Source organism: Rhinolophus ferrumequinum, chromosome 8, assembly GCF_004115265.2.
Source record: "Rhinolophus ferrumequinum isolate MPI-CBG mRhiFer1 chromosome 8, mRhiFer1_v1.p, whole genome shotgun sequence".
NCBI classification, from domain to species: domain Eukaryota; kingdom Metazoa; phylum Chordata; class Mammalia; order Chiroptera; family Rhinolophidae; genus Rhinolophus; species Rhinolophus ferrumequinum.
Genome location: NC_046291.1, coordinates 82,346,679 through 83,370,637, shown reverse-complemented (window position 1 = coordinate 83,370,637; position 1,023,959 = coordinate 82,346,679). Strand labels below are relative to the sequence as shown.

At 38.0% G+C, this 1,023,959-nt stretch overlaps 14 protein-coding genes, 1 non-coding gene and 4 pseudogenes across 43 annotated transcripts; 9 read left to right on the top strand and 10 right to left on the bottom strand.

Moving 5' to 3' along the window:
• Nucleotides 1–39,449: 39,449 nt before the first annotated feature.
• Nucleotides 39,450–40,315, top strand: LOC117025584 (60S ribosomal protein L23-like; annotated as a pseudogene).
• Nucleotides 40,316–82,767: 42,452 nt separating this feature from the next.
• On the top strand, nt 82,768–135,449 carry ACMSD (aminocarboxymuconate semialdehyde decarboxylase). Of its 3 annotated transcripts, XM_033113096.1 has the most exons (10): nt 82,768–82,943; nt 89,689–89,733; nt 100,442–100,538; nt 102,096–102,145; nt 103,580–103,816; nt 107,326–107,419; nt 110,010–110,105; nt 111,320–111,492; nt 131,489–131,587; nt 134,460–135,449. In XM_033113096.1, the coding sequence occupies exons 1-10, from the start codon at nt 82,887–82,889 to the stop codon at nt 134,520–134,522; spliced, it is 1,011 nt and encodes a 336-aa protein (XP_032968987.1). In that variant the 5' UTR covers nt 82,768–82,886; the 3' UTR covers nt 134,523–135,449. The 3 variants fall into 3 exon arrangements, with proteins under 3 accessions (XP_032968987.1, XP_032968988.1, XP_032968989.1); XM_033113097.1 differs by lacking the exon at nt 89,689–89,733; XM_033113098.1 differs by lacking the exons at nt 82,768–82,943; nt 89,689–89,733; nt 102,096–102,145 and having other exon boundaries at nt 100,464–100,538.
• LOC117026425 (uncharacterized) lies at nt 122,753–122,871 on the top strand (annotated as a pseudogene).
• A 6,779-nt stretch (nt 135,450–142,228) lies between the features above and the next one.
• CCNT2 (cyclin T2) lies at nt 142,229–183,359 on the top strand. Of its 7 annotated transcripts, none has more exons than XM_033111590.1 (10): nt 142,232–142,428; nt 143,219–143,300; nt 165,423–165,551; nt 167,593–167,653; nt 169,803–169,865; nt 173,043–173,088; nt 174,730–174,893; nt 178,987–179,057; nt 179,568–180,726; nt 180,828–183,359. In XM_033111590.1, the coding sequence occupies exons 1-10, from the start codon at nt 142,271–142,273 to the stop codon at nt 180,893–180,895; spliced, it is 2,001 nt and encodes a 666-aa protein (XP_032967481.1). In that variant the 5' UTR covers nt 142,232–142,270; the 3' UTR covers nt 180,896–183,359. The 7 variants fall into 7 exon arrangements, 6 of the variants coding, with proteins under 6 accessions (XP_032967479.1, XP_032967481.1, XP_032967485.1 ...); XM_033111594.1 differs by adding an exon at nt 172,832–172,918 and having other exon boundaries at nt 142,243–142,428; nt 179,568–183,190; XM_033111591.1 differs by adding an exon at nt 172,832–172,925 and having other exon boundaries at nt 142,243–142,428; nt 179,568–183,190.
• Nucleotides 183,360–189,337: 5,978 nt separating this feature from the next.
• MAP3K19 (mitogen-activated protein kinase kinase kinase 19) lies at nt 189,338–246,763 on the bottom strand. 3 transcript variants are annotated; one of them, XM_033111455.1, is made up of 14 exons: nt 246,498–246,763; nt 241,266–241,461; nt 234,736–234,924; nt 232,613–232,767; nt 230,659–230,774; nt 227,977–228,089; nt 216,255–216,351; nt 211,916–211,994; nt 210,768–211,027; nt 203,151–203,194; nt 199,130–201,562; nt 196,537–196,680; nt 194,892–195,589; nt 189,338–190,692 (listed from the first exon to the last, which is right to left on the bottom strand). In XM_033111455.1, the coding sequence occupies exons 2-14, from the start codon at nt 241,437–241,439 to the stop codon at nt 190,626–190,628; spliced, it is 4,569 nt and encodes a 1,522-aa protein (XP_032967346.1). In that variant the 5' UTR covers nt 241,440–241,461; nt 246,498–246,763; the 3' UTR covers nt 189,338–190,625. The 3 variants fall into 3 exon arrangements, with proteins under 3 accessions (XP_032967346.1, XP_032967347.1, XP_032967348.1); XM_033111456.1 differs by lacking the exon at nt 196,537–196,680; XM_033111457.1 differs by lacking the exon at nt 189,338–190,692 and having other exon boundaries at nt 194,898–195,589; nt 196,569–196,680.
• A 16,912-nt stretch (nt 246,764–263,675) lies between these two features.
• RAB3GAP1 (RAB3 GTPase activating protein catalytic subunit 1) lies at nt 263,676–346,974 on the top strand. 4 transcript variants are annotated; one of them, XM_033111718.1, is made up of 25 exons: nt 263,676–263,742; nt 263,845–263,900; nt 267,991–268,066; nt 286,959–287,091; nt 289,848–289,926; nt 298,641–298,760; nt 299,641–299,806; nt 304,544–304,643; nt 307,251–307,332; nt 311,478–311,546; nt 312,919–312,992; nt 315,352–315,444; nt 315,878–316,047; nt 317,852–317,938; nt 318,817–318,989; nt 320,461–320,515; nt 320,763–321,095; nt 329,399–329,536; nt 332,776–333,003; nt 339,898–339,994; nt 340,092–340,195; nt 340,331–340,446; nt 341,863–341,965; nt 344,339–344,359; nt 345,231–346,973. In XM_033111718.1, the coding sequence occupies exons 1-25, from the start codon at nt 263,725–263,727 to the stop codon at nt 345,465–345,467; spliced, it is 2,928 nt and encodes a 975-aa protein (XP_032967609.1). In that variant the 5' UTR covers nt 263,676–263,724; the 3' UTR covers nt 345,468–346,973. The 4 variants fall into 4 exon arrangements, with proteins under 4 accessions (XP_032967609.1, XP_032967610.1, XP_032967612.1 ...); XM_033111720.1 differs by lacking the exon at nt 263,676–263,742 and adding an exon at nt 280,319–280,409 and having other exon boundaries at nt 263,843–263,900; nt 345,231–346,974; XM_033111719.1 differs by lacking the exon at nt 344,339–344,359.
• Nucleotides 346,975–349,006: 2,032 nt separating this feature from the next.
• On the bottom strand, nt 349,007–351,631 carry LOC117025693 (40S ribosomal protein S4, X isoform-like; annotated as a pseudogene).
• On the bottom strand, nt 351,451–354,010 carry LOC117025582 (uncharacterized). The gene is made up of 4 exons (XM_033111473.1): nt 353,807–354,010; nt 352,945–353,473; nt 352,031–352,210; nt 351,451–351,905 (listed from the first exon to the last, which is right to left on the bottom strand). Exons 1-4 carry the CDS (start codon nt 354,008–354,010, stop codon nt 351,451–351,453), a joined length of 1,368 nt encoding a protein of 455 aa, XP_032967364.1.
• A 13,228-nt stretch (nt 354,011–367,238) lies between these two features.
• ZRANB3 (zinc finger RANBP2-type containing 3) lies at nt 367,239–554,785 on the bottom strand. Of its 2 annotated transcripts, none has more exons than XM_033111716.1 (21): nt 554,712–554,785; nt 537,771–537,938; nt 477,445–477,463; nt 453,592–453,770; nt 452,499–452,730; nt 450,885–450,970; nt 435,750–435,921; nt 434,515–434,631; nt 415,764–415,883; nt 413,462–413,581; nt 410,282–410,461; nt 409,300–409,452; nt 390,017–390,386; nt 387,175–387,369; nt 383,546–383,637; nt 380,818–380,958; nt 379,522–379,664; nt 374,391–374,501; nt 372,985–373,387; nt 370,130–370,261; nt 367,239–368,069 (listed from the first exon to the last, which is right to left on the bottom strand). In XM_033111716.1, exons 2-21 carry the CDS (start codon nt 537,929–537,931, stop codon nt 367,971–367,973), a joined length of 3,225 nt encoding a protein of 1,074 aa, XP_032967607.1. In that variant the 5' UTR covers nt 537,932–537,938; nt 554,712–554,785; the 3' UTR covers nt 367,239–367,970. The 2 variants fall into 2 exon arrangements, with proteins under 2 accessions (XP_032967607.1, XP_032967608.1); XM_033111717.1 differs by lacking the exon at nt 554,712–554,785 and adding an exon at nt 551,814–551,863 and having other exon boundaries at nt 380,818–380,919.
• Nucleotides 541,795–541,965, bottom strand: LOC117025694 (40S ribosomal protein S29-like). Its single transcript, XM_033111722.1, has one exon. The coding sequence runs from the start codon at nt 541,963–541,965 to the stop codon at nt 541,795–541,797; it is 171 nt and encodes a 56-aa protein (XP_032967613.1).
• LOC117026423 (small nucleolar RNA SNORA79) lies at nt 542,153–542,294 on the bottom strand. Its single transcript, XR_004423773.1, has one exon. It is a non-coding gene; the product is annotated as a small nucleolar RNA SNORA79 (small nucleolar RNA).
• Nucleotides 546,274–546,369, top strand: LOC117026401 (uncharacterized; annotated as a pseudogene).
• An 874-nt stretch (nt 554,786–555,659) lies between the features above and the next one.
• R3HDM1 (R3H domain containing 1) lies at nt 555,660–725,470 on the top strand. Of its 15 annotated transcripts, XM_033112137.1 has the most exons (28): nt 599,915–600,139; nt 604,142–604,339; nt 608,976–609,065; nt 613,865–614,073; nt 615,550–615,760; nt 629,910–629,951; nt 630,415–630,504; nt 635,305–635,419; nt 636,758–636,836; nt 643,461–643,520; nt 643,604–643,744; nt 647,301–647,409; nt 647,501–647,596; nt 649,574–649,611; nt 649,696–649,746; nt 649,853–650,079; nt 652,144–652,398; nt 655,271–655,416; nt 661,086–661,376; nt 666,935–667,058; nt 683,719–683,873; nt 686,309–686,460; nt 709,035–709,138; nt 711,190–711,362; nt 717,436–717,580; nt 722,776–722,858; nt 723,318–723,402; nt 724,126–725,468. In XM_033112137.1, the coding sequence occupies exons 5-28, from the start codon at nt 615,590–615,592 to the stop codon at nt 724,485–724,487; spliced, it is 3,294 nt and encodes a 1,097-aa protein (XP_032968028.1). In that variant the 5' UTR covers nt 599,915–600,139; nt 604,142–604,339; nt 608,976–609,065; nt 613,865–614,073; nt 615,550–615,589; the 3' UTR covers nt 724,488–725,468. The 15 variants fall into 15 exon arrangements, with proteins under 15 accessions (XP_032968034.1, XP_032968041.1, XP_032968038.1 ...); XM_033112148.1 differs by lacking the exons at nt 599,915–600,139; nt 604,142–604,339 and adding an exon at nt 555,675–555,825 and having other exon boundaries at nt 652,144–652,212; XM_033112136.1 differs by lacking the exons at nt 599,915–600,139; nt 604,142–604,339 and adding an exon at nt 555,675–555,825.
• A 13,100-nt stretch (nt 725,471–738,570) lies between these two features.
• UBXN4 (UBX domain protein 4) lies at nt 738,571–771,115 on the top strand. The gene is made up of 13 exons (XM_033112381.1): nt 738,571–738,914; nt 745,448–745,550; nt 748,045–748,073; nt 748,583–748,701; nt 749,776–749,953; nt 753,423–753,516; nt 759,375–759,429; nt 760,213–760,377; nt 761,093–761,220; nt 765,077–765,179; nt 766,937–767,068; nt 768,541–768,740; nt 770,479–771,115. Exons 1-13 carry the CDS (start codon nt 738,833–738,835, stop codon nt 770,615–770,617), a joined length of 1,527 nt encoding a protein of 508 aa, XP_032968272.1. The 5' UTR covers nt 738,571–738,832; the 3' UTR covers nt 770,618–771,115.
• Nucleotides 771,116–777,777: 6,662 nt separating this feature from the next.
• On the bottom strand, nt 777,778–821,315 carry LCT (lactase). The gene is made up of 17 exons (XM_033111413.1): nt 820,676–821,315; nt 812,315–812,394; nt 809,206–809,289; nt 805,611–805,713; nt 804,251–804,329; nt 800,912–801,638; nt 797,334–797,979; nt 793,697–795,247; nt 792,805–793,073; nt 790,206–790,496; nt 788,225–788,423; nt 786,736–786,938; nt 784,632–784,741; nt 782,337–782,471; nt 780,646–780,869; nt 779,677–779,901; nt 777,778–778,592 (listed from the first exon to the last, which is right to left on the bottom strand). The coding sequence occupies exons 1-17, from the start codon at nt 821,313–821,315 to the stop codon at nt 778,372–778,374; spliced, it is 5,787 nt and encodes a 1,928-aa protein (XP_032967304.1). The 3' UTR covers nt 777,778–778,371.
• An 8,199-nt stretch (nt 821,316–829,514) lies between these two features.
• On the bottom strand, nt 829,515–829,697 carry LOC117025581 (cytochrome b-c1 complex subunit 9-like). Its single transcript, XM_033111472.1, has one exon. The coding sequence runs from the start codon at nt 829,695–829,697 to the stop codon at nt 829,515–829,517; it is 183 nt and encodes a 60-aa protein (XP_032967363.1).
• Nucleotides 829,698–830,513: 816 nt separating this feature from the next.
• On the bottom strand, nt 830,514–864,983 carry MCM6 (minichromosome maintenance complex component 6). The gene is made up of 17 exons (XM_033112872.1): nt 864,751–864,983; nt 861,020–861,166; nt 859,164–859,274; nt 858,242–858,491; nt 856,129–856,294; nt 855,700–855,845; nt 854,777–854,927; nt 854,394–854,535; nt 850,139–850,280; nt 849,304–849,411; nt 847,618–847,773; nt 845,319–845,447; nt 843,820–843,981; nt 836,363–836,498; nt 835,075–835,230; nt 832,882–833,021; nt 830,514–830,906 (listed from the first exon to the last, which is right to left on the bottom strand). Exons 1-17 carry the CDS (start codon nt 864,855–864,857, stop codon nt 830,790–830,792), a joined length of 2,466 nt encoding a protein of 821 aa, XP_032968763.1. The 5' UTR covers nt 864,858–864,983; the 3' UTR covers nt 830,514–830,789.
• Nucleotides 857,056–857,262, top strand: LOC117026258 (protein transport protein Sec61 subunit gamma-like). The gene has a single exon (XM_033112873.1). It carries the CDS (start codon nt 857,056–857,058, stop codon nt 857,260–857,262), a length of 207 nt encoding a protein of 68 aa, XP_032968764.1.
• A 23,348-nt stretch (nt 864,984–888,331) lies between the features above and the next one.
• Nucleotides 888,332–937,629, bottom strand: DARS1 (aspartyl-tRNA synthetase 1). Its single transcript, XM_033112739.1, has 16 exons — nt 937,389–937,629; nt 935,407–935,464; nt 933,383–933,475; nt 923,634–923,736; nt 906,631–906,733; nt 903,823–903,903; nt 902,888–902,947; nt 901,640–901,751; nt 900,607–900,741; nt 899,650–899,797; nt 895,707–895,853; nt 894,569–894,611; nt 893,200–893,280; nt 892,027–892,138; nt 891,774–891,845; nt 888,332–889,002 (listed from the first exon to the last, which is right to left on the bottom strand). The coding sequence occupies exons 1-16, from the start codon at nt 937,452–937,454 to the stop codon at nt 888,911–888,913; spliced, it is 1,506 nt and encodes a 501-aa protein (XP_032968630.1). The 5' UTR covers nt 937,455–937,629; the 3' UTR covers nt 888,332–888,910.
• Nucleotides 937,630–1,023,959: the final 86,330 nt, after the last annotated feature.

Genomic DNA, 1,023,959 nt, shown 5'->3' with positions numbered 1-1,023,959 from the left:
AAAAAGAAAAATGCTGTGATTAGTTGGATTAAAAAAAAAAAGAAAAGAAAAATTCTACCTCCCATTCTTTGGGCCGTCCTCCCCTGAGGTACACAAACCTTCAGATATTTGCAGACACACACACCTCCTTGCTCTCTCCCACACAGACTTTTTTCCTTCAGCTTTTCCCATTTGATCCCTCTGTCAATGGCTATCAAACATTAGAATCACCTGGGGAATTTAAGGACGAAAATACCCAGGGCTCTGCCACTGCTAGAGATCACATATCATAGGTGATTCGATTGGTCTGGTCTGGGACCCAAGCATCAGCATTTTTTTCCAGCTCCCCAGCCTTTCTAAAATCATTTAGGACGCTTTTGCTTATTTATTTATTAAAATGTTGGCGGCTTCTCTTTGCTCTTTGCGATTGTGATTTAGTAGATCTAGATGGGAATCTTCCTTTGAAACACACACACACACACACACACACACACACACACACACATAAAGGTCTGTGTTCTCTCAAAGGAGCAAGTATCACTGTTCTTTCCTCTGGTTCCTCAATTAGTTCTCTAGTCCAGCACATCCAGACGTGAAAGTGCAGATGAACACCAGGATTCTCGTTAAAATGCAGATTCTGACTCAGTATATCTGGGTGAGAGGCTGAGATTTCTAACAAACCTCCAGGTGCTGCTGATTCTGCTGGTCTGAAGACCACACTTTGTGAAGTAAGGATCTAGCAGATATTTATTATTCATGGGATTTATTTTCTTCCAGTTCCAGCTGCCCTGGTTCAATAAGCCATTCTGGTATCGTCCAGAAAGATTTCTCTGACTCCAGCTCTCCCTGGGCGCTCCTTTTTCTGAACTGTTAATGTTTAATAATTCACGGCCTGTTTCATGTGTGAGGCAGGGATTCTGGTGCTTGTCTGACCCCCATCTTAGCTCTACCTGGGTGCCAAGGACACAGTGTTCCCCCAAACAATCTCTGCTGATTGACTGGGTGACATTAGCTTACATTTTTGGAGGACATAATACCAGGTGTGATCAAAAAGTATGGGGAGTGCTACTGCCAAGTGCCAGCCAACAGAAAGTTGGGGATCTTCAATGGGGAAGCAGCACATCGAACCTTAGTAACAGGGTGTGACACATTTCAGCTTGTTCGGTGCAGTCAGTTAGGTGTGAGCTACAGTTGAGAGAACGTGTGTTTTAAAGTGTGCCATCAATTATTCTCCATCATGACAACACTCCGTGTCACACATCACTTCTGGTATACTGTAATTTCTGTCAAATAAATATATTACGGTGTGTCCTCATTCACCAGATCTGGCATCATGCAACATCTGGCTCTTCTGCGAAGTCAAAATGATTCAGGACACCGAGGCAGCCACGACAGCGTAACTAAAGACAGGAAAGAGGACTTCCAGAACTTCAGAAAGTGCAAGAAGGATGGGATACCTGTGTTCAAAGCGAGGGGGAGTAGTTTTGAAGGGGATTAATGGCAATGTGTGTTTTACTGTAACAACTTTTTTTAAACATTCACCATATTTTTTTTTTAAATCACACCTCGTATGTACTAGCCATCTTGCTAAGTGTTTTACATACATTGTTTCCCTCGCTCAACTACTATCTTTATTTTACAAAGGAGCAAATCAATGCAAGTCTCCTGTTAAGCTCTTGTCTGGCACCACAGCCCACAGTGATAATGCCCCCTAGGGGGCATTTTGGCAATTTGCAGGTGCTTTAATTGATGGGGGGAGCACTGGCATTTAGCTGGGGTATAGGTGGGCAGGGACGCAGAAGGTCCCCACATGCACAGGACTTTGCAGCACAATGATTGTTTGTGTCCCACCTCACTTTCATACGTCAGACTAGACATTGGGGCAGTTAAAATGTGCTTCTAATTACATTAGAACTTTAACTCTGTTTTACATAAAAACACAAAACATTCTTGTACCATTTGAATACACATTGATGTCTAATGAACGCAAAAAGAGTCTGGAGGCTTTGCAAGAATGTCAGGCAGTCAGGATGATGGATGCCAAATTATCGGGAAGTCTGGTCACATCAGGTGGTCTGGATACATGAGTCTTTCAGGGGGTACATGGAGGTCTGGTGTGTGGCCAGGTATTGACACACAACAAACTGATGTACAAGGTCTGACAACTAAGTTTGCGAACTTGTTGCAACGATGCAATGGAAAGCTCTTAGAACAGTGCCTGGTACATAGTAGGTGCTCAATAAATGTTAGCTATTATTATTGTAAGTAAGACTTACTCCCATTTGTTTACCAGGAACTTTAATCAAATTTACAGAAAAAAATAACTAAGTATACATTGTAAGTCAGAACTATTTCATTTGTAAGTGATTACTCAAGTTGGCCTGTATAAAAAAGGCATCATACCGGCTCCAAGTTGAGTTGTTTTCAGACAGAGCTGGCTCTTCAGGCTTAAAGAAAGTTATCAGGACTTGCCCTCTCTCTCCCTAATGCTTGCATCCTTTGTTGGCTTTGTTGGCTTTCCTTTGTTGGCTTTACCTCCTGACAGATACTCTCAAAACTCTAGGCTAACCTCCTTACACCTGGCCATCCCTGTAGAAAGAGGGCTTCTCTTTCCCAAAATGTCCAACAAGGATTTCAGAATGTGTGTCATTGGACTACCAGATATATGAGCCCATCTCTGAGCCAAATGCTGTGGCCAGGGGGATGGGATGCACAGATTGGCCAGAACTGGGTCAGTCCAGCCCTGGAGATGATGGAGGGGAGAGGGTGGATGAAAAGGGTGTAGGGACATGGGATCAGCCCAACCCAAACCACATCAACTGAGGGTGAGGCAAGGGGATCTCCAAAGGGAAGCCAGAGTGCTATGACTAGAAGGGGAAGGGATACTGGCAGCCCAAAACAACAGCTGTGTGACGCAATAGCACTTCTAGTTCATATGAGGTCTGAGAATTAAGTTCGCAAACTTGTTGCAACAATGTGGCTAACCTTTTTTGATATCAAAGGGATTATTCATTATTAATGTGTACCAACTGGACAAACATTTAACCAAGTTTACTATTTGGAAGTGCTGAAAAGGCTTCATGAAAAAGTTAGATGACCTGAACTTTTTGCCAACAATTCATGGCTCTTGCATCACAACAATGCACCAGCTCACCTGGCGCTATCTGTGAGGGAGTTTTTAGCCAATAAACAAATCACTGTATTGGAACACTCTCCCTACTCACCTGATCTGGCCCCCAATGACTTCTTTCTTTACCCAAAAATAAAGGAAATATTGAAAGGAAGACATTTTAATGACACTCAGGACATCAAGGGTAATATGATGACAGCTCTGATGGCCATTCCAGAAAAAGTTCCAAAATTGCTTTGAAGGGTGGACTAGGTGCTGGCGTTATTGCATAACTTCCCAAGGGGAGTACTTCGAAGGTGACCGTAGTGATCTTCAGCAATGAGGTGTGTAGCCTTTTTTCTAGGATGAGTTCGTGAACTTAATTGTCGGACCTCATATATCCCGGCATTAACACAAGACTGGAAATTTCAAAAGTTTAAGTTCCCAGGCTAGTTAAAACAAGAGTAGAATCCTTTCCTCATGCCTCAACCTACCCAATTTTAGTAATTGAGCAGCTTGACTACAGTGATCACATTTTATTTCTTCACTCAATTCCTCCCTGGATTTTCTGTAACTACAACTACAATCAAGTGCCTCATAATGATGTTTCAGTCAATGATGGACCACATATATGCCTGTGGTTCCATAAGATTATAATGGAGCTGAAAAATCCCTATCCCCGAGTGACATCATAGTCATCTTGGCCCCTGTAAGGCATTACACAAATATTTGTCATTTTGTTACAATTGCCTAGGGTGTTCAGTACAGTGACATGCTGTATAAGTTTATAGCCTAGGAGCTGTAGGGGAACAGAATTTGCCACCCCAAAATATGTCTATGTGGCATAAAGATTATTTTAGGCTGGTTAATTTTAAGACAGAGCAGACATGGGAGAAGCTCTGAAAACCAAGTAGAAGTTACCCTTTGTAAAAGACATTTACATTTGTAAGGGTGTTTCCCTCCCTATACCATGACGAGGGGGAATCCTCTCTAGAAACTCTTATTGATACAAAAGACACAGACTTAAACCTGCATAACAGCCTTACCCTTGTTTGCTATGCTTTTTCTGGTAATCACCCTTCCTTAACATCTCCTTTTGTCTTCAGCAGCCATGTTGGCAAGGTACTCAGTGTTCTTGGGTCTCTCCCACGTATACAGGAGGTATACATGTCATTCAACTTTTGTTTTCCTCCTGTTCATCTGTCTTTTATTACAGGGAAGTCTTAGCCAAGAACCCAGAAGAGTAGAAGGAAAATTATTTTTCCTCCCCTATAGAATGTGGAAGTAGGAACGTCCACACCTATAAAGAATTTTTATAAGAATTTATTTGAGCCAAACTGACAATTGCCCATGAGCAAGATCTCAAATGTTCCTGAGGATGACAGTTTTGCAGTTTATTTTTGAAATTAAGAAGGGAAAGTAAGGATGATTACATGAATGGAGGAGAAAGCCAGGTGGGGGTTGGATTACAGGACAGTTAACAAGATTATGTGCTCTCTGAAGGGTGGTTATTTCAAAGGTGTGTCAACCTACATGCACAGAAACAATGGACAGGACTGCCTAAGGCAAAGATAAGTCTTTCACTCAAAATGTTACATGCCTGGGGTGTGACTACCTACCATGACCTGCCCAAGTAGAAATTTATGATCAGATCACCCTGTGAGGTTACTTTTGTCCACAAGAGCAATGGGTCATACCATCTAGCCTGGTCTTCAGTAGGCCATACCATCTAGGTTTGTAAGGGCGCTCTATGATGTTTGCACAACAACGAAATCACCTAATGGTGCATTTCTCAGAACGTATCCCTGTTATTGAGTGGTGCATGACTGTATTGTAGAAGTCTAGAGAATATTGTACTTTGTTCACCATTTTTAGAAAATCAAGACACTGAAGCCAGTTCCTATCATGACATCTGAGTCAGCAGTCAACACATCCGTGCCTGTCAAATGTATAGCTGCTAGACGCCCAGTGATTCCATATGTGTATATAAATATTTTTATTTAGCTTATACCTAAAAATAAAAGGCCAAAGTGAAAGGTAACAAGAGTTTATTTGAGACCCAAAAGAATAGCTATGCTGAAAGCACTGATTCAGGTAGAAATCCAAATAATGTGAATCCCAGGGGTATTTATGAGAAAGGGAAGGAGAGCAATTACATGAATAGAAGGAAAGAATTTCTATGGCTGTAGAAAAGCTAACATAGTGATGCTAATTCTAAAGAATATTTTTAATTTTAAGTCCAATAGTTATAACAAACAGTTGTTTGGAATACAATGCTGCTTTAGGCCCAGTCCAAACGTTATTTAGCCCTGTTTTAACATTCCAACGGTTAGAGGACTGAGAAGTGCAAGAAGTTCCTCTGGGATGGCAGCTCCGACTCTATTTTAAAGTGGTTCCATTTGTATTCTTTCTTCATGAACTTTCATTTCGAAGCGTCAAAAGTAAAGAAAAAGTGTCAGTAATATTCCAGAGTCTTGTCTTACTGCTCTTAAATTATAAGTAGCTGCAAATATCTGACTATAGTTGACCCTTGAACAATGTGGGTAGAGGGGTGTTGACCCCCTGCACAGTTGAAAATCCACATATAACTTATGACTCCACCAAAACTTAACTACTAATGGCCTACTGTTGACTAGAAGTCTTACTGATAACATAAGTAGTTGATTAACACATTTTGTATGCTGTATGTATTATAATTGTATTCTTACAATAAAGTAAGCTAAGAAATATTATTAAGAAAATTATAAGGAAAATACATTTAAAATACTTATTGAAAAATTCTACAAGATTGCCGGTTCAACTCCCGCATGGGATGGTGGGCTGCGACTAAAGACTGAAAATAGCAACTGGGCTTGGAGCGGAGCTGCATCCTCCACAATTAGATTGAAGAACAATGACTTGGAGCTGATGGGCCCTGGAGAAACACACTGTTCTCCAATATTCCCCACCCCAAAAGAAAATATTCTACATAGACCCACACAGTTCAAATCTGTGTTGTTCAAGAGTCAACTGTACTTCTTTATGACTTCTGATGCAGTTCTGACTGAGCATTTATAAAAGCAAATACATTAAATATTTTGCTTTTACTCTGCCATTACAATTAGGTCATTATATTGATGTTTAAACCATGTGTATAGGTACAATCTGTGAATTCCATTTCATGATCACAGCAGTAAATAATACAAAATAGTTGTCATAAGAAGGGAACCTTAACTGTCACAGCCCACAGGAGCCTAAGGAGACATGACAACTAAATGTAGTGTATCTTGGAACAGAAAAGAACATTAGGTAAAAATTAAGGACATCTGAGTAAATCATGGACTTTAGTTAACAATGTATCAATGATAGCTCATTAATTGTAGCAATGTACCATGCTAACCTGAGACGTCAAGAATAAGAAAACTTGGTGTAGCATATATAGGAACTCTCTCTACTATCTTCTCAATTTTTCTGCAAATCTAAATCTGTCTTAAAAAATGAAGTCTACTTAAAAAAAGAAAAAGGTAAAATAAAGGTGGGGGAGATGAGAAGTCTTGTGTCTGAGATATAGACATCCTAACCTTGATCTTTGAATGCCCACTGCAGAAGAGACTATGGAAAGACAAAATCCATTAGAAACTTTAATATGGTCACCGGGACTGCAACATTCACGAATAATGGTGAGAAAGATAGAATATGATACGAATTAAACTAATACAAAGGGTGCCAAAAAACAGCATACACATTTTAAGAAAGGAAAAAACTATTAAAATTGTAATACTCAATATTTACCGACAACAAAAGATGAATACGTCATGTTTGACTTCCGCAATTACAAGAGATACTCAAAGTAGTCACCATCAGCATAATTTTAATACAGTTTTTTTCCTTTTTTAAAATGTGTATACACTTTTTTGGAACCCTCTGTATTTGTAGTTTTAAGCCTATTCCACTGGCTTTTACTGGGACTTACTTTTAGTATACTTAAAGATTTCAGAACTTTTGTGAATTTTGTGAAATCTCAAATTCTTAAATCACTGGGCTTTCACCAGGACATTTTAGAAAGTCACATTTGAGTAAGACCTGACTATTGAAAGATGACAAGAAGTTGAGTGGAGTCCTTTTCTGTTCTTATTTATTCCTTTCTCCATTGCCAGGAAATGTCTCCAGATCCCCAATCCTAGGAATATACACAGGAAAGAGAAGAAAGGCCAAGAAGCCAAAGGAAACAAAGTAGGCAGTCAGAGCCTCAGCTGGAGTGAAATCACACTTACCTGGTGGAGCTGCCTGCTAAGAGTCATGAGTTCCAAGGACGCTGCATGTAAGGGGCCACTTAGTCCACACAACCAGGTATTATTAGATTGGTGCAAAAGTAATTGCTGTTTTGAAAGTTAAAAACAATTGCAAAAACCGAAACTACTTTTGCACCAGCCTATCAGTGTCCCTGTCTTAAGGAAACTGAAGCTGGGGTTCAGTAACATTGCTAACGCACCCAGGAGGGGAGCTCCCGGGGCCTGGCTCTGAACCAACAGTGCCTGCCCGCTACGGGAGAATCTGAAGATGACCAAGAGCGTACTTTCTACACCTGATTTCCCTGCATCAGATTTCACACTAAAGTATACTTGTCTTACTTTGTCATGTGTGTGGGCTTTTGAAAACCAAATATTAACATGGTATCATCTTGTACAATCTTGAAGAAACGTAAGCAACACTTAGAGCTAGCCAGGCATGAACCCTGGGCCTGCGGCTGGGTTGGAGGGTCTCAACAGGCTGCCAATGTCAACCCAGAGCAGCATTTATAGGAAGGTCCCTAAGCTCTGTCCTAGGAAAGTGGGAAGTGTGTGCATTATGCCTGCTGGTGTGAGTGTTAAATAATGAACTACCTTCCCAATAAGAAAAAAAAAATGGTAAATGAGGTCATGACTATGGAACATGTGGAGAAACACCATACTAGGGATAAACATTTATTGAGAGGTTTTATGAGCCACATAGCGTCATTATTAAGACGTACAAAAAGAATTGTTCAATGTCAGCTCTGCCTTCAAGGGACTGACCCTCTGCGCAGGATGGTACAGTTCTGCCCCGCCCGCCTTTGCCACGAGTCTATGTTATAGTCACAGGACTGGGGTAAGCATCTTATCCTGGTTTGCTGCGCGTGTTCTTGGCTTTAGCACTGAAGCGTCCAAGTCCTGGGAAACCCCTTAGTCCCAGGAAGTTTAGGACCGTTGGTCACCCTACCAGAATGCCTTTGAAAAAAAGCCCGATGCCCAAATCAGCCCCCTCACCAGCTGCATAGGTGATTACAGGCACGGTAGGAAAGGTCTGCTGGCACGTTCCAGGCAGCCCGCATTGTGCGGTCCTGAAGAAATCCTTGCTTCTGCAGCCCACCTGGCCCAACTGCTCCTCTGGGCTCCTCAGGCCACTGTTTCCGAGTGGCAGCAAGTAGTCCTTTCCTTTCCAGGGGCACTGGGTTTCTCACACTGGCCAATGGCCTGGCACCACTCCGTGTTTCAGACCTGGCGGCAGTGTGCCTGGCACACGTGAGATGATGAGACCAGCCAGGGCCACGATGGAGACCACCACCAACACACGGATGCCTGCTTTTTCTGGCTGGCAGCCACCATGGCCAGAAGTGTTTCTGGAGGACCTAGCTTTGGCCCGGCCGGGTGACTCCAATGTGCAGCCAAGCATGAGAAGGGATGAACTGAGGACCGAGCTTCTCCACTTGAATGGACACAAGAAGCAGCTGGGGATTTTGGTAAAATGCAGCTTTCAATTCAGTAGGCCTGGGGTGGGGTCCAATTTCCTGCCTTTCTAACAAGCTTCCAGGTGATGCCAGGGCTGCTGGAGTAAGCACCACCCTCTGAGTGGAAGGGTCTGGAACGCAGAAGCAGGAGGTTTTGTTTCTACTCTGAAAGAAACTACAGTATAGTCAGGAATGGGGGAATGTGGGAAGACAATGAACAAAAGGGGGAAATCAAATAAACAAAATATAAGGAACGTGTAATGCAGTACAGAGAGGGAGCAGGTTCCAGAACACATTACTCTTTTGAATGTCTCAAAGCTCAAAACACACACTGGGCATTCAACATACAGAAAAGGGTCACTAGAGGGCGAACAGTGATTAGCAAGGGAGGGAGGGCATCCCAGGAAAGGGGGCAATGGGGGGCATGAAGATTCTGTGGTAAAATTAGCTAAAACTTCGGAGAATTGTACACCGCCACAGTTCTCTCCAAATAATGGTTACCTTTGGGGAAAAAGGGATTGGGATCAGGGTAGGGCATATTGAAGGGGCTTCTGGGGTGACTGAGAAAGTGCCTGTTCTGGACTTGGGGCGGGGAGCACTTGCTTTCCAATAATTTATTAAGCCATGAGTTTGATATGTGGGATTTTCAGTGTCTGCATTTTATTTTACAATAGAAATATTTATAGCAATTCTACCCAGTGTAACCATATATATTGCGAGGGAGGGGTCTTCCTTGGCTAAAGCAGTTTACCCTGAACTCAGCCAGAGGTTGCTAGGACCAAGAGTCCTCTCAGCTCAATGGAATCTCAAACATATGGAAGAGTCGGGCATTCAAAAGAATGAAGCACAAAGTTAGCCGAATCTGATATGGGAAAGGGGAGTGAAATAAGCTCAAAACTACTTTCATTGTCTTCTGCTCATGTGAAAAAAATGTTGACGGCATGCACTCTCCCCTGGTTCTCCTTCTACCCCCTCTGACCTTCCCGAGCCCCAGGCCCAGGAATCCAACTGTCCCTGAATAGCTCCAGCTGAGGAAGCCCCCCACACTCAATGTGTCCAAAAGCAAACCTTGTTATCTCCCCCGCAAACCTGTCTCCCTCCGTTGGTGAATTGCGGCACCATCCAGTCATCTCGAGCCCAAATCTGAGACATACCTTCTCTTGACTTCACTCTTCTCACCTCCTTACAAGCTGCAGGTGACTAACCTCGGTTGATTCCACCTTCTTAAAACCCCTTATGTCATTCCCCCCTCTTCAATTACAGTCCTATTGAAGCCCCTCCTGCTACCATGTTTGCCCCAAAATAGGACCTAGCCAAACAATCAGTTCTCATGCATCTTTTGGAGCAAAAATTAATATAAGACCTGGTCTTAGTTTACTATAAGACCAGGCTTATCTAACATAATATAAGACCGAGTCTTATATTAATTTTTGCTCCAGAAGACGCATGAGAGCTGATTGTCTGGCTAGGTCTTATTTTTGGGCAGCTCGGTATCTCTCTCACCTGTATCATTGCAGTGCTCTTGTGGCCAGTCTTGTGTTCCTCTGGTCCAGCTCCCCCGGCACCCTCTACACTCTGTTACAGAAGTTTCTCCAAGAAATCACTCGAACAATGCTGCTCATCTGTTCGCTACTGTGTATAGAATAACACCTTAAATCTTTTAGGTTAGTAGAGAAAGCTCTCTTACTCTGTGTCCTGCCACCTTTCTCTCCAACTATGCTGACCCTGCCCCTCCCTCTAGCCCCTATTTCTCCAGCCGGTCAAAATTTCCTTGGGTCCCCAAACTTGCCTGGATAATTCATTCACAACTCTGTGCTTTTGACCTTGCTAGTCTCTCTCTTCCTGGAAGAATCTTCTAGGCTTTCCTGCAATCCCAAACAAATTCAGTCACACTCCAACACATTCTGCTCTTTCAAGAGTTCCATTCTCTACAAGTCTTTCCTGATACACCCACTGTTGAAGGGGTTCTGAGCTTTCCCTCTGTTTCTCTCCCACTATATAAACCCTATAGATACTTCTGTTATAGCCCTAATAACACTTTATTTCTCTAATTTTGTTTACATACCAACTTCTTTCTGCCTGATGGAGTATGTCTCAAGGCAAAAACAGAGTTGATTCATCCTAGTGCTTCAGACATTTACCATAATGCATGCAGAGAGTTTAAAAAAAGTTGATGAATACATGAATAAATTCTTAGCTGCTCCCATATCAAGCCTTAGATAACTGAGTTGACCAAATCATTTGTGACAGATCTCACACCCAGCCATCGAAGCAGTTCCCAGAAATGATATCTCCCTCCTAACCCCTCTGTCAGTAGGAAAAAAAAGAGAAATCCATGTTCGAGCTTTTAAACCTCTAACATGGGAGGACTTTCAGAAAAAAAAAGTTTAATTTGTACCATCCTCTTAAAGATGGCAGACAACCACTCCCATCTAGCTCGCAATGACGGATGTTACTGAGATAAATTACATGGTTTTAAACCTGGCAGTCCCTCTTCCCAAAAGCCTGTGCTGTTTTTATGTAAACCTTTCATTGAAGTTTAACGTACATGTAGGACAATACACAAATCTTAAGGTTAAACCTCAATAAACTTTCATAAAGTGAATATACACATGGAATCACTTCAATAAACAGAATATCAGTACAGTGGTCCCGCAAAATTTCCTCCACTGTCCTCTGCTAGTCATTAACCCCAATCCCCCACCAAGGGCAGACTGAAATAGTTCCAATACTGCTTTCACACAAACTATTTTGTGAAAAATTTATATATTTTATATAATTTAAAAAATCTTTGTTTTAAATTATAAAAGAAAGTAACATGCTTGTCGTAAAACGCTAAAACTAAACAGAAGTGCAAAAATGTAGACAATGAAAGACTTTCTGCCCTCAACCCTCTGACCACACGCACACACAAATACCCCATTCCCAAAGCTAAACAATTTTAACAGTTTGGTGCGTTATCAGTGAAGGCTATATAAGAAGGAAGAGAAAATTCTATTCAAAATAGAAAAAACAATACGGTAACGTATTGGTTCTCATAATCTGTTTAATCACTTTCTGAGTGAACAAACATTTAGCTTGTTTCCAGCATTTTGCTATTACAAAAACGCTGCCACATCCACCATTTCATTTTGAACATCTGAAATAGAAAATGTAAAGAGATTCTGAAAGTCCAGAGGTAGGGCAGGCTTTGGGATTTGTTTAATTCAATCACTCAACTGCGTCACCCAAGACTCAGTTTCTTTCTATCTCTTTGCTTTGCCTTCCAAGAACCGAAGTCTGATTCACTTCATGATTGCAAGATACTGCCAACAAGGCCACATGCATCATCAGAAAGGGGAGTAAGGAAAGGGGAGGAAGAGAGGGAAGAAAGAGAAACTCAACAACCATGGTGATTGTCCTCAGCTTCATTCTGATTGGACCAAAGTTGGCCATGGGCTTACTTATGAACCATCATTGAGGCCTGGAGAATGAATGCCAAGTATTGATTGCATCAGTTCCCATTCCTGAACCAATCTCTGTGGCAGAAAGGATTGAATTATCCTAGTTGGCTTCATGAATAGGGTTGACCTCTGGAATTGGTCATGGGGTCAACTTCACTCAAACTGAGTAAGTAGCAACTACACCATGAGGTATGATTGAAATGGATGCTGGAAAGGCCACCATATTAATCACTGCAGCGAATATCCTTTGAGCCTTTTGGGGGGAGGTATAAACATATACTTATATATACATGAACACATGTTTAATTTTCAACTAAAACGAGATCACACTACTTCGTAACTCACACTATTCTGTGATTTTTTATACATATCAATCGACCTCAGCTTTTAAATCGACCTCAAACATTCCATCATTTGGTAAACAATAATTTATTTAACCACTTCCCTAATTGGTGAACGTTTAGTTGTTTTAAACATTTCTTTTACAAAAATTCTACATTGATCATTTCATTCTTAACAATACCTTAAGCAGATGATGTAAAGTAATTTTTGAAAGAGATATTTCAAGAGGGCTTTATTGTACCTAAACTTCATAAACACAAGAGGACACGATGTTCCTTAAAGTCACCTCGGTATATCTCTACTTGTCTCTCTCCAAAGAATGATTTCCTTTTCTTTTATCATTTTGTTTAAGGAAGGTATGAGCTATACTGCCTGTCAAGGGGGTAGTAAACAATTCACTGTTGCTTTTGATTGAAAGGAAATAAAAGCCAGTTGCTGAAACAGAATTCAGATTGGGAGATGCAAAAATGTTATTTGGCCAAGGAGTAACCTGATGTGGATGGAACTTGAGGACTGAAACAAAGCCCAGCGGTTGCCCAGCCTTTCCTCTGCCCTCACACCGAAATTCAACACATGCACCCAGACGCTTAGCTAGAAAGTCTCCTGGAAGATATTTAGAGTCTTAACACAAAATATTTGATACAAAGAACTTCCCATTGCATTCAACCACAAGCACAATTCTTTATTTATTTTTTCTCCTCAATAATATTTTTCTAGTTTTTATCATAACTGTTGTCCGTTTCATTCATCTCCCTGATGAGGAATTGATTCAGTTCCTGAAGCCGGTGTGCCATGTTCTGCTCCTTCTTGTTGGAGGCTTTCTGGGGTCTAATCTAAAATCCTTCTTGACATATCTCAGGCCTGTGCTCTCTCACCATTAACAGAAATGTAAAAATGTTCTATTTCTGTGCTCTCCTTTCTTGTGGGTGTCAGAGCCTGTCTGTCTTACTCTCCCTTTCCAGCGCTGAGATGTCTGTTATGGACTGAACTCGTATGTTGAAAATCTAACCCCCAATACCTCAGAATGGGACTGTGTTTGGAAATGTAGAGGTTTTTAAAGAAGTAATTAAGTTAAAATGAGGTCACTTGGGTAGGCCTTTATCCAACATGACTGGTGTCCCTATGACAACAGGAGATTAGGATACAGACACACAGAGAGAGGACCATGTAAAGACGCAGGGAGAAGATGGCCATTTACAAGCCAAGGAGAGAGGCCTCAGAAGAAGCTAACCCTGAAGACACCTTGATCTTGGACTTCCAGCCTCCAGAAGTGAGAGAAAATAAATTTCTGTTGTTTAAGCCACCCAGTCTCTGGTACCTTGTCACGGCAGCCCTAGCACACTAATACAATGCCCAAACCCAAGCATGTGATGGAAACTCCCGACCGGGCTTTTAACCTTCCATCTCTATATCGGGGTGGCCCTTGGGTCCCTTCTCTGTGTCCTCCTGGACTTTGATGGATGGTCCCTCTAGCTCTGCACCTGCCAGATTCTGCTGGTTACCTTCCTTATTTTGCCCATAGAACAGTGGTCTTCCAACCTTGGGCTGCTTCAGAATCCCTGCTTTATGATCACAGATTCCCAGACCAGGGCTCCAGAGATTCAGATTCACTAGTTCAGTGATGGAGCTGGGGAACCTGCATTTTAATAAACACTCCCAGGTCATTCCAAGAAACCCCTTGAGGATATTTCCTCTTTTGTGTCTTTCTAGCCCAGCGGTCCTCCACCTTGACTGCATATTAGAGTCACCTGGGGAGCTCTTTAAAACCCATGCCCAAGCCTACCCAAGATATTCTGAATTAATCTGGGGTGGGACCTGGACATCAATTTTTCTTTTTTAATTTGTCCAGGTGATTCTTACGGGCAGCCAAAGGGAGAAACACCAGTCCAGCCCCACTGCCATTTTCCTAAAGTCAAGCCATCCTCATACTCACAGGAATGAGCAGAGCCTCCTAATGTCTCACTCTGCTTCCATCATTACTGCTCTCCCCATCCCAACTCATTCTCCAGGACACAGTCAGAGAAACCGTTCTGAAACGTGAGTTTGGTCGTGTCTTTTACCAGTTGAAAACCCATCAATAGCTCGTCATTACTTCAGGTTAATTTAACAAGCTCCTTAGTCTGACATCCAAAACCTTCCATGTTCTGGCCTCTGAAGTCCTCCGTACCTTTATGCTATCTCCCACTTGACCCCTAAGCTCCAGCCACAGTCACATCCTGGCTCCCACAAATCACCAAGCACGCTCACACCTCTGCCGTCACCCTTGCTTTCCCCCTGCCTGGAAAGCCTTCAGCCTAGTTAACGCCTTCAGTTCAGTTGTGACATGGTCTGGGCAACCTTCTCTGACACCCTCCCCATGCCCAGGCTGGGAGTTGAGCCTCCTTCCTTTTCCAGAAGTTCACCCGTGCACATACAACAGTGTACTGCAATTGCTACATGTCTATCTCCTTCATCTGCCATCTTCCCTTTCAGCCTCTCTGGGTCCCAACACAGTGTGCATGTACACAGGAGGGCTTGGTGGATGGATGTTTGTTGAATGGCTGAATGAGTGAATGAATGAATACCTTGCCCTTTCCCACATGTGCCCATGGCTCAGTGCCTGCTGTCTCATTACCACCCACGAACAGGCTTGGCTCTCTCAATTCTAACATTCCTCCTTACTGCTGTGTTCCACGTCTACTTAAATCCCAGAATAACTATTTGCACCAGGGCTCATCCAGCCCAGAACGAGCAGTGAGAATGGGTAATAGAATCAAAGCTACTCTGGGCCAGGCACTTTCCATTCTTTAATACTCACAACAGCAATAGAAAGTAATTGCTATCATCTCCATTTTACAGCTGAGGAAACTGAGGCTCAGAGAGGTTGAAAGTGACTTGCCCAGGGCTGCACAGTTGGGGGTGGTTGAGCCAGAACTGGAACCACAGCATCTGGCTCCACAAGCTCCAGCCTTTCCTACTGGGGCACATACACATCTGTTGAAAAGAGTTGTGGCTGAGTGAGTGGGAAGAAGGAATGGCAGCCTGAGACTCAAGCTGACGAAGTGACTCAGTTTCCGTGAATAGGTCTACGGAAGTCCCACGATCCTGTAACCATCAGTGTTTCTGCCATTGGGCATGGTGTACCCAGTGACCTGTCCACAATGCCACCCTCAATCAAACATGTTTAGAATGTGTGATCCATACAGACAAGGGCTTTTGCCCGTTTTGTTCATTGATTTAACCCAAGTGCCTAGAACAGTGTCTGGTACAGGTAGGTGTTTAATAAATATTTGTTGGTTTAATGAGAGAACCAGTACTCAATGTCCTTCTCAGTACTGTGCAGGCTTTTAGAACCCAGTTCTCCAACGAACCGATATGTAAGGGTTGAAACTTTTGTTCTTCTCTCTCCTGAGTGATGTATTCTTTCCCTTATCTCATGAGGAGACTAAAAATTACAAGCATTCATTGGGTAGAAATGCACATTGCGATCTGATAAAAAGCCTTTTAATAGGTGAAAAAAATGTCCTGATGTTACTTTAATTCCAAAATAGTAATTCTGGGTGGCACCACCTCGTGAGACCGCAAAGCTTTGCAGCTGTTTATAAACTTGAAAATTGTTTCTTATTTATCACCATGAGCTGTTGCTCATCCCCTTGACTCTGACTTTCAAGTACTCTCTGAGTTCGACCTTGAGTTCTCATCCATAATGGCAACACCATAGAAACAGGCTCAAATTTTCTATATACAAACAAAATATAAGACAGAAAGATCCCTTCTAGGTCTTTTTTTTGTTTGTTTAAGGAGGGTGCTGCTCACCATGGCCCATTCAGGGATGGAACCAGCAACCTTGGTGTTATTAGCACCTCGCTCTAACCAGCTGAGCTAACCGGCCACCTCCCTTCGATGTCTTTTTAATCTAATGGAAGTGCAGAGACAAGTGACTGGGTTCTAATTCACCTCGGTCATGGTAGTGTATCCTTATATCTCACTGGACCTTCATTTCTTAATGTCTGAAAAAGACACAGGTACTTATTCTATCTAGCCCCAACGAAAGCCAGGATAGTAGCTGTAGAATACAAATATGAGGGAGAGAGTTAGTTGGAGCCTCAGGGGTCCCCTAAGTTTTGCCGGAGGCTCCACTTTATAGATGAGGGATTTGAGGCTCACAGGGATATGAATTCCCTATTGCGGTTGTAACAAATAACCACAAGCCTGGTGGCTTAAAACAACACAAGTGTATTCTTGTACAGTTCTGGGCATCGGAAGTCTGAAATGAGTCTTACCGGGCTAACATCCAGGTTGTCAGCAGGGCTGGCTCCCCATGGAAGCTCCAGGGGGAACCCTTCCTTGCCTCCCCCAGCTTCTCCAGCCTGCTGGCACACCGTGACTTCTGCCTACGTCACTCCAACCTCTGCTTTCACGGCCGGATCATCCTCTTCTCTCTGATTCTGATCCTGTGACTCCCTCTTCTAAAGACCTTAGTGATTACGTTGTGATTACATTGTGATTACGTGGATTACATGGATTACGTCGAGCCCACCCAAATCCTCCAGGATCATCTCCCCATCTCAAGGCCCTTAATGTCATCACCTCAGCAAAGTCCCTTTTGCCATTCACAGACATTCACAAACTCTGCAGATCAGGACATGGACACTTCTGGGTCCGTTATCCAGCCTACCACCTGGTGTAAAGAGGTTTGCCTACGTTGGCACCATGAGAAGGAGCCAGGCCTAGGCCTGAGGTCGCTCAGCTGCTCCTCTTTATCTACCACCTGGCTGTCCCCTGACGCCGCTCTGTCATTCAAGATGAAGTCACGTGGAATCCAGCCCCGATCCTCGACCCTCGGTTCTGTGGGAAGTTTGCTGGGCTCTGCAAGGTTGGGCTAACTCCGCCACATATCCTCTCAAGGCCCCGACACCATCTGACCTCCTGCCACCAGTGAACTCCTCACTTCATTCGCGTCTCAACTCCGACAAAACTTCTCTTGGCTCCTTGCCCTCTCCCATTCCTGCGCGGATCCAGACGTGGAACTCGGCTCCTTTCCTTGACGTACCTCACACCACTCAGAGAGGCAGTACTGGCATTCGTGTGTATGTTCATTCACTTATTCATTCATTCATTCATTCAGTTCTCCAGGGGGACGGAATCCTAGTTGTCCACAGGGGAAACTGACTTGATGAAATACCCCGGAACTGTTTCCATCTTTCCTCTCTTTTACTTTCTGCGTTCTTGAGATTACTCCTAAATGAATTACTAGCACTCAAATTCTTGTCTCAGGGTCTGCCTCTGAGGTGATTCAAACCAAGGCAGGAGGCAAAATCAGTCCACTAGTATTGGCAACATCATGGAGGATAGTCTCCAAAAGGCACCTGTGACCATGCAATGTACTCCCAGAAAGGGGATAAGGACCCTACAGCACATGTAGCCAAGGATATCCTTCCATTTAAAAACAGGAGGTTCTGGAAGGATGCATTCTTCCCCCACTCTCAGCAAGAAATAGCTCCTAAATCCATTACTCCCTGACGGCTTTTAATGGGGGATGGTAATTTTTATTACCCAAATATACATTTAGCTTCCAAATTCTCTTAGAGAAAAGCATGCAATATCTCAAATTCACATGAAGCGGTAGTTGACTGATATCCGATCCTCTCCTGAGAAGAGACTTTAATGCAGGGAGGAGCTGGGCACATGAGATGCAGGCCACGTGATGGGGGAGAAGGCGGACAGAGGGAAGCCGGGAGTGTGTCCTCGCTTCCCTCAGCACCAGCACTGTGGCTGGCTGTCATCAGCACAGATTCTTTCATCAGAACTTCTAGCCTCACCCTGAGTAGACTCCTAAATTTTCCCTGGAGGAATAAACATAGGGAAAACCACAATAGGACAGAAAGCCCCACAAGGATACTCTGTCTCGATGGAGTTGAGCAAAAGCCAAAAATATCTCTAGGACCTGCCTTTTGTCAGACCCCCTCTCCCAACTTCAGCTCCCGCTTGGTCCCTGCTGAAAAGCCCCGGATGAGACGGCTCTGCCTGGGGGCCTTCTGACTAGATTAGATCCTCCAGTTCCGAGCTCCCTTCCAGCTGATCCACATCCAGGCGCAAGGCCTGGTAATTCTCTCCCTGGAAAAGCTCTGCGGTTGGAACAAAGAGAACAGAAACTGGAGTCAGGAGACCTGATTTTTGGTTCTAATCTCCCCTTCTGATGATTGAGTTGAGGATGTGCCTTTGGAGAATACAGCCTGTGCCCTGGAATCCTCTCACCTGGAAGTGACATCTAGCTGTGCTCAGGGTTGATCAGCACTTTCTTAGGTGTAACAGACAGAAGTCAAGGAAAGGCCTCCACTGGCTCATGTAAGTGGGGAGGACAGGATGCGTCCGGTGTGACAGACCCAGGGCTGCACTGGTGTTGCAGACCCATTTTCCTTCTCTCCACCTCTTGATGCTGTTGCTCCCTGGTGTTGGCTTATTTTCTGTTACCTCAGGATGTTTCAGTGAAGATGGCCACCGACAGCCCCAGACGCAAATCCCCTCAGCATCTCAGAAGCAGGAGGCTGTCTGTCCCGTTAGTGTCTACAGCACAGTCCCAAAGCAGGGCTCTGATTGGCCTAGCTTGGTCATACACTTACTTCTGAACCAATCTCTGCAGCCGCCGGAGAAGGTGCTCTGGTCCAGGCTGGGTCACGTGCCCACGCTGTGTGAGGTCGCGGGGCAGAGGACAGGGTGTGCTGTCAGTAGAAGGGACAGGAGGAAAATCGCGCTACGCAGCCAAAATCCATGGCGACATCCGTCCCCAGCTTGCCTGAGTGTGTCTGATAGCCATGGTCCATGGTGCATCATAGGAGACAATGATGAGACAGAAGCCAGGGAAAGAATGGAGACAAGACAGAGTTAGGCCAGAGGGTATAAAGGCTGTGAAGGGGAAATCAGTCCTCTTATCCTTGGGAAGGAGCACCTTCAAATAGGGAAGCTGAGGAAAAACACTCCCTCTGCGGGCAGGTAGCCCAGAGTCATGTCACACCTCCAGAACCACATGGAATGACTTCAGTGGGGGCAGCATCTGCAGCCTCACATTCTCCTTCTGCAAAATACAGAGAGATGGTAGTTCTGGGCTCACAGGGCTTGTCCGAGGTTCTCGAGAAGAAAGACCTGAAATGGGGGATTCTTGGTGCGAGTTCTTGCAGAAGAGGAATGAGGGAAGCTGTTGTAAAACAGAGGAGGAAGCCAAGGAAGACGTAAGTTCAGCTAAATTCTAAGCTCAGCCTGATTCCACGGGGAGCTCTGTAGCACCAACGGCCCCACAGAGTTATCGGCCTTGACATGAAGGACCAGCCTTCTGAACCCCTATCTGTCAGTCTTCAACTGAGGGTCAGCTCCAGAGGGAAAGCAGTCATTTTTAGGCAGCCCAGGGCTCAGAAGGAGGAAGCAGCTGAGAGCTGTGAGCAGCCAACACAAAGCTGTACGGAAAGGGTTCATCGCAAATTAGAGGGGAACTGGGTGGGCCCCACCAGCACCCCCTAGGGCTGTTGCGAGATCATGTATATCAAAGGCCCATCACAATGCTGGGAGTTATCATCATCACTAGTATTAATAATTTATCCCTGTAAAAGTAATAGTAAATATACATAATGCATGATTCCCAGCCAGACACTACACTCAATAATGTAGACATGTGCAGGCAGTAGGAGTCTAGACAGACCCAGTCTTTGCCAGCCCTGCCATGGACTACGTAAGTGATTTGGGGTGTGTACTAGAACCCCATTGAGCCTCAGAGTTCTAATCTGTAAAATGGGCTAATAACCAGAGCTACCTCTTGAGGCTGTTTCAGGGATGACACAAGATCATCCCTGAGATGCTCCTGGTGCAATGCTTGGAGCAGAGGAATCTCTCCAGAGATTCATCATTCTTATTGGCTTCGGTGGCCGGACTGCTAAAACAGCCAGCACTTCCACTCACAGACACGCGGAGGTCATGAAGACTGGTTTCACAAAAGACAGGAGCAAGAATTTGCATTATGTAAAAGGTGAAGCCAACTGTATTGAAGGCAGCAAATCCATTTTCAAAAAGAGGATGTGAAAGCTCAGCCTGAGCCAAAGATCTACGTTATTCGTCACAACGGTGTGGGGTATGGGGGCCTTTGCAGCAGTTCTTCACGTCCACGCAGATCACTGCTCAGAACAAAGGGGCGTCACCCTGGGTGTTCACAAAGATCTGTCAGCCTGAGGTCACTGCCTCTAATTTGGTGGATCAGCTTTACTTGCCTGCAACCAAAGAGGATGCATGTCCACATACAGACTAATTAGCTCAGGCTCTGATGTCACACAAACCTGGTGTGTGCACTAGCTCTGCATTCTAACAGCTGTGCGGACATGAACATGTTGTTCAGCCTCTCTTAGTTTCATTTCCTTCTCAGTTAATTGGAAAAAAATAATATCTGCATTTAGGGTTATTATAGAGAACTAAATATTTGTAAACACTGAAATCAGTGCCTGCTCCCAAAGAGCAGCTATTATGGTTGTTATTGATGTTCATTTGTTCAACCATTATTTATTGATCACCTCCCATGTGTCAGCACTGTTCCTGACAGTGGGAAGATGTCGGCAACAAACAAACAAACAAACAAACAAACAAACAAACAAACAAACAAACGTAAGGTTCCTGTTCCTAAGGCGGCTTACATTCAAGTGAGAAGAGATAGTTAATAACTAAACAAGAAAAACTCCAGATGTGTTAAGTGTTATACAGGGAATTAAAATAGGGTGATATGAATGAGAGTGATGAAAGAGATCCTTTAGTCTGGCCTCTTCTTTAGAAGGTCTTCTCTGAGGAGGTGAGATTCAGGCTGAGATCCGAAAACAAGATGGCATCAATAATGAGATGACCTGAGGAAAGTACATTTCAGGAAAAGGGGGCAGCTAATGGAAGGCCCAGAAGTGGAAATGAGTTGGGCCTGGTGAGAGCAAGTTCAGTATGTTTGAGGGACACACAAAAGGCTAAGATGGCGGGAGGGCATTGGAAGAGGGTGGTGGTGAGGCGAGAGATGAATCTGGAACAGTAGACAGAGATTAGTTACGTTTTTTTCAGCCAGGTGTGCAATTTGGATCTTAATCTAAATGGAATAAAAAAAACAACAGAAGGATTTTAAGCTAAAGAGAGATACAATCTGAAAAAGGCTTTTAAAAATTCACCTGGATAGTTTCATCTGATATTTAAAGAAGTAATAACACCATCCTACATATCTTTTAGAAAACCGAGGATGCAGGAACACTTCCCAATTCAGGTATGAGGCTGGTATCATTCTAATAACAAAGCCAGAGAGACGGCACAAGAAAACTGAAGACTCACATCCACATGAACATAGGTGCAAAACTCCTTAACAAAATATTAGCAATCTGAATTCAGCCACATGTCTTTAGTGCCTTTTTCTGTGATTCTTTAGCTGCAGTTTTCCAGACCTCTTTCTTCCAGCTCCATTGTTGGTCTAATTCCAACATTAAGCCTATTAAATTTCTAACACTCATGTAAAAGATGTGTTTGACAAAATGCAACACCCATTCATGATAAAAGCTCTCAACAAAATAGGAAAAGAAGGGAACTTCCTCAGTCTGAAAAGGGTATCTTTGAATAACCTACAGCTAACTTCATACTTAATATGAAACCCTGCTTGACCCCTGAGAGCAGAAATGGGAACAAGGCAAGGATGTCCCCACTCACCACCACACTGTCCTGAAGGTTCTAGTCACTGCAATACTGCAACAAAAAGAAGTAAAACACATCTAGATTGGAAAGGATGAGGTAAGACTGTCTTTATTTCCAGATGACAGGGTTCCGTATGAAGAAAATCCTAAGGCATCTACCAAAAACAAACAAACAAACCCAAACTATTAGAACCAATTCAACAGTAAGACAAACAATCCAATTTTTAAATGAGCAAAGGTGTTGAATACATAAATCACCAAAAAAAGATGTTCAAATGGCTAAGCACATCAAAAGATGCTTAACATCATAAGTCATTGGAGAAAGGCAAATTAAAACCAAACTGAGCTGTCACTACACACCTATTAGAACTTTCCAAGATTGACAATATCAAGTATTGGCAAAGATGTGGAGAAAATGGGATCCGTATACATTGCTGGGGGGAACATAACATAGGACAGCCACTTTGGAAAATATTTTGGCAGTTTCATAAAACATTAATTATGTACTTACCATATGACCCAGCAATTCTACTCTTAGATATTTACCCAAGAGAAATGAAAGCATGTCTACCCAAACACTTGTATGCAAATTTTCTTCGTAGTATTTTTTATAATAGCCTACACTGTAAATAATGTATTCATCACCTAGTGAATGGATAATCAAATATACAAAAATTTGGTATATCCATGCAATTGGAATACTATTGAGCAATAAAAAGGAATGAACTATGGATACATGCTGGAACTAGATGGATCTTAAAAACATTTTACCAAGTGAGAGACGTTATACATACGCAACCACATATACTATGATCCCATTTATGTGAAATTTTCAGAAAAAACAACTCTATAGAGACAAAAAAACAGATCGGAGGTTGCCTCAGGCTGGGGGTGGGGGCTGAGGTTGACTACAAACAGAGGTCAGTTCTATTGGGGGCGGCGACGAAAGTGTTCTAAAACTAGATTGTGGTGGAAGGTGTACAACTCTATAAACTTACTAAAAACAACTGAATTGTACACGTACAATGGATGAAATTTTTCTCAATAAATCTGTTGAGAAAAATGTAAGTAACTATGTGGAAAATAGACTGCAGGGGAGATGAGTGAAAGAAAGGAGATCAGTTTGCAGGCAGTTGCACTGGCCCAACATGAAGGTGATGGCAGCTTAAACCAACATGGTAGCAGTGGAAATGGTAAGAACTGGGGGATTCTGGCTACGCTGTGCTAGGAGAGTTGACGAGATTGCTGACGGCTTAAACATGCACTGAGGAAAGAGAATGATAGAGAATTGTGGTGGTGGTGATAGTGGGGTTGTATTTTGCAGTTAAATTCTGAGGGATCCCTAATACCCACTGCTGAGGGCTCTGTCCTGTGTGAGGCGAGATGAGGAGATATGTGGAGGGACACGTTTTAAAAGTGCAGATTCCTGTGGTCTTATTCTACTGAAACAGAATTGCTAAAGGTTGGTCCCTGTCATCTGTATTTCTACAAATTTCTCAGCTGATTCGGAAGCACTGCAAGGTGTGTAAACTAATGGACTGGACTTCTGGTTTTGGTGTTCTCAGGGCTGAAGAAGTGTGAATGGTGACAGCACACATACGCTCAGAACGCTGAAGAGGGACATTAGACTAGTTTATAGGAACCAACTAACAAACGTCAAGCATTTGTAACACTTTTAATACAATGTCTGCAACAGATTAGTCACCCTCCCACCAATACTCTAAATTGGCCTTCCTCTCTTTTCTCTCTGTCTATGCCCCCTCTTCTTAAGACTACTGATAGATTTGTGAAATCTGAGTTTGAATCCTTATGTACCACCTAAATGAGCCATGTGGCCTTATTCTAGTCCTGGGACTCAATGAGCTTCTGTGTAAAGGGAGAATGGCACAAAGCCAGTGGTTCTTAATCTTGGCTGCATGTTAGAATCACTGGAGGGGAACTTGGCTGATACCCTGGTCACACCCCAGACAATTGCGTCGGAATCTCTGGGTGCTGGGACACAGGCATCCACATTGTTAGAAGATCCCCAAGGTGATTCCAACTGCAGCCAAGGCTCAGAACCATCAATCTAAGTGAGCACTGAGCATTCTCAAATCTCTCTCTCTCATCTATATTTTCCTTGGCTCCTATAACCCCATCCATGACCACCACTACAAGGCCAGGGTGACTGGGAAGACCACTTTACAGTCTGATGGTTGGCCAGTACCCCAAGGGTGCATCCACTCAGTCTAATAAGGGCCATATCTGGCCTGGCTGCTGAAGAATCAGTGAGTATTTTGAAGGTGTGTTCTTGAGGACATAAGCAAAACCAGCTTCCCTGCCTTGGGTGTTCCCTAAATTAAGAAAAACTACCACTTTATGGGGAGTAGGGGTTGTAGCTCTTAAAGACACTGCCCAGAAGCCTCCAGGGACCACAGAAAGGTGATGATTGGTTGTTTTTAAATCTTTTGTTTCTGCCAAATGGAGTGAGTCAAAGAGAGGGCATGCTGGCTTTGCAAAGCTGAGACTATTTTCAAACATTAATTTGACTTTTTGAATTGGTCATAGGTCAACATTAGGTAACAGAATCCTGGGAAATTTGTAGGAAGCTACATTGTATGGAAATCTTTAGACACCTTATTTTTCTATGGATTTAGAAATAGCCCATTATTCTCCAGAGGGTGCCAAAACAATGTACACACATTTTAAGAAAGGAAAAAACTGTATTAAAATGATAATACAATGACACCAGCATTCATTTGATTAACACCATCTTTTGAGCGAACGTCATACTACACATTGCTACCGTAATTCAATTCAACTTCGAAAAGTAACACATAGATAACATCTCTTAAAATGTGTACATTTTTTGGCACCCCCCCCCCAGCATATGGTATAAATCATTCCAAAATCTGTAAAACAAAGACTGTGAAGACAAGAATGTCTGAAAGCTTCAAACTGCTTTCTTCCCATTTTAGCCACAATAATTCTAACCTCCGTGGTGATTCCCATCTCAGCACATGGCACCATCTAAACCCGGACACATCCTTGACTCTGCTCTTTCACACCTACTTGCATAAGCCATCAGCATATTATGTTGGCAAGGCCTTCATAATACCTCTCTAGTCTGACCTTTTTCACCAGTCCTTTCTAAGCCACTGTCATCTCTTTCCTGGGTCTGACGCTAACACCCATCTGTTCTGTGACCCATATAAAAGGAGGGGGTTGGCCTAGCTAACAACCCCTGAGATCCCTGCTATTCCTAAGAGTCTAGATAGTCTCACTCACAGAAGGGAGTAGGCATTTACTGAGTGCTCACTATGTACTAGGCGCTGTACCTGGGTTATTTTGTTTCATCCTCATACCAACTCCATGAGGCAAGTACTATTATTCCCTCTTTGAAGATATGAGGCAACTGAGACTCAGACCCGGCTGGCTGCCTCCCCAGGGTCACTCCCCCTGCCTCCTCGTTAACAGAGGCTGATTTTTATTTATTTTGGGGTGGGGGGGAGGGCAATGAGTCCAGTTCCTCGTGAGTCAGTGAGTCAAGGTTAGTCAAAGCCAGTTTTGGTAACCTTACCGTGCTTTACCCATGATGGGTACAGACGTGGGCGTGAGGGCTATAAGGAGAAGTGTGGGGGGGGGTTCCTGGGAAAGTGTCTTCTCCCTGATGAGAGAAAAAGCAGCAGAAGAGAAAGCCCTTTATGCCTTGTCCCTGTTGCTGCATGCGTTGGATGTTATCAGGAGAGTAGGTAAAGCTGGAGCCTTGTCAGTCATATGGCAATCATGAGGTTGGGGGATGGGATGTGCCTTAGGATGGAGAAGGAAAGAATGAGAAATGTATGGTCCTGGGTGGTCTCGTTGAGCCTGGTGCTGACTACCTCTGGGCTTCTTAAGTAAACCATAAATGTCCTTAGGAATTCAGCCAGCCTACTTGAGAGTCCTGTTACATGGAACGCAAAGCATCCTGATACAATTAGGAAATGGGAGCACCAGGCTGCAAAACCACGTCTATCTCTCTGTCTGTCTGCAAAGCCAAAGTGGACAGGTTCCTGACTATACCCCACCCCTAGCTTAATTCCAACTCTGTACCTCTGGAGTAGGATGGGTTTGAACAAGCATTCAAGGGTTCCCCAGTCATAACTGATATTGGGCCCAGATTTGAACACAGCTGCTCTTCTCACTCTTCTGGGCAGAACCTGCCTGAATGCTGGCCCTATAGGAGCCAGGATCCCCCTCGGAGCCATGGAAACACTTATCAAGGGCCATCATAATAACAGAGACCCCTAGGAAGCCACCAGCCACATCACTCATCTTTCTTCATGGTGCCCTCTTCATTTCACTGGGCTTGTGTTTGGAGCTTGAGAGCTTCACTCAGAGTGTTTTCTGGAGTTGAGCCTCAACAGGTAGTTCTTTCCAACAAAACAACATGTTCTCATCAAGGGGTCTCAGAAATCAATCCATTCATTTTTGTACTAGATCCGGAGGGTTCGGGGGTGCATGACTGGAATAGCCTCCCTCCTTATTCCTGGCGTAACCCTGCACCCCAATAGGCTGGCCTACAAGTAGATCTGCGGGAGGCCAAAATGTTTGGCCACCTTCAAATGTCTCTCCCGCTGACCTGCTCCAGAGTGAGAAATTCCTACCCTTGGTCAGTCCTAGGAAATACAGTAGTATTTCCAGATTGTGTCTTCCGCAAAACAAATATATTACTTAATAGGGATAGCAGATAGCTTTCTTGCTATACATGAGACTCATATGTTGCTTCCACTTAGGTAGAGCTAAAACCTATCTCTGTTGAAAACTGTGTATTTTAAAATGTGACTTGTTATTATCTATTTCTCTTTCTCAGTCATCTGAAAGCTCTATCAGTATGAGGTGCCTTCTATTTTTTTACTTACTATTATACTCTGAGCATCTAGTATGGTGCCTGGCATTTAATAAATATATATGGAAAAAATAAATGGGTACCATGGAGAGGGAAAGGAAAATAAGGAAATAAAGATGAGCGCAAATAACCTTTTAAGGTTTAATATAAGGTTTAAATAACCTTTTAAGGTTGGCTGAGATGAGAGAGATTAAGTGGTAGTGACAGAAAGACATGGAGGGAAGGGAGATTGTTGTCGTTAATATGTGTACTGGGGGGAAGAGATCGTAAAGAAGCAGGATTTCTATAGTTGTGCAATACGTTGGCCCAATTTTATATAAGAAGTGATCGTTGATGGACAGGAAGATGGACAGGGCAGGGATCTAGAGCATAGTTTGGCCTTAATTGGGGAACTCATCCTTTGGTAGTGGACAGATACCTAATATATTAGGGGTAAAGTGGGAGGCAGGAAATTAAAGCAGTTTTTGCCCAATGGCCTAATTTAGGGGTCACATAGGAGATAAAGCAATATGATTTAGTTCATATAGGAGATGAGAGACCTGGGGCTGTGTCATGGGCTTAAGGAAAGTGATGAGGGCTCGGAAGGGACGAGAGAGTTAGCTAAAGACATCTACAAGGACATAACTAAACTACAGGAAGTTGTACGGATCACAGACTTGGTCTGGCACCCACAGAGGACTCGGGGAGACCTGGCATCATCACAGAGAAGGAGTGGAGGCAGGAAATGCAGGGGGGAGGTGGTGAAACCTGCAAGCGTGTCTTCCACGCACAGCCTCCAATTCACACGTGCTTACAAAGCTCTTTCTTAAGTAAGTTGTCTAGACTCGGAAAACATTGTCCTACTGGAACTATTGTTCAATTCTCCAGCCAGCAACCCACCAAAGCTCACTTATTCTCAAAGTCCTTGAAGTCATGAGCTAATGCTGCATTCATCCTTCCGTGTCACCTCCCACTATTACTAATTATAACCTTTATGTATTCTGTTATGTATTATGTTACAGCTCAGTAGACCCTCTTCCCACCATCATCCATTTCTGAGACTCTCCCCCAGCACCCCTGTCCAACGTGTAGTGACAGCCTTGGTCGGCCTTCAGAGCCAGTCCCTTTGATGGGACCCAAACTCTGTGCATCCAGAGCTAGTTAGTTGCATTCGCTTACTCAGGCGCTGGAACCGTATTCATTTGTAAAAGTACCAAGAACTCCTCCAGAGATTCTGAATTCAGAGCAACGTTAGAAAAGGACACGTTTACAAACAAGTCTCCCTTGGATAGAGAGGTCATTTCTATGTCATAACACTTTTCCATTGAAAGGGCCTTTAGACTCTGACCCAGTAGTTCTATTTCTAGGAACTTATCTGGTTGAAATACCTGCACTAAGTGCAAAGATAATGCTCAAAGTTGTTCACTGCAGCATTATTTGTAATTAAGAAAAACTTGGAACTATGCAAATATTCATCAAGGGGAGCGGGTAAACTAAATATGGTAGCCTTGTCCTGTACAGTGGGCCACAACGCAACCTTGAAAAGGATAAGGTGGGTCTATCTACAGGTATTAACATGTGTATGATTGGTATATTCATGATAAATAATTGATGAAAAAAATGGGTCAGAAACAGTATGTGTGATAGGAAGTTAGATACAGCTATATAACAAAATACACACATGTTAAAATGTACATGTGTATGCATGATTACACATGTACTTACTAAAAAACACCTTCTCCAATGAACACCTAATTATTAGATGGTTGCCTCTGGGGGTAGGATTGGGGGAAAAGACGTGGGACTTTCATACTCTACTTCATATATTACAGACTTGCCAGAATTTTTTTTCAATGAGCCTGTATTCTATAAGAAAAAAAGCATCTTGAACTAATTTTTAAAAGATATAAGATATTGTAAATATGTCAGGATACCATAAATTAATCTATAAATAAAATGCTATCCCAATGAAAACACCAAAGGGGATTTTTGGGAAGGTTACAAGCTGATTCTAAAATTCATATGGAAAAATAAACATACTAGTATAACCAGAAATTCTCTGAAAAGGAAGAGAAACGAGAGGATACAAATCCTAGCAAGCATTAAAATGCAATGTCAAAACTATAATAATTAATGGAATTACCTGGGGAGTGACCTATGAATAGACAAGCAGATCAATTCCATAGAAAAGACGCCAGAAATACACACAAATGCTTATGAAAATTTGTTACTGGATAACGGTGGCCCTTCGAATAAGTAGGAAAAACAAATCCTTCAATAAATGGTATTGGGACAACTGAATTGACAGTATAGGGGGGAAAAAGAACTAAATCGCTCACTTAATCCCTACACCTAGTAAATTCCAGGTGAATCTAGATATAAACCCTAAAGATAAAAACTAAAAAAGTATTAGAATAATGTATGAGAGAATGTTTTATACTATAGAAACAGAGAGTACATTTCTAAGCAATATACAAAGTCCACAAGCCATAAAAAAGTCATTGATGTAGCTGATTTGATGAAATTAAAAGGTTTCTATATGGCAACAAATACGAACAAAGTAAAGCAGAAAAACTACTGACTGGAAAAATACCTGCACAGTAAATGTCAGGAGGGTAACTTCCTTAATATATATAGTGCTTCTAAACTAATTTTTTAAACAGGTCAATGAACCAATAGAAAATAATAAAAAATTCATAGCAAAACTATGAATAGGAAATTCACAGAAATATAAATACAAAGGCTCATGACCACATAGAAGATGTCAGCCTCACATGAAACAGCACAAGTATCCTTTTCATCTATGAGCTTGACAAAGATTTTTAAAAGTTTAATAACAAAGTCTTAGCAAGACAGAGAAAGCAGAGCCCCGTACGCTGTCAGCAAGAATAGGTACGTCCTCTTTGTAAGGGCATTTGGCCATATCAGAATAAAAGGGGCACCTACCCCTCAACCCTTTATTATATATTTAAGAGTTTATCCTTTAGCCATGCATGTGTGCAAAGATGCCTATTCAAAGATTGTAGTAGCAAAAGTCTATCACTGGGAAAGCGGTTAAACAGACTGAAGAACGTCTAAGTCCAGCAAGGAGACATTATGCAACTATGGAAACGCATGAGGTAATTTCATGTATGCTGATACATAACAATCTTCATGCTACATTCGTTAAGGGAAAAAGTAACAAGCAAAGTAGTGAGTGTAGTACTACCATTTGTGGACAAAGGGGGAAATGGTATCTATATTTACAGAATCACTGGAAGCTTGCACAAGAACCTGGGATGGAGACCAAGGGCTATGAGTTTGGGGTAGAAGAGAAACTTATTGTCATTACACACTTTATTCAGATTATTTGAATTGTTTACCAAGTGCATGCACTCATTTTCCAGTTAAACAAGATGTAGTTTAAAATAGAGCATTAGAGATTATTAACTAAGTCCAAGCCTCCCATTTTACAAACAAGGAAACGGAAGCCCAGTCCATTCATTCATTCCTTCCAAAGATGTTTTGGAGTGCTGTATCGGTTTCTGATAGCTGCTGTAGCAAATTGCCACAAACCCAGTGGCTTAAACCAAAACAGATTTCTTCTGTCGTAGTTCTAGAGGTCAGAATTTTGAAATGAGGTGGCAGGACTCTGATCCCTCTACTTGGTGCCTTTCCCAGCTTCCAGAGGCTGCCTGCATCTCTCGGCTTCCATCCCCTTCCAGCAACCCCATTCATTGTTCCAATCTCTGCTTCCATCATCACCTCTCCTTCTCTAACGCAGAGACTCCTGCTTCCCCTCTGATAAGGACTCCTGTGATCATTTTGGGTCTATCCAGATAATCCAAGAGAATCTCCCCATTCCCCAAACCTTAACCAGATCAGCAAAGCCCAAAAGGCAAGAAGCCGTATCAGGCAACATATGCAGAGGCTTCGGAGATTGGGACTCAGCCATCTTTGGGGACCATTATTCTGCCCACCACGAGTGCCTTCCCCGAGCTGGTGTCTGTTCATAGAGCAGAAGGTGACAAGTGCGGTTGGAGCATGGTAAGAGATGGTAGAAGATGCAGCCAGAGTGAGGGGTGCATGGTGTAGGGTCTTCCAGGCCACTGCAAGGGCTGCCTTTTCCTGGGGTGAGATGGAGCCTCTGGAGAAATTGGAGCAGAGACATAACAAGATCTGCCTTACTAACACACTGTTAAAATGCACAGGTGGAAGCCAGGAGGCCATGTCAGTCACCTAAGCATTACACCGTGATGGTGTGGTTCATAGAACTAGCCGCGGACGTGGAGGAGCAACTGATTTCATGACATGACAGGATATGACATATACGCCAGCCAGATTTACAGACAGATTGTTTGTAGGATGTGAGAGAAACTAAGTCAAGAATGACTCTAAGGGTTTTGGCCTGAGCAGCGCGAACGATGGAATGGCCATTATTGGAGGAGAAGGTCTGCAAGAGAACTGGATTTGAAGGGGATAATTAGTTTAGTTTGGAAATGATAATTTTGAGATTCTATTGGACATCCAAGTGGAGCTGCTCTGTGGGCAGTTGTGAATCCCAATCCTGAGTTCAGGAAAGAGGGCCGATTAGAGATAAACACTGGGAGTCAGAGAAGTGGCATTTAAAAACCTGAGATTGAACGATGGGCCATAGATTGAACCCAGATGTCCTAGCTCCTGCCCTTTTACCCTGGGGATCTGAGGGGGGAACTGCCTGTATGCCTTATTCTGTCTTTGGTTTATAAAAGAATTAATTTCTATTTTTCTTTTTTTATGGGAAAGTATTTCATGTTCAACTTAGAGACTGAAAGCCAGATAATAAACACCCAAAATTAAAATGGCCTATAATCTCATGAACCATAAACAATCTCTCTTAACCATTTGATCTATTTCCTTTCAGACTCCTGCCAATGTAAAATAGATATTTTGCATGTCACACAGTGATCAAAAAATATTGCTTGATTTTGCTTGTTTATTTTATAAAGAAATATGAGAAAGGAAACATGGGAGGAGGGTGGTGCTTTGGAAGTCTCACCTGGTGAAGAAGACTCATACGTGAAAATGTCATAAATGCAGGCTTTCATGATATTTAGGATGCTTCATTTTGCAAACGGATGGTCAGTGCTTCGTCCTGGACTGTGGGGCCACTCGGCTCTGCCATCTGTTGAGCAGACAAGGAGCCTGGTTTTGCGACGTGCACCTCTGGCACCTGGTGTATAAACACATAAATGGGCACTTAGCTGGTGTCACTGCCTGTGTCTAATACGCCTCACTGCCAAAAGGCTTCCACCCTATGCCATCACTGGGTGTGCGAGAGGCTGTTTCTGTGGCAGCAGGAAATTTGTTTCCTTACCCAAACTGTGAGGTTCAGGAAAGGTTATTCAGCAGTGGTTTCACAGCGGAAAGAGAAAACTGTCTCAGACAAAAGGGGAAAGAAAAAGCCTCGGGAATTTGTTGTGCTTTTTCAGCTCCCAGAACATCTCAATCAGAGGGGAACCGTTACCTTTCTATTCGTGACCTGGTACAAGGCTCAGAACTAATGGCCTGCCTGCCTTTGGCCTGAATTTCTTTGAAAATGTGAGGCCCAAAGAGAGAGTCCAGAGAGCATCTGCTCCAAATACTGATTAGCAAAGGGAGCAGAGGGCATGGGGCAAAATCTGCAGGCCCCTCTCCTGCCCCCCACACACCTTCCCCACTCCCCGCCTCATCCTCCCAGCTAATCCCTCCAGCACAAGGTGAAATTGTGACATGACCACATGGGCCTCAGCATTTTCACCCCCACGGAGATCAGAGGCTCTTACCACAATGATCGGAGGACACTGCATCACTCACCCCTACAAGTACCCAGCACGATGCACTGAAATGCACTGATTTTACAGGCAGCACACCTGGGCTCAAATCCCACCTTGAGCAAGTTACTTAGTCTCTCTCAGACTCAGTTTCCACACCTGCAAAATGGGGATGATAATATCCCCCTGTCAGGTCTGTGGGGCAAGACTAAATAAAATGTCTGCAAAGGCGCTGGCCCACAGTAGAGTCACAGCATACACCCCCTCCCACAACACTGAGGCCAGCCTTGTCCATGTGGACACCCTGTCTGTATGTTCCTTTCGGGGACCTCAGAAGGTCATCTGGTGACACACTTCTTTACCATCTTCAATCATTCTCCAGAAAAAAAACCACAGGTCATTCCCTTAACATTTGCAGTCGATACTGAAATAGATGTGATATGAAGTGCAAAGACTCAAAGTCATAATTCAGGGCTTAGAGAGGGTTTCGAATAAAAAGGACAGGGGACAAGAAGTTTAATTGGGGAAAATGAGAATTCTCTTTGGGGGGAAAATGTACACGCTCTCTGAAATTGCCTCAACAGCAACAGTCAGTGAGGAGGGAGGCGTGTGGAAGGTCTAGACATAGAAGAGAAGTTCCTGTCCTGTGGTCTGAGGGGTCTCGTAAGAGAAACTGCTGCCCTGGTCCAGGTGAGGCCTGCAGAAAAGCAGTGCATCTGGGTCCCAAGAGGACCGCCTTAAGCGCTGCTGTGGCATTATGAATGGGTTCATTAGGTCATCGCCCTGACACTTCACACAATCCTCCCAGAGGAAATGGGAAAGCACGAGATAAGCGATCTCATCCTTTGCTACTTGACCATCGTTAGAAGATGCACAGTGGAGAGCGGTGGTGATTAAAAATTTTGATTTACAGTAAAGATTCTAGCTTCAGGATAATTTCTACAAATGCGTATTAAATGCCTAGGGTGTGTCAGATGGGATGAAGCCCAGCTCCTCACCATGGCGAGCTATACCCCTGCCAGCCACCCTGAACTTCATTCACCTCCTTGAACACACGTGTCTCACACACGTGCATCTCCACAAAACCCCCTCACGCTTCCTGATTTCAGCTCCAGGAGTGAATAGTGGTTGTGTCTATGGCCAGTCTTGGTGGTCCCATTTCCCGTGCCAGTCGTTGGTCTGGGTGTGAGTTTGTAACACAGTTCTCGCAAAGAGATGAAAGCGGAATGCCAGGGGAAGAGGGGATTCTGAGAAGAGTTTTCCTCACTAATTAAACAAAAAGCACATTCAACAAAAAGTTCCTCTTATTCTGCCAGATATTGTCTTATCTGTGTGTGAAGCCTGGAGCCATGGCAGCCACTTTGTGATAGGAAGGGAGCTAGGCTGATATGATGAGGATTGCAAAGAGGAAAGATGGACAGAATCTGAGGTTTCAATGACAGTGTTTGAGCCACTGGATTAATCATCCCTGCAGCTTCCTTATCTCAGGACTTCTTATTAAGTGAGATAATACATTTCCTTATAGTTGTAGCCATTTGGGGTTTTCTGTTCATTGACTCTAAAAGCATCCTAACTAATACTCAACTTGAAGTCAATTTTTAATGTTCTTATTTGATCATATAAATTTTTACAAGGCTAAACTGCCTTTCTCTGATTCTTCCAGGTTTTGAGGGAGCAGGAGGAATTGAGGGCACAGTGAGGGAGAGGAAGCACCATCTCTCTTGGTTGTCTATAAACAAAGATTGGCATTTGCCTGAATAATTGTTTGTTCCTGTGGAGATGGGTGGTTACTTTTCTACATTTTACTAGATTGTATACACGTATGTGTTTTAAAGATGAAGATGCACGTGGACAATCATAAAAGACGCGGAGCTGTGGGAAAATCGAAAGGAGATTTTTTTTTTTGCAAGAGATTTTTCGGGAGTCAATATTTGGATGCTTGGGGCATTTCTTCTGCCCCAAACAAGGGCACCTGGCCAAAGGGGTGAGTGGGCACAAAAGTCCAGCCCAATCTCTGCTCATTGAGTCAAGTGCTCTGGTGTAGGCTGAATCTACTTGGAGAAAGGAGTGCATTTTTCTAATCTGCACAAAGGTACCGTACGGGCTAGTGATAACTTTATGGGCAATATTGCTTTGAGGCTACTGGTAAAAAAGTGGGGCATACTGGTCATGGAGCAGATGAGAAGAACTATGTCCATATTTTGTCCAAGACTACTCTGGAAGCTCAGGAAGTAGGGTCTTTGACAACAGCAAGAGAGAACTCCTGGAAACAAATGTTCTTGATATCTCCAAAAACATACTACTGTGTCTGTAAATTGCTTTAAATGTTTCATCATAAACCAGGTGTGATTACATACGTGCTAGTTAGTTCAAGCATCATCTCTAAGCATATCGCTGTGCCAAGCAAGAATGTGTGTTTGCAGGGTGATCAGCTGGCCTTACATCAAAAGTGGCACAAATGCTTCTGATATCAGTATTACCATCAATGCATCGCTAACTAGAATAGGGAATGTCAGAAATTGATTTTCAATAATGAAATTAATGCCTTGTTGATGAACATGATTCATGGTTAGATACGCATTCTCACTGGTAAAAATAATGGTATTTAAGATACGTCAGCTGAATAAAATATTTTAGAGACATTTCCCATCTTTTATAATTAGGAAGTAAGAATCCTGCACCTGAAGAAGGATTGTTCCAAATGGTCCCATATCCAGCTATTGTTTCAGAGGATTTCTGAACTTGGGCCAAAGCCGACCCGAATCCTAGCTGATCAGCCTCTCCAAGGTTGGAGTGACTTCCTCACGTGAACATTCAAGTAAGAGCATAGTGAGTAACTGAAATGGCAGAGAGCTGGAACCTCATTGAAATTACAGAACAGGTTTTCTGGACTGTTTGGGTCCCTGCTGCTTGCTAATGAATGTTCATGTAATAAATATCTACAGGAGTGCCAGAGTTTGGTTGGAGACTTTTTTTTTTTTGGATGTTTTGTTCTTATTTCATTTTTTTTTTTAAAGTGAGACATTTTTATTATACCAAGATTATGGGGGTCTAATGAAATCTCCCAAAACCATACCTGAGATTAGTTTGCAACACAGCATCATTATCAATGGCAATCTGCAGTAAGATTCCTTTAAGAAGTTTCTAGAGTAATGGCCTGGGGAAGCCAGAACATGACAGATAGAACATGCTAAATGAAAGAAAAAAAGGCACAGTGATGTTGCACTGTAACTAGTAGACAGGTTTCTAAGCACTTATAAGGCCCCCCTTTTGGAGACTTCTAGAAATAAATAGAAGGCACTTTTGGTAAGAGGCTGCTGAGATCTCAAAGGAAAGCTGGCTAAGGCCCAAACAATTTTAGTTTGGGCATCAAAAACAAAAGTAACTTCCTTTCTTACCTACGTCCTGGAGAAGCCAGAAATATTAGTTACAGCCAAAGAAATTAAGCACAATACATACAATCAATAATTTTAAATGTATGCTGGTTTCCATTATAAGCTATCATGGGAAAAAAAAACAGTTGCGACAATACAGGAGCAGAAGTCTTAATCCAAGTTATGGCTTCTGTAAGATGTAATGGGGACATAGTCCCTTTTCTGCTAGATGTGTAAACAAGTTTTTATTGTGATTTTATGTACTATATCGTGGTGATTTTATGTACTACTACTTCTGGTGATTTTACATGCTATATTCCTGGGGAGGGCAGAGGAGTGGAGTGGGGTGGTCAAGCTTGTTGTGCCAAAGGCTTGTCATGGGGACCCTCTGGCTGGTAGTATCAAATAACAATTACTGAGAAGACTGGGGGATTTGGGGACATGTAGGATTCTCATTTCACCTCAAGAGGCCATTTTGATGGGGTGACTGATGAGGAGCACAGGAACCCCATGAGAGAAGAAAATTAAATGGGGCTTTACGTTGGGGGGCTCACTACCACAGGTGAACAGGAAGGCCCTAGTTGTCTGTGTCCTGGGAGGCAAAGTGGAAAGTCAGACAAGTCAATCAGCAAATAGGTACTAGCTCCTGTTCAGTGCCAAGCACCGTACTGGGCACTGTGACCCAGTCTTCTATGGGTGGTCTTGTTAACAGCAAAGGCAAAAACAACCAAACATGTTAGTAGCTGCAAATGAAGTGGGGAACAAAGGCCCAGGCCTATTCTAGCCAATTTGTTAGTACCAATAAGTAGAACATCTTCAGGCTTAATGCCTACTTCTCCTGAGCCTTGATGTACCCTAAATTCCGTCTCTCTCCTTTCCTTTCTTTTTCCCAGTAATGAAACATTGTTTTGCATCTAATGTGTTCCAGACACTTTTGCTAGATTCTGAAGACACAGAGATAAAAACACAAGTTGTGGCTTTTCAGAATTCATGACCGTGTGTGTGCGCGCATGCGTGTGTGTGTGTGTGTGTGTGTGTGTCTATGGGAGGGTGGTAGTAGAAAGATATAGATAAACAGACAATTAAAACACAACTTGATAAATACTAGGGTAGCTCAGAAGAGACACATCAAACTCAGATAATATGTCCAGGGTATAAGGACAGTCTCCCTGGGGGTAGTGCTACTTGAGCTGAGTCTGAAGGACAAGCCAAGTGGCCAGAGTAAAAGAGCAGGATGAAAGGCAATCAAGTAGGTTGACAGCATGTGCAATATTACTTGTGATTGCAGGAGGCTGAGGGGGGACTCCAAGCTTCTGGCAGCCAGGGCACAGGATGCATTGGGAGAAAGGGGAACGTGAAGGTGGAGGGTGTCATCAGAGAAAGCTGAAGCTTTAGGTTGAACTCAGATCACAGAAGAAACTGAACTGAATTCTGAAGGTGATAGAAAATCAAAGGAGAAGAAACTTTAGATATCTGGTCTAGATGACAGAAGAGGTAAACGCTGTGTTTGCCACCTCTTATGACCAAGTCTAAATTTCAGCTAACCTACAGAACAACCATTATCACCTGAGGTGTAGGTGAACAGAAGTCATACAACTAAGGTCATACAGAAGAATCCACATTAAGACTGGGGCTGAGATGCAGAATGGGCTGGTGCTTGTGTGTGGTAGTTCAAAACTGCAAGGGATAGCTCAGCTGTGGAGGTAACCCCTGAGGAGCAAGGGGTCCTAGTCCCACACCAGACTCCAAGGCCCAGGGTTCCAGTGCAGGAAGAGACGTCCCCACAAATTCTGGCTGTGAAAACCAGTGGAGATTGTGGCTGAGTGAGACGGAGGGCTGCTGGAGTTCCAAGACTTCCTCTTAAATGGCCCACGCAAACACTCACTGATGGACTCACTCACTCTGAGCTCCAGTGCTAGGGCAGCAGTGCAAAAGGCACAAGGGACACGTGGGAGGAACTAAATTGTCTAGCTTTAGGGTGAAGGCTGGAGGGGCACCTTTCTCCTAGATAAGAGGGGTAGCAGAAGTCATTGTTCCTCTGTGAAGCCCCCCCACCTCCCAGAGTGCAGACTTAGGCAGATGCCATATTTGAGTCTCCATCAACCTGCTGGCACTATTTGCTCCATCCTGTTGGTTCCCTGAGACCCTGCCCTACCCAACTTGCAGGACTACCCAAGCCACTTCTAGGGGTTTTCCATACAAACAGCCTACCTTAGTACATGCTGCAGACTTTCCTGAAATCTCGCAAAGGTTCACAAACCCCAAACAAGCAGGATCTGGCCGCGGCACGTCCCATACCTCTTGGTAAGGAACCCCAAGCCCAACACTACCAGCAGCCAGCCTTAGTTCACAGCATAGCCTTTCCCAGGTACCTCCAAGCCCAGAGTGGGTAGCTATCATCTGCAGATTGCTTTGTGGCTCATTCCAGGTGGCCAGGGGTAGGGCACAGGCTTTCGGTGAACTTGGCCTGTGGGGGATAGAAGGGGGACTCCCAGGATGCCGCACAGCTGGCACACCTGTGGCCATCTTCAGATTGAGCCATAACACCACCTAGCTACCTCTGTGGAGGAAATACCCAAGGGCAGACTGGGAAGGCACCAGAGCCCTGCTAAAGTGAAACCTGCTCCCATTGGGTCATCCTCTGCATAATAGCTCCTCTACTGAAGTCACAGCCAATCTTCACAACCAATCAGCCAAAAGGTCAAACCCTCCCACTGACGTGCAAACAGCAACCAATTGTAAACTACAACAGGAGGGCACACATAATCCACACAAGGGACACACCTGGAGTACCTGGCTCAGTTGACAAGGAAATTGCACCACTGAGCCCCATAGCATACCTACTACATAAGGCCACTCTACTAAGACCTGGAGGCATAGCAGCTCTACCTAATATACAGAAACAAACACAGGGAGGCAGCCAAAATGGGGAGACAAATAAATATGTGCCAAATAAAAGAACAGAACAAAGCTCCAGAAAAAGAACTAAACAAAATGGAGACAAACAATCTGCAGACACTGAGTACAAAACAGTGGTTTTAAGGATGCTCAATGATCTCAGTGAGAACTTCAACAAAGAGATAGGAAACATAAAAATGGAGATAAAAATCATAAAAAAAGAACTAGTCAGAAATGAAGAACACAATAACTGAAATAAAGAATACATTAGAGCCCTTTCCAGCATTCAATATGTCTAAGCGAGGATGTGGTGGGTCCTCCCGTGGGAAATTCTGGATTTTCCTGGGTCTTCCAGTAGGAGATGTGCTGACATAGAAGACAAAAATGTGTATGCAATCTCTGTGAAAGGGATCAAGGGATGACTGAACAGACTTCCTGCTATTGGTATGGGTGACATAGTAATGGCAACAGTCAAGAAAGGTAAACCAGGGGCCGGTCTGGTGGCTCAGGTGGTTGGAGCTCCATGCTTCTAACACCGAAGGCTGCCGGTTCAATTCCCACATGGGCCAGTGGGCTCTCAACTACACGGTTGCCAGTTCAATTCCTCGACACCTGCAAGGGATGGTGGGCAGCGCCCCCTGCAACTAAGATTGAACACGGCACCTTGAGCTGAGCTGCCTCCCGGATGGCTCAGTTGGTTGGAGCGCGTCCTCTCAACCACAAGGTTGCCAGTTTGACTCCCGCAAGGGATGGTGGGCTGCGCCCCCTGCAACTAACAACAGCAACTGGACCTGGAGCTGAGCTGTGCCCTCCACAACTAAGATTGAAAGGACAACAACTTGACTTGGAAAAAGACCTGGAAGTATACACTGTTCCCCAATAAAGTCCTGTTCCCCTTCCCCAATAAAATCTTTAAAAAAAGAAAAAAAGAGAAAGGCAAACCAGAACTCAGAAACAAGGTACCTCTAGTGGTAGTAATTAGACAACGAAGGTCATATCAGAGAAAAGATGGTGTGTTTCTTTATTTTGAAGATAACGCAGGGGTCATAGTAAACAATGAAGGCAAGATGAAAGATTCTGCCATCACAGAACCAGTTACAAAGGAATGTGCAGATTTGTGACTTAGGATTGCATCCAGTGCTGGCAGTATTGTATGATTCTTTAGTGTATTTGTAAACAAACAAACAAATTAGAAAACTATTTGCTCTCCTCCCAAAAGAACACATTAGAGGACATCAACAGTAGATTAGATGAAGCAGAGGTTCAAGTTTCGAATCAGCAATTTAGAAGATAAGATAGTAGAAAACACCCAATCTGAACCGCAAAAAGAAAAACTAATCTGAAAAAATGAGAAGAGTTTAAGGGGCCTCTAAGACAACATCAAGCATACCAAGATTTGCCTCATAGGGGTACCAGCAGGAGAAGAGGGAGAACAAGGAATTGCAAACCTATTTAAAGAAGCAGTGATGCAAAACTTCCCTAACCTGGCAAAGGAAATAGGCATTTAAGCCCAGGAAGCTCAGAGAGTCCCAAATAAGATGAACCCAAAGAGGCCCACACCAAGACACATCATAATTAAAATGCCAAAGGTTAAAGACAAAGAAAGAATCTTAAAAGCAGCAAAAGAAAAGCAGTTATGTACATACAAGGGAGCCACATAAGACTATTTGCTGATTTCTCAACAGAAACTATGTCAGCGAGAAGGGATTGGCATGAAATATTCATTCAAAGTGACGAAAAGCAGGGATCTACAACCAAGATTACTCTACCCAGCAAAGCTATCATTTAGAATTGGATAGATAAAGAAATTCCCAGACAAGAAAAAGCTAAAGGGGTTCATCAATACCAAACTAGTATTACAGGAAATGTTAAAGGGACTTAAGAAGAAGGAAAAAAAAGATTAAAATATGAATAATAAAATGGCAATAACTACATATCTATTAACAATTGCTTTCAATGTAAATGGATTAAATGCTCCAATCAAAACACCTAGGGTGGATAAATGGATAAGAAAACAAAACCTTACATATGCTGCCTATAAGAGATTCACTTCAGATCTAAATATATACACAGACTGAAAGTAAAGGGAAAGAAAAACATATTTCATGAAAATGGGGGTTCATCACTACCAAACTAGTTAAATGAAAGGAAAAGCTGACGTAGCAATACTTAGACAAAATAGATTTGAAAACAAGAGACAGAGAGGGACCCAGTAATCCCACTTCTGGGTATTTATCTGAAGAAACCCAAAACACTGCTTCGAAAGCAAATGTGCATCCATATATTCACTGCAGTATTATTTACTATAGCCAAGATAGGGACGTAACCTGGATGTCCATCAACAGATGAATGAATAAAGAAGAGGTGGTACATATACACAATGTAGTATCACTCAGACATAAAATCTTGCCATCTGCAATAACATGGATGGACCTAAAGGGTATTATGTTGAGTGAAGTAAGTCAGTCAAAGAAGGGCAAATGCCATATGATTTCACGTATATGTGGAATCTAAAGAACAAGATAAACAAACAACCAAAACAGAAACAACCTCTTAGTTACAGAAAACATGTTGAGGGTTCCCAGATGGGAAAAGGGTTTTGGGGGTGGGTGGGTGAAAAAAGTTGAAGGGATTAAGAAGTACATATTGGTAGTTACAAAAGAGTCATGGGGGTATAAATAAAGCATAAGGAATATAGTCACTAATATGGTAATAACTATGTGTGGTGTCAGATGGGCACAGATTTATTGGGGTGATCACCTCATAAGTTATATAAAAGTCGAACCACCATGGTGTACACCTGAGACTAATATAACATTGTATGTCAGCTGTAATTGAAAAATAAAAAAATTGTTTAAAAAAGAAAATCAAAAGATTTAAAACAGAGATGGAACAAAAATTATTTTTCCTGGAGGAGGTCAAGGACAGAATGCAGTAGAAAAGAAAAACAAAAGCAGGGCCATGGCAGTGGCTTCCAGTGTAATTCTTCAAATGCCCCATTCAGGTGTGTTTACCCATAATAGCAGTCTTCTCCCATACGGAGTCTATAATTAAGATTTTTAGTTTGAGGTCTCTTTATTCCCTAATACTGGTATCTGCAGCACGAAATGCTATTTATCATTCCTGGTAAATCGTGCTGTGAGCAAAGCCTCACCTGTTGCTTCAACAGTCCTTTGCTTCAGAGAGAAGGTGGAGACCTTTGGGATCAAAGAAATCGTGGCTCAGCTTAAAGTTTCAAATTGGTGTAAAGTCCATGGTGAAGATAATAATCTTGAAAGCTGGGTTTTGTTGAGTGACAAAGGTGTTTTCTGAATTCTGAAGGTTTCCCTTTAAAAGAAGCAGCAACTCTTGGATCTTGGATCAGAGAAGGGAAGAACTTGGGTAAGGGCAAAGCATTTGAAAAAGGAAAGGTAGAAAGGGAAAAGGTCAGATGCAAATGTCCTGGATTGTCTTGTGGGGCAGAAACGTCCAGAGGGGTGTAAGAAGCCCATTGTTGCGTTTTGAGAAACTTGAAGATGCTGGGGTTCTATGTCAGAGGAGTCTTCAGGGCACTCAGAGAAGTCTCATCGAGCAATGGCGCTGAATTTAACGGCTTGAGGGAGTGGTGGAGCAGCTTGTAGCAGCAAGGGCTACATTTCAAGTGGCCACTGACTTTGGGTGTCAAGTACGCGTTCACCATGCACACTGAGACGGAGTTGAGGGAGAAAAACAATTTATTCAGGCAGGCAATAAGTAAGATAGACAGAATAAAGCAAAGTAAGACAAAGAGCAACAGCAAGTTCTCACCACCCGAAGAGTGTTTCCAAGGCGCTGGGGAACCGAGACAGTGTTTTGCTTCAGGTGTGTCCCGCGAACATCCCCGTCGGAGAGTTCCGACTAGGGCTCCCCCACGACACTAATTATACAGGGTTTTTTCCAATAGATTACCAGTCAAGAAAGAATGCTAGGCCATAGTGATTACAATCAGCAAGCTTGGGGACAATGAATCACAAGTTTCAGAGTAATTATCTAGGGTAGAAAGCAGGGGGACATGATTCCAGAAGTTTCACAATGTACATGAGGTTACTATGGCCACAGGGCAACCTACGTGATCCTATTCATGCGGTTCACCGGCATGTCAGCTATTGTCCAACCAGGGGGGCTGGCAAGGCCTTACCGAGTTTACTCCTGTTGACAGGGTGTCAATGTCGGGGTACCACCCGGACAGAGAGTTCCCCTGACGCAACAAGTGGAAGGCAAAAGGGGCACCTAACTCACATTATATTTACTTTACACAGCTCCATTCAAGTGGAGTTAGTAGTTCCAGTGGACCACAGTCTACATGTCACATCTAAAACTCCAGGAGGACCCACAAGTACCAGTACCAGGGATGAGGGAGTGATAAAAAAACTGGTAGACCAAAGGAACCTGGGAATCGAGCATGGGAGGTCACAGAGCACAGGGCCTTGTAACTAAAGGCTGTAGCAGGGACCCTCAACGTTAGCAGTGACATCCACAGTTCCAGCCAGGACTCCAGCCTTCACTCTTCAGCATCGTGTGTAGAGATGGCCCAGAGACCCTGTAGGATGAGGGCCATCTTGTGAAAGGCAGGGGAAACTCAGACGTCCTTCCTCTGCACCCAGGTGCCCAAGGGGAGGGGAGGTACAGTCCTGAAATAGAATGTGAATTTGAATCCACTATTTACCCCAAATTGACAGTTTTAAACTAGAAGATACTTCATTAAATTTAATAAGCATCCTCAGTACGGGTAAGAAAGGGGATTGTCTCGAGCAGGATGGGCTCAGTTTGTGAATATAAGGTTAGTTTTTTTTTTTTTGCATCTGAGTTGTAGTGGGTAAACTTCTATCCTGCTCCATCAGTGGTGTGTGGTACACACACACACACACACACACACACACACACAGAGGCTTTTGATTTCCTTCTTTGACAAAAGTCAACATGTCAAAAATTAAGCTCCAAGATACTAGACATCATAAGATCCTAGGAAAGGCTGGCTTTCACATGAAAAAGTTGAGGACTCACTTTATAGCACCGGAGGCAACAGAGTGCAATAGTTAAGACCACGAACCCTGATGTGGTGTGTTCAAACCTTGATTCCACCACTGACTAGCTGTGACCTTGGGAAGAAGTCATTTATAGCTCAGTGCCTCAGTTTCCTCATCAGTAAAATGGAAATAATACTCATACCCACTTTGTAGGCTTGTTATGAATACTAACAGAGTTTATATCTGGAAAGTACTTAGAACAGCTCCTGGCACACAAGTGGTACCACATAAGTGTTTAACAACCAAACTTTGGTCTCAGAACCTCTAACTCGTGAAAGACCTGTGATTGAAGGGTAACATGTGAGATGGTGATTTGGACTAAAAACTGTAAGCTTTCTGTCCAGACTTCTGCTGAATCTGGGCAGGTCCTTTGGTCATAGATAGCCCTTCTTTCCCCCTAAATCTCTCCATCTACACAGTGGATATAAGACTGTTGTATTTGTTTCTGACACTAAAGAATTATGAAAATTAATGAGGACAATGTCTGTGAAGTGCTTTGAATTCTTTGAATGAAAACTGAATCATAAATAAAAGGTAATACAATTTTGGAGGCACTTTTTCACAATCATTAACATTCAACTCTTTTATCATTAATGTCTTTCTTCTAGTGTTTTCTATTTATTTGCCAGATGAATAAAAAAAAGACAGCAATCAAAAATACATTTCATGAAATGTTTGACATTTAAATATCTTATAAAATTTAGAGCTGAATGGCATACAGTATGCTTTGATATATTTGCTGGTAGATTTTTTAAAAATATATTTCATCACAATGGTAGCATTTAACATATGCAAAGGAACTTCTCTTAGACCTGAATCCAGAAAATTAATCTGACATCTATCTAAAAATAGAGACGGTTTCTTTCTTCTATGTCCTTTTCTCTATTTTTAAAAACTCCCTACTTGTTCATTTGCCTTTCCCAGATGTTATCTGGGAAATCTAAATCTTTTTTCAAAGTGTAGCTAGAAGAACTCACAGATACCCAAAAGTGTTGATAACACCAAAGGTGCAACTTACATCAAAATAGCACAGAATTCAGAAATTTAAGGATCTGTTGTTGCCACTTCATCTCCCATTATTAAATGCATAGAAATCACAAGGTGTGTACCTGTGAGAACTTCGTGAATTAACAAATATCTAAAATGTAGAACAAGTGGGGATGGGATGACATTTAGGCTTTGATGCAGTGATAAATGCAGGTTTTTAAAAGGTTGGTCAGATGTTCCATGCAGAGGTTGTTTTCTTCTAGTGCTGTGATCATTTCATCATATGAGCATGTTTCTTGAAGTGGAAGGAAACTTGAGGCTTGAGATATTTTTGGAAGAGGTTGTTCCTATGATCCATCTAGATGTACATATGAATTATACTCAGCTAGGTCCACTCCCATGATCTAAAGCAGTGTTTTTCAAACTGGGTCATGACCTTTTCATAGGCCCTGAAACCACCAGCATTTTTAAAAAAATAGAAAAATCGGGCGGCTGGGTGGCTCAGTTGGTTGGAGCGCGAGCTCTGAACATCAAGGTCGCCAGATCTATTCCCACATGGGCCAGTGAGCTGCGCCCTCCACAACTAGACTGAAGACGACTTGATTTGGAGTTGATGGGTCCTGGAAAAACACACTGCTCCCCAATATTCCCCAATAAAAATTAAAAAAAAAATAGAAGAATCAAAACCAGCATTTACAAAAATAGAAGACAATAGAATACATAACATCATAGTTGTGCATTGTATGTTGAAAGACAAAGCCTTTTTCAGTGTGTGCGTGTGTGTGTATGCGCGTGTGTGTGTATTGTTGGGTTATGATACCAAATGTGTTTTTTAAAGTGAGTCAGCAAAATATATTTGAAAGCCACTGATCTACCTATATGCAGATTTCCCAACAAATATGAACTATTAATAAGAATGGAAATTAGTATAAACCTAATGGAAAATAATTTTTCAATAAGTTTTACAGACCTTGAAATTATCCACAACCTCTAAACCACATATTTCATCTTTGGATATCTGTGAGCATTGGTAGTTCAGTGGTAGAATACTCATCTTTGGATAGCTATCTTTAGAAAATAATCCAAAATCCAGACAAAGATTGTTACATAAAAATATTCACTACACTGTTATTCATTGTACTGGAAACCTCAAACAGCTCAATGATCAATAACATAGAAACATTAAGTCAATTTTAGAATATTAAAACTGGTTGAGCATTGCATCATCATTAAAAGCATATTTTCAGAGGATTTATAATAATGTGGGAAATGCTTATGATATAATATTAAAAGGATTTAGAATTGCTTATACTCTATAATCTTAAGAACTGCAAAAACTTATTAGAATAAAAATATTAAAATAGTGGTTTTCTGAGTGGTTGAGTTATAGATGATTTTCATTCTCTATTTTTCTATATTTTTGGAGTTTTCTACAGTGCATGTGTGACATACTTATTGTCTGGGGGGGGGAGTGTTTATTTAAAAAAAAAGTTTTCCCTCCCTAGGATAGTTACTGTATTTTTTTATCAAGCAGGTAACAATGTCATCATTGCCACCTCGGTTGACCCTCCTGTTGGGCCAGACAGAGTAACATTTCCCTTCTTTAGATGCATTTTCACAGTGTAATATAATTCAGGATTCCGGTTCGTATCCTTCCTGGGTGATTAACACAAAAGAACAGCACCAGGGCCAGGGTTTCCGATCTCCCAAACAGCTTGCCCATTGGTACTTTTCCTTCTCTCTAGACCAGCATCTCAGTTTCCTATCCCTGCTATCTAAGAAATTACCACTAACATGATGGCTTAAAACAACAACAGTTCTGGAGGTCAGGAATCCAAGATGGTTCTCACTGAGCCAAAGTCAAGGTGTCACCAGGCCTGAGACCCTTCGGGATATTCTAGGGGGGAATCTGTTTCCTTGCCTTTTTTCAGCTTTTAGAAGCAGCCTGCATGCATGGACCCCTGTTCTGTCTTCAAAGCCAGCAACATAGCATCTTCCACTTGCTCTCTGCTTCCGTTTTCACATCACCTTCTCTGACTGTGACCCTCCTGCCTCTATCTGAATAAAAAACATTGTGATTACATTGGGCCCACCCAGATAATCCAGCGCAATTCTCTACCTCGATATCCTTAACGTAATGACAGCTGCAACTTCCCTTCTGCCATGTAAATAACGCGTGCACAGGTTCTGGGTATGAAGACATGGACATCTTTAGGGGAACCATCATTCTACCACCACCAGGTCTGACAAAACAGCTTGAAACTGGCAGTTGATCTCTCTTGAATTACAGAGCGGTCTGAAAATTGTGCTGTGCCCAGGTAACTATCCCAACTATTTGGACCCGTGATTTTCCACTAGGGGGCAACATCCATTAGTAACAGGATCTGTCACTCAGTTGGCACTGGCCAAAGGTTCGCTAAAGAAGAGATGGTTTTCAGCTTTACTATTACTCTACAAGTATACAGCATCACAAAAATGTACACAAGATACAAAAGCATACACAAATAGGTGCTACAGGACCGACTATTGCAATCACAATTCCTTTCTATCCTTATCTCTTAGGCTATTGTTATTTAGAAGTCAGATTAGACAGAGGAGGGAGACTATGGTCTCAAAAAATTCAGAGGTTATTCTAACTTGCTCTTATTTTCATTTTAGAACTTTTAAAGTTCCTCAAGTAATTCCACATTGTAAAAAAAAATTAGAAAATACAGTTAAGTAATACTAAAAGTGTTTTTATGTCACTTTTGGTTCTTCAAAGCTAAATACAAAACAAGTGTCAGTTCTTTGAAAGACTTTTTTACTAAGTTGTGGATTTAGAAAATTAAAATTCATTTAAAAATTAAATTAAACTTCAAAGCTGTAAGAACATGTGGTTATTAGTTTAACTATCTTCACACCTTGTTTTTGGTTGGTTTGTTTTCAACTCAGTAGTGTGCTATTTTTAAAAAATTAATTTCACTGAAATTCATTAATTTAGAGTCACAGTTTTCTCCAGGTTTGGGCAGACCCCTCTCTCTCTCCCGCAGCTTTCTTTTTATAGACTACAGTTAGTGTTTTCCTTTCTTTCCTTCGAAGCTGATAGATGACATAAAATGCCAGCATTCACAAGCTAATGTGGACAGTAAAGTAATTAAACAAATTATTTTTATTGGCTTTGCATATTCTTACTAAAAACGTCAACAACTTAAAATTCTGTAAAAATGTCTCTTCTCCATACTTCCCCTTATCCCATTTCCAGGATTATTGGTGAGTTTTGAAGCTAAATATTGTTATGCCCATTTTACTCATGGGAAAAGTGAGTCTTAGAAATGTTAAGTAACTTGCTTGGGGTCACAGAGTTAGTAGGTGAAATTCTGGGATTCAGAACCCAGTCTTTCTAGCGTTACCTTCTGTGTGGGGACTCTCAAACGCACATGGGAGTGTCGAGAAGAGCTCCGAGATAACGACCAGCACATGTCTTGTAGGCAAAATCAAGAGGGACTGCAACATGCCATGCTGAGGACACTGGGCTTTTCTTGTTGGTGATGTGCAAAGGGGGACATGACCCTACTGGCCTTTTAGGAAAGCCTCTCTGGTACAGTGTGGAGTGTGGAACATCAGAAACCAGAACCTGGAACAGGCAGTGAGTATTGGATCAACCAATACTCATGATATTGGGTGGAACAGTGATGGAACTTGATGACAGTGAGGGGAGGCCCTCCAAAAGAAAAATAAGAAAGGGACAAGCATCCCAGTAAAAGGGGACAGCATGTGCAAAGGCCCTCAGAAGGAAGGCAGCGAGATACTCACAGGGAACTGTTGGTAAGAATATAAAATCAATAGTCTTCTGCGAGGCAATTTGGCAGTTGCTATAAAATTTGCAATGTGCATACTCTTCCACCCAGCAAACCTCTTTTAGGTTTCTATCCTAGAAAAACGACTGGCACATGGGCACAAAGTAGCATCAACTCCAGTGTTCATTATAAAAAAAGCTTTGGGACCAGCCTAAGTGCCCATGAACAAGGGAAAGGTGAAATAAACTACAGAACAGCCATGCTACAAAACACCACACAGCAATGAAAAGGAATAAAGTAGACATAGATACAGTAGCTTGGAAATACACAGAGCACTTAATGGTTAAGGAGAAAAAGAAGATTATTGACAACTCTGTTCCAGAAGGTATCCCAGCTTCCATCACCCCCATGATTTGGCCTCTGAATGGGGGCATTTGCAAATAGGGGTTAATCCTTCCTTGGCATAGAACATGCTGCTTTCCAAAAACTAAAGTGGAAGGCTCTTCTTTCATGAGCAAAGCTTTCATGACTGGTCAGACTGAGGAAACAGTCCACCAAAGTATACATTAGGGATGACTGACATTTTATTTATTTTCTATTAATAAATCTGGGCTTCTCTCGAGGCGCCGAGGTCAGCTTGATTAAAGTTCTCTTTCAAATGATCCCCCAGTGGTAGCTTTCTCACATGAAATTCAAAGTCTAGTGCACCTCCTCCTCAAGTGGTTGCCAGGAGATAGCTGAAAAGCCACGTCCCTGTCTCCTCTGCCATGGCAACAAACATGCTGTTATTTCCTAATCCATCTTCTTTCTGCAGGAGTCTAGCTTTCTGAGAGGAGGTGCTACCCTTGATTATTGAGTTAATCTTGCAGAGAGAAAAGAACCCTTCTAACCGTCCCTCTGCACACAGAGACCTTCTCATGTGGCAGCGGCCTACCACGGAGTTTTCCTCTGTGATCTTGCACTGCAGCTGCCATCATTCTTTCTTATCCTCTCAAGGTTTCAGTGAGACACTTTTGGGAGGAGAAATAAACTTTGAACCCTTAAAAGTACAATCACTCACTTACATGGTGATTTCTCCAACAGGAGGCAAGGTCTTTGTAATATTTTCCTAACCTAAGAGCAGAAAGAATGTTGAACACAGATTGATGGAAATGGGGCTCACTACGTGCCTCGGTTTCTCCATCTGTAATATAGGGAGGTAGTCCCTGGTAGGTTATTGCAAGAATTAAATGAGTGAGTGTATGGAAAGCTCTTAGAACAGTGCCTGGCACATAGTAGGTGCTCAATAAATGTTAGCTATTATTATTGTGAGATTTACTCCCATTTGTTTACCAGGAACTTTAATCAAATTTACAGAAAAAAAAAAACAACTAACTATAAATTGTTAGTCAGAACAGTTTCATTTGTAAGTGATTACTCAAGTTGGCCTGTATAAAAAAGGCATCATACTGGCTCCAAGTTGAGTTGTTTTCAGACAGAGCTCGCTCTTCAGGCTTAAAGAAAGTTATCAGGACTTGCCCTCTCTCTCCCTAATGCTTGCATCCTTTGTTGGCTTTGTTGGCTTTCCTTTGTTGGCTTTACCTCCTGACAGATACTCTCAAAACTCTAGGCTAACCTCCTTACATCTGGCCATCCCTGTAGAAAGAGGGCTTCTCTTTCCCAAAATGTCCAACAAGGATTTCAGAATGTGTGTCATTGGACTACCAGATATATGAGCCCATCTCTGAGCCAAATGCTGTGGCCAGGGGGATGGGATGCACAGATTGGCCAGAACTGGGTCAGTCCAGCCCTGAGATGATGGAGGGGAGAGGGTGGATGAAAAGGGTGTAGGGACATGGGATCAGCCCAACCCAAACCACATCAACTGAGGGTGAGGCAAGGGGATCTCCAAAGGCAAGCCAGAGTGCTATGACTAGAAGGGGAAGGGATACTGGCAGCCCAAAACAACAGCTGTGTGACGCAATAGCACTTCTAGTTCATATCTCATTCACAATAATGGATATGTGAACATGTTACATAGTTTAAATCTAGTGGGTTTTAACAAGAGATAAACATCAGAATTATTTACAGTTTATTAAAAATTCAGGTGTCCAGGCTCCAACTATAGAAATTCTGATTCAGTCATCCTGGGGTGAGGACCAGGCACTCGCATTTTTTAAAAAACTCCCCAGGTAAGTCTGATATAATGTATAATGTGATAACTTTGTAAGTGCTCTTTTGTGGTTATTTTTTGTTTTTCCTATTTGACTAAGAAGTCATGCGTGTTACGTACACATCTAGGACTTTTAAACCCACGTCCATGAATCTAAAGAACGATAAAACACCATAAAGATGAAATACATAAGAGCTCCTTCTTTATGCTCTCACTGCACCTTCTAGAGTGATCGATCACAGCCCCTTCACATTCATTCATCCACTCATTTGTTCTTTCACTTATTCCACTCTTACTCTTTGCTTGGAGTGAAGAGTACGGTGATCAAAGACACCACTTTCTGCCCCGAGAAGCTCCTAGATTACTGGAGAGAGAAAAAGAAGAACCCAGCCATTTACAAGACACTAAGATAAGGGGTATAATATATCAGGCTTGCATGGGGAGATAGGGGGCCCAGAAAACCATGGTGTGGGGCGTGGGAGCCTGTCACTGTTTACCCATCTGTATCTCCCCGCTACTCTCAGTTCCTTGAGCACAGAAATTGTGTACTTTTGTCTTAAGTTTTGCTCAGGCCCAAGGGAGGGTTGGGGGAGAGTGACGCTGAAACAAATCCAAGTTTTGTGGAACCTAAAACTGATATTTTTTGGAGGCTTTCTTTAAGAAAAATACAGAATTACAAACACACATTACATATAAGGATGAATATTCGTTTAGAATGACAAAAGAAGTAAGAACAAATTCCTGGCGCCTTGGAGGTTGCTGTCTTTTTAGTGTGAGGTCTCTCTATCAAAAATGCTTACGGAGAAATACCCTTAGTTGTTAACTGGTTTTGTTTCCCCATACAGTACACTTTACAGCTCCCAGCAGCAATCAATACCCTCGCGCCTATGTGAGTGAGGGGTCTTCATGCTTCAATTTCAAGAGCTTCAGGATAAATCTACTTCTAATGTAGTATTTCTTGCCCATTCCCTCGGTGTAGGGGTGCCTTGGGCAGACTGTGCTCGTCCATGGAGGATCACAGCTGCCCCCGGCTCTCTCTATCTCTGGGTTCTGGAAACTACTCCCTTCCCTTGTCCCTTCAGGCCTAGGACAGATAGCTGCACCCTACTGGTTCTAGCCTTGGGGTACTGCACTACCCCCACCTACAACTTTGTAAATAGTCCCTCTATTAAAATCTCTCAAATTTTCTAATTTGAATGCTCCGTCAGTTTCGCCAGCACCCTAACTGATGCAGAAGGTAAAATGTGCCCATGGGTAAGCACTCTGTGAGTGTTATTATATTATGCACCCCATATTGTATATGTCATTATTATGAGTATAAACACTATTCCTAGCTCCTTCTAATTTATTAGCATGAGAGTTCATCATTTGTATTCCTCTACAGACACATGCATATACTAATGCTAATAGAGACCTAACACCCAAAACAGAAAAGAACTTAAGTCAGGCTTTCTCATTGGAACAAATCTATCAAAGGCCTCAGGACAGTGAGTCACTATTGGGGACCCTCAAAGTCAAATGGGGACTCAGTGGCAACCCAGGTCTCCCGTAGCTCAGGGTCTTAAGCTGCTTAGAGGGAAACACAATGAGATCTTTGCTTCAAGCAGAGATAATTCATCAACAAGCTTCAGCAGGATGCCCCAGAGACCAAATTACCCTCAGCAACTAGCACTTTGAAAATGTGCCCCAAAAGTAGTAAGCAGAATGAATCAGACAGTCATCCTGAAGCTCCAAATTTCACCAGTAAGCAGAATTTTAGCATACCAATGGGTCTAAGTTTCAGTCGCAGGTAATACATATCAACTTAAACTTGATTAAGACAAAAGAGAAGTGTATAGGCTCATATCACAAAAAAGTCCAGGGATAGATCTTGCTTGAAATGCAGCTGGATTCAAGTGCTCAAATGGTGTCAGCAGGAATCAATCGATCTCTTTCTCTCGCTTTCTCTCAATCTCTCTTTCTCAGCTCTGCTTTCCTCAGGCCTGGTTTGTTTCCCAAGTGGTGATAAAATGACTATGAATACCTCCAATTTTATATACTGCCAGTCACCATCTTTCTCCATAGCAACAGTGAAATACTGACACTGAATCTGATTGGGCAGGTTTGGGCCACATGTTTATACCTCTAACCAATCATCTTGGCCACTGTCCAGATGAACCAGGGAGTGGAGTTAAATGCAATGAAACCAAATGAACAGGAGAGTGGGGGAGTGAGGAGTAGAGGTTGTTAGGTAGAGGAAGAAATCCTAGGGAGGAAAACACTACAAATAACCATCACGCCATGGCTGCAGGGGCACCAGGCTGCATCTAATGATCTAAGGCTTCAACGTTCTCAGCAGCAAATGATGGTACGGGACCAGATCGCTAATAATCCTCCAGGATCTAAAACAATTGATGCTTATGTATATTAAACAAATATTCTTAAATCTCCAGGTCTCATAGAACAAAACAAAATACACTACCAGACATAAGAAATAGAAATTCTTTTTCACTTTGTTTTCCAGCCACAGCAGCAGATCAGCCTCCTTGGCCAACCACCAAATCGTCCCCTGCTAAGGTCTCATCAAGGCTGTTCGTGGGCAGACATTAGTGAGTCCAACACTTCTCTGTCACATGCTGACCTTAGCAAAGCAACCAGAGACACTTTGGATTTCAACAAAGGGTTTGGGGTTGACAAAACTGGATGCTAAAACAAACTTACGCAGGAAAAGGAAGCAGACCTTCCCCAATACAAATGGATGGTATGGTCTGACTTTCATAGAAAGTCAGGAACACTGATTACATTTTGGCAACAGAAATTAAAGACCAGATCTGCCATGTTTTGCTAGTGACTGCTCAACAAACACAGGAAAGAAAATTGATCAAATGAAGACTGCTCACAAATAGGAGTATATAAACCCCAATGTGATGTTGACTTTGATTTTGCCAGGCCTGCCATCCTTAGATCACTGTCTTTGGTTTTGAGGGCCAGGCCTGCACGGTGGCCGGAGAGACAGATGGCCGCTGAAAGATCAAACCTGAGAAGGAATAAGTTTGTAGTAGGCAGCTGCACACCAATATCAACAATGGGCAAAGTTTGAAGTTTCAGTCCGCCTCTCAAAGTATGTGAAGATCTTGATACCTAGTTGGATTCATCTGGTACAAACTGAATTACATTTGCTATTGCAGCTAAATATCCATTGAACCCATCGCTTCCTTTCCTATAGAAGTCAACAAGTGTACCTTAAGTGGAACAGTACTCACTCAGACCTTGAGGCCTAGTATGAAATTCTTGCTGCCTAATCTGGAGTTGCAGGGTGGGCATAGATAGCAGAAGACTCGGCCTTATTATATTTCCAACTTGGTTTTTCCAAAGAGGGTAATAAAATCAAGGTATGATCAGAACCACACTATTTAGACAATTACTTGTCTGCTGGTTTCTGGTTACACTGATTACATGGTCAGTTACCCATTTAGTCAACCATATATCATTTAAATGTATTTAACTGTGAAATGTTGCCCACCAATAATGAAGTAGACCCTTATTACAAAACGCTTTTCCCTGCTCTAACTCTGCTCTTTCTGAGTAAGTGTTAATATCACTTATCCTGCATTATATTAGTGGTCCTCAAACGTTTTTGGTTCTCAAAATTTACACACTTAAAAATTGTTGTGTACCTTAAAGAGCTTTTGTTTATGTGGGTTAGATCTATGAATATTTACCACATTAGATATTAAAACTGAGAAGTTTTAAGAATATTTATGAATTCACATAAAAATAACAATAATTCCATTTCATGTTAACGTAACATTTTATGAAAAACAGCCATGTTTTCCAAAACCAAAGAGAAAGAGAGAGAGAGAGAGAGAGAGAGACATACGGCAGTGTTTTTAAAGTTTTCAAATGTCTTTCATGTGCGGTATAGGAGAACACTGCTGGATTCTTACATCTGACTGTACACTTGATCTGTTGTGTTATGTCATTTTGGTGAAGAATATGAAGATTATCTGGACTCACACAGATACACAGTTGGAAAAGAGAGGACTATTATAATACGCTTTTCAGATAATTTTAGGTATTGTTCTTTGATAGTACACTAAAACTTGACAAGTGGCAGTTTCTTAAAAGTAAGTTGCAATGTGGAATCTGAAACCAGGCTGATGAATTTTTTGTACTTTGTTACATTAAAATTCATTGGTCTGCTTTGCATTTGGAGTCATTTTGTAATGTCATACATTCCAATACCTGAAAAATATTAGGTCTCTGAATGCAGATCTCCCAAATGTTGACACATTGAATTACACAATATTTAAAAAGTCACATTCATTAATATCATTACCAATGTCATCAGAAAAATCTTTAAGTAGTGGGAAGCTATTGAATTCATGGACGTGGATGCAAGTTTTCCAAAATTCTAATTTTGGAATCTTGAAAGCTAGAATTTTATCATTAGCAAAAAATATTCTTGGTTGTTTTCTTTAAAGTAACAGATTGGTTTTGTTAATTTTCAAGCAACTGTCTGTAAGATATCCAAGTTTCAATTGCCACAGTTAGTCTGCCAGTTATTCTTTCAGGTAAAAATAGTATTTCAAAGTGGCTAGTTCAGCTCCTAACTCAAATAATCACTGAAATACTTTCCTCAAGATATGCATCCTTCAATATGCAGAAGTTCTTTATGCAGACATCCCATTTTGCCACACAGAATATTAAAAAGGTATATAATCAAGAATTGAGATTTAATAAAATTAGTAATTTTAGCTGCTTCATCAAGGACATTCTTAAGTTAAACTGGCTATGTTTTAAACTGCAAGTATGTAATGGTAAAAACACAATCACTACTAGTGTGGTTCCATGCCATCACCTTGAATTCTGTTAAGGCATCAGAAGTTTTACCCATCAGTGCTTTGGCACTATCCATGCAAATATCAACACAGTGAAAAAGGCAAATAACATTTTGATATTACCATTTAAATATTTTTTAAAATAATTTTTTACTTTTGAATTACAGTTGACATACAATATTATATTAGTTTCAGGAATACAACATGGTGATTAGACACTTATATAATTTAAGAAGTGATCACGCTGATACGTCTAGTAACCATTTGACACATACATAGTTATTATAGTATTATTGACTATATTCCTTATGCTATATTTAAATTCCTATGACTGTTTTTATAACTGGCAATATGCACATCTTAATCTCTTACCCTTTTTCATTCATCCTCCCAACTCCCCTCCCATCTGGCAACCATCAAAATGTTCTCTGTATCTACAAGTTTATTTCTGTTTTGTTCATTTTATTTTGTTTTGTAGATTCATATAAGTGAAATCATATGGTATTTGCCTTTCTCTGTCTGACTTATTTCACTTAACATAATACCCTCTGGGTCCATCCATGTTGTCGCAAATGGAAAGATTTCATTCTTTTTTATGAATGAGTAATATTCCATTGTATAAATGTACCACATCTTCTTATCCAATCATCTATTGATGGACACTTAGGTTGCTTCCATATCTTGGCTATTGTAAATAATGCTGCAATAAACATAGGGATGCATATGTCTTTTCCAATGCATATGTTTTGGATTTCTTCAGATAAGTATTTAAAAGTGGAATTGCTAGGTCCTTCTTTGTCTCTTGTTATATAGAATTTGTTTTAAAGTCTATTGTGTCTGATATAAGTATTGCTACTCCATCTTTTTTTTTTTTCATTTTCATTATATGAAATACCTTTTTCCATCCCTTTAGTTTCAGTCTGTGTGTGTCTGACGATCTGAAGTGGGTCTCTCATAGACAGAATATGTATGGCTCTTTTTCTTTTTTTTTTTATCCATTCAGCCACCCTGTCTTTTGATTGGAGCATTTAATTCATTTTCACTTAAAGTAATTATTGATAAGAATGCAGTTATTGCCATTTTGTTATTCATATTTTTTATCTTTTTCTTCTTCTTTTTAAAGAAGTCCCTTTAACATTTCTCGTAATGCTGGTTTGGTGGTAAAGCTTTTTCTTGTCTGAGATGGTCTTTATCTGTCCTTCTATTCTAAATGACAGCTTTGCTGGGTAGAGTAATCTTGTTTGTAGGTCCTTGCTTTTTATCACTTTGATATTTCATGCCATTTTCTTCTGGCCGACAAAGTTTCTGTTGAAAAATCAGCTGACAGTCTTGTAGGTAACTAACTGCTTTTCTCTTGCTGCTTTTAAGATTCTCTCTTTGTCTTAAAGCTTTAGCATTTTAATTATGATGTGTCTTTGTGTAAGCCTCTTTGGGTTCATATTGTTGGGGACTCTGTGCTTCCTGGGCTTGAATGTCTATTTTCTTCATGAGATTAGGGGAATTTTCCGTGATTATTTCTTCAAATAGATTTTCAATTCCTTGCTCTTTCTTCTCCTTCCGGTACCCCTATGATGTGAATGTTGGTAAACTTGATGTTGTCCCAGAGGTCCCTTAAACTGTCCTTATTTTTTTTTTAATTATTTTTTCTTTTTGCTGTTCTCTTTGGGCCTTTTCTGCTACCTTATGTTCTAAATCACTGATTCGATTATCTGCTTCATCTGATCAACTATTGATTCCCTCTAATGTAGTCTTTTCTTTCATCTGTTTTTTTTTGTTTTTTGTTTTTTTTTAAGGAGGGTGCAGCTCACAGTGGCCCATGCAGAAATCGAACCAGCAACCTTGGTGTTATTAGCAGCACGCTCTAACCAACTGAGCTAAGCAGCCACCCCCTCTAATGCAGTCTTCATTTTAGTTACTATATTCTTTATTTCCGACTTGTTCTTTTTTTATGTTTTGCTATCTCCATTTTTATGTTTCCTATCTCTTTGTTCAAATTGTCACTGAGGCCATCTACTCTTCCCCTAAGTTCATTGAGCATCGTTATAACCAGTATTTTGAACTCTGCATCTGGTAGATTGCTTGTTTTCATTTTGTTTAGTTCTTTTTCTGGAGCTTTGTTCTGTTCTTTCATTTGGGACATATTTCTTTGTCTCCTCATTTCAGCTGCCTTCCTGTGTTTGTTTCTATGTATTAGGTAGATCTTCTATGTCTCCCAGTCTTAGTAGAATAACCTTATGTAACAGGCATCCTGTGGGACCCACTCGCACAGTCTCCTTTGTCACCTAAGCCAGGTGTCCCAGGAGTGTCCCTTGTGTGAGTTGTGTGTGCCCTCCTCTTGTAGTTGAGCCTTGATTGTTGTTTGCATGTCAATAGGAGGGATTGACCCTCAGGCTGATTAGCTGTGAGGAATGGCCATGAATACAGCAAAGGAGAAGTTGTGCAGGAGCTGACCCTACAGAGAAGGATCCATTTTAGCAGGGCTCTGGTGCCTGCTGAGTTTGCCCTTCAAGTATGTCATTTGTGGAGGTGGTTGGGTGGTGCTTTGGTGTGGTCTGAAGCTGGCAACCAGCTGTGTTGGTTCTGGAGCCTCTTAGGAGAAGCTCTGGCACAGGCCAAGTACAGCTGCTGCCTGTGCCCTGCCTGGGGCCACCTGGTATGAACTACAAAGTGATCTGCAGATGGTTGGCACTTTTGTTGAGCTTGGAGGTGCCTGGCAGAGGCTAAGCTGTGATCAAGGCTGGATATCACTAGTGCTAGACTTGGGGCCACTTAGCAAGAGGTACATGGCATGCCAAGGTTAGACACTGCTTTTGTGGGGTTTGTGAACCTTTGAAGGGTTTTAGGAAAGTCTGCAGCACAAGCTGAGATGGGCCATTTGTGTGAAAAAGCCACTGGAAGTGGCTTAGGTGGGCCCAGAAGTTGGGTGGGGCAGGATCTCAGGGAATCACCTGTTAGCCAGGTTGATGGAGACTCAGATTTGGCATCCACTAGCACTTGTAGCCTGGGTGGGGTGAGGGAAGGGCTCAACAAAGGAACAATAGTGTCTGCCAGAAAACTGGGGTGGGGGAACTGCTCAACAAAGGAACAATAGTGTCTGCCAGAAAACTACTTGTAGCTGGGAGAAAGCTGCCCCTCCAGCCCTTGCCCTGAAACCATACATTTCAACTCCATACCATTTGTCCCTGGCACTTTTGGAGCTGCTGCCCCAGCATGGGAGCTCAGAGCAAGTTGAGTCCAGCAGTGAGTAAATCCATATGGGGTCCTTGAAGAGGAATGCCTAGGATTCCAGCAACTCTCCATCTCACTTAGCCATAATCTCCACTGGGTTTCACAGCCAAAAGTTATGGGGACTTCCAGCACTGGAACTCTGGGCTGGGGAGCCTAGTGTGAGGCTGGGACCCCTTGCTCCTCAGGAGAGAACCACCACAGCTGAGCTATCCCTCCCATATCTTAACCACCACACTATGAAAATGGGGTCTACCTGGTCCTCATTTGTGCCCCTCTTAACAGTCTCTAAGTGGTTTCTTCTGTATGTCCTTCATAGGACTTCTGTTCAGCTAGACTTCAGGTGATTCTCAGTGATGGTTGTTCTGTGGCTTAACTGTAATTTTGATGTGGTCATAGGATGAAGCGAATACAGTATTTACCTACTTTGCCATCTTGACCAGAAATCTCCTATTTAAATAGTTTTTATATGCTACTGTTGTGTGATTTTTTTCTAGTTATTGTCAGCTGCTGGGGAGGCAAGTTGTTGGGTATAACCAAGGCTGAGTTTCTGCAAGGCAGGTACAAGAGAGACAGAGAAGACCAAGGAATCAAAGGTGTTTTAGAGAGAAGGCATATAATATGTCCTTGGGATCTAAATTAAGAAAACAACAAAGGAGCTGAGAACTAAGAGAGCAAGGAACAGTGAGAAAGTGGTTTGTTCAATGGAAGAATGTGGGTGATGCTACAAGTAGAATGATTACCATTGAGATGTCAGAGATACTATAGATATTGATTATTTAAGCCTCAGTTTTGACCCTATGATAGACAGTAAGAGTGACTACTAATAAGAACAGTAGTTGTCATTTATTGAGGCGCTATGCTAAGCGCTTTAGAAATGCTGTATCATTTAATCTGTATGTAAATTTTACAAGTGAGGTACTGTCATTATCCACATTTTACTGGATAAAAAAATGGCAGGCTTAGGGAGGTCAAGATCATTTTGTATTGGAATTGGGTTTCAAACCCAGGTCTGAAGATCCCAGAGCCCATCTATTTCATCACTGTCCAATAATTTCCTATCCCCAACAAAGTTAAGGCATTTGGAAGTCAGGCTTGTTCACCCTTTGCCTTTATAATGAAAGAACATTTGTAGTGAGGTGATGAGAAGCAAGAAAATGCCCTGGTGGGCAGCCAGATGGTTCAGTTGGTTAGAGCGCGAGATCTGAACAACAGGGTTGCCGGTTCAATTCCCACATGGGTCAGTAAGTTGTGCCCTCCACAACCAGACTGAAAACAATGAGCTGCCGCTGAGCTTCCAGAAGGGTGGCCGGATGGCTCAGTTGATTAGAGTGCGAGCTCTTAACAACAAAGTTGCCTGTTCAATTCCCATATGGAATGGTGGGCTGCACCCCCTACAACTAAAGACTGAAAAAGGCACTGGACTTGGAGCTGAGCTGCACCCTCCACAACTAGATTGAAGAACAATGACTTGGAGCTGATGGATCCTGTAGAAACACACTGTTCCCCAATATATTTTTTTTAAAAAAAGCCATGGTGGAAACCTAGGCAGGCAGATAAGAAGGGGGCACAAATAGTGTTTTCCTAGAAGTGCCATCACCTCCAATTTCACTTGTAATAGTTGCTTCCATTCAATGCATAGAAACTGAGTTCTTCCCTACTTGTGTAGTCTTAGTTTTATTCCAGTCTGTTCTTTGATCCATGGATATGTGACTCAGTGACATGAGCTTGGAGAAAGTGGGACAGATTATTTGCATGTTAATTTGAAATTGAAAATCTTTTTTTAAAGTTATGGGCAGATGCATTTTCTTCATTGAGAGATAAAACATATGTTTTGAATAAGAACAGATTGTATTACTGATTCACAAAATTTTACAAAATAACAGCTCAAGAGTTCACAGTTGTCTTTACCACCATTCTTTGGCTAATGAGACAAGCTTAAAAAAAAACAATGCTTTTTCACATAATAATTTATATTTTTATAAAAATCTCATTCATTCTTTCATACATTAAAACCTAAATATAAAATACAAAACAATTACAGAGAAGGTCTACTCAGTCCAACGGGTATCAGACATAGACAAAGACTAAAGAGGCGAACTAAACACAGCATCTCTAATTTTACATTCTATTTGGGGAGTTAGATAAGGAAACAGCAAGCTAGATAACTTTTCACAGGTAATTTCTTTATCCCGCTTCTCGTAACAACCTATGCAGTAGGTAGTCATGGTAGAAAGAATAACGACTCCCCAAAGAAGTCTATGTCCTAATCACCAAACCTGTGAATATGTTACCTTACATGGTAAAAAGAACTTTACAGGTGTGATTAAGTCAAGAATCTTGAGATGGGGAAAGTCATCCTAGATAATCTGGATGGGCTCAATGTAATCACAAAGGTACATATAAGAGGGAGACAAGAAAGTCAGACGAAGAAGGTGTGGCAATGGAAGCAGAGGTTGGAGCGAGGCAGAGCCGTGGGCCGAGGGCTGTGGGAACCTCGAGACCCTAGAAGAGGCAAAGAAGCAAATTCTCTCCCATGCCTCTAGAAGGAATGCAAGCCTGCCACCACCTCCATTGTAGCCCACTGAAACCCATCTTGGCCTTCTGACCTCCAGAGTTACAAGACAATACATTTGTACTGTTTAAAGTTACTAAGTCTGTGGTGATTTATTATAGCAGCAACTGGAAACTAACACAGTTGGGCATCACTATTGGTCCTATTTAACAGGTGAAGAAATGAGTAAAAAGTTCACATGACTTAAACCTCACATTCTGGAGGGAGTGCAAAATGGTACAACCCCGATGGAGGACACTTTGGCACTATCTATCAAAATCATCAATGCATTTACTCCACTTACCCCAATCCCACAGATTTACCTACTTGCATGAAATTATACATGTTCAAGTTCATTCACAGAAGCATTGTTCATTAGAGTAAAATATTGGAAACAATCACTCTTTATCTCTAGAGGTGTAAAGAAATAAACTGCATGGTAGAATAGTATGCATCTGTGAAAAAGAATGGGGAAGCTCTCTACATACTAATACGAAAAGATCTACAAGATATACAGAGGGTGCCAAAAAAATGTATACACATTTTAAGAAAGGAAAAAACTGTATTAATTGTGATACCCAATATACTCATATACCGATAACAAAAGATGAATGCAAGTCACATTTGACTTCTGCAATTACAAGAGGTGCTCAGAGTGGTTACCATCAGCATCCAGACACTTCTGATTATGGTGAACTACTGCTTGAGCATAGATAACATCTCTTAAAAGGCGTATACATTTTTTTTTGGTACCCCAGTATTAAGTGAAAAGAGCATAGTCCACAAAAGTACATACAGTGTGCTACCTTTTGTGTATGAAAAGGGAAAAAATAAGAATGCATTCATATTTGCTCCTATTTGAATAAAGAAGTGCTGTAAGAATACACACAAACTAACAAAAGTGGTTACTATTGAAGACAAGGCCGTGTGGAATGTGGTGGATGGCTAGAGGGGTGGGAGAAAGATTTTTCAAAATATATCTTTTCACATCCGATTTTTAAACTATGTGAATGTGCTACCCTATTTTTTTCTAATTAATTTTCAAATGAGTCTAAGTAACTTACTAACGTAAGGTAGCACAAACAATTATAACAAGAGCAATGAACGTGAAAACAGCAGTAGTGACAGCAGTTATTCTCGATTGAACACATGTTATGTGCCAGGCACTTTCCTTTCTTCCTTATTACATCCTTCCTTCTCATATCCATGTAAGGCAGGGATCATTACCCTATTTATAGATAAAGAAACTGAAGCTCAGCGAGGCTGAGACTTCCTTGAGGTCACTCAGCTTTGTTAGGAGAAGAGTTGAACTCCTCGCTTGAGTCTCTCTGACTCCAAAGCCTGTGCTCATGGCCACCAGGTTATACAGCCTAGAAACCAAGTCTTTGACGTCTAATGTTAGTGCTCTTCATATCACAACACAGCACATCACATACAAGTTGTTGGCGGACTAACGTGAGAGCCAAGCTGGCTAAGGGAAGTATGAGTTGGCCTTTTTTTTTGCCAGGCTGTCTGTGAGGCTTTGGAGAACTTGATTTTTTAAATTTGCAAAATTAAAATTAGATTTTTAAAATTTGGTAGTTAAAATAGTCTCATTAGAGTTTGCAACTTGGAATTCAATGGGCGGGTTCTTCCTTTTATTCCCAGGCCAAGATCTGGGTCCCAGGCTCTTCAGTTCTCTACGTGCCAGCCTGGCCAGATCAGGGTTTGGGGCAAGGATATAAATGGAGACATATGTGCCATATTTATGACTACAAGTTGTAAGCCAAGCTCAGAAACTGTCCAATAAACTATATCCGATCTACTTACCTTGACAAATGCAGCTTCAGGACTATGTGGAAGATCAAGTTTGAAGTTAAAATTCTTGGGCTCCTAGAAGTTCTGCGCCCAAACACGATATTGCAGACAGCTCTTGGTCCCTGGCCCGTGAACGATGCCCTTTCTCTTCTCACTCTTAGTTCCCTTCCATGCCACAGTGGGCCTCAAACTCCCAGCCCACGTGTCCAAGCTCCATTTACACAGCCCCAAAGAGCCCCCCATTCGGCATTCTTTGGGCTTAGGGCGATGCCTCTGGTGGCACATTGTGTCCTTGGCAGGACGGAGCAGGACAAGGCCCACACAAACCCTAGGAGCAGACCCAGGGCCACGACGAGTTCCAGGGCTGGGATCCGCATGGTGACACAGGGCTACACGTTGGCCTGGTCCCTTGGCCTCAGGACTCCTCACCCTGTGGGGAGGACGGAGGCCAGAGGACAGGCAGAGTAAAAGTCTCCTAACGCATGGGGCCCAGAGGAAGGAGCCCTCTTTCTCCAGCCCAGCAGAAATACTGCCCCTGGACGTATTCACATGGACAGAAGGCAGGGCTCAAGCCAAGTCAATCACTCAGTGAACAGGAAAGAGAAGGAAGGAGAAAGAATCACGTGGTTCATTGTCAATTCTTGAGCTGGACAAGTAAATAGTGGGGTAAGCAGCGAGACTAGACCCAAAATTCCAGTGCAGTTGGGGTGCTTTGGACATGTCTAAGCTGGAATTTAAAGGATTAGCAGTTAAGCAAAGATGAAAATATACCATTTGCCAGCATGTTATTAATGTCGTCAGAATACTCAGCCCTCTCCCCCACATTTCACCTTAGAAATCATTCACACCTGGAATGAAAGTCCAGGTCCAAAGTGTTTTGACTTTGTTAGTTACAAGGAACTGAATGTCCCTTGGGCCTCTAAAGTAATGGGGGTTTGTTGTGACGCTCTGGTGGGTCAGATTACTAACTTAGGCGGGTGCCTAGGTTTTCCCCTCTACCACCACCACTGAGGATTCGGGCTGGGCTTGCTCACGCTGGTCCCCACCTGTTCTGCTAAATCAGACCTTTGGGATTTTGTAATGCACAAGTAGAAGAAAAGGAAAAGGAGGAGAAAAACTAGAATACAAAGGCTGGGGAAGAATTGGGGACATGCGGCTTTATGTAGAAAAAAACATACTTAAGGAACTTTTTTTGGTCTATGTATCCCCTTGTCATGCGGGAGACCCTGCTTGCTGCGCCATGTGTCGTGCTGGGCGGCCCGTGAGGTCTCTGGTCCCGCTCCCCACATAAGAAAGCAGGACATGGTGAGGCCAAAAAGAAACACCCACGAAGCCATACATAGGGGAGTCATCTCACTACAGTATTGCTGGGGGCTGGGTACAGAGACACAGGGAGCAGGAGCCACACGATCCGCAACCTGCCGTCCACTTCTCTCTGCCAACCAACCTCAGGCCAAAAAGGAACACCCACGGAGCCATAGGTAGGGGAGTCATATTACTATAGTCTCACTGGAGGCTGGATTCATACAACGTGCCACCTGCTGTCTGCTTTTCCGCCAACCGACCGACTCTCCATTTGCTAGCTGCAATCCGCGTCTCTGAATTCGCAATCCATACTCTGCTGCTTGCTGGCTCAGCCACCATCTTCTTGCTAGCCCCCCATTTTCCTGCTAGCGTAGCCACAGCAGTTATATTAGTGGCCAATGGCTCACTGGTTACAGCTGACGGCCAGCTAGCCACAGCTCATGGCCATCCAATCACAGTTGATGGCCATCTAATAACTGAGCCAGCACCTTTCCACGTGAGGCCGAAAGCCTGGAAACTGCACTCCTGGCTCTGTCCCCACAGTCCTCCCCTACAGGGTCTCACCTCACAATCTACGCAACAAGCGTCTTCCGCGAGGTGCCCTGTGCGAGGAGCCTGGAGGTGAATGCAATATCCTGGACACAGCCAGGCTCTCTGGGCACAGCCAGGGTTTCTCAGGGCACCACCAGTCCTTCTGGGCACAGCCAGACTTCCTGGACTTCTTAGGGTACCACTAGTCTCCCCGGAAACAGCGAGGGCCTCTCAGGGCACTGCCACTCTCTCTGGGCACAGCCAGACTTCCTGGACTCAGCCAGGGCTCTCAGGGCACTGCCACTCTCTTTGGGCACAGCCAGACTCCTGGACACAGCCAGGGCTCTCAGGGCACTGCCACTCTCTCTGTGCACAGCCGGACTTCCTGGACACAGCCAGGGCTTCTCAGGGCACTGCCACACTCTCTGGGCACAGCCAGATTTCCTGGGCTCAGCCAGGGTTCTCAGGGTACCACCAGTCTTTCTGGGCACAGCCAGTCTTCCTGGGCTCAGCCAGGGTTTCTCACATATTCTCCATGGCAGCCGGTCAAGACACAAAAGCAAACATCCGCCAGTTCCACTACATGGTGGTACGTTCCCAAGCAAACAGTCAAACGGTCCATTAAATTAGGGATGGAACCCATTCCCCATAGTCCACAGTCATTCGCCAGGGCTGTGCGTTAGCCTCACAATGTGTGCCCTCTCCTCCAGGCGAGGGCTCCAAGTCCTCCCCAACCTGGGGGTGAGGGCCTCAGCAAGCACTGCCCAGCCCACAGGGCTGAAACGACCTTCACTTTCTCCAGCCTATGCTGGTTGGGGAACCGTCCACATCTTCCCACCCCTCCACGGGGGTCCAGCTCTCCGGCAGCTGCTCCTCCTGGTCTTCCTGAGACTGAGTGTTCATACACACAAACTGCTCTACCACCCTTTGGAGAGCTTTGGCCGACACCGTACCCGGCTCACTGCGCCATTTGTCATGCAAGGTGTCAGGCGGGAGGCATGCGGGGTCTCTGGTCACGCTCCCCACATAAGAATGCAGGACATGGTGAGGCCAAAAAGGAACACCCACAGAGCCATACATAGGGGAGTCATCTCACTACAGTATCGCTGGTGGCTGGGTACAGAGACACAGGGAGCAGGAGCCACACGATCCGCAACCTGCCGTCCACTTCTCTCTGCCAACCAACCTCAGGCCAAAAAGAAACACCCACGGAGCCATAGGTAGGGGAGTCATACTACTATAGTCTCACTGGAAGCTGGATTCATACAACGTGCGACCTGCTGTCTGTTTTTCTGCCAACCGACCGACTCTCCATTTGCTAGCTGCAATCCGCGTCTCTGCAATCCGCAATCCACACTCCGCCCCCTGCTAGCTCAGCCACCATCTTCTTGCTAGCCCCCCATTTTTCTGCTAGCTTAGCCACGGCAGTTATATTAGTGGCCAATGGCTCACTGGTTACAGCTGACAGCCAACTAGCCACAGCTCATGGCCATCCAATCACAGTTGATGGCCATTTACTACCTGAGCCAGCACCTTTCCACGTGAGGCCGAGAGCCTGGAAACTGCACTCCTGGCTCTGTCCCCACACCCCTTCATGGTGTTTGAGAAATACAAGTGGGAGACTCGAGCTGCTTTGAAATTACATTTGATTGCGGGGACACACGCTGTTGGTGGTGACTGGTAATGTGACACCGTGGGTGAAGGCTCATGAGCTTATTATAGGTATCTGTGGAATAAGGATAGTGGGAATCTCACAGGGACACGGGAACAGCCATGTGAACATATCCGACCAGAACATAATGCAACAACCTTAGATATGGTTAGGACCAAAAGCAGTTTCAACAGCCATCATCAACCATTATATGACTATTCAGACACATCTGTGTCTCTAATTACTCTTGCCACTATTCCCTAGGTCATGGCTCCAATGTCCTCATGCCCACGGCATGCTGTTCGCTTTCTATCTATCTTTTTTGGTTTCAGCCTCTGTGCTGTCATTAGAGCAAATCTTCTGACTCTCTGTCCTTCTGAGCAAAGTGTAAGACTGTGTTTACCTGCTCCACTAGAAGTAATGTGCAGGCGTATCACCTTCTCTGGCCAGAGAAACTGAGTAGAAATGACACATGTCACTGCCAGAGGGAATGCTAAGAGTCAGGGTGTGCTTTACTGTGCTCTCCCCATTCCTTCTGCCACGGTAGCCAGAATGTTCCTGAGTCTGGGTCTCGGAGTGAGGAAAATGATATTGTGCAGTGCAGTGCCCAGCTACGTTGGCTTAACATGTGGCCTGAACCAGAAATAAACCTTTGTTGAACTTCATCCGCTGAGGTCTGGAGCTTATTTGCTACTGTAGCATAAGTGAACACCGTAACCCTCAAAGTGTGGTCCGGAATCTAAAGCAGCAGCATGCCCTGGACATAGGTTAGGAATGCAAATTCCTGGTTTGTAGCCCAGACCTACTGGATGAGAAACTCTGGGGTGGGGCCCAGGAGTCTGTGTTTTAATCAGCCCTGCGAGTTCTTCTAAGGCTTCCCAAAGTTTGAGAGCCACTAACCTAACCCATTCTGGTTGATTCTGCTTCCATTACCAGTCATCTGATGCTCAGCATTGAGAAATAAAATACACACAGAGAGAATGTGTCCACTCTAACTTAATCACTGGAACCCTACTAGGTTACAAGGGGCAGAACTAGTGTCCCATAGCCCTCATAGGCCACTGTCCAGACTATAAATCAACAGTTTTGGGCCACGTGCCCCCCTCGGGTTCAGTCAGTCCTGCCCCAGTGACCAAAGTTTGGAAAGGGGCAGGGAGAGGTCCTCATGCAGAGCACGTCTCTGCAGGCCTGCATAACCGCCTAGAATCGTCCACCTTGCATCAGCCGAGGCTGTGGTTCAGAAGACGGTGTAGACGCAGCAGACACCACGAGCTATAACAAATACAGAAGAACATATGGAATAGACGACGACAAAAAGAGACTTCTTTAATGGGTTCTACTGACCTGTCTGAACAATCCTTTCTCATTATTCTCCTTCCTGTTTTTAGTATGCCTTCTGCCCACCTGTCTACAGAGGAGGCCTTTTAATGTTTAGCCCAGTGTCTCTGAATCTTGGTGCGCATGGAAATCACCAGAGGAATTTTTGAAAATACCAGACTTACTAATTCTGAATCTGTTGGGAGATGAGGGGAGCTGCCAGACTTAGCAAGTAAAAATATAGGATGCACCGTTAACTTTGAATTTCAGATAAATAATGATTTTTTTAAAGTATAAGTATGCCCCATGCAATATCTGAGATATACTGACACTGAAAATATTATTCATTGTTTATGAACTCAAATTTAATTAGGACTCCCTGGCTGGGGGAAGCAGGGGCAGGGAACAGGAGAGTGGCAGGTGGATCAGTATGTTTAAATTTCCCTAAGTGATTACTATTTGGGGGTTAGTATTGAGAACCTATGGTTTTGCTCAACCCTTTCTCAACCCCACAGGATAAAAGTTATTATGATTTTCTACCATCATAGCTCTGAGTAAGTCTAGAATAGAATTTATTCTGTTTGAAACTCACTTCAGGTGATGGATTTCACATTTATTTATTTTTGCTTCTTCCCTCCAGACCACCATAAAAGTGTGCAATGATTGACAGCCCGAGCATTGCCACTATGAGTGGCCCCATTATGTAAATGCCTACCACCTCATTTCTGAATTAGGCATCAATTATGGCTAATAATGAGTGAAAAGTCTTACTCAGAGAGGAGAGCTGATCTCTGATTCAAAGTCATGGTGGAAAAAAAAAACAACGATGAATAAAATTCAAGTTTGCCGTTAGCTTTTAGGCTGACACTCATAAATCTAATTTAGAATGAGCCCATCATTTTTCCTGAGATCCAGTAGGCATAGCTCTTTCTACCAGTGTAGAATCTTATTAGGTTACTCTGATCTGGCAAATGCTAATGTTATCAGAGGAGATCCTGGATTGAATCTTAATTCTTGGTTCCTGCAGTTGATTTAAAAAATATTTCTACTGGAATAGAATGTATGTCTCTGTGGGCTCATTGAAGCAAACAGGTAAGCTGCATCGTGTCTATGTTGTCACAGATGAAACATTAGATAAAACTGCTCAGAGAAGATAAACCATAGTGTTTCGTGGTCAAACATGACATCAGTTTCAGTGACTTTTTGAGAACACTGACAATGTGACACATCACAAATTCTTTTTAAATATATTGTTTAAAACCTTTTCAATGACAAGAGTATTATAACTTCATTATAAAATATTTTGAAAATACAGAGATTAAAAACTCCTTCAGAAGCTAGGTCCTCTAATAGAAACCGTGTGCATTTTGGCTGCATTTTCTTCTAGATTAAAAAATTCCTCTGCGTGTTTTCAAGTGGTTGTTCATTCAACATTCTTACATTCCAACTACACTGTTGCCTGCCGCTGCTCTTCATTACCTACCAAGCAATTTCAATGCCATTTTAAGGCTCTTCCTTTCTTTTTTAAATCTCTGATCCTGTCTTAGTAGATGATCCCATTTTCTACCTTAAAAAGACCTTAGATACTAGTAGCTCTGGACGGTTGATTGCTGTTTTGGTTCAACACATCATGGACCCCTTCTTATCCTCTCATCTTTCCCTTCACCCTCAAAATGAGAGAGGATTTGTTTATTACTGCATGTCCCTTCCCTGCCATGAGTTAACTCTCCATCTGTACTCTGGTCTCTGTGGCTCCTTACCTGCTCAGGTGGCTCACATCCATTGATAATAAGTCCTATACACGACGAGATTATCAATCCCCAACTCCCGCCAAAACCTTCCTACCTGTATAATAACACCTGGGATTCCTAGTTGAGCTCACAGAAATTTCCGGTGTATCATCATACAAATGTATGGAAAAAATGTAAGTTGCTCTACTTTTCTGTAATACCTCTCGATTATCAATACAAGTCCTTATGCCATCCGTGGCAAAAAATTAATCTCAGTTATTTCAGGATTAATCTTACCCATACATTTTCTTTGATGTTTTATATGAATTCTGGCAGTCCTGTATGACAACAACCATATGAAAAACAATGACTAACCCTTACATACCACTTACTCTAGGCTAGGCATTGTTTTATATGCCTTCCATGTCCTAACTCATTAGATCCTTAGAACAGCCCGAGGTAGGCTCTACTGTTCTCCTATTTTACCGATGGGGAGATGAGCACATAGAGAATTAAGTAATTTGCTCAAGGAAACACAGTGTGAAGTCCATGCTATCTATGGCCTATGCTCTACACCATTACCCCAGACCTCCCCACCCTTAATCTCTGCCGTAGCCTCAGGCATTAGCAGGCAGCGGTGGTATCTGGTTTGGGTCCCTGTTATGTTGGCATCCGCGGAAACAGCTTCCTTCCATCATCAGCACACACAGGTGCCTGCTGGCTCAGCCCTCAGCCCTCCCACTAACACTCCTCCATGACCAGCTTGCTTTCAGCTGCTTCTGTCCTCCCTTGGGAATCTCTCTGTAGCTCCCCACCTTGCTGCACCCCGAGCACGCTGCCTATCTACCTGAAGCCTTCTCTGTCCAGGTACAACATGCAGCTACATTTTCTTGCCACCTTCCCAGGCACTGCCTGGGAACCAAGGCCCACGTCCCCCCTACCACCATGTCAAGGTCTCAAGACTTACCTGGGGTTTCTTCCCCCATCCCACCCATAAGGATGCCCTCCTCAGGGCCCCACGGTATCAACACACACACCCCTCCTTCTGTGACGCCCTCTGCCTGGCCTGGGAGGTCGTACTTAGTCAGGCGTGGGTAAAAATTTATCTCAGCGATGGGTCCTCTTAAGTCTATGGCTCAAAGACTTTTCATCAACCACTGAGGCTGAGGCTTTTAAAACTCAAAATCCGAAATCTTGCTTCTGTGTTGACCATGGAACACTTAATTTCCCAAATATAAAAAGGGCCACAGAGTTCAGAGAAATACTGCGAATGGTACCTGTTACTGCAAGATCTTGAATAAAAACTGAAATCTTTCACTTAAGAGTTCCGCATGAGGCTTAGATAGAAATGATCCTGAAAAAGATATTTTATCTACATATTGATGTTTATTTACTTATTTATTAATTAGGTCATCAAGTATTTATGAAACATTTATAAAGCACTGTATTAGTCAAGGTTTCCTGAGAAACAGAACCAATAAAAATGCATGTGTGTGTGTGTGTGTGTGTGTGTGTGTGTGTGTGTGTGTTGAGGGAGAGAGAGATTTTTAAGGAATTAATTCATGTGATTGTCGAAGCTAGCATGTCCAAAATCTACAAGGTAGGCCAACAGTTTAGAGATCTAGGGAAGAGCTGATGCTGCAGTTGAAGTCTGAAGGCTGGCAGAATTCCATCCTTATCCAGGGAAGTCAGTGATTTTATATTAAGGTCTTCAACTGATTAGAAGAGGCCCCCCCATATTGTGGAGGGTAATCTGCTTTTATCAAAGTCTATTGATTCAAATATTAATTCCATCCAAAAAACCCTTCACAATAACATCTAGAATAGTGCCCAACCAAATATCAGCGTACTGTGCCTAGCCAAGTCGACACAGAAAATTAACCATCACAAGCACCTAGTCAGTTGCTTTTTACTGAGGATGTAAAACGAGACGGTCCCTGGCCCCAGGATGTTCTCTGAAAAATTCACTGATTCAACAGTGCCCCAATGTACACAAATTCAAACTCAAGTGCAAAACGCGGAAACAGCGCCTCTCCAAATAGCAACTATTGACAAGGAGGGAAAAAAGATAAAGACGTGTGGGTGCCGAAAGCTAGAGGCTGGGGAAAAGATAGCAAAAATGAACTCGGTTATCTTTGAAGATGAACTTGAAATCATGCACAGCTTTGTCAGGGACATTCCTACCCATTCACTCTCCCAATTTACTCTTCCAGGAGGAGGTGGCCTGCTTTTACCATTTGGAGATGGGTATAGTCAGGAGAGGCGTCATAGAAGTGATGTTTAAGCTGAATGTTCAGTGATGGGTAAATGTGCACTTGACAGAAAGAAAGACAGGGAGAGGTCCTTCCAGGCATTAGAAGTCAAAGGATCCATAAATAAGGACAAAAAAAGGGAAACGCATTACATTTGGGGAGGTACAAAGTATTCCTTGTGGCTGGGGCACAGGCACAGTGGCAGAGTACAGAGACCAAAGGGGTAGACAAGTACATGTGGGGCCTTGTTTCCCACGCGTGCTTCGGCTTGGCAGTGAGAAACCATAAACAAAGTGAAGCTGGAAGAAGATGTGATCATTTTGTGTTTTAGAAAGATCCCACTGGCCAAGAGTCCTGGGGATGGATTACACTGGGCCAAGACTGGAGTCAGAGACCATTGGTGGGTGATTAAACAATCCTGGAGAGAGAGGATGAAGGCCTAAAAGTGAGACTGGAGAGTAAGGAACAGGTTGGGAGATGCAATGGGATTAGAATAAACAGACTGGTGATTTATTGATTTGGGGGGTGAGGAGGAAAGAGAGAAAAGGAGAGAGAGAGAGAGAGAAGTTTGGCATGTTGTCCACTGAGAGAAAACACAAGAAGGGAAGCAGATGTAAGGGAAAAGAATTCCATTTTGGAATCAGGGTTTCCAGGAGTGGTCCTTTCAACCAGTGAAGCCGATCACCTTCAAGTGCATGGCACAGGCCTGGCCAAGGGGACACATAATCACGGTGACCATCAGAGAAGACATGCCCACATCCCACAGTCCTGGATCATATAGAATCCAAGAAAGAGGGAGCAAGGTCCCTCAAACTGACCAACACCAGGCTTCCTGCCAGTCTTTGCACACGGCAGACTAAGAAATAATTAGATTATGTGTCATGGTATAATTCATAGCTGGTAGTTTTATATTACTTGAGTTAATACTTACAATAACTCGATGAGATTAGTTCTATTGTCGTCCCTATTTTACAAAGAGACTATGTAACAACTGTCCCAAGGCAGCAGAGTCAGGGTTGACCTTGGCATTTGAGCTGATTCATAGCCATCAGATCAGGGCCAGAAGGAAGGAGCTATGCAGATTTAGTCTAAACCATTTTGATACACATGGAATTCAATGACTGAATAATTTAAGGATCTTTTGCCTTTTTCCACAAAGAAATGCCACTTACAAAGCTCATCTGATTTATAATTCCTTTTTTTAAATGTGAACATGAGATCTTATATAGTTTTCCTTTTTGTTGTCCCCTTCCTTAGTTTTGTAAGAGTGTTACCTGTTTTGCTCACGAGAGCCCTATAACGTCCTGACAGTTTAGCCAAAAAGTTTGCCTATCTTTTTAAGCAAAAATAAAATCATTGCTCTTGCCTTCTGTTATAGATACACTGAACACACAGGACTCATGGGATGTCGTTACATATGCAACATTTTAAATTTCCCACTTTCTCCTTAATGCTGCTTGGTGAAGGTAGTCTTTTCTCCTCCCTCTGGATGAAAATGTATGCAGCCTCAATGACATTTCTATTCACTTTTAGATAATAAAAATGTGTAAGTTCATTTTAAATTGCAAACTCAGTCTCAGCTGAAAAAGTGAAAATGCCCACTGTAAGATCTTAATAATCTCTTCTATCCTCATTGAAAGGTAAGGCTTCTCTTCATGAAGGGGGGCTCATGACCCTTGCTTCTCCTTTCCCAAGGCAGTTCTCCTTCTCCCTGAGCTTCTCCTTCCCCGGTGGGGTCAAAGCAGGGTGAGGGAAGAAATGTTAGGACTATAGGACAGTTGTTACTTGAATGATCTCATGGCAAAATGGCTTAGAGCTCTGTGGCAGGCTGGAGCTTAACATGTTCTCTCTTTCTCTTATGGAATGCATCTGAGGTTCTTTAGGAGCTCCCCAGCTTGGGGGCCCTCTTCTGAAACTCCCTGCAGATAATTTTTATTTGATTGACCTATCAATAATTGAGAGACATCTGTTGGAAGACTTGCCAAATATATATATTTGCAATGTGTGTGTGCGTGCATGATACTCTTATATTTTGAGCAATTTGGTATTCCAAATATAGAATTATGGCGTTGCACTTAGTTGAAACTTTGATTATTACATAGTGATCCTCTTTTGCCCCAATAATGCTTTTAGTTTTGTAGTCTCTTTTATTTGGACGACCCTAAAGTGTTTATGACAGACATGGCTTTCCTTTGGTTAGAATTTGCTTCTTTTATTTTCTCTTACCTTTTTACTTTCAAACTTTTTATAGCCTTATAGTTTAAATGTGTTTCTTTTTATTCATGTTTTAATATAAATGTTTAAATATAATTTATTTATAAGGGGCCATTGAATTTTCATCAACTATAATTATGTTCTGGTTTTTAAAAATTATTTTTTTTCAGTTACAGTTGACATTCAATATTATTTTATATTAGCTTCAGATGTAGAGTATAATGGTTAGACATTTATATAACTTATGCAGTGATTTCCCCCCCCATTAGTCTAGTACATCCTGGCACTATACACAGTTGTTGCAACATTATTGACTATATTCTCTATGCTGTACTTTATATCCCTGTGACTATTTTGTAACTACCAATTTGTATTTCTTCATCCCTTCACCTTTTGCACCCAGCTCCCTAATCTCCCTCCCCTCTGGCAACCATCAGTTTTCTGTATCTATAAGTCTGCTTCTATTTTGTTTGTTCTTTTATTTTGTTCTTCAGGTTCCACATACTATAAGTGAAATCATATGGTATTTGTCTTTCTTTGTCTGACTTATTTCACTTAGTAGAATACCCTATAGGTCCATCCATGTTGTTGCAAATGGTAAGATTTCATTCTTCTTTATGGCCGAATAATAGTCCATTGTACAAGTTAGAACAATTAAGTTTGCAAATTCTTCCTAGAAAAAGTGCTACATACCTTATTGCTGAATATCATTATGGTCAACCTTTGAAGTACTCCCCTTGGGAAGCTATGCACAGATGTCAGTGCCTAGTCCACCCTTCAAAGCAATTTTGGAACTCTTTTTCTGGAATGGCCATTAGAGCTGTCATTATATTACCCTTGATGTTCTGAATGTCATCAAAATGTCTTCCTTTTGATATTTCCTTTATCTTTGGGTAAAGAAAGAAGGTGAGTAGGGAGGGTGTTCCAAAACACTTATTTGTTTATTGGCTAAAAACTCCCTCACAGACAGTGCTGTGTGAGCTGGTGTATTGTCGTGATGCAAGAGCCATGAATTGTTGGCGAAAAGTTCAGTCGTCTAACTGATGGGCACTTGGGTAGCTTCCATATCTTGGCTATTGTAAACAATGCTGCAATGAACATAGGGGTGCATATGTCTTTTCAAATTAGTGTTTCAGATTTCTTCAGATAAAGACCCAGAAGTGGAATTGCTGAGTCATAAGGTAGTTTTGTTTTTAATTTTTTGAGGAATCTCCAAACTGTTTTCCATAGTGGCTGCACCAATTGGCAATCCCACCAACAGTATATGAGGGTTCCTTTCCTCTACATCCTCACCACACTTGTTTGTAGATTTATTGATGGTAGCCATCCTGACAGGTGTGAGGTGATATATCCTGTGGTTTTCATTTGCATTTCTCTGATGATTGGTGACGAGCATCTTATCACGTGTCTATGGGCCAAGTGTACGTGCTCTTCTGAGAAATGTCTGTTCAGGTCCTCCACCCATTTTTTAATTGGGTTGTTTGCGTTTTTTGGTGTTGAGTTGCATGAGTTTTTTATAAATTTTGGATATTAACCCCTTATCAGATGTATCATTGGTAAATGTCTTCTCCCATTCGGTAGGATGTCTTTTTGTTTTGTTGATGGTTTCCTTTGCTGTACAAAAACTTTTTAGTTTGATGTAGTCCCACTTGTTTATTTATTATTTTGTTTCTCTTACTCAGGAAATAGATCAGAAAAATATCTAAAGCAATGTGATAGAGTTTACTGACTATGTTTTCATGTAGGAGTTTTAGGGTTTTGAGTCTTACATTTAATTCTTTAATTGATTTTGAGTTTATTCTTGTATATGGTGTAAGAAGGTGGTCCAATTTCATTTTTTGGCATGTATCTGTCCAGTTTTCCCAACACCATTTATTGAACAGACTGTGTTTATCCCACTGTAGATTCTTGCCTCCTTTGTCATAGATTAAATGACCATATAGGTGTGGATTTATTTCTGGGCTCTCTATTCTGTTCCGTTGATCTATGTGTCTTTTTTTATGCCAGTACCATCCATGCTGCTTTGATTACTATACCCTTGAAGTACAGTTTGATATCAGGCAGCATGATACCTCCAATTTTGTTCTTTCTCAAGATTGCTCTGGCTTTTCGAGGTCTTTTGTGGTTCCATATAAATTTTAAGATTATATGTTCTAGTTCTGTAAAAAATGCCATTGGTATTTTGATAGGAATTGCAATGAATCTACAAATTGCTTTGGGTGGTATGGACATTTTAATTATGTTAATTCTTCCTATCCATGAGTAAGGTATATGCTTCCATTTGTTTGTATCTGCTTCAATTTTTTTCTTTGGTGTCTTATAGCTTTCCAAGTACGGGTCTTTTATATCCTTGGTTAATTTATTCCTAGGTATTTTACTTTTTGATGCAGTTATCAATGGGATTGTTTTCTTAATTTCTCTTTCTGACGATTCATTTTTGGTGTATAAAAATACAACCGATTTCTGAGTATTAATTTTGTATCCTGCTACTTTACTAAATTCATTTACTGGTTCTACTAATTCTCTGGTGGAATCTTTCAGGTTCTCTATACATAGTATCATGTCAACTGCAAATAATGATAGTCTTGAGTCTTCCTTTAAAATTTGAGCACCTTATATTTTTTTTCTTGTCTGATTGCTGTGGCTAGGACATCCAATACTATGCTGGATAAAAGTGATGAAAGTGGGCATCCTTTTTGTGTTTCTGATCTTAAGGAGAACACTTTTAGCTTTTCCCTGTTGAGTATGAGGTTTGTCATATATAGCCTTTATTACATTGAGGTATGTTCCCTCTATTCCCACTTTGCTGAGGGGTTTTAATCATAAATGGATGCTAGATTTTGTCAAACCCTTTTTCTGCATCTATTAATATGAACATATGATTTTTATCTTTCCTTTTGGTTATGTGGTGTATCATGTTAATTGATTTGTAGATATTGAACCAACCTTGCATACCAGGAATAAATCCCACTTGATCATGGTTTATGACCTTTTAAACATATTGCTATATTCGGTTTGCTAGTATTTTGTTGAGGATTTTTGTATCTGTGTTCATCAGGGATATCAACCTATAATTTTCTTTTTTTGTAATGTCTTTCACTGGTTTTGGAATTAAAATGAGATTGGGAGCCATCCCTCCTCTTGGATTTTTGCAACAGTTTGAGAAGGATATGTATTAAATCCTTTTTTGAATGTATGGTAAAATTCACCTGTGAGCAATCTTGTCCAGGACTTTTGTTTGTTGGGAGTTTTTTCTATTATTAATTTGATTTTATTAGTAGTAATTGATTGGTTCAGATTTTCTGTTTCCTCTTGATTCAGTCTTGGAAGATTGTATGTTTCTAGGAATTTATCCATTTCTTCCAGATTGTCCAATTTGTTGGCGTATAGTTTGCTCGTAGTATTTTCTTAAATTTTTTTGTATTTCTATGGGGTTGGTGGTCACTTTTTTTTTTCCTTCCCCTTTCTTCCATCTCCCCTTACCCCACTCTGGCTCAAGCCGCTGTTTCTCAGACTAGTTGTGTAGGACACAGCTCCCTGGCCCATGCTGGTATTATGAGCCTTGTGCTCTCCCGGCTGAGGCAGTCAGTTGTCGATCGGGCACTCACAGAAGCTCATGGCAGCTCTCGCCAGCTTCCGGCCACTCACACTGCCCACCAGCCACTCACACTGCCCACCGGCCACTCATGGCAGCCCATGACAGCACACAGCAGCTCACACTTGCTGCTGGCCACTCATGGCGGCATACGGCAGCCCGCGGCAGCATTCAGCAGACCACAACAGCTCAGCCAACCTCTGGCAGCCCAGCTCTAGGGAGAGCTGTTGTTCACAATCTTAGCTGTAGAGGGCACAGCTCACTGGCCCATGTGGGAATCGAACCAGCAACCTTGGCGCTAGGAGCCTGGTGCTCCAACCACCTGAGCCACCAGGGTGGCCCTGGTTGTCACTTCTCCTTTTTCATTTTTGATTTTATTTGGGTCCTCTCTCTTTTTTTTCTTGATGAGTCTGGCTAAAGTTTTATCAATTTTGTTTATCTTTTCAAAGAACCAGATCTTCATTTCATTGATTTTTTTTGTACTTTTTTTGGACTCTATTTTGTTTATTTCCACTCTGATTTTTATTATTTCCTTCCATCTACTCACTTTGGGCTTTGCTGTTCTTTTCCTAGTTCACTTAAGTGTAAAAGTAGGTTGTTTATTTGAGGTTTTTCTTATTTCTTGAGATAGGCCTGTATTGCTATGAACTTCCCTCTTAGAACTGCTTTCACTGTGTCCCATAGATTTAGGGTTATTGTGTTTTCAATTTCACTTGTCTCAAGGTATCTTTGATTTCTTCCTTGATCTCATTGTTGACCCATTCATTATTTAGTAGCATGTTATTTAGCCTCCATTTGTTTGTGTGTTTTTTTCTTATTGATTTCTAGTTTCATACCATGGTGGTCAGAGAATATGCTTGATATGACTTCAATCTTCTTAAATTTATTGAGATTTGTTTTGTGGCCTAAAGTGTGATCTATCTTGGAACATATTCTGCATGCAATTGAAAAGAATGTATATTCTGCTGCTTTGGAGTGAAATGCTCTAAAAATATCAATTAAATCTATGTGGTCTAGTGTGTCATTTAAGGATGCTGTTTCCTTGTTGATTTTTTTTGTCTGGAAGATCTGTTCATCGGTGTTAATAGGGTGTTAAACTCTACTATGATTGTATTACTGTCAATCTCTCCCTTTGTGTCAGTCAATATTTGTTTCATATATTTAGGTGCTTCTATGTTGGGTGCATAAATGTGTACAAGGGCTATATCCTCTTGTTGGATTGATCACTTTATCACCATGTGAAGTCCCTCTTTGTGTCTTATTATAGCTTTTGTTTTAAAGTCTATTTTGTCTGATATAAGCATTGCTACCCCAAATATTTTTTCATTTTCATTCATATGAAATATCTTTTTCCATCCCTTTAGATTCAATCTGTGTGTGTCTTTCAATATGATGTGGGTCTCTTGTAGACAGCATATGCGTGGATCTTCTTTTCTTATCCATTCAGCTGCCCAGTCTGCCCTTTGGGTGTGCTGTCGTTGGAGGCAAGCAGGTGATGCTCCACCTCCATTCAAAGCTGGCAACTGGGCGTGCCAGCCCTGGGGCCTCCTGGAAGGGGCCCTGCTGAAGGCCAAGTTTAGGTGCAGCCTATGGTCTTCCCAGGGCCACCTGGCATGAGCCACAAAGTGATCTGTAGATGGCCACCACCCGTGCTGGGCTTGGAGGTATCCTGAGAGGTCAAGCCGCGAACCGAGACTGGCTGCCACTGGCTCTGGGATTAGGGCTGCTCAGCCAGAGGTAGGGGTCATGTTGAACCCAGATGCTGCTTGTTTTGATTTTGTGAACATTTTTGTATAGTATTTCACCTTTATTTTTGGTGTTCTCTATTTTCACTAGAAGGTTCTAGAAATGGAGTTCTTTTTGTTAATCTTTCTTGATATAGGCTTTGAGTCTTGGATCTGTTGGCTCATCAGCTCTGAAAAATTCTCAGCTATGATCTCTTGGAATATCCCTCCTCCAACTTCTCTCTCCTCTAACACTTTGATTAGACTCCGTTTAGCCTGTTTTAGTCTATCTTTTGTACTTAGTGGCACTTTTATATATGTTCAATCTCCTCATCTCTCTGTGCAAGTCTCTCTTCCAGTTTATTAATTCCCTTTTCAACTATGTCTGTTCTGTTGTTTAACCCATCCATTGAGTTTTTAATTTAAATTATTATGATTTCATTTATAAAAGTTCTATTTTGTTCTTTTTCAAACTTGGACAATCATTTGATAGTCTCTTTGTTAATTTGTAAATTTTTATTTCTTTAAACATTTCAAATATAAACTTATATTCTATGTTTATAATTCCAATGTACATGTCCTTAGAAGTTTAAATCTATTATTATCTCTGTGGACACTCACTCATGTTGGCTTTTTTCCTCATCTGTGTAGAATTTTTTATTGTGAGCCAATTATTTGTCGACCTTAATCTGTGGCATACTGAGATTGGGGACTGATTTGGGATGATTTCCTCCAGAAATGATTTTCATTTTCTTTTTCTGGGCATAGGTATAGAGAGAGTTATCAAGCATTACTAACCTGATACTTTAACTAAAATTTTCGGTATGTGTCTTTGAATCATACTTCCCAAAGAAAACCGTTATTTCTCCTCTTCTTTTTTCTTCTTTTCTTTTCACCATAGTGGAGATAGATTTCCTTATGACTCCCTTTGTTGTCCAGTAGATTTTTTTTTTTCCTAGTTTACTTTTTCACTAGGGGTCTAGCCCCTTCAAGAATTCTAGCTTGGGGCCGACCTGGTGGTTCAGGTGGTTGGAGTGCCATGCTCCTAACGCTGAGGTCACCGGTTCAATTCCCACATGGGCCAATGAGCTGCGCCCTCTACAGCTAAGATTGTGAACAACAGCTCTCCCTGGAGCTGGGCTGCCATGAGCAGCCAGAGGTTGGCGTGAGCTGCTGTGGGCTGCTGAATGCTGCCGCAGGCTGCTGTGTGCTGCTGTTGGCTACCGTGTGCTGCCATGAGTGGCCGTTGGCCAACTTGAGTGGCCAGCAGCCAGGGTGAGTGGCCGGCAGCCGGTGAGAGCTGCCGTGAGATGCTGTGAGCAGCTGACCGATGGCTGGCAACTGACTGCCTCAGCGGGGATGGGAGGGGGGCGGTGCAAGGCTCATAACACCAGCCTGGGCCAGGGAGCTGTGTCCTACACAACTAGACTGAGAAACAACGGCCTGAACCAGAGTGGGGCAGGGGGGCGGGGGGAGTGAGGAGGAAGAAAGGGGGAAAAAGAGAATTCTAGCTTAATGAGGGAGCCTCAGCTTTGTACAAGCCCATGCATGGTATGACCTCCCACTTCCGTGTTGGATATTAATCCTCAAAGCACTAGGACTCTGCATCCACATTGCCTGGTTTCAAATTCTGGTTCTACCATTTATTGTGTGACTATGGATAAGTTGCCTAACTTCTCTGTGCTTCGATTCCTCGTCTATAAAATGAATATTAGTAATAGTTCTTCTCTCATAGGACTGTTATGAGAAATAAATGAACTGATAAGTAAAATGCTTGGAAAAGTGCCCGGCCCATAGGAAGTGCTCTAAAAGTGTTCACATTACTCTGGGTTTTGGTGTGTGCCTCCATGTTAGTTTAAGGTTCACTCATTCAGTTTTAGTTTATTGAATTGTTTTTCAAATGACTTGAGGAGTTCAAGAAATTTCAAGCTGATCAGCATTTAAAAGTATGTTTGTTATAATTTATCCAGAATCTAGTTGAATACACTAGTAGGAAGGCTTTTTAAAACTATTTAGCCCCTGTATTGTGGAGACTGTACTGAAGAAGGGAGCATCCCAAACCAGGTTCAAGGTTTGCCAGGGGCCTGGAGTCCCTTGAACATTTTAAACTTTCCGGGAATAGGAAGGGTTAAACATAGAATAGTAAAAGGCTGCTTTGTTCCAGGCTCTCTTTTGAAGTATGATCATGAGCCCCTATGTATGCTCTAGAGGAAGCCCTCCCCAAACTGGTCTGACAATCCTCAATGGAAATAGCTACTTCCTTCTTTTCCCTACACGTAGCGCTGTGTATAGTTATCTATTTCAACACATGGATCATTTTATCTCATTCAACTTTATATCCTCAGCACCTAATAGTTCTCAATAAATATTCATTAAATGCATGAATGAATGAATGAATGAATGAATGAATGAAAAAGGCTATGGAGGAAACAACATGTATGAAGAATGGGCTCCTTCTATGATTGAAAAGTAAAGATAAAACCTCCCCCACAACTCTTCAACATACTAAATTTTCATGAACAACCCAATTGCTAAGTGTTGTTTAAAGACATGGAAGTAACTAATTGAACAAAAAGCAAAAGCATTAAAATTGGTTGCTTCTGGGGAATGCACCCAAGAGTTAGAAGTGGTGAGTCAGGGATCTATTATTTTTCTTTAAAAGCCCTCTGTACTATTTGATTTTTAACCACGTACTATTTACGATGTGTATCCTGATAAAAATGGAAATATTTAAAAACAAAGATGAGTCAATTTTGAACCTGCTATAACTCAAAAGCAGCCTGTAATACATTTGGTATCATAGGGTTTAATCCAGTCCTTTTCTTTTTTAATTTGTGCCCAGAATCCTCATTAGCAAAGAGGTGTTGACCCAAAGCTAAGTTGATATATAAACAGAACTTTGAACTTTCATAAGGCAGTTCCAAAGGACCCAGAGTGGGTTGACCCAGAGTTGGCCTGAAGGTAGTCATAAAGGGACAAAGTAAATCAACTCCATGGTTTTCATAGAGATCTCTTGATACCAAAACTTCTTTCTTTACACGCTTCCTGTGGAGATGAAAATTGACATCCATAGTCATATTCTACCAAAAGAATGGCCAGATCTGAAAAAGGTAATGGTGATTCATTTGCTGAATTATTTCTGAAACTTCTCCAGGGTTTCTCAATGCATCTGTTATAAACTGATCTCTTCTTTTGCGAATTAGATGTTAAATTTCCCTGCTTTAGGAGTGATTTAAAATTATTTGGTAGCTCTGATTTCCTAGTTTTTAAAAATGACTTTTATATTAAATTTGAAAGAACATTGATCAAAGAAGTAAGTGCTTTCTCAAAATCCCCTCGTCCCCTTAAGTGAAGCATTCTTTAAAATTTCTAGACAATTTAAGTCAGGCAGTTTTACTTTCATTTACATCACGTATTCAGTGGCTGGGAAGATACATGCCAACTACAGCATTTAAAGTTACATTTTTAAGTGAGAGACTATTAAAAAATGAAATGTGATAGGTTTCCAGGATTTCTAAAACATCTCCTTTCCAAAATGTTTAAAGTAAGTTTTAGAAGCCCCAAGAGATAACTTTGTGGAATTTTTTCAGTCTATTTTGGGACACTGTCTGAAACCTTTCCTTTTTGATGTTCTTTAAGCTGTAAATCTTTGTTATGAACTAGAGAGAAGGAACATCAAAAAACACTAGAGGAAATGACATGAAGCTTTTGCACAATGAGTGTCTCTAAAGACTATTCTCTATGTTTCTCAAAAGATGGATATTTCCTCTTGTCATTAAGAACTTTTGAATGAATACTAAAAAAGGAAGGTGGGAAACATGAAAGAAATTTAAAATTGGCTTGAGTTTTGTTCAGGCTAAGTATTAGGTTTGACCCAATCTACAGCCTTCTCTAGAACTTTCACACCACTGACGTGTCATCTTTTTTATCCCAAGTGAGGAAAAATGAATTAACCTAAATTCTAATTAAATAGTCATTCATTGTGCAAGTTGCTAAAATGATTTTCTTTTTCTGAAAGAATGTTAATCTTAAGTGTTTCTTTGTTCATTGGCATTTTAGCTAAGATGGGTGGTGGACACTGTAGACGGAAATCTACAAATGATGGTGAACCATCTCTGCAAGGCTTTCCTATTACAATGAATGGTCAAAGCTGGCCCTATCAAACGAACCCCTGCCATAGGAGTCTAGGTGCCTACATGGGAACTTGCTGTTCTGAGTGCTGCTGTCCTCGTCGTATTTTATTAAACACCACTTCACAATGTTAGTGATGAAGACCCCGAGCAGCCCAAAAAGGTTTCTCCTCTATGATGCTACCCAGTATCCTTTGCCGCAAGCCCACCTCTCATTACTGGCCTCCCCGCGGCCTGAAGCCTGCCTCCAGTCCGAGCAGAGACGTGGTCACCAAGAGCTGACCATTTCTAGGTGCCCCACCTCATGCAGGGCCCTACAGTTATTGTTCAAATTGCTTAGGAAGCTGAGGGATGCAGAACGTGGGGAGGTTATCGCCATAAACGTGTGCCCTGGAGGCTTCCCAAGCACACAGCACGTGTTCTGATAAACCAGGCTTCTATTTGTCGGGCTCACCTGCTGCAGGGAGATAACTGATACACTTGACGATGATGATGAACATGATAGTAATAATAGTCATAACACTCTTATACTTCCAGGGAGCAACATATACACTGGGGGTGCCACAAAAATGTATACAAGTGGACACTTTGGTCAGTGTTGCTCAAGCAGTAGTTCACCATAATCAGAAGTGTCTGGATGCTGATGGTAACCACTTTGAGCACCTCTTGTAATTGCAGAAGTCAAACGTGACTTGTATTCATCTTTCTTTATCGGTATATGTTGAGCATTACAATTTTAATACAGTTTTCCTTTCTTAAAATGTGTATACATTTTTTGGCACCCTCTGTATATACATATATATAAATTGATTCACATAAAATCTAGTGAATGGCAGATAGGGTTTATAGTGTTAACTCTGCTGGACTGATAATGTACCTGAGACTCAGAAATGAACCTACCACCACACCCAACAGCTGGCCCAGGAGAATATCACTGCTATAAGGATTGTTCCCACCTCCTTCTGTCCCCCATGCCTCCTTCGACACCAGCCTGTTCCCCAAACTCACTGAAGACTTCAGCATGGGGTCATTGGAACCTGGCTTCCAACCCGCAGATCTGTCACATGGTAGAAGTTTTCGTCTGAGTGCAGGCAAGCCAGTGATGAAACAACTAGCAGAAAACAGTTCTGTGTTTTCAAACTGGGAGGAGTGAGATAAATAAAAGTACATGAAGTGGTGCTGGGATCCCTCTCCCTCTCTCCCCATTTCCAGTCTATATGGTCAGAGTAAAGTGAGTATTAAAGTGACATAGTTAATAGCAGATTTTCTTTGTTGTTCATATAGTCCAATAGGTACAGCAGATTTTCCTTTGTCTTGAAATTCTTTCTTAGTACGTAAAATATTATTTCAAAACACCAACCTCTGATCTTTTCTCACCATTTTTTTTCAAGCTTTCCAATTTCCCATAAAAGAATGAAAAGAACAAGCCAGTACTAGTTGTATGTTAGAAGACAAAGCCTGTTTTGAAGAACAAATACCTCTTTTCAAACCTGCCTTTCCTTACTAAATATTAATAAACACACTTCAATAACCTTGACCTTCTTATGCAACAGAGAAACAGAAAAGCAGAATCAACATGCCTGGCTTGATGATTAACTATTGACGACAAAGGAGTGGGATTTGAGAACGCTTTTCATTTTCATTTGCTAAGAATGATTTTAGTCCGAGTTACAGTGAAGATCTGGGGGTGGGGGGAAGGAATCTATCTGAGGTAGAAAGAGAGCAGATTCAGGAGGCACTAGATTACATTGTTTCTATTGAGTCAGGACCCACACTCTCTGCTGTCACAAATAGGATGGTGGCCCAAGAAACCATGGTGACAGTAGTTTGACCCACGATGAGGTAATCATAGCAACAATGATGATAATAAGGTTTGTCTTTTTCCTTCAGCAAGACTTTACTGACCACCTAGTATGTGCCCAGTAGTAGGGCTTGCAAAGATTCTTCTAATTTTTAAAAGGGGTCAAAAAAGTCTGGTCTTTAGTAAAAAAGTTATGTTTATATCTTCTTTCATTAGGAATAACTTAATTGCACTTGATCACTGTAAGATTTTAGGAAACAAAATCCCAGACATATCTTGACTGTTAAACAACCTCTCTGAGGAAAGAGATATTTGGTTTCATCACCCAGGAGGTTCATTATTCACCTCATGAAAGCGTGAGGTCCCCAAGGCATTGAAAATGTCATTTAGTTCATCAACCTCTGAATCATACATCCCCATTTCAGAAACATATCTCTTGTATATAGAACTTGAATTCCCTTGAATTTTTTATTTTTCTTTTTAAGATTTTATTGGGGAAGGGGACCAGGACTTTATTGGGGAACAGTGTGTACTTCCAGGACTTTTTTCCAAGTCAAGTTGTTATCCTTTCAATCTTAGTTGTGGAGGGTGCCGTTCAGCCTCAAGTTGTTGTCCTTTCAGTCTTAGTTGCAGGGGGCGCAGCCCACCATCCCTTGTGGGACTCGAGGAGCCGAACCGGCAACCTTGTGGTTGAGAACCCACTGGCCCATGGGGGAATCAAACTGGCAGCCCTCGGAGTCAGGAGCACGGAGCTCCAACCGCCTGAGCCACCGGGCCGGCCCTGAATTTTTAATTTGTTTTGTATTTGTCATGCCCATAAACGCCTCTGGAACACGGGTCATTGTCAGTCAAACATTTTCAGACTGTACATGCCTCCTGGCACATGCTGTGACAAAAACAACTCCCAGGGTCATAAATTTCAGAACCCAGACTTGTTCAACCCAGGATGAGAGCTGGGGGACTGTGTGGCACCCAGACTTGGAGCAGAATTCAGTTGACTCAAATAGGGTAGTTCTTCACAAGGGGCCCCAGGAAAGCACAGAGTGTTCACATTTTGTGCTTGCCAATAAAGGGGAGGGAGGAACGCAGTGACAAACGGCTCCTCCTTTCTAGTGCTTCTTAGTGTTTGCCCCAGGGTATGCCTCATTTTACCACATAAGGATGGAATGGGCTGTCACTCCCAGGCCACCCCCCTCCATCACTCTCTGCCACCACCACCATCACCATCGTTGGTACCACCACTGCCACCAAACTCACTACCACAACCATCTGCCAGCTCACTCCACCACTGCCATTACCACCACCACCATCCCCATGAAAATGACAACCATCACTCACCACTGTTGCCACCACCACCTCCACCACTGTCACCATTAGCACTGATGAGGTCCTTTCTATAAACCAGGTCTGGTGTCAGTAGCTGTCTGTGAATGATCTCAGTTACTGCTCATGACACCCTGTGTCAACAGCTACTGCTGTCAGTCGCATTTTACACATAAGGGAACTGCCTTTCAGATGTTAAGCAAGTCCAACAAAGTTAAGTATCTTATAGCGGTTTGTCCTACATGACACGAGCCCTCTGTTCAGCCTCCCTCTGCCTCTCTGCTCTTCCCCAGATGGAATACTTTATAACGTGCTAACTTATGGGTTAAAGTTCCATAGGGAATTTAAGAAAAAGTAAGAAAGAAAGAGAGTGAGGAAGGAAGGGAGGAATGAATGAATGAAAGAGAAAGTGGGAGGGAGGGAGGAAAGAAGGAAGGAAGGAAAAAGAAAGGAAGAAAAACCTTTTCTTCTACATTAAGGTAAGATTTCAGTGGCAAATTTTCGGTTTGAGAGAGAATTTAAATTTACTCTGAGGTAACTGATGGAGGCGTATTCCATCCATTGCCAGCCTACATCTCTGGGCAGCTTTATCCAGGGGAAAAGAGGGGAAAGGCACAAGGGTATGGAATGCATGAAGGGAAAAGAGTAGGGGGCCACGGGCTAAGGAGAAATTGGGTGCAGGGTGGAGCAGCTGTGGCCCCTGGTCCAAAGTTCCCCTTGCATGCCCAGCCTACTAACCTAGGTCCTCTGACGTCACTTCGGGGGAGGCAGGTAGATTTCCAGAGTTCAGATGATTATTTGGAGCCATAACCGAAGAAGAGACTTTATGCTCAGGTAGAATAAGGCTGGCATAAGATTGACCCAAAGCTTTAAAAGTCTGTTGGGGCAGACCCTGTGCTACAGGCTCAGACCACCCCTCTCAGTCTAGAGAAGAGAGGGGTACGGGGAAGAGGGATCTGCCAAGACCTGACCTCCTCAAGACAACCTCCCTGTCGCGACGTAAGAACCAACCACCGTTAGCTGGTCTCATCCACTACAACACGCAAGCAGTTGCTCTTCTCTTCAGCTTCTTTAACTCGCCTCCCACCTTTGCTGACAAGAGCAGCTGAGGATACTTCACATCATTCACATTATTCTCTCGGCCACCACACACCTTCCCTTCTCACTTCACCCTTTGAGAGCCGCTGCTTTGGAGCGTGGAAATGCTGAACACGGAGTTCCTCTCCAGTCGGACCACAGACTACCTTTGCAACCTCCCCGCACCCACTACAACACTACTTAACCCAAGTTACGGGTCAGGACTCTCCTCCAGGCTGCCGGAGAATCTGTGCGTCAGTCTGTCACAGGATGTCTCACAAGCGATTACGGCTCTTCAGTTACTTGCCCTCCCAGCCCCACCCTCTCAAAACTGCTCCACACAGACTGGAACTGCCCTTCACTTTCATTTTCTCTGCCCTAGTGAGACCTGTCATGGGTGGGACTCCATGAGGGTTTGAGAAATGAATGAATGAGCAGTGAATACATGGAAGAACAAAGGGAGACGTTAAAAGCCTTAGTTACATGAGTCATGTATACCTGGGTTCTTAGGCAGAGGCTTTCAAAATGTTTTATTCATAACCCTCAAGAAGAAATACAGTTTATACTGACTCAGTACAAACATCCACATATATAATGGAAACAGTAGTTTCATGAAACAAATAATTACTACATGAGAGGCATCCCATCTCATTCCATTCTGATCTTACTGTCTTGGGTTTTCCAAAAAGCAGATCCTGAGACAAAGTTTCAAGTGCCAATAGTTTACTTTGGAGGTGATCTCAGAAAACAGTAGTAGAGCGGGGAAGGGAGACAGAGAAAGCAAGGCAGCCAGAGACAATGTAGCACGTGTCCCTCACCTCAGTCTCTGCGGAACTGGTGTATTTCTATACAAACATCCTCAGTCATTAGTTGAGGACTGACTGCTGAGGGAAGGGGACACTCACTTCCTGGTGCTTCTGACCCTCTAGAAGGGCCTGACCAAAGCTGGCTCCAGTAGCAAAAGGGAAGTTCTCATCAGAGAAATGCAGGTACCACAGTGGGAGGGCTGGTGTGCAGAGAAGTGTAAAGGGGAGGGATGTGGCTGGGACACCATCTGCTACACGTGCTATGTTTTTAGAACATCTGGGTCACTGTGCACTAAACGTCATGATCTACTCATGGGTCGCAACCCTCGGTTTGAAGAGCAGTGTTCTAAGATGCTATTTCCTAACGAGTGGTCCTTAGAGCCCATGTCCTGGTGGTCTGTGAAGTGATTTCGGTGGTAGGAGAACAAATATTTTTTAACATAAATCCTCATTTTAAAATTGCAACCTGCATGAGGAGAAAAGGTAAACCTAGCACTTCTATGATATAGAATTTTCTTCCTGAGTAAAATACATGTAAGGAAAGAGAGTACATTGATTTAAATATACATATTGAATAAGGGGCACCTGGGAGCGAGTTCAAAATGGGAAGGTGATGCTTGAAAGGATGGAGCTCAGGATCCATTGCCCTAGAAATGCCCCTTTGTCGCAGGCCTCTCTGCTTTGCCCTTCCGGTCTAACTGTGCCTCTCCCCCTGCAGAGATTCGGCTACGGAGGCTGGGTACAGCTCCAACACCACAGCAAGGTGAGTTTGTCCCAAAGCGTGGCACGCCTAGGACCCAGGGACATCCTGAGCCTGAGACCTCCCTGCAGGCCTCCAGGGAGCGCAACTCGTCCGCCTTCCTATTGACTTTGTAATAGGCAAGGGAGGAGCACTGAGGTTGCTCAAAATTATTAGAAAAATGAGGGTAACTTCAAAGAGCAGCGTTTAGGAAGATAACATTGGAATTTGAGAAGCCATTAAGAAACATTCTTTTTTTTACCCTAGAACTAATTTTAGCTTTACTGCGCTGCTTCAAGGAAGTAACCCGGCCTTCTCCACAGGTCATTACAGTATATTAAGGCCACGCAAACAAATGGAACACTTGGGGTTTGAGCACAAGCTAGAGAAATTAAACGCTGGAGACAAAGGGGAGGAGAAGCAGCTGTTATTAAGACCTGACTTTGCTAAGAGGAGAAAGTGAAAGGCGGCCTGAGAGAGAGTGCGAACTGGAGCGCGGCACAGAGGTCAAGACCGACTTCATTTTCAGAGGTAGCACATGCCCTCGTGGAGTCCAGAGATTGAGCTAGAACACTAACACGTCAGGACCTGGGGACTGAAGGACCTGGGGGCTGGGAAGATGCAGGTCTGTGCACAGGGGTGATGCATGCAGTCTGATGAGGTTAGGGCCGCTTTCGCACCAGCTGCTGGAGGACACAGATTTGGGCGCTAAGGATTGGAGAAGGCTTCCTGGAGGAAGTGATCCCCATCCTGAGTCTTGAAGCAGGGGTGAAGGCTTGCCCAAGGAACCAAGGAAGCAAGGTTCCAGAAAGAGAAGACAAGAAGCAAAGGCACGGAGATATTAAACATACATGAGCCCAGAATGCAAGCACTTGGCTATGGCTGTACCGGTCTTTCTCAAAGTGTGATCCCCACACCAGCTTGTTCAGCTTCACCTGGGAACCTGGGAGACATGCATATTCTTGGGCCTCGCGCCAGACCTACCAAATCAGGAACTCTGAAGGTCCAGCCAGTAATCTGTGTTTGGACAAGCCTGCAGGTGATTCTGATGCTCACTCAAGTTTGAAAACCATGGGCTATATTCATTCACTCACTCATTACCACATTACCGATTTTTATTGAGACCAATTTGGTGCCAGGCCCATGAGGACAGACACGGGGAATATGCTGGTGAACAAGGCAGACATGCTTCCGGCCCCCATGGCGTTCAAATTCTAGTGAGAGACAAACAAATGTGCTCACTTCAGAGACTGAAATGAACGACGGGGCTGTAATAGGGAGTGACTGGGGAAGATTCATTTGGGCAGGCTGCAGAGGAAGCTGGTTAAGACTGGGAGGAAAGGAAGGAAACACCTGGAAGAGTGTCTCTGGCTGAGGGAACAGCAGTTGCAAAGGCTACCATGTGAGGATGAGCTGTGTTCAAGGAACAGAAATCAGGGTAATGTGGCTGAGATGTAGTGAAACGGGGAGATGGTGAGAAATAAGGCTAGTGAAGCAGGCAGGGGCCAGGTCATGGAGGGACTTGTAGCACCTGCTAAGGAATCCAGGTTTCATTTTCAACTCAATACAAATTCTTTGGAGGGGCTTAATGGCTTAAAAAGACCACTTCAGCTGCAGAGAATGGATAGAGGCAGGCAAGAGTTTGGGGAGCAAAGTAGTGGCAAGAAGGCGGAGAGGTGGGCAGAAGTCTCATAAGATGGAGCCCTGGAGGATGGGTTTACGCCTTTGTCCTTGATCCTGAAGGCAGTGGGGAATCATGACAGACTTTTCAACATCAGAATCCTTGGGGCAGCTCATTCTCACCTTCATCATAGAGTGCCCACTAAGTGCCGATTTAGACACTGGCTGTACTTCTCCCATGAAAACTGCTAGCTTCTAGCCGGGGCGCTGGTGATCTAAGCTGGAAGTCTCCCCAAGCAGAACCATCTGAGTGGAGCTGATTACAAGGCTACTGGGGAGCCCCAAATGCAGGGACGGGTAACATGTGATATAACTTTTTTTTTAGCTCCAGGTCCAAGGCTGCAGTTTTTAACCTTGATACTGGATTTGAAGGACCTTTATATCATTTTGTTTGCAAGTTAAGAGATTGCATAAACTTAACAGTAAATCTAAAAACAAAAAAACCAAGAAGAAAAATATTTCCAGTCATATCTGCTACCTACATATTTCCAGCAAAATTAGATATAATGGTAGTCTAACAGAACAAAAGAATGACACTGTCCTCCCCTCTCTCTCAAAAACAAAGCAAAGCAAAACAAAACAGGAGCAAATCTGTATTTTTCATAATTACAGTGATCAGGGATAATAGTCACTGGAAAACAACATGCAAATGTATACAAATATTCAAATTAGGTTGAGAGCAGTGAGAAAATCCAGCATTTTGGGGTTGAAATTTCTTTTTTTATTATCCTACATTCCTTTGGTGAACAAATATTTTTCTGTCCCTATGTCTGATTTATCACAGAGATTTCTGTTCTCTGAAAGGTCTTTCCAAAACATTTCTCTGGTCTGCTCTATTTGTTTCTCTTCTTAACCTTTGGGTTTCCAATGCTTTTGGAATGACTCAAGGGGTATTTGTTTGCCACAGTAAAGCCTTGTTCAGAATTTTAAAATACCATTTGTCCTTTGGTTGAATATTTATAAAAGCATAGGTAGCAAGCTAGTTTGTGCAGGCTCCTCTCAGGAGATGCATGGGGTGGGGGTAGAATTGCGTCCTGATGTCAAGAACACCTGCGAGCATTTCAAAGAAGAGTAGACATATGAGGTAAGACAATTAAGTTGGCAAACTCATCCTAGAAAAAGTGCCACATTACCTCATTGCTGAATATCACTACTGTCACCTTCGAAATACTCCCCGTGGGAAGCTATGCACTGATGCCAGTGCCTAGTCCACCCTTCAAAGCAATTTTGGAACTTTTTTCTGGAATGGCCATCAGAGCTGTCGTCGTATTACCCTTGATGTGAATGTTATCAAAATGTCTTCTTTTCAATATTTCCTTTATCTTCGGGTAAAGAAAGAAGTCATTGGGGGCCAGATCAGGTGAGTAGGGAGGGTGTTCCAATATAGTTATTTGTTTACTAGCTAAAAACTCCCTCACAGACAGTGCCATGTGAGCTGGTGCATTGTCGTGATGCAAGAGCCATGAGTTGTTGGTGAAAAGTTCAGGTCATTGTAGTCTAACTTTTTCAGGCAGCCTTTTTAGCACTTCCAAATAGTAAACTTGGTTAACCGATTGTCCAGTTGGTACAAAATCATAATGAATAATCCCTCTGATATCAAAAAAGGTAGCAACATCATTGCAATAAGTTCACGATCTTAATTGTCAGACCTCATAGGGCCTTTTTCAAATCCATGGGTTAGTAGCAGCTAGAAACATCTACCAATTGTTTTTCAGGCCCTTTAGAATAAAACACACACACACACACACACACACACACACACACACACACACAATTCTGTGTCATCTCCAATCATTAGGTTCCTGCTCTCAAAATGATTTCTCCCTCACCAGGGAGCCAAGAAGACACCCAAATGGGTAAAGAACATTCAGATAGTGATAATTTTGAACTGAGCAAAAGACACAATAAATAGTGAGGGAGTTCAGAGGAGGTGGAAAGCCCAAGGCAGGGGGCAGTTTTCATGAAGACGAAGAATCATACCGTTGTAGGGCTAGTGATCATCCACTCCAGGGTTTAAAAACAGGGGTTGCAACCCAGTAGTGAGTTATAATAACAATTCAGTGGGTTAGCACAGCTTTAAAAATAAAATCAATTACACAAGAAAATAGCAGGATGCATTGTTCATGGTAAGAATAAATACTGATTCATGAAACTTTTGTCCTAGTTTGTATCTGTATAAACAGATATATATTGGTCTACTGGGTCACAATGGGAAACATATTTCTTCATGTGGGGTCACAGCCAGAATTGATTGAAAGCCATTAACGTAGTCCAATGCTGTCATTTCATGTTTTTATTTCTGAGGTTAATTTTCATTACATAAGTAATATTTGCATAAATTCTCCCTTCAAAATTTAAGCTATTGGATATAAAGCTACAGTTCCCTTGGATCAGCACTCCCCATCCTCAAAATTCCATTAGCAGTTTGGTGGGTATCTTTCCAGACCTTTCCTATGACTTTTCTTATATGTACATGCACTTATGGAAACACATAGCATTATTCAATATGTGTATGTACTTTTTTTTTTCTTTTGCTAAGGCCATCAGGTTCCAAACAGAAACTAAATGGCACAGTTGAATTAGAATACTGTGAAAGAAGGTAATAAAGAGCCTATGCATAAAGGTGTAGGCATGTGATGAAGTCGTAGAGGTGAGCAAAGCTTAGCTCACGCAGGGTCTTACAGAGCAGGTTGGAGAGTTAGGATTGTACCTTCAGAGCAACGGGAATCCATTGAGAGTTTTACGTGGAGCAGTGGCAAGATCTGATTCAGCGTTTTGAAAGTTTGCTGTGGAGGCTTTGTAGAGACTGGGTGGGAGGGGAGCCAGAGTGAAAGCAGAAAGAGATTAGGCTGGCGGTGGAGCAGTCCAGGTGAGCGAGGATGGGGCTTGGACCAGGGCTAGCGCAGCGCAGGTGGAGGGAAGTGGACCAGCGCAGGCTCTATTCTGGAGATGGAATTAATGGCATTGGGAAATGGATTGGATGGTGACATGTCAGGCACAGGGAGGTGCAAACTGATGGTGTCTCAGCGGGATGAGAAAGACAATGCAGGCACCAAGGACGGAAGCAGCCACGCCAGGAGGACAAGCAGGACCCGGAGAGAAGTGGTTGTAGGAAGTCTCCCGGGAGCTGTCCTTCGGAACCTTGGAATATGAAGGTTGGAGTGAGAACAAGTTGCTTCCTGGAGACAATATCTGGGCCATTTCTGACAACTCTGCACCCCAAACCCAACCAGCTCAATAGCTTGCATGGTCTAGAGGGATAGCCTGAGTGGGCACTGCAGTTAAAAAGAGGAAAATAGAAATCTGATGTAAAGTACTGAGTTTGAAAATACATTTTTAATGATACACACAGTACCAGACATTTGCAATACCGGCTATATTTGAACTTATTTGCAGATAGTATTAGAACTATAACTTACAAATCAGAAGTGTTACAGGTTACGTTCTCTGGGAATCAGACTCTGAGACAGAGATTAGCATGGAAAGTGTTTATCAGGAAGTACTCTTAGAATGGACACCAGTGGGAAGGAAGAAAATGAAGTGGGACAGAACAGAGGGCAAAGCTGAGCCATGATGTAGTGTCAGTGGAGGTTTCAGGTGACCCTACAGGGCTCTCTAAAGCTTCAGAGTTGTCCCAAGTTGGGGAGGGGTGAGAGGGCCAAAATAAAAAGGATTTACACCTCCATGTCAACCAATGCTTTGGAAGTGGGCTGCCCTGGAAATGAAGCAGGGCCTTGAAGGAGGAGGCTCTCCTTGGAGAAAGCAGTCTTCCCATCTCCCCACAGGGACTGATAGCCAAGGGCTGTCTGCCAGTAAAACTCCCAGAAGCTGGGAGAAATTAATCCTTTATTCCTGAAGGGCTTTATTCCTAAATGGTACATCACACCATCCTTCAAAGGACCTCAGACATCAGTTACTTTGAGCCCTTATTTTATAGAGTCGAGATTCTGGAAGGGTCAGTAGTTTACACATAGGATCCAGGTCTCCTGACCCCTGCAGTACCACAATTTCCAGTATACCATGTTATTCTGGCTTTAAAAAAATTAGCAGTGTATTTGAAATGGGTTATCAGGGTGATGATGGTTGGTTGAGGAATTCTTTAATTAAAAATAAAAACTTGGTTTTCTTTTTTTTTTTTTAATTTTATTTTTTAAATTTATTGGAGTGACAATTGTTAGTAAAATTACATAGATTTCAGGTGTGCAATTCTGTATCACATCATCCATAAATCACACTGTGTGTTCACCACCCAGAGTCAGCTTTGGTTTTCTTTTGAAAATTTAGGAAAACTACAGAATTTGTTTCTGGGTTGAATAAATTAGCTTGCTCCAATTATTTGGTTATTAGTTTAGTTTTAGATGTTGAGTGATTCTGAAGTCAACATTAAAAACAGAACCTAAGAGATAGAGAGAGGTGCTCTCCCCAGTTCCTTCCCCAGCAGTAAGTGCTGACCTCTGAGGCACATTTATAGCCCTGCAGGGATACTGGGTTCCCGACTGTAAAGTGAAAGAGATCAGACATTGATTCTCTACAGTGGCTACCAGGTCCCCAAATTCTGACTAAAAAAACAATGAGTATTGGGAGCCTATTATAGGGGCATAGCTGCTCTGTGGTAATTTTCTCTCAGAAAGAGTTCCACTGACAGCTGCTGTCATTAATTTGTCTTCCTATGGATCTAGCATTAAGAATGTGGAGAGAGAAGTTCAGTGAGTCTGATTCTCCTGCCATGTAATGAGGTCAATCCCCCGTCAAAAGATCAGACTCTTTAGGAAATTATAGTAATTAACTTTTGACTACTAGGTAGACACTAATTACCAAATACCACCCTGGTGGGTTGGCTTCATAACCTGGCGTCTTATACCAGTTCTCTACCAACTAAGTGTATTACCTTGGACAAGTTACTGCCCCTATGGACTCATTGGTAAATGCAAGAGTTGAACTAAATGATCCATTTCTGCTTTAACATGCTCTGCTTTGTCTGAAACCAAAACTTATTCACGTACCTCCAAGAGAAACCCAATTTCCTCCCTTGCCATGGATAATACACTAGTCTCCGCTAATCCGTGGTTTCAGTTATCTGTGGTTAACCACAGTCCAAAATTATTAAATGGAAAATTCCAGAAATCAACAAATTTGTAAGTGTTAAATTGTGAACCATTCTGAGTAGTGTGATGAAATCTCAAGCAATCCCATTCCATCCTGCCCTGGACATGAATCATCCCTTTGCCCAGCATATCCATGTTGTATATGCCACCTGCCCATTAGTCACTTAGTAGCCATCTACCCACCCATTAGTCACTTAGTAGCCATCTACCCACCCATTAGTCACTTAGTAGCCATCTACCCACCCATTAGTCACTTAGTAGCCATCTCGGTTGCCAGATCGACTGTCTTGGTGTCACAGAGCTTGTGTTCAAGTCACCTTTATTTTACTTGATCGTGGCCCCAGAGCACAAACGTAGTGATGCCAGCAATTCAGATATGCCAAAGAGAGGCTGTAAGTGCTTCCTTTAAGTGAAAAGATGAAAACTCTAGACTTATTATTTAAGAAAACAAATTATATGCTAAGCTTGCTAAAGTGTATGGTAAGAATGAATCTTCTATCTATGAAACTGTGAGAAGGAAAAAGGAATTTGTGCTACTTTTGTTGTCACATCTCAAACTGAAAAAGTTATGGCCACAGTGCATAAGGGTGTAATGCATGACAAGTACTTAGTTAAAATGGAAAAAGCATTACATTTATGGATGGAAGACATAAACAGACACTACATTCACATAACTTTTATTACAGTATATTGTTATAACTGTTCTATTTTATGTCACTATTGTTAATCTCTTACTGTGACTAATCTATAAATTAAACTTTATCATAGGGATGTGTATTGGAAAAAACATAGTGTATATAGGGTTCGGTACTATCCTTAGTTTCAGGCATCCCCTGGGGGTCTTGGAATACATCTCCCATGTATAAGGGGGAGCTACTGTATATGGTAAAATCTGGCCATAATTGATTGAGCATGTTCTCTGGCCTGGTGTTAAGTTCTTTATTAACCTTCTATTATTGAATCTTCTGAATCACTCAGTGTTGTTAGTTGCAAACAACAGAATCCACTCCAGCTAGTTTAATTAGAAAAGCAGCTCACAGACTTCCTGGGAGAGTCCAAGATCAAGCTCAGAGGCTGTGCTAACAGGCACACTGCCCAGTCATACCTGGGGCGGGCGGCGGGCACTGCTGGTTCCAGACAGGAAGCCCACGGTCACCTGCTGCTGCTGAGGCTGGAGACCAAAGTGTTGCCGTTTCTCCTCCAGCCACGTCTGACACCCCAACAACACCCTGGCCGAAAGGTAGATTCTGCAAGGCCCCTGCTTCCGCACAGTGCTCGCTTCCAAATCGAAGTCACATGTGGGGGCCTCTAGTACATGTCAGTGCCCTTGCTGCAAGGGAGACTGGGAAAGTGGATACCGGATTCTCCCTTAGGAAGGGGGAATCAGAAGGTGAAATGTTCTCATGCATAGGAAGCGTTCCAAGGATGTTAGGCAGCCACAAACATGACAAGTATAATGGTCCACATTTTACAGATAGAAAAAAGAAAGCTTAAACTCAGAAGGCCCATAACTTAGCCAGTTATACTGCTACTAAATAATTTAATGAGATTTAAACCCAGGTCCATCAGTATGCAATGATGCACTTTAGCACACTGCTAGTCTGGGTATTTTATGGTGATGAAGCTTTCTTATTAAGGAGCAAAATGAAAATAAAATCCCTAATTTGCTAAATGCAGGTTTGTTTCCTCTTTCTCTTTCACCATAAACCCCTCTCCACTCCCTTCTTTACCAATGGAAAGACACAGTCCTGTATTCTATTTGTGCAATTGGTATCATTCAGGACTTTTGGTCGCAAACAACAGAAACCAACAATGATTAGTTAAGCAGAAAAAAAATATATTGCAAGCATTTTAAGGTCCTCAAGAATTACAAAATGCCACACTCAAAGGGAACCACACTCCCAAAATGGGCAGGCATTTGAAGCCACAGCACAGGAATAGGGAGCTGCAGTCTCCCCACTGGACACGGGACAATGCCACCAGTACCACTGACAAGAGACACAGCATGTGGCCAGTGCTGGAACCAATGGCAGGCTCAATTCACTGTTCCTGTCTTTTTGAATCACTTGCTCTTGGTTAAAAACCACTGACTGGCCAAGCTTGGAACAAAGGAGAGTAGGTGTTTGGGCTCTGGGGCTTTATTAGAAGGAGGCTGGGCCCTTCCTCCACCAAGATTGTCCCAGAAGGTTGTTCAGATGCTGGCAGGATCAGCAAAGGAACTGAGGCAAATCAATCCTGACATCCAGAGGTCAGAGACTCGGCTCTGCCGGGGTGTAGACACCTGTCACAGTTACAAAAGTCACTCGCGCACTGACCTTTTCCCCCAGTCCATGAGAAATGTAGACATGGATCTGAGGTCTTCCCCATCCCTGCCAGAGGTGCAGGGGTTGCCACACTTGAAGGCGAAACGTGGTCAGCTTTCTCCATGCAGGAGATAGGAAAGGTCTAGTCCATGGAATCGAAGGATGGAGAAGGAAGCTGCAGCAAGGCCTAGGTACAGCTTATCATCAAACCAAGAAGAAGAGGAGGAGGGCAGAGCTCCGCCAAGCAGAGCTCAGGGCCTTTGATGACCACACGCACACGTGGTCATCACGTAGGGCTCAAAGGCAATCCTGAGGCCCTGAAGCACCACCAGAGGTGGTGTCCCCTTAAAGCAGGGGAACCTCAGGAGCTAGCCTAGTCTCTATTAGGCCTTCATCATTAATCACTAATACTCGGACACTTAACATGTGTCAGGCACTCCACGAAGTACTTTATATGAATTAGCCCATTTCATGCTCACAGGACCGCTTATGGGAAATCATATACACCGGGGGTGCCAAAAAAATGTATACAAGTGGACACTTTGGTCAACGTTGCTCAAGCAGTAGTTCGCCGTGATCAGAAGTGTCTGGATGCTGATGGTAACCCCTTGGAGCACCTCTTGTAATTGCAGAAGTCAAATGTGACTTGTATTCATCTTTTGTTATCAGTATATATTAAGTATTACAATGTTAATTTTTCCTTTCTTAAAATGTGTATACATTTTTTGGCACCATATATATATATATATGTGTATATATATACACATATATATATGTGTATATATATATATGTATATTTAAGCTAAGTCATATTATTAATTCTATTTTAAAGATGAGCAAACTGAAGCTCAGAGATGTTTTTTAACTTGATTAAAGCCACACAGTAAGTGATAGAATGGGGATTTGAACCTGAGCAGTCTAATTTCAGGGACCTGGACCAGAACTTTTCCCTTTTCTTTAGTGATCACAAATTAGAGGCCCAATTTGGAGGCCACTGCCATGCTTTGTGCAGCCATTCAGTTCGGCCCCCTCCCTTGAGTATTAAAAGGAAGTGTACACAGGTAGGCGTGATGGCTGGGAAGCCAGTAGCTCAGGACCAAACTGCCAAATGCCACTAGTCTGAGTCACTTCACTGCACACCTTCTCCTGCAGGTGTTGGTATCAGCGGGCCTTGCTCTGTTAGAAAAATCATTTATTCTCACTATCCATCTGTTGCTTCTCTATACCCCAAGAAGGTTGGACTAGATGGTCTATCTCAGAGGTCCTTTTCAATTCTAAAATGTTATAGACCTGGAGTTTCCCAGACACTGGGTTTTCCTCGTGGGGCGTGTAGCCAGTGGTTCAAATCGTCCAGGGGACCAGCCATCCTCAGTCATGCAGCCCCAAAAGGGTCATGACCCTGACCTTGTTCTCTCTGTGTCCAGCCACTGACACCCGCCGAGCACACCCTTTAACTCCAGGCCAATATTAAGGCACGAGGAGGAAAAGCTGAGTTGCAGTAAATGAACAGATTTCTACTTTTTTTTAGGATTAATTAAAACCCCTAAAACATGTTAGGGAAGAACCATATTCCAAAGCATACAAGGAAGGATTAATCTAAGTAAGCTTGGGTTGCCTTTTGCTGATGTGCGTTTTCTGCCCTAGGGAGAGGCAAAGATGCTGAAAGATGGGAAGGTCTTCAGAGTGGTCCAAGAGAACTGCTGGGATCCAGAAGTCCGTATTAGAGAAATGGACCAAACAGGTACTTTCGAGAAGAAATGCTGCCAATGACTGTTTTTGATATTAAAGACATGTCTGCCCATAAAGTCTGTTGACCACTTTACACGATGTATGTGATGACGACTTCTGATCGCCTCTGTTCCAGCAGGCCAGCCTGTTCCAGCTTTGCTGGGGGACAGATGGAACTTTTCACTTAGAATGTGGATTGAATTTTTTATTTATTTAGGTATATCCTGTTTTAAAGTGGAATGCTATACCATTGAAAAATATAAAAGTGGCATTTAATTATTTTTAAGTTTTTTTTAAGATTTCAAACGTATATATTTACTTATTATAGAGTCAATTAAAACAGGAAAAATTCGAATTCACAGAGTAAAGATGCCAATTTCCTGCTTAGTCAGATTCAGGATCCAATTTCTTTCTATAGTTTGTCTCATTGCACAGTACACAGAATATCCCCACTGACACATAAAGAGGAGAAATGGGAGCAGTTAAAAAGAAAGTTAATTGTGTAATCTCAGCACACTCTCCCATGAAAACTAATTCAGAAATTTGAAGGAGGAGAACTAGGAAATTTTTGTTTCAAAGCTGAATCACTAATGATTTTGAAGAACTTCTTTCCTTATCTTATATTTTCAAGGCAAACCAGTTCCCACAATTTAAAAGAATTTCAAAGACTATCTAAAACATGGTACAATGGCCATGTTGTGCTTTCTTATAGATCATGTTCAAGTCTAGATTTTACTCTAAGTGTGATAGAAAGTACTTGAATTTTTCAGCAAGCGAATGACTTGATCTAAGTTTTTAAGACCTTACTCTTACTTCCAAGTGGAGAACCAGCTGTAGGACAAGAATGGTGGTAAGAGACCAGCTCAGAGGCGTTTGCAGTTGTCTGCATAGGAGACACAGGTTGCCTGAGTCAGGTCATGGCAGGGGATGGGGAGATGGGTAGATGAAAGGAACTGGAGTAGAGCAACAGGACTTGCAGGTGGACTGGATATGAGCATGAGGGAAAGACGAGCCACACTCAGTTTGGCAGCCTCTCTTCTGGCGCCGAGCTCCGAGAGCTTGAAGACAAGAGATTCTAGGCATCCTGGATGCTGGATTGTGGAGCCACATCCAGGGTCCTCTACTAAGCATTCCAGACAATGGGAACCAGACCCACTTAGGAGCTGAAGTAAAAGGGCTGGGAAGGTGGTTGAGAAATACATAGACTCTATCACGCATGACCTAAGATGAAGAGCCCTGAAAAAATTTGGTGCGGAAATGTCTGGCTTAAATAAGACTTCACAAGAAGGAGGGAAGAAATAACCCTTGACAAACGGAGTCAATTAGGTTTTCTTGAATGATTTCATTTTTTCCCGAGACTTTACCCCGCTCCCTAGAACCTGACGCTGAGGGATGAGGCAGGCCTGGGACGGATAGCCTGGGAGAAGGGGCACAGGGAGGAGTGGCGAGGGAAGGGACAGCAGGGAGTGGGTGTTGGAGACTTGTTAGGTTCCTTGGCCCTGGGAAATGCAGAAGGAGTGTCCAGGCTATTCTTCTCATCACCTTGGCCTTTCTTTGTGTCTGTGTCCAGGAGTGACCATGCAAGCCCTCTCCACGGTTCCTGTCATGTTTAGCTACTGGGTGAGTGTGAAACTTCAAACCATCTCTTTGGTGGGTGAAGGCTCATGTCTGGCTCCCTAGCAAATAGATAGATGATTCAAGTCTAGACATGGTCCCACCCCACCACTATTTCTCCTCCCCTTTAGAGATCAGTGGGGTCCCTCAGCTTCTCACACTCCAGTGTGCCCTACCAGTGGGCCCTGTGTTCTTAGTTCTGTCCTCGCTCTAGACCCACATGGTCCAGCATGGTAGCCAGTACTTTCATGTCGCTATGAGATTGGCATCCTATTTCTACTGGACAGCACAATTCTAGTCCCAACCTTCATCTCCATCAGAACCTACCTATCTGATGACCTCTCCCTGCAGTGCCTTACTCAGTAATTGACAAGCCAATTTATTCTGAGATGATAATGATTTTGAGCAGGAAACAATAATGGACTAATATGAGTACAGTGCCTCTCAGGGAAAGAATATGATTCAAAACAGGAACTCTGGAGTTGGTTACCTTTCCCCAGGTGGTTAATTCTTGAGTGCTCAAAGTTTCAGCCATGATTGCAAGCCTTGGAAGGACACTCTTGTACATAACTGGGGGTGCGGTAAGCACCTGCTCAAACAAATATTCACTCATATTGTGATTTAAGGAGCAATGGAAATACCACCTGCTCATACATACTTCCCCACCTGTGCTCATAATTCCAGTACTAATGATCCAGTCTTCACTGTAATTAGATTCACTGCTTAAAATAAAAATGCCCTAAGACCTCAACATGCCTGAATTTATCAGATTGGGTATCGTTCTGACTGGACAACAGGGATTATTGTAGAAGTACCAAATCCCCAGCAGTGGGTTGGGTTGGTGTTGAAAGGAAAGAAAATAACGAAGGAAGAGTTAAAGGAGCAGAAAGCAAACTTCATCTGCATCAGAATTTTGTTAAGGTTACTCTGATTGTCACTGCCAACAGGAAGTGCAGGAAGAAGGACAAAACAGGGAGAGGGAAGGTACTTGAGCATCCTGGCATCCCCCAGTGAGGCATGACGAGGAGGTGCCCTGATGGTGACGTCAGTCAGTCCCCAGGCCCAGCCTCCTATGCAGCGGGAGTGGGGGCGGGGGGCGTGTGGTATGCCATCTTGTAAGCTCCTGTCTGCAGTTGTTAGGGCGGCCCATCCTTTCTATCTCCACCGTAGGAAGTCAGTCCAGTAATTGTATCCATCCTTTCAGATTATAGCCTCATTTTTTCTAATTAATCAGCAATACTAGCAGTTTTCTTTGCAATGATTGGCTTCTGGGTCACCTGCGGCCAGTGCCTATCTCATTCTGTGCCTTAGCTTTCTGAGGGGTAAAGCCACTCACAGTGACAAATGATTTAGCCCAGGGGAGGTGGTGTTCAGGGAATTATCTAGAGAAATAGAAGTAGGTTTTGAACGATGTAGTTTCCCCTTACCTGCCTCCACCAGGCCAAACCTCAGGACACTTTAGACCTGTGCCAGCTTTTAAACGACGACCTAGCTGCCACCGTGGCGAGCCACCCCCGGAGGTTCGTGGGTCTGGGGACGTTGCCCATGCAGTCCCCGGAGCTGGCTGTCAAGGAGATGGAGCGCTGTGTGAACCAGCTGGGCTTCTCGGGGGTCCAGATCGGCTCCCACATCAACGAATGGGACCTGAATGCGCAGGAACTCTTCCCTGTCTATGCAGTAAGTAAGCGGCACGCCATCAGGGGACACACAGCCAGGCTGAACACTGCGCTGGGTGCTGACCGAAGGAAGATAAATGCGCTGCACCACTTCCCTGGGAGGGAGAGAGAAAGGTGCCTGGACATGCGAGAAGTAGAAGAAAGAGCTCCCCAAAAAGAGTGGGCCATTCCACTAAAAGAGGAATAGGTAGAAATGTTTCCTAGGCCAGCCCTGAGTTAACTAAGTGAAATCTCTCTTCTTTCTATCTCCCCCATGCTCTCCTTTTAATCTTTCATTCGGAAGCCCAAATATTACCCTCATCACAGAACCATGTTAATGACATGCAAAAAAAAAAAAAGTATTTATTTTTGCTTTGGAAAAAAAATACTTACTTTCAAAATTATAAAATAATTTTCAAGAAATTGTGGAAAATACAGAAAAGTTTAAAGAGGAAAACAAAAATAAGTGATAATCCTACTGCCCAACTATAATTAACCACTGGTATAGTATATTTCATTTGCTTTTATTTGCATATATCTGCATATATCTATATTTTAATTAAATCATAATTGTATTATACATATGATTTCATATCCTAATTAAGAATTTCCATTCTAAATGAAACATCTCTTAATGCATGATTTTTAAATAATTGCATAATTTCCAATACCGGGGGTGCCAAAAAAATGTATACACATGACCTGTATTCATCTTTTGTTATCGGTATATGTTATTACAATTTTAATAGTTTTTTCTTTTCTTAAAATGTGTGTACATTTTTTGGGCACCCTCTGTATATGCATAAATTTTGATTTATTTAATTAATCCTTAATTAAGATACTTTTTAAGCCATATATTTTGAAAATGTATAATAAATACACATAACAAAAAATGCCATCCAACTGTTAACATTGATGAAGCTAAATGGTGATTATATGAATGTTCACTGTACTATTATTTATAACTTTCTATATTTGAAATATAGCATAATAAAATGTATTTTCAAAAACTCAGTGCCAAGAATTCCTGACGTGTCCAAGTAAAGTCTCCACAGTCCCACCATCCCCTCCACAAATCTTTCTCTGTCTTCTGTTTTGTCTCCTACTAAACCTGCTTTCCTTAGAACCAGGATTCGAGATGCATAATTCTACATTCAACGGCATGTTTAAAATTTTCCTTCCCTCCTAGAATTATAATAGTATTGTTGTCTGTTATTTTTCACTGTAAAGACAAAATCTCCAATAATGAATTAGACGTTGGTAGACTCACCAGGCACTTATAATCACTGATCATTTATTCATTTAATCTCTATTGAGCTTTGACTACATGCAAGAATTTTCCCATGTTTGTTTCTATGGACACTGCCCACCAGTAGGGGGACAGCCTATTAAATTGCCTCCTGATGACCTGAAAGATTTACTGTTCCTCTAAATACTGAACTGCCTGAAGCTTATTGGCTGCAGCGGTTTCGCCAATGCAGCGAACGTTTTCTGGAAACTTTAATGAGCTTTGAAAAAGGATTTATGTACTGTGCATCCAAGTTGTTTCAGCACAGTGTGAGCAAACCTTCAGCTCCAAGTCATTTTATTATTCATTGGCATTGGGATTATGAATTACTAGGGGGCTCAGAAAGGAACAGTAGCCGGTTGGGGTCCAAACGGGTAGTATTTTCATTAGTGTGACTAGCTCGACCCCATCCATCATTCTAACTAGGCTGTTTGGAGGCGGGAGTCTCTGAGGGGCTTCAGGAGAGCATCCTAGCCTCCCGTTGACTGGTGATGTCCTAGGATTGACAGCACATTTGTTTGGTTTGCAAGACTCGCCAGCCTGACTACACTGTAAACTTGTGTCAGTCACGTGCTGAAACAAACGAGAGGGGTTATTATGAGCAAGTCGGCTTTGTCATTTCATGGTGAGACTGGACCTCCAGAGCATCTAGTTATCCCCCTCATCTCCTAGACCTCCCTTCTTAGTGAGTGACCCCAACAATAACACTCAGGTCAGTTTTCAGGCACAAGAATGACTTTGTGAGAAGGATGAGGCCGACAGAGTGGTAGTGGCAGACGGTGGGCTTCTGCCATTTATCAGCCACAAGACCTAAGCAAGTTACTTAGCCTCTATCGGCCCTCATTCCCTTCTTTGTAAGATGGGAGTAATACAAGTCTTCATCTCGCACGGGATTAAACTGGTTAATAATTGTAAAATTCTCATAATAGCTTTGGCACCTGAGAAGTTCTCAGTTAATGTGAGTTATGATTTTTGAAAGTATAAGTGATTTCTTTTTGCATTCTCTGCAATGAATGCCTCACCTACAGAAGTGACCAAAAGTATTTGTTAATTTCAATTGACATAGAAATGAACCATCATAGGCCATAGAATCTAGTTTTGTCCTCACGAGGAGTCAAATCCCACTGAGACACCATGATCACATGACTTTGTCAAGCCCAAACCATGCCAAGAAGCCAATGTTCTACAGCCACTGTCAGAAACCAATTAACTCTTCTCCTGTCAAAAAGTTTGTATCTCTTCTACTCCCCAGAACCTGTTGAATTCGAAGTTCTTTCTCCAATCTATCCTTTGTCTGCCACTTCCAAGATCCCGTTGTCCCAGAATTGTTTCTCCATTTTAAAAATGCTTATGTACAGAAGTCATATCGCATCAGCCTAATTAGCCCACATACTAATGAATATGTAAAGATCAGATGAGTCACTCCAGGACCTGAGTATATATAGAAAAGAAACGCGCCAAGGAATATCTGTTTGGAAGCTTGATAAGCACTAATACTCAATGCCTGTTGCGGGGACTTTTTAAAATTAAACATTTTGTTGAATAAAGTTTATTTCATCCAGATGGTATTTCCATTTCCCAGAAGGCCCCAGAACAGGTCTGCCAATGACCTTCATCTCAGTACCTGCCTGACTGAAGCCCTGAGAGCTCTTTCCTTTCTCACGTAATTTAATTCACATCAGACTATTCAGGGACTCGGATGGGCTCCTGAGGCTTTCTGATAAGCTGTGGACCCCAGAAACCCCCACCCAGTATCTGGCTCTGAGTGAGCAAAGGGCTTGGGTCAGGCCAGCCTGCTCCCAGCACATCACCTCCTCATTTCCACATCCTCAGGTTTCCAAGTGGAAGAAAGGAGGGAACACTCCATCCCTGACTCTAAAGATACAATCTGAGCAGTCCTTCTGAAAGAGTGAACCATGTAAGAACCAGCAGGGGAAATTGCCCCCGCCTGAGAGGTGCACGATCGATAGGTCCTTAAGCATTTTGCTCTCAGCCGAAACATTTGAATGATGGCTGTTTCCTGTGACTTGTTTTGCCAAACAATATATTAACTGCATCAATGGTAATTGATGGTAAATCCACCGACCCCCTTGTTAAATCTAAGCGTCCTTTGTATTTTCCAAGCAGGAGCAGACTTTATCAATGACTCATAGAGGTCAGGGAACAACTTCAAAAATATTTGAATAGGACCCCGTGTTTGCTGGCTCATCAAAGTAACCTGCTCTCTTGTTGCTTCTCTGAAGGCGGCTGAAAAGCTGAATTGTTCGCTGTTCGTGCACCCCTGGGACATGCAGATGGATGGGCGGATGGCCAAATACTGGCTCCCTTGGCTCGTAGGTTTGTGTCATATTGGGGATCTAGAGAAAAGGACAAAGGCTTTGGGTTTTTCCAGTTATCTGTCAACCCTATTATGTCAAAGAGAGAAAGAATGAATTAGTAATTGGACTGTTGAGTTATGGAGCTCTTACTCAGATAAGTGCTGAGTAATACATCACCTCATGTGATTTTAATCACATCCACACACAAGTCTATGAGATTGACATTATAATAACCATTTTAAAGAGGGAGAAACCGAGTCTCCAAGTGGTTAGAAACTTGTCCAAGTCACACAGTGAATAAGTGAAAATGGAATTTACACAGGTCTGTTTGACTCCAAAACCACCTCACAACACTCCCCAAAAGGCTCCCAAAACAAGAAACCATGCCGTGTAACAGATTTTTTAGAAGCAAATAATAGTGTCAGATCTTACAAATGAGAACCCTGGAGTTACAAGTAGGTTACCTTCCACCCCTCAAGGGTCTGAGGCCCTACATTACCGATGACCTAGATGACGCAGGCTTTCAGTTTTCCTGTTCTCTGTTCTCCTCTTCTGCTCTTTGACTCCTGGTCTGTTCATTCATGGTTCCACACGAGGGTAAGGGAAAGGGAAAGAGGAGAGATCTCCATCTGGCCTGTCCACTCCCTCATTATCATCCCTAATAAGAAGAAGAAATGGAGACAGATATAAAATTCTGGGGCCACAAGTAAACAGTGCAGCTCACCTACAAACCCAAGGAAAAGTGGTCCGCAAATGAACAGCATTGGATTTTCTTTTGGGAGGCCATTATCCATTCTCTCCTCAGACCAATTAATACAAGTAATTATGAAGTAACCATCATGAAGAATTAAATGAAGCAATATACTGAAAGTCAAAAAACTGGATTTCAGTTCCAGCTAGTCACTGTTTTTCGGTATAACCTGTGGCAAGTCATTTTACCTACCGGGGCCCAGTTCCTTCTCTGTGAAATGAGAGAGCTGGTCTGGATTCTCTTTCTGTCCTGATATTTTATGGCACTGGTATTGCTTTTGGAGACCAGTGTATTTAGTAAGGCAGCTTCCTACCCATCCCCCACCCAATTGTTGAGCAACAATTAGCAGAAGGACATAACCTAAGAAGCTCCCCTGCTTTTTCAGCTTCAAAGAAAACCTCATCCTAATTCGCACAACACTTTGACAAGTCCCACAAACTTATTTACATTGCAACTTCCCACATGAAAAACAGAGGAGAGCATTTGCATACAGGGTCACGTCATCATTCATTTATGCAACACATATATGATCGATCTCCATCTGCATGTCGGGCCCTGTACGAGGCACTAAGGATATAGACACGGACAAAACATCTGCTCTCCTGAAGCCAATGTTCTGGTTAGAGAAAAAAGATGATAAACAAGACTATAGATCATAAATAAACAAACAGGCTAATTTCAAAATTCTATTCTGGATACAAAGGTGTTCATTAGTGGATTGGAGGATTCCGAGGAGGGAGGGCCATAATCCACTTTACACTGTCAAGAATTCACTTTGGCTCATGCATGGAGAACAGATTGTGGGGTTACAGTCCAAATAATTAATGGAAAGCAGAAACATAGGACCAGCAGGAAGTGATGCCGTCCATCCCCCTGCCTCAGGAAGCTCTGCCCACTCCCAGATGCATATGAATCCACCAGGCTTCCAGAATTCCCAAGAGGCCAGGAAGCCAGGGATGTCACTTTCCATGAAGCAACGGGGCAGGATGAGTACCCAGGAAGCCCCATTCGGCAGCCAGAGTCAGGCTTCCCCAGAAGATCTAAGGCTCAGCTGTGGAGCCCTCACAGATGTCTTTATCACAGTCTGAAAAGGCATCTGCAAATGTAGCCCTGACTGGCTCCGTGGAGGTGAAGGCATCCGGCATGGAACAGCTGCTTCTTCCAGGAGCACAAAGCACTTGAAATAATTCACTGTAATCCAGTTATTTTCAACCTCAGCTCTAAGAAGCAGCAAAAATTTGGAAGGAATAATAATACTAGCTAAGATTGATTGAGCACTTACCAAGTGGCAAGAACTAAGCATTATGATCCCCATTTCACAGATGAGCACATTGAGGCACAGGGAAGCAACTAATATTTGTTGAGCACCTTCGCTGTGAAGTTCTGACCAAGAACCTTCCCGATATCATCATTTGCACGGCTCTACAATAGCCTTGCAGGATGGGTGATACTGTTCCCATTTCCCAGGTGAAGAAGCACCGGCTCAGGGGCATCACATAACTCGTCAAAGGCCAGAAAGCAAAACATTGGAAGAGTTAGGGTTCAGCGCAGACTCATTGCATTTTTTGCCCCCCTGCATCCAAAACTGGAGCTGAGGGGTCAGGACAAAAGCCGGGTCCTCTGGCTCCTTGACTATTCTAGCCATTAGATGACTCTACCTGTAAGGCAAATACAGAGCCTCAGATTGTTCTGCTTGCCAAAGTAATAGTTAATATACCACCAAGCCGTGCTGGGGCACAGGGTCCCCACGTTTCTCAGCACTAACAATTACAGCGAGCTGCCATTCCCCAGCCAGTAGCATCACTGAACGTCTTGCTCGAGGTGACAAGCCCTGTATCTTGTGACTGTTTCCTCTCAGGAATGCCAGCAGAGACCACTACAGCCATTTGCTCCATGATTATGGGTGGAGTGTTTGAGAAGTTTCCTAAACTGAAAGTATGTTTTGCACATGGAGGTAAGAACCTGTCTGTACTGGTCAGCTCGGCTGCCATAACAAAATACCACTGACTGGGTGGGTGGCTTCCATAATTACTGTTTTCACAGTTCTGGGGTTCCAAGGTCAAGATGCCGGCAGGGTTGGTTTCTAGTGAGGCCTGTCTTCCCAGTTTGTAGAAGGCCACCCTCTCACTGTGTCCTCACGTGGCCTTTCCTCTGTGCATGCAGAGGGAGAGAGAGAGAGAGAGAGAGCACTCTGCTATCTCTTCCTGTTCTTATGAGGACACCAATCCTAGCAGATTAGGGTCCCACTTTATGACCTCATCTAACCTTAATTACCTCCTTAAAGGCCCGTCTCCAAATACAGTCACACGGGGAGGGGGTGGGGCGGGTGGGGGGGGGGGTAGGGCTTCCACACATGGATTTTGAGGGACACAACATCCTACCGGTCGTTCTTCTAGTCATAAAGTATATGGTGGTTCAGGGACCAAATTCCATTTTTGCAGACAAGTTTAGCTTGGGTGGTACACTGTTTGCTTTATTTTGTTTTGTTTTTTATTTAAATATCTCTCCTCAAACCACAAGCTCTCCAGTTTGCAGTAGTCCCTTCCATTCACTATTGTTTACAAATAGACCTATTTCATTCATTTACATTCCTGCTTGGCCCCTGTAGTAATTGAGTTTGTGACTGCTGTTCAGTTCTCTCTCCAGCGCTCGCTCTCTCTCGCGCGCGCGCTCTCTCTCTCTCTCTCTCTCTCTCTCTCTCTCTCTCTCTCTCTCTCCTCTCTCCAGGTTGTTCTCTAATCTGCTTTTCTTTCTTTCTCACTAACATACAGAGACATTTTCCATGTCAGTAAGTACAGTGCTCCATCATTTTTGATGGTTGTATACATGGGAATACCTTTTATGGACATCCATCATCATTTAGATATTCCCCAACTGGTAGGCTGCCTCAGTATTTTGCGGTTTTAACCACGCTACATTCGAAAACTTTGACTACATATCTTTACACATCTGCCTTCTCTCTTTAGGGTAAATTCCTCGAATCTGAATTTCTAGATGAGTTCATGTTGTGTCTTCTGGGTCATCTCTTAGCATATGGAGCCCAGTCGGTCCCTTGTAAATACTGTTAACCAGCTGGACGATAGTAACTCCTCTTTGTATACAACATGAAGACTCAAAGAAATCCTTTTCACTAGAAGCCAGCCCTTCAGTTACGGGTTTTACTTGCAGGTGGAGCCTTCCCCTTCACAGTAGGAAGAATCTCCCATGGATTCAGCGTGCGTCCAGATCTGTGTGCCCAAGACAACCCAGTCAACCCAAAGAAATACCTTGGCTCCTTTTACACGGACTCTTTGGTTCATGATCCTCTGGCCCTCAAGCTGTTAACAGATATCATAGGAAAGGTAAGCAGGGTCTGCCATTTGGATCGCTTATCGGGAGCGGAGTTCAGATTCAGCAACCAGTGACTTGCTCTCCCTCCAAAAAAGGGATGAAAGAAAAGGCATTAGAAGACAGGAGAGGGACAGTGAGGTTTGGGATTAAGGTTGCTTGCTCAGGGGGTCCTATGCAGAATGTCCTTCATCACAGTGTGTGTATCACCAGGGAAGCATAACATATGCAAGGAGATCCCAGACAATCCGCAGGGCTGGGGAGTCCCCCAGATTAGTCCTCTTCCTCAGGGACACCTCGGTATCCATCATGATGTGCTAAGCAGGAAGCAGCCACAAGTTTTGAAGACAAATTGACCTGGGTTAAAATCCTGACTCTACCTCCTATTAATAGGGTAAATTGTGAACCCAACTGTCCTCATCCACTAAACAAAGAAAATTGGAACATTAAAAGGGAGGGAAATAGCACAGAACAAGGAGGCAAGGGAAGAGGATGAAGGCTCTTATGTACCACGTAAAATTTCTTTCCGGAATAACAGTGTCCTCGTCTTGAAATGATTCTTTCATCTGGCCAAAAAGATCAGCACGGTAGTAGTTTAACCTCATAAGTAAGTCTTTCCTCTGTTGTGGAGTGCTAGCAGATCTCCCTGATGGCATTTCCACCTGCAAAGTATTCTTTGGAAATGCTAGTTCAGCAAGTTAAGACAGTTTTTAGGGCAAAGGCCAGTCTGATTAGCGAAAAGTCTGAAATATTTAGTATTTCAACTCTGTTTTATTACTGACAGATATCTATAGAAGGTTTCCAAATTTTCCTTAAGAAAAAATATTTGAGGTTTTCCAAAAGAATATGGACATGCTTGAAGATTTGCTATCTGGTACTAGGATTGAGAACAGACTAAAAGGCATTTACAATCTTGCGTAGCAGAAAAAGAGGTCTATCATTTGAAAAGTACAAGTAATATTCTATCTCCAGAATGGAGACTTCATCCCCCTTTAAAGTTGACTGCCTCTCTGACTTGAGAAACTTGCTAGAACATAAATGTTAAACACTCAGGTTTGGTAATAAATTATGTGGCTGAGATATGCTTCCAAGTCTTCAAGCTTTTGTGTTGTTCCTGCCAAAATCGGGGTTTAGCAGCTGGTTGTGACTGCAAATTATTTCTAGTTTGGACAAAGGGACCATGGGCAGGTCTATAAGGAAGAAACTACATAGAGGAGAAGCTGAAAGAGACTGTGAGCTCTGGACTTTGAGCAATGGAAGAGGGGGAGTGGGAAAGTGGCACGGAATTGGGGACAGGGTCATTCTTATTACCTCCCTTCAAGCCTAGTACCCCCTGATTTTCTTGGAAATGACAAAATCAGGAGAAAACACCCTTGGCAAATACAACACCGACCTTGTCAGGGATACCATCAGCAGCGAGGAATATTATCAGCACCTTCAGACAGCATTCAGAGCAATCCACTTTGGCCAGGGAGTCAGAGCAGAAGCAGAATGTATGTACACACCCCTTTTAGGGACCCTCAAGGAAACTCAGAGGGCACTTTGCAAAGTTGGTGGTGCTGAGAGCTTATATTCAAACTGTGAAGACTTGAGGCATTATAATTTGGGCATCCAAAGCAAATTGGACCTCACTTTATGTGTGACCTCACAGGCTGGTGAATCCAGGATACATAAGCAGTATATATGAATAATTTGGGATTCTCTTTAAAATATGAATGCTTCCTCATTCTAGTTATGTCCACATTAGGAAATTCTCTCAAAAACAATCCCCAAATCAGAATGGCTAAGGAAAGTCCTAGCATGGCAGCCAGGCGAGAGAGCAACCGTCCAGATTAGAGCAAGAGGACAGAATGCTGGGGAGGGAGGTCTCCAGGACAGGAAAACTGAAACTGATGGAATATTTGATGTTTGAGCAACAGAAACAATGATTGCCAGGCATTCAACAGATCTGTTGATGCATTAGGAACAAACAAGCAGTACGTGCACAGAAAATTAAGCAAATGAAAGAAAAGGAAATAATTAACTCCAAGAAAACAAACATGAGGGCAGATAATCATTGTGCATTATTGAATCATCAATGAACAATATTTATAGGCATAATAGTGTAAATACAAAGTACTGGCTTAACTGAAGATTGTAATTCTAGTGGGAAAATGGAGGAGAGAAGTTGGGGTAAGAAAGAAATTCTCAATAATCATAATGGGAAGTCAGTAAATACTCTCTAAAGCTAATAAACCAAGAAACAATAGTATGTGCCGGTTATCTGGAACTATGAAGAGAATTATTACAAGACGCAGGTTGAAAAGGGAAAGGTGGCTGCCTTGGGGGACAAGGGTTGGGAGAGTGGGCACAGGACTGCTTTTGATTAGAAAGATATTAGTAATATTTAATTAACTGTGTATGGGAATTACTTTGATAAACCAAAATTTTAAATAATACTGAAAAACTAAATAGACGTATGTCATATATATATAAATCAAAGCCATTTGTTGAGCACCTACCATTTCTAAAGCACTGTGCTCAACAGAGAACTTAAATGATGTACTCTCTTAGCTTCCCTCCACCGCTAAAATTCTTTGCTTTTCAGCTATGTCTACTCATTTTTAAAGACAGCTACAAAGAATGCTAGTTGTATGTTATGAGTCTATCACTGTGAAAAATATGAAAAAAGGAAAACTTGATTGTCTCCCTATAATAACAGGATCATAGAAAATTACATATTTAGGTGGATAGATTTTTGAGAGGTCAGTCACCCTCCCATTATGATTATATCATAATTTTGGCTAGATCCACTAGTAATCTATTGATTTAGTACTTGCATCAACTCAGTGGCTTAAAATAATTGTGAACCCTTATTATTTCTTATAGCATCTGTGTGTTAGGAATTTAGGAACAGCTTAGCTGTCTCAGGATCTCTCGTGAGGCTCCAAGCAAGCTGTCAGTCAGGGCTGCTGTCACCTGAAGTCTTGACTGGAGCTGAAGGATTTATTTCCAAGGTGGCTCTTATTCATGGCCGGCACACTGGTGCTGGGTTTTGGCAGAAGTCCTCAGTTTCTCCCCAGCTGGGACTCTCTAATCTCCATAGAGCTGCTTGAGAGTCCTCACAACATGGCCGCTGGCTTCCCCCAAGAATGAGTGATGTGAGAGAGGCAGGGATGGAGGGAGGGAGGGAGAGAGAGAGAGAGAGAGAGAGAGAGAGAGAGAGAGAGAGAGAGAGAGAGAGAGAGAGAGATATCAAGTGCACACCGAGCAGAAGCTATCCTTTTTATGACCTAGCCTCAAAAGTCATGTAGTATCACTTCTGCCTCATTTTATTCATTAGAAGCAAGTCACTATCTGGCCCATATTCAAGAGGAGTGGAATCAGTCTCTATCTTTTGAAGGGAAGAGTGTTAAAGAATTTAAAGACAATATTTTCAAACAACCACATTTCCACATTCTGGCCACAAATGATTTCTATTTCTCCTAAATGCAAAATATCGTCACCCCTCCTATGAACACCCCAGAAGTCTCATCCATTATAGCATCAGCTTAAATAAAGACTAGGATCTCATCAGTTAAATTGACTCGTGGATAATGCTCCTTATGCACAGTCTCTCTGAATCTGAAGACCTGTGAACTAAAGAGACAAGTTCTTTGCCCAACACACACTCGTATAAAATGGTGACACATGCAAAGAATAGTTACTATAGACTCTCCATTCTGAAAGGGTGAAAACGAGAGGTTCAGAGGAGTCACTAGTCACTAACAAATCTGACACCCACTGGGCACATGTTGGCAGTTCCTTGATTAGAACTCAAAGCACAGGAATAATTCTCCACAGCTCATGGTTCTACCCTCTGAGTCATCCCTCTTTTTCCATGAAAGGTTGCCTATGTTTGTGGCTGAATCGTTTTTATACACTGCTTCATGACCATACAAGTTTTGGGACCCAAAGGTTTCTTTTCATTTTGCTCTATATGTTCTTTTCAATCCAAACTGGTGGTGTTTCTGCTAATACAAATCTCTTAAAAACTTGCTGGGTCTCTCATGAATCTTATTAGGTTTCACACCATTAGGCAAGAGTTTTACCCACAAAACTGAGAAAGCCATTCTCTACCTTGGGTTTCTTTGAAGGCTGCTGAGAGACAACATTCTTAAGCTACCTAGAAGCCCATGCTGTTTGACAGAATGGTTCTCTGATGCACTGCCTTAAATCTTTTGAGGTTTTAACAAAGGTTATAATCACATTTTGACTTCATTTTTAGACTATCTGTTTTCTAACTTTGCCCTGTATTTAATCTTTGCCAGAAATCCAGCTCTAATTTTAACATCATTTGCTGTTAGAAATTTTCAAACCCAACAATTCCTGGCTCCTTTATATCTAACAGTCCTTCATTTAATGCGCTCCCCTTACTTTTTACTATGAGCAGCAAGAAGCAGCCAGGCAGCACTTTCAATACTCTGGCTGAAAATTTCCTTAGTTATATCACCCAGTTCATTAAATATATTTTTTACTTTTCATGTTACTGTAGGTGACAGTGTTGCTAAAATTTTGCCACTACATAGCAAAGATATCCTTTTGTCTAGTTTCCAATAACATTTTCTTCATTCTCCCTAAAGTCCTCACTGATATAGCCTTCTCACAGGCTATCAGGCCTCTAATAACAGGCTTTACAAGGGTCTTTAGTCTTTCACTATTCTCAGTCTTTCCCACTTCCTCCCACTAATCAGTTACAAATTCACTTGCACATTTTTGTGTTTTCGATATGGCAACATTGCACTTCCAGGTACTAAAATCTATATTATTTATTTATTTCTGCATCTTAGAGTCTTAGTTTTTTTCCTACTTCTAAAATTTATTAATTCAACTAGAATATTTAAAATCACATAACTTCTTACTTATAAATATTAATTTTCCATATTTATATTTCATAAAACAATTTTGTTTAAATGTATCTTTGACATAGTGCTTTGTCATTATTAGAAGCACCATTTTAGGCATTCATATTGTTTTTAAAAGTATATAAGCATTATAATAAATAAACTCTCTTAATGACAATATCTGTTTCCCAAGTTTCTAAATATCCAGGCTACATCTTCAAACAAGTATCATTAGAATTTTCTTCTGGAAATGGAGGAACTACAGGACTCTTCATATGTCATTCAAATATCTATTCCAAATTGAATTCATTCCTGCTGCTAGTCTTTGTTTGTAGTTTGTACTTTCTACTGGTTTCAGTTAGTTTGTTGATTTGTTTCTGCATGCCTGAGAAATGTGGTGTAAAATGATATTACGATTAAGTGCAGAAATAAAAATAGGAATGAAGATGAAGATGTGGAAAAAAAAAAGTCCTGAAATTCCATTCTTCTGAAGCAAATAGCGAATGATGCTTAGAACTTTAATGCTGTATTACTATTCATAGCTATCAGGGATAGATGTTGAGTAAATTATTTGATCTCTATAAGCCTTAGTTTCCTTACCAATAAAAATAGAGATAATAATAATACCTAATTCTTGGAGGTTTTGACAGGATGAAATAAGATAACCACATAAAGTATATAGCACAATTCGAGTTTCATAGTACGTACTCAATAAAAGCATTTGGTAAAGATGCATACAAACTTTGAAGAATGAAACTACAGTGAAAACCACTGTGACAGTATCAATTTGCAAGATTTTTCAACCACCTTGAAATTTTAGCAACTTCAGAATTATAAAATCATGAAAAATTGAGATAAAGGAAAAATTTCTATCAAAATTAAACTTCGCAACAAACAAAATGTGTCTCTGTCTGAAGCAATGATGTAAAATGAGGATCCTCTATGGAGATTTAATCAAAAGTGAAGAAGGAAAGAGAGGTCGAAAGAGGGACGAATCTAGAAAGTTACACACACACCCAAGGCAGGACACATGCTCAGAAAAGACATGGTAGGACCCTAAGCTTTACTCTCCAGCTGATCTGTAGGCTCAACATCACAGGAAGCGAACACTAAGGCAGAGGTGTAAATGGCCTGGCTGAGTGCTGAAGAAATGACCATCACACAGCCAATCTGCAAAGACTAGCAGACGTTTTTGTCCTGTCTTTTTTTCTTTTTTTTTCTTTCTGTTCTCTTTTTACTTTAAGCATTTAAGGAACTCTTAAGCTGACCCCAAGCTTAAGGAACAGAGACTTCAGAGACCACAGATAACAAAGAACAAGTCTTTTAAAACTAGTTTAGAAAAGTCACTACATAAACAACTACAAAGTACAGCAAGGAACAATAACAAAAGCCGAGGAGAAGGAAACATCGATTATCAAAGTTACCACATTATAATGTGGTACTCAAAATGTCTAGTTTTTAACAAAAAATTAACAGGCATGCAAAGAAACAAGAAAGTATGGCCCATTCTCATGAAAAAAAAAAAATCAACAGAAATTGTCACTGGAGAAACATTGGACTTATTAAAGACTTTAATCAACAGTTTTAAATATGCTCAAAGAGATAAAGAAAATCATAGACTAAGAACTGAAGAAAAACAGGAGAATGATTACTGAACAAAAAGACACTGTCTAAATATTTAGAAATTATAAAAAAGGAACCAAATAGAAATTCTGGACCTGAAAAGTACAATAACTTTAATGAAAAATTCACTAAAGGGACAAGTATCTAATAAAGAACCTGTATTCAAACACATAAAAAATGCTTACACTTCAATAATAAAAACACATACAATCCTATTAAATTAGGCAAAGGATCTGAATAAACATTTCTCCAAGAAAGATAGAAAAACGGTCAATGAACACATGAAAACATGCTCAGCGTCACTGGTCATTAATTAAATACAAATCAAAACTACAATGGGATACTAATTCACACTCACTAGGATGACTATAAGAAAAAAAAATGGAAAATGTGGAAGAGGATGTGAATAAATTGGAATTCTTGTATATTGCTGTTTGGAATACCAAATAGTGCAGCCACTATGGAAAACAGTTTGGCAGGTCTACAAAAAGTTAACCATAGAATTAGCATATGCCCAACAATGCCATTCCTTAGGTATATACCCAAAAGAATTAAAAACAAGTATTCAAACAAATGCTTGTACACAAATGTTCATAATAGCATTATTTGCAACAACCTAAAGGTAGAAACAACCCGAATGTCCACCAGCAGATGAATGAATAAGCAAAATGTGGTATATCCGTACAAAGGAATATCATATTCAGCCATAAAAAGAAATGAAATACTGATACATGCTATAACTGAATGGACTTTGAAAACATGCTAAGAGAAAAAAGTCAGACGCACGGGTCACATATTGTATGATTCTATTTATATGAAATGTCCAGTATAGGAAAACCCACAGAGATAGAAAACAGAATAGTGGCTGCCAGGGGGTTGGCGTGGGATGGGGCAAGTGGGCAGGGGGAGGAGGCAATGGGTAGTGGCTCCTTAATATGCACAAGGCCTTTCTTGGGGGTGTGAAAATGTTGTCGAACGAGAGAGGTGATAGTTGCACAACATTGTGAATATACTAAATGCCACCAAAGTGTAGACTTTAAAATGGTTAATTTTATGCTATGTGAATTTCACTTTATTTTTTTTTTAAGTGAAGAGGCCTCTCTCTGCAAGTTAGACTTCCAACCACTCCACCAAAATATCTATTCGTATGTTCTCTTCATTTTTAAACGAGAAACCAGAAATTCCTGTTCTGCAAAATAGAAAGTGTATCTCACAATAAAAGAAATGGTTCATTTTTAGAAATAACAATGTCACTTTAGGCATTTTAAGCCTCAAATTTTTACAATAGGCATATATGAGGTGTGATCAAACAATATGGTAAATATTTAAATAAAATAAATTATTACAGTAAAAGACACATTGCCATTAATCCCCTTCAAAATACTCCCCCTCGCTTCAAACACATTACTCCCATCATTCTTGCCACTTTCTGAAGCAATTCTGGAAGTCCTCTTTCGTGAGTGTCTTTAGTTGCATTGTTGTGGCTGCTTCAATGTCCTGTATCGATTCAAAACCATTACCTTCTGGTAATTATACGGTCATTTTGACTTTGGGGAAGAGCCAGAAGTCACATGGTGCCAGATCCAATGAATAAGGTGGATGAGGATACACAGTAATGTTTTTATTTTGACAGAAATTGCCATACCAGAAGCGACATATGACACGGAGCATTGTCATGATGGAGGATGATTTATGGCACACTTTAAAACACACCTTCTCTCAAGCGTAGCTCATACTTGACTGACTGCACCAAATACAGTGGTACCTCGGTTTTCGAACATAATCCACAAGTTCTGAAACGTTCGAAAATAGCCAACAACAAGGCCCCAGGATCTTGCACTCAGCAGAAGCCATCTGACATGTTCGACTTCCGAGTCATGTTCAAAAACCGAAGCATTTACTTCCGGGTTTACAGTGTTCATAAACCAAAATGTTCGTCAACAGAGATATTGGAAAACCGAGGTACTACTGTAAGTTGAAACTTGTCATACAACTGTTACTAAAGTTCCATGTGCCCTTTCCCATATTAAAAATCCCTGCCTTTCCATTGGATGGCACTCGGCATCAGGATTCTCTATATTTTGTGATCACAACGGAAAGGCTCCATGTCATACTTTGCTTCTGGTATGGCAATTTCTGTCAAATAAAAACATTATGGTGTGTCCTCATCAACCTTATTCACTGGATCTGGCACCATGTGACTTCTGGCTCTTCCCCAAAGTCAAAATGACCATGAAAGAAAAACGTTTTGTACCGATTCAAGACATCGAGGCAGCCACAACAGTGCAACTGAAGACTCTCACAAAAGAGGTCTTCCAGAACTGCTTCAGAAAGTGGCAAGAATGATGGGATAAGTGTGTTTGAAGCAAGGGGGGGGGTAGTATTTTGAGGGGGATTAATGGCAATGTCTTTTACTGTAATACATTTTTTTTAAACATTCACTGTATTTTTTTATCACACCTCGTAAATGTTATCTTGTCTTGGGAATTTGATCCATGGGTTAGAAGATGAACCTAAGTTAGAGACCAGTCAGGCCCAAAGGCCAAAGCTTCTTCATCCCTTTCCCACGCCTTCTTTAACATTCAGGACTGCTCTATTCGGATGTTCTAAAAGATTAGAATGATCTAGAAGCAATGAAAAGGTCCTTCATCATCAAAGAAAGACTTTATTATTTCCAGGGTAACTGTAGGCAGTAGACCATACCATATGTATTAGAAATATTTCCACCTGACTTGAAATTTCAATGTATTTTAATAGTTCTGTCTGTAAAAACCTCAACCTGTATTCCAGTTAAATGATGTTTTCTTGTGCACTACTGTCCTCAGTAGAGTGGAACCCTTTCTGATGCCCAGAAGCTTCTTGAGAATAAGAGTATCACTTAATACCTTCTCAAGAAGTCGTGATAAATGAAAGAAAGTTCAAGTCCCAGCTCTACCACTTGTGAGCGGGGTGAACTTCAGTAGCAAGTCACTTATCTTCTCAGTCTGTTTCCTCAATTGGAAAGTGGCGAGGCTAACCAGGCAGAGTTGATATGAGGAGCTTATATAATATAATACTATGCCAAAGGACTATGCAAACGTCAGTGGTTTATATCATCCAGTGCTTTACAGACAGTAGGTGTTAAGTTAATGTTTCTTTGATTGGGTTGTATAATGATCCTGTGGATATAAGGCTAATCTTACTTTGCACTGATAGAGTTAAATCAGGCTCTTTCTCTGGGAAAGTATGTCTCAGGGTAGGAACTGAATCCTTGGTATACTAGAATTTTTATAGTAAGTTATGTTATAACAGTTACATTATATTTTCTGCAAATGCTACTAATGAAATAGGCTAATGAGAAGATAGTTAATTGCTCCTTTTTGAGAAGACAAATGAATTATTTTCCAGCATTTCAATTTATTTAGTGAGCCACATCCTTCCGTGTTTGCAGCATTCCCTGAAAACATGAAAGAGTTAATGCATCCCAGCAGGTAAGCAGTTTATTTCTCTTCCCTGGCAGGAATATTAATCACGATTATTATCAGCTCAGTAAGTCTTTGGCCTCCTAGGGAATGTGCTCTGCTGGCTTTGGGAAGGGAAAGATGTGTTGGGGCAGAGTGTTGGTGCTGAGAAATCAATCAGGATTATCCACGGCTTTACTGCCTAATAAAGAAAGCCAGTGTCTGTCTAGAAGGTATAATTTCAGGACCCCAAAAGAACCAGGCATGGTATCCAAAATGCCCACCATTAGAATTATTCCTTTGGATTTAATAGAGTTGTTAGAAAGGTTCTACTAAAATGTAGACGTTGTCAAGTGTGGCATTGGCACCGATTCGTGATCACTGTCAATCCGAAGGGAATACACTCCTAGATCACAGAGCATAGAAGAGAGTTTCAGCTTTTGGGAGGCCAGGATCAGGTATGTTACTTGGGAACCTGAGCTGTCACAAGAGTCAGGTGTCACAGGGAGCTTGGATCAGTGGGAAGTAGGCAAGTCATCCAAGGCCATACCCTATGCCTCTTTAACCAGGATTATGCATGTAATCCATCGAAAACATAATCAACTTGCAGGTCCGAGACAACAGGTAATAGAAATAGCAATACAAAAATGTATTTTAAACGTAAGTATTTATTAAGCATCAATTAAGTAGAGACTAGTGTTAAGCAATGGAGTATGCAACCTTCATCCAACAGGACGAAAGTACTCTTGAGGAATCTCTTCTCCCCACCTTTTCCCTGCTACTGTCCCTTCTCCCTCTGAACAAGAAAAGCAGTTAGCAAGACTTCATTTCCAGTTCTTTTATGCCTACTCCCCTCTCCCTTATGAAATTACTAACAAGTTAAAAACTGGTCAAAAGTTTACCAGAAGGTATCAATAAGAGTTGTACAGATAGATAGGGGTATGAAAAATTCACAAACCAGATGATTGCAAGAGGATAATTAACCTCCTATAGAGAAGAGTTGTGAACAGCTACAAATAATAATGAAATGCTATCAAACCATGAGTCTGGTGTTCTGCAGCAGGCATCCAAAATCAAGTTAGGAAGGGGAGAAGGGAAGTATCTTAACCAGGAAGGATGAATTGCTGAGTGGTTTTCATTTCTTTCTTAAAACCATTTACTTTTTCCACATTAAAACAGAACAGATCCTCCCCCACCCCCCATTTAAAATGTACTTATGTCCTAGAAGGCCATAATCCTGGGAATGGGAGAATTCCAGACTAGAGGGAAAAATTAATTTCTAGATTTCAATGTCACATTAACGTAGCTGAGGAATGTAATGTAAGCATGGGACTTGAACAAATTATGTTGTGTTGTATGAGAGGGGAGAAGGTTAGCATTCCCCTTGACAAGGATGGAAGAGGCCCTTGGGCCCTAACACACATACGGTCAAGGCATTGCCACCTACTTTGAGGAATCTAACCATCGTGAAAAAAAAAATGTTGTGTTTTGGAATTGTAAACAGCTTTGGCAAGACGAGTAGAAATATGGATAAACGAACCTCCAGTGCCCACCAAGCAGGCAGTTCAGAAGGAGATCAGCTGTTGGCACAGAAGTGAGGAGATGGAACTTTGGTTCTTTACGGTCTCCATCAGCAGGTAGAGTTGCTCAGTTTTATACAGTAGTGAGTACAGGAATCTAGACATAGTTGTCAGTCTGTCACAGCCTTCCTCTAAACTTTATCATGCTTTAAACTTTATCATCCTTTAAACTGTATCATAAAACCTAGGAAAATCCTTTTTTTTTTTTTTGGTAGAAATCAAAGTGTCACTTATCCTGAACACAGTTCGAATTTAGCGTATTTAAAATACCTTTAATATGTCAAGCCTAGTACAAATCAGACTTCCCTCTTTCATACATTCAAGACTTCATTCCTTCAACATACACATTTGTTAAAGCAACTCTAAAATTGATGATAAGCATATGGCAGAGTTTTATTTCCAACTTGTTTCAAAAGAAGAGGCTTTCTGAAAAGTCAAATTCAAATATTCTATCTTGGCAGAGACATGTTATAGGGGAAAATGGGTATTGTCAGGCTGGAAAGACAAAGGAGGGGGAGGAAGGAGGAAGAAGAGAAGTAGGAGTAGTAGGAGCAGTAGTAGTAGTTGACAATTAGTCTCTTTACATGTTTGGTAAATGTCTTAGACTAGTTTCAGGACTAGCAGTCAATTGAATGCCTTTCCTAGAGAGGGTTCTTAAGCTCATATAAATTCAATAAAAAATTGTTTCTATATTTTATTTTATCAAGAATGTTCATTGTTCCACAGGAAAAGCAGCTAGTCACATCAGACCACAAAGTTCTGCCCTTGCTCAGGTTTGGGACCACTTTCTTTCTCACATTTATTGCGGACGACTGGTGCCATGCTAAGGAATTTGGGCTTTACCTTATAGACAATGGGAAATTACTGAAGGATTTTAAGCAGCGATGTGGCATGATCGGATTCATATTTTTAAAACAGCATTCTCTCCAGTGTTAGGTATTGGTTAAAATTCATGAGCCCGGAATCAGGGACATCAGTTAGAAAACTACAATAATGGCCCAGTTTAATTCCACTCTACACCTGGCTTTTGGCTCAGAGCTGGCAACATGGTTTTGGTCCCAGTTCTTAGCTGAGTGGATGAGATGGAGACACAAACCTGGCCCCACCACATACTAGCTGTGCGACTCTAGGCAAGTTAGTTATCATCTCTGTTTCTTCATCCGTTGAATGGGAATAATAATAGAACCCATCTCATAGGAAGGTTGTGAGGATTAAATGAGTCAATGAATGAAAATTGCTTAGAATAGACTCCTGCAAGTAGTAAGCAATTAATAAATGTTAGATAGTATTACTATTATTATTATAAGAAATCATCTCATAGCAATGTAAGAAGGGCTGTGAATAAAACTGTATACAGGATGCTTCCGGGGTACAAAGGTCACACAGGGCTGAGCTAAGAAATGGTAAGGGCCCAAGTTAGGGGAGGAGCTGGGGAAGTGGAGAGTAAGTGATGGATGCAAGAAATGATACAGAGGTAGAATCAAAGGGCTTAGTGACCCATGAGATCCAGGCCCAGACATATCCACGTTTACGGATCAAAAAACTCCATGTTAAGATGTCAATTCTCTCCAAATTAATCAATGGATTCAACATATTCCAAATTGAGGCTAAAATTTATAGAGATATGCAAAGGACCAGAGAGCCAATATAATTTTGAAAAAGAAAAAGAAAGTTGGAGACTTGTACTATCTGACTTCAAGAGCTGCTGTACAGCTGTAGCAGTCAACACAATGTGGTATCAGCAGAGGACGGGATCGACTGGAAAGTACAGAAATACACTCACTCTTATATGGTTAATTAATTTTTGACAAAGGTGTAAAAGCAATTAAATGGTGATAGAAAAGCCTTTTATGTTGAAAAAAGTAGATATCCATATAAGTTAAATAATCAATCTTGACTCTACTTCACACCATATGCCAAACTTAATTTGAGGTTGGATTTTTTTTTAATTATTATTTTTCATTGATAGTGGACGTTCAATATTATTTTATATTAGTTTCAGGTTTACAGCCTAGTAGTTAGGCACTTATGTAATGTATGCAGTGATACCCCCGATGTGTGAGGGTTTGGTTTGTGAGGCGCAGTTAGTGGTGCCCAAAACCTCTGTTCGCTGGAATGCTGCAGAGGTCACCCAGAGCCCACAATCCTAAGACTTTTACCTTTTCCCAAGAAGGGAATAAAAGAGGTTGGATGATGACAGCAGTGCGTGCTAGGCTTGAGCAAAATGAGTAAATAAATTTAGTAAAATGCAGGGGTCTCCCTGTTAAAGAAGGTAGTTACAAATATAGATAAATACATATAGAAATACAGAAGTGTCTGTGTGTACACACACATACACACACACACACACAGTTCTACATCAGCAATATTATCCCATCTAGTGCCCAGATCTTGGTTTCTAGATACCATTTTCCCCTATAAGGAAGCTGGGCCGCGCGGAGTAAAGGCTGATTTCAGGACAGAGAAAGTACAGAATGAGCTAGAACAACTTCTTGTGCATGAGAATAAGAAAGTACTCAGAATAATGGTATCATACTTAATGGTGAAAGACTGAAAGGTTCTGCCCTCACCCCTTCTATTCAGAATTGTACTGGAGATTTCAGTCAGGGCAATTAGGCAAGAAAACTAAATAAAAGGTATACAGATTAGAAAGGAAGAAGCAAAATCATTTGCAGATAACATGACCTTGAATATGAAACATCCTGAGGAATCGACCAATAAACTACTAGGGCTAACAAACTGCTTCAGCAAGGGTGTAGGATACAGAATAAAATATAAATTTTATAAATACAAAATATTTATATGTATAAGTATTAATATAGAAAAATTAACTGTACTTATATGTACTAGCAATGAATTTGAAGAAATAATTTCATTTACAATAGCATCAAAAAGAAGAAAATACTGAGGATAAATTCAACTAAAGAAGTACAAGACTTGGACACTAAACTAGAAAACACTGTTGAAGAAAATTAAAGAGACCTAAATAAATGAAAAGATCCTACTGGTTAGAAAACAATATTATTAAATGGCAACACTCCCTAAAGTGATTTACAGATTCAATGCAATCCCTATAGAAAATCCAGGTGCCTTTTTTCTTTTCTTTTTTTGCAGGAATTGACAAGCTGACCCTAAAATTTATATGGAAATGCAAGAGACTTAAAATAGCCAAAACAATCTTGAAAAACAAGAACAAAATTGGAGGACTCAAATTCCCAATTTTAAAACTTTTTACATAGATACAGTAATCAAAACTATGTAGTACTGGCATAAGGACAGATACACAGATCAACTGATTTTGAACAAAAGTGTCAATACAATTCAATGTGCAAAAAATAGTCTTTTCAACATACTGTAGTGGGACAACTGGATATCCACATGCAAAAAAAATTAAGTTGACCCCTTCTTTACACCATACACAAAAATTAATAGCTCAATATAGATCAAAGACCAAAATGGAAGAGCTAAAATACAAACTCTTAGAAAAAAACATAGTTGTAAATCTTTGTGACCTTGGTTTTGGCAATAATTTCTTTCTTTTTTTTTTCATTCTATTGTTTTATTATAACAATAATGAAAAAAGAACAGCTTTGGAATACATCATGGTTTCTAAATCTTGGCACTGTTGACATTTGATCTGGATAATTCTTTGTTGTAGGAGATTGTCCTATGCTTTGTAGAATATTTAGAAGCATCCTTGGCCCCAATTCACTAGATGCCAGTAGCAACTCTTGATTTTGACAACCAACAATATGTCCAAACATTACCAAATGACCCCAGGGGATAAAATTTTCCCTAATTGAGAACCGCTGGATTACGTATATAAAGTCATGCTTCCTTTGTAATAATATTACAAATATTGAGCTATACTTATCAAGAAAACAATACTTTCTATTCTTAAAACTTTCAAGTAAAAGATCATAACCATCTCTTCTGGATTACTGGTTTGCAGGTGTTTTTTGGGGGTTTTTTTGTTTTTGTTTTTGTTTTGTTTTTTATTTTTTTTTATTAGTTTCAGGTGCACAAGACAAAGTAATACTTAGACGTTTATCATTTATATCCCTCACACTGTGTGAACTCCCCTCCCCCCATCCACCATCCCTCTGACATCACACAGAGCCATTACATTTCCACTGTCTCTATTCCTAATGCTGTACTCCGCTTCTTGTAAGTATATACATACATATACATATATATATATACATATATACATATATATATATATATATATAAAATTATAGTTGGCATTCATTATTGTTCAGCTTCAGCTTCAGGTATACAGTGCAGTGATCAGGCATCTACATCATCCCTGACGTGGTCTCCCAAATGGGACAAGTGTCCATCGAATACCCTACAAAATCTTTATAACATTATTGATTACATTCCCCAAACTGATTTTCAAAACCCCGTGGCCATCTTGTGGTTACTGACTGTTTTCTAATCCCCTCACCTTCCCCCTTACCCCCACCCCCCTGCCCATCTAGCAACCCTCAGTTTTTCCTCTTTGTCTCCAAAACTGTTTCTGATTAGTTCAATCACTTATTCTTTTCTTTAGATTCCACATATAAGTGAGATCATATGGTATTTGTCTTTCTCTGTCTGACTTATTTCATTTAACGTAATGTTCTCTAGGTCCATTCATGTTGTTGCAAATGGTAAGATTTCTTTCTTCTTTATGGCTGCGTAGTACTCCATTGTATAAATGTACCACAGTTTCTTAATCCAGTCATCTACCGATGGGCATTTCAGTTGTTTCCATGTCTTGGCTATTGTGTATAATGCTGCAATAAACATAGGAGTGCATAAAGATTTTTGAATTAGAGTTTTGGATTTCTCGGGATAGATACCTAGAAGTGGAATTACTGGACCATAAGGTAGTTCCATTTTCAGTTTTTTGAGATACCTCCATATTGTTTTCCATAGTGGCTGCACCAATCTGCAACCCCACTGACAGTGCACAAGCATTCCCTTTTCTCCACATCCGCGCCAGCACTTGTTGTTTGTTGATTTATTGATGATAGCCATTTTGACTGGGGTGAGGTGGTATCTCATTGTGGTTTTTATTTGCATTTCTCTGATGGTTAGTGAGGTTGAGCATTTCTTCATATGTCTGTTTGCCATCTGTATGTCCTTTTTAGAAAAATGTCTCTTCATGTCCTCTGCCCATTTTTTAATTGGGTTGTTTGTTTTTTTGGAGTTGTGTTGAGTTTTTTTATAAATTTGTGATATTAACCCCTTATCAGATATATCATTGGCAAGTATCTTTTCCCATTCAATAGGATCCCTTTTTGTTTTATTGATGATTTCCTTTGCTGTGAAAAAACTTTTTAGTTTGATGTAATCCCACATGTTTATTTTTTCTCTTACTTCCCTCGTGTGAGAGGATATATCAGTAAAAACCTTACTCCGGGTAATGTCTGTGAAGTTTCTTCCTATATTTTCTTCTAGGTATTTTATGGTTTCAGATCTTACATTTAAGTCTTTAAGCCATTTTGAATTTATTTTTGTATATGGTGAAGGAGGTGGTCCAGCTTCATTTTTTTGCATGTGTCTGTCCAGGTTTCCCAGCACCATTTATTGAATAGACTGTCTTTACCCCACCGTACATTCTTGCTTCCATTGTCATAGATTAAATGGCCATATTGGCATGGATTTATTTCTGGACTCTGTATTCTGTTCCATTACTCTATGTGTCTGTTTTTATGCCAGTACCATGCTGTTTTAATTACTGTAGCCTTGTAATATAATTTGATGTCAGGTATTGCTATACCTCCCACTTTGTTCTTATTTCTCAAGATTGCTGAAGCTATCCAGGGTCTTTCATGGTCCCATATAAATTTTAGGATTATATGTTTTATTTCTGTGAAAAGTGTCATTGGTAGTTTGATAGGAATTGTGTTGAATATGTATATTGCCTTAGGCAGTATGGACATTTTAACTATATTAATTTTTCCTATCCATGAACATAGTATGTGTTTCCATCTATTTGTATCTTCTTTTATTTCTTTCTTCAGTGTTTTATAATTTTCTGAGTACAGACCTTTTCCTTCTTTGGTTAAATTTATTCCCAGGTATTTTATAGTCTATGGAGCAATTGTAAATGGGATTGTTTTTTTAATTTCTCCTTCTGATGTTTTATTATTGCTATATACAAATGCAACTGATTTCTGAATATTAATTTTGTATCCTGCTACTTTACTAAATTCATCTATCAGCTCTAATAGTTTCTTGGTGGAGTCTTTAGGGTTCTCTCTATATAGTATCATATCATCTGCATATAATGACAATTTTACTTCCTCCTTAGGCACTAATTTCTTAAATATGTATGATACCAACAGCACAAGCAACCAAAGAAAAAAACAGCCCTGATCAAATATTAAATTAGTCTTGATCAATATTTTAAAAATCTGTCCTTCAAAGGACACAATAAAGTGAAAAGACAACCCACAAAATGAAGAAAGTATTCATAAATCATATATTGATAAGTCTCTACTATTCAGAAAACATAAACTCTTACAACTAAACAATAAAAAGAAAACAAATAGGCTTGCATAGACACAAGGGATCTGAATAGATATTTCTTCAAACACATACAAATGGCCAATAGGCATATGAACAGGTGTTCAACATAATTAGTCACTAGAGAAATACAAATAAAAACCACAGCAAGATATCACTTTCATACACTAGATGGGTATAACAAAAAAAGATGGACAATAACAAGTGTTGGTAAAGATTTGGGGAAATTAGAACCCTCATACATTGCTGGTGGGGATGTAGAATGCTGCAGCCACTGTGAAAAATAGTTTCTCAAAATGTCAAACATGGACTTACCATATGATGCAGCAATTCCATTCCCAGATATATAAGTAGGAGAAATGAAAACACATATTCACAAAAGAGCTTGTACACAAATGTTTAGAGCAGCATTATCATAATAGCCAAGAAGGAGAAACAACCCAAATGTCCATCATCTGAGTGAATAAACAAAATGTGGTATATCTACACAATGGAGTATTATTTAGCCGAAAAATAACTGATTCAGGCTACAACATGAATGAACATTGAAATCATTATACTAAATGAAAGAAGGCAACATGTCACATGATTTTATTTATATGAAATGTCCACAATAGGCAATTGCATAGACACAGAGGATAAATTACTGTTTTCCGAGGGACTGGAAGGAGTGCCTGCTAATCGGTATGGGGTTTACTTTGGAGGTGATAAAAATGTTCTGGAATTAGATAATGGGAATGACTACACAAATTCATGAATATACTGAATCCCATTCAATTGTACACTTTTGAAAGGGGAATTTTTATGGTATGTGAATTACATATCAAAAAAGGAAGGGGGATCTCCTGCATCCCCAAATCCTACTGTTCTTTCCTGAAGGCAGCTAATGTTACTTGTTTCTTGGGTACCTTTCCTGAAATATACTGTATCATACAAACATGTATTCATGTATCTATAGGTCCCTTGCTAAAAACACAAATATGAGCATAGCAGATACACTGTCCTGGACTTTTCCCCCCTCTTATAACTCCAAGATCATTCCTCTTTTACAATATAACGTGGTAATTGTTCTGCTTCAACATATGTAAGTATTCCTCAGTCCTTTTTATTTTTGGACATGCTATAATTTAGTTACTAGAGTTCTGCTGCTACAAATAATGTTTAATTTCCTTGTATATATGTCCGTTACTGCCTATGAAAGGGGCATGTTTCTAGAAGTAAAATTTCTGGTTGAAAATGTGTTTTTATTTTACTTTAATAGACTGCCATTATTGCTCTAATGTCACCCTTTCTTACTAGAGTATGGGTTCCCTGAAGACAGGGACCATTTCTCTTTTGTTGACCAGGATAATCTAGATTCCAGCACATTGCCTGACATACTGCGTTATATATTTGTAGATGGACAAGGCTGTGTGCTTTACCATACAGTGTCAAATGGAAATTTGAAGCTACGTCATACAAAAAACAGACACCAATCCAGTTTATAGAGATAGGAATTGTTTTGGGGGTTGGTTTTTTGTTTGTTTGGTTTTGTTTTTTGTTTTTTTCTTTTCATCCAGTTGGTTTTTCTTTCCTTTTTGAACTCCAGCATGTTTTCAAAAATGCGGGATCAATTGCAATGTATCATGCTAAGAAATACAGAATCCTTAATTTCATCTGAAGACATCAGCATTTTTTATTAAATAAATGCCTGCTTTTTATATTTGAGTATTCTTTATTTCAGCTGTTGAGGAAAAAAGAAGGGAGGGTGCGGGTTGATTTGCAACTTTAACAGACCTAACAGTGACACCTGCTGGAGAAAATGTCAGAATAAATTTTAAGTCCATTAAATCTTTAAAATTTTAGAACAGTTTGTTTCCATTAATCAGAAAGAAATTTGACATTTTACCATAGGAGTGCTTGTAATAATTAAATATAATTAAGTTTACAGGAGGTTCTTTGATGTTCTATAAAATTATAAAAATATATTTCCTTTCCTCTTTTCAGGATAAAGTCATTCTGGGAACCGATTACCCCTTTCCACTAGGTGAGCTGGAACCGGGAAAACTGATAGAATCCATGGAAGAATTTGATACAGAAACAAAGGTATATGCCTTTTACTTCATGGTCTTCTTCCTCAGTTTTCCTGCTCTAATTGTGTTTGGTTTCAGAGCATTTTCATATGTGATAACAAAGAACAGGGAACTATTACACTTAATATTCTTAGAACTGTTACTTGATCTCCAAAAATAGCTGAACTATTAAGCACAGAAAAACGTTTAAAAGCTGATTGTGATAGCGTGCTACAGTGTCACGTTTGCTGGATTTATCACGGTGATCACTTCTTTAGGTATATAAATGTGGAATAACTACTGTGTACACCTGAAACTAATATAATATTGTATGCTAACTGTATTTTTGATTAAAAAATCTTTTAAAAAAGTTAAAAAGCTGAAAGTCAATCTAGTACAACTAAAGTCATGAAGATAAGAAAGAAAACTGTAAAGAAGCATATATTTGTTTTCATATTAGATGAATAATAAGAAAAATGTTTAAATTTGTCCTTTAATATTTGTACAAATCTACCAGTCTCAAAAATTGTAATGATTCTAGTTGAGAATCATTGAGACTAAATTGAGTTGAGAATATTGAGACTAAAGTCTTGATTAACAAGGACCCAAGGAACCAGAACCCTCAAGTAACTGTATTTTTTTGTTCCAGCATTTGACTTTTAGGGTGGGTAACTGTGCCATCATGCTGCCTATTGTACCCGTTAGGCTCCTGAACCAAGATGAGCTAAAATGACATGCATTGTCCTTAGGTTCCCTCTCCTCTGCTATCTCTTTCCCATTCCATCCCCACCTCCCACTCAACAAGACAAGTTCTTCAGAGGGCTTTACCAACAATCACTACCAGGAGTCAGAGATGGCCAAAAATAAAAATATGTGGTATACAAACTCTTAACAAATCTTACCCAAGTATTAGTCATACTCCTTGAGTAATACACAAGGAATTACACTCCTTGTGTAATTCACATACCATAAAGGAGTATGACTAATACTGTTTTAGAAATATGGCTTGCTTCTAAATTAGAATCCAAAAGTTCTCTTGGACTCTAATTCTCTGGTTTAATCATTAAGGATATATAGCTCATCAAATCTTCTCAGTAGGCCTGACGCACATTAACAGATGCCAAGAAGAGTGCATTCTGATATTTACTCGTTGCAAGTTATCAACTGGGAAACCTGCAACTGCTTTATACAGGAAGTATGCCCTTTGGCACTAACTTGAAGGCAGTAAAAGTCTTGAATTGTTAAATATTTACTTATTAAAGTAGGAAGCTGTAATAAGAATCAAAATTAAACCAAAACGAGATTCTTCCAAGTCTCCTAAGAGTTTAATGGGGTAATAATCATTATTTTATGCCTTTCTTTAATTTTATGTGCTTATCACTTTCAAGTTTTACAAAATCTTGCATACAAATTTTATACTGTCACAAATTCAAACTGACATTTTCTACAAGGTTACTCATTGTAACATTGTTTGTAATAAGAGACTGAAAACACTCTACAAGGGGAAAGTTATATAAATAATAATATATCCAAACCAGGGAATCTATACAGCCATAAAAAATACTAAAAATCAATTTCCAAGATAAATTAAGTTTAAAAAAGCAAGATGCCAAACAATGTGTATAGTATCCTTCCATTTGTGCATACCCATTTATGAAAACGAGTATCTACATACCTAAATATAAGTATTTGCTGATATATACTTAAAATATCTCTGGAAGAACAAGACAAGAAACTGATAACTCTGGAAAGATAATATCCATTATACATTTTGCATTTTGAGCCATGTGAATGTAAATTTCACTAAAAAAAAATTTTTAATGAAATAAATCCACTTGATGAAAACAAAAAAAATGGGAGGTAGACAGGCAGATGCCTTCTCCCATATAGATGCAGAGGAGGAAAACAAGACTTAGGGGTTGAGTGATTTGTCAAATGGAATGTATCTGTTGGATTACAGCACACGCACCCAACCCCAAATCTCCTGACTCCGGCATCAGATCTCCAGTCAACACACCAAAGTGTATCTCCTCCAGAGGGTATTTGGTACCAACCTGTTTGTAAAAGCAAAGCAAAGGGTTTCTCAGAGCAGCAAGTTGCTTCTGAGATCTTCCTTTAGAGGAGGATGGCCCAAGTGTGGATCAGGGAAACCCCTGCCACAAACCGCTAATTCTTCAAAGCTGTGTAAGAATCTTGAAGTGATCATAACATATGGATATACATTAATGGTATGGATGTTATACAACCCATACATGTTTCCTTCCACCTCAGCTGTCCTTCGCAAGCTGGACATGTATCAGTTAGGATATCACAGAATTACCCTCAAATCACAGGAGTTCTTTCTGTGGAGTTGATCTAGCCTATAGCTTGGGAGAAAGTGAAGGAAAATTTGGCAGTCCTTTTCTCATGTGAAAATGATAAGTGCACATATTTGTAAAATATTCTGAGATTCTTCATCTATATCACTTTTGTTGCTCCAAAAGAGCTTACCTTTCCTATGGAGCCATGTGAAAGGACAACACATATGACTTCTGGGCACTGTTCCCAGCTCTCTTTTCCCACAGTCCTAAATTGTACCTTTTCTCTGTTTTGCCTCCAAATAGTCCTTAAAATCCAGTGGGGGTCCTGTAGAGGTTTCCAAAGAAGGACATTTTCCTAAGAGGGCTCTCTCCCTTATAATTTTCCTCCTTTCCTCCTACAACTAAGTTTTAAACTTAGATATAAAACAATAGGGCAAAAAATGGGTCAAGAGGATTTGGGTAAAAAGTTCATTGTTTAACCTGCTAATATTTTTCTCACATTGGGGAACTGATTTTTATAAAACCTGACAAAAACACTCAATAAAGTACTTAAAAAATAACTATTAAATAATGCTTTAAAATAAAACCTTTTCTTTTCTTTTTCAGGATAAACTCAAAGCTGGCAACGCCCTAACATTTTTGGGTCTTGAGAGAAAACAATTTGAATGACTGAATCACAAGAGGCAACCTTTCAAGAAGATATTTTATTTTTGTTTTTAAATATGTATCACACATACATTACCAAAATCCGATTTTGAACCATTTTATCCAGAAATAGAATATGTCTGAGTATCCTAAATTATTCATAACAAAAATGACTCACGTGTTTTCACTCTGAAAAGCAATCCATTATAATGTGTAAATCAAAAATGATTTTCCCAGCACTTTTAAAATTCATGGCAGAAGTAGAAAGCAAAATGTCATTAATGCTTTATATGGAGAAAGACTCATCCTAGAGGGCTCAAGGACGTTCTCCACTTTGGGCAAGTATATGTGACAAGGGCCTCAATGACCTGTTTTTATTACTTCAAATACTTTTCATGAGCCCAGAGCTGGGTTGGAAATAAATAAATGATGGACATATTCTATCACCTCCATGAGTTTATAGTCCAAATAAGGAGGCAAAACATATGCACACGTAACAATGACAAAGCAATACAACATGAGTATCACAGAAGTTTCAGAAAGAAAAATTCATCTGAACAAAAAACTGTTGGGAAGATCGTTACAGAAGCTGGAACTTGGGCTGAGTCTGGAAGAATAGATAAGGCTTATTTAGAGTTGGAGATGGTAAACATATAGGAAGGCAAAACTATGGTAACACAAGTTTCAGACTGAATGAGAACTTACCTATTCTGGAGAAAAGTTCCAGTCTGTAAGTTACTTCTACCAGAAGCTCTTTTAAAGTACTGAGCAAAATGTGTAAAGCTAACTGTGGAGATTGAGCAGGGCGCCAAAGCAGCCTGTTCTACTCTCTTCACTAATGGTCCCATCTGGACTGCTGAAAATGAACTTGGTCCTGGGAGGGGTGATGACCATCTGTGATTCGGGTACCTCTGGCTGAATTCCAAAATCAAATATCATTTTTCAAAAGTACCTCCTGCCTTCGTATTCTTTAATACTTCTATTCCCTTCAATTAGCCCAGAAAATCAAGGGTTCAGCATTGGCATATAATTTGTGCTAATATAATTTTTGCTAAATTACACCCATTCCATTATTTTCACTTTAGTTTATTACGCCATCTCTTTCTTGCTTCTCCTGTTGCTTTTTAGAATTTTATCCACCCACCAATCTGCTTATTATTCGAATCTGCCTAAAAAGAAAAACAAAGTTGAACAAAATAGCTATGTATTCACAGAGTGTTTATGTGATGTGTCAGGGCTGTAAGATTGTTCCAGGCACTGGGATTATAGAAGTAAATAAAAAGGATAAAATTCCTTCTTTGATGAAGCCTACAATCTGGAGGATAAGAAACATAAATAAAGGAGGGAGGAAGGAAAGCGAAAGGAGGAATTCAGAGCAGGGAAGGAAAAAAGAAGGAAGGAAATTATTCTTATACTCATAAACACTATGAAAAAATTAAAAAAAGGGAAATGTATAGAGAGTGACTAGGGGAAGAATGGGGAATAAAACATTAAATTGTGGACCAGAGAAAGCCTCTTTAAAGAGGACGTTGACCTAATACTTGAATGATAGAAAAGTCATAGTTAGAAAGCCCTTCTTACACCCAAATTAAAGAGGACTTTACTCATCTGTTCTTCCAGTACCTGCATAGTTTAATTTCTTATAGTTAAATGTTTGATACAATCAATGTTGGAGTTATTCTTATGTATGATGTGGGAAATGAATCTAATTTTTTTTAAAAGATTTTATTGGGGAAAGGGAACAGGACTTTATTGGGGAACAGTGTGTATTTCCAGGACTTCTTCCAAGTCAAGTTGTTGCTCTTTCAATCTTAGTTGTGGAGGGTGCAGCTCAGCTCCAGATCCAGTTGCTGTTGTTAGTTGCAGGGGGCGCAGCCCACTATCCCCCACGGGAGTCGAAGCGTCAACCCTGTGGTAGAGAGGACGTGCTCCAACCAACTGAGCCATCCAGGAGCTCAGCAGCAGCTCAGCTCAAGATGCTGCGTTCAATCTTAGTTGCAGGGGGTACAGCCCACCATCCCTTGTGGGAGTTGAGGAATCGAACGGCAACCTGGTGGTTGAGAACCCACTGGCCCATGTGGGAATCAAACCGACAGACTTTGGCGTTAGGAGCACGGAGCTCCAACCGCCTAAGCCAGCAGGCCAGCCCAATCTAATTTTATTGTAGCATTATTTGTTATTGCAAAATATTGGAAATTATAAGTATTGTCCAAATGTAGATTGAATGAACAAACTATGGTGTGTACACATGTACACACATGCACATACATACCCGCACAGATACTAGGAGTCAACCTTGATTTATTTCCTTGCCTTCCTCCTTCTTCCTTACATTCAATCCATCAAGTGCTATTAGTTCTACTTACCGCATCTCACATCCCCATTCTACTAATCTTGCCCAAGTCACCATCATGTCTTGCCTAGTCTCCCTACTACCATTCTTGACCCCCTTAAATAATTTTCTACACAACTGTTAATGTGTTTTTTTTTAAAAAAAAAAAATTAACAAGTCAGAGCATATCACAGACCTATTGCTAAAACTCCAATGGCTTCCTATGAAACTTAATATAAAAATAATCTCTTGACCATGGCCTACTTATCTGGCCAACTTTCCAGCTTCATATCCCACCTCTCCCATTGCCCACAAACTCTGTTACAAGCTCTTTCCTGCCTAAAATCAATAAGGAAACATTGGCCTTAAACAACACATTAGACCAGTTCGACTTAACAGATACATACAAAACATTCCATCCAAAAGCAACAGAATACACATTCTCCTGGAAATATCATATATTCAACCACAAAACAAGTCTTAATAAATTTAGTAAGGTTTAAATCATATCAAGCATCTTTACCAAACACAATAGTATGAAACTAGAAATCAATTTCAAGAAGAAAACTGGAAAATTCACAAATATATAGAGATTAAACAACATGCTACTGAATAACCTATGGGTCAAAGAAGAAATCAAAAGAGAAACCCAAAAATACTTTGAGACAAATGAAACTGGAAATACAACATACCAAAACTTATGGGATGCAGTAAAAGCAGTTCTAAGAGGGAAGTTCATAGTGATAAATGCCTATATTAGTAAACAAGAAAAATCTCAAATAAACAACCTAACTACACCTCAAAGAACTGAAAAAAAAAAAAAAGGAATGAATGAAGCCCAAAGTTAGTAGAAGGAAAGAAATAACAAATATCAGAGTGGAAATAAATGAGAGACTAAAAAGACAATAGAAAGATCAATGAAACCATGCTTTTCTGTGCCCATAATCCTGAGGACATTTAGCCTCTGAGATGTAGTTAATGATATTAAATTCATGCATACTTTAGACATAAATGCTAAAAACTTGACTCCCAGTTTTTTTACTTGAGCAGTTGGGTAGATTTATGATGAGGAAGACAATGGGATAAACAGGTTTGGGAAGGAAGAGAATCAACAGTTCTGTTGTTGGACTTCTTATATTTCAGATACCTGTTGGACATTTAAGTAGGAATGTGCAGTAAGCAGTTGGGTACACTAGTCTGGAGAGTTCCGAGAGAGGTTGGGGAGAGGTCATCAGTATACAGAAGGTATTTAAAGAAATGAGACAATGAAATCACCTGGAGAAAAAGTAGAGGAGAAAAACCAAAAGAACCCAGGACTAATTCCTGGGATTTGGCAATACTTGGAGGTTAGATGAGAAACCAGCATTGGGCACTGAGTGAAATAGGAGGAAAACCAGAAAAATGTGGTATTCTGAAGTCAAGGGAAGACAATGTTTTAAGAAGTCCTAACAGCTTTAGGCATTAAAAAAAAAAAAAATTAAAGCTATAATACTATGGTACTTTAGAGAATCATATGCCCCAAATGTAACTCAATCCTTTTATCCCAAAAGTTAGTTCCACTTCCTATACTATCAACTCTGATTAAGGGCACCACCCAGTCACCTAAATCCTCTCTTTCACCCATATAAAATATGTCATAAATCCAATAGATCCTACCACTTTTATATCTTTCATATCTTATCTATTCTTTCTTTCCTATGGCTCCTAACTGAATTCAAGTCCTCATCTCTCACCAGGACTATTGACATAATCTCTTATCTATATTAGACTCTGGGCTTAATCTGGTACAATCCATCTTCCACCCTGTTGCTAGGGGAAAATTTCCAAAGTACACACCTAATCATATTTCTCTCTCTCCTTAAATTCTTCAAGACCTAAAGTGGTGGTTTCTAGGCTTTGGGATTTCATTGATCAGTAGCTCCCATCCTTAAAAATTGTACTGATATCTCTATTAGAGCACACTTCTGAATTACAATTGCTATTTTCCCACTAGACTGGGACTTCCTGGAGAGCAGGAACTATGCCTTCATTCACTCATTCGCATGCATTCAAAATATTTTTTGAGGGCCTGCTACATATCAAAAACCACCCTAAGGGCTGGAGTAATGTAAGTAAAAACGAACATGATTCCTTCCCTCAGTGGTGCTTATAATCTAGTTAGGAAGACAGGTATCAAATAAGCAACCAATCAATATAGAACGTCTACAATGACAAGAGCTATGAAGGAGCACACAGTGTGTAGAGAGCTTATAATAAAGGATTTAGCCTAGTCAGAGTTGGAGAGAGACTTTTTTGAAAGAAGTGTTGGTTAAGCTGGTGTTAGAAAGAGCAGACAAAAGCTAAAAGTTAGAGACAAAGAGGAGAGGGGAGGAGTATTCAGCACAGAGAAAACAGCATAAATAAAAGCCTTATGGCAGGAGAGAACATAGCAAGAAATCAGGCCACTGAAGTAAGAAAGCAAGACATTCTTGGTATAAATTGGCAAGATCATATGGGGTCATAAGTAAGCTGAAGAATTTTGTCTATCAAAAAGCAATGAGGTTTTTAAGTAGGGGATGACACAACTAGAGTTGAATTTTGAAAAGAAACTGGTAGGTAGAGTATTCTTGGTTAGCAGTTTTTTTCTTTCAGTACTTTGATGCCTTCTTTTTAATAGCTGACTAGTATTTCACTGCATAGATGTATCATTATCATCAAATCCTCAATTCACAAACAATCATGCAATTATGAACGGCTACTGAGAATATTCTTACTCCATGATGTTGAACATGTTTTCATGTGCCTATTTGCCATCTGTGTATTTTTATTGTGAGTGTTCACCTCTTTAGCCCATTTTCAAAATGGGTTCTTTGTTTTCTTTGTTGAGTTTTATGAGTTCCTTGCGTATTTTGGATACAAGTCCTTTATCAGATATGTAGTTTGCAAAAATTTTCTCCTTGTATTTTCACTCTCTTAACAGCGTCTTTTGCAGAACAGAAGTCTTTATTTTTAATGAAGTCCAACTTAATTTTTTCTTTCATGGGTCATGCTTTTGCTGTTGTACCTAAAAACTCATTGCCAAACACACGGTCGACTAGATTTTCTCCTGTGTTATCTTCTAGAAGTTTTATAGTTTTTCATTTTACATTTAGGGCTATAATCAATATAGAGGTAATTTTTGTGAAAGTTGTTAAAGTCTGTGTCTAGATTTTTTTTTTTTTTTTGCATATGAATGTCCACTTGTTCTAGCACCATTTTTTGAAAAGGCTATCCTTTCTCAATTGAACTGTCTTTGCTCCTTTGTCAAAGATCAGTTGACTGTATTTGTGGAGGTCTATTTCTGGACTCTCTACTCCAGTCCATTGATTGCTAGGTCTTTTCTTTTGCCAACATATGCTGTTTTTATTACTGTAGCTTTGAGGTTGGGTAGTTTCAGTCCAATTTTTTCTTTGATATTGGGTTAGATATTTTGGGTCTTTTGCTTTTCCACATAAACTTTAGAATCAAATTTTTTTATATATTTACAAAATAACTTGCTAAATTTTTTATTGGGATTGCATTGAGTCTATAACTCAAGTTGGGAAGAATTGACATCGCATGATATTGTCTTCTAACCCATGAACTCAGAGTAGCGTTCCATTTCCTTAATGAGTATTTTACATATTCATATAGTTTTCTACATATTTATCCTGCACATATTTTAGATTCATGCCCAAGTATTACCTTTTGTAAATGGTATTGTTCGTAATTTCAAATTTCAATTATACATTGCTGGTATATAGGAAAGCAATTGACTCTTACATATTAAACTTGCATCTTATAATCTTGCCATAATCACTAATTCCACCATTTTTTACACTTTGAGATTTTCTACATAAACAATTGTCAGCTGTGAACAAACTCAGTTTTATTTCTGCCTTCCCAATCTGTTCACCTTTTATTTCCTTTTCTTTTCTTATTGTATTAGCTAGGACTTCCAGTACAATGTTGAAAGGAATGGAGAGGGGATATCCTTGACTTAGCACAAAAGCTTCTAATTTCTCACCACCAAGTCATGATGCAAGCTGCAGGGTTTTTGTAAGTGTTCTTTATCAAGTTGAGGACGTTCTCTTCTATTCCTAATTCACTTAGAGTTTTCATCACGAAGGAGTGTTGGAGATAGACACTTTATAAACTTTCCTTTACATCACTCTATCCTGGAACTTTTAAACACCGTAAGATTTGAGACAAGCAATGTAGGTAAGAAATTAAGTTATATAGACAACTGTTCGTAACTACCTACTGCAACCAAATCAATAGCTCAATACTGTAGTGTAAGAGGGACAGACTGAACCACGATACAGCAGTACAATGAATATAGGTCGCCCAAAACAATGACAAAAGCCTAGAGTTTTAATCAGGAACTCATTTAAAAATATCAATTGCCTTTCAAAACAAGTATGTCTGCCTATACTCTACTCTTTGGCAAATAGTTAAAACCTAGAAACTTTTTTCATAACAATGGGTATTAGCTCAGAGTGGAGCTCTACAGTATTTTCTTACAGGGACACAAGAGGTTAGTAAACAGTTATGTACGGTGTTACTGTATTAAATACCAAAATATAATAAAACTTTTTACTGTCCCTCCTGTATTATCTGCTTCTCTTTTAAATCGTAGCGGGGTTTAATAACACATCATTGTTACGGCCTCAAAACCTAGTCTACAAACTCAGGTTCTTCCAGTTACTAACTAGATAACTTTTGGCAAGCAATTAAAAAAGAAAATAAACCCACGGCCTGCGTAGTTGTGGGATTCAAACAAGATAACGTAGGGGAAAAACACTCCAGTGCGACACAAACGTGGAGCGTTGTTTCTGATGCACTCTTGCCCAGGTAGGTCCTTCTCACAGCCTCCAGTGGGGCGGAGAGCATTTGTCACAGGCACGGGAGTCGAAAGCCTACGACACTGCGTAGACCAACGTTACAGAAAAGTGGTGGCTGCGGCGTGTGGCGTCGACAGAACAAGGTGTTACGCTCCTGGCCCAAGGACCGCCCGAATTTCAGAATCCACGCCCAAGCGCACAGCGCAGCCGCCCGCCCGCCACTCACACGGGCCGACCCCAGGCCAGCCTCTTCTCTCCTCCCCGCCCCTTGGCCCCACCAATTCTACACCCGGCATGCACCGCGCCGACCTTTTCCTTCCGCCAACCCCCACCTCCGGGCGCCTCCAAGTGACACGCGACGCGGAGCATTGTGGTCCTGTACGTGAGAGCGAAGCCCGGGACAGGAAAAAGAAAGCAAAACACCAACGCGAACCGGTAGAGTGGCCCCCGCGCACGCGCACCGACGGCGACGGGGGTGGAAAGGGGCGGGGCGTGGTCTACGGCGAGCGGAGTGGGGCGGGGTCGCGCGGCCTCGGCGGGGAGTCCGCGAGCCGGGAGGGGCGGGGGTGGGTGAGGGAGCGGGCGGAGGAGGAAGTGTCATGGCGTCGGGCCGTGGAGGTTCTTCTCGCTGGTTCTTTACTCGGGAACAGCTGGAGAACACGCCGAGCCGCCGCTGCGGAGTGGAGGCGGATAGAGAGCTCTCGTACAGACAGCAGGCGGCCAACCTCATCCAGGACATGGGACAGCGTCTCAATGTGTATCCTTTCCAATTCTTGGCCCTCCGCCCCTCACGCCCTGTCCCCCTCACTATTCGCCCGGCCGCCGGGCCTGGTGTCCCGCGAACATGGCGCCGCTGGCTCGGCCTTCGGTGGGCCTCGGCAGCGCTGTAAGGGAAGGCAGGCTCAGGCTCGTAAGGCTGCGAACGTCCAGCGGAGGAGGAGAGGAGTCCGGGATCGCGGGGTGGGAGGCTGCGTTGTGTAATCTGCTTGGGGCCGCGCGTGGTAGCGGCGGGGGATGGAAGTGCCGCCGCGGCGAGAGGGGAATCCTAGGGATTATCGCAGCGAAGAGGCGGCTGCTTGGACTTCTCGTCCGAGCAGGGATTGAAAGGTAGGAGGGTTAGCTATGCTGAAAGGCGTTAAGTGTTCGCAGCCTTTCCCCGCGTTCCTCGCCTGTTTGATGGCGGTCCTCTTGTACCTTGGGAGCGCACTGGAGGTCTTTATGTTCTTGGCGTGGTTTTGTAGGAGTGTGCGCGCGCGGTTTAACTGGTTTTGAGTTAAGTCAGTCGTAACCATTGATAAATCCTTCCTCGGCTCGCATAATAGCAATATTAGAGGGAAACAGCAGTTGTTACTATCCCTGTTTGGTGTGGAGCCTTCTCCCCTCCCCCGCACGGGGTTTTATTTATTTATTTTCTTACAGGTTTGGGTTGGTTTTGTGTGAACGGGAGGCACTGGAAGAGAACTATAGGTCGAGAATTTTCCATGAAAATTGTTTTGGAAATGAGACCATGTTTTTCTCAGATCTATTTCCTAAATGTTACGATTCAGCTCTCAGCTTACAATAAACACTGCGATTGTTTATATGCACAGGTTTTATATGTACCATTCTTTCACCAAGTTCAATAGAAATGTAAGTACTATTTTATTTTCTGTTTTTACTACAACCAAATTTGCAGTAAACCGTTATGCAGAGAAAAGTTGATTATGGATTTTACTGTTGGATTTAGTGTTCCAAGATAACAGTGAAGATAAATCTAGTGATGAACGTTTTGCTTCAAATGCGGGACTTCTGGTTTGTTTTTTAAATTTTTGGTGACAAGCTGCCAGGCACTGGGTTAGGCTTTGCTAGGTCTTTTGAGCTAAAAAATAAATAAGAAACATTTCTTTACTCAAAGGATTTATTACGTTGGTATTCATTTAAATCTTATACTTTTGATAAATTTCAAATAGTAATGTACAATGTAATTTGAGCAAACATAGTCATTCTGTTTTACATCTTCTAATTGTGTTAGACTGCTGTCGTTTCAAATACTATGAAGTGGGCTTAATGTAATTGTAACTAAGTGTAATTAGTTTGAAATTATCTTTTAAAAGAGTTAAATGTTTAGCAGAAATATTTCATTTGCTAACACAATTTCTTAAGGTGTCAAAAGTAGCTGGTTATCACACAGTAGCATTTGTTGTCTGCTTGAACTTCTGGTGATTGAAATGTCAAATCTTGCTCAAACATACTATGTCAGAGGTGTGTGTGTGTGTGTTGAAGTAAAACTTATTCTGCAATACTAAGGCAATCATTTTGAGCATAATCTGTAAATCTTGGCAAATTGAGTAATGGCGTTTAGTTGAAGTTTTTATTTTAAGTTATGAAAGATGAATTTGATGTCTGTTATTTTCAGAGTAGCATCCATACTGTGTTGCATCTGTTAACAAAGACAATTTTGTATTGTTTAGAAATGTTTATTCCTACATTTTCACTGTATTTTTTGTCTTTTTATCACAGCTAATTTAAGAATGCTATTCTGCAAGGTGTGTGTAGAAAAGTGGACCATAGAAGACTTTATTCTATTTTTTTCTGGATTGTTATTAGGACCTTTTTGCTAAGAAAACAGTGTTTGAAAAGATCCTTAAAATATTTTTTTTGAATTGGAAGGAAAAGATAATTTAGATTAATTCCTATTCTAATCTCTTGATCATAAGTCTGACTTGGTTTAGTAGAGTGGCATATAGGTTTGTCTTGAACATTATTTTTTGTGTACATTTTGGTCTCTTGCAGTCTTAGTTGCTTCTACTCTTCCTCTTTTAAATCTGCATGATTCTTGATCCATTTTCGTAGTTAATGTCTTATGCAGACTTAGGTCAATGATGGTGTTATGGAAGAGAGAGGAAGCCTTTTTGGTAATGACATTTAGATTGAGAGAATTACATTTTTATTTAAATTGGCTCCAATGGCAGTCGTGAACTAATGAATACTAATATAAATGTGGCTTCTCATTAGTAGCCCAGGAAAATGCTGGTAGAAATCACAAGTCAAAATACTTCTGTAAATTCTTTATGTGGCTACAGATGTACCATTTGCTGAATCAGGCTCCTTTTCTACTTCCAGTAAGTGATCTCACCACAGGATTACACTTCTCATTTTGAACCCTCCCTCTTTCATAATTTGTCTCTATGGACTGGTTGGTGTGCTTTAAAACGAGTTATTTTGCTTACAGCCAAAATTCACAGGTTTAACTTTAAGTTAACTGGTGAAGTCCAGGTCACTTGCATTTAAACTTTCACTATTTTATTTAAATGCCGTCGTTCAATAAAAAAAGCAAGAGTATTTTTATTACCTTACTTAGTGTCTTATATGTGTATGAAAGTAAACTTCAGCATTTTACATTGAGTCGTTATTAGCAGAATAATTGAAATCTGGTGGTAATTTCTATTTTGAAAAGTAACATTTCACTCTTCATATCTAACTGTTGTCTTCTTTTTTTTGTCTTTGCTATTATATCCAAAGTGGTTTTTAAGTTTCTGTTTGAGCACTTGCATAGCCTCACTCTTATCTTTTTCCCCCGATTCTTTTAGGGTAAAGGGGGTGGTCTTAAATTGAATGTGAGTCAGTTTTAAATTCATACTCCCCGACATCATTGGGAAAAGTATTTTATAGGATTATAATGGAATATCATAGTAAACTTTGAACAAGCATGAGCCTTCACCACAAAGTAAGCTGAACACCATTCTCTAAAATTAAACTCTAAGAAGCTTAAACTTTAAGATGTTAGTGACAAGCTCTCATCCAGTTTTATAAGAATCATGCACTGATTACATTAAAACTTTTTTTGATGTTTATGTGGCTTTATTTTCCTACGTTGACAAATTTAAAAAATAAAAAATTCTTTAAAAGTCAAGTGCTATTGTATTTAAGAATAAAATTAGTGTTATGTTGGGTGACTTGGAAACTGTCCTTTATCGAGTTCTATTGTTACTTGCTCTTAGAGCGTTTGATCACTGTCAACAGTAAATGACTTTTATATGTAACCTAGTCAGATAAATCTACCCTTTGCTCACTGGATGTAGTGAGGTTTATGTAATTGGGATTAGTAATTAAAGAACGGCTTTGCTGGATCCAGCTCAAGATAAATCTAGTAAAATATAAAAAGCCTTGGAGTCAACAGTGCCTCCAAGGTATATACTGTGGGAGAGCATCCTCTCCTAGGTCAATCTTAGAATAGATAGTGACCCAGCTGCTGTTAGAAACTGTTCATTAATTTGGTTAGACAGGTTTATGATGCATTTGGTTCTTATATTAATTCCAAATCTAATGAGTTCTCTTAAGATCAGGTTGTAAAGAGCACACACTTTTCTGAGTATTTTGTTGGTCATGGTCTATTCTTATGGCACCTCTCCAATTCACATGGTCATTTTAATCTTCTCTTTCCTTTGCTGCTTTTATGACCTGCAGCAGTCAGAACTGTATATAATATGCCAAATTTAAATGTGTTGTAATTCCTTTTAAGGTCTCAAGAGTACATGGTTAGTTAAGGACAGTATGCAGGACTAGTGATTTTAAGGAATGACTACAGTGACTTCTAAGAATGTATCATCTATTTCATATCTTGTGTTTGATTGCGGACTTGTATTTGCTTGTGCTAAATTTTACTACGTGCCACTTTTTGCTTAGTCTATAATCTTTCTCAGTGGACTTGGCTCTTGACTAGTAGATCATTTGAAAATTTGAGGATGTTCTTTTTGCATTCCTTTCTTTCTCTGTAAAGACTTAAATCATATAAAGGAAAGCCATTCTTTTATCTATCTAGAGAAATGCCCACTCCCTGATCTTTGTCTGATAATATAGCATTCTCCCATTATAATTTTTAATAATAGTCCTTGGCAATATAAGTTTATCCAAGACTGTTTAAAAAGTCTATTTTATCCATTTTACACTGTGCTTGTTTACACTCAAGTTGCTCATTAAATTGTCATACACGATTGCCTTTTGTGAAAGAAAACCAACATTTCCAGGGAATTGGTTAGCTAAAGGGTCTTGTTTAAATTTTTACTATGAAAGCCCAAAATTTCTCTCAAAGGTAGGACTACAGATAAAGATAAATGTAAAAACATCCCACCCCCAACACACACATATATTCAAACTAGAAGGTAATCACTATCAGGGCAGGGAGTTTTTTGTTTTCTTTCTTTTTGGCTTTACTTACTGTTGTATTACCAGTACCTTTCATAGAGCAGATATTCAGCAACTATTTGTCGATAGAATGGATCAAATTTTATTGCTCACAGTTCTATTGACTGAATCCTTAAACATTTTTCTATATGTATGTCCTCCCACATTGACACACTTGGAATGTTTTCTTTCATTATTGAAAGCTTATGTAGACAGACATATGGTAAATGAAAACGGTAGGAAAAGATACATGATAAATGTCGCTCCAATCCAAGGGTCTAAGCCCCCTGCTCTACAGCATTTGCTATTACAGTATTTGTGTACCCTTTCAGAAACACATTTTGCTTGTGCAGCCATATGTGTAAAGCTCTTCAGCACAGAAAAGCCTCCTACCCTCCGAGTTCTTGGCATACAGCAGCACATGAGAACATAAAAGAATTGGATTGGTTCTACTTAGGGTTAGTTGTGGCTACTTCAGGGGAAGTAGTTTTTAAGATGGCACCAGAAGGGATAGTATATGAGGTGTGATTTAAAATAAAAATACAGTGATTGTTTAAATTCAAAAAAAATTGTCACAGTAAAAGACATTGCCATTAACTCCCCCTCAAAATACCCCCCCCTTGCTTCAGACACACTGATCCCATTGTTCTTGCCACTTTCTGAAGCAGTTCTGGAAGTCCTCTTTCGTGAGTGTCTTTAGTTGCACTGTCATGGCTGCCTCTGTGTCCTGAATTGATCAAAATGTTTACCTTTCATGGTCATTTTGACTTTGGGGAAGAGCCAGAAGTTGCACAGTGCCAGATCCGGTGAGTAAGGTGGATGAGGACACACTAATATTTTTGTTTGACAAATTGCCGTACCGGGCCAGCCCAGTGGCTCAGGTGGTTGGAGTGTCATGCTCCTAACACCAAGGTAGTGGGTTCGATTCCCACTTGGACCAGTGAGTTACACCCTCTACAGCTAAGATTATGAATAACAGCTCACCCTGGAACTGCGCTGCTGTGAGCAGCTGGAGGTTGGCGTGAGCTGCCGTGGGCTGCTGAGTGTTGCCATGGACTATCGTGTGCTGCCATGAGCAGCGGGTGGCCAGCGTGAGTGGCTGGCAGCCAGCGTGAGCTGCTGTGAGCTGCTGTGAATGGCCGACTGACTACTGGTGACCAACTGCCTCAGCTGGGGGGAGCGTAAGGCTCATAATACCAGCCTGGGAGAAATTGCCGTACCAGCAGCGATGTGGGATAGGGAGCGTTGTCATGAGGGAGGATGAAACCATTTGCCCATTTCATGTTAGTGTGTTCATGATCCATGATTTATGTCACATTTTAAAACATACCTTCTCTCAACCGTAGCTCACACCCACTGACTTCACCGAACAAGTTGAAACTTGTCACACGCTGTTACTAAGGTTCGACATGCCACTTCCCATGCCGCTTCCCCTATTGAAGATCCCTGCTTTTCCATTGGATGGCACTTGGCAGCAGCATTCACCGCATTTGTTGATGATGCCTGATCCAGTAGATCTAAACCGGGGACAGTTTTGCACACAAAGGGACGTTTGACAATACCTAGAGACATTTTTGGTTTTCATGAGTGGGGGAAAGGGTGCCACTGGCATCTTGTGAATAGAATCCAGGGATACTGCTAAACATCTCACAATGCACAGGACAGCACAACGTAACAAAAAGTTACATGGTCCAAAATGTCAGTAGTGGTGAGGTTGAGAAAACCCTGCGTTGTTAACCTTGAGTTAATTGAGTGAAGGAGACTGACTAAAGCTATGTTTTTCCATTAGATTAATTTTGAGTGTATTTCATCTGTTCTAGTAAGAAATCACCTATTCATCTATAATCCCTCAAGGACCTTAAGAACAAAGATCCCATTTGTAAATTTTTTCTTGAAAAAAATTTTTTTAGTTTCATTTGTAATCTTTTAAATGGAAGGCTTTAGGGAAACTGGTTTTGATATTCCTAAAATTTAACTTTTAAATTTAGTTTGTTCATGTTGCCTTTTGGTGAAATAATAATTGCTTCTTAGCTAGTCACACAGCAATAGAATGACAAAAGCAAAAATCACACCCAGTTCTAGAAGACCCCATAGTTTATGCAGTTGTCACTATGTCTACCTCAGTTATCTGTTACTAGGCATCTCATAGCCCTGAAATTTCTCACTGAAAGCAATATGTATAAAGCTTTTGCAGTGTGCCACTTGTGATTCACCAACTTCTTGCATCAGAATTATCGGGATGCTCATTATAAATATGCTTTATTGGGCTGTACTTTAGACCTATGTAATCAGAATATCTGTGGTGGGACCTGGGATTCTTTACCTTAACAAGCTTCTCAGGTGATACTAATGACTACTAAACTTGAATACCATTGGTTTAAATTTTGCTTTTTGCTATGTGTGTGTCATAATGATCCATTGTTACACTCTGATCATGTTTTATAGAAGTCGGATCAGCATGTATTTCATTCCTTTACTTCCTAAAGTGTCTTGTGAAATCTGAGTGGTTGTTTATATTATAGCTCACTTCTTCTGCCTTTTAATTTAATAAAACAATTAGTCCAAGAATAATCTTATGTTCAAAATCCATTAATACTAGGAAATACTGCAGTGCTCTCCAGTAGAACTTTCTGCAATAATGGAAGTATCCTGTATCTTAGCTGTTTAAAATGGTGGCTACTAACCAAACATATTTCCTGGATTATAAATTGGAGATTATTAGACTAGGTGATTTCTAAATTCTTTTTCAGCTGTAAATTGCATGAATGAAATTTATTGAAATCCCACTGTGTAACAAGGCACTTAGTCATCTCAGCTACAGTATTATCCTCCTGAGGAAACGTGCAGTTACTAAGTAACTTGTCCAATATTCAAGCAGCCATTATGTGATTGGTATTTTATGCATTATGCATCCCTACTTTTTTTCTATATGGTGCTTTCTCGTTACTTTTCATGTGACCGTGATCTGTCAGTTTTTAAGTAAGACTCAGCTGAAGTTCTAATTCTAACTCTTCATAAAGCATTCCCTGGATAACTGCACTCTTCTAAATTTTTATCTCTGATCTTACTTTTGGGTCCTATTCACATCCTATTGTATTCCATCTATTTGGTGTCCTTTTGTATTGTAGCATAACTGCATGTATGAGGTGAAATTTTTATTATAAAACAAAAACATGAAACCACGAAACAAATGTATAGCTTAATGAATTATAAGGCATACAGCCTTGTAACCCCTACTCAAGTCAAGAAACAGAACTTTGCTAACTACCCCAGAAGTACCTCCATATGTGCCATCAACCCCTTCTCTCCCTCCCGAAAGTCATCAGGATTTTTATGTTATAGTAACCACTTTTTTTCGTTCCTTTATAGTTTTACCACCCAACTCTGAATTCCTAAACGCTACAATGTAGTCTTGCCTATTACTAAAAATTTAATAGGCCTTTTAAATTTCAATATACAGGTTTCCCCTCCATCACTTTCTTTTACCTAAATTTTATCTGTTGAAGAACCTAAGGCATGAGACCTAAAGAGTTTCCAACTTCTCTGGAATTTGCTGTTTGTATACGCATGATGCAGTTTACCACGTTCCTTTGTTCTTGTGTTCCCTGCAAATTGCCAGTTGGATCCAGAAATTTGATCAGACTCATGTTAGATCCCTTTGGCAGAAGTACAGGTGGTGTTATGTTCTTTCATCAGGAGGCACGTAATGTCTGGTTTTTGTGGTGTTAGCAGCTGTTGATATTCAATGCCTAGATCCTTTCATTGTGGTACTCTTAATTCTGTCATTTCTTCTTCATTTATTGGAATATTTTTATAATGGAATGCTATGATTCATATACTATTTGGACACCCAGTGGTACACTTCATATAGGAAAAGAGGATAAATACTTATTTCTTGCCCTATATTTACCACCTTTGTTGAGACAATTTATATACTATGCATTTCACCCACTGGAAGTATACAACTTAATACTGTTTTTTTAGTGTACTCAGAGTGTGCATCAATATAAAAAATTTTCATTATCCAACGAAGAAACCCCACACCGTTTGGCCTTCGCTCCCCATTCTTCCCCCCAACTTATTCTGAGCATTTTCTATAAATGGAATTATACACTATGTGGTCCTTTGTGACTGGCCACTTTCACTTAGCACATGTTTTCAAGGTTCGTCTTTGTTGTACCATATATATCAGTACTTCATTTATTTTGGTTGATGAACCAAATCAGTTAATGAACACTTGGGTCGTTTGCACTTTTTGGCTATTGCTGCTATGAGTATTTATGTCTGAGTTTCTGTGTGGACGTATGTTTTGGTTTCTCTTGGGTGTATACCCAGTAGAATTGGACTATAGTAACTTTGTACCTTAATGATCTTGGATAGCTTCCTCACTCTCTTACAGCACACTATTCCAGGTTCATCTTGTATATTTTCTGCTCCACAGCTGGAATAACCATTCTTTAAGAAACTTTTTTTTTTTGAGTACCAAGTGATATTGTTTCTAGGCATCTTGAATGCACAGAAAGGAAATACATAGTACAGTAAATATATATTCACTATGCACATCAGTATATTAAGTGTTATTCTTCATTTACACGTTAAATATATAAAATAGATGTTGGCTGGCCTTTTTTTTTTTTTTTTTAAATTTTATTGGGGAACAGTGTGTTTCTCCAGGTCCCATCAGCTGCAAATCATTGTCCTTCAATCTAATTGTGGAGGACACAGCTCACTGGCCCATGTGGGAATGGAACCAGCAACCCTGTTGCTCAGAGCTTGCGCTCTAACCAACTGAACCATCCTTCAACCCCTGGCTGCCCTTTTTTATATGTGTTTATTTTAAATATATATTTAAAATACCTCAGAGTTCATTATATTATATCTCTGACCTTTCACACCCAAATCTTAATTCTCAAGAGTGAGGATCAGGGATGATAGAATTTAAGTATCCCATAGTCACATGTTAACTTAATCCCATATTACACAAATAAATTTCAGAATAACAGTACTATCACCACCAATATGTTTACTGAGACCAGTTAAATGTTTGTGCTCTGCTCTCGCATCTTACCCCTGGTTTTTAAAAGTCAGCTCCATTATCTTGAATAACCATTACAAAACTCTCCCTTTTAATCCTTATTTAATCTTAGTTCTTAATATAACTGTATTGTTCACTACCAGTGCTTATGTTGAAGTCTTTGCAGTCATTTTGACGACCACGAAAACAATATTCTCTGAATCGCATGTTTATAAGTTTGTGCCCTTAATAGTCAGGGTTAGTTTTGCTGGATAAAAAAATTCTTGATTTACGCTTTCTTTTTTTGGGTATTTAAATACGTAACAACCTTTTTGTGGCATAAAGCACAGTTTGGGTGGTGATCTAACTTTCTTAAATGTATTGTTGCTTAAATGACCAAAGGATTTCTTTTTTCCTTAAAATTCAGTAATTTTACTACAATATATCTTAATGTTGGTTCTGGGTTGATACATTCAGGTGTGTGATGAGCTCTTTCAATACGTAATTTCACATCTTTTCTACTTACGTTTCGTGTTTTGAATTATTTTCTTAATGTCTCATTAGTTTGGAGGTATGCTACTGTTTTAATTTTTTTGTTGTTTTTCATTGTGGTAAATACGTGTATATGTAACAATTTACCATTTTAGCCATTTTTTTTTAAGTGTATGGTTTAGTGGCATTAAGTACATTCACATTGTTGTGCTATTATCACAGCCATCCGTCTCCAGAACTTTATCATCTTCTCAAGCTGAAGCTCCCTGTTCATTAATCAAACTCCACATTTCCCCCGCTCCTACGCCTTAGCAACCACCATTTTACTTTCTTTGTCTATGAATTTCTTGGTACCTCATATAAGTGGAATCATACAATATTTGTCCTTTTGTGTCTGGTTTCTTTCACTTAACATAATATCTTCGAGATTGATCCATGTTGTAGCATGTGTTAGAATTTCCTTCCTTTTGTATATATGTGCCACATTTTGCTGATTCATTTATCCGTCGGTGGACAGTTGGATTGCTTTTACTTTTTGGCTATTGTGAATAATGCTGCTATGAACATTATAGTATACAAATAATTAGTATACAAATAGTATACAAATAATTGCTCAAGTCCTTGCTTTCAGTTCTTACTGGGTATATACCCAGAAGTGAAATTACTGGATCACATTGTAATTCTGTTTAATTTCTTGAGGAACTGCCATATTGTTTTTCACAACCACAGCACCAACTTAACATTCCCACTAGCAATGCACAAGAGTTCCTAATTTTTTCACATCACCAATGCTTGCTCTTTTCTGGTTTTCTGATAATACCCATCCTGTGATGGGCAGTCAGTTAGCTCAGTTGGTTAGAGCACGATGCTCATAACACCAGGGTTGCTGGTTCAATTCCCACATGGGCCACTGTGAGCTGTGCCCTCCACAACCAGATAGAAACAACTATTTGACTTGGAGCTGATAGGTCCTGGAAAAACTCACTTAACATAAATAAAAGTTAAAAAAAAAAATAACCATCCTGGGAAGTGGTATCTTGTAGTTTTGATTTGCATTTCTCTGATGGCTAGTGATGTTGAGCATCTTCCCCCCCCCCGCCTCCTTCCCACACTCCGTATCAAGCTGTTGTTTCTCAGTCTAATTGTGTAGGACACAGCTCCCTGGCCCACGCTGGTATTATGAGCCTTCTGCTCCTCCCGGCTGAGGCAGTCGGTCGCCAGTTGTTGGTCGGCCACCTAACAGCAGCTCACGGCAGCCAAACAGCAGCTCACGGCAGCCGGCTGCTCACAGTGACCACCGGCCACTCACGGTAGCCCACACCAGCACACAGCAGCCCACAGTAGCCCATCTTCAGGGAGAGCTGTTCTTCACAATCGTAGCTGTAGAGGGCGCAGCTCACTGGCCCATGTGGGATTTGAACGAGCGACTGTGGCATTAGGAGCATGGCGCTCTAACCACCTGAGCCACCTGGCCAGCCCAAGCATCTTTTCACATGCTTATTGGGGCATTTATGTATCTTCTTTGGGAAAATGTCTACTTAAATCCTTTTTTCATTTTTAAATTGTTTTTGTTGTTAAAATGTAGTTCTTTATGTAATCTGGATATTCCTTATCAGATACATGATTTGCAAATATTTTCTCCCATTCTGTGGACTGTCTTTTTACTTTCTGATGCACAAAAGTTTTTAATTTTTATAAAATCCAGTTTACCTATTTTTTCTTTTGTTGCCTGTGCTTTTGGTGTCACATCCAAGAAATCATTGCCAAATCCAAAGTCATGAAGCTTTTTCCATTTTCTTCTAAGAGTTGTATAGTTTTAGTTCTTGCATTTAGGTTTGATCCATTATGAGTTAATTTTTATATCTGGTTTAAGGTAAGGATTAGATTTCATTCTTTAGCATATGGCTATCCAGTTTTTCCATTACTGGTTGTTGAAAAAAAAAGTTCTTTCTAATGTAATTTTGTTGCTTGGGGATAACTCTTACAATTTTTTCTTAGAGGTATCTTTGTATGGCCTAAATACTCTACATTACTCACTTTTGTAGGAGAGATTACTTTTTCTGAGCTTTAAGTAGATGTGCTTCAGAGTAGCTTTTCACTTGAGCTAACTTTTCTGTTATTTTGTGTAATTTTCAGAAATGTAGCAGCTTGTTTTCTGAGGTTCACTGCCTATGATCCCCTCCCTCATCTTTCTTTATCTTCTCTTTGCCTTGTCTCTATCCTGCCAAATTTGCTTTTGTTCCCAGACATTTCTCTTCATGTAGTCCTGGAAGAGAGCCTTGGGAATTGAATTTCCAAATTCCATAGAAATTAACTTCAGCCCTTTACTCATTACTCTAGGCCTCTTGCATCCACTCACTTATTGGACTTGATAAAATACCTCCTAGGTTAAGCTGCTGTTCCCAGATTGGCCCACCGTGATTTTCAATGAATGCCTCTTGGCTACTTGGAAGTTCTTCTGTTATCAGTCTAGCACATGCTCCGTTACTTTCCTTTGCTTCTTGTTAGGTAGATGCTGATACTGTGTAGATATTGTGGTTATACAGTATTCTGTTTTGTGTTGGGGGCATTTCCTAGGAATGCCTTATCAAGTGGTTTGGTTATACATATCTATGGGGTTTTGGTTTTGCTATCTTGTTACTCTGGTTTTCTGTGGGGATTTGGGTATCAACTGCCACTGTCTTATAATTCCTCACATACAACATTAAAATGGTTGTCCTTAATCACTTTAGGAGGTGATATACTAATTTCCAATCACACTACAATAGATTGTCATTTAAAGATACTTAATAGGTACAAGTTCTTCTAGGAAGATAAGGATGATTTTTTAATAATAATTAGGTAACTTGAACTTCCTTCTGTTGAACAAGGAGGATGATCTATCTGGGAGAGTTTACTGATAGATGTTAAAAAAAATATATGTGGGCCGGCCCAGTGGCTCAGGCGTTTGGAGCTCAGTGCTCCTAAATCCGAAGGCTGCCGGTTCGATTCCCACATGGGCCAGTGGGCTCTCAACCACAAGGTTGCCGGTTCAACTCCTCGACTCCCTCAAGGGATGGTGGGCTCTGCCCCCTGCAACTAAGATTGAGCACGGCACCTTGAGCTGAGTGCCGCTGAGCTCCCCGATGCTCAGTTGGTTGGAGCGCGTCCTGTCAACCACAAGGTTGCCTGTTCCACTCCTCAACTCCCACAAGGCATGGTGGGCTACACGCCCCCTGCAACTAACGACAACTGGACCTGGAGCTGAGTTGCACCCTCCACAACTAACATTGAAAGGACAACAACTTGACTTGGAAAAAATCCTGGAAGTACACAGTTCCCCAATAAAGTCCTATTCCCCTTCCCCAGTAAAATCTTTTTTAAAAAAAATACGTATACATATATGTGTGTGTGTGTGTGTGTGTATATGATGTTTTTGATTGATTTTTTCAAATTGATTCTGAAAAGAACTCTAGAAAGTTTTCCAAAAAGCTTTAATATTATTTTAAAACATGGTGCTCTATCTGCCTAATTTACAAGGATATTGATTATGGCGTGTATTATGTATTACACAAGTCTTTATAAGATCTTCATGAAGCAGCTTTATTTTTCAAAATTAGATGATTATAAAATATTCAAATAATTAAAAGCTTTTCTGTGTGCACACAGACACGCATGTGTCTGTTAGTCTTGATAGTTCACATGCTTCTGTGGTGGCTTTAGCCCGTGTGCCCGAGAACAGACACGTTTTGTACAATATGGTAATATGATTCTAAACTAAGTCTCATCTTTGAGTGTTTGCATTGACCAAGGCACACAGAGGTCTCTGTATAAAGGCTGACTTTTTTTTAAAGAACAAAGTGCCTAAATTATTACACAGTTTAAATATGTATACACCTTCTAGAGGATGGGGGAAATGATGGAAACCTTACTACCCTACAATATTTTGGGGCATTAACTTAATATCCTATATTTTTAAAAGTTATGGTTTGGGCAGCTGGTTGGCTCAGTTGGTTAGAGCGCAGTGCGCATAGCACCAGGGTTGCCAGTTCGATCCCCACATGGCCATGTGAGCTGCGCCCTCCGCAACTAGATTGAAACAGCTACTTGACTTGGAACTGATGGGTCCTGGAAAAACACACTTAAAAAAGAAAAAAGTTATGGTTTAAGTTGTAAAGCTGGCATATTAAGTATTCCTGATGTGATCGTGTTTAAAGAAATACATGTAATGTGAAGTTTTTCTCTAAATCATTTGAGTCTGATACAGAAAAAGAAATGAATGATGAGGACTACAGTAATTCACCTACGTGTTCATTAAAATATTTTGAAGTTATGGCGTTAATGGCTCATACTTAGTGACAGTGACATACTTAGTGTCTGTTTGCATGACAACAATTATTCCACAAACATTGAGTGCATATTATGTGACAAAGCAGTATGCAAAGTTAGTATTTATTTTCTTACAAATAAATAAAAGTGCGTTTCCCTAAGGGACTTACTTATGTTCTAGTAGGAGAGGAAAAAGAAACTTGTCTATGTAATGTGGGAATAACTAGGAACGGAAATCAATTTGAGCTAATTTGTGATGCCTATGAATATTTCATACATTTAAATCTTTTATGTAATCTTAATGAATTTTCTATTTAGAATGTCAGCAGTGGGTTGCAACTTGTGCTTATATATACAGAGGCTGTCCAAAAAATGTTTACACATTTTAACAAGGGGAAAAAAACTATTAAAATTTTAATACTATATACTGATAACAAGTCACGTTTGACTTCTGCAATTACAAGAGATGCTCAAAGTGGTTACCATCAGCGTCCAGACACTTCTATTACAGCAAACTACTGCTTGAGCAATGTTGACCAAAGTGTCCACTTGTACATATTTTTGGCACCCCTGGTATATTTGTCTACATAAAACCACTAACTAGATGTGGTTAATTTCCCACTTCTTTACTATGTTAATGTTGTTATTAGAAAAATCTTAATTACATATGTGGCTCACATTGCATTTGTAATTGACAATGCTGTTTTGGGTTATAAACTTTTAAAAGAAATACTAGTTAATGGAAAATGTAGACATTTGTATCTATCAAATAAATTACAGTGGAATTCACACTGTAGTAATTTGTTCTATAGAGAAGTGTGCACATTCAAATTAATTTTAAATTGAGGACTCATTTAGAAGTTTAAAAAATAGGAATGATGAATCTTTTCTGCTCAAGAATCTTCGGATTATGAAAACTGACAGTTTCCATGCTGGAAAAATAAAATACCCGAGAGAGCAGGGAAAGGAAGTTCTGAGGATTTGGAGGTAGTCTTTAAGTGATGCATTCATTCAGAGATGATACCAGATTGTTATAAGCTCCCCATATCCTTAGATGTTTTAGATAGTTTGTATTGCTCTAGTTCAGTGATTGGTGTTTTGAGCACCTAATAAGAGTAGGTATTTGAACTAATGATACATGGTTCACTTTATGTAGACTTAAACATCTGTTCAGATTATTTTTGTTAACCAAGCAAACTAATGGTTTTCTGAAATAATTGCATAACTTAAATGTCAACGTGAATCATTATTTAAGAGATGGATATATACCTTCTGAAAGTGAAACCTAGTTAAATGTGCAATAAAGTTATACATGATTAATGTGAATTTTGTTTACCAATATTTGTGCTATGATAGAGCTTTTGGTTTCCTTGAAATTTCCTTTGATGGTGTGTGTACACTAAATATTTACGAGATATCTTTATTTAAGAGATGTCTTTAACATTAGCTCCTTTTTTAAAACATCTATTAAGTTATAATTCACATACCATAAAATTCACCCACTTAGCATGTACAATTCAATAGGTGGGTGTATTTACAGAGTTGTACAACTATTAGGTTGGTGCAAAAGTAATTGTGGTTTAAAAGGCTAAAAATTGCAAAAATCTCGGTTACTTTTGCACCAACCTAAGATCATCACAGTCTTAAGTTTATAATCTTTTCATCAACCCAAAGAGAAACCCTGTATCTATAAGCAGTTCACAATATCTCTCCCTCTCTCAGCCATGGATAGCTGTTCTGTTTCAATAGCTTTGGGTATTCTGGACATTGCATATAAATGGGATTGTGCAATATGGCCTTAGCATATTTCCAAGATCCATCCATGGTATAGCATCTATCAGTACTTAGTTCCTTTTTACTGCTGAATAACATTCCATCCATCGTATGGATATACCTCATTTTTTTAATTCATTTATCACTTGATGGACATTTGGATTGTTTCCCCCTTTGGGCTGTTGTGAATAATGCTACTGTGAACATTCTTGTATAAGTTGTGTGGACATACGTTTTCATTTTCCTCGGGTATGTACCTGGAAGTGGAGTTACTGGGATGTATGGTAACTCTAGACCTTAATAATCTTGGGTAGCTCTTTAAAAACATTTTGAGAAACTGCCAAAGTGTTTTGCAAAGTAGCCCCACTATTTTACCTTCCCTCAAGCACTATATAGGGTTCTAGTTTCTCTACTTCTTTGCCAACACTTGGTATTGTCTTTTTTTAATTACAGCCATCTTACACTCCTGCTGAGTGTTAAGTAGTATCTCATTGTGATTTTGATTTGCATTTCCATAATGACTAATGGTATTGAGCATTTTCTCGTGTTTATTGGCAATTTGTTTATCTTTGGAGAAATGTCTACTTAGATCCTTTTCCCAGATTTTAAAGTGTGTTGTCTTTTTATTATTAAGTTGTAAGAGTTCTTTATATATTCTGGACACCAGGCCTTTATCAGATATATGATTTTCAGGTATTTCCTTCCGTTCTATGGGTTGTCTTTTTCGCTTTCTTGATGGTATCATTTGTAGCACATGCATCTGATTTGCTCATATTTTTCTTTTGTTGTGCTTTGATGTCATATCTAAGAAAGCATTGCTTGTCCAAGGTGATGAAGATTTATTCCTGTTTTCTTCTAATAAGTTTTATAGTTTTAGCTTTCGCATTTAGGTCTATTACCTATTTTGAGTTAGTTTTTGTGTATGGTGTAAAGAAGGGGGAAAACTTCATTTCTGTGCCTGTGGACATATGGTTGTCCTAGACCAGGGGTGTCCAAACTTTCTTCAACATTTTTCACCAAGGGCCATATGCGGTAAAATACACAAACAGCCGGGCCACTCACTCGAGGTGAAGTACGTGTTGCCTCACCTGGTTTATTTAAGTGAACTAAATATATGTTTGGAATTTGCTGCGGGCCAATTAAAAATGGATTGTGGGCCACAGTTGGCCCGCGGGCCGCAGTTTGGACACCCCTTTCCTAGACTATTTCTTGAAAATACTATTTGTCGAAAAGTCTATTATTCTTCCGTGAATTACCTTGACACTCTTGTTGAAAAATAAATTGATCATAAATATAAGGGCTTATTTTGGACTCTATTCTGTTCTGTGATCTAGATGTCTTTCCTTATGCCAGTTCACATAGTCTTGATTACTGTAGTTTTGTAGTAAGTTTTGAAGTCAGGCAGTATGAGTCTTCAACTTTGTTCTTCTTTTTCAAGATTGTTTTGGCTAATCTAGGTCCCTTGCAGTTCCATATGAGTTTTAGAAATTGACTCGTCATTTTCTGTAAAACAGAAGCTAGGACTTTGACAGCCATTGAATCTGTTGATCAATTTGGGGAATACTGCCATCTTCACAATTTTAACTTAGGTTTTCTATAATATTAGTTCTTATTTGTTCAGCCATCTGAAGGAAAGGGGACGTTTTAAGATTTATGTGGAATATTTGAATACCTATGCAATGTTAATGTTCTTGTTTCACAGTACTTATGACTATTTGGAGGATGGTAGGAACTGAGTATAAGGCAAAATAGAGACTTAATGAAATGCTAAGAATACTTTGAAGTATAAGTTGTTGTTTTTTTTCATTTTGTAACATTCATAATGGTGAGGTACTCTTCAGTGAATGTTAAAATGCCAAACAGCAGTAAGCATATTAAATATATTTAAATATGTAATTATGGCAATCAAATTTTATTCTCTTAGTTAGTACTGCTTTTTAGCAATACTGAATACTAGTACTTTTCAGTCTTTATTAAGCCAGCTCTCTTTTAAATAGATGTCCCAAATAACATCCAACCTGAAGATTTTTAAATTCTCAATATAAATTATCTTATGTTGACTGTATTATACTCACACATAATTATATGGGTAGCAAAGTAACTAAAATACCAGATTGGATTAATGACATTTTCTGTAATAGTGTAATGCCAGTCTTTTCAGTACAGCAAAATTAAGGGTTTAAATCACTTTTAACGTTGTATTGGAATTTTGATTTAATTTGTTTGAGCTCGGTGATCTTTCTCATAAACAAATGGACATTTTGACTTATTTCATTTTCTTTATTGGGGACTGTATCTCCCTTGCTTTTCCTTTTATCTAAATTTCTACTTTGTGTATTCTAGGAGCTCCTTTCTACTACAAGTCTCTGCTAAAGTTACAACATTACCACTTTTCCTTACTATAGCCTTAGGCTAGTGATTTCCAAATCTTAAGCTATGATATCTAGAACTAGCTATTTATTAATGAAGTCCCTTTCAAGGCACAGAAAATACTTATCTTGGTCTTAGGGGAGAGGGAAGAGTTGGGACAGGTAAGAGACGGGGAGAAATGGCTTCACCAGCCTATAGGACCTAAAGGTAAAACATAAGAACGGTTTAGGAGCCTGTTAATACTATATTAGCAAATAGAAAACAGACTTGAAAGTCTTTTTATTTTAGGGCTTTTTTGGATTAGGAGATTCAAAGTTGAAGAGTAATAGAACAGCTGTGGGTTGTTCTTAAATACAAATGTATGTACAAAGTGTGTGCACAAAATTAATTACTAAAAGAATAAAGACCAGAATGAGTCACTTAAAACTGGTCATCTTTGGTGACTTAAAAATTACCCAGTCTTTTTGTGAATGCAAACTGACCTTGCCTCCAACACTCAAGGTTGAAGCAAGCAATGGAAAGTGAAAATTGTCAGCAGTGAGGGTATCATGCACAGAAAGGGAGACGACGGCCAGAAATGGGCAGGAGGAGAATAGGTGGAGAAGGAAGGGAGTCAGTCAAGAGGCGGGAATAGAAACATACAAAAGAACAGAAAAAAAGAAGGGGGTGAAAACAACTGGAAGGAGAAGAGAAGAAAGGAATCTGAGTATAACCATTGACATAATGTCAGGTGTCATTATTTTAGTGTTTGTATCGGCTTAGTTAGAACTGAGAACCTTTAAAAAATTGAGTGTAACTGGAAGGAAGAAGGCGAGCAAGAACAAAGAAATTTTTAAAAGCATGTTAAATCACTTAAAATTTAACATCAACACTGACAACACACAATTGTCATAATATGTGAGGCACTATTCTAAGTGCTTTACACATATTGATTCATTTAATCTCCATCACAACTTTATAAGAAGGTACTGTTTCTCCCATTTTACAGATGCAAAAACTGAGCCACAAAGAGAATGAGCAATTTGCCTAGGCTAGTCAGATGACAGCCAGGATCCACTGAGGCAGTCTTTGACAGCTGTGCTACAGCTGGCTTCATCACCTCTACTTGCCCCTCTCCATGATTTGTATAGTATATTTATGTAGAAATTCGTGTCATTTTGAGGATGTAGTATCCTCTTGAAATAGCTGTACATCTACTAGATGACAAACTCCGGACTACTTCAAAATCAGTTTATCTTCTCTTTAGTTACAGTAACTGGAGAACGTTTATTATTAAACTAGAGACCAAAACGCAAAGACAGATAGTGCATGATCCCTGTCCCCAGTGAACGGAATCTGTTTGTAGTTGTTTCATCACTTGAATCAACCCAGTATGGACTCCAGTGTCGGTATGAACTCTGTGACTTTGAACCAAGTTTACGTGTGTTTGCTAAAAGCCACCAGACCAACTAATAATATTGCCATTACTTATAACTTCTGGAATTCTTTTCCTTTTAATAAGCCACACAACAGAATCAGTTTTCCGTACAAAAAGCAGTACCTAGTTTGATTACTTTCCTTAGTCATCCTTAAAATTAAAGCCTCACGTGCATGGCCACAAAATATTTATCTAAAAAGGTGTTTTGTTTGGTTTGTTTTGGTTTGTTTTTACCACCTGATAGAGTAAACTGTTTGCAGGTTGTAGAGGAGGCAGTGTGAATGGAGTTGGTGGATTTCACCAGGAACTTCGGAAGTGTTGGGTGTTAGTTGCACTGGAGGAGGATGAGGACTCTTTAGAGAGAACAGAAAGGCCTCTGAGGAGTGTGGTAAATACACCAGGCATCTACCCTGAAGGTCACTGATTGTTTAGTTCCCTGAATACTTAATTTTTAAAATCATTTGTAGAATTTTAGAATCACTCACTAGTACACATACTTTGTTTCCATTGAGATTATCTCCTAAGGAGCAAAGCTGTGTGGTTTGAAAGTACCTCTGGATATTGAGGCTTTCAAAAAGTCTGAAGAGGATGGAGCTGACACTGGGTATACTAAAAGATTTTACCAAGCAGAACTCATTGGAGACTTTAAGAAGTGCCTTTTAGGCAAGTAAGAGAAATTTTGGATCACCTGGCAGTTAGGAAGGAAGTTTAAATATTAAGTTCAGTCTAATTTGACTTTTGAATTGATGCTCTTTTGCTTCCCTCTTTGATTAATAGTTGTGACATTTGAAGGCTGGCTTAGCCATTCCCCTTTTAGACATGAACAAGAAAATGAATGAGAGGTTGTAGGAAACTGAGTGTATCTTCATTTTATTGGGTGTTTCTTGCATTTCTTACATTGGTATTGGCTCTTAGATTTTTATTGTGGTATTTGGAATACTTTGAATATAACGTTGGTGCCTTATACAGAGGGTGCCAAAAAAATGTATACACATTTTAAGAAAGGAAAAAACTGTATTAAAATTGTAATACAATGAATGATGCTAGCATTAGTTTGATTAACGCCATCTTTTGAGCAAACGTCATACTACATACACGTTGCTACGTAATTCAACTTCGAAAAGTAATACTCATACATAGATAACATCTCTTAAAATGTGTACATTTTTTTAGCACCCCCTGTATATAGACCATCCACATGTCATTTAGATATATTGAATAGTAGCTACACAGTACTAGATAATGAGAACGTGAATGAATAATTCAGTCTCTGTGTTCAACTTGTTTCTAGACTGTCAGGACAGATGAAATTAATAACCCAAAAGTTAGAACACAGCATAAGTACAATGGTGGAGGTATGCACAGTTTCCTATTGAATAAAGAAAGGTACTTCATTCTGACTCAGGGATTTTACCTTAGGAAGAGGTGCTCCTTTGAGTTAATCCTTTAAATAGAAAAGGAATTAAATAGACAAAGTAGGTAGCAGTGGTAGGAAATTTTAAGTGTGTGGAAAAAAATAACTGATGTAGGAATTATTGTTTGATCTTAGTTATCTTATACTTTCTGCACCTCAGAAAACTCCCCGCCCTGATGGCTGCTATTTAACTGGTATTTCAAGAATGTTAACTAGTTTTGATGTTGCTTAATTAAATCTGTTGTAAAGAAGAGTAACAGTAGTTTATTCTAAATCCATGAAAACTCAGAATAAGTTTTTTTGAGCATTCTCAATTTTTAAAATATTTTCCTTGTAATTTTAATTTTAAAAGATGGAAAAAAGTTGAAAATCCAAGTTGAAATTATTCAACCCTTTTAAGGTAACATTGTTTGGAGCCAAACTCACTTAATTTTTAGGTTGGTTATAAAGATTTGTACATCAGGAAGGAACTTCCTGAAGTCATTTTTACTCCATTTATTAATCTGCAAATGGATTTGGACTAGAGAAGGTCCTTTTCAAATCCAAAATCCAGTGATTAAATTTCATGTCTCAGCAATGATATTTGTCAGTTGTTTTAAAAGCTCTCAGAGGAAAGGGTCCACCTTCCCTGTATGAGAAATTTTCTCCTTATGTTACCTTCCCAAATCACATATCATGAATTATGTCCTCTCCCCTTCCTCTTTTGGCCTTGTTTCTGATTAGTGATTGATCCCCAAGATACAGTGAGACTCAGATGTTCATCTCTTGAAAAATAATGTACCTGAATCTTTATATTTAGAAATTATCTTTCCACGAGATATTCCTTTTTTAAATTAAATTTATTGGGGTAACATTGGTTAATAATTTTATATAAAGTTTCAGGTGTGCACCTTTCCAATACAACTTCTGTATACTCCATTGTGTGCTCACCACCTAAAATCCCTCTGTCACCATGAGGTATTTCTTGTATGTGATCTTTAAACTCTTGTGATTGAGTTTAAAGTATGCCTGTTTTCTGAATCAGCAATTATTTGGTTTATTTGTAACTTTGGGGGTAAATATTTGCTCAGAATTGATGTTTCCCTGTCTTATTGAATATCTTTGTTAGAGCTCTGTTCTTACACTTCTATCAGAAGAACATAATTCACTAACACTAAAAAAAAAATTGCTAATTTTTTTATCTCCAATTGGCAATGTTTCTACTCTGTTGGTTTATCTGACATGTTTATTCCGTTTTCTACGCTGCTTTTAATATTACAGTAGTAAAGTAATAGAGATATTAAGAGCAGTTTTATATGCAGACTCCTCTCCTCATTTTTCCTTGTTATAGATCCTTTTTCTGTCTCTTAAGCAAGATTGTGTACCTCTTAGCCACACAGTGAATTATTAATTTAAAAGAACTCTGGAAAGTGGTGACTGCCCCAAAAGGGAAAATCTGAATATACTTTATAATCCACTTTTCATCTTTTTGTTTAAGCTATTGCTTCTTCATTAGTTGTCTTGAGGGTTTTTTCCCTTTACCTTCTCAATGTGCATTAACATTTAAACTTTTTCTCAGTTAGCTAAAGTGTAAGCCTTTTTACTTTTTCCCTTTAGAATTCTACTTGCAAAACAAGTAAAACAGATTGTATAGACTTGGGTAACTAGTTCTATTTAATGAAGAACTTTATCAAAACTCTTATGATGCATCAGTCTTGCCATAGCCCAACTAGTGATTCCTTCCTTGCATACCCCTCCCCTTTAGAAAGTAGCTTTTTCCAAAATTGCTTTGAAATAACCAAATTTTTATCTTCTCTGCAGATAATATCACCTACTGCATTGTTTTTGGCTGCAAAAGTGGAAGAACAGGCTCGAAAACTTGAACATGTTATCAAAGTAGCACATACTTGTCTGCACCCCCTAGAGCCACTGCTGGATACTAAATGTGATGTATGTAAAGACGGGGTTTTTTTGCTTTTTCTCACTAAATTTGAAACCTTTTCATTATTTGGTACCAGTAAAAACATAATTCATTTAGCGTTGCCTTCCAAATGTTGCTTCTTTTTACCACTTAGGAATCAATCTGGCAGAAACATATTAAATATGTTTATGAATTATAATATCATTCTGAATCACGTAAGGCTTTGATTCCAAGGTACTTTCTGTTTCACATTTTTGTTGTTTATCCTCACAGCAAACCTGTGATATATATGGAGGGTAAATCCTATCACCTCCATTGTTTGGGTGTATTCAAGACCAGAGATAAATAGCAAATGAAGGAATAAGAAAGCCTTTGGATTTACCTCCAGACCTGTAATTAGTCTTTTCATAGAATTGTTTCTTATTAATGCTTACTGCTATCTCTCTGATACATAAAAATACATTTTACTATGCTTTGCTTTCATGAGCGGCATGTTTAAAAAGTATTTTAATTTTCCTAAAGATGAATACTGGTTTGCAAACAACTTGCTCATCATCAACATTTTAATAGTTCTTGTTTGAAAACACCATTTAAAATATTCTGACATCTTAAAACAAGCTAGAATTTTATATTAAAATAATTTTTTTTACCATTCTTACTATAGGTGAATTACTTTATCAGGAACTTTTAACTACTTATAACAGATTATATTTATTCATTTTTTTATTTGAGTTGAGTTTAAGGTCCATATTAAGTATATCTGATTTTATAAATGACAAGTTTTATCCTAGATATTGGCTTTAAGGGAGTAAAATATTAATGTAGCCATTCAATAATAAAGAATTGTAGTGTCTACTAACTTTACAAATTCAGAATTATTTCTTATACTTAGGCCATTGTTCAAATAATAGAGATCTGTGTTTTAAAATCAGCTCAGTGATCTTTTCAAAATGGGGCATAAATAAAATTAAAGGTGCTTTCACTCTGGGTTTAGCAATATGTCCTTACATAAATGAATATTTATATATAATACATTTTCTTATCACTGTAGTCAATTTTCATGATCTAAGAATGAGATGGCAGGAAATTTTTCATACCTTTTTTTTCCAGTGTAATTACAGTAGGGGAATAATTTATTCAATTTGAAGGAAAAGGTCCTCTATTTACGTCCCCAGCTGTATATGATACATTATTTTGATATTTTAATACTGTGTCCCCGAAAATAAAACCTAACCGGATAATCAGCTCTAACGCATCTTTTGGAGCAAAAATTAATATAAGACCCGGTCTTATATTGTAGTAAAATAAGACCCGGTCTTATATTAATTTTTGCTCCAAAAGACACGTTAGAGCTAGATCTTATTTTCAGAGAAACACAGTATCTAAAATTTTCTCTTGTAATCTAGAAATTATAGGGTTTGTTTTTATTTTGTCTTTTCTGAAGTGAGGAAGTTAATTATAAAAATAGCTCACTGTGACTGTCAAGGAATTACATATGAAGTACTTTAAGTTGATAAGCCTTATCTTTAAAGGCAGGTATGAATTTGATGTTATTACCTGAATTGATGCTTCCTGTTCTTAATGTGTCTTGAAGTCCCAATAATAATACCTCAATAAAGTTTTATATTACAGACTGACGATCTCTTTTGTTTAATTAACTAACCTCCTTTCATATTATCATCATTATATTAAGGGATTTTTTTGTTGGTGGTGATGGTGAGGTGTTGGGTATTTTTGTTTGTTTTTTTAGTTTTTGCTTTGTTTACATTTCCTATATTAGAAGTAATTCAATTTAGACTTGTCACAGAGTATAGATTTTTCTCTAGCACCGTCAATTTATTTCCTTAGAAAATATTAATGTAGCCATTCAGTAATAGAGAATTATAGTGTCTACAAATTCTTTACAAATTCAGAATTATTTCCTGAGAATGCTTAGGGTAGTGTTCAAATAATAGAAATTTATGTTTTAAAGTTAGCTCAGTGACCTTTTCAAAATAGGGCACAAATAAAATAGTCTAGTGGTATGATTTTTGTCTTACGCATTTTAATATTATTACTTTTACCTGGCAGGCTTACCTTCAACAAACTCAAGAACTGGTTTTACTTGAAACCATAATGCTACAAACCCTAGGTATGTACTTATGTCATTTATTATTTTGTGTATGTGTTCTTCGGTGCAGTACAGTAAGTACTCACCAATGTCATCAATAGGTTCTGCAACTTTAGGTGAAACAACAAATAGCAAAACTAGTTTTGCCATAGGCTAATTGATATAAACAAGAATTAAGTTCCTATGTTATAACAAAATGATGTTGAACAAAATGACATTTGAAGACCTCTGTATTCTAAATAAAGGAAAAAGTTTCTGGAGTAATTTTATCATTGAAGAAAATTTCATTTAAAACAAAGCTTGGGGCTAGAATATTGCCTGCTTATAAAGAAACCATTTTTTTAAATGTAATTTCATAATTTAATTGAATGGTAAATACAGTCTTCAATGTGATTTTTATGTTTTCAGGTAATTGAGGCACTTATACCTCATTCTGGATTTGCATTGGAGAATAAAATATTTCTTTAGGGCTATTGCATGTGATTGTAATGTGTACAAACATACATGGCAGTTCTTGTTCTCCTACAGCTTATAGTCAGTATTTAATGAATTTATCACATCATTTTTAATGTGACATAATAGTTACTTAAATGTTGATCATCCTTTCCTAAAAGTTATATTGTCTGCAAAGTTTGTGCAATTTAAGTGATCGCTAAAGATCATTTATTCTTTCACTTCACTGATGAGGAAATTGAAACCTAACTTTTTGACTTGTATAGTCATGTTTATTTCTTCTGGAAGAACATGGGCTTTATTCGGATCTGGATTTAAATCTGTAGGCCTCTGACTTGGATTGTAAACTTGAGCAAAGTTCCTTTACTTTTCATACCTCTATTTTGTGTAATGAGGTGAAATAATAATGCCTGCCTTAACATTGTGAATTTGACGATGGAAGATAATGTAAGAAATTTGCCACATTGTGTTTATAAATAATCATTATTTATTATAGTAGTTAATTTTATTTATTACTCCATTCCCAAATGTTGAATTGTAGTTATAGCTTCCCATCATGACAGATTCTTTGTATTACAAAATAGGTTGTTTGAAATATTTATCACTTGTTTGAAGTTTTTATAGTATAAAAGATAAAAAATAGAACTGAGAGTCTTCTTATTCCTTCCAAATCCAATGATTTTGCATGTTATTTATTGTCTTACAATGTAAAATTACATTAATATGAAAATTACAAATTGATATCATGAAGGTTGAAAAGGAAAATTATATTATGTGGAAATAATATAGTTATTTAAAACCATTATATCATATTTGTATTGTTTATGACAGATTCTTAAGCACAGAGAATGAATAGCATTGTTTTGTAAATTAGAATTTACAAATTACTCATCTTTGGCTTTCATTAAAGTATGATTGTGCAGGTTTAATTACAGTAGAAATATATATAGACCATACAATAACTTTGTAACTCTTGATTACCTGTTTATTGGGATGTTAATTCATTACTGCTTCTGAAGGTACTAAATGTGACCTCCACTTTTTTTGTAAAGGTAAAACCATAGCTCTTCCTCAGGGTTGACTGAACATTGAAAGCTTTTCAACCTTATATCTTTGGTTTTAGAAACAGTGATTTAATGAATCTTGAGGCCTATAAGATTTACTTACCTTACTTTTATTATTAATGAAATGTAGTTATAAGCTAACTGGCTGGAACACTTTAAGGCATACTAAGAAAATAAAGGACTATATCATTTAAAAGGTCATTTCTCACACAGTGACCCAAAGGTTATATGTAGGAAAAATGTTATTTTCACAAAATCTTCTGAAAGAGTTGAAATACATTTAAGAAACATATTACATAGTTGAATCCCCTGCTTAAACTACTGTGAGAAAGGCTTACTAATTGCATTTATGATTTTAGTTTTTTAACTTAAGGATAATCTCAAACTAATTGTAATTCAAAATTTTGAATGACTATTACCCCCTGACCTATAAAAAAACTTTGATATCAATTTTCATAATTGGAACATTGTTTTTGAGAGGAAATGTTTTCTCATTGGAGGTATAAGGAACATGTCAGTGATGAGAAAGTAACTGTCTTTGTCTTTGGATGTTTTAATGAAAAATATACATTTATGGTTGTGTGATGAATGGCATTTCTCAGGCAAGTATTGTAGTGGTAAGTGATTGGGAAAAAAAGTACTTTTCATTTCAGGTTTTGAGATCACCATTGAGCACCCACACACAGATGTGGTGAAATGTACCCAGTTAGTAAGAGGTAAGTGATCTGTGAAACTTGTAAAATAAGTAAGGTGTTAATGCTTTTTATTGTCTATCATTGATTTGAGTGCTATTTTGTTCTTCTAGCCTTTTTGAATTTTATTAAAATGGGGGAAATGTCATTTTGAAGCATTACTTTTTCGTGTTATACATCTACCTATTCATCTACTTATATTTGCGGTTCTACCAGTCAATTAGCTTCCGTAAATTTAGGCTAGAGTCTCAGTTCACTGAAAAATTGGAGGGCTTCCAAATATTTGTTCTCTCTCTACCTCTCCATTGTGCTATGCCAGTCCTATTTCAGTTACTATTTAAGATGTAGGCCGTTAACACATAAGTGCAGAAAATAGTATTAATTTTTTATTTATGTCAAACTTTTATTGACTTCTTGAAAAGATTATACAGTATAAAAATTTGGCGCTAAGCCTCAAATTTTTCATATAAAAATTGCCTGCCTTAGCAGATTTGTCACTTTTGGAAATGTTTTGCCCATATTCATTTGAACAAAATTGATTTGATATATTTTTCACAGTTCTATAGCATTACCAAAAATTGTTTCCTTTTTGTGTATAATGGGGAAATAATTACATAGCATGGTAGCATACAGTGTGTGATGTGCCTATTAAACCTTTTATAAACAGGAGTGGGAAGTTCTTGTATTTTTTGCTTTACTGCTTTATTACATTTTTCTACTTTTGTTAATGAATCCTATGTATCTGTTGTCCTATCCCTAGAAATATTTTTTACACAGTTGCGTGTTGTTATACTACTTGTTACTTCAACTTTCCTGTTTCCCGCTGAAGTATTATATACTAATAGCAACCACTTGGAACCTTTTGTGTGCTTTTTTCTGTTATTTCCTTTTTGAAAATGAAATTTTGCAGTTCCATTCTTTTACCCCCAGACTTTTTTTAGGTTTAACAAAATGGGTAAGACTTTTGAAGTCCTTGTTTTATTATTTAGTGTTTATCTAAATATTCTCACGTTTTATTCATTCTAAATTGTATTCATTTTGTAGCTAGGTAGGATTTTTATTGTTATGGCTACGTTAAAAAAAAAACCCAACCTGTTTAAAATCACAATGATTTTGTTAAGAACTGGACTTCTAAAAATGCCATTTATATTTTTTAGATTCTAATAGTACATGTTATCATTTGTAAACTAGAGCATACGTATAGTTCCTGTTCTTCGTGGTATGTGAATATATCTCATAGCACATTTTCATCCCCAGAATTACAGTGTAGCATAGAATTGTATAGATAACTAGTGTAAATGTTGAATTAAGAAAAAAGAAGCAGAGTAGTAGTTCTGTCTTCCTGAAAATGTGAAAAGGTAAATTGTTCTGTCAGAATAATGGAGAGCCATATAATTTGTTTTAAATTGAGCCTAATGAAGAAAGATATTGAAGTAAGATAATCAATACAGGTTAAAATATGTACTTTATTTTAGTAACAGTGAACCTGGATTCATCTTAGTATTATTGAGAGATTTTAGCTTCTTTTAAATCTTTTGTCACAATTTAATATTTTTGTACATGTTCTATATCTAAAAAAGCTAGAGGCATATAGACCATTCATTTGCAAAATTGAATAGTAAATTTTAAAACAATGACAAAAACTACAAATTTGAATATCATTTAAAGCAAAGTATTTAAATATGATTTTTATTGTTAATGTTTATAGTGTGACTGGTATTTAAATTTTAGTACAAATCTTATATATATGTTTAACCTCATTTTGTCTGACTAACATTTCAAGTAACTATAGTATCTCACTCCATTTAAAAAATATTCTTTTGTGTTTGGTGTCTTTCTCTGCTCTATTACAACTTTAAGCTAGCAAAAGAACATTTTCCCTACATTCTTCCTCTGTTGCACAGTGAATGTTAATGTTATTGAATTGAGATGTATTCTGTGGTTAAAACTGCTATGGCAATTTAAAATTATTTTTACTTTTTCTACATATTTTCAGTCTTTTGTGGGGGAGGGGTAAATGGTTTGGTTTCTTTAAAGTCCTCCTCCACCCCAAGAGAAAATTGATATTATGCTACTTTGCTGCTGAATTGGCTAATGTAATTTTACAGGGACCTTTCACTTCTGTGATTTCTCCTTCCCTCCCCACCAGGAAAGAATGTCATACTTAAGTCACACTGCCTCCAAGACATCCGATGCTTTGACACTCTTCCTTAGCACAACTCTGCTAAGCCCAAGTCCCTTTTTGTAAATCTTTATGTTATGATTCACATGGGGCAGCAGGGATTACAGGTGCTACGAATAAAAATAGGAGGGGGCAAGGAATTTGAGGCCTCTTAGAGAGGGGTGAGTTGAGGGGAACTGATCCTAGAGCAGGAGGGAAAGGTATGTCAAGTGATTATAAATGTAATTGGAAAGGGTGGGGGGAAATTAGCAAAGGCATCCCTGTTGGGAAGAATAAGAAGCAAAAGAAGGGAGCGGGGACTGGTTTCAATGTCTTAATTTCTATTTCAATTTTTGCTTTTCTATTGCGGACCAGTGTTGAAGCATCCTGATTCCCTCTAGAGTACTCACATCATTTCTAAAGTTGTCATTGATTAGATTCTCTAATTAAAGAAAAATACAGTGGAGTTTCCTATATCTATGTCCTTATGATGTTTCTAGGTTGTTTATTCTCTGTTGATGCTTAGCATGATAAAAAAACAAACGGAGCAATTGTGCTCTCTAGAGTTTGGGGTGGGGGGTGGGGGTTTGTTTTGTTTTCTTTTGATGGAAATACTTAAACCAATTTAAATATGATGATTGAGGATTAAGTCTGGCAGGCAACTTTTTGTATTTTGTATTAGACTTCAAAATCTTTTCTTCTTCTTCTTCTTTTTTTTTAAATCCAGGAGAATACTTTATTGCAACTTTTAGCTGACTAGATGCTTAACTTAGTAACAAGTTTAGCCCTTGTAACTGGCTAGCTAAAAGCAAATCGGCTTGTTTCTCAGATCTTTGGGGGATAGCAAGAAACATTTGAGTGAATGTTGTTGAAGATTTTCAGTAGTATAGAAAATGATGGCGCTCTTGTGATATTTGTAAGTAGTAAGTAAAATTTACTTTTTGTGTACACATCTTTGAAGTTTTTGTTGTGTTGAGAACTTTTTGATGGAAGCATGTTAAAGCTGATAGTATTGTCTTCGTGTTTTTTTTTTCTTACAGCAAGCAAGGATTTGGCACAGACATCCTATTTCATGGCTACCAACAGGTTGTTATCCTGACCCTCTTTGTTGCACTGTTGTAGCACACTATAGCTTCCTTTAATGCAGGGCCCCCTCAATGTGTCTCTTACCCTTGTTGCAACAGGAGACTGGACCATCTACTGTGGTGGTACCTTCCTGTCTGCTTTGCGGTGTATTGTACAAGGGACTTTGGGCACAGAGGGGTTAAATGCACAATGTGAAGTGTAGTGGTGCTTTCTGATGACATATTCTCGATTTGTGAGTGCATAAGTCTAAAATTGGTAGCCTGAATAGCAGCTAAAGATTACAAAGAGCTAAACTTAACGTAGAAATTCGAGCAACTTGGTAAGTATAAAGCTATTTCTAGTTTACAATTATAGTTAAATGACAATTTTTAAAATTTCACATTGATCCAATCTTAACTTTAATCATAAAAGTATTTTTTAATAAATAATAAAGTTTATGTAACTTGGGGTTTTTTTTCCAGATAATGCCCACTAGTAGTAAATTAGAAGTAGTCAAGTCCTATCAGTGCCTGGATTTGCATAAGTACAAGTTTTACTTTAAGAAAACTTACTTCCTTTTTATTTTATATAAATAAAAAATCGTGTGGGTTGTGGTTGATTATAAACATTTTCATCAGTTTGGAAACTGAAGTGGAACGAACAATAGTTTTTAAAAGCCTGTAGTATCTAATATGAAATTTTGTTCTGTATTGATTATATTAATGATTTAAATTTGTTTTTTAAATGGGTCATTGAGAAGGGGCCCAAACCAACTTTGATCCAATTTCTTGTGACACTGTTAAGTTTCATTTAAAACTTTGGATTGGCAAATATCAATAGAGTTTCTTAGATATATGTTGGGATTTAACCTCTAAGGAATTCTGAACAACAAGAAAAAAAAAACACAAGTTTAAAACTTTGTTTAGAAAAGCCTAGTTGTGACATGTTATATGCCCAGTATAGTAGAAGGAGAAGGGTAGTGTTTCTGTAGTACTTAGCAACATTGGGACTTGAAGCCATTGAGCAAAAGGTAAGTTTTCTCTATGGCTTTGCTGAAAAGAAGACAGAGTTTACATAGATAAGTGTTAAATTCCCTTTGACTTACTTGAGAATTATGTTTAAGCCACATCACATGGTAGAATCCCTGATTATAATACAATGTTGAAATTACTTTGTCAATTTTACAGTCTTCTGCTTTTTCTTTATTTTTTTGCCATGAGTATGACCACAAAAAAAAGGCCACAAAAAAATTAAAGGTGTTACATTTGTATATAGTGATTATTGGAAATATAAGTATATTAAGTATATCTTCTGTTATAAGGAAATAAAAATACTTTGCATTTATATATAAAAGCAAAATTTAGAAATATTAATATTAGTATTAGTATATTACTAAATATATTAATATTAATAGGATACTATGGGAAGTAAGAGTATGGGGAATGTTTATAATCTATAGAGTTTTTAGTACTAGAATTTTATAACTATAGTGTTACCTTTTAATTTAATTAAATAAGGTTTTGTACTTTAGACTTACAGAAGAAAACCTTCATAATTCTGTTTTCGCTTTAATCTTACTGGTAAATGTTTGGTTTTTTTGTTTGTTTGTTTTACATATTTGAATTTATATGGCTCTTCATTTTCAAACCTGCTCCACAACAGTCTACATCTTACAACCTTCTGTCTTCAGTACAAACCAACAGTGATAGCATGTGTATGCATTCATTTGGCTTGCAAATGGTCCAATTGGGAGATTCCTGTGTCAACTGATGGAAAACATTGGTGGGAATATGTGGATCCTACAGTTACTTTAGAATTACTAGATGGTAAGTAAAGAAAATAAGTTTGTTTTTTTACATTAAAAATACTTCTTTTTATTTTGGGAATATAGGTTTGAAAAATAGTGAATCCCATATATTCATGGGATTCACTATGAACAATTATCAATTCTGGCCAATCCAACATCCTCCCTCCCCCTGTAGTTATTTTGATGCTAATCCCAGATATCATTTCATTTATTACTATTTCAGTTTGTATTTCAAAAGTTAAAGACTCTTTAAAAACAATTATAATTACATTTTAACAATTTGGTAATAGAATTTAAAAGTAAATTACGTGATCAAATGAACAGGATGAAAATAAGGATTCATTAACCTAAAGAAAAAAGTGAACATATATTAACCAACACTGAATATCTAAAGCCCTTTTGGGGTTTTTCGGACTTTTTAAAGTGTGCTAATTTTGTTGAGTGTAAAATATGTAGACTCAAAGTCAGGTATTAAGTTATTATAGAAAATGTGAATCAATGAGCTAAAGGTATGTTCTGGCTAACATTCCTTACTCTGTATAGTTCCACTGATAAAGTGTGTCATTGTTGCCTTACATTCTTAAATGTGAATCAGCGTGGTTAATTGGGGGTGCAAGTACTGTAGATTATGAACCTAGAATTTGGGGGTCTCCTGGTAAGAAATTTCTCTGGCTGAGAAATAAGAGAAGCTGGCTAGAGGTAGGAGATTCTTGGAAATTGAGACATTTTAACCTGATACTCTAGATTTCAGAAAGGAAATAGATAACACTCTTACTTAACAGATACACCTAAATTGGTATGTTAGGTTTTCAGCTAATTCTTTTTGTGGGCCTTCCCCAACTCCCTTCACAAAATTGAAGCTAATGGGAAAATAGGATTTACATCTGTTGCTACTAAGGACATGTATCACATACAGTGAGAGATCTCTGTGGCTTTGGAATGTGGTCTTCCAATAAAATCTTAGATGTTGCTTTAAAGGTCTGCACCCTTTTCTGTGAAGGGCTAAATAGTAACTATTTTAGTTTATGGGCTGTGCTGTCTGCAACTACACACCTCTGCCACTGTAGCTAGAAAGCAGTCAGACAATTTGTAAATGAATGGGTGTGGCTGTGTTCCAGTAAAACTTTGTTTACAAAAACAGGATGCAGGTCATATTTAGTCCACTGGCAATTTTGCCTACCCTTTTGGTAAAATATGCTTCTTTGTTAGATCTTGATTTTCTGATTTTTTTTTTCCTCTGGAAACTTTCTCCCAGAGTATATATATTGTGCTATATTACTGCCACATGATTATTCTCTTTTCCTTACATTGCCAGAGGTTTTTCAAAGTTTGTGCAGAGGGGAAGGACATCTTTAGTGACCAGAAATGATACCTAAAAGCCAGTGTATTGGCGGTGGGGGGGGGGGTTGTTCCCTGTTGTACCCGTCCTTGGAACGTCTTTTGAGTATTTAACGTTTGTAGTTGAAAAGTTTACTGTAAAAGAAATCAAAAACAAAAGTGTTGTTTTTACAGAATAAATTTATTGGAATGTATACTGGGAGTAAGTTTTTAAAGTTATAAACAACTTAAATGTTTACATAATGTGAGGTATTAATGTAATTCATACATTAAAGCAAAATTTAACAGCAAAAAAAGATAAACCTGTAGGAGGCTTTTTTTCTTCTGTGACTTGAAGATTAGGTTATCTATGCCACCATCTAGCAGTCAGTAGATAAAGTAGGCATAATCTTAATAAAAATAGTTTATATACATGGTACTAAAGTAAAGCTCACTGAAAAAATTTGCCTTTTCTCCTGCTCTTAAGTTGTAGGTAAAGTTGGGTTGATTTTTTTTTTTTTTTTTTTTTTGACAGAACAGGGGTTACCTAAATACCTTCAGATTCCACTCTGAGGGCTCAAGTACATTATTCGTTTGGAAAGCCACTGAATAGGAATCTTGGACATTTAACATATTAAAAATAGCTACATATTACACCTGCAACTAATTTTTAAAATCTACATAATATATAGTAGCCTTCTCTGCTTTGATTACAAAAGAAATACAGTAACAAAATTGAAAATGGACTGAATTTTAACATGGTTTCTGAAGTATCGATATATACTGAAATAAGTCATTTAATGACTGTTTCAAAACAACATTTGCTTGTACTTGTCCTACCTATAAATTTTGTTTGTTTTGTGGGGTTTTTTTGATTAGTAACAAACCCTCATCTATGTTTTTTATATTTTGAATTTCTTCTGTATATTAGCTTTGAGGGAGAGAGGCCTCTATTTTAAGTATCATGCATGCATGTAGTTTTTGTGCATGTAGTTAATTACTTACATTAGTACTGATTATTTGACAGATTCTTTTTTTCCTCCACTATAAAATTTAAGAGTAGGATACTTGAGAAAGGAAAACCAAAGCTTATATTTTATTCCAGCTGAGTACCAGGTTTGGGACCAGAAACTTTATATGCATTTAATCTTTGACAACCAAGCTGTTAAAGAAATTGAGTCAAACAATTTCTTGTTAATGTTGGCCCCAAAGTATTATTTATCTGCTAGATTTATTAGTGTCCAGGTAGAAAAGGAGTCTTTTTTTCAAATGATCAGGTGGTAGTCCAGGCATTTGGTTTTTTTCATCCTAACTGGGTCAAAAGCTCATGAAACTTTAGCAGGAGTTAGTTGTCACAGCTTGTGAACACACACGTATAGTGATGCCAAGACTAATACTAATATTTGTCTTAAGAGTTGCCAATAACTATATTAAGAACACTATTTTGGGGTAGAAAACTATAATTCATAACTCTGCCACTTTAGAAAAGTGGGTCATCTCATTTTAATCCTAAATTTAAGGGAGAAAAATAATGTAAAAATATAACCAGGGTGGTTCATTAATACCGTGTTTCCCCGGAAATATGACCTAGCCAGACCCATCACCTCTAATGCGTCTTTTGGAGCAAAAATTAATATAAAATCCGGTATTATATAATATCATATTACTGTGTAAGACCCAGTCTTATAGTAAAATAAGTAAAATATATTAATTTTTGCTCCAAAAGATGCATGAGAGCTGTTGGTCCGGCTAGGTCTTATTTTCGGGGAAACACGGTATGTTAATAGTGTTAATTGCTAGGAAGTTATGACATAGGTGGAGGAATGTTTTTCATTTAACATCAAAATAATTCTGAAATTAAAGAAATTGCAAAATAATACAGATATTCTGTATACGCTTCACCCACTTTCTCTAGTGTCAACATTTTATATATAATAATACATGATTATCAAAACCAGGAAGTTAATATTGGTATAATACTATTAACCAAACTACAGATTTTACTCAGATTTCTCCAGTTTTTCTGTTCTAGGATCACATTCCATTTGGTTGACGTGCCCCTTAATCTCTTCCGATCTATGACAGTTTTTCAATCTTTCCTTTTCTTTCATGTCCTTGACACTTTGAAGAATAACAGCTGTTTTATATTAATAGAATGTTTCTCAATTGGAGTTTGATGTTTTCTCATTATTAGATTGAAGTTACACATCTTGGGCAGGAACACCACAGAAACGGGTTGTTCCCTACTCAGTACATCCTATCGGGGTACATCATGTTGATACGTCTTATGGCTAGTAATGAGAACCATGATACTTGGTTAAGGTGGTATCTGCTGGGTTTCTCCATTGTAAAGTTACTGTTTTCTCTTTGTAATTATTAATATCTTAAAGGTATGCAGGGATTATATGAATATCCTTTTTTTCCTCAAACTTTTGCCCACTAATTTAAAAAAAATCTATTGATGGAGCTTGCCTGCAACAATTATTACTATGGTGTTTGCCTAAAAGAGATTTTCTGTTTGGGGGCAATTTTTTTTAATGCTACTAAATTTCTGAGTAAGCGTGTAAAATCATGTGTAGGGTGGGGGGTGATTTTCTTTTTTTAAAGGCTTCCTCTTTAAAAATATTTGTTCCGAACTGTGTCTACTTCTGTATATGCCAAAATTGAATAAGAGGGTGATAGTGAAGTAGATGAAGTAGATGAACTCTTGAGGTCCCTTTTTAAAATGGCCAACTTAAAAGAAATTTAAATCCTAAAGGCACATTCTAAGTTATACATTTACATTTTATTTTTAGAGCTAACACATGAGTTTCTACAAATATTGGAGAAAACGCCTAGTAGGTTGAAGAAGATTCGAAACTGGAGGGTAAGAGAATTGGTAGGGTTTAATAGAATATCAATTTGTCATTTATCTAATAATTATATAGTTAACCAGTTCAAATTTTTGTGGTTAAATATTCTTATTTCCAGTATTCCTAAATAATTACAGTGTATCATAAGCTACATACACTCATGGTTTATTCAACTACTATATCCAATGGATTTTGCTAAGTACTTCATAAATTTCTTGTTTAATTCTCACAATGATGGAAATAGTCTCCTCGTTTTGCAAATGGGGAAGTTAAAGCCTAGACAAGTTAAATTTCTCAAATGGCTGGGCTAGAGTTTAACCTGTATCTAATTCTAAAATTAGTGCTTTCAGCTCTTTATAGCTGTCTTTTATGCCTATAAATAAAACATTTATTTATTGGCAGTATAAAGCTTTGAACCCCAGTTGATTTCATTTCCATATATTTAATACAGAATTTTTGTAAGCAAAGAAATGTGTATTAAAGTCCTGTACTATCATTGCTTCTTTTGTGTTTTATTTCATTAGGCTAATCAGGCAGCAGCTAGGAAACCAAAAGTAGATGGACAAGTATCAGAAACACCACTTCTTGGTTCATCTTTGGTCCAGAATTCCATTTTAGTAGATAGTGTTACTGGTGTGCCTACAAACCCAAGTTTTCAGAAACCATCCTCATCAGCATTCCCTACACCAGTATCCCTAAATTCGGGAAGTATTTCTGTTCAAGACAGCCATACATCTGATAATTTGTCAATGCTAGCAACAGGAATGTCAAGTTCCTCGTACGGTTTGTCATCACACCAAGAATGGCCTCAGCATCAGGAATCAGCAAGGACAGAACAGATATATTCACAGAAACAGGAGGCGTCTTTGTCTGGTAGCCAGTACATCAACTTCCAGCAGGGTCCTTCTATGTCGCTGCATTCAGGATTACATCACAGGCCTGACAAAATTGCTGACCATGCTTCTGTTAAGCAAGAATATACTCATAAAGCAGGGAGCAGTAAACACCATGGACCCATTTCTGCTACTCCTGGAGTGATTCCTCAGAAAATGTCTCTAGATAAATATAGAGAAAAACGTAAGCTAGAAACCCTGGATCTGGATGTCAGGGATCATTCCATAGCCGCCCAGGTAGAACAGCAGCACAAGCACGTGCAGCCCCAGGCAGCCAGCAGCAGTTCTGTGACTTCTCCTATCAAAATGAAAATTCCCATCACAAATGCAGAAAAGCCTGAAAAATACTTGGCAGAGAAGAAGGAAAAAAGCGGATCTCTGAAATTACGGATTCCAATACCACCCACTGATAAAAGTGCCAGTAAAGAAGAACTGAAAATGAAGATCAGAGTTTCTTCCTCAGAAAGACACAGCTCTTCGGATGAAGGCAGTGGGAAGAGCAAGCACTCCAGCCCCCATGTGAGCAGAGAGCATAAGGAGAAGCACAAGGAGCCCCCCTCCAACCGCCACCACCCCAGCAGCCACAAGCACCCACACTCGCACAGTGGCAGCAGCGGGGGTGGCGGTAAGCACAGTGCTGACGGACTGCCACCCCCTGTGCTGAGGAGTCCTGCTGGCCTGAGCAGTGATGGCATTGCCTCTAGTTCCAGCTCCTCCAGGAAGAAGCTGCATGTCAATGATGCATCCCACAACCATCACTCCAAAATGAGCAAAAGTTCCAAAAGTTCAGGTAGTTCATCTAGTTCTTCCTCCTCTGTTAAGCAGTATCTATCCTCTCACAACTCTGTTTTTAACCATCCCTTACCCCCTCCTCCCCCTGTCACATACCAGGTGGGCTACGGACATCTCAGCACCCTCGTGAAACTGGACAAGAAGCCAGTGGAGAGCAACGGTCCTGATGTCAGTCACGAGTACAGCACAAACAGCCAGCATATGGACTACAAAGACACATTCGACATGCTGGACTCGCTGCTAAGTGCCCAAGGGATGAACATGTAACCCTGTGTTTAGGTCACATTTTCCTTTCCTTTTTTAATTTAAACGTTGTTAGAATGGAATCCTCCTGATCTAGCAGTGGTAACACCTGCTGTTGCTGCCACTGTTTCAATATTTGTAAGTGCTGCTTTATTCTTCATTCTGAAAAGAAGAGATTATAGTAAACACGTCTTTATCTCCACATATGATAGTGTTATAAATACTGTAAAAGCATGGAAGGTGCAAAACTCAGTATTTCTACAATTGCAGCTAAGAACATTAGGATGAATGGCTGGCTGCTTCTAGGAATATAAGATGCCTCAAGCATTCGTTATTTATAATTTGAATACTGTAGCTATTTTTTTGTTGTTGCTTGGCTTTTGAATGAGTGTAATTGTTTTCTTTTGTGTATTTATACTTGTATGTATGATTTGCATGTTTCAGTGATAAAGGGATAAAACAGTATACTGAAAACTGTTTACAAGAAAGTGGAGAAAAATGTACATACATTTTTGTATGTTTAGATATTACCATAAATACTCAGGATTGGAGCTGCTTGTAAGTATAACAATATACAGAATAACTTTATTTGATCTTGTCAGAGTCCATCACTAATCTAAAGCAAAGGTGGCACTTTTTCATGTTAACCTTAAACTCTAGGCCTTACTGGACGCCTCTGAAGAGGACACTTCACTACCAGGTTGGGTATGCAGTGCCACAGAAGGTCACTTACACGGCGAGGCACTGAACTTCTGCCTTCAGTGGTTCTCACCAGATTGGCTGCTGAAATAGCCCCTGATTTTCTGAAGGCTTGAAGAGGGAAAAATAAAGTTTACATACTCTTGATGTGAAGTGCAGTGAAATGTTGGCTTGTCGCAGTACTATAAAGAGCTGTTAATAATGGTTATGTAGATGACTGTGATTTGAAAGCTGAATTCACAAAACTTACATAGTGAAGAATTAGTAAGCTTTTTTAAGTAACTTTAACACTACATAGTTTAACAGTAAACAGGGATCACTTTGTCCTCTGGCATTCAGAATAACACCACATTCCTAAACATACTCCTCCCCTGAAGCGTGTTTGTGTGTGATGCCATATTTCTTTTTCAAGTAAATGCAGTCTTCCTTATAAAAATAAAATTAAACCTATTGCTCTCTCAGTTCTTTTATATTCCAAGAATAAATTTAAAAAGAAAACATTACTGTGCATTGTACCTGTATCTATAGCTTCTCAGGAAGCTCTAAGCAAAAAAGGTCATCCTCCATGTAAACAGCAGTTGGAGGTTTTACATTGGTTCGCACATCTCAGTATATTCCTGTTGAGGTCACATTTGCACTGTCATCTGACTTAGGAATAAACGATAGACTTGGACTTGTTTAAAATTTGTCTTAACCACCAGTAATATGGTTCTGGTTTATGAGCGAGTCTTGAATTTATTCTGTGGTAAATCTTTGAGCTGTTGAGTATCTTTGAGCTGGGTTGAATTCAACATCTGTTGAACTGAAAGCTGTCTTAATTTTTCCTCTGTGTATATGAATTATTTTTGTTAAAAAAGCCACTGATATGTGCACAATTGTAATTTTACTCAAATATGTTGCAGTTGTAAATATTAGAGAGTTTAATCTCGTGCTCTACTTTTATTTAGCAATTACCTAATTTGTCAGTAGCTTTATAATTTTTTAATTGTTTATTATTTTGTCAATGTTATTTGAATTTAGGATACTAGGAGCCTCTTTCTAGGGACATTGCTTAGTTAGCATGTCCTAACATTTGTTCTTGTCTTGCATAACTTTAGTAATCTTTGTCATTACGTGTAACTTTGTTCTGTATGGCATATTATTGTATCCACAAACATGATAATTTTGATACAGTTATACTTTGACAGTGGTACATAATCCAAGGACTAGTGTAGAATTACGCTGAGTGCAAAAATTAGGGAGGGAAGGGTTTTGTTCTTGGTAATTTAGATGTGAAACCTCTAAGGAGCAATCATGTGAAACTACATAGGGTGGTTGTGCTACTGTATAATTGGGGATGATAATACCAGGAATTTTAATAAGATTTTGTAAAGAATATCCAGAAAAGTAGTGAACTTATTTTCAGTATGACATAGAAAACAATGTGAATATTTAAGGTCTGTGACTATACTTAAACTTCACAAAGAATTTGCAGAATTGTTTTGAGATGTGGGAATAAAGGTAATTTTGTTGAATCTTCATTGGTGCTAATGATGGACAGTTAAAAAGGTAGCTAGTGTATATTGTTATGAGTCAGTACTTATTAGTACTTCCAAAATTGAATTTGAAATGCTATGTATTCACTTTTCACTCTGTAAATGTAAATCTTTACAATAACTTTATTTATTAAAGGGCAGCCAGTTGTAATTTTTACAGGATTGTGTGAGCTATTCGAACTCTTTAACCTCTGAGCAGGATATAAGCTTCCAAAACCACGATGGGGATAAATATGGAAGTCCTTTTTAAGTTTCATTCCCATTAAATGAAAACCCTTATAATTTATATTACCATGAATTTGCTTCAGCCATCTCATTTGCATAAAATAGTTCATCAGCCTGGTCCCAATAGGCTCAACCAAAGAAAAAGACTCCAGTGAATGGACATTATTACTGAGTCTTCTTGTAAGTAGCCATAAGTAAACCAAAATAGTATAATCAGATTTAGGTATGAAATTCCACATGTGCAAAGTACTGTTAAGGTGATACATTTTTGATGAGATTTTTAAAAATATTTGAAATATTAAAAAGCATTATCTTTTAAACAGCCTATAAAAGAGTGATTCATTTTTTAGTTGTGCTTTCCCTAGATCACAGATCTGTTACCTTTATGCAGAAGCACATTGCATAGATAGACTTTACTTCTACCTCTTTCAACTAATTTTCCAATATTGAGCTGTGCCCCCTAAATATTTGCCTTAGCTACCTTAAAATATATTTTCAGAACCAAAGTGAAGGAGTACCTTTTCACAGAAATATTCTTGGAGGCCTACTTTACAAGACTGGCGGGTAGTATCCTTTATTGGGTAAGACTTTGCAAAATGTCCTAGATCCTTTTTCTTGTTTAACCTGAGGTTCATTTGTTGTTGCAGGTATTTAAATACTGAAAAGTCATTTAGTCACCCCTGGATTTATCTTTGAATGTATTTAAGATGCATCTTGCTTTTCCTCTGAGTATGCAGTTTATTCTGGTTAGAGGTCTTAGGAGTCAAAGCTTCTACCATGATACATGGTTTCATGCAGAATTTCATGAGGTGTGCTTGCATTACTTGTACCAACAGATTACAGTTATGTTAAAAAACCTTCAAAGCCAAAAGTTTTTCTGAAAGAAAGAGTTTACTGAGCAATATGCTAGCCCAAGTAAGAACCAGATATGGGGCATGCGGTCTACACCACCAGCAGCAGGGCTAGGTGGAGAAGACAGATATGGCTGCCACCCTGGGATTGGCGGGGCTGTTTTATACAATGAGTTTGGAGAAGAAAGATGTAAGCTGTTTTGAAAGAATTTACATTGGCTGTGGTTAAATAGGGGTGGGGAAGGTGAAGCGGGGACAGTTCTGGGATAGGTGCATAGGATGAAAAGGTATTTGCGCTTTTGGATTGGTTGTGGGCCACAGTCTGGAATGTTCATGTGTAAGCTGGATGAGGTGTCAACTGGTGATCGTCTGTTTCCCTAGATAATCACAGAAACGGCCGCCTGGAAGTTAATTCAGAGTTTCAACACACACTCAGGCACGTGAGCAGTCTTGTTGGGTTCGCACCAGAGCTCTATTAACTGATTAATTTCTCCTGTCTCCCACCCACCCTCTGGCCTGCTGTTAATTTAATTTAGGACTTCTCAGAATTTTTCTCTTGTCAATAGGCTATCTTAATTTTGTCCTGTCTTATCCCTTTGAAACTACAGAAATGACTACTTGAGATCTATTTTAGGTCACCAAATTATTTTTTTTTTCTGCATGCTTTTCTTTTAAAGCATTTTAAACACATGTTTTGTTAAATTACTGGCTTTTATCCTTAACAAATCTTAAAAATAAACCACTGCTTATATATGCAGGACTATTGTGTACTCTTTAGGTACACTTGGTTGATTAGGTATTTTACGGTTTTGCATTTACTGTGGAAATATGTAAGGATTTTTTTTTAACATGATAATATCTGTTACGGAAGATGGTTTTATTCCCAAGATACCTCACTATTTGCAAATGTTACCTAACAAAAAGTAATTGTTTCTCACCTACTACCTTGCTGAAATTGCCAGGCAATTTTTAAGATGTCTTTGCTGAGAAAAATTTGAGAGCTCCTGTTACAAAGAATTTTTGATTCAGCAGTTTCTCACTCAAGAGGCTTTCTTGGGAGGCAGTTGGAATCACAAAACTGCCTTTCCCCAGTTGAAGCATCCACAGACCCCATACTCAGGGAAACTTGTACTAACTTAGCTCACAGGATGATCTGTGCTAATCTCGTGCCAATCTGTTTATGGTAGGTTGATTTAGACAGATTTTTACATTGGGAGAGCAGCACACTGTGTTCCTGGCCGCCCACGGTGCCAAGTTACTATACCAGTGTGTTAGAAAATTCATAGCTACGTTAATACCTGCAATTTGATCACTGTAAACTGACATACGTAAGCCCAGTAATCAGGAGGTTGCTTATTTTTTAAGAGAAGTTTGCCTCTGACACATCTTTACAGTGGGTCTGGAATGCTTGAAGTGTTTTGGTCTGATACCAAATGTCCACTTTTTATTCCGCAGTGTAGAGTTGGGCACAGCCAGCTTTCATTCCTGGGACTCCTCTCTTTCTGTTTATATAATTTACCGGTATCTGTTCTGCCCGACAGGTTCTTTAGGTAGGTTGGTAAGCAAGGTACATTGAAGGTTGTGTGGCTAAGAGTAATTTTGTTCTTATACATGTAACTTAACCTGTTCACTGTGATCCCTTAATCTCAAAAGTAAATTCTGAGGGCTATCTAATTTCCTTTATTTCCAAGTTCTGGGAGGAACCCTCACTTAAAACCTGTTTAGTGGTTGCTTTAATTTGATTTGCCTGTTTGTTAATGAGTACACTCTTATTTTTAGGTGTGTTTTTCAAGCAGTTTCACTTGGTTTGAAAAACTTACCATGTACTCATTTGTTGTCAGCAATTACTGAAATTTCATTTTCTGAATGTACTCAAAACCCCCAAAAACTATTGACTAGGATGTTTGCTGATAGAAAAGTCAAAATAGGAATATGTGTATATGGCATGAATTCCATTAGTCATTGAATTTCAATTCAGTATTTAATACAAGGAATGAATAAAATTTGTATATTGACAACGTAAATCCAAGGCTCTAACATGTCTTGTTAATGTGAAGCAGAAAAAACTTTCAGTCGCTGGGAAATGTGGGAAATAAGGTCTCTAACATAAAAGACTATGTCTGAGTGGCGTCATATATCATTAAGGAGTGTGGCCTCTGCGATCAGATTGTTCACATCCGAATCGTGGCCCCACCACTTAGTAGCTAGTGACCTTGGGTGAATTACTTCGTGTGTTGATTTCCTTCCCTACAAAACGTTGGTGATATTAATTGTACCTGTGCATAGGGTTGTGAGGTTTAAGGCTTGGGTGATCAAGGAAGGCCAAAAATAGACAACATGGACGAGCAGCCTAACAGGTATATGTTTTGGGTATTAGAGGGAATGATGAAGGCTGATCCAGGTGCACTAAACTGGAATGAATGTATATTAAACACTACTGTTTCCAGAATTTAAATGTTCACTCTTAATTCATACTTTGGGAATTTCTTGTTTAACCTCTTGTATCACCTCCATGAAAAGTAGAGAGTAATTGCAATTATCTGGAAAAGGAATTATCCATGAGAAAAATACTTAATCATAAACTGTTTGAATATTGCTGCTCTTCTCCAGCCCCCTTTGTCCCTCCCCCACTGCACCTTCCCCTTGAAAGAAAATGGAAGCCTTGCAATGACTTTAATAAAGTAGAACTAGGATAGAAAAGTTACTTCCACTAAAATGCAGTTTAAGAATAAATGTAAAATATTTTGAAATCATATCAAAAGATTTGTCTTCATCGTATGTTGATAATACCAATAAGGGCTTATTTTATTAGCACACAGTTTTATTTAGGAATGTTACAGAGTTGATAATTCCACTTAACCAAATTTAGTAATTCCACTTAGTGATTCATCCTACTCCATTGTTTTTCCCATTTTCCCCCAGTTGTTTTCAGTATAATGAAAAAATTGTTACACGTTTGTTGTAACTACATGACCTGCCTGTTCCCTCCCTGCAATACCACCTCTCAAAGCAATGTAGGATCTCACTTAGGAGGGTTTTTATCATCTTACCATGAAATTAAGAGGCTTATTTAGACCTTACAAATGCCCAGGCATATACCTGAGATCAGTTTTTAGTTTTTCAAGTTGTAATCTGTAGGAGCAACTGCTTTAGGGATGAATTCAGCCATGGTTTTTCACACAAAAAATGAATTTGAGTAGGGCAGTAAGAAAGTACCGTAGCATTTCCTCAGGAGTGGGTTCTATTTCAGCTTTTCGCAGTATGATGCCATACAGTTACTCTTTCATGTTAACTTTGTTGATTACCAATGAAGATGCAGATTGCCTACACCCCGTCCTTTAAAGCTGACAGATTACCTTCTAAATCTGTCATTTAGAAGGAAATACCCTTCTAAATGCAAGTTTTGACATTACATAGCTGCTGTGAGCTAAAAACTTGTAGGAGCAGCGAGGAAGAGAAATAAAGCCCAGTGGGTGAGGGAGGTTCTTGGTTGCTCATGGAGCAGACTGAGTTTTTATCTTGGAGCGACTCACTACATTATGGACTGTTGTAGTTACCAAGCAGGAGGGACTGGACAAAGCAAGGAACTGGAATACTGTACCGCCCCCAACCCCACACTCAGGGTCGCACTTCCGCTATGGCAACTCTCCTAATTCAGCCACTGGGAATGGCTCCCAGTGTGAGGGCTAAAGTAGGCTCAAGTTAAGATGCGGTGGCATTGGAACTACTTTTAGAAGTGGACTCGTGGAGTTAAATTTCCTTTGGTTGAGCTTGGGTCCCAGAGCATACAGAAAGATTGAGTATGTGATGAAAGTGACGTCTGAAGGTGAACACCTGGCATTCTGTTTGGTGAAAAGGGAGGTGATTACAAAGGGGAAGACAATACTGCTAAGTGGAAAAGGAAAAGCTGTTCCCACCATTAAAGTAACCAAAATCACTAACGACTGGTGAATGTATCAGCATCTCAGTGGAGTTTTGTTTGAGTAAAACATAACAATGTAACTGATGTTTTTTAAAATAAATTTTATTGGGGAACAGTGTTTCTTCAGGGCCCATCAGCTCCAGGTGGTTGTCCTTCAGTCTAGTTGTGGAGGGCACAGCCCACCATTCCATGGTGGGAATCAAACCAGCAACGCTGTTGCTCAGAGTTCACGCTCTAACCAGCTGATCCATCTGGCTGCCCACGATATAACTGATTTTATTTATAAAACTACAAATCTGGGAGGCAGCAGGGAAAGGGCACTAAAGTCAGACAAATCTGGTTGGCAGTCCCAACTCCCACCTACCAGTTGGACGGCCTTGAGAAAGTTATGTAGCTCTGAGCCCGATTGTTCATTAATAAAAAGAAAATACTACCAACCCAAACAGCAGCCAGAATTAAATGATGTGCCTTTTTTCTAGTAACTCCATGAAGCTAGCCCTCCCAGCCCCACCTATCTGCACTCTCTTCTTCAGACCCTCGTCCTCCTAAAGGAAGCTGTAAAGGGGGCAAACATCTGAGTGACAATAACAGCATAATTCCAGTCTGCCATCTTTAAACACAATGACCAGCAAAACAACAGAAAGCTCTTTGGACCAAGGCTTGCCTACTGAGACTAAAGTTTTGAAGGTTCTGTTTAATATTCCAGACTGTTCAGAATCTTACTTATTCACACCAAAGTCGTGTGTCCATTACTGTGATTTGCATACATTGCTATAAACATACCTTATTGCCCATAAGGTTTAATTGGCTTGAATGTAAATAGTTAATTGCTCCAAAGTCATATATAACCATTTAGATTTTAAAGAACACTGAAGATCCCAACTAAAATTTTAAAAATATGTAATAAGCCCTACTTTAACAAAATGGTTCAGGTTATTTATGTTGATAATCCAAGTACAGGAATACCTTGGAGATATTCCAGGTTCGGTTTTACAGCACCCAAATAAACCAAGTCATAATCTTTTTGCTGATGGAGGGTCTTGCATTCAATTTATTAAAAATGCAACATCTATGGGGCACAATAGAGCAAAGTGCAATAAAATGAGGTATGCTTATAAGTAAAATAAGAGACATACCCCTTAAATTTCTATCAAATAATGAGAAAAGAACTGTACAAATTGAAGAGAAAGGTGGAAGATATACCCACAAAGACCCATCTAAACATATTGGCCAAAGTAAAATGTGTTCTATCTCATATGGACTGCTTTTCACGTTTATTTCTCAAAAGTTTGAAGCAGCAGTTCGATTTTAACAAAGCCTGCCAACTGGTGTTAGAATATACCTAAAATTAGTTTGGAGTTGTACCATCTTGAAATTTTTTTTTTAAAAAAATCCGTATGTAGACATAGCTTAAAACAATAGGAGTCAATGAAATTTAGATGCATGAGGTGACAGCAATGGAAATCTTACTAAAATGCTTCATCCACCAACTTAAAATAAGGGCTTGTAATAATTTTGACAACTTGTCTGTGTTCAGTTTTGTGAAGTTTACCAATGTGCTAGAAATGAAAGGGACATCTGGGGATGTCCTTCCTTCAGGTAAAGTGAGCAAAGTGCCCTGAAAACGTTTATATGCTGACCCACGCTCTCCTTACCTGATCTAGCTTTTATCCTTCCAAAGTTATACTAAGACAGGTAGCTTTTATCCTACCTGGCTTAGGTTTTGTTAGTTCTAGATGTGGTAATGACCTAATTCACTCTGCAAATAAGTGAAGACCTCAATTCATAACTTGAAATTACAGGGAAAACAGCCTGAGGTTTATGAAGCCACCTTAAATAACCCAGCTTTTTGTAGGTGGAGACTTCTGAGGAGTGTGGGGACCCTCTGATAATGAAATACCCAGGCCCTTAGCTCTTCCTTTTAACCTTGAAGCTCCTGTAATCTGCAAGTTTAAGACTGCCGCCAAAGTAAGCAGAATCTAGCACCTCTCTACTCCTTTTAACTTCTTACCTTTCTTAAGTCCCCTTTATAAAACCTAGATAAGCGTTCTGACATACCAAGCAGGAAAACTTCTTTTGTTTTTACAATTTATTTTAAAACTAATGACATTAAAATTGACGGGCCAAAAATGAAATATTGTAAAAGCAATAGAGATTATAGTTCCTGGATAGTCAAAACTGTAAACACTGGAATAGGTTTCTTTGTTACTGTTTAAGAAAATTTTTTCACATATATAAGTAATTGTGCCTGAAGCTTGAGGAGACTAGTATGCAACAAACTTTTCAGTTAGTGACACTACAGGATCTGGTTAAATTGGATTAGATTGGCTTTCCAGTAGGAAAACAAGGGTCCCTTCACCATCATCCCCACAATGAAGTAATATCAGTATCTATAATGCAAGTGGAAAGTCTTGATGTATGTTTAGTGATTTCTCTTCAAGAAGGAGTGTTTCAGGAGCTGAACAGCAGAAGGTCGCTCATGCTGGTCCCTAAGAAGGGAAAAACACATTAGAAGCAACGCCCAATAACGTGCCTACCAACTAGACCTACTTGACTCAAAATGCCAACTTTAAGATGAAAGTACAGCCTCTGCCAGTCAGACGGGTTGAGTCCAGGCTCCAGTTTTCAGCTGTGATCATAGGCAAGTGACTCATACTCTTTCCTCATCAGTAAAACAGGGATAACAATAACTCTGGAGAATTGAATAATACCACTTTTAAACAGTGTCTGGCACATAATAAGTGTTCAAAAAATAGTAAACATTATGATTAAAAAGTAGACCCTCTTTTTTCATTGCGGTTTTGTTTAATGTGTTTGGGGAATACTTTATACACAAGTAAAATTGACACTTAGATGTGCCGACTAACGCACTTTTAAGTAACATTCAATTTACTTTTAAAATTTCAAGGCACTGCAATCCAGAATTGAAAAGCCGTTAAGAAGGAGACATTTTAATGTGCTTTGGTGATTAATTGAAATAATCCCATTTGGGGACTCTTGGAAGAACATAAAGTAAAGGGAGACAGTTGTTCAATTAGTACAATTGTGGTTTTGTTGCCAATGAACCAATCAATGAACTACTGACCCAGTCAATAGTTACCCGCAATGACCTACCATGTTTCCCCGAAAATAAGCCCTCGCATGATTTTTCAGGATGACATGCCCTGAACATAAGCCCTAATGCGTCTTTTGGAGCAAAAATTAATATAAGACCCAGTCTTATTTTTGAGGAAACATGGTATTGCAAAAGCATTCTTTTGGTTAAATTGGCTATCTTGGGATAATTTTGGAAGCAAATGACCAACAAGAATAACCCAGGTGAAAATGGAAATAAAAATAAAATACTTTAAAAATAAAGTGATGATAAATCATTGTGAAATAAAGACCTCTCTCCTCCTCGAGGCTCTTTCTCAAAAATATGCAGTAATCTCTCCAAAAATCCTTTCCTTAGTCTAGCTACCATGTCCAGCTGCCATCCTATTTCTCCTATTCCTGCCAAATTTCCCTAACATAACCAAATACAATGACTTTTTTTTCAACATTCATTGTCTTAAATCCTTAGCCATTTGGCCTACTCTTCTTCATATAGAAATTGCCCTCTTGAAATTAACCATGACCTTCTCATTACGAAATTTAATGAGCTCATCTTCCTTGTATCTCTGTAGCATTTGAAGTATTCACCATGCCCTCCATCCTGAAACGATCTCTGCCCAGACAGGAAAAAATGTTCTTTTGATTCTTCTACCTCAGGGGCAACCCCCTTCCCTCCTCCTTTCTCTCCTGCCCTCCCTCCCTCCCTTCCTTTTTTTCCATTTATGTGTTAGACTTGATACTGTATATTGTTATCTTCTCCCATGAGCATTTTTAAAAACATTATCCTCAGCCCTCTAGTTTTTTCATGACTATAGCTACCAGCCTTATAATTTTCAAATACATACCTCCTATCTTAATTGCTTTCCTGAGCTCCAGTGTCGTAGCTTTAAATGCTTCCTTAGTGTAGGCTGTAAGCTGACATGGGCCTTGCAGCCTGCAAGGTCATTCCCATGGGAAGCCTCGCCTCAACATCTTCCCAGAAAGTACAAGATAACACTAATGCAGCCCCAGACATACAAACTTGCCAATACACAAAACAAAATTTTCTACTGATAACCTGCTTGTTCTGCTAATACTTGTTCGTATAGCCAACTGTTCTAAGACTGTATATAAACTGTGTGTGAAACAGACTGCGCCACTGCTCCGCCATCCGTGGATGGTGGACCTCCCAATCCCAGCTTTCCTGTCTCTGCATCTTTTCTCAATCTCCTCGCCCTTCCCCCTCGGGCTGAGCCCTCCTGGCTGCATGGGCTGAGGCACTTAGATGAAGGGGACCCTCTTCACCTTCCTCTCTTGTTCCTGTTTCATGACTTTCTATTATAATTTCTTCTATTTTCAGATTCAAAACCATGAAATCCTATCATCCTCTATCACCAAGTCCTGATTCACCTTCCCCTAAAATGTTCTGGAATCCTCTTTACAGTCCCACCACCATCAGAAGTCCAAGCTCTGGATTCCTGCATGACCTAGTCTCAAGCAGCCTCTATTCGAGGTCTTTCAATGCACTGCCATCTGACCTGCCTTCCAAAAGACTTTGTTTTTCACGGCATTCTCTACCCCAAATGTTTTCCAGGCCCCTGCTGCTCACTGCTTGTGTAACAAAGCTAACCTCCTTGGCCTGTCTTTTCAGAACTTTCAGACTGCCCTTGGGAACACCCCTACCCTTGCTTCTTACTGCTCCCTGAAATTCATTTCTTTTCTGTTCAATCCTTGTTCCTAGTCTCTATCTCATCATCTCTACTTCTGAATCTTTAAAAGTGCCTTACCCCTTTATTTCTGACTATCCACACTCCAAGGAGTATTGTCATAGACATCAAGTGAGATTCTAGAATCCTTAGGGTCTTTGCCATAGATTTTCAGGAGGTAATTATATGCTTGTATATGACAGAAATTAGGTGCAGTGTATTAGCATTCTCCCTAATAGTTACTGACTGTGGAGCTCTAATTACGTACCCCATACTCCACTAAGCAATTTGCATACACCATTTCACTTAACCTTCACAACAACCCTATAAATTCATTATCTGTGGTGAGAGTTGTGTGTTGCTTAGTTTATGAAGCAATAGTTCAAAAGGAGAGCCATAAGAAAGATTCTACCCTTTCTCTTTAAATTTCATGAGTAATAACAACTTGAAAAAAATGACAATAGCACGTAGTTTCTATGGATCAATAATAGACAATTATTCAATTCAGAGCAAAGCAACTACAGTAGTTTTAAGAGCTAAGCCCAGTCTCCCAAACTAGTACTGGTCCACATGATATTCCTAACACCTTCACGTCCTATTTGTGGTTTTTGGGGGGAGGAAGGGGCAGCTCTGGGGCTCTGCCCACAAAATCAATACTGGAACACCTATGGTGTCTCTGCATCGAGGGATGCACAAAACTGCATGCCTGGAGTTTGTGGACCTGCCCTGGCCTCTGTGATCCCCTGAAATCAACCAGGACAGGCTGATACACATGTGCTGGGAGAGAGAGAGAGAGACAGGGAGACCTGTGGTTCCGAGATTCATTGAGAAAGACAGAATGAACCCCCTGGATGCCATATATGCTTGCTGAAAGCTGGGGCACTGGAATTTTTCATCTAGGGATAAGAAAGCATGCTTCCTCGAAAGGCCAAAACTTGTGTTTGGGCCTCCGGCCTTCCTCATCCCGTAACGTATCTAAATGTTGAGCCTCACTAGGTGGGTAGATTTTATGCTGTTCTATATCATCCTAGAGGCTAGGTGGGTGGGCTCCAACACCCCCACCTTACTCTTTAGTTCTTGCCACACACCCAGCCACCCCGTCACACATTTTAAAAAGAACCATCTCTCCACTTTTACACTTTATTTTTTGAATTAAGATTTAGTATGAGCAGAGAGTACCTGGCTAAGAAAAGTTTGAAAACCACACAAGTGGGTAATATCTAAGGTCCCTTACAGTTCTAACATTTTACCCAGAGTTTTATTCCATGGATACCAAGGGGGCATCAGAACAGAAAACAGGCAACTTTCTGGGGCTTCTCTTCTACCTCACTTGATGCTTGAAATGTTCCAGGTAGAGATTTGTTTCTTTGTCTTAAAATGTTCACCCTCACTTTAAATGTAAGTACTTCTGGGGGAACCAAAGCATTAAATGTCAGTCATCAATCAATCCCTCAATATGAATGAATTTCTCACATATACTTTCCTGAGAGCTGTTTCTAGGAAGAAAATGAGAACACTGGTTTCCTGAGAAGGAAGGCAGCCTAGGAAAGGGAAACCTAAGCATAATTGATGTCATTTTACCTTAGCCAGTCCCTGGGATGATGTCCCGTGGGTAAATAAGTAGATCTTCAGCAATTTTTGCATATCCTTGACTTGGGGAAGAATTGTTGGGACCTGATAAGACCTCTAACTACGGCATTTTGTTTCTACTTGAAGCATTAACCTCCCTTGTACCCTGAACACAATCACCCACTATGGCTAGTGATGACTCCTGGCACAAAATCACTCCCTACTTGACTTCATGGGACAGGTGGAGAGCTTTGACTAGGTCACAAATTACAGGGGAAATGTCAGCTACTTGGATTCTCTGGGACTTTATCCTCCTCCTCCTCCTGCCTTCAATTTCTTACCTTGTTAGGCACACACGCACGAAGTCTGCTGCGTTTTCTGAGAAGTGTTCCGGCAAAGGAGGCATCAGCCCTCGGTGCGCTCCGATGTAAAACATGGCCGCCATTCTGTCCATGGACGCGAGTGGAGGCTTCCCTGTGGCCATCTCAAACACAGTGCAGCCAATGCTCCAGATGTCCGACTTCCTTCCGTAGCCGGACTCGTTGATGACTTCGGGGGCCATCCAATATGGCGTCCCATGCATGGACTTGAGCATGTCGCTGTGTGTGCCATTTAAGCCAGCCCAGGCCAAACGTTTGGCACAGCCAAAGTCGATCAGCTTTATTATTCCTGTGGGCATGAGCATGACATTATTTCCTTTGATATCTCGATGCACCACACAGTTCTCATGGAGATAAGCAATGCCTTGCAAAATTTGTTTTGTATATTTACAGAACACCATCTCAGGCAACGGCCCAAAACGATTGATAATACTAGAGATGGAGCCACCGGGAACAAACTCCATGAAAATGCTTACAGTGTTCTCTTCCAAGCATGTCCCCAGATAGGCCACAATGTTGACATGTTTCAATGCTTTGAGCAAATCCACTTCTTCTTGCAGTTTCTGATATTCTTTTTCAGTAGCTAATTTATCAGAGGTATCCAAAGCCACCTGTTTTACAGCTATTAGCTGTCCTTGGCTAGTTAGACCACAATATACCTAGAAGAAAACCAACACCTTATGATTAAATATAATCCAGTGTTTCAATGGAGCCAAAGTGGGAACGAGCAGCATGATGAATGGTTATCATAATGGCTTGGAGTCAGGTGGCCTGGACGGGTTAGAATCCTGGCTTCACCATTGGGTACGTTGTATACTCTTTTTGACTTCAGTTTTTCTCATCTATAAAACCGAACTAACAATACTTACCTCACAGATATCTATGATGACTACATGAGATGGTGGTTTGGGAAAGCTCCTCACCTAATAAATGAAATAGGGCTATTTCAGCACTAAGGAGAGAGAGGAAGGCAGGTCTTGAGACAATTCAGCAGTCACCCTTGTCATGGGATTTCAGTGGTTTCATGTCTTCCCACCTTCTCACTCATTCCTGAAATGTCCGCAACTAGAAATGTAACATGTTATGTTTGGGGGTTCAGTCTTTTCTTTACCAATCGATGTAAACAGGACTTTAGGTGATCTTTTATGTGATTCACAAAATGTAAGGAGCGTCTTTGTTTTTGCCACTCAGCAATGGTTCTCCCAACTTCTGGTAACATATACTGACCTACTGAACAGAGAGACTTCTTTCCCAGTGGATTTGGACCTAGGAGGATGAGAGGCTAGAAATGCAATGGCTATTGTACCACCACATGGGGCCTGAGAATGAGAGTTGGAAGGAGAAACGATGACATTGTTTGGCCCCTGAAACCTCTGGAGTAGGGAGCCAGACCTACTCCAGATCCTTCAGTTACATAAAGTAGTGAGCGTCCTTTTCCTTAAGCTGGTTTGGATTGGGTTTCCTGTTACTTGCAACTGAAAGAGTTCTAAGTAAAAGAGTATGATGGGGAGTGGGGAAGGGAGGACTCACAGGGAGGTTAAGGAAGAGGGAGGGGTCAAGGAGGAGTCGGAATTTTTGGTGTCATCTTGTTTCCTATTTAACTTACTGTGCCATAGGCTCCCTTCCCAAGGATCTCACCCTTGGTCCACAGGATAGGTTCTTCATACTTTAAACTATTTTCAGAAAATACCTTCTTTTCATTGAGAAAATTCTCCTCCTTGTCATATATCCTGAACCCATTATTATGTCTCTGGAAGAATGAGACAAAAGAAAAGTCACCATTAAACTCTGAGTCATTGGGATGGAGAGAAGAAGTGAAGAGTAGAGTCGAATCTCACTGTCTTCTAACTTTGAATCACCTACCGTGTTTCCCCGAAGATAAGAAAGACCTAGCCAGACAATCAGCTCTAAGGTGTCTTTTGGAGCAAAAAATAATATAATTAATTGTATAAATTATAATTAATATAATATAATACCAGGTCTTATATTAAGTTTTGCTCCAAAAGATGCGATAGAGCTGATTGTCTGGCTAGGTCTTATTTTCGGGGAAACACGGTAACTAAAGAAAGCCAGATATGTACTCCTAACCAATCACATAGGACGCTCCTTCTAGTTAGCCTGTCTACAGCTTCCCCATGCCAACAGCCTCCAATCAGGTCATACCTGAAAACTTCCCTTTTTACCACTATAAAGCTTTCCCACTTCTCTGTCTGCCTTTGAGTAGCTGCGAAATGCAAGTGATGGCAGCTGACTCCTTTGCTATAGTGAGCTTTGAATAAATAGCCTGTGTCTGTTCTTCCTTTATTTCCACAACACACACACACACACACACACACACACACACACACACACACATATACATAAGCCTATATGCACACACTTATATACACATTTACACATGAACATACTCTGTCTCTCATGACACCCACACTCAGCCATAACAAGCAAGCCTAGTGGTCAAGACCAGGTGCAATAGACTGAAGATCCATGGCCCTCTAGATCCTTGATACTCAAAGGACAATCTACAGACAGCTGGATCAACATCACCTTGGAGCATGTTAGATATGCAGAATCTCAGGCCCAGACATACTGCATCAGTGTCTACATTTTAACGTGATCCCCAAGAGGTTTGCATTTGCAGTAAACTTTGAGAGGCCTTGCCCTAGGAGTCAGGAAACAAGTGTCTCTTTGTAAAACTTAGATCATGTTTTCCAACTGGTCAATCAGGACAAAAATGTTTTGTTTTGATCCTCTCTATTCTTAAAAATAAATAAATGACGATGATGATGATGCAAAGACATGGTGAAGGCCCTTCACGAACAAGACGTCCTACAGGGTCACCTTCCTTGCGAATGAGCATGCTTGCCTCCAAAGGGCCGTCTGCGTTGCTCCTCTCAATCCTTTCACATTTCTATCTAAACTGAAATTTAAGGACTGCTTGGAAAAGAAAAGGTCACCAAAGGTCAGTTTTTGAGTCCATGACTGCAGGGTGGGGAGTTATGGGCCAATTATATTTACTAGCTTGTTTGTTTTCCTTCAGTTTGAATGGCAGAGCAGGAAACCCACCTCAGACACACAGACACACACATACCCCCATTTCCCACCAGGGCCTGAAGGCCTCTCTGAATCACAATTTACCTCCCAGGAGAGACCAAGATCACCATGAAGGTAGAGCTGGCTTCTTAGGACAATGAATATCTTCACTGTGATGAAGTGATTAAGGCTGTGAGACTGCAATCAGAATGCCTGGCCCCACCATTCTAACTGTGTGACTTTCTAAACCTCAATTTCCTCATCTGCAAAATGGGGACTTGTTAGTACCTTTAGTAATCTATCTCATAGAGCTGTTATGAAGCATATAAAGGAGACAATGATGCATCTTGCTCATAAGTTCTTAATAAACCGAGTTTGAGTATAATTATTTACCTAGTGTATTCTTCTGATCGTCTAATTATTCCTGATCCTGATATACTGTGACATAAACTGAATTAGCACTTAATAAGTAATATTTCAGGTAAACCTACTCTTTCTGTCTTTAAAATTTGAGTAGAACAGGAGGCTCACGTGCTTCAGTGAGAACTAAGACAAACACAACCCACTTAGTGATATCCTCTGCAGCCCCCACTCCCATGACAAACAAATTTTTTTAAAAATTTTTTTCAGGATTGTTGCTTATGCTTCCTTGAGAGCAATGGCTAAGTCTTGTATCCCACCACGTCTCTAATTCGTAGCCCAGTTCCAGAAACACAGTCGGCATCAATATTTTTGTGTTAAAATAGTGAACTAGATAGTGAGCCACTTCAGGGCTGTGTTCATTTCTTTCTATCTCACAAAACATTGAACAATGTTTTATCCATAATTATCTCTCTGCTGATATTTGTTAATTGAAAACTTCATCACTGTATAAACTATTAACCTGTTTTAATAAATAGTTTTACTATATTAATGTACTCAAAAGGATTCCATTGCAGTGTCCGGGAAGTAAGTAAATTCCAGAAGTAAGGCGGCATAATGAAAACATCTTAGCCTGAGAGTCAGGGTATCTGGATTCCAAACTTGCAAGCCAGCAATGAGACTTGGATGAAATTATTTAATTGTTTAGAGTTTCTGATTCCTGCTTTGAAAATAAGGGGTTTGAACCACATTGTCTCTAAGGTCCTTTCCCACCCCAGTGAATCGCTGACTCTAATTATACCAACCTGTGTTTGGACATTCGTTGTCTCTCTGCCCAATTCTTGCATGGTATTTCCTCTCCTACTGAAGACAAGATTTAGGTTTTCAGGATCTGTTTCATTGGCCATTATCTGGCAAGGGTTGTTATCTTTCTCATCAAGAGCTAATAGTTCTGCAGCTAGACACCCTAATAGTTCATCTGTCAATTCTTCATTCTTTATAGAGTCTAGTGTTTCTTGGGAAATTGAATTTGCATCATTTATACTTTTCCCAAACATTTGGTGTGTAATTGTCTTATTACCTAACCAATCATGATCCAAAGAATGTGCCCAAAGTTGATATGCTTGGGAAGATGCACTTTCTTGTCCCTCTTGGAAAATAAGTGTTTTAGAATTCCCTGAGACACTGTCAAACTCGACATCATTAGTAAAAATTTGGTTGGCATTTATTTTACCAAGAGATGCTGTATTCTGCTTTTCTTGCAGTACATGCTTGTTGGAACTCTTCTCGCTGGGCACTGCCCAGCTGTTTTCCAAAAGGTACATCTGGTGACGTACCTCTTCAAGTTCATGCAGGTCTCTGAGGCTTGTGGCAAGTATCTGATTGTTAGAAATGTCTCCTTCATCTGCAGACTCTTCCATAGAGACTTCTTCAGCAATGGACAAACCTGAGACAGGAAGGAATTCGTTCTGTTCAATTGACTGCTCATGGGTCTGAGCAAAGTTCACGGGCTGAACTTCATCTTTGGAAGATAGAAAGTCATTTCCTGAAGACTTTACCTGCCACTCTAGTTCTGAAATACCACCACCATTTTCAATGTCTTGTAGGTTGCTACCTACGGCCTTACAACCCTTTTCTTTAAAAATCAAACTTGTGTGCTTTTGTTTAATTCCAAGCAAAGCCTTTGGGGGTTTAGCATGTGGTCTTTTCTGAGAAAGTCTTGCTCTGCTATTGCTGCTCCTCTCATTGTGTGAAGATCGGCATTTATTGGTGATACATCTGCCTGATGGAGCTGAGCATATCTCTCGGTAATGTTTGTTTTCATGCCGTTCAGCCTCTCGCATGTGACAATAAACAGGGGTCCCAAACATTTCATAGATTCCAGGTCCATTAGCAGTTGAATTGATTTCTTTGAACATGTCACTATACTTAAGATCTAGGTAATTTAGTCTTGGCTCTGTTGGTTGAATAGGGAGAGGAACTGAAGACATTTTTGTTCCTGGATTTTTACAGATGCAAGGAAATGACTGCTTTTTAGGTTTCAGAGCCCGGTAAGTTGATTGCTTCTTTTCTATCTGTGGCATTCTCCTTTGAAACTTTGGTGATTGCCGAGGTCTGGGGTCAACAATCCCCAAAGCAGGGAAAATCTGAGTTTTAATACTTGTTTTATGCATGGTGGGCTTAATGGAACTGTCAATGGAAATCATGAAATTCTGAGGTGTCCTGTGACTGTTCTTGGTTTTTGAATCCAACTTATTTCTGTGGTTTTTCATCTTATGCATGTCATTTTCTTGGTGTGCAAGTATGTTGAAGCTATTGTTGTTACGAAAGGTGCCCTTTCTTTTTTGGAGGCTTGGTTTGGCTATTGCCGGTTCCTTGGGAGGTCCATCTCCAGGGAAAGTGACGTGGATAAGAGGCACCATCCCATTCATTTCTGGTTTGGTTGCCTCTGGTATTGACATTTTTGTGTGTGTCTCCATGCCGTTATGATCTTCTGGGAGCTTTTCAATGGGGCCATCAGGGACTACATTGGATAAACTTTTAAGTACAGTAAACTCTTCTAAAATATGATTTGGCTCAATTACTTCACCTTTATATACTGAAGCACTTTTTGAATCAGCTTTATCATTTCTAGTCTCTTTATCCTTTAGAGTTATCTCTGACTGCTGGGCTTCTTGGAACTTGATTTGTATGGTGCATCCAGCTTCTGAATTTTGTTTATAGTTTCTGGCTACTGAACCCTCCTCATTTCCTAATGAAAAATGTTGAGAGTGTTCTTCTGTTTTCCTCATTTCACTACCATGGCAGTCAATATCCACTTCCCTATCTGTAGGAAAACTTCTTTCCTTAAAATTCTCGAAGGACACTGAAGACTGCCCTTTTTCGCAGTGAGAGATTTGAATTTTGTCACATTCTTCTGTTGCCTTAGATTTCCTATTCTCCTCCATCTCCAGGTGTTGTCTGTGATGGTTAGCCTTCCAAAAAGAGCACATGTTTCTAGACCAAATAAAGTTATCAGAAGACCTGAGGGTCTGATCCACAAACACCTTCGGTGGGGCTTCCTGTTGCTTGTTTGATGGTCTAAACTCATCAGATTGACTAACAGACTCTGAGAATGTAGGCACGAAGGATACGACATTTGGGATATTTCTTTCTCTCTCTTTTTGATCCTTGTGATTTGGGGGAATAGTAAGGAGACCAGGTCTCATGGGCAAGAATGACAATGGTGGCAGAGGGAGCTAAAAGGAAAGAGAAAAAGCTAATGATCACTGAGACATATATGCATATCATGTTAACTCATTTAAAGTAATCTGAAGAGATTCTACACTTCTCTTAGGAAGGTCTTGTACTTAGGAGGCACAAAGCTACCCTGGAGATAATGATTTAGAAGCTAAAAACTCATTCCCAAACTAAGATGATCATAGCTACAAAGGTTCATGGTTATATATTTAAAAGAAAGGCCAAATAATGTAAACATTAGAAATTTATGATGAGGGGGTGACCAGTTAGCTCAGTTGGTTAGAGGACGGTGCTCTTAACAACAAGGTTGCCAGTTCAATCCCTACATGGGCCACTATAGATGCACCCTCCACAATAGATTGAAACAACTACTTGACTTGGAGCTGATGGGTCCTGGAAAAGCACACTTAAATAAATAATTAAAAAGAAAATTATGATGAGACATTTTATTTTTCTTCTCTTTTCTTGTTCTGCTCCACAGAGTTGATTGAGATATTTAAAATTCCCACTTAGACCAGATTAAAATTGCTGTTCACATTTACTTCAACAATGATCATTAGATTACAGACTAACTCAGAATTTGTATCCAGAACACAACTACTCCTCATTGTTTTGCTGAACTGTTTTGTTGAGTGTGGCTTTTAAATGTGCCACACTATACACTTGAAAGTTAGCGACGCTGATGGTTTTAAATTCTCCTTTGCCCTCCCAACTGTTTTCAAACTAAGCTAGTTTTTGTTATTATCAACCTCTAGAGGTCAGTGTAACACAATATATAATATTCAGCTGTCTGGTCATTAAGTTATAAACTCTTTATGCTTCTTTTCAGTGAAGACTTTTCTTGGGTATACAGATTTAATACCTAATTATATCAGAATATTTATGGACTGGATCTTAAGTAGTAATTGAGAGCTATGTGTTTCATTCTCATTCTATTGCCACCTGTGTGTAAGAAGAAAGGAAAAGGATAGGAACCTGACACTAGAAATGTATGCATTAGAATCAGGTGAGATGCAAGGTAATCCCCCACTTTTATTGCCTAAATGATTTTCTTTAATTTCTAAAAAATAACAGGAAATAAACTTCTCCCTAATAGCAGCGCTTTTTTTTTTTTTTTTTTTTTTTTTGGCCAATGAACTATTTCTTACAATACTAAGCAGTACCTATGCATTTCCTCAAAGGCACCTATATACAAAAGAGTTAGATAGTTGATAGGCGATAGAATTGCAAGGATCTTTCTAAATGCTTTACTTACAAATTAGACAACTAGGAAAATCCTTCCACCACTGGAAAAGAGAATAGCCTAATTTCTAGATATGCTATAAGAAGACAGGCTAAAATATGTCTAAGAGAGCTACTCATCTCATTATGTAGAGAACAGGAAACACCCCAGTAAAGAAATGTACACGCCAACGTATAATTTCCCCAGAAATTATTGGCTACTCTATAAACTATGTGTGAGTTATTGTTTTTCCAAGGTATAATTACTAAAGATTATGGTTCTGAGTTCTTTGATGGAGTTAGTCTCTAACAACAAAAGTTCTTTGGTATTAATCCTTAAGTCAATAATGCTAAAACTAATCTTACCTCAGTTCTTCGGCTATTGTACTTCATATCAGAGGTAGAAAAATCTATAACAAGAAAAAATAATAAAAATTAGATATTCTTAATAGAAGAGTGAACACAGTCAGCCTTAAACCTGAGTTTGGGGACGGAATGATCTTGGTGCTGCGGCTTAAAAAAATAAAAACTAAGAGTTAATCCAGGAGTAATCCATATGGAAGTGGTTGTGGTATAATTAGACAAAAGTAAAGGTTACTTCCACTTAAAGGTGGTTCTTTCTTGTCATATATAATGTTGTTTCACACATACATGTATGTTACATATATGTTTCACATATATAACATTTGTATATATGTTGATATATAGTTATATATTTACATTTATATTTATATTTATATTCTATCAGGAAATATGAGATCTCTGGATCAGAGAACAGAGCATTTATTATTCACAGGGCATCATAGCACCAGTTCCCCACACCCTAGTTCCACACAGGACAATGCATTGAGAGCCAGATGTTTACCTGCACATTTTGTAGGGTTGCACCACAGGAATGAACCGTGCAATTATGAGACTCAGAGCTTATATACAGAGGGTGCCAAAAAAAATGTATACACATTTTAAGAAAGGAAAAAAAATTGTATTAAAATTGTAATACTCAATATATACCGATAACAAAAGATGAATACAAGTCATGGGTATACATATTTTTGGCGCCCCCGGTAGAGTATTTGGCACTTCACCCCATCTTTCCCTCCCTAGAAAGAGAGAACATTACTATGAAATGTAAACAAATGTCTCCAGGAGAAAGGGGAAATGTGTCTCTGGGCTTTGTTACCCTAGAATGTAAGTAAACAGCTCCTGGGGAAATAAGTCTCTGAATCTCTCTGGAGCAATACACTGTCTCTCATTTCCAAGACGTGTATCCTTCAATCATCTTTTAACCTAGTTTCCCAGTGCCTTTTGCTCAGAAACACTGGAATGTGCAGAAATGTGAAAATATTCATGTATAGTTGTCTCCCAACAGCTGTTTGAACTCAAACATGGATAGATCACAAATTCTGAAGGGGAAGTATGTGGAGGGGAAAGATAGGATTTACTAGGTAGTGTTTGTAAGCCTAGTTGTTGTCATTTTACCAGTAAGTCAGAATGATCCCTAAAACCCCACCCATTGCCACAGCTTGAAACTGAAGCCAAAAGTGCCAATGTGTCCAGAGTCAAAGAAGATCACATAAATGGATGGAATGGGACAGGTGAGGATAGTGGTCAATTGAAATCATGTACCCCAACTAAAGGGATATCCATTGTCAAGTTCTAATTGATATTATCCATTCCAGATGGGTAGTCCATCACTGCTAGATCTCCCAATTGCCTTCTCCCAAGAGAAGGCAGAAACCTGGAGACTTTAGTGAAATCTGCCTCCCACCCCGCTTTATAAATGCTTTGAAGGCTGAACAAAATGTATCTGTGGGTCCATTTTAGCCACTGACTGCTGTTTTGAAATTTCAATTAGAAACAGACCTCTCTAAGATGTAACAGGTACAGACGCCATTCTCAGATGAAAAACAGTCACCTAAGATGAGGCTCCCAATTTGGAGGGGTACAGGCATTCCCCTTAGCCACCCTGGGCCAAGGCACCTCCCCCCAATTCTTTATATATTTATTCAACAAATATTTATTGAGTGCCTACTGAGTGGCCAACACTGTCCCAGATGATGGCAATATACTCATGAACAACAAAGACAAAATTCTTGCCCTCCTAGAGGTCATCTTCTAGAGATTGAGATTTCCTGTTGCAAAGATACTACAAGTTAATACCAGAAATACAACTGAATATAATTTATAGTTGGGTGCATATGTATATCCTCCTGAGTTTAAAGAAAAACCTTTCAGGTATTACTATAAATATTTGGACAAATATTATCCAGTGTTGGTAAGGAATGATGTGTGCTAGAAAGGCCCTCAACATTTCTGGTGAGAGTGCAGATGTAACATCTTTCTGGTAGAAGATTTCCTGGTCAAGATGGCAGAGCAGGTAAACGCTGTGCTTGCATCCTTTCATGATCACATTGAAATTACAGCTAAACTACAGAACAACCATCCCTTTGAACTTCCCTAAAATCTCACAAAGTTTCAAAAACCCCAAACAGATCTGGCCTCAGTGTGTCCCATACCTCTCGCTAAGCAGCCCAAACAGCAGCTGGTCTTGGTTCACAACCTAGCCTTTCCCAGGCACCTTCAAGTCCAGCACAGCTGGTGGATTGCTTCATGGCTCATTTCAGATGGCCCTGGACAGGGCACAGACTGAGGCTACACTTGGCCTGAGGTGGGGCTGGCACACCCAGTGGTGGGCTTCAGACACAGCTGGAGTACCACTGGCTGCCTCCATGGACAAAACACCCAAAGGACAGACTGGGTGGGTACTAAAGCCCTGCTAAAGTGAATTCTGCTCCGTAGGGTCAGCCCTTGTACAACAGCTCCTCCACTATAGTCATGGCCAGTCCTCACAAACAATCAGCCTGAGAATCAATCCTTCCCTTTGACATGCAAACAGCAACCAAGGCTCAACTACAACAGGAGGACACACACAACCCACACAAAGGACACACCTAGAACACCAGGCTCAGGTGACCAGGGAGACTACACCACTATGTTTCACAGGACACCTACCACATAATGCCACTCTACTAAGACCAGGAGTCATAGAAGCCCTACCTAATCCATAGAAACAAACACAGGGAGACAGCCAAAATGGGGAGACAAAGAAACATGTCTCAAATAAAAGAACAGAACAAAGCTCCAGAAAAAGAACTAAACAAAATGGAGACAAGCAGTCTACCAGATGCAAAGTTCAAAACACTGGTCATAAGGATGCTCAATGATCTCAGGAAGAATTTCAACAAAGAGACAGGAAACATAAAAATGGAGATAGAAAACAAAAAAGAACTAGTCAGAAATGAAGAATACAATAACTAAATAAAGAACACTTTAGAAGGAATCAACAGTAGATTAGATGAAGCAGAAGATCGAATCAGCTATTTAGAAGACAAGGTAGCAGAAAACACCCAATCAGAACAAAAAAAGGAAAAACAATCGAAACAAACGAGGCTAATTTAAGGGACCTTTGGGACAACATCAAGCATACCGACATTCACATCTAGGGTTATCAGAAGGAGAAGAGAGAGAGCAAGGAATAGAAAACCCATTTGAAGAAACAATGATGGAAAACTTCTTTAACCTTGTGACGGAAATAGACACACAAGCCCAGGAAGTGCAGAGAGTCCCAAACAAGATGAACTCAAACAGGTCCACACCAACACACATCATAATTCAAATGGCAAAGATTAAAGACAAAGGGAGAATCTTTTTTTTTTTTAAAAGGTTTTTTATTGGGGAAGGGGAACAGTTCTTTATTGGGGAACAGTGTGTACATATGCTGCCTACAAGGTTGCTTCAGATCAAAAGACACACATAGACTGAAAGTAATGGGATGGATAAATAATATATCATGGAAAAAATAAAACTGAGGTAGCAATACTTATACCAGACAAAATAGGCCTTAAAACAAAGGGTATAAGAAGAGACAAAGAACGACACAGTAATCTCACTTCTAGGTATTTATCTGAAGAAACCCAAAACTACTTTGAAGGGACATGTGCATCCATATGTTTATTGCAGCAGTCTTTACAATGGCCAAAATATGGAAGCAACCTGGGTGTCCATCAACAGATGAAAGATAAAAGAAAAGATGGTACATATATACAATGGAATATTATTCATCCATAAAAAAGAATGAAATCTTGCCATCTGCAACAACACAGATGAACTTAGAGGGTATTGTGCTGAGTGGAATAAGTTAGACAGAAAGACAAATGCCATATGATTTCACTTATATGTGGAATCTAAAGAACAAGATAAATGAACAACCAAAACAGAAACAAACTCATAGGTACAGAAAACATTTTGAGGGTTTCCATATGGGAGGGGTTTGGGGACAGGGAGAAAGAGGGGAAGGGATGAAGAAGTACAAATTGGTAGTTACAAAACTGTCATGGGGAAGTAAAGTATAGCATAAGGAATATAGTCAATAATATAATAACTACGTGTAGTGTCCTATGGGTACTAGATTTATAAGGGTGATCACTTTGTATAAGTTATATAAATGTCTAATCACTATGTTGTATACCTGAAACTAATATAATATTGTATGTCAACTATAACTGAAAATTTTTAAAAATTATTTTTAAAGAAAGATCTTTCAGGTAGGTAATTTGGCAATATATGTTGAAAGCCTTTTAAAATGTGTATAAAATTCCAGTTGAAAAATTGAATGTATAAGTTTTCTCCACTCTTTTCACAAACCACACTAAAGGAATTTACTAATGGTAAAGGAATTTAAAAATGTGTAAATAAGAACAACACCCCCCCAAAAAAGAAAAGAACAACAAAACTCCAGAGGATGAAACACCCCAATAAAATTTTTGACAGTGAAAACTGTATGAGTGTAAGTTTTCTCTGTTCTGATCCCTGCCTGCCACAGGCAGAACTCAACAAGAAATAAAAACTGCAGAAAGAAGCAAGAATTGAAGACACCAGGTACCTCTGAAAGTGGGGTTGCAGGTGAGGCTGAATCAAGGGATTGCTTGTAAATCTGTACAAGGAGTCGGTTCCAGATTCTCTGCCCTGCCTAACTAGTCAGGAGTTGTTCTTCTCTGCCAGGAGTTCCTGGCAGACTGCTGGAAGTTTACTCTCTGGAGAGCTTGAAACAAAGATACCAATGAGCTAGGTATAGCTGAGAACAGAAATGGGGTGCTGGAATGAAAATAAGAGGATTAAAGTGAAAGCCTGCACACCGACATGTGAAGCCTCAGCCTTATAATATACAGGCAGCAGCCTGGATTATAAATTTTCCCTCTCTAGGGTAAACTCACCAGGAGAAAAGCCTAGCTATGTACACGGACACCAGGAGAATTCCTCTCCCATCTACCCGGTCTCTGTCCATTCAACAGGCCCCTTGGAGCATGTGGCACTTTTTAGTGCCACCCTCTTAAATACAAATAGATAGTTAAGGATCAAGTAATATGTGAGAAAAACCTCTAAGGTGAAAATACAGAAAACAAAACAAACGTAAAAAAAGAAAAGCGCTCAGAGAAAACAGAGACAATAAAAAACTGTCATTAATGCATCTTTCTCAGGAAGCTACTAGAAAATGTACCCAAGAGGGAGTAAGTAAACCAAAGAAGAGGAAGCCGAGTATCCAGTACACATGGGTCCAACACAGCAAGGAGGCTAAGGGAATTTTCCAGATGATGGTGAAGGAATCCCAGGCAGATAGCTGGTCAGTGGGTCCAAAGACCAAAGCACACAGAGTGAAACAGGAGGGCAGAGGGCTCCAGAAGCAGTCTCCAAACAACAAAAGCCACCAGTGCATCACCTGATGCTCAGCTGCCTGCATTGAGGTGCATTTTACAGGTCCGTCAGAGAGGATGAGGATGACTTAGGGACGGATGTACAGACAGTAAGCAAATAATGAAATGAGGCATTTACTGATGCTGTAATAAATGCAATGTCTCAGAAGAAGGACAATGTATTCATTGCACACTAATGAGCTCAGCTGTGAATAATATTTTACCCAGTCATAAGAATGGAGATATTGAATATTGATTTCTTTTAAACACAAAGATTGAGAAGATTGGGGATTGCCTGTCTGTGAGGAAAGTAATGGGGAGTATTACATCCTAATAGATAAGGTCTAAATTTGAACAATCAAGCAATATCATTATTAATACGTTATTTAGAAATGTAGAAATACGTTTGAGAAGAAATTGTCGTGGAATACTCTTTGTACTTATTATTTTTTATATTTGCTCATCTGTCTTTTCTGAATTCTTCTTAATTGACATATATTGTCTAATTTTTAAAAAATTGTATAATATTAAAACACATTTAAAAAGAGGGGTAAAAATACTGGCCTGGGGAACCCCAATGGATATTTTCAGAAAAGATTGTAGCCCCTGTGGAGCAGCCCCCATGATAGACTACAGACCGAACCATTCCTGTCTAGGTGTCCGTAGTTACTTTTGTTACATCTTCAAGATTCTCTGTGGTTTGGCTGAAGAAGAGGATGTTCCCAAGGTGTGCAATTCAGTCTCTCCTTCCACATTCCCTCCAATTTGTACTTGCACCAACTGCCCCTTCTTTTCTCTAAACCATCTCCACTCCAAGACTAAATATATTTATCCTTTTTATCCTTCATAACTAAAGTGGGACTCAGATGAAAGGTGTGAGCTCTGAACACAGATGGCATGATGCTTAAACACACTGGGTTCAGAGACAGGTGGTCCAGGATTTGAAGCCAGCCTCTGTAATTCCACTAGCTATGTGACGTGGGCACACACACACTTAAACTTCTTAAGCCTCAGTTTCTTCATTTCTAAAACAAATTTGCTAATATGACCTATAGCAGTGCATATGTGTGCCTTGCAATAGTGAGACACTCAATAAACGATTATTGTTGTTATTATTAATTCAATATACACTTTTTAACAATTATGTGCCAGACCTGCTAGGTGCTTGGAGGTGGGATGGTTTTTGCCTTTGTGATCTGGTTGAAGACAGACACATAAATAAAAAGTGACAATTCAACCTGATGAATGTTATAATGCAGATAATGTCAGGATTTTACGGGAGTCCAAAGGAATGGTGACTCATCCAGTCTTTGGGAAGTTCAGGCACTTTCCAGAGGAAGTGGCATTCAAGGACCACAATTCTGGGTCAACTTCACTGTCCAGACCTGATGTTAACACCCTTCCATACAGCCTATCAAAACGCTGCTTCAACATTATGGGAACTGAAACAAGCCAGTCACAAAAGGACAAATATTGTATGATTGCACTTATATGACGTATCTCGAATAACCAAATTCATAGAGACAGAAAGCAGAATAGTGGCTTCCAGGAGTTACGGGGGAGAAGGGGAATGGGAGTTATAATTTAATGGATATAGTGCTTCAGATTATGCCAGATGAAAATGTTCCAGGGATGGATAGTGGTGATGGTTGCACAACAATGTAAATGTATTTAACGCCACTCAACTGTACACTTAAAAATAGTTAAAGTAGTAAATTTCAAGTTATGTACATTTTACCACAATAAAAAACACTTTTAATTAAAAATCAAGCACTGCTTCATTTAAATTTCACCTAAGCACTACCCACCCCCCAAATCCTATAATAATAATTTTATTTTCTTCCTTCGTTTGGTGAAATGCCTCCCAGTTCCCCTGCTGTGCAATCTCCCTCATTGCAGTAAGTTAGCCAATGCACGCAAGGTTTTGGACATGTTTGTCCCTGGTGATTTAGGCTGATTGGTTTAGGACAGTGGTAAGCAAATATCAAAGACAGCATTGCCATAAGGGGAAATGCTGGCATCAGTGCTGCTACCTGGTAAGTCAGTCTTGGGTGGGATAGAGTGGAAACTCAAATCCTGGAGGACAGCGTCCTCAGTGTGGGCCCCGAAAGTTCCCCCAGATAAACACCAACCAAATATGAGTACACGGTAAAGATTTTCAAACACTCAAAAAAAAGATACATATTTGTTGAACGAAGAATAAAGACATGACTATGTAATTAAATGAACTCACCTTCAGATTTTCTTTGCTGGCCCTTCAGAAAGGGAGGAACATCTTCTCTGACGACAGATTTGGAAATGTTTGGTTCCAAGCAAGGTCTTGGCTCCAAAAAGCCCAAGTTTTCATCACAGAGCTCCTTGTAACTTGCCTCTTTCTTCAGAAGTGAAGGCTGCATGCCTGGCATCTTTGTCCTGACGTCCATCATCTTCATTTCATTTGGAAGAGAAGCAGAATGTGCTTGTGCCCGTTCCTGATGCACTGTGGTTGTCTGACTAGAATGTGGAGGAAATGGTTTGATTTAAAACTCGTTCCCATGTCTCCTGCATCGCCAGTGCTCAGTCCAGCCTGACATCCCTAGAAAGTTTGGAGAACGATTTCCAAATGGTGCTGCATAATAGGATGGCTGTATTCCTGAAAGGACAAGACCTCTCCAAGCCCCCTGACTCACACCCCACCTTGTCTGCCCTCTGTTGCCCACTTTAGTTTTCCCAGTCTCTCTTTCCTTGAGCAGAGCAGAACAGAGCAGATAAATCAGAGGTTCAAAGGGCAGGCATACGGGATGCACCCTTTTATTTCTCCAAAGGCTTTAACCAGCCCAGGGCTTCTCAAACTTCCTTTGGTGAAGAGGCAGTTTTTAAATTTTCCAGACCATTGTGGACTGAAACTTTTGGAAAATGTAATAAAACCGAATTACACTAAAAATGAAATGAAAAGCAAAAACATAAAAATAAGCGCCAATTTTTCATTATCAGATCCATGAACGTAAAATTACTTTGTCAAATTGCTATACAACTTTGTAAATGTTTACATTTTTAAGTTTATACTGACTTCATCATGGATTGGTAATGGAAGAACCACAGAGCCACATTTTAGGTAGCACTGATGCAGGGAAAACAAACTATGTTCTCCAGTCCGTTTTTGTAGATTTACTGGATCACAGCCATACCCATTTGTTTGCGTTCAAGATACAACTGCAGAGTTTAATCATTGCAGTAGAAACTACATGGCCCACAAAGCCTAAAATATTTATCTGGCAATGACACAATATTTATTATGACGCGTGTTTTCAGGTAGGTTTTTATTCCAGTTGACTTACTAAAAATGTAGGTTGCCACACAAGTATCACTTCACACTTAAATTCCAATCTAACACTTCCTTACTTGTTTTCTTTCAAATCTTCTTGGCTCGTTTCTTGGGGGCAACGGACATCTTTTGGAAAAGTAACAACAATCTCGACACCTACAGAAATGCATGGCAATAGTAGGAAGAAAAAAAATGAATTCCAATGGTGACATAGAGAAGTATTTTATTTTTGGTTATTTGGCTAATTTATTCTTAATGATTACAGAATGGAATTATCCAGGAACTAAGTTTTCGCCATCTTTGTATCTTTCCTGTCTAGCATATGATAGTTCTCAAATAAATGCTTGCTTAAACAGTAAAATATTGTATATCGAAACTTTCCAGATGTAAAATAAAGTTTTATGGTGAGCAGTGTTGTTTCTCTGTTGGGAAAAACAAGGCCACCTTCTGTAAAGTGTAACGCATGACACCTTCTTCACAGGACAGCCATGAGAATTAAGTGAGATCATTTATGTATTCTCATGGGAGCTTGCTCATATTTATAATTTTGTCCATCTCCTGTCTGATTCCATGGAATGATTCCCAGTATAACCCTTAAGACAGAAAGTTCCAGCTTTTGGAATTGATGCTTGCTTACGATATGCCATGTTAAACAAAAATACCTAAAAAACGACTGTGAATGCTGCCAAAATTGCCTGTGCTTTAAGGTTTGTTCATTTATTCACTTTTTCCATTCAACCAACTTCTATTGAGTGTCTAAGCCAAGCCCAATGCTTTGTACTGAAGATACAGAAATAAACAAGGTGCAGCTGTGGCCCTCGCAGAGATGCTAGCGAGAGTGTAGTGAGATTGGCATTGTGATAATATAGAAGCGTGTGATGGTTATGTGGGAACACAGAGGAGTGTCCTTCCAGGAGGGCACAGTGCTGTCCCAGTAGTCTGTCTTATCCATGAATTTGTCAGGGTCATTTATTCAGTCTACACATCCCTCCCCCACCACTTCCTGGGTGACCTCAGGAAAGTTACTTAATAGCTGTCAGTATTAGCATTATTTCAATTAAGGTTTTTATTATTTTTAAAGGACTTTGGATATTTTGTCAAATATATAGGAACCACCACAGTGAAAGCATTTTTATTGTTCAATTTGTATTCCTGTGCTATTTATGAGACTGGTGCATTAAGAAAAGTAAATATCCTAAAAGGAAAAGTTTTGTTTACAATCAGGCAAATGATAATAGTATTTCCTATCTTCCCCATCCAATATTATGTTTTGTGGTACCATGAAAATGGATCTAGCTTTCGTGATGTTTCTTAAATAAGATAACTTGATTGCATGTTTTCTAATATTATATGATAGCAAAAAAAATGTGCCAATAAAAATGAAGTTTCTTTGGAATGATTGATTTTTTTTTTAATCTTCTCAAAGATCCTCTCACCACACTGTTTATGTAGCACAAAATGAGAGGCTCAGAATTACTGTACAGAACCGAAAGAACTTTAGAGGTCATCTGACCAAAGCCCTTCATTTTAGGGACGAAGAAACAGATACCCATGAGGTTATGTGATGTGCTCAGGGCCACTCTTACACTTGAAAGGAAGATGGATGCCTTTCATAACGTTTTTGTAATCATCCTTGAGTGCTAAAACCTAGCCAACATGTTAGAGTGAGAAAAACATACAGCATACATTCCTAATAATTAAACTGTCAGTGAAAAAGATGTTCTAGTGCAAAGGCGAGATGCAGTTACTCCTTTGCTGTGAAAATTAGAAAATTATGCAGTATATTCATGTGAACATGTTCTTTTTTTTTTTTTTAATTTTATTGGGGAATATTGGGGAACAGTGTGTTTCTCTCCAGGGCCCATCAGCTCCAAGTCATTGTCCTTCCATCTAGTTGTGGAGGGCGCAGCTCCCTGGCCCATGTGGGAATCAAACTGGCAGCCCTGTTGTTTGGAGCTTGTGCTCTAATCCACTGAGCCATCCGCTGCCCCTGAACATATTCTTAGGGATGACTGTACTTTTACAATTATCGAGTACTAGTAAAGCCAGAATATTTTAAAGCAAATTTAACGTGTTCAAAAGTCTGTTCATTGTTAATTCTTTTTCCAACCAAAGATAGAATAAGCAAGTATAAGAAATACCAGCTTTTTTAGAACTTGTTAAAAGTTAACTGGCTTGTCCTATTGTTGGCCTTAAGTGGGGGAAAAATATATATATAAAATGTGCTACCTCTGAAATAAGCTGAGAACATACAAATGTGTTTCTGTCTTGTCTCTAGAATATTGTGAGTAGTCACGAGGGCCTCTGAACCTACGCAGTGAGCCAGGAAAGATGATGCATTGTTACATGTAAAAATAAAACACTTGCTTCCGTCTAAATGCATCTTTCCACATAAGAAGGTATGTTATTCACCCTACCAGAAAATGTTATAGTAGAAAGAAACTAAAAAGCAACACTTAAACATAGGCAAAACATAATTTCTTCACAGAAGAGGTGAAAATGAAATTCATAAAGTCTGAAAATGTTTGCTAATTTGTAATGTTAAAGCCATTATTAAAATGAAAACTTAAAATTGACCCAGCCTAATTCGTTCAATAAAGAAAACTTATTTTCTCCAGAAAAGCCTTACTCTCCTGTGTTTTTTGCTTGTTATTTTTAAATTGATAGGGATCAAGTTTCAAAATATGTATTTTGAAAACTTCTCCACGTTTGATAATTTCCTAAATCATAAATCTCAGCACAGAATAATCAAAAACTACATTTCCAGCCTCTTTTGCCACTAGAGTTCAGAAAGCTAACTTGAGAGACGGATTCACATGAGTTACATGAAAAAAGATCGGGTGTAGGCATCCTTTTTGCTGATGTATCAGCAGAGGGAGGAGAGTTTAAAGTTGATGTGAGAGCATCCCTGGTTGTGGCAGAAGTAGCATGATTTGGGGGTCAGTAGCAACCAGTTTGAGATGTTATTACATTAACTAATATATATATTAGTTAGTGATGGTCCCTTCTTAACAGAATAATACAACGGACAAACAGACATAAACCAAATGATTAAATGTGTATATGTATAACAGAATAAATAATCACATAGTATACACCTAAGATCTTCATAAAGTGTGCAAGCACTTGTAACATTAACTACTGTGTGACTGAAAAGAGTAACTAGCTCAATTGAAGACTTTTGATACTACGAGAAGAAAATTTAGAAACATAATTGTTTCTTACACATTTGTAACCCGAGTTATTAAAGCTTAAAATTGCAAGAGCTTAATGGAGATGCTGTGTGTTATGGCTTTTATATGAAAACCTAAAATATTACAAATTGATTTAAAAAGACTAGCACCTCAAATGGCAAGTCATCTCCAAATTGAGTGGAGTCAATGAATTGTTTAACCTCTTGGAAGGTGCTTGGGACACAACTGGGTACCTGAGAACTTGGCTTTGAAGTCCTTGAATGTCAAAGGCAGACCACAAGGACTACTTGGAAGGGGACGGGGATTTGTTTATTTTACTTAGGTCTTTCAGGTTTCCTGGTGTTAATAATTTCAAATGTTACTAAATTATTCCCCACCCTCAGCCTGGGGAAAGATTCCGAGGGAGACTGAGAAAGGCAGGAGTCTTCCCAGGAGAGGGCAGCATCACATAAGGGGCCGGAGACAGTAGCTAGACTAGCTCTGCAGTGCTCTGGGGGCTTCACAGGGATGAGAGAAAAAAGACATGTAAGAGGGCAGCTTCCCTGGAGTGTTAGAAATGGAAGTCAGAAAATTGCCAGAGAGAAATTGCAGCAGTTTGAATACACATTTGATTTGAGAAGTTTATAGGCAAATAGGGATAGACAAATGTGATCTCTGTGGTGACTATTTTTCTGAAGTGAGAACCCGCAAATACCTTGTGGTCTGTTAAATGCAAGGACAGTACGGGTATGACAGGGTAATATATTTGGAATGGGTGTTGTTTTGAAAAACTCCAGACTTATGCCTCCTAGAATAGAAGCTTTAGTGCCTTGTTCATTCAGTGCCCCATTTCCTCTCAAGGCAGGAGCTCCAGGACAACACTGATGGACAAATGCTTGGTTCTGAAAGGGAGCAGATCCCTGTTGCTGAGACGATTCTGAGAGGAAAGAAATGGGGTGGGGGATATTATCAGACAGAAAGGAAAGTGACAGAAAATGGCTGGCTGAGCTAGAGTAGGGTGGAATAACGGAAGAGACAGCACAGACATGCCCATTTTCTCAGGGCAAGTTGACAAGACTCACTGATTCAGCTATGGACCAAAGGATAGGATTATGAGTGTTTTCTCATTTCCTTTGTGCTTTTCTGTGTTTTCAAAGTTCTGCACAGAGCACTTCTGAAATGAGGGGGGAAATCCAAATAACCGTTATCTTTGTAAACACTTCAGGGACAGAAGCCGAGGTACCTTCGGCCCCGGGCTGCCAATCTTGTCCATCACCACGGGGATCTCCTTCTTCACAAATCAATATGGAATGACTGCAGTCATCGTCTTGGGCAAACTCCTGAAATATCATAAAATAGAAACTCAGTTACGTAATGGGCTACTTTGTTGGCAGACTGACTGTTCATTTTTCTAAGCTAAAGTTTCACACTGTGGATTCCTTTTAAATTGGATAAAGTATTTAGGACTTAAATAATGGGAAAGAATCTGCCCCCAGAGCATCAGGCTCAGACAGACATGGACATGACTACTTGCATAATCAAAAATGAAGATCAAAGCTGGAATCACATAGACACATAGAAATTCAATATTTTATACTTTATCATGTCAGCTTCTAGGCTGCTAAGCTGCCACAAATTCCATCTGGATGGGGAGCTGGAAAGAATGCTTTGGCCACAGCCACAGTGTACAACCCCAAAGGAACGTGATCTCTTTCACACGCTTCCCTGAAGCATCCTTTACAAATGGCGAGGGTAGAAATCCATGCTCCATATGGAAGCTACAGATAGAACCCCAGACTGAAAGGAGGCATGAAAGCTGATTCAAGTTTCATTCTACTAGCTTCCTGATCTAATCATGGTGTGCAACCTCTCAAACTTCCTTTATACCCTCTAAAAAAATAATCATTATGCGAAAAACATGGTTGAAAACCAACTTGATTTATAAAAAGTACTTCAAACTCTCAAAAAAAGAAACGTTTTCTTATTAGAATTCGTTGTTGATAGGTTCCTTCATTAGAAGTTGTTGCTGGTGACTTGGCCCTTTTTAATGTCTAGAAGAGTGTTAGACGCAAGTAGTAGTTACAACATCCCATCGTAATCCAGACACTGCAGTGAGCTCTCTGGCTTCTCTGAGGTGGGTGAACACCTAGTATTTGGGAGACTGTTGGATAAAAAATCTTTGCCCTAAATGCAGACATCTGTTGTCTGGAGATTCGAACAAGCAGGCAGTCTTTATTACAAAACCTCTGATATTTCATTCCTCATTTGCCAGAGAGAGTGGGAATCTTTTCTTTTTAGCTTTGTTCATTTTAATTATTACAAAAAATAATAAAAATAAAACCCTTATTGATACTGCCACTAAAAATATTTTTGGTATTCAATCGTAATAACTTAGTTGGCATAACTTCCTTTCCTGAAGCAGCAGCTTATGGTTTTAAAAGTATTTTCTATGTCCTGGCAAAGGTTAGGTGTCCTGCTCAGACTGCCTCGGTTGTCAGTGGCAGATGAAAGACCGGACTGGTTCACCCTGATCTTAGACTGCTGTCGCTTTTCACTGCTCACCCTTCTCTGCATTTCAAAACTTCTACCACTACCTGGCACATTTCTTCTCCCTCCCCTCCAATTACAAAGTAGGGGAGGGTGAGTCTTTTTAGAATACACAGAAATACAAAGTAATCTTTTTTGTAAAAAGCAGAAGAAAAATCACCTATAATCCTACAAATAAAAAGCAAAGACTGTTAACATAGAAATAACATGTCCTTTATCTTTTTCCTAATAATTTAAAAATATAGTTGCATTACATAATTTTATATCTTTTTTCTTATATATTTTATTTATTTATTTTTAATTTTTTTAATTAAAAAAATACCTAACATATTATATTAGTTTCAGGTGTACACCATAGTCAGCATTTATATACCTAAAGAAGTGATCACCATAAGCCCAGCAACCATCAGACACTGTACCACGTTATCACAATATTATTGACTATATTCCCCATGCTGTACATTACATCCCCATGACTTATTTGTTTTATACATGGAAATTTGAACCTCTTTTTCCCCTTTGCCTTTTCCGCCCTCTTTTTAAAATTTTCACTTACAGTTAACATTCAATATTATTTTGTAGTAATTTCAGGTGTACAGCATAGTGGTTAGACATTTGTATAACTTAAAAAGTGATGCTGCCTGGCACTATACATAGCTATTACCATATTATTCACTATATTCTTTATGCTTTACTTCACATTCCCATGAGTATTTTGTAACTACCAAATTTGTACTTCTTAATTCCTTCACCTTTTTTACCGTGTCCCCCACGTCCCTTCCTATATATCACCCTGATAAATCTAGTACCCATCTCACACCATACATAATTTATTATAATATTATTGACTGTATTCCTTATGCTGTACCCTACATCCTCAGGACTACTTTGTAACAACCAATTTGTACTTCTTTATCCTATCCTGTTTTTCACCCTCCCTCAACCCCCCTTCCATCTGGCAACCATCAAAATGTTTTTTTGTATCTATGAGTTTTTCTGTTTTATTTTGTTTGTGAATTTTGTTCTTAGATTCAACATATAAGTGAAATCACATTGCATCTGTCTTTTTTTGTCTGACATACTGCACTCAGCACAACACCCTCCAGGTCCATCCATGCTGCTGCAGGTGGCAAGAACCCATTCCCTTCCCTGGATGAGCAATATTCCATGACATATATGTGCCACCTCTTCCTTATCCATTCTTCCATCAATGGACACGTAGGTTGACTCCACATCTTGTCCATGTAAACAATGCTGCAATGAACATGTGGATGCACAAGTCCTTTGAAGTAACGTTTTGGGTTTCTTCAGATAAATACCCAGAAGTGGGATTACTGGGTCCTTCTTTGTCTCTTGTTATAGTCTTTGTTTTAAAATCTATTTTGTCTGGTATAAGTATTGCTACCACAGATTTTTGTGCTTTTTTCCGTTTCTGTTATTATGAAATATCTTTTTCCATCCCTTTACTTTCAGTCTGTGTGTGTTCTTCAGTCTGAAGTGAGTCTCTTGTAGGCAGCATTTGTAAAGGTTCTTGCTTTCTTATCCATTCTGCCACTCTGTTTTTGATTAAAACATTTAATCTATTTACATTCAAAGTAATTGCTGATAGATATGTAACTACTGCCATTTTATTATTCATATTTAATCTTTTTTTTCCATCTTAAAGAATTCCCTCTAACGTTCCTTGTAACACTGGTTCAGTGGTGATGAACTCCTTTGGCTTTTTCTTCTCTGGGAAGCTCTTTAACTGTCCTTCAATTTTAAATGCTAGCCTTGCTCATAGAGTAATCTTTCTTGGTTGTAGGTCCTTACTTTTCATCACATTGAATATTTCCTTCAAATCACTTCTGGCTAGCAATGTTTCTGTTGAGAAATCAGCTGACAATCTTATGGGAGCTGCCTTATAAGTTACTAGGTGCCTTTCTCTTGCTGCTTTTAGGATTCTCTGTTTGTCTGTAAATTTTGCGATTTTAATTATAATGTTTCTTGGTGTGGGCCTGTTTAGGTTCATCTTGTTTGAGACTCTCTGCATTTCCTGGCCTTGTATGTCTATTTCCTTTGCCAGGTTAGGAAAGTTTTCAGTCATTATTTCTTTAAATATGTTCTCAATCCCATGCTTTCTTCCTTCTCCTTCACCCCAATGATGTGAATGTTAGTATACTTGATGTACGCTTGTCCCACAAGTTTCTTAAACTATCCTCATTATTTAAAATTCTTTTTTCCTTTTGCTGTTCTGATTCAGTGTTTTCTGCTACTTTGTCTTCCAAATCGTTGATTCGATCCTCTGCTTCATGTAGTCTGTTAGTGATTCCTTCTAGTATAGTCTTCATTTCAGTTGTTGTATTTTTCACTTCTCACTGGGTCTTTTCTATGCTTTCTGTGTCCTTTTTTATGCTTGTAATCTCTTTGTTGGAGTTCTCACTAAGTTCTTTGGGCATGCTTATAACCAGTGTTTTGACTCTGTCTCCAATAGATTGCTTGCCTCCATTTTGTTTAATTATATTTCTTCAGTTTTCATTTGGGACGCATTTCTTTGTTTTGTCATTTTGGCTGCCTCTCTGTTTGTTTGTATGTGTTAGGTAGATCTGCTACATCTCTTGCCACATTGCCTTATGTAGTAGGTGCCCTGTGGGGCCCAGTGGCACAGTCTCCCGGTCACCTGCTCCAGATGATCCAGGAGTGGCCCTTTGTGGATTGTATGTGCCCTCTGTGGATTATATTTGATCCTTGATTGCTATTGGCACATCAGTGGGTGGAATTGATCCTCAGGCTGACTGGCTGTGGGGTTTTGTTACATCCATAGCTTATGGACGGCTGTGCTCCGAGGCTTACTACATGGAGCGGGATTTACCCCAGTGGGCTCCAGTGCCTGTTGAGACTGTCTTTTGGGTGTGCCACTTTTGGGGCTAATTGGAAAGTGCTCTGTTGTCGTTTGAAGCCAAACTCCAAGTGTGTTTGTTCTGGGGCCTCTTGGGAGGGGCTCTGGTGCTGGCATAGGTCAGCCACTGCCTGAATCTGGCCGGGGAGTACCTGGTAGAAGCTACAAAACAATCCATGGTTGTTTGCTGTCTGTGCTGGACCTGGAGGCATGTGGGAAAGGCCACGCTGTGAACTGATGACAGCTGCCACCACTACCACGCCTGGGTGTATCCCACAAAAAGCCAGGACATGCTGAAGCCTGCTGCTACTTGCTGCCGGTTCCTGGCTTCAGTAAGTTTCAGCCACCAATAAAGCCTCCTGCAGCAGGAAGTTGGGTGTGGCGGGGTCTCTGTGTGTCCGCAGGGCAGAGCTTCGGAGTTTACCAGGCCAATCAAATTCAGATTTGGCTGTAAGCATAGGGGGCGGGCTCAACACAGGAAAGATGGCATCCACCTGCAGGCTGCACGGTAGGATGACTCCACACAGTGAAAATGCCGACTGTCCTCCCGGCCTCCCCCCTGAGGCCACACATGTCAGTTCACCCCGTATGTCTCTGACACCCCCTGATTCACCATCCGTCAGCCAGAGCCCAAGGTGAGTGCCTGTGAGTGAGTGAGTGAATCTGTGCGTAGGCAGTTTAAGAGGGCATCTGGGTTTCCTACAGCTTTCCATCCCATCTGGACATTCGAAATCCTCACTGTTTTTCACAGCCAGATGTCGTGGGGCTCCTCTTCCCGGCACCAATACTCTTGGCTAGGGAGCCTGGTGTGGGGGCCTGGGGTCTCTTGCTCCTCCACGGGGAGCCTATGTGGCCAAGATATCCTTCCCAATTTTCAACTGCCATGTTGAAAGAGTGTGGGACCAGCCCATTTCATGTCTCCACCCTTCCTGCCAATCTCAACTCGGGTTCTTCCGTATATCCTTAGTTATAAAACTTCTGTTCAGCTAGACTTTAGGTGGTTCTCCAAGTTGACTGCTCTATAATTTAGTTGTAATTTTGATGTGTTCTCGGGATGAGGCAAGCACAGCATGTATCTGCTCTGCCATCTTGGATTGGTCCCCCTACAATTTTATATCTTAAGGTAAGCATAAGTTGCATAGCAATTTACTATGTAAATGTCATTTTGATGGAATTCAAAATTTCTTTCCCTCAACAAATATCCATCAGAGCATTATAAGAGTGCTTAATAAGCCCCACGAATCTTACAATATAAGCCCCACAATGCTTACTAGGCAGTTTTTAATTCATTATTACACCAGTGCTGTGAACATCTTTGCAATTAATACTCCAATTTGCATTATTTCTTTAGAGTCAGTTCTTAGATATGGAATTTTGATACAAAGACTGTGAATATTTTTAAGGGTTTTTTTCACATGCACTGCTTTAAAAGTAATGTTTACACTTACTACTAACTCTCCACCAGTGATCCATGAGTGTGTTTCTCTACGTCTTTTCCCTTATCAATTCTCATCACTTTTCATTTTTAGTAATGTAATATATGGAATTGGTCATCTTATTGCTGTCTGAATGTGTGTACTTTGATTAGTAGAAATGTTGGAGATAGTTTCAGATGCTTATTGACCACTGAATTTTATTTTAGTATACGAGCATATATAGTTTTTGTTCAGATCCTTAGTCTAGAATACTCTATGAGACCTCAAAATATTTCTAACATTTCATAAAATAACAGTGATTCAGTGATATTTTTATGTTAAACTTTGGAAAATAGCAGCCCTAATTTGGAAGTGTTATATACACAACTAGTTCTCACGTTAGGTTTTTATGTTGATTAATGGACTGTGGTCAGCCTCAACTGCTTAGTTCATTCATTAGTTGATTATTTAAGAAAAGTCAGAATATGCAGTGTGGGCACACCTACCTCTGAAATCCATAACGATGACTGGCATTTGCACAGACACTGTTCTATGCACACTACATATATTAACTAATTTAATCCTCACAACAATTCTAAAAGCAGGAACTATTTTCTTCTTTTTATAATGAGGCCCAGAGAAGTCATGTTACTTACCCAAGTTTACTTAGCTAGCCAGTGAAAGAGCCTGGATTCACACCCAGACTCTAAAGTCTGGTTCCAGAGCTCTTAAACCACTCGCTTTCTTGCTATCATGAAAAGGTTGGAACACCTGAAAGCTATGTAACTTTACTAACAATTGTCACCCCAATAACTTTAATTTCGAAAGAAAAGAAAAGGTTGAAACAAAGAATCTCAACAGAAACCAGAAAGAAAAGAAAAATAACAATGAGCAAAATTAAGAGAAAGGATACTCAAACCCAATTGGTAAGTTTGCACAGGAAAAAAAATAAAATATGTGTGTTACCACACATGCCTGACTAAATGTTCCTATATAGAACAACCTGAAAAAAATGTAAACATCACAAATAAAAAGGATGTTGGGAATGACAGCTACTTTGTAGGTTCTCATGGAAATGAAGACTCTAGAACAGAAACAGCTCAGAATTTTGTAATTTCTTTTAGAATGCAAAATATGAAAGACTTTAAGATGTGCTTGGGTCCCACAAGAAAGAAATTGACATAATAACACTCAGTTGTGATAAAGGAGAGAAGACATCAGAATAGCATGTCCCAAAAATAAATGGATTTTATAAACCATTGACAATAGTGCAGGAGGTGACAATAGACTAGCAATAGAACATAGCATTCTCATCTGCAAACAACAGAGTTCTAAACACAGAAGAGAAAAAAGGCATGGAAATCACATGTAATTAAATTTGGAAAAATTTTTTCTTAGATGAAAAAAGATTGGGAGAGTCTATAAAGAGCCTCTTGGAGCAATCCCACAAGAAAGGCAGCTGCTTATATTTGTGAACTATAAAAACCTATTGGAGACAACCAAAGAGAAAAGCGAGCTTTCATTCAAAGAAAAGAAGAGAAGGATGACCTTGGGTTTTGCAATTTAAAACCTAGAGAAAGCACTAGGAAAGAAAAGCAAGTGCAACAGTGAAAGAGTCTATTTCTCTCTCAGAAATGAGTTCAAAGTTATTTCAACCATAATAAGAAAAACGTAGAGTGAAAGTTCAACAAACATTTTAAAGTTGCACGAAAAAAATGTAGTAATGTGAAGGGAATTTTTTGGCCTTTTCAAAAAAAACATTGCTTAAATATACCATAAAAAATTAAAAGTATATGTGTTTTGTTTATCAATTTCTAATCCATGACATTTACTTTAAAGATTGGTCTCTAGGTATTTTATTTTGATAACCATGTTATCTTAGTAACCAAAAACAATACACCCTTCAGTGTCATAACAAAATCTACTACACTGCAGGGATTCTCACTCAGCCTCAGCACCTTTGACATTTGTGGCTAGATAGTACTTTGCTGTGGGGGCCTGTCCTTTGTATTGTAGGATGTTTAGCAATATCTGTAGCCTCTACCCACTAGATGCCAATAGCACCTCTCCTTCAGTTGTGACATGAGAAATGTCTCCAAATGTTGCCAAATGCCCCCTGGGGGCAAATCACTTCCTACTGAGAACCACTGTAGTAAAAGAACGTTGACAAGGAGACTGATCTGTTTAGAAAAGTTATAAGTGCACAGAGGTAAAATATTCAAATAGTATTAAAAAAGAAGTTTCCATTCTACCTCATCCTATCCCATACCCTAGAGGAGTCCTGATTTAAACATTTGTAATTTTTGTTATCAGTGCAAACAAATCCATCTCATTCTTTTAATTTTTATCCAATTTTGTTTACGTTCTATTCTAGGAAAACTGTTGCTCTTAAAACCCTCTAAACCATCACCCCAATCTGGTCCACCACCCTCTCCTCCCCTTCCAGCTCAGACAGAGTGAGCAGTTCATTTGGTGAGTCCTTTCATATCAATTCCTCTGCATTTACTTACATGACAAACATCTTCATTCACAACATATGGCATTGTTGTGGAGTTTTCTTTTTTATGTAAATGGTGTCGCACTCTACACACAAATTAAACCATGGCAGAGTTTTCTATAGTATGGATATATCATGGTGGGTCTTTCCTTAATTTTAACTTTTATCAAATTTAACATTTTTAAAAAGTCAAATAATGGTAAGAGACTTATAACAAAAAGGTCATCAGTTTTCTTCCCTACCCTTTTCCTTAGAGGCAACCACTTCCAGCCTTTTAATGGTTTCTTTTGGTATTTTCTTCTATATCTCCAGAAAATATATTTATTCTGCTATCTTTTAAGGAATCAAAATGACGCTTGATCTCCTGACTTATTATTGTAGTTGACAATTCAGTATTTTATTCCTCACCCTGATCCTCCTAATAAATTCACCCTCTTTTTCTGTTAAGTCAATAGTCAAAGTTCAAATTATGATTATGTGGAAATAGTATAGTTGTTGTGTAATATAATCACACTTTCTTGTACAACTTTTTTTATCTTCACAAAACTTGTTTTTTATTTCTAATTGTTTTGTTTTACTCATTTTGTTATGTGTTTTTTGTTCACGCCTAAATCTCCCAACCTCGAAGGGTCTCTTCATTTATTAACTATATCAGATAATATGTCAGTTCCATTTCCTTCCTGGAAATCTCCATTATTCCGCCCTTCCTCCTAATTATCTGACCTGATACATGGCTGAAGCACTGGGACTTGCCTTCTCCACTATACCAATGATTCCCTCCTCTCCCGTGTTTTGGATCCCAGATTCCTTGAATCACGGATCCAATTTCCCCCTCTATTTTTACACATTCCCTTAATTTACTAGAGCACATAATACAATAGCTTCCTTAAAAAGTGTATGAGAAGTACATGAGAGCTAGTATGTCTGAAAAATGTCTTTTTCAACTCTAAGACTTGATTTATATATGTCTGGATATAGAAACCTAGGTTGAAAACCATATTTTTTTCTCAGATATTTGAAGGCCTATTCCTCCCCTTTCCATTATTTTAATTTAAGTGCAACATACATTCAGAAAAGTGCACATAAGTTTATAGATTCATGAATTTTTATAAACTGAACACACTCATGTGACTAGGACTCAAATCAAGTAAAAGTGTTTTTAGACATAACATAAAAATTAAGACCCAAAGAAGAAAAAAAAGATAAATTAGTTTTCATTAAAATAGAAAAATCTGTTCCCTGAAAGATTTGTTTAAAGAGTGAAAAAGAAAAAACAAGCCAAGTTTTTCTCATTGATTAGCAAAAAATATTTGTGAATCACATATTCAGAATATATAAAGAACTCTAAACTCAACAGCAAGAAAACGAACAATCTAATTAGAAAATGGACAAAAGACTTGAGTAGATGATTAAAACTGATGGCAAATAAACACATAAAAAATGTTCAGCATTGATCATTAGGGAAATGCAATTGAAACCACAATGAGATATCACCATACACCTATCAGACTGGTTAATATAAAAAAATATTGATAGTACCAAATGCTGGCAAGAGTACAGAGAAACAGGATCTCTCATTTATTGCCGCTGGAAATATAAAATGGTACAGCCACTCTGGAAAATTGTTTAGCTTTTTTTTTTTAAAGTTAAACATACATTTATCATATGACCTAGTAATTGGACTCCTGGGCATGTATCCTAGAGAAATGAAAACATTATCTTCACACAAAATCTGTACACGAATGTTCATAGTAGCTTTATTTGTAATAGCCTCAAACTGGAAACAACCCAAATGTCTTTCAGCAGGTGAATGGCTAAATAAACTGTGGAACATCCAAATCACAGAATACTACTTAGTATTACAAAGAAACTATTGCCACACACAACTTGGATCTATCTCAAGAGCATTATGCTGAGTAGAAAAAGCAAATCTCAAAAGTTTATATTATGATAATTCCATTTATATGACATTCTCAAAATGAAAAAATTATAGAGATGGAGAACAGATGCCAGGGGCTAAGGAAGGGGGGAGGGTGTGGCTATAAAGAGGGTAATATGAGGGGATTCCTTTGTGGAGACAAAATAGTTCTGTATCATGATTGTGATGATTAAGGGGATAAAATGTCATAGAACTGTACACACTGACACACACACACAAACAGAGAAAAAAGAAAAAGGCATGCATGCAAAAATTAGTGAAATCCAGGTATGATCTGTAGTCTAGTTAATTGTACTGCATCAATGTCAATTTCCTACTTTTCACAATGTACTACGGTTAGGACAATAGTTCCCATTGGAGGAAGCTGGTGAAGGGCACAAAGGGTCTCTATGTACAAGTTCTTGTGAATCTGTAATTATTTCCAAATAAAACGTTAAAAAATTAAATTTACTGTTTTTTGTTTTCTTTTTTGTCTTGGGATGATTTTTGAAAGGAGAAAAGGACTGAAATGTATTTACCATATTCAAAACTCCTCATTATTGTTTATAAATATTATACTCCATACCTTATTAACTTTTTTTGAAGAGTATAGGCCAATTACTTTATCTTATTTTTTTAATTTAACTTTATTTTTTAATTACAGTTGACATTCAGTATTATTTTATATTAGTTTCAGATTATAGCATAGTGGTTAGACATTTATGTAGTTTATGAAGTGATTCCCCCCAATTAGTCTAATACTCACCCAGAACTATACAAAGTTATTACAATATTATTGACTTTACATCTCCATGACTATTTTGTAAATACTGATTTGTACACCTTTTTTCACCCAGCTGTCCAACCCTCCTTCCCATCTGTATCTATGAGTCTGTTTCTGGTTTTCTGTGTTTATTTTGTTCCTTAATTTCCACATATAAGTGAGATCATACAGTATTTGTCTTTCTCTGTCTGACTTATTTCACTTAGCATGATACCCTCTAGATCCATTCCATCAAAACTTTTAAAAATAAAAAATTTTGTGGCCACATTTTTCTTACCTAATAAAATATTTAGTAGTAATATTTTTAACTGTTTGGGCTATGCTAATTTACATAAAAGTTCAAAAGGTACAAATAAGCATACACTGTAAATTCATCTCTAATTTTCTCCCCATAGACAACCACTGTTACCAATTTGTTGTATGTCTTGGGTATCATTCCACAGTTTTCTATGGATCACAGTGTTTTTTATTAATGTTGTTACTATACTACGAGGGACTTTTTGTGGAGTCACTCATCACAGGACGAGGCGAAGATCAGGGACAAGAGGAGGCATCTCATTTGTAGTGTCCTGTGATGGATGTGACATGATCAGATTACCGATCTCCTTTTCCATATTAGCATACATAAAGACAAGCCACATTTTATTATTTAGTATGGATTCACCACAATATTTGGTTGTATTACACACACACACACACACACACACACACACAATGCACGAGACTGAGAGTGGACTAGCTACTGCTCTGAGAATACACTTGAAGTACACTGTCTTATTAATTGTGCTTTAAATTTCTTTATGATTGCATTAAAATATAATTGTAGTATAAAATTGTCATAAAATATTCAAGCAACATAAATGAAGCAGTCGATGGAGTAAGTTATCCATTTTTGTTGGTTTGTTTCTTTAAAGAGAGCGTCTTACCTCACTGCTGCTGATGCTTTGCAAGAGTATATTTTGGTTTTTAGTAACTGTCATATCAGTTGGAGAAGAGTTTGTATCATGACAAACGTCAAGCAATGATTCAGCATGTCTCCCTGCCAAAAGAAACATAATACTGTGTTTTGATAAGACTCATCTCCAGCAATTTCACTGGAAGATTTAGCTCTAGGTTCTGAAATCAGTTCCATTTTGTCAAAGATTTTCCTGAAATAGTGGTGTGGGATTCTGATGAAGCTTCAGGTGATAATTTTTACAGGAAGAGATGTGAGGACAAGAGGCCACAGAATGGATGGGGTTTGGTTTGTTTCTTTAAAAAGTTAGGCAAAGTTGTTAAGTGAAACACCTAACAATGGGCTGGAAATTACATTTACTGCATAGTTTCCAAAGACAAAAACACTCAGCTGCTCTGAGCACACTTCCTGTTCAGCACTGAAATCACATTACATTGACAAAGTTTGTACATCAAACAGTGAACTCCCAGTTCTTTCCTGAGGGACACTGTTCTTATATTCATCCTCTTCTTGCTAGCCTGACTTTTTCATATAGATATGGCCTCTTCGATGAAAATTTCTCCCTTTTCCAATGGTTCTTCCATTTACCTTATAACTGAAACAAAATTGAACATGTGATCTATACTCAGACCCTCTATTTCTTCACCACATTTTTCTTCTTTACTCTTTGCAATCTATCTTCTGCCTCTACCCTGCCATTGAAACTTCTCACTTCCTTACTACATTTGCTTTGTAACCTCTTTTCTAATTTGATGTTGTTTCCATTTATTTCTTCTTGCAATTCTCTCTTGATTCTCCTCTTTCCTCTCTCACTCCCAAGACCCCATGTGCACACCATTCTCTAACTATGAGAGCACCTCCGCTCAGCTCCCCCTGCAATTTCCTCACCATCATTAATCCTTCAATGATCTTGCCTACTCTCAGATCCTCACAATCTCCATTGTGCAGAGAACTTCCAGACTAACATAGGAACCCATCCTTCCCAACAAGCACTGTCCTACAGAAAACTGCTACTTGAAAGTGCTAAGGTTCCATCAATACAATGTTTTAGAAGTCATTACGTTCACTATCTTCACCAAACCAAAACGTTCTTCGATCTTGTTGACTGTATTTCCATCTCCCCACTTCCCAGGGCTGAAACTTTGGAATCATGTCTGACTCTTTCTCAACTTTTGTCTCGGTGTCTCTTCTATCAACTTTACATCACCAAGTTCTGTGAATTCTTCTTTCACAATATCCCTTAAACGCACCATATCCAGCACTTATCAGACCCCCTACCACACCAAGGACCCTTTTCCTGGTCCTTATCACCACACGTGGACACTTCTATACTTTCTTTCTTTCTTTCTTTCTTTTTTCTTAAAAAAAAAAAAAACACAAAAACGCTATCCTGACTTTTTTATATATACATAAAATTTATTGGGGAATATTGGAGGGTAGTGTATTTCTCTAGGGCCCATTAGCTCCAACTCGTTGTCCTTCAATCTAGTTGTGGAAGGTGCAGCTCAGCTCCAAGTCCAGTCGCCATTTTCAATCTTTAGTTGCAAGGGGCGCAGCCCACCATCCAATGGAGGGAATTGAACCGGCAACCTTGTTGTTGAGAGCTCAGGCTCTAACCAACTAAGCCATCCAGCCATCCCTCCAGAAGCTCAGCGGCAGATTGTTGTCTTCAATCTAGTTGTGGTGGGCACAGCCCACTGGCCCATGTGGGAATCGAGCCCTATTGCTCAGAGCTCACGCTCAAATCAACTGAGCCATCCGGCCGCCCCATATACTTTCTTAATAGAATTCCCTGCCATGAGTCTCTTCCTCCTAATCCATCCTACACAATAAGAACAAGTTCATTTTCTTAAAACATGCTTTAATTATTCTCTGGCCTAAAATTCTTTAGTGATTCTATTTTATTGAAAAAAGAATTATATCCTTCAGCTTTACATTCAACGGGTCCTCAATGGACTCAGTTTCTTTATATATCTGACCTTATGTGTTCCTTTCTTCTGACGTGAAATTTTGGTTTTAGTCTCCCATTTGGCCCTGGGATGCCCATGCTCCCGTAAAACATAGGGCCTCTGCTCCACAAAATCAAATCCCATCATTTTCAAGGACCAGACTGAATCTCACCTCTTCCATGAAACCTTCTTAGGTATACCCTTGTTCCCTGCCCAGAAGCTTCAAACAAAAAGCTAATTAAACCACAAAGTCCAGGAAGCAGCTTTCACACAGTCACATGTTGCTCAGTGGCACTTTTTTCATTACCCCTTTCTCTGTGGCTGTTTCTATGTCTTTGCTCAGACTCTTTCTTCCCACCTGGATCAAACCTTCTCTCTTTTTTCTTTCCTACCATATCTTATCCAGCATTCAAGAACCACAATAAGTCCCACTTCCTGTATCAAGTTCACAATAAACTCTTTCTCCTCTGACTTATGGGATGTGTCCCTGACACACTGAGCACTTTGAAATGTTTGGACCATGTCTGAAGCTTTTTTGCATCTCTCAGAGCACCTGCTCGTGAGCCTTGTGAAGTCACTGCTCAATAAATAGATGTTGGTTTGATTTTGTTAAATGGGTTCATCAAACATACGTAGAAAAAGGAAGATTTCTAATCAGCGCCCTTATTGTTGGGAAAATTTAAAAGTGGATTACAACTATTTACCTTCTTTTGGCATAGAATTCATTAGAATGTTCAATAACTGCTGTTTCTTAAAACTCTCTAATTGTGACACATAATGTATTGCTGATTTTCCACCAAAATCACAGAGTTTAGGATCTCTAGGAAGAATAGAATCAACATCAAAGATTATTTAGTTAAATCTGTTGAAAAAGAAAACCAATATGAGAGGAGAAACATTGACATCAAATAAATACAAGTAATCTTCTGTAGTTTGGGAAAAACAATAATGACTTCAAAATGTAGGAGACAGAGAGTGACAATTTTTCAAGATTTTTAAACAAAAACAATATGCTGGATATCTGAATCCCACTCCCATTCTAAAAACAGTCTAATATTTGCAGAAAATGTCCAACTTGGGACAAAAATTTTCATAATTCTTTAATGATGCATAAAACCAAGTAAAAGTAAAAACCTTGATAAACTGTTGTTTTATCCTTCCAAATAGCTGACTTGGCTCATTTTTCTTTCCAGTGTTTTAGCTAACTGTTTATTTTCTTGACGTTTCTTTTTTCTAATGCTACCTCCAAGTTCTTTTACCATTCGAAATAGTAGAATGGCATGCATCTCTCTTTAAAACGAAGCCAGTGTGCTTATTTCACAGGCTCTTGGTAGAGCCAAGTGATCTTGTCATAAAATCCCTCTCTGCATGATCTTTCCGTTCCTCTTCACCTTGCCCTGTGGTTAGTAAACCAAACTGGCCAATCTTAGGTCTCCTTGCAACAGTGCTAATAATACCCTCTCTGTGCTGCACTGAATGCTAGGATTAGACATCAGCTCAGAGAGATCCAGAGGGTAAATGATGAGAACTCTATTAACAGATTGTGGTGAGGGAAACAATGGTTAACGTTTCACTAGTCCCGTTCTGTGACAAGGAGCGAGTTGATCATGTCTCCAACCTCACACCTTTGGATTTGAATCTCTTTATTACTATGGGCCAGGGTAATGTTTTAGGATCTGCCACAATATTCTAGTATGGCCTTTTCTCCATCAGGGGTCACGATTCAAAAGAAATAGCATCGGACCAGGAACTAGGGGACTGCCCCTACCTTCATATGTGGCCTTAAGTAGGTCAGTTAACTCACTGGGACCTTACTTAGTTTGCTCCTCTGCCTTGGTTAGTGTTTCTCCACGTGGCATCCTTTGATCTCCTGTATCCTGGACCCCACACCAGGCCAGGTGAACACCATCTCAGGGGTGGTGGCCAGTAATCTCCATTCATAGACGATCTCCTCAGCTGTTTCTTAACTGCATTCTGAGGTAGCCTCAGACTTCCACGTTCATCCTCTTATTCTAACTGATCCTTTTACAATAGCTCATGTTCTTGATGGTCCTGTTGCTTTGAAAGCTCCCTCTTCCTATTTTTATTTCCAAAACAAAATTCATACGAAATACGGAGAAAGAGCTTGGGCCATCTGTTCTTATTTTTATGACAAGCTATCTAGGTAACAACCAGCATTAGGAAACTGCAGTTTAACATGAGAGACTGCTTATGAACCCTCTGATATTTTTTTTAAGTTAATTGTTTATTTTCCCCCTCCTAAAAGAGCATGTCAGCATATAGTAATTTTTCGATAACTGGAAATCTCTACCATACGTTGCTTTTGATATTTGACAATGATTTCCAATATAATTAGCAACAGCCTGGGGGGAGGGAGCTACATACTCAAGAATTATTTGATATCCTAAGTATCTATCAAAACAGTAGGTATTTAACTAAATAAAACAAAAGGCCAATATCATAAGAATTATAGATAGTAACAGATAACATTTGTACAACATTTTGCAACTGCAAAGCCCCTTTTATGGACATGCATGTGCATATAGTATATATAATTTAAAAACCCCTAATCCATATGTCTAGACTTACAAATGACTTCTGTAAATAATAATGGCATAGACACACTTCCCCTGGTGCTGTCTGACCACTCATACTCACGCGCGGTGCCTGAGAAGCTCAGACAGAACCTCCACAGGTCTGTATACTGTTAACATATCGAGACTCTCAAACAGGTCCACGTCTCTCACAGCCAGCATCAGAGGGGTCAAGCCATGTTGGTTTGAGAAATTTATATCCAGGAACTCTTCAGATGCCTTTAAAAGAATGAAACTTTATTTCCATTATGTTTCTTACTGAATGATTATTTATACTAATCTTTGCATTTTCATTGCTTGGCCAAATTCTCATTTTAACTTGAATACCTTCTTTCTCAATGTCTATATTGAGAGGGAGCAGATGAACTGAAAAAACAGTCCTGAGAGACAGACAGACTTACGCCTGAATTTTAGCTCCCTAAGCTGGTTATTGAAGCTCCCTGATAAGGTTATATCAAGGACACTCTGATAAAAGTTGATCAAATCACCCTGATAAAGTAAGGGACACCCAGTTAAACAATGAATGATTTTCATTTGTGACATAATTATACCAAAAAATTATTTGGTATTTATCTAAAATTCAACTTGAACTGAGTGTCCTGTATTTTTATTTGCAAAATCTAGCAACCCTACTCTGAAGGTCAGAATCTTCATCTATAAAGTAGGAATAAGAGCGTTCTCCCTGCAGGATTGTTTTGATGATTGGAGAGCAGAATGTCTGGCACATGGTCAATAAACGTTTGTGGAATGAAGGACTCATCTACAATAATAAAGCAGCTCGTTTCACTGTATTTATATAGTCAAATGGAGGTGGATATATAGATGTGATTTGTTGTTTCAATGTTCTAAATTCATTAAATTTTAAATTTGGATAATTCAAAAACTGAAAAGCTACTGAAAGTTCACATTATCCAAGTTATTTATTTCATAGACCAAAGTAACTCTCTCTAATTTCCATTTCTATTTCACTTTCTGTCATGTCTCTATAGTCAGTGTCTCTACCTCAGTTTCTCCAGGGACAAACGAGAGATAATGATATTACCTCACAGAGGTGCTGTGGGAATTAATTAGTTAACATATTTTTTCTGTCTCTGAAAAGAAACCACCTCTTATATCAAAGCTTGTTATTAGTTAGAACCAACATGAAAGTTTTGAACTGAGAATACCCTTACAATAGCACATTAATTCAGCATTTATTGATTAAGCTCCAGATCCAGTTATAGACACCAGTTTCTTAAAACTTTGCTGCCAATTTTTAGGGGTGAAAAATGTGGTCATGAAACAGGCATTGGATTGCATTAAAGTGGATTACCATTAAAATAAAATGTATTGTCCTTCCAAAAAGTTTTCTAAGGCTCAGTTCATGCCATATGGCAATTTTAGACTATCATTCAGTACGACAAAAGAATTCAGAGTCCTTTGGATTTTGTTGTATATTTCCTTGAACTCTAGGTGACCAGAATATCATTCACTTTTTCTTTATCGGTTTGCATCTCTACTATAAAGCAATGGAAGAAACTGTTTCCTAGCAGCAATTGATTTTCTTTCAGTTGGAAGTTCATGTGATCTGACAGTATCTCTGAAGGTAAATGTCAAGAGTAGGCAGTTGTCCACCACCAATAATTAATGTCCTGGGTTATACATATTATTTTGCAAATTATATTGGGAAAGAGTATAAATGGGTAGAAAATGTAAACAAGAAAGAAGATCAATATCCTAAGAAGATAGCATTTTAAAAATGTATCCTATTAACTCCTTTAGTCACAACTAAATGTTATGCAAAGCACAGCCTCTCTGATTCCCTTTTCAGGATAAAGATAATAACTTCAACTGGTCCAAAGGGATCTAAACAGCAATTGTACAAATGGCAACGATGTCAAGGGAACTCCTTTGAGCAAGTTGACAGTGGTTCTCTGGGGACATCCTGAGAGCACATCATTTCCCAGGTGTGTTGCCTGACTTCTTCTAAAATCCAGCTGGGTAAAGGTGGAAATAGGCTGTGTGACCTTGCTTTTCACCTCAGTGTCCGGTTTGATCCGCTGCTTTCTCATATTTCCTGCCTGAAACTTTCTGGGACTGCATTTGAAAAGAACTTCTTTTTCTTCAAGAGGAATCACACTCTGTGCCTTTCTTACCACCCAACCACCCACCTACCCGAAGGCAGAAGCAAACATCAGTTGAACTGACCAACAAGTGCTGCAGTTGTTCAAGATCGCCTTGCCACGAACTTTGTAGAAGCTGCATTTGGGGATCCTGCATTCCACTGATGGCCAAGAGTTGTCTTTGGACTTTGCAATTAGCCACATGCACTGCGGTTTTGTTGTTGTAATTGCAAAGGGTGATATCTGCTCCCTTTTCCAGAAGAAATCCAACAACCTGCAACACCACAGCATTCTTTTTTAGCATTTTTGAGTTATCAATAGTGTCTTCAGGGCTGGGTAGAAAACTTACATGTGTCTCTGATTTATGTTATAGGAAAGGGGAATAAGAGGGGCACAAAATGAAGGATTGATTTGGATGCAGGTGACTGTTATTTGCCTTTTTTAAATTTGGAAAACAAAAATGTCCATGATACGGATGGTTTGGGGGATGTTGTGTTTTTAAAAAAAACTAGAGGTCTGTGAATATTTTATGTTAAACCCACAAAAAACATTGAAGTCCTATTAGTATCATCTATAATTTAGAATATAAAACCCCACAATTCAGGCTTATATATTCTTGAATATTACAAGTATTTCCACAAGTATTTATAGGGAGAGAATAAACTCTTCAAAATGGTGAAGGCATAATTTACTCAACAAATATGGACTGAGTGACTAGTACGTGTCAAGAACTGTCCTTGGTGCTGAGATTCCAATAATGAACAAGACAGATGACCAGCCTTTAAGGCATTTGCAATCTAGTGAGGAACAGTGATAGATTTAAAAAAAAAAAAAAAAAAAAAAAAAAAAGACAATTGCGACACAGTGTGATAAATGCAATAATAGAGTAAATACAGGAAGCTGAGGGGACACTTAGAAGAAACTTATTAAGCTGTCTTAGAGGAACTGGGAGGACTTTTTGGAGAAAGTGATGTCTAAGTTGAGAACTGCAGGATCAGACTCAGTGAAGTAGGCAAAGACTGGGAGAAAGATTGTTTCAAGCACAGGATATAGTATGAGTGTGAACAAAGTACTGTGAATGCTATGGACAGAATTATGTGCCCTAAAAATTCATATGTTGAAGCTCTAACCTGCAATGTGATTGTATTTGAAGAGAGGGTCTCTAGAAAGTACTTAAGGTTAAATAAGGTTATAAGGATGGGGCCCTGATCTGATAGGATTAGTGTCCTTATGAGAAGAGACTCCCTCGCTCTCTTATCAAGGATAACTCCCAGGTAGACTTCAGTCCATTTTTGTCTATATTCCCTACTGCCACTGCAGACCAGGCCACCACGATCTCTTGCCTGAAACAATGCAACAGCCTTCTAAGAGGTCTCTCCATTTCCAAATACCTTGCATGGAAACCCATTATAATAGCTAGAATCAAAATTCAGATAACACTGTGTTGGCAAGATGTGGAGAAATTGGAACCCTTATACACTGTTGTAAATGGTGCAGCCACTTTGGAAAACTGTTTGGCAGTTCCTCAAATGATTAAACATAGAGTTACCATATGAGCCAGCAATTCCACTCTCAGGAATGTTAGGAATGGCGTGAAAGAGAAATGAAAACATATGACCACACCAAAACTTGTACACAAATGTTCATACTAGCATTATTCATAGTAACCAAAACATGGAAACTACCCAATTTCCATCAATGGACAAATGGATAAATAAAATTTGGTATATCCATATAATGGAATATTCTTCAGACATAAAAAGGAATGAGGTACTGATATATGCTACAACATGGATGAACCTTGAAAAACAGCATGCTAAGTGAAATAAGCCAATCACAAAGAGCACATACTATATGATTCCATTCATATGAAAGTCCAGAATAGGAAAAACTATAGAGACAGAAAGTAGATAGTGGGTGTGTAGGGCTAGGATGGGGAGAGGGAGGAAGACTAGGGAGGGAGAGCTGAAGGGTATGAGGTTTCTTTTTGGGGGAATGGGGAGTTCTTTTTGAGGTGATGAAATGTTTGAAAAATGACTGTGGTGATGCTTGCACACTCATGTAATATACTAAAAAATCATTGAATTGCATACTTTAAATGGATGAATTGTAAGGTATGTGAATTATATCTGAACAAAGATGTTTTTGAAAATATCTTTGCATGCATTTGTGGCCCTGAGTGATCTGATCTCTGCTCTTATTTTCATCCTCATCTTGTGCCACTCTTCCCCCTCCCTTTGCAAGCTCTAATCACCTTTCTATACTTCAAATATGCAAATTTTTACTAACCGAGGTCCTTTCTCTCTGTTATTCCCTCTGCTCTAGCTGCTTTTCAGATGTCACCCCTTATCATTATTTCAGTCTTAGCATAAATGTAACCACATCAATGAGGACTTTCCTGACCACCTTCTCCAAGGAGGTTTCACTCTGTTGGTTACTTCAAAGCACTAATAACCATTTGTAATTTAATGAAATGCTTTTTGTTTCCTTATTTATCGTGTTTTGCCTTCATTAGACTGCAAGTTCACAAGGGCAAGAGACCTTATCACATGAATAAATATTTTATGAATAAGTGAATGATTTAAAATAAATAAATGGTGATACTATTTAATAAAATGGGAAACACTGATGCTGGTGTTCCCCAAGAGGATTAATATTTGGGGGGAATGATAAATACACTTTGAACATAATGTGTTTGAGATGTCTGTGACATAAAAGTGGAAATATACAGATGGAAGCTCAGCAAAGTATATACAGCACTTCAGGCGAGAGATGTGGGATGAGTTACAGAATTAGCTGCCATCCCCACATTATTGAGGAATACCACCATTTAACGGATGAGAAGAAAGAATCCATAAATGAGACTGGGGAGATGTTGCCAGAAAAGGAGGAGGAAAACCCAGAAGGAAGCCAATGGAAGAAAGCATTTCATGAAAAATTGGTGTGCGATGCTGCTAAGAGCTGAAGGTGCCCAGTGATGTTGTAGGTCACGTTGGAAGAGCAGTCTCTGTGGAGTGGTAGGAAAAGACGACAGACTGCAATCGTTTGAAGCGGTGAGGAAGTGGAGACAGGGAGGGTTGACCAGCAGGACATTCTCTAGAGAGGCTGTTGAAAGACAGTTCTCCAGAAACTCCAGAAATTTGGTTTCTGTAGGTCTTGTGAGCAGAGGCGCTGATGAACAACCTTGGAAGATAGAGATGGTGTCTCTCTCGGGAGCATCAGGAAGATATGCTTCCTGGTCATTATTAAAGATCCAGGCTTTCTAAGCTCAAGGCTCCTTTCTTATAATTCAACTCACTGTATGTGACGATATCACCTCTTCATGTTGCCCTATGGGAATGAGGGCTCAGGGAACTGAAGCAAATGCTGACTATTGCTATGGAAAATAATGAACTGCCATTTTCCTCTGACCCAGGAGTCTTGTGTCTTCTGCCAGACTCTGAAATGATGGCTGGCTGCCTTACTAGCTTGCAAATAAGGAAAAATATCAGATGCTTCACAGATGATAATTTTTGCAAAAGGTGAAATTATGAGAGAGACAGGAATAACAGAGGAAGAATGAGGGCTTCCTGGACTAATGAGTGGGATTTAAGGAAAGTTCATAGGAAGTGGTAGCAAATGGTATATGAAGTGTTGACCAAATTGTATGGTAAATTGGATCCTCCACTTTATTGATTATAAATAACTGTTTAAGGAACTGGGAGGTAGTTAGGCTGAGTATCAGGAAATAATTTCAAAACAGCTGTTCCCTGGTTTTTGATAAGTCCTCTGTGGGTGGTATCTTCCTCACCAATTGTAACAAATACAGCTAAAATTTGTCCTGGGTGCGTGGAAGATTCTACTCCCTTTCAGACAACAGTTACAGAGATGCATATTTTCACTGAGCATGAAAGGAGGAAAATTCGTGGCTGAAAATGGGCAGAAACCAGGCAAACGTTGAACTTTGGCTGGTTCATTTGGGATACGGGTGGTTAAGATGCATAACGCTTGTGAAGGAGGAGTGATAATAGTGATAGCTTACAGCTCAGCCCTTTCTGCTGACAATCTTAGATCAATGTAATGACGATGGTAAAGTCTCAGAATTTTCTGTAGTGGGCTTCAGCTGCTTTAAGAAAACATTGGCTTTCTTGGGGAGATTTCCCTGCGACAGACAAATTCCTGTGGTAAACCACAGATGAGGCATTAACTAGTGTTCAGTTTCTTACTGGCCTGAATTGGGTTACAATGCTGATGAAACTGACTCACTGGAGAAACTGAAACAAAGAAATCTTGACAAATTCTTGGGATTAGCCCCGCTGCCCTGGAAAATTCCCCTCGCCCACATATTAAAACCAGGTGAAAATTTAAGATGTTATCATGACAATGAGTCAGCAAGTGATTCAAATTAATGTAAAATCTATTTTTTAAAAAGTCCTTCTGTGAAAGTTAAGCCTGAGTCAACCAAACGCTTCAGCTCCAGTCAGAAAGCGATGGGTCTGTCACCAATGAGTCAAGGGATCCCTGAAGTTGAAATATATGATGTCAGTAATATATCCAAAGCCCCCTCATATAGGGCTTTGGATGCATAAAAGCCCTTCCCAAATGAAAACTTTGGGAGTTCATTTGGTTGAGCAATGGGAAGCCTCCATGCTTCTGGAAACCAAAACTAAATATGCCTTGCTCGTTTGCCTATAGCCACTCTCTTGCTCCATGATCCTATCCCATTCTTCCTCCTGTACCACAACCTCAGCTGCTTTAAGGTAAAAGATCATTAGAAGTGGGACCAGGGATACCCTGTCTACAAAGGGGACTGAAGGTCATGGCAACCCATGAGAGTATTTTGCTGAACTTTGGGGAGGGGAGAGACTAAAACTTTTATGGCTCTCTTGAAGTCACCATCTTGCCCACCCTTGGGAAAAGTGGGTGTTTGAATTCAGCTAATGGGGTTTGGGCAAGCTTTGCAGTGGGGAAGGAAAGCTAATGTGTTACTATGGGTGAGGCCCTTTGGGTCAGTTCAGTATATTATGGCCGTGGGTTCGTATATCTGAATGTGTAATAGGAATCAATGTATTATAAGTGTATACTTCCCAATCCCATTAGTGTCAGGAAGGATTCTTCTGATCATGATGAGCTAGTAGGTAGAAAAGAGCTAGTATCCCTTTCAAAGAGTCCCTGACCCTTGATGACAAGGAGTCATCAAAAGGGAGGAGGTATCTAAGTACATTAAATGCTAATACAAAGTAGCATCATTGTTTGCAATAACATAAATATGAAACCACCCACCTGTCCATCAAAGTAGGATAGACAGATAAGATGTGGCGTAAGTGGAATACTAGATAGCAGTAAAAATGAAAAACCACAGCTACTTGTGTCGAAATGGATGCATCTCAAAAACACAATAATGAACAGAAGAAGCAAGTTACAGAGAAACACATGCAGTGTGAGTTTGTTTTTATAAACTTCAAAAACAGGAAAAGTTAACAATGTATGATTTAGGAACATATGCAGAAGTTGGAAATGATTAACCCAAAATTCAAGGCAATGATTAAGTGGGAGGACGGGATTCAAGAGGAGCATATCGATGGTATTTGAGGCACGGTGGTGTTCTCATTTTTGGCTTAGATGGTTGATATGTGGGTGCTAGTCTCATTTTTCTTTTAGTTGTACATACATGTTTCTTTTTAAAAGCATATATGCTAATATTTTACAGTTTGTTTAAAAGGTGTTAATAGAAAAGAATCAAAAGAGAAAAAGAGCTAAGAATGAGCCAAGAGAGAGGCTAACTGAGGTTGCCAGGAAGGGGTAAGGGTCCATTTGCCTTTAGACTCCCAAGAACTTGTGGTAGAGGCACCGACCTGTGCAGCTGAGTGAAATTCATCTTTTTCAGCATAGTTTCCTCATTCCAAGCCCTTTTCTATAACCATTGTAGCCACTTCCTTGCTCACCCTCCTCAATGCCAAGTGCTTATATTGTTACCACTTTCACCTACGTTCTTAAAAAGGGTCTTATAAGTTCCACACGCTGTGGTATACATGATCAATAAGATTGAAAGGGATTATTCACTCATTAGTTTATTCATTTAATAAATATTTATGAAGCACCTAGGTATGTCAGGCACTCTAGCTGTGTATATAGCTAGAGGACAATCTTCTGCCCTTTTATGTCTTACTGTTATTTATGTACTCCTCTTTCCCTACTATCAGGATTACATGCATTTGTTAGAACAGGGAACACATTTCCAGGTACTGATGGGCCTGAAGGTGGGAAGTTAAAATGAGGAAAAACGCAGGCTCCATTATGTGGTCTCACTGGACCATTAGCTCCTCAAGGGTGACATCTGATTCAACTTTGTATCTAACATGAAGTCTAGTATATTGCCTTGGGTATAGCAGGAATACTTGTTGACTGAGTGAGGGAATAGCTAAAGATGGCAACTGTCTAGATTATTTAGGGTCCCCCAGTTCTCCCTCCAGTAGCCCCTCACACCTTATCTCCACTGCCAACCCCTCTTCCCCCCGGCTTCATGCCTTCAGATATTCTTTCATGGAGGTGGGTGATAATGCTATCCCCAAACATCCCATCTTGGAATCCTTATCTTAGAAGATTATCCATGGACCCCTGGACACCACACGTTACCTCTGTTAGATTTTCTTCTGCTGCAGTAATGAGTGGTGTATTCCCAGTCTTTGGATGCTGAAAGTCAAGGTTTCCAAGGATGGAATGGACTTTAGTAATATGGTCACAGATGAGTTCCACATCACCTCTTGAAATTACTTCCAGGAAATCATGAATCAGTTTATTTTTATTCATCTTTCTTGTTCCATATAATGGCCTTTAAGAGAAAGTAAATGATTTAATTAAATGACAGCTCACAAAAGAGTGGGTGATTCAAATGTAACATATTCTATTTTTAGTGTCACCTGTTTCATTCTCTTATATGTAAAATATTGTAAGAGTTTTAAAGACAATTTTGAATAAGGGTGAAACCCATAATCCCACCAATTTTGGTTCTTTGCACACATTTTGTAAATTAGGAACAATAATAATTTTAGTATCACTTTGCAAGATCTGCTATGGTGAGGAAAGGATGGATCAACACCAGAATAGAAAGTGTACAAGCTTTGGAGACTCGTAGAATCTGGGTTCAAATCCCTCATTCACAGATTATCAACTGTGTATTCTTGAGCATGTCACTCAACTCTTCTGAACTTCATATACTCATCTCTAACATGGAAATGATAATGCCCTCTTCAAATGGCTAGTGAAGATTGGAAATACTATATACAAAGTGTTGGCTCATGCTGTTGGAGAAAATTCTTGTACGATTTTATTTTCTTTAGTGTTCTGTTATTAAAACTCCTATAAGTATTTTCTTTGTGGAAGTCTGATCTTCCCAACAATACTGTAAACTCTTCAATAGCAGGGACCTTCCATGCCTTCTGCTTTTGTATCCTCCATAATTCTAGCACAGTGTGAGTCATTGAAGAACCTGGTGGCCACCATTAGAGATTTTCCAGGGAAGTCTTAATTTTAAATATCCCCTCAGTTTTCTAAATCATTGAGGTAGCTCTTAAATTGCAATTTTTGAAATCACCAAATGGCTTCCCCCCCATGGACCTCTTGCTGTTGGAAACAACACAAAATCCTGTCTTAGACTCTGTATTTCATTTTCAGCTTGGGACACCATAGTCATATGCTAATTCATTGAGTGAGCAATTTACTTACAACGAACTGGCATTTGTTTGGAAGCAAAAGAACAAAAGGCCCGTTTCATAGTACAATTTTGGGGAGAAAAGCTTAGAAAAATACACAGGAAAAAGTCTAGAATTGGTCTTCAACGTTCTAAACACACAGATGCCTTCAGAATACATGGGCCAAACTACATGGAGTGGTTTTCTCAAAGAGAATATGTACTTCACCCCAGAAATAGTACTGTTTGATAAATTCATCCATTCATTTAAGAGGATAATAATATCCTCTTCAGGATCTTTCATTGACTTGTCACAATAGATCATAATATAAAATAGTTAAGACAAAATACAAGGAAGAAAATACATAATGAAGTGTCAAAGCAAATGATAGATATTGAATCTTATAGATGCCAGAGAAATGAGATGGTCATGTGAGCTGGAGCATCCATGGAAAGAAAGGCATCAATAATATTTGGAGACCCTGAGTGAAGGAGGAAGGTCAGGTTTGAGTGGGGGAAGGGCACGAACAAAGGCCTATACCCAGGGTCAGTGAGGAGGGAGTGGACCCAGTGGGAATTTCCACTCTACTGCTGAACAGGCCTGGAAGGCCAAGGACCGCTCTGAATAGTGCCTTTTAGAAACGCTGGCACGTTAGGAAGATTATTAGGATAGTGAATAGAAAAGCACAAAGAAAAAAAAATTGAAAGTAAAGCTTACCAGGACTTGTGATAGATTGGCCACAGAAAATGAAAGATGGGTCCAAGAGGGAGGGGTTGGGCAGCTGGGAAAGGCCTGATGCGGAGGAAGCACAGGTTTACATTTATGGAATCACAATAGATGGGGTCAGCAGCAGAGCCAGCAGGTCAGGAAGGCATCTTGTATCTTTGGCTTTTGAAGAAAAGTGGCCTTTGCTTAGTGCAGTTTCCTACACTTCCTTGAGCATAAGTGTTATGCAATACCTTTGTTATAAATAACGATTTCCGGATTCCTTTTGCTTTAGTAGGTCTGACATGAGACTGGGGACTCTTCTCCCTTTTTGTTTTAATTTAAAAAAATTAATAGACTGTATTCTGTAGAGCAGGTTTAGGTTCACAACAAAATTGAGTGGAAAGCACAGAGAATTCCCATATACTCCCTGACGCCCCCCTCTCCGCCCAAACACATTATCAGCATCCAGCCCCAGACGTGTACATTTGTTACAAGTGATGAACATACATTTTGACACATCATTATCATCCAAAGTCTAGAATTTACATTAGGGTTCACTCTCAGGGTTGCACACTCTAAGGGTTTGGATAAATGTCTAATGACATGTATCCACCGTTACTGCATCAGTAGTTTCACTGCCCTGAAAATCCTTCATGCTCCACCTGTTCCATTCCCCCTCCTCTCTAATCCCTGGCAACCACTGATTTTATAACTGTCTCCAGGATGTACTTTTTCTTTTTTTTTTTCTCAAGCATTCAGATGATTCTTATCATTAGACAACTTCTGGAAACACCGACCTAGGGATTAGAATCCAAACCTCAACCTTTCTTGTAATTCACTTTATTTTCTCATCGACATTTATCATTTCCACTGTTCCTCTTGATGTAAGTTTCCTAGGATAAATAATAGTGTTTCCCCAAATTTCTAGTAGAGAATAAATTGAAATAGAGAAGCAATTCCTAAAGTCTTTTCCTACCTTTCTTCAAAATGACATCACGTAAGAAAACCAATACCATAATAAAAACATTTATTAAATGCTTACTATATGCCACACACATTCTAAATGCTTTACATATATTTTGTCTGTTTAATTCCAAACACCACCGTCAGAACAGTAGTATTACTATCCATATTTTACAGGTGAGGAAGGCAAAGCACAGGCATTGGCAAAATGGGATCTCACACTGGAGAGATGTGTCCGTGCCCCAAAAGACTTAATGGAACTAGTATTTAAAGGAACATTTGTAAAATAAGCCTGTTTTCATTTCCTCATTTGCATCTTAGGTAGAAGGGTTGGGTTAATCATGCTCCTCGATGGCAGTATTGGGCCTTGTCCGGTTTTCCTCTTGTTCACGTGTCCCCCCTTCAGCTCGGATCCCCTGTCCCATTTCCCTCTGCCTCACGGAACCCAACCTAACGTGCCTGGAGGTAGCCTTGTATGTCTTTACAAGGCACATGGTACTGTTATGTGTGTGTGCCTGTTTTAAATGTGCAGAAATGATGTTGTATCATAGATCTTGCTACTTATTTTTTTAACTTAACACTTTGTTTTCAAGCTTGAGCCTTATACTTCTGCGTACCCCTGGTTGTTTGCTTCCAATGGCTGTATCGTATGCATCCACCAGATTTTATTATCCCTTCCCTTGATGATTGACATCTAAGTTGCTCCAACTTCCCACTCCATAAACAACATTGTGATAAATATCCTTGTTCAGGCTTTGTCACGCACTATGCAAAAGTCTCTCTGGGGTGAATGGGCGTATTTAATTTCACCAAATACTTCCGGATTGTTCTCTAGAATGGCTGTCTAAACTTGCACCCCACCAGTAGTGCCTGTTTACTTTAAGCTTTCTTCTAAAGGAAGCCGACATTTGGTTGATTGCTGTCGCTTAATCGTTATTACCCTAGTCATTAGCATTAGATAAGCGGTGTACTTTGAACTTTACTAAGGGCTGGCTGAGGGAACAACTGATACACTCGAAATCAGGCCACAGAAAATTTGAAAACCAGTATACATATCTGCCCTAGCAAATTGCTTTACAACTTGTATTTTTATAGTTATTTTTGAAAATGCAACACTATTTGCAATATCAAGTAAAAGAAATGCTTTTGAAAACAAAGGATAATTAAAACCTGTCCTTCACTAAAGCTGAAAATCAGATATTCAAATAACAAGGAGGCAAGAAATATACATTTGTATCACCAGCTTATTCATAAAGTGGAAGTAAGACCCCCAAAGGTATTTTTTCCCATAGTTATTACTCCTGGCAATGAAATGACAATGTATGTTATGGAGTTGTGGTTTAAATTAATTAGTTGTGGTTTAGAGAGTATTATCTACTCTCTAAATAAAAAATAAAAATTAAGATTTAAACCAAACTGCAACCTGAAAATTATCAAATTGAATCACTAAAATACTGGGCAATGTGGTCATTATATGGTCATCCATTGTCTCACATGCTCACTAGTGACTAGAGGAAGACAGCAGCAGTATTCCTATATACAGAGGGTGCCAAAAAAATGTATACACATTTTAAGAAAGGAAAACTGTATTAAAATTTTAATACTCAATAAATACCGATTAAAAAAAGATGAATACAAGTCACGTTTGACTTCTGCAATTACAAGAAGTGCTCAAAGTGGTTACCATCAGCATCCAGACACTTCTGATTACGTTGGACTACTGCTTGAGCAACGTTGACCAAAGTGTCCACTTGTATACATTGTGTCGGCACCACTGGTACAGTTCTCTCTTTCAATTAACATGGACAGACCCACATTGCTTTTGATTAGTGAGCTCCCTACATTTCAGTCTGTACATTTCCATTTTAAGTTTTTTTCATAAGAAAATTTTTCTCAGTTTTCCCTTTAGGATTATTTTGATCAATGATTTATAAGCAATAATATTTCATTCCACAAGGATTTCTGATGTAGCATCTATTGAAGCCCAGTTTCTTTTATCTTTAATTGTGTGCACGTTTAATTCTAAACAAAATCTTTTTATTACATTTTACATTTGATTTGGAATCTTATGTAATTAAAACAAAACTATCAGAATCCTCTTTCATGTTGAGAAAATATGACCAAGGACACATATATACAATAATAGGTGATTACAAGAAAGTTTATACCATGTAAAGTCAACACATGTTGAGGTGATTAAAGTAAAAGATTGTCCCTGGGTATAATTCAATGGAAGCAAGTATTTTATATGCTGTTCTTGTTTTTACCAATTTAGACTATGGTCTAGAGGCATTTGCATAAAATATTAGAAGGGATTATCTCAATATTGGAAAAGTCAAAAATAGCTTATGACAACAACTCTAACAATATAATTATTTGAGATTAGGACACACTTTTCTCTATCAGTTTACCCGATATTCCTCCTCTGGGATACCCTTTGGGGTGAAGAAAAGTTATAACATATGGTATTATCTTAAATGTGATGAAAAGTGGAGATTTGGCTTACCTATGGTGTGTTTTGCCCAGAGAGTTGGTACACAGTTGAAGAAACACCAAGCCAAACAGCAGTCCACGTCATCCTAATTCATTGTGGCATTGATTTCAGGGACAGCTTGTCAACTTGCACTTCAACAAGGGGTACGTTTAAAAGCAACATAGATTTAGATTTTTTTCGTTGATTGTTTTCCACTGTTACACAGCTCAAAGTACTTTTGAAAAAATAATTAAAGCTGGTTCTGCGTGCACAAACCCTTCAGTTAGCTGCAAAACGACTGCTTAGTTTACGGGCTGTCACCCAGGCAACCATCCACTGTGCACTTAGCTTGGAGAATTGAAAGCAGGACAATCTCATCCAGGAAGGAAAACAAGTATTGTATACTCCTCAAAGTTGCTGTTTGAGTGCTTAAAAGAGTTGTAACCTGTGTATTTCCCTGGTTGGCACAATTGCTATTATCACCGACCAACTGAGATTTTCTCCAGGAAAGCCATACCTTTGTAATCACTGTAATATGCCTGAAGGGCTGCTTTCCAAATCTGACTGAATCTTACAGAGTGAGAACCCAATAGATTAGGCCCAAAGTGGTTGTATTATAGAGTCATGCTTGAGAAACCACTGGTGAATGAAAATTCTTACATTAGAACATATTTCTTGTTTATACCTGTGATATTTCCAAGCAAATGCTTCAGGAAATGGACTACATTTTTTTCATCACCCAATTCAAACTGAAGCAATCTGATATTAATCCAAGCACATACAGGCTGTTACTCTGTTTTACTTTTTACAACCTACCTTGTTTTCTCCTCCCGGTAAGAATCGTACGACAAGAAATATGTTCTAATGTAAGAATCGCTTTTATGTCAAGAGAAAGTGAGAATTACTATGGGTTTCTGATGTTTAGGATCTCTGCAGGACTACCCTTGGGTTCAGGCTGGTCTGCAACCCATCAGTATTTCAATTGGTTCCCCAAAGAGTAATCCTCTTCTTGTCTCTCATTTTGAGAAATACATTCATTCAAATCATGTTTTATCAAGAAATTCAGATTTTCAGAAACAGTGGTGAGTCAGGCATGCAAAAAACATACACAATATTAAGTGATAAGGCCACCAAGGAACTGTGTAAAAGGCTCTAAGGAAGCATGGAAGGGAAGTGTCTAACTTTCTAGGTTGGAAGAAGTAGGGTATATTAGTTTTCTAGGGCTTCCATAGCAAAATACCACAGACAGGGTGGCTTACACAACAGAAATTTATTTTGTCACCGTTCTGAGGCTGGAAGTCCAAGATCAAGGTTGGCAGGTTCGGTACCTCCTGAGGCCTTTCTTCTTGGCTTTCAGATAGCTGCTTCTCACAACGTCCTCATGTGCTCTCTTCTCTGTGTACTTGCATACCTGGTGTCTCTCCATGTGTCCTAATCTCCTTTTCTAATAAAGATTCCAGTCAGATTGGACTAGGGCCCTCTCTAATCTCCTTTTTAAAGGCCTCATCTCCAAATACAGTCACACCCTAGGTACTAGGGCTTAGGGCTTCAACATATGAATTTTGGGGGAACACAGTTCAGCCCATCACAGAATTACATAGGGAGCCTTCGGCAAAGAGATAATGATCTGAGCTAAAACTTAAAGGACAAATAGTTCACCAGGTAAACCACAGACAGAAAGACCTTGCAGGTAGACTAAACAACAGCATGTCTATAGAAAAGATAAAAGCACAAAATATTGAAAACATTTGGGGAGAGACATGATCAAATCTGTGTTTTAGAAAGTTCCTCCTGACAGCAGGATTGAAAATTAATTGAAGGAGAGGGACAGATAGAAAAGTTTGAAGATTATTGTAATGTGTGTGTCAGGAAAAAAATAATGCTGACTTAAATCAATAACAGTAAAGATAAATGGAAGGAGCTGAGTCAAGAGATTTAAAAAAAGAAAAAAAGCATGTTTCAGGTTTTTCAGGAATATAGTAGGCTGTTATTTAGACCAATCCTTCTACAGATAACAAATAAAAATGCGGAGTAAAATATTTTAGAATTTTCTTAACAGAGAAGAAAAGCTAACAAGGTAATAAAAAGTTACCAGGCTAAAATGTAGGTGAAAATAAGAACCCATATTGTTTAAGGATGACTGCTATCACCACTTTTTTTCAACATTGAAGGGGAGAATTTAGTCAGCATATTAAGGCCAAAGAAAAACAGAAGGGAAAAAGAAGACAATAAAAGTTAAAGATTGGAAAGGAAGAAACAAAATTGACATTATTCGTGGTTATTATGAATGTGTATGTGGAAATACAAAAGAATTATAAGAATTAATAAAAATTGCTGATTTGATCCTCTGCTTCATCTAATCTGCTGTTGATTCTTTCTAGAGTATTCTTCATTTCAGTTACTGTATTCTTTATTTCTGATGGCTTCTTTTAAATGGTTTCTATGTCCTTCTTTATGCTCATTATCTCTTTGTTGAAATTGTCACTAACTTCCTTAAGCATCCTTATAACCAGTGTTTTAAACTCTGTCTCTGGTAGGTTGGTTGCCTCCATTTCATTTAGTTCTATTTCTGGTGGTTTCTCCTGTTCTTTTGTTTGGGACATCTTTCCTTGTTTCCTCATTTGGCTGCCTCTCTGTGTTTGCTTCTATGTATTAGGTAGATCTCCTATGTCTCTAAGTCTTTGCCAGGTGGCCTTATGTAGTAGGTGTCCCGTGTGGTCCAGTGGCGCAGTCTCCCAGATCACCTGTGTGTGTTCCAGGAGCATCCCTTGTGTGTGTTCTCCTGTTGTAGTTGAGCCTTGATTGCTTTTCATTTATCAGTGGGTGGGATTGACTCCCAGGCTGACTGCCTGTGAGGACTGATTACACCCATAGTGCATGAGCTGCTGTGTGGGGGCTGACCCCACAGAGGGAGATTCACCGCCATGGGCTCTTGTGCCTGTTAAGACCACCCTTTGGGTGTGCTGCCGCCTGTGGGGCTGAGTAGGTAGTGCCCTGGTGTGATCTGAAGCTGGCCTCTAGGTGTGTTATTTCTGGTGTCTCTTGGGAGGGTCTTTTGTGCGGGCCAATTTCAGCCTTGCCTGTGACTGGCCCAGAGCTACCTGGTAGGAGCCACAAAGCTGTATGTGGTTGTTTGCTGCTGTGCTGGAGCTGGAGATGTGTGTGAGTGGCCTTGCTGTGAACCAAGGCCAGTGGCAGTATTGGGCCTGGGACAGCTTAGCAAAACGCTCAGGGACTCCTAGGCTCTATAGGCCCCACTTCGCTAATAGCCTCCTGACTCTATTTTAAGTGGCTGTCTTAGTAAATCTTAGTAAAAGGTGACATTGGGTTCAGAGATACCTTTTTAGATACAGCATTAAAAGCATAATCCATGAAAAGAAAAATTAATACGTTGGAGATAATTAAAATTAAAAATTTCTGCTCTGCAAAAGACACTGTTAAGAGAATAAGATAAATCCCAGACTGGAAGAAAATTTTAGCAAAACATATCTGATTAAGAATCAGTATCCAAAATATATAAAGAACCCTTAAAACCCAACAATAAGAAATGAACAACCCAATTTAAAAATGGGAAAAAACTCTGAACACAAACCTTACTGAACAAGATATGCAGATGCTCCACATCATATGTCATTAGAGAATTGAAAATTAAAACAACAATGAGGTACCACTATACACTTTTTAGAATGGCTAAAATCCAAAACATTGACAACACAAGTGCTGCAAGGATGTGGAGTAACAGGAACTCTCATTCATTGTTGGTGGGGAGGCAACATAGTGCTGCCACTTTGGAGAAAGTCTGACAGTTTATGTTTAGTTCTTTCAAAACTGAACATACTCCTTAAATACAAAGAGAGAATCTTAAAAGCATCAAGAGAAAAGCAGTTAGTTACCTACAAGGGAGCCCCCATAAGACCATCAGCTGATTTCTCAACAGAAACTTTGCAGGCAAGAAGGGAGTAGCAGGAAATATTCCAAGTGATAAAAAGCAACGACATACAACCAAGACTGCTCTACCCAGCAAGGCTGTCATTTAGAATTGAAGGACAGATAAAGATTTTCCCAGACAAGAAAAAGCTAAAGGAGTTCATCACCACTAAGCCAGTATTACAAGGAATGTTAGAGGGACTTGTTTAAGATGGGAGGGAGTTTAAGGATGGATGAAAGGGGAAGGGATTAAGAAGTACAAATTGGTTGTTATACAATAGTCATGGGGATGTAGGTTATAGCATAAGAAATATAGTCAATAATATTGTAATAACTAGGTATGGTGCCAAATAGGTACTAGATTTATAGGGGTGATAGATGGGAAGGGGGTTGGGGCCAGGATGAAAAAGGTGAAGGCATTAAAAAATATGAATTGGTAGATAATACAGTATGGGGAATAAAATCCACAATGTTATAAAGATCATGTAAGGTGCCAGATGGACACTGGACTTATCAGGGGGATCACGTCGTAGACTGTGTAGATGCCTGACCAATGTGCCATACACCTGAAGAGCTGTTAGAATAATATTGAATGTCAACTATAACTAAATGTATAGGTGTATATAGTCACAAAATGTGGAGTACAGCATGGGGAAGATAGTCGATGGTATCATAAGAGCTACATAAGATGACAGAGGAGTAGTAGCTTGGGGGGTGGGTTATCACTTTATGAGGGGTTTAAATGTCTAACTATTACATTGCTTTGTACACCTGAAACTAATTTAAAAAAAACACACCAACTAAACATACTCTTAAAGTATGATTTAGCAATTGTGCTCCTTGGTATTTACCCAAATGAATTGAAAACTTATGTCCATACCAAAACCTACATACCAATGTTTATAGCAGCCTTTTTATAATTGCCAATACTTGGAAGCAACCAAGATGTCTTTCAATAGTTGAATAGATAAATAAACTGTGGTATACCCAGATGATAAAATATTGTTCAGGAATAAAAAAAAATGAGTTCTCAGGCTACAAAAACATATGGAAAAATCTTAATTGCATATTGTTATATGAAAGAAGTCAATCTGAACAGATGTCATTCAGTATGATCCCAATTTTATGACATTCTGGAAAAGGTAAAAATATGGAGACAGTAAAAAGATCAGCGGTTTTCAGGGATTCAGGCGGTAGGAAGGAGGAATGAATAGATGGAGCATAGTGGATTTTTAGGGCAATGGAACTATTTTGTATGATACAATAATGGTGGACACATGTCATTATACATTTTTCAAAACTCATGGAATATATATCACAAAGAGTGAATCCTGATATAAATTATGAACTTTAGTTAATAACATATCTATATTGGTTCACCAATTGTAACAAATGCACTGCAACAATACAAGTATGAATAATAGGGGAAACTGTGTGTATCAAGGGGTGGGGTATGTGGGAACTCTCTGTATTTTCCAATCAATTTTTCCTTAAACTAAAAACAGCTAAAAATAAAATGAAAGTTTATTAAGAATTTTTTAAACTGAAGGACATTGAGTGGAAGATATTTTTACATAAATAAAAACAAAGGATTTGTCACCAACAGACTGGACTTACAAAATGTGCTAAAGGAAGATCTGTAGTGTGAAGTGAAATGATACCAGATAGAAACTTGGAGCTGTAAGAAGGAGTGAAGAGCACTACAAACAACTAAATATGTGGGTAAATATGAAAAGGAAAGTGGCAATATATCAATGATACCTCAATTTAAAAAAAAAGTAAACTGGGGAAGTAAATGAACTTACATGGTTGAAAGGCTCTTATATTTTATGAGAAGTTATGCTATATATTAACCATAAATAAATTGTGAAAGTTAAGGATTCATTCCTAGAGTCACCACTAAAAAAAGTTCTAATTAGTCAACCTCTAATAATGCAGAGATATAGCTAAAAAGCCAAGAGATTATTTTAATTTATTAATTCAAAAGAAAAAGAGGTAAAAAGGAACAAAGAATGGATGGAGCAAATAGAAAACAAATAACAAGAAGGTAGACATAAATTCAATCATGTAAGTGATTCCATTAACCATAACTAAAAGGTAGATGTTGTTAAAATGGATTGAAAAAGAAGACCCAAACTATCCGCTGTATATAAGAGACATGTTTTAAATATAAAGACACAGATAGGTTGAACATTAACAGATGGCAAAAGATATACCATACAGAAACCAATAAAAAAAGCCAAAGTGGCTATTAATATCAAATAGACTTTAAGACAAAGAGTATTACCAGAGAAAAAGAGAAATGCTTTATAATGATAAAAGAGTCAATCATCACAAAGTCATAACAATTATAAATTTGAGGCAAAAACTGACAAAAATAAAGGAGGAGAAAGAAAATTCTCCTAAGTCACTGGGTGATTTAGTCAAGGATTTGTAAGCTAACTGGATTGCTGGAACAGTCAGTGGCGCCATCTGTAGAAAATGTGAATCAGTGTAATATCACCATGACTCTACACTTGTTTTGGAACACATATTTCTAAATTAAGTTTAGACAGTTTGTTTTGCACATCGTGGTTTGGTACAGTTTATCTGTTTTATGAGTCAGGGAACACTTCGCGTTTGCAAGTGCTTGTTTCTCTTCCAATTCTAAACTGGACAATTTGAAACGTATTTTAGAAATAGAATTAAGAGGGTACACTGAGAAGATTGAAATTAGGAGGTGAGGGATAGGAAAGGATCAAGAAGACCTAAATCTGGGACTTAAGCAAATGTAAAAATGAAGGTGTCATTTATTAAGATGCAGATAGTGGGAAGGGAACATTTGGGGCTAAAAAGTCAGGAGTTATGTTTTGGATCTATTTAAGTTTGAGACTTGTTAGTCTTAAAAATTGATATCAGGTAAGGCAGCTGGATAGAGAAGTTTGCAATACAGGGGGTGCTATTCTGATGGGAGATTAAAACTTGAGAGTCATCTACATATGGATGACATAAGATCACCTTTGAACGTCAATGATTTTAGCAGTTTATTCTTTTCTAATATACGGCTATGCATTTCCCTCCAGGCACTGTTTTGCTGTATTAACACAAATATTGATATGTTGCATTTTTATTATAATTTACTTAAAAACATTTTCAAATTTCTCTGACGATTTCTTCTTTGATCCCTGGGTTTCTAATAAGTGTGTTGTATGATTTTCAAATATGTGAGAGTCATCTACCTACAGATGTAAGGTTAGATTACCTGAAAGTGTACCTGAAGGAAAAAATGGGGGCCCACCCATTCACTCATTTAACATCATGTCTTGAATGTCTTTTTTGTGCAAAGTATTATTCTAAGCACTGGAAAAATATCAGACAAACAAGATAGATACAATAAATATATAATCAAGGTAATATCAAATGGTTATAAATGCTATGGAGAAAATAAAAGTGATGGAGACTGACAGTTGTGGGTAAGAGGGAACTGTATTGATTGCACGTACATGTAAGATCTTCCTTGCAGGTAACATTTGATCTGTTACTAGAATGAAAAGAAGCAGCCAGCCTGTTAAAAAATTGGAGGCAGAGAGTTCTAGGCAGTGGGAATAGCTGGTGCAAAGGTCCTCAGGTATGTATAAACGTAACATGTGCAAGCTACAGAAAGAAGGAGGACTGGGAAGGTGTTAGAATTGAGGTTGGAATAGTATGCAGGGGCCAGATCTTGAAGGTGCTCATAGACAGTGTAAGAAGTTTGATTTTATATGAAACCATCAGAGCATTTTACTCAAGGGAGTAACAGGGTTGGTTTTTTACATTGTTTTTAAGACATACCAATAATTCTGTAGAGAAAAGATCGTAGGGTGCAACAGTGGAACTCAGAGGTGAATGTAAAAGCAATTGGTATGTGGTTTGCCATAAGTGGAAGCTTTGAAGGCATAAAAATACATAAACGACTGTAAGAGTGCTTTTAATTGAAGGACATTCCTATGAGTACATTTGTTTGTTTGTGTGTGTGTGTGTGTGTGTGTGTGTGTGTGTGTGTGTAAACCAAGGGAGAGTGAAATAAAAGGCCTTGGGAAATGACTGCTTCTCTGAGGTCTCTATTACTTGATTGGCCCAAAGAAATTCATTTGTGATAACATTTTTACAGGTTATGATTAAAGATGCTTTAGAACCAAAACTCTAACATTTCCATCTCCCTCTCACTATGATCATAGTTACATATGAAAAACAACAGGCTTGTTTTTTCCCCATTTCCTATGATGGAGTATCTGGTAGTGTTATAGAAGATGTAAACATATGGGGTCTATTTACGTTTTATTGAATACACAAATAATGGGAAAGGAATTAAGGCAGCCCACCTGTGATCCATTTCTTTCTCATTACTGGGGGTGAAGAGGTCAAGATATCCTTAGGCAAAGAAAGAAGGTAGGTGACTCAGTATTGTAAATATGTTGATAACTGGACCTCTTGGAAAATATACTACATTCTTTGCTAGGAGAAGCGTCCTTATCTATGGAATGCTCTTTGCAGGACATCCCTCCTTTAAGATTGTTTGTGGTGAATCTATGGATTTACAGAGAATGGTTTCCTGAAAAATGTCACATAAACTACTCAGCTATATGACTCTAAAATGAAAATGTTTCATTATAGAGAGCATACATCTTATATGGGAAGGAAGGAGCTGGGAGCTGCCCTCAGTGTCTCAGACCACTTGCTGCTTTGCTTGCTCCTGTTGATTAATTATATTCCTGAAATTATTTGTAAAGTTTGATGCTGGATAAGATCTCTGGTTTGTGTGAATCTGATTTGACAATATAATCCTGTGCTACAAATATAAACATACATGTTCAGCTACTGAATGCAATTATCTTTGAAACATGCCTTTGAGAACCTTGATATCAGACTGATATTTCAAGAGACAGAGAGCAAAGAAGTTAAAAAAAAATAAACAAGGAAATTGTTTTTTGAGGGAAGGAACCCTAGAATAGGAGTTAAGATTATTGAGTTCTCATCCTCACTGTTATCTAGCTAGATGACTTGGGCTTAGTTTTCCCATTAATAATGGAAGAGTTATATAATATGATTTCACAAATGCCCTGTGGTTCTAAAAACCTCAGATCCCAAAACAGTAAGAAAAACAATTTTGTTACACAAGAAAAACTGAGGAATGTGAACTAACATAGTGGTCAAGCCCTCCCTCTGGTTGGCACCATATTCAAAAGCTGGCCCTCATTCTGCCACACCACTGAGAGCTTTAGTACCTCCAAAGCTCTACTAGCCTCTCTGAGCGAATACACTCCTCTCCAATCCACTCTATTCCCATATCATTTCATACTTCTGTTATGACACTGAACAGAGTCAGCCTCGTTGTAGAGTTCTTTTATTTTTCCATTAGAGTCTAGTTTCTAGAGCACAAGGAATGTGTTTTAATTATCTTTGTTTTCCATATTGTGTTCATGTATTTTATACATAGAAGGTCCTCAGTAAATGTTTTTAGAACTGGATATGTGCTCAGGAAAGCTCAAAGACAATGGAGAATTTTATTCAGTGGCACTTTACTTACTATGGGAAAAGCTCAAGTTCTCAGTAGAGCTGTTTTTATTACATCCTGGCTTAGGTAGAGAGGAGAAGAAATAATTTCAGGAAATAATAGTAGCAAGTGAGATACTGCACAGGAGCTTGAGAGGGATGACAATTAAAGTTTTGAATCCAATGTTAGCTGTCAGAAGCCACTATGAATAATTTTGGAATGCCTGGGCAACCCCAATGTATTGAATAGGATAGGATTAAAAGAGTTAAAAGTTCTAAAAAGAGCTTTTTTGCTGAGGCAGCAGTGGTTTGAACGTGAGCTGCATCTTCTGCATGTTAAGTTCAACCTGTTTGTCCCTTGCAGCACAATTGTGGGAAAAGGTGGAAGCTTTTCCAGGAAGATCATGAAAGGCTCGGTTGTTTTTAAGGAACACAATCTTCCTAGGAACGCTTTGCCCCAAACCTCTTTTATTTTCCACTTAGAAGGTGGTGGAGGGAGTGGGGGAATAGAGGAAAGGAAGGAAGATAAATTGGGCCTCTTAGTAAACTGAGAAGAGAGACAAAGGAAATCACTGAGCTCCAAGGGCCATGGCAGCCTAGAGAAATTTGGTAGAGACCAGATTTTCTGTGACTCTGAATGAGGTGGGGGCTACTAGTTTCATTAACTAAGGTGTTTTGCAACTCAAAAAGACAGGGTGAGCAGGGAAATCTACAACTGTATGAGATGGAGCCAAAAATGACATTCGTTAAAGCTTTGGCAACCAAATAGGGGTGACGTCAGCTTCATCTGAGAGATTTGGTAAAAACACAGATTCTTGCAATCCCACAGTGAAAGATTTGAAATCACTCTTCATAGGAGAGAAATAAGAATTGTAAACAAACACATGTAAAATTGTTTAGCCTTACCAAGGATCAGAGAAATGCAAATCAAACCATTTTTGTTCAGCTCGCTGGCAAAAATTTAAAAGATTGATAATATTAAATGTGTAGGAAAATGGCTACTCTTGTACAATATTAGTTGTACTATTAGTTGGTATGCAAATTAGTAATGCTCATTTTGGGCACTGCAGTCTGTTGCTATCTATTACAGTACATTTTAAAATGCACAAACTATACAACCCAGCATTTCCATTTCTCAGTATCCACCCTAGAGTAATTTTCACACATGATCACAAAAATGCTGGTGTAATAAATTTTTACCCTAGAATTTTTTTTTTTTTTTTAGAAAACTTTCATCATGGAAAATTTCAAACATGCAAAGTAAACAGTAAAATATAAGGAACCACTATATACCTGTCACCCATCTAAAAACATTATTAATAGCTTTAAATAGTAAAGCGTCTACATGTCAAGCCATAGGAGATAATTAAATATAATGTAGTATACTATACTTTGAATTCTGGAATGTGTGCAGCAGTATAAAAAAAGGAGGAAAGACCTTTATATCATGTCCTAAATGGGCTCCAAGTCATACAGTTCAGTAAAAAAAGCCAGTTGCTGAATATGCACATATAGTACTATGATACTGGTATGAGGAGGAGGTTCAGAGCATGAACTCAGGAGCCAGCCCTCCCACTTTCTACCGTGTTTCCCCGAAAATAAGACCTAGCCAGACCATCAGCTCTAATGTGTCTTTTGGAGCAAAAAGTAATATAAGACCCAGGTCTTATATTAAAATAAGCCCCCGGGTATTATATTATATTATATTACATTATAATTATATTGTATTAAAGACCCGGTCTTATATTAAAATTTAATATTTTAATATAAGACCGGGTCTTACATTATTTTTTGCTCCAAAAGATACACTGGAGCTGATGGTCTGGCTAGGTCTTATTTTTGGGGAAACACAGTAGGTGTACGACTTGGGCAAGTTACCTATGCTCTTTTTGCCTTAGTTTTCTCATATGCAATGTAAGAATGTATGATAATAATAGAATCTATCTCATAGGGTAATTGTAAGAATTAAATGAGTTAATATGAATAAAGCACTTAAAATGCTTGGTACATATTAAGTACTAGACATTCTTATTTGTGCAAAAATTGATTTAAAAAAAGGTAAAACTATGTATTTTGTATGTGCAAACATATGTGTAAAAACATAGGAAAGGGTCTGAAAGGGTTCACACTCTAACTGGTATTAGCAACTTTATCTAGGGCGTAGGGGAATTGAAGACAGTCAAGAAGGCCATTTATTTTATGCATGTGATTTGAAACTTTTATGATGAGAACAAATTCCTATTACTTATATAGTACTTGAACAGTTTAAAATACGATTACCTTTGGTAATAAATAGTGATTTACGTATTTCCTATCAGACAGTATATTGCAGCATATAAATGGACAAATGCAAAAAGAGAGATTAACGGATAATAGAAGATTAACTGCAGCAAAATAGCAGAGCAGTGGACATGGAAATCAGTTAATCTAGTCTAGTTAGAAATTAGACTGAAGTTAATGTTAGAAGGGATCTGAGAAGTACATGTTTGTGCAAAAGTTATTGTGGTTTTTGCAATTATTTTTAACCTTTTAAACTGCAATTACTTTTGCACCAACCTAATAGCTCATCAAGCATTTAGAAATATTATTAATATAAAAGTAGGTGGTGGAGCTTACAATAGTACAATATACAAGAAGTCAGGATTAGGTTTAAGATTTTGCATTTATTAATCATCTGTGGCTGAAATAGTTCACTTTCCTTAACAAGGAAATATTGGTGATTAATCAGAATACGCCTGTGTAAAATATAGTAATTAGTTGTACATACACACATATGCTTAGAACATGCTTATTCCGTAAACTTGTACACAATTCTAATGACTCTTCTATTAATTCTTTTGTTTCCTACATTCTGAGTTTAAGACCCATTAAAATATTTAAAAAATAGAACCGGTAAACATGGACAAAATAAATCAACCTGCCAGCAAGTACTGTCTTTTCTGAATCTATCAGACAAGTTAAATTACAAACATAAGAATTGGAACTAGCTGCTCTTGATTTATTATTATCATCTGGAAGATCTTCAATTACTTTATACTTGAAACTTTGTTTTTATATTTTTATTTCCCAGTTTCTAGAACAGGCACATACCAGCTGCTTTTAACAAATGTTTATTGAATGAAAAAAGTGACTACTGAATGGTGGGTATATGAAGACTGTATCACTTTTCTTGAAATTTTCTGGAGATTCCTTGCCTTGTTGACTATACCTTTTTCTAGTTCAAAAAATAGTGGACTAATTAATTAGAATATAAGATATTTTGTGTGTGTGTGTGTGTGTGTGTGTGTGTGTGTGTTCTGAAAGGTCACTTGAATGTTTTCCTACCAACTGATTTTACGAAGAGTTTTAAGAAGTTGGATAACCATCATGACTCCCTTTCTAAACCATATTATAGTTCTTTATGTCTTAGCTCAGACTGTGAGCGCTTTGAGGGCAAGGATTATTTTTTGAATCCCTCCATAGGATTGACCACAGTGCCATGACAGTAAATACTTAATAAGTATTACCGAATGAATGAATAAATGCCGTTGGATAATTTTTATTTAAAGAATGCCTCTCTAAAGAGTTTCTTGTTCTCACAGCATGTCTTCCCCTTCCAGCTCTACCTTCTATTGCAATTGTTCTCAGGGCAGCGACATAGAAAATTCCTGATTCTCTCTGCACAGAGACCATCGAGGTAGATGAGGATGGTGTAGTACCACTGTTGTTGCTCCTCTCACAAACAATGTTTGCTCTCTTACGAAGACCTAATTAAACTGTTAGTTTCCCACATTCCTCTGAGGACTAAGCCACGGGTGATTTTTCCAGGCTTCTGATTTCTTAAATTGCCTATGCGTCAAAATTCTCCCCATCGCCATTATTGGTAACACCTTGACATAACTGAAAATTATGCCAAAGAGAAAATGCCCTTGCATGGAAAAGCCCTTGCCATTGCATGTGTAGCAAAATAACCCTTAATGCAGAAGAAACAAAATCTTTTCTGCTTTGTGAACTAGTGAAAATCTAATAAAAGTGTGTCTCCCCTGGGTACTTTACATCATTAGCATGCTGGCTTCACGCTTCGCTTTAACAAATAACTTACTTTAAAAGTTTCTCCCAGGAGAAGACAAGGAGCCAAAAATATCTTGGAAGAAAACTTTACCTAGCAACCTGATAAGGCTGTTTCATACAGTTTCTAAAATTTAACTTTATGCAGCAAAGGCTTTGTGATTTTTTTTGTTTCTGATTTTGGTATGTCCAGAAACTTCATGGCTAAGCAAGGAGAAAAAAAAAAAGTAATTCCTTACATGTGAGTAGCATTTATGGTTGTCGTTTTTTTTAATTAAATTTATTGGCATGACATTGGTTAATAAGATTATATAGATTTCAAGTGTATACTACTATAGTACATCATCTGCATATTGCATTGTGTGCTCATCACTCAAAGTTTAGTCTCCTTCCATTACCATATATTTGACCCTCTTTACTCTCTTCAATCTTCCCCCAGACCCTTTCTCCTCTGGTAATGTGGTTTTCATAGCACATTTATTATAAATGCTACTACCATAATTGGTTACCTACTACATTCCAGGATATGTGCTAACCATTTTACAGATGTACATATGTAACTTGATCTTTGCCACAAGCCCATGGAGTAAGAAGTATCACTAGCCCCATTTTACTAATGAAGAAACTGAGGTTTAGAGCAGTTAAGTAATTTGCTCAGTCATATAATTAATAAATGGCTAAACGTGGATTTACCTGACCTTAAAACCTACAGACTTATTTCATTTGGTGAGACTTGAAAAGTTAAGTGAACAAGTAACTCTTTTCCTTTTATATGCACAAATCTTCAGATGTTTATGTTTGTATCCGTCTTTTTCATCCCTTGTTTCCCTTCTCAAAGAAAGCCAACTTCCCACATATCACTTCATTTCCTCCCGCTACATCTGCTCTGAATTCCTGGTACCACCTTGCTGTACAGCTCCAGGTGATCTCTGTGGGTGGTACCTCGTGAAGCAAGACTTCAGAATGCAGTGTGAATGGTGCCACCTCTGGATTTCCTCCTCTCACGTTATCAAGAACTCCATCTCTTCCATCTCCCCTTCACCATCAGTCTCTCTCGCCTAGATTATTATTATCAGCATACGAACACAATGACCCTTGAACACGCAGCGGGGGTGGGGTGGGGTGGGGTGGGGTAGGTGGGGGAGGCGGGGTACCCCAATCCCAGCACAGTTGAAAATCCGAAAATCCGAGTATAACTTTTGACTCTACAGTCAGCTTTTTACATCCTCAGATTCTACCAACCAGGGATGGAAAACAGTATTTTCGATCCACAGTTGGGAATCTGGTTGGGAAAGCGAAAATGCTGTTTTCCATCCATAGTTAGTTTAATGCAGATGTGAAATCCGCGATACAAAGGCCTGACAGTGTTGAAAAAAATCTGCGTGTAAGTGGATCTGGGCAGTTCAAACCCATGTTATTTGAGGGTTAACTGTACTATCTTCTGCCTTAAAGACAAACAAAAAACCCAAGAAACAAAAACAATCAATCACCCTCCACCCTTTATTCCTCTCTCACTTGATTTTTCAGCAGCAATCAATATTTACCATCTTGAAACATTCTCCTTTCATGGTTTTTGTGCCATCACTTTCCTTATTTTCCTAATTCTCTAGCCAGTCCTTTTCTGTCTCTTTCACCGAATACTTTTTCTTTATCCATCTCTAAGTACGAAATTTCTTCAGGCCTTTATATGAGGCTTCTTTAATTCTCTTTCTATAGTCTCTTTTTAAATCATACCATCTATTCTTGTTTTTTAAAATACTCCCAAATTTATATCTTCACAAAGTTCTATTCTTATACCCAACCTTCTCCTTGACAACTTTCCTGGAATGTCTTACAAGCCTGTCAGACTTTACACTTGTCAAACCAGAGTTTCCCTGCTCCTTCCCATCTTACTCATCTCAGGACACAGCATCATCCTCATAGAGTTGCTTAGGCTAGAAACCAGAAATTTATGTTTTATTCCTTCCTTTCCCTTATCCCTGCATGTGATTCATCATCAAGTCCGGTCTATCTATTGTTATCTCCAAAATACATATCACATAAGTTCACCTGGTCTGCCGACCACCCTAATCAAAGTCTCTACACCATCTTCACTAGATGCTTTAATAATCACCAGCTATTGCTACTTCTTTTGTCCTACCCACCCCCCAATCTATTCATATAGCATCCAGGCTATTACAAGATGTAAATTGGATCACATCACTCTCTTAAAACATTTTAGTGGCTTCCATTGTGCTTCAAATAAAGTCCAACCCTGGCCTGGAAGGTCCTATATGATCTGGTCATACCTACCTCTCTAACTTCATCCCCAACACTACCCTCTAGGTGCTCTTCTTTGGTTCTTTAGACAGATCAGACTTTCCTGCCTTGGAGCCTCTAGACGTGCTATTCCCTCCGCTTATAAGCCTTCCCTACCCTCAACCTGGCTGCCCGCTTCTTATCCTCCAAGATTCTTCTTGTCAAGATTATCATTAATTAACCTCCACGTTGCTAATAGTGACGCTGACACATGTAGCACCTCTTCTTTCTCTTTGTGCAGCACATTTCCAGTTTCCCTACTAGACCCTGAGTTCCCATATTCAAGCAAATCCTGGGCATGGTATCATTTTATTTGTGAGTACGTCAGTATGTATGAGATAGAATTATTAAATGGTACCTAAAACCCCTTCTGTTCCTCAATGGCTTAAAAAAGGGAAGTGTTCATTGAATAGCATGTTGCTCTTCTCAGAAACCAGGTCCCTAGCACGGTGATTTTTATTTCCTGGATTAATCACCCTGTAAATTCTTAGAGGGGACGCGGTTGGGGGAGGGTGTTACAGCACCTAGCTTAGTGCTCTGCAATCAATAAAAAGAGGATGAATGAAAACAAACTCAATGTACTTTAGTTCTTTTTTATTTATTTATTTATTCTAAATATAGTTGGTATACAATCTTATATTAGTTATATTAGTTTCGAGTATACAATATAGTGATTTGACATTTTTATACCTTACATGTGATCACCCCAAAAATTCTCGTAATCATCTGTCATTGTGTAAACTTAATACTGTCGACTATATTCCTCTCCCCCTTTTCACCCATTCCCCTCCACCTCCCTTCTGGTAACCAACCATCCCCTTGGTCTCTGTTTCTATGATTCTGTTTGTTTTTGTTTTTATTGGGGGAATATTGGTGAACAAGTGTGTTTCCCCAGGGCCCATCAGCTCCAAGTAGTTGTCCTTCAATCTACTTGTGGAGGGCACAGCTCCCTGTCCCATGTGGGATTGAACCCTCAAACCTGCTGTTCAGCACTTGCACTCTAACCAACTGGGCCAGTAGGCCACCCTTCTATGATTCTGTTTTAGTTTGCTCGTTTTGCTTCTAGATTCCACGTATAAGTGGAATCATGATTATCTTCCTCTGCCTGACTTATTTCATTCAGCATAATACCCTCTAGATCCATCCATGTAGTCACAAATGGCAAGATTCCATTCTTTTGCCTTAGGCTTTTTAATTCAATCTCATCCATGGATATCTACAGCCTTGTTTTATCTTTGCTTCTGTTCCCTTCCTGAATTCATTCCTTTACAGGAAAATTTCAAGTTCAAAGCATTTTATAAAAACCTAATTATTTTAGCCTGTGAAGACTTTTTCTAAAGACTCACTAACAGACCGCTGCGCTTCAGAGGGCGGGGCTTTTCGCAAGCCCCGCCCACTCTCCTCCCTTCTTTTCCTCCTCCCCTTGCCCTCCCGCTCTTCTTCCCAACATCCCTAGCGCTCGCCGGCGTTCTTCAAGATGGCGGCTGACAGTGAGGTGAGGTGTTTACTTTCTATCTATACCTATTTCTAAGTTCGCTCCTCTGCATCAGCGCCCCGGCCCTCAATCTCTTTTTTTTTATCCTTTCCGCTCCCGTAGCCCGAGTCCGAGGTATTTGAGATCACGGACTTTACCACTGCCTCCGAATGGGAAAGGTGAGTCGTATCATTAGTTAGCAGTACTGTGGGCCCTGGCGTCCCTCCGCGGCTTCTCCACCTCAGACAAACCACACGTGACGCCACGTCTTTGAGAGTACTAAGACTGCAGGGCCCCCGGGTCTCCGCCTTCTCCTTTCTCGGGGCCGCAGGAAGCCTCTTCCGCGTCTCGCGTCTGGCAAATCCCGCCCCGCCCCCGTCAGCTGAGCCCTTAAGATCCGACTGTCAGAAAAAGTTTTGTTTTCCTCTCAGGCCGCTTTCCTTAGACATTGGTTGTTGCCCACCCGCAGAAACAATTTCTGTGGGTAACACTGACGTCCTGTTTTCATTTACGTTTACTCATTTGTTATCGTAAGCAGTAAATTTCGCAGCTGCTCTGTTTCCCTCTTATGTAACATTGATGTACCCTTTTTAGGAGGAGGCCTTCAGCGAACTTCTGGTGGTCGTCCGTCTGCCACACTCCCACTGTCTCCATCCTGTCTTTCAGGATAACTTTTTAAAATAGTCTGCCTGTGGCTTTGGAACGCCTTAATTCAAGTGGTTACATTTCAGTGGGTAATGTGCCCAGGCTTCCGCGTGCCTGTCATGGTCCATTGAACAGCTGAGTGAAATGTATCTCTGAAATTAATTGAAAGTCAAGTTTGTGGAGGAGTGGTAACTTAGAAGTGTCCTGTTGGGTGTCACAGAGACCCTTCGGTTTTCTGGGTTTTGAGATTCGTAGTTAGCTTGTTGCAACATTTTATAATCTTTCTGTTTGGGGAGAGGAAATTTGTCGATGTCATGTCGTTAGATGACTCAGGAAAATGTGAAAGATCCCTGCTGGAATAATAGTTTCACCTGTGGTACCTTCCAGAGAAGAAAAGTCAGTAAGGAGGCGTAACCACCCTGGCAGGGCTTTGTTGAACAGGTACTATGTGTCCAGAATTATAGTAATGGACCAGAACAGAAAATCCTTGATCCATATTTTAAAAAAACAAAACAAAATAGCAAGTAATTACATGGTAACCCAGCTAGCACTAGCTATAAAAATATTGGTTTCAATAAGCATGATATTATTGTGAATTACAGTTGTTGGAGATACTTTCATAGAAAAGATAGAAAATGAACTGGGCCTTGGAAGTGGGAAGTGGTGTGGGTAGACATGAGAAGGTACTGACATGAGTAGAGACAGGTGAAAAGGAACCTTTGGGACTTCATGAAGAAATGCTTTATTGGAGTGAAAGTTTTTATCTGCTCAAGGGAAATAAGATTAATGAAGATAGGACCAGGTTATAGACAGCCTTCAAAGCTAACTGAGTAAAGGAATCTCTAGATTCGGTGCTTTAAGACCAGTGATTCTCAGTCTTTAGTGTGCATCAGAATCGTAGTTTCTGATTATGTCTGAGAGCCCAGATTTTGCATTTTTAACAAGTTCTCACCAAGGGGACGCTGATGTTTGCTTGTCAGGAGACCATAGTTTAGCAGAACCATTAAGAACAATAGTGAGACACCCTTGATTTTAGTGGCAAAGTGATATGATGAGACTTGTTTCAGGGGATAAAATTCAGAGGTATAATTAAGGCAAGTGACTTATTTGATCCATAGTTAGGTTGGTGATTTGGAGACTGGAGAGAAAGAATAAAAAGGAGGGAGGATTGTAAGACATTTCAAAGAATTTAGATAGATACACTTGATGAAATGTAAAACGAGAAGGAATCAAACATGGAACTGCAGTTTCTTTCCTGAAAGAATGAAAATGAAGTGGCAAAGTGAGAAGAATGCAATTTTAGACGTATTGGATGTGAAATAATAACTTGATGTCTTTAAGGTAGAAAACTGTAACCTGAATCTTGGAGGTTGGGAGTGGGGTGAGGAACATCAGAGTACTGAATGGAAAAATGATCACTTCCCCCAGCTAAACATTTAAAATATCCTAAAGTAGAATATTAAATCCTTTAGCTCCTTATATGGAAATACTTGTGAACACAGTTATGAGTACTACCACAAAGTAGGAAATTTGGTTTTTGACTTTTATGCTCTTGTTTCTAGAATGAAACTAGTGTTTTTACAGTTCATGGGATGGTGTTAAAACTTTGGAGTCTCTTAAACTTTGAGTTTAATGTTTGAATGAAAGTTCTCGTCAGTATGTTATGAGCCATACAATTTATTGAGAGGACTGAATAGAAGCCCTTCACTGTTTATCATTTGTCCATTGAAAAATACTGAGTGCCCATGTTGCAAGCACAATTCAGGGCGTTAGGGATGTGGTGATCAGTAAAAACAGATGATGCCTGGCTTTTACTGAATATACCGTCTAGTGGAAGAGACAGATATGAATTAAATGGTAATGGAAATGAGTCTATAATTGCGATTGAAATAAGAGCTGAGAAGGGGAATAAGCCTGGACTTACAAGAGCATATAACCAAGGAACTTACTATAGAATGAGGAATCAAAGGAACTGACCCTTCAGCTGAAATCTGGAGCTTTCAGGCATAAAGTTATAAAATTTTTCTATACTTTCTCAATACTTGCGGGATACAGTCCAATTTTTCTGTTTTAGCTAGTACTGATAGAATTCTTGCAATAAGTATTTTAAGGTGTTCTTCTTTTGCTGCGAAAATTTTATTATTTTAAATTATTTTTATTATAATACCTCATAGTAGAATTAGAAAGAAAAATCACCTGTAAGCCTACCACCAAGAGATAGCTACTGTTAATATGTTTTAGAAAATTCCTGCTAATCTGTGCGTGTTATAAACTTGTTGTATCAAACCATATTAATACTTATTTCTATAGTTTTCATTTTTTCATTTACTATGAGCATTTCCTTATTTCCTCAGATGGCCTTTAAAACATGGTTTCTAATGAGTGCCTATTATTCCATTGGATGGATATACTATTAATTTACAACTGTTTGCTGCAGTTGGACATTAAGATAGGTCCCGTTTTGTTTTGTTTTTTAGCCTTTATAAATGCAACGTGTCCTTCACATGCAAATTTTCCCTCACATATGGATGCACTTTAAATTTTTCCTCCATTTTTTGTAAATGTGTTAATTTCTAGAGCATTCTTTTCCAAAACTGATAATTGCCTTTTGACTGAAACCCCCAAAAGTAAATTAGTATATTAATTAATTAATGACACTTTTAATTTTAAAGAGGAATCAATTAGGTGTTTCAGTTGAATCATAAAAAGTGATTTATCGTTACTATCTAACAACAGAAATGTAAATATTAATGTATAATGTCATTGAAGGAAAAAACCTAATGGCTTTTAATATATTTTGATTAGAATTAACTCTTAACACTTTAGCAAATACTATGTAGGTGTTTTAGGAGAGCAATGATGCTATTAGATTGCATCATACTTATATAAGAAGTCAGCTTCTTAGAGTAATAACAAGTCTTCCGAAAAGTGTCTTTTAATATGTATTTAACACTGCCACTGAGATTTGACAGTTGTCATTTGCTGATATTGAGCATGTTGCTAGTCAAAATTCATTCTTGTTTTAGTAGATCTGCTTGATCATTAGCTTTAAAGATTAGATAGTGAATAGTTTTAAAATCTGTCAGTTATTCCTTAAAGCTGACAAATATAGTTGCAATTTCTTGCCAGCTAGCTGTCTGTCAAAACTTCTTTTATTTTAATGAGCAAAGTTCCCAAATGTTTTCCTTTGGGGGGAAAATCAGAATTCCTAAATATCTTTAAAGGAGAAGTTAAATAGATCAGTTATGTTGAGGGTAGGGAAAAAAATTGTGTTTCGTAGTTATCTTTAAAATATATTAAATGTCAGTTTTTATTTATGTCCCAAATTTATTACATTTATTTTACTATAGACAGATTTATTAATTCTTTAATTTATACTTTATGGAAGGCAGAATGCCTTTGTTGGGGAAGCAGTAGACTTAAACATCAAAACCGAAGAATTCTTGGGCAAAAGAAAATTATTTCCACTTTTATTCCACATCGATAAATTAACCTAACAATACTAAACTTATGGAGACTTCTCTGATAAAAGTGTTAAAATGTAAAAAATACTTGAAGAATTGTACAACAATAGTAACAACTGTGCTGCTATATTTTTAGAATGTTCTTTTTGCTCCTTCCTAGGTTTATTTCCAAAGTTGAGGAAGTGTTGAATGATTGGAAACTGATTGGAAACACTTTGGGAAAGCCACTTGAAAAGGTCAGATCTATTTGCTGGTGTCTCTAAATGAGTGTTTACTTTGAAACTTCTATTTTTAAGCTCTTTGCTGCATTTGGTACATTTGAATTAAATGTTTTCTTTAAGTTATGTATAATCTGTGAACATAAAATGACATCTGGAAGAACTTGAATTTGAATTTGTGGCAAATGCTATATGTAAGGTATTTGTGAACTGGTTTTTAAATAAAATTTTGTATGTACAATGTCATTCTTTGTGAGTGATTTTATTTCTCTTTCTCCTGATGTTTACTTCTCTCTTGCCTTCCCTCTTAGAATCTTAGAAAATCTTTTTTCAGAGTTTTTTAGTTGGTCAGAGAAACATTGCAATTACCAACTTCTTGGGTATTTTCCTCAACTAATGAGGAAAAATCTTGGTCTGACAACTGACTTGTTGCCATTAGCAGCTGTTTCACTCAATTTTTGTATTTTATAAGCCGCTCATGATATTTACTCTTCCTCACCACCACCACCCCCTTTTTTTTTTAACCTCATAGATGTTTTGAGGATATTTAAGAATGAAAATTTTATTCAAAGTTGAGGTGGAACTCTAATTCTAACCTAAGGTACTGGGGATTTTACTCATAAACCATACCCAAATGTTTACTGAAGAATATACTCTGAGAATAAACATAGATTTTCTGTATTTTGCTGAAGGGAACTAACAATTTGATTTTAGGCTTATGTAGATGCTTTGTTAGATAAATTCTTTTGAAGTAAAATTGATCATTTGATTATAAATCTGTTATTAACTGCAATTTACCCCTCTGTAAAGAACTCTTAATATTTGCTAGGGTTTTTCAGCTTAATGGTGATGTTAACAGAATTTGAGACTTCAAAGCATTAGGATTTCCTTCTTTAGCTATATGAATAAGAGCAGAAAAAATAACACTGCATATCGAAATCAGACATCATTTAAAGTATGCTGAAATACATAAATTGGCTTACTGTATTGAAACATTTTTATGATTACATTTTTGAATAAAGAGAAAATGTGCAATTCTCAAACACAGAGCGTTCTGTTCCATTTGAAACGTTGGCACTATTGAAATTTGGGGCCAGATGGTTGTGGGGCTGTGTCATGTAGTATATAATATTTAGTAGTATCCCTTGTCTCCACCTATTAAATTACAGTAGCACCCTTCCAGTGGTGACAACCAAATGTCTCCCGAGGGACAAAATTGCCCCCAGTTGAGAACCACTGAAGAGCTTTAGAGTAAATCTTGAAGTTGTTAATGTAAATTCTTTAGCTTCTGTTGTTTCCCCAAGATTGTTTTGTCTATTCTAAGGTTCTTTATGTTTCCATTATGAATTTTAGAATATGCTTGTCAGTTAAAAAGGATGATTATGCTGGAACTATGATTGGGATTGTATTGAACTTATAGATTACTTTGGGGAGAAGTGACATTTTGACAATCTTGAAGCTACCAATAATGAACATGACACACACCTCTCCGTTTATTTAAATCATCTTTAATTTTTCTCAGAAATGTTTTATAGTTTTTGGTGGAAGTCTTGCGTATCTTTTGTTAAATTGATTGCTAAAAAGTCTTATATTGTATGATGCACTTGTAAATGGGATTGTTAATTTCATTTTCTAGTTTGTTGGTAGTGCATAGACATACAATAAAATTTTATATATTGACTTTGTATCTTGAGACTGGCTAAATGTAAAGATTCATAATCTTTTTGTTTATTCTTTTGCATTTTCTACATTGATACAATGTACTCATTAAATGACACATTTCTCTCCCTTTCTCCAAGCCCCTGGAATGGGTAATCATTATTCTATTCTGTTTCTATGAATTCTACTTTAGGTGCCTCTTATTAAGTGGGATCATACAGTATTTGTCCATTTGTGTCTGGCTTGTTTCACTTAGCTTGTCTTTAGGGTTCATCCACGTTATAGAATGTATCAGATTTTCATTTCAAGACTGAATAGTAATATTCCATTGTATGTATATGTGGCATTTTGTTTATCTGTTGATGGACATTTGGGTTGTTGCCACTTTTTGTCTATTATGAATAATGCTGCTCTGAACATGGTTGTACAAATATCTTTTAGAGTCGCTTTCAGTTCTTTTGGATGGATACCCAGAAGTGGAATTGCTGGGTCATATCATAATTTTGTTTTTAATTTTTTGAAAACTTGCCATACTTTTGGCTGGCTACACATTCTGTTTTTATCCGAAAATCTTTTTTTTTTTTAACTTTGTTTTTGAAAGACAGTTTTGCTGAAGAGAAAGGGCTTGACATTTATTACGAGATGTAGTGCCATTTTCTTCTGCTCTCCATAGTTTATGATGAGAAATTAGGTATCAGTCATACTTTTTGTTCTATTTTGGTGTTTATTTTTCCGTTTGGCTTCTTTCAAGATTTTTTTTCTTTATCTTTCTATTTAATCTAACTATGATGTGTATAGTTGTGTTTTCTTTGTATTTTTCTTGCTTAGGTCTGTTAATACTGAATATGTAAATTTTTTGTTTTTCACCACATTAGGGAATTTTGGCCATTATTTTTTCAAATATTTTTCTGCTCCATCCTCTACACTTTTTCTGTGATTTAAATTATATTTATCTTTGATCCTTTAATACTGTCCCATTGGTCTCTAAGGCTCTGCTGTCTGCAGTTCTGTTTTTTTTTTTCCTCAGATAATTTCTCTTGATTTATCTTTGAGTTCGTTTACTCCTGCTTCTGCTGTCTCCAATTTGCTGTTAGCCCACCTGGTGTATTTTCCACTTCAGTTATTGTACTTTTTTAGGTCTAGAATTTCTGTTTGGTTCTTTTCATAATTTCCAATTCTCTGAGGTTTCTCATCTCTAAATTGGTTTTGAAATATTTTCCTTTAGTCCTTGAACATGTTTATTATAGCTAGTATAAAGCCAGTTGCAGCACCGAGGCCATCTTGGGATTGGTTTCTGTTGACTAATCTGTATTCTCTTGAGTATAGGTCACATTTTCCTGGTTATTTATTTATTTGTTTTGGGGTGTGTGGTGTGTGTGTGTGTGTGTGTGTGTGTGTGTGTCCGGTAATTAATTTTATGGTTGTATTTTGAGTGAAATGTAGAGATGGGATTTTTGTAGTGGTCTTCTGAACTTTTTTTTTCTTCTAGTAAGCAGTTCACTTGACTGGATTAAAACTACATTCGCTTCTTCTCAGAGTTGACAGTAGTTGGAATCTTTTCTTGCAATCAATCTCCTTTGTCACTGTTCCCTAGAGCCTATGCTGCATATGCATGGTTTAGCAGATAGCCAAGATTTGAGGCAGAGTTTATATGCAAATTTTGGGGGCTTATCCCCCTGTTGGCTTCTTCCTTTCCAGAATTTACATCTCAACTTGAGAACTTCCCTGCCATGTTTGAACCTTGCCCTCCGTTACCTTTATCCCAGTTAAGCTCCGTCATTCTACAGCCCTGAGTTGTGCTTGAGTCTAGTGTCCTGAGATGAGCAATTGTCAGTGTTCTAAGAGTCCCTGCTGCTGCCTGAGAGCCTTTCAGGGGTTGACAAGGCCCTTTCAGGCCCTGCCTTTTCCAACTGTACAGTATATCTGAGGCCTGTTTTCTTATACTTCAGTCAGAACAATGGATTGCGAAGACCGAGTGAAGATGCAGATAGGAGAACCCAATTGTATAAAACTACATTATGGAGGTTTACAAAATGTAAAACAATGCCACCCTCACTAATATTTTTGTTCTGCAAAGTATTATTAGAACTTTATTTAACATGTAAGTTCATTATTTTAAGTGAATTAAAAAATGTATATATGTATTTTCCTTTTTAATTTCTAATGTGGGATCCTCAGTAATTTTTAAGAGTATAAAGGAGTCCTGAGGCAAACAAGTTTGAGAACTGCTGTCTTACAGATATGCGAATCTTATCAGATGTAATTCCATTTTTCGATGGATGTCTCCAGTTTCTGTGTCCGTTTGGTCACTTTTCAGAGCCTTGAAAAGCTGTGTTGTCCAGATTTTATAATTTTTATCTGAAGGATGGTTAATCTGACCAAGCTACTTGACCACACAAGACCTGGCTGGGAAATGCCTGAGAGAGGAGGAAATGGCGGTCATTGAGCATCAGCTTTGGTAGCATGCAGTATAATTGGGATTGCGCCTGGTAATGTACTTAATTTTAGACAAATTTCAATGATGAGGTATTACCCCATTTTATGGGTGAGAATGAGGCTTTGGGTGGTTGTAATTTGCCCAAGGTCATTCTGTCAGTAGTTGGTTTAAGCAGCATTATACCTAGGATATTCTTGCTTTTAAAACCCATGTTTCTGTTTTACTCTACCCTTTTTGGTTTCAGAGATTTCAGTAAATGTAAAATTATGTAGTGGAAGTATTAGAATATGTTTCTAAGGCAGATTTTGGAACTTTAGTGGGCTTAATAAAATAGGTAAATTTTGGTGGTATGATCCTGCTTGAAGGCAGAGAAATTAAATAATTGACACGTTAAATTCTTTTTCAGCATTGTAATTTTACGATTCTATGTAGCCAGCAAAAAATTATAAATAAGTACTTTATGAGATGTTAAGTTTAGGTATGGCATGATCTGGTAATAGACTTGTTTAGTGACTCTTATCTCACTGAAAAATTTATGAAAGAATCATTAACTTTAGAATAATAATAGAAGAATAAACACTATAATAGTATGAAATGGGTTCAGATTTTTAATACCCACTAAGTAGATTGGAATGACATTTACAGTTGACCCTTGAACAACATGTACGTTGAAAATTTGCATATAACTTTGACTTCCCCAAAACTTCTAATAGCCTTACAGATAAACAGTCTATTAACACATATTTTGTATATGTATTATATACTGTGTCCTTACAATACAGTAAGTTAAAATGCTATTAAGAAAATCATAAGAGAAAATACATTTACAGTATTTATTGGGGGAAAAAATCCATGTATAAGTGGACCCGTGAAGTTCAAATGTGTGTTGTTCAAGGGTCAAATATACTTCAGTAGTTAAAGTTCATATGGCAAATATAAAATACATTTGAATTACAGATTTTCTTGTATGAGAAACTTCCCAAACTAAATTGTAACAATAGGTCACACTTGGGACTGATAAAAACATTATAATCAATTTATATTCCTTTATTTGTATTCTCTCAGAAAATTTAAGTGTTTTATGGATAATTAGAACGGGAGGAGGTGGACATTTTTTTAAAGCTAAAGTTTTTAGAAATTAGACAGTTGAGAATTAGTGATGAGTGTACAGTGTTTCTGAAATGAAGTAAATCTTAAAAGAGCAACATTGAGCTGTCTATCGTGTTTTTAGGAATAGAATTGTTTAAGATAAGGTTTACAGTCTGTTTTTCCCCTCATTTTTATTTTTCCTTTAAATAGTAACCATAGTGTCTGTAACTTTTCTAGATGTTATACGGAAGGGAAAAAAATCAGTAGTTTATCATAGCTTCTGTTCTTTCGAATTGGAAGTTTTTGGAGTTCTTTGTTGTTGCTGTGTTATGGTTTTTATTGTGATAGGAAATTGCAGGAGATATCTTTAAGGGACAGCATAGGATAGTGATAAGGAGTATGGGCCCTAAAATTACACTGCTTGTGTTGGAATTCTAGTTCTATGGCTTACTCCTTTTGGGGCATTGTGCTGTCTCAGGTAGCGTTAGCTGCTGCCGCCTTTCTGTAAAAGTGTTTGCCAGAGGCTTTAAAATGTTTGCTGAAGTAGACTGGAATATAAACGAATAGCATTACTTAATACTTTTTGCTATAAAAAAGATTCATTGTTTCCTTTGAGCTCCTAGAAGTTAAAAACTTAGCATCTACCTGGGGAAAAAATAAAGTTGTATGTAATGTATTTTGGTGAAAAAGTCAGGATTAATCTGAGATATCCAGATGAGAGGTCTCTTTAGACATTTTTAGTTCTCTTATTTCCTAGTTCTTATATTTTTTTACATCTATTTAAAGATTTTTTTGATTGCCGTTTAGTTGTAGCACAATAGTCTTTCGCAGTATCATAAATAAAATTTTCAATATACATCATGAATTTTACTTTGAACATTAACTTGTATAGGACATATGCCACTAAAACAAATGTAACTACACAAAAATATTTCTAAACAAAAATAAAAAGGACCTAGCCAAAACCATTTACTCAATCATTTTAAACTATTTATTGTAATAAAAACTCTCTAAAATATAACTCTAAAGACATAAAACTGCTATGTGAGCTATCCATAAATCCGTACTCAATGTCATTAAATGATACCCTTACTTAAATTTTATTAGTTGGCTTGGTTTAGATCACATTTTGTTACAACAAATGTGACAAAAAATATTTTTAGGAAAAAGTAAATTTACAAAGCTATAATCGTTTATGGGAGAATTCCCAATTACATCTCTATTGCTGTAACTCTTAACTTTTTTTTTCTTCTGCAGCATACAGACAAGAGGGTGTAACCCAATACCATTGGTAATAATAGTTCATTTGCTGATTAATTTATTATATGTATATATAGCACATTGCCTGGTATGTGCTCAATAAATGTTTGCTGGTTGACTCCCAAAATACCTGATTAAAACCCCCTGAACTTGTGTTCCCTTTGCATAAGATAATACAGTGTACACAAGTCACATTTAGTTACTGGGGGGTTTTGTTAAAATATAACGATGGTGGCATATTAAAAAGTATTTTACTAAAAGCAGCAAGTCTTTTTTCTGGATGGTCAGGTGCATTTTAAATAAATAACTAGTTTAATTTCTCTGCGTTTAGTTTTGTAAGTAACCCTTTTCTTTACTGTTTTTATTTTCTGTGTTTTCTCCCTTGACTTATTTTTTTCTTTTTTCTCCTTTGATTTTAATTAGTAATTTGATTTTTTTCCGCTTAATGAATTTTTTTGCATACTGCAATTGCAGTCTAATGGATGAGTCATTTTCTAAAAATTTGTTTGTAAAATGGCTGGTGAGAATTTTGATTGGATTTTTCTGTAGGGGAAAAATATTTAAAATATATTTTCAGGGTAGCACACAAATATTAATTTTTTCCTCCCGATTTCCGGTGCTGTGTTATAAAAGTCTCTTTACTTCCTTTTGTTCATTTATTTTATTTATCTTTTATTCATACATTTATAGAGTTCCTACTGTAGAATTGTTCTCCTACTTTCTGTTTATCAAAACAACCTTTCCTTGTCCTTCCTTCACCTCCGTATTGTTAAATCCTTTGCCTCCGTATTGTTAAATTCTTTGCCTCTTTACTCCATAGTCATTTTATCTATTTCTCAATATTCTTTGTACTCTTTTCTCCATAAAATGTACACCCAACGACTTGGAACTGTTCAGGCAGTTAATCCCACATTAGATCTCTGAACTCAGTTGTTTACGAAAATTACAATGGAAGTTAGGTTTTATCATGTTACTAGAATTAAACCATTTTAAAGGATAAATAACTCTTTGTGAACAGAGGGAGCTCACCACCATATTTAATGGACATTTTTAACCCAGAGTCTTAGATCTCTTTAAATTGTATACATGCTTAATGTTTAATGTGAATATGCACAATTTTCTTGGGTGATGGTCCAGAGCTTTTATCAGATACTTTAAAGAGCCTGTGACTCGAAAAATGTTAAATAAAAGCTACTATTAAATTTTTTATTTTGTATGCATTTATTTATTATTTTAAAAAGTAATGCATTTTGTTTTGGTGGAATACATATCCGAAGGTTTACTTGAACACGAACTTTTGGGACAGTTTGTATGATGGAGACAATAGATCTGTGTGGAAAGCATAGCTTACACTCACATACAGCACTAATAATTTTTAAGTCAGTGAAATTTGTCCTTAATATCCTTCTACGTCTTTAGCCTTTTACCAGTTCCTGGTATCCTGGCCCTTGAGATTCAAAGCCTCAAGTTTTGCCAGCCACCCCTACCTTCAATGTTGAATGCTCCAAAATACCTACTTCTTTCCTCTGTTTTCCTCTTTCTACCCCATCTCCAAAAGAAAAGGCCGATCTTAAGGTTTGAATGGATGATAATCACTTGACTTACTATTTTGGTTTCATATTTTACTAAACTGCTAAAGGAGAAATAAAACTGAAATCCAAATTGTTCCCCTTCCAAGCAGAGTTCCTTATCCTAACAGAGAATAAAGTTAGTCACAGAAACTGCTTTTGGCTCCTGGCCTGAACTCCTTTCCACTACTTACCCTCAATTTTTTAATGTTTTTAAGAGAATGTGCAATTTCAGAAAAATGTAAGGAAATTAAGTAAACATTTAAAAATTATATGGAGAAGTATTTTGGGCAAGATATTTGTCAGATGACCTAGAAGGTTGTCCTGTGGAGTCAGTTCCCCAAAATTAATTGTTCTCCCTGTTCTTTCCACGTTCTACTTTTGAGCCCCAGATTCTTTATTAAAATTGAAAAAAAAAAAAAACCCTTTAAGTAAAAAAATAACGTAACCAAATCAAGTGTATGTATTAAAAAGTGATAGTTCCTTTCTCATCACTTTTGATATTCTATTCCATTTATATACACTGCACCATTAAAACAAAAGGTACGTCTTTATAGTACTAGTGTAGTAAGCATTGTTGTACATACGTTTGCATACTTGTATGATTATTTCTCAAACAGATTTCTAAAAGTAGAATTATTAGGCTAAAGGAGAGTGATTTTTTTATTTTTGATAAATAGAGCCTTATTTTCCACCAAGATGATTGAATATACTTTTCTCTCCCCATACATGGTATATGAAGGCACCCATTGCCTCACTCTGACACTATTTTCATCAATATGAAGGACTAAAACTATCTAATTTTTATTTATCGTTTCTTGAGCACTGGTAAGATTGAGTCCTCATTTATTACACACTACAATTACCCTTTTGATCACTTGTTAGACACTCACCAATTTTCTGCTGAATTTTAGAGAGCTTTTATGTTTTTATGAGTGTTAACTCTGTGTTGCAAATAATTTCCCCAGTGTGTGTCATTTTTCTTTTGATTTGAATGTGCCTTTTGCCTTACAAAAGTTTATATATTTTTTCGTTTTACTAAAACACATAATAAAAATTGTGTATAAAAATTTAGCATTTTAACCATTGTTAAGTGTACTGAACCGTACACTTAAGTACGTGGCATTAAGTACATTCGTGTTGTGCAAATTACCACAATCCATATCCAGAACTTCTTCATCATCCCACACTGAAACTCGGTACCCATTAGACAATAGCAACCTCATATAAGAGAAATCATACAACATTTGTCATTTTGTGTCTGGCTTCTTTTACTTAGCATAATGCCTTGAAGGTTCATCCATGTTGTAGCATGTATCAAAATTTCATTCCTTTTTACAGCTGAAAAATACTTTATTGTATGTATATACTATATTTTATTAATCCATTTATTCACTGATCGATGGACACTTGGGTTGCTCCTACCTTTTGGCAATTGCAAATAATGCTGCTGTGAACATGGGTGTGCCAGGTACCTGTGTGAGTCCCTGCTGTCGGAAGCGGAATTGCTAGATCATACGGTCATTTTTAAGTTTTCGAGGAATCTACATGTTGTTTTCCACAGCAGCTGCACTATACATTTTCACCAGCAGTATACAAGGGTTCCAGCTTCTCCACAACCACACTGACATTTCTTGTTTTCTGGGGTTTTTTTTGTTTGTTTGTTTTTGTTTTTTATGAAAGCTATCCTATTGGGTGTGAAATGGTATCTCATTGTAGTTTTGATTTGCATTTCTTAATGATTAATGTTGAGCATTTTTTCTTGTACTTACTGGCAATTTGTGTATATCTTCTTTGGAGATCATTTTGCTCATTTTTTAAATCAGATTGTTTGTTATTAGTTGTATGAGTTATTTATGTATTCTGGATGTTAATCTCTTAACAGATATGATTTGCAAATATTTTCTCCCATCCGGTGGATTACCTTTTCACTCTGTAGATAGTATCCTTTGATGCACAAAAGTTTTTTATTTTAGTGAAGTCCAGTTTATCTATTTTTTTGTTGTTGCCTGTGCTTTTGGTGTCATGTCCAAGAAATCATTAACAAGTCCAATGTCATGAAGCTCTTACCCTGTATTTTCTTCTAAGAGATTTATACATTTAGATTTTCGATACATTTTGAATTCATTTTGGTATATGGAGTAAGGTAAGAAAAGTTTATATTTTTAAGTAGTCTCTTTCTTTATGACTTCTAGATTTAATGTACAAAAGGCCTCATGACCCTAAGATTACTAAATTTATGCTTCTAAACGAACAAACAAAACAGAAACAGATTCATAGGTACAGAGAACAAACTGATGGTTGCCAGATGGGAGGGGGTTTGGGAAGCTAGGCTGGGTGAAAGAGGTGGCAGGATTAAGAAATACAAAGTAGCAGTTACGAAATAGTCATGAGGATAGGGAATATAGTCAGTAATATTGTAATAATTAGGTACAGTGCCAGGTGGGTACTAGACTTATTGAGGGGATCGCTTCCTAAATTACATAAATCTAACCACTGTGCTGTACACCTGAAACTAATGTTGACTGTCAACTGTAACTGAAAAAAAATAAATTTATGCTTTTCAATATTTTTTAATGCTTATTCGTTCTTCTAAAGCTTTTTTCTCTTAACATTTAGATACATAGAGTTAATTTTTTGAATGAAATGAGGTGTTAATCTTTTTTTTTCCTATTGGATAGCCGTTTTTTCTGAACTATTTATCGAATATGCTGCCTTTACCATATACCAAGTTCCATATATACTCCTCTCTGGACTCTGAATATTGTGTCTTCCTGTAAATATATCATTTTTAAAAACTACTCTAAATTTATTGTGCATTCTGGTAGGGCAACTATCCTTCATTTTTCTTTTCCAAATTTTTCTTAGCTATTCTTACATTTTTAAACCTGCATATTAATTTTTTTCTTAGCATGAGGATAACTTTATGATCTATACTCAAAAAGAAGCCTATATTTATATATATATATATGTGTATATATATATATTCATTCAACAAAGTATTTCAAGCACTCTGTTTGAGATATAAATATAGTGAATTAATAAATGTTTCTAGTTCTAGTAAGTAATGTTGTGCTTTGTATATTAAATGGCCTTAAATAATGACCATGATTAGACCTTTTTTAAAAAATTGATGTATAATTGATATACAGTTGAACTTTGAAAAACACTGGGGTTAAGGGTGCTGACCCCCCCTGTAGTCAGAAATTTGTGTACAACTTTTGACTCTCCCAAAACTTTACTAATATCCTATTGTTAACTGAAAGACTTACCATTGACATAAACAGTCCATTAACACATATTTTGTATGTTATATGTGTTATGTGTGTATTGTTGCAGTAAAGTAAACTAGAGAAAAAATTAATAAAATAATAAGGAAGAGAAAATATATTTACTGTATTTATTGAAAAAAGTCTATATATAAAAAAAGTGGACCCACACAGTTGAAACCTCTGTTGTTCATGGGTCAAATGTATTGCATTAGTTTCAGGTGTGCAACGTAATGATTTTAGGTTTGTATATATTGCTGAATGACCACCATAATAAGTCTAGTTAACGTCCGTCACCATACGGATTACTAGTTTTTTTCCTTGTGGTGAGAACTTTTAAAATCTCTCTTAGCAACTTTCAAATATATAATACAGTATTATAAACTGCAGTCAGCAAGCTGTACAATACATCCCCATGATTTACTTATTTGGTAACTAGGAGTTTGTACCTTTTGACTTTCTTCACCCATTTTGCCCACCCCCCTAACCCTTCCTTCCACCTCTGGCAACCACCGGTCTGTTCTCTGTCTGTATGTATGAGCTGTTTTTTTTGTTGTTTTTTTTTTGGATTCTTCATTGAAGTGAGATCATGTGGTAGTTGTCTTTCTCTGTCTTATTCCATTTAGCATTACGTCCTTAAAGTTCATCCATATTATAGAAAATGGCAAGATTTCACTCTTGTATGGCTGAATAATAAATATTGCACTATATATATATATCACTATATATATTGCACTATATATGTATATATAAATAAAGGAAATGTGATCTATGTATCTATATATATAGATCTCCTTTGTAACAAAATGGTTAGAGAGAGCAATGTCAACTTCCTAGATTAAATATGTTCTTTCATATTTTTGCTGTCTTTTGGAGTTACTGTTTGCAGTTGTCGGGAGACCAAATAAATACGTGTTGGAATTGAGTTCTGCTAGATTTTTATTTACATACTACTTCGCTAGCATACATGCATATTTTTTTATTTTAGGAAATCTACCTGAAAACGATTCAGTTTTAGAGTCACTTGTGCCTGGAGAAACATTTGGTTTGTTTTATTCCCAAAATAGATGAAATGTCCAGTGAGTATTTTATCTTCTTGATTTTCAAAAAGGATTCCTGTGTGTTCAGATTTGAAACTGCTTGGGATATCTTTTCAGACAGAGTAGATACATGCAAAATACTGTGATTAAAATAGAATCTTCTCGGTCTAAATTTTTTGTTGAGATATAATTGATATACCATACAATTCACCAGTTTAAGGTGTATAGTTCAGTAGTACAGTATGTTGACAGAGTTGTACAACCATTACCACAGTCAATTTTAGAACATTTTTATTACCCCCAAAAGAACCCCATACCTGTTAGCAGTCACTTCTTATTTCCCATCCCTAGTCAACAACTAACGTACCTGCCTTCTACCTTTATAGATTTGTCTATTCTGGACATTTTGTGTAAATGGAATCATCTAATATGTAGCCTTTTGTAATTGGCTTTTTTAACTTAATGTTTTCAACGGTGGTCCATGTTGTAGCATTTGTTAGTACCTCATTTATTTTCACTGCTGTATAACACTGCATTGTAGGGACATACCACATTTTCTCTATACGTTCACTGGTTGATTGACATTTGCATTGTTACTACTTTTTGGCTATTATGAATAATGCTGTTATGAACATTCACGTACAAGTATTTGTGTAGATGTATGTTTTCATTTCTTTTGGGTATATACTTAGGAGTGTAATTGCTGGGTCATGTGATAACTAATCTTTTGAGGACTGCTGGACTGCTTTCCAAAGTGTCTGTGCCATTTTACGTTTCTCTCAGCAATGGATAAGTGTCTTCATCTCTCCACATCCTCACCAACATTTGTTATTATCTTTTTGATTATGGCCATCTCGGTGGATATAAAGTGATACCTCATTGTAGTTTTGATTTGTATTTTCCTGATGGCTGTTGATATTGAACATCCTTTCATGTTCTTATTGGCCATTTGTATATCTTCTTTAGAGAAATGTCTATTCAGATCATTAGCCCATTTTTAAATTGGATTATTAATTCTTTTTTTATTTTTCATATGTAAGAGTTCTTTATATATTCTGTATATAAGTCCCTTATGAGATACATAATTTGTACATATTTTCTCCCATTCACCATGTTGTAGCATGTATCATTGTGGGTTGTCTTTTCACTTTTTTGATGGCATTTATAATTTTTATTCTTACATTTAGGTCCACAATCCATTTTGAGTTAATTTTCATGTCTAGTGTAAGGAAAGCGTCCAACTTCATTCTTTTGAATATGGATAGCCAGTTGTCCTGTCATAGATAGCTTTTTAATATTTGTACTTCAGTACTGCAAATGGTCAAACGGAATTCTTCCACCAATGGATGAAAACTGTAATTTTTAGTTCTATACTAACTGGTTGTGTACCTTGGCTGTACGTTAGAATCAGTGGGGAGCTTTTGAAAACTAATGTTTAGGCCAACTTCAGAGAGTCAGATTTAATTGACCTATTGTGGAGCCCAGTTCTCAGTACATTTTTTAAGCCTCTTAGGTGATTACAAAGTCTAATTAGGTTGAAAATCACAGCTCTGTGTTCTTCAAACAAAGAAATGGGGGAAAAATCCAGTTTTTTATACTTTCCTTATTTTTCTCCTTATCATGTGTTGCTTTTTTCAATAGAAGCAAAAAAAAAAAAGTTAATTTGTTAAACAATAATTTAAATTGTTATTTATATGTAGGCTGTTTAAGATGTGAAATTAGTTTCTGGAAACCAGTAATTCCTAAAGATGACTTGTGTTTAGGCATTATAGAAAATCTCTTTATCCATGAAGGTAGTGAGTTTACCCATCTATGTTTAACCTGTTCAGTAAGGAAATAAATTTCACCAAGGACTCAACATGAGGACTGATATTCATATGTCTGTTCAGGTAGAGAGAATGCCTTTTGGACTGGGTCATGTGCTATTTCTGGTTGTTAGATTAGACCACAGTGTGTATGGTATCCAAGTATATGCAGTGGTATTTGGATAATATACTGGTATTTCTCAGCTCCTTTGAGACACATGGGAGTTATTATAAATATTGAAAAAATGTACATTAAAAATGTACTTAGTAAGCATGTAAGCACTGTTAAATTCTAGGCTGCACAAAGAAGAGTAGAACAGCCTTTGCTCTTCATAATCTAGAGGAAAAATAGATATATAAGTGAGTGATTAGAATAGGTGTCATTCTAGTGATTGGAACAAGATAACCGAGAAAGAATCACTAACTTGCCTGGAGATAATCAAAGCAGATTTTCTACAGGAATTAACATTTAAGTTCAGTTTTGAAGAATAAATAAAAATATACTAAGAAAAATAAAGTAGTGGAGAGCAGGATGACTAACCTTTGCATAGGTGTGAAAGAGAAAGCACACCTCTGGGGAAGTACAAGTCGATAGGCATACATACTTTTAGCACAGGGCAGACGGAAGGTAGCTGTGGGAGATAAAACTGGAAGGGGTGGGGCCAGACCTGTGGGCTTTGCCTTTCTATCGCTGTAGGTTCCTGCCACTCTTAGAGATGCTTGTCATCAGCCTTTTGTGTGTCACGACTTCTAATTATGTTACATTTTTATATCCACTTCAATGTCAATTTTTGGTTTTTGTGTAATATATCGATTCAGTAATGCTTAATTTGTAAATAAAAATATACATACATGTAGATGAATGCTGAAATTTTTTTTTACTGATAGAATACATGATTAAAAGTCTCTGAAGATCACATATAGGTTATGGAAAGCCACTAAAGTATTTTATAAAGGGAGAAGAAACAATATCAGATCTGTATTTTAGGAACATAACCATGTTGAAGAAGGATTTTAGGGTAGAGATAAGGAGACCAGTGGAAAGCTATTAAAATAGTCTGGGCCAGATATTGTCAAGGGCTCAACTAAGAAAGTGATTTCATCCTGCTGAGGTCTTGGGCCCTCCAGCGTTCTGGCTCAGAATATATTTTAGTTCCCTAAAGTTTATTGAGGAAGTTGAAAGATAAGTGGGAAGGATTGTTGGGTTCAATTTTGGAAGATATTTAGTACATGGTGTTCTTGTATAATTGCCTATCTTTTCTTTTGGAAAAAGAGCATCTTCCTCTTCCTTAACATTTTCCTCAGAAGTTAGAATTTTCCCCCATTTCCTTGTCTCTTTTTGAGATCCTATTGAGTTTTTTCTCTGTTGGGTTATATTTTACACACTGTAAAATGTACAGAATTCAGTATAGTTTTGAGAAATGTAGCTACCCATGTTACCACCATGTAAATAAAAATACAGAACGTTTTCATCATCCCAGAAAGATTGCTTGTTTTTCAATCCAGTCAACTCCATAGGTAACCACAGTTCTTACTTCTTTCACTGTCTAATAGTTTCACCTGTTCTTGAGCTTCATATAAGTGGAGTCATACACTATGCATACACTCTTTGTATCTGACTTTTTTGCTCAACATAGTGTTTTTAAAATTCATGTTGCACATATCATTCTTTGTATTGTATGACTATATACCACAATGTTTATCCTTTCTCCTGTTGATATTTAAATTGTCTCCATTTATTTTTTACTTTTATTAATAAAGCTGCTGTGAACAATTTTGTGAACATATGCTTTGATTTTTCTTGAGTATATCCCTAGGAGTGTAATTGCTAGATCTTATGTTCAATTCTTTTTAGAAACTGCTACACTATTTTCTAAAGTGGTTGTGCCATTTTATACCCTTAGCAATGTATGAGATTTCAGGTTGCTCTGTATTCTCTGACACTTGGCATTGTCAGGTTTTTATTTTTAGTCATCCTGTTGGGTGAGAAATGTTTTGTCATAAGTGGCTTTAATTTGCATTTCACCAGTGACTACTGATGTCAGGTAGTATCTACAGTTAACTGTTATTCATCACAGTTAACTGTTTATTGATCATAGCTTCTTTTGCTAAGTGTCTGTTCAAGTCTTTTGCTCATTTAAAAACAATTAGTTTGTTTAGTTTTTAAAATTATCCTCATATGTTCTGGTCTTAACCCTTGTCTTTTGATAATCGTAAGTTTATTTTAATGAAATTCATTTTCTCAATTAAAATTTTTTATTGTTAGTACCTTTTGTGTCCTATCAAAGGGGTCTTTGCCTATCTCAAGGTTGTAAAGATAGTCTCCGATGCTTTATTCCATGTGATTATCTTACTGTTCTAGGACCATTTGTTGAAAAGACCATCCTTTCCCTACTGAATTGCAGTGGCTCCTCTATTGTAAAATGAAGTCTATGTGTGACTGTATTTCTGGACTATTAGATTTCATTGATCTATTTGTCTTTATGCCAATACTAGACTGCCTTAATTACTGTAGCAAAGTAAATCTTAAAATCAGGTAGTGTATTTTTTTAATCAAAATTATTTTAGCTATTCTTGGTCCTTTGGATTTTCATATGAGATTTAGAATCAGCTTGTCAGTTTCTACAAAATGCCTGCTGGGACTTTGATTAGGATTGTGTTTAATTTATAGATCAATTTGGGGAGAATTGACTTCTTCATGGTATTGTTGTCTTCCAGTGCATGTATACGATATATCTCTTAGGTCTTTAATATCTTTCGATAACGTTTTGAAATATTTTTAGGTAGTATTTTTAGGTAGAGTTCTTATTCTCCTGAAGTTTACTCAAAGATATTTATTTTTGATGTTGCAAGTGGTATTTTTTTTTTTAATTTTATTTTCCAAGTGTTTGTCGCTACTATATAAAAGTACAGATGGTTTTGTATATTGACCTTGAATTTCACAACTTCGTAAACTCAACAGTTAGTTTTAGTAGTTTGTACATTCCTTTGGATATTCTACGTATATAATTAGGCCATCTGTGAGTGCAGATAGTTTTCTTTCTTTCCAATCTATATGCTTGTTTCTTTTATTTTGTCTGAGTGGGGCCCTCAGTGGTTATTTTTGATGAATTACTGGATTAATTTTGAACTGGAATTGTTATTAGGTTGGTGCAAAAGTAATTGCGGTTTTTGCGATTATTTTCAACCTTTTAAACTGCAGTTACTTTTGCATAATATTTCTGGTTCTAATCGTAAATTGACTTGAAGGAAGGAAGTTAGAATATTGCTTTTCAGTTGAACTAAATAATCTTAAAAATTCTATTTTGGAGAAAGAACCTGGATGCCTTTCCTTTATTGGATACAACCAAATACTCCTGAGATAGCTGTTGGTAAGGTTGACAGCAGTACCCAGAATCCAGGATTAGGGTCAGATAGTTTTGTTTTTAATATCATTTAAAAAGAATATTTCAGCTTTTCTGCAAGTTTGAAAAAGGGACTTAACCTCTCATTTTCTGGACTTCTTCTCTTTTTTAGTTTTACCCTTAACTTCTTTATAATAGGCATTTCTCCTAGTAAACCAACCTCTTACCCACCTTACTTATTGCAGTTTGAGGCTTGTGGAATGGGCCATCTAAGTCTTGATTTAACACAAGTTAACCTCACTTTAAAGAAACCCAACATGTAAAAATCATAGTTTTTTTGATGCATGTCATAATGATGATTATTCTTCTAACGAAAAGATTGCTATTTGATGTGTTTACTTAATGAGATAACTCTAGGACATTTAAAATATGATTTAATTCCATTGAGAATTGTAAACACCTTGCCAGGAACACATAAACCATTTGCGTGTTATACATTAGGTTTAGTCATGAAAACACTTTTTAAAAGCTCAGTAACACACAGAATCATTGTTTACATATTTTCTATCTAGTTTGGAACTATCTGTGCTTGGCAAGTTGCTGGGTTTAATTTACTGCCTCGTAGTGGTGCTGTGCTACAATGAGTATATAAACTCCACTGGAAAGAATAGATATGGGAGATTAGAGGCCCCTCGGGAAAAATTCTTTTTTATCATTATGTTGTATAAGTTAAGGTGCTCTTTGGAACTGTTAATTAAAATGGTTTCCAGTCAAGAAGTTACCTTTTAAAGGAAAATAATTGAATGCCAAAGCTTGATAAATTTGCAATAACCTGTTAAGCACATAAGTACATATAGATGTTAAGCACATATAGATGTTATGTCACTTAAATTGATTCTACAGACTTCTTTTTTATGAAGCAATTTCTGAGTTTCAGTAATGCTGTGCGCTACATAGTGATGTTACTTGATTTGAGATTTTATAAAAGTATATTTTATTGCCATGCATTTTTCTAATTTTTAAACTTTATAAAATGTCATCATTTTCAGTTAAAAGTAACTCAGAGATTCTGCTGTTGATAAAGAGGGTTTTTCTTTTTGCATATGAAAAGGCATGGGGGTTTACTGTATATTCATGGTTTTATATAGAGACTCATCTCACAAAAATTATTTGAAAATTATAATTTTGTATGTCTCTTGTTAATAGTCTAGGGGAATTTTCTTTTTAAAGGAATACTGATAAATCATTTATAAAAATAACTTCCTCTTTGTTTTATTCACTTAATATAGTATTTTTCCTTTTTCTTTAATTATATGCAGGATAGTTATAGGATGAAACTTTTAGATTAATGGGGAGCAAAAGGGAAAAAATTCCTGTGGTTAATAAACATAATGGTAGCTATTAAATAGTTTTTCCCCCCATTTTATTGTTAACTACAGGGTGTATTTACATCTGGCACATGGGAAGAGAAATCAGATGAAATTTCCTTTGCTGATTTCAAGTTCTCAATAACTCATCATTATCTTGTACAAGAACCCACTGATAAAGAAGGAAAGGATGAAGTATTAGAAGGTAAGTGTTTATATGTATTTTAAACTCTTGACTTTTAAGAATGATTATAATTTTGAATTATGAATTTAGTTGTCTTAATTATGTGGTATCTTCTGGAGATGTTTTATGTGTATGTATGTAAAGTTGTTGCACCACATGTGAAGTATAGTATGATCTTTTCAGAGGAAAAATCACAATATCATTCATTTTAATTAAATCAGCAAATATTTATTGAGTGCTAGGTACTCTGCTAAGCCCAACTGAACCCAAACGTAAATTTACATTCCAGTAGGGGAGGTAAGGTCTATAAGTAACAGTAATGGGAGGTAGAAAATGATAAGTTCTCTCCCAAAGCACAGATAAAGTTCTGAAGTTCAGAGGAGAAAAGATCCCTTTTCATTGGGACCAACTAGAGAAAGTGTCATGGAGAATGAAGCAACTAAGCTGGGCTTTGAAGGACTAAAGAAAAGGTTATTGATTAGCCAGTATAGTGTTTTGGATATATCCCAGAATTTAGAGTCAGATCAAGGAGATTAAATTCTGGTTTTTCTGCTTAGTAGTTACTTGACCTTTCTAAACTTGAATTATCTTAAGATGAAGTAATACTATGTGGAGGGTTAGTGGGAAGATTTAATGAGAGACTGTACGTAAGTGGCTATCTTAGTACCTGGCCCATCGCTAGATACTTAGTAAATCTGCTTATACTTGTTAATTGTCCACATCATCACAAATCTCTGTAAATGGTGCCTGTAGGTATTTATAGGTCAAATCATCCAAAATCTCTGTTCTTAGATATATTAGTATATAACAGTGAATAAGCAAGTTATTGAAAAAACATGAATCTTGGAGCTGTCAGTCAAATACCCTTTTTTATTCATTTAGAAAATAAGTATGCAGAATGTGTGTTAAAGTTTTTCTGATCAGTTGAGGACATTTTGCTAAGTGAAGTAAGTCAAACAGAGAAAGACAAATGCTGTATGGTCTCCTTTATATGTGGAATCCAAAACAAAAACAACCACAACCAAGCTTATAGATACAGAGAACAGATTGGGGTTGCCAGAGGCAGGTCATGGAGGGTGGGTGAAATGGGTGAAGAGGGTCAGAAGGTAGAGTCTTGTCATAAATAAGTCATGGAGATGTAAGGTATAGCTTGGTGAGCACAGTTGATAATATTTGAGAGGTAAATGGATTAGTTAAAGCATTGTTGCATGTGTGTAGGTATGGTGCAGTTTTAATGGGGTTGTCATTGAAGCTGTAAGTAATGGTAGAAGTTAGAATGTACAAGTAAAACATCAGCTTAGTTAATTTGGAAGTACACATTTAATACTATTAGGATGGTGCAAAAGTAATTGTGGTTTTAAAGGTTAATAATTGTAAAAACTGCAATTACTTTTGCACCAACCTAATATATCATCAGCTGTCAGAAGATTTGAGCACTGATCTTTTATTTTGTTGGAGTTGCTTATTGCTGTAGTTAAGTAGAGTATTAAGTCATTAGTGTTCTCCATTTTATTCTTTTTTCAAACTAAATATACATTTGCTAAGCAATTACAGCTGTACAGCAAAAGGAAATATTTTTATGAACAAGTATTAATTCTTTATGCTTTGAATTTATTATGCATTATGAATAAATAATGACCATTGATGTTAGTATCTAATGGATAGCAATGCAATTGCTTAAAGATGATATGGTTATAAGTGGGAAGCTGGTTAGTGGTTTTACAAGAACATTTAAGATGTCCAGGGTCCAGCAAAGTTGCCGTAGGAGGTGATACACTGGGGTGCCAACAAAAAAATGTCTACAAGTGGACACTTTGGTCAGCGTTGCTCAAGCAGTAGTTCGCTGTAATCAGAAGTGTCTGGACGCTGATGGTAACCACTTTGAGCACCTTTTTAATTGCAGAGGTCAAACATAACTTTTAGTCATCTTTTGTTATTGGTATATATTGAGTATTACAATTTTAATACAGTTTTCCTTTCTTAAAATGTGTATACATTTTTTTGGCACTCTCTGTAGAATTGACAGATCTCTAAGTAGAATTTTGAAGAAAAGTAGAGACAAAGGCAGACCAAAAAGAACAAATAAAATAGGCTTTCTAGTAGGGAAATTGTTTGAGTCATGATTTAGAAGAAAGTAAAATAATATAAACATATGACTATATATGTATGCATATATAATGAATATATAGTGTGTGTGTGTATAAATTTTTTTTATAGGCTGGCTCTTTTGAAGAGAAAGACAGACATCCATCTCTCTTCTCCCAAATATTAGTGCTATCCCTAGATACAAATTTTTTTTTAAATTTATTGGGGTGACCATTGTTAGTAAAATTACATAGATTTCAGTTGTACAATTCTGTATCACATCATCTATAAGTTACATTGTGTGTTCACCACCCAGAGTCAGTTCTCCTTCCATCACCATATATTTGATCCCCCTTACCCTCATCTCCCATCCCCCAACCCCCTTACCCTCTGGTAACCACTAAATTACGTTCCCCAGATTAATTTTCAAAACCCCATGGCCATCTTGTGGTTACTGATTGTTTTCTAATCCCCTCACCTTCCCCCTTACCCCCACCCCCCCGCCCATCTAGCAACCCTCAGTTTTTCCTCTTTGTCTCCAAAACTGTTCCTAGATACAAATTTTTAAGCCATTGTAAAACCACATAGACTAGCAAGACATGTTATATAATATGATTTCTTTAAATCATGTTATAAAATTTTGCCTTAGAATGAACATATTAATTTTATTATTATCTAATGTTTTTTTGTAGATGTTATCCCACAATCTATGCAAGATTTGCTGTGTATGAATAATGACTTTCCTCCAAGAGCACATTGCCTGGTAAGATGGTAGGTATACATTTTACTCAAATAACTTTTGGTGTGTGTGTTGGCGGGGCTGCATGACCTCCCTCAGGTTTGGTGGTATGCTAGGAGGACCCACAGGCCTTAGCGTCTAATCACACACTTACTGCTATGATTTATTACAGTGACAGCATGCAAAGCAAAATCAGCAAAGGGAAAGGTGCCTGAGGCAAAGTTTGGAGGAAGTGCTCGTGTTTAAGAGTCCTTTCCTCATGGAGTCACACAGGACATACTTAATTCCCTTAGCAACAAGGTGTAACGACATATGAAATGTTATCTACCAGGGAAGCTTGTTAGAGGCTCTGCTCTAAGGGATTTTAATTGGGGGCTGGCACCCTCTGAGTGGTACATAACAAAATTTCAGAGTTCTAGAAGGAAAGCAGATGATCAACATAAACCACATTGTACAAACAGTTTAGGGTCAGTAATTTACCATTTCGGGCAGTAGTAAGAATTCTCCCCTAATCCAAGTTCCCAGGTGCCAGTCAGAGGTCAGCCTTGCAGGCAGATTATTCTAAGGATAGCAGTCACAGGTCTACTGTTAACTCTTTTTCTGCACAGTATGTGTCATAAACTAGGGTAGTGTCTAACCTGATTCTGGTGATTAGCATAGAACACTTAAGTATCATAGAAAACTTAGTATGTGTGGTTGGAAATTGAATTGAAATTAATGTTGATCTCAGTTACATGATCACATAAAAGCTGTAAATTAGAAATGTGATACGATAGTATAAAAGATAACATCACATTTAAAAGGTCTTTATATTTTTCAGGTATTCAAAGTATGTCTGAACTTTATTTATTTTGGAAGGGGTGGCATTAAAACACACCATAACTAAAATGGCCTGAGTAGTATATGGTCAAGAAAGGAGACCTAGTTAAAGAGTATTTCTATACTGGTTTCAATTGTTCTGTTAGGGTGAGTTAGTCTTTCGATTTTTTTATTAAAGAATTTCTAAGAAAGGGGAGAAAATAACATATATGTTTCTTTTCCACTGTGATTACTACAGCAGGAAGACTAAGCACACTAAAAAAAGAGAAAAATTATTTGCAAGTGCAAATAAGATGGATATTGCTTGATATATTCCTGTTATTTTAGTGTGATCCTTTAAAAGCTGAACTTAAACAATTTAAACAACTATAAAAGGAATTTAATAAATTATCCATTTAATTTAATCCATCCACATTCTCTTCTGATCTTTCAAAATGTGAATGTATACATTTAACATCAGAAAATATATCAAAAGGCAGTGTGTTATCATAGAGCATGACTTGCATGCATGCGTTCATTCATTTAACATTAGTTGAACATCATTTGTTCAATTTGTTCAAATTGACAATTTGCCCACACACAGAATGAGACATGCTTGTGTTTAATTTTTGTTCAAGTACATTATCTCAGCAACTTTGGGCAAATTACTTAATTTCTCTGAATTGGTGTCTACATTGGTAAAGTCACTATAATAAGTATCATGCACCTTTAAGTGTAATTGTGAAGATTTAATAAAATAATGGCAATATAGTATGTTTATCAAAATTGGAATGCTGTTATATAATTTCTGTTCAACTTTTCAATATATGTTTCCAAAAACTGTATTTGGCACATAGTCCATAGTTTAAAATTATTCTTTGAATAAATAAATGAAACCTTTCTATGTATTAATGAATCTCTTGTTAGTGATTTATTTCTTTCAGTGTCTTAATGAAAAGCACTTGTTAGTAGCTTTTCTTAACCTTTCCATTTATTTAAAAAAATTAATGTACAGTAAAATTGACCTTTTTTTGGATGGACAGTTCACTGAACTTTAATACATATATAGGTTTTTGTTTTTTTTAAAACTACCAGTCAGGATATAAAACAGTTTTATAACCTGCCAGAAAACTCCTTGTTTGTGACTGTGTTCTTAGTCACTATTGTTTTGTCATTTCAAGAATGTTGTGGAGATGGAATCGTGTATTTGAGACTGGCTTCTTTCACTCAACTTAATGTTTTTGAGATCCTTCGAAGTAATTCTGTATGAATAGTTTGTTCCTTTTTATTGCTGAGTAGTATTGTATTATTGTAAGGATATACTAGTTTGTTTACTTTAACATTTGATTAAATGTTAAAGGATGGGATTGTTTCTAGATTTGGACATTTATAAATAGAGCTGTTATAAATATGTGTACAGATTTTTGTGTGCAAATGCATTTTCAGTTCATTTGTGTGAATATCTGCGGTGAGACTGCTAAGTCATATGGTAAGTGTATATTTTATAAGAAATGGCCAAACTAATTTCCAGACTAATTTTGCATTCCCACCAACAGTGTACGACTGTTCCAGTTGCCCTATATCCATACCAGCAGTTGGTGTCAGTATTTTTTGTTTTAGCCATTCTAATTGGTGTGTTGTAGGAGCTCATCCTAGTTTTAATTTGAATTTTGAACATCTTTCATGTGTTTGTTTGCTGTCATATATACTCTGTGGTGAAATGTCTGTTTAAATCTTTCGCCCACTTTTTAATTGGGTTGTTTTCTTACTATTGAGTTTTGAGAGTTCTTTATATATTCTTAATACAAATATTTTCTGCCAGACAGTAGCTTATCATGTTATTCTTTTAGCATTACCTTTACCAGAATAAGTTTTAAAATTTGATGAAGTTCCGTTTATCAGTTTTTTACTTTATGGATCCTGATTTTGGTGCCATGTCTAAGAACTTGCACCAAGTCACAGAGCTTTCTCCTATTTAAAAGAAAATAGACTTAAAATTTTTTTGGTTTATTTTAGATTTACAGAAAAGTTACAGAGATAGTACAGACTTTTGGTGTACCCTTCACCCAGTTTTCTCTACTGTTAACAGCTTATATTACCTTGGTATGTGTGTCAAAACTGGGAAACCAACATTGGAACATTATTACTAGGTAAATTTTATTTAACTAGTTTTCTTACTTAATGTCCATTTTCTGTTCCAGGATCCAAGTCAGGATACCACATTGCATTTAGTCATCAGGTCACCTTAAAAATTTTAGTCTCTGGTTTGTGAGAATTTCTCAATCTTTCCTTATTTTTCATCACCTTGACAGTTTTGAGGAGTACTTGTCATGTATTTTGTAGAATCTCCTTCAGTTTGGGTTTGTCTCTTTTTTTTATGATTATACTTGGGTTATGGGTTTTTGGAAAGAATACCATAAAGGTGAAGTGCCTTTTTCATCATGTGTCAGAAAGTCATGTTATCAACATGACTTAATCACTGGAGATGTTGACTTATATCACCTGACCAAGTCTCTGTTTTATTCTAGAAGTTTTACATTTCATATTTAGATCTAGTATCTATTTCAAGTTATTTTTTGCGTAAGGTATGAAGTTTAGGTTAAGGATTATTTTGTTTTTTTGCATGTCGATGTTCAGTTCCCACACCATTTGTGGAAAATAGTTTTCTTTCTCCATTGACTTACTTGTGCATCTTTGTTGAAAATCATTTGGCCATATTTGTGTAGGTTTATGTCTGGATGCTTTTGGTTTCTGTAGTTTTATAATAAGTCTTTAAAGTAGGTACTGTGATTCCTCCAATTTTATTTTTCCTTTTCAACATTGTTTTGACTATTCTAGCTCCTTTTCCATTTACATTTTAGAATTGGTTTGTCTATATCTACAGAAAGTCCTGGTGGAATTTTGGTTGGAATTGCTTTAAATTTATTGATCAATTTGGGAAGAATTGATATCTTGACTATGCTGAGTCTTCCTTTTTTTAACATGGTTGGTTTCTAAAGTTTTAGGTTTTCTTTGGTTTCTTGCATCAGTGTCTTATAGTTTTCAACATACATTGCTTTCTTTTTTTAAGGAGCTATTATAATGGTATTATTTTTTAAAATTTCATTTCTAGCTGTTTGTTGCTAGCATATAGGAATGTGACTGATTTTTATGCATTGGCCTTATATCCTATGATATTACTTGATTCAGTTATTAGTTCTTGGAAGAGTTTTGTAGTGTTTTTAGGGTTTTCCATGTAAATGGTCATTGATAATTGATCCTAATCATGTGATTTGTTGCATGCTTCACTCTATTTAAAGGATATATCTATCATTGAAATACCTTCTAATGACCAATTTCTGAAACCATCGTTAGGGATTTAGTCCCTTGATTAATTGTTATTCCTTATAGTGTAATAAAATAAATACCCTGCAAATGACACAGATTATAGCTTTAGCAGACATTTATGCCCAAATGTAAATTCATGAGCTCTTTACTGAGCAGAAGTTTTAATAAGAAGGCAGGATAATGAACCCTCTTTACCTCCTACGGTTTTCCACACCCAAAAACTGAATATAAGTTACATGGCAAGAAGGAATCAAGGGAGCAGATAGAATTAGGGTTGCTAATCAGCAGACTTTAAGATTTATCCTGGATTATTTATCCTGGATTACAGGGTGGGCCCGCTGTAATCACAAGAAAAAATTTTTAAAAGTGGAAGAAAGAGGCAGAACGAGTCAGTGTGAGTGATGTGATGTGGGAAGAACTTGGCCTGCTGTTGCTGCATTTGAAGATGAAAGAAGAATGGCCACGAGCCAAGGAATGAAGGTAGCCTTTAGAAACTGGAAAAGGGAAGGAATGGATTATCCCTTGGAGCCTCCAGAAGGCTGTTAGCCTTGCTGACAATTTGATTTTAGCCCAGTGAGACTTGTGTCAGACTTCTGACCTATAGAACTATAAGATAATAAATTTGGATTGTTTTAAGCCACCAAGTTTGTGATATTTTGTTACAGCAGCCATATGAAAATAATAACGAAAAGTGATAGTATAAATACATGTCTGGGGAGGCTCCCCTGAGACTGGAAAAATACACTGAAAGTACAGCTAGGTTTAACTGAGGACAGATTTTGTCTCTGTGATTTTGCCTTTCTCTGTGGTTCAATCCAAGGAATAGAAAGAAGATTAAAGAAAAATGAACAGAACTTCAGAGATCTTTGGGTCATTGTCAGGTGTTCCAAAGCATACAAATGGGAGTCCCAGCTGAAGAGAAGTAAAGGGACTGGAAAACAATATTTAAAGAAATAATGACTGAAAGTGTCCCATATTTGATGAAAAACTTTTACTTATGGACTCAGAAATCTCAACGAAGCCCAAGTATGATAAACACAAAGAGAGCCACACCTAGACACATTATAGTCAGCTTGCTAAAACCCAAATACAAAGAGAATCTTGAAAGTAGCAAGAGAAAAATGACTCATCGTGGACAAGAGGACAGTACTACTTGCTGATTTTTCAGAAACAGTGGAGGCTAGAGGGCAGTACAATGACATATTCAGAGTGCTGAAAGGAAAAACTGTCAGCCGAGAATTCTATATCTAGCAAAACTATCTTTAAAAAAAAAAGTGAGGGCTGGCCCGGTGGCTCAGGCGGTTAGAGCTCCATGCTCCTAACTCCGAAGGCGGCCAGTTCGATTCCCACATGGGCCAGTGGGCTCTAAACCACAAGGTTGCAGGTTCAACTCCTCGAGGATGGTGGGCTCCGCCCCCTGCAACTAAGATTGAACATGGCATCTTGAGCTGAGCTGCCTCCCGGATGGCTCAGTTGGTTAGAGCGCATCCTCTCAACCACAAGGTTGCCAGTTCAATTCCTCGACTCCCGCAAGGGATGGTGGGCAGCGCCCCGTGCAACTAAAATTGAACACAGCACCTTGAGCTGAGCTGCCGCTGAGCTCCCGGATAGCACAGTTGGTTGGAATGCGTCCTCTTAACCACAGGTTGCCGGTTCGACTCCCGCAAGGGATGGTGTGCTGTGACCCCTGCAACTAGAAAATGGCAACTGGACCTGGAGTTGAGCTGCACCCTCCACAACTAAGACTGAAAGGATAACAACTTGAAGCTGAACGGCACCCTCCACAACTAAGATTGAAAGGACAACAACTTGACTTGGAAAAAAGGCCTGGAAGTACACACTGTCCCCAGTAAAGTCCTGTTCCCCTTCCGCAATAAAAAGCCTTTAAAATAAATAAATGAATAAATAAATATTTTTTAAAAAGTGAAATAACAACATTGTCATATAAACAAAGACAGAGAATTCATTGCAGTCATACCTGCCTTATAGGCACTATTAAAAGAAACAGATGGTACCTTGGATACACAGGAAGGTATGAAAATCATTGGAAACACTCTGGTAAATATAAATGATATATCCTCTTAATTAAAAAAAAATAAGATTGCTTAAACAATAACTATAGTACTGTATTGTTGGGTTTATAACATATATGTAGCATGTAATATATATGACAGTATTGCACACAAAAGAGGAGGGGGAAATAGAGCTATACTGTATAAAATTCGCTAGATTTTACCAGAATTAATCTGAGTAGATTATAAGTGAAGATATAGATTGCAATATTCAAAGATAGCTGGAGGATAAAAATTGAGTAAAGCAATTGTTATTAAACATCTCCATTTTATTAGGTATTTTTTTTAGATGTGAGGTATTTAAATATGTCCAAGAAAGATTTTTTTCATTGTTTTCATTTTTTTTCATTTTTTCACTATTTTTGATGATGCTGTATTTTATGCATCTATTCTTTATATTATGTGAAGAGACTGAATATATTTTTTTTCTAAAGTAATACATGCAGGAGTTGTAAAATGGTAGCATTCAGAGTATATGGTATGGTTTTATGATTTTCCTATGCAAGATTAATGACATATATCAAATATTGGTGAATTATTTGTTGCTGCTTTTAGTCTTTATTGGAGCAAGAAAGAAAAATGGATCTTAAAACAAAATAGACAAAAATGAATGATTGTCCTGCTTTCTCAGTTGGAGGATGTGATGCTAAGGCACGTTTATATTTAAATTTAGTATTTAGTATACACATGTAATGATAAAACAGTTCTATTATTAAAAATTACCATAGTGAGATTTTTATTTGTGTTCCTACATTTAAGCTCTTAATAAATGACTAGAATAGAAATTGTAGGAAATACAAAGACTTACTAATGAAACACATTATCTTACATTACATTCCCCCTTCACTTTTCCCATTCTCTCTTCCCCATCCTGTCCATTTCCACACACATGGGAAATATGGGATATATCCATTGAGATACTTTTTTATGAGAATGTGAGTTATATGTAGATGTATTTTTGTGCTTTTGACTTGGAATTTTTTTTCCTAAATGGGATTTCACTGTACATATTATTCTGATATTCTTTTTTTCTCAGCATTTCATGATAGCCTTTATGTTAGTAAATTCAGATTGTTTGTAATGACTGTTAAGTATTTCATAGTATCGGGGTATACCATTATTATTTATCTATTTCTCTGTTAAAGGATATTTATGTTACGTCTAGTTTTTCAGAATATTATAATGAACATCATTGTAAATATATCTGTGCATATGTATGAATGTTTTTGTAGCATAGATATAAAGAGATAATTAGTTCAAAGTTTGTGAATTTTAAGTATTGATATATCCTGCCTTTCCTCCAAAAATGTTTTGAAGGTTTATACCACCACTTGTGGCATATCCCAAACTCTTGCCAACACTGGATCTTATCAGTATTTTATATATATTTTTTGCCAATCTAATAGGTTAATAGTGATATTTTAATTTTTATTTTCCTAATATCTAGTAAGGTTGAACTTATTTTAATAGAATTATTATCTGTTTGTATTTCTTATTCTTTAAAATATATAGTAGCTTTGCTCCTTTATTGTTCAATTTTTTTGTACTGTGGTGAAACATACATAACAAAATGTACTGTTTTAACAATTTTAAGTGTACAATTCCGTGGAATTAAGTACATACACATTTTTATGCAACCACCACTGCTCTTCATCTCCAGAACATTTTAATTATTCCATATTGAAACTCTGTACCCATTAAACAATAATTCCTCATTCCCTCCTCCCCCAAGCCCTATCACCACATTCTAATTTTTTTCTCTATGAGTTTGACTTCTGTGTATTTCATATAAGTGGAATTATACAATATTTATCCTTTTGTGACCGGCTTACTTAGCGTAATATCTTCAAGGTTCATCTATGATGTATCACGTATCAGAATTTTTTTCTTCTTTAAGGCTGAAGAATATTTCCTTATATGTATATGTTATACCACATTTTGTTCATTCATCTATTAATACAGACAGTTGAATTTCCACCTTTTGGCTCTTGTGGATAATGCATAAACATGGTTGTTTAGATATCTCTTTGAGTCCCTGCTTTTAATTGTTTGGGGTATATACCCAGAAGTGGAAATGTTGGTCATTCTATGTTTAAAAATTTTAAGAACCATTGTACTGTTTCCCATAGCAGCTATTTTCTGATAATTTTGTGATTTCTACCTAATGTGTGCTACTAAATAAAAGAATACAAGAATTCCTTAATTATGATGCTTAAGCAAGATTTCAGTGCTGGCTTTCATTGTTTATCTTTGAAACTAAACTTTTAAAGCTAAACTGTTATTTGATGTTCTTTACTTTGTGATTTCAGCAAATTGTTTCTAATTTGTAAAGAATAGAGGGAAAATAGTAGTTGAATGATGAAAGTGTTTCACTAAATAAGGAAATTCAGGTTATTGTAGGTTCAGTTGCCATGAAAGAAAAGAAACACCTGTACTTCAAACCTTTTGTTAAATTTCCTTCAAGGAAATATTTTCATGTTTTTCAAATAATTTTTTTTTTGTATTCTGAAGTTTTCTTTTGTTTAATGGCAGTGATTCTTTCTTTAAAGGTATGGATTGCGAGAGTTCGTGGTGATTGCCCCAGCAGCCAACAGCGATGCTGTTCTTAGTGAATCCAAGTGCAATCTTCTTATGAGTTCTGTGTCTATCGCTTTGGGAAACACTGGCTGGTAGGCGGACATTTCGAAAAACTTAGACAATGAGTTAAAAACTATTTTTAATTATATTTTATGAAGGAAAATGGTTACTAAATGATAGGTGGTTTAATTGTAATTAGGATTAGTACTTGTACATTATTGTATTGGAGTATATTATACAAGGACAAACTCAGCAAAACCTTTAGGGAGAGCATTTGTGAAGGGAAAGTTAATGAAATACTCAATAAATATTTGAAATGAAGAATAAATTGTACTACATTTTCATGCTTCCAATTATTTAAATCTTGTTATAAAATCTAATTTTAAAACTTAAAGACATCATTACCTTATTCACCTCTGCTGGGAGCGTAACTTGTCAGGTGACTCAAATTTTTTGATGCTCTGCACATGTCTGCAAATGATTGTGAAAGTGCTACAAGTATTGATTTTGGAGCTACAAATACATTTTGGCGAGTATGCTAATTGGCATATATGGACATCTGTGAATAATGAGGATCGACTGTATCTTCAAATGATAAAGTAAAAAATATTTCACGATGAATGTTGGTTTACTTTGTAGTATATACCTGTGAATCAGATTTTATCATGACTTTGGAAAGACTGATACTGCTTTTATTGAAAATTTTATTGAAAACTGCTTTTTTTCTGACTTTCAGCCATTTTAAAACAATCTTCTGATTACAAAGTGCCACTAAATGATAGTTGCTACAGTTTACTAGTGTTGGGAGAAAAGGAATTAAGAGTGTCTTTGTTATCAGTCTGTGGAGTGTTCCTTGTTTAGTGCTTTTAAATATTTGAGATTAGTAAAATGTGACTGGAAAATTTTGAGATTTGGGAGATTTTCAATGTCCAGTGAACTTACATTCTCTTCCTATTTAATTATGTCCTACAGCCAGGTGCCACTCTTCGTGCAAATTCATCAGAAATGGCGGAGAACGTATGTGGGAGAATGTCAGGGTCCCGGCGTCCGAACTGATTTTGAAATGGTTCATCTTCGAAAAGTGCCAAATCAGTACACTCATTTGTCAGGTCTACTGGATATCTTCAAATCAAAGATTGTGAGTTGGCATTGATATTGTCAGTCTTATCTGGGATCCAAATAAAAGTAGCAGTTAGGTAATTTGATTACGTGGAAGTATTTCTCTGTAATATTGATAATTTAATTACTTGGAAGAAAGATGTAATTGACTATGTAAATTACTATCTGTTTAAATAAACAGTATCCAATTAGATTTTTAGCGTACTGATGCTGAAGAATAATTAAACTGATTTTGTTGGTTCAGTTTGTTGATAGTTCTCTACTGTTATCTCTTTCCACTCCTGCAATAGTAATACAGCAGGTCCTCAAATAGTGTCATTTTGTTCAACATTGTTTTGTTGTTTCCTTATAATGTTGATGAGGAAAAGAATCAGTTCTCGGCTGGGGCCATGTCTGTGTAGGTTTTCTCTGAGGACTCCGGTTTCTTCCCACATCCCACATGTGTGCACTGTGAGGTGACTTGGTGTGTCTGTATTGTCCTAGTCTGAGTGTGTGCACGTGCGCATGTGTGTACCAGTGATGGAAGGGCATCCTGTCCAATGTTCGAAAATAATTCTCTTGTTTTTATTAGTCTTTCTTAAATATGCGTGTATCTCACAGTTATTTCAGTGTTTAATAATAGAAGTATTTTGGTTCTTTGTTTAGAAGTTTGGTGATGTTTTTGTGACCAAAAATATGCCGTAGGAAGTTAACTCTTGTTGGTGTCAATTAACCTATGGTAAAATTGGTTTCGTTCCATGTCGTTTCATTCAAAGTTGCGGGTTCCGAGAACCTATCGATGACATTAAGTTTAAATCCTCTGTATTGCCCACCTCCCCACGTAAGTGGGCTTTAGATAGTTGCCTGTTTGGGGCTTTGACTGGGAGCTTCTTGAGGTCTGTACTCTTTGGGTCCTGAATTGCCTTTCTTTTTTTTCAAATCTTCATTTGATTTGCTTTTTAAGATAAATCTGTCCTGTATTCTGTGACTAAGAGCAGTAAGGCTAAATGGGATGTGCTCAGTATGTCCTTGGTGTTCTGTAAAACCACTGTCACAGAGACTTGCCTGTGCTACTCTGGGGGAAAATTAGGGTTTAAGTTGAGGAGGTGTTGGAAAAGAGCAGAGCCACATGAGCAAGTGGTGGAGCAGACCAATTACTTAAAGAAATTGTCCCCTTAAAGTGACACCCATCTCACTGCAGTGACCAAATTTGATTAATGAACTGATATCAGGTATTTCCTGATATGATACATTGAATAGGATATATGATCACCTGTGTTGCATTCCTGCCAAAAATGTTTAGCATAAATCAAAACATAAAGAAACAACTGCATATTTCCAAAACAAGCCGTGTGTTGCCAAGTAACTGGCCTAGACTCTTCAAAAATGTCAGTATCCTGATAAGCAAAACAAAGATTGGGAGCTGTTTAGATTAAAGGAGACTGAAAGTGACATAACAGGTAAATGGAATATATGATCCTTGATCAAAACAATATAGCCATAAAGGACATGATCGGGAGAATTGGGATCGGGACAATTGGGGCAATTTTAATATGGACTGTATATTAGAAAATAGTATCAATGTTAAACTTCTTAAGTATGACAGTTTTATGGCTGCATAGGTTAATGTCTTTGTTTGTAGGAATTACATGCTGAAGTATTTAGGGTTGAATTGTCATGATGCCTACCTGCAACTTACATTCAAATGGTTCAGCCCAAAATTTATTCATATATATATTCATATATATGTATATGTATGTGTATGTACTGGGAGTGCCAAAAAATGTACACCATTGGTCACTTTGGTCAACGTTGCCTGAGAAGTAGTTCACCGTAATCAGAAGTGTCTGGACGCTGATGGTACCCACTTTGAGCACCTCTTATAATTGCAGAAGTCAAACGTGACTTGTATTCACCTTGTGTTATTGGTATATATAGCGTATGACAATTTTAATACAGTTTTCCTTTCAAATGTGTATACATTTTTTGGCAGCCTCTGGTGGTAATAACATTTTGATACACACACACGCACATACACAGAATATATATGTGTGACATAAACAGCTAAACAGAGTGTGTATGTGTATCAAAATGTTAATAATTGGTGAACTTGGTGAAAGTCATATGGGTGTTCATTATATTCATTTTGTAATCTTTCTGAAGGTTTTCAAATTTTTAAAAGGAAAAAATTATGCGAAAAAAATGCTGAAATTTCTTAATATATATGGTTTGTGAGAAAGATATTTAGGATTAGAACTTAGTTTTACCCTAAATAAGGTAGTGGTAGGATTATCACCACCCAGATAAATCCCTCTGAAATTTAAAAAAAAGTAATGTATGTACCAGGTTAAGAAATTTAAGTAAAGGAGAGGCGCCGGATGGCTCAGTTGATTGGAGCGCGATCTCTGAACAACAGGGTTGTCAGTTCGATTCCCACGTGTACATTTCTTCGTGGATCTTTTGTGTCACTCCTCTGTGGAGCTCAGCTTCTCTTTACTGAACAGGGACTACCTTGATTTGTGGCATCTGACTTAGAGTATGACTGTATGCTAGTTGTACTTTAAAAAGTGTTTTGATCAGTTGATCATATCACCTGTCAGAACTTTCACAAAACTCACTCATCTAGATACGAAATACCTCTCCACATTGATTTGATAAGAGTTGAACTTAAAATAATTAAGACTTGGTTTGGGTACTTCAGAAGTTTTACATAGTTAAAGCTACCCAATAACGTGACTCTCATGTGATTTCTTTATAAAGCTATATTTATAAAAATTACTCTTTAACATTTACTTGAAGTGTTCCAGGGTGCTCACCCTTCTCTGACAGTTTATTTCATTTTCACATAGATCTAATTATTAGCAAAGACTTCCTTTGGGGAGGGGGAGCAGTTCTGCCCTTTAGAGTCACATAAAATTTAAGTTTAAATCCTCTATAAATATTTGAAAACTCTCACACACAATAGTCTTTTCTTTTTCTGTTTAGACAGTCTTCGTTTTTTCAGATGTTCTTTGTATTTCATTATTTTATATTCTGGTTGTTGATTTGGATATTTGTGTCTTTTAGAACTACATTTCTTCATGTTTTGGAGAAATTTTGTTTGCAGGCTCATTTGGAATATTTAACATTTAAAATTTTCTCTCCCATCCTTTCTGGTGATTTTGTAGTTTTGTGGTTACTCCTTACCTGCAGAATATTTTAGAACCACGTCTTAAAGTGGGTTGGGAGCCTCTTGTTCTGTGGTGGTATTTGGGATACTGTATATCTAGTCTTGGAACTATTGGATTGCTTGCTCAGGTCATGAGACTGGGTTCCTCCCTTGCTCCCCCCACTCCCCCGACACACACCACAGTAACTCTCCCCAGTCCCATAACTTTCAACAAAACCACTATACTAAGCAGGAGTGCCCTGCCCCACTACCTGCCTTAAGCAGAGTCTTGCAGTGTCCTCGCTCTGGGCGGAGTACTTTTGGTTCCATTTAGTGCAGTTTGCAGTCCTAGGCTGGCAGCTGCCTTCTTCACCTGAAACTCAGCCTTGAACCAGATTTACCACTTTGGGTTTTCTGTACCTTTTCTAGGGCCCATAACAATACTTATTTTGTGTTTGATCCTAGCTATTTCTTTTGGTTTTGTCTGTCTGTATTTATCTGCTTTGCTATCGTTTCCCCGAAAATAAGACCTAGCCAGACCATCAGCTCTAATGCGTCTTTTGGAGCAAAAATTAATATAAGACCCGGTCATATTTTACTATGATATAAACCCGGTCTTATATAGTGTAAGACCCGGTCTTATATTAATTTTTGCTCCAAAAGACGCATTAGAGCTGATGGTCCAGCTAGGTCTTATTTTCGGGGAAACACAATATGTGACTGGGGCAGAAGTTATGTGCGAAAGCAACCTTGTTATGGTTTCCAGACCATTTGTACCTCATTAATGGGTGAACGCTCATTTGATATCTGGACCTGACTGTCGCTTATTCCTGACCAGACAGCATCTTACCTTGCTTGTAAGGTAATACAAGCAAGCCCAAAACGCAATGATCTTTTTTTTTGGGCAACCACCTTATATTGTAACTTTAGATTGAGATTGTATTGAGTTAAAGCTTCTGGTGACATTTATAGGTGCTGCTGCTGAGCTAAATGTCACTTATTCTTCCTGACCTGCAGTATCTGCAACACCTGGAAACTGGTTAGATATGCAGAATACTGTTGAATCTACATTTTCACAAGCTCCCTAGGTGATTCCTATGCACATTTAAGTCCTATTCCACATTAATGTAGGTTAACCATTATTAAGGTAAGCTGAGATCCTAGGATAGTTGGATGATACTGATTTTTATGATTTTTAATGAATATAAAGATAAATCTAAATTTTTCTGTTCACTGATTCATTAATATAACCTGTTTGGCATGAGTGTCCATTTGTCATAGTCCAAATTTTTGGTTCAGTATTCAAGACCGGCTTTAATTTGATTTGATTTTAATTTAAAAGGAAGAAAAAGACATCTCCTAGTCTTTCACTTTATAAGTTTTACCTTGTTTAAAAAAATGAATCACATTTTTTTCAGATTCAGTATGGCTGAAGAGACTAGTAAGACATATTTGTATAATTAAAATTGTATTAGATATTTTGAAAGAATGTTTTGCATAATAGAATTTAATATCTTATCTCCAGGTAGTAGTTTAAACAGCTTTATTCTAATGTAATTTGCTCTCTGGCATTGTTGTTAAAAACACTGTTTTTAAAGCTACACAATATTGTCTGCATTTATTTCCTAGGGATGTCCCTTAACTCCGTTGCCTCCAGTTAGTATTGCTATTCGATTTACCTATGTACTTCAGGATTGGCAGCAGTATTTTTGGCCTCAGCAACCTCCAGGTGAGATAGTTTAAAACTGTATTTAACTTACTGAACATAAATAGAAAAGAAAATATATTCAGATTATTTAACAGTGTGTTTCAAATTTGAAATATTTGTAATTCATTCTAAATGTGATATTGCTAATTTCATTGCCTTTGTTGTTTTTTTCCTCTTAAAAAAGCTCTGTGGGTTGTTCTAGAGACAGTATCACTCTATATTTGACAATCTGTCTTTGAAAGCTAATATTATTTATAAAGCCTCCCCCTGCTGTGGAGTGCTGTGTGCTTCAAATTAGTATGTAGTGAATAATTAAAATGATTGTTTTTAGAATAGAATAAGGGAAGCCACCCTCATAAGCTGAGGATAGACATGCAGAGAACCTTGAAGAGTCTGCAGAAGAGTGCTAAATAAGGAAAGCTAGAAAAAAAAAAGTTTCTATACACACACGTTTATGATGGGAAGAGCTATGGAATATTTTACTTTAACTTACATTTGATAAAAGTATAAATAAAATCAGTTTACCTGCTTAGCTATGATACACTGATTCATTCAATAGTCATTAATTATACCTATAATAGTACCTATAATAGGCCAGACTACCAGGGACACAAAATTGAAGAAGGTACTACATAAGTTCTAGAAAAGCTCAGTTTGATTGACATACTCGTATAGCCTAATTAAGTGGTATAGCTTAATTAAGTGAGGTATTTAGTTCTGGGGTGTTTCTCTCACATATAAGTGTAATTTAAGTACATCTAATAAGAAAATACAAACTTATAAATAATTATAAGTATTTTACTAGCTTGGAAACATTTTTCAGTCTACCTCCCTCAAAGAGAAATAAATAAGAATAAAATAATATTATTCACTGTTTATTTTTATTCCAATCAGTTGGTTATTTATAGGATTAAAAATATTAAATTGATGGTCTTGTGATTATATTAAAATTAATGTAGTACATTCTTAGCTTTTGGTGGTTATGTATACTACTACTATTTTATGTACCACTGAATAATTTGAAACTCTAATGTACACTAAAAGAACTGCATCTAAACTACAGCAAAGGGAAATAAAAGCTAAGCTGACATTTATATTAGAGGAAAGACTCAAATATTTGTTTTGGTAATTTTAGTTCCCGGACATCAATACCCACTAGACAATTTGTAGTTGGTTTCTATAATAGAAGTTTAAATTCCTACCCTCCTTTTTTCCTTTTTTCAAAGGCTGCTCTATTATTAGTTTTAAAGATTTTCAAGATGATATGGTCTGTTGATGATTAAGAAGAAGCCCAAGAGCCAGAATCTTAGCATTTATAATTCTGATTGCCAGTAAGGCCTCTGCTAATGTTCTGTTGCCAAATTTTTTTTTAATGGGGATTAAAATATTAACCTTCCTCAGTGGATTGAAGGCCACATACATTTTTAATATTTTTCTCTTATAGAAGGAAGGAAGGCATTGAACATGTAATATGGGCCAGACACTGTGCTTGGCATTTTATATATTATCTCATGTAATTCTCATTTACCTATGAGACAGGTATTATTGTTTTTCTTAGAGAACATAGGTAATTGGCTCGAGGTCACATGGTCACCAAGTGATAAAGTTCATATTCAGACACTGGTCAAACTCTAAATCCCGTGATCCTTTCATTTCACAATGTTACTTCTCCACTTTTAAACTTTTATGCAGTTATAGTCTAGTAATAATTTTTAATTTACAAAATGTGCTTATAAATTTTGAAGCTCTTAAAAATTGACATCTTGTAATAAAGCTAGTCAGTGTGATCTTTATTGTAAGCATTCTCTAGTTGGAAAAAAGGCATGAATTGGCTTGAGAAAATTTACTGACTCAAGTAATTGAGCCATAGATAATGACTAATTTTAATAATTTAGTTAGGATGTAGATAGTTGTCAAACATGATTTTAGCAAATCTGTAGAGTGTTCATAACTCAACAATAGACTTTAATTATAGGAATTCCCAGTGTAGTATGAATAAGTAAAAACAACCATCTGTATTATTTCAAAAGCAATGAATCTTTTTGATATCTTTTAGTAGTGTTTATTACTTCTTCAGGAGGAATGGAACTAAGGGGAGTGATTTACCTTCTAAATTCTCCTCTAATCTCAGATACCATTCATAATGAAAAGGAAATTCTTTCGTGAACTTTAAATATTTCTATGTACTGTCAGCTGAAATATAATTTTATTAATGATGACTAATTTGCTATTCAGAAATTATTGACAGCAAAACTGATGAATACAGGTTGGTGATTCAATTTTTAATACTTGGATAATCTTTCTTTTAGATAATATTAATCACATTCTTAGAAAAATGCAAAAAAATTTTATAGGAATAACGTTCTCTCAAGTAATATTTAAGGAATATTCAAGATGTTAAAGTTAGAGTGCATGGCTTGAATGAAACACTGAATAAATAGGAATTAAGCGTGTCCTTTAACTCGATAACTTTCTGAGGGCATGTCTTTAACACCTTATTGTTTGCTCTCTAACTTGCTATAGGTGCTCTTGATTTAGGCACTTTTAAATCTATAATCTCCCAAAGGGCTAATCTAATTCTTATTTCTGTTTTTTGCTAAATAATAGAAAAATATTTCTTTCATTTAGATATAGATGCCCTAGTAGGAGGAGAAGTTGGAGGCCTAGAGTTTGGCAAGTTACCGTTTGGTGCCTGTGAAGATCCTATTAGGTGAGAATTTTAATCTATCATTTGAATTATGGGACTTTTAAAATTATATTGATACTGATTTTACTGTGCTTTATAATACTGTAGATTCCTGGAATGAATATAGTACCAGAAACAGACCAGTAACTAACAATCTGTCCATCCGTTTTTTTTCTAACTTAAGAAATAAAAGAGGCTTTAAAATAATACGTATGATGTATATAATTCTATTTATTGATGATTCCATATGGAAGTGATTCTTGGTCAACTTTTTGGGAAACATTTTAAATATTGAAAACAGAGAATGTTATATATGATGCTTTCATGTATCCATACCCAGAATTAATAATTGTTTACATTTTTCCTGCCCACTTTTTCAAAATATACAAATTAAGACTTAAGAGACACAAGTGACCTCTTATGTTACCTGCTTGCTTTTCTAAAAGCACTACTGAACTTTAAGAAAAAGTTGTTTCACAAGAAAATGTAGGACTTGGAAAATTTAATCACTAATAGCAAAAATTTGGAAAATATAAACAGTACTGACTTAGAAACTATCTTATTTGTTGCGTTAAACTATTTGGTTAAAAAAATATATACACATGCATGCATATATTCTTAATACTCATAAAAGTAGAAACAACAATACTTTTGACATTTCTCAGGTGAGTATCTTTTGTAATTGATATTTATTTATTTTATGTGATAGGCACTGTGCTAAATGAGAAAGATACAGAAGTAAATAATACAGTTTCTGCCGTCTTGCCATTTACAATCTAATTGAAGTAAATAGACTTTAGAAATAATCACCTAAATAAATATACAAGTTGTGGGATAATTTGCGGAAAAGTATAGCATGTCATGACAGTAAAATGAGGAACTAGTTTGGGTTGGAGCACCATCAGGAAAGTGTTCTCAAAGGAAGTGATATTTAACCTGCGTGTCAATTAGGGGAGGACTTATCCAGGCAGTTAGAGAATGACCATTCCAGGTGGAAGGAAGAGCCTGTGCAATGGGTCTTGATGCAGGAAAGAGTTTGGCTAGTTTATCGGAGGAAGTAGAAGGCAGCCAGCATGGCGAGAACATAGTGAGCAAGGGGGAAATGGTATAGGGTGACTTACAGATAGATTTGTGGCCTTCCAACTGGTTCATTCATTTAAATTTTGCTTAGAGAAAATTTTAGGGGAGAGAATAAAATTGACCTGGTAGTAGAAATTTGAAGGAATTAGTTATTAAATATTTCTTCTTAATTTTAAATATGGTGAGGAGTAAGCAGAGAAACAAATGATTGAAGAAGAATGAAAAAATTGGGGGTAAGATGGTGCATATGGTCAACCATTTAAATCAAATGGTGACGAGCAAGTGTTGTGGGCATGATGCTTTGGGAAGGAATCTGTGGCCGTGGAAGAGTAAATGAAGAGGCTTTTTTTTAGTGTCCGTTCTACTTGTCAAAGAAATTGTTCTGCAGTTAGAGGAAGAGGAGAGGACAGTTATAAAAGCTTAGAAACTGAATCTGAGGTCAATACCTCAGAAACTTACATAGTTTTAAACCTCTAATCATCAATATCTTCTAATATCACATACTAATTATGGCCATTTTTTTACTTTAAAAATTAGTTTTTGGTTTTTTTGTTTTGTTTTGTTTATTAAGATTTTATTGGGGGAAGGGGAACAGTGTGTTTTTCCCAGGACCCATCAGCTCCAAGTCAAGTGTCCTCTTCAATCTTAGTTGCGGAGGGCGCAGCTCAGTTCCAAGTCCAGTCGCCATCTTCAATCTAGTTGCGGGGGGCGCCCGGTAACCTTGTTGTTAAGAACTCGCGTGCTCTAACCGACTGAGCCATCCGGCCCCCACTCTAGCAGCTCAGCAGCAGCTCATTGTCTTCAATCTAATTGTGGAGGGTGCAGCTCACTGGCCTGTGTGGGAATCGAACCAGCAACCCTGTTGCTCAGAGCTCATGCTCTAACCAACTGAACCATCTGGCCACCCCAAAAATTAGTTTTATTATGAAAGTAGTAATTCATGGACAGCAGAGGAAATTTAGAAAACATTTAAAAAGAAGCAAAATTCATGTTTACTAGTCAGGTTTTTTTGTTGCAAACTGTGGTAGTCAACTAATTCACACAAAAAGTTAATTTATTGGAAAGGTATTTAGTGACTCAAATGTTTAATCGGGACCATTATAGGACCCGGCTTGGAAAATAGACTTGAGCCACTGGCGGCTGGTTGTCTAGTTCATAACCAAGGTTACCTGCATTGTTGTGGAGTCCTGGGCCTGCCATCACAGTGAATTCTACGCTGTACTTGTGGATTCGGTCTCAGATGGGAGTTACTAATTAGTGGAGCACCATCAAAGATCAGAGAAGTGAAGTACTTGGCGCTTTTGGCTTCTGTACACTCCAAACATAAGTGGATTTAGAATCTAAACAAGAAAAAATTCACTAAATTCATAATCCCACTACTCACAGGTGGTCACTGATTACAGCTTGATATATGTGTTTCCAGACACATTTGTCCTGTGCATGAACTTGGTGTATACGTGCACCTGTCTATTGTATGTATGTGGAACAAGGGTCTAGAAGACCACCCTCAGGTTCCGTGATTTGCTGTGACTCAACAGAACTCAGCAGTTGTACTTGTGGCTATGATTTATTACAGCAAAAGGATACAATACAAAAGTCAGCAAAGGAGAAAGGCACATAGGGTAAGGTCCAGAGCAAACTAGGAACCAGCTTTCTCTCCCAGTACAGTCACACAGGACACACCTAATTCTCCCAGCAATGAATTGTGACAACATGGGTGAAAGGCAGTCTACCAGGGAAACTCATTAGAGGCTCAGTGCTTGGGGTTTTTGTCAGGGGCTGGTCACGTAGGCACTCTCTGCCTAGTGCATATCAAGCAGGAAGCAGGTATTCAGCATAAACCATATCATTGCACAGTGAGGTTAGGCACAGTGAGCCGTTCATATCAGGGATGGCACGAGCCCTTCTGAAACCCACCTTCCCAGATGCCAAGCCAAGGGCCAGCCTTGAAGGTACTCCTTTCTGAATACCAGGCCTGCTATGTTAACTCTTCGTTTGCACAATATGTGTGTATATTTTATAAATGTATATGGTCATCCTCTACATTTTTGGGGGCTTGCTTTCTTTATTTTATAATTTTACATGAAAACTTGTTGAAACTTAATATTTATTTATAAGAGGAGGTCAGCAAATTATGACGTGGACCAAATCTGGACAATCGCTTTTTTTTCTGTAGCCAATGAACTAAGAATGATTTTTACACTGTTAAGGGTTTTAAAAGAAAAAAACAAGAATATTACAGAGACTACATGGCCCACAAAACCTAAAATATTTACTCTTTGGTCCTTTGTAGAAAAAGTTTGCCAACCCTCGCTTATAACATTTTTTCAAAATTGACATGTAATTCAAGTACTGTAAAAACTGATTTAATTGAAACAACTACTTGACTTGGAGCTGATGAGTCCTGAAAAGACATACCTAAAATAAATAAAAAGTTTTTAAAAACCCAATTCATTTGAAAGTATCCAATTCAGTGGTTTTTAGTATTTACAGAGTTGTGCAACCATCATCACTATCTAATTCCAGAAAACTTTCATCACCCCAAAAAGAAATGCCTCACCTCTTAGATATCATTACCCCGAGTCTTTCCAGGTTCTCCAGCTCTAGGCAAATACTACTCTACTTTCTGTCACTATGGACTTGTCTATTTTGGGACATTTCATATAAACTGCATTATACAATATGTCGCCTTTTGTGTCTGGCTTCTTTCACTTAGCATAATGTTTTGGAGATTTATCCACATTGCAGCATGAATCAGTACTTCATTCCTTTTTATGGCTGTATAATATACCATTGTATGAATACCACATTTTGTTTATCCATTTATCAGCTGATAGACATTTGGGTTATTTTCACTTTTTGGCTATTATGTATAGCATGGTTTTTTAATGTGTGCAAGACATTTAATTTGTATGAATGTGCTCTCATTTGCTAAACCAGTTGTTCATTTTTATTGTAACACCACTTTTAACAGACTTGTATGTATATTTCTGGTTATTGGATACATTTCTAGAAGTAGAATGGCTGAGTCAGAGAGGATGCATATACACAGTATTAAAGCTTTTGGATAATTTTATTTTTTATTTTAGTGAACTCCATTTAGCAACTACATGGCCTCACCTGACTGAAGGTATCATTGTGGATAATGATGTTTATTCGTAAGTATGTTAAGAGTAGTACATTGATATTCAAATATTTCAGTAGAATAAATTAACTGCCTAGCGGTTGGCGATTTTCACTTTTCTTTATATCATTTGCTGATCGGGTTGCTTGATTTTTGTCTATTTTTGAAGATCACGTTTTAGACTGATAAATATTTATTAGAGATGTGTTTTAAGCTGCTGTCTTTGGGGATGTGATCCTTAGTTCAGGGATAATGAACAATCTGACTCTTACTTGGTTTCAGCAAAGATGCCTCGACGCAGTTTGGGACTCAGTGCATGATTTTTTGACCTTTTCTTAGCTGGTGAGAAGCATTTGATGGAGTGCTTTGAAAAGATGATCATCATCAGAATGTGTGGGAATAATATTTGATCATTAAATGTCATAACTAACAGAACAGCCATGTCATGTATTCCTGTGCAATGGAAACAACTTGAAAATTCCAGCATTATCTAGGAAAAATGTGGAGAAAGAGGAATGCAGTTTTAGGTACCTTCTCATGCTTAATGCAGAATAGTGAGAAATAGGACACTTGTTTTTAAAATAAATGTGTTGTACTTGATGATGGTAAAAGTAAAATGAACCTTTTAAAATCAGGTAATTTAGATGGGTGTAACGAAGAAAGTAAAGACTACCTACAATCCCATTACTTAAAAAATAGCTAGTTAGCATTTTGCGGTATATCTTTTTTTCTTAATTGAGTTACAATTGACATATAACATTATAGTAGTTTCAGGTGTATAATAGAATGATTCGATATTTATATGGAAGTATATCTTTTTAAAATTCAAATTTATATATTAATTTGCTTTATTCATTTAATCCATTATTTTACATCTTTTTTGTCAGTAAATGCTAGATCGTTTCTTAAACGATCTAACATGTCGTTTTTTAAAATGCTGCATAGTATTCCATTAAGTGGATGCATGATAATCTATTTAATTGAGAAAATAGGCACTTTTGATGCTGTACAAATTTTTGTCGGTGTTTTTAATCAACTGCTATAAAAGGATTATTTAAGATGATTATGCATACTTGCTTATTTCTTATTCCTTTTTTATTCTGAAATTCATTTCTCTCATTAGATATCAGTGTACATTGTCTGTTTGTAATCATTTTTACATTTGATTGTTTGATTTTTTTTTTCCCTTTTGTGCTTTTTTTGTCCAAGAACTTTGATTTCTTAAGATTTTGTTTGTTTTTAAACTTATCCAAATGGCTGTATTCATCTTAATAATAAGTTTAAGGGAGGTAAAATGCATTGCTTGTCCTTCTATATGATGTTTTCAGTCGACTGTGTTTTGATAAATTCATGAGTCTTGCAGATTATCATAGTTAAGATCTTATGTTTATTGTTTTGCATTTTAGTGATTTGGATCCTATGCAGGCTCCCCATTGGTCTGTTAGAGTTCGAAAAGCTGATAATCCTCAGTGTTTGCTAGGTAAGCTATATTTTCCTTTCCCTGAATCCACCAGTCTGCCTGCCTTCCAGATCAGGAACACTGAATGCATTCTTTATACTTTATTCTACCTAGTAAAAAAGCATTTTTTATTTTAATGGTTTTGCATTCGTAACCTACGTAGTTAACAGCATTAGAAAACCATCTTTGCCGACAGCAGTGAATACTTCTAGTTACTCTGGAATAGCACTAGCAGGACTTCTTTCCTGTGTTTAGTTTTAACCTGTCTACACCTCAGAATTCTCTGACATTTTCTCATGATTTAAGTTTTATTCTTGAAATGCTTTTATGTCACTCCCTTTTTTTCCTCCTGTGTCATAATCCGTAACTTTCATTCTAGTTATTGGAGCCATTTTGCCTTCTGCTATCTATCCCTCTGGGCCTGTGGTATATCATGGGAAGAATACTGGTTTTTAGAGCCCTGTTAGAACCCTTCTGTAGAATTGTACCACACACGTAAACCTATTTTCTGTTAGAGGAAAAGAGGTGTAAATAATCTTGTACACCTCGTAGGGTTATTTGAAGAATCAAGTGAAATAACATAAACAGAAATACTTTGAAAAATATCAGTTGCTATTCAGGTAGTATTATTGTATCCCATGTCTGGAATTATCTTTCCATTCTCATTTTTATAGGTATATCTCTTTTATGAAGTCTTCTGAACCCATCTCTTCAACGTGCCTTTCTATTTTTTTCCTCTCATATTTAGTATACAGGAAAATATTTTCTCAATTTTTGTGTTCATCCATGCCACTTTCATTCCATGTAACCTGATATATTATCATTCATCTAATGGAGTTAATAAATATTTATTGATGACAGTAATGATGCATTTCTCTAAAGCATATTTTCGTGGGCTCTGTCATTCATCATTTGCTGTTCATCAAATGGTAATTGGCACTTGCTATTTGTGCTAACTATAATACCGTGTTTCCCTGAAAATAAGACCTAGCCGGACCATCAGCTCTAATGCGTCTTTTGGAGCAAAAGTTAATATAAGACCCGGTCTTATTTTAATATAATAATAAGACCGGGTCTTATATAATATAAAATAAGACCGGGTCTTATATTAATATTTGCTCCAAAAGATGCTGATGGTCTGGCTAGGTCTTATTTTCGGGGAAACATGGTAGTGAATACAAAGATGTATAACATAAAATTCCTGCCATTGGTGAATGTCTCGGGGTGTTGAAAGATAGTAGACTATTGATATCAAGAATTTTGGAGTTCGATAGACCTTGTTTCAAATCCTAGATCTACCAATTTGAGCAAGTTTTGTAATTTCTTCAAGTCTTAGTAAAATAGAGATAGAAAGAGTACATGCTTCATAGGATTATTGGGAGGATCAAATAAGATTGTGTGTGTGTGTGTGTCACATTTAACTCCTGTCTTATAGTAAATGCTCCAATAGTTTCTCTAGTTTAATCACTGAATTATTAAATTTGCTTACTAAATTGTTTTCCAGTTCCTTATTAGTCCTCTTTCACTGACTTCTATGATAATTACAGAGGACCTTAGAATTAAAAGTATTCTCATAATTGTTCCATGATCTCACCTATCCTCTTTGACTTTATATGTTTATATAACTAGATTATAGGATTACTTAGTCATGTATAATAAACCATAGTCATATAGTTTATGTGACTGTATAAGGAGGATTTTCCTACTTTTCTGAAGAAGCCCAGAAAATGTTCTAGGTTTATTGAGAACTAGTTAATGAATTCTAAAACTTGGATGTACTCAGTATGTCTAATAATTTTGGATTGATGGTTCTTGTTAAGCTTTAATTTCCTTATGCAAACATCTCATTGCAGCCCTTTAGAAGGCATCAAAATCTTTCCCCTTGTCTTATAATGACACAAAGTGTACCTTTAAAATGCAGCTGAAGCTGAAATAGCTTCATCCTATGTGATTTCTTAATCCTGTAGAAGCATATTTTGGGATTTCTTTTTAATTTTTATTTTTTAATGGATTCAGGTTTCTATTGGGGTGGCAGTTAGGGAAAAAAGACTACTATATACATAGAGTAGTATTCTTGTTACTTACACCACTTAATGAGAATAGATACTATTTGTCTTATTGAGGCACATAGTAAGTGCTTAATATTACTAGATACAATTGTTTTTTCATTTAGTTCTAGAAGGAAGTCTAAGAAATTTTTTTTTTGTTTTAATATGCTGGGACATGGAGAGAAAGGAAAAGAAGGGCTACTTTGAAATAGGATTAACTTTTTCTTGGGTAGAAAAACTGAATGTTTTTTTTCCCCAACATGTACTTTAATTTATACGATTGATTTCTTTCTTTTAAGTGTTAAAAATGAGTACCATTTTTTTCTCTGTAGGTGATTTTATTACTGAATTTTTTAAAATTTGCCGTCGTAAGGAGTCAACTGATGAGATTCTTGGACGATCCGCATTTGAAGAAGAAGGGAGAGGTGACCTATTTTTTTTTTCTTAGGTTATTTTCTGATGTGTTACCCGATCTCTTTGGCGCTTTTTCCAGCAACTATTCATCTTAGGTTTTAATTTCAATTAAGTTGAAGAAACAAGTGTTGATGGACTAGATAGCTCCCATTTCTCTCCAGGCTATATACCTTCCCCCCAAAATGTAAGATATTTTGAAAAGCAGGGTTTTAGAGGTTTATTTTTGAAATCCCCTGGGGAGAAATAATTTGTGTTATGTCTTTGTCAATCATGCATGTATATAAAACTGAACATGTGTATTAAAATTTTATAAATCTGAAACCATTTAACACTAGTGAAAGGAAGCGACTAAAATATTCTATACAGTCATTAGTTTACTCATCACTTTATTTAACCTGCTACGGTTGGTGGTATAATTTGTATTCATTTTTATTCTTTTTATAGAAATTGCTGATATAAGTCATGCTTTGTCAAAGTTGACAGAGCCAGCACCAGTTCCAATTCATAAATTATCAGTTTCAAACATGGTACATACTGCAAAGAAGAAAATACAGAAACACAGAGGTGCAGAAGAGTCGCCACTGAATAATGATGTCCTCAATACTATTCTCTTGGTAACTAAATATAGTGTCTTTGTATGTCTATATGCATAGTCATTGATTCATTGTATAGTCAGCCCCTTCTGTGTGGCAGGCACTGGGTTGGGAATATAAAATGAGCAAAACAAAGTATCCACATTCAGAGAATTCTCACTAGTGTATGGGAAGAGGGAAAGTAAACTATAGTTACAATCCCATATTGCATATGAGAAGTCTGGCAAAGGGGCTGTGAGAATACAGCAGAGGGTGCATCTGTCTCTGGGCAGTGGGAATTAGGGAAGGCTTCATAAAGAGGGAAGCTTGAACTGCATCTTGAAGAGAAGAAGGCTTTGGAAGCATCGGAATAGCAGAGGCCTGCAAGAGCATACTGAATAGTTTGCTGTATTGTACGATGCAGCCTAGGGAGTGGTCAGGGATGAGGCTGGAGAGGCAGGTAACCCGCCGTGCAAAAACACTGGACTTTGTCATGCAGTTTAATACCATTTTACACAGAAGTTCATCATGGTCAGAACTGTATTTTTGAAAACTTCTTTCATGACAGCCCAGAGAAACCTTTATGTATTATATTACCATGCGTACTAAAAGGGGCTAGGGTGTCTTCTAGGTATAGTGTGGTGGAACGGCCCAGCCTGGGAGCCATACATACCAGGGCTTAATCCTGACTTACTCTGTGACTTCAAACAAGCCATTAACTTCAGTTTTCCTCATCTATAAATGAGGCTGATAAAACCTAATGAGATTGTTGTGAGGATTAAAGAACCTTCTATTACACTGCCTTCTGTATAATAGGCCTTGGATAAATGATAAACAGCTTTTCTTACTATAATTGTAGTTATAATCATACTTCTGGCAATTTGTGTGTTAAGACAGTCTTGGGAAAAACCTTCAAGAGCAGTGCACTGAAAAGAAGACTGAACTTGGAAGCTTGATGTTAATCTTTTCCCTGCCATTACTCTGGTTAATTTTCAGCTTATGTATCTGTAAGACATGGGCAGTGATACTTAGTTCACACAGTGTTATGAGAATAGGATAAGTTTGTAAATGGGCCTAGTAGTGGGGGTTGGCACATGGTAGTTCCTCTATTTCTACACATCTGTTGAGCATGTTCTGTAATATGTGGCAACGTATGTACTTGGGAGAAACAGTGATAGAAGAACTGAAAATAAATTTTTATATAGAAGTCTGCTATTTAAGGTATCCCGAGAGCTTTTATTCGAATTATATAGCTCCGCTGTCGTATACACTGAATTTCTTTTACCACTCCTGCACACACACACACACACCAAGTGAAAAAGAAACACTTGTCATTATAGGTTAAGACCTCTTCCCATTTTCTTGGGGTATCTCTTAAAATAAAGTTATGTGTCTTAAATATACTTTTAGTTTTTCATATATGAAAACCTGTGAATAATATAACTCTGCTGAGCCTCATGAATATATGAATCTTTTAAAATTTCCTTTTATATAAGCTTTGCCTTTTTAATAATATTGAGACTTTTTAAAAACTTCGATGATTTTGGATGAGCCTGAATTCATAGTGAAGAAATTTTGGTTGTATTCTGTTTAGTTCACAGAATTAGGTGGTTACAATTAAGAAACGCCTCAGGTTTCTGAAACTGGCTAGTCACTAAAACTGCATTTTCAAAGAAAAACAGAAAACGTTTAAGATAACGTAGGACCACCTGGCCAGTACAATAAGAACATTTCCATTGTTTTAAAAGCAAAACCATTAAAAAGTCACATAGCATCTATATGAGTTTTAAAAATCAACAAAATAGGAAATTTGGTTGAAAATGTTATTTCCTTTCTTCTCCCTAAGTTCTTATTCCCTGATGCTGCTTCTGAGAAACCATTAGATGGAACTTCTTCAACAGACAACAATCCTCCATCAGAGAGTGAAGAATATGTAAGTTGATTTAGTTGACTTGGAGATCAATATTTAAAATGTATTGAATTTCTAGGTGTTTGCTCTATTTCTAGTTTACTAGTAGCATAAGGATCTTTTTTACTTTAAAATCACCTTAGGAAAACTCAAGTGGAGATCATGGCCGCCATTCAGGTAATGACCTGCATAGAACATTAGCATAGATACATTATTTTGGGTAGCAAAAACTTTTCTGGTAACAGTGAAAAAAGGGAAAAAAAACAAATACACTGTGCATGGCTGTAGTCTTTGTGAAATCATAAAATTTATGTTTTGCAACAGATTCTTCCCTGTATTTCAAACTCTAGAGTGAGTGGAAAACTTTAATGAAGTAAAAAATATAAAATGAAGTAAAAATTTCATGTTTTTCTTATCCAGGTCTTTGATAAATGAGAAATGAGAGTTTAAATGACAGGTATAGAAATATGTCAAATGGTTATAGTCGTTATTGTTAGGAAGTAGATTTCATGAAGTGAGGAGGAAAAGCAAAGGCTTTACATTTTCAGTTTTTACAGTTCTGAGTTTATTTTGTGTGTTTGGTTTTGATAACAAATCTGTGCTATTTATAGTTAAAATATTTTTAAAACAACACATGAAATTGGGAATACATCTTAAAGATTCCATAGAAGTTGAAAGCTGTAACTTTAGCCTCACCAATCTATAGCCTCACTTTTTTGATCCTTGTAGAAATCTTGAAAACATGGAACTGCCTAAGAACAATTTAGGTGGTAATGTATTAGACATTTGATAAAAACTAGTTTTGGTAGGATAGATTAATTTTAATATTAAAATCTCCCAGTTTTTGATTATACATGTAAATATTATAACAAGTTTTGCTGTTTCTATTTGGTTAAATTTAGAATCTCTACAATCAGTTCAAATCTGCACCATCTGACAGTTTAACGTACAAACTGGCTTTGTGTCTTTGTATGATCAATTTCTACCATGGAGGATTGAAAGGAGTGGCACACCTCTGGCAGGAGTTTGTTCTGGAAATGCGTTTCAGATGGGAAAACAACATTCTGATTCCGGGGTAATAATTTCAATTTCTGGTTGTATAGATAGGATTTTTGTTGACAGAATTTGACTTTTGACTCATTAATTCTCCACTTCTAGGAAACCTGCCCTAAGAAAATGGTAAGAAACTTTGGACATGATTTATGTTCAGAAGTGTTCACTGCAGAAAATTTATAATAGGAATAAAAAAGGTGAAACCATCTAAGTATAAAACAAAAGAATGGTTAAATAAATCATGATGTATCTCTATATTGGAAAGTTATGGATCCTTTACGAGTTTTTTCCCCAAAAAAATCTCTAATAACATTGAAAATGATCATAATATTTGTAGTAAAGTAGAATATAATATTGCATATAGTGAGTGCTTTCAATTATGCTGATATATGAGTATATGTATAGAAAAATAATTGGAAAGAAATACAGCCAAATGTTAGTAGTTTTCCCAGGTGTGAAATTATATTTTTATTTTGTTCTTTATATGTTTGTGTGTTTTCTAAATCTTCTGTAGTGAATATATATTTTTATAGTTGGAAGGAAAACATCTTTAGAGTTCCTAAGTTCAGTTAGTAAGCATTACCGGTAATTTTTTTATATAGTTTATATTGGCATTTTACTTAATCAAATAGGAGAGTTTAGTTAGCAAAAATGTCGATATTGCATAGGTTACTGTTCATCTACCCTTGTTAAGGGAGGAGACTCATGAGTAATATAAAATGGTGACTGACCTGACCCAAAGATGTTTACTCTTAGGTTATTTGCCAGTCTCTGCTTAGCTTGAGTCTCTCTTTGGTAATTACTGGGAACTTAGTGATTTAGAATCAGAGGCAGTCTAGGCTCCCTCTTGGCAAAAGAGAGGTGGAGAGTGATGGTTTTTATATTAAGAATCCCTATAATAATTGAGAACTGAATACATCGTCTAATCTATGTTTTATGGTGTGTAAAATACTGTATTCTGGCTACTTACTGGGGTAGACTTAGAGACTTTTTTCATTTTAAATTTCTGTTAGCTTGAGACCGATCACTAGTTTACTGTTATGCTTTGAAATATCTATTGTACAGAGGGTGCCAAAAAAATATATACACATTTTAAGAAAGGAAACCAGTTTTAAAATTGTAATACTTAATATATACCGATAACAAAAGATGAATACAAGTCACATTTGACTTCTGCAATTACTAGAGGTGCTCAAAGTGGTTACCATCAGCATCCAGACACTTCTAATTATGGCGAACTACTGCTTGAGCAATGACCAAAGTGTCCACTTGTATACATCTTTTTGGCACCCCTGGTATTTGCTGTTGGTGATTTTTTGAAGTAGGATAAAATTAATTTTGATCTTTTAATCTTATTTGTTCTATCTAGTTACCTTACATATATAAGTCTAGTTTTGATTTCTTATCAATATGGCAAAAATTTACAGTAGTATAAAGAATATGCATATCTGAAGCAATTTAACCAAAACTTACCATTCTACTTCATTTGATAGATTAGCAAGTGGACCCCCAGATCTGAGATGTTGTTTACTACATCAGAAACTACAGGTAAAGATTTCCCAATGATAGTATGTAAATGGAGGCTTGATTCAATTGGAGCTTATTCTGATACTAAATTTAAGTATGGATTATAGTCTATTCTCATTATGCAGCTGTAGGTTACTTATAATCACTGTCATTCACAACAAGGTCTAGGGGAAGGGTTGGAGAATGAAAATGAAATGCTCAAGCAGTGGATAGATTTTTATTTTACAGTAACTAATTCAAATATAAATGTTATTTCTGTTTTCTTAAGATGTTAAATTGTTGTATTGAAAGAAAAAAGGCACGTGATGAGGGCAGAAAGACAAGTACTTCAGATAATGTGACTAATACATATCCTGGGGATGCTGGAAAAGCTGGAGAACAGCCAGATGTGGGAAAATCTTGGGATTCTTGGAGTGATAGCGAAGAAGAATTTTTTGAATGCCTAAGTGATACTGAAGAACTTAAGGCAAATGGACAAGAGAGTGGCAGGAAAGGAGGACTTAAGGAGATGGCAAATTTAAAGCCAGAAGGAAGACTCTATCAGCATGGGAAACTTACACTGCTACAAAATGGAGAACCTCTCTACATTCCAGTAACACAGGTAGGACATGGACTGGCATGGCACTTTAAGTTGTGATTTAAAAAAATGTTGTTTACACAACTTCATCCTAGTAGCAGACGATTGCTTTGGGTAGGGACAATTCTTTAAATAGTCTATGTTCAAAAGATTTAAGATTTGAAATCTAAATACACGATTGGGGCTTCTACGTCTACCATTTCTAAAATTGAGAAATGTGTTGAAATTTGAGTAGATACTAGCTCATTATGTGTAAGGTGATCTATTATTTTTTAAACTGAGTGGTGAGTATTCAGGTGTTTAAAAAACAAAACCCAAAAATATGGAAGGGAAAGAACAAAAGTAAAAATGCTTTAATTATAAGATTAGATTTTATCAGTTCAAAAATGTAGTTTGAGGCCATTTTATGCCATTAGGAACAAGAATAGCAACAACTCAACACCTAAGGAAGAGCAATAGTTTTTATTGGTTTGTTTTTATGTAATAATATGTGAATACATTTTATTGTGAAAAATTCAACCTAGAAAAAGTGAAAGCCTCCACCAATTCAACTCTCATTTCTAAAAGTAACCATTGTTATTGGTTTGGGTTGTAATTTCTTATTCCTAGTTCTATCATTGATGTACATACATGTTTTTGTCATACATGTTATGTATTTGATACATAGTTTTGTGGGAGTTTTTGTTTTTTAATGTGTGCATTGGTAGGCAACTTTTTGTTTAACCTAATATGTATTGAAGAGGTTTCCATGTCATTACATGTAGATCTACATCATTAATTGCTGTATAATATTCCATGGCATGGAAGAGCCATAGTTTATTTAACCATTCCCCTCTTAATGCACAATATATGATATTTGCAAGTTTTGCTATTACAGTGCTACATTTCAAATTCTCATTTTTTGTATGTTGTGTGTTCACATATAAGTGTTTCCCTAAGGTAATGGAATTGCTAGATAAACAGATGTACAAGTTACAAAATTCTTCTTCAAAATGGCTCCATCTATTTTATACTTCTGTCAGTGGTGAATATAGGAATAAGGGAATACCATTTCCTCCCCAACCTTCCTTTCTCACTACCTTCCTTCCACAAAATTGTAGTGAGTGCCTAATGTATGCCAACCACTGTTCTAGACCTTGGGAATTTAGTAGCTAACTAGACAGTAAGGTTTTTGTACTTATATTTTATTTAATTTTTTATAAATAATTGACATTTCCAGTCATATGAAGTTTTGCCAATATGATGGACAAAAGTAGTATCTCAGTGTTTTAGATTGCATTTCCCTGATCTTTGGACCTAAACATTTTTTAATGTGTTTATTGGCCATCCTTTCCTGTGACTTGCCTACCATTTTTCTTTTAAGTTGCAGTCCAGTTCTTATTAATTTATGAGTCCTTCATAGTTTAGCTGTAACTCCTCTGAGATATATATATATATATATATATATATATATATATATATATACTGATATACTGATATACTATATATATATATAGTATATGTTTTCTCCTAGTCATTTTAAAAAATGTGTTTATTACTTATTGAGTTATAAGTTAATATATAGAGTGTATAAATCTTACGTGTACAGCTTGGTAAGTTTTTTCATATTTAAAACCATTGTAACTACCACCCAGATCAAGATTAGAAAATTTCTGTCATGCTAGAGCAGTACTACAGATGAATAGAACTTTCTGTGAAGATGAAAGTGTACATCTTCTACCCCTGCTGTCCAATACCGTAGCCATTATCCATATGTGGCTATTAAGTGCTTGAAACGTGGCTAATGCACCTAACGCTCTGAATTTTTTACTTACTTAAATTTTAGTAGCCAAATGTTACCCTCTAGGGAACTTTTTTCCTAACTTTTATCACTATAGGTTAATTTTCTTAGTTTTTGAACCTCATAAATGGAATCATGCTTTGCTTAGCACACTTTTGCATATAAATGGAGTCATACATTGTGTACTCCTGTGTTGAGCTTTTTTATTTAGCTACCATCTGTGAGATTCATCCATTTTGTTGCATATGTCAGTATGTGTGCGTGTTTTATTACTTTGTAGTATTAGATAAATATGCCATAATTTGCTTATCCATTCATCTGTTGGTGGAATTTGAGTGGTTTATAGTTTGAGCTATTATAAATAAGTGAACATTCTTATAAGTGGTATTTTGGTAAACATAAGCACTTACTTTCTTTTGAATATATTCCTAAGAGTAGAATTGTTCGGTTATAGGGTAGAAATATGTTTTAGCTTTAATAGACACTGTTAAATATTCTCTCAAAGTGTTTGAACTAATTTACATTCCCTCCAAGAATGTAAAATAATTTGTTTATTCCACATAATCCCTGACATTTGGTGTGTCAGGGATCCCCAGTACTACTGCTAGGTTTGATGATTTGCTGGGAATACTCATAGGACCCAGCATGTAGTCGTGCTTACAGCCATAACTGATTACAGCAAAAGGACGCAAAGCACAATGAGCAAAAGGAAAGGGTACATCGGACAAAGTTTGAGGGATATTAAGCACAAGCTTCCAAAAGTCCCCTCCCAGTGTTGTCACACAGGATGCATTTAATTCCTCCAACAACAAATTGTGACAACATGTAAAATGTTGTCTACCAGGGAAACTTGTTAGCGGCCCAGTGCTCAGGGTTTTTACTGGGGGCTGGTCAAATGGGCATCCTCTGCCTAGCATGTACCAAAATTCCAGACTCCCAGAAGCAAAGCAGGTTTTCAGCATAAACCATGTCGTTTGCACAAATAGTTTAGGCACAGTGAGCCATTTCAATCAGTTCTGAGTATAGTGAGGACTCTGTCAAAATCCAAGTTCCCAGATGCCAGCCGTGGGCCAACTTTGCAAACAGGCCTTTCTAAGGACAGCAGTCTGAGGCCTGCTGTGTTAATTCTTCTCTGCACCCTTGATTAAGTTCAGTCATTTAAATTTTTGCCTTTCTATTGGTCTCATGTCTTTATATTTTCCTGATGAATAATGATACTGAACACCTTTATTGCCCATTTGGATATCTTCTTGGTGAAGTGCCTGTTCACGGCCTTTGCTTTTTAAAAAAAATTAGTTGTCTTTTTTTCTTATTGCTTGGTAGGAATTCTTCATATATTCTGGATATGAGTGCTTAGTCATATATATGTATTACAAATAATTTCTCCTAGTTTGCAGCTTGCTTGTTCATGTTCTTAATGATGCTTTAGTTAAATAGGAATTCTTATTTTTAATAAAGTCGTATCTAACAATGTTTTTCTCCTGTAGATAGCTCTTTTTCTCCCATTTAAGGAATCTTTACCCCAATGTTCTAGCGATATTCTCTTAAGTTTTTTTCTGGAAGCTTTATTGTTTTACTTACCTCTTTATATTTACGATGCACCTCACATAGGCTTGTTTCATATGAGGATGAGGTTAAGATTCTCATTTTCTGTAAGGATATACAGTTGTGGTCTAGCACCATTATTAAAAAGACTGCCTTTTCTCAGAAGAGGGTGACAGTGATGTTTTTGTCGTAAGTCAGGTGACTGTCTGTGTGTTTATTCTGTTCTGTTAGTCTCTCTGTCCTTGTGCCAATAATGCACTGTCTTTATTAGTACAGCTTTGTTGTAATAAGTCTTTCTATTAATAAGTGTAAATCTTTTAACGTTGTTCTTCAGAATTACCTTGGCTGTCCTTTGCATTGTTATGCAAATTTGAGAATCAGCTCGTCAGTTTCCACATACAAAGTAATCCTGCTGGGATTTTAATTCATATTGCATTGAATTTATAAATCAGTTTAGAGAGAATCGAAATCTTAACAATACTGAGTTCCATGACAATGAAATATCTTTCATTTTATTTAAGGTTTTCTTTTACTTTCCCTTATTGTTTTACAGTTTACAGTGTAGAGGTTTTGCATATCTTTCATTAGCTATTTTAAAGTCTTTGTAATTTCTTAAATATTACAAATTGGTATTTTTAAATTTTCCCCAATATGTTGAAATAGTTGATTTTTGTATGACCTTTGATCTAGCAATCTTACTACATTCACTTATTATTTCTAGTAGTTTGTAGATTATTTGGGTTTTTCTGTGTGTGCACATCATGTTATCTATTAACATAGACAATTTGAATTTTGATATTCAAACCTTTATACTTCTCAATTCTTTTTCATGCCTTATTGCACTGGCTGGGACCTCCAGTAGTGGACATCCTTCTCATGTTCCGAATGTCACAAGGAAGGCATATGATAATCATTGAGGGTATCTGATGTAGATATCAGTTATCATATTAAGAAGTTCTGTTTCTCGTTTCTGAGAGTTGATAGCATGAACATGTGTTGTATTTTATCAAATGCTTTTCCTGTATATTGAGGTAATCATAATTATGAGTTTAAATGAAATCATACGTTACAAATGAATAATAACACAGTGTCTAGTCCAAAATAAACACTCAATTTTTATTATCTGTTATTCTTCTGAGGACTTTTTCTTACATAAGACATAAGTGTCTGGTATTGCTTCTCAAGATGCAAGGATTTACTTAAAAGTTTTTGTAACTAGTTTTCGTATTCTGAAATGGGTTGATGAATTGTAATAATTGTACAGTAGGATGCTGGGATGTTTGCTTGGTAATTTTAAACATGAATTCTGTTAACTTTATTATCCATGCTGGTATTGTTTCTTTGCCAGCTGGTTATCATTTGTGAGATTAGTTTTTTTTGTTTGACAGGCCTTATGCTTTTTTCTTCATTCTTTAAAAAGTAAATTATATTTTAGGTATTTCATTGGTAAATTTTAGTATTAGTACAGAATATTGTAATGCTAAAAGCCAAGTGAATGTTTTTTCCTATTTTATTATGAAGCACGTAGTTGGTATTGAGGTCTTGTGGTATACACCTGGGTTTTGGGATCTATAGAACTAGATTCATATTGTGGCACCACCACTTACTAATGTATTGCTGTTTTTCTCTCTAAAAAGAAATAGGTTGTTTGCATTTTCTAGAATTTTATGTAAATTTTATGTAATGATAGTATGGCTTTTTTTGGTGTGGTAATTCTTTCAGCATAATTATTTTGAGATTAACACATTGTTGTGTGTAAATTTTAAATAATAATAGTTCATTCATTTTTACTGCTTAGTAGTGTTTTATTGCCTAGATGTATCACAGATCATTTAACCATTTCACTTTTTGATAGATGTTCCAAAAATGGGCATAAGAAAACTTTTGGGGGTTGTGGATGTATTCATTACCTTGATTGTGGTGATTGTTCCTTGGGTGTACATGTAGCAGATGTAGTCTTTAAATTATTGTGTGTTGATTATTGTTCCAAAAAGCTGGTAAAAAAGTTAAATTGTCATGATGAGTGATTGTCAAGAAAATCAAAGTATTTATCTTGTTCTAATGCATCTCCACTTTTCAAACCTTACCTATTTATTTGTTAAGTAAACCATTATTAAATACTTTAAAGCCAATAATGGTTTGTATTACTCTGGGTTGTTCAGGATTAAATCACATACCATATTATTACAGTACTTTCTGTTTTTAATGATCTAGTTGCAGATTGTCTTGATTTGATTGTGTTAATAAAGAGTCCAAGAAAGCTGTCCTGGAAGCTCAAGCTTTATTTTTCTTCAACAAAACACTATGCCCGCCTTATTTATTTCAAGTGCTTAAGTTTTCACATTTGAATTTATAATCTAAATCTGAAATAATTTCAACTTACTTTTCTCTCAATACATATCCTATTATGAAATTTATGTCTTACTTTTAGGTAAACCAGGGCACATTTTTAGTCTATTTTACTTTCTTATTTTAAAGTTAATCTTGTTTGAATTATAACCATTATAAATATACTTACATAAAATGGTTGGTATTCAAAATAATCTGTTACAACCAATATAATTTCAAACTTTAGAAGTTAGCTAAAAATATGTGATCAGTTGCCCACTTCACCAAAAAAAAACCCCAAAAAACAAACAAAAAGAAACTAAGACTATATAGGTGCTTGCTTCATAAGGATTTAAACATACTCCCATGTGCCTTTCACATAGACCAAGTCAACCTGAAATTTATGTCTAGGAGAAGCTTACAGATTTTACCCGGTGTTCTAGGGCTGGGGCTAGGACAGATGCCTAGGAGTCCGAGTTAGTGGAGTGGAACCAAACTAGTAGTTCACAAAGTCAGCATCAGACATGTCTTAGATTCCCTCTTAAGTTTGCCACTTGGTAGTTTTGCCACTTGATGGTCTTGGGCAAGACGCTTTATCTCTGCCCCTCAGTTTCATCACTTGTAAAATGCCCTGTCCATCTCTCGGTGATCTCGTGAGGTCACGTGTATGAGAAAGCTGTGGGCATATTCAGAAGTGGTATATATGAAAATGCATGGTCCTCATGCTGTTGGCTTCTATTCCTCTTGATTATGTTTTTCACTTACAGTTGGCCTGAAATTTCCAGGTGGAAGGGGTGGTCAGATCCTTTCAACATCTTCCTTCCTTCCCATCCTGTGATTTCAGGGCTAGTGGACAGTGAACACTCCTTAATAGGTAGAATGAAGGCCTCTGCTCTTGAGTGTACTGCTTCGTCAGAGATTCATACAATTTTTTAATTTGAGGCATTTTGATATTATAGAGAAAGTAGCGTATGAAGTTTATAACAAGCTGAGTATTTTATCTCTTAAGTAGTAGCATTTATTGAGTATGTGCCAGTATTTATTCTTTACAACAGTGAGTTGCAGAATGTTTGAGTGATTGTCCAAGGTTATAGAGCTGGGATTTAGGCACAGACTTGCTGATTCTCGAGCCCAGGCTCTTACCCACACTGTCATACTGTCTTACCAGTTATTATTCAACCCTGAGTGTCAGTATGAGACTTTAAGTGATGCACCGTCCTTGTAGAGAAAATAAAATAAAAACTCAAAATTCCATAGTCCAGAAATAATCACTGTTAGAGCAGTTTCCTCCCATTTGTCCTATTTCAAACCATTTCCCTGTTGCTGTGTTATTCATACTCTCCCCACTTTTCACACTGTTGTAAATAATGCTGCAGTGATATTTCTAGAAGTGGAATTTTTGGGTCAGAGGGCATGATCCGAAATGCTTGCTGTGTATTGATTGCCAGATTGTTGTCTATGATGGTTACACATTATATTCTCTTGAGCAGTGTTTGAAAGTACCCCCATTTGAATTCATTTGTTTAAAAAAATAGGATGATACAAGAAAAACGTTTTATTTTGTGTATTGTGAAAATTATTTATCTTTAAGGCAGTGGTTCTCAACTGGGGAATGATTTTGCCCCCCAGGGATATTTGGCAATGTTTGGAAACATTTTGATTGTTGTGCAGTGGAGTTATACTCCTGGCATCTAGTAGGTAGACAGGCTGGAGAGGCTGCTAAACACCCTATAATGAGACAAAGAATTATCCAGTCTAAATTGTCAGTGGTACTGAGGCTAAGAAGTCCTGCTTTATAGTAAGCTCCTTAAATCTAGAAGGAATCTATTTATTGACAAGATGCTCTTGTCACTTACTTCTTCTAGGTCTTATCCTATTATCTAGGAATAGAAAAGTTCATAACAAAGCAGGCAGGCTTTTTTTGGTTAGTCTCTGGATTATTGAGTTCTTCATATTTCAGATATAAAATCTAATGGAATCAGTTCTCAGAGAACTTTCCTAAACCCCTTTGAAAGTTTTGAAATGTTTTTTGTCACTCTCTTAATGATTCTGTAGTTGTATCATCCTTTAGATTTGCCTGAGCTGCTTTTTTATTTGGGGTTACCACTAAAATATATAATGTCTGATTCCCCAAACAAAAAACCAGTAACTTCTTATGGGAGTTAGTAATTAGAATGACTTTTGAACCTAAGCTCAAAGCAATTTCTCCAACATAAAACTTAGTTATTTGGGGGCTTTTAGTTGGGATTCAGTTCATTTGCGTTTAATTTTTTTTGTATATATCAATTTTCTTCTCTTATTAGTTATAATAAAGATTTTGTTGCAACTAGTGATAACATAAATAAAATACCATTACGACTTCATTTCTGTATCATTAATAAGCAGGAAAATGTTCAGTGCACCCAAATTCCTGTCTTTTAGCTATCAGCCCTCATCAAGGGAAACATAATCCTATCTGTTGCAGGGGGAATGCTGAAAGTCTTACTTATTCTTACTAATATGTTACTTTTTAATGTAGGTCCCAAAAACCTACATTGTGAATTTCTCTGAATTCTTTTAAGTACATACCTTGTGACTGCTAGAGCTATCATTGTTGTCTTTATTCTATTTTTATAATTCTGCTTTGTCTAAAAAAGAAGGCTATTCATGAGCCTTGTCCTTTTGTGCTTCCCAGGAACCAGCACCTATGACAGAAGATCTGCTAGAAGAGCAGTCGGAGGTTCTGGCTAAATTAGGTACATCAGCAGAAGGGGCTCACCTCAGAGCACGCATGCAGAGCGCCTGTCTGCTCTCAGACATGGAGTCTTTTAAGGTAGGTCACAGTATCGGCGCTTGGGATTCTGTTTTGAGCTATTCTGGGATGCCGCTGAGAAAGCCACTCAATAAAATGATATGAAGACCACGTCTTTTTTATTAAATAGTTTTATTATATTAGTAGTTACAACACCCACTTCCATCCCCTTAAGGTTGTAGGCAAAGTTGCTTCTTAAGTTTAAAAAAAGAACAATCTTTGAATACAGTTGATAGTTGAACATTGAATAATTTTTATATGTGCATTGGCATTGGAATGTTTTCTTCTATTGTGTATGTTTAGCCAATTTAACCCAAGACTTTTAGAAATCTCTTAGGATTTATCGTAGGTTCCTTCACTCAACAGACCTTTGATTTCCTACTTTGTGACTTGTGCTGTGATTAGATAAGTAAGAAATACAATGTTGATTCTCAGTGACAGGCTGTTGAGGTTGTGGGAGGAGGTGTGTAAATAATTACTGTGTGATGAGTTCTCTTTTGAAGGTAAGGTCAAAACGGTGACTGCTCTGCTGAGTGGGTCATGGAAGGTTTCTCAGACGAGCCACCATTTAGGATGAGTAGGCATTTGCGACCTGGAGAACACTTGTTTTAGGCTTAGATACAGGCCCGAATCTAGAACATACAGGCTTCAGAGAATGGTGACATTTGGCTTATTAGCTTAAAAACCCAGGCATGAAGAAAGGTCTTTTTTTTTTTTTTAATTACTTATTCTTAAAAGAAGAGGCAAGTCTATGTATATTTATTTAGAAAACCAAGTGGGTAGCCCAGTGGCCACAGGGCTTCCCTGTCCTACTACTGACACTCTGACCTTCTCCCGGGCCCAGGCTTCGCTCCTTAATCTCCTGTGACGGCCTCCACCTCCCGTTCCATAGCCCCTGCATAGTCCTGCCATGTAGGTCAGCCTGAGTTTGATTTTTTTTTTTTCAACATAAACACCCCATGAAAATCCATGCCAGTTTTATCTCCCCTACTAGCAGATTTGTGACAATACATGGGAGCCTCTTTTTTCCTGCTTATTTCCCCATCTTGACCAGAAGAAAAAAACTTAATAAACCTCTGAGGAACTGCATGTTTTCCTTAAAGACTAACATGCTACAGAAAATCTGTGAGTTGTATTCTGCTATGAAACAGGAAAGAGGGATGTGTTGTTTTAAAACAAAATTGGTGCAGTGCATAAAGAAGCCAGTTGGCTCTCAGGGCATGTGTTAAATGACCAAAGGAGAGGCGGGAGTTGGCTTAGAGTGTGTGTGCATAGTAGGAAGTCCCAGCCTCTGTAGTGGCTGCTCTCACCTGACCTCTAGCTGCCTTCATACTCATCTGGGCCTGTCCCACTGCAGTGACCCGGCAGAGGTGTGCACGGAAAGAAATTCCAAATTGGAATGGTAAAGCTTTTCCATTGGTCCCTGGTGGTAAAGTTCTAATTCTTTAACATTGCGCTTCAACAAAACTGTGGTTCATCAGACCCTTTTGGATTAACCTAGGTACCTACAAATCTCTGATAACATTGTTTTAATCAGAAAATAGACTGTATTTCAAATAGCTGTCTTATACACATGCCCCCTGTATAAGAATCAGATAATGTATTTAAGGAAAAACGTGGTCACTTTAAAATAGATGTGATTGCCTTTCCCTTTTTGTATAGAGATGACTTGGTTTAGGGGTCCTTGGGAGAGTCCCCAGAGCTTTGGATGGACTGCACCTGCACCTTACCATGCCAGGGCAGGGGTTGTTCTCGAGCATGCCGTGGGGTACATACCTGTAACGGGAGGACAAAGATAAGCCGTCGCTGGCGTGAGCCTTGACCCTCTGGCGGTAGCTGTGTGCTTAGCCTGGTATAGTAAGGACAAGCAGAGGGAGGGATCTGGTGTGAAATGTCTTGCTTAACACATTCTGTAGTGCAGGAGTTCCATATTATTTCCTTTTTTAAAGTTCACTCTCTTCACTCCAGGCCTCTCTCTCCTTTCCTAAGAGGCTCTCCTGTTGTGTGGTGCTGTCTGGTGGATGTCTGGATCTTTGTGCATGAATCCTGAGTCATGCAGGAATGGCGACGCTTTGCAGTTCCCAGCAGCTTTTTGTCGCCATGATGCCATAGCCCTTTGAAGTTTCTGTTGCTGACTGTCATCCTCTGCCTCCTCATCCCCTCGGGGAGATTTCCTAAATTGGTGGGGATGGTCAGCTGGTAGCCAGTGAGTTCCCTGAGGAGGAAAGGGCAGTTTTACTCTTCACATTGAAGACTCACTCATCATGTCTGTTTCCTAAGAAAGAAAAGGACCTTCTGCTTAGCACTTCCTTGCTAATGCTTACACCACTTACCATTCCAAGCAATGAAATACCGTGCTCATAGCAGGAAGGGTGTGCTGTGGTAGAGACTGGAAATCAGAAGGTGTGTGTTTAATGTGTGGACACATATTTTTTGAGTATTAGGGGATGATATATCAGACCGTCCTTCGTACTCTATCGATCCAAACTGGACATGTGCACAAAAGGACTCTGTGCCTTACCATTAACACTGGGAAGCCTCTACTTTTTCACAGGCTTGAATGTAGAATTACTTAAAGGATTTGGCATGCACCATTGTTAATTCTATAGAATTGTCCACTAAATAAAACTTTAATTACTTAGGTTTCAGAAGCCTGAAAAACAATAGTTTGAATTCCAATTCCTTAACAACACAAAAGCAGTTTATGTGATGGTAAATTGTTACAGAAAGCACAAGAATTTGATGGCTGAATAGAACATTTTTGAGGTTAGTTGATATATATTGCAGTACCAGTATTGATTTATTGAGGGGAAAAAGAGCAGAACTTTTTCATTATTGTGTTATTATGCTCATCATGTTGTATATTATTTAATTTACTTGACTTGCACTTATTTGGTACTTTTCTAAGTATTGAGTAGTTATACTGTAATTTTAAACTAAGTTTATGTAACTTAAAATCTGATTAAGAGAATTATTTTCACTTTACATCACATTTTTATTTCCAAATTCATCAAATGAAACTGTTTTCTTTCTCTATAAAATGGAGATAGCAAAAAATAAAATGCTTTTGGGACTATAACATCTGATTTGTTTTAATGGTAACACCCAAACTCATGTCACATACTAGATTTTATAAAGGTTAGATACAATTTTTGTGAAAGGGAAAGTATGATTTTGCAAACAGATTTATCAGTAACTATTGATTTTTATTTGATTCTGCTGTTTGTTTGTTTGTTTGTTTGTTTTTTGCCTTGTTTTAGGCAGCTAATCCAGGCTGTTTTCTGGAAGACTTTGTGAGGTGGTACTCCCCCCGGGATTATATTGAAGAGGAAGTGGTTGATGAAAAGGGCAACATGGTTCTGAAAGGAGAGCTGAGTGCCCGAATGAAGATTCCCAGCAACATGTGGGTAGAAGCCTGGGAGACAGCTAAGCCAGTTCCTGCTAGAAGGCAGAGGAGACTCTTCGATGATACGCGGGAGGCAGAAAAGGTACCTGAGGTTGGGTGTCTAATGCTGAAATGCTACTTACTGTGGTAGCACTTGAGAAACTCACTGTCATAGACGTGAGCACTTTGGACGCACACGAGAAGCAAAGCACTGAAATTTAATGAGCCCTTTATAGATCTACTATTCACATTTAAAATTAGAACTGGTTGCAAATAGGCTGAAAAATAAGATGTGCGTATTTTATATAACGTGCTTACCATTGGACTGTCTCACATCATATGTCAAAAGCCTTAAAAATGGTTATTCCTTTGACCTAGCAGTCCTACCAAGAAATGTATTAAGGAAGGAATGAGAAATGCATAAAGATCAATGTACAAGAACGATGTTCAGTCATCAGATTTGTATGGAATCACAAAAGACCCCAAACAGCCAAAGCAATCCTAAGAAAAAAGAACAAGGCCGGAGGTATCATATTCCCTGACTTCAATTTATACTACAAAGCGACAGTAATCAAAACAGCATGGTATTGGCAGAAAAACAGACACACAGACCAATGGAATAGAATTGAGAGCCCAGAAATAAACCCACATATACATGGACAGATAATTTTCGACAAGGAGCCAAAAACATACAATGGAGAAAAGAAAGCCTCTTCAATAAATGGAACTGGGAAAATTGGAAAGCCACGTGCAAAAAAATGAAACTAGACTGCTATCTGTCACCGTATACCCAGACTAACTCAAAATAAATCAAAGACCTAAACATAAGACCTGAAACAATAAATTGCATAGAAGAAAGCTTGGTACTATACTTATGGAAGTTGGGTTCGGAGAGGATTTTTATGAATTTGATCTCAGAGGCAACGGAAGTAAAGCAAAAATGACTGAATGGGACTATATCAAACTAAAAAGCTTCTGTACAGCAAAAGAAACCATCAACAAGACAAAGAGACAACCAACCAAATGGGAGAATGTATTTGCAAACAACACCTCTGATAAGGGGCTAATATCAAAAATATATAAAGAACTCATACAACTCAACAACAGAAAAACAAACAGTCTAATTAAAAAATAGGAGATGATCTGAACAGACATAATCACAAGATATACAGATGGCCAACAGATATATGAGAAAATGCTCAACTTCACCAGCTATTAGGGAAATGCAAATCAAAACCACAATGTGATATGACCTCATACCTGTTAGAATGGCTATCATCAATGAGACAAGTAATAACAAGTGTTGGAGAGGATGTGAGGAAAAGGAACCCCTTTAACTGCTAGTGGGAATGGAAAGTGGTACAACTGCTGTGGAAAACAGTATGGAGAGTTCTCACAAAATTAAGAATAGAATTACCATACGACCCAGCAATCCCTCTCCTGGGTCTCTACCGCAAAAATCTGGAAACATTTATCTGTGAAGATATATGTACCCCTCTGTTCACTGCAGCATTATTCACGGTGGCCAACACATAGAAACAACCAAAGTGTCCTTCGATAGATGATTGGATAAAGAAGAAGTGATACATATATAAAATGGAATATTACTCAGTCATACACAAATGAAGTACTGCCATTTGCAACAACATGGATGGATCTTGAGATGATCATGTTAAGTGAAATAAGTCAGACAGAAAAAGTTGAGAACTTCACTCATATGTGGCATATAAAACTGAAAGCAACGAACAAGACAAACGAAGAAACAAAAACTCGTAGACATAGACAACAATTTAGTGGTTACCAAGTGGGAAGAGGGAAAATGGGGCCAGTTATATGGTGATGGAAGGAGAACTGACTCTGGGTAGTGAGCACAATATAGATGATGCATTATAGAAATGTACACTTGAAACCTATATAATTTTAGTAACCAGTGTCACCCCAATAAATTTAATTAAAAAAAGAATGATACTGAACAACATTTTTTAGTGAAAAAGTAGATACAACCAAAGTTACCAAAAATAAGGCTTGTTTCAATAAATTATGGCATGATCATTTAGTGGACTGCTTGGCAATTATTGAAAAATATTTGGTGTTCTGGAGAAGAGTGGCAGCTGCCTGATATCAGATTCCCCAAACATATGCCCTCCCTAGTCTCCCCCAAAACCCCATGAAATTAATAAGTAAATAAATCCATGCCTTTAACATTACTAGGAGGTAGAGATTGCAGTGACCTTCAATTAACTGTAAGTAGAGAAATAAACCAAATTCCAATGAGTTTCTACTGCCATAAGCCTGTGGGTGTAGAGAGTTGGGACAGGGAGTTTGAAGAAGAGCTGGGAGATGCAGAAGACTTAGATGGAGCACAGAATCACCCCAGAAAGCCTGACGCTACATGCCAAAATACTTAACACAGGGAGGGCTTAGTGGTTCACAGCACTGGTGACAGGAAAGGGGCCTAATGGACACTTAGCAAGACGCTGCTCAGGAAGAACCAGATAGACAGAGAAGGACTGATACCCTTAGAGATAAAACAATGATCGGAGAGAAGGGAAAATTAAGGATCCTGCAAGAATGGAAGAGAAACAAGACATATCAACTTCCTTCATCCCCTGCCATTCATTCAAGAAATTGTGCAGAAGAGGGCAGTTTCAAACTGTGGCATAACCAGGAGTACTAAAGAGCAGATCTCACCAATACAAAACTACTGTAAAAAAACAAAAAATGCAATTGGATCATTTCCGCTAATGAAAAACATTTTATAGGAAATCAACCATGAAGCAGAAGAAAAGTAACATAACATTCCATACTGAATCAGATATCCTCACACAAGCATGGGGGTATGAAGAATTATGTTTAATCACAAATACTAAAACCAATAGCAAAAATGGATCAAAAAACCCTGCAATGAAAATGAAACCACAGCTGGTTTAACTCAGGTAGAAGTAGAAGAAAAAGACAACCATATCAGAAATAAAGACTAAATTACAAGAGGCCAAGGGAGAATAGATTCATATTTAAATTTAATAAAAGGCATCGAGAAAAAGCAGTAAAACAGCCGAGAGAATGAAAATCAAATTAAGGAGTAAAAAGGGGTTGGAGAGAAAGTGGTAGAAATGGAAAATAGGAAAAGTAGGAATAATATTTTATCAGTCTTTGAAGAAGAAAAATCAAAATACTAGAACAGAACTAATACTTAAAACTGTTATCCAAGAAAACTCTGGAAATAAAAGAAAACCCGAATTTACATACTGAAAGGGCTCTTTGAGTACAGGGGAAAATTGAACAGGAGTAATGAACTTCAAAGTATATGACTGTAGAACTACTAGACCTTAAATATTAAAAATCCTTAGGACCTCCATGCAAAAATAGAAAAATAATTTACAAGGGGAAGACAATTAGACAGGTGTCACATTTCTCAGAAGCAAAGCACTGTGGAGCAGCATTTTCAAGAAATGTAAGCAGAAAGTATAAACCAAAGATGTTACAGCCCCCCAAGATGTCCAAGTAATCAAGCCTCTGAAAAACAGTTTTCTCTGAGTATAACTGTACAGATGTGCCCTTCCTGACAAGTCCACTAGTGCTGCCCTGTCCACTAGAATTTTCTGCAGTGTTAGAAATGTTCTTTAGCTATGCTGTCCATAGTGGTAGCCACTGGCCACGAGTGGCTTCAGTGTGGCCAGTGCAACACAGGAACTGGAGTTTTAAATGGCTGCATGTAGCTCGTGGCTGCCTTGTTGAACAACATGGTGTAGAAAGCTGAACGTCATCCAGCCAAGAGATGATGGGAGATTTTGGCAAAGGGCCAGTGATGATTAAATCATTTATTTAATTTTAAAGCTAAGACTAAAACTATGTGAGGACATGGGTAGAAGAAGAATATGTAAAGATTGCGTGTTCGAATAAAGTAGAAAGGAGGAGGAAAGTAGAATGAGATCATTGATTGTTACTTAGGTAATAGACGTTAGTCAGAGGGTACCATTTAAAAATTATCAAACGAGATCATAAACAGTTAAAGATATAAGGGAATTAAGGGCAACACAAGTAGTGTTAATGCAAGGATAGCTACTAGAATAAAAATATAAACCTTCCTAAGTACCAACAGAAAATTTTTCAAAAAGCAGAGAACACATAGTAAAGATCACACAGAATAGTTACAATATAAGATTGTCCTATGGAACCCAACTCTCTGCTACAAACAAGGGATTTGGTGATTTTAAAAGGCTGCAAAGTAGGCAATGGATAAAGATTATCAGGTAAATGAAAACAATAAGAAAGCGGGTTATGATCCTGATACCAAAGAAAGAGTGAAAGCAGAAAAGCATTAAATGAGACAAATAAGTGGGAATACCTCTAGGGTTTCCCCCATTAAGATGCCAGGTTTAGGGTTGAGGTTTAGGTTTTTAGGACCAGGTAGTCCCATAAATTATTTCAATGCATAGTAATCAGAGGAAATTCTCCCAAATATTTTAATGAAATATCTATAACATTGGTACCTAAACCTGATAAAGATAGCATATAAAAAAAAAAGATTGCAGACGAGTAATACTTAAGAAATTGAATTCCTGTGTAAGTTAGAAGTGGTATTTCACATTGAGGATGTAACAGTTGTTAATGTTTATACACTAGATAACACAGTAACTATCAATATAAAACAGAAACCACAGAAGATAAAAGGTGAAACAGATCGAAACGGTAATATACACAGGAAATTTAACACATTACTCTCAATACAAGACAGTCAAGTAGACAAAGCTAAGGAAAGATCTAAACAAGATAATCAATGAGGTTGATCTTTTCGATTTATCGCAAACACTGCCTTGATAATAGAGTCTGTACTTGCTTTTCAAGCGCACATGGAACTTTCACAAAAACCAATATATTAGGACACAAAACATCAGTAGGTTTCATAATGGAAATAATAACCAATCGATCTCTGCAATAAGACTAGAAATTAAAAATGAAACAAGAAAAAAAACCCAGGCCTTCCACCTGGAAATTTAAAAACCTCACATTAAACCATACTTGAGTGAAAAGGGAACTACAAAGAGAAATTACAGAATTTCTGAAAAATAATGATAATGGAAACACTATATATATCAGAACCTATAGGCATTTCATAAGGAGCTAACGTGGGACTCTTATTGGCAAAATATGGACAATTTGAGTGCCAAATAATTAAGAAACGTAATGAAATATAACTCACTGGGAAAAATAGTGGAACCCCTGGGTCCACATCGATAATATGTATTACAGATAAATAAAGAAATAGGACAGAGTAGAGGGCATTTCATCACAATAATGAATGATAAATATGGAGGCTATGTTGGAGTTGGAAACTCTTCATTTTATAATCATATTCATAATTAAGATTTGTTCAGGTAAGAATTATAAATAGCAAGTGTAGGTGGAAATTTGGGTGAAGAGCGTCATATTTGCATGGTTTAAAGTGTCTCTCTACAGATTATTTCTGAATTGCAAGGAAATAACTATACAGTGGAGACACACTTTGTAAAATAATTTGGAATATGACTTCAATATTAAAAAAAGTTTTAGCATTATCTTGTACGTATCCTAATTCTATTTTTAGGTATATACCTTCAAGAAATCCTTCTACATAGTACCAGGAAACATACACAATGTATTAATAATAGGAGCACTATTTGTAATAGCCAAAAAAATGGGGGTAGTCGACCAGTGAAGGCACATTTTAACAGCAGTAAAAATGAATCAACTATAGCATGTATCAACATATATGCATCTCAAAAGCAGTCCTGAGTGAAAAACAAGTCACTGAGGGGTGTAACCAGACCCATTCCATTTATATAAAGATTAAAACCAGACCAAACTAAACAACACATTGCTTAGGGCTACATACATATGTGTGAGAAAATTGTGAAGAAAAGCAAAACTGATTCTTAGTTACTTGGGGAGGGCAGGGTGTGCAGGGAACTTGGAAAGCACTGGTGATACTCTGTTTCTTAAGCTGGTTAGTATGTAAACAAGTATTCCTGTTTTCTTTAAACTATTTACTGATAGTCCGGTATGTGGATCTCTTAATTTAAAAAAAAGTTTCAAATCACACAAAAACCAAGCCAAAAATTAAAAATCGTAAGTCAGTCAATGAACAAAGCGAGTTAAGACAGTATGTATATTATACATTTTTGTTAAGAAATTGCATATGCCTCTATAGCTTTGTGTTTAAATGGGCACAGAAATAAGTCTGAGAAGATAAACACAAAAATGTGTTGTTCTTCTCGAAGTAGGATTTCTGGAGAACTTTTGCATTACATGTCTCTGAATTAATTAATGTTTGAAATCTGTGAGCATTATCAGCCAGGCTCCTATTATGAGATTATAGTTCTTTTATCTTTACTGCTATTGAATAAGGAGCTTAAAGGTAGGGTCTATGTGTTACAGATACTTCTCTGTATTTTTGTAAGCAGCAAAATAAAACAGTTATTTCGGAAAAGCAATAAGCCAAAACATCTAAACAAACGAAAAAAATTAGTGGGAGTTCATTAGGAATGTTTAGAAATGTTGAATGAGGAAAGCAGGTTACAAAATAGTATTTTACATACTTCATATTAGTTCACTTTAATATATTTGATGTCTTAAAAAATCCTGGAATGAACGTGCTCCACTGTTAACAATTTCTATCTAAGTGGTATAATTTATAGATGGTTTTTATTTTCTTTGTATTTTCCTAGCTTGCATGTATTACATATGGAAGCAGGGAAAAAACATTATGAGAATATTCAGCATTATTAAAGAGTGAAGTACTTAGTTGTTTTCAGCAACATTATTCTTATCTTGGGGAGTCGTAGCTACTTACCTGGGTGAGTAGGGGCAGGTGCTAAGGGACCAGAACTCCTCTCTACTCGTTACAGATGGTTACAGATGTGAGCTCAGCAGTCTAGCGGGGTTTTGCTTTCATGCATGGCTGCCTTATTCTTTGACAGCTGCATGAATCGTGTTTCTGACTTTGTGTCTCCTTTAGGTGCTGCACTACCTGGCCGTACAGAAACCTGCAGACCTTGCTCGTCACCTGTTACCTTGTGTAATTCATGCCGCTGTACTCAAGGTAAAGGAAGAAGGTAAATGTTTTGTTTGATTAGTCATTAGTTCATTTCCAAAGTGAAAGCGTATTTTGCCTAACTTATTTAATGATGGCTTTGATCTTTTTAAAAATAGAAAGTCTGGAAATCATTTCTTCCGTTAAGAAGATTATAAAGCAGATAATATCCCATTCCAGTAAAGTTTTGCACTTCCCCAATCCGGAAGACAAGAAGCTGGAAGTAAGTTTGATGTAGTGTCAGGATCTACCCAAGAGTTCTCCGCCAGTTGGCAACAGTTACTTTAAAGATACAGTTTTTAAAAGGTCTGCTTTTTTTCTATCTTCCAATATATGTCTTTCCCTTTTCCACTGTTAGGAAATCATCCATCAGATTATTAATGTGGAAGCTACAATTGCTAGAGCCCGCTCACTGAAAGCCAAGTTTGGAACTGAGAAATGTGAACAAGAGGAGGAAAAGGAAGACCTCGAAAGGTAATTGCTATTTGACTGACGCATTTTTGTCTGTAGTAGGAAAAGCCACCGCTCTCCTTAGAAGATTTTAATAGAATATGGAGAATCTTGTGATTCTCCTATATATGTAACATGCATTGGCTGGAGACAGAGAAATGCCTAATTATCATAGGAGTTGAACTCTACTGTATTTCTGACTATTTGCTAGGTGTTTCCATTCTTCCACTTTTAGAAAGCCAGTCTACCGGGCCTCTTTTGTGTCCTTGTTTACTCTTGGAGATGTGGCTGCAGTTTCTCGTGGAGGAGCTGTTTACACTTTGTTACTTACGTGCCTCAAAGCTTTGCTTTCAGCTCTGCTGTTCCCTAACCACAATCTGAGGTATTCTGCAACTGTATTTCTGCTCGATACTCATTTAATTTTAGGAAAAGTTTATGATAGCAAAGTGCATATAGTATGCACCTTGCAAATATGTTTTGCAAGTGACCCGATGGCCTCTCCAGAATGAGGCAAAGGACTGGCTCAGTCTTTTCCTCCTTCTGAGATTTGGCACCATTACCAAGCCGGGTCGGGTCTGTCAGTGCGCGCGCCCCCCCCCCCCCCCCCCCCCCCGTCCATTTTTGCTGGTGGTACTTGAAAGGACAGTGTTGTTTTAATATGTGATAAAGCGTTTCCAAATTAGCTACTTCAGCAGCTTGAATTTGTTATAACGTTAACGTTTTCATTAGCCTTCCACGAGGAATGGCATTATTATACAACAAGGCACTTGCTATAGCTTTTAACAAGTTCTCGTTTGAATTTTTGTTGAGTGAAATTTTCTCCCAGCCTTCTTAGCTCTTGAAAATTCCTTCCTTTTAATTGAGAAGAATAAGCTCTAATCACGGGATTCGTTTCTAAAATAGCAGTATGAATTAGGGAGCAGGTGGTGCAGGAGGGGGACTTGATTTCAACTCTGTGAGCTCCACCAGGCGTTATCTGGGATATATTTGGAAGGACAGTGTTTCCAGTGCAAAGTGGCACAGTTTACAATTGAGACTGCCTAGGAACACATGTTTTAAGTGCACGCATGCACACACACACACTCATATACCTTAAAGAAACAAAAATGAGAAATATGGATTATTGCTTTGCTGTACAAATGAAACTTGGTTTTGTTGTCCAAAAATTTTTTTTGATCTTTTACTGAATGTTTCTTGTTACACTTTGACAGAGATGGGCTTTTAACAAATTTTATGAAAACAGTTGAAAGGCAGTAAGATTGTCATTTGAGCGATTTTTAATTCCAAATGGCAATTTATCCTGTTATAAAATTTCCGCTCCAGCCTTGGTAGGTTTAGCCAGTATTAATTTGAAGGTTTGCCCGCAGAATCAATCTGAGAGGGTTGACGTAATATGAACTAAGCCGCTCCCTCTCTGTCCTTTCATTACCTCTCTCCTAGGTTTGTGAGTGGCCTTTTAGAACAGCCTGAAGTGTTAGTCGTCGGTGCAGGAAGAGGACATGCTGGCAGAATTATTCACAAGCTGTTTGTGAGTGCACAGAGGGTATGTGAGATTCCTTACCGACTGTATCTGGTGATCTCTCCAGACCTCCACTCGGTAGGGTGCTGTGTTGGTTCCCACACGTGGCTGAGCGTAAGTCTGGGCATTGGGTTCAGACATGGAAGAAACAATGACTCTCAACAGTGACTTCAGAGTTTTTTGAAATTCATTTGCTTTCTTATATGTTGAAGTATTAATGAAGTGCTAAATATATTTCAGGACTTAAGTTTCAGAAGTTAGAAGAGTCTGAAATCCATTGTTCCAGAACCTGGTGGGGACTCAGTTGTGCTGTGAAAAAGACATTTACTATCAAATTAGAACAGGGTACAGTTTTACTAATGTTAAACTTTGGGTACTGCAAACGGTTTCATAACTTAGCTTGTGAATTCAGTAAACTTAACTATTTTTGTAATGGTGAGAAGATCTCACTTCAGAGGTTTCCTAAGCAGAAAGAACAAGACCTCAGATTTCGGGGACTATGGAAACTTAGGCGTCAGCACAGAAAGAAAGCCCAATTTGAAAAATTATTTTTGTCATTAATTCTGCTAATGAAAGTAAAGATTTAAAAATTATGTAGTACCTTCTAAAATTTGGGTTTTGTGAAGGTGAGACTAGTTGTACTTTGCACTGATACTCTCTGTGTTGATCTTGTGCACTGGTGAAGAGGGCTGGCATCCCACAGATGGTCTCACGTCGAGGCTCGTTAATATTAAAGGTTCAGATAAAAATACTGTGAAGTGCACTGAAGACAGGGTGCGCCTTACCTGACACTGTGATGACACTAGAATGATCCAGTTTTGAAGGTGTCATTCTCAGAGTCAAATTAAGAAAAATATGCATGGATTTGCACATGGAGTAAAACTTCATAACCTCCTTCGAGTCGGTCTGGAGTACATCTAGTTAATATATTCAAGAGCACAGCCAAATCCACTGATCTGAATTTTTAGGAAGAACTAAGACCTGAGGTTTTTTGTGTGTTCCTAAAGTTTAAAATTTCAAGTTAAAAACTTGTAAGTATTTTACTTCCTTTTAGAGTTCTAGAAAGCAATAGATAATTACTTTGATTTATTTTGTTTTTGTCTCTGGCATGAAACCAAGAACTGAGTTTGTTTTCACATTCTATATTGTCTTCATCAGCTTACTCACCAGAAGCTTATACGCGCATTTCCTTGTTATCACCAGTATGAATTTTCCTCATACTGCAATTTTTAAAACTTGTATGTTAAGAGGATTTAAACTCTAAAGTATGTATATTTTTAATGCTGAGAATGTTATTTGTTTTGAATAGTTAAGCAAAATTATTTTCCCCGAAATGGAAATAGCCTTCCCCCGCCCCCCAGACTGTAAGTGAAGGCTCATTGTAAAAATTTGGACAGTACAGAAAATTATAAAGAAAGAATTAATCACATTAATCTCACTACCCACTGTCAATATTTGACATCTGTTGTATACAAATATATGTATATTTTATAAACATAGAATTAAATTATATAATTTTCTTTCTACATCAGTAAAATATAGGGGTGTATCATCTTTTCAGTGGCCTCATTGTATAGCTAACTTGAAGTTATACATTCATCCCACATTATGTAATTTTAAAAGATTTCAAGCTTTCAAACCTTGTTGTGACTGTTTTTAGGGAATTGGCAGATTGTAATCCATACAACAAGCACCTGTTTGGTACATTTTTAAACTCAGTCCTTAAATGGCTGGCTAATGTAAACCATTCAAGTTTATTCTGTAACTTTTCATAATTAATGGACACTTGTACATCAGTTTTAGTAATAAATTAAGATAGTAACATTTTTTAAAAAGTTATGAAATTTCACTGAGAATTTTTTATAGCATACAGTAATTTTACATATTTAGAACTTTTTTAAAGTTATACATTTTAATGAACTTCATGATTACATGTTTCAGTGATAATGTATACACATATATAATAGTTAAGTGGAATTCAGCATAAATAAATCACTGATTGGATTTTGCTTCGGTCTTGCTAAATTGAGTAACTCTGAGATATCTATTCTTAAATTCGTTGGATTATCTATTTTTCAAGCCATGAGCATTTTTTTTTTTTTAGCATCTTAATTCTTCAGTAAAAGAGCTACGTTTTTGTTAGATTATTTCACCATTAAATGACAGTGTACGTCACCTGTTGAGCCATCAGATGCATGACTAGTGGGTGTGTCTGCTCACTGACAGCCAGGCGTGTTGTATGGGGGATGTATTTGTCTTGATATTCTTTGACAGGATCATGTTCCTATGTAGTGCATGCTGTCTGAAATAATCTTGAAATCTCTTGTCTAGTTCTTTTTAAAAACCATCTTGCTTGTTTCTCTTTCATCACTGTTTCTTTTCTCACCCTTTCTCAAGCTGACTGAATCTTCTGATGAGGTAACAAAATAGCCTTTGTCCCTCACAGTTTCTTGTTCCTTCCCATTCCTCTAATTTCATGAGGTCATTAAGACTAACCACCTCCTTAGCAGTCTGGATTTGGCATACCTTTCTTGCTGATGTTTAGCATAACATACTTTCGTATTTCCATTGCCAAAACAATTGTTTTTTCCAAATTGATGATATTCTGAAAGAGATATAGTGATCAGAGTTACAATGAACTCTCTGAATATAATGAAATGTAATGAATTCAATGAAAAAAAAACTGAACTCTGAATTTAATGAAAAAAAAATAGATGCCTGTAATAAATATTGAGAACTTCTCTTTTATGGCCGTTGCTACAGTACATGGGCCTCTCACTAGCACTAGTGCATCACGTTAGCTGTCCAAACAAAACCAGTGTCCCCAGTTTTGATTTGGCGAAGTTAACCTTAAAAAGAATTGAAAACTGGGATAAAAGCATTTTTCTAGACTCTGGAGAAAAGCAGCTCCTTACTGGACTGAGGACATCAGACTTGGTCTGGGGTCGTTGCTAGAAGAAACGTACATCAACCAGTACAGTTTCCCTCTTGATCGCTGTCTCAATATGGCCCTCACTTTTCAAAGCAGATTGCCTGGCAGTCATTAGCCCTTCTGTCTCAACAATTTATTTGTCATCTCTGGTTGCTCGTGCAGTGTTTCAAGCTTCTTGCATTTTCTGTTGTGGTTTTGTTTTTTTTGTTTTTTGTTTTTTTGAGTAATCAACATAGTTGACTGCCTTACTGAATAATGTACAACATTTTTATTTATTTTTCATGATTATTCATCTTCAAAATAATCTAAGTTTAGCATTCGATTTGATCTTGAATTTAGCATTTGATTCTATTCAAGGCTGCAGCCATGGCCCCACCGGAGGAGGAACTGAAGAGAATGGGCCCCCCAGAGGAGAGAAGGCAGAACTCGGTGTCAGACTTCCCGCCCCCTGCTGGCCGGGAGGTCCTCCTGCGCACCACCGTGCCCCGCCCCGCCCCCTACTCCCGAGCTCTGCCCCAGCGCATGTACAGTGTTCTCACCAAAGAAGATTTCAGACTGGCAGGGGCCTTTTCATCAGATACCTCCTTCTTCTAATTCTTCTAGAGTTACCTCATTTGTGGCTTCAGAAACAGTGCTGACCCCTTCCATGGAAAAGACTTGGGGTGCGCCAATCAGAACCCTAGAGGCCATGGAGAGGGCCTGTCAGTTGAATGATCACGCGTCATACCAGCATCTGAAAGACTTCCACGTGCCAAGCGTGGGCTGTGCCGTGTCTCGGTGGGGCCGAGGGAATGGGCTTGAGCTATTGAAAGGTTTCTTCCCCAAAGAGATGGTCCTTGTTTGGGGTCGGGTTGGGGACCAAAAAACAACAGGAGCTCTCTACTCACTCTGGTGAGATTGTGTTCATTTATTGTAATTCTTTTCTGTGACTATCCCTTAGGCTATTGCCTTCATAGTCTGTGTAAACACTTCTTAGTATCAAGTATGCAAAATAGAGTATCTGTTCACTCAGATTTCTGGATATTTTGGTGGTAGCTTCTGTTCCCAGAATCTGTGTTTTTAAAATACTGAATGACATTCTGTTTTATTCACTCACCTGGTGGACGTCTTCATTGTACTAACGTTTGAAGAGCATTTTGAATATTCTAGGAGAAAGCTCAGAATTTCACATAGTTTATGTGTTTTTCCATGTAACTATGACCTAAATGTATTCCTTCTGATAAAACTATATATTAAATGTTGCTGCAAATTAGTTTGATATCTATCTTGTAAGGTTTGTTTCTCTTTCTTGTTTTGGGGTGCCATATAAGTTAGATATCAACCTGCAAATTGTTCTCTTCTTCTTTTGCTGTACAGCATGCATTCCTCTTTGTGTGGTTGCTGTCTAAGTACTGTATTTAATGAAGTAGAGATGAACACATGCTAAAAATATAGCCTTGGTACATAGAGATTATCATGCAGTTAGTGTAATGTGGTAAATGTGCTAATGTAATAATGAATAGGAGATTATTTCGCTGAACAATTTCGTACTTTAGTTAAAATGAAAATAATCAATGGGGATGTGTAGTAGCACCGAGTATAAGGGTAACAGTTATCTGATGATCAAGAGTTACTAAGTCTGTATTGCTTATATGTCCTCTGTTCAGTAATCTTAAATCTATTTTTTGGCCTAAAATTCCTACTTTATTCCAAAGTAAAAATGGTTACACTGAAGCATAGACCTTGCTGTGAAACTTTAAAGAATAGAGCTGTGTAAACCTGATACATTATTTTTGTAAAAAAAGTATATGTGTGTACATATGTGTGTACATATGTGTGCATATGTGCACATATGTGTGGCTGTGTGTGCATATGCAGTACGAGAGGCCTGGTGGTGAGCTCCCGGCCTCACAGTGCTTTTGTCTGAGAGCTGGACTTGGCTGCTGGGCCACCACACAGACCCGACCCGAGGTCCCAGCGCTGTACCTACTAGAAAACATATTTCAGGGACAGTTTGCTTTCTAATGAGGAAGGTAATAACAAAGAAACCTTTTACAGAGATCGGTTGGACTTTAAAAAAGGGTTGTGAATCTAATAAAAAGGAAAGTGTTGCTTTCTCTGACTAATTCTCTCTTCTTTTCTCCCCTCTGGTGAGCATTTTGTTTTTATTTCAGTTACTTTTATGCTCAGATCTTCCTAAATATTTGCAGCCTGCTGGGCCTTGCAGGGGTCTCAAGAACACTCTTTGTGCCTTTTTGAAATGGAAATTGCCCCATTTTACTTTTATTATAGTTATGTGTTTATTTCACAGATATTTTTAAGGACCCACTTCAAATCAGCTACTGTACTAGGGAATGAAGATAAAACAGAAACCAAAACATACTCCCTCTTTTCAGTGACTTTCCCATGAGGTAGGGAAGGCAGATATTACATTGCCATAAAATAGAGAGTATCGGCAACTCAACTGTATGAATTGGAGGTCCAACATTTATATAAATTCATTCGTTCATTCACTTGTTCATTCATTCATTCATTCATTCATTCATTCATTCATTCATTCTTTGGCAATAGAAAGTAATATATGCAATAATAGTATAAGGTGTCATGGGAGAGGTGTTTCACTCAGGCTTGAGGGATTAGGAAAATCTTTCCAGAGGAGGTGATTTCTAGATTGAGACCGGAAGATGAATAGGAGCTGACAAAGATATGGGAAGTATGGTAAATTGCTTGCGAAGAAGAGCTGTGGTAATTCCCTCCATCCCTGTATGTTTGCCCCTAATTTATTGTGATTATACTGCTGCTCCCATGAAGTGGAAATTATGTTTCCACCCCTTCAGTCTAGACTTAGCCATGTCTTTCTTTGCTCGGTGGAGTATTAGCAAGCGTGACACACGCAGAGACCTGAAGTACTTGTACATTGGGACTCCTCTTCCTGCTGGAAGCCTGACACGTGCACAGAACCCGCCGCAGGAAGAAAGTGGGGAGGTTTGTTGTGCAGCAGAAGGTAACTGATACAGGAGGGGATAGGAAGAGTGTGACAGGTAGAGAAAACAAAATAGGCAAAACCTCAGAAACAAAAGAAAATGTGCCCTTGGAGAAGAGCCAGCATTTCAATTTGGCTGGAGTGTGGTACCCAGAGTAGAAAGAGGCAAGAACTGAAAATCATGAGGTCAGGGAGTTCGGTGGAAGCCACAGGAAGCCGTTTGGGCCTCGTCTGCAGAGCAGTGGGAAAGGGAAGAGCTGTAAGCAAGGGGGTGACGTGGTGGGTGTTAGATCCCACTACACAGCACAAGTGGATTTGAGAGGCTGGGGAACGGGATGCATGACCTACACTTGTACTAAATCAGGACATAGCGATTATACCGTCCATACTTTTTTCTCCTTTGTGCTTTGTAAGGTGCTACAAAGAGCCTTACAGATGCTCATGGAACCAACATGAAATGTCCTCATTCTGAGGCCCTCCCACACCTATACCCATACCACCATAATCATTCAGATTTTTCTTCAGGCTGGAATTTTTTAAACTCTGGTAAGCGTTTATATTCTATTCATTAGTCCAGCAAGTTTATTAGTGTGCCGGCTGTGTGCCAGGGACTGGTGTGCCAGGGACTGTCCTGGGCCGTGAGGTGATACACAGCAGTGAACAGGACAGGTAAAAGGCCCTCGTGGAGAGTCCATGAAGGGGCACCAAGTCTAAATAAATGACCTAAGGGGAGGGAGAGTGCTTTTTAGACAGGTGGTGACATTTGAGCTGAGACCTGAATGGAGGGAGAGACACAGTCGTGGGTGTGTCCGGGAGATGATTCTAGATGGGCTAGCAAATGTAAACCCTGAGGGGAGTCGGCTTGTTTGTTGGAGGGACAGAAAAACAGCCAGTGTGGTGAGAGTAAGTGAAGGGAAGACAGTGATAGAAAGCTGGGCAGATGGGCCGGGGCAGATTACACAGGCTTTAGGGGTTCTGATTGAAGGGGAAACCGATGGAGAATACTGAACAGGTGAGTGTCGTGATGGGACAGTAAAACCTCTGCACGGCAGGGGCGGGTGGAAGCAGTGAAACTAGCTGGGGGAGGTGATGGTCAGGACGGGAGTGGTCGTGCTTTGGGGGTAAAAGCTGATCAGGGTTGGGATATATTTCAGAAGCAGAATGCACGGAATTTGCTGGTGGAATCAATGAACGTATGAGAGAGGATGATGGAAGGTTTGGGGCCTGAGTGACTGATGCTGTTGTTGCTGAGATGGGGAAGACCGAGGGAAGAGCACGGGCGGGGGGGTGGTGAGCACAGAGTTTGAATTAGGGCATGTCAGTTTTGAGGTACCGCTGCGGTCCTTGTGGCCAGCCTCTAAGACGGCTCCCAGTGGTCCCCACCCTGGTGTTTACACCCCTGTGCAGGCCCTACGCCTCCACCACCGCCGTTGTCCTAGGGTTGGTCTCTGGCAGGAAGTGTTGGTGTGTCACTGCCCAGATTAGGTTCTCAAAGACATTGCAACTTATGTGTTGGCTGCTCTCTCGTCTGTCTCATCAGGGAAGTCAGCTGCCATGTCACAGACATCCCTAGGGAGAGGTTCACGTGGTCTGGAATTCAGGGCTCCTGAGCTTGGAAATGGGTCCCCCCTCCCCCAGGCTCCAAAGGGCCCTTGAGCCAGAATTACTCAGCGAAGTTGCTCCTGGATTGCTGACCCTCAGAAACTGTGAGATCATGTTTTATATGTTTTTAATGCTATGTTATCTTCAATTGGGGACAAAGACTCTTCCAGTCACGTCACCTAGAAATCACTACACCCAGTGCTCTGTGTGGTTGCATCTCTTGTCTCGTCAGCAATGGGGAGGTGGACACCCTTTCCACGGGGAAGAGAGATCCACGGTTTGTCGCCTTTGCCAATAACAGAAATGTTCGAGAGCGGGTGGCAAAGCCGTTGCCATTGGCATCTTTCACGTGAGCTACATCGAAAGAACCAGCGTGTCTCTGTTGGTGATCACACCAGTTCTCAGGTTGGCACCTCGGGTCCCCAGGCACAGGTTACCGGTGTCCGACTTGATGAAATCAGTAATTCTGCCGGTCTCTAAACCCACCTGAATGGTGCCGTTCACCTTGCTGAGGGGACCGGGGTAGCAGATGTGCGCGCACCATGGGTCACGAGACGGGGATTCCTTTTGTGCCCAGGAAGATTTTCTCACCTTGCACGACTCGTACTTGGCCTCCACGGGTGTAATGCGATGAACAGCAAAGCGACCCTTGGTGTACAGATCAGATGGAAGTTCTCTCCGGTCCTGTCGATCTGATGACATCCGTCACAGTAGCAGGGTGGGTGACACCAGTTCAGACCTTGCTGTCAATCTCAACAAAGGCTGCATCCGCCCTTCGGTACTTCATCCCCCGTTAGGGCGTATTCCGCCGGCTCCTTGGGGAAATCATGGGAGGGAGACGTTCCCTCAGCTTGCGGTGGATGGACGAGGAGCACACGGCCCCGTCAGGTTGTCCACCTCCAGTGCTGCTAACGCGCTTCACGTGCTTCTCGGGGTCACCGCGCGCCATGGCCGCGCTGGGCATGGAAGCAGCTAATGTTTGTTATTTTAGGCTGCTAGATTTGGAGGCAATTAGTTACACAGCAATGGATAACTAGTGCAATGCCCAAGTGCTTCTGTAAGCTTGGAGTTGAAGGGAAAGCTTAGGGCTTGTGCTATTAACGGGGATGTAGATAAGTACTTAGTCCCTCAGGGGCGAATACACTGTGAAGGTCTGGGAACTGGCGCCGAGATCAGGAGGACGATGCCAGCGGAGTCACTGATGGAGAAGCAAAACCAGAAGTGTGATCGTTCAGGAGCCCAGGAAAAAAATAGTTGAAGAAGGTGGGAGTTGATGAGCTGTGTCAGATGCTATGAGACGTCAAGTAAGGTGAAGAGTAAGAATTCACTGTCGCATGCATGCGGAGTCACAAATGCATTCAGAAGTCAAAAAATCTGTGCTGGAAAAGAACAGAAGTGACTGCCTGGAGGGACGATGGGTGACCCCGGCACCGGGGGCTGCACTTAGCACTTCTGCTCCCAGGCAGGTGGGGTGTGGTAGCCGGCGCTGTTCCTCGCCAGGAACAGGAGGGCGGGGGCCGTCGGGGAGGCTGTGGAAGAGTCAAAGAGGTGAAGCCCCCGTCTGTGCAGTTTCAAGCCAACTATACCCCTAGGCCCTGCCCATGTTGCTGCCAGCTCCTTCCTTCTGGGCACGCATGAATGAATGAATGGATGGATGGATGCCTCTTATGGCAAAAGAGGCCTCACTGTTGTGTTTGAACCTCCTGGACACTTATTTTTGACCATTGAGCACCACGAAACCAGAACATTCCGGAATATTAGCTGCCGAAAGCCAGAGGACAGCTGCTAGCCTTTCTGCAGCTCTGACAAGTGGGACTTGGCATCAGCCTGTGAAAGTGGGCTCGGCCAGTTCTTGAAATACAAAATAGAGCTAGTTCATAGTTCATAGTAGCATGACTTTTTTGCTAGCTTTTCCCCCGACAGTTTGTGATGCCTGACACCTGTCATGGATAAATCCGCCCTCCCCCCACCACGAACAGTGTCACGTACTGCAGGGAGCATTCCTGGGTGAGCTCATCCACCAAGGAGGGCAGCTGAACAAACTACCCCTACGTGGCCCCTGCCCGGAGAAGACAGGCACGTGGTCCAGTTTCTGACGGGTCTCGGGGGACGTGCTCCTCTCCTACTCTCCACGATGCCAGCCTCGGCACCCTGGGGCCTCGCCAGCTGTTGGCAGCTTGGTGCCCACTCAGAGGCGCACTTCCCTGCTGCTTCCAGCTGAAGGAGCCCCTCTAAGGAAGTTCCATTTCTTCCCGTCAGGTGGAAAAAGAGCTGTGTTTTGTTTTCATGCAAAACCATGACCGAATATTCGTTTTTTATTTTAAATTTGCAAGGTTTGTCTTCACCTCTGCCCCAGGGTATGGTGGGCAATGGCTTGTGAGGGAGAAGTGTAGGCTGGGCTGACTCATGCTGGACGAGCTGCGAGTTGGGTCCAAAGCTGGGGAGGTGACGGCCTGCAGTACTTAGGCCTGTGAGAAAAAATATTTCCCCCGGAGAGAATAAAAGAATTAGCTACAGTATTAGTTTCCTAAGTCTGCTGCAACAAAGTATCAGAATCGGGGTGGCTTAAATCGTCAGAAATGTGTGTCCTCACCGTTCCGGATGCTGCCCAGTCTGAACCCTGTAGTGGAAGATCCTTGCCTTTTTCTAGCTGGGGCTGGAGGCCGGCCCCCCGTGGTCCTAGGCTTGCAGCTGCAGGACTCCAGCCTCTGCCTCCTCACATGGCCCTCTGCCCTGTGGTCTGTGTCTCTTCGCTTCTGATGCCACCAGCCACCTGGTATGACCACATCTGAACTGATTACATCTGCGATGACCTTGTTCCCAAACAAGGGCACATTCTGAGGGACTGGGGGTTAGGACTTCGAGGTATCTTTCCTTTGGGGAAGGGGGCGGGTCGGAATTCCATCCATAAAAGGGTCATTCACAAGCCACCCCATCTCGTTGGTGGGCCATGGAGCCTGATGTGTAGAAGCAGAGGCCTGGCTCCAGAGAGTTTCAAGTCCCAACCTGGCTTACAGCCCGGAGACACTGGGCCGGTACCTAACCTCCTCCTCTGCCAAGCCGGGCACAAAAATAAGTATCCAATGGATTGTTACAGCTATTAAGCAATACCGGAAAACTGCCTGGCCTGGGGTAGCATGGCACAGGGGACTTAGCTGTTTAATGAAGACAAGTTGTTCCGGCTCACTGTACTGAGTGGCGCAGTTGGACGACGGAATGATTAGCTGTTGGAGACAAGCTCCACTGTGACAAGAACACAGGTACGCGGCTACTGCCGTGTCACAGAAAGAGGGACTTCAAAATCTGTCGTGTCATCACCAGAACTGCTGTCTTTTGATCCCTTCCGCCCTCCTTGGGCCACAGGCTCCATGGAGAAAGCTATGCATAAAGGCCGAGCAGATTGGGACGCGAAGGCCTGGGGCGGGAAGCCGGGCAGAGTCACCCGCTCCAGGCGTCGTTGGGGAGAAGCCAGGCGCGGCGGGTGCGCAGCCAGTTCAAGGGTCTCACCTGCCTGTGGAGGAGGCTGGACCTGGTTGAGGGAAAAGCCTTCAGTAGGGAACGAAGGAGCAAGACTAGAAGCAGACCCATCAGGAACTACAGTGATCCCCGCTGTAGCCGGCAGTGGCCGCAACCTGCGGTGGTGGTGATGGGGTGAGTGATTCAGCAAGTGACATGGATGGGACTTGGCGAAGCCTGGGCGGTGGGCAGTGAGGGCGCGTGAGCGTGGACCCCTCGAGGGGCCGGCTGCTCTGTCGTGAGAGGGAAGCGCCTGCCCCGGGGATCTGTGGCTTGTCGTCAGCCCCAGCCCAGCCACCTGCCACCGTAGCAGCCCCCAGCACGAGTGCCGCTCCGCCTGCGCTCCAGCGCCATCCGCGCCCTTCCTGTGACACGACGCAGCGGGATGGGGTCTCAGGAGGAAATACCCGTTACTTAAGGCACCCACCGTCCTGTCCTCCTGTTTGCTAAGGACACGGAGGGCGTGAGCTCGGCTGCTCTCCACCTCCCTTTCCTCCCGCAGCCTCTCCTGCTTACACACCTGCTTACGTTACACACGCGTCAGGAAAGGGACCTCGGCTCCCTCCCGGGGCCAGGAAGCGCTAATAAGCGACGGGATGTGGATCAAAAGTTCTCTGAAGTTCTTCAGCCATTTGACACTTTGAGTAAATAATGACTTGCCAGTGCTATTTATTCCCATTCCTCTTTCTCAGCCCTATTTTTGGCCCAGAACACTCTTTATTTTTGGCCGTGTTACATAAGGAGGGAACCGCATTCTTAGTAACGCACTGCCACCCCTGTTATCTTGCCTACATGAAAAAAGGAAATATTTTTAGAGTGTGAATTTCCCAAACCTCCTCAGCTATTCTGGGACTGAAGCCGGTGGCAGAGAGAGGACAGTGGGAGAGGCCGTGCCTCCTGGTGGCCGAGGCTGACCCTGACCCTGGCGGCTGGACCGGAGCCCGCCCTCCCTGTCCTGCTCTGGCCAAATGGCAGGCGGCTCCTCTCTGCGCACAGGGTTCTCATTTTCAGCAGCTGATCCAGGAGCCCAGGAACACTCTTCATGGCTAGTCTTCATTCCCGTAGTGTCAGGATATTCAAAAGAATGGGGGGACAGGACTGCTAGCGAGGGGCCTCTCTCCTCACCACTCTCAGGTGACAGGCTGAAGGCCCAGTAGCGAGAGCAAAAGTACTTTGGAGACGTTGGAACGCCCCTTCGCCGGCCACCCAGAGGCTTGTGCGGCTTCGTTGGAGATGGTGTCAGAAGGCAACGTCCCTGCAATGTGTGGGTGCGGGCTCCGCGCCGTCCCAACAGGACGCGTCTCAGCGGAGCCGCTCGTCTCTAAAAATAAATCTGTCCGAGGGGCCCAGGAGTTTCGGGTCTCGCCTTCTGGCTGGAGAGCCAGACGCTTTTCTTTTGTGTGCTTATGGGATTCCTCAAGAGCGTCCTGGCTGAAAACTTCTGGAAGCTGGTACACAACCAACCTGTGGGAAAAGCGGACCCACCTCCGGGCACCGGAGGAGTCCACGGAGGACCCACCCAGGTCCTAACGGCAGCAGTTCAACCCCCCAAGTCCTGTGCGAGAGTCAGGATATATTTAGGTGACCCTCGCCAGTAAAGATTTCAGCTGAAAACTTTGCAAATATCTAAATTATGTATGGTCTTAGAGCAGATAATTTTCCCACAGATAAATACGCTAATCCAGAGTTTCTCGAACATGAATAATGTATGAGGCCTCTTAGAGGAACAGCTTCTTGCAGCCCCTGGCATCTGTCTTTGGATCGGTTAGCACAGGGAGAGTAATCTCAGCTATAAAGGTGGGCACCCCAATCTTTAGATGAGCCAGAAGAGTGAAGCGTCATTGTTTACATTACCACTGAAATAAAAAACTTTAAAAAGGATCAGAAAACTCGAAGACCCTGAAGACTACATCCGCAGCCCCTGGGGTGGGAGGAAGGCCTGTGGAACCTGCAGATTGCCGGTATTATATTATATTGTATTATATTATATTTATATATATATTATATATATGATATATTACATTATATTTATATTTATTATATTTTATTATAGTAAAATAAGACCAGGTCTTATATTAATTTTTGTTCCAAAAGACGCATTAGAGCTGATGATCCGGCAAGGTCTTATTTTTGGAGAAACAAGGTAACTTCACCTGGCACACTCTATGCAGAGATCGCTTGTACACAGGCCACTTTTTCAAGATTGAGAGAGAGAGCTGTTTAACAGACATTCAGGTCCAGGAAACATAGAGAGTTTCAGACAACATGAATCCAAAGAGAACCAAAGCAACCATATTGTAATTAAAATGGCAAAAGTCTAATTCATATAAAGAAACACAGAAAGTCAAACAAAATGAGAAGACAGAGGAATATGTTCTAAATGAAGGAACAAGAACAAAACCATCCCCCCAAACCCTAATCAAACAGAGATAAGTAATTTACTTGATAAAGAATTTAAAGAAAGTCACAATGATCCTCATCAAACTTGAGAGTTGAATAGAGGAACTCAGGGAAAAGTTTGACAAGGAGTTCAGAAAGTATACTAAAGAACAAATCAGAGCTGAAGAATATAATAACTGAAATGAAAAATACACTAGAAGGAAACAACAGCAGATTAGATAATACAGAAGAATGGATTAGTGACCTGGAATACAGAATAATGGAAACCACCCCATCAGAACAGCAAAAAGAAAAAAGAATTTTAAAAATGGGACAGTCTAAGGGGCCTCTGGGACAACATAAAGTGTATCAAAGTGTACATTTGCATTACAGGAATCCCGAAAGGAGAAGAGAGAAAAGGGCAGAAAGTTTATTTGAAGAAATATGTCTGAAAACTTTCCTAACCTGGGGAAGGAAACAGACATCCAGGTCCAGGAAGCACAGAGTTTCAAACAACATGAACCCAAAGGGACCCAAAGCAACACATACTGTCATTAAAATGGCAAAAGTTAAAGACAATCTTGAAGGTAGCAAGAGGAAAACGAGTTTCATACAAAGGAAACCCATAAGACTATCAGCTAATTTCTCAGCAGAAATGTTGACAGAGAGGGAAGTGGCAGGGTGTAATTTAAACTGCTTTTTTTTTTTTTTGTAATGTCTTTGTCTTGTTTTGATATCAGTGTAATGCTGGCTTCATAGAATGAGTTTGGAAGCATTCCTTCTTCAATTTTTTGGAATAGTTTGAGAAGGATAGGTACTGATTGTTCTTTAAATGTTTGGTGAAATTTACTTGTGAAGCCATCTGGTCCTTGATTTTTGTTTGTTGGGAGTTTTTTGATTACTGCTTTAATTTCATTGCTAGTAATCAGCCTCTTCAGATTTTTCTGTTTCTTTTTGGTTCAGTCTTGGAAGGTTGTATGTTTCTAGAAAATTATCCTTTTCTTCCAGGTTGTCCAATTTGTTGGTATATAATTTGTTGTACTATTCTTAAATCATTTTTATTTCTGTGCTGTCAGTTGTAACTTATCTTTCATTTCTGATTTTATTTATTTGGGCTTGTTTTTTCATGATGAGTTTGGCTAATGGCTTGTTAATTTTGTTTATCTTTTCAAAGAATTATCTCTTAGTTTCATTGGTCTTTTCTATTTTTTTTAAGTCTCCAGTTCGTTTATTTCCACTTTGATGTTTATTATTTCCTTCCTTCTGCTTACTTTTGATTTTGTTTTTCTTTTTCTAGTTCCTTTACATGTCAATATTGTTTATTTGGGATGTTTCTTGTTTCTTGATGTAGGCCTGTATAGCTATGAACTTCCCTCTTAGAATTCCTTTTGCTGCATCCCATAGATTTTGGAAATTTGTGTTTCTATTTTCACTTGTCTCGAAGTAGTTTTTTTATTTCTTCTTTGAGTTATTGATTGTGTAGTAGCATGCCATTTAATCTCCATATGTTTATGTTTTTTCTAGTTTTATTCTTGCAGTTAGTTTCTACTTTCATACTCTTGTGATCAGGAAAGTTGCTTGATGTGACTTCAGTCTTTTTTAATTTATTGAGACTTATTTTGTGGCCTAATATGTGATCAATCCTTCAGAATGTTCTATGTGCACTTGAAAAAGTATGTATTCTGCAGTTTTGGGGAAAAATGTTTTGTAAATATCTTTGTAAGTATAAAAAAATGTAAGTATATCTGATCTAATATGACATTTCAGGTCATTGTTTCCGTATTAATTTTGTTTGGATAATCTATTCATTAATGTAAATAGGGTATTAAAGTCCCCCACTGTTATTGTAATACTGTTAATTTCTCCCTTTATTTTTGTTAATATTTGCTTTATATATTTAGGTGCTCCTACGTTGGTTGCATAATTATATTTGTTGTATCCTTTTCTGGGATTGACGCCTTTAGTATTACGTAATTCCTTTCATTGTCTCCTTTTACAGTCTGTTTTAAAGTCTACTTTGTCTGATGTGAGTATTGCTGCCCCATGTTTGTTTAATAACTATGTATAGTGCCAGGTGGGTACTAGACTTATCGTGGTGATCACTTCATAAAGCATATAAACATCTAGTCACTATGTTGAATATCTGAAACTAATATAATATTGTATGTCAAGTATAATTGAAAAGTAAAATTTTAAAAATAATTTTAAAAAGGAAGAAATTTATCCAATCATCAACCTGACTTCACACCTTAAGGAACTAGGAAAGAAAGAACAAACTAAACCCAAAGCTAGCAGATGAAAGGAATCATAATAATTAGTAATTATCCTCCCCAAACCTCCTAATAGCAGCTTTCAAAACAAAAATAGAGCAGCAGCATTGCCATGTTTCATGTATGCCTTGTTTTAAATCAGGGGTGTCCAAACTTTTTTCAAGGGCCGTATGCAGTAAAATACACAAACAGCCGGGCCACTCACTCGAGGTGAAGGACGTATTGCCTCACTTGGTTTATTTAAGTGAACTAAATATATGTTTGGAATTTGCTGTGGGCCAATTAAAAATGGACAGCGGGCCGCAGTTGGCCCGCGGGCCGCAGTTTGAACACCCGTTTTAAATACTCTTTTAATGAAAGCTGGGGCATGAGCTAAGGCTCAATGCTGAAAAGGAATATTGTGTGGAAAGTGGGTAAAACATTGTGCAGGATTGTACAGGTGGGTCTAAAGGTGAAGTATAGCAATTGGTATTACAACCAAGACTGGGCTGTGTGTGTGTGGCCACGTAAACTTGGTCTGTAACCTCTATGTGCTGAGAACTCGCTAGGGTCAGGTTCTATGATTGTGTTATTTAAGCTCATCGTATAGATTAAGTGACACACTGATATGGATATTTGGGGTTTCTATAAGGTAATGATGGACTCTGTAGGGAAGGCAGATGTATAAGAGCAGAGAAACTGAAATATGAATACTTTCGGAAGTGCAGAATAATTAACAATATTTTTAAGGTGTTCCATATGCCAGTTTCTAAAAACAAAAAGCTAGTATTTAGTAATGAGAGCTAGTCAATAATTTCAGAAAGCTTGGAGAGAAGCTGTTGTCGCAACCCAGAATGCATTTCAACACTGGTGACATTTCTCAGTAGTAAATATAAACACAACGAGGGTGGCAAAACACCTTTACCAATATAAAGCAACTGACAAACTTGAGAGGAGATGGGACCTTTTTCTGGGGGTTAGATATTTAAATAGATCTGTGCACTGAACAGGAGGTCACAATTTTCCAGTTTAAAAGAACAAAAAAGGTGGAACAAGAGACAGGTTAATAATATGCAATAGAAAATGAGATATTATTTCCATGACCTATTTTTGACGTTTAATATCCATGGTCTGTCTCCCTTAAGTAAACACAATTTTTTCCGTTTTATTCTGAAGAGCTCAAGAATGTTGACTTCTTAAGACATATAATTTAAAATGGTTTATGCTTTTATTTTCAAAGAAACTATATTTTAAATGTTTCACTCAGGGATCTGTAGATTTATTAGTGAGACTGGTGGGCAGAAACTGCTTTCTCCATCAACAGTTCAGAAAATGTAAAAAGGTATTGATTTGTCACAGGAAAATCGCGCCAAGAAATGTACCCTAGCCTGTGGTTAATGCTGAGAGTGGGTTTCTTTAGAAATTCCAAATGAGATCTCCAGAGCTCTGGGGCTACTGAAAGCAACTTGATCGGCTGTCTAGAGATGAGTGTCACTCAGTGGTGGGAAACAGGAAGGACAGCTGACACTGGTACTTGTGCTCAGGAATCTCTGCTCGGGAATCCCTCAGGGCCGCTGCAAGCAGCAGCCTCAGACCCGCTGAACTCCCGGTGTGGGTGAGGGCACAGCCTCACGGACCCGCCCAACCACACTGCTCAGCGCAGGCATGTTCTCAGACTCCCACTGGTTCATTTCCCAGCCATCAGTTTCCAGTTCTGTTCCCCGGATCCAGAGCTGTTTCCTTCCTAAGCCCACATGGAGTCTTCTAACTTCTCTAAGTCTCTTCAGAGCCAGGCCGTCCTCCTTTATACCCACCCCATGGTTTTTCATTTTACCTCCGTCTCCAGTGTGGTAGCAGCTGTTTTCTTCCCTGGAGGGCACGCTTCGCGCACTTTCTGCACCAGGCCCGCTGCTTGCCCTGACACTTACCCAGCTCTCCGCTGGAACGTGTCATTTGCAATCCACAGAGGGCAGCTTCTCTTTCAGACTGTGAGGACGAAAGAGCAGCCTCCCTCAAATGTCCCTGCAGTCTTTTCCTTGTGAGGTCTTTGCTGTTAGATCATCTCTCCCTTTATTTCAGTCTCAGGATAATTCGTCTCACAAGTAGATCAAGTCAGGGGAAGTCAGGACGCAAAGCTCTGCAACAAGGCGTGAAGGGGTGGGGACGGGTCACTCAGGGTCCTGTGTGTCCAACCCTCCTTGTTCTTACAGTGTCTTTTACCCCCAGTTCTACTGAGCGTAACTGACGAAATGGAAGGTATTTAAAGAGAGCAATGTGATGATCTGATACACTGTGAAAGAATGACCACCATCTAGTCAACGAACACATCCATCACCTCACAGATTTACCTGCTTGGGGCGGGGGCGGTGAGAACATGTGCATTTATTTACTCTCTTAGCACGTTTCAATCATACAGCGCAGTGTTGTCAACCATAGTCTCCATGTCATACATTAGCTCCTCAGAGCTCATTCATCGTACAGCTGACCGTCTGTGCCCTTCTTACTAAACTCTCCCTACTCCCCCACCTCCCAGTCCCGGGGAACCACATTTCTACTCTGTTTCTATGAGTGCGACATTTAAAACATTCCATATGTGAGTGATACCATGCAGTATTTATCTTTGTTTTGTCTGGTTTATTTCACTTAGCATAATGCCCTCACGTTGGTTCACGTTGTCCCAAATTGCAGGATTGCCTTCTTTTATAAAGCTGAATAATATGCCATTGTATGTATACATCTGCTACGTTTTCTTTATCCATTCATCCCTTGGCCGCTTCGGTTGTTTCCATACTTTGGCTATTGTGAATAATGCTGCAGTGAACACAGGAGGACAGAAACCTCTTCGAAATAATGGTTTTGTTTTCCATTGGGTAATACTCAGAGGTGTGATTGCTGGATCATCATATGGTAGTTCTATTTTTAATTTCTTTTTCTTTTTAGAAAATGTACAAAATTTTTACTCATTATTTGATAGCAACTTACAATTATACATTACTTGTTAGTATGATTGTTTCTGATAAGTTTGGTTGGTTAGAAGTCTATGTATGTCTAGCCATTCCACAGGGGACCTGAATGTCACAGTCTATTTCACACAGAATGTCCCACCATGTGTTATCTGTGAAGAATAAATTAGAGACATCATGACATTACTCCCTAAATCCCGCAAAGTGCATTTCTAAAAGAATAACACCACTTTCCTTACATAACAGAAAGTAACACTATCACAGCTAAAATAATCATCCTTTAATATCATCGAATAGCCTGTATATGTTTAAATTCCCCAAATATTCCCGAAAATGTCCTTTATAGCTTATTTGTCCAAAGAAAGACCAATCACAGACCATGCATTGCATCTGGTTGGTAATGTCCCGTCAGTGTCTTTTAATCTAGCCTCCAGTCTTTTCTCCGTGGAATTTTCTTATTGCAGCCACTGGGCCTGTAGGGGGGTCTCTTACTTGCCTGTGGTGTCATTTCACCTGACGCTCTCTCCCCTGTATTTCCTGGCAGTTACATCTACAGGGTGATTAGACCGCAGATAAATACCTTTGGCTACTGCATCCCAGGTGAGGCTGTGGCACCAGGAGACATAAATATCTGATTGTCCCACCGTCTGTGACTAGATTAGGGGGAGGGCAGTCTGAGCCACCTGAAGGACAATTATGTTTTCCTCCTGATGACCAGAGCCACGTTGTTGTGGTGTTACTTTGGTTCCAATGTGAATATCCAGATCCCATCAAGCATTCACCTAATGTCTGTTTTTCTTAGAGCATGTTTTTTCCCGTTTTTGTTTTTTAAGATTTTTATTAAAAACATAGCTGATATACAATATTTGTTTCAGGTGTAAAAATAGTTATTCAGCATTTATATACCTAAAGAAGTGATTACCATGATAAGCCCAGCAACCATCTGACTCTGTACCATGCTATTACAATATTATTGACTATATTCCCTATGCTGTACATTACATCCCTGTGACTTGTTTTATACCTGGAAATTTAAACCCTTTATTCCCCTTCCCTCTTTCCCCACTTTTTAAATTTATCAATTACAGTTGACATTCAATATGATTTTATATTAACTTCAGGTGTACAGCACAGTGGTTAGACATTTATATAATTTAAGAAGTGATCCCCTGACTAGTCTAGTCCCCACCTAACATTATACATAGTTATTACCATATCACTGACTATATTCCCCATGCTTTACTTTACATCCCATGACTATTTTGTAACTACCAATTTGTACTTTTTAACCCCTTCACCTTTTTCATCCTGCGCCCCACCCCCTCCCATCTATCACCCCAACAAATCTAGTACCCATCTGACACCATACAGTTATTACAATATTATTGACTATATTCCTTATGCTATACCCTACATCCCCATGACGACTTTGCAACAACCAATTTGTACTTAATCCCTTCCCATCTTTTACCCACACCCCCAAACCCCCTCCCATCTGGCAACCATCAAAATGTTTTCTATATCTATGAGTTTGTTTCTGTTTTGTTTGTTAATTTTGTTCTTAGATTCCATATACAAGTGAAATCACATTGCATCTGTCTTTCTCTGTCTGACATACTCCACTCAGCACAATACCCTCCAGGTCCATCCAGGCCGCCGCAGATGGCAAGAACCCATTCCCTTCCCTGGCTGAGCAATATTCTGTTGCATATATGTATCACCTCCTCTTTATCCACTTACCCATGACAGACACCTCATCTTGGCCATTGTAAACAATGCTACAATGAACATATGGATACACATTCGCCTCAAAGTAGCATTTTGGGTTTCTTTAGATAAATACTCAGAAGTGGGATTACTGGGTCCTTCTTTGTCTCTTGTTATAGCCTTTGTTTTAAAGTCTTTTTTTGTCTGGTATGTGTATTGCTACCCCAGCATTTTAAAAATTTTATTTCTATTTTCATGAAATATCTTTTTCCATCCCTTTACTTTTTCTGTCTGTGTGTATCTTTCAATCTGAAGTGAGTCTCTTGTAGGCAGCACAGGTAAGGGGTTTGTTTTCTTATCCATTTAGCCCTTCTATGTCTTTTGAGTGGAGCATTTAATCCATTTACATTGAAAGTAAATATTGACAAATATGTAGCTATTGGCATTTATTATTCATAAGTTTGATTCCCCCTGTCCCTCCCCCCCCGTTTTAAAGAAGTCCCTCTAACATTCCTTGTAATATTGGTTTTGTGGTGATGAACTCCTTTAGCTTTTTCTTGCCTGGGAAGCTCTTTATCTGTACTTCGGTTTTAAATGATAGCCTTGCTGAGTAGTCTTGGTTGTAGGTCCTTGCTTTTCATCATGTTGAATATTTCCTGCCAATACCTTCTGACCTGCAAAGTTTCTGTTGAGAAATCATCTGACAGTCTTTCAGGAACTCCCTTATAAGTTACTAGTTGTCTTTCTCTTCCTGCTTTTAGGATTCTCTCTCTGTCTTTAACCTTTGCCATTTTAATTATGTGTCTAGGTGTGGGCCTATTTGGGTTCATCTTGTTTGTGACTCTCTGTACTTCCTGGACTTGTATGTCTCTTTGCTTTGCCAGGTTAGGGAAGTTTTCCATCATTATTTCTTCAAATATGTTCTCCATCTCTTGCTTTCTCCCTTCTCCTTCTGGTACCCCTATGATGCGAATGTTGTTATGCTTGATGTTGTCCCAGAGGTCTCTTAAATTATCCTCACTTTTTCGGGTTCTTTTTTTCTTTTTGCTCTTCTGAGTGGATGTTTTATGCTACCTTGTCTTTCAAATTGGTGATTCAATCCTCTGCTTCATTTAGTCTGCTGTTGATTCCTTACAGTGCTTTCTTCATTTCAGTTATTGTATTCTTCACTTCGGTCTGGTTCTTTTTTATGGTTTATAGGTCCTTTTTTATGCTTGCTATCTCTTTGCTGAAGTTCTCACTAGTTCCTTGAGCATCCTTATAACCAGTGTTTTGAACTCTGTCTCTGTTAGGTTGCTTGCCTCCATTTCGTTTAGCTATTTTTCTGGAGTTTTCTCCTTTTCTTTCATTTGGGACACATTTCTTTGTTTCCTCATTTTGGCTGCCTCTCTGTGTTTGTTTCTATATATTAGGTAGGGCTGCTATGTCTCCCAGTCTTGGCCAGTTGGCCTTATGTAGTAGGTGCCCTGGCACAGTCTCTCTGGTCACCTTCTCTGGGTGCTCCAGGAGTGTCCCTTGTGGGGGTTGTGCCCTCCTGTTATAGTTGAGCCTTAATTGCTATCGGCATTTCAGTGGATGGGATTGACCTTCAGGCTGACTGACTATGGAGTTTGGCCACAGCTTACAGTCTGCTGTCGAGGGAGGTAACCCCACGAATTTGTTGAATTCGCTCTAGTGGGCTCTGGTGCCTGTTGAGACCACCTTTTGTGTGTGCCACTTGTAGGACTAATTGGGCGGTGCTCTGCTGTGGTCTGAAGACAACCTCCAAGTATGTTCGTTCTGAGGCCTCTTGGGAGGGGCTCTAGTGCAAGCCCAGATCATCCACTGCCTGTGAGTGGCCAGTGACTACCTGGTAGGAGCGACAAAGAGATCGGCAGTTGTTTGCTGCCCATGCTAACCTGGAGGTGCATGGGAGAGGTCACACTGTGAACCGAGGACAGCTGCCACCTGTACCAAGGCTAGGGTAGCTCTGCAAAAAGCCAGTACACCCCAAGGCCTACTGCCACCTGCAGCTCCCTTAAGGTTCAGCCACTGATAGAGCCTCATGCAGTATGCAAGTTGGGTGAGGCAGGGTCTTAGTCACTAGAGTGGGAAGAGTTGTGGTCACCAGGTTAATGTAGACTCTGGTTTAGTGCCAGTGCTGAGCCTGGAGCTACTCAGCAAAAGTCTCAGAGCACACTGAGGCCAGTTGCCACCTGCCTGGGGCTCATGGACTCTTGACAGTTTTCCAAGAAAGAGTGCAATGTGAGCGGGGCTGGCTGCTCACAGAGAAAGTGCCTCTGGTGGTGTGCAACTTGGGTGGGGTGGGGTCCTAGGTGAGTCAGCAGGGCAGAGCAGCAGAGCTCACCAGGCCAATTGGATTCAGATTTGGCCAGTGGAGGTAGGCTCAACATAGGAAAGATGGCACCTGCCTGCTGGCTGCACAGGAGGTGGATCCTTCTCTAGGAAAATGCTGACTGTCCTCCAGTCCTTCCCCTGAAGGCACACACCTCCATCTGCCCCTGTACGTCTCCGAGGCCCCCTGAGTCATCCCACCGCTGGAGCCCAAGGTGAGTGCCTATGAGCGAGTGAGTCTGTGCGTGGGCCATTTAAGAGAACGTCTGGGTTTCTCGCAGTCTTTCGTACCACCTGGCTAGTCAGAATCCCCACTGTTTTTCACAGCCAGATGTGTGGGAGCTCCTCGTCCCAGCACCAGTGCTCTGGGCTGCAGAGTCTGGTGTGGGGGCCTGGAGTCCCTGGCTCCTCTGGGGAACCTCCATGGCTGAGATATGCTTCTTTATTCTCAACCACCACAAGGAAATTTGGGGTTCGTTCCATGTCTCCGCCCCTCCTACCAGTCTCGAAGTGACTTCTTTATATCCTTAGTTGTAAAATTTCTGTTTGGCTAGACTTCAGATGGCTCTCCAGGTTGATTGTTCTGTAATTTAGTTGTAATTTTAATGTGTTCATGGAAGGATGCAGGCACAGTGTTTATCTACTCCACCATCTTGGGTCTCTCCTATTTTTAATTTCTTGAGGAACCACCATACTATTTTCCATAATAGCTGCACCAATTTACGTTTCCACCAACAGCACACAAGGATTCCCTTTGCTCCACATCCTCACCAGCATTTGTTATCTCGTCTTTTTTATAATAGTCACTGTAACAGGTGTGAGGTGATAATTTCATTGTGGTTTTGATTTGCATTTCCCTGATGATTAGTGGCCATTTGTATGTCTTCTTTGGAAAAAAGTCTATTCAGGTCCTTTGTCCATTTTTTCATTCAGCTGCTTTTTTGCTGTTGAGTTGTATGAGTTCCTTATCTACGATGGATATTAACCTCTTACTGGATATATGGTTTGCAAAACAAATGAAAAGATTGCCTTTTCATTTTGTTGACAAGTTCCTTTGTTGTGCAGAAGATTTTCAGTTTGATGTAGTCCCTTTCATTTTTGCTTTTGTTGCCTTGGCTTTTGGTGTCAGATTCAAAAAAAATCATAGCAAGACAGATGTCAAGGAGCTTACCCTCTGTTTTCTTCTAGTAGTTTTGTGTTTTCAGGTCTTATGTTCAAGTCTTTAATCCATTTTGATTTGATTGGTGTGTATGGTGTAAAATAGGGGTCCAGTTTCATTCTTTTGCATGTGGTTATCTAGTTTTCCCAACACCATTAATTAAAGAGAATATCCTTTCCCCACTGTATATTCTTGGCTCCTTCATTGAAAATTAGTTGAATATATATGCATGGGTTTATTTCTGGGTTCTCTATTCTGTTTCATGATTTATGTGTCAGTTTTTATGCCAATAACATACTGTTTTGATTACTATAGCTCTATAATATAGTTTGAAATCGGGGAGCATGATGCCTCCAGGTTTGTTCTTACTGAAGATTGCTTTGGCTCTTTGGGGGTCCTTTGTAGTTCCATACAAATGTTAGGGTTGTTTTCTATTTCTATGAGAAATGCCATTAGAATTTTGATAAGGATTGTATTAAATCTGTAGTTTTCTGTGGGAAGTATGGATACTTGGACAATGTTAATTCTTCAGATCCATGAACATGAAATATCTTTCTATTCATTTGTATCTTCGATTTCTTTTATTAAAGTCTTGTAATTTCAGTGTACAGATTTTTTACCTCCTTGGTTAAATTTATTAAGTATTTTATTCTTTTTGATGCTCTGATAGTGTTTGTAATTGACAGGAATTTTGAAATGTGGCAGAGGTGCCCTTCATGGGTCATTTCACCTCAAACCATCACACATTTCCGACATCTAAAAACATTCTCACCAGAATTACCACATTAGTTTGATCTAAAGAGCAAGCTCCACTCAAACCTGACCTACTTAGACCAAAGTCTTACTTGCAAACACCCCATGCTGGAGGAAAAGCAGTGTGCAAGCTTTTTAGATCTCAACTGTGAGGAATCCTAGGTTACCCTGGCAATGAGGCAGAAAACTGCAAAGAGCCTGACCAGAAAGGAGATAAAAGGCCAAAAAAAGCCCAACCTAATTTGTAAAATAAACACTATTTGATCTCATACAATGAAATAGTTATAAACTTAATAAAAACTCTGGAAGGAAAATGCATGAGTGTATCATCTTTCCAAAAACAAGTCTTCTAGGTTGAAAAACATCAGCTACTAATTAAAATTGGAAAGTGCTCAAACTAAAGAGGTTTACATCCATACAGTATTTACAAACAGGTCTTTTGTGTGTGTAATTCTCCGTTTCCTGTACTTTATGTAGTTCTGATTCTTCACTTCCATGACTCTGACATATTACAGGATTATGCTCTGGTTTTGTTTCATCATTACCCTTTTATATTTTTATATCAATTACATTTTAATTTTAAACATGTATCTCCATCTGATCATGCTTTAATATAAAGTGTTTTATCGTCACCACTCTTTTAAAAAGAGGTACCAGGAATACACTTTTAATAACATAGGATTTTAAAAACAAAAAATGATAACCAGGAGACAAAGGGTGCTTTGACAGTAAGCCTAGTTTTATGCATGAAAACAAACTAAAAATTGAAGTTTAAATGGCATTTTTACATTTTATGTTTTTAGTTTTTAAATATTTTTAACAATTACTTTATCCAGAACTCCTGAATTGTCTACAAACTACAATTAGTTTATTTCAAAAGCATCATTTCAATAGAGAAAACTGGCTAAGAAAGAAAACAAAACAGAAAACACTCAAAATATGTACCCCAAGCTCATTTTGGAGGCATTTAGTGAACAAGAGTCTCTCTTGCATACTAAGCAGGTTGGTCACACTTGGCCCAGTATTTCTGAATAATGATGATTTGCTTCTGAAATTTCCCTTGGTTTTGCAAGTTTCCATTTATTCACACAGCAGTCCAGAACCAATCCTAATCCAGCAGCATTTTTGAAGTAATTGAGAATATTTTTTCAAATACAATCTATGCATAATACCATGATTAAGGTAGAATAGGGGGAAATGAAAGCTTAAGAAAACCTTACTGAAACATAATTGAGAGTCTGCATGAAATCAACAAGATCATAGAAATATTTAGTATTGTATTTCAGTTTCTGTTAAGTACTTTAAAAAGGTATTGAACACTAAAAGCATTTATTATAAAAAGAGAATCTGAGTTCTTAATTTTTTGTTCTGAAAATTTTCAGTCTTAAAATATTAGACAAACACGAAAAAAAAACACGCGTTCAATTCTTCCACATGTAGACCATTTGTCATCCACTCAATATTTCTTATGCTTTACTTCTTTACCAAGAATTGTCTGATGTCAGATCCATGCTTTGATGCTAGAGACTGTCTTCTTACCTGGCTTCTTTCCTTGGCTTGTCTGGCAGTTCTCTAAAAGTTAAAAAAATATGCATGTGTACATGTTAGGAAAAAAGTACTGGCTACAGAAAGTCAAAAACTCTTGCTAAAATTCTGTTAGTTTGGAAAATCTACATGATTGTCACACCCATTACCAGTGCTTTGCCATTAAGGGATGGTTTCCAAACCACAGGCCGAGGACCCAAGTAGCTCTGCTAAGTGCCCTGAGGTCCTAGGTTCACTTAGGACCAGATGCTGAGGACAAAACACACAGCTTTGGGGATGTCTTGCTACCCAGTGAGATCCCTCATGGGGGAGCGGCGGGGAAGGGAGATCACGATTCTCCTTATCCAAGTGGGAGCTTATAAGACATTTTGGGATTTCCCAGAGTGCAGTGCATGCTAGGCCCACCTGCTTCCTATTTCTGGGCTCACAAGCCATTCCCAACCCAACAGCCAAACCAATGCAGAAAAGCAAAATAAGACAGAACAGAACTGGATTCTTCTGCCATTCCCACTAATAAAATTTGTCATGAGAAGCTGAAAAAATGATTACAGAAGGGGCAACATTTTCTTTTGCTGTATCTTAATCCTCTTGTACTTCTTGAATGTACTCATATTTTGCACAGCTGAGAAATCAGATGACTTTTTTCCTAATTGGAGTCCATGTATATTTGAAGTGATCCAGGTGGAGGGGTGGAGAAAGCAAAGAGCATTAAAACTAAAAACATACAAACAAAAAACCCTCCCTATATGACATAATCCCATTTATGTAAAAATTAATTTTGTGAAGAAAGTGAGGAATATAAAACATTAAAAGAAGGCTAAGAAAATGCTCACACAATATGAACACTGGCAAAGGACCTGAACAGATCTCAAAAGTATAAATACAACTGATTAGCATTTTAGAAAACATCAGGGTCATTAGTAAACAAAATAATGGCAGGCCATTCTCCCACCACATCTGCAGTAATTAGTATAGTAACGCGCACTCTCTTGTTCATTGACTCGGTGGGAGGAGCATAACTTTGGAAAGCAGCTTGGAGATAAACATCTACAGCTACATAAGGTGTCAGAGGGTAGTAGCTTGGGGGAGAGGGGATTATCACTTTGTGAGGGGTGTAAATGTCTAACTATTATGTTGCTTTGTACACCTGAAACTAATAAAAACAAAATTGCAAAAAAACCCCAAAAAATACAGCCTCAAAAATATCCAAACACTTGACTCAGTGATATTTTACGTCTGAGAATCTATCTTAAGGAACGACCTCAAAACATGAAAAACATTTTGTATATAAAAAGAAAAAAAAGTGCTTGGCAACATTATGTATAAGAACAAGAAAAAATGTAAACAACTTCAATATTCATCAATATGGGAATGGCTAAATAACTGCGGTAGAGATCTACTCAACGGAATAAGGTGCAGCCATTTTAGATGATAAACATAATGTTTATCATGGGAATGTGGGAAAAATGCTTCAAGTTTGCCATAAGTGAAAAAAAAAGTTGAATACAAAGTTGCATACTGAATATACACTTTTTAAGATTTTCTCTATAGGTAGATCCTATTACCTTTGTCTGTAAAAAATTCATCCTAGTTGATTTTAAGCAACAGGTAATTGCTCAAAGATGTGCCTAGGTTAATAGGTTTCATACTTTGGCCAGGAGTGCAATGTTTGCATGTTGAACTGAGTGGTCCTAGAGATAATTTATTATGTTCTTATATATTTCAGCACATCCTCAGCTGCAAATGCAAACATAAGTCACTGCCCCAATTCACCAAACTTCTGGTTTGATGGTCTGGGTCTCTTCAAGACTGCAAATTGTATGTTGTATTCATTTTCTTCTTGGTGATGGTGAAAATTTCCTGGTCCTACAATGAATTAGAAGGTAAGCAGCCTTCACTTCCATCTGTGACTGAGAACTCATATAAGTCTCAAGAGGAAACACAAGTGTTAGGTGATGAAAGGAATAAAACGCATTTTGGATCCCAGACCAGGGATATAAATTCACCCGCAGAATCTTCCACACCTGTATGCATAATTTGCGATTTGATGGCCCAGGACAGTCACACGTGTCTGAGAGCTCACTGACCTCTTTGTGACAGACTGTGCAGAGAGTCTGCAGGTTGTCCAGGGAGCACTGCCCTCCTCCACTGAACACTGGCTTGATGTGGTCCACCTGCCAGAAATGGCCTTCGCCTGGGTTTCTTATCATTTCATTGAGCTGCAGTGAAAACACAAGATCAGCACTTTTTAACGTACGCTGTGGGAACAGTTGGTTTTGCATTGTGCAATGATGTTTATACAGCAAAATCACAGGGAAAAAATACATTAGGATGGCTTTTTATAGCTTTTTTTTGGTGAATAGGAAAAAAGCCTCTAGGTTAGCAATTTGAAAGCAATAAAATGTGTTTCTGAAAAAGTTATTTTCCCCTTACCTAACCCATTTTGAAAAAAATTACAAGCAATATAAAAATACCAGGACTCCCGACAGATTGGGAAAAATCAGTTGCTTCTGCACTTTTGAGTTAGTTGATACAGCCACTAAAACAAAACTGAGAAAAGAATAAGAACAGATTAAAAATTTAAAACTTCTGAATATTACTGACTTTAACAATCTTTAACTGTTGACCTAAAGACATTCATTACTATATCAATGACAGTTTAATATTAATAGCTATTACCTGGAACTTTTATTCTATTCACCTGGGAACCTCCCAAGTTACACGGACTGGTATGAAATTTCTAGAACGAACCTCTGTAACTTAACATATTTTGAATAAACAAAGATGTCCTTAAAGCAGGCACAATGTAGGGCAGCACACACACACACATACACACACACACAAAATATTCAACCATTGATCACCTACATTGAAATGGGATTATTTGAACCTTTTACCTAAGGTAATAAAACCAGCTCAAAGCATAGCAGTGCCGTTGTTTAAATATCACCAAGATGAATGTGAAGGTTGTTTGCATTTCCTTGGTCTCGGACAAGGAAGAAATGCTAACCAGGCTCCAGGCTGCCAGCCATGGGAGCCTGTGTCGTAGTTCGAAAGCACTTTGATGGAAGCTTGTCAGACCTGTGAAGGCACAGCGACCTGATCAGCAGTACCCAGCTTGAGAGGAGCTCTAGGTGGCAGCAAGCTGGAGCAGGAAGCTTTCCGGCTGTGGCTGGCATTGCTCGAAGCAACTCCAAAGACAGTTTTGTGCATCAAGCAAATGGCACCTTCTTAGGGAAAAAAATCCATTTTGGTTCCGCCTTTTGCAACCAATTCTTTTGCTTGGAATAGTCTCTACTCTGACAGACTCTATGGTCCAGAAGGTATTGCTTGATTCTTCTTAGTAATTCTCTGGTGAATCACTTGGGGCAAGGCTTCAACATCCTAAATTCACCTCTTGAAAGAGTAGCTCCCTCTCTGACTGGTCCTCCCAAACATGAGCTCTGTGGTGCTCTTTATCCTCTGACACTTTCGGTTACTATATTACTACGTTACTAGTGTTACTACGTTACTTCTGCATTCCTGCTTTCAAGATGGCCTTGAGTCCTTTCACTGTGTGTCTTCTGGAAGCCTCCACACTCAGGCAGGGGATGATAACCGGAGTCTGGCTGACACCACTGGGATGGGTGCAATATGTCCCTCACCAATTAGAACAAAGGATATTTCAGGAACTCTGGATATCACTAAGGAATAGTGTATTTCCCTGGTCCTTAAAGTCATGCTAATTCATCTTTATAGAAATGCTTATTAATTCTGTCATCATTCTGCAAAACCAGGTAAATTAAAATATGTGATTTGACTAACTGGGAGGAATTTATCTAATATTTTAGTGGGCAGAGAGTAGCTCAGGAGTGATTTTTAAAAATGTGGCACACTATAAAATTACACGTTTTACTCTAGTTTGAAATTTAGAACTGATTAGATCACAACATTAGAAATCCAATTGCATTTTAGAAATCAAAGTGAATATTGATGATAGTGTCCTAAGAATAATATTTTGTCATAAATTGCTCTGCTAAAATTAAATTTTACAACAGGATGAATATATATGTTTCCTTCTCATTGTCATGAACTATATTTTGAGGGTTGTTTGCCTCTTGTCATTCAGTATTAACATCATGAAAAGTGGAACCAGACCATAGTGCTTCCTGATGCAATGTATCATCTGTTAAGATATCTTCCCCAAATAATTTAATCAGAATCTGATTAAGCTTCTATATCTTATAACCATTATTCTGGAAATCAGGGGGATAGAGAAACAGTATCAGATAATAGCATGAGGATACAGGGAAACAAATCCAGAATGTGGGAAATCCTACAGGCAAATTATCTAGTTTCTTCAACAATCAACGGTGTAAAAAGAAAAAAAAAAAAGACATTAAAGGCAGCGTAAGAGTCACAATGACTAAATGCAATGTGTGGGTCATATTTTGATCCTAATTTGAACAAAGCAACTGCAAAAAGACATTTTCGAGGCAATCTGGGCAATCAAACATGGACTTTTTACAATTAAGGAATTATAATTGTGTTAGGTGTGATAATGGGTAGTGGGGTATGGGATTATATTTCAAAGGCAGGCAGAAAGAAAGAGGAAGAGAGGGAGGGAGAAAGGAAAGAGAGGATGGAGGGAGGGAGTCTTTATCAGTGCGAGACACATAATGAAAGTATTTAAGGTTGAAATGAAATGTCTGAAATTTGCTTTAAAAATAATTCCAAGAAAAAAAAAAGAGTTGAGGTAAGTGACAGACGAAAATGAAGGCAAAATGTTGATAACTGTTAAAGTTGGGTGATGGGCATAGAGATTCATTATTCTCTCTGCTTTTGTACATATATATATATTCAAATATTCCTATATTAAAAAATTGAAAGAAAAAGGAAAGTGAGTCAGTATTCATCACTCAGTACAATGCTGCCTTTTATCTGTCACACGATTACAATTTACCTGTTCTAAAGGCAGCTTTGAGGTCCAGGTGATATCCAGAAGATTCTTCCGCTGACTTTTAGGAGCATCTCTCAGCCGTAAAAAGAGTTCTTGTGCATTCAGATTACATAGCTGACACACACCATGTTCAGTTTCAAATACTTTGGCTCGCAGGTAACTGTTACTAGAACGAATCCAAAACTCCTCCTGACATTTCAGAGAACAAAACCGTGAATCCCAAGCGTTCGCTTTACACTCTTGCTTAGTTTGGCAGGTGGGCTGCTGACAGTGAAGGCAAAGTGGATTTCCTTCATTATCCACAGCTTGCAAATAGCCTTTGGGGGGAGAAGGCTTCACAGTGACATCCGCTTGGGCTACACAGGGATCTAGAAATGGAACACAGGCTCCATCTTCAAGAAACTGTCTAGAATTGAACAAAACATTGAATAGATTACTAATGAACACTTACACTAGTCTAAATAGTCATTACTTCATATAGAGGTCTTCAAAGTTCCTATACTGATAAACAGTAAACATAGGACCCACAGATTCTGTGTGGAAATGAAATAGCTATAGTCAGCACTCTATACTCCGTGCCAAAAACAGGAAAGGATGGTGTGTTAAAAAAATTAACCTGCATTTAGATATCTTCAAGTTAAACAATCAGCCCTTGAAACATCTGGAGAAGTTAGAAAAGTGCTTCTTCACACTGGGAAAGGATAGGCTACTGTGAAACACCAATTAAAGTTAGTGGCTACCGTGCTCTCTAAATGTGTTGGGCGACACACTTCGTTAGGACAGAGAGGCCACTACCAGTGCTTTCATGAACACTCTCTTTCGGGCTCTGCTGGCCTCCAGGAAACAGAGTCACACAGTGACAGAGCCAAGCAGCTACCAGTGTTGATAGGAATTAGAACAGGAGACTTGCTAAATACGTGCCTCCTACGGGTAAACCCGGAGTTTGGTTGCATTCAAATTAGAAATGAAAGATGACAGGCCATGGGCTAAACTTGTTCGAATAAAAGGAAAAGTTACATTACTCAAGTATGCTGAAAAGTCCTGCATGTGAATTATAACTGCTTCGTCTGTTTTCTGTGGTTGCTTGTTAGAAGTGTTAAAAGAAAACCTTATGCTAGAAGGAGCTCCAGAATGGGAGGCAGAGCTTATATTTGACTTCAGGTCTCCTAGCAGCTTAGCCCGGGGCAGGCCACTTGGTCCACCTGGTCTCAGGGGCCTCCTTCGTCTCTAATTTCTAAGGTGGTGACATCATGTGCCTCCCAGGGTTGCTAGGGGACTGAAGAGCTCCTCTATCATGAAAGCTCCTAATACCCTGTAAAGTGGCCACACAAAGGTCAGGTATTATTACAAAAGCAAATATGTAACTTTAAAGGAATAGTCTTTCGTGTTACTAGTCTCTGAAACCTTACTTTCCAGAAGCATCCCGTGGCCGGGCCTCCTTTGTGAGCAGGCGGACATGGCCCCCGTCATTCTTCACCTTCTCCATTGAGGCCAGAGCCACGTCTTCTTTGGTTATGTACCTAAAACAATGACATGTTTAAGTAGATTTCCTCTCTCTCCTGTACAAGTTTCTCTAGTTCACGTTCACACTGCTCCTTGCAAAAGCAATAGGAGAAAAAGCAAGATACAGATCTACTCATTGTGCCCATACTGAAGTTAGGGAATGAAATTGTCTCTCTTTACATTGGTCTCTGCGTGCGGGAAACACATCTCTTTCTTCCATATCAGTTTTCTCAAGATTTATTTTTCTAACAAATTGAAGAGTCATTCAGTATCCTTTGGAATTTTCACGTAGGGGCAAAAATGAGTGGGTGTAGGAATAGAAATGATGACATACGTGCACAACTGACAGCCTGAAGTAAACAGCCTGCCAAGCTGTGCAGAAAATCTCTAACTGCATTTTCACTTCCCGCTAGGCCTTCTCCTCAAGGTTCCTCAAATCACCTTCATCAGTTATAACAGTGTATCAGCATTTTGGGTGAAGTGATTCTCTTTTTATTTAAATAGGATCAACTACCTCTTCTATAATCTCAAGGTTGTTTCCATTATTATCAGCCCATACGGGGTTTTCGGAATCTTCCATTGAGGTAAAGCTACTCTTGATGTGGGATTCAGAACCTTATTACACAACACTATCAATACCACACAATGGTTTAGGGATGGGAAAGAAAGAGGAAAGTTATTCCAGTTAAGGGTGACAGGGGAATTTAAGGAGCTGAAATGCAATTACCCAATTAATTCCTTCTAATTAGCATGGCCCAGTTTCTCTGGTAGTTTATACCTATTGTAGTCTTTTTTTTTTTTTTTTAATTGAAACATGAATTTCTTCATATTTTTGAGTACTTCTTCATCTGGTAACTTGACCATAAAATTAAAGTTACATCACAATGGAATTGTGCAATTGTAGGTAAAATTTTAGAAACGTTCTTTTTTGTTGTTAACGTAGATTTAATAATGAACAGATTTTCTTGTTATAAACTATTTTATTAATTTTTTGATTAGGTGATACATGCACACATTTCAAAATTCAAAAGGCACGCACTAATGCACACGGTGAAAAACAAGGCTCCTTCCATTCCCATCCTTCTTCTTCCCTCCCTCCCCCAAAGCTATCTTTGCTGATAGTTTTAACACATCCTTTTAGAGATAATTTTTTCTGTACGTGTTATGTTTTATTTCTCTCTCTCTTTTTACTGACACACAACTCAGACGGTTACGTGCACCACTTTAACATGCACACTTCCGTGCCTTTCAGTGTGCTCACAAGCTTGTACATCGTGAGCAGCACCTCATCCCAGCTCACACTCATTGCCACAAGGGGAAATCCGTACTCATTAGCAGCCACTGCCCACTTTTCTGTTTACTTTTTAGAACAAGTGGGAGCACTACTCTTCACCTTGCTCTTTTAGCTAAACATACACCTCAGACATCTCTCCACATTTGTACACATAGAGTTGCCCTATTTGTAATGGTTGCAAGTTGCCCCATTATTCTAGATATATTAGGCATACCATATCTAACCAGCCTCTGATGAACGGGCATTTTGGTTGTTCCAGTCTCTGCTATCACAATGTTACCATAATGATGTCATCAATGTTATCATAAAGGTATGTAAAATAAATTCCCGGAAGTAGAATGGCCAGGTCAAAAGTCTTGGCTGCTTTAAATCTGGATAGATTTTGACACATTGCTTTGGGTTTGTACCAATATATAGGTCCACCAGCAATGAATGAACACCTGTTTATCCTCGTACCTTCACTAGCACGAGGTATGTCAGTTAAAAATTTTTCTGCTAATGGTGATAGGCATCTCATTACAGCTTTAAATTTGCATTTCTCCTCTTAAGAATAAGGGTGATGATTTTTTTCATATATTTGCATTTCTACTATGTGTCTTTCTTAAAGTAATAAAGAATCACAGTGAATTTTTTTTAAATTCTCTAATTTGTCCGTTTAGTTCTTAAACTTCCCCTCCCCCTTTTCTTCAACCATTTTATTCCCTTGGCAAAAGCACTTCACTGAAATATTTCAGTGGAACTCAAAAGCTTCCTAGTTTTGAGGGGCAAAGGGATATTAAGCCTTGCCTTAGGTATTATTCAATGTTTAAAGGCTTAGAAACCTAATTCAGTAAAAGGTGCTGAGAAATCTATTCAGAGATTTAAGAACTAAAAATAACCTTTCCTACAAGAGGTTTAAGCACAGATTTTTGGAAACCATTAGAAACAGATCAATCGGCTCCAAATCGAGGGGTTGACAACTTTTCAAACACAGTTGTCAGTTACCAATATTTAATTTTCCATTGAGATTTGCTAGTAAGTTCATGTAAGTATACCAACTCTCAAAATGCTTGTGTTAAATCCCAATTTTGACAAATTAGGAAGGGAGAAGGGTGTGTACTAAGTAATTGCTGGATGGGGATGGGAGTAGAAGAGGGCAAGTTTTGCAAGAAAAGAGGAGCATGTATTGGAAAGTGGACCACACCAATGAAAACACTGCTGGACTCCAGGTGGCCGACCTGCTTTGGAGATCAGCTGTGGCTAGAGGATAAGTACTTGGCATCCTAAACCCAACAGGGTGCCAGTGGAATCAGACTTTCCTCTGACAAATGGGAGCTCACTTAGGAACTGAAACAATGGCTGGTGATCTTGCCTTCCATTCGTATTGAACAGTGAGCTCCTCAAAAGCTGACTGCAAGCTCTGAGCTTGGACAGGGCGTGAAACTGGTGGATGTCAGTGGAGGATAATCTGGTTGGAGATTTAGCCATTGCTTTTTGGGGAATTCCTAAAAATCGGTATCTAAGTGTCTTTATTCTGAGGCCATTCCAGTCTTTCAGAGACGAATCCTCTAATCTCTTGCTTAGGAAGTCAAACGGGGGCTACTGGTATTCTGGAAGCTGAACAAAGAAAGGGGTCTGGGAGTGTGAGTTTCCAGTATAATGCCTCTCTCCCTTTATCTCCACTGAACCTAGTGTTTCCAAGACTGGTGCTTCTCTAGTTCAGTTTCTCTAGAAAGTGATACGACAGTGAGAGCGAATGGCATTGGTGTCTAACCGCTCCTCAAAGACTTCCAATCATTGCTGCTGTGCAGCCTCGTCCTTCACACCTGCTTTGGGAGAGACAGTTACTCCAATTTACCGAGATGTAGTGGGCAAATGGGGAGAATCAGCATGCTTCCTCAGCGTGCTGCCCCCTGCAGGTCCACAAGCTTCATTTTCATGGCTTTGCTAAGTCAGTTTCCCTGGAGCCTCCCTCTCACTACCTTTCTCTTATAGATCTACCTTTCATTCTCTTTCCTCCACTCCCATTGCTAATGCCTTGATGAGAGTCCTCATCTTTTTTCTCCCCCCCCCAGATCTATTACAATAGTCTTTTAACTTGTGTGGTAGGCAGAATTTTAAAGATACCTCTCTAGGATTCCTGTGCTGGTATTCAAGCAATCACTCATCTAGGTAATGCCAGAAAGGGACTTTGCAGATGTAATTAAGGTTACTAATCAGCTGACCTTAAGATAGGGAGCGATTCCGGGACAATATCAAACTAAAAAGCTTCTGGACAGCAAAAGAAATCATCAACAAAACAAAGAGGCAACCAACCGAATGGGAGAAGATATATGCAAATAACCCTTCCGATAAGGAGCTAACATACAAAATATATAAAGAACTTGTACAACTCAACAACAAAAAAACAAACAATCCAATTAAAAAATGGGTAGAGGACCTGAACAGACACTTCTCCCAAGAAGACATACAAATGGCCAACAGATACATGAAAAAACGCTCAACTTCACCAGCTATTAGGGAAATACAAATCAAAATCACAATGAGATACCCACCTCACACCTGTTAGAATGGCCATCATCAACAAGACAAGTAATAACAAGTGTTGGAGAGGTTGTGGAGAAAAGGAACCCTCATACACTGCTGGTGGGAATGTAAATTAGTACAGCCCCTATGGCAAACAGTGTGGAGGTTCCTCAAGAAATTAATTACCATACGACCCAGCAATCCCTCTCCTGGGTATCTCAAAAAATCTGAAAACATTTACCCGTAAAGATGTATGTACCCCTATGTTCACTGCAGCATTATTCACGGTGGCCAAGACATGGAAACAACCGAAGTGTCCTTTGATAGGTGATTGGATAAAGATGAGGTATATATACACAATGGAATACTATTCGGCTGTAAGATGAAATAGTACCATTTGCGACAACATGGATGGATGTTCAGATTATCATGCTAAGCAAAATAAGTCAGACAGAAAAATTCGAGAACCATATGACTTTACTCATATGTGGGATATAAAACTGAAAGCAACAAACAAGACAAAAAAGAAGCAAACACTCATAGACACAGACAACAGTTTAGTGGTTACCAGAGAGTAAGGGGGGAGGCGGATGGTAGAAGAGGGGAAAGGGGGTCAAATATATGGTGATGGGAAGAGAACTGACTCGGGTGGTGAGCACACAATACACTTGGAACCTATATAATTTTACTAGCCATTGTCACCCCAGTAATAAAGATAAAAAAAAGAAAGCGACCTATAATGATAAAGGCAAAAGAGTTGCAAACATGAGACACTTACCCTTTCCTTTTATTTTGTTTCCAACTACGGACATGATAACATTGAGCTCCCACCACTTGTGTCAAATAGAAGCAGTTGCCCTGCATGGCACGCCCCAGGCACACAGGGCTAACAGGGCCACAGATATGTTCTGCTGTCCTAACAGGGAAATGTCATGCTGGTGTTAATAAGTGTCCCATGCTTGACAGGGCACAGGTCACACCAGCTTGTGACACTGGCCTCTCCCAGGTTAGTGAGACTCATGACAAGCAAGATCCAGACCACCTAATCTCTTCCAGAAGATCTGATCATCTTCACAAAGTATCTAATTATGCTGCTATCAAATAAACAGTCATTTTATGTATAATTTTCTCTTAACTCATCAGGATTTCATTATTAGTTACGTAAAATGCCTCAGACCCCAGAAACAACCATGACAAGTAATAAAATACAAAATAAAAAGAGAAAAGACAACTCGTACCTTTTTGTACTGTTTGGTTTGGTTTGTAGCTTTGTGACCTCTTCCAAAGCCAGAATCGGGCTGCAGAACAGCTGCCCACTTTTCCTGATTATTCTCTGTTTCATGGCACTTAGACTATTCCATTCTCGAACAAACCTCAAAATCTGGCAGAAAATGAGACAATGAAAAGAGTGTTCACAGCTCACTAGTCATCTTCCTTTGAAAGTGAGGCTACTTGTAACATCAGAAAACTGGTATTTTATTATACCCCCAAAATAGGCTTTTGAGTTTCACAGTTTAAGGCTTTCTTCAATTTGATGCAACTTTCCTATCTTTATTGTGAACTGTCTGTAGTTCGTTCTTCTGAGGCCTCGTTCAATCCTGACTCTCGAAAGGCACATTTCAGGACACCCAGCTACATGTCCTTAAGGCACATACGGGCCAACAGCCATGATGTGTTTGTTCACTGAGATCAAATGGGGCCTGGTGTTGGAAGCAGTGGCTGAGGCAAAACTGGTCTTGGAAACAGCAAGCCCTGCCATGGTGACAGTGCAACATCCGAGAGTCGCCTTGTACCCTGCTACTTCAGTTATCAGAGCAAAATAGCCATCCATAAACCTGGGACATTTTTATTAGAGTACCATTCATCTTACTTATTAGTCAATTATACATAACTGGCTATTTTCTGGGCATCTGAGAATCAGGATTGTATGATACCAAAGAAAATAACCCACAGCTACCTTTTCCTTTCCGACAGGTGCTGCCAACCCATGGGCAATGTTTGAGGTCCACTCAAACACAGAAAGAACATAATCCCCATTTTCTTGAAGAAAGTGGTACACTGCACGCTGGGTCAGCCCCTGCACATGCTGACCCTCCTTAACTGTGTAGGTAAATCGGCGACAGGTCAGAACTGAGGCCTCCCGGCGTGCTGGTGCATCTGACAGCGAATGCAGAGTCATCCCTGCACTCAGACTTTGTCATTGTTAGAACAACCTTCACAGATAAAATGGGATTCTGTCAGATACAAGTGTCACAGTTGCTAATCTTGTGAATGAGAGATTAAATGATGTGAGGATGATTCTATCCACAGAAACAGCAGGCCTAGGTGTGACATTCGCCAAGAAAACAGATTTCACATATATTCTTAGCACCGGGGTAATTCATACATAGGCACCCCCTGGACCAATTAAAATGCAACCAGTGATTTGATTCTGCAACAGGCCACAAAGTACTCTGCTTTTATTGAACTCAAAATGGTCATTAAAACTACTCAACAAATTTTAATTTAAAACAAACTCACAGGACTCGCCTTACCAGGGAGCGATTTTGTTTCAGCTGAAAGCTTGCTGGTAAATCTTCCCAAAGGTCTAATTTTATATCCAAAGGAATGAAATTACAGTTCATCTGGTTTCCATCCTGATTATAGATTAGGAAGGCATTATTAATCCATTTTGTCTGTAGGCACAGTAATTATTTAAAGTAAAGACTTAGATTATGGCATAATATCCCCAGTCTCCTAAAAGATAAACTGAGGTGGCACATTTTGGACAAGATTCCACCCACACCAGCTCCCTTGAAAGGACGCTGAGTGGACGAGGGGGGCCCCGTGGCTCCCCCCGTCCTCTGAACGCCTCCAGTGCATTCACTGCTAAGGGTAAAAATAGCACGCAGAGGGGTGTAGTCAGTTAAACACGAGGTTTAAACATGAGGTATTTCTCTTATAAAAGGGAAGAAGAATCTCTGCGTATGAAAATCTATTGTAGCAATAGCTGAACCCATATTCTAATTCTCTCAGCCAAAAAGAAATACTTCAGCTCCCACAGTCACTTTGGAAAACACACAAAAATTATACGTCGATTAAAAGTTTAGAGAAAAGCGTATAATTGTTATTGTAAACTCTGAATTAGACTTGGATGCTAGCTGAAATGACGGTTCTTTAGAGTTACACAGTTAATACAACATAGAATGCTCAATATCTGTTACTGCTCTTCCTTTTAAGGGGTGGTCTTTTTGGCAGTGAACTGGGCTTTGATCCAAATTTCTACTTCGAAATTTTACTTCACTTCTTCTAAGGTAAAAAGGAAAGATTTCATCTCAACTATTACAGTAGCTGTGAAAAGACCTGCTAACACTTCATCTGCTTAGTGTCTCGTGTTTAGAAAATTAACTGAATAATATTTTGTGGGAAAGGGACATGCAAGCATTTAGACTAGCGATGAAAATGCACTCGAAACTATTAGGAGAGATGCGACAATGTGAGGTGGCCCATGCGACACAGGCTGGGTGGCAAAGCCAGGAGAGGGGTCAGCGAGTCTGTTACTATATACGTCCTGGCAGTCGGCACACTCTACCCTCTACTAGGAGTTGGCGGTTTTTCTCCTGTCTCTACCCAATGGGAAAAACACCAATGAGATGACTCAGGATACAGAGCTTTCACTGCACAGAATAAAAAGTTTAGAGTTTAAGGGCTTCCGAATTCCCGTGCTGTGCCCTGCCTGGTGTCCGACCTCGGGCTTCCCGACTGTCACACCCCCCTGGAGACCAGTCAGTTCCTCTCATGTGATGGTCTGAGAAGCACAGCCTGGCGCTCTCTCCCCGTGGCGCTGAGGGGTTGTGGCACTTTGATCTGCCTCTAGATAAGGAGAGCGCTAGTCCCAAGTCTAGAAAGTCCACACAGGTGGGGGTGGGGGTGGTAGTAGGGGTAGGGGGTGGGGGTCCAAGCCGTAACAGCAGCACTGGTGACTGCCTGGCTCCTTGGTGTCCCCCTCTTGGCTGTGGTCCCGTGACAGAGGCTGTAGACCTGTAATGGAGGCTGGTTGGGGATTCTGTATTCATGATCCTAGCTGTCTCTTAATCTTCTAGCAATCTCTTCTTATCTTCCGTTAGAACTGAAAATTATTACAGGGCACACCATCTATTTATATCTATATTTGGTGGAGTAGAAAACATGTAACCGAGTTTGGGCAGCTCCAACACGTTATTTTTAAAAAGGTATTCTTTCAAAAGGATGGCCCAAGTGTCTAAAAAGTTACAAATATCGTTTTATTATAAAGATTAGAAATCTGAAACTAGAGACCAAACAAAAGTATTCATAATCTCAGCAATTTTTTCCTCTAATAATCGCACTAGTTTACCTAGGCCAAAGATTTTCACATGGTCCCTGAGATTCTTTCAGGGGATCCACAGAGTGTTTCTGTAATGACAGTAAGACATTATTTGCCTTTTTCACTCTCATTCTGTCACGACTGTACAGTGAAGTTTTCCATGCACAGGTAGATCTGAGAATCCCACTGTCTTTTATTAAGACTTTAGAGAAAACTGCTAAAAATGTAAATATTTACTAAATATTATTTGTACGTTTTGGAAAATATAATTATTTTTCATAAAAATATGCGATTGCAATAAATATGTAGATTTACATTAGTGCTACTCTTAAATTAATAAATGAATAGTTTTAAGTGTTTCCATTCTAATTTCAAATACACTAAATGTCAGTAGACCCACATATACAAAAGCTCGTTGGCGTCCTCACCACGTCCTAGGAGTGCAAAGAGTCCTGACACTAAAACGTTTGAGCGCCGCTAACCTGGGCTCTGGCAGGGATCTGAGCAATTTCATCATTAAATCTTCACAAGTTTAACAAAGGTGATGGACAGGAGGCTACTACAAGTGTCAGTGCAGGAGCTCAGATTTAGTCAGCAGTCATCAAGTACTGTGCTAAATGCTTTCCAGGAATTAGCTCATTTTATCTGGGCAACAACTCTTCTCCCCATTTTACAGCTAAAGAAACTGAGGCACTGAGCAGTTAGGTACGGTGTCCAAGATTCCACAGTTCGTGACAGATCTGAGCTGAGCCACTCTGGCCCCGGAGTCTATGCCAGTTTGCCTCTCTTTGGTTTAATGTAGGAATGTGAGAATTAGCTTAGGGAGAAAAGGAACTGGATGCTGAAGTCCTTGGTAACAAAATTACACATCTCTGCTGAGACATGGATAAAGGCAGCCTTGTGCATGTGTCAAGCTATGGAACCTGCGTGATGCTTACCTGAGTGTAGAGATGAATCCGGTCAGTATTCTTACTCGCACAAAACATTAAGGTATCATACACTGGCAGCGTGTCCGAACTCTCCAACTGTTCTAATAAAGAGGATAAAAGAGAACCTGAAGGCTGCTCTGTCCAGAATAGCTTATTTTAATTTTCTGTGGGCTGGAATGATGAAATAGCTCTACCAAATACCAAAAATGTATACACATTTTACGAAAGGAAAACACTGTATTAAAATGGTAATACTCAATACATACCGATAACAAAAGATGAATACAAGTCATGTGTATACATTTTTTTGGCACCCCTGGTATATCAACATACTTGACAAAGAACATGTGTCTGGGCTTGAAATAAAACTATCATGGGAGGCATCTAAGAGCACATTGGTTTAAATGGGTGCCAGCTGCTTTGCACTTTTGCTAACCCCCCGCCCCCCAAATAAACAAATTTAGAATTCGCTGAAAAGATACAAGTTAGGTATAAAAGACAATATCCTGCAACCAAGAGTTAAGGAGCCTAGACTCTCGACTTTGGCGAGAGCGGATTTAAGGTGTGACTGACTGAGCACCGTTCTGATCAGCAGCAGAAATACCTATGTCGGGGCCATTACTTGCCCGATTCCCTATTGCTTGTTGCCTCCCATTCACAAAAGGAAACGAGTGGACGAGTTTTTTTCTGATAATCTATTTACTCCTTTCTCAGTTCCACTGACCAATATATTCTGCAGGAAAGATAGGGTTATCATCGCAGCTCAAAGTAATAATTATAGTTACCAAGTACTTACCAAGTACTTCCACTGTGCCAGACACTGGTCTAAGTACATATATTAACACCTCTCAAAATTAAGTAGTGCATTATACAGAGGAGGAAAGTGAGGCATATTAACTCGCCCAAGGCCACACCGTTAATAAGAGGATGTAAACCCAGTAATCTGGTTCCAGAGTGTGGGTTCTTCACCCCTGCCCCAGTGGCTCAGTCAGTGCCCTTTTAAAGTATTCCCCCAAATCTAGACATCTATGATTTGTTTGCCATTCTACTTGGCAACGGCATCGTATTTTTATTTTTCTAATCAAGACACTGGTCACTTTACAAACTTGGTGTGTGGGTTATTTCCATATTTTACAAATTAAAAAAAAAAAAGTACACTATCCCCACACTTTAACATCTCTGAAATTGGCATGTCTTATAGTTAATAACTGTGGCATTTTAAAATCGTTTTTGGCCAGGTGGCAGTTGTGAAGTAGTTGTCGTTGCCAGACCGTGCATGAGCTTAGTCATACTCGAGTTCTGTTGTTACTGCAACAGTACACTTGAGGTTTGTATATTGTTGTTACGGCATGTGTTGAGTTCAATTATCTTTAACATGTCTTCAAAATGTTTCACTATGATTTGGTATTGAAATGAAAAGTTATCATGTATACCAAAAAAATAAATAAAAATAAACAAACTTGGATACAGAGCTGGAGAGCATAAATTTGATATTAAAGAAACAAATATGTATCATTGGGGGAATAACAATATTTTTTAGATTCTTGCAAAGGAATAACCAAGTGCTTCGTGGGACCTAAGAAAAGGAGACCCCTGCACATAAAGGGAGCTGTCTTACATTTGGATACTAAGATATGCAAAAGGGTTGCTTGTTACATGCCAAGCAAAGCCACTGAAGGCAGGAGAAAATGAATGGCAGAGCACCAGAGGGAGGTATGACCTGCTCTGGGCTATCATTATACATTGTTTCCTATTTTAATTGGCAGAGTTTTCCTCTTTCTTAATGCACATAAAATAAGTGCATCTCATAATCACTGTGTCTTCAGATTTGAAGAACTATAGTTAATGCGTTAATGCATAAAGATCAGCAGTTATTCTTTGATAAAAAGCATCACAGGAACAATTCCAAACCAGTTGATATTCTTGGTAGGTAGTAGCTATACGGGGAAACACATTTCTCTCTTCATTGTTTCCATGAAGTATAATTTAATGGTACGAGAGTACAAATGACGTCTTTTAAAGATACAGCCGTCCTTCAAGAATTCCAGAACTACAGTTCCAGCATAGTACACACCACTTTAATTCTAAAAGAGCACAGGCTGGTAGAATAAATATTTTAACATAGTGTGCCTCCTCTGTCTTCATTCTATTGTTTTTCATGGAAATCTACGTTAGTGGGAGATGTGAAGCTTGTATGGAGTTCTCAGCCCAGTGATCTGAGCAGTCAAAAACAGGAAGAACAGGTATACAGGTAATGCCGGCATTGTCTGGAGTGGATGAGGCCTACGGAGATTTCACTGGCGGAACAGAATTTCTAAAAGTGCAATGATTTTTGAAAAGTATATGTAAGTAAAGCTAATGTATGTCTTGATCGAGTGACTAATTTACAACTAACCAGCCGGTATTTTTGCCATAGATAAAGAGACTCGTCACCCAGTTGATGACAATTGCCAGCTCTTGGTTCCAAGTCTGACTGTGTGCTCTCCTACAAGAGCTTTATCAGCACTTAAGGGATTGTGACAGCAGGAACAAGGAAACTACAGATGTACGTACTCCCCACCTGAGTCTGAACTGTCTACTTAAAGGCCGTTAAAACGAACAGACTTAAACAGGATCTGTTCCAAGACATTCGTTGGGAAGACCTTGAGGAATCAGAGGGAAGGAAGGCTGCGGGAAGAAAAAGGAGGCCCTCAGCTCAGACATTCTTCAAGGAGCACTGTATTTTAAAGCTATGACTCCGACTCCAAATTCTATCTGTGTTTAAAAGCAACCAATTTAGAAGAAAAACTTCAGCAGTCCATCCCTATGATGTTTGGGACGTTATCACGAGAGCATCACTCTGTGGGTTACTATGGTCACCAACTAAGTAAGGAAGAAAACAGCCCCAAAGTTCTTGCAACCTCTTACCAGCTGGCCCATGAAGATAGTGATGTGTGACATACAGGCTGGTATTTGCCAACCATCACAGCTATAATTAATGAACGGAATCAACCAAAAAGTAAATAAATCCAAAACACTGCATGGTTGGCTCCAAGTGCAGTCATGATTCACATAGCCTTTTTAAAAATTAAAGTATAATTAATATACAATATTATATTAATCTCAGGTGTGCAACTTATTTTTTTAACATTTATATACTTAACAAAAAATTTGATTCATATAGTCTTATGTTCCTTAAAACATTTTCTTAAAAAAAACAACAACCCAAACCTTAAATTTAAACCATACCAATTAATTGTAGACATTGAAAAGAAATTCATGTGTAAAGGATTAATGGTCTGCTGATTGGCTGTTAATAATCTGTCGGTCTTACTATTTCGTCCAAAAGAACGTCCCAAATATCCAAACCACCCACCCCCACACTGTGTGAATGGGCCAGGCCTGGATGGGGCTGGGCCCCAGGCGTGGGCAGCAGTACTGCTGTGTACTGGTTCTGTTCTGTCAGACGTCTGAATGCCAACAGCTCCGCTCTTCCAGACACCTGGTGTTTAAGTAGGTGGTTAGGAATGGCCATTATTTTTCATCTAAATGGGCCTACAAGGAACCCAGACCAGGTACTCGTCACAGACCTACTTACAGTATTATGTGTCTAAGCGCAAGCTAGTTATCTGGACACTGGGAATGGGAGCAAGACTTACCATCATCTGGCTGGGCTGTGAGTGCGTCTTCCCCCTCAGTTTTGGCTGTTTCATCCTTGCTCTCAGCCAATGGTTCAGGTTCTGATGGTGTAAGGACTTGTTTTTCAGAACTAGTAGTCCACACTTTTTGGGAAGTGTCTTTCTGAGAATCACCTTTCTCACTTTTGTTTTTATCCTGGGTGTGGCTGAGGCTATCTAGTTGTAGAATTATAAAAATCAAACAAATAATTTACACATAAATTTAGATAAAGTCATTATTTACTCTAAGCCCAGTTTAAAAAGGAAAGTTTAAAAAAAAGGTACAGCTAGGTCTTCTAAAAATAAAAGTCAACAGTGTTTGCTCATTCTTGGGAAACATTTATTGGGAGTTACCAAACGCCAGGTATTACTCTAAGTGCTGGAGGGGAAGCAAAGAAAAAGACAGGTAAGTCCCTGTTTTCTGGAGATTCTGTTCTAAGTGGCAGAGATAGATAAGAAACAGGTAAACAAAGAAACAAACAAACAAATAAATAAGGTCTTTTCAGATCAAGAGAATAAGCCAGGGTTTTGTGAGTGAGGGGATGGGGCACGGGGAGCAAAAGCCAGCAGGGCAAAGCTCTTGGAGGAATCCTAGGTGAGCCGAGATGTTCATGAATCTAGGAATCCTGGCCCCAGGGTCTGGATTCTTGATTCGATTCTAAATGTAATCGGAAGCCACTAGAGGGTTTTCGGCAAAAGTATGTGTTGATCTAAGATTTTAATGACTCACTCTGGCTGCTGTACAGAGATGAGCCACAAGGAGGAACAGCAGGGAGGCTACTGAGGTCTGAGAAAGAGAAAATGGCAGCTTCCAGTGGGAAGGTAGAAATAAAGTGCCTAGAATCAACATATATTTTGGAGGTTACACCAGCAGAACTTGATGGATCAAATGTGAGAGGAGAGAAAGGACTCAAGGATGCTGCCTAGGTTTTTAGTATGATGTAGGGAAGATAGGAGAAGAGAAGATTTGGGTGTTGGTGGTGAATCAAGAATTCCATTTTGGACAGGTTAGGCATCCAGGTAGAGATGTTACATAGACCACTGACTATATCCTGTTTGAATACAAGTGAGAGATACAAGCCTAGGAATATGAGCTATAAGATGTCAAGTATAAACTATAGATGTTAAGAACAAAGCACAAGAGAAGTGTTACATATCGACAAATATCAGTGTTCACGGTACACTATACTAAATTTTACCTAATGTATTATAGCCTGCATCAGCAACTTTTATAGGATTGTAATAGCCTAATATTGCTCCTTTCATTTTTTGATTCTACCCTTTCCTCAAAGTGCTACATGGAAGGCATTGACTTAAAAATTAAGATGGATTAGAATTAATTCTGCTTTCTAATACATTTGGAGTGCATCCAAATAAAGGTTGGAAATCACTATTTCAAACAGCAGTAATATTAATCTAATAATCATAACTTTTATATACAGTAATAGCACTCTTACTTAGAATGTATATTCCTCTTTAATCAGACTGTTTCATATTCACGAAAGGTGTTTTGTTTTTCTTTAGGTTGCTTGAAAGTTTGCTTATTAAATCATGGTTCTAGAAACTTTTATTGTTGCTCTTGGTATAACAGGAAATACCAAACTATAAAACCCTATTAAACTATAATTTTTGTTGCTAAATCGCGCAACTTATATAGTTAATGTGAACTGACATCATTTTGTAGTCACGAGATACTTGATTTTTATTGCCTGGAGCAGTTGGAAATTGAATGAGATAATGCAAATTGTGAGAGAGTATATGGAATAAACTTGTGGTTCCAATTTAGTTCATAGACAACAGGTGTCCACGTTACAAATATAACCACCCAGATGGCAGACTTGTCAGTTTTGGTAGGAACACTCAGAATTGAAAGAGGAAAGACTCTGCTACTGATTACATTTTCTTTCAAATCAAAACTAAGAGAGAAGCAAGGCAGGCAGGCACTGCAATATCAGAGCTTGTATCTTAGCGGAGTCTTGTTAATGTCAATACTGTGAAGAATTCACATGTGATGGAAAAGTAGATGTGTACAATTACTACAATTCATAACATCAGATGACTTCTTCCAGTTTCCCAAACTGTCTTGTCACCTTGGCATTTTGAGTGACTGTGAAAAACGGTCTCTAAAGTTGGAGAATTGGAAACGAAAGGAATACTAATAATCTCTTTTCTTAAAACAATAATCATTTCAAAAAGAAAACATCAGAAAATGGCATCTTCTGCTTTAAAAACATACTCTGAACTATAATATATTTATGAATTTTACTTTTTAAAATGAAATGTTTTGGAAAAGAATAAAACTTATAAAACATATATCAAATTGACTCTTAAAAGAAGGTCTATAGAGGAATTTTTATGATTTGTCATGCAAGAAACATGGCGCAGTGTATATTTTAGTAGGCAAAGAAGCTATACTGGATTATATTGTTACTTGAACAAAAATAATCTATAATTTCTTTAAAAACAAGCATTATCTACAGAGTAAAGAAAACAGCAGGTCTATGACTATAAGGCATATTTGCTGCCATAGCAACAGAGCTTCTATTCCTGCCTACTGAATTCACATCCTGCTGGCATTAATCAGAAATGTCCATTTGTGCCAAATTAATGCCATGTCACAGACGCTGAAGGATATACATTCTTGACAGAGCTGGGAGCATTTCACATTCCAGAAGGGGATAAATTCACTTCACTATGTGAAGTTCTGACTCTCGCTTAAAAGCTAAAGTCAGTGACGAATCACACTAAACCCTGATCACAGCAGTCGTCTCTAAAAGCACAGGTTATGTGACGGCACAACCGCCGACCCCCTCTGTGTACTCACCAGCACTGCCTTGAGGATGCTCACACATTTCACAGTAAGGTAACGCCGGGTTATTGACATAGGTGCAGAAACCACACTGCCAGCCCTTCCCAGGAAGGGGTGGGCTGGATGCCTCGGCCAGAGCCGTGGTCGGCCTGGGCCAGGCTGGTTTCTCCTGCTGGGGACTGCAGGACTTCAATCTTTTAGCTTCAGGTTCAGAATTGTTTTCGTAATCTATGGTATCTCTTGTAGATCTTTTTCCAGGGTCCACAGGCACTACAGTATTTTTCTCCTGGAATATCTTTGATTCATCACAGGAGGTCACCAACGGACTTTTCTTAGGTTTTTGTAAAAAGAATGATCGAATATCATGCTGTTTTTCTTTTTCAAACTAGGAAAAACAAACAGTTATCAAGTTAAGAAGCAATCTAACATGTTCTTCCTAAATGAAAGAACTTAACGAACGGTTTCTATTAACCATACCTTTTGTCTTTTGAATACCTTGTTGGGAAATGAATTCAATTCCGCTATGATTCTCCAAAAATACACCGATGCAGAACTCCACCAACACATGCTATACCTCCTCTGTCTGACACTCTGCACTTACAATGTGCCAAGCATTTTACATACGTATATTAACTCATTTAATCCTCATGGCAGCTCTGTGAGGCAGATACTATTACTCTTCCCATATTTCAGATGAGGACATGAAAGCTCTAGCAAGGTTAGGTAACTTGGCTATAGAAGTTATGTAATTATCCTTCAATAGATGCTTGGCTAAAGATGATGTGGTATATATACACAAGCCAATACTATTCTGCCATAAGAAAAGATGAAATAGTGCCATTTGCGACAACATGGATGGATCTTGAGATTATTATGCTAAGCGAAATAAGTCAGAAAAAGTCGAGAACCATATGATCTCACTGATATGTGGGATATAAAACTGAAAGCAACAAAGGAACAAGACAAAAAAATAAAGAAACAAAAACTCATAGACATAAACAATAGTTTAGTAGTTACCAGAGGGTAAAGGGGGCACAGGGGGTAGTAATGAGGGTAAATGTGATCAAATATATGGTGATGGAGGGAGAACTGACTCTGGGTGGTGAACACACAATGTGATATATAGATGATGTATTACAGAATTGTACACCTGAAGCCTATGTAACTTTACTAACCACTGTCTGCCCAATAAACTTTAATCAAAAATAGAAAAAGAAGTTATGTAATTAAAATATTCATAAACTATCTGCTCTAGAGGTATGTCAGGGAGGTGACTGTGTATCTTCATATTTCAGGGCAATCAAGAATCTAGAGAAATGTTTTCATGCCAAACTATAAACACGATGTTCATAAACAATGTTTTTCATATTTAAATGTTCTTCTTGACCAGGGAGCATTTTCAACATTAATTAGAACAGCTTCTTTAACAGATACATTTTAATAATTAGCTTGTTTTCAAGAAATATGATTCTCCTTTCTAAGAACAGCTACATCATTATCTCATGGTTTTTTTTAAAAAATCTTCTTTTCAATGTAAATCTCAATCTCCTAATTAGAGAAAGTAGGATACCTATCTCCACAACTGTTTAGCTAGCAGTTAAGGTTAGACAAGGAGTTAATTTTAGACAAGTCCTGCTGGGCCTGAATACCATGGTGAACACACATTGTAACAGACGACATTTCCAAAGATGGCCACTCCGATGTTGATCCCATTTCACATGCTCTTCTCACAATGTGACATTGACACACTTACATTTAGAGGTGGGGTCTATGTTCTTCTCACCTAAACCTGGGTGGACCTTTGTAACTGTCTCAATCAACAGAATGCTCTGACTTCTGAGTCTAGGTCGTTGAAGGTAACAGGGCTTCCATTTGACTGTTGGCATTCTGTCTCTCTCTCTTTCTCTCTATGCCTTGGGATGCTTGCCTTAGAGCCTAGCCACCATGTTGTGGGGAAGCCCACGCCACATGAAGAAACCAAGTGTGGATGTTCAAGTTGACAACCTCAGTAGGACCCCAGGTGCCAGCCAGTATAAAGTGCTTGACCTGAGAGTGAATGAGCCTTCAGATGTTTCCGGATCCCAACCTTGGGGTCTTCTAGCAAAGGCCCCAGTCATGGTGGAGCAAAGACATGTAACCTCCATTATACCCTGGTTGAATTCCTCACCCACAGAAACCATAAGAAAGAACACATGACTAATGTTGTTTGAAGACATTAAGTTTTGGGGTAATTTGTTATGCAGCAATTGATAACAAGGACAGATACTACAGAAAATGATAGCAAAATACCATATATTGTAAAGAGATATTTTACTTAATAAATCTAATCTCCCCCTGTTAGTACTGCATAATAAAGAAAGGCTTAAGGAGGGAGGGGGGCTCTAGAAGAGGGTAAATGGGGTCTAATATATGGTGATGGAAAGAGAACTGACTCTGGTTGGTGAACACACAGTGTGAAATATAGATAACGTATTACAGAATTGTACACCTGAAATCTATGTAACTTTGCTAACAACTGTCACCTCAATAAATTAAAAAAAGAAAAAAGAAAATAAATTTGTAACTATGTTGGTAATGTATGTTTAAAAAAAAAAAAAGAAAAGAAAGATTTAGCAAATTCATAGAGACAGAAAGGATTAGTGGTTACCAGGGGCTGTGAGAAAGGGAAATGGGAAGTTACTACTACATGGTATAGAGTCTGTTTGAGGTAATGAAAATTTTTGAAAATAGTAGTGATGGTTGCACAACATTGTTAATGTAATATTAAGTGACTTTACTACTGAATTCTATACTTAAAAATGGCTAAAATGGCAAGTTTTATGATTACTATATATATATATTCTATATATACTATATATATACTATATATATATATATATATATATATTCATAAATTTTTAATCCTCCCACCCCCCAAAAAAAATAGGATGGAAGGAAGCAAGGGAGAGAGGAAAGGAGGGAGGAAGATTTAGTCTGTTCCCATATTGGTAAAGTTAAAACATATATTTATAGAAAGAAAGGCACCCCTCAATAATGTATGACTTTTATTTCATATGGCTGGTATTTATACATTCTCATATACTATAAAAAAGTTATCTGATTAGTTGTGGAAGTTACAGAATTTAGATAAAAATATAAAGAATGAAATCATTAACCACAAGACAAGATTTTTTAAAAATAATGCACAAGGGAAATTCTAAGCAAAAGGTGGAGAAAAACAGAGAGATTAGCACATAATAGAGTTTAGTGTTTAAAAAAGTAACAAAGAAAGACAGTTAAACATTTAAAGAAAATGTTCTATTACATTTTCTAGGACTGCAAAGAGGGCTTGTGAGATTTTGAAAATACTAGCAAATGTTCAGCAAACATGAACAAATTCTAATAGCTATTTCTAGTTAAAGGATGATGATTTCACAATTTCCAAGTCCTGGAATGTCTGGAATGAGCCGATTTTACCCTAACCCTTCGTAGGTTCACTGGGAACATAGTTCTCAAATCTTTAAAGATATTGCCCTATTTTTTCAACATCTGATGATGTGGACAATGTTCTTTCACAGGCTGCAAACTTTTTCTTTGTTTTAGAGGCTTTCAGGACCTTTTTGAAAAAAGGTTTTATACCTGGTGTGCTAAAATTTCACAATGGTTTATACTTACTATCTATATCACCTATAATGTATATGCCTTCTGCTCAGCACCCAGGATAGCTCGATCTTGAATAGTATTGCTTTTTCTTTAGCTTGTGGACATTTCTATTATTCTTTGATAGTTTCCTCTTCTTTCTCTTCCTTTTCTCTTTTCTCTTTCTGGAATTCCTGTTAGCAGAATGTAGGACCTAGACATTTATGTCTTTTATTCTCATATTTTCCTTCTTTTGGTCTTTTTACCCTCTAAACTCTTGGAGTTTTCCTCTATTTTATCTTTTAACCCTTCTATAGAATTATTTTATTTTGGCAATCATATTTTTTAATGTCTAAAAGTTCCTTCTTGTTCCCTGTTCCTTTTTCATGATATTCTGATTTCATTTATATTTGCAATATCATCTCAAATCCAAAGCTACTAATTCGAGTTTTTAGAAAGTTATCCTTAGGATCAATTTTCATATTAGTTTGTTTTTGGTCACCTTTTTTTACGCTACAGATTTCCTCCTCAAATGTCCAATGACCTTGGTTGTCCCTTCATATATAAGAATGAAGCAAGAGGAGGGTAACCTGGGAACTCAGGACTCTTGGGGCTTATCACCAAGCAGATTTGCTAGGACACCTGGTTAAATGTGAGGGATGAGGAAGACGGAAGGAGCCAAAGTGATCCTCAGATTCCTAAATTTATAACTTGTAACATTGGAGGGATGATATTTTCAGTTACTGTAACAGGGAATACAGGAAGATATTAAATAAATGGGCTTATTAGAAGGCAAAAAGAGAAGAGATAAGGAAGTAAGTTCACATTTAGGCATGTGTGAAAGCTGGTGGGTACCAGGAAAGGGGGTTAGTTACAGAAAGCAGGTTAGGAATTCAAGAGAAAGAGACAACTGGATTTGCTCATCTGGGAACCACTGACATATAGAGGCAGTTTAAATTATAGGACTGGATTTCATGACACATGGAGAGAGGAGGACATAAGGTGAAAGTCAAGGACAGAAAGCAGAGGAACAACATTAAGAGTGGAATGAGGAAGAGATAACCAGGAAGGAAACACAAAAGGAACAGTAAGAAAGGTAGAAAATTCAGGAGAGCAGTTGCTTTAGTGTGTGTGTATTTAGGTTTTCTATTCATTATACTCTGTACTCAGTCAGCACTTTCCATCAGAAAAACTTACGTCCTTCAGTTCTGGGAAATTTTCTTAATTACTTTTTCTTCCTCTGTTTTCCTAATTTTTGGAACTCCTATTATGCAAAAATCTTCAGAACCAATTAGTTGATTTCCTTTACTTTTCTCACATTTTCCCATCTCTATTTGTTCTACTTTCTGTGTGATTTCTACCTTTCCATCGTGTTGAATTATTATTTTCTGACATACAGGTTCAATTTCAAGAGGGCTTTTCCTTGTGCTCTGATGTTTCCTTCCTTGTTCTTGGTTCATGGGTGCAATATTTTCTTTACTTCTCTGTAGATATTAATGATAGTTTTGGTTTTTTAATTTTTATTTTTTAAAGTTTTCTTTAGCTCATTACATTGTCTCTGCTTCTTTTGTATCCCTTTCTTGGCTTACATGTTCGTTTTGTTCTCTGCTTTTCATGTGATAGACTTTCCTCCTTGCCCAGTGGCCTTTGCTGTCCATTCATATTTAAGAATTAAAATACTATTGGACATTCCATGTGGGGATGGATCTTCACTGAAGGTCATTAGTTTGTCAGGGGATCCCTTTCAGTCTCCATCATCTTTTCTTGGTCCAGTCAGTTTCTACACAAAGGGGTCCTCCAGTCCTCTGCCTGGAGGGTACAATGCTGGCTACCCGTGACCTGGGAGGTGATCAGAAGAAATGTGCTAACGATTTCACTATTAATTAAAGAGTCTTCACTTACTGTGCTTGTTTACAATTTACTGCCTTACCCCCCCCCTCAATGGTTTTCTTCCTAGGTACTTTCTAAAAATTAAATTTATTGGGGTAACATTGATGAACATTATTTAAGTTTCAAGAGCACAATTCCATAATACATCATCTGTATACTGCATTATGTGCTCACCACACGAAGTCGAGTCTCCTTCAGTCACCATATATTTGACCCCCTTTACCCTCTTCATCCTCCCCCATCACACTTTCCCTCTGGTCACTACCTAAGCGTCCTTCAAAGGATGACTGGATAAAGAAGATGTACATATATACAATGGAATACTACTCAACCATAACAAAGATGAAATATTGCCATTTGCAACAACATGGATGGATCTCGGGATTATCATGCTAAGTGAAATAAATCAGATGGAAAAGGACAAGAACCTTATGATTTCACTCATGTGGTATATAAAACAGAAAACAACAAAATAATGAACAAAGCAAACAAACTCATGGACATAGACAACAATACGGTGGTTACCTAGATATACTTTTAAGACATTTTTAAAGAGGAGCAAATAAAACAGCTAAATAAATAAATATAAAAAATATAAAATACGAAAAATAAAATGATTACAATATACAGTAACAGGCCATTGTTGCTTACACTGAATAATGTTTCAATAATATCAGAATCTTTTGCCCCACTCTACATTTTAAAGAATTTGTTTTTTTAAAAATATTTTACTCTTTCCATCTCTCCCTTAGAAAATAAAACAAAATTGTTTCAGATTTACTTATAAAAAAGCAACCCTCCCAATAATACAAAACAAAAACCTAAGCAATCGTTCCCCAAAATTCAGAGGGCCTTACAATATCAGCTTTTATAGTTGACCTCTTTAATTAAGCTATTTTTAAAGGAACTACTTTTACTATTTAAACAACGACTAATTTTAAAAACTAGCATTGAAAAAATTCTCATTAAGTCCAGAAGCAGGCTGAGCGTAAAGGTCACAGTGACTGACAGCAATCAGAAATTGACGTATACCTCTGCCACTTCATAGGCTTACATACAGTGCCTGGAAGTAATCAGTATAGGTACTATTTTGAAATCACAGCTGCTTGGGTAACAATAAATTGAGACTTGATCATGTAAAATTGAGAGAAGGAGTGGGTAGATGGAAAGGGAATCATTTTATATCATTTCAGGAACCAAAGGATACACTTAGAGTATAATTTTAGCAAAAGCAGAGGGCAAGATTAATCAGTAGCAATGACTTTAGCTAATGTTACGAGGGCTAAATTGGACAATGATGAATGTCATTAGTGCCCTGGCCATGGGGCTGCCAGAAACTGTGAGACATAATGGGAACAAAGACTTCCTCAGAGATAATCAATTAGAAACCTGATCCATATTATCAGTTATGTTTTCTGATTGCAATCTCTGAGCAATCAGGCAGGAAGTTGGTTGATGAGGTTTCTTTGACACTTAGCAATTATGACTGATAGAAAAAGAGGTGAGCAAATCTCTTTGACACATTCTAACGATGATACGTGTTGGATGGGATCAGAGAAGAGTAACAGGTTATCGGAATACTAGTTCTTAAGTTTCAAGAGCACAATTCCATAATACATTATCTGTATACTGCATTATGTGCTCACCACACGAAGTCGAGTCTCCTTCATGGGCCTCTCACAAGACTTTGGATGGCCTTCTGTGAGCCTGAAAAACCCCTAAAATTGTCTACAAAATGTTGTCTGTATTGTATGTGCATTTTTGGATAGCAGGTCTTTACTCTCTCCATAGACTCAAAGGGATTCAGGACCCAACAGACATTAAGAGCCACTGGATTAGAATAAATTATCTGAAGATGCACATGGGGTTTGAGTAGCTCTATTTCTTTCCTTAATTTTTTAGAGGTGAAGAGAAATTGAGGGCTCATATGTGAATGTACACATGGGTGGGTGAACTAACTCTTTTTAAGGGGCAACAAATACATAAATTCTCTTAAATACTTAATGAGGATCCCTTTAGTTTCTCTCCAATAATTTTAAAAAACCGGAAAAATACCAAAAAAGAGTAACTTCTGTGTGAGCATGAAACATGTTCGCTTAGCTCCTTTGTCTATCACTAACTGGGCTCTGAACAGCTTCTCATAAGATAGCACATGCCAGGGGAGTTCTCACACAGCCCAAGAGGGAAACTACTGCTGAGGTGAGTAGAGGAAAGAGCATGGATTGTAATAGCTAGGGAACTCTAGGAATATTACCGCGCCGGCAGGACTCAAAGGTGTCATGTCACGCAGCTCAGCCTAACACAAAACACACTATCCTTGATGTTTTGAGACACAGACCTGTCACTACTAGCTCCTCATGGAGATTTCAGCAGGTGTTTGGGACATGTCTGCTTAACAAAAGAAAGAAGTGACCTTTAACAAGATTTATAGATATTGATACTAAACCTGAATGCAAAGTTCCTATATCTGTAAGATGCTTCAAAGTGCTTTTCTGTTGGTCTTTTTAAAATTAATTGTTTAAAGTGAGTGTGGATCCACTAATTATAGTATCTGAGAAACAAAAGGTATAAGAAATAATTGTAAATAAAATGCTCCCCAATAAACACATTTTTGAAAAATATTAGATTTATCACTGACATGACTTCCTGCAGGAACAAGCTTTATCAGTCTCCCCCAAAGAGACCAGAATCCCCAACTTATAACAGCCATACTGATCGTTAAATATTTAGCACCCACACTATTCTGGCAGGTCTCCATTTGAAAAATTACCGACTTATTTAATGTTACTGCATTTCTCAGTGTTGAAGATAAGCAGGACAAAATGTTTTTATGGCCCAGTTTCCTTAGTTACTTAATAGCAAGATTAAGTTAAAAGTCTTTTATTTTTTGTAACTATATTCTTGCCTTTAGAAGAGACATAATAACAAATTATTGACAAATGTCGTAACTCATCATGACTGTCCTTATAAAGGAATAACTATATTAGGTGACCCATTTAAGGTGTGATAACTAAGAGATTTAAATGTAAATAGGAGAAGTGATTTAAGCTTACAGTAATTTTAATCAGAAGGCTTTAGGGAAAATACAGTTAAGTCAACATGCCCATCTCATAAGCTATATGGAAAATGGAAGAACATATTCCTCTTTAGTTATAATGCTGACATTGTTATTGTGTTCCTGTCTTCTGTTCAATATTGTTTTTGAAAAACAAAAGAAAAAAATAGTGCTCTTGGTGAAAAGTACTGGGAATAAAAACTGCAAAATGCTTAACGTGGCAAAATGTGTATTTTTATCCGAAAGGCTCAGGGATCCAATATACACGTATTTGCTCTGCTTTGCAGCATGGTGAAACTACTGCTCTTTGGAGACAAATCCCCTGGCCATGATGATAGGCTTAAAAGTCAGTTATCAGAACTGAAGGAGAGGAAAAGGAAAGCTAGTAAAACTCAAAAAAAAAAAAAAAACAAAACACCAATGAAGCAGTTAAAGGCCTGGTGCTACTCCAGCACAGAACATACCACAATAAAACACACTGATGTTGGGTTTAATAGACTTTGATCAAAGGGCAGCTCTGCTGAAAACCATTGTTGCCTCCTGTCATTCATCTCCTGTTCCTAAAAGAATTAACAAAATTGCTGTGTTATCAATAGGTGATTGGGACATTTTGCAGGTCTCCTGAATGGCTGATGGACAACTGATGATTGGGACAGGAACTAAAACGCCTTTACTACCATATGTAAACAAGTCAAAGGATACAGAGTGACAAACGTGGGGTTTTAATCGTTTCACTAAATAAATAAAAGAATTTAAATTCTCTTAAAAAAGAAATGACTGAATTTTTCAGATTTTTCAAAATGTTCATTGCTATGTAGTTAAATAAAATTTTGATAGTGATCCACCCTTACCAGGTACAAGTTTTTCTCTGTGGGCACTGAGAAAACAAAACAAGCAAAACACTCTGATTTAAAAAAAAAAAACCAAACTGTAAAAATGTTATTACTTATTTTTAAAGATTAACATCATAAGCATTGTAGGCAAATGTTTTTGGGAATGACTATCTCTTCTTACAAAGACAATTAGAATTTACAGCAAAATATTATATAATGCCCAGATTGCTAGAATGTGACACAGAGGGGTAAGGTAATCGGTGCCTAAGTGTCATAATCTGTCTCTTTAGCTCTAAGCCTGACCTCCCCATGCCTCTTGGACACCAGCTGAGTGGGTCAGAGGCTCCTCAAACTCAAGAGGTCCCAAATGGACTCTTCCCTCTACCTGTAAGCCAGCTCCAGTACCACCATCACAACCTCTCAACGCCTTACTGGTACCAAACTAACTGTGAAGTCCTCTGCACTGTGCCCTCCAGCTGTAGACTAAACTGGACCACTTCCTGTCACTTCAGTTTGCCCTCCCCTTACCTACCTGCACGCCTCTGATTACGGCTTCTCCCTTCCAGGCCTGCTTCCATCCTCTCTACTCTTCCTGAACATGCTGCTACTGGACAGCATCCCCCCAGACCTCGCTATGTTGATTCTACCTCTGAAATACCTGGCATGTCCCCCCCCCCCCCATTGCCACTACCACAAGGAGTTCAGGGTATTTTGTGCCCCAAATCCTGTCTGGGAATCCCTGACAAAGGAGACTCCTACCTAGGAGTCTAACAAGGAATCTAACAAGAAGAAACTGGCTTTATTAATAGACCTGCAAGAACCTGATAGCACCAAAGTACACAGTTCTGGTGTATTAAAGAAACCAGTTGAAGGTGACAGTGAGAATTCCCAATGTTCATGCCAAATCTCGCGGGAGAGAAGATTACTGGGCCTGACAGGGCAGGTGCTTTTCCTGTGCTTATGGTGGAGACACGAGTACCTCTTTGGAGCACAGTAACCCGCTAGCCTTGAACTGGGACCCAAGCAAGTTCTCCGACTCTGAAAAATCATATGAAGAATTCCTCCTCCAGGGGCAGGGGGAGAAAGCCCTGAGAGGGAGTGGAGAGATAAGAAATCCCTTCACCATCGGTGGAAACTGGGTGGGAAGGAAGGCAGAAAAAGAATCCGTTCCCCCAAGCCCACTGCCTGCAAGAACCTGTCCCTTCTTCTCCTTCCCATTCATTTCCCACACAGCTACTAGGATTATCCTTTGAAAACGGAAGTCTGATCATGACACTCAGTGCTTAAAAGCCTCTGATGACACTACATGGCTTGCAGGATAAAGTCCAATTTCTTGGCATGGCATGTGTGGGCTCCTCTCCATCTGACCGGTGCAAAGTGTCAGGCTCCTCCCCTCTGACTCACTTCTCCTGGACCCTATGCTCACATTCACAAGCAATTCCAAATCCCAGGACAACTGATACCTGTTCTCATCACTGTGCTTTGGGGCGTGCTTTCAGCGTTCCCTCCACCTGAACTAGAACCCACTCTCTTTGAACTCACCCTTCAGAATCCCTTTCCTAAGGAAAATTTCCCACAGGGAGTTACTTATTCTGTCCTGTGTTCCCAGAGCCTGGTTTACATATCTCTATTTTCACATTTATCATACTGCATTAAAATGACTTGCTTACAATCTTCTCTCCCAATTAGAGGAAGCTCCAAAGGAAAATGAGCTGTTTTCCTGATCTTTGCACTTAGCATAGTTTTTTACAAATAACAGCTTTATTGAGAGAGTCTATTTATAAAATTCACTCTCTTAAACTTACTCAGTGATCTTAAAATCACTCAGTGATTTTTCTTATATTCAGAATTATGCAACTAGCACCACTGTTTAACAGGGAAACATTTTCATCGCCCTCAAACGAAACTCCTTACTAATTAAGCAGTCACTCCTCTTCTCTCCTTCCCCCAAACCCTCGGGGCAGCACTAATCTACTTTATGTCTCTATGAATTTGCCTACCTGACCAATTCATATAAATAGAACCAGACAACCTGTAGCCTTTTGTGACTGGCTTCTTTTACTTAGCATAATGTTTTCAGGATTCATCTATGTTGTAGCGTATATCGGTACTTCATTCCTTTTTGTGGCCGAATAGTATTCTACCATATGGATATACCACATTTTATTTACCCATTCGTCAATCGATGGACATCTGAACTGTTCTAACATTTTGGCTATTATGAATTACGCTGCTATGGCATTCAAGTACGAGTTTTTGTGTGGACATATGTTTTTAATTCCCTTGGAAGTGGATGGCTGGGTTTAATATTTTAAGGAACTGAAATATTTCAACATGGCTTTTTTTTTTTTTCCAACATGGCTGCGCCATTTTACATTCTGCCCAGCAACGTATGAGTGTTCCAATTTCTCTACATCTTTGTCAATACTTGCTCTCTGTCTTTTTAATTTTATTCATACTACTGGGTGTGAAGTGGTATCTCCTTGTGGCTTTGATTTGCATTTCATATCATTTTAATAAATATTTATATATATATATAAAACAGATCATTTTTAAATACCTCGTACATAGTACACATCCCATAACCACTGGCTAAGCCAAATTGAAGTGTTTCAATGTTCTATTCATTCCACAAATAATCGAGGGCCCAAAATGAGCTAACTTTAATGCATCTAGTATAGTTTGGCAAGGCTATGAAGCTAGACTTTAGAGAAGAAAACGCCTGGGTTCAAATCCCAACTCTGCCATTTCCTGGCTGTGGGCAGATTATTTAACCATCGTGAGCTTTAGTGGGACATGGAAACAGTGTCACAGTGTAGCTGTGAAGGGTAAACATCATGACTGTTAAAGGCTCACCACAGTGGCTGCATGGAACAACCACTCAGTACCTGTTAATTACTACTACTGAGTGAATGAAGTCATAAAGGTAAATAAGACAAATGCCTAACAATAGCACGAAGTGATGTGAGCAGTGACAGACATTTGTATGTCTCCATCCATGACAGTGAGGCTACTCTCTCATCCTTCTCATTAGCTATTAGGCAGACTAGTTACATAATGTTTACAGAGCGGTTTAAATTCTAAAAGATGTATTAAATAAATATCTAATTTAAGGTGTGTCAGCTTCACGAAACCAGTGCTTTAGCATATTCAGGGACAAGAGGTTTTGGATAAGAAAACAATTGGACTTCATAAATGCCACAGCTCCTACGGTCAACTTTCTTTTTGCTGTTACTATTTTTTCAACTAGACAATATATGGGAAAGAAGGTTATTCTCTCTCTCTCTCTCTCTCTCTCTATATATATATATATATAAAATGTCATATATATGTGTGTGTATATATGTATATATATACACATACATATATATACACATACACAAAATGTCATATATATATGATAATTTCTTATTTGCACTTTTTACCCCATAACAAAACAAATGTTTCATACAATGTTGGCATTTAATAAAAATACAAAGTTTGCTTTAGAATTTTGAGGGCCTATTTTAAAATTTCATAGTTGTGCTGAAGAGCTCTCCTTCCCAACTACACACTTTTTTTTTGCACCATGCCGGCAACCAAACTATACAGAGGGTGCCAAAAAAAAATGTGTACACATTTTAAGACAGGAAAACTGTATTAAAATTGTGATGCTCAATATATATATCGATCACAAAAGATGAATGTAAGTCACGTTTGACCTCTGCAAACAAGAAGTGCTCAAAGTGGTTACCATCAGCGTCCAGATACTCCGGATTATGGCAAGCTACTGCTTGAACAATGTTGACCAAAGTGTCCACTTGTATACATTTTTTTGGCACTCCGGTATATTTTTAATACCAATGTGGGTATTTGAAATGTAAGTTTGCTTTGGGTGAAGGATGTTCTAGAAGGCCCTGAGGACAGCAGGCCAGGGACGTGGCTATGGTTACAAAAGAGCAAAGGCAGCAGGGTGAGCCAGGTCAAAGCCATGAGTACTGAGGGATGGTAAGGCAAGTTGGACAACCAGGGAGAGGCTAACGAGGAGAAAGGAAAACTGAGAGATACTGAACTCAGAGCCCACAGCATGAAAACAATTAGTAAGGGAAAGCGGAGACTGCAGTGCAGCTGAATTTGGGAACTATCTGGAGATCTGTTCCAAAATGGAAAGAGAACTACTGTCTGAAGTAACAGAATGGAAGCAGCTCTGGCTTACTGAGACCTGAAGAAGAGAAATCAAGCAGGAAGACTTGTCCTCAGCAGGAGCTGGACTTGTTACTCATGCTGAATTAGAGTCTTTTCTTTTGCTCACCTATGAATCACTTATGCACCAAGTTTCTCTTTGGATACTCTATCTAATCTATCTGTCATCTATCTATCTATCTATCTATTAATCATCTACGTATCTATGAAAGAGACTTCAGAAGCCATCTAGTGATCTAGAGACTCCATGGCTGGATAAATGATGCCGCTGGTTATCAACTCAGAGCCAAAGAGGACAGGTAAAGGCCCAAAGAGGTTAAGGAAAGGGCCCAAGTCTCCCATAGCTATAGCGAAAGCAAGGGATACCCCTCACATGATAGCAGCAAAAATGAAAATCAGAGAGAGAGGGAGGCTTTCTATTTGAATACTCCACTCAGTCTATCTTATTCAGAAATAGCCTTTAGTTACTCGGAAATGCCGATATAGACTAACACAGTTCAGACCTTTCTCTCCGTCCATCTGGAGATGACCTACTTTCTCATTCAATGGAAGCCAATGTAGGAAAAATCAAAACACCTCAAACCTGAAAGAGTACTTAGAAGTCATGCATATTCAGACATAGAAGAAATGAAGAAGCTTGAGAAAACTGGATTGCCTCTGAGGCAGTGGCCCTGGCGACAGACTCCCCAGCAGGACGTACTGAAGAGACAGTCACGTGGGCTGTGCAAAGGTTCCTTTCCTCATGATGGTGGGATGTTTGCTTTTCATTTGAATTGGACTTCAATTTGAGCTTCATTTGGGTTAATAAATAATTTCTTTAAAAATATGTAAATATATCTAGTATGGGTAAACAACTGTAACTCATACATGTGTGTGGATTAATCCATGCAGGTGATTATTTAAATCTTTAACAACTGTAGCAGTATTGGGTTGGTTGAAGCAGAGTCCAGGAGGCCCCGGGCTGTGCTGGATCATGGGGAAGTCCCCCAAGACTCCCCACTAGTGGTGGGGTGACAGAGTACAATGAGGGGATTGAAGAAGTGGCTGTTTACAAACCATTACCAAAATAATCAATATGTTAACAACCAGTACACTTACAATGGTGTATCCTGATACAATGAATACTAGCCTTGGTTCCACGTATTACTTTTATCCTAACAGTTAGCTGAATTATGTGACAGAAAGAGAATTCTGATTAAGAGAGCAGGAGGATAAAAGTAATACCATTCCGAAGGGCAGTGAACACCCGAAGAGAAGGAAGACAGGAAGTACCAAAATGGAGAAAAATATCAACAACGGAAATTGTCTCTCATATTCCTCTTCCTCTTCTTCTTAACCACCACAGGTCTCCCTACCCGTAAGACCATAGTCATTCTAATACTAGGCTCTAGTCAATCCACCGAAGACCAATTTGCCAAAAGCCCATATATAAAAGTCAATTCACCCGAAATCCAACTCACTGAAGATCAATTTATCAAACCAACCGCATTTATTGGTTTTCTGAAAGCATTTATAGAGTTCACAATATTTTGAAAGGGATAGGTTGGCGGGGTTAAGAAGACTATGGGGAGCTAGAAACCCAGGGTACTGGGGCTTCCGACTCTCTTCCTGTCCTCAGTTTATCCTCTCTTTGCCGGTCAGGCTCACTTGGTCTCCTCCGCTTTCAGCTTCTTCTCAGTCTCCCTTTTGCTAGGGCTGACAGCCTGAGCTGAGTCATTCTCTGACTAACATACAAAATCTGTTCTTCTGGCAGTGGAAGGTCCCTCTTCTTTGCCCCAGCTCTAACCTCCAGCTGCAGCAGCGGGGCGCTGGGACAGAGATAAAATGAACATGCCTTAAAATGCTGATACTACAGAAATGTTCACAAGCTGTTAAAAGCCACCCAATTAGAACCGTTATAAACTTTTTCGTTAAACAAATTTTTGATGACAGTGGGCACATTTGGTTAATTTGGCAAAGTTTAATTGACGAAATAAGAAATAGCTTCAAAATGCTAAATGTAGGGGAAAAAATTAAAAGGATTTTTAAAAGGATCACAAAGTAATCAGTATAAATAGAAAAATTCCTATAGGAAATGCTGATTTTGGCACCATTAAGTAGAAAAATATGTTCGTTTGTTGGTAGACTAAATTTCCTTAGGACCTTTCAACAAACTGAACATTTCTTGTTCTTCTTTTTTTTTTTTTTTTACTAGGCAAAGAACATTATTAGCCTTTGTTTCAAACTTTCTTCCAGGCCTTCTGCACCTTAACTAGCAGCAAAGAATGATTTGTGTCTAAGCAAAAACTAAAAATAGCTGCAGTGTCCAAGATTGATCAAGATTTTATCTGACCCATGAACAAAAATTTAAAAAGCAGTCATGACATAAACTAGCATAAAATCAGCTCCCAGTGATGTCTTCAAGTTTTACCTTCTTCAGAAGTTGCCTGTGTTCAGTTTGCTTCCCTCTTGGAAGCCTCATCACAATTCTCCACAAGACTTGGTACTTGATCATCACCATCCTCTCTGGTACAAGAGCTGCTTTTCCATCCCCAGATGGTTTGGGCAGAGCTTCAGCCAGTCTCCTGGAGCTAGTCACACTGTGTGCACCGAGCTGGTTTCAGACGCTGCGAAGCGTTTCTGTCAGCTCTTCCTCTCAGTGGCCCGTGACGGTGCCAGTGTTCACGGCCAGAGGGGCCCATACGTTAGGGCTCGTTACAGCTGATCGCTGTTCCTTGTTTGTGAACATCGTCAGCTCTTCAGCACCAGAGGTACTGTTTGCCCCTAACTTTTTTAAGGAGAACTGGTTTTTTATCATCTACTGTAGCTGTTCTGTGAACTACCTTCTTTCTGTGAGCAGATCCTTTTCCACCAATGTGCAGTGGTGCCTGCAGTTTGGTGAGTTTCTGCTGGTTCATGGTAGTTTGTTTCATCTTATTGGAGAGGAAATGGGGCCACGCAGGGGACTAGGATTGGTGCCCCCGGGCTCATGGGCAGAGAACAAGTACACACACGTGGGGACACAAAATGGCAGAGAGAGGGCAACAGAATGAGCTTTTTTTTCTTTTTTGATGGCTTAGGTGCATTTTATTTATTGTCTTTCTGAAGAGCATTTCTTAAAATGCATGAAGCTGGAGGATGTAAAGAGGGAGTGGTGTGTGGCATTCCCACCAAAAGTCATTCAAGGCACATTTCACAGGCCGCCCAAACAACAAACAAGCAAACAAATAAACATAAAGAAAAACAAAGGTCTCTACATTATAAGTTTCCAATTTACAGTAGTCCCTCCTTCCCCACAGGGTATACGTTCTAAAACCCCCAGTGGATGCCTGAAACTGCGGATAGTACCAAACCCTATATACACTACACTTTTTTCTGTACATACATAGATTTTTTAGTTAAAGGAAGCACTTTATGGCTTCTCTTTGGCGTACCAGAATGGCCCACATCACTACTCTTGCACTTTGGGGCCACTATTAAGTAAAATAAGGGTGACTTGAACACAAGCACTGCACTATTGGGACAATTGATCTGATAACCCAGACAGCTACTAAGTGACGAATGGGAGGGGAGCACATACAGAGTGGAGACGATAGGCAAAGAGATGTTTCATATCGTGTCAGGTCAGAGAGGGATGGCAGGAGATTTCATCATGCTACTCAGAATGGTGTGCAATTTAAAACTTATGAATTGTTTATTTTTGGAATTTTCCATTTAATACTTTCAGACTGCTGTTGTCCATGGGTAACCGAAACAGCAGAAAGAGAAACAGTGGCTAAGCAGGGACTACTGCATATAAAACCCTATGTGTAAATATCCATGCACTAGAAAACCAGCAAAAGGTAACAGTAAACTATTAAAGATAAGCGGGAAAGTAAGAAAAGTAACTCAGGAGAGTAAGATTTTGTCAGGGTGACTGGGTGTTTTCTTTTTGTTTTTGTTTTTTAACTTTGTACACAGATATATATTTTTCTTCAGATACACTTGAAAACAATAATCATGCTATATATATGGGAAGATGTGTTTTAAATTCTTAATACTTATCTTAGAAATGAACTTTTAAACGTAATTCAATAGGGAATTTTAGAGAAAGAACAGCGACAAATAATAGTTATATAGTTTTAGAATATGTTTTTTAAATACCTACGATATCTACTTTTAATAGATGAAAATATAAGTACTACCAAAAGGAGAGTTTTTTTAATTAAAAAAGTCTTAGAACTAATCCTTCTATTTCTTTAGCAATATTTGACAGAATGGCATTCTAGTATACTAGGAAAAAAAGTGGAAGCCCTGCAAATAAGATGTATAAAAAAATTAGTAAGATTCCACATAAATAACATTATGTTATTATGGAAATAAACTTTATATTAAATTTTAAATTTTGCATTTTGAAAGAACATGTACAGACTTTAATTTAATTCCTAGAATTTCTGACCAATTCTTTCAAAAATTAAAATTAAACTTTCCATAACTCTCATACCATATTTCCCTAAAAGGGCGAGGAAAAAGCGGACAGTTTGTATATTTGTATACAAATATACCATATTTGTAGCCATATGGAGGAGGTTAAGAACTTGGTGGTGCTAGATTTGAACTGAAGATATTTATATAAACTATACGTACACACAGACATACGTATCAGATATACATGTATATGCATGTTAACATATCCATGCAAAACTGCACGTATGTGTGTGTAAATAGCTCTGTACATTGAAAATAGTGCAGAAGCAATGACATCTCAGACCAGTAAAAAAAATCCTGATTTCTAAATATCATTTGCCAGTAAAGGGAATCAGGGCTCCTTAAAGAAATGTCTAGTTCCAGATCTGGCCAAAGAAAATAAAAGGTGAATCTGGAACATATTGTTTGTCAGAAAGCAAACAGCACTCAGAAAATTATTGAAACTTATTTTAAAAAATAAAAAGAAAAGAAACTTTCTCTAGTCAGATTTTTTTTTTTAATGTGAAGGATTATAACACATTAACTAACAGTAATAGAATTCCCAAGTTCAGTGATTTTAAAAAAAATGAGAAATAAGGTTCCTCTTTACAGAAAAATGCCAGCTACTAAGTATAGAAGGAAGCAATGATAGAACTAGAAAAACCACTCTTTTAAAACTGATTCAGACAAAGGTCATCAATGAATGCTCAAATTACTGGGTGAAAGGTTTTGGGAACAGGACAGTCACATGCTCACAGATTACTTACTAATGTAATGTATGTAAAGAGAAAATGGCAGTTTTACAATTTGCCCTATGTTGGTGAGGCAGAGCTTCTTTTCATGTTTATTGGCTATCTGGGTCCTTTCTAAAGCTCACAGTCTGTGCCTATTTTTCTGTTGGCTTCTTTGTGTTTTGACTAATTGAATTGTATAAACTCTTTACATACTTTAGACATTGTAATACAAGTATATTTACTGGGTCTGTGACTTGTTTATGTTATATTTTGTGGCAAATTTAATACTGCTTTTCCTACCCTCGGGGTCATAAAGATAGCTTCTTATATCTTCTTCTGAAGTTTGGATTCTATTTAGCTTATTTTTCTAAGGAGCTGAACAGTGAGCACTGATGTGTAACTGTTGGAATATAAAAGCCATCATTGCAGCCTCCTTTCATCAAGGTGGAGCCTCCTTTCAATAGTACGAATAATTGAAGGCTGTTATGTAAAACAATATACAACAAAGTTATAGTTTCAGGATATTAAAAAAACAGAAAATGATAAGTCACATAATCTTACATGAGTGAACAAAACTTCATTCCTGAGCTCTTCAGAACTTTCATTTGGAGTCCAAGCTTCAGCAAACTGCAGGAAATCCCATTTTTCCTTATCACCTTCTTCAGCCTGAAGTTGTTCCTTCCTGCCATTCAATGTATGCCCGGTAACCCGAGCCTGTAAAATGGAAAAGCATATGAATTTTATAACAGTTCACCTCACAGCTGACATTTGCTAAGCAGTAACTTGATTTTACACTTAAATCACCAGCAATCTGTTGAAGAAAATGAGATTATTTTGACATATCATGGGCTTTAGTAATATCATTATTCAAAATTACAACCAAATTACCAAGTCGATGATTCTTATTCTTTTGAGGAAAAGGTCTAACTAGAGAAATTATACTATTTGCTCTTCTCATCAAAACTTATATTCTAATATTTATACAATTTGAAATTGAACCTACATATGATTGACCATTTTGAATATCTATACTCAGTGCTTGAAAACTGTCCTATAATCCTTAGTCAAATCCTTTCTATAAACATCCCTCAAGGTTGGGAGAAGAGATTGCTCAGTGGACAGAGCAAGCACTCTCTCTCCTGCTTTTTCTAGAGTCAAGGTACAGGCTGTCCTCTGGCCAAAATTAGCTTGAAATGCAAGAATCCTTCTGAGAAAGGGTTTACTCTTTGCTTAGGAAAAAGACTTGGTGCTTGAAAGCATTACGGTTCCTTGCTAGCTAACCCTCTCCTCTAGCTTCTAAAATGGTAGCAGGACTTGGAAGACAACAGGAATACATGCAAATTCATGCCGCTCTCTTATTACAGAAGATAGCTGGTGTGGTCCTACCAACTGAACCTTTTCTGAACTTGGTCTCTATCAACATCAATATCTTAGAGTACTTAAGTATACCTTTGCCTGAAAACACTAAAACTCAGCCTCCTAACTCACGTAGGCTATGATAATAATGAGTAAGTTGGTAACCTGGTTTAAATTCAAGCTGTACCTTGCGATTCAACATTCCCCACATAATGGTGTCTAGAGTCCCATTTGCAATTAGGTAGTGAATATTCACAGAACTGCACTGTCCAATTCGGTGAACACGGTCTTCTGCTTGTTTTAGGTGTCCAGGGTCCCAGTACAACTCAGCAAATACAACATGAGTCGCAGCAGTAAATGTTAAACCCTAAGCAAAATAAAGTGAAGAAACTGAGATGCAAATAAACTTAGAACATAGCATAGAGCAATATGTAATAAAGTCTTTCTGAACATGTTAAATGGACAAGAGAATGCTGAAGGACTTAAAAATAAATCAGTCGTTCATTTTAAGCCAAATTAAGAAAATTTAATTCATGAAAGGCAAATAAAGACTGCTTGTTGCAAGACAGCCAGGTGAACTACAAAACATACATTTAAAACATATTTCAATATTTCAAAAGTCAGTTTGGAGATATATATATATATATATATATACACACACATATATACATATATATGTGTATATATATAATATAAGTATGTATAAAATATAAATATATATTTACACATTTATTACACACACACACACACACACAGTATATTTACTTCATTCTCTGATGAAGACTGGATTCACATCACCACTGTGAACCCAGTGGTAATGATACATTAATACATTATAAAATACATTATAAATGAGAATATAATTTCTAACACATGGTATCCATAGCAACTAGGCAGAGAGCAATGACATCCTCTATTCATTTAATTCATACTGCTGTTCTATAAAGCGAGAATATCATATCTCCCATCACACTGTTCTCTTCCTGTAAAATTTTTTGTGTTATTCCAAAGGCCCTGAAGATTACTGGCTTGTACCTCAATATATAACATAATGGCATTTTTTGTGCAATTGTATATGACATTAAAAGTATTAACTAAGTCTTATTTTATAATCAATATAGAAAATAATGCAAAAATCCTCAAACTGAAAATGAGTCCAAAAATGCATGATTTTAAAGTTGTTAGGCTGAGTGTAATATGAACTGTGCTTATGCTATTGCCATACATAGTACATGACCTTAGGTGGCCAACAGAAACACCTGCCACCCTTTGGGAGTATCACCTATCCAGGCTGTGCACATGCACTGGAACTTCTGTGAGTGAGTGACTTTTGTGACTGCTGTGCTGTTACTTTGATGTCATTTTAACTTAAAATATTTTTATATCACATAAAAAGGTCATACCGTGTTTCCCCCAAAATAAGACCTAGCCGGACAATCAGCTCTAATGCGTCTTTTGGAGCAAAAGTTAATATAAGACCCGGTCTTATTTTAATGTAATATAAGACCAGGTATAATATTATAATATAATATAATAATATGATATGATATGATATGATATGATATGATATAATATAATATAATAATACCGGGTCTTATATCAATTTTTGCTCCAAAATACACATTCGAGCCGATTGTCTGGTTAGGTCTTATTTTCAGGGAAACACGGTACTAGCATTCACTAAATGGTGTTACTAGTTCTCAAGCTGAAAATTCACTGATGATCAATCACTTTGGAACAGAATTTAGAAGTAATAAAAACATGGAGAGAGTCAAACAGGCATCATGCTAATAAACTGTGCTGCTATGTAGGACAGGAAAAGCCACAACATGTTAGAGATAATGCTGAGAAATAAGAAGTATTTAAAGAGGGGTGTAAAAAGCATGTGAGCTTACAAGAATAAAGGGAAAAAAATATGCTGGCAAGATCAACATCACTCTAAGTGACTAGTAAACTACCATGGAAGACTCAATGCCCCAAGAATAAAGCCTTTTCTACTTTCCTTTATTCCTAGAAGATACTAGTGTGAGTTTTGAATTTACAAGGTCTTCAGGAATACAGCCTTGAATAAAATGTGAGTCCCTTTGCAATCTTAATTTCAAAGTCTTTTATCAGGCCACTCCTAAACTTTCCTACCTGGCTTCCTCCTTCCTTACTTGTCCCATGCTATGAGTACTCCATTTCGAATTTTAAGTTTTTTGATGCTATTTTCTATGTCTGGAATACTCTAACAGATATAAAACTCAGATTAGTGGAAGTTGAACCAACATGAGGGAAGTGTTGAGACAGCCCTCCCTTCGATTAGAATTCCTAGTGAGTTCCAGAACTTCTTCATCCTCATGGAGCTGCTCTCTACATACAATTTTATATACATATATTCATTAGCTGGGTAAAAGCAGATCTTTGGCCATGGTTCACAGAAGGTGCCAGATATGGCATATATCAGGTTGGACGCAAGGTGATATATATGCTCAAATTCTTTTCCCTATATTAAATATCCTGGCTTAGACATTTATATAAAATATTTTAGAATGTTAGTAGAAAAACATTTCAGAAGGTTCCCCTTTTACACAGCGTGACAGAGACTGTTATTGCCTTCCATAACATCTAGACTTTTCTTATGCTTCTGTAACGTGACACCTGATTTTTAGCATGACTACCTAGAATAAAGGGTGCTTTTTCCCTTGAAGTTAGTCGTGGCCATGGACTAACTGTCAGTGAGATGTAGCATGCCTCTCTCCAGTCAGCTGTCTGGATCGCAGACATGATGGAGGAGTGCTAGCCAGCCTCTTAGGTAAGATACCTGCTCGGAGTGATGAAGCAGAAAGCCCGAAAGCGGCTAGTCCTAAGGACTTAGTGGAACCGCCATGCTAACCTTGGATTGTCTGCGTGAGAGAATAAATCTTTATGTATTTAAGTCATTCTTAATTGGGGTTTTCATTTACATGCAGCCAAACGTAATTCTGGAGGACAAAACAGGGGCACTCCATAAAAAGTTCTCAAGACAGAAAGAAGAGTTCTTATCCTTCAGGCCACCTTGCCTCACAGACTGATGAAAACAACCAAGTAAAGTTCCGTAAGAAGGGATGGGAAAATTCGATGCAAATTCAAAGGAAGGAAAAATGGTCATGAGGAAGTATTACAATCAAATGAATGATACTCTTCCAGGAAATTCTTTCCTTGAAAACTAAGGAAGATTTTTGTCAGAGGTGTTATGATCTCCTTCTATTATACTTTCTAACACTCTCCAAAATAGAATGAATGTTCATTACACTAGATATCAGATGTTAAGCTATAATTATGGTTAATGGCCTGTTTATTATCTCAAAGACATTTCATTATCAAATTGAGACCTGAAATTTCTTACCTGACCAGCAGCCTGAATGCTTAGGATAGCCACACGAGTCTCAGGATCCTTTTGAAACTGATTAACCAGATGTATTCTTTCGGAAGATGGAACACTTCCATCTATCCTAACATATCGAGTCTAGCATTAACAAAGGAAATGGCAAAATTAGGACAAGCCTCTATGCACCCATCTCATTTTATGTATCTTACAGCTTATTTTTACATTCACATAATAAAATAGAAACTGGTTAAGATGACAGGTTGGTAAATGTTACACAGTAAGAATCTTAAATTTCTTATTAATAGCTTTTGATAACAATTTTCTGGTTTTTAATCTTTGAAGCTCCTTGAGGGTATGAACTATGTCTAATTCATCTTCATACCATCATTGTTAAGTGTAATACCTTGTATATAACAGGAGTTTCATAAGTCATTACTAAATTAAGCTAATGTCTTCAGTAAAGTTCTATGTAAATTGACATGCAAATTTAATCATGGATCAGAGTAACTTTCAAGTTATAGGATCACTAATTCTAAAGTAAAAGTAAAGTCAGACATGTGAGAAAGGAAAAGAGGATTCTGCCCATGTATTAGGAATTCATGAAGAGTAGTATGTCTTTCTGAAATAGCCAAATAGTAACTGGGAAAATATCTTTTTAAATGTACCATTTGAGTTCTCTTTTTTCACATTATTAAATTTAAAAGAAAAGTGTGTTATGGTCCTCTCCATTGAGGTGGGGACCAAGACACCCATCCACAAAAAGTAGGAAAACATCAAATATTAAACAATGTCTTTTAAGAATGATTTAAGTTGAGAAAAGGGAGCAATTAATGTGTGTTAGAATAGTTAAAAAGAACTTATTATTCGACTTTGTAAAACAAGTGTAAGGCCTGAATTTCAAATAATCTCATTTATATATGCATTTTCATGGAAAATACAGTCTTAAATAGTTGAGACACTTATATTATAAGAAAATAGTCAAGTTAATCATTAAACAGAATGTCCCGTAACTTTCTATGTCCTCACAAAACAGATATAAATTGACCAGTGATCCATTTAATATCTATTAAGGGAGATTATAAAATCTTCTGAGGGTCTTTCTGAAGAAAACACATTGTCAGGCTAGGGAAAATTTGAGAGAAATTCACTTCCAACACCATGACTACCTATATTTTTAACTTTTGGTGACGCTAAATACATCAGTAAAGCAGAAGTGGGAAAAAGAGACAGACCGCTATACTTGGGATAGATTCCAGTAGTTTTTAGGTATAATGGAATCAGAATAAGAAAATAATATGCATCTACTATTATTGCCCACTCATTTACAAATTATTTCTAAGGTTAATTAACTCTCCTTCAGAAAGTGTTTTACAGATACTACAAGATAATCAATGAGATAGTACCTTTTAATGTACAGTAGTACTTTATATTATGAAACTCTTTCAATGAAGGAGATACTAGAATTACTTCTTTCGTAATGCTAATGAGCCTATTAGCTAGTGCTTGAAAAATCTATACCGTCCAAAATGTTAAAAAAAATATATGGTTTTATTCCTCCATTAAAAAAAAAAAAGAAATCTACCTACATAGGCAAGTGGTTCTGCTGCTACACGGGTGTTAAGCTCACACAATTTTTCAGGAAATTTCTGGCTGCTTCTGAGAATCTCTAGAGGCACTTGCACATAAAGGGAGATGACAGGTTTAAACTTTGAAAGAAAAAATGGAAGATGCTGTCACTGACAAGGCTGCCGGGGAGCATGGTGGACTTAACGAAATGCAGTCAGGCCAGCAGGTGTGGCGCAGCTTACCTGATAGACTGCCTGGGCCATCTGTTATAAATTCACCTCCACTAAATCTTACTAGCCATGTTCTATAGAGTATGCTACCTGGAGTTTAAAAGGTATGACAATAGCTGGACACAAAAATTGGCTGAATTCATTCTTCCTTTCCTCTCAGCATCACCCACATTCTAAGGCTGGCTTGCAGGTAAACAAAAATTTTAATTTTTAACTTCCTATACTGGTCTCAAATGATATACGCAGTGATAAAAATGGAATTCACATTATAGCCTATCAAGGCAGCATATTTTGATCAATCCAGATCATCTAATCAGTTAAAAATTATACAACTGATGTAAAGGATGAAATTTAATAGTGTATCATCAACACCGTAATATTAATATAATCTGCAAGAAAAATATCTAGTAATAATTTATATATATCATGTACAGCAGGCAAAAAACTTAATTATAAGATAATTGATGTTTACTTTATTAAAAATCTACATCCTAAAAGTACTATATAAAAAAATGGTAACATACCTTGTTTTCTATGACTGCTTCTGTGCAAGCTTGGAGCATGCTTAAATGGTGAGCGAAAACTAGAAATTTAAGTGTATCGTTCTGAAGCATCATCTTAATATAATCCTTTACAGCACCTGCCTAAATATTAAAAGTTGAACCTTATTAATGTCATATAAATATTTACTAAAAAATCATTTCACCAAATATATGGTGATGGAAGGAGAACTGACTCTGGGTGGTGAACACACAATGTGATATATAGATGATGTATGACAGAATTATATACCTGAAACCTATTTAACGTTACCAACCATTGTCACTCCAATAAATTTTAATAAAAAAATCATTTCACTTTTAAATCAATAAAAAGCTTCTCAAAAATTAATAAGTTTCTTTTGAAAATTAATCTGGGGAACGTAATTTAGTGGTTACCAGAGGGTAAGGGGGGTGGGGGGTGGGAGATGAGGGTAAGGGGGATCAAATATATGGTGATGGAAGGAGAATGACTCTGGGTGGTGAACACACAATGTAATTTATAGAAGATGTGATACAGAATTGTACACCTGAAATCTATGTAATTTTACTAACAATTGTCACCCCAATAAATTAAAAAAAAAATTAATAAGTTTCTAACTGCTTTATTTTCTAAGCAGCCTAAGAAAGCAGAAGCTCACATATAAGGGTATGTGAAAGAGGGAGAAATGAGGGAAAAAAACTGACAAGTAAAACAAAAACAAGATGAGAATTAGAAGGAAAAAACAAACAAACAAACAAGAAAAGAGCTTCAATGGAAAGTCAGTAGTCAAGTAGACTACGGCCAAGAAGAGGCTGGTGGTTTACTCATTGTCAATAAAACCTCGTATAGAAGTGGAATATCGTTAAGGAGAAAATGGAAGGTAAAAAATCAGATGAATAGCATTTTTTTTTTTTAAAAAGGGAAGACTAAAAAGAATAAAAGTTGGAACTGAAGCTTAAAGGTAGAGAAAAATTGGTTTATTCATTTTGTAAGTGAAAAAATTTAAATAGATTTACAAAACAGGCCATTTTGAGAAGCAAATAGGCTAAGAGAAGTGGAAACTGAGGGGATTTGGTTTGTTTCCAGGATGGAGAAGGTCAAAGAAGAGGCTGAAGTGATGAGATTAAGGACACAGAAGAAAGGTCTGAGAGAACAGGTGGAGGTACAACGAAATTGTAGGGTAGAAAAGAGAAAACCAAGAAAGTGCAGATTGAATAGGTGTTTTTGAGTTAACCTGAGGCCAAGTTACCTTAAGAGTGAGAAATCAATATAAGATTAATAGAACTTAAATTTAAAGTAGATAGCATCAATTAAATCTAAAACATGAATATAGCCTATTAACTGTTAAAAAGGAGTTAGATATTTTGGGAAAAGACAGCAGGCTGAACACATTTAACCTCTACTCCCTCTCATGCTATATTTAAATGGTAGTAAAGTGTTTAGGGAGAAAGAGAATTAGAGAGGAATCAATAGCAATAAAACTTTAGAAGCTAACAATTAGCTAGATGCCTGGTAACTGATTAGCCAACCTAACAGTTCCGAAGCTGGCAGTACAAAACACTGAGAAGCACCTGTTTTACAGTGTAGTAATCTAAAAAAGCTCAGCAAATGGCATCTCTGGAAGTGAGGGTGGGGGTGTGGCTAACACAGGAAGATTGGTTGAAAGAATGTTTAAGTAGTTGATCCCCGATGCTACACTGATCCATACCTCCCCTCTGCCCATTCCACAAAATAGGTGACTTCCTAACCCATCCTGGCAAAAAGCTAGAGATTTTCTAGAGAGGGTAAAACAGAAGGTATCCAGATGGAGGAATCTCACATTCATGGTAGGCTATCCTACAAAAATCATGGGGATTAAATGAAAGTTACGTAATAAATGCTGAGATCTGCCCTTTTCTCTCCACTTTCTTACTCCTACAGGACCAAAACAGACAAAAAGGCTTTTATCTTCTAGGCAGGAGAGCAGGATCATATAAAATGATTCTTTTCGAGGGGTAACCTGACCACCCAAAGAGGAAAGATTAAAGATATTGATATTGGGGGCTCCTCGGCAAGACGTCCCAGTCACATGACCCTTTATTGAAGGCCACAGTTTACAAGCCACATCCATGAAGAGTTTCCAGTCTGTGTTTAGTATCTTGTAAATATAAGCAAACAATCAATGATCACCAAGCATTTGTAGAAAGCGACCTATATGAACAGATAAACGATACAGAGAAAAGAAAACTAGAAGAGATTACATTTATAAAACAAGAATAATACGTTACAAAAAGGGAATAATTTGGGAGAAAGGGAAGGACTCTTGGAAATTAAAAATATCATAGCAGAAATGAAAAGTTCATTGGTTATTAAGCTGAGGAAATCTTCTAGAAAGTAGATGGAAAATTATTAAAAATATATAAAATATAAGAAAATTAGAGTACTAGGTCATGATGGCCATATATGGATAATAAAAGTTCTAGAAAATAATACAGAGAAAACAGAGGAAAAATATAGTTAAAGAACTAAAGAATGTTTTATAGAACAACATAAGTTTCCAAAATGGAATATAGAAAAGGCCCACTGAATATCCTTCACGATTGATGAAAATGGACCCAGAGCAAGTTCCGTCATCATCACATTTTAGAACACAGGGGACAAAGAAACAATTTTGTGAGCTTCCAGGGGGTGGGGGGGAGGAAAAGATTTCATAGAATCAAAATAGAATAAAAATTTTGAATAGCATTGGATACCTCAACATCAATACTAAAAATTCTGAGAGAAAATGATTTCCAACTAAGAATTTATATCTAGCCAAATTAAAAATCAGATATAAAAGTAGAATAAAGGCATTTTCAAATATGCAGGGATTCAAATAATTTACCTCCAATGTACACTTTTTATAGGAGGCTACTGAAGAAAGTGGTCCAGCAAAACAAGAAAGTAAACAAATACAGAAAAAAATATCAACTAAAGAAGTAATTCAGCATAAAGAAAAAATAAAGAAAATTCCCAGCATGAGAGCGCTGCAGCAGACTGGATGAGCAAAAGTCAACACTGGAGCTGATCAAATTGTTACAGAAGAAATTTATTTAAGAAGATTAAATTAATGAAATGTTAATGTTTAAAGATATTAAGAAGAGATTAAACAACTAGGGGTAAGTTTGAAGATGAATTACTGAAAATGAGTTACAGAAGCATGGAAGTATTCATAGTATATTGCGTGGTTCACCTGTAAATATTATAAACACGGTTCTAATAACATACATGATGAATATTGATCAAGCCAAAATTAGTATAAATTGCTATAAAATGAGTAAAATCTGTCTGTCTATCTGTCTGTCTGTCTGTCTGTCTGTCTGTCTATCCACCCATCCACGCATATACCTACCTACGTACCTATCTATCTACCTACCTACCTACCTACCTACTTGCCTGCCATTTTATTGGGAGAATGGGACTACGGGAAAAATCTGGGTGTGAGGGTGGGTGGAGGAGTGAAAGAATTCAACTTTTATCTTTCATATTGGGAAGCCAATTGATGACAGTTAAAATACAAAGCAAGCAGTAATACAAACAAAAAAAGCAAGACAAACACAATGCTGAGAGGTTTGAAGTAAATACTAAAAAAAATCAGCTGAAAGAATGGAAAGTGGTTACTTCTGGGGGGTTAAGTTTAGGGAACTGTTATGTTTTGAAATGGCTCTTTCTCCTCATTAAACTGTGACGATATAGAGCTTTTATAATAATAATAATAAAAAAATGTAAACGGGTGTTTCAAAATTTAAAAATACCTATTTAAAATTCATACATATGACTATAAAGTCACAAGATTGATTCTGCAAGCTACATTTTGTGTGTCTAAATTTTCTAAACAATAGAAATTCATCATACAATGAGAATGGAGGCTGTTAAGAACTTTAGCCTTGGATTTCAGTGCCTCAGTAAGTGGAAACGAAGCCCTCTCAAAATAAGGAGCTATAAATTCCGGATACGTTGCCATGGCAACTGAACCACTTTAATAAACTGCATGTTTGCCTAAAGAGCTGTATTTACTTTGATAAGTCTTTCAAAAATTACATGTCAAGTTGGAGTATTTTTAAGGTACATTCATTTCCCATCCATTGCAGACTATATAATCACTGTACCCGCAGCTTTAAGATGCGTTCCCTACCTCTCTAACCTAACCCTGTTTTCTAGAATCCCCTCTACTGATATCACCCCCTCCTTGTTACAACCAGAAACTGCTGATGCCAAAGTTCATGGCCCGACTCCTTGCAATCACTGGTTCAGAAAGGCTTATGGTTACTATAATTTTAAAGTTCAATTGTATAATGAACTGAACAGTCTCTTGGGACTAACCTAGTAAACTTAACTATCATTGTGATATTGCTCCCCAAAAGAAAAATGTATTTGGAGAACCAAAATAACTATGTAACAAATAACACTTCCAATTCTCTTAGTTTCTTAGGTTGGGGATTGCATAGGCTTGCATTCTAAAATGTACTACACATGCACTTTAACTATTCTGATTTTATTCTAATTAAAACTGTCACTGCACTGTCATATTTTAAGTTATCTGAGCAGAAATTTGCTTTCAAACTATCTTAAATGCATATTATGTGGAATGGCAGGTCCTATTCATGACCAGGTTATGCTGGTTCAGGTTTTGTAGAAGTTGCAGAAATTCCATGTATTCACAATTCTATTTTTACTGAAGTTGGACTGTTAGTAATGTGTCCGTTAGTCAAAGGTCTAATTTAAATAATTAATGAAGACTGCCTGCTACATCTCATTTAAAGAAATGCAGAAATGAAGAGAATATGTTGTAAAATTTGTTTCTTAGGTTTTTTTCAGTGATGTGGTACACATCATTTCTTTATCAGTTGATAAAGAAAAACCTACACTTAATGAAAGACCTATTGAAAGTTACTTGATTTTAAATTGTCAGCTTTCAGTCAAATAAGAGGGAGAAAGAAAAAAATGAAAAAAAAATTAAACCTGAGCTATGACAAAGACTCACTCCTTGATCAAACTTCAATTAAGCTTCTCTGAGCTCCCTGCTAGAGTAGGCCTTAAGCTTGGCCTTCTGAGTCTGTCCTGTTCTTGCCAGGCCTGCATTGTCCAGTCTTAGCAAGATTCTTGCTAAGTCAGTTACCGAGAATGCCCCTACCCTTGAGACCTGATGAACCCTTGATATCTGATCAACTTCCTCATGCTCCACCTGTGACATCTAAGTCCTGGACCTGTCTTTAGCAAAAATCCGTTAGGTCAGTTTAGTAAGAATCCCCCTATCCTCGATGTTTCCTCTTAGTAATTTTCAATCCACCTCATCCGGCTGGTTTGCTATAAATCCTCACCTGTCCTTGTATTCAGAGTTGAGCGATCTCTCTCCTCAATTGCAATAGAATTGATTCCTATTGCAATGATCTTGCATCAAGTCGTCCTTACCATTTTAACAAGGGTCAGAATAATTTTTTCTTTAACAGCTATAAATTCTAGATTTTATAGTGAGTGTGAGCCCTAAAGAAGCTTCTCTGAGTTCTGAACTCCTCAGGCACCGGACAGAATGGCAGTTTTGTTCAGATATCTGGTGGCCACATGCTCTTCAAGCCCTTCTCAATCAACAAGAGGTGAACTGTGACTGGTCTAAGCAAGCCCAGCACTTCCACTCCCCTGCACGGGACTAAGAAGAAATGTGAGAAGGCTGCTGGGGCTGACAAAGGGACTATCAGGAAAGCTTTCCTTCCTGTGGACATTATAGCCTGCACTTGATACAGGAATTACAGCAGCCATCTTGGGGCTACTATGGAAGCCGCTGAGGACAAGTGATGAACTAGGTCAGCCAAAGCAGAAAGACAGAAGAACCTGGGTTCTCAAAAATAAAACCAAAAAACAAAAACAAAAACAAAAAATAAAAACCCAACAGCTTTATTGAGATATAATTCAGACCATAAAATTCTCCCATTTAAAATGGACAATTCAATTTAGCCTTTAGTATATTCACCATGTTGTATATCAATCACCACAAGCAATTTTAGAATATTTTTATTACCCTAAAAAGTAACCCTTCACCTCTTAGGCATCGCCTCCCCACTCCAAGTCTCTGCATCACCTCTCGCTCTAGGCAAATACTGATCTATTTTGTCTCTGCAGATTGGACTATTTTGGACATTTCATACAAATGGAATAAAATGGTCTTTTGTTACTGGCTTCTTTATTAGCATGACGTTTTCAATTCATGTTGTAGCATGTATCAGTATTTAATTTCTTTTCTATTGCCAAATAATATCCCATAGATATACCACATGTTATTTGTCCATTTATCAGTTGATATCCTCTCTGCCCCTCTGGTTTTTATTCATTTATCTAATTCATCTTATAGTGTTTCTTATTAATTTATTTATTTGTGATAGTTGATTCTTTATCCTTTACCTTTTATCTATTCTTTATCTTTATCCTTTTATCCTTTAAAATTATCGTAATGAGGAAAGGAAAGTACCAAGGTCATCCCCTGGCCGGCCCTGGCCCTCAGACCAACACAAGAGAAAGGGTAGGAATTTGTTTTCTACCGTCCCTTCCCTTTTGCCCATGGTTCTTTAAAATTTAGAAACCATTTCGTCAACCTGAAAAAATACTTTCTACCCTGGTAGAAGACAGTGTTTAGGGAAAGATTCCATACTATAATGTCAGTATTTTGGACATTTTCACGAGCCCCATGCCAAAATTTTCCCACAGAAAATAAAAGTTTTACTTCCAAAGATGGTTTGGGTGAACTACTGAAAGTGTTATTTTCTTATCTTCAGGCATGTTTATGAATATATCTGTAAATAGAAATATTTTATTGCATCTAATCTTTTGACATTGACCAAGTTCCACAAGCAGCCCATTTTACACTGAGAAGCAGAAGGTTACAATACAGTGCAAAGAGAGCAATTCCACTTTAATGCCTTAACCGAGACAATTTTACAAAAGAAACTGGGATCGTAAATCTTCCCATAAAACTTTTTGGAACAAGACATAATAAAGTAATCATTCTGCCTAATCTAATCTAATCTTTATCCATCTATCCATCTATCTATCTATCGTGGATGAGAGAGTACATTCCCACGAATGACATACTCCATTGGGTTTACTCAAATTTAGAGAAAGTTACAAAGTGAAGCCAATAGTTTTATGGACTTTAAAAAAATTGTTTCCATGAAACTTGATTTAATAGAAGTCTGGTCATAAAAGTCATTGATCAAAACGGCTAATTTAATTCTTTTAAAATGAAATCCAATTTTTAAAAACATTCTCGATTTCTTTCCAAACTCCATCCACTGGTTATGTCAATAAGGTAATTAACTTTGTGTTACTAAAGATAATAAGCAGGAATAAACCTTACTTGAGTGTTAAAAATTATAACACATAGAACATACAGACTGTACAATGTGGAATCTTCTCCATGCCTGTGCAGGGATGCTGAAAAACCATGAATAGGGAACTAGGCACCCATTTAAACGTGGTCACTAACAACTATTCAATTTATCCCGATAGCCTATGGGAATGATAGCTAAGGCCATGTACTTGGAGCCAGACTGTCTGGGTTCAAATCTTGCCTCTATCATTTACAATCTGAGAGTCTTTGAACAAGTCACTTAGACTCTGTTTTATTAGGTTGGTACAAAAGTAATTACAGTTTAAAAGGTTAAAAATAATTGCAAAAACTGCAATTACTTTCGCACCAATCTAATAGTTTCCTATTTATGAAAAGGGGATACAAAGTACCTATACCCCATAAGTGGTGAGTATCAAGTGAGTTAGTGCATAAAACATGCTTGTAATAGTGCTTGGCACACGGTAAACACCGTAAGAGGTGCAGTTCTTATTATTACTCTATTTCCCTCAATAAACTGTAAAAACAACTTCAACCTTGACCACTTTTTTCGAAATCAGAACCTATACCTTTTGGCTCTCAAACTTCCCACTGCCCAGAGAAAACAGAATTCATGATCTGAGAGTTCCATTACTTTTCCTTACTTTTACTCATCGTCACTTCCTTTCCTTTTGTAACAGAGATATTTCTTCTCTCCTCTAAGGCAAATCCCTCCCCCTGTGATTCCAAGCTTAACCATTTCCGCCACTGCCAAATCCTCACTGGGCTCTTCCTTCTCAAGTGGATATTTCTACATCTTTAACAGAGCCTTCCTCCATGGAAACATGGCCACAAAGCTAACATACCATCTCTCTCCTCCTCTCAAAGGACAACGTTAGTGTTTTATTTGCACTGTGTTATTATTGACCATCTCCTTACTAATGAACAGGAGGCAGACCTTGCCTGGTTCAGAGCCAGAGACCCTTTACTCCAACAAAGAACTGGCATAGGAAGATGTAGGCTTCAGTCTCACAATACCCCAGGCCCTGCTATACAGCGACTATTGCAGTGGCCTCATTATACCTCAATGCATATTGTATGTGGGATTCTACCTGTCTGTGTTAAGCTGCTGAGGCAAAACAGCAAAGAGAAAATGCACTTGGTGCATAATGGAACTATGTTTGAAGCAATCTGCCTTCGGGAAAATTTTTAAGGCACTAAGGAATGCTGCCATTCCCCAAATGATAGGAAAATTTAAGTTATGGGTTGATTTCATCATTTTTATAGAAAAATCACTGGCATTTCTCTTAAAATGGTTTCCTCTAAAAATGAGATGTTGTTGTAATGTACCAGAAAGTGGCTGGAAGTTGGCTAAAAAACGTATACCACTTATATGTGTTTTTTTTTTTTTCCCTAGGAGAGTATCACACTGATCCTAAATCTAAAGAATCTGTTCATTTGCATCCACTATATTGTCAACAAATATTAAAAGCAATAAGAATAATGATATAGAAGAAAAAGAATTCTAATGATCTGAGATCCTTCACTAATTGACGTTTTACCAGTAATATTATTTTATGTGCATTTCCTTTGTTTAGTGTTTATCATAATTATTTACTGCTTATTATCATTATTAAACTTCTTATCATTACGAAACATCTGAGAAAGAGATCTCGATAATGTAGTAACAAAACTAAGGAGATAATAACAAACATACTTAAAACTTACGTAGCCTCTAACCTTCCAAGAAGTACTTAATCTCAAAAGGTAGACCAGCATAAATATTTATACAGCACATGGATGACATATGTCAGTACCATAACTGTACAGCACTGTAGCAATGTTTATCTTAAAAACTATCATATCAATATCACCTATTTTGCTGACATGACCTAATTTGGAGAACTAGCATGGGATTCCTGTCTGCCTAGAAGACACTGTAGGATATGAGAAAATGAAGAGAGATTAGAGGAGAAAAGAAATCTATCTTGCAGCTCTAGAAAACTAAGAAAGATGGAGACACATTTGTCTGGAAGGCTTTAAACATAACTCTGCCCAGAGCCAAGGAAGAGGACAGATGACCCCCAGAGGTCCTTTCTAGTCCATTGTTCTTTAACCACAATTAATGGATTGTGTTAAAATAGTTATTATATACTGTGTTTCCCCCAAAATAAGACCTAACTGGAGAACAAGCCCAAGCATGATTTTTCAGGGTGACATCCCCTGAACGTAAGCCCTGATGAGTCTTTTGGAGCAAAAGTTAATACAAGACCTGGTCTTATTTTCGGGGAAACATGGTAAATGGATGAGGAAAGTATTCGCTTCCTCAGAAGAGCTGACGAGAAAAAGATTTCACTCTTTACACATTAATTATGTGTATCAAGTGAGTTACAAATTTTTAAAAATTAACGTCCACAAATAATAAAGGTATATATATGCCCCCAAAAGAGGATATCCTATAAGTAACTATATATTCTACACAAATGTATTCACATATTTACTAGATACTCACACATTTACTTGAAAACTCATTATTTTCTTTAAAAATCTTTCTTACTCTTATCAAGATTTTCAAATTGAGATAAACTATCATTGGTTATACTTGTCTTTCAGTTCCTCAACATAATTGTTCAAATGATTCAATAAAGAGAAAAGTATTTCTAACATGATGCTGCAGAGTACAAAGAAACCTTCTATCACCTACCAGCTGGGCCTGGCTGCGTGGCACAGACCATCAATGTGCACATACTGTAGCTCCTGTTTTTCCTAGTCTCAATGAATGGCGCAAGCATCACCCTAGTTGACCAAGCAAGAAATCTAGATTCTACTTTTTCCCTCCCCTCCATACTCAGTCAGGTACCAGCATCCACTGATTTACCAACTTCATAATTCTTGAATTATTCCTTTCTTTCCAGTTAAGATGTGGTACATCTATGTGGCCTGGATTACCATTGCGCCATCCCAACTGGATTCCCTGCCCACAGGCTTGTTTCTTCCAGTGTATTCTCTACAGAGCTACACTGTACTTCTCTTCCTAAAGCACACATCTTATCCTTTTACTCTACTCTACTATACCTGATTACTCAGACCCCCGAGGATAAATTACGAACTACGAGCTGTGACCTTCATGATATGGTTACTGCTCCCTGTGATCTCCCGCCTAATCGCTCTCAGAGTTCCTCCCTGAAACGCTGTGCTTTAGCCATGATGACCTACTTGGGGTTTCCAAAATACGCCATTTCGTTGTGAGTTTGCAAAAACTATTCATCTGTACGAAATGTACTCCATCAGCCCGATCCCCTTCCTATCTCATTCCCCTTCCTTTTGGTTGGCTGAATCTTCTGTCCCATTCCTCGGGATGTCTTTCCGGACCCCTCCTCCACCCCGAGAATAGCCCAGGTGTCTTCTCTCATGTGCTTCCATGGGTTGAAGCACTAAATATACTCTACCCTCGCTAAACATTTATTGTGCTGTCTTTGCCAACAGACATAAACTGTATCTTGTTCACCATGCCTCCCTAGCACCAAGCATGATCCTTGCCACATAGTAGCAATTGAATTAGTATCTGTTGAATTAGTCAGGAAAACACTTAGTCAAGAAAGGAAGCTTCAATGCTAGTTTGCATACAACATAGTAGCCAATTTGTAATCTGTGGTATTTCAGAAGTTCCTTTACAAACTGCTTCAGGAGAACTCTGAAACAGTTTCTCACAAAAACAATATTAAACGTGGTCAATAATTAGCTACCTTCCCCAAAGTCTATTTCATCAAAAATATAGCTAAACTATATGAGATGTAGCTAAACTATATTATTTAGTTACCATAGACCCTAACTACTGGATACCAATAATGTTTCTGGGGAAAATGTATGAAGAATACAACTCAGTAATGCCATGAACTAATTATTTCTGGCTGCAGCCCAGGAATAGAAAAAATACATAGTTCCAATTTATGTAGGTGGTTGAGGATAGAGGTTCTAATACCTAATACGGAGGAAATGAAAAATGACTCAAAACTAGGGAATTGGGTTGGCAAGGACTGGTCTTCTGCTGCCACTGGTCTTTGGGAAAATGTTCCAATCTGGGGACAACTGACTTTTTCTCTTTTTCTATTCCTTCAAGGATCCTAGGAATTACGTACCTACTTTATCTTTTTCTATTCCTTAAACGATCCTAGGAATTACGTACCTACTTTATCTTTTTCTATTCTTTCAAGGATCCTAGGAATTAGGTACCTACTATCCTGATTTCCAACAAGGGTTTCTTACCACAGACAGGAAATTACTATCTAAAGGTTCTCATATGCATTCTTTTTCCTTAAACAAGCATTCTGTACTCAGTACTAAGTAAAAAGAAAACCTAGCAATCAAACAAACAAAAAACAAGATAGCTATTAACTCTAGGAAAAACAATAGTTGTCAAAGAAATGTAATTATAGCTCAACTGTGAAATGTTTAACACAGTCATTATACTGTAAACAATGAACACTAATCAAACCAAAAATTATGATAAAAAATTATGATATGGGAAAACAGAGCAGGGTGAATGTATTGCAAATATTTTCTTCTAATCTGTATTTTGCATTTGCATTTTCCTAACAGTATCTTTCATACATCATACTTTATTTAAACACTGTTAACTTTTAGTTTTCAGTCCCATTTTTTCCCTTTAAAGGATGTGCTTTTTCTGATGTCAAATTATGTGGTACACATGAAATTTATATACTGTTATTAACCAATGTTATTTCAATAAGTTTAATAATAATAATAATAAAAGTATATGCTCTTTGTATCCTATCTAAAAAAAGTTCCTACCAAAGGTTGGCAATATATTTACGTATGCATGCTAAAAAACGTTTTATAAGTTAGCTATATTTATGTCGTTGACCCACTTCAAGTTAATTTTTATGTATGATGTGAGATAACGGTCAAGGCTTTTTTGTGTTATCCTTAGATATTCAACTGTCCTAATACTATTTGTTGAAAAAACTATCATTTCCCATTGATAATTATCCCCTTTCCTAATATCAACAATCTATGTAAAGGTCTATTTCTGGCCTCTCTTTTCTGGTTCATTAATATAAATGTCTCCCTTCATGCCAATACCACAAAGTCTATTACTGTAACTTTATAGTAAGTATTTACATCACGTGTGTGAGTCTTCCAACTTTGTTCAGAATTGTTTTGGCTGTACTAAGTCCTATGTGTTGGCTCATAAATTTTATATTCAGCTTGCCAATTTCTCCAAAAAAAGACGACAGGGATTTGATTAGCATTGCACTGACTATATAAATTAATTTACAGCAAACTGGCACCTTAATAATATTCAATCTTTTGATTCATGAACATGACCAATCTTGTCATTTATTTAAATTTGCTTTACATTCTCTAAACAATGTTTTGTTCCTTTTTCTACCCTCTTCCGGATTCAGAATTTTTGAATTTTTTCTGTCATTGGATTGCTTTATTGTATCCACTATATATACATTTTAAAACTTTTTTTTTTGAAATAATTTTAGACACACCAGAGGTTGCAAAAATAATATAGAGTCCCTATGTATCCTTAACCTAGCCTCTCGCAATGATAATTTCTTATATAATCATATTACAGTTATCGACACCAGGAAAATGACATTGGTATAATAATATTTTCTATCACTATAATTTTATTGTTTTGAAAATGTTATAAAAATGGTATCGTGATGTGTGTAAACTTTTGAGACTGGCTTCTTTCATTCAGTATAATGCTTTTGAGATTCATCCAATTCATTGTGTTTATCAATAGTTCATTCCTTTTCATTGAGTATTCTATAATACTGATGCACTATAAGTATAAGGCTAAGTTTTCATTTCTCTAGGATAAATATCCAGGACCTTGAAATTTTTTTATGACTACATTTTATCTCTACTACTGGCTTATAAACTGATTGAAAGAATTTTTTTTTCTCAGATACTGTTTTTTATTTCTGGCATTTCTATTTTACTGTCTTTATAGTTACCATATTTCTTCTGAAATTCCCCATCTTTTCATGTATGTTGTTTATCTTTTCTACTACATCCTTTAACATATTATTCATAGCTTTTTAAAAGTCCTTGTGTAATACTTCTATAATCTGGCTCCATCTTGCATTATTGATTTCTTTATGTCTTAATGATGGATTAATTTTTTTTAATTTATTTTTTTCATAATTTCTATTTAATGCTAGAAATTATGTCCAGAAGGACAGAACTGAGTGAGATAAATAATACTTACACCCAGATACGGGCGTGCTTCTTTTTCTTTCAGGTGATAGTATGGGAAGGACGAAGACAACCTAGTCGGTATTGAGTTGTATTTAGGTTCTCTTGTTACCTTTACCTTCAGTGCACCATAAACTTTGAATTCCCCCAATAATGGGATGCTCCTACCTTGTGACAGTGTGTACCAAGGGTTTTTCTAAATGTCCTAGCTGTATTCTTAGCTTTCAGCAGTCTGCACTATAAAGGGGTGTCTCTCTTCCCACTAGTAGATTGAACTTGATGATTTCTCAGTGTTAAAGTTCATGGTGGGGGGCAGGGAACCTCTTGAGTCTCCTGGTACCAACTCAGCATAAGGCATTTCCATTTTGCTCTCCCTTTGCTCTACCTGAGTCTTGGGGGTGAAACTCTCCTACTGTTCCTGCCCCTCTCCCCTGTGGCAACCAAACTATGTCTTGTAACAGTGAGTAGTTGTGGGCAGAAGAGATGATCGTGTCCCTCCCCCAGCCGTTAACAGATCTCTGTCTTATATCAGTACAAGGTCTTGATTTCAATAGGGTTTCCTGCCCAACCCCCGGGGGTAGACATTTTGTTTCTACCCAGCTCCGAGAAGAAGTGGATCCTGGACTGGGCTTTGGAGGCGGGGGGAGGGGGAGGTTGACAATGTTTTTGCTTAGTATGAGAAAAGGGTCCTGGAAACAGGCAGTGTATTATGCTTGTCCTCCACTAATGGGCGTGCTCTCTGATCTCCTAGTCAGCACCAGGTAGAGGCCAATGTAAATAACACTTGTGTGTAAGGGTGAACTTCTTGTGTTGGGACTCCCTGATATTTTGAACTGTCGTGACAGCCGAAACTCGGCCTTCATAATGTTAAATTTTAGCTGTCTTCTTATCCACTTTTTATGGTAGCCGCTGTTTTCTAACCCAGGTCTGCCAAACGAAAAAATTTTATATGTCTCATCTCTCCTCTCAACAAACTAGGAAAAGAAGGAAATTTTCTGACCTGAAAAAAGGCATGTATGAAAAACTTAAAGATAACATCACAATTAGTACTTTTTACCTAAGATTGGCAGGAAGCAAGGACGTTTGATCCTATCACTTCTAATAAAAAAAAATGTACTTGTGTTCGTTCAATGTGAGAGGCAAGACAAATAAAAGGCGTACAGATTACAAAGAAATGAGTATCTTTATGTGCACACAGAATGATGCTCTAGATAGAAAATCCAAAAGAATTTACAAAAAAGCATAAGAACTAATAAGTAAGTTCAGCAAGGTCACAGGATAATAATGCTATATTTAACAATGAAAAAGTAGAAATTTAAATTTAGAAATACTATTTACAAGAGCATAAAAGGACATGAAATACTTAGAAATAAATCTAACAAAATGTATTCAAGAAAACTAGAAAACATTGCTGGGAGAAATTTAAAAAGATCTACATTAAAGGAGAGAGATACACTTTTCTTGGGTCAGGAGATTCAATACTATTAGGAAGTCAATTCTTAACACCTGTTAGACTGGCTAGTGTCAAAAAGATAAGACATAACAAGTGTTGGTGAGGATGCACAGGAAGGAAACCCTTGTACACTATGGTGGGAATGAAAATTGTTGCCTTCACTATGGAAACAGTATGGAGGTGCTTCAAAACAATTAGAGATAGAACTACCATATGACCCAGCAAGTCAACTTCTAGGTATTTGTCTGAAGAAAATGAAAACACTAACTCAAAAAGATATATACACTCCATGTTCACTGCCCCATTATTTATAGCAGTCAAGACATGAAAACAACCTAAGTGTCCATTGATGGATGGATAAAGAAAATGTGGGGCATATACATGTAATGGAATGTTATTCGTAATAACCATATGATTTCACTGATATGTGGGATATAAAACTGAAGGCAACAAAGGAACAAGACAAACAAAGAAACAAATACTCATAGACACAGACAACAGTTTAATGGTTACCAGAGGGTAAGAGGGGAGGAGGGGTGGTAGAAGAGGGTAAAAGAGGTCAAATATATGGTGACGGAAGGAGATCTGACTTTGGGTGGTGAACGCACAATGCAACATACAGATGATGGACTTGTTCACTTGAAACCTATGTAATGTTATTAACCAATTTCACCCCAAAACATTTTTAAAAATAGGGGGAAATAAAGGAAATCTTGCCATTTGTGACAATCTGCGTGGATCTTGAGGGCATTATGCTAAGTGAAATAAGTCAGACAGAGAAAGACAAAAATACTGTATAATCTCACTTATATGTGCAATCTTAAAAAAAAAAACAAAAACTGAACTTATAGATTGGTGGTTGCCAGAGGCTGAGGGTAGGGGTGTGTAGGATAAATGGGTTCAAAAGGTACAAACTTCCAGTTATAAAGTAAATGGGTCATGAGAATGTAATATACAGCATGGTGACTGTAATTAACAATACTGTACTGCATGTTTAAAAATTGCTAAGAGAGTGGATCTTAAGGGGTCACATTATAAGAAAAAATTCATAAGTATGTACAGTGATGGATGTTAACTGGACTTATTGTGGTGATAATTTTGCAATATATACAAATATCAAATCATTAAGTTGCATACCTGAAACTAATATAATGGTGTTTGTGAATTATACCTCAATTTAAAAAAATCAATTCTTCCAAATTAATCTATAGATTCAAAACAATACCAATCAAAATTGTACAGACTTAACAAGCTAATTCTTAAACTCATAAGGGAAAGCAAAGGACCTACAATAGAAAAAACATAAAAAGAATAAAGTTGGGGTGAACACTATGTGATTTCAAGACTTATAAAAGTAATCAAGCCACTGTAGTATTCTGTAAAGCTAGATGTATAGATCAAAGGAACAGAATAGAGTTCAAAAACAGACCCACACATATATAACCAACTGATATTTTATGAAGGCACCAAGATAATTCAATGAGGGAAAAATTTCCAACAAAGAGTGCTGGAACAACTGAAAATCCAAACCAAACAAAAAACAAACTGAACCTCCACCATTACTTTGTACCACATAAAAAAATTAAGTCAAAATAGTGTATAGATGTACATGTACTATCTAAAGGTATAATACTTTCAGACAAAAACATAGGAGAAAATCTTTGTAAACATGAATTAAGCAAAAATTAATTAGGACTCAAAAAGCACAAAATGTAAAAGAAAAAACTGATAAACTGGACTGCTTCAAAATTTAAAATTTCTGTTCTTAGAAAAAGCAATATTAAGAAATAAAAATGGAATCCACAGACTCGGAAGAAATACTTGGAAAAGGACATATATGTTAGAGGCCTTGTTTCCAAAACATATAAAGAGTTCTTATAACCCAATATAAATATAGATTTGATATGAATAGATATTTCTGAAAAGAAAATGAATGCCTAAAAGTATATGAAAATATGTTCAATATCATTAGTGATTAAAAAAAGGCAAATTAAATAACAATGAGATACCACTACATACCAAGAACAATAGCTAAAATTAAAAAGATTGATAATACCAACTGCTGATAAAGATGTACGACAACTGGAACTCTCAGACGTTGCCAGTAGGAATGCAAAGTGGCACAGCACTTTGAAAACCAATTTGGCAGCTTTTTATAAAGATAAACCTACATTTTCCATATGACCCAGCAGTCCCATTTCAGTTATTTACTCAAGAGAAATAAAAATATGTCCACACACGGGGCCGGCCAGGAGGTTCAGGCGGTTAGAGCTCCGTGCTCCTAACTCCGAAGGCTGCCAGTTCAATTCCCACATGGGCCAGTGGGCTCTCAACCACAAGGTTGCCGATTCAACTCCTGGACTCCCGCAAGGGATGGTGGGCTCCACCCCCTGCAACTAAGATTGAACAGGCACCTTGAGCGTTGGAGCGCGTCCTCTCAACCACAAGGTTGCCGGTTGGACTCCCGCAAGGGATGGTAGGCTGTGCCCCCTGCAACTAGCAATGGCAACTGGACCTGGAACTGAGCTGCACCCTCCACAACTAAGACTGAAAGGACAACAACTTGACAGGAAAAAAGTCCTGGAAGTACACACTGTTCTCCAATATTCCTGTTCCCCTTCTCCAATGAAATCTTAAAAAAAAAAAAAAAAAAAAATTCCTTAAAAATAAAAATATGTCCACACAAAGAACTGTACAAGAATGATTATAACAGGCTTATTCAAAATAATCCAAACTGAGAATATTCCAAAAGCCGTTCACTAGTAAAGGAATTAAAAAAATAAAAATGTTATACCCATACTTTGGGACATTATTCAGTAATAAAAGTGAAAAATCTAATGACACATGCATAGATGTGGATCAATATTCAAAAGCTTTATGCTAAATGAAAGAAGCCAGATACAAAGCTACAGATGATTGCATTTTTGTGACATTCTGGACAATGCAAAACTACAGTGATAGAAGCAGATCTGTGACTGCCACGGTCTAGAGGGGTGGGTGTGAATGAAGTGACTGCAAAGGTACAAGAGGGAAACTTCTAGGGTAATGGATATTTTGATACTATATGTATTTGTCAAGTGTCATCAAACTACACGTTTTAAAAGGACAAATTTTATATGTAAATTATACCTCAATAAACCTCACTAAAAAATTACATTGTAAAATATCTCAGAACTGGAGAGGGATGACACTCATTAGCCTGTATAAGTTCCACCACACTGGTAAGGACAACAAGAAACACTGTGTGATGAGTCTACTTGACAGTCACACTGAGATTTAAAGATTCTAACACCCTCCAATTTGCATTTTTAGACAAACAGAACATGAGCACATCTATCTCTGTAGGGACCTAAAATCACAGTGCCAATTAAAAAATGATTGACAAAAAAAAAGATTATTTGTAGCAATTATGTAGTAAAATCATGGAAAGAGCTGAATATATGCATGAATTCACAAAGATGAATATATGTATGTCCTTTAAAGTATAAAACACCGTCAAAGAGTACCCACATATTGGAAAGGATCAATACATGGATAGGTAGAATGGTACTCAATATACTATTGTTTACTTTGAATATGTCTACATTTTTTAATAATAGGTAAAAAATTAAACGGCAAAGACATATTACAGTATGCAAATATGCAAATAAGCTTCTTAAATAAAAACATTAAAATACACTAAGTAATTTGTACCAAGACAAACACATGATGGCCCAGCAATGAGTACCTTGGCAATAGCAGTTTGTTTAAAAATGCGAGTAATCAACCCCATAACCGTCTCAGTGGCACTTGAATTTGGAGCTCTCATTAATTTTTCCCACTCTTCAAAGCTGGTACTCAATTCCTATGTGGGAGACAATAACATTGTTTAAAAACACAGCTTACAGAACAGAACAATTAATGCAATCGTGAATCATGTCCTACTTTTTTCTTTTTTATATAAGAAGATATAAAAAGAAAAGTCCCAAAGATGTCAAATGTGTTCATTTAAAAACATCAACAAGGAGGTACGTCGGTTGCCTCTTAACGCCAATGGACACCAATGACAAAACGGGTGGAAACCACGGTCTTTGCTAACAACATAAATCAAATAGCTGCAATTTCCTCTTAAAGGGAAACATTTTGTAAAGTAAAAATAAAAATGTAAATACATAAGAAAGCAGGGTAGTGAAAATGTCTATGGTAGAAAAGAATTTTTATAAAAATATATTTTATTTAAGTAAGCATAAAGACTTGGGAGATATTAAATAAAAACATGATACCATATGTTAACTTTTATTTTTCTTTCTAATGCTAAAATAGTAGGTAAAGAAAATTGGATCATTTTTATTTTTTCCAATAACACATTGCTCAATGTTTACAAAATGCTTACTCTAAGCTTTTAAGATAGAACAATGCAATAAATAGTCTTTGTCAACAAAGTTATGTCCAGATTTGAAGAAATTTCAGAGAATATATAAGCATTGCACTCCGAAAAGTAAATGTAGGTGAGCATTAAAACATAGTTTGACTTTCTGATATGTTGAACTTAACATCTTACATTATCACAGAGTTTTAAGATTTTAAGAAAAGGGCTACAACTAAGTTGTTCTAGAAAAAAGCTACTCATACTTTAAAAATTCCTGGAGGACAAAACACAACTTCACTTGCTTCACATCCTACAGATACTCAGAAATCTTCTAAATCTTTGTTGTAATTGAAATACTTTTTTTTCTCTATTCAGCAGAAGTGTATTTTTTAATAACTAGGACACTGAATCTTTTCACATTATTTGATGACTAAAGTTAAATTCTTCCCGCTCACTTCTTGAAATAATACAAAGCCAACTCATATACTCTATTAATTAAACCTATTTTAAGAAGGTGGACTTTTCCTTCTGTGCAATAGGAAATATGTGCAATCTTTCATAATATAATTTAAAATGATTTAAAATAAGCCTTTTAATCAAGCAAGGGTTCTCACCTTGGCTGCGGCTGACGGAAGATCAAATGGAATACGCTGTCTGATTTTAGGTGGCAGCTGGGTTAAAACTTCAGTCTTTAACCTTCTAATCATTATGTCACTTAATAGCTGATGAAGTTCATTAAGATTTGACGCCCCTCTACAATCCCACTGAGGCCTTTTACCAAAATATCTGTGAATATGAAGAAAAAAATGTAGCACAGCTGAATGCTAGAGTAAGAAAACAATTTATCCAGTGTGTTATTCCTTTTAATGATAAGGAGCCATGACACTGCTTTTACTGTTATTTCTGAATGTAAATTAGTTTCAAAAAGCTCAGCTTGAGAAATACTAATGAATAAGATTATACATTCCTCTCAACTATTGAAACTAGTATGCCTAAACATACTGCTTATGCTGAGTTCATGCAAACCTGGGACTGTTTAGCAGACCTAGCCCTAACGAGGCACTAACTGCCAGTACACTAGCCAAACCACCTAAAACATTTCCCACGCCCTCTGGGAGAAGATATTATCTTGCACTGACAGCAAAGGAAATTTAAAAAAACGAAACCAAAAGCCACAAACCCACTATGAAAGAGAGAATGGGAAAGGTAACATCAGAGGATAAGCAATTTCAACAAATGTTTAGAAGTCCATGCAGAAAAATGGTCGCTGACTTGGCAAAAGAAAGGAAGCTACAATTTAAAATGCTGGCAAAAGGTAATTTATCCTCTAGACCTCTGAGAAGATCAGGAGTTGGAAGCACCAAGCATTGTGGACCAGTGTTAAGTCAAGGGTTGAAATCTAAATCTTTAGATTTAGCGGATCTATTGAACTTAGGCATCAGCCCAGCTGGCCTAACAATATTTGCCTGTCATTGTGACAACCCAAACCCTTCCCCACAAAATTCCCAAACGTGTCCTAAGGGCCCACACTATTGAAAATGAGCTGTTACAGAATAATTCACAAAGGAAAACTTCCCACTAGACTGTATTATTATTCTTACTAATATCAGTAATTAAATAACTATCATTTTAATGGGTTTTCCGTGGTATTTTAGCACAAATAGGGGTCAATTTGAGAAAAGTGAAAATTGCTAACATGAATTATCTTTTAGTTTAAGGTATTTTGACAGCAAACATACAGGAATAGTACAGATAACATTAAATACATGTACTTGCATATAGAATGATTAGAAAAACATAGTGAATGAGTGGACCTATGGTATGATAAAATGATAGACGCCATTCAATTGTAAGAAATTTACTTGCTCAAAAAAAAAACCCCTAAATGTTGGCATTATCAAAAGATCAATAGGTTTAATTATAATTGTTATAAATTAAACTACTAAAACTTGTTCATTGAAATATGTGGACTTTCTTTAATGTTTTATGTCCTCATGTTTGTATTAAAAACTCACACACTAACGAAAATGGGAAAATATTTGCTAATATCCAGTTCTGTCACCTAGTTTAACATTCACAATCACATACTTAGGTACATTTTGACCTCATGACAAAAAAAAAAAAAAATCAATGTTCAGAACTACCAATTACGGGAAAAGATTGGGTTCTGGGGGGATTTTTTGAGAATGAAATGTTTGCCATTAAAATGGATTCTTAAGCACACTCTCCATCTACGTGACACATTCTGCGGGTATACAACATGCTTGGTGAAGGTCGATGGCACAACTGTCCCACGCTGGCACAGACAGCACATAGGTGTCTTCAAATAGGGCAGCCCCTGAGCGTCTCTCGCCTCCTGTAGAGCACCAACAGCTGTGCTCCAGAAGCACAGGCTTGTTCTGAAGTCAGAGCAATATAACATCACAGGCCACAGTACCACTACCAGGCCTGTCCCCAGGAGGTTTCTTCACCCCTCCAGCAGAGGGTGCACTTCTGGCAGAAGCTATTGTACCCAGTTGCCTCCTGGGGGCTTTACCACTGGTTGACTGCAAGCTCGGTGCTAGGTGTGAGCTATGCTTTAGAGAAATCCTTTCCCCTGCCCCCACCCCTTTCTCGTTCAGCTTGAGTCAGACGACTAAAGGTGGCAAGGATTGTAGTGTTGGCAGCACCTCATGCTGCTGGGTCTCCACCCTCAGGTTTGCAGAGCAGAGGGGAAATGAGAGAGGCGGGAGGGCTGAAAGAGGTGCTGGCAGTGAATGCTTGGTCTCTCGCCATTCAATGGGATGGTTAGTACATATACTATTTAGAATATCCTAATCTCTTTTACTTAACAGTTTTATTAAGGTATAGTTCATAATGCCATATAATTCACCCATTTAAAGTGTACAATTCAATGGTTTCTAATATATTCACAGATAGCGCAACCATTAACACGGGTAAATTATAGAACATTTTCATCATTTCAAGAAGGAACCCCCCCACCCCCATATCCTTTAGCTGTCACTCTCTTAACTGCTGTCCTGCCTTCCCAGCCTTAAGCAATCACTAAGCTATTTTCTGTCTCTAAAGATTTCCCCTACTCTGAACGTTCCTATACATGGACTCATATAGTATCTAGTCTTTTGTGACTGGCTTCTTTCACTTAGCCTAATGTTTTCAAGGTTCATCTATGATGTTGCGTGTATCAGTACTTCATTCTAAGGCTGAAAAATATTCCATTGTGTGGATATACCACATTTTGTTTACTCATTTATCTTGTTGATAGACATTTTGGTTGTTTCCAACTTTTGGCTCCTCTGAGTGACGCTGCTATGAACATTCATACACAAGTTTTTGTGTGGACATATATTTTCATTTCTCTTAGGCGTACACCTAAGAGTTGAATGGCTAGGTCATACGGTAATTCAGGTCAAATGTTTAATCATCTGAGGAAGTGCCAGACTGTTTTCCAAAGCAGCTGGACCAGTTTACATTCGCACCAGTGTTCAAGGGTTCCAATTTCTCCATGTCTTTGCCAACACTTGTTGTTATTCAACTTTTTGATTCTAGCCATCCCAGGAGGTGTGAAGTGGAATCTCACTGAGGCTTTGATTTGCATTTCCCTGATGACTATTGATGACAAGCATTGTTCACCATTTGTATATCTTTGTTGGAGAAATGTCAAGTAAGGAGCTTAGAAGTTGCCACTCCAATTCTAACAACAAGTAAAAATCTAACACTGAAAAACCAACAACTCTTAGATTTTTCAGAGCAGTGAGGTCACAGGGCAAACCACTGCGCCCCAAAGTGGACACAGTAGCAGCAATATGGTTTAAGGTGGAATTAATCACAAAAGAAACTTAATTTCTAACAACCTAAAATTAACAACAGAATTTCCAATGTCTCTAAAGAAGTTATGAAACATGAACCTTGAAAACTTCTTTTGAGATTAATGTAGACTTTCTCATTTAGATTTCAAAGTAAGTAAAAATTCATTTCTCCTTTTCTAAACAAGAATAAATGCAACTTCTTTTATGTTCTTTTTTTATAATATATAAAAAAGAGGCAATTCTTAGTAGGCACTTAATATTAGTTTATGATGATAAAATAGGAAGTTTATGGCCAAGAACATGGATGTTTATCTGTGTTCATGATCACACACACACACACACACACACACACACACACACAGAGTTAACTCTGGACTTTAGAGATTACCCTGTAATTTTTTTTTTTAAGTTCCCTTGTGTCTTTTTGTAGCAATCCCTTTCTCCTACCCCCAGCTCCTGGGAAACACTGATCTGTTTTCTGACCCTGTGTTTTTTTTGGATAGAGCAAATTAATATTTTATTTTATTTCCCCATCTCTCTCTTTTTTTTATTACTTTCAGGTGTACAAAGCCATGCAATAGTTAGACATTTACACCCCTCACAAAGTGATAACTGCCCCCGCCCAAGCTACTACCCCTCTGACATCTGATATAACTGTTACAATACCATTGACTATCTTTCTTATGCTGTACTCCACCTCTCGTGACTATATATATGTATTTAATTATAGTTGACATACAATATTATTCTACCTCAACTTCAGGTGGTCAGTGCATTGGTCATGCATCCACACAGTCTATGAAGTGATCCCCCTGATAAGTCCAGTGCCCATCTGACACCTTCCTGGGTATCTACGCAAAGAAATCCAAAACACTAATTTGAAAAAAATATATGCACCCTTATGGTTTTTGCAGCGTTATTCACAACAGCCGAGATATGGAAACAAACGAAATGCCCATCGATAGACAATTGGATAAAGAAACTGTGGTACATTTATACAATGGAGTATTACTCCTCTGTAAAAAAGAATGAAATCTTACCATTTGCAACAACATGGATGGGCCTTGAGAATATTATGCTAAGTGAAGTAAGTCAGACTGCCCCTATGGTTTTACACATTCCAGAATAGTATATAAATAGAATCACACAGTATATAGCCTTTTAAATCTAATTTCTTTCATTTAGCATAGTTCATCTGAAATTCATCTATGTTGTCGGGTATATTAGCAGGTCATTCCTTTTTATTGCTGAATAATATATCCCATTGTGTGGATATATCATGACTGTGCATCCATCAGGTGAGGGTCATCTGGATTGCTTCAAGTTAAAGGTAACTATAAGTACCACTGCTATAAACATTTCAAACAGAGTTTTGAGTGAACATATGTTTTCATTTCTCTTGACTAAATATCCAAAATGAGACTGCAGGGTTACATGGTAAGTGTATGTTTAACTGCATACGAAATTAGCATTGTTTTCCAATGTTGCTGTACCATGCTGCATTCCCACCAGCAATGTATGTGAGTTCCAGTTGTTCAGCATTCTCACCATTATTTGGTATGGTCAGTCTGTAAAAATTCCACCTATTCTAATGCATACGTGCTGGTATCTCATTTTGGTTAGAACTAATGATACTGAGCATCTTTTCAAGTGCTTATTTGACCTCCATATATCTTCTTAGGTGATGATGTCTCTAACTACCACTAAAATATTTTTGTTTTATTAAGTTTTGAGAGATTTCATATATATTTTTTATAAATTCCTTTTGTATATTTTAAAATTTATATACTTATACATATATATGAATTAATATATATATATATTTCCTTTATCAAATGTGTGCTTTATCAAATTATCTACTAGTCTGTGGCTTGTCCATTCATTCTCTTCACAGTGCCTTTGGAAGAGACCTTTTTAATTTTGATGAAGTAAAATTCATCACTTTGTCTTTTATGGTTTATGTTTTTTGTGTCCTATATTGAAAATGTTTGCCTAACCCAAGATCACAAAGATTTTCTCCTTTATTTCCTTTAAGAATTTTTAGTTTTTGGTTTTATATTTAAGTTTTTTTGACAACCCATTTCAATTGATTTTTTCCATTTTCTAATTGTGATAAATACACATAAAATTTACCATCTGAATTTTTAAGTGTACAGTTCAGCAGTATTAAATATATTTATAATGCTATATAACCATCACCGACATTCATCTCCATAACTCTTTTCATCTTTTGAACTGAAACTCTATACCCATTAAACAGTAACTCCTCATTCCACCGTACCCCTACCCCCTGGCAGCTACCACTGTACATTCTGTCACTATGATTTTGACTACTCTACCTACCTCATATAAATGGAATCAGAGAGTACTTTTCTTTTGGAGACTGGCTTATTGCACTTAGCATAATGCCCTCAAGGTTCATCCATGTTGTAGCATGTGTCAGACGTTCCTTCCATTCTAAGGCTGAATAATACTCCACTGTATGTATAAACCATAATTTGCTAATCTATTCATCCATTGATAGACACTTAGGTAGCTATTGTGAATAACACTGCTATGAACATTAGTGGACATACATGTCTTCAATTCTTTGGAAGAGATGTTTTCATCTCTGCTTTCAATTCTTTTAGGTATTTACCCAGAAGTGAAATTACTGAATCACATCGCTGCTCACATTATCAGCCCACTGCCTTCTGACTGCCAAAGTTTTTGATGAGATCTGATGATAATCCTTTTGAATATCCCTATATGTGACAAGTTATTTCTCTTTTGCTGCTTTCAAGATTCTCTTTGTCTTTTGGAAGTTTGATTATAATGTGTTTCAGTGTGGGTCTCTTTGAGTTCATCTTAGAGTTCACTGAGCTTCTTGGATGTTATAATCATGTCTTTCATCAAATCTGAGAACCCTTCAGTCCTTATTTCTTCAAATATTCTCTCAGTCCCTTTCTTTCTCTCTTCTCCTTTGATACCCACAATACATGTGTTGGTCTGTTTGATGGTTCATACAGGTCCCTTAGATTCTGTTCACCTCTCTTCATTCTTTTTTCTTTCTGCTCCTCAGACTTGGTAATTTCCATTGTCCTATCTTCAAGTTCACTGATTCTTACTTCTGTCAGCTCAAATCTATCTACCTTTGATTTCTTCTAGTGAATTTTTCATTTTAGTTATTGTACTTTTCAGCTCTAAAATTTCATTTTGGTTTGTTTTTAGGTTTTCTATCTCTTTATTAATATTTCCAGTTTGTTCATATTTTTTTTTTAAAACTTTCTCCACTTCTTTTAGTTCTTTGAGCACCTTTTAGACACTTGTTTTAGTCAATGTCTAGATCCCGTCATTAGGTCTTTTTCAAAGACAGTTTCTGCTGAATTTTTTTTTTCTTTGAATGGATGCACTTTCCTTTTTCTTTGTGTGTCTTATGATTTCTTTGTTGAAAACTGGACATTTGAATCTAATAATGTGGTAATTATATAAATCAGATTCTCCCCATCCCCCATGTTCTACTGTTTTTGTTATTGTTTTTATTTTTCATATTTGTGTTTTTATTTTTGTAGGCTGTCTCTATGCCAAGAATCAGCCTGAGGTATACACTTAAGGTCTTCTTAGTTCTTTTTTGAGCCTGTGCCATTCCCTGGGCCTGTGTGGTCACTTTCGAATTTAAGCTATATAGGTATAGGTTTTTGAATATCTTAATCTTTAATGTCTGGCTCCCAAAAGGGGAAAAAATAGAAAACTAAAGGGAAAGAAAAAAGCGCTGGCCCATTAAATCCCCTAAAAGTTACTTTAGTGGGTGGGGGAGGGGATTACAGCAATGGGGGATGGTGCAACAACAATGGATGCTCCCACTTCATCTGCCCTTCTGTGACTAGAAGCAGTGATCAATAATCAGAGTACAGATTTTTGATATTTGGAGTATAGGGTCCTTTGTGCCCACTCTGACTCCCACAAGCTGTGTGTAATTTGCTCTGGGAACATCTACATAGCTGTCTGCCACGGGGCTGGAGGTGGGAGATGGGTAGCTGTTACTGTGGGAAAGAGCTGGAATTGACTGAGATTAATGACAATTTACTGTCCAAGGCTTCCTCTGGAAGTTGCAAGTCTTCAATATACTCTAGAGCTCCAAAACAGTGACATTAAGTGATTCTACCAATATAGTTGTTGTCTAGGTAAGGAGACAAATTCCTGATGCTTCCAACTCCAAAGGCTTCCCACAATCCTCTCCAATCCATTTTTAGTTAAATTTTACATATGGTGTGAGATATAAATTGAGCTCCTCCTCCCCAATATAACTGGAAATTTGAACATTTACTAGACTTTTAATGACATTAAAAGATTACTGTTAATTTTAATGCACAATAATGGTATTAAACTCTTTTTCTTTCTTTCTTTTCTTTTTTCTTTCTTTCTTTCTTTTTTTTTTTTTTTTTTTTTTTATGAAAGAGTCCTTATTGTTTAGAGATAAATGCTAACATACCTTATGGACAAAATGTGATGTTTAGGCTTTGCTTCAAAAATAATAGGGGGTGGTGAAGGTAGATGGGAGTATAGATAAACTACGATTAGTCATGTGTTGATAAATGCTGACACTGATGAAGAAGAGTACATCGGGTTTTATTATACTATTCTGTCTACTTTTGTATACATTGAATTTTTCCATAATAAAATATTATAAAGAAGCCCCCAAAATAAACTAAGAAACAAAAGTCATGGAATCCAGGAATTTGGGAATCTAAGAGAGCAGAATGGCAAAAGAAAGTTCCGGATGACAGCTTTGCACCACGCCTAAAGAAAAACCAGTCCAGATTGGAGTAGAACAGAAGGCTGTGGGAGGGAGGCCTCCTGGAAAACGAAAAAAAAGAAAGAAAGAAGAAAGATTATTTTATGTGCTTGTAAGACCTTTTGGATGTTGAAAGATGTGTTGGAATCTTTGAGTTAAAAAGATCACTATGTAGAAAACCAAAAGACGGAGGTGGGGGAAGGAAATAATTAATTATAAGATTAAAAGTTGACGAAGAAAGAAACAGTCAACTACTTGATCTATTAGAGAATAATATTAATTTATTTAGTCCCCTTATTCTATTTATTCAATCATATAAACATGGACACTGAATTACCAAATAATTCAAACATTAGAAAGAGAATGGAAGAAAAGTGGTGGCAGAGGGTGTTTAAAATACTGCTCTTTTACTTTTTAGTTTCATGATTTGGACAAATTACTTAACCTTTTCAAATTTCAGTTTATTCATCTATAAAATCTAAAAAATATCCTCAACTTTGTAGGATTTTTGAAAGAATTAAAGATACATCTAAAATGCATGGCATAGTATCTTATGTAAAAAATATAATACGTAGCCAAGGAAAATGATGTATTTTAGTTATTGAAATAGAAATATATCCTAAAAATAGTGATATGTAAAAAAGCATATTACAGAAGAGTATGTATAATATGGACTTATTTATGTAAAATTGCCTATCTAATTAATCTATCTATCTATCTGTCTGTCTGTCTATCTATCTATCTATCCATCCTTAAGTACCTAAGCAGAGAAGCTATCTAGAAGGAAAGTTACCAAAACACATTAGTATTGGTTATCTCTGGACAGTGTGATTTCAGTTGATATTGACTTCTTTAAAAATTTTTTCTCTTTGATATGTTAAAATAAGTATGAATCATTTTTATAAAAGCAATAAACTATAAATTACTAAAAACGAAGGAAATAAAATCTTTAAAAAGACAATGTTAACGCATGGGTCAAGGTCATGCTAAGGAAAATTAGGAGATATAGCATCACATGTAGGCTATGTTATAACTGTAAAAGTTATAAGCTACATGGACAAGTAGAAATAAAGAAAAAAAATGAAAACAAGTTACCTGTTAGTATAGTTGGATTATGGTATTTTTCCTTTCTACTTTTATTGTTATAGTGTTATGTATTTTTATTGTTTTATTGTCATATATACATACATAAGTATGTATATTTTACAAGTTCTTACTCATATTAAGGCAAAATCTACTTCCCTATTAAGTTTCACTACTTGATATAGTTTTGCCCTCTAAGGCCATGAAGACAAAAGTCTAATTCCTTTAAAAAAGACAGATCTTTAAATATTTAAACACTTGTTCTGTCTAGGTCTTCTCTTTTTCAAATTCCTATAGGCTTCATAAGATCAAGCAGTACGTCTTATTCATCTTTGTATTGCCGGCAGCTCTAAAATAGTGTCTTAAATATAGCAGGCAATCAATAATATTAGGCATTTGTAGAACTGAATATGAAATCCCCTCATTGTTCTGGTTGCCCTTTCCCAGATGTTTTCATTTGTTAACATGCTTCTTTTTTTTTTTCTTCTTATGAATAGTTTCAATGAGTTTTTAAATTCATTTTAACTTTTTATGAAAAATTCCTTTGAAGGATAAAAAGGAGAAATTTAGGATCCTAAAATGGTTAGAACCTTTTTCTTTCCAATTATTTTTCAATATTTATTTACATTTTTCAACCATTTCAACATTGTCATGTTGGGGCATGGATAGCACCAACACAAGGCAAATGAATTTTAGGGGAAGTATCTGATAGAGGCTGAAGGTCAAGAAAAAGGGATCAGTTAATACACAGACCAAGCAAGTATTTAACATCTAGACTGGGGTCATTGGTTATACAGGGTAAACATATTTACATCTAGACATGTTGCAGTGAATAGGTTGGAATCCTGACCCTAGGGCAAAGTTGGTTTATTTTTCCATGAAATGTATCACTGAGGTCACGACTATTGCTAGGAGACAGACACTGAGGATGCTGGGAGCAGTGGGCATTATGGTTTCTGCAACACCCTCAGAGCTAGTGCCTTTGTTACTGCTTGTGAACGTATATTTAATGTAGTAATGTTTCCTTACAGACAAATGGCAAAGCAAGAATGAAATCATGTTTTCTGCCAAAACTATTTTGCAAAATATACTCCAAAGTGTCTCTATAATCCAAATAAATGGAAGTATGAAATAATCAGAATTTCCTTGATTAGAAGTCAATCCGGAGATCCAAGCTTAAACAGCTTTTAAGTAACTCACATGATGTAATAGAGGGAAGAAAATTCAAAGATAAGAGGAAACAAAAATAAGTTTCACTGGAAGAAAATAAAGCAAGTCTCTGGAGAGGGATAAAGGAGAAAGTGCAAGAGAATGTGATGTCTTCAGGAAAAGTAGAAAGGACAGTAGAGAAATGCTACGTGTAGTAATCTATTAATCATACTACAAGTTATCTTAGCACATTGTTCCAAAAGTGCCAAAGTACCAAATGAAAAGGAAAGCTGTTAACATGCTTCTTAAAAATGACTCTCAGTTCTCTCTGAATTCCTCGTATTCCTTACCTCCAATGACCTTCTAAATTCTACTCCAGCCATTCATTCCACTCCCATGGCTATAACCTTTCCTGAAAAACAGCTCTGCCTGGTAAATTCAGACATTCCACTCTCACTACCCCAACCATTCTAGCCCATTTGTTCATTCATACCCACCATCTCTTTACTGTCTCATCAGGACGTTTCAGTCAACTGACTGCTCCACTTTCTCTCTCTCCACAATATCCTTCCTTGTCTTCACATCCATCCTCCCCTTGTTTGGATTTCCAAGTCCATACAGCAGCTTTGTTATTATCAATATAACATAATTTCCCTGTCCACAGTCCATGTATCACAACCTGGTAAAAACAAGAATCTTCCATGGCTCCAACTATAAGCCTTTCCAAGCCTGTACCTAGGCTGCTGGGTGTTGTTGGGGAAATCATAATTACCTGGTTAATGTTTGATCTGAAAACTCAGTGAAGGCTGGGGCCACATGAGTCTTGTTCCCTGACACGTACTTGATGCCTAGCACGTGGCATGGCATATAAGAGACCCTATAAATAATTTTTTGAGTGAATGAATTCAAAATTAAACCATACTCCAGATGTACTCTAATCAATGACTGCAACAGAACCATCCTATACTCTGGATGTTACTTTGATTAATGTGTCCTCATATTACTTTATTTTTACCAGTTATGACAGACATTGACTTCCATTTAGTGCAGGGTTATTCAAAACCAGAAATCTTTTTGAGCTGAACTACTGATAACAGATGAGGATTTCTCAAATCCCTTCCACACAAAGCCGACTTTCCAAGCATAAGTGCAGAATTTACCATATTAATTTTTATCTAATTATTTTTCAAACTTATCTCTGCCATATAGTATATTAACTATTTCTCTGAGATATGAGCCATTTGCAAATGTAATAGACATGACCTCTATTTAGCTGTGGACCAGAACATTAAATGTGACAGTGCTGAAGACAAAGTGCCGTGCAATTTCATAAGAGACATTTCTTGAAGCTGACAGTGATCTATCTATTAATTAACACTTTTTGGGGAAAAGCTATAAATACCTTTACTATGTATTATCACCCAGAATTTTCCCTCATAAAAATTTAGACAACTATTTCTCCTAGGAGGTGGAACTGGCACACAATGTCATCAATAAAGAAAGTTTAGAAAACCTGATAAATTACTCTGAAGATATTCTTAACCTTTCAACATGCCATCAGGGGGGACAAATATGCCTCCCAAGAGCATCCTGATAACAGGGTGCTTGGTTAAATTATCTACACGACCTCTTTTTCTAGGTAAATAAACATTTAGTAAAGTTGCCATTCCCTAAGTCTTTTTTCCTGCCAGGAAAAGTGGGGGGAAAATGTAAGAGGAAGCCAGACACAAGGTGAGCCATTTAACCTCACCAGGTGCCTATAAAATGACAGAGGGGGAGTGCGTGATATGTAGTAGTCCCTTCTAGCTCTCATGTGCTGATGGCTGACAATTGAATGTGCTGCCTTCTCCAAATCATACGTGTAATTATACCTTTCTCTCTAAATAAAATATAAGCCAGTAGAGTGAATGACGTAAGGGATTTTGGATATGGGATGTTGTGGTTGAATAATACTTTCTCTGTGCCTCTCAAATCAAACCAGGTAGGTGATTACTTCTCATCTCCAAACCATATTCACATTACTATACTTCTGCTTGGGATCACTTATGTATTTAATAAACTTTATGAGGCAAAGTTATATTTTTGCTCGAGCTTCACTTAACTTTATTTTGAATATAGTCATGACATTTCAAATATAAAATATGAGTCTAGAAGTGAATAACTAACCATATTCGCTTTGTACAAAATTATAGCATATAAATGACATTTTCATATAATCAAAACATTATGGAAAAAAATTTAGCATTCCACAGACTAACTTAAAATGCCAAGAAGTGCCTTGATCTGACTCAGAGACTATGGAACCACATTGCTTTTAAGTTAAAGAAGTAAAGGAATAACATGAAAGTTTTGAAATGGAATCTGGAAGAGAATGTCACTTGAGAAGAATGATAATAATATTGAAATGGCTTTGTCTAGTAAACAAGAAATAGAACACAATCTCCCCAGTCATAAAGTACTTCATAAAGATAAACTTTTCTTTGAAACAGCATTTGTGTTAATAAGCAAGAAAGGGACAGGTATATACTTCTGTCGTCATGTGACGAGTCCTAATCAGAAAACAAAGAAATACTTTTGGACCACTTAGGTTTTCCTAGTCCCCAAAAGGCAAATCCAGTTAATACGTTTTGTTGTTTTTTCACGTAGGCAAACTTTTGGCAGTTATAGTCTGCAGGAATTGTGACTAAGGGCTTCCCAATAATATCTAGCATCATGCCTATTTGGCATTATAGCTTCAAACTATTTATTATCATTTATGTAGAGAAAGACTGACTTTTTAATAGCAAGTTCGTGCTAGGAATCCTTAATGAATTCTTTTTTGTTTGAACATTTTCAGCTGATCCTCTCGGGTCTTCCCAAGGAATAATGTTAGCTGCAAATAATGATATTTTAATCTTTTCTTTCCAATAGTTACCTCTTATTTTTCTCTTGAATAATTGAACTGATTAATGCCTCCAGAATAAAGGTAAACTGTGGTGACAGTGAACAACCTTCCTGGTTTTTAGCGTTTCATGTGATGGTGGCTTTGGACTTAAAACATACACACACATACATAAACATATATATTGTATATGTGTATCTATAGATATGAATAAATGCACTGACACATATACATAGCTTAAATTTATTAAAAACTCTAATCAAGGATGGATGCTGAATTCTATCACATTACGTCTCAGCATATATGGAGATGAAGTTTTTCCTTTTCATTATTAACATGGCTAATTATATTAATACATCTCCTAATATTAAAGCATGCTTACATTCCTGATAGGAATTCCATGAGCTTATGGTTAGTATATTAGGCCTTTTAATGAGTTTCTGGTTTATACTACTATTGAATATTCCTACTTTTATAGTCTTAAGTAGAAAAAGTCCTTGTTACCTTATTTTTTTGGGTGCTATCTTGTCTGATTTTGGTATCAATGTTAAATTGCCTTCATAAAAACAATTTGGAAATACTCTATTGCTGTACTCTAGAGCCTTGTAAAAAACATCAGAACACCATGACCATGTGGGGTTATTTAAGGGAATTGCAGAAAGGAAAAAAAAGCAACCACATGCACACACTAGGAAAAACACACAAGGAATGCATATCACAAAGAGCTAATTTCCATAATATATAAAGATTTCTAGTATATCAATGAGAAAGAAGCCAATAAATTAGTAGAATGAAGGGCAAAAAAAAAACAATTGACAGGAAAAAAAGTAGAAACGACTCAAAAAATGCTTGACTGCATTCAATAACGTAAGACAAATGTGCATTAAAACTACTAGCAGATCACATTGGTGAGAATAAAATAATTTATATTTGAACATGGCAAAGTGTGGGGAAAGAGACAATCTTACTGCTGGTGGGAATATCAATTGGTATAATCTGTGGAGCACAATTTGTAAATATACATAAAATATAAAAATGCACATGCAATTCCACTTCTATAAATTTATCTTACAGATTTATTCTCACATGAGTGACATGAAATATCAACATAGCTAATAATTATTGCATGCTCAATATGTGCCAGGCACTGTTCGAGCCCTTTATAAATATTAGCTAATATAAGTCTCATAATAACTCTCTGAGGCAGAAATAATTATTCTCTGTTATTCAGAGCTGAAGAAACTAAGGTAGAGGGAGGTGAAGTTACTTTCCTAAAATGAAACATCTGATAAGTACTGGATGTGACAATAAAACACAGGCAGTCTACCTCTGGTCTCTTATGCTCTTTGTCACTATAATACACTACCTCTCAACAGGTGCAGGGATATCCATTGCTGCGTTGTATGCAACAGCTATAAACCACAAACAAACGACCACTAATAGTAAAGCACATAAATAAATTATAGTGCATCCAAACAGTAGAATACATGCAGCATTTAAAAAGAATGCCAGTGTTCTTTCAGTAACTGGTATAGAAGGATCTCCAATACACATGAGGTGAAAACAGCAGACCACAGAATAGTGTGTACATTATACTACCATATATGTAGAAATAAAATGAAACACTCTTATACACATATAATCACATGTGCTATTTCATGCATAGAGTGTCTCCAGCATGATATACAAGAAACTAACTGCCAATATCGGTTACCTGGGAAGGGAAATGGCTGGTCTGGGAGACACAGGTGGAATGGACGCTTACCTGTCACTTTTCTACAACGTGCATGTTTATCTAGTTAATACAAATAAATCATTTCAAAAATAGAACAAGTGAAAGGTAAAAAATAAAACTAAAGAAGAACTGACATTATCTACTCCTTTTATGTATTTAATATATTCGTATAGGTCATCCACACAAGATTTTTCCTGTGGAAATTATCCTAGAGCTACCACAAGTTTGAAAAACACTAGAACAAAGAATGACTAATAAAGCTTAACGTCCACAGTAAATATGTGAGGCTTAAAGTGGATAGCAAATAGTTTGTCATACCTGACATGAGCATTACAATATCTTTTGGCATAGTCAGTCCACGTTCCAAATTTTTGTGGAAAGAGAGCTTCGATCTGCATGAAGAGCTGTAATAACACAAGTGTTCTCAATATGTTTTGATATTTTCAAGCAGATTATTATTACTATGGTACATCCAGCTAATAAAATAATAAAAAGGAAAAAAGGGAAATCTATCCTTCCCTAAGGCTCCTCCTTCCCCTCCATCCATCCGTTCCTGCCATCCTGTTTTTCAGGGATAACTGCCATCCATCCTTTTCTTAAACAAAAATTTATACACTTTCTAGGCCTGTATAAGCAGATGTGTAGAGTATTCTCTTTTATTCACCTCAATAGGATCATTCCATAAATACACGACTAGAATTTTGTCCCAAAATTCATGTCTTAGACATCATTAAAGTACATATATATCTACTTTTACTTAGTTTTAAAAATTATATAAGCAATATATTACAATAATAAAGTATTGTTTAAAGGCTACATAGCCACCCATTTTGTAGATGCACCATAAAGTATGTATGCAGTCTCCTATGAATGGGTATATAGCCTATTTTTAGCTTTTATACAATTACAAAACTTAATAACTTCATGTAAGCCTGTGTGCACATGTGTGCATATATATAAATATATGTAGGTGTAGTTATATGTACTACATCTACATCCAGGAGTCATCTAACTATCCATCCATCCCTCTGCATTTCTATTAGATGGGTTTGTAGGTTATAGCATCAGAAATGGAACAGGTAGGTTTAAGGTAAGTGCTTTTTAAAGTTTGATAAATGTTACCATGTTGCACTGTAAAAAGATAGTCCCAGTTTACGTTCCTATCAATAGTATCATAAAATTTTTTCATTATAACTTCTATAATATTTCCTTTAATTCTCATAACAGCCTTACAAGGCAACATGCCCGTGGTTTTCTTCTCTGACTTCGTTTTCATTACTAGACAGAGCTCTCTTTGGTTTCACTGACCCTTACAGACTCCTAAGAGTTTCATCCATTATGTCTTCTTCCCAACCCTTTAATCACTCCATACCCTACCTTCCACTTAGTGTAGTAAAAGCTACATGGGGCATCAAACAAATGCCTTATTCCTCCATTTTAAATAGATACTCTATTTGGTCGCACATAAGGTTCCACACTCACAAACATGGATCTTAAAGTGAAAGAGGAACAGAAAGAGGTAATGTAATACAGTATAAAAGATACAGCTTTATAAAAGATATAAAGTCGATTCAATTCCAATCCTAAACAGGTTATAATGCAAAATAGACTGGATAAAATGAACATTAAGGCCACAGAAGAATCATAAGAACACAAATGTGAATGAAGAATGAAACAAATTTGTACTAAACACGAAAACCTTATAATAAAAGTAAAACTTTTTTTTTATAGTATATACCTATAAGCATGGCTAACGTTCACATGTAAATGGATAAAAAGTCATAGTAAAAGGTATATTTAATCATTAAGAGCTGTCTAGAAATTCCTCAAGTACTCTTCTGGTATTTGAGGTATCTAATTTAAAATTTCAAAACTGGTGACTGGTTCGATTTCCTATTTTTTTTTAAGCCCAAAGCATAAGGATTTTAATACCTCTTCAGGCCTTCCCAAAGCTGGAGTTCCCGTAAGAAGTATGGCTCTTTTGGCTTTCTGTACCATTGGCAATAAAATCTTGCTGCGAGCTGCATTTCTGGACTTCATGTAGTGTGATTCATCCACTACCACCACGTTGAAGTTCTGATTATTCAGTGCATCTATCAAAGTCTCTGCATCTGTCGTTAAAAGACCATAACCCAGAATCGTCACTTTGCTGGTCGATATCCTCCTAGAAAAGAAAATCCATGTACTTGAAACATATTTCAGTAATAATTTATCATAAGCAATATAACTCTGTGAGAAGAAATGCAGAGAAGAAGAAGAAAAAAGGAAAAATAAGAGGAAATGGTACCACCGCTGGAACCCAATTTCTCTTAAAATTTTACAGTCTTCAAACATAATAAATCAGAATCCAAAATGTAAAATTTGGCTCATCAAATCCAAATTTTTGGTTAAATAGTCTCTGGAAGATTTTGGTATCCATCAAGTCATATTTTAGTAGGCTAAGAACATGACTTTCTGATAATATTTGATTCCATTCACCGAGAATCACGTGTAAAGAAGATACGCAAATATTAGTTGACTATTCAAGGAAGCCTTCCCATAAAAAGGACAGCAGTGCTTTCTAAGCCAGGTGCTACTGGGATTTTGAGCAGAACAACACTTAGTATTGCAGGGCTGTCCAGTACCCTGCAGGGCGTTTCACCCTCCAGGACCCTCCCATTAAAGGCCAGCATTGGTGAGGGCAGGGAATGTATCTTATTCAGTTTTGTATGTACAGTGCTACGCTCTCAATGAGTTTGTACAATTAAATAATTAGACAAATAGATGTATTAACAATAAAACATGTCACTTTGCACTTTCTGTATCACCAGTGAAAATACCGGACAGAGCCAGTCTTCTGCAATTCTCTACCCCCCAACAGAAAAGGCAGAGCTCCTGAACAGACAGTACTAACACGACAATCACATTTTTTTCCTTAATGACAACTGCATTTTAAGCCGTGGATAAATCTACTCAATACAGAGACTTATTTAGCATATAGGAACGATTGGATTTTTTTCCTTAGGCATTAAAAAGTTATTCTTACCCAACATCAGTTTTATTCTGAATAACATTGATTTCTTCTGGACCTAGCTCTGGGATCCATTTCTCTATTTCTTCTGTCCAAGGGTACCTCAGAGATGAAGGGACCACTATTAAAAGAGGCCATTCCTCCTTATAGAAGTAAGCAATGGCGATTGCCTGGATTGTCTTTCCTAGGCCCATCTAAATTAAAAATAAATAAATGGATAAGTAGAGAAACATAAAGGCTAAAATACTTTGAAAGAAAATGTTTACCTAATATTTCATTTAAAAGTACCATTGCTGACATAATTTTCCAAAATAGAATCAACTGGATTACACAGTTAATAAAAATCTCAAGATCATGGTGACCTTTAAAATTCATTAGGCAAATTATTATTTTCAAACCATTTGTGATTGGACTGAAGAGATCAGATGACCCCTAATTTTAAATATTAGTGATACAGGTTTCATATAACTTAATTGCATCAAGATGTGACCATTTATAATTTCTCCTTTTAGAGAACACAAGAGTAAATGCCTTATCTTTATACTACAAAATCATATTATTTCAAATCTAGAGTAAACCCTAAATCAGGCATATTTTACAAAAGAAGTAAACACAGAGTGGTGAAATCACTTGTTCAACTTATACTTAATTGGATGCACAATGAATATGAAGGTCCAGGTTGCTGGGGTCTTCCCACTTGATTGTTTTCATACTTACTCGTGTATCATACTGCTCCATCCCTAAGCTGTACCTATTTAAAAATTAGTTACTAAATGAATGTTTATAGAAGTTTTGTTCATAATAGCCAGAAACTGGAGACAACCCAAATGTGCTTCAACCGGTACATGGATAAAAACTGTAACATATCCATACAATAGAATACTATTCAGCAATAAAATTAGGAACAGACTATTACTATACACAATAATGTGAATGAATCTCAAATGCATTTTGCTATGTGAAAGAAGTTGGACTCAAAAGCTGCATATTATATGATTCCATTTTATGTCGTTCTGGAAAAGGCAAAAAGATATGGACGGAAAGCAGATCAGGGGCAGGATGAGGGGAGGGCAGCAGCATGAGGGAATTTACGGGGGGAGGGTGACAGAGCTGTTCTGTTATCTTGATTGTGGTGGCAGTTACATGACTGTATGCATTTGTCAGACGGCATAGAATTATACACTAAAAAACGGTGAATTTCTAAAAGGCTGAATTATACCTCAATAATCCTGATTTTTAAAGGAAAAGTAGTTAACAATTGTGAACCATGTGAAAGAGAAAGACTGAAAGACACAGGCCCTGCTTACCAGACTATTCAAAGAGAAAAAAGATATAGAAACCTAAAACAATTAATTTAAAATTAGTTTTATATGCTAAGTGAAATGAGAAAAAGGAAATTTTAGACTTTTAGCAAAGTCTCCATTAAGAAAACCTTGTTTGGTGTATATATTTTTCTTTTTACCACTGCTGTTAACAACAAAAGTAATCTTAGAATAATTCAAGCAAAGTTACACTTATATAAAAATCAAACTCAAAGAGAAAAGAGAAAACTGTGTGAATTGCTTAGAAAACATTCTTTTGTTTGGAATAAAGACTGACAAAGGGAAACAAGATAAATAGAATGTAGGAAGTGATTTTTTTCTCATGAAGTAACTACTCAGATTGTGTTTGAATGCATGGAAGAATGACTACATAAAGATCAAGTGGTTTAAATTTTCTGAGACAGGCAAGAGCCAGGCACAGAAAAAGTGTCTGAAGTTTTAAAAAAGGGGAGGGAGTAACTGAAAAGTTTTTCATCCAAGAGCAGTAATATTAGTTACCATTCCAATGCTTTGTGTGTGTTTTTTTCTTTTTCTTTATTCTAAGTGTTTGTTTCCAGGACCCATCAGCTCCAAGTCAAGTAGTAGTTTCAATCTGGTTGTGAAGGGCACAGCTCACTGGCCTATGTGGGAATCGAACCGGCAACCCTGCTGTTACAAGCATCGCGCTCTAACCAACTGAGCTAAGCGGCCACCCCACCATTCCCATATTTTGAGGCAGTACAGAGACAAAGCTGTCTAAAAGCTTTCATTTTTAAACAAAACCCAGTTGAAGACAAGACTTGTTTTCTACCTAGTATTTAAGAATGAAATTGAGGTTCAGTTAAGCAGGGCTTGGTGACAGGTTAAGGTAACTTAGGAATGGGCACACACTGAACTTACATTACATACTTTATTATAAAATTAAATCATTTAACACCTTAATATTCTATATCTCTTTCCGAGGAGCAGCAGATAACTCAACCTTTAGGTCCACATAGCCAGATTTAAGACTTCCTTGATGATAGTAGACATAGCCTGAAGAGAAAATAACAACATTTAAAAAAAATAATTTGTGAAACCAAACCGAAGTGCAACTATGTACCAACATATGGTACAAAGACTGGTATGTTTCCCTGTTTTCAAAGTCCTCCAATCCTAACAGCTGAGACCACTTAAACTCACTAGATTCTGGGACTGACTGAGTTCCAAGTCAGCAGTCAGTTAACAAGTACAGATCTTTACTTGGGGGGGGTCATTGGTGTTGCTGCTTCTCCCCCAACAACTCTAACCCCAAGGACAGTTGCAGGAACTGAGCCATGGCCTTAATTTGTGTGTGTGGACCACACCACTAACTCTGTGCCAGAGTTGTGGGTCCCTGGTTGATTCCTCTCATGTTTTAATAACCCATTTTCTTAATTTCAATATTTTCTGGAAATAGGCATCTATTTTGCTTCCCTAATTTTCCGGGACGTAGGATTCTTTCTCTGGGACTCAGATTCTATCACTGGGTCCTTACCTTCTGCTTGTTGCTAAATTTACTTGGTGCCAATCACCTGCCTTTCACATAGTGTGCATTTCACATAGTGTGACTAACAGTGTTCTACATTGGCCGGCCTGGCACCTACTGATGAAGCACTTATCAAAATGTCCTAATAGTGTCTGTGATGGAGATTAGGGATGTAGGTTTTCAATAGTGACATAGAGAAATGGGATTTAAAACAACAGGTGGAAAAAAAGCCAGCTGAAAAAAGAGAAGCTTTGGATTGAGGATGGGGGAGAGGGAACTAGCCTATGTCCAGGTAAGAATAAGAATAAACCTGGTGTTCTGGGAAGCTAATCTGATTAGAAGTTTGGATATTTTTATCCTTCAGTTCCTTGTTGTATCTAATTTGCTATTATATTAAACTCATTGAATGAGTTATTAATTCCAGATGTTACTTTTCAGTTCTAAAATGTTCATCAGCATCCATTTTAAACTACTTTTAGATTCTTTTTAATAGATTAAATTCTCTATTGAAATTTTTCATCTCTTTTGTCCTCTTTTTCCTTGATTCTCTTGAACAAAATAATAGATGTGTTAAAGTCCCTCTCTGATCAAACATCAATATCACCTATGGGCTCTTTCTGTGATCTACTTTTTCTTCTGTATTCAGTCTTCTGGTCCTGTTTTGTCAGCATCCCTTATATTTTCTGATTGGATTCCAGACATCATGGATAAAAAAATTATAGACTCTTTGGATGATGTTATCTTCCTCCCAGTGGGAATTAGGTTAAGTGTCTTTTGGCAGGCAGACTGAGTACCAGCAAATACCTCATTCCTTTTAAGACTTGGTTTTAGGCTTCTTTAGAGCACGTTTATTTCAGTTTTGCCATTATTCCTAGGGTATGGTTTTTAATATTAGGGGGTGGCCCTTCTGGGGTCACCATAAGCCCAGGCAGGAAGATATACCAAGACTTTTCTACCTAAACAAGGCTCAACTCCATCTCTGTCTCCTGAGCACCGGAATACTGCCGACATCTCTGCCTAAACTGCACGTGTTCCAAGAAGCCCAGCAGAAACTTGGGTTGGGAGGATAAAATATATACTTAGAGTGCAGTATTTTGCCAAGAATTTTAAATAGCATTACATTCAATTATAAAAGTAATAACACACTTCAAGTAATTTAGGTATACAGAAATAACTACACTTAATAGGTGGTTCAAAGCTTGTGGCTCTAACTACAACAGAATTTGTTAAATGGAGTCATCAGTATTTTATCACAATTAAGGCGAAATCATCTATTGAGAACCAAAGTCTTGACTCCATAATAGTACAACAGTCAGGGTACTATATTAGAAGAACTAAATAGAATAAATTAACGTCAAGGGTAGATTTTTATCAATGTTTTCAAAATAATAAACCACTATTTTATTTGGGAGAATAATTTTACGTTTTCTTAATATCTTATTCCACAAAATTATGAAGAGCAATTCAATAACAATGATCCCAATTGACACATAGAATTTCAGTTTCAATTTTTTATATCACAACTGCTTTTATACAGCAACTGCATACAGAAGATGTCTGCTGATTGAGAATATTTTGAAACTAGAAAATTTTTCCAGTTTTAAAGTGATTAGCAGCTTGTTGTATCTTATAGGGCAGAGATGTGGGTTTGTCTTTAGAATAAATGGCTAATTTGTTCCAGAAGAGGCTCTTTTGACGGACTCTTTTGGATAGGCAGATTTAAAATCTTACTGAAGAACAAAGGTAAGTAAAGAAAACTACATGGGGAAATGTCAGACTGAAATCCTATGTTCTACTATTTATTCTATTTATTATTGTTAAGGAGGTATATGTTTTAGCAGAACTATTTCCTTGTTCTTATAGATTAACTTATAATTTTCTTTCCTATATGGAAGTGGCGATAGTATGTCTGAAAATTATTGTTTGTTCTTAGACGTGTGTGCGCGCGTTTATTCACGTGTTCTTGTCTCCTAGGAGACAAAGAGCAGGGGACAGAGCATAGGGATGAGGACATCCCACCCTGAACTTCTCCTTACTTAAGACCAAAGAGGGCACACTTTGGGAAGTGTGCTGTCACGCTTCCCGGATTGTCTGGCTCTTTTTCATGGGTGAGAGAAAGCTTTTCCCAGGAGGAAAAACAGTGGGATCAGGCAAGGCTAGAAAGGAGGATGGCCTCAGAGGGCAGCAAGATGGGATGAAAACTTCTCTTTCTAAAGACAAGATACGGAGTTGAGGATGGTAGCAGAACGCAAGCAGACTCGTGAGCCAAACACAGCTTGCTGCTGCCCGGGTGCAGGAGAGCAGAAAGTAAGGCAGTGGGGAGGTCTGCAGTGACAGAGGCTGGGTCTGAGCATGGGGACTTGAAGAACAACCATTTCTAGTGTTAGCAGTTACATGTTACATTTTTAATACTGTAGCTTTATTCTTCCCAAGTCTTTAGGAAAGTTTGGTTAAAAAAATCACATCTTGGGCCGGCCCGGTGGCTCAGGCGGTTGGAGCTCCGTGCTCCTAACTCCTAAAGCTGCTGGTTCGAATCCCACATGGGCCAGTGGGCTCTCAACCACAAGGTCGCTGGTTCAACTCCTCGAGTCCCGCAAGGGATGGTGGACTCTGCCCCCTGCAACTAAGATTGAACACGGCACCTTGAGCTGAGCTGCCTCCTGGATGGCTCAGTTGGTTGGAGCACGGGCTCTCAACCACAAGGTTGCCAGTTTGATTCCTCAACTCCCGCAAGGGATGGTGGGCTGTGCCCCCTGCAACTAGCAATGGCAACTGGACCTGGAGCTGAGCTGCGCCCTCCACAACTAAGACTGAAAGGACAACAACTTGAAGCTGAATGGCACCCTCCACAAACTAAGATTGAAAGGACAACAACTTGACTTGGGAAAAAAAAAAAAAGTTCTGGAAGTACACACCTGTTCCCCAATAAAGTCCTGTTCCTCTTCCCAACCCCTTCCCCGCCAAAAAAAGTAAAAAAAAAAATAATAATAAAAAATAACATCTTTACAAAGGGGATAAAATGTTATCAACAGATAAATCGGAGTAAAGGTTATATGGATGTCCTTGGTACTGTTGATATTCTTGCAGCTCTTTTATAAGGATGAAATAACTTCCAAATAAAAAGCTGGAAAGAAAAAGTTACAGGTCTACAACCTTGAGTCAGTTGTGCTGGGAGGAAAGACAAGTGAGCTGTCCTATTTTGGAAGGAGTGGCCCAGAGTACACCATTCCAGACAGTGCTGAAAAAATAACAACTTACAAATTTTTAACAAATTACTTTAAGTCAGTGTAACACTGATAGCAAAATACGAAAGGCATCAAAAAGATAATCAAAGATCAATCTCACATTTGAGTATGGGTATAAACATTTTAAGTAGACTACTAGAATACAGAACTCAGTAGACCATTAAAAGAATAATATGATCAAGAAGAATTCAAGTCCAGGAATAAAAAAACTGTTCAACCAGAAAGTCTGTTATTACAATTCACAGGGTTAATAGATCAAAGGGAAAACTGTCATATGATAATCTTTAGATGCCAAGAAGGCAACTAAAAATATGCAGTTTTTATTCTTAATAAAAGCCCTTTATTATTAACTATTACTAAAAGGATAATCTGTTCACATGAAAAAAGTACGTATCTCAGCCAAAAAAGGTTATACCGTGCTTAATGGAGAAAAATACATTGCCATTGATATTAGAAACTGGAGAAAGAAATAATAGATATAAATATTAGAACAGACAGGCAAAAAGTGTATTACTTGCAGATAATGTGAAACCAAAAGAATCAATAGAAAAATGATTACCATTATTAGTAGCAGTTCCTAGGCATTAACTAAAGAATTTAGGTAAGTAGCTAGTTCCCAATTAAGATGAAAAAAGTTTGATACTTTGGAAGAAACAATCAAAATAGAGCAATGAAACAGAACAGAGTACAGAAATATGCCAAATACATATGGGAATCGAGTATATGATAAAGGTGGCATTTTAAGCCAATGAAAACATGGTTCATTCAACTAATGCTGTTAGGAAAACTGTCTAATGACGGAAACCAGAATATGTTACCCCAAAATATGCCTCTTTGCCATAAAAATTATTTTGAGCTAAAGGCAATTAAGAAGCCATAAATGCAGAAAAAGCTCCCTCTTTTCTGCCTAACGGCAGGAAATAAATTCTCCTTTTACTGGAGACAGACTCTTATCAGTCCAGGGAGGCACCAGAGGAATCTGCAAATAAACCTTGTTAAACTAATGCTTATCTTCCTAGTTACTTCTTCACCATTTACTACTCTTATTAATTTCTGGGGAATTTTGTTTCTCAGTTGATCTTCAATTACAATTCCAAGGCAGTATAATCACAGTGCTTTCTACTTTGCTATATAGTATATAGAATAACTTTCACAAAAACAGAATTTGGCTTCAACCTCACAATCTAGTTAGATGAGTTAATAATTTAATAGAAAAAAACTAATTTCAAAAGTTCAATAAAAGCTCTTAAAGGGAATCTTATTTGTGCATTGCTTTGATTACCTGTTATTTCAGGTAATCAACTAAAGTGCTATATTTAAGCTGCTATGATCAAAACATAACTGTTTAACAAATGGAAGAATAAATAAATTATATCACTAAAATTTCTAGTAATGAACACAGAGAAATCAAATATAATGTATTTTTAAAGGAAAGAAAAATACAAAATTATCCATGTTATATCAAAATACAAAATTATCCATGTTATATAACACTGTAAATATGCTGATCACAAATGTAAACAAAGGAGTCTTTCAGAAGTATACGGAAACAAGGACTAAGGACTAAGACACAAAGAACAGACAATGAACATTTGCACTTGGAAAACTAATTACTGCCATTAATGATTATAGATCAATTCAGCTAGAGATTTTATAAAAGATAAGATGAGCAAATCTCTTGCTTAGCACTGTAAATAATTACAGTGTGGTGCTTTATCTCCTTTTTTGTGTAGCAACACTATAATTTGAAGACAATGTCAGAATTAAGAATAAAGAATCTCACATCAAAATCCAGATCAGCATAATAAAATATTTTCTTCAGTTAAATAATGACACATAAAAAATTATGATGAAAGTGAAGTAAATAAATAAGGCCACCACTTACTTGTGATAAGAAGAAAATTACTTCTGCTTCCAAAATAAGGGACCAAATGCAAATTAATCAAAAGCAAATCAATCAATAGGTTCAGAGACAAAATGTTTGCAAGGTATTAGAATGAACAAGTTGAACAAGCTTCAGTTGAACAAGTACTTGTATTAATCTGTCAATTCATGTATTGATACATAGCAATCACTTAAGAACAACCATTAGAAAGAACCTGAAATCTCAATCCAGTAATTTTTGAAAATGTTAATTAAGAAATGTCAGAGATTCACTACTCAGATTCAGAACTGAGACCCTTTTAAGATGGTACTAATGTATATGAAAAAGAAAGTAAAAAGGAAGCCTCTTAAGAAAAGTCTTAAAAAAAAAATAAGAATTAACTTCCTTAAATGGTTACATAAAATGAAAAGGAAACAAGCAAGAAGAAACAAAATGCTGATCACATCTTCTACCAATTGCCAAAATGCCACTGTTGACTAAAAATGGAGCCCTAACAAGTTGGGTAGATAGCTTTCAAAGGGTAAAAAGGGAAGGATGGCTACCAAACCTAGGATTAGGCTAGAGTATTATTGCTGAAACTGAAGCAAGAATATGAATCAAACAAGGCTGTAAACTCAATTTGTCATTCTAAAAAACAGATATGGAATGCTAACCCAAAATTAAAATTGCTGTTAAAATTCGCTTATGTTGAAAGAAAACCACAGGCCCAAAATGGCATCACCTGTGCTAAAAGCCCTTGATGCTAAACCTAGATTTAATACCTGATGTGACTGCAGTTTTAACCTATCTCAGAAACATAATCTTAATCAACCAAGCTGTAACTTTCTGGCCAAACACAAGTAATCTGTCACAATGGATCCTCTCCATCCCCCATGGAAAGAAGAGGCGATCTACAAAATAAAAACCCTTTCTGGTCTTTTCCCCCAAAGAAAAGATGTCCAGGCCTAAAACTGATCCTTTCTTTGCTCTTGTTAATATATCCCTTACCCTACACTTCTTCCTATAAAAACCTTCCATTTTTACAACCCTTGGAACACCTTTCTAGTTGCTAAATGGGATGCTGCCATATTCATGAATTGCTTAATAAAGCCAATTAAATCCTCATATTTACTTGGTTGGATTTTGTTTTTTAACAGGTATAAAGAAAAAACCAGGCCTACTAAAGAATAAGGAGAAAACCATCGATATTTTAGAAGTACTTATTACTGAAAAATTTATTCTTAATATGTTTAGAGAATATTTAAAGAGATGACTTATTTTGTCTAAAAAACAACCACCCTAAATCAAGGTAGATTTTTCTGGCTCCAAACTATATAGTTTTCTTCTCTAGAGTGGAAGTTGTATAGGCTGTTTCTACATTAGACATAGTTACAGATAATTTCTCCTACAATACAACGAAACCCAGGGAAGTATTATAGCGAGGTGAAATGTATTTGGTTTCTGACATTTTTATTGGTTAGGGAGGCACCTTGTTTTCCCTATAGAACTAAATATGTTAGTGGTTAATTTCTTTGTTATTTCTCTTCCTTTGTCTTCTATTAGAACTAGTCATGGCTCCAAATTTCTTAAATGAATCTATGTACAAAAAAGGCTAAAAAATGCATAGCCCATCAATTATTACTTAAGGAATTCAATTTTAATCCATAAAAAGAAATGAGATATGTCAAAATTATAACAATAGCATCATATGCTAGTCACATTCCTCATTTATTAAATATCATCCATGTCAAATTAAAAAATGACTCTGGTTTTGTGGAACCAGTTGACTAGAGAAAATGTAATATATCTCAACTTCAGAAAATTTAATGAAAATGCTATCTAATCAAATCTTCCTAAGAAATAAATTCAAACTGGGTTTAGAATCAAAACAAATGTTACTTGCAAAGTATTAATGATTATAACACTAAAATATAAGTAAAAGTTAATTTATATGAGAAAGATGCATATGTTAAGATCAAACCTGGTCTTGATTTCATTTTACTGAAACACTAGTGACATTAAAAATAGAGAAAATAGTTCATTAAATTCACAGTTTACACTATGTAGTAAACCAGCAAGTTAAAAAACAACTAAAATATTATGAAAATGTTGGAATAAAAAAGTAATAAATGTTAGAAATTAACGTTAGAATTTAAAAAGATGACCAACTCTATTGATAAATTAATGATATATTATGAAACAACCTAAAGATGGATTTTAAATAAAAATGTGAAAAGTGGCAAGAATATTCAGCTAATAATATGTTTATCCTCTTTATTATTATTTATCATTAATGGTCTCAGTACTAATATTAATAAAAACAGATAAAGAGTCATTTCATTTTATGTAGAAACTCACTTAGGACAGGGAAGAAAAAACGAAGCATAAGAACCATACACATAATTTAAAAATGCCAAGGAGATTTAAGGAAAGGGTCTAACTTGTCTCAATAGTTGATAATCTTAAGTAACTGAAAAAAGGTTAAATTATGTGTAGTGTACAACGTTTAAAGCAGCAGTAATATACAGAGACCACTTGAAAGAAAATCTTCCCTTCAAAATTGTTATGGTAAAAAATTTGGATGCTTGGCTGTCCTAAAAACTTTAACTCCCTAGAAATATCTCATTTCCTATAGCATAATATTTCCTATAGACATAAAATTTCAAATAGGGAAATATTATCATCATTAAAAAATTAATTTCTAAATTAACTTTAGAGCTTGAGAGGAGAATAAATAGATTAGAACCTGCAGAAAACACCAAAGATTGAATTATTCTACTGAAAATTTTTCGATCACTTATGAGTAAAATTAAATAAAGATTAAGAAAGATACACACTTCACATCACTGTAATACACAAAAAGAGAACACTAACAATCTAGAAAAGCAGTTCTTAAACTTTTAAAAAGCAGTGTAAGCCTTTTTCAAAGAAAACATTACAAAGAAATTCAACATTTGCAAAACCGAAAAAGTCAGACAGCTACGGCTGAAAGTACATTAAGGACCTCGCAGCCCCATGCCCTCAGTTCTGTGAAATACAGCTCACAAACCATGGAAGGTTACCCAGTCGATAAACTCAATTCCCTTTTTTTCAGTGCTGGTTTTCTTCTTACTTCTGAAGGCCCACCTCAAATTTACCTCCTCCACAGTGTCTTCTGACTTAAGCTGGGATTATTGTCCCTTCTACAAAAGTACCACAGAATTTATATTGTCAACTTCATTTCTCATATCCTACCTTTTACACAGACCACACAGAGACATACACTCCCCCACGCCCATCCTTCATTTCCTGATTGAAAGCTTCTCACAGGCTTTTAAAATCTATTACCTAAGAACTTAGCAAATAGAAGACCCTCAATAATATCAATTTGTTGACTATAGGAATGAAAGGTAGGTTAATCAATGGCTAAAGAAAAAAATGGCTTTAAAACGTACTAATGTAAAGAAATAAGACCTGGACTAATAACAATCCCTAGCCACTCTCTATGAAAAGTCTGGAGCCTTTATGTATATTCAGAATTGTTGTCCAATTCCCAGCACAGCTGTGGCCTCTTTGGGATTTTTTAACGTTCTGTGGAAATTTAAGGCCATAACTGAAAAAGGAAAAGCAGATTATGGGGTGAAACTTAATTTTAACCACCCCTCCCAATTTTAAATAATTTCTATTCATTAAGAACAATCCGTTTAATAAAAACTGGTGAGGCAGGAATGTTTGCAGCATTCTCCTTACAATGTACTTGGAACTGTTAACGTATAATAACAGTGATTTAGGGTAAGATAATGGCATTGGGGCTTTGTGCCTTTCAAACGCTTATGTGAATAGTAAACGTTATATTCCAGGAAGATGCTTTGTGTCTGACTCTATCTGGGCAGGGTTTAAATCACCATTGCTGTCACCTCTGTTTTTCATTTTGAATTTTGTCCAAGACTATTGAGAGAACATTGTAATAGCCCAGCTGCGCAAAACAGCAGGAGCCCTAAACAAAATTACATCAGCCTCCAAAGAAATCAGGGTAAACTTCTTTAAAATTGAAAATGTAATCAGTTGCATTTGTCCGTTGCTACTGTTCAAGATAAAAAAAAATTCAGACTGAAGAATGACTTGAAGGACAGCAAGAACACTCTATGCTACACATTTTAATAATGTTGTGTTTTTTTTAAAGACCCCCAAGCCCCAAAACTCACTTAACAGAAACTTTTCTTCATTACCTTCATGCCTAGGGTAACTAGAGGTGGGTTGTAGTGGGTTTGGATCTGATTTAAAGTACTCATCACTAGTAGACAAGATTGTCTTGATGAGCTCAAATGTTCTCAAGTAGTGAACAACAACAAAATTAGTAAGACAACATAAGTTCTCTTTCCCTTTCTTATTCATTCATTTGGAAGGCATCAACTGGAAATTTACTATTCCCCAGACACTGCTAGGTAGACATGGCTTCAGTCCTAGGAGTTCCGTTCTATGGGAGAGAACCAGATGAGTAGAACATAATTCAAATGACAGTAGAATTTGGAGCACAGAGGAACCAAGAAGCACCAAGGGTGGTGACACGAGGAAGTGATATTTGAAGAGGATTTTGAATGATGATTTTGTTAGATGGACGTGGGGAAAGGGCTGAAGATAGAAGGAAAGGAATGAATCAGAAAAAGAACACCCTATTTAGAGATATAGAAGCACACAAAGTTATGGTGTTTGGGAATAGGAGAAAAGGAAAGAAAAAGCTGAGATGTATTTATCCTCTTCCTTACATAAGTAATCTCATGACAAAAGTATTATTACTCCCTACTTTACACAAGGAAATTGAGACTCAGAAAGATTAAGTAACCTGTCCAATATGACTCTGATAATAAGTAGTAGATATTACAATAAGTAGAGAAATGGAAATGTCACTAAAATTTACGCAGGAGAAGAACAGAAAAAGAGAATGAAAGAAAGAGGTAGTGGCTAGCTTGTGAAGTGCTTTACATGCAACAGGAAGAAATGGAAAATTTTAGGAATATAACTCTAGTGGCAGTAAACAGTGACTGTTTTCATTTGATTCATCTTTGGCCTTCGGAAAACAAAGGGAACACACCCTAACTCATTTTATGAGGCCAGCATTACCCTAACACCAAAAACAGACGAAGATATTATGAGAAAGGAGAAGTACTAACCAATACCTGTCAGGAACACAGATGCAAAAATCCTCAAATATTAGCAAATCAAATCCAACACTGTATAAGACAAATTACAAGTATACACCATGACCAAGTAGAATTTATCCTAAGTATGCAAGACTGGTTCAACACTTGAATATAAAAAAATATAATCCACAACATCAAAAGACTAAAGAAGAAAAAAAATCATATCATATTACCTGATTCAGAAAAAGCAACTGATAAACTCCTATTCATGACAAAAGCTCTCAGAAAATTAGTAACACTGGGGAATTTCATCAATTTGGTAAAGAGCATCTAAAAAAATTCCTACAGTTAACTTCCTACATAATGGTGAGAAAGTGGACTCTTTCCCCATAAAATAGGGAACAGTGAAGGGTGTCTTGTCTCACCATTCCTATTCAACATTGTGCTAGTCGACCAATAAAGACAAGAAAAGGAAATAAACAGTGTATAGATTGTAGACATGATATTATATACAGAAAACCCAAAAGACTCTACCAAAAAAAAACTGTTAGAACTGATAAATGAATTCAGGAACGTTGCAGGAATCAAAATCAATATACAAAAATCTATTGTTTCAGAAAGAGAAATTAAGATCCTATTTACAATTACAATCCTATTTACAATTACATCAAAAACAATAAAATACCTAGGAATAAATTTAACCAAGGAGGTGAAAGACCTATACACTGAAAATTATAAAACATGAATGAAAGAAATTGAAGAAGAGTCAAATAAATGGAAAGATATTCTGTACTCATGAATTGCAAGAATTAATATTGATAAAATGTCCATACCACCCAAAGAAATCTACAGATTCAATACAATCCATAACAAAATTTCAATGGCATTTCTCATAGGAATAGATAATTCCTAAAATTTGTATGGAACCACAAAATACCCTGAAAAGCCAAAGAAATCTGGAGAAAGAAGAACACAGCTGGAGGCATCATCATCCCTGATTTCAAATGATATTATAAAGCTATAGTAATCAAAACAGTATGGTATTGGCATAAAAACAGACACATTGATAAACCCACACATATATGGTCAATTAATTTATGATAAAGGAACCAAGAATATACAATGGGGAAAGAACAGTCTCTTCGATAAATGGTGCTGGGAAAACTAGACAGCCACATACAAAAGAATGAAACTGGACCACTATCTCACACCATACACACAAATAAAATCAAAATGGATTAAAGACTTGAAACGAAGACCTCAAACCATAAAACTAGAAGAAAATATAGGCAAAAAGCTCCTTGATCTCCATCTTAACAATGATTTTTTCAGATGTGACACCAAAAGCAAAGGCAACAAAAGAAAAAACTAAACAAATCGGACTGCATCAAACTAAAAAGCTTTTGAACAGCAAAGGAAACCATCAACAAAATGAAAAGACAACCTTCTGAATGGGAGAAAATATTTACAAATCATATTATCTGTTAAGGGGTTAATACCCCAAATATATAAACAACTCATACAACTAAATAACAACAGCAACACCACCAAAAACTAAACAATCAGATTTAAAAATGGGCCATGAATCTGAATAGCTATTTTCCCAAAAATATACAGATAGATGTCCAACAGGTACATGAAAAGATGCTCAACATCGCTAATCATCAAGGAAATGGAAATCAAAATCACAATGACATATCAGCTACACCTGTTAGAATGGCTATCATCAAAAAGACAAGAAATAACAAGTGTTGGTAAAAAGAAAAAAATATCAAAGACATTCTAAATAAATGGAGAGATATTTTGTCTTCATGGATCAAAGACACATTGTTAAGGTTTCTTCCCAATTTGTTCTATAGATTTTTCCTACTTTGATCTATAAATTCAAAGCAACCCCAATTAAAATCTCAGCAAGCTATTTTGCACAGATTGAGAAACTGATTTGAAAATTTATATGGAAAGGCGAAAAAGTTGGAATAGCCAACTGAAGAAGGCAAGGTTGGATGACTCACACTACCCAATTTCAAGAATGACTATAAAGCTACAGTAATCAAGACAGCATGGTATTGGGGAAAAAATAGACACAGATCAAAGGAACAGAAGAGAAACCCAGAAATAGAACCCTACAAATAGTCAACTGATCTTTAACAAAGAAAGAAAGGTAATTCAGTGGAGAAAGAATAGTCTTTTCAACAAATGGTGCTGGAATGACGGGACATCCATATGTCAAAAAAAGAAACTAGATACAGATGTTATACGTTTTACAAATATTAACCCAAAAGGGATCATAGACCTACACGTAATGCAAAACTATACAACCCCTAGAAGATAGCATAGAAAAAAATCTGGGTGACCTTGGATTTGGCAATGAGATACAAGACCAACAGGACAATCAATGAAAGAAAAATGTCAGTAAGTGGGACTTCATTAAAGTTAAAAACTTCTGCTCTGTAAAAGATACTTTTAAGAGATGAAAAGACAAGCCACAAACTGGGAGAAAATATTTGCAAAACACATAGCTGATAAAGGACTTGTACCTAAAATATAAAGAAATCTTAAAACTGAACAACAACAAAAAGAAAAAAACCCAATTAAAAAATGGGCAAAAGAATGGATCAGAGACATCCCCGGAGAAGATACATAGATGGCCAATACACATATGAAAGGAGGCTCAACATCATATACTTGTATGTCACTAGAAATCTGCAAATTTAAAAAATAATGAGATACCAGTGGAATGGCTAAAATTTTGTATTATTTTTTTTTAAGTGACAATACCAACTGCGGTGAGGTTGCAGGACAAGAGGAATGCTCATTCATGTCTAACGAAAATGAAAAATGGCGCAGCCACTTTGGAAGACACTGACGGCTTCTGACAAACGTGAACACAGTCTTACTGTATATTAGGGGTTGAACTGTATTCCCCTTGCCCAGAAGATGCACTGACGTCCCATCCCCTCAGTACTTCAGGATGTGACCTTATTTGGATATAGGGTCATTGTAGATGTAATTAATTAAGTAATCCAGCCTGACTGATGTCTTCATGAGAGAAGAGACATAGACACACAGGGAGAATGACCCGTGAAGATGGAGGCAGGAACTGAAGTGAGGCAGGGATTGAAGGGATACAGCTACGAGCCCAGAAACGCCAAGGCCTGCTGGCCATCACCCGAGAACTAGAAGACAGGCATCGAACAGATTCTCCCTCAGAGTCCTCGGAAGGAACCAAACCTCCTTATGCCTTGATTTCGGACTTCTAGCCTCCAGAACTGTGAGAGAATAACTATCTGTTGTTTTAAGCCAACGAGTTAAATGGTACTTTCTTATGGCAGCCCTAGGAAAGGAATATACCATATAGTCCAGCAATTGCACTCCTAGATAACTACTCAACTGGTCATATCCACACAAAAACCTACACGTGAATGTTTACAGCAGCTTTATTCATAATCGTGAAAAACTGGAAGAAACCAGAATATTCCTTCCTTTTGGTGAATGGAAAGCCAACTATGGTACAGGCATAAAATGCAATATTATTCAGTGATAAAAAAGAAAAAGCTATCAAGCCACAAAAAGACATGGATGAACTTAAATGTCTAAGTGAAAAAAGCCAGTCTGAAAAAGGTACGCGTCCAATTATATGACATTCTGGAAAAGGCAAAGTCATAGATTCATTACACTTATCTGTGGTTGTCAGGGGTTTTGGCCTGGCGGGGGGGCGGAGGGGGTAAACGAGTGAAGCACAGGGGACTGTTTAGGGCAGTAAAACTATTCTGTGATACTGTAATGGTGAATTGAGACATGAATCATTTGTGAAAATCCACAGAACTTTACACTACAAAGAGTAAACTTTAATGTATACAGGTATTTAAGAAATAATTAAGGAGGTAGAGGGATCTCATGATGGAATGTAGAGTGGGAGGAAAGAACTTAAATGTATTATAAATGTATGAAAAGCTCACTGAATGGAGTAGAGAAATAAGGCACTGACCGGCACCATTTTGAAACTGAGTGGGGTCTGTAGGAATAAAGCAAAAGGATAAGCACTGCATTGTAGTTAACAATTTTCCTTCCCACGGGGGTACAGGTTAGTAATACCGAGACCACCACACATGCATACTGAAACTGAACAATTGAGTAAATGGATGGCAGATGATGGGCGCCAGGATTCTCACTGTTGGAGTGGGAGGTTACAGACAAGTGAGGAGGAAGAGGGGCTAGAATGATCCATGTGGTGATTGATTAGAGTTGCAGGCATCAGTTTGAACTCATGTCTAGCTCAATTACAGATACAGATGATTTTACATATATATGTGTACATATATATGTGTGTATATACATATGTATATATATATACATATATATATAAGCAAACATATGTATACACACATGTTAGTATACACACATTTATCTCCTTGCTCTGTCAGCTGAAAGGAGCTAGAGAAAATGACAGTCCAGTAAAAACGAGTACACCTAGCACTTAGATCCTGGTTCTAATATCATTCTTCAATAAGAGGCACAGGTTTTCTTAGAGGAATGACTGATTCTAGCGAAAGTATGTAAGATGAGCCCAAAGCACCCTGTAGTGCCAGAAAGTAAGAAAATGCTTTAAAAAACCAAAAACCAAACAAATAAACAAAAACCCCCAAAACTCAAAACCCCAAACAAAACACCCCACAATGAGGGAGGCATGTCAAAGGGACACAGGAGTGAATTTAAAGTTCCCAATGGTCAAAACTGGAACAATTTGAGCAAAAAAGAAAGTAGTATTGGATAATAACCTAAAATATAAAATGAATATCCATGAGTCCATACTGATAGAAATATATAATAAAGTAAATGAATGAATGAATTCTAAATAATTTATGTATTTATTCCGCCTTTAAAGAAGTGGAGTGTAAATCCCCAATTCCTTCAGCCTGGGCTGCATATAGTTACTTTCTTTTTAAAAAATGGAAAGGGAGGGGGGAAAAACAGTAACCTTACCATAGAGAAACCTGACAAACTACGTCAAGCCAGGTGATAAAGGTTAACATCAACAGTGATATGTCTAGTGATAGTATGTCCCCTCGATGTGACATGATGACAACACCACTTTACATGATGACCAAACGCATTACCTGATCATGACAAAAACATCACACAAATTGCAATTAAGGAATAGTCTATAAAATACTGAACCATTAATTCTCAAAACTGTAAAGATCTTCATAGCAAGGAAAGTCTGAGAAACTGTCACAACCAAGAGAAGCCTAAACAGATAGGACTACTAACTGTAATGTGTATTCTGGATGGGATGTTGGAACAGAAAAAGGACATTAGAAAAAAAGTGAGGAACTCTAAATAAAGTATGGTCTTTGGTTAATAATATATAGATATTGGTTCTTTGAGATACATATATCATACTAATCTTAATAATAGGGGACTGGACATGAGGTATACAAGAACTCTCTGTACCATTTTCACAACAATTCTATAAATTCAAAACAGTTTTAAAATTAAAATTTTATTTACAAAAAAGGAACATCCCCAAATAATACAGATGGGTCTTAGAAATAAGGAAAGGAAGCAGGCAAATTCTACTGATTTAAAGGAGCACAGATAGTCTCACCAGCACAAAATTGTAATGCCATCACCTTTATCTAACATTCAGCTTCATTCATTTGAGCAAGAAGAATGTCTTGCAGATTCTTCTGTCCTCAAGAAATCCTGTTTCAAAATATAGAAAGTCTGGTACCTGGAAACTTTGTATAGAATAGTAACTGATAGACTTAAGAGCTGGATCGCTTCTGGCCAAACATCAGCTCCTAGCATGTTCTAGCTGTACATTCTTGGGCAATTTACTTAACCTCTCTGTGCCTCATCTTTCTCATCTGCAAAATGATAATAATAATAATAATAATAATAATAATAATACCCCCATAAAACTGTTGTGAGGATGACATAAATTAATACATGTGAAACACAAGAATGGAACCTGACACATATTTACGTGTATTGTTAACTATTTAATCAGTTCCTTCATTAGACAAAAATGTGTCAGTAACAAAGAAGGGTTATGACTTCGAAACAGTAAGAGCTCCAAGGAGGAAGTGTTAAAGTCAACTTGGTCCTGGTAAAGGAAAGCTAGGATATATAGAAGAAAATGGAATAAAGATTTCCATTTCAGCTTACTTTGTCAAACCAGGGTCAGGCTTATATAAAAAGAAAACTAAAATTCTTCACATCTAGTTAATTTCTTATTCTTCAAATGTATAAATTAATGTTGGCAAAGTCTGTATGACAGTATCAAATTTAAGGTCTTCTGGGCAGAAATCACCTTCCAAAGGGGTATCTCAGTGTTTACAGACACGTACACATTTCTGCCTGCAGAGAAACTGACAAGGTTTCTCAAACTTGACTTCAGCCTGCCGAAATACTTCTCCCCGTATTGAACAGGTCCCACTGCATCTCCCTTTCAAACTCTTCCTCCAGAGAAGCACTTTAACCAAAAGAAAAGCATCCATAATGATGACTGTAGAACGTTTGTTCCAAATATTTATCTATTAATATGTCACAAAGGAAGCCAAGCCAAGCAGCGTGGCCTTGACAAAAGTTTCCTTTTCTTTTGAAAAAGGAAGGAAAGCAATACTTATTTGGTATACTATTCTGTCCACACCCTAAATGTTTACTAAAGTAACAGGAAAGAAATTTAAGAAAAAATTGTGTGTGTGTGTGTGTGTGTGTGTGTGTGTGTGTTGTGTGGTGAGGGGGGCTAAAGTACTAACAAAAAATATTACATAAAAGGAAAGTAGGAATTTTCTGAGTTTGATAATAAATACTATAGATAAGAGAAGACAGAATCTGTGAAGTGACAAAATTTTGTCCACTAACACACAATATTAGGCTATTCATGTAAATCCAAGATATTAATCCCATTTCCTTAAAGTAAAAACTAACATTACAAAATTTTCTAAAAACTAAGTTTCTACAAAGAACAATAGCCTTTAAATACTTGACAAATAAGGTAGGAAGTATGTAGGTTTGATATTTTTCTCCATGTATATCCTGGTTTGTGTTAATGTGAAATTATTTTTCACATTTAAAATCTTTTTATGAATTAACATTTTCAGTGATTTTCAACTGAAGAACAACAGAAGAAAGACACAGTGGTTAAAAAGGAATTATTAAAAAGCAATTAAGATAATAATGCACCAGCTTGAACACAAACTATGGTCTGAATTCCATTATTTATGGAATACAAATTCACAACAGTTTCTGGATATTCACTATACACTTCTTGAAACAACACTTAATTGCATAAAACCAAGAGGGGGGAAAAAGAAGTAATTAAAACAGCTTAAGCTAGGTTTGCAAAGTTAATTTTACTAAAAGTTGCAGCTTTGTTGGTTACCTGAAGTATAGTTTTATAATTGAAATAAACAACAGTCACACAATTACACAGAATTTAAATCACCATTCCAATTTAAAGTTAATGATTACTTTATAACAGAGGGTGCCAAAAACGTATACACATTTTAAGAAAGGAAAAAAAACTATTAAAATTGTCATACTCAATATACACCAATAACAAAAGATGAATACAAGTCATGTCTGACTTCTGCAATTACAAGAGGTGCTCAAAGCGGTTACCATCAGTGTCCAGACACTTTTGATGATGGCGAACTACTGCTTGAGCAACATTGGCCAAAGTGTCCATTTGTATACATTTATTTTGGCACCCCTGGTGTATAGTAGAGAGATACATAATTCCACAAAGATTTAATACATTAGAAACTGATAATAGTGGAAAAATACTAGAAGAAGGGGGACAAATAGCAGTAAATGTTTTGTGTAACATTTTTTGTTAGTATTCTACTTTAGTCCCCATCACCAAATACACACACACACACACACACACACACACAACCAAGTAAGCCATTTGTTTTAAAGCTAGGGAGGAAAGATCACAGCAGACAGCAAAATTATATAATATTCCAAGTGGGTTCAAGCACCTAAAGAAAAGGAGGTTCAGTGGTGGACGGGTGGCTCAGTTGGTTGGAGCGCAAGCTCTGAACAACAGGGTTGCCAGTTCGATTCCCACATGGGCCAGTGAGCTGTGCCCTCCATAACTAAATTGAAGACAATGAGCTGCCATTGAGCTTCCGGAGGGGCAGCCGGGCAGCCGGATGGCTCAGTTGGTTAGAGAGTGCGAGTTCTTAACTACAAGGTTGCCAGTTCAATTCCCACATGGGATGGTGGGCTGCACTCCCTGAAACTAAAGATTGAGAATGGTGACTGGACTTGGAGCTGAGCTGTGCCCTCCACAATTAGATTGAAGGACAATGACTTGAAGCTGATGGACCCTGGAGAAACACACTGTTCCCCAATATCCCCCAATAAAATTTATAAAAATAATAAAATAAAATAAGGAGGTTCAGTAACAGATGTAAAATTGCTCTCTTAAGACTTAGCTATTTGACGAATCAAATATTCATCATAAAAACTATATTTTTTAATTTAAAAATCAAAAGGTGGTTGACCTCCAAATTATAAACTATATGTGCTTCTCTGACTTCAGTACCATTTTGTGATAAGGAGGATAGTATTAGAAAACAGAATGAAGGTCAAACCAGAGTTCATATAATTTACATATATACAAGTTCTTTCCATTTCAGCACTTTTAATTTACTAACTAACTTTCATCCACACTAGCTTGGTAAAGATTCCATAAAAATGACATTTCAACTCTACCACTACCAGAGGTCATTAGTGGTTGTGAGCTGAGATTTTAGACTTGTACATCATACTGTTTATTGCTGTAGGCTGTTTTTTTGTACTCATTTGTAAAGTCGAGGGTTTTTTCCTTAATTAACACTATTAACAGAATCTGCTATAATAAGCCCTGCAAAGTTGAATAGCTATAAGAGAATGAGAGTCCTTAAAATGATGGTGAAAAGAGAGAAATAATTATGACGGACACAAAACGGACAATTTTTTTTAAGTATTGAGGAAATATTAAATGGTTCTTTTACATTTATTAAATATAAAAATAAGAATGGCTTTGAAAGATCACAAATCACTCAAACTGTGACAAGTGCCATGTGATTGTAAGTAACAGGAGCTGAGGAAAAGTGACAATATAATGAAAAACTCTTGCTGGCTAAGGGTTCATCATGAACTTTCACAACCCTTAGTGTAATGTTCACTGAGGGGAAGACAGAAGTTTTCTGGAGAATAGGAGAAATAAGGTGTTGATCAAGCGTTGATTTCAATCCATGAATGATTCCATAGATTTAAGGCATATCCAAATCGCTAAGATATCAAAATGAAGAACAAGGTAGCAATGATATGCCATAGCTGCTAATACGACTTTCTCTATGAATTGCTTGTGGAGATTTTAAAGATGGTGTTACCTTTTACAATGTATTTTCTGTGAACATAAAACTGGTCTGTTAAAAAAATATGAATACACATACATCCATACACATAGAGGTGCTAAAAAAAACGTATACACATTTCAAGAAAGGAAAAAACTGTATTAAAATTGTAATAATACACAATATACACTGATAACAAAAGATGAATACCAGTCATGTGTATACATTTTTTTGGCACCCCCGGTATGTCACATACAAGCGTATGTATTTTATAGATATATAAAATGGTTATGCTTAGTTTTGAGATTTTGGGTGATGAGTTTGCTTTCTTATTTGGTGTAAACATATTCAGGGAGTAAAACACAAGCCTCTTTCAGTCATTTTGGACTCTCAAAATTATTAATTTATTAAGAGCCTTTGGAATTCATCCTGTTCCAAAATGGAAATTTCTGTTGTTTCCCAAATATCTGTGTCCTTTCTCTTCAATTACATGTTGAAGTCCTTCGCAGGCAATGACTGTTTCTAACTATAACATCTAATCTAAACAGTGCCTGTAGAATGAAGAGTTCAAACTACAACCTTAGGTAACTATAAATCAGCATGAACCAACAAACTATATCAACGTTTTGCACAGCATTCATATTCATGCTATATTCTTATTCATTTTTTTCCTAAAGGAGAGACCACAGAGACAAATCATTGGTGAGTTTATCATGTAACTAAAACTAAAAGACAGTTAGCTGGCAGAATCTTTTACGGTTCTACTTCTTTTTTTAAAATTCGGTATCCATTTTCTTCGTTTCTAATGTATTTTTAAGTGTATATGTTTTGCTGTCATATGCTTTAAAGGCATCATGAAAACAGCAGCACATTTCCGAACCTGATATTCAAATTAGAACTTTACTGATTTACATTACTCTAAGAATGTATGTAAAGAGTATCACAGTTTATATAACAAGAACTTCCATTTCAGTGAGAAAACATGAATCCAATATATACAAGTACATACCAGTTAAATGTATCAAATTGTTTATTAATAATAAAATACCATTTTAACGTATTTTGTACTCATACAAAACAACTAACAACCTTTAGGAAAAAAAATCTGAACAGTTTAGCTTTTGAAGCAAGCAGTATATTACGACAAGTAGAAAAGTTCAGTTCATTTGGGGCTGAATTTCAAAGCACATTCATGCTTTCTAGGCCAACAATATAGAATTTTGGATCACTAATGTTAATAATATACGGTCCAAATACATGTCTTATATGCACTCGCAAGTGTACACACACATACGCATCCATTCTATTGTTATTCTCTCCACACCCCCTCCCTGCCTTACTCTGTCTCCCTCTTTCCTTCTTTCCATATGTAGAAATATAGTCCTATGGGCAGACAGACAGTACACGGTAAATTAGTAGGCACTAAAAATTAGTTGTGGAAATTAATAAGACAAAAAAATCATGAAAACACTTACTTCATCAGCCACCATGCACCTGGAAAAAAATTAAAATAAAATCCAATTAATGTCTTAATTATCAAAGTCAACCATTTTAAAAGTTCAGATTAAGGAGCTTGTCACAAAACAGTTTACAAATATGTTAAAGTACTAAGCCCGAGAGAGGTGTGTAGAAGTGTGCATGAGAACATGGGCCAGTGCTGATTTTATAAGACTCTCCAGCTGCCAACTGCATTTGGCTATGTGGGAGCGTCAGAACTTCAGTTGTGCTGTTCCCACTGCCTACCCATGGAGATGGCTAAAATGACCCTTCAAAAATATAGCAAAATAGCAGCGATTGTGCCAACAACTTCCCTCCTTACCATGAAACCTTAAAACTGGTTTTCCCTAGATATTAAAAGAATGCTGGGTTAAAGTGCCAGAAATAAATGTCAACCACATATCAATATGTTCAACATATAATTATATATGAAATACTAGATATGTTAAACCTATTTTCAAGCTGAATTTTGGTTTCTATATTATTTTGCTAAATTTTCTCTATTTTTTTCGTATTAGCCATTAGAAGTCAATTCTATCCACTGAAAATTGAGGTTGGGGGCATAAACTAAGGTCCTAAAAAGAAGAAAAAGCAAAGCACAAAAAGAAAAAAATAACAGGTATGGTCAGGTTAGACATAGTGCGTATACATCACACAGGGAAAAACTAATCTCTTAATTGAAGGGATTTCCAGGCAATTTGAAAAAAATACTGAAATATAAAAAATTGGGATAAAGTCACTATTTCTAGTTTTCTTCGTTCCTTTTTTTTTACCAGTGGTCTTGACATTATATAATTTTATAAGATTTCTTTCAACATAAAACACAAATTAAGAATTTAGTAATAAATACATTATGAAGGAAAGAGTTACAAGTAAAGTGGAATTTCATTCTTGAAAAGAAAAAATATGTCAACTTACCTAATAAGTAGTTTTACGGAAAAATAAAATAGAAATACTTTAACTGAAACTTAAAACATATGGAAGAGTAAAAAATTTACTACATTTTTTTTGCAAACAAGCCTTAAAAGTAGAAATAAAAAAGCAATTACTTTGAAAAACATCATTTATTTCCAGGAAAATTCATGTATATGCCTACTTTTTCATTTTAAAATCCAACTCAAATTTGGAAAAGATGTCCCTTGAAGTGTATGTTATTTATTGAGTGTCTACTATGTAGCTAGCACTGTTTTAAGTGGTGGGGGTACATCAGTGAGTTAAAAAGTCCCTCACAGAGGCTGACCGGCAAAAGACAATAAACAGATAAGCACATGATTTCAATGGAGCTCAGTGCTATTAAAAAAAAACAAAACTAAAACTAAAACAGTGTAACGTGGAGTAGGGAATGCAGGGGAGTGTCTATTTTACAGAGTGGTCAGAAACAGTCTTTATGATAAGGCAATGTGAACAGATTTCAGCAAGACACACATTTAATGAGGAAGGGAAGTACGAGAAAATCAGGAGGAAGAGTAGTCTCAACAACGTTATCAGCAAGTGCAAGGCCCTGAGATAAGATAGTTATGAGTAGTTTTAAAAGGGCAAGGAAGCTAATGTGACTAAAGTGCAGTGAGTCATGGAAAAGAGTTAAAAAAACAAAGAAAAAGTTGGAAAGCACCCGGGGTCCTGACCATGGAAAGCCTTATGAGCAATGGCATGGAGTCTGGATTTTCTTAGAATCCTTGGGAGGGAAGCAACATTTTAACTTTTAAAAAGTTGACTCTGGCTCACAGAGTAAACTGTAGGGGGCAAGAGCAGAAGCATGGAGAGTAGTCAGGAGGCACGTGCAGCAGACCAGGAGGGAAACCATGACCCATGGATGAGTGGAAGGGGTGCAGACGGAGAGAAGTGATCAGCTCCAGTACTTTTGGAAAGCACAGCAAATAGGGCTTGCTGGTCCAGTGGGATGTGGATGTGAAAATGAGAGAAACCAAGAATAAATCTTAAGATACTGACTTAAGTAATTAACTGTGAAAAATGGTTGTAATGCCATTCACTGAGATAAGAAAGGCTGGGAGAGGAGTAGGTCTAGGGATGGCAATCAAAAGTTCAGTGTGAACAGGTAAACTTCATGATAGCTGCTAGATGTCTGTGGGGACAGAGTCCCAGAGAGCAGTTTCCAAGCTCTGGGACTCGCTTGGGGAAGTGCTGGCTCAGGTGGTGAATGACCATCAACTGTGATTGCTTGGCCATCAGCTGTAACCGGTTAGCCAACTGGCTACTGATGTAACTGCGGGACTACGTTGATTGGTTGGTGGGTTGGCAGGCAGAGAAGTGAATGGCCGACTGCGGGTCCTGAGGCTACTACTGCGTGTGTCTCCCCCAGCTGCCAGAGAGAATATAGTGGGGAGCGGGACCAGAGGCCCCGCAGGCCGTCTCGCAGGACAAATGACGCAGCGAGCAGGGTCTCCCACAAGACAATATCCAAGTTGAACTATTAAGTAGGACACTGGATATAGAGTCGGGAATGGTACAGACTGGAGACGAAATAAATGTGAGAGTCATCAGAATGTAAATGGCATTCGAACGAGTGAGGATACAAGGTATTCTGAAACACGGTAACTTGACTGTGGCTTGTTCTCTTCTATGTCCAACTCCAAGTTCCTTAACTTTTTAGAATTAAGCAGGTGCTGAGACCTACAGGCTATTGGATAGTGCTTACAATTCTACTAGGATAACATCAGAGCCAACTGGTCTGCAGATAAATTGCCTTGTGGGTGGCTAACCAACTGAAAAGCAGCATCAGAGCCCTGGGCATAAACAGGGGTGTGGGTCACTGGAACAGAATGGCTTTCAGGTATCTGAAGACCTTCAATCCCTCTGAAATGCTGGAGTTTCCTAATTGAGACAGCTGGGTCTTCCTAGTTTGGAAATTAGGAGAGTTCAAGTAGTTTAGAGAGCATTAGGCTTCCTGCAGGTATCTCTAGTGGGCAGGTTGTCCTTAAGCTTTAAGTACTATGCCCATTCAAACTTCTAGGATTTCTTCTATTAAGGGTAGTTCAGCAATCAGCAACCTGATTTCCAAGGAGCCATCACAGAAAAAACGCTGACCATGTGAGAGGCCCAACATTTGAGAGCAGAATAAGAGTGAATAATCAGAACACAAATCTCATGAAAGACAAGTGTCAGAAAAAAAAAGATAAACACCTGCACAAAAATTATTTGAGCACTTAAGTAAATTCTAATGCACCCCTCTCTCTCTCTCCCTCTCTCTCTTCCTAAACCTCAAAGCCATGATTGTCAAACTAAAAGAAGTAGATGAATTTAAAAAAAAAAAAAAGGAGTCTCATTATTGACACCTAATAAGTAGACTGGAAGATTAAGTGCAAGGATTATCTCAAAGCACAGTGCAGAAAGTTAAACAAATAGAAATATTGAAGGAAAAGAAAAAATACTTGAAGGGTAGATCTTTAAAACTAGTATGTCAAAAATATGTGTTTAAAAGGAGAAGAGACACCACATAAAGGAGAGGTAACAATTAAATAAAAGAAAATATCTCTGAGCTGATGAAACACCTCTAATAGGTAATTGGAAAGGGTAACCAAATTTCAGATTGGATTGAAGAGAAAAGGCAAATATGTAATGATATCCTTATGACATTCATTAATCTTAACAATAAAGAGAAAACCGTATAAGGGTTCAGATAGAAAGAACAATACCCATAAAGGGGGAAAAAAAGAACTGGCTTTGGATTTATCATCAACACTAGAAGCTAAAAAAACAATAGAAGAGATCTATGGGGTGTGATCAAACAATACACTGAATGTTCAAATAAATTATTACAGTAAAAGACACATTGCCATTAATCCCCCTCAAAACACTTCCCGCACTTCGAACACACACACTTATCCCATCGTTCTTGCCACTTTCTGAAGCAGTTCTGGAAGTCCTCTTTTGTGAGTGTCTTTAGTTGCATGATGGTGGCTGCCTCAATGTCCTGAATTGATTCAAAACGTTTACTTTTCATGGTCATTTTGACTTTGGGGAAGAGCCAGAAATTGCACAGTGCCAGATCCAGTGAATAAGGTGGATGAGAACACACTGTAATGTTTTTGACAGAAATGGTCGTATCAGAAGCAAATGTGTGACACGGAGCACGTTGTCATGATGGAGGATGAAGTAAACACACTCACGAGAAAGGACTTCCAGAACTGCTTCAGAAAGTAGCAAGAATGATGGGATAAGTGTGTTCGAAGTGAGGGGGAGTGTTTTGAGGGGGATTAATGGCAATGTGTCTTTCTGTGTAATAATTTTTTTTATTTAAACATTCACCGCTTTGTTTGATCACATCTAGTAGAACTCTTGAAAGGAAATCCGAACTCATGAATGTTACATCCAGCTGAGAAAGGGATGGCAAAAAGATATTTCAGGCTAACCAAGAGCTCCAAGATTACATGATTCAATCAAACCATCTGAAGACAAATACTTAAGAAAATAACCAAACAATAAACAATCTTTAATACAAGTATAGATCAAGATAGAACCAGATAAAAAGGAAATCTGCTAAGCACTTGATATCCATGTGTTTAATGGAAGATGTGTATTACAAATGAGAACTCTCGAAACAGAAGGGGCATATTCTGAAACTCTGAATGTGCAAAAGTGAAGGGTGGTAGCAAAGAAGAGGGGTGCTAAAAGTACAGTTGTGCCCCCTTATCTGCGGCAAATATGTTCCAAGAACCCCAAGGATGCCTCAAACCTCGGATAGTACCGAATCCGTTGTGTTGTTTCCTACACAACATACCTATGATAAAGTTTAAGTTATAATTAGGCAGAGTAAGAGGTGAACAATAAAAACCAATAAAATAGAACAATTATAACAATATACTGTAATAAAAGTTACGTGAATGTGGTCCCTCCCTCCCTCTTTTTGTCTCCATAATTTTTAGATTTTTCACTCCAAATATATTCCTGAAATCCGTGTAACCATCCCTTACTTGCAGGGAGTGGTTTGATGTCCCTTGTTTCAGGGGATCCCTTGCTGAAGTCTTCATATAGGCTCAATGTTTTCTGGCACAACACGTTGCCATCACTTGGAACACGTTTTCTGTTCCTGTTTTCCGCCCACTAATTTCATGCCTTTTCCATCTTAACACAACACTTCTCACGCACTGTGGCTGTAACTTTGGCAGTTTAAGATGTGACAGCAACACTTTTTCCTTCACAATGTCATGGACAGAAGATTCGTTCTTACCTTAGATCTTAGCAACCTCGGCGTAGGATTTTTTCCCCTTCCTTATTAAGTCGAGATCTTTCACCTTTTCATTTAAATGATGCACTTTACAAAGGCTTCTCTTTGGTGTATCTAAATTGCCAGCATTATGACTCTTGTGCTTTGGGGCCATTATTACCTGGTCTTACATTATATTATATAAGACCCGGTCTTATAGTAAAATAAGACGGGTTCTTGTATTAACTTTTGCTCCAAAAGACGTATTAGAGTCGATTGTCCAGGTAGGTCTTATTTTTGGGAAAACACGGTAAGTAAAATAATGGTTACTTGAATATAAGCACTGCAATACCTCGACAGTCGACCTGAAAACTGCGAGGGTTACTAAATGACTGCATGACGGGCAGCATCCACACCTTGGAAATGCTGTACAAAGGGATGACTCACATCCTGGGTGGGATGGAGTAAAGTACTGTGAGATTTTATCACGCTACTCAGAACAGGGCGCAAATTGCAATTTCTGGAATTTTCCATTTAATATTTTTAAGCTGAGGTGGACTGTGAGGTGACTGAAACTGGAAAGCAAAACCTCGGATGAAGCATGGGGACTACGTTATTTACAAAAGTAATTGATAGGTCCGATTTAGCCCATGAAAAATAATTTGCACACTTTTGTTTTCAGGGAGTCAGAATTCTCTTTACAAATGCTGAGTTTTCCTATAGATTACAATAGAAAAAAAAATAGTACTGTAAGAATATTCTGGATTACCTGAATCACTACTTTAAAATCAGCTGTGTGCATATTTGGTGCTTTCTTTTGCGTTTAGGATTGTATGAGGCATATCTTCTCCCCCACACACACCTACACCAAACACTTCTTATTGTGGAATGATGAATGAATAAAGATTTTTTACAATAGTTAGAAGAGAGAAAAATGGAATAATTGACATATCACCTGGCACATAGGGGTGCATGCATGCAGAATGTCATACTCATGAAGAAACTGATGTTTTTTAGCTTCCAAACTATAAACTTTTATTAACAGTAACTACAATAGTCAACATGAAATGAAGAATTTATCTCTTCTTGATCACAGCCATACTTCTACATCTATTTGATACAGATTCCAATAATGCCTCAGACCTGACTTGATCTTTATGTGACAGAAGTGGCCACAGTGTTTCCAAATCAGTCTTCCTTAAAACTGGCCTTGGAATTTGTGGCCGAGCCTGACGTTGCTTTCCCCAAATCCTTTCTTCCTTTTGCCCTCACTAACACAACCCTAGGAGTAGTTATGTGGCACAGTGTGTGACCCATGAGACATTAGTAGAAGTCACTGGGTGGTGATTCTGGGAAAACTTGTTAAAATAGGATCAACTCTGTTGGCAAGTGCTCCTTTTTCATCTTCCTTTCTTCCTTCATCAAACAATGATACTAAACCTGGAACTGGAACAGCTATCTTTTGATCTACCAGGAAGGAAAGGACAAGAAGATTGCAGAGGTGTGGCTCTGACACCTTGGCTTGGGCCACCTAACTCTGAATTTCCCGATGGGGAAAAGGGAAATAGTCCTATCTATTCTAGCAGTTACTATTTGGCTTTTTTAGTCTATGCAACTGGATTCAATTCCCTATCATTAAAAAAGTAAATAGAGGATATGGATACAGTGTAAACATTAAATAGACATGAGGCTATTTCTTTTCACCATAAAATCCAACAGCATTAATTTAATTTCTGCAAAATAACATCATTCATCATATTAAATTAATATTGTTAAATTGAATTGTCTTTAGTTTGTGACTTATTCTTAATTTTGTAAATGTGTTCTCATTTTAAAAATATTTTCTAAAATCTATAGTATAAGGAATTTGGACCTTGCTTGAGGTTCGTATGTATTTAACATAAAACACCTTTAATAAACAATACGGCTTTTGAGCTTTTGGAGAATTTTTTCCTTTGAAATGAGTTTGATGATTACTCAGGTAAGAGGACCTGGTTGAGGGTGAGGTAGAGGCATTCATTTTGAATCCAGCCAATATTTTAATGTGCCACCATGTCCTTCTCCATGTAATCTTTACTGCACATCTCTCGTCTTCTGCCTTACAGTCTTCACCCGGAAAGGACTTCTACCATAAGATAAGTAACATAAGTAACATTTACTACACCTACTTGCTTATATGTTTGTCTCTTACTCAGACTAAAAGCCTAGCACTGTGCCTGGTACTCAAAGGTATATGTGGTGAATAACTAACAGGTATATGTGGTGAATGACTAAATGAATAATGTGTTCTTGGTGGTTATTGAAGTTAAAAAACAATTTTGATACATACTTGCCCTAATTCACCTCAACATTTCCACAAGATGGAGTAGAGACTAAAATAGAAGTGCTGGGTTTTATTAACATAGAATTCAATAAATCCAAAACCCAGACCAAAATGGAATTCATAACCAAAAGGACAGTGTCCTGCTGTATTTAAGAGACGCTTTCAGTTTGTAATAAAACTATTTGACTTATTTCTCCACTTACTCATTAACATTTAAGTATCAATGATGTACATATCTTTATTAACAAAGCAATTTTAATACTATGGATCATTTTTATTATTTGTAAAATCACTTTAGACTAGATGAGGCAGACCTGACTTACTTCTTAGTCGCTTTTTATATAAACTGTATTTTTGTTTGTAATTCCAAAATATTCTAATGAATGCTATTGTCTCATTAAGCCCTAAAATTTCTCTACTCAATTGCTGCAGGAATAATCAACCTTTCTGACCGGCAGCTTTATAAACAAGAATAAATAATTGTATAAAAGCTAATATGTGATATAATGGCCCAGTGGGAATTATTATGCATCCCGAAAACAATAATAATTATCTCAAAACAGCCGAGATACCTTTTTTTAACCATCTAGAAAGGATGCAGAGATTATTTCCTGTTTTGCTCTTTATTAGTAAAAGATATAGGGCAATTTTTGGCTAATGAAGTTAGACTAATGAAGCAAAATATTTTCAAGATATAAACAAGCATTAAGGACTAGTTTTAATTTTTTTTTTTTAAAGCTCATGAACAGAAAAAGCAATTCTTTTTAAAACTTCACTTGGTTTTTGGTATACACAAAGGATTTGTTTATAGTATCCCACATCTCTTATATACCTTGAAATTATCACAGGCTTTTATGTCCTTCCTGTATGTAACTGGTGTTTCATAATGGGCAAAACAACTGAAACAAAACACTCAATGTTATTTTAACTTGTTTTTCAAAGTCATAACATGCAGCAGATGTAGGTTGCTTCACCTAAAGTCTTTTCCCTCTTCCTCCTCTGTTAACAGATCTAGAATTCTTTGGGTTTACCTTCCATGTGCTTCTGAACGTTGGTGGATAAGGATATATTCTCTGGCAGTGCTTAGGGTGCAGAGTAGACAGATGACATGAGTAGACTGCTGAATTAACCAGCTTGGAACCATCCCACTCCTGGATTTCTTGTTATATATTAATTCTCCTTAGTGATTAAGCCATTTTCAGTTGAGTTTCTATTCTTGCACTGCATCCTACTGGAAACTGTATTTATAAAACCAGTTTAAAGTTAATCACATTTTCTAAGACTTATAACAGATAAATTTGAAGCTACTATCCTCTGTAACTCCCCTACATCCATTGCCAATATTTACTTACTGGCAGTGAACACAGTTATTTGGTTTTTACTGAACAGAACTTATCATCACCATCATAACAACAAGATAGTTTTTATGGTTATCATTCCATTTACAAAGTACTCCCTTACCTCATTTGATCACACCTCAGCTTAGCTGGCTTAGTCATGTCATAAAATGGATGCGACGAAGAAGCTCGATATACAGGTCTAAGATAGTTTAAATTTTATGCTTGCAAATAAGAGCTGTGCTTTAAGCTTTTCCAGAAATGCCGCAAACTGAGTTGATCACAACCAAAATATACAGTGCTGTTTTGCAGCTTTTCAACAGAAATTTCTAACCCAAGGGTAAGAACCACAGACTCAAATTGATTGTTTAAATAATCCTTTTAGAGAGTCAGAGGAAGTTGTGCAGATGTACCTTGTTGTCACCTGCTAAACATTAGCCACCGCCCGGAAGGATAAGGAGCCCCTTGGCTTTATTATCTCTGACCTGTATTTTTTTTCTCAAGGTAAACTCAGTGAAGGCTTTGGCAGTCCTTCAAGGCATTATTCACGGAGGTCTGGCCACACTCCAAGTTTGTTTGTGACTTTTTACCTCTGCTCCTGTTCTCTGTGCCTGGCCTTTTAAAGTCTGAGTGTTAGAAACAGCTCCCTGTGCAGTGGTCACGGCTCAGGGGTATTAGGTCAGAGGAGGAGTGAGTCACTGGGGATGCAGAGCCCCCTTCCTGGAGAACATGCTGCTGAGACAACTCACACAGGGTCCGCTGCTCAGGGGCGCTCCCCCATCACCTGAGGCCCTGCTCTAGTAACTCTTCCGGGCTCTTTCTGGTCACCAGCAGGCCAGGCCTCCTTTCCTTGGCTTCCTTAAGACAACGCTCTCCTGATTTCCCGCTTCCCTTTCTAACCTCAGTCTCCCCTGCTCCAGCCTCTGTCTTCTGCCCAGGATTACAGCTGTAATCCTTTTGCAACACCCAAAACGATGTTCTTTATGGAGCTTAATTAACTCAGAACATTATTTTTGCCATGTGAGAACTGTAGATTATTCACAATGAAAGGTGGAACTGGAAAGGGAAGAAAGCCTCCCAGGTCCCAGTGGGTTCAGCTGTGCGGGGTGCCTTCCCAATTCCAGCAGCACACATGCCAGGCTCTTACCGATCCACTTAACGTGGGTCGCAGCCTACTTCTAATTGTATTTTAAAATATGGTGTTGCATTAAACATCAACATATAGCTCAGAACAATAATAGTCATTTGTAAATAAAATTAGAGAGACTAATTGGACATGCGGAGAACTACCTGGATATGTGCAAACAGTAGGCTGTTATCTCCCCAACGTGTCACGTCTGTTCATCTTACTATTGATACACAGGGGCCAGATCCGGCTGATCTACTGTCTGTATGTGTGTTGGCGGTTTTTAATCATTTGAAATGGATTTTGTTTACCTTCCACGGGCCACTTAGCTAGTCTGATTAACTTTTTATAGTGAGTGTGGGGGTGGGACATGGGAGCAGAGATGGGGGGAGGATGGGCAGTGATTGGAGCTACACAGTCTGTTTCCAAATTTTGACCAGTTCTTTAAAAAATGTTATTTTTTCATCAGGATGAGAGAAAAATAGTATAAATAATTTAGGGGACCCTATCGGAATACTTTAAAAACAATTAGAACTCTTCCTTGTATTGAATGTGTTTTTTAATCACTAAAAACTATACTTTTTTCTTATGATGACAGCTATCTGTATTCATTTATTTAATTTGGAAAATGCAGACAAGGAAATGGAAGATGTAACACCTTTAATTCCATCACCTAGACACAATCTTTGTTACCTTTCCATTTGTTTTCTACCATATGGCATCATAGTATAGATCCCATTTGTAATTTGTTTCTTTCACAAAGCACTACTGTTAGTATCCTTTGATATCAATAAATACTTATCTAAAACATAAAAAAGGAATCCTCAAAACTCCAGCCTTCACTTCCATGAAACAACCGTTAAGGCCAGCCACACACCCGGGGACAGGCTCCTATGTTTCTGTAAAATTGGCAGAAATAAGCTGTTTGAAATTCTTTTTCTTAAAGAGCCCTCCCAAATTTTATAAGCTTTAGGTCGCACAAAATCTGGATTTATCCCTGGTGTTGAGTCCCTTCCTTTCCTGTTTCCATTCATCCAGCAAATATTTTTGAATGTTTATTACAGGCCACATGCTGCTCTGGGCTCCGGGGATCTGCCCATGAACAGAACTCAGAGAGAATCTGCTTTCCTGCAGCTACTTCTGTGACAAGGAGAGGTGAACAGGAAACATACGAAGCAAGTAAATTATATGGCATGTTAGAAGGTGACAAGTGCTGAGGAAAACAGTAGGGAAGAGAATAAAGGAGATGGAGAACTGGGCAAAGGGGGAAGGTCAGGGAGGATTAAAATGGCGGGTCCGGTGGGTCCTCACCCAGAAAAGGACACTGTGCCAAGACAGAGCCCTTTTTTATTTCCCAGATCACGTATATTATACATCCTTTTAGTTACGTCAGCTTCACAAGCAACTTGTGAGTTCTTCAAAATGAAACACTGCTTTTCAAATTACATAACTTTATAGGCTCCCTACACTGCTGTAGATAAAAGGTCTGTGTTTTATACCTGGTTGATGTGATGAATAAAACGGCATTATGAAGCTTCATCTCTAAACAGGATTAAATACATAAAGGCCCCAAATAGTTTAAAATTTTGTTTTAAATGCAGTTTTGCTGCTAACAACTTAATGGTCCCGCTAATATGAGATTAACAGATTTTAAATGGAAATTAGGGAAACAGTTGTCCTGATTCCTTGACCCTTTTACAATGATCTACAAGAAATTCTATAACCTTGATTTTAAAAACCCACAATTTAGGACTTGTCTAGCAGGCACAACCACAGGTGATAGACATAGGTGATAGAATCTGATACTTGTCAGGACTCCGGAAGCACACGTTTGAATGACACAGACTCCCATCTTCAAAAGGAAACAAATCCATCAACATAATACAATTTCTCCCAACCTAAAAACTGGTGGCACTTTGGAATAAGCCTGTTTTAAAAGGTGTATGTTTATGCATAGGTTTGTACATAAAAACCCTGGAACGATACACAGCAGGATGTTAACAGCACTCATTTTGGTGCTTATCTGTGCCTTTTAACTTTTCAACTAAGCACACATACTGCTTGAATACAGATACAATGTGCTTTCCATGCTTCCATATTTAACCTTCTCTTCTGCCTGTGCAATCTCAGGTATAATCCTCACTCCTAAACTTTACTGAACAGTGTCACAAAACAAAATCCCTTTAGAGACCTTTTTTGCAGGGAGTATCTAGGTCTTAACTAGCTTTAGTTTCAAATATCGGCATGCACTGTATGTCATAATAACTTCAGGATTGCCACCAAAAAAAGTCCAAAACGAAGTTTTAAATGTGGTCTGGAGCATACACTGAAAGCCTTAGGTACAGATTTAGGACTTGTATATGGGTGGTACTTCAAACTATGAGAATAAATGATAGCTTTAGGAATTTAGGTGGAGCACGAAGAGAAAGGAACTAAAGACCGAACACTGAAGAGGGTGAGCAAGAGGATGACCAGGGAAAGGGGCAGACATGTGAGCTAGGAGGAGAATCAGGAGTAGCTAGGCGGCCAGGGAGCTTTACGGGAAGTAGCTGTTCTATACTAAAATCCTAAACGCTTTGCAAAGGCCAAGGTAGATGAGAGCTGAAGCTGAAGGCTTCCTGACTACATGTACTTGTCATTTGCCAAAGCAGTGACAAACAAGGAATTTTTTTCCTAATTTTCAATCTCCATTTTTTCCTTTTCTTTTTCATGTTACATGTCAGTATTATGTTATAATACTACATTGTACACTTTTGGGATTTTACATAAGATCACAAAATGATATGTTATTTGTTTCATATATTATACATGTATTGTATGTATTTCTAGAAGGCTCCATAAGAAATGGGTAACTTTGTTGGCCTCGAGAGCAGCCAATATCTGGGACACCCTTGAGGTACATGGATTGAAGAGAGACTTGCCACTTTTGCACCTCTTGAATCATGCACCTATGAATGCATCTCCAATTCCAAAATTAATTGCTAAACAAATAAAAGAAAGGCCATTTTATCATGTTGAAGTTTTATAGTTATGGGGAAAAGTATTTTACAACATTGTTGTGGCTGAAAAACAATGTTATGACTTGGTCCTCTGACTCCATGGTCCCTGTGGCTTGGTTTGTAGGGGAGACTGGGTGGAGTTTATTAAAGTAACATTAAGTTAGCTCAGGTCAAATATACCGTACTACAAAGGGGTACGGTATATAGGATAGTATGTCATCAACTAATTATGTGTTAAATGGTTGGTTAGTGTTAATGGACAGATTACATATGAATATCCAAAAGGTCAGTATTCTCCCTGTGATAATTAGCCCACATCGGAGAAAGCATGCATGAGAATAGATTAAGCAGATTCTGTTTTCAGGTACGAAGTCCTGAACCCTGTACTTATGATTCAGAACACATTTAGAGTGGTCATATTATATATGTCGTCCTCATTAAATTCTCAGTGTAATCATAATATTCTCTTGGAGAGTTTTGCTGTTTTCTTTTTACAGACATCATTTATTCAAAAGAGATACGGGTGTTAATTACAGAAAAGGTGGCTTTATTAATATCAAGAAATTGGAGAAGAGCTTCAGGTTAAACACAAATTGTTCAGTTCTATGAGTCTTGGATTAAAAATTTAGCTTGTATGTAAAATGATTCTCAGAAATGTATAATGTTTAGTTTCCTCTTTTCTAACTGTATGAGAATTTGGGTTAAAAAATAGCAAATACTGAGCCTGTGCATCCAAAGATATGGCTGCTGCAAACACTGGAGTATGTATGTCTTGATATTGTAAGTAGGTCATTAACATAAGGCGCCTCATGGTTTTGGAAACAACTCAGCGAATGAAAAGTTGCTTTTTAATATCTGCAGCGAAACTGGATAAATTATAATGCAAGCAATTAACAATGAATTCGGAACAAAGTATATTATTTATTTTTTGTAACAATGGAAAACTAAACTGCTTGCAAAATTCAGATAGAATTGCCTAACTGTTGGCATACTAGACCAGGTTTGGCAAATGAAATGGATATTCATTAATGAAGGAAGTTTCCTTTTTCGCTATAGGTTAATGTCCCTACAACTTGGATTGTTCTTGCCATTTCTCACGGGAGAAAAAGCTATTTTTATTTCCATGGACAACGGTGATTATGGGCAGTCCTTCGCTTACAAAGTAGACTGAAGTTTCATCCAGATGTGGTATAAAATTTCTATGGACTGAGAAATTGTCTGAGCCATATTTTCCCTTTATAAATTATGGTAGCACATTAAGGTCTCCATTAGTCATCTTGTTTTTTCCTCCATTAGTCATCTTTCTTGTTTTTTTCTCCCTGTTGACTCCTTGCCCATTATTCAGGTTTCCAACATGTTCTACAGCTACTGCCCTATTTTTAATCTGTTTTTCCTCCCCAAATTCCTTTCTAATTACTCTATATCTGTTGCCTCCATTTTTTACTACCCACAATCCCCTTCACCACTTTTGCGTAATACTTGCAGGTGAGCAGTCAGGTGGTCTTTCAGCCCCTCTCCCTTTGCAACATCTTCCTGACACCTGACACTGTTCACCATTTACTGTTGTGCATGTGTTTCCCGGCTTCACAGACCCTGACCCTTCTCTTCCTCGTTGAACACTTCCAGTTCCTTCCCTTTGCTTTCTGAATGAGACTGTTTCCCAAGATCCTGCCCAAGAAAAAGCTCCCCCTTCTTTTACAATTTACACATGTGTAAATTTACACAATTTACAATTTACACTATTCATTTCTACTTCTTACATTTGTCATATTCATGCATAACTACTTTCTCATATTTATTTATTGTCTTGATTTGAGTCCCAAATTCCTGATCCACTTATATTTGCCTGCCAGCTGTTGCAGTCACAGAGTCAATAAGGCATTTAATGGGTTATTTATGCTATTCTAGCCTCTGAAAAATCTTCTCTGGACCCTACTTTTCCGGCCAGCTACTACCATGTTTCTTCGCTCCTCTCTGTAATTCCTTGAGACAGTCACCTCTACTTATTCTCTCTCCTTCCTCTTTCCCCATTCTCTCTTGAACTCACTCAAGGGAGGCTTTTGCCCCCTACCATCCTATCAAAGCTACTCTTGTCAGAGCTATGAATGATCTCTTGCCAAATCAAATGGTCAATTCTCAGACCTCATTTTATAAGACTTCTCAGCAGCATTTGCTCTAGTTGTTCATTCCCTTTCTCAAAACAATTTCTTTACTTGGCTTCTAGGGCACCACAATCTTGTATCTTTTGACGTTACTGGACATTCCTCGGCCTGCTTTGCTGCATCCTTCTCTTTGGGCCCTCTACCTGAGGCTGCAGGCCGCAGCCCATAGCTCTCTTCTCTTCTCCCTATACTCCTCTGCCTTGGGTGAGCTCACTTAGTCTCCTGACTTTAAGTATCATCTGTTTGGTATTCTGCTTTAGCACACAGTACTCCCCCTTTATCTGGGGTTTTGCTTTCAGAGGTTTCAGTTACCTTCAGCCCCAAAAAATTTAGTGGAAAATTCCAGAAATAAACAATTCATAAGTTTTAAATTGAGCACTGCTCCGAGTAGCAGGATGAAAGCTTGCGCCGTCCCACGACCCCTCCCCCGCCCCCCGCCCCTCCCCCACGTGACTCATCCCTTTGTCCAGTATATGGGTGAGGTATAGGCGCCCCGCCGGTTAGTAACTTAGCCATCTCAGTGAGCACATGGACGAGTGGTGGTATTACTATTCTTTTACTTAATAATGGCCCCAAAGCACATGAGTAGTGATGCTGGTAATTTGGATATGTCAGAGAGAAGCCTTTGTAAAGTGCTTCCTTTAGTGAAAAAATGAAAGTGCTCGACTTATTAAGGAAAGCAAAAGTCACATGCTGAGGTTGCTAAGATCTACAGTAAGAACAAATCTTATATCTATGAAATTGTATAGAAGGAAAAAGAAATTCATGTTAGTATTGCTGTTGCATCTTAGAATGAAAAAGTTATAGCCGCAATGTATGATAGGTTTAATTAAGATGGAAAAAACATTAAATTTGTGGATGAAAGGCATAAACAGGAAACATGTTCTGATTGACGGCAATGTGTTGCGCAAGAAAACATTGAGCCTATACGAAGACTTCAGCATGGGATCCCCCGAAATAAGTGACACCAAGCCGTTCACTGCAAGTAAGGGATGGTTACAATAAGATATTTTGAGCGAGAGAGAGGTCACATTCATATAACTTTTATTACAGTATGTTTTTATAATTATTCTATCTTATTATTTGTTGTTAATCTTAAATTGCGCCTAATTTAGAAAATAAGCGTTATTGTAGGTATGTACGTATAGGAAAAAATACAGTATACATATAGGATTTGGTACTACCCACGGTTTCAGGCATCCATTGGGGTTCTGGGAACATACCCCCCACAGTGAAGTGTGGGGACTACTGTAATATTTTATTGGAACACAGTCCTGCTCATTCATTTACATTTTGCTAATGGCTGTTTTTGTGCAACAAGAACAGAGTTGAGTAGTAGTGACAAAAATTCTATGGCATGCAAAGTCAAACATATTTACTATCTGGCCCTTTATAGAAAAAGTTTGCCAATCCCTGTCTTAGAATACATCCATGAACCACCTTTTAAGAATTAATAAACTGACGGAAGTTTCAGATATAGTGCCAAAGGGTTATGAGTTTAGTCTTATAAGTAAAACCTTTCTATTATGACTGGATGAAAAAACAAAATGTGGATCTATCAGAAGAGTGAACAAACAGAGTCCATAGCAATAGATGTAAATTTATAGGAATAAGTTCAAAGTACAATGCTTGAAAATAAAACAGAATTGTTATAAACTCAGAATTGAGGAAATACAAAAAAATAGTTGCAAAAGAAATCAGTTCCCACACATAGAAAGAGCTACACTGTCACAGAGCCAATAAGAAAAAAAAGTCGTCTCAAGTTGATTAAATCTTACATTTCAATCCTGCTGGTCTAATACTGAGATCCTTCTCCTTCCAAAGCATATTATCAGCATTCTTTATAAATAGCACTCAAACTACAACTCAATTATAAGTGAACAACACAGAATATTAAGCAATGTAATATTTTTATAACATTGTGACATCATCATCTCACAAGTGCTATTTATAATAACTTGCCTAAAAAATCTGCTGTCTAATCTTGTATGCTTTTCTTTTAAGAACATAAATTCAATGTCTATAAAAAGCCAACCTAGGAACAATTTATATGTCCTCACCCTCGTTCCTTCCTGGGTGCAGCTTAGTGAATAAGTGCTACTCTAAACCTTAGGTTGTGGTCTTTTGTCCCACAACATGGTACATATTTTTAAAATATGTGAATTGTAGTTGATGGCCTATTTGGTCACCTATTGAATGCACGCTTAAAAACCGAATGCTATCTGAGGCTGTAGTATAAAAACACTGTTTCTTTTTTCCAGCTTTATTAAGGTATGCTTGACAATAAAAATTATATATCCTTCAGATATACAATGTGATGTTTTGACATATATATATATATAAATGATTACCACAATCAAGTTAATTAACATATATCCATCTCCAGTAGTTATCATTTTGTGTATGTATGTGGTGAGAACACTTGTGATCTACTCTCTTAGCAAATTTCAAGTATATAATATAGAATTATGAACTACAGTCACCATGCTGTACATGAGGTCTTCAGATCTTATTTATCTTATAACTAAATGTCTATAACCTTTGACCAACATCTCCCCTTTCCTTCCTCACCCCTCCTCTGGTAACCACCATTCTACTTCCTGTTACTATGAGTTTGACTTTTTATTTTTAGCTTCCACATGTAAGTGACATCATGAGATTATGTAGTATTTGTCTTTTTGTGTCTGCCTTATTTTGCTCAGCATAATGTCCTCCAGGTTTATCAATGTTGCCACAAATGCCATGACCTACTTCTTTTTAAAGGTTGAATAGCATTCCATTGTGTTTGTGTATGTATATGTATCTGGTGGTATATATACCACCATTGTCATCATCCACGCATCCATCACATTATCTTGGCTATGGTGAACAATGCCGCAATGAAGATGGGAGTGCAAATATCTCTTCCAGATAGTGATTTCATTTCCTTTGGACATATACCTACACCCACGTACAACCAGAACTTGGATTGCTGGATCACATGGTGGCCCTATTTTTAATTTTTTGAGGACACTCCATAATGTTTTTTTGTAATGGCTATACCAATTTACATTGCCACCAACAGGGCATAAAGGTTCCCTTTTCTCCACATCCTTATCAACACATTATCTTTTGACTTGTTTATAATAGCTGTCCTAACAGGTGTCAGGTGGTATCTCATTGTAATTTTGATTTGTATTTCCTGAAAACTAGTAATGTTGAGTACCTTTTCATATACCTGTTGGCTATTTGTAAGTCTTCTTTGGAAAAATGTCTACTAAAGTCCTTTCTTTGCCTATTTTTTGATCACTATTTTTGCTATTGAGTTATATGTGTTCCTTATGTATTTTGGATATTTAACCCCTTACTAGATATATACTTATTCCCTCTGCTGTACAGAAGCTTTTTACTTTGCCATAGTCCCATTTATTTATTTTTGTTTTTGTTGCCAAATCCAAAAAATCATTGCCGTGAACAATGTCCAGGCGCTTACCCTCTATGTTTTCAAAAAAGAGTTCTTAGAAATTTAAAATATAATAGCAGAGATTAAAAGCTCAGCAGAAGTACTGGAAGACAGAGTTGAGGAAAATTCTCACAAAGGAGGCCAAAAACACAATAAGTTGAAAAACAGGGAGAAGGAGATTAAAAACGTTTGACGACCAATTCAAGACATGGATATCTAAATAATGTGGAAAGAAAGAAAAAACAGGGAGGATATATAAATAAGATTAATGTTAATCATTCTATTAAAATTCCCCAACTAAAGGAAATGAGTCTCCATACTGAACTGGCCCAACCACTACCTAGCACAAAGTCTAATAGATAGTGTCTAAAACTGGGGTAAACAAAGTTATAACATAAGTACATTATTTAGAGATATGGTGTAAAGAGCCAAAGATTTAAAGAGTTGAAAATGATAGCTCTGGGCAATTGGAAACTATAGAGAGGAAGGTGGGGAGATTCCAAGAGATGACTGTTTTTAATGAGGAGCTTTAAGAGCTACTGACTTTTTACTGACTTTTATGTACACATAAAATTTTCATAAAAGTAAAATTAGAAATAAAATCAAGACTTTTCCAGTGGGTAAAAACAAACCAGCTACATTGCAATTGTCGAGAAGTATTCATTTCTTGATTAGTAGAACACTGGTTTCTTAATTAAATGAATATCACAAGAACTATGGTTTTTTTGCTACGTTCAATTCAAGTAGCGTGCTTTAAAGGACTAATGAACAATTATTCCAGAGAGTTCAAATCAACTCAGTTCAACAAATATTTCCTGAACTCCTAATATGTGATAATCTATGAAGATAAAAACACAAAAACGTCCTAACGTGAAGAAATCTAGAGCTTATGGATGCTTAATCCAAATTAAAATCTGTGAACATTTATTCAAATAGATGAAGGACTATCATGTAAAACATGAGGTAATCTTATTCTAGAGGGCATACATTAGACTAATGGGAAGAATCAATAGAAGATATAGACAGGAAAACTCCAGCTCAATATTAATTTTCCCGTGAGAAGAATAAACCAAATTTCAAGACTTGCTTTAGAGCTACAATAATCAAAACAATGTGGTATTTGCACTAGGATAGATATATGGAGCAACAGAACAGAATAGAGTTGAGAAATATATCCACACATAGACAGGCAATTGATTTTAGATAACGGTACCAAGGTAATTCGATGGGGAAAGGACAGTCTTTAACAAATGCTGTTACAATAACTGAACATGCATAAACAAAAACAAAATAATCCCACAACCTATATCTCACATCATACACAAAAATTAATTTAACAGAAAGATCCGGTCAACATGGTGGAGTTGGTAAACACTGTGCTTGTCTCCTCCCACAACCACATCAAAATTAAAACTAAATTACAGAGAATCACCTAAAGTCTAGTTGAACCTTACAACTAAGCTGCCTTACAACTAAGTACATACAGAAGAAGCCTCCTTGAGACTGGTAGGAGGGGCAGAGACATAGAACAGGTTGGTGCCACATGCTCATACGACCATTAAAAATCAGGAGAGGGGAAGCCGGATGGCTCAGTTGGTTAGAGCACAAACTCTGAACAATAGGGTTGCCGGTTCGATTCCCACATGGACCAGTGAGCTGCGCCCTCCACAACTAGATTGAAGACAACGAGCTGCCACTGAGCTTCTGGAGCGGTGGCCGGAAGACTCAGTTCGTTAGATCGTGAACTCTCAACAAGGTTGACGGTTCAATTCCTGCATGGGCTGGTGCGCTGCACCCCCTACAACTAAAGATTGAAAACGGCAACTGGACTTGGATCTGAGCTGCACCCTCCACAACTAGATTGAAAGATGACTTGGAGCTGATGGGCCCGGGAGAAACACACTATTCCCGAATATTCCCCAATTAAAAAAAAAAAAATAGGAAGGGTATCTCAGCTGCAGAGGTCCCCACCTGCAGAGTAAGAGGTCCAAGCTCCACACCAGGCTACCCAGGCCGGGGTTTCAGTAACGAGGAGAAAAGTCCCCATAACTTCTGGCTGTGAAAACCAGTGGAGATTGTGACTGGGTGAGACTAGGGTGCTTGCAGTTCCAGGTCCTCGTCTAAAGGGAATTCGCATGGACTTACTCAGCAATTTAGAAGGTAAGGTAGAAGAAAACACACACAGAGAACAGCAAAAAGAAACAAGAGTCCAAAAAAAAATTTGAGGATAGTTTAAGTGGCCTCTGGGACAACATCAAGCATACCAACATTCGCATCATAGGGGTACCAGAGGAGAAGAGACGAAGCAAGGAATTGAAAACTTCAGGAAGACAGAGAGTCCCAAACAACATGAACCCAGACGGCCCACACCAAGACACATGATAATTAAAATGCCAAAGGTTAAAGACAAAGAATCTTAAAAGCAGCAAAAGAAAAGCAGTTAGTTACCATCTAGGGAGCTCCCATAACACCGTCAGCTGATTTCTCAACAGAAACTTTGCTGGCCAGAAAGGATGGCATTAAATATTAAAAATGATAAAAAGCAATAACCTACAACTAAGATTATTCTACCCAGCAAAGCTATCGTTTGGAATTGAAGGACAGATAAAAAGCTTCCCAGACAAGAAAAAGCTAAAGGGGTTCACTAACACCAAACCCGAATTACACGAGAATGTTAGTGGTACTTCTTTAAGGGAAAAAAAGGGGCGGGGCATAAAAAATATGAATAATAAAATGGCAATAACTGCATATCAACAGTTGCTTTCAATGTAAATGGATTAAATACTCCAGTAAAGAGATAGGGTGGCTAAAGGAATAAGAAAACAAGATCCATACATATGCTGCACACAAGAGACACACACACTTCAGATGGAAAGGCACACAAAGACTGAAAATAAAGGGATAGGAAAAAGATATTTCATGAAAATGGAAATAAAAAAAATTTAAAAAGTGAAAGTAGCAATACTTATACGAAACAAAATAGACTTTGAAACACACACTATAACAAGAGACAAGGAAGGACCCAGTAATCCCACTTCTGGGTATTTATCTGATGATAAATACTACAAAATACTACTTCTAGGGGACATGTGCACCCATATGTTCATTGCAGCATTGTTTACAATGGCCAAGATGTGGAGGCAGCCTGGATGTCCGTCGATGGATGAATGGATAAAGAGGAGGTGGTACATATATACAATGGAATATTGCTCATCCAGGAAAGGAAATGGATTCTTGCCACCTGCAACAGCATGGATAGACCTGGAGGGTATTGTGCTGAGTGGAGTATGTCAGACAAAGAAAGACAGATACAATGTGATTTCGCTTATATGTGGAATCTAAAGAACAACATAAACAAACAAACAAAACAGAAACAAACTCATAGATACAGAAAACATTTTGATGGTTGTCAGACAGGAGGAGGGTTGGGGGTAAGTGAAAAAGGGGAATGGATTAAGAAGTACAAATTGGTTGTTACACAGTAGTCATGGGGATGTAGGGTACAGCATAAGGAATATAGTCAATAATATTGTAATAACTATGTTTGGTATCAGATGGGCACTCGATTTACCGGGGTGATTGATGTGAGAAGGACTGGGGAGTAGGGCGGAAAAGGTGAAGGGATTAAGAAGTACAAATTGGTAATTACCAAATAGTCATTGGGATGTAAAGTGAAGCATAGGCAATACAGTCAATCATATTGTGATAGCATGGTACGGTGTCAGATGGTTGCTATAGTTACGGTGATCACTTCTTTAGGTATATAAATGTTGAATAACTATGGTGTACACCTGAAACTAATATAATGTTAGCTATATTTTAATAAAAATATTAAGAAATAAAAAAATAAATGGCTCAGAGAGAGAAAAAATGTTAATTTAAAATGGATTACAGAACTATCTGTAAGAGATAAACGTATTAAATTTGTGCATGGAAAGATAAAAAAAGATCTTTGTGACCTTGGATTAGGCTTTTTCTTAGATAAGATACAAAAAGCACAAGGTAGTGAAAAATTGATAAATCTGACTTCATCAAAATTTATATCCATTCTTCAAAAACTACTGCTAAGGCATCCCACAGGCTAGAATACATAATAAAAGCTGATTTAAAAAAAAAAAACACACAAGAAAAACAGAAAACTTTTATTCCAGAATATGTAAATAAATTTTACAATTCAGTAAGTTAATCCAATTTTTTTAAATGGGAAAATGATTTGAAAACACTTCAACATAAATGCACAGATGACCAGTAAGCACACAAAAATGTGCTCAACATCATTACTCATCTGAGAACAGCAAATTAAAACCACAATACGACATAGTTACATACCTACTAGAATGGCAAAAAAAAAAAAAAAATTTATAACGCCAAATGTTGGCAAGGATGGAACTCTCATATACTTGATGGTGGGAATGAAAAATATATATCCACTTTTAAAAAGCACAGTAGTCTCATAAAGCTAAACATACATTTACCATATGTCCCACAATCCCACTCCTAAGTATTTATATGAGAAATGAAAACATGTTCTCAGAAAGACCTGCATGTGAATGTTTATAGCAGCTTTAATCGTAATCATGAAAAACTGTATGTAAACAATCCCAAATGTCCATCAACAGGTGAAGGGCTAGACAAATTTTGGTACAAACAAAACAATGGAATATTACTCATCAATAGAAAGAAATACATTCAACAAATAGATCAATCTCAAAAGCATTATGTTAGAGAAAGAAGCCAGTCATAACAGGCTATATATTGTATGAGTCCATTTATATGGCAATCTAGAAACAACAAAATTACAGGGACAGAAATCATAGCAATTGTTGCCAAGAGTTAGAGGGTCAATGAGGGGATCCATTACAAAGAGGCACAGGGAACTTCCTGGAGGGATGGAAATCTTCTCCATCTTGATTATGATGGTGGTTACACAATTGTATAAATTTGTGCAAACGCATCCAACTGCACACTTTAAATGGGTGAATGTGACTATAGTAAATTACACTTCAGTAAACTAGTCTTTAAAAAGCATTTTACTAAATAACCATTATTGTACTAAGGAGAAAGACGTCAGCAAGATTCAAATTATTGAGATCATTTATAAAGCTAATAAAAATCAGCATGTTACATGTACTCAAGTGATTTTTAAGATGAGATAGTCTTCTGGCCTGAGATTAAAAAAGTAACAGGAGGATGTTAGAATGAAGAAATAAGAAGCTATCAGGAAGTCAAGGATACAAAAATAACACATATGAGCATCTTTCAATTACACAATTGGGATTTCTTTAACTGTCAAAATAATCCCAAGTAGACCATAATGAAAAAAATAAGAGTACAAGTATTTCTGGGGAAATTTTTTTAAATAAACATTCACTCAAATATATAAAACATTTATGTGAAAATGGGGATTTTGTAGTGCTCTCAACAACTTAAAAATCATATTGCTTTTTATGCTTTAAAATTTTAAGTCAAGATAAGTAAGCACTCAACATAAAACCTAAATCCAAAAATGAGAGTAAAAGGAGATTGTATAAGAGTGCTTTTCTGACAAAACTAAGGAAGCATGGATGGAAAGCTTGGTGAACTTTGTAGTTTTTAGAGGTAAAAGTAACTGACAACCTGGACTGACAACATTTATGGATGTTAAGAACTTTCATAGGTGGGCACTGAGGTAGATCTTAACCTTTAAACCATCTATTCTTCCATCCTCTCCCCTCCTGCAGGCTTCAGTTAGCCCAAAGAGGAACATATGAAAAGTAGGAAAGTTATGTGAAACGACTTAACCGAGCCCAGAAAGGAGCAAATGAAAAAATGAGAAGCTGGAATGGAAGGGCTATGCCTTCAATTGGAGGGCAATTTCCTATTCCGGAGGCTGGCAAGAATGTTCTAAGTCATTGTTTCAAGGGTACCAGAGGGAAATGCTCCCTGACTGCAAATAACCATAGCTACTTGGTATTAGGAGTTTGTGCCTCTGGAAAGACCAGGCTAGAATGAAGTGCCTATTTCTCCCATGATGCAAGGAGAAATCCTTGAGTGAAACAGTACACCTTGCATACTTTACCGCTGGGGGGACCGTATCAAGTGCCAGAGTTGGTGGTCTAACCTGTGTACCCTGCACTGAGATTCTGGCAGGTGTAGGTATACTGAGGCAGATTACTGGGTATTCTGTGTGGATAAGGAGAAATGAATCTCCTGCAGTAGAATATGTTGACAAAATCAGAGTTAAAAGAGCAGTTGATCGAAGATGGGACACACAGACTTTCTCCTTTCCGGGAGCACCCTAGGTAGACTGACCCTGCGGGGGAAGTTTAAAATTCTCAGGCTCAAATTAAAAACACGAGACGAATTTGGCAAGCAAAGACAATTTTTGATGGAAAACTGATCAAGAGCAACCTCGATCAGGGTTGCCCATCAGGAAACACGTTGATGCCCAAACACTGACAAGTACATGTGAGTCTCTTGCCTGCTTATTAACCTATGGAGATATTTTAGCAAGGGGGACAAAGGCAATTCGCTGCCCAAAAAATGAAGTAGGAAGGTTATGAGGAAACAAACAGAAGATTGGATGGTGCCCACGCTGAAGGGTAAACTAGAATAGAACTAGGATTAGACAGCAAAGCCAGAAATAGACGGCATGTCCTGAAATATTGGCTTGTGGGCAAGTGGAGGGGCAGTTTGGGAGCAAAGTACAGGAACATGGTGTAACAGCACACCTCAGGCATAGGGCTCGCCAGAAAGATTTAAAGGGAGAGAACTGTCCCTTATGATGAGGGCACTTTCTGTACATGTGATATACTTTAGTAGAAAGTTTCCTTTAAAAAAATCAGTAAGAAACTTCCTAAAAAGATCTTTTTTTTAAGTTTAGAATTATTTTTTTAATACAAAATGACATCCTAATTTATTGATTTTATAAATTTTGATTGTCATAAAAAACATTTTATTTCAAAGGATAAGGGAACAATACTTTTCCATTCACTAATTTTTTAATCAATGTAGTTCACGAGCATAATTTTTATTTTTAAAATGTACATAGTACAGTAGAGCTTATGTCCCCACCTTCATCCCTCCTCACCTCCAGTCCCAATACTTTTCCTGAAAGGAAACCGTGATAATCTTAAGTACGTAATATGCTTATTTTGCAAATTCATCAACTCCAGATATTATCTATCAACTTCTGCGGAAACAGACAATCATAAACTCATATTCCTTAATTCTAGCCTGACTAGAATAGTATCTCTGAGGTCTGAGCACGAGACTCCCGATAACAGTTGTTAATGAAGACGTTTTAAAAACAGAATACTGATTTTTGAAAACTTTCCAGGGGATTCTAATGCATAGCCAAGGTTGATAAGGGCTGAGGCAATTAGAGAAGGAAAAGGTGTAATACATTTATGTTCCCATTACTATAAAATTTAAAACAAAACCATAATTATTTTGTACCTTGCATTCAAAAAGTTCAGTTTCTGCCTGATATTTGTTAAGAAAGACAAGTGACTTTATTGAAATACTCCAAGTTTTGTTTTGACGGTGCGAAGGACTATTAACACTTAACCTTGTGTCTAAAATGTTTGCCAGAAGAAACTACATTTGCTCAAATGTCTTTTATAGAAAACTGTGCCTATTCATGAAAAAATGTAAACCATGTTTGCCACAAGAAATTGATTTTAACATCCAGATAATTTATTCAAAATGACCTCACTGATATAGCTCTAATTAATTCAATCTATATAAAAAGACAGTACAGATTCTCACAAACTTAGGAACACGACTCACACGGCATTTCCTCCTTGCAAGCAAAATACAATGACTAACAGACTAACTTTGAAACAAAATGCTGAATTTGATTTGTCACCACATCCCTCTATGAAAGAAAATTTGGCTTCCCATTAAGGACAATTTGGCTCACTACCAGCACCCTCCTACCTTACCTCCCCCTTCTTTTTCCCAGTGAGACAGTTATAAGAATGACTGTGCTACTTATCACATTTGTAACTTTAGAGAATATATTTCACCTTCCAGTTCTAGTTACAAAACTTTAGACCACTGGTTACTAAATTTGACTACACTGCTGGAATCACCTGGCAAACTTAAAACAAACAAACTAACAAACAAACAGATACCTAGGTCTCACCCTCAAGGATTTTCATTTCATTGGTATGATGCAGTTTGGGCACCAAGATTTTGATAGCTTCCCAGGTGATTTTAATATGCAACAAAGTTTGAGAATCGCTATACAGCATGAAGATTTTAGTAGCAGCAGTCACACCTGTCCTTCCCAACTTCTGTCACATCTACTTTTTCAGTTTTCACATTTTTTTTTAACTTTTATTTATTTTAGGTGGGTTTTTCCAGGACCCATCAGCTCCAAGTCAAGTAGTTGTTTCAATCTAGTTGTGGAGGGCGCAGCTCACACTGGCCCATACGGGAATCGAACCAGCACCCTTGTTAAGAGAACCGTGCTCTAACCAACTGAGCTGACTGGCCACTACAATCAGTTGTCACATTTTTTTAGGTTGAGAAAACATAGGTTATACTCGATAATCATAATTAAGACTCCTATATTTTAGATAGAAAGTTAATTCCTTTCTAAAAAATGAAAATCAATACATAGAGTGTACAATGTTGGGGTTTATATGAATACTGTTCACAGCAGAACTAAGTATGATCAGGTTACATTTCCTTCTGCACTGTGCTACCTCAAGGTCATAAGATGTCTCTTTTCTTATACTCCATTAATTTCTCAAAATCATAGTACTTTGAGTCTGCCTAATACCTGGAAATTAACTTTCTTACCTAGTTATTTTGTTTTTCCTGAACTTTCTGACCACCTTTCTCGTTTTTATTGAGATAAGAAAGATGTCTATTTAACCACAGTCCCGATATTATCCTGTTATTAATTCTAATTTATCAATGTTTATTCTAGTCTTCTTGGACACAACTGAATTCCTATTTTAATATGGTCTGATTGCTTCTCTTGCCTGAAGCACAACTGTCATCTGGAGCTTGTACTCAATGAACTTTTGGGTCAGTTTCACTGGTTGTTGTATCTTCTCTTGGTTTTCCAAGAAAATTATCAACTATCTCAGAGATAAATGTCATTTATCTCTTCATTTATCTTCACATATTTTTATGTGTGAAAATGACTTTAATTTGATCTCACATTTTCTATAGTTTGCATAGGTACAGAATTCTAGATTAAAATTCATTTTTCTTCAAATGAATTTGTTGAAATTGCCCCACTGTCTTGTAGTATCCATGCTCCATGACTTTACAGCATCCATATTTGCTAATTTGCAGACTTCTGCTTCTTTTCTTTAGAAGCTTTTTGGGATCTTGTGTATAATCTTGATATTCTGAAATTTCATGAGAATGTGTTTCCTTCATTCTACTTGGTACTCAGGGAGACCTTTTAATCTGGAAGTTCATGCTTTTTGTCACCTTTTATTATAAACACCCCAAATTGCAGGCTTCAGTGCTAGGAATTGTTTTAGGTTCTAAGATGGTAATAATGTACAAAAAGAACAAAAATTCTGTCCTCATGGGGCTAAAATTTTAGTGAAGGAAATAAAGTAAGTAAATGCATAGTATGTTGGTGATTATTGCTAAGGTTAAAAAAGCAAGAAAGTGGAATATAAAATAATGCAGAAGAAGGCATGGAAACTTGGGTAGGGTGGCCAAGGAAGGCCTCACACAGAAAGTGAATCTTGGATAAAGATCTGAAGCAAGGAAGGAAACTAAGTCATGAGAATAAGTATGGTGGGGGGAGGCCATTCCAGGCAAAGGGAAAACAAATACAAAGGTTCTGAGACAAATGCATGTGTGGAGGTCTGGACGAGCAAAGCGAGCTGAGTGAAGGAGAGTAGGAAGTTATGAAGTTAGAAAGGTCACGGGGCACGAGATTCTGTAGGATCTAGTAAGTCTTGGTAAAGACTCTGGCTTTCACACTGAGTATGACACGATACCATCCATGGGGAGAATGTGAGCACAGGTGTGACAGGATCCCACTGATGTTAAACAAGATCATTCTGACGGCTCTATTGAAACCCGTAGAGCAAGAAAAGATGGCTGGAAGAAAACAGTTGGAAGTCTACTTAATAATCTCAGATAGAGATGAGGGTGGCTTACAGGCAATGGCAGTGGTAAGGACAGTGGGAAGAGTATCGAATTCTATGTATATTCTGAAGGTACAACTGACAGGATATTCTGATGTGGTGGACATACAGCATGGGAGAAAGGAGTCAAGAATCAACCCAAAGTGACTGGCCTCAGGAAATGGAAGAATGAAGACATCAATAATGGAAATGAGGTAGATGGAGAGAGAAGCCTGTTTCTGGCAGCACGAATCAGGAGTTTTGGGTTCAGCTTTATTAAGCTTGAGATATCTATTAAACATCTAAGTAGGATGCCAAATAGACAGGTTGATATCCAGACCCAAAGAGCAGGGAAGAAGTCTGGCCTGGAGTTACATATTTGGGATCCAGCAGCATAGATGATATTTTAAATGTTGAGACTTGATGAAATGTCCTAAGGGAAGGCATAGAAAGAAAAGACGAAAGTTCCAAGGGCTGTGCTGTAGGACACGCTACCATTTAGAAGAAGGAAGCATGAGCAACAATCTGCAGAAGCCACTAAGAAGAAGGAACCAAGAACATTACACCAAGTTATGGTGGAGTAAAAAGGTCGGTGATTCCTCTTCACAAAAAACAATTATTAAATTGTACAGAATTTTAAAAACAATCATTTCAGGACTAGATTGATGCAGAAGACAAACGGAGAACATTTATTCTTGAAATCATACTAAAGCTTCAGGTAAGACCAGCAGAAGACCGGCCTTTTTGCCTGAGTCTGGTCCCACCCTGCACTACCACCCACATCCCCCAGTTCTGTTGGCAAGAACAGTAGTTTCTTTGTTTTCAACTTTTTAATTCTGGTAAAATACACATAACATAAAATGTACCAATTTATGTGTACCAGTTTAAGTATACAGTTCAGTAGTGTTAAATATATTCTCATTGCTGTGCCACCAGTGTCTAAAACTCCTCAACTTCAAAACTGAAAGTCTATACCCGTTAAACAACCACTCTCCATTTCCCCCCTGTCCCAGCCTCAGGCAGCACCATTCTATTTTCTATCTCTAGGAATTTGACTGCTCTAAGAACAGTAGTTTTACCACCATGGGGCTGGCAGTGAAAACCAGGCACTTGGCTGCCAGAGGGGTTGGACTCAATTAGAGGTGGAGGACAAAAAACTCATGGCTTTGCCCGTTAAACATGGTGGACTTACATAGCTTGTAAAGTTTGTCCAGCAACCAAGGAAAAGATAAAATGCATACCAGAATTACATTTTTAAAGTTTTCATTGTATAACAAATACATTGCAATTAGCATTGTATGTCAGCCTTGGTAATACTTCTCTAAGAACATGTTGCTATTCTGTCTTGAAAGGGTATTACCCTATTAATTAAAAATACAACTGAAGGAAAAAGTGGTGGACTTAAATAGAAACGAACAGAGAAAATCTGAAGCTCCAAGGTCAAGGTTGTGACCCCAGAGGGGAGAAGCAGCAGACAAACCAGAAATGTAATGGGGTATCCTGGGAATAGGAGTCAGCAAAGGGTTGAGAGAAGTTCTCCACACAGCCTCTGGCTGACCAGGAAACGACAGACACATCACGGGGCAGACTGGAGAGAGCCTGGTGAAACGTGAACGCTAAGAAAGGCTTGAGAAATGACTTCCATTTTGAATGAGAACCTCAACTCACATAGAAATTGTGAGGCAGAAGGCGAAAGCCTTAAGGGCTCATGTGGTTAAGTATAATCTGTACCCAAACCATTGGCTGACGCCTGCACTACACAGACAGAGGGACAACACCCAGGAATCTAGGCTAAAAAGAGTAAGAACATTGAGCAGAGATATCATTGGCTGCACACCTTGGGGAGCAAAGAATATAGAGAGAATCCAGATCTGCTATAATATCTTATCTGAAATATACAGTTTTCAACCAAAAATTACTAGACACACAAATAAACAGGGGTAAAAAAATCAGTTAATAAAAGCTAAGTGGGACCAGTTGTTGAAGTTAGCAGATATTAATAAAGAAGTCAGTGTAGCTATTACAGATATGTTCAAAGAATTAAAGGAAAATATAATGATTATTATTCAATTTGGATATCTTATAATAAAAATATGGAAATTATAAAAAATAAATGGAAAATATGGAAATTATATAAAATAAATGATAATAAATGGAAATTCTAGAATTGCAAAGTACAGTAACTAAAAAATTCCTCGAGAGGCTTGTGGCAGGCAGAATTCTAAGGAGGTCCCCCAAGACCTCCCCTCCGCTCTCATGTACACACCATGTCTAAACATGGAGGAGTGATCAGAGGATTCACAAATGATAGCAATGAGAAGGAATGAATGGCATTAGCCTCAAAAGATGGAGTCTGTATTCTAATGAAGGGCTAATGATTTATAGGTCTCAATTGAAAGCCAGAAGAATGCCAACACCACCTGCTTGCCACAGGCCTTAGATAGGGGTGAAAGAGCTTCCAAAAAGTACATGGAAAACTATAAAATGTGTATGTTGCAGGGGAGAGGGGCGTGGCGCAAAATTTTTTGTAAAATGTCTGCATATATGTAAACATGCACATGAATAATAGCTAACTGTGAAAGATTATGTATTATCAAAAAGTGACTGCATCAGTATCTCCCCATTACATACGTTCTTCTTACAAGGTGATGTTGACTCTTCTCTTAAAATGAGGTGGGTCTATGACTACCACCAATGAAACCCTAGGTGACTTCCAAGGCTGTCATAAATCCTTTTGTGATGCTTGTTCTTGTAATTCAGTCACCATGCTGTGAAAAAGTGAGAGATCCCAGCCAGGAACCGGAATCAACTGCCAGACATGTGACTAAGAAAGCCTTCAAGATGACTTCACCCTGCCACTGTCTGACTGCAATTGCGTGAGACCGCTTAGCTGAGCCCAGCCAAACCTCCGAAACATTAGAGGTAATAAAACAATAACTGCTGTTTTAAGGCAGTAAGCTTCGTGGCGATTTATCACGTAGCAACAGATAATCGAAGTTAACAATCACTGAGCACCTAATCGGTGCCAGGCACTGTGCCAAGTGCTTTACAATTATCATTTCATTTCATCCACACAACTATTTAATGAGGTGTTATTATTATCCATTTTTTATAATGAGCAAAATGGGATTATTAATAGAGGCTAAATAAGGCCAGGATAAGTGGTAGAGCTGATACTGAAATAAAGATCTTCCTCACTCCAAAGTTGAGGTTTTTTTGCATTAGAAATTTGGCATGATAATAATAATAGTAAAAATAATAATTCATTTATTGAAAGCTTATATGCCAGTCACTTTTTGAAGAATTTCACATGTCCTAACTCTTTTTTTAATTTATTGGGGTGACAATTGTTAGTAAAATTACATAGATTTCAGGTGTACAATTCTGTATTACATCATCTATAAATCTCATTGTGAGTCCTAACTCTTTTAATCCTCACAAAAACCCTACGATGAAGGTAATATTATTATTTTCCTTTTATTGATTAAGAAGCACACATCACTAATCAGAGAAACACAAATGAAAACCACAATGAGCTATCACCTCACACCTATCGGAATGGCCATCATCAATAAATCAACAAACAACAAGTATTGGTGAGAATGCTGAGAAAAGGGAACCCTCATACACTTGTTGGGATTGTAGACTGGTGCAGCCACTACGGAATACAGTTGGGAGGTCCTTCAAAAAATTAAAAGTTGACCTACCATATGACCCAGCAATGCCACTATTGGGTAGAAACCCAAACACGAATTCCAAAAGACGTTTGAACCCCTATGTTCATTGTGGCATTATTTGCAATAGCCAAGATATGGAAGCAACCTAAGTGCCCACTGATAGACAAATGGATACAGAAGATGTGGTACTTATAAACAGTGAATATTAGCCATAAAAAAAGAGTGAAATCTTACCATTTGCAACAACATGGATGGACCTGGAGGGTATTATGCTGAGTGAAATAAGTCAGAGAAAGACAAATACCATATGATCTCACTTATATGTGAAGTCTAGAAAAACAAACAAAAAAAACGAACAAACAAAACAGAAATAAACTCACACATACAAAGAACATTTTGAAGGTTGCCAGATGGACGGGGAGTTGGGAAATGGGTGAAAAGGGGGAAGGGATTAAGATGTACAAATTGCCAGTTATAAAAATAATCACAAGGATGTAAAATAAAGCATAGGGAATATAGTCAATAATGTCTTAACTGTGTAATAATTGTTGTAATAATTGTGGTGTCAGTGTGTACGTATCAGGGTGATCACACATTAAGTTCCATAAATGTCTCATCACTATGTTGTATACCTGAAACTAATACTGTATGCCAACTGTAATTGAAAAAAAAATTAAATATTTAAAAAACAGAAGTTAAGGCACTGAGAGTTTAAGTAACTTGCTTCAATTCAAATAACCAGTAAGTGGAAGAGCCACCATTTAAACTGAGGCAATAAAGCTTCTGAACCATCTCATTTTCCTTTTATATTATTCTTAAAATTAAGGAGTTCCAGCCAAGATGGAATAACAGACAGTAGATTTATCCTCCTACCTAAAATAACCCCAACAAGGACAAAATAAATTAAACAATGGTTGTTAAGACATGGGACATGAGGAAACCAAGGGCAATGATCCCTGAAAAACGGAAATCAAAGGACGTGAGTTCTAAAAGTGCCAAAGCTGCTGCCACGGAGAGAGCTTCCAAGAGGAACTCAGGTAGAGCCTGGTAAGCTCCACAGTCCCCGAGGTGAGGAGATGGTGACGGGCATCTGAGGAGACCAAGAAGATTACACTTCACACGGCAGAGTCACCAAAGAGGAAAGAGCTGCCCAGAAAGAGCTCCAGAGATCTACAGAGCCCAAGTACTGACCAGGGCCTGTCTGTGAGCAAATCACCTGAGGCTACAGAATCATTTGAAAGATTGAAGAAAACAGTTTCCAAACCAGGAAGAGTTCCTGCTCACAACCAAATAAGTGGTAAACAGAATGCCTGTAAATTAGGTTTGGTGACAAGTTCATAATGCAGGTTTTTGCTATAGATAAACATAATTAATATTAATATTATAGTAGATTAGGATATTATAGTTCAGTCCGTTATATACTACAAGTATGGGTCTAAAACTATGAGCTTATAAATTGAAAATACTGTACTCACACTGACCAGACACCTCTGCAGAGGCTCTTTGGCACTGACGGAGGTACAATGAAAGGACATTAGTTCTGAAGTTCAACTATTCAAACAAAGGTTCTGCCATTTTCTGACTAAGAAATATTAAATTCGTTGAACCCAGTTTATTCATTTGCAAAACCTAAACAATAGTATAGGTCTCAGAAGATTGTTATTTAAAAAAAAAAGATTGTTACAAGTATTAAATAATTTAAAACATGTAAATCATTTAGCAGAGTCTCTAGGCAAAGCCAGAATTCAATAAACATTTCTAGCCTGGAGAAGACTGAATTGGATGTAAATTTAAGTGGAATTTAAAGTAGAATAAAAACATTAATTACGTTATTTATTCAATCTTCAGACACACACACTTGAACATAGTATATATATGAATAAATTGCTGGGCCACTAATAGACACTTTAAGGACTGGGGAAAAAAACAGAAAGGCCCTTTCCCTGACAGATCTACTAGCACAGAAGTCTTCTTTACTTTGGTTGATCATGGTACTACAAAACTCCAACTTCTCTGTAAATAAGACCTCAAGGGTCACTTTAACAACTTCTTCCCAAAGACTGCATCCAGTTATAGAAATCATCCATGGCTACGATGCCATATAATTAAGGTACGAGCACATACAGTATTTAAAAGCCTGTGATTTGCTTTTTAAAAAAATCTACTTGGGTTGGTAACTATCAAAGCTGATGGTTATATGGAAGTTCACTAGTTTATTCCTTTTCTGTTTTATAACATATATATATATATATATAAAACATTTAAAACAATGTTATGGGAAGATAACATAAGTAACTAGGTATCTTTATTGGCTCACTTGTAATATTCTTGTCTTTCCAGAAAATGTGTTAGATCTTGTTTACAACTGCCAATCATCCCTGCATTTCTTTCCATTTTCCCACAAAAATGTTTCAGAAAGTTTCTTTTGACTGATAGAAGCAATAGACACAGAAATTGACTTTAGCTTGGGAACTAAATTTAATTCAGAGAAAATCAAGTACTTTGATGTTGGAAGAAAAAGTTCCAAATCCATTCATCTATAAAACCATGAGCTTCTACATGTTTAAGTTTGCTGCGTCATGGCACAACTCTCATAATTTTAGGAAGCATAAGGACAAAAAAATAGTACTGAGTTGTGAAATCTCAAAGATATGCTATAATCAATTTCAACAGACAGGTAAGGTCAATTCTTGAAAGCAAATGGAGCTGTTATCATTTTGACATAAACATACCCCACAAAAAGTGTTTCTTAGAGAAAAAAATACACTTTTATTTGTTTAACGCTTTTTCCCTTCAAAAAGTATAAAGTTGAGGTAATGCAATAGCCAAATAGATTCCCAACTTTTTTGTTCTTCTTCCTCCTCAAATGTCTTCAGAGCCAGGGTAAAAATGAAGTGGTGGCAAGTGGGGTACGGTGGCCGTCCCAGCTCTCCTCAGAGCAGAGGTTGTAAACTGGCAGTCTGCTTTACAGGAGGATTTGCTTTGGCCCAAGAGTGTGTTTGGAAATTCACAGTAGTTGCTAACATTTAACAGGAGAGGCGAAGGAGAATAGAATGGAAGAAGGGTAGAATTGGAATGGCATCCCCCAGTTCCTGGTGGGGAGTAGGTCTGTTGTAACGATTCCTGCATGCACGCATGGATAAGCCTCTTCATTCTACTGAAGAAAAATGAATCCTTAGCAGACTTATCAAAGGGCACCCATGCAAACTATCTTAGATTCAGAAATGCTTTGTTCTTCTGTTTTAAAGTTCATGTAAACAATTGTCCCTTAACTGGCAGTTACCTAACTGTCATCATCCTACCATCTGTTCCAATGAGAACTTAATGAAATCTATACCCAGGAGTACAAGTCTGAGTTATTAAACATTTATTTTCAACTTCATGTATATGTGTGTGTGTGTGTGTGTGTGTGTGTGTGTGTATACAGTTTCATATTCTGCAAATTGATTCAATCCACTGAAAGAAAAACCAAAAATTCAGAAAAACATGAAATGTCACTGATGCATTTATTCACCAAATTCCTTCTGGAACAGGCAGTCTGATTACATCCTGAGAATGTTGATAAGCTGTCACTTGACCTGAATTTTTAGACTTTAGAAGGTTTTCATGAAAAAAATTCCTAAATAAAGAAAAAATTAGAGTTAAAATTGAAATTTAAAAAGGATGCCCTGATAGAACCTTAAAATAAGGTAACTGAAATGTAAGTCAGTAAGGAAATAGCATATTCACTCTGAGACTATTTATCCCACCATATCACAAATATTTACTGAGTAGGAAAATTAAGTTGATGGTTTCCTCTAACAGATATTTTGTAGACCAAGTAGCTGACAATCTAAATTAGATGCTTGAAGAAAAATATCAACTAAATACTTCTCAGAAGAGAATCATTAGGAAAAGGAAGAATCTAAATAACACAACATATGAAGAATAGATGAATAAATTAAGAGGAAAAACATTTGGAGAGGCGAGGATCAGTCATGATGGCAATCTATCTTCAATACACGTAATGGCCTTGCAAAAACAGTTTTAATACGGTATTGAAATAGGAGGCAGCACAGTGTGGTGGAAAGAAACTGTGAGTTAAGAACCTGATGTTCAAGTTTGGACCTTGTCACTAAAAGCTGTGTTTCAGATCTTGGCTGAATCACTTAACTTCTATGGGTCTCAGTTTTCTCTTCTATTAAATGGACAGTAATAGTATACAAAGATCTTCCAGCTTTAGAACTCTACAATTCAGCGATCTGAAAAGTTATTCCTCTAAAAGGTCTTAGAAAAAGTTTATATTCTTTAAGCGTGGTGCTATCACTTTACTGTAGATAGCAGGTTTTCATTTCCTTTAAGGCAGTTGAGTTGTAGGAGGTATGTCTCTCTTGGGCCAATTCCTCTTCCTTCGTTTGTGTTTCTTGCTACACCTCCTCCTAGAGCCAGGCTTGAGACTGTGCTAAATGTCCTGCATTCTGTTTCCATTTAAACAACTGAGCAGAGTGTTACCTCATTTTCCCTCTGGTACTATGCAGTCACAGCCTTCTCCCCGAAGCCTCCCAAGTCCCACACGCTGCAGCTGTTAGATTACCGGAGGAATTCCACGAGCCCTTCTAAACTGCACATGGTTTTTCTTTCAAGCATATCACAGAGATCAGTCAAGGTAATGGACACAGTGAGGCAACCCAACAGGCTGATACACATGATGTAAGAACCACCTCTGACTTGCCAACCCCAATTCACCTGCATCTGTACCATGCTCACCTCCTTCCCTCTTGGAAGGTGTCGCACCTCGTCTTACATTGTCTGAACCTTCAGTATTGACTATTCCATCCATCACCTGTTTCTTCTCATTTTCTGTCTTTGCTGAATCATTTTTATTAATATTTACACATGCTAAGCGTGACCCATCTCAAAACCAAACAAGAAGGGCCCTTACTTTGCCTCTCTGGCTTCACTCTCTCTCACCTTTTCACAGCCAACCTTCCAGGCTCATTCTGTGCCCCTCTTTCTCACCCCCACCACCTCAGACCCACTGATCTTTTTAGTTTAAGTACTGACTCTGGAAACAAGATGTATGCTGGTTCCTCCATTTACACTAGTAAGTGTAGGAAAATTACTTTACCTCTGTACCTTAGTTTTCTGGCTTATAAAGTGTGCATAATCATTTTTAAAGTGAAGATATCAGATATATATATTTACTTATGTATATACACTGAATAAATAAATCCTGCACAGAATTTATACTTTAAACATAGAGTTCAATTTTTCAGTTAACTATAATCAAGTTATGTATAAAAAGATGGCAGATAATCCAGGCATCCATTTTATCCTTCCATTTCCCTCTTATACCTGCTGTTCAGTTATTTTATCATTCATTAGTACCACCATTAATGCTTAGCGATAATGAGAGATGGCTGGAAACTTAGATCAGTGCAAGAACTACTTGATAAATGCTCTAATTACTGTAACGTTTGACTTAAAAAGCAAGAAGAAACATGTTTAAAATAATCTTCTGGAATAATACGTGGATTCCTCTTCTGGTATGGTATAGTTCCTTAAACACTGTGCTCGCCTTGCCGGAAACGATCCCATGAAAATTCCCTGCTTATAGTCTGCCCTGTTAGTAAATGGATATTTGTCCTTCAAATCCCAGCTCAGACATCAGTTCCCCGAGGAGCACTCTCAGACCACCTTTGTTCCATGCTTCCAGCTCCAATCAGTACGCCCTCTGTACCTTGAACGTCTTCCTACTGTGACATCTGTCACACTGTAATAAAATTTCTTTACGCATGTTCTGCTACTAGGCTTGTCCTCAGCACTGTATTTCTTGAAGACAAGACAAAGTCTTTATTCGTTCTGCATTTCAAGGGCCTCTCTCTAGGCCCAATACATAGCCATTCAGAGGATATTTCTTTGAAATAACCTCAGAAAACAAACAAGGTCTTTGGAACCTTATTTGAGAAACACCCAATTTAAGAAACAAAGTCCAATTCTATGAAAATATCATTTCAGTTGGGAATTATTACTGGAAATTAGTTTTTATCTATAGGAATTTATTTTTTACTATTAAGATAACAGATTAAAAAAATTCTCCTGGACATACTTGCAAACAATGATTTGGAGGGGAGAATTAAGTATCAGTTGTCATCACTAGCTTGAAGAATTCAACTTCCATCTGATACTGGGCAACACTGAGGAAATCATCAAGAGTTACCCACCTCAACATGTCTTTCTCCACACAATACAGTAACATCTAAGATGAGACCATAGAAATTAAAGGGCAGATAAAAAGCTAACATGCTACTGAACCTAAGCAATGCATACCACAGATACAAGTATGATTGATTCTAATTTAAAATTAAAACTCCGTGGTTCCTGGTGATCAAATTAACTTTTCATTGGCTAAGAAAAGGCTCAGGAAGAATGGCAAATCAATAGTTTCTACATGTGGAACAGCCTAAATAAAATTTAATCTGATATACACACACAAACATATATACATACATGATACACACACACACACATATCTATCTCACAAAAATCAAGATTTACTTAAAATGCTCTCGTGCTTTTTCTTTACTAAAGCAAATAAGCAGCTCACAAAAATAATACTGGTTATGGGAGAATTTGAGATCTTGTTCCCCAGCTTATGTCGTCAGTTTTGGCCCAAATGAACTCTTATAAAAAATTCTCAAAAACAAAAAGTAATAGTAATAATTTTAGTTACTTGATCACAGCTTCAGTTATACAATAAGATATAAAAATTCTAAGATAACTATCTGGTTATAGAGTTATTTTAATGATTAACAGATTAAGAACATGCTTAATAATTTTCAACTTATTTTTTAAAATACAATCATAATAATCATAATAAATATCAGTTTGAATAGAACCTCACGTTGAGAAGACAAAAGAAGTCCAAGACAAGCATACAATGCAATAGAAATCACATAGATGTTACTACCTGTAACAGCAACAAAACACCCTTAAAAGATTTATGTACAAATGTAGATATATTATGGTTATAGCACACAAAAAATTGAAGAACAGAGGTTTTTGTCTAGCTTCAAATCCCAACTCTGCCATTAGGTGGCCAAGTTACTTTACCTCTCAAAGTTACAGCATTCTCTTCAAAAAAGTTACACCATTTTTTTGGTAGTGGCATTACACCACTACCCTCGGAGAGATCTTATAATAACATAAATAAAAAAATTTTTTTAGAGGGCCTGTTTCAAAGCAAGTGCTGCCCTTTGGGCATTTTCAAATGAAGTTTACATTCTCCTCAACGAAACAGGAACTTTTTAAAAAGTACTGGTTGAGATTCTCAGTTTGGACAAAGAATGTTAGTTAAAAGAGGAATGAGAATTCTAATAAAACAAATAAGGTTAACATGTGGTGAAAGAGCCTAGGAAGTATCAAACCAAAACAATCTGCATACAAACAAAATCTCGTTTGTGAAATCCAACCAAAACAACATTTTGGATAATATAACAAATATATTTAATAACATATAATGTTACTATGAAAAAGAATACCTTGATTAAAATTTAATAGCAAATGGACTGAATCTACATGAGTATATTCCTATACAATACACTGTTTTTATTACATGAACTGTTTATTAAAACCTGGAATACTACTTGTTAAAAGATTATTTAATTGTATTTGTACAGGATTTAACAAATATTCTAAAATACTCCAAAAGGAGGTGTGTTTTAGTCTCTTGATTTTAACTAATTTAAAAAATTGAAGCACAGGGAAGTGAATTACTTCATATTCTGAATGAAACCTTTTGTCCTCTGAACAATGATTTTTTTTAATGATAAAAAAATGTTACTTCACTTTTTTTTTAACAGGAAGATATTCACCAAGGCAATGAAAGAAATTATAAAGATTTCTTTAATGAATACAGCTCCATTAAGCAACCTGCTGGAACAGAGTATAAAGAGAATTGAAACATCCTGGCTTTTTCAAGTGTGGGTGTCCTGATATTCTTGGGATTTTTCACCCACATATATGAGTCAGTTTTACATAACACTGTAACTTATAATTCCCTCCTACTCACAAGCCAACACTTCAGAGATAACATCTCACCATTAGTTATTTATGGAATATGGTAACTCAGAACATTTTACTATTTTATAAAATTTGCAAACAACCAAATTATTACCATGTCAGTAACAAGCTCCCTGGCTTCCAAAGAAGCATTCCAGTGTGTTTCAGTATTGTAATAGTTTTAGGAAACATGTTAAGAAAACATATAAATTGTTTCACTGTACTCAAATATCATAACTGTATTTAAAAATTTAGATGTTATACCAAGTATTACTCATTTTTGTACATACAGAAAATCAAGTGATTAAGCAATGATTTAGCAATTACATTGTTACTGAGGAATTATTTCCATGGCTACTAAAGATAGTTAAATACCTGGGTTCAAGAAAAGTAGGATTGATTTTTGTTTTCTCTATAGTACACCACATATTCCATTTCTGAAGCGTAATTGAAAGGGTATGTCTGTAAAATCAACTAACCACAAATGTTATGGGAATGTCTAGATCTTTTTGTTGTTTATGCTAAAATTCTTTCACTTACAGCATTACTAGAGAACAGTGGTTCCATGAGTAGCTTGAAAATCATTATTATACTGAGACATTTTCTATTAAATTATTTATCATGATGAGATAACTTTAGTTTTCTTTCATTTGAAGGAATTGTCTCCAAAGGAAGCAAGAAAAGCAGATAGGCATGAAGGATGCAATTGAAAATAGCAAATAGATACAAGAATGAATCTCTTCCCTTAGAGAGTCATGGTATTAGGAAGAAGTACCAACTTTATATCTGATGGGAAACTAATTTAAAATAAAAACTACTGACTCATTTGCCAGCAAGATGTCTTAAATACAAAAACAGCTGAAGTATTCCACTAAATATATGACATAAACATTTACTTAAGTAAAAGAATGTTAACACCGAATTTTTAATTTAAAAAAACATAATAAAATAAATAAACAAATGAAAATAAAATAAAATAAAAAATACTGTAGTAGATGATGTCAAGGTACATGAGTCATTTCCACCTTATATAGTCTACTCAAATTAGATATGACATGTTTAAAGCCCACAGATGTTACACAGAAATCGGGGTTATCTCAGGGTGATCACATAGCTGCTATATGACTTCACCCCCCCCAGTTCTGAATCATGACATGTCAGAATCTACAGTGTAAGAGAATGCCATGTCAGCATTTCATTGTAACATGAAGCTGCAATATTCGCATGGAAGACAGGGTAGAAGAGAAAGGTCACTCTGCTAGAGTCAAGCAGAAATAGGTCCAAATCTCAGCTATGTCTTTTATTAGCTTATAGGTCTTATAGATAAGACAAATTATCCTGAGAGTTAAGCAGTAGTCGACTGTTACTAAATTATAAGTGAACCTCTTTGAGCTTCAGTTTAGTAAAAAAAAGCTAGTAAGAAGTATATACCTCATAGGGTTGTAACCGTATACATGTAAAGCTTCGAACACACAAAATGTGCTTTTTCAAATTAAATTCAGATACCTACTCCTTCCCTAACAAAGTGTAGCATTCAATACTACTAGTCTAGTAACACATTTTTATTGTGGTAAAAATATATAACATAAAATATATCATTTTAATCACTTTTAAGTATACAACTTCAGTGGCACCAAGTACTGTGTAACGATCACCACTATCCATCTTCTGAATTTTCTAGAGTTTCCAAACTGAAACTCTACATTACCTCTTTCCTCCTTCCCCTACCCAGCCCCTGGTAATTACGATTCTACTTTTTTGTCTTTATGAATTTGACTATTCTGGGTACCTCATTAAGTGGAATCATACAATTTTTGTTCTCCAGTTATACATTTTAAAGTGTCAAATAGTGTAACGGCATTATACTGAATAACAGAAAATCATCTTCAACAAAAAACTGAAATAAATAAATGCATGCCTATCAACAGTATAAAAATATAGATGTTCAAAATATTTGGGCTAGGCAAAGGACATTCATTTGCTAATCAATTTTATGGTACAACTGGGCAACCAGTACCTACATAATAATCTACTTTTAAGTACTAACTAGCAGTATACATATGAAAGGACCCAGGGAATGTACAATACCTGTGTCTCATGATAGTTGGTAATGTAAAACATAGGAGGAAAGTGAAAGACAGCAAAAGAAGGAATATGGAAGTATCACACCAAATTTTTAAATATGTTTTTATAATATTGTATCAGGCCACATTACTAGGTAACCCAACAGGATTATTTTGGTACTTTCAAATAGATAATGGTTGTCTTGGTATTTATCTTGAAAGAATCAAGGTCAATGGCAGTGATTTCTGGCACTGGCTTTCACCACACCTTCACAGTCTGTCTCCCCCAGGTGGCAGTGTGGTCCAGAACAGCAGACATCACTTTCTCAGGTCTAAAGCTCCCAAAACAAAAACATCCCCTTTTATAAAGGAACCCTACCTTTCCTGATAGATAAATGTACTTACAGAAATCAATCGGTGTCACTAAAATCAAGATTAATTTCTTAAGTTAAAAAAAGAACAATCCGTTTCAGTCCAGTTTGAGTAAAGAATATGTATTCATTGGATTCAGCTACCTGTGTGATTCCACCCAACTCGAGCCCTGAATTTCCTCTAACCAAAAAAATGGTTACTGAATACTTTCAACATTCCCCATGGTTTGATTTTTACAGTTCAGTTACCATGAGAAGCTTAAAGTTAAATATTTTATATTTTAGTATCAAAAGTTATTTGTTCTAAGACAGAAATCTTACAAAAAAAAAAAAAGGGGGTTGGGGGGTGGGGGAGATAATATATATCCCAGTGAGGTATCCTACACCCAGAATTGAGACGCAACTCAAAAGGGTGTGACCCCGGTGCCACCACACACCACTCACTCGCTCCATTCATACCCCGGGAACTACAGCAGACCACTGGCCATTTGCCTCTCCTTTCATGAGCAGATAGAAACAGCGGCATTTGGTTTTGTGAATAAAGTATTTGTTTAATTGTGGCAACAGTGATGTCAATAAATATAAGATATTCAACCTAACTTTAAAGAATCAGAAATTAACAGAGATCAATTCTCACTGATCAGATTAGCAATAACAAAATATATTGGTGATTTAGTCCAAGGAGAAAGAGGAATTCTCATACATTACTGGGATGTATTAGGAAATACCATAAATTGGTGTAAAAACAGTGGCATTTTTCTTCTGCAGACCAAAGGGCTGTTTTACTTTGTGCTCCATTTGTTGGTTTCCTCTCTTTCTAATGATGGAATCCACCATTCACTCTTCCAGTGACCAGTTTTAACTGATAAGATGAAGATAACTACTGACCAATGTTAACATTCTTCTGATTTTTGTCACTATTCCCAAAAGTCTAGTTTCTCAGTTAAAAGAAGACTTGTTACTGATAAACATCTGCTCTTCCTCCATATAATAGTCTAATCCGGTCTAACCTTTGAGTCTCTACTTACACATGAAGTGTTCATTTAACATTCGGGTCTCGGTTACTTTGTCTTCACTGCTCAAGAGTATGTTCTCCTGCCCTCGATCTAATTCTCTGTCTGCAATGTTTCTGAAAGCCTGAGGTTTCCAGAGATAATTCATCTCCTCATAAATATTTAAATAACTAATTCACAATAATTAAATCCAATACTTTTTGAGTATCTCTTTTGAACTAGGCATCATGTCATCACCCCCAATTTCAGAGCTTTAAGAATATGCCAATGATTATAATGGTAGAATGGGTAGAAGAGACAGACCGTAAGGCCAGCTACGGCCAAAGCACACGCTCCTTTTGCTCCACACCAGGGTTATTAAGTGCATAGCACCACAGGCTCTACACAGATACGTTCTGGAAAAGCTAGGCATTAAAGAATTAAAGTATTACTTTATCACATGAGGTTATTTTAAGGATTCATGAAAAGATACAAAGTGCCGGTGGATATTTAAATTCATCATAGAATGTTCCCTTACATTAAAAATAACCTGCAGCTCAATCGAGAAAAACATTTTTTTTAAAGTCCATAAGGTAAATTTGCAAATAAAAATATAATATTCCTATAAATTTGGTGATCTATAAATTAAAGAGCCAACCAAGTGTAATGTATGGACCTTGTCTGGATCTGATTTGAAAAAACTAGCAGTAAAAAGACACTTTGAGATCAGTGGAAAATTTTTAATATGGGCCAAGTAATAGATATAATAAACGATTAATTACTTTTAATTTATTAGTTGTGATAATAACTGTGATTATTTTTAAAAGTCCTTATTTGTTAGAGATTAAAATTGAGGTGTTTATGGGTAAAATATAATTTCCTGAATTTACTTAAAAACACCTCAGGGAAACAAAAGTATATTTGTAGGTAGGGGGCACAGAACAGAACCAATAACGAGCAAAACGTTAATAATTATTAAAGCTAGGTGGTAACTACACGGAGGTTCCTTACATTATTCTATTTTTTTAGTACATTTGAAACTTTCCATAATAAAAATGTTTGGATACAATAAAAGGCAGTACTGCACTCTGTAAACTTTCTTTCTAGTGGAACTTAGGATAAGCATGTTGCAAAACTCAGTTGAAAGATAAACTGTAAATCTAACAACCATTTACTTCTCAATATTTCTAATGACTTAAATTTCTTTTAATGTTTTAAACTCTTACTATAATATTTGTTTATAAATCATCACTGTTTTTAATTAGTGGTGATTTTAAATTTAGTGTTAATTTTTATTTTACTTGCTGTGAAGTATGGGTGTCTATACAATATATACATACATGTGTGTGTGTGTGTGTGTGTGTGTATATATATATAGAGAGAGGCAGACAGAGAGGGATATGGATGATAGAGAGATGGATATGTATATATAATATGAAAATTAAACAAAATGGAACTTCAGAGGCAAGAAGTGATTAGAATCAAAACATCATATTCTATATAAATTCTCCAGAAGTTTTCCAAAGTAGTTGCAGTTACTATTCTGCATTTGCTCCCTCCGGCAGATTACTCCCTCGTCAGGAAGTTTCAAATAAGAGTTTGATCAATGGAGGTCCCAGCTGAGCTTATGAAGTGGGAGCAGATAATGGAGCAAGAGAAGGAAGGTCTGCTGGAGGCTGCGTCCCTCCAGAACCACAGGTGCTGCCTGTGGCTCCCCCTTAGCTCCAGTGCTTCCTGGGCTCCTGTAACGCTATTCTCTCCTCTTGTCCTCTCAGAAGCGGGAGTGGTCATGACTGGCTACTATTTATTGCTGGTTTCTTGGGGGCTCAAACTATTTCTTGGCTCTCTTAATCTTACCCACACCTCCTAAGAGTCCCTCATTAAAATGTCTTAAATTGAACTGAGTAAAATTCTATTTCATGCCAGAATTGACTGATGAAGTAGTATAAGAAAACAGTGTTAACACGCTCAGGTTATACATACATACATACATACATAATACATGTATGTATGTATGTATGTACATATATACACACATATACATATATATTACATATATACATATATTTTATTAAGAAGAGTCATTAACAAATATTATTAAGAATCCACTTAAACTTAAGGTTATAAAGACATTGAAAGTAAAAGAATGGGAATAGGTATAGCTGGAAATTACTAACAGAAAGAATGCTGATGTAGTTAAACTAATATTAAACAAAATAGACTTTATATCAGAAAACATTATTAAGGATAAGGAAAAGAAGAAAATTCTCTACAAAAATGTAGCAATTATAATCTTGTTTACAATTAATAACACAATCTCAAAATATGTAAAAATAATCAACAGAATTACGAGAAAAAGTTAACAAATTGACAAACATAGAAGGGCATTTTAACAAATGTATCTCTATAATTGGTGGGTTAAGAGAACAAAAATCCAACAGGATACAGAATAACAAAATTAACAAATTTAATATAATGGAAATTAATGAATTATATGTCCAACAGTTAGAGGATACATATTTCTTAAAACACTCGTGGAACACTTACAAAAAATGTACTAGACCACAAAGCAACAGCATCTGCTTTTGTCTCTAGAGATTAATTTGCATTTCCTAGAATTTTACGTTAATGGAAACATACTCTTTGGCGGGGGTAGGGGGGGTAGGGGGATCAGCTGGCCTCCCTCACTCAGTATAATTGTTTTGGATGCATATCAATAGTTCATTCTCTTTTATTGAAGAGTAGTATGCTACAATTTGTCCACTCAACAGTTAATGGACATTGGATTTTTCCAGTTTTTGCCTATCAATCAAGCTGCTTTGGACATTCATATACAGAAAAAAAAAGAATTTGCATTCTTTTTGAAGAAGTAGTAAAACACAGCTACTTTAGTAGTGGTCAGTGCTTAAAAATATATATGAGGTCTGACAATTAAGTTCACGAACTTTGTTGCAACGATGTTGCTAATCTTTTTTGATATCAGAAGGATTATTCATTATGACTTTGTACCAACTGGACAAACAGTTAATCAGGTTTACTATTTGGAAGTGCTGAAAAGGCTGTGTGAAAAAGTTAGATGAAAACCACCTGAACTTTTCACCAACAATTCATGGCTCTTGCATCACAACAATGCACCAACTCACACAGCACTATCTTGAGGGCGTTTTTAGCCAGTAAACAAGTAACTGAATTAGAACACCCTCCCTACTCACCTGATCTGCCCCCAATGACTTCTTTCTTTACCTGAAGATAAAGAAAATATTGAAAGGAAGACATATTGATGACATTCAGGACATCAAGGGTAATATGACGACAGCTCTGATGGCCATTCCAGAAAAAGAGTTCCAAAATTGCTTTGAAGAGTGGACTAGGCACTGGCATCGGTGCATAGCTTCCCAAGGGGAGTACTTCGAAAGTGACCACAGTGGTATTCAGCAATGAGGTATGTAGCAGTTTTTCTAGGATGAGTTCACGAACTTAATTGTTAGACCTCGAATTTGACATATAAAGTTGTGTAAGTTTAAGGTATACAATGTGCTGATTTGATATATGTATATATTTTGAAATGATTACCACAATAAGGTTAGTTAACACATCCATCACCATATATAGTTACCACGTGTGGCTGAGAGTATTTAAGATCTACTCTCTTAGCAACTTTCAAGCAAACAAGACAGTCTTGTTAACTATAGTCACCACGTGTACATTAGATACCAGAAGGTATTCATTTCAAAACTACAAGTTTGTACCTTCTGACCAACATCTCCCTATTTCTCTCAACCCCTAGCTACTACTGATCAGTGTTTTTAGATTCCACATGTAAGTGAGATCATACAGTATTTGTCTTTCCTTGTCGGGCTTATGTCATTTAGCATAGCGCCATCAAGATTCATCCATGTTACCACAAATGGTAGCATTTCCTTCTTTTTTATGGCCGATTAACATTGCATTTTACACACACACACACACACACACACACACACACACACACACACCCCACATCACATTTTCTTTGTCTATTCATCCATCAGTGGATACTTAGGTAGTTTCCATGCCTTGGCTACCATGAATAACAATGAAATGAACGTGGAGGTGCAGACATCTCTTCAAGATGGTGATATAATTTCCTTCAGATACATACCCAGAATTGCCATTGCTGTATCACACGGTAGCTCTATTTTTTTTCTTTTCTGAGGAAACGCCATACTGTTTTCTATAATGGCTGCACCAATACATTCTCCCATCAACAATGGGCTCCCTTTTCTCCACATCCTTGTCAGCATTTGTTGTCTCTGGTCTTTCCGTTAATAGCCTTTCTAACAGGTGTGAAGTGATAGCGCATTGTGATTTTGAATTTTAATCTCCCTGATGATGGGTGATATTGAACACCTTTTCATGTACCTGTTGACTTTTGTATGTTTTCTTTGGACAAATGACTATTCAGGTCCTTTGCTCATTGTTTAATTGGGTTATTTGTTTTTTTCCTATTGAGTTGTATGAATTCCTTATATATTTTAGATATTAACCCCTTAATGGATATATGGCTTACGAATATTTTCTCCCATTCAGTAGATTACTTTTTCATTTTGTTGATGGTTTCCTTTGCTGTGCAGAAGCTTTTCACTTTGATGTAGTCCCACTTGTTTATTCTTGCTTTTGTTTTGCGTGTGCAAAATGTATAGCTATTTATTACGCATCAATAACACTTCTGACACAGCCAAGTCTCTCTCTAAACTCATAAGGTCCTCACTGCTTGGGAAGGGGGAAAAACAATAACATTATCCTACAACACAAATTGACACTATTTAAAATGTCAAGATTTAATTTCACATTAGATGACTCAGGCTGTATATAATTAATATGTAAATTTTTGTAACTTATTTCTTCTAAGTTTTTTTATACCCATACTTCAAGGTTCACTCATACTTTTACCTAGTTATCCTACTTTATTAACTTGAGATAATAAGAATGGTGTTTTATACTCTAATATTAAAATAATTTAACAAAGAATCTTCTTGAAGCAAAACCTCCAGGTGTGTCAATATTTTTGTTCACTGATGTAAAAATTCAATCTATATTCAGCCAAACAAGTAAATATTATAACACTATAAAAGCAGTATATCTAAATGGGTAATATGACAAAAATCCTTCAATTTTAGGAGAGAAAATAAAAGAATGAAAGAACTAGGTCATCACCAAGTGATACCTTTAAAGAATAACATTACTTCAAAATTATCTCTTATACTTTTTACAAAAGCTTTAAATACCACAAAGTCTTCTCTTCCTCCATGCAAATAGATAATTGAAACACATTGTTCCACCAGGATTTCCAGAATGAAGTACAGTTTATTTCAGAACACCATTTATACAAAAAGTGTTAACTAAAGATGAAAGTAACAATGACAGCGTGCAACGCTGAGCCTGATAATTCATTCAGTGACAGGCATCTTACATCTCATCAGATGTGAATGAATACCTGGCAGGTAGCAAACCCTGTTGTTCATCTGTATACTAAAAATTTCATATATTAATAAGTCTGTAAATATTTTTAACCATGTATATCCACAGGTACATATATCCAGACATAAATACATATGAGGTGTGACAATTAAGTTCACACACTCATCCTAGAAAAAGTGCTACATATCTCATTGCTGAATATCACTACAGTCACCTTTGAAGTACTCCCCTTGAGAAACTATGCACTGACACGAGTGCCTAGTCCACCCTTCAAAGCAATTTTGGAACTTTTTCTGGAATGGCCATCAGAGCTGTTGTCACATTACCCTTGATGTCCTGAATGTCATCAAAATGTCTTCCTTTCAATATTTCCTTTATCTTCAGGTAAAGAACGAAGTTACTGGGGACCAGATCAGGTGAGTAGGGAGGGTGTTCCAATTCAGTTATTTGTTTACTGGCTAAAAACTCCCTCACAGACAGTGCCATGTGAGCTGGTGCATTGTCATGATGCAAGAGCCATGAATTGTTGGTCAAAGGTTCAAGTCGTCTAACTTTTTCATGCAGCCTTTTCAGCACTTCCAAATAGTAAACTTGGTTAACTATTTGTCCAGTTGGTACAAATTCATAACGAAAAATCCCTCTGATATCAAAAAAGGTTAGCAACCTCAGTGTAACAAGTTCTCAAACTTAATTGTCTTATATCGTGTGTGTGTGTGTGTGTGTGTGCAATAATTTAATAAATACCTAAGTACCGTATCTAACTCTGAGCTTGGTACAGCACAGTTTCAGAAATTTAACACATGGTTATTTATCATTTTTGAAAACTAGACAAGAGAATGATTTAGCAAAAATGTTAACTATTAAAAAGAACAACAGGGGGCCGGCCCGGTGGCTCAGGCGGTTAGAGCTCCATGCTCCTAACTCTGAAGGCTGCTGGTTCAATTCCCACGTGGGCGAGTGGGCTCTCAACCACAAGGCTGCCGATTCGACTCCCACAAGGGATGGTGGGCTGCGCCCGCTGCAACTAGAAAACAGCAACTGGACCTGGAGCTGAGCTGCGCCCTCCACAACTAAGACTGAAAGGACAACAACTTGAAGCTGAACGTGATTGAAAGGACAACAACTTGACTTGGAAAAAAGGCCTGGAAGTACACACTGTTCCCCAGTAAAGTCCTGTTCCCCTTAAAAAAAAAAAAAAAAGAACAACTGAAGGACTGAACCACAAAGAACAATTTGGCTACACATCTCAGGGAAGCAAAACAAAACACAGGACACAGTTCCAAAGCGAGGTGACACTTATGCTGCAAAATCGAAACCCCCTTCTTTGCATTAACAAGAGGATAGGTAGACTGGCAGCCAGACTAGCACAGGGTCCAGACGGGCTGTAAGGAGTAGAGAGGAGGCAAGGCTCAATGACAAACCCGAAATGGGTGAAGCAGAGAGAGGCCAACGCAGGAGTGACAGACCGTGTACCATTAGCTACCCTGCTATGCTATTTCTTTTGACTCAGGAAATATAGTCAAAGGAAAGAAATTACATATAAAATGGTGTCATAAAGAGGACAAATGTTAGTCTAGTACATTACTCTTTCCAAATAGCAGCTCAGGAAAAAATGTTCCTCATTGAATAATGAGTAGTGATTAAAAAAAAAAAATCAATGCTACAAATATAGGAGGCTATGGCAAGAAACATGAAGAAATTAAATGTGAACTGACAAATCAGAGAAGTAAAGGAAAAATAAACATCGCTGAAATGAAGACCCAATGAAAGCTGAAGAGAGAACAGGCACTGCTAAAAATATACGCATAGGAGAGGATTAAATGGAAATTTTCAAAGGGAATGAAGAAAGGCCAAAGGAATTTTAGAGAAAAAATAAATTAAGAAAGACAAAGACAGAAAATACACATAATGTAGATGACAGGCGAAGATGAATCAACAAACATAAGCATACTTGACGTAAAAAATAAAGAAACTGAAAAACTGTTCTGAATGTAATTCAAGAAAAGTTTCCAGAAAAAGAAGAAAAATGTAAACTATAGGTTAAAATAATATAGAATATCCAGGAAAGAGACATATAAGCATCAACACCAAGACATATTCTAGTACTGGACTGCCAAAATGGATAAGGAGACAAAATGAATCACTTCTAACAAGATAAAAAAAAACCAGGCGGCCCTCAGCCTCGTCCACAGCACACAGTGGAGCAATGCCTATAACTTGAGTCAGAAAAGAAGGTGGGATGGAGGAATTTCTTACCGAACCAATTTGTCATTTGGCGTAAACTCAAGTGAAAAGATATTAAAAATGCAAGAAATCGGGGAACTGACTTCCCATTAAATGCCTGCCTAAAAAACGTTGAGAAGATAACTTCAACCAAATAACACTGTGCAGAAACAAAATGGACTGGAAGAACGCAGTGAAACGATTGAGCTGTTTCAATAATCTGTGTCCAGTAAAGAACAACAGTTACAGAAAATGGCAACACAGAAATGACATACCTTGTAAGACTAAGGAGGCAAAATAAGGCAAAGATCTTTTAAATTAATAAAGAAAATAATATAAATATTTTATGGAAACAAATTATAAATATTTTTAAAGATATATCAAGAAAAGACCATCAAGAAAAATAATTTAACCAATTAATACAATATGCTGAAAAAGGACAAAAAGGGAGAAAAAGGCAATATACCAAACGTCACCGCATATAACTGGTAGTTATTAAACACTGCCTAATAAAATAGAGAACGAACTATATTATATAAAGCTACAAATTATAAAGGTTATCAATGGATTCAAACTCTAAACTTTTCAAATTACTAAAAGTGCATACTAAACACTTGGATTGCATAGTGATATATTTAGTGAATCACCTACTGATCATATAGTAACATAGTTTTACGGACAGAAACCAAAATACATTCTATGATGACAGAATTAAGATCAAATGTAGCTCAAATGGTAATGAATGAAAGTGAGATTAACACTAATTAAGAGAAAAGGCAAACTGAATCACAAAGTGAAATCCAACTTTGGAACTTAAAAACTCACCGAAAGGACGTGTCTCAAAAATGTTGAAAATAGAAAAATGGTTAAAGATATGCTAGGAGAATATGGTCAGAAAGAAATAGTTGTTGGGATAGTAATCACACAAGATTAGATTCAGAGTACAAAAAGCAAGAATTCAATAATTTTATAAGAGTGTTTTATAATGATAAAGACTATAATCCCAAATGAATGAAAATTTCACAGGAAGATTTCTGCTCCTAGGAGTATCGTGGTTTGGACATTCTGAAAACCCTTCCCTTTGCGAACACCCAGAAATGCTAAAGGAGACAAAATACTATCTTTTGAAACGTAGAGCTTGTCTAAAGAAAATTAAGAAGGATGTCCCATGGACAGAAACAAAAAAGAAAGTCAAACCCAGAGTGATAGGTGAGTAATAAAGCCACAGGACACAACTGAAGGTGTTTGAAAACATCATCAACAGAGAACCTTAAGACTCAACAGCCAAGCAGAGCAATGGAATAGGTCTTAGATCTACACAAAGTGTACAGTGGAAATAAGACACCTAAACAAAACTTGAGTCTACTAAAGCTACAAACTATGGAAAAGATGGAAAACTATACAAAAGATGGAAAAGGGAGACAATAGATAAAGAGATATATGGCAAAAGGAAACCACTGGGAAATAGATTTATACATATATGGTCAATTGCTTTTGCACAAGAGCACCAAAGTAATTTATGGAAAAGGACAGACTTTTCTACATATGGTGGTGGAATAAACGGATATCAGTATGAAAGAAAACTGAACTCAGAACTCTTATCTCACCCCATACACAAAAATTGTTTTGCGATGTACCTTGTATCAAAAAATAAAAGCTAAAGCTATAAGGCTTCAAGTACAAAACATAGGAGACTATACTGGGGTAGAAAAACTTCTTGGTGACAACATAGGAGGGATTAGCCATGTAGGAAAAACTTTATAAATTAGATTTTATCAAAATTAAAAATTTCTGTTCATCAAAGGATACCATAAAGAAAATTAAAAGGCAAGCTACAGACTGGGAAAAAATATTCATAATACATATATCTGGCAAAGGTCTTATACGCAGAATATGGAAAGAACTCCTTCAAATTAATCATAAAAAGACAAACAACAATTAAAACATGAGCAAAATATTAATATACACTATATATACAATATGTACAAATATATAACACTATATATGTATATACATATATATATACACACGCATATGTATATATATCCAAAAAGCACAAGGGAAGATGTCAACATCATTAGTCATTAGGGAAATATTATACAAATTAAAATACAAGCTGCCCCTTGAGGCTCCATTCATTCTGAATGGCTAAAATGACGAAAGCTGACAATATCAAATGGTGCAAAGATGTGGAGCATCTAGAACTCTCATACTGCATACTGCTGATGGGATGGGGAAAAGTTGGGCAGTTTTCATACAAAGTTAAACAGACACTTACCCTAAAACCTAGCAAGCAAATTAAAAACATATCCATAAAGACTTGTCCAAGAATGTTAATGCTCTTTGTTCATAAGAGCCCTAAACTAGAACCACCCCAAATGTGTATCAGTGAATGAATGAAAAAATAACTGTCCTATATTTAGAGATCAAAACAACATATGTGAATCTCAAAAACATGTTGAGTAAGAGAAGTCAGACACATACAAACCGCATGGTTCTGTTTGTAACAAGTTCCACAATAGACAAAAGTAAGATATGCTACAGTACAGAATTATAATCCACTGAAAATAATAGGAATCCATGAGTCCATCCTGTGGATGGATGACGGATGGATGGATGGATGGATGGACGGATGGATGGATGGAAGGATGGAGATGGGAAGGGAGAAGAGACTGATCGTTGGGGAAGAAGGGAAGGCTCTTCCTTACAGTAGAATGCCAATTAATAAATCATTTTACACCTGTCAACTCTTTTGAACAAGAATCATCTATGGATGCTAAATCCAAGAGGGCAAATTGGATAAGGGGAAGCATATTTGCATGGTCTCAACCTCTTACGTTAGTTGTTTGTTAAATAGGTAACAATTGCTCAAGGGAAAAATATAAACGTATGGTAGAGAAACCACAACACTTTGACTAGCAATCAGTTAGTATTACCAGTAAGTGTCTGATAGATACAGCAAGCCTTTAAAAGCAATATCGTAAGGACAGAACCTAGATCTCACTTATGTACTGATCCAGAAAGGAATGCATAATCTAAATCTTGTCACGACAAAACATTAAAAAAATTAAGACACATTCTATAAAATAAAAATAAATACCTGTGTCATGAAAGGCTAAGTATCTCTCCTACATTAAAGGAAAGAAAGAAATATCACTAAATGCAATAAGTGACCCTGGACTGGTTCTTGTGCTAAAAAAACAAACTTTGCTTAAAAGTATATTATTGGTACAATTGACAACATATATGTAGACTAAAGTATTATACAGAAGTTAAATTTTCTGAATTTGATAACTGTATTGTGGCTATGATATAGAATATCTTTGTTCTTAAAAAATACAAACTCTCCTGAAATATTGTAGGTTAAGGGAGCATGACATAATGCAACCTACTCTCAAATGGTTTCAAAAAAATAAATATTAATGAGTGTGTGTGCATGTTTGTGTGTGTGTGTGTGGAGAGAGAGAGGGAAAGAGAACAATAAGATAATAAAGGAAAAGTGACAAAATGTTAAAACTTAGTGGATATAAGTAAAAGGTATATGCAAGTTATTTCTATACTTTTAAAAATAACGTTCCTATAAGTTGGAAATATTTCAAAATAAACAGTTAAAAAAATAAAGAGAACATCAAGTAACTAGAAAAAAATACATTCTGGTGATAGAAGTCAGATCAGTGGTTGCCTAATTCAGGGGAACAGAGTTGATCAGAAAGAAGCCTATTCTGGGAGATGAAAGTGTACTGTCTCTTGCCTGAGGTGTGTAAAAACACAAGCGTATACATATATCAGAATTCATTGAACTGCACTTAAAACCTGTGCATTTTATTAAATTTAATTATACCTAAAATTTTTAAAAAGTCAATAAGTAAAGTTTAGCGTGAGTGAAAATATATAATAAAAATTCATAATGATAAGCCTACCTGAAAATGAATTTGAGGTTTTAAATATCAACTGCATGTGTGACCTGGGAAACCCTAAACTAAGAACTTAATTTTGCAAACTCCCCCAAAAGAATTTACTCACTTTTTAAGTTTCTTCAAGATACTCAGATTAAGATTACCTATTTTATTAATAAAATTTTTAAAAATCAGAAAATACACTGGGAAATGAACCGTTACATCAACAACAACAAAAAAAGCAAAATTAGCTTCCAAAGTACTTCAGATATGTAAAATAAGTATGTTGTAAATATTTACAGAAATAAGAGATGGATTTAAAACATGGCAAGAAACAAGATACTTTCAACATAACCAGGCAGACAGGAACTGGATATTCTAGGACTTAAAAATATACTATCTGACATCAGAAACAGAAAATAAAATGTTCCTATGCTCCAATTACAAGAAAGGAAAGGACTGACTGTTCTGTGACATTAGTCAGCTAATTCCTAAACTATACTCTGAAATTCAACAAATCCTTAAACACTCCAGCGTTTTAAAGTCTCCATACTTCCCCAAAACTGGAAACAATACCAACTTTTTGCTTTGCTTAAAGAGCCTGTGTCTAACAAGCACAGTTCTCCCTTGCTTGGCAAGTAATAAATTCAGCTTTTTTGTTTCAGTCATATTGGAAGGGTTTTCGTTTCAGGTATTTTGAATAGTGGTCTGTTCCTTAAGAGAATTCAATAGTTTAATTTAACATCAAAGGATAGGATTGGTAAATAACAATATTGGTAAGCAAAAAATATCCAACTGAAGCACAGAAATTTTAAAAATTAAGAAAATATGGAAAACAAGAGATACTGGGACAAGCAAAGGTCTAATGTAGTTATAACTGGAGACCAAAAAGAAGAATGGGGCAAAATAATATTTGAAGACACAGCAGCTAATAATTTTCCAGAACTGATGAATGCCATCAACCTACAGGTAAAGAACTATAAATTCAAAGAAAACCACACCTAGACCCATCGTAATAAAACTGTAGAAGAGCCAAACTAAGATAAAACCTTAAAAACAGCCAGAGAGGGGAAAAGACAAGTTTTAATAGCATTAAAAATATTAAATGCCTAGAAATAAATACAATGATATATGTGAAATAACTATACAATGAAAACTATAAAACCTTATTGAAAAAAATAAATAATTAAGAGGAAGAATAACTCAGATGAAACTAAATGGAGAGCAATTAAATAATTCACATTCATGGATTAAAATAGTCTATATTATAAAGATATCAATTCTCCCCAAACTGACCTATAAATGCAAAACAATCCTATTCACAATCCCACCAACTTTTTCGTGAAAATCGATGAGTTCTACAATTTACAAGCAATGCAAAGAGCCAGCAATAGCTAAGAAAGAACAAAGCTGGAAGATTATGCTACCTTATACCAAAATATCTATTATAAAGTTATGGTAATTAAGAAGTATGGTACTAACACAAAGGTTTGCAATCAGAAAAACAGAACAAATAATCTGTATATACCTGCACTGTCCCATATGGTAGCCACTAGACACGTGACTATTTAAATTTAATTAACTTAGTTAAAATTAAAAATTCAGTCCTTAGTTACACGGTCCACATTTCAAGAACTCAGTAGCCACATGTAACTAATAACTACTAAATTAAACAGTCCATATACAAACATTTCCCACATGACAGAAAGTTCCATTAGAGAGCATTTATCCAGAAAGATACACATAAGATTACTTGATTTATAACAAAGGCGACACACTCTAATGCAGGGGGAAGAGTTGGTCTTTTCAATAAACTGAGATGGATCAATCAGACATGTATATACAGAATTAAATAATCAATAAACCCTGACCCCTACCTTATACCATATAAAAAAATCAATTCCAAGTGGATTGTAGATCTAAATGTAAAAAAATAAAACAAAGTTTTTAGAAGAAAACAGAAAATTATCTTCACAACCTATAGTAAACAAACATTTGTAATATAGAAAGCAAAAAATGCCAGCCATAAACAACAATACTGGTAAAGAGTATTTAAGATGACATTAAAATTGAGAACTTCTGCTTATCAAAAGACATCATTAAAAGAGAGAAAAGGCTATATAGCCTGAGCAAAATTATTTGCAACACATATAAATCTGACAAAAGACTCCTACAAAACAATAAGAAAAAGGCAGACAACGCAGTAGAAAAATAGGTAAGACGTTAAGCAGTCACTTAACAAAAAAGGATCTCCAAATGACTAATAAGCATATGAAAAGATGTTAAACTTCATTTGTCATCAGAAAAATTAAATGAAAACCTCAATGAATATCACTATATACCTACCAGAATATCTAAAATGAAACTAAGTATAGGCAATATGAAGTGCTGTAAGGGTATGGTATAACTGGAACTCTTATACACTGTTGGTACAAGTATAAATTGGTACAACCACTTTTTAAAATATTTCGCCGAGTTAGGGGTTGAACTGTGTCCCCTCCAAAATTCATATGTTGAAGTACTAATAGTCAGGACCTCAGAAAATGACCTAATTTGGAAATAGGGTCATTGCAGATGTAATTACTAGTTAAAATTAGGTCCTTAGGGTGGGCCCTAATCCAATATAACTGATGTCCTTTTAAAAAGGGAAAATTTTGACAGGAATAGAGGAAAAATGAGGTGAAAAGTCACTGGAAGAAGACAGCCATCTACAAGCCAAGGAGAGACATTTGGGACAGATCCTTTCCTCACAGCCCTGTAAAGGAATCAACCCTGTCAACACCTTGATTTGGGACTTCTAGCTCTAGAACTGTGAGACAAGAAATTTCTGGTGTTTAAGCCACCTAGTTGTTGTGGTACTTCGTTAAGACAGTCCTGGCAAACTAATAAAGGCAGTAGCTACTTTGTGGAATATATGCATATTTTACGACCCAACAATTTCTCTTCTTGGTATATGCCCAACAGGAATGTGTATATATATTCACCAAAAGATTTGTTATGTTCATAGCATTGTTTTTGTAAGAGCCCCAAACTAGAAATAACCCAAATGCTCATCAATGATAGTCAATCAATAAATTATGGAATATTTACACAGTGAAATTTTATATGCCAATGAGAATGAACCAATTACAGCCACATGCAACAATAGAGATGGTTCTCACAATGATGTTGAGTGAAAGAAGTCAAACACACAAGAGTATATACGGATGATTACAATCATACAGGTGAATATGTAAAGGTAATCTATGCTGTTAGAAGGCAGGACAGCCGTCATCTTCGGAGAGGAGGGAGTGAGTGGTGAGTGGGAGGGGGCAAGAGGAAGCTTTCTGGGATACTGGTCGTGTCATTCTAGTTCTTGATCTTGGTGATGGCTATACTGGGAAAATTCTTCAAGTTGTACACTTAAGATCTACACACTTTTTTCAGGTATGTTACACATCATTTAAAAACATTTTTTAAAAACTGAATAGGTGAGTTAAACAGCAGATTAGAACAACTGAATCATGAACAATAAGGGAGATCTTTAAAAACAGCTATAATGTAGTACAGACACAGAAAATATGAGACATTAATGGGAGCATAGGATAGAGTGAAGAGGTCAAGTCTAAGTCTAAGTGGAATTGCAGAAGAAGATAATAAAGAGAATGGCTAAGAATCAGTATTTGAAGAGGTAATAGCTGAGAATTTTCCAGAATCAATATGACACGAATCCCAGATTAAAAATACACAATAATCCCAAGCAGGAAAAATTTTAAAACAATAAAAATAATACTGAATAAATTGTAGTGAAACTGCAGAACTCCAAAGACAAAGAGAAAAATCTTAAAATCAGATACAGATAAAAGAAACGATCGGAAAAGGAATGAAAATTAGACTGATTCCTTTGTGGGGTGTTTTTGGATTTGGGAGAGAAAATTTTCAAACTCACAGAAAAGCCAAAAAGAATGACACAATGAACACTCACTCACTCACACCACTCACCAGATTGACTACATTAACATTTTGACGGACCCACTCAAAGTTTCTGTAGACATACACGTCCTACCCTTTTGTGAAAAGGTAGCAAGAAACTAGGCAGCAGATAGCAGAGTTCTTCACTCCAAAATTCTTTATCATGCATTTCCCAAGAACAAGAACATTCTTTTAAACTACAATACCATTACCTCATCTAACATAATCAAAAGTAATTCAATAACATCACTCTAATAGCGTCCGGATGAAATTTCCCCAGTTATCCCAAAAATGTCCTCTAACATTTATCTTTGTACTTATCCAGGACCTAATCAAAGTTTATGCATGACTTTCAGATGTTCTAGCTTTCATTTGAAGTCCTCTTTCAATTTAAAATATTCTCCCCACTTCCCTTGGTTTTTCATTACCCAGAATCATTGGAAGAGTTCAGGTCAATTGTTCTGAAAAAAATGTCCGCTATTTTGATCTGGTTTGACTGTTTCCTCACGAGTATTCGGTCAAGTGTTTCCAGGAAGAACACCACTAAGAAACGGTGTACTATGCACCACACTGCGTGTAGCTGCCCCACGACTGGCATTACCAACATTAAACATTTTGTCATTTTTCTCTTTGTTATTAGTAAGTCATCCGGAGGGTAATATTCTCAGACTTAAGGGCATACTTTTTAATGGCAACTGCGGAGGCCAAAAGACAATAGACTACAACTTTCAGAGTGCTAAGGAAAAAATGGCTATTAAAGGAGAACTGTATTGCCAACTAAAATATCACTCACCAACAAAGGCAAAATGACATCTATCCCAAAATTATTATTCCAGAATCCGGTAAAAAGAAAATTAATGGGAAGACTATAAACACACACACACACACACACACACACACACTCACACAAATGTTTTGCACAGAGCTTTGCTTTTTATACACTTGCCAGGGATTTAACATTTCTGGCATGTTTTGAAAAAAGTATCTTACCTGCCATCTCTTCTGAGGGCAAAAGTGATGCCATCTTTCTGGAAAGGAAGCAGCTTTGCTCTTAGTTTGTCAGGCAAATAATCCAGCTGTCTATAAGATTCACTTGTCAAAGAAGAAATCTGAGGTGTAAGAGACTTTTTTAAGTTATGAACTCTAGACATGATGATCCTAAAAACAAAATCACAAAAGGGGAGGGGTAAGGGAAATACATATTACTAAATATATTAGAGAATTAAACATAAATAATATTAAAGTACTTATCAGGAGCCTTGATAAACTATCTACATAGAGATGAACTGGTTAAATCGTGTTCCCAGAATAAGCTATTAAGAAAATTCAGAGCACTGAGTCCAAAAGCAATTACTTAATGCACTCTCTAAAACCTCAGCATCCTCTGTTTCATTTGGATTTCTAACTGAGCCATACTACAGCCTTCCCCTTATTTTAATCAATAAATGTATTACTGAAAAGTTATAAATCAACTACATTTTTACAAACTGAATAATTTTGATAGTAAGGGATGATTCTGCTATAGAAAGATGAATCCTTTTATAATTAATCCTTTTATACTTACATATTTTTATATCACACCAGATTTTCTAAGGATGGAGTAAAACTGCAGTTTAAAACTATAAGATACAAAGACATCAACTCCAAATTTATAATAATTAACTCAACATTATTAAATGAGATTGATTTTGAAATATTAAAATGAATTTTTGAATCCGTTGAATCCACAGGATAAACGCGGCTTGATCAGCGCCTTCCTCACCACTGGATTTCCACAGATGTAATTTTAATTTTCAATCACATAAAAATTTCACATATCTGTAAATTCTTAGAACTTTACAAGAAAAAGTCCTATTAAATCACTAAACTATAAAGCTTCTCTAATCATAATACTTTGTATTTAGATTGCAGCTTTCATCTGTTTATACATAGCTTCATTCCATCTTTAAAACAAATTTGCTTTTTGCTCAAAGGCTACTCTCAGAGTTATAAAACTTTAGCCCCCCTTGACCCTCAAAACGTCATCAACTTCTGTGTCCAATGTCTAAGAAACTTAAATAGTCAACAAGTATTTATTAATAACAAATAGATAGTACATGTCACAATCTAGAGCAGCAAGCACCACACCTTCACAGAGCTTACACTGTTGAGAAGGAGACTAAAAATAAACAAACAAATGAACAAGGTGATTAATTACAGTAGAGTACAAATATTATGAACTTCTGAGGGCAAGGGCCACGTTAGGTAGGGCGACAGTATGACGTATGTGAAAGAGCCAACCAGGCTCAAAATTGAGAAGGGCGATCCCGGCAGACAGGAGGAGCAAAGGCCTTGAGTTGAGAAAGAGCTCCGTGTTTTCTAGCAACAGAAAGGAGGCCAACGTAGCTGAGTCAAAGGAAAGAATGGTATGAGATGAAGCTATTGAGATAAGCAAGAGTCAAGTCATACAAGGCCTTGATAAGGACTTGGATTCTATTTTAAGAATGAAGGGGAAGCCAATGGAGCTGTGCTATCCAACACACTACCCTGTTTCCCCAAATATAAGACCTAGCTGAACAATCAGCTCTATTGCACCTTTTGGAGCAAACATTAATTTAAGACCTGGTATTATGTTACTATAATATATAAGACCCGGTCTTATTTTACTATAAGATCGGGTCTTAATTAATTTTTGCTCCAAAGGATGCATTAGAGCTGATTGTCTGGCTAGGTCTTATTTTTGGGGAAACACAGAATGAGCTAGATGTGGCAATTTCAATATAATTAAAATTTAAAATTCAGCTCCTCAGTGCATCAACCATGTTTCAAGTGTTCAAAGTCCACATATGGCTAGTGGCTATCATACTGAACCGTGCAGATAGAAAACACTTCCATCTACAATGAAAGTGTCTTGGACAGCACTTACTGGAGAGTTTCAAGCGGGGAGTGACACAGTCTGACTTACATTTCAAAAACTGCTGGTGGAGGACAAAAGCTATAAATAGAAAGGCAAAGAATACTACTCCTATGGGACACGGCCAGTCCACAAAACCTCCACTGCTTCAGTAGGCAACTGGATTTAGAAATGATTTATGACTCAGCCCCGTCTGATAAGGTCCTCACCAATAAGTGGGTATTCCTAGTAACAACAATTCTGAGGAAAGAATAGAGAATGGTTCAAAACAGAGAAAGCAAGAAAACAAGAAACCTTATCAGGCTGCAATAGACAAGGCAAGAATCATCTTTGGCAATGGACCTGGAGTGACTGGGGAAATGTATCAGAGGTAAAGCCAGCAGGACTTGTGGACGGCGTCCATGTGGAGAATGAGGGAAATGTGAAAGCAAGATGTACATTTAGAGCGATGGAGCTGCTGCAATTTATTGAGATGTTAAAGACTGAGGAAGAAATGGATTTGGGACAAAAAAATCAATAGGTCTTTTAGAAATATGTATATAAAGTTAGAGTTGGCTATAAAATATGAAATGGAAATGCCAAATAGGCTCAGAAATACGTATGTCTGGAACTCTAGGGAGAGAACGATGCTAGATACATGTCATTTGGGAGTCAACATAGGATGATGAATCTATATTATACCATTCTTTGAGGCCACCTAACATCTGGGACCCTGCCATGCTTAGTAATTCCCTCACAGTACGAATTTGAGTGGGAATCAGACATCACCTCCCAACAAAAAAGCTGGAAATATCAGTTTCCTGTGTTGCCAGCCTGCCTTGTTGGGTTTACTAATCAGATAAACTAATTTTGGACTTCAATCTAGAAATTCAAAACTCAAAGGAGCAGGGATTAAGTGAAACCCATTCTGGCATGAGTAGCAACAGCATAAAGAACCAGGTACACTTTCCAGAAGTAGCAGGGGTTCAGAAGCACTTTTTAGGGTCAATGGTACAAGGGATACCAGGTTTCAGCATGGAGCACTGGCAAAAAGCTAAGAAAAATATACAAAAGCCATTTTACTGTCTATTACCTTTGCTTTTTTTACAACATAAAAAAATTTAACAAACACTCCAAGAAAAAAATATCTGCTACAGTGAAGTCACATTACAATTTATGATTTTATGAGGACTGAATCAGGCACTATATTTTTAAAAATAATGAAATTAAAGCCATTTTAATAAAAAGTTTGTTTCAATAGTCACAAATAAAGGAAAAATAATTATTTAAATATGAAGATTAAAGAAATCTAAAATAACATGAAAATGTTTAGGAAAAATCTACTGAACTAAAATTATGCTGTGGCTGGCTCACTGATGATTCAAATAGGTACTGAATAAATAAGAAACTGAAAAATATGTGGTACAATCTGATTATTAGAGCATGAATGTTTTAGCTAAGACTCAAAATAAGATAATTTTTGAAAGCCCTTTCCCATTTTAACTATCTTTCTAAAGTCTAAAAATTATAATATTATAATAAAAAAGTATTTTTTAGTTAAGCCATATAGGTTCATCTGCTGCAACAGGTCAGTTGTAACCAATGTTACATTAATAACAAAAGATTCAGGCTTAACCTTCTTTTTAAATTATCAAAAACTAACAGTTATAATAAGTGAGCATGTCTCTCTCACCATGTAGAAGACCAAAAGTGTAAAGGACTTAATTCAGAGATTAGCATAAAAGGTTATTCAGTGTATACATACTAGTTTACTTTTAGCAAGGTTGAGGGGGCAATTAAGATGGAACTAGCCATATATAACTTTTAACACCATGTTATCAAAATTATCAACACATCAATTATTGGCTAGAAAAATTTAGTGAAAGCAGAATCTAGCAGAACTCTTTTTCTATGCAATTCTCTTCATAAGCAACACTTGAGGAAACAATAAAGAAAATTTTTAATTTTCAATCTTTAAGATCAAGATGACATTTTTGTAACTAATTGGAACAAGGCAAATTCAATTGGAATTTTTTTTTTCAAAACACTCATAATCGAAGCCTTTTTATTTTATGTACAAAGAGCTGACATTGTTTCTGCTGTAAGGTAGTTAGCTTGCATGAGTCACTCATGGAAGTTCACTTAGTCCAACTTAATGAAGCCTATATCCTTCGCGTGCTGACGGAAACACTGGCGACACATATTGAGGCCGTATTTCCGGATCAGACCATGCCGGTTTGAGCAGACCTGGAAAGAACGAGAACTCTGACCGAATTTTCTTGGATTGCTCCAGTAGAGCTGCTGGTGACCCATCTAGCTCCCTCGGACGCAACAAGGTAAAAGGCAATTGGAATTTACTAATGTATTTTTAAGTAAGTAGAACTGTATTGAGAAGAATCAGATATTGTTAAAATATACTACCAAGAGATTTACTTGGGGAATAATAAGCAAATGACTGGTCAAGGAAATTATGTACTTTGAGGAGATGATTTTTCTTTTTAATTGTTTGACTCAGCAAAAATCAGAAGGCACTAATGGACAGCCAACCATCCTCATAGTGCTCTCAGTGAAGACAAGTCAGCTTAGATATATGATGGACTAACATCCCACTACCTAAGCCTCCAAGCAGTGAGAGGGATTGAGTAGATTTTTCTTTTTTAATTAAGAACTTATTGCGTGGGATTTACAGCAGAATAGATATAGACAAAAAGAGAATTAGTGAACTAGAAGAGATACTAAATTTAAATGGACTACAAATGCAAACTAAGAGAAAAAGATTATCATATGGTATTTAAAAATTAATGTCTATGTTGTGCTTTAAAAAGACACATGTAAAATAAGATTCATAAATACTGAATGTAAAAGAATGGAAATAGACATTATGCATACCAAAATATAGCTGGTTTAGCTTTATTAATATCATACAACATATGTTGAAGGCTAAAAAAACATTATTAGAAATAAAGAAGGGTATTTTATGATGATAAAAAGTTTAATTTACTAGAAAGATAAGCATGGCCTCAAAATATATACAAATATAAGGCAAAACAAAAAGAAATAAGAGGAAAATTTGACAGAAAAAAAAAGAATAGCCAAATCTATTAATATAAGTATAGTGGGAGATTTTAATACATTTCTCTCAGTAATTGATTATACAAGCAGATTAAAAATCTATAAGGATATGGAAGATTTGAAGAACAAAAGAAACAAATGAGTCACTTGGTGCAAGGACAGAAATATTCTTCTCAAGCTCATTCTATGAAGTCAGTATAAACTTGATCTGACAAGCACAATACAAGAAAAAATATATATACAAGCCATTTTCTCATATTCATAAGTAAGCAAACTATTAGCAAACCAAATACAGCAATAAATTAAAAGACTAAGATATCAAGACTAAAATGGGCTTATTTTAGGAATGATAGGCTGGTTCAACTTCCAAAGCTCAATCAATGACAAGTTGATCCTAAAATTCATGTGGAAATGCAAGGGACCCAAAATAGCCAAAAAATTTTGATATAGAACAAAGTTGGAGAATTTTATATTTCCTGGTTGCAAAACTTCCAATGAAACTACATAATCAAGACAGTGTAGTACTAGCAGAAAGAAAGAAAGAGAAGAAAGGAAGGAAGGGAGGGAGGGGGGAAAGGAGGGAGAGAGAGGGAGAGAGAGAGAGAGAGAGAGAGAGAGAGAGAGAGAGAGAGAGAGAGAGAGAAAGAAAAAAAGAAAGAAAGAAATAGAATTAAGACTTAAGAAATAAACCTTACATTTATGGTCAGTTGACAAGAGTGCCAATACACTTTAATACGAAAAGGACAGTCTTCTCAAGAAATAGTGCTGAGACAACTAGACATAAACATGTAAAAGAACAAAGTTGTACCCCCTAACTCACACCATATAAAAAAATTAACACAAAATGGATCCAAGACTAAAATATAAGTGCTAAAACTATAAAACACTTAAAAGAAAGCATAAGAGTAAATCTTCGTGACCTTGGGTTATACAATCATTTCTTCAAAAACCACGGCAAAAATAAAAACAATAAAAGAGAAAAAGATAAATTGGACACCAGTAAAATTATAAACTTTAGTCCTGCAAATTATACCATCAAGAAAGTGAAGACAGGGGCCGGCCCGGTGGCTCAGGCGGTTAGAGCTCCATGCTCCTAACTCCAAATGCTGCCGGTTCGATTCCCACATGGGCCAGTGGGGTCTCAACCACAAGGTTGCCAGTTCAATTCCTCAAGTCCTGCAAGGGATGGTGGGCAGTGCCCCCTGCAACTAGCAACGGCAACTGGACCTGGAGCTGAGCTGCGCCCTCCACAACTAAGACTGAAAGTACAACTTGAAGCTGAACAGCACCCTCCACAACTAAGATTGAAAAGACAACTTGACTTGGAAAAAAAAAAAGTCCTGGAAGTACCCTGTTCCCCAATGAAGTCCTGTTCCCCTTCCCCAATAAAAAAAAAAAAAAAATCTAAAAAGAAAAGAAAAGAAAGTGAAGACAACATATAGAAGGGGAGAAAATATTTGTAAATTATATATGAAAAGGGACTGGTATCCAGCATATATGAAGAACAATTACAACTCAATAAAAAGACAACCCAATTTAAAAATGGGCAAAAGATCTGAATAGACATTTCTCCAAAGAAGATATATAAATAGCTAATAAGCACATGAAAAGATGTTTATTATCCATATTCATTAAGGAAATGCAAATCAAAACCACACTGAGATACCACTTCATATACATTAGAGTGGCTAAAATAAAAAAGACAGATAATAACAAGTGTTGACAAAAGTGTGGAGAAATTAGAACCCTCAAACACTGCTTGTGTAAATGTATAAGTGTAGCCACTGTGGAAAACAGTCTGGTAGTTCATCAAAATGTTAAATATAATTACCATAAAATTGGAAATTCTACTCCTAGGCACAAACCCAAGAGAAATGAAAACATACATCCACACAAAACTTGCATGCGAATTTTCAGAGCAGCACGATTCACAATAGTTAAAAAGTGGAAACAATCCAAATGTCCACCAATTGATGACTCAAGAAAGAAAATATGGTATATCCATATAACAGTTATTATTTGACAATAAAAGGAATGAAATACTGATACATGCTACAACATGGATGAACCTTAAAAACATGTTAAGTGACAGAAACCAGTCACAAAGGACCACATATTATTATATATTTCCATTTATATGAAAGGTTCAGAATAGGCGAATCCATCGAGACAGAAAGTAAATGAGTGGTTGCCTAGGACTGGAGTTGGGATGGGGGATGGAGGAGAGTAGGGTACAGAGACAAGAGAACAACAGCTAATGAGTTTCTTTTTGGAGTGATGAAAATGTTCTAAAATTAGATCATGATGATGGTTCCACAATTCTATAAATATGTCAAAACCCACAGGACTGTAAAATGGGTGAATTTTATAGTATGTGAATTATGTCTCAATTAAGCTGTTAAGAAATATACTGTGAAAAAAATTCAATCAATGTAATTTTGAACAACAACCAAGTAAAATTTAAAATTTGTATGGTCATTGTAATAGTGGGGAGGGGGAGAGCATTTGATAAAATTCAAAATCCATTCAGAGCAAAAGCTCCCTGACATAAAAAAGAAAAATAAGAGAGAACTTCCTCCATGTGATGCAAGATTCTTACCAAAACCTTCAGCAATCATCATACTTAAGGTAAAATGTTGAAAGCTTTCCTTCCCTGCAAATCAGAAAAGGCACAAATATGCCTATTACCTGCTATTTTATTGAACAGTGGAATCACATTAGTTGAATAAGGCAAAAGGGAAAGGAGAAAGAAAAGGACTCAGTTGTTAGTATCCTTTAGAGATCTCATTAGTGTCATGGCTTTAAATATTACCTTATGGCAATGACTCCAACATTTACACATGGAGAAAGACCTCTCCTGAACTTCAGATTCGTGTATCTAACCAAACAGCTCTACTTAACAGTCTAATGGGCATCTCAAACTTAACATGACCAAAACTGAACTTTAGATCTTTCTCTCAAAACTATTCCTTCCCTGGCCTTCCCCAACTCACCCTTCCAGTTGCTTATACCAACTCCTTGACTCCTCTCTTTGTCTCATACACCACAACCAATCCACCAGCAGCTCCTGTTGGATCTACATTCAAAATATACCCAGAATCCCACCATTTCCTACCACCTCCAAATCTATTCACCTGATCTGAGCTACCGTCGTATCTGTCTGAATTCCTGGGAAGAATCTGAGGTCCCGGGGTCCACCTCAGTCCCTCCATTCTTTTAGTACAGCAATCAGTGAGATAAAGGAAGTCTGATCAATATCACTTCTCAGAACTCCTCAGTGGCTCCCAATTATACTCCGATAAAAACACTACTAATGGTTTACAAGTGCTGCTACAATCTGTCTGACAACTCCTATTACCTCTCCACCTCAGGAAAACTGTCAAAATGACATTCTTACTTGTTCCTGCTTTGGATTCTAAACTAACTGGTCCACGTGCCTATACAACTCTTCCCCTAGATATTTGCATGGCTACCTCCCTTGCTTCTTTTAAGAGTCTTTTCTGAAAAGTCAATTTCTCAGTGAAAACTTTACTTGCCCAACTTGCATGATTGCTTTGGCAGCACATATACTAAAATTGGAATGCTACAGAGGCATGACCCCTGCGCAAGGATGACATGCAAATTCATAAAGCATTACACATTTTTGAGAGGATTCTAAAGTAAATGTAGCAAAACATTGACAATAGGTGATTCTGAGTCAATGACACATGGGCGTTCTTTGCACTATTCTTGTGACTTTCTGTAAGTTTTAAATTATTTTTGAATAAAGTTAAAACTTTAAAAAATGAAACACACAAAAAATTTTCAACTCCCAATTATCTTTTCCATGCCCTTTTTCTTTCCTAAAACACTTATCACCTTGTAAAACACTACATAACTTACTTACTATATTTTTTGTTTATTGTCTGTCTCTCCCTACTATGTAGGATGTAAGCTGCATAAAGGCAGAGATTTTTATTTCCTGGTGTAGTCCATGTATCAAGAGCAGTGTGCGTGGCACTAAGCATTTAATATTATTTGTTTTTAAAGGTACAAAGTACAGGCGGACCGTGATTAGAGAGTTTAGAGGTAGAATACTTTCTAGGGATGAGAAAGTATGAAGTGGACCCTAGGAGTGCATAGCTAAACTAGTGTGGAAACAAAGGTCACAGGAGACAAGGCAGGCCAGGAACTAAGAAACTAGCACGGTGTGTTCAGCTGGGCTGCACATTCAAATGTAGAAGCCACACAATTCAAGTTATAGGCAGGAAACTGCACAGTTTGCACAGTGATTAAGATTAGAGGGGGACAGTTTACTATATAATAGATTAGGGCTTCATATTAGGATATTAGAATACTCTAGAAAGTTCTACGATAGAAAGAAGGGCTACCATGGAAACTTCTTCCTAATACATAGTACCAAGGAAACCTGCTTGGTTTTAAACAATTTAAAAACAAATTCAGTTAACCTAGATAACTAAATTTTATAAACTCATCCTAGTCAAACAAAAATTATCAGTGGAAATGGTCCTAATTACTATGGTAACCTGGCTACATAGACACAATCAGTAAATGTTGTGAAAATGAAATATCTTAAACACATCTTGGGTGACCTAGGATAAAAGATTTGATTATTCAGTCCGTCTCCCATTCCACTGATAATAAGACACAACTGGACAGGGGTGAGGGAAGAAAACTAGAAGCTTGTAACTTTAGGAAACACTCTTTTCCAATTTAATAAGCACAGATGTAACCATGAGTTACATCTGTAACATAAGTAATTCCAAGTTCCTTATTGGGAATGCAAATTTGGCTTGAATAAATTGCCAATTTCTATAAATAATGAATATGGAGGTCTGTTGGACAGCTCTACATGGATTCCAGAAACCACAGACTCACAAAAAAAACCCCAGGTTGTGATTATGAGTTTGAAAAGGTAGTCAATGAAGATGTCCTCTTATCTACTCAAATATTTTCAAAGTGATTCTACAGTCATATACTCATCACAGAAACTCTTCAGATTTCATCAGGACTTGGGAATGTATCTATTTTATATTTTAACATACTCCATGCTTTAATTACAGTGTACGTTCTATTTACATGTTTATATCTGATATAGCTACATTTATAGATTGTTAGTAAGCTACAACCTAAATTTAATGAATTAAAATCATGCTTGTGTGAGTAAAGTTGAATATTCTAAAATGATGAAAGATCAATTTCAATAAATTATAGAATTATTATTATTATTATTATTTTTTTTTACTTTATTGGGGAAGGGTTACAGGACTTTATTGGGGAACAGTGTGTACTTCCAGGCCTTTTTTCCAAGTCAAGTTGTTGTCCTTTCAGTCTTAGTTGTGGAGGGCGCAGCCCAGCTCCAGGTCCAGTTGCCGTTTTCTAGTTGCAGGGGGCACAGCCCATCATCCTTTGTGGGAGTTGAACCGGCAACCTTGTGGTTGAGAAGATGCGCTCCAACCAACTGAGCCATCCGGGAGCTCAGCGGCAGCTCAGTTCAAGGTGCCGTGTTCAATCTTAGTTGCAGGGGGCGCTGCCCACCATCCCTTGCGGGACTCGAGGAATTGAACTGGCAACCTTGTGGTTGAGAGCCCACTGGCCCATGTGGGAATCGAACCGGCAGCCTTCGGAGTTAGGAGCATGGAGCTCTAACCGCCTGAGCCACCGGGCCAGCCCCATAGAATTATATATTTTTAAAGTCACTTATGGAGCTTTAAAAATTGCCTACTAATATCTAACTACTTTAAACTAATATCTAACTACTTTAAAAGCAAGGATGCTAAAATCTTTCATTTTATAAGCAATTATTTTGAGAATAATGATTAAAAAATTCCACTTATTAAGTGATCTCTTTCTGTTAGGCACTGTATTATAAAATCTCCTGTAATTCTCAAAATAACTCACATAGATAAGTAGCATTATCCTCACATTAAGGACAAGAAAACGGAGGTTCAGAGAAATAAATTTATCACCAGTTACTGGTGATGCTAAATCTGGAACTCAGTAAAATTCTGAATTTTTGCCATTATACAATACTGCCTCTTAAAATCACTCATTCAACAAATACTTATTGATTGCCTACTATGTACCAGGCATTGAAGAAGCTACCAGGGGTACAAAGATGAATTTGTGTCATTGTAGCCTCACCTTCCAGCCCAATCTAGGACAAAAACATAGGAGTTACAACAAATAATTGCAACACAATGCAACAAGTGCTATAAAAGAAGTATATATAAGAATACCATATGTACGTGGGAGTGTTGACTCGGTAACATAGAAAGCGATCAAAGAAGGCTTCACTTAGGAGAAAAAAATGCTTGGTACATAGTAGACCTTGTTTAAACATTTGATGTTACCCTTAAATTGAAACTTGAAGGAGAAGTGGAGTTTGCAGATGGAGAATCAAGATAAAGATATTCTAGGGAGAAAGAAGCCATACTTGCAAAAGCGCAAAGATTCAGAAAATTCTAAACAGTTTACGATAGCTAAAAAATAAGATGCTTGTGAAAAGTGGCAAAGAAATAAAAAACAGGCCATGTCAGGGAGGTTCTCATATGCCATATTAAAAGAGTTGGGACTTTATTTTGTAAGAAACTGGGAACTTTTCCTAGAGTTTAATCAGGTCACTATTTTACAAAGATTACGTTGTCAAATTTGGAATAATGGATGCAAGGGCAGGGCAACCTTTTAGGAGGCTGTCCAGGTAATATCACAAATAGTCCAGATAATACAATTTACAATCTCTTAGCTTCAGATTCCTACATCTAATTACCTACCTGACATTTTGCATATTTCATAGATGTTTCTAGTCTAAATGTCCAAAACCAATGTGTTGATTTTTCTTCCAAATTTGTATGCTCCCTACTCTCTCAGAAATAGTACAATCATGCAAGTTACTCAAACCAGCAACTGGGGTTCATTCTTTTTTTCTCTTTCTCCCTTAACCACCAAACTAAATCCCCTTATTATTAATCATTAATTATTCCTAAAATATATCTCAAAAGTCCATTTCTTTCCAATTGCATTGCCATCACCTATCCCAAGCTCTCACTGCTCAACTGGAATACTGCAATAGCTCCCAACTGGACTCCCCCATGTGTTCCTTAATATTAGTTGGTTTCCCTAAAGCACTTACTGTAATTGGTAATTATTTTTATCTGCTTACTTGAATTTATCTCTCCCTCATTAGAATGCCTTTATAAGCTCAAAGACCATAAACTGTCTTGTTCATCACTGTTTTCCTTTAGCATTCTAGCACCAGCCAGGTCAATAGAAACAATATTAACAAAAAACAACACATACTTACTATGTGCCAGAAACTACTCTATGTGTTTTACATATATGAAGCCATTCAATGCTCCTGTGACACAGGTATTTCATTATCTCTACTTTACAGATAAGGAGACTAAGGCACAGATGGCGAACTAATCTACCCAAGGTCAACCGAGGAGGAGTATGTGGCAGAACTGAGAATCAAACCTCGGGAGCCTAGAGCCTATTCTCTTAGCCATTAACCAGTACGTCTCTTAGTAGAAGCTCGATAAGTATTTCCTGACCAAATAACAAATGAGACAGAATAAGTGAAAGAGGAACAGATTTTGGGGACATATTGAATTTGAAATACTGGGGAAAGGCTATGAGGTATAGTGGGATAAATAGTTTACCAACTAGAGATAAGCATTCAGAAGTTATCGGCTGCTACAGAAAGCCACCTATGAAATGGAAGTCTTGTACAGAAAGTGATTATACAATTTAAAAAATCAGATGTGCTATTAAACTGTAACCATTTAGATCCAGTTCTGTAATAAAAACGTTTTACAGAACACAGAATGCCCCATTGAGCCTTGACTATACCAACATGAAAAATTTTGTATTGTTAATATAAATTGAAATACTTTCCTTTCTTTTGGTATTCAGTATCTATATAAATGTCAAACTTGTATTTTGTTAAAACATAAAAGTACAGAGATTTATTTTTAATTTGACAAAATGACACCAAAATCCATCTAATAATACAAAAGAATGTATGAATGACAAGAAAATGTCTAAAAAAGAGTGGAAGCACACTTTACCTACTAGATATCAAAACATAAAGTTACAGAAATTAAGATAATGGGTATGGTATACGTTAAAGAAAAGACAGAACAATAAAAGATAACAGAGTCCAAACAAAACAACGTATACATAAATTGTAAATTAAATGTAAAAACACATAAAAATTTATATATACATGTTATTTTTATAATCTAATTTCTAAGCATCACAAATGCTTTTCTAAGCATCACAAATAAACTAGAAACTATAAAAAGATTCCAACACTAAAATAATTTAAGCTATGTCATGGAAAAACATCATTAAAAAGCAAAATGGGAGTACAGACTTTCAAACTACGTGACAAAGAGTTAAAAAACCTAAGAAGTAATTCCTTTAAAAGTATTAAGAGACTATGATAGGTAGCAACAGGCTACTCAAAAGAAATTAAACAATAGGTGACATGGATATAAAAGACGCTTAACATCAACAGAATTTAACTACAAATTAAGTTAACGAGGGATCACTTTCTATCAGATTGAATAGAATAAAAGATGGGAAATGGGTGCTCTCAAACACTGTAAGTAGGAAAGAAAATGGGCACAACCTTTCTAAAGAGCAATTTAGGAATCACAGAGTATTTGTGACTAAATAATCCTATTTCTAAAAAGTTAGATTTAAGGGATAATCAGACAAGCATACAAATATGGAGCTCACAGCACTATTGCTCTTAAAAGTTACTAATTGATCCAGCAACCCAAATGTGGGTATATATCCGAAAGAACTGAAAACAGGATCTTGAATAGATGTTTACACACCCAGCTCACTGCAGCATTATTCACAACAGCCAAAAGGAGGAAGTAATCTAAACGTCCATTGACAGATGAATGGATAAATAAAATGGAACACTTATACATATACATACAATGGAATATTATTCAGCATTAAAAAAAGAAGGAAATTCTGTCATATGCTCCAACATGGATGAACCTTGAGGACATGCTGCTAACTGAAATAAGCCCCTCACAAAAGGACAAATAATACTGCATGATTCTACTTACATGAGGCATCTAAAATAGTCAAACTCTTAGAAATAGAAAGTAGAATGGTGATTGCCAGGAGCTGCGGGAGGGTAAAAGGGGAGTTGTTGTTCAATATGTACAGTTTCAGTTTTGCAAGATGAAAAAGTTCCAGAAATCTGTTGCACGACAAAGTGCATATACTTAACACAACTGTAGTACCAGGGGTGACAATTAAGTTCGCGAACTTGTTGAGACAATGTTGCTAACCTTTTTTGATATCAGAGGGGTTATTTATTATGAATTTGTACCAACTGGACAAACAGTTAACCAAGTTTACTATTTGGACGTGCTGAAAAGGCTGCGTGAAAAAGTTAGACGACCTGAACTTTTCGCCAACAATTCACAGCTCTTGCATCATGACAATACACCAGCTCACACAGCGCTGTCTGTGAGGGAGTTTTTAGCCAGTAAACAAATAACTACTGGAACATCCTCCCTACTCACCTGATCTGGCCCCCAATGACATCTTTCTTTACCTGAAGAGGAAGGAAATAATGAAAGGAAGACATTCTGATGACATTCAGGACATCAAAGGTAATACGACAACAGCTCTGATGGCCATTCCAGAAAAGAGTTCCAAAATTGCTTTGAAGGGTGGACTAGGTGCTAGCATCTGTGCATAGCTTCCCAAGGGGAGTACGTCAAAGGTGACCGTAGTGATGATATTCAGCAATGAGGTACCTAGCACTTTTTCTAGGATGAGTTCGCAAACTTAATTATCTGACCTCGTATTCACTTAAAAACGGTTAAGACAGCAAATTTAGGAACTGAATGTTAGAGGCATACAATGAAATACCAGATAGCCATAAAAAATGATAACAGATATTTACTCAGTCATATCCACAGCCTATTGTTGAGTTTAAAAGGTTTACAAAAGAGCAAAGTAGTATGATACCATTGATACATGTCTGTACCTTTAAGAGAGAGACACTGTAAGGATATTCACTAAAATTTAATACTGTGTTTCCTCAAAAATAAGACCTAGCTGGACAATCAGCTCTAATGCGTTTTTTGGAGCAAAAATTAATGAGACCCGGTCTTATTTTACTATAAGACCCAGAATAATATAATATAATACTGGGTCTTATATTAATTTTTGCTCCAAAAGACGCATTAGAGCTGATTGTCCGGCTAGGTCTTAGTTTCAGGGAAATACGGTAGTGGTATCTCTGGGTAATAGGATGACAGATGACATTTATTTTCATTTTTTATATTTTCCTGTTTTCAAATACAAAGAATAGGTATTATATCTATGGCAAAGGATAGCTCAAAAAAGGAAGTGACTGCCACCTTTGGTTCCAGAATACTGGGATGAAATTTTACATTTCTCTTTCACTCTATGTCTGGCATATCTTGGGAGATTAATAAATAGTTGAAAAGCAGGAATGGAATGAGACATATTTGGATATGAATCTCAGCTCCAAAATTTACTGATCGAGGCCTTAAAGTCTTACTGAACTTCATTGAGCCCCACTTTCTTTAACCATAAAATATCAAGAAACAATACTTGCAGAACATTACAGAAAATATGTACTTAAAGCACTAACACATCATTTCTGGCTCAGACGAAACACTCAATAAAATGATGGCCATCATTACTATTTATTGATTTACACTAGAAGAAGCTCACAACAACAAAAAACTAAGTATCTACAGAAGACTATACCGCTAAATTATACAGAAAACTTCAATTGAATTAAAGAACAAGAGACAACTCTTTGTTTGGCGGACACACAACACTGTTGGCTGAAAGGTACGGTTACATTCCCATATGTAACCGGACTAGAATATAAAATGTATCATCTAGTTGGTGCAAAAACACCACTCATGAGTATTGGACAGACTTATCAGTGCTTCAGTAAAAAAAATAATGTTGATGAAAAGGGAAAATACACTCTTTCTAATTCACAGGTAGAATGGAAAGAGGTGATGGAATAAACACACAAAACATGACTAATGACTTAATTTAGAGACAGATTAAAAGAACGAGTAATGTTGCCATTAATTTTTGTTTGGCCTGTCTTCCTCATTGATATTGGACAAGGAGCCTGTCTTTTTAGCACTGCTGTATCCCCAAAGTCTGGTATAGTGCCCAATGTAGTGTGAGTGCTCAATAAACATTTACAAGATGATTTATAAAAGTCTCAGTGACACCATAGGAAAAACTGAAATAGAATTTATCTGAAAAAGTCTCAGTCAAATGATGGGAAAAAGTTTAAGAATGAAAGCCATTAGGCTTGAGGGAGAAAGACCTTTTCTGATAACTCCTCCTGCGTCTCCTTTATTCAATGAGTTTCCCAAGGCACCTCAAAGGGAACGTCCAACAGCAAAGATACACTCAACTTTGCATCCGACGGGGGCATGAACCCGGGCCTACTGGGCTAAACGTATTTGACTATGGGCTCCTAAGTATTTCAATGAGATCTTTATTCATCGGTGTATTATAGCTGGCACCTGTCGTCGACTGGGAAAGGCACCATTCTTGATTATTAAACCTGAGCCCTTCTGTAGCTTTTCTCTTAGGAACCAGCCTTTATAAGTCTGTAAAAGTGGGAGGAATTAGCTCAGAACTTGAGAGCCCGTTGTATACAGTCAGTGACGACATGAAGCCATGCTTCACGCACCGACAGGGGTAAAGGTATTAGAGGCACCCTCTACAAATACGTGGGTGCAATCTAATAGTGAGCAAGTCAAAACACAAGAAAAAAATTAGACTCTGGGATTGAAGACTTGGGGTGGAGAACGGCATTATGGACTTGGGAACCACCCCATCCCATTTCACTCTTTCCTAAAATGCAATTACATTCCGTTCAACTACCTATCTCTCACGCAAGAAAATACAGACTTGCCCCCCACGCCACTCCCAGACGGCCACACCTGGTGTATTCGCTGAAGAATCTCCAACTCCCGCCACAGGTTTGGCTGGTGTCCGCCCCAAAGCGGAAGTGACTTAAGAGACACACACCGAAAGTAAGAGTTCAAATACCAGGATTACAAAACCCTTACGTTCTGAGAAAACTCTTCTCTGATCACCTTCCTCTTCTATCCTTATCTCTTCTGTTAGGGTGGCGAAAAGAATTCACCACAGCCTCGTAACAACTAGTTCTCCACCCTGAACTCCAAATCATTCAAAAGTTTGTCCCTTTTCATTGGCCAGCGGGGCAGCATGGGTACCTCTGAGGAACTACAATTACCGTCAGGAACCGCAGGGAGTAAACGGAGGAAAGGATATGGACAGGGGCAAAGCACGCTGGGAAATGTAGTCCGCCCCCGTCCAAAGAGGGCAATCACCCCGCCTTCCACCCCACTGAGGCTGGAGAAACCAGGTGTTGGGCTTAGAACCCGTTACCGCTAAGGGGAGGAGCCACGTTTTTAAACAGCATTCCTGACTTCCCAGCACATGAAGGATGAAAATTTTCTTTTATTCCTACAAAGCATTACAAATATTCCTTGAAGAAATATGGTTGTCTTTCTAATATCTCCAATTCAGTAAAAACTCCCAGAACTCCCCTACCTTAGGCTCCAACTCGTGGGAAAAGGTGGCTCTTTTACAAGTGGGCAAAATGGCTGTCCTCTTAGTTTTCCCATTGGTTGCCCTTTGCGTCCTTCAAGGGCGGTTACTAACCACCGATTGGTTCTTTTTCCCTTGAGGGTGGAGGAAGACTTGGCATGGCTCTCCCGCGGCCCGAGAGGAGATAAAGGGGTGGAGAGAAGGCAGTATGTCCAGGTGTGATTGGATGATCCTCATGTCACTCCGAGAACGTACAGCCTATGATTTGTCGACTGCCCCTCAAAGAGAACGAAAAGGTGGGGCTAGTGCGTGGTGGGAAGGGGCGGGATTCTGCCAGCCCCGGCCGCCGCTGGAGCCGGTGTCCGGGCTGGTGATGGGGTTAATTCCCTTTCGTAAGACTCGTACTTGCACCCACCCAGCCCCGCCGTCGCCCCGCTGCGCCGCACTCCAGCCGCCTCCTCCTCCTCCTCAGTAACGCGGGTAAGAGATGCCCTCCCCTCCCCCTCTCCAGCTCCCCGGGAATAACGCGCCTCGCTCCCCTCCCCCGCCCTCCAACCGGTAGCGCTAACGGAGAAGGAGGCAGGCAGGGGAGAGATGTGGTGTGTGAGAAGGTGGCCTTCTCCTCCGAGCCGTCGGCGCTCCAGCCAGGGCCCCGCCGAGGTTCTCCTGCTACTGCCAGCCCGTGGGGAGGTCGGGTTCCGAGGGAGTCCGGCTCTCCTGGCCCGTCGCTGCGGCTGCAGCTGCATCCCCTACCTTGTGCCCACCGCCCCCACACGGGGGCCATGTGAAAAGCAAACCCCTGGAGGCCTAGCGGAGGAGGCAGGGGAAAGGTTCCCGAGTCCCTGCCATGGCTGCTGCTGCCCTTGCAGCCCCAGGGACTCGGGAACCAGCCACAGCAGGCCTGCCAGGGACGGGTGCGGTGCGTGGTTGTGCTCTCTAGGGTGGCTGGCGCCGCTGCCTCGAACTCCCCGGCCACCCCACGACCGTGGTCCCCGGCCTTGCACCGGGAGAATTTTTAGAAAGGAAATAAGGCGTTCCGTCGGTTGGTGAAATGTAGGTACATCTTGCCTGTGTACCAGAAAAACACAATGGGAAATTTTAAAAGAAAGTTGAATGACTGTCAGTGCCACGGACTCCGGGAATCAGATTTACACACTTTATGGTTGAGTCTTAGGCTGCCCTCCAAAGCCCTTGTGTATTTGAAGTTTCTTGTCGTTGTTCTCTTTTTTGTTGTTGCAAGGTGCAGAGGAGAGTGCATCTGTTGTTTGAGCTAGCTTTTTTTATGTAGAAACTTCCATTTTTGAGGGTAGCATGCCCCGCGTATAATTGTCCTGGGACAGCAAGTCAACTAAGTAAAAGGTGAAATGCTTTCTAAAACAGTAAGGCTTAGTAAATAGCAGATGATTATTCTAATAAGATTTTCCAGGAAAAAAAAATGTGTATATGTATCTCCCAGATTACAGTTTGCCTGATTATAATTCTGAAGAAAGCCTTTGTTTTTAGCTTAAATGTCATTGATTACAAGAACTTTCAAGTAATGAAAAGATGATAAAAGTCAACTGAAAGCCCACCTTTTTATATTTGAAACAGTAAGGTCTATCTATGTAATATTTAATATGGTAGGATACCAGTATGACTAGAGTAACTGGACACACCTTAACAAAATTTGGCCATATTTAAAAGCAAATGCTTATTCCTCACATACTGAGCCCTCATTTTTTCACTCCTTGCTGTTTTGGCGAGGTGACTATGTCCTTAAATAATAGATTCTGTAATTTATAGTAGACATGCCTGTAATCAGATAAAATTCTAGGCCCACTTCTGAGGCTTGTTACCAGAATCAGAACTTGTGTTCTGAAGAAGTCATTGGGTTTTGCCGAATGTTAGACCCTTTCTTCAGGGTCTGATGAGACTATACTGGCTTAATGATCTTCCATATTCCATAAATAACACACCTAGATACAGAATTGGCATAGATCCATCGATTCAGGACCTGGAAGAAACTTGGTGTGTTGTAATTCTTAAAATGGAATGCATAACCCTGAAAGGTAAGGCCCCTCAGCTCCCCACAGAGTATCCATAGCATATATCACTCAGCATAGCATTTTCTAAAACTTGTTGGTTAATTGATAAATTATATAATTGATGCTGTCAGATCTCATGTGCTTTATATACAGAAAGCGCTGCTAGAAATATAGGAGGTTCCTACGTTCTCTTGTTAGCTGTAGGACCCCACTATGAGTTTCAGTTCAGTTTCCTCATCTGTAAAATGGGGATGATAACGCTTAACTCATGGAGTTGTGAAGCTTAGAGATGAAGTATGTAAAGCCCCTAGCATTGTGCCTAACACAGTATGTATGATTAAATATTAACTATGCATGTTAAGATTATATATATTATGATTAAATATTTCATGCATATTAAGAGAGTAAGTTTTTTATTCACATGCACAGGTGTTGCAACCTCAGCACATGTTCCATTAGTGAGGAGTACTGTGGGGGTTTTTATTTACTTGTATATAGTGACAAAGTAAGTGCAGTTTGCAGCTAGCCATTTTTAGAGTGAAAGTTATATGGGAAATTGGTAACTGGGTATATACAAGTTGCTTATTTTATAGAAGACTTTTTTTGTTTTTGGCATTAAAATGCAAGTGTTTGTGGAATATATTTCAAATGGATTACTTGGAATAAAAGTGGCAAATTATTGTAGTGATAAGTTATTGTAATATCTTTTAAATTTAATATGTTTCAAGATCTAGTTTATATAATTACTACCCATGTTCATTGTGCTACCAGGCTACCAGCAAGCAACAGCTGAATTCCTTTAATACAGCGTTAAGATTAAGAAAGTAATTTGAATTCGTTATGGCCATAGGCTGACTACAGTTTTGTTGGTTTTTAATTTTCATTATTTATCAATACTTGTGTGTTTCTTTTCTGTGAGTCAACATGCCAGACACATTGTTCTTTTCTCCTCCTAGGCACTTGTGAAAGTGTACTGTGTCTTCACACGTAATAGTGTCCTTGGAGTGTGTGCAGTTAGGCCAATTTAAAGTTAGCATGAAAACAGTTCTATTATGAAGTCTTCTGACAGTAATGCCTGGCCAGGGTTCAAGGCAGCTGCACCTTATGCTAAATAGTGAGCTGAGGTACATAATGTTATGGCAGACTTCCCAACTTACTAAACCCAGTACAATTGGATGCTCCTTCAAGGAGCCTTACATGGCAGCAGCAGTAGAAAATGTTATAAAATTGAAATAAGCTTTTTCAAATACTATGCAGAACATACGCATTGCCATGCCTTCTTGCCAAGTAATAAAAGCGATTTTCTTGTCGTGGTACTTTAAAATATCTAATTATACCCATTTGAGTTCATGTTAAATTTTATTTCCTCAAGCTGAGGGTTGATAACACCTATTTTTTCCATTCTTGAAAACGTTACAGTAATAAACACTTTTTTAAAATATTTTTTATTTTTCAATTGACAGTTGACATTCAATATTATATTACTTTCAGGTGTACAGCATAGTGGTTAGACATTTATATAATTTACAAAGTGATCCCCCTGGTACAACTAGTCCCACCTGCCACCATACGTAGTTATTACAATATTATTGGCTATATTCTTTGTGCTGTCCCTGTGACTATTTTATAACTATCACTTATCACTTTGTACTTCTTAACCCCTTCACCTTTTTCACCCAGCCCCCCCCCCCCCCACATCCCGCCCATCTGGCAGGGATCAGTTTGTTCTCTGTATCTATGACTCTGTTTCTGTTTTGTTCATTTATTTTGTTCTTTAGTGAACATGTAAGTGAAATCATACGGTATTTCTCTTTCTCTTCTGACTTATTTCACTTAGCATAATATCCCCTAGATCTATCCATGTTGTCACAAATGGTAAGATTTCATTCTTTTTTATAGTTGAATAATATTCCATTGTATATAGGTACCACATATTCTTTATCCAGTCATCTATTCGATGGGCACTTAGGTTGCCAATATCTTGGCTATTGTAAATAATACTACGAAGAACATAGGGATGCATATATCTTTTCGAAGTAGTCTTTTGAATTTCTTCAGATAAATACTCAGAAGTGGAATTGCTGGTTCATGAGGTAGTTCTATTTTTAATCTTTTGAGGAACTTCCATGTTGTTTTCCAGAGTGGCTGCACCAGTTTGCAATCCCACCAGCAGTGCATGAGGACTCCCCTTTTCTTTGCATCCTCACCACTTGTTTGTTGATTTATTGATAATAGCCACAATAATAAACACTTAAGACTTGCTGGGTTTGTAATATATTATTGCTATTTTAATTAGAAAATTTCACTGTTAACACTTTCACGATCTATTGTAAATAATGTTGGCATCTGTGTGTTAAAAGAGGTTACAAATGGCAGTGAACTTTTCAAATAGTTCTTGCTGTTCCAAACCACAGAATCAAAACTTCATAGTGACACCTGCATACAGTGATGATAATTTATTATTTATAACTTAATTAAGGTAGTTATTGTAAAGAAAAGGGAGTATGTCTTTTTTTCTCAGTATAATAGTAATCTTTTTCTAAAACAGTAAAATATCTTCCACTTAATCCCTATGAATTCTGATGTTTAGTAATAAACAGACATATGCAAAAAATCAAATCATATAATCAAAATTTTATTAAGTTAACTTTGCTTCCCCAATAAGGATGCATTATGTAACTAAACAAATTTGCTTGTACCTGATAAGATGTGAGCATGTGTATCTTTTCCAGAATTTAATTCAATTAGTCATTAACTAATGGTTGAAATCAGAGATGAGTTAGTTAATCCTGGCTGAAAGCTAGTTCTCTACCTTATTTTCCAGCCATTTGTTTTTTCCTTAATTCCCAGATTTTATCCTTTAACATTTTGTGTCTTCTTACCTCCTTAGTCTCCACACATGCCTGTTAATTTAATTTTTTTTCCTGCAAGTTTAAAAAGCCTACAGTTTATGATCTGTGTTGTTCTCTTTTCCTTCTGAATTGTAGATTTGTAACTTATTTCTTAATTTCTACCTGTAAACTCACTTCTTTAGGCAAATTGTGAGATTTTTGAGTCTATTTCATGAATATTAGACCACATAGCATGTTTAAATGATTGTTCTTACAACCTACTTGACTAATGTTTTCATCTACAACTCCCTAAGACTACTTCCTCTCCAAAAAAATTAAGTATGGAAAATAAACTATGTTTGTTTTTACTCTTGACCTTTCTTCTTGAAAGACAATAATTTAATATTGCCTAAGTTTAAAGTACTATAATTTGATTTCGCCCAACTTTAGTTTGATCAATGATGAATATAAATTACTTTTGTGGGCTGGTTGTGCAATTAACTTCACTAACCTAATACATGAAAGAAGTTCCATAACTGGTATAAAATATCACCTTACAGTATGAGTTAGAAGTTTAACTAACTGCAGATTTACCTTGCTGCCTTGACCCTCACTGGGAAGGGAAGCTGTGGGATTTAATATTTTTTTAAAAAAAGTTTTAACATAAGAGGGGGGAAAAATCTCTATGTATGCAAAGCATGACTTACATGACCATAAGGCCCTTATATTAAATGTTCTCTTGTGAAAGAAGCTTGCTTATTACAGAATTGCTGTGTTTAAAAATAACCTTTTTACTGGAAACGACCCAAATGCCCTTCAATGAGTGAATGGTTAAATTGTGCTGTATTAATACGATAGAATATTATGCAGCAATAAAAATGAACCATTGATCCACGTAGCAACTTGAATGGCTCTCAAACAACCATGTGGTTCCGTTTATATAACATTGTCAAATGGCCAAATTATAGAGATGGGAAAAGATGAGTGGTTGCCAGGCATTGGGATGAGGTGGGGCGAGCAGAGTGTTTGTGACGGTGAAGCAGCAGCAGGAGCCACCTTTGTGGTAACGGAACAGCGCTGTGTGTTGGTGGTGGTGGCGGTTACGTGAATACACGTGATAAGATTGCACAGAAACACAAATAAGTGCATGTAAAATTGGTACAACCTGAATAAGGTTATGGATTACATCAGTGTCAGTCGGTTTTAATATTGAACTATATTTGTATAATGTTATTGGGGGAAATTGGGCAAAGAGTACATAGGAGCTCGCTGTACTATGTTTTTTGCAACTTCTTGTGAATCTATAATTATTTAAAAATTAGAAAGTGAAGTACAAAAAACCCATATTTATGTGTGTGTGTTCCTGTGTGGTATTGAAAAAGAAATGTCTTTAAACAAATATTCTCTGCAAAATAACACTCATGTATTTCATATTGTTCATTTGCCTTATTTTTACTCAGTCATGTTCACATGCATCTTAGCACAACATAAACACCCCAACATCAGACATATCCAAGATGCAGATTCCATTTTCATTTTATATGCCTTGTTTTCCCTAAATGCCAATTCTCATTCTCCTTTTATTGGAGCCTGCTGTCCTTTCACTTTGCAACCTTTCTTCATATAAACTAGAAAGAATCTGATATCAGTCACCTATATTCATTTTTCAGTTGCTGTAAGGCTTTTGCCTTTTGAGCAAGCTATTTTGGGGAAAGAAATCAGACATAATAATTTAGCCTTTGCTTGAACTATTCCAGTGACAGGTGCATTCCTGACGGACTCGGTGTCTCTACATCACGTTTCCTTATTTCAGGGTCTTAAGATTAACGGTTACATACGTGTTTTTTTGATGTGGAGAGGGCGCACGTAGTCAGAGGGAAAGGAGGTCCAGCTGGTCCCAGATATGATTCAGATGTTATCACAAAGGTGCATCAGTGCAAGTATACCTGTCCCCTCTGCCTCATCTCCTGCTCCCAGAGAGTAGAAACAAGTATGGGCAGGAATGGGAGACTTGACCTGCCCTGGCCGCCACTCTCCTGCTTGGACCAGTTGTCCTAAAAAGGGGGAAAGGGTGGTAAGTAACCTATCGGTGTCCTCAGTAGGTATATTCCCCTGGCTGTGTAACCCCCTTCCTAGGCTTGGCAGGTTGTATTCCATATTGTTGCTGGCTGAGAAAGTAGATCTTAGTCTCAGAGCATATCAGATCTTGTCACAGAATCAAATAACTGGATCACGAGGGTATCTGTGATTTTAGGTTTTGTCTTACTCAAGGTGGTCCGAGCACAGTAAAGAAATGTCTTGGAGGACATTTTAAAAACCTATTTTTAGATCATTTTGATAAGTTGATTTGAAAAAAAGATGCTCAGATTTAAGTGATTTTGCTTGAATAATTTTGCCAACTTCTGTGTCTTATGAAGTAAAAAAAAACATTGCATGTTTATTCAGTGTGCTCAAAAGATTGTAAACTTTTTTTTTGTAGTGGGTTAGAAAACTGTAGAACTTAATACGTTTCTAAAATAACTTCTTGGAAAGTGTACTTTTTAAAGCTTTTTAAAAATCAAAAATCAGTGCATACACTTAAAAGTAAAACAGTAGAGTGGATCTGTCATTGATTATCATTCCCTTATCTACTGTTATACTGTCAGCACTCATGAGTCTCTTGAATAGAGTGAGAATGTTCTTAGCACCAGAAGTGAAATGGATTCTTTTTTATCCTTTCATCCATTTATCAAAATCATGTTACATTGTTTCATTACACATTAAAAGCATGGATTTCCTGTGATTTTTTTTTACTTGTTCTGGAGATTCTAATTGTCTTTCTTTTTTTGGTTGACAAACAATAATGTACCTCAACATATCCTCAAAGTTATTCAGTCTCTTTCATGGAGGCCTCTTTCCCTCAAGGATTTCCTCTTGGGTTCTTGTGTCTTCTCACTCTCAGGCTTCCTTTTACTGCCCTCCTAGTTTGAAAAAACTGTTTGCTGGATCCTATAGGTCCTTCCTCTTTTTTGGTTTTCACACTTGCTAGAGAATAGCCTGCAGTACTTTCCCAAGAGGTTGCTTAGGAAGTAAACCTTTTGAAACCTTATATGCCTGAAGTCTGTATTCTGACATCATACCTGATTGATAGTATAAAACACTAAGTTCAGAATCATTTTCCTATTGTACTTGGATATCTTGCTAATGTCTTCTGGCATCTGGGTTGCTTTTGTGAGATCTGCTGTTGAAATTTTCCAAGCATACACAACATATGATAGATTACTCAATTCTACAATTATTAACATTTTGCTCTGTTTGGTTTATCCTGTATCTATTTTATTTCTTTGATGTATTTCAAAATAAATTACAAAGGTCAGTATTCTTTGCTCCTGAACACTTTGGCATACATATAATTAACTAGAGTTCAATATTTAATAACTGTTTTACAGATAGATATGCATACAGAAAAATGCACAAATCACAGTGTTTTTGACAAATTGTGTACATCCTTATAATAAACCCTTATGTCTATCAAAATATAGACCATTACCCCAAGAAACAATAGCCAAAAGTTCTGATTATTTTCTACCATAGGTTACATTTTCCTGAGCTAAGATTTATATAGTGGAATTATATAATAAGTACTCCTTTGTGTAAGGCCTGTTTCACTCATCTTGTATTTCAAATTTATCCATGTTCCATGTATGAATAGTTCGTTTTTATTACAGAGTAATATTTTATTGTAAAAATATACAGTTTGTTTTTCTGTTCTGTTGATGGCCACCTGTGTGTGCTCCATTTCTAGTTTTCAGTTATTATAAATAAAGCTGTTTGACTCACAAGAGTATTTGAGATTACGTTTTAATTATCTCCTAACATGAAATATTCTGCACAAAACTCCGTTTGTTTATTTCTTCTTTATTCCATTCTTTTCCCACTTCTAGAATTTTAGTTAATACAAAATTAAGTCATAATTTAGCTGAGAATACTGTCATTTTCTATGATTTCTTATTCTTCTCAGTAATATAAACAGCAAGTATAAAATTATTTAAAATCATCCCCCTTTTTTAAAGTTTTGAACATTCTTGTTGAAACTTTAAAGTAGACCTGTTTGTTCTAGTCCATTTAGGACTTTAGGTAATTAGATGTTTATATTAATTAGGTGTAGTTAAGAGTTTGTTTTTCCTAGAAGTTAGCATTTCAGCATAGGAAGTCATTGAATTTTAGAGGTAGAAACTTTTAAAGAACATGTTAGTCTGACATTAATTTTATGTATGAATCACACTTGATCCAGGGAGGCATGCCTTTTTCAGTTTATTGAGGCATTTTGCTTGTTTTTATAGTAAAGGTGATCACTTCTACATGTGATAGTTTTAGAGTGGCAGTTTAAAGACCCAAGTTTAGAATCTTACATTTATGATCCAGAGGGTCTTTTCCAGCTCTAACGTTTTGTTAAACCTATACGATAAATTAAGAATGAAATTTTCTGGTTGCCGTGCTACATTACACGAAAGATTTTATCCTGGTATAATGTTCCGTGTACACATTCCACAGCTTTTTGTGAGTGTTGATTTTATTTTAATGAATGCCGATTTGAAATTTAAAGCAAAAAAAACGTAAATTTATTTAGTCTAGTGTTCAAACTCTATTTGTGGCACATGGAAATTACTTTATGGCTTTTCTAAAAACTGCATACAGCTGCTGCACAAGATTTTAGTTGCATTTACCTTACGACTAAAACGGAAGACCCAGTGATAAAATAGGTGACAGATTAAGAGAGTTGACTTAAATGTTAAATGCAGCTTATAGGGACTTGTACTTTATTGGCATCTAAGTGTCTCTAATTTTAGAAAGCAATTATTAGTCTTATGTCGTTTTTTTTCTTGGTTTATTCGGTGTTTGTAGAGAAGCTTACAGAGATGTTGATACTAAGATAGGGATAATTGATGTTGTCGTTTGTGAAAGTTACACTAAGATCATAGAAAAAGCTACTAATTAAATTGCTTCTGTCCTAAAAGACGTAAGTCTACCTTCCAGAAGCTCATGACAGTAGTGGGGATCCATTTGAGTCGAAATGTCCATATTGTAAGTGGCTGCAGCTTCCAGTTCCTTTTCTTTTTTCCCCCTCGTTCTACTTGTCTTCCTCTTCTTTCCCTGACTTTCGACACCTTTTCTTAAAGATAGGACAGGATGAATGGAGCTATGAAAAAGGAGTAGTAAGAATCTCAATGCTGGTCTTTTTAAGTATACGTGGTTCCAGGGATTACATTACATGGTCTTTACATCTTCCTTCTAAACATACAGTAAGAAGAACCAAGTAAAAGTTGGTGCAGGTAACCATTAGTTGAATTGCTTTTACATATATTTTCTGTCCTGCCCTCATTTCCTCTCAACTCATCTGGCATCCTGTGCTTCGAAGAGACTAAATTATTTACCCCAGTTAACATAACCATTTTATGCCTGGGCCAGGACTTTATCATGGGTCTCCAGACTCCATCCAAGTCCCGCTTTATACAATACGAAGATAACGGAAATAATCAGGTCAATTAATGTGCTTTTTTTTCCCCCTCCAGAATTTGATGGAGGCAAGTTTGTTAGGGAATGTTTCCAAATAGTTTGTCAAATTTGTTACAGACTCCATACCTTGTTCTTTAAGACTTTCTTCTACAATTGCTAGTTGTTTAAAATTAATTACTATCTATTTAGAAGACCTTTCCTCTAGATTCAAGTGCTAGTATTTATGACTATACTGAGCTCCTCCGAGTGTGCTAGTTACAAAATGGAAAAGTTAGCATAAGTTGTCCATGATATAACTGAAAAGATCAATTCAGTTTGTTTAGTAAAAGTTTGTTTTATGTCTATTTTGCTTTCAGCATTGTGAGATTTAATGGTAAGGAAATATACACTATAATAAGTATGAAAGCATGCCTACATTTCTTTTAACTTGATGACTTAAATGTAATTTAAGTAATGTAATTCAAAACTTGATGTAATTCAAAACTTAAATTCTTCACACCGAAGACAAAGTCGACCAGTCATAGCTGCAGAATTCTACAATATGAGTTGCTTGAAAATGACATTTTGGTTACTGGTCTAGCTACTTTTCTGATGGCTAAGGTACTGTGCTTATTTAGGTTATATATTAATTAAGAGGGACTTTTAGGGCAGTTGATACAGATTTTTTTTAATATTTAATTTATTTTTTCACTCAGGATATATTTTTGAAGTAAGTTTTGTGAAGTAGTTTTTTTTAATAGCTAGTTTGTTTTTAACATGGTTTGACAATCATTATATGAATAGTTTTCTTGGTTATCTAGATTATTTTTGTTTATATCCGAAATAGTCTTTCTGAACTAAAGGTTAGCCAAACTGGAGGAAATGCAGTATATTTCATACTGAAATGAAGTACAGTGCTCAGTTCCATGAAGATGAGATATGTCCTTTACAGGATCACAATAAATATGTTATGACAAAAGCCAAAGAGCAGTGATTTGCATAAATTTTCAACAAAATTAGCAAAGCAATGTTTACAAATCATGACCATGAAAGGAGGAGTAGGCAGGAATTGAGATGTGCAGCGTGATCCCCATTTAATGAGGAGCCGGACTTGGCTTTCACGAGCAGGCGTTTGAATACAGGTCGGTCAGACGCTCTTGATCAAGCACTGTTACACGTTTCTACAAGAAGATTTCAAAATGTAGTACAGGTTTTGTACAAGAATTTGTGTATAACCTAACATATAAATCATGCTAAAATTTATTGGCCACTGTTGAATATTTTATTCTATTTTAAACAGCTTTATTAATTCACATAACATAAAATTCACCCACTTAAAGTTTACAGTTCATTCAGTTTTGGTATATTCATAAAGTTATGCAACTGTCACTATAATCTGTCACTATAATCTAATTTTAGAGTATTTTCATCACTTGAAAAAAAAAACCCATACTTATAAGCCGTCATTCGCAATGTTATTTTCCCTTTCCCCAGGCCTGGGCAACCACCAATCTGTCAGTCTCTATAGGTTTGCCTCTTCTGCACATTTCATATACATGACATCATACAATAGGTCATTTTTTGTGTTTGTGACTGCCTTTCACTTAAGCGTAAGTTTTTAAGGTTCATCCATGTTGTAGCATAAAATCAGTACTTTTTTGTGGCTGAATAATGTGCCACTGTATGGATATACCACATTTATTTTATCAATTCATCAGGTGAGGGACATTTAAGTTACATCTACTTCTTGGTGATTGTGACTAGCACTACTACAAACAGTCTCGTACAAGTTTTTGTGTGGATGTATGTTTTCATTTCTCCTGGTTGTATATCTAGGAAAGGAGTCACTGGGTCATAAGATAACTCTGTGTTGAACCATTTGAGAAACTGATACACTGTTTTCCAAAGTAGCTGCGCCGTTTTGCATTCCCAGAAGCAAACACGAGGGTTTCGATCTCTCCGTATACTCACCAGTGCTTGTTATTGTCTTTTATTACAGTCATCCTAGGGGCTGTATAATAGTATCTCATTCTGGTTCGATCTACATTTCTCTAATGATTAAAAATATTGACATCTTTTCATGTGCTTATTATTGAGCAGTGTTGATTTTATGTATGTAGACTTTAAAATCTAGATGCTGTTTGTGTAGCTCTTACGCACTCTACAGTTATTCAGTATTTAGGCTTTATATTCCATAAAAATAACAGCACATGTGTACCTTGGTGATATTGCAAATTCAGTTCCCGACCACTGCAGTGAAGCGACCATTGCAGTAAAGCACACAAATTTGTTGCTTTCCCAGTGCATAAGAAAGTGATGTTTACACTATACTGTAGTCTGTTAAGTGTTCAGTAGCATTGTATCTTAAAAAAACAGTGTACATGCCTTAATTTAAATATTTATTGCTAAAAAGTGCTAACCATCATCTGAGCCATCAGTGAGTTATAATCCTTTTTCTGGTGGATGCCTCGCCTTTGATGGCTGCTGACTGACTGATCAGGGTGGTGGTTGCTGAAGGTTGGGGTGCCTGTGGCAATTTCTTAAAATAAGACAACAATCAAGTTTGCCACATCAATTGAGTCTTTCTTTCACAAGCGATTTCTCTATAGCATGTGATGTTGTGTGACAGCATTTTACCCGCAGTAAACTTTCTTTGAAAATTTTACTCAATCCTCTGAAACCATGCCAATCTTTATCAACTACGTTTTTGCAGTATTCTCAATCTTTTGTTGTCATTTCAACAGTCTTCACAGCATCTTCATCAGAAGTAGATTCCACGTCGGGAACCACGTTCTTTGCTCATCCATAAGAAGCAACTTCTCATCCATTGAAGTTGTGTCATGAAGTTGCAGCAATTCAGTCACAACTTCAGGCTCCACTTTTAATTCTAGTTCTCTTGCTATTTCCACCACATCTGCAGTTACTTCCTCCACTGAAATCTTGACTTCCTCAAAGTCATCCATAAGGGTTGGAATCAACTTTTTCCAAACTATTGTTAATGTTGATTTTTTTTTTTAATTAAAGTTTATTGGGGTGACAATGGTTAGTAAAGTTACATAGATTTCAGGTGTACAATTCTGTATTACATCATCTATATATCACATTGTGTGTTCACCACCCAGTCAGTTCTCCTTCCATCACCATATGTTTGCTCCCTTTTACCCTCATCTGTCACCCCCCTAATGTTGATATTTTGACCTCTTACCGTGAATCACAAATGTCCTTCATGGCGTCTAGAATGGTGAATCCTTTCCAGATTTGCAATTTACTTTGCCCAGATCCATCAGAGAAATCACTCTCTATGGCAGCTATAACCTTGCAAGTGTATTTCTTAAATAATAAGATTTCAAAATCGAAATTACCCTTTGATCTGTAGGCCGAGAATGGATCTTTTGTTAGCAGGCATGAAAACATTACTTTCATACATGTCCATCAGAGCTCTTGGGTGACCAGGTGCCTTGTCAATGAGCTGTAATATTTTGAAAGGAATCTTTTTTTTCTTGAGCGGTAGGTCTCAGCAGTGGGCTTAACATATATAGTAAACCATGTTGTAAACAAATGTGCCATCATCCACGCTTTGCTCCATTCGTAGAGCACAGGCAGCGTAGATGTGGCATAGTTTTTAAGGCCCTTAGGAAATTCGGAAAGGTGAATGTCCGTTGGCTTCAACTGAAAGTCACTAGGTGCATTAGCCCCTAACAAGAGAGTCAGCCTGTCCTTTGAAGCTTTTAAGCCGGGTATTGGCATCTTCATCTAATACAAGGCTACATGTATTTCATGTACATTGAAATCCTGTTGTTTAGTATATTATTAATTATCTTAGGTAGATCTTATGGATAATTTGCTGCTTCACCTTGCACTTTTATTTTATGGAGAAGTCTAAGCTGTTTTTCCTTAAACCTGTGAACCAACCTCTGCTACCGTAGCTTCAAACTTTTCTTCTGTAGCTTCCTGTCTTCTCTCAACCTTCGTAGAACTGAAAGGAGTTAGGACCTTACTCTGAGTTAGGCTTTGGCTTCATTAAGGGCTTGTTGTGGCTGGTTGGTCTTCTACCCAGACCACCAAAACTTTTTCATACCAGCAATAGGCTGTTTTGCTTTCTTATCATTTGTGTGTTCACTGGAGTAGCATTTTTAATTTCCTTCAAGAACTTTTCCTTTGCATTCACAACTTGGCTGTTAGGCAAAAGACGGCTAACTTTCAGCCTATCTCAGCTTTCAACGTGCCTTCCTCGCTAAGCTTTATCTTTTCTAGCTTTTGACTTAAGTGAGAGACATGCAACTCTTTCACTTGAGCACTGAGAGGCCATTGTAAGTTTATTAATTGACCCAATGTTAACATTGTTGTGTCTTAGGGAATAGGAAGGCCCACGGAGAGGGAGAGAGACGGGAATGGCTGGCTGGTCGGTGGAGCCGTCAGAACACACACAACATGGATCAGCTAAGCCCGCTGTCTTACACGGGTGCGGCTTGTAGTGCCCCAAAACAATTGCAATAGTGACATCAAAGATCGCCGATCACCATAACAAATATAATAATAAAGAAAAATTTTAAAATATTGCAAGAATTACCAAAATATGACAGAGACATAAAGTGAGCAAATGCTGTTGGAAAAATGGTGCCAGTGGACCTGCTCGATGCAGGACTTACAATTTGCCACAGACTTACAATTTGTAGAAAACAAACAAACAATTTGTTTGAAGGAAAAACACGCAATATTTACAAAGTTCAGTAAAGTGAAGCACAGTAAAACAAGATATGCCTGTATGTATATGAGGTCTGACAATTAATTAAGTTCGCAAACTCATCCTAGAAAAAGTGCTGCATACCTCATTGCTGAATATCATTACGGTCACCTTTAACGTACTCCCCTTGGGAAGCTATGCACCGAGACCAACACCTAGTCCACCCTTCAAAGCAATTTTGGAACTTTTTCTGGAATGGCCATCAGACCTGTTGTGGTATTGATGTCCTGAATGTCATCAAAATGTCTTCCTTTCAGTATTTCCTTTATCTTCAGGTAAAGAAAGAAGTCATTGGGGGCCAGATCAGGTGAGTAGGGAAGGTGTTCCCATACAGTTATTTGTTTACTGGCTAAAAACTCCCTCACAGACAGTGCCATGTGAGCTGGTGCATTGTTGTGATGCAGAAGCCATGAATTGTTGGTGAAAGGTTCAGGTTGTCTAACTTTTTCATGCAGCCTTTTCAGCACTTCCAAATAGTAAGCTTGGTTAACTGTTTGTCCATTTGGTACAAATTCATGAATAATCCATCTGATACCAAAAAAGGTTAGCAATATTATTGCAACACATTCACAAACTTAATTGTCAGACTTTGTATGAACATATTGAAGGCTTAGCTCTAAGTCATATTGGAGAATTGGAGAGATGCTGATTCATCAGTGTTTTCCAAATTTACCTGATAAATAAGGGTATCACTAGCTTGCCCTGGACAGTCCCAGTTAACGTATATTATCCTGGCATAATTATTATATAAAAGTGCTCTTGTTCATTCTGAAGTATGCCCTGATTTAGACAATAAATTATATGGCCGTCTACTGACAGTTTACCTAGAGTACTTATTTAGATACGTACTTGCTATCTACTAAATTAGAATCTCCAAGAAAAAGGCTTGGAGCTGTGTTTTAAGCAATGTCAAGGTCAAGCACATTTATAATATATTATTCTAGCAGAATGCTATTGTTGCTATATGCCCTAAAACCATTATTATTGTTTTAGTGGGACAGTGAGTTCCAAGTTATATTTGGAGAGAAATAATTTCACCTGATAGCCTAGCATCATCTATTTCCTTAAAGTGATGATAGAAGAACAACATTTTTTAACATTTCATGTTGGACAGACTCATAGGAGCAGGAGAGTGTGGGAAAGGAAAGTGAAATGATTTTTTGGAAGCAGGGTAGTCTCAGGACAGGCGTCTATTAAGAGACAGTGAGCCAAGTTGAGTTCAGTAATATTTCCCTTGGAGTCTGGTGAGAATAGGGGAGAGATTCATGAAGATGTTCTTCATACCTGAGAAGTGGAACAAGAATTAATGGGGAAGAAGGAGGTGGAAGAAGTACTTTCAGATTTCTGAGGCCATGTTAAAAGGAAGATAGAATGATATTGTTGGTTTATATTGGGGGGGTCAGTGGGATTTGATAATATTTGTACAGACAGACATTTGTAAGTCAGGCACTTGTATGATATTTATATTTTTATAGAGCTGTTGGAGATGCCCGTTTGGATGTTAAGGATTTTTTTTTTCTCTAATTGTATAACTGTCTTTAGTATGAGAGTGAACGATTTGACTCTATAAAGTAATACACGCTAATCATTTATGGAGGATCTTGTACTGAGCCGTTCACTCTTGCTTATTTGATTGATTACCTCTTGGCAGCAATGGCACTTAAAAAAAAAAGATCAAATGGCTGGAAAGGTCCTAATTTATCTGTATCCCAGCATAGCTGTTGGCTCATGTCTCCATTAGTCAGAACCTCGAGCCAGTTCTTCTATGGGCTACAATACCAAGCAGCACTGTCTTAAATTTGATTACCGACACCATAATCTTTCATTTCAAAACTCTTTGGATCGGGAAAGGAACTTTTTAAAAGCTTTATTGAAGTGTAATTGACATTCAATAAACTGCATGTATTCAACTTTGAAGAGATGCTGATTGTTTTAGATTGAGACTGTGGCAAGTCCACCATTTTAATTTGTCTTGTAAGCATATAGGAAGCGAAATGAAATGGCCTATTAATTTAACTTGAGGAAACTGTCATGAATTAGCCACAGAAAGATGATTCACATTGGATTATTATTAAGACTTACCATATGTGTGGAGTAGGTACTCTTCTCTCCAAAATTCAAGAGCTAGTGACTTTTCATTTGCACGTATGTAACTGAGAGAATAAGCAAATAATGACATGCCAGGTGAAAGACATGGAATAATAAAGGGTTAAGAAGTTCAAAAGAATAAGGAGTTGGCTGGACTGGAGAGGTTAGGGAAAGTTGTGAGGAAGAAAGTGGACCGTGAAACAGGTGGAGACCACAGGTAGAAGAAACAGAGAATTGGAGTTTGAGCTAGAGTTTAGAGAATAGATGTGCAGACAGAAATGTGTGGAAGAACATTTTAAATAAAGAGAGGAGTGCTAGTGAGTACAAAGGACGAAAGGTAAGTGGTCTAGCTGGGCTGCAGTCTAGGATGGATGAGGGGCAATAACCACAGAAAGTTTAAGTTTGGGCAAAATTGTAGAGGATGTTAAATGCCAAATTGTGTCCTTTGAGTCAAAGGGAACTCCTGAAGGATTTTTTGAGCAAGGTCCTCTTGATAACAGATTTCATTGCCTTGTTGTTACTTGGGCTGTGTTTTTCTTAAAGCATTTATAATGGCACCTCTGCCTCTTTATGCTGTTAACCTTTTTCCTTTCATACTTCAGTTGTACTTACCAGGAAATCGATTTTAAAATTGTCTTTTAGAGTCAACGTCTCACTTTATTTTTCTTAGTATTATCAAATCTGTTTCCTTACAATAAAGTACTAATACCCACATCTGGAAGAGAGAGGGAGAGAAAGATTGTCATTACTTTTGTAGAATTACAGTATGGCTTAATTTAGAAAATATGAGTCTTCAATTAATAGGAATTTTAGGCAACTTGTAGACTCCTGAAAGATTCCTACATATTGGACCCTCTTAGTATATGATAATGCAAGATTATATGGTCTCATTACCTTCTTGACCTTTATTTTAAAATATATGTTTAGAGAAGCAAAGCAAATTCATAAGAAAATTAATAAAAGATCCCTAGAGGTTATAAATGTCAAGTTAAGGGGAAAATGAGAAAGTCTCAAGAGTATTTTTCTGTTCTTATCTCATTGTTTATTTTCTTAACTCTGGTATACAAATAAAAATTGTATTTAAAATGTGAAGAAATATGCATAAGTAGTTACCTATTTACCTTAAAGCCGAATTCATAACCCTAAGTGGTGGAAATACTCTTAAAGGCTTATGAAAATTTGATAATGTAGTTTCCTTCATGGGAGTAAGTCACATCAGCCCATGTTGGATTATGTGTACTTTTAACATTTTTAGGCTTTTAGATTAATTTTATGTTATTATCTTACTACTTTTTTATTTCCTAAAAATTGGTTGTCCCTTAAATGTGACACTGCATAAATTATTTTCATTTAATTTCCTGTGGAAGAAAATAATGAGCATTTAGGGCCCTCGAATCTGGTTCTACTATACTGTTCATTCGTCTCCATTCCTTGAGGAAAACATTTAGTGAATATCTGCAACATGCTGTGCCCTGGCTTTGGACTCATAGGAGAATCAATGATTTGGACTTTTGCCCTGCTGGAGCTCAGTCTAATAAGAGAAGCACTCTAATAAATTATTACAAATTCACTCGATAAGTTTGGTTAACCAAAAATGTGTATACAGAGTGCACTGGGGTCAGTATCTGCCTTCATTCTCACCTCAGCATTTCTTAACCCATAGGATTAAACCGATTAAAATGAAACAACTGAGCACTCCCTTAAATCCTCCTGAAGTTCCTCACTTGCAAGTCTTTGCTCATAATATATCTTCTAACTGAAATGACCACTTAACCATTTCTTCCCTCCCCACCACATAGGTCACATTTCCATAATCTGTGCTTAGATGCTGATTTTTTTTGGAAACATACCCCAGAGGTGCTCTGTCCTGTATATTCCCCTGCGGCACTATATTTACGTGTCGTTTTCCTACCTCTTATTACCTTGTATTATGCGCAGGTCCTCGCGTGTATAACCCTACCTCCCCTACTACCTGCCCTCCCCCTACACCCAGTCAGAGAGACGCCACACTGTTCCATTGGAAAATTACCCAAGGTCAAGAACTTGGTCAGCTTGATAATAATACCTTGTACACTACTGTACTTAATAAATGTTTGTAGATTAGACTGTAATTAGGTATGTTGTATTAATTTGAGAAAATAGTAGAGATCCAACTTACACCTCTAAAATACTCTATTTAGTAACAGATTTAGAAAAAGAAACATTTCATAAATTCAGACATTCAACTTCAAGCCAAAATTCTGTCAAAATGTTGACTTGAATAAAATTTCTCTCCTTTGGGTTAAGTCTGGCTCCAACAAGAAATGATTGCAATCTGTTAATTGATAGACAGCTTCTCTACAGGAGCTGCTGACTCCCGTCCTGCTCCCCTCATGCCCGTATCCCCGTGAGTACCGGACCCAGTCTCAGCGCTAACACTACATTGATTGGGCCGTGAACACTGAATGTTCCTGATCCTTCCTGATATCCTCGTTTTCCCCCTGCGGGACCAGGCGTGTCTTCAGGGCTGTCTGAGGAACTTGTGTTTCTACCTGGTTAGAATTAATTTTCAAAACTACACTCATGTCCTGTTTTGAATTCTGCCATAGAAAGAACTGAGGATAATGAATAATATCTGGAAAAAAATGTTTTATTGTATACTTTTGTTCTGTCAAGCTATATTAAATTACCTCACTAAGAAGATTTTCAGGGAGATAGTAATTTGCTCCCCCATTTTAATTCACAGCAAGCCCTCTCATTGCTCTCTTACTGTGAAATAAAATGGGACCCAGAGGCCAGGTCCTGAACTTCATTTCTAGATCTTCTTTCTATATTTTTTCTATCATGTAGGTGGTATTTAAAAAAGATAACAGAACTACATTTATGGTGGTAAAATACACATAATGTAAAATTAACAGTTTTTAACTTGAACTCTATCTCTGATTACTCTTCTCCTGCTCTTTTAGTTGTAAGCGATAGGAATCCAAAGCATACTAATTCAACAAAAGGGGAATTTATTGACTCATGTAAATGCTAGATCCAGAAGTTAAGGAACAATTAGGTCCAGGTCTCAAATGCTGTAATCTACCTCTTCTTTCCTCTCTGTAGGCATTCTGTAGACAGCTTCATCCATGTTGCTTGCTTAAATTGTTTACTATAAATTCTGGCTTACGTGGCCCTTAAGGCTCTTGATCCCAATAGGAACGAGCTAGTGGCAAGGAAGATGGCACATTCTTATGAATGACTCAGCTTAAGTTCAACATGGTCACATGTTCAACCCTGAGCTGTGACCAGGGATTAAGAGTACAGTACAAGCCTAGGTCATGTTTTCACTCCAGTCGTGTTCCCTGGGTTTGGAAGTGAAAGTTGAGTCAAGTGCAGGGCAAGGCCACTGAGGAGTGATACTGCCACCAGAAGATGTAATGGAAAAAGGCATTCAGTTAAATTCTGTTGGAGATCACAGAAGCCAGTGCTCCTAGTCAGTATTCATTAAACAAAATACACAGGCCCATGTGCAGAGGACTGTAAGTCCAAAATAAATTTTGACATCAGATCTTAGAATACATTTGACTTACATTCTTTAAGTTGAGGCATGGAGTCCACAGTGCTAGAGAAGTACATATCTTAAGAAATCCAGTATGGTAGGTATAATTAAATGATATAATTAAAAGAGTTAGGGGTAAAATGATAAAACACTGGAGATACTGAAGTAGAGATGAATTGGTTCATGAGTGATGCCAGCCGTATCGGCACACATCCACTTTCCCAGACCAGTACGGTAGTCTGACGTGGTGGCTGAGCGTGTAGGCAGGTCAGCACTGCCCAGTAGAACCTTGGACAGTGACGGGAATGTTCCACAGCTGAGCTGGGCAGTATGGTAGCCATTAGCCACATGGGGCTACTGAGCACTTGAAACGTGGCCAGTGTTACTAAAGAACTGAATTTCTAATTTTATTTAATATTAATTAAATTTAAATAGCTATGTGGGACAGGTAGCTACCTTACCAGACAACACAGCTCTCTAAACTTGGAATACATTGAGTAATGTCCTGCTTTCTCTATTTGGTCGTTTTAAGGCAGTTTACAAAAATCTTCCTTGCCTTTGTTTCCCTATCTCTAAAATGGGGTACATATATTGCTATCTCAATGGGTTATTTTGAGCATCAAATGACTTAATTCATGTAAATGTTGTTGGCGCTCATTGTCTTTTCAGTTTGGATTGCTGTAACAAAATCCGTTGAACTGGGTGGATTGTGAACAGCACAAATGTATTGCTCACACTTCCAGAGGCTGGAAGTCCAAGATCAGGGAGCCAGTGAGCTTGGGTTCGGGTGAAGGTGCTCCTTTGGGCTGCAGACTGCCCACTTCTGATAGTGTCTACCCATGGTTTAAAGGGACCAAGGAGCTCTGTGGGGGTTCTTTTATAAGCGCACTAATCCCATTCAGAAGGGCGCCATGAATTAACAACATCGCGACCTAAGCACCTCCCAAAGCCCTGCCTCCTAACACAATCACAATCGGCATTAGGATTTCAACATAAAAATTTGGGGGTGAGAGGGGCAAATCATTCAGACCAAACTATAGCACCTGGCGTATACGGCACTCAAGTGTTAGCGATTTGTCATCTTTGTTGTCATCGTCATTTCACCATTTTGGAATGGAAGCTACAGAAATGAGGAATCCAGCTAGCAAAATTTTTTATTAAAGGTCTTTGGAGCTGTAGCACTTGGGCCTTTTATTGATAATGTGTCCATTATTACTGAGTGAGTACAGAAAAGGAGGTTAAAATGTAGCTGGGGGAGATTTTAAGGGAAGACCATTTCAACTCTTGTTGTATTGTAGACTCTTGGAACTAGTTGGTAAGGGAGATGGGGAAATTTTTATTTTTATCAAATAAGGTCTCTGAACATATAATTCTTCATGGTGATTTGGTCATGATTTTTCCATTTTTAAGATGGCTAAATATATTTTTAAACCTTTAAAATGATAATCATGTTATTAAAAATACTTTTGAATATTTTTAAGTTATTTGCCAATAATATCTATTGCCTTACTAATTGACCTCTTTAGCAAAACATTGAGGATTTTTTTTCTCTGAAAGTCAAAATACAATTACTACTTTTTAACCTACTTTCATTTTAAAATTGTTTGTTTAATGAAACCTTAACACTGATTTCACCGAATATGTTATTTGTCGTCCTTCTTTTCATTCTTTAATATTAATTTAATTCTTTGTCTTTTGAGATGTTAGAAAAATAACTGGGTTCATCTTCCATTTCTTCTAATTTTCTTTGACTTTTTTATATATTTTTTCCCACCAATCCTTGACTAAAAATAAATTTAGTATCTTAATTGCTACATTGTCAATTGTTAGATACTTAAGTAGTGCCAAGTCCCTTAGAACCTTGCATTTCCCTACCTCCCAAACTACAATCCACCTGTCTACTATCTGTATATTAATATTTTAGACAATTGTTTGTAGTTGGTTGTCTCTTATCACTAGTTGCTTAAAAGATCTATCCCCATGAATGTTTGAAGTATGCTCTGGCAGAGCCTTTTATCGTTTGGAAATGTGGAACTAACTATGGCCTTTTCGTGGTAATAATGGTGAGCTTTGTTTGGAAGTTTAGTTACCATATATTTTAGTTCATCCTCATTTAAGGTCTCACGCTATCTTCCTCATTTTGATATTGTTAATTAATTATTAGTATCATCTTATGAACAGGCAGTCCCAGCTTTTGCAGTTTGCTTGTTAGATGTAGACTATTTAATTGATTTTCAGTTTTAATCTAATAACATATTCTGAAACAATTAGTTTCTTTTTATTCCCTTGTTTAATCTTTGTTGTAAGTTTTTAAGTATTTTTCATCATATTTGTATAGTTTCCTATCGTGCCTGACATATAGGTGTACAGTAGGTATGTCGATGTGTTTTTTTAATAACCTATTTTTTAAAGCATCATGTGTTTGTTTAACTCAAGTCTTTTTAGCAAGTAATGAAACATTCACTGATTAAATTAAAGGAAAAAGAGACACACTAATTTATGTCTTTTAGTGTGCCCAGTAGATATGGCTGAACAATCTACAAAGTATTTCACTATCATGTATAATTCAGCTTGCAGCTCCTCCATAACTTACTAAATAAATTCAGTGAGAAGTGCTAAGATTTTGAAATGACCAAATTACCAAGTTTTCTCTGCAGTGATAGTGTAGAACATATTTTGCCTTTATTTATGGAGTCAGTACATGTACATATTTTTCTGCAAGACCTATCAATTCTTCTGTTACAAATCATTTAATGTTTAAAATTTCAAGCTTTTATGATTCATTAGTAACATTGTAGACATACCAGAAATTGAAGGCTATATAAACTAAAGAATTTAATCTAGATATGCTGCAGATGATATTTCGGTTCCTTTGTCTTAGTTCTAAGTCAGACGTAAAGCATTTTTACTTTACCACCAGCTGTGATATTTTGATACATTTCTTTCTAAATCAGTTTTAAAACCACTTTATTAAGATTTGTACTGAAAAAATGAAAATTATAGTTAAAATATTTAGAATCATGGAATCTTTGAATTTGAATAAAATTTACGAGCTGTGGTAGAGACTTGCCGTGCTTTGCCATCCCAGTACTCTTCTTGGGCATCTGGAACAATACACTTCCCAGTTAGGTGGTGCCACGTGACTCGTTGTGGAGTGTGAGCAGAAGAGACTGTCATGGGGGATAGGCGTTGATTTGGTGGGGCCACTTAGAGAAAGAAGCAAGGAGCCACAAGATGGAAGTATCCCGAGTTTCTGAGTTACCACACAGGAGGCAGATAGTAAATATTTTAGGCTTTGCAGGCAACATACCATTTCTGTCACATGCTCTTTTTTGTTACTCTTTTGTATTGTTTTCACAAATCTTTAAAACTGAAAAAGCCATTCGTAGCTCAAAGGACAGACCAAAACAAGCCATGGACCCTAGTTTACTACCATCTGTACTAGGGAGTCACCTGACTAGTTTTCAAATATGTGTTACAAATGAGACACAAATCTCTGTATTAGCCTGATGAAATGTAGGTGTTAATTGTTATAACTAATGCACAGGTGATCTCATCTGACTCCCTCACCCCACAAGATTCCTGAAGAATGTTTCTCACGGAAGGTATCTCATACCGTACACTCTCTGAAATGGCCTATTCCATTGTTGGAGAACTCCATCTGTAAGAAACTTCTTGTTTTGGTTATGCAGACCTTTTTTTAAAAGTATTTTTATTACATTGTAGCTAACATAATATTGTTTTAGTTTCAGGTGCACACCATAGTTACTCAGTATTTACATACCTAAAGAAGTAATCAGTCCAGCAACCATCTGACACCGTACCACGCTGTCACAATATTATTGACTGTATTCCCCTATGTTGTACATTACATCCCCGTGACTTACTTGTTTTATACCTGGAATTTTGAAACTCTTATTCCCGTTTACCTTTTTCCCCCATTTTTAATTTTTCAATTACCGTTGACATTTAATATTATATTAATTTTAGGCGTACAGCATAGTGGTTAGACATTTATATAATTTAAGAAGTGATCCCTTTAGCTTCTGGGTGGTCAACTTGTGAAGATGGGAAAGTGGCATGTTCAGAGAGAATTTGGAACTCTCCCGCCCTCCCCTACATACCTTGCTCTGTGTATCACTTCCATCTGGCTGTTCCTGACTTACATCATTTTATAATACACTGGTTAAAAAGGAAAAGAAAAGAAGTGATCCAGGACCCACCTGGCACGATACATAGTTATTACTATACTATTGACTATATTTCCTGTGCTTTATTTTACATCCCCATGACTATTTTGTAATTACCAAGTTGTACTTCTTAATGTCTTTACCTTTTGTACCCTGTCTCCCAACACCCCTCCCATCCATCACCCTGATGAATCTAATACCCATCTGACGCCATACATAGTTATTACAATATTATTGACTTTATTTCTTGTGCTATACCCTACATCTCCCGGGACAACCAATTTGTACTTCTTAATCCCTTCCCCCTTTTCACCCACTCCCAACCCCTCCCATCTGGCACCCTTCAAAAAGTTCTCTGTATCTATGAGTTTGTTTCTGTTTTTTTATTTTGTTCTTTAGATTTTGCATATAAGCAAAACGACATTGCAATTGCATCAGTCTTTCTCTGTCTGACATACTCCACTCAGCACAATACTCTCCAGGTCCATCCATGCCCCCACAGATGGCAAGAACCCCCTCCCATCCATGTCCGAGCAATATTCCATTGTGTGTGTGTGTGTGTGTGTGTGTACACATGTATATACACATACATATATCATCTCCTCTTTATCCATTCATCCATTAACAGGCACCCAGGTTGCCTCCATATCTTGGCCATAGTAAATACTGCTTCAATGAACATATGGATGCATATGTCCCCTCAAAGTAGCATTTTGGGTTTCTTTGGATAAATAACTGGAATTGAGATTACTGGGTCCTTCTTGGTCTCTTGATATAGCTTTTGTTAATAAAGTTTATTATGTCTGGTGTGAGTATTGCTACCCCAGCTTTTTGTTTGTTTTTTTCTATTTTTCATGAAATATTTTTTCCCATCCTTTCCTTTCAGTCTGTGTGTGTCTTTTGATCTGAAGTGAGTCTCTTTTAGGCAGCATGTGTAAGGGTCTTGTTGTCTTATCCATTTAGCCACTATCTTTCGATTGGAGCATTTAATACATTTGCATTGAAGTATTGCTGGTAGATATGTAGGTATTGCCATTTTATTCATATTTTTAATTTTTTTGTTTGTTTGTTTGAAGTCCCTCTGACAATCTTTGTAATTCTGGTTTTGTTTTGATGAACTCCTTTAGCTTTTTCTTGTCTAGGAAGCTCTTTATCCTTCGATTCTAAATGATAGCTTTGTTGGGTAGAGTAATCTTACAGCTGATAGTCTTATGGGAACTCCCTTGAAGATAACTAACTGCTTTTTTCTTGCTGCTTTTAAGGTTCTTTCTTTGTCTTAAGTCTTTGGCATTTTAATTAACCTCTGAGATTTTAATCATGATGTTTCTTGGTGTGGGCCTTCTTGGGTTCATCTTGTTTGGGACTCTCTGCTTCCTGTGCTTGTATATCTATATTTTCACCAGGCTAGGGAAGTTTTCCATTATTCTTTAAATAGAATTTCAGTTCCTTTCTCTTTTTTTTCTGGTACCCCTATGATGTGAATATTGGTACATTCAGTGTCCCCGGGGCCCATTAAACTCTCCTCATTTGGGGAGATTCTTTTTTCTTTTTGCTGTTCTCTTTGGGTGTTTTATGCTACTTATTTTCCAAACCACTGATTTGATGCTCTGCTTCATCTAATCTGTTGATTCCCTCTAATGTATTCTTCACTTCAGTTATTGTAGTCTTTATTTTTGACTGACTGTTTTGTTTTTTATGTTTTCTATCTCCGTTTTTGTTTTCTTTTTACTGAAGTTCTCACTGAGATCATTGAGCATCTTTATAATCAGTGTTTGAACTCTGTGTCTGGTAGAGTGTTTATCTCTATTTTGTGTAGTTCTTTTTGTGAAGCTTTGTTCTGTTTATTATCTGGGACATGTTTCTTTGTTTCCCCATTTTGGCTGCCTCCCTGTGTCTGTTTCTGTGTATTAGGTAGGGCTGTTATGCCTCCCAATCTTACTAGAGTGGCCTTATATAGTAAATGTGCTGTGGAGCTGAGTGACTCAGTCTTCCTAGTCACCTGATCCGGGTACTCCAGGTGTGTCCCTTGTGTGGATTGTGTATGCCCTCCTATTGCTGTTCGCATGTCAATCAGAGGGATTGATCCTTGAGTCAGTTGGTTGTGAGGGTTGGCCGTGACTGCAGTGGAGATTTGTCCAGGGGCCGACCCTACAGAATATGATTCGCTTCAGCAAGTCTTTGATGCCTGCCCAGTCTGCCCTTTGGGTGTGTCGTCCTTAGAGATGGTCAGGTGATGCTTTGGCTGGGTCCAAAGCTGGCCACAAGGTGTGCCAGCCTCGAGGCCCCCTGGGAGGGTCCTCACCACTGGCCAAGTTGTTCTGCAGCTTGTGTCCTGGCCAGAGCCACCTGGTATGAGCCACAAAGCAATCCACAGGTGATTGCCACCCTTGTTGGGCTTGGAGGTGCCTCGAGAGGCCAAGCTACAAACTGAGGCCAGCTGTTGCTACCATGTTTCCCCGAAAAAAAGACCTAGCCAGACCATCAGCTCTAATGCATCTTTTGGAGCAAAAATTTATCTAAGACCCAGTATGTTGTGTTGTGTTGTGTTATGTTACGCAGTCTTATATTAAAATAAGACCGGGTCTTATATTAATTTTTGCTCCAAAAGATGCATTAGAGCTGATGGTCCGGCTAGGTCTTATTTTAGGGGAAACACGGTAGTGCCGGGCTTGGGACCATTTAACAAGGGGTATGGGACATGCCAAAGCCAGATGCTGCTTTTTGGGTTTCGTGAACCTTTGAGAGATTTTAGGGAAATCTGCAGCATAAGCCAAGACAGGCTGTTTATACAGAAACACCACTGGGAGCAGCTTGGATGTGCCCCAGTCTCCGGGAATCACCAGTGTGGGGCAAACTAATGGTGTTAGCCAGGTTGATAGAGACTAAGATATGGCAGCCACCCACCTCTGCACACTGGCAGGGGTGAAGGCTAAGCAAAGAAACAATGGCATCCGTTAACTCCTCCGTCTAGGAGAAAGCTGCCCCTCCAGCCCTTGCTCTGAAGCCAGACAATTCAGTTCGTCCTCATATGTCTCTGGCACCTTTCGAGCTGCTGTCCCAGTGCTAGAGCTCAGAGCGAGTGAGACTGTCAGTGAGTAAGTCTGTCCTTTAAGAGGAGAGCCTGGGACTGCAGCCACCCTAGACTGTCTCAGCCATAATCTCTGCTGGTTTTCAAAGCCAAAAGTTGTAGGGACTTCTCTCCCTGGCACTGGAACCCTGTGCTGAGGAGCCTGCTGTGGGGCTGGGACCCCTCATTCCTCTGGGGGTTACCTCTGTAGCCGGGATATCCCTCCCAATTTTTAATGGTCACACGTGGGTGTTGGACCAGCCCATTCCCTGTCTCTGCTCCTCCTACAGTTCGCCATGTGGCTTCTTCTGTATGTCCTTAATTATAGGGCTTTGGTTCAGCTAGACTTCTGGTGATTCTCAGTGATGGTTGTTCTCTGGTTTAGTTGTAATTTTGATGTGATTGCGAGAGAAGGTAAGCACAGCATTTACCTACTCTGCTTTCTTGACTGGATCTGGTGAGCCAGGTCTTGATTTCATTTTATCTGTTGGTCCTGCTTTTGCCTCTGGGTAAAGTTTACAGCAGCTTGTTATTGTCCTAAGATAGTTTTTAGGTCTCCCCTGGTCTGTGAATTCAGGAGAAAACAGAACAAAATATTAAATGATGTTTAAAAATTAGATTCAAAATGAAACATATAAACTACAATATGATAAATTGCATTTAAGTTTAGAAAAATGAGTTGCACAAGTGGTAAGATAATTTGACTTAGTTCATGAGAAAAAAACTGTCAACGGTATAAAATACTAAAATGACAGTTAAAAATTTAATTCAATTGTAGACTCAGCTTTTTGTTTAGTGTGGGTTTCTTTCTATTGTACTTTGAACCAGTCAAACTACATCTATTAAAAGCAACCAAGTTTTAAAGGGTAAAGTTAGTCTAGAGGAATGGTCACTGGGATGTCTGGACATATCACAGAGGGAATGGGTAAGGTAATTAGAGATAATCCACGTTTAAAGAGAAACAGGCCATCAAACATATGGTGATACTCAAGGGGTTATAATGAAATCCAGTTTTATCGGTTTTCTTTCTGTATCTTCACAGAGAATGACTAATGGCTGTTTGTAGGAATAAGGCCTATGGGCAGCCAGGCATTGGGAGAGACTGAGGTATCAGATTTTCAAGGTTTGTGAGCTTTAAGCAGTTGTTCCAAAAAGTAGTGTTATCTTTACATTTGATCTTTCTACCCAGCATTTTCCAGTGTGTGTTTGAGCATTATCCCCAAAGCTTCCATAGGGCATTTGGTCAATAACTGTTTTGAAATCGTGTAGAATATGGTCTGTAGTACATTAACAATATAGTAACCCTACCAAAAAATACGTAGTTCAGTATTATATGATTTACTCTGTCTATTCTAGTTCTTAGTAATTAGCGATCGTGTACTTTTTTTTAGTTGCTTTTCTTCTAATAGTCCAGTCTGTAGTTTCGCTGGGGTTTGACCTTCAAATTTATCAGTCTTTGAATTAGTTGAAAGTTGGAGATCAGTTACCAATATCTATCTAGATTTTTGAAAAATTTTATCTTCTTAGTTCTATAAAACTGTCCATTCCAGATTTATTTACATCTTCAGGTTCACGAAGACCATAAGCTGGCTAGGCACTTTCCCCTTTTTATCCCTACCTTAGTCCTGTACTTTAGAGGATGTCTTTTTAAAGCCAAGTATGTTTAATAAACTAACCTTGTCTGGCTGGGACAAATTCAGCTTTAGGAAAAGTGAACTTCCTATTTCAACTTCAGTAAATAATGTGTTCAGTGTTTTTCATTTCATTCTGGTGGAAATACATGAGCGATTTCTTCCTTTTACTACCTATCTTTACCATTTCTTACTAGATTGATAACTAGGTAAACACGTGTATCAGTTTACACCTATTGCCCAGCAAAAATAATATGCCCCTTTTCACTCTGCCTCGTTTGGACAACAAATGGCCAAATTCTCTACCATTCACATAAATGTCTTATATTCAACTGTTTTGTTTTGTTCTGCTGATAGTAACATAATTCCTTCATTTATCCCTTACAGCAGCAAGTAGTCTATGGTGTGACACTTGGGAACCTCAAACCTTTAGCACAGGGAATAATTCACGAGTGTGTGTGTCATCCTTGTTTAGGGGCTATATGTTCTAATTTTTGTTCATGCACTGCTAACACAAATATAAGCATTACCCTTTAACTTAAGGAAACAAAAATTCTCTCTGTTCAGAAGGATTTGGTACACTTTCTCATTTCTGGGAATGAGAACTACTTGCCTGTCTTGCGTCTCTTTGCCCTTGCTGCTGTGATGCTCAGACCCAAATGTGATCTTCAGTCAAGTATCTCTGTTAGCTTGACTGGTGGTTAGCATGTGTCTTCCCTTTAGATGAGAATGATTTTATTGTATATTCTTTGGCTCTTTGTTAGCCATCTTAAATTTTTGGCAACATATTTGATATAAAATCGTAACAGGTACTTTTTGGGTACGTAATAAATGTCAGCGATTTTTTAAATAAACGGGAGCTAAGTGGAGGAAGTACCCAAAGCCTAGTGGAATACCTTTATAACCGTGGTATAGAGAGAAAAGACCAATCACTAAAAATAAGCTAGCTATACAGTACTAACCTTAAAGTAATTTTTAATGCTTACAGTTTGGCTTTTATTATGTGTTATTCTGTATATTTTGTATCTGTGTTTAGGCAGTAAATTATGAGTGGTTACTTACTATGTGCAAAGTATATCGTACTCAGAAATAAGAGAGAGTGAAGTAGGTTTGAAACAGGGTCCCAGTTCCCACAAGTTTAGCTCCTAGCTCATAGATTTTTGTTGATATTTTTATAAATAAACACATATGTTCATAAAGACAAATAAGAAAATATAGATAAACAAAAATATATAAACCAGCCACTGGTGAATTACTCTCACCTAGAGAAAACCTATGTTAACATTTGGTGTATGTCCTTCGAGATTATTAAAAATGTACTTTTCACATTCCCTGGCAAATAGCTATCACTAAATGAATAAATCATTCCTTTATTTTTATTTTAACAAAAAATCTAATTCTATTGTATATACTGTTTTGTAGTCTGATTTTTTGGGGGGGGGCGGGGAGGAGTTGTTTGTTTTTACCTAAAATGTCATCATCATCTTGACTGCCAGTAAATGAATATCTGCATCTTACTGAATGTATTTCCAATTACTCAGCCAGTCCTATAGTGTTTATAGCTTTTTGGTCTTTTAAGCAATGGTATCTGTGATACATGTTGTAATTTTTTCTTTAGTATAAAATTACACTATATAGTCTTCCTGGATTAAAGGATATGTTCAGTATAAAACTTTTGATACATACTAGTAATGTGACCTCCAAAGATTTTGGACCATTTTTCTCTCTCAACAACAATATCTGAGAATGCACATTTTTCTGGGCCTTCCCTGCACTTGGCAGAGTTCTCTTCTGTCCTTGCCAGTGAACAATGCTATTTTTTAAAATTGCTTTTCTTTCATCAAAAATCTTTAATTTCTATGAAATACCTTTTTTTTTGGCTATTTTTCACAGGTATGTGCATCCTTTTTCTTTATTTGCAAAATAAAAACTACCCTTAGTGGTAATTATAAAATTTTTCTTACTAGAAAGTCCTACATAGAGGCAGTGAAGAGTCTTCGCAGTTTCAACTATAAGAATAAATTAAATTACTTCCATGTGCAATAAAAGATATGTTTGAAACTTAAATGCAGACATATGTGTAATAAAATTGAAAACGTTCTTAAATAATTTATGATTCAGATATTACTCTTCATCTTATTTTATCTGAAAGGCTCTCCTGAATAACTATTCTCCCTAAGCTAGACACGTTATTTAAGTTAATGTAACACTAGATTTCTTTCTTTCCTTGCTCCTTTCTTCCTTAATTTGCAAGTTACTTTAGAATACTGACCTAGGATATGTGTAAAACTGTTGATATGATTTTACATGTTCTCTCTATTAGAAATGGGATGAGTTATTAGGGTAAGAATGGTGCTGCCGAGAAACTTCACAAGGAAGTGTTTATGTTGATGGATTTACACAACTCTAGTGTTTGGGTCCTCAGCTTTGAAAACTCAGAAGTTTTGTTTTTAAGACCCACATAAAGTAAAGCAGGTACTCGGGTTATATATGTTAATGAAATTTACAGACTGAAAAAATCTGGATGTCAAATTATTAATTTACTGTGAGAGTTGAGTTCTGCTCCTGTGAGCATTACCATTTGCATTCTCTCCATGGCTTAGCCAAATTATAATTAGAAGGCTGTTTGGTGAGCATGAGTTCAGATTAAAGTAAGTCTGTTGGTTGGGTGGTCCCTAGGACACCTGTATTCCTACAGTCAAATCTATAGGCCTGGGCAAGATGGTTTCTCCTTTGTTGGGACTGGTACTGCTAGCTCTAGTACTTGTCTTCAAGGTCAAGTTCTCAACTTTTTCACGTGTGAAATATATTTTTAATTTCAAAAGCGTCCATCTTTGTACTTTGGATATAGGTGGATCTGTGAATCTCTTGATGTAACTCAGCGGCTTCCTAGTAATCTGTAGCCCATAGTCTGGTAATCCCTGCTATGGCCTAACCATCCTGCTTCTCTTTATAGACTTGGTCCAGTTAGGGTCCAGTGTAATTCATTTGTACTCACTCCTTGAGATTATACACCCAGGTACTTCGTGTGCTATTAAACTCTGGAGTCGTATTTACAGACAGTAACTTGATTTATTCCCAAAGATGGATAACTACATTGTGTGTGGGCATGCACGTGACACATAAGCTTTACTTTTCACCCCCAAACTTTTCACCCCCAGTGGTGATCTTTTACCACTGCAGAGGAGGGGGCGAGGGGTTCACTGCTTGCCTACATACTACCAAGAAGGGTAAAGCTGATATTCTTACTTTCAAAGTGCAGTATCCCAGAGTGGATCAAGATGCAGTTATTATATCTTCTCTTTATAACAGTAAAGTTTCACTCTTTTTATTTTTAATCAAATGTCTACACTGGCATGGTATTCATAACAATTCCTTCTCATTGAAGGGTTAAACAATGCCTAAGAGCCATCTACTTACTGGTCTCATTTAAGGGTTTATTTCTGGATGTACTTTTTCTGTCTTTTTCTGTTTTCTCTTTGAAATGGAGTTCAATGTTGATGTAAGTTTAACAACACTTTTTAAATTTTTTCATTAAAAGAAACCTGTTCGAAGGGAATATTGATGAGCTGTTAGAAGAAGGAGATCAGGAGTTATCACTTGCTGCTAAGTAAGGGAACAGTTTTCCTATAGGAAACCAGCTTAAGTAGGTAAGAGGTCCAGCCATTCAGTCCTGGGATTTCTCTACCCTGAAAGCCAAGGAATGTGCAAGGAGACCAGAAGGGAAGACTTCCTGCTCCCCTGCCCCCACTCCAGAGAATCCTCATCTTAACAAACCTTACCTCTATGCACCCAGTTGCTCAAGAAAGGAACTTGAGCATCGTATTTGTTTTCTCAGGCTTCCCCAGTCCAGTCACTCACCACGTCCTGCAGATTTTACCACGGATGCTGGCGTTGCTTGTGTGTTTCCTTAATATCCTGGAGTGCATGGACCACACTTGAAAAATTTTATCTTAGTTTTTTAAAACTGTCCATTTCAGATTTATTTACATCTTCAGGTTTGTGAAGACTTGTACTGCAGGAAGGAACAAATAATATATGGTAATGTTTGTCAAACCAATTAAGAATATAGAAGATGTTTAAAAATTAAACAATCACAGAGAAATAGGTGATAGGTCAAAGTGGTTACACACATGGACTCTAGAGCTTTGAAATCCTTGCCTCACCACTCACTAGTTTTGTGACCTTAGACAAGTTATTTAACCTGTGTCAGTTTTCTCAACTCTAAAATAAGGATACTTACGCTACTTGCCTCGTGTGCAAAGCTTAGAATATACCTGTCACATAATAGTAAACCTTTTGCAAGCATTAGCTCTTGGCCCTTTCATTGTTTTTGTTCCAGAATTAGAAGAATTTGTCCCTCTGCTGATAAATTTGTATCTATTGCTTATCAACAGCTCTTTTGTTTAATAGGGTATTGAAGATGAATATAGTTTTAAGATTTAAGTCACATAATTATCCTTATTCTCTGCCACTTAAGCTTATGTCCCAACAATTGATTATAGATTAATTCTCTGACTTTGTTATTTACTATACAAGTGATCCAGGTGTTGAATATCATGTATGATTGTAAAGCATTTTCTAAGCTGTTGTTTTGCATGTGTGGTGATGTCTCTATAATTGAGAAATGCATAATCAAATACTGCCTTGGTCCATAGACTTGGCAAAAGAATTACCTTTTATTTGTTTGTGGTTAGCGATTAGACGGCTGCATCACAATTGGTTACCTTCAGCCTCTCAGAAATCTGTTTTGTGTAACTCAGGGAGGTGATGATGAGCACCAGGGAAACTTGTACATATGTGCAAATGGACAGAAAACTGTTTTGCCAAAAAACAAAACAAGTGTTGATTACATTATGTGACCCACAACAGTGCAAGAAGAAGAATCAATTTCCCTTTACAGTATTTGGTTCTTCCAAAGTTGTTAGAAATGAGCAAAGAAGGAAGCAAGTGCCTCTCAGACATTGTATAGGGATGTGTGCAATAGGCTGCTCATCAGTGTGGCCAGAGGCCTGGCTGCTCCTGCGCTCAGAAGAGGGAAACCTGGAGGTAATAGACGCATGACTGCCTAGGGCTGGGTGGGGCTGTAGGGATTAAGAGATGATAGCCAAACAATGCAGGCTTTCTCTGTGTGATGAGGACATGTTCTAAAATTGATTCTGGTGGTCGTTACACAACTGTGAATATACTAAAAATTACTGAATTATACACTTTAAATGGGCAGATTATATGGTATGTGAATTAATGTCTCAAAGCTTATTAATGTTACCAAAAATAAATGTCAAGGAAGACTTAGAAACAATTGAAGACAGTGGTGGCCATCTTGCTACTGTCTCCCAATTTTCCTTCAAAAAATATAGAATAAGAAAAAAAGAAATCTATACAAAATTCGAAGACAGCATAATTTAAGAGAATTTAAGACTTCAAATAACTTTAAGTACAAGACAAAACTCACTAAATCCAGCGTGTGATTTCATTCCATTCCTACCTGCCACAAAACTTCGTGGCAAACAAAGGCCAAAAAACAGGAGTGGGCAAAACAAAGGGAAGCTAACTAAGCTTGATCTAAACACCAGAAAGACTAAGGCCACCGTGAAAATTCTAAAAGAAGACAAAAAGATCCAAATCTGAGTAGGGACTATAGGGAAGGGACTTGAAAATACACAAAGTAATTTGAAGAGGCACCTTTAAAACGTGTAGCTTCTAAAGGAGATACAAAGGTACATAAGGAAGGGAGAAGCACCCTTTGGCATTTGGGTGGTAAAGGGAGAATAAAGCAAAGGGAAGAAATTCAGAATCCAGCTAAACAAAGAGAACTGCAAAATTGCAGAATTAGTAACCAACTTCTCCCAAAACAAAACAATTGGCTGAAATAACTGAACTTTGCAATATTGACAGAAGAGGGCACCATTAAAATAGGAATTTGTAAAACATACTAATAAAATAGTGTTGAAATGAAAAGTTATAGCAGTAAACACATTTATCTGTAAAAATGAAAATAAAGCAATTAAATTTCCAGCTCAAAACAAAATCTGGAAAAACAACAGAGTAAATCTAAAGAGAACACAAGGAAGGAAATAATAAAGATAAGAGTAGAAATTAATGAGGTAGATAATAGAAAAACAGTAGACCTAATTAATCTATATTATGAATTTTAAACTATCAAAATAGACTAATTACTAGCTAAGTCACTCATGTAAAGGAATAAAGCACAAATATGCCAGATAATGAGGGTGAAAATAACCATTGAAAACAAATTTTTTTAAATTTTAAAAACCACAAGAGACTATATAACAGATCTCTCAGCAATTAATTTGAAAACCTAGAGGAATAATTTCCTAGGGAAATGCAGATTACAAAAATTGAGTTAGAAAATTTAAATAGACCAATTTCCATAGAAGACATAAAGAATGTTATTAAGAAATTACTCTACTAAAAAACATCAGCTAAAAAGCCAGATGGTTTCACAGAGGAATTCTACCAAACCTTCAAAGACCAGATAGTTCCACTGCTCTATAAAGTATTCCAGAGCATTGAAAATAAAAGATTCCTAATTCCTTATATGAAGCAAATATAGTATCGATACTTAAGCCTGATAAGAATAGCACAAAATGAAAAAACTACAAACCAATATTCTTTGTAAATATTGATACAAAAGTACTGAATAAAATAACATCATTGTTATTATTAAATAATAGGCCATGACCGTGTGAGACTTATTCCAGGAATGTGAGATGGTTCAGTATTAGGATATCCATTTAATATCATATTCCGTATTCATAGGTTTGGGAACAAAAATCTTTGATCTCCATAAAGAGCCCATAATAAAAATACACCCATTCACGATAAAAATAAAACACATACATATACACTCAAGAAAATAGAAATTGCAGAATTTTTCTTTTTTACTTCTTTTTTATTATTAGTTTCAGGTGTACAAAACAACATAATGATTAGATATTTACACCCCTCACAAAGTGATAATCCCAACAAGTTTGCTACCCATCTGACACCATACGTAGCTATTATAATACCATTGACTGAGTATATTCCCTATGCTGTACTTTACATTCTGTGACTATACATATATATGTGTGTGTATATATACATATATATGTGTATATATATTTATTTAATTATAGTTGACATTCAGTATTATTTTAAATTAGTTTCAGATGTACAGCACAGTGGTGTGGCACTTAGATAATATATGAAGTGATTCCCCCCAGTAAGTCTAGTACACCAGAATACTTTTGAAAAATAATTTTTAAAATCTGTACCTTAGTCCTAGAGCCAGAAAGCTTCCAGTATTTCCACAATATACAAAAACAAGGCAAGTCCCACTATCTCCACTAATACTCAACATTGTAATGGAGATATTAACTAATACAGTTAGATAAGACATTACAGTCATGAGAGTAAGTAAAGAAGTAAAACTATCTGTATTTGCAGATTATATGGTAGCATAGCTAGAAAACCCTTGAGGATCACTAATAAAATTAATGCAAACAATAAAAAGAATTCAGTAAGTTAGCAGGATATAAAATCAACTTAGAAAAATTAGCCTCGTATACACCAACAGTTAGCAGTTATAATGGTAGTGAAAACCCCACTTACAATAGCAACAAAGAACGTTAAATACTTAGGAATAAACTTTAGAAAAGATGTGCAAAAGCTATATATGGGTAACTTTTTTTTGGGGGGTGGGACTCAAAAAGGTAGACTTGAATAGGATGATTGAACATTATAAAGATGTCACTTCTCCTAAATGTCTAAATTTATTGCAATCCCAGTGAATATACCAAGAAACTTTTTAATGAAGTTAGACACACTAAGTTAAATGGAAAAACAAATACACAGGTATAGCCAGGAAGAAACTACAAGAAGAAAAACTGCCAGATGGGTCTACCGCTATGAGACATTAAAACATGTACAGTGGTCCCCATTATCTGCAGGTTACACATTCCAAGACGCCCAGTCAATGCCTGAAACCACCAATATAATACAAAACCCTATAAACTCTATGTTTTTTTCCTATACATATCTATCGTAAAGTTTAATTTATAAATTAGGCACAGTAAGAGATTGACACCAATTACTAATAAAATAGAATTATGACAATTATGAAAATATACTGAAGGTTAAGTGAATGTGGGCTCTCTCAAATACCTTACTATACTGTACATGCAGAGTGGATCTGCTAGATGATTCATACCTCCTGGGAAGGACAGAGCAGGACAGTGGGCAGTTTCATCATGCTGCTCAGAATGATGCGTGATTTAAAACTTATGAATTGTTTATTTTTGAAATTTTCCATTAAACATTTTCGGGCCACAGTTGACCATGGGTAACAGAAATCGAGGAAAGTGAAACTGAATAAGGGGAACTACGGTAATGTAAAACTTACACAATTAAAACAGTGTCTTACTGACTCCTGAATAAACAAATAGAACAAAGGAATAGAAAGCCCAGAAAACAAAGGTACAGGTGGAAACAATAAAGGTGGCATTCCAAATCACTGGGGCAGAGATGGACTTTTTAATAAGTGGTGCCAGGATACTTATATAGCCATTTGGAAAGAGATAAAATTAGATTCACATCTTGAACATGAATAAATTCAACATAAAAATGTGTACACACATGTTCATAGCATTAATCCTGATAGCCAAAAAGTAGAAACCAACCAAATGTCTATCAGCTAATAAATGGATAAACTAAATGTGGTATATCCATACCATGGAATATTATGGGGCAATAAAAAATGCTGATCCATACTGCAACATGGCAGAAACTTGAAAACATTACACTAAGTGAACGAAGGCAGTCACAGAAGGCCACATATTGTCTATTTATATGAAATGTCCATAACAGGCAAATTATAGCAACAGATAGTAGACGCCAGGGGCTGAGGGAGTTTGGGGTAGAGGAGAGTGACTGCTGAAAGGTACAGTATTTCTTTTTGGGGGTGATGAAATGTTCTAAAGTTGGTTGTGGTGGTCGTACAACTCTATAAATAAACTAAAAACTATTGACTTAGATTCTTAAAATGGTTGAAATGTGTGGTATGTGGATTATATATCAATAAAGCTGTTACCCCCAAAAAATTAATAAACTCCAAATGTATTAAGACTCTAAATGTTAGAGAAAGAGACACCATACAAGTACTAGAAGAAAACATAGGGTTTTGTTTTTCAACCTTGGAGTATGGAAAGACTTTCTCACTATGACTCAAAATCCAGAACCAGTATAAGGCTGGTAAATTTAACTACATAAAAATAAAATTTTGCATAGCAAAAAACACCATGAAAAAGTCAAAAGACAGCTGACAAAGTAGGAGAAAATATTTTCACATATACAGGTAACAGGCTGATATCCCTAATATATAAAGAACTCTTAATAATTAAAAGAACCAAGAGGAAAAAAGACAAAGGACCAAAGACGTGATAGACAAATGGGGGGAAATTAATGGACAACTGACAAATGTAAATATGACTCTTAAATCTAAAAACAAAAGCATAAAAAACCCTCATAATTAGAGATACACAGATTAAGACAACATTGAGATAATATTTCTTATCTGTCAGGTCGGCAAAACTTAAAAAAGAATGACAGCACCTTGTGAGATTATTGAGAAGTGAGTAGCCACCCTTATACACTGCTGGTGGAAATGCAGACTGTCATAGCCCTTCTTCTGGAGGGCAGTTCCTAATAAATCTACATATGCACGTTTGACCCAGCAATCACGCTTCTAAGAATCTTCTCTAAAGGCTCCCTTCTGTATCACAAATTTATTCATTTTAGGAGTGTTTATGATTGCAAAATATTGAAATGCACATACAGGAGAATGAATGAATATGGTACAACCACACAACAGAGTATTATGCAGCTGTAAGAAAGAATAAGGAAGATCTCTGAACTATTATGGTGCGATTAACTGAAGAGAGGAAAAAATACAGGAATGAAAAAACGAACTAATGAAATTGGTTTCCTACAGGGAATGGGTAGGAAGGTGGTAAAAAGATTGGAGATGGGGGAAGAGGAAGGTAGATGATGGTAAACGGGATCAAATATATGGTAATGGAAGGAAAACTGACTCTGGGTGGTGAACACACAATGTGATATATAGAAGATGTATTACAGAATTGTATGCTTGAAACCTATGTAACTTTACTAACAGTTGTCACCCCAATAAACTTTAATTTAAAAAAAAAGAAAAAGATTGGGGGTGGTAGTAATGAAATAGGATGAGAGGGGAGCAACACTTCTCCCGCTATAATTTTTTGTATAACTCTGACTCTTAGAACTCTGGTAATTTATCACATACCCTCCAAAAATACATAAAAATCAATCTGAATGTGTGTGTGTTTGGGGCAAGGGGGATTTCAAAATGGAATACAAACAATAACAAGTGAACCTAACTGTGTTACAAATGAGTAATAGAATCACACTGACTCGAATGGGAAAGAAAAGGAACTATGGAAAACAGTATTTTGAGTATGTATTCCAAAGACTAAAGACGAACAGATATTGGACTCTGTGTGGTAAATGTGTTTTTCACAGAGGTATTTCTTAAAGAATGCTGAAACTGTCTTTTGTGTATACTGAGATTGAACAAATACGTGAATATATTATACATAAGAAAAGCATGATTTCTTGCTGTTGGGTAAGCAGTTACAGATAAAGGAATATGCTAGAATGAACCTCGTTTTTGGAGTTGGAGGTATCCCTATTTTTAACATATATGCAGGTGCAGACATATAGAAAGAAACATAGATGTGTGAATGTGTATGTCCTAGGGACAAAGAGCAGTGAGACCCTCGTCACAATGAGCACGTGAGTACCCAGATCTTCTCTAAAGATTCTCCAGAAAAAGGAACCACGGATCCTTGAAGAAATGGTTGAGTCTGAGGCTGGGGCAGGGAAAATACAGTATGAACCTGGAACATCATGTAGTACCAGAAAGTAATTTTGAAAACGAAAATATTGGATTGTAACACACAGAATAAAATATATATACAGACATTCATACATATAAATAAATACCTAAATAGGGAGAAGAGACAGTGCTGTCTTACAATGGAACTCTAGTTAGTATAGGAAAAAAGAGAGAAATGAAAATCACAATTAGGCAGCACTGTAATAATTACTGCACGCGAGAACTATCAGTGTTTGCTAAAATTAGCAAAATTATGACAAAAGATATTTTCATAGTCATAAAATACCTCCCCATAAGATACTTATTAATTACAAAGGGGAAAATAGTAGTAGTATTCTGACTGAAAAATAAAAATAGGCCACAGGAAATGAATTTTTTATGTTTTTGTAATTTAATGTTCAGTGAAACTAGCAGAATTTTATGGGAATGAGGAAATTTCCAGGGTTGAAGTGCCTTGGTCCCTGGTCTATCGCCTTGTGTCACTAACCCAGAATACCATTTGGGGTGACTAGCTTACTCAAACCAAGGAGTGAATTGGTGGTGGGGGTGCAGAAACTCACATTGTTAAGCAGGGAGTTGTGGCAAGAACCCTCCTTTAGCTAGATAATGTCCTCTGCATCCTATTGTATATACTTCAAAGAGATATTTTTACTTCAAATTACCGAGTTTTCAAAACCCCCCCTTCATAGCATTGTTGAAAAGAAAAAAGAAATAATCTGAATAAAAGTATAGTTTAGATGTTAAATTCCTAATAAATAAAAAATGCTGTAGTAAATATAGAAACGATCTCTCTCTCTAGTGTGTTTTTATTACACCCCCCAAAATTTAACATTCATAAAATAGTGTATAATATAATATACTAACCATAAGTTCCCCCACTTGCTCTAAATATCTTTAACAGCTTTTCGAAAAACCAGAATCTGGTCAAATATTAACACTTTGTATTTGTTGTCATGTGTCTCTAGTCTTTTATAATTTTGCCTATTTTTTCTTTCATAATATTGATATTTGAAGAGTTCAAGCTAGCTGTCCTATAGAATGGTGCACAGTCCAAATTTGTTGTGTTGTTTCCTTATGGTTAGATTGAGATTAAATGTTTTCAGAGGAGTACTACATAAGTGATATTTTTAGTCCATTACTGCATTATATCAGGAAGCATATAATGTTAGCCTGTCATACTGATGATGTTACATTTGGTCCCTCGGTTAAGGTAGAGTCTTCTGGTTATAAACATACCTTTTTCTTTTTGAAATTAAAGTTATCAGTAATCAAAGAACATCTTGTTCAGTAACAGTCTTTCATCCAGTAGGTTCTCGTCATCTAGTCATGATCCTTGCCAGAATCTGGTACTACCTTAGTGGTTGCAAAATACTGATTTTCTACTTCTAAGAAAATGTCAAATGTCTAAAAAATTTAGTTCCTATAAGATGGCCCTTGGTAATGGTAATCGTTTACTCTTTCTTATTTAGAATGTCTTAGGTCAGGGGTGTCCCAACTGCGGCCCATTTTTTTATTGGCCCCCATTTTTTATTGGCCCGCAGCAAATTCCAAAAATATATTTAGTTCACTTAAATAAACCAGGTGAGGCAATACGTACTTCACCTCGAGTGAGTGGCCCGGCTGTTTGTGTATTTTACCGCATATGGCCCTTGGTGAAAAATGTTGAAGAAAGTTTGGACACTCCTGTCTTAGGTAGAATGTAAGACAGTTGTGTTCAAATGTTTTTTTCACCTTTAGAGGTTGAGCACTCAAAAAGTCACGGCAGAGCTAAGGCACCCAAAAACTTAGAAAGTTCATCAGCAGTGTCAGTAATTAGACTTAGACAATCAAATTTATGTTATTAGTCCCAGAGTTGCCCCAATTCCTGTAATTCAGTTTGGAATAACCCTTAACCTTTTAACTACAGTTCAATACTTCTGTTTTTGCCGATGAAGTTGCTGAGCATTTTAAGAAATACAGTGCGCAATTTGAGATGCAAGCACAAAACTAATCTGTTTAATTTATATTTTCTCTTTTTGAGAGTTTATTCGTTCCAAGTTTTTTCTATTACCTGACTTTGGTAGCATGTTTTAAGCACAGTACCAAGACATCATAAGAAATCTTTTGAAATCTGTTTTACTATTTGAATTGAACACTTACAGGATACAGACATAAAGCTAATTTATGTGATTAATGGTTTAGTATCCAAAAATAATATTGAATGTTCTTTGTCTTATTAGCTAGTTATAAATTGTTCCTAAATTAACGGTTCATTAAGAGTTCATAGTAGAATTCACTATTAACAGCTAAGTTCTTGCCCTTCGGAATTAGAGGGGTGCTTCTACTTTACAGTAGTAAAACTACATTTTAAAATATTTTCATTATGATTTTTCACTAATTCAGAATTCACTTGAATTCTGAATTAAAACTCAAACAGAAATAGAATCATTTGAAATATTATCATCCATGTGTACAAATGGATTTATCCTGATCTTTCTGGCTTGTAGTATATTTTAATTTTTGTTGCAATGAAAGTGCATTCCTTCATTATTCTGCATTTCAGTTTGTCCATTCTGCATTTTAATTTGTCCATCATAATAAGAACTCTTATTATTACAGTTTTTAAAGAAAGCTGCTTTGAGTACGTTTATCATAAGTAACATTTTATCTGAGAAAAAAATCATTTAATAGAAGTACCAACCATTTCTGGAAAAGTCAGGGTCTTAAATATTTGTTTTTGGGTGGTCAGGCTGGTATTTGATTTTCACCTCTTACAAGTATCTGGGTACCAAAAAGTACAGGGCGTGGTAAAGGACTGTAACACTAGAAAAATAGGTATTTTGGGAAACTTGAATGTGAAAGGTCTCAGACAAGAGTCACTGATAGTTGCTGTCTTACCACCCTGTTTGAATAGTCAGGGGAGGTTTTGCAGATTTATATCTATTATTAACTTAAATCTATTTATAGGGCTGAAATAGGACCTGTTTTTGAAAAAGCAGTAACATATTTTCAAATTATAAAGTCAGTGTCTTGTTTTGCTGTTTGCTAAGCTGATAATACAGAGCACTGCTGATCTTTTTAAGGTGTAGTGTTATATAAACTGTAAGACTTAACCTTTTAGGGGCCAAGAAAAGTAGTAATTCTGGTTAGTGGTATACACTGATTCTGCAGATAGTCCAGGTAATGAATGTATGACCCTTGTCGGATAGGATCGTTACAGCATTCCTGTATGCTTATGGGAAGCATGATCTTTGTTTCACAGATTGGGAAAAGGACACGTGGTTTACGCAGCTATCACAGAAATTAATGAGTAGATTTTTTTAAAAAACACACTTATCTACTTATTCAGTGTTTTACTCAAGAGGCACAATTTGTTTTCTGTTTTATTTTGTCTATATTCTCATAGTTACTGAAAGTTGAGTTTTTTTAATTTGGGTTTCGGTTGATTCCTTTCCTTGTAAATTCCCCACTTGAGCAGATAAAGACAACAAGCATCTGACACGAGGCAGAATTGTCCTCTGATCCCAATTCTGTTGCTATCTCCATCTGTTGGTATGAAGAAGTAATGCTCTTGCCAGAATAAGCAAGCTCATTTTCATTTTAGCAAAACCAAATTAAGAAATAAGGAATTATGTTCTTAATTCATTTTCTTTCTTTGTGGCAATTAAGTCAGTTTGAAGATGCAAAACTATCATGGGATGTCAGCTTTGGTAGACACATGGTATTTGGGGTTTGGGGGTTTTTTTTAGGCTTTTTGTTAGTGATATTAAAGTGTCAAAGAGAGTTATTAAAAATCTGATACATTAACCATACCTAGATTCCATACATCACATTCTTTAGGGAATTCGAGGAAAATATCATCTGAACTTTTTCATCGATGTCAGGTGAGGCATCAATCAATATGCAACAAAATTTTAATAGCGAGAAGTCTCAAAAATCCTGAGAGTCTTTGCACATTCAGTTTCATGGGTTTTTTGCATCATTGCTGCTGAATTGCTAATGAAGAGCTCAACACAGCTTCTGATGCATTTCAGAGATTCCGGGTGGTGACTGGCTAGAGTGTTACTGACATCACAACATACAGCTGTTGACTTTCTATTGTCTGTGAGTCCTCTCGGCAAGTGCCTTCCGCTTACACTGCCCTCACAGCGCAGCGCAGCGCAGCGCTCCCCCAATGTCTGACTGAGCAGCTGGCTGTGCGTGCAGCGAGCTCTGGAGGAGCAATGCCGAGCATCAGCTTACAGATGCTATGGAAAGTACGTTTTCATTCACTCTGTATGATGAAGCAAATACCAATCCAATGAAGGTATGTGACTCTTAATTCATTTGCTAAATGTGTGCAAAAGGTAGCCAAATATATGAACAGTTATTTATGTTCACGTAGTACCTAATTTTTGTCAGGGGCATGTGTGGTAAAATTCGTACCATGTCCAAGGATTTTGTTTATTTTTGCAAAGATATATTTGTTTAGGTTGATAAGAATAGGAGTAGGAGTCATTTACTTCTTAGCTATAGTACAAGTTTCTTCTCCCCTACCCCCAAAATTTGGGATACTCTTTGTACCTTATGGATAGAACGGTTTACGTGTATGCTCATTGGTATTTGTGTATAGCAGAACAGTCAGTTGGAAAAATGACTTCTGTTTCAGGTTCATCTTAAAATAGACACGCTGTATGGCTTGTCTGATGTTAAAATTTTCATTGCGGAACAAATAGAGTGCGCAAGTCTTTTTTTGGAAATTAAGAAACTAAGAACTTTCAAAAATTGATTATAATTTTTTGTACCCTTTTTAGGGGCAAGAGGTAGAATATTTTTTTAAGTGCTTATAACAGCAAAACCTAGGTCTGTCATTGCTGATTAAATGCCATACTGCAAAAGAGAGCAAATGCTAATCAACTGTAATTTTTTAGAACTATCTGATTTCTAATTTTTAATATCTGACATTTACTTTGATATTTTATGATTTTTCAAAACTGAAATCTCACCATAGAGGTAATAATACTGAGTAACTAAAATATGTCCATTAGTGTGTAACTGACTTCTTTGAAAGGTTTCTTTTTTTAAAGTTTTGCTTGCTTTTTACCTGGAATTAGCCAAAATTTTAATAGTGTATGGAATTGCTGTGATACTTTCAATTCTCCCTTCCCTATATGAAGCCACTGTTTTGATTTTGAGAAATAACTCATCTCTTTTTTGGAGAGCATTGGAGGAAAAATCACTAAATGACCTTTTATCATTGCTGAATATCATTACTCCTCTTTTGTTTCTTTCTGATTCGCAACTGTGTAATTAGGATCATGAAAATATTAATAGCTAGTATTAAAATTAGGGTCTTTTATCAGATACATTATTTCAACCTAATGCCAGGAGAATTTCATCATCATTTCTTTTTGAAGCTCCAGGTTTTCTTTGAAGTTTTATGGTTGAGAACTACAAAAGAAAAAAAATTAAAAAGAGCACATATTCTCAATTCTTGCCTGCAACTGGTTTTGTCTATCCTGTGTCCCATTTCACTTTTCTCTTTTTAATAGTCTTTCCTTTTACATTTCTTTGGGTTTCTATTTGTGGCTCTCTCTGCCACCCCCGTCCTGTGTGTTTGTGTGTGTGTGTGTGTGTGTGTGTGTGTGTGTTTCTGAGTGTTTGTTCTCCTTCTGTCTTCTTTCCCTCACCACCCTCCCCCGACGCATTGGTCTTTCCTACTTTGGTCTCAATCTCACTGCTTTCTGTCCATCTCTACCTAGTGTCTCAGAGTCTCTTCCTCTCTGACTGAATCAGTCTCTCCCTAAATGTGTGTGTCTGCCTGTCTTCCTTTTCTGCTCGTCTGACTCTCTCCTCTCCCTGGTGTCTCCCTCTTCTGTAGCTGTCTCTGTATCTGCCTCTGTCTCTCCCCTTTCTCCCTCTCTCTGTCTCTCTCTGTCTCTTCCTCTCCCTTTGTCTCTGGTTCTTGATGTCCCTTCCTCCTCCTTTCTTTCGTTCCTCCCTACCTCCTCCTCCTTCCTCTCACTCTTTTTTTTAATCTGCTGTGCCTCTCTTTCTTCCTACCTCTCTGTTCCTATTTGTGTCTCTCCCAGTCACACTCACTGCTGTTCTTCTATCACACAGTCTTTCTGCCTCCCTCCATCCGTCCCTCCTGGCATTTTGCTCCCTTTTCTACCCCAGCCCCAGGTCTTTCTCTCTCCTGTCCAAGCTTTATTCACACACATCCAAATTTTCATTGTCGTATGGATTTTCAGTTTTCATTGGAACTAGATCTACACTTGACTTTAATTTTGGGGGGGTTAATTAATAGCAGTTACAGGTTGCATTTTGATTTATGTTAAACTCTGCACTTTATAAAAGAAACTATTGGGTAAATGATTGTATTTTAAATAGAATTTACCATTTGCTCGATTTCTTTAGTTTTTATAAAGTTATCTTTCAAGCCTTACAAGTGGATTGAAATGATCACATATTGAAATCGTCATGTAAAGTGATGTATTATCTTCCAAACATACACATTTTAGATTGTTAAAAGGAATTCTGTTTCTCTTAATGATTTTTGTATCTTAAGGGTTTTTTATAGCAGTTGTAAAATTTTAACTTATTATGATATTTAAGACAATATCCCACTTCTTACTTGTGTTCCAGGTTATGGGTAAATCTTTAATATTTTTATAGCTAGAATGGCTTTTTTTTAATATACCATTCTGTATTTTCCAAGTGTATTACAGTGGATATATGTTGGGATTTTTTTTCTTTCATTTTTAACTTTTTATTTTGAAATAATTATAAATTCAGAGGAAGTAGTAAAACTAGTACAGAGAGGTCCCATATGTGTTTTTAAAAGATTTTCAACATTTTAAAAATGTTTTCCTCAAGATTTTGTGTCTCTTATCGTAGTATTTAAAATAGTCTGAAGAACAAAAACTTACTCAGCATTTACCTCTTTACATATTCAGAAACCTAGCAACCACCATCATATTGTTTTTATTTTGTTCTGTAAAGCAGATTAAGATAGCAATCTGATAAAGGCATAGTATATCTTAATGGCACTGTGGTTTTGTGATAACTAGCATAGAACTGGTAGGGAAGAAAACTAAATTTACAGTTATGTTATATATGTTTAAGAAGCAAAGACAGATGTGTAAGATGATAATTTTTTCAGAGCTGAGTTAAATATCATTTTCATGGATAACTCTCTCTCCTCTGAAATTACACAGCATTTCTCATTTCTGCATTTCTTTTGGTGCCTCTACTGCTTGTGTAGTTCTCTTTCCCACTATAATCAGACTCCTGGTTGTATGGGGCATGTGGTGGGGGTGAAATAGACCAAAAAAAAAAAAATCATTGTCTCTGTAAATCTTTTTTGTCACACCTCCATAGCTGACCAACCCCCATTGTGATTTATATATGATATCCTTAATAAAGTTAATACAATGATTTTTATTTTTTCAAACTAAGTTCTTCCAAGTCTTAGAGTTCCAAAGATGTACTTTAGTAACTAGAGAAAAGCCTGAAGCCCAGTTGCTATCTCTTAATCCACCCTCACCTGCTCACTTGACCCAGAGTAAGTTAGTGTAAAAAAAAAAAATAAAATCTGTAAACACACACACACACACAGACACACACACCAAGTCATCCCTCAGTATCTGCAGATTAGTTCCAGAACCCCTCTCAGAGACCAAACTCCAAGAATGCTCAAGTCCCTCTAATAGAACGGCGTAGTTCTCCCATATACTGTAAGTCATCTCTAGATTACTTCTAATACCTCATGTAAATGCTATGTGATACTCGTTAACTGTATTGTTAGGGGATAATGACAAGAAAAATGTCTACATGTTCAGTACAGATGACCATCGTAGGCCTAAATGCAGAGTACACGTCAGCAACAACATGATTTTTAATATTTTCCATTTGTGATTTGTTGAATCCACAGATGCAGAACCTATGGATATGGGTTCATATATGTGATAATACATACTATATATTATTATACTACATATATGTTGTGCACACATTTACATACATATATAGGGTTCTTGGTTCTCAGAGCCTTCACATTACTCCTAGTTAATAACTCTCATTTTATATTTTATATATAGCAGGCATATAAAAGTTATATATAACATGTAATATTTATATATAGCATGCATGTATAAAAACGTAAAACAAGTGTTGCTAACTAGAATTCATGTATAGGCATCTGGAGAACTAAGAAATCCCCAAAACCACATGCAAAATTGTCTGTGAACATATACATATATGAGTGCTGCGTTTACTCAATCTACTGTATTGATTTGACATATTTTCTCTTTTCCTTTATTTCCAGTGCTTAGAAGTGTATATGATTTCCTCCTGCAACAGCAGGCACTTCCACAAAACTACATGCAGCTTTTTTCAAGTAGTGTGAACATATGCAATGACTGATTACCGAGCACATCTGATGCCATACTGTACGATCACCAGAGAGAGACAGCAGTACTCAGTGCTTTCAAAGTACTAACTAAACCACAACTTCTTTTAACAGGTAGAGAATGAATGACAACAAAAGTTGAAGACTGTAATTTCCCCACTAAGCTCCAAAGAGACAATTGTGCAGAAAACCAAAGAAATATATTAAGTATTAATAACCACTAAAACAATTTGATTTGATGTGATGGACATAGCTAGGAAATAAAGAAAGCCATTAAAAAATCAAATCTGAAATAGACTAGACTCTGAATTTATTCGTTTTGTGCAAAGCTATAGGAAATTGAACCAGTTAAATTCGACAGAGCCTTGGGTAGTTGAAAGAGAAGTTATATCTGCTCCCTCTACAAGTACAGTGTATAGTGTGAATTTCTAGAGACCATGAGGTTCTCAGTGGTGGTCACTCATTCCTGGCAGGAGCGTCTTCGAGCTATGAAAGTGTTTGCACACATCCTTTTATAGAGCATGAAGGTAGGTGATGGCAACTGAAAGACAGCACCTGTTCTACCTCAAGCTGTTTTTAAGCTATTTTTACTGACCATGAAATGCTCTCTAACTGAAAGAATAAAACATTTTTTGAGCCTTTTTCCCTGAACATAATCCCCAGGTGCTTTCTTGAAAGAGAGTTGTGATCCTTTGTTAGAAAGAATGTAGTGGGCAATTCAAGAAGTGACGGATGGCACATTAGTTCTAAAACAGAATGTCCATTGTAACCTAAATTAAAATCCAACAAAGGAAGCGGATTTTTGTCATAGAAGGAAGTGGGTCATGTTAGATTCAAATGCTAGAGAATATGAAGTTTCACATGCTGATGAAACACATTAAGCCATCAAAGAACCTTTGGGCGGATTAGATAAATGTGCCAGGAGCCCAGCATGAGTTTTGCTAAGATTCTTTGATGACAGAGCTTACTACTTGTAAGGCCCTCAAAGAATTTTCATTGTGATCCTATGATAATAGAATGCTAGTCATGGGTAAAAAGTACACAGAGATCAATTCATTTAGTTACATTAGTAGTACAGATAAAAAAAAAAAATCAAGTGAAATAGAATTTTGAAGGAGTAAAGAGAACACCGCATCGGAGTCTAGCTGAAATACCTATAAAGGCAAGGATTCCTGCAGGATGGCCGAGCACTTGCCACAGTCTGTGTAAAGCATATGCCTTCTTATTGTTGACATTAGGATTGACTGAATAAAGAAACTGGGATTATGCTCACGACGTTCACTTTCATTCACGAACTATAAACTACATACATTATCACGCTTATCGTCATGATATGGACCAAGCCCCAAATGCATTAGTAAAGAATGTCATGTATGAGACTAGACCGCAAAGGATGGGTGATGGCAGTGACCTCTGATGCCACGTGACCCAGAGCTAGGGCAGACCTCCCAGCTTCAGGGCACAGGCCTCCACAAGCCTGCCCTCACTTCAGACCAGCTGGCTACAAAGTGGAAGGTTCCCATTTCCCCCTCAGGTTTCATCATTCACTAGAACAACCTTACAGAGCTCAGGAAGGTCCTGTCCTTATGATTCCAGTTTTATTATGAAGGATACAAATCAGACCAGCCCAAAGGAGAGACACCACAGGGCAAGGTCTGGGAGGGTTCCAAATGCAGAGCTTCCCCCTGTGGAGCGAGGGTGTGTTAGTCCCCCAGTACCATGAGACGTGACTACGTGCAGGATAGTGCTGCCCGGGGATGCTCACCCAGGCCTCAGCATTCAGACTTGTTACTGGGGTTCATTCCATAGGCGCGATTGATGAAATCAGTGGCTGTGCAGTTGCATTCACTCCTGCCTTCCTTCCCTTCCCAGAGGTCATGCTGATATCACCTGGCTCAAAGCCCCAGCTTTCTAATCACGGGGTTAGTCTCCCTGGTGTGGCCGGTCCCCATCTGGACTTACCTCAGCAGCCTCCACTGTCAGGCCCAGTGCCAATAACAGAGATACTCCATCACTCCAGGAATTCCAAGGAGTTAGAAGCTTCCTCCCAGGAACCTGGGACAAAGGCCAGCTGAACTCTATTACACAGAATTTATTCTCTAACTGTTGATAGTGTCTTTGGTGTTCTGTATTAGGGAAATAATTTACTTTTCTGGTTCTCGTTCTTTATAAGGGATAACTCTGCGGTCACCTAAATAAATAGGTGTTTCTCCCTCTAACCAGTTCCCCCACAGCCCGTTTCACAGCATCTCCAAGTCGATGATATACTACACAAAGAATGACTTATCATCAATTAAAACTCAATATGGAACAAAAGTCTATATTTTTTCTTCTTACATGCCTTTTATCTAAAGTTCTCTCATATGCTCCTTATCTTTGTTGCATTTCCAGCAATCTAAAACTTTGAATGTTCTTTGTTTATTCCCAAAGCATGATCAGATGGTAAGACCATCCTTTTCACTTCCGTATTGTCTTTAAGAGACATCTTATTACAGCCCGGTTTATTTCAGTCCTGCATTTAACACATAAATAGGAAGCTCCCAGGATAATGCTTGACTATGATAGGTTTAGAGTTAAGGCAAAATTCTTTTTTCCCTCCCTAGCACTATCTTAGGAGGTACTTAATAAAGCCTTCAGGTACAGAGGCATATGAATGGCCCTGACTTTGTTGCGTTGTCTCTTGCCTCCATCTGCCAGTATCTAATGCCTTCAGCATCTCACCAGGTTACCCCAGGCTTCTCCAAGGTCTCGCCCACAGGCTCACGAACAGCACTTGCGTGCTCTTGCAGTTTCATCCTTCTCCGGCCCATTGCCACTCTTGCTCGTGCTTGCCATAAACTTGCTCATGTCGCTGCCGAAGGCTCTATCTCCTACAGCTCCCAACATCACGGATCTTCAGGGCACCACATCCCTAGAATCTCACACGCTAAGCTTCATCACCTGGACACCGTGAGCGATGTGTCTGCCACTTCTCTCCCCGGCTTTGGTTCTCTAACAAGAACCTTTAGCTTCTGTTTTGGCTCAAACTGGGACCCCTGCTACATAAAGATATCTGTAGAGTTCTTTTAGTACTCTAGCATTCCTAATGTCCACATTTTTACATCTTGCCTTGGCGTTATTAGGCTTTTAAAGCCCTGTACCACACGATGATGTACAGTCAGCTCTGGAAATGGCTATGAAAGGACATTTCGCCTGTTCTATAGGCAAGTCGTACCTGAGCTGCGTCATTTCAGTCACTGCCCCTGCGCTGACCTCAGTTAAAGGAATGCAGAAACCTTCAGCCTTGTGACCGAAGGACGGGGCCAGCACAGCCGTGGGTGTTGGTGGCCTCAGTGACCCTCCCCTGAGAGACTTACCCACGTGTTTGTCCTCCCCCATTGAGCTCGCCGAAGCCCATAGCCATCCGGCTTCCTCACTTTGGCGGATAATGTTCTGGGTAAAATGAAATATAAAAAGTTGATTCAATATGAATTGCCTGTTTCTTGCCACGGTCCCTTCAGTTTCTGAGGACAATAAACATTTTAAAGGCCTATCGCTCCATTTGTCTTCTGACCCCATTTTCTCATTTCCTTGCACTTCAGACGTGCCTTCTCATCCACGTCCTTTTTTCATCTTAAACCTCCAGCCTCTCTTCGTCCTTTCTCTGCTGACTTCCCTTTGGCCTGTGCACTTCCCCCCGACAGTCTTCCCCTAAGCTGGATCTCCTGCTAGCCTTGTTGCCAAATCCAGTGGACTCTTTGGTCTTCTACCTCCCTGCTCATCTCTTAGGGTTTGGTGTCCGTGGGGATTCTGTCCCAAACCCACTTTTCTTCCTCTCACTCCTGGGCAACTTCATCTATGTTGATAATTCAAAGCTTCCATCTGTACAGTGATTCCACCCAAATAAATAGCATCAGCTCTGCCTTCTCTCCTTAACTCCAGGTTATCCAGCTCCCTATTAGATTTCTCCTCCTGAATGACGTGAAGGCACCTGGAATTTACTGTGTACAAAACTGAGATCATTGTCTGCGCTGAATCTTTTTTTCCTCCCAGTATGTTTCCTGTGTTAGTGGGTAGCAGGTACCACCTGCGCCTTCACTGTCCTGTCATAACTATTCCAGTCGTCACAGCCCTAACCTTTTCCCCCGACCACCCCTGTATCTAGTTGGCTTCCCCCAATTAGTTACTTTCTGCGATATTTACCTCTTCATTTCTAGTGGCTGTACATCAAGGTAGTGGCTAATGCAGCGAGGGCTCTGGAGACAGACCATCCGAGTTCAAATCCTAACTCTGCTAGTTACTATTCTTGCAATCTTGGGCAAGCTGCTTAATCTTTCTCTGCGTCAGTTTCCTCAGTAGTAAAATGGGAATAATACCTTGTTTCCCCGAAAATAAGACCAGGTCTTGTATTAATTTTTGCTCCAAAAGACACATTAGGGCGTGTTTTCAGGGGGTGTCTTATTAATTTTTTCATGTACAACAATTTACATTTATTCAAATACAGTCATGTCATCTTCTTCTGGAACATCGTCATAATGTACTAAATGCGTCCATCTGGCTGAGGATCTTAACTGGGGCTTATTTTCGGGGAAACACAGTAAGAGCACCTGACCGATAGGGTGGTTACGAGGATTAAATGAATTAATACAGTGAAAGCGTTGGGAATAGTGTTTACTGAATAATAAGTAGCTATTTAAGAGTTTGCCATTAAGATTACTGATTTTAAAGGACACGTCATAATCAGTAATTATCGTGTATGTTTTGTCTGCAGTTGAATGTAAGTACCTGAGTGCTGGGATCCTGTCTGCCTGCTTCACTGCTGTGGTCTCAGTACGTGGGGCACACAGTGTCCAATCACAAGGTTAGAATAAATGAATGAATGAAATCTCTTTCTTCCTTTTCAGCCTTTACCTCTTACTCCTCTATCTAGACTCACTTTCCATCATAACTCTCATTGATTTTACCTGCTGGAACAGAATCTTATCTATATGGTAGCTAAAATAATTCTCCATGATTTCTCTTAAAATAAGTTCCTCTATTATTCAGGCTTTCATGTCCCTCAGAGATCAAGACTAAACTACTAACCTTAGCTTTAAATATATCCACCCTTTGATGTTATTCTGTTGTTTTTAGAGCATTTTTAGTGAAAAACGTCAAGACCAGGAAAAGCATTAGATAGACATTCATTACTTACTAAGAATTAGCAGATGCTAACCTTTTCTTATATTTGCTACAGGTCTTTTTTTTTAAGAAAAAAGAAATAATAAAGTCATCACTGAATTCTCTTTTTTATCTCATCTGAAACCCTTTCCCTCTCTAGAGAGAATTACTAATATGAAATAGGTATATACCCTTCCTATCCATGCTTGCATAGATTTTAAATTTTCACGTGAATTGCATCGTATTGTAGAAATCATTCTGCTTTTTCACTAAGCATTCTAACATTCTTTTGGGGACCTGTGTTGACACAGCTTCAGTTCATTCGTTTTAATTGTTTTATCATACTGTGCAATATGAGCACACAACAGTTTTTTGTATTTTTTTTAATTAATTTCTCTATTGGCAGACATTTGGTATTTTCCATTCTTTGCTTTTAAATAAAACAACAGTGAATATTTTTGTGCATGTCTCTTCATGCACATGTGTGAGTCTCTTTAGCGTATAGATCCAGAAGTGGAAATGTTGGGCCCTAGGATATGAGGAATTTAAAAGTTCATTCAAGATCACAGATTGTCAGTGTTTGAGAGTTCCCATTCCCCATGCCCTTGCCAACCCTACGTATAATCATTTTTTCTGTCTTCAACCCCGGTTCACATACTCTATTTCCAGTAAATGGACTTCTTTTTCTTCCCCCATTTCTCCACTCAGAATGCTACACATTCATGTAAAACCTTATCTCTTTTAAACTTTTTTTCCTAAAAGTTATTTGTCTCATAGTCTTGTAGGACGCCAATAAAAAATTCCTCTCATTCTTCAACTTGCCCAAAGTCTTTTCCCCTCTTAAAATTATGTTATGTATTTGTAAGTAAATGTCATTGTTAACCTCCTCTTTCGGGTTTAACAGACTCTTTCACATCAAGGTAGTTCTTTATCTTTTGCGCTTTTTAACTTCAGCTAACATTTATTGCAGCTATATTGTTCTCTGTGGTCAGTCAGTTAAGTTTTTGTTGGATGACAGACAGTAGGTGTTTATAAATCACATAGACATTTACCACTTTGAAATGTCGGTGCTTATATTCTTGTTCAAGTAGCTGACAAGTGATTCATTCTGAGAATGTGAATTTCCACTATTTCAAAATAAAACATAACAAGTTTTCCTTGCCTTTCTTGTTGGAGGCCTCTGACCAATTGGTTGTGTCCTTTTATAACCTTAGGAGAAGCTGATACGATGTGTAGGGAGGTGTTGTGCATTTGGTTTATTTTATAAATGTGCCTTCCTGATTACGTTTTTTGCTCAATGGGAAGAAATACAACATTGTTTCCACCTGATGAAATGACATTGAATAACTAGATGGTCGTAAGGGAAGAACAATGCAGTGTCTTTGCCAAATTCTATTCATACATTTACAGTAATGTAACTCTTTCCCCCCACCCTAGTATTTATGTGAAGAATACTTTAGTTTTACCTGTAGGAGCCAGATTTCTTTCTCAGAAAAAAATTAACTTAAATGAACTTTTGATACTCTGTTAACCTAGAGTAAACTGGTTTCCACAGTGTGAAATTAAGACTATTTGTTTTTTTGATTGTCCAACTTTTTGTGGTATAGAATCAAAAATTAGACCCTAGGCCTAATAAAGTGATCCTTTGAATTAGCAGAATCAAAATTGCATTTTTGCTGCCAAAAAATTCTTATCTGAAATTTTCACTAGAAGAACTGCTCGTTCATAGAACGCATAGCCTGCCTTTCCAAATGTTGATCCTAATTCTGGCCTGCCTTGTTACCTTGAAGAAGGTACTTAATATGCTTATTTATCATCTGTAAACTACTAGACCGCACATTGTTCCTTATCCACAGACTGAATCCTTATTGCCAGTCAGGTTTACATAGTTTGATAACAGACAGAGAGAGAGAGAGAGAAAGAGAGAGAGAGAGAGAGATACTGAGAAAGAGATTGAGATTAAGAAAAACTGGATGGTTCTGATAATTCAGTAGTGATTAGCCAGCCCTACTGACCATCAATATGAAGTTAACATGCTGTCTTCCTCTGTACAAAGCGCACCGCATAGCACCGATGTGAAAAGGGTAAGTTTACTTTCTGTCTTGAACATAATGTTAAGGAGTTACATGTTACAAGTACTTTGGAAATAAAGGTGCTGTGTGAACCCAAATGGCCCCTCTTTTGGGGACCTTGTGAAAACTGATGCAGTGCTGTGGGCAGGAGCCTGTCTGCCCTTCAGTGTCCTGGTTCCCGTACTTACTAGCTTTGTGGTCTTGGAGAAATCACTTCATCACTCTCCGCCTTTGTTCCTAATCTATAAAACAAGGGGAATAGTAGGACACGCATTTTAGAATTGTTGTGAACTGTAAATGAATCAATTATGAAAGGTATTAGAGCAGTACCTTCCCAGGCAATAACTGGTCATTTTGGCTCAGAATCGTTCATTTATTTCTTTGTGGTCAAGTTATATGGCATATGACCATATGGCATATTGGTCATACCAGTTGGTTGTACAACTTCGGACAAGTCATTTGACCTTTGGACGCTAGTAACTTGCATGGTAAATTAGGAGATTGGACCAGTCTCTACACTCCTTGGGGTCCTAAGAGGTACTTTCGAACCTCTTAGAAGTTTGAGGACCGAATTCCTCACGTTTACCTCTCCACGTTGTGCATCTCCCTCCTTACCCCTTGCAAGTTATTGCCTTAGCCTGTGCAATGATTCATTTCTTAAATGGATTACAACCTTGCTTTTTTAGAATTTCAAATTTGAAGAATTATTGACTAAATCACAAAGTAAGTCACTTTACAGAGAACACAAAAAAATTTGGCTGCTTAGTCAATACTGCCATCTTGTGTCTACCGTTTTATGAGAAAAAAATTTAAATGAGAAAAATTGTATTGAACTAATTTTTACAGTTGATCTTAGCCAAAAGGCTGAGAAGGGATTGATGTAATTTTTATATTGTTTGTTTTCGGTCGCCAACCAAGCACAAAATGTCAGGAGGCTTTAGCTAGAAGTAAACGGCAAAGATTTATTTAAGCGTCTGGAATTTGCAGATCGGAAACACTACCCGATAACACCTAGAGTGTTCCAAAGAAAAATTGAGAGTTCTTATAGTAAAAAGTACATTCTTGAGAAGAATCAAGAACGCATTGTTAGCCTCTGGATTGGTCTGGGATGGTTATCTTCAGAGGTTCCATGGTCTGGATAATGGATATCAGGCATTCTGGATACGTGAAAGTTCTTTCCTAAGTTCTTCAGAGGGTTAGCTGTGGGATTTACATGTATCTCCAGGCATTGCACTACCAAAAGGTCCAAAAGTTTAAATTCCTAGGCTAGTTCAAGCAGAAATAGAATCGTTTCCTCATGCCTCAGCCTATTTGATGTTAGTAATTTAGCACCTTAACTAGAGTGACTCCATTTTATTTCTTCACTCTTTCCTCATGGTGGAACTTTGAAAAAAACAACAACAAAAAACTAGTCATTTGATTTTAGTGGCCCAGTAACCTTGGTCATATTGAGATGACATAGTCAGTTAAAACATAACTGACATTTGCTTATGATACCTCCTTTTCTGTTATCCCTTAGTCAAACACAGTGCATGGAGATGTGAAAGCCAACATGAGTCTGTATCAGGGTTCTAAATAATTGCATTTCAAAATAGCTTTTGAAGTTCGTATAAGATGTGAATTGTTCTATGACACTTACTCGTCAGGATTCGTATTCTATCTCTTGGTGCTTAGATCTGATGCTCATCTGTTTTACCTTAAAACTGCACTATTCTGTTTATTGACAACAAAATTGTCAAAGGAAGATGGAAGAGCTATATAGGACTTTTAGTGTTGTTTATTTGCTATGATGTATTCTCTTGCACCAAAAAAATATAAAATGAAACTGACTTTAGAAGCAGATGACACTGAGAGAATTTTGGCATTGATCTTTCAGATGTCTTTAAAAATAGTCATTTCATCCTTTATAGACATTTGCTTTTAACAGACAATGTGCATTTCTTTGAAAATGTTAACTGACTTATTATAGCCCTTTGTTCTTTTAAAAATCTAGAGTGTGATTATTATTCAAAATTACAGTCTTAACTCCTCAGAGTTGTTCTGGAAGAAAACTCTGAAAGTCATAATTTTTGGAGTTAAGTGTTTCTGGTTATGAGCTTGGACAAACCGTTTTTTCCTTTATAAAGTGAAGATAATATCTCCCTTACAATACTGACCACACACCAGGTTCTTATTATATGTTAGTTCCTCTGCTTTCTTCTTCCTTCGGCTTTTACTTTTGAACTCTCCAGGTGGCCTCAGGGATGTATTCAGGCTCACAAAACTAATACATGTCAGAATTACTTGTAACTAAGTGTTCTGACTCTTGTTTAGAGCAAGAAAATAACAAAACCACTAACAGTAATATTTTTAATTTCTAAAATTACTGTGTAGTGTTCCATTTCACCTGACTGTTTTGTTATAATATTTTCTTTTGTTTTAATTTTAGGCCACTGAAAGGTATGATACATTTGAGCCAAGACAGTCCATTTCAGTCCAGAAATCTACAGTGGTGACAGGGACATGGGACTCCTTCTGCCGTTTTCCAGATGGTTCAATACAATTGACATCCTGGCTGACAACTGTGAAAAAGAACCTTGGATTATTTTATTTTATTTTTGTGGGACACCACGATCCCAAATCCATAGGACACATCAGGTAACCTGTCTTGTCATTTGAGAAAAACACATCCTTTTTTCTTTCAAAATCTTACATATTAAAAAGCAAGGAGCCAGAGTATTTTTAAGTAACCCTCTCCCTGCTAGTAACCTATTGTTTTGAGAATGAACCAGTTAACCTTGGTATGGAATATAATTAAGAAAGACATGATTTTTATTCAATTGAGTCTACTTGTGACTTTGGAATTTATTTCTTTTTTTAAGTTTTTCAGGTGTATGTATGGATTTCTGAAATCTATTTAGATATTTAATTGTAAAACATTCCTTCAGAAGAAGAACTCTTGAATTTTCCAGATTTATATGAAGAAAACAAGTTCTAGTTTTCCCCCCCTCAAGATTTTATCATGAAATTTTCAGAAGTACAGAAAAGTTGAAAGAATTTTACAGTAAACAACCATACAATCACTCCATATAATCACATTTTATCATACTTAATTTAACCTGTATCTGCCCATCTGTGCCCATTCCTTTATCTAGTTAGCAGTTTATCTTAATTTTTTTGATGCATTTCCAAATAAGTTATTTTTGTTCTCACCACAAAAAGAAATTTGTAGTTAATGCGAGGTGATGATGGTTGTGGTAATTAGCGATATGTGTGTGTCACATTATCGTATTGTTTACCTTATACATTGTTAGATGCCGATCATATCTCAGAAAAGCTAGGGAAAAAAGTTCTGTACATGAAGATCTGCTCTTCCAGTTCACATTTCCTAAAATCACAGCCACCTGATACATTTCTATTTGATACTCAGTTTAAGAAGCCCCCATTATTTTCTTAAACTCACTAAAGACATGAAACATACTGACACCTTGTATATTTGCCCTCCTGTGGAGTCCATATACTAGAGCGTCTGGTAATATGTGTTGTTTGGCGCTGAATCACGTAAGTCAGGAGAGTTTTTGACACTTGATTCATAATGCCGAAAAGTTACTAATACAGATTCACAACTGGGTTTTATATAGAATGTTGCTGTTTATTTTTTAAATTATTTCCTTTCAGAATTCCAGAGTAATTGAAGAAGTTTGGAATTTTAGAAATCTAGATGAAAGCTATGATAGGAAAACACTTTTCTCACAGGGTGATATTCATAATATCCCTTTAGAGAAAAAGATTTTTATTGTGATCTAAATATACATTTATAGCTCTCCAACGTTACCTTCCATCTCGATATTGCTCATTCCTTAATAATGTTTCTTAAGAACTTTCATAAGTGGTATGTGCATCAAAATCACCTTGTACCTTTATTATAGCTCTTACCTCATTGTATTATGATTTTTTTTTTAAATTTCAACATGTCTGCCACAAAACTGTATACTCCTTGAAAGCAGGAATTTTGTTTTTATCTGGGTATACGCAACATTATTCGTGGAACAGAATACGCAGTAAATATTGTGCAGTACTGAAGGTAAGAAATGTTTCAGGCTAAATGAAATATTTTTTTTCTTTCTTGATAAGGCTTCAAGTTCCTTGTAGAATTCTAAAATAACCTTTGCTGATGAGGATGTCTGATACTGTTACTGTAAAACATGAAACTGAAACAATGAAGGATTTGGAGACAGAAGTGAAAGACACAACCAGAGTTGAAAATATTACCAAATCAGAAAACTATGGGAAGATTTTGGCAGAGAAGAATGAACGTTGTATTGACAACAATATTGATTTGCAGGTAAACAAGATTTTCTCTTTGATTACAAATACTGAATATTCAATATATAGTTGTACTCTTCATGCAGAACTCACTTTCTGAATTCTAAAAGGGTAAGTTGACCCATTGCAACATGCTTCTCAGCTGGTTTTTGAGATTAGCTTGTTGACTAGCTTTGATTTGCTTGTATCAGGTAATATAATTCTTTTCATTTGTATGTGGCCAATACATTTTTTACTGGCTTTCTGCTTTTCATTCTACTCTGCACCTGTCAGTATTGTGAGAGTCCAAAATTTAACCTCAGAGCTCTTAGAGGATAGATGAATAGAGAGATGAAAACTGCAGAAGTTCTATTGGCAAAACCAGCTTTCAGAAGAAGCAGTCAGTCATGACTGAGAAAGGAGATTGGTGGGGGTAATAAGTCACTTGAGGCTTTTGATGTTACCCACGTATGATAATTTAGAACTAAACACTGAAAAGGCTTTTAATTCCGGACACAGATTGAAATTGAGGAGTTGGTCAAAGATTTAAGATAGGTAAAAGTGAGTTTCAAGTAGTACTTACAGTATTCAGTTCTAAGTGTTCCAGTTATCTGTTATGTAACAAATTATCACAACACAGAAGACTAACAGTTTTAAAACAGGGAATTTGCTAAAACTTGATTGCATTTTATTTTTATTAGTATCTGTGATTTGTGAGTTAGGAAAGGGGAACAAGTGCTTGGCTGAGTGAATTTTTCTATCATACAAAGAGATAAAAGAAGGTCCTCGTTGATATTTAACGGGCTGGCCTGGATGGTCCAAAACTATTGCACTCACATATCTAGCACCTTGGTGCAAATGGGTAGAACCTATGCTGGCTGGACCTGGGAGCACCTACCTATGGTCCCTCAGCATGAAGGCCCCAGCGGAGTCAGATTTATTTAGGGGACTCAGAGCTGCAAGGTCTCTTTTGAACTAGGCTGAGAAGTCCCAGAATGTCATTTCCATTGTTGTCTTTTGATGACCATGTCAATAAAGCCAGCCCAGATTCAAGGGAAGGGGTATTAGACCCTGCCTCTCAGTAGGACACATCCTTACCACAAAGTTATCTCAGAATACTGTCTTTAACACTTCTGTTTTTGGTTTAGCCCAATGAATAAAGAATTCTACTTTAGGAGGACTTTCCTGTCATTCTTTCTGTTAGGTTGGTGCAAAAGTAATTGCAGTTTAAAAGCTTAAAAATAGTTGCAAAAACCACAGTTACTTTTGCACCAACCTAATATATCCTAAAAACCTTGCGGTCTACATGCCAAAAATTATAGCTTCATTTTTTTATGATAAGTAAAGAAGGCTTTTTTAAAGGTTAGTTTATTCCTTCATTCAGTCAGAAACTTCGTTTATTCCCCCATTATGTGCCAGAAATGTGTTAGAAAATGATAGCAACTCATACAGCTATAAAAAAGCATTTAGGCCCCACTGATTAAGTATAGTCAAGTGGTAATTATGTAAGAAATTGGGAGGAATGACATTTCTTTTTAGTCATTTTTAGTAATAGCACTTTATAACAAAAAATTGCCATGCATGCAATCAGTACACTCAGTGATGGCAGCATGCCAGTATCCTGATGAAATCAGAGAAAATCTGCTAAAATTTTGTGGCATTCGTGATTAAAATACTAAAAGATTTCCTTGTAATCTCTTTTCTATACCTAGTATTCACTCTTCCAGGTCATGCTTAGCAACAAGCAATTAATTTGGATTACTGCACCTCCTACCATGTCTGTTGTGCTGCCTTTGGCAATAAGCACAAAAACGTTCTGATGACCACTGTCAGATGGACCACTGTAGTATGGCCCAGCTGTTCATACTATAGGAAAATTTCATGCATTTCCCAAACGTTTATGAAAACCTATTCTGTGCTAAGGAAATACTGTAGTAAACAAAAGTGGGCATGGCCTCTGACGTCATACTCCATACGGCATAGTGACTCTAAAGATTGGAAGGAGGAACAGAGGATACGAGAATTTGTTTTATGCTAATCCATTGAATGTATATTCATTGTTTATTCAAATGTTTATTAAGAATTTACTTACTCTGCTTGAAGCTTTTTGAGATCCAAGATGCCTCCGTGCAGGGTGTCTGGCAAGGGGCTTAGAGTCGAAATAACTTACACAGAAGAGATTTCAGTAATGGAAATTAGGAATGGAAGTATTAATTTATAAAACTACAAATAATTTTTTCTCCTAATGTAAAATAAAGTCAGCTTTTTAAAACATGAAGAGGGGATAGAGTGTCTTCTTAAAAACAGTCTGGTTAATACAAAGTTAACCTTTTAACTTAATTTGGAGTTACCTATTATGAAATATCTTGTTCCTAACATACTAGTAAACATTTCATCTTCCTTCGGTGCCTCTAAGATACTGACTAAAGGTTTAGTTTTAAATAGGAACTATTATTTTCACTCAAATTTGGATGTATGTGCCAATTAATGTAGGTTTCCTATTAAGAATTTAGAATAAACCAGTATATTTTCTATTTTCCCTTGTATCATTTTGAAAGTCAGCTACCATGAACTTAAGTCTGTTGTCTTGCTTCAGCATAGTAATATTTTTAATGACTTAGGAAAATGGAAATGTTTTCCTAAAGAAACATACATTTTATCCATTTCCAAGTCTTAATTTCCAAACCATCCCCTTACTGTTTTATCTAGAAAAACTGATATTTAAATGAAGGGATGTCATAACTTCTTTAATACTGTGGAGAAATCTTATGATTTTCTATTAAGGATAGCCTTTACACAAAAAAATAATTGTATCAAACTAGAGAGAGGCCAACAGTAGACATCACCTTGAATGGTTCCGGGTAGAGATTATCTCCTCAAGCTCTTTCACCATTTCTTTTATACATAATTCTGCTTGTGTGATACTCTACTCTTTAAAAAATGTTAGTTGTGTTTTTTATTCAAAGTTTTGTTTTGGACTATAATCTTTTGTAGAAGTTTTAGGACTACTTCCTTAAGAATACTTTAGAGCTAATTCAAGCAGTCTATGTGTTAATGTCAAGAGTTTAATGTTCTCACATAATTGCTGTGGAGTTGTACAAAATTGTTGATAATGGTCCCAAATAATTGTGCAAAACATTTTTGCTTAGTAACTTTGCTACTGCCACACACTGTTTTTATTGCAAATCTTGCTATATGTTGGACTTTTCTATGTTCATTAAGTATTTGGAAGATTGGGATGGTGAGGTATCTGGTTTCTAATCTAAATCCAGAAAAAATTCAATTTGTTAAACTACTACTAATTTTTATCAAAGGATACATGGGAGGGTCAGTGTTTGGTTTGTGTTTCTTACATGGCCTCTGATTTTTCTCAGGGATAGATTTCTCAGATTAGGTAAATTATTTGTGTTGGGTCTTGCTGTTATTTATTTGAAGTGTAAAATTAGGAATCTTGTGTTCTGCTTCCTCGTTAAAGGTTCAACTTTCCCTTTTTTGTTTTTTACACTTGTATCTTTTTACTTAACAAATGCTTTGTCTAGTGGTATTCATATATATGAATTATTATTATTCATATATAAACACAAGCCAAAACATTTTATTAATTGAGCATTTCAAACAACAATTTCTCTTCCCATAAACTATTTATTGAACAATAGGATGGCCAGTCCAAATTATGTTGGTAACCCTTGTTGCAGAGGAAATAAGAGAATTGATTTTTGTTAATTAGGCTTTATGTGCTAGAGTGCATAACAGCTTCTAATAGACCTATATGAGTGAATTTTCCATATATAATCAGTTAAAGTAGGTATTTAGTATATTCTCAGTTTCTGTAACAAGCCCTTTGATAATCAAGATGAGACTTTTACGTCTTGTATCTTCCAAGTTAGTTCTGTTGCATTTATTTTAAAAGGGGAAAATAGGGCAAGTAAGGGACAAGAAAACAATGACAATCCAATAATGTTATTAGAAAAACTCAGGATACAGGCCATACTTCCCCAACAGTGAGGTTAATGGGCATCAAATTCCTAAATTGATGAAACGTGAAGAAATTTCTGTTTAAAGTGTTGAATAAAGGTCTGTCTATATAAAATGATACAATTCTTAACTATGTTCCTATTTGTCTAACAAAGATAAAAGAAATACACGTAATGTACCTGGTACATAATTAGAACCTAATAATGGTAGATGCTATTAATAATATAAGATTTGTAATCATCATAATTGTTTTATTTATTATTAGCAATAACACAACTATATGGCTCCTCATATTGGTTCCATTATTATACAACGTAGATTTTTTCCTTTAGTAATAATAAAAAGGAAAATTTATTTCTTGACAAAAACTCCCCAAAATTGCAATGCAGTAGTTTTTGTTCTTTGTGTTAAGTTCCCTATCTGTATAGTTTACTTTTATTGTTTCATTAATATTTAGTAAGTTCAACTTTTTAAAAAGTCCATTCTCCCAACTCAGAAAACTTGTCTTCTGTGAATCAAGGCGAAATTATCAACCTGGCCTCTGTTGTTTTTATTGCCCCTGACCTTTAGCTAGACAGTTAACATTTTAATTCATTACCTTCTCCCGCATAATTACCATTAACGCTTACTGTTGCCTTGAAAAATAGTGAGAATTACTAAGCTCTTCAAGGTTTATTAAGAACCTTAGTTGAAATGTGTCAACCATTACAGTTTATTTTATTCATAATAATTATAATTAAAATTGATCCTCTTTTTTAAATAAGTTATATTTCCTCTTAATTAAGTGATATGAATTGGTTATTTTGATGCTAACATAACTCAAACATTATTCAGTTCTTTCTTAGCATTACAATAAATCTCATGGTTTATGATTTCAGTCCTTTTGTTTTTCTTTGATAATAAAGAAACATTAAATAGATCCAGCTTTCTTTTTAGCAGAACAAAGACAATCAGTGAAAATATTAGGCCAAAGAGACATTATGATAAGCAAAGAAACATTAGAAAATACAACCTATATACCATCCTTTTATATGAAGTTGACTACATAGGTTCAGGTTTTTGTTTCTTTTGTTACTACTGTGTTTCCCTGAAAATAAGACCTAGCTGGACAATCAGCTCTATTGCGTCATTTGGAGCAAAAATTTATATAAGACCTGGTCTTATTTTACTATAATACAAGACCGGGTCTAATATAATATAATATAATACCCGGCCTTACATTAATTTTTTGCTCCAAAAGACGCATTAGAGCTGATTGTCAGGCTATGTCTTATTTTTAGGGAAACATGGTAGTTGTTAAGTTCTCTGGTTTGTGGTAGCATTTAAGGTACAGATAATGTTGTGAGGATTCTTTCAGATTCATATTCTGAAATAAATTTGAAATCTGTTTAAAGCTCCTTTATTATAAACAAAAGACTAAGGTACTAAAATCACTAACCATATGTATTTCTCTTTGCTCTCAGATCTACAGGGCAGTACATTTTTTTAAAAAGTCTATGTTTATTGTAATATTGCACAATAACCATTCATTATTGAACCATAGTTTTTCTCTAAGCTAATAACTATTAGCACCGACAATATATTAATATTACCTTCAGTTTCAAACTGAAATTTCATTAAGGATGTTTCCTATTCTATACTCATTTATTAGCTTAGTACTTATATTTCAGTATCAAGCAGTATAAATTATAAATCAGCTTTGTCACTATGCCTTCAAAATTGTAATTATCATCTTTCTGGAATAGTGACGGTCTATTAAACAAGCAGCTAAATTTTTACTGTGACAATGAAGTTCTGTTGAAAATGAAAAGCAATACAATAGAAAAAAATCAAATCAATGCAACCAAAAGTTGGTTCTTCAAAAAGATCAACAAAATTGACGAACCTTTAGCTAGAGGGATAAGAAAAAAATAGATAAGACTCAAATTACTAAAATAAGAAGTGAAAGTGGGGACCTTACTATCAATTCTATCAATAAAAAGGATTATATGAGGGTAGTATGAACAAATGTATTTGAATAAATTGAATAATCCAGTTGAAATGGACAAATTCCTAGAAACACAAAACCTACCTGCACTAAATCATGAAGAAACAGATAATAGACCTATAACAAGTAAGGAGATTGAAGCAGTAATCCCAAATCTCCCAACAGAGGAAAGCGCTGGCCCTGATGGCTTCATTGGTGAATTCTACCAAGCATTTAAAGAACTAATACCAATTCTTAAACTGTTAGAGAAAAATTAAAGAGGAGGGAACACTTCCTAATTCATTATGTGTGGCCAACATTACCCTGATACCAAAGACAGACAAAGACACGATAAGAAGAAAAAACTACAGACCAATATCCCTTATGAACAATGATGCAAAATCGTCAATAAAATACTAGCAAAACAAATTCAGCAGCATATTAAAAGGATTATACGCCATGAACAACTGGGATTTATTCTGGGATTGCAGGGATGGTTCAGAATATGCAAATTGATCAGTGCAACACATATTAACAGAAAGAAGGAGGAAAAACACCATCTGATCAGTTCAACTGATGCAGAAAAAGCATTTCACAAAACTCAACACCCTTTTATGATAAAAACATTCATAAAACTAGGAATAGAAGGAAAACTACCTCAATATAAGCAAAGCCACATATGAAAAATACACATTGAATATCATGCTCAATGGTGAAAGACTGGAAGCTTTTTAAGATCAAGAACAAGGCAAGGATACCTGCTTTCACCATTTCTACTCAGCACTGTACTGGAAATTCTAGCCAGAGCGATTACATAAGGGGGAAAAAAAAAGACATCCAAATTGGAAAGGAAGAAGTAAAATTGTTTCCTTTTGCTCGTGACAGTCTCTGCATTCATTTCCATGGGCACAATCTGTAGAAAACTCTAAAGATTACACACTGTTAGAACAAATGAATTCAATAAAATAGCAGGATACAGAGTCAACACACAAGAAACAGTTGTATTTCTTGTGACAGTGAACAGTCTGAAAAGGAAATTACAAAAGCAATTCCATTTATAGTAGAATCTAAAAGAATAAAATACTTAGGTATTAAGTTAATTAAGAAGGAAAACCATGAAGCTGTGGAAGCTACTGTAATCACTGATCAGGGAAACTAGACTCCCTGCCCTCTGGTTATCTTTCAAGAGCCCGGCCCCTGCACAGGCACAGCAGAAACATACAGCCCAGAGCAGTGACAGGCTGATCCTGGCTCCACAGACAATGGGAAGGAAGCCACTGAGCCAGTTCACTTGTACCAGAGGGGGAATGGCATTTCCAAGAAGAGAGTCAGTGCTGAGATCTGAGGCAAGACTGTTTATCCTCGGGCTCCTGGTGCCATGCCTCTCCCCTGAGAACTGACAGTGGATGTCTGGGTTTTCATCTGAAGACCAGGGATATCTGTGGAGGGTGTCATCAGCACCGCCACCCTTCGTGGGAGAAGAACCTGAGGAAGAAATGCCCCAGAGGAGAGATGCCCTCTGAGGTTAATCCATCTGATGACATTTCTTCCAGAAAAGATCCTGAGTTGGCAAGAGGAACACAAGTTAATGACCAATCAAAATGGAGTTAGATTCATAGAACTCAAAGAGTCACAGCTAAAAAGTTCTCAAAGTTGATCTGAGCAATCCTTCTATTTTCCAGACACCTGTGCCCATGGAAATGAATTACCAAGGTCACCTGGAGAGCCAGTGGCACAGCTGAGACTCAGCCCTAACCTACCTCAGGTGCTTTTTCTGGAGCACCATACTGTTTCAATCATGACCTTCCCCAAATTCATTGGGGCCCAACTACCCTAAAACCAGCATCTGTGTTTCAGCACATTTTACAGTGAATTCAAGCTCTTTCCGCTGAGTCTTGTAGAGGCTAAAACATTTGAGGAAATGAGGACATTGCAAGGGCAATCCTGTCCAGAGCACAGATCTGCTTCCTGATTTTTGAGACTTGGCTGATGAGAGATAAGAAAGCCAGGTAAATCTCAAGGTGGAGGGATTTTGAAAGGGTAAAATAAAATGATAAACACACACTCACACTCACATTCACAAGTAAACCACCAGCTGGCTCAGGAAGGTGCTCAGCGTCTCGGTCAAGCTGGGGAGGGGAGACGAGAGACATGAATCTTGCATTAGCTTCATTCCTGCCACAAGAGAGAGGCTTTCCTCAGCTGAAAGCTACCGCGGAGGCGTATTCCAGGGTGGCTAATCGAGATTTGGTCATCAGTACTAGCCATGAGTTTTCTGGAAATGGCAGAAGCGATTTGAAGGCCATCCTCAGTATGCCTCAAACCACCCTGCTCTCTTTGCCGAGAGGTTGTTATTCTGTGAAAGTTTCTGGCACGGACGCCTCCACCTTGGTCAGCATTGTGATCACTCGAACTCAGGGAGTCACAGCTAAGTGAGATTGATCTGGTACAAATAAGGCATGTTTAGTGAGATGTGTCAGGAGACCCTGGGCACAGTGATTGCAAGTGACACGGGTGGAGCTGACCGAAGGCTTCTTCTGGCCATTGCAGGCCAATAGGAGGGGTGTTTTAAATGACGGACCTGCATGCAGCAATAACTATCATCTAACCAGAAGAGCTTTCTACTACAGACCGTGACAGGGTAATGTGCTTGGTTTGCACATATGGTCATTGCAATGTTTGTAAAGCGTAATTCTCACTGCTCTTACTCTAATCAGAATACCAAATTGAATAAGAATCACAACTATTTCTTTTTAAAAAGGGAACGAGAAAACACAGACAAAAGCTTTGTGACATTAGATTTGGCAATGATGTCTTGGACGTGACACCAAAGACACAGGTAGCAAAAGGAAAAATAGACAAATTGGACTTCATGAAAATTTTTTTAAATGTATGCATCAAAAGACACTATCAACTATAAAAAGGAAACCCACAGAATAGGAGAAAATATTTGCAAAATCATATCTGATAAGATTAATAACCAGAATATATAGAGAACTCATAAAACACAACAAAAAAAAACAAATCAACCCAATTCAAAAATGGGCAAAGGACTTGAATACACATTTCTCCAAAGAAGAGTGGCATGCCTGGTGAATGGCCAATATTGAATACATGAAAAGATACTCAGTGTCACTAATCATTAGGGAAAAGCAAATCAAAACTATATGGAGGTACTACCTCACCCATTAGCGCTATCAATAAAAAAACAGAAAACAAGTGTTGGCAAGGATGTGGAGAAATGGGGAACCCTTGTATACTCTTCGTGGGAATTTAAAATGGTACATCCACTGTGAAAACAGTATGGAGGGTCTTCATACATTTTTAGATAGAATTACTGTATGATCCAGCACTTTCACTTCTGGGTATAGACCCAAAAGAAGTGAAAGCAGAATCTCAAAGAGATGTTTATACATCCATGTTCATAGCAACATTATTCACAACAGCTAAAATGCAGAATCAATCCAAATGCATCTATCGCCAGATGAATGCCTATTGCATTGTACTGAACATTATTATTCATTAATATTCATCCCTGAATATGGAATATTATTCACCCTTAAAAAGGAAGGAAATTCCGCACTGTGCTGCAACGTGGATGAACCTTGAGGTCATTGTGTTAAGTGAAATAAGCCAGTCACAAACAGACAATACTATATGATTCCACTTAAAAGAGGTACTTAGAATAGTCAAAATCAGAGAGAGAAAATAGAATTGTGGTTGTCAGGGGTTGGGAGGAGAGGAGAATGGGAGTTACGTTTAATGGGAACAGAGTTTCAGTTTTACAAGATGAAAAGAATTATGGATAGTGGTGATGATTACACATTATGAATGTATTAAATTTTGTTGAACTGTACATTTGAAAATGGTTAAGATGTTCAGTATGTTATGTATATTCTTCCACAATAAAAAAATTGGGAAAAAGTGAAAGGTATGCTTTAAGTAATTAAATCCATTTTTAAAATAATTTTATTCCTATTTCAAACCAAATCTGGCTGCCAAATTGATACCAAAAATATAAAAAAAAAAGGCCATTTACTTTAATAAACAATATTTGTTTTCTCTGCTTTGTTGTGTGTGCATGTGAGTATGGCAGATTTTCTGGTATACATTATGTAATTTCAGTTCTTTGCTGTTTGAAATGAAATAATGTGACTACTATTGAATAATATCACTTTGACACTTTATAGTTTACTTATGTAGCAGTGTGTTAGTTTTCTGTTGCTTCATAGCATATTACCACAAACTTAGAGGCATAAGACACCCAATTATCAACTCAGTTGTAGATACCAGATCTCTAGATTAGAAGTTAGGTTGGGCTCAGGTGAGTTCTCTGTTTAGGGTTTTACAAGGCTGAAGTGAAAGGTGTTGGTCAGGCTGGGCCCTTATCTGAAGACTCTGGGGAAGAATTTGCTCTGGGCTCCTTGCAGTTGTAGATCTGAGGTGCATGTTCCTTGGATGACTGTTGGGCCTCTCTCTGCTTCTGAGGCTGCCTGCATCCGTTTCACACAGCCCCTCCATCTTCAGAGCCAGCAATGGGGTGTCAGGTCCTCCTCACCCTTTGTCCTTCTCCCAACCTAAGAATGCCAGCAGCTTTTAAAGGGCTCATTGATTGGATCAGACCCAGCTGAATCATCTCTATATCTTAAGATCAGTTAACTTGGGACTTTACATTTTGATATTCCTTCCCCATCCTCACTGAGATTAGTGTTTGATTTAAATAACCAGCGGATGGGAATGTTGGCAGGCTATCTTTAGAATTCTACCTACCATAGGGAGTATTTGATCCACAGGCTTCTTGTTTCTTTTTTAAAGTTTATTGGGGTGACAGTTGTTAGTAAAGTTACATAGATTTCAGGTGTACAATTCTGTAATACATCATCTGTATATCATATTGTATGCTCACCACCCAGAGTCAGTTCTCCTTCCATCACCACATATTTGATCCCCTTTACCCTCATCTACCACTCCCCTCCCCCTTACCCTCTGGTAACCACTAAAGTATTCTCTCTGTCTGGGTTTTTGTTTCTTCATTTGTTTGTCTTGTTCTTTTGTTGTTTTCAGTTTTATATGCCACATATCAGTGAAATAATATGGTTCTCGACTTTTTCTGTCTGATTTATTTTGCTTAGCATTATAATCTCAAGATCCATCCATGTTGTCAGAAATGGTACTATTTCATCTTTTCTTAACGCCTAATAGTATTCCATTGTGTATATGTAACACAACTTCTTTATCCATTCATCTATCAAGGGACATTTTGGTTGTTTCCATGTCTTGGCCACCGTAAATAAAGCTGCAATGAACATTGGAGCACACATGTCTTTATGGATAAATGTTTTCAGATTTTTTGGGTGGATACACAGGAGAGGGATTGCTGGGTCATATGGTAATTCTATTCGTAATTTTTTGAGGAACCTCCACACTGCCTTCCATAGCGGCTGCGCCAATCTGCATTCCCACCAACAGTGTATGAGGGTCCCTTTTTCTCCACAGCCTCTCCAACATTTGTTACTATTTGTCTAGTTGATGATGGCCATTCTAACTGGGGTGAGGTGGTATCTCATTTGTGGTTTTTATTTGCATTTCTCTGATGATTAGTGATGTTGAGCATTTTTTCATATGTCTGTTGGCCACTTGTATGTCCTCTTTGGAGAAAGGTCTCTTCAGGTCTGCCCATTTTTTAATTGGGTTGTTTGTTTTTTGTTGTTGAGTTGTATGAGTTCCTTATATAGTTTGGATATTAGCCCCTTATCGGAGGCATTGTTTGCAAAAATCTTCTCCCATTCAGTTGGTTGCCTCTTTATTTTGTCGATGGTTTCTTTTGCTGTGTAGAAGCTTTTTAGTTTGATATAGTCCCATTCATTTATTTTAGCTTTGACTTCCCTTGCCTTTGGAGTCAAATTCATAAAATGCTCTTTGAATCCAAGGTCCCTAAGTTTAGTACCTATGTTTTCTTCTGAATACAATAATGTTCTGAAACAATAATGTTTCAGGTCTTATGTTTAGGTATTTGATCCATTTTGAGTTAATTTTAGTATATGGTGACAGATAGCAGTCCAGTTTCATTATTTTGCACGTGGCTTTCCAATTCTCCCAGCACAAGAAGGTTTTTTACAGATGTGATGTAAAGTGCACTGGGCTAAGATTCTGAAGGTCTTGAGTTCTGTTTGACTATTTGGTAACTGTGAGCCTGGTTTACAAGGTTCTTGAGACCAGGAACTGTGTCTTATGCATCTTTATAGCTCCAGTGTCTGGTGCATAGCTGGAACTCAGAAGAACGAATTAATTAAAGTCACACTGAGATAATTTTACCTCTCTGTGTCTTTTTTAATCTTTCTTCATTTTTATCAAAGGTTCCTTATAAATTAAAACAGTCCATTAATGCATATGTAGGTCTGAATATTCTAAACCATCACTATAGGAACAATATACAACATCCCCATTTTATAGATTTTTTTCAGAGCTAAAACCTCATGCTCATAAACAGAAATAGGACATTGGTCTTCTGACATGCTAGGTATCTAACCTCTAATAACCTATTTATTATTATGGTGCTTTAGTTTACAAAGCCCTTTTTTTAATCTACTCTCTCATTGAACCTTTTCAAGAATCTTGAGAATTCATACAAATAGAATGAAGTTTTATACAGATACCAGTAAACTGAGTGAAGTAACTTGACCAGGGTCACCTACTAATAAGCAGCAAAGCCAGAAATTTAAATTCAACCCTCTCATATGAATACAGACAGCTTTTACTTGTCAATTAATCATCTCTTTTATTTTAAAATTTTGAATGGAAAGTTTTGTACCCTTGATGCTTAGAATTTTAGGGGATTAAAACAGGGAGTAAGTCCAAAATTCTTTTTCCTTCTGCTGCCTTAGAACTCATTTAGTCGTGCTTATTTTTCTAATACTCATCTATTGATTTTCTCCCACTTTTTTCCAAGCCCTTACTCTATGTAGCATAACTTCTTTTAATTCTATTTTGAGATATGAATTACAGTTAGAAATCCTCATGAACAAATTAAAGAAGAACGTAAATAGAAACAGAAGACACTACCAACAGGCAGAAGCTTTTAGGCAGCATTGCCCTGTGTGTATGTGTGCACGTACGAGCTGTTTTCTGTAAGGACCGGAAAATCATTTCTCTTTATTTTTTTCTCCTTTCCTTTTGTTCTTATTACTGCTGATTGGTAGTATGCGTAACCCAGGGTCAAAATCTCAAGAATACAATATTTCTTATCTCAGGAACCTTGGGCTCAGAATGGGGGAAAGCACACACTGGTGCTATGGGTTCCTATTTCTGTGGGTTCTACAAGGAAGCCTTTTTTGGATTTTAGACCAAAAGGATGGCTTTTTTTTTTCCCCCTCATATGTGAAGCATACGAATCTAGATATTGAGGACTGTTTATCTGTTTTATGTTTGGTACGAAACTGGCTCTTTGGCTTTAATGAGCATGAATGATCAGTACCTGGACCTAGTACTGTGTGGGGTTGGGATTAGAGAGGTAGATGGGAAGAAGGAAAATGTGTTTAAAACGCATCTGGCTCTGGTTCAGAGACTTCAGCTGCTTTCCCCAAACCAAAGCCTGGTATCACAAACCAGAGCTAGTTGCCCCAGTGGGTTCCCCCGTCAGTGATTGATGATTTGGCAATCATGCTGAATATGCACATTGGAACTCTGCCCTCTTTTCATTTCTGCTGCATTACCTTAGCCTGGACCAGACAAACAGGATTCTGTGACTAATATTAGCCAGTGGTGTACTTCAGACAGTGCTGAGAAGGCTCAGTAGATAGGTGCTTGTCCTCTGACTCACCGTGCATTTGCAACATTCACCTTAGTAAGGTTGGAGCTTTGCTGAGCATAGCTCCTTAAAAGTCCTCAGGTTTTTTGTGGGAGTTTTTTCCCTCTAGCCTTGCCTAAAGTGTAATACAAAATACTGAAGAAGTATATTTTATTTTGCTGCCACCTAACAAGTTACCTTATAAGTTCCATTTAGCTCAGTTAACACAGAGATTATGGCCATTTGCTCACTTTAGGAAAATGCCAATCCACGGAAGGATTCTAGAGAATCCTGCAAGTGTACTTCTAGGAGGAATCAATACTTTGTTACCTGAAACCAACTTTGATATCCTCATTTTCTGTTCTTTGTGCAGTTAGTTTTCTGTGGTTTAGGATTATGAATTACGAAGAAAACTTTCTGTTTCAGTATGAAATTTAATACAAATCTTTCTTGTGTATTCAGCGGCCATTGCAGTCATTGGGACAGACAGGAAAAAGGTCTAAGGTATAGTAAATATTTTGTGCTGGCATGCCAAGGGCCTTCCTTCATGCTTGATGAATTCTTGTTTTCATATAGCGCTGCATTCAGTTTAGTTTTGTCATGTTTTGTTTGGGGCAGAAAGCTTATTTTGTTTTTTTGGGGGTTTTTGTCTTGCCTAGCCGCTTTTGTACATTGCTTTTATATCTTTAATGATTCTATATCTATAGAGAAAATGGCTTTCTCACCATTCTTTGGGTTTTGAAATTGGAATTATTCTCATTCTTGCTATTGCTGTAATTTTCAAAACTACAATTGTTTGTTTTCCCCCTTAAAGAGTTTTAGTGGTAATTCATGATATATTTAACTTCCACATTTCACTTACGTCTATACGTGGCAGAAACTATAAAGACTTAAGAAACTCTAGGGGGCTTTTGGATATAGCCTACATTTTTGAAATGTAGTGTTAATTTTAAATACTTTTCTTTAGTCAAGCTCAAAGTTAAAGCTAGTTCGGAGCCTTGCGGTGTGTGAAGAATCTCCACCACCCCCTACAACAGAGCTATCACAGGAGAACCAGGTAAAAAACAAAAACGGAAAACAAAACAAAAAGTTATTATTTAAAAACATGGTGGAATAACTTGCTTCTTGGAAAATATTTTTTCATAAGTTTAAATAAAAGTTGCATTTGCATGTGTGTGTGTTACGTATGTTTTTACTAAGTGAAATTGATTTGAATAATACTTGCATCCAAGATACACATGAAAAGTGGGGGAAACCTTGTTACTTCAGTCTAAGATTTAGTATAATGATTTCTTTCTGGGAAAACTTAGGATCATATGATTAGCCAGGAATATGGCTTTAAGGGAGTTATAAGCTATTATGGGAAAGTTATAAAATACTGAATACTTCTACTTCATGTAATTGTAATGAAATTTGCCCATTTGATTTTGGCTTTTAGAAATTTGTCAAATACCGCTTCTGTGTGAAAAAGAGACTACCCAAGATTTCTGCTTTATACATTGTTTTACTTAACCTGAGTGCATGGTGAAGCCAATTTTCGTATTAGCTTGGCTCTAATAGTTGTCTAATACTTCTAATTCCTCTTCTGTCTGTGCTTATAAAATACAGAACTACTGAGTTTCAAACAAACAGTTTGGTTTACCTTTTATATTCTTTTTATTGCTAGTGCTACAGTTAATCTCAGCTGTGGATTTATCTTAGCCTTATGTTATGTTTGGGCATTTTATACATAAATAGTTTTGGATGCTCTACAAATGTTTATCATTGATAACTTTGGTTGTTAGTGACTTGTTCTACTTAAGAGTTTGAGCAACCTAAAATCCGCCTATATCCCAACAATTCGTTTCCAGAGAATTGAGGCAACTTTGTGGTTATTTAAGAAGCTATGACTACAAAAACAACAATAGGAAAAAAAGGCCATAATAAGTTGTATGTTTTTTGTTTTTTAATAAATGGCAATTGTACATTTGTTGATTAAAACAAAGACTGCTATACTTTGTTTGCCTTGATTTAGAAGATGATGCCCTCAAAAGCCTACAGGCAGATAGTCAAGATAGTCATCACATATTTAGAATATGTTCTGTTTTTTTAAAAGCATTGTACCTATTTGTTTCCAAAATGCAAGAAAAGGAAAGTTTTTAAAATAGATTATATGTTGTGATTAAAAAAAAAAATACTTAAAATCACAGTTTCCTTTGAAATGTGCTCATATGTCAGGCACACACGTTCGAAATTTATTTGTGATTTTTATTTAAAATTTAATTACATAAATAGAAGATAGCTATATGTATTCTATAAAATTGATTTTTTTTTAGCAATAAAATAACAGACTTTCTAGCAAAAAGCAGAAATACAGTCAAAATAGTTTATTAAGAATTGTTGCCTGAGAACTTTTTCAAATGTTAACCTTTGGCTTTTGCATGGTTTGTTGATAAGAGTGAAGAGTTATGATACACTCGAAAAAAAATTCAATAAAATGGTTTTTGAAATAGCAATTTAAAAAAAATTCTTTTGTAGAAGTCAGAGTAAAGAATATGCCTCTTCAAGGTGGAGTGACGGGCAGTGTAACGTTTTTTGAAAACTTATTTCTTCGTTCTGTAATTAGTCGAAGGAGACTGAGGAAACGAGAAGGGTCAGGTATTCATAAGACTGTTAATCCAGAAAAAGTACATTCTTTTTGAGAAAAAGCGTAATGTGATCTTTGGTTTTATTCAGTACATTTTACCTATCTGAAAAATAAAGGGGGGAGATTCTTTAAAGTGCTACATAAATTTAGCTATTGAAAACTTACATGAGAAAAAAATTAGTATCAGGAGTATGTGTTGTAAATTAATGTATATATTATTGATCACAGATGATAATTTTTGCATTTATAGTTCAAAAAGCTGAGTTATAGCATATAAATAATGAATAAGGCAGTTATGCCAGAATTCAGTTATTCTTTCTCAATTTCTCTTGGGTACAATAATTTTTTTCTTTTGGGATAATAACCTATTATTACCCTCACTGGAACAAAAGATACTCCTTTTAGTAGAAAGTTTTTTTCCAAGTCTTGAGTTAACTAAATTTCACCTGAATGGGAATTGGAAAATAAATTATTTCTAATAAAATGTGTTAGTATCTACTCCTTGAAGGTAGAGATACTTTCTAACTAATAATGCTTGCTTCAGAATGTGATTTTTGAGGAATTAATCTGAAATAAAACTCATTATTCAAAAGGTTGAGAAGCAATTAAAAGGGAGGTATCACTGTGTCTGATGAGAGCCTATGAGGGGGGAGTGACCTCAAGAACAGATGTCAATGACAGAGTGAAGAGTAAAGGAATTACAACTTCCTTAGGAGATGTTGCTATCATTTTAGTTGTTTAGTCAGGAGAGTATGTATATGAGGACTTCAGCATTGAAAATGTCTTGTTTGTGTGCTACTGGAAACAAGTCCTCAGTACCAACTTAAAGCAGGCTTCAGTACATTAAGTCTACTAGATTTTTAAATACAGTTCATTTTGATAAAATAGTTTAATATCTGTAATTAAAATGTACAGCTTTAGAAATGAAACCTAATAGTCATTCGAAGTGCCTTTTAGTGACAGTCTAAATGTGAGATCTTTTCTTCCAACCTGGATATCATAGATTATCCTTGAGTAACAGGAATAGACACTGTAAGTCAGGAAAACTTTCAATATTCTACTTTTGAAACATAGTTCTGGGATTCATTTTTAAATATCTATTTTACAATTGTAAAAACAATAAGGAAAGTAGATTAGAAAATGGGTCATAATACAGCATAGATGGATTTTGAGAGTATTATGCTAAGTGAAATAGATCGGGCAGGAAAGGGCAAGAACCATGGGATTTCACTCATGTGTGGTCTAAAATAAAAAGCAACAAATAAAACAAAACAGACAAAAACTTGTAGATACAGACAACAGAATGGTGGTTACCACAGGGAAAGGGGGGTGGGACAAGGATGAATTGAATAAAGAGAATCAGACACAAGGTGACTGAAGGAGACTAGACTGCAAGTGGTGAGCGCACAATGGAGTCTACAGATGTTAAGTTATAAAGTTGTACCTGAAATTTATATAATGTTATTAGCCAATATGACCCTGGTAAATTTAATCTACAAAAAGAAAATGAGTCATAATGAGAAAGATGACCTAACAATTGATGAGTGTATGAATTGATGAATGTATGACGTTTGGTAAGCAAGACAAAAGGAAGGCATAAGGCAGGTGTTCATCATTATAGTGAAAGTTGCCAGTGCATAGCTTTTGCCCTGTAGACTCTGAACACAAATTTGAACTGAGATGGAAGGGGAAGCAGAATTATAAGAGATGCAAATAGTCAGCAACCTTATAGGAAAAAATACATGTATTTGATCTGAAATTGCTCTGCCAAATACTATTTCAAAAAAAAAAATGTGGGGGGAAAATGTTTAGTAGAAATCATGGTGGTTGCAAGTTTAAGAATCCTGAAATTTATATCTTCTTTGATATTGACTTAGTGTGCCTACTGCCACCACCACCCATCTATCTCCCAGCGAAGTAATTGACTGATGTTTTTCATCACTGAAGAACAATATAATTTAGTCTACAAATAGGCCACTTCTTTATCTTTAGTAGAAATGGTCTGGAAGTTATTCTGCCTTTCTTTATAACTTTGCCTGAATTAACAGCTATATGATTTTTACCTTTTTAGGCTATCTGTATTAATTTCCAGTAATTGGGGCAGGGCGGGGGCGGGAAGGGGAGGTCTGAAATTGCATGTAATGATATTGTTTTAAAAATTAAATGTAGAATTAGTTCTCCTTTTCAGTCTTAAAGAATATGGTTATTTTACAATGAATTAATACATATCAGGAAGGAAAATAATCTTGTTTGAAATCTTTCTAAAACAACTTTGTGGTACTTGAAGGAGGAACAGTGATATAAATCTCAAATAAGAAATAATGACAGTAATGTGGATTTGGGTTTGGAAAATACGTACTTACATTTTCATATGTCAAGAGAATGAAGGAATATGAGATTATAATGAATACTCAAAAAAGTACTTTCTTTTAAGTGTTGACTTGACACTCATATATTCCTATTGTCATGATTGATGGTAATTGTTATGCTTTTGCTTGGCCGTGGCATCTCCAGTGCAAACATAGGTTAGGAAGACCTTGGTTCTGATCCTCCAGAGGGTTTACAAGTAGATACATTTAAACTATTATATAAAACATTTGTTTCCTCTACAATAATTTACAGGATATGTTTCAATTGATATATTATTCAACTCAAAACATTAATTTTAACATTTTCTATCAAGACTTCAATAAAAGTGGTAAAAATATTTTTAAGTTTGTATTCTATTTTGAAGAATCTAATTAGATAAAATAAAAATCTTTTTCCTTTTTTTCTCTATACACTTTTTTTTTTTTTAAGATTTTATTGGGGAAGGGGAACAGGACTTTATTGGGGAATAGTGTGTACTTCCAAGACGTTATTCCAAGTCAAGTTGTTGTCCTTTCAATATTAGTTGTGGAGGGTGCTGTTCAGCTTCAAGTTGCTGTCCTTTCAGTCTTAGTTTTGGAGGGCGCAGCTTAGCTCCAGGTCCAGTTGCTGTTGCTAGTTGCAGGGGGCACAGCCCACCATCCCTTGCGGGAGAAGAACCAGCAACCTTGTGGTTGAGAGCCCACTGGCCCATGTGGGAATCGAACTGGCAGCCTTCGGAGTTAGGAGCACGGAGCTCCAACCGCCTGAGCCACCAGGCCAGCCCCCTTCGTACAGTTTTGTGTCACTCAGAAAATACAAATGTGTGGTACTAACTGAATCGCTTTATATTTTCATTTAATAACTGATTTTACCTTCCAACAGGAGAAAATTCAGATCCAGTTAACACAATCATTTGAAAAAGAGGAGAAGCCCTCAAAAGATGAAGCAGAAAAAGAAAAAGCCAATGATAAGTTGCCCAGAAAAATGTTATCAAGAGGTTTGCAATTTATTTCTGTGTTTTTTAACCAAAATTTTAGTTTCACTGTTGATAATTCCATCCTTTATCCCTCAAATAATTATATATGGATGTAGAGATAGATAGATAGATATAGATAATATATATGTATGTATCTAGCATATGTCTATATTAAAAATGATACACAACAAACCAAAGAGATAATATACCGTGTTTCCCTGAAAATAAGACCTAGCCGGACCCTCAGCTCTGATGCGTCTTTTGGAGCAAAAATTAATATGATATAATATAATGTATTATATATAATATTAATATATATAATATAAGACCCGGTCTTATAGTAAAATGAGACCCGGTCTCATATAAATTTTTGCTCCAATAGATGCATCAGATCTGAGGGTCCGGCTAGGTCTTATTTTGGGGGAAACCAGGTAGTTTTGCTCATCTGGGCAAAATGAAATAAACATAATTCTGAGCATCAGTAAGATGCTTTAGCCAAAAAACTGCAACACATTCTAGACTCACTGAGGAAGATAACTGTGTTAATCTGTTTTAGTCTGTCTCTCATATTGAAAAAATGGAATCACGATAATTTGAATACTAATTCCACTAAAAATTTTATTATTTAATTCCTTGTAATACAAAGAGCTGATGCTTTAATAATTCAGTATCCATTAATAATATTCCTTGAAACCCAGAATGTTTATCTTTCATAATAAATTTTAAGGAACTTCACCATCATCTAGTATTGCAAGTCTATAAAAATGCTTTTTTAATTTATAAACTCAGTTATGCTCACCAGTATTATAAACGGCACAAGGATATTACATTTAAGGGGAAGAAAAACACATGAATATTTGAAAAAATATTTTGAAAACAACCCTTTGGTGATAGACCTGATCAAATCTAATAAAATAAATATTTTTTTCAGATCTAAAATTCCTAATCTACCTCCAAATTCTTTTCTCCACCTATATTCACAACTGAACTAAGCTGTCTTAATTTTCTACAACTGTGGTTAATTGTCTAAACATTCTAATTTTTCACTTAAGGAGGCATTTTTGCACATGAGGACTGTGGTGAGTATGTAAAAGGATCTTTAAAGAATCAGAGTAAATTAAACTGGCACGTTTGAGAGAGAAATTTGTTTTAAGAGTGCATGTACATGCAGTTATATAAACCCATGTCTGCTCATTATCTGGGAATAGAAAAATTGTGATCATCTGAGTTCATCATAAATTTCCTTTGTTAATTTTTTTCAGTGTGGTGCATCTCATTTTATTTAAGATATGAATCATGTGTAAATGGAAAAAGGGTTTGTTTTCAAACAACTTTATACTGGGTTTTTGTGTTTTTTAGATTCCAGTCAAGAATACACTGATTCAACTGGCATAGATCTACATGAATTTTTAGTAAATACATTAAAAAACAATCCCAGGTAACAATTGAATTTATAAGGTTTACATTGCGTCTGGAGTACCATAATTTGCTATATATGTTTTCATTACTGAGTTAGAATAATAGAATAAGGTTGCAATATTTGAAGTACACCAGAAACATTTTAGTTTCTTAGGGCTAAGGTGTCCTTGGTCTACTGTATGCACATGTATAAATACCTTTTTCATTATGTATGTCACCATGATATAAAAATAATTCATATTCTGTAGGAATTTGGGGAAATACACCAAGAATCACCAAGATATTTTGATTGTTAATTGAAATACAGAGGTATCAGTAATCATGAAAGGAAAAGCGAAATATATACCTCACAATAGTGCACTCCGCCAAATACGAACTTAGTGTATTCATTTATAATGAGTTTTTTAACTTAGTTAAAAGCAGAACTTTTGTTCCGTCTCTCTGAGTTTATAAACATTCAACCCAAAGATTTTTAAGGTTCTGCTTTATTTGAGTCACTAGCTAGTTGAAATCCTTTGTTTTACCGGGTACTGAATAAGTAGATTACAACTTTTTGGCAGGTCACTAACCCCTTTGAGGCATTTTCCCCACAACAAGGCTTATCCACAAAATATCAACACTTTTAAGAGGTCGAAGATGCCAAGGTTAAGAATCCATCGTTTTGATGTTAGCTTCCCAGAGTGGTAGTTACTTAACAAGCACTGAAATAAAAATAAAACAATTTCATTGGGTCTGTGCACATGGAAGAAAACGTGAACAACTCTCTCTAGTCTCAGACTTATCTCATGTCATACCTCAAGAGAAACTTGTATTTTCTTTCAGGATTTACTGTATTCAGTACCATCTTGACTTTCTAATTTGCACTTAGCATGAACCTCAAAAGGAGAACTATTAGTATGAAAAGTGGTCTCCTTGTCGTAGGGATTGAAGGAGTATAGGTATGAAGTGAGGAGGAATCAGTCAGCTCTGTGTGGCTTTGTTTTTTTTAAGTTCAAGTTTATTCCTCACTGGTTTTAAAAGAAAGATGAATTCATTAATCCAATGAACAGGCTTGTATTGAGCATCTGTCATGTGCTAAGGGTTGTGCTAAACACTGTAGATATAAAGATGAGCAATATATGATTCCTGACCCAATATATGATTCACTATTCTGTGCTAGGAAGAAACACATGATTCATAATTAAAATAGAATAGATATTATAAAAGAATTTTTTCGAGGTGCTATGAAAACATCCACTTCTGCTGAAGAGAACATGGGAAGGTGTCACTGAAAAGATAGTGTCTGAGCCGAGTCTTGAATTCAGACTGCCTTAAATGGGAACTGTCCATACAAAGCATGACAAAGACTTTCCAGATAGACCCAACGCATAGTATTGTGAGAGGGGAAGAGGTGTATTCAAGGAAAGACAAGATTCTTTGCGCTGGCTCTAGCAGGGTGGCATATGGCAAGTAATTCTAGAAACTGATGGTGAGATATGAAGACAGATTATATCCAGTTGTTCTCAACATAGGATAGTACCATCACGCTGGGGTGGGGAGTGTCAGTGAGTGTGGTGTCCTCCTGGGAAGCCAGGCTCGTTCAAAAGATCTGTAAGGCAGTAATGAACAATAAAAAATAGTCTTATTTGAAGTGCCAATTGTGCATCATTTGAGAACAGAGAGAAAAGGACACATTGAAAAGATTTTTAGGAGGTACCATGGCAGGACCTGGTGATCGTTTGGATTTGGAAGGGTAATGGGACAACAGAGTAGAACAGAGTAGCTGCTAACTTTCTGGCTGGGATGATACCTAGTCCCATTAACTGACAAAGTAAATAAGAGGCAAGCCTGAATGGAATCGGGCATGTTTTGTTACAAATAAATATAGTTTGAGGTGCCTGCTGAAAAGCCAGGAGATGAAGTCTGCTGGCAGTTAAGAGGCTCTGGTTATCAAGTAAATGAGCCCGGCTGGAGTTCCAGATTCAGGAGTTAGCAGGAGAGGTGAGGCTTGCTATGAATGAGTTCGCCAGAGAGAGAAAACAAGTGACAAGGACAAAATTCTGTGGAAAGACAGGATATAAAAGGTAGAGGAGAAGCAAGAGACTGAGTCCTAAAGACAGCAAAAGAATCATGTGAACATTTATTTGTCTTACAAGTTAGCCAAGGGAGAACAGTTTCATGGAAGATAAAATAACAGGGTAGTGGAAATAGAAGTACTAAAAACAATTCATTAGACTGAGAAACCAGGAAGTTGGCTATTTTAACAAGCTGTTTCTTTTGGAGTAAAATGGTGGAAACCAGAACTCAGTGATTTGAAGAATAAGGGGAAGGTAGAAAAATACATAGCTAGTTTGGGTGAAACAAGATAGGCCTAAAAAGGCAGAATTTTTCTTCTGAACCTGTAAGAGAGACATCAATAAAGACAAAGATTAGAAATCTATTTTTATGAGCTCCAAAATATTTTCTATTGTGTACTTCTGTTTTCCTCTACAAATGCGAAAGTTTGTAAGTTATCTGCATATTAATTTTTAAAGCGTATAATTTAATGATTTTTAGTGTATTCACAGATATGTGGAACCACCACTACAGTCAATTATAGAACATTTTCATCACCCCCTAAAAAAGCCTCATACCCTGCTACTATCACCGCCCTATGCCCTGAGGGCTAACCTAGTTTTTTTGTATAGATTTCCCTATTTTGGACGTCTCATGTGAATGCCAACTATGTGGTCTTTTGTGACTGGCATTCACTAGCATGATACTTTTAAGGTTCATCCATGTTGTAGCATGTATAAGTACTTTATTCGTTCTGTGTACGCATTTTTATTGGAATAATTATATAGATGAATAATTTATGTAATGGCTAAAGTATGTTATTACTAATGTCATTGTGGATTAGGAAGTTGTAGCTAATGTTAAATTTTGTGAGAAACAAGATTTGCTTAATTGATGGCTCAGTGTTCTCTCAGTGAAACACAATCAATTGCTAGATATACATGGCCCAAAATTAGCGGTAAGTCTGGCAGATATGCACTAAAGGTTTCAAGATTAAATACTGCTCAAAGAATTCCTTTCAGAATTTTTCTTTACATTATTAAATCTTTATCTTGTCCTCAGCCCAGTAAATAAACTTAATTTCAGATGTTAAATAATAATTTACCTGGAATTCCTGTTTGCAAGAAATATTTTTAGAGGCTGAGTTAGAACCTAGGAATCTGAAGTTGTCCTCGATAGAGATTGCGCTTACTGACATAATTTTATACCTATTTCTGTATTGATTTTATACCCATTTTGTGTAAATTCTATCTATATTAAAGAAACACTAATAAAGGTAACTATATTAGGTGACTAATGAAGGGGAGTAACCCCATGGATTACTTCTGAGAATGGATATTTTAAAAGTAATTTATATTTGAAATACTTTGTGAAAATCATGTTATTTCTTAACCTGTTGCGGATATTTGACCAAGGTCCTATGTAACATTGGGAAGGGGGTGGTCAGATGGAGGCTTTATTGTTTTCTTCTTTTTTATTTGCCACTGGTATAACATCTACACACACTTTCTCTAAAGTTAGTTCTGGTATAATGACTAGAACACTGATAACTAAAAGATTGTTGCCCCTTCATTTTCACTTTAGGTAGTAGGTTACTACTGATCAGTTTGATTGAGATCCTTGTTTTCATTATTTTTTAAAAATAGACACCATATATTGGTTCCTGTTGTTTTTTAATTTTTCAATTACAGTTGACAATACAATTTTATATTAGTTTCAGGTGTATAAGCTAGGAATTCGACATTTATATCGGTTCCTTTTGTTATATTGATTCCTTTTAAAGTTTATACAATAACAATTTCAGTAAGTGTGCCTACTTTTAGGTTCAGATGCCTTAAGAAAAGTAATTTGTGGGTCTATTAACTTGATTCCCATATGTATTCTATAAAGAATTATTCATTTTTAGCTTATAGACATTACCAAAATATCTAACCTTGGTTACAGATTTGAAAATTTGGGAGTTTGGACTGAGCTATATTGGATACAAGGCAGGAAGTGTCACTCTTAAGAACTTAGGGAAGTTATCAGCCTTACCTAACAAAGTTCTTTTTTGTAACTAAAAGATTAATAAACTAAGCAGGGGAACTTAGTTTAAATAGTAAGTGGTCCAGATAATAATAGAAAATCCTCTGTAATCCATAGAGCACGTGTGAAAGGCAAGGAAAACCTGAATTTGTATCAGTGACTAATGAAAGTGTTAGATTTTGTTTTCTTCCATGGAGACAACAGAAATTTCTTTTCAATGGCATTACATTCACTGAAGAACATTTCATGTATCTTAAGACGCCTGCTGTGTAGCTCAGACACAGAAAACCAATTTAAATGCACTGTATTGTGAATGCCGAATAAGTTGCCTACCTCAGATTCCTTTTTTTTTTTTACAATAAGTGTATAAAATATATCGGGAAAGGTACTGAAAATTATACCACTTCAAGACAAATTGACCCCTAAAAGTTAGATGAAAAGAGGGTCTTATCGTTAAGTAAAGTCTTTTTGTAGGGGAAAAATTTTACTTCACAGGTAAAATTTTGTGAAGTAAAAATTCCTTATCCTCCCCCCAAAATTTAAGGAAAAAAGTATTAAAAGACCTATTGGATGAAATAATTTCATTAATATATTCCATTCAAATTGAATTAATTTCATTAATTTATTCCATGCAAATATAGCTCCTCTATATAGTCCAAATAACTATATAAGGACAATTGTGGTAAATGCTATTATGTAAAAGTATGAAATAAAGCAGGGTCTATGAAAGAACAAAAGAAGTTGTTCAAAGCAAGGGAAACAGCATGTTCCAGGAGACTGACAAAGGAAGGAGCTTGGCAAGTACAGAGATAACCAAGATGATACCCGGTAAGAGTTCTGTGAGTAAGGGGGAGCAGATAAGACTAGATAATGTGCAGATTACGCCTACCTTGCAGGCCACATTACAGATGCTCAATTCTAACCTAAGAGCAGTGGTAAACCTGTGATAAATATTTAACCAAGGCAATGACATGTGTTCACATGTGTGTTTGTAAAAGATCATTATGGATGCTCTAGGTAGGATAGATTTGGAAGGAACAAGGGAAGACACAGAGACATTAAACTATAATGTTGTAGTAAAGTCAGAGATGCTGATTGTTTGGATCCAGGGTACTCGCAGTCGAAACAGAAGAGAAATAGATAGAAGGTAAAGGTAGATAAAATTTGCAACAGTAATTAACTGTGTAAGAGGATTAGAAAAAGAATTATAACAGGCCAAAAATACTTCTAGTACAATATTCTAGGTGAAAGGTGGCACCACTTAGTGAGATGGGAAACACAAAATGAAAACCAGGTTTGGAAGCAAAATTGAATGTTGATAGTATTTGTGTTAAAAGATAATTCTGTTTTCAGCTTTAAATTTGAAATCACCAGGTTGGCATGTTTATGTTTTTCTCTTGATTTTTCAACTAATATTTTTAAATGTATGGTCAAATATTACTCAGTTTTATGAGACTTCTTTTGTTATGTAGAGGAAGGATCAAACTCAGGGCTGATATATAGCCTTTCAGGCAACTTAAGCAGGAAGCACCGTCTGCTCTGTTAGAATTTAAGAGGGATCTACTATATAATGTTTAATTGGGAAGGAAACATTAACCTCCCTGCCTAGTTTTCTTCATCTATAAAATTTTGGGAACAGAACTGAATGATCTGTAAAGCTACTTCTAGCTTTAAGGTTCTCTGAGTTGTTTTTGTCCCATTCTCCACCCCACCCCCACCCCCGCCCCCATGCACATGAAATTTCCAGTAAGCACAGGAATACTCTCTTGAGCCACGTTCTTGGTGTGTGAACGAGGAGGTCCTTTGTGGAGGGGCATCATTCCTTTGTTACAGTCTCAGCACACTAAGTGGGACCCCAGCGGTCTGAAGGAGCACGTACACGTTCTCCTCGCGTTCTTCTGTATTTTACATGTTGGAGGCTTTTGGTTCATTTTGATTTTTATGGGAAAATTCCCAAATCTTAAAAATATATAATAGCAGTCGACAGAGTGATTTGAAAAGTCCTCTCCTTCGGAGTTCATACTGCTCTGCTGCAGTTCCACGCGTATACTAACGTGAGATTCCCCTAGGAGTGTTCCTGTCGTTACTGGCATTGCATATGCTTTAGAGTGCTGTTTATATGGAGTTCAGCATGATAACAAAGCCACGAGCCTAACTAGAAATGTCTGTTTTACTGCTACCTCTCAGCTTTATTGAGTAAGGAAGTAAAAACTAATGTGCTCTTATTATCCATATATTTACAGAACACACTTCAGTATAGTGATAATTAGATCAAAATACATCTATTTTAAGAATGACCACATGCTGATAATTGTTGAAGTTGGGTGATGGCTATATTGATGTTCATTACACTGTTCTCCCTACATTTGTGTACGTTGAAATATTCCATAATAAAAAATGAAGCTAAAAAATGTTTCACTCCTTTAAAACATTACTTTTTTAGAAAAACGTATAAATATTCTAGCATCAAGCTTGTGATATTCCTTAGTATACAATTTCTAAGAAAATGTGTTTAGCAGTATAAATTCAACATTTATGATTATTTCCGTTTTAAGTTTTACATGTAAGTCTTCATTTGTTTCAGGGACAGAATGATGCTGTTGAAATTGGAACAAGAAATTTTAGATTTCATTGGTAATAATGAGTAAGTCCTGATATTTAACAAGAAAAAAAATTGTCATCACAGTTCTCCTTGGTTTACTAAATTAGTTTTCCTTCTACTTCTAGGTCTCCACGTAAAAAATTCCCCCCAATGACATCGTACCATAGGATGCTGTTACACAGAGTAGCCGCTTACTTTGGATTAGACCACAATGTTGATCAGAGTGGGAAATCTGTCATAGTAAACAAAACTAGCAATACAAGAATGTAAGTATCAAGAAATGTAGGTATATGTTATATATGTATGTAACAGTACTTCATATTTCTACAGCGTTTTCATCTGAGGTTTCCAACGTGTTTTAGCCGCCTAATTAAGCTTCAGGATAACCTTATGTGATTGGATCAAAAAGTACATTTAACTCACTAGTTTCAAAGTGCACCACTCGGAACTGAAAGGAGGCAGGTGAATGAGGACTGGTCTAAAAAAACAAAAGCTAAAGAAATCCTCTGGGGTCATAGTATCAGTAACGTTGGATAACCATTCTCATGGATTTTTAATTTAGTGTAATTTAGATAGCTATGGCCAACCTTAGGCAAATTTGGAAAAAAAAAAGGGGGGAGGATAATTATGAGTCTTCTGTCAGTTTGCCATCCTTTCCACCTCTATTTTTGTTCCTTTTTTCCTACAAATCACAAGATGGGTGTATTGATTAATATGGTGTTAGCCATGCAGTCGTGTCCACCTCTGGGCTCTTATAATTTACTGAGGAACTTTTCTTAAGGAGTTAGGAGCCATTTGCTTTAAAAAGTGATAGCTTTATAGTGTTGGTGAAATAGATAGTCAGCGCTTGTATTTGGGAGCAAAAAGCCTGATGCAGAGGCACCTAAAATTATAACATGTTCACAGCACCTCTTCTGCCTATTTATAAAGCTAATCCTAACGCAGCTAGTTGACTTCAGCTAAAATTTACACTTTGGTGGTGATCTGCCCATCAAAAGAATTTTTTCTGTGGCAGCAATGGATCTGTGGTAATGAGCTTCAACTTCAGATGCCATAAATAATGCTTTTCAGTTCATTATTTTTCTGCCTTTCTTGAAGCTAGACTTCGCTTAGTGTGTTGTATTTGCACCATTCGGTTTGCATGGCTATATTTGATTCACTTACGTCCCTTCTGTTGTAATGGCCTTTACTCTTCTAGCTGCCATTTTATTTCCTGGAAGTAAGTTGGTTTTATTCTGTTTCTAATAGTATGTTGTCAACTAAATAGATATATTGATGGACCCTAGTATTTTTAAATGATTGTTCCGAAACTAAAATTAAAAATTACATTTTTTAATTAATGAAAATAGGTGTCTTTGAAAAGCATCCTATCTTTCTTTAGGGATTAAATTTTACCTTCAAATCTGATTTAACTTTCTTCCGCCCATCCCGTAATATTTTTAAAATATCTCCCCCATCAATTAATCTTTTCCCAATTAGTAATATCACAGCTAAGGTAGGATAGTACCAGCTACGTTTGAGCTGGACTGAAGGTGAATAGAACTCTAATTCATTTAACCAGTACATTTCAACATTACTCAGAGCTGCTGGATACCCATGTACATTAGCAGGCATTTTGACTAACATTTTGACTGGTGACTCTCTAAGGTTTTCAATACAGTGTAACTTCAGTTGTTTGAACGCTGTGAATGATGTCAGAAAGCTTTAGGGTTCTCTTTGTCAAGGGAGTCAACATGTAGCTAAACACAGATGTTGATGGTGTACTCAAGGAAGACTGGATCAATAGCATAGTTGTAAAGACATTTCGGATCATTGAAGTTACACTGTATTCTTATTTTATATCTTCTGGGATACACAGAAGGTTATAAACCAGAAAACCTTAGAGATCTGCTCCACATTGAATAAAAACAAACTTACCTTTTCCTCATAGGCAGATTACCCGCTCCAGCCTTGAACCAGTGGTGTTGTGGATGTCAACAACCCGGGGTCCACTGGGGTGTCTCAATGGAGCGGGAAGGTGGCGATTGCAGGGCAGTAAATTCAGGCATCTATAAAAGACAGAGGTAAGACAGTCTGAAGGTTAGCTGAAATGCCTGCCAATGATGTGTACTGGGTGTGGGAATCCAGCTGCTCTCAGAAAAGTTGCCAGGCCCTTGGTTAAATGATAATTCACACTGGAATAACAGTCACTCACCCAGGTCCAAACTCCTTAAATAAGAAAATATGACTTAGCTGCAAAAAAATAGTTGATATAAGTAAACGGGACAATAATGTGATAGAAATGATACCCTGCTGCCATTGTCACAACTAAATAGACAATCTTTCAAACTCCTAAAGAAAGCAGGCTTTTTCTTATTAGTTTGGCCATGAAACTGTATTTACTCTTTTTGTCTCTTTAGTTCTGTTTAAGTTTATTTAAGTTTAGTTCATGTAAGTTTATGTGGGGATCTGCTCTTTGTTTCACTTACCTAAATACATTTTAAGATAGAGGTTTCTTTAACTTAGAAAATTCTCATTTTAGATCTCCTTTTGCATCATTTGACAGGAAGTAGATATGGTACTTTCTTAAAAATTCACTAGGTTAAAACAAATATTTAGAAGTATTACTTGAGTACTACATATTGAAATAACTGGTCAGTTTGCTGAAAATGTCATTATTCAGGTTTATTTGGTTTAGAAATTTACTTATGGTATTCATAATATATTATGCAACTAATATGTTTTTTTAACTATATGTAAAAAATACAACTTGGGCGTTCAATGAGACTTTCTCTATAACCTCTAAATGTATTTTTATATATCATGTATTTCAAAAAGTAATTCCAATTTCCTGAGAGGATGATATTTAGTCACAAGAGTGTTGAATGAATTCATGTGTTGAAGCTAAAAATATATTTGAGATAGTGAAATTTTACATAATTGTTTTCCAAGGGCCACAACCTTATGTCTGTCTTCTGGATCTCAGTAGAACTTGCAACATTTCCATAGAGGAAAGACCAATCAGCCATAAAATATATTAAGATTTTATAATCATTACTTTAGGTGACAATATTAACCTCCAAAAAAGTTCTCTTTTGTAAGTGGTTTCAGTTAACATAAAACAAAGATGTACCCTACTGTAATTAAGCATTTTTGGTAACTTGGTTGCATTTTGAAGTAGTCCCTTAAATTATAGTTCATTCAACTACAAAATATTTGATTACTTTCAATTACATAACAGCAAACCAGGTACTATAGGAGTGTAACATGATACTGTGCTAGACTTTTTTCCTTGTCCCAGAATTTTTTCTTAGATTTAGAGGAGGCAATGCAGAGGATATGCAGGCTTTGGGTCTTACATACCAGGGCTCCAGCTATCACTCAGTCATGTACTTACCTTTTGACCTTGGACAGTTGCTTAAGCCATTTGAACCTGTTTTCTTAGTAATATTTATAATAATAACAAAGTTCTACTGAGTGTTTACTGTTATAAGTGCTATTTATTAATTCATCTTCAGAAAAACCCTATGAAGTAGGTAGATTGTAGTTTCCATTTACAAATGAGGAAGCCCTAAAGCAACTAAATTGGTAAAGCTGAATATTTGAACCCAAGCAATCTGATTCCAGAGACCATGCTGTATTCCCTATGCCTTTCACATGTAACATGGTGTGGCTAATATTTTGTTTCAAGATTATTGTGAGGAGTAAATGAGATAACATAAGTTCCTATTAATGGTACAAGTGAGTGGTCACTTTGATTACTTTTCATGAAATGTTACATTTAACTTTTGTGTAAATATTATATATTGTCTTTTTTTGTTCCCTTCTTGTTTGTTTTTTTAGACCTGATCAGAAATTTAATGAACATATCAAGGATGATAAAGGTGAAGACTTTCAGAAACGATACATCCTCAAGAGAGATAACTCTAGCTTGGACAAAGACGATCCCCAGGTAACGTAGGGCAGTCAGAGCATTCTTCCCAGGGGCAGGACTTACACCAGCAGGTCACTTTCCCAAGTAGTAATTGTTCTCTTTTCTTTAGATGAGAATACGTTTGAAAGATGACCGAAGAAGCAAATCTATAGAAGAAAGAGAAGAAGAGTACCAGAGAGCTAGAGACCGCATATTTTCCCAAGATGTATGTATTATTACATTTAGCTCTTCATATTAGAATATACACTAATTGCATTCTAGGGGCTCCTCCCTTAATCTATTGATCACATTTTTTAAACCACATTTGTTACATATAAAGTCACCATTAAGAAATAATTGAGGTCTGTCTTATTCGTGTTAATAATGTAATACTTGTAGCAGTTACATATGAATTTTTCAAAAGTTAGAAGCAGATGGACTGTAGGAGTAGTACATTGGACTAAGTATATAGTTTCTGTAATATTTTTTTCTTCCAGACTTCTCACAGACTTGAGATTTTTAGAACATTGGTCAGTGTCTACAAAATCATGTATATTCTAAATCCTACTTATTAGTGGGCTTTTCTTGATAACGAACTTGGTTTCTTCTTTTAAAATAAAGCTAATTGATTTTTTAGATTAATATTTATTTTACACTTCACAAGTGATTATTTAAAAGAGATCTTTTAAGTGGCTAATTATTTTATGCATATACTCAAGAAGAGAATCAGTTCGGTTTTACCAGTATCTGTTAAACACCTGTTCTGTGCTTAACTATTCAAGGATATATGAATATAAGTAGTTTGTGTTAGCACTGCCAGAGATAGAAATTTCCTCTATGTTAAGAAAAACAGAGTAAATAACATTAAAATCTAGACTATCAGTTAAGAATTTATAATATTCATTCAATAGATCTTATTGAGCAGCTATAGTAGGTGCTATGCTGGGCCCTGGAGAACATATTCATGGACAGTTACAATATTTTATCCCTCAAACAATCCTTATATGGTAGATATTATCATTATTTTACAGTTAAGGAAATTGAGGCTCCAGGATGCTAAGTAAAATAGCCAAAGATAATACAGCTAGAACAGAGTTGGGATTTCAACCCAGGTTTTCTGAACTCAGAGCCTAAACTAGATGTATTTGTCTCTCTAGTTTATAAGACAGATGAGGTCTCTACCCTTGATGAGTAGCCAGACATGAAAATACGGTGTGTGATTTGTGTAGAGACGTGAAGGTGAAACAGGGACACAGCAGAGAAGCATCACACACTATGGGACATGGCAGAGAAGTGCCACAAACCAGAACTAAGGAATGAGAGGGAGAGTTACCTTCCAAGGGGAAACCTAAAGGAATGAAGTGTTCCAAGTAGAGAGTCCTTATTTGCAGAGGCCCAGAGATAAAGGAGTACTTGACACGTGAGGAACTGAAAGAATCAGGGTAGCTAGACTAGACAGCCTGGATGACACAAGAAATGAGGAAAGGTTAGATTGGAGAAATAAGCAGGAAGCAGATGGATGACTTGACCCTGAAAGCTAGTTAAGGTAGTTGGGCATTTAGCTAAGGGCCAGATGATTAAGTATTTTAGATTTTTCAAGCTATTCTGTCTTTATTGCAACAACTCAAATTTGCCTTTTTAATGTAAAAGCAGCCATAGACGATACATAAATGAAAGGGCATGGCTGTGTTCCAGTAACACTTAATTTGCAGAAACAGGTGGGTGGCCATAGTTTGGTGACCCCTGGTGGCTGGAAAACTCATTATAAGACTATTATAATAATACAAGCAAAAATGATTGCCTGAGATAGGGTAATAGAATTAGTTTGGCATAAGCTGCGTTGAGGCGTAGCTGCTAGTTCACTGCTACATCCACAGCCAAAGCACAGGGGGAATCTACAGACCAGTATACCTTGAATATGTAATAATAAAAATGGATTTATTTGTTGAAAAGAGACTTTTATTTTCAAAATAATTTGTACCACAGAAATGAATGGCTTCAGAAAGTGTGTCTGTTACAAGTAAGCATAGTATCTCCAAGACAAAAAAATTCCATTGTCATTTAGTTGTGTACTATTATTCCAACGGGGGATTTTGTGGGGATACTTTTTAAATATTATTGCACATGATTTTTGTTAAAATCAGTAGTTTACAGATGGCGTTATGTACTTGACAAAAGCTTAACCTTTTATCTTTCTTTCTAGTCCCTGTGTTCCCAAGAGAATTATATTATTGACAAAAGGTAAGGGAATTTTTAACATTTTGTTTTGGTGACCGTCTGACTGATGCCAATAAAAGTAAAAATGTGTTATTAAAATGCCAACAGAATCCAAGATGAGGATGCTAGTAGTACACAGCAGAGGCGCCAGATATTTAGGTATTGGAAGCATGTTTTCATGCAGTATTGAAAAATTAAAGCATTTTTCTTCATCTTTCTGTTTTTGTCTCTATTCGCTTTTCAAAGTTTCATTTCTAAATTGCAGAGTTAATAAAGATGCTTCAGGGAGATCAACGAATAGCCATCAAAGCAGCACTGAGAACGAGCTGAAGTACTCTGAACCACGACCCTGGAGCAGCACAGATTCAGACAGCTCTCTCCGCAACTTCAAGCCTGCTGTAACCAAAGCCAGCAGCTTCAGCGGAATTTCAGTCCTGACAAGAGGTGATAGTTCTGGAAGCAGCAAAAGCGTAGGCAGGCTTTCAAAAACAGGTATAAAAATATGTGTCTAAAACTGTGCAGTCAAAACATTAGTTTCCCTAATGTTGTCTTAGCTCTTTAGTTAGCATATAGCTTCTGTAATTATCCTAAAATACAAAATTCGTACCAGCGATGCATTGAGCACCTCCCGAGTGCTTAGGAAATACATGTTTGTTGATACTATAATTCATTCTCTGTGTGAGAGAGAGATTTTAAAACATCAATTAAAATAATTCTCTCTTGTGACATAGTTAATCAGGTTGATTGAATGAAATGTCATCTCTTGTTTGAGTTCCCAGAAGTGATTGGAAATTTTTCATTGCTTATTTATAGTTGGAAGGTGTAGTTTCTCACCTAGGATTTTTAACAGTGATTGCCTTTTCAGCTAATACTATCAATTATGGATTGCATTTTTCATGATAAAGTCTTTCATTTGCCATTCAAAGATCAATAAAATGGCTGAGAAGTTTTTGAGGATTTAAAAACTAAAGAAAAATAATGTGTAACTACTATCAGTGAGTGAAAATTTCAGTAACATACTCAATTCTACTAGCTTCTTTGCATTTAGAGTACATAACATTTAGGTTCATAACATTTTCTCTTCTTTTCACTTTCAATAACTGGCTTCAATACTCAAGAACCTCACGTTTCTTTTGGGATCCTTATTGATCTTTATTTTTATCCCAAATAAGCACGAAAGTCAGCAGAAATGGCTCTCTCTCTTTAACCTGTTTGGGTTAGCCTAACATTTGGTGTTGTACAGATAACAATTAAAGGGAGAGATGTATATTGAAGGTCACAGAGTATTTTTTTATTGTCTGACTATACTCAGTGTTTTAAATGTTAAAGTATGTGGATTGCACTTGTCACATTTTTAACTTTTATTGTAGATAGTAAAAATGTCCTAGTGTATATGATATTGCCAAAGACAGGTAAGTTTTATGAATATAAAATATATGTGTACCAAAGATGCATTTATTTAAAAAATGGCCAGTTAGTCATATATCACTAGAAAGTCAGATAGACACACTTCCAAATTAAATCATTTTAAGAACATGTACTAGTTATTATCTGTATTATCTTAAGAGATAAAAAGAAATTTAACTCTTACTAGGAAAAAATGACTTTTTATATAGTTCTTGTCAATAGTTATTTTGGCACAACTTAAAATAGAAGTTATCCTTCAGAGGAAATCTGTATAGTGTATCATATTTTATTTCATTCATTAAAGATTAATTCTCCATCCCAGAATCAACTCTGTTTTTTAAAACTGAATTAACTATGTATATTACCAAAATCTTTTCCTTTTTGTCCTTTTCTCATTCACCTGTAGCCATTATACTGAAAGTCAGTTGACATTTTTAGTCTATGTGTAACAGAAAATGAAATCAGCTGAAGGCATAAAAGCGGTTAGAAATAAATTATCAAATTAGTTTATTAAGGACAGTGAGAAATAAATTTTAAACTGATGTTAATACTCTTTGTCCCTTGATATGATAATCAAAAGGTTACAGTACATTATAGGAAGATGGTATGATTATGAGCTGAAAATGAAATTTTGCAATGAAACTTGACAATTATTTCTCTTGAAGAAAATTTATCATTTTTTTGTTATTTTCTACACTACTCTTAATCTTTCCATGTTCTTGTAAATAAGGGGTTTCTGATATAAGAGGTTTGGGCATTTGGCTATGCTAAGTTCTTTTTCCCAGGGAAAGTTATAATCTGTATAATCCTAGGTGTTAATCTAAAAGGTAAAATGTATATATAACTTTGTCCTTTTGGGAATGTGGGTAATGTGCTCTTTGTGACTTCCTGTGGCTGGTGTTATTATAAACGTGCTGAAGTTGCATGCTTTGGCTATGATTTCTCTGACAACTGATGTGATCAGTTAGTTGTATCCAACTTGTTCATTGTCGGGAGGGAAAACAAAATTGTACAGCAAATCAAAAATAGCCAATACTTTTATGTGGTAACTGCATGGTACGCAATGTGAATTTGATTGTTACATGTTTAAAACCTGCATTTTTTATATGAGGTTTAAAAAATCCATATTTTTCATTACTCCTCCCCTAGGTTCTGAGTCTTCTGGTAGTGTAGGGTCATCTACGGGCTCTCTTTCTCACATCCAGCAGCCTCTTCCAGGTACAGCTCTCAGCCAGTCTTCTCATGGCGCACCTGTCGTCTATCCAACTGTCAGCACTCATAGTTCTCTTTCCTTTGATGGTGGCCTAAATGGGCAAGTCGCATCTCCTAGCACTAGCTTCTTTTTGCTTCCCTTGGAAGCGGCAGGCATACCACCTGGCAGTATTCTGATCAACCCACAAACAGGTTGGTATCCCAAAAAAGGTGTTTATTTCAGTTGAGATATCAGGAGTTACCTGAAAATTAAAGAATACGCATTAACTGTATTATCTGTATATGTGTTGTCAGCTTTTTATTTTTCATGCACAATTAGCGTTTTTCTTAGAACTTTAATAAAAACACTTATGCTAGAAAATGTTAAAAGATATCTTTATATTTTTCTCCTTGTGACATTTATGACTTCATCTTTTAGGCCAAATAATGGACTAAATGTAATGAAAAACAATTCATTTCCTAGAAATGAGACAACCACCTTTGAAAGAGCTTTATTTGATAAAAATTTTGATAAAATTTTTATTTGATAAAAGCTTTATTCTGGGGAAAATAGTATTTATTTCGTGAAGAAGGAGGAAGTGAACAGCTCTGAAAAGATCCTATAAATAACTGTCCTTCTGAATATGGTAATTGTTTTCTACTGAGGGAAAGCTAAAGAACATCTTATTAGTAAAAGAAAATAGGGAGATTGGTTCAGTTGGTTAGAGCATGCTGCTGGTAGCACCAAGGTTGCTGGTTCAGTCCCCACATAGGCCACTGTTAGCTGTGCCCTCCCTAAAAAAAAAGAAAGAAAGAAAAAGAAAATAGGTAGTCATCATGAATTAATATTGACAACACATTCTTTGCAATTAGATAATAATTTGCATATATTGAGCATTTACTGTGTTTCATGTACTATATTAAGTGACTTAAATACATTATTTATAATCTTTATAACAACCCTGCTAGGTAGACTAAATTTCCACTTATAGATAAGGAAACAGCCTCAGAGAGATGCAGTCATAGTACATTTCATTTGTACATTGGCAAAAAATGACTTACAACAGAGAAAATACAATCTTTTAAAAGATCACAGAACATCTCTATTCAAAAATAACATAGCCTAGTCATTTGGTAAGATAATGAAAACAACTTTAAATCGTTTCATAACCTTCCTGAAAAATTCATACACTGAGCTGATGTGGTCACATCAGCATGGTAGTAGTTGGGCAAGATAGATAGATACAGGCAAGAGTGTCAGAGTCTCTGAGTGTTCCTTTTGTTTGTTGTAGAGAAAACATGGCTGGAAACTCACTGCCTTCACATTCCATTTGCATCTCTTTTTTAACATAAAGTATTCCAACATTTATTTCTATTATAAGAATTGATTTAGCATAAGTAACTGACTTCAGAAAGTCAGTTTTTGCTTAATAACAGTTATCTTCTTATCCTTTGGGTTTATTATATTACTAAACTTCCTGATTTCCTGGAGCAGGATATAAGATGATTTAATATTTCACTATTTCCTATTATTTTTTTATTCAAAACATTCTGGTTAATATGTTTTTGGTAACATGAAAGATTCAGTTGAGTAAGGAATAATAGAGTGAGAAACTAATCAACCTGAAATTGAATTGTATTCTTAATTTTAAATGAGTTCAAAAGTGACCTCTTTGCTTTTTGAGAACAGCATCTAAAATTTTTCAGGCACTTTTAAATAAACATGCTTTCACCCAAAATCTCTACCATTTTTTTTTTCCAAAATTAACCATCAGCAAATATCCAGCCTGACTTGTTTTTAGTTATTTGCGACCAACACATAAATTATCAGGAAACTGATAAAAATAATTCGACTTTGGAGGACTTTTTCCACTAAATAACAATAGAAAAGTGGATCCTTCCCTCCCAAGTATTATTTTATTACATGTCATAAGATTAAAAAAGAGAAGGGGGTGTTTTATAATGGAAGAAAGGATGTTTTGAAGGATGTATAAAGCTATTATTAAGTCAAATTTCTCTTATTTTCCTGTGTATTCTTCCCATTCTAAATTGGTATCATAGTCAATGGTCAGTTTATTTCACATAGTCTTTTATTTTTTTTAAAAATAATCTAGTGCATAGTAAGGAAAAATACTAATTTTTAAATCTATTTATATGTGCATTGAAAAAAGCCTAGAAGAAGGCAACCAAATTGTTAACTATAAGATTATGGGGGATTTGCTTTCCTTTTGATCTGTATTTGTTGGTTATTTTCCCGCAATAAATATATTACTAATACTTTTTACAATAAGAAAAAGTTGTTTAGAATGTATGTGTAAAGAGTAAACTTTTTTTTACTTAAAAAAAAAAGAAAAAAACCCAGTAATTAGTAAGCAATAAAAACAGGCCTCAAAATCAATATTAAAATTCTCTGTGGTTTTCTCTCTTACCTATGAGTAAATCTCACTGGAATTAAAACGATTACTTTAGAAAATGACTTAGAATCTTAAAATTACTTACAACTTTTAAGTTAGAAGCTATAAAATAAGAACACTGCCATCAAGTCCACAATTTGAAATTTGAAGCTGTCAACCATTTTCATTTTCATTTAGTTTTAACTTTATTAGTTAAATATATGTACTCTGGCCTGTAAAGTTGCTATTTCCCAACACCTAATAGAGGCTAGTTAATAAATTTCTTATATCCCCAACTCAAGCATTTTTTTCTGGAAACTGAAATGTATTACAGCACTAAAGCACCACAAACTTGTAACTGATCTCTTGAGCAAGGTGTGTTTCAGAATTCAGAGGTTTTCAGAAAAAAATCTTTTATGTGTTATTAAAGAACTTTAGTAGATTCTGGATCAGCACCCTCAGTAAAACTCTGCAGCAAAATGTCTGAATATGTATCTAAGCGGGAAAATAAAGACTAATACTATAAGGTCAGTCAGACTTTGCTTCTTCCCAAGCTAAGCACATCTTTGTTTTCAAAAACTTCAAAATTGTGAATAAGGATTGTAAACACGTATTATAAATTGTTAGTAGAATGACCGATTTTCAGACTCTATTGTAAATGATTTTTGTTCCCTCCTTTTTTAATTTTTCAGGTCAGCCCTTCATAAACCCAGATGGGAGTCCAGTTGTGTATAACCCTCCAATGGCTCAACAACCAGTGAGAACCCAAGTGCCTGGACCTCCCCCTCTGCCACCGCCGCCACCTCAACAACAAGCAGCTAACCACATTTTCTCACAGGTGCATATATCCACGATTACGTAATGCTAAGTTGACCTGCCTTTGCATATTTGGCACTAAATTCACTGATTATAATTGAGATAGCCCACATAAATATCTCTTAGAACTTTAATATTCTCCACCAGTGATGTCCCACTCACTGCTTGTAGGAAGAGGGGTTAACTTCAGGGGCTTTTCAGCTAAAAAATACAGCATATTTATTGAAAAGAAGGGAATTTTGTATCTCATGAGCCTGTGTGGTGGGTACCTTATCCCTATTTCACAACAGCAAGAAATGGACAAAAGAAATAAAATCAAACCTAATATTATTCATTATCCCAGTGAGCAAAGTGAGTGGTTTTAAGATTCAACAGATCAAGCAGTTTGAAGAAACTGAGTTGAGTTGTTCAAGCTCTGCAATGTACTCTCCATCCCACCTACCCTATGAAAGATAGAGGCAAAAAGATCCTGAGTTATAATTCACAAAAGCACTCTTAATAATATCTTGGATTTGTTTAAATGATTTAGAGTTTACACATGCATTTTCACATTCAGGCTTGTCTCCTATAGATGTGTTATTCATCCTTGCAGACTTGATTATACCAGTGTGAACTTCTATTTCATTCTGTCTTTAAAGGTTGTGGCACATATCAAAGACAGTTTGTACAGTTAATTACACCTCGTTTTCCCTGTAAGACCGTCTAAATATCCCACTGGTGAGAACATACAGAGTAATTTCTTGTGAAAAAAGAATGGTGATAAACTTGCACTAGAGAAAGTTCATTAGTTTTGCTCACAAGTTATATCATTTGTGCTGCAGAGGTGAAGAATGGACGAGCAGTTTGATACAGTTATCAAATGTTTTGAAAGTTATGAAAATAATTGTTCCTCTGGCATTTAAGACTCAGTACTGGGCAAAGCATTTTATCTAAAGGAGAAGGACTTCTAGGTTTTTGATGTATTTCTAAAACCATAAATATGAATTCATGTGTGTAGTGGAAATTGCCTAAAACTCTCTCCAAAGACTCCCATATCCACTTCCCAGCCACATTTGATTACGTACACTCAAGTACCAATTGGACTACATAAAACTCCCTCCCTATTCTTCTCTGCCCTGGCTTCATTGAACTTGGTCCTGAAGTGTTTTTCATGCATTGCACTATCATGTGGTTGTTTTTGCAGCACTCTTTCACTAGGAGCTTTTATAGTAGGACTGATTTCATTTCATTTCATTCAGTGAAAATAATGTTAGTCTGGCAACTTCAAAAAATTCTAAGGATTTATCTATTGTTATATATTTCAGATCATTATCTCGTAAAAATAACTTTAGTTATGAGACAATCCTAAATGAAGGTGTAGGCAGCTTAGTTTAGAAATAAATGCCTTAATAGGCTATAATTTGAAATCCTGGGGTATGCATCAAACTCCATGGCTGATTTTCCTCATGTTGCTTCAAGTGTTTCTGGAAATTAATCATCAGATACAAAAAAAGAGAATTGATGGGAAAAATGATACTCAGTAATTATCTTTTGCGCACTGAGGTAATCCATCTATGAAATTTCAAATAACCAAACAAAATAATGCCATGATTTCCAAAGCCTGCAGATAGGCTGCATTTCTTGAAACCAATCACTTTAAGTGGGTCTTGTTTTGCAACCAGTTGCAATTGAAGTCGGAAAAGGAAGTGCTGAGGCTTTTTCTAAGTGATGTCAGAATTTCACTTTGATCAGCCAGTCTTATAGCCCACATTTTTCTCGTTACCACTTGCCACCCTGGCAGACATTAATTCATACCCTGGCTGCTCACAGTACCCTTCTGCCTTTTATCCCCCAGCAGACTAAAGCTTTTGTGTCATCTGACACTTACATGGTAGGTCAGGTTGTCTGACTTAACACATTGAATAGCCTGCACTAGGAAGTTCTAAAGCTATTGTACTTTGTTTAGTGTGATGTGTGCTGTCATCCATTAGGAAGCTTGCTAACTTCTAGTTGAGAGGTTAGTAAAGAACCAGTAGCTACTCTATAGATCTTTCAGATTTTACTTTTTTTTTTAGTACTTTTACTTTAATTCTAGATTTTTTGTAGGATTCTAGGCTAATCTAAGCCTTTCATAATTTTAAAAACAATTGTGTTGATTTTGCAAAAATGCAACTTGTTGTTACACATCTTAATTGTCAAAAGAATTCCTTGTTTAGATTATTCTATGGATGATCTTACTTAGTTTATTTTGCAATTTTAAAGTATTCTCTTTGGAAATATTGTCCACAGGGAGATTCATGTGTATACATTTTAACCAAAAGTAAGAGTTTTTATTAGATAAAATTACTTGGGTTCCTCCAGTGCTTGCTTACATGGCTCTCTACAGGTGTTTGACTTACCTTAGCCTGATTGCCACCCACAAAATGGATTATGGTAGTTTTTAAGCCAATATGCATATCACCCCCTTTGTAATAAACTGTATAAATATAAGATTGGGAAGCTAAATCAGATGCCAGTATTAGCCTATAGATGTCTAGCTATATTCCATAAGATTTAGAAATGATTAAAACATTTTTCATTTTCTAAAACACCTGTTTTTTCAGTGCCCCTGGGGAATAGAACTTTTTTTTTTTTTTCCTGAAATGTAGGAGTATTACATTAGTGGAAAAATTTCAAGTAACTAGTTTCTCAGCTCCTAATACATACTCTCTTAATAAAAATTTTTACTTACAAGAAAAATGTGTTTATCTTTCGTATATAAAAGAGATTGTGTGTGTGTGTGTTCTTTAGACTGTTATTCTTAATGGTACCCACAGTACATTTTTCTTTAAAAATTGCTAAAATTGAGGCATTTGGGTCGCAAAAGAGTATCTCATTGTGCCTTATCAGATAGAGAGGGTAATTGGCACTGATATTATGTAAGTTACTGTTATCTGGTAATAAAATAAGTGCAGTTTTTCTTTTGTTACTTAGTGTTACATAACTAAATACAGCAGCCTCTTCATCAGACCAGAAAGTAAGGATAAGTGGTTTTGCTTTTACCAACTTAACCCAGAGGTCTTAGTTAGATAACAGGATTTGAAATGTCTGAATTACCTGTTTCAGTGAATATAATAAATCTTTTTATGAAAAAATTATCTTTCTCACTATATATTAAATGTAAGCACAGGTATATTCTCAGAAATTTTACTACGCAGTTTCTTTATTGAGCTTTGTTTTTGTTTCCTGTGTTGTATTTAAGATGACTTTATAAATGTAATTTAAGCTATTGCCAAAAAAAATTGAGACTCTCCGTTTTGTGCAATACTTCTGTGCAATACTCCTGTTTGCCAGCCTGTTTGCCAGCCTGTTACCCGTTAGCCCGTGGGTGCTCTGCCTGCTCAGTACTCTGCAGCCCCTTCCCCATGCCCGCTGCTGCCGGTCTCGCCCACGCAGCAGTACTCCATGGCACTGTACCTCTCTTCACCTCCTGCGTTGTTCCTGTGGGTGGATGTGTGATGAAGGCTCGTGAATGTGATTCATGTGATACGATTTTTTGTGATTTTTTTTTTTTAAGTCAGGGATACATATAAGTAGACTGAAAAAAGGTGTTTCTAACCTTATTAGAAATAAATTCATTCTCTTCCCTAAAATATTTGTTATATTGGCTTATTACAGTCATTGTGTAAAATTTAGTCTTTTCCTTCCTTTTCGTAATGAAATAATTTTCAGGTTGATTATGCTAGTGCTGACATGTCTTAGCTACTTTTCTTATTCGGGCCAGTGCAGGTCTCTGCAATTCTGAGGTAGCAGCTTTCATCTGGGTTTAGGCTTCCTGTTCTTTCCCCAGTGCCATAGGTCTAGTACACTTAGTACTACTTATCGGGGTGAATTGAAGCTTACAACTCCATAAGACATCCTCCTAAGTATATTTTCAAGGACCGTCTTGAACTGTTTAATCTGTGACTTTAAAGTAATGGTGCCTTCTTTAATCACAAATTACACTCCTCTGTAAGAGCTCGGACGCACCGCTGCCATGTGTTCTCGGTGTGACCATCTGTAGTTATTAAACATATAAGACAACGATGTAAAGTACCTCCTGCAGAGCGCCTAACATGTACTAAATAGTCAATAAATGTTACGTTTCCTTCCCCTCCAATGAGTCTGCCTAACAGCCTACATGCTTTTCCCAGTGATGCTGTTATTCTAACTAAATAGCCATCACATTTTGAAATTGCTTTCCAAGTTAAATTACAAGTTGTATCTTAAAATCACTAAACACTTTTTAGAAGTGTTTTGTTTTATTGGGGATATTTGTCTTTTGAGCTGGGAGCAACCTTATCTGCCAGCCTTGGCACTGAATGATTTTCAAAAAATCACTTCCAGTCTGAAAAAGTGAAATTTTGCCAGTTTTGAGAAAGTTGACAATATTAAAAAGAATAGCATAAAAGCCTCAATGTTTTGGGAAATGGCAGCTCATTGGAATAAGAAATGACTTTTTGTCAAGATGACGGTGATGATGGCGTGTAGTTATGGTATTTCTTTTTAAAGTATTTGGCCATATTACTTTGTAATTGCAGCTAGTAGGTATATTTTGAAACCATTGATTTAGGGAGAATAGTGCTAGAGTGTTTCAGAGCAACCATTTGGGAGGAGTAAAACTGCATATCGTCAATCATTAAATCAGCTCCCCGTTTTCAATCCTTTATCTTCTGCGTAGCCTTAATCTACTTTGCAAAAACCAGCACGTTGTAGAAATTGCTGTCAACTTTGTCAACTTTGATCTGACAACTCAATTGCTATAATTTTTTAAGTAACTTTTTTCACAATTTTCCTCTTAGCAAAGTGTATATATTGTTGCCAATCTCTGACTCCTTGGGAGCAAAGGGGGGGAATGCCATTTTAACCCCATTATTTTCATTTCAGTGATACTATTATCTAGACTACGTAGTCAGAACTGGTCCTTATGCTGTTGCTGAGTCGGAAACATTTGTCAGATGGCATATAAATCATAAGCCTATCTTGGCTGGGCACCGTTACTTGCTCACCAAGTAGCAAAAGCGGTGGGAAACTGTCATTTGGATTACACTTGTCTAACATCTGACTTAAGGAACAGACTGCAAAGCACTAGGTTGGAATAGACTTTATGGCCAAATTATTTTTGAGAGATTAGAGAGAAGAGCAGGGCGGGTAGATTTTAATTTTATTTAATTTCTGCTTGTATATTTGCTAGGTATGATAGGAGATACAAAAATGCATAGAACCTGAATCTTGCCTTCCAGGAGGAGGGGTGATGGTTTAAAGTGAAGAGCAGTTCGCACTGTGGCTGGCTACTTACCTGGTCTTTGAAGTCCTTTCAGAAAATTTTAACCATGTAATATGTAAAAGTGTCACATCCACATCCTAACATGCCTTTAATCTTCATTTAAATAAGTGGGTCTTTTTTCCTTTTTTATTGTGAAATGTTGTTATACCCTACTCTTTTCTGCACGCTATATATTTCCATTACATATATTTTATAAGTAGTTTGCAGTGACAGCATTGTAATATGCATACCTTCCTGCCTTAAAGTTCTCATTTTCTTGGAGCTGTTCTTTCATTAAATCATGTCTGTTGTAGATACATGATTTCCATAATATATACTACTGCAACTCATAATATACGATGTATTTTTCTTTAGTGAATTTGGTCTATGAATGAGAGGCTTACTGATTTGACTTTCTCTTTTTTTAGCAGGACAACCTTGGGTCTCAGTTTAGCCACATGAGTCTCGCCCGCCAGCCATCTGCAGATGGTTCTGACCCTCATGCCACCATGTTCCAGTCCACCGTTGTCCTTCAGTCCCCACAGCAGTCTGGTTATATCGTGACGGCAGCCCCTCCACCACCGCCACCACCTCCTCCCCCTCCGCCCCCCCTGCCACCTGGGCAGCCGGTCCCTACTGCTGCCTACTCTGCTTCCGGTCATCCTGTCAGCCAGCCTGTGCTCCAGCAGCAAGGATACATTCAGCAGCCGTCACCACAGGTACATCACTGTCCCCCGCCCCCCGCACCCCCTCACCCATGGAAGCCTCTCGTGTAAGATCAGTTTTAAGTTAGACAGCTGATTTTTAATTTCACATGGAAAGAATTTGTGTAAATGTATCAACAGATCATGTCATCATTTCCTTGTCTCTGGAGATTTTCAAGTTCATGCTGGACAACCACATGACAGGTCGACACTTCAGTTGGGTAGTTAAACTATGTGATCTTTGTGTTTCCTTCTGACCCTGAGAGGTTTGTTTTGTTTTAATTAGTTTAAGAGAAACACAATAAAGTAAATGCACTATAAAAATAAAATGATGCATTTCAAGGAGAAATAGTATCAATTTGGGGAGAATTAACATCTTAACACTTGAGTTTTCCAGTGCAAGAACATGTTCTCTCTCTCCATTTATTTAAATCTTTCTTAATGTTTCTCAACAGGATTTTGTAGTTTTCATTATATAAGTATTACACATATTTTATTAAATATAACCCTTAAGTATTTAATGTTTAAATATTCTAAAGGAGATTATTTTTAAATTAATTTTCTATTAATTCATAATTTGTAGAAATAATTGAGTTTTGTTTTGTTTATCCTGTGGACTTTCTAAAAATTCAGTTATTCTAGCACTTTTTTGATAGACTGCTTAAGATTTCCTAAATAGGAGATCATTTCCATATGCATTATCCTTTCCAACCTATATGCATTTGCTTGCCTTATCATATAGCGAAGAGCTCCAATATTGAATATATTCACAACACAAGAAGAAGAAGTAAAATCCCTAGAATCCTTGTATTTTTTGTTGCTGTTCTCAGTTACAATGGACATTCAGTATATTAGTTTCTGGTTATTAATCTTGTAAAATGTTTTTTCTGCATCTATTGAGGTGATCATGTGATTTTCCCCCCTTTATTAACACAGTGAATTGTGTTGACTGACTTTTGAATATTAAACTAATATTTCGTTTCTGGAATATACTCCACTTACTCATGGTATAGTATGTTTTTTTAATATGGCTAGATTCAATTTGCTAATATTTTCGGAATGATTTTTGCTTGTATGTTCATGAAGGATATTGGTCTGTAGTTTACTTGTAATGTCTTTTTCAGGTGGTAGTACTACGGTGGTACTGGCCTCAAAATGAGTTGGATATTTTTCCCTTTTTTACTTTATAAAGGAGTTTGTGTAGGATTGATGTTATTTCTTCGTAAATGTTTGCTAGATTTCACTAATGAATCCATCTGCACCTGGAGTTTTTTTTGCAGGGAAGATTTAAAATTACAAATTCAATTTCTTGGTAGATACAGAGTTGGTCCAATTTCCTATTTCTTTTTGGGTCGGATTTTATAGTTTGTTTCAATTCCATTTATGTTGTGAAAATTATTGGCATAAAGTTGCTCATAATACCCCTTATTATATTTCAGTATCTTTAAGATTAATATTGGTATCACTTCTGTAATCCCTGATATTATTAATTTTGGTCTTCTCTCTTCTTTTTCCTTTACTAGTTTAACTTGAGATTTATCAATTCTAGTGATGTTCTTAAAATCCAACTTAGATTTTATTAATTTTATTATTCATTTTCTATTTAAACTATTTCTTTTATTGTTTTTTCCCCTTCTACTTATTTTTGGGTTTCATATGCCCCTTTGTTTCTGGTTTCTTGAGGTGGAAGCATAGATCGTTGATTTTAGATTGTTCTTTTTTTCATTATAAGTTTTTTAATGTTATAAATTTCCTAAGCACCATTTAGCTGCAATCTACAGATTTGGAAACGTGTGTTTCTTAGTTAGTTCAAAATATATTTCCTCTTTTTTGTGAGTGACTTTTTGACCCATGATAAATTTGGAAGTGTATTATTTAATTTCCAGGCATTTGGGGCTTTTGTAGGTATCTATTGATTTCTATTTTAATTTCACGTGGTCAGAGAACTCTTAAGATTTCAGTGTTCTGGAATCTGTTGAGTCTTATTTTATGTCCCAGCACGGAGTTTCTTGGGGGATGATCCATGTGCACTTTAAAAGAATTTGTATTCTATCATTTTAGTGTTTTGTGGGGTTTTTTTTTTTTTTTTTAAATTAAAATGGAGTTCACATAACATAAAATTAGCATTTTAAAGTGAAAAATTCAGTGACATTTCGTACATTCACAGTGTTTTTGCAACCACCACCTTACTTTAGTTAGTTCCAAAACATTTTTATCACCCCAAAAGAAAACTTGGTGCCCATTAAGCAGTTGCTGCCTATTCCCACCACCCAGCCCTTGGCAATCACCCATCTGCATTATGTCTGTATGGATTTTCCTATTCTGGATACTTCATAGTAACAAAATCTTGCAATATGTTACCTTCTGTGTCTGGCATCTTGGACTTAACATAATGTTTGAGGTTTAATCCACATTGTAGCATGTATTAGGTTGGTGCAAAAGTAATTGTGGTTTAAAAGTTCAAAAATAATTGCAAAAACCGCAGTTACATTTACACCAACCTAATATCAGTACTACATTTCTTTTTATGTCTGAATAATATGCCATTGTAGGAGTATGTATACGCCCTAATTTGTTCATCTTTTCAACCAGTGATGGATTTGGGATGTTGCCACCTTTTGCCTGCTATGAATAGTGCTGTGGTTTATTACCTAGGAGTAGAATTACTGGATCACATGGTAATTCTATGTTTAATGTTTTTAAGGAAGTGCCAACTGTTTTCCATGGTGCCTAGTTTTAAATCACATTACTTGTCTTTTTGTTGTTGAGTTGTAAGAGTTCTTTATGTATTTCAGATACTAGACCCTTATCAGATGTGTGATATGCAGGTATGTTCACCCAGTTTGTAGATTGTCCTTTCACTTTCTTGACAATATACTTAATGCACAAAAGTTTTTTTTAACGTTGATGAAGTCCACTTGATCCATTCTTTCATTTTGTTACTCATGCTTTTGGTGTCATATCTAAGAATCCATTGTCAAATCCAAAGTCATGAAGGTTTATCACTTTTCTTCTAAAAGTGTTATGGTTTTAGCTTCTAGATTTAGATCATTTACCAATTTTGAGTAATTTTTATATGTGCTATGAGGTGAGGGTTCAACTGCATTCTTTGTGTATATCTGTTTGTTCCAGCATCATTTGCTGAAGACCCTGTTGTTTTTCCCATTGAATAGTCTTGGTATCCTTGTCAAATCAGTTAACCACACATACAAAAGTTTATTTCTGTACGCTCACTTTTACACTATTATATATTTCTATCTTAATGCCAGTACTGCACTATTTTATTACTGTACCTTTGTAGTAAGTTTTAAAGTCAGGAAGCGTGAGTCCTCCAACTTTGTTCTTTTTCAAGATGTTTGGGCTAGTCGGATCCCTTAGGATTCCATATGAATTTCAGGATTGGCTTTTTCATTTCTGCAAAAGAGGCCATTGGAATTTTTATAGGGATTGTATTGAATCTGTATATCGTGTTGAGTATGATTGCCATCTTAACAATATTAAGTTACCTAATATTAATGAACATGCAGTGTCTTTCCATTTAATTAGGTTGTCTTTAATTTCTTCTATATTCTTTTGTTTCTGCATTTAGTATTTTGTAAACATCAAGTGAGTCAATGTGGTATCTTTCAGATCTTCTACATTCTTCAGTAATTTTTGTCCAGTTCTAGGAATAAATGATAGTGGGTTTGTTTGTCTATTTCTCCCTTAAATTTTGTCAGTGTTTATAGTATTTGAATCTACATTAAGTAATTTATATTTATCATATCTTTCTGATATGTTGACTCATATTGTGAAATATTTTTCTGTCTCTAGTACTTTTTTTTGTCTTGAAACCTATTTTATCTGACTCAGCATTCTTTTGATTAGCATTTAAATGGTATGTCTTTTTCATCCTGTTATTTGCAACCTTTATATTAAAAGTGTGTCTTTTACATACAGTATATAGTTGGGTTTTGTTGTTTTATCCAGTCTGATTGGAGTGTCTAGTTCTTTTGTCTTTAATATGGCTCTTGACATGGTAAGATGCAGGTGTGCCACATTGCTGCTTGTTTCTGTTCTACCTGCTTCTTCCCCTGCCTTTTGTATTATTTGAACTCTTTTAGCGTTCCATATTACTTCTTCCATTGCTTTTTTATCTACAGCCCTCTGATTCGTGTGTTTGTGTAGCTTTTTTAGGGACTATGATGTTTATCTTTAGCTTATCACAATCTACTTCATGTTCATAAGAAACTGCAAGTAAAGTATGCTAGTCATGTTAGCAGTATAATTCTATTTGCCCTCTATTGTTTGTGTTGTTGTTGTCATACATTGCTTGTATGTATTATAAAATACAGTATTATAATTTTGCCTTAAACAGTGATGTCTTTACTTAAGAGAAAAAAAAGAATATTATTTATACACATAGGCACATACTGAAAAGTATGATAGTAGATAAGATCTGAAATCAGGATATACTTATTGGTTGCTGATATCGCCAAATTAAGAGGTCACATATGTATTGTGTCTGATGTTTCAAAGACAGAAGAACATTACAGTAAATTTAGGAGATTCTTGGCTTATAGTTGATCTAGAAATTCTGTCCGTAGCTGGTTTCCAGATGAAATGGACACCCTTTAAGATCTCTACAGATCTCTGTTCTTTTAGAAGTAACCCAATCAGAAAAGCAGAGCCTGAGAGAGCCCATGAACCTAGTAAAGTTAACTTACCACATACTTCTACCTCACTGGATTATTTATTCTAAATCAAATTACTTTAAAAAAAAATTCAAAACTGATATAAATAGCTCTGGAAGGAAAAAAAGGCAAGCTACTCTTATTGGCATTTTTTTCAGCTTCATTAAGGTATAATTGACAAAATTTGTATTGGCATTTTAATTTGCGTTAGAAATTTGAAAAAAATTAAGGACTGGAACCAGTGCAACTGTGCATTAATGTTGGAAAGGAGAAACTGACTTATTTATATACAATGATTACTATTCAACAGTTGAATAGAATGAACTAGCAGTGCATATTTCAACCAAGATAAGTCTCAAAAACAATGTTAATTGCAGAATAAGTTTCATTAAGTTATAGTAGAGTACCACAAATGTAAATTAATTGAAATCAATTTTATTTATATATATATGGATATATATACACATACATACACACACATACACACACACATACACACACACACAAAATAGAAGTTTAAAAACATAGGAATGATGCATTCCAACTGCAGTATAATGGGTTTTCTGTGGCGTGTAGAACAAAGCAGTACTGGAGTGATCCTTTCACTATTTCAGTACTGTCTGGTTTTGTAAAAGATAGAGGAAAATCTGAAACAAATAGGACCCCAAAATTAAAATCGACTAAATCTGATTGGTGGACATAACGGTAGGTGTCTTTTGTTACATATACTATATGTTTGAAATTTTTTCAAAAATTTTCAATTAAATTTAAAGCTAAGAAAAATCAGTCTTCAGGTGATTGGTGTTGGAAAGAATTATTACTCATTACACTCTGATGTTCCTCTTCAGAAAAAAGTTGTTATTGCGAGTAGAATTGATTTCCCCTCCATGCTTGTCCTAGATGCCAGCCTGTTACTGCGCTCCAGGTCACTGTCACTCCAGTCAGCCTCAGTACCGCCCCGTCCCTTCAGTTCATTACAGTTCACATCTAAACCAACCACTGCCACAGCCTGCCCAGCAGACAGGTGAGTAGTATGTCTGAGGTCATTAATGCTTCACTGTGGCTATTGCTTTTTTTCATCCTGCTTGATTACAGTCTTACTATTAATATTAAGATACTGCCACACTTAGTCTACCCGGGGTCTCAGATATAGGCATACATATGAATAGGCAAACCAGCAAGAATAAAAGAGTGGGCAAATCTTAGCACCTGCTGGAAAATGCCACTGTCAGGTTTATATGCAAAAGGGTTGGGGCCATAATAAGGAGATGGTACTGGGCTGCGCTGTGTGGTGAGCAGCTTCCTGCTGTCATAGTTGAAGCCTTCTCTGCAGCCTGGTAATCCACCTATGGTTACAACAGAAGAGTGGCAAAGCGAGTTAAGATGTCTCCTGAACAGCTAACCAAGACAGCCTAGCTTGGATTGGGAACTCTTGCCTACTGAAATTTTCTTTATGTGTTAGTCTCAGTGGAAATGCCTTTAAAAGGACTGATGTTCTTACACATCTTCTTTGTGTTTTGTTTTTCAGTTTGCTGGTGTCTAGTGAAAGGTGTTTTTAAACCAAATGCAATCTAAAACGTAGGCATGTCAAAAAAATCCAAACTCAGTATTATTTTCTTTCTACCCCTTTCACATTTTCTTCAAGCATTCAATGAAAACAATTGATCTCAGTGTTGCATAAAATTATCTTACTAATTTTACCGAACTCATTTCTCTCTGTGCTTCCCACCTAGATGTGTACTTCTGCCCCAGATGTTTAATAAGGTATTTTTTTCAGCCTTTCATAACTCTAGGTGTCGAAGTACAATTTTTTTGGTTTCTTTGGATCCTTTTTAGCTGCTTGTCACCATTGGAAGGTTTCAGACTACGTCAGCATGACTCACCGAGGCCACGTAACCCTCACCCTCCACTTAAGCAGTTTCTTGCTCTTGATATTGTGTGGAACCTTAATGGGTGCTGCACTTTCAGGAGGAAGGCATCTACGCCGAACAATCTGATGAGAAGTGTCCTTGCTTCTCCTCACTTGTGCGGTCTTCAGTGATCATTGTAACTTAGCAACTTACTTTACAAGATATAATTCCTATTTATCATCCTTGCAAGGGAGCTTCCACGTCCTTCTTCTGTTGCTCCTAGGAGTTGTCTTGTATGTAGGATGTAGGTTCTTCCTTTTTTTTGTGCTACTGGCCCTGTATTGTCCCGTATGTGTGATAGATGTTCTTCCAAAGGATGTTTAGTACAAACATTAGTCATTTTAGCCAACATAGAATTTGTCCTCTCTCTCAAATATGACTCTTTAGTTTCAGGTTTTCCTGAAGTTTAATAATACAGTCCACTTATAATATAAACTAGTGTATTCTATAATTTTGAAGGGCATCAAAAGTTGTTCTTTATACATAGAAAACATTGGTTGTGACACTGCTCATTAGCTTTAATAACGTTGTTTTATTCTTGTAGAAATTATTTTTTGAGTTTTCCTCGGCCTGTGACTGACTTTTCATATTATTTTTGTCATTATTTTTTTTCTTCATAGCTAATGTCATGATAATAAAAAAACAAATTTACCTTTATATTCCCCATGCAAGTACCTCGTATGTGACTAATTCATGTAGTTTGTTAGTACACCCTATTAATGAGGCAAGCAAAATCCTTTGGTCCATACTTGTGTGAGCTTATTAGTTTTGTTCTTTTTTAAGGTTAAATTTTTGTCAAATTGCCTACAGAATTAAAACTTTTAACCACAGGTTGGACCTTTGAGCTTGTACAAATACATCTCTGCAAAAAATATACCCAGTTAATGCAAAATAGCTGAAAATGACATTTCTAATTGAGGCCAAAATGTCTGTGTGACAGATAGCATGTGTTTATCATCAGTCATATTTTAATTTTGGGTTTTTGAATGCTAATTATGGAAGCAAATATAAGTTAGGTCACATCTGGAGAGTACAGGCACAGAAAGAGAATACATCTGAATAGCTGACATTGTGTTTGATTCATACAGTCAGTCATAACACTTTATAACTAGAGTTAGTCCTTTCAGTTATTTTATGCTTATAGCTTAAGTTAGTTGAATTTCCTTTAGTTTCAAAAATAGAAGAGAAATAAATCCTCAAAGCATCCTTATCTAAAAAGGAAAAAATTTTTCATGCTAATAAGTAAAATAGAAATTCTCCTTTAAAGAAAAATTTGGTAGTGCCAAATATAGTGTTGGAAATTATATTGAACAATTTTATGGAATTGGTAGGATTTGAATATTTTAAAAAGTTACAATCGGGGCAGCCAGTTAGCTCAGTTGGTTAGAGCAAGATGTTCGTAACACCAGGGTTGCTGGTTCAGTCCCCTCATGGGCCAGTGTGAGCTGTGCCCTCCATGAAACAACTACTTGACTTGGAGCTGATAGGTCCTGGAGAAACACACTTAAAATAAATAAAAGTTAAAAAAAAAAAATTAAAACACAAAGTCACAAATATTTATTTTTTAACAAGGTTACAATCTAAATACTTTTTTTGTAGTTAGTGATTTTTTGTGTGTTTGTTTGTTTTTGTTTTTTAATGTCAAAGCTTAGAGAAAAAAAAATGTGCATTTATGTTTGTATGCATCCTGATAGAAAAGTAAAATGCACTGGGGAATCGACAAGGCAGTTTTTTGTTTCTGATTTTTTTTCACAGATTTATAGCAATTTCTGTCTTAGTAATTTACATTTTTATATGTAAACATACTTGTTGGATTTCTTTTTCTTGTTTTTTTCCCTACATTCCACCATCCAAATCTGATTAAAATTAGAAATTGTAACATCTTATATTTTTTTCTTGTCAAACAACGTTTAGTCAAGCTTATTATTTTCTTTTATTACATAAAAGATTGAAACTAATTATTCGACCAAATAATGAAAGCATTGATAGATTTGGAACAATTTTTCTTCACTAAGACACAAATAATTTTTAAATGTTTGTATATGAATTTAAAGAAATTTTTCCATAAATTATTACACTCAATTAAATCAAGTATTCTTAGCCCAGGTAGAGTATGGGCAATAAAATAGGATTTTTTCTTATTTTTCCCATTTGGAAGCAGAGAGAAAGTGGGGGACATATCTCAAGGAAAAAATTCTTTGGTCTTCCATCCATGTTTGTGCCAGAGGACCACAATAGTTTTACTGATCTCCTTGACAGTAACCTCCAGTGTGCTATGGGAACTGAACTGAAATCAGTACTAACATTACTGCTAAGGAATGAATATACAAATCTTGTGTAAATGTGAAACTACCATGGTCATACAAAAGAAGGCTTGAGGCAATCCTTCTGTTCAACAGAAGGAAAAGAAATTCTGGCTACCAAAGGCTTTTCAGACAATGTATCATATAACGTGAAAGAAAACAAAATAAGAGGCAAATCCTGACAGCCCTTATTTGTTTTTAACTGGTATTAGGCGTATCCCTTAAAGCTTCTGTGTTTCAGTTTACTCATTTTCACAGTAAGGGAATTTTACTGTATTCTCTGTTGAAGCCTCTGTGTACCCTAAAATTCCATGATTCTGTGTTGATCTTATGCGAGTCATTTCTAGTTCAGAAAAGTGGAATATTAGAGAATTGGTTTGCAATAGTTTAGTGACTTACTATCAAGAACTGGAGTTATATAAGTAACAATTTCAGAAGATCTGGTTGCTTGCGTGTTGCAATAATAAGGATCTGTTATCTTAACGCTTTACCACATAACTTACAGCTTGAATACTGTAATGTATAGTACATATAAGGAGCTTGGTATACTTCAGGGAGTCATTATAGCAGAGATTTTAGGTTTGTGAAGCCCTGGCTGTTTTCTGTGTAGCTGCTTTCATTCTTATGACTCTTTTGTAAAGTTTGCAGCCTCACCATATATGTTTAATATTTTGCAATAATGGGCCTTGTTCCTGAGCTGTTGGATTCGGGGCCGTAGCACTGTCTGAGAGGTTTACATTTCTCACAGTGAACCGGTCTCTTTTTCAGCTGCTTCCTGGCTTCTTTTTACTCAGGTTTCCACTGCCCTTTTTTTTTTTTTTCCTTTTTCTGTTCTGTTCTTTTCTTTCTTTCTTTTTTTTTAATACTATATTAAGATATTAATATTTGCTTGTATTTTCCATTTATTGTAATGGCTTTTAATCATGCATCATACTCAGCAATAGAGATTTGAATTTAAATGACAACCTTGGCTTAATGTAATTTACCATTTAAAAATTCACGGAAGCTATTGCTTTAATTTCTTTTCCAAAGCAGATTTGGATGACAGATTCAGTTTGGTGTGGAGCTTTTCTTAAAAGTTTAATGTCTCAAGTATGCCAAACGCATTAGCAAAAGTCAAATACATCTCTTTTCCTATTGCGACGTAACTTTTTAGGAACATTATTATACATTAAAGCATGCCATCAAATAAGATACCTAAAAGCATTTGAAGCTACTTAGGCTCCGACCAAGGATATAATTCAGTTTCCTCTCCACCCCCCAAACTGATATTACATGCATGTGGGAAGCAAAATGACTGTAAAACTAAATATCAATGCATTATGTCTTCAGTCTTACCTTTTCAAATAGCTCAGAACCACGTGGTTCCAAACTGATTGAGCTTTTATTACCCACAGACTACGATAGGGTACTAACTACACCTGATGAACTAACTACACCATGGGAGGAAGATTTTAGGATAAATGGTCTGTGAGATGCACAGAATATTGGCAGCATTGCAGGGCACAAGTTTAAAAGTAACTAGGATATAAAAGGCAAGCCTACTGGATAAGCAGGGGAGGGGTGATACTGATAAAGGATTTAGCTATCTCAAATAGGGTCTCTAGCACAAAGTCAATTTCTTTACTGACCACTTGGACTGGAGTAATAGGAGTTTTGTATTTGTATTACTGGACTGGTGGCCCTGGCTATCCTTGTTATTTCATTGATTCTGTGAGCATTTCTTAGTATTGTGTGACCAGCATAGATTCAGACATTGTATAATACCTACAAATCCACCTATTTCCCTTTTCCCTTCTCCATTAACCTGCCGCCACTGAAATCTGGAGCCAAATGTATCTGGTAAGTACCCATAGATTTCCTTGAGTTGTACAGACTCTTTCATAGGACTGTCATTTAAATATAATAGCTGTGAGCTGTAACCTCTATGTCACTGTTTTTATTTGTTTTTTGTGTTTGTATTTATGTTTATTTTAGGCACAGAAGTAGGAGAGCAGAGGGTGATAGAGGAGAAAGAATAGTGAAGGCAAGCTGGCCCTATGTCTTCTTCCAAATTCACCGAAGGGGCTATATCATTAGTTGAACTTCCCTGCTTACTAAAATAGTGCCACAGACATAAGATGGACCAGGATTACAGACTTGAGGTTTAGATAATTTGGAAACAGTTTTTCTAAATTGTCTTTTAAATACCTAGTTACCGAAAAATTTAGAGTTGGCAAAATGGCTCATTAAAAAAAAAAAAAAATCTTGCCCTCACAGTGCTACAAGTTCAGTCTCGAAAAAAATTAATAATACTGTTAAATGAACCTTAGATTTATAGCTGTCATGACTAAGTAGTTCTTCAATTCTTTGTGTTATCTTTCTGATTATATCTAACCTGCATTAAGAATGCTTTCCTTTAACACAAATGCTAGTTCAAGTTCACCTATGTGAAATAAAACTAGCCTGTTATAGCCTGGGCAATACTTTTCTGCCAAACACTGTATTTCCTTCTTGTTCTCTGCTCTATTCAAGTGAAAGGGAGTTAAAAATAGAATATTCTTTGGAGCCCTCCAGGGAAGTGCCTGAGCCATCAATTTATATTGTCCTAGTTCTCTCAGCTTGCAGAATCGATTGTACTTTTCCCTGAATGTGCTGGATGGAATGGGATAATATTGCAACAGTGCAGTCCTTTCACAAAGGAGAATGGCAGTGTTAAATAGCACCGATATTGAGATATGGATGTTTATATTCTGTTGTTTAGTATCAAATTGGCCTTGCTTACTTTACAAAACAGATGTTTCCCCACAATATTGACACAAATTGCTGTGAAAGATACCCTGTTTTCCTCCAACTTCTAGGTTAAATTCAGCCATCTCACAGGAATGCTCTTTTTTTTTTTAATTCTGATATACTGAAGCACACTTTTTAATTGAAACAAGAATAATTTAGGTAGTTGCCAAGTTGGTGATGTATTGTGTCAAAATACTGGAAATATTCTTCTTGTAGTATTTTATAAACGTAATGGTGTAATACTTTTCATTCTCTAGGAATCTATTTCATCCTTCCTAATCTTCAACCTTCTCCCTCTTTTCTAGATCATGGGATTTTTTTTCCTCATACTTGACAGTCTTCAAACTATATTTTTGAAATTATTAGGACTATGTCCTTCCCCCTTCCTTTGTCTGAATAATTAGATAATGAACCTGAGCCACCATGTGCTTCTCTGAGTAACAGTCTGTAACAGTTGATGCTCAGCATCCTGAATATTTAAACACAGTTTCATAGGAATTTGTGAATAACTTGAATACTTCCTTAAGACGTAAACTTTATTCAGGAAGTGTGCCTAAAGCGAGGCATGCCTATAATTAGATGATCCTTTTTATGTTGTTAATAAATTACTAATGTTTTTGTCTTACGTAGACAATACTTAGGTTCTTGTTTTTAATTTGATTAGTAGAATGTAAGATTTTGTTTGTTTTTAGTGCTTTCCAACTGAATATTTATAGCTTTGCTTATGACTACAGTAACTTTTTAACCATCACAGATCATATGGTCTTATGTCATTCAAAAAAGTCCAGTAATCTTATTGCAACTTTTAATATCCTGCTCTTTAGAGTATACTCCAAAATTATATACTTTTTATCCAGTTCTGGATTGTTATAATTATTAGAATAAATGATCTCATCTTGACTTCTGGAAAAACAGTTTAGGTACTGTCCTAATGCTAGTAGAATTTGCCTTCTGGGGTACCAGTCATACAAAATATTAAATACTAAATGATTAGCTTTTTTTTTTTTTTTTTAATCTGTGACAGCCTTAGAAAGATTCCTCGGGCCCTGACAGCTTCCTGCTCATTGTGGGTCAAACCTGGTGGGTTTTCCTGCCTCGAGTGTAAAAATGAATGTAAAACTACTGAGTGTATCAAAAAGAGCCATTGCTTCACAAGAACTTAAAGACTTCACCCATAATACAGAATACAACCCTTCGTACACAGGTGTCCACGTTAAAGCTGGCATTGTCCCACTGGATAAAGTCTGAGTTCTTGGCAAAGCACTCACCTTTGTAGAGAAGAACGCCAAATACATAAAAATTCTGTGGGAATCTTCTGTGGGATATGGCAACAGAGTATACATTTTGAGCAGGGGCTGTCTTTGAGGCAAAATAGCAAAGCTAATACCCAAAGAGGAGCACTGGAGATTGACATGGAAGTACTCAAGCTGAGAGAGACAGACCAAGGGAGATGAAACCTGAAATACATCACCATTTGGGCATCCTCTTCCTCTTCCTAGTTGTTTTGTATACAGGTGAAATCTAATTATAACAAGGCAAGGAAGTGGAACCATTGAAATGCAGATGTCACATCCAATGCCTCTTGGGAGTAGTGGGCAGAACAAGTGAAGGAGAGGCTGTCCCAGGGAGAGGGCATTATTGGCCGATCATATAAACTCTTATACCTGGTCTTTTTTCAGCCCCCAAGTGCATGTAGTTACCATCTGGACTAACTGCTCAGCCTTTCACTCTGATTCCTAATGCGAATAGCAACGCTTGTACTCACAAACAATCTCCCAATTCAACGGACAGAAATTTCCTGGTTGATGGATAATTCTCTGTTTTCCCAAAATTAAATATATCTTGAGACTTAGGTATGTTAAATTACAGTAAAAGTCTTCATTAACCAGAATTCTCAGAAAATTGGGAGAAGGCCAGGTGTTTAGTGTTCCGCTTATTTGAGCAGTATAACTGGAATATTCTTTCTACTTCAACATTTGTCCTTGAGAAAGGTAAAGTTTAGAATCGTATTGCTGTGTGCAAATCCTAGCTACAACACTTACTAGCTGGTGACCATGGACAAGGTATGCACCTCTCTGTACTTTGGTTTCGTAATCTGAAAAATGGGAATAATAATTGTACGTCTTTCATGAGGCTGTGAACATTAAAATGAGTTAGCATATGCAAAGTGCTTAGAATGGTGCCTGATACCTAATAAATGTCATGTAAATACTAGCTACGAATATTACATTATCATACTATGGAAGAAAGGAAAATTAGGTAGTATTCTAAATGAAAAGGCATAGGAATTTGGGGCTAAATTTGTGTTTGGGCTGAATTCCAGAGTGGACATGGGAAGCTGACATATTCTAAAGTATTTAGTCTTATATCTTGTTAGCTTCTTCCTTAGAGTTCAAAACAGTTAAGTTCTTTTGTCATCCTTTTATTATTAACTTGAGATCTAAATATGTTCTAAGAATATTTACTTAAATACTTCCTTCCCAGAGCCTTGTAAAATCCCTATTAATCAGTTCTGGAAACATTACATGGAAAAAGGTTTTGAAAAACTGTGTGTCATATGGTCCCATTTCTATAAACGTGAATGGGTATGTACATTGCTATCTATGCACAAAAAGTAAGGCTACCCATATATACAACATGTGATTATCTGTAATTGTTTTTACAAAAATGCTTTTCTCCAAAGTGTTTTTTTGTTTTTTTGTATGTTTCTAATTTTCTTTCATAAAGAACTATTTTATAATCAAATAAAGCTTTTTTGAAAGGCTTTTAATGTTCAGTTTTTATGGAAATGTTCAAATAACACTTTAATTTCCAGCTTTACGTATTAGATATAAACTAAAACACTTCTGTGTTCTTCCTTATCAAGTAAGCACTTTGCGGTTAATTACATGAAATCTGATTTAGCTGCTGTGCATTTTTTTCAGGAGAAACTTAATGAGTGATCCATGAATTCCAGACTGAGGTGATTTGTATTCATGGAATTGTTTCATTTTAATGAAAAGGCAATTAAATATATTTAACCTTATGATAAACATGTTACCTTAAAAATTAAGTTTAGCTTTGGTATCAGAAGCCATTCACTACATGTAGACAGTGGAAAACTGGCCATTCTTAGCCTGTCAGCACATAGTAAGCTCCTTGTTCTGTGTAGAAGCATATATTATTTTTACTCCATTGTGTTAAGAAGATAGTTTTCCCTATTGTATATTCAGTGAATATAAATATGGAGTGCCCAGTTTTTTGTCTTAGCAGTGTGATAGCTGATGCAGGTTTAGGTTGTTTTTGTTTTGTTCTTTTTTGATGGGGATCATTTTAAAATTTCTAACTTTACCCTTAAGAAGCACACCATTGGGGTGGCTGGTTAGCTCCGTTGGTTAGAGCATGGTGTTAATAACACCAAGGTTGCTAGTTTGATTCCCACATGGGCCACTGTGAGCTGCACCCTCCTTTAAAAAAAAATTTAAAATTAAAGAATAAAGCACAACATTTCAGTTTTTTTAGAGACATACACAATCCAGGGGAGAACAATTTAATAAGAGCTATTTTATATTACCAGTAGAGTTTTAAGAAATGTGGGATAAGGCAATAAAGGGATAGATCTACAGTGATATAGTCGTAGTAGAGGATTTTAACACCTCATTGACACCAATGAACAGATCTTCCAAAGAGAAAATAAACAAGGCAACAGCAGCCTTAAATGACACACTAAACCAAATGGATTTAATTAATGTATTTTTGAACATTTCACCCCAAAGCAGAAGAATATACATTCTTTTCAAGTGCACGTGGAACATTTTCCAAGATAGACCACATGTTAAGCCACAGAACACGTCTCAATAAATTTAAGAAGATTGAAATCATTATCAAGCGTCTCTCTAACCACAATGGTATGAAACTAGAAATCAATTACAGGAAGAAAACGGAAAAACACATAAACACATGGAGGCTAAATAACATGCTACTAAACAGTGAACAGGTGAACAACAAGATCAAGGTAGAAATCAAAAGATACCTGAGACAAATGAAAATGGAAAAAACAACAACCAAAAACCTACAGAACACAATGAAAGCAGGCCTCTCAGGGAAATTGACAGCAATACAGGCTGACCTCAAGAAACAAGAAAAATCTCAAATAAGCAATCTAACCTTGCACTGAAAGAAACTAGAGAAGAGCAACAAACAAAGCCCAAAGTGAGTAGAAGGAAGGAAATAATAAAGATCAGAGGAGAAATAAACAAAATGGAGTCTATAAAAAACAATGCAAAAGATCAGTAAAACCAAGAGCTGGTTCTTTGAAAATAGAAACAAAATTGATAAACCTTCAACTACCCTCATCAAGGAAAAATGACAGGACCCAAATGAATAAAAACAGAAATGAAAGAGGAGACATGACAGCAAACACCACAGAAATACAAAGTATTATAAGAAAATGCTACAAATAGGGCAGCCAGTTAGCTCAGTTGGTTAGAGCGTGGTGCTAATAACACCAAGGTTGCCTGTTTGATACCCACATGGGCCACTGTGAGCTACGCCCTCCTTAAAAGAAAATACTACGAAGAATTATATGCCAACAAATTGGACAGCATGGAAGAAATGAATAAATTCCTAGAAATATACAATCTTCTGAGACTTAGAGAAGAAAAATCAGAAAATCTGAACAGACTGATTACTGCAAACGAAATCGAATCACTAATCAAAGAACTCCCAGCATTGGACTGATGGTTTCACAGGTGAATGTTACCAAACATTCAAAGAAGAATTAACACCTATTCTTCTCAAACTATTCCCAAATAATTCAACAGGAGCGAAGCTCCCAACTTCACTTTACAAGGCCACCATTACCCTGATTCCAAAACCAGACAAAGACATTACCAAAAAAAATTGTAGGCTAATATCCCTGATGAATGTAAGTGCAAAAATCTTCAACAAAATATTAGCAAACTGAATTCAGCAAACAATACATTAGGAAGATCATAAACCATAATGAAGTGGGATTTATCCCTGGGTTGCAGGGTTCAATATCCATAAATCAATTAATGTGATACACCACATAAACAAAATGAATGATAAAAATCATGATCAATAGATGGAGAAAGTATGTTTGACAAAATCCAGCATACATTTATGATAAAAGCTCTCAGCAAAGTGAGAATAGAGGGAATATATCTCAACATAATAGAGACCTTATATGAGACCAACATAATAGAGACCATACCTACAGCTAACATCATACTCAACAGTAAAAAGCTGAAAGCATTTTCCTTAAGATCAGGAACAAGACAAGGATGTCCACTTTCACCACTTTTATTCAAAATAGTATTGGAAGTCCTAGCCACAGCAGACAGGCAAAAGAAAAGCTCTTAACAGGGTTGCCTGTTCAATTCCCACGTGGGTCAGTGAGCTGCACCCTCCACAACTAGATTGAAGACAATGAGCTGCCTCTGAGCTTCCGGAGGGCTGGCCGGATGGCTCAGTTGGTTAGATCGCGAGCTCTCAACAAGGTTGCTAGTTTAATTCCACATGGGAAGGTGGGCTGCGCCCCCTGCAACTAAGATTGAAAAACGGCGACTGGACTTTGAGCTGAGCTGTGCCCTCTACAACTAGAATGAAGGACAAAGACTTGGAGATGATGGGCCCTGGAGTAACACACTGTTCCCCAATATTCCCCAATAAAAAATTTAAAAATAAAAAAGATTCCACTACAAAAAGCTATTAGAACTGATAAATGAATTCAGTAAAGCAGCAGAATACAAAATTAATATTCAGAATTTGTTACATTCTTATATACCAAAAGAGAAATTAAGAAAACAATCCCTTTTACAATTGCACACAAAGAAAAACACCTAGGAATAAATTAAACCAAGAAGGTAAAAGACCTGTACTTAGAAATCTATAAAACACTGAAGAAAGAAATTGAAAATGATACAAATAAATAGAAACATATACCTTGCTCATGGATAGAAAGAATTAACATCCTTAAAATATCCATACTACCCAAAGCAATCTATAGATTCAGTGCAATCCCTATCAAAATTCCCATGGCATTTTTTACAGAACTAGAACAGATACCCCTGAAATTTATATGGGACCGCAGAAGACCCCAAATAGCCACAACAATCTTGAGAAAGAACAAAATTAGAGGTATTACACTACCTGATATCAAACTATACTACAAGACTATAATAATCAAAACAGCATGGTACTTGCATAAAAACAGACACATAGATCAATGGAACAGAATAGATAGCCCAAAAATAAACCCACGCTTATATTGAGATCAATGGAACAGAATAGATAGCCCAAAAATAAACCCACGCTTATATTGTCATTTTATCTATGACAAAAGCAGCAAGAATATGCAGTGGGGTAAAGACAGTCTCTTCAATAAATGGTGTTGGGAAAACTGGACAGATACATGCCAAAAAAAAAAAATGAAACTGAACTACCTTCTGATACCATGTACAAGAATGTACTCAAAATGGATTAAAGACTTAAATGTAAGATCTGAAACCATAAAATTCTTAGAAGAAAACATAGGCAGTAAACTTTCTGACATTGCTTCATAATATTTTTTCTGATATAACTCGTTGGGCAAGGGAAACAAAAGAAATAATAAAACAAGTGGGACTATATCAAACTAAAATCTTTTTGTACAACAAAGGAAACCGTACACAAAAATGATACGATGACCTACTGAATGGGAGAGATACTCACCAAAGATACATCCGATAATGGGTTAGCATCCAAAATTTATGAAGAGCTCATACAACTTAACACCAAAAAAAACAAAGAATCCAATTAAAGAAATGGGCAGAGGACCTGAATAGACATTTCTCCAATGAGGACCTACACATGGCCAGTAGACATATGAAAAGATGCTCAGTGTCACTAAACATCAAGGAAATAGCAAATTAAAATCTCAATGAGATATCACCTCATACCTGTCAGAATGGCTGTCATCAAAATAAATCAACAAACAAGTGTTGGTGATGATGTGGAGAAAAAGGAACCCTCAGACACTGTTGGTGGGATTGCAAATTGGTACAGCAGCTACTATAGAAAACAGTGTGGAGGCTCCTCAAAAAATTCAAAGTAGAACTACCTTATGATACAGCAGTTCCACTTCTGGGTATTTATCCAGAGAAATCCAAAACACTAATTCAAAAAGTTACGTGCACTCCATGTGCACTTCAGCACTATTTACAGTAGCTATGATAAGGAAGCACCCAGAGTGACCATCAATAGACAATTGAATAAAGATGTACATATGTGCAATGGAATATTATTCAGCCATAAAAAGGAATGAAATCTTGCCATTTGCGACAACATGGATGGACCTGGAGGGTATTATGCTAAGTGAAATAAGTCAGACAGTGAAATACAAATACAATATAATCTCACTTGTATGTGGAATCTAAAGAACAAAAAAATCCAAACAGAACCATAGATACAGAGAACAAACTAATGGTTGCCGATGGGAGGGGGCCTGGGGAGCTGGGCAAAAATGGTGAAGGGATTAATAAGTACAATTGGTAGTTACAAAACAGTCACGGGGATGTAAAGTACAGCATAGGGACTATAATCAGTAATATTGTAATAACTGTGTATAGTGCCAGGTGGGTACTAGACTAATCAGGAGGATTACTTTGTAAATTGTATAAATCTAACCACTATGCTGTTCACCTGAAACTGTTGTGAAATAATATTGAATTTCAACTGTAATTGAAAAGTAAACATTAAAAAGCAATAAACAAAAATTATGAGATTAGTACAAGAGCTTCTTAGCAAAAAAATTTTCTTTTAAAGTGGTTGGCATTCTTACCAATAGCTCCACTGTTATTTAAGATCATGTTCCCTCTTTATTTATGCTACTTTTGAACGAAGTACTAATATGAGTCATTTTTCTATTTTCACAGTCTTAAAATCTAGAAGTTTTGGCTAATTCTCATTGCTCTTCTACTGGTAAAATCATCCGTTCTCCACCAGTTCAATGCTTTTCACCCCACATACCATATCCAGCCACTCTTGACTATTCCTTATTCCTCAAATATATTACTCATTTTTCACTTTTTCCAGACTTTTTCTTTTAAGTCCAAGTTCAGATATCACTAGCTGTGAGTATCAGTCAGGATTAATTTCTCTTGTTTTCGTAAGACCCGATTTATTCTGCTTTTCTAATATGGTATTGTGGCTAAGAATGCCTTTATGCCTAATTTCAAAGATCGTGTCCGTGGCTTATTCATCTTTAAGTCACTCACCAGCACATCCTGGCCTCACAGCAGCCTTTTTACTACCCTTTGCAACCAATGACTAGGTGCTAGAGTCAAATGTTTTAGATTTTGTTTTGTTGTCGCATTTTCAAAATGTGCATGATGTTTATGTGGAGATTGTGTGTGTGTGTGTTGGTATTGATATAAATGGAGAGTTGGCTTCATTAAGAAATCTGAAATACTATTGGGAATTCACAGATGCAAATTCCATTGTATAGTGTCCAAGTGACCCCACCTTACTCCACTGTGACATGAAATCTATAGCTATTGAAAACTTTCTGTGTCCGACTTTCTTTTCATAAGAATTTTAGGCAGGAGGCCTCCAACGTGAATCTCTAAAAATTAGTAAATTTAAAGTGAGAACCACATTTGCACATAAATTGCCATTCTTTTTCAAAGTTTCTTTGTGGGTTTTTGTTTTTTCAAAGCAACCTGTAACTTTGTATATATTGTGAATAAACTACAAAAGAAATACAAAAAAACATTTGAAGTTTTTTAGGGGCATGTTACTATTGAAGTCATGGTATTTTAAGTCAGATTATGTTACACAGATTTCTGCCACATGTCCCCATTTTTCTTTTTAATTTCAGTGGACTATAATTCTGATAAGTCCATTGTAAGAAGTTACTTTCCCAGTCTATAAAGAAGTGAGCACAAATTCTAATGTTGCATTGTGTGTGTGTGTGTGTGTGTGTGTGTGTGTGTGTGTGTGGCATTTCCAACACAAGAAAACAGCTTGTATTCACATACCATTTTTCACTCCTGCCCTTTATTTTCCTAAGGGTGGAAATGTGTTAACTATATTTTTTGATAGTGCTCAGAATTTAGGGTATGAATTTGAAATACTTGTCATTAGATAAACTTAAGTTTTTTATTTTAAGAAATTCAAAGGGAGAATGGTCTAAGAAGTAGCATACATTATCAATCACTTTTATTACAGATAATGACAAAAATATACATTTTTTGTACAAAGTTAGATTGGTGTGAAGTCATTTGAAATGTGGTCATAAAGCACGGTTGCCATACAAATAGCATTTTACAAAACACTTCATTATTGAAGTATTCACTAGAACTGCATTATACTTGGTTGTTGCTTAGTTATCAGATATTCTTTGTATTTATGTCTTCAGAGAAGGTTCATGCTAGATTTTATTCAATTATGTCGTCATTGAGCAGAATCATGGAGGCTTCCAGGCAACTACAGTGATGCTGTTGTATACATTCAATACCTGAGATGGAATCTGCCATTTCTGTTGCTTTAGGGATTAGCAAAGGATGCAAGTGAAAACTGATAACTTAAAAGATAGCAAACTACATTCATGATGTTATCAGAGAAATCACTGTCCTTTAGTTGGGAAATTTGCACTGGAAATGCCATAGTTTGGTTCATCTTTGTAGAAACATTTTAAATATCCTGAAGCTAGAAGGTTAGTTGTTTATTTTTATCTGGTTTCTTTCTTTCTTTCTTTTTTTTTTTTTTTTTTAAGATTTGTTGTAGCTTCTAGTAGTTTATATAAGTCTTTAACTAAATGGTTTACCTGAAGGAATCCTCTTAGGATCAGGAAATTTCATATTCACTACTCAAAACTTATTGTGGATTCTTTATTTAAATAACTGATAAATTCACTTGTTAAAAGTGAATCTACATTCTTAACAGACTACTTAAATTACTAACAAGGTCTTCAGCTTAGGGAAGAGTTGTCACTTAGATGTTTGATCTGATTTCTGGCAGATTACTTAATGTGTTTAAGTATCTATTTCTCTAATTACCTTAATACAATGAGGAAATAATCTTAAAAAGTTTACTAAATAATGCCATTTTCCTTGTACCTTTGACACACCCCTAATGTGAGGATTTATATCTTAGTGTTATTTATCTTTTTTTAAACATAAAGACCATTCTATAAAAGTAGTTCCCCCTTCCCCCTTTTTTTGACCTCCAAGAAGTGCCAGTTTTATGGCCATGCAGCCTCTGCAGTTTCACAGGGTCCCATGCTTGGTGTAATATTCCCAACTCTAAATTCTCAATAATTTTTTAACAAGGGGCCGTACATTTTCCTTTTGCACTCGGCCCCACAAATTTTGTAGCCAGTCCTGGTCTCCAGAAACTAGTTGTCATAATAGATTGTAATACATAGTGAATAGTAATTCTCTATCTGTGACCTGATAAATTTGCTCACCTGCAAAGGAAGTCTTTGTACACAAATCTTATTTGAATGTGTTATGTGGGAGAAAAAAATGTAGCTGACTTGGGTTGCCTACATAGTACACCTTTTAAATGTTAGCTCTCATCAGAGGGACATTTTGAGATTTGCTGTTTAAACAAAATTCTGTCATTTTAGAACACAAAAGTACTTGCTTAAAATACAGAAACATCCTATTAGATGAAATAAATTCAAAGCACAGTTTAACTCATTGTGCCATTACAGGTTATCAAGTTATGCCCAACCAGCAACAAAACTACCAAGGAATAGTTGGAGTTCAGCAGCCCCCGAGTCAGAACCTCATTGGTGGCCAACCCAACGGCATTGGAAGTCAGATTCAAGGAGTCGTCATCCCCTATCCTTCAGTGCCATCATATCAGGTACGTGTCACTCTCATCTACTTTGGGTAGAAGTGATTTTGAATAAAGATGCCACAGTGCATTTTCTCTCTTCTCTGTTTAATATAGGGACAATGCTGTATGATATATAACTTATAGTCTTAAGAATTTTGTTAGTCGTAGCAGCTTTGTTTATCCTTATTTTATTGCTTTTTCATTCAGTTCATTAATTTTTTAGGAAAAGTAACTGAACTACATTGATATTGGTAGGTAAATTTTGTCTGCCATTGTCTGTTTCCAGCTATATAAGTATGTAAACAAGTGCCTATTCTGTAAGTCAGCTCCTTAGAAAGTCTCTTGAGGAGTGTGCAATAGGAAGGAAAATAGAGATGGAGGGAGGTATTTGAAACAGTGAGCTAGAGTACAGACTATAAATCCTTGTCTATAGTATAGAGAAGATTGTGCAGTTTCCCATGCTGAAACTGATTCTTTTCCCACCTTAATTCCCCAAAAAGAATGACATATCATATATTAAAAATGGCATGGATTTTAATTTATACTTACAAAGTAGAAATACCTATTGTTCCATAAATAAGTCAGATTTTTTTTTTTTTAGAATAATATGGCACGTTTTCAGAAATTTGTTTTACTTTCCTTCATCTTTTTGGAATAACTTGCAAGTAGGTTTATTTTATTAGTCTTGTAGTTTTCCATAATTGAGTGTAATGTTAAGAAATCCAAAGGCCATTTTCATTCATCTCAACAAGGTAAAAACCATCTAATTGGGAAGATGAATGTACATGTATTTCATCTAAACATATGTAAACAAATTGGTTATAGTATTCAGACCGGTAACTGAAGGAATCATGAAATGCAGCCATGAACAGATTAGAGACTTAGTACAGAAGTTTTCTGGGAAGCTATAAACCTTTAACTAGCTCTTAAAAGAAAATTACTTGCATAAATTGCTTAAGAAAACATTCTGCGAATGGAGAAGTAGATGAGCAAAGGTGCTAGCATATTCCGTTTAATTCCAAAAAATTAAAATGTAAGAATGTGGAATTATCAAGGACTGTTGAGCACTAAGCGTATGTCTAGTTTTGAAGCCTCTTCATTACAGAAAGCAACGGGACAAAAAGAAAAGATATACCATGAAACTAGATAAAACCAGAAATAATCTCAGGATGTCATACTGCCTCAGTAGGTAAACTGAAATGTATTGAGTTGCATACTCAAACCAGTAACTTTCTTTGCAACAATTGAGCCAAATTGAAAGTAATAGATTACTGTGTATTTTGGAAAGACTAGTTACATTTCAGAAACATGTTGTATAGATAAGAATGAGAAGTTAATCATTAACCTAGAAATCACAGAGCCCAGGTATAGAGAAAAGTGAAGTAGTAAAGAAGTGAGATTCTGGGGCATAGGGCCCATTAGGTTCATATCCTGACTTCCCTACTTCCTAGCTGTACAACCTTGGGCCAGTTCTTAACCTCAGTTATTTCCCCATCTATACAACAAGGATGATAAAAGTATCTTCTTAGAGTTGTTAGGAAGACTTGATATAATAATACACCTAACGTGTTTAGAACAGAACCTAAACATGATAGTAAGTACTCGGTAATATTAACTTTCACTGTCATCACTATTACTAATACTACCATTGAGACTACTGTTACTAAATCATCATCATCATCAGAAACTTTTATATTGGCTTTATTTACCAAAGTCACTCTAGTCCAACGGTAATGTTGTGGCACATTTGTACATGAAGAACCCATTATGCCTATGTCATTTCTATTTTAGAAACCAGAGCACCAAAATACAGAATTACAGAATCCATTTTGTTCATGTGGTCTCTATGTAGATAATACAGAAAACAAAGAATTGAAAGATCCACTGTTCACCGAATGCCTACTGTGCTAGAACCTGTAAATGGAAATTATAATAGAGATCATACCTGCCCTGCAGTGGAGTTGGCATCCCATTTTTTTCAGATAAGGAACTGTGGGACCTCACAATAGTTGTCATTTGTCCGATGACACATAGATAGTGAAGTGATGAAGCTGATCTCACATCCAAATACCTTATGCTGCAAAGCTCACACTCTTTCCAATCCAGTGTCTCAGTGGTACTCTGCCTGAGTTTTACTTAGCATGTCATGTGGTCATCCTTATTTGGAAACAGTTTCTTTTTTAAAATAGCTTTTACTTAGGGACATAAGAATCTTTTTTCTTATAATGTAACGCATCTACCCTAGTGTACAATTGATAAATGCTAGCCAAAAACAGTAGCTGGCTGTAAAGAACATAGAAATAAAGTGGTAGTGCCGTGGCCACCTTATCAGGACAGGCTTTGGGCACTTTTAGGTTATTCCTAACTGTTCATACTTGGAAAGTTTATGAAGGCTGGAGACATTGACATTTGCAAGGTTTTCAAGCACTTTTTCCCCCTCTAAATTGTCTTTCAAATTTTAGGTTTCACTGCCTCAAGGTTCTCAAGGAATTACCCATCAGACTTATCAACAGCCTGTTATTTTCCCTAATCAATCTAATCAAGGATCTATGCCCACCACAGGAATGCCAGTTTACTATAGTGTCATTCCACCCGGCCAACAAAATAGTCTAAGGTGAGTATGATTAAGAAACCTAATCCTATAGCTTCTCAGTGTTTATCAGGATTATGGTCTGTTGCTAATTTTAAATTTGCCTATGGGGCATTACCTAAGCTCATTCTCTAATGTAGAATAGAAAAACTATGGTGCTATCTATTTTTTTAATATTTCTTTTAACAAAATCAGTATAAGCTAAATATTCCATATGTAAACTAAAGAAGAGTCAAATTTTCTCTTCAAATTAGGCCAGTCTCCTTTCACTTACCCACGTGGAACAAAATAGTTGGCCATAGATCTTGGAGATTTAAGCGTTTGTTAATATTTAAGATTTCTGTGGGAGTTTGGGGAGAATGTATTTCCTTTATTTAACCTCAGGAGCAAAATACCTTGCTGAACTTTTTCAGGCTCTGGGGAGCTCATTTTTCATCAGTAAGAGGAGAGACGTAAATAAGAAAAGTAAATGATAATAACTGTTTTAAAGCAAGTCATGAAGTATTCCATTAGCTAATTCAGTTTGAAAAAGCAGAAGCTTCTCTGATAAACCTAATGTGTTAAAAATACTAATCTTCCTTTGAATTGGGTGTCTTTAGTTTGTTATTCAGAATGTACGTATTACAGTCCTTCATTTATTCTCATGATATCCTTGTAAGGTTGCCAGAAGGGCCTTGCTGCTCTTTTTAAGAAGGGATCCTTAGTTATAATGGCTGATAAGAGGTTGTCACCCAGTTATGGTTGCAGTTGGTATTTAGGGTTGAAGAGGAGATTGACATACTTGCTTCATTGAATCTGCTAGGAAATGGAGCCCTGGCTCTCATTTTATTTATTGTCAGAAACACATACGCATACACCAGAGGAACTCATGTGACTCTGTGGCTGCCACAGATCAAGGAAGCCTAGGCTTTTTAAATAGCCAGTTGGTTGTGAGTCTCACCGTAGCTTTGGAGTTTTGTGTTGTAACGAGCCCCAGCTCTTTTGAAATAAAGCTGCTACACCATGAAAATAGAAATGTATACTGTGTTAAATTTCCCATTCGTTGTGAGAGTTTAAGTTCTATACTTTTTAGTCTGAGCCTCTTTTTCGAATTTATGTTAAGTTTGGGGATCTATAATATCAATTCAGATTCTGAGTTGTCAATCAGAGGCAGAATTCTGTGCTAAAACAGGTTAAGTGGATATTGTGAAAGGTGCTGAATTATCTGCTTTTTAAGCCAAAGTGTAACCTTTCATTTATTTGAGAGAAAATTATCAAAGTAATCATTCCTTTGTAGGGCAGAGGCTGAGAGACATAGGTATGACTTAATACAGTGACTCATTTAAGACCAACAGACACCTGTTTTTATAAGTTATTTCTATAGGCCTGCATGCTGGGTAGGAGGGCTTTCAAGAAGGAAGGAGATCAAACCTGTAAGATCCTGTTACACAGGATCTTAGACTTTAAAACTTAACCGTGTTTGTTATTTTTATCAATCCCTTGAAACAAGAAAGATCTTGTCTCCTCGACTTCTGAGGGAGCTAGCCCTGAGAGTGAGTATGGAGGTGAGAGAGCACAATTCTGGATCCCCCTCTACTTTCAGCCTTATTTTAAGCATGATGGCAGAATCCAAAAGCTGTCAAGGAGGTGGTGATGGCTATACTTTGGAATAACTCATACAAACTTTTAGTCCCTGGGCCTGCTTTTGCAAGGAAAATAAAAATTTAGAGACCTAGCCTTGGCCTAAGGAATAGCTTGAAACACAGCAGTTAAAAGTGAGATTCCCCAACAGCTTCCAACTGGAATCTTAAGGAAGTCTTTAAAATTACTCTCAGTTTAGAACTGTGACCTTGATGAGGCAGATAAATTTGAGACAAGCTAGCTGTAAATTGACAGTGGTGATGGTTGCCATATAACAAACTAGCATTGATTTCTTCCTCCCATAGATTACCAATGTGAGAAATAGAATGTGTTGCATAAACAGCAGGAATGTGTATCCTGTCATCTTTTAGACTAGTTATTTGGTAGGAATTCAAGTCACATACAGAATTAATTAACGACCCTTTTGGGTGAAAAACATTTATTAACTAATGACCTTTTTGAAACTATAACAGCATTCTTTACAGAAAATTTTATTCTGAGCAGTATTTAATATAAACAAATTGCCATAATATTTCAGATTTCCAACTTAAAGATCAACTGTTGGCATTTATTATTAATCAGATCATTGAATTACCATCTGAGGGCTAATATATACAGACTATTCCTTCATAAAGCTAGATTTGCGAGCTTGTATACATTATATTTTATCTTACATGTTCCAGAATATTTACATGCAGAGCAGAGGGTTGTCTGAATACTCAAATACCTACAACAGGCCTGGCCCAGAGTAGAAGCTTGGTAAATCTGTACTGAATAAACACAGTTCTTTTTGTTTGTTTGTTTTTAAGAATTTTATTAAAATATAGCTAACATACAATATTATATTAGTTTCAGATGTACACCATAGTTATTCAACATTTATATACCTAAAGACGTGATCACCATGATAAATCCAGCAACCACCTGACACTGTACCATGCTATCACAATATTATTGATTATATTCCCTATGCTGTATATTACATCCCCATGACTTATTTGTTTTATACCTGAAAACTTGAACTTCTTATTCCCCTTCACTTTTTCCCCACTTTTTTTCTTTTTAATTACAGTTGACATTCAGTGTTATTGTATATTAATTTCAGGTGTACAGCAGAGGGTTTAGACATTTATATAATCTGAAGTGATCCCTCTGACTAGTCTATTACCCACCTAGCACTATACATGGTTATTACCATGTTATTGACTATATTCCCTATGCTTTACTTTACATCCCTGTGACTACTTTATAACTACCAATTTGTACTTCTTAATGCATTCACTTTTTTTACCGTCTCCAACCCCCCCTTCCATCTATCACCCCAATAAATCTAGTTAACCATCTGACACCATACATAGTCGTTACAGTATTATTGACTATATTCCTTATTCTATACCCTACATCCCAATGACTACTTGTAACAACCAGTTTGTACTTCTTAATCCATTCCCCTATTTCACTCAACCCCCAAACCCCCACCCATCTGGTACCATCAAAATGTTCTCTGTATCTATGAGTTTGTTTCTGTTTTGTTTGTTTTGTTCTTTAAATTCCACATATAAGCACAATTACATTGTATCTGTCTTTGTCTGACATCACTCAGCACAGTACCCTCTAGGTCCGTCTATGCCACCAAAGATGCCAAAAACCCAGTCTTACGTGGCCAAGCAATATTCCATTGTACATATGTTCCCTCTCCTCTTTATCCATTGGTCCGTCAATGGACACCTAGGCTGCGTCCACATCTTGGCTACTGTAAACAATGCTGCAATGAATATAGATATGCGCATGTCCCTTTGAAGTAGCATTTTGGGTTTCTTTGGATAAATGCACAGAAGTGGGATTACTGGGTCCTTTGTCTCTTGTTATAGCCTTTGTTTTAAAGTATATTTTGTCTGGTATACGTATTGGTACCTCAGCTTTTTTTGTTGTTTTCATTTCCATTTTCATGAAATATCATTTTTCCATCCCTTTCAGTCTGTGTGTGTCTTTCAATCTGAAGTGAGTCTCTTGTAGGCAGCATGTGTAAGGATCTTGTTTTCTTATTCCTTCAACCACCCTGTCTTTTGATTGAAACATTTAATCCATTTACATTGTAAGTAATTGTTGATAGATATGTAGTTATTGCCATTTTATTCATATTTTTGGGTTTTTTGTTTGTTTGGTTTTTTTGTCTTAAAGAAGTTCTTCTAAGATTCCTTGGAATTCTGTTTTGGTGGTGATGAACACCTTTAGCTTTTTCTTCTCTGGGAAGCTCTTTATCTGTCCTTTGGTTCTAAATGATAGCCTTGTTGGGTAGAGTAATCTTGGTTGTAGGACCTTGCTTTTCATTGCTTTGAATATTTCCTGCCAATTTTTCCTGGCCTGGAAAGTTTCTATTGAGAAGTCAGCTGATAGTCTTATGGGAGCTCCGTTGTAGGTAACTTAACTGCTTGTCTCTTGCTGCCTCTAAAATTCTTTCTTTGTTTTTAACCTTTAGCATTTAATTATGATGTATCTTGGTGTGGGTCTCTTTGGGTCCTTCTTGTCTGTGCTTCCTGGGCTTGTATGCCTATTTCCTTAGCCAGGTTAGGAAAGTTTTCTGTGATTATTTCTTCAAATAGGTTTTCAATTACTTGCTCTCTCTCTTCTGGTATGTCTCTGATGCTAATGTTGGTACGCTTGATGTTGTCCCAGAGGCCCCTTAAACTGTCCTCAGTTTTTTTGGATTCTTTTTTCTTTTTGTTGTTCTGATTGGGTGTTATCTGCAACTTGATCTTCTAAGTCGCTAATTCAGTCCTCAGTTTAATCTAATCTGTTGTTGGTTTCCTCTAATGTTTCCTTCATTTCAGTTATTGTAATCTTTGTTTCTGACTGATTGTTTTTTATGTTTTCTATCTCCATTTTTGTTTTTTACCTGCATCTTTGTTGAGGTTCTCACTGAGATCACCGAGCATTCTTATAACCAGTGTTTGGAACTCTGTGTCTGGTAGATTGCTTGTCTCCATTTTATTTAGTTCTTTTTCCGGAACTTTGTTCTGTTCTTTTATTTCGGACATGTTTCTTTGTCTCCTCATTTTGGCTGCCTCCCTATGTGTGGTTCTATGTATTAGGTAGGGTTGCTATCTCTCCCGGTCTTAGTAGGGTGGCTTTGTGTAGTAGGTGTCCTGTGGGATTCAGTGACAGTCTTTCTGGTGACCTCAGCCAGGTACTCCAGGTGTGTCCCTTGTGTGGGTTGTGTATGCCCTTCTGTTCTAGTTGAACTTTGGTTGCTGTTTACATATCTGTAGGAGGGATTGACCCTCAGGCTGATGGGTTATGAGGACTGGCTGTTCTGAACACACTTCTTTAATGACATAGGCCAGCTTGCACATAGGTGTTTGTACATATATGTAATGAATTCTCATTTATGTGCTATATTATTGGCCTTAATATTATTATTTTGTTTCTGTAACCTCTATGTCCTTTTTAAACTTTTCATTAGACTTTTTTATTACAAAATAAAATATGCCTGTTGACGCATGTGAAACAATTAGTACAACAAAGTGTAAAAGGAAAGCTAATCATCATGTCCCATTCTGCCCCCACCTTTATGTCACCAGTGCTCACAAGCTGGTGTGCATTCTGTTGTATTAGCCTCCTACTTGTACAAACATATACACATATACATGCACGTATATTGGAACTGGTTGGTAGGTTCTAGTAAAATTTTTCCTTATTAATACATTGTGAATATCAGATGGGTAAATATTAGTCTAAAACATTCTGTTGTGGGGTTGTTTTTTTGTTTTGTTGTCTTTTTGTTTTTGTTTTAATTTTTTCACAAACATAATTTTACATAAATGAGATTGTGTCATAGTCAGTTTTTGTTGTTCTAACCTCCTTCTCTCTCCCCATCCCTTCCACTTGGATCATTTCCCACAAATTGGGTAACCCATGTTTCTATCCTGGTTTGTATCTTTTCTCACTTTTCTTTTTGCACCTAATCACATAGTAACATAAATATGGGTGTGGAAACATGAGCGAGATTGATTGGCACAGACATATGAAATGGAGTTTATAAATAATTTTACCTGTAAATCAGTGTACAACTTGGTTTTGTTTTTTATGTGGTTATATATATTTATGTATACAGTTATGGTACTTGTATATGGTGAGAGAATTTAGTCCATTCAAATTTAATATTACAACTGATAATAGATTTTTTTTTCTGTCACCTTTCATTTGTTTGTTTATTTTAACCTCACTCTACTTAAAACTACATGCTTGATTGGTCACTTTGCCATTTATTCGTTAAGTCCAAATGTATGCCATATTCCTTGAGGCTCTTCATCATGCAGTCTCACTGATCTTATATCAGATCACGAGATGGTCTAAATTAGCTACTTTTTTAGATAACTGAATATTGTGCCATTAGGCGTTAGTTGTCAGATGGCATGATGTGGTTAGAAAGAACATGGGCTTTGGAATCAAAACCTGACTTCAAGCCTTTGTGACTTTAGGCAAATTAGTCTTTGCACCTTGGTTTTCTCATTTACAAAATAAGAATAATACCTCACAGAATTGGTATGAAGGATTACATGTCTAGGACTTTGTGTATGGAAAGTATGTATTCCAAAATATATACTTGCCTATGTTCTGAAGTGGAGTACCCTGAAAATAGGGAAACAACTTATTGGTGATTCAGAGCCACAGTCTTGAGCATCAGTGATTATATTATGCCTCCACAGTATTTTGAAGCATGTTGGGGATATTTTTATTTACAGATGCTCCTTGACTTATAATGGGGGTTACATCCCATCCAGATAAACGCATCCTAAATTGAAGATATCGTAAGTCAAAATGCATTTAATACACCTAACCTATCAAATATCATAGTTTAGCCCAGCCTCCCTTAAGCATGCTCAGAACACTTACATTAGCCTACTGTTGGGCAGAATCATCTAACACAATGAATACACCATAGAGTATCGTTTGTTTAGCCTCGTAAGCGCATGCCTGACTGGGAGCTATGGTCAGCTGCCGCAGCCCAGCATCATAAGAGTGTATCAGACAGCATATTGTTAGCCCTGGGAAAGATCAAAATTGGAAATTCAAAGTAAGGTTTCTACTGAATGCTTATCTCTTTCGCACCATCAAAAAACAGTAAGTTGAACTATCGTAGTTTGAGGATTGACTGTACTTTCTAAACTTATAATCTCTTTCCTTGCTCTCAGTTATTGTCATTGTAGCTGCTTTAAATCTGCGATGGAGTTTCCAGAATTGAGTTGTTAAAAAAAAGACTGAGTCAGATCCTAGAGAACTCTACCAAGAAAAAAGGTTGTGATATATTTGAGGAATTTGTGACATATTTTAACAGTTCACGTACCTTTAGTGCTTACCTGGTTCTGAGCTGTGTTCCAGATTATTGTAATGGCTAGACACTTCCCTGAAAAGCAACTAAGAAAGCTGGTAGAAACTATAGAATGTCATTAGTTTGTCCTTAAAACAGCAAATAGTTTTTATTTTGGGTGTTATTCCCAAATAGACTAAATATAGTAAGATGTGAATTTCTTCACTGTGCCTTTTTTTTTTCTGATATACTTATGTGTTCTATGTAACCAGAATCTATATCTTTGTTCTTTTCTGGTATGCCAAATCAGTACTTCTTCAATAACACTCCCTGTTTGGATTTAAGAAAATACATTTTATTTACCTCACTGAATTTGAAATCTACATTTTTACAAAAACATTAAGGTGAGAGATGAAATCAATATTACATTATCTCTTCAGAGCTATTTACATAAAGAAAAATATGTACAGTTGATGATGTTAACAGCTAGCCTAGAGAAATAAAATATAGTTAGAAAGTTACGGTTAGTGCTGAAACATTGCCTCTTAGAACATTCATTTTATGTTCATTGGATGTAACAGCTTTTTACTATTTTTGTAGGCCTGTATTTATCAGCAAAATTAATTAGTAAGTGAAGTTTTACTAACAAAAATGTTAAGTGGGAAAGGAAGAGAATGTTATAGCTATTTCATTTTTTGTGAACTCAATAAAAATGAGCGGTACTAGTAATATTTTAGACTGAAATAATAATATTTAACAGGTACCTTTAAAGAATGGGGTGGAGGGAAGTGATATTTCATGCAAAAAGGTCCCATTTTATACCTAAGTAAAGATATTTGAGGCTCTTCCTCAGTCTCTCTCAATGAGTTTCTGTTGAATAAAATCCAAAATATTTCTCCTACATCTGTATTTTGTCTATTAAAAGTCTTTCTCTATTTAACTCAATTGGGTCTTTCTGATTATACATATGATATAGTCATTGTAGAAAATTTGACAATATGAAAAGTTTCAAAATGTGAAAAAAATGCAAATCAACAACATTCTTACCACCCAGAGGTAATCACTGTTAAATTTTAGAGAGAACGTCCTTTTCTTAACTAAAAAAAAACAAGTGTTTGTATCCTGAAGAGGAAAACAGTAGAAAGAGATTTGCTAGTACAGGAGAGAAGGGAGAGTCGTAAGGTCCCCAAGGAGGGTGAAAGCCACACTCAAATGGAAGTGGGTTAGCTGTAAAGAGTGCAGAGGATTTGTGATGGTAAATAGAGGAAGAGCAGAGTACACGGGCACAGATATTAGGTGAATAGGTGTGGTGAGGAATTTATGAAAATTCTCTTCTGATTGCTTTGCTTTTCTCACTGATTTAGGATTCAAGATGGGAAGTGCATTATCAAAGAGTAGATTAATGTTTTAAAGTTTTGTTTTGTTTTTAATTCTAAGATCCAGTACAATTATATTTCAAAAGGAAAGCATCGAGGTATAGGGAAATGTGGCAAATATATCTGATAAAAGCTTATATGAAATTTTTTTGTCACTTTTGTATTGTTCTAGACTAATTACAGAGATTCTACAAATAAACAGTTCACAGAGATAAATAGTTTACTCGGTGAAAACTAGTAATGAATGGTGACATGAGAAAACATTCACTCTCACCAGCATTCTAAAAAATGAGAATTAAGGCAACATTAACAACAAACAAAGGAGGGTAAGACACTTAGTTAATAGTACTGTGCATAGAGACAAACATCGGTGGTTGCTCAGACATATGAAGCCCATTTTCTATAAATCAGTCTGATGCTATTTAACAAAATTCAAAACTGCTATACTTTTTTCTGTAAGTCTACCTCTAAAAGTTTACCGCAAATGTAATCCACCCCCAAATCAAAATTGGTGCAAAGCAAGTTATAACTGTTATTAATAACTATTAATAACTGCTGTTATTAACAGGAAAATTCAACAAAAATGATCCAAACGAAACATGGAGTTTTTGTTTCTTCATTTGTTTGTCTTGTTCCTTTGTTGCTTTCAGTTTTATATCCTACATATCAGTGAAGTCATACGGTTTTTGACTTTTTCTGTCTGACTTATTTCGCTTAGCATAATAATCTCAAGAACCATCATTGTTGTTGCAAATGACACTATTTCATCTTTTATGAGAGAAGTACTCCATTGTGTATATATACCACATCGTCTTTATATATAGATGATGTATTACGGAATTATACACTTAAAACCTATGGAATTTTAATAATCATTGTCACCTCAATAAATTTTAATTATAAAAAGAAATATGGAGTAACCTTTGAATAATTTAAGCTTCCAATCTCCTTTTTTTTATTTTTCTGCTAGGCTGATTAAATTTGGTTTAAATTATAGTAAAATTTGCTCATTTGTCACAGATGGTAAATCATTGGGACCAATGAGTTTCAAAGTGTTTGTTCTATGTTAAATGCTTCACTCTCTCTAAAACAGAAGAATTAAATGTGTGATACTCAGACTACTACAGTTCCTGAATGGATAATATTGATTACTTAAATAAAGCATCTTTAGAGAACATAGCACTTATCTACCAAGCAGTGTTATTAAGTTCAAGAAGTTGTTTAACTGTCATTGGCAATATGACATCAGATGTTTTAAAAAAGCAGAAAACCAAATGACTTCCTAGCATACCTTGCCAATTATTCATAAATTTTCAACATCATCAACTTTAGTAGTCACTAAAAGGTGTAGCAGATGTGGGGCTTGCTTTTCAAATGAATTAATTATTGCTTGAGAAGAATACACAGTCATACTCTCCCATCAAAAATAATAATAATTTAAAATAACAATCATGATATTTTCAAAATCATAAAGAAAAGAGAGGCATGATGACAATAACATTTTTATGTAGTTTCCCATACTATTGCTTTTCCTAAATCATCACCTTTTTGTGGGCAACTTCATATAATAAGACTTCTTTGTGAATACCTTTTCTGTACGCACCATTTTTTCCCCTCTGCCATTTCCTTATTTATCTTGTTTGTAAACAGCGTTTTTTGTAAACAGCGTTTACAAAATTCACATACCATACAATTTACCCAGTTAAATTGTACAATTTAATAGTTTTTGGTATATCACCAATCAATTTTAGAACATTTTTGTCGCCTTAAAAGAAACCTGAGGTGAAAGCAAACCAAGTTCCCATCGACAGATAAATGGATAAAGAAAATGTAAGGTACACATGTAATTGAATGTTATTTGGCTTTAAAAAGGAATAAAATTTTGACACATGCTACAACATGGATGAATCTTGAAGACATTACGCCTTGTGAAATAAGTCAGTCACAAAAGGACAAATAGTGTATGATTCTACTTATGTGAGATGCCTAAAGTAGTCAAATTCATAGAAACAGAAGGTAGGATAGTGATTGCCAGGGAGTGAGGAACGGAAGAATGGAGAAATGCTATTTAATGGGTACAACTTCAGTTTTGCAAGCTGAAAAGAGTTCTGGAGGTAGATGGTGGTGATTATTGTACAACAATGTGAATGCACTTAATAGCACTGAACTGTACACATAAAAATGGTTAAGATGGCAAATTGCATGTTATGTACATCTTACCAAAATTAAATTTTTTAGTATGAATATATAGATGAGGGGAAAAAGGAAAGAAACTCTAATACTCTTTAGCTAATACCCTGACCCTTCCACCACCAGCACCACCATCTCCCTGCCATTAGTCTGACTTTCTGTCTGTATAGATTTCCCTGTTATAGACATTTCATATGATTGAAATAACCTGTAGTCTTAAGATTGGTTGGTTTTTAAGTTTCATCCATGTAATAGCGTATATCAGTAGTTCGTTACTTTTTATGGTAGCTAAATAATATTCCATTGTACGAATACAATATTGTGGTTATCCATCTGTAAGTTAATGAACATTTGGATTGTTTCCACCTTTTGACTGTTAATAAAAATTTTATAGTTTTAGCTGACATTTAGATTTTTTGCACATTTTTAGTTAATTTTTTTTTTATGGTATGAGACAAGCATTCAACTTCATTCTCTTGCACATGGCTATTTGTCCCAATACCATTTGTTGAAAAGACTATTCTTTCCCATTGAATGTCACCCTTACTAAAAATGAGATGATCATAGATGTCTGGGTTTATTCCTGGATTCTCTTTTCTGTTAAGTTATATGTCTCTCCTGTGCCAGTGCCACACTGTACCTACGAAGTTTTGAAATTGGGATGTGCGAGTTCTCCCAACATTGTTCTTTATCAACATTGTGTTGGCTCTTCTGGGTCCCTTGCAATTACACATGAATTTTACAGTCAGCTTGTCAATTTCTACAGTGAAGTCATCTGGGATTCTGATGGGGATTGCTTTGAATCTGTAGATTAATTTGGAATATTGGCATCTTAACTGTTAGGTCTTCCATTCCAAGAACATGGGGTGTTTTCCAGTTATTTAGATCATTAATTTCTTTCAACAATGTTTCTGTAGTTTTCAAAGTAATAATTTCACACTTTTTATTAAATTTATTCCTGAGTATTTTCTTTTTGATGACACTATAAATGGAATTGTTTTAATTTCATTTTGACTCTTTATTGCAAGTGTATAGAAATGCAATTTATTTTTATATATTGACTTTGTCTACCATAACCTTGTTGAACTCATTTACCAGTTATAATACCTTTTTAGTGAATTTCTTGGGTTTTTCCATATGAACGATCATGTCATCTGTGAAGAGATGGTTTTACTTCATTTTCAATCTGGATACATTTATTTCTTTTTTTTTGCCTAATTGCTCTGGCTAGAACCTCAGTACATTGTTCAATAAAAGTAGTGAGGGGACATTCTTGCTTTGTTCATGATTTTTAGGGAGAGAGCGTCTAGTCTTTCACCTTAAGTATTATGTTAGCTGTGGATTTTTCATAGATACTTTGTTATCAGATTGAAGAAATTTCTGTCTAGTTCATTATTTTTGTCATGGACGAATGTTAGATTTTAAGTATATTTTCTGCACCTTTTGAGATGGTCACGTGATTTTTGTTTTTTGTTCTATTGATATGATGTATTACAGTAATTGATTTTCAGATATTAAATGACCCTGGTATTCTTGGGGTAAATCCTACTTGGTCTTGGTGTATAATTCTTTATATATTGCTGGATTCTGTTTGCTAATATTTTGTTAAGGATTTTTGTATCTGTATACAAAGGAAATATTGGTCTGTTGTTGTCTTGTGATGCTTTCATCTGGTTTTAGTATTAGTGTAATACTGGCCTCATAGAATGAGTTGGGAAGTGTTCTCTTTTATCCTTTGGAAGAGTTTATAAAGAATGGTTGTTAATTTTTCTTAAAATGTTTCATAAAATTCAGTGATGAAACCTTCTGTGCCAGGGGTGTGTGTGTGTGTGTAAGTTGTTTTTTGATTACTACATTAGACTCTTCATTTGTTATAGGTCTATTCAGATTATCTATTTCTCCTAGAGTCCATTTTGGTAGCTTGTTTATTTCTAGGAATTTGATCTAATTTGTTGATACACACTTTTTCAGTGTTCCCTTATTATTATTCTTTGTATTTCTGTAGAGTCAGTGGTAATCTCCCCTCTACATTTCTGATTCTAGTAATTTGAATTTTCTCTTTTGTTGGTCAATTTAACAAATAGTTTGTCAATTTTGTTGATCTTTTCAGTGAACCACCTTTTGGTTTTAATTGTTTTTTATCTTTTTATGTTCTCTATTTTGTTTATTTCCATTATGATCTTTATTATTTACTTCCTTCCACTTGCTTTTTAGGCTTGGTTTTCTTCCCCTGCCCCCAATGTCTTAAGATGGAAGTGTAGGTATTAATTTAAGATCTTCATTCTTTCTTAATATAGGCATTTACAGCTGTAAGTTTCCTTCTAAGCACTACTTTAGCTTCATCCCGTAAGTTTTGGTTAGTTGTATGTTCATTTTCATTCATCATCTCAGTGTATTTTTTGGATTCCCTTTTTATTTCTTTTTTTGAACCATTGGTTATTTAGGATTGTGTTATTTAATTTCCACTTATTTGTGTTTGTCTCAAATTTTTTTCCTGCTATTGATTTCTAATTTCATTCCATTGTGGTTGGAGAACATACTATGTATTATTTCTATCCTTTTAAATTTGTTGAGGTTTGTTTTATGGCCTAGTATATACTAAACTCTGCTCTGTCCTGCAAAATGTTCTGTGTGCACTTGAAAAGATTGTGTATTTTGTTGTTGCTGAATGGACTGTTCTGTAGATGTGAGTTTGGTCTAGTTGGCTTCTGGTATTGTCCAAGTCTTCTATTTCCTTGTTGACCTTCTGTATTGTTGTTCTGTCCATTATTGAAGTATCCAGCTATTACCACTGAATTGTCTATTTCTCTCCGTTTTCTGTCAGTGTTTGCTTCATGTATTTTGGTGCTTCTTTATTGGTGACTGATATGTTTATTACTTTTATTTTCCTGGTTTATTGACCCTTTTTCATTATGAAATGCTTTCTTTATCTCTCAAACATTTTCTTTATTTTAAAGTCTATTTTGTCTGATATCAACACATTCCAGCTTTCTTGTGGTTACTGTTGGCATGATATATCTTTTTCTGTCCTTTTATTTTAAGCCTGTGTGTCTCCTGTAGACAGCATATAGTTAGATCATTTTTTATCCTTCTGACAATCTGTCTTCTGATTGAATTGTTTAATCCATTCACATTTAATGTTTTTGTTAATGAAGTTGACTTATGTCTGACATTTTGCTTTTTGTTTTCTGTCTCACATGTTGTGTTTCTCTCTTCCTCTATTTCCTGGTTTCTTTTGCATTAAGTGAATATTTCCTAATGTAACATTTTAATTTTTTTGATGATTTTTTTACCTTTTAGTATATGTGCTGCCAAAGCAAGCACAATTTTTTTTACCTTTTTTGAGTATTTTTAGTGGTTTCTCCAGAATTTACTATATATGTCTTAATCCAAATCAGCTGCTGATTTATACTAGCTTAATTCCAGTAATTAAAGAGCTCTATTCTCTTTCCCCCCTTTTTGTAGTATTATTGTTATACATATTAATGTTATAACACAATACGTTGTTTTAATTATGTCCTTATCATCTGTATGCATTTTGTTTCATTAGCCCAATACAGTTTTGCTCCTACCACCTCCTTTGTACTATTATTGGCAAATATATTACATTTTTATATGTTATAGGCCCAACATTACATTAATATGCATTACTTTATACAGTTGCTTTTTAAATCAATTAGAAAAAAGGAGGGAAAATATGAATGTCTACTGTTTTTTACTACTTGTTTTTCAATAAATTACATAATTACTTGTACTGGTTGTATTAGTCTGCTCAGGTTGCCGTAACAAAACAGTCTAAATGCTTGACCACTGCACTGTACACCTGAAGCTGAATAATATTGTATGTCAACTATAATTTAATATATATAGTCACGGGATAGGGAGTACAGCACAAGGAATAATAGAGTCAGTGGAACTGTAACAGCTATATATGATGTCAGAGGGGCAATAGATTGGGGGAGGGGTTTATCAGTTTGTGAGGGGTGAAATGTCTAACTATTACATTGTTTTATACACATGAAACTAATAATAATTAAAGAATATCATGGACTGGGTGGCTTAAACAACAGAAATTTATTTTTTCACTGTCTGGAGACTGGATGTGCAAGCTCAAGGTGCCCAGAGTTGGTATCTGGTGAGAGATCTCCCCGAGGGTGGCAGACAGCCACTTCCTGGTTGTTTGCTCACATGGCCGTTCCTCAGTATGTATAAGCAGAGAGAGTGAGAGCAAACTCTCTCATGTCTCTTATTATAACAGCCCCAAACCCATTGGACCAGGAGCCCACCCACATGACCTCTAGTTATAACCCGAGTTATCTCTGAAAGGCCCTTCTGCAGGTATTATCACATTAGGATTAGGGCTTAAACATAAGAATGGGGGGGGTGCAAACATCAGTCCATAACACTGGTAGTCTTTATCTTTTTGTCTGGATTCTAATTATTATTTATTGTAAGATATGTCTGCCAGCAACAAATTCTCTCAGTTTTTGTTTACTTGGGAAAGTTTTTATTTCACCTTCATTTTTGAAAGATTAGCTTTGCTTGGATATAGGAATCTTGATTGACAGTTGTTGTTTTTCTTTGACCACTTTGAATATGTTATCCCACTGCCTTCTGGCCTCCACCTTGTCTACTGGGAAATCAACTGTTAATCTTTTTGGGGTTCCATTATAAGTAGTCATTTTTCTCTTGCTGCTTCTCTTCGACTTTCAGCATTTTTACTGTGATGTGTCTTTGAATTCCTTTGCTTTTATTCTGCTTAGAATTACTTGAGGCTCCTGGGTAAATAGGTTATTGTTTTTCAATAAATTTGGGTGCTTTCAGCCTTTATTTATTGGAATATTTTTTCTGCTCCTTTCTCTCTTCTTCAGTAATCCCATTAACGTGTGTTGGTGTATTTCATGATGCTCCACATTTCTCTGAGACTGTTATTTCTATCCATTTTTTTCCTCTCTGTTCTTCAGCTTACATAATCTCTATCAATTCAAGATAAATCATTTCTATCTATTAATATTCTGTATTTGTTAATGCAACATTCCTTCTTTGCTTCCTTAACCGTGGCTTCCTTTGGTTCCATGAACATGCTTATAATGGCTACTTTATGGTCTTTTTCTGATGTGACAAATCTGTTCTTTCTCACAGGCAGTGAAGTCAAATTAAGTTTATTTTAGTGAAGTCTATTTAAACCTCCCTTTCACCACCACAACCACCACCACCTCCTCCAAATGTTCAGCCTCTGCTGTTGTTCTCAAGCAGGAAAAGCTTTGGATATTATCACATTCGTCCTGGGATGACAGTGGTTTTGGCAGTACTCTCTCCCTCTCTTCCTTGACAACACCCAACTGTTAAACTCCACTAACTGCCAGGTGATTGCTCTGTTGTTTTCAACAGTGCCCTGGTTGGTAAATTGCTCTACAAAGTAATCCAGTTAAAATATGGCTCCTTTGAAGGAAAAGTTTTTGGGGTCAGTATTTGGTTTTTATTCTGACCTCAGGAAGGCTCCTTTTAGCTGTCTTTTTACCTGGTTCCCTCCTTCAAACTAACAGGCCTACAGTTTAGCCAGAATCTTGACTCACCTCCCAAATGGCTTTCCTATAACCTATACTGTTCTTGAGAGCACCTGTAGTCTTGAACTTCTTCCCTCTCTGTTGCAACTAAAGACGGTTCTTTTCAGAAGACATTAGGTGCTATCTGTTTTATGGCCTGTTTTCTCTCCCAGAAAAATCTCTGAGCCAAGTATCTGGAGCTGGCGATAGGGACAGTGGTAAGCTTCTCTCAAAGTGGCACCCTCTCCTATGAGCTGAGCATTTGGTGGAAGGTGAGGAGACCACAGCCCAGGATCTTCCGCTTACCTCTCCTGGCATAGAAGCACCACTTCAGGAACTGGGGCAAAAGTTATCATGCCCGGGCCCCAGGATTCTCAGCGTGTCATACCCACAGTCGACCTCTTCCACAAGTAGAGGTTGGGGGAGAAGGAGGTCCCGACTAGGAGTCTCACTTAGCCCTGGACTTAGCTTCAGCAACAGGTACTTGGAGGCAGGATGAGAAAGTTGACATGCCACTCCTCCTAGGAAGAAAGCCTTTTGCCTGGGTACTGCGGGGAGAGGGAGCTTTGTGTTCCTGGCTACAGCTATCTGCAGTAGCCTCTGCACCTGGCGAAAGCTGGGGTGGGGCGAGAGGGAGCAGTCTTGGTTTGAATACCAGATTCACCTTTCTTACCAGGTTTTTATAGATGTTCTTCTTTGCTCCTCATCCTTAGGATCATTTCCAGAGGCTCTAAGTAATTGTATTTTGATAGTTTGCACTGGTTTCACTGGGGTACAGGGCAACAGAACTTATACTGTCATGCCAGAAGTTAGCCTCTAATAGGTGAAATTTTGATTCTAAAATTAGGAAATTATAGTATTTTAGCATCTTATCTTTTGAAATTATATTGAAAAGATTTGATTAAGCTGTTTGGGGAATTGGATGCTTGTTCCTTGGCTGTCGCACGCAGATGTGTGAGCATCATCCTTGGTGCCGATGGCAATTTATGGTCTCACTCAAGGAGCAGACCTAATAAGTAGCCAAATTATTGCCCAAAAGAGCAGCTTAGGTTCAGTTTTACTAAAACTAAAATTACTGTTTGACAGATGTTTTCCACTACTTGAGCTACTAAAGTTATATATCCAACAGGTCCACAAACACAGCTGCTTGATGACAACTAGTTCATCTTAGTGTGCCGGACAGAATATGGCCCTTCTCAATAATCAGTCATTCTCCCAGGAGCACCAGAGATATCTTTGTCGTTGATTTTGTTTGATAATAGCTGCCTTTAAAGTTCTCAAGCCAAAGGCATCATTTATGTGAAATGTGTAGTGTAGACCCTTGGGAGTCATACAAATACTTGAAAAATATGAACTTCATTTTTAAGGAAAATGTTAATCTTTGCTGCAGGTACTTCTGCATCCTACTCATTTATCTACTAGGAAATAATCCTCTCTTCCGGCAAGATTTCCATCCCAGCCCCTAAGTTTCCTAGTAAAATCTGAACTGTGTTTCATATCTCGTATCCAAAGACTTGATTCCTCTGTAATTGACTACATGCTTTAAATTCATCATAAAATACAATTAGGATGTGTCTGTAATCCCGCACCTGCCATAAGCCTAAATGCTTGCTTCCTTTCTCATCCCGGCAGAGTTGTATGATCCTCTGGGCTCACCGTTTTATCTTAGCTGCCAGGAAACACATAGCTAGATTCAGTGCTCAATGAAAGCAACAGTCTTATCCCAGATGTCCCTACTCCTTTTTTGTTTTGTCTTTCATATACCGATTTTCTCTGTTTTGTAATCTGTTCAGTTTTTTGTAATATTTCAGTATTTCATATTTGGTAATAGTTGAACTAAAAATGAATATTTCTATAAATATGAGCATTTAACTGGAAAGCCCCCCCAAAATCGCCATTTGCATTTAAGGGAAAACCCAAAGTACTGTACAATAAAAGTTCTGTTCGACCTTTCATATCATTAATTGAGCATGTAGTTTGGTCAAAGTCTAATTAGTTGAGAGTTCATATTGTCCTAAATAGATACTCTCATCACTAAAATATATAAGGTGGAAATCACCTTGACTTGCAAAAAGATCATAAGGCAGAAAGCTGATATTTTTCTTACAAAGACAGCAAGCCTGGAAAGCATCCAGATAGCAAGCATCTGACCCTTAAATTAAATGAAGATTGATACTGCAGAAAATCAGTAGAACTATCTTCGGGCCACACTCAGACATCTGCTTACGGTTTCTGAAGGAGATTCAGATTATTAGTTGAAGTTAAAACCCTGATACAACATTTAAAAGTGGAACTCTTCAGGCAGTTTTCATAGGATATTTTTAGTGTTTATTTTTTATAATTACAAAATGCATGCATGCCTTTTTGGAAAATACAAAAAAGTATAAATTATCAAGAATCAGCCATATTGCACAACCCTGAGTTGACTGCTGTTGTCATGTTAATATTTTTCTTTCAGTCTTTTTTCTTTTCCTATATATTAGGTTGGTGAAAAAGTAATTGCAGTTTAAAAAGTTAAAAATAATTGCAAAAACCGCAATTACTTTTGCACCAACCTATCGTTTTAACATAGTTGAGATCTTGTTGTATATATTTTGTTCATTTGTTATAGTGTGTTTTCCTGTCATTAAAAATTTCTTTTTAAATATAATTTTTAATGATTATAATATTCAATTTTATGAATATACAATAATTTAGTTAACCTGTTGTGGAAAATATAGATCATACACATTTTTTTTTTCATTTTATTGAACCATCTTGCGGGCAACTTGAATTTCTTCCTTTGCATAGAGTCCTTAGAGGGTAATTAATAGGTCAGAAGAGATGTGTTTTTAAGGTCCTTGCTACATTTTGACCAAGTGACTTATTTTTATTGTTTTCATGTTTCATAAATAGTGACATACCTCGTTTTAACTTGACTCTCTGATTATTAACGAAGTTGTGTATTTTTTCATTTGATTATTTGTATTTTGAATTATTTGACCAAGTCTTTTATCATAGTTTGGTAAGACAGATGTTAATCACATGTTTTATTGATGAAAGAACTGAAATTCGAATAATATGTCCAAACTCATTCAAATAACATGTTCAAACTTATACAACAAATACGTGGAGTTTGGACTCAAACCTGTGCTGCCTTCTGACACCAAAATCTTTGGTACTTTCCACTAGGTATTAAATGTCAAAAGCCATTAAAATAGATAGCAATGTAACGTCACTTGAATTTCGTCACACTATCTAGTGCATATGTCTTAATACCAAGCATTAGTTTTCACTCATACTATGTATATTAGATAGATTACCATGATCTAATCAAAACTGCAACAGTACTACCCCTTAAAAGGCCAATTTTAAGTATTCATGAAAGGTCAGGACATTTTTTTTTAATTCTTCACACTTTGGTAGACTATTGTAGGTTTCTGGTTTTAAAAATATGTAATATGTTTATAATTTTTTCCATCATGGCTTTGATTCCAAAATACAGTAAAAATGAAATTACTGGAGGAAAGAGGAATTTCTACTTATGAATTATCATAGAACATTATAGGATTAAAGTGAACATTGTAGAAAACCCAGAAGAAACTTGGGTATTTTATCAGGTCATTTATCAATCTCCATAGATCCTGGAGAGGCATTTTGCAGCAATTAGGCTATTCCCTACTCTGAGAAGCAGCAGCTCCTAAAAAGCATGGCAGAAAATTGGTATAAGTGGCCAGATTAATATTTGTTGCAATGTTTAATACTTTTGAAAGTTGATATTATTAATTAGTTTTAATTTACACATTCATAGTTTTAAGTCAGGACTTTTCAGAAAATTTGGGACCAAATGAGTTCATGAAATTGATATTTTTCTGTTCAAGGGTAGAATATGAACTTCTTCAAGGATTAGGCCTGGTGTTTTACTTTAAAATGTCCCCCTTTCTTTTTTCATCCTGTCTTCCGAAGGAGAAGGTGTTTTTTTGTGTGTTTTTTTGCTGTTTTTTTTTTAAGATTTTATTGGGGAAAGGGAACAGGACTTTATTGAGGAACAGTGTGTGTACTTCCAGGACTTTGTTTTTTCTAAGTCAAGTTGTTGTCCTTTTCAATCTTAGTTGTGGAGGGCGCAGCTCAGCTCTAGGTCTAGTTGCCGTTGCTAGTTGCAGGGGGCACAGCCACCGTCCCTTGTGGGAGTCCAACAGGCAACCTTGTGGTTGAGAGGACGAGCTCCAACCAACTGAGCCTTCCGGGAGCTCAGTGGCAGTTCAGCTCAAGGTGCCGTGTTCAATCTTAGTTGCAGGGGGCGCTGCCCACCATCCCTTGCAGGACTCGAGGAATTAAACTGGCAACCTTGTGGTTGAGAACCCACTGGCCCATGTGGGAATCAAACTGGCAGCCTTCAGAGTTAGGAGCACGGAGCTCCAACCACCTGAGCCACCAGGCCGGCCCCAAAGGAGTTTTTGAAGTTACTATCTTTTGAGTGTATTATAAGTATTAATATTATTAAACTGAGAGTGGTATTTAAAAGCTGAGTGCTATGGTTTTCTTTTTTCTAATGTGTTATAGTTCTGCCCTGGTAGAAGGCATATTAGATGATAATTGAAAATAGAGCATTTAAGAGACTTACGAGGGCTGCTCCTTGCCCACTCTGTGTCCCTTGAAGTGTCTTTTTGTCTGTTGGGAGAGATTAGTAGAGACTTGGAACTGAGTTGTGTAATTCATTTACCTAAAGAATAATCTAGTGCTGGAAAACCAACTTATCCTAACTATAAAACTAAAACCCACTATAGTGGTAAACTGAAGTAACTATTTATAGTTTAGTAGTATGGGGTATATCATTCATCTCAATGATCTGAATATTCTACTCAGGGTGGCTTCCTGTCACCCATATGCCTCAGCACTCAAGTGGGTCATTAGAATGTGCTTAGGTCAGAGTGAGGGGCACTGCATGACCCAGGGCACATGTCCCAGTTAGAACAGAACCTAAAATTCCTTTCACCCTATGGTGAAATTTTCTGTTCTCCCCAGTAACAGCGCATTTACAAACCATGTCTTAAGCTGTATTATTTCCACAGATAGCTAATATTCATAAATGCATTCTAATCATAAGTAACATCCATTTCAGAAAGTACTATTTTTACATTTTTGTCATATGATCCAAAAATCATTTTATGAAATCTTCCTTTTACATTTCTTTTTCCCTTTCATTGAAACACGCTGAGTTATCCATTAAAAAACAACTTTATTAATCCTTACTAATTAAAGAATTGTCACCTTGAATTTAGAGAATCATTTTTTAACTTTTTATTGTGAACATTTTTAAATACACATACATGTAAACAGAAGTGTGCTGACTCCCCATGTACCCATCACTTAGCTTCTACAGTTATTAACCAATAATCTCTTTTTAGCTAAACTACTTCTTCATCCTCCCATTTGATTTTGAAATAATTCCAGATATTGTATCATTTCATTCTTGAGTATTTCAGTTTTAGGTATCTCTAAAGTGTTTTTAAAACCCACATAATTACAATATTTTACATCTTAAAAAAATTAACAGTTAATTTCTTAGTTACATCAAATTCCAGTTGGTATTTATATTTCCAACTATCCCACAAATAACGCTTATGTTTTTAACACATTTGTCTTGTGGAGCGTCCCATGGTCTGGACTTTCCTGATTGTATCATCATCGTGTTAAACATGCCTCCCTGTATTCTCTGTAATTCAGTAGTTGCGTCTAGCATAGTATTTTTAATGTAATTACATGAGATGTGAATATAAAAAGTTGTTAAAGCTAGATTAAGAAATAATACTATGTAAAGAAAGTTTATTTAAATGATGAAGAAATGAATGGTAACTGATAGGATGTTTTGTATAATTTAAGATTGCTGGTTACTTGAGAATTCCCAGAAAGAATTAATAGTATCACTCTCTGATTTGAAACTATTTTCCTGAAAGAATTTGCTAAAAAGAGAAAACTTCAGACATAATTATGATAAATTGTATGTTAGTCTCAAGGACTCACTTTTGAAAAACAATACGGCAATAACTTACACTAACAGCCTTTTTTTATGTCAGTGTTTATTTTAGAATATGTCAGAATCATGTTCTATTATTTCTTTTATTCTTAGATAATACATTTTTCAGCAATAAACTATTTTTTTCTGAGTCTCAGCATTGTCAAACTGCATATTCTCTTCTAAAATACAGCTTTGTGACATCCAAATAAATTATCTTTTTATTTTGTAAAGTTAGTAAGTTAGTTTTTTCTTTTTTAAATCATTATTTGAACAATACAAAAGGCATGTTTAGAATAAGTTGTAAAAGAGTAAGAGCAATGGAATTAGTTTTTTCGTCGTTTTTAAAAAATCAGTATTATTGCCATAAACATAAGAGACTTTATCCAAAAGGTAATCATTTATAACTCACAAAGAAAAGAGTTACATTTGACTTGTACTGCTAACCAATATTTCATTTAAATAAATATGAAGGACTGTTTGTTCAAAGTATCTTTACAGTCATCTCCATCTCATTGTGCTGTGTTTTTGTGTTTGTTTGATTTTTTCCCTCCCCATAGCTCATCCGTAGGTTACTTGCAACATCCAGGATCAGAACAAGTACAATTTCCTCGAACTACTTCACCATGCAATTCCCAGCAGCTTCAAAGCCACCAGTGTGCAGGTATGAATAGATAATTGGGGGGAAAATAAAAAGATAATGGTTTGTCCATTTGAGAAATAATTGAATTTCTTAGGCATTTCTAGAAAAAGGTTTTCAATTTGTTATGGTGCTGAGATATACCCAGGTTATTTAGGATGCCATGCAAAGTCAGAGTTAAAAGGTTCAGTCCACTTCTTCCTTTTCTACCGTTGCCATTACCACACTGCTATCTGTGTCTCCTTCTCGGGCTCTTCTTCCTTCCTTGCCTCATAAATATTGATGTTTCTTAGGATCCTTTGTTAGGCAGTTTGTCATTGCTCTTCAAGCTCTTCCTAGGTAATCCAACCACCTCCTAGGCAGCTTTTTGCCAACACCTCCCAAATATTACTTCCGCTGAGACAGGACCATATAGCCATATATGCCTGCTACATCCCTAGCCAGATGTGTCAAAGGCACTTTAGATTTAATATTTCTCCCTCTTCTTGCATTCTTTACCTCGCCTTCTATCTAGGGACTAAAATAAATTTCAAAGTCATGATTAACTGTCTCTATTCTCCCCTTTCACATTCATGCCATCACCATTTCCTCAAATCTGCTACCTTCTTTCCTTCCTCACTGCAATTCCTTTTGGTCAATCTTTTCAAGTCTTATTTGTAGTAATCTCTTAGGTGTTTTGCTTATTTAGTGTTTCCCCTACACCCAACTTTTCTCCTCACTAACGCACAAACACACATACAAACAGTTCAAAAATTACTGTTTTGAAACAAAGTCTCTTCATGTCATTCCTCTGAATGAATTTTTATGGATTCTCTAGACTCTTTAGCAAGTTAGCCTCCTGTTTATACTTATGTTTCCAGTATATACTATGCTTTCTTACACCAAAGATATTTTGTAACTGTTCTTCCCTCTGCCTGGAATGCCTATCCACCGTTCTCTGTTTGCCAAAAGCCTGATCATCCTTAAATTTTGACTCAAAATTACCTTTTCTACAAATGTTTTCCCAGTCCTTAAAACAGTTCGTTGCCTCTTTTACTCTCCTTCTGTAGCGTCTTAAACAGTTCTTTTCTCATAACACCATATTTTATTGGAGTAATTTGTTATGTCATCTATGAGAAACAGAAATAATAAATATCATCAAGTAAATGACTAATAGTGACTGCATCCTGCATGGTCTGCATGGCTGAGAACTTTGAGATGTCCCTGAGTGGTCAGCCCTTCTGTGGTTTGCCCAGCCAGGTCAGGCTGATTCTATTTCTAGGAAACTGGAAACTGCCATGGTTATTGCAGTGCAAACTGTGGGCCTGCAGACAGGTCACAGGACCTCCCTTACCTTGCACTGAAGTGGAGAGTGTGGCAGGCAAAGTACAAGCCTAATACTAGTGGTGCTACAGTCTTGCTACATGAGAGAAAGAAATTAGCTAAGAAGGTAGATACAGGAGTCCCCTTGTCCTTACCGTACAGTTAGCAGAGTGTTTTTTTAGCAGAGTTACACGTGATCTTTAAAGTCAGCCAAGGAGATCTTCCTAGCCTCCTTTTTCAGATGAGAAAACACAATAAAAGAGGTTAAATAACTTTCCCAGTCATAGGACATTTCAGGGTACTAAAATCGTGCTTTGTTAATTCCCATGTCCCAAACTTTTCCACTGCTTGAAAAAAAAAAGACTTTTTACTGTATGTCAACATTTCTGTAGATATTAATTTTTCCCAGAACTCCTCTATTTGTGTATTTAGAAAAATGCCCGTTTAAAATTAATTCATTTAAAAAATTAAGTACTTTTATAAATCATATCTCAATTGTGATACTCTCCACTAGTTCCTGTAGTAGATAATTGGACTTCCCTGAGTAATTATAAACCTATTATTGTTAGGATAAGTGAGACATTTAGGTCTACAGAGTCAATTTTAATGCCTTTTTAAACAAGAAGTACTAGAGTTGAAATCTGCCTTACATATATAATAGTAAAATTTTGTTCAGAAATGTACAATTATGGCCGTTATCTTGGTGTTTAAAGACATCACCAAAGCTAATTACTCAAGTATACTGATTGCAGCATCCTACTTCTGATTTTCAGCTGTGCCACCTCCGCCACCTGGTGGAGGAATGGTGATGATGCAGCTCAATGTACCAAACAATCCACAGTCTCGTGCCCACTCACCCCCTCAGTGGAAACAAAACAAGTATTACTGTGATCACCAGAGAGGACAGAAGTGTGTGGAATTTAGCAATGTAGACAATATTGTTCAGGTAAGATGCTTAATTTTAAAACTTTCAATATTTTAGTCACAGACGTTTGACCTAAAAGGCTTGACAGTGAACTTGAAATCTCAAAACAGATTAGTAAAAACGTTTGACTATTTATATGCAATTTCCTTCAGTATTTACATATTATTACCCAACTTCTGCATGCTCAAAAAGCTTTTTTAAAAATCAGAAGGTAAATTAGATCTAAAATGTAATTAAAAAAAAAAAGAATGAAGTAGTTATCCTACCTTTTCCATACAAACTATATTTTACTGTAACCAGAAAGTTAATGAGGGAATGTTCTTCATCATAGAATATAGTTACTAAATGTAAAAGCAATGGTGGAATTTAAAATCACCATTTTAGAATCCCGTTAAAATCAGGGATCAAGGAAAAATCATCAGCACATGCCAAAAACAGGAAAAGGTTTATGGGGAACTTAAAAATGGATGGATTAGGCAGACAACACTTTAAACAATTGATCAATTGTAGCATCACTAAAAGTAGGTTGACCAAACATCGTTTGGTTCCTAATGTGATGTAGAGGAAATATACAGTGTCCCGTGATGTACTTGTCAACAAACATTCAACCCAAATCTCATCAAGCCTCTAAGTCTAGCTGTTAATTTACAGAAAACCGAGAAAGCGGGGGGAGAAAAAAACAACTGGACAAATTGTACTGGACAAATTGACCCCACTTCTTAAACAGAAAAATGGCATTTTGAAACGAAGGCTAAATCTGTTACAGATTAAAGGAGACTGAAGAGTTATAAAAATCAGATGCAATGTATGAATCTTCCTTAGATACTGAGCAATCCAAAGACATTTTTGAGCAAAAAAGACAATATTTAAATATGTTAATTTTTGGTATGATAACAGTGGTTTTTTTTTAATCATTTTTATATCTTAGAAATATTTATATACTGAAATATCTTCAAGTGAAATGTTGCATCTGAGATTTGCTTTAAATACTTTAGGATGGAAAAAGCAGGGGAATCACATTCAAAGTTAGATGATGGGTACATAGAAGTTTGTTATACTTGTCCATTGTCGCTTTTATATAGTTGAAAGTTTACAGCATTAAAAAGTTTTTGAAATTTTTTTAAAAGATAAACAAAAAAATATTTTCAACATGTATAACAAAATCATAACAGAATTAAAAAGTCAAAGGTCACTTATAAGCTAGTTCACAAACTATAAATGGCCATTGGGCATTTAAACAGGTGAAAATATTAAAATGTTTTTTATCTATATAATTGGGAAAATTCAGGATAATTTACAGCGTTGACAGAGATATCTAGTTACAAACTCTCTTGTATACTCTTGGTGGTATTATGAATTGATGCAGTACTTTTTGGAGTGCAGTTTAGTGACATTTTTTAAAATGTGGAAGGTCCATAACCTTTGATTCATAAATCTACTTCTAGAACTTTGTGCAGTAAAAATTGTGGAATCACCGTACAAAACATATGTGTTGAGGGATATTTCTTTCTTCCCTTTTGTAACACTGAAAAACTGGAAATAGTCTCGATATTCAGCAGTAGGTAACTGATTGAATAAACTACTATACCATTTAGGAAAATAACTCTTTAAGTGTATGTACTAAAAATAATGGGATACACCAACTTGCCCAGCTGGTACTTTCTAAATTCCATTCTCCACTAAAAGCAACCAGGGCTGCTTAGTGAAATGACTGTTGCCTGGGTTCAATCGGGGAAAGTACAAGATGACCCTGGAACATGTTGCTGTGCCAGAAAGTAATGAAGTACCCAAAGAATGATGGGGATGTATCAAAGGATAGCATCAGGCTTGAAAGCTTTGGGCATAATAAAATAATTAGGAAATGAATAATCACCATCGGATAAAATAAGAATCCACGAGGCCCTACTGATACAAATGAATAAAAGGAGGAGAGTGTGAAGCTCTTTTTTTACGGTAGAATGTGCACGGATACATATAGAAGGAATGATGGAATAAGAAAATCACCAGGCAAGAATCATCACTGGAGGAGAGAGGATTCGGGCGAGGTGGAGTAGGAAGCACAAAGAATCTGTCTCCCCACCTAGAAATAATTGCACCAGCAGAATCAGTCTGATGTAACTACTTTGGAACTCTAGAATCTATTCTAGAAGGCTTGCAACTGGCAGGAGAAAGCCTGGGCAATAGCAGTAATTTCAGTCAATTTCAGCTCCTAGCACAGTAGTAGCTACCCATCCCCTACCCCCTAACCCCATGAGAGGCAGCTGTGTACATGTTCCTGGAGCAGCTTCTGGGAGCCACGGTGGGCCTAAAGGACCCTGTCCTCCAAATACAGAGGATTTGTGTTCTGATCATGGATTTCTACTCATCACAGAGGTGTACACAAAGAGGCAGTGCCATTGTTTTTGCACCTTCCCACATTGTTGCAAACCTGCCCCCCTCCATCTTTGTGGGGATTTAAAAGGCTAGTGCCCTTTTTTCCTCCCTTTGTTTTTCTCTTTTAACCCTTTTTTGGAACTGGACATTAAGGGCTAGGACATTCAAAAGGAACTGAATATATAGGAAGAATTAGAAAGTAACTACACAAGCCCAGGGAAAGACACAGGCTCTGTAAAGCTCTGAGAAGAAGGTTACACCTCAGGCTGATCCTTCACACAGGAACAGCCTACAACAATCAATAAAAGAAAGCAATAACAACAACGAAAAGCAAACCCTGGGAAAGGGGAAGACTCTGATTTCTACAGTTACCACGTTATTAGATTCAAATAGCCAATTTTCAATAAGAAAGAATCCTCACAGGAAAGAAACAGGAAATTATGGCCCATTCAAAGGAAAAATAGAATAAATTAAAATCAAAAAAATAAAAGAAACTGCCCCTAAAAAAAGATCTATGGCAGATCTCCTAGACATACTTTAAAACAACTATATAAAGGATGCTCAGACTACTAAAAGAAGATGTGGAAAAAGAAAACAATGTGTGGTAAAGGGGATCCAATATATGGTGATGGAAAGAGAACTGACTGGGTGGTGAACACACAATGGGATTTATAGATGATAGAGTACAGAATTGTACATCTGAAATCTATGTAACTTTCCTAACAATTGTAACCCCAATAAACTTTAATTAAACAAAACAAAAAAGAAAACAATGTGTGAACAAAATGGAAATATCAATCAAGATAAAACCTAAAAGAAACCAAAAATAAATTCTGGAGTTGAAAATACAGTAGCTGAAATGAAAAAAATTCACTAAAGGAATTCAGTGGCCTATTTGAACAGGCAGAAGGAAGAATCAGAGTACTTGAAGATAGGACAATGAAAAATATCGTGTCTAGGGAAGAGACAGAAGAGAGAATGAAGAAAAGGCAATAGAGCCTAAGGTACCGGTGGGACAATATCAAGTGGACCAACATACACATTGTGGGCGTCCCAGAAAGAGATGAGAGAGGAAAAGGGGCAGAGAGAATATTTAAAGTACTAATGGCTGAAAACTTCCCAATTTGATAAAAGACATGAGTATAAATATCAAGCAGTTTAACAGACTCTAAGATGAACGTAAAGAGACCTACATTGAGACACTTTATAATCAATCGTTTGAAAAATGAAGACAGAGAATGTTAAAAACAGCAAGAGAAATGACTCGTCACATACAAATGATCCTCAAAAAATTATCAGCAGATTTTTCATCAGAAACTTTGGACGCTAGAGGCAACAAGCCAATATATTCAAAGTGTTAAAAGGAAAAAAAAAATTGTCAACCAAGATCCTACATCTGAAAACTTTCCTTCAAAAGAGAGGGAGAAATTAAGAATTCCCAGGTAAAAGCTGAGTCCTTCCCTGTGAGAAATTCTCAAACAAGTCCTGCAAAGTAAAATGAAAGGACACTAGACAGTAATACGAAGCCAGACGAATAAATAAAGCAGTTAAGTTAAATACATGGGCAATTATAAAAGCTACTAGCATCATATCAGTGATTTGTTACTCTACTTTTTTGCTTTCTACGAGATTTAAGAGACTAATATATATTTTTAAAGTTATCTGAAAGGTAGTATTATTAGAACATTGGTTTGTAACTCCACATTGTTTTCTATATAATTTAAGAGACTGATGCATCTAAAAGAATTATTAGTTTATGTTTTGGGACACACAATGTATAAAAATGTAATTGTGTAACATCAGCAACCAAAAACGGTAGGGACAACACATGTTCTAACTATATGCTGTCTACAAGAAACTCACTGTTGTTCCAAAGACACAAATAGATTGAAAGTGAACGGATGCAAAAAGGTATTTCATGCAAATCATAACCAAAAGAGAGCAAGGGTAGTTATGTTAATATCAGACAAAATAGACTTTAGGTCACAAGTGTTATCAAGATACAAAGGACATTATATAGCAATAAAAGTTTTAATACAGCAACAAGCTAGAACAATTAGAAACACACACCTAATAAAAGGCCATCAAAATATATGAAGCAAATACTGACATAATTGAAGAAAGAAATAGTTCTACAATAAAAGTTGGAGACTTTAATATCCCACTCTCAATAATGATAGAACAATCAGACAGAAGATAAGTAAGGAAATAGAGAACTTAAACACAATAAATTAGCTAACAAACATAACATATACAGAATACTCTACCGGATGACAACAGCAGCATACACATTCTTCTCAGGTGCAGATGGGTCATTTTCTAGCATAGACTGTATAGTAGGCCACATATTATCTCAATAGATTTTAAAAGATAGGTATATCATACAAAGTATTTTCTCCAACCAACATCGTACTGAAAGTTCTACCCAGAGCAATTAGTCAAGAAAAAGAAATAAAAGGCATTAAATTGGAAAGGAAGAAGTAAAATTATCTCTGTTCGCAGATAATATGATCTCCCCATGACACTTACAACTACAAAGGAAGAAATAGTAATGTGACAATGGAGAAACCTGGGAGACTTCACTTTACCCAAGTAATTGAAATAAAAAATCACCAATACTGTGATGACAAATCGACAGTATGTTCCTTCTCATATGATACACTGAGAAAGACACATCACTTCTCTGGTATTCCTTCCCCAAATGTATATCATGAACCTTTTGATGAGAAAACAGCAGGCAAACCCAAATTGAAGAACATTTCACAAAATAACTGATCTTCAAAATGTCAAAGTCGTGAAAGAGAAGAAAGACTGAGTTTCTGTTTCAGATTAAAGAATATCAAAGAAACATGACAAATAAATGCAGCACTTGGTTCTAGATTGGATTCTGGACTAGAAGGGGATTTTTTTTTTCTTTTTTTTTTTTTGCTATAAAGTACATTAGTGGGACAGTTGGCAAAATTTGAATAAACTTTATAGATCACACAACATCACTTCTCTGGTATTCCTTCCCCAAATGTATATCATGATATATTATTATTACAGTAAATGTATATATTAATAATAATAAATGTATATATTATTATTACAGTAATTACATAATATTATCGTATTGTTAGTTGCCTGATTTTGACAATTCTGTATTTATTTATGTAAGAAAATTGTCTTATTTTTAGGAAATAAGACACTAATAATTGGGGATAGATAGGTATCATGACCAACTAATTCTCAAATAGTTCAGAATAAATAATAGTATATACAGAGAGAGAAAACCAGTATAATAAAATATTAACATTTGGGAAGTCTGAGAATTCTTTGTACTATTTTTGCTCTGTTCTTCAGGATGAATTGTTAAAAATTAAATGTTAAAATAATTAGTGTGAAAAAATAAGGTGGATGTAAATATTCTCTCATGGAAAAGTATCTACAACATTATTGTCAAGACACAAAAGCAAGATTCAAAAATAGACTGGATAGTCTATTTCCATTTTTGTAAAACATAGATGTATGGATGCATATGCATAGAAACAATCTATGCATATGTTTGAGAGTTGGAAATTATAAATTTCTATAGTGTTTTAATTCCTTTAATAACAAGTATATGTTGCAATAGTATAACAAGTACATATTTGTAAAAAGAAAGAATAAAATTTTTTGTGCAAAAGGAAATTTGCAAAAAGCCTGTCTAAACTGCTAACGCATTTTCTTGATGTAATTGCAGCACAGCCCTCAACTCTGCAGCCCCATTACTTCACCAGCTCAGTCGCCAGCACCAGCTCAGCTATCCACCCTGAAAGCTGTCCGTCCTTCTGGACCGCCACTTTCCATCATACCCCATTTTTCTAGACCTTTTATCCCTGGGCAAGGTAAGTGTGCCCAAAACCAGTCACAGCCTCATACAATTTTAAGACATCAATCTCAGCAATTTTGTGATTTACTTGGTACTGCTACCTTTCAGTTTTCCATAGGACGACATTTTTACCTCCACCTGGGTATATTTGTTTATTACCATGTACTTTCCTAACCTTAGTGTTTCATCACTAATTAATAATTTGGTAATTACTTAATTCGATAATTACTTACATAACAGAATTAAAATGACTTTAACATATCCTTAGACTCCATTCCTCTATTGTAGTAATATGCAGTATTCTATATTTGTTCCATATTTCTAATTTCTATATTAGAGTAATATATATCAAGAGTTAATTCAGAAATTTATTTAAGAAGCATTTATTGAGGCGTTACTACCGTATTTCCCTGAAAATAAGACCTAACCGGAAAATAAGCCCTAGCATGATTTTTCAGGATGCTCGTAATTATAAGCCCTACCCCAAAAAGAAGCCCCAGTTAAGATCGTCAGCCAGATGGACGTATGTGTCCTTTGCAACACACGATGGACGTATTGAATTATAAAATAATATATAACTGAATATAAATAAATAATGATATTGACATTAATACTTAAATGATATGATAAATTATAATTAAGTATTTGTAAATACTCAAACGGGTGCCATTGGATGAGAGGTAAAAGCCTACATAAACAGACGAACTCGAGACTTATTGCCAAGTGACCAATTGTAGTCCAGACACAACATACAAATAACGTGCGTACTTGATAATGAACGGACGTGGTTGTGCCTAATATGAATCTTTATAATTCAATACGTCGTGTGTTGTTACAGATGTACTTAATGCACTCGTGTGAAATAAAGAAACATTTTCTGAATTTTGGTGCCTGCAATTTTTCGTCGCTTTTGTGTGGACCATCATTCTTAACTGTCATCATTTTTGTTGCCATTCCTGTCTCGTAAGTCTTCAATTAACAATTGATTTAATGGTAGATTTAAAGGGAATAATATTTTGACCCCCAGACAAGATGAGTGCAAAAAGAAAGAGCTATTCCATCGAGTACAAGAAAGGAATCGTGGAGGACTCCCGGGGCAAAAATCTTACGGCTTTCTGCAAAAAGAAGAAGTTGGATCTCCGAATGGTCCGAAAATGGCGAGCAGAGTATGATAACCTCAGTCAACAGGTGGACGAGGGAAATGCTAAGAAGCGCAAGTGTGGATCAGGTCGGCAACCATTATTTCCTGAGCTAGAAGACATCATCTGTGAATGGATTGCTGACAGGAGAGCAAAGGCTTTGGTTGTGCGCAGGGCGGATATTCAAGCATTTGCCCTTGCAATGGCACCACAGTTAGAAGTATCCCCAGAAGAATTCAAAGCATCGCAACACTGGCTGGATGGCTTCCTTCAGCGATATGAACTGTCGCTAAGATCGACAACACTGTTCAAGCTGGAAGATACTGAAGTTATTAAACGTGCACTTGCATTCAAGTCCTTCGTTGATGGCATCGACTTTTCTAAATACCAGCTCTGCAACATGATTGCTATGGATGAAACTGCAGTGTTTATAGGCCAAGGATCTCAAACGACAATTGATCAGAGGGGTGCCTCGTCAATCTACATTCCCTCCACTTGTTACGAAAGTGCTCGTGTTACCTGTATTTTGGCAATTCGTCTGGATGGAAAGAAAGCCCCACCTCTAATCATCACTAAGGGCAAGAAGGATAAGGTTGAACATGTTTCAGGCATTTATGTTCTTGAAACCGAAAAAGCCTGGTGCACACAAGCAGTTATAAGGAAGTGGGTCGATTTAATGCTACCACTTGTTTTGCGAGGTGGCCAAAGAGGTCTGCTAGTCTGGGATTCAGCCAGCACTCACCGCGCTAAAGATATGAAGCACTTCCTTGCAGAGAGAAGAATAGATCAAATAATGATTCCCGCAGGAATGACTGCCTATCTCCAGACTCTTGATATTGCAATAAACAAGACATTCAAAGACCATTTGCGCATGGAAATCAATGAGTACATTGAAAACAGAATGGAAAGAAATCAGCATGGAAACTTTGTGAAGCCCAGCCTGCAAGAGGTTGTGACTTGGGTGAAGAATTCATGGGATAAAATCACTGACAGCTGTGTTGCCAGTGCATTACGAGCAGGCTACATGGACAAGAAGTGCTCATTTAAGGAGAGCTCTATTGCTGGACATGAGAGATTGGGGCCAATGGTTCTACAGGAAATGGAATCGCAAGAAATTCAAGTCGGAATTCGGGGTTTGGAGAGTTATGATGATGTTCCAGAAGAAGATGACATGACTGTATTTGAATAAATGTAGATTTTTGTACATGAATAAATGTAGATTGTTGTACATGAATAAATGTAGATTGTTGTACATGAAAAAAATAAGACATCTCCTGAAAATAAGCCCTAATGCGTCTTTTGGAGCAAAACTTAATATAAGATCCGGTTTTATTTTCGGGGAAATACAGTATGCCCTTGATGTACAAAACGAACAAGGTGAAGTCCTCATCATCACCAATCCTCAGACTAGTTGAAGGAACAGACACATAAGTGGATGACTATAAAATAATATGGAAACCATTAATTTTGTTTCCAGGAATTTATCATCAGGACAAACACGCACAATCTGCGCACACATTGATTTATGCATAGAAGAGTTTATAGCAAAAAATTCCAAAAACAACCTAAATGTCCATCAGTAAGGATTAGTTAGATTATGGTATATTCATAGAAGGAATACTATGCAGTTATCTAAAAACCATGTTTTAAAGAATCATTAAAAGGGGAAATAGTCACAGTGATAAGTTATTTTAAAAACAAAGTTACCCGGACATTTCAAACAAGGTGTCCAATCAATAAGCCCTCAAAAAGATGCTCAACATCATTATTCATTAGAGAAAGGAATATTAAAATCTGAATGAAATATCACTTTGTCCCCATTAAAATGGCTATAATCAAAAAGACTAACAACACCAAATGTTAATGAAGATACAGAGCAACTAAAATTCTCACACATTGGTGGGGGAGTGTAAAATGACAAAACCACTCAGAGAAAAGATTTGACCATTTCTTTCAGAGCTAATCACTTACCTCACAATGTAGCAATTCCACTCATAGGCATTTACCCAAGAGAAATGAAAACATGTTTATGCAGATTTGAACAAGAACATTTACAACAACCTTATTTTATGATGATAGCCCAAACTGGACATAACCCAAAATGTCCACCAGTGGAGACCTGATACACAAAATTGTAGTTTGTAGTGTGTCCTTGCAATGGAATACTACTCAGCAATGAAAGTGAACAAAGCAAATTATTGACGTGCAACAACATAGATGAATCCCAGAATTATGTTAAACCTAAAAGTAACCATACACAAAAAGAAGACATACTGTATGATTCTAATTATATGAAATCCAACTACAGGCGAACTAAACTATGGTATTAGAAATCAGATAATGGTATGAATGAGATATGGAGTTGACTGGACATGAGCTTGAGGGAACTTTTCAGGAAAGGGAAATGTTCATTATCTTTTTCAGGTCATGGTTACATGGACTTTTACAATTGTTAGAATTCATCAAACTTAACACTAAAGATGTGCATTTTGTTTTATGTTAATTATATCCCAATTTACTTTTAAAGAATTATAAAATATATACATAGACACACGTGTGAGCACACCTATATAGAACAAAGACAAAAAAAAAATACACACCAAATGTTAGAAGTGATAAAATTACTAGTGTTGTTTTTATTTTCTCCTTTGTAATTTTGTATTTCCAAATTTTCTACAAAACCATGACTTTAATAATCTAGAAAAATAAAGCATGTTATTAAAAAAAATAAATTTAAACAGCATGTGGATTGCAACTGTGGGGCAATACAGTCATATCGAGATGCATAGGCTAGTATAAATGCCCCACGAGAAGCACATAGCATGGCCTGTTAGGGGGTCCCTGGTTAGTCCTGACTACAGTGTCATCTCCATATTGAAAAGAATACTGCTCCAGAGACCACAACTTAACTCTCACTTCTTTGCAGCTGTTTTTTATGCATATTCACTCTTCACGTTGCATCTCTGATCTCAGGGCTAAGCCTCCCTGTCGTATCTGCCCTTCAGCCAGTGCTTGGAAAGGAGCAAGCATGTCATGGGTGTGCTCTGCCAGGGAGTTGCCCTAGTACCTTCCCGGTATTCATCACGAAAGAGCCCGTACAGTGGTAGGAAGCTCACATCTCGCTTCTCTCTGTTAGGAAACTATTGAGAGAAAGGGGTGTATGATTTCCTGAAGATGCTTTCCTAGCACCTGCCCATAACCCTCCTCCAAATACAGAATGTGCTGAGTTTGGGGACTTAACAGTTAAAATAAAATGAGAATATAACAAATGAAAACATTCTTCTCCAGAACAAGGTTTTTGCAGTCAGCATTTATTAAGCCCTTATCACGCAATGACTTCAGACACCCCTGAGTGAGAGAAAATAATCGGAGGGTCTCCACTCTGACTACACCACACTTGTTGACTTAGGGGATACTTGCTCATGAATAGCACTTAAGAACTGTGCCACTCTTTCTAAGCAACTTGAAGTTATAAACACAAATTTTCATTTAAAGGGAGCTTGAGAGCTGACCCAAAACCTAGAATGTAAATATACCCATTGGTTAAGACTGTAAAACTGTTTGTATGCATATATGTAAATATAGTATACATGCATATATTCATAGCAATTAATCATGAATTTGGGGAGATAGAGAGCTTAATGTTTTTTCAGGGTCTTTTCCTTCCCCTGGAATGTAAGTTATATTAATTTATAATCATCAGAGAAAATGTGGGGTTTCTTTTAGCATCGCTAAAAAAGTGGGTGGGGTGGGTAGTATAGTTATTTTGGTGGATTTCATATGAAATGTTAAGGGATATAGGGGTTTCTCTTCATCCTATCCTGTCTACCCAATTCCCACCACTTACCCTCCTTCATAACCACTGTTATTACTCCTTAGTCCTTCAGAAATTTACCTCTTTAAAGGATATGTGGAACTTTTAATTCTTTTTAAAAATATGTCAATGCCTACAGTTTTTTATCCTACCAAATACGTCCCCTTACTTATGTTAACTGAGACAATTTAGGAAACTGTAGGAAGTGCTTTATAATTGAGTAGAGGAAAATGTGAAAATGTTTCTGTTGACTTTCAGGAGATGCCAGATACCCGTTACTTGGCCAGCCACTGCAGTACAACCCTCCTGCCGTCCTGCATGGACACATTCCAGCCCAGCAGGTGTGCGCGCCAGCCGTGTGACCTCCAGGGCGGGCATGTGGGCAGAACCTCCCCCTCTGCTGCCCAGTGTGGGCGCCCTGGGCCCTCCTGTTGGGCTGCACAGGGAGGGCTCTGTGCCTCAGCCAGTTAATTTATCAGTGCTGCCCCGGACCCCATCGAGGGCAAACGGGCCGAAGGTGGTTCATTGCTCAGCTCCGCAGGAGTGCACGTGCTGCCCGAGATGGGTGGTGACCGGGCGTGAGGGACTCTTGCTCACGACAGCCACTCAGCAAGAAACGGGTCATAGTGACGGACAGGAGTGCCATCACCACAGAAGCACGATTCACCAGCCTGGGGTTGAATTTCTTCTGCTGAAATACAAAATCTAGACTGCATATGGTTAGGTGGTAAGGGTTTAAACCGTCCAAACACATTTTTCAGCATTATTAACACTATTTCTCATCTGTTTGTGGTTTTCAGGGTCAGTCTGGCAACCGGCATGGAAGCCGAGGACGGAAACAAGCTAAAAAAGCTGCATCCACTGACCTTGGTGCAGGAGAAGCAGGTGTGTCCCTGAGAGGCAGCTGGGGGCAGTTCTATGAACTGTTGACCAGTTTGATGGTCTGTCTGTAAAATCATACCACAGCGCAGAGATGGGTTTTCTTCTTCCCAGAGTCCTGCGAAATGTCAGAAAATTATGCCACCTCTAATGCAGGGTTCTTGAATATGTTCTTTTAATTCTATCTCGTTTCAGGTTTCAGAATGTAGTCAGGTACGGGTGGGTTCAGGAGACCTGAAGGGACCAAAGGGAAAAGATGTGTGTGAGAGGGACAGGTAGTGTGACACTTTGCCCCTGTATTCTTAGAGAAAGGAAGTAGTGCTTACACCCATATGAAGACAGACTGAATGAACAGATATATCACCTTAATTTTCTACTTAACTTCCTTGGGGTGGTTAGGGTAGGTGCTATTATCTTTATTTTACAGTGGGAATGTGAAGTTCAAGAAACTGCCCAAGATCACACACCTTTTTTAGAGAAGCTACTGTATGAGTATGTGCAGCCATCAGTGAAGACTGTGAAATGGGGACTTTAGCACCATGAGCTCTGCACCCTTTGCCTGAGGGATAAGTAGCAATGAGCTAAAAGGCAGCCATAACTATTACAGTTTGGTGGATTTGAGTGGCTTCATAATATTCTCTTCATTTCTGTGTCACGTCTGTGTCGACAGTACTTTTTGCCCACCTCCTTGGTAACAGGGATTATTAATGTACACCTTTTCCATTCTAGTTGTTGGGAAGGTCTTGGAAATTACTGAACTACCTGATGGAATAACTCGCATGGAAGCAGAGAAGCTTTTTGGGGAACTCTTTAAAATTGGCGCCAAGATCCGGTGGCTGCGGGACCCCCAGTCCCAGCCCCAGCTGCGTCGTCACCCGCTGTGCTGTGGCAGTGGGGACAATGCTGTCAGTTCGGAACGCTCCAAACCCAGTGACTTGGCCTCCACGTACACCGTCTTAGCCACATTCCCCTCCATTTCCGCTGCGCAGAATGCATTGAAGAAACAAATTAACTCGGTTAACAAGTTTAAACTGAGAACAAGCAAGAAGCACTATGACTTTCACATCCTGGAAAGGGCGAGTTCTCAGTAACAGCCACCTTGGACCCTTGGCCTTTGTGACTCCCCTGCCCTCTCCCGTCTTTAATTGGCTTGGTATTGGAGCTTCTGTTAACATGATAGAGACTCCTAGGATGTGCGGTTACGGCGTTACAGCTTTTGTTGAAGACAGGCCAGTGTTCCAGCAAAGGGAGGGAATACACACCTCACCCCAAGTGACTGTAGGAATCCACATCGGAGTGATACAGAGTTAGCAGCTTTTTCTGAGGAAATGCTGTTCAAATGCCTCCTAACTTTTATAGTTATTTTGTTTTATATTTCTGAATTCTTGTATCAGATCCAAAGCTCTATTGTACAGCAAATTATTCTTCAAAATGATACAACCAGTTGCAACCTGTATTTCTTTTTTGCATCCAGCACAGTGTGACCCAACATAGAATTTGGGGGGAAAAGAATGCAGCAGTGGGATAACCAAGTCAAAACCATGTGCTATCTTTTTGAGGGGCTGAAGGGGGTGACTAAGGAGAACCCACAAATAGATTACTCTTCCCCTGTATCTCTAAACACAGAAATGCTTTCCAGGAAATACAGAATTTCTTCATAGGGTCCTTTCCTTATTCATTTAGGTGGTATGAACATTAAGTGTAAAGTAAATTATGTTCTCAATGCCTCTTAATCAAACCACTTAGACTCAAAGGGGAATAGGAATCATTCTAGGCAGGAAAATCCACTTTTTTTTTTTTTTTAAGTGTCCCTCCAATAACTGCCACTTATTTGCATTCCCCTCCCCTCCTTGTGGATTTTTTTTTTCACCTAAGAAAATACATTTGATGAGTGCTGGAAACTTAAGTGGTTCAAAATATTTTCATTGTTTGCAGCGGATCACTGGACATCAAAGATTCATTGCACTTTTGAACAAGGAACCTTTTTTTCAATTTCTGTGTAATTTGCAAGGCTGTACAATGTGTGCTGATGCAAGCCTTTTTCAGTTCAAGAGAATAAATGTTTACAAATATAGATCCACTTTGTCTTTTGTAAATTAAAATTACCTTTTTAAATGAGTGTCAGTATTAAAGACTTAACCTGTCTTGGAGATTTCAGTTTCAGACTTAAAGAATGACCGGAAACCCCTCGTTGTACAAATGTTTCACAGAGCATCGCTTTCTCTGTGGGAGTGAATCCCGTGAGTATGACCCGTGTCATTTTGTTCTCTCAAAGTTAATACCAATCATTTGTAAACAGTTTTTATTAGTAGGAACATACTTACATAACTAAAAATAGAACATTGTTTGGTTAGATAACACATTTGTGTTTTTAGCCAATAGACTGAGCACCCAGTTGTCCAGTTTAGCTGAAATGCTTTATGGACAGCTTCCCCCATTTGTTAGCTGAGCAAGGTGCTGGGAAACCCAAAAGGTGGGGCGGGTCTGCCATCTGCAACCTGTCTGGAGCCGGGTTTGCTTCCAGCCCTGGAGGCGTGTTGACTTTACTGCTCAAGACCCACAGGTGTTATCAGACCGGCCCAGAGGTTCACTCACTGCAGAGTATTTGTCAAGACCTTCTTGGCCCCTGGGAACCCCAGGCCTCCCCACAAGCTGGTGCATCCCGATTATGAATATTGTACTCCTGGGAGAGCACGTTGGAACTGCCTTTGAACCATATCGGATTAGGGAGCCATACACAGAGGAGGAAGAGTGAGGACTGAAAAGTCATTCCCAAGATCTGTTGAATTTTTATTATTTTTCCTGTAGGGAGTCAAAGATGGAAAAGATAACATAATTAGGACCAGCATTGCAGCAAAATTATTACTCAGTCACACATGGGGATGGAGACCAAAAAAAACACAACCATAACACTGTGGTTTATTTCAATTCTCTGAATATTTTCTTTAGCTCCTGCAGTAAGAATCCTAGTAAACCTAAATGGGATTTCTTTTTTAACTGAGGTATAATTGACATACAACATTCATTTCAGGTGTACAACATACTCATTCAACATTTGTATATATTGCAAAGTGGTCACAATAAGACTAGTTAACATCCATCCACCTCACAGTTTCAACTTTTTTTTCTTGTAATGAGAACTTTTAAGATCTACGCTTAGGAACTTTCAGATGTACAATGCAGTATTATTAACTATAAATAGTTAAACCATGCTGTACATTAAAATCTAAATTTTTGCTTTAGACCCTTGGTTCACCCTGTAGGAGTTTAAACCTTCCCAGAGGAAATCAGAACGAGGTTATTAAGTCAGCTCTTAGCTACCACCACTACCCCCACCCCATTTCCTGATAAGCATGTGGAAATAGTTATGAACTTGCCAAGAAAAGAAAAAATTACAAAAATATACACACATTCCCTAGACTATATTACCCTGTTCTTTTTGTTCTTCTAGAAAATGATTTCACCTATAGAAAACGGGTGGGAGGAGGAGGCACACGCAGGAGGCATTTAGGATGTGATCTGACCCAGACTGTAAATGTTCCTAAGGACAGCTTCAAATGTCCCACCTCCCCAGCTGTGGTTTCCCCCAGAGCACTGACCACATTTAGGGGCAGACAGTACTTTCACTAATAAAATGGGCTATTACCTGTGCCTATTAGCAGCTCCAGCAGCCCCTTCTTTGGGAATGACAGGTAACTTAATAACTTTCTGTCCACTTCTGCTACTGTATACGTTATAAAACTGAGAATATGACTTAGGATGTTTATACCATTGGTCCACAGAGAACATGGATATATTGGGTATGTTTGTGAATCTAGAGCACAAAGTGTGTTTGCCATGATGCCAGCAGTGATTAAAAATAACTAGCTTGTCATCTGAGCTGACGACAAAGATCTGAACACCCCACCCCACCCCCAACCAAGCTAAAAATTTTTCTGATCCCACCAGGGAGGGACCTGTGGCCTGTGAATAGTGTAGAAACACAAGTCTCAGTAGAAGTCACAGTGCCGAGTGGCTTGGGAAGAGTTAAGCCAGCATAGCTGCGGTAACCTCAGGAAGCAGCTGAAGAGTTTCTTCCCATGTCAGCAACAGGGAAAAACCCAAGTAGAAGACCTCAGCAGAGACCAGCCACAGGGCCTTTGGGAAGGTGGCCACGTCCCCGGATCCTGGTCTACCGCCCACCCAACAGATAGTGAGATGTGGTGTATGGAGACGAAAGGCCAAGAGGACAGATGCTTTATTCCGGTGCCCAGTGCAGTGCTGGCATGAAGGTGCTCTATACACGGTGGCATGGTTCACAGTTGGCCCCATGTTGGAACTCTAGAAGTCTTTGATGAGCTGATGCTGAAAAAGCACGAAAGGCTCACATGTACCCATTCAACCCACAAGTAGGTAACAACTGTCCTTTACCCCCAAGCCCACATAGGCTCAGGCTGCACAGTGCGTATTTATTAGTTATTGTCCCCTTTAGTGTCTACACTTGGATTCATTTTGGTTTGATTTCACCAGCATAAGACTATTGGAGGAGTATAAGGAAAAGACAATAGGAACTTCAGAATCAGAAAACTGATGAAGGTTGGCTCTACAGGGAGAAGGAGAAGTATCGAAATAGATCATTAGCTACCCCCCAAAATAGATCATAATCCCACCCCCCAAAAAGCAGCACTGTTTCAGCTATCTCTTGCTGTTTAACAAACAACCCAAAATTTAGTGATTTAAAGCAACGATCCTGTGAGTCAGGAATTTGGGCAGGGCTCAAAGAGGATGGCTAGGCTTTTCTCCAGCTGATAACAGCTGGGCCAGGCTGGGCTGGGCTGGAAATTCCAAAATGAGCTCACTCACATGCCTGGGATCTCACACGTCGGGGCCAGGTGCTGACTCAGCTATGATGCCTCATTCCCTACGTGGACACTGCTCAAGTTGTCTCCTCCAAGGCAGCTCTGTCCACGTGGCTTTTTTATCCAGTGGCATAGCCCAGACTTATTTATAATCACTGTGATGCACTCTGGACCCCCAGAACTTCTAACTGGAAGTCTGTACTCTGACTCCCTTCACCCATTTCCCCAACCCCCTGCCCCTGGCAACCAACTACTCTGTTTTTGTAAGTTTTAGATTCTACATGAGTGAGATTGTGTAGCACTCGTCTTTCTGTGACTTATTTTACTTAGCATGATTTCCTCAAGCTTCATCCATGTTGTTGCAAATGGCAGGATTTCCCTTTTTTTTTTTTCTTAATAGCTGAATAAGTAAAGTCCTCTTAAAATCTAGTCTTGAAGTCCCAGAATGTCATTTTTGTTGCATTCTATTGGTTAAAAAAAAAAATCATAGGGCCAGCCCACAGCAGAGGAAATAAACCCCATCTCTTGATGAGAGAAGTGGATAAAAGGCATGTAGAATTTGGTTGCAGCCGTCTTTGGAAACAGTTTAACACAAGAAGAAATAACACGAAAAGTCCCATTGACTCTGCCTGCAAACCAAATCCTGAAGTTTCTCAGGATATCCAGGATTCTCTCCATTTCTATTACCACCACCATTGTGCTTGAACTACCGAAATGGCCTTGCTAACCAATCTCCCAGCTTCTACTCTTGTTCCCCTTAACTGCACAGAGCAAAAAGATCTGAAAGATAACCCAGCTCGTGTCATTCTCCTACCCAAAATCCCTCAATGGCTTTCTATTACTAAAAGAGTAAATGTTTTTTATCTTGGCGTACAAGGATAAAAGATTTGTCTTATTTGTCTCTATCTATAGGAGAAGCCAGAGAGAAGTGCCATACTATCTTTACTTAGAAAAAATCAGTTGTTGTGAGTGAAGCTTACAATATATTTAAATGTTCCTTCCCTCCTTTTAAAGTCTTATGTGCATCCGTAAGCCTTACATAGTAACTAAACTAACCTCTTACTGGTCACTAGGTGAGTGATTATGCTTTGTATAAACAATTTACTTTTTCTACACTTTTCACTCCTTTACTCAAGAAAAAATAAGAACAGAAAATATTATTTTTCCTTTACATGTTTTGTATAGAAATGGTTTTGCAATATTAAGTCATAGAGCCTCCTCTAGTGGTAAACAAGAACAAACTTCTACAGAATGAAAAAAATGTCTTTTTTTTTTTTTTTAAAGCATGGTGTAGGACTTTATATTTCAAGGTGACATTACCAATCCAGCATCAGTAAGAAATGTCCTTTTAAGTTTAAAAAAAAAAAAAAAGCCCTTTTATTTATTTTTCAAGCAATGGTAAAGGGTTGGCACTGCGTCATTTACCTTCTTATGAACATTGGAATATATTTAAGTGACCAGAGTTAAGGATTCAGTTTGTGATGGGTTTTGACCTGTGCAAATTGAAATAGAACCTTTGTGGTAGCAAACGTTGGGCCTCAAGACACTAATAAGTCATTTGGTTTGCAAAGGAAACAAGGCATTGTGGGGGATAGAAAGAACATTAAGTAGAGTTGCCGCTTTTCATCTTTTGGAGGAAAGAAGACATATACAGAAATTTAAATTTCATATTTTATACAGAAATTTAAATAACTGTATAAAATAAAGTGTTCACAAGATAAAACAACCATGAGGAACTGTGCACTGTCTCCAGATGTGTCACTTTACCTGACCAATTGTCTCAGGTTCTTACATAGAAGGGGTACTGAGCAGATTAGTGTAACACTGGCCAGTGTTGTTTGCACACTTAACGTCTGTCTGATGCCAACTGAACGTGTACAACAGAGCAGGCTCACTCAAATACTTGATGCTGCCAGAGAGTAAAGAAAGGAGTGAAGCTTAGAGGCAGGCGGGGAGGTGGAAAACTAGAATGCACGGGACTTTTCTAAAACCTTGTGCAGGCCTAATAAACACAGCAGGAGACCAGATACAGTCCATGGGCTCCAGCACAAATGCAGAAGCAAAACATCCAAAGATCCACATTGCCAAGACAAAGAGTTCAGGGTCCTCTCTTGGGTCCTGCAGGATCTCTGTTAATCAAACCTGAAGTGGTGTTCGGTCACAGACGAGATTTTAAGAGGTGGAAGGCCAGAGGATTTATGGTCAGCCAAATGAGATGGTTCCCCATCTCAGCCCAGAACCACTGTGAATAACCTCTTACGTTTTTGATGACAAGAAGCTCAAGTTTCTGCCTTCACACTAGAGTCACGCAGGTGGGTTACGTTGCTGTGGTGGGAATTCTTCCAATGGTCAAGCACACACCAGCTGAAACCTGACCTTCCCTCTTCACTGCCTCTAGATCTGGTAACAGGCTTAGATCTGATATGTAAGATCCTTCAAAGAAGAGCTCATTGCGATGAAACCACTCTTGTATCAAAGCAGCCCATAAAACCTTGGAGCCCAGCTCATGGGAAATCTTTCATCTCTCCAACGGAGGGGTGAGTGGTAGTGAGAAGGAAAAGAACAGGATATAACTCATTTCTTAGTTTGCCTGCTGCACACCAATAAACGAACTTCTGTTACAAGGGTCTGATTGTAAAACGGCCTAACTTTTCATCAGTGATTCATGTCCATTTGAAAAACTTCTTCCAGGAGGCCATCCCTGTCCCTCCCTTCCTCTCTGCAATCCCTGTACATGGTTCTTTGATTTTACTCAAACCAATACTTTATGGTCTCCTCTTCCTATATTGGTCTCTCCCACTGACAAACAAGACTGTTTGAGGACAAAAATAGTATCTGTCATTAATCAACTAACATAGTTTTTTCCCAGCACCTGATCTAAATATTTGTTAACTGAGCATTCTGTGCAAGAGATACAGTGCAAACAAAAATAGAGATGGTGAGAAATAGGGCCTGAGACTTATTTACAGTGAGTAAATTAATCAGGTTGGCCTAGAGAGCTCAGGTGGGGAAGTAGAAGAAATGAATGTTGAAAAAGTAGGTCAGAGCCAAATTGTAGAGGATTTTGAGTGTTGGACTACAGAATTTTTATTTTTGGAGGCACTACACAGCCAGTAAAGCTGTTTAAGCAGGAACCAACACACTGAAAATCATTTGGGGGAAAGATGGATATGACATCATTTTGTGGGATAGACTGGAGAGAAGATGGAAAGAGTAGTTAGGAAAGTTGTAAGCATCTTTCAAGTGATTAGGCTTCTGTCTCATTTGGGCTCACAGAAACAGACTGAGAGATCTGCTTGCAGGAAGTTTATTAAGGAATGAATTGAACTACGTTGGTAATAACATTGGTAAAATGCACATATAACAGATAGGATGACCCCGGGTGGACAGCTGGAGCTAGGCGGCCCTTTGGAAGGCAGACTGAGGCAAGGAACCCGGGCCTTTGTGCCCTGAGCTGAGTGAAACTTTCAGAGAAGGACACGATTTGAGCCTTTAGCAAACGACATTCCAGCAGTCGGGGTGAGTGCGTGCTCTGGTTCTGATGCTGGGCTCTGGGTGGGGCACCTCATATCCACCACATTGATATTAGAAGGATTTAAGATAATACAGAAGAACTGAAAGGCTACTTTAGCTGGTTGCACACAAATGTAACGGGAGGAGACTGGTTTCACTCTACATGATGGATGAAAGAAGGGTGTGTGGATTCAGGAAGGAATACGTTCTAATTGAATTTGACAATATTGGACTTCAAAACTGAAGAGTCTCAAAGAAATCAGGAATTTCTCTATTTCCTGACTGATATTTTTTCCCTAGAAAATTTAACATTTTAAACTCCCAGTCTTTTCCCCACCCTGCCCTCCAAGCCATTGCCTCCCCTGCACCCTTTTTTGTATCCATTGTCCCGTCTGCATTCACTTCTCTTCCCGTCAGTTTAGATTCCATGTTCCAGTACATTGCTCACTCTTGCTAATCTCCTGAATTCCCTTGTCCCTTTGTTCTTTCTCATCCCAGCCCTGGATAAGTCCAGGTCTCCACTTGGCCTGTGCCCAGGGATCGAGTGGCCACTGGAGCAAATCACACCACTGGGCAAATTGGAAAGGGTCACCAATTTCACCCGGCCCTTAGCACTGCCTGGCACACTATATCTGCCCCCCACCCTGTCCTTGCTCTCCAACACTCATTAGTATTATTTCAAACCTTGTCCCCTACCCTCAAGGTGCCAATTTCCTTACCTCCCCCAATCACTCTCAGCCAATGACCTCTCCTTCATAGGGAAAAGTTAAGCCTTTAGATGAAAACTTACCGTTTTCTTATTGTCAACATATTGTCCTGCATTGACTTATTTATGTCAAAAATTCTTTTTCCTCTCTTGTCCCTGTTAAAATGGCGAGGGTTTCTCTTCTGTCTGCCTGTGCTGTTGATCCCATCCCCGCTTGTTTCGAATGGTGGTGATTACAGGAAGCAGTGTCCAACTTACAGCAGCCTAACCAATGAGGACATTTATTATCTCACGAAACTTGTGTTATCAAGGGCCCGAGTGCTTTCCGCATTCTATTCTACCGTCTCAGAGTGTTGGTAATGTCTTCCTCGTGGTCACGAGGGAGCAGCGGCAGTACCGGCATCACAGGCACACAGCCGCCTCCAGCAAAGAGAGGCTGTGCTTTCTTCCACCGGATTCTCCTGCTTCCCACAAGGTCCTGGCTGCAAGGGGAAGTTAAATAAATAAGAAAAAGAAAAGAAGAGGGGCCGGCTCGTGGCTCAGGCGGTTAGAGCTCCATGCTCCTAATGTGGAAAGCTGCAGGTTCGATTCCCACATGGGCCAGGGGGCTCTCAACCCCAAGGTTGCCAGTTCGATTCTTCGACTCCTGCAAGGGATGGTGGGCTCCGCCCCCTGCAACTAAGATGGAACATGGCACCTTGAGCTGAGCTGCCACTGAACTCCCAGATGGCTCACTTGGTTGGAGCTTGTCCTCTCAACCACAACCACTAGGTTGCGGGTTCGATTCCTGCAGGGGATGGTGGGCTGCGCCCCCTGCAACTATGATTGAAAGGACGACTTGGAAAAAATCCTGGAAGTACACACTGTTCCCCAACAAAGTCCTGTTCCCCTTCCCCAATAAAATCTTAAAAATAAAAAACACAAGTCCCTTTCAGTTTCCCCTGTCTGCCAGCAAAGAAGAATGGGAGTGGAGTAGAAGAAGGATTGTTGAGTGGGCTACTAGCAGAATGTGCCACATATCCCATGTTCCCTTCCATCGCCCCAGGGACCTCCCTCTTTCCAGTGTATTCAAACACTCTCCTAGTAGCCCTTTCCATCAGTTTCGTTATGTACAAGTCCTTCCAATCTTTAAAAAAGCTGTCTTCCCCAGTCCAAATCCCTGACCAGCGAATGTCCTTTCTTCCCTTACACTTACTGAAACCCTTCCTTCCCTCCCCTTGCTCTTCAACCCATTGCCATCTGGCTTCCGCACAGAGGAACCCACCAAAACCCCTCTTGCTAAGTTGATAATCACCTCTATGTTGCTAAAAACAATGGCCATTTAAAAATCTTATCTAAGTTGACCGAACAGCAGCATTCAGTACAGCTGCTTCTCATTCCCTTCTTCTCAAAACTTCTCTATCCTAGTCTTCTTTGGTACCATACTCTCCCATTTTCTTCCACATACCCTCTTCCCCCAACTTTCCTGAGTCTCCTTTTCTGCTTTTCTATACAACCCTGTAGATATTAGTGATCTTAAGAACTCAGTCACGTACTCTTCTCTAACCTCACTTTGCACGCAGTGACGGCATCCTCCACAACCTCAATTATCCCCCGTATGGACAGAAATCTCAAACTCTTATCTCTAGTAAGAAATGTTTTCTGAGCTCCAAATCTATTATCTATCTGCCTACTTAACATTTCCATTTTAATATCTCTCCAGCACTCCAAATACGTGTCTAATATTGAACTCACATCTTCATGCACTCTATTTTGTCAGATAGAAGTATTGCAACTCTAGCTTTTTTCTCATTTCTATTTGCATGAAATATCTTACTCCAACCCTTCACTTTCAGCCTGTGTGTGTCTTTTGATCTGAGGTGAGTCTCTTGTATACAGTATATGCTTTCTTATCCACTCAGCCACCTGTGTCTTTTGATTGGAGCATTTAATGCATTTACATTTAAAGTGATTATTGATAGGTACATAGTTATTGCCATTTTTTAAATTTGTAGTTAGATTGTTTTCATCTTTCTTCTGTTTACAGGAGCCCTTTTAATATTTCCTGCAATGCTGGCTTGGTGGGAATAAATTCCTTTAGCTTATTCTTTTCTGGGAAGCTTTTTATCTCTCCTTCTCAATTTTAAATGATAGCCTTGCTGAATAAAGCAATGTAGATTGTAGGCCTTTGTTTTCATCACTTTGAGTATCTCCTGCCACTCCCTCCTGGCCTGCAATGTTTCTGTAGAAAAGTCATTTGATAGTCTTATGGGAGTTCCCTTGTATGTAACCCTCTGTCTTTCTCTTGCTGCTCTTAGGATTCTCTCTTTGTCTTTAAGCTTTGCCATTTTAACTATAATGTGTCTTGGTGTGGATCTGTTTGGGTTTATCCTTGTTGGAACTCTCTGCACTTCCTGGGCTTGTATGTCGGTTTCCTTCACCAGGTTAGGGAAGTTTTCAGACATTATTACTTCAAATATGTTCTCAATCCCTTGCTTCCTCTCTTCACCTTCTGGTATTCCTCTGATGCGCATGTTGTTGCGCTTGATGTTATCCCAGAGGTCTCTTAAATCATTTTCATTGTTTTTTATTCTTTTTCCTTTTTGTTGTTCCATTTGGGAAGACGGATCTCTGCTAACTTGTCTTCTAAGTCGCTGATTCGATCCTCTGCTTCATCTAACCTGCTGGTAATTCCTTCAAGTGTGCTCTTTATTTCAGTTTTTGTATTCTTTAGTTCTAACTCATTGTTCATTATGATTTCTCTATCCTTCTTTATGTCGTCACTAAGCTCCTTAAACATTCTTATCATCAGTGTTCTGAACTCTGTCTCTGATAGGTTGGTTACCTCTATTTCATTTGGTTCCAATTCTGGAGGTTTCTTCTGTTCTTTTATTTGGGACATGTTTCTTTGTTTCCCCATTCTGGCTGACTCTCTGTGTTTGCTTCGATGTATTAGGTAGATCCCCTAGGGTTCTTAGTTTTTGCTGGGTTATCTTATGTAGTATGTGTCCTTTATATTTGATTTGCACCACTTCCTTCTTCTCTGCGTGTGCTCCAAAGGTGACTCTTGTGTTGTGTATATCGTCCTGTTAAAGTTGATCTTTAATTGCTTTTAGCTCGTGAGTAGGTGGGATTGACTCCTAGGCTGACTAGTTGTCAGACTTGGCTCTGCCCACAGCAGGATGTTCTGCTGCGTGAGGGTTGACCGCTTAAATGAGGTTTGGCCTCTATGGGCTCTTGTAGAGAATTCCCTCTGGGTGTGTCACTTGTAGGTCAAACCGGTAGTACTCTGGTTTGGTCTGGAGTTGACTTCTGGGTGTGTTGAATCTTGTGCCTCTTGAACTGGACCCTGGTTTAGGGCACTTTCAGACCAAAGCAAATCACCAAGCACAACAAAAACATCAACAACAACAACAAAGAAAAAAACCAAATACATTCACAAGTAAAAACAACCGACAACCCACACTCAACACAGGCAAAAATATCAGATATAAAAATAAAACAAAACAAAAAAAGCAGCGCCAGTCTTGGCTTAAGCCCACAAGTAATCTCCAGGTTGTCCTCTGCTGTACCAAAGAGTCCTCTGTGTATTGTGCAGGCAGAGCCAATCACCTGGTGCCCAGAGTGACCTTGGGACTGCAGATTTAGATGTGTGGGGCTAAAGGGTCTGGATGGTAGTTTCTACAAAGTCAGTGCAGTTTCTGCTCTTGCCTGCACATATGCGCACTGAGAGTAACACAACCAGCCCAGTGCCCAGGTCTCCTGAGTCTTAGGGCACTTCGTGTGTGTGTGTGTGTGTGTGTGTGTGTGTGTGTGTGTGTAGGGCGGGAGATTTCTGAGCTGCTGAAAGCCCAGACCTGCGTCTGCTGCCTACTGCTGATCCCTGGGAGTGTCTCTGCAGTTGTAATTGCCCTGCCCTAGGCAGGCCAGAAAGGGTGGGGGCAGCGGATGGAGGAGTCTTCTCTCTCCCAGCCCAGTAGTGTCACACTCTTCCCTCAGGCCAGAAAAGGTGGGGGCTGGGGGTGGAAGAGTCTCTTCTCTCCCAGCCCAGTAGTATCACACTCTTCCCAGCCTCTTCCCAGGGTCAGAGCTGCACTGCATGCCGGGTCTTCCCAGATCCTGAGCACTATAGCTCCTCTGTAATCTGACACTACTGCTCAGTTCAGGGGCCAGCTTAAGTCTCTGGAAGAGCAGGGGTAGAATTGGGAGAGTGGGGGGAGGGGCTCAGGTATGGAGTTTGTGTCCTTTGTCCAACCTAGGGCCCAGTTGGAGGTCTCCCCTGAGGTTACTGCCTCAAATGCTGGATATGCTGCTCTCTCGGTGTGGGAGAGATCAGCTGTGGGACGCAGGGAAAGAGCCCACCTCCTGGCTTTTGTGTTCTCTGTTCCATCCTGGGACAGCCTGCTTCTCCACAGCCGTGAATTTGGACCGCGTCTCCACTCCGCTCCCTTCCCTCTTCCCTGCTCGCCCAATTTGTCCACTTTCAAGTCATCCTCATATGAGTCTCTTAGCTGTTCTGTGTGATGAGCAGAGAGTCCTTTGATGGGTTATAGATGTTCAATTTGTGGTAAGCTCTGGAGGAGAACTCAAGAAGTCCGCCTCGCTGTCGCCATTCCTGTGACGTCAACCAGAAAGGCCATTTCTAACCCCACTAATCCATGTTTAGTCAATCATCACACTTCTGAAGTGCTCAGAATCACCCCTCTTGTGGCATTCATCATCACAATCACTTGTTCAGGGTCTGCCTTCCTCTTTAGAACAGTCCTAAGTCACAAAGGCAGGGCCTTTATCTGACTGCCTTATCTCCCTATTACCAATGCCAGATGCAAGGCCTACCTCACAGAAGAGCAATAAACATTTGATGGATGAATGAAAGGCTATGTATGAGTCTTATATTTAATTCTAACGTTAGGAATAATTAAAGACATTGCTCTACTGAAAGAATTTACAGGATGATTGAATTTTAAGAAATCCATTTAAAGTTGATGGTGAAGATGGACTTTAATTCTTCTTGAGGAAGGAATGGTGTCCTATATAAGCAGCAACTGTCTGTAATCAGTATTGTGTTTCAGTTTATAACAACATTATATGAGAGGCCTGATTGGAAAAAAGTAAATAAAAATTGGAATGCAATCTGTTAGTTATTTTTAGGTTAAATATTTATAGAAAAGGGGTGTTTTCAGATATAGCACCTCCTTAATCCTGCAAAGATTGTCAAATGTTATACTGCTGGAGAAATTTATTTGATGTAGAATGTATGAGAGACTAGTGTATGCAACTTTAAATAAACCATACAAGCCTCTTTAGCTAGTAGTTACTAGAGACCATGTAATTTCCTGAAAGTATGAAATATAGATCAGTTTTCATTTTAATGGCAACCAACCATAAAGTGCCATACCTTCATTAGAGAACATTCTCACATAAAATTGTAAACAAATTCATTGTCTATTCTTCTCTTTTGTATTACCACAGAAAGTAGCTGAAAAATAAATGATCTACTTTCTGCTTTTGAGTTACTTTAGAAAGCAGCTGTGGCAATAGCATAGCTAAATGTTTTGAGGTTTTGGAATGATCTCCAGTTAATGACTAGGAAATTGCTCAAGGCCTGCATTCTACCGATACCCTCAGGTACATGGGCTGTATGGTATTACATAAGGTGATTGTCGTGGTATTTATCCTGTCTTTTCTTCAAGTTGGGCTAATCAAATTCAATAGAAATCAAAGCCTCGCTCTAAATCCCTACAAAGCCCATTGAGTTCCATACCGAGAGACACCAAACCCTACCACACAATGGCCACTAATCGTAATATTACATCGTTCCCCAATAAGCAGGTTCCACTCAGCCACACTTAAGGTCTCAAAGAGGCAGAGGACAGCATCACCCTGTCAATGAGCGCCAGTGAGAGCCACATCCTCTCCTCCCCTTTATAGATTGTGAAGTCGCTCTCTCTGCTGCCTCCTTTAGCCGTGCCCCAGAAACCACGGTGACATTTTCCATACATTGAGGTAGAACAGGCCTAAGAAAACTACAACTCCCGTCATGCCTCATGGAGGTGTCGCCAACGCGCCGTAGCGGTTAGTCATCGTTCCTACAGCCTCCTTCCACTTCCGAGGCTGCCGGGCCTAAGGCCTAGCGGGCGCGCGCACGCACTGACTTGCCAACGAGACAAGGCTCTGGGGCACGGTGCCGGTGGCGACGTGTGGTGTCATGTGACGCGGGGCCGCTCCTCGCCCGCGCGCCCGCTGGTGTCCCTAGGGGCCGCTGACGGGTTTGCTCTCGTGCGCGGAGCGGGAGGCGGGGGACTGTGGGGGCCGCGGGGTCGGACGAAGCTGAAGGCGGGGTCAGCTCCGGGACCGCGGCGACAACACACCGAACGAGCGCCTAGGCCTGAGAGAAGCGATGCTGTGGTTCCAGGGCGCCATTCCGGCCGCCATCGCGTCGGCCAAGAAGAGCGGCGCGGTCTTCGTGGTGTTCGTGGCAGGTGAAGGGAGCGGGGCCCCGAGATATGGCTGGGTCCCTCCCTCCGGCCTACCTCCAACCTCAGGGGTCCCCAGCCTTTTCGTACACGGAGAAGCTGGGGCTGCCAGTCCCTGGCATTTCAGCGCCGCCCCGGTCCATTGGGCACCGCGGGCCTGGCCCCCACTGCCCGCTTCTCCCGGCACCCGGGCAGAAGAGGCATCGTCTCGGCCTCGCCCCCAGAGCGCGCTGAGCTCTGCCGACAACTCTGAGCTAAAGGAGGGGACGCGTCGAGCAGGCCCTCCGCCCAGCCCTCGGCTCCCCGCCGAGCCTCTCACCCCGCAGACACCCCCACAGCCCCGTCCTGTGCTGCTCCGTAGAGCGCTGTGTCCCCGAGGACCCACTTTGGGATGCTTTACGCCCGTGTGTAGTTCTAGTGTTTAGGCAGGGATAGGGACAGGCCATTAGGCAGTTGGGTTCGTAATTAGTTGTGGCCTCTCAGGAAGATAGCTGTGTCATCGGTAAGCAACAAAGAGAAACCACCTGATGTTCACGGTTATTGGCATTCATGTGTTCCTGAAAGGCAAACATTTGAGCTTTATGTGGGTTTGAGTTTTCTTCTTTTAATGATAGTAGGGGGGAATAATTGATAATATGGAATATAATAATTGCTTTGTTGCAGGTTGATTATTTTTTCGCCATTTGTTTAGAAGTAGACTTTCAGCCCTTGGTTCTTTTTTGTCTTCCTATGCTAATATCTGCAGTTTCCAAAACGTGTATTAACTCATTTACGCTGGCTTTCTCTGGGTTAATTTGCTTCGTATTTTATTACTTCCCTGTTTTATTACTGCAATCCTCTAGATTTAGAGTACTCCTATGCCTCTACGGATTTGCTGAGTCCCATTACAGGAACATATCAGTGTTTGTGACTACTATTAATTTGAGGTGTATTGTTTCAAATATTTGTGTTTAATAATGGTTTACTTATTGTTAACTCATGACTCTTAGGAGACTACATAATAGCTCTATAACATTATGCAGTAAGGAACAAGTTGTTGAAATACAAGTTTCCTTAACAAATTTAAAATTTATAGTTGTTTTAAGTTATGTTAAAATTTTAGCCCAATGCTGTTAATTTAGAAGAGCTTCAGTAGTTAATACTTTCTTATGCTGTTTTATAGGTTATATTTCACATAAATAACTGCCGTAATCCTATAAGGAAAAAAAATGGATTAAAAAAGGAAAAGAGAATTAAATGATAGATACTATGCTTATTAAGAGAACAATAATAATTTTATGACACTTTAAGTTTTTCACATAAAATCTCAGTTGATTTTTGTGGTAGGTAGAACAGGTTTTATTATCCCACTTTATAGATGAGGGAAATTAACGTCCACTGTGGTTAAGTGACATGCACCAGGGTCACAAAAAGGATTTACATCTTGTCTTAACAATTTGTTTCAGCATCTTCAAAAAAGTGCCTTTTTTTTTGTTCCTTAAGGAAAAACCTGAACAACTGTAGACTTTATTTAATTACTGAAATTGGTGTAGAAATCAGGAAATCTAGGATTCTGGTAGTCATGTTTTTACAAAAAACACAATTGATGTCCAAATGTTCCTAGAAGCACTCTTGGGCTAATCGGTTAATTTAAAAGAAGAAATGCTAGATTTAATCAACGAATATTTGGAAACAGTAATGCTAATTATTACAATAGTAAAATAAAGTTATAGGTCTTTGGGGCTTTGTGTGTATATATGCATTCTTCAGTTAACGTTTTACTGATGAACACATTATACTTTTAGAATCTCAATGACTGTTGAATGTTTGCATGAAAGCCATTAGCAGTCTGTCAGAGTCTGTCTGTCCCTTGACTCGTTCAAAATACTGTTGGCTTTTCTAGAGTTTTAGGAAGTTGATCTCCAAGACGACCATGTTTTCCGAAATAAAACCTAACCGGAAAATAAGCACGAGCATGATTTTACAGGATGCTCATAATATAAAATAAGCCATAATGTGTCTTTTGGAGCAAACATTAATATAAGACCTGATCTTATTTTGGGGAAATACAGTAGGGCTTATTTTATATTACGAGCATCCTGAAAAATCATGCTAGGGCTTATTTTCTCTTTAGGTCTTACTTTCAGGGAAACACGGTAAGTAGGATTAGTGTCACTCCAGGAATTTGTAGGCAATGGAGTCATAAAACTGCAAAACTTACAGGTTGTCTAGACCTTTGTACATAACTCTGAAGAGTTAGAACTAGAAGCTAGAACTTGATTTTCTTAGATCTGAGACCTCAACAATAATATACTCACTCAGTAAAATTAAAAAGATATCTTTATAGCTGGAAGGAGTGGTCATAAGGGTATACTTTGGTTCATATAACCACTCAAGTGGGAAACATTTTAGACTTTATATTTAGTGAAATTTTCATTGATGAATTAAATATCATAGGTTTGATGTTAGAATACTGGAGAGATTACTACTAGTGCAGCCAAAAAATTAACAAGGCTTTTGAAAGTATCATAGCTATGTAAAGTGAAAGAGAGAAAACAGAAAGATTTTGATTCTGTTCTTGGAAAGGTAGAATAATCTGACAAGGATCCTGAAGCAAAGGTATCAGTTCACTGACTAGTGTTGTTAGTGGGCTAAAATTTTCTTGACAGACACTATTTACTGCTTTTTTGGGTTAAAATAGATCATAAAAATCTTTAGGTTTTTGAGCAGTGGTGGTTTTTCTAGGTTGGAATTGCTGGCTTTACTAGGGTCTGCAACACTTCACTTCTGAGTCGGTACTGTTCTCTTTAGCAACCTTTACTTTGGATACTGTTGATAACACTAAGGAGACAATATTTTCTCCTGAAATTTTAGGCCCACCTAACTCCATATTATAGTTCTAATTTGATTAAAATAAGAAACCAAAGATACTGAAGTTGACTATTAACAATCCCGCTCAGAGAGTGTTAAGATAGCTCTCATTGAGTTAAGTGATTCCATTCAGCCTTGCACCTCTTGGTCAAGCAGCTGCTGCTGACACTAGGCTGAGTCACAGACAGACATTATTAGTGAGGATGTGACATCTGGGACTCTAACACACGGCACAACATCGGTGAGGGAGTGCAAAGCACCAGCCTCAGCAGTAGCATATCCTCCTTCCAGCGGCCTACTTGACATCGCGACTCGGCTGCCTCACAGGAGTCTCAAGCCTAAGTCTATTTACTGCCTGAAGCTGTATTTTCTCCCCCAGCGTTCTACAGTCCAAGTAAACGGCACCATCTGACATCCAACTGAATAAACCCTAAGTGCGTGTGTCATCTTTGACTCCTGACTCTTCAGTTTCATTTTATTTTGTGCTCCCTGTTGTTCGTGACATTCCCAATCACACAGGCCTTTCCCTACCCCTAAATTCTGCTAGTGAACTCTTCTGGCTCTTGGCATGGCTCAGCCCTTTCATCCTTTAAGTCTTACCTTAAATGTCACCACAAAGAGGGCTTCACTGACCAATTTAAAGAGGTCTATTATGTTCTCATAATTCTATTCTTTTTCCACAGCACTTATTACTATATTTATTTATGACTGTTTACTAAACAAGTACTTTTTTTGTACCATTAGATTTTTAAGCTCCACTGAGGACAGGCAGTGTTTCATTTGTTTTGTATTTAGTTTATAGCCCCATGCCTCACACGAAGTAAATGTGGAACAAACTCGTGAATACATGAGAGAATGAATCAATAGGATCCCTCATGCCTCCCACTCTTCTCTAGGAAGTATCCGTAGTAAGAATGTTCCCGTATAGCTGTTTCCTAGGATGATAATCTTGTCTTTGGTTTGGAGGAGATGCTCAGAATGATCTCACTGTAACTGGTACTTCTCCCCATCTGCTTCTTCAACATCCAGGAGCCCCTGATGGGCTTTTTTTTTTTTTTTTTCGGTCTTGGCCGTTAGATGCATTCTAGTCCCTATTTACTTTTCCATGGCCAAACTTTTCAAGCCCCTATTCCTGGTATTCCTGGATCTCGTCTCACATGAAATATACTCAAATATGCAGCTTTAATCAAGTATTGTAAGCATGCCAAGACACTATACCAAAAAATTAGCTACTAATTTCACAAAATAGTTATTGAGAGCCTGCTATATGCCACTTACTTATGCCAGGTTCTGTTGTAGGCATTTGAGTTGTATCAGTAAATAAACAGGAAAACAGCCCTTGCCCTCCTGAAGCCTGCCTGCTAGTGGATGGAGACAATCAACAGTACACATAATAACGTGTTTCCCCGAAAATAAGACCTGGACCATCAGCTCTAATGCAACTTTTGAAGCAAAAATTAATATCAGACCCAATATTATATTACATTATACCCAGTATTATATTACATTATATTATATTACATTACATTACATTATATAATATAATATAGGACCCGATCTTATATTAAAATAAGACTGGATCTTATATTAATTTTTGCTCAGAAGACGCATTAGAGCTGATTGTCCTGCTACATCTTATTTTCGGGGAAACATGGTATGTATGTGTATATATATGTGTGTGTGTGTGTATGTGTGTATATATATATATGTACACATATATGTATATTTTATCTTTTTTAGATTAGTTTTTAAATTTCTGTTATAGCGGACGAAGGGGGGAAAAACAGGAAATACGGGACATTTGCGAATAATCTGAGGGTGTAATTTAAAGTGGTGATTAGGGAAGGCCTCCTTGAGAAGATAATATTTGAGCAAGGACTTAAGGTAGTTGAGAGTTAACCATGTAGATATCTGGGGCAAGAAAATTCCAAGCAGAGGGAATAACGAGTGCAAAGACCTTAAAGTGAGAGTGTCTTTCATATTTGTGGAATAGAAAGGAAAGGAATAGCAAGAAATTAAAAGGAAATGAGGTCAGAGAGGTCACGGGACTTTTGAAGGACTTCGGCTTTTATTTTCAGGGAAAATTGGGAACTATTGTAGGATTTTGAGCAAAGGGTTGATATGATCTGACTTTTTAAGCGAAGTTGCTGTGTTAAGACTAGATTGAGCAGGGAGGTTATTGTAGTCACTAGGTGAGATGTGGCAGTATAAAATCAGGTGGAAGCAGTGAAAGTGGTAAGAAATAGTTACATTCTGGATATGCAGTTGACCCTTGAACAGCACAGTTCGAACTGCACAAGTCCTTTTATACGTGGATTTATTTTTTCAATAAATGCATAGAGTCAAAAGCGATGCGGATTTTCGATTGTGTGGGCCAAGGGTTTGGCGCACCAGTCCTCACGTTGTTCAAGGGTCAACTGTATTTTGGAGATAGAGTCAGCTGAAGTCAAAGGTAACTCAAGTTTTTGACCCAAGAACTGAAAGGATGGAGTTACTATGAATAGATATCAGATGGGGGAGGCTAAGGGTAGATTAAATTGGAGAAGTGGGAAGAAAGCAGTTTCCAAAAGAGTATCTATACAATGATCTCATTTTTGTTAAATGAAAAATGTGGCCTGAAAACTTTTTATTACTAAATTGGCAAAGGTTGCTCACCTTTGAGAAAACACTTGGCTCTGCTAACCTCAGAAATATTTTTTAATGACTTACTCAGATAAGTTTCCTCCTGCCCATCAATAAGTGGTTATGCTAAAATTTGGATATTACATGTCTAAAATGGAAACAATCTCTTGATAGGTGTAACTTTCAAAATATTTTGTCATTGAGGTATAACACAGTATATTAAGTGAAATATGTGAACAGCTTGATGAATATTTACATATGAATACAGCTGTGTAATTGTCAGCCAATAAGATAAAAACATTTCCAGCAGCCCAGAAGGCTCCTTCCTGCTCTTTCCCAATAAGTAGCATCTCCACCAAGGTAACTACTATGCTGAATTCTGTCACCATAGATTAGTTTTGGGGCAGCATAACTTTTATGATTAGCATACCATAATAAAAAGCAAGTCCAAGACTGTAAACAGAATGTGCCTGCCTCTCTCTGTCCACCTTGGAGGAATTCTGGAGAAAATAAATGCTGTTCTGTGGAGGATATTGAACTCAAAAGTGCTACATAAAGAAAGAGTAGTGTACATTTATTTTCTAAAATCATGTACAGAAGGCAAAATAGTCACTATACATTTCTACCCATGACTTCTAATTATTGTGGGTACTATTTGCATAACTTGGATGTCTTCTTTTAGAAAATGCTGTGTATAATCTAAGTGGCAGTATTTTGTTTTTCATTTTTATTAATAATGCATATAGTCACTTTTCATTTTATGGGAAAATTCCATTTTCAAATTTGGTAGAAAATAGTATTTGTGGAATCATATTTTATTTGAAGTTCCAGATTTCCAGGGAAAAGAATCAGCAGATACTGGCCTTGTGTTATAAGAATTCTTGAAAGGTTTTTTTTTTTTTTTTTTTTAAATTTATTGGGGTGACAATTGTTAGTAAAATTACATAGATTTCAGGTGTACAATTCTGTATTACATCATCTATAAATCCCATTGTGTGCTCACCACCCAGAGTCAGTTCTCCTTCCATCACCATATATTTGATCAGAATCCTTGAAATGTTTTATAGGTGATGATGAGCAGTCTACACAGATGGCTGCAAGTTGGGAAGATGAGAAAGTGACAGAAGCATCTTCAAACAGTTTTGTTGCTATTAAAATCGATACCAAAAGGTTTGCTTATGTTTTCATTTTTTAAATATTATAGTCTTTGGTTGTGATTTATGGCGATGCTTGCAAATTATGAGAATGTTGATTTTTGTCTAAGCATATTGAGGACTTAAATTCTGATTTCCGTTTTCCAAATTCATTATATCGTGCTGAAAAACTTAAGCTCTGCTAGTCTACCAAGCAGGAATACATTGGAAGTAACTATAAATCATATTGAATATCTCTAAAAGTTTCACCACTCTTTTGGATCCTATTTTTAGGAACAAATAGGAATAAGAACATTTATAGGTCCCTCATAGTACCTGATATCCACAAGTCTGTTTTATTTGTTAATCCATCCCTCTCCTCCCCTAAAAACTTTTTTTTGTTATAGAAAATTTCAGACATACACAAAAGTAACAGAAGAATGTAATGAGTCCCCAGGTACTTGTCAACTGCTTTGGTAATTATCAACTTGTGGTCAGTCTTATTTCATCTATACCCCCACCCACTTCCACTCATCCCATATAATTTTGAAACAAATCTGGCATCGTATCACTTCCTCTATACATAGCTTACTATGACTCTGAAAGATAAGCATTCTTAACTTTTTAACATAACTGTAGTACTGCAAAGGCAAAATAATAATTCCTTAATATGAAATACCCAAATTTACAATTGTCTGAGTCATAGTTTTATTATTAATTTGTTACAGTTTGTTTGGTTCAGAACCATGACGGTCCACATATTGTGATGTGTTAAACTCTATCGTGTCTTTTAGTCTGTAGGCTTCCCCTCTATATCTCTCTCTCTGTCTTTTTCTTTGCAATTTATTTTGTGAAGAAACCAAGTTATTCATTCTGTAGTTTCCTACAGTATGGATTTTGTTGATTGCAGCCCTGTTAGGGTCATTTGGTTTGTTCCCCTTCCTCTATTTCCTGTAAATTGACAGTTGGATTCAGGCTAGATTATTTTTCTGCCTCAAGACTACTTCATGGATGGTGGTATGTCTTCCATTAGAAGGCACATAATGCCCTGTTGTCTCTCTTTATAATGTCAGCAGCAGCCTAACGTCAATCATCAATGATCAAAGCCTAGAAACATTAATTAATTAGTAATTGCAAAGTGGTATTCCTGTCCTTTGATGTTGAGAATATCAGAATTAATAATGTTTGAAAATTACTGTCAAGATTAAAATATTCAGAAATTTACCTGTAAGTTTATAAACTTTATTTTAAAAATTTCAATATTAATAAAAACTTCATTAATTATAGTACAGTCTGCCTCACAACAGCTGTTACTAAACTATGTATTTATTAATCTGTAATAGTTTTTTGAAAAGAATATCATTTTAATGTATATTGTATCATATTGCCCGTTACCTTCCAGAAGCACCTGTAATGGCAGGAAGATTGTTATTTACCTTCCAGAAGCACCTGTAATGGCAGGAAGATTGTTATTGAGAATGTGGAAAAAATGAGAATTTCAGAATTCTTGAGATTATGTACAGACTTATTTGTCTAGCATTTTTAAAAACAAATTTTTATTAGCGAATGCAGGGATATTTGTGTATAGTGATGGTTGTTTTTTTCACTATGGACTGCCAGCTAATAGACTCTAGTGTGTCTTTTAAATTATGAAAAGTAAGTTTTATTTGTTATACAACAATAACAAAATTACCTAATGTTCTAGGAACATTTTAGTGTATATTTATTTATGGAGATAGCCTACATTGAAAATAAATTGGTAGGAAATGCATCAAAAGTTTAAAGTGGTTATTTCCGAGAAGGTAGGTTTCTTGGTAATACTTTTTATACTTTCCTATTATATTTTCAGATGTTTTTATGATAATCATGTTTTATATTCAGAAAACAAAATTCTAGTTCTTGGACACATTAATTTATTCTTAGATTTACTGCTCTAAATTGATGAATATCTCTTATTCACATTGTAGTATGAAGTCTCTCTCCTATCCTTGTCTTTAACCACCCAGTTTCCTTCTCTGGTGGCAACCAAATCAAGAAAAAATATTTGTTTTCCTCCCATTTTTTTACACAAATGGTAGCGTGCTGACATGATGTTTTTTTGTATCATTTTTCTTTTTATGATTGCATAATCAGTTTTTATTGCTGTATATTTAGATTGTTTTGAAGACTTTATTATTACAAGTATTATATTATCGCTTTCACGAGTAAGTCTTCTTGTTACAAGTTAAGATACTGTATTCAGGTGTGACTCCTGCTGAGGAAGCAACATAGCAGATACTGAGTATTAGCCACCAAATCCAGCCACTAGTTTGTGGGGTACGAGAGAGTTCTTTAATCTGAAAATTATAAAACAAACCAAAAAAGGTCTGAAATAAGAATTGTATTTTTCTCTTTGCAGCTCATGGCTGTGAAAGGAACTAGTATTTTCGGAAAAATGCTTGTAATTGGTATAGTAAATTTTTATAAAAACAACTCAGTATGTTGGAAACACTTGCATTCGCTTATTGATTTTGTTTGATTTTGTTTTACAGTGAAGCCTGCCTACAATTTTCACAAATCTGTATCCTTTCAATGAAGAATCGGCTTTATATATATTTTGCTTGGAGGTTTACCTTTCTCTTGGTTGATTCATGACATTCAGATATTACTCATTTTTATTTAGAACTCATACATTCTTGTTTATGGGAACTTTTACTACTAAGTGTCCTGTGAGACAATACATTGTAACAAATAGAATCATAGGGAGTTTTTCTATTGTGAACATCTAGAAAGCAGTATGGGACAATTTGGAATGTTAGAAGTAGCTGGCAAGAGGCAAGATAGATGTAAAAGTTATGATAGAGGGGGATATAGTGGATGTTCTCCACTCACACGTGCAATACAAATCCTAATTCACGTATCACATGCACTATAGGCATAATGATACAGTAGTTGAAATTATTTTGTAAATATGTTAGCTGATTATGTTGTAAAATTCACAGATGATTTGTTTTGCTTTGTTATCAGTAGTGTTTCATAAGATTATTCCCTTGTTTCCCATGAATTGTTAGACTTAATTAAACTGTACAGATCCTGTAGTGTGTGTTCCATCCAGTTTCTTTATTGGTGACAGTGGAATTCCCTTGGAAGTAATAGCAGGAAGTGTTTCAGCAGATGAACTTGTGACCAGAATTCACAAAGTCCGGCAGGTGAGAAGGAACAGAATTGTTCTTTGTATTAACATGTGAAAATGATATGCCAGGAACTTGACATTGGAATATTTTTGGAGTTGCTCTGTATATTCAGAAATCTGCCATGTCATTAAACTTGAAAGGTAGTAAATACTCTCTTCCTGGGCATTTTTTTTTTTTTTTCCTAATTGGGGAAGGGGAGCAGGACTTTATTGGGGAACAGTGTGTACCTCCAGGACTGTTTTCTAAGTCAAGTTGCTGTCCTTTCAATCTTAGTTGTGGAGGGCACAGCTCAGCTCAAGGTGCCGTGTTCAATTTTAGTTGCAGGGGGTGCTGCCCACCATCCCTTGCCCACCTCCAGGAATCGAACCGGCAACCTTGTGGTTGAGAGCCCACGCTCCAACCAACTGAGCCATCCGGGAGGCAGCTCAGGAAGGCATCTCAGCTCAAGGTGCTGTGTTCAATCTTAGTTGCAGGGGGCGGAGCCCACCATCCCTTGCGGGACTCAAGGAGTAGAACAACCGGCAACCTTGTGGTTGAGAGCCCACTGGGTCACGTGGGAATCGAACCGGCAGCCTTTGGAGTTAGGAGCATGGAGCTCTAACCGCCTGAGCCACCGGGCCGGCCCCCTTGGCTGGTTTTAAAAATAGCATTAGGAAGTTAGAGGTGCCTGTACCCAATACTTGGGTGACTTCTTATTTTTCCTTTTCCTACCTCAACCAACCACAAAATGTACTTCACTCTTTGTTGCTAGAGAGTTGCTGTCACATTAAGGTGCTAAGGGTATATTGCTTGGCATGTTTTAAGGACCCTACTGTATTTCTCAATTTGCGTCCACTTGGGCAGGTGGCTAAGGTAGCTAGTAACTTTTTTCCTTGAATTGTAATTTGAAGGAAAAGCAGTGTTGTGCTTTATGCTCTTGGCACCTTGCAGTAGAATTCCATAGGATTATGTCATGTTTAGGATTATATACTTCAGACTTACCTACTTAGAAAGTAAAGAGTATACCTTGACTTACTCATATTTTGGTCTCATCTACCATGTTAAGTTAGATTCTAATCTGTTATTTAAATTTCAATGTTTTCTCCCTAGATGCACTCATTAAAAGGTGAAACATCAGTGGCAAATGGCAGTCAGTCAGAAAGTTCAGTCTCTACGCCATCCACCTCATTTGAAGTCAACAACCCTTCTGAAAACTCTCAGTCCAGAAATGTAGAGCTTTGTGAGACACCACCTATTTCTCCTGATACAAAGTCAGATTCTGCAGCAGGTAATCTTTAATGTACTCTTTTGGGTACAGTAGAAGTACTCCTTCACTCTATTTTAAAGGCCATGGATTAATATCCTTAAAAATACAAATTTTGTATTTCTGTTCCTCACATTCATTTAACTTAAAATTTAAGGGTTTACTTAAATACATATGTTTGTCATTTAGTGGCAGAAGAGGGTAAAGTCAGTCAATATGCCATTCAAACCCAAATAGGCAACAGTCCAGAAAAGTTGATTTGTAATTTCTGCTACTGTATTGTGGTTCAGGGACTGTCGTTATGACAGCAGTTTTATAAATCTCTTCCCAGCCAGGGGATTTCGAACGGTCCAAATGAACTAATATATTTGGAATTATTTTATAACCTATAAAATATTATAAACAAGAGAATAGTATTTGCATTTTTTAAATTAGAATAAAAAATAATTGTGCAATAGAGCTTGTAGAAATAGAGGTGTGACTGAAGAGGGATTGATAGAAAATGCAAAAGAAATTTATACTGTGTATTGGGGATCGTGGTCAGAGTTGCCTGGTGTAATGTAGTTTGTATTAGGCAACATAGGGCTAGATAAATCAAGAATATTAGTATCCTAAAAGATGATCCTGCTCCATCATCCTGGATAGATAATTATCAAGGCTCTGTCTGAATACATTTAATGACAAGAAGCTCATTACCTTGCCTAGGAAATCTATTCTATTGTTGAAGCCCTAGTTTTTAGAAAAACTAGTTGAAACTTGATGCCCTATAATTTTCCATTAACTTTAATGCTTCTTATGGAGTTACACATAACAGGTTTTGAATATTTGAAGAACAGCTATCAGGTCCCTTCTTAGTAGTCTCATTTTAGGGTTTTACATGCACAGATCACTCAAATTCTGGATGCGTACGGGACTGGGGGACTTACGAATGTATTCCATTTAGGTGTACAGCAGAATAGTTATCTTTTATATTTACCTGGATATTTATCATTTCCAAAATTTTTCATTTCTTCTGGAATACAAATGCTCCCTGACCTGTAATGGGGTTATGTCCCCATACACCCATCGTAAGTTGAAAATATCGTAAGTTGAAAATGCATTCAATACACATAACCTATTGGACAACATAGCTTAGCCTAGCCTACCTTAAATGTGCTCAGGACACAATATCAAAAAAAACATTATCAACACAGGACACGTAGAGTATTGGTTGTTTACTCTCACGATCGCATGTCTGACTGGGAGCTGTGCCTTGCTGCCACTGGCCAGCATCACGAGAAAGTATCTTACTGCATATTACAAAACCAGGAAAAGATCAAAATTCAAAGTATGGTTTCTACTGAATGTGTGTATTGCCTTTGCATCATCATAAAGTCAAAAAATGGTAAGTCAAACCATTGTAAGTGTGTGTTCAGTAGGAATTTTATCACTTTTCTTTAGTAATTAAAGTGAATGCCAAGGATATTCCTATCTTTATAACAGCAAAAAGTTTATCAAAACTTAGAGATAACTTGTGGACAAGCTGAAAAAAAGTGCTGTATAACAATATACTGTATTGTGCTGTGTATGATGTGCTCCCATGTATAATGTGCACCCACGTTTTCGGCCCAAATTTGCGGAGGAAAAACCTTTCATTTTAATTTTTTAATTCAAATTTTTATTTGTTTATATTTAGGTGCTTGTTTTTTGTATTATAAAGGAAATTTAGCATTTATTTTTTATTATTTTGTATTATAAAGGAAATTTAGCATTTAAGCATTATTTATGCTTTTAAATCATAAGCATAAATAAAAGAATTAAAAACATTTTTATAGATAAGGAATTAATACTACCCATGTATAATGTGCATCCTCATGTTCCCCTCACAAATTTGGGCAAAAAAGTGCACACTATACACAGCAAAATACGATAGTTGGATGTATGACTCATAAAGAAAAATGGATAGCTGTCAGACAGAGGAAGATTTCTAATGGTATGCCATAGAGATCACTGTCTGTGGAATGGGTCGAAAATATAGACTATACACTTGTAACTTTATGGATGAAATAGCTTATTAGCTTATCCAAGCGTTGCATTCATCAGTGTGCTGGTAAATATTTTTAAAAAGGCTTTTTGGGGAAAAAAAGCTTTTATTTGTAGTGTTTGCTAATTTCCAAGGTGTAACTACTCCTATGGCTGATTTCAAGCTGCCTAGATGAATGCAGAGGTAGGAAGAGATGTGCACCATTGGCTCTACTTAGTAATTCTAGTATTTCCACTGTGGCCATAATAACTAAAGACTTACTATGTGTCAGTTTTAGTAAAAGTCTCAGCATTTTACTTCTATTAACACATATTTCTCATAACAACTCTACGAGGTTACTTATCCCCATTTTACAGATGAGGCACAGATAAAGTAACTTACTGATGTGACAGAATAGAACTGGAACCCAGACTTTGTTGCCCCATAGTCCTTGCTTTTACAAAGATCAGAAATGTAAAGAATTGAGTTGGTGGCGAGTAGTAAGGAAGGAAATGGCAGCAAAGGTTCTAGAAAGACGTTCCAGACTATAGCTATCCTATACAATAGGCCAGGACAAAGTTCTATCCTTCAGGAAATTATTAAAAGAGTACTAGTGTAGATATATACAAAAGGCTTCTCTAAGGAACCGCTGTGGTCTGCAGAAGCATCCCTTAGGCTAGTGTTAAGTCTAGAGCAATACCCAGGATTAAAATTGGCCTTTAGAGCTTCACTGTTGAATACTGTACCTACAGCCACGTGTGGCTATTTTAATTAAAATTAAATACAATAAAAAATTTAGTCCCTCACCTCTGTTAGCCTTGTATCAAGTGCTCAGTAGCCGACAGCATAGATATGGGACAATGTTGCTGTAGAGTGAAGCCTACCGTGTTTCCCCGAAAATAAGACCTAGCCGGACAATCAGCTCTACTGCATCTTTTGGAGCAAAAATTAATATAAGACCCAGTATTGTATTATATATTATATTATCATATATTATCATATATTATCATATATTATCATATATTATATCATATCATATCATATCATATCATATATCATATCACACCGGGTCTTATAATAAAGCAAGTCCAGGTCTTATATTAATTTTTGCTCCAAAAGACGTATTAGAGCTGATTGTCTGGCTAGGTCTTGTTTTCAGGGAAACACAGAACCTATAGCCGGACATACTTACGCTATTTTGTTGTATCCCCTCTTGACAGTTTTATATTTCTTCATGTTTTACCTTTGACCTTTATATTGGTAGGCTTCAACTGAGTAACTACTTTATTTCCTATTTATATACTAGTATTGTGTCCAGATCCAAACTTCAGAATTAGTAATAGCTCATTTCTTATCTCCTGCTCCATTCTTAGGAAAAATATGTAATTTTTAAGAAACAAGATTAACAAATGTTGTAACCCCCAACATTTATACCTTTTAAAAAGTGGCATTAAATGCAATATTCATATTTCTTTTTACTTAATAATTAAGGAGGAGAAAGTTCGAGTCATGCCACTCTGTCTCAGGAGCCTAATGGATGTTCAAATCAGAGATCTGCGGAGGACCTCACTGTCAGAGTGGAAAGGTTTGCTCTATTTTTGGAAATAGTATTTTGTTAAAACAATGGTTTCTAGTTATTTCTTTAATTTGAGTAAAAGCTAAAATTACAAATGAAGTTTCAGAGTTCTGGATTGAAATTTTTTATTACCTGACCAACTTTCGTATCCATAGAGATTACATTCTGGAAGTAAAGTTCTTCTGTATCTCTGCAGTCATCAGTCATTTTTAGGTCTGATCATTCTAAGAATCTTTTTTTTTCACTGGCATTTTGGTACATGTGTGTTTCCATCTGTCACTTTGCTTTTATCTCTCTGTGCTATAGGGTAAGTTCCAGATGGGCAAGCACTTCAGCTAATTTTATGACTTTACTGAGACTGGGTTCTGCATGAGTGGATGTCTATTAAGTGTCATGTGTTATTAGATGGTCTAATAACAAAATACAAACTTCTGATGATTTTTTGTGGTTTCTAGTTGAATATTTTTTAATGAGATAGTTATTAGCAAATCATAGTCTTTTATAATTCTTAAAAGTTATATGAGTTAATGGTGTAAATGGATAAGCAGGAATATATTTAAATCTTGACTTAAAACCACTTAGTGTTATATGGACGTTAGGAAACATTCCTAAGACTTGACATTTTCTTGTTCACATAGATAGTATGGAGAAACAAGGTTCAAAATGATTGCTGACAGTGGGTGTTTGAGTTCACTCTTGACTATAAAAGTCAGCTTCATTTCAGCAAAACTGAGATTCTTGTTGTTTTCTCTAGGACTTTGGGGCAGGGCCAGGATCTTGAGGTGAAATAGGACAGATAGAGCTTCTCACAGTGTGAGAAATGGTGGAAGGCTGGAAGAACGGCAGCAAGGAACCAAAGTTCCCAGGGGCTCAACCTCTTTTGTTTCCTTCTGTTTCACTAACACCAAGCACACCACCGGGCACCCCTTACTTGTGAAGTGAAAATCAAAAATCAGAAAAGGATTTGGGTACTGGGAGGAATGAGAAGAAACACGGCAGGTAGCCTTTTATCATGGGGTGGGGTCAGGTGCTATTTAATTGCAGTGGGAATGGGGAGTTTCTGTTACCTGTTTTTTTTTTTTTATTTTCAATTACAGTTGACATACAACATTATATTAGTTTCAGGTGTGCAACATAGTGATTTATGTAACATAACTTACATGACTTATGAAGTGATCATCCCTTTAAGTCTAGTAGCCATCTGACATCATGCATAGTTATTACAATATTATTGACTATATTCCCTATGCTGTACTTTACATCCCTGTGACTATTTTTATAACCGTCAGTTTGCACCTCTTAATCTCTTTTACCTTTTCACCCATTCCCTCAACCCACCTCCTGTTGTTTCTTAGTAGCTTCCATTCTCATGTAAGGTAGTACCTGCTGTGTCTGCCTGTGTGGTTCTATAAACACAATATAATATACCATTTTAACTTTCAAAGTTATATGTATACTGATGTATATGTGCTACATATAGTATAATGAATTATGAAGACACTTTAAGACATACAACAAAATGTTTATACTAATATCAATGAAAGAAGAATTAGGGATTTTATTTTATTTTTTTGCTTTGTTCTGAGGTTGCTAAATTTTCTTCATGGAGCATTGTTTTATGATTAGCATATCAAGTCAGAGTGGGTCTACAGTTGTTTGAGATTCCTTAAACTGAAAAATAACTAATGTGCTCTTGGAAATGACATATATGCAATTTTTTAAGAAGCTTATGCTATTAGGACCATACATTAAATATATGTGGGCTGGGATCTTTTAAAAAAAAGGATACTCACACCAAAATTGGATGAAATGTTGCCAGATTCTTAATAATGAAACAGTTTTCATTGGGAAACAGCTGTTCACTGCTTGGACAACTCTTGAAAAGTCCAGTTCATATGGTCATATAATTAAAATTGTGTAAGTACTTCAAATTGTTGCTGAGATTAATTTATCAGATTCAACCAATAAAGCCTAGGTCCTGATACTAATTAATTCACAGACTGAGGTCCTGCATTTTATTCATCTGAGTTATACCCAATTAGGAATTTTGTTCCTTTTGTGGAATCTAATTCATTGACAATGACTAAAAACACCGAGCTATGTAATATTCCTATCCCAAATGTCCTCTTAGCTCAGCATTTCTATACCCTTAAGGTTGCCTTCATTTCCACTGGCCCGTTGTAGACTTGATCTGTTTTCATGCCTCTGACTCACTCATCCTCTGCAAGGATATTGGACTCTGCAACCCCAGCTTGCTGCTAGTTTCCCTGTCTCACAGCACTGAGCTGCAGTGCTTTTACTCAAACCACGTTAAGTTGGACCCATTATTCCCTGTGGTGTATTCTTATATTTATACAGTTATGTAATACCAACCTCTATAAAGCAAAATTCGTGGATTTTTCTCTAACTTTGATGATATTTTAAAATATATTTCATGCAAATTAAAAGTTCAACCTTAAAATTTGGCAGGGCGGATTAGTAAATGTAGGATTCTGACTTTTCTCTGAGGCTGTAGTATCTCTTCCTAGAGGCCAAGTTTTTGGAAAACGAATTATTCCACACTAGGTCTTAGGCTTTTTTCTCATCTAGCTTGAAGGAAAAGTAATTTTGTTTGGGGAAAAGGTGACTAAACCAAATTGGTGGCAGCTCAGAAACTCATCCTATCTTATACGTAATGAGAACGTGGACTTTCTGTCTTGAATTGCCTTTTCTCAAGGGAAGTAAACTTAATTTTTAAAAAAAATGGATTGATGATTTGTAATTGTGAGACTTTTAATACTAATTAAAATATATACAGTGTATTATTTTTAAAGCTAAAAGATGTGAAATATAAATATTTTAGTGATTCAGATGAAAAGATACATCTTTTAGTTAAAATGCATTATTTTGTTTATATTATTATGTTCAAAAATTGGCAGGTTTCTCAGCGAAAGATAATATATAGTACCATCAGTTCCAACCTTTTGTTTGGAAAGGTTTCAGCCTCAAAGAGTTGAAAGAGTAATATAATGACTACCTTTTTTTGCTGATTTATTTAAAAGTTGCAGGAATCATTTTCACTTTAAATATTTGCATGTATCTCCTAATAATAAAAGCATTGGCTGAGGCTTTGTTCGGCTCTGAGCAGGAGCTCCAGCCTGGGTTGGAGCCTGGGGTCTACACCCACTACCCATGCCCTGCCCATCCCTTAGTCCAATAAAAGAACAAGTAAGTGGTAGATTCCCAGATACAAATATGATGAAACATTCGATTTGGTATTAAGATGAAGTGAGCTTTGCAACCAAATTAGAACAAAATGCATCTCTTTTTCTCTGAAGAGAATGTTATAGGGGGTATGTAATTAAAGAATAGACATTTTCAGATTTTATTACAATACCATTTTCACACTAACAAAACTGTAAACTGATACGGAAAGATTATCTAATACTCGATCATATTCATACTGCCCCAATTAGCCTAATAATATCCTTTATAACTTTTTTCCCCGAATCAGGATCCAGTCAAGGATCATTCATTGAATTTAGTTTAGTCTCTTTTAATACAAAACATTTCCTTTGTTTTGTTTTTTAGTTTTTGTTTTCATTTTTCCTGACTTGGACATTTTTGAGTCGGCTAGTTGTTTCTAGAATGTTTCTTGATCTGGTCCCCGTTTCATCATTCTAGATTCAAGTTAAACTTTGATGAGTACGTTACCTAGATAATGTTTGTCCTTCCCGTTAGTCACATCAGTAGGCAGCTAGTATCAGACGTATGCGTTACTGGTGATGTTAAGTTGAATGATTGGTGAAGGTGGTGTCTGTGGGATTTCTTGATTAAAAAGATACCCTTTGCCCTAGTTAATAAGTTATCTGTGGGGGTGATTCTTTGAAAATGAGTATGCTATTCCTCAAAAACTTTCAACCAGTCGTTTTGGTATCCATTCATTTTTGCTTGGATCAGTTATTTCACTGGTACTTTAAAAAGGTGATTTTTTTTTTCTAATTCTATTTATTTTTTTTCATTTATTAGCTAGCTTTCATTCTGTAGCAAAGGGCTTTGATCCACCTCTTCCTACTTTCCACTTTCCTACTTTCTCTTTTTTTCAGTCAACTTCTTATTGGTCACCAGCACCCAGATCAAGAAATAGACAATTACCAGTGTACTTCATTCACTGGGGGCCTTAATTACTGCCTCCCTCTGACAGATAACCACTCTCCTGAATCCAACAGCACAGAGGAGTGTTGCTGTTTGTGAATATCATAATACAATCTACCACATGCATTTCTTTGTTTGCTCTCGTTTGCTCAGCGATGTATTTTGAGGCTCTTCTGTTGTTGCTGCCTCTGGTGGTAATAGTGGGTGTGCTCTCATTGCTCTCATTGCTCTATTTGCCTGGGCCACAACTTATTATCCATTTTACTGTTGCTGGACATTGGAATTGTTTTCACTTTGGGGCCGTTATGAATAGGGCGCTATGAACATTCTTATACATATCTTGGTGAATATATCTTTTGCGTGTATTTGTAGGAGTGGGAATTTCTGGGTCATAGATACTTGCCAGTTTCTCAAAGTTGTCATACCAACTTGTAACTCCCCTCAGCAGAAAAATGTTTCACAGATCCTTTTTATGTTACAAAATGTATTACAATTTATTTCTCTTATGATTCTTTTTGGTGCACAAATTGCCCCAAATTTGGCTAGTAGAATCCCCTTCATGCTAGGTCTTCTGTCCTTTTGACATATGTCTTGTCATTCTGTGAGCATCCCCTTGATTTCTGGCACAAGTTGTACAGCTGAGTTTTATCAAATACGTACGAGTACACTTGTGTAACCCAAATCCCTCTTAGATAAAGTACCATTATTTTTTAATTGAGATGTAATTCACATACCATAAAATTCAAAGTGTACAACTCAGTGGGTTTTAAAATACTCATAAGGTTGCGTGAGCATCACCACTATCTGCTTTCAGAATCATTAGTTTTTTTGTTTGTTTGTTTGTTTGATTTTTTATTGGGGAAGGGGAGCAGAACTTTATTGGAGAACAGTGTGTACTTCCAGGACTTTTTTTTCCAAGTCAAGTTGTTGTCCTTTCAGTCTTAGTTGTGGAGGGTGCAGCTCCACTCCATGTCCAGTTGCCGTTGCTAGTTGCAGGGGGCGCAGCCCACCCACCCTTGCCGGTGTCGAACGGGCAACCCTGCCATTTGAGAGGACGCGCTCCAACCAACTGAGCCATCTAGGAGGTAGCTCAGCTCAAGGGGCTGTGTTCAATCTTAGTTGCAGGGGGCGCTGCCCACCATCCCTTGCGGGACTTGAGGAATTGAACCGGCAACCTTGTGGTTGAGAACCCACTGGCCCACGTGGGAATCGAATCGGCAGCCTCTGGAATTAGGAGCACGGAGCTCCAACTGCCTGAGCCTCCGGGCCGGCCCCCAGAATCATTAGTTTTTAATTGATGAATTTCTTCCAGTTGGGAATCAGTTTTGGCATTATTAGTTTTTATAAATGCTAGCCTTCAGTTTTTTGCTTTTATTTTAAACAATTTTGTACCTACTGCTTTTCGCTTCTGTGTAAGAGGTCAAACATTTGTAAGTCATTCATTTATATATATTTGAAGATGTATATGGCAGGGAAGGGAACTAATGGTCAGTAAGAGGTAAGACACTTAGAGCTAGAGCCACGCTTCTGATGGGCTTCCATGAACTCATCATGGATTTCTCTAGGGATCAAGGGCCAGGCAGATAAATGACCGCTTTTCTTTCAGGAGCTTTTTATTTGTTTGTTTCTACATTTCCCCATTTGTTTTTAGCTAAATAAATATCTTAAATGTTTATATTAATATGATGTCTCAGTTAATGTATTTTTTAAAAATTTTAAACTTTTGAATACAGATTAACCAAAAAACTTGAAGAAAGAAGAGAAGAGAAGAGGAAAGAAGAAGAACAGGTAAAGTTCGTGTATGGAGCATTGTTTTACTCTTCCATTAGATTAGGGAACATTTGATTGAGTTGGCAGACCTAGGATGGCTTCTGGTTGTAGCTCAGTGTTGCAGCACAGTGAAGGGAATTATCTGTCTTCTGTTGTATGATCATAGTGTACTTTTTTGTGTGCTTTTTGTAAATTTCTAGGAATAAATTGGCTTATCATTTCTCCCTCTGCAATGAGTCTTACATTAAGACTAAAGGGACTTGAACTAAAATTATTTTGGTTTAAAAAAAATTATTTTGGTTTGATACAGATCAAATTTTTAGTTCCTTTTTATGAAAAAGTAGTTTGTAGGCATTTTGCTGAATTTTTCCTCTGGTGTTGCTGCATTCTAGTGCACCATTCATTTTTCTCACTATGTGTACCTAAATTGCATCATCTCTTTCGGGTGGTAATATAGGGTTGGTTATTGTTTCTTCAAGCCACATTAATGACAGCCTTGTTGTCTTCGGCGGGTAAAATATTTACCTTAGGAGCCAAAGACCTATAATTTTGTTTATTTTCAAATTACATTGATCACATCATAATCTTAATAGAACCACTGGCAAAGATTTATAAATTGATAGACATTTGACCATTAACCCATGCTGTTAATAAAGTCTACTGACGCCTTACGTTTTATGTAGTTCTTTTGTTCCTTTAGTTGCACCCAACACCTAGCTTTCCCTGCATACAGAATAATATCTTGGGCAGATTGTTAAATTATGTTTTTGGTTCATAAAACTTACTTTCTCTTTAATTCAGAGAGAGATTAAGAAGGAAATTGAGAGGAGAAAAACTGGAAAAGAAATGTTGGATTATAAACGAAAGCAAGAAGAAGAATTAACGAAAAGAATGTTAGAGGAAAGAAACAGAGAAAAGGCAGAAGATAGGGCAGCTCGAGAGCGTATAAAACAGCAGATTGCGTTGGTAAGTATTAAGTTTATTTTTAATGCTCAACTCTAGAACATTTGTGAAATTTTTTTCCATGCGTAATGGTTTTGGTTTATTACCAGACAATGCACACAAAAATAAGTTTTTAGTGACTGAAAGAGAATCAATTACTTTTACTAGAAATTGTATATTGAATTAAAATACAGTTAAGATTAAAATTGAGATGATTTTTTCAAAGTAATTTCTCTCTGTTACCAGTAGTCAAACAGTAATTTTCAAAGATTCCCTAGAAAAGAAGCTAAGAATTGGTTACTTAGCAGTTAGTCTTCTCTAGTCGCAAGCATTTTTGGGGGGTGACATTCAAAGGTTTTAGACACATCAAGTAGGATCGTTTTGCAACAACTGCTTTTAGAATTGAGCAGTTGTAATGCATATGAAAACCATGCCTACCTTCATATTGTTTGTTCATTTGTTGATTCAACAAATATTTACCTACCATGTGCTAAACCTTGTTCCAGGCTCAGGAGGTACAGTAGTGACCAGAATCAAGTCCTTGTTTGTTTAATAATAACTCTGGTTCCTGGTAGTTGATAAAACTAAAAAAGTTCCAGATCCAGAGTCATAAAGAGAACAAACGAGTGTGGCTTTAAGGAATTTCACGCATGTATGTGTTTGTTCCTTGTATTTGGAAATGCGTAAATAGACCATTCTAGCAGTGAAAGATAATTAGCGTCTAACAACTGTTTTAAAGGATCGAGCGGAGAGAGCAGCTCGTTTTGCAAAGACAAAGGAAGAAGTAGAAGCTGCTAAAGCTGCTGCCTTGCTGGCCAAACAGGCAGAAATGGAAGTCAAGAGGGACGCTTCTGTAAAAGAAAGAAGGTACTTTATTTCCTGCTTAAACATCTGTGTGTACATGGCAGCTGAGGAGAACAGTTGTTGACTGCTTTTTAAAACTGATGTGTGCTGTGGCTAAAATAAGTAGTTCCAGTAGGACATACTGACCAGTTTGGCAGCTGCCAATGGTATTTGTTATTGAATGTGAATTTACAATATAACAGTGCTAAACACACACAGTCCCCAACTTATGATGGTTTGACTTAGGATTTTTTGACTTTACAGTGGTGTGAAAGCGAGAAGCATTCAGTAGAAACTGTACTTCAAATGTTGAATTTTGAGCTTGTACCTGTCTAGCGATATGTGGTATGAGGCTGGGTGGCAGCAGCGAGCTGCAGCTCCCAGTCAGGCACGCTTTCAGGATGCGAAACACCCAGTGCTCTGTATTCATGATCATGATGTTAGATGATTCTGCCCAACTGTACGTGTTCTGAGCACATTTAAGGTAGGCTGGGCTAAGCTCTCATGTTTGGTAGGTTAGGTATATTAAATGCATTTTCGACTTACGATATTTTCAGTGTACAATGGGTTTATTGGGGCATAACCCCATTGTAAGGCAAGGAGTATCTGTAAATGACTTTTAAAAGAGGGCTCAAGAAACCTCCTTTAAAAGACAGAAAGCACATGCATCAAAATGATTATAGTGATTATCTTGTGTATTAGGAGTCTTTAGTTGTCAGAATCTCAAGTCAAATAGGATGAAGCAAAAGAGGGAATCCATGGGATCTGCAATTGAGAGTTCCAGTGATGGATTTGGTTAGGCATAGCTAGATCCATGGATCTAAAGGATAATGTCAGTAAGACTTTTTTTCTCTCTCTTTTTAATCTCTTCATTTCTTTTGTTTTAGCCTCATTCTCAGAGAAACCCCTGTTAGGAGAGCCTAGGGCCTCATGGCACTTTCAGGATCTTGAGTTCCTGATCCCAGAGAGGAGAGATGAACTCTTTCTCCCAAAACCCATGTCATTCACCGAGGAGAATTCTGATTGGCCCTGCTTGGATGGTGTGGCCACCTCCAGACACAATTGCTATGTCTGCGTATATGGGCTGTCTGGTTGGGGTAGTTGTTAGCCCACCCCTCTGGTGAAAGAGGTGGAAGAAATGTTATTGATAATCATACCAGAATGAATGGCATATAGCAGGGATAAGGCAGTTCCCAAAACAAAAGTATGTTGCAAAGACAAAAATTCAGATTTCCAGTACATCCTGTTAGTTGGATTGTGGTTAATATTTATTTTGTTCTCTATACTTTTCTGTATTTTTCATATTGGGAAATTAACAAGCATTACTTTTGTAATCATAAAAAATACTTTTTAAAAATTATTTCCAAAATTAATAAAATACTTATACTTAATAATATTAAGAAGTCTTCTGATCTATGGAACACAGAATGCCTTTCTATGTATTTAGGTTTTAATTCTTTCAACAATGTTTTCTAGTTTTCAGTGTACAAGCCTTATACTTTTGTTAAAATGACAGTACTTCTTCCCAAACTAATTTATAGATTCAACACAATCCCTATCAAAATCCCAGCTAATTTTTTTGTCGAGATTTTTGCAGAAATCTGATCCTAAAATTCATATGAAAATGCAAGGGACCCAGAATAGTCAAAACAAATTTGAATAAAAACAAAGTTGGAAGGCTCAGACTTTCTGATTTCAAAACTTAACTGCAAAAGCTACAGTAACCAAGGCATTGTGGAATTGGCATAAGGATGGACATATAAATCATGTAATAGAATTGAGTCTCCAGAAATAAACCTATGCATTTATGATCAACTGATTTTTGAAAAGGGTACCAAGACCACTCAATGGAGAAAGAATAGTCTTCAACAAATGGTGCGTGGACAAGTGGATATCCATTTGCAAAAGAATGAATTTGGATCCTTACCTAACACCGTATAAAAAGTTAACTCAGAATGGATCATCTATCTAAGTTTAAAAGTTAAAAGTATAAATTCTTAGGGAAAAAAAAGAGGTAATCTTATGGTCTTGGAATAGGCAATGGGTTATTAGACATGACCAAATAAAAGCACAAGCAACAAAAGAGAGCAATAGATAAGTTGGACTTGATCAAAATTTTAAAAAGTTTGCTTTAAAGGACACCAAGAAAGTGAAAAGGGGGAGGGAAGACAAAAAAGGTGGAGGGGATTAAAAAGTACAAATTGCCAGTTGTAGAATAAGTCATGGGGTATAATGTACAGCATAGGGAATATAGTCAATATCATCATCACTATGTACGGTGACAGATGGTTACTAGGCTTATTGTTGGTGAGAACTTCATAAGGTATATAAATGCCTAATCATTATGTGGTACACCCAAAACTAATATAATATTGTATGTCAACTATAATTTAAAAATAAATTTTAACAAAATGAAAATAAAGTGAAAAGAGAACCCACAGAATTCGAGAAAATATTTGCAAACCATGTATCTGATAAGGACTTGTATCTAAAATAAAAAAAGAAGTCTTACAACTCAACAGTAAAAAGCCAACAATCCAATTTAAATATGGGAAACGGATTTGAATAGATATTTTTCCTGAGAAGATAGACAGATAGTCACTAAACACACGAAAAGATGCTCAACTTCATTAGTCATTAAAGAAATCAAAACCACAATGAGATACCACTTTATACCCTTTGGGGTGGCTACAATTAAAAAGACAGATAATAACAAGTATTGACAAAAGTGTAGAGAAATTAGAACCCTCAAGTACTGCATACAGAAATGTATAAAAGTGAGTCACTCACTGTACAAAATAGTCTGGCATTTCATCAAAATGTTAGGCATAATTACCATAAGATCTCCTAGGCACACACCCAACAGAAATGAAAACACACCCACACGAAAACTTGCATGCAAATTTTCAGAGCAGCACCGATTCACATTAGTTACAAAGTGGAAACAATCCAGGTACCCATCAACTGATGACTTAAGAAAGAAAAAGTGATATATCCATACAATAGTTATTTGACAATAAAAAGAAATGACATACTGATACATGCTTCAACATGGATGAACCTTGAGATACTGTTTCATAACCTCTAGGACGCCTACATTTAAAGAGATAGCAACAAGTCTTGGCGAGGATGTGCATCATTGCTGATGGGATTATAAAATGATGTAGTCACTTTGGAAAAACAATTTGGCAGTTCCTCAGTGTTAAACATAGTTACCATATAATCTAACAATTCTACTCTTAAGTATATATCCAAGAGAATTTAAAACATGTCCATATAAAAAGCTGTACTTGAATTATAGCAGCATTCTTCATCATTGCCAAAATGTGATAATAATCCAAATGTACATCAATTGAAGAATGGGTAAACAAAACATAGTATATCCCATACAGTGGAATATTACTCAGCAATGAAAAGGAATGAAGTACATATGCTACACATGGATGAAACCTGAACACATAATGGTACATGAAAGAAGCCAGTTACCAAAAAGTCAGACATCGTATGATTCTATCATATGAAATGCCTGCAATAGGCCAATCTACAGATATAGATGCCAGAGTTAGGTGAGAGAGAAATGGGGGAGGGCCTCCACATGGGTTTGGGGTTTCTTTTAGGATGATGAAAATGTTATAGAATTAGATAGTGGTGGTGATTGCAGCGCAACTGTTTTAAAAGCCACTTAATTGTATGCTTTAAAAGGGTGGATTTTATGTTATGTGAATTATATCTCGATAAAGCTGTTCTTAAAAAATACAAATGAAAAGATCTGACATTATGAAAACTATTTTCATTGCATATTTTCGCTTTCATCTTCTCTAACTTTTGATATTGTTTGCGAATATGTAAAGATTCTGACTTAAATTTTCTTCTTTCATAGCACCATTGCAAGAATTCAGTTCCGTCTTCCTGACGGTTCTTCATTTACAAATCAGTTCCCTTCTGATGCTCCTCTAGAAGAGGCAAGGCAGTTTGCTGCACAGGTAAATTACGTCCTGAGTTGTAATAAAGGTACATGAATAGGCTATTAAAATGTAGGATGGAAAATTTTTCCAGCAGAATTTGAAGAATGTGACTAAGTCATGACCTGTCCCCAGGAGGGAGGCATAAGACACCTCTGGGGTGTTGAGCTTCCGTGCCACATGGGAGCAGCATGCCTGCTTGTCATGCAAAAATAGGAATTTGCTGATGTTGTAGAATAGGCTCTGGAAACTTCACTGCTTGGTACACTCTAATGGAGTAGTGAAAAGGAAGTGATTTTCTCAAGGTCTAATCTGAGGGAGCTGTCTCCTGTAAAAAGGATGCAGTTTTTCTTGGTCCTCTCCACATTTTCAGCAGGTTGCTTATAATGCTTTGGGGCTAGCCATTTTCCCACCATCTGCCAGTTGTCCATGCCTAAAGATCAATAACCTTTATTTGGCAGCAAGTATCTTTCTCAGGAATTTACTTCCACAATGTGATGTGGCCTTACTCTGAATGGGTATGACATTTGATATTTAGAGAATAAGCTATGAGTAACTTTCAATTAGCTTTTATTTTCTGATTGATTCCTTACTCGAAATGTATTCTAGGCAGTAGATGTCCTTTAGGATCTAGGCTCATTATATGTACCAGTATTTGTCTCACATGTCACTTCAAGGGTAAAACCAAGAGTTCAGATCTTTTCACTAGATCTCTTCTCTGCATTTAGTCTGCTACCTTACCTATGCATCCCAAGAGAAGGATACCTATAAAGCTGTCTGCCTTCCTCCACTGGGAAGCTGGGCTGGACAATATAAACATTTACTTTGAGAACTTTTTCCTCTGAGCTTTGTAGTATAACCAACCCAGATAGCTGCTTTCATTCTTCTTTTGCCTTGGAACCCCACCTGGGGCCTCCCAAGAGGGGGTACCCCTGGCCTGAGTCTTAACTGCTTTTGCCACAGGTAAGTGAAGAGGGGGAGCCACATTGGGCGGGGCAAGGGGGAATGTGTGAATCTGGGATTGCATCAATTCTGTTAGAACTTCACTTCAGCAGAATGACCTGATTTTGTATTTGGGTATGTCCTTGTATTAGAGTGAGAACCAGAGGTATGTGGATGACCTGCAGTGAAAAATTACAAACAACAAAAGTATTAGTCTCTTTCTTTGGAATCTTCTGGATAAATAATTGTCTAAGATTTTACAAGTATAGGTGGCTTAAAATTGCGAGGGCGATTGTGATGCTGCTCAGTGTAATTTCTTGGATCTGGGATTATATGTACGGTGTGAGCTGATTATGGATCACTTACTTTTTGAGATGAAGAGGCAAAAATTCCTGATGTTATATATATATGAGAGTAATTCTGGGCTCGTCCAGATTTTTAATAAGGAATACCTATAATCCAAATGTGTATTTGTGAGATATTAATGTAAGTTTGCCAAAGATTATTAAAACTCTCATGGCAAACTGCAGCATACTTTAAAGAGGTATCTGATTGTTCATTTTTATTCAGTTCTTTTATTTGGTGTTAGGTACTATATTCTTTCTATTTTATGGTCATTTTTGAGTTATAAAAGCTTTTAAATACTATTTGGATTTGACAGCTTTCAGCTACTTTTTGAAGCACAAAGTTTTTAATGTTTTTTGCATTTACATTTAAGTGAACTTTTAAAATTAAGTCAATTTTAATGAAAGTCATTTTGGATGCATATGAGTATGTAATATCTTATTTTTAAAAGGCACCATTGTAATGTTTTTAAATTTGTTGTTATGTTACAGACTGTTGGCAACACTTATGGTAATTTTTCATTAGCAACCATGTTTCCGAGGAGAGAATTTACCAAAGAAGATTATAAAAAGAAATTATTGGATTTGGAACTTGCCCCAAGTGCTTCAGTGGTACTGTTGCCAGTATGTATTTTTTTTTTCTCATATATATATATATATGTGTATGTATATATACATATATACTTTTTTTTCCTCACAGTTCTGTTTGTTGTACTCTTGATTGTTGCTTTTAATTAGCGGAAGGAAGGTGAAAGGTATACTATGGATAATTAAAATCCAAATTATCCAGAAATGTTAGATCAATTTATTGTTCCATAATCCTGTGCTTTATGTATTTTTATTGCTAGTGAGGCACTAAGCAACAAATAGTTTAATTTTCAACTTTTTTTCCTCACCTATTTTCATGTACAAAAAATGACCAGTAGGAGAACAAAAGAAATACAGAATAATCTACAGACTTAATGTCTTTTATTTGTCTATGACTCTATTGTTTACCAAGTTTTTAAAAAACACTTAAACATAAAAATAACGCTAATTTTTAACATATTAATCCCATTTGATCTTCACAACAATATGAGAAAAAGAGGCTCAGAGAGCTTAAATGACGGCCAAGGTGCCACCTTAAGTGCTGGAGCTGGGATGAGAGCCTGGGTCTGCTGTGTCTGCCTCTGTAGTTTTCCCTGCCCTGACCTAGAGCCCCACACCTAAAACAGTTATCCCTCCAATAATCAGAATTAATTACATTCACTGAGGTTTGAAACTTCCCGCCTTTTTTTAATCATCAAGAAAGATTTTTCTTGGGGCCGGCCTGGTGGCTCAGGCGGTTGGAGCTCCATGCTCCTAACTCCGAAGGCTGCCGGTTCGATTCCCACATGGGCCAGTGGGCTCTCAACCACAAGGTTGCCAGTTCAATTCCTCGACTCCCTCAAGGGATGGTGGGCTCCGCCTCCTGCAACTAAGATTGAACACGGCACCTTGAGCTGAGCTGCCACTGAGCTCCCGGATGGCTCAGTTGGTTGGAGTGCGTCCTCTCAACCACAAGGTTGCCGGTTCAATGCCCGCAAGGGATGGTGGGCTGCTCCCCCTGCAACTACCTGGAGCTGAGCTGCGCCCGACACAACTAAGACTGAAAGGACACCAACTTGACTTGGAAAAACAGGCCTGGAAGTACACACTGTTCCCCCAATAAAGTCCTGTTCCCCTTCCCCAATAAAATCTTTAAAAAAAAAAAAAAAAGCATGGGCCTAACTAAACATTTAAAAAAAAAAAAAAGAAAGATTTTTCTTAACAAAGTTACTAATTTCAGTACAAAAGTTTAGTTCTCTTAAAAATAATTGGTTCATTTCACTGAGAACTACTTTATGGTTCTACGTTATGATTACTCCTTTTTTTTTTAAAAAAAAAAAAGCAGAGCTCCAGGAGTCCCAGAAGTTTGTGTACATTTGTAAAACAGCAAAAGTTGGTAATTTTCCCTTTTTGAAGTAAACTAAAATCAATAGGACTTTCTTTCTCAGATAGAAGATTCACCTAGAATCTTAAGTATGATGTGATTGGGCTGATGTAGTATTTATCTAGGTTTATTCCTTAATTTTTAGGCAGGAAGACCAACTACATCCGTGGTACATTCTTCCAGCGGAGACTTCTGGGCCTTGTTGGGGACAGTACTCTACCCATTCCTTGCCATTTGGAGACTGATTAGCAACTTCTTATTTAGTAACCCTCCTGCACAGACCTCAGTGAGAGCAGCGTCTTCGGAAACCTCAAACCTTGCATCGTCTAGCAATTCAGAAAAAAGGTATCTGTTTTCCCCTTTTGCAAAATATGTTAGTAATGCCCAATGCCTTAGGCAGAATGAAAAAATTTGTTATGGGTACATTGTCTTCTTTTATAAGGGAAATAACCCAAATGTTCTGAAGAGTTACTATATCGTCTCTCACGTACGTCTCATGGGATGCTCACGTACCTGAGTTTTCTCAGCCATCTTTCTAAAACTTAATCTATGCAAAGCTACTTCACCTCTTCTGGTTTTATTATTTCATTTATTGAATTCTCTTCATCCCATAATTATAAAAGTAGATTGTTTTTTTTCAGGTCCAAATAGTAATATTTTTCTTGTTAGCCATGTTTTGTCTGTTAATTTCTGATAGTCATATTGCATAATTTCTTTAGCTGGATTGCACTTTAGAGAATTTTAACCCTGGTGGTTCTTTGATCTGCTGGTTGACCATTTTCTATGGGTCATTTAGAGAAGGGCCAAACTGAGGAAACTGGATATTCACTTGAAAATGGAGCCTTCAGAGTTATTTGGACTACTCCCTTAACCAAGAGGGCTTACTTTTTATTGCACATGGCCATAGTTAGAATGGTAATACTAACAGACAACACTAATGATTTAGCTCATACTTCTGTTAAAATTTTGCATATTTGAAACAGGTTAACAGGAAATATTTTCCTAGAAGGTGAGATTACACTCCCTCCTAATAGCACAATTTTTAATAATATATACCTACTACTGTTAAAACGTTTAGGCCATTAATAGGCAGTATAGCAAATTGTTGCACCAATCCTAAGTGATAAGTAATGAAAATCCTTGCCTCTAGCTGCCATCAGGAAGGAGATGCCTAGTGTGTCCCACTAGTAGTAACTAGATGAAGATTCATATAAATATTGTGATTGGGCTAATTGAGCTTTTATCTTGATTTCTTTCTTCACTATTAGGCAAGAAGACCAGTTAAATCTTTAGCACATTACTCAAGTGGGGACAGTGGGAAATTCTTCTCTAGTCTTAGAACAGCATTCAAATTAGGCCTTGTTAGTGCTGAATTACTGAGCACGGGGTGGAAGCATTTAATTCTGAATTACTATACTATAGGATAGCTTGCTGTTGTGTAGGTTTTTTTAAATTTTCAAAGAAGGAAAGAGGACTTGAGTTTGGGTAAAGAATGGGATGAATGTACATCTAGGAGTGTAAAATTTTCTGTTCCACTATTCGTTTTCCTCTTTTCTTTTTGCTTTTTCTTTCCAACCCTTTAGAGTATTAGCTTAAACTTCACCTGTTTCCTTCCCATTTTCAGATAAATTCCTGTTTGTTCTTAATTGTACAAAGAAATTATTGAAGATTATAAAAGGAAGAAAAACTGCTAATTGACCATGTCTGTAAATTAGGCTATGAATGGAGCTTATGAAAGCCTCTAGGGTGCTGTGTAAGTTATAAATGTTTTAGTAGATATATCAGCTTGCATAAATAATAAAGGAAAGATTAGTTGGCAGACAGTCCTACTCTTCTAAAGCTTAAAAAGTCATCAAGAATTACATGGAAGTGGAAAATATGATTTGGCTGCGTTGGCTTGGAAAACAGATGAAGTTAAACTGCCAAAAATGTATCAAGTCTAATACTGCAATAGTAGACATAATTATTTCCCATGAACTTCCCTTATAGTTGCCTATACTAATGGAATAGTAAAGGAAACAGCTTTGTATTACTGCTATTATTTTATGTCATCTTCTTGTTTCTCCCTCTTTCGTTATATCAGGGAACCAGTCAGAAAAAGAATGCTGGAGAAACGGGGGGAAGACTTTAAAAAGGAAGGGAAGATATACAGATTGAGGACTCAGGATGATGGTGAAGATGAAAACAACACTTGGAATGGAAATTCTACTCAACAGATGTAGTATGATAAGTACAGTATGTGCAATAATCATTGTTTCTCTTATGATTTAATTCAATTAAAATTCAACTGGAGAGGAGGGACTGCTTTATGTTTTCCAACTGATCTATAACTGTTTATTTCTGCTTAGTGGGTTAAAATTGTTTAACTCAGACAAGTCAAGAGATAAAATAACTGGCTGCTAAGTCCTTGCATACGGTAACCAACTACTAGAAACCTTAAAAGAATCAAAAGGTCTTCCACAACCTCCCTTCATCAGCTTTCAGTTTTTCATATACCCATTAGTCCTGTGCTCTCGGATGATCCGTTGTGTTTAGAGCAGTTTTGCTCCAGAACTCTGATACCCACACAAAGTAACTGGTGTATCACTAATTTCATGCTAAGAGCATTTTAACTAGCCAATCAGATGATAATTTGTTTTCTTCTCTTTTCGCTCATCAGCTGCAAGCAAAATCTTGTAGTTTTTAATCTTAAACACTGAATAAAAAATCTTTTCCAAAAATTGTAATGATCTTATTTTTGCTTTTAAGTTTTGTTATCCTAGCATCTTTTTGTTGCATCGGGTTCTGTTGAGGTCATGTGTCTGATTTTTAACCCCCAGTACTGCCCTGGAGTTATCTCAGGAAAGTAGCTGACCACCTTCCCTTAAATATCACTGAAGGAAGACATCTTCCGACACACATTGATGCTATGTAACTATCTCTCCTAATTCAGCATGGCATCACTTTGTTTGCATAATGTTCTGGTCCTTCTCATCAGATTGAAAACAACAGCAATCTACAGCTAGTCCTCTCACCTTTATACTGAAGTTTTGCTCTAAATAATCATACTTCAAAGACCTAAAGTACTTGTAGTGTAGAACAAGAGTATGGAATAAATTAGGCCTTTTGCTCATTTGGTTATTCCTAAGAACTTTAAAGAGTTCTTTAACTTACATGTTCCTTAATCTACATGTTTTTGGTAGTGGAGTCCACTAAACTAATAATGTTTGAAAAATGGAGTAAGCATGACAGTTCCTCTTTTAACCTTCTGCTTTTAGATTGGTAGATATCACTCTTGAGTGAACATATAGAAGGACTCTATTTTGTGATGGGAGGAAGAAATATTATCAAAGCAAATTCTTTCACCTCTGAAATAACATTGACTTTTAAAAATAGTAATAGTCATTGTTAGTAAGGAAATAGGCTGTGCTGGTGGCGGTTGGAGTGAAAACTGGTAGAACCTTTTTGAAAAACATTATCAGAAACCTTAAATATTATACTCTTTGATCCAATCATTTTTTCCTAAGGAATGATCGTAAGTGCTGACAAAATTTAGGCATAAATATATTCATTAAGTGTTATTTATTTTAACTGAGAACTAGAAACCAACGAAATGCCTTGTGCAGAAATAATAAACTTTTGATGAAGAGAAATGGTACAATATTAATTCAACAATTCAATTTAATATATATTTATTAAGTACCTGTTATATGTTGGAGGGAAAAAGCAGGATACAGAGCTGTAGGTACAGTATGATCTTAGCTTTGTAAACCCAGTTTATATATAGATACTACTATGTATTACCATAATGTAAAGGAAAAAAAAAAAGACACCAAACATTAGCAGTGGTAAGAGTGGTTATATGGAATTTTAGTTCTTTTTTTTTTTTCACCCTTACGAAAGGGTGAAATCGAAAAGTTTTCTCGATTTTCTGCAATGGTCATATTATTTCCATAATTTAAAAACTGAGCTTTAAAAAGAAAAATCAAGTAAGCATCCCATTTAAGGTTTGTCATCTTTAAAAATATGGCAAGCAATATGGGATTTAAAAACAAAATTGTCAAATGGGTGTGACCCTACTAATAACTTAGAAACATATTTGCAAAAACTTGGGAGTACTCAAGTCAGTTTGCCTTGAAAAAACTCAAATATACATCTTAGAGAAACATGGTTCACGATCTTTGAGTAAGAGGATCTCTCCTCAATTTTATATTTTAAAAAGTATACATAGTAAAGAAAAACTCAAAATAGTACAAAAGGCTATAAAATGAAAATGAAATCTCCCTCTCTGCATCTTACCCCCAGTTTTAGTCCTCTGAAGTAACCTGTATTAACAATTTCTTTTGTAATCTTCAGAACATTTTTATGCATAATAAGCAAATATGTAATCTTTATATTTTAAATAAATGGGATCAAATTATATATACTACTATGCATCTTGCTTTTTCACTTTTATAGTCTTGAATATCTTTCCCTGTCAATACAAAGCTACCTCGTCTTAATAATGGCTGTACAGCATTTTACTTTATAAATGTACCCCAACTTATTATCCATTCTCTGGTGGTGTTCATTGGTTATTACAATTTTTTTGCTTGTTTTTCTATTACAAACATTGCTGCAATGAATGTCTTTGTGAAGGCATCTTCTTAGCTGTGAGAATATACCTGTAGGATACGTTTGTGTAACTTACTGAGTCACAGGGTGTTTGCAGTTTGGATTATAAAAGATGCTGCCAAATTGCCTGTTCTTCAGGCTCTATGAATTTACGCCCCCACCAACGTGTATGAGAATGTCGAGTTCCCCATATCCTTACCAACATTGTATTGTACTTCATCGTTTTCAACATGATGGATGAAAAATTGTCCGCATTTTTAATGTACTGTGTTGATCATGAATGAAATTGAGCATCTTTTAACATTGGTCATTTTGATTTATTTCCTGAGAACTGCTTCTTAGTATTCATTGCCAATTTTTGTTTTCCATCTTTTTCTTACTGACTTATAAGAATTCTATGTATATTAAGAAAATTAGTCCTTTGTCTGACATATGCTGTAAATATTTTCTCCCTGTTTATTTTTTGATGAGTATGTTGTTGGTAACTTTTTGCCATAATATTTATGTGGTCATATTTATTATGTTTCTTTATGGCCTCTGGGTCTTAAGTCTTGCTTATGTGAGTAAATAGCTTTCTCACTTATTTTAAAAAATTCATCTATCCTAGTGTTCTCCTGGTTTCCTTATTTTTACATTTAAATCTGGGAAGGATCTGGCTCCCGTCCCCATGCCTGTGACGTCCTCGAGCTCACTTGTTGACCCCCCACCATGTATGGAGTAACACATCCTTCCCACCGATTGGGCATGCCACCTTTGTCACATATGTAGTTCCCTGTCGCAGCCCTCTTTTCCTTTGTTGATCTTTTTGTTCTCTTCTCTGTCTGCTACCAAAGTACTTTTTATAACTAGTTTTATAAAGTTTTAATATTCCCTCCCCCAGATTTATCCTTTTTCTTCTTACAAGTTTATTTAATGTGAGACTTTATATTATTTTGTCCATGTGCCCCCCAAAAAAGTTGTTGAACTTTGATATTAATTTATGTATAATTGATAGTTTATAATACTGTCTTTCTACGCAAGAAATATCTTCACTGTCAGTTTAGGAACCACCTTCACCCCCGTCTGACAAAGTTCCTATCTATTGATGGAGAAAATTGTGCCCACAGCTCCTGACTTCCAGGTGGGGCCCACGACAGTGGAACATTTTCTTAGGAACTTTCTATAGATACAGCAATTCATTTACAAGAAATAAAATTTCAAGCAGTTGAAAACTACTCTTCTTTTTCCCCAAGTTCTTTCTTTTTTATTTTTCAATCACAGTTGACATTACTGTATATCAGTTTCATGTGTACAACATAATGATTAGACGTTCGTATAACTTACAAAGTGATCACCCCAGTAACTCTAGTGCCCATCTAACACCATACAGAGTTGTTACAGTATTATCGACTATATTCCCTATCTCTATTAAGGTCCTCTGCCCATTTGTTAATTGGATTGTTTGTTTCATTGATATTGAGTTGTATGAGTTCTTTATATATTTTGCATTATTAACCCCTTATCATTGGCAAATACCTTCTCCCATTCAGTACGTTGTCTTTTCGTTTTGTTGATGGTTTCCTTCACTTTGCAACAAGTGTTCAGTTTGATGCAGTTCCCATTTGTTTATTTTTTCTTTTGTTTCCCTTGCCCAAGGAGACACGTCCTAAAAAATACTGCTAAGAGTGATGTCAGAATTTAATGCCTATGTTTTCTTCCAGGAGTTTTATGATTTAACCTCCTACATTTAAGTATTTAATCCATGTTGAGTTTATTCTTTTATATGGTGTAAGAAAGTGATCTAATTTCATATTTTGCATGTATCTGTCCAGTTTTCCTAATACCCTTTATTGAAGAGATTGTCTTTACCCCATTACATATTCTTGCCTTCTTTGTCATAGTTTAATTGACTGTATAGGCGTGGGTTTATCTCTGGGCTCTCTATTCTGTTCCAGTGATCTATGTGACTGTTATTATGCCAGTCCTGTGCTGTTTTGATTACTGTAGTAATCTCTCCCATTATGTCCATTTATATATTTAGGTGGTCCTATGTTGGGTGCATAAATGTTTACAAGAGTTATATCCTCTTGTTGGATTGATCCCTTTATCATTATGAAATGTTCTTTGTCTCAGGTTACAGCCTTTGTTTCAAAGTCTGTTTTGTCTGATATTATTGCCACCCCACCTTTTTTTCTGTTTTCATTTGCATGAAATATCTTTTTCCCTCCCTTTATTTACAGTCTGTGTAGGCAGCATATGTACGGTACAGGTCTTTTTTTTTAATCCATTCAGCCACATTATGTCTTCTGATTGGAGCATTTAGTTCATTTACATTTATGGCAATTATTGATAGGTATGTACTTATTGTATTTTATTGTTTTCTGATTATTTTTGTTTGTTTGTTTTAAGGAGAGCGCAGCTCACAGTGGCCCATGCGGGGATCAAACCAGCAACCTTGGTGTTACGAGCACCATGCTCTAACTAACTGAGCTAACCGGCTGCCCCCTCTGATTATTTTTGTAATTCTTCCATGTTCTTTCCTTAGTCTCTCATCTCTTGTATGTTGATGACTTGCTACAATTTTGTATTTGGATTCCTTTTCCTTTATTTCTTATCTCATGTAGATTTTTGGTTTGTGGTTAACATGCTTCATATATACTAAGCTGTGTTTATTACAGTCCATTTTAAGTTGATGGTCACTTAAGTTCCAACACATTCTAAACTCATTACAATTTTTACTCACCCCCTCCCCATTTGTTTTTGTCATTATTTTTTTCGTTTGTGTTTGTGTGTGTGTATGTGTGCACGCACTTTAATTTACTCTTGTAATTACACATGATCTTCCTACTTTGGTTTTTTAACCTTTGTACTAGCTTTCCAGTTGGTTGGTCCACTGCATTTACTGTTCACCTTTGTCAGTGAGAGATTTCTTTCTTTCCTATGTTCTTTATCTTAAAGAAGTCTCTTTAACATTTCTTACAATACTGGTTTAGTGGTAATGGACTCCTTTAGCGTTTTCTTGTCTGGGAAACTCTCTTTGATTCTAAATTATAGCCTTGCTGGGTAGTGTAATCTTTGTAGTAGGTCTTTCATCACTTTAAATATTTCGTGCCAATCCTTCCTAGCCTGCAAAGTTTCTGTGGAGAAATCAGCTGATAATCTTATGAGAGCTCTCATATATGTAACTACTGTTCCCTTGGTGCTTTTAAGATTCCCCGTCTTCAACCATTGGCATTTTAATTATGATGTGTCTTGGTTTGGATCTATTTGGGTTCATCTTATTTAGGACTCTCTGTACTTCCTGGACTTGTATGTCTGTTTTCCCAGGTCAGGGGAGTTTCTAGTCATTATTTCTTCAAATAGATTTTAAATCCCTGCTGTCGCTGTCTCTGTCTCTGTCTCTCTCTCCCCCTCTCTCTCTCCCTCTCTCTCTCTCTCTCCCTCTCCCTCTACTTCTCCCTCTCCCTCTCCCTCTCTCCCTCTCTCCCTTCTGGTACCTCTGGGATGCAAATGTTGGTACATTTGATGTCCTAGATGGCTCTTAAGCTGTGTTCATTTTTTTTAATTCTTTTTGCTGTTTGTATTGGGTGTTTTCTGCTACCATGCCTTCCAGATCACTGATTTAATCCTCTGCTTCATCTAATCTGCTGGGATTCCTTCTAATGTATTCTTCATTTCATGTATACTTTATTGCTGACTGGTTCTTTTTTATGGTTTTTATCTCTTTAAGTTCTCACTGAGTTTTTCTATTTTCCCCTTAAGTTCATTGAGCATCCTTATAACAAGTGTTTTGAACTCTGCGTCTGGTAGATTGCTTGTCTCCATTTTATTTAGTTCTTTTTCTGGAGCTTTGTCCTGTGTTTTCATTTGGAACATGTTTCCTTGTCTGCCCATTTTAGCTGCCTCCCTGTGTTTGTTTCTGTGTGTGAGGTAGGTTTGCTGTGTCTTCTGGTCTTGGAGGAGTGGCCTTATATAGTAGGTGTCCTGTGGGTGCATTCCCAGTGGTGTAGTCTCCCTGGTCACCAGAGCTGGGTGCTCCAGGTGTGTCCCTTGTGTATGTTGTGTGTGCCCTCCAGTTGTGGAGCTTTGATTGCTATGGCACATTAGTGGGTGGGGCTGACCCTATGGCTGACTAGTGTGAGTGACACTACAGAGCACAAGTCGCTTTAGCAGGGCTCTCACGCCAGCCGATTCCGCCTTTCAGGTGTGGCACTTGTGTAGCCGGTTGGGTGGTGCTCCGATGTGGTCCAAAGCAGCCACCAGGTGTGTTGGTTCTGGAACCTCTTGGGAGTGGTCTGGTATAGGCCATGGTCAACTGCCACTGATGCCGTGCTTGGGGCCTCTTGGTAGGAGCTACAAAGTGATCTCAGTGATGTTTATTCTATAATTTAGTTGTGATTTTGATGTGGCCGTGGGAGGAGGCAAGCACAAGCAAAGTCAGAAGGCGTGTCTGCATGGGGAATTCAGGGGAGCTCTCCAGTCTTAGCTGAGCTGAGACTTAAAGGCATTTTCAGGAGAAAGGGCGTCCTAGGCGGAAGGACTAGTGTTTGCAAAGACACAAAGGCGTATGGGAGAATCAGGGACTTACATGCAGTTCAGAACTACCACAAATTGAGAGGAAAAAGGGAAACAGGCTAAGTGAACCAAGGTGAGATCACAGGGGCCTTGAAGGCCATACTTGGGGCCTTAGTCTGCCTGTAGGCAGGGGCGAGGCAGAAAGGACAGAAAAAGTGCAGTGGAATGAAGGGTCATTCACAGGTCATCTCACTTTGTATGTTATGGTTTCTCTGGCACAGGGAATATATAATGTAAGCAGAAAGCCTTGGTCCGGTGGGACGGCTTTGACGTCCCAAATGGCTTGTGTGACTTCGTGACTTCTGGGGAACCTATCTACTCAAGGAGAATCATCGTAGGGGTAGGACACGTTCACAGTACCATTTTTATTTTCTGAGAAACACAAGCTGTGAGGCTGGGAAGGAGCTTGAAGAGAGGGCAGGAGGTGACATTGCCGTCCATCTAAGCAATGAGTTGGTTTCTTATAAAAAGGGCTGCTATGGTTTTTACTCCTGTTCTACCTTTAAAGATTCTGAAACTGGGAACAGCCCAGTTAAATGAAGCAGCTCACAGAACCACTAGATGAGTTTAGTAAGTGCACGTTTCCACAAGAGCTGCTTGCAGGGTCTGCTGCGAACGCCCAAATGAATTCCTGATACCGGGGCAAGATGCAGATATCTCCATTTTAATCAGGGACTTGGAATCCTTCAAGATTAACACAGTCTCTAAGAGTGCAAGAAGTCTGGCAGGGGCAGAATATAAGATCCTAAAGAGTTTGTGGGCAGCAAAGGTAGATACAGGTCAAGAAATGGTTTATTTTGCAGAACTGGAGGAGGTAGAAACATGGGGGTCAGAATGAAGACATGGGGCTTAGTTCCTGGTGGCCTGGCTGTATCTTCCTTTGCCTGGCGTGCTTACAGTGCATGTATGACAGTAATGCCACACCACAGATGCCGAGAAGCCCAAGGGAGAAGAGGACGTACAAAGCTGTCTGCGCTTCTGTCGCACCGAGTGTCAGGCCCAGGAACGGCACTTTGTCCTCTCTCACGGGGCTGATGGTGGGTGCGGCGTCTAGGAGGACAGCAGAGGGCGGGTCACACACTAGGACAGACGGACTTACCAGCTGAAGTTCTCCTGTGTTAAGCCCGAGCTGGATGGAGAAGTCACACAGGTACCCAGAGGGCGTGCACTGCTGGGGGCGCGTCCCTTTCCTGGAGTCTGAGCCTCTGAAGGAACTTCAGTAGTTCTATTTTTTAAACATCTCTATCAGCAGTTAGGGTATCGTCTAAACTGGGTGATTGTCTCCTACGTTGGCGTAGTAATGTACACTTTTTCAGTCATTCAACAAACACGGCTCCTTACATTATGCCAGGCTCTGTGTTTCCAACAGTCATTATATCTGATTCTCGTCAGCCCGGAACGTTTGCCGCAGGTCTCGCCCAGGCCGCACACCAGATGAGTGGTGGGGCCCTGACGAGACTAGGCCTGCTGTTCCCAGCCTAGGGCCTGGTTTCTAGATGTCACATCAACTCTGAGTTAGCGCCTTTGTTCCATCCTAAGTTCATAACTAAACTTTGAATGTAACAAAGAAACTAAATATTAGTTGAATGAATAAAAGGGATGGCAAGGCAGAGAGGAGGGTAATAAACTAAGGTTGGTGCAAAAGTAACTGCGGTTTAGGGGCGGCCGGATGGCTCAGTTGGTTGGAATGTCAGCTCTGAACAGCAGGGTTGCCTGTTCAATTTCCACATGGGCCAGTGAGCTGTGCCCCCACAACTACATTGAGGAAAACGAGCTGCAGCTGAGGGGCGGCCAGATGGCTCAGTTGGTTAGATCGGGAGCTCTCAACAACAAGGTTGCCAGTTCGATTCCCACTATGGGATGGTGGGCTGCACCCCCTGCAACTAAGATTAAAAATGGTGACTGGACTTAGAGCTGAGCTGCGCCCTCCACAACTGGATTGAAGAACAATGACTTGGAGCTGATGGGCCCCGGAGAAACACACTGTTCCCCAATATTCCCCAATAAAATTTATTTTTTAAAAAAGTAACTGGTTTAAAAGGTTAAAAACAACAGCAAAAACCAACCTAATAGAATACACAGGCCCTCTCGCTCATCATCCTCCGGCCTCAGTCACGCCCAGAGCCCAGCTCACCTGGCTGGAGACAAGGGTGCGGCCCTGCCGCTGGGTCCGGGAAGCCATTGCACCGGGCGATTGAAGCGTAGAACTTGGCTGACGCTTTGGGAATCCTTGGCAGGGACAGGTCAGTGTAGTTCACAAAATGCAGACCAAACCTCTCTGCGAAGCCCGTGGCCCACTCGATGTTGTCCATCACACTCCAGACCGTGTATCCTCGAAGGTCCACCTTATCCTGCACAGCTGCCCAAACACAGGCCCCAGCGTGAGCTTCCCTCAGACTCCTCTGCGCCAGGCCTGCCGAGGCCGTGCGCGCCCACAGCTCCCCACAGCCGCCACGTCAGGTCACGGTGAGCTTGTTTTCACCCTCTGAGAAAGCGGCCCATCCACTGCGTGCTCTTTGGTAGCTGGTCCTCTGTGATGGAGCTGCAGAGCCATTAGCGTTTTTCTACAAAGGCTCCCCTCTGAGTGGGAGTCAGAGCGTGGGTAGACTAGTGTTCCTTATAGAAAATAAGTGGCCCTTGGGAAAGATTTTAGTTGGAATAGGATTTTCTAATTGCTTGTTTTCGCTGCTGTGTTGCTCCTTCTCTTTTACTCAGTATTATCTACCTTTGCCTTGTCATAGGCCCATCCTGGGTCCTGCTGAGCTGAGAATCTCAAACTTTTGCTTGGGGAGCAAAAGCCCCTACAGGCAGTGCCCCCGCCCATTCCTCCCGGCCTCAGGAGGGTACTGAGGGCAGGGACGTCCGACATCGGTGAGGAGCAAGGGGCGCAAATGGCTCAGGCCAGGAACTCAGGTCGAGATGCGTCAGGCAACTGGGTTTGCTCGCTGAGCTTACATCGAGGAAGGAAGAAACTTAAGGCTTAAACCCAACAGGAGCAAGAAGCCTCATCTCTCATGGGGCTTCGTGGATGCAGTACTACCTTAACTGCAGGCATCAGCAGGTGTTTCCAACAGTGAAGGTGCGTGTGTGGGGGGGGTCATACCTTTGAGCGCCTCATTGATGTAACTGCGGAGGTAGTAGATCCTCGGAGTGTCTTTGAGGCTCGTTTCTCCCCGTTGGGATACTCCATTCTCTGTCACGTAAATCGGGGGGTTGTCGTACTCCTCCTTTATCCAGTTCAGGATCCTCCTGAAGCCAAACGGTGTTATCTTCAGCCACAAGGAGCCAGAGTCTGGCCAAGTGCGATCTGTGATGGAGGCAACTCCCCTACCAGTTCAAACACAAGGTTAGGTCTCCTTTTGTAAACCCAAGAGGCCCTTTGCACAAAGGACAAAACAGGATTTATGCTAGGAAAAGCCTTAGGTTTTGTCTAGTCTTAAGAGTCATAACAAAACCCAGGACAGACTGCCTCAGATTCTCTTTTCATAAGTTTAGTTGCTCTACTCAATGCTGGTGTACTTTGGACAAGCCCCTGAAGCTCTGTTGTAGCTTCCCACCTGTCCGGTGGATGGTCTCACTCATGGACCTCACCGTCCACGGGCTCACAGACCACACCGCACAGCAGCTGTGAAAGGGCCCCGGGCTTCCCCAGCCAGTCTTCAGTGGGGTGTGAGTGCTACGTCTGCAGAGAAGAGGCCCCGAGTCATCTGCATCTGGTCAGTGCCACAGGCACCAGCCATTTGTGCAGTGACAGAGCAGCAGGCCGGGACCTGCTTCAAGAGCCCCGGACCCTCCCTCCGTCCAGTGAGGGACGAGGACAGGACAACAGGTTGTGCCAAAGGAGTGCCTGCTGGGGGAAGCACACGCTCGAACGTCTCGAGTCACACATTTCAATAAAGACCAGTTATTTAGATACTTCTTTAACCCAAACTCTTCAAAGAAAAACATTAGTTTTATCAGTAATTGGATTTATCTTGCTCAGCTGAACTGAATGTGGGGCATTTTGTAAGCTTGAGCACAGGGCAGTGGAGAGACAATCCCAGGACCAATGAAGCAGCAAGAGTTGAGTGGTGGGTGCCCGAATGGGGACCAGCAGGGTCTTCTCAGACCCCCTTCTGAGCCTGACTCTTGTGGTGTAGGCATTTGTTTTCAAAGAAAGAACCTGGACAGTCACACCACTGAGGTGGAAAGATGCTTGTTAGAAAAGGAACAAAACTATGTATACATATAATCCTGATTTTCTTTGGTAACAAATAAGTGAAGATATATGTGTAATATAAATATATACTATATGAACTATATATAATGTAAGTATACATGAGAGAGGTAGTACACCCTCCCACACACGTATACTTCTGAAATGACACACAAAAGAATTTCCTACTCTTGCTTTGTTTCCACCGTGAACATACATTATTTGTGCAATACAGAATCGTTTGACCTTTACCTTAACAAGGAAAAAAATGCCTTATTGTTACTTTAACTGAAATACACCTCGTAAGTGAAATAAATTTGACAAAAAAAGAAAAACAAGGGAAAGTAAAGATTTTTCTGGAGAACGTTAACAACTCCAAGCATGTCTGTCTTTATGGAAAGCACCCTGGAAATCCTAGCCTGTATCGCTATGAGACTGACCGGGGTTTGATCAGGTGTCCCAGGAATGGCACTCGTCTTACAAAGCCCGGGATGGAAGGCAGCAGGAGGCCGTGCAGGCCTCTAAGTAAGAAATGGGCAAAGGGACAACGTACTGTCTTTTCCAGAGATTTTGTAGGCGGGCCCCGCGGGGTGTCTTACCTGTCTGCATCGAAGGAAGAGATCTTAGAGTCATAGTCGAGATTGTAGGCCAGGACGGTGGTGTAGTGATTGAACCCAAAAAAGTCGTAGGTGCCTTTGATCCTCTTCTTCTCACTATCCGTGAACTCCGGGAGCCTGGGGGGAAGGAGCCATTAGGGCGCAGGACTTGAGGAAGAGTCATGCTTCGGGAGGACCGAGTCCTGGCGCAGGGCTGGGGCAGCGCTGTGAACTACAGGCACCGGTGGTGACGGGGGTGGTGACAGGGCGGCTGGCCAGGAGCAAGGAGAGGCCCTTCCAGCGGCTGCCGGAAGTACCTGCCGGAAGTACCTGCCGGAAGTACCTGCCGGAAGTACCTGCCGGAAGTACCTGCCGGAAGTACCCGAGGCTCCTCCTACCAGACATAGATCTGCCTCCCTCTGTTGTTACAGACCCTCCCTCTTCCTGTCAACAAAATGAAACTGCAGTTATCCTTTTATAAGCCTCCCCTTCAGGGCCACACACACACAGATACACATATTTTTTATTTCCTTCAAAAATTAATATGCAACTTCTGCTACTTACCATCGATGATAGATTTTGAAATCAAGAACATGTCGGAGGTACATACCTTAAGACTAACCCTTCACGTTTACAAGGTTGTCTTTTATAATGTGTATTTCCATAAGTTACTCTGTTTTTGCTGTGGTGTAGGCTTGCCTCTTTTCTCCAAAGTCTACCTTTATCAGTAGAGGAAATATTTTTACAAATTAAATTTATCGACCTTTTGAACTTTGAACTTTTCTCTCATATTTCGCTACCGGTACACTTTTTTTTAGAAAAAAACATTGGTAGAGCATTTTTCATGTCTAAGTGAGACTTTCCTATAAAATATGGTTAACAGGCACTTGGCATGCAGCCCTTACAGGTTCCTCTCGGCCAAATCTAACTACATACATTTCCTGACAGGGAGACCCTGGTGCTGCTAGTTTCGGGTTGCCAAGCGATTGCCCTGCTTAGGCGTCTGACACCTTCATCTTGACCTTTCTGTTACCATTAACCTGGGGGATCAAAACCTTCCCCACCTTAGGGTTTCTGGAACTTGCTGGCAGAACACTAAAGCCCAGGCCCCTCACTGCTGCTCGGGAGCCAGCAGTGGCTCCTCGGGGCCCATGGCACCAAAGCTGAGCCCTGCCTGGCCTCCAGGCCCTCCACCCAGCGGCCTTGGCCCCTCCACTGCTCCCAGGCCTGTGTCGTCCCCCTCCACACACCGTCAACCGCACAGGCCCCACTCACTCCTGCCTCTAGGTCGGTGCTCACGCTCTGCCCTTCCGATGGGATGCCCTCTGCTCTCCCAAAGGCCATTCATGTCAAAGCCCAGCTCAGCTGATGTCCTTCCTTAACCCCTCCTAGGTCTACCCAGCCCACGCTGATCTCATCTTCTGAGTTTTCTTTGCATGAAGAAATTGGGAAATAGAATTTCCTGGAGTGATGAGGGTTACTGTCTTCCTAGCTGGTGTGTCGGCAACTTGAGCCAGACTCGGAAGCTTCTCCTTCCATGGACCCTGCTGGGCTGGGCCCTGACCTGACCTAGGCATATAGTAGGCACTCAGCAAAGTGTGTCAATGGACTGGAGTGCTCACGTGCTTTTTGGAGACCAGAGTTGGCTGATGAGACCTTTAGGCACAGCCTGCTCTGCAGGATTCCCTGACCGGGCCAGGATGGGGACTGGATTGTGGAATCCTCACAGCTTGGCTCTATGGGTGGAGTCTGAGGGAAAAACTCAAAGCCTGTGTTAGGAGTTCCTGCCTTTTGAGCTATGGTACATGAGCGACCTTAGAGCTTGTGGGGATGTCCCTGTAAGCCCAGGTCCCTTTGTCCTCTTCCATACACACCTGTAAGCCCAGCTGGGTGACTCCACCAAGTATGGGCCCTGGAATCACACAACCTGGGTTCATATCCCAGCTCCCTCATTTAGTAGCTGGGTGATCTTACTCTAATCGTTGTGCCTCTTCTTTAAAGAGGAATAAAAGTACCAACCAAAGATGGCTAAATGTTAGTTGTTGGCTAAATGTTAGCTTTTGTCAAGCACATAGCAGTGCCAAGTCCTGGGCTAAGAGCTTACATGCACGATCATGTTTAATCCTCCCAGCAAGCAAGGAAGCTCAGAGATCCAGTAACTGCCTCAGACACACCTCTTTGACCCAAACAGCCATGTGCTCCCCACCGCGCTGTCCACCCAGGAAGCTCAGTTCGGCCCCACAGACCAAACTTCCTCCTGACCTTCTCCTGGCTGAGTGTGGGGACACCAGGACCTACCGAGACTTGTTGAGACCTGCCGCCAAGCTCCTGTCACGGATCCGTGTCTTCATCACCTCGTTGTAATCTCCATTCTTGAAAATAGGATGTGCAAACCAGCCTCCCATAAACTGCGGGGTGGGTGTGGGGGGGAGAGAGTCAGCCTCGGCATTAACAGGTGGGCACACCAGGGGTCTTCTCTGCGCAGAAGTCACTGACCTCAGACCACCCCCCCGCCCCCCCCATTCTTCCCAATCCCCAATTTTAAACTCTCATCTCCTCTCCTGTTTGCATGTTGCAGCTTAAGTGCCTGAAGGTCTTTTCCGTGAGACTTTGCCTGAAGTCTCACTGAGGACAGCTTGAGGGGAGATGAACAGAATTGCGCCCTGGCCCGGATTCAATACTGCCTTAGAAAGGTCCCACGGAAGTGGGGAGAGACTCCAAGCCTCCAAGCGGCGCTCCCTCTCTTCACCACAGAGCAGGTCCTTCCCCATCATCCTGTCAAAGGATCTCCAGTAACTTCCCAGGGAGGGCTGAGCTGCAAGCCTGTCCCAGAGGCCCAGGCAAAGGATCGTGTTTCATGGGCGTGGGATTCGCAACCTTAAAGTGGGAACGTTTTTATTTTCTTGAATGAGGTCTAGGCCACCCTTACCCCTAGGGAGGATACATTGTACCCAAATGCTATGGTGCTGGGGTCCTGAGAGGCTTCTGTCTCTCCACATCCTCCCCTCACCTCCTAGGTGACGCCCAAAGTATGGGGTGAGGGCAGGCTTCCCTTCTCAAGCAGAGAAGAAGCTTGAAGCACACGCTCTGGGAAAAGGGGCTTCCAAGCGGACCCTTCCGCAGAAGCTGATTTTACTAGCGATGTGTGTATCATAGTCCGGGGCTGCGATTTCACAACTCACCAGCAGGTGTCTCCATGTAATGAAACTCCAGCCTAACATTTCCTGAGGTTTGGGGGTTTCATTTTAGAAAACAAATTAGTGCTCTAATTCAATATGTTCTGTGAGTCTGGAATGAGGGATGCATTAATTTTGTTCCAAGACACCCCCCACCTTGATTTCTAGCAAACAAGAAATCTAAGCGTTTACTTGCACTTATTAATTTGACCACCTTTGTCAAGTTTTCTTGTGAACAGTTGGGCAAACCAAGGCCCTTGGTGTCCCCTCAGAATGCCACAGTCTGCAGGCTTCTCCACAGAGCCCAAAGTGGGGACCAGTCTGGAGAAAGACACCCTTGCTGTCTTTCCTGACACTGAAACATGGCAGAGGGTACCTTCTAACCCCTCCGAGACATTAACAGGAGCCATGTGCAGTGATGAGGACCATTTTCTCTCTCTCCTGTCAGGGCCCAGACTGAAATAGGGGCGGGTCATATTGTTGGCACCTACTTACTAGTGCCTCTACTTCCTAGGAGCAAAGTTCCATGACCTAAAGATGCATGGCCTCATGTTAAACTCATGGAATTTGAAAATTAGGGGCACTAATAAGTTTCATAGAGTTTAAAGTTCCCAATTTGATGAATTCTCAGACTGAGGAAATAAGATGAGATGTTGACACCTAGAGGTGAGGTGTGACATTGCAGCCCGGCTCTGTTAGCTGCAGAGTCAAACCAGTGATTGAAGAGATGGAATGTCTATTAGCTTCAAGCCTACGTTACACCCAGTAAGAACTACATTTATAAACAATTTCTTAAGACTTAAAGGAGGGGCAGTCGGTTAGCTCAGTTGGTTAGAGCACGGTGCTTTTAACAACAAGGTTGCCGGTTCGATCCTCACATGGGCCACTGTGAGCTGTGCCCTCCACTAGATTGAAACAACTACTTGACTTGGAGCTGATGGGTCCTGCAAAAACACACTTAAAATAAATAAAAGTTTGGGGGAAAAAACTGAATAGAGAACTCAACCCCAACGAACTTCCATCACAGCAAACCCATGAGGTAGGTAGGTCATTTCCATTCCAAAGACGAGAAAACTAAGTCCAAAAACGTTAAGTGATTTTCTCAAGTTCACAAACTCAGATAATAGCAAAACAGGGCCTAGATCCTAAATCTTTGTTTTGCAATCTATATCCATTAGATCATGACAGGAGGGAAAAACAGGCAAGAGTAAAAACAATGCCCAGACCTGAACGTATCTCCTGGCTGCCTCCACGTCCTCCTGGTTGGAGGGGTTTCTGGGCTCAGCCCAGTCGCTGTTGATGGTGATGGAAATCACACCACCTTGACTGGCGCGGTACTTGTCATTGTACAGATGCCAGGCCTCGGCATGGGCCTTTATTAGGTTGTGGCCAACGATGTAGGGGGCAGTGCCAGGCCTAAAGGAGATTCCTGGAAACACACATGGAAGTCAACGAAGAATGAATGTGGCCAAGGGTGTCCCTCTCTGCCTGCAGACGTCCACTACGTGTTTGGGAAGAAGGATGCAGATGTTGGTGTTAGGAAGGATGGAATTTAAATCCTGACTCTGCTTCTTACTAGTGGGTCGTGTAACTCTGGGCAAGTAATTCAGCCTTTCACTTTCTTCCTCTGCAAAATGAGCAATGGAGAGTTCTTGTGAGAAGGAAATGGAACCGTGTACGTGAGTATCCAGCAGCCCTGTCTGCACAGAGAAGGCCCTTGGTGGTTTCTGTACTTCCCCCCACCGCCCCAAAGAGTGGCTCCTGTCTCCGGCAAAGTTCCCAGAGAGTGTGTACCTCAGGTGACAACCTGGCACTCTGGGGACCTGCGGTAAAAGTAAGGCTTGGAGAATATAGCTGATAGAAACAGCTGACAGAGCTGCCTCGAGGGCCGACATTGTGCGGCCACTTCTCGTGTGCTGAAGGAATGAACCAAAGCGCCAACCAAGGGCCAAAAGAGAGACCTCTGGTAACGAGTCCAAGCTGATCTCCCCATTGCTCTTTCCAGCTTTTACATGTGATCATGAGGGATCACATAGATGAACACAAATTTACTCTTAAGCTCAGAACTAGAGAAAAGGAACACTGAACGGTTCTGAAGGGGGAAGGACAGGTCCACAATCCCTTAATCAAATCTCTTCGGGTCAAATCTGTTTTGGAATGAAAAGGCATTTGTGTCTTAGAAGAGCAATAAATCGCATAAAGGGTATGTCCCAGCAGGGCCCGGGACAGCTCTCCATGACCAACGACATGAACATGTCTGCAGCGGGACTTAGGAATGTTCACACTGAGCGGGGTACAGACCAGAGCAGCCTCATGTTGGTTCAAGTCAGGGCAGCCACATCAATTACCCAAAACTTTGGGATTTGGGGGTTGCAGGAAGCAGACTGGACCTGTACTGCCTGATGAATTGCCTTTTCCTGTGTCAATTAGTCTACATCTCTGATTTCAGGGAGCTTCCCATTTGATGCAGGTTAGTGGCACAGAGCAGAGAAATGAAGCCATTTGGAGGCACTGACATGTGAAATTCACGTTTGGCAAAAGAGGTGTCAGCAGGGGGAACTGCTGCCTGTCACACAGCCCTGAGCATGAGGCCAGGATTCTGAGGCACCGACCCCAGGGCTCTCGTGGCCTCCTCTAGTATACCTGGATTTCTTGTCTCACTGGTGCTAAGAATGCCACACCCCAGAGAGCCGGCAAGTTGGGCCTGGGCCTTACCTGGAGCTGCTGTCCCATAGCCGTAGCCCTGGTTGGCAATGACAAAGGGCTCATTCAGTGTGATCCAAAACTTCACTTTGTCCCCCAGCCTCTGGAAGAGCACATCTGCATACTCTTTAAACTGCTGTACAATGGTCTCATTCTCCCAGCCTCCGACATCCTGGAGTGCCTGGGGCAGGTCCCAGTGGTAAATTGTCACCTGCAGAAAAGGAAGAGCAGTTCCATCTAGCTACTTGTCATGGGAAACCAGTGATGTGCTATATGCACCAGCATGTTTACTGCTAACGCTGAGAATGAAGACAAAAAGGCTCAAAATTTATTTGGTGGCAGGGAGAGGGCAGCACACATCTAGATCTGAGAAGCCTGGCTGAGTCCCAGCTCAGCTCAGGCACTAAGACCTCCACATGACGGAATCACTGTGAGGCCTAACTCACAGGCCATCCTGACAGCTCTTCTGTATGTGTTAATTGCAGTTATAGTTAGGGATCAGAACCTGCCCGGATAGACTTCTGGGAATTGGAGAATCTGAGGGTCCCAGGAGGATGGAGCCATTTTCCTTGTAAAGGGACACCCCAAGGACATCATCTAATGTGTCTGGAGCTTCTTCCTGTGGAGCTGGGAGGAGCCCCTCTGGTTATGTATGTGGAGGCCTTTCCCTCTCTCGGCCTTCCCCTTGATACCCCTGACACACGCCATCTTGGCCAAGCTGTGGTCTCCACTGTCCTCAGTCTGACCCGGGCCACTGACCAATGATGGTCAGTGGCCCAGGTCTTTCCCTCTGCCTGAAAAGCCTTTTCCTTGCCCGCCCACCCATCCCAGTTCACTTCTTTGAGACCCCCTCCTCCCTGAAGCTCCCTGGCCACGGCGCTTTGCCTTTCTGCCGTGTCTCAGTGCCCTCACGGGCTACAAAATTGTCTGGCTCTGAGTTTTGTGCTCTCTGACGTTCTGGATTGTTGTATGTGATGAATCTCATTGCCCATTCAAATCATGGGGTCCTGCAGGACAGCCACTGGGCCACCTTCTTCCCCATCAATGCCTGGCACTCCCCGTAATAAACTCTGCACGGCTGGTTCATTCCTGCAGTGTCATCAGTGTGAGGAGAGAAGTCCACATAGGCTTTTTTCCCCAGAGAAAAGGGGTGGGAAGAAGGGGTTGTAATGTGGGGATTGTGGTCTGACTGCTGTGCAGAACTTCCAACCACAACAGCAGAGCAACCACATAGCTTCATAGGACCCGTGCCCCCCAGCGCTTTAACTTATAAATGGATCAGGGGAAAAGGAAAAGTGTTCTTAGTCTTTCAAGTAAAGTTTAAAATTTTTGATGGTACCAAACGAGCTTCTGTATTATACACAATAACTCATGGCTTACAAAGACACACACTTTTGTCTCAGCAGTTCTGCTCCTAGGACCATATCCTCCAGATAAACTTCCACCCATACGAATTGCTGTATGTCAATGGTTATTCGTCATAGTATTGGTTATCATGGCAAAGGAGGGGATATGTCATAGGGAAGAGTGCCCATTAACAGGGAAGTAATTAGAGAAGTTAGGTACAAACAATTCCATGCAACAACAACGAACAAATGAGGGGACTGTATGGATATGGAAATACCTGCAATAAACACTGTCAAATAAAAGCAAGTACCAAACTGCATGTGTCTTATCATTACAGAAAAAAAAAGGGGAAAAGGGATATACAGGCACACATATACACGTCGACAGGCTTCCATACACAAAAGGAGGGCCTGAGAACCTTGCAAACTTCGTTGCCCATAAGGAGGGGAACCGGATGATGGTGGGTCAGGGAAGGAGGGAAAAATCTACACTGCAGGCTCTTTTACGCTTTTTGAATTCTTCACCAAGTAAATTTGTTGACAATTCAAAAATTAAATTTGAAACCAGCTTTGGTTTACACAATAGCCGAGCTCTGCACCCAGCGGATTCCCCCTTGTGGACAGGCCTGGCCAGGGCCCAGCCTCACCTGGGGCTTGATGTTGGCAGCCAGCAGCGCGTCAATGAGCCGCACGTAGTAGTTCAGGCCCGCGTCGTTGATGAACTTGGTGGTGCCATCAGGGAGGACACGAGTCCAAGAGATGGAAAAGCGATAGTGGGACACGCCCAGGTTCTGCAGGGCGACCACATCCTCAGCAATCTTGTGATAACTGTCACAGGCCACGTCTCCGTTGTCATTATTTTCCACCTTCAGTGGGGTGTGAGCAAACGTGTCCCAAATACTGAGTCCTTTGCCATCTGCTCTCCATGCACCTTCAATCTCAAGATGACAAGACATGGTCTAATTAATTCATGCAGTCAAGCCACCACAAGTTCCTTTCTGTCGTCAGGAGAGTCCCGAGTCAGGACGTAAGTCAGCATCACTTCTGGGAGTCGTCAATGGCCACCCTCCGATTTCTGAATTCCTACGGCTTCCTGTACACACTTTCTGTACATCGTGGCACTGTCGCCCCACATCATGCAATTACGCACATGCTGACTGGCTTCCCACAGGGCTGTAAGGTCCAGGCATTGGGTCTTTCTCATTGTGTCCCTGTAGTTAATGTAACAGTGTCTGTGGGTGCTCATGAAAAGTTTGAATGGACAATTCCACATGCCCAACCCCACTCATGGCTGAACAAATACCAGTGATGCCAAGTGGGGTGGCAGCATTTCTAATCAGGACATGTGTCACTGTTTCTGTGCTGTTTTGTTGTGTTTTTGTTTTGTCTTCCCACCTATCTTAAGGGGAAACTGATTATAAGCTGCTGGGAAAACAACTACCTATAGGCTTAGATAGTCTGATAGGTACAATTTCTGTAATTCACTTTAAGACACTTCAGCATATATGGTGTGACATTATGTGACTGGATTCCACGGTAGTGCTGTCATCTTGGCCTGCACAGCCCCTGTGTGAGTGGCAGGGCCCAGGGCCAGCAGGAACGTACCCTGTGTGGGCTAGCTGCGTGGAGGAGATGGGCTCAGTTAATGCAGGGGGAGTGAGCAAATAAGTGATTATGTTGAGGATGTTAGGAGCTAGGTTTCTTACCAGTGGAGAAGGAGTACGAATGTGGAAAACAGGAAAGCCAGCCTTAACCCTGTAGAGTTGGATTGGAATTGGAGGTATCAGTGTGAACTAATGGTTTTTAAGATACATAGAGATGTGGGTGGATGGAGAAGCATATATGAGTGTGTGTGTGTGTGTGTGTGTGTGTGTGTGTACACATGCAGGTACTTCCTAGCTTGGTGCACTGAGAGGGACTAGCAGTAAGGACACCCCAGTAGCAGTGAGCAACATAGCACCCAGATCTTGGCTTCTAAATGGCCTCATCCAATAAAAGGAGACAGGGCCCATTAGAACAGTGGCTGATTACAGGACTGAGGCACAAAAGGTACAAGATGAGCCTGGAACACCTTGTTGTGCCAGAAAGAATAAGGGAAATGATGAAAAAATAATGGACCATGTCAAAAGAACACAGGATCCAGCTAAAAGCATGCCACCTGGCAAAATGTAGGATGATTTGAACATGTAAATGCATAATGATAGCAAAAGTATAACCCACCGAATAAAATAGGACTCCATAAAGCCATATGTATGTGTGCGTGTGTGTGTGTGTATATATGTATATATATATATGTATTTATATATATGTATGTATGTATATATATGTGTGTGTGTGTATATATATATATATATGTATGTGTGTGTATATATATATCTCCAAAAAAAATTATACAGGTGGACACTTGGGTCAACATTGCTCAAGCAATAGTTCGCCATAACCAGAAGTATCTGGACACTGATGGTAACTACTTTGAGCACCTCTTATAATTGCAGAAGTCAAATGTGACCAGTATTCATCTTTTGTTTTCGGTATATATTGAGTATCACAATTTTAATATATATATATGTATATATATATACCAAAAAAAGTATACACACTTTAAGAAAGGAAAACTGTATTAAAATTGTGATAATATAGGGGGGTAAAAAAAATAAAATAAAATAAAATTGTGATAATATATGATTATATATATATATATATATATATATATATATATATATATATATGTCATATATATATATGTCACTCTTTGCTTTTTATTTTCTATTTTTCTGGGGAAAAGCAAAACCATCATATTTTCTGTATGAGTAAGCTTCATTTGGCATGAATAAGATATAGCATATTGTTGTTAGGACATCAGAAAAAAAACCCAGGCCCATGTCACAGCCATTTTCAGCAAACTGCCTACTTGGAGGAGACTAGGTGAGAAACAAAGCGTCCAGCCAGAATCTTCACATCTACATGTCTTGGCCTCAGGGTCTCTGCCCTGGCTCCTCCTGCCCCATCTTGTCTGCTAACACCCCTCTCAGCATAGCCCTCACAACTTTATTGGTCTGCCCAGATTTGGAATGTGAAGAAGCCGGGCTGTCCAGGAAGAGGACCTCTCAGATTCCCCCCATGCACATAGACTCCCACAGTCTATGAAACTCCCCTGCTCACAGCTGCCCTCCCTGGCACCACGCCCAGAGCCTGGCACATAGTAGGTATGTAGTAGATGTTGTTGAATGGCCCTGAACACCTTACCTGATATGCAGCAGAAGCTGCACTCCAGAGGAAGCCCTCGGGAAACTGACCATAGAGAAACTCGTCTTCCCTGGGCAGCGGCATGCCGTTGTTAGCTATGACCTCTGTGTAGTACCTGGCAGAGGCTCTCGCTGTGCGAGGCCTATTCACATTATTGAAATCAACGTGGTACAGTCCAAACTTGACTGTGTAGCCATTCAGCCACTCAAAGCTGTCCATCAGAGACCACGCGGCATATCCCCGAAGGTCTACACCATCGCGCCTGTAGGCTGGGAACATTCCAAAGGGAGCAGAGCAGAGATTTACCCTAGGAGATCGGGAGCCCAAGAAGCCCAGCCAAGTTCTGGCCCCTCAACTCCGACAGTCGTCCTAAACCTCCAACCTGTACACACAAATAATGTATGCCGACAGATCATCCTGCGTGTCTTTGTTTCATCAGCACTGATGCCCAAATAGCAAGAATTAATGAGTGATCTTTGTAAAATCCAATTCTTTTGTTGGGGTAATGGGATGTGAATTGGAGAAGAGTTTCTTGCTCGGGGTGAATGGAACCCCTCGAATAAAGCTCCACGCCAGCAGAAAGCTATCTGTGCTGTGCACTGCTGTTTCCCCAGCACTTAGAAGAGAACTTTTCACATAGTACTTGCTCAGTAATAAATGAACAGACCCATGGAAATATTCTCGTGGGGACTGTGTGTGGGTACATTTGGGGAGATGACCATAGCTTTTGTTCAGATTTCCAAAGGGCCCTGAACCCCAGAAAGAACAAGAATGAAGGAGTTAGAGCGTAAGAGAGAGATTGATGGTTTGGAATCCACTCTGCCAAACCATTTCAGGCACATGACATAGGGATATTGGAAGATTTTGTAAGGGGACGTGAATCCTCACATACCTTTCAAAGCTTCGTTGATGTAGGTTTTGTGGTAAAATATCCTTTCAGTATCTTCCACGCTTGGATTTGTCAGCCCCGCTCCATTTTCAGTGATGTAAATGGGGAAGTCACCGTACTCTGCCTTGATCCAGTTGAGCAGTCTCCGGAGTCCCCAGGGTGCAGCTCTGTCCATTGCTGTGGAAGGCCACGAAGGGTCCTCCTCTTCAACCGTCTCCTGGTCGTCTATGTAGGAGGATGGGTTTAACCTGGGTGTCGTGTGCCGCACGATTCTGGAGGAGTAAGTGTTGAGGCAGAACACATCGGCCGTCGCCCTGATGTATCTCTTCTCCTCCTCAGTGAAACTTGGCAGGCGGGACGTGGCTAAGTGCTGTAGTTCACTCCTGTTCCCTACTTTCCACTTCATGGCGTCAGGATAGTCTCCGTTTCGGAAAATTGGGTGGGCGAACCATCCCAGTGAGAACTGCAGCATTCGGTCAGCTGCCTCCACATCCCTTGGGACCTCCGGTGACTTGGGTTCCGCCCAGTGTGTGCTGAGACTCAAAGAGATGACCCCCTTCTGCTCCGGCCTGTATTTCTCATCATAAGTGTGATAGACTCTGGCATGGGCTTTGATGAGTGCGTGGCCAATTCTGTAAGGTGCCCAGCCTGGATCCTTCACATTTGGGGGAAAATCTCCTGAGCCATAACCCAACCATGCCTTGTATGCGGGGTCATTAAAAGTCAGCCAGAACTTGACTCTGTCACCAAAGGTCTGGAAACAAAAGTCTGCATAGCTGTTAAACAACTCAATCAAGGAAGAATTCTCCCAGCCTCCAATATCCTGGAGGGCCTGGGGCAGGTCCCAGTGAAACAGTGTCACCATGGGAGAGATGTTGCTTGCCACCAAGCCATTGATCAGCCTGTTGTAATACTCAACACCATTTTGGTTGATAGAACTATTTCTCCCGGTTGGGAAAATCCGAGACCAGGAGATAGAGAAGTGATAGGCCTTCACCTTCAAAGCTCGAAGCATATTCAGATCAGCATCCAATTGGTTATAGCTGTCACAGGCTATGTCTCCAGTGGCGTTATCTTTCACATTGTTCCCTGGTGTGTGGGTAAAGTTATCCCAGATGCTGGGGCCTTTGCCGTCAGCGTCCCAAGCTCCTTCGATCTGATAGGCTGATGAAGACACGCCCCACAGAAAGTCATCCCGGAATGTGCCATGGTAGAACAAATCCCTTTCAAACTTGGGTTCGTTGGAGAACTTTTCCCAAATTACTTTAGACTTGGAGGGTACCTCAGATGGAAAATTAAAGGCTCTGATTTTAGGGGGGAGGTTTGCTGTACTGGGTGGTGGCAGTCGTTTTACTACCTTGGTGAGGAAACCGTTCTTTTCAATGATGCTGGTGAAAAAATAGGCAGATTTCCTGGGAGTCCTCGGCTTGCTGCTATCGTTGAAGTTAACATGGTGCAGCCCAAACCTCTGGCTGTAACCAGAGGACCCTTCGAAGCCGTCGATGAGGGAACGAGCAATGTAAGAGCGAACATCCACTGAGTCCTCCTGGACAGCTGTGGAGAAAAACAAATGAGTTATTTTAAGTCTCTGTTACTGATGTTGCCTTTTAAAGGTTTTCCTTTTGACATGAACGTTTTGGAGATGACAGGTTACTCCAAAAACATTAGTCCTCAGAATGAAAGTGCTTATATGGGAAATCCACAAGACCCCCCTATGAAACATCAGGCCACATCCACGGCCATAAGTCTCAGTCCGAGGGAGCGTCCCTGACTTAAAATGAATAATGGAGAGAACGTGCCCCACCTGCTAGTGTCAGGACTCCTTGTTTTCATATAGAATATATAAATCATTTCATCTTAAAAAATGTGCTTTTGATTTTCCTTGTTTAGCAATATTGACATAAAATGACCATACATTCCATGTTAAAAAAAAATAGAGCCTAAAGAAATGTATTCCCTGGTGGAGTAGGTTGAATGGTGGTTCCCAAAATGATATGTCCAAGTCCTAACCCCCAATACCAGTCAATGTAACCTTATTTGGAAAAAGGGTCTTTGTAGATATAATTAAGTTAAGGATCTCAAAATGAGATCGCCCTGCATTAACTGGGTAGGCCCTAAATCCAGTGACGGGTGTCCTGATAAGAGACACAGAGGAGAAGGCCATGTGAAGATGGAGGCAGAGATTGGAGAGATGTGACCATGAGCCAAGGAAGGCCTGGAGCCGCCAGAAACTGGAAGAAGCAAGGAAGGCTCTCCTCTGGAGCCTGTGGAGGGAGAACGCCCATACTGACATCTCGACTCCAGACTGCTGGCTTCCAGAACTGTGAGGAAATAAAGACAGTCAACACGTCAACCAAGAACCAGTCAAAGCAAGGCAATGGCTGTGGGCTCCCATGGGGAGCCAGCAAAGAATTAAGCCTTGTTCTTATCAGATCACACAGCCTCTCAACAAACATTGATTGTATAAGTGGGAGGAAAAGTTGCTCATTTATTCAAATAAGTACTTTGTCTCCAGGCTGTGCCAGGCTCTGGAAACATAAAGATAAAGAAAAGGCTCATAGGTCAGTAGGTAGAGTGAAGAGCTGAGTCAGAAATAGAAAGGCCTTTGGTTCCACTCACTGGATGTTCGGACACATCATTTAATATCTCAGAGCATCAGTTTTTACAGTTGTCCCATGAGAATAACATCTGTCCCTATTTATTGCATAAGGCTGTTTCAAGGATCACTTGAGATAATGTCTTAAATGGATTCCAAGATTATGATGATTACAGAATTGTAAGCTTGATGCTGACCAGAGTACAAGTGAAGACTAAGAGAGGGTGCCTGCCCTCCATCAGTGGGGTGTGTGTCTCCATTCCTTACTGCAGTGCCCAGGACAGGTGCCACGCATCAACTCTTTCTCTTTGATCTAGACAAGACCTTGAAATCTTCTCATCACAGCCCTCTAGGCAGACAACTATCCACTATTCATTGATTAGGACTGACAGGAGATGAAACCTATGTGCCATTCCTTTTTACTTGGAATAAAAAGACATATGAAACAGTGTGTTAGGTAAGAATGAGACTGTAGAGATGGATTAGTGGAATCAAAGTGAATGATATGGAATGTAGATTCTATAGCCAGGTAAAGGAGATGAAGATCAATGTGGCTGGAGCCATGAAGGAAGATTTAATGGTTTGGAGTCCCATCTTAAATGTCCTCATGCCATCCTGTAACGCCATTATCACCGTATATTGCAACTTTCTGTCTGTATCCCTCTGTCGACTATGAGTCCCCTATGGGAGAAGAGAATGTTTGTTCGATATTCTACCCCTATTGTCTTACACAAGGTCTGGCACATTATCGGCAGTCAATAAATACTTGTTAAATAAATGCATTAAAAGATGATGAGGCTTGATGAGTGACTAGGACTCAGATGGCAGAATGTAGAAGGGAGACATATGAATCTGGGAGCAAAGACTTGAGGCCTTTGAGGGAGAGAGTTAGGAGGCAGATGGGAAAGACTCACACTATTACTACCAGTACTACTTTTTGGTTTCATTTCCTTGGGAGACTGTCTTTCTCCCATAAAACACAACTCTGAAGACTTGAAGAAGCACCACCCACCTCCCAATCACCAGCATATCCACCATTCTTACCCTTGAGCACTTCGTTGATATATTGATTGAAGTAGTCTACTCTCAAGGAGTCATCAAAGAGATTTTCACTTTCCCCTATGGGCATGCCATTCCCAGCCAGGTAGATCGGAACTTTTCCTCTTGTGTATTCCAAGGATACAAACTGCAACAGCCTCCTTATCCCCCAGGGCACCACGCGAATCCAAGGGGATGAGGTCTGTGGCCATGCAGGGTCCACATGCTGCGAGAAGCCGCCGATGGCATCATAGCTGGGTCTGCAGGTATTTTGTTGGACCTTGCTGATGAGGCGGGAAGTGTAATGGGACAGACCCAGAAAATCAGCGGAGCCTTTTAGGAGCTGCTTCTCTGCCTCGGTGAACTCAGGGAGCTGGGCCACAGGACTGGGGCACTGTTTGTTTATCTGTTGGATCTGGGCCCTCAATGCAGCCGGATAGTCTCCATCCACAAAAATAGGGTGTGCAAACCAGCCCAGCATGAAGTGCAAGAAGCGTTCAGAGGCTCTCAGGTCCTCCAGGCTCTCTGGGGCCAGGGGTTCGGCCCAGTCTGAGTTAAGCACAATACCCACTCGCCCCTGCTGCTGTAGGCGATGGTGGCTGTTGTAGTGGTGCCAAGCTCTGGCATGAGCCTTGAGGACCAAGTGAGCCACCTTGTGATGAAGAAAGAAGGAAACACAGTGCTTAGTGACAACAGCAATGTCAAAAATAGCATCAACAAGCCAACAGCAAGTCAACAGCAACGTGAACAAGTTAACACAAATGTCAATGATATCAGGAAGTTAATAACAACTGCAACACTAAAAATGTCAACATCAATAACAGCAACACTAATACCAACAATACAATTAAATCATCAACAACTTAACACCAATGTCAACAAGTCAACAAAAACATCAACAAGTCAACAACATTACCAAGAAGGCATAGCAACAATGTGGTTAACAACGGCAACAAGTCAACCAGCTTCTCCAACAAGTCAGCACCACCGTCACCACCACCATCAACAGGTCAATAGCTACAGCATCTACCACCGTATTAACAGTGACCATTGTTAATGAATTCTCTCACGTAATCCTGCCAACGACCTTAGGTGGCCAATACAATCCTCATTACCACCATCCAGAGAGAGAAGAAAGCAGGCAGTCTGACTCCTGGCCTCTATTGTCACTGACAATGCTATTCTTCCTCTGTTCTCCGTAAGTACTTATTGCCTAATTAGTCAATAACTAATTGGGGTGGGGGATGATCAACTTAGCTAACACACAAAGGAGGGTACAGTTCTTTCTGGCTTACCCATTCATATTTCTACTTAATTAAATCTACAACCGTGAATCTCTTTGTAGACATAACTGATGGTCTCACAAAAGTCAACAGCTTTTCTTGGTGGAGCACCAGGAGAAAACAGGGGCAAAAGCAGGGTGTCTGGAGTACATCAAGCCTGGATTTGAATCTTGACCATGTTACTCACTGGTTCAGGAAACTCAAATAATCTTATCTCTCAACTTCTGCTTCCTAGTCTGCAAGAAGCAAGTAATTATGGATCCATAGAGGAGGATTAAATGCCATCGTGTAGATAAAACACCAAGCAGAAAGTTAGAGTACAGAAACTTGCTACTGCTCAGCTCCCTTTCCTTTTTATCATCTGAAGATGATGACACTTACTTTTGAAGAATTTCTTACCAAAACACGCCCTAGGAAGTAAAACTCCTGACTGGTTCTCATGTCCCAAGTGTTAGTCCTTAACTGGGTCCTAAACTCCAACAGTAAGCGGTGACCCCCTCCACAGGCAAGAATGCTTCCCTCTACACTAGTGAGACAACCAGCAGAAACAATCATTGTGATGGCATAACAACATGGACAAGTGTTAATGACATGTGAAGTAAAAAACGAGCCCTGGGGTGAGTAGGAGGTGTCAGTGCAGATTCATTGATCGTAACAAATATGCCACGTCGGTGGGGGATGTTGATAATGGGAGAGACCAGGGGGTCGGGGGAAGATGAGAAATCTTTGCATCTCCTGTTTAAGTTTGCTATGAACCTAAAACTACTCTAAAAGTGAAGTCTATTTTTTTTTAAAAAAAGGCATTAAGCTAAGTGCTCACTGTGATGGCACTTTGAATTCAAGGAAGCCAAGACTGGAAGGAAACACTGGTAAGAATCATGAGAAAAATCTCTTCTTTGAAGTTTGTCCATGATGGTATTATAATGTTTTAACTAATAAAAGCACAAATTGAGGGAGAAAAGTGAGATGGACTTTCTCATTGAAGTCTCCGTAGAAAAATCTCAGGAGCCACAGTTGTAGGGACCAGAAGCCTACAGTGGAAAGGTTTGGCTGATTTTTACAACACGGAGACAAACAGAAAGGTGCAAACCTTCCATTTTCAGAAGTCCTGTCTCTCCCCGGGTGCACTCACTTACTCAGAGCAGAATGGAAACCTTGACTTAAGTGATATGATTTTTGGCATTTCAAGGAGTCATAGTATTCCAGCTCATTCTAACTGGGGACATTTAGAATTGTTCTCCAATTTCTTAGGTGTGTTAGTATCATCTTCCCCAACAGGTTTTAACATCTTGAGGACATAGGTCATATATCCTCCTTAACACCCAGCATGGGGCATAGTAAATACTCATTTCAGAACAAAACTCTAAGTGTGGCAGGGGGAAGCCCAACTAACATGTCTACCCTAAAGAATGCTGCCAGGGAGAGCTGGTGGGTTTTCTGGGAGATTTTGAAGAAAAGGAAAATGATGGAAGAAAGCCATATTAAGCCATTGTAAATTTGTCTCCAGTATATACATCCCCTTCTTGTTGAGATGATACCCTGACTGCCCTCTGGAAAGCCAACCCCTAGGTCCCCACCTCGCAAGCCGTGTGTTGAGGGGTAGAGCTGGGACCTGGACCCAAACCAGTCAGTGCCACACAGGCCCCTAGACTAGAGCCAGTGATTGGTTCAGGGATGGACATGTGACCCACAGGGAGACTTTTGCTGAGAATGCCAGAACAGAGGCATGTTTTCTTTTCTGTTGGTCTTGAAATATGAGGGCAGGACTGCTGGCTACCAGGTAGCCCAAGAATAAAGCCAACGAGGGAAGCAAGAGAAGAAGAAAAAATTGGGACCTAGTAACATTGTTTGTGGTCTGATCAAGCTTCACTCTGAAAAGCTTTTAACTGAAAAGCTAAAACCAAGACTTTTCAGTTTCCTGAACTCATAAATTCCCCTACTTGCTTAATTAAATTTGGGTTGGGTTTTCTGTCACTTGCAACTAAGAGTCCTGGATTACACATAAAACTCGCATTGGAGTCCAGTAGACGTGGACTCAAATTCTGGCTTCAAAATGTCATCCTTCTGAGCCCCAACTCCTTCATTCATCAGTGCTGTTCTGAGGATGTAATAACTATCCTTAAAGTGCCAGCACAACATTTGGACAAAATAAGGTGATTAACAATATATGGTAAATCCCTCCTTCTGATTTCCTTCAAAGGTCAAAAAGTAAACTCTCGCTGATGGGAAGATAAAGTGACTTTCTTCCAGCCAAATATCCCTTCTCCTTCAGTGAGTAGGAGCTACAAAGATGGGAAGTACCTTAAAAGAGGCCACTCCTGGGTCAGAGATGCCCGGTGCGTGTTGGCCAGTGCCATAGCCCGCATAGCTCATCACCCACGGCTCGTGGAAGGTCACCCACAGCTTCACACGGTCCCCAAAGGTGGAGAAGCAGAAGGCTGCATAGTCCAGGAAGGCATCCACCACGCTCTCATTCTGCCACCCACCGTAATCCTGCAGGGCCTGAGGCAGGTCCCAGTGGAAGAGTGTGACCATGGGTTCGATGTGTGAGTCCAGCAGGCTGTCAATCAGCTTGTTGTAGTAGTTGATACCCTGGGGGCAGGGGTTGCGCCCGTGCCCAGTGGGGAAGATGCGGGACCAGGAGATGGAGAACTTGTAGACCTGAGCCCGGAGGCCGCGAAGCAGGGCAATGTCAATGTCCACCTTGTGGTAACTATCGCTGGCCACCTCTGGCGTCGCTTGGTCCTTCGTGGCCTTCTGGGACCTGAGTCGGTCCCAGACACTTGCCCCTCTTCCATCCTCGGCCCAGCCTCCTTCCACGTTAAAGGCTCCCGTGGAGACGCCCCAGAGGAAGCCTTCGGGAAAAACGTCCTGCATGAAAGCATCCCTTTCTGCCCTGGACTGGTTAGCAAATGTTTCCCAGACTCTCCGATAGGCGGAGCTGGGCGGCGAAGAGCCTACTGCAGTCTCGAGGTCCTGCTTCCGGGCAGCTGGAAGGGTCAGGCTGTCAGTGAGAGAACAAGACGTGCTACAGGATGGAAGTGACATAAAAGGACATAATGAGTAAGGACTCTGTGAGTGACAGATGCCCCTAGACTGATGAACAGCGACAATGTGTTCAATCAGTAGATTCCAGAAGCTCTAAGTGGAAAGCCAACTCCACAAAGCCATGGGCAGGAAGTGACTGGCAGATAGGAAATTATTATTATTACCCCTTCTTAGATGAGTTATCATTGCTCGTGCATGAGTAGAAATACTGTACCGACTCTACTGCTCTCTGTATTAGATCACCCGTGAATACTGTCTTCAGTTTTGATACCATACTTTTTTCTTCTTACAATGTATTGTTTATAAAACATAGCTAATAATAACGTTGACTTCAATTTATTGAACCTTGATTCCGTGCCAGCCACTGTGATAAGAATGTATATATGTCATCTCATTTAAATCTCACAATACATTTATGAGATAGGTACTATAATTATTTACCTTGGGTCTGTCTAATTTGGGAAGAGACTCAGCACACAGAGCCTCTGTCTCTAAGCCCGGCCCCTCCAGCTGCCCCTCCTTCATCCGACCCCCCCGCCACATGCACTCTAAGCCACCTCAGGGCATCCCACATAATGCTCTTTTCTCCCTCCTCTGGGGAGCAGTGCTGTGTCCCCTTTTCAATCTGGTGTTACAGTCATTTGTGGGCCTGTCTGCCTCACCTGTGAAGTCTACAATTCTTGAGTGAGAAAGCGCTATTAGTCCTCTCAGAACACCCCTCCTCCTGCAGGTTCTCCATCAACACCCGCCTGACTGGGACCCCCCACCCCACACATTGTCAGTTTAACATTAGCTACTATTGGACCTTCACTTCAGGCAAAATACCAAGAGATCAAGGTGTTAAAAGAACCTTGGAGTAGGTGTCACATGTCATCTTGTGGTTTTGTAATCACTAAGCTCTCAAGGTTTTCCTTTCATTATGACCTCAGGTTTTACCCTCTGAGAAGACATAGCCCCAGCACTCCTCAGCGGACTCCATGTAGGGTCAGGGAGCAGTCACTCCCTGCTCACTTCACTGTTTACACTCCTAGCACAGAGCCTGACCGGCGGCAGCTGCTCAGGGTCTGTTGGTCTGAACGGCTGGTTTGAAGTGAGCTGAGTGGACTTCCCCGAAGTTGCTACGGCTCAGGACAGCCAGAGCTGGGAGAGGAAAGTACAAAGAAGTGGTGAAATGTAAGGTTATGACCCTGGACAGAGCCATACTAGAAACTTCTGGGCCGGCCCGGAGGCTCAGGTGGTTAGAGCTCCATGCTCCTAACTCCGAAGGCTGCCGGTTCGATTCCCACATGGGCGAGTGGGCTCTCAACCACAAGGTTGCCGGTTCAACTCCTCGAGTCCCGCAAGGGATGGTGGGCAGCGCCCCCTGCAACTAAGATTGAACACGGCCCCTTGAGCTGAGCTGCCACTGAGCTCCCGGATGGCTCAGTTGGTTGGAGCACGTCCTCTCAATCTCTCAACCACAAGGTTGCTGGTTTCGACTCCCCCAAGGGATGGTGAGCTGCGCCCCCTGCAACTAGCAACGGCAACTGGACCTGGAGCTGAGCTGTGCCTTCCACACCTAAGACTGAAAGGACAACAACTTTAAGGTGAATGACACCCTCTACAACTAAGATTGAAAGGACAACAACTTGACTTTGAAAAAAAAAAATCCTGGAAGTACACACTGTTCCCCAATAAAGTCCTGTACCCTTTCCCCAATAAAAAAAAAAAAAAAAAATTACCTTTAAAAAAAAAGAAAAGAAAAAGAAACGTCTGAGGTGAGACATTGACCAGGAGAGCTGTAGCTGAAGATCTGGGCAGACAAGTCTGTGTCCGGCCTTCTTGATGCGTGGTGCGTGCAGCCCCCGTGTAACACACTCCCACGGAGTGCTGAGGGCTCTGGGGACTCCCAGTGCTGGTTTCCACACCCTCATTTTCTCGCTCACTCAAGAAGCACACTAGGGTATGAGTGCATGAGAGTGATATAAATTGTGCGATAACCTCAAATCTGTTCTTTTTTTAAGGATGACACGTACAAATGTTGGTACCTTAGTCATCCGTTAAGAAATTATTTGCAACCGCACCATAAATTAGAATCTCTGTTCTGAGAACACTACCGAGTTAGGCTCCTGTCCCGCTGTAACAGGTGGCTTTCCTATCTACGCTGTCCCCTCACGGGGGAGATGTCACATTCTGCACGAGGAAACGGATGCAGAGAATTCCCCTCACTTACTCAGATCACGAAGCTTCAGTGGGATGGTCAGATCTCTCTTCAACCCAGCCTGCTCTGCCACAAATTCCCCAGATCTTACAGTAGAAGGCTGGGTTCAAACCTCAGCTCTGCTAGTTGTGTGCACTTGTGTGAACTGCAAGGCGGCCGAATGAGAGGTGAGAATGCCAGAACTGTGCAGGGCCCAGAGGAAGACTCAGTGAGAGACAGGTTCTCCCAGCTTTCCCCTCTGAGCCTTCACTCTCCTCTCTAGAATGTCCACAATGAACTCACTGGCCCGAGAGGCAGATGACAAGAGTTCCATGAGATCACACATGTGAAAGAACAGCAGAGTATTTGGCAAATATCAGTTATTGACAGTTTGACAGGATATGTAACGGTACCTTTCCTTGGAACTTGATGAACAGCTCAGGAATATATTAATATCAAACCCAATGGTGAGCACTTGGTCTTTATTTATGGCTGTAAGAGAAGAAGTTTAATTAACTCTACCTGAAGCCCAACCAACAATATGGATGACCATAGTCAAGTTTTCCTTACTTATACAACACACCCAACCTCCAAGCAATGGTTCCAAGTCCCTCTGGAAAATTCCACGGGGTTGGGATTTAAGGAGGTCAGAAGTGGTTCCTACCTAGTTATGACTTGGAACAGTGGCTCTCTGTTCATGTGCATCAGTACCACCTGCAGAGTGTGTTAAGCACAGATTCCTGGCCCCCTCCAAAGTCTCTGACCTGAGGTGGGCTCCAGGATGGGACTGTCTAATGAGCTCCCAGGTGACGCTGATGCTGCTGGTCTGGAGACCACACGGGGAGAACAAATGACTTAGAAGAACTCAAACATCAGAAAAGGGTGGAATTTTAAAAAATTGTAGTAGACTGTACATTAAACCTAAAACCAACCATTCTAACCATTTAGAAAGGGACGGACTTCAAGAATAGAAATTATTATGCCATGAAAGGTGAGTTAGGGGGACGGTTATTATGTGGAATCTATGGACGAGTTTCATGAAGTCTGTGAAGCCAGCTCAGCACTGGTTACAGGTGGTGGAAAGGGCACTACTGAAGGTGACTGGACTATCAGGGTGCCAGGGACGTACCCCCTAGGCCCCTTCCTGCAGAGTGTCTAGCGGCCCTGATCCGCTGATGCCTTAACAGACCCCGCCTTTCCCTTGACTTGATTGGACCCTAAACAACCTCCTGATCCATGGCCCACCAATCAGATTCACTCTCAAGAATCTGAAGAGATATTGAGGAGATGGTCCACGTGCTGTGGGTCTTAGACATTAAGGTTTGGTCAGGTGCCTGCCAGGTCCAAGTACAAGTTGAGGTAATGGGGAAATGAACAAGGGTAAGCCAAAGGGGTGGGTGGGGGGAGAATGGCAGCCCTGCCAAGAAGGACAGGGATGAGAAACCATGGAGGGAGGGGTAATAGAAGGGGACATACAGGCTCAGAACAGTCCCCATATTTAAACCTGACACATGATGCCTGATAGTCTTTATTTCCATAAGACCAAGGCATTGTTGGCATCTTTGCACAGAACCTCCCGTCTTTCTCAGGTCAGCGGGAGCTAAGGGACCAACAATAGGAAGGCGAGGGAAACTAAACCCCTCTGGGATGGGCTCTCAGACCAGCCCTCCTCAGGTTCCCCCTCCCACTGGAACCCTAGACTTTCATGATTGCTACCCCCTCAAGCCAGTATACCAACTGTCACTCAAAACCTCTCCAGTGATGTCCACTTACCTTCCAAAAGGCTGGAGAGCAGTCCAGCTGGGTTCTTCCTGGTGGAGAGGCAGTCCTGGAGTTTTAAACTGAAGATGAAAACTTCCACTTTTGGCTCAGTAGTCTGAAAAAGATAAAGGCCAGCAAGTGAACCAAAGCTGCCTAGAGTAAGTCTTTTGCTAACAGGGACAGCTTTTCAAAATGAGAAGCTGTGAACACTCCGTCTGGTTTTGGAAATTACCTCTAGCCACCTCTGTCAATAAAGGGAGCTGAGTCTGGAGTCTGAGGGAGAAAGATCTACACTCTTCAGTAACACAGGCCACCCTCCCTACTGACCCCCACCAAAGATACAGGTTCACGTGTGCCTTCCTCTCAGGCTTACGAGGCACCTCCTAGAAGCAGGCATTGCCTTAGAACCAGGAACAAGGCAGTCTGCCCAGGTCAGAGGACCGTGTTACTACAGGAAGCTGAATCAGGTGCTCCCATCACAATATTTATAGATATCTGGGCTTTGCTTCAAAACAGTCTGGCTTGGGAGGAGGAAGTTATGGTTTAGTTGAAACAAGATCAGCTACGAGTGGAGAGCTTTTGAAGCTGGGGACGGTTTCATTGCACTTTTCTTTCTCCTGTTGGCTATGTTTGCTATTTTCCATAATAAAAATGAGCTGTCCTCATTAAAATTGGAGCAGCTGTAACATTTCCTCCCATTTCTAGCCCTTTCAGAGTCCAAGGAAACATCTCTAGGTTGACATGTTGTTTGACGTCACTTCAAATGACTTTTTTGGGAGAAGTTGGGTTTGGTTATTTTTCCCACAGTTTTCCCTCCTCTAAGCAAAGGCCACTGAGAAATACCAACAGCAACTGCTTAAACAGGAGCCAGGCACATTCTTTATTTTCTCAGAGCCTTCCCTCACAGCGCCCCTTCTTTACAGATGAGACGCCTTGAGCTCTGAGAAGCCGGCTGAGCTGAGCGGGACCACAGCGAGCGGAGCTGAGATCACACAGCCTTGTTCTCTCTGTGCTGGGTCAGGGCCCGCGAGCCAGCCTCCTAAGGCAGCCCAGCGCTTCCTCCTTCCTGAACGATCGACGCGCGCCAGGGGCCGCTGTGCCATCACAGGACTGAGAGCGGGAGGAGCCTTCTGCCCAGCGGGGAATTCCCGGGGCGACAGAGCCTTTTCTGATCCGTGGCCGTGGGACCCCCTCGTGGACTCCTCAGAGCCTGTGAATGTGTCATGGGCACATTTATCCACGTGCTGGGCCTGAGGATGTCCTCCGGCCCTAAGACACCTATGTGCCGAGAGGGGCAGCTGCGGTTCCCGGGGCTCAGAGAGACAGGCAGGGGCTCTGGGGAGAGAGGAGGCGACTGCGAATGGGCGGGGCGAGGGCTCCTGCTCCTCCTGCCCTGACTTCACCCTCTTCCCTGCAGCCCGCAGGAAGAGGTCCCTTCAAGGAGAGTGTGGGGCCCTGGGATGAGGAGGGACGGTAGCTGGCAAGGAAGCTGTGGGCAGTGCGATTCAGGTTCCTGTGGACACGAGTCAGCCCTGCTCCTTGGAGAGAACTTGGCTGTTCTTTCTGTCCTGGGTGTGTAACTGTGGGAAATGCTACCAGGCGTGGAACGAATGATCCCAGACAGGGACAGTGTCCTCTCCAGCTCAGGTCTCTCCTCACCACGGAGTGGTCATCCTGAATCTTTGGGGCTCTCGCTGCGCTGTTCAGTGCAACATCTGGAATTTCATTCCCACCGAAGGAAACAGCAGGAATAAAGACCCTTTGCTACAGGGTGTAATAAATGGCTGCTACGTTTGTCAAGGGAAGGCTTTACCATTCCGCTGGCCGGCTAGGGACTGAGGGGTCACAGCTTTACCCAGACACTGCTGGGAGCAGGTCTTCTTGAGAATGTTTTGATGTAAAAAGGGAACCACATCCCTTTGTAAACCACATCCTCAAGCAGAGATCAAGCCACTGATCTGTTGAACGCCCCTCTGGGGCATGCAGCATCTGCCAGCGTAACCCAGAAGGTTTTAAAATGTCAGGAGGTCTCAATCCATTAGCTAAGCAACAAGCTCTGGCTGAATTCCTTGAGGAAGACAAAAGACAGATTTCAGTTGGTCACAGGCGGCGGCAGGCCTTGAAGACACCACAGCGCTGTTTAAGGCCCACCTGGGCAGGCTTTGGGTCACAAGCCAGTTTGGGCTCAGGTGAGAAGGTGTTTATAAAAACAACTAAACTCATATATGACTGTCAAAAATGTCACCCTCATGATACTGTTCCCAGCACGTTGGACTGATTTTGGTTTTAGAGGCAGTGTGGGGTCATGAGAAAACCCTGGTTGCAGTCTCAGCTCAGATGCTCATTACCTGGTGTCTGACGGTGGTTAAGTTTCTTAAGTTCTGGGTGTCCTGGGAGGATAAAGTGCCCCATACAATGCCTGGGGTACAGCGGGCACTAAAATCCCAGCGGCTGTCAGTCAAAGGTCTTGTGAAAGCATCTGCTGCCTTTGATGAGATCATCTTATTATTTGTGGATGACAAGAGCAGCGGTATCTACACAGCTCAGCTGGAAATACACAGACATAGGGATGGAAGGGAGGCTCACTGGTCCATGTTGAGCCTCCCGCCTCAGGTGAAATGGAGGGTCCACCTCGCTGAGGATTTGACATTAATGAGCTTGGCCTTTAAATGGATAATCCCTCCGACAACCCATCCTCCTTGGTGCTGGAAGCGGTGGGATCGAAACTAGGAGGCACAGGACTGAAAGCAGAGGGGAGGAGCTTTGTGCCCGAACCTACAGAGGGAAAGTAAGGCCTGGGTGAGTTCCGGTGGCATCTGTAGAGAAAAGCCTGCGACCAGGCAGCTCTTCAGGGGTAAGTATAGGACACTGCTAGGACTCAGGAGGGCAGGAGAGAAACCACTCCCCAGTTCTTACATAATCTGTTATCCCATCAGGAGATGGGGAATGGTCAGGACTCCAGGAAATTAGGCAAGGAAGTTGCACAGCAGGGACCAAGCATAGGAGACACAGCTAATTGTTGGGTGGGAGGTGCCTAACATACTTTCTCTAGTAAGTCAGAATCTTAGACTTGAGAAAAACATTACTGGTACAGGAAGAAGGGGCCTGAGGTTACAGTAAGGTCCCAATAACTTGTATCTGATTTGGTAGACCTGGGTGTGAAAGGTGTTTTTTTTCCCCAAAATTGTGGTAAAATATTTATAACATGCAATTTACCGTCTTAACCATTTTTAAGTATAGAGTTCAGTGGCATTAAGGACATTCACATTGTTGTGCAACTATGACCACCATCCATGAAATGTCTTTTTTAATGTCCTCAGAATGAACACTGGAATTTTGATTCTCTGTAGATTTCTATACAACAAAGCAGAAGATCCTTGTAGATATTTACCTTAACAAGCCAACCCTCATTATCCTTTCCAGGGAAGACTGCCTAAGCTCCCAATGTTCTCCAGTGATGCTTTCAACGGAAATCTCCCCAGATGCAATTCTGCAGGTCTGCTGCTGTTGGTGGCAGTTCAGTTTATTGTCAACCGAAGCATTAAATGTCGAATATGCTGTCAGGAACCTTTGCCACTCGTCATCAGTGGGAAAAGGTTCACCTTACCTGTAATTTACTCAGCTCCTGCAGCAAACTTGCCTCACTTTGGCATTTGTAATACAAATCAAGAGAGAGGAAATCAACTGCGTCCTAGAAATAAGTAAATAGGGTCATTAGCGCATAAGCGATTTCAATACAAAGAACTGCTCAGAAGTGTTCTCTTTTGTTTCTCCTATTACTAAACTGAATACTCCAAAGTGGGATTTTCCAAGGGAAAACAGGTGGTGGAGAAGCTGTGGACACAGTGAGAATGTGTGTGTGTGTGTGTGTGTGTGTGTGTGTGTAGGACTATGTGTTGTTGGGGACACATCAGCTATGTACTCAGCAAAGCACTCGGTACACAGTAAGTGCTCAGTAAATGCATATGAGTAAATGAATGAAGTACTGTATGCCAGACGTAGTGGGTTCCCACCGAGTAAGGGAGTCAGAGACCAGAGCTGCCCTGGGCAGCAACCTCCTCACAGCCCGCCCCCTTTGCCAGGACAGAGGCGGTGGAGCCCTCAGCCACCTGCAGCCCCACAGGGACCTCTGCAGACCCTACCGGGGCACTGAGTTTTGTTTTCATTGTAGGCAACAGCCACTGGCTACTTTCAGGCCACAAGTTTAAAGCCCACCCCAGGTGGCCCTAGTCTGGCTCATACAAGTGTCCGAGAACAGAGCTCTGGCGATCCTGGTCTTGGACATCTCTGTCCATGGTCCACTTAAGGACGTGCCCCTCCACCCTGTCTCTAGCCTGCATATACCCTAAGAACTTAGATTCAGAGTCTAAACGTGTAAACATACTACTGTGCTTCCCTCCCTGGCCTTCTCAGCAAGCCACTGCTGTCCTTGCCATGACTAGATCCTCGCCGGTCTTCTCCCCCTCAGAGATCATCTGTGCCTCCAGGACAAAGGCATCTGGTGACAACCATGTGCACTGTGGACCTTGGGGGACTGGCTCCCTATGGTTTTGCCAAACTGTCGTCGGTGTTTATGAAACAGTACATACACTTGCTCCGCTTTGGCGAGTGCCACTCAAACCTTCCGCTACCCACCCTCTCAGTTCCCTACCACACATAGTCACTGAGTTTCTGCTCTGAAAGTCACTGTGCTGGGTACAGGGGTGGGGATCCACATTTAAAGATGAGTCAGAAGCTGACAACTTAATAGAGAGTGTTAGCACCGATTACATGAAGAAGAGGCAGAAAGTTAGAAGTGCTATAAGACAAATCCACACCAGGGGCTCAAACCTTGGTGGGGTTAGACTCACATGGGAACTTGGGAAGCCTCTGACAGCCCAGAACTGTCCTTCTGAAGCAGGGCCCTTTGGGACCCCCGCAGAAGTGGCCTCCCAGGGTCCCCGGTCTCACTGTTCCTTGACCTACAGCTTCACAATAGATCATCCCCTGTGCTTGAGCTCAGAATGTCCCTGTCCTAGGTCCCTGTTTTAGAAAATGACCCTGAAACTTATGATTGATACCGTTAGGCTTATTGATCACATTCTCTATGGTCCAGCTTTCTTTCCAGACTACTCCCTCATTGTTCCTGGGTTGCCGATGCCACCAGAGAACCATGTTGCCAGAGGGAAGGCTCCATGCAGACCCCCGGAACTGTCAAGTCTTTAGAGGAACGCCCAGATTTTCCCTTAAATACCCTGAGCCGGTCTGAGAATGTGAAGGCAGTTTTTGGAGGTGTTAACCCGCTGCCTCCTCAGACCACCGGTGCTCTGACAATAAACGCTTATCCTATGGCCCAGCTCCTGTGTGGGTCTACTGGCTGAGCGGCACAGGCCGCACCAGGCCTGGACTTGGTTGGCCTCCTGCTTTCACTTCCACATTAAACCTTGGTCTCTGCATGCTTTACTGGTCCTCCAGGTGATTCTGATACACACCAAAGCCCGGGATCCGCGGGTCTACACAAACGGCTATGGGTTTCAAGTGGGGAGAGACCATGTCAGGTTGAGTGAGGGAGTATTATTCATTAAGCAAGGTCTCCTGGTGGAAAGCACATTCACTTGGATGTTAAAAATGGGTAGAATTTTGTTGGAAGAGATTTTTGAGGAAGGCTCGGGGGATAAGGAAGGACACTGAGTAGGGAATGAAGAAGAGCAAAAGGAAAGCATGACACACGCACTGGGAACAATAAGAGGTGAGGCGAGGTGAGGTGAGGTGAGGTGAGGTGAGGTGAGGCGAGGCGAGGCGGGAGGGGGAGGCCCTGAGGAGTTTGCACCAGTTCAGGGGAGTGTAGCTTCCCATTCCCAGCAGGAGACTGAGTGAAACTGCTTTTGGAAGATGATCCAGAAGCACCACGTGGTGAGGGTTAGGGCAGAGAGCCAGGGTCAAAGGCTATTGCTTGATGAGCACTTTTATGATCAGCACTTTGGTCTCCCAAGTTTATAACTGATAGCAGTTATTGCCCCTTGTAAATTAATTTAGACGGCATTCTCACTGTACAATCAGCCAGGAAGCAGGTCATTTAGAACCTTATCACGTCTAGATTTTAAGTCCCTGAGCTGATAAGTCGGAAGCCCAGACGCTGACATACGGGGCCTCCATCACGTCACAGACACCAGGGTCTGTTCTAGGGCAGTTCTATCTGTACAACACCCTGTTCCCTGTCAATGCCACAGAACCACAGATATCAGCTGTTTTTACTGATGGCTTTCCACGCTGCCCAGCAGCCGATGTCACAAAGGCCAAAGCTATTTAATTCTCAGGTGTTTTAACTGTTCTTACTAAAATCATAGTTAAAAAGTTATATTTAGAGGAGGTAGAAACCAGGATGGGTACTCTAGAGAGCACATTATTAAAAACAAAACAAACAAAAAACGCTTTACCTTAACACCGGCTTTGCTATATAAACTGACCTCTCTGTAATAGCTATTTTGGATTCTTTTAATCAAAAATCAAAGAAAGCAGAGGTCTTTGACTTCTTTGTGTAGGCAAAAGCTGACATTTGACCCAGCAAGGTCTGGGGCTACAACAAATGAGATTTTGTTTTAAAGTAATTATGAATCTAGGGAAAGTATTTTCCTCAGCATGGACATTGCTAAATGTCAAGCCAACAAACACTTCCCTTATTTTCTAAAATTAAAATCACATATGTTATAGATGCTATTTCTTTTGCCTGTCCTCACCTTGGCAAGCGAAGATATGGATGGTTCTAGCAGGAGCTCTGAGAGGGCTTCCGCTCGCAGGACCACAGAGAGCTTTCCACCTGAAACCAAGCAGAGGAAGGAGCTGCAGGTTAAGTGAGGCAGGAGGCTGTGACCACAGAAGCCACTTGAGAACTCGTTTCCTATTGACCTTTCTAGTCCATGTTCACTGACTTAAAGATTTCTGAAGAATTATTCACATGACTTTACCGTAGCTGAAAGACTTTAGAAAATAAGTTGGTTTAAAAAATAAATGTTCCTTTAGAGAATGTTTCATATAAATTAGGACTCAAACACAGGAGATTTATAAAAACCTTTTAAAGGAATAAAAACAGTTACCCTGTCCAGCCCCCACTCGACCATGTGGGAACAGTCCTTCCCCACTTGTTTTTTTAAGCTTTTATTTATTTTAAGTGTGTTTTCCAGGATCCATCAGCTCCAAGTCAAGTAGTTGTTTCAATCTAGTTGTGGAGGGCACAGCTACAGTGACCCACGTGGGGATCGAACCGGCAACCTTGTTGTTAAGAGCACCGCACTCTAACCAACTGAGCTAACCGGCCACCCCCTTAATTTCTTTTTAAAAGCTAGGTGCTCTCAGGGAGCTGCTGTTACCTGTCCTCATTCGCTGTACAAACATCAGTTCAGCCCCTACTATGCCCTGAGGGGAAAACAAGGAAATATAAACGTATGCAACGTGCTCCTACTTGCTTTGACATTTGATGGGCTAACAGTGGTGCTCAAAGTTGTGTGCTTCAGAACTGCCTGCCGGCTTGTCATGCGGGGTCTCTGGTCCCCCTCCCCGCAGAAGAACGCAGGACATGGTGAGGCCAAAAAGGAACACCCACGGAGCCATAGATAGGGGAGTCATACCACTATATTCTCCCTAGCGGCTGGGTTGGAGACACAGGAAGCAGGAGCCACACAATGAACAACTTGCCATCCGCTTCTCTACCAACCAACCAACAACCCCACTTGCTAGTTGCAATTCGCTTGCTAACCGCACTTGCTAACTACAATCCACCATCCACTTCTCTGCCAGCCAAGCAACACCCTAGTGTAGCCACGACAGTTATATTAGTGGCTAATGGCTAACCGGTAAAAACTGATGGCCACCCAGCCACAGTGGATGGCCATCTGATTACAGCTGATGGCCATCTAATAACCAAGCCAACACCTTTCCACGTGAGGCCGAGAGCCTGGAAACAGCTCTCCGGGACTTGTCAGCAGAATGGGGCCAGCCCTTTTAACACGCTTCTCTGCTGCTTCTGATGCAGTGGTTTTCAGACAACTGGAAACACAGCTATGGGTTTGGGATCCCTCAGCTGTCTGTATCACTCTCTAACTCTCTGAGGTGCATAAATCTTTCTCTCTCACTGGATTGTATGCTCCTTGAGGAGCAAAACCTAAACATTTCTTTAGTCTCTCCAAATATCAAGCTTAGGACTGAGTGCATGACAAGTGCTCAGACCTCCAATTTGGAGACACTAAACAAAAATTAAATAGAACCAGTTTGTGACTTAAACCATAGACCATATGTTTGACTTTTCTCCCTTTCATTTAAATTCCATACGGGAGAAAGATCTCCACAGCCAATGGAACCACCACTACCAACCAGTGCCAACTACAAAGTACTTATTTTGATAAGCATAATGGGACTTTGAAATTGTCTGAGCAGGAAATATCACTCAGACACATTTAGTCCCCATTCCGATAAGATAACGCTGTTTTCCAGTAATTTAATGATTGTGTGATGGATCCACTTCGCCTTCCACAGATTAACATGCTTCAGTCTATCATGATGGGGGCGGACAAAGAACACATGTGCTCGGTTTGTACTTAACATTTTAAACTGTACATTTTAGTACCATCTCTAGACCAATGAAGTAAAACAAGGGGACGTTAATCCCGAAGCACAATTAACCGACAAATCATTTCTATTTGAATTTGCAAGCTGTTTTTAGAATGGAGAGTGAACAAAATGTACCTGAAGTTCTGTAAGGCTGACAGTGTATCTTCTATGTTGAGATTTAAACCTCTAGTGTAATTCGATTTAACAGTGTAGTTTAGCGTGGGACTTTTTGAAAGTTTTTTTTTCTTTGGTTCCCTTTTCCCTGCCAACCCTTAACGATTCTGTTTACTATACATTTACTATGCATGCCAGTTTCCAGGATTCTGTTTACTCCAGGCCGTATGCAGACCAGGCTCAATGACCCGGGACTTTCTGGACAATGACTTGAAAGAAGTTTTTATGTCTGCATAAGATCCACTCCTATCCCTGAAACAGATTGGCCTCTGGGAAGCGCCCTTTTTTCCCAGGAGTTGCCTGACAAACTTTCCCTTTCCTTCATCGAGTGCCTGTCTTAAACTATAAAGCCTCTGGCAGTGTTAAGAACGGAAAGGCAGTCTTTGTGACAAGGCGTCCACTGTCTTCCCCTAATGCTGGCATTTTGGAATAAACCTGCTTTTCTTTCCACCAATCTTGTCTCCTGATTTTTGGACTAGCGTACAAGCAGCTATTTGGCACGGTAACTATTCCAGAAATTCTTATATCATACAAAATCACCAAACTTCCCCAATATGGTTCCCAACCTGTTCCTCGTGCAAGCATAAACTATACTTCCTCTAAAAATATGTTGTGGTCTTCCACACAGAATAGCCCCTTTCCATTTGCCCTTTTCCCTTTTGCCCCAAATGCTTCCATAGAAGGAATCTGGTCAATACTGAACAGCCAATATCAATTCTTTAAGCCACTACTGCCAGGGGTGGGGTGGGGATGACTAGTGTTACCCTGGATTGTGTCCCAGTGTCGTGCCAGTGGAGGACGCTGTGTGTAACGCTACACTTCCCATGAGAAGGGCGGCCACGCCCCACCTCCAACTCTCTTCTTTGTATCCTCCCCAGTGTCAGCACATTGAATACATCAATAGGAGGTTTCGAACACGACATACAAAAAGATCAGAAAAGAACTTTTCAGAAATTGTGGTAAAATATACATAACAAAATTTACCATTAAAATTTTTCAAGTGTACAGTTCAGTGGCAATAAACACATGAACACTATTGTGTAACCACGACCACCATGCATCTCCAGAACTTTTCCATCATCCCCAAGTAAAACTCTGTATCCATAGAACAGTAATTCCCCATGTTCTCCTCCTCCTAGCTTCTGGTAACCAGTATTCTACTTTCTGTCTCTGAATTTGATTATTCCAAGTCCCTCTTATAGATGGAATCATACAATATTTATCCTTTTGTGCCTGGCTTATTTTACCTAGCATCATGTCATCAGGGTTCATCTATGTTGTAGCGTGTGCCAGAATTTCATTTCTTTTTAAGGCTGAATAATATTCCGTTGTATGTATACTCCACATTTTGTGTATCCATTCATTCATCCATGGACATTTGGGTTATTTCCACCTTTTGGCCATTGTGAATAATGCTGCTATGAAAATGTGTGTGTGAATATGTGTTCAAGTCCCTCTTTTCAATTCTTCTGGGTATATGCTCACAAGTCCTAGATCATATGGTAATTCTATGTTTAATTTCTTGAGGAACTCCCATATTGTTCTCCATAGTGGCTATATCATTTTATCTTCCTGCCAACAATGCACAAGGATAACGATTTCTCTATATCCTCAACACTTAGTATTTTTTGTTTTTTGTAAATAGTAGCCATCCCAATGGGTATGAAGTAGTAACTCACTGTAGGTTTGATTTGCATTTCCCTAATGATTGTTGATGTAAAACACCTTTTCATGTACTTATTGGCCATAGGAGTACCTTCTTTGGAAAAAAATGTCAATTCAAGTCCTTTGTCCATTTTTTAATAGGGTTGTTTGTTTTGCTGTTGTTGAGTTCGTTTGTTTGTGCTTTTTAAAATATTTTCTGGATATTAATCTTTTATTAAATATTGTAAATATTTTCTCCCATTCTGTGGGTTGCGTTTTCCCTCTGTCGATAGTGTCCTTGGATGCACAAAGATTTTTAACTTTGATGAAGTCTAATTTATTTTATCTTTTGTTTCCTGTACTTTTAGTGTCATAATCAAAAATTCATTACCAAATCCAATTCACAAAGTTTTTATTCTAATGTTTTCTTCTAAGACTTTTATAGATTTAGCTCTTATGTTTAGGTCTTTGATCCATTTCAAATTAATTTTTTTGCATATGGTATAAGGTAAGGGTCCAACTTCCTTCTTTTGCATGTTTTCCCAGCACCATTTGTTGAAAAGATTGTCTTTTCTCCCATTGAATGCTCTTACGACCCTTGTCGAAAATCATTTGACCATATAGGTGAGGATTTATTTCTGGGCTCTCCATTCTATTCCATTTGTCTATTATAAATTTGCCTTATGCCAGTACCACACTATTTTGATTACTGTAGCTTTGTAGTACGTTTTGGAATCAGGAAGTGTGAGTCCTCCAACTTTTTCTTTTTCAGGATTGTTTTGGCTATTTGGGATTTCTTGAGATCCTGTATATATTTAAGGATAGATTTTTCTATTTTTTCAAAAAATGTTGTTGGGATTTTTATAGGGATTTCATTGCATCTGTAGATATTGACATTTTAGTAGTATTGACATTTTAACAATATTATGTCTTCCAGTCCATGAACAAGGGATGTGTTTCCATTTATTTTTGTTTTCTTTAATTTCAGCAATGTTTTATAGTTTTCAGTGTACAAATCTTTTGCCTTCTTGGTTAAGTTTAGAAAAGAACTTTAAAAAAGTATTTAAAAGAGGGAGGATAACTCCCCACTCCTTAAGTGTGGACTATGTGTAGTGACTTTCTTCCAAAGAGTAAAGTATGGAATGGAAAAAAAAAGAGACTTTACAGTGGAGAAACCTGACAGACATTACCTCAGCCAGGTGATCAAGATTAACATCAGTAGTCATAAATCATGTTGATAGTATGTACCCTTAATAAGGTGCAATGAAAATGACACTTTATTCTGTGGTCTTCCTCCCCCAAACCTATAATCCTAGTCTATCCATGAGAAAAACATCAGACAAATCCCAGTAGATACAGTCACAAAAGACCACGTGTTATATTATTCCATTCATGTGAAATATGCAGAACAAGGAAATATATGAGACAGTTAATTAGTGGTTGCTAGGGCTGGGGTGGGGAGGGAAATACAAGGGTAGGAGGGTGACAGCTAAAGGTTACCAGATTTCTTTTTGAGGTAATAAAAATATTCTAACATTGACCATGGTGATGGCTGCACTTATCTGTGACTATACTAAAAAAACCATACTAAAATATACTAAAAACTTTAAATGTGTGAATTGTGTGGTGTATGAATTATATCTCAAGAAAGCTATTTTTAAAAACAGGCATCTTACAAAATACCTGGCCAGGATTCCTCAAAACTATCAATCAGATTATCAAAAACAAGAAAAGTCTGAGAAATTGTCTTGCCCCAGAGGAACCTAAAGCAACATGATAATTAAATGTCATGTAATGTAATGAGATCCTGGAATAGAAAAAGGACATTAAGGAAATCTGAATAAAATATGGAACTTTAGTTAATAATAAGGTATTGATATTGGTCCATTAATTGTAACAAATGTATCAGACTAACTTAACATGTTAATATTAGGGGAAACTGGGTTCAAGAAGAGGGGCATATGGGAACTCTCTACTATCTGTTCAATTTTTCTGTGAATCTAAAGTTGTAAAAAATAAAGTCTATTAATTTTTTAAAGCGTTGATTAAAAAGGAAAAAATCTCATACAAACTAAGAATGTCTTTCAATTCTACAGATTATCTCTGACTTTTTAATGATTGCCTCCCAATCATTAAGAAAAATCATAGTACAGAAAATGACACTCCAAAGAATGAGCATGGAAAAGATGCACAATTACTTAAGAACTTTGAGGTTTACCAGGGAGGGGAAAGGGATGAAAACATTTGAAACTAGAAATTCTAAAAAATGAAGAAACGAATTTAAATAATTGTAAAAAGTACCATTAAAAATATATCAGAAAAAATCAATTAAAAGAAAAGACTGATAAGTTTGTGTTAAAAGTAAGAAGTTCTGTTCATCAAAAACTCCATAAAGAGAGTGAAAAATATGACATGAACCAGAAAAATATTATCATTACATACACCCAATACAGATTAAATTTAAGAATGTATAAAGAACTCCAACAAGTCAATAAGATCAACAGGAATTTTAAAGAAGAGGAAACAACTATGGCTAATAAACATGTGAAAGCATTCTCAACCTGAATAGTAATCAGGTAAATAAGATACAAAGAAATACTTTCAAATCCATTAGATTGGCAAAAATTTATAATTTTAGAAATTACAAGAGTTGAAAGGGTCAACAAGAACTCATATGTTGCTCAGGGAAATGTAAATTGGTACAACCACAGTAGAAAACAATTCACATTCTCTCTCAAAACTAAACATTTATATCTCCCACAATTAGCAATCACTTGTGTATATACACAAGAGAAACTCTTGCACATGTACAGAAAGAAACATGTATAAGAATATTCATAGCAGCTATGTTCATAATAGCAAAACTTGAAAACAATTTGAATTTCCATAAGCAGGAGAATAAATTAATAAAATGTGGGGAAAAAATTTGGCTTAGCCACACAACGGAATATTATATAGTAGCAAAAAATAATGTACTATAGCTATATTCAACAACATGGATAAGCCTTGGAAACATGATTTTGTTTGAAAAAAAGGAAGCCCTAGAGGATTACAAAAAGTATAATACTGTTTTATGGTGCTCAAAACCAAACCAAACAAAATTAAATACAATGTTGTTTAAGCATATATGCACTTGAGATAGAAATTATATTTTAAAAAAGTAATGGAATCACAATGAGATACCATCAGAATGTCTAAAATAGAAAAGATGAGAATGCCAAATGTTGGCAAGGATGTGAGGCCATTGAAACTCTCATACACTGCTAGTGGAAGTGTAAAGTGGAACAACTGTTTTGGAAAACTGGCAGTTTCTTAAAAAGTCAGAAACATCTCTACCTTATGACCCAGCACAGCAATTCCACTCCTAGGTATTTACCTAAAAGAAATGAAAATATATGTCTATACAAAAACTTGTATAAGAATGAATGTTGATAGAAGCTTTATTTGTAATAGATAAAAACTGGAAATAGCCCAAATGCCCTCCACCTATGACACATCCATAATAGAATACTACTTAGAAGAAAAAAGGAACAAATTACTACGGCAGCAACAAAATGAATAAATCTCACAAACTTCATGCTGAATGAAAAAAGACACACACACACAAAAGAGTACAGGCTGCATAATTCCATTCACATCAATGCTGATAGAAATCAGATCAGTGGTTGCTCCTGGGGGTAGATTGATTAGGAAGGGATACAGTTGATAGAGAAGGGCATTTTCTGAGGTGTTGGTTAATGTTTTATATCTTGATAAGAGCATGGGTTCCATGGCTGTATGTGCTTGTCAAAACTAATCAAACTGTAAAATTAAGATCTGTGCATTTCACTATATGTGAATCATACTCTGATAAAAAATTCTTAGGGAAAAATCAGAACTGCGTTTCATATTGTATTTTCTAATAAGCAGTAAATGGAAATTTACTACTTTAACATCTTTTTAAAAAACATGGTGAATATGTTTTATTTGATAAAATGCCAACTTTTCTGTAATTAATTTTTTTAAAATTTAAAATGTTTGGCCTTGTACCTTTAAGCTATTGTAGACACCAAATGAGGTGAAAAGCCAAAATTGATTCTCAAAACTGGTGTACCGCAGGTTCACTTAGGGAATTAATTAAAATCACAAATGTCCAGGTGCTGCCCAGACCTACTGAATGAGAACCGTAAGTTAGCTATGAAGCAGGAATATGGACAATTGCAGCTCCGCTCTTCTCTCTACCTATTAGCCTATCATTATTTTACCTTTGTATTTGTGTGTCTCCTCTGCTGGAATGCAAGCTTCAACTAGAATGTATAAGTTGCTTTGCAGAAGAAAAAGGGAAGGGTGAGGTAGGACGGGCCATCTTGAAGTCTTGAAAGAGTCAAGGAGGCAGGACTGGAGAAGGAGGAGGACAGGAAGATAATTGGTGGCAACACAGACTCAAGACTGGGCAAGAGGCACTTAAAAGATACCTTTCACAGGAATGCCGGGCACTGTGAAATCAATAGAAGCCACCCCTCTCTGCTTCCATTGGGAAATCTTCACCGCAATATTTATTTCTCCCTAAGGATTAGGTATGACGGGACTATTGAAGGCGAGTCGGAAGAAATGCTGAGTGCTGCTTCCGGGAGGATGGGGGGAAAGTGGGTGATAAAGGCTGCTGGTGGGTCCGCCAGGGGGTCATGTGTACTCACCTTGAGAAGCATATTTTTCGTGGTAAATCTCATAGGCTTTCCTGTGGGCGTCAGTGAGGGTCTGGAGATGTGAAGCTCTTGATTCCTGGTGGGGAAGCTCCGTTATCACCTCCTCCAAGTCACTAAAAGTGAACCAGATCTCAACGAGGTCCCCAAAGGACTGGAAGGCGAATGCAGCATAGTCAGCAAAAAGATCGGCAAAGACCTCACTTCCCTGGACCGCGCCGGCGGGGAGGGTCTGGTGGTGCAGAGCGACCAGGGGCTGGAGCTGCGCGGTCCTCACGGCCGCGAGGAGTCGCCGGTAACACTGCACTACTTTCCGGTCTGGCTTCTTGGAGCTTCCTGCCGGGAGAAGTTGCGCCCATGGCAGGAATACTTTATAATGGGTGGCCTTACTGGCACGAACGCTACTCAAGTACTCCGGCAGGAAAGTGGGCAGTGGCTGGCGACAAACGTACATGTCTTCGTCCCCTGCTGCAAACTTGGAACCCTGGCTTCCCAGGGGACTGCTCAGGTTGTGCAGCAAGTCATAGGGTAGAGGACCAGCGGCTGAAATGAAATTCCTATCAGATGCCCAGTCTAACGCCCAGCACGAAACACTTAGGAGGACAATAAAGGCTAAATTCCGAGGCAGCTCCATTTTCGAGGAACTGTTAGGAGGAATGTGGAATCCTTACTTTATAACGACAGCTGAGGTTGGAAACTACAAAACGATTATTAACACTTAATATTTAACTGGGTTATCTATAACAATGAAACCAGTACATAGTTCACCAATGTTATATCACAAATGTAAAGACGATAAGAGATAAACCTCAGACGGGTCACCCAGTTTAAGCAGGGGAACCTAGAAAATGTCCTAAGAAAAGAAGTTCTCTACATTTTTGTCTTATTTACACATTATTTTAAAATTTGCTTACATAACAGAACAAAAGGGAGTCCCTCGCCAAACTTTTTGTCCCCTTTAAAAATATGTAAATAAATAATGAACACATTTTGTAAAAGATTCAAACAATAGAGAAACATATATGAAAAATTTGTTAAGTTCCCCTTCTCTCACTCCCCTCCCCTTCCTATGTAAGCATGTTCAACACTGCTTCCTTCCGGTTTTCTTTCTCTGTGTAGCTTAATAGTTATTAAGGAGTCGGAATGCCTGGGTTTAAATCTCATCTGGAGAAAGTTACTTAATGTCTCTGTGTCTGTTTCTTTATCTGTAGAATTGAAATAGATAGGTTGTGAGAATTAAATGAGGTCATTCTTTTTAGCACGTTTAGTACAATGCAACGCAATCATAGTAGCTATTACCCTGTTTCACTGGAGGAAGACACTCAAGAGATCTGTCCATGGCTTCAACGGATTTGCCAAGATGAGGAGGTTGCAAAAATCAACAAGGCTGTGGTTGAGATGGCAAACACTTTTAACGTGAGTGTGAATGAAGATGACATTGAGAAGCTCCCAGAGGTGGTTCCAGAGGAATTGACTAATGAGCAGTTGTTGCGACTGGAACAGGAGTGCACAGCTGAGAGGATGCCAGAGAACAGGAAACTGCAGGAGAAGAAAGAGAAGATGAACCCCCAAGGATATTCAAAGTGAAGGGCTTAGCAGCTTTTGCAGATTTCAACAAGTTCCTTAAAACGTTTGAAAACCTGGAGCCCGACATGAAAGGTTTTCACTGATGGAGAAGAATGTTCATGGTGCACTATCTGCTTACAAGCAAATTTATGATGAAAAAAGTAACAAATCAAGCAAACCACCGTGAACATATTTCTGAAGAGAATGACATCTCCTCAAGAAGAGCCTCAGGCAGGTCCTTCAGGAGATATTCAGAAGAAGGCATTATCATAGGAGATGACAGCTCCATACGTGTTATTGCCCCTGAACACCTTCCAGTGGCACAAGACATGGAGGTGGGAGACAGTGATATTCGTGATCTTGACCCTGTGTAGGTCGCGGCTAATGTGTGTGTTTAAACAGAAAAAAGCTTACACAATAAGGATATAAAGTATTTTTGTACAGCTGTACAATGTGTTTGTGTTTTAAATTATTACTAGAGCTGAAAAGTTAAAACAAATTAAAAGTTTATAAAGCAAAAAAAGTTACAGTAAGCTAAGGTTAATTTACTGAGGAAAAATATCTTTAAATAAATTTAGTGTAGCCTAAGTGCAGTGTTTATAAAGTCTGCAGTCATATGCAGTAATGCCCCAGCCTTCACATTCACTCACTGACTCACCCAGAGCAACTTGCAGTCCTGTAAGCTCCACTCATGGTAAGTGCCCTATGCAGCTGTACCATTGTTTTTTGTACTGTATTTTTATTGTATCTTTTTGTATGTTTAGATGTGTTTAGATACAAAACACTTACCATTGTATTACAACTGCCTACAGTGTTCAGTACAGTAACGTGTTTTATAGGTTTATAGCCTGGGGCAACAGGCTATACCATATAGCCTAGGAGTATAGTAGGCTACACCACCTAGATTTGTATAAGTGCACTCTATGTTATTTGCCAACAACAAAATTGTCTAATAATGCATTCCTCAGAAAACATCCCTGTCAATAAAGGATGCATAACTATGTGGCTTTTATTATGTTGAGGTACTTTCCCTCTATACCCATTTTGTTGCGTTTTTATCATAAATGAATGTTGCATTTTGTCAAATTTCTTTTCTCTGCATCTATTGAGATGATCATATGATTTTTATCCTTCACCTTGTTAATGTGGAGTATCACACTGGTTGATTTGTGGATGTTGAACCTTCTTTGCATCCCTGGAATAAATCCTACTTGAATGTGGTGTATGACCCTTTTAAAATGTATTGAATTCTGTTTGCTAATATTTTGTTGAGGATTTTTGCATCTATGTTTATTAGGGATATTGGCCTATCATTTTCTTGTAATGACCTTCTCTACTTTTGGTATCAGGGTAATACTGGCCTCATAAAATGAGTTTGGAAGAGTTCTCTCCTCTTCTAGTTTTTAGAAGAGTTTGAGAAAAATTGGTATCAATTTTTAAAAATATTTGGTAAGATTTACCATTTAAGCCATCTGGTCCTGGACTTTTGTGTTTGGGGGTTTTTGATTATTGATTCAATCTCCTTACTAGTAATTGTTCTGTATAGATTTTCTATTTCTTCATGATTAAGTCTTGATTGTTTCTACAAATTTATCCATTTCTTCGTTTGTTGAATTTGTTGCTGTATATAATTGTTCATGGTAGTCTCTTATGATCCTTTGTATTTCTGTGGTGTTAGTTATAATATCTCCCTTTCTGATTTTGAGTCCTCTTCTTTTCTTAGTGAGTCTAGTTAAGTGTTTGTCAATTTTATCTTAAAAAAGAAAAGCTTAATTTCATTGATCTTTTTATTGTCTTTTAACACTTCATTTCATTTATTTCCACTCTGATCTTTGTTACTTGCTTTCTTCTACTAGCTTTGGGCTTTGTTCCTTTTCTAGTTCCTTGTGATGTAAAAGTTAGGTTGTTTGAAAGCTTGTTTCTTGCTGTAGGAACGAACACATGAACTCCCTTTAGAACTTCTTTTGTAGGATCCCATGATTTTTGATGTTTTATTTCTATTTTCATTTGTTTCAAGGTACTTTTAGATTTCTTTTTGATTCCTTCTTTGAACCATTTATTAGCATGTTTTATCTCCACATTTGTGAATTTTCCAGTTTTCTTGATAATTGATTTCATTTTATGTGGTCAGAAAAGATGCTTGATGTGATTTCAATCTTCTTAAATTTAAATTTGTTTGTGACTTAAATATGATTCATTCTGGAGAACTTGAGAAGATCTGTTGCTTTTGAATGGAATGTCCTGTTAAGGACATCTGGTCTAACATATCATTTAAGGTCAATGTTTCCTTATGATATTGTCTGGATTGATGAAAGTGGGAGTATATTTAAGCCCCCTACTATTATTTTATTTTTTTACAGGACTTTATTGGGGAACCATGTGTACTTCCAGGACTTTTTCCAAGTCAAGTTGTTGTCCTTTCAATCTTAGTTGTGGAGGGCGCAGCTCAGCTCCAGGTCCAGTTGCCGTTGTTAGTTGCAGGGGGCACAGCCCACCATCCCTTGTGGGAGTCGAACCGGCAACCTTGTGGTTAAGAGCCCGTGCTACAACCAGCTGAGCCATCCAGGAGCTCAGCGGCAGCTCAAGGTGCAGTGTTCAATCTTGTTGCGGGGGCGCTGCCCATCATCCCTTGTGGGAGTCAAGGAGTCGAACCGACAACCTTATGGTTGAGAGCCCACGCTCCAACAAACTGAGCGATCTGGCCACCCGGGAGCTGAGAGGCAGCTCATTGACTTCATTCTAGTTGGGAAGGGCACAACTCGCTGGGCCATGGGGGAATCGAACCAGCAGCCCCATTGCCCAGAGCTTGCGCTCTAACCAACTGAGCCACCCGTCCGCCCCCCACCTCCTACTATTATTGTATTGCCGTCTATCTCTCACTTTAAGTCTATTAATATTTGCTTTATATTTAGGTGCTCCTATGTCTATATTTGCACATTTTGTTTCCAACTGTCCTGGAGATATTTCCATTTCAAACATGTTTACCCCATTTTTGTTTGTATATCCCATAGCATAAGTAATCACAACTTATTACCTATGATATCTAAATATCTAGGTATCTATTACAATAGATCTCTGTTGGGATTTGGTTGAAAATACATTACAATTATAAATTAGTCGACAACTTCAATATTTAAATAGACCCATTCAGGAACATGTTATTAAACACTTATCAAATTTTCTTCATAATCCATTAGCTTCTTCACCTTCTTGACAAGTAACATGTGGAGGAAGGGGGTATGTGGAAATGTAAGCACACTTATCCAGATGTGCAAAAACTATTTGTTCTAATGACCTCACCTTGCTCTGGAGCCCCCATTCTCACTAATTGTAGAATTGGGGAGGACAGATTCAACAAAAAGGAACTCATTTCCTGAGCTTCAAATTTTCCTTTGGGTAAATAATTGATCAAATTAAAGTTCAAATTCCAGGCTGTTTCTCTGCTTTCAGGACCTCATGACCATATTTTCTTTATCAAATTGGGAGTCAGTACAGGGAGGAATTCTTTCTTGTTGTCTCCTAGACAGGTTTTCACTAGAATGTTGTTCCTATCACCTGTTACTGATTGTTCTGCCTGATATTTATCCATTCTTTATACTATATCTCCTAACTGCCTAAATAGGAAATCTGAGATCCTGCACCCCAAGATTTCCTCATCCCTGCAGCCTCTTATACCCTTACTAATTAGGAACATATGCTTTTTTTCACTGTAATTATTTTGACATTCAATATTATTTTACATTAATTTGTTATATAGCATAGTGGTTAGACATTTATATAATGTAAGATGAGATCCCACTGACCAGTACCAACCTGGCACTATAGATACCGGGGGCGCCAAAAAAATGTATATAAATTTCAAGAAAGGAAAAAAACTTAAAATTGTGATAATATATATATCGATAACAAAAGATGAATACAACTCACGTTTGACTTCTGCAATTACAAGAGGTGCTCAAAGTGGTTATCGTCAGCGTCCAGACACTTCTGGTTACGGCGAACTACTGCTTGAGCAATGTTAACCAAAGTGTTCACTTGTATACATTTTTTTGGCAACCCCTGTGGTTATTACCATATTATTGACTATATTCCCTATGCTTTACTTTACATCCCTATGACTATTTTGTAACTATCAATTTGTACTTCTTAATCCCTTCACCTTTTTCACCCTCCTCCCCAACCCCCTCCCATCACATCAATATAGTCCCCATATGACACCATACATAGTAACTACAGTATTGACTATATTCCTTATGCTACAGCCTACACCCCATGATTACTGTGTAACAGCAAATTTGTACTTAATCTCTTCCCCTTTTCACTCACCCCTAAGCCCCCTCTCTTCTGGCAACCATCAAAATGTTCCCTGTATTTATAAGTTCGTTTCTGCTTTATTTTTTAATTTAGATTCCACGTATGTGAAACCACATTGCATCTGTCTTTCTCTGTCTGACATATTCTACTCAGCACAATACCCTCCAGGTCCCTCCATGCTGCCACAGATGGCAAGAACCCATTTCCATCCATGGTTGAGCAATATTCCATTGTATACAAGTACCACCTAATCTTTATCCATTCACCCACTGATAGACACCCAGGCTGCCTCCACATCTTGGCCATTGTAAGCAATGAACATATGGATGCACTCATCCCCTCAAAGAGGCATTTTAGGTTTCTTAGAATAAATATCCAGAAGTGGGATTACTGCTTTCTTCTTTGTCTCTTGTTGTAGCCTTTGTTTTAAAGTCTATTTTGTCTGGTTATAAGTATTTCTACCTCAGCTTTTTTTGTTTCAATTTTCATGAAATGTCTTTTCCCCATCACTTTACTTTCAGTCTATGCGTGCCTTTTGATCTGAGGTGAGTCTCTTGTAGGCAGTATGTGTAAGGGTCTTGTTTTCTTATCATTCAGCCACCCCATCTTTTGATTGGAGCAGTTAATCCATTTACATTTAAAGTAATTGTTGATAGATATGTAGTTATGGCCATTTTATTATTCATATTTTTAATATTCCCCTCCCCCCCCCCGTCTTAAAGAAGTCCCTCTAAGATTCCTTGTAATACTGGTGGTTTGGTAGTGATGAACTCCTTTAGCTTTTTCTTGTCTGAGAAACTATCTGTCCTTTGATTCTAAATGATAACTTTACTGGGTAGTCTTGGTTATATGTCCTTCTTTTCATAACATTGAATATTTCGGGCCAATCCCTTCTGTCCTGAAAAATTTCCGTTAAGAAATCAGCTGAGTCTTATGGGAGCTCCTTTGTGGGTAATTCATTGCTTTTCTCTTGCTGCTCTTAAGATTCGTCTTTAACCTTTGGCATTTTAATTATGATGTATCTTGATATGGGCCTCTTTGGGTTCATCTTGTTTGGGACTCTGTGCTTCCTGGGCTTGAATATTCATTTCGTTCACCAGGTTAGGGAAGTTTCAGTCATTATTTCTTCAAATAGATTTTCAATTCCTTGCTCTCTTCTCCTTCTGGTACCCTATGATGCTAATGTTGGTATGCTTGTTGTTCTAGAAGCCCCTTAAACTCTCATTCTTTTGGATTCTTTTTCTTTTTGCTGTCCTGATTGTTTTCTGCTACTGTATCTTCTAAATTGCTGATTTGACCCTCTGCTTCGTCTAATCTACAGTTGATTCCCTCTAATGTATTCATTTCAGTTTTTGTAGTCTTTTATTTCTGACTGGTTCTTTTTTTGTTTTCTATCTCCATTTTTGTTTCCTCTTTGTTGAAATTCTCCCTGAGATCATTGAGCATCCTTACAACCAGTATTTGGAACTTTGCATCTGGTAGATTGCTTGTGTCCATTTTGCTTAGTTATTTTTCTGGAGCTTTGCTCTGTTTTGAGACGTTTCTTTGTCTCCCCATTTTGGCTTCCTCCCTGTGTTTGCTTCTATTAGGTAGGGCTGCTACGCCACCTGGTCTTAGTAGAGTGGCCTTATGTAGTAGGTGCCCTATGAGCCCAATGGTGCAGTTTCTCTGCTTACCAGAGCCGGGTGTTCCAGTTGTGTTCCTTATGTGGTTGTGTGTGCCCTCCTGTTGTAGCTTAGCCTTGGTTGCTATTTGCACGTCAATAAGAGGGATTGACCCTGAGGCTGGTTTGTTGTGAGGACTGGTCATGACTACAGTAGAGGAGCTGTGGTGCAACAGCTGACCCTACAGAGCAGGGTTCGCTTTAGCAGGGCTCTGGTGCCTGCCCAGTCTGCCCTTTGGGTGTGTTGTGTTTGGAGGCAGCCAGGTGATGCTTCGGCTTAATCCGAAGCAGGTCACCAGGAGTGCCAGCCCTGGGGCCTTCTGGGAGGGGAGCTACTGCAGGCCAAGTTTAGCTGCAGCCCATGCCCTTCTCTGGGCCACCTGGTATGAGCCACAACGTAATCTGCAGATGGCTACTGCTTGCAGTAGGCTTAGAGATGCCTCAAGAGGCCAATCTGGGAACTGAAGTCGGCTGCTGCTGTGCCAGGGTTTAGGGCAGCTACACTCTGAAGTACAGGACACTCCAAAGCCAGATGCTACTTGTTTGGGTTTTGTGAGATTTTTATGAAAATTTTCAGAGATTTTATGAAAGTGCACAGCATAAACTAAGGTAGGTTGCATAGAAAAGCCACTGGAAATGGCTTGGGTATGCCTGAATGTTGGGTGGGGCAGCTGAAAGATGATAGCCTGTTTGATGGCGACTCAGATGTCTGCATGTTGGGAGGGGTGAGGGCTCAACAAAGAACAACGTCTTCTGGCAGCTCCTCTCTGGGAGAAAGCTGCCCCTCCAGCATTCACTCTGAAGCCAGACAATTCAGTTCCTCCTCATATGGCCCTGACACCTTTTGAGCGGCTGCTCAGAGTGACTCCATCATCAAGTAAGGCCGTATGTGGCCCCTTTAAGAACGCCTGGGAGTGCAACCACCCTGTCTCAGCCACAGTCTCTGCAGGTTTTCACAGCCAGAAATTATGGGGACTTCTCTCCCTGGCACCGGAACTCTGTGCTGGGGAGCTTGCTGTGGGGCTGGGACCCCTCACTTCTCCAGAGGGTACCTCTGCAGCCAACATACCTCCCAATTTTTTTTTCAAGGACAATTTATATTTACTTGCTGATGACTCTGACTAAACAAGCAGAAGTTAGAGAGTCTGTCAGGTGAAGCCATTTCTTGTCAACAGCTAAAGGTGGTCCATGAAAAGTGATGTGAACATCTTCAAGCTGAGGCCCTGGCTTGCGGCAAACAGCTGGTGGATGGACCTGGTCCTTCTGGCCTGGATGGGGGCCTCCGAGGAACTAATGGTTCTTATGCTTGATGTGTTTCCACAGCCCCAGGTTGATGTATTCATACATCAAGTCTGTGCCTTGATTGAAGGCTCGCTGGAAAAACAGGGCGCCCACAGCGATGATAAGGGTGAAGGTGGAGGTTCTACGGAACAGCAGGGAGTACAACATCCCAGTCAACGTCAGGCCCACCATGTTTCTCCCTCCCTCCCTCCCAATTTTTAATGGTCACAACCCGTTCTGTGCCTCTGACCCTCCTACTATTCTCAAGGTGGCTTCTTCTGTATGTCCTTAGTTGTAGGGCTTCTGTTCAGCTAGACTTCAGGAGAATCTCAATGATGGGTATTCTGTAGTTTAGTTGTAACTGTTGTGGTCCTGAGAGGAGGTGAGCACATCGTTTACCTGCTCCATCATCTTAACTGGAAATCCTCAGGAACATAATTTTGAAGGGAGTTTATAACCCTGCATCTGCTAAATGTGCAACTTCTCTATCCATTTCCAGTGCTCCTCACCCTACCTTGCCAGTTACTAACTCACATACCACATATAAACATTCCCAACTGGCCCTGCAGGCCCCAGAAGCTATCTGTTGTTAAACGCTACAACAATAGGAACTGCTACATCATCAACTTACTGATCATAACTAAGTCTCAGGGAGTTAGTATCATAAACAGTAATAACTTTTACTTGGAAGAAAGCCATAAAATTCAGCGATGGTTTTTAATACAGAAAATGACACATTTCTCTTTAAAAAGAAAGACAGAAAACAAATCTTAGCACACAGAAGTTAAAGCAACTATTAATCAAAAAAGTACAATAAACTTAAAAGGCCCCCTTAGCCTTCGTATTAATTCTAATAAGGACTCCTCCTCACAGGAACCTAATCCTGAAGGTTTACCATAATGCCACACTTCCAACCCCTCGCCCCAGTTTAACAGCAAAAGGGAAAGACTCATATTCACAAGTAGATGGAAGCAATCATTACAGTACAATAGAAATAAATCCAGTAGATAACTTCCGAACAAGTTACTTTATTCTGATGAAAAAAAGTAGTAGTTAGCAATTGAAAAGTTATCTTCCAAGGAAGATACCACATACATAAAGTAATGGACTTAAAAGCATATGACAGAAATGTAACACATAAGACCACCAATTTGGTTCTTGTTCCTCAAAAATAAATCCTCATGTAGCATTGCTCCCGAAAACATTTCTCTTGCTGCTAGACCTCCATTCAGACTCCAGGCCAGGAGGCAGAGGGACACTGTTTCTCTGGTTCTTTTCAATATCTCAATCTTCAAGCAAGTAATTAGGGTTAACTACCAAGTAGGGATCGTCTTCATAGCTCTCACTTCCTTCTGTGGAGCCTTTCAATCCAGCTTGGGTGAGCTCAATTAGAACATGATCCTGTGAAACACAAACATTTGTTCTCAGGTTTCCAGCAGTATTATAAAAATGCCCAGATATACAGGACTTGAGCTTTCTTTTGAGTGCTTGCTATCAGCAATGTCTTTCATTTCCCCTCCAGAAACTCTGAGAAAAAGGATTAAACCTTAAAACCATTATCAAGGTTCTGATAAACCCCTTTCCCATTAGGTAGTAGATCTTTTGACACCATAAACCTCCTTTAAAAAAATTAAGAAATATGTAAGTAAGCTCAACAGACATTGTGATTAAGATTTCCTGGCATATTACATCAAGTACGTGTAAATATAATTTCAAAAAAGAAGAAAACACATGAAGTTTAAGATTATTTAAAATCCTCTGATAAGTATGTTCATCATTCTGTTTATCACTCTGACAAAAATGTTTAGTTTTACTTAGTATTATGCTAATTTTAATTACTGGCCACTGAACTCTCATTTACTATCCATTCATTTAGAAGTAGAATCTAAAGATAATTAACATGAAAAAAATTTTCATTCTTATCTATGAGCTAATAAAGAACATGTCACATGGCTCAAAAATCTTGTTAGATTTCAAGCCTATGATGTACCTATGAGTCAGCCTACAATGTCCACAAATGAGAACTCTTAGCCAAGCTCATATGGAGGAACGCAAGAAATAGTTACTTGATTCTAAGAAGGTGTGGCAAAGTCCCACAGAAGGACCACTAATGCCACTAAGAGGGACTGGACACTTTCAAACACTCTATGTACTAATATACCCTCACAGGAAGAACATTTAATCAGGCAGTACAAGTTCTCTAGTCTTTTGCATTGAGTTAGCTCAGCCAGTGAGTCAAACGTAAAAAGGTAGTAGTACCAGTTTAGATCAGTTATTTCATAATGTGTCCCAATGTGGATTTCTTGCATGGGTCATTTTATCTGACACTGATCCCTGGAGGCACTAGGGAGGGAAGGGCTGGTCTGGTGCAAATACATTGCCCACCACTAGAAGTTCGCAAATAGACAGCTGGCTACATACAGCTGGAGTTTAGAGGAGAGGTTGAGAGCTGGCGAGTCATCAGCAGTGGGTTTAAGTTCACAGAACCAAGTAAGATCACTTAGGTAGTGAATGTAAACAGAAAAGAGGTTTGAGGACTGAGCACAGTACTCCATTTAAAAAGTGACAAGAGAAAGATTCAGAAAAAGAGACTAAGAGGTAATAACCAGTGAGATGGGAGAAGACCCACGAGAATATGTTGAATATGCCAAGTAATCATAATATTTTTAGAAGGAGTGATCAATTGTGACAAATGCTGACAAGTTCAATACTGAGAATGGCCAATTGATTTGAGTAGAGAAAGTATGCATGAAATGGTCCTTCAAGACAGTAGGAGAATAAACTGACTAGGGAAAAGTAATAGCATATGGCAGTGCTACTGTGAGGTCGATAAAACAGAATTATCTACTTGAGATATGTGGTAATGAATTTAAATAAGAATGGGCACATGGTTGTATGTGCCTAGATACTTTTAAGTGCTTGGATATAGGTACAGACAAAGAATTAGATTTAACCAACGCTCGAGTTTTGCAAGTAAAACAAAGAGTGAATGAAGTTGAAAGTAAAAGAAAAGAACAATGACTGGGATGGACCACAGAATGTAAGCTGGGTAACAGAGGTAAGGATATGAGGAAGATGAAATGTAGAAAATAGGTAATAGTGCTCAGGATGTTTGAAGGTTTATGGTAATGGCAGTAGAAAGACTAAAAACACTCAAATAAGAAGACCCTAAATCCACCTCCCTAGATATAACTTACATTTTGCTTTTTTTTTCAGCAGAGGAAGTAAGTCAATTAATTGCTGTTAACTTTTACAAATCACAATTCTGACTAGACCCCAATGATTCAAAATAAATGAACATCTAATGAACCTACACAGATTTGAGGCATGAGCTCCCTCCCTCATTAATACCCAGGCAAGCAAGTTCTGTACGTACATAGTGGATGAGTCGATAAATGACTTTCTCTATGATTCTCTTTTTATTTATAAGTTCCTCTTCAGAGTCTATTTCTGATTCGATTTCCTTCAAGTACCAGTTAACAAGCTCACTCCTCTTTAATGCCGATTCGTCCTCTTCTGCAACAAAAAAATACAATTTAAAAGGATTAAATTATCTTTCTAGCAAATTGTATTGTCAATCCTTGGGGTTTGCATACACAAGATAATGTACAGATTAGATAAATATACCAAGTCAGAAAGTACATCTGTTGAAACAAGGTTTGCAACATTCCAACATAAGCCTGAAATAACTTGTCATATTACTTATATGACAGTATGCCTGACTTTATCCTGAAAAGAAAAATTTAATCAAATAGAGATTATAAGAAACAAGTTTCTTAAAGCTACTAAGATTTCAAAGTAAGAAGGTGTTTCCTTCACCTTCTTATGCTTTACCTGTAAGAATGTTTGCCAACAGCAATTGAAGCATAAACTAGGAATGAAATAACAGCAAACAAAACTTCTTAAATATAACTTTTCCTCTTTGGAAAAATGAAGACTTTATACTTTATGGAAGTGAGGTCAGCTGAGAACTAAAATCCACGGGTATTCACTCAAAAAAATAAAAATTAACAATTTATTCCAACAAGGTCTATCCATACTGACTGACCTGACTGCTTCTTGGAGTCCAAAGAACTCTAAATTCCCAAGAATAGTTGGAACCTGGATAACAACTATCATAGAAATAAAGTATAATAAAATTCTACTTAGTCTTGATTCTAGCAATTGCTAATAAAATGCAACGTCAAAATAAGAAAATTCTACCTTTACTGATAATAATGCCTGTGAAGTTTTATTATGGCTGCATAGTAAGCATTCAAGATCATTGATAGATTTTGCAACTTTAAGCGAAATCACGCATTATACAATGAAACCAATTTTACCATAGGCTAATTGATAGAAACAGGAGTTAAAGTTCCTATAGCATCTCATCAATGTTATAACTAAACGACATTATTTGAGGACCTGCTGTACTGAAACTTCAGTGGTTTGCCCAAATGTTTCTTCCTAAGTGACCTCCTTGGTTTAAAGTTGTGCTCCCTCATACTGGACTAAAGAACAGCTGTCTACCTTAAGACTGAGAACTAGTAACTTACGTGGCTGGGTGAAGTCTTTCTTCTTTTTTTAAGGAAAGGAAGAAGACCTAGAATTTATCTATGGAATGCAGTGTCTGGGTGCTAATCATATCTTTACTCCATCAATGGTCTGCCATGATGAAAACTTAGTTGCATGAGAGAGAAAGAGAATAATAATGAAGTATAAATGTGAACACAAGAACATGTGAGCTCCCAAATCTTTTTATGTGAGGAGGGAGTGGAGGTAAAATCTGTTTGTCCCAGTGGCCTCTTTACTGCCTTCTCTCCTCCCTCTCACTGGTCCATAGTTCTCAGGAAAATGAGGGCAGAAATTACAGAGCTCAAATCTTTAGTAAGCGAAGACAATCTCAGGTGTTCTTTTACTCCATCTCAGATAAGACACTTTGTTGACAGAATCTGAAAGCCAGCATATTGGAACTTTTAAATAAGAATGACCTGATGGTTCACCACCAAATTAAAGTTTTAAGCACGATTCCTTGATTTCATAATTTTTCCTTCTGCCTTGTGGCTAACTATAGGTTGATAAAACTTGGAATAGCAGGTAAAGCAGTTAAGGGTAGGAAATGTACTAGTGTCCAGATATCACACTTTACCTGTGGAGAAATGAAGGTTTCACTTCATTGTACTTGTGCTGACAGAGTATTTTGAGTTCAATTACTTGCCTATGAAATATAAATACCCTAGGAGTTCATACATTTTAAATAAAGCCATTGTAAGGAATAGTGATTTTCCATCTGTAGAAACATTTAAATGCTTACATATTATCAAACCCCAAATTATACTTTAAAACTATTAAAATTGGACAAGAACATTAATAATAATCCATAAACCTTTGTCTAACAACAAACTGGTGGGGAAATGTCTCAGCTGGTAGATATGTTGATACCTGCAGATCTTTGCCAAAGTAAGCGTGGCTAAAAATTTATCATCTCTTCCAACCAAACACAATTTTTAGCAATCAGAGGTGGTTTATGTGAATATAGCTCACGTAAATGACTGAGCACGTGAGCCACACACACTAGGTAGAACCTCACCTTCTTCCATCTTCCTGAGGTGAAGCACAATAAGGTTGGAGATCCGGCAATATTCGGAGAAGCCCAGTTTTAAGGAGGCTTTTGGCACAGAATCTTGGTTTATGTCTTCATTGTGGCTGTTGATTTCATTCACAGGAGCAGGGCTACCAGCATGACCTAAGTGAAACATCAACCACCTGAATCTTCTTCCTGTACCTCCAACACTCCCTTATCAAATGTTTATAAATGTACTACCTGTATTTTAATACCAATTTCAAAACAAGCACAGAGGTATACTCAGTATTTAAAATTTTTACAAATAAAAATTAAAAGCAAATTTGTAAATGCCACTAGTGAAGACAAACTAATTGGGAAGGAATGGGAAGATTGAGAGATAGATTTCATAATGTAAAAGTGCATTTGCAATATTATCCACAAAGTTTTAAATTCTGACTTTTCGGTTTTAATATACTCAAGAAAATGTTTTTAATTCAAAAGCAAAATAACAATATAAATAAGGCTAGGGAATTACGAAGTGTGATCAAACTATACAGTGAATGTTTAAATTAAAAAATATTTATTACAGTAAAAGACACATTCCCATTAATCCCCCTCAAAATACTCCCCCTTTCTTTGAACACACTTATCCCATCGTCCTTGCCACTTTCTGAAGCAGTTCTAGAAGTCCTCTTTTGAGTGTCTTTAGTTGTGCTGCCATGGCTGCCTCCACGTCCTAAATCAATTCAAAATGTTTTCCTTTCACGGTCACTTTGACTTTAGGGAAGAGCTAGAAGTCACACGGTGCCAGATCTGGTAAATAAGGGGGACGAGGACACACTATAATGTTTTCAGTGGACAGAAATTGCCGTATCAGAAGTGATGTGTGACACAGAGCATTGTCACGATAGAGGGTGAAGTAAAGACACTCATGAAAGAGGACTTCCAGAACTGCTTCAGAAAGTGGCAAGGATGATGGGATAAGTGTGTTCGAAGTGAGGGGGAATATTTTGAGGGCGATTAATGGCAATGTGTCTTTTACTGTAATAAATTTATTTAAACATTCACCGTATCTTTTGATCACACCTCATAAGGCCACTCTCACCACTTTGGTGTGTTTTGTCTTTTAAGCGTATATATGTCAACTAGCTGAATTTTAATCTTGTAAACCATTCATACAATTCAATATCCACTTTTTCTCTTTTGCTACATATATAAACTTCAAAACCATCCACCAGTGCACTTTTACCATGACATCTCAGAGAACATCTAGTCCCTAATTCCAGAACAGTCATAAGGACAAACATCTCACCATTGATGCCATCTGGACCCTCATCTACCTCCATCTGGGCCTCTTCTTCTTGATCTAAATTGACATCAGGTGTTTCCACACGAATGATTGATTTGTTCAGTAACCTAAAAGCTTCCTTCACATGTTTAGGCTGGACCTAAACCAATCAAGATGAGGTAAATTGTTAAGTCAATCCCCTTGATATACCAAACAGATTTTCTTCATAGGAAATTGCAGTGGTATTTTGGTTTTCTCACACTCTCCCTCTCACACACATAAAATATGATAGTACCATAAATTTACCAGGATGGCTAAAAAGCCCAACAATATTGAGTGTTGGGAAGAATGTAGAACAACTTTTATTCACTGCTGGTGGGAATATAAATTGATACAACCATAAAGAAAATTGTTTTGGCAGTCTTTACTAAACTGAACACATGTACAACCTATGACCCAACAATTCCACTCCTAGGTATATATACCCAACAGAAATGTACACATATACACATCATACTGAACAAAAGACATGTACATCCCATGAGAACCCAAATTGGAAACTATCTAAATGTCCCTTGACAGAAGAATGGATGGATCATTGTGATACATTTATTGATAGAGTATCATTAAAACAAACTATGGCTACACAAATTACAGATGATTCTCTTAGTGTTAATGCTGTATGAAAGAAACCAGACACAAGGGAGAACATATTCTATGACTGCACTATATAAACTGCAGAAGTAGGAAAAAACTAAGGTGACAGACGTCAGAAATCAGAATGGTAAACCTTAAATCCTCACATATATGGTCAAACAATTTTTAACAAGGGTGCCAAGACCACCTATTGGGGAAAGACAGTCTTTTTAACAAAAGGTGTGGAGAAACCTGGATATCATATACAAAAGAATGAAGCTGGATGCTTGCCTTACACAATATAGAAAAATTAACTCAAAATGGATTAAAGACTTAAAACTCTAAAACCATCTATAAGAAAACAGGGGAAAAGCTACATGACATTGGATTTGGCAATGGTTTTTTAAATATGACATCAAAAGCACAGGAAACAAAAAATAAAATTGACAAATGACACTAGCCAATTCAAAAACTTGAGTATCAAAAAAAAACAATCAATGAAGTAACCTACAGAATAGGAGAAAATATATGCTAATTATATCTGATAAAATATCTAAAACATAAAGAATATTCATTAGAGCATTATTCACAATAGCCAAGAGCTAGAAGCAACCTAAATATCCACTGACGGATGAATGGATAAAGAATATGTGGTATATACATACAATGGAACATTATTCAGTCTTAAAAAAGGAAATCTTGTCACACGCTGCAACATGAACGAACTTTGAGGACATTATGCTAAGTGAAATTAACCAGTTACAAAAAGACAAACAGCAATATGACTCCACTTATGAGGTACCTAAAGTAGCCAAACTAGAAAGTAGAATGGTGGTTACCAGGGGAGATCGTGTTCAATGGGTAGTTTCAGTTTGGCAAGATGGAAAAGTTCTAGAGATCTATTGTAGAATGATATGAATGTACTTAACACTGCTGAACTGTACATTTAAACATGGTTATGACGGCAAATTTTATTATGTGTTTTTAATGACAATTGGAAAAAAACTTGAAAACAACCTAATTAGCCATCAGTAGAGAATGGTTAGAGTACCATGTAGTCATTAAAACCAGAGAAAAAGAATAATGGTTATCTTTAGTGAAGGGTTATAATAATTATAAGGAAACAGAAAGGGAGGCTTTTGGAGTTTAGTGATTTATGTTGTACTTCCTGATCTGGGTATAGGTTACACAGGTATGTTCACTAAAGTTAAAAAATAAGTTGTACACTTGTAATTTTTGCATTTTTTGGCATGTATATTTTGCTTTAACAAAAAAAGCTTACTTAAAAGAAAAATGAAATGTCTATGTTTTGGGGGGGATTGCCTTAAGGCCTTTTACAAATAACCAACAGTCTCTCTAAATCTACAGATAATAACAGATAAACCCAGTAGAGCGGTCTTTTTTTTTTTTTAAAATATGCTAAATTCAAGGAAACTAAGTCATTTAGTCAATATCAAGACATATTCTAGTAAACGTAGTGGTCTATACAACTAAACAAAGAATACTTTGGAAAAAGAAAAAGATCAAGTTATTTATGGGAGAAAAATTAACAATCAACGGCTGGCCTCAGATTTCCCCATAGCAACAGTTAATGTCAGGATACAGTGGAAAAATTCACAGAAAAGAAAGTACGTGCCAAAGGTTGTACATCAAGCTAAACTGTAATTCAGGGAAAAGCTACAAATAAATCATGCTGAACATAACACTAAGAGAATATTATTCTCACGAACGTCTTTTTGTTACTTTCATCAAACTCTTCTTAAAAAAGGGTAAATTTTAATCAGCCAAGAGATGGATTAGGAAATCAAGACAAAATAATCTCCACTGAACTTTGCATATATTTAGCTACAAAACTAAAACAAATGTGGGAATTGAGTAATAGAACACAACTGAAATGGTATATGCACTGAAGATAAGTAATATTAACTAATAACAATGGGAAGGGAATGGAAGAGAACAGGAAGACCAGAGAAATAAATTTGCTGATTGCCTCTCATCTGTAATAGATGAGTCAAAATACGGTAAATCAAGTGATAAACATATCTGACTGCAAAATGGTAAACATTAAGATGTTATTTACTGAACTCCGGGTTGACAGAGAGGGAAGTCGGAAATATAAAATATACTAATTTTATCACCATTCACAGTAGGGAACCAATAGATAACTAAGGGCATATCAAACTGTAATAATAAAAGTTACCACTAAAATAAAATACAAACTTTCTGAATAGCAAAACTGTATGTATAAGCAAAAGCAAAGAGGTCACATAATGAAAAATCTTTTCAACTATAAAAAGAAAAAACAAAATAAACCTCTCACACCACTAAATATAAATGGGTTTAACTTATGTATTAAAAGCAAAAAGATTTTCCATTTGAGTCACTAAACAAAACAACTCCATGTTCTGTGTATGTGTGTGTACACACACACATATACATATGTATATGTATATATATGATACACTTAAACTTATTGGGAAATGCCAATAAGTGAAATGTGAGGCAAGGTATACCAGAGAAAGAAAGTGGAGTTCATGCCAACAAGCATCAATGAGACAAAGAAAGGCACACACTAAAGTTAGAGGGTACAAATCACAATGAAAATACATATATCAGTTAAGAGAGCAACAATATTAATGCAGAAATTACAGGATAGACGAATACAGAGACAATAATTACATTATTGGTAGAGAAATAAAAACTATTAAGACTTAATTTAAGTCTCAACTTAGAGAAGATACAGACCAAAAAACCTACAAGAAACAGAAAGCCTATATAAGGTAATCTCCCCCTTTACAGACACACACACACACACACACACACACACACACACACACACACAGGTGCCAAAAAAATGTATGCACATTTTAAAAAATGAAAAAACTATTAATTGTAATATTCAATATATACCGATAACAAAAGATGAATACAAGTCACGTTTGACTCCTGCAATTACAAGAGGTGCTCAAAGCGGTTACCATCAGCGTCCAGACACTTCTGATTACAGCAATCTACTGCTTGAGCAACGTTGACCAACACTGACCATCTCGTAAAATGAGTACACATTTTTTTGGCACCCCCGGTGTGTACACACACACACACACACACACACACACACACACACTTTGTATATTGTAAACAGACACTAGGCCTTTCTTTAAAGTTCCCATAGAACATTTATGAAAATTGGCATCAGGCTACAAAGAAAGCATCCATAAATTCCAGAAAAACAAAACCTAAATTAGAAACAGACATTTTCTTCTCACAATGTAAGAAAATTAAAACAAGCAAACAAAAAACACATTCTAAATGGATATTAATAAACTATTAAACAACTCTTAAAAGTGGATAATTTTCCAGGAAAATTCGGCTTACCAAAACCAACTCAAGAAGAGAGAGAAAATCTAAACAAGACTGATTTCTATGGCAGAAATTAAGAACCATGAACCGAAATTATACCAGACTCAGAAGATTTTATTTGAGAATTCTTATTATAAAATTGAAAATAATTTCAATATAACAGAAAACTGTTTTAGAGGAAAAAGGGGAAAACTTCCAAAATTTTTTCATGAAGTAACTATGGTTCCAAAACAGACTGCAAAAACAAACAAAAACACCTAGAGACAATTTCATTTTTGACCATTGCTTTAAAAATTCTAAATAACAGCAAATAGAAGCCAGCTGCATTAAAAGACCAAGTAGGATTTATTCCAGAAATTCAAGGATGGCTTGATATTAGAAAGTCTGTAAGTTTATTTTCCACATGGAAAAAAATCATGATTAACTCTATAGACACTGAAAAGACATCTGGTAAAACAATCTTCTTGCTAAAAACATTCAAAATAGGAATAATAAATGTCTATTTCCTATTGATAAAAACGTATCTCAGCCACAGAGGCCAAGAAAAAAATGGCCCAATGTTATCACTATTATTACATATTGTACTGCAACTGAAAAAGCCAAAGTAAAGTAAATTAGTGGAGAAAATGGGAAAAGATTAAAATAAAGTTTATTTTTCGTTAAGACTGGATAAAAGAACATATGCCATTATATCATTTGCAGATAAGAATAATATCTGGAAAATCAAGAGATTCACTGAACAATTACTACGAACAATAAAAGATGTCAGTAAGGTACAAAACTAGCATACAGAAATCAATACTTGATATATACAAACAACAATGACCAGTTAGAAAAAAAAGAAAAAAGTCCACCTTCAAAACCCAAAAGGGAAAAATATCAAATAATAAATTCAGTAAGAAATATGCAAAAACTTAGGAAGAAAAGTTTAAAACCTACTAAATGAAACAAAAGAAGGCTTAAGTGGAAGGACATTGACGGCTGTGGCAGACATCAGTGCTGCTCACAAATGTTTGCTTCTCTCATTCTAGGCAATCAACAGGAAGGCCATCTTGATCCACGTGGATTTAGGCACGGCCGTGTTAATTCATCAATGAAATGTGAGCAGCAGTGCTGTGTCATTTCTAGACAGAAGGTTAAGAGAAGTTCTGCATGTGATTTACCACCTTTTCTTTTCTCTACCTTTTGTGATCAAGGAAGCATATGTCAAAAAAGAGCCTTCTATCAGCCTGAATCGGAGTGACATGAAGAGCCCCTTGTTCACATAAGTAAACATGTAGCATGAGCAAAAAAAGTTTGTTTAAAATGGCTGAGATTTTTACAGCTGGCTGAGATTTTTACAGCAGCATAACCTAGATTCTAACTGCTATACTGTTTTCTTGGATAGGAAGAAACCATCATAAAGATGTTAATTCTCCCTATTAATAAATTTAATGTGCTTTCAATAAAAATATTGATAATTATTTTTAAAAACTAAGTCAGTTGATTATTAAATTCATAACAGCCAAAAAAGAATAATGCAGTGGAACTAACTGTACATTGAAAATATAAAGCCCCATTGATGAACATATTGTGGTACTAATGCAGGAGGAGGAGGACAGACCAGTGGAACAGAACAGAAAGTCCAGAAAGAGATCCTAACAAATCCAAGAGTTTAATATATAATAATGGCACACCAAATCAGCGTGGAAAAGATGGATTGTTCAATAAGTGGCTTTGGAACAACTAGGAAACTAGCTGAAAAAGAATCAAATGATTCATATCTACATCTTACAGCGTAATAAATACTAAATGTTTGAAAGATTTAAGTACAAACAACAAGAACATTTAAGAGCGTGAGGAAATCCTGAGAGAATTCATTTATAATCTTAGAGAGGGGAAGGACTAGTAAAACAATAAATAAAAAATACACAAAGAATATGATCGTAAAGATAGAAAGGCTTTTAAATATATACAAACATACTCAATTTCATTCAGAAAATATATTTGTGTATATATGCATATACATGTGTGTGTTTATTTTCATATCGTGGATTTGCTACCTATTTAAAGACCAAAAAAAAGGAGAGAAAGAAAAATCTATTAAAGATTCCCAAGAAGGGGTGCTGGTTAGCTCAGCTGGTTAGAGGTTGGTGCTAATAACACCAAGGTGGCCAGTTTGATCCCCACATGGGCCACTGTAAACTGTGCCTTTGGGAAAAAAAAAAAAAAAATTCCCAAGACACGTCAGTTCAATGACACTCAGGAAACATCGCAGTGGGGGAAAAAAGGTACAAATGTTAGCATGGTTTAAGATTCCCCTCCACAACCTATTCCTTTTCTGCAGATTCCACTATATTCTGCCAGATACCCTATGCTCTTGCTAAACTTGCCATTCTCACTCATTTTAAAACTGCCTATCAAAATTCTACACACCCTTCAGTAATCAGGTTTAACGCTGGCACCTCCCTAAACCCTCCTCATTCTTTAGGAAAGAATTAATTGATCTCTGTACTCTCTTTGCCGGTGACACTCCATCATAATATCCACCCTCTTATAGTTCACATGCTTAATTAAATATGTCTTGCTCCTACCACATTATCGGCAATGGAAGGCAGGGGCTCTAATTCATCTCTTATTCCACAAAGATGTCCGTAAAATGTCAGGTCAATCAAAGACTATTAAATGAGCTAGTGTGAAAGTACTTTGTAAACAGTAAAGCACCCTATCAGGGAATTTGAAAAATTAAAAAAGCCAAAAAATGAATCTATGGAATAGAAATTGGTGATTGAAATCAGAACAGTGGTCACTTCTGGGAAGTGGGCTAAGACTGAAAAAGGGCAACAGGGATAGAAATGTTCTTTATCTTGAGAGGGATGGTCAATAAGGGGATATATATATATACACACACACAAAGCTATACATTTTCCTCTGTAAATTATTCATCAATCATAGCATTAAAAAAATAGCCAAACACTTTTTTCAAACAAAACCTTACATTATCTAATATACAAAGCTGGGTAAAGCAGGGTGGCTTTGCTTGAAACAGAGATGAAGGCTTGAATGCCCTTCCACACTGCTCACCAGTTACTCCCTAAAGACCCATTGACATGTACTTGTAGAACCCAGGACTCAGAGAACAGTTTAATAACCACATATTACACATACCCATTTGAGGCCACGGGCTTTATTATTATATCTGCATCCCCAGCCCTGAGGCCTAGTGCGTTGTAGGGCTTAAATACAATTTTCTTGAATGAATGGCATTAACGGTAATTCACCTCTGTGTGTACTCTATAATCTATGGCATGGTTGTTTCATTGCTATTAACCTAACTACACTCAATAAATGCTTGACAGCAATCTTCTTCAAGGGAGAAATCCCAAAGACATGTATCCTATGCGCACTCAACAGCTATGTAAGAACAAATCTGCAGCAAATGCTAGCGTATCCCACACCACAGAGGAACACATGCTTATGAGCCATGACGTTCAGGTGACTGGTACCTCATCACAGCAGTGCATCCGAGCCATGGCCTCCGAGAGACGGATCATGCTCTCCAGCTGGCGCACTGTAATCCTCCACGACGACCTGGTTACTCCAGAGCCATCCCTCTGGCGGAGACGTTTATACTGCTCCACAATGAAGTCCTCCGACTCTCTGGAAATCTGTTCCAGAACATCACTGAAGTCAGAGTCTACTCGGTGGGAGCTGTGTTAAATACAGGGTTAAGAGCCTTCCAGGCGGAGGCACTTTGGGGAAGTGACAGTCAAAACTCTGAAGCTAACGACAAGGAATTAGTACTGAAATGCCTGTCAACAGAAAACTAATACTCAGGAAGCCTGTGAATTGTCATGTATTTATTTAATGAACAAGAAGGCAGCAGGATTAGTATGTAAGCAAATGACCATTTCTAAGATACGTAACAAGCTGAAGCAATGGAATAGGATGCACTATCTTTCCACCCAAGACGCCAGAGCTCATTAAACGAATGAATGCTAAGGCGCTATTCTTGAAACTCAGTTAATTAACTCATGCTATCTTTGGGAAAAAGATACACACACACACACACACACACACACACACACATATTTATCAACTATGTCAGTAAATATTATTTGTTGAGATAACAACAAAGTGAGGCATACTAAAGAATCCTCAGTTTTTCAGAGCAAGGAACTCAGCGCATTAATGAAGTATGCCAAGGTCACAGAAGGATTGGTACAGTCATGGAGAACAAATGTCTCTTTACACAAAAGTGACCTATAACCCTTAGTGTTAAATGACTAAGCCTCTTTTGGGACAGCAAGTCAATCCCAATATTGTGAATAATCAAGTGAAGATGGAGAATTAAAATCTAAGGATAACTCCTCCCAAAAGTCAAGCTGGCAATAGCGTAAAATTCTAGAATCAACCAGAATCAAATAAATCTATTTTTCATATTCTGGTTTAGGAAATGACAAATAAAATAGATGCATTATGGAGGTTTATTTCAAAAATAAATGTCCAAGTGAGTATCCTGGATCCAGTGCAGATTCAATCCAATGAACTACATCAATTACTGTAAAACAGTAATCCATGTTCATTCACAATTACCTAGAGGAATCCAAGGTTTTCCTCAGAGAAACATTTGAGAGCATCCAGTAGACTACTGCTTTAAGCACATACACATTTTTATGAATCTTAGGAATGCTTGAAATAAAAGGATGTCCTACTTTACTGGGTTATTCAAAATCTTCACCCATAAAAAGTTTTTATTAGTACTTAACAAGTAAAAGAAATGGAATTGTTCAGATATTTTTAAAATTTCCTTTTCTCAACTCTCTAAAGAAACAAACTATTCTAAAAATATAAACAAAAAAAACCAACCAACCAAACCAACCTTAAATAAAAAAACCCCAAACAAGTACAGGTTCAATGTTCTTCCATATAACCCTTTTGTCTAAATGCCACATTAATATACCTACTATGCCATCCCTATTCCAATATAAAAAGGGCAGGTTACCTTTGGCTTAAATTGTCTTGCAAAGAGAAGATACCTCCTGATATCATCAAGGGAATAGACACGATCAATCGAATCCTCAATTCTTGAATGCAAGTCTACTATACGTCTGGCAATAGCATAATCTGTAACCTAATTCAAAACAAAGAAACCAACTTTGATCAGTCACAGAAATATCCACTCTAGACTGTACCAGGCATTAAGAAATTATTTATAGCTAAAAAACAAGCTCTAATGTGCCACTGAAAGATGTATTCATAGGTGCAAAGTTTCTGAGGAAAGTTTGGTACCAGTTTCATTCAGAACCACATTTAAATACACACACACACACACACACACACACACACACACACACACACACACACCTTTGCCCCACTCCTAGAATATTCCTGAAGGAATTAACGGACTTTAATAACAACAATAGAACAAAGATTTCTAGGGCCCTCAGTTATGTCAGACACTATTGCCTTAAGCATGTCTAGAAGTATTTACTCATGCAGCTCTCATAAAAACCTTATGAGGTAGGTAATTATTATCCCTATTTTACAGGTGAGTAAACTGAGGCCCAGAGAAGTTAAATAACTGTCCAACATCACAGTAAGTAATGGAGCCAGGATTTGAACAGTCTAGCTTCAGAATCTGTGCTCTTAGTCACTACATTATCTTGCCACTTGTTAATATATGAATATAATCATCACAGAATTATTGACATTGACAAATCTAAAAATCATAAAAATAATATGCAATTTACTCTAAAATGGTACAGAAAAAAACCATGTAGATGTAAAGAGAGCAAATGACATAGCAAATGGGGCAAAATGTTAATATGTAACTAGAGTAAAGGTTACCTCACATGTACTATTTTATTTCTTGCAACTTTTCTTTAAGTTTGAAATTATTTCCAATTGAAAAATTTTAAAAAACTAATGGATCATGTACAAACAGAAATGTATGAAAATCAGGGGCTGGCCGGGTGGTTCAGGTGGTTGGAGTGCCATGCTCCTAATGCCGAGGTCGCTGGTTCGATTCCCACATGGGCCCGTGAGCTGCGCCCTCTATAGCTAAGATTGTGAACAACAGCTCTCCCTGGAGCTGGGCTGCCATGAGCAACCGGAGGTGTGAGCTGCCGTGGGCTGCTGAGAGCTGCCAGCATCCAGTGTGAGTGGCTGGCAACCATTGTGAGTTGCCATGGGCTGCTATGGGCTGCTATGGGCTGCCGTGAGCCTCCATGAACGACTAGTGGCCAGCGTGGCCAGTGAGCCAGCGTGAGCTGCCGTGAGAGGCAGACTGGTGACTGACTGCCTTAGCCGGGGGGAACGCAGGCTCATAATGACAACCTGGGCCAGGGAGCTGTGTCCTAACACAACTAGACTGAGAAACAACGGCTTGAACTGGAGTGAGGGGGAAGGGGGGGAAGAAGGAGGAAAAATATGTATGAAAATCAGACAACTTCCAACTATGGAGGGCAAGTTGGGCAGGGATGTGTAGTGGGTGACGGAAATTTGTGAAGGAAAAAAAAACCCAAACCAAAACATAAAAACCTAAAATCCTGCAAACATTCACATAAAGAAAGGCAGCTTTCATTTAGAAAATATTTAAAGTTTTGCTGTAAGCAAAAGGCATGCATTGTGTGTAATGTAATGTAGTGCCTCCATGCTCAGCAATGAACAGTACAGCCTACAATATTAACTTCTTACAGAATGTTATTTTGTATTTATTTCTGTGCACATATGACTGAGCTCTACAATGTTGTTATTTAAGTCTAAGTATAAATAACTAATAATGTTAGAATCTAAGTAAATCCACAACTTTACACTCAATCTGAAAAATGTTAAATAATTAAGGGGAAAAAGATGATACACACTTACAAGTAACAACTTTATAAGACACAGGAAGACAAATGACTCTTGACTGGGAGGGGGAAAAAAATGTCTTTGGCATTCCAATTTTTTTCAAGCTTACTAAAGAAAACACCCCAATAAAACAAAAATTCTTACAAAATATTAAGAAGTATGGTTGGGAATTAACTGTAATGTTTCCTTTTTTCTTTAGAGAATTAAAAAGTAACAAAAACAAAAAACTTGGTATTCCTCAACATAATTAAGTGGAATCAGCATTTCAAGTGACTTTATTTTGAGTTGCTTAATAAACCTTTGCCCAATCCTGTGCCACTCTGAGTGAAATGAAAGCTCAGTGCAAACACAGGCACCAGCTGTTCAGGAGTACATCTTCAAGCCTCGTCTCACTCAATTACTCAAATTGGAAATAACAAAGGAAGCTAAGAGCGACAACTCATAGTTACCTCATTACATTCATCCACAAGTATAAAGAAGAGATCAAATCGGGACATGATGGGAGCCGACAAATTTATATTCTGTTTCAATGATTTTGATCTGTCATAGTGTCCACCGATTGGGTTTGCTGCTGCCAAAATGGATGTCCTGGCATTCAGAGTAGCCTGACCACAAAAGAAAAAATTTGACAAAATGCTTAATCTCATTCATAATTAACTAAATGCAAACCAAAATACCAAGATATCACACAGCACACAGGCACTCCCATACCATGATGGTGGTATGACGTGCACACCCTGTAAGTCAGCAATTGTTTGTTAGGAATTTATCTTGCAGCTAGGTACAGGGAGATGTGTGTTCAAGGATGTTTAATACAATATTGTTAGTAATCAAAAGGCTGGAAATGACCCATATGTCACTCTGTAGGCATCTAACTGGGTGCACACAACTGAAAGCCATGCAGTAATAAAAAAGCTAAGTGGGTCTAATACGTACTGGTATAGAAAGATTGGCAAAATAAAATTATGAAGTTAAATGAGCAAGAACAAAACTATTTGTATTATGCGTATTTGTATATGAAATATTCCTAAAAGGGGCATACATTCAGCAGATATTTCTGAGAATTTATTAGTGCTGAGAGTTGCAGGTGAAGATTTCTTTTTGTATTTTAGTGTACTGCTTAAATTTTCCCTAACTACTTGTATGTATTACGTTTGTTTAAAGTTTGATTTCTCTCTAATGTTGGTTACAATACTGTACGGTCAGGCACCGCTTAACGAGGGGAATACATTCTGAGAAATGGGTTAGGTGATTCCGTGGGTGTACGAAGATCAGAGTGTACTTACACAAACCTCAATGGCTCAGCCCACTACACACCTAGGCTATGTGGTAGAGACTACTTACTGTCCTGGGCTACAAGCCTGTACAGCATATTACTGTGCAAAACAACACGAGATTTAATCAAGCACGAGAGAAAATGAAGCAATCGAGAGACGAGGTCAACATGAGATGTATGAGGCTGCTGCCCATGTAACACGGCACACTGTTTTACAGAAAACTTTTTTTAGAAGTTGAAAGAGTATACTCTAAAATAACAATAAAAAGTGTAGTATAGTAAACACAAAAAAAATCAGTAAATAGTCATTTATTATCACTATCAAGTATTATATACTGCACATAATTGTATGTGCTGTACTTTATGTAACTGGCAGCACAGTACGTATGTTTACACCAGTTATCACCACAAACGTGTTGCATTCAGATATAAGGACTAAGACATCATCACAGGAATTTTCTAGCCCCATTATAATCTCATGGGACCACCAACATATATGTGGTCCACCACTGACCAAACATCATTATGTGGCATATGCCTATACTTACAATTTTCATTTAAATAATGTTGACTTTATTTTTGTTACAGCTGGAAACATGCTTTATCAAAGAATATAGAAGCTTTGTGGAAATTCTGACAAGTGAAACGCTAAAAATTTCACCAGCACCCTCTACTTTCTGTCATAGCAACACATTTTCACAGTACCCTAAATAGCACCTGTAATTTGGATTAATAATCCTCTGGGCTGTTATCCATTTCATGTTGAAAGAATACGATTTATCCAGGTGAATGTCTCTAGAGCTACATCAACCCACAAGGCTACGGCGTGATGCAGCGGGACAGCAGTGGACACACGCACCTTCACTCCTGCTTTAGTGATGGAGATGGTCTGCTGTTCCATAGCTTCGTGAATAGCAACTTGATCCCGCACGTCCATCTTATCAAATTCATCAATACAACATACACCCTGTAAGCAAACAAATCCAGCATAAGAAACTGCCTTTCAGGTGTCAAATGGTAAGTAAACTCAAAGTCTGCACCAGAGACCTTTCCATATTCTAAACTAAGATAGCTAAGTAGGCAACCCTAACTTCCTTGACTAGAGTAAGATTAGTTAATAGATCCCAGAACTAGGAGGAACCATAAGCTTTTGCCTCATTTTATAATAAGAGCAAGACTAAAAACATAGTCATTTATTGCACTTTTACTCAACATAAAAACCTTGTGTGAATCTGAGTCAAAATATTCTGGGTCACCTCGGCATCAATTTTAGGCTGCAAAAGTGAAGGGTGAAACTGAAACAATGTTTAGAAGCATGTATGGCTACAACTAATATGCCTCAGATCTAAATAATCGATGTCAAACACACTTAAAATGCAACAGACGTATTCCTAGAGGTGTCATGATCTGGAAAGGAAAAAAATGCTGGGAATTCTAATCAAAGCAACCACACATGCTCAGGGCAGGCAATACATTCTAGAGACGCTCAGAAGGCACTAACTAATGACGACAATCCCAATTAAATTCTAGATTAAGAAAACTGAATTATTTACCAAACATGCCATTTGTAAAGGACATCTTTTTAATAGAAACTTATAGACAGAGTAGGGGATATTCTTTTCTCCCCCTCCTTCTTCCACAGGGTAGGGGATATTCTGATTTCTTTATATCCAAGAATATAAAAATGGTCTTACATTATCAGCCAGCATCAAAGCTCCAGCCTCAATGACAAACTCATGAGATTCTTCATCTCTCACAACAGCTGCTGTTAAGCCAGCAGCACTGGATGCTTTGCCACTGGTGTAGACAGCTCTGGGGCTGAACTCCTCCACATGCCTGTGGAAGGTTATCATATTCATTACTATTATGCATCCTTTCCAGGATTATCAGCTGACAGCATTTATGTCAGTTAAGAATCTAAATTTCTTAAAGAAAATCTGAGAGGTATTAAGCATAAGCAATCCATAAAGACTCATACCATAGACTGAATAGAAAGCCTTTCTCCTTTGGCCTTTTAAATACATTTAAATTCATTCCTGTCAAATATAAAGTGAACTTCACACGTGACAAAAATAACAATTTTAAAAGAGGTCTTTAATAATAAACAGTTTAGCAACAGTGATCTATGAGGAGATCTTGCACTTAAAAAATGAAACAAAACTAGATGTGAGATTTATTCTAAAAATGCAAGACTGGTTTATAAGGAAAAAAATCAGTAACATGCCGTATTAATAAAGGATAAGAACCAACTTATAGATGCAGAAAAAGCATGTGACAAAACCCAACACCCCTTCATAAAAACTCAACAAGCTAGGAATAGAAGAGACTTTTCATCAACCTGACAAAGGGCATTTATAAAAACCCACTGCTAACATCATATTTAATGGTTAAAAGGCTGAATGTTCCTAAGATCAGGAACAAGACACAGATGTCTACCCTACCTTCTATTCAACATATTGAAAGGTCTAGTCAGGGCAATTAGGCAAGAAAAAGAAAAGGGCACCCAGATTTGAAAGGAAGAACAACCATCACTATTTGCAGATAACATACTCTTGTATATAAAAAATCCTATGGAATCCTCTCAACACTTAGAACTAATACATGAGTTCTTGAACAGTCGAAAGATAGATGAACAATCAATTTTATTTCTATACACTTGTAACGGACAACTGAAAAATGACAATAAAAGTTCTATTTACAATAGCATCAAAAATAAAAAATAAGGGCCAGCCCAGTGGCTCAGGTGATTGGAGCTCCATGCTCCTAACTCCGAAGGCTGCAGGTTCGATTCCCACATGGGCCAGTGGACTCTCAACCACAAAGTTGTCAGTTGAATTCCTCAAGTCCCACAAGGGATGGTAGGCTCCACCCCCTGCAACTAAGATTGAACACATTTTGAGCTGAGCTGCCGCTGAGCTCCCGGATGGCTCACTTGGTTGGAGCGCATCCTCTCAAGCTCTCAACCACAAGGCTGCCGGTTCAACTCCCGCAAGGGATGGTGAGCTGCGCCCCCTGCAACTAGCAACGGCAACTGGACCTGGAGCTGAGCCCTCCACAACTAAGACTGAAAGGACAACAACTTGAAGCTGAACGGTACCCTCCACAACTAAGATTCAAAGGACAACAACTTGACTTGGGAAAAAAAAGTCCTGGAAATACACACTGTTCCCCAATAAATCCTGTTCTCCTTCCCCAATAAAATCTTAAAAAAAAAAAAAAAAAGAATAAAATACTTAGGAATAAATTTAGCAAAAGTGCAAGATTATACCTAGAAAACTACAAAACATTGTTGAAAGAAATTAAAGAAGGCCTAAAAATAAATGGAAAGATATCCCACGTTCACGGATCAGAAGACTTAATATTGTTAAAAAGCCATTAAAGCTCAAACCGATCTACAGATTCAATGCAATTCCTGTTACTATCACAGCTGGCTTCTCTGTAGAAACTGACAAACTAATCCTAAAATTCATGTGGAAACTCGAGAGACCCAGAGCAGCCAAAACAATCTGGAAAAAGAAGAATTGGATGACTCATACTTTCTAATTTTAAAACTACAGCGCTATAATAATCAAGATAGTGTGGTACTGGCCTAAAGACAAGACACAGAAACTAATAAAATAAACCTGAGACTTCAGAAAAATCTTGTATTTATGGTCAACTGATTTTCGACAAGGGTACTAAAACAACTTAATGGGGCAAAAGAATAGTCTTGATGCTGGGACAACTGGATATCTACATGCAAAATAATAAAGTTGGACCTCTACTTCAAACCATGTATAAAAACAAACTCAAAGTGGACCAAGGACCTAAATTTAACAGCTAAAATTAGCCTGAAGAATCAAAAGCAGGGACCTGCAGACACATGCACACCAATGTTCACAGCAGCATTATTCGCAATGGCCCAAAGGTGGGAACAACCCAAATGTCCTCCGATGGGTAAGTGGATAAACAAAATGTGATAAATACATACAATTCAGTCTTAAAAAGGAAGAAAATTCTGAGACATGCTACAACATGGGTGACCCATCATTATATTACACTAAGTAGAATAAACCAGTCACAAGAGGTCAAATACCGTATGATTTTGTGTATATGAGGGACCTAGAATAATCAAATTCAGAGAGAAAGTAGAATGGTGGTTGCTAGGGGCTAGGGAGAGAGGGATACGGAAAGTTACTGTTTATTGGGAACAGAATTTCAATTTGGGAAGGTGAACAAGTTCTGAAGGATGTGTAATTTACCACACACACAAAAAATGGTGAAAACTAATACACCAATGTTTATAGAAGAATTGCTTATAAAAGCCAAAGTAGAAACAATCCAAATGTCCCTTAACCAATGAATGGATAATTAAATGTGGTGTATACATGATAGAATATTAGTCAATAAATGGAAATGAAGTACTACTGATGCATGCTCCAACATTGCTAAACCTTGAAAACATGGTAAGTGGAAGAAGCCAGTCACAAGTATATACAGTATATATACAGGATTAGTATATATACAGGATTACACAGTATTAATTCCATTTACATGTCCAGATAGAGACACTAAAGTAGATTAGCGTGGTCTATCGGTACGGGGGAGAGAATGAAGAGTGACTGCTAGTAGGTACAACATTTCTTTGGAGGCAATATAAAAATGTTCTAATCTGACTTGAATTATGGTTGTACAACTCTTGTGAATATACTAAAACCACTGAATTGTACACTTTGAAGGGGTAAATGCTGTATGTAAATTATATTGCAATAAAGATAAAAAACAACCACTTGCTAAAAAGGCTATTTCTAAGACAATCAAGTATAATACAATACTGTTATCAGAGAAAACATTGTAGTACATGTTCACATGGTGGTGGTGGGGAGGTGTTAGGTGGGGGCAGAGGGAATGGAGAGAAAAAAAGAATTCTTTTCAACATAGGACTATTGTCTTTAAATCTAGAACTCAGTCCCTGATATACTTGAAAAAAATATATACTTAATTAGAAAACTCCAAACCAACTAAAAATGTTCTACATTCTAAAACAGTGCCATGTTGTAAATTTCCCAAAGGCATCTTGATATAAAGAATGCATGCTTTGCAGTCAAATAGATCTGAGTTCTAAGACTCATGGCTCAGCATCACTTGTCTGCTATGAGAAATTGGGCAAGTTACTGAGCCTCAGACGTTTTGTTTGCCTCCCTGAAAAAAGAGGATATTACATTGCCTGCCTGGGCGCTGCAAGGATACGGCATAACACACACACATATATAGTACCAAGGACACAGCAGGTGCTCAAAACCGGGTTATTATTTTGACCTCTAAGTTTCTTAAAAGTTTGAAAGTAAGAACTTGTAGTACACATGCTGATAAGGTTAGCATAAAATGTCTCAGGCTCATTGTACTGCTTTTGGAAAAGCGTGTCCTGTTTAAGGACCTTAGAGATCTTTGTATTCTTTGTCTCAGCAATCCTCTGCCTAGGAATTTACCCAAAGGAAACAAAAAATAGAAAATAAAACAAAAATTTATACACATCATGGTGTGCACTGTATCAATATGTATAATCATTAAAATAAATTACAACAGGCTAGGGAAATGATTTTGTAAGTTACAGTACACCAACCAAAAACAATTGTGAAAATAAATACAAAAATATTGAGGGTATATTAAAATTATGTATGCTGTGACTTAAAACCATGAAATACATATTCCTGTATTCAAATATTATACAAAGATTAAGAGTCCTATATGTGATTGAGATAACAGGCAATTTTCCCCTATTCTAAAAAACTGTAAACTGTTATATTTTATTAAACAAATTACAGTATTTAATCTAAGTGAGTTATACGTTCAACATAGTCATAATTTACACTCCTGCAAAATAAAGGCACATGGTTGCATTCTTGGTGGCAGAGAGCCAGGAACTGTGCACATGCTTTTCCGGCTGTACTACCTTAGGCAAACACTCACTTGAGAAACTGGCTCTTAGCTGTACTTGGGTCACCAACAATGCAAACATTTATGTCCCCTCGAAGAGAGGTTCCTTCCCCTGTCGTCTTTGGAACACCACCGAAGAGCATCAGCAGGACACCCCGTTTTACTTCATCACTGCCTGAAACGAAATCCCAAGGTGTTTTTCAGAAAGAGGTTAAACAGCACCGGAAACAACACAGGCATGTTTACTCATCAGAAGAGCAGAGACAGCTGAGGCAAAGCTGACATGAAAAGACCTCTGCTTAACACACTAAAAAACTTTCATGATCTAATCTGTGTGCTTTAAGAAATCACATGTTGCTCTTTTATAATCATTATTTAGATTTTAAGTTTATGCCACAAATGGATAGAACTCTTACCGTGTATAGTAGGGAACAAGCTGGTACAAAGATTGTGGTATAGGTTTTTATCTTGACTCATTTCAAACACTTTCTCCCATTCCTTCACCGTCATTTGGTTCTTAATGCTCTCAGCTGTCTGTTCCTCATCTCGGAGCTCTTTCCCTCCAAACTGAGGGAAGAAGAAGAAAGGAAAAATGTTAGTATAGAAACAGTCAAAATAATGTGAAAGAGAAGGAACTCAACTATGAACAAAATATAGTCTGAGAGGTCAATTTTAGAATCTGCTGACTATAAAAGTGTTTTATTTTTAAATCCCCAAACTAGTAAGCCCTAAGTTAATCAAGATCCTGAAGAGTTTATTATTTGTCCAGTGAAATAACAACAACAAAAAAGCTACCACCATTGTTTTGTATTGCGATCTAAATAAATTTGAGAGCTCAAGAGATGACCCATAATAAAATGTTAGCCAATAATATAAAGATGAAAATGAAGTGACAGAATATTATGTTTTCTCCTCTTTTTCCAATTCTGGACTATTTTCAAACGCTTTCTCACTTTTTTCACATTCAGGACATAGAATCAAGCTGTAACACCAAGGTCCATCACTCTCAGGAAGAGCAATGTACTTCCCAGAACACTAAATCTTTTTATTTGTACTTTCTCTAGGAGCATGACTGAGGAACTGTGATAATTAAAAATCAAAAACCCCACCATGGATAATTTGTAACAATGCATTTAAAGCAATGAGTTCTTATATATGAAAACAAGTAAGACTTTTCCTCAAGGTCAGAAAGACAGACACGAAAAGATTTGGTTTTAAAACTAAAAAACCAAATCTCAACTCAACCCCGTACCTTTAACACTGACTAGAGAACTCTAACTTTGTGGCAGCCATAAGGGATGTGTTTGTCAAGCTTTGCCATTCTAGTAAGAGGACTCACCCTTGGGTTGGTTGGAGCAACACAACAGGCCAGAAAAACCAGCCTGTATGAAAGGTCCCTCACACCAAGGGCCCGAAGTCCTCGAATGCCTTCTGTCTCATACCCATCAACACCAGTGACACGAGAATTAGTTTCTGCACGTGCTCCTGAAAGAGTAAACGATAAGCTGTTTCATAGCTCAAATCTGAAGGTTCTAAAAATCAAAACTATTCAAATAAATGAAACCTATAAATTCAAAGATTTCATTTAGGCTGAAATTTTTCTGACGAACACCTTTTGTAGCAAAATCAATTTGTCTTTTGTTCTCACCACATTTTCTTATTCACTCTCTGATTGGTAGCCAAAATAAGACAAGGAAGATACAAGAAGCTAGATACCAGGCAGTGCAGGTTAACAGAATTTGTTAAATTTGAGCCACAGATGACCAACCTGGTGTGCTAAGCTTAGAGACATCAGGCACAACAATCAGTGTCCCTATAAAGTCACACTTGTCACCAGCTTGAGCTGACTCCACAGCTTCAGCTCGCAGGATCACTTCTAAACTTCGAGGGATACTTCCTCGAGGAAGCTCAGCTTGAGTCTCTTGAATACGAACCTGTAACAAAGACAAACGGCCAAGAATAAGAGATCCCCTTCAATGCCACACAATCTAAATTAAATGTCACAAATATCGGCATATTCGAAACTACCTTACGGTTTGCAGATTTTTGACATGTGCCAAATTATCTTAAAAATTCTCTACCCTAAAACCCCAGTTTAGTAAGAGATTATATCTATTTAAAATCTTCACTTTTACTCTCATTAAAAAAGTTTCTTTTTTTCTTTGTTCAAACTGACTATGCAGTTTAGTATCTGTTCTATGTTCCATCCTCCTTTAAATTTTCAGGGAAATTCCATAAAAAATTTCACATACTTTAAACCCACAACCTCCACCTCAATGCAGCTGTTAACATTACTTAGACACACATACATTTTTACTGTATTATTTCAAACAAATTGTAAAAATCAAGGTACTTCCTCTCTAAATATTTTAGCACTCATCTCCTAAGAATGTACGTAACCATAATACCATTATCACACCAAGAGAATGAAATATTTAATTCCATAATGTGTTCTATTATCTAGTCCATCTTCAAATTTCCCCAATTGTCAAAAATGTCCTTTATTACAGATGTTTTTTTTTTTTCAAACCAAGACTCAATCTATTCAGTTTATATGGGGTTGTTATATCCTGTTCTTTTTCAAATACAAAGCATCTCCTACTCAAAGTTTTTGGTAGAGTATGTACTTCTTATAAACTAAGTATCAAATTAATGTAAGAAAAGTAAGGACTGATCCGAGGTGTTGGTGGACATCATGGATCAGGTAATGGGGTTTGCTGAGCCAAGTGGGCAGTTTGTGAAGGACTCAATTAGGCTGGTTAAAAAATGTACCAAACCTGATAGGAAAGAATTCCAGAACATTGGCATGGCAATAGCAATAGGATTTGTTATACTGGGATTCACTGGCTTGTGTGTGAAATTGATCCCTATCCCTATTAATAACATCATTGTTGGTGGCTGAAATACCCTTTTCGAAGAGGGTTTTTTTATCTTGGGGATTGGTGAACCAGTGAGGACTTGAGAAGCTCATAGAGTAAAAGTTTGTATATATATTTTGTGTTTTTCTCTCATTTTTTTCCTTCCAAGATATCTTCTATTTCTAAATTAAAATAATTTCACACACAAAAAGGACTAAAAACTGAAATAGTAATTATTTATCTTAGTCCAGTACTCATTTTTCCAGGCTTTAGTGCTTGAACTGCTACAACTTTTCTTTCCCCTTTGGAGATTCCAGCGTTACTAAGTCCTGCAGAGACCTGAGGCACTCCTGTGTCCCCCTTTATTCTTACTGCTATCATTCAACTCTAGCCCAGGTACTACAACTTCCAATTATTAGTCTCTTGTTAAATGCAAACCACTGTCCCATGAATCTTCCTTTTAAAAAGAAAAATTCACATGCCCTGAAAATATATTTCCCTTACTTATCAACATAGGTCCAAACTTCTCAACCTGAGAGCTAAGCCTCCACGTACCTCCATGCCTCATACCAAACCATCGCTCAGATGCTCTCCAATGCGGCTCCTCTACTTCAATCATAATCCTTACTGCTATTGCCAAACATGTCCATTTGCACGTGTCTTTTTATTCACGCCTTCCTCCCTCCTAACCACCAACACCAAGTCTTACACCAACAGGTCTCCACTTCTCCAAAGTTTTCTTAACTCTAGATAATAATAGTTAGTATTTATTCTTTAACAAATACCTTTTGTCAGTCTGAAGAAGCTTACAATCCAAGATATTAAAGGTTAAAACACATTTATGTACTGATAACAAATTTGTATTAAGAATTTTTGGCTTAACTCTAGTCACATTTGGTAATCCTTGCCTTCCAGAAAAACTGACTTTAACATCGCCTAATAAGCGTGCAATAATAATCGCAGTGCCTAGAAGCGAATTGTTAGCATAGACCAAATCTGACCTTAATAGAAATGAATAAATACCTTTTGAAAATCGACAAATCTGGATTTATTTGTGTCAAGCAGGAATCTCTTTCTGTTGGCACAAACTGGATTCCGGCATATGTTTGGCTGCGTGTATTTGAACTGCTGCTCCACGTCCTTGATCACTGTCTGACAGTCCAAACACAGGAAAGTTCCGCTCACGAGCTCTGGGTGAACTGGGTGCGTCCGCACCACCTGCCCGCTGATGCGAGTGAGCAAACCGATTCTGGATGCAGTGAGTTCCCGGATTCTGTTTAGAGACGGATGCCCCATTGGTGAGTAAAGGACACCAAAAAAATGAAATTTTAATTATAAAACAGGATGATCCCATCTTTGTTTTATATGCAAATATACTTTTTGTTGATCTACAATTTCTAAAAAAGTACATACTACTTTCATAGTAAAGTTATCATGGGAAAAAAATTTTAGATTCCGAAGTTCAGAAACACTTCCTTTACTTCACAAACCCATTTTATATTAAAGAACTTAGTAACTTAAGTAATTTCAGTAAAGTTTTCAAACTATTACTTCAATTTCTTCCAGTAAATTAGTTCTTTAAATAACTGTGAAAGGGGAAAACTGTTTAAAAGTTATGCCATTTAAGCTTTGACAAAAATTTCTAACAACTAATGTTTGTCACAATTTATGACTGTTCTGTTTTCATATTTTCTCATTTGACTCATTTTCCCCAAAATGTTCTAAAAGGTATCCTAAAATACGACAACACTCAGAAATTGCTTCACTTAATTTACTTTCCATTTCAACTCCCTAGAAAAATCTATTTCTCCGAAATAAACTTTTTGGACAACTTACAACGGTATAACTTACAGATTTAAGACGACAACCTCCTGAGTTTTCTGACAATTAAGTGATCCCTATACTATTTGGTGAATTGCCTTTCTTCCAAAGAAGGGTTTCTTACTTGTGTCTGGTAGATAGGTCTTCGAATGCAACATAAAAATCTTTGGCAAGAGGGATCTCTTTACGGTCTTTGATGAAGGTTTTCACGGCCCGACATAGGTAAGGATAAACTCTGAAAAGGAAACAAAAAAAGATGAACTGACATCCTCAAGAGGCTTATCACCTAGGCCTCCTTCCCCCCCATGCTTGCCAACAGCTGAGACTAAGTAATTTCATCTGGTTACAACCAAGCCTTAGAATTTAACTATGCAGGACACCTCTATTATCTAGTTCAGGTTTAGGAGCCTTTTTCAATCCTCTCCTATCCCACCACAAATAGATCTAAGACAAAAGAAACACAAAAGATAAAATGCTATACCTGAATACCTATTATCTTTAAAAATAACCATTTAGCACACATAATGCAGGCCACTCGTCTAAAATGATGCTACCTCTCAACAATCTGGGGGGTTTATGATCTAGCAAGGCAACCTCCCATTTGGTGTCAAGGTCGAGTGTATTTTTCTAGGTTTAATTCTTCATTGGTAAGAAGTAGATGAGGGCAGGGGAGCAATGTGTGTACTGATGCAAGAGCAAATTGGCAGAACGTCCCATTTGACTGGATAGACTGAAGCATGCATGTCCTCTTGATATAACTTCCCAATAGCAGCTGTAGCTTGGTTTAAGCAGTGGGATCTGAAGTCCTCTGAAAAATTAGGTACTTTCAGGAGACACAATTGCTGCATGACCAGTGCATAAGGTTTGGGCATAAGTGTTTCTACCACCAGCCCTAATTTTTTCTCTCTCTCACTTGTCAGTACAACTTTTCCTGCTGCATAATTTCACAATGAACTCTGCTGCTATCTCTCCAACTATTCTTGACGGTCAAGTATGATTAGAAACATGGAGACAAGGCCTCTATATCCGGTCTACCTGGTTAAGGAACAGGACTACGTTTCCTTACTCCTGGGTCTGCGTTTCTTTCACAACTGTCCATAATGTTTATTTTAATTTGATTTTATTTATATAGATTGTCATATTTATTTAATCCAAATACAAAGATTTGTGTTAAAAGGTGTTTCTTGCTTTACACAGCAATTAAAATAAAAATGAAAACCTAAGTTATTAAACACAATGATTAATTTCTGCCCCAAAATACCAATCAGCTATTAAAATGTTTTCAAGGGATTTTACATGACACAGAAAAATATGTTTTACTTGTTAAGTGAAAAGGGCAGGATGCTCTATCGTATGATCCCAATAATTACATATACGCAGATATACATCAACATGTGTTAGGAGATCCTTAGGAAATGCTGCACTTGCTGACCTGAAAGGTTCTTGGAACCTTGTTGCAACAGACCTGCTAATGATGGTTACCTATGGGTGGGGGATCACAAGTGTACAGATGATTTTACTCTCCCTGTTCTTCTCTACTTTCTAAATTTTCTACAATATACACTGACTTTTATAATTTAAAAAAATTAAACTTCATGAGAAGAACAATGTCACTGTTGTAAAGACATCCCTGATCAAGAACAGGATCCACATAAACTTTTGCAAAACATCTATGGGCGTGCGTGGGCATGGGAAATCAAATGAATGGCACCAACAGCACTGAATGCCACACACAACTTAAGTAAACAATCCTCATAAAACTTAGGAAAACTATATAGAAAGCAAAGGTTTTCAACATGTGAAAAATAGTCAACTCTAGAGAGGCCTAAATTATTAGTTCAGAGCAATACTAAATTGACCACTGGCTGTATCAAAGGGCCTGTGTGACAACTGCCCTTCTGACTCACAAATGAGTCCAAAAAGAGCTGGCCTCCCCAGGCTCCAGGCCTATTTAAAGTCAAGAAGATTAATACACCGTACCTATAGAACTCTTCTTGAATCGTGGTGGAAAGTTGTTGGTTAAACTGCTCCAGGTCCACAAAACTCACAACCAATGTATTTCTCTCAGGACGTATTAGCTCTTCTGCTAACTGCAAGTACTTAATTTCTCCATCGCTGTTCTGGAACCTGGGGATACATGCAAGTCACATTAAGCTGAAGAATTAGGCAGTAAAAGGAAGACTCCACATGCCTGGTAATTCAGTGTACTGATTAAAGATCATCAGCTTTAGGGTAAGACAGGTCCGTTTTAGTAGTATGTAACTTGGGGCAAGTTACTTATCCCTTCTAAACCTGCCACTCTCTTTTTTGAAAAAAATTAAAACAACATGAAAAAAAAAAACAGATTAGGACATCACTTTACCTTCTAAGATTACTGTGAAGATTAAATGAGAGAATGCCTGTAAAAGGTTGTATGCAGAGCCAAGAACATAGAAAAACTGGATCTTCAGATTTTAACCTGAATTTCTTGATTTAATATTTTCTAAACAACAAATGCTGACTACTCTTTTACTATTGTTATGTGTAACTAAAATTGGGAAATGTTAAATCAAGAAATTCAGGTTAAAATCTAAAAACTCAATTTCTATCGAGAAGACTGACAGATTAGTTGTTGGTTTAAGAACCAGAATAAAGGGGGCCTGCCTGGTGGCTCAGGTGGTTGGAGCGCCATGCTCCTAGGTCACCGGTTCGATTCCCACATGGGCCAGTGAGCTGCGCTCTCTACAGCTAAGATTGTGAACAGCTCTCCCTGGAGCTGGGCTGCCGTGAGCAGCTGGTAGCTGGCAGCCGACAGACCAACGACCAGCAACTGGCTGCTGACGACTGGCAACCGACTGCATGGGGGGGGGACGACAACACACGCAAACCTCGTAAGACCAGCATGGGCCAGGGAGCTGTGTCCTACACAACTAGACTGAGAAACAACAGCTTGAACCAGAGTGTGTGTGTGTGTGTGTGTGTGTGTGTGTGTGTGGCGGGGGAGGCGGAAGAAGGGGGAAAAAACCGAACAGAATAAAAATACACAGAAATAAGGTTCTTCACTGCCCAAGACCTCAGAAAAATGGGAACATACACACAAAATAAAGCTGGTGTGTTTTTTCTAAAAGTATCATACAAACATATTTGCTTTTCGTTCTTTTAACATAATATGCAGATCAGTTTTGAGGCAAAATCAATTCCTCCTTCAAATACAGCATGTTCTAACTCTGTTAAGATTTACTGAACGACTCTGCAAAAGCACTATGTAACTGAAGCTGCAGATGAGTGCTGTTCCTGCCTTAGGGTTGACACTCTCAGGAGACACTCCTACTAAAGAGAGGTACAAGACAACCTAAATGTCCATCACAAATGATTTAAAAAAATGTGGTATGCACATACAGTGGAATACTATTCAGCCTTAAAAAAGGAAATTCTGCTACATGTGTCAATATGGATGAACCCTCAGGACATTATGCTAAGTGAAATAATGATTCTACTTACATTAGACACCTAAAATAGTCAAATTCATACAATCAAAAAGTGGGATGGTCATTGCCAGGCTGAAGGAAGGTGGAAAACGTTGAGGTACTAATCAACAGGTAAAAAGTTTCACTCAAGGAAGATGAATAAACTCTAACAGATCTACTGTACAACAACCCTGTACCTATACTCAACAATATATTGCAGTTAAAAATTTGTAAAGAGGGTAGATCTCATGTAAGTGTTCTTTCCATAATAGAAGAAAAAAGGAAAAAAATGGGGGAAGTGCAAGAAATGTGATAGGGGAACATAAAGTAATTCTACCTAACATCTAGAAAGGCTTCATGCATCTAAAAGGTGGCACTGGAATTCAGCCTGGAAAGACTTAAAATCTGAAAAACAAGCAGTAGATAGACTGGTTACAGATGTCTACAAGTACGTGGCAGTAAGAAAAGGTCTGGAAGGAAGGTGGATGATGACAGGCTGGCTGTGGGAGATGAAACTGAAGAGAGGAGCTGTGAAGAATTTGGACTTTTTCCATAAGCAATGGCAAATCAAAGTTGGTATTTTTAAAGAGAGTTAGCATTTTTTCCCCAACGAAGGACAGGGATTATTTGTTTTGTTCATCATCATCCCTAGCATCTAGCTGCATGGTAAACTGCAAGGTAGTGAAGGTAATGATATCATTGAAATGAAACATTCATTGAGGACCTCAGTAATGTGGTGTGGTGGCTAGGTGGGGTTAAGGATGGGATTTACCTTGAAGATGAAGTGGCTGACAGGTAAAGATACTGGAAACGATATTACCAGATATAATGGAAAAGGGCAACTTGGGAACATAAGGGAAAAAAGGTTTGGTGTTGTCTGATCGGTTTATCAGGTTTCACAAAGGAGGTGTGAATCTTTAACTGAGCTTTGAAGGATGAATATCTGTCACGCAGAGAATAACATTGCCGAAGGTAGGGAAATATAAATTATGGTTTTAAGTAAATCACAATTTTGTAATACAGAATTATTCACAATAAAAGTGGAAACAACCCAAATGTCCACGGACATATGAATGGACACAGAAAATGTGGTATATACATACAATGGAATATTATTCAGCCTTAAAAAGGAAATTCTGGCACACGCTACAACATGGATGCTAAGTGAAATAAGCTGGTCACAAAAAGACGCATACTTAATGATTCCAAGCACATGAGGTATTGTCACCCGCACAGGCAGAGAACAGAATGGTGGTTGTCAGGTGCTGAGGGGGTGCCGGGAAAGGAGTAATTGTTTATTGGGTGCCTAGTTTCAGTCTGGGAAGAGTTCTGGCGAAGGATGGTGATAATGGCTGCATAACAAGGCGAATGTACTTAATGCCACTGAACTCTACACTTAAAAAAGCTTACAGTGGTACATTTAAGTGGTAAATTTTATGTGATGTATATTTTTCAAGTAAATAAAGGATTCATAGGACATTCCAAAATGTTTACCTTTCATCCCGAGGCAGCAGAATCCACACTCTCAAATAAAGAAGTGAGTATCTACACTAAGAACAGTTAACTGGCCGCAGTGGCATCGAACCGGGGAGCGGGGGTACGAGAGGCCAGGAGCCCAGAAGGCAACGGAAAAAGAAGTGGGGGGCGGGGTTTGGAAGGAAAGGACGGAAAGGAGAATGTTCAGCTACTTCTAAGCAGGGTAAGGCTCACCCTCACCCCAGCACGTTAAACCACAGGGAACACTCTAGTCCTTTCATCTCCACAGGCTCCCGGGTTGCCAGGGACCTGGGTGCCAACACCAGGGTCCTGGCTGTGCAGTCCCTTCGGGCGTCTGCCATGATTCCAGTGCCAGTTCGGCTTCTCGCTCGACCCTGCCCACGCGTGGCGTAGCCGGACGTCACTTACCGTCCCGGGGCCTCAATTTCCGCACAGGTGATCGGGGGCGACACGACCACCAGCCTTAAGGTAGTGAAGACTGAATGGTGGAGTAAAGCGCTTAGCCTGGGGCACAAGAAGAGCCTGAGGAAGGGTTTGCCATGGATTTCACCCTTGCAAACCAAGCCAGCCGGTCCTAGCTCCTAGCGGGGGCCTGGCTAAGCCCCAACTGGGGCTCGGGCCGCTCCCCAAGGCGCGCGATCGCGGTTCCGGAACAACCGCCGGCCACACACCTTAACCCTGCCCTCGGGCACGGGGCTTCCCGGGTTCCTAAAGCTGGGAGGGGATGCTCGGGGAAGTTCGGCGAGAAAGGGCAGACCGCGGACTTACTCCTCCAAGAAGTCCAGGAAGAGCTTCTGGCACTTCTCCGCCACCTCGTCACGGACTTCCAGGCGCTGGCTGCCGGCGCCCGGCTCCGCTGCCGCCGCGAGGTCCATGGCTGTGCAGCGCCGAGGGGCAGGCGCCGACACGCTGGGCCGCCACGAGTCGCCTCTCCCCGACGCGGCGGCTTTGCGCTTACCGCCGCCGCCGCCGCCGCAGCTCCGCCCGTCGTGGCCCGGGCCGGCCGCAGCCAATCGCGAAGCAGGAGCACGGAGATTTCGCGCCAAACTTTCCGGAAGAACGCTGAGACCTCTCCCTTAGTCCCGCCCACGAAGCGGGGATTTCGCGCCAAAAGCAAAAACCTGCTGAAACGGGGTGTGTGTGTGTGTGTGTGGGGGGGTGTCTGCCTGTGCGTCTGCGCAGTGTGGTTGGGTCCTGGGGAATCTGGCTTCTAGAGCATGTTAAAAAGGCCATATCGTTGTTTGTGTGGCTTTTCAAATGTTCTTCACATCATTCCACTGACATTAATTGAGCAGTAAGCGTAGGGCTTTATGGAAGAGAAAAATGAGTAAGAGTCAGACCCTCAGCTTGGGCCGTCTCATCGGAGGAAATAAACTGTAAACCAGGGTAAAACATTAAAAGAGCGAACATGGATGTACACACAGTACCGGGCATGGGGAGTTGGCATAGTTATGCTGGCAATGCTGACCCGGGAAAATCAGCGAAATATTTGACTCTGTTGATTAATTGCTCTCTTCAACGCACTCCTTGCTTGTGACCTCCTGATTTTTCTTCCCCTTTCTTTGGTCATCTTTCTCCGACTTCGTTTCACTTGGTTTTTCTCCTATCTCTTTGGCCATTCTTGTTTAGCCTCCTTTATAAGCGCCAAGTCTTCTTCAGTGAGTCCCTTAAATATTCTAGTCCCAGAGCCTTCCTTTCCCATAAAGGAGCTCTCTTGGGCTACTCCCTTCAGTCCCTTGGCTTCAATTAACATCTGGGTGCTGATGACTTACAAATGTGTGTCAACAGCTGATACTGTTTCTTGAGCCTCCAAGAGTTTAAGAGAAGCCTGGACCACTTTCAATTTTTGAGGCCTTCAGCACATTAAAAAAATGTTTTCAATGTCAAAGAGGGTGACAGAAGTTATAGTAATTCTTTTAACACACACTTCACAAGATATTCACAAGGTTTAACAAAAATGCTCATTGCTAGTGTACTGTCATGGATGGGAGATTGTATGTATTACCTCATTTGAAGAGGATGAGAACCCTTGAGGCTCTGTGTCCATCCCTCAACCCTTCCCCAGCTCCAGAATCTGCCTGCCTGTGGACATCACTACTTGTATGTATTTTAGGAACCTCAAACTCACCCTGCTTCATGCTATTCACACCCCTCATCTACTAGGAATGGATCCAGGAGATATTTAGGAGTAGTATGCTGACCAGGTTGCCTAATACTCTCAAAAGGCCTCATTCTTTTCTTTTCCATTTTTTACCTTCTCTTCATCTTCTATTCTCGGGGTAGATTTCTCAAAACTAAAGTCCCACATACCAAAGGAAAAAAAAAAGCAAAGAACAAGAGTGTAGAATTACAGGCTAATTTGCAGCTATGCCCATTTGAGAGAAAGTTGAGACTTCCTCTTTTCAACCTTACACACCTCACAGGTCCTCTCTTCCACCTTCAGACATCACCTCTGGACCAGAATAGCAGATGAGGTCTCCAAGTGAGGGTTGTGGGATACCTCAGGAGGAAGGTGTGGGTTATGAAGCAGCTCTGTGCTATATCCCAGGAGTTGTACGCCTCCGTGTGTGTGTGTGTGTGTGTGTGTGTGTGTGTGTGTAGGCCTGAGACTGCTGTCCTTAGAAGGGCCTGCTTGCAAGGTTGAGCACTGGCTAGCATTTGGGAGCTTGACTGGTAAAGAGTTCCCTACACTGGTATCATATGACACCTCCCATAAATGATAAGGATGGCTCACTGTGCCTAAAACGTTTGTACAAACAATGTGGTTTGTGCTGAACATCTTCTGAGTAGTATTTGGAATCTTGATATGTGCTAGGTAGACAGTGCCTATTGAACAGCACCAAGAAAAACTCTGGGCTTTTCTAATGAGCTTTCCTGGTAGAAAATGTGGTATGTGTACTGTCATGGTTTGATGCTGGGGAGAAATTGGTGCGTTCTATATGAGTCCATAGGGAGAGGACTCTAGGAAGCTTGTACTTAGTTTCCTCTGGACTTTGCCTGTCCCATATACCTTTTCCCTTTGCTGATTTTATCTTCTACCCTTTAGCTGTAACAAATCATAGCTGTGAGTACAATTTTATATATTGAGTCCTGCGAGTCCTAGCAAATCATTGAAACTGAGGATGGTTTTGTGGACCCCCAACACAATATATGTTCTTTTCTTAACCTTCTTATAATAGAATTTCAAACATACACAAATGTAGAATAATAAAATAACGCCATTTTTATTTTATAATAGTCTAAATAGTATATAATGAACTCCCATTATATAACCCCAATAACCATCAACGTGTGGCCAATCCTGTCCAAACCACACACTCCATCTACTTTTCCCTCTACATTGTTATTATCTTAATATTTTTATTTTAAATTATCTAGATACTAAAAGTTGCAAAAGATAGTACAGAGTTCTCATACATTATTCTGTGCCCATTTCCCCCTACTGTTAACATTTTACTTTACTGTAGTACATTTGTCACAACTAAAGAACTAACTTTGGTACAGTACTATTAGCTAAACTCCATACATTAGTTGGATTTCACTAGTTTTCCTCTAATGTACTTTTTCTTTTCCAGGACCCCATCCAGGACACCACATTACATTGAGTTGTCCCGTCTGCTTAGTCTCCTCTGCTCTTTGAAATTTCTCAGACTTTCCTTGGTTTTGATGACATTGATAGTTTTAAGGTATACTGCTCAGGTATTTTGCAAAACATCTCTCAATTGGGATTTGTCTGATGTTTTTCTTTTGCTTAGACTGTGCTTTGGGAGGTAAAGCACAGAGGCAAAGCACAGTTCTCACCACTCCCTTATAGTTTTGAAGCAAATCCTAGATACCGTATCATTTCATATGTAGCTATTTCAGAATGACTCTCTACAACAGAAAGGCTCTTTTTCCTGAGACGTATGTTTGGCTTAGAAGGAAAATTCCTTCAAACAGCTGTAGCAGTATGGGTTGATGATACTGATTCTTTTAAATCTAACTAATATTTTCCTAACTAACACTTCAACTTACTTTGAATAAAGTCAGCAGATTAAATTTTTACATGATTTATTTTAGGTGATATGCAATATTCAGTAAGATATTTATCAAATCATATTAGAAAAAGTTTCTTCCAAACACGGTTAATCTTCATCTTACAAAATATTTAACATATCCTACCTCTTATTAACAAAGTAAGAAAATTATATGCTAGCTGTGATAAATTACTTTTAACAATAAATGACTAAATGTATTTTTAGTCATTTGTCTTCCTCTTTAGTTACTTAAAAATATGAGAAGTTTGATCATGATGTCTATCAAATTAGTGGAGAGAGCAGTAGGATTGATGGCAGTTTTTACCTATTTTTATATAATACTTATTTAATTTTTTCAAAAAGCTGAATACCAGAATTACATACACACAGTACTGAAAAAATATTTAAAACTTCCATAATACTTCTCAATTCATAATAACATCATTTTAACTGTACCCTACATTATATTGTTAATTAAGAAATGAGAAACTGCATATAATTTTACTTGTGTTTTACAGCTATTATAAAAATTGATTAGTTAATATTTTATATATGTATGATTTTAATATTTATTTGATTGCTTTTATAATCATCAGTTTTACAAAATGTGTTCCATATTTTGTCTCCCAGTGGCTTTTAGACTATTTCTTGAAACAGGTATTACCATGTTTGTTTGAACTGAAAAACAAAGTTGGATTATTTTTTTCCTAACAAAACAGTAAGTGTGATTTATCTGATTGATTTACAATGAGAACAACCTTTACTAAGTGGGTTATGTGGTGGACATTTTCTAGACATTGAATAACCTAAGTCTTCAGCTCCAAGGTTTTGAGCAAAACATATTTCAAGAACATTATAAAATGAAACCACTCTATTTAAAAAATTGGATAAGCAAAGGTGTGTTGAAATTAACAGGATTTTTTTCTTCTCAAGTTTAGGAGAGATTTGGGCAGCAGAAACAGATTGAAAAATCCTCACAAGAGATGGTGGGGAAGTTTTGGAAGTAGATGCAGTCACTCAAAAAGCATCTGAAGAAAAAGAAGAAGGCAGGTCCAAGCATAAAACGCTGGGGAATATCAACATTTAACGGGAAGCTGAGAAGGAAAATGCCATGGGAGAGACTGGGAAATTATAACCAGAGAAATAGGAGGAGAACCTGAAAAGTCAAGAGAAGATTCTAGAACTAATTGTTGTCAATGGTGAATGCTGCAGAGCTGTCAAGGAGGATAGAGACTGAACATGGTGGAACAAGTTTCAGGAATACGAAAGGGGTAGAAGTGAGACTGCAAGGGCATGAATGGAGGTGAGGAAGCAGAGTGAGTGGCAGAACTCTTGCTAAGTTGGCCTGCAAACAGAGAGTGGACTGTGAGAGATCTGCTCTGCTCTGTGTGAGTAGAGAGACTCTTGACATAAGTTTTGGAACTTGAAACCATGGGTTGTTGGAGCAGAGGTGCAAGGAGAGAGACAGTCACCCAAGTCAGCAGTTACTCCTTCCCTCTGAGAACCCAGGAGAAGAGGGGAAGACTACACAGGCCTCATTTTCTGTGATAGAATATGTGAGTGTCTCACTCCAGGAAGGCCTGCTGCTCCCTCTTCCACTTATATGGCTGGAGTCACCACGTATGGTAGGCAGGGTCAGGGGCTGCTGAAATCCAGTCCGACTCTACCAGCCAGCCATTCACCCTGGAGTAAGGAGAACTTTGTTCCAAGTTGTGCAGGGGCGCCAGATAGGCTGGCAGCTTCCCTGCATATAGCCCTTCTCTCTCCAAGAACATTGGCCTTAGCTAATCCCACTCCTCCTCCTCGAAAGGCAAATATGGAGAAGTCTTTTGCTTCACACAGATGTGTGCAATAAAGGAGCATTCACTTAGAACTGCACCAGAATCCAGTCATATCTGGAAGGACATTTTGTAAGTCTAGTAAGTGGGATAACTTAACCAGTTAAGCACATGAACTCTGGATTGGAGTCCTGACTCCACTACTTAAGTGATCGTGGGTAAGTTACTTCACATCTCTGTGCAATGGGTTTTTATCTGTGGGATAATAATAGTGCCTGCTGAGAGGGCTGTTGTAAGGATTAAATGAGATAATATGTGTAAAGTGCTTCATAATATGTGTAAATATGCCTGGCACATATTAGAGATCATACTCATTCTATTCAACCCTGCTCAGGTCTGATTCATAATAATGCTACTTGTCTCTAAAATATTTGACATAAAAGTGTACTCATATAACATATAAATGCATTATGGTACACCGTGTGTGTGTGTGTGTGTGTGTGTGTGTGTGTGTGTGTAACCTTGCATGGAGTGCTCTTAGGAGTGCTCAGCCAAGCCGAGCCACTGAGGCCCATTGATCTGTGTACTCTGTACCAGTAAAGGTTAGTTAGCCCAGCATATTGCAAACTGCACACCGTCTGCTGCAGTTTGTTCTGCCGCTCGGCTGTATTTAGGACAAGCATGTGGAGATTGGTGGAAGAAGGATGTTAGGAAGGGCATCATAAACACCACAGCCACCTAGGAGGAGAGACTGAGAATGGTACTATGACGTGTGCCTGGGAGAAACTATGGTGCAAGGTATGTCTTTTTTTTTTTTTTTAATTTATTGGGGTGACAATGGTTAGTAAAGTTATATATACTTCAAATGTACAATTCTGTAATACATCATCTCTATATCACATTGTGTGTTCACCACCCAGAGTCAGTTCTTCCATTACCATATATTTGATCCTGTTAAGATATGCCTTAACTTCAGAGTTTTTAAGGAGGTCCAAGAGCAAATGCCAATGTTCCAGGAATGCATTTTCCTGAGAACTGTTCTATGAGGACCCACGCAGGGCTGATTTCTGACTGGCACTCCCAAGTCCAGGGCCCCAGAGACCCCTTACTAACATGGGATATGCGTCCATTATTATGAGACCTGTCTCCTTACTGTTTCACCTCCTCCGTGAGGCTCTCTGACCTCCCCACTTATGGTTTTCCCTCCTTTCTCAGAACTCTCTGGAAACATTACATCACCCAGTTGGCACATATAATTTTCTTTCCTTGTTTAAAAACATTTTTTTTAATTGGGGAATATTGGGGAACAGTGTGTTTTTCCAGGACTCATCAGTTCCATGTCAAGTCGTTGTTTTCTAGTTGTGTGGGGCACAGCTCAGCTCCAGGTCAAGTCGTTGTCTTCACTCTAGTTGTGGAGGGCACAGCTCACTGGCCCGTGTGGGGATCGAACAGGTGATCTTTGTGTTATGAGCCCTGCGCTCTAACCACGGAGCCAACCGGCCGCCCCCTCGTTGGTTTACTTTTCATATTGTTATCTTTTGGCTTGATGTCAGACATTTTTTTGACTGTTTAAAATGGGGAACTTGGGAAATTGAGTTCTAAGAAACAAAAGAGTGCATTTTCTTAATTTTTTTTTTATTATGGAAAATTTCAAAAATACAGAGGGTACCGGGCCGGCCCGGTGGCTCAGGCGGTTGGAGCTCCATGCTGCTAACTCTGAAGGCTGCCGGTTCGATTCCTACATGGGTCACTGGGCTCTCAACCACAAGGTTGCCGGTTCAATTCCTCGAGTCCCGCAAGGGATGGTGGGCTGTGCCCCCTGCAACTAAGATTGAACACGGCACCTTGAGCTAAGCTGCCTCCAGGATGACTCAGTTGGTTGGAGCGCGGGCTCTCAACCACAAGGTTGCCAGTTCGATTCCTCGAGTCCCACCAGGGATGGTGGGCTGGCGCCCCCTGCAACTAGCAACGGCAACTGGACCTGGAGCTGAGCTGCGCCCTCCACAACTAAGGCTGAAAGGACAGCAACTTGACTTGGAAAAAAGGCCTGGAAGTACACATTGTTCCCCAATAAAGTCCTGTTCCCCTTCCCCAATAAAATCTTTAAAAAAAAAAAAAATACAGAGGGTACCAAAAAATGTATACACATTTTAAGAAAGGGAAAAACTATTAAAATTGTACTACTCAATATATACCAATAACAAAAGATGAATACAAGTCATGTGTATGTATTTTTTTGGCACCCCTGGTATAAAAAGGTAGAGATGGTAGGACTATGCACCCCCATGTATCCATCACCTGGTTCAAGCTTGTTGGATCTATAACCTCACCAGTTTCTGATGTCAGCTTATTTGGGAACAAACTTCGGACATCGTATAATTTCTTTTGCAAATGTCCCACTATGTATCTCTGTGTATCTCTAAAAGATAAGCACTCTTTTTAAAAAGTATACTCACTATATGAGACGCTGTTATGCACCCCTCAGACCCCCCCAGGCTCACCTGTCTCTCATTCCACTTTCACGAGGGCTCTTAGGCCCTTGCCTGGTGTCTCCTGCCCTCTGTGCCTCTCAGGCTTCGCTGTTGTCACCATTGAGGAGCTGGCTCATGCCTCTCAGAAGGACCCTGGAGGAGGATCTTTGATCAATGGAAGAGGAGAGTCAGTGGTTAAATTTCTTCTTCTTAACCAATCCCCTACCAAATGGATATTTGTGTTAGGTTAGGTTGTTTTTTTCCCCACCCTTCTTTCCGCCCCCCACCCTCACCTCCATGAAAAACAACAGTGAAATAAACATCTTTGTATCCATGTGTTTCTGGAGAATAAATTTCTGGAAGGGCTGGTTCTAGGTGAAAGGGAATAAACACTTTACATTTTCATAAATTACCAAACTACTTTCCAGTAAGATTGTACAAACTTCTCTTACCAATGCACAGGGCATTTTCATTTTAAGTGAAATAAGAACCTTTAGGTAAATGAATTAGTTCTAACCTTAGAATTACTGGTTGCGGTCTACTGATAGGCAAGGATTATTTGGGCAATAGAAGGTACCTGGTGCCCCTAAAATCTCAGCAATCCCTACCCCAAACTTGCTTCATTCATTCATTCAACCATACAACAAATACTTAATGAATGCCTACTATGTATCATCAGTACTAAGATAGGTACTAGTGATACTTCAGCAAACAAAACCAAGTCGTAGTCTGTCATGAAGTTTATATTCTAGGGGGCCAGGCACACTGGAGCGCACTGAAGCCTGATATAATTCATTCCTTCTTGATATTGAGTCTCAACCAGCCAAATTGTTTCAGTTACAATTTTGGGCATGATTATTACCTAGTGTTTCACAAAGAGATAAAACCATCTCCTTGGCTTGAATTGAGAAAGGAAATTTCACACTTCATATTTCAAGACACGGATTCGTACTCTTCATGTGCAGTTGTGGCAGGCTGTGCAGGCATCCTGGGTTAATTGTTCATCTTTTATCAGCCCCAGGAGACTCATCTTGGGCATAGCAGACTGGTGGGTTGACAGGCAGCTCAGAAAAAGATGCACTTACAAGCAGTTCAGGTGGAACCAAATGAAACATTTTCCTGATCTGAATGCAAGTCTACCAAATTATTCTAAAATAATTAAACAAAACAGAAAACAAACACAAAAAGCTGATGCTCCTATCAGCAATTAGGATTGTATGACTAATAGTGACTTTGTAGAAAGCTCTGGGTTGCACAGTATGTCAGAGGCAACAAGGATGGCCAGTTTAATTCCTAGCAGGATTTTAGCCAGAATGTCCAAGGTTGTAGGATGTGTGGGTTTTGTTGTTGTTGTTATATTTTTAATTAACAGGAACAAAGGACTATAGTGCTTTGTGTTGCTACTGGTTCCTTCTGTACTACGGGTCTTCAGTGTATGCATTCTGTCCTTGGGTCATCAGCGTGTTGGGGTATCCTGCAGTGGGCAGCCACTTTTGTAGATAGGGCTCTTAGAAACTTACAACCTAATGATGCAGGCAGGATACAAATACAACTGCAAATTACATACATATGCAAATATACCAAAATACATAAAGTATAAAGTGATATAAAACTAGAATTTAAAAATGGAGGATTCTAATTAGGATATTTTCTATAAAATGAGATAATCTATTGGGAGACAAAATAATCACTGATTCCTCTCTTCTTCCATCTGTATTATTTCCAGATTCCTATCTTTGATATTACTAATTCTTTCCTCCATCTGGTCAGCTCTGTTACCTAAGCTGGCTATTTCATTCTTTGTTTCTTTTATTGAGTTCTCATCTCCAGAATTTCTATTTGGTTCTTTTTAAAAATTGCATCCTCTTTGGAGAAATATTCATTTTGTTCTTTGATTGTGTTTTTGAGTTCATTTAACTGCCTGTCTGTTTTCTTGCATCTTGTTGAGTTTTTTCAGAACTGCAATTTTGAATTCTCTGTTATTTAAGTCACATATTTCCATGTCTTTAAGTTTATTTTCTGGAGAGTTTTCATTTTCATTCTGAGCTGCCTTGTTATCTTGGTTATTCATGGCAATTAATGAATTATTATTTCTCTGCCCGAGCATCTATAGGAGTGGGTTCTGCCGCAGGTTGATATGAAGAGGTCTTTCTTTTGCTTTCCAGTAGGTGTTGCTGGAATGTTTTCTCTCCCACTGCAGCCTTTTATTCTTTCTCACGCTGTAGCATTTTATTTTCTCTTGCACTGGTTCAGCTTCTCATGCGATGGTAGGTGGCTTCTCCTCTGTAAGCAGGTTGCCTGGGTTCTCAGGGCACCACCTCTGTGGGAGGATGTGGAGGGCGATAGAGTTCTGAGCTTCTGAAATCCCAATGCTGCCTCTGTAGCCCCATGTGGAGCCTGTGTGTCTCAGCTGCTCTGGTTGCCCCCGCAGGGATCTGCCCTGAAAGGTGGGGGCGAGGTGGGCTGTGAGAGGCCGCTGGTGCGTTTGAGCATTGGCGACTACCAGCCCACAGCTTTCTTGTCCCTACAGCTCTTTCCCTGTCTCCAGAATTAATGGCTGTGGCTGCGGGGACTGTCACTCCACTTCTCAGGACTGTAGATATACTGTTCTTTAATCTGACACTGCTATTGTTTCTTGTGGAGCCTGTTTCAAACACTGGGAGGGTGGAGGTGGGGCGAGCCCTGGAAGGGTGAGTGGGTGGGTGGGAGGCGGGCAGGCTCTGTGTCATTGTTTTCTGTTTTCTGCTTGGCAGTGAGGGCTTAAACCACAGTTCTTACCAGAGGTCTCTGCCCCAAATGCTGGGTTCAGCTGTATTAGATGCTGATCCCTCAGGCAGGACTGTGGGCCACAGGGAGTGCGCCTGCAGCCTGAATTCCTCCCTCTCCCAAGACTGCAGTGCGGCCTGGACTGCATCCCCCAGTTTGTGTCTTTGTACTTCCCCCTTCCCTCCTTCTCTGCTCGCCAGATTTGCCCACCTTCAGGTGATTCGACTCGTGGATCTCTCAGATGTGCTTGTGTGTTGCTTAAGTTATCTTTTGTTGAATTAGAGTTATTCAATGTGTTGTAACATCCAGGGAAGATTTCAAGAAGCAGTCTTCATGCCACCATTTCTGTGACATAATCCCCCTCCCGTCTTCTATAAGGAGGTCTCAGCCGAGGTACCAAAGAAGACTTCTGCCCAGGGCCTCGGGTAGAGACCTAGGAATGAAGCTGCCTAGGCTAGAAATGTAAATATGTGAACAGTAAGACCAGCCAAAGGGGTCTGAATCCTTGACTTCACCTCTCTTCAAACACTGCAGTGCAATGGTATGAGGAGGGCAGCTTTCCCCCATGAGGCCAGGTGAAGCCTTTGTAGTCGCCTATGGCCAGGCCTGAAACATCACGTATATTTTCAACAAGGAGCCGGACTCCTCAGTCAGTAGATCCCATGGTATTGTGCCTACTGCTTTGCTATAAAGTGGGACTCAGCCTGAGTCGTAGTGTGAGATTCAATGTTGGTGCATCAAATGTGTAAGCCCCTGGATACTGCTGTTATAATAGAAGAGGCCTTGTGGGTAGGAAAGAAAAACCCGTACTTGAAGTATGCATTGAGTCAAGTCAAGGTGAATCGCTGTCCTTTCAACTTGCTGAGAAGTGGATCATTGGTCTCCTTAAGAGATGGTGCCATACTGGGGTTCAGCATTGATTGCTGTCAATGGCAGATAGGACATTTGGCAGTGAGAGTAATTACATCAGCCTTGGTGAGTGGAAACTCATACTGGGTCCATAGCCTCTATCTCTGTCACCTGGCTACTCTTTCATGAGCCTACTGTGCCAGCTGATGAGAGAGTCTGGCTGACATCAACTAGCCAAGTCATTCTGTCTATCAGTGCTGCTTCTGTGGTGGATCTTCTCTGGTGGGCATTAACATGTGATACTAAGATGCTAAGATCTTTATATTTTGTGCCTACTCCCAGAGATCTATCCGTATGTCTTTTCTTTTCTTTTTTTCTTTTTTTTAAAGATTTTATTGGGGAAAGGGAACAGGAGTTTATTGGGGAACAGTGTGTACTTCCGGGATTTTTTTCCAAGTCAAGTTGTTGTCCTTTCCATCTTAGTTGTAGAGGGTACAGCTCAGCTCCAGGTCCAGTTGCGGTTGTTAGTTGCAGGGGGCACAGCCCACCATCCCTTGCGGGAGTCGAACTGGCAACCTTGTGGTTGAGAGGACACACTCCAACCAACTGAGCCATCCGGGAGCTCAGTGGCAGCTCAGCTTAAGGTGCCGTGTTCAATCTTAGTTGTGGGGGGCACAGCCCACCATCCCTTGTGGGAGTTGAACCAGCAACCTTCTGGTTGAGAGCCCACGCTCCAACCGAGCCATCTGGCACTGGCCCATATGGGAATCGAACCGGCAGCCTCGGTGTTAGGAGCACGGAGCTCCAACCGCTTGAGCCACCGGGCTGGCCCCTTCTGTCTTTTCTGTAAGCTTCCTTCTTCCCACATTCTAGTCTTTTTCTTTCCTGGCCTGTGACTAATCAGCCTAGCCATTCACTGATGCCCATGAATACACGCAGTCTTACCTTGGGCCGCTTCTCTTCCTATACAAACAGATGGCCAGAGGCAGTCCTCGGGAGCATTTCAAGTCTTTCAAGGCCACCCTTGAGTGGTGGTAGCACAGCAACCACAGCCACTTTTTGTCAGCCCAGCCATGAACCAACCGTGGCTCTTTTGCTCCTCTGCTAGCTAGCTAGTCCTAAGGGAGTCTCCTTTGTCCCCTCTGTCCCCACACATGGCCATGAGTTTGAGTTGAGGAGCAGCACAGAAACGACAGTGGTAATGACAAGGGGCTCTGGTAGTCCTGCTTATCTAGTTTACTTGGGCCTTGTTCTATTCATGTCCAGTCCTAGATGTATCAACCACTATCTTTTTTTTTAAATTAATTAATTAATTAATTAATTATTTAAATTTATTGGGGTGACAATTGTTAGTAAAGTTACATAGATTTCAGGTGTACAATTCTGTATCACATCATCTATAAATTACATTGTGTGTTCACCACCCAGAGTCAGTTCTCCTTCCATCACCACATATTTGATCCCCCTTACCCTCATCTCCCACCCGCCCCCCTTACCCTCTGGTAACCACTATACTATTGTCTGTGTCTATGAGTTTTTTTTTTTTTTTTTTTTAAAGATTTTATTGGGGAAGGGGAACAGGACTTTATTGGGGAACAGTGTGTACTTCCAGGACTTTTTTCCAAGTCAAGTTGTTGTCCTTTCAGTCTTAGTTGTGGAGGGCGCAGCTCAGCTCCAGGTCCAGTTGCCGTTGCTAGTTGCAGGGGGCACAGCCCACCATCCCTTGCCTTGTGGGAGTCGAACCGGAACCTTGTGGTTGAGAGGAGGTGCTCCAACCAACCGAGCCATCTGGGAGCTCAGCGGAAGCTCAGCAGAAGCTCAGCAGCAGCTCAGCTCAAGGTGCCATGTTCAATTTTTTTAGTTGCAGGGGGCGCTGCCCACCATCCCTTGCGGAAGTCGAACCGGCAACCTTGTGGTTGAGAGGATACGCTCCAACCAACTGAGCCATCGGGGAGGCAGCTCAGCTCAAGGTGCCGTGTTCAATCTTAGTTGCAGGGGGCAGAGCCCACCATCCCTTGTGGGACTCGAGGAATTGAACCGGCAACCTTGTGGTTGAGAGCCCACTAGCCCATGTGGGAATCGAACCGGCAGCCTTTGGAGTTAGGAGCATGGAGCTCTAACTGCCTGAGCCACTGGGCCGGCCCTATGAGTTGTTTTTTTCCTTAGACGTTTATCATTTATATCCCTCACAGTGTGGACCCCCCGCCCCCCATCCACTATCTCTCTGACATCGCACCGAGCCATTCCTTTTCCACTATCTCCACTCCCAATGCTGTACTCTGCCTCTTGTAAATGTATACATACCTATATGTACATATATATATATATATATATATATATATATATATATATAATATTATAGTTGGCATTCATTATTGTTCAGCTTCAGGTGTACAGTGCAGTGATCAGGCATCTACATCTTCCCTGAGATGGTCTCCCAAATGGGACATGTATCTATCGGATACCCTACAAAATCTTTATAACATTATTGATTACATTCCCCAGATTAATTTTCAAAACCCCGTGGCCATCTTGTGGTTACTGACTGTTTTCTAATCCCCTCACCTTCCCCCTTACCCCCACGCCCATCTAGCAACCCTCAGTTTTTCCTCTTGTCTCCAAACTGTTTCTGATTAGTTCATTCACTTATTCTTTTCTTTAGATTCTGCATATAAGTGAGATCATATGGTACTTATCTTTCTCTGTCTGACTTATTTCACTTAACATAATGTTCTCTAGGTCCATCCATGTTGTTGCAAATGGTAAGATTTCTTTCTTCATGGCTGCGTAATACTCCATTGTATAAATGTACCACAGCTTCTTAATCCAGTCATCTACCGATGGGCATTTCAGTTGTTTCCATGTCTTAGCTATTGTGTATAGTGCTGCAATAAACATAGAAGTGCATAAAGATTTTTGAATTGGAGTTTTGGATTTCTCTGGATAGATACCTAAGAGTGGAATTGCTGGATCATAGGGTAGTTCCATTTTCAGATTTTTGAGATACCTCCATACTGTTTTCCACAGTGGCTGCACCAATCTGCAATCCCACCAACAGTGCACAAGCGTTCCTTTTTCTCCACATCCGCGCCAGCACTTGTTGTGATAGCCATTTTGACTGGGGTGAGGTGGTATCTCATTGTGGTTTTTATTTGCATTTCTCTGATGTCAACCACTATCTTTTGATGGACTGCTTCTGACCCTTATGATATGGAGGATCTGGCAGAACCCGCACATAATGGGGAGGTCTGGCTGCATGGTCACTTGATGTCCTATAGTCAGGTGCTCTATTTCCACCGAACCCTGTGGCAAGCCGGGGGCTATTTACTGAATGGTGTATAGTTCTCTATACAGATGGCATAGATTTGCTCCAGAAGCTAAGAGGTCTATGTTGTGATTCCCCTATGGGGGCCTCCTATAAACTCTACGTGGTGCCTTTTCCCACCACTAGATACCACTAGATACCACGGGTTCTGCTGGTTGAAGCACAGCCTGGACCTGTGTAAGAGGCTTCTTCTGTTCTAGGCACCACTTAAATCTGACAGCATTCCGTGTAGATAGGTCAGAACAGTATTCTGTGAAGTATTCAATAGTTATGAGTTCCATGTATTCTAGACTTGGAAAGTAAACAGAAACTAGGATATTATTATTACACTTTTTGAATGTCTTATAAAAAGTGGGGCAACTATAAAAATGTTATGGATGGTCTTCTGTGATTTCTTTAAAACCATTCAAAGAATGTTTTACTTTCCTATCACCTTAAAACAAACAAACAAAACCTTCAGCATTTCAAATGCTAAAGTCACATAAGCATTTTCAAAATCCAATTTGTATATATATTTAGCACCCACCATGTCTGCCTGCCTTGTTAAACACTCTGGTGATAGCAGTAAGAATACAAAAGAATTTTGTAATTAGCATTTTAATGCTTCTCACAAGTGGAAAATTCAATTAGGTCTGGTTCTGAAGGAAATATCAAGCTGAATATGTGGAGGCTGTGACTAATAACCAGTTAGCACAGCAATAATGCTATGTGTGTATGTCAATGGTTTTCCTTCACATTGGAAATGTTAGTTGTCCCCATTTGGATCCAGTGACAGCCCAGATGCAGGAGTCTGTTAGAGCATAAAGCATGTTCTGAGTTACTCTATTTAACAAAGCAGACAACTAATCTCATTTAATTCCTGAAACTTGTCTCTGTTCAGCAATTCCTTAATACAAATTGCTGCATGATCAACTCTTCTTTCTTATAACAGCTTAAAAGAACACTCATACAGAGATATGTCTGCCTGAATATATTAAAAGTAGAGTAATTAATTTGAAAACTTTTATAAAGATTTGGCTAACTTAGAAAAATGAGTAACTATTTTGAAGCTCAAAATAATCCGTCAAAATATACAATCTACTTATTTTTAAAAGCAGATAGGAAAAAGGCAAAAGGTTAAAAATAACATTACTGTTTATGTCCTTTCAGACTTCTGAGTACATATACCTTTTTGGGTAGGTACATATTATTTTCCACAAACAGTGTGACGTGGTATCTGTGTAAAGGTCCTGGTAGGAAACACTCAGAAGTATGCTTGAAGGGAGTTTTGTGAAGAGGCCATAAATAAAGGTTTGGGATGGTGAAGCACCCTAGAGCTAGCAACTATAGGAAGCTATTACCACCTCTCAGACTGAAGGGGCATATTTGGAAAGGCAGTAGCACCTGGGACCTGAGAAGAAGCTATGGCTGTAGAGAGGAAGCTGTAACCTTCTTCTCAATGGAAGCTGTGGCCTTCAGGAGAGGAGAGAAGCCATGGCCAAAATGTGGTCCAGCAGAGAAGGAAAATAAATATCCTGAACTTTCTCTTCTCCATCCATGTGATCTCTTGTTGGTGGCTTCCAATGACCAAACCCAATCAGAAGTCATTGGGAAGGGTCCTAGTTGATGTGATCCGTAGAAGTTGGCCTCCCAGGGGACACAGCAGCCTGGAAAAAGGCATGAGTGGGGAGGGGAAGGTGGCAAATAGAGAAATGTCCAACTTACCTGAAGAGCTTTCAATGACAATGAAGAGATATATATATATATATATATATATAGTCTTGGCTTTGCATGATTCTGATAAGTAAAAATTTTTTCAGTTACTGTTCATTAAATTATACTAGTCCCCTAACAACGTGGTTCAAATTGGTATATTAACTGAGTAATGGCATAAAATACAAACTTCACTGCTAGCTCTTCAGTCCACAGATCACTCCGTAAGTAACCGATGTTCGTCATGATCAGTGACCAATCATTTCACTTCTTTCAAAGTCTGTCAGTGATTGGTCACTGCTCATATTATTCAATATATACAGACAGCAAAGTATGTACTTCTGTTGCCTCCTTGTTTCCCAGAGGAACTCATGCGACATTTTACAAAAACAGGTAATTGAAAGAGGTCATTGACCAACAAAGATTAAATTGCAGCAAAGAAACAAAAAGTGGTAACTCCTTAAGTAAAATGTGAATTGAATGTAAATGGAGTTATAGAAGAAATAGCTGATTATTGGGGTGTTGATACTGTCACTGTTTGAGAAACTCCAGATATGCAGTGAGAGGAACTTTGTGAAGATGAACTTATTGACCTAAACAAGGAAAGTGGTTGTGATGGAAAGGATGAAGATAGCTCGAAGGAAGTGATAAAAGCAGAAAATTTCACATTAAAGGAACTCTTGGAGGTATTTCATGACATTGCAAAAGGATAAAGTGTTGGAAAAGTATATGAACTTAGGGAGGAGTATGATAATTCAGCAAACCATGGTCACTCCATAATGTAACAAGAAGGGAAAGAAGCACTGTTCAAATTACTTTTTATAAGTTTTTTTTTTTAACAGAAGAATAAAACACTTTAATTCTCAATGTTTTAAATTATAATGTACTAAATAAATAATAGTTTTACTATCTTAGTTCCCTATATACTTATAACCAAGAGTTAAGAGAAATTTTAGTATTTGACAAATTTTAAAGGTCAGAGAATAATCATAGTTTTCACCTTTGATTATTAACATTGCTTTGCAGTTTTGGTTTGTATGGTCATTTTTAGGGTCTTACACAACTGTGTAAAGCAAGGACTGCCTGTATTGTGCTTTTTAATGATTAACATTCTGTAATATGGACAAAGCATTATTTAATACCCTATTAATGAAAATTAAGGTTGTTTCCAATTTTTTCACTAGTATAAATAATGCTGCGATAAATATCCTTATAACATCATTTTGTACACCTGTATTGTTAGGATAAATTCTAAAAGTGAGGGTTTACGGGGTCAAAGGCTATGCACATTCACATTTTGATACATACGAGTATTGCCAAAATAAAATCCAGAAAGGCTGGCTGAGAGTTTACACTTCACTAACAGTTACACTCCACTAACAGTGTCTCAAATTTCCCAACTCTCCATCCTGTGGGGAACAGTAAGTAAGTTTATTGTCATTGCCAGTTTGATATCTTGCTGGTGTTTCAACTGGGTTGCCAGGGAAGATGAACATCTTTAAGAAGTAAGGCTTTAAAGTTATTTGGAAAAGATTAAAAGATTATTGACGTTGAAAGTAGACAGAGCATTTATTTGCTCTAGGGACATGTTGGCATCTTTAACCATGAGAAACTGCAGCAGCCAGCGGCCCAACTTTCTGGGCAATAATTAAGAGGCTGGCAGCTCATTTTAATTAAGCAAGGTACAAACAAACGATGATTTGAAGCAAGAGTGTACAAAAAAGTGGTACGACTTTGCAAACATTCACTTAAAGGAAAAATATTTTTTTAAAGTCTTAAATATGTTTCAGCTTGCGTTAACAGTTTTACTTTAGAAAGTACTCTTACTATAAATAAGTAAAAACAAATCTGAAGTGCAGGAAGTTATGCAATACAAGAGACAGTCCATGACAAAAGCCTCAGTACAAATTTGATTATACTCCAGCAGAACCCTTTGCAACAGTCCAGAAGACAACTTCCTGTGGAGCCTGCTACCCTTAGCCACTGCAAATGTCAACTGGGCAACAACTTAGTTTGAAAACGACTGTGCTACGAGATAGCATCTACTCATTGTTTAAATAGTATTTTCTTCCTTCATATTATAATAATCTTCCTCAAAATGGCCCCAAGAGTTTACATGTGATAACCCCTTCTATATGAAAACATGTCAAGAATGGACAAAAACAGGACACAGGCAAAAATATTTTGTAGGACAGTATGATAAAGAATTTATCGAAAGGCATAAATGACTGCTTAACTGCCACCAAAGAATATATGAACGAAAATAGGCATAAATGAGATAGGCATAAACTAATAGAAATTTTACAAGTAAAAATATAGTCATTGAAATACGAGACATGATAGAATAGTTAGAGGCTCAAAGTTAGTTAATTGGAGTTTCCAAAAAAGTGGAGAAAATGGTAAAGCAGCAGTATTTGAAGAGATACCTGCTGAGAATTTTCCATAACTGAAAACAAATGTGGGTCCTAGACAAAAAGCACACTGAATACTGCACAAGATGAATAACTGCTGAACAGATCACAAAGAATTGGTAAAATACCAAAGATAAAGAGGCAACTTCAAAGCTACCAAGGAAAGAGGCCAGATTACCTACAAAGGAAAAACAAATATAGTGACAGCAAACTACTCATAGCCAACAAGAGAATTTAATGGTATAATATTTCAAAGTGCTAGGGAAAATAATTGCTTAACCTAGAATTTTATCCTGAGCCAAAGTATCATTCAAAAGTACAGGACACTTTAGAGTTTATATTCAACAGATACTGTCTTAAAGAAATATTAAAGGAGGTACTTTAGTAAGATGTGAACCCTGAGGGAATACACAGATATAAGAAACAATGATGAGCACAAAACTAAGTCAGTATAAAAATAAGTCAGTATATATTTAATTAACTACTGACAATAAAATAAATCCCTAAAATTTAGCAAACTAGGGGGAAAAAACACTTAAGAAACCAGAAGGAAAGAAAATGATATAAGAACAAAAATTTATGAGCTAAAAAACAAGGAATAGAAAGGATCAATAGCATCAAAAGCTAAAGACGTTAGCTTAAGAGATTTAATAAAACATTAATAATTTTGGGGTGGTCGGTTAGCTCAGTTGGTTAAGGTGTGATGCTGATAACAACACGGTTGCCAGTTTGATCCCCACATGGGCCACTGTGAGCTGTTCCCTCCTTAAAAAAAGCAAAACAAAACAAAAAAACATTAATAATTTTCAAGTTAGAGAAAAGGCACAAAAAAGATGGTTAATTTTTAAAAAAAATCTTAATACTATGAACATTATTCTATTAAATATAAAACTTTCTCTGTCTCAAACAAACTGTTTCAAAAAGGAGTCTGATATGCCATAGATATCCAAACTGGAAGCGAAAAATATAAAAAAAGAAAATAATAGCTATAAACATAGATATAAAATCTTTAAATATAAAATTAGCATCTATAAGTGGACTGTAAAAGTTAAGATGTATATTATTATAATCTCTAGAGTAATAACTAAAAAAAAATACGAAGAAGTTTAGTTAAAATGCCAATAGGAAAATTAAAATGAAATTCTAAAATATATTTAGTTATTTTAAAAAAGATAGCAAAGGAAAAATGAGGAACAAAAAACAGGAGGCAAGTAGGAAACAATATAATGATACATACAAATCTAACCATGTAAATAACTACATTTAAATCTTTTGGGATAAATTCTCTAATTAAAACACAGAGATTGGCAGAATGGATAAATAAGACCCAACCAAATGCTGCCTATAAGAAATCCACTAACTACCGTATAAAGACAGAGGTGGGCTAAAGGTAAATGATGGAAAAAGATATAACATACAGATAAGCACAAGAAGATGGAAATGGTTATATTAAGATCAGATATAACAGATTTCAAGAGAGCATTACCAGAGTTACAAAGGGGAATTTCACCAGATAAAAGGGCCACATCTCAAGAAAGACGTAACAATCGTAACAGTGTATATGTCTAACAACAAAGCTTCAAAATACACAAATCAAAAATGTACAGAATTAGGGGCGGCAGGTTAGCTCAGTTAGAGCGCGGTGATCTTTAACAAGGTTGCTGGTTCGATCCCCGCATGAGCCACTGTGAGCTGCCCGCTCCACAACTAGATTGAAACAACTATTTGACTTGGAGCTGATGGGTCCTGGAAAACCACACTTAAAGTAAATAAAAGTTTAAAGCAAACAAACATACAAAAAAACTGTGGATCGATTTAAAATAAATTTACAGAATTAAAGAGACAATTCTAAAATCATCTGTCCAATTTCAGCAACTGATAGAACTAGATTAAAAAAAGAAAAATATCAAAGACACAGAAGTTCTGAACAACACTATCAACACTATTTCTAACCCTACACTCAACAAGGAAAGATGACGACTATTCGTTCTTTCCAAAAGCACATGGTCAGATTTACCAAGAGATGTGATGAACTAGTACATGGAACACTGAAAAACCTACAATACATTGCAAAAGGAAATTAAAGAAGACCTAAAAAAATGGGATAATCATTCATATTCATGGACTGGAAGAATCAACATTGTTAAGATGGCAATTTTCCCCAGAAGTTCAATAGTCAATGTAATCCAAATCAAAATCTTAGCAGGGTTTTTTGAAGAAACCGACAAAACGATATGAAAATTTACATGAAAAGGCACAGAACTTATCATAGTCAAAATAAACCTGAAAAAAGAGGGACAAGTTCAGAGGACTTATACTCCCTGATTTCAAGGTTTACTTAAAACTGCAAAAATCAAGATACTGTGTGGTATTAGCACAACTACACACATATGGATCAACAGAACAGAACAGAATTTAGAAACAGACCCATACTTATATGGTCAACTCTTTTCCACAAAGGTGCCGAAGTAATTCAACAGGAAAAGGACAGATCCAACAGATAGTGCTGGATCAACGAAATAGCTATATGGGGGAAAGAAACAGAAACAAAAAAACCCTTGATCCTTGTAAACACCATATACAAAAATTAACTTGAAATGGATCATAGACCTAAATGAAAGAGTTCAAATTACTGAAAATATAGAAGAAAACTTAAAAAGAAAATATTTGTGACATTCGGTTAGGCAGTTTTCTTAAACAGACTACAAAAAGCACAACTATAGAATTAAAAACTTTTGCTCTTTATAAGGCAGTTAAAGAAAGAAAAGGCAAGCCACAGACTGGGACAAACTAAGTAGTTGCCAAACATACATCTGACAAAGGGCTCGTATTGAGAATATATAGAAAGCTCTTATAACTCAAGTAGAAGACAATTAACCCAATAAAAGAAATGGGCAAAAGATATGAAGACACTTCACCAAAGACATATAAATGACCAATAAGCACATGAAAAGAAGCTCATCGTTAATCAATAGGGAAGTGCAGTTAGTGTCACAGTGAAATACTGTGAAACCACCATAGCTTGTCTCAGGATAAATTCTAGAACAGCTAAAATTAAAAAGACTGATATTTCTAAGTGTTGGTGATGATGTAGAGCAGCTTAAACTCTTATTCACTGCTGGTAGAAACACGAAACGGTACAGCTACTTTGGAAAACAGTATGGCAGTATCTTATAAAGTTATACACTTCTCATACAACCTAGCAATTTCACTCCTAAATATCTACCTAATAGAAATGAAAACATGTCTATACTAAAACTTGCAAACAAATGTTCCTATTCAGGAGCTTGTGGTGTCAAAGCGCCCGCCGTCTCCATGGAGAGAGGCAAGGTGGCCGAGCTCCGGAGGCACCTGCAGGGCGAGGATGTCGGATAGTCCTGGCCACTGTCCCCTGCAGCAAGAGGAAGCTGCAGCCCACCCAGGCCATCCTCACCCTGACAGCTTCAGCAGTAAACAAGATAAAACTTCTTAAAGATAAGCCTGGACATGTAGGTGTGAAAGTCAGTGTCCGAACCAGGGATTGTAATGGCCTTTCTTGTACTCGAGGATATACGAAGACAAAAGGAGATTCTGATGAAGTTGTCTTTCCAAATCATTTTATAAATTCAAGGTAATTCCAATCAAAATCCAGAATATACTATCCAATCTGCAAAACAATACTAGGCAATGTTTATAGAATCATAAACATTTATTTAAAATATAAAAACAAAAAAAGAATTAAAACACACTGAATTCATATACTAGTTATCACCAGGGAAGAAAGGAATAGAATCATAGTGGATACACAGGATACCTTAACTGTATCCATAATTTATTTTCCCCTAAAAAAAGAAAATATCAGAAGCAAATATGACAATGTTAGGATTTGATAAAGTTGGGTGTCAAGTACAGGGGTATCCTTTTCAAGCTCCAATCTGGTTGGCATGTTTGGAAAACTTCTTAAGAAAAATAATTAAAAATATTGTATCACTCTAAGACTTTTACACACCGTTTAATTTGAAAGCAGCTATAATTCTGTGAACTTGAGAAGAATAGCTCTGGGACCATTTTATTATACTATTTTAGGGCCTGGGGATTACATAATACAGGAAAAGATGGACAGTAGTCCATTTTATTCTTGGTGTGGCTTAAATTTATTCAATACTGTTGGGATGCCTATTATAGTCAAGATACTCTGGTAGGATATGAAAGAAAGATAAAAATTGAATATCTACTTTTAAAGAGCTCATAATTTAGGTGATGAAATAAATTAATTAAAAAAAATAATATGCAGGTATTTATGATAAAGTCCTACCGATCTGTATTATGTTTTCTTTTCCTGTAGGAAAATACTTGCATTACATTGTTTTGTTCTTGCCCATTATGTATATGGTTCACTGTAAAATTAACATCAGCATTAATATATTTAATAGTCTAGAGGGAAAGTGTTTCTACTTATAATTCTTACATAGAAATTTCTTTGTGGTAGGGAAAATGGGAGTGCATTTTAGTGACATTCACTAAATACCAGTACCAGTTAAAAATGAAACTGAAAATTCTGTAGTATCTTTTATGTGAAATAAACTATTAAGCAACCCAACTCTTTACGCTTTAAGAGCTCTATCCTTATACCCATCAACTTATGTCTTGATATGAATACATGTTATGAATATATCAGTCTTCATTTGCTTTTAGGCATTTACATATATCAATTGTATGTTTTTTTTTCCAAATTATAAATGTCAGGAACCAGTTATAGGGGTGGCTGGATGGCTCAGTTGGTTAGAGCATGAGCTCTCAACAACAAGGTTGCTTCTCAATTCCCACATGGGATGGTGGGCTTCGCCCCCTGCAACTAAAGATTGAAAACAGCAACTGGACTTGGAGCTGAGCTGTGCCCTCTACAGCTGGACTGAAGGACAATGACTTGGAGCTGATGGGCCCTGGAGAAACACACTGTTCCCAAATATTCCCCAACAAAAATAAAAACAAATTAAAGTTTTAAAAGAAAGGACCAGTTATAAAATCAGACTGCCATGAAGTTACACAAAGACAACTATAATTACCTTTAAAATTTTATTGAAATTCAGGTTTAGAATTAACAATTTAATACAATATTATACTGAATATTTTCTAACCAGTATTCTCACCTGCTTTACGTGATTTCTGGGCACAACTTTTAAGAATTGATACTTTCTGCCTTATTTTCCATAATATGCCAATTATACAATCATTACAATCTCAGATACTTCCCTAAAATTTTTCTTATCTCAATGTCAGAATTTAAAAAAATAAGCTCAAATATTGAAAATTTAAGACATTAATATTACAGCCACTGTAATATAGAAAAGAAAAAAATTTACAATCTTAACTGTTTAAAATTGTTAACATTTATTGTAGTAATACAGTATGAATTTTTAATATAACCATATTAATTTTTCATTAAAATGATCAACCATTCCCTACTGAAGCATGTCCAAAGTTATAAAAATCTTCTCTTTTAAAGTAACCTATACTGAATTAATCCAAAAGTAATCGTGGCACTTTAGATAAGACATCTGTTCTACTGCATATTTTAAGTACCTAAGGTACAGCCTGATTGATAGCAGGTTACTGGAAAAAATATCAAGCCCGGCTTTTTTCAAGGAGTGAGTCGTTTGGGGTCACGGGGAAACATTGAGGTCTGACGAATATTGTGCAATCCCAAAAACAGCATAGTCACCCGTTCCAACCCTAGGGAAAATAAAGTAAATATCAATTCCTTTTCTAAAAACCTCTCAGGATCTTACTTACTGAAAACTACTAACATAATACTTTTCCTTATTAGGAAGGACAATGACTTCTATTATTTCGAGTTTATTTAAAATTGAGTGTTTGGATCTGATTCAGAAATAGAGCTACTGTATGTGGGAAGGACAAAATGAGATATTCTTAAGTTGTACGATTCTGTGAAATGTGAACTACAAAAATCTATGTAAATGTCTAAAATTTATGACTTTTTAATAAAAAAACCATTTTATAAGCCTGTATGTTTTCAAATGACACCAGATTCTAATTATGTAGTTCAGGTCATCAGTATTAGATGAGAGCCACAAACTTGTTCAAGTAAGTTTATTAATAGTACCAGAAATTTATTGTAATTCAATAGACCTGTAACATGGTGGGTGGTTCCTTGTATAAATGACTCTAGAGTACATTATACTAAATGCTTTGAGTGTAGAATGTGACATAAATTTTGACATGTGACATAAATGCTACCTTACTGACAAGAATTAAGATCAAGTACCAGCTAAGAAACAGCAAAACTAGCAAATGAAACTTTTTATGTGCAATTTAATTTATCTGTTTTACTAAAGTTGTAGAAGACTAATATACCACACAAAGAAGGCAAGGTCAGAGAATATTTTTATATAGCAACAACTTTCAATTTTAAAGGAATATATTTAACTCTAAAACAAATATAACTAAGAGAATTAACATTTTTATTCCTATTCCTTACTAAAAAACATCTGCAGACGTGTATTTGAACCTTGTGTTACAGTACTCTAACACTAATCTAAAAAAAAAACCAAAAACCAAAAATCACCCCATCCCATCTTCCTCTCAAATGTTAATTATCAAAAATAGGTGGGGGGTAGCCGGATGGCTCAGTTGGTTGGAACACCAGCTCTCAACAAGACTGCGGGTTCAATTCCCACATGGGATGGTGGGCTGCGCCCCCTGCAACTAAGATTGAAAATGGCGACTGGACTTGAAGCTGAGCTGCGCCCTCCACAACCAGATTGAAGGACAACGACTTGGAGCTGACTGGCCCTGGAGAAACACACTGTCACCGAATAGTCTCCAAAAAAACAAAAAAACATAGGTGGTATTTTGATAGGCATTCAAGTGTCCTTCTTCACAAGATAAAAATTTACATTGTCAAGAGTTACAAAAGTTTCTAATATTATACAAAGTGCACATTACCGAATAACAGAAAATAGTAATGAATTTTTCATTAAAACTTAAAACTCTATATTCAGTGTAGTTTTGTTTGTAATAACAACCTATATGTCCATCAACAGGAAGCTGGTTATCCTTTCAATGTATTCTATGTGTGTTAAAAAAAGAAGGAAAAAGCTCTTTAGGTATTGATAAAGAATGAGCTACTCAGCATAATATTCTCAAGGTCCATCCATGTTGTTGCAAATGGTAAGATTTCATTTTTTTTTTATAGCTGAGTAATACTCCGATGGGGGGGGGAGGGAATGCGGGAGAAGGTGAAGGGATTAGAAAGAGCAAATCAGTAGACACGATATAGTCATGGGGATGTGAAATACAGAATGGGGAATATAGTCAACAGTGTTGTAAAGATTATGTAAGATGCCAGATGGGCACTGTACTTAGCAAGGGGATCGCTTCATAGACTGTGTAGGTGCATGACTAATGCGCTGTACAACTGAAGCTGAAATAGAATAATATTGTATGTCAAATATAAGAATATATACATACGTGTGTGTATCAACTATAAGAACATATATATATGTGTGTGTATATATATATATATAGTTACGGGAGGTGGAGTACAGCATACGGCAGATAGTCAATGGTATTGTAACTGTTATATAAGATATCAGAGGGGTAATAGCTTGGGGGAGGAGGATTATCACTTTGTGAGGGGTGTAAATGTTTAACTATTATGTTGCTTTGTACATCTGAAACTAATAAAAAAATAACAAGTTACAAAATATAGTAAGTGAAAAATTCAAGATACTGAATGGTTTATACAGTATGCTACAATTGGTACAAAAATGTATTTTTACATATGCAAAAATTATCTTTGCAGAGGGAGGTGAATGCACACTCTTCTAAAATTCTTTTAATTTGAAATTTTTAAAATTATATTACCTATTCACCAAAAACCTCCAAACAAATAACAAAGAAAAATTCAACAGAAGTTAAGATTCTGAATTCTTTGAAAGAGTCTTTGATACGGACATCCAAAAGCTGAGTTAGTTAAACATTTACTCATTTTAAATCACAGAGTAGTATCTTACATATACTCTAGAAGTGGTCCTAAAAGTCAATGAAATGTTACATTTCAACAAAAACATTTAGCAGCAATCTGAGCTAACTCGAAGGAGAGCTTTAATTTGGGCTAATCTGAATGAAATTAAGGATTCAGAAAGAAAACAGGATATTCAATTTGTAAGACATTTTGCTTTTAAACCCTTCAGAGAAAAAGAATGGTAAGAACTTTATTACAATATTTTAGAACATACATGTTAGCTGTTTACTTTGTTCCTTGGAAATCAAATTTTCACTTAGTTATAACTCACTTTAAAAATTCTTTTAATTCAAATTGTGTTACACTGAGCACTTATGCACTTATTTGTAAGCATTAACATACAAAATTTACTTTTTGTAGTCTAATACTGAAGATATTTAGTTAGAATTGAATAAACACTTTGCCAAATGAAATCTGGGTTGGAAATATTATTGTCATAATATTAAAGGAATATTACCAATGCCTCCACCAGCATGAGGAGGGGCTCCAAAGCGGAAGGAATCAATGTATGCCTTAATTTTCTCCAAATCTACAAAAAACCAAAACAAACATAATTTATCATCTCATTTAGGTTAAAAAAGTGCAAAAGCAATTATTGTTCAATGAAAATTAAAACAAATAATGGTGTTTCTGAGAAGTCTTTAAAAGGCTTAAAATGTGTTGTTTCAGAATATACACTACTCTCCTAAAAATATACTTAAGCTGTTTACCAATTCCATGATGTAAAGCTCTCTCTGTTAGCAGCTGAGGATCATGTATTCTTTGAGCTCCTGACAGTATTTCTTCTCCTCTCATGAACATATCATAAGAATTGGACTGTTTCTGCAGGAAAACCAAACAAACAAAAAACACAATTTTTCAAGTGGTTACCATCCTATTTCCATTACACATCGGTGGGAAAAAAAATCTCTGTTGCATGAGGAGCATGCTCATTTTTGCTTACAATTAATGATGTAACTTGCTCCAATGAACATAATTTCTTTAAAATGGATTAAACTAGTGAGGGTTGAATAATAAGTTCTTCCTTGCCTCTATCAAATTTTATGCTCCCCTTCTCCCACGCCTTCCAATAACAAATCAGAACACCACATCTCACTGCTAAGAAGTAGTGCTAATTCTTATTTCACTTTAGCAACTCAAATGTTTTTAAGTGTGGTAGGAATTTTGGGCCACTTCTGGAACTTCAATTATCAATTAAAATTCCTTTTTTATTTTAAGAAAAGCAAATTAAACATCAACTTACCATAGCTTAACCTATTCCCTATCAAGTTTTAACTAACTTTCTTTGTCTTTCAATATATCAGTGGTTCTTAAAGTGTGATTCCTGGATCAGTAGTTTCAGTGTTACCTGGAACTTGTTAGAAATGCAAATTATCAAGCCCTACCCTACACCAAGTAATCAGAAAGTTTGGTGATCGGGCCCAGAAATCTGTGCTTTAAAAAGCCCCCCAAGGAATTCTTATGCATACTAAAGTTTGGGAACCACTGCGATAGAAAAATAGTAAAAGGCCACAAGACAGTCTTTAGATTAACTCCCAGGACAGAATGTGAATTCTTAGTTCAAGGTCAAAAATAAATTTGCTAATGCCTGCAAATCTAGTAATACCATTTATTATTTATATGGTGTTTCTTCCTTGTAAATCTTCAAAAAATGACACATGAAAATGACTTTTAATATAGGTTTTTTGGGACTAATTTGCTAGAATATTCAGATTTCATTTTAACCTGAATTGACAGAAACTAGCAGAAATATATATAACAGTGTGACCACTGAAACTGCAAATTAGTAATGAAAACCATTATTCCCACTGTACAATTTGACATAGTGACAGTAAAATTTTCCTCCTTCCCCCAAACAGGTTATTTAAAATCAAATTACTTACAAGATTTTTTGGGTCAGGCATGGTATAGAACGGTCTCACAGCCAATGGATATTTATCAAGAATATAAAAATCTGTATCATACTATAAAAAGAATATATACAATTAAAATAGATTTTTAAAAAGTTTAATGAAAGTAAAAAGAAGGCTAACCTTTTGGTAATTACTGTCCTTTTTTATACATAAGGTTTTTCTTCAAGATTACTGTAATAACACTGTATATACAATAAGTGTTCTGCTTCTTTCAAGTAATGTCTGTAGCCTATAGTATTTTGCCATGATGTACATACAGATTCTTCCAACACTTAATTTTTAGGAGCTGTTGACTATTCATTCAATCATAGTTCAAATGTTTATTTTGTTTTGGGGGGGGACATGTCATCTCCCTCTAATTTCCCCCACATCAAAAATTATGCTGCAGTAAACTTCTTTTTCATTTTTTCCTTTGCTAGTCTAGCTCATTTAGTTCTTCAGATGCATTTTATAGCTGTTTATGTTAAATTATCCCAAATATCTCTGGGTTTTATAAAGAGTAGCAAAAAATTTAAACCTATAAATTATTTTGGGAAAAACTGACATCTTTATAATATTCATCTTCAAAAAACCTTGATTATCTTTCCAATAATTAAAATTTTAGTTTAGATATCAAAAGAAACTTGGTAGTTTTCTTCAAATGAAAACTATAATTGAAGTAAATAACATTAACAAGAAATTATGACATTTTTGTTCGAAAGAATACTATGTGACCTACATATAATTAAAAAGAAATCAATCACATTTCAACTGTTTTGACGTTAAACATTTTTGCTAAAACTGGAGTGTAGAGGGAATGTCACCAGAAGCAACAAACTGGAATTGGCTCTGCTGAAATAGCATTTTAAAGGTATAAACTCAACACTGCAGTTTCAGAAGTTCCCGTCAGTTTAATGGTTTAGAATGCAACCAGCAGGAGGAGCTCAAGAACTGTTTTCATTTCATTACACAATTCTCTTAATTTCTTTAAAGAACACACTAAGTTTAGCTTTTATCTTCTTGGGAGTTTTAGAAAATGAGATGGGAAAGTAGCTTTCACATAAGAAGCAGAAAGAAGACTTATTCTCCCTCAAAAGTCTCATGAATCAGCAGAGGTACTCAGGGAAGACCATTTCTCAATAATTTCAAATCATCTTGAGGTCTTTTCTAACAAATCTGAAATCTGACATAGATACCACCTTTAGAGATACCTCAGTGCAAAACAGTACAAAAAATTGAATACTGAGCTAATCAAACCATATTACTCCAGGAAAATTAGTTCCCTCTGCAACTGTTCTTTAATACCAGGATACACTTTAGATTTAGAAAAAAAAAAATACTGCATGTACAAGAATCCTACCTTTTCCTTTACCAAACGACCCAACAGCTTTTCATTTGGTGTACTGAAAAACAAAGCAAAACAAAACATGAGACCAGGTGTTTGAAGATCAAACAGCAACTTAAAAGAATTAGTAAATAAATAAAGCACTTCTTCTATTTGAAGTTCTCAAGGGATAAAAAATTCAGCCAAAATACATAGTTGTCTAGCCTGCTACTTTTTAAAAAGGCAAGTGCTACTGGAGACGACTTATAAATGCACCTGGTACAGCGACTTAGCATTTAGTAGGTGCGGCCCAATAATATTTAAATAAAACCTAACACAGAATTTAGCAATTGATTCAGAAATAACATGGATGAGATAATTTCCTACAATTACATAAAAGTTCACTATACCAACATAAGCCATTCTTGTCAATAAGTGATTCCACTTCAAAATAGTCTCTCCTTTTTGTTACTCTTTATCAACGGTTTATAAAACAAAAATCAGTGTTTCTAAGTCTTTACATATAATATTGTTTACACAAACCTGTTAAGTTTCTATATCCAAGAGGTTGCTACTTTAGCATCTATCCTACTTAAGAACAATTTCCAAAATACTTAAGAAAATATTGCCCAACTTAAAGTAATTATAGAATGCATGATTTGCCATTAAGATGTCAACTAGCAATGTAGGGGATGCTTAAAAGCATATATATAAATATATTTGTTAAACAAACAAAAATATAGAATTTTGAGTGAAATGTTTTAATAAAAAACCCTAAAAAATGGCAATATTTATCCCTTTCCTTCTTACATCCACATGAATTGTTGTGATATCTTATTTTAACTTAAGAACACTTACAGACTGAGAGAGATAACATCTTAGATGACAAAATCACAAGCAAATGTCCCTATATTCTTTACAGCATTACAAGTATGGGGGTAGAAAACAAAAAATGGTGTTTTTAAATAAAACTACTAAAGCTTTGGCAAACCACATTCAATCATAACATTTTATTTCAGATCACATTAGACAAAATGGCATCATACTATATACCCCAAAGTTAATAAAACTAAAATTTATCAGCTGGGTGAAAAGAAATTATCATTCATTAATACATTAATTCTTTCATATCTAAAACCTAATTACTAAAGTTTTAAAAATTCCAAAGACATACCTCAGATCTTCTTCATCTCCCATTTCAATTCCAGCTTCCCTAAGCATAGCCAATCCTTCACAATACTCTAGTCTTAAGGTTGGCTCCAAAAATTTGAATGGCTCACATGGGAATTGTTTATTCACTGTCTGAATTTCAGTTTGAAACCTATTTGAAGAATGATTTAGAGTTAATAAAAATGTGTGAGATAAACAGTTTTCCCACAAGAGGTCACTGTGGCAATACATAAAAATCATTTAAAAAGAATTCAGTACTGGTGAAATAAGGAGCATAAATAGTTTTTACTCATCCACACTCTTGATACTACAGTTTTTTTCTATTAACAAAGAAACAACATTTTTAACATTTCACAGAAGTCACTATCTGTGCAATGATGAAGGAAGTGCAACCCCTGAGAAGTTCAGGGGCAGAAGCTCCATGATCAGCTAAGCATCCTCTCCAGCTAAACCACTCAGCCCCACACACCCTACTAGCTGACCCGAGAGCCCGTTTCTAAGTGGCCAGTTGACAGGGACCCCTAAGTAGCCGGTTGACAGTGATCCAAGAGCCAACTGTCCTTCCTACTAGTTCTATGCATTCCACTGATAATTTTGAAATTCAGAGGTAACAACTCAAAAGGAAATGCTTTTAGAGCAAAGCTCTTTGAGTAAAATCAGCGTCAGTACAGAAATTGTCTCGGACTGTTAGGCTCATCAGTAGTAGCAGCAAAAGCTAAGAAAAAATACAAGGTGTGATTAAAAGAAATGGTGAATGTTTAATAAAAAGAATTTATTATAGTAAAAGACATATTGCCATTAACCCCCCTCAAAATACCCCCCTTTGCTTCAAACACACTTATCCCATCGTTCTTGCCACTTTCTGAAGCAGTTCTGGAAGTCCTCTTTCATGAGTGTCTTTACTTTATCCTCCATCATGACAACGCTCCGTATCACACATAGCTGCTGGTATGGCAATTTCTGTCCAATAAAACCATTACAGTGTGTCCTTATCCACCTTATTCACCGGGTCTGGCACTGTGTGACTTCTGGCTCTTCCCCAGTCTAAATGATTCAGGACATTGAGGCAGCCACGACAGCACAACTAAAGATACTCACTAAAGAGGACTTCCAGAACTGCTTCAGAAAGTGGCAAAAATGATGGGATAAGTGTGTTTGAAGTGAGATGGAGTATTTTGAGGGGAATTAATGGCAATGCGTCTTTGACTGTAAATTTTAAATTTAAACATTCACTGTATTTTTTGATCACACCACATATGTGGTAAGAATTGAGTACCTATCTTTGTCACATAAAATCATGTTTGAATCAATCACTGTATTACCAAGAAAAAGTGTTACCAAAAAATTAGAGGTGGCCAAAATGGACAAAAAAAAAAAAAAAAAAAAATTAAGTTAAAGAATGAAATTTAAACACGTAAAATATTTAATATCATTTCTCAGTCTTATGTTGTTACCACGGTGGCACTGAAGGATTAAAACTTCGTAACTCTTATCAGCTAACATTGCTAGAAACATAAAATATCCATTTTATGAGGTACTGAAAAATTTGAATTTTTAATCCTTTAACACTTGTTATTATCACCAAGGAAGACCAAATGAATGAATACTCGTCTTATCTTTCTCCATTCCCATTATACTGTAAGTTTGTTTAGGAGAGTGCCAATTTCTTTCCCATTTTAATAATCACTACTATAGTGTCTACCCTCTAAACAGTAGGCATAAGACGAAACTGCTGCTGTGGAGGATGATATTTTATTAAGGTTAAAAGGTGTATTTTTGCTGAAGTATCCATGGATGAAATGATAGCTAGAATTTACTTCAAAATGACAGGGGGTAGGAGAAATGGGTAAAACAAAACTGGCCATGTATTGACAATAGTTGAAACCGGGTAATGAGTACATGGGGTTCATTAGGCTAGCCTCCCTACTTTTGTGTTTTTAAATTTTCCCTAATTAATAGAATTGGAAAAAGTATGTTTACATTCTATAAAAGAGTAGAAATTAAAACACTATCACTTACTGATCAGTCTTAAAGACTTTCATGGAGTAATAAAGCTTAGCCATTGATTTATTCAAATCTTGGTAGAAGAAGAATTAAGACGACACCAATAATTGATTTTTAAATTGCTTTTCTATGCTTTGAATATTAACTCCCCTTCATGTACATCAAAGGTAATACAAAAATATGACTATCAATATCTTAAAATACATTTGTATATTATTCTTCTATGAGAGATAAATACTAAATGAAAAACATGAGCGGGACATGACATAAGCCAGGGAATATAATTTACAACTGACACAGAAACTTAGAATTCCTAAATAATTTATAGACTATAGAAAGAACACTTTTATTTCCAAGTTGCCCCCTTAAGTCTACTGAAAAAGTCCAGTGACCGTGTCTCTAATTTGTATGTAGAGATTTGATTAATCCCAAGGGCCTGATTCATGGTTGGTCTGTTTGTTATAAAGACCAAAGTAGAAATTTCATATTCTAATAGAGAAGATATCATCAATACCTAAAATAAATGGGTTTCAGAAACTTTCTTGAATTACAAATGTGACAAGAAAATGAGAAAAGCTGTTACTTCACTGTAGTTTCAAAGGATATTTTGTTTTATAAGAACATTTGTTATTTCATAGATTAAACCTGAATGAAAGTTGCTTAAAATAAACTGTATTGAAATGTTTCAGAGAACAAAGATTTTTTTTTTTTATAAAGGCTGTCTACAATTAACTAGTCATTAAAGGTACAATGCAATGCAAAGAACGCCTGGAAAATATTGGTGCACATGCTACAGTACTTTTATAAAATCAATGATTAATGATTAATTTCTATTAGACTTGCACTGGAGTAAATAAGCATAATATTTCTGAAGTCTTTAGGTATCAATGAAGTATATCCAAATGTATCAACAATTAATAGTTAAATCAGTGATCTTCAAATAAAAATTTCAAATACAGTCCTTTGTCAGTTATCAAAGCACTAAGTCTATAATAGCCTACTTGCGCAAGTATGGAGAAATGAAAAAAAAGACTCTTGATCCTAAGTAATTTGCTTTCTATTTTCTCTTTTCTTCTATGTTAATCATCACAGGTAAGAAATTTTCAGTGACTTTTAAGGGAGAAACTATTTGTCAGTTTAGAGGGTTTACCTAAATGAACATTATATGTAAATCAATTTTCTGAACATCAAGACTATGTCTAATAATTTTCTGTAAATGTTATCAATTCACCAGACCCAAATAAGTCGAAAGTCCATTCAAGTGTACTAGTTTTTAATCTTTATTGGGTACTCAATGTAAATATAAATTGATCTAAGAATTAACCCTTCCTGACACAGGCTTAACTATACAGAGAGATTCAGTAAAGGTTAGAAACTAGTAGAATGAAGGAACTTTTTACATCTGAAGTAAGTAATATTAACCTTCACTTATAAAAGCTGAGGAAACTGAGGCACAGAGTTAAATAATTTGCACAAGCCTCACCCAGATAGGTAGCAGAGCAGGGATTTGAACGTAGGCTAACTGGATCTAGCTGAATCCAAGCTCTTAATCATTACCCCATGAATACCTCCCAAATAATAAAAAACTGCTATAGAAGTAACACAGATTCTTTTTCTTGACATATTCAGGATGTCAGTATAAAGGAAAATACAAATATAGTTAGGCTGTTTACAATCTGGGAAACTTCCCCACCAAAATGAGGTTAACTAGCTGAAACCCCAATTGACTTGGATCCAGAATAGCATTCGGAGTGTGGATTTTTTTCATTAGCTGATCATCTAACTATCAAGTCTTTATATATACACTTATGTTCAATAAAAACTTAGTTTACACATTTTAACTCAAGAATTGCTTTCTTTTGTAGAACCCAAATTGATTTGAAATTAAGTCCACTTCGGGATATGAAATGTATAGACACCCCCCCCCCCCCTTTTTTTAATACCTTTCTTGAAGTCCTTTGAATATCTGTACTAAGGTGTCAGCAATTTCTTCTACAACTTCATGGTAATGGTAATTAAAAGCCATTTCAATGTCCAAACCAACAAATTCAGTTAGGTGCCTGTGGGTATTAGAGTCTTCAGCTCTGAACACTGTAACATTAACAAAAGATATACATAGTAAATCGTGTTTTATATTTTGGGAAATTGGGATTTAAATACAAAATTCTATTTACTAGAACTCAAATGGTACTATTTTCATTATCACTATAGGGTTGGAAGGACCTGTGCCGAGCCATCTGTTTCAGCATTCTCTTGGAAGGCAAATTTATTACAAACTGCTACAGTTATGTAGTAAAAGCTGTAACAAATGCAAATTAATAAAAGAGACGCCTGAGAACCCTGAGGGAATAAAAGTTCCTGAGGTACTTTTTCAATAATTAAAAAGATTCAATATAGTGAGTTCTTAATTTTATTAAAACTTGACTCAAGCTAAATGAAATCTGTACAAATGAAGTAACATTATACACATTTCAGGCACTATCTCAGTCCAGCTCTTATCCTCACTGCAGTTTCCTCCTTTCTAGTCTTCCTGACTCTAGTTCTGTTCCATCTTTTACATAATATTCCTATAACACATCTTTGCTCAGTACAAGCATGCATTTTTAAAATGAGATATTCTCAAGATATTTTATTCTTTTTTCTGCTGTAGGAATATATAATGCTTATGATTCTATTCACATAAATGATGCTCAACTGTTTAAAGAACTATTGAGCATACAATTTTTTTTTAAGAAATGTCTACCCAAGCACATTGTCATTTTTACCTTAAAGTCTAGTGTTTACGTAGTCATCATATAAAAGGATTTAAGCTTTAAAAATGTGTGCAAAACGTGTTTCTAAAACCCTAATTATGATACAATTAATGAATTTTGAGACAATCATAACTGCCAAAACCTTACCTGGTCCAACACAGAAGACCTTCTCAAAATCAGCACAAATACACATTTGCTTGTATAGCTGTGGGGATTGAGCTAGATAAGCATTGTTTTTAAAATATGACACAGTAAATACATTGGCTCCTCCTTCACTGGCAGCTGAAATAGAAACATTAATGTTATTACAATCAATTGTAAGCTTATCAATGCAAACTTCAAATATAGTTTATACTTTTGATTAAAATACTTCACTTAAAAAAACAACACCTGAAAAATCAAGAATTTGCAGAGAAACCTTCGTCTATATATGTCTTACACCTGCTTGTAAACAGTTTATATTTAGGAGAGATCTGCTCCTTTGCTAAACCTTCATTTTACTTCTTTGGATATATACATTCCCTTTCTGTGTCAATTTCAAATCTATTAAAGCTAGTTTAGGGTTGTAAAATTTTTTTTACACAGTAAAAAAAGATATTCTTAATAATTTTTCTATAATAATAATAAAGAATTTAATGTTCAACTTTTTATTTACAACTAAATGCCATTTATAACACACATTTTTGGTGTTACTTAAGCAACTCTAAAATGATTAAGAGTTGGTTCTCATATACGAATGAGAATTAACGAGATTTTTCCTACCTGCAATATTTAGTATTAATTTTGCAATGCAATTTATACAAAACAAAATTGCAATACCAATTTAAAAAGAAATCTACATAATGAAAGTAGTTTTCGGTGCAAGTTATATAACAACAATCTTGCTTCGTGTGTTATTGCCTCATTTTATAATCTTTATCACAATGATTCCTGAAAGAAGGGATCAATATGTAGTATTATTGATGTTAATGATATGTGACTGGTGCTATGTAGCACAGTCTCGAAATAAATAGTCTCATAGCAATAAACGTTAAGGGATACTTGGGATTCTCAAATTAAAAAAAATAATATTAAGCAACTTAAGGGAAAGCAAATTATCTTTATACTTGATCTTAGCCAAAAGTCTAAGAAGCAATAGCAAATTATTTTTAAAAATTAAGATAAATATCTTAAAGCATACCTGAGATAATTTTAGGAGTTTGGATCTCCACAAAACCCTTGTTAATTAAAGTCTCTCGGAAAAGATGGCAGATGCCAGACTGGAGACGAAAGACTGCCTGACTAGTTGATGTCTATAAGACAATAACAAATTTAATTAAATCAATTTGACACATAAATTAAATAAATAAATGATACTTCCTGGGTGGTGCAGGGCTTAGAGGACATAATGCCCCATCTAGAGAGTTAGCTGATGTTGCCACGTGGGCCCAGTATTGCCAGATTCATCTCCAACTTTTTAAGGAAAGCCATTTAGATCTAATGTAAAAACTCTCATTTTTCAATGGTGGCAATGAATTTAAATAAAAAAAAATGATGTGGGCCGAAGAAAAATACTCTTTGGGCTAAATTCTAGAGGCTTAACCAATAACTTTTGTGAACAAATAGCATAGACAAATACAGTATGATGTCTAACTGCTGTGGACAAAATTATGAAAGCTCTGAGGTTTAAAGGTAAAAGCAGATAAAAAGCAAATAATCAGGGGAAACATGAATGTATGCTAAGGGCAGACCTGCATGATTGCAGAAAAGTTGGAAAGAACTTATAAGGTGACAAAGAATTTAAGCTTTAGGTAGAATGTGTTACGTAAAGGAGGAAGATGTGGTCAAAACATTAAGAAAGAAAGATGACATTGGTTTTACAACAATGATGAAACCACCAAACTCTTTCACTTGCAACCAAGCCAGAAAGGGAACCAGAAGACCAATGAGATTACTATATAAAAACTGTCATGACCAACTACTTATTTATTATTAATATTGTGCTCACATCAAATTCAAAGGACTGAGGCATTAATTACTAATCTCTACCAGGTTGTTCTAAAATGTGCACATAATTTCTTCCACAGTTTTGTAGTGATAGTAATGGTTATGTTTCCATTTGCTGACTAACTTGTCTAAAACAGGCACCACCTGGAAGCAAGCCCATTTACTGGCTACATGTTCCTTTGTCATTTTAAAACAAAGCAAATCAATACGCTGTGAATGACTACCCGATTGTCCCTGTTGCCTACAATTGTTTTTAGGGGAATGGTCTGTTGGAAAGGTAAATTGTTTCTTGTATTATCATACTTACATATAGGCAAATGCCAATTAGTTAGTTCTATAAGCCTGAGATGGGTATGTTACCTCTACCTTCCTTGATTTGGGCACAATCATGTCACTTAAAATAAATGAGACCAAAAAAAAAAAAAAAAAAAAAAAAACATACCCTAAGATCAATGACTCTGTTGTCTAATCTTGTATCCTGGTTAACAGTAGCTCTTCCTTCCTAAAAAAAAAAAAGATGAAAAAACAGGTTTTTACTAATTTTTTTCAGAGCACTTTTTTTTTAAAAACACTTTTAGAAGCCATGTTTACTTTTAAGTGACAACAGGTGTGTTTATGTGTGTTAATTATATGTGTTTATTATGCCCCCAAATTAGGGATCCAAGAAACAAGAAGCAGGGCTTCTTGGAAAGAAATGAGAATGAATAGGGATCAATGCTTTCTTTCCATCTCCCACCCCAAAAGCCTTGCCTCATTATCGGGACATCAGAAGAATTAATCACCTGCACCTTCACTGATTCCTGGATTTTACCTGCTAGTTAAAGATTGAAGCAACAGACAAAAGCTGATAGAGTAGTAGTTCTCATTGTATGTTCTGGGTATCAGTGAGACACTTTCAGGGAGTCCACGAAGTCAAACCTATATTTCATAATACCTTTTCTTTCTCACTTTCTCCTGACTATACTGAGGAGTCTTCCAAAGGCTTCAGAATGTGTACTATCACAACAGAATGAATGCAGAGGTAGATATGAGAATCTAACTGTTGTCTACTAAGCCAGACATTACAAAGATCTGTAGATATATTTATATTATTGTCACTTTTAATAAATTAACATTTTCTGTTTTAACGTCTCATACTGAAAATATTGACAGATATACCTGCAAAAACAAAAGCTTCTGGGGTCAATTATTTTTAAGAGTATAAAGGGATTTGTAGACCAAAAAGTTTGAGAATTGTTGATGTAAGAGTAAATTTAAATAAAAATGAATCTCAAATCAACAGGTACCCTTCATAAAAAAGCAGGGCATCAAGTTTTCAATGTTCTGCAGACTAAACACACAGAGGAAGCATAGTATTTCAAAAGCATGATTTTTTACCTCTTCTCCTTCCACCTCAGGCCGAATGGCATCCTCCAGCTGTAAGGGCAAACGGGGTTCAGCCAAACTGATTACATAAATCTGAAAGAGAGAGATTACCAAAAATATCACAAAGCACACAAAACCTGTCATCTTTTGCTTAAAAAAAAAAAAAACTACAGTTGACTTAAAGCAATGTTTGCATACATCTTTAACTGAAACTACTTGCTAAAATTAAACAAGATGGTATATGTTTTTTCACCTATAAAATAATATTTCTTGCCTACCTTCCTGGGTTGTTGAAACAGTCAGGTGAGATAACATATACACAAATACTGCGTAAACTCTAGGTGCATACCAATGTGATAAATAAGTAAATAACTGGAGTTGAGGGGCTTGGGTTAAGCCCTCGTATTGTCACATAAAAGCTATTGTTAGGCAAATCACTTAACCTCAGAGCTTCAATATTCTACTCTGTAAAATGAGGTCTGCATTAAGAATCAAATGGAGTAATGAACATAAAAACACTCTGCTCACTTGAAGGGGCCATTAACAAAATGAGTTATTGTTAACAGCATTTAGCCATTTCTATCGCTAGAACCAAAGTCAGCCCTACTCTGCTACACCTCTCCTTCCTTTTCTCATTCTTTTCCCAAATATCCCTGCATTGCCTTCTTTCATCAAACATGTCATATATAATTTCCTGCTGCTCTCCTGGCTGGGAGCTGCCATGGAAGGTATTCCTTTATGGTGTTAAAATAACTCAATAGTCACTCACACTAATTGCACATTTTACTGCTAAAAAGCAGTTCGGTCATAAAGAATTAGCTACTCTTAAAACACATGTTACCCTATTAATTATTCCCAACTACGCGTAGAAAACCTGCTAAAGCACAAAAGGGACACAGACCTTATTTAGTTGATTCAGGAAAGGAAATTGTATTCTTCCAGTTGGGAGATCACATTTAGAATTCAGCTGAGACACTCCAAGAAAAAGCGTCAGAAGGATACTCCAGTCCTCACAGCGAATAGAATTATTTGTCACCACCCCCTACACCCAAGTTGTAGTGCTTCCCTCTGACGATTTAAAAGAAACTTTATCTCCAATGCAAGGTTGGAGAACTGGACAGCTACCTCTTTTATTTTGATAACTAACAGAAACTCATCATCTCCTTCATTAGGTTGTGAGCACTGATTCCTAAAGCCTCACGCAGTGCTTGGTACAAAGTACATCTATATACTCAGTAACTGTTGGCTGAATAAATAAATGAATGATAAGAGCCACTGCTTACTATATGATTCTATTTAGTATACAATATTTATGCTTTATGAGATACTTTATAATTATTTTTATTGAGGCAAAATTTGTCTATAAGCTCTTTAGGCTTTAATTTATTGTTAACATTTATTAAGGTTGTACTAAATGCTAGATAATCAGAATGTTTTAGAAGTACATTTATTTGCTCTATTCACCAAATGATAGGAAGACAGGGGGTTGTTTTTCTTGGTCAGCAGACTCTAAGGCTGGTTTGCATTTACTAGGTGACAGACTTCTCGGTGGAGTTGTGTAAAATGAGACTTGTACGAAGAGAACAAAGTAATTTGGCAAGTTAGGTCAGTAAAAAATGCAAGATATTCCAAGTCTTGACAGAGTTCCATGACAATCAACTCCAGTTAAATAAAGTTACTCCAAATAAGTGTATGCACATGAGTCTATCTGTCAGTCTGCCTGTCTGCTCTATCTGGCATATGCTCACGGGGGGTGTTGTGTATGTGTGTGAGCTTATGCAAGATAGAGCAATCAGGCTTAAGAGAAATTTAATGATGCATTTGGTAGATGCAAACTAGGCCTGGACCTGAGAACTTCAGGTTCAGAACTGCAGGGTTATTTCAACAGTACTAAATATATGTGAATTCACTTACAGTATTTTAAAAGTCAATGATAATGAGCACTTCGAGTATTTATGTCCGAGAAGAAAACAGATGTGAGATAAATCTTATATGAAGAGAAGTTATTGCTACAATGTAAGACCAATACAGTACTGTCTCTTTTGATTATTTAAACTGTAAAATATCAGAAATAAAATGATTATCAGGAAATATAATGATTAAGAATTAGTATAATCAATCAACGTGTAGAAGTCTATCATCATAAGAAAGTTCACAGCAAAACAGGTTCATCATAGTGAATAAAGCTTTTTTCAATGTTTTATATTTTCCCCTATGTGACTATGATAGATTGTTTGCAAAAATAGCTGCAATAATTCCTCCTGCTCCCGTACACATGTCCTTTTCCAATGCTGTTGCCTCTCCTGCCATCAACAGGTGGAATCTATTTCTCCACCTCTTAAATCTGCGTTTTGCCATGTGACTTGCTTTGACCAATGGAATATGTAGCACACCTGAAACAAGCAGAAGCTTGGGAAGTGTTTGCAGGCTAAGGCTCCCCTCTCTCGCTGCTGGGAACCATTCTGGCACCCTGTCAACAAGCCTGGGCTAGCCTGCTGGAGGAAGAGAGGCCACAGGAAAAGATGTTCAAGAGTATCTGTGAGCCCAGCTGATGACACGTGGAACAGATGAGCCAATTCAGACAGGCTGACCCTAACTGCCCAATGCACAGAATAGTGAGCAAATAAATATTTGTTGTTTTAAGTCATTAAGTATTGGGATAGTTCGTTATATAACAAAAACTAATTAATTCAGTAATCAATTTATAAATCTCAGTATTATATATCAACTCTATTAACAATATACAGATTTAACATGAATAGTTATAAGAGCTACTCAAATCTATTTCTGTACACAATGTTATATTTTGAAAAAAGTTACCTTTTGAACATGTAACTCTACATCTTGCTGCGTGCAGCTTCCAATTTTCTGATTCACTTTTCTCACAACACCTTCTACATCTACGATGCTCTCTTTGTTGATGCTGTCAAAAGAAAAAATTCCCAACTTTAATCATCTCGTCAGAGGTGTCAGAACTCATTTGTTTCAACAGTAGAGCTGAATATATTAAACTCTTCTTTAGTAGAGTAACCTGCTTGAGATAAAGCCACTCTATTTAACCTACTTACAAAAGCTATTATGTAGCACACCTTGCGAGATTCCTTGAAGAGATGATTTTCTAGATGGCACCATTTACTTATTGTTTATAACATACTCTGGACATAAAAGACAACAGAACCAGTTAAAAAGCAGTTAATTGTGAAAAGTAGGAAAAAGTCGGAAAAAGTCGTTCAATTATTTATTACAGAACATTTCCCTCCCTATCACTGAAATTTACTAAGATCAGCATTTCTTATAACAAGAAACATGGTCTTCTATAAATGCAATTACTGGTATGTAATAGAACTAAATAATAGAAGAAGGTCAACTGAAAAGATTTCAAGGTAATAAGAGGACATTAGGGGGCTTCAGTTAAATCCTCATTGCCCTTAGTTTCTGAGTACACACTGTCGTTGACTGGATTTATGGCAGACAGCCTGCTGGATTATACAATTCCATTTAAGAATGTCTAATATGAAGCTTAATACACTAAGAGTGAAATAAATGCATCTTCTGGGCAGTTTAATTCTAAAACAAATTTGAATTTTGAACAAAAGACACTCAAATTCTGAAATATAAAATATATGAAGTAGCTTATTAAATTTACCAATTGATTATTTTTTGATCTCTAGAACATAACCAACAGAGAGAAAACAGAGAAAAGCGGTTCCCATATAAAATGCACTAGTTTTACTTTTGCGTATATTCTTGTACTGACAGAATGTGTCACAATGTATTTGTAGAAAAGGTTAAGATTTAACTTTCAGGTCTTGGAGAGTGACGTCAACATCATGGTGGCTCAAGTGGCCAAACGCAACTCATGTAAAACTATCAACGAAAACTCTCAGGTGGTAACTGGTGCTGCAGAGTGAGGGAAAAGAAAAGAAAGATGGAAGAAAAATACAAGTATGACAACTGGGAGAGAGTGGAGTTCTTGGGCAACTAGAGCAATAGAAATGGCAAACAAGTATTAGGAAAATCTATCCTAGACTCCCTGTTTATATGCTATGTCATAAACCCCCGTTAACTTTTTATTTATTTTTTTTACATTTTATTGGGGAAGGGGAACAGGACTTTATTGGGGAACAGTGTGTACTTCCAGGACATTTTTATTTTCCAAGTCAAGTTGTTGTCCTTTCAGTCTTAGTTGTAGAGGGCGCAGCTCAGTTCCAGGTGCTGTTGCTAGTTGCAGGGGGCGCTGCCCACCATCCCTTGCAGGACTTGAGGAATCGAACCGGCAACCTTGTGGTTGAGAGCCCGCACTCCAACCAACTGAACCATCCGGGAGGCAGCTCAGCTCAAGGTGCCGCGTTCAATCTTGGTTGCAGGGGGCTCTGCCCACCATCCCTCGAGGGACTCAAGGAATCGAACTGGCAACCTTCTGGTTGAGAGCCCACTGGCCCATGTGGGAATCGAACCGGCAGCCTTCAGAGTTAGGAGCACAGAGCTCCAACCGCCTGAGCCACCGGGCCAGCCCCCCAGTTAACTTTTGTATTAACCCCTCATGATTTAAGTCCCTACCCAGAATCCTACAAAATGAATGACCAGAATCTAAACAAAACAACAAGATGTAACTCTCATGGTAAAAACTCTATTCGTTCTTGGGTCCTTCCTTAGTAGCTGTGCTATTTGAAAAGATTCCAGAAACCCAACAATGCTTATTGTACAAAAGAGAACACCACAATCCATTTCAATGAGCATTTGCTCAGAGTTGGAAAAGGTTCAAAATTAGGATAATAAAAAGTGGTGCAGTAAGAAAGAAAAATTTTCACTTCACTTTGCTACACTGCCTAGAATTTTATGTCCATTACCAAGTACACACATCTCTTGCATTCTTATAAGTCTCCTGAACAAGGGCTATCGCCTAAGATCTGGCTAAAATCTTGTGGCTTGAAGAAACTCACAATTTATTATGGTAAAAGAGGTAGTTGGTGAACTAAGATAAGGCTCCTCTGAGACCTACAGGGATCAAGAGGCTTCAGTTTGTTGTTAAAATAGTTTTCTAATCCTGGCAATCTAATGCCCCTGGATCTTTCTTCACTCAATGTGACTGCTACCTACCAGCTGCCTCGTTCGTTTGCATGAGCAAACTTGATACCTGAGCATCTGATTCAGGCCTTGTGAGGATTCTTTTACTTCTCTCACACGTGTCCCTAAGGAAGGTTTTCTCTTCCTTACTGATCATCAGCGTATTGCTTCGAGTCATCTGACCTGCTCCAACTACAGCTCCACCCTGCTCATTGCCACTATGTCGCTGGCCATCTTGGTTCTCCTACCTCCCCGCTTTGACTCCCCAGTGGGAGGCCTTACATTATCAGACAGTCTTCTTCAAGCCAACTCAAGTTAAACAGATCTACTCTCAAGAACTGAGTGAGCACTACACTAGTATCAATCCGGAAAGACGCTGGAATGTGGTAAAGACATTCGGCCGATGGTTAGCTAAAGGTCCAAATAAAGAAAACAAAACTTTCTCTTCTTTCTCCCTCAAAAGTACCAGATAACTCCTTTTATCCAGGACCTCAAACTTGGAACTAAGTCTACCTTTAGTACTTTAATTCAGAAGTATTATGTGCTAAAATAAATCAGCTAGATTAGAAAACCAACACCATTTTTAACATTGTTTCCAGTACTAAACAACTCAAAAGAACTTCTGAAAATTCGACCTATTCTTAAGCTAAGGCCAAAGCAAAACTTCCAGTATCACAAATTGGTCTACTGAATCAATCAGAAAGAAGGTAGGATTAATCAGACATAGAGAATACATATAATTAAATTTTTTGCCCTTCCAAGCTCAGTATTTCCCCTCATTATATCTAGCAGCTATATGCTATCAGAATAGCCTATTTATATATTAAATGATTTCATGATTTTTTTTAACCTTGGATAATTTAACTGTAATATCTCTATACTACATCCATATCTATATTTATATAGCCCTATTTGTACCATGAATGAATTTAGAAGAAAAAAACATTAAAGCAAAACAAACAGTCAAATTTGTGGAAAAGTGTCAAACTACAACTTGCTAGTTAGAATAAAAAGTTAGTGTGTAATTAGAGTCAATACAAGAGGAACAGGAATATTGAATAAGCTACTGCCAGTATAAGGATAACGTTTCCACTTTGGAGAAAAAGTCTAATTAGTATGATTTTAACTGATACTGTGTGTTAAGATGGTTTAATGCTTTATAGTATACATACTATAGCTGACTGTTACCACAGAGACCCTATGGTTTCAGTTTCACATTTTGAAACTAATATGCTCTTATTTCTACCATGTTTCCCTGAAAATAAGACCTAGCTGGACCATCAGCTCTAATGTGTCTTTTGGCGCAAAAATTAATATAAGACCTGGTATTGTATTATATTAGACTCAGTCTTATATTATTATTTTTTAATTAAAGTTTATTGGGGTGACAATTGTTAGTAAAGTTACATAGATTTCAGGTGTACAATTCTGTATTACATCATCTATAAATCCCATTGTGTGTTCACCACCCAGAGTCAGTTCTCCTTCCATCACCTATGTTATATTAAAATAAGACTGGGTCTTATATTAATTTTTGCTCCGAAAGACGCATTAGAGCTAATGGTCCGGCTAGGTTTTATTTTTGGGGAAACACAGTATATGTTGAAAGAGGTTTATGTCTAACAGGCAACTAAAAGCCTTGGAGGAAAAAAAAAAAATCCATGGTAGAAAGCAGAGGAACTCCTGGGAACTATTTTTTTGTAAGAGAAATGGATGAAGTAAATAAAACACATCTTCTCAAGAGCTAAGTCAGCTCTTTTTATTATTACCACCACCTCCCAAAACACACTATCACTGCACTGTGTTTTATATTTATTTCCTTTTCCAACCACCCTTTGACCCTACATATAATTAATCACTCTACAAATAAGATGAATTAGTATAGCCTTGATATTAAAAATGCCCTAATAGGCACAACAGACCTCATAGCATCCATTAGAAACTGTCCATTTAATAGTTTACTTCTAACTTAAACTGCCTTTAGAAAATAAAATTTTAAAAAGCACTATTCTTCATATAAAGTATTGTATAAAAATATTTTGAGTTGGCTATATCAACTTTTTTTAAAACAAATAACATAGTGTATGAATAACTCAAACAATTATAAAATATGCAACTTGGGAGAAAAACAGTACTCAGTTATCTAAAGGAATACAATCTCATCTTTCCAACAAGTGCCATGCAATTTAGTACTTAGGGCTTCACTAATAACCTCAGGGATGCTTACATTTTCTGTAGTTCTATCAATTTTGATTGTAAGTTTTTCATGTCTATTACTACATAAAGAAAAGGTCTGGTGGAACTGTTAGAAGTAGGCACAAATGTTGTATTAGGTAACAGTTGACTGCTGAAAAATATATATTAAAAAATGAAACAAAAAGAGGAAAGTAGCAAAGAACCATATCATTACCTAGGACAGAAACAGATATTCACAATGGGCCCTCTGTCATTATGAAATGTTAAAAAGGAACAATGTGTAAAATAGACTTCAAAGATTACTAAAACTGTCAAACTAATTTCAGTACTTGAAGGAGGTAAGCTTGATAGTCTAAAATAATGAGTGATGCCTCATTATTTAATGTTTCATAAATAAACAAATAAACGCATACATAAATACAGTTCTTACATGTCTCTGTGGTACACTCAGTATCTGTCCCAAGTCTTCACTCCCCTATGGTATGTAGTAGTATTCACCCAAATTTTACCATGGCTTCAAGATAGACAGAAGCTTCTTCTCTGCCCCTTGAATTTGGGTTTGGCTATATGACTTGCATTCTCAATAAGATGTGAGCAGATGCAATGCCAGCAAAGGTTTGATATGTACTTTCACAATTGAACTTGCCCTTCAGCATTCCTTCTTTTCTTTTGAGAAGATGATGCTGAGGCAACTGCTGGTCCAAGGAAGCTGAGAAACACAATGAGCAGACCAGGACCCAAACCACAGCTTCAAAAGAAGCCTGGATATGAGCCAAACTAGCTGACCCACAAATGGGTAAGCAAGAAATCAAGATCTATTGTTGTACGTTGCTGAGTTTTTTAATTGTATAATATATAATACATAATGTACACCATTTTAATTCAGTGGCGTTCACAATGTCACTGTGATAGTGGTGCAACCATCATCACTATCTATTTCTAGAACATTTTCAGCATCCCAAAGAGAAACTCTGGACTCATTATTAAACAATTAACTTCCAATTTCCCCCAACTAACCACCCCCTAGGCTCCTGGTAACCTCTATTCTATTATCTATTCTATTCTATTCTATTATTCTATTCTATTCTATCTATTCTATTATCTGTCTCTATGAATTTAACTAATCTAGGTACCTCAGGTGAGTGGAATCATAATATTTGTGCTTTTACTTCACTTAGCATAATGTGTTTAAGGTTCATCCATGTTATAGCATATATCAGAATTTCATTCTTTTTAAAGGCTGAATAATATTCCACTTATACGTACACACCACATTTTGTTTATCCATTCATCTGTTGATGGACATTGGGGTTGTTTCCACTTTTTGGTTATTGTGAATAATGGTGCTATGAACAATGGTGTACAATTATCTGTTTGAGTCCCTGCTTTCAATCCTTTTAGGTAGCTATCTAGAAGTGGGACTGCTGGATCATGTGATAATTCTGTTTAACTTTTTGAGGACCTACCAAATCGCTCTCCGCGGCAGCTGGACCATTTTACATTTCCACCAGCAATGCACAAGAATTCCAAACTCTCCACATCCTCACCAACGCTCATTATTTTTCTTTTTCCTTCTTCTTCTTCTTTTTTTTTTTTTAAAATAATGGTCGTCCTAATGAGAATGAAGTGGTATTTCATTGTGATTCTGCTTTACATTTCCCTAATGATTAGTGATACTGAGCATCTTTTCATATGCTTATTGGCTATCTGTGTATCTTCTTTGGAGAAATGTCTATTCAACTCCTTTGTCCATTTGGACATTGGGTTTTTGTTGTTATTGTGAGTTGTAGTTGTTCTTTATGTATTCTGGATATTAATCCTTTACCAGATACATGATTTGCAAATATTTTCTTCCATTCTGTGGATTGTCTTTTCACTCTCGACAGTGTCTTTTGATACACAAACATTTTTAATTTTGATGAAATCCAATTAATCTAGTTTTTTTTTGTCCCCTATGCCTTTTGTGTTATATTCACAAAATCACCATTAAATCAAACGTCATGAAGCCTTTGGCCTATATTTTCTTGTAAGAGTTTTATAGTTTTAGCACTTACATTTAGGTCATTGGTCTATTTTTAGTTAATTTTATATATGGTGCAGGGTAACCTCTTTGGCATATGGATATCCAGCACCATTTGTTGAAAATACTGTCCTTTCCCCAATGAATGGTCTTGACATCCTTGTCAAAAATCTATTGGCCATATATGTCAGGGTTTATTTCTGTGCTCTCTATTCTGTTCCACTGGTCTATATGTATATCCTTACACAAGTACCACATTCTTTTGATTACTGTAGCTTTGTAATAAGTTTTGAAATCAGGGTGTATGAGTCCTCTAACTTTATTCTTCTTTTTCAAGATAGTTTTGGCTATCTTGAAACTATAGCCAAAATAGTTGGATCTATTTTTAAAGTATATCTATATCTCTATCAAAATTTTCTAATCCAATGTTGAACTGGACAGAGCCAAATACAGAAGTTCTGTATCTCCTCCAATAGGTAAGTACTTCATTCCAACAAAGAGGTACAAACCATCTAGGCAACAGTTGTTCAAAGCGTTGCAATCCACAACAGTATAATGACCTAGCCTACGATCACCAACTTATTCACATGATGCTCATACCCACATGCCAACCTCCCTCTGGGCCCCAACTCTACATGATACATACATATACTTCCACCACTGCACCTGTAATACGCAGTTGTTTATCTTTACCCTCTCCCCAAATTAAGTTCCTTAAATGATATTTGTGTCATTGTATACCCAAGCCCAGCAGAGTGTCTGGACCAGAGCAGGTGCTAAATAAGTTTTCTAAATCAATGAGACTTCTTCTGAGTATTTTGATATATTACAGTTCTAAAAGTTAATGTAACAAGTTGAAATTTTAACCTACCAACTAGGCGAAAGATCTAAAAAGGAAAGAAAATAAACAAACTTGTAGGCAGCTAGGTGACTCATTAGAGAATGAGAAACATACTTGTGACTCATCAGCTGCCAATAAATCACTTAACCACAATGATTAATACGAAGAAAATAAAACACATATATATACAAATAACTGTCTGAAAAGGCCTTTTTTCAGAATCCAAACATCTCTATGCTGGGCAGAAGGAGTGTTACATAAAACAAATAGCAAAATACAATTTTCAACAACTGCTATTCAGATTAACTGTAGCCCTTAATAGTAGTCACTATAACTTTATCTTTAAACTTCAAAAAGCTTGCATTTATATTCACTGTAGACCTTAAAAGTAGTCAATACAAAACAGTTGCCAGGGCTGCCTTCGAAAACATTAGTCTTTACAAGACTCAGCCATAACTAACACAAACTACTCTGTTCATTACTGTATAAAGGCACTAAATAAAAAATAATTTTAAAAAGAAAAAAAGGATGACTTCTTGCCTGAACTCAAACACCAGCTACCATATATTAAAAAATTAATGTCAACATAAGATGAGGATCCAGAAACACAGGCATGGTTATGTAGCCTATCTTCCTGCTTCTAGACAAATTTCATTTAAAGACCTCAAATGAAATTTTGGATACACAATTAAGAACCTGTTCTAGGGATCTCTAGGGAATGAAATGTGCCAGCCTTCCTATATAACTCATTTGGCTGCCTCATTTTTATATGCATTCAACCATGAGAGAATTGATCTTTCCCACAAATTGATTAAAATAATATGCTGAAGAGTTCTGTGACACTTAAATCCAATTGGTAAGTCAACTTTTCGGATTAGTACATTGATGCATTGGGTATTTCTAAGAAAGACAATTTGGGAAAAACAACTGACCCTGCGCATTAGGCTCCAGTGTTGCTCTTATAGAAAATACTCAAAAGCTAGAAACTGCTAGTGGTCCATTCTATTCAGTAATGCAAAGATAAGAACCTCAGATTTAATATCTAAAGTAAATGCTAAGATAGTTATCTACTTAAGATATTAAAAGTGACCTCATATTTTGCCTTTTAAATGATTAGAAAGCCCCAGCTGGAACTATCTGATTTGATATTTTTAATAGTGGAGTCCTTGCTTTATTCCACCTGGCATATGGCCAGAGGGAATAGAGTTAAATGTAGGGCCTCACAGAATTAACATATAAATACCATTATTTCTCCCACTTTGCTGTGTAGGAGTTCACATGTTTTAAATGTCCAGTCTCTTTGGATACTACTATTCAAAATGGAAACACCTTGAGACTAAATAAAGTCCTTAGGTACTCCCCTAGTGTTAAAGATAATTATAAGCATTTCATATATAAAAATTGATCTAAGACAGAATGAAAATTAAATGAGGATAAAAATGGCCCTTTTCCTATGAATGTATTTCTATGACTTTGCTATTTTCCAAACCAAAGATTTTAGCAGAATGGTTTGCTGGCTCACTAAGCTGCTAGCTTCTCAAAGTCAGGGGGATCACGTCTTAAATTATGTAAATGTCTAACCACTATGTTGTACACCTGAAATTAATGTAAAATAATATTGAATGTCAACTGTAATTGAAAAATTAAAAAAGGGGTAAAGGGTGAAGGGGAATAAGAAGTTCAAATCTCCAGGTATAAAACAAATAAGTCATGGAGATGTAATGTACAGCATAGGGAATATAGTCAATAATATTGTGATAGCATCGTACGGTGTCAGATGGTTGCTGGACTTATGGTGATCACTTCTTTAGGTATATAAATGTTGAATAACTATGGTGTACACCTGAAACAATAATATTGTATGTTAGCTGTATTTTTAGTAAAACTTTAAAAAAAATTTTTAATTCCTCCATTGACACTCTTTTAAACATCAATTTATAACTCAACATAAAATTTTTTTTTTACTTTATAATCAGTTATACTTTTTAAACCAAAATTATTATTTTCACCTGTGTTTGTTCTCTGTAACTTGGGGGCAGTATCTAAGTCATCATCACCCTCAAGAAACAAAATAGCTATCTACTCCTTGAGGATATATACCAGAATGAACTGCACACTGTAGAAAAGATATTTTTGAGGCAGAAGCAATGGGGCTTCCCTTTCCCAGTCATCAACATATTCCAACGACATGAAGCTTGTATTCTAAGCGAGCTCTATTGTGGAAAGCTTTGAACTAGTTTCATCCTACTGTCCCAGAGAGGCAGGATGACAGAGACTATAGGAGTATGAACCCTAGAGTCAAAGAGACTAGTCAAAACAGTTTTATTTATTTAGTTTTTTACTTCTAAATAACATATTATTAAAGATAACAACTGTTGTTAAAAATAACATGTTTCTTATAGAAAATTTGGAAAAAATAAATGAGCCAATCAATATTGTATTTTCAATTCATTCTAAATATATTCATTGTCCTCCCATCAGTAAGAATTATGATGCTCATAATTACTACTGAGTTAATCTCTCTATCACTTACCTATATTTTGAAAAGTTTTATCCCTTTTTCAAAAACAAAGATGGGACCATATAGCAAAAACTATTCTAAAATCTTTTTGAAACAATATTTTTAGCAACTTTTCATGTCATTCCACATAGTCCTGTCTCATCATTTTACTGGCTGATGAAAGTTAAATTTTATACATTTATTATAATTTATTGAGTAATCTCTTATTGTTAAGTATTCTAATGCTTTTCGATTTTTATATTATAAATAACTACCCTTAGAATACTAGGAATGAATTGCTGAGTGAGGATATGCATCATTTTATAGCTTTTGTGAAGTTTCTTATTGTCCATAGAGATTGTACCAATTTATACTATCACCAAAGGAATATGAGTGGTTGTTGCCACACCCTAGGAATTAGCATTAAAAAATCTTTTCCAATATCAAATTTTGAATGATACATATACTTCCTTATGATCCTACTTTACAATTTTACTATAATAAGGCTGAACTTACTTCTATTGGCTCTTTGTCATTTCTTTTTTCAAAACACTGTTTTAAATCTCATCTGTAAAAATGCATACACATACACAAAAAAAGATGACAAAGTAGTATCTATACCTCACAGTGGTGAGGATCCAGGGAGAAAGTGCAAGTATGGCACTTCGAAGCTCCATACTTAGCGTACAGTAATAGTTAGCTATCATTGCTGCTATTGTTATATTATAAGCAAACCTGCTATTTTGTTATTTCCCCTGTATTTCAGATAGGGAAGATGCTGGTGACTACTACACTGAACCTTTACCAGGGTGCAGTGCACCCCAATAATTATAAAAATTCATGCTAGACACTAGAAAGCTTGGCAAGATAAAGCAAGGGCAGTAATACTGAATTTTAATTGGATTAAATTTCTTAATTATTAAAAATAATATTTCACATGCAGTAAAAGTCTGGGTGTCTATGGGAGGGTTTTTTCTCCATGGCCTTTCATCTAAAAAATATATGGTATGTGTTAGAGAGGTCACTGAAGAGTATCCCATCATTATTAATGTAATCTACTCAGTATAGCCAAGATAATGATGAAATGGTTAGCAGCATAACCTTTGTATGAATAGTTTTTATCCTTTATTTCACATTGTTTTACCATGTTTCCCCGAAAATAAGACCTAGCTGGATAATCAGCTCTAATGAGTCTTTTGGAGCAAAAATTAATATAAGACTCAGTATTATATTATATTATACCATATAAGACCAGGTCTTATATTAATTTTTGCTCCAAAAGACGGATTAGAGCTGATGGTCCGGCTAGGTCTTATTTTCGGGGAAACACGGTTAAGTACCACAGATTTAAGCCCCTCAAAATGCTTTATTATACTAGATTATTGATGATATATGCTGATTGTTACTTGTTAATAGTAGGGATAAACTTGAGAGTTGGTAAAAGCTAGGTGAGGACTAAAATTATAATTTTAGGTAGTTATCAGCTCGTATTTTTCAAAACGATTCCTATTTTATTCCTATTACTCTCACTTCAAAAAAATACAACAATAACGGTTGAAAAAGATGCTATTTTAAGCAGTGCTTTCTGCATATTTATATATTCTAATAGCAACAAAAACTGTTAAAATTTTAACATGAATAGACACTTGAATATTAAAGGTTTTCAGCAAAACTGGCAACAAATTTCCTAGCTTTCTGGTTGCCAAAAATAATTTGTTGAATCTTACTATACTCAACGAGAAATGTGCTCCACACATCTACATAACCACCCACATTCAAATTAATATTTTTAAATCTTAGGAAAGGTGTAATAAAAGATTAGTTAGAAAAGAGGAAAGGCTATAAAGTTGCTACACACAAGTTTTTCAAGTAAGGCACCAACACAAAATGCTTCAATGATGTAAATTAAATTGTACAATTCATTGAAGCAAAGAATTCAAAATGCCCAAACATGAGAAATCATATTATTTGATAGTGAAAGCAAAACAGAATCCAAAGAGCATAAATTATGCAAGTATTTTTCAAAACAATAAAGCACCTTTTAATAATAAAAATCTATATTCCAATTCTAAGGCAGGCACGAGCTTGTTTTATATGTTAAGTCACTTCTTTCAATTACAGTGAATTAGTAGCACACTCAGTCTCAGGCTTTTATGTTCCCAAGCCAGTAGAAATAAACATGCTCAGAGAAGGATCTTAGCTCTAAAGAAATAAGATTAGGCTAGTTAGTGGGGAGCCACGCCTCTGGGCTCTCTGGCCCTCTATTCCACCCACCTGCCCATTGGTGCTTTGTAAAACTTAAAGGTTTAAACCATCCTAGCAGTTCTATAATGACTTATTTTGGGGAATTAATTTTTCTTCACCAAAACTCCAAGAATTTTAAGTTCAAAATAAGCTTGATTAAAAATTAAGCACTGCTCAATATGGCATTGACCAGTGAGTGGTTCTCAAACTACTGCAGGGGCTCTTTAGTGGAACAACAAACAAGTGTCAGGAACCCTCAGGAAGCACTTCAGTTAGTTTTATCACATTACTTAAATATCTACAAATATTAAACTAGTTTGAGTGCCTTATGCTTACAACCCTAAACTTGAAATCAAAATGAATTTTTAAACAAATGTATAAAAAAACCCAGAATTCAAATGAACACTATTAATTTATACTTTGCTAAAACTAAATTGCTGACATTTGGTTTACTGTATAAAGCTTTAGCCTCAGATCCAGTTCTATATTTAATCAGTTTATGTATTTTTACTTTAATATAAGCAATGTGAAGAATGCCTGTTCACAATTACAAACATTAACTTAGAGGTTGGTTGATATAATTAGGTCTCACGATTAACTAAAATTCTATAAAGAGCAATCCAAGAATGACAATTTAATTATCAATCAGTAATTTTATAAAACTATCTTGTTCATCTGAAAGTTAATAATATAGCATTGTTAATTGAAATTTTAATCAAATGGGTTATCTGATAACTACTGAAACTGGAAACAGAAACATGTTTCCTTGCACGCAAATTATTATACTATTAGTGATTTTGCTGCCCCATAGAGACAAAAATGGGAATCAATAAAATGTTCGAAGGGTACAAGTTTTAAAAACTTCAGGATGCCCCTTACCTATCAAGTACCTCTTAGTAACCCAACTTGCTGAGCATGTGTCACTATTCAAATACAGTGAAAGCCTCCTTTGTATGGACTACGGGTATCATTTGGCTTCAGTTGGCATGAACACAATTGTGAACGACAGTAAATGCTAAATGGAAGTATTAAATTCACACAATAGTTCTGTTATGAGTTAGCTTTTAAAATGACACAGATTAATACCTTTATATAACTTTAAGATAATATTCAAAATGTACACTAAAATTTCAAAAACATGGAAAACTTCCACCCTCCTAAGTACATTTCTGTGACCCCAAAGAAACCAATCAATGAGGAAAATGAAGGACACAGCGTAAATTAAGTAAAACCAAAGCCTTTAAAGTAAGTAAAGAAGAGAAGTCATTGCAGACATGCAAAATTTGTCCAATCTGAAGAGTGCATCTTGGGAAGTAGTGGCAAATAACATTGTAGTGAGGGAACCAGCAGGCAGAATTAACATTGGACCTGGCTGGAAATAGAAGGCCATTAAAGATTTTAGATTAAAAATAGCACTTAAAAAGAAAGTTTGGGCAAGTATGGAGGGAGCAGAAAGAGCTTGTCTCTATCAATTAATAATTAGTCTAATAAATGATTGAACTATTTTGTTCTAACCCAACTAACGTGGCAGAAATTATAAAGAACAACACTAAAACAAGAGAAAAGAAATTGAAGCCAAATAATTTAGAAAACTCACTTGGAGAGACAAATAAACTTTAGTCTCAAATGTTTTGTAAAATTTCAGTAAATAATTACAGTATTAATATCATTCTAGTACCATATCTGAAAACTGGATTACCTTTCATGCTTCAAAACAGAAAGTCCAGTGAGCCTCAGGTAAGGATTTGCAGTATGGTATAACAATAATAAATTAATATAGCTAGACCACAGCAAATTACAAAAATGCGTACTTTTCATCTGTTAATGTCAAATAGAGGAATTTTTTATTGTTATTTATGATTTAACAATAACCTTACACCTTAAATTCTTGTTTTATAGAAGTGCCAACTCAACTCACCAAACAGCACTGCCAGAGCAAGGGACCTCAAAGATAAATGTATGAAAAGTACCTTAACCTTTGTTTTCACCATGCAGCCAATGCACACCCATTTTAAATAAAACAGACTATTTACGTTAAGCCTAGCCAATAAAGACAATTTTGGGGAAAAGGATTTTGAAGGATGAAGAAAAAAATTGACACATCTTTTTCCTAAATAAGTTCTGAAAGTTCTTTAGAATATACATTACATTGTAACTTCACTTGATTTATTATTATTCATGAATAGAGCAGGCCGTTTTCAAAGTAAAATATTTCTGTTCTTGGATTTCTTCTTTAAAAGTTGGTGCTTTGAATATAAGATCACACTATTGGCTTTCAGTCAGAAAGGACATGTGCCTTCGACTTCTATTATCAAGACAGATCAGGATTTCTGAAATCGTCTGAGAAGTAGTCTAAAATCAACATTAAAAAGACAAACTGACTGACCCATCAAGAGAATGAAATTATGTTCTGAAGAAAATTATCGTATCAACCAATCACAAAAATGAAAAACTCATTTACCATAGAGAGTCCTGGTCAAGAAAATTTTCCTTTTTCACAAGGTAGCAAAAGCTATTAACACATTTACTCTTAATTACTCAGGCTAGATACCTTAACATATGAGTAGTGCCAAAAGTTAAATAATAATTATAACCTAAGCACCACATGTTAAGTTTATTGTATAAAATTGGCTCCATTCTCTTGTATATAACCAGTCAAAAGCTTTACAATCTACAACATCTTTTCCCACACATTACTAATTATACAAAGTGCATTTTTTTAAGGGACTAAAAACAGCTACATGGTCTTGGCTTTAAAACAAAAAAAATCCAACTCACCATTTACGCGGTCAGCCTTAATTATTAGGTTGGTGCAAAAGTAATTGCGGTTTAACAGGTTAAAAATAATGGGAAAAACTGCAATTACTTTTGCACCAACCTTATACATCTAGATCTTGATTGAGTTCCACTTCAGAATTATGAAATCCAAGCTAAATTATCTGAATACTTCCCTTCCCTAAAAGAAAGATCATCCTTACACTATCCCAGTTAGATGAAAGCCTTTTTCAAGTGAGGGCATTAGTGAACTAAGTTTGTTGAGAGACCATTTGCAAGTGGCTCTTCCAGCTAGAGCTTTGGTTGACATCTGATACGGTCAACTACTGTTAGTCAAGTCCCAGGAGTTTCTGAGAAGATCCAAAATGATTTTTAAAAAACTATCATGATTTTTAAAAAACTATCTGTGGACTACTTTAATGTGTCAACTTCCAAAGACATCGAAATGAGTTGACTGTCCTCTTGTCAGTAGGATGCCTCTTAGTAAGTATTAAGGGTAAATGGGATATTCAAAAGATTTCTGGACTAGAATCTTTTCTTCAGGAATGTAACACAAGTACAACGCAGTTTAATGGAACATTATATCCTATGTAGTACTGCCATCTTCATATATTAGTTTTCAGAACCAATTAATACATAAAACAAAATCCATTAAAGTTATTTGTTGATTTGAAGTTGACCTTCTCCTAGTATTTTTCAGTATATTAAATGTAATTTAGCATATATGTCTGTGGTTTCCAGGGGCTCCTTTTATTATCAGAAGCCTCCCTGTGTAGATACAGTTTATTTCTAGGGCCCAAGCTTATTTATGTCCCACTTCACTGGATATAGATTGACCTTAAAAAGGCTAGATAACAAATGTACACAAGCACAAACCTTACAGACTGAGATGGAAACAAGCAAACCTAATAACCAAAAGATACCAGCAGGAGAGATGAAAGTGACAGTCTCTGAGCAACAGGACTGGGAGACAGAAAGAGGTGGGGCTACTGCGGTAATACTACGGAGTACTGCTGGTGGGAGTACTGCTGGTGGGAACAGTAGTGGTGATACTATTGAGTTCATCAGTGAATCCATGTAACTAATGGCACTGGCGTTTTTAAACCAGAGTGTGGGTATTGTTGATACAATAAAACTCAACTTGATAAATACAGCTCTAAGCCAAAACCAGTTGAGGAGCAGCCACTGTATGTGAAGCACTATGCTGGAGGTAGTCAGGCAGGGATCAAACATAAACGAGGGTATTAAATTAGGTAATTTTTTAGTTTCTTGTTCTAAAATTAATAATTCTATCTATATTAACTCACCTGTGAAAGGATACATCTAAAGAACAGAGATAAAGATCAATAGAAAAAAATGTAACATTTACTCTTGAGGTTTTTTCTTTTAAAAAACATTTATGCCTATGAAGTACTCTATTACTTAAAATGTAAAAATCGTCCATTTTCTAAGTCTTCTTTGATTATCACCATGGAAATAAAATTTCGATTAAATTCAGAAAAGCATACAAACAAAACTAACCACATTACCAACTATTATTACGGCAGAGCTACAGCGTGTACAAGCACTACACGATCTCTATGCCTGTTGTAAATTGAACAAAACAGAGCATTTCTCCAGGAACGCTGAGCTAGACAGCAAGACTTTGGGGGAAGAAAAAGCAATTTTTACTTTATTTTTTCTTTTTAACCCTTTCAGCGTCATAGTTAAAAGTTGTAACATGTTATAACATCTGTTTCACTTCCTGCAGGAGAGAATTATTTGCAAAACTACATTCTTTTATTTTATACATTTTTATTACTAGAACACTTGTTGCTTAACATGCAAATCTCAAACTGGGGGAAGGAGAGAGGCAAGACATGAAGCTCAACAAACACAACAAAATAAAGTTGGTTTGCTATCATGAGGCTGCCAGGCTTTTTCTTACTCTACTTGAAAGTAAATGTGACTTGTCTGTAGAGAGTGCTGCTTCAGCAGTTCCAAATGAATTTCAAGCCTGTGCTCCATATTTTCTCTTTTGTAAGTTTAATGTATTCAGCAACACTGAACTGACAATTTAAATAAGTACATTTTTAAACAAACGAAGCATTGATGTTAATGTATGAAAATAGTCCAAACCCCTGGGAGTCTTGGTTCCCACCATTGTTTATTCTGACAACAGGATATAATTGCTTACTTACTTGGCAGCAAATTTAACCATCTGCTTGCTTGCATGGTCTCCCACTGCCACAAGAGCCTGGACGTTAAACTGCTGCTGACGTAGGACTAAAAAACACTGCTTCCCTGAATAAGACAGAAAGAACACAAATGTATTACGGACGCGTTACTTCAGGTTTTACAAAGAAGTAAAATGCTTCTCTGCTTTAAAACTGGGCCAAAATTTACTACAGTTATCAGGCATATACACTCGTATATCTGGCTCCACAGCCAAGATACTCATACTCAATTGACAAGCTGTAAAGAAACACAAGCTCCTACTACCATATGAGTAACACAAAAATGCTTTTAACATGTTTGTTATGAGAACACAGACAAATCACTAATTTAAAAAATATTACAAATCAAGAAAATTATTTTGTCATTGATTTACTAAACAAATTTCAAGTAACTTCAGATTTCTTTGAAAATTCATGCAATAGCTAGTATATTCTACAGGCAAAGGCACTGTGTTAACCACCATGGGAGATTCAGTGATGCAACCACAAAAGTACAAATAAAGAGTTCAGTAACAAGAACACAAGCATTCTACTGGGGTGGTCCACTTTACTTCCTTCCAAAGTACATTTTAAAGAGCATTTAGAATGACAGGCTAGTTCCTTTCATGTTCTATTTCCTTCATTTTTCCTTTATAGTCTTCCTAATCCTTCATCCTTTATAATAGTTCCACAAATTTTTTTATTCCAGTAACTTACTTTGTCTATAAAAGATCATTCTCTTTATGCCCTGTAACAAGTTTTATACATATTCTGGGCCTCTTGATTTCCCCTTCCTTTTATAAGGAACCATCATCATTTCTTATTCTTAACTTTTAGTAAAAACTATTAACCTTAAAAACTATTATTAATACATTTCAGTCACTATGTATCCTTATGACATCCCTTTCCTCCAAAACAGATTCTTTTTTAAGTCTCTGTTCAAGTTTTGAAAAGCTGTTTCCTCATAAAAAAGATAAAACTTTCAAGACTACTTTTCTCATCAGCTTGTCTCATAAAAATCAAGATGATTCTGTTTTTTAAAAACTGAGAACTAGCCTTGAAAAAAAAAAAGCAAAAATACAAGCAGACTTATAGTTATTACTTTCAACATACAATATTTTGAAATGCAAATCAGGCAACAATCACGAGTTTAAAAAAAAATCAGGTTGCAAACAAAGCACCAACACAAACATAATCCTTGGACTTCTGAGTAATATATGATTAACCTATTTTTACCACTAAATAGACCCTCATTTTCCCTTTCCTTTGGAGTATGATCCAGTCACAAAGTGAAATTTTTAAAAAGAAACTTACATGTACTAAACAAATTCAAAGGGATTTTAAGATACTCAGTGGATAAAGATTGATAAAGTTAGAGAAATCTGCAGATAGATCAAAATTACTTTATTCCAGGAACTACTGAAACCACAGCAGGATTATTAGCCCACTTAACACAGAATGTCAGCATGAAATGGAAGGTATTGTGCACGATTTAGTAAGTATTTTAGCTGCTCTAATATGTAGTACAGAGGCAATACAAACTTCGCTACATTATACAAAGCCTTCCTGCAATGAACTCTAACTTACACAAAAGACCTGAGAGAGAATGGAGAGCTCTATAGGACGCACAAAGGGTGAGCACGAGAAAATGTCTGAGTCAGCACTAGGGGGTAACATTTACTGTCAGGGTTTTTGGTAAAGAGCAAAAGCTTTGAAATCAAAAGACCTAGGATAACATCCTGTGGGAAAATTATTATACCACTTTACTCTTCAGTTCTTCATCTGCAAAATAGAAAAATAACAGTATATAATTCATGGGGTCTTCTTGAGTTTTCATACATAATCTTGAGAATTGTATTGATAGATTTAGAGTTGTGATACTCAATTAACTATGAATGTCAAATACTAACTTTACATATTATTCATGTTAATTATTACTAACAGCAGCACTGCCATTGGCTATTTATTTGAGGATTGATTACTATTCCTATTCCACAGCAGGATTACTATGTGCAGAATCTATGCCGGGTGCTTGGAACACACAATCAATATGTGTTAAACACTCATGTTAGATTATTATGTGAAAAAGTGATAAAACCATACATAGAGTACAATCCCAATTTTGTGTAAAAAGTGTATTAAAATTGATTGTGTAAGAAAAACCACCAAAATGTGCCCAATAAGGATGGTGAAATTACAGGGAATTATTGTGTTCTTCATATTTTTCTGTATTTTCTGAACTTCTTACAGAAAGCACGTACTACCTTTCTAATCAGAAAAAAATATTTTTAAGAGAACGATGAAATCAGAGAGGCAGGTACAGATGAAAGGTAAGGGTTGAAAGGAAGTCTTGACCATGTTCAAGGTTCAACACAAGCAGTAAGTAGAACCTGGGAAGTTCTAGGAGGCCAAACATAGAAGCAAACGCACTCCTAAAATTTGACATGCCTGCTAGGGAAAAGAAATCATGAAATCAATGGTTATGGGTGAAGCAAAGAATGTTCATTGTTCTCTTTTAATGTTTAATGTATTTATTGGATATAATCCTAAAAATTAAACCTCTTATTTTTTTTAAAAAAGCCAACAGATGGGAGTAAGAGGTGAAGTAGTGAGACCAGTACCATATTATATTATGAACCTACAGTAAGTAAAAATGTACCAGCACAAAAACAACTACATCAATGGAGCACAAGAAAGAATTGAAAACAGACCCCAGTAGAGGAGAGATTCTAATCCTAGGTGGAATTCAGGAATTTAAAAAAACCCAACAAATATAAAACTGAGTAAAAAATGGAACTGTATATTAAACTACAACAGAAGATGGGAGAACTTTGTAAGTTTAAAAGTATAGAACGTCTATATACAAAAAATTAAAAGACAACACTCGGGAAAATGTTTGCTGAATGACATATAACCTGTATGAGTAAATATCTTTAACACACAAAGATCTTAAAAATTTATGAGCGCAAAACATTGAGATCCAAAAGATAAATGAGCAATGGACTAGAACAGATAATTTGAAAGAAAAAGAAAAACCGTACTAAGGAAAAAAATGTTACTAGAAACGAAAGTCATGTAAGTTGAAGCAAACAATGACAACACGTTATTTACCTCTCAAATTAACAAGATTTAAAAATATGTAATATTTTCCAATGCTCGGGAGAATTAAGTAAAAAACATTTATTCATAACTTGCTGACGGCAAGGTTAACTTGCACAATCCTTTCAGACAATTTGCCAGTGGGCATCAGAAAGGTTAAATGTTGTCTTGGACTTAAGAAACACGTTTCTTAGAATATACGTTAAGGAAATTAAGTCTTAGTAACGGAAAAAGTCTTAGTAACAAGATGTTTATAACAGTGTTATTTATATAAAAGAACTAAAGTTCTATTACCACTCACTTCATAGGCTTCACCAGTGGTGCAGATCTACATGCGACTGTAATGCTATGGTCCCCAAGCTGTCTAGTGTTCAAAGCATTTTCAATACTAGAATCTTGAGGGTCCACTCAAAAAAAATTTTAAGACTTAAAACAAAACAAAAAGTCAATACTAGTTTCCTGATAAATAGAACTGTCTGCTCTGACTACTTCTATCAACTACTTTTGAGATCAAGTTCTTGTCAGGTGTTAGTAAACAAAATTGTTCTTTTTTTGGCTCTGGTTGTTAATACCCGGCAATGCATGATGTGCTTAGTTCAATGTTTGGCAAGCTACTATTTTATAGACACAGGCGAGTGGTAACAAGGAGCAGCGTGTGTATAACCCCTTTTATGCAAATTAAAGAAACAAACAAAAAAATATACCCATGTTCGTAAACGCATTTTTTTTCTTGGAAGAATCCATAAGAAACAACGCTGGTTATTTTTGGGGGAAGAGACTGTGATGGGACGGAGGAACTAGAATTGTGAAACTTCTAGTTTTTTCATTTTATATCTTTCTGTACTATTGGGATTTTTATTTTATTTTAAGATATCCCTTTCTTTTATTCTGAGAAACAAGCATGTAATTTCTCAGTTTATCAAAAAGTTCTTGCTGCATAACTTAGGATAGGAACTTTAGAGGACAGATTATTTAACTGCTAAATAATACTTACCTTTCTTCTTGGAACTCTACAACCAGAACAGTTTGTGAAAAGAGTCAATGTCCAAAATAGCTGAATGAATTCACTATTTTTAGACATTTTAAATTTAAGTTCGTAACAGTTAAATATTTGTGTTGCATTTTGATTCTTAACTTTTTAGAAGCAGCACTTTATTTTGTAAGTTTACACAGGAGTACCGTTTTAGGAAAATGTCAATTTAGAAACCTTCTTTTACAGCACTAGGTACAATTTTATTTCTGAGCTGAAGAACAAACATGGCAGGTAGTCAGGACAGCAAGGTTTACTCTCACCTCCATTATGGTGACGGCTCCTAATGAAGTGTGCCTTCATGGGAGAATGAGGTTAGCCAACATGTGAGGCTATCTTATGTTTTGATCGCTTCCTATTTTTTTTTTTTTTTTTTTTTAGCTTGCCACACTCCTGAATTCATTATTTAGATAATGTACCTTAACTTCCTAATTCCCAACATTAACATTTTCCTTTATAATTTATGTTCATCAGTTCATCAGGGACTAAAGTAGTAAAGACTTACATAAATGTTTTAAGTACTTTCCATTTGCTATCTTCCCTGAAATATTCCTGCATGGATGTTAGCTGAGGTTCCGACCTTTGGTATTAGAAATCCTAAACTTTCTGACTACCAAAATAAGCTATTCTGGAAGTATACGTAACTTTTTTTAGGACACAGAGTATTAAAAGAGAATTATTTTATGCTAATAACTTCCATGTAGTATGCATAAAATTTGAAAAGAACCAATGATATTTCGATTACTCTTTCAATATGTGGACTTAAGTTCATAAGCTTTCACAATCAAAAGAAACTAATTTTAAATTTATTATCAGATGTATTATTAATATATTAAATGTATTATTAAAAGACTTAAAAATTTTCCTTGCTCCTTTATAAAACACTTGATTTTAGGAATATGGTATATAAACTTACTGTAAGAAATCTGATTGTAATTTTTAAAAATGAATATAAAACACTGCCTTTTAAGAAAAAAATACAGGTATGTTATATAAACAGACTCGTTTTTTTTTTTTTTTTTGCATAACAGGATTCTAGTTGTCACACTTTTGACACTATGATTTCGACACTTCCATTTCCTTATTTATGGTTTTTCAGAGCTTTGCTCTACTTGAAATTGCTAGCATGGTTTGTTTTTCCAAGTCCAGTTTTAGTGTATTACTACTTCTGGAGGTGAACCACATGAACGATTTTAAATGTCATATTTACTGATATAATTTTTCCTATGTACTATATGAGAAGAAAGGACTACTAGCAATCAGGGTTTTGCAAATTCAAAGCATAAATTTTTTTTTTTTTTTTTTAGATAATCTACTTTGGCAGAAATCAAAAACAATGACAATCATTACTGGCAAGGATGTAGAGAAAGTGGTACCGTCACAAACTTGTGAGATTATAACTGAATATAGCTTGTTATAAGGTAGTGGAAGTTTTAAATATGCATATGCATAGCCTTCAACCCAGCAATTTCACATATAGATATTTCTCTTGGAGAAATACTGCCTTACAGACCTGTAACTAGTATCATGGAAGAATCTCCAAGGAAAACTCTTCACTGACGATTTTAAAAGTTGCAGAATAACATGTAAAATATGATGTCATCTACATAAAAGGAGACAAAACACACACACACAAAATTAAAAACTCTATGTATGTGTGTGTGCGCATACATACATGCATTACAAAGAAAGATTTTTGGAAAGACACTGGACAAATTATTAAGAATAACAAAGGCTGAAGCAGAGGATAGGTATTAGAGAAGAAAAGCGAATTATCATTTCTGCATTCTTTGAAAAATTTATGTGAAAATATTAATGTATTACTTGGGTAACTTACAACTTAAAACATACACACACAAACAAACTAAAAAACAAAATAAGACTTTCCAATTAAAAATTATGTTTGAAACTTAACCTAGTACTATACTAAAAGAATACCACCCACAGCTTTGCCAATTTCAGTTTATTTCAAGAATCCAAATAGTTCAATGTTAAGAAATCCATTATTGTAAAGCAGGACAATTATTAGGTTGGTGCAAAAGTAACTGCGGTTTTCGCAATTTTTTTAACCTTTTGAACCGCAATTACTTTTGTACCAATCTAATACATATAGTTGACTCTTGTTACTATACTCTTTTGAAGCAAACCCGAGCCATATTATTTCCATAATTGAGTATGGATCCCTAAGAAATAAGATCTTTTTAAAAGTAACGTTACCACAATACTATTATCTCAATAGTATTGTGGTAGTTATGTTCTATAAAGTCTCCAGGAACAATGTTAGCAAATACTGAACCACTGCTCCTGGGGAAATACAGGGTTAGGTTCTGTGAGCCTCTAGTCACAATATTTTCATCAGTCCATTAATACATAACATTGTTTTGTGTGTTTTCACTTAAAGACACCTTATTTAATAGATAAGAGTTGATTCATTAATACTGAACTCAGAGCCAATACTACCTCGTGCTTGTAGAAGCTTATCTAAGACACGTATTTTTTTTGTAAGGCATATTACAGCCTTCTTGCACTCAGAAACCCTAAAAACCACTTCAGCACTACGCTTGGGGGCCATTTTCAGCCAAATCACCAACAAAAAGCACAAAACTGAAGAACGTGACATTAAACATTGTGAAAAGGGTGCCTATTTATGAGAGCTGATACAAGGCAGAGCTTCATGGTGTTTGACCAAAGCTGGGAATGTGTGCACTGGGCAACGCAAATTTTCTGCCACTCTGCACATGTGCATGTCTGGCAGATCTGTGAATGACAATGAAAGATCCTTATTGATTTGGGGGTTACAAATACATTTTTGGCAAGTAAGTGAAGTTACAAATACATAATCCATGAATAATGAGGAATAACTATATTTTTAATTTTGTATTATATGGAAAGTTTCAAACACAAAAGCAGAGAGAACAATATAATGAACCTCTACATAAATACGCTCAATTCTATTTTGAGGGGAAAAACTGCTAGTAAAAGGTCCGATAAAATTTAACATCTATTTCTGGTAAGAAAAAACTTGGACTAGAAGAAAATTTCTTTAAATTTACTTTTTAAACTCTGGCATTGCTTTCTGATGACATTTTATGCAGAACACCTAAGTCATGAAATAACTCATCAAGAGTTTAAATCTCTGCTGTGTGAAAAATGCTGCTCTGTGGGAATCCCCGAAGTACTGAAAGAATCTAATTATCGCAAAGAGAAACAACAAGAAATGAAAAAAGAAAAATAAGAAATGAGAAAACTTGAAAGAAAAAAACAAAATGATCATTATTTGAAATGATACCAATGTCTATCTACCATCCTCACATACTTCAAGAATTATCAACTCATGGCCATTCTTGTCTCAGTTTTAGCCCAACCTACTTATCCCCCAGTTCCCATACTCTTTTGAAGCAAGCCCGAGCCATATCATTTCCATGACTGAGTATGGATCCCTAAGAAATAAGATCTTTTTAAAAGTAACGTTACCACAACACTATTATCTCAACTAAAAAATGAACAATTTAATGGCAAATATCCAGTCAATGATCAAATTTCTGAGACTCACATATCCTTTTTTTTATACTGTATATTTCAATTAGAATCCAAATAAGTGATTAGTTTAGAGATATCTTAAGTTCGTTTTAATCTATAAGTTCTCCCTCCCCTTTCAATTTATTTGAAGAGACCAGATTGTTTCTGCCCTATAGTCTAAATTTTGCTGGTTACATACTCATTGTCATTGAACATGTTCCTCTGTCCTGCGTTTTTCTTATAAGTTGGTAGTTAGATCCAAAGACTTAATGAGATTCAGGTACAATTTTTTAGGCAAGACTACTTCATTGGATGGTAGTGTGTTCTTTCATGAATAGACATAAAATACTTCTGGTTGTCTCTCTACTGTGTTGTTGGCAATCACTGATGATCACTGGATAATTTACTAGGGGCAAAACGGTGATGCTACAACATTGTTTTTCATTTTATTAGCTGGAATGCTTCTCTAAAGAGACACTTCCTTGAAAAGTAAAATCATAAAAAAATAAAGAGAGAGACACTTTTCACATCTACCATCTGGTTAGCCAGTGATACACAACAATTCATACAGAACTGGTACTTTCTCTTTATTTACCAGTTTTCAAAATAATGAGCTGTTCCACTGGTGACCAAGTAAGTTTTCTGTTTGTTTGTCTTAGCATTATTATAAACTTATGAATTGAAACATCTGATATGTTTCAAATTCACTGCCGTTATCCTTAGTGATACTCAAACTATTCCATTTTGGGGATGGGTGTGAAGACAAGTATTCTGGGTTCAGCCTTATATGTAGTATACGTTCTATTTTTTAATTTGCTAACTATGTTTAGGAAACAAAGCGCCCACTTTGGATAGAACAAAGGTCCCAGACTAATGGGAGAAAGACAAATAAATAAAGGATGACAATACAATGAGATTTATCTGTTAGTAGAATAAATGGCCCAACCTTCCTGGAAGGCAAATCAACATTTTTTAAAAAGTTAAAAACTCTACCAGTATTCTTTTCAAAGTCCATTAGTATTCATTTACTTAGGGGAAGAATACTGGAAGAATAGAATATTGGAAGTAATAATCCTGAGAGAGTAAGATACATGTTATAAAATGTTAGGATTTAAAAATAATGGGCCTATCCTCTATAATTATTTTAAAACACAAAATGTAAGAAATGCTGTAACATAGAATGTATTAAATACTACAGAAACAATTAACTTTGTTAGGGAGACAGAAAGTGTCTCAGAAAGCTTCTGAATTTTGTTCACATTTCACCAATTACTATAAGAACTTAGGCAAGTAGTTTTATCATTCTGAACCTCAGTTTCCTCATTTGTAAAGTGGAATAGCAATGCCTGTCCTGCCTACCTCACAAATTTGTAGGAATGACCAAATGTGAAAAAGTGAGTGTAAAGCATCAAGTTATAAACTGATATGTCATTAATATTTTTAGATAATTCTGAATACTAACTAGCACAATTTTCCATAAGGAACGGAGGTTTGTCTAAACTACACCTATTTTTTTCCTCCATTGTTAATGCTAAATTCTTAGTACTGTCCAAAAGAAGTTTCTACAATGATAAAAATATTCTGTATTTGTGCCGTCTGTCCAATACGGGAGCCACTAGCCACTGTGGCTACTAAGCACTCAAAATACAGCTAGTGCCTGAGTTATTGAATTTAAATTTAAATAACTACATGTAGCCAGTGGTTACTGTACTGGACAACCCAGTCTTAGCCTTATCTCTCCTTCCACCTTTCTCCCTATCTAAGTATTACAAATATAAAACTATTAACAAATGAAAAGCTTCTCAAAACCACACTCACTTCAAAAAATTAAACTTTTGAGAAAAGCTAGAACAGTACCTTGAAGTCTTAGACTTCATCTGAGTCTTTAAGATCAAATTTTATTTAAGGATGTCTTATAAGAACCTAAAATTAATTAAGCATGGACTAATACTTTACAGTGATTCAAGAAAGAAAACAGATGCTTTTGTTTTGTTTTTTAAAGATTTACTTTGGTCTGTGAAATATATACAAAACAAAGAATTCAGACTCCTTACCAAAAGGGCTTTAATCATTAGATTAATCTTACCTTTAGCTCTGCTTGTTTGAACCCTTGCACGCACCCAAACAACTTCATCTGCTTTTTGCACTGTCAAATCGTTAACCCGAACCAACACTCGATCTGCAGCAAATTAAGTGAAACAATTTTTGTAATTCAGGAATTATGGATCATTTTGATTTGACAGCCAGCATAAGTACTTGGTATTACCTTAAATAATTTTCAATCTCAGACAACACCTTTTTTTATCACCCTCTGTAAGCAAAGATGCACCTTAGGGGAAATTTGACTTATAGGAGAATACCATGGTTCTCATCCGCAAAAGCAGAGAATGAATAAGGAATTTTTAAGCTATTGGACATCACAAGAGAATTTCTAAAACACACTGCTAATGAACCTTATGAGTTTAAGTCAACTGTGAAGTCTGCTGTGTAAATTCAGGCAAAGTGTGGAAGAGAAAATACTGATACAACAGTGTAAAAATTTAAAGATAGATTTGAAAATGCCAAAATTGAAAAAAGGGAACAACTTACTAAGACAATCAAAACTCAAAATCAAATGAAACATAATTAACATAAATGTTAACAGTAAACTTATAAATAAATGTCACGATTAGGGTAACTTTAATAGTACTTTGAAAAAGAGTAATGGCCCTTCTTTCATGTGGTATCCAACTAATTAGCACAGGTGCTCTCAACCTTTAAGGTATCTACACATACTTGAGGCAATGTCACACTCCCACCAGTATGACTATGACGGGCTGAGGCAATGATCAGTGGCAGCAGGATTTCAGTTTGAAAAACTACTGCCTCCTCCACACTTTTAAGTCACTGGCATTAGAATGAAGACATTTGGAGAAAGGGAAGCAAATGGAAAAGGAAACTTTATGTTGTTCAAAGTACTAGAATTTTAGCAGAGGTAAAACCAAAGGCAGAGAGTTACTGTTGTGTTACTGTAATTGGATTACATACATAGTTTATCTTCCCACTGGTGGGCAGAGCTTGTAAGTGGAAGACAGTTTGGATTTTCTAGCCAAATGGGAACAGTAACTATGACAAGGGGTGACTGCGGCTTATGGAAGAGATCGAAACTCCAGTGAACTTTTTGTGTTAGAGCTCAGTTCAAGGAAGCCCAGTTCAGGAAAGCTAAAAACGTTTCAAATAAGCCCCCTGATTGCCCTGGCAAGGGAATGTCATCTTCAGACTATATTGCTCTGATTCCATTTTATACTCAATTATTTTACTTCACCATCTTTATTTTTTGGAAATGGTTTATTTTCACTGTTATTTTGGTATTTTATTGCACATTTTACCAAAAAAGTTGGAAAGCAATTTTGTGATCATGCAATAAATCGAACCCAAAATAACAATAAAATGGACTTGGAGGTATGTTATTTCCAACGCCAACTAAAATTCACAGGCAGGCCTGTAAATTAGAAGTTCTTAAGCACTTCCAATGGACCAGACCTTAAAGGTCTGTGGTTGTAACAAAGATTGAAAGATGTAATTTGAGGTGACTACCAAAAACAAAATGATTGTTAAATAGCTCAGTATGATAATCTGTTGAAATTACATATAAAAATAAAAACAAAAGGCAGGCAAATGTTTACAAGTAGAAAACTTACAGGTCTGAGAGAAATGATTAACATGTGGCAAGTCAATTTCAAAGAAATATAATAAAGGGGGAAAAGTAAAGAAGGTAGCTTCATAAAGCATGCAAAAAGGTCACACATGATGAAAGCACTTATTTTTAACCATTCTTCTTTTATCTCTTGGGCAAGAGTTAAATTTTAATTAAATCTTTTACCTAATCATTTAGGAATATCTTTTTAATATAATTTACCATTTAAAATACATTCATTTAACGTAATTTCTTCCTTTTCTAGATCAGGGACCCTAAACTGACAATGTTTACGTAGTGTTATAGCATCTGCTTGGGTTATCAATGTCATTTAAGCTTTTCAGAGTTATGCCAACCTAAATTAAAACTTCATGAAGACTTTTCCTGGAATTAGAAAGAAAAAAATCTTTATTATCACATAGCCAGCTACTAACCTGGTTTTTCTTGTGATTGTATCATTGAAGATACTCCATATCTTTCTTTAGCATAATCCTACAAAAAATGTTTTTGCATTATGAATTATTTAAACACTAATAACATTGTAAACATAAATAACAGTATGTAAACATTCATTCATTTTAACTTTCAGGACCATTTTATTAATTCAGAGTCAGTAGTTTTATAGCGTGGAAATCTGTCATATCATTTACTTATGTATTCTATAAGAAAAGGATAAGCACCCAATTTCTGGTTAGTTTATTTTGAAGATCATCACTCTTGGATGGATATACCATACATAATAGCACTCTCAGTCAGATAAAATGACAATGTACAACACACTATAACTATGTTCTTCAAAATGAGAATAAACTATCTCAAAGCAAGGGTATAAATTTCCTCTGTGAAGGGAGTAGGATGAAGTACCACAGTTTTATTAACTTCCTATTGCAGGAAGAGATGTTCAAAAAGAACCAACATTTTTGGGTAAGCTTTCTGAGCACCAGAGGTCCACAGTTTTTGTAATAATTGGAGATGCTGGATACAAGCGAACTACAATTTTCCTTTTGGAAAACATCAAAAAATCCGCCAATGTCCTGTTTCTAAAAATCAGCTTCAGCATACCAAGTTGCAAGTGGTTGGCCAATGACAATAACATATTGCTTGTTGCAGATTTAAAGTCAGGAACAGGAAGCAAGACCTAGGATCCAGACTACTACTTACATACTATACTTATTAAATAGGTAAGTGGCCTTTTATTTTAATCTCACTTTAGCTCTAAAGTGATCTCTTAAGATCCTTCTAGCTGTAAAATGACATAACTGCTACAATGTCTACCTTATTATCTAGACCTACTGTTATGTGCAATGGTGTACTGGTAGTTTATATAATTAATCAGATAAGAATACACAAAATAATTTCCTTAGATTTTACAAGGTAATTTATGTATGAAACAATTAGTTTCTGTCACTCTATAGCTATCTGTTGGAATCCTCTCCTTTACATGAAGGATACTGGATGTTGTGTTTATACCAAAATAAACCAGGCAACATGTTAGGATGCTTGCTGCACATTTTGTGGGGTTTTTTTTGGGGGGGCTAACAATAAAAAAATACCCCTTAAATACAAAGATAATCCCATCCCTACTAGAGAGATAAAGTTACACAAAATAGCATTAGGGCAGCATAAATGGGTTACTGCTCTTATTTCAGCAACCCTTATTCCACCTAATATTCTTAAAATTACCTATTCCTTAAGTAGTTTATCACAAATTCAAAATTCCACAAGAGAAAAATTAAGACTCGGGTAGTGATTAAGGTCACTTTTACTACAGCACATGTAACTTGTAGGATGGTTTCAAACTTTCATTTCTGAAAAGCACTGAAAGGCCAGGGGATGTTATCAACTACCCAGGTGATTTGGGTCACTTCATGTCAAACACATTCTCTGCAAACTTTCCTACCTCCCTCACTGGGTCACTTGGAGAAAGGAGACAAAAGTGGCAAATGTTCTTCAAAGCTGTCACACGGAAAATGGTCATTAAACACACTGGCAGATCTTTTTACGAAGTACTGTCATTAGGTGCAAAAACATTTGGAAAACAAGGGCTAAGAATCGATTAGCAGTGGGCATTAAAATTTTCCGGGGTGGTGGATTACGTGAAGGACGTGCCGAACCCAGGGAGGCCTAAGTGTGACCCCGCCGCTCCTACTTCCGGAGCAGGGGGTGCTTCACGTTCACCCCCTCACGGGACACGCTTCTTGTAAGCCAGGCCTTTTCCAGGCGCCCTGGAAGAAATGCGATCCGGAGTGAGTCGGCCCACGCGGCTCGGGCAAGACCTCTGGAGGCCCCGTGAGGCCCCTGCAGGCAAAGTGCAGAGAGGGCCCCGGAGGTCAGGGTCCAGCTCACCCTACTCCCTCCCTCAGCGCGACCCGGCGCAAGGGTCTGCTTCCCACGCCCGAGGAAGGTGGGAACCCACTTCCGCCGCGTCCATGAGCTCCCGCGGCTTCTCCTGAGTCTTGCGGCTGGCGTTGGCGCTGGGCATCGGGACAGCGGGACAGGGCAGTGGTCACCACCCTCCCTCGTAGGCTTCCGTAGGGCAGGCCAAAGGGTCGTCTCGCTCCCGCACAGCCTCCGCCCTCCCGGCACTCCAGTCAGAGCACACGCGCTGCCACTCCGCGTGGAGTCGGCTCCGGAAAGATCGCGAGACCGCAGCTCTCTCGAGATCCCGGAGCTCTGCCTGATGGGCGGCCCGGAGCTAAGGTCTTCTAGCCCCGCCCCTACGAGTGTTCAGCTGGAGTTAGAGGGAAATCCCGGGAATTCGCTACAGTCTCGCGGAACTGGCTCTGAGAGGCGAAGTTTCACGGTACCAGTTGGCGCTCGGCGGAACTCCACCCCTAACGGGGAATAGGTCAAGTGAAACTTTTTTTGAGAGAGAGACTTGAGTGCATTTAAACTAATAAGAAGGATTCATGAAAAAAGATGAATACGAGTCCGCAAGACAGAGCAGGATTGAGAGATGGTATAAGATTTTTTAAAATGAGAGTTAGTATTCAAGGCATAGGATTTGGGACAAGGGGTGTTGGATCAGTTCCTCTGTCACAAACGGGAGGAGAGGAGGCTAGGGTAGTTGTAGATGTCTGGTTTCAGGAAAATGAGAGCACTTCCATTTGATGACTTCTGTCTTCTCTAGAGGAAGAGGCTAACTCATGAATTGTGCGGTTGGGGTTTAGATGGGTGGGTGAGAAAAGGGAGCTTGGCAATTTGAGGAGAATGGGAATGTTAAAATAGTCCTGGAGGTTATTTGGTTGTTCTGGACATTGTAAGGCCCCATTTGGTAAGGGATCGCGAGTTGCTCATGGAAGTGAGGCTCTTCCAGTAGCACGTGGCTAGTCTGGTGCAGTCACAAAGAGGTAGGTAGTTGCTTCACGCAATTGTGGGGGTTTTGGTGCTGATGCTGCTGCTCAGTCCGGAAGAGATCTGCCCTGAGTAGCCACACAAACACCATCACACATCACAGGCAAATGAGGATATTTTTCACTGGTAATTTTTTTGAAAGTCAGACCAATGTGGGGCAAATTTATTTATCCTTGCATCAGGATGGAGGGAAGGACAGAGGTGCCAATAGTTGAAGGTGGTTTCCAGACGGATCGGTCACCCTGAAATTTGAGGAGGGAAGTTTGAAGAAAAGGAGTAAAATTTTATTTCCCATTTAATTGATCAGGGATTATTTATAAGCATCTATACTGTGCCAACCAGTATGCCAGGTTCTGGCAAGAGAAAGGTAAATCGTGATTCCTGTTCTCAAGAATACATAGTCCAATTACTAAGGCAGCATGTAACTAATGATAAAGAAATGTGAAAATTGTTGTCATATTGGTAAATATGTGCATTCCCAGCAAGAGTCCTAAGACTCACTTTGGACCAGCCAAAGGCTCATGTCCACTACTGACCCAATAACCATGGCCAGGGAAATTGAATGTTCTAATTGGCTTAACCTAAGCAACATGCCCCCTGGAGCTTGGGGTAGAGTTAATTTTACTGGAATCATGGGGTCAGATTCAGAAGCTATGGGACAGGGAAACATGTGCCTGAGGGCTTGTGAATCTGCTCTAGGAAAACTATCACAGCTGCAACTGAAGCTACACCTTGGTTGAATTTGCAGTAGTTTACTGCCAACCTCCTGAATTTGGTTTTTGCAGGAGCCAGACTGGTGGAAATAGAAATATGATCGGACTATCTCCATTATCAGGTCTTTAAGGGTTACACTAATCTCTGCCCTTCCCTCTGGGGATGTGACATTGTTTATGATTTACTATCCTAGCTGGACTGGAGAAGGAAATCTAGAGGTTTCCTGTTACTCGTAGCTTTTTGCAATATGATAGCCTTATCCCAAGGCACTGTAAAGGAGCAGCTCCACCACGTCACCTGACCACCTTGCAGGTATCGAAATAAGCAATATAGGCAAGAGCTGGCTTGAGCTGCAGCTAATCTGAGTCTTGGAAACATGTCTTGTGATCCTCCTGAAATAGAATGGCGTGAGAGGCCATCGCCCACTGGCTTCCTTTTCTCCCCTGGGAGACTGTATAAGGTATGAGACTTTCTGTCACCCCGCCCCCACCAATGTAACTACACAATATAAACTGCATAACTGGAATCTAGAAGTGGTCTTCAGCAGCAGCGTGCCTCATAACTCACATTGCAGTGATTCAGTCCCTTTTGTTTCAATGTCCTTTTTGGTGCGTAGGACAAGGATTACAGGGAGCTAGCACTTTTGGCTTATTCTTTTTTTCTCTGTCTAAATAAATAACAAATCTATCTAAACCTGACAGTGGCTTGTTGTATTTTTACTGATTGAATCAATCAGAGCTTGAGCTTGCCCTGACTTGTGTTGTATGTTCCTGTCTTGACAGGAACGAATGTGGGATTCTGTCAACTACCAAATGTGTCCATTCCAAACTATACATTTAGGGACCAGTAAAATGACTATAGGTAGGCACCCGAGGACCAGTTCTAGGTGTTGTTGATAAGAGGTTTGAAACATTGTGATTCCTAGTCCTTTTCCAGCAGTCCCCCCTTATCCACCATTTCACTTTCTATGGTTTCAGTTACCTACAGTCAACCACTATCTGAAAATATTTAATGGAAAATTCCAGAAATAAACAATTCATAAGTTTTAAATTGCACACCATTCTCAACAGCATGATGAAATCTCGAAGCATACTGCTCGGGACTTGACTCAGCCCTTTGTCCAGCGTCCCCATGCCGTCTATGCTCCCAGCACATTAGTCACTTAGTAGCTATTTCGGTGAGGTCAAGTGACCCTTATTTTACTTAATAATGGTCCCAAAGCAAAAAGTAGTGATGATGGCAATTCTGATATACCAAAGAGAAGCTGTAAAGTGCTTCCTGTAAATAATAGGGTGAAAGTTCTCAAAAAGGAAAGAAAAAAAATCATTTGCTGAGTTTATTAAGATCTACGGTAAGAACGAATCTTCAATCTGTGAAATTGTGAAGAAGGAAAAAGAAATTCGTGCCAGTATTGCTAGTTTTGCTTTCTCACCTCAAACTGAAAGAGGTCACAAACTGAAAGGGCCACAGTGAGTGATAAGTGCTTAGATGGAAAAGGCCATTTGTGGGCGGAAGACGTGAACAGAAAATGTGTTTCGATTGATGGTGATGTGTTTGCTCCAGAAAACACTAAGCCTTTGGGAAGACTTCAGCAAGGAAGACTTCAGCAAGGAATCCTCTGAAACAAGTGACACCTAGGCATTTACTGCTAGTAAATAATCCGAGGTCAGTAGTGGCCTAACGATACATCACAATGCCTACATCATTCACCTCATCTCATCATGTAGGCCTTTTAGCATCTTGCATCATCACAAGAAGGGTGAGTACAGTACAGTACAGGAAGGTATTTTGAGAGACACCACATTCACATAACTTTTATTACAGTATATTGTTATGATTGTCCTATTTTACTATTGGTTACTGTTGTTAATCTCTTATTGTACCTAATTTATAAATTAAACTTCATCATAGGTATGTATGTATAGGAAAAAACAATATATGTATGGTTCAGTACTATCCTTAGTTTCAGGCATCCACTGGGTATCTTGGAACATACCACTAGTGGTTAAGGGGGAACTACTTTATGTGGTTTTTTTCCCCTTGGAAAAAAGAATTTTGCAGGGTATCTGCTAAGTAAGTTACCAATGGTCCTTCTCTTTGTTCCTAATGCTCTGGAATTTCACAGTGTTTACCATCTGTGGGTCTAAATTCACCATTGTGCTGGATAAGGGCCTTTCCATCTGGAAACTCGTTAATTAATTCTGTGAAAATTTTCTTTGATGTTTCTCTCTCTTTCTGATTTCCTCTCTGTTCTCTTTCTTGAAATCTTAATATTTAAATATTGGCCTTTCTAAGCTGGTCTTCTAATTTTCTTATCATTGCTCTTCATTTTCCATCTCCTTGCCTTTGGAACTGTTTTTGGGCGATTTCTTCACCTTTATCTTCTAATCTTTCAATTGAGATTTTCTCATTTCTGCATCATGTTTATAATTTCCCAAAGCACTTTTCTGTTCTCTGAATGGCCCTTTAAAAGAATAACATTTTGATCTTTTTACATGAATGCAAACTCTTATCTTTCTGAGCGTATTAATAAGGTGATTGGGGGGACAGTAATTTTTGAAGTATTCTTTCTTCAGAGCGCATTTTTTACAAGTTGCTTTTTGTTTGTTTTTGGTCTCTATTTTCCATGTTACAGACCCACTTCAGCTGTCTGATGAATCCTTATTTATTTATTTATTGTTATTTTCTGTAAACTGTGATATTTTAATATTGTGTGTGTGTGTGTGTATGTGTGTGTGAATCCTTGATTGTCTGCTTATGTTAAAAGTGGGGACTAGAAAGCTAATTAGAAACTCTTAGCACTTGAATGGGATCTGTCAGTTTTGAGTTTAACTGTAAGATGATCTGATTGGGCCATTTGATGGACAACCCCAGGTATCAGTAAATTTAGATCTTTCCTCTTGGCTGATCACATTGTTCAGGAAAAAACTCTTTTAATCTCCTGCCTGAAGAATAAAGATCTGCCAGTGTTCTGGGAATATGCAACATTCAACATGCATTTGATCACTGAATCCCCATAGTTTTAGTGTAGTACCCAGTTATTAAAGTCCAAGAACCCATTCCTTCTCCCTCTTCAGAGAATACTTTACGTCAGGGCCGGATGGGACTCTTGCCAAAAGAGTGGAGCAGGGAGAGATGCAGGGATCGGACTTCTCATGTAGCTTCCCCTAAATATTTATTATAACCCACTCCCCACCTACATTTCCAGAGGTACTTCATACTGCCGTCCTGAGTCTTTTGAGGTTTCTATGGTATAAATTAGGTTGATTCTCAGCTTTCCTGACTGCTATCCTAGGATTCACCTTTTCACATGTACAAAGTTGGTTGCCATCAGTCTGTCTGCTCTTCAGCTTCTCACATAGTGGAGGTGTTTTCTCCCCTTCTGTTCTCCCATCCTCTTGATTGTAGTTTTCATAGAATTAGGGGCAGGAGCAAAACTGGATTTGCCATCTTAGCACAGAAGTCATGTTTCGCGTTTTATTTTATAATGTCAGTGTATACAAAGTTCTTAGGAGATGACCTGTTGTTACAATGATGAACACCAATGCTCATTCATTCGTTCAACAATTATTTTTGAGTGCTAACTACGTAGAAGGCATTAGCCTAGGCACTGGGATTCATCAGGGTACAAAGTAGATAAAGATCCTGGCTCTTAGGGATCTTAATTTTTAGAGGGGGGGAGGCAGACAATAAATAATAAATATAATAAGTAACTTGTGTAACATGTTAGAAAGTGATAATCAGAAAGAAAGAAAAAGTAGAGCAAGATAAGGGGCATGGGGTGTGCTGGGGCAGGAGGGTGGGGTGGGTTGCAATATTAGAAATGGTGGTGAGAGTAGACCTCCTGAGAAAGTGACATTAGAAGATTTGAAAGCAGTGAGAGATGTGGCCACGTGTATATCTGGGGAAATAGCATTCCAGGCAGGGAACACCAGTGTGAAGGCTTTAAGGTGGAAGGAACAAGGTCAGCGATCTATGTGACAGAGTAATGTCTTCTGGGCCTCTGATGTGTGGGCTTAAATGACTCCAGTTTGCCATGCTGTTTTTTTTAAATTGTGATTTAAAAAAATTCCACATAATATAACATATATCGTCTTAAGCTTTTTAAAGTATATTGTTCAACAGTGTTAACTACATTGATATTGTTGCATAACAGATCTGTAGAACGTTTTTATCTAGCAAAACTGAAGCACTGTGCTGATAAAAAATAAATAAATAAAAATTCACCATTTCCTCCTCCCCTAACCCCTGGCAACCATCATTCTACTCTCTATTTTCATGATTTTGACTACTCTAGATATTTCACATAAGTAGAACCATACAGTATTGGTCCTTTTGTGAACTGCCAAACTTTTTGAGTTCTTGTACTGAAAATTTATTCTGGCTCTAGCCTTGCTGTCTTTCTTTCAGCTATTACTTCTCTCATGTGGGCATGTAATTCAAATCTTAGCACCCTTGTTTACCAGCTCAATCAGGTAGGATGCTTCTTGGCTGCAGGGAGGAGAAACCCTGGCTCAGATTGTTTCAGACTTATTGCTCACATAGTGAAAGGGAGAGTTCAGGTTTGGTTGATCCAGCCATTCAGCAACGTCATCAAGGACTGAGCAGTTCTTTCTCTCAGTTCTGCAGGTTTCGTCCTCAGGCTGGTAACAAGATGGCTGCAGTTAATTCAGGCGTCACATCTAGTCATGGCAGCATCAGAGAATGAAAGAACCTCTATCTTCTTGTTCTTCTCTCTTAGACACAGAAACCTGTCCTCAAAACCCTGGCATGAAACTTTCATTCCTATCATTTTGGCTAGAATTAGATTATATGCCTATGCCTGAACCAGTTACTGGGCTGTAATTTCCTGATAGAAGTGATAGGAGTGTCTTCTGTTATTCATAACAAGCACCTTTCAACCATAACTGAATTTATGTTAATGAGATGATTGGTAACTGAAAGCCTCCTCCATAGCTCCAATGGGGGCTGGTTGCCAGAGGAACCAAGCATGATTAGAGGGTTGGAATTTTCCCTGACCTCTGGGGAGGGAAGAGACGCAGAGGATTGAATTAATCACCAATGGCCAATGATTTAATCAACCGTGCCTACATAGTGGAACCTCCATAAAAACCCTAAATGAGAGCTTCTGGGTTGGTTAACACATCCATGGGCCAGGAGGGTGGTTCACCCCAAACTCCAGGGGGACAGAAGCTCCAATACCTGAGATCCTTCTAGACCTTGCCCGATGTACCTCTTCATCTGACTGTCCTATTGTATCGTTTATAATATTAGGTTGGTGCAAAAGTAATTGCGGTTTTTGCAATTATTTTTAACTTTGTAAACCGCAGTGACTTTTGCACCAACCTATCATTTATGATAAAAGAGTAATAGTAGGTAAAATGCTTGCCTGAGTCATGTGAACTGTTCTAGCAAATTATCAAAACTGAGGAGGGGGGTCATGCTTCGTAGCCAAGTCAGACAGAAGTGTGGGTAACCTGGGGACCCACTACTTTCAGCTGGCCTCTGAAGTAGTCAGTCTTGTCGGCTGAGCCTTAACTTGTGGGGTCTGTGCGAACTCCAGGTAGTTAGTGTTAGTATTCATTTGAATTGCAGAACACCCAGTGGGTGTCTCCAGGGATCTGGGGCATTGCCTGGTGTGGAAAACCCATAGAATTGGCATCAAAAGTGCTGTGAGTAGAAACAGGTCATAGTAGTAATACTAGTTCACTCAACGGCGTCTACGACACCAGCTGTGTGAATTGAGGAAAGTCATTTAACATCTCTGATTTCCAATTTTTTTCGAGAAAATGAACATAATGGTATTTTTCTCTTGTGAGGATTAAATGAGAAAATAATTGAAATGAGAAAACACACATAAAGCCAGCCAGGATAGTCCAGGGCACATACTATCTCCTAGTTCAGTAGTTCTGATATTGTGGTCCCTAGATGAGCAGTACAAGCCGTAGCATCATCTGGTATCATAGGCTGAATTGTGTCTCTCTCCTCTGCCCAGTTCATATGTTGAAGGCTAAATCCCAGTAGCTCAGAATGTGACTGTATTTGGAGATGGGGTCTTTAAAGAGCTAATAAAGTTGAAACAAGATCAGTAGCATGGGCCCTAATCCAGTATGACTGGTGTCCTTACAAGAAGAGGAGATTAGGACATAGACACACACAGAGCAATGTCTGTGTGAAGACGGGGAGAAGCCAACCATTTGCAAGCCAAGGAGAGAGGCCTCAAAAGAAACCAACCTTGCCCACACCTTGATCCCAGACTTGAAGCTTCCAGAACTGTGAGGAAATATATTTCTGTTGTTGAAGCCACCCATTCTTTGGTACTTTGTTATGGCAGCCCCAACAAACTAACATACCTGGAAACTTATTAGAAATGTTAAGTCTCTGGTTCCATCCCAGATCAAGTGAGTCAGAAATTCAGAGGGTGGAGCTCAGTACTCTGTGTTTTAAAAGCCCTTTAAAGGATCCTGGTGCACACTCAAGTTTGAGAAGAGGTAGCCTAGTTATTGAAGATGTAGGAACCTGACTAGTCTGCATTTATATCCCAACTCTACTCGGTACTGGCTGGGTGTTTTGGGGTACTTTCTAAAACCTCTCTATGTTTCAATCTCCTAATCTATAAAATGGGGATAATCTTAGTCTTTAATCTTTCAGGTTGCTATGGTGATATATAAGTCCATCCAGATTGAATTTAGAATAGTGCTTGATGCATAGTTAATGCTCAACAAATGTGACCTATTATTAGAGTAGATAACATGTAAATGTTGAATCTGAATCCCATTTTAAATGGTTGGGTTTGGAAAAAGGGATAGTAGCTAAGCGTATTGGAATTCTTTGTAAAGTAAGGATCTGGGGACTCCCTTGTGTGAAGATGAATACTCCAACCCCTATTTTGGCTGCTTGAAATGCTTTTTTTCCTACTTCCTGGTTTATGATTGTGATGCACAAAATGTAGACGGTGCCAAGTTCTTTGGAGTTTATGCAAATAATACATAGCACACATTGTTATGTTGTTCTTCGTCTTCCATGAAGGCCCGTTGTCATGAATTTTATATCCTATTCCCATGAGAACTTCACCTCTTCCTCCTCTTTGCATTCTGTTCTTGATGGATTGTCTAGTTTCTCAATTAGACAACTTATCCTCTTTCCCTGCTGGCCGATTTAAAACCACCTTTTATTACAAGAAAAGAGTTTTCCATTGAGTCATCTAAATACTCATTTCCCTTGTTTTTCATTTGCCTTTTATCAAAGACGCTTCCGATTGCTTTACATTCATTGTGCAGCTGCCACTAGATTCTAATGACATTTTCAAGTTGCATTTCCAAGCCTTGTTTCTTTACATTTGATTGTCTTCAGTAATTTATGTGAGTTGTAAACACACTGGGTAGAAACAACTCAATAAATGACAAACAGTAAAATGAATAATAAAAAGTTATAGTCTCATAAAAGGAGAATGAGTGGGGCCCCTCTCCCAAATAAAGTAAGTCGGGGATATCAGTATGTTATGAAAATGCCAACTAGTTGTTACTTTGCCTTCAAATATTCTTTCAGTCACAAATTTCTTTTTGTAATCTTCCCTGCAATACAGAATTTACTTTCCCTTCTACTTATCTTCTTAATCACTCTAGGAAACACCATTCATTTATGATCTAGGCCCCAAATCTTGATGTCTTTTCTCATTGCTTGCTCTTCTCACCAACACTGAAAAATCTACCCAAATATTGCTGCTATTGCCTTTTTAACATTATCTGTCTCTAACTTATCTCAAAGACTAGACTTTCTACAATTGTGGGGAACTGGAGAGTTCAGGGTAAATAATAATTCATTTGGCTATGTTATCTCTAATCTTATTTTGTAATTCTACATATGACTGTAGCCATATCCAGAAATTCTATAAAGGCCTTTAAAGCTCCTTCCCCCAATAAATCAAAATGTAAAATACAAAGCAAATGTAAAGTATATCACACTTTTAGAAGAATTGTTCATGAGCCAGGAGGTGGGGAAAAATCAAAATCTCAGTAATAGTGATTACTCTATTATTCTCGTGGGTCTCTTGTCTGACCTTTCCTGTTCATTATTCACATGATACTCATTTGTTATTTTCTGCTTTCTTCACTTTAACTTTGTTCACTTTAATTTTTCACTATAAACTCTCCATTGTCACTATTCAGGGAGTATGTAGTTTTATCATTTACCTTTCCTTTTAGGAAAAGTTTTTGCTTTTAGAAATGCTCTAATAATAATAATAATAATACATTTTTTATAACCTAATGTCCTTTATCTATTCTCATTAATGTTTCTGAATATAACTTTAGACCCAAAGAAACTGTTTTCCATATTCTGAAGAATAACCTTATTTAAATCACATATAAGCACGTTGTGCTATATTAAAACACTTAATTCCATTTACTTTTTCATTTTAGTAGGTAACTCTGTGATTCAAACTCAGATTGGTCTTCCTAATTGAGTCACTCAATCCAAATGTTGTTAAGAAAATCTAGTTCCTCACTATTCCTGAGCTGTGGAAGATCATGTTTCTAAGGATGGCAGCAACAACACCTCCCATCCTATATGTTCTTTTGCAATGTAACCGTGCTACTCCCTCATCAAGAAGTAGAATTTATATTCACTCCCTTTGAATCTAGACTGGCCAATAACTTGTAGTTGGCTCTCCATATCCTTGGGTTCCACATCCATGGATTCAGCCAACTGTGGGTCAAAAATATTTGGAAAAAAAATTACATTGTTACTGACATGTACTACACACACACACACACACAACACACACACACACACACACAGAAAGGTGTGACAATTAAGTTCACGAACTTGTTGCACTGACATTGCTAAACTTTTTTGCTAGCAGAAGGATTATTCATTATGAATTTGTACCAACTGGACAAACAGTTAACTAAGTTTGCTATTTGGAAGTGCTGAAAAGGCTGCATGGAAAAGTTAGACGATCTCAACTTTTCACCAACAACTCATGGCTCTTGCATCACGACAATGTACCAGCTCACAGGCACTGTCTGTGAGGGAGTTTTTAGCCAGTAAACAAATCACTGGATTGGAACACCCTCCCTACTCACCTGATGTGGCCCCCTATGACTTCTTTCTTTACCTGAAGGTAAAGGAAATATTGAAAGGAAGACATTTTAATGACATTCAGGACGTCAAGAATAATATGACAACAGATCTGATGGCCATTCCAGAAAAAGAGTTCCAAAATTGCTTTGAAGGGTGAACTAGATGCTGGCGTTCGGTGCATAGCTTCCCAAGGGGAGTACTTCAAAGGTGACTATAGTGATATTCAGCATGAGGTATGGAGCACGTTTTCTAGGATGAGTTCGCAAACTTAATTGTCAGCTCTCTTAGTTAAGCCTACTATGGTTGTGTCTATACTGAACATGAACAGACTTTTATTCTTTCATTATTCTCTAGACAATAAGCATAACAATAACTTACATAGCATTTATATTGCATTAGGTATTATAAGTCATCTAGAGATGATGTAAAGTATACGGGAGGATGTGCGTAGGTTATACTACGCCATTTTTTTATAAGGGTCTTGAGAATCTGCAGAGGTTCTGGAACCGATGTATTCTGAGCAACAGGACGCAGCATAAGTGAGGCTGTGCAGCCTCTGAGGTTGGGCCTTAAGAAATCTGCACCTTCTGCCTTCATGTCTCAGAATGTTCTTTCTTACAAACAGCTGCCATGCTGTGAGGAGGCCCAAGAAGCCATATGAAGAGGGCTCCTGGAGGAAAACCAAAGACATTGGTCAAAAATCCCAGCTGAGCTCCTAGCTGGGATGTGAATGAGGCCATTTTGGATGTTGCAGCCAACTAGGGACCCTAGCCAACTCTCTGAACTAGCACTGCCTGATCAACCCATAGAAACAAGAGAAACAAATTGATGTTAGTTTAAGCCACTATATTTTGAGGTGGTTTGTAATGCAGCAATTCCCTAACTGGATCACTGGGGTTCCATTCATCTTGTTTTTAAGGTCTTGCACCAAAGTCACTTGCTTGCTTACCTTACCACCCGCAGACCTCTGTAAGGCAATATAACTGACTTTTTTGGATCTTCACAATCTCCTTTTGGCTCTATGGACACAATAGTTCACCCATTAGTGTTTATGAAAATGGCTGATAATCACAATACTGATTAACGCTTTTTGAATGCTTAATGATGTGCCAGGCGTTGCTGTAAATGTTATATATTTACTAATATATTTAATCTTTAGAACAACTTTTTTGAGCTAGGTACTATTATTATTCCCATTTTACACATGAGAAAACCAAGGCACAGAGACGTGAGGTAACTTGTGCAAAGTCCAACAGCAAATAGTGGAATCACCATCAGAACCCAAGCATTAGATTTCAGAGCCACATGCTGAGCCGCTGCCTCCCATAAATAATGCCTCAAGTTCATCATGTTAATCCTAGAGTGATTTTGGTGAGTGCAGTTTCTTTCACTTATGTTTCTTGATCCTCTTACTTTAGTTGAGAAAGTCCTTTAAGACTTTGATCGCCTCATTCATTTATACTAGATTCTGGGCTATGTCCCATGCTACCACCTACATTTAGAAAAGCCTAATGTTAACAAAGTCTCAACGCTTGACTATTTCTGTATTCATCGTTCGGGGTGGAAGAGAGCATTTGCCGAGTTTCCCCAGGTTCCTCCTCCGGCAGCTACCGCAGAGGGCAGCAGAGTAACAGGCAGGCAGGGACCAGAAGGAGGGAGCCGAGCAGCAGAGCTGTCAGAGAGGACCACGGAGGTGCTAGTGTGGGACAGAGCTCTTTACACGCCCTCTGGACAGTGAGAGCCAGGTATGAGCAGCGGCTGCTTCTAATAATGGGACAGGCGCAGCCAGAGCCGTGCCAGTTAGACATAAAGCAGAGGGAGAATGGAATCCTCTGTGCTTGTTATGCAATTGCTGCTTTAAGACAAGCTCCTGGTGCCACTTTCCAAAGGGACTACTACTACTGCCTTTAGGTCCCTCCTAGGTAGCCATTCTAGAGATATCACTGTAACGGGGTGTGATTTTGCTTCCAATAGCCTCAAAGTCTTTCTGCTTCCTATCTGCCTGAAAATTGCCTCAAAACTCTGAAGGAAATAAAAACGCTAACTATAAAATCCAATAGGTCTGTATTCTCATGCTGTATTCAGAGCAAGTTTTTGGAGACAGGCAGTTCTGGGATCAGAGCCTCATCTCTGCTGCTTAATTGTTGTGTAGCTTTGGGAAAGTTGCTTTCTTTTCTGAGTCTCACTGTCCTCAGCTGTAGAGTGAATGGGTTAGTGATATTTAACCTTGTGTGGTTGTTGTGAGGAATAAATGAGTCCTATAGGCAAACCTCTTGCCTCATACACACCAAGCATCCATCAGGGCACCTATTATTTACATACACAGGATATATTAGACATCTATATAGCCATGAATTACCATGCGGCCTTAGAGAGTAAACTGCAAAGGGTGGAACTGGTGTTTCATGCTCTACTACTCAATGTTTGCTCAAGAGGAAGACTAGCTATTTTAGAAAAGTCCTGTCTTTTAGCCCCTTCCTTATTTGCTTTCATCCCCTAAACGCTTTGGAAATATGTGGTATGAAATTAACTTCGATAAATTTAAAGTGTATCTAAGTTTCCCTGTAATGTTCTTAATCTGAGGAGTTCATGATCCCCTTGAAATGGTATGCAACATTTTGTGTGTACATGTATGTGCATTTTTTTGGGGGGGATATGATTCATAATTATCAACAGACTCAGAAGAGTCCGTGCTTGGACAAAAGACTAAAAAACTCTAATATACAAAGAGCCTTTTAAATCTTATTTTACTGAAAGTAACTTGGAGGCCTTCCCTGACTTAAGACAAAGCAGGCACAGCTTTGGAAAGCACTAGAAATAGATCCCATCTTTCAGTCAAGGCCCAGTCTCTTTTCCCCCGTGTGTCCGTAACAGAGTGGGAGGCTGGCTGTTCCGGCTGGCACAGGTAATGCTGTACAGGCAGGACCACGTGGATGAAGAGGTGTTGCCTTCTCCAATTACAGTTGACAAAGACCAAAACCTAACCTCAGCTGCACCTTCTGTCTCTGGGAAGTCACTTATGGAGCAGGCCTATAATTAGGATTTGCTACCTGAAACAATTCCCAGGATAACGAATATCTAAATTATGTCCCCAGATACATGAGGCAAAGCCCTCAGGGCTGATGGCCATGAGGTGGGGTGTATGGTATTCTTCATTCAGTAGGGATTAATAAATGAGGATGATATCACTCAGAATCTCAGAAGGGGCAGGTGTCCAAGACGCCTTTTACGCTTCTGCAATGGGGCCTGACAGCCTGTGCAGTGGGCTCCATAATTTATGCCTCCGGCACAGAATCCGCACAAAGCAAGACTGGCCACGTCAGCATTTTGGGATTTAAGGCCAGCTTCTCTTACCCACAGATCCTCTCCCCCAGATTGGAAGGACGATTCAGCTAATTGATTTCACTTTAGTTTTTAAAGAAAACGATTGTTTGTGTATAAAGTAAAGGAAAATACAGGGAGGGAATTTAAAGTAATTTAAGAGTTCAATGGATGATGACTAATTTTGCAATTGTTATTATTACATCTCTTTAATTAACAGATAACTCATGAATTATGGAGTACAAAATATAAGACACGTGGAGTATATTAGGGGAACGTTTTTGATCTGTGTAAGCAAATTGAGATAAACAGTGGGTGCACCTGTTCCTAGCCTGCCCCGGGAATGTATGAAACTCTGGCACAGGATGAACGTCTGTTGGTGTCCGTGTGACAATAACAACACAAAACTGGCACTGGGGTCAGGAAGTCGTTGGTGGGTGGGAAGCCACTGTCTGCAGCCAGAGCCCAGCATGGCTGTGTGTTCTGATGCCCACGAACCAGGAAAGGGAGTCTAAGGTTTCCAAATGATTTTTCCCCTCCACAAAGCTGTTGTAAAATAAAATACAAATCCTTCCTGAATGTTCCTAGCTTTCCTTCCTTTAGGAAGTTTTCGGTCAATGGGAAACAAAGCCTTATTCAAAGGATTAAAGCCACAGTCATTCTATTGTTTACGGCTTCAATAATGTGGCTTTCCTTCCACAGACAAAATTTTCAATTCACAAGTCATCTAAAAAACAGGAAATTTTTGGGAAACACGTGCTTCTGATAACAAACAAGGGATCTATCGTGAGATATCGAAGTTTACAAAAAGAGGCATCCGATTTTAAGATTTTTGGTTTTTGACTGTGCTGCACTTCTTGGATGCATTCTAGGAAGATTATTCCTTAAAAGAAAAGCCATATGGCTTATAACATAAAATTACTCAGTTCCCACGCCAGCCCCAGACACGGGAGCAGAAGCAGATTCTGGCTGTATTTTCAAGGCTGCACTCTCGGCAATTACCGCAGAGGTAATAGGTCCCTGCAATACCCGCTTCTCCCTGCTGTCCTTAGTCCTCTGCTTCCCCTGCCCCCAAAGTCCTATGCTCTTACTAGGGGGATGGAGGCAGAAAGGCTGGGGAGAATGTGTGCGAGGGGCAGTGGCAGGGAGCTCTGAGCTCTGGCTGTGGGCAGCAGCCATAGAGAACCATGGGAGGTTAAAGAGGGTGTGGAACGCTCACGACTTTTGCAAGCAAGGGAAAAACAGGGTTGGTGGGAGCCAAGGATGAAGGCGTAGTACTCAACTGAGGAAACAAACTTACCCTGGAAATGTATTCCAGTTGCTTCGAAATAAACTACCAAGAGAATTCTTATTTAATTGAGATTCTTTATTTTGGTGACAATATTTTAATCTTTTTGATTTGTATGCTAAAAGGAACGAACACCATAGATCCTCCTGAATAATAATTTTCAGTGTCTGGAATTCCCCAACATTATGATTTTTCTTTAGTACCCCATCTTCCACCATTCCTTTTGACTTTTATCCACACTTCCGGGGAAAATACCAATTTTCCCTAATTAAAGGATGACAGAACCTATTTATTTCCTCACATTTTCTATGTTCTTGCCAAAGTGTGGTCTGGATCCCAGCAGAGGTAACGGCAACATCTAGCTGGATGGAAATGCAGACTCTCAGGCCCCACCCAATGACCACTGTGTCAGAGTCCACATTTAAGGGGAAACTCACTGATTTGCTTGTACATTCAAATTTGGGGAGGGCGGGTCTATACCATACTACAGACCTGACTCATAATCCCTACCACCAAGGCCTGCAGGCTCCCACATTTTCTGCCCGGCCCAGTTCTCTGGTCTCAGCCCACAGCACTGTACTGCGCAGTCAGTGATTCAGGCTCCAAGCTTTTGCACTCACCGTTCCCTCTACCTGGAGTGTTCTTGCCCCCTCTTAGTGTGGCTTCCCCTTTATTTCATTGTGGTGTCAGCTTAAATATTACTTCCTTAGAGGAGGCTTCTTTGACCACTGTCTATAAAGAAACACTCCCACACCAGCTGCTCTGTAGCCCATTATCTTGTTTTAAATTTTTCATGGCACTTACTGTTCCCTCAAATCATTGTATTAATTCATTTTGGGGTCATTTTGTTGAGGATTGTATTTCCAGTGCCCAGAGCAATGACCGCCGTATCGAAGGTGCTGAGTAAATGTTTGTTGGATGAATGAATCAAGTTTTGGGGATCATGAACTGTGAAAACCTATGCCCAGACAATTCTAAGGTAAGATCAGGAGCCCTCTGAACCAACTCAATAGCTTTCAGTTAATTGGCCTAAGACCAGTACTTCTGAGGCCCAGAGCAGTGGTTCTCAAAGCTTGGTCCTCAGGCCAGCAGCGTCATCAATCTTGGAAACTTGGTAGAAAGGTGCATTCTAGGGCTTAGACATATGGAATCAGAAACCCTGATTCAGCAACTTAATAATTCATTTAAATGGTGGTGTCCAGCAACCTGCATCCTAACACGGCCTCTAGGTGATTCTGATGCATTGCCCTAGTCAAACCAACATCTTTTCTGTATAGAGAACCCTCAGTGTTCAAAGCCCTTCCACATGTATCACTGTAGTTCTGGACTTCAAGAAAGCCCTGAAAAGTAGGCAAGGCAGGGTCACTCCTATGTTATACATAAAGGAACTGAGCCCTAAGAAATGATTTGGTTTGCCTATAGTCATACAGTTTTATCAGAATTACCTGAGATACTTGTTAACAACTATAGATACCTGGGCTCTATCCCAGACCGACTGAGTAAGTGTAACTGGGGATAGAGCTCTGAAATCTGGATTTAAAAAAGAAAAAGCTTTCTAGGAGATTCTGAAGCTCCGAAAAGTTTGAGAACCAATTATGTTACAGAAGAATGGGAATTAGAACTCATAACCCCTCATTGCTAATGATTGCTTTTACAGAATGTTGAGAAGAGTAAGTACAAGTGAAGCTGATCTTTAGTGAAAGTAGTTACACCAAAGTCTCAAAAATTCTGTCACTTTTATTAGACCCTTGCTCTATTTACTACCTTTATAAGCTAGGAAGAATCAGATTCCATGACCAAGGGCTGTACCTTGTTTTATTGTGCTTCACAAATGTTGTGTGTTTTTGTTTTTGTTTTTTGGTTTTTACAAACTGAAGGCAAGACCCTTCACCAGCAAAAAGATTACGACTCCATTTATTGAGGCGGTCTGTGAACTGAACCTGCAATATCTCCGAGGTATGCCTGCATATGATTTAGTTGTGATTATTATGGAATTAACTAACTGGACTGTTAATTAAGGTTTGATGGGTATTGTTAGTTTGTTATACAGGAATTAAAGAAAAAAAAATATATATTTTTTTTACTGTGGGAATTGTAAGATATTTGACCCTGCTTGGTGTACTCCTGCAGTCCTTTACCAACTGCTATGCTTACTTTCCTTTGCTTACATCTTCTAATTAAGAAGACAATTTAGAAAAAGAAAAAAAGTCTTTCAAGCCAAAAGCTACACTGTTTAAGCAATCATTACAACTGCAGGCATCATTTATTTACTTGGCTAGCCTGGAAAAGATTAACTTCTGAAAAGTCTTCTCCAAATTGTCAAGTAACTCCCAAACCTCTTTCTCCTGCCCAACCGACTCCCACAAACTCCAGACTCATAAATTCAATTGCATGTGGAACAATTCTCTTCTGAATGTCCTGCAGACATCTCAAGTTTGGTGTGTGTTCAAAACTAAATTCATTACACCGCCACCCACTCTTCTCCTGGATGTAGTCTACAAGCTAATGACTACAGCATCCACTGCATTGTCCTAGCCAGAAATCTAGGCATTGTCTCTGGATTCCTCCCTCCTTCTGGATAGCCAACCAGTCCTTCTATTTTACTCCTTAGATCTCTCTCGAATCCCTCTCCTCCTTTTCATCTCTACTACAGCTCCTCCTCAGGCCTTCATCATCTCTTGCTGAGGCCACCATGATGGCTTCCAAAGTGGCCCCCTTATCTATGCTTCTACCTGACTTCATTTCCCACTGTCCTTTGCTTCAGTGCTACTAACTGCTTTCACTTCTTGATGATTTTTGTGCTCCTGTGCCTTTGCACATGCTAATTCTGCTGTACTGATTTTTCTTTACCCTCCTCCTGCATATGGCAAACTCCTGTTCTTCGTGATGCTGCTCAGTATTATAAGGCTTCTCCATGAAGCCTTCCCTGACTTCTGTAGAGTAGACTCCTCTCTCTGTTGTGGTCCCAATCTACCATGTAATCTGCCTTCATTTTAGTACCTCACTTGCTAGGGTAGATGCATGTTTATTCTTCTCCCACTTTCTCCTGCCTTTCTTCCTCCTAGAGTATGAGCTCCTTGAAGGAAGGGAACATGTCTTATTGACCTTCGAATCACCACCTCCTGGCACAGAACCTGGCCCACCAGACACACTCAAACATGTGTTCAATAAATACCTGGCTAGATTTTTGGATTCCAGAGATGGCTGAGGGTAAGCGGAGCCAAAATGTATCGAGCAGTTGTTATGTGTGAGGAGCTTAACACCCATTATTTAATTCTTACAGATAATACTTTGAACTAAATGTTATTCTAATTATGTACATGTTGAAATTCAGACTCAAACATAATTAAAGTACTTGCTTGCGGTCTCACAGTTAGTAAATGATATGCTTGGAGTTGAATTCAGGTTTTTCTTGCTCCAAACTCCATGTCCTTGCATCCATCCACTAGGTGACCATGAGGCCCCTAGTGTCACCCTACCATAAACAATCAGTTTTAAAATGACTTCTCACTCTTTGTTTATTAAAATATCAAAATATTTCATCGCTAACGAGTAGTAGTGCGATCATGTAATCGGTAGTCTCCAGAAATGGTCCCCAGTGAGACCTGCCTCCTAGTGTTCATGCCCTTTTATTGTCCCCTCCCATGTATCTAGGCTGGTCCTGTGTAGCCAAGACACGTTGGTTCACAAGACACCTCCCATGTCCACGTGAAACACTTGTTTGGGGGAAGCTAGCTGCCATGTTCCCTGGAACCACCATGTGTGAGAAGCCCAACCTATCCTTACGGAGAGAAAGAGATGTCTGATCACCCTCTAGCTTTTCCAGCCACCCCAGTTCAGGTACCAGACGTGTGAGTTGTCTTATTAGATGTCTCACCCCAGCCACCAGCTATTGCAACTGCATGAAACACCCCAAGTGAGAATTGCCTCGACGAGCCAAGTATTATTCTCTCTCACAGAACCATGACAGATAATAATAAATTGTTCTTTGAAGCCACTCAGTTTTGTGGTGGTTTGTTAGGCAGCAATAGGAAACTAGAACACCGTGACTTTTTCTTTTTTTTTTTAAAGAAAATAACCTAATATTTATAAGCAAACTTTTTAAAGTTTCTTTTATTTTTCATGTATACAAGTACACTATGCAGTATAAATAGGTTTCTAGCTCAGTCCTTAACAAAATTTATGATCTTGAGCAAGTCTCTTTATAATAATGTCAGTGAGCTTCATATACCTCAGTTCTAAAACGAAGGGTTGGGCTACTTAACATGAAGGTCCATTTTAGTCCCCAATCATACAATTCCCTTCAAGCTATCAGAGAAAAATGGAGTCTTTGACAAGTTTTAACCTGCAGTAAAATTTTACAGGCACAAGAATTTTTCAGTGAAGCAATGAATGCCAAGGAAGTGCTGACTCAGCATTATGCTGTCTGTTAACAGGAAAAAAAAGTCTGGAGCAGCTATAAATCTGATCCTTTCGCTACTTCTTCCTGAAGCAAAATTCAAAGAGATGATTATCTGTAACAAAAGACTTGAAAGAGGATTTTTACTTTTCCCCCTTAAGCCTCCCTTACTGAAGTCTGTGGGTGACTTCAGGACTTTGGCAGACTACTCAGTTTTGCATAGTTGAATCAGTCTCCGGAAGATCAGTACACACAAATGCTAAGTTTAGGACAAGTGAACTGGGTAGATTCCTAGAGGAAATAAACTCTTGCCTGAGAACAACAGCTGAAGTAAAATCCCATAAGCCAGGAAAACAGCCACACAATCACAGTAACAGGTGGTCGGTTTCAAAACAAATTTCAAGGTCTGACTCGCACAGCACCTGCTCTAGAACCACAGACGGCAGGGTAACTCTGTCTGGGTCCCAGTTAGGTCATCTCTGCCATGCTCTGAGCAAGATTAACTACCTTTATTAGCTGAGCTAAGTCATGGTGACTTCCTCTCTGAGGTAGTAACTCTATGTTCCTTGTCAGGAGGGAAGGAGTGAGAGAATTTGGGAGCCACAAGGGAGCTTAGAGATGAACTAGTTCAATCCTCCTGATAGCAGAGCAAAATGAAGCCCAGACAAGTCAAGTGGAAACTTGCTCAAGGTCACATGACCTATGGAAACGGAACATTAATTCCCTCCATCTCCCCCGCCCCCAATTTTATTATGAAAAATTTCAAACACACAGCAAAATTGAACGAATTTTTACAGGGAACCCCCATATATACCCACTACCTAGATTCTACCATTACCATTTTATTCTGCTTGTTTATTACGTATCTATCATCCATCTATCCATCCCTCTTATTGTTCCGCCTTATTTTTGGGATGCATTTCAAAGTGAACTGCAGACGTCTGTACTCTTTCCCTTAAAGCAGCATGATGTTGTATCATTATTTATCTAATTATTTGATAGCCCAATTTTATATACATTATGGAACCAGAAAAAAATTATAAAAAAATCACTGGACACAATAACTATAAACTTATAAAGCGTCAGCTAGCCTGAAAGAGGACCTGCTCCCTAACTCCCAGGCCCTAGAGGAGTCTTACTAAGAACAAATTCCAGAGAAGGCAGACATACTAGTCAATACAGGGCACTGCTTATGTTGCTCCCTGTACCTGGAGTCCTGCTCTTTCTCCTTCCTGTTGACATTCTCCCCATTCCTCCAAAAATGATCTCAGATGTGTACAAGTAACACAGACTGTTATACTATATGTATTCCTGTTTTAGCGAAAGAAGCTATTTAAAAAATGAGAGGCTGCCTCCTTTTCCAATGCCTTTCCTGAACCCCGAGTTTTCATCTTTCTCCTCTAAATGCTCATAGGCCTTCTTTGTCACTTTTCCTACCTCATTCCACCTTGTTACAGTTTAGTGTGTGTTAGTTTAGCTATCACTATTCTGCCAATGCCACTGCTACTGCTGTTACTAATACCATGATGGTGAAGTCCTCTTTGTATCTTAAGACCTATTTCTGTATCTCCTGCAGTTCCCAGAATCGATGTTACAAAGGTTAAGTAACTTCAAATTTCAAATCCACCAAATGATGTCCAGACAGCTTTAGTGAAGGGCAGATCTTAAGGACCACCTGTACCAGGGTCACATAAGGGACTTGTCTCATGTGCACATTTCTGGACTTCCTACCCAGACTTCCTGCTTCAGTAGGTTTGGGGTGGGGTCCAGGAAGCTGCAGCCTTAGCAAGTGCCCTCTGGTGATTTCAGTGTAGGTAGCATGGGAACTGCACTTGGAGAAATTTGCTTCCAGGCCCACATTTCCAACCAGTCTTACTTTGTTAGGTCTTAATCATGTTTCAACCAGCAATATGAATCTGCCTGTCCCTCTGATGGATCCTGGATAAAGGTGTGGCAAACAAGGCGCCTATCACAGTGGGGTGTGACAGTCATGGCATCACCCCTCACCACATCATGTGCTGTCAGTCACCACTTCTGCTATTGCCACCAACCCCAAAGTTTCCCTTTGTCACTTCCCCCTTGCCACCACCAACTGCCACTGCCCTCTTACCCCTCACCCTCCAAGGCTGAGGCAGATCCATGGTGGAGCACTTGAGGAAGCACATTTGGGAGGACAGGGTGAGGATGTCCTCATTCTACATCCACAATCCCATGTCTAAGAACAGAGGAACACCCACTTTTGACCCTGGCTTCTTAAGAAGCCCTGCAAACCTGGTTAGAAAGTTGGACCTGTGGTTTGAAGTTCCTACCACCTTTTATTTTACAATGCGTGGAAAGTAAGTTGCATAACAGATCTCTTGCCCAAGCATTAAGGGCCACCACAAATCATAGAGCAATGGGACAGGAGTGGATAAGATGTGGTTGCTGCCCTCCTCCAGGCCAAGGATTTCTGTGGGGGGAGTGCCGCCTGCAGTCATTGCCCCTGCCTGGTCTTAACAGAGTATTTTTTATACTGTATATGCTGAAATGTATTTTCTTTTAGGTGCCAAAAGGATAACAGTCAGAAAAACTATGGACCAGGAGAGTTGTTTCATAAAGTATAACCTGAAATATGTTTTGAGTTGAATATACTTCAAATCAATTTCTCTAAGACATTCTCAGCACTGTCATTTTTAGTTCAACCTATTTGTCTATTGTGACGGTTCCCAAATTTTAACAAGCATCAGAGTCGCCTAGATGGCTGGTTGCTGGACTATGCTGATATGGAGACCATGCTTTGAGAACCATTGCTCTAAGAGAAAGCAAAATGGCAGCACCTATTAGACCACTTGCTGATCTGCCTGCTGGTCTTCTCGTATCACAATGGCTAATATCAGTGATTCTCAGCCCTAGCTGTCCATTAGAATTATTTGTGAAGTCTTTAAAACATTAGGTCGGGGTAGGTAGGATGCTCAGACCCTACCTTAGATCCAAATTAATCCACAGCTCTGGGATGGGGCCCGGGTGTTTTTGAAAAAGATCCTCAGGTGACTCTAATGGGCATCCAGAGCTGAGAACCGCGAGCATATAGCAAACTCTGTCCCTGTTCTGTGTTAACATGTGATTCTCACTTGGCAAATGTTTATTGACCACCCAATATATGCCATAGAAAATGATAAAGTGTCTAAGAATTCATCTCCGACCTCAAGTAGAGCTAGCTCGTATACCTAAACATATGAAAAAGGAGAAGGAGGAGAAGGAGAAGGAGGAGAAGGAGAAGGAGGAGGAGAAGACGAAGAGAAGGAAAAAAAGAAAAATCTGATGTGTGGCAAGTGCCAATTAGAAGAAGAAACCATCACTGAAAACAAGGCCTGATGATCCAAGGTACATCAATGCTGTACTGGGGCCTCCCATTGCTTGTGATAAGTTATGTATGCCTTTACCACACAGGAAAGGTCTCCCTTTGGTGGGGGAAATTGCTCATTTATTGGTTCATTGAGGATGCTCCAACTGATTCACCATGGTAGATGTGATTGAACCATGGAAATGATGGAACATTAAATCAATAGCTAGTCAGCTGGCAACTATTCCTTTGCTAAGTATGCTATTAAGGTTCTGTTTCAGAAACCCTGTGCTCAACAGAGGCAAATCTTTTCGGTGGAGAAATAAAACATGAATTATGTTTAGAAACAACTTCCATCTGAGGTTTTAAATAAACATTTCTTACATATGTAAAACAAATTCAAATTTATTTGTGAATCAAAACATAAGTACCTTAAAAATATGGATTTGTTTGCATCTGCTGGAATACAAAATAATTTAATGATTCAATGACAGCTGGCCCATAAAGTAGAGAGTTTTTAGAAAGGAGAAAATATCCTCTTTGTGTGTTACTTCTGTATTAAAGGCATTATTTAATTCATTGTGCTATTTAATTTGGTTAAATCTTTTTTGAGATTTTGTTTTTGTGTGGTGAAGTTTTTCCAAGAATAAGAGATTCCCATGACAACAAAAGAGACTTGTTTTCAAGACAGGAAATAAATACTTCTTAAACCGTTACATTTATTTCCATTCTAAAATACTGGAGGTGTCATTGTAGGCACTGCGGGAGATGACATGAATAAGACAGAGTAACTTGCTCTTAAGGAAACTCACAACCTAGTAGAAGGAAAAGATAAGTGCCGATTTGAAGCAAAATATGATACATGCCTTTAGAGAAGAATAAATTTTAATGAGGCTTCAAAGAGCTGGAAGAAAAGGAGGTCAAGGTTCAAAAAGAGCCTAAAATAAAGCATAGAACTGGGGTTCTGGTGCAATGCATTATTGCACGGCCAATTTTCAAAGGCCAGCTGTTCCCAGTCAAATGAAGACTGAAGATGAGAGTAGATGCAATCAATGGGAAAATCAGGTCACCCTCCCTTCTTTTCCTGGCGATGTAGTTTCGAGATCAATAGTTTAACAATCTCATTTCAGGAAGCAAAATGAAAATGAATCTGATGCATTCTTTTTGGTTCACTTCTTACTAATAAAATCCGATTTAAAGGACTTTACACGTTAACTCTATGACCACTTATATTTGGCAAAAATGCTTACCCTCATTAGTAATCAAAGAAATGAAAATCAGAACTGCCATGCAATAACTGTTTGGGGCCTATCCGATTGATAGAGATTTTAAGTGACTACCGAGTATTGGGATGTATAGGAGGAACAGGCCTGCTCTTTCTGACTGTGGGGTGTTTCTTGGTTCACCACGGCTGGAGGACAATCCGTATAGCTCATCAATTCTCCTAGAGATATGTTTTAAGGAAATAGTATGGATATGTTCGAATGCTCATAGACAAAAATATTCCTCAGTGCTTTGTTTATTATTGGGAAGAATCAACCAATCAATAAATGCCCAATAGGGTAATATATATTAAAAGATATTATGCTAGGACGGGAATGGTGGTGGTCCACTCATCTAGAAACCTAGAAAGCATGGTCTGGAAAAAATTTTCCTGAGTGTTTTAGGTAAGTCAGTCCTTTTACCCAAGTTAATCCCCTCCCCTTCATGTGTTCCTCTTCCGATATTCTGTCCTCCCGCCCAACAGGACCACCTGCAATTTGTGCCCCAAACTGACCCGATACACTTTCTTGCCTGTCTGCCATTGCTCATGCCTTTCCTGCTGTCTGAATGCCTTTCCTTAATCTCTGAGGTGTTACATTTTCAAGACTTAGTTTTGTAAGCCACGTTACAGGATGTTTTAACGTGGCTACATCACCCAGACAGAAGGATTTATTCCCTCTCTGTACCCTCATAGCAATTAGGTTATCTTCTTTGTCCCTTCTCACCCTCTGTCCTATATTAGAATCATCTGAATATATATTTTATTTCCCCTAGTAAATTTTGAACAACTTGAGGACAAAGGCCAATCTTGTTCAGATTTATATCCACCATAGTTATAAAGCATGTTGGGTATGGCTGTTGAATGAAGGAATGAGTGCGTGCATGAATGCAGGAGTGCACCTGGAGCCGAAATCTGATGTTCTCCACAAACATGGGATGAACTTGACAAGTGTTAAAGATGCTCTTTGGTGCCTCCCTTGTGGTGGGTCAGTGGGGGTGGGGGAAGGAGGAGAAGGCTGGGGCTGACACCTTTCATCTGAGTCATAGTGATGAAAATAGTGAAAACCAGGACAGAGGAGCAGTCTGAGAGGGGAGACCAGGATGATGACCAAACTGCGATTGCCCCCCTATCCTTACACCTACCCCCACTCCCCATTTAGTGGAAGAAGAGTAGATTAGAATTGTAATCAAGAGAGGGACCTGATGAAGACCTTTGCAAAGGAAAGCAAGCACTTCTGATTAGTAATCTGTTCTTTTACCATTCCAATTAAAACATCTGTTTTAATCCGCAGGTATTAAATTATCCAGGTAAGTGAGGGGCAAAATAAAAAGAACATGTTTTCATTTGGGAAAAGGGGAATTTGAAAGAGTTTTAATGATGTGCATTGATTTATACACTCCCAGATTCAATAGACAACATAAATGCCATTCGTGTTGATGGTGAAAATGCTTTGATGCTATCAGTGAAGAACTTAATAAGCTGAGCAGCTGAATTTACTGTTCAAAACAGTCAAGCCGAAGCATTGCTAAGGCATTTTCTGTCCCTATGGGGTACAACCCATACCTACATGTACTATTATACTTAGCAATACACCTGCTGGCTTTTGTGGGCCTTCAGGAAATGCTTTTACTTCCTGAAGAATGCAACAAGCTACAACACAAAACACCGTTTCAGCCAGCTGACACCAAACTATGAACGGTAGTTCACTTTCTGTCAGGGTTAGGTACTTGGTGATTAGCATTCGTAGGTTGTACTATGGCCAAATTCACAAAAGAAATTCTTATGTTAAAAAAAAGAAGAAGACCCAGCAATCCCTCTCTTGGGTATCTACCCCAAAAATCTGAAAACATTTATCCATAAAGAGAAGTGTGCTCCAATATTCATTGCAGCTTTATTTAGGGTGGCCAAGACATGGAAACAATCAAAATGTCCTTCGATAGATGAATTGATAAAGAAGTTGTGGTATATATACACAATGGAATACTATTCGGTGGTAAGAAAAGATGAAATAGGAACATTTGTGACAACATGATGGATCTTGAGATAATGCTAAGTCAGACTGAAAAAGTAGAGAACCATATGATTTCACTGACATGTGGTATATAAACCAAAAACAACAAAAGAACAAGACAAAAAACTGATAGAACAAAAACTCATAGACATAGACAATAGTTTAGGGGTTACCAGATGGTAAGGGTTTATGGGGGAGTAGGGCTCTAGAAGAGGGTAAACACGATCTAATATATGGTGATGGAAAGAGAACTGACTGGGTGGTGAACACAATGTGAGATATAGATAATGTACTACAGAATTGTACACCTGAAATCTATGTAACTTTACTACAATTGTCGCCCCAATAAACTTTAATTTAAAGAAAAAAAAGAAAGAAGAAATTCTTATATATATGGAGAATCCACATAATATGGTGGATTCTACTTACATATATATGTATGAATGCATATGTGTACATATGTACATATTTATAATTCTGGGGGGAGAGGACCAATACTTTTTTTTTTTTTTTTAGTTCCCCAGTGTGGCAAAATTAAGCCTCACTGAAGTGCATTATTTTTTTCAGTAAACAACAACAAAAACTGCTTTTTACCAAACAAAAGTCCACTCCCTCTGCCAAGCAGCAGTGATTTATAGACCTAACATCTGAGTGAATGGGAAATACTACATTTCCAGACGTGGGTAATGAATAACCTCTGAGGGCTTGAACTTTTTTGCATTCCCACAGTCTGCATCCACAGAGCGGTGCTCTTGCCCTGAAAGGAAGGATTTGCTGTGTTTGGAAGGAAGTAGAATAAATAGAACTGGAAGTGGCAAGGTCACTTTTAATATCATATGAACTGCCTCTTAACAAGCTTCACAATTGCTTTGTTTCTTCCTCCCGCAGTGCTATAAACAGGCAACGTCAAAGCAAACTCTTAGAGCGCGCTGAGTGCACGGAGGAAGCTCCCAGAGCTGCGAGGAAGGGGAGGCTACAGGCTTTGAGGGGCCCATCCCGCATGCCAGGGTTACAATTGTATTGCGGTGTGGTGGCCAGAAGGGAAAACTGCTTGTTTTCAAAGGAAGGAGTTATATTGTCCTAAATTCCTGTGTATAAAATATAGGACAAACAACTTACAGTGGGAATATTTAATTGGAGTATGTGGAATATATAGCATATATGTGGAATATATAGCATATTTACCTTTTCACTTGGCTTTTCCCTACTAACTTTAAGTTTCACTTAGTGGTTGCATAAATACAAAAATGTTATTAAAAAAAACCCTTCTCCCTAGGACCTCATTCAGTTGGTATTCCAAACATAGTGGGAGCGCTTTTATTAAAAGATTTTTATTAAACAGTAGCTAACATACAATATTATATCAGTTTCAGGTGTACACCATAGTTATTCAACATTTGTATACCTAAAGAAGTGATCACCATAAGCCCAGCACCCATCTGACACTGTACTCTGCAATCACAATATTATTGACTATATTCCCTATGCCGTACATTACATCCCCATGACTAATTTGTTTTACACCTGGAAATCTGAACTTCTTAATCCCCTACACCTTTCCCCCCCTTTTAAAATTTTTTCAATTACAGTTGACATTCAATATTATTTATATTAATTCCAGGTGTACAACATAGTGGTTAGACATTTGTATAGCTTAAGAAGTGATCCCCCTGCCTAGTCTAGTACCCACCTGGCATTATACAGAGTTATTACCAAATTATTGATTATATTCCCTGTGCTTTACTTTACATGCTCATGACTACTTTGTAACTGCCAATTTGTACTTCTTAATTCCTCTACCTTTCACCCTGTTGCCCAACCCCTCTCCCATCTGTCACCCCAATAAATTTAGTACCCATATGACACCATACATAGTTATTACAGTATTATTGACTGTATTCCTTATGCTATACTCCACATCCGCATGACTACTTTGTACAACCTATTTGTACTTCTTAATTCCTTCCCCTTTTTCACCCATTCCCAACCCCCTCCTGTCTGGCAACCATCAAAATGTTTTTTTGTATGTATAAGTTTATTTCTGTTTTGTTTGTTAGTTTATTTTGTTCTTTAGATTCCACATAGAAGCAAAATCACCTTACATCTTTCGTTCACTGTCTGACATACTTCACTCAGCACAATACCCTCCAGGTCCATCCATGCCACTGCAGATGGCGAGAGCCCTTCCCTTCCATGGCCCAGCAATATTCCACTGTGTGTGTGTACCACCTCCTACTCTTTATCCATTCATCCTTTGGTGGACCCGCAGGCTGCCTCCACGTCTTGGCCATTGTACACAGTGCTTTAATGAACATATGGATGCACATCTCTCCTTGAAGTAGCGTTTTAGGTTTCTGTGGATAATTACCCAGAAATGGGATTATTGGGTCCTTCTTTGTCACTTGTTATATAGCCTTTGTTTTAAAGTCTGTTTTGTCTGGCAGAAGTATCGCTACCAGTTTTTTGTTTGTTTGTTTGTTTCCATTTTCATGAAATATCTTTTCCCCATCCCTTTACTTTCAGTCTGTGTGTGTCTTTTGATCTGAAGTGAGTCTCTTGTGGCAGCATGTGTAAGGGTCTTGTTTTCTTATCCCTTCAGCCAACCTATCTTTTAATTGGAATATTTAAATTATTTTACATTTAAAATAATTGTTGATAGATATGCGGTTATTGCCATTTTATTATTCATATTAATTAATTATCTATGTATGTATGTATGTATGTATGTATGTATGTATGTATCTATCTATCTATTTATCTATCTATCTATCTATCTATCTATCTATCTATCTATCTATCTATCTATCTATCTATCTATCTATCTATCTATCGATCTATTTACTGTCTTAAAGAAGTCCCTCTAACTTTCCTTGTAATACTGGCTTGGTGGTGGTGAACTTCTTTAGCCCTTTCTTGTCTGGGAAGCTCTTTACCTGTCCTTTGATTCTAAATAATAACTTTGTAGAGTAATTATGGTTGTAGATCCTTGCTTTTCATCACGTTGAATATTTCCTGCCAATTCCTTCTGGCCTGCAACGTTTCTGTTGAAAAATCAGCTGATAGTCTTAAGGGAACTCCCTTGTAGATAACTAATTGCTTTTTTTTTTTTTTTTTGTTGCTTTTAAGATCCTCTCTTTGTCTTTAACTTTTGGTATTTTAATTATGATGTGTCTTGCTGTGGGCCTCTTTGTATTCATCGTGTTTGGGACTCTCTGTGCTTCCTGGGCTTACATATCTATTTCCTTCCCCAAGTTAAGGAAGCTTTCAGTCATTATTTCTTCATAGGTTTTCAATTATTTGCTCTGTCTCTCTTACTTCTGGTACCTCTATGATGTGAATATTGGTATGCTTGATGTTGTCCTAGAGCCCCTTAAACTCTCCTCATTTGTTTGGATTCTTTTTTTTTTTTTTTTTTTGCTGTTCTGATTGGGTATTTCCTACTCTCTGATCTTCTAAATTGATCCTCTGCTTCATCTAATCTACTGTTGATTGCCTCTAATATATTCTTCATTTCAGTTATTGTATTCTTCATTTCTGACTTGCTCTTTTAAATGTTTTCTATCTTCATTTTATGTTTCCTATCTCTTTGTTGAAATTCTCCCTAACATCATTGAGCATCCTTATAACCAGTGTTTGGAACTCTGAGTCTGATAGATTGCTTGCGTCCATTTAGTTTAATTCTTTTTTTGGAGTTTTATTTTGTTCTTTTATTTGGGACATGTTTCTTTATCTCCCCATTTTGGCTGCCTCCCTGTTTTTGTTTCTATGTATTACATAGGGCTGCTATGCCTCCCGGTCTTAGTAGAGTGGTTTTATGTAGTAGGTGTCTTGTGGGACCCAGTGGTGCAGTCTCCCTGGTCACCACAGCTGGGAGCTCCAGGTGTGTCCCTTTTGTGGATTGTGTGTGCCCTCCTGTTGTAGTTGAGATTTGGTTGCTGTTTGCACATCAATGGGAGGGAATGACCCTCAGGCTGATTGGTTGTGAGGACTGGCCATGACTACAATGGAGAAGCTGTTGTGCAATGGTTGACCATACAGAGCAGGGTTCGCTTTACTGGGATTCTGGTGCCTACCCTGTCTGCCTTTTGGGTGTGTCATTCTTGGAGGTGGCTGGGTGATGTTCTAGCCCAGTCCGAAGCTGGCCAATGGGGCTGCCAGCTCTGGGGCCACCTGGGAGTGGACCCACTGCAGACCAAGTTCAGCCGCAGTCTGTGTCCTGCTCGGGGTCACCTGGCATGAGCCACAAAGCAATCCAGAGACGGCCGCCATGCCACCCATGCTTGGAGGTGCCTTAAGAGGCCATAAAGCAAGGCTGGCTGTCACTAGTGCCAGCTTTAGGGCTGCTCAGCCAGAGGTATGGGACCTGCCAAAACCAGATGCTGCTTGTTTGGGTTTTATGAACCCTTGAGAGATTTTAGGAAAGTCTGCAGTATGAGCCAAGGCAGGCCGTTTATACATAAAAGCCACTGGAAGTGTGTTGGGTGTGCCTGAAATTTGGGTGGGTGTGATCTCAGGGAATCGCTAGGGCAGGGCAAATGAAAGGTGATAGGCAGTTTGATGGAGACTCAGATATGGTGCCTGCCTGCGTTTGCACACAGAGAGGGGGAGGACTCAACAAAGAAATAATGACATCCGCCAACTTCTCCCTCTGGGAGAAAGTTGCCTCTTCAGCTGTCACCTGGAAGCCAAATAATTAATTTCCTCCCTGTATGCATCCAAAAGGTATGACACCTTTCGACCTGCTGCCCCAGCGACCTGCGGCCCCTGTGCTGGAGCTCAGAGTGAGTGAGATGGTCAGCAAGTAAGTCCATGAGTGAGCCTTTTAAGAGGAGCACCTGGGAGTGCAGCTGTCCTCTGTCTAACTCAGCCACAATCTCTGCTGGTTTTCACAGCCAAAGTTATGCAGACTTCTCTCCCTGGCACTGAAACCCTGGGCTGGGCTGGGACTGGGACCCCTTGCTCCTCAGGGGGTGATCTGCACAGCTGAGATAGCCTTCCCAATTTTTAACAGTCACATGTCGTGTGGTACCAGTCCGTTCTGTGTCTCTGCCCCTCCTATCAGTCTTGAGGTGGCTATTTCTGTATGTCCATAGATGTAGGGCTTTGGTTAAGCTAGACTTCAAGCTATTCTCAATAATGGTTGTTCTGCCTTTTAGTTGTAATTGATGTGGTCCTGAGAGGAAGTGAGCACAGTATTTGCCTTCTCTGCCATCTGGACCAGAAATCTCCCACAATGCAAGTTGTTTACTGGCATTCTGCTTACAGAAAGATTTTTCTTCTTTTCCAAGATCCTTCAGGCACATGCAGTTGGGCTTCACTCTACCTCTCTGTCTCCTTAACAAGGGGAAGGAAGAATATCTAGGAGTATGGAAAAGGCTTGAACAAGGTTGGGCAACAGACAGGACTGGAATTTCAGTATCTTGGCTTTCATTAATTCTTGGATAGTCCAATATATCACTCATCTTGGAAGACTGGGTAAGCAGTATTGTCATTATCAAAGCAAAACAGTACAAGTCAGCTTGGGCCTTGAGTCTAAGAGAGATAACTTCACATGGTTTAAATACAGGTAGTCAAGGGGAGCATGAACCAAACAAAATGGAGTTGGTATTTGGTAAAATATTATTACCCCTCTGTATGGATTCTTCACATTCAGCAAAGGTGTCTAGGAAAACCTCCTCCCTCGTATTTTGAAAGTGCTATAGAGCAATGAACTGTTGTAATTTCAAACAAATGATTGAAAGGATGTAAGAAAGATACAATAGAAATCTCTAAATGGTAGAAAGAGAAAACTAACTGGCGAGCTCTGTTTAATCTGAATTTTGGCTATTTTTTTACAATTCCAAGATAGTATGTGTTGTTGGCTTTGCAGATAATGGGTCAGTCCTGAGCTATTGTGGAAACTGCTGGAGCTGTTATGTGGCCAAATACTTTGATCTGTAGATAACACATAATATCAAGAGATTCTGATCTCTGGTAGGTGTCTTAAATTAAGTGTCTGGGGAGCAGACATTGAGGCATCAGTCTAGAAATTTGAACAGATGTGCTCTACTAAAATGATATGCTAGAATGGACCTGACCAGGCCAATCATCCTCTAAAGCACCTCCTGCACTATAATAGCTAGAACACATTTCTCCCTGCCTGTGTGAGGGGTGGGGTAGGGGGAGGATGAGCTCTTCCCTTTGTCCTCTGACCACATAGAACAGCATGGCTAATTTGCTTTGTCTAGCAATAAGAATCCTCACAATGTATTTAGCATGTGCACACACGCATTCTCACACTCACTTCATACCTTCACCTTTTCTAAAACACGAAAGCAGTGAATCCAGATTGAAACGTGCCACACTTCTCAATCTGATACTCCCTTTTTCTCGAAGGACAGTGGGACCTTATCCAAGTGTGTCAGCTGTGCAGTTGTATTGTTATTTCTTTCCAGATGACAAAATAGCAACACGTTTTATGATGATGAAACCCAGTTTTAGCTTTTCTTTCTCCTTGTAGTTCTGTCCATAGCAGGAATCCAATACCATTTACTCTTTGGACAGGAAGTCCCCCAGGTCTGAACTATGTGATTGTTTGAGCCCTGCTCCCTGTTCATTAAAACTGCCCCCTTTGAAAGTGAATTAATGAGTTTTCAGCAGCCATTTGTAGCGTTTGAGATCCATAGGCATCAGGGCTTGATGCATGGTCCTCATCTCCGTGGGCTCCTGTGCAATGATTCACATCTGTCTTGGTTACAAAGTGAATTAATCTTGACCTTGGCCTCTGGGTTGTGCTTCTTTGTCCTCTCACACGATTTCAACTTACTTTTTTTTATCAGAAGCACTTCCCGATTCGGGCCCAGGCTCCCCCAATTTCAATCATGTCTAGCCTTTTGTCTTTAAATTACATTGCTTTGATTTTAAACAAAATCTATATTTCTAGTATTATATCTTTAGAAAGTTCTCATTCTGAGTTATAAATTAATTATATGGATCATGAAAGCTTTGAAGGATGCTAAAGGACAGAAGGATTTACAAAATGAAAGTTATGATTAGGAATTACAAATCACTTAGCATTTCAACATCACTCATCGGATGTGGGCATTTTGTTGAAAGAGTCCTTGTTTTGAACAGTGACAGTGCAGAAGACCTTTGGAAAAAATGGGCTCCCAACCTAATTTCTATTGTTAAAGCACATATGGGAAATTATCAATTATATTTTTATATTAATAATGTAATAGATTTAGAAATACTATTAGCAAAAAACTTGATGAATTAGTGCCACACCACCTCAGTCCAACCACTCAATTGTTCTTATTTCGTTCATACTTTTTTTAAACGTAAATGACATTGGTATTTCACAATGAAAGCAAACTTGCTGGATATTTTTGTTTATGCCTTCAGTGGGCTGAAGAGTTAAGCCCCGATGACAGTGCTGTTGGTTAGGAAGATAATGAAAACTTCAGGTAGTTTAGGATTATTCTTATTAGCAAGTGTTAGCAAGTTAAATTTAGGAAGACATGACCCAAGCATTAAAAAAAATATTCAGACCGAACTCAACTGCATAAGGTTAATGAAACCTTGTGTGACTACTTTTATATTTCTACCAAGTTTCATTGAGTTTACACATTCAATTTTTGTGCGTAGGCAGTGACACCCTGAAAGTAATGCTTGTCTGAAATCAGGAACAGAAAAATATTTCAGGTACACAGAAAGTAGCTCGTGTCAAGTTTAAAGCTGTCAGGTTCTGCTGACAGGCCATGCAGAGCAAATGAAAGAAACAGAATGGGTTCTAATAAGAACACTGACTGCCACTGTGCTCCTTACCCGTTCCCTCTCAGCATGTGCCTACTGAATTTGCCCCCTTCTTCCAGGCCGCTCGCGGGAATGGTGCTACACAGGAAGGACAGTGGACTCACCACTATCTGGTCTTCACGCTGGCCATCAGTTCCATTTGATAGGACTCCAAATTGATATGGCTCCATTTTGAAAACAATGGGGGATTATGGAGATTGTTACTATTGAGTTGCAAGCCATTAGTTGTGTTTTCCAAGGGAAGACTAAGTTCCGTGGTGACACATCCACAGAGAGGAAAGAATAAAGATAGATACAATGGCGCACAGAAAGAAACCCTCACCTTGTACTGCTGATTTTGTACCACCAAGGCATATAAGAGCGGGGGAAACAAGATAAATTGTGGTGGTGGGGAAAGCATGCAAATAGGGAGAAGTAGAGAAAGAAAAGAATTTGGGAGGGGCTGATAAAAAAAGAGGGGAAGAGGGAAGTGCCACAAAACCCCAAAGAGTAAGTGGAATCGCTATAAGAAGGGATTTTCTTTTGAATAACACACTGAGGTGCTGTCTAAGTATAAAAGAAATAAGAAAAGAAAAACAAAACATCTTGAGAAGTACAGTTATCCAAAAAGGGAAGCAGAAGGTAGAAAGAGGCAAAGTGTACAGACTCTACCAAGTAACTTTTAATGGAGTGGAAGGTTTCTCTTTTACTTCTTCTGACTTATCCCTTAGAAAAAGGTCCCTGCTTTATGGACTCAGTGAGCAAGGAGCTAATTACAGATAGCTGCCTCAGAGAAGACTTGAATTAATGGCATCTTCCCTTTTAGAACTTAACTGGTCTGATCACGTTTTTCAAAAATTGCGCCAGAATGCACAATTTCCTCTAAATCCCAAATTCTGTTAAACTACTTCGAGGAACTGAGAGTTATATTTTTAGTAATCTGCACACCAGAGTAATTTGTGGAGCCCTGGAAGGGAAATGTGAGTTCTAACGATATCTCAGCTTGAAACACATGAAGCGGAACCTGAGGTCACACTCATAAACTATCAGGAATTAAAGGAAATGATTCCACTTGAAAGACCCTAATGTATGTCAAGACTGGAGAAGACAGGTCTCTCCCCAGAGGGGGAGAAAAGGAGAATAAAGGCGGAGAGATGACCAAGAGGGAAAACAGTTATATGCATTGTGTCTGGGTAAGTGATTATCCTGTGTGTCCTAAATTCTGAATCTGAATGTCACTGATATCCTGTTCAAACTTCCTCTGAATCCATTAAGCCATTGAAGCCACTATTAGGTCCCTGCACCAAGCTCACATTGTAGGTGAAAAGTGTTTTTATTGGACTGCGATCTCTGTTGCTACCAAGGCTGAAAAGAGCAAGCGGAGGGAAGATGAGACTGACTCCAGGCTGACTCCACCCTCTGGGGAGCACTGGGCTGCAAGTGGCCCCCACCACGTGGACCTTCCCAAGGAATTCTTCACAGGCAGCAAGTGCTGCTTTCAGCTGTTTGTCTGAAGAGCACAGGCTGGGCTTGGAACTAGTTGTCCCTCCTCTGCTTCCTTAGATCCTGTCTGATCATTTCTCATGGCGTATTAGAAGACAGGTAACCCAAGTGCTTCATTAAGAATATGGCTTCTGGAGATAGACCACCTGTATTCACATACAGGTTCACCCTGTACTAGATGTATGACCTTAAACAAGTCACTTAACCTCTCTGAGCCTCAGTTTCCACATCTGCAGAATGGAGATAATCATAGTATCTACCTCCTAGAGTAGTTGGAATTAATAAGTTAACAGTATAGCATGCTTGGAACACTGATTGAAATGTTAGCTTTTAAATCTATCTTTTCTACTAGAATATAAGGTTCTAAAAGGCAGGGCAAATTTATATCTTCCAATCCCTAGCGAAATAGAATATTCAAAGTTTATTGAATGTTACAAGATGGTTTAGGTAGGTTTGGTTTTAGAGATATGATCCACAGTCACTTAGTCACTTAACAAATGTTTCTTGAACATTTAAACTAAGTGCCAGGGATCTTGCTAAGTATTGGATGCACCAGAGGGAGAAGATCTTTGCCCTTGGAGAGTTCAGTGGAAGAAACTATTATAAAAGAATAAACACAAAACTAAATTCATACTTACAATTTGTCGTAAGTGCTTTGAGGGGAGAGACTAGAGAGCTATGAAAAAGAAGAACCTTTTGCTGTTTTCAAGTCCTGATCCGCAATACAATGGGGAAGAGATAATGAAAGATGGAAGAGAATTGTGTTTGTGCTCCTCATATTATGTTAATAAATATGGGTGTGCAAGGTAGAAACATCTGTATAAGTGATCTTTTGCTGGTTCTTCTTTGGCTTAATCAACACATAATACTCTCTGATGTCCATGGCTGGTTAGCTCATTTGGTTAGCTAATGAGGTCAAGGTCAGAGGCCAGCAAGGGTCAGCGAGCTTTTCTCCTTTCTGTGGCCAGATTGCACTCTTAACCTCAGTGATCCTTCAAAAAGTACTGGTTTGGTCACAGGAAGGCTGTGTCGAGAGACTGTAGATAAAGGAGCCCCCAAATGCAAACCTCACTGATGGTAGGTCCCTGGCATTTCCTTATACAATGATAACATGCTATATTTTATTACTCTATTTCACTAGGAATGTTCTAGTCCCATTTTTGACAGATGCAGCCAATAATTTCTACAACTTTTTTTTCCCCCCAGAAAACTGCCATTTCAAAATCAGTAAACCACTTTTAAATATCATCTCTACTGAATGGGTGCTGTGGACTAGAACAGTGCTTCTCCAATGGTAATGTGCATAAAAGTCACCCGGGATATTATTAAAATGCAGATTCTGGTACAGTAGGTCTGGGTGGGGCTTGAGATTCTGCATTTCGACTAAATTCCCAACAGTTGATCCAGTTGCTACTGATCCATGGACCACACTGTGAAGAGCATGGGACTAAACAGTAATGAATCAAAACTAATGATTCATTATTTTAAAAGATTTTAAAAGTACTAAAAGCTGAAGCATAGTGAGTCCGCTGACTAGTACAACTTGCTGGAACTGTTTACTATTTAAGGCACTTCATTGTTTATAGATAACCTCTCCCCAGACAATGTTTCCTTTCAGCTTTTTAACATGGTGTTCTATTTTCCTGGGAGGGTAAGTATAAGAAAGAAGTCAGTACACTTTTATTTTAGGCATTGTATTTACATATACATGCAAAGCTCAAAGGGCTGGAGCTGGAGCTAATTTCGTGTTATGCAACATAAAATGCCTTTGAAACACACACAAAGCCTTTTATTTTATGGAGGAGACTTTAGTTTCATCTTCAACTTACTCCACCATATGTGACAAGTGTAGTAAAGTCTTTTGTGTCTTATGTATTTATTTTTAGTAATAAAAGGAGACAGCGCCTTTTTCCCACTGCCCAGAAGAGGCCTGCCCGTTCCCATGCTGACATGTGCGTATAACTCCTATTGATACTAAGATGGTTGTGAGCATGAAATTGCCAGAGAAACTGCTTCTCTGAGGAAATTTCCATGAATGTGAAGTGATGGGGAACTCCCTCCAAATTCATGAAAATCGCCAGGATTCTTATAGGAAAAAAGCCTAGAAATAACCACGATTATCTCCTTGACCATTTAGTGAGATGCATTTCTATTACCTTTAGAGAAAATGGTTAAGCTCTGCTCAGTGCAAAGTCCTTCATTTATTTTTCTTCAAATGCTTCAGGAGGATATACACTGGTAAAATATGGATTTTTATGCTTTAGTCCAGTCTCAGCATGTAACAGGCAAGGACATCCAAGTACAGAGGAACTAAATGACCTTTTTAAGGTGTTACATCCAAGCTGGAGGCAGAGCCCATATCTCCTGGTCCTTTCTAATGCACCTCCACACCTTGGTGCCTTCAGACAGGCTTAAGGGCAGCAACTTGAAAAGTCATTGATTTGAAGAAAGTTTAGGATTTGCACATGTCTTGGTTCCTCAATTTATTCAAGCAGTCAGTCAATCAATAAATACTCAATTAGCTTCTGCTCTGTGCCTAGCACTGTTTTACATAATGTAAAGTAATTTAATATTTATTTATTGGTTCAGATATTTTTGTCAGTAAACTACTTTGGGGTGAGTTAGGCCCTTTGGGTTGCTAACTCTTGGAGCCCCCTTGAGAGCTATTTATCATAACAGACTTCTGCAGATTTAAAAGCTGCATTACTTTGTTACTCCTTCATCTCATATGCCCCACGTAAATCGTAAATCGGTGGCTAAGATTCTTTCCCAAGTGCCTCTTACATCACTTCTTTCCTTTCTTCATCTGCTTATCTTGAAGGCCCTGTTACACAATTGCCATCTCTAGCCTGTGGTTGAAGCTTGGGGCCCCTCCTGCCATACCCCCGACATCCCCCATACCCCTGACAGCCTTATTTTTTCTTTCAAAACATACTTATCCTGCCTGTATTTGCTCCCCTGGATTTGCTAGGTAACTGAAGTGAGTTTATTGCCATCACCCTAGTTTCCTTCCTATAATCTTTGACTTAGATTCTTCCAAATTTCGACTCAGTGTCCTCGATTGCAGCATCTCCTCCCTTCTATTTTTCCTGCACTTAGCTACTAAATCCAGGTTTCCAAAGTGTGGTCATCTCTGTGCATGACCTATCTTGCCTAGGACCATACAAAAGTTAAAGGAAGAAGTTCTTAATGATTGTTTAAGTTTCCATATGTGTAAAATGGGAACAATAATAGTACCAATAATTTCATGGGGTTTTTGTGAAAGTTGAGCTATTATTATTACTGAGAAAAGTTTCAAGCTACGAATAGTCAATTTATCATCTTCTATCACTTGGTATCATTTCATGTATGCTAGTTTCATTTTTTTTTTAAAACCCAATAATAAATTTCTTGAGGAAAAGACAATGTGGTGCCCTTTGGAACTCCCCTCACCTCCCACTCAATTGCCTAGCATGGAGCTGTGGTGCCAGTGGGTGTCAGCAGTAGTGTTTGGCCGGCTAACACCCATGCAGGCTACCCACCAGGGTTCATGTTCATTGCTAAGGCATCTGTTCTGTTGGGTCAGTGCTTGTGCCACATAAGATGATGAATATTTGCACGTCACTCTCTGCTTGATTGATTTATGATAACTGGAGTTTGACATTGGCCACCTGAAAAAGTTAAAATAGATTCAAGGCATACAGGCTTTTTTCTCTCTTCCTTCCACCTTCATAATATGAATTCTGTATTAAAAAATCAGTTATAACTGTATAGTTGGAATCCCTCTCGTGGCCTACCTATTTCATTGTGCCTGGGTTTTAACAGAATGTTATGGGGAAGGAAGCAGAACAGAAGTAATGAGAGAAACACAAAGAGATGGCAGGAGGCTGCGGGTGCAAAGTACACCTGGATTCCCACACTGGCAGTAGCCTGTGTGCCCAACTGGGGGCAAGTGTCTGCGCCTCCACCGCTGGCCTGCGGGTGACGCTGTGGGCGGAGCTCACACTTGGGAACCCTAGCTGAACAATAGGCATTTCACTTTGATAACAGTATTTTTAAAAAGCCAAGTAGCGTAGTGTTACTTTCATGCACTTCTCGCTCTGCGAGTAAGAATTGGTATCAAATAGCTGATGTAGCAACGCTCTTTGTCTAGGTCACGCTGTTGAAGAAAAATAGACTCATATCTTGGGATGTTTTTCCTTCGGAGGGAGAACCCTTCCAGCTTTTACATGCAAGCACTCTTAAGCATGACTTAAAATTTCTCTTCCCAGTTCGCCACTGCATTTCCCCGAATCCGAGGACGATGTTGAACACTGGGTCAGGGAATATAGGGTGGTGAATTAAATGTCTCTTCAGACTGGAGGACGGGAGCGTTGGGAAATCCCAAGAACTCTGTCTGAGCTGACTTCAGCCTCTGAGAAGTTTGGGGAGTTTGGCAGACACCATAGAAAAGCTCCCTTCATCTCTTAAGTTGTTCGAGTTCCATGGCAACAGCAGCCTTGGAAACTTGAGAGAGAGGGATGGGGGAGCGGGGGATGGTTGAGAAAGAGATAAGAAAAGATGACCGAATAGGCCTGGGATTTTATATGCGGAGCTTAACTTGAGAGAGAAGGAAGCGAGTGGGAAGGAATGCCCAAGACCGCCGCCGGAGTGATCTCATACCAGCCAAAAGGCCAACTAACGCCTGGCCGCCAGCTGAAAGGAACAAAGGCGGTAGGTGGGTGGATATGGCGAAGGGAGGGCGGGAGACAACTCGCCGGCGCTTGTAAAGCGCTTCAGACTGCGTGTGACAGGCCCGGAGTTCTGGCATCGGGAAGGGACGCCTCTCAGCCCACAAAGGCTCTGGCCCAAAGAATAGCCTGGCGCGTAATTCCATGCAGGCCCCATGGCCACACTGGCGTTGTAGCCTTTTGTGTTAGCTACAACAATGGAGAGGGAGAAATCAGGCCACAGGCTCGCAGCGCAGACGGACTGGTGCGGATGTGTCTCGGTCCTGGCGGCAACTTGTGCTGCCTTTCAGGCCGTTGCCCGGCAACCGGACGCCGCCCGCCTGTGCCTGCGAAGCCCATTGAAAGGCGCGACAGCCGGAGAAAGGGAGACTCGAGCTGTTCACAGGCCAGGCTGGGGGAAGAGGAAACAAAGGACAGGCGCTGGGGCAGGGGTTGTGTGGGACCAGAGTACATCGTACGTGGGAGGACGCTGGGCGCCCCGAAGGGCCTGAGTCGGTACTCAGCGTTGGCCCGACATATGGACTACTTGAACAAATACAGCTCTTCCTCCATCTTCAAGTTCACAGCATTCCTAGCCCAGATGTTGAATTTAATTGTCTGGCTATTGTGTGAAACATGTAAACAACCCCAAACAAACAACAAAAACAAACACTGTTCAAGTGGCCAGCTGAAATCCGTTTGTTAGGCAGGAGTATTTTCTAAAGTAGGACCATGCACCTGGTGAGTAAATAGACATGCTGGCGTACAAAAGGGTTTGCTAAATGCAATGTGGTATCCTGGATTGCATCGTGAAACATTAGTGGAAAAACTGGTGATATAAAGTGCGTAATTCAGTTAATAGCAATGCAACCGATATTAATTTCTTAGTTTTACATCAGGAGTCAGCAAACTTTTTTTTTAACAAACCAGAAAGTAAAGTGGGCTTTGTGGTTCTACCGTCTGTTGTTACAACTACTCAACTCTGCCACAATAGTGGTAGAGGTCCACAGACAATATGTAAAGGAATGGGTGTGGCTGTGTTCCAATAAAATTGTATTTATGGATGCTGAATTTTGAATTTCATATACTTTTCACGTGTTGTGGAATAGTATCCTTCGTTTGACTTTTTCAACAATTTAAAAAATATGAAAACCCTTCTTTGCTTACAGGCCCTACAAAAACAGCAGCAAGTGGGAACTGGCCTTCAAGCTGCTGCAGTTTGTCATTACCTGGTTTAGACAAGTGGACAAAGGTTATGTAAGATGTTAACATTAGGAGAAATTGATGAAATGTATACGAAAATGCTCCGTATTTTCTTTGCAACTCTTCTGTAAATCTAAGATTATTCCAAAATAAAAACTTATTTAAAAATATTTAAATGGAAAGCTTTTTAGATGGATTGTTTGGCAAGGGCTTTGTTGTGGGAAAGGGGGTAAATCAGAGTTGGGTGAGTGTGTGTGTGTGTGTGTGTGAGTGCATGCGCAGTGCACACACGTGTGTGGAAGAGACATAAAGGAATGTGTTTCTTAGTATTTATTGACATATGGTACTAAGACCTCCCCAAATGAAACTCCTTGCTCCACCACTATATTGGTAATCAAGCCACAAACATCAAACAGCCTAAAAACAAAATAGCATTCCAATAACAGAACTCTTTGACCCTGAGGGTTGGGCAAAGAATATTTTCAGCTCCCACTGAGCCAGGATGGGAAGACACCAGGACAAAGAATCAAACTCATTTTACTCTATTAGGAAAATAGAAAATTCTTGCCTAGCTCAGTTTTAACCGCAAACCCACATATGTGCACACACACTACTTTTTTCTTTTTTAATCTGGCTGACATCTACACCAAATAGAGCACACACAAGACTTTGCTTTACAAAAGAGGATCTATATTTCTTTCCTGGTGTTAGTAGTTCTATGAATACAGACTATTCTTTACATTTGTCTAAAGGTGGTATGATATTTCAAGACCCTCTCCTTGCCTTCTTTCAAATTGAGCTCTTAAACATTCTGTCTCAGGCTGGGCACTATCAATTAAGAATGGATGAGCAGAAAGTACAGGAGAGCATTTAACATAAAGCATACCTTCTTCCTGACTGCAATACTAGAAGCGTGTGGGATGCAGTATAACGATGCTATAAAAGTCCACAGGTAGCTGCTTGGTGTAACACCAGGCATGGTGGGCAGAGGGAAACTTAGTAACGGGGCCTGATGCTGACAGTGAAGAGACTTGCAGTAGTGCTTCTTGGCAAGATGTGAAGGTATTGGAGATTTGACTTCAGGGGTTTTTCCATCACTTGTCTTCTCATTTCTTTTCCCGGCTTCACACTCTCAACTACTCCACGTTAAGACTTTATTTGATGTTTGTTTTTTCAATCAAATGTTTCAGAACTCATTTATTCTATATATATGTATAATTTTTTCAAACATGGACTTTCCTTGTGCCGTGGCTTGATCCTGGATTAGGGCTGGGATCTGCAGATAAGTAAAGATGGCTTCCAGCCTTGAATGTCAAGGGGCTAAAGGTGCAGACATGGCTGACTTCTTCAGTGTTGTTGGTGGACAGCAATATCAGGATCACTAGGGAAGATTTTATTTACAAATGCAATCTCCTGGGTCTACCTCCCACTTACTGACTGAAAATATCTGTAGGGCAAGAGAATCTGTATTTTTAGCAAATTCCTCAGGTAAATATTATGTTTACTAAATATTTGAGATCCACTGGAAATGTGAACAGATGTGAAAAAGTCTTAAGTACAATGATGCTGATATGAACTGGTTATTACAGAAGCACAGAAAATGGGTGAAGGTAGGGTCAAAAGGGAAGTTCCCTAAAATTGACACCCGAGCTTAATCTTAAAGAAAGGGAAGACAAGAGTGAGGGTGAGGGTGAGGAATAGTGTGATAAAGGGAATAGAGGCAGGAAACAGAATCCTGAAGTGTGAAAAACCACCCTTCCTTATGTAGCTAGAGAACAAGCAGCAAGGAGAAATGAATGGCTAATGCCTGAAAATATAGACAGATAGTGGCAAACTTATTTTGAGCAAAGAATCACCTTTTTTTTTTATGTCACTCTGCCTAATTATAAGTTCAAGTCCATTGCCCCAACAAGAGTATTGCGTGTTGGTAAAGACTTGGCCTTTTCCCTCACATTATATTCTCTGTAACACGGGCACGAGGAATGAAAATGTGTTCTATGCCAAAGGGCTTAACAGATAAGGGCTTATCAGGTTATTTAGGCCACTCTTCTTCCAGATTCAAACATTCCTAGAATTAGATGTACCTCCTTTGGATTAGAATAGGGCTGTGATCTCTGTGATGTGTAACCAAGGGAGGATGTGGGTTATCCTTTGGTGGTTTTAACAGGAGGCAGACAATGCCTTTATTTGTGGGAGGGATGGTTATGAGGTAGTTATGGGAAAAACTGTGGTTATCCTTGGACCTCCAAACTCTATTTCTAGTTTGCCCTACCATTGCATCCTCATCAGTATTTCTGTTTTCTTCCAATGTTTCTTTTTCTGGACTTTAGCAGGTGGCCTTGGCATTGCAAGACTGATTCTTTTGACTATGAGGTGATTGAATGGTCAGCCTTATCTTCTTTCCCACGGTTTCATGTTTCCTTCCAGGTTGACCTGGTTTCTTTGACTACCCTATTTTAGGAATGAGGCATTTTGCGCGGTCAACTGCATGAATTAATGTAGCCAGGGCAGCTAATCTAGACAAAAACAAAAACAAAAACAAAACTAACAACAAAAAAAACACAACACATAAACTTCCTAACAGCTGCAGAGATCATTATCTATATTGCTTTTTTTTTTTCACCAGCTAGAGAAGAGTCTCAATTCTTCAAAATAGTTGAAGACAACTTGAAAAGTTAGCACTGACCATTTGGCTCCTGGAAGCGAAAAACATTTGTTTTGCGCTAAAAGTGACCCTTGGTGCCTTTCAGTAGAAGCCATTTAACATTAAGCACACCTTCTTCTAGATTTAGGTGAAAGCAGAATGGTGACAACTTACACAAAGGTAGAGAAGAGGGTTTTGAGGGGTGGAGAAATCAGGGAGCAAATAAATACATTCGATCCCATTTATTTCCACAGAGCAGTTATGAAAAAAATAAAACTCTAGTTCAGAGTTCCTTAACCTCGGCACTGTTGACATAGTGGGTAAGTTACTTCTTTCCTGTGGAAGGGCTGTTTTGTGCCATGTAGGATGTTTGGCAGCATCCCTGGCTTCTACCTACCAGATGCCAGTAGCCACACCCACTGCTTTTCCCCTCCCAGTGGTGACCATCGAAAATGTTTCCAGGGGCAGACGGTTGGCTCAGTTGGTTAGAGTGCGATGTTCCTATCAGCAAGGTTGCCTGTTCGATCCCCGCGTGGGCTGGTGTGAGCTGCGCCCTCCACCACTAGATTGAAACAACTACTTGACTTGGAGCTGATGGGTCCTGGAAAAACCCACCTAAAATAAATAAAAGTTAAAAACAACAAGTGTTTCCAGACTTTGCCAAATGCCCCCTGGGAGATGAAATCAGCCCCTGCTGAGAACCACTGCTTGAATACAATCACTTATCACTTTCATAAATCAAGCGATAGCCAAAGTGTGTCTAGCAGTGATGGGGAGGGCAGTGACGCTCCAGTGGCTGCGTGTCTGTGGTTGGCAGATCAAGCTTAAGTGGACACGGAGCATAGCTTCACCTCAAGAATGTGACAGTCACAGCTGCGAAGTGCAGGACAGTTGAAAGACGCAAATCCTTTTGGATAGGATATCCTGTGAGCATCACGTAACATTCATTGGCTTTCAGAAGGAGCTTTAAGGTGGTTGTGTGTTTTTTCCTTCCGAGACTCGGTGCTATTGCTATCCTCCAGCGTAGAATTTCAATTCTCCATTCATAGGAGTTGCAGGAGAAACATTTCTTTCTCGCTTCCTGTAGTTTGTGGGTCTCCTTGATAATACATTGGTATCCATAAAACAGAGGAATTCACCTGAACTTGTGGTATTTGATTTTACCCGGAGTTGGAGAATGTTCCATATCCCAGGTCCATTAATCTTATGGTGAAAATTAAGCTATAGGCTGGTACATCCTTCAGTAGGAAATTCCCATGGCTCCAGGCCCCTTGGGCGGGTCCCTTTGCTGATTCTGGAGGAAATCCATGCTGCCTTCTCCAAACTGTGTTAAGCCTTTCCTATGCCCTTATCAGGCTTGCCCTGCCTTTTAATACAATAAAGTCCAAACAATGAAAAAGTAATGGTAAGGTTTAGACCAAAAAAAATCACAAAGGAAGGAAATTTTGAATTACTGCTTTCACTTGGGCTCTCATTCAATGGGTTCCTGTGTTATCAAAAGATCAGGGAATCATATTACACATCTCATAACATATAATTATCTACAAATATGCTATTATAGGCTTAGATTCTTAAACTATCTCAATCCCCGAACTATTAGGAAGAAAATTCCAGAGTACTAGCCAAGATGTCTTGGAGATTCTGAAAATAAATTATGGGTTCAATTGTAATTAAACTTAACTGGATGCAGTTAAGATTGGTAGTTACAATATCTTTGATCTTTGATAAATTTTAATTTGGTCTAGATTTTAACGCTATGCTTAGATCTCCTGACCTTCCATTTTTATATTATAATCATCATAATCAGACATGCATTGACATCTTGACATTAATATGCAGGCATCTAGTTGCTTTCATCTTCCCCAAACGGACATTAGTTATGTCTCCTTTAAAGCAGTAGTTGAAGTCTGTGGGGTTTTTGGTTTTAAGTCAGTTGTAAGTCGGTGATTGTAGTTTCACTCTATTCTCATGAGTGTAACTTAACACTGTTGGGTTTACCTTGGCATGTGAGATAGTCATAATAACATTTAACTTCAAAATTGCTGGGACAAAGTCTAGGGTTTGAGTTTCCCTAACTCTTTGCAGAACTGTTACTTAGCTGGGAAATTGCATTTCAATTGAACATTTTACAAAGCTCTGAGGTATTGCAATAAACGAGTGAGAAATACTGAGCATGTCCCATCCTGGCACTTCTTATTACGCATATAAAATTCTTGAATGCAAGTAATATTGCAGAGTAATTTGGTTAGTAAGGCAATAATACCTTCTCTTGTCTTGGTGATAAAGTTATCTTTGGTTAACAGTTTTCCTCCCCCATTTTAATAGCTACACTGAGAAAGATGCATAACGAATTTTCTCTGAAAGGACTGCCTTGTTCCACATTATTTTCTTCTATGAGATTCAACTACTACGTCTAAAGCTGGATGACAAAGCCCCATCCTTAGGGCTTGGAAATACGAAGATCTCAAGTAAATAATTGATAAAGACTCCTTAACGTCAGACCTAGAAGGATATATTTCAAGTGCTTATTCATAGGTGGTTGGGTTACAAGTGGTTTGTTAAATTTTTTTCTTTGTGCTGTTCTGTATTTTTAAAATTTTCTGCAATTAATATATATTATTGTATACGAGAACTTCAGACAATGAAGTTCTTGAACTCATCCTAGAAAAAGTGCTACATACCTCATTGCTGAATCACTACCGTCACCTTCGAAGTACTCCCCTTGGGAAGCTATGCACTGACACCAGTGCCTAGTCCACCCTTCAAAGCAGTTTTGGAACTCTTTTTCTGGAATGGCCATCAGAGCTGTCGTCATAGCATACTTGATGTCCTGAATGTCATCAAAATATCTTCCTTTCAATATTTCCTTTACCTTGGGGTAAAGAAAGAAGTCATTGGGGGCCAGATCAGGTGAGTAGAGAGGGTGTGCCAATACAGTTATTGTTTACTGGCTAAAACCTCTCTCACAGACAGTGCCGTGTGAGTTGGTGCATTGTCGTGATGCAAGAGCCGTGAATCATTGGTGAAAAGTTGAGGTCGTCTAACTTTTCCACGCAGCCTTTTCAGCGCTTCCAAATAGTAAACTTATTTAACTGTTTATCCAGTTGGTATAAATTCATAATGAATAATCCCTCTGATATCAAAAAAAGTTAGCAACATCATTGCAACAAGTTCGTGAACTTAATTGTCAGGCCTTGTATATCAAAGGTTTTATTGTAAGAGAATTAATGGATCCAGCTTCCTAGCTGTTTCAACCACAGAAATCCAGTAAGAAGTTTGTCATCCCATTAAGATATTTTGATTGCTTAAAAATGCATAAAGGCAATATTTTCACTCCTGAAAGCTTGTTCCACAAAGAAAGGAGCAAGTCATTCTTAGCTTTTGGTTTAGGATATTCCTAGAGAGATGTGAGTATATTATGTATTCATTTAAGTATCTCAGGTGGATCAAATTGAAATGAATGAAAGAGTTCATTATGCATTCGTCTGACTTGAGAATTTTTAGAACAAACGATGCTTGGAATGTATTCAGATACATTCCGATAAATGTTTTTAATTTGCTTAAATATGATTTAAGAAGGTCATATCTACACAAGAGCAGCCTTGTATATAAAAAACTAAATTCCTAATGCTCCTTTCTCATAAAGGTATGAGAAAATGAGCACAGCTACCTGCCACTCAATTTGCTATATAACCTTTCATGTTCTTTCTGTGTATCTATTATTACTCAGTTCAAAAGAAAAAAGAAAGTGAGGAAAAGGAAAAAAAGTTTAAGTAGGAAGCAAAAATGCATATTAACAGCTGATGAGTCAACAATGTATGTTAAGTACTTACTATATGCAAGTCATTTGCCTGAGTGCTGTGGAGAGTTCAAAGCCATATAAATGTCCTACCTCACAGAGCCTGTCACATAACAGGTGCTTAATAAACATTTGTTTTGCATGAATGCATAAATTCATAAAAGATAAATTGTGATAATGAATAAATAAATGTAGAAGTTCAGAGAAGAGCCTGACTGTAGTTTGGGAAGTTCCCATGTAGAATGTGGATCTTCAGCTGGGCCTTGAACTACGGGTATTTCTTAGATGCAGAAGGCAGGGGAGGCCCTGGATTCACGAAGATCAGGTGTTTCCTGAGGAGGAGGGGAGGTTGTACTTAGGAAGAGAGGGAAAGTGATCAGATAGGAGAAGAACCGCTCAGCTGCAGAGATAAACTCAGACCTGCTTATTGCCCCTCTGTGTTAGGCGGACCCTAAATTACCTCTTGAGGGGACTCTTGAGGGAGTCCCCAAACTCATGAGTCCCAAACTCATCAGGGAGTTAGTTGCAGTCTCTGGCCTTCTGTTTAGTTTCTGGTTCTAATTTCTCAGCACCTCACAAACGTAACTCACTCTAGTCCCAGACGGGTTGACAGTTTAGGGTACATGATATCTACCTAGTTCCCAGGCTCCTCTCACACATACGAGTTGAGACTCAGTGCTGCTTAGAGCTTAATCAAAACAAAGTGCAGAAAATATTCCAAAGGGAAGGTTGTCTGAAGAATTCCTCTAGTTAGTTGTTTTCATGGGGAAAAAATACAGTGACTATAAGATATATATTTATAAACATCATGATTTCATATATATTATAGTCACTATGTTATATGCACACAAATACAAACATATATTGTATTAATTTTGTTAAATGATATGTATTTTATCTAATAACATGTATGTATTCACAAAATTTACCCTAAAGAATACTTACTCTGATTCCATATCCTTACAATTTGGGTGCCCTAATATATTCTAGTCTATTCTGATTTGTATTTTATTTTTTATAATAAATGCTCATCATGACTCACTGAATTCATTTCACACCCCATAATCACAGGTTCTCAAACATCAGTGTGCATCAGAATTACTGGGGAAACTTTATAAAAAACTAAATTTCTAAGGCTCCTTCCTCAAAGATTCTGATTCATTACATCTTGGGTAAGGCCCAGAAGTTTACATTTTTAGTCAAGTAATGATAAATTGATAGTTTATGTTGATGGTATAAAGATCACCTTTTGAGGAACATGACATCTAGAGATTTAAAAAAAATAAAAATCCAATCCCAAATTAACTCAAACAAGTCAAAAACAGATCCTGTTGCTTTGGAGCCTCTCATTTTCATTTCCCACAAATTTGGACTTTTGTCCTCTCCGGTGTTCTAACAACTACCTACATTACTGGATGTACTATTTACTCATTTTTTAAAAAAGTGTTTTTATTAAAATATTAGTTTCAGGGGTGCACCATAGTTATTCAACATTTATATACATAAAGAAGTGGTCACCGTGATAATTCCAGTAACAATGTGACACTGTCCCATGCTACCACAATATTATTGACTATATTCCCTATGCTGTACGTTACATCTCCATGACTTACATATTTGTTTTATACCTGGAAATTTGGACCTTTTATTCCCCTTTACCATATCCCCCTTTTTAAAATTTATTAATTACAGTTGACATTCAATATTATTTTATATTAATTTCAGGTGTACAGCACAGTGGTTAGACATTTATATAATTTAAGAAGTGATCCCCTGACTAGTCTAGTACCCACCTAGCACTAGACATAATTATTACCATATCATTGACTATATTCCCTATGCTTTATTTTACATCCAATGACAATTTTGTAGCTACAAATTTGTACTTTTTAATTCTTTCATCTTTTTCACGCTGCCCCCAACCCCCTCCCATCTATTACCCCAATAAATCTAGTTTGAGGAACATGACATCTAGAGATTTGTCATGTGGTGTCACCCACATGACACCATACATAGTTATTACAATATTATTGACTATATCCCTTGTGTTATACCCTACATCCCCATAATTACTTTGTATAACCAATTTGTACTTCTTAATCCCTTCCCCTTCTCTTACCCACACCCCAACTCCCCTCCCATCTGGCAACCAAAATGTTTTCTTTATCTTTGAGTTTGTTTCTGTTTTGTTTGTTTATTTTGTTCTTTAGATTCCACATATAAGCGAAATCACATTGCATCTGTCTTTCTCTGTCTGATATACTCCACTCAGCACAACACCCTCCAGGTCTATCCATGCCACCGCAGATGGCAAGAACCCATTCCCTTCGCTGGCTGAGCAATATTCCACTGTATATATGTACCACCTCTTCTTTATCAATTCTTCCATCGTTGGACACCCAGGCTGCCTTCACATCTTGACCATTGTAAACAATGCTGCAATGAACATGTGGATGCAAATGTCACCTCAAAGTAGCATTTTGGGTTTCTTCAGATAAATACCCAGAAGCGGGATTATAGGGTCCTTCTTTGTTTCTTGTTATAGCCTTTGTTTTAAAATCTATTTTGTGTGGTATAAGTGTTGCTACCCCAGCTTTTTTTTTTTTTTTTTAATTCCATTTTCATGAACTATCTTTTTCCATCCCTTTACTTTCTGTCTGTGTGTGTCTTTTGTTCTGAAGTGAGTCTCTTGTAGGCAACATATGTAAGGGCTTTGTTTTCTTATCCATTCGGCACTCCTATGTCTTTTGATTGGAACATTTAATCCATTTACATTGAAAGTAATTGTTGATAGATATGTAGTTATTGTCATTTTATTATTCATATTTTTTATTTTAATTTTCTGTCTTAAAGAAGTCCTGCTAACATTCTTTGTGATACTGGTTTGGTGGTGATGAACTCCTTTAGCTTTTTCTTGCCTGGGAAACTCTTTGCCTGTCCTTTGATTCGAAACAATAGCTTTACTGGGTAGAGTACTCTTGGTTGTAGGTCGTTTAATATTTTGTGCCACTCCCTTCTGGTCTGCAAAGTTTCTGTTGAAAAATCAGCTGACAATTTTATGGAGTCTCCCTTAAAAGTTACTAGTTGCCTTTCTCTTGCTTTTAGGATTCTCTGTTTGTCTTTAACCTTTGCCATTTTAATTATAATGTGTCTAGGTGTGGGCCTGTTTGGGTTCCTCCTGTTTGTGACTCTCTGCGCTTCCTGGGCTTGGATGTCTATTTCCTTTGTCAGGTTAGGAAAGTTTTCAGTCATTATTTCTTCAATTAGGTTCTCAATCTCTTGCTTTCTGTCTTCTCCTTCTGGTACCCCTATCATGTGAATGTTGTTATGCTTGATGTTTTCCCAGAGGTCTCTTAAACTATCGTCCTTTTTGGATTCTTTTTTCTTTTTTGTTGTTTCGATTGGGTGTTTTCTGCTACCTTGTCTTACAAATCTCTGTTTCGATTCTCTGCTTCATCTAGTCTGCTGGTGATTCCTCTAGTGTATTCTTCATTTCATTTATTATATTCTTCACTTCTGACTGGTTCTTTTTTATGATTTCTATATTTCTGTTTTATGCTTTCAATCTCTTTGTTGAAGTTCTCACTAAGTTCTTTGAGCATTTTTATAACCATTTTTAAAAAAAAATTTCAGGTGTACAAAGCAATGTAATAGTTAGACATTTAAAGCCCTCATAAAGTGATAACCCACCCCCTAAGTTACTACCGCTCTGACATCTTATATAGCTCTTACAATACCATCGACTATCCTCCTTATGTTGTATTCCACATCCCATGATTATGTATACCTACATATTTAGTTATAGTTGACATTCAATATTATTCTACTTCAGCTCTTCAGGTGTATAGTGCATCGGTCAGGCATCTACACATCTATGATGTGATCCCCTAATAAGTCCAGTGCCCATCTGACACCTTACATGATCTGTACAACATTGTTAATTATATTCTCCATACTGTATTAATTATCAATTTGTATTTATTAATGCCTTCACCTCTTTCACCTTGACCCCAACCCCATTCCCATCTATCACCCCGACATAGCTAGTACCTGTCTGGCACTACCTAGTTATTATGATATTATTGGCTATATTCCTTATGCTATACCTACATCCCTATGACTACTGTATAACACCCAATTTGTTCTTCTTAATTCCTTCCCCTTTCACCCATCCTTAACCCCCCTCCCATCTTAAAGAAGTCCCTCTAAGAGCCCTTGTAATACTGGTTTGGCGGTGATAAAGTCCTTCAACTTTTTCTTGTCTGGGAAGCTCCTTATCTGTCCTTCAATTCTAAATGACAGCCTTGCTGGGTAGTTGTATGCCATTGCTTTTCATCACTTGGAATATTTTCTACGACTCCCTTCTTGCCTGCAAAGTTTCTGTAGAGAAACCAGCTGACAGTCTTATGGGAGCTCCCTCGTAGATAACTAACTGCTTTTCTCTTGCTGCATTTAAGATTCTCTCTTCGTATTTAACCTTTGGCACTTTAATTATGGTGTGTCTTGGTGTTGGCCTCTTTGGGTTTATCTTATTTGGGACTCTTTGTGCTTTCTGGGCTTGTATGTCCATTTCCTTCACCAGGTTAGGGAAGTTTTCTGTCATTACTTCTTCAAATAGGTTTTCAGTTCCTTGCTCTCTCTCTTCTCCTTCTGGTACCACTATAATGTGAATGTTGGTACGCTTGATATTGTCCCAGAGGCTCCTTAAACTCTCCTCAACCTTTTGGATTCTTTTTGCTGTACTAGTTGGGTGTTTCCTGCTACCTTACCTTCTACATCGCTGGTTGGATCCTCTGCTTCATCTAATCTACTGTTGATTCCCTGTAATATATTCTTTGTTTCCATTATTGTATCCTTTATTTCTGACTGGTTCTTTTTCATGATTTCCATCTCCATTTTTATGAGATCATTGAGCATTTCTATAACCAGTGTTTGGAACTCTGTCTCTGATAGATTACTTATCTCCATTTCGCTTAGTTTTTTTTTCTGGAACTTTGTTCTGTTCCTTTATTTGGGACATATTTCTTTGTCTGCCCATTTTGGCTGCCTCCCTGTGTTTATTTCTGTATATTATGTAGTGCTGCTATGTCTTCTGGTCTTAGTAGAATGGTCTTACGTAGTAGGTGTGCTGTGGGGTTTAGTGGCACAGTCTTTCCAGTCATCTGAGCCACACACTCCAGGTGATTCCTTGTGTGGGTTGTACCTTCCTCCTGTAGTTGAGCCTTGGTTGGTAATTGCACATCAATATGAGGGACTGACCCTTGGGCTCACTGATTGTGAGGACTGGCCTTCACTACAGTGGAAGAGTTGTTGTGCAGGGGCTGGTCCTACAGAGTAGGATCTGCCTCAGCAGATCTCTGGTGCCTGTCCAATCTGTCCCTTGGGTGTGTCATACTTGGAGGTGGCTGGGTGATCCTTCAGCTTGTTTTGAAGTTGGCCACTGGTGGCACCAGCCCCAGGACCATCTTGGAGGGGATCCACTCTAGGTCTACTTCAGTCACAGCCTGTGCCCCACTCGGGCCACCTAGCAAGAGCCAGAAAGAAATAAATCTGAAGATGATTGCCAACTGTGCTGTGCTTGGAAGCGCCTTGAGAGGTCAAGCTGGGAACCAAGGCCGGCTGCCGCTAGTGCTGGCTTAGGACTACTCAGCCAGAGGTATAGGACACACTCAAGCCAAATGCTGACTGTCAGGATTCCATGAACCTTTGAGAGACCCTAGGAAAGTGAAGCTTGAGCAAAGACAAGCAGTCTGCATGAAACAGCCACTGGAAGTGACCTGGGTGTGCCTGAAAGTTGGGTGGGGCGGAGTCTCGAATTGCCAGGGTGTGGCCTTGAATCACCAGAGCATGGTGAACAAATGGTGGAGACTCAGAAATGGTGGCCACCTGTGTTCATATGCCTGGAAGGGGGAGGGCTCAACAAAGAAACAATGGTCACTGCCAGTGCCTCAGTCCAGGAGAAAGCCGCTTCTCCAGTCCTTGTCCCAAGCCAGACAATTCAACTCCCCACCATTTGTCCCTACCGCCTTTCCAGCTGCTGCCCCAGGGCTGGAACTCAAAGCAAGTGACTCCATTGGTGGGTAAGTCCCTGCGCAGTCCCTTTAAGAGGAGCGCCTGTGAGTGCAGCCGCACTGTCTCACTCAGTCACAATCTCTGCTGTTTTTCACAACCAAAAATTATGGGGACTTCTGTCATGCGGGAGACCCTGCTCGCTGCGCCATTTGTCATGCGGGGTGTCAGGCGGGGTCTCTGGTCCCGCTCCCCACATAAGAACGCAGGACATGGTGAGGCCAAAAAGGAACACCCACGAAGCCATAAGTAGGGGAGTCATATCTCTATACTCTCGCTGGCGGCTGGGTTGGAGAAACAGGAAACAGGAGCCACACAATTCCCAACCCTCACTGCGCCGCTTGCAGGCTCAGCCACCATCTTCTTGCTAGCCCCCATTTTTTTGCTAGCCTAGCCATGGCAGTTATATTAGTGCCCAATGGCTCACTGGTTACAGCTGACGGCCAACTAGCCACAGCTGATGGCCATTTGATCACAGTCGATGGCCATTTACTACCTGAGCCAGCACCTTTCTATGTGAGGCTGAGAGCCTGAAAACTGTTTTTTGGGGCTCTGTCCCCACAACTTCTCTCCCCCACACTGGAACGCTGTGCTGGGGTGGGGCTGGGCTCTCTCACTCCTTTAGGGGATGGGGGACCCCACAACTGAAATAGCCCTCCCAATCTTTAATGGTCACACACGGGTGTGGGACCAGCAATGCCTTGTCTCTGACCTTCCTACCAGTCTGGAGGTGGCTTCTTCTGCAAGTCCTTAGTTGAAAGGCTTCAGGTCAGCTTGATTTTAGACAAGTCTCAATAATGGTTGTTTTGTAGACTAGTTGTAATTTTGATGTGTTTGTGAGAGAAGGTAAACACAATGTTTAACTACTGCACCATCTTGGTTGTCTTATAAGCATTGTTTTGAACTCTGTCTCTGGTAGGTGGCTTGCCTCCATTTTGTTTTGTTCTTTTTCTGGATTTTTCTCCTGTTGTTCTATTTGGGATGCATTTCTTTGTTTCTCATTTTGGCTGCCTCTCTGTGTTTGCTTCTATGAATTAGATAGATTTGCTATGTCTCCCAGTCTTGGCCAGGTGACCTTATATAGTGGTGTCCTTGGGGCCCAGTGGCATACTCTCCCTGGTCACCTGAGCCAGGTGCTCCAGGGGTGTCCCCTGTGTGGGTTGCGTGTGCCCTCTTATTATAGTTGAGACTTGATTGCTATTGGCACATCACAGGTTGGGATTGACCCTCAGGCTGACTTGCTGTGGGGTTTGCCCACATCCACAGCTTATGGGCTGCTGTGAGGGATGCTTATCCCACTGAGTGGGATTCACCCCAGGAGATTCTGGTGTCCGTTGAGACCACCCTTTATGTTCGCCACTTGTGGGGCTAATTGGGCAATGTTCTACTGTGGTCTGAAGCCAGCTTCCTAGTATGTTGGTTCTGGGGCCTCTTGGGAGGGGTTCTGGTGCAGGCCCAGGTCAGTCACTGCCTGTGACTAGCCATGGGCTACCTGGTAGGAGCTACAAAATGATCTGCAGTTGTTTGCTGTCTGTGTTAAACCTGGAGGTGCATGGGAGAGGCCATGCTGCAAACCGAGGATGGCTGCCACTAGTACCTGGGTAACTCCACAAAAAGCCCAGACACGCCAAGCCCTGCTGTCACCTGCCAGCTCCCTTAAGTTTCAGCTGCTGATAAAGCCTCATAAAGTATGCAAATTGGGTGAGGCAGGGTCTCAGGGAGTCACTAGATTGGGAAGAGTTGTTGTGGTCACCAGGTTCATATCGACTCTGGTTTGGTGCCTGTCCTGAACTTGGAGCGACTCAGCAAAAGTCTCAGAGCCCACCAAGGTCAGTTGCTACCTGCCTGGGGCCTGTGGACTCTAATAGTTTTACAAGAAAGAGTGCTATGTGGGAGAATCTGGCTGCTCACGGAGAAAGTACCTTCAGTGGTACATGAGTTGGGTGGGGTCCCAGCTGAGTCAGTAGGGCAGAGCAGAGGAGCTCATCAGGCCAATCAGATTCCAATTTAGCCTGTGGGGGCGGGCTCAACATAGATAAGATGGTGCCCTCTGCCAGCTGCACAGGAGCAGGACCTCTTGCCAGGAAAATGCTGACTGTTGTGCAGTCCTCCCCCTGAAGCTACACTCCTTAGCCTGCCTTCCCCTGTATGTCTCTGAGGCCCCTTAAGTCACTGTCCCTCTGTTGGAGCCTAAGGTGAGTGCTTGTGAGCGAGTGAGTCTGTGCATTGTTTAAGAGGACATCTGGGTTTCCCACAGTCTTCTGTCCCACATGAATGGTTGGAATTCCCACTGGTTTTCACAGCCAGGTGTTGTGGGGGTTCTTCTTTCTGGCATCAGTACTCCAGGCTGGGGATTCTGGTGTGGGGGGCTAGGGTCCCTCGATCTTCCAGAGGGAACCTCCATAGTCAAGACATCTCTCCTGATTCTCAACTGCCACAGTGAGTTTTGGGGCCTATTCCCTGTCTCTGCCCATCATACCAGTTACGTGGCTTCTTCATATTTCTAGTTATAGGACTCCTGTTTAGCTATACTTCAGATGGTTCTCCAGATTGATTGTTTTATAATTTAGTTGTAATTTTAATGTGCTCATGGAAGGACTCAGGCACCGTGTTTATCTACTCCATCATCTTGGATCTCTCTGGATGTATTTACTCCTAAAAATATTGTGAAGGAGAGTTATTGTTCACCAAAGAGCACAAAATTTTCTGTCTGCAGACCTCAGAGAGACATTTCTTCTCTGTTCTTGGTACCAGAAGCTATTTGGCTTTTCCTGAGAAGCTGGTTTGTTTTTTACATCATATTTACACAATGATTCACATTTCAGACTATTTTCTCCTCACAACATCCATTTTGCATAATAACTTTATTCTTGGTTTTATCTTATTTTCTAACTGTAATTATTCTTTTGTTACAATTTCGTGATCAACTTAATTTAAATTTTATGTTATCTCATATGAAGATTTATAAACTTCCAGAAATTCTATTTTGGAAGAAGGAAGATATATAAGTAAAGGATAAAAATAATAGAGAAAAATACTTAGTACTCATCTAGGAGATGTTGCAGTTCCATTATCAACCCCTCTGACATTGTTGTCTTCCTTTCTCCCTGCATTGCTTCTACTCTTTCTGTCTTAATCGCACAGCTGAACAACTTCAATTCTTAACTACTCCACTTAGTCTTTTTTCCTCTAGTTTGCCCGGAATTTATCCATCCTATGTAATTCTGTCAGACAAATCTTTCTGAAACCTGTTTTTCATCATGTCCTCCTCCTGCTTCAAGATCTTTAGTGATTTCCTATCCAGTATAAACTGGTTGGCCTTGCACAAGGAGCCCTCTCCAACTTCCTCTTCATTTGACTTATCTGATGACTTGCCACCATCCTTAGGTATATTTCCTGCAGGTCTAGCACAGGCATCAAGGGTAGTGTTTCATACATGTTGATTTAAGATATATAATGTGCTCAAATTCTAGTGCCCTTTTTATATTTAGCTTCTGGGAGAAGTTTTTAAAAACTGAAAATATTAGGAGGTAGAGATGTATAATATCAAGACTTAAAAAGGCAGACACAGTCCCTGTCTTCAGCTTACTCACAGTCTTTTTGGGAAAAAGGTTCTATAATGGAAAATAAAAAATTAGCAATGGTGAGTACAATCTGCTAAGTTCCATATGAGAGGTTCTGACAATATGTTAAATCCATGTTCAGAGTTAAGAGTGTTTAGTGTCCTAGAGAGAGTCTACAATGTTCTAGTGTGCTTCTCAAGAGACACATTTCAATGGTGCCAAGAAAGAAAAACCAACTCATGGAAGAGAGAACCAAAGAAACTGATTCACTGGAGCAAATCTATCCAAGTTATCTGTAAAAACAGAAAGTTTAAGAAGCACTGCTTTATTTAATATCTTCACTTAACTTACTAACCATTTATAAAGTATATTACTCTTCCTCTCTTCCTTCTCAGTGTAGTAGAATATGCTTAAACTATGATTAAATTAATGATATTTAGAAGTGACAGGCTGAACCAAGTTAAATGCTGTGTACACTGCCCTTTGGTTGAGAATCCCATAATGAAAGAAGTCATCAACAGATCTCCAGGAAAAGCCTGCAAATGTACTTAAGTCTGCCACAAAAATAAACAAAGGTTCACATGCCCAGAATTTAAAATATAGTTGCATAAAGCAAACATCATGATATTCAGATAGTGTCTAAGAGAATGGGTAACGTTTGCTTATTTGCTTTTCTTTAGAGCCCTAGAAGACCACACTTGTTTCAAGCAGCTGCAAAATAACTAAGTAGATTTTTAGAGCAAAATCAAGATTTGGTCAGAACATTCTTGTTTTCATCAAACAGTGTGTTTAAGCCCCAGATGCTCTATGAAGAACACATAAATAATGCGGTATTTGTCTCTCAGAGCTGACATTTACAAGGAGATGCTCAGTAAAAGTATAGATATAAAATACCTTCTTGTAGATATATAGTGTGCTGTCTTTTATATAAGAAGATAATGTTCCTAACCTACGATCCTTTGTTTTGAGGCTCTTTTCTCTACACATACTCTCACTTTGCTACCTTTACAATCAAGCGTGTATATAATGAGACAACAATTTATGGGACCAAACAAAATGAGAAGGGGTGCATAAAGTTAGTTTACACTCATGCTTTTAGAATTTCAGTGGTCTGTGATAGCCAACTGAACTAACCCATAGAAGGCATTTAGATAGGAAAATGTCTCAATCTGGTTTAGGGCAAAAAAAATACTTACATTATATAAATTCAGTTTTTCCTAGATCTTTGCATTATATACATTTTATAAACAGCTTTCTTGTGGTATAATTGACATATACTGCACCGATTTAACTATACTATTTGATAAATTTTGACATATGTATACACCCATGTAACCACTGCCACAATCAAGATAATGAACATATTTCATATTTGTTATTCTAAAAATGTCTGTGTAATCACTCCCACTGCCCCCAACCAACATCCCCAGTGTGGGAACAGAGGCAGGAGTGCAGTTGCCAGGCTCTCGGCCTCACGTGGAAAGGTGCTGGCTCAGGTAGTAATTGGCCATCAACTGTGATTGGATGGCCATCAGCTGTGGCTAATTGGCCATCAGCTGTAATCGGTGAGCTATTGGCCACTAATATAACTGCCACGGCTACGCTAGCAGCAAATGGGGGCTAGCAAGAAGATGGTGGCTGAGCTAGCAAGAGCGGATTGCAGTTAGCACAGCAGCTTGCAGCTAGCAAGTAGGGTTGGTTGGCAGAGAGAAGTGGACGGCAGGTTGCGGAGAGTGTGGCTCCTGCTTCCTGTGTCTCCAACCCAGCCACCAGTGAGAATATAGTGGTATGACTCCCCTATCTATGGCTCCTCTCTATGGGTGTTCCTTTTTGGCCTCACCATATCCTGTGTTCTTATGTGGGGAGTGGGACCAGAGTCCCCACATGACACCCCACATGACACCCTAGAGTTTGCAATATAAAATGACTCTAAGTCCACTCTCAAATAACACTATACCACTTCATAGATAATAGGTAATGAATTCTTTCAGCTTCTTTGTTTGAAAATTTTTTTATTTTGCCTTTGTTTAGAAAGATATTTTCCCTGGGTATATAATGCTAGGTTGACAGTTCTTTTCTTTCAGTTAATTAAAGATGTTGCTTCACTGTCTTCTCACTTGCATGTTTCTAATGAAATATCTGCTGCCATCCTTCATTTCGTTCCTCTGCATGCAATGTGTCATTTTTTTCTCTGATTTTTAAATTATTTGTCTCTTTATCATTAGTTTTGAGTAGTTTGATGATCATGTGTTTTGGTATAATTTCTTTGTTTCTTGTGCTTGGGGTTGTTGAAAATCTTGGATCTGTGGATTTGTAGTTTATTATCAAATTGGGAAAAATTTGTAAGTTCTTCAAATATGTATATTTTTCTATCTCTCTAGACCATTTCAGGGACTCCAATTACATGCATATTAAACCTCTTGAAGTCGTCCCACAGCTCGTTCTCTTTTCTTTCTTTTCTTTTTGATTCTTTTTCTCTCTGCATTTCATTTTTGATTTAGTTTTTGTGGCTATGTCTTCAAGTTGACTAATCTTTTCTTCTGCCATGTCTCCTCAGCTATTAATCCCACACACTATATTTTTCATTTCAAACATTTTATTTCAAACATTGTAGTTTTCGTCTGTAGAAATTTAATTTTTAATGTATATTTTCCATGACTCCACTTAATTTTTTGCAATATGGAATACAGTTATAAGATTTGTTTTAATATCATTCATTGTCTGCTAATTCTGTTTCAATTGATTGCTTTTCCCCCCTCCTCTTTGTGAGTTGTATTTTCCAGCTTCTTACTTTGCGTGGTAATTTTTGACTGGATGCCAGACAAATTGTGAATTTTACCTTATTGGGTGGGAATAGTATGAATCATGAGGTTTTCCAGTCTGGCTAGTGGTAATATGCGCTATTCTCTACCCTATGTGAACACTAGGCATTGTTCCTTGTAACGCTTTCAGATGGCTCTTTCCCCTGGCTTAAACTTGGGTACCTTCTTTACATGTACGTGTTTATCAGTACTCTGTTGAGTTTTCAAGGGAGACCCTCTGCACATCTCCAGAGTCCTCTCTCTGTGCAGTTCTCTCCTCTTCTGATTCCATATTATGAAATCTATCTTGATCTCCCTAGAGTTTCAACTCCATCTCCTCAACTCAGTGAGGATGAGGGAGTCACTAGGCTCTGCCTGGGGTAATGCTCTGTGTGCTGCCACATGAAAACTCTTTCAAAGTGGTAATTGGGACAATCATAGGGCTCATCTTGGTACTATTGACATTTGAGACCAGTAATTCTTTGTTGTAGGGAGCTGGAGTATGTTGGAAGATGTTTACTACCACCTCTGGCCTTGACCCACTAATACTAGTACCACTAGTTGTGATGACCAAAAATGTCTACAGACATTTAGCTCCTGGCGGCCAAATTGCTCCAAGTTGAGAACCACTGATTTAGGGATTTGAACACAGATTCCTCGATTTGATATTTAAGCCACAAAAACAGGCTCCTATTTAACTTCTCCCAGCCTCATCTTCTAGCCTTTCATTCATTCCATTCTTTAGCCAAACAACTACTTGCTGTTTTCCTATCATGCTTGAACACCAGTGCCATTGTTCCCTCTCTTTCAAAATTCTACCCATTTTAAAAGATGCATTACAAACACTAACTTTTCCATGAAGCCCTATCTGATTTTCTTACCTGATATGATTTTCCTCTACTAGTGGATTTGTGTTACCACCCCCATTACTAATTGTAAGCTTCTTGATGCATCTTTTTCTTATACTGCCCTAAGCTACACATAGCAGGTGATCAACATATATTTATTAAATTGTTAGTTTGTGTTTTCACACATTGAGTTTCCTTTTTCAAATATATATGTTACAACTCAATAGTAAAAACACAACCCAATTAAAAATGGAAGAGGATCTGAATAGATATTTATACAAAGAAGCTATACAATTGGCCAATAAGCACATGAAAAGATGTTAAACATAATTAGTCACTAGGGAAATGCAAATGAAAATCACCATGAGATATCACTTCATATCCACTAGGATGGCTGTAATTAAAGAGACTGATAATAACAAGTATTGACAAGGATGTAGAGAAATTAGGACACTCATACACATCTGGTGGAAATATGAAATGATATAGTTGCTTTGGTGAATAGTCTGGCAGTTTCTCAAATAGTAAAACATAGAATTACCATATGATATAATAATTCTACTCCCAACTATAGATAGATCCAAGAGAAATGAAACATATATCCTCACAAAACCGTATATATCAATGTTCATAACAGCATTATTCATGATATCCCCCAAATGAAAACAACCCAAATGCCCATCAACTGATGCATGGATAAATAAAATGTGATATATCCATACAATGGAATATTATTCTTCAAGAAAAAGAAATATAGTACTGATATCTACTGCAATGTGGATGATCCATAAAAACATATAGTAAGTTAAAGAAGCCAGTCACAAAAGACCACTGGTCATATGATTCCATTTATATGAGATGTCCAGAAAAAGGCAAATGTATAGAGACAGAAAGTAAATTGGTGGTTGCCTAGAGCTTGAGGGGATAGGAAGATTGCGGGGTGATGGCTCAGGGATAGGGGGGTTTCCTTTTGGGATGAATATGTTCTAAAACTGATTGTCGTGATTGATGCATGACTGAATATGCCAAAAGCCACTGAACCGTATACTTTAAAGGAGTGAATTATATGTTGTGTGAATTATATCTCAGTAAAATAGTTTTAAAAAGATATGAGGTCAGACAATTAAGTGCACGAACTTGTTGCAACGACGTTGCTAATCTTTTTTGATATCGGAGGGATTCTTCATAATGAATTTGTACCAACTGGACAAACAGTTACCCAAATTTACTATTTGGAAGTGCTGAAAAGTCTGCGTGAAAAAGTTAGAGGACCTCCACTTTTCGGCAACAATTCACAGCTCTTGCATCACGACAATGCCCCAGCTCACACGGCACTGTCTGTGAGGGAGTGTTTAGCCAGTAAACAAATAACTGTATTGGAACACCCTCCCTACTCACTGATCTGGCCCCCAGTGACTTCTTTCTTTGCCTGAAAATAAAGGAAATATTGAAAGAAAGACATTTTGATGACATCCAAGACATCAAAGGTAATACGACAACAGCTCTGAAGGCCATTCCAGAAAAAGAGTTCCAAAATTGCTTTGAAGGGTGGACTAGGGGCTGGCATTGGTGCATAGCTTCCCAAAGGGAGAACTTCGAAGGTGACTGTAGTGATATTCAGCAATGAGATATGTAGCACTTTTTCTAGGCTGAGTTTGCAAACTTAAATTGTCCAAACTTGTATATCTGTAATGAAGATTCAAAAGAGAAATATGTAATAAATGAAATATCAATATATATAAATTATCTTGATAACAAAATAAAAGTATTTCCTATAAACAAACAATTGGAAAGCAAAGCAAGTTTTCTTGGCAAGAAGAAAATTGCTCAAGTTTCCACGAATCTGCCTGTGAACTAGCAAAGGAATTCTACTAGGATGGATGCCGCTTTTTTCGCTAAGACATCATCTTTCTTGGCACACTGTTATTAAGCTTTGGCTCATTACCACGTCTCACAAAATTGATAGAAGTCCCACCTGAGCACTCTCCTTCACTGTGTTTTATATTGTATCATTAGAACATGCACTCACGGCTTGTCTTTGGTCTTTGCAAACAGCCAGAATAGCCCTTACTCTCTGCATTCATAATATGATCATCCTGAGTTAAGTAAGGCGGGCTTTACTTGCATAAGGAATGAGTGCTTGAGGCAGAATAATTAAGAGGCAGGCTTGAAGATCAGATCTGATAGACTTCCTTCTGTTTTCCTGACAGGCTGTCCTGAATATGACTATCTCCTTCAGATACACAATTATTATATGAGATGTTCTTTGTGCAAACAGCAGTTGCATTTATATCTTGAGTTTCATGGGTGGAAACACTCAAAGAAATAGGAGCAATGTTTTAGAGGTCTCCAAGCCAATTTAAAAAATAATGTTACCTGCTGAAAGACGCTTTATATACCCAAAGAATGACAGAATCGATCAGGTGTTTAAAATATTGTAATCTGTGTTTTTTATATTATTATGACCTAGTTTAGTGCAAACAGCTAGGTACTTAACATATTTTTCTCCTGTTATTATCAGTAGAGTAAAAACAAGCTGTTTAAGCTCTTGCCACTAGGAATACTTTAAGTTATTAATTAGTATAATTTCAGATACAAAAATAAATATGTTATACACATTCATTTTTAAGACAGGCATTTCAGATATGCTAATAAACCGCTGAAGTCGAATCATGTTAATTTTAAGAATTTTTCAGGGAAAAAATGCACCGTGCCGGAAATCCATCCTGTATATGTATTTGTGTTTGAGGATGTGTTTCAATGCGGGATGTAGAAGAGGTAATTGTACCCCTCTGATGGTTAATTAGTTTCAGATAATCTGCTTTACTGGAAGAGCCAAAAATATAAACGCAAAGAGCTTTTGAATTTTTTTTTAACTAGCTTTATCTTAGTATGTAAGTAGTAAAAGCAAATCAAAGGGCTGCTTTGCGAGAAACCTCCTGGTAAAGTCATCAGCTTTGATGTTAGTCTTTTGATAATGCACATAGTTTTGGGTAGAGGAAAGGCCAGCTCTTCAAGATTTGCTTCCATTGACAAGGGTGTGATAAACTTACAAACTCTAAATTTATACGGCAGCACCTATAGTGCTGGGCTTTGCCTATCAGAAGGCAATAATAAGCAGTGGGAAAAACATACACTAATCAGTGAAAAATATGAAAACAAGAAAAGAAACAACACCAACAAAAAAACCCTGTGGGAATAGGACACATTTGAATTTTGAATTGGAAAAGAGTTTAGAGATAATCTCATTCAACACTTTAATTTCTATCATGGGGAAAAATGGGTCTCAAAGACGTTAAATAAAATATCCAATTTCAGCAGAGAGCTAATGCGGGAACAAGAATTGAACCCAACACCCTGAAGTGCTTTTACTCCTATGCCAATCATTTATTCACTTGGTTATTCATTCATTCCGCAAATATTTATGGAGTGCACATGATGTTCTAGGTTCTGTGGTAGGCTCTGGGCTTACAATAGTGAAGAAAACAAAATGATTCTCGCTCTCCTGGGTCTTACAGTTTGATAATGGAGACAGCTATTAATCTGTCTTTCATGTGCACACACTCGATTATGATCTCTGGAGGCCAGAGACAGGGTACTAGAACACATCCTAGGGAGGCCTGGCTAGTGGTGGCAGTCAGAGATAGCTCCCCACCCATATATGAATCCACATTCCATTTTTCTTGTCCCTCAAGTCTACCTTTCTACTTTGACTTCCAGGCCTGATTGCATTTATGGTCACATTCTTTCTGCTTGAAACAAATTCTTTTCACTTCTTTACATGGCGAGCACGCACTTGTCCTGCTGAGCCCTTAAATGTCATTTCCATGTAGCGGCCCTCCTTGACCCCCCAGACTAGATTATGCACCCCCATTGTACAGTCTCATAGAATCATACACTTTCATAGTAACACTTCCCATAATCAATCGTGCAGTTGTTTATTTAAGTTCTGACCTCTTCATTAGATTGAAAGCTCCTTGAGGGCAGGGGCCATGTCTGCCCTGTTCAGTCTTATGAACAGTCCTTCCACTCAACAAGTGTTTATTGAACAGCTGATTGAAGGCCTGATTTTGTCTGAACTGTCATGAATAATGTGAGCACCCTTTTCCTTGAAACATCAAAAGTCCATGGAGCCAGAAGCAACTTGATTCACATAAGGGACACTGTCCCTGTTGCCCTTTCTCCTTGCTCTTCCTTTTATCCTGAAAATTAGTAGTTCTTAACATAAAGCAATCTTCTCCCTAGACCTTGTTTTCCTCTTCAGTTCCATATAAAGTCTTTGGAAGAGTTAGCTACAACTAGCCCAGGGATCTAATTTGTTTTGGTTACAAATGGGAAGCTCCTTATTTGAGGTTTGTCCATCCACATGCCTCTCCTCCTGCAGCTGACATGCTCTGGCATAAAGAAACCTCCTCCAGTTGATAGTGCTGTGAACACTCCTCTTGAATATACGTTTCCTTGACATGTCTGGGCAGGGGCATGTCCTGATGATAAGGAAGTTCTGTCCGAGTATTCTGGTCCATGTTTTCCTGAAGTGGCCCGACATCCTGGTACAGATAGAGACACAAAGGAAGGGTGGTTCAGAACAAAAATAAGTTTTTAAAATGAGAAATATCAAGAATTACAGACGTCTGGAGGAGAAATCCGTGGTAAAAGCACCATACTGATAGAGAAAACAGCAATGGATAGTTAAAAAAAAGCATAAATGAATTTTCATAGTCTATCCATGTTTTACTTATTGGCTATGCTTATTTAAGGAGAGCACATTCATCCATCTTGTTTGTCCTTCTTCAACATTAGTGAACATGTGCTGAGTATCTACTCTGTGTAGATACTCTGGCAGGACTATGGGAATGAATGAGACCATGACTCCCTTCAGAAAAACAACAATTTAGTTGGGGCTATAGATCTTTATGACTATCATGCCAGGTGTAAAGTGTCCACCAAACAAGAGGCATCAACCAAATACAATAGGACCCTAAACGAGGGCATGGCAGTTGTGAGAGAGAGGGGTCGGTAGTGTTCTTCATGGAGACTTTAGCATGTTAGGCTAAAATAGCCTAAAAAAGTGGGCTTTGACAGTCAGATATGTTAGGGCAGAAGGGTTGGTGGCAAGGAGAAGGGGGCTATGAGGAAAACAGGAGGGGAGGATATGCTAGGCTGACAGAATGGCCTGACTGAAACCACAGAGTTACAGTCCATTTGAAGACAGTTGAGTTGACCCTAAAATGTAAGGTGTAGGCTGGAGAGGTTTGGTAGGGCATAAGAGTAGTAAGGTATCTGTGGCCAAATTGTAGAAGGTTTTCAGTTCCATGTGAAGGCGATTGATTGGATTCAGGTAGGCTGGAGGCTATGGAAAGTTCATGAAACTCAAAGTGCCTAACCATCCTCCAAACCTAGAAACTCTCTGGACAACTATTTTATTTCCATCTTATCCTTTTTAGACTTATTTCATGGAATAGTTTTGGTAATGTTTGCCTTTTTTGCTTCTGTATTCCTGGCACTTAGCACACAGCCTAGCTCATACAGGCATTTGATAATTTGTTTAGTGTTCTCTTCCTTTCAGGCCTTGTTTATACACAAATTAAAAACTTCTGTCACAACACATCAACTCGGTTCCATACAAGTGACCCATTTGGGCCGTCCATGTTAAAGGAACCTTTCCCACTAGCCTGTATTCTAACCTATCTGCATAATCAAGCTAGATTTCTAATTTGTCTTGCTCTTACGGACATAACAAACTGAAATTCCTTTTGGGTTTTCCTTTGGATTGCCAATATTCTATTTGGTAAGAAGACAGCCAACCTAGATAATTGGACATGAAAAAGAAAAAAAAATGTTTTTCTATCATCAACAGTCTTTCAGTTCCTCTAATTTTCTGATAATTGCTTTAACCCTGCACTTCAAGTTGCCTAACTTAGCTTCTACATTTCAGGGTCTGATGCACAATTCCTTGGAATTCAGTAGACATGTTAACTTTGAACTTTCAAAGAAGAAAAGCTTTCATTCGCACATAGTCACATATGCCTGAACGGCTTGCCTCTTTACATACAAAATAGGCTTGGTCGCCTTTGCAGAAAATTAAATAACATCCTTTTTATGCCAATGCCAAACATCAAAAGGGCCAACTACCTACTGAGTCGTGTTCAGAAACCAGCTTAAACAAATCAAGAGAGGAATGAAAGCCAAGGTTTCTGCAAAGCAAATGCCTGCAAGAAACCTCTGGTAGTCATGGAGTAAAATCCCGTTTTCATAGTTTGACTCTGCTGTTAGATACATTGGGCCAGGTTTTCCCCATTATGTGTCTCATTCCCGGGGGTAAATTGGGTACTTTTGCCCTTTTTGGAAAAGAATTTATTTAGTCCTCTCTGATGAAGTGTGCAGTAAAAATGTATCATAATGCTGATCTGGGGGGAGGAGACGACACTCCTGTGGGAAGAATGGTGTGACCCATGGTGTGGCTGAGTTCATGGAATGCTTTCAGTGGGGCGGGATTATACAATAAGAGCCTGTTCGATTAGTCTAGTTTATATCACCAATTAGCACTTCTGTCTTCCATGAAGCCATCTCTGTTTCACATTGGTTCTGGGCTGAGTTGGGAGCTGACTTGGACCTCACTCCTCCATGGCGTTGCTTTCTGTCTCCCTCTCTTGTTAAATGCTCCAAATCTTTGTCATCAACACCTGACTGTGCCTGTCAAAGACAACAATCTCTCTCTCCCTCCTTCCCTCCCTCCCTCCCTTTCTTCTTTCTCTGTTTCTCTTCTCTTCTCTTCTCTTCTCTTCTCTTCTCTTCTCTTCTCTTCTCTTCTCTTCTCTTCTCTTCTCTTCCTTTCTTAGTAGCAATAAACCAAAGTTTATTTAGAGACATCTTGTCTCTTATTTGCATGAGACAGGACTATTTCCAGCAACAACAAACAGACAAAACGTCTTAGAAGCAGGCTAATTTGGTGGGGGTGGGACAGAGATGAGAGATAAGAATGCAGGGCACTGATGTCTCCACTTTTCTGCTTCTACCTGCTGCTGTGCTAGACCCTGTGTGTCACCAGGCTGGACCAACTCGCCGCCCCAAGTGCAGTCCTGTTGAAGGGGCAGCTCTGTATGGCTCAGTTTTACAACATATGACCTTTTCCTCCAAGCATACTTGGTTGGACCAAGACAAGATACTGGTGCCAAAGACAAATTGTAGACTGGCCAGTGACCTGTGGTGTGGTCTAGTAGAAAAAGATGTTCTGTGTCAGTTATAATCTCTCTCTGAAGGATTTCAACAGAGATATATTGAGAATTCCCAGTGGAAGCTGAAGGTAAAAGATATTTCAGAGAAACTTAAGATGCCTTAAGAAACTGTATTTGTGAGGAAGCACAAGATGTGAGGAGAGAAAAGACACAGAGTCAAGCACTGGAGTGAAGGTCTCTAATATGGCAAGTGAGGATTTCTGCCTTAGATTTAAAACTACTGTTCAATTCAGGGCCAGTCAGGCCTGGACTCGTTCTGAAAGTTTTCTGAGGCTCTAGCTCCCTGTTAGCCATGTGAATCCTTATAATACACCCTTTTCTTGTGCCAGTCTGAGTGAGCGCATGTTGGAAATGCTTTCAGCCGCAAGGAACAGAAAATTCAACTGGCAGTGACTTCACCTTAAGGGCACTTATTATTTATGTAACAAGACTCCCAGTTCCAGTGTTGGCTGTATAGCTTCATGATGTCACAAAGATCCAGGTGCCTTTATCCCTCGGCATTGCCTGGCTGCCTGAGGTTCCTTCGGGTCCAGACATCATAGGCCAGGACCTTTATTAGCTAGGGAGAGAAATAGGTAAAAAAAAAACCCTTTATCCTTGGACTCTTAGGATAATTTTTCTTTTATAGGAAGGAAAGTCTTCACATAAAGCCACTGGCAGATATCGCCTTGTGTTACATTGATCATCACAAGCAAACTAGATTGGGATTCCCCTATTCGATTAGATCCGTTGTGATTCATGTCCTGAGATTGGGTCCATTGCTGTCCATAGAAATTAGGATGTTGTTAGCAAGAAGGGAGAATGGCTGTTAGGTAGGCAGTTACCACAGGTTACGTTCCCTAGAAGCAGATTATAAAGTAGAATTTGGAGTCAGCTCTTTATTAGGATTAAAAACTGTGAAAAGAGAGGAGCCTAAAGAGATATAACATCTAAATATAATGTGGTGTTCTGGACATGACCCTGCAACAGAAAAAGGATATTAGGTAAAAATTAAGGAAATATAAATAAACTACAGACTTCAGCTAATATGAAGTTGGTGCAAACATAATTGTGGTTTAAAAGGTTAAAAATAATTGCAAAAACCGCGATTATTTTTGCACCAACCTGATAGTAATATATCAGTATTGGTCCTCTAATTGAAACAAATGTACCACAGTAATGTAAAATGTCAGTAATAGGGGAAGCTAAGTGTGGGTAGATGGGAACTCTGTACACTATCTTCTCAATTTTTGTATATCTCAACAACTCTTCTAAAAAATAAAGTCTTTTATAAAACAAATAAACAGACAAGCACCTGTCAAAGGAAGAAGGAGGTAGCAGAATTGGGCAGAAGAAAATGTTACACTGCAATGTAGGCCCAACAAAACTTTGGCCAACTTGCTGGGGGGGGCTCTGGACAGCTCTAAATATAGACAACAGTCGGTCTGCATTTCACTATATTGAACTAATGTGTCTGGGCTTTGTCCCACTGTCTTGCTTAGTCATTAGATGCAGTCTATGCCAGAAAGGCACAGTCTTGAAAAGTGGCTCTCTCTAGCTGAGATGGTCCTGAAGGAACTGAGAGCAGGACGCTGTCCATAGGCCACACTCCTTGCGGCTGGGCGGCGAGTCCCTCCTTGACAGGGCATCTGGATGGTGCATCTCTATGTCCATCACACTAGCAGTGTCTACCTCAGTGAATCTCCATGATGGACGTGGAAATGTACTGCAGATCCATCTTCAGGAAGGACTTGTTGCCTCAGCTGCTGGAGGTGCAGCCATTCTGACACTTGGAAAGGCATAGGTAAGAGAGACCCCAGTGAAATGCCTGGGGAACTCCCTACCAACCACTGCTGCCATCACAGGGTGTCTGTCACCATGGAGATGATGCAAGAACTTCCAAGAACTATATTACAGAGTTTATAGTCTCAGGCTATTTATGAGCCATCTTTATTCTAAAATTGCATGTGCAAGTTGCTTATTTGGAACCCTAATACATTTTTTCTCCATAGAAACAGTAAGTAATAATTAGGTTTCCTAGTAAGCCCACAAAATAGCACAACATACTATGATTTTACCTTTAAAAATTGTTATTTATAAAACTGTTTCTTCACAGTATGATACATTCTGGACTCTAGGAAGGGACATATCTTCTATGATAGGTGATTCAGAGTAGAACCACAGAAGAGAAGGCAGTACTTTATTTCTTATATAACAGAATCAACGGAAGTTGGACTGGGAGTTAGGAGCTCTGGATTATAGTTCTGGCTTGGCTGTTTTCTCAGCACTATTAGGGTGTCATTTTCTGTTCTGTCAAAGGATGGGGTCTAAGTAGATCATCTCTAAAGCCCCTTCTGTCACTAGTATTCAGTATCTCTCTAGAACAAATAATTAGGGAACAAAAAAACACTTGTATATGATAGAGCAAGAACATAGTTACAAATTCATATTTTTCTGGGGCTTCTTCATATGAACAGAGTTACTTGGTGACATAACTAGTAAAAATGGGCCTCCATGCTAAAACTAATGTGGATTTCCCCTGCGTATAACAAAGAGACCTCTGTCTTTCTCCTAAGGACTGGGCTCAGTTAGACCAGAACAATGTCTTAATTGGAGAACAGGGTGAGGAGACTGAAATCCCCTGTCTAAGCCCTGCCAAAGCAAGCTTTCCATAGAGTAAAAGGCCATTCATCAATGCGTTTGCTACAATCATCGCCTGTAGTCACACAAGATGTCTTGGGAACTGCCTGAGGTCTGAGCTGAGGTAGAGACCCATCCATTTGCTCTTGCCCTAGTCTGGTGTAGCCTGAACTTGGTCCTCTTTAGCTTCCAGACCCACAGCATGGTGACACCATCCCCATTCCTTCCTTGGAGTATCTAAGGAAACTTACAGCCCATGGGACCTGTGTCAATGCCCTTGGCATAGGCTTATTGTGACCATTTATTTAGGACAAAGCTTGTGTTGGTAATTTGAGGTTGTTAATATTCATACTGGAGTAGAATTCTGAAGCTCTCATTTTCATATGTAAGCTACAAATGAAACAATTTACAGTGTCATTAGAAATTTCCATGTAAAGTTATTTGTAGGACCGGAGTGAGTAGGACCATAGCTACAGTTACCCAGGTAATTCAGGAAATAGTGTCAACTTTAGGATGAATTACAAAGGTGATTCGGGTTAATCATTTCACTGCCTTTGCCTGAGTTGTGTGGGAAATGAGACCAAGCCGACATACTTCAGAAAATTAACTATATACTCTACTTAAATATATGGCTTATGCTCTACTGCCTGAGATAACACAAAAATTTCATTGATCAGTGATCTGCACTGTGCCATTGAGTTTCCTTGAGACTTGACATAAGTAATTGAAACTTGTTTAGCTTCGACTTCTTCGTTCATGAAATCAGGGAATAATAAAGTTTCCCAAACAGTAAAGTGTTTTTATATTTTTATTTTTAAATAAAAAATTTGGATGATAGAGTCTCAATTCCTTATGGATGCTTGATATAGAATAAATTTACATCTAATTCCCCCAAATCTTAAGGATGCATCAGCATTGACAATTGTTGTTAATATATCGGGATTATAGATCTTAACATATTACTATTAGCCAGTAGTTTCAAAATCTCCTCCCTGATGCATCTTTTACCAATGCTAACATCTTAGTAGAAAGGTGCTTGTATCTGTATTATTCAAGAAGAATCAAATAATTTCCACCTTATTTTTTTTTTTTTTGGTCATTTCATCTATCTAATGTGGAAAACCAGTTTGCTTTTCTCCCCAGTGTACACCCTCTTCTCTTCTGCTACTGAACAGACTGTGTTGTGATCTAATACAAATGTATAGAGTTGTGGGTCAGGCTGACCTAGCTCTTAGCTTTGGCTTTGTCACCAACTAGCTTGTGGGTTCAATATACAGTGGGTACCCAACAAATATTGAATATAATTTTCTTAAATTCTCTTGACCTCAGTTTTCTTATTTGGCAAATAAGACAGTTTTCACTTATGCCAGATACTATTGATTGGCTAACCCTGTAGTCATTGCAACGCCCCCTTTCCCTGCCTACTTCTCAATATAGAATAGAAACTGGAAAATACAATATGACTTTGCTCAGCTTCCTTTGCAGCTAGGCTTGGCTGCTGTGATGTAAGGGGCAGTCTACTGGAGGGTTTCTGGGAAGGGTTATTTTCCTAAATAAAGTGGTGGAGACATGGGAAGCATGCCTTTTGCTTCCTGTCTTGAAAGCAGTTGAAGTGGTAAGAGATGCCTGAAATTGTGACAATCCTCTGTCTTGCCTCCACGTGTAACAAGCATGAAGATGAAAAGCCAACACTCTTAGGATAGAGGGGCCTAGAAATAGGAAGAGCCTGGGTCTTTGGTCATACGGCTGGACCATTATATCAACTTTGAACTGCTTAGCCATGGACATCTTATTATATGAAACAATCACATGTCTTTAGTTCTTAAAGTCAAATTTAGCTCTTAAACAAAATCTGCAGCTAAAGTCACATCTTAAGGTATCATAACCACTACAAAGTGATCACCTCCAAAGTCACTTTGTTCTATGTTTCTTTTCCCTCCAGGATTGGTGGAACAAATTATTTTGTCAGTGTTGCCTAATTATAGGTGAGTTTCATTTCCTTTTCTGTGTTTTCTAGTAGAGGTGCTAATGAGCAGTAAAATAGCAATAAAGTTTATTAATAGGAGAAAAAAGAAGTGGAGAATTAAGATTTCAAAATAACCCACATTTGTACTTAGGAAATAATCATGAGGAAAATATGCTGAGGAAGCTGGGGTTCCTTGGGTTGATGATCTCCATTTCTCTTCCTTATTCCCAGAAGACGGAGGATGCTGTGTAAGCAGGAATATAACAAGAATTTTAGCAAGTCACTCTCTCCATCCTATGAAAGAACTTCAGCCTTGACAATTCCCCTTCTCAAATGATTTTTACGTAATCCAAGGAGAAGGGTGGCTTCCATACACAGGATGGGATATTTAGTGAAGAAAGTCGCATCAAGACAATGGGGGAAATTTTTTATTTTGTATCTGCATTGTGTCTCTAGTCCTGGTATCTGATAGCCCTTTACAAGGTCCAAGAAAATGGAATTGAAAAGAGACTGTGGAAGCACCTGTTCAAAGCCATTTTCAGCTGCCCACACGGGGTACTGTCTAGTTTCTGCTGGGAGGCTGAGTGCTCCGCCGCATAAAGATAAACAGTGTAGGTCTGCTTGAGAACAGAGTTTGCACCCTAGCATCTGTGAAGGTTTTGCTCGATTTGAGTTGCTATGAAGAAAGGGGCTTTCCATAAACATACATTATAACCATATATATCAGGTTGACTAATACAACTCTGCTCCCGGGCTTCTTCCTGTAATCCGCCTGACTTGATGTGAATACTCAGTGTGTGCCTTCTGGCGAGTTTGTATGTCTGAGTAGTCAGAGCCTTTTTGGGCCTCACCAAGAAATGTATTTTGGACTACATAGTTTTTAGATAATACTTTAAAAAATGGATGAAATAGTCAAAGTCATTGATAAAAAAAAATTAGGTTAGAAGAATATTTCTCAACCATGCTGCCCTTTTATGTTTTTCTTACTAATCTCACATACACACAGAAGTGTAAATTCTCTCCCTACTGGGTGCATGTATATCAGTTCTCACATTTATAGTCAGAGAAAAAAGTGCAGTAGCTCATGAGTTCAGTGGAAATGTAAGAACTCTGGTCCAGAGAGGTGACCAGTGGTGGGAGGGGTGACGGAGGACTGATCCTGAGCTACTTTCGTCCCCTCTCTGGGCCTGAGTTCCTAATCTATGGGGAAACTGTCCTAAAATTATCTGTAGGATGATTGCTTACAGCTCTAAGATGCCATGATTCTAAGGCTTTTCATTATTTTTATAAAAAATTTTTTTGAACTCTGAAAATGATTTCAAAGGAACAAATCCCTTGTAATTTTAAAAATATTTTGAGTAATTGCTTTCTCATCACGTTTTCTGCAGGCAATGTACATTTTCAATAAGCTCTTACTGGGTTCCTTTGGTACTTGGTTTTGCTTTTAAAATAGTGATGCCTGCCACCGCCTATAATATGATAACCATTTTTAGGATACTAATGAAGCCAATTCTTTCTTTTTTTTTTAAAAAAAAATTTAAATGCTGTTTCAATGTGTAAAGTATAATGAAAACTAGGTGTTTGTTTAAAATATAAACAGGATGCAAAAATTATTTGTAGAGGGGGCAGGAGGAAACTTGGGAAGGTAATGGATATGTTTATGGAGTAGATTGTGGTGAAAGTTTCATGGGTGTATACTCATCTCTAGACTCGTTGAGTTGTGTATATTAAATACGTGCAGCTTTTTATGTCAATCATGTCTCGATAAAGTGGCTTAAAAATTGCCTTTAGGTTTCTTTAGCATATGATTGTTAATTGGTAGGAAGCATTAGAAATACATGATAACATGTATACAGAGCCCATGTTGGCTTGTATAACAGAAGCTATGAACCTTAAAATCCTCAAGAATATAGGTGATAACTATCTTTTAAAAACTAGTTTTAACAATATGCTAACATGAGAGACACCCAATTCATGATGCTGACACTGGTGATGAAAATTGCTATCATCTACGATTTGCCCCCTGATATTTATATCCAGCATTATTTCTAATCTTTACAGCAATGATATGAAGAAAGTATTATCAGCTGCGTTTTACAGATAAAGAAATTGAGATTCAGAAATGCTAGGGAGTAGCACCGGCACTTGAACTCAGGTTTGTCAGACTCCTTCCATTATGCCAGGCTGAAAGACATTTCTGCTGACCACTTTTGCAAAAATGATTCATACACATTAAGGAGGACTGTTGGACCCAAACCATGTTTGCAAATCTATTAAGACAAGCAGTCTGAATGAAAACTGTATTTTAATAGAAGAGAAAATGTTAGAGAGTAGGAACATGAAAAATGGTAGCAAACACTTCTATAGTGCCACTTTGTACGAAGTACTGTTCTAAGTGTTTTATAAATATCAACACATTTAAAACTTGTAACAATCTTATGGGATAGGTGTTATCATTATCATCCTGGTTTTCTAGATTAAGAATCAGAGGCACAGAGAGGTGAAGTACCTTGCTGGAGGTCACTCAGCTAGTAAATGGCGGAACTAGGATTTGATCCCAGCCAATCTGATTCCAGAGTCCATGTTCTTAATCCCCTTACTCTGCTACCTTTATCTTGTGTTTAAATCCTCTTATAAGACAATCTAATAGCAGATCCTGCTGCATCTCCTATAAACCAGGAAAAGAAGGAATTTGAAGATCCCTTAGATGTAAAAATGATTTTTTGTTTGGAGTAGGAGGGAATATTGCCCCTCCCATGGCTGCAGGATTTCTGTGTAGTTGTATAATGTCCAAGCAACACCCGCTACCAACTAGGGTTGGCTAGGATTGCAGTGATAATAACCTCCCTTTTTCCACTTAGTCTCCTCTACACGCTCCCCTCCATGTCCTTAAAACAGGAAATAACCAGCACCTCGTTGAGTTTTGTAGTGGTTGCCATTAAATATATAGAAGATATTTTTCCTGCCCTTTGGAAGTTCATTGATGTGTGTGTGTGTGTGTGTGTGAGAGAGAGAGAGAGAGAGAGAGAGAGAGAGAGAGAGAGAGAGAGAGAGAGAGAGAGAGAGAATGAACAGGAACCAATTACACAACACTAAGGGTCAATGTGATGAGGAGTCAGTGTCGGCTGTAGTTGTCAGGAGGGCTTTGCTGGAGATGTAAGATTAAGCTGGATCTTAAATAATGATTGAGTTTGGCCAGGCCAGCAGGGAAAGGAAGAATGGTCAGAAGGTAGAATGAAAGGAAGAAGGCAGAGAGGCAGTGTGGCTGAATCGGTGCCGTCTTTCCCACTCTTCTGCATCTGTTTATGGTTCATGTCCTGCTGTGGCTGATTCACCCTCCCTGGAGTCCCACCTCTTTCTTCTGTTCAAGAAGATGGATGGCTGGGGCTGCCGGTTTGCTTAGTGGTTAGAGCGCAGGGCTCATAATACCAAGGTCACTGGTTCGATTCCCACATGGGCCAGTGAGCTGCGCCCTCCACAACTAGATTGAAAACAACAACTTGACATGGAGGTGATGGGTCCTGGAAAAACACACTGTTCCCCAATATTGCCCAATAAAAAAAAAAAAAAAGAAGATGGATGGCTAACATATTCCTGTGAGCCAAATGGCTGATCTGGGTCCAATCTTCTAGTGAGTTCTCTATGAAGAAATGAAGAAAGTCAAGGGAGTAGCTACAATACGACTAGTCACTGTCACAATGACTGTACTGAAGCCTTAGGCTATTAAAGACCCAGTCATTACCTAGTGCAATAACATAAAACTGGGCAAGAGCTATAGTTTGTTCAGCCCACCAGAGCTCACGATGGCCACATCATTCCTTCACAGAGGTGCACAAAGGCCAGTACATTTTGCAGATGAGTTTTCCCATCAGTAAAATGGGGATAGTAACTGTCTACCTCAGTGGGTTGTTGTGAAGATTAAATGAGTTGATACACATCAAGTGGTCAGACCAATCCCTGTCGGTTTATATTACATACCCAGGGAAATGTTCTTAGGAGGATGTACTGTCTAGCTACAGAAATGATACAGGCCACATGTGAAAAATGTATGTTGAAAGAGGTGAATTTCAGAAATGAGGCTCAGAGGGGCAGATTCTTTTCCAGGGCTTTATAGGGAATATTTAAGAAAAATCACGTTAAGTCCCCATTTCCTGTAGGCTGTAAAATGAATGACCTTCGCTAAGAAATGTCACATGAAGCAGATCTAGTTTGCTTTATTTTACACATATTTTTAACAGACTGGTAGTTAACAAAGCTTTACTATATTTAATATGACACAAAAACCAATGGAAGACTGTAAAATATGATCCTGATAGGATGACTCAGTAGCTCTCGTTTTTTTTTTTTGAAAATTATCTGCACATGAGTTGGGGGAAAATGAGATCAGAAAGGGGCTTCAATTAGATTTGTAACATCTTAGTCTTAAACCAAAGGAGTTGAAGCAAAAAGGCATAATGGTAACATATATTTAATCTGGATACTATTAGATTATTTTCTCTACCATTCTGCATGTTTGAAGATTTTTTTTTCTTTCATCTAAAAGATATAGCTCATTTTCTATTATCATATAACTGATTTTGCACCATATTCACGCCCCACTCCCACTTTGGTTCCACAAATCTCTCCTTCCCTACTAGAAACAGTAGAGTGTTTTGCATCTTTCTCTTTGGGGATTTCCACTTCAGCCTGACCAGTTTCAGTAAATACTAACCCCATTTTTCTTTCATCTCAGCCAACCCACTTGGTAGCAGCTATTTGCAGGGCTTCATTCTGAGGATAAAATGTCTGCACCCATTCCCCAGTGACGCAGCAGACATATGAAACCTAGTAAAAACGAAACTTCAAGGGCTGCTTCGATCAATATGTGTCAACACTAGGTATAACACTGGGTAGAAATGTTGTGGAGGAAGCACGACAGTCAAGAGGGGAGTTGAGGAAAATATCATCAAAGGGGCAGAGGGCTGGGAGTGGGGTCACTTGGCAGAGAGCTTCAGGCCTACCTCTGTTGCCTTGGTGATGGGAAAGCAAGGAAGGCAACTTGTTGATTGGATAAGAGCTGGTCAGATGACTTGTTAGCCCAGCTGGCCCTCTAGCTGATGCTGACTTGAGTCAACATGCAACTCCAGCCTGTTGGTTTTATAGAGAAAAGAGTTTCCTTTCATTGCACAGAGTCTAGGAACAGCTCTCTATGCTGGCAAACCTGTAACTAACATCGAGTCCAGCACATAGTAGGTCCTCCGAAATGCTTGTTGACTGAAGGACCATTGTCAATGCTGATGCAGCCTTAATTATCAATACTAAAATAAATAGTAGCCTTTCAGTGCATGTAAAAGTTTGCGTTCCTTGCTTTCTCCTTACTGTATAGAATAGACAGGGGCTGTGCTCCCGGCGGTGATGTTAGGGTGTGTGACAGCATGCTCCAAAGCTTGTCCTTTCACCCTCACCAGGTCAGTTTTTGTTTGAATTCTCATGGTGAATCCTTTTTTAAAATGTAAGGCCCTGAAAGAGACAGCCATGTCTTCTCTGGTCCTTGTATGCCCTGCCAGGACTTTGTGGGCTTTCAATAAGTCATTTGATGAGTTCCAGTTGTTTGGCATATACAAAAAGGAGTTGTAATTTCCAGAGAGACATCTGTGACTGCTGAAATTTGTTATCTTTGACTTTGAATTATCTTTTATCTCTTGCTTTAGGTGACAGGCTTCACTGTTTTGCATTTTACAGTCATATTAATTAAAGATCACTTTTTGACTGTTTTGCTATCTTGGTACACTCACTTTGAGTTGCTCCCTTCAAACAGTTTGCTTCCAATACTTTAATTACGAATTCCAATTGGCATCTTAAACTTGCTTGAGAAAGTTGAAAAGGATATTTTGGAAAATGGTACACTTTGTTCTTTACTGATTTACTCTTTTATTTAATAAAAATGTAAGGAGCCACTCCCTGACTGTGTTATCCTGGATCGGTTGCTTACCCATCTCTCCCTCTGCCTCAGTTTCCTCCTATGCAAAATAGAATCAGTGATAATACTTATTTCATAAACCTATTAACTGCTTAACATAAAAACTTGCCCTCAAGTATATGACCATTTTCTTGGGGAGATACTGACTATAAATGATGTTAAATAACACAGAGCTGAGCTGCCAAGTGAGTATATGAATAGTCAACACTCTGGAGCAGTTAGCCCTTCTCTCTATCTCAGAAATGATTTCTCCATTCAGTCTGGTCCTTGCTCTACTCCCAGACCAGGCAGAGCCTTCTGCCTGCTGAAGCCCCCACCAGCTGAACTACCTGCTTGTCCAAAGACCCCGTGTGCTCCCAGTTCTGCCTCCCAGTTTGGCCGAAGCCAGCAGCATCATTTCTGACCAAGGCTTCAAGGCTTGCTCTCAACCAGCACAGGTCTCTCCTTCTCTAAGAAAACCACCTTCCTCCTCTCATTCTAACACAGCCTTGTTTAGTGAGAGAGTCTCTCCCTGGGGTTGCCCAAAGCAAAATTTTTGCTCATTTCTTTTACTAAAAACTTGCAACCAGCTCTAGCTATTAGTAGATATCAGCCTGAGAACGGCAATTAGAAAGCATGGTGCTGGGCGAAGGGTGTGTTATTTGTCCACTCACAGCAAAGGACAATTAACTTTTGACATTAATCAGGAAATAAGTCCCCCTATAGTCTAAAATTGTTTAACCTAAATTTATTTTTGTCTTTTCTGTAGCTCTTTGTCTTCGATATTCTTATAGTTTGTCCTTTAAGCCCAAACTACATCAATTTTATGCACTTTTATCTTCTTAGGTACTCATTTCATTCCCGATAAGATCCCTAAACATATTCTTAGTAATCTCGAATGCTTACCACAGGGCACTCTGTACTAATATTTTTATTGTTTGCTATAGTGCAGGTTCTGCCACCTCTTTAAAGTTACAAAATGAACTAGCCTTGTTTACGATCTTTGGAATGACAGATGTCAGGTGGGTTTTTTTAATCACTGTGAAGCAATGGAAAGACATAGTGAATAACCGGTACAATCTAAAAATTGAATAAGTGGTTTGTGGCACCTGACTTTCCATCAGAGTTCAGCAAGAATGCATGGTGTTTCCCATGGTGCCTCAGCATCAGGCCAAGGCACAGACCTGTCACTCAACCATGTGATGGCTATAAGACAAACTGCACTCTTCCAGCTTGTAATTTAAATAGGCTAAATTAGCTCATTGCTGCCCCAACCATCCAGAATAGAGATGATGTACACATCCCAGACTTCCAGGAACTGGAAGGAGGCCATCCTGGCATAGTGGGACTCTATGTCTTCATCGATGTCTCCTCATCCCCAAATATGGGCAAACTCTAGTTAAAACAAACATTGAGGGGAAAGATACCTTGAAAAGGAAATGAGCTGAGAATTATGGGCAAAGGCTCCTACACCCAGCTGCCTGGGAGGGAGCGAGGTGGTGGCAGCCAACATGTGAGTACTTCTTTCTTGCCTTCAGATTCTTCATGGGAGGTCTGGATTCAGGGTACTCAGTTTCCACGTATTTTGACGGGGTGTGTCTATTCAAAAGCATAGAACAAGCTTCAGCACTGGGGGAAATCGAGCTCATTGTCATATTCCAGTACACACAGTTGCCTGCCTAGTGACTGTGCTTCAGTCTCGTTGCCCCTGAAGACACTTCCCCCGAGGTCCTCCAGCCCTTCCTGATTTCTCTCGTTTCTAATCGTCTCTTACATCTGATTTGAATCCCGGACCCCTACTCTAGTTATCTGCAGCTCCACCCCTGGAAGTGCTCACAGTCAAATGGGTTTAGCTATTGTCCATAGGTACTTGGGTACAAATCACTGTTCCCCAACCAGATTCTACATGCATTGAGTGCAGCAGGACCCCTATTAGTCTTTGTATTCCGGAAGCTCCTACGACAATGCCTAGGGGGATGAAAACAGATTGCTAGCCATTACGCCCTGTCTCCCAGCAAAGACATTTTGAATGAGAGAAATAGGAAGAATTGGGAGGGCTCTGCTGTTGTTTTCAGGTGGACAGTCTTCCCAGCGGCACCTTTTCTGGAAGGCGTCCTTTCCAAAGCCATGGTGCTGGGAAAAGGATCTCTCAGCAAGCCAAGAGATGAGAACCGAGGGATGGACGCTTCCCCAGGGTCAGAGCACACTGAAAATTGGATATAGAGTCTTATGACATAGAGCAAACACCATGTACTCTTATACGAGGATTGGTCAGACTAGAAAGATGTATGGTCATTCAAAGTTCCATGGTCAGGGTGACCACAAACTTCAAGGGGACACTTCCTGCTGTACAGGGATCCATTTCCAATCAACTCACTCATTGTGCTCTTAGAGGTCGATTTTACACCTTCTTTCTCCTAAACCATCAATACTTCCTCCCCCTTCCTTACTCTCAGTAGATGACCTTGCTTCTTATGTTTTACTAAGAAAATGGAAGCATTTGGAAGCTTCCACAAGCTTCCACCACCTCAACTACCCACCCATCTCTATCTGCATCTTCCCCGTCTTCCTCTTATAATCTGGCATGAACTGACTGTGCTCTTATCTAAGGCCAACCTTTCTCTCCTGCATGACTGGCTTCTTTTTCTTTCCCACATTATTATTTTCCCCTCTGTACTGGATCATTCTCATTAGCCTGCAAATCAAAAAACAAAGCCCTCCTTGACCCCATGTCCCCTCCTCAGTTTTATGCTTCTTAGTCTATTATAGCAAAATATTCAAAAGAGTTATATTTCATCCTTGACTCCATTTCCTTTCCTACTCTTTCCTCTCCTGAACCCATTTAGACCAGGCTTCATCTGTACCACCCGCCCAAAGCAGCCCCATTCGAGGTCACCAATGATCGACTCTCAGCCCTGTCTGATGTTAACACGGTTGCTTACTCCTTCTTTTTTGAAACACTTTATTCACTTAGCCCCTGGGGCCACTTTCCGAATCCATTCAGTCACTTTTGCTGGATTCTCTGAACTCTAAATCGTGGCTTAGCCCTTGGACCTCTCCACCTGCATTGCCCTCACTTACAAGATGATTTCATCCAGGCCCATGACTTTATTGGTATAGACTAATAATTCCCTAGTTTATAACTCCAGCCCTGACTCCAAACCCCAGAGCTGACAATCCATTGCCTACTTATCCTCTTCACTTGGATATAGAATAAGCCTCTCAAATGAACATTTACAAAAGCAAACTTCTGACTCTCACTGAATTTATAGTTTAGTCCAAGCTGCTATCATCTCTTGCCTAGACAATTAGAATTGCTTGTTTATAGTTTTCTCTGTCTTTACTTTTAAACCTCTACAGTGTATTCTCCACGTAGCAGTTAGTGATCTTAAAAATAGTCAGATCATGTTATTTTTTTTTCAGCTCAAACTCTCCAACGACTTCGCGTTTCTTCTAGAATAAACTCTAAACTCCTTACTGTGGTCTGTAAGGCTATCTTAGTCTGTTTGGGCTGCTATACCAAAGTACCCTAGACTGGGTGGTTGATAAACAACAGAAATTTATTTCTCCCAGTTCTGGATGCTAGATGTTTGAGATCAGAGTGTGAGTATGGTTCGGTTCTGGTGAGGGCTCTCTTGCTGGTTGCAGATTGCTGACTTCTCACATGGTGGCAGAGAGCTTTTTGGGCTCTCTTTTGTGAGGGTGCTAATCCCATTCATGAGGACTCTACTCTCATCACCTACGAAAGACCTCACCTCCTCATACCATCACATTGGGGGTTAGGATTTCAACAGGTAAATTTGGGGAGGACAAAAACATTCAGTCCTTAACAAATACCCTAACTAATCTGGCCTTCTGTGACCTCTCTGATCTCATTTCCTGTCCCTGCCATCTTCCTCACTCCACTCTAAGCAAGCTGGACCTCTTGTAGACTTTTAAACACTCTAAGAAAACCCTCTCATCAGGCCTTTGCATTGGCTATTCCCTCTGCCAGGAGTGCCCTTCCCTTGACATCCGTATGTCTTACTCCCTACTTCATTTTGTCTGTGCTCAGATGTCGTTTTCTCAGAGATGCCTTCCCTGACTGCCACCCTCTCGATACTAACTAGCCCTCCTTCTCTCATTCCCTCACATTAGCTAATATATATATATATATATATATATATATATATATATATATATATATATATACTCTTATCATTTGAGTATATATATAACTCTTATTATTTGACATTTGTATGGAACAGGCTCCTGGTAGGAAACAGATGACATATTCACTGGGGGTAATTTAATGAAAGAACCATTTCTTAGGATGTGGTCAGAGTTAAGAGAACCAACCAGCAGTCGTTAAGTATCCAGTGGTTAGCCAAACCAGGAAGCTATTTTAAGGAAAACTTGGTGAGCCTGAAGGCACAAGCGAAGGAAGCTGATACTGGAACCAAGAGAAAGCAGTAATCATGGTAGAGAGAGAGGTCTTCCATCAGGATATGTGGCCTTAGGTAGAGGAACAGAACTGCTGCCAAGTGACCACCTGGTAAAGGGAGGGCCAGGGGAATAAGTACCTTCTTTCTTGTTCTGACTTCCCAACTCTTGCCGGTGCCCCACATTGGCCAAACCCAACTAGAAGCCAGAGGTCAAGGAAGCCCAAATGATGCAATTGTAGAGGTGGGCAAGAGTGGGGAATGGATCTGGAGTAGCACAGGGAGACTGTCCCGCACAGGTTATCTACTATCTGTTTATTCGTTGATGCTCTTTTTCTCTCATTAGATTCTAAGTCTCATGGAACTAAAACAGTGCCAGGCACAAAGAATATGCTTGATAAAGTGAATGAATGGGTGACATGTGGGCATGTAGGGAGGTGGGTAGCAAGGTGTGATCTGTGAGGTCACGACCATATGTCTAAGGGTGGAGAGTCACTCGGAGAACCAGGAAATCTGACACCATCTTCATGGGCAAATGGTCAAAACAGGACACAAAGCACAGCCTAGAGTAGGCACCCCCAACCTGAGCCAACTATGGCACAAATGTGCTGAGACTGTAAGACGCCAGCTGCAGCAGCAACAGCAGCTATAGCAGAGAAAATTTGCTGGTAAAAGAAGAAAGTTCTTACATTATAATCATTAGAAATAAAAAAAAAAAACAAACACAGAGAGCCCCCCGAAAGCCCTGTAGTCATCAGGAAGATTAGCATAAAAAAGCAAGAAGCAGATAAACTGGATCCCCTTTGTGGCATACCCATGGTTGGGGTGTGAGGGTTCCCTTATTCACATGGGCTTGATCCTGTAGCATCTGGTAGGCAGACCTGGTACCATACTACTTCCACACCAAAAAAATGTAATCATATTCATGTTTCGTGATTTAAAAAAAAGAGTTTATGGGAGATTTCGTAGAGAAAATAGAAGATGTAATTTCTACTGCACACTACTTAACAAACAACTGCAAATATGGTCACCAGACAAGTTTGTTTGCCCAAATCCTTTTCTCCTTCTCCATCTCTTCCACCAAACAGCTCAGTTCAGTTTCCAACTTGTATACCTACTCTCTCTGCAAAGCAACCGCCCTCTTTGTCTTTAGGCAAACATTTATCGCTGCCTGAGAAGACCGCGTAGGGATCCCACCCCCAATGCAAAGGAGCAAATAAAATATTTCTCCCAAGCACCCACATAGTCTTCCTGACAAGAGAACCCTAAATCCTATATATATAAACCATATATATATATATTCCATTTAGATCTAGAACAGTAGGCTGTTAAACAGTGACTTCTCTGTAGGTCATATCATCTTCCTTCTCATCTCATTCGTTTTGTGTCTTCTTAAATCTCAAGTTAAAGTCCCTCAGTTCCTGTCAACCAGACGTCCCAAATTTGGTCTACTCAACTCACCACCCAGCACCGATGTATGTGCCAAGGCAGGACAGCCTGTTTGAGGCCCCCAGGCTGCTTGTTCCACAGATGCTGGGTACAGCTCAGGCACCAGCTGTGTTATGCTGGAACCACACAACAGAGCAAGAAGCACTGCCCTCCCTGTAAGAGCCCTCAGCCTCTCTTCCGTACCAGCATGGAAGTGAAAGATTATGTCAAAATGCAAGACAGGTAACGGTGAGGAAAGGAGATAGTGTGTGAATAAGAAGAATCAGACTGGAAAAGGCTTCTGGAGTCTGTGGGTACCCAGGGGTACAAGACGTGGTCGACATGAGAGGCTGTGGCACAAGACTGAAGTGCAGTACGGCTGTCAGAGGGACATCTGAAGGCTCCGGGTTACCGAAGAGCTTGCTGCGCTTACAGGGCAGAGAGAAGCATTCGAGATGTTTTTGAAGCTAACTGAGCCCAAGTCAGTGCTGAGGCCAGAGGGAGGCCAGCCTGGCTGAAGCAGCGAGCGGGGGAAGTTGGGTGGAGGGCCAGAAGGCAAGTGATGTGGGAGCATACTGACGGGAAAGCGCATTGTCATCCTGTCCTGTCTTTGGGTGGACTTGACAGCGATGTGTCACTTGACCTGAGGGCCATGATCTAGAGGGGCAGTATTGACACAAACTTGGGTAAAGTCATACTCTTTCTGAAAATATCCGTAAAAATCCAATCATTCTTAAGCTTAGCGATGTTTTTCAAAAAGACTTTACTGTAGAGTTCATACTCTTATTTATGCCCTGTGAGAGGAATGAAACTCTCTTCAACAAATTCACCACGTCCATGTTTCCCTGCAGAATTAATACAGATGTGCTGCATTTTCTGTGCTCTGTAGTATAGAACCCACCTTCGAAATCCTTATAACTGGCTTGCTCTTTGGTTCCATGTTGAATCAAAATTGCCCTGGAATTGAATCAGGGAGGGTGAGGTGGATGGAGACATCGTGGCTGGGGTGAACTCGCAGAGGAACCTGCAGGGGTTGCTTTACTCTGGTTGGCTGACATTCCCAACAGTGACTTCTCCAGATTCAAGGATGGAGGAAGGAGAAAGGCTCACCTATGCACTGCGCTGAGACTGCCTTGAACTCCAGGGGCAGGGATGGCCCAGGGAGCAAGCCTGTGGAGGGAAGTAAGAGAATCAGCCTGCAGCTGAGTGAGCCTCCTTTAGGCAGAGATGTAAATAGATCCACATGGGCCACGCAATGAAATGGCAGAGCCCCTCACCGTACGGCACATGCTGTGGGTGGGTGAATTCATGGACGCCAAATTCCTGCAACACCACTTTATACTTCTAAAAGCACTGGGCAACCTGAATGTTGGCTGGGTAGACAGACTCTCACTGACAAAGTTTCAGCAAGCTTCTTTGAACTGTTCGGAGTGTCTGAGGTAGTGTCTGAGGGCAGCTGGTGGGCGCTTGGTGGACTAGCTTGACCGTGGGAAGTTTCCAAACTCTGCTCTGCCGACAAGTGCTTAGCTCAGAGCAGCTGCTCAGAAAGGAAAAAAATAATTAGACACCACAAGTCTCCCTATGGCTTAAGATTCTCTTCACCTCCTGGTCTAACACAGCCCCCAATGGTATGTGGTGCTTTGGGCTATCGTTCTTTGAGTTTCTGCCTCATTCAAGATGTCTTTGAAGCTAGACTCAGTGTAAGCACGGCTGGGATAATAGAGGGCAGGTT

Coding starts and splice junctions, on each gene's coding strand:
- ACMSD (XM_033113096.1), top strand. CDS start 82,887: ATGAAAATTGACATCCATAGTCATATTCTACCAAAAGAATGGCCAGAT. Junction 82,944..89,688: donor AATGGCCAGATCTGAAAAAG/GTAATGGTGATT, acceptor CTCCCCCTGCAG/AGATTCGGCTACGGAGGCTG. Junction 111,493..131,488: donor TAACAGATATCATAGGAAAG/GTAAGCAGGGTC, acceptor TCCTCTTTTCAG/GATAAAGTCATTCTGGGAAC.
- CCNT2 (XM_033111588.1), top strand. CDS start 142,271: ATGGCGTCGGGCCGTGGAGGTTCTTCTCGCTGGTTCTTTACTCGGGAA. Junction 142,429..143,218: donor ATGGGACAGCGTCTCAATGT/GTATCCTTTCCA, acceptor GTTACGATTCAG/CTCTCAGCTTACAATAAACA. Junction 143,301..165,422: donor TCACCAAGTTCAATAGAAAT/GTAAGTACTATT, acceptor TCTTCTCTGCAG/ATAATATCACCTACTGCATT.
- MAP3K19 (XM_033111455.1), bottom strand. CDS start 241,439: ATGAATAAAAATAAACTGATTCATGATTTCCTGGAAGTAATTTCAAGA. Junction 196,681..199,129: donor CAACGAATGTCCAAACACAG/GTTGGTATAATT, acceptor TCATTCTTCCAG/AGACATAATAATGGGTTCAG. Junction 195,590..196,536: donor GGAAGGGAGCCTATGGCACA/GTAAGTTAAATA, acceptor GTTTTCTTCTAG/GTATATTGTGGTCTAACTAG.
- RAB3GAP1 (XM_033111718.1), top strand. Junction 268,067..286,958: donor TGGGAAAGCCACTTGAAAAG/GTCAGATCTATT, acceptor TGTTAACTACAG/GGTGTATTTACATCTGGCAC. Junction 315,445..315,877: donor ATTTGAAGAAGAAGGGAGAG/GTGACCTATTTT, acceptor TTCTTTTTATAG/AAATTGCTGATATAAGTCAT.
- LOC117025582 (XM_033111473.1), bottom strand. CDS start 354,010: ATGAAGACTAGCCATGAAGAGTGTTCCTGGGCTCCTGGATCAGCTGCT. Junction 353,474..353,806: donor TCTCTCTGCCACCGGCTTCA/GTCCCAGAATAG, acceptor TAACGTAAGCAG/GTGTGTAAGCAGGAGAGGCT. Junction 351,906..352,030: donor ACTGGGCAGCATCCGGAACG/GTGAGGACACAC, acceptor TTTTTCTCACAG/GCCTAAGTACTGCAGGCCGT.
- ZRANB3 (XM_033111716.1), bottom strand. CDS start 537,931: ATGTCTAGAGTTCATAACTTAAAAAAGTCTCTTACACCTCAGATTTCT. Junction 435,922..450,884: donor TATTGTAATGCTCATGTCAG/GTATGACAAACT, acceptor TCATATTCACAG/ATATTTTGGTAAAAGGCCTC. Junction 413,582..415,763: donor AAGCAGTCATAGAAAACAAG/GTATGTTACCAT, acceptor TGTTAATGCTAG/ACTCGATATGTTAGGATAGA.
- LOC117025694 (XM_033111722.1), bottom strand. CDS start 541,965: ATGGGTCACCAGCAGCTCTACTGGAGCAATCCAAGAAAATTCGGTCAG.
- R3HDM1 (XM_033112143.1), top strand. CDS start 615,590: ATGAGGATGTCTGATACTGTTACTGTAAAACATGAAACTGAAACAATG. Junction 711,363..717,435: donor ATGTAGACAATATTGTTCAG/GTAAGATGCTTA, acceptor ATGTAATTGCAG/CACAGCCCTCAACTCTGCAG. Junction 717,581..722,775: donor ACCTTTTATCCCTGGGCAAG/GTAAGTGTGCCC, acceptor GTTGACTTTCAG/GAGATGCCAGATACCCGTTA.
- UBXN4 (XM_033112381.1), top strand. CDS start 738,833: ATGCTGTGGTTCCAGGGCGCCATTCCGGCCGCCATCGCGTCGGCCAAG. Junction 745,551..748,044: donor ATTAAAATCGATACCAAAAG/GTTTGCTTATGT, acceptor TTTGTTTTACAG/TGAAGCCTGCCTACAATTTT. Junction 767,069..768,540: donor CTTCAGTGGTACTGTTGCCA/GTATGTATTTTT, acceptor CTTAATTTTTAG/GCAGGAAGACCAACTACATC.
- LCT (XM_033111413.1), bottom strand. CDS start 821,315: ATGGAGCTGCCTCGGAATTTAGCCTTTATTGTCCTCCTAAGTGTTTCG. Junction 804,330..805,610: donor GCTCTCCAGCCTTTTGGAAG/GTAAGTGGACAT, acceptor CTTCTCTTACAG/CCATAAATAAAGACCAAGTG. Junction 795,248..797,333: donor TATCAACGAAGTGCTCAAGG/GTAAGAATGGTG, acceptor TTTTCTCCACAG/CTGTCCAGGAGGACTCAGTG.
- LOC117025581 (XM_033111472.1), bottom strand. CDS start 829,697: ATGGTGGGCCTGACGTTGACTGGGATGTTGTACTCCCTGCTGTTCCGT.
- LOC117026258 (XM_033112873.1), top strand. CDS start 857,056: ATGGATCAGGTAATGGGGTTTGCTGAGCCAAGTGGGCAGTTTGTGAAG.
- MCM6 (XM_033112872.1), bottom strand. CDS start 864,857: ATGGACCTCGCGGCGGCAGCGGAGCCGGGCGCCGGCAGCCAGCGCCTG. Junction 854,928..855,699: donor TTGCTCCAACCAACCCAAGG/GTGAGTCCTCTT, acceptor TTCTTCCCTCAG/TTTGGAGGGAAAGAGCTCCG. Junction 843,982..845,318: donor CAAGACAATTTAAGCCAAAG/GTAACCTGCCCT, acceptor GTTCTGGAACAG/ATTTCCAGAGAGTCGGAGGA.
- DARS1 (XM_033112739.1), bottom strand. CDS start 937,454: ATGCCCAGCGCCAACGCCAGCCGCAAGACTCAGGAGAAGCCGCGGGAG. Junction 933,476..935,406: donor ACAATCACAAGAAAAACCAG/GTTAGTAGCTGG, acceptor AATTTGCTGCAG/ATCGAGTGTTGGTTCGGGTT. Junction 891,846..892,026: donor AGCTTTACATCATGGAATTG/GTAAACAGCTTA, acceptor GGTTTTTTGTAG/ATTTGGAGAAAATTAAGGCA.